Below are 1041049 nucleotides of genomic sequence, written 5' to 3'. Positions count from 1 at the left end.
ATTATACACTTAATTGGTTCATAATAAATTTTACCCAAAACAAAAAAAAAAAAAAAAACATAAAGAAAAAAAACCAAGCTGATTGACGCAGCGGTAAATTCATCATCAAGAGTATAAATCGAAATAAGGTATGATAAGTGTACTGTAAATAGTGAATGTATAATGGCGAAGATGTATAGTATACCGTACTGAACTGTATAGTATGGAGAAAAGAATAACAATAACAATAACAACAATAATAATTATAATGATATAACCAGAAAACCGGACCGTATAGATTTATATACCTGTATGATTGTACTTTAAATTTCCGTATTCCTTTTTTGTTACAATAATTTATTTTATACAAAAACTCAAAGCATAAATAAATCGGTTAGTAATTGCAATAAATTGTTTTTCTAGAAACCGCATGGCAAGGATTTTTGTAGCCAATGGTATAACCTTTACAGTTCACGCGAACTGAAAGATCTATAACTAGACTTATACTAACTGAAAAAGTTTGATTCGGATATAAAAGAAGTTGGAAAGTATCCGAGTAGTTTGTTTTATATCTTACTCAAGAGTTCGGGAAAGTCTTGTAATCAGAAATCTTGTGATCTTTTTCACTTATAATAGCACCCGTATCGATGCAGGAAGAATAGAAACATCTACTTTCAAGTTGAGCGAGCCATCCTTGCAATATTCAGCATCGAAGCACCTTGTAAAGATTTGTCTGAAAGGATTCTTGCAGAGAGTAAAAAGGAATTCATCCCTTAAACAAACATTCGTCGTATCTTATGTTTTCCCACTATCAAGGTAAATTCTTCCCTGTAAATTACTTATCATTTTTCCCACAACTAGGTTCAGCAAAATTTTACGATTCGAGCGAGGAATTGTATCTCCTTACTAGGAAATCAAGTCGCCATAGCAGCAGACTTCCAATTAGAAAAGTACGAGATCTGTAAATCACCGATTTTCTCCGTTCCGTGATACGTTGTCGCATGTAAAAAAGCATTAGAAAAACATTTTTATTAAGAGCGAAAATGGCTGTTTGTGTGGTCGAAACCACCCTCAAATCTTAACCAAAGACTTATTTCTTGGAATGTCTCGATATTGACGTGATTTTTTTTTTGCGATCATACCAATCGGACTTTATTCACTATCAACAGACGACAATATCCGCAGAGCTTTCACCCTCGGAGGGTGCGTCCGTTATTTTTTGGTGGCTTTTAAAGCCCGTAAACGGCGAAATTTTTCCGTGAAAGTCAGATGTGTTTAATGTTTCACGATGTGCTGAGAACAATACGTATCACGGAACGATGAGAATCAGTGAGTTACACCTACGGCACTTTCCTTTCGAGACGTGAGTATCTACCTATATTCTATACATTCACTGAATTTATTCATCCCTTCAGCAATACGATGCTTCGTTGACTCCCCTTTCAGGAACCGTAGGACTCATTAGCGGAGACGACATTGACTTCAATTAACAAATGAAAGACCACGTGCAATTATTTCGCAGCGGGTTTTCCACCACCGCGCGCTGCCTGGAGAGAACAATGAAAAGCAATTATTTTTAACAGCCGCACGGCGATGGCAGAATAATTCGTCACTTCGCGTGAGGCGCAGGAACAGCATCGGCAGGAAGCCTGCATGAATCACCGGGTTCGATACGGAAAGCGTGAAATTTTTTTTGCAATTGATAAACAAGCGGAGGCATCGCGACGCAGCTAGTATCGTTGGAATTCCAGGCCTCGTACCACTCCAAGTATCGATTACCAGCCACCACCATCAGCCTGTAAACGCAGTCCTCATCATTCTTCGCTAAGCCCGACAGTTCCAATGGACAATTGGAAAAGGGTCGTAAGGAGCTGGCCCGAGTGTTCCGTTGATCTGGATAATGCATCTGCCACTGGTAACGAGCTCTACTCGTCGCAGAGTCCGATCCGGAAAAGGTTTCCGCTGCGGATAACAGGCTGCGTTCAATCACAGTGCGTTTATCCAGACGCGTGTTTCACCCTTGCGATTAACCACTATCACTGCCAAGTGCCAGCCGATAAAAATCATACCCTTGGAGTGAAACAAAGTCGCGTGTTATACCGCAAGCTTGGCACCAATCATTTCTGACGTTAATTCTAGCCCTCGTATCCTTGACCGCGTTTTTTGGCAGTACAGGATACGCCGCCGCCTTCTTCCTTCGTTAACTTTAACCACCTACCGTATTCTCGTTCACCTTGCCAAAACCTGTGATTAACCTCGACTCGTGTCCGAAAACTACTGGCCATGAGAAATGCCTGATCAAATAACAGAGGATACGGTATCAGCCAAGGTTGATGTAGCTTCAGACGTGCAAACTGGAGGAAAAATGTGATTAAAATTGTTCCCGAACCTTCGTTTCAGCTCAAGGTTAGCAGTTGAAAACGCCACTACGATCATGAAAAATATTCTAAATCGTAAATCAAGGTTAATGTGCTGTACAAAACCCTTCATGCACCATGTCGTTTAAATCGAAGTCACCCAGTCTCTGATTTACACCATCTCTGCTTTTTACCAGGTTTTCCAAATTCAAGTAACACAAATTCGACGATACTGACGCGCAAGTCCGCGCTGTATGTAAACTCTTTTTCCTATTCATCAGTTGACCACTTAAAGCTTTTACCGAACCGCGTACACTCGTTTCGTTTCATCGAGTGATCGATATGCCAAGCAGAGATATACAATCTCTGGAATCAGAAGTGCTCTTCGAACGCGGCTTGAGCCGTTCCATGTCAACTGATCCAAAAAAAAGTATGCGGATTGCACAATATCTGCGAATGCGGGTGCACGGTTCGCTTTTACCCGGACAGGCAAAGCTCGGAGTGGAGTAAGTCACGTGTCCGTAGGACGCGACGCGTTGCAGGTGCAACGATGCCTGGCCGTTCCGCATTGCAGCAACACCAAATCCAACCCACACATGCAGTCCACCTAGCACATAGTGGACGCCTACCACGAGCCACCTCGTAGTCGAATGGTGTACCCAACGCACGGAGCTTACTCCATGTGCTTTGTGCAAGCAGTATGCGACGGTGTGCGAAGTATCCGCCGAGGTTTCGCTCCACTTGTCGGCTACAACGCATGGTCACATTCTTTTATCACCAACGGTGAAGAGAGTCATTCTTTCCATATTTTCTTTTTTTTTAATTTAATTTTTTTTTTTTTTTCTTGTTCCGGAATACCATTGCTCGAGGGTTTTTTTAATCGAGAGTTTGCAACTCGACCGTGAGCAGGGTCTCTTTTTATTCTTGCACCACTAATTAACGCAGCTGTTTGCATCTCGCGATCTTCAATGCAGCGTGGCTCTCGAACCACCTATCTGAAAACGAGAGCAGCTGCACCGTTGAGCACGTACCTCTACTCGAGCTTTTCTCCCGTCTTATTCAGGGTCGGTTACGTCTACCTCGACCTTGATCGAGGCCTGATTCACAGCTCAGATTAACTGCATGCAACCCTTGCACTCTGATGTGTCGTGTGTATTATACGCCACAACGACCACTTGAGTCCCCCACACCATCTTTCCCTCGTGAGCTGCTGAGCCTCTCAGGACTAGCGTCTAAGGTCTGGGATCCGGAGTCTAGACCTTAACCTCATCTTGAGCTCCCTAAACCCGGAGCAGAATACACCAAAATCCTCGAATTATACAGAAAATGGGGCATGCCAAGGCTATCGAAGTACTTCCAAGTGGCGGAGTCCAAATAGGTGTTATTCTAGAAGATCAGAAAATGGTGGATAGTCTTGAATATGATGTCAAAACGGGAAACGTAAAAGCTGAACTTTCGTCCGAGGAATTTTTGCAATCTGACGTTCTGGAATAAGAAGCGAGCAATCGATTCTCTCACATTTCGTAGACTTGTATTATTAAAACTGGTTCCCAGACTACTTCAGGACAGATTTCCATCGATCAGCGGGATTAATGGTGCAGCAGTCGGAGTCTGTGGGGATCGAGAGATTAGCAAATCGGCTTTTGTCCGTCTCAGAGACTGGAGTTTAGTCGAGGTCGAGAAGCAGGCCAGTGGAAGCGGGATTCGGCGAAATACAATTCTTCAAGTTTCTTTCAGAAGCTGCAGCGAAGGATTACGGACTGCGACTTATTAAAGAAGATATGTCCCCATCTCTTTTCATCCATACTGTCCTACATCAGCAGAGCTACCCGTTTAATTCTAGCGGAACTGAGCGGCTTCACGATTTCCGTATTCCGGTTATTGCGATGCTTTTTCTAAAACTTTTTCTGCGACCCAGCTGCCGTCGCACTTCTCTATTCCAAGCATATTCATTACAAATCCCGAGTCGTGAAATATTTCCTTATATATGTACATGCATACACCGAATGAGGCCGGATAAGCCGTATTCATGAGTGCCTGCATATAGTTGTTGGAAGGTTGGCGGGGACTTTTTGCCCGCTATAAGAGAAAGAAATGCGGCAGCAGTGCACGGAAAAGCGTACAGGACAAAGTAGATCGAGCCCTGTTTATGCAAGTCGAGCTATGCTAGTTCTTATTCTCATTTCCACATAGTTGTGTCGCAAGAATCCATAATACAACTCTAGAACGGAGACAAATAATCGTATTCTGTATTGGCACGAATTTAAAATAAAATCACGTGTACAATTGACGTTCGTGATGTCCGACGAGCTGTACAATATGCTTTCCATTAACTCTGCAACCGAGGCCAAGCGTTGAATTCCTGAAATAATCGTTCCGATGCATAAAAAAGAAAAAGAAAAAAGAAAAGGCCAGAACACGGAGAAACTTTGTTTTATGTTTTCAAATGCTGGTGGGTTTGAGCTTAACGTTTGCACCCGGCAAAGCACAGTGGAAAGCCCACGAGCAGAGGGCTTTTAAGACACTCTGGGGTTGGGAAAAAGAGTATTAGAATGATTCATGGCTTCGTTGGAAACGCCAGATGAGAGACGGTGGCCCTGTTCCCACAGTTACAACTTTCGACCGCATTTCAAAGTTCCTACACAGTTTCACAGCGTTGCAGAAACACTCGGTTCTCTTCATCCGCTTAACCGGTGCGCAACGCTGCCAAGTTAGTCAATTTAATTTCCTACTCGTTAAGGACAACCTACCCAGAGACGCAGCGAGTCGTGAATTGCTGGCTCGCTCAGATTGCTTACAAAACTAAAAGCATCGACGACTGCTTATATACTTATGCTTCTTCTACCAGAAACCAGTGCAGCAAACAAAACAAACAAGTTGAATGAAAAGAGTCCAAAAACATGATTTATTGTTCGTGTAATTCATTGCAAAATTATGCACGAACTTGAGTATTGCACAACGTTTGGCAGGTGTTCAAGAGATAAGGATTAGACAGTTGGTAAACTAACAGGAAAACGTTTGGCCAGTGTACAAAATCGTGATCACGTCCATGAAAACAAAACTGCATACATTCAACGTTTCATGAAAGATTAGCTCACCTTTCATCAACCTCATCGACCTGAAAGAATGAAGAAATGACCCTATTCTAAACCGATTACCGTTCCTGAATTTGATCAACCCAAAGGAGCCACCGGACAGATTGAACGTCAGCATCAGCGGTGACTGTCTTGTAAACGAATAATTGTCATCAACTATCGCAAGGGTACTGCGGTGTTGTAATTTGGTCGGTGAAACCAGTAACAGCTGAGTCAGCTGAGAACTGCAGTTATGAGTTATGACAGACAGCTTGGCACGGACCGTTTGTCGTTAAGTAGAGTAGATCGAGGCTGCGGTCTCTCCTGCTTAATGATTTGTTTTCTCAAAAAGTCACCGGAAGACTGATGGTTTCGGAAGTTTATTTCCCGCCATTATTTCAATAGTTTCTAAAGAACAACACTTCTATGCAACTTTCAAAACACTGCTCGTACAAGCCTGATGCGTGAGTTATGTTGGAATTCAGATAGTCAAGGATGACTTGTGAACTGTTTTACTGATTTTTTCTTATTTTAGGCTGCTTACAACTAAAGTAGCTTCGATTGCTTACAAATTTTGGTTAACGAAGATGCCTGCATAGCCGTACAAAAGTAGGATGAGGAACACTTATAGTACTAATACACTGACAGTGATCACAACTACCTCAAGACACTGATAAATGAGTCGTCCTGGATGGTCTCCTTTTAATTGTAAGCGTGTACACGTTGAGGTATCCATTAATTCGTGAAAAATCAATATATGAAATTATTCAGCTTTTAAGTCAGTACTGAAATTCAATTCAAGTAAACGTTCCGCGCTTCTCGTTGTTTATCACTGATTGGTCATGGTGCTGATCTTTGTCCTATCCTGAAGTTTGAATTTAGTGAGCTAACCAAAACTATTATCGACGATTGTTTGCTCTCATTTTGAGAGTCAACGGTACCTTGAGTGGACTCAGATTTCTATCGACAAATGGTTATCTCCGTCTGGTAGCAGAATTAATCTGGAAAGCTTGAAGCAACGACGACTAGGCCAATATAAAGTACCGAGATTTATGATACCGTTCGCGAATCACCTGCCGCAGTACCGACAGAAAGCAATAATCGATCTGTTCACATTGCAGGGAAGTTGGGTTCTGCTTTACCCAGAGCTTTCAGGATTCGGTACGAATTCTGAAAGCAGGGAACTTGAAGATCCCAAGGCCTTACCAACTGCAGGCAATTGCCTGGTGAAAGTAAAAGCTCGACAGCCATTTATAAACTTACTGCATCTACCAGCTCTCATGACCAGTGATTCCGGCAGAGTTTCTAGCGACGGTGAAAACATGAATGAAAACAGATTGATATCAAGTTTACCTCTCGCCACGAATGGAGAGGCCACCACTGTGAACAATGTTATGAATAACTTACTATTCTTGAACAATTGGTTCGTTGAGTGTCAAAGAATTTCAATATGGTATCACTCCAGCTTGAAGAGCACTATCTATTTTGGTGAAACCGATGAAGTGTTTAGAGGAACTTTTCTGGCAATCCGAATGACTCTTCAATGGTTATTACGCATTAGGTAACCAAAATCTCGGTGTTTGTATGAGATCAACCATGTCACGTAAGCAGTAGGGATGAAAATTTTTGTTCTCCTTGAGTAAAGTTCTTGAAAACTTGTATTCGCATAACGTTTATCGATAAAATTCTCACTTTCTTCTTTCAAATTCAGCGGGGCAAACTTTTTTTTTGCAATCATTTGCGGAATCCCATAAAGTTTATTGAAATTGCTGACTATTGCTAAGGGGAGGGAGTCATATAAGCTGACGTAGAATTGACCCCACCAATCTTCTCATCGTTACTTTAATTTTGGCAAAGATTTCGCTTATCACTTGGTTAATCCTGAACTCCATTCGTTATAGGAACCTTCGTGAAAAGCTGAGAAAGAATTTGGCATCCATATTTTACACGTTCGGTAGACCGGATGACACGAGATATAACGTCTTGTGGCTCGCAACGTGCAGAATGAGGATTAAACTATCAGGACTAGTTCCGTTTCGCGGTCTTGGATTTTTTCAAGTGTAATAAAGCGCATCATAAGGCAATCTCCTGATCGGTATTCTTCGTTATTTTTTAATTATACATTATTCTTATGGCACAAGCAAAGTTACGCGTGAGCATGCGAGAAAACTTTTGCAAACTTTCCCCGTGTCTGAGTAGCCAGAAAATTGGATCCCGTTACCATAAATTTGAATGATCACAAAATATATCCTTAGACCTACTGCTACGAATATCGAGTTTCTCATGGCCATCAGAACTAAAAACTCTGATGGGCGATCATCACGCGCATTCGATTCAAATTCGCCATTAGTTTTACCCAAGCAAAGTACCTCTAAAGTACCGTTTATCCAAATTACACAGCTTAATCTGAAATGTTGTCATTCATTGTCGACTAAATCTGCGGGGCATATATTCATCGCAGCATATCTGTGACCAAAGATTTATCAGAACACTAGAGTTGATCGTTCTTCTTAACTATACGGGAATGCTAAAGGATCTTTAATGGGGCACTTAGTACAACAGCTCTTCTGCAGAGAACATGCGACAGGCTACTTTGATCGTGATTGAAACCACGAGAAGATACGTATCGCAGATCCCGATCTTTCTACACTTCTCGTGATAGAACCGCGAAAACAAAAAATACCGGCGACTATCCATGATCACAGATTTGCATGCATGGAGTATTTTGGACGAAATAAACTAATTCTGGTGTGTCTTCTTTCAACAAATGAGAGATGCTGCAGTTTCAACTAAATTAACAACGTTTAACGTTAAATATGGTCATTTTTGAATGGTCTTACTCTTAGATTTTACTCTCTTTAGACCATCTTTAATGTGATCAAAGTGTTGGGGTATTTTGTGAGTAGAGATTAGTTTCCAACGGCATGAAATTTTGTTTCTAAAAATGTACTTTCAAAGCACGGTCTTAGTTCTTGTGCAAATTGCACCCACTTGCCTATCTCTTTGGATTTAGAATTCAAGGAACTTCTACATAACCTCATTAAAGATATACAATTAAGGAACCCTTACGGGATGCGACATGAGAAGGAGCAGCATACGCAGTCTAGACGAGTGAACCCAGTAAGAAGATATATTGAGTCTTGACTCGGCGGTGAAGGGATCGAGATCGAATATTGGAAGAATGAAGAGCACAAGATAAGCAGGCAGGCCCTCGTCTTTGCTCATCTTTTTTCATATGATTTAAAAAAATTTCGTTCTATATGTATAGGTAATGAAATTACTTTCGGCCCGACTAAACTTTCAAATTTATTATTACTTGCCGGAATGGCTATATGCTTGCCTTTTTTCAACGAAATCAGTTACCATAACTTGATCGGTTTCACTCCGCAATTTTCTTTCCATTTTTGTATTTTCTTTCGGAAGTTATTTTATTACTTTTCATTAAACGTGAATCAGGCAATCTGTAAGTAAACGCGAAGAATTCACAAAGCGTGCATCGTTCTTCCTCTCGTCGGGGTTAAAGCAGAAAGAGAGAGGGTTGAATTATTCACATCCTTATGAAAATTTGAACAGGTCAAGTCGAGCTAAGTGTTCCCCAATTGCTTTTTTCTTCTTCACTCATTCAGGCATATGCATTATTGACATGAGCGCATTGCAGAACCCTCGATTGGGGCACCACATGCATATTTATAGTGACATTCACTCTTCCGCGTAACGGGCTGCCAAGTAGATACATGCACGGAGTAGTGAATGTCAACTCAACGCATCTCCGACGCTAAACTGGAGTATCTGAAGTCGTACGAATCCGTGATAATGTCACCTGAAGATCAGTTTCTTGGTTTAATGGAACCTGGAAGTCGAATGCAAGTTCAATCCCAGAAATGACTTCATACCAATGCGAAGAAAACCATCACAACGTTTCAAAACGTTTCTCTCACGGTGTTCTGCAGTTGTTCAGCGATGTCAAGAATAAATCGAAGATACGGTGAGCTGGACGCCGAAGTGAGTTTGACTCTTCTTGGAACGCCCGAATATACATCAAACCGTGGGTGGCTTATCTATTTTCCTCTTTTTTCTTCAAGGTGGACAAGTCACGTGGAGACTGTTGACATTTTGAACGGCATACCGAGATGCCATTTAACTAGGGAGAGATTCCTCATTTATATTCTCATCAGACGTGAGCTTGCGGTGTACGTGTGATGCAAATCGATTTTCGATAGGCACGTTAGAGAGGCTCCCTTCTGCTTCTTCTTTTTTTCTGTGCCTTGTAGATTTAAGGTACATGCGAAGCACGACCGATTTCTCTCATCCCTCGCTGCTAATTACCGAAACAAAATCAGACTCTTATGGTAAAGTATACGGCTCAAGATTCGATCTGGTGATATCTGCAGCACCGAATGTGCGGGTATAGATAACGCCGATATACCCAATTCGACTGCACACCTGACTCGTTTTCAATTGATATCTATCCGAAGTGGACATGTGATATATAGCGGTGCAGCAGGCGAGAATTAACGTACAAACTGTAATTCGCCATTAACATATTGCAACTCGAAGGTGTATTAATGGCTTTCCATTTATTGGGAGTCGTAGAATTAGAGCCGGGAGCAGTAATTTCGTAGTTTTGAAAAAATCATTTCGCAGCGGCGATCGAATGTTCGACAGGAATTCCGAGCGGGGAGGATCGCTTTAACCGTTTTAAATCACCCCGCTACGGGGATTACGATTTATCCGGTTAAATCGCACCGGAGTGTAATATTCAAGGACAGTATAAGCACCACCTATCTGAAACCCCAATTTAAAGCCAACCCGATATCCGAGGGTCCAGAGTCGTTCTGAGCCCTAACATCTACTGGAATGAATCCCCCAAAAGATTCCCCTGGGTCGTGCGCCCGGGAAACACACTCTGGAACCTCCCACTGCCGGGCGAACGAACATGGAAACGTGATATAGAAACAGCCCCGGCTATTCTTCGGGTGGTATCATGAAAACAGCATTCGGATTCCTGGTTCTAAGAACCTTGGAGCATCAGAAGCATCCTTACGAAAAGTGCGTATCGCGTTAAGCCTTTACAGTTCAGACATGGAAACATTTATACCCGTTGGAGTCAGGATCGTAGCGTGATGTTTGGAGGTGCCGAATAAAAGGAATGTCAAATTCAGCAGGCTCTTTCCCATCATGGATTACGCAGCGATCAAGATCGACGAACATAGAGAAGCGCACAAGCGTTCATAGATAATTGCCAATTTCATGGATAGCGGTGATGGATGATTGATGGATTAGACGGGAATCGCATGCCATCGCTTTATGGTCACTGTATATTGCAGAGAGAAATTTCAGGGCCTATTCACGTCCGGCACGGCTTCCGATATAATAAAGAAGTTTAGTGACCTGTCCTACAACAATAATGCGTTGAACTGTGCTCGTCGGTGAATCAGCTGGCTCTGTATGAACGAAATCAGTGGCATTATGATGGGCAAACACCGACCATCGCCAAAATTGTCGCATGAATTACGCGTATTTACCTTTCATGCACTGCATTGAATGAATGATTTTGGGTTTATCATAAGTGCATAAGGCGTGAAGCATTGAGTAACGAGCAGTAAATATTGATAGGTATTTATTTATACCAGATATTATAATCATGATCCAAACCTCTCGTTAAAAGTTTTGGGATGTCGAGAGTAAAAGAAATGAAACAAGAACGGGGATTAATCGTTGGTGCTGATCTGCAGGCAGCGGGACAGCGGAGAGTTGCCGACTCCCTAAGCCGCTGAAAGTGGTAGTACAACTTACCTAATTGTACTTCACTGAAGTTGGCAGAGCAGATAAAGCGATCGAGGATGAATGCTGGCTCCTTCCGAACCTAAACACGACGATCACTCTCGGCTTCCGTGACGAAATGAGACACGGTAAGCCAAAATTTGTCTGAGAGACTTGGATCGAGTTTCAGACAGGGCGATAGTTGTAATAATTTTCTCGATTGAACGATGTAGTTTTCCCTGGGGATTAGCTTCTCGGCTAAAATGGCCCTGGTTTAATCCTGAGTTATGAGCGTTCATCGCACGCCCGCTGACTCTGCCATTGACAGCCGTGTACTGAAAAAGGTACGCGCGATGTTGTAACACTGTCAAGTCGAGCAAAGTCTTACAGTATCTCTGTATCAGCTAGACTCAAGCGCTTCTTGGTTCCTGACACATGTCATAATCCGACGGAAGTATTTACGAAATGTGAGTGAGCCGACGAAACCACCGCTCCGTAAAGTGTTCCCAGGATCCCTGTCAAACGTCGTCGCATTCTCTGGGGGCTTGAGGCGGATGGAAACAGACACCGACACCCATAGCTTCATCTTCAAGGGTCGGGAGACACACACAATTTTCGGACGGCTTGGTGCTATTGGTTTTTTGACTGGAATCGAGCAGGTCTGCTGAAGCTCAATCGCTGTTAATGCCGCAGCTTTTTTTCAACTCATATCTGCAAATTTTCAATTTCTGAATTATGTGACAAGCCAATTCACATCAGAAACAGGTCTCAGCGAAAAAGAGCTCACCACCTTCTGTCGCCAGTTGCCACAACCTGCTCTGATGATCGCTGTGGAATTGCTTCCATTAAAAAGTCCTCGTCCTTCGTCAATCATAATGCATTGCTTTCGATGGGCAATTCGGTCCTGCACGGTTCAAGCTGCGCTGTAAACTTACTAACTGCGGAAGATCCCGGGATCCGATATACCGTCGCTGTTCGCAGATCGACTTCCGCGTGGTGACAGATCAATTTTCCTCGATAAAATCGCGCGCCAAAACCAGCCTCTAAGCCAGTCGATCAAACTAGGACAGGTCTATTTCCTCCCTGGGCTTCCTAAGACCACTTAGTTGGATTTCCATTATGATCGTGAGTATTTTGAAATCGGGAACTTCTCTCCACAGAAGTGGACACCTTCTGCTTGGAAGGTGACATTTCAAGTCGTTGAGGACGCGATTACAACCTTCCAAGTTGAGCACTTTACACTGTTTAATATTTTTTTTTTTTTTCCACGAAACTTTGGAGGCATGGTTGAACCAGAAATTACGAAACACTGCCGTCTTGAAGTAACCACAATTGACTTGGTTCTGCAAATCCCAGCTCAACCATTGCCAAACAACTTCCGTGAGACGTAGTTAGGACACTTGTTAAGTACTCGCGTCAAATATGCTGGCAAAAGACGTTGTAATTGTCCAGAGTAATTAGTTCTCGTTAAATTTCTACCAGGCCTTTCACTCGACTCGATTACGGTCCGAGTCCTCACGCAGTGACGTCATTGCGAAATCGAGAGTAAGAAAGAAAAAATATGAAAGAAAGCATTGAAAGTAAGAGTTGCGCTGTTTGACTACCTTTTCAAATAAAAGCAATGAATTTAAAAGCTGAACGTGGACTTTTCGCCGCGAGTGTTTCGCATTCAGAAGTCGGGATCAACTCTCTCGTATCACGTATCAAGGGGTGGAAGTCTGTTTTAACCCCGTGAAATCGATACAGTGGTCTCACGCTCTCAAGCCTACTCGAGCGCCAAACGTGCTGTTAACGAAATCCCCGTGAATACAACCCTTTCACTGGTGATGATGAAGAAGACCTTGCAAACTTTCGTATTGTGTCACATGCTTGGACGGATGAAAGAAGATCTTCGAGTCTCGAACTCTTCCTCTACGATATATTTTTGGACATTCCAACACTTGACAACTCTTGGCCGCAGGTTTGAGGTTACTTAAATAAATCAGGAAAAACAACTTCTCACACGGCCAACGGAGAAAAATAAAAGCTCACTGAGTATATATTCCACGAGGAAAAATCTGTGCGCTCAAATTAGCGAGTGTTTTAACTTTCAGGAAGATCTCGGAGTTGACCGAAGCTCCAGAAGCCGAGTATATTATCGCGGTGGTCGTCTGTACCGGATAAGATGATTCAACCAAGTTCCTGCTTTTCGAAAGGCAAGCTTTTGCGGTGGAAAAACTTTTCCGTCAATGACGACTGAACAAGTGAACCGTGAGAAAAGTAAACACGTTTGAACCGGGCACTTGATGAAGTGAACAATGAGAAAGCGTCAGCCACGAATCAGCACGTAGAACAAGTCGCCGAAACAAAGAGGGTAAACATCTCATGCTTGCGTTTCTAAACCAAAATTTGGGGTACTGTTCTATCAGCTAAATCTGAGACACATCGTGACTCGACAATGAGAAATTCTACTGTCCGTGTGAGAGCGAGTGAGTTTAGTGGGAGCGAACAAACGGACCGTATTGACCGTTCGATAAGATTAGAAAGAGTCGAGGGTTTGAATACCCGGCGAATTGCCACGAAAGAACATCAATGCAATCCATCGCCATCCCGTTGCGCTGCTGGAACCTTAACCGCCCCTTGCCAACTTGAATATTCATGGACGCTGAAAGCTTTTCCGAAGGGAGTTCACCACCACCTTGGGATGATCATGCTTCCACGGAATGACCACATGGAGTCCGGTTGTGGCCAGGCACTTCAAATGTCTGGTCAATAACACTGAGCCCACCGTTCTGCACTACTTCTTTACTCACGCTTCTCAAATATCACCCTGCTGCTCGATTCCAGACTATCGGACTTCCCATTCCAGCTGTACCGATCCATCGGACACCCCTCGATTTATCGAAGCTCTCTACTTGCCTCTTTTCGGCAACATGGTTCCGTACAGTTGCGAACTGCACAAGAAGCGAATGGTAAGACCTGGTCAATCGAGTCGAGGATTCGAGGGATACGGTAGAAAAAGGAAGAAATCTTCGTGTCTTACTTAACGAACGGCTGATGCTACGATGTTTTATTTGGGTTTCTGAGCTCTTGGGGCTCAACTTAGTCGCATTAGGACTCTCGTTGTGTGGATTTCTGGTAAAAAATATCTTACCCTAAGTCGAGGAAGAAGAGAATGTAAGAAATGAGAGGAAACGGAAAGCTTCACCCAGTGATTCTCACTGTTGGAAAAATAATCAGCTAATCATTCCTACGATATTCTCTTCACTGGTTTCAAACTGTGAGAAAAAAATTGAAAGAACAAAACAAAAATAAAAACAAAACAAAGTGAAAACTGTACCATCCGAATTTGAGAACAGGCCGATCAATGATGAAGCAAGAATTTTGTACTATTGTTAGATGGTGATGCAGGGGAAGCTTGCAGTAACGGTGAAAAAATTTGTGGCCCTTTCATACGCTCGATAAATTTCCGTCCCTGATTTAAACGAGTGAAAAATGTTCGCCGGCTGTCACTGCGGTGTGAAGCATGCGGTACAATGCGTAGGTGGGAAAATATCGTTGAATCGGTTATTCGCTCCGCCCCCTGTGTATCCCGGAAAAAAATACGAAGTGTTCTGCGAAACGGGATTCACTAAACTGCACACACCGGCAGTTCCGCATAAAATAACTGCGCCACCTCATATCGGAGCTTGAAAAACCCTTAGCGGTTGAAAGCGAATTATAGGATGGCATGCAGGCACGGATACTTATGGAAATTTCATCCCGGGGATGAATTCGAATGAACGTTAACTCTCTGAGCTGGATAAAACACTTTTTTCCCCAAATTTTTTGCCGCAAGGTAGCCAACGTGCTGTCTAAAACACAGGCGATAAGAGAACTAAAAAACTGTAGCACTAGCGAAAAAGAAAGAAAGAAAGAAAGAAAGAAAATTCCAAATCCATGTTTTACGTTTGAAAAGAAAAAATGTTTGGAATCTTTATGTCTGTTTGAAAATAATCCGTAAAAATATATCACATTTTCCTCTTATACTCGAAAAATTGAAGTTTGCAAGTCTATATCCCACATGCATTAAGTACCGTTGGATTTGAATCTGGCGATAGTTTTTGAATACAGGCAACTGAATAAGAGACGAAACTTGACTCGCTATATTTCAGTGCATCGATTCGCCTCGGGTTGAAAAAGTAACTCGAGAAACGAATCAAACTGAAAACTGGGCCGAACCGCTGTTGCATTTCGTCAGCATCTGTGATGCAGATGGAGGCGATGCACAGTTGAAACTTTGCGTAACTTCCTGCGCGTTAACTTTTCGTTCATAATATTTCTAGGACTTTGCGATTCCCGGGAAAGCCTCGATCCTAAAGTCCCTAAAGCAGGACGTTATGGAGAGTCGATTTCGCAGACCGATGATTCGGTTCCGAAAGCATCTCGGGGTAAGTTAAGCATCGAGTTTCGCACCTTTGTACGAATTCTTCAGTGTTTTTTATAACGTCTTGAGCCGTTGTCTACAGGCTCAAGACCCTCGACGATAAACGGATATATAATAGCTTCGAGATCGAGTCTTAATTACTCCGAACTTCCCGTCGCGTCGGTTGGATGTAAGTTGTCAGTGGTAGCTTTCCGGCGAACAAGATTGAGTGGCAGAAGGCTTGGGAATTGGGTGAAAGTTGATACCTCCGATTAGGTTTTGATGGCCTGCGCTGAATTTTATCCGGTATAAACCACCGTCCGGCTTTCATATCATATAATGTCCGGCCCAAACATCCGAGACGCGATTTGATCCGTAATCTTTTTCCCATCATTTTCATCGTGTGTAATTTTTTTCCACGCAATGTCTGATTTGAAAAAAGCTCTCGAGAATCGTCTTGAGAATCTCGAACAATCTTTCTCTCTAGAAACTTTGTGTACATAATAATTTACATGTTTTTCGTTGAACAACGTTCTTATATCGCAGAAAAGAAACGGGAGGGTGGGAAAGTGATGGCTATCACTGTCATGGAATACTAAACAATCAAAGGACTCTGTAAACACCTGCTGCAGACGCTGTTAGGGAACGATTTTCTCGCTGGTATCACCGACACACTTGGAACGCAATCTAAAACTTAAGCCGATGCTTATTTTAGAGCTTGTATAACAAGTCGAGGGTGACCCACGTGGAACAGGTGGCAGGAGCCACGGTAATCGATTCGAGTGACGAGGGCCGAGTAAGAAAAGACTAAGAAGGGATTCTAGTCTGATTCTTTTTGATAAGTCGATTGAAAAGTGAATTCGAACTCGTTGTGCATTTTTCGGTATGTCTCTGGTCGAAAAATCAAAGTAGCGTTACAAATCTATCTATGTACTTTTTTCAACCGCGTGTGACAGAATTGATGAATAATTAACCCTGGAACGGCAACGTTATTTTTTATTTTTATTTTTTTCTACCCATTTCGGCAACGGGGGATGAAAAAACCTCGCAACCTTGTAAATTCCATTTCCCGGATACATCGAGTAACTTTTTTTCGTTTTTTCATAAAGAATAACGTGGGCCAAAAACACTTTTGCGCAAGTTTCAAAAAAATGGTTAAAAATTGACTCGCTTGTGACGGGAAATTTCAATTCACGTGGGGTGGTTTTTCAGCCCCTGTTACCGTTACGTGTTTAACCCATGGACCATTTATATTTGAACGTCAAACACGTAGGCTTTTTATATCGTACGAAGATATTTTGTTTTTATCTCAAAGAAGACGAGGAACAACCCTTTTAACCGTTCGTAATTACATCCCGTTTGATTCGAGGAGTCGCCCTCTCGCAGCTGGTCAATTTAGACCCTTGTCAGACATGCGGAATCCAGAACGACGTTACTTCAACCCTTTCTGTGGCTTCGGACCGACGAATGGAAAGGGTGTTTGAAGCACAATCCAATTTCCCCACCCTCGATCAGTTTGTCGACGGAAAAAAGACCGTTGCGTTCGGATGAACACGCGTAAAGCGCTACTGACAGCGAAACCTTATCTCACCGATCTGACAACGATGGATTTTAATTGTTGTTTCGGTCAATTTTTTTTTTTTTTTCTCTTCCTTCTATTCAATTTTGCCCCTCATTTCTGATTCCACAGATAAAAAATTAGAAATCGTGTGAAAATTATATCTGAATATTTTATTTAGATTGGTATTTTTCACTGCTGTAAAAGAAAAAAACGCCTCAGCGTCTGACTGTGCTTTTTTTTTTTTAATTTTGTTTTTTTTTACCTGCTTCAATTATCAAGTAGCGAATCATTCGAAAAATCGAAGCCTCGATATTCATTGAAGACTAAACAAGGCTCGGAACGCAATTTGATCTCGAAACGAGTTGCGTAGCTTAAATACCCTGTACCGCTTGTACAATGGAACTCCATTCTACCTCGTTCTATGGAAAAACGTTCGTATATTTTAAGTAGCAGAATATAAAAAAAAAAGTTATACCGCCTTCTCGATTGCGAAGACAAACCTTAGGCAGAATAAATTTCTTTCGTCATTTGATAAGACGAAACAATTATTCAAAAACGTAGTAAAGAAGTAAATTTTTTCAAACAATCACCTGTCTCACTTAATCGAATGCAAGAATAATAGTACAAATAACGTTCAAGCTTAGATATGCCATGAAATCAGAATTTTTATTCAAAAATATTCCCCATTATGGATCAATATTGACTTGCATTAATTCAGGAAAACAGAACTTGCAGTGATTTTCGTGTTATCGCTAGGTCAAATACTTCGTAATTTCCAGAGACCAGTTTTACAGACACTTTTATACCAAGCTCGCTTGATCAATTATCAATTTCAATATGTAATTATTTAAGTATACCTGCTTGAAATCGAAACAGTGATTGAATAGAATTTGACTTAAAGGGTCGATCACTTGGTATTCATATTTAGTGGATAATCAGCGTAGGTAAACCAACAACATCCACGTACGAAGAAAATCGGTCGATTGATCTCCGAAACCCAAGGAAGGTACACTGAGAAAAACTTTTGGTTCCGGTTACCGTTCAGTCCTTAAAAATTTTCATTTTTTACCACAATCGAAAAATATTGTTCTAGGTAGAAAATGAAAATTAGTCTTCCAGCTGTTACCAGAAAGTCTAGGATCTGTTTTACTGAATTTTTCTAGTTACTGTAACAAATGAAATTTTTCTCAGCGTTCGCTCATCACTACCCAACGGACGGATCACTATCATTTTAACACCTTGCGCTGATGATCTGCGCAACGCACATGTAAAAGCTACGTTGTTGTCAAGAAAACTTTGGTAAATAAATGAAGTACAGAGATACGATTTCAAATTCAAACGAGAACAAACGATAAACGAAAGGAAATACAGTTTACACTTCACAATTTAAACGTTAGACATTTGAAAACAATGAATAAATCAGAATGATGGATCATGAAATTGATGATTGAATCATTTTGTTTACGTATGCGTGTAATTTTATATGCCAATTTATGTTTATAACTTGTGACACCCCAAGTAACACAAAAGATATACATATATATATATGAGGTATTCCATGCCAACTGAGAGGACATTTTCCCTGACCCCGCCGATTTGCTTCATTATTTTTTATATGATTTCACAACCTAAAAAAAGCACTCACCATTTTTTTCAGTTTTTTCGTCCCAACCATTCTTTTTTAAAAAATGTTACAAGCCCTTTTATGGCCCTAAAAAAAAACGCCAGTTTTTATTTTTATACAAAAATTCACATAATTTCTGGATCCCAAAACAAACATTTTGAGCCATAATTCAGAGTGGAGAATTGATTTTTTTTATTTTTTAAATAGTTTTTTACGGGAATAATTTTTCTTATTTTGCATGTACTATCTAATAATAATTCCTATCGGCTCGGCATTTGCCAAACTAATGGATTTTTTCGATTCAACAATTATCTATAATCGAAATAGTTAGAATGCTCAATTTTTCTTTTAATTTTTCTGGAATCGGCTCGGACGATAAACGTCGAACCATGTTCAGTAGATTTTCAGTACGAGAATAGAAAATTGTTTGATATATTTCCTTTTGTTACTAAACAACCATTGAAAATGACAAAACAACAGGACAATATTGAATAACAAGATGCCTTTATTCGCGGCAATCCTTTTCCCCGCAACCTCGTTTCCATCGTTTTTCTTCACAGTACTCGCGGCACTTCCGTAGAAGGTGTGGTGTGCAGCCTTAGGTGTCCCTTGGTACTTATTTCCGAGTTGTAGACGCCGTTCAACTTGTTAACTGCAGGGCTACAGCAAATGAGGTTGCAAAGTGTGGCCCAGACTTGCTGCACGTTAGTTCTCAGCTAGCTCAGAGCCGCAGAGCTGCGAAAGGCAGTCTAATAGTTTCGAACACGTCACGCTTATCTACGCCTGGCGGCTTAGTGACAGAAGTTTCTAAAAAGTTTCTTCACCGGGAAACGGAAAACCTCTAAAGATCGTTTCTTACACGTAAAGTTTTTAATTCGCCTCCCATCCCAACAAAAAATTGTTGGAAAAAATATAACACTTTCATTCCAACCGTTTTTCGTTTTCCATCTCGATGCACCGAATTGTGCCGAGCTTGGAAACTCCCAGTTTAAATAAAGTTTAATGTGTTTTTCGTCGGAAAACTGATGCGGAGATGTTTGGAAAAAATTCTTCGATCATCTTATCTCAACATTGACTTCAATTTGAATTTACGATTGTGTTCATTTTTCTCGAGCATTCAACGCCGAGGAAATTAATTTCGTTCCCTTTATTCTACAGATCATTGTCTACGTCACGTTCGATGTAACTTATTGAGAAACATTTGATTCGCGTTGATATGCCGAGGAAAATTGAAGGTAAATCGATTCCTGCTTTTCTTTTTCTCGTCTTTCGGTGCAGTGCAAGCGATACGACGTGATTTAGCGACGAATTCCTCGGAGATCCGCTGGATTGTTAAATTATATATTTGCTCAGCAGTTCTGGTTTGCTCAACCCTGTTCGGCTACGCTACACGCCTACTAAGTCCCCTGATCCCGGGATCAAAACTCGATCAGTTCCGTAGCTAATGCTTATTTGGATACGTAACGTGATACGCGTGCTGCCTATTAAATCAGCCAAATCGCTATCGGAGATCAGAGACGAAGAATCTGAATGGTTAGCGGTCTGATTTTTTTAAATTTTTTAATTTTATTTTTTTTATCATCCGAGTCTATATTTAAATAAACAAATTTTTATTCCGTACACGGGATAATAACCAAATTATTGAATTTTTACTTATAAAGTTGATAAATAAGTCCCGGAACCTTTTGGTCACAGCCATCGACTAATAACTTAAATAAAATTTTACATATGTAAACAGAAACTCGATACTTTTCTTTTTTTCTCGTTCTCGTTAACCTGTGTTTTCGACGAATCAAGAAAGACGACCGAATGTGACTCTCTGTGTACACTCCGAGCAGAGTAAATCTTGATTTCACGACACCAGAGCCAGACCGATAATCAATAGCCGTTCCTCCAGGGTGAAAAGGTAACAATGCGTGGCATGTCGAAGCAAACAACAGGTTCTTGTCAAATTAGCGATTTCGCATGGTTAGCAAATACAAGCCGTGCTGCGGGCTTATATGCGTCCAGCTCTCCTCCTCGTCTCGTAAATGATGGCGTCACTGCGGGGTCAGGTGATTGCCGGCGTGTTTGCGCCGGGAAAATATTTATCAACGGTAAGCTTTGCTGCTTCACCTTCACAGCCTGTAAGCCGCCGATTCCCGTCCATTCCCTTATTTTCCCCCTTCGGAATCCCTCGGGAATATCAAACCGTATTTCTCCTCATTTTTGCGACTTTACGACTCTCGCTGATAAGATCGCAACGTTATTTTATTATTTTTTTTTTTTTTTTTTTGTTTTTTTTGCTTTCACCTCTGCGTTTCGTCCAGCTGATATCATTTCGTCTCTGATCCTGTCGATCAGCGAAGGAACACGCGTAAACATTTTCGAAAACGAACGAAAAATGGTCTCGATTATCGTTGTGCAAAAAAAAAAAAAAAAAAAAAAAAAAAATTCACCTACCGAGAGAATTCGTCGCATCAAATTATTTCTCCGATGATTTATAAAGCGGTGAAATTTTTTCATCGGTATAAATTTATAGCTGTATGATTATGAGAAAATTTTAGTAGAACGTTTTTTTTTTTTAACGATACCTGTTTTACTCAATTTTTCTAGTTACTGTAACAAATGAAATTTCTTCTCAGTGAACGATCTTACATTAATCACAGTTAAAAGCTTTCCCTGATTCCTCGGCTGCCGCATGATATAAAATTTCGCAACGTCAATTTCGACACGAGCGCAACGAGCGGTCAAAATCGGAACTTTCAATCTACGATAAGTCAAACTCGTAATTTGATCAGTATTGCGGATTCGGTCGGCCGAGAAACACACGCGGAGAACCTCGAGTTATAAGTGTTGACTGTTTTTGGGCGACCGAAGGTGAGAGTTTCGTCGAACTTGTTTACTGTTGTCTCGGTCGTCCGAAGAGCATCGCGAAGTTTCATTCGATCGTGAAAAACCACGAGTGCGGAAGCTGTGCAATTTGTGTCGGTGTGCTTTTGGTGCAGAAAGTGATCTCGGATTTTCAACTCTGCTTTCTTCACTCTCGGCTGGAGTCAGGTGCGCAGAACAGACTCAAGGTATGTGTACACGTTTCTATCCGCATCGCGGACATGATTTTTATGGTTATTTCGAAAACAATTCGCGTGATTTCAGACCATTTATGGCGTAGCATGTTAACCAAATATACGTTTTATTGTTGATGCATTTTCGAATCGTGTGAGGAGCTTTTTACCACCGAGGAAAGTTTTTTCGAAATATCGTTCGAGTGACTCTACGTTTTTTTTTTTTTCTGACAAGACGAAGTCTTCTGATGAAAAATGCGCAGTAACAGGATTATCAAACATGACATGTCAAAAAAAGGTTGGGTGACGATACTTCGTTTCAAATCTAGGATATTTGTGTTGAATTTTTTTACAAATGGTTTATTTTATCCGGAGGATTATTTGCTTCGAATTCAGTGAAACGATTCATCTTTTCACGTCGACATCGTTGAATATTCAATTTTACAACATTGTATCGACACGGATTATGGTCGATAAATATCAGTGTTTTAATTTACTGTTAAAATGAAAGAAAATTTGTTCCAATGATTTTTTAGAAAATAATCTTCCGATTTAAATGACCTATCGTAAATTGATATCGAAAAAATCTACTCAACTTTTAGGAATTTTATAGAAGCATCGATATCTAATTTTAAGCATTTGGTCGCACAATTCCGATACCTTCTACTTTTGAATTTTACAATGGATTTTTCCGGCTTTGAAGTACAGTAATTTGATAAACAAGTACTCGATGCACGATTACCTCGTAATAAAAATAATCAAACATACCAATTTTCATCCAACCATAGACATTGGCTCGCGAGTTTTTTGCAACGAGATGCGATGTATTCGGGGATGAAATTCATCGTCCCCGACGCGAACGATTCACCCCGCTTACAATCTTCTCGTCGTTACATTATGCACGTAATATATCATAGTTTGCACGGTGTTCGGAAGCCGGCTGCCATTTCTCGCCCCTTCTGCGAGAAGAAGAATACGAAAAAACGAAGACAGAGTATAAAATCCCACTTCCGCCTCCAGCGGACGAGACACGTGTCACTCTGAACCGAATCTGTTTATCATACCGCAAATCGTCTTCTCTTCACGACGTCATATTTCCTCTCCCCTATGTTTCTCCCTTCCCCCCATTTCACCAGGTGCGCGTAAGAAATCAGAAAAACCAAAGATCAGAATGACCAGAGTTCAGAAAGTTAATAATCTCCAATAACAAATATGAGAGAACAGATACTATCAGAAATTTTAAGTCCCGAATGGTGCCGAATAAAAGGTTGCGGTTTACCTAAAATGTATTTAGTAGAGTTTTTATTACTATCCGAACCCACTTGCTTCGGAAAACGTTAATCCGAGAATTCAGAGATGCAGAATTTAATAATGTACAGAGTCAATGTTTCAGAGAACGAATTTGTAGAAAGCTTCGTATTCTCAAATGTCCAAATATTATAAAAATAAAAGTTGGAACTTGATCATCCAGAAACGGCGGAAAACAGATATCCGGAACGTAGAAGGGTCGTTATTCGGAATCGTAAAATTCGGAAAGATCGGTATTCCGAAAGTAACCGACTAATCTATTTTGACTCGCAAAATGTTTTTTATACAGAATCAAAGAAATTCTTAGTTGCATCGGGCGTATCTTTTCATCTGCAATATTTTTGTCTCATTAAAAGATTGAATACGACTCTGGATATCGTAATCTTATATTTCTTGGCTTCTAATACGATATGAGTTATCGACTCTGCCGATATATTGCGATTCTTCATTCCGACGATTCCGACATGCTGCAATTCTGTATTCCGAGCCTTCTATGCAATTACTACTCGGATTCTTGATCCTTCGCACTTATGAATTCGAGTAGACGAAAATTCTACTTTACGATCCATCCGAAGATTATTTGTTTGTGTTTGCCTGATTCTGCTAATGGACTTTCGGAATTTTCACCAGTTGTGTATTATAAATTCTAAAACTTCAAACTTCGATACTTTTATATTCTATTTCCATTATTTCTGGCCTAACGAAGACTCACCGCTTCGTTCTTTCGCGATTGTGAATTATCGATATATCTATGTCCGGAATTCTGACCATTCTGATTTTTGGTTTTTCTGATTCGTCACCCGCACCCTGATTCACCATATATCTCTGACTCTTTCATCCACATTCATCCCTCGCTCCTGTTTCATTCCCCGATTTTATCGAAATGGAATATCGATTTCACCAAACGAAAGCGTGGACCCGTACAATTTACAGATTGAATTCCCAACGACTGGCGTGGCACGGTTGTCTGCTAAAGTTTGATGCGAACGTGTTAAAATCCGATAGCAGATGTTCGCCAGGGTTACCAACCGTCGCTAACCTCAAAATTTTTCACGCTTGTCGCGCACTGGCAGTTTTGCTCGACGCCAACAATTGTTCAAAATTTTTCGAGGTCAGAGACGGTTGGCAACCCTGGCAAACAGCTGCTCTTGAATCGTAGCGCGCCTGCGCGTCAAATCTTAGAAGACGACGGGCAATGCGGTCGTTAGGAATTCACTCCGTATGTATAAATTCAGGTTTCCGAAGCCTGCCGCTTCTCATTTTCCCCCAGAAGTAACATATACGACCGTTATTTGCATTACAATCCGGCGTTTGGCCTTAGAAATAGTCGGGACAGCGAAACTTCCCGCTTCTTTATTTCATTCTCTGTATCACCGTGAACTTGACCCGTGCAAGATTTTCATCGCACACGCGTTTAAATGACGCAGGAAAAATGTCGGCAGACTTAAAGTCTACGAAGAATTATTACTGAAATATGCATACATAGAATTTTGACTTTACGTGGCGTGTTCAATGACATAGGTACTTGTATTTTTCGTAATTCGTATTGTACTATACAATTATTATTTCCCTTTTCATTGAATAACAACTAATATACAAAACATCAATCGTCTGATTCATTACGTATACATGTACGTGAACAGTTATATTATATATTAGGTGTATTTACATCGTTTTTTCTCCTGCTTTTCTTTCATCATCAAATTATTGCTATATTACATTTTTACATAATTATCAATATATATATATATATATATATATATATATATATATATGTTACCACAATATTTTCATGTGTGCATCCATACATACGTTTGTATGCATGGCGTATACAACGTGTTTCTATGTAATCTTTCTATGTATACGTATGATAGCTGCACGTGTCACGTGTTACGGTTAACATATGATTCTTGATATTGGATGTCATTATTATTATTATTATTATTATTATTATTATGATTATTATTATTACTACTATTATTATGATACACATTTAGAATTGCGCTTTCCTATGCAGTAACCCTAGTCACAGTTTCGACCGGCCTGTTTCCTCATTATTTCAACATATTTACAATAATTATTTACGCGTATGTTGTATTCTATGAATTTATGCTAAATTTCCGATAAAGGGCAACACGTCAAAATCATCACTGACGTTATAATTCATACGAGGCGATGTTACGACTATACGTTAGTTGAAATTAATCATTTATCACCTACTTACTAATTTCTTAAAGCTGCGGTATTTTATCGTACAATATTCATCGATATCTTCAATGTATCACAATTATGCACATAATGTATAATTACAAAGGTGTTTACGGTAATTAATACAAGTATATTCGTTGTAAATCTAATAGAACGAAAAGCAAAATCAAAAACTATACAAAAAAGAAAAAAAAAACATACTTTTCGTGACTACTTTATATTATATAATACAGGCATACTAATTCTTTTTTTTTTTTATTAACTAGATAGGTACGTACATATTTTCGATTTTATTTCTGCGTGTTTCTTCACGTGTGTAAAGCAAAGACATAGGCGACTATACATTTATTATCGTGAAGCTTTCTTGAAATAGTTTTTTGGTTGTCTCGTAAGTATAGCTTATTTTTGCAATACATATTTGACAATATCATCTTCGACACAGCGTTTACATCTGAAGTCGCATTTGCAGGTAGCGAAATTTTTTATTCAGTTGGATCTATCAGACGTACAATCCAGTGACAAAGTTACAAATTCTTCATTTATTTTTATTTTTATTTTTTAAGTTCTACCGTTTCTACCCCAAATCGGTTTCACATAATCCAGAAATGATGATACCTAATTTTTTAAGAATTTATCTTAATTCTAACCCGTGCCCCAAAAAGGATGAATTCCGTTGAACCCTTTCAGGGGCAGATCGAATATACCTGACGGATTTAGATGAAATTTGGTAAAGGAGAGTTTCTTGGGTCGCTGATTACGAATCTGAACTCGAAATTACAAAATTCAAAATTTTTGATCCAATATGGCAATGTCAAGTGACTTTTCGGGTCTTGGTTCGCCATATTGGATCCGCTACTTCGAATTTTCAGATTTTGATTTCAGATTCAGAATCAAATTTTATCTAAATTCGTTCCATAGATTTGATGTGCTCCTGAAAGGGTTGCATTGGGAATTCCCCCCCTTTGGGGCACGGGTTAAAGTTGAGATAAAAATTTGAAATAATTAGGAAATTATTTTTGAATTACGTAGAACCGGTAAAAATTCAAAAATTACCTTATCAAGGACCACCTTAATAAGCATACACGTACTTTCGAAGTTAGGTTGGGTCGATTTTTATCAAACGAATATCTCCTTAAAACTGGAGATAAAATGAAAGGGCACGAACTTAATTAATAACAGTTGAGTCATCGATTGTTTCAAATGATTGCATTTACATAATACTGATCCGTTTCTCAATCCGAATTCTTCGCAGTTTAGTAATAATTAAGTGAATGTAGCTTTGGGTGAATTCTACTCATATATTCCCTCCAGTTCTTATTGCCATAAATTTTTTCCATGTTTTTCTGGCGACGATTTGAATTGGATTATACGTCTGATAAATTCTTGAGTTTTCTAAAATACACCTAAGCACGTTTCAATTCTTGAGAGATTATAATTTTATTTAACAACAGTTTGGAAAAATTGCCGTATCGGACCAATCAACAAATCCCAATTTATTCGAGACAATCGCTTGAATCAATGCGATTGCATGAATTGCCGTATACACGTGGTCCTGATGTATAAATCAGTTAGCCACGTGCCAATTTGCTGCTTCCTGCAGTCGTCGTGCGTTATGAGCAAAACTTACAGGTACATAATTCGGGAAAATACCGAATTTCGTATATCGCTGTGTTACACATACGGTAATTCAGTCAGGGGTCTGATTTACGGGGGCAGGATCGCCTCTGGGAATTGAAACGAGAATTTTCCGTCCGCGTCATTCGACGCCCGATCGATTCCCGAAGGAATTCGAGGTGGTTAAACCCCCTGGAATAACGTTTTTCCACCTAATTCGGTCGAATTGAAACGGAGCTGCCGTATCGGCAAAAAACTCGGAAACATTCCGCGATTTTTTCTTCGCTATGCAATTCTTTGCAAGTAGAAATAATTTTTCGAAAACAATTTTAAGGAAAAATTTACCGAGGTAAAGGAGAATTCATTTTCAGATATTTAGACGAAGATAACGTGACTTTGAAACTAATTACAGCTTTTTAGAATCACCCGTGTGCAAAAATTTGAATCGTAAGAAAAAAAATAACAGAAACTCGAATGATTCATTCGGAATAAATAGCTACGGATATTCGAAAATTCTGCTTTCTTCGATAAATATTTTCACGAACGAATGCGAGGACTCGATCTTTGAACATACCATACGTACATCGAAACGACATTTGAATTTGAATCATTTACAAACGAGCTTATCAAAGTCTCGTAAAATAATTTGAGCAACAGCTTATAATCTCGCCGTAAAATGATGATTATATAGTCAGCAGAATTTTACATTCCCTTAGTGTCGGGATATCTTAAAGTATCGTCAAGGGGCAAAGCTGCCTCAATTTAAATCCTGAAATGACGATAATTTAATAATGATTTTCTCAAGTATAATCTGGCGCAATTTTTCTTATCGTCACGAGCTGACTATGGATCGTGTAAAATAACGAAACAATTATCGGCTGAATTATTTCATCGAAAAATAAAAATTTCCTCTACGTGAACGAATGCAAAAAAAAAAAAAATAAATAAAAATATCATTTCCTTTTTCTCGAATCGCGTAATCGCAAAGGGGACGAATCAATGTTCCAATCGCCTACTCGCATTGAAATTTCACACCCGCAATTAATTTTACAATCATACGTCACTGTTATTACGTATGTAATAACGAAGCGATAGAAACTCGTTGCCAGCGAGATTCGGATTCGATTCTTCCACGTGAAATCGTGCTTTTCGAATTTAATCGGTGTTTACGGGAAGACTGCGCAGTTTAGCCGAGATCATCTGCTCCCCAACGATTTCTGATCGGAGCTGCAGAATACCCGGGAACTTCCCGCTAGACAAACTGCGACGGTGTTTTCCAGCAGCTTGCGCAGCAAGGCAACGCGCTTTTAAGCGTGTCCTTAAACGCCTCGCGGAAATCCCGATTGAAATACGCGTATATTACGGGGTTCAAGGCGCTGTTGAAGTAACCGATCCAGAAGAGAACCGAGACCAGGGCGTCAGGACAGTAACACGCGTCTCCGCACAGCGACGTCGTCAGGTACCTGAGAAAGAACAAGAACAACGGTTGAAACATTTTTAAACAAGGGTTGAAATTATACTGTGAAAATCGATTCACTTCGTTAAATCAACGTTTTCCGAACAATCGCTGGGAAAAACTTGTCACTTGATACACTGATTTTGAGTGAAATTTTTAGCTCCGGTTACCGCTCATTTACCTTAACTATTTTCATTTTTCACCACAATCGACAAAATATTGTTCTAGGTACAAAATTAAAATCAGTTTTCCAGATTTACTGAAATTTTCTAGTTACTGTAACAAATGAAATTTTTCTCAGTGTACGGTATATACAGGGTGTCCCAATTCAAAAGACGCGTTACGTTTTCAATTGGAAAATGTGTTCTAAATACAAAAGTTGTACGGTTCAGAGGGGGACGCGTGAAGATGTTTTTTTCACGCAGTCCATTTTCATAACTGGTGATGTTGCGGAGAATTGATCGTTTTTTTTTTTCTCAAACGGAATCGTACATTTTTCTCTCAACTCAAATAATTTTTACTCAAAAATGTACAACTTTCTCGGAAATAAAAAGTGAACAGTTCGCGAAATATGAGAATGATGAATAAAATTACTAATATGCGTGCGGAGTAATTCTAAGGGTAATTCTTATTAATCCACCTCCCCGTGTACTGCGGAATCTGATTTTTTCTTGTATCTCGCGAACTATTCACTTTATAAAAAAAAAAAAAATATGATATAAATCGTAAGGATTTTGTTTTTTGCGGTTGCAGATAAGAAATCAATTTCTATTTTGTATCCAGAACTGATGAGTAATTTTTATCTGTGGCAAAAGAATTAAAACAGTTGAGTACCGTATCACAGCAAACAAAATAAAAAATTTCTCTCGGTCTGTTCAATTCAATCTGTAGAGGGGAAAACGAGAAGAGAAAAGAGAAAAGAAAACTATGCAAAATAGAAAGAAAAATTTTTGAAAATAAAAGAAATCCAGGGAAAAATACCGACTTCTTTTTATTTTATCCAGTTCTTGCTCGTCGAAATGTTTACACTGACTGTTTATTCATTCAAGAATTGAGAGGACGGCAAATGTTTGACATACCTAACGGTGGGCTGAATGAGTTAGTTAGTTTTATTTGTTCCGCGTCTTTCGTTATCCAGATATGTACGAGTATGTACGGCGAATGAAGCGCGTGTTTCAGATAAAATTCAAAGCACAACTGCGTTGCAGGGAATCAATTGCCCTTGAATTGCAATTTGCGATCACTGTATGAGATCGGCGGATCGATTGAAGATAAAAAAAATAATAAAAATACCGTCTAAATTTATAAAATATTTGAATACAAATTATCTCACTTTATTATCTTTGTTATACCGTTTATTGAACAAAAGCGAGGCATGCAGACTTTGAGTTGTTGAGGTTTGAAGGTGGTGAGGTAGGTAAATTAAGGGGGCTGGAAAATGAAAGCTTTTGTAACGCTTCTGGTTCGTATTTACGTATAGACGAGTGCGCTTCTCTACAGACAAAAAATACGTCTGCGTCTTGTTTAAACACCATGAAAAATTAGTAATTGCGGTTACTGTATGGTCGTTGACTAGGTTTTTTTTTCTTTCTCGGTGGAGATAGCAGATGAACAATGCTCGATTTCGTTCATTTTAGGATTTGTTATTCTTTATCGAAATCTAAGCGACACTTTTTTTTTTTTTTTTTTCTTTGTTTGCGGAGGAACGGCTTAAAGGGGTGAAATCAACCCTAAAAGTTTGGCAATCCCAGTGGTGATTTAGCAGTTTCGCAGTTTCGCATCCTTCCAGTTGAGATATTTGAATGAAACTAATTGGAGGACAATTCTCACGGCGAATAATGAAAAATGCATTTTGTCCGATTACGATGGGGTTAAATGGTGAAAAATCATAGGGGTTGAAAGTTACAAATTGTTTATAACTAAAAAACTCTTGCTCGTATTTGGATACAATTAATTGAATTTGAAAGAGCAAGAGACAATAGAAGATACGTGTTTTTGCGTTTTTCGAAATAATTTCACGTAGCGGGTGAACTAAACCTGTAAACGTGCGACCAAGTTCCCATTGAATTGATACTATTCTGCTTCAGTTCGTCTTTTTTAATATCATAAAGCTCTTTCTGAGCAACAATTCAGGAGCTTATTCGTTTGGATAATATTCGGTTGTATTAATTACGAAAACCACCCTCCCAAAGAGTATCTCTGGTTAAAACGGGCCACACATTCTCTCCCGGGATTTTGAAACCTCTGGTGTGTTAACGATTTGAAATTCATCGAAGTAGGTCAATGGAAAAAATATTTTTAAGGTCATTACATTGTTTAAAGTCTCACCCGTATCTTAATCCAACATTTACGATCATTGGTTATAATTGTAAATACAGATATCAGGTTTGATTAGAAATTATGTCTCATTTGAGGTTATGTTTGCATAAAATTACCATATCTTTCATATTTTTCAACATAAATACACAAATTTTTACATATTCTCTCAGCTGACATACCTCGAAGAATTTCAAATTTTTACATCTACTGTAGATAGACTTTCAAAATCGGGGGAAAACTAAAGCAAGGAGTTGCAACCCACGTATGGGAAATATTTCCCGCCCGTTCGTTGCTGAAAGCGAATGCAGGGCTGCCTGGTTCGTGCTCGGAACAATCCTGCGTCCCGGGAATACAAATTAACCAGACGAGGTAATGCGTACATCTATTTGATACGGGAATTCCCATGGTGAACGTTAATATTGACGCTACCTGAGGCCGGAGACCGTCTCCCCTCATCTCCGTCACTCCCTTATCGCTTATTACGCATTGAGTGCTTCGTTGTTACGCGATAATTCTACCTACCGCTAGTAATTATTATTATCATTTACCGTCTATTATTATTTTTTTTTTTTTTTTTTTTTTTTTTCAGACATGGAACATGTTCGGTATTGTGAAATGTTTCATCCGAACAGTGAGATTCTTTTCATATTCATTGAGTTGTTGAATTTTATAAAATTACATCGGCGTACTGTTCATAACGGGTACATTTCCTTTTACAATAGTCAAAAACGAAACACTTTTCGACGATGTTACGTATCAGTGTCGACCAAAGCTTTCGAGCTACTCGAAACTTGCGTTAATATTTTTAGAATACTATACGGGTGGCGCATAAAAATGCGAATGATCGGAAAGTCGATGAGACGAAATCCCGGAAGTCGGACTAACGATAGTTAAAAATAGATTACGGCGGATAAAATATTGAATTGCGAAAATACCGAATAGTCAAAACGTCGACTTTTCAAATTTCAGACTCGTGCCTTTTTTTTTGAAAATCTACGAGTCCGTATTTATCAATAACGACTCGAAAGGTCAAAGTCCCGAATCCCGCTAAATACAGAATGGCTAAAATGCCAAAAAGTTGGATGACGTCAAATTCATTGTCGAAAAATAGTTTTTTCGGTTCTGCGGCTGTACAAAGTATCAGCCACTCTCAATTTTTTATTTCGGAACATTGTTTTTTTTATATCTCCGCATTCCGTGCTTTGCTCATTCGTAATGCCGACTGTTCTTAAAATACTTTATCGGATAAGAGAGCGTTTGGTTAAATGAACTTTTGGGATTCGTATCTTCAAAAATTTCGGGCTTTCGACCAGATTTCGAAAAGGCGTCAATTTTGTTTTAAGCGAAGAGAAATTTGTCATTATCGTTCTCGAAGTATCATTGTATGAATGTAGAGTACATCAAAGTATAATGTATGAAAAACGTGCAATTTTAAAATAAAAAAAAATCCTTGACCGAGGAACGCGACCAACATTTCTTTCTTTCTTATGCCAACCCAGTTCAGTTTCACTTTACGGACCGGAGTTCAGTCCGACGATCCTTTAGAAATACACCTTTTCAACGTCGTCCGAGTACAGTAGGGTGGTCATATACGTATAATGCTTGTGGAAAACTGTAATCAACGGCAACCGCACGGGGGCTCAAAGACCCGAGAATCCACCGTGAACCGAGAATGAGTGAGTGAGTGTACCTACGGTTATAGCTGTCTGCACGAACCAGCGGTGTCGCATCAACGACGGAACGTTTCATTAGTTTGTCAAGCCGCATGGTATCATAAGTATGAGCTGCAGCTACGCGTCCGTCTAGAATTTACTGGATTTAATCAGGGTTTCATGCTTCTGGACGTGGTGGGTTCTCTCGTTTCAACGCGTTACATTAACGGCGATTATTTGCCGGTCGAAACCGCTTGATGCTGAATGAATTCATTCCCAAACTGTTTACGGCCCTGGTCTCGAAAAATGTTACGATATGCATTCTTGGATAATATTATTACGTCAACGGAGGGTGGAAGAAAATAATTTGAAAATCGAATAACCGCAGAAAATATGTACTCTTGGGGACAATGAATCTGAGACGGCTGATTTTTTACGTTAGACAGTTGTGTTGGCAACACGGAGAAACCTACAGCGCCCACAGTCGGCTGAGCGCGAAACCAAATCAATCTCAATAAACGTAACATAACCCATGACCGTCGAATCTAACCTTGTAATACCGTGCGGATAATCACTTGTTCGATTGGCACGTAATCTAATTTTAGCTGTAATAAAATAATCTAACCTTAGAATACCGCGGGGATAATGACTTGGTGGTTTTACACGTCAACAAGTATTCTAAGGTTAGATTCGACGGTCATGATTTATGTTACGTTTATTGAGATTGAGTTAGTTCCGCGCTTGGCCGACTGTAGCGTTGTAGGTTTCCCTGTGTTGCCAACATAACTGTCTAGTGTAAAAAAATCAGCCGTCACAGATTTATTGTCCCCAAGTGTACATCGAACGGTGAATTCTTCACTCAAAAACGTGACTGCAGTTTATTCACACCTTTTTACTCTTAGACAAAATACACCTTGTACGGTAGTTTGGTTTTCGGATAGGCTCGAGGTTCCGCTGATTCCGTCTGTGATAACTGTATGAGTGATCGAGTTATCGCTCACCATAGAAAAAATGGCAGCCAACAGAGGAGAAAGGCACCCATGATGATGCCGAGTGTTCTGGCAGCTTTGTGTTCGGCTCTCCAGCTTTTGGTCTGCTGTCGTATCGTAGTTCCTGAAACAGTCCAAGTTGAGAATAATTGTGAATAAGGGGCTTGCAGGTAAATGATTGTTCGTATTAATTTCAATCGCGTACGTATCGCAACAATCATGATCGTTAATTAATGACAATGGACTAATATTCGCGTCTTTGTAAATTAACCGAAGAGAATCCCATCGATTTCTTTCGGTAACATCGGGCTGTACAACGGAATAAAGGGTAGCCAACCTAAATCTGCTTTACTGCATCGAGACACGCAACCTTTCAACCATTACACGATATACCTAACCTTCCATGTCGTATTATTTTAACAATGCCAAAAATAACTATGCCGAAAGGGATCAACTTTTGACGTTCCATACCGCTTGTTTCGGAGCACCAATCCAATCTGATTGGATATCCAAAGTCTTATTCTTATTCGATCAATTAATCGTCAGGTATCAGACAAACACTGAAACGTGTTTCAATTTCTCTTCTCGGAATCCGAGAGCTTTTTAAACTACGATCTAGAATCGTAACTCAATTGATATATCGACGAGACGTGAACACGGAATCTTTCACGTTTGTTTTTTTACTCCTTGGCCAAGTCAATACCAGAACGAAACCTTTTTCATATCGAGTGCAAAGAGTAATTCGCAGCTTTTCCACTCGCGCACATCGCATTATGTGCTGTTCTATCTTTAATGCACATGTGTCTTCTCCTCTTGAACCCGAGCGGCTTTTCTACTCAACGTCAAACCGGATGTGGGTCAGGCAGACATCGAGTTCTCCATTTCATTTTCTACTATTTTCATGGTCCGAGAGAAAGAGCGGTGTTGTTCTTGCACGTTCCACGACCGAGTACAAAAACAGAAAAAATTTTGTCTCTTAATAAGTAAAACATGTCACACGAGACGTATTCGTATAATGATTTTCGTAACTATGTCCGACATCACTTTTGAATGGTGATGCGTTATTTTACATGGTCTAACAGGCACTCGGTGTACGAAACGAAGCGAATGAAAACAATCATCTCAAAACACACTCACACAAGTCTGATGAGTCTTTGACTGACAAATTTTGCCGAGATTTTTTTCGAATTTACCAGTTTATCAAATTTATATCTTTTTGCCGAGATTCCCATCCGAGACGTGGAATGATCGTGTGACATTTACTTTTAGATTCAAGGAAATCAAACTCCATGAAATTTCAGTAACCATGATCACGTATTAAATCGTTGATTCGATAGTAATTTAGGGATATTTTGTAATTTGATTTTAATTTTCCATGGGGTTCAAGGTAGCATGCAACGACGTAACTATCGAACGAAAATTGTCAGTATTATAGCAACTTTCGAATGAATTTGAAGTTGCTGTTTTTGGGAAATATGATAATATTTTCGGCTTTACTGCGATTTAGGGTTTTATATAGTCGCTTTTCTTTTCTAAAATTGCATCGTTGCATAAGCGTCGTAAATTCATTAACCCAGCAATTTTCACTTACTAACAAAATCCAATCGCTAAGAATAAGAACTTCGCGAATCATTGTTGCGTTCAATTTTCTACCCCTTGATTGCGACTTTTTTGTCTTCCACCCTTTGTGGTCCTTCCGCATATTTTAACTCCCTCCACCCAGAAGCTAATAACGTGCAGTTTTCTCCTCTGTAACCGGGCTCGTTTGATGAAACCCGTTTGCAAGTTGTTAGACGTGGCGCCAACGTTGCGGTTCGTAAGTTGAGAGGGTAGGAAGACCCTCCGGTACCGAGGAAGGAAGGCGAGGTAAATATCGATTCGTGCAATTTAGCACATGGTCTGGTAACGATTGCTTCAAGGGCTAATTGATCTTCTCTCCCGACAACAGCGAGTGTCTAACCCTCGACGATTTTCACATCCTTCTACATCAGGCCGACTAAGCTCCTCGACTTGCATAATTAAGAACTTGAGAGGCCGCACTAGACTCGAAGCCGCTGGTAATCTGTTTTGCAAAATTCAGGCTCACCTGCAGCTAAGCAATCTCGATCGTTAAACCGTTTCTTATATAGCGTGTGAAATAGTAAATTGTGTAACAAGGAGGAAAACTCGGTATTTTCGGGTCGAGCGTAAGTTTTCAATCTGAGTCATTGGTGAGCCTAACGCGAATATTGCAAATATGCGAGACGAAAAGACGGCTGCCTCCTTTTTTTCACTAAGCAAGGAAATTGAGGTTAGGGTCGCGTAATGTCAGATTTGATAGCGACAGCGCACGCGCGAAGTACTGAAAAAAAAAAAAAAAAACACTTTTAACTCCTAGAAGTTAACCCTTTCATGCATACATTTATCCTTGCCCACGATCTAACCGAAATTTTGCAGGCATGGGATTTTGGACCGCTGATTACGAATCTAAACTCGAAATTCAGAAATTCAAAACGGGGGATCCAATATGGTGGATGGAAATTCAAAAAGTTATTTGATTTTGATAAAACTGTGCGTTGCTTGATTTTTGGAATCACTAATTACGAAACTAAATTCTAAATTCAAAATTCAAAATGGCGGGTCCAATATGGCGGACGGAAAGTCAAAAAGTTATTTAATTTTGATAAAACTTTACGTCACCTGGTATTTGGGATCACTGATTCCGAATCTGAGCTTGAAATTACAAAATTGAATATGGTGGGTATATCATAGCGGACAAGCAAAAAGTAACGTGAAAAATTTTGAAAAAATTCTGTACATTTTTTTTATGTTTATTTAGTTTGTAAGAAAATTGGCCTTCTGATTTTTACGGTAGATTACTAGAAAATGCTTTTTTTTTTTGTAGAAGAGTACGAATTTCGACCAATTGTTTACATGCGCTATTTTTGCAATAAATAAATGAGTAAGTTTTATTTTAATTTGGAGTTAGAAATATTTCAGTGACTAGTGAATAGTTCACTGAGCATCCCAGCGGGAATTGAAGTATTAAAAGTAGTCTTTTCATATACGGAAAAGAGGCATGAGAAAACGTTTAAAACATGCTCGCGTTATGTAAAGTAATTTCTCGCTTTGTTACTCCGCGGACATTGAAAATTATTTTGAATCACACCGATTAACTACCGATCGATTCCTTTTGTCGTTTTTAACTGCTCACTGATAGAAAAAAGTACAAAGTAATTTGTACACCTGATATTTCACATCGGGAAAATTTATCGTACGACAGGCATGCGACTGAATAATACTAACGCTGATTTGTATCGTAACGACGACTGTCTCATTCAACCGTAGAATTGATCGAATCGCGTTTCAATGGCGTTATTAATCCACGGAAAATGGAAAACTTATCAGGCTACATTGTTCTGCCTGATCATTCGTTTATGGTTCTCTTCACCATGTATCCTCAAGTTATCCAATGAAATTACAGAAAAGATAAATGATTCTTCTGAATTGCGTAGAATTGATCAAGATTTTTTTGAGTATATTGTCAGCATTCAAATGGTGCGAAAGCTTTCGATTCATTTGGGCTTATGAAATTCTTGATTCACAATCTGCACTGGCAACGAATATATAATGCGTGTCTCCACTTATCGGCAAGGAAAAGAAACTTGTTTAAGAAATATTTTTTTCTTCATTTTGAAGTATATTTTACCGTATTATGCAAAATTTAATTGTCTTTTACGGTTCTTGGCTGTTCTATTATTAACCTTGCAGTTGAAGTTACGAACAATTAAAACTGTGCGATCAAATTTCACGAAATTAAACTCAAGATTCCAGTAATTTTCGAGGAAATTAACTTGCTTCGGTCTCGTAGGGAGGAAATTAAGTGAGTTTCAAAATGTTGATTCCACGGAAGTATATTTTCTTCCCTGTTGTTTTAGTACCGTGGATTTTGAATTTAAAATGAACGCAAAATCGATTTCAACTAAAATTTATCCACTCTTTCGATTCCCGCACTTGAATATTCACTTTCTGAATTTGATCTGCTTTCTCAAATCCTACGATCTGCTAGATGAATTCCAATTTCTCGACGATCACAAAAATCCTTTGAAGCCAACTTACACATCGAACAAAAGCGAAGAGTGTTTCAAATTATACACCGCAAACTTGAAACTACAGATTTTGATTATTCAGTTTAAATTCTTTGAAGGTGCAATCGAAAACAGTAGAAATATCGACGATCATATATTTCATTGGATTCATTCTATTATAAACACTTGCATTGAACAAAAAATGTCTCGAATAAAGCTCGAACGAAATCTTCAGTCTCAGAAATAATTTTGTAAAATGAAATAAGATTTTCAGTTGGTAAAATTACAATTTCTACCCCATGCTAGTGATTAAAAATTACTGAACAAATTGTTAACGAAAAATTTCTCAAGTTAGAAATTGAAAAATTTTTTAAATATCGTAGCTTGTTGATGCAGCACGTTTTTTGTTTCATGAATATGCGAAATGGAAGGCTTTTCAGTTTTTCAGTTCAACGTGCTCAGGCTAACTGTAATTCTCATTATCCGATCAAATCTTAACTCGGGCTGCTCCCGATTTTACATCATAATATTTGTTAAACCTAAGCGATGAAAAAAATTGAGGGAAATAAAATGCCCAGACTCGACATCCGCCCTCCTCCCCCTTTATACTTATGGGCTTACCTTCTTTCTCCTCACTTCTTCACACTTTATTTCCCTCGAATAGGTCGTGTAAATTTTAATCTCTTGACGAGATCGGCACTGGAAAAAACGACCGCTGCAAAAGAAACCGATCTCTGATGTTTTCCTTGCAAATTATTACTTGAGAGTTTTCATTCATTTAACATAAAATAGAAAGCAGATTTTGAATTCGTTTAAAACTCCTTTCTAACTTCAAACTTTTCATAAATATGCGGTATTTCATGAATCAAATTTGAAAAGCTGATTTGTTTCTATTTCGTTTCGTTCGTAAAAAAAATTGTCTGCCAAATTTTTCAACGTAGTCGAATAATCAAAATTGCCTTTAGCTGTTATTCGTAAGCTCATCGTATGTCGAAATGCAAGCTTTCGGGGTTCCTGAAATAAATTTCGAATAACGCAATCATGGCGTTAATTTTTCCTGTGATTAGGTAACATTTCTTCGATTGAATTAAACTCAATAAAATGGTCAAAGCTGTGAAATCTTTATCTTACGACGTTTTGTTTGTTTGTTTTTATAATTTATTTATTTTTCTTTTATCTCCGCTGCATTGTTACGCACTTCATTATTATTACGATTGAGAATAAAAACCTTTGATTCGAAGTGCTTGAGATTTCCCCAAATTCACTTGATGACGAGCTGGTACGATTTGAATTTTCGGTGGATCAGGGTTCTAATCATGCGAGAATTAGAAAAGTTTCGCCGACGCAGACGAAGTGAGCCTGATTTGGTTAGAATCTCGAATAGATCCGAGTATTATATACGCAGACGAACGAGCGGAGGATTGAAAATAATACGTAATATATATACCTGTGCCGAAAATAAACTTTTGACGTCAGAGTTTTCCGATATCAAATATCAACCCCGGTAAAAATAGAGAGGAAGGGTGAAACAGCTGCAACCCCTCGGTTCACCGCAGGAAATTAACTATATATGTGTGTTTGCATAATAAAGAGATTCACCGACAAACCAAATCACTTGTGCAGACATGTTGCGAAATATATGTATGTAATAATCGTACATTGTATAAATACACGTGTGTTGTTGTTTTTTGTTTTTTCTATCACGCGAAAAAGTGACAGCTGTTGAAACAATCACGACTTCAATTAATTCTTCTCTTTATATTAAAATTACAATTGAGAACAGGAAAGATAACCAAAGCAAATCAAAAAAACAAGTTCAGTTTTTTAATGACCCTGGGAAAATTGTATATTTGGAATATTTTTTTTTTTTTTTCAATCGCTTTTTGGCAGAAAAAAAATTGCAATATTCTGACAAGACTTGCTCGCGAATCTTGAAGAAATAGGTTTCGGTGAAAAATTATATTCACGGTTTGTTTTACAAGGATCTTTGGATAATCTGTACGGAAAATTTTCTATTCTACGAACGTTCCTTTTGCTTCAACTTTTTTACATGGGCGTAATATTTTCATTTTTATTTTAAGGCCCAGAAATAATATATTTGCACGTACACATGGTATACGTATATAATCGTAAATATATATATATATGTTACTTATTCTCGCAGTACGCTACCGAATAATTTAACGCTCATACTCGAGTATTCCATTTCACTGTGGTGAAAGTTTAAACACATTCGCAATACAAAACGGCGAGACTCATTTTCACCTGTCTTTCTTTCTATTTCTCCCTGGCTCATTCGTAATTTTTTTTTTTTTTTTTTTGCTTTCTGTTTATTTATTTATTTATTTATTTATTTATTTATTTATTTATTTATTTATTGCTCATCTTCCTACTCGTTTCAATCCCGTTTCGTTCTGCTTCTCGAACGGAGGTTGAAACACGAAAATTATTACATACCGTAGAATAAAATGAATTTTCTCTTATTTTTCTCTTATTCCGCGAACCTAACTGGCTAAATATAGAAAATACCGTTTCTTTCAATATTCTGTGAATAGAAAAATGTTTGATATATTATGATACTTTGAATGAACTTTGGGTGAGGAATCCGTGTTCTATTTTTATTCATACGCGCAATAAAATTTTCTCCATCGATCCTTTTCATGTCGGTTCGTTTGTTATCCGTGACATTTTCTCGTCGCATCGAATACGTTCGAAGAAGCCAAAGTCCTCGGGTCTGATGCCCGAGTATCTTAGCCGCCATCTGTTAACGTCAAAGGCAGTCACCCCCGAAGCAGTCACTCGACAGATCGGACACAATGGGGTGATACGCGAGTGAGTTCAGAGTTGGGTCGGACTGATTCGGGATGAATACAGGCAGGGGGAAAGGTGGGATCTCGAGATTTTCTCAAACCACGCTGTCCGGTATCGCGCAAAGCTTGTACAAAAGCTCTAACGATCAAAATGACGGAAATTTGGAAGTCAAATGAAAAACCGTAGATAAAAATTTATTAATGAAATCAGGATGAACTATCCAAAATGTTGTGAAAATTCATGAATTTTACTTTCGTGAATTATTCCAATAGCTTCAATGTAAGCTATAAACTTCTCCGAAAGGATGTTCTATTGATTCCGGAATCACTGAAGAACCACCTTGTATGAGGCTGTAAGCCTAAAGTTTTCTCCAAATATTCTCCGAACAGCTGGTTCAGAAATTGTTCGACGTTCGTTTTGAGGGTGAAAATAAGGATGAAAATACTGAGATACCGTGAGACCGAAATTGCGCAAACCTCGCATCTGACGAATTGAATCCTGGTGACATTGGTCCCAAGAGAAGACAATATAATCCGGGACGCGGTGAATGATGGAAGTTGAAATGAACAAGACTCGTCCATTTGCCGGCGGGCCATAAACTCTGATAAAACACAGACCGCTATTCGTGTCGAGTGATGATCCCTTAAAACGACCAGGTTTCGCCAAGAAACCCAGCGGCTTTTTTTCATTTATACATTTTTCTCACGGGTGCTGGCGAAAATTAATTTAATCTTGGTAAGAAGTTGATCTTCGAATGTGTGTTTGTGTATGTGTACGACATGTATATATACACATATACATATGTATGTATATTTTATGCATAAAAAGTAACGGAAAAGGGGAGAATTATGAAACATTATGTACATAAATACAACACAGGTCGCAAGATCAGAAATGTGAAAAAGAGAATAAATGAGATAAAGAAATGCTTGGTATTGCAAAGACCGTGAAATTTACGCCCCTCTAATGCGATAATAATTCGTAAAGCCAGACAGTTGAATAAACCACGTTGCGATTTAAAGATATACGCTGAATGTTTCTGAAATTGTGTCGGTAACGGAATCTGCGCAAGTAGATACAGAGTGCCGGTACTGGTTACAGATCCCGTTACCGACACTTCACTCACAATTAGCCAAGTTACAAACCGATTTTCTAGAATATTCTGGCGAAGTGTCGGTAACGGAATCTGTAACCGGTACCTGCACTACATATCTACTTGCGCATGGAATTGAAGAGACGTTGAGTACTTTTTGCTGGTGTGAGTGAAGGTGAGGTGAACATAAAAATACCCTCTATTCGAGAAGCAAGGGGCGACGCGTCGTGTGTCTGTAAAATTCAGCGACGCACTTGGGAAATGGATGAATAGAGATGCGAATGTGAGTGTGCCGGCATGTTATACTTAGGAGGAATAACAATCCAGCAACAAAGTTCTTGACTCCAACTTTAAGGTCGCCTCGCACCCTTTTCCTCACCCCACCGCTAAACTCTTAGCATCCGCGAGCATTTTATGCGGCGTTTTCATGCATAAGGAATCAAGGGAAGTTATACGTATATTATGTGGAGAAATTCTTTGCAAGGATTCGGAGATTGCTTTTAGAAAAAAAATGAAAGGGTGTATATTGTGTTGAAAATCGAAAGAATATCGATATTCAGATAAGAAAATATTGTTCGAAACGAAAAAGCGGAAATCGATTGCAGTTGTAAAAACGTATAAAAGACATTCTCGGTCAGCTTGCAAAGTTTTTCCAATATCAGAGTAGAGTATTTTAAATTCGTATGCTGACGGTATCGGGAAAAGAAATTCTAAAACTTTGCTTTGTTCAATTTATTGTAATTTATCGTTAAAAATTACAATACATTCGATATTTATTTTTTCTTTGTTCATATTAAATTTTGTTCTCTCAATGACGTTGATATTTATCGAATTGCTAAATCCAATCGGTTTTCTTTTTTCATACTTCGTATAGGGAAGTCTTTTCTTTGCTGTCACGATTTTTAATATTTGTAATTTTGATTCCAAATTGTCAGTCTCTGCAAGCGGAATTCTTGTTACACCGCATTACAGTTTGTAGCAAGTTTGATGTACAAGTTCCTCGAGGGTATAATAATTTGCAATGCAGATATATTGCATATTTTCTGTTCCAATAAATAACCATGAATCTCAATATTCATGATATGCAGGTCTGTGCAAAACCTTCTCCCGTAAAAGATGCAGATTTTCAAACCCCTCGGTTTCGGTGTCCACAAGACTTACGGGTATTTGAAAACAGCGTATCTCGCTGCCTGTTCTACCTGTATATATGACCATATGGACACGACCTTTAAATTGCAAGCTGAAAACTGGTTGTAAATGAGAAAAGAACAAATGCTCACCTCGTTCAAGCTTCAAAAAAGCCATTTTCCATTGAGAATAGGAATAAAACAAAATATTCCATGTGACTGATCCTAACATGAAATATTTTACAGACAAAGTCACTCTTTTTGAATGTACGGATATTTTTCTCGAAAAAAAAAACGAGGAGTAAAAAAATTTCATGGTTTTGGATCTTATCGCGCGCTTATAATAAAGAATTATTTTTCAGCACGACGATTATCTGTCGGTACTTTTCTCTGAAGATACGTAACCAATTTTGCTGTTTATTTTTTTTTTTTTTCCCCCATTTTCGCACTTTCGGAACTTTGATGTCTCGTCGATGTTTCATTTCTGCAATTTAATTTTCGGCAGAAAAATAATTCGGAATCTCAAGCTGCCGGATCTTTTAAAACGAGCTGCTCTGGGGGCAGAAGTGGGGGACGTGAATGAGGCCGCGTTAGCTCATTGTGCGAGGCTGGCCTGTAATAATATCCGGCTTCGTTGGCCCCGGGTTGCGGTAGGACAGGCAAGACCGGGTCAGTGAACCGTGGCTGCTGCAGCCTAGCCAGGAGCAACCAGCTCCACCGGGAAACCCGGGAGAAGTCGTTCGATATCTCGAAACGAGAGTAGATGTACGAGAAACGGGAACCGGGAACACCGGAACACGGGAACACGGGAAGGAGGAGAAGAGAGGAGTCGCAACCCCCGGGATTCGCCGCCACCCCCAAACCTCCCACCTAACCCAACCCGCCTCTTTGCCCAGAATTCTTATTCTCAAAAATTTATGCCGCCTCTCAGGAATTTTGGTATACATCTGTGTTGGGTGAGCCAAAAAGAGAAAGAGAAAGAAAAAGAAAAGAAAACTAAACTATCGAATCTACGGTCTTGAAAGGAGCTATTTACCGAGAAAAAAATTCTCCCGTAGCTCAATTTTAAAAGATTTCGCTGGCCATTTGAAATTTCCTATTTGAATAACCCGCGAGAACATTTTTTTTTTTTTTTTTTTTCGCTAAGAATTCTGTAAACGTTGAACAGTTGGTATTAAAAAAAATTTACACGCTTATTCTTGCAGGGTATTAAATTTTTTGAACAAAAAAACCCTGGAGTTGATTTTTTAGACTCCAAATTCGTGTACTTACGGGCTGTGAAAGTTTGTGGAACATCTTTAAACATTGAAGACAAAATGCAATCGGATTTAAAAAGGAAATTCACATGGTATTACGTCGGGGTGAAGAATATACAGTGTATGGAATATGAAACATATTGCTGAGAGTAAAAGAATTTTTCACATTCTATACGATAATGCGATATCAATTTTTGAAAAAGATCAAAGACATACCGAGAAAAAATTGATCGTTGTAACGAAATTGGTATTTGACGTAGATAAAAAATTGTATAAAATGATATATCGATTTTATCAGTTTTTAAATTATACTCATATATTCATGTTGATACTTATAAAACTTATTTCAAGTCAGCAGGCTTACATTTTTTTCCAGAAAATATTCCACATGTTTTATTTTCAACGAATAACCGAAGGGATTGGTCAAAGTTGTCGATAGCATTGTCACTTGTATTTTCTTTACGCTGTAAATCATTTGCGAAGAAACATAAATTTTTATTCTTGCTTCAAGTTTTCTCAATTCTAATTCTTTTTCTTGATAGATACATGTTCGATATTTCACAAGAATAATTCACCATTTCTCACGTGACATGCATACAACATATAGTTTCTAAAGTTTGATTGGAATTTCAAGGTATAGAAATATCGCTCTAGGAAACTTTGTCCCTATAAATATCAAAGTAGAATATTGCAAATTTTCATTTCCAATTACTTGCGAGACACTCTATACGCATAATTGATAAATTGCAACTACTAGTCCTTGTTTCATGTCCCGGAATTAAAAATCGTTAATTTTCAGACGCTGTTAATGTAAAAAATAGACAAATATAACGTCAATCGGTCGACTTTCTTCCATCAACTATAATACGCGGAACTTGGATTCGTGGTTATCGATCGGCTTTGCAAGCCGTTTATTCAACGGACGCGAGTATATCCCAAGGGATCTAAATCTTCCGATATATATTCCGAACTAGTAACGGAAAGTATAGTTAGCGCAGAAAATCTTGTCGAAAACTTTCTATCGCTCCATGTGCCATTCATAAATCATCTATGACGAATTACGCTCTCTCGACAAATTTTTCGCAAAATTATCTAAAATTCAAATCTCACAAAATCGAATCTCTTCGAGTCACGTATAATATTGTGAAACATTACAGGCACGTATGTTTATTTATTTTTTTCACATCACTTTCCGCAAAGTCTTGGAATAAATTCCAAGTTATCAAATACGATCATAATTCTCAGATAAATCTTTGTACCTAGTTCCGTTACGTTCAAGATTTGTTCAATTACAAAAATATTCGATATCAAACCGAATCAAGATGAACCGAAGCGAACCATTTAATTACTCTTAAATTTCTGAGAAGTCAAAAATGACGAGTCTCGTGAACAAAATCTACAATTTCAACGCATTTGTACAATTAATTTTCAAAAAATGGACTCACTCTTTATTTCAGTATAAGGTACTGCGATTTTTTTTTTTTTTTGTTTTATTTTTATTTTTTATTCTCTCTTATTAATTGAAAAGGTCGTCTCCGCATCCAATTTCGGAATTGCAGTCACGTCACTGAGTGTATCAGGTACAGGAAGGCAAATATGGACGACCTGCGTTTAATATAACTACCGGTCGATGTTACCTGATTGATATTACATAAGTCTATTACGCGGGTAGGAGGAGGAGGTATCGAGTCTCAAGCTTTCTTGAGTCGGTTCGATGATATTAGTCAACCCATTTGCTTTTTTGTACACTACATTGTACAATCTTGATTTTTGTTTTTCACGATTTTCTCGAAATATACAGCATATTAAATAATTGTCTAGCGAACGAAATAAGAGTAAAATTTTCTTGCCGATATCCGTTTTGTATAATTATTCTCGGATGACGGGAAAAACGCTAATTTCAAAGAAAAAAAAACAACTTCATTTCCGAAACATGTCCAAAACATATCAAAATCGTTAGAAAAGTGTTTCTTTACTCGAATAAAGGAATTTTGAGTTATTGTTTTTATTTTAAAGTGAACGGGTTAATCACGTTTCACCGATGCAAGAATTTGACTCGTACCTCGATTGAGAATTTTGATAAAATGATGGAAAGTTTTGAAAAATCGCACAATTGTTGTGTTTTAATTGTAGTATAATATTCGTAAACAATTTTTATCTGAAAATTAACATTTCGAGGTTCGTCTATTCAATCTATCGTTTGAATCTGTAAATCCGATTTTCAAAAATATCACGTTGGATTTTCAAACTGTGCAAAAATTTGCAAGGGAATCGGAAAGGAAATTGATTTTGAATGTCAATTTTCGAAACCGTATAGAGGCACGACACAAAAGTAATTTACAAAACCTCCGAAAAGCGTCGATTGCTTTTCACACGTTGATAAATTTGATCGACTCGTATTACTCATTCTCTTTTCATCTGCAAATGGGAGTTCATTGCCGATGTAGAAACAAGAGCCAAAACATCCCATCGACGAAACGAATCTCGATTAACATGGAAATCCCGAGTGTTTGATTCTCGATTGGAAATAAAATCGCAAAAGTAGGTTTACGGGTCTCTGTAAAACACCTACACAAGTACACACGTGTGCTTATGGTGTACAGAGGGTGAAAGGTGTTCGCAGAAGGGCGAACAAACGAAGTCCAGAATGAGGGTAAGAACGGGGAAAATTGGATTTCTGTTTGACGGGTTTCGGGCCTGAGGGGAAAAGTCGAGGATGAATTTTTATTTATCGAATTTCAACGAGTCGAGACTTCAGAATCGACTAATGCCAATATTGCCCCGCCTTGATCGTGGAATTCAGCCCCGAGGTAGGTGTGGAAAAATATTAGGTTTCAAAACCCGGAGACCGGATCATTCGCTTTTGATTTCTAATTGAAAGTTATAAAAAAATACTTGCCAACTCATTAGCTCACTGCCGTTCGTGCAGTCGTTGGTAATTTTTAGAAACTACTTACAAAAATGCTTGATGTAAATTTCCGCCGATTCTTTTACGACAGTTATCGAGCCAGCAGCTTGTCTCTGACGATAAATTTCTCCGATGAAATATAAAGTGGCAACGAATCAATGCCGCATCACTCGTGTCTCACAGTTTTGTGTCAAGAACTTGTCCTATATTATGTATATGCATGTATATCCTTGCGACCAAGTCCTCGGCTAACCTCTTCAATATCCCGATATATAGTCTATAACCTTTGACACAAAAGCTCGTTTTTTTCCTTCCGCAAGTGAGAAGATACGTTTTAAAATACATATTTCCAATCGATGATGCATTTTATTCTCATCCCACGGTATTTTTGGAAACTATTTTTATACCAAAATTTTATTATTCTTTTTTGTTCACAACTAGATGGGTATATAACGTATTTCATGAATGCTCAAATCAGAAATAACGATTGTAGGAATGACAGAAGGTTTAAATATTTTTCTCTTTACCGTTGAAGGATAATTATTGGTTGGTTATTGAATTATATAGAAGAAAGAAACAATTTTGATATTAAAGTTCAGATAATCATTCGATAGTGTTGAATCAAATCATTGATCAGTTATTCATAAGTTGTGTGAAAGTATTTTATAAACAATTCTACAGAAGGCTTAGAATCTTCCAAATTGATGAACAGTTTGTTTGAAATTTTTTATTTACTTATTCTCTCTTACAACGCAAACTAAATTTTCATAATACACGACGATTTTTCAAATTCTAGTTGCACGTTTTTGAAAATAAAATGTGTTTTCGGTCGCAAATATACGTAAACTTTTCACGATCTATCGAGCAGAATTTTTGATTTTTCTTTACGAATTTAATCTCCATATTAGATACTAGTGTGAAATTTGTCTGAATTATGATATTTGTTTCTAAAAATATGTTTTGTATTTACACACAAAACAGTTTACAAAACACATTTGTTTTGTTCCTGAATCAAATATAATTCATTATGATTTCGGTTCCTTTCATTGAAGTTCGTTCGTATAATACAGAAACCGCGTACACAAATACATTTATATTATATGACACCGAATATCCGCAGTTCTGCAGCAGTAATGCGAACGAAAAGCGTAATACGCGAGCATGAAGGAAAGCTGTTTTCGGGTAGCGTTGAAACGGGGCGTTTCCTTTATTTCGTGTCATTTCACCCATCCCTTATCCTATTTTCCTAATCCACGACAAAAGATCGCAACGCTACAAAGCTGTTACATTACGTTGATTCATTTAATACTCGTCCATGTCAAGGCTGGAGTTGACGCAAAGTAACGCACAACGTAACATAACGAGAGGCGCGTATAACGCCCACAGAATCGGCGTGAAGCATGGCGGAGTACACTTGGCCGTAGTAATTCTATCGCTGCTGATTTTATCGACGAATCGGTTGGGTTGGCAATACAGATTCAGCCCGCAGCGCCACCGCCGGCCGGCCTCGAAACAGCTTCGATCATCACTGACGTAACGTAACCCGTGATCGTAGAATCTAACCCAAAAGTACAGAATTCGGTTTGATCTTTGTGAACATAACATAATTTATGACTGTAGAAACTAACCTAAAATTCAAAATTCGGTTGAATATTTGAAGACATGACACAACCTCTATGATCGTTGAATTGTTTATTATTGGGTAAATTATTGTGTTTTGTCTACAAAGGTTGAGCCGGATTTTGTATTTTTAGATTAGATTCGACGGTAATGGGTTGTTATGTTTGCAAAGATTGAATAGAATTTTGTATATATGGGCTAGATTCGATGGTTATGGGTTATCTTGATTTGGCAAAGATTTTATATTAATGGTTAAAATACAAAAATGCAAAAATGCAAAATTCGACGGTCATAGGTTACATTATTTTTACAAAGATTTTGTGTTTTTAGGTCAAATATAAAAATACGAAAGTACAAGATTCGACGGTTATAAGTTACGTTATATTTGCAAATATTTGGTGTGTTTCAGGTAAGCTACAAAATTACAAAAATAAAAAATTCGAGGATCCTAGGTTACGTTATGTTTACAAATATTAATCTTATCGTTTCGCAGCCGACCGGCGGTGGCGCTGCGGGCTGATTCCGCATTGCCAACTTAACCGACTCGTTGACAAAATTAATTAATTTTCTCAGAATCACTGGGGTCAAGTGTACGTTTGACGAAGGTTCCGCGGAGGCTGCACAGCCGAGATAAGTAGTTTTAAATATAACCTCCGGTTATGAGGATGCAGTGCAAACTTGTGTCAAACATCTTTCAGACCGCGGAGCTTAGGCTCTACGTATAATGTATAACAAAGCAAGAAACCTCGCCGACATCTGCGTGGCTGACACGGTTTTCATCCCTGCACCCTCCACCCTTAACCCTAAGGTAACGCGTAATTACACACAACCGGCGGACCCGATGCGTATAACAGGGTGTAATAATTAATTACGTGAAGATTCCGTACCTTCGAAACCTGACGTCTTGTATGATATCGGCTTCGCTAATTTGCGCAACATCCCTCAGCATTTTCACCCTGTTATTTTTCATCTTGCGCACCGATTGGTAGGAAATTTTCAACCCCCACGATCAGCTGTCATTTGTCTCTTGTATTACGTTAATTAAATACGTAGCAGATGTACAGTCCGATCAAAGAGTTGTAGTAACTGAAAGCTCACGTACTTAACGAAGGTTTCGGATAGATATTTCGTATTTTTTTTTTCTGTGAAGAGATAAATTACATGAACAATAAAAAAAAAACCGTATCGTTCGCACGGTTTTAATGAACTAGGTATCGTTTTTATTCAAAATGAATTCTTTATACATGGAATTGTTGATGAAAAATACGTTATTAGTGAAATTATTGTAAGTGATGAATGGTGAATCATTGCCTTGAGAAAATATATTTCACCGTAATACGATATCGGATTTTGTAGATTTGTAGAAAATTTATTTACGAACAAAATAAGCCCTGTAAGTTATTTAAAATTGAAGAGATTCGTTTCTACAGCTCGTATTCTCGTTTCGTATTTTCTAGAAAAAATTTTGGACCATTGGCGTTTCGAAATACTTTATTCGGAAAATTAACACTTAGAACAGTATGAGAAAAATTGAAGGAAAAAGACGTGATGGAGAAATTCAGCAAGCTTGATTAATGTTAAAATAACGTTTCAATAATTTTCGCAATAACGTTTGAAGTGTTCTTTCCTGCCGCCTCGCGATTTGTAAAATAGTTAATTATCACGGTTCGTTGAAGATATTTTTAATACATTAGGTCAGCATTCGGCACGATGTGATGAATATTCAATACTTAATATGCGTAGGCAATGAATATAATAACGCGTAGTAATAATTTAGAGAATAACGATAATGGTTTGTTAAACTTTGATAATTATTATGGATCAGTACAACCTGCAGGGTATTATTATTCAGTTTAAAGATTTAAGAATATACAACAATATTCACAAATATTTAGTGACCCGAATTTTCGCAATAAATAATAGCGAATTCGCAAGCAATGAATGTAAATAACGTGAGTTGAAAAATCTCTATAGAAGCCAAATAAATTAAGTGAAACGTAATCTGCGGAATAGAAAAAAATGCGTTAATCTAACGACTAATTTTGAAGTTTGTAAATCCTCGAACTTGTGTCAATGTTTTCAGTCTCTTTTGCTTAAAGCTTTTGTTTGCAAATTTTGAACCAATTGTTACCTATCAAATTTAAAGCGATTGGAAACATTGAAATTGACCAGAAAAAAAAGATATAATTGAAATTATACTCAAACAGGTAAATTGAAGTATCGATTATTTTAAGATAAATCGTCTCTATTTTCGTGCGAAGTTTTATGCGTCTGATTAGCGTTTCGTAGAAATTCGGTGCTTTGGACGTCGAAGAATTCCGACGTGAAAGAAAACATCTGGATGCTGTAAATTGAAACTCATGCCTTTGCATTTTGGACGGTGAGAAAAATTTCGGTAGGCTATTCAGAGTTGGTTATATCTCTTTAATATTAAACCATGGGCAAGCTTTTCCGCTTGGAACTTTTTGACGCCGGAGCTTTTCATCCCTGGTACGATAATATATAAGCGATTCCTCGATTTTTATCAACGTTTTAAACTCCTCCGCGGGGTTTTGATTAAATAAAATTTAACGCAGCGCTTCTTGTTCCGAAAGATCTTTTGCTTTTAAACGGACTTTGTACTCCTAGTGAATATATATATATGTATGTATATATGAGAAATATTCAAGGTGAAAAAAGAGGGATTTGGGGGGCAAAAAGTCGCCTCAGCGAGAATCGATTCTTGAAGGATACCATTCGCGTAGTCTCTTGTTATGAGGAAAGCTCTGAACGGCGCGGGGTGTTCGGGACGGATTTCCCACGAGAACTGAGGCCTCCACGCTTTTCGCGCATTACGCGAACGCGGCGAATTCCTAGAGGGTAAATAAAAATCAGAGAAAATTGAACCGGACGTTTCTCGTCTCTTAATGAAACTGTCGCAGAGAATATCATCCCAGGGTTGAGCTTCTGACAATTTGGCTCATCGTTGGGAAACTTACTTCGAAGGTAGATTGTTGCGTCTAATTACTGCGGATCGTCGAATTGTTTGAGGGAATATGAAAATTTGAAAATTGACAGACAAGAATTTAACTTCTTTCCGACGATTGAATGAACATTAATTATTTGAAAATCAATCAAAGGAAATGGACGAACTCAAGATTATCGATAAAAGTTCAACGGTTAAACTAAGCTCGTTAAAATTACTTCTTTTATCGAGAAAAAAAAAAAGAAAAAAAACAAATACTTCGACTGATCAATTGTATAGATATTTTTAATCCGCAATTACCTTATCAACCTAGAGATTATTCAGTTTCAGACCCATTAATTATACTGTTAAATATTGCAATGGATTTTCCTGAAAACTAAGCTTCGGACGGATAATTATACAACCACAGAATGTTTCGGTTATCAAACATCGATAAATTTCAATAAATTTATCATCAGCAATTGCTAGTGATTGTTGTAAGTTACAGACATTTTTTGTCGCATTATTTTTCTTAGGAATAAACGAAGCTTCGTAAGCACTGAAATTCACGAGGATTCCTCAAATCAATTAACGCGTATCATAAGTGAAGAATTTTGAACATCGCCAAACTCGGATAACTGCAGTAATTTAAAAAGTTTTTTTTCACTCTTCGTCTGACGTGTAACACGGCTAGATATTGATTTTGGCTTCAGATGAGAATCTCAGCAATCCGATGGTTCACAAACAGCGTAACCAATATTTTTGTTTTCGTTGTTCCCTTTCATGTTGGTTTTTTTTTTTTGGCATTGTCCTTATCCCTTTCGATCATTTTTCATCCCAGCTTGCAGCTGGGAAAACATCGAGGCTGAAACGTCCGTTGTTTGTTTATACCGATATTATTCAAATCGGAATATATGTGTTTTGTTTCGGGGAGCTTACCGACTTTGACATTTCCATTATGTGTATAGATACGCCCCTGCAGCCATTTGTTTCTCTGATATTTATCGCTGGTATAAAAGCTCCTTGTAAAAATTAATATCAATGTGTATCGGGTACGTATGTCGATTAAAATAATCGTTCAGTTCTAAAATTTCTGGTATAAATCACGTTGAGTAATCTGGAACAATTATTGACGATAAGATACGAAAAATAATGCAAATTTAATTGAAACGATGTTGTTTTGTTTCTTTTTTTTTTTCAATGAGAAAATCAATTTGCTTACACAAAATTGAACTTGGAGAGTTTTCGGTTGGTAATAATTTTGAAACAATTATGGATTTTTTCAATATTTTTTCTTCTATTATCAAATACGCGTACTGTTTGTATTAAATTCTCTGCAAAATCCACCTCAGATCAATTTTTTTACTCAAATATGAATTACCAAAACAATAAAGGGTTTTCAATCATATTATACGTGAAAATTGAATTTCAGACCACTCACAGAGAATTTATATACGGAAAAACAAACCTTTATTCGTTAAAACTGAACTAAACAGTGTGATCGAAATAACCGAATAACAATTTGAGCATCTTGAGGTTGTATCAATGAAACCGAACTTTCCCTTTTTAATATCCATTATTGACATGTTTTCTACGTTAAGAGGAGATTTTTGGTCACCAAATGCGAGTCAACCAACTTCAACCTAACTTCTCAAATCCTACACACGTATTTTTTACTTATGGTTTCAGTGATTTTTTCACTAGACTGCAAGAGCGATTCGTTAAATTAAACTATGTTTTACTTTCTGTTGTTGTTAACATTACGTGCCAATGGATCGTGTGCCATTTACCTGCGTGCAGAGCGGACGAACCAAGGTCACTGATCTTCGTGATAATCCATCGATCGATGTTTCTTAAATTAACTGCTCAAGAAGGGTATAAAACGTAAGCGCTGAGTTCCGAAATTAAATAGCTTGCGTAAATATATCCACTCTGAGCCGGGAATTAAAGGGAACGTTTAATTTATCCTGGGTTTTCGGAATACTAACAAGGACACGCTGTTATCTTGGTAAACGGAAATAAACCGACTTCCGTAGCGGTGATTTTTTACGCACGTTTACAGATTTCTAATATTTTAATATAATCCGTAATATTTTACGGATTATGAATGTACTTGCTTCAAATGTGGCCTTCAACGTTATCACAACAATTGATTTCTGAAAAAAACTCAGGTGAATTGTTAAGTTGATATTTTGAAAAGCTGGAGGTCGACTTTTCGACTTTGCATTTAAGCCACGAAAAGGAATAAAAATACTCTCGACATCGATCGATGTTGCTTAATTTAACTTCTGAACGAGGGTAGATAAGCGATGGAATTTCGAAACAGAATCGCTCGCGTAAATATATTGACTCTGTGCGCTAGTTGAGGAGGGAGGACTTAAAACTCATTCTGAATATTCAGATTTTCGTACATTAACCGTATATCATCTTGGCAAACAAATTGGCCAACATTAAATTGTTGTTTACGGTCGTGGTTAACGTTTTACTTTCATTAACAGCTTATTCAGAGCGTAATTTACGTCTTCGTATCCAATTTTCATTTTTTGACGGTCACAGTCTCTCGTGCAGATTTTGAATTCACCGTGAAAATATACTCTGGCATCGATTAGTGCTTCTCGATCCAATTTCTCAAAGCGATTGGATAAGCCATGAGTTCCAAAATGTGTCAGGGAATCAAGGAGAGGGTTGCGTTTCTACCTAAGTATTCAGAATATCGACTACTCGTATATCCACCGTTGTTTTGGAAAAGTAATGATCGCCATCGGTATCCTGAGATGTTTCATTTTTGTCAAAATTTTCACGAGTGAAGAGCAATCTTTTTTTCTTCAGGATAATTGTGTTTTAGAAACGCATTGCTTGAAATTGAAGTCAATGCGTTTCAACTGCTAGGCTTTTTTACACTTCGTACCGTACCGGTAAAAACATCGAACACTAATCGGACATTCGTGTCCGGTGAGTTACAATAAGGGCTCTAACAAACTGACTCTAATGGATGTTCCCAAAGGTATTGAAAACGCTGAAAGCTAGTCCGTAACCCAAGGTTAAACCGTGAAAAACTTCACAAAGCTTGAGTGTCGGGTTGTTTCGTGACCCCTATCGTTGAACGGTTAAAGTGGAGCTGAATATAAATTCACGTGGTACATGAGAAATGAAAACGTGACGACAATCGCGGGGTTTTATCAACCGGGAAAAAATAAATCGAATGCATGGAAACGGAATCTAGGAAAATCAATACTTGATACAATGATCCAGGGGTGGTAAATTTTACGAGCGTGGTCCCAGCTTCAATAAAAAGACCATCATTCAGGGTCAAATATAAAAGACAAACTAATAAAGAAACCCAGTTCTCAGTCATTAGGATGGCGAGGGGTTGATACTAAATTGGGAAGTTGGCAGTTTTTGCTTTTTACGGTATAACAATATACAGCGTTTAATTTACACCCTCAGCTTCGACCACTTGACAAAACTCATGTAAAATTAATCAACACCGCTGTTGTATATCTTATTGTTTGGATTATACACACACGCCATATTTTTATTGAAATTCAAAAAAAAAAGGCGTAAAACGTCCTTTACAATATGAAAACGAGAAGAGTAAAATGATAAAATTTCTTGTGAGGAAAGTTCTAAAACAGCGCGTCTGTCGGGCAGAAGTTCAAAACTGCAAGCAGACGGAACTTCGTCCCTTTCAAAGAGTTTTAAAAGTAGTAAAAAGGATGCCAGAACTTACATTAGCGCGATAACGGAAGAGCCGTAACTACTTGAACACCGTGGAACGGTGGCTGCGAGACTTTCGAAAGGACAAAACTCTACCAACCGACAACGAGTCGAAGTCTTCACGTCTAAGCGACAAAGTTGACTTTACCGACATTGTTCCTATTTATAGTTTTGCCGTATACCTCATCATAGCCGGTAAAGCCTTGGCGACGAACTCCACGACCATCACCAAACGGTTCTTCTCTTTTTCATCGATAAGCCTCTTCCGTGCAAGCTCTAAGGACACCAGGTATAGTTTACCAAACTTTATCCCCCATTTATACTCACCGTTTTCGGCATTGAGCTCGGTGGCGGTTCTGTACGAAGGACGTCGGGAATCACTGGCGTCGCTGGGATGGAGCAAAAGCTGATGAGAGGCCCTTGAGTGGTGACGCGAGGTGGAAACTCGGTGGAGATGAACACTGTTCAGGACAGTGTTGCTCGAAGCTCGGCTGAGGGCCTTCCTCTGCCTTATCGCCTCCTTGTATATCTTGCAATACATGACGATCATCACTATACCCGGAATCCAGAATGATACCGAGGAACTGATCACCGCGTAAGCTCGGTTCACCACGAATCCGCACACCTGATTTACCCAAACGTTTTCACCTTTATACTTTAATATTTATTATAATTTTTATCTATTGGTTCAAGGTTTACCCGGGACAAATCGCCATCGCAAGGAGGAAAACTGAATCGGAAACTCCAATATCGTAACACGCGAGGTCATTTGCTTGCGAGGTCTGACGGTGCTGACGGAGGGAAGTGAAATAATTCTGGTTAACAAGATAGGATCTCTAATGTAAATGCGTCGAATCGTGTTTCCTCTCGACCCACGATTTTAATTAATTTAACCTCGAGAGAAACGTTATCCTGCATAAAACAAAAGGTGTAATCGAGGCGTTAGGACATACGCAATTTAAGAACAAATAAACCAGTCGCTAAAGGCCCCTTTGGGGATTGCTATCAACTCACTCCTTCGACTCTTTGATAAATGGCATATTTCTATTTGGCTTATACGGGTAACCCCGAAGTCGTGGGTGTTGCTCGACCCTTATTCGCTGCGCAATAACGTCACCGGTGAAATCATGACGTGAGATAATGAAATGGAATTGTTCGGAAATTGGATTCGGCTTGGTGAGAAAAGCAAGCGGCGGTTATCAGGTTACCTAATTTTCAGCAAGCAATACAAGATTGAATTGTTCGAAGCTTATCGGATCTCGTGGTTCCCTGATTGAAGCAAAAATATATCTGGGACTTTTATCTTCTCATTCGGAGTCTTGATCCTCAACTGAAATGAGCACGCCGTTTTATGAAGCGACCGGAGTGAGTTGAGCCAGTGGATATACTTACGAAAGTTCATCGCCAACCGGAAAAAACAGAGAATCTTTAAAAGTGGTTATCGATAAGGAGTTTACCACTTGTGGGTCAGAGTCTTGAGTTGAAATCAGGGTGACGATCCACGAGTCAAGACTCTTGGAATGTTGGAGTATTAAGATGGGTGCGGTTAGAATGAGAAGGAAAGAAAGTAACAGCAAATCATGTTGTTTAATTATTAGTTCAAGATTAACACTATGGTGAAATATTACACAGGTCAGAGACACTAAATTATAAAAATATGAAGCGATTTTGTAGAAAGAGACTTTCAGACGCAGAATTCACGTTTGACTGTGAATGGATCTGTTGTAAGAAAAGCTGTGATTTTCGTCCAGAAGAAAAATGTTCCAGAACCTCAAAGTATAGATTCATCATTGAGCCAGACTTTGAGCTTTGTCCGAACTGTTTGGTTGATTAGAACTTCACCTAGACGTGCTTTCGACTTTTTGAAGTCAGACTGACGTTCGGATCTGCTTTAAATAAAGGTATGAGTACGATTGTCAAGTACAGTAAAATAAGCAGGTCGATTTCGGTCGTGTGACCGAGCAGACGCAAGGACGAAAAGAGGTGGGAGAAAGTGTCGCTAAGTGGTTGTGGAAGCAGGCAGGGTCGGAAGAATCGATAGTCGCGTACCTCCGGATGGCTTGTGAGAAAGTCCAGATGATCCTGGGTGGTGTACCATCCAAGGAATATGGGTATGAAGCTGATGAGGGCGGGAAGAAGCCAGGCGCTTCCAAGCATCAGAGTTACGGTGGCCCGCCGCATTATTATGGGGTATTCAAGGGGTCGTACGATGGCGTAATACCTATCCACGCTTATGCAGCAGAGGTGGAGGATGGAAGCGCTCGAAAAGTAGACGTCGAGGGAGCTCCAGACGTCGCACATGAACCTGCCGAACACCCAACGCCCCGAAAGCTCGACCGAGGCGTTGAAGGTCATGGCGCACATGGCTACGAGGAGGTCGGCGGCCGCCAAGCTCACCACGTAGCAGTTGGTCGGTACCCGGAGTTTCCGGTGCCTTCGTACACTGGCTATCACGAGAGCGTTGCCCAGAACCGCGGTAGTCATTATGCTCACCATGATCACGCCCTTAATCACCGTGAATGGGACGTTCAAGTGCACTTGATGACTCGACACGCTGGCTACGTCCGCCTCTGTTGCCGATGGCGTCGAACTCGTCGGTACCACACCTGTGTTCACCAAGTCGAATCCAAACTCGTTCAGGCTTTCTATGTCCAGGCTACTTGACAATCTGTTTCTTTCCAGGTCTGGACACTTGCTCGCCAATTCCATTCCTCGCGTGATATTCATCAACTGTACATCTCAGTATCCCTCAAAGGCGGAGCGCCACCTTTTACAGTCCAAGATACTGCTCTGAGTGTTTTTTTTTGCTTCAATTACCGTTGCACTTTTTCAAGAACATGGAAAGGAACTGAATCAATGAACGTTGGAAGTCGTATTATTGAATTGATCATTAACTACTTGCAAATTGATGGTGTGGTACACGTTATTCAAATAGTACGTGAGAGAAATTTGATCTCGTGCTTTGCCAATGTCTGCACTCTAGCTTTCGACTGGTATTATACGAAACGTAGCCAAAACATCAACAAAACATTGTTTGACGGACGTAAGGCAACAAATACAGTAGCCAGAAAAAGAAAAGATATATATATATATATATATAACACAGATGGATAAATTATTTTCATGTCTGAAAGACGTTATATGTACCCGAAGCGATAACAGAGAGTAAATTACCGGACACTGTACAAGCCAGGTACACTGAACCGCTTATAACATACAATCGTCGATTACATTAAGCCGCACTGTTTGTCTCAACGTAACGCCAACAACTGCCAGATCGGAAGTCGGAGTGCGTGTTTTAGTATTTTCAAATTTCCGGGTGCGCTTGCAGTGCTTTACTTCTCTCTCTCTCTCTCTCTGTTCATCTATAATACAACGCGTTTGTTTAATGGTTATTTCTAGAGTTGATGAAGAGCGTTCAGCAGCAGTAGTTAATTTTCGTTGAGGCATCTGCGGTTAGTTTGCTTCCGTGCCCGCTGAGATAAATTGCGTCGATTTCAGAGCTCTCAATTTGGATTATTTAGTGTATCCAAACAAGGATGAGTTTTCTTTTTTTATTTTAGTTATTTTACGCGATAGATCAACTCCGAGACGATCACGCTCTCTGCACTTCATGTCACAAGTATTAAATAGCGCAGTTCTCTTACAGCGGTCGTATTTTGGAGTATTAATAAGATTTCGTATACGCTTGCCAAGATTTTGGACACTTCAATAACACGTCTGACGACACTCGAGCGAAAAATCGCCCTCGACTTGTCGAAAATTATGACAGTGTAAAAAGCTACGAATAATCGCGAAATTCTTAGTCCGTAAAACGAAACAGATTCTTATCGATAACAGTATACATACTTTTTATTTTCCTTTTTTATTTCGAGAGGAATTTAAATTGACGAGGCAAGGAAAATAGAACGCGGAGATGAATTCATATGTAATTTATTCGCTTCTCAAACGTCCTCGTTCGAATATGTTTAGAGATACGCAGTGATCACTGAAATTTCTCTTAGCTTTCACGTCTTTCGAGAGATTTTGAAACAAAAATTTCACATCAGAACTTTTATTTTTTCGTGAAAAAAACATTGTTTAATCGAAAATACGTTACGTTAAATTTGGAAACAACAGTGCAAACTGTTTGCTCATTTTCACTCTATCATCTTCACGCTCGAAGCTTTCGTACTTCGAATTACAATTGATGCAATTTTGAATGCTCGGTGCTTATACTCAAGGTACAAGTCCGCTTCTCCGACAACATTATTGTCAAGCGAGAGAATTGAAAGGGGGATTTTAAAAGCTCTGATAAAAGTAATCAACGAAAGTGTGAGTGAAATATTTTTCGTCGGAAGTTAATCTCATTTCTCCAATATCCGTCAAGAAACAACAATTTTTGTCGTCGTCATTATTTTTGTTTATCATTACTGTTATCACGTAAAGACGTAACAATTTTTATCCCAAAGTCAATTTGAATTTTTCAAACGAATAATATTGACGCTGAATGAACGTAAACGTATAAGTTTAAACACCGTTTTTTGCGACATCATGTGATCATCATCGTACGTACAAAGCACGGTAAAACCACAAAAATAATTAAATTTCATATTAACACAAATGAGAGGAAGGTTAGCGTTGGGATAATTTCATCCTCCTCGTTTATCACCGTGTCTCATTCGTACGCGTGTACGCTTGTGCTATATCTGGTTACATGCGACATACGTGTATACGTATGCATTGTACAACAAGACCGAATCACAATTGACGTGGGTTTTGTTTAACGTTCCGTTGCGTTGGGTAAAACTTTGACGTTGAGAAAAGAGACACCGGTATATGTACGCGACGTCCTCGAACGACGCCGGCAGACTGAGCGTCGCGACGCACAACGGCGCCGCGCGTTGTTGTCGACGGAGGAAAAATTCGATTCGAAACTAAACTGGCCGACGACGCATCGAGTATGGCTGACATGACCGCAAGCTCCCCCCTCTTCGACCCCCCCAAGAGACAATTGCTTCTGATGTAGGTACATCGCTTTTGCACAATTGGGGAAAACCTTGACGTTTGAAAATGCTAAGGGTGCAGCCGCCACCTCGTTATATTCAACGGGTGAAACTTCCATCCCCTCTTTTCTCCCACAATACTTCGATTTTATCCACCTATACGTATTACGCGCGTAGCGACAAAAGCTCAACCTTGACAATTGAACCCTCTGAAAAGTTTTCACTACCGGTTATTCGTCACGCGAACAGCTATTTGTAATGACATTTCACTGTTTAAGCGTAAAATTTTTTTTTTTTTGTTTTTTTTTTCTGCTTCTTTCTCTCGGGTATTTTTTTTTTTTTTTTAAATAATTTTTCCATCTTTCCGACAGTCTACGATTGTTATATGTATATAATGCAGAATCGCGGGAGATTATTTTACAATTGGATGTCGTTATAAAAGACCACTGGTTACAATTTACAAAATTTAGGTACAGGACGACGAATATTTTTTTAATTTGTAATGATTATATTTAATGTACGAATGCGAATTGACGGTATATTATATTTGAACAAACAATCAACTTCGGCACGTTAGTCAATTTAACTTGGATCATTCGGCTGTCTTTAGATTAAAAAAGTGAAATATCAAATGTATTTGCAACTAACGTAGTTTTTTTTAGCACTAAGTGTAAGATTGTAAAGATCCTTCTATTCAAATTCAAAAATCTTCTACCGGTAAATTGTAAAACAAACTAACCTCACAGTTCAAATATTATATTCGTTGATCAATATCGAAAAACTATTTTTATAACCATACATTTTGCGATACGAGATTTGTAAATTACTTGCTTGACATTTTTACTTTTTTTTCTCTTTTTACGATCTAGAGAATGCAGCGGTAATTTGACCAGCAACTCGAGCGAAATTTACTATAGGAATCTACTAATTGGCAAGCTTCATATACGATACATGACGCGTAATTCCTTCGTCATCTCACCCACTCAATATTGCCCCATTCAACTCAACTCATATTTATCTATCAATTTTCGCATTTAACACGGTTCTCGGCTTTAAAGCTTTTAAGCGTACCACGAAGGCTTCTTTTGATCGATCCACGAGCCACTTGAGATAGAACGTCGCGTCAGTGCGATGATTTTATGATTTATTCATTCGTCTCGTTGTGTTTTATTTATTTATTTTGTCTTCACGCTTTCTCCATTGCTCCGGCTATGCGTCACGTCGGGTCAAAAGGATGAAACTTGCTACGTTGCAAAAAGAATCGTAAATTGAGCTTGTAAGGTACGTTGTGAAATACGCGGAGCGTCACGTGACATTGAATTATACTCGTAGATGGCAATTATTTGCAACGTCATACTGTGTAAAAACACACCAAGAAACGAAACTTGCCTATTCAATGAAACACTTTATTACTGAGGTTCGAAAAAAAATATATTTTTGATTTAGTCAGGTGTTTTGACGTGTCAGAAAATGGTTCGACGATGTATTCATTTTTGACCTTTGTTTTTTTTAACTTTAGATATTTCTTTGAATAATTTTCTAAAAAAATGTGAAATAGATGCGTAATTCGAAAATTGGGTCGCGAGGTTTAATAACACGCGAAATATGTGATTACATCTACTGAAACCGGTGAAAACCTTATCGAAGTTTATCATTGCACGGTTATATTGCCTGCTGCCAGCAATTCGGGGTATAATGAGGCACAGGAAGGAAAAATATTAATCAAAATACCTCCGAAATACCGATTACAGGTCGCTGAACTTTGCGCATACTTAAGCCTTTGGTGTTCGTCGTTCGTCGGTACAGGTTGCGAAAAAAAATATTGATTCCTGACATTTTTCAAATTTCTCACCGAAGCTCGTCGAGAAAACTTACGGTAATTCAACGAAGGAATTGATTGATTATTTTCTGTTTCGGCATACCGTAATGCTGAAAGTGAATATCATCCCACTCTCAATTAAACCGTCGAAAATTTTCGAACCGATATTGAATCTGTCGTCTTTGACGCGAATATGAAACCTAATGTAAGCCAATCGTAAAACACGTTCTTTTTTAACCCAAGAAACGAATAACTTATTCAATTTATTCACGGATCTCGTATTTTTGAAATATTTCGACGACTGATTTTGCATAATTTTCGTTCGGAGCACGTACGTGAAGAAGTTCGTGTGGAAGATCTTGTGAAAGCAACAGTCGGCGGCAGGTCGGAGCAGTGTGGAATTTAAATAAAGTTTTCTGCAAAAATTTCCCGTCTTTCTTTGCCTTCTATTTATTCGATTATACTTTTGACATTCGATTGGAAAATCCTTGAAATATTTTCGATACACTTACTTAGCGAATTTCATTTCCTCTCACGTTTCGCGTCAAATTTACCGACAAACCCACGACTTTTTTATATTTATTACCATCGATACCACCTCCCCCGATTGTTATGTAATATAAGTACCTATATTACGTAACTTTATGAACCAGACTGAATGTCAAATGCAATCAGCGGTATTTCGCTCCAATATTTTCTACAACCTGACGGGAATTACGTTTTGCGTCGCTACCCGTAACGTAGAGAAACATTAAAGAAGCGCCGAGAAATTCTTCATTAAGAAGATTAAACACGTACGGGTGTAAAGTGACGGGGCGAAGTGTAAACGATTGTGACGAAAAGCTTGGAAATAGTTATTCATCCGGGCGGGAAGAAAATTCTTTTCCGAATAAAATTGGAAAACATTTTGTAAAAACAAAAAAAGAAAAAAAAAAAACCGCATCTGAAACAAAGAACAAGGTTCTCTTCTCACTTCGAAGCACAACGTATGTTTTCAAAATTTTCAAACGGGTTACGAGCTTCCGGTTAAACTTCTTTCTAAATCTTATCAACTGAATTTAATCATTTCTTGGTGAAAAAAAAAAAAAAAAAAAAAACAATAATAATTCAAATTTACTGCCAAACGAATGGTGATAAAAATCGGTGTGGACGAAAATGTAAGTCCTAGGACACTAAATTTTAGAACGGAATTTGTAAGGTTTGTATAAAATTGCGTAATTTCTAACGTAATCCAAAATCGAAATCCGATACTTTGAGCGGTGTTGCTCCGTAATTTCTGCTACCTACACTCGGCAATTAAGGGCTTGTCTCTCTTTGCCTACGCCTAGCCTGTTGCTTCGAACCAAACCCGCATCTCGACCCTCCTTCACCCACAGCCACGAAGAAGCGCTCGCCCTTTTAGCATCCTTGAGTTATTTGCGGTTTTTGCATCGCAGTTTGCACAAACGACAAGTTCAAAGGACTAGTGACGAATTTTCGCTAAGGCTTCAAAGATGACGTAGCTGCGATGTAATTACTTTAATAAGCAAGAAATCGAACTCGGTTACTTTAGTAATCATTCTAAGATCGCTCAGTCCGTGGAACCGAAATTAAAACGGATCACAAAACGTGGCAGGGCCATAATATCGAATTATATAGTGACGCAAATATCTGTTTAATAGAATTACAAAATTTACAGAGTCGAAGTATCGAGAAGTCAAAATATAGAAAATCGAAGTGTAGAATCGATGAGATTTTCATAATTCTGTAAACGTTTTGTTTTATTATATTCTTATTCACTGTGTCAATTTCGTATTTTGGTTTTTTTCTAACTTTTCCATTCTTGGACATTGTATATTTTAAAATTCCATGAGGTAGATCTTGACTTTTTTGAAAATTCGACATTTGAACTCTTCTATATTCTAATCTTGCAACATTTTCACCCTCCCTCGTTAAAATAGTTAATCTTTCGTTCACTTTAGCTGACTTGTTTGTCGAAAATTTTCAAAGCAGCGTTTTATACGCTTCACGAAGGCTTAATAAATAAATTGTTCCATGAAAGTAAGTTATTATAAAATTTAAAGTCACGCGTTGTCGTTATTAAAATTACTTGAAGTACTTTCAAACGTGTGGATAGATTTCGAAAACTTGTTTATTTCTTTTTTTATTCTCTGAGGCGGTATTCAACTTTTATAACACTCTCAGAAATTTTCTAATACTCTGATCCGAAAGGAAGTTTTCGTTTTCTCACATGAAGCTCAATTTCCGAAGATTATACCCGATCGTGAACCCTGATCTTTAATGAAAACTGTGCGTCGAAACTCGCGCCTAAAGATCTGTAGAATAACCAATTTTGCAGATTAATAGGGTTTAAATAAAAATTGTTATCTTCTGACATCGACAAGTTTGATACGTGAATTTCTTACTACCAATTAGCAACGACCGCTGAGACGTTTTCAAGTTCGTCCTTTCTTCTTAGAACTCTCCGACGACTGTTGGAGAAGTTCTCGCAAAGTCCCTCGGCGAGGGTTCGAACTTTGGTAAAAAAAAAAAAAAAAAAATTTCTCTCCGTGTTCTCTCGAATCTCACCCCGATGTACCATCTCGAGTCTTATCTGGTCTTTATCAAATTATTCCAGTGGTACAAGTTTGTTGAGCTGGCAGCTTTCGACTATATAACTGTCTAGTCAACTATTGAGAGATAATATCGCAGCTGGTTATGGCAAGGTTGTGTAACCCCCGCCAGGATTACTAAACAGTCGGTTAATTAATTGATAGAAGTTATAATTAAATCCTCAGAGATTAGAGACTCGGGGTTAGCAGTCAGTGTTCCTAATTCCTCCTACAAACGCACAGCGAATGTATTGCGTGATGACAAACACCGGATAATAAAACACCTCCTGACTCTCCGTAACTTCCCGCTTTGGCTGTACGACGCTCGTTAACTTTCCTACCGATACCCAGGTTAAGTTACCCGTCGCAGTCTGCTGTTGCACCAAAGTCTCTACTACTTTCGATTCGAAATTCGCCAAATTTCAATGAGCTTAATTGCCCATCGACGATTTATTCAAATCCTTATGTACTTTTCATCAACAGACTGCGCCACGTTAACACGAATACGGTGTAAGTTTGTTAAGTAGCTTTGAGTCATTGCTAATTAATACATAAGTCTCCCTTCCAGACTCCCGCAGGAGCGAGCTGTTTTACTCTCGGTTTAAATCCAGCCGGTGATTGGCTGTAATGCATTTAACCAGGCTCGAAAATTTACACCTCAACCTAGTCAAACGCGATTTTAGTTGACGTTTTGTTCTCGAGGAGCAGAATCCACGCGGAACGTGAAAGGTCCCACTTTGGAAGACCATTTTTGTCTTCGTCGGAAATGTTTTTTTTTTATTTTTTGACCAAACTTCGTCACACAGTAACATGTTATTTACACTTTTCAGAGTCAGAACGACTCTAGCTTAGATTATGACGACTTGGGTTAGAATGAATTTATCTTAGGTTAAAACCACTTGGGTTACGATGATTCTGACTTCGGTGAGATCGTCTTGGGCTTGAATGATTTTAACTTGAGCTAGAACGGCTTAGGTTAGAACGATTCTAACTCGGATTATGACGACTCGGATTAGCATGATTCTGACTTGAGTTAGAACGATTCTAACTCGGGTTATGACGACTTAGATTAGAATGATTCTGACACAGGCTGGAACATCTTGGGTCAGAGTTATTTTAAGTCAGGTCAGAATATCTTAGGTTCGAATGTTTCTAATCAAGGTTAGTACGACTTAGGTCAGAAAGATTCAAACTCAGTTTATGACAACTTTGTTTAGAATGATTCTGATTTAGGTTGGAATCACTTAGGTCAGAATGATTCTTGGTTACGTTAGGTCAATCACACGTCAGGCATCACATTAATTTCTGAATACAGAAGAATGGAAATTTGCTTATTCCAGTAAAATGCCTGAAACATAAATTTCCGCAGATCGAAACCGGTAAGTTATAGTTTCAAAATGTCTCGCGTCTACTTTTTTACAGACTTTTGAACGCGGTATTTTCCTTTTTTTCTGACTCCTGACTCAGCCATGGTTATCATCGACACCGCATTCTGAAATCAGATGATGATTGCCTCAACGATCACTTCATCTCTTAATCGAAACATTGTTCTCTCCTTTTCCGACTCGCTGACCAACAGTCTGCACTGAGAAAAATTTCATTTGTCACGGTAACTAGAAAAATTCAGTAAAACAGCTATCGTTAAAAACAAACTGTTTGAATATCGTTGGAATTACGAAAAATGAAGTACGCCTAACCATTTTGCCCTACTGTCGATCCTTTTTTGCTAATTGCAACGCAAAATCAGTTTCTGAGGTTTACTCTACTTTTATAGTTCAACAAGGCTTTAACGTCGATTTATTCTTGCACAAGCGTTAAATTTATGCAACAGTCACAAGAAAATCTAGCAACAGTGATCGTAATGAGAAGGAATAGTAACGCATACCAGACTTTCCGGTATTTTTCGATTATGGTAAAAAATGAAAATAGTCAAGGACTGAGCGGTAACCGGAACTAAAAATTTCTCTCAGTCGGCGCTTATCGGCTTACGCATGTTTTAGTCGAGACAACGATGAGCTTACGGCAAAGCCAATGTCCATTATCACCGACGAATAACGAGCTAATCATACAGAAGTCGTATTTGTGCGACTGGAATTCGACTATTCAACGCAGCTGCCTCAGGCCCTCGCCAAAGCTCAAGCTCTGGCTGCTTAGTGTTTGGAGCAATTAACTGAACTGTGAATCGATCTCAGGGCGAGACGTATTTGTCTTGGTCGTCTAGCCCTCCGTGTACGCCAGCTTTTAAGGTCACCGAGGTGCTGTTTATGATTCGATGTAATCCGCGCAAGCAATTATTACGAATGATCAACCGCTCTCCGCAATTCGGTATCACAAATTGCAAATTGCGAATTGCAATTCGGTCGGGCTTTGTCGTTGGCTCGCCCGCTTTTTGTCAACGTATTTCAATAGAAAATTTGAACTAGCAAACGCGCTCTGCTCCCGTGATTATGTTATGAATTCTTTGCACGCGCACAATAATACCAATTGGATATGATTCGGGTTGAAAAGAGTTTTTACGCTGTTACGAGTTGTTGGAAAAACAAATACGACACAGAAAAAAAGTTTACAAATTCACAACAATTGTCGCAACCATGTGATTTATTATGCACGATATTAAATTACGTTCAAACGTGCTTCGATGCTTGCTTACATATTTTCGGTCAGTAAAATTTTCACGAATTTAACCAACAATGAAATTGAAACTCTATTTTATTCGTGAAAATGATTTGATTCTGAACCGTTTTTTTTTTTTTTCTTCACCTCTTTAAATTGCTGTTCGCTGTTTTCTGTATTAGAAATTAACCGCTCGTAAAATTACTTCTAAAAATGTACCTATTGGATTTTCAAGCGTTCCCTGACCGAGTTAAATGTCACCGCGCGGTACGTCGTAGAAAATTCTTGAGGAACGTTGAGAAGAAACAAGATAAATGAAGGAAAAAGAAAAGAAAAAAAAAAACTAGTAGTACGAGAAAAAGGCGCGAAACAAAATTACGGTAAGAAAGAAGAAAGGACAACTCGAGACTTTTCCTAAATTCAACAAAATTGAGTCAATCCAAAAGTTTATCCGAAACTTACTTCTTACTTCTGCAGTTTCGATCTTGTAAGAAGGGTGACAGGCTGATAGTGAGTCTGAAGTATGAGTCTTATCAAAAATTTGGGCTAGAGTGCATTCGCAAGGACAGTGTTTTATGATCATCCAAGTTAAGCTTGTCTAATTTTTTACTTTCAAACCAACAAAAATCTAGACTCTTTTTTATACTTACCGCTTAAGAAATAAGCATATCGTCCTGATTTGAATTTCAACGGAAATAAATAATGAAAAAATTTGTTCTATTATATAAGGGTTTAAAAAAATAAATGAATCATTTATCCATCAGTCGCTTGGATCCGTCTTTCTCCTTTTTCATCTTGCAGAATTTAATATATTTTTTGACTGTGGTACGAAAACATTGTAAATTGCTCTCTTTGGAAGATTATCGCGCAATTTTTTTAAACTCTTTTCATGGATCGGGATTTTTTTCTCATACACACTAAACACCGCGGATGTTGATGTTTCTCTGTACATCGAAATTGGAAAGCATGAGACCGTCCAAGATCTCCAAACGCAAGTGAAACAGTTTTAAAGTTCTGGCAGACTTACTTTCCTCAAGTCACTTTGTCACAACAAATGAACGGCGAGACGGAATAAAAAAAAAAAAAAAAATGGCGAGGGTGGAGAACGTCGAGTATATTTACACTGAGCGAGCGTGAAAAAATGCATATTTTCCAAGATTCCTATCTTTATTTTTTTATGCTTCCCTTCTTTGTTTTCACATTGTTTTTTTTTTTTTTTTATCCCGCCCACACAATTTTTTTTCACACCTCGGTTTTGAATGGGTTCGTTTTTTTCTGCGGGGGAAAAAATTGCCCCAGCTATTTGATCGAAAGCAAGGGATGAGAGGTCGGCTTTGCTTCAAGAGAGGCACAAAAGGAAGTATAACATATATATATATATATATATATATGTATATATATATGTATGTATATTCATATATAGAGGCATAGACGCAGTATGAAAAAAATCGTGGAAAAAAATTTAAAATAAAAATAGAAAAAACGACACAGAAAAAATTGAATCGACATCCTTCTTCTATTTCTTCCTCTTCATCTTCTTGTAAAACAAATATCAGACCACACGGTATTAGATACGCAATTTCCGTTTCCCTCTTCCTAAATAACATTTGAATTCACCGAGCAGCTTGAAAAGTATACAGAGAGTTTCTTGTTAAATGAACCAAAGGTTTCAGGGCACCCGCACGATATTTTTTTTGTGCTATGTGCTTTTCTTCTTTTCTCGATGTTTGCGGCTTGGAATTGGACTAAAAAATTTGTTGACCCTGGAATCGAGTCTCCGATTTAATGAAGAGAAAGAACAAAGATACTTTGGTCCTTGGTATACAGTCTTGAGGAAAGTTTGATGGAATAAAAAATTGAAATGATGAAATGAATAAATTCATGGTGATTACACGAAAGTTGAACAGTTGTGACCAAAGTCAATGTGGACAAATTCCATTCGCGAGCATTATTCGGATGTTTTTCATCAAATTCTGATATTTCAGTCATAGTTTTTTTCAAAATTTTTTATCACCGAGTCTCGTTAAATATGGTCCATTTAAAAGAAATGGTCTTCCATATATTTTTGCTTATAGCGTATGGACAAAACGAGTTTAAAATTGCCATTTTGTTCGCTTTTAAAAAACATGTCATGTGAGCTGAAAAGGAAAAAAAAAAGAAAAAAAACAACAATAACGAAGTCCTAACGATAATTTTGTATAAACTTATCGAGATATAATGTTCCGTTAATCATTCCCTCATACAATCGTCATCCCTCTCACTCTTAAATATAATGACGGAATTACAAATTCGGACAAAGGCTACAGAAAACACTGGTACAATATCCTCGCAGTCTAGACAAGAAAATCAAAATAATAAATCCGATGCTTTATGGAAGTTACAAAAACTGTTTGTTTCATGTCGTTCAGGCATATCTAAAGAAGTATGATATCGTCCAATCTTCTGAAGTCACAGTCAAGATCGAATTAGACAAGAGCACGAAAAATTGAACGTATCAAAAAAAAAAATCATAAAAAAATAACGTATCAAAGACGAAATACCTGTTGACCTCGGGCCAATCAATTAGTGATACGTAACCCAAGTTATTATACACGAGTGTTTTTGTTACGAGGGGAATAAATGATTTTCAGATTTCGACGATACCGCGTCGAGTCTCAAAGATCTCAAATTATTACGAAACCTTGACAAAATTCCTCTCAAGTCTGCAGTATTACCTACATGAGATTTCATTATCTCTGGGGTCTAATAGAATTTCACAGTTTATGTTTTCCAGTAAGCTCCACTAGATTTTACAGCAATGAAATGGACTTGAATAGATTTCAGACGACCGTACGTAGGATTCAACGTTATATTTAATATAGAATTTTCACACGATTCCACAGAGAATCCAGATAATTACGCACGATTTCTTAGCATTTTATAACCACCTACTATATATTATAATTGATCAAATTTCGTGGAACGCCGTCGTATTTTATGCATTTAAAAAACCGTTGCGATACTTCATGGAAATAATTTTGTGAACAATTTTCTACTACTTACATACCATGGACCGAAATTTTGTCTACGGTTTAACGGATCTCATGATATGGTGTTTAATAATATAATTGAACAATTGAATCGTATGAGACTTTATAACCTACGTATTTATAAAATCGAGCTTTGCATAAATTTCATGATAAGAACAATAATCTGATTCTGATGTGAAATTCGATCAGATATTACAGGATTTTGCGAAGAGATCAAACAGAGATAATTTAAAAACAGTCAAAGGACGAAATAAGATTTCATATAAATTTACGTGTCTCAAAATGGCTGCTTGAAATTATTGATTAATCCAAGTTTTTGAAACCGTGGTCTGCAGTATTCTAAATCAGTTGAAATCAGTTTCAGAGACCGCTCCAATAACGATTTGTAACAAGTAAATTATAAATTACATTTATATTTTGTAATTTGGGTGAACGCAATTTTTATTCTGTATTTAGATCGAAACAAGACAGATATAATTTGCATTTGTACCAATCGTTAATTTTGGTTGAATTACAGTTATTGGAGTAGTTCGTTTTTTCATTCGGATGAAAAGAAACTTTTTAATTGTATTAAATATCTTGATTCGATCTAATCACAATTTTCGAACACAGTCAATCGCTGCATTTGATTTAAAATTTCTGGTAAACGCTCATCTGGGAAAATGTACGGATGTGATTTGTGTTACAACTTTATTTCCAGTAACAAACAACATTACCGTCGCAATTTACAAATTGTAATTTGATTTTTTTGTAGAACGAATTGATTATCAAATTTCTCACAGCTGTAAATGCAAACGCGTTATAACTGATGTTTTCTTGAAACGTTGAAAAAAACTGAAGTTGTTTTCGGAATTCCGAAGAAATCTGACAATTCCTGCGAAATTAGTTCTCTAGCTAAGCATCGAATGACAATTCGGAGACTCGAGGCGCAAGCTTTCCGCGCTTGCAGCATGGACCTTAGCTTTAAGAAGCCTGTCCTTGTTTGCGATCCCCTCGGCGTGCGGGAATATCGATTTTTAGCTGATGAACTTGACACATTGGACATTGCAGTATGGGGCAAGGCAAGGCGAGGTGGATGTAAGCTCGAGTCGCGGGAGCTTTTCCTGCATGCAGAAAATATGGATCGCCAGAAAAAGGGCCGCTAGTCTCTCAGGCCTGATTATGTACCACCGAATAGGTATAACAACTCCGCCTTGATTATTTATCGATAATTCCCGCCTCTGCCGATGGATTATTCGCGATCCTCTCCGTCGGATGTATTGATGAGAAAATTATACCGATGTCATATCCGACGATCAGCTACGCAAAGCCACGATTGAACCGCAAGAATTGAATCTATGCGTAGGAAAAAATTTTACGAACGTATTAAGCAGAGGAACCAAAAATAGTTGGGTTATATTTTTACTTTTCGCGATTTAACGGAAGTTGATAAAAAAAAAAAAAAAAAAACACGGTGGGTTCAAAATCACAGTAATATCGCGTCACCCATGCTAAGGTGTATATATATTTAATGAAATCGGTTGCTTGTGACGACGTGAATTGCTTTTTTTTTTATTCTCGAGGAAACAGAGAAAATACAAAAAAGCACAAACAATGGTTTTTTTCCAATCACGAAGACACGATTTTAGTATTTCGAGATGTTGAATGAATTTCAGCACACTCAGCTCAATGACGAATCAATGATGATTAAAACACTCGCTGAGGAAGCTCGGAATATTGTAAGAAGCACTTTGAAACACTGGGTAAATTGATCAGCCAATTTTACAAAGTGACTGAAAAACCCGTCTTCGCAGTCTAAGAGGCTCTGCGGCAAATCCTCTTGATACGTTGGACTTTCGGACTCTCATCGAGATTTCGCTCTCGCGTCTGATTCATTAGCTCGAAATTTGCCGCATTTCATGAAAAGCTCAAAACTTTCGAAGGGCTTTCCATCGCGCATGAAATTAGAAAATATCGGTCAAGTTTCGTTGACGATATTCAATTTTCAAAGAGGAAGTAAAAATTTTTTGGTAAGCTCTACTGCGCTTTTTTCAAACAATTTTTTATTAGAAATATCGGCAAGCGCGAAAACAAAAATTTCCGGAGTCCGAAGGGTGAAAATTTTGATACGACCGCAGCTTGACTTTGTTGATAAAAGGATGTGGTAAAAAGGAAGGAAAAAGAAGTTTTCCCTGGTTCATCAAATTCGCGAGAGAAAATAAGTTTAGCTCGGAGATAAGAAAGTTTTCGAGAGGGTTTCAGAATTGGAGCTATTCTTGAAAACCCCTGTAACTTATCGCTGGATCAGTGAAAACTTCCTCCAGCCTTTTGCTATGTCGGCCTTTCTTTAGTCAAGAGTAGCTAATTCATGTCAGGAGAAATTTCACCTCGACTCATCAGCACAGATGTTTTACTGCGGTGAAGAAAATAGAATTTTTCGCTACAAGTTCGCACGAATACAGAATAAAAAAATGAAATATTACTAAAAAAAAAAAAAATAATAAACATACAAAAAAAAAAGATCAGGAGTCATCGTGATCGTAATAATGTATTTTCTTGAAATATTTTCCACTTTACATAACCCTGCAACAAATCCGGTTACAGAGGTCAGAGTTATACAAGAATTGAGCCGAGATATAAATTAACATGTGGAATTGATTGATAAAATTTGTCCACCACTTCAGTGAAATTGCAGTTTTCCAATTTAAATCTGTGCGGTGGATAAAAATTCCAAACTTTTCCGGCAACCCTTGAGCCTTCCAATTCAATTCAAAGCGTGCACTACCTTTCGTTCTATTAATCAGTAACATACGACCGAATGTCGAAGAATTAATTCATCACCGGGAGGATTCAATGACTCGAGATTGCGTATAACTCCGGATTACAATAATTTCCAATCGTGTAGATATAATAGGACCAAGCCTTGCCCACCTTTCGCATCGTTAATCTGCTTGAGGTATAATTGCAGGGGTTCAAAGGCGCGAGGAAAAGTTGATGAAAAACATACTGTAATAAACCAGAATATTGCAAGAGATCGTCAGAGGCCATCTACGAAATTCAGTGAGGATAGCGTGACTTGTTTTTCTGGCATATGTATATTTTTTTTCACCCCGTTGTATCATTATGTATAAAAGGTGATTTCTGGATGCAGATTCCTGAGCCGACACAGTTACCGACACCTAGCCAAGAAACGAACCCTTTTCTAGAAGATCCGAGTACAGGGGATACCCCCATTCTCATTGACTTTATCAATACCTCTCGGAATTTTGTTCCATGAATGTTGCAACTATGTCAAGGCAGAGTAGATCGCCAGTAAAGTAGGGCAATAAAATTATCGGATGATCGGTAAAGTTGCTCAAGGTGAAGAATATCCCCCACCCTCGAATTTTCTAGAAAAGAGTTTGCGTCTTGGCTAAGTGTCGGTAACTGTGTCGGTGCAGGAATCTGCGTTCCGAACTCTTTTTGCATACCTAATTGTATCTGGTAACGCAAACTTTATTCTTCGCTTTCGAAAGCACCTTCCCGCAGAAATATATCGTAAGTGTTCCACACGGATCGCGATACCAAGAGCTAAGGGCCTTGGAAAACTGGGCAACTACGAAAACCCTGATATTTCCCAACACTTTCGCCTCAAATTATCTGGAAATACGTGTCCCACGTGGCCTTCGAATCACATCTGGCTGCTCGTGCCACTGATTGGTTTTACGTGCTTGGACTCGAACCCTCGATCCAAGTGTGGGTCCGTAAGTTGCGACGCGACATATCACTGTTATACGTCGATCCTATCCATCCTCTAACTTTTGAATTGGTACAGTGACGTGGGTTGAAGTTCTAAATGTACCAAATTCCGACGTTCCCGCATTACGTCGGATTTCTTCCGTCCGAATGGTCACAGAATTTCTGCACATCGTCGAATCTCGTATAATCTGCTTTGAATAAAACTTTGAGTGATGAAATTTCTGAATGGTTGTAATTGCATTCGCGTAAATCCGGTGCGTTTAATCAAAACTTGTTTGCAGCTTCGACCATTCGAACTGCATATGATGAGGTCGATTTGAGTTGACACAATATCGCGAAACAGGGAAACGGCGCATGGCACGGAATTCAAAATCAGACTCGCAACTGAATGAGCTGAGCTCGTGTTCAAATTCCGTCAATCCGTCGCCTCGTTAATCTAATTCTTGTGTCTGACTAACGGCGTAGTATTGAAAGCCGTTCCATTTCGAGCGAACCATTAGACAAGTGTCAAAACAATGTCAATGCTTGTTTCACCTTGAGGGGTTGAAACCGGGGTTGAGAAAACGGGATACAGAATTGTGCAAGGTTCTTATCACTGCTTTAACTTTCTGTTAAATAATTAATCGTAATTAGTTTTGCCGAAAGATACTAACTTTCCAACTTAAGGTTAAACCAGCCGTCAACTTTCATCCAGCTTTCCGAATTCGGCTTACAACGGCAATCCCATTTTAACCACATGAAAAAATATACGCATATTATTTATATGAATCCAACTCGAACGCGTATAAATTGATTTTGAGTGCATTAGTAAAGCGGGTATTAGATTGTTCTTTTAGATCGACGTTTGAGTTTCATTTATGCGAATAAACCGGCTTTTCCAGGCTCGTTTTTGGAAGCCAATTTTTTTTCCTGCACATTAGATCAAGGGGGTGAAAAGAAGGGAGAACCGATATCAGATTGATCAGAAAACGTAGTTGAATAGCGTTATCGAAACGTCAAATTATCTCGCGGGTCTCGACACCCTTTTCATCCGTTCTTCCTTTCTTCCTTTCTGCTTTCTGCTTTCTTTCCTCTTTTACCTCGTTCACGGAAAAGCGCCAGTATCACTGAACCACCCGATGAACCTGAAGTTGGCACTACGTGCCGCCGCCCAAATTGAATTACCTTTACGGACCTTAAAAGGCTTTTAAGGCAGCGCTGATGTCGGGGAAAGATCGCTGCGCGAAGGCTGTTCAGGTAACGACTTTAGGCTTGGACTAGCATCTTGTCAAATATCGTGAAACGGATCGGTGATTCCGTTTCTAATTCTCACTTTCTTGGCCGAAAATCGATACGTTTCATTTATTTATAAACAAAAAAAATAATAAACACTCGAATCACAAACAAAAATTTTCTACATTTTCAAACGCTTTGAAGCTGTTTAAAATAAAGCGTTGATGTATACAAGCTTTGATTTATAATTACAGTATTTTTAATTCTTTTTTTTTATTTTTAACGGGAATTTCGGAGCTTACAAATATAATATTTGTTTTGATAAATACTCAAACTACGGCATTATCTCGTTATAAAATTAATAAAAATTATTGATTTTTTGCCAAACTACAACCTCCCCTTAATTCAAGGTCGATATTAACTCCAAGCTTACGTTCAAATGTTTAAAATGTACGCAACGATTCGATTATTCTACGTGAAAAAAAAGCAATGCCGTGTGGTCAAAGAGCGGGGCATTCGGGCCTGTTGTAAAAATTAATTGGCCGTAAAGTATATAAAAGTTCGAGAAATCTCCGCTATCTGCGGAAGTTGAATTAATTCTTGAATGTTCCGGTAAAGTTGAAAAAGAAGTTCATCTTCAATCACATCGAGTTATGAAGGGTGTGAAATAAAGTGCGTATTTAGATTTCAACAAGAGATTGCCGGTCCAATCTTTGAAAATGATTAATAGCCGTAATCAGGGTTGAGAAGAATGGCACGTTCCATGCCAAGTATAACTTGGAATTTCACCTCAGAATAACGAATTAAGAAAAGTTGGAACTCTGTAGCGTTTTCGTTTTCACAGAAATTATCTTTTTCTCTACATTTTACGCCTTATTATATTAGCCTTAGAAATAATCTGTCCGCGAAATTTTAAAATCCAAAAAACGTGAACCAAATTAAACTAACAAGAATTCGAAAGCCTTCAATCTCGACAAAAGCTTGCACTTTTCTCCTTTAGTATATATCAACCATATTGATCCTAGCTTCAGATTGAAATTTGAAATCAATTACGGTTGGAAAAATTGTAACCTAATCCTGACGTTAAAAATTCCAAACTTTGCTGAATCGTTGCTTCTTTTTTTCTTGTCAGGGCCTGAACGGAATTGCATTTGGATGAAATTTACTCCCGAAAGAATCCTCACATTTTGATCTAATTTTTTGCATATATCGATAATCGAATTTCTTCCTTTCCAGATCACGAGTCGAACGAAGTGTTTGAATTATTTTCACGATTTCCGAAATCAGTCTATCGGTATAATTCACAAAACGAAGTTCTATTTAGACGAGAAAGGTTTGGCTTTTCCTCCCTTTGAAAGAGCTCTTAAAATAAATTGCCCCTCGGCCAACCTTCGTTCATCAGATCCTCGTATATGGGAAAGGGCGGCACGTATAGTGAGCAAATATATACCGGATCGAGGCTCTCAAAATCGTGGTTCTATTCTCCAGCGTTAGAACTGAGGTATATTCCTTAACCATTTGCCGTTCACGACCGAGCGAAAATAAGCTCTCCTGATCATGTTCTGTTCCTGACACGTACAAAGCCTAGGATTTAATCAGGCCGCATCGCTTTGCCGAACAATTGACTCATTTTCACTCGATTTATTTGCACCTTTTCTTTACAGTCGCGCGGTAATTCGAACACCGTACAAGATAATTCTGAAAAGCTTTGATTACATTGAACTGCGGAGGAGCTTTTTTACGACATTTAAATCAATGCACAATCTGAGGTCGGAAAACATTTACGACTGTCAATTCTTGTGATATCTAAGTTTTTTTTTAACACTCGTTGAAAATTTGTTTCAACCGATTCAAAGTCATTCAAAGCCCTTTCGAGGTAGTTTAATTTAGCAAATTTATGGTGATGCAAAACTACCTGAAATTCGACTAATTGATTTTGAAATCAACAACACATTAGATGCATTAAAATTGGATGAAAAACAATGTCGAGGGACATTTACCGAAAGCCCTAGTGCGTAAGTATGTAAGTAATGTAAATCAGATCGAGGAAAAAAATAAAGGAGCTTTTCGACGGCAGAGAACAATTTCATTATTTGATTTCACGAAGCGTTTCGCAGCTACGGACTTCGTTATAACCTCATTTTGCAGCGCGGACTGGCGGTGAATTTCGTTTTAATTGCATCGAGGGAAATTTCTATTTATAGCGGTATTATTATCGTTCATTATTATATTAAAAAAACGTAGTTTTGAGCATAAAATGAAAATTGGAAAACCTAGTATGTCTTAAAATTTATTTTAATCATGGTCAGCTATGCTATATTTTCTTGTAACCATTGCAATAATTTGATATTGTTTCAACGATTAGTTAATGTTGAGGATTAATTTAACCTGAAAAAATGCAATAATCGAAACAATAAAATTTATTGTTGCAATAACCATAAAGGCTAATATTTGAGGCAATAATCACATTAAACAGTTACGTGAGTAACGATATCCGTTTTACAAGAAATTTCTAGTATAAATATGAAGTGTGAAATTTTTTTCAGCGTCCCTTGGGAATGATCAATATTCGCACCATTTGTTTTGTCGACCACGTTTTGATGCAGAATCTATGAAACGAACGAATTGAACCAACCGAATATATTACCGAGCAGGAAAAGGGGAATTTTGTTGATCGTGATTGTGATTCAATTATAAAATCAGTTTGCATTCAGCAAACAGAATATTTCAATGCTGCGTTTTAAGTGAAAGTTTTAAATGAACGAGGACGTAAAGTGACGCAAAACTTTATTTGATTCATCGTTGATTGAAAAACATTGGAAGTGTGCGGTAAGTTTTTAATATTCAACATCTGCACAGTGTTCAATTGTTTCTTCGTTAATAAGAAAAATTTCACCGATAAAAATAATTCATTTATTATTCTAGAAATATAACATGTATGCAATAATTTATTCGTTGTTGTTTCACTCAGCTTTAAAGCTCTGCTACCGACAGTCAAGAATTACTCAACGTCACGGTTTACAAATTTACTTTTCACTTCCATTGTGGATACAGTTACACGCTAATCCAATCATTATTCTTTGCCGCAGATTCCATGCCTTATATACTGCGTTCAATTGTCCCTAAATATACCGGCTAACGAAACTTTTACCCCGACACCAGCCATTCGCTTTACATTTTATACGTTCTATGCTTGCGTATATATTCGGTTTTCTCCGTGTGTGCCGGGAATTTAAAATGAAATTTGATAGGCTGAAAATATTGTGGACATTAGGCGTCGAAAAGATTAACCGTAATTGTAATCCGTAGTGTTTGTATGGGGCATTCCACGCCAATTTGACCTCGGTTTTACCCTTGACCTCTTAGATTTGGCGCGCAATTTTTTCTACGATTGTTCTCACTTTGAAAGGTACCCTGTGTCTTTTTTTTTTTTTTTATTTCGTTTCTCTTTGACTCAATTTAAATTTTCTACAATATTTAGAAATGATTTTATCGACCGATCAAAATTAAAAATTTGACAAAAATCTGAAAAATTCTGCCAGGATTAATATTTGATCAGACACGATATCCCCTTTAATAATAATTATTCCATCGTTTGGCCAAGAAATTTCTACCCGCAACCACGTTTCAGCTCCTGTTATTATCACGTGGCATGTGGCCCGTTGTATCATGGGTGGGAGTGTTAATTAGACGAACTTGCGTCCGTCCAAAGCCTTGTCGAATCAGCGGCGGTGGCTTCGAAACTTATTGCTAATTATCTTCAAGGTCGATTGGGTGCTTTCATTCCGTAATCATTATAAAACGTGATTGCAAAGCACTGAAACTTGAATTTCTATCTCAGCTCAGACAGATGCGTAAACGACTTCAAACCGGCGGATTTAAAAATTTTTAATTTCACAAGTTGTTAACTTCACAATGCGGTTGATTGGTTAAATATCTTTGCTTTTCGGTCGTTTCATTGTTCACAGGAATCTACGTCCAGATCTCTCATTGCTATCAGACTAATGGGATTATTTTCAAAGAGCAGCTACTTCGCTGCGTTGCTTGCAACGGAAGAAAATTTTCTTGAAACTTGGAAGAGCTTATTCATCATCGAAATTTGCTCGCTGGGAAAATCGTCTATCATCACATCTGGCGCTTCGTCGCCGCGCAAAATCCAGTAGAAAACCAATCTGTCCGCGTGTTAACGGTAGAAATTCACTTTTAAAGACTAATTCCAATTTCACCGAGGCGCGTAATTTTCGATTGGGAATAATTAGCCACCATTCGTTAACGTATAGCTGTTCCGGGGATGAACGAGGCTTTCCTGATTCCCTAATTCCCTCTGTTATTACATTCTGCACACCCGATGCGGTGGAAAATATTTCATTCCTATTATCAACCGGCGCAATCGCTCCAAATTCGTTTCTCATATCCGACGACGAATTTATTAACGGACTTCTATAAACGCGGTGATGAATTTCCAGCCGTTTTTCGAGTTGAACGCCGTTCCGTGAGCATGAGAACTGAACTTTTGGCATTCGGTCTAACAACTGCTCGGATTACGCCGTTAAATTAATCTTTCTCGCCGGACATTCCGTAAGTGAGAAAAAAGTCGAAGGATATATTGCGTATACTCGGAGCAGTTTTCCTTCACGTATTCGTCATCAGCTACTCGTGCATCAAACTTCGAGAAAAAGTTTTTCTACTTTTGAGCTTGTAGAATCGCTCACGTAATTCAAGAGTTGAAGGTCGAGGGAGAGATAGAAATTTTTTAACCTTACAATTAGACATGGAAATAAAATATATAACAGATGATCCGTTGATGATATAACACAGAAATTAATATCATTTTAAATGACGCATCTATAAACCAGCCGATAAAATTTCACATCGATTATCCGTACTTTTTTTTAGGTATGCAAGTTTCATTGAACGATCGTAGATTATCGTCGAAATTTCACCACTACGAAACAATCTAAAAAATTCTTAAAACTCTTGGATTGATCTGGGAATTTTTTTGCATACCTTTTTAGCGAAAGTGATTATCGAGTAATTTTCTACGACCAAAGTGCAATTCACAGTAGACGTGACTGTGACGTAAGCTGACCAACCGGATATCGAGACACTAGAAATCCAATCAAATGTTCGGAATGCCGCGAAGAGTCGAGGCACAAAAGCTCGGCTTCTCCTGTAATCACAAAGCTCAGGATGGAATCACTTATCCGAACCCCATCGGTACGTAGAATTCTGGCAGTGGTCCAGCTGCAGGCAAGGATAACCTTTGAAATGGCCTTCGCCGCGGTTTTCTATCCCACGTATATGTAAGGTGAGGATGTACATAAATGCACGCTATGCACATGGAAAGACGCAGGGAAACGAGGCCAACGTTTCCAACCTCCCGCTAACATCCAACGAGTACAACCAGATGTCGACATTTTTTACGGACACGATTTCACCGAATCACAATATCATTTCCGCGAGCGAATTTTCAGTTCTATCGATCATTGAGTCAAGGATCATTCGAGGTACGTAAGAACTAAAAGTGTTACAAAACTTTTCTGAAAGTGAAAATTCTTTCAGCATTTTTTGATTTTTTTTTTTTTTTTTTTCAACACGTTACTCTGCGTTTTGCTTCTCACGAACAAACGATAGCGATACGATTTTTATGGTTGGTTATTTTTTTCACCGGACGAAAAATATCGGTTATCTAGATTCGACGTTGCAACGGAATTTTTATTTTTTTTTTTCACACATCCACGTTTACAAGCAATAAGAAAAATGACTGGTTTTTCTTTTCTCGTTAATTTGGCACAGATGAATATTTCCTACGGTTTTCAAAATGTTTCCACGTGCATTTGCGCGCTTCAGTTTTGTTTCATAATTCGCGTTACGTACACGAATTTTAAATCGGTGCACAGCCGTTCGAAACGGCTTGCAAAATCGAGATGAAAATCAAAATCCCGGTTGTTGCGTATGACAGTATCACAATTATCCGCTTGAATTACCTTGCGTGTGCAAAAAATACCCGAACTGCAGTCCGACTATTCGAAGGTCGATGAATATGGCCGCAGGATTTTCCTCTCACGCATCGGTGAAAATTCATGAACGTTATAAAATTCGATAATAATCCAATGATTCGTGAAAATTCGTCATGCGGGATCTGCTGGTGACTATATTATAATCGCGATGCGGCGTAAAATGACTTTTTTTTTTTTTATTAATACGAAAGATTTTCGTATCAACAAACGAGTCGCTTAGCATTTATATTGCGACAATGTATCTATTGGACGACAGTGTTAACCGAGATGTAAATAACGCTTATTTTGTACGCGCGACTTTACAGTCTTGCTTTTTCTTTCCCTCCGTAATGAACCTTTTCCTCCAGCTCCTATCACGCCGAGGGAGTTTTTACCCGGTTTTTATTGCCTCAACCATAACCCAACCTAACCGACTGTTTGGTAACAATTCCAGTCCGAGGCTCGAGGGCAAATTCTGACACTTTGTTACACCGCCGCACACCTTCTCTTATAATGCAAAACTTTGAATAAAAAGGGAGAAAATCTATGGTAAGAGAAGAAATGAAAAAAAAAAAAATATATATATATATGTATGTATAAATAAGAGATACGAGACAGGAAAAGAAACAGACGAGGCAGTGGAATTGCGGTCAGAGTGTAGAAATATCAGAATACGGAAATTTTCGAGGTGGAAAAATATAAGCAAAAAGAGAAAAAAAAAAAATAAAATACACGGTAGTCACTTTATGAAGATAATGACGGTATAAGAGTTGAATTTTCGGTGTATGGAAAGAGGAAGGTGACTGTAAGTATGCAAAATTGCAAAAAATTGAGTAAAATGATAGTAAATTTAATATTGTATACTTGTTACTGAAACACTGGTGATTTGGAAGTTTCAAATATCGTGAATTACACTCTAAAGAATACTATTAGGGTTGATAATAATTTTCTACATCCACCTGATCACTTTTAAAAATTTATCGGCACGTTGAATATTCTCTACATTACAATTGTGTAAATTCCAATTTCGATAAGCTTGCCGTTCAAAATGTTGAACTATTTCGTAATCTTTCTTACCAGAAAATTTTAGTTAAATACGTATCGTTACAATCACGCTTCAAACATTATTGTAATTAGAATAAAATGAATTACAAGTGTAAGCTACTGAAACAGTGTAATTTCAGTTGTGAATACTAATTTTTTTGATTACTGCAACATTACATTTGTTTGTTTTATTAGTTGATCACCTACATTTTTTCAGTTGAATGAGATATCAATATAAATTGATTATTGCTTTTCCAGTTGCAGCAAAAAAAAAAAAACAAACTCACTTTAGTTTCGTTATCCACAACTATACTCTTCGGCAATGATGAAAAATAAAAACAATCAAGGACGTTTCGAAATTTTTCTCAGTCCCACGACATTGAAACTCTATACTTGTGCATTTCTATTATTTCTCAAGTCCTATTTTTTAATATCGACAGATTTCTGACCACAATCTTTACAAGTCAAATTAAAAATCGTTGCTTTTACAAAAAACGATGAAAAATTCTGGTGAGACAAAACCTGAGTTCGAATAAACCGATAAAATATGAAGAAGAGACAGCGCACTCTTCTGCTAGATCTCGAGGATGTGACGCGTCCTGTTTTGCCTGATGACAGTCGGGGCTTCAGGTTTGAAATGCATTATTTAGATGTATCGAGTGAGCGACTTGCCGGTCCTTGCTGCATATCCCAAGGTTTTTTTTACCCGAATATCAACTGCGAACTGTCACATTTGAAAAGGGGGAGCTTTTTCTTACGCAGGTCGAATTTGAAAAACAAATTCAGTCGCTTCTCCGACTTGAGCGAAATATTTGAACCACGGGTCGTTTGGTTTTAAGAAAACCTCGAGATCGGTCGATCTAAATTTTTTTCCCCGCATTTATTTTCGTAAATATACCTGGACTAAATAATAACAGTTGTGCTTGAAATTTGATGCACAGTTATTCTCGGGAAATTAACAAATCGTACCACTTTGAAAATACGACATGAGAAAAAATACTTGTGAAATATTTTTTATCCTACTTTCGAAGTCGTCGATTTTTTTTTTTTTTTTATGAATTTATTGTCGAAATTTTTTTTACCATGTACCGACAAAACTTTTTCGATGGACGACATTTGTGGCTGTGGAGTAAATAAATACAGATTCAAACCGAAATTGCAGGTATTCATGACGGAAAATTTTAAATAGCATATTTATTCTGTACAGTTTTTTTCTCTAATATCGCGTTGATTTTCAGATCGTCACTGAACAACTATTCGAACTGATTTATTAATGGCAAAATTCTGTGTCGCTCGTCAAACTATGCTTAGACGAGAATTGATGGGAAAAAATTATTCGGTCAATTTGCAAAATTCACAAGTGATCGGTGGAAAAAAGGAACATGAAAAAAAAAAAAAAAATTCACTTGTAACTCGAAGGATTTAGCGAAAAGAAGTCGATAATATTTAATCAATCCGCGAACGGCATGCGGAGAATATATCCGATATTACGTAAGCTGATCCTGAGGAAATAATCAAACGAGACCGCATCATTCTGTACGGTAATTTCTTTTTTTTTTTTTTTTTTTTACTTTTGCTTTGTCCCCCGATTTTTCAATAAGATAATCGTCCTGCATCGAGGACAGCTGGAGATATTCCAGAACCGAAACTTTTCTTTCATTTATACATATGTACATATATTTGTGAACGTATCTACTGAGTTTCTTGCGAAGGAACTAACTTTTGTTAAAGTATTGAAAAGTTGCAGGTCGCATCGAAGAAAGACCTGTAGAAAAAGAGAATCTTCTCTGTGATTCGAAAGCTGCAGCAGCTGATCATACAACTTTTGATCCTATACGTAATTCCTACGTAATATAAGAATTGAAAATTCATCAAATGATCAACAAAGGTGTAAAAAATTTCGATCGTTGTCCTAACGTGAAACGAAATTACATGTGTACAGAATGTGAAATGGATACAATAATTCTTTGGATGGTCGCAATTAAAATTCAAGATATAAAGGCAAATGTTGCGGTGCTTTTACACCATGAATAAAGATGGGTTAATTTATACGGGGAAAGAATATAAAGACGAAAGATTTTCAATTTCTTCGTCGCTCTTTCTCTCTATTTATTTTTCTCCCTATTTTCCAGGCTCCGTACTTCTCGACTAAGTGCATTTCAATCGATGTTCTTTCCTACTTAGAGGATCGCGAATTGGTCGGATATATGTTCCTACGTGAGCGTATAATTTCACCGAGTAAAAGCACGGCGCGAGGAATGGAGGAAAAAGCGCGAACTGAAACTGCAAACAATGGTGGATCGAATTCAGCGAGAATATCAAGAGAGGATCATCTGTTCAGGGATGAATTGTAGGGTGATAAACTGCGGAGGTGTTTAATTCTAGTCAACCGGCAAAGCCATACTTCGCTGGGATTATAAATTACATATCTAGATAACGACTCTCGGAGTAATGAATCGTCCTTTTGAAGAGCAAGGAAAGTTTGCATCCCTAACTATGTAAGCGTTGATTATAATTAAGTCAGTAATGAAGAAAGTTTTGATGAATTTGTTAGAATTTAATGCAGGTATCTGATACATATATACATATATACATATATATATATATATATATATATATATATATATATATATATATATATATATACGATGTGTATATAAATAATAAGTAGAGCAAATAATATACAATACGTATGTACATGTATATACATTACATTTCAACAAATTCATCAAACCTTTTTACCGATTATGCGAAAGAAAAATCCTCTATGATAGGATGGGCGTATTTTTCTGTTTGTTATTTCCCAAATGAAAATTATCGCGTGACTGGAAAGCTTTCGAAAAATCAACTACCTCAACAAACAGCGACAGGATTTTGCCTTTGGCAGAAAAGCGAAGCCTTTTCGTTCATTCCGTTAAAATGCAAATTCAAAACAATCGTTTTCGAAGCAATTATAAATCGATATTCACGAGACCGTGAAATTTCTCGACCTGCAATTGCAAGATTAAACTAATCCTCTGGAATAAACCTGTACCCTTGTTATCCGATCAAAGGAAAAAAAGAGAAAGGTAAAAAAAAAAACAAAAAAAAAACCCCCCAAAAGAACAAAAGTATACACGCAACTCTTCAGCCGGGCTTAAAACCGTGACGCGATCCTTGAACAAACGACACTTTATCCCAGAGTCCTGAGTGAAGTTCACGGAGTACAGGATAAGTCAATTGCCAGAACGGTCAGCCAAGTAATAAAAATTTTTCTAGCGTGCCAACCTCGACCTTCGCATGCGTTTCGCTATTTGCACGAGACTTTTCACGCTGCACGCGTTCTGAGATAGCAAAAGTTCCACATACGTACATACATGTATACATATATATTGTAACAACGGGGGAAATTAAGAAAGATCTAAGAGAATCAAATAGTTCTCTGTGCGATTTAAGCGAACGCCGAGCCAAAGAAGTCTCACGAACAAGGAATATTTAGAAAGAAAATAGATGTATTTGGACACAAGCTCTCTTTTTAAAGTCTAGAGACTGACTGTTTTTACAATAATGTCGGTTGACGCAGCAACCTTATTTTTTTTAAAGACATAAGAGGTTTATAAACGTCTTTTATCTATGATGACTACTAGATCATTTAAAAGGGGACAAAACGGGTGATTTCACCCTTTGTAACAATATATATATTTGTGTGTGTGTGTAATACTCGTCCATCAATCTTTAACCAGACAAATTGCAGGAGCATCAGTTTGGAGAATTGCGTCTGATGGTGGAAGAAATTTTTGACAAGTGTAAACTTTCCCGCAGATTGGGACTTCCTTTTTGCCGCACGCAATATTTAACGCACGATATTTTCGCAAAAATAAGTTGTTGACAAGGAGATACTATTAATGTTTGAATTTAGGTACCTTAAATTTTTCTAAACATCATATCCTGCCTCTAGTGTAATATATATATATATATATATATATATATATGTATACGAATAATGCAATTCGCTCAATAATTCACCGTTCCAAACGAATCTCTTGAAAACTGCACCGCTTCAAGAGCCGCATGAACGTGTATAGATGTGGCACACAACCTATTTATGTAACCACTCGACCGACATTGCGGGCAGAAATAAAGATTCTTGAGCTTTGGTCTGACGGTTCTTGAAATAAATGCGGGTGGGCAGATTCCGTGAATTAATTTTGATGCAGGGACTTTGACAAGTCTTTATAGTAATATTGTAAAACTTTTCTTATCAAAGAGTAAAAAAGATGGCGAGACAGAAAAACTTGAGTGCAGTGAAGTGCGGAATCGAACGATCGCATTTCGAATAATAACAACTGTCAGATGTTGTAATTGTTGAAAAACGAACGTTAAAGAAATAATTGCGATTTACCGAAAATTACCGGTAATCTAACTTTTTTTTTTCAGGCACAATAAAGTCGGGCTCAAAATCGATGTGATAATATTCGGTCTGATTAATTCCTCGTCGAAGATGATTTTGAAGCTCGTTTTTATACCGAATGAAAAACTAGATGGGCTACTAGAATTGTGAATAATAAAAATGAGAGAATATTTGAACCGGTTTCAGCGCCAGTTTCTTCTTCGCTTCCAGCTTTTCGCATTTAAAGTACCGACGTAGAGGGATGAATTTTTAAAAAATAATATCAAAAATCAGAGGTAAAGAAAGAAATTATCCAGCCTCGAGCATTGACTTGTCGAGTAGATATCGATTGACCCAGTTTACACTGGTGCAGCAGAAGCAGCAGCGGCAGCGGCAGCTGAGCTCGAGGAGTATGACCTGTCGGATGTGAAATCATCAGTCGCAGAATGGAAATCCCGGCGGAATATATGCGAAAATCGGAGGAAGAAAGAATGAGAAAATGAGCGATATTCCACATTGAATTGTAAAGGAAAAACGTGCCGGAACGAGATTATTCTCATCCACGTAACATGAAAACTTTCTAAGAAACTTTCAATAAAATATTTTACAGAAAGATTATGAGAATATTTTTAAGAACAACAACGATCCAAAAAACTTTTGCAAGTTTCTGACGCGGACATTTTCAACTTGCAGCAACCTTTTTTTTTTTGAAATATTTTTGAAATGTTTCTTTACTATCGTGAAAGATTTCAGAAAGTTTTCTGAAATATTCACAAACATTAAATTTATGCAACAGTTACAAGAAAATATAGCAACAGTGATCGTAATGAGAAAGAATAGCAACGGATCCTAGACTTTCCGGTAACATCTACAAAACCAATTTTCATTTTGTACCTAGAACTATATTTTCCGATTGTGGTAAAAAATGAAAATAGTTAAGGACTGAGCGGTAACCGTAACTAAAAATTTCTCTCAGTGTGGCTTCAAGCCCCATTTTTCAGATTTATTCCATACGCATTTTTCCTTGAGTAATTTTATGCTTAAGCCGTATCAATAAGTCAAACTTGTAAAGCGAACCTTTGACTTCGCGCGGTGATACGTGACGAACGGAATTTATGCTCAAATTTTCAATACAGCAATTTTTTGCCTTGAAATTTTTCCTACAAAATGGTTTTCGCAAATTTTGTCCGCGATGTTTTCTCACGCCAGTTATCCAACGTCAAAAGAAGTGGCTAGCAACAATGTAGAAAATGGAGCTTAAAACCAAGATATTTCAGCAACGAAATCATTTCTCATTCGACTTTCTACCGAAATTTATCCAAATTTGTAGTGTTTCAAATTCGAACCTATTTTCGGCCAAAAACAGGGGAGTCGGTAACTTTTTCAACGAGTGCATGCAAAAAAATAAATAAATAAATGAATAAATTTAAAAAATCTAGAACTATCTTCAGCGAGATTCTATTTGAGAGAATGCTGAACACGTGCTGTTGGAATATCGCGAGGTAGTGAAAGCCAGAGTCGGGCTCTGCTTCGCACTTTCAAGTTATGTCTCAGGGGTGAAAGGAGCATATTGGCTGAGCCGTGATTGATGGCCAGATTTTACGGACCATTAATTTCTCACTCCTTTAAACTGTCCCGGCTTTCGAAGCTTGTGCAATGGCGAACTGGCGCGTGATGCTGCCGTTTAGGTTCGTGTAGATTTACACGGTTATAAGAGATTGATAAATATTTATTATTTTTTTTTTCTTTACTTTCATTCGTGTAATTTTTTATTTTCCCCAGTACCACCATGCACGAAGGATTTTGGAAATGAAACGTTTTTAACGAACGGCGGAAACGTCGGAGCTGTAAATCATCTGTATAAAATAAAAGGCTGATCCGCACGCGTACGAATGATCTGTATAATCATTTTCTATTAAAAAAATTTGCCCCGATCACGGGATGAGAAGGGTAGGTTCTGACTAACGGGAAAAACGGCGAGCGACGCGTGAACCGGATGCTGATAGAGTTCGAAATTGGTGGCAAAACAAATATGTTGGTTTTATTCTGACCGATATGGAGGAAACGGGAAGAAAAAAACAAGAAGAAAAAAATTGGAGGGAGAAAAGAAACATTAGTTTTCTTACTCTCGTTTTATTTTAAAACTTTTTTTTCACCATGGTAGGAAAACAAGCCTGCAGCTTCGAGAGGGGCCGGAATTATGGATGGCCCGTCGGACAAGGAGACTTTATGGTCCTGGCGGTAAATCGGTTTTGGCTACTACTGGTGTATCATGGGCCTTGCCTATCCCCCGTATAATGGGAACGTACAAGGCGCGACGTTCAACCATGAAAAACGTCCACCCTATACTTTGGCTTAGACGATGAAAATTTATGGCGCGGATCGAAGAAACGGGGTTTTATTGATGCTGTAATGCCAAGTGCAATATAATGGCGCGGGTGAAAGGTTTTCGTCATGTTTACAACCCTCGTGTAACAAGAATGATAAGCAACGCACTCTGTTCGTTTTTGATTTTTTTTTTTTTTTTTTTCAACCTTGACACATCCCGCATACCGAAGTTCCGATCTTACTTTTCCGAATCCAAGTCAAGAAAATTCTGTCAAGCAGGAAAATGCTTGGAGTTTAAGCATTGACGTCGATTTTTTTTTTTTTTTTGTGCGCTTTGACAACTCCCTTCAAAATTATTCATCAAGAAAATTGCTATACATTGTAATTAAAAATCGTATAATAATTTACGAGGACATGATCACGAAATTATTCTAATTCTTAGTTCTCGTCTAGCGACCTCAATATTGTATGAAAACAATCTCATAACGGCTCATTTTACTCCTCATTCTTTCCGGACCTTCAAATGTGGAAAATATGGGAACAGTAACGCGTGTCAAAAAAAAAAAAAAAAACACATTCTTTTGACGATTTTCGGGACATGAGTAACTTTTTCGCATTTCGCAATAAAATAGCGATGCACCGTCGAAATTTGACCCTTTTCTGTTCATTTGTCTGTTTAATATAGGAAGAAGTGCGAGTTTGCTCGGTCGGTAAGGGTCGGTAAGAGTAGGAGTACTACATATTCTTAAATTGTATCGGGTGCAACAGTCTCTTTATTTTCCTCTCCTTTCTTCGCCATTCTCTCATCCTCTTTTTGGCCCTCCTAAAGAAACATGAGAAAATTGGCACTCACGCCGATGTATAGCAGGCATTAAATTTGGCAAGTCTGCAGAGTGCAATTTGTCTTATCACAGTAAAGTACTCGTGCATGTATAATATTGGCATATAGGCAGGAGTACATATGTAACGTAACGGTCGGAATCCCTCGCGTTTTCCCAGGTCAAGTTCAAGCACAGGTACATATATGTGTGTATGCAGTTCTCTCGGTGTATCTATCAACGAACCAACACCACAGGTGTAATTTTCCTAACGACTTCCAAGTGGTGGTGGTAGAACGAGTCTGGCGTTTTCCTCTCGAAAGCTCTACCTACGGTTTTACTGCAGTTTAATCGACGGTTGGTATAATGTAGTAAAGTTTCGAACCTTACTGCAAGCTCGTTATCAGCCGAGAGAGACGACGCATTGGAAATTCGAAAGGTGAAATTTATTTCCCGCAGTCGAAATCATTCGCCATTTTTTTGTTCTTTTTTTTTTTTTTTTTTTATCATGCTGCAAGCTTTCCCTCTGTATTACTTTTTGACAAATCACAGCCGATAGATGCTCTACACATATAACTTCTAACCGTTCTCAGCAGCCGGAGCTTTATAACCTCGATGTTTAACCGTGGCGATGCCGCTGGTGAAGAATTGCAGTGGAAATTGAGTTCGAAAGCGATCACATGGACGGGCAAATTGTCCCATCCTCAGCCACCATTTTTTCCTTTCTCTCTTTACTGGGTTATTTTATTTTATTCTCTTCCCGCTCGCTTCGTCTCTTTTCATTCATCATCTTGCACCGTTTTCTTCTTCGTTTTACTTCTACGCTCTTTACAACTTGTCGAGAGACAGTGACGGAGCGGTATGTACCTCACAAGCGACGATTTTCGTTCCCTTTCGTTTTTTACAAACCTGTCAAGTGAAAATGGCTCCGGCAACTTCCCTGCAGGGACGACGAATTACGGCATTTTTAATCAAAATTCTCTAAAGAAATTATACGTGAAAGCAACCTTTGTGTTTCTTGTTGGCGTGAATTTTCCGTTTTTTTTTTTTCTTTTGTTTTCCTCCTGCGAGTTCGTCGTTTCTCTGTTAATTTCCTTTGTTTTACTTTTGCAAAAAGCATAAAGCGAAAAAGAAAAAAAAAAGAAAATAAATAAATAAATCCTTGATCACAACGAGAGCGTGCTGATGTCAACGACAAAAACAAAAATATAGCCATTTTAGACTGTGAGAGAAATTTCTAGTTGTGATTATTAGACAGTCGTCAAGAACATTTTCATTTCTTATCATAATCGAAAAAGCAGTTCTCGGTATAAAACGAACATTGATTTTGCAGCTGTAACAAGAAAATCTAGTATCTGCGTTACTATTCTTCTAAGTATTAAAGTGAGCGAATAGATTGAATGTTGCAATAACCAGAAAACATATCATCGACGAATAGATTTTCTTGTGATTTTCACGTAATTTTATCGATACATATTTCACTGGAATTTTTCCGTAACTATACACAATGAATTAAATTTCTCTCACAAATAAAGCACTTCAAGTGTACCTCACCGATTATCATTATTCTTCGAAATGTTGTAGATAATCAAAAAACATGACACACCCATCGTTTTTTTTTTTATTTTTTACACTGTTAAAAGTTTCTGTACGGAATTTCCTGCACTCTATTAAAAGCTTTATTCGAATACGGAACACTGAATTCACCATACATCGCTTATACAATTTATAAATAAAAAAAAAATCACTACACAACTTAGTCAATTCAAATTACTTTTTTGTATTTTTCGTATAACTTTTAATACAGTCAAAATTTTTCATTGTAAATTTTAGAGAAACGCGTAGTAATTTTCGTTGTTGCGCCGAATTTGTAAATTTGCAACCCAACTTCGTAAATTAACAACTCTTTTTTACAGTAAATGCGTAGCAAATTCACAATCATTTTTAACAGTGTATTTAAATTTGAACAATTTTTAGTTTCTACCGGTTAAACGGTCAAATTTTCTAATAAAAAAATAGACACGTGTCTAATTTCTTTTGGTAATACTTTTCCTGTCGGTGCAGCCATTCAGCAAGAATTTTTTGTTGATCCGAAAAGCGAAATATAACGAGCAATGCATGAAACGTTAAAGCTGGAAGCTGACACAGCTCAGCAGTCGGAGTTTTAGACAATGCAGCGGGAGTAACCCAGGGGAAAGGGATTTTTCAGCACAATGCATACCCTGACTATACACACAGTGCTCACCTTCACCCTTGTCAACTGTAGTAATCCGCTCGAGACTTCAGCGAAAATATTACAAACCCCTAGTTGCTGCAGCAACTGCGTCGCAAAATCCTCGACTTACGTATTTTTCAGTCGCATATCGACGCCTCCTTTTTACAAAAAGTAGGATGTTTCCGTTTTCACTAAGAAAAACTATCACGTTTCGATTAGTGCAATAAGGATTTTACGAATATTCTTGCGGTGTGCGGTAAACGAAATGACTTTAATACGTCATTTGTGTAATATTTTACAGTACATAGTGAAAGAATTTAAAAAACGTTGCAAAATAGATATTTTATTCGTTTGAGTTCGACGAATATACTAGTTTTCACGGTGAAATCCGAAACGTCCTAGTTTTTATAGTGTAAGTCAAAACGTACCAGTTTTCGCGGTGAATCATGAGGCGTGCTAGTTTTCAAATATAAAAATATAAAAATATAAAAATATTCATTAATTTCACGCAAACGTTGTCGATAATAGTTTGCAAAATTTTCATGACACCTTTGCGGTTGAAAATGCAATGTAATTTTAGCACACAAATTCGAACACTTCACATTTTTTTGCTTTACTCAAGCTTGAATCTTACAAATTTACTTGCGAGGAGAAAAACAGTAGTGCAAAATATTCGTTTAATTATCATATGACATGAATTTCAGTGTGAATAATGTGACGATAAATATCGTTGAAAATTTGTGCCGCTTTTATCTGAAATTTGAGTTTCTTTTTATTTTTCTTTTTTTTTTTTACGACAACAAGAACAAGTCACATTTCAATCTCAGTTTTGAATTATTTCCATTCACATATCAACAGATTGAAAACAGAAATAACTGGATGGCCAATTTCAGTTTTTTAGTGAAATTGCTGAAGATACCGAAAAAGAATCCTATAAAACTTTTCTTCAAATTAAGAATCACAATGTCGTATTTTGTATATTGTCGGAAACATTTTATGAGACCTTGGAATTTCATTACCTTCGCATAAAAATCACATTGAGAAGTTTTTTTTTCGAAATTGGAAGAACTTCCTGCAGTTAAAACTCTTGAGCACCGTATCGTTGTTTGAAAAGTAAGAAATCCACTTCGATTCGTTTACAAAGGCCGGAGGATATAAATCCAAAGATAATTAGAAACGCCTTGTACTCCCTGGCGGCGTTTAAATATTTCATACCAATGGCGTACATTCTACACAGAATCCCCAGCACAGCATATATATAAAAATACTTTTTTAACGATTTTTTACAAAACTTTTTCTTATACATTTACAACGATCACACCACATCTGTAAATGTGGAGGAAAAGTTTTTTTTAAAAAATCGTTAAAAACTTTTCATTTGAAAATTTAATCGGCCTAATCACGTATTTTGTATTCATTGTTTTATTCGGGTGAAAGTTTGATCCCCAGGTTTGATTGTAATCGTGATAATAATTTCCTTTCCTTCACCTCAACTCGATCGCCATGTACTCGGAAACATAATAACAGATTTTATCGTCGCCCGTTGAAATTAAGCGTTATTGTTTCAAATTACTGAAATTATTGTAAACGATAATTGATCAGTGGATCGTAAAAAAAAGTAATGAAAGAAGAACAATGAGGAATAAATTAAAACCAAAGGATGAAGGAGGAAATAAATAAATCCTTTCAGCGGCGTTATTTCATTTGACGAAAACTTTTTACCCTATAACTGGCGGCCTGATAAGTAAAAATCTCTTTTTTAGTGAATTTAGCATGTCGTAAAAATAAAAACGAAAATCAAGAAAGGAAAGTAAATATGAAACGGGAAAAAATCCTTGATGTCGAATCAATGGGGGACGCAAAATACAAAAAGAAACAAAAAAAAGAGGAAGGGATGGATTCGGCGCCAAACCGGTGAGTATGATTTTTCAATACTTGTTTTGAGCAGCTGTTTTCCTCGTTCCCTTTTTTTATATAATACATTAGGGTGTTTGAGAGAAAAAAATTACCATTTTCCACCACGGCATCCCCTAAAAAGGTCGATTTGAAACGAATCATTTAGGTACGTCTAAATATTTCTATATTAATCCAGTACTCTCTATTTTTGGATTTTTAAAAAGATCACTATTTGACGAATGGTCAACAAGCGACATGTTTCGCAATAAAACCAATGGAAAGTATGAATTTTTTCGGTCAGTCGAGTTCCACAAAGTTGTTTCAAAGAACAACTTCTTTATTCATGGAAGCGTGAACGACGATTGGTGGTATCAAAATGATAATTTGACCGAAGGGTGAAGAGGAGGGTGGAAAGGGATCTGGGTCGAGGATCTTTCTCATGGGAATCGAATAAGTTATATTGACAAATTACAATTGTTAATACGAGGACTGAACATGTAATTCGACGAAGTGCCTTCAGCCCTCTTGTCCTTTCCCACACTGCGAGAAATTTTTATTTCCGGTTACCGCTCAGTCCTTGACTATTTTCATTTTTTACCACAATCGACAAAATACAGTAAATATAAAAAAGTAGAGTAAAACTCAGAAACTGATTTCGCGTTGCAATTACGAAAAAAGGATCGACGATAGCGCAAAACGGTTACCCGTACTTCATTTTTCGTAATTCCAACAATATTCAAACGGTTTTTTTGTTTTTTTTCTTATTTGTTTGATGTCACTCTGCGACGGCTCTTTTTCTTCAGAATTATAAGACTACTCTACGAAAATTGACTGAAAGACGTTTTTTTTTTTTTTTCCTGTGCCAGCATTATCAAATATTGGATCTCACAACGTTTCACTGATTTTGATTTGATTCAACAAGTTACAACTCTGGTTTCCGTGCTACTGAAGAGAAAAAAAAAAAAAATGAAAATAAAATCCGTTTCAGCTGATTCACAGCGCATAGTTTTCTGAACAAAAAGAACCATGGAACCATGGCATTCGTAATTCGATTGGTGCAAGTGTTTAAAATTCGAGGGTCAGCTGCTCGTGAGCGCTTGGCAAATTGTCCAACTTCCGGTAATACACGAGGCGCTTTTTCTACAGAGGTCAAAGGTGGCTTGGCGCCGTTCTAACTGCAGTCCGTACTCGTTTCAGGGCCGAGTTGCATGGCGGCAAGAACCCCAGTTAGTCTACGATAGGATCTAGCGAGACAAGGTCCCTGGTCACGGCAACATTGCCGAGCACGAACCGCGACCCAGACCTAGAAACACCCTCTTTCGTCCACCCCCTCGGAAAGCTGCCAGTTTCTCGCTTTTGTAGATCGACTGAGACTCGAGACGGTTTACACACTTTCGCTAGAAACAACGCCGAAGTTGTCGAAAATTAAAACATCATTGAAAAAAGAACACCTCGTTGATTACTTTGAGTAAAAAAAAATTTTACGGTAGATTTTCACGGATTTTGAAGTGTTCCTTTAGAAACCTCAATTTAAAACAAATTGTAAGTACCACAGTCGAAAAAACCTCGAAAAATATTGCGAAGCCCAGCAAAATTAAGAAACATGAAACATTTTTAAAATTTCACAATTTTCGAAGGCATGTGTTCAATATTTTATTGGCAATCGATTACAGATTGTTTAATTTTTCTTTCAGATCGCAGAAAAATATCCTTTCAATGTGTTATTACCTTGGAAAAAAAAGAACATCTCATTATCATCATCTTACCCAGAGCAGTCAAAGAAAAGAATTAAAAAATGCTGTGAGTTTTTTTTTTTTTTTTCCTAAAAATTTATTTCTTCAGTGTCAGTTACAGTCGTTTCTTATTCTCCTCTGCAATTTAAGCCGGTCTGATAAGCTTAAGGCAGCCCAACTTTTTCTGGGTATTTGTTTAAGAATATTTCTTTGATTTCCGAACGCCCACAGATTTGTCTGTTTATATATATATATATATATATATATATATATATATATATATATATATATAATGATATAACATCTTTGACCGAATGTCTAATCAAAGAATATGGTTAAATTATTACATCAGATGTCTACAATTAGTTAAATTCAGTCGTAGTACGTTTCGAGTATTGACGTGAACGAAAGAGTGACGTTTGTTTCCTCGAGAGAAAACTACAGACTTTGCCGTCATAATTTACACATCATTTCTGAAAAAAAAAGAAATTCTGCAGTAATTGTAAAACAAACTCTAGATCACCGTACGAAAATTCGTTTCCACCTTATTTTACAACTGCAAAAGGATCCGACATAATACGTTTGCAGAAGGAGTACGACTTGAATGAAGCCAAGTGACTTAGCAACGATGATTGAAAAATGTATATAAATTTTTTTTGCGTAATCGCTAAATATTCCGCTCGTATCACTCCGCATTACGAAATTGAAACGCGCCAATGTACAAATTGATTATTTATGTACCGACAATGGTGAAATTATCGAATCGACGAGGAAATATATTCGCGAGTGGAATTTTCGCCTCAGTTTTGCCACGTTTACGACTCTCGCAGAAGTTATTCCGCACTGCGCCAATGTGCGCAAATTTCTACTCGTCCATCTCCTTTGCTTGAAGATAAACGCGCAACCGTCTTGTCCGAAGCTCTTGCTCTTCTTACTGGGCGCAGGATGAACCTCATTAGTTGAAAATGAATACACAGCGACAGCGGACCTTAATCTTTGCTCAAAACACAGTCGGGTCGTCGTTGACTTCCTTAACACTGAATAGCACGGAAATTGCCAACTAAATCGGACGCTTTCATCGCGATAATTTAGAAACGGTAAATATAACGGGTGAAATAACTTATCCTGCGAGTTTTGGTTTCAATGAAATGAGACTCTGCAGTGGCGCTGTGCGATTAATCGATTAATCGATTAATCGATTAATCGACAGTTTCGATTAATCGTTTTACCGATCAATCGATTAATCAAAGCTGCGTCATAACGATTCTGCGGCTCGATCGGTATACGACTCGCGGATTCGTTTACCATCTTCGAATTATACTAATCGTTGACCGATGCAAGTATATAGATTCTGTATTCTATATTCTGCTGATTCTGCGTACGTAGGTCAGAGGCGAGAATATAATATATAACAATATACGTCGATTATAAAAGACGAAAATTTGCCGCGACGATTAGATAATCCAAGTAACTCCACGGACCCAGATGATAAAACAGTTATCTTCTATGCTTAAGCACAGGAATCAACTGTTTTATCATCGGGGCCCGTAGTTTTGTAATCAGTCTCTCTAAAGTTGTTCATCGATATCCCGATTGACCTGCAAAAACGATTAATAGAAAATGCGGATTGATCGATTGATCGGACAGCACGGAATTAATTCAAAGGGATCATTCGTAAGCTTTCTTTTTTCTTTTTTCTTCTTTTTTTTTTTTTTTGTTTTTTATTTTCGTACGTAGGTATGACGAACAGATTCAGGAGAATAATAAGGATCTGAAAAATGATATTTGACGGTATAATGAACACATCTTATTATACTTTATCTTTCAAGGATCGACACACCGATCGTTATGCAAGATAACAAGTCATATTCTCGCTACCAAAGACGAACCGCTGAATTACTCGGTTCAATGTATCATCTTTGGGGAGGGGAGGGGGGGGAGGGCGGGGATAATAATCTCAAGGTACGGAATACGGAACGCTCCCTATCTTCTCTGTCTGAGGGTCGATGTTCTCGTTATATTGCCGTACCACGTAAAATGATAAGGTATTTATCGGGCGGAATAGGGTAGGTACCGCATACCATCGTCTCGTTAGTAAACGAGCTTTCATCTTAAACCAGTTCCGAATGAGCTTTGAATCTCGCTTGGCATTGTCTCCTCTCTTTGCTTGTCTCCTTCTTTCGCTTTCTCGCTCGGAATAATACAACCTGACCTTCTCTGTATTATGTAAATTTTTGTGCGTCCCACGCAGCATCGAAACGAATACACTTGACCTCATCCTCATCCTCATCCTCATCATCCTCACCCTCGTTATCCTTCTTCTCCTCCTCTTTTTCTCACCCAGCTCTGACATCGGTTCGGGTAAATCTTACTAATCTTATTTTGGTAAAACAATACGCTGCTCACCGAACTGTACACAATTACACTGGTCAACAGTGGTTTTGTTGGCTTTAATAATTGAGTGGTCTTGAAAGGATTTAATGTCAACGACCCGTAGGAGTGAGCGTAGTTTTTATAAATTAGTTGTAGTTGTTTATTCTATCGACATTGTTTTCATATGTTACACGAAAAATCTATATTTGGATGCAAAAATTGAGTTTCTAAAAAAATACTATAAACGGCTTTAGTTATACTTAATTTATTCAGACAAAAATTAAAAAGAAATATAGAAAATATTACAATTTTCAGAATATTCTCTTATAAAATTTTCTTTAATAAGATTTTTGATAACTATGTCTTTGTAGAGTCCAGCACTGATCTGACATGCAGTGATCTGAATCTTTATTCCTTCTTTATTTGCTAAACCTTCCAAAACCACCACCACCCCTGCAATACTAGAATAACATAAAAAAATAGAGCCAATCTGGTATAATCATGATTTTATTTGCAATAACTACGCTCTGAAACACCAAAATTTACGGAAAAAATCAGGGTCACGAAAAGAAACTTTTTTTTTTTTTTTGTTTGGCCGTGTTACAAGTACTAATTTGAACTACGTCACTGATTCAGCTATCGAATATTGAAAGGCTTTAACCAGAGCTGCAAGAGAGTATTCGTACCATTGTACACTAATTCGCTTCATTAGGAATGGCTCAAAGTCACAAAGAGTCATTTCAATTTAATGATAATTAAATATGAAGTTATAAATTGACGAAAGATTTACTTTACATCGGAGTTGAAAGTGTAATTTGAAAAATTTCGAAAACGTTTCTTTACTGTGTGAAATTGATTCAGCCGCGTGTTTGATTTCAATAAATTACTGATCGACTGTTTTACGGTTAAAATACCTACGCAATATGATTATTTAGTGGACATGTTTAAGTCGTCGTCGCGTCGCGGAAGTTCGAGTTCTATTAAATGAATACTCGAGTACAATTGTCGCGTGCTTGAATAATAATTCATGAATAATAATACAGAGTGGTTATGATATTTCAGACCGGAATTTATATTAATCAGCATTACATAAGCACGAGTCACAGAGCTTGGCGAATTAAGCTCTGTGCAGTTTGAAGCGAGGATAAAACTACATCGTGAACTGTATTTTTTCTCAACACTTTTTCTACAAAATTTCCTTACACCATTTTTTCTTTCTTTCTTTCTTTCTCTCCGTTTATATTTCTAACACCGAAAAGTCTCGCCGTCCAGAGTCTACTCATTTAACATTCAAGTCTTGAGTAAAGTTTTTAAAAGTATAGAGTCGGAGAATTCCACGGGGTATAGTTGGGCGTGTATGGGATATTCCGTGTCAAATTGATTCGATTCGATTTTGATAATTTTTTTTTTTTTTTTGGTACGATGTTCTGACCAACCCAAAAAGGTCTCAGGAATTGTTTGCAGATTTTCTTGAGTCACTGGTGAAACTTATAATTAAATTGTAAAACTAATTCCTGAAACATCATTTTCATACATGTAAAAAAAAATTTACACCGATCACATGATTTGAAATGTGATTTTTGACCAACACACGATAATGCGATCTCAATATATACTATTTTTTTTTTTATCGCCAGTTTTAAGTTTTCCCATGTCACAATTGGATTTGTTCTTTTCTTTAAACTTTGATCTAAATAGATTGCAGAATCAAATTATTTTCATGTTTCCGTAATCTATTCAGATCGTGAACTAGAAATAAAAACGACTAGCTCGAATTCCAACGTAGATTGACTAAAAGCTTGCAAAAAAAAATACTAAATATCGAGATCTTATTATCGTATGGTGTCGGAAAATCACATTCAAAATCATAGAATCTGTGTGAATTTTTTCAGATTTCATTGGAGGCTAAAGAAATCTGAAGAAAATTCCGAGATCCTGTTGGGTCGGTAAGAATATCATTTTAAAAAATGATTAAGATCTAAGGGGGTGGGTTACACGGGCTGCTAATTTGGCGTGGAATGCCCTTATATACATGTATTTTCGGTGTGGTATAATTCCCCGTTTTTTTTTTCTTTCATTCTTCTTTCTCTTGCCAAAGAAAAACTGCCAGCCCGGAAGTTCACGTTCCAAAAATATCGCGGGTACATTTCATCCGGCAATTCCTTTGTTCGGTGAGAAAGTGGAGGCATCTGATTTTGACAAAGTACTCCGGAAGATATTTTGTCCGATTAATGAACTCGTTAGTTAAAGAATTATGGAGAGATGGAGAAATTCGACTAACAAACTGACCGGTGCAATATTGTGAGACATTTTATTAACAATTACAAACGTCTTTCCGGTTTGCTGAATTTTTCATATGTTTTTCATTTCGATTTTTATCTAGTCGGAGTGTTACGTGGAAGTAGAAGCCAAAGCTGTCATTTTGCAAAATTATTTGATACGTTTTCGAATGATCGCGTGTCTGTGTGTGTGAAATACTATACACCATGAAACTCTGGTCTCAGAAGAAAGCTGATAAATTCAAACATGGATGTTCACCTATCTTGTAGCGGATGTATTAACGAACATTGATGATAAATTTACAACTTGAGACCATGTACGAAATTTCTTTAGTATGATTTTGAAATTAAAGGGACCTGCAAGTGAAATTCTAGCCCTACGATACATTATAATATGCCGCAAAGCCGCTAATTTTTTCTTTGGTACTTAGTTTTGGATGAGAAATAACGTCACATGTCGAAAAATAATTTCGGCACGATCGTATATTAGATAGGTTTCAACGAAGAAGAGTGCCCCAGGATCCATACGTGAAGTTGTTCGAATAAGTCAACAAGAGGGCGTGTGAAAAAATCGAACTAATCTTGATATCAAGTATCGATGGAGGAGAGGGAGAAGGAGGAGATTATTTTATATCCATAAAACGTACGAATCGCATTTCTGCAACAGGTAGAAGAAACAGGCGACAAGTATAAAATTTTTAACGTCGATATAACAATCACCTCGTTCAATAATTTTACGACATTCACCTTGACTCCGTTGCGCATCCCGTTCATATTTGTTGTTCGAATGCACAAGGCGACGGGAGCATTAATTTGTACTTGGAGGGCAGAATGCGCGCTCATTCAAGCTCAAAATCCCACGCCGTTGGATTCTTAATAGACTAGAAAAACACATGAATAATTCATGTAACGGAATTCGAAGGCGGGAGTAAGTTGTGGGAAGTAACTTGATGAAACAACGAGATTTCTCTCTCTCTCTCTCTCTCTCTCTTTCTCTCTCTTTCTCTCTCTTTCTCCCTCTTTCTCCCTCATTTGTCGCGCAGCAGCAAAGCTCGAGAAGTTGCTGCAAGGTCTGAAATAATTCGGGGAATTAGCGCCGAGCAACGGACTTTGTTTCTCTTCGAGCTAGAAGGTAGCTTTGATCGTTCCTTTCCTTATCTATTTTCGTACGAGTTATAACTTTATTGTCATCATTATTATATTGACCTTGAAATGAATTCGTATGCGTGCAGAGCTTAACTTCTGACCTGGCGTTTCAATCGATTGGCAATTACAAAGTTAAACGTAAATCAGACTGCGAGATATATTACAGAAGCTTCTGTAACCTTGTTGTACAGAAATTCGATACGGGCTTCGGGTTTAACACTTTTTCAATCAACCGTACACGTCACATTATACGTGGAATGAAACATTTCCGCAGGGATGTTTGAACACACCTTCGAAGTGGGTAACCAAGTACAATTTCTTCTGTAAATCGTGCGCTGTAAAAAAAAAAAAAAAAACTTCTTACGTACAGCTTGAAGAAGTTTAGGGGATGTGGTTTTGGGGTTGATTTCAAGGGCTGCATTAATTCCCTCCTGAACTTTGATTTTCGTAACTATAATACGAGAACTTAAATAATCGATCGACGTTTTTCCGGTGGCTAGGCAAAAGCTGAAACGGTGAAGGATGCGACCTTGCGATTTTCGATTTATCGAAGTCTGACGCGTGCAGCATGAAATCCTCAAGGATTACCATACTAAATGCAACCGACGAATCGATACTCGTGCATTGCTCTGCCGGGAAGTTACAATATTGTAGACTATTTCTAACAGGTCGTGTTATTTGCTCGGAAATAACGTAGTCGGTGTACAGCTCAAATCGCAGACAAACGTCGGATTTGCTGTCTGGAAGCTTTTTGAAAGATTAGAAAATTTATTCATACTTTTTGTAGGATTTTAATAAACATTTCATATGTCGGTGTTGAATTCTCTGTGTAATTTGAAACCCACTATATGTTTAATGTATACGAATTTATTTCTACTCCGTAAAGCGATTTTCACGCCATTTTTAGCATCACGCTTGTATATGTATATATACATATATATATATATATATATATATATATATATATATATATATATATATATATATATATATACGTATATAGTACGAGCGCTTTCATTCATATTCAAAATCGTCCTCGTGTAATAAATATATCTGTCAAACCGCGTGAAACTTGCTTGTAAAAATACTTTCGCGATCCCTGTAGAGGGACTACGACTACGAAATCCACAATTATTCAACACTTGGAAAAGATATTATTTGCTCAGCTGTTGAAGAGAAAAATATGTTCGCAAGCTTTAAATTTTTTGCATTCGGTCTTGCCCGCGAAAAAAAGAACGATGTGGTTATTTTTTGGTAGCCTTGAATAAAAGCATGAAATTTGAAAGAAAAATCGATGTATCATTTTTGTGATAGCGTTTACCTTTGCTTTGTGAAGCTGTTACTTTTTTTTCGTTTTGTATTTCGATATTGATATCAAGAAGAATTGCAATTTTTATATTTTCTTTTCAAATTATCATACCTAAGAGCAAAGCAATTGTGTTTATTGAATTGACGGTTTAATGCGTATGAAAAAATTGGCACGAAAGCAAAATTTGAAATCAGTCGCGAAAATAGATCGTTGTACAAATTTCGAGAATAACAAATTGCCAAAACGTGAAAAATTTCTCATTCATCTCAATCACTTTCCAGCCATCACGAGGAGATATGTGAAAAAAAAAAAAAAAACATCACGTTCTATTTTCAGTCTAAGTTATCAGATGAAAGCTCTGGCTTAGGAGCGGAATGTAGGGTTTTCGTGTCTCAATTTGCAGATTGGATTCCCGTAGCCCACCTGCGGCAACGTCTTTCAACCGGGATGACAGCCTTCACGATATTAAAAGCCAGCCGGGATCTGTGTTGTTTGCGATACTGCTGACATTTCTACCGCGCAGTGAGTCGTTTATTCGCCTTATGCCAGCCTTGACGGTACAGTGATTGCCTCTGTCAGTTGCTGAAAATTTCAACGCGCGATAGTGTCGAATTAGTTTCTCACCCACCCTTGTGTCGCTTAGTTTTAAATACGCTTAGAAGGGTAGAAAATTCTACTTAAGTCGTCCTTTTCGGCTTACAAGGAAGATATCCCTTCGATCGATTTCTCCGATTTGATTTTTTTTTCTTCTTTTTGTAATATGTTACGGTACATTAAAAATTAAGCGACACGTATTTGTTTTTATCTGCCGTTAAACATTTTAAGGGGGTTAAACCACCCTTCAAAGTAAGGTACGTCAAGGAGCGATTTGGCAACTTCTTTTGTTTTTTTTTTTTCTTACTTTTGACTGAGAAAATTACATTTTTCATGTCTCGTTACGAGAAAATTTTTCCCGTTGGATTGCTAAGAAAATTATTATGTTCTTGCGGATGAAACTGCCAAATCGCCGCTTGACATGCGTTACTTTGGAGGGTGGTTTCACCCCCTTAAAGTGTTTAATAACAGATGAAAAAAAAAGACGTGTCGCTTACTTTTTATTCTAGGTACTATAACATATTAAAATAGAAATAAAATCGGAGAAATCGACCTGCGATACCTACTTCCTTGTTGGCTGATTAGTTTTTTTTTTTTTTTTTTGTCTTTCCGACGTCGTAAAGAAGAAATATCAACTAATTGTCAAGCTCAACCTGATAAATCACAAAACAAATATACACACGATACGTTGGAATTTTGAAAAAAGCTCCGTTTGCGAACCGTAACGAGTGTTTTTTCATTGATGTGACATTGATAGCACTCGAATTCATGCCCGGTGGTATTTATTCTATCGCAGAATACAAGTTAAGCCTGGGGTTCTGAATGGAGGACGAGAAATGCCCAGCTTTAGTCCTGGCATCGTACCAGCCGTGCAGGCTATCCTTCGGAGTGACAACATTCGTTCGAACGGACTAACGCTCAATGCTTTGCCAATATTCCGACAGTCCGAAACGGTCCTCAAGACGAACGCCTTGGATTCGTCTTTTCTTTGTTTATTTCTATAAGAAAAAAATTCACCGCCTATTGGTCGATACCCTCCTGTGCTTCTGTGATGAGGAAAATTGCGATGGCTAGAAATCCGGAGATCCTTTGTCAACAAATCCACTGATATCTCGCAAAAGTATTGCCATTGAGTAACGAAACGTTCCATCTTCCGGAGGGATAATCAGATATGTTATATATTGCCGATAAATCTATAAAGAATGATATTCAGGATCGCGTCATTGCGCAGACTGATTTTTTAAAGTGCCTTGAAAACTTCGAGTAAGGAGTTGATCGAATCTTCAAACTCTTACAGTGTAGCTAATCATCTTGCAGAACTAACTTTACTGACCATAATTAGATGACTGCTGGTTTGATCATTCTCTATGGACCGGTTGGGTCACTTTGCTCTTTCCAGACGACAATGGGAGCTTGCATCGAAAAATCAATGACCACTGGTGATGTTTGAGGAAAAGTTAACCAGACCTTAGCCAGCAAGTAAGAGCGTTCTCTGGGGAATTGCAGAGAGAGAGAAAGAAAGAGAGTAAACTGGAAGTAGACAGCCCAGCTACTCACTCTTAGAGGTTATTGGAGGATTCCATTGAGGGAAAGATAAAGGAAAGCATGAAGTAGAGTGAAGCAATTTAATTGTCATTTGACGAGAAGATCTGAGCCGGCTTTGCTCCTAATCAATCACAACGAGACCTAGTTGGAAAAAACTAATATCGAAGGAATGCTTTGTCGCTGACATTGACGTCAAGGTGTCGACGGTTCACACAGTGCGCATTTTTTTCCTTTTCGTTCTTTTGCCGTTAATCGAGAATTTTCCTATCGAACGGTACGACAGATACTGGATGCGAAGAAAATTTATCCCGCCTTCTATTTTGTTACGTGGTGTATATTCGTTTGCAGAAGTTTTCTTTTTTTCATAATAAAGCGAGCGGGGCTGGTAGGTAATCCGGACTCGGTTCATCGAGCAAACTCAATTTCTGGTTGAAAAAATAAATTTGTCTTTTTTAACACAACGTTCTTTTATCAACGAGTTTCAAACGCACTCCTCGATGCAGTACGCCTGTGGTTCTGATTTAGAACCACTTATCGCGAGGGTTGGATTTGGGGGTTCAAAAATTCAGTTGGTAAAAGTCTCGAGACGCAGCCGCTGGTAAGGAAAGAAAAGATATGAGAGAGGGAAAAGCGGGGTGAAAGCTTTTCGATAAATAAATCTTTGCTGCCAGAAGATGGCTTGGCGGAAAGGAGCAAAATCAGCGGGGAACTGGTGAAGAAAAAGGGAACGAGGATTCCCGGCTTAATCAGTCAGACCAAATTCGAAAACCAATGATTTACTAAGTCGGGATTTTGATTCACTCTTGGCTGCAACGTGAATATAGTTCAGACACTGATCTCCGATGTTCACGCAGCCTGCCTTATTGTAGCCTTATTTCACGTTGAAGAGTGTGTGCGGAGGATGAGCGGATACACGTCACATATTCGAATTTTCAGCCATAATATTCTAGACTTTTAACGAGAGGCCGGTCACTTAGGGAATCATTGAACCATCTCATCCGAAATCAGACAGAGAATCGCTAGAAGTCGCTAGAAATCGCTCGAATCGCGTGAATTCCTGATTTCCTCGGGATTTCTCAAAATGTACAGGAAATCACTGGGAATCACTCATCCACTTTCCAACCAAGCAAGCATTCGTCTCCCGTTGTAAGTGAAAAAAGTTTAAGTATTCGTGAAAATGTTTATAAGAGAATAGAAAAATTGTTCCAATTTCTTCAATAACCTGTGTTATTGATTGAATACCCATTTATCCCTGATAGTAATTTAATTATTGTTAATCTATAATAATGAATCAATGTTCATTTCTTGACAGTTTCAAAATTAATGATTTCTGAGATGTCACTCGTAATCGTCGGAATCAGCAGAAATCACACGCGAAATCGCAGGTAATATCATTGATACGGAAATCACGGAAATCGCAGTCGAAACAAGAAGAAATCGATTCCTTTTAGAAATCGTTGAGTCACCGAATTTGCGAGCGAGCAGCCCCTCGACTTTTAATATCGTTTTATAACCGTTAGGAACGATTTTCTTTAGAGGAAAGTCGCTCAACAAATCTCCTCGAGGCTTCTAATATTCTGAATCTCATTCTAAGTGTACTCAACGCGTCAGGACTTCGCTTCTTGTAAGTTGAATTGGCTTGAAGTTATTTCACATTACCGTAATTGATTTCAACGGACTTCTTTCGTGTTGTTACAATCGTGACGATGATTTAACTAACTTGATATGATTTCAGGTGGACTTTGCGTAACTTTGGGCAAATATGCCGAAGCTGAAGTTACTTAATAAATTCAATTCTGACCTCGAATGGATTTTAATGCCGTTACGTGACGCGAAGCGAAATCAGGTGACATCTCGCAAAGTTTAAACCTTTTTGCAACCACTTTCTGGGACTAAACACACGGAGCCACTCTACTCTCAGTATTCCCAAAACGTGTGCGAAGCTCATTTAGATAGCAGGACGGTGCACGAAAGTCGCATTTATAAGCTGAATAAAAAGTGAAATACGAGTCCGGCTGTCCCGGTATGGCTTTAAAAAATATATTTACAACTTTTGGTCCGTTCTCATTTTTATTCCTGTTATATTCACCGACCGAGCTTACACCCCGAATTAATCGAGCATCTTTCCTCAGATCGTGAGTCTTGAATATCTCCATGGACTCAAAGTTGAGGCAATCATTCGAGATTAATAATAACTTTGTCTCAGCAGTCGGGGTGAATGAAATCTGAAACGAAACACGAACCGAACTTATTCACTCAATTGAACGAAATTAGACTACGCGGAAATTTGTCTCGGGTTCGTTCTGTAATTTTCTACAAATCATATTACGTAGGTATAATTGTCTCTGCTAATTTGAGTTCCTACGCAAACTTGAGGATAATTGTTCTACGCATAAAAAAAATAATAATTCAGAAGCGTGTCGTCGTGTGAAACATACAAGCTTTCGACAAGTACATTACGCGCAGCCAAGTCGTTGGAAATTCAGCGGTGAATTCAATCCTGGAACTTGACAAACCTTCCAGCTCTATCTGTGAAGCCACGGTTTGCAACGAACAGCTAGCATGAATTAGACACTCCATTCATAACCGCATTCATTCACATCCTCAACGCTTCTTAAGCCGGTAGAACATCTGAGAGATCGGAACTTGAGCCAACGACGCGATGACTATAATTATCACGATGCGAATCTTGTTCCAAAGATTTATGGGAAAACGGTTGAAGCGCGAAACTTCGCGTCGCGCTCTACGCTTGAGGAAAACTGTATGGAATAGTCTTTAGGGGCGATTGCTTGTAAAATTGAAATATTTATTCATGAAACGATACGAGGTCTGTTTTTATTTGCATCGGAGATGGGACGACACCGACGGCGCTCCAGACATCAACATTTTATAGTTACGTCATCGAATATGCACGCAAAAGGATACCTGTCCGCACGCGAAACTCGTCGAACACACTAATCACAATAGTTGCAGGATCGTTTTTCAGAAATATCGATGAATTTGTTCGATCAATTAAATCCACAATACCAAAGCTTTCGTTAGCCAAACTTTCGAACGAATTACGAAACGAAGACCGCATGGACCCCTGACAGTTTAAATGAGAAAACTATCGAGGAAGAAAGGAACCTGAGCCTCGTTGAGTCCCTGATGCATTCACTATCTATGGAAATGGCGTAATTCTTCACTCGATGAATATAAATTGACGGTTGATCGTTAAAGATCCCTCGAGAAAATAGGTGAGAGGATGAAATCGCTACTGCAGTATTCATTTATTCATTCGTTCAATGCAAACATCGTTTGTACAAATTTTTTCAATGTCCTTATAGTCCTCACACCTAACGCAAAGCTTATCCTTCAGACTGAACGTTTCGGCATATAATCGGTGGTAAGAAAACTTCAAGAGCGGTACATTGATCAATTTGTCACTTTCACCCATTCCAAGTGGAAGACGAAGACTGAAGACGTTTCGTCTTCGTTCCAAGGCCGGCTATTTCCTCAATGTATTCCTTCTGTCAATCTCAATTCCAGAAGTTATCCACTCTGGAGCAGATGTCGCATAGAAAGGACACTCCGAGGCATTGACGAAACTGTTGAAATCCATCCGTCGATTTTTAATTCTCATTGTCTAATAACTCCGAGCCTGGTGTGATTAAATTTCCAACATCCACACGGAGTTTCGCATCGTGAAAGCTCTGAATCCTTAGCACGTGCGAAAGCTTGAAAACGAATTTGCGAGTCGATTTGAGACTGGATGTAATAACACGAGACTGAAAGGAGAACGGCGGCCATTCAGAGTCTGCAGTAAATTGTTCGATTACTCACCATTGATGGCGTTCAGTTCGGTCGGTGCTCTGCATTGTGCCGTGTGCAAAGCCAGCTCCCCGGTGTCGGCAGCTGCCTGTAGCAAAAGCTGCTGATGATGATGGTGTCTGGTTGATGATCTGTGCTGATGCACGCTATTTAGAACGATGTTGCTCGATGTGCGGCTCAGTGCCTTTCTCTGACGAACCGCCTCCTTGTAAATTCTGCAGTACATCACGATCATCACGAGGCCTGGTATCCAGAACGAGACGCAGGAGCTTATTACCGCGTAAGCTCGGTTTACGACCAGCGCGCAGACCTGGAAAATTTAATATGTTCCTGTATCATGCCTCGATTCAACGCACAGCCGTTTTGTTTCGTTTCACAGAATCGAGTCCCATTCAACACCCCTCAGCAGGATGATTGGATTCGTGCTGATAATCATTTGCCAGTGCATGGCAGGTATAAATTTTCAACTTCACGCACACTCTTCGCCTGATAAACACGACCCCGGATCGACCCCCTCTTGTCCAATTGATTGGACGGAATGAAAACATATTCTCGTACACTGACATATTATTCGTTGATCACTTTTCATTGAACGTTTCAACCGTCGCTTGTGTTTCATGATATCGAATAAACCCATCACTCATTTTATGGAACATTTTTTGCACGAACGGGGTGAACGATCTGCAAATTTCAATTTACTTGGAAAATTTTCATATCGCAATCAGTCGTCGAATAATATTGAAAATCCAAATATCGCAGGAATTTTCCTATTTAAGACATAAAATATTCGGCTAATTATATGTATTGAACATTCGGTAATGAGAATTTCATTTCAAACCAACATGCGATTTATACCTGAACATGAAACATCAAACAAATGCTGACCAGGCTCTCAGTTGCTGAAATGCATGTAGAACTTGGTAAGTTTAATCTGAATTAGACGAATTCAGGTAACCTTGGGTCATAATGCATCTTGGATTGTATAAATGCAGCCGGATTTACCGTGAACCAAATTTCCCACGATGTAACATTTCGAGCAAAACGACCTGTCGAAACGTTTTTCAAACTTGGCCAGCACTTATCGTCCCTCTCATAATCGATGATGCAAAATTTTCAACGCAAGATTTCTACCTAGGTTGATAAAAATAAAAGTCGCCAAGCTTACCTCGGGGTTTTTGAGCATGAACTCGAGATGTTCCTCGGTCGTGTACCAGCCCATGAAAATGGGTATGAAGCTGATAAGAGCCGGTAGGATCCAGGCGGATCCCAGCATGCAGGAGACGGTCCCTTGCCTCATTATAACGGTGTACTCGAGGGGACTGACGATGGCGTAATACCTGTCGACGCTGATGCAGCATAGGTGGAGAATCGAGGCGGTCGAGAAGTAAACGTCGAGGGATGACCATACGTCGCACATAAATCTACCAAACAGCCACCTACCCCCGGAAAGCTCAACGGAGGCGTTGAAAGTCATCGCGCAAATTGCGACGAGGAGATCGGCGGCCGCGAGACTGACGACGTAACAGTTCGTCACAACTCTCAGACGACGGTGTCGTCGTACACTCGCTATAACAAGAGCGTTTCCCAACACCGCGGTTGTTATTATCGTACCCATTAATATACCCTTTACAGCAACCACTAACGCGTTAACGTTCTCCGGTAGGTTTTCCACCGTTGGATTACCTTCCGGTGACGACGTTACGTTCGACGTTGCGTTTACGGTTATCGAACTGGAATCATCCCTGCTAGGTAGCGTCGTCGTTCCCGATGATGCCATCACATTTATCATCATTTATTTGGACCTGTATTTTTTTCCCATTATCCTTTACTTTTCAACCTTTTCACGAATTATATCAACCCTCTCTTTATTCAAACCCACATTGTTATTATCGTTATACTTCAAGCACGCGGTGATTTATTTCATTTCACGTCACTTTGTTTTTTTTCTATTTTACACAACAATTTCAGCAATTTATTCTTGTAGGTTTAATTCGCCTCGTTGTCTCTGTAATCTATCGGAAGTTGAAGTTTTTCACACAAATTGTCCGTTACTTTCTCATTTCTCTATTGTCAGTTTCATGCTGGAAACAAATATGCATCAGAAAAGTTTGAACTAGGTCATCGGAGGAAAAACGAACAGTTGGGTTGAGTTCGGTACGGAGGATGTGGAATGGATTTTGTTATTTGAGCTCGAGCTGCGATTGATGAAAGAAGGAGGTGCATAGATGTAAATAAGTGCATTTGTGCGGTGTAACGAGAGAGGCGAGTCGGTTTATCACTGAAAATGTTTAGAGGAAACGTAACAACACCCGGGGCATTACAATTAAGACTGCAGGTGGGAACCTTCCGATTTCCGAGGCGTTGGTTAAATCTAGGACAACACCTCGCCTAGCTTCGCATTCCCGGCTATGTGAACTCTGTGAACGAAATTGCTAGAACGTCGTTCCTCGTCTTAACGAGAATTATCAACATTGCGACAGGCTCCGTGAGAGAATTTCCGAGTCTGTCAAATAATTAATTAAATATAAACGTTGTTTAAGTCACTCGTGAAATTGGTCTGACTTGCATTCTCTTACCGTTCCACTTTCATTTTTATTCATTTTTCCGATTTTCATAGAAAAAAATTGTGTCCTATTATCGCGACCAAATATCCATCAGCAAAAATTGGTCAAAATTCTTATCAATAATAATATTATGAGAAATTATACATCGCGATAATACCGTAATTTATATTTTAATTTTGACAGTGCCTACGTTATGCTCTTTCCCAATCATCTTTGAATTTCACATTCCAGAGCTGTTTCTTGGGTTACACTTGTTGGATTCAGACTATGAATACGAAAAATTGTACGCAACCGTTCGTTTGACGTTTCCAATGTTTCACGAGAATCATGCTTCCTAAAAACAAAAAAATCAAAAAAGCAGAAAAAGAAATATAACTGCAGCATTTAACTTCGTCCAAGTTGTGTGACAAGGGGAGAAGTTCCACTGGGAAATTAGACGTGGAATTAAAAATTCCCACGTGTAGTTACAGGCCTAATTCATGTTTATAAAGTACTCCTAAGCTGCGTTTGAACGTGGTCGGAAATGTTGGAGAAAAACATTAAAACCAAAATTGTGTCACAACTGCTGTAAATTTTGTAACAGCTTGTTCGCAATGCGGACGTAACGCTGTAAAAAGTACGAAAAAAAAAAAAAAACTTTCTTATTTGATATTCCGTCGAGCTTATTTGTGTTATGATAACACTAAAATTAACGGTAAACGCGAGCTGCCAACTTCAACAGCTACCGCTGAAGAACGAACTTGCTTCTAAGACTTTAGTTTCCGTTCCGGAAAATGCCGAGATTGCATGAAATAACCGTTTCGCGTTGTCTAGATGGAGGTAAAATTCACATGAAAACAAGATCCGCTGTCGAAACGGATTCATCGGATTGTCCATCATGTCGTCATTTCAGTTGAAATAGAACATAATTTATAGTCGATTCGACCTTTTGCGTTGATATCGATTTTTTGGACAGTGTCAAACGACTTTGGAAAAAGCTTCTAAATTTTTTACACAAGTGAAGTTTTGGCGGTGTTTTATTTTTTTAATTTTCATTCTATTTTTTACTTATCCAAATCAAAAACTCTTGAAGTGGCGATTGAGGTAACGGATAATCTCAGTTGTTGGTAGTGCTAAGGATGGTCGCCAGATGTCGCTGAGAGCGCAACGCTCTCGCAACATGAAAAGTTGAGAACTATAACTGTAAGCCTGGGTGACTTGGGCATTCCAAATAACTCTCATATGAACTGCAACATGTTTCGGAGTAACTATAGATTTGGACACGTTATCATTGAATCATTTCGGGTTCGCATGACGTCTCAGAATTGGGATTAATATGATAAAAGAAAATTTTCTATACATAGGTTATATTTTAAAATATCATTTGATATCATTGTTGAAATAGTCCTCAATTTCACACATTTCAATACGAAGATTGGTTTAATTGAAACTGTAAATTCGAGAAAATCAGCCCGGGAAACAGTTGTAATTACAATGCCAAGCTACTGGATTTTCCACAATTCAATTAAGACGCTTAATTTGATCACTTCCAATGACTTTGTACGCAATTAAGAGAAATTATTGTTTGGGCTACAGGCTCGGATGTTAATGAAAAATGATGTGTTCATACGGTTGTATAAAGTATAGAACAGCATCGCGAATACACAATCTGTGTGAGTGAAAATATTCCTTCAAATTTCGCCGCTATTTTATACTTTATATAAACTGCAGAAACTACGAGGTTCGACGTTTCAAAGCGAAGTAATTACTTTCGGAACATTTGCAGTTGGATGGACTGATTAATTCGTCAACATCCCATCACCCGACTCGTTGCACTTTGCATTTGAAAAGAAAAGAAAAACAAAACGAAAAAAAAAAATCCAATTACATCGGCACTCTTTTTACCTTCTTGTAAGTTATCCAGTAATAATATACTTGTATGTATTTCCTGAAAATGTCGGTGTCACAAAATTAAAACATCGTCGGGGGTTTTATTTCGATAGTATTATTCCCTATTTCTTATATTTATTTATTTTGCTTTCTTCCGCTCTACTTCCGGTAGTCGTTGTATACACCGATCGCTATTTTGGCGCCGAATCAAGGCGGTTTTTACCACCGTCACTAGGCGCTATTGCCGGCGGTTCGAACCTCGCCACTCTCGATTCTCGCGGACATATCGAGTCCGGTTGAAATCGTGGTCCGACCCGGGGGACGATTTTCATAGTTTGCGCATCGTCGCTGCAACGGCAATGAGCTTCCGGAAGCTCGGAAGGCCGTCTTTAACCGCGCGCTCGCGATTGCTTGGCTGCGGCGGATCGGGGCGAACTGTCGGCTCGCCTCACTCTTCGCCGTTGGCTGCACGGCCTCCAGGTGGCTGCGCCACCCGACGGAAAACAACCCCCGAAACGCGCCGGGCGCGCAAGGGTTGAAATATGCGTCTCTCGTGCACCCACAGCTTCAAGATTCGCTGAAACCGCGACAGAAATATTACGTGAATGCATTTTTTGGCTTTTCTATCAAAATCGATTTCGAATCTTAACTGTTATGACACGGGATGCACTTGACCTCGTCCTATTTTTTTTATTGGTGATATTTCGATAGTCCCGTTTCAAGCGAAATCTGTTACTTCCTCTAAAGCAGGTTTCTATTTTTTTTTTTTTTTTTTTTTTTACGTTTCGAATTATTGCAAACAAAAAAAATTTGAACAATTTTCTTGATGATGTTTAAATTGAAATTTTAGTTTGAGTACTGGGCAGCCTTCCGAAAAATTATTTTAAAGATGTAGAGAAATATTTTCATAACAAAGTATTGAAAGCATTTTAAGAAATTTTCACATTTCCGTATTGGTGACCGATAGACCCCCTGTGACAGTTATGTTATTCCTAGGAGGTATGACAGTAAAGATTTAAGAAACGCGTATTGTGTACAAAATTTCTTTAAGAGTACGAATTATTTCATAGCAAATACCAAAATTGTTCAAATAATTGCTTCAACGAGATTTTGACAGTAAAATTTGACTGAATAAAATATACTTGTTAATATGCTAAATTTTACTTTCAATACTGCAAATTCAATGAAATAATACCTCGATTCCTGGTATCATCAAAATAACGATATTTTACCAGCCTCTGGTAATAGATTCAACTAAATACTTTTTTTAGTCAGTTTAACATATTCACTAAATTTAGTTTGTAATGCCGAATTGTTTCGTAGAAGGGGTAAATATTGATTTTTTTATTTCTTATACAAAACAGTTTGTAAAAATTCGTTAGCTACTCCGACGCAAGGTTTTGGTGTATGTTAGTCCTGAAATTTACTTATAGTAACACAATTTCAAATGTTGAATAGTAATAATTAGTCCCAATATATATTCTACCTGATTTGTCGTTCATCAGCCGAAGAATTTGCTGATTATTACATTATTCCGTTCATCATGACATGGAAAAATTATTTACACGACTGAAGAGTCATGATTCTCAAAGCTCTCCTTAATGCTATTTATAGTCTTAGAGTTTATGTCAGATAGTTTGAAACAAAAGTACAACTTTATGTTGTGTCAGATGGTCTTTGCAGGTAGTATTTCATACTGAAATACATTACCAAGTACACGCAGTTGCAATCCAGAACTTCCCAGTTCTCCAAACTGTTATAAATGAGGGCTAGACATAAGGGAACGTTGGCCTGAAATTTTATTTATCTCACCCATATTTGCTTATATTAAAATGTAAAAACTTGTAATGGAATTGCGAAATTGTAACTTCAGCAAAGTATTATTTTGCACACAAAGTTAGATGAAAAATATCTACGACTGTTTTAGAAATGACGCAATGGACTCGAAATTTCACTAATTCACAATAATTTTGTGTCCATTTCATTTCAGGTCGATTTCTCAGTATCGTAGCATCGTAGTGACGTAACCAAAAACATTTTTCAATTAATTTCACACAAACTGTTTCTAAAATCGTCAATAAAATTTTAATTAGCAGTGTAGTGAGAATTTGTCGAAGGAAAGAAATCTGCAAATTTTCCAGTCTGCAGTCGATCTTTGGAATCTGCAGAATCATGCCATACTATTGGCCAATAATTTGCAATCTGAATCTAAATTTCTGAATCTTGGTTTACCTACCTCGTAGCATCACAAACATACGCCAATCGGGCGAGTGCAAACTCATGCGCAACTGAACTCTGGCTTAATGCTTTCGTCGTACACAGATTTTTCTTTAATGCACTCTTATCTATTCACACGGTATAATACTCCTGATTTCTCCATTCTGTTGTGACTCTTTTGTGAGTGAAAATTAGCTACAGAAGGAGAGTTCTCGACACAGATTGCGACACTGACATTTTAATGACAGTTTGTTGATACAAAAACCTCTTTATAGAATGTTGGAGGCCGCGAGATATCCCTTTCCGAGAATTCTTCACGATTCAATATCCTTTGCAAGCCTCTCCCAGTCCCGCAGTTTCCAGAAGGTCCTTCGATCGTGAGTCAAATTCGAGAAGGCTTTCCCATCCCTTCGATGACCAGTGAACATGACGGGAAAATGATAAGTCGAGAGACTTGCAACGAATATGAACTCTAAACACATTTTCGAAAAAGGTTGTCCCTCAACCTCGAACATTCTAGAAAAAGGTTTGTGTCTTGGGAAAGTGTCGGTAAGATATCGGTATAGGAATCTGTGTCCTTCTTTATCTACCCTGAATTGTGGAACGATATTTTTTACTCTCTCGAGTCGAATCTGTTATATACTTGAAGTGAGTGGTTGCTTTCTTGCTTTTTCATTTTACGACGTACCTGTGGAATGATTGCGAGCGGATATTTTTCTGGAAAGCTTGCGAAAGATGAAAGCGAAGGATTTGGTCAAATACCTTGGGATATCCCGTATGTTATCTGCAGAATATATGTATTTCTTTTTCAGGCAAATCAACGTGGCTTTCAACGCTTCGCCAAACTGTTTCAAAGGTTTTTGCCCCGCGTTACGTATGATTGGAACCTTCTCTTAGGAAGATATACAAAATGTCGACTTCAATTAGCTCCTTCGATCCTGAAAGCGATGTGAGTTTTTCCCCGAGAATATTTGCAATTCACCTCTATCCGTATTTAGGAACAACGTAAATATGATAATGAATTTTATCGTAATTCGACATGTTGAAAAAAACTTATCTAATTTCACCACACGTGGTGATCAAATATGGTGTAAAAAGTGTTTCTATTTTATTCAAATAAACCATTTAAGTTAATAAATTTCCTGCAAATCACCCGAACTTTTTATTTCTCACTTTTATTCAGAATGCTATGAACCAATATCGTTTTTCTTTTCTTTTTCTCAATCCAAAATTAAATTCATAGTCACTGCAAATTCATCCACATGATGCAAGTCTACATTCCATACTTGTAATTAAAAGAATTTTTTTTGCAACTTTTCGGATAATTTAATGTTGATTGCAATCACCCATAACATGTAGCATTTGTTGCTATATAGTCACACTAAATAGTTGAGCGTAACGTACTTTCCAGTAAATCCAACGATATTCAATCCCATTTCGAAAAAAATTTTCTAGTATAATGAAAACAAATGAAATTTTGCCTAATTTAATTTTCTACGTATTGGACTTTCTACATTAACATTTTTCTGTAATTCGACGTGTTACATTGCGATATTTGATACAAGATTGTAGATTATTCGTGCGTCTTTAAAATATCGATATTGTCACCCTTCCATTTTCCGACTTCTAAACTTTTTCCGTGTCTCCAATGGAACCAACGACCTGGAAAATAGAACATACAAAAAATATGTATCCACTGAGCAATAATTCGTTCACAGACGGCGGTAATATGACTTCTCGGAATTACATCGTTACTGGTGCAATTCAGTTTGCGCTACTCTGGTTCCCTGAATTCGCTGATTGCCTGTACAATAGATCTGGGCCCTTATATTTTCTTGCTCAGCTCCATTACCTAACTACCGTTTAATTAGGACCAGGGAACCGTTTCCAACGCAAGCGCCAAAACGCCACATTGCTATATTTATATAGAGCCAGCTATATCGTCGGTGCCAATTGCCTTCGTCATTGGGAATGAGTGTTAGTACGGTTGGTTGTATACTTGTATGGTAAGAGAAGGTCACAGGAATCGATATCAGACATACGACTATTCTAGTGTACGGTGTGTCCTTGAACTTGGTGATTGTGTGTGCGTGGGTGTGTAAACGTGTGTACGAAATGGAGAAGAAAAATCCAAAGAGGGAAAAAAAAAAAAATTAAGATGAAAGAACGAAAAGAAAAGTTGAACCACAGTGAAACAAAAAGTAATCGAGGTATAATTTGACGCCTTTCGATCTACGCTTCAATAAGTTTTGCTCTTTGCCACAAAATGTCAAGTGAGAAATCAGAAGCGATGTAGTATCCCACATACTTTCTTCGATTTGACCCAATGTTTCGAGTTCAAAACACGGAGCGTTAATATCTTATCCCAAACTTCTTATGCGTGTAACGTGTGTGAAACAAAACTGTATTTCAAAAAAACCCAAAACCGTGAGGTCCACTCAAAGCTTCGTACGGTCTTCAAGCGTTTGATTTATCGGTATATACGCAGGCTGTTATTTCAATTAACGATGAATTGCTGTTTGTTTTGCACCTTTGCAATTTTTCTGTGAGATATCACGATGCGTAAAGAGAGCTTTTCATCCGCCATAGTAACACGAATGTTGAGACGAATAACCGACAACCGACCGTCGGTAACACGTATGATGAAAATTCGTTTTTCCCGACTTGCTCGGTTGGTAAGTTTGGAATTTAACGTATGCCAATTGAGCTTGCAGGTGGCGAAAAGAGCTTGTCCCTTACTTTTTATTAATCGTTAAAATCGCATGGCTTTTTATCTGCTGTGAAAAGCTCACAGATCATCCCGTTGCGAATGCGCAATGTATGAGTTGCGATAAATATGTCAGCTATCACGTGGCGCGATTTTGCAATTCATTTTAGCATCTATCACATTTATTTACTAAAATAAAAAAGGAAACGCAAATTCTAATTTTCGAACAAAAAGTAACGGAATAACTGAGAGGTTCACTGTGATGAAGCGTTCATTTGAACAATCGTGAAATCATTCATTCAAAAAACCAATCTGATACAGTGGCAAATCCTTCTTTTTTTTTTTTATTTTATTTTTCGTCATAATTCGTAACCCAACACACACATGTATCCTACATAATATATGCAAATATCTGTATGAGATTATTATACGTGTAACAATGCATATTGTACGATATAAATATACAATAGTCATTGACTTTGATCACGTGCAGTTTGTGGCAAAAGCATAAAAGTGGTAATTAATTGATCTTGTGTGATAACAGTTGGAAGAAGAATAACGAAGTAAAGTTATATGTATAAACGCAAACTTATACCATATGAGTATGATATAAATACATTTCTTAGCGCGTATGTATGTATTTATTTATATTCATTTATTAAATATATCACATGCATGTATTTGCAATAAAGACTAGAATAATTGTTAAAGAAAATATTTTGTCGTCGTAAAAGGCACAAGATTTCGGTGCGTTTGCAGCACTACATTTCAGATCCTTATTAATATAATATAATACAGCGAACATTATATATTCAAAAATTATAAACATACCGCATTATTCGATATTTTCTACGAGCACTCAATTAATATATTACGATAAATAGTTTCACATTCGTTACATTGAAACATTCGTTCCATAAAAAAAAAAATAAAACAAATCTATCCCTCAATTAAATGCAATCGAGAAGATTATATTGTATTATCCGGAAGCTCGCATGGCAGCTATATAATAGCGTAAAAAACGGTCTAAAAACTACAAAAAATAAAGGTGTAAAGAAATTCGGCGAACGTCTTGATGATAATTAATCGATCGTGGCATTAATGAAAATGTGAATAAAATTACATTTATTGTCAGTAGAATAAAACTTTGTTCTACGGAAGAAAAAAAAAAAACAAATAACTAAGTTTCTCTGAGCACAGTAACTGTATTAAGTTACTTTTACTTATTCATTATATGTCATAACCGAGTTTCGGATTATGAAAAATCGTACTGTAGTATGGGCTTGATAGTTGTATTTTCGTGATTGGACTAATTTACGGCACAATCAACGATTGACGATCGAGCAAGCAGTGAAGGAGGAATATATATTTTTTTTTCCTATTTTTTCACAACTATTCGGTCCGAAAAATTTTTACGATGTTCTGATAAAAAACTTCCTCGATTGAACCAAGTTGACTCAAAAAATGTATGGAAATACGTGCCTAATCCGACATCGAAAAATAAATCCCCGATAAGCCCATCCATTAGCCACGTGCGTTTGTTATTATTATTATTATTATCATGGCAACAATCAGATTTTTATTATAGATAAACGTACGTAATGCTTAGGTATAATAATGCGTATGTAATGTAATATGTGGCAAGATTAGCGTCGAAACGTATGGTAATTAAATATCGTTCGTTTTACGGCAGCAATTGGCGACATTTTGTGTAACTTTATATTCAACTGTTTTAATTTGCTTCGTTATCATTGAATTCGATTTTTCTTTTTCCTTACTTTACTGCGTCTATTACTTCCAATTTTCTTTCGTATGACCGTCATTTTTAGGAACTCTAACGCAGCCTACAAGTCGTCGACTTCCGGTTTCGCCTTAGGAGCGGCAATCTCTTCTTGGCTCTCGAACTCTTTGACCGTAACTTGTACTTCACCAACCGGATCATCCTCACCCAAAACCTCCACCACCGCACCCTCGGCACCGTCAGTTGCCGCAACTTCGAATCCGATCGAGGCGCCTATTTTCTGACTTGCTTTTTTAAAGGAGTCTGAGAGCATCACCTGTTGTGTTGAAAAAATAATAGGATAATTTTTTTTTAAACACAAATACCCCTAACTGTGATCAGAATTTTTTTTCATCTTGGGGGAATTCGTCGACCAAGTCTTATGGGGTTTACTCACCTGCACAACGTTGATGCACATAGATGTTAAAGCAAGGCCGAAGAACAGGTAGACAAGCGACAACATCTTGACCAGTGAATTCTGTGAAATAAAAATACAGTGAGCTTGGTTGTCTGATTTGACACTTCTTTCCTACGGATCTTCGCATACCATAAATTCACTTCTTCCGTACGATTGCCAAAGCGTTTATGACATAAATGCTTACTTACGTTCCAGACTGTGCCGAGTTGGTTGAATTGAGTTTGCTGCAACGTCCGTTGTAAAAAAAGAAAAAAAATAACAATTTGCAGTGAATTGAATTCTCCCAACACGACAGCATCAATCGCGACAACAAATCATGACACGTTGTATTTCAAGTAGAACAACAGGTTGCGGACGACGAATTCGTAAACTTACAGATTAGGAGAATTTCTAAACCCTCATGACCTTAGACTGATGTGAGAAGAGTTTCACGTGCTATAGTTACTAAGGAAATTTTAGTAACGCAAGTATCATAACGATTTAAATATTGTTCTATGACAAAAAATTATCATACCCACAAGTAACAATTTAGTTTGATCATAGTTGTCAATACTATATTTTATTGTTATCGCTATGTCAAATCTCTCCGTTGAGTTCCCTAACTTTTTTTTCAGCCAAGCAAGGCTTCAACATCAACTTATTATTGTATCAACATTGAATGATCGGAACAGATACAAAATAATAATAGTAAAAGTGACTATAACGAAAAAGAATAGTAAGACATGCTAGATTACTTGGTCACAGATAGAAAAACTAATTTCACTTTTTATCCAAAACTATATTTTTTCCTCTTGGTCAAAAATGAAATTAGTTAGGGACCGGATGATTGAACGAAAACTGTAATTTTTTTTCTCAGCTTATCAGAGACCGCACTGCATCAGCAGGCCGTTCGGCCAATACCTGAGGTACGTAGTCGCCGAAGCCGATGGTGCTCATGGATATGAAGACGAAGTAAAAGCTCTCGAAGAATCCCCATCCTTCGGAAATTTGGTAGACAGTCGCACCGACGAAAATGTAACCGAGTAGAATGGAGATAGCGACTGATATCGGAAGATTGAACTCATCGTCGATTACAAAGTTCGACATCGCCGGTGTGCCCGGAGTTTCCGGCTGCGGCAAGTTCCCGTCCAAATTCAGTATCGTCTGCGTCTGCTGTCTCTGGATCTCCTCAACCTCTTCCGGGTTCATCTGCGACGGTCTTCTGAAGGTCGCGAAGTCGTACACCAGCTGCACCCCTTTCATTACCTCCTGAAAATTATGGTAAGTCACGTTAAGGATGTTCATACTCTGTGAAACGCTTCCACTCGCACGATCCATGAATTTTGACGTGAACCTTCCATTACTTTGACGAAAATGAATCGTCCGACTCACCTGAACAGGTCCTGTTCTTCTAACTTTACGGCAGCTTCCGGTGTAGTAGACCCTCCGTACGAAGGCCCATAAGAACTTCATACCTCGAGTGAAGAGCTTGCCGAAATCAGCGAGTATTATCAAGAACATCGGAATACCAAATATGGCGTAGACTATCGTTATCGCCTTTCCTGCCTGAGTCTTCGGCGCGATGTCTCCGTAACCTGGAAAGCAATGAACCAGGAAAATAACGCTGATCAAGCAGAAGTGAACACACGTCGTGGGGGATTTTCGTTCCAAGGTAAATAAACTGACTCATAGATAAGTTGGCAAAAAGTACGCAGTATTTAAGGGGATCAAAATACAGGGGTAGTTTCGAAATTCGTATCACACTGTTGTTTCATCATCGTAGTCGCGCACTCTGTGTAAACAGATATCCTTCTCACCGACGGTTGTAATAACGGAGATGCAGAATGCGAGGGCGTTCAAAAATGTCCAGTTCTTCTGACCACTGTAAGAATGGACCCCAGCCTCGTGAGCGCTGTGCAGCTGCTCCTCGAACTCCATAAGTTTCCTCCGTGCCATGCTCTTCCAGTCTTCCTCTCTCATATTGTGGCTATAGTTCCAGAGGTTGTCAAGAAAGTCCCTCTTCACACGTTTCACGCCGCATTTGTAGAACGTCTCGAAAGCTCCCTCGGTGAATCTGAATGCGAACGCCCCGAGGCCGCAGTAAATTACGATGACGATGAACTCGCCGATGCAGGAGTTCCTTAGCTTCTTCAAGGCCTCGATCTCCCTCGGATTTTGTTCAACGTAGGCCTTGAATTCGGTCACGATATCCCGCACAGCCTTCAAGACTTCCAGAAAAGAAACTTTTTTTACAGTTACTTTCCGTGGAGTCAAATCATCCGTAGGAGGATCGTCGACTTTTTGTTTCTCTTTCTGTTTTCGGGAGAATGGGAACCAGGAGAACCAGGACTTCTTTACCTCGCCTTTCATTCCATGCTCTTTCTCCTTCATCTTAAACCCGTCATCGGGGTCCGAATGGAGGATGCCAAGTTTACGTTTCCTCAATGTCGTAGGATCCGTTCTGTCAGCTGCATACTTCCGGTCATCGTCCATGTCGTCATGATCAAGAATTCCGCGTTCTCGTTTCAAATACTCCTCTTGCGCCTTGGCGAAGTCCTCTATGAGACTGTCATCTTTCAGCGGAATGATCTGCTTCTTCATCTCGGATGCCGACCTCCGTATAATCTGCTTGTCGGCCGACCTCTGGGGGAAGGTCTCGCTCTTCCTGATTCCGACCTCCTCTTCCGATTCGCTTGGGTACCGATGTCGACTCAGGGACCTTTTCTCCCGCACTTTCGTCTTTGGTTCGTTATCCAGCTCCACAGAAACCTTCTGAACCCCTTTCGTAATCGCTCCAGAATCGCTTTTCCTGGTCCCGGACTCGTCTTCGGTACCTGTCGAATACCTGTGCCTGCTGGTTCGTCTCTTATCGCGGTTCAACTTCACCTTCGATTCCGCATTCGAGGTGGTCTGATCTTCATCAGTGTCAGCTGGAGGCGCCGTATGTCGAGAACGAGTCTTGGCCCTGAGACCCTCGGGTGACTTTTTCCTACGCAAGGACCTCATTCCCTCGTCCTGATCCTCGCTGGAGTCGGTCAAAGGAATCTGTTTGCTCTGCGCCGATCTGTCGCGGGATCGTTTTTTTGGATGAAAATCGGCGCCTTCATTTACCGCCGCCGCCATCTTTTCATCCGGATGACGTTTTGGCGCGGTGTCAACAACGGCGTTTCGAATATCCTCAGTATCGTTCCGCGGCGTTGGTACGTCAGTCTCGTCACGTGGCCGCACAGTGCTCTCTGAAACGTGGCTAAATTTAGCTGGCTCGCTTCCGTCGCTCTCTGTGACGGATTTTTTGACCATTTTCTTCACCGCGTCGGATGCATCGTCCGCATTGGATGGTTTTAACTCGGTTTCGATCCCGGCTTCCGCTGCTTCGGGTTCCGGCTGATTTCCGGTACCATTCCCAGCCCCTTTTCGACGCACCTTTTCGACCCTGACGTCGCTCGCCGGTGGCTGATCGTCGACCCGAAGAGCCATGTTTTCCGTGTCTTCAGCCATCCTCTCCATCTTCGCCCTAGCCACGGTATCATCCTCGCCGGATTCTTCCTCCCGACGCGGGGGATCCGGCGTCTTTTCGCGTCTTCTTGCCGCCGCTTTGCGGCGACGATGCACCGTGTAACTGTCCTCCATTGTTTTTTTTTTTTACTGAGGCCTGGTAACCGGTTATGGTACCCCTGCTTGCCTGCCTGCCCGACTCCTTGCCTGCTTACTTACTCCCCGGCAAACACTCTCGACCGAAATAAAACTGCGCGCCAGCCGCTCCCACTACCGAGTTCAACTGACGACGCCGCCGCTGCGTCTCTCAGCGTCGCGACGCGGCGCTACTTCGTCGCGTCCCGACGTCAAGCGCCGGCTAGGCTGGACGCTGCGGCAAAACCACCGTCGAGATATCGAACCGTATCTACTACGCCGAGGACGTGAGACGCTCTAGGATAACGAAAAATCTTGCAGGGTTGGGTAAAAAAAAAGCTTTCGAAAGTTCATTCTGGGGAGACATTTTTGAACTTTAATCTCGACTGATAAATGATGATGGTTTGTTTTGTCTCGTAATATAATTGAAATACTGAATTAAACGTGGACGACGTAGCGAATTTTTGGAAGACGATTTGAAACAAAGGTTTTTTTTTTTACCCGTCGACATCTTAAGCGATGAAAATTTCGGACTCTTATAGAACCTTTTCAAGGGGAAATACGTCAGCACCGAGAGTTAGAATCAATTTTATTGTACTGACAGAATCATGTAGCAATTAACCTTCATTGTTTTAAAAACACAAGACCTTTATGGGCAAACATTTCGAAAATTGTCTCAGAATTTCATGTCCAGTAAATATTCAAAGTTCAAACTTTAACAATTTCAACTTATTTGTGACAAAGTGATTCTTGAAACAGACTTGTTTTAAATTCATTGACCCAGACAGAAAATTTTGTAATTTTCATTCCCCACGAGTAAAATTGTTTACTTTCGGTATTGATTTGATTTTTTTTTTTTTTTACACTATTGACGGAAACAAGTTGAAAATATTTACGGAACATGCTTTAACAACCATTCAGTTTTTATTATGCATTTCATTTTTATGTGCATCATGACTGATTACGGAAATTTATGATTTTAAATAAATCTTTTCAATAAATTGGACAGACATTTTTTGACAAAGAAATTTCATGCGTCTATTCTAATTTATAAATCCAAGCTTCTCTTGGCAAAAAAAGTGTTACAACTCAAGTTACTGGATAGTAAAATGTTAGAGTGAATGGTTGATATAATTTTATGCAGAGTGAGAGACGCCTATTCATAAAATTAGAAAGGGACGTATAAAGTAATTCACAAAATTAATATAATAATTGAAAAGTTTAATCCACGTATCCAAAATAATCACAAAAAAAAACAAAAGACGAGTAACATGAGAATTTTGAAAAACTATATTGTTCTTGATTTGAAAATAAACACGTTGAAGTGATTTTCGACTACAACTTTAACACTTGATAACTTGAGTGAATATTCTCATTCTCTTCAGAAATACATATTCCCAGAAAATACTTCACACCTCTTATTTTCAGATCTGATTGTTTGTTTTCGAATGCTGAAAAATTCAAGCACGTCCCTCGCACGTTTTATAACTTGACAAGTAATGAAAATGTGTAAAGATTTTTCTATATCTCACGACGATGCGAGGAAAATTGTATTTCGTAAGATGTGAAAAATTTTTATATAATAAAATCTAAATCATCGATATTATGATTTTTCCTGCAACTTTGAGCGGTTGGTAAAAATCACAGAGAATCACCTGACGACAGCTGCAACTCAGCTTGAGCGCCGTTTAAAAATAACCCTGCCTCACAATGTTTAACTGCAGCTGTGACGTTTTCTTCCAGAAACGAACATCCGAATCTGTCGTGCAATTTTCGAATCTGCATACATTCGTCGATGGATATTCCAAATTGTTGTTCATGAAAACAACAGTCAACGGGAGGGAAAAAAGGTGTTAAATGTGAGAAACGTAGTTTTGTTCTACTCTAAAATTCTGAGAGGAAGAAAAACTTGCAGTCGTATATTTCTCACTATTTCTGGTCTTTCTATATATACGTGCAGTTAAAATCGCGACTGGGCGTCAAGGAATTTGCTGAAACTTTGCAGATAAACTGTTGGGTCGGCGACGCCAACTGTGAACCGCCCACGTTGCCTATTTCGGTTGAGTTTTGAGTGTTACGCAAGCAGGATAACTTCGGTCGCGATAAGATTCAAAAGTAGAGAAACCCGTCCTCGGACACCTTCGAACTTCATCACGTCTTGTACTCGACCGGAACTTACTGACTTCTGGTCTACGTGATGTTAATGACGGGTATGTATTTGCATATACACACATATATATATATATGTGTGTGTGTGTGTGTGTGTGTGTGTGTACACGTGCCGATAATTTGGAAAGAATCAAAGAACACGTTAGACGTGTTGATATTACGGGAAATTTCACGTAGGAGATCGTCTCTTTTTTTCTTCAATTTTCTTTCCATTTTCTTATTTCATTCTAACAACTTTTGTTCAGACGTGTAGAAGTTTAAACACGTGGCTTTAGAAACTACGGACAAATTACGTCTGTGTATAAATTGCAGCAAATATCTCAGTTTGGCACTCATAAATGCCGGCAAATTACACGTTCTCCGAGTCCCACAGAAGCGAGAATTCCCTAGAAATAGATTTAGTGGTACTTTAGTCTCTCTTACCCACGTATTCAAGTAAAAACACGTCGATCAACGACCTGACAGAATATGGAACACTATACATTAGCTACCTCTTCAGGCTGTGCATAAAACATTATACACACGGGGAACAAGCAATGAGAAATACAAATGTCCGGAGCTTTTCCGCATTCCGTTGACGCGTGTAGAAAAGCTCTGTCTCTGGTCATCCGTCACGTCACACGATGCACCGAGCAGCGAATTTTGTTGGTCAGTTGAAGGGCAAAATTTATCGAATTGTAAATGTAATTCTGTTTAGCCAATTTTTCAAACACCCGCTGAACCCTTCTTCTTTTTTTATCGAATTTTCTCAATTTATGATATTCAATCTGTCATGTACAATGTCGATTGTTCTTCTGGTTTCCCTCTGAATTGATTATTCTTCAAGCAAGATTTGAACCTCGTTTAAACAAACTTCAAAGTTTTAAACTGCATAATTGATTAGAAAAATTATCAAAGGCGAAAACTTTACTTTAATAATGTCTGTATTTTTCCATGCCGAATATCAACGACAGTTCAAAAGCAATCGAAAATTAATTTTCGGAAGCGGTATTTACAACTCAGAGAGCTTCTACCTTCTTCCTAATTTAAAGGGTGTCATCTTTCCTTTCATCTTTTTCGTTGATTAAAAGGTCTCTTGCGACCTTTAGCTTAGTGATTATTGGAAGTCTCATTCGGAGAAAATTTTCAGAAAATTGTCAAGGGTGTAGCATTTTGAACAGGAAGTGTGGGCGTAAGTTTTGAAATGAGATCTAAATTGTTTTAAGACAACGGATTCGATATCTTGGTTGAAATATCGTCTCACTATGTGTTTAGGGTCGGCATTTCGAATAGAAACGTAACTCCAAATACGCTCAAAAAGCAAATAATAACGCGTCGACGATAAAAATGTTTAATAAATTTAGTTTTCTCAAAAGTTTCAGCACACAAAAATGCGACGTCGATCAGTTCTCATTGCATCAATGAAAAACGATTCATCGGAAATTGAATAACTTGCCTCAGCCTTGAGCTTCAGAATAAATAAATTCTGTCGAAATTTATATTAAGGGCGCGTGTCAGTCATTACCCTTCGTCATTGCCTCAATCTTCGGAAAATAGATCTCTGAACCATAATGACTTGGGCCAACTAAAGAAATATCGCAACCGTCTAGCCAGGTGCCAACTAGTTCAACGGTGACTGATGCAAATACATTTTCTGACGAAACAAAAGTTAACTGATTTGACGAAAATCAATCATACCAACTGTCAACGCCAATCGTCATGCATTCACCGTTTGGGTCACAGCAATTCATAACAATCTCGTTCTTCACTATTTTCCACCATTTCATTGCAATACTATTACATACAGTGGAAAACCTTAGGAGATCAGATTCGTAACGTTTATTCAGTCAGCACGCCGTTTTGCGATTATACGATTCAGTTAATTGAACACACGAATCGTTATTCCGATACGCAGTGTTGAAACACATGATAAATACGTCTGCTGATCGAATTAACGAGGCTCGTCGAACGCGGCTAACGGTCATCGTTTACGACTCGATTACGAATCGATTATCAACCTCGCCCACTTCTTGGATCGTCAGCTGTGAGGTAGCCGGAAGCACGAAACTAGCCTCGATCATCGCCGCGATTAATTTTTTACTACGTGCTTTCACGATTTTTTTTGCTCTCTTCCAGGAGAGAGATAAAGAGAGAGATAAAGAGTGAGTGCAGCTGTAAGGAGGAAATGAAATCAGAGCGGAAATTGGTATTCGCGTTTGGTGGTGACAGATTTTTTTTTTTTTTTTTTTGCAGACACCAGAGTGTCGCTGAAGCTTTTCATCCACACTACACGGTGTGCTTGCAACAGTAAAATAGAACTCGCCATCTGGTCGTATAACGATTTTCACGTGTTCTGTGACGTTTGTTAAACACACGGAGCATTTCCATGGTTGTAAATTTTTTGGCAATCGGGTGTGATGCGAAACATTTTGAGACACCGTGAGAATACATCGATTGAAAATCTTCAGCTGTTGTATTAATCGAAATGTTTTTTTGCGGGTCAGAAGCATGCCTCGAGTAGTTGGCACGGAATGCCCTGTACAACTAACGTATTACGGAGTATCTTACCTATGGTTGTGTAGATTGTACCGCAGTAGAATATCGCATTCCAAAACGTCCATATCTTCTCTTCCTCGCCCCTGTCGTTCAGTGTAGATGTGAAGCCGCTTTTCGAAAATTCAATAACGTAATCTTCGTACTCTTGCAACTCTTTTACGACGTTTCCGTCCCAGACTAACGCGTCTTTCCTTCTCAGATCAACGTTGTCGCATAGTCCTCGGATACTCTGTACAGTCTCGTTTCTGCAAAGTAAATTATTCTTCTTTTTCTAATATCGTGTTTTCAATGTATGGAATACGTCTTACATTTGTACGACGAATTTATTACGAAATCATTTTTTCATTCGAGTTCAACTCGGGATTTCATATTATTTTGCGACTGGTGTATACTGATATCGAATTCATCACAGGAAGTTTATAATGCTCGTGGTAATCTGGAGTAAATTGCGAATTTATCACATTACGTTGTGGAGGACTGTGAAATCACAGGGTAAGATGGAAATTTTATCGATTAAGTAGTCTTGGATTTTACTACGTCTGATACAACATTCGTACAATATGTTGTATCAATTTTTCAAAGTTGATTGTATTTCGGTATTAATTTACAGTGCGCTAAATTAAAAATAATTTTCATTCGATGCGCAATCCCATTAGAGTCGCAACTGATTTTAAGCTTGGTTTGAATTGAAATTATTACTGAAATTGAATGTATTTATAAATTAAACGTTTCTATGAACAAAAATTTAGAATTGTACATTTTCCCATACACTTCTTCAACATTATTTAAATCTTATCGTTCATGAAAAATAGACTCAGAGTAGAAAAAAAATACATATGTATTCAAACCTCTACAACAATCAGGATGCTGGACTGATCAGTCCTCTGGAAAAAAGCTTGGCTTTCATCCCGCAGCAAGTAGATCTAAATAATTCAAGGTTGAACATTGATCCACCGCTCTCTTTGGCAGCTGTTTTTCTCTGAGTCTTAGCACTCTGGCTCCATAGCAAGTAGATAAGCAATAACTCTACTCCAAATCAAGAGAAAATGAGATTCTCACTTCCTTAGATCTGAGAAAATTCCGCAGAAGCTGATAATATTAGAAACGTTTCTTGGTCCCGCTTTACACGAACCAAAAGTTCTTGCCGAGAATGAGAACACGTTTAACGATCAGCCTTGACCTCGGTATAAAACCTGTGTTAGACTCGAATTAGCCACGCTTCCGTGATCGCGAATTACGCTAGTTACAATTCACAGGCATCAAATAAACGCGGAAATTCGCAATAAAATGTTCGAAAAAGGTTGAAACAGAGGTAAAAATAAAGTATTTAAAAAAATAGCGACAACTTCAAAGTGTCCAACAAATTTTATCCCTGTCAAAATCCCTATATTTTCGAGAGAACGTCCCATCGGAATAATTGAAAAGTTATTTTGTTACGATTTACCGACTGGCTTAAGCGCCGTTTTTTCGGCACGAGTTTACCGGGAGGAGATTTTTCCCTGCCAGCGGGGCTTCAGTTTTTATTACAAATCGATGATGCCGGATAATAATATACCGCTTGCGTTTAACCGCGCTCAACGTTTAACTACAAAAATTGTACTAACCTATAACTTGCAAAACGCAGAAAATCTATTATCCAGAGACATGTATTTCACAACGATCATTAATATCGCACGTGTATGACGTGTGTGATCGACGTACAGATTCTACGCAATTCGACCTACCCAACAACGCCATCTGGTGGCAAAATACATTTCTTGTATTTACCGATTAAACCGATCGTATTCCGTTCCATTATATACTCCGAATTCAATCAGCGCAACGAAATAAGCTCCGAGGAGCTTGAACGGGATTTCTTGCACCCCAAATACGCGGGATAATAACCTGAAACGATCAGCTGATTCCCTTATCGGCGCCATATTGATCAGCCACGCCCGTATTTGGATTCCGATAACTCAATCGATGCTCTTTATGTTCACATTCTCCTTGCTATTTATATAATATCACGTAAATTGGTGACATACGAGACGATCTCGGACCACGACGACAGTACGAATTTATCTGCAGAAGGACAGACGGTGAATGGAGCTCGTTAGCTATCTGCAGAAAAGCATTTCATGGGATTTATAAAAGCGTCGCATTGCACATTCCTGAGAACCAGGTATTTCGCTGGAGCTTTGAAGCCCGAGGATGGCGTGACCGTTAATCAAGGGACTTTAATTAGCCGACCCAAAACTCTACGGAGAAGGTAAATTGATTAGTAATCTCTCGTACAGAGTCCTGTCGGATTTTCCGAAACATGGAACGTTTTTTTTTTTTCTTCTTACTACTCCGAGACTAATTCCATGAGAAGGTTCGGCTGTCCGGGATAATTCGTGATTCGGTGATGCACGTGTGGATGAAGAATCGTGGGATTATAGATTCTCGGCGTATTATACGCGCAGATTAAACCAGTGACACGGTTTGCCGAGTAATCGATATCAGCTGGACCGCGGAGAAACGATTTTAACGACGTTTCATTGAATATGTGAAAAGCGATTCGGTCGCAGGTCGCGGAGTTTGACTATCATCGCGATTTTCCGAGGAACTACCGTTTCGATCGTATTCAAATTCAGGCTACGACGAAGGTGCGATAAGATATTCAAGCACAATTTCTTGGGTATACAAAAAAAAAAATGATTATACTTTGCATAATTGAATTTTGAACTATCAGACAACTTCGGAAGATGTTTTTTTACGATTTTTGAGGAATTTCAACAAAATATACGACCGGTATGCATAGCGCATAAAAAGTGTACTGTATCGTACAAAAATTGTTCGTGACAAACGAGCGCTCTAAAAGCAACATTTTAAAGCGTGATGAAGATTTTAGATTCGATTTAGCTTGTCGTCAACTTATTGGACCGGTGTGGTGTTATCGAAAAATTCTTGAACAGTTACACGAGTCTCTGATCGCGAATTATTATTATTATGATACGGATAAAAGATAACCGGGGTCGAGGAAGGTTGCATGTAACGAGGTTGTTCCATATCGAAAAAGCGTGGCCGATTTTCAGCCTTACGAAGGGGGTAAATTGTACGCCTACATGCCCAGAATTTGGGCGAACCTTTTATATGTTTAAGGAACTAAACGCCCCGAGGGGATTTCATAACGTCTGCTTATCAGTTTCGTTCCAGTTTCTGATGGAAATTTATCGTCGTGAAACTCGGTAAACGAGCCTGAAACCTTGTCAGAAATTTTCGTAACTAAAATTCATGAAGCCTGACGAAATCATTCACTTCAGATTATATTAAAAGAAAAAATTGACGAACGGGGAATTATTGGGATTTTTAATCAAGAGAAACAACGCGAAATTTCACAGAAAGTAAATATACTACGAAAATATGTAATCTTCGAGGAATCGGTTGATTTAATCCTAGAGTTTTTTTTTTTTTTCTGGTTTTTATCACGTACTGATTAAGTATTTCTGACAAAGCCATTGCGATAGTCTAGAAATTAAAGCTTTCGATTACTTGTCTAAAAAATTAGAAAATACACATACTTAACAATCAAGAACGTGTACAAAAATTATTGGTTTTTGAAAAAAATCATTCAACTAATACGTATCTTTTCTTTTTTTCAGTAACCAGATGAACTCACTGAACATTCCAAAGAACTAGCAAACGTCTGTAATACCAGCTCGTAGAAGAAAATTTTGTTCCAACGCCGAAGTTCGTGAATTTTCTTTCCTATTTCCTGGTTTTTCGACAGTTTCAAGTGACGGTTTTGTCAAGAAATTTGAAATGAATCGCAGCGTCGAATTAAGGGTGTTGGGTTCACGCACCTGTGCTTTCGCAACATTTCTCGCTGCTTGTTCTCGTTGCTTCCTTCAACCTCGACGAAGACCACGGCGCCGACGACGCTGTAGAGGAAGACTATAAGGAACAGGAAAATGTGGGTGAACCATCTTTTACTCCAGGAGCTGACCTGCGAACGTGACACGAAATTCGATGAAGCTACCAACGGAGCAGTGCGTGTCTCTATTTTTTACGTCTATATCTCTGCGTTGCTTGATAAGTAAGAAGAAAAAATCTGCACCAGGATAATTTAGAAACAATATTAACCCTTTCAGTCACACATTTTTCTACTCAATATCTTGGCCTGAATTTTTTTTACTCGGGGGTTTTTTGGATCTCTGATCACGAATCTGAAGTCAGAATTTGGCGTTTTATAAAACCGAGATGACGGATCTGATATGGTGGATGAAAAATCGAAAAAACTATCAAATTTCGATGATTCTGGTCGAAACTTGTTACTCGGAGGTTTTTGAGGTCGCTGATTACGAATTTGATAACAAAATTTGACAAGGCTGGGATATGGAATTTTTTGTAGAGGGATGGTGAGCATCCCACTGTGACTGAAAGGATCAAAAGAAATTCAGATGAATGTTCATAAATTGGTCATTTGCAACAAAATTCAAGAAATTTCAAGCGGGATAAAACGTCGTCAGAGTCATCGACTAATTTACCTTCTCGTAAAGCCAGAAGGCGCTTTTTTCGCCAACGCTGAGCCCCGACTTTGTCCAATCCTTGATACCTTTGAACTGAGTGAACATAAACTCGCTGGCTTTATTTGCGTACATAACGTGCGGTGTGCCGGCAATCGGCGTCACGGGGATCGGAGATTGCCCGTACGGGGTTCCGACATAAGCCATCGGCGTCTGGGGATATCCCATGTACTGTCCGGGAACCGGAAGTGTGATTCTTGGCCTAGGCGGGAGCTGACGTACTTTCGGTGAGTTCGACATTTTCGGAGTTGTTGTTCGCCTCCTTTTTCCCCAAAAATTACAATCTATCGACGATCGATTCGCGGAGATAACGATCGTCAATAAATCTGTTGGACGAATTCGACTGTATCGTTCGATTCACATAGCTTTCAAAATTACAATGCGTTCGATTTCTTCCGATGAAATTCACTCGCGCGCGAGAAAAAAAAAAAAAAAAAAAAAAAACCAACTCCAAATCGTTCTACGCTTTGAAAATCCGTTCCGATCCACTTGTCTCGGACAGTCTGATAAATTTCAAGCTCAAGAATGCCGGCGAGAATTTTGGCGGACTGCAGCTGCTGCCGGGCAATTTAATTCGGTCCATAACATTCGGACGTGGATCTTTCTCTTGTTCCTAGTTGGCTGGATCCCGGACCTAGGATAATACTTGAAATCCACGATTGAATTAAATCGGATCGACGCCGACTTTTCCCGCCTTTGGCAATGCCGATTTCGCGAACACGTTCACCAAAGAAAAAACACTTCTCTACTGCTCTGAAAAATTTCAGCTGTTTCATATACGCCGCTGCTTTGAAGGGGTTCTAAAATACACTAACCACCCACATTTTCACGTGTCTTTTTATAAATATATCTGTTACATGTTACACGTATGTATATGTAACGTATATGCCGGCGTCCGGGATTTTTCGAAGGACAATCCACACACTAATTCAATGCCGTGAAAGCTTCGATGTCACACTTCAGTCTTCTTATGTCACTTTGAAAGAAAAGTATCAATATCATTCAACGCAGAGTTACCGAGTACGGTTCAGTTTACATTGAGCTTGAATTTTTTCCTGTTTTTTAGGAGATCCAACCGAGTTCTATCAGATTTTGATAATTCCCACGAATTGGACGTCGAGTATACACGGAGTATAATGTAAACGATAAGTACGTTAAAATGTTATGTATCTGAGAAGCTTTTATATCGAGATTTATTTACGCTACGTACATCACAAAACGATCATTTATCCAAAACTATCCGCAAGAATATTCGACTACAAATCTATACACGTATATATATATATATATATACAAACGTTTACATAAACGTTTTAAGTATCACCCAGTTTTTTCATTTTCACTTCGTCAAGGTTCAATTAGAAATTTATTTATCCTCCTATCTTATTCCCGTTGAAATAATTGCTCTTTTCGCACATCGCGTGGTGAGAAATCCTTCGGTCATTCAAATATTGGTTATTTTCTTTTCGGTGAAAAATAAAATCCGACAGTTAGCAAACGCCGTTCTGCCGTTATTCGCGAGCCTGTCGCTGCAGCGTCGCGGCGTCAACTGGCGTCCGGACGCCGGGTTACAAGCGTCCTTTGAACGCCAAGACCAGAGAGCATGGTGATCATCGCGCGCTGGAAACCGTCTGGCCAATATTCGCTGTTCGCGATCTGCACGAATATCTACGAGCGAAAAGGCGAACTTCATCAGGTCTTTTGGTTTCCTCTTGAAAACGCGCTCCTCTCCCTAAAGTCCAAACAACTAACGCGGTTGAACCCTTTATCTAGGTATCGATCCCGCCGGAGCCTTGAAAGACGGACCTTGCGCAAATGGATATAATTATTAACTCCTGACGTCGCGATCGGCGATTAACCCTCCGTCGATAGAAAAATTTCATTGCGTCAAGCAGGGAGCTATTCTATCAGGCTTTACTGCGACACAAGTGATTTAGTGACTTCTAATGATGTCGATTGATTTTGAATTATTTCAAACGATCTTGAATGATTTTGATTATGATTTCGAAACGATTTTCATTCCGGTTCCAAGTATTTTTAAGTGATTTTAACTGATTTCAGTTCCATTCAGATAATTTCGAATGTAATATACTGTGATTTTTCTTTCTCAGTCACAGCGATTTCTAACTGATTTTAAACTAGGGTGTACAGCTGATTTCAAGAATGAATAGCCCTTTGATGTGAAGATTGAAGTCGGTGACACTTTGTCTTATCGCAATTTTTTTTTTTCAGATGGCAAAAACCTTTGTGCTAGAGAAAAGGGTTCGCGAACGAGTTGAAGAAACGAAAAAGACGTCCAAATATTTTCATCAAGTTGATTCTTGTGTCAAGATTGTGAAGAAATTTGGAGATGTTTATATTGTATTGGGGCAACATTTTATGAGTAAACACTTGACATTAAAATTTACACAAATATTATGCGAGCCTTTCGAATCTTTTATTGGGAAATCCATGTGAATCCAACCAACGTTCGAACCTCACCACCTTTGATGTTTTTCAAAAATTTTTTGATTGATTATTTATAAATATTGCGAGTGATTTTAATAATGGGCCCAGTCTTCAAATGTTTGAAATATAAAATACAATTTCTAACAATTTTTTAAAAATTCTACAAAAGGCCCTTTCCAAAATCACTTCAAATATTTATAAATAATTGAGCATTTAAATAAAAATTCTGACAAAAATTCAGGATGCTGTTTCGGACTGGGGAAAATCGCAGAAATTTTTTTAAACAATATTGGAAATGGTGAGGGTCAGACTTTGGTCGATTTTGCAAGGAATTTTCTATATATATATATATATATATATATAAGTATATGTATATGAAGGACTCGAAGTTCCACCAAAAATCATAGACTTTGGAATCACTTAATCGTGTGAAACTTCGGACAAACTGTTTATTGCAATACATTAAAGAATTACTAGAATTACTGAAGTGAAAATCTGATATCTGAGAAATGCATGTGAAAACTGTATCTGTTTAGCAAAAAGACACCGCATGTATTAAACTTGTATATTTTTCATGACCATGGCCAAACATGGCTGACCAAAAATACATGGGTTCATAATTAACATGGGGAACGAACGGTTGTACGGAGTGAAAATGGGATTTCGTTGAGTTCATTGCTCAGATTGAGGAAACAATCCACAGCTTGTTGAAAATAGGTATAAATTAATAGACGGAGACGGCTATCGGTTCCAGCTGCGTTTTTTTTTTTTTTTTTCATCCGAAACTCAAAAAGAACTCTGAACTTGTTTCGCTATATCATTCGAGAAAACGAAACGCTTAAGAATATTTATCGCGAGTATGATTACATAAACCTCACACGCAAGCATCTGTTATTTGTCGGTCAGAGTCGACAATTCGGCCAAAAATTTTTTCCTCTTATTTTTCAATTTATCATAATATACGGTGCTGTATTTCGGATCACGTATCATAGGATATATTACACAATTTTTTCTTCAAATGAATTTACGCCGTCTCTATTTATACATCGGAATTAGAGAATCTAGACTGAAAATTATATTTTGTTTACGGATGAGAGAACAGAATCATAACAAACTGAGAACTGTTCTGCTGCAAAAAAAAAAAAGTGTTCATCCCGAGCTTCTCGCGAGGAAAAACTTGACGTTGGAACGATGGCAAAAAAAACTAATCAAATAAGATGACACTCAGATTCGTACGAATAAAAGTCATTTCCGACTCAAATAATAAATCGTAATGCAGAAACACGACTCGACTGCAGAGTTATTTTAATCGGGGATGAAATTTTATCCTTATTTTTGTAATATTGCATTTTTCACTTTCGTATTACTTTCTCTTATTTCTCCTCTTCAATTCAACGAAACTCTTCGAGTTCTAAGGCGTGTATTTCTGGTTCGCTTTCAACTTTTCACATACTCCGTATTTTCTCCTTACGAAGAAAATATATGACACGCTGCGAGTTTATTTTATGGTATAGCGATGCCGGAATGTCCATCAACTTCACTCCGTTTAAATTTATTTCATTCAATTCATCGATTCCTTTGTTGAACAGGAGAAAAAACATCGATATTCTCTTTAGTCGTGAATTTATGCAGTCAGCATCAATTCCGCAGTATCGCCATATTTACATACAACATTAATAAAATTACAACGATTTTTTCACCTTTTCGAATTTTTACTTCTCTGATATCAATTCTGTTGTATATTAAACCATAATTGATTGCTAAAATGAGAGAAAAAATTTAAAATTACTTTTTCATTTTCGTAATAGGAAAATTGTTACATCATGACAGTGTCATAAATGTTCGATACTTTTGGCTGGCAGATGTATTTAACATGTGTGAGAGAGAGAGAGAGAGAGAGAGAGAGAGAGAGAGAGAGAGAGAAATAAAGCAACGTAGAAAGAAAATAAATAAAATAAGTGAAGAACCAAGACGTTTTGTTTGCTTAAATTTCGTTTAAACGACGCAAGAAAAGCGCGTAGCTATGTTGTAAAAATAAAAATTTACCCGTGGGTTTATTTGATTTGTAATTTTTATCACCATAATCTATCGCACTTGGTTTTTACGTTTGTCACCGTACGTTGATATCCAAGGATCATGATTTCGATGAATCGGAAAACCCGGTTGAAAACGAGAAAAGTCAATAAACCTCAATTTAAATTTAATCGTATACGATTTAGGTGAAATTGAAATGGTACTTACGGATGATAGATCAATGGGAATTTAGTTTCATCAATCTGATAACAAATTTCATCAAATCAAATCGTGTTAATGGAATATTCGTGCGCAAAAAGCAACAGAATTTTAAAAAGAAATTGACATTTTTTACCGAACAATTTCAACATCGATTTTATATCAATATCACAACATTAAACAAAGATCTGATTAAAATCAACGTGAGATCGTAAGTGTTATAAAATATTTTTATTTACAACCGTAGGATTTTTGCACTGCGAATAGTTGCTATCGCTTTTGTGCCATCAGCCATTCTATTTTACGATTCCTACCGGCGTACTAATTATACGTGTCGCATAGAAGTCAGTCGATGACCACTGAGCTAAAAATAATCGATACATCGATTAGTCAAGTCCAAAAAAAAATAAATAAATAAATAATCTAACACGACTCGACTGAATCGATAAAAATTAATCGATTTTTTGGTATTTTTTGAAACCAAAATTTCGTTTATTTCAGTATGTAGTCATAATAGCGGAAAAGTTTTTTCGTAATTTTTAGTTTCGTTTCAAATATTTTTCAATTTCAGGTAAAAATATTCGTCTACCTTTCAGTTATCATGTAAAATGTAAAATGTAAAAATAAGTAAGAGAATGATAATAATTGATACTTTAATCGCATAAATTGATATTGTACGGCATCGTTCGCGGGTGTAAAAAACAATAACCGATTGTGGGGAAAAATAATCGATTATTTTTTGACATTCTTACGCCGAGCTTTGGGTCAGTGTCTCAAGCAGAATAACCAAAGGCCAAATGTTGGGGTCTAAATCTGATTATGAATCATGTTATTATAACTAACTAAAAAAACCGTACACGAGGCGTGAAACGATTCACCAGTCATCGAGCTTCGTTTGAATTTTATAACTCTTCCTTGCGATGTATGTGTCACGTGAATTCTAAGTGAGCGAAAACCACGTGTCGAATAATTTAATTTCAGCATCAAGTTTTCCAAAGAAAATTACTCACCGCTTTTTTTTTTTGTTTATAATTTTAATTTAGCTACATTACGCAGCAGAATATATTTGAAAAAATCTGAGAATTATGATTCGTATGGCAATATTGCTAAGATGCTCTGAGAATTGGTCTCAGCAGTTATACGAAAAAATATGTCGTTTCATATATTTTCTTAAGAATTATCCAAGCTTCTAGATTTAGACGTACGTGATTCTATACTTCTATGTTTTGGTTTAGAATTATTATCATGTGTTAAATTTTTTGATAAAAGATAATATTTGATTGTGTGTACTAAAAATTCATTCGCTGAAAAAAAAATTCACCGCTGTCATAGATGTTGGTGAATTAAATGAAATGTATATTAGCTACAGTTGTTTCAAATTTATTGTAAGTTTCGTACACGATGTAAACATGATATGTGTCAATAAATCGTTTCTACAGACAAATTACAAATGACAATTGATGAGTTCTCAAAGAATTGGATGCCATCAGAAAATTGTATATTAAGAAACATAGACTGCTTGTGTCTAACTCTAATAAATGATTGAATTATAATGGAGAGTTTATAAAGTATTTTCTAGTTTTCGCTAATATTTTATAAACATCAAAACCTACAGATTGGTTGAAAAAATATTCACCAACGACGTCAAGGCCAGTTTTAACATTTAGGGAACCATGAAGACAGAGAGCTATTAGCCTCCACGTCTGTCACCGTAAATATTGTAAAATAACAGACGTAAGATAGACGTACTAAAAGTTGGAACAGATTTAAATCATGAATACCCCAATTCTTTGATGACTTATCGGTCAGAGAATTGCGGTTTCTCTCTAAAGCCTGCAGGATATCCGTACACGTCAATAAATGGAATTATCTACAAATAAAAATACAGTACAAGCGTTGCGTTTATCCACCAATTTTCCAATTTTTTTTTTTTTTTCTCCAAACTTAACACTAAACTTTGCTTGTTGTTTCTTAGACATGTAATAGTTTAAACAGTTAATTTAACGATATTAGTCGGTAAAAATTGTTAAAATTACAAACCCTGTAATTTACTGTTGTTATATTAATAGTAAGTTCCCCTTTAAATATTTTGTAAAAAATACATTTATACAATGTTTTTCTGTAGGCTCTGAGAAAAAAGAGTCAACCAATTTGAATAAATATTATACCCAGAAAAGTTTGCATCTGTTCTTCGTTAATTCTTCAGTCAAGAAAAATTACATATATATACTTTTGGTTTGTTTTTTATTTTTATTCATTCATCAATCAGACTTTCACTATTTTTTCGCTCCTCAATCGCCTACCAAAGAATATGATTCGCAGCTCTGTAGGTTGAAAATGATTCTGCGAGGGTGATTCATACTCGACGGCAGCAGACGACTACCGCTAGAATGTTTGAACGCGTGAGGATAAAATTAAAAAAAAAAAAAAAAAAAGAAAAGAAAAAACAAATGAAAAAAAATATTTTCTCAGACACGTTCGGAGAATAAGTGGGTTGAGTTTAAATATAGGCCACGCAGTCAGCGTAATTTACCGATGCCTCTTCTCGCACTTTGGATTCTCGTCTAAACCACAACGTTGACACTTTTGGATCGCGTGTAAATCGTAACACTAAGAAAAATATATCTGGCTGGCAGGAGTGTAAGGTATATTTAGTCGGGCGAGTAATTCGGCCGTGGAATCGTAACGTATGGGGCATTCAAAGGAACGGTTGAAATCGATACAAAGTGCAATATTTTCCGAGTGTAATGCCCTTGGGAGTTAAACTGATATGGCGGCTGGGATTGGGATCAAGGGATTAAGGGTGACTTTTTGTCAGTGCTCGTCGAGCTGGACTTGGTAAATCGGCGCTGTGACTTATCAGCCAGACAATAGTGATCGCTTTGAATTTATGTCGGAAAATATACAAGAGCTTCAAGCACGGAAATAAGATCACAACGTAAATCAATGAAATGGTATTATTCTCTTCGAGTGATCGCTAAATGCGGTACGCAACTGGAAATAACATAGCTGAGAGTCGATACGAAGTCGATTCTTCGAATCCCAGTAACTGCTTACGAATAAAAGATAATGGTTCCTTTGTAACACTGTCAGAACTACTCAATCTCGACGTAATTCTTGTTCACGATATCGTATTTCTTCCTCGTGCTTCTGTGTTCTGTATTTTTAAAAACACAGCAATAAATGTAAATTATTCGATAACCGTTATTTCACAATTTCGGAAATGGGAATAGACGAAATTTAACACAGTGACATTTCGTGGCAGGTTGAAAATCGTGAAAGCGACAAAACGAGTGTTGTTCTTGGATACGTGATGTCCTAATTTCAATCACGGGTTAATTGAACATCATTTCCTTTCTTACAATCCAAGCAATCGTAATCACTAACCATTTGGTGCATGTTTTATTCTTGTAAATTGCCTGGACTATAAAGGACCTTGAGTCCTTAGTCTCATCAATAAAATTCACTCTCTCTATTTCTCTCTCACCCCTGGATCACGTCGAAATCTACATCGTTGCAGCATTGGTGTTTTGCTGAAAAGTTTACAATGTTTATTCGGGGTATCGTATATACAAGCTACAAATCACACTAGAATAATAAATAACACGGAATGATAGCTGCATCTGATATGAATTTACGTCACAGTGACCCTAATCTATTTACTGCGTGTGATGATTATTTGGTATTTTACACTTCACAGAAATGTTACGATTTTAATTCTGGACGAGCGCTTCGTAATCACGAAACGTGACTTCATTATACACATAATCATATACCTTAGAATGTATATGTTCAGCTTTATTCACGTTTGAGGAAAAGTCATTCAGCCTCAGCAATAAGAAAGTTATTAACAGTAACGTGGAAAATAATGGAATAGCAGGGCGCAGCCCTTTTTGAACAACGGCTCAAAAGAACAGGCCTGAAACATCAAATTTACATGGAATTTTTTGAATGTTGAGAAGGAAAAATCAGACATTCAGAGTTACAAAGATTCAGTTTCTGTTTATTTAGTATGCCTTAATTCTGGTACAAGTGTTTGGATGTCAGTGTACGGTACATTGATAAGTTGCCAATTAATATTGAAGTGGAAGACAAAATAAAATTTTTAAAAAAAATGACTCAACATTGCGTAGTAAATCTGACTATTCAATGAGGATGCAAAAGTCCAAGGTAGTCAATATTATAGTTTCTGACTATGCTTTGAGTTCGGGCCTGCATAAATGTGCAATAAGCCTCTGCAGGATACAATATGTATGATTTTATTATTTTAAACTGACATCAGGGAATGAATTTTTTCGCACTTTCTTCGTAGCGTCTCATCTGTTGATTCCATAAAGTTCTGGATGTCTTTCTTGGTTTCACTAGAATTGAATTAGTCGACTCGGCGTCCATTGTTGGCATAGAAAGAATTTGTCACTATGAACAATCGCGGAGAAAGCAAGGCTTGCCTCTTTGCATTTTGTCAGTCAGAATACAAGAAATTTTGGAACATGTCAAATTCTATTGTTTGATGCGGCATATCAACGTAGTTTTACAAGCAAAATTGATTGCGTGCAATCCGAATGCATCACGAGCCACGAACTTGGAGTTAAAGCTGAAACTCATGAAAATTTTTTCATATTTTTTCAGTTCTCTGTCCACTGCTGTTCTACATATCACAATTACGTTGTTGAGGGTATGATGAGTCTTCAAGACTAACAAAACTGAAGGTTTACCCGACAAACAACATATTGGAACATACGACTGGATACATCAGATTTGCAACGAATTCTTGGAAGGGTGAGGAAGGGGAATGGCGGATTAGTAACGCAAGATTTTAGTTTATTTGATATGCCCTGATTCTAGAACAAGTAGTTGAGTGTCAGTATGTAGTAACTTGACCTTACATTGTATTAGGCGGAATATAAAGAATACGATATCGTGAAAGTATGTTATAGTTTTGAAATGTAGTTTGAGTCTCAGTTTGCGGACAGGTGCACCTGACCTCTGCCGAAATACATTAGATATTGTGTAGTATTAAGGTGTTTCTATCTTATGTAACCAGTATTTTATGAATAAAAAATAATCTTTAACGTTTATCTGTTGTATTTTCTAACCTGACAATCGCTGACAGTTCTAGATCTTTTTTTCGCACTGCTGAATGTACGCATAGTTTATTGCAGGACGCATGAAGTGATTCTAAGATCAATCGTTTCTTGCATGCGAATATGAAAATATTATTGAAACTGAACACGATGACTATTTAGTGAGAATTTGACGAACCAAAAATGTATGAAGACGGATTGTTCATTGCACTATTCCAACGTGATTAGACGGAAAAAATCAATCGACCTCAGTCCGAATACGCTGCGATCAACGAATCTGGAGTTACAGCCGGAAAACAAAAGATTTCTTTTGTCATTTCGCTCCTGGTGATCCCACGCTCTTTTCGCTGCCTTTTCTGAGTTCCAGAGAGTCAAATTAGTCGGGGGGGGGTCATTCAAATTGAATCTGAGACCGGAAATTTTAGGCTCGAAAATTGAAGACGAAGTAGCGCTAACCCCTTTGCATTTTTGGCGAAAATTGTCGCGATTTCAAAAAAAGCTGGAATAAATTCGTTCATGCAATATTCCGACGTAATTTTGCAAGGAAAATCGAATGGGCGCAGTCCCAATACGCTGCGATCGACGCATCAAAAGTTCCAGCCAGAAAACGAGAACCTGAGTTTTCGACATTTTTCAGCAGGATTTTTTTTGCTCGCCATTTCTCTCCTGTTGGTCCTACGCTCTTTTCGCTGCGATTTCTGAGTTCCTGAGGGTCCAATTGGTCGGATAAGGATCGTTTCAATCGAATCTGAGACCAAAAGTTTTTTGCCAAAAAAAAAGTAAGGCTAGCCCCTTTCCATTTTTGGCGAAAATTTTCGCAATTTTAAAAAGTGCCGGAATCGATAAATTGTAGCACTGATCGGACGTATTTAGCGAGAGAAATCGATTGTGCACAGTCTTAATACGCTGCGATCAACGCATCAAAAGTTACAGCCAAAAAACCAGAACCTGAATTTTCGACATGTTTCAGCAGGTGCTTTTTCGCTCGCCATTTCTCTCCTGTTGGTCCTACGCTCTTTTCGCTGCGATTTCTGAGTTCCTGAGGGTCCAATTGGTCGGATAAGGATCTTTTGAATCGAATCTGAGACCAAAAGTTTTTTGCCAAAAAAAAAAGTGAGGCTAACCCCTTTCCATTTTTGGCGAAAATTTTCGCGATTTTGAAAAGTGCTGAAATTAATTAATTGTAGCACTGGTCGGACGTAATTTTGCGAGAGAAATCGATTGGGCGCAGTCCTAATACGCTGCGATCAACGCATCAAAAGTTACAGCCAAAAAACCAGAACCTGAATTTTCGACATGTTTCAGCAGGTGCTTTTTCGCTCGCTATTTCTCTCCTGTCGGTCCTACGCTCTTTCCGCTGCGATTTCTGAGTTCCTGAGGGTCCAATTGGTCGGATAAGGATCGTTTTAATCGAATGTGAGACCAAAAGTTTTTTGCCAAAAAAAAAAGTAAGGCTAACCCCTTTCCATTTTTGACGATAATTTTGGCGATTTTGAAAAGTGCTGGAATTAATTAATTGTAGCACTGATCGGACGTAATTTCGCGAAAGAAATCGATTGTGCGCAGTCCCAATACGCTGCAATCAACGCATCAAAAGTTACAGCCAAAAAACCAGAACCTGAATTTTTGACATTTTTCAGCAGGTGCTTGTTCGCTCGCCATTTCTCTCACGTTGGTCCTACGCTCCTTTCGCTGCGATTTCTGAGTTCCTGAGGGTCCAATTGGTCGGATAAGGATCGTTTCAATCGAATCTGAGACCGAAAGTTTTTTGCCAAAAAAAAAAGTAAGGCTAACCCCTTTCCATTTTTGACGATAATTTTGGCGATTTTGAAAAGTGCTGGAATTAATTAATTGTAGCACTGATCGGACGTAATTTCGCGAAAGAAATCGATTGGGCGCAGTCCCAATACGCTGCGATCAACGCATCAAAAGTTACAGCCAAAAAACCAGAACCTGAATTTTTGACATTTTTCAGCAGGTGCTTTTTCGCTCGCCATTTCTCTCACGTTGGTCCTACGCTCCTTTCGCTGCGATTTCTGAGTTCCTGAGGGTCCAATTGGTCGGATAAGGATCGTTTCAATCGAATCTGAGACCGAAAGTTTTTTGCCAAAAAAAAAAGTAAGGCTAACCCCTTTCCATTTTTGACGATAATTTTGGCGATTTTGAAAAGTGCTGGAATTAATTAATTGTAGCACTGATCGGACGTAATTTCGCGAAAGAAATCGATTGGGCGCAGTCCCAATACGCTGCGATCAACGCATCAAAAGTTACAGCCAAAAAACCAGAACCTGAATTTTTGACATTTTTCAGCAGGTGCTTTTTCGCTCGCCATTTCTCTCACGTTGGTCCTACGCTCCTTTCGCTGCGATTTCTGAGTTCCTGAGGGTCCAATTGGTCGGATAAGGATCGTTTCAATCGAATCTGAGACCAAAAGTTTTTTGCCAAAAAAAAAAGTAAGGCTAACCCCTTTCCATTTTTGACGATAATTTTGGCGATTTTGAAAAGTGCTGGAATTAATTAATTGTAGCACTGATCGGACGTAATTTCGCGAAAGAAATCGATTGGGCGCAGTCCCAATACGCTGCGATCAACGCATCAAAAGTTACAGCCAAAAAACCAGAACCTGAATTTTTGACATTTTTCAGCAGGTGCTTTTTCGCTCGCCATTTCTCTCACGTTGGTCCTACGCTCCTTTCGCTGCGATTTCTGAGTTCCTGAGGGTCCAATTGGTCGGATAAGGATCGGTTCAATCAAATCTGAGACTAAAAGTTTTTTGCCAAAAAAAAAAGTAAGGCTAACCCCTTTCCATTTTTGGCGAAAATTTTCACGATTTTGAAAAGTGCTGGAATCAATAAATTGTAGCACTGATCGGACGTAATTTAGCGAGAGAAATCGATTGGGCGCAGTCCCAATACGCTGCGATCAACGCATCGAAAGTTACAGCAAAAAAACCAGAACCTGAATTTTCGACATTTTTCAGCAGGTGCTTTTTCGCTCGCCATTCCTCTCCTGTTGGTCCTACGCTCTTTTCGCTGCGATTTCTGAGTTCCTGAGGGTCCAATTGGTCGGATAAGGATCGTTTCAATCGAATCTGAGACCAAAAGTTTTTTGCCAAAAAAAAAAGTAAGGCTAACCCCTTTCCATTTTTGACGAAAATTTTCGCGATTTTGAAAAGTGCTGTAATTAATTAATTGTAGCACTGATCGGACGTAATTTTGCGAGAGAAATCGATTGGGCGCAGTCCCAATACGCTGCGATCAACGCATCGAAAGTTACAGCAAAAAAACCAGAACCTGAACTTTCGACATTTTTCAGCAGGTGCTTTTTCGCTCGCCATTCCTCTCCTGTTGGTCCTACGCTCTTTTTGCTGCGATTTCTGAGTTCCTGAGGGTCCAATTGGTCGGATAAGGATCGTTTCAATCGAATCTGAGACCAAAAGTTTTTTGCCAAAAAAAAAAGTAAGGCTAACCCCTTTCCATTTTTGACGAAAATTTTCGCGATTTTGAAAAGTGCTGAAATTAATTAATTGTAGCACTATTCGGACGTAATTTTGCGAGAGAAATCGATTGGGCGCAGTTCTAATACGCTGCGATCAACGCATTAAAAGTTACAGCCAAAAAACCAGGACCTGAATTTTCGACGTTTTCCAGCAGGTGCTTTTTCGCTCGCCATTTCTCTCACGTTGGTCCTACGCTCCTTTCGCTGCGACTTCTGAGTTCTTGAGGGTCCAATTGGTCGGACAAGGATCGTTTCAATCGAATCTGAGACCAAAAGTTTTTTGCCAAAAAAAAAAGTAAGGCTAACCCCTTTCCATTTTTGACGAAAATTTTCGCGATTTTGAAAAGTGCTGGAATTAATTAATTGTAGCACTGATCGGACGTAATTTTGCGAGAGAAATCGATTGGGCGCAGTCCCAATACGCTGCGATCAACGCATCGAAAGTTACAGCAAAAAAACCAGAACCTGAATTTTCGACATTTTTCAGCAGGTGCTTTTTCGCTCGCCATTCCTCTCCTGTTGGTCCTACGCTCTTTTCGCTGCGATTTCTGAGTTCCTGAGGGTCCAATTGGTCGGATAAGGATCGTTTCAATCGAATCTGAGACCAAAAGTTTTTTGCCAAAAAAAAAAGTAAGGCTAACCCCTTTCCATTTTTGACGAAAATTTTCGCGATTTTGAAAAGTGCTGGAATTAATTAATTGTAGCACTGATCGGACGTAATTTTGCGAGAGAAATCGATTGGGCGCAGTCCTAATACGCTGCGATCAACGCATCGAAAGTTACAGCAAAAAAACCAGAACCTGAATTTTCGACATTTTTCAGCAGGTGCTTTTTCGCTCGCCATTCCTCTCCTGTTGGTCCTACGCTCTTTTCGCTGCGATTTCTGAGTTCCTGAGGGTCCAATTGGTCGGATAAGGATCGTTTCAATCGAATCTGAGACCAAAAGTTTTTTGCCAAAAAAAAAAGTAAGGCTAACCCCTTTCCATTTTTGACGAAAATTTTCGCGATTTTGAAAAGTGCTGGAATTAATTGATTGTAGCACTGATCGGACGTAATTTTGCGAGAGAAATCGATTGGGCGCAGTCCTAATACGCTGCGATCAACGCATCGAAAGTTACAGCAAAAAAACCAGAACCTGAACTTTCGACATTTTTCAGCAGGTGCTTCTTCGCTCGCCATTCCTCTCCTGTTGGTCCTACGCTCGTTTCGCTGCGATTTCTGAGTTCCTGAGGGTCCAATTGGTCGGATAAGGATCGTTTCAATCGAATCTGAGACCAAAAGTTTTTTGCCAAAAAAAAAAGTAAGGCTAACCCCTTTCCATTTTTGACGATAATTTTGGCGATTTTGAGAAGTGCTGGAATTAATTAATTGTAGCACTGATCGGACGTAATTTCGCGAAAGAAATCGATTGGGCGCAGTCCCAATACGCTGCGATCAACGCATCAAAAGTTACAGCCAAAAAACCAGAACCTGAATTTTTGACATTTTTCAGCAGGTGCTTTTTCGCTCGCCATTTCTCTCACGTTGGTCCTACGCTCCTTTCGCTGCGATTTCTGAGTTCCTGAGGGTCCAATTGGTCGGATAAGGATCGTTTCAATCGAATCTGAGACCAAAAGTTTTTTGCCAAAAAAAAAAGTAAGGCTAACCCCTTTCCATTTTTGACGATAATTTTGGCGATTTTGAAAAGTGCTGGAATTAATTAATTGTAGCACTGATCGGACGTAATTTTGCGAGAGAAATCGATTGGGCGCAGTCCGGATACGCTGCGATTAACGCATCGAAAGTTACAGCCAAAAAACCAGGACCTGAATTTTCGACGTTTTCCAGCAGGTGCTTTTTCGCTCGCCATTTCTCTCACGTTGGTCCTACGCTCCTTTCGCTGCGATTTTTGAGTTCCTGAGGGTCCAATTGGTCGGATAAGGATCGTTTCAATCGAATCTGAGACCAAAAGTTTTTTGCCAAAAAAAAAAGTAAGGCTAACCCCTTTCCATTTTTGACGAAAATTTTCGCGATTTTGAAAAGTGCTGGAATTAATTAATTGTAGCACTGATCGGACGTAATTTTGCCAGAGAAATCGATTGGGCGCAGTCCCAATACGCTGCGATCAACGCATCGAAAGTTACAGCAAAAAAACCAGAACCTGAATTTTCGACATTTTTCAGCAGGTGCTTTTTCGCTCGCTATTTCTCTCCTGTTGGTCCTACGCTCTTTTTGCTGCGATTTCTGAGTTCCTGAGGGTTCAATTGGTCGGATCAGGATTGTTTAAATCAAATCTGAGACCAAAAGTTTTTCGCCAAAAAAAAAGTAAGGCTAGCCCCTTTCCATTTTTGGCGAAAATTTTCGCAAATTTAAAAAGTGCCGGAATCGATAAATTGTAGCACTGATCGGACGTAATTTAGCGAAAGAAATCGATTGGGCGCAGTCCCAATACGCTGCGATCAACGCATCGAAAGTTACAGCAAAAAAACCAGAACCTGAACTTTCGACATTTTTCAGCAGGTGCTTTTTCGCTCGCCATTCCTCTCCTGTTGGTCCTACGCTCTTTTCGCTGCGATTTCTGAGTTCCTGAGGGTTCAATTGGTCGGATGAGGATCGTTTCAATCGAATCTGAGACCAAAAGTTTTTTGCCAAAAAAAAAAGTAAGGCTAACCCCTTTCCATTTTTGGCAAAAATTTTCGCGATTTTGAAAAGTGCTGAAATTAATTAATTGTAGCACTGGTCGGACGTAATTTTGCGAGAGAAATCGATTGGGCGCAGTCCCAATACGCTGCGATCAACGCATCAAAAGTTACAGCTAAAAAACCAGAACCTGAATTTTTGACATTTTTCAGCAGGTGCTTTTTCGCTCGCAATTCCTCTCCTGTTGGTCCTACGCTCTTTTCGCTGCGATTTCTGAGTTCCTGAGGGTCCAATTGGTCGGATAAGGATCGTTTCAATCGAATCTGAGACCAAAAGTTTTTTGCCAAAAAAAAAAGTAAGGCTAACCCCTTTCCATTTTTGACGAAAATTTTCGCGATTTTGAAAAGTGCTGGAATTAATTAATTGTAGCACTGATCGGACGTAATTTTGCGAGAGAAATCGATTGGGCGCAGTCCCAATACGCTGCGATCAACGCATCGAAAGTTACAGCAAAAAAACCAGAACCTGAACTTTCGACATGTTTCAGCAGGTGCTTTTTGGCTCGCCATTCCTCTCCTGTTGGTCCTACGCTCTTTTCGCTGCGATTTCTGAGTTCCTGAGGGTCCAATTGGTCGGATAAGGATCGTTCCAATCGAATCTGAGACCAAAAGTTTTTTGCCCAAAAAAAAAGTAAGGCTAACCCCTTTCCATTTTTGACGATAATTTTGGCGATTTTGAAAAGTGCTGGAATTAATTAATTGTAGCACTGATCGGACGTAATTTCGCGAAAGAAATCGATTGTGCGCAGTCCCAATACGCTGCAATCAACGCATCAAAAGTTACAGCCAAAAAACCAGAACCTGAATTTTTGACATTTTTCAGCAGGTGCTTTTTCGCTCGCCATTTCTCTCACGTTGGTCCTACGCTCCTTTCGCTGCGATTTCTGAGTTCCTGAGGGTCCAATTGGTCGGATAAGGATCGTTTCAATCGAATCTGAGACCGAAAGTTTTTTGCCAAAAAAAAAAGTAAGGCTAACCCCTTTCCATTTTTGACGATAATTTTGGCGATTTTGAAAAGTGCTGGAATTAATTAATTGTAGCACTGATCGGACGTAATTTCGCGAAAGAAATCGATTGGGCGCAGTCCCAATACGCTGCGATCAACGCATCAAAAGTTACAGCCAAAAAACCAGAACCTGAATTTTTGACATTTTTCAGCAGGTGCTTTTTCGCTCGCCATTTCTCTCACGTTGGTCCTACGCTCCTTTCGCTGCGATTTCTGAGTTCCTGAGGGTCCAATTGGTCGGATAAGGATCGTTCCAATCGAATCTGAGACCAAAAGTTTTTTGCCCAAAAAAAAAGTAAGGCTAACCCCTTTCCATTTTTGACGATAATTTTGGCGATTTTGAAAAGTGCTGGAATTAATTAATTGTAGCACTGATCGGACGTAATTTCGCGAAAGAAATCGATTGTGCGCAGTCCCAATACGCTGCAATCAACGCATCAAAAGTTACAGCCAAAAAACCAGAACCTGAATTTTTGACATTTTTCAGCAGGTGCTTTTTCGCTCGCCATTTCTCTCACGTTGGTCCTACGCTCCTTTCGCTGCGATTTCTGAGTTCCTGAGGGTCCAATTGGTCGGATAAGGATCGTTTCAATCGAATCTGAGACCGAAAGTTTTTTGCCAAAAAAAAAAGTAAGGCTAACCCCTTTCCATTTTTGACGATAATTTTGGCGATTTTGAAAAGTGCTGGAATTAATTAATTGTAGCACTGATCGGACGTAATTTCGCGAAAGAAATCGATTGGGCGCAGTCCCAATACGCTGCGATCAACGCATCAAAAGTTACAGCCAAAAAACCAGAACCTGAATTTTTGACATTTTTCAGCAGGTGCTTTTTCGCTCGCCATTTCTCTCACGTTGGTCCTACGCTCCTTTCGCTGCGATTTCTGAGTTCCTGAGGGTCCAATTGGTCGGATAAGGATCGTTTCAATCGAATCTGAGACCAAAAGTTTTTTGCCAAAAAAAAAAGTAAGGCTAACCCCTTTCCATTTTTGGCAAAAATTTTCGCGATTTTGAAAAGTGCTGAAATTAATTAATTGTAGCACTGGTCGGACGTAATTTTGCGAGAGAAATCGATTGGGCGCAGTCCTAATACGCTGCGATCAACGCATTAAAAGTTACAGCCAAAAAACCAGGACCTGAATTTTCGACGTTTTCCAGCAGGTGCTTTTTCGCTCGCCATTTCTCTCACGTTGGTCCTACGCTCCTTTCGCTGCGATTTTTGAGTTCCTGAGGGTCCAATTGGTCGGATAAGGATCGTTTCAATCGAATCTGAGACCAAAAGTTTTTTGCCAAAAAAAAAAGTAAGGCTAACCCCTTTCCATTTTTGACGAAAATTTTCGCGATTTTGAAAAGTGCTGGAATTAATTAATTGTAGCACTGATCGGACGTAATTTTGCCAGAGAAATCGATTGGGCGCAGTCCCAATACGCTGCGATCAACGCATCGAAAGTTACAGCCAAAAAACCAGAACCTGAATTTTCGACGTTTTCCAGCAGGTGCTTTTTCGCTCGCCATTTCTCTCACGTTGGTCCTACGCTCCTTTCGCTGCGATTTTTGAGTTCCTGAGGGTCCAATTGGTCGGATAAGGATCGTTTCAATCGAATCTGAGACCAAAAGTTTTTTGCCAAAAAAAAAAGTAAGGCTAACCCCTTTCCATTTTTGACGAAAATTTTCGCGATTTTGAAAAGTGCTGGAATTAATTAATTGTAGCACTGATCGGACGTAATTTTGCCAGAGAAATCGATTGGGCGCAGTCCCAATACGCTGCGATCAACGCATCGAAAGTTACAGCCAAAAAACCAGAACCTGAATTTTCGACGTTTTCCAGCAGGTGCTTTTTCGCTCGCCATTTCTCTCACGTTGGTCCTACGCTCCTTTCGCTGCGATTTCTGAGTTCCTGAGGGTCCAATTGGTCGGATAAGGATCGTTTCAATCGAATCTGAGACCAAAAGTTTTTTGCCAAAAAAAAAAGTAAGGCTAACCCCATTCCATTTTTGACGAAAATTTTCGCGATTTTGAAAAGTGCTGGAATTAATTAATTGTAGCACTGATCGGACGTAATTTCGCGAAAGAAATCGATTGGGCGCCGTCCCAATACGCTGCGATCAACGCATCGAAAGTTACAGCAAAAAAACCAGAACCTGAATTTTCGACATTTTTCAGCAGGTGCTTTTTCGCTCGCTATTCCTCTCCTGTTGGTCCTACGCTCTTTTCGCTGCGATTTCTGAGTTCCTGAGGGTCCAATTGGTCGGATGAGGATCGTTTCAATCGAATCTGAGACCAAAAGTTTTTTGCCAAAAAAAAAAGTAAGGCTAACCCCTTTCCATTTTTGGCAAAAATTTTCGCGATTTTGAAAAGTGCTGAAATTAATTAATTGTAGCACTGGTCGGACGTAATTTTGCGAGAGAAATCGATTGGGCGCAGTCCTAATACGCTGCGATCAACGCATTAAAAGTTACAGCTAAAAAACCAGGACCTGAATTTTCGACGTTTTCCAGCAGGTGCTTTTTCGCTCGCCATTTCTCTCACGTTGGTCCTACGCTCCTTTCGCTGCGATTTCTGAGTTCCTGAGGGTCCAATTGGTCGGATAAGGATCGTTTCAATCGAATCTGAGACCAAAAGTTTTTTGCCAAAAAAAAAAGTAAGGCTAACCCCTTTCCATTCTTGGCGAAAATTTTCGCGATTCTGAAAAGTGCTGGAATCAATAAATTGTAGCACCGATCGGACGTAATTTAGCGAGAGAAATCGATTGGGCGTAGTCCCAATACGCTGCGATCAACGCATTAAAAGTTACAGCCAAAAAACCAGGACCTGAATTTTCGACGTTTTCCAGCAGGCGCTTTTTCGCTCGCTATTTCTCTCACGTTGGTCCTACGCTCCTTTCGCTGCGATTTCTGAGTTCCTGAGGGTCCAATTGGTCGGATAAGGATCGTTTCAATCGAATCTGAGACCAAAAGTTTTTTGCCAAAAAAAAAAGTAAGGCTAACCCCTTTCCATTTTTGACGAAAATTTTCGCGATTTTGAAAAGTGCTGGAATTAATTAATTGTAGCACTGATCGGACGTAATTTTGCGAGAGAAATCGATTGGGCGCAGTCTCAATACGCTGCGATCAACGCATCGAAAGTTACAGCAAAAAAACCAGAACCTGAATTTTCGACGTTTTCCAGCAGGTGCTTTTTCGCTCGCCATTTCTCTCACGTTGGTCCTACGCTCCTTTCGCTGCGATTTCTGAGTTCCTGAGGGTCCAATTGGTCGGATAAGGATCGTTTCAATCGAATCTGAGACCAAAAGTTTTTTGCCAAAAAAAAAAGTAAGGCTAACCCCTTTCCATTCTTGGCGAAAATTTTCGCGATTCTGAAAAGTGCTGGAATCAATAAATTGTAGCACCGATCGGACGTAATTTCGCGAAAGAAATCGATTGGGCGCCGTCCCAATACGCTGCGATCAACGCATCGAAAGTTACAGCAAAAAAACCAGAACCTGAATTTTCGACATTTTTCAGCAGGTGCTTTTTCGCTCGCTATTCCTCTCCTGTTGGTCCTACGCTCTTTTCGCTGCGATTTCTGAGTTCCTGAGGGTCCAATTGGTCGGATGAGGATCGTTTCAATCGAATCTGAGACCAAAAGTTTTTTGCCAAAAAAAAAAGTAAGGCTAACCCCTTTCCATTTTTGGCAAAAATTTTCGCGATTTTGAAAAGTGCTGAAATTAATTAATTGTAGCACTGGTCGGACGTAATTTTGCGAGAGAAATCGATTGGGCGCAGTCCTAATACGCTGCGATCAACGCATTAAAAGTTACAGCTAAAAAACCAGGACCTGAATTTTCGACGTTTTCCAGCAGGTGCTTTTTCGCTCGCCATTTCTCTCACGTTGGTCCTACGCTCCTTTCGCTGCGATTTCTGAGTTCCTGAGGGTCCAATTGGTCGGATAAGGATCGTTTCAATCGAATCTGAGACCAAAAGTTTTTTGCCAAAAAAAAAAGTAAGGCTAACCCCTTTCCATTCTTGGCGAAAATTTTCGCGATTCTGAAAAGTGCTGGAATCAATAAATTGTAGCACCGATCGGACGTAATTTAGCGAGAGAAATCGATTGGGCGTAGTCCCAATACGCTGCGATCAACGCATTAAAAGTTACAGCCAAAAAACCAGGACCTGAATTTTCGACGTTTTCCAGCAGGCGCTTTTTCGCTCGCTATTTCTCTCACGTTGGTCCTACGCTCCTTACGCTGCGATTTCTGAGTTCCTGAGGGTCCAATTGGTCGGATAAGGATCGTTTCAATCGAATCTGAGACCAAAAGTTTTTTGCCAAAAAAAAAAGTAAGGCTAACCCCTTTCCATTTTTGACGAAAATTTTCGCGATTTTGAAAAGTGCTGGAATTAATTAATTGTAGCACTGATCGGACGTAATTTTGCGAGAGAAATCGATTGGGCGCAGTCCCAATACGCTGCGATCAACGCATCGAAAGTTACAGCAAAAAAACCAGAACCTGAATTTTTGACATTTTTCAGCAGGTGCTTTTACGCTCGCCATTTCTCTCACGTTGGTCCTACGCTCTTTTCGCTGCGATTTCTGAGTTCCTGAGGGTTCAATTGGTCGGATGAGGATCGTTTAAATCGAATCTGAGACCAAAAGTTTTTTGCCAAAAAAAAAAGTAAGGCTAACCCCTTTCCATTTTTGACGAAAATTTTCGCGATTTTGGAAAGTGCTGGAATCAATTAATTGTAGCACTGATTGGACGTAATTTTGCGAGAGAAGTCGATTGGGCGCAGTCCCAATACGCTGCGATCAACGCATCAAAAGTTACAGCCAAAAAACGAGAACCTGAGTTTTCGACATTTTTCAGCAGGATTTTTTTTGCACGCCATTTCTCTCCTCTTGGTCCTACGCTCCTTCTCCATATCAAATATCTTTATCAAATTGATATATCTAGTATTAGGTATTTATAGTAACTATCAATGAATTCACTTCGATTACACAATCTGAACAAGCAAATATATTTCAGTATGTAAATACAATGTATCATTCTCTCAGTATCCGAATTTCAAATTCCGAGGTAAACATAATCACTGTACTACATTCATTACATTTAACAACGTGTCATAATCAATGATCAATTCTTACGCATCATTACACATAGTATTACAATCGAGTTTGAGACATTAACTCAACTTCGAGTCAAGAATCAACGAATCTCACATTTCATTAATATAGTATTGAAAAACAAAATATATTTCCGCAGAGTCGTCCGCAGCATTCGCGGTGTGTGCTGCGCCTGATTGCCGGCAACGTGAGATGCATTCGTGTAGTCGTGAAACCCTTTGGTTTGCTCCTCAATCCGTATATTTTTTCACAGTAGCGGCATCTAGGCACATCTGAAAGAATCGTAGAACACAGATTCAGTACCGAGAATGAAAGGACCAGCAAGATTCGGAGTTGTCATGGAAACGAAACTGTCAGTAGTGTAAGCTGTGGTGCAAGCGCATGCAAGTCGTACTCCGATCGTAAATTTATTCGTTTTTGCAGTTACCTGATAGGAGAATAGAAAATATTTCGACTGTTAAATAAATTAGTCGCATCAAACTATTTCTCAGTGTATCCGTAAGTTCTTGTTTGCAACTCAATCGATTCGCTTATTGTGATTTTTACTCAAGAAATATGACCAAGAACTTAATTTTTCTGATCACTGTGCCAATCATTGACCATGTTATTGGCCAAGAATAATCGCGCCGCATCTCAATTAAACAACAATTCTAAATCTTTTTAGCCTCTGTAGCGTGAAGTAAATTTGGAGGAACGTAAGAGGAAAATGTCGTCCGATTATAGCGAGAAACATACTTTTGAAGCCGAATGGTTCGACCCGGTTGCGTCGCTCCTGAAAAAGTTTCTCCTCTACTACTTTCCTGCAGATAATACGGTAGAAATTGTAAGCGCGGTAATCGATATACTATTCCCAACAAGGCAAGAGGTAAAGAATGATGCTAAGAACGACAAACAATTAAATCAGTTTCTTTTCCACTGTTTTTACAGTACGATATTAAGAATAGGAAAGTATTTCTACGCCGAACGAAATGTCAAGGAATTACTGCCAAAGATTTTTACGTCGGAGGGATGGTACACATATTTTCACGATGCCTAAAGATAAAGGATTTTGCAGATGGCGCGACCAAGGCGAAACTTGCCGATCAGATGGAAAGGTAAATCGGTATCTCGACGTTTGAGTTTGTATATAATGCTAGAGCCTAGGTAAATTCAACATTCCAGAACTTTGGCGATAATCAAACCGGATGCTATAGATAAAATGGGAGAAATATTGAAACGGATAACAAGGAACAACTTTCACATAGGAAATGTTAAAATGGTTCACATGACCAGAGACGAGGCTGAGGAATTTTATAACAAACATAGAGGACAGAGTGACTTACCGTGAGTTTTGAACGCCATTTCTTTTACCAAGGCGTCTGCGACTCGGTGGTCCTTGGCCTCAATCCGACAATGTCGCACTGTTTTTGCAGAATGTTGCTGAAGTACATGACGTCAGGTCCAATTTTGACACTCCAGCTTATCGGCGAACAGGGAATTGACAAATGGCGAGAGCTGATGGGACCAACGGACAGCGTGGAAGCTCGAGAAACTGCTCAGAATACTATTCGGGCTTGTTACGGCAAAGACAAGGTCTACAATGCGGTGCATGGGTCAGATTCCTCGGAAAGTGCAGCTAGAGTACGTTGAACAATTCGATCAAATTTTCCTCGGCGAAATTCAGAGCGTGTCAACCGAACTTAAACCTTTACAGGAATTGAGGTACTTCTTTCCTGATGAAAAGGTCAGGAGCAGGAGTATCAAGAACACCGCAACGCTCAAGAACTGCACCTGCTGTGTAATAAAACCGCACGCCGTTCAATCGCGCCTCATTGGTAAGTATTTGCATTCAGATTCCTGGAAATAAAGAACATCAAATAACAATTATTTGACGAATGACGATTCAAGTAAATTTTCATACTAAAAATATAACATTCTCAACACGAAGGTTACATCATCGACGATATACAAAAGGCAGGATACACAATATCAGCTGTGCAACAGTTTTACGTAGATCCCACAAACGTCGAAGAATTTCTGGAGGTCTATAAGGGGGTTTTACCCGAATATGGGGTGAGAACATTCAACGTTGCGATAATAATGACCTTCAGAATTGTCGGAACAGTACATAATTCAATCCCGTTTATATCGAATAGGCAATGGTCACGGAAATGCAGTCCGGACCCTGCGTTGCGATGGAGATAACGCACAGCCACCGTGAGAAGGATGTTCCGACGGAATTCAGGAAGTTATGTGGCCCCATGGATCCTGTGAGTCTTCTTTTTCCCCCCTTTGTCTGATCAATCAGCTCAATTATTCCCAGAACAATGTCCACTATTTTTGAATTTATTACTATTGACGATTTATTCTTGATTTTGCGAGGCAGTCAAATTTCATTCGCTAAACTGGCGCGACTTTTCACTTTAATTTCTCAGGATATAGCGCGGCAATTGAGGCCGGAAACCTTGAGAGCAAAGTATGGAAAGACCAAGGTCCAAAATGCTGTTCACTGTTCCGATTTGCCGGAGGATGGATTGCTGGAGGTAAATCGAGTAAATTAAATCCTTTCTTTCATACTGTGATTCCTGTGTATATTTTCTATTTTACAGGTTGAATATTTCTTCAAGATACTGGCCGATAGCTAGGATATTTCAACGCTTTTATTACACGCGCAAATCTTGCATAAATTGGAAATTACAACTTCGTTATAATACGTGTACATAAATATTTTTCTACTCAAAATAAATAGACATGAATTTACGATCAAAAATCATTTGTCTAATTTTTTTTTACCCGTCCCTCCACTGTATCACGCAGAAAATAAGAAGAATTTGTTGAATTTAACTGATATTGCGATCAAATATGACAAACGAAATATTTTTTCAAGTTAAATAAATGTTGTTTAATTCAACAAAAAAGTAGTCAAAACAATGATTCGTGTATCAAGTGAAACCACATTTATTTCATCTGATCAAACATTCGTTACGCCACGATTGATCGACGCATACATATCGGTAAATCAATCAATGTTACAGCAACTGTGCGAAATACGGTAAAGATTTGGTTTCGTTCATTCGTTCGCACGGAAGAAACGGATGTTGATGATGTCGATGACGAATGAAGGATCGAATGAACGTAAAGTAATTAGACATTCAACTCGAACACACGGAACACGCGAATGAGCGAACGAACGCATCATGTTGTATTACGCCACTGCAAAAACTGATGACTAGGACTATTCGCTGAACGATTTCAATTACCTACCTTGCCGCTGTGCAAAATTGAGGCCACACAACCGTAAATATTTCGCATTACCTGTACAGCGTTTATTTATGAAATTTATTGAACTATCTGCCAAACGTATATTCGGGACTCGTGATTAGCCTCGCTTGTTTCGAATACGTTCGTCGCAAAAGAGGATAAAAAAAATAAATAAAAAATGTAAAAGAAAAGAAACGGAGAAAAAGAAATGATCCTGGCGTTACCGGATGAGAATATTTTTTTACACTCACAATCATCTCCTATATTCATTAACAGCGACTCTCTATTTTTCATTTGCAAATTTCCTAACATAATTATTGGCAATTATAACACAATCGCTGAAACAGAACGATGCGCGGAAATATACTTCGTATAATAATACAATTTTTCGCAAGTAACACGGCGGTTAGATTATTCGGTTAAAGAATATACTGCGGTTTAAAAAACGCGAACAATTGTGATAATGTTTAACAGCCGCAAGCTGCATTGCCATTATATATTATAGCCACCGTTTCTGAGGTAATGACAAATTTCACAAGATAAGAATTATTCTTTATACTTTCAGCCTTCGTTTCTTGCCAAGAAATTCTACATTGTAGGCATTTGCATCTCGAAACGGTAGATAATCTACAACAGTCCAGATAGAACACACGCGTAGATAAAGTCCAACAATAAATGATCGTCTGAAATATAAAATGCATTAATTACGAATAATATACGTATTATAGACAATCGTCTAGACTTTATCTATACGCGTTTTCTATCTGGGAGGTAATTATTTTTATGCCCAAAACTTGTGAATTTTTATCACCGGTCATCCTGATTTATATTCTTTTCAAATCTATCTCTTACGTCACGATGAAAATTGTTTGTACAGTTATTTCGTCGGTAATAAAAAATGACGATACGGTAGAAAATGAATTTAAGAACGTCCAAATATACGTTTGTATCACTAAAAATTCTCATTATTATCATTAATTGTAAATAATCTAGTTCCTCATCTGTTCTAGTTGTAGAGAAGAATTTCAACACGAGTAAACATGCCTACTGATTGATCGAAGTGTAATTACACACATCTTCCAGATGTTGATGAAACGAGCCGGTAACTCCAAGATTGATATTATTTTCATTTTTTATTTTTTTTTGGTAATTATATGCTTGTAAATATACAACTACAAATATGATTCTCAATTATCCTCACGCACAACGAGTAAATTAATCACACCCCGAAATGTATCCTGTGCACAGCTAGTTGGATAGAAATTGTTAACGGTATACGTATAATATATATAATAGATACACAAAGTAAACCGCGTCTGGAAAGGCTGACATATTTCGAAACAAGTATACCGAATAGGGGGAATAAAAAAATAATTACCCTTCGGGCGATTAGAGCGTTTTGTGTATAATATATACCTATAGGATATTATTGCGACGCGGCGCAATGCTCCAGATATTGTATCGACGATAAAAGTGATCGTTCACCGACCCGCGCAAAATGCATGGTGAAAATACTAGGCGAACGAATTACCTTTGTTAAACGAAATAATAAAAAATTTATTCAGAACACGATTCGGCGAGTTTTATTGGCGTTTAGCTTCACGCGTTGCTAAAGTCGATCAATATCGATTATCCTCGAAATAATTGACATATTAGATTTGGAGGAAAGTTAATTCTTGTATATAGGTATATGGTACATGTTTGTCGAAGCGAAACGTAAGAAATTATAACGATACCGTGAAAACAATAAAGTACAAGCGAAGTTGAGATAAAATATTGCGAGTGATTTAAACGCTGCAGACCGCGGATACGTCTCCGCTAAACAATAAAAATTATTAACTTATCGGTGTTGTGTATGTAAGTGAAAAAGAAGAAAAAAGAAACACATCGTGAGACGAGCTACAATTTCAGATACACCGTGTGTACATAATATTATAATAGACTTGAAGTAAAGATAATTATACATACGCAGGCACGTTGTACGCCTGAATTTATTATACGCATGGCGTTGGATTTCTGAGGTGAATATTATCTGGATTAGTCCGGCTGAGTATTTGTACGTAAGTTTAGCTGGACGCGTACGGTCGTCACGTTTTAACAAGTAACGACGTTGTTATTGCAATTTTCGTGTAAAGACGCTCGCTCGCTTATAAATTACATATATATATATATATATATATATATATATATATTATCAGTATACTTAACGTATGAGCACGAGGTACGTATCACATGTGATTTAAAGAAAATTTTGCTATACCCGCCTGTGTTACGCAAAACATATGTATGAAATTAAAGAGAAAGTATTTCGAAATAAAAACGAAACATTCTTTTGCGTCAAACATTGCGGAAATTTGTTATTCCAAATGAAAATAATCCCTATGGATTCGAAGGTGTTTTAAAAATAAAGCTGCGGACTACTTATGAAAAATATTAAAAACAGGTTGAGCGATTCGTGAGAAAATTTTGTTTTCGACTTACTTGAAATACAAGCTTATTGCTTCCAAGTTTACGATTTTCTTCCATCCTTTTGTACAGTTCTCTACGAATCCAGTATTCAAAACATACATGCTCCGTCGATGCTGTCGAATTTTTGTAAATCTGAAACCATGTTTTCGAATTATTGAAAAAACTTTAACACTGAAATCATCACCGATTGCACTCGAAACTGTCCAAATTTAACCTGCAGCATAGTTTGAGAAAAAAAAAGTAAAAAAAAAGAAGAACTTCTTACACTTAGATCGGTGAAATCTTGCCCTGTGATCGATGAATCGGTATTTTCGTTCGAACGAATACTGCTAAAACCAGCACAAAGTAATCCGCCTACAAAAGTGCGAAATTTTTTATTGATACGGAATTTTCCGAAAGTTCACGATGCAGTTATTGAACCCTGGTAAAGAAAAAAAAAAAAAAAAGATTACGTCACAGCTATTTTCCCCCTGCGCCGTTTTGCACCCCTATATTTTTATCGGGGAGTGAAAAATCGGTCCGCATGGAAGAAGCCGATCGCGTTTGGCCGCCGAGCTGCAGGCCGACTCGAATATATACGAGTATATATTAAAATACCTACTCGGCCTCTTGGCGCAATTGGTTTCGGTGATTAGAAAATAAGTTTTGTCGCAAGAGAAGCGACCACCGTACTTCGAGCCTTGCTGCAAGCCCCACGAGTAGTAGTAGCAATACAAATCGCACAATAGCTCTGCCATGGTAGTGAGTGCGAGCAATGTGTAGTCAGTAAGTAACTCACAGTCAGTCACGCGGCCGACATCGCGCTGTGCAGAACTCTGCACTAGTAATTGTATTCACCGATTGGCGGGATGTGAAGGAGGAACTGTGAAAGGAGAATAAGAGAAAAAAAAATAAATAAAAAAAAAAAAAAAAAAAAAAGAAAAATAAATATTTATAACAAAGGTATCGTTTGGAAGAAATTTTCACTGTTTTACCGATTTCGAGGTGAAAAATTTCAACTAAGTCGAATCGAATTTACTTAGGATCTGTGGTCGATAATTTTTAAACAATTAAATCAATCACCAATCTTTCGATAATATCAAACTTCGACAAAAGTTAGAAACGAAATAATGCAACTCGTGCGTTGATATTGCTAACCGCGCGATCGATATCCTACAATTCGATCAGTAACGTTAACGATCCACTCTTCTCCAGTAACGGGGTATTGGATATTGTTTAATGATTTTATAACGGCGTGTAATAATCGCAAGAATAGACTGAGGATAAAAAAAATAACGACTTTTGCCAAATATATTTATTCAAGCTCGGCACTCGTAGCGAGTATAAGAATAGTGTGTAAAAGTGCATGCGATTGATAATTGTGGATTAATAATGAAATTCAAAGGGTGAGTGAGAAAAATTATCTACGGATTGAAACGGTTGATTAAATGACAATTTCTCTTTAAAAGGTGTAATACAATTATTTCGTTTCGATCAAAATGCCGAATAGCGTTTCGGAGGTAGTTTTATCGTACGCAAACAGACCATGCATCGTGTAGAATAGAAAAAAACAAAAATTTTAAATGTAGTTCGACAACTCGCCGCCAGATGGCGCTGGCACTTGGCGTTCCCGTAGGAGAATCGATAGCGGGTTTTACAGCCGCCTCGAGCTCAGATTTGAGCCGATTTCGCATAAAGTTAACACTTCAAACCGATCATCGACGAATAAACATTTTAAATCCACGAACGAGACTTATTTTCGCGAAAAATTATAATTCAGATTCAAACACGTAAAGTCAATAACGATGATTTGCGACAAAACAAGTGGGACGTGTTGATTTTGACTGTACATACCGCAGGAATGGCGCAAAATAATACCCGTGTACATAACTAACGTGGAATATTACGGTGGTACCATTGACCTAAATTTTCACCAACGTCAAATGTCTCGGTTCTCCATCGGTGTCGAAATACCAAAACGCCGGACCTCTCTCCGGGTCGCGCAAATACACGCGACGAAATTTCGTTCTTACTTTTGACAGATTCTTGCATATTTCAAATCAGACGCTGTTCCAGCGATAAGCAACACGCGTTTTATCGTTACTTTCGGTGGACCAACATTCATTGGTATTAGACACGAAAAAACTGCAGTTTTAAGGTATGGTAAATTGACGTGCTGTGCTCAACCTTTCACCGCGCATCGCACTTCGTTTGCCATGAACGTTAACGGTCCCCGGATATTCGAGTTTGCCTCGCACTTCGAGGCACTCGGAGCCAAAATGATGTCGCACCAAACACGCCACTTTGCAATTAGGGCCTCGGTCACGTGGGCGATAAAAGTATAAAATTGCAAATTTGCCCCAATCACGTGCCCGCAATTCAATGATTTTCGTTACCGACGTTAGAATTTTTTTAATTCAATTCATTCAAATTTCCGAAGCTATGTTTAAGAGCAACCGGTATTTTGTTGAGAATCTGATTTAAAACTCAACAACAGACTCGTTGCAAAATATTTTTACAAAAGCAGTAATTGTACAGCTATGGTAATTAACTGTTGATTGTCAAGGACGGTCAAGATTATATCTTACAATAGGTACGGTTTAACCGTTAACAAATCCATCGATTATACATCGTTCGATAATAAATTGCGGTACATTCGTGATACACACGAAAGCTTTAGCCGCGCATTGTTTATTCTTTTCCATTTTATTTTTGCGAAATCTTTCGTTTCGTTCTTTTCTCGACGAGAAAGCCGCGAGATAAATGAATTCTCAGAAGAAAGAATGAATCTAAATTCTAATTTGTACCAACATTGGGAGTATGGTGAAGAAAAATACGGCCTCTGCAGATTTCACTCAAGTTTGAAACCCGCGTGGTTTGATCAACGTTTTCAAATCCTAATGCAGTCGAAAGAGTTTCAACAATTTACAGTTTTAATGTCACGCTGCCTCGCACAATTGTAAGGCGCCATAAAACCGAACTACGTCACGGCGCAATCGGATACGCATAATTATGTAGAAAGCTGTATTGCATCTCGATCGATTCAGTGATTTGACCATCTGAAATCAAGACTCCGTCAAATAAATTGCTTTTTTTTTTTTTTTTTTTATTTCATCGGGAACGAGTTTTTGTTTGAAAATTTTTTTCTTCTTCTTGTAAATCCGAAATTTATACCACGAAATCGGAGATGTCATGTTATACTATAATTCACGAGAATAATACTTGAAAACAAACCTAATTTATCACCAATTTTCCTTACGAATAAAAGTAATAAACCTCGGGCGAAAAAATTTGGCAAAAACAACTTGCGGTTGGTATAAATGTTCGGAAACAATCTTCTACTTAAATTTTACACGAACAATAATTATTGTATTAATCGACGAATGAATAAATTTCACTTTCAAAGAACACGTCATATCGTTATTTACAATTTCGGGACAATCTTATTAACAATCATCACCTCGTAAAAATAATCTTATACGATCGATTTCTCTTATCGCATATCACACATCGCTCGATGCAATTGAAATTGGGAAACACGTACGCGTTGATAAATAATTAAAATAAAACGAAAGAAACGAAAGGTTTGAAAACATTCACACGGAGACAATGAACTCGGTGGCGTCAAATGTTGGAAAATAAAAATTAATAAACCGAAGTCACAAAGTGAAAGAGAAAGGAATGTGACTAGATAATCTCCCGGCTATGAGCGCGCTGCGTAAATTAACTAGCAATAGATATACGTTAATAAACATGAACATATACGGTGCTAAGATTACGTACAGAGTGTATTACGTATTACATGTCGTATATACGAGTAATTGGTTTTGGAATTAGAAAATTAAGTTTTTTTCGGAACGACCGACTACGTAGAAGAAAATAAAAAAAATAAATAAATAGATAAAATAACGTCAACATTCGCGTCTGTCCCGTACTTTTTTTTTTTCTTTTTTTTTTTATCGATCAAGAAATTTTTCGATCAGCATGATGTAAATTGACGTGTACCTAAAGAATAAAATCTGCCTCGAGCTAAATAAACCGCAAACATTGACTAGAAATGATTTGCGGTATTAAATTTGCAATGATCCGCGAGATCGTAGATAGGATCAGACTTCACTGTCACATCGCGTACAGGATCGTATTTAATGGATATGAGATTTAAAAAATTACACATTATTACACGGCTGTCGATCAGAATGATCGCAGAATGAGAGATACGGCGTCGTAAAATTAGGTATCTACGTTACTTGATGAATTATTCATTTCTCGTGAAATTTTTCAATAACAATTATAATACGGGTATAGCGGTTTATTCGATATGCGATAAGAATGATATCCGCAATCACGTTTATAATAATGATATGCCTAATTTCCATGCATAATCCAGCGCGCAATGTACGAACGATTAGGCGGTCAATGAATCGATCGGTATAAAAAATATTTTCGCTGATCGTTTCACCACGTTTTTTTTTTTTTTTTTTTTTTTTTTTTATTTCGAAGTATCTTATCCTGTTCACTTTCAACTTTCGTTTCACTAGCTACTATCCGTCTCAAGTTTTTTCCTCGTATTATTCATGTACCAAAAATCAGGAGGGAGAGAAAAAATCATTATTTCAATTCGACCGAGTCTCGAGAAGCGTGTCACAGTGCAAATACGCAAAAGTACAATTCCGCTATTCCGAATATAATTTGCAGCGCAAATTTTAAGTTCACGCGCGAAGAATTTCGCCAATGAAGATCTTCGTCTAAGCTCACTTATGTCAAATAAGTGGGCTAAGGATATTAGAGAGGTTCAGTGCCCTTCACTTCGTGGAGCGAAATAAAATAGCGAAAACATTTCGCGGGGATTCCCCAGATCCTTGATCGCAATCTTCGTCTATCAATCATCAATCGAAATCCTGATATAATTCCGCGTGCTAAGTTTACGATCAGTAACGAGTAACGGATTTCGTATCGGCAACGGTACGACGAACCGATCGTATGTGACTCGTTTAATTTGAGAACTTACGTCTCTACAAACGCCTGGCTGTCAGTGTGAAAATTCTCGGTCATTTGATCCTCGTCTCAAATTCGTTGGCAATTAATTACTATTCAACTTATGTAACAAATTAATTATACAGACGCGATACGTTTAACGCGTTGAAATATATCTTTCGCTTTCCGAAGATGGTAAAAAATCTTCCTTATTTCATCCACGTTTTTTTAAAGGCCCAACAATTGTAATTGCGAGAATTTTTCTATGATTCGTGTCACGAGCGAATCGACAAGGTTGATTTGCTCGCTTCTATTTAACGTACTTCCGCCGTATTCCGGCAAATGAAGACAAGGTCGATCTTCGCATTGTCAAACTGTGCTGTTATAAATACCAAAACTTTCGAAATTCGACCGTGAAATTTTGTTTTTCTCGTTCATAACGTTCGGTGAAATATTTGAAAAATATATTTTTCACAACGGATTTTGGACTCGTACGTAAATTTTTCATCATTTCACTCCGGTTTTGTTTTCTACGATACGATCACACTTTTGTTTTTACACATTTTTACAATTCCTTAGACACTCGCAGAGGAAAACTGGTTTCTCGAATTAATCATGCCAGTTAAAGAATCTATCCCGAAAGTATATACAAGCATCACGTCACTTTCTTTCGGAAAAGGTGTAAAAAAAGATAATCTAACAACTATAAAGCAAACTATCGCAAAGTCAGGATTAATAAAAATTAATACAACGTTACTTGATTGATTTATTCATTTGAAATCTGTGCTTCTGTTTTTTCAAAAAAATTCACTGTCTCGAATTAATGGTGAAAATAAAAAAAAATCAGGCAAAATGATCGCGCAGGTGAATTTTCAACGGGTTTGTACATCCTTGTACTCGAGCGTCGAGAAATATCCGAGTCACAAGACAAACGGATAAAATGGATAATTGGGCCCAGTGACACTGGTTCGGACTCGGACGTTCTACGGTACCATCTATCCATGTATCTATCTGTCCAACTATCTGTCTAACTGTATACCTTCGCATTTAACGTCCACGTGACGTATTTAATTTAAGGTAACACGGGCGTTTCACTTTCGACTCGGACCCATCGGTTATAATATATTAGATACTATTTGTCAGTTGCATAAAAATTAGGCTCATTCGAGTCTCAGCTGCGTTTATAAATAATCGACAGGAGACTCGGAAATCGAAAATATTATATACGTTGCGTTGATGAAAATAAGAATCTAAATATTTCTAAAATAGTACTCGATTGGGTTACAATTTTTCTTTTCTTTTTTTTTTTTTTTTTTGTTTCCTGCGGACAAAATATTCTGCGTGATTTGGTCACATGTTGCATAATATTTCACAGAAATACGTGCAGATATCTATGAACCGGAGATCGGTATTTTGATATTTAAAAAAGAAAACACGTATGATTACAAGAGAATCCGAAGTATCTTGTATTGGTCAACCGCACGATCTTTAATTCTCTCATTTTTCTCTTTCTTGGAGAAAAATCTCGCCGAGCGTTTGTGCAAGTGATGTTAAACCATAGTCGTACCGTAACACTGTGGAATTCCAGGAAGACGGAAGACGTTAGTTTAACACTCAACAAATCACGAACAAGGTCTTGAGAACTCGTAAAAATAACGCGCGATGATTAGATTATGCAACGCGACTTATTTTCCTCGTTTAATTAACATAATTTCACACCTGACAGGTAGGTTGTAAAAATTTTCTTATCGAGAAGGAAGAAAAAAAGAAAAAAAAAAAAAACTTTTCACGCAATTTTCTGCGATTTTCATATTTATAAAATTTCTCCCTTTATTTTCCCCCGTCGCGTCGGTCCGGAAATGATGCACAATTTTCTATGGTACGATACACGTATGATTGTAAGACGTGTGAAAGCCGATAACAAACATCGCTCGGTATTCGAAAAACACAGCGGCTTAACCCTCGTCATTGCAACAGAAATATATGTACGTATCTCAGATTTCAACGAAGGCAGAATATCAAACAATTGATATTCAATAATGAAACTGCATACTTTCGCTATTACGTACAATAAAAATGACGCGGAGAAATTCTGCGCGGCAAATAAAGAAGAATTGCGATGAAATCTTCGGTTGTAATGAAAGAAAAGTGATTAGAGATTAGTGCGTGAAAATTTTTATTCGGTTTCAACTCCATTATCATTGTTATTATTACATTTCAATTGATCAACCTGATCAAACCGATGTTTGTAAAGATTTTTTCTAATCCACGCAACATCGCGAATAATTTTCATAACGTGTTATACTTCAAAGATTCAACGTCAATACCGAAACTGCGTCTTAGCCATAAAAATATATATACATAAACAGTCTTTCGCTTGCAGCCTTGCCAACTTGAATAGACTTGCGTAAATATATGTATAAATATGACAGATGTGATTTTTGCAGAAAATTACAAGTACAAGAATGAGATGTTGGGACAGCTGTTGGTTAACTATTATGTCTTGAATTTAATTTGCAAGTGCATAAGAATCTGAAGGGATCTGGTTACAGGCGTACGGCACGTTTGCCATTGCGAATGGTATACACATGTGACATTGATGTTAGCAAGATTTACGATTAGCCATGCTGCAGCAGCACGTGCATCGGCATAACTTGTTCGAATAAAAAGGAAAAAAAAAAAACAAAAAATAAAAAAGAAAAAAAAAAAAAGTAAAAATAAATCACGCGCTCCTCCGTAAGAAATATCAAATGTAAACGTGTCCGTGTATTTTCGAAGTCGTTGATGTTTTTTTTTTTCTTTTTTTTTTTACCATGAAATTTTAATAGTTTGATAAAATTATTCCGAAGTGATTTACAATTAACCACGCATAGTGGAATCGATCATCGATTCCAAACCAGTTGCGCGGAAGAAAGGAGAAGTTTAAAAAGCTAATCGGAACATGGTCATTATTTCGAAACTGCAAGTGGACGTGTAGATGGTTATTATTGGTAGCTGGTAAAGAGCATGGATGCAATAATAGTTGGGGATAAATCATCGATCGATGAGCTGCATAATACGACGGTTGAAGGTGCGTCGCGGTTATGTAAAGGTGGATAATTTGCACGAGGGTCACACAGCTTTACCAACCACCAGGGTCATTGGCTGTAGAAAGCCATTCATGTCTGGGTCATTGAAAACTCGTGACAATAACTGCGCCTGGCATGGCGATCATCGTGAAGAATTATACCGCCATGGCCACGTGATTTAAAGTCCGGAGGCCAGTCGGAGGTGGATCATCGAGGCACATGCCTATATATTTATCACGTCTAGTTTCGTTCGCTTTTCTTCGAGTAAAGAACAAGCAATTTTTCTTCATTCAAATCCTGTGCGAAATTGTGCGCAAAGATCGAATACTACTCGCAGTTTACGAAAGAAAAGGTGACAGGATGATTGTCGCAAAATGGAATCGATAATAGAAATAAAAATTTATGGTTAATTTGTGATTATCGAATAGAGAAGATGGCTTATTATTAAACCTTCGCAAATGTTCGGACGTTTTTAGATCGAACACATCGAGATTGCAATTGCAGAATTCTATAGATCAAAATTGCTTACTTTTGATATTTATTAATTTTTTTTCTATGCGAGGGTAACAATTAAATCAATTGGTCGGATTGATTTACTGCGTAATTTCAAATGACGAAAAATGTTAAGGATGAATTGAACAACCGATAAAAAGTGATCGAAGCGTGTAATTTAACACGAGGAAATTCAATCACCGTATCGTAATATGTGACATCGATTTGTCTCTTTTGATTTCAGATCGAGCCAGATATTTTTGCCATGAGGTAGTCGGAGGAAAAATCAACGCAAGTGTTGGAAAGCCGTGAGGGAAAGGAAAAGAAGCTTTTCCCTAACGATTCAGTATTCCCCTGAACTTTTCTAGTATTTTTGTTCAAGTTTTTGTTACTTTTACTCTGATTGCTGTTGTTGTTGTTTTCATATCGTGATAATAATAAAAAGCCGCAAAATGATGCTGCTCAGGAGTTTCTTCAGACGAATAATCACCGACTTCCGGCACAAGGAGTTACTTCCGTTGAAGCTGTTGTTTTTCGTTCAGGCAGCGAGTACGTATTAAATATTGATGATATAATGTAAACTTACGTGGAACAGTAATTACACAAATCGTATAGACGAAGATTTAAAGTTTTTTACAAAGACTCACGAATCGCAAGATTCAGAATGCGAAAACAATATTGTACGCCATTTTTTTTTTTTTTTTTACCGTCATTACCATTTACGATCGTCCTCTTTGAATTTTCTTACTGTGTACAAAAGAGCACAACGGAGAATTAAAATAAAAATAAAATACGCAAAGGCCCGAGGCTAGTGCTCAATCATCTTCATAATAATTCACCGACAGCAGCATCAAATCCCGTGGTACAACACGACATATGAACGTTACTTTATGTACTTGAGACGTAGGCGGAAGGCGGCTGAGTACTTACAATTATAATGTATGTGTTGGTAAACCTACGTAATATATTTTTGCTTAATCCGCCTCAAGGTGTTTCTACGTAATATTTATCCCCCGAATTAGTAGATGGGAAAAATTAACGATAAACAAAAAAACAAACACCATTGAACACCTTCGAATAATATCCTCAGGATATACCAGGTCATTTGACGGAAATCAGAGATGGATAATAATTTATCGAACGATGAATTCGCCTGCTTTTATGCAATCCGGAGAGCATCTCAACAAAATACGCCTGCAATTATGCAATTTCTTATGCCGTGTTGTATTTTTGATTGCCAAAATTTTGACGAGTTTTGGTCAAGTGTATCCCGTGTTGCATAAATTCAGGCGGATTTACCAACATTTACAAGAAATGACACTTCAGTTGGGCCCAAACCTTTTGGTCTTCAAACTTATCGATAATTCGTTAATAAATTTAAATTAATTCCCATTTTATGCGGTATCCTCCAGACGAATATTTTACTCAACTTATAAGTACACACTCGATTAAACCTAGCCTACGTACCGTTTGACAGCAATGAATTCGCGACACGTCTCAATCATTTACACTTGAATCTGGTGACGTATATGAGAACTGTCGATAATGAGTCATCGAGCAAACAAAACGCTGGAAAGATTCCGTCGAAAAATGGCAAACAAATATACAACAAAAAAAAAAAGGTCGCTCAAAATTTTTTACCTTGCGGTTAGGTTTTTATCTTTTTTGTTTTCGCTATCTCAAATAGAGTTCCGGTTATTTGTTATTTAAATGACAATGTCAATCACTTTCTATTATCACCATTATCGTATTCGAATTTTACACACGATTTCGGCTCGAACTTGATAACAAATTGATGAATTCTTCGTAGCATTGTACGTGCTTTATCCTTACCTGACAATCCACATGCGAGAGCTGGGCATAAGCGTCGAAGAAACAGCAATAATGAGCGCAGTTACACCTGTGGTGGCAATAGTAATGCCACCTTTAGCCGGCATGATAGCCGACAGAATCGGAAACTTCAAGGTACGCGTTCGCATGATTATTAATTTCAATACGATCGGCCGTCAGCCGTAAATAATTTTCTTGCCAAAGATTTAGTAATCAATTTTTATCCGTATTTAAACTTTTATGTGTTCAACAATTTCCTCACGTCCCTGAACGTTTGAATAATTGAAAAAATATTCTTCAAACTTCTGATTATTATTTAAGAACACGTTTCACCCGAAAAACCAATCAAACCTCGCGATAAATTCCCTCCCTATTCGCACCCGCAGATATTGCTGTCCCTGTTTTCATCCCTTGGAGGAGGAGCAGCCCTTCTACTGCTTCTTGTACCCGTAGGAAGAGTGACTGTCCGATTTCCCGAGAGGATTGTAATGGACCTTGGCTGTCCGGGATCGAACGGTGATCTCGTATACACAATGAGCCAGGTACACCCCTGCGATACAAAACTCGCCCCGGAAATCGCTACGCGAATAGAAAGCTGCGGGTATGTGAAAGAAAAGCACTAAATTTGCGTAAAACATGCTCGCGTTATGAAACATGAAGAATCAAAAAAAAATATATATATACATATATATATATATATACAAGAAACAATTAAACGGATAAAGAATAATTCGAGTAATTGTGCGTCCTGCAATAATTTTGTCATTTATTGTTAACTTTGGTGTAAATAATTTTTTTTCACCCAATAATACATACATCAAAACGCATGTACGTATCATTTTTTTCGCAATGTAAAAAATCGAATATCTTCGACATATTATTATTGCCGTTTGTTTATTCGTTTATTTCAACCTCTTGTTTTTACTTTTACCCATACCGCTAAATTATATGCCTTGCGTGCAGGTACATTTGCCACGTCGATTTGCACAACGACACCGAGGTACAGGCAGTCCTGACATCCAGGGGATACACCGTCAGGCATTACGATCTTACAACGGGTTCAAACATTTCGTATAAATACACGATTTCGAAATCCGAATTACCACAGGTGATTATAACATTTCAAAAATTTATCGAGGTGAGAGTCGACCGAGATTTCCTTTCCGTATTTATTAGTTAAAGTTCATCGGTGGTCTTGTCGAATATGATTTGTTTTTTTATGGATTATTCATATCCGTGTAATAAAAATTATAACTGCGTGAACTGCAAGCGATTATTCGAAAGTTATAATTTAGATTCTCGGCAAGTGAGTAGAAATGAAAGAGAATTTTTATGAAACGCAAATTACATATTGTTGGATTTCAAGCGAAAACAATCAAAGTGCGATGGAAGAAATAAAAAAAAAATTTAAAAAAAAAAAAAAAAAACAAGTAACGCGCGACAGTGAATTTGATTGAATTTTGCAGACGGTAATTAAAACTACGATAGACGACGTGAGGGAGCATCGTTTACTTTCTAACAATGATTTCTACAAGACCTCGATAAGGCAGCTCTCAAAAAGTACTTACTTCTTTCCAACGAGCGAACTCTACGAATTCACCTGCAGAGAATCAAACGCCACGATAAACGAGACTCGGTGTTCCTTTGGACGATTCGGAAACAAGGTGAGAGACCGGGGACTTACTTTCGAGTAATTTTTCACGTGAGGAAAAAATATGTTTCATATTTCCATTATAGATGTTTTAAACTTTTACACCAAAAACATGGTAGAAAATTGTAATTCAACCGTAAAAAACTTTGAGTAATCGAATGAAACCTCTCGCAACAATGTACCAAGATCGGACTCTGTACAACTTCTCATCAAGTTCCTGATTTGAAGAAATGTTCCGCTACCAAGAGACCAGTAAAATCGTTAAGAGTCCTAAAACCTAAACACCTAAAACCTGACCTAAATCATCCGTGAAACACGCCGCTTTCTCGTGCCACTCTAGCAACGACGATCGAGACGGCCAAATACGCGATGATGATTCGACATTTTTATTTATGCAAAACAAAATCGCCGAGTCATAGTACATAATAGATAAATGCGAACATGAATGATCGTTGTGTTCCGGGATATTCCAACCCTAATCTTGTAGCTTTATTCATTGCCATTAGCGAATCTTGTTATTGTTGCGGTTGTCATGCCGTGTTGATTGTTCTTCTTTAATTTTATTTCATTCTAACTCGGTTATTTTTGCTTCTGAACAGGGAAACAAAAGCAGAGATGTGAATTATCACAACTACAATTCGACGCTGAGGCTTTTGAACGCCACTGACATAGACACGCTGGAAGCGAAACGGAGATACTTGGGTGAGGCGATATCTTGGACGGGGAAATCCGGTTTCCAAAGACCAAATTGCACCAATCCTGACCGGAAGGATCAGCGAGTCGTCCTTACGGTACCGTTGGTGAATTACACCGCCGGCAATGAGGTCTACAAGTCGTTGGTCGTCGACGGATGCAGCAAAAGGTGCGTCGTTACAGCGCCAAGGAAGGATGTCTGTTCTAACATGAACACGCAGATCGAGTACGACGTCAGTTTGACATTTTGGCTGTACCTTGCGATCAGGGTTTTCATCGGTAAGTTCAGCGAGAAGAAGATTCAGAGAGAAACATTGATAAAATTAAGACGCATAAAGCATTGGAAAACAACCGTTAAACTTTGGAATGAAATGGTTTTGGACATAGATTTTGAAGAATATTTAAAAAAAAAAAAAAAAAAAAGGACTCGAGGATCTGCAAATAATTTATTTGTTTACAGGTATGATCGGTGGAACGGCATTTGCGATGTTCGAAGGAGCGGTTATAGCGATTTTGAGGGATCAGAAAGCTGATTACGGACTGCAAAGGATATATGGAACGATAGGTGGAATGATATCGTCTCTCCTCTCAGGGCTTTTGATAGACTACGCTAGCAGCGGAAAAGAATATACGGATTTCAGGTGCGATTTCGAATAATTGAATATCGATATAACCGAACTGTAGATAGTGAAAAAAAAAGAGACGCCCTATTTTCTGTTACACCTTTTTTTCCTTCCGTTTCAGACCGGCCTTCTACCTCTACGCGGGATTAAAAATCATTTCCGGTTTGCTCATGCTGACGATAAATTTGGAATTCAAATCTCCCGCCAATAACGTCGTCAGCGACGTGATGAGCGTTCTTAAAAACATCGAAATCGTCGCGCTCTTCATAGCTTGCTTTGTTCTGGGTACGCATTACGTCATAAGTGGAATCCAAGCGATTGAAAGACACACTTGTTGACTCGGCTTTCTTGACCACGAGTCAAGTTTTTCATTTCTTCTCTAACTGGTCTGCGATATTTATCAAGAAATTAAATTTTCGCTGATTAATTGGTAAGAAAAGTAACTGAACGTTGCGCTTTCTTCCTCAATTGCTTTCCGGGACCTTATTAATCGCAGCCGATAGAATTAAATTACAACTGGTGTATAAGGATTGATCGTCGGAATCGGGATACCGATTGCGTTTGAAAGTTAACAGCATTCGCAGTCTCGCGCATCCCGGCGACCGTGACACAACAAAACGTCACCAAGGCGACAATAATAACCGGAAATTGCGCAACGATCAACGACGACGGTTTCCGTCTCGCTTTAACGCACAACTGATTGGACAAATTATAATGCATTGAATGCTCGACGAGTGCATCACCGATACATGTATATATATAAATATATATATATATATAAATGTAACATACACATGTATAAATGTTCAGATTCAATTCGAGAGGTGGGTAATTTGCTGCAGTTGACATTTCCCACCGTTCGAATATCGGGATCGTTTTGATCGGAGAATCCGGAAAAAATTCATTGGATAATCAGTAGTGTGCCATAAGTTTTATATCGCCTACGGCACACCCTTGAAACATGTTTTTCCACCTAAAATTGTTGCGCCTGTCTTTAGGAACTGCATGGGGCTACATCGAGTCCTTTTTATTCTGGCTCCTCCAGGACTTGGGGGGCTCGAGATCGCTCATGGGGATAACGATAACGGTCGGTGGCCTCGCGGGAATTCCACTACTCGTCATGTCCGGTCCGATAATTGAAAAAATCGGTCACGCGAATGTACTTTTCATCGGTTTCATTTTCTACGCGGTACGGCTCTTAGGTGAGTGTTACAATTGTCAATAAATTACCTTAATTCCAAATTTGTAAATTTATTTACGAAATACAACTCGATACTTGTGGTCTTATCGGACGGATATATTTGCAACCAAAAGTAAGCCTCGGTGAGAATATCGAACACTTTGCCACGAGATGAAAATCTGAAATAAATCAGTCATAACCGAGTCGATAAGATAATTCGTTTTTAATAACAACAATGCCAAAAAGTTGTTGATGTATTGTTGGAACGAAAATTCATTCAACGAATCTCTAGTGAAATTTGTTTTATTTTATATAGAATATCTTCATTGATTTTTATAAATACCTATGAATTTTTTTGAAATTTTCGGCAATTTTGAAAAAAAAAACCCGGTTCTGAGAATTTTTGGATAGGTTTTCGTGAATGGTTATACATTAAACTCAAGAAGTTTTAGAGGCGTGGAACGAATAGTTTCATAAATAAAGCGTTAGGAAATTTTGAAAAACGGAATTAATAAAAATCGCCGAACATTCGAATAAAAAAAATCACAGGTACTTAAAAAAATCAGTGAAATCATTCTGTCTGAAATAAAACAAAATTTCGCTAGAGGTTTGTTGAAAAATATTTTGCCAAAACAATTTACTAACAACTTTTTCGCATTATTATTACTGTTAAAAACGAATCATCTTCTCGAATCGGTTACAACATTCGGGAATGTTTCTTTTCCCTGAAATATGGTGCCTTCCGATGTGTACAAGGTTCATCCATCGGGCCGTTCTTCATATGGGTTAAAATCGACCGATCCGGGTTTCTTATATTCTCCTTTACAGTCTTTTCAACATGAATTCCGCAGGATACTCGCTGATCTACAATCCCTGGCTGTGCCTGATATTTGAAGCCCTTGAATCAGTGACTTCATCCCTGAGTTTTACAGCGGCCGTTACTTACGCGGCGAAACTTTCAACTACGACGACGGATAGCTCAATTCAAGGTCTCCTAGGCGGGCTTTATTACGGTGTCGGTGAGCATAAATTTGTGAATAATAATAAATTCGCGGCACTGATTCGACAAACTTCAAGTTTGACATACTCTCTGATTTTTTGTATCTTCGAAGCTTCTGTAGCGAGATTACGCATAACGTAAGACTTGAAAAACAAAATTGACGAACCCGCCTATTTTTAGGCAACTTACGTCACTTCCGTGTGTTTATATTGCCTGTATACATAAAGCCTGTGCAAAGCCGATTGCCTACATACAGGCGGATTTGTTGCTTCTTCGCAATTCATTGCACTTTATCATTCGCCAAAAAAATGTGAAAAAACCAAATTTCTTCCTTTGATGTGTTCGGTAGGATAAACTCCCGAAGAGATGTTACACCGAAAAATTACATTTGTTAAACGGTCGAAACGAACTTTTTCAGGCAAAGGATCAGGGAGTCTGATAGGCGGCTACCTGATGAAGGCCTTCGGCACGCGGCCAACGTACCAAATATTTTCAGGGATGTCGCTTGTGACCGGTATAGTGTATTTCCTGTTCAATGCGCTTTACCTGAGAAAGCGACCGCAAGTGGAAGGCAACGATATAGTGAAAAAGAAGCCGAAGAAGGTTGAAAATGCAGAGGGCGCGTCGCAGACGGGAGCTGAAACCGAACCGAAGGAAAAATCGGGGGTGATATTCGCAAAGGATAAAACATCCTACGGTTCGGAGAACAAGGCGTTTTCGGTTGCTGACGACGTGGATGTCGAGGAAAGAACCGCGGAAAAAACTAAACAAGATGTGTACGAGGCTAAGGAAATCGAAGCGATTAAAAACGCGAGGAATCTCGACAGGATAGAGAAAATTGACGAGGCTGAGAGGAACGGGGGAAATGAGATCAAGGACTCGAAGGACGAGTCCGTGACCGATGACGTAGAAAGCGGAGACGGAAGTGCCTTGAAGGTCGCCGGCGCACTAAACGGAAGTACCAATCTCGCGTACGACAAGGAGGACGAAGACGTTGATGCGGGAAAGTGCAACGTCACGATCGAGAAGCAGCCCGATGATAGAAAATAAATTAATTTACGGGGATAATTCACGATCGTATTGTTAAAGGTGAATATATGTTTTTCGAAGAAAGTAGAAAATTAAGTATCGTCGAATGTAGAGAGAAAAAAAAAAATACGTCAATCGACGTTAGTTGAATTCACAAACGGTGATTTTTAAGACATCAAGAATTCGAAACCGCAGATTGCAAGCCCGAATCGAAATAGTATCGACCAAAATTCGTACCTCCGTAACAAACTCGAGTACAAAAAAAAAAAAATTCCTCGGTTAGAACGTGAAGATCGATGCAGATTTTTGTGACTCCTTGTTTTCAATTTATGCAACACAATTTATTCAGACCCGATTAGTGTAGATCGTTCAATTCGCCGAAAAGAAAGAAAAGATTTCTGAGGATTTTTAAAACGAGATCCCGGTCGATTTTGCGAATAAAAAACGTAACATATATTTGGCACCCAGGTCTGCTTAAAAAAAAAAAAAAAGTTTATATCGATGATATATTAAGCACAAAGCTTAATCTTCGCGATAGAACGAAGAGAAAATTGGATAAGATAAAGATCTATAGACTGTGATTTTCAAACAAGTTCAAGGCAAATATGTCGAAGGTAGCGCCAACTGGTGATGGCGTTGAGAACCGGTGTAACTTTCACGTCATTCAAAAACAGTTGTAGACATACTCGCGAATTTTTTTTTATAGATGAACTTTAGCGATAAGTATTTCTTAATTTTTTTTATTACCCTTTATTCTATGCCGTTATAAAAAAACAGAATTCGTCACACGTAGCGTCAATATCAGGCGAGACATCAGGTAAATAGTAATATAAAAAAAGTATAAAAATGACAGCGTATAGACGTTATAAATTATAGATAAGCTCTGCACACATTTGAAATACGATTAAACGAATGAGTGTAAAGTGATTTTTATTTACCGTGTAGGTAGTATAGATAGGTATATAATTATAGTAATTAGGTATATGCATATTAATAGAGATATCATTTATATCGACGTTTGATACACACGTTATGTTTCATTATTTATATTTTTCTTGATGATAATAACGATGAAGATGTTATTCACAACTATCATATTAGTTTGTAAAAGGGGAAAAGAAAAAATGATGACAAAACAAAACAAGCTTCTGGAAGAATATTCTATACCCAGTTTTCGTACTATTTTCAAATTTGGTACGCGGAAAATAACGTGATGTAGATTTTACATTCCCTGTGGTAAATATATATAGACAACACTTTTTTCGAGTCAAATCTTACACCAATTGTGGTAAAAGTACCTAAGCATAACTAATTGTAACTTTAGCTATTGGTTTTGTAACTCTCGTTATCAGATTTTTAAATCTTGCCGCAGTTGCTATAGATTCAAATCCAAATAATTGCTGTCCGTATATTTAACACGGGAGATGTAAAAGCTGAGATATTTTTCTTTCCGTGTAGTCGGTTTCTTTGATTGAAAAAACCTCCATTCATGCTCCCGATTGATCTAAGAAAAATGATTAACAATACCTAAATACCTGAACGTGTGCAAATAACTGCGCAAAGATAGTGCAGAAATTAAAATGTAATCAGAGATTACTCGATCAAATCACTTGGGATCGCATGTAAAAACGGTCGCACACGCATACATAATAGTGAGATTTCATAGCAGGAAACAATGCGATGGGAGAGACCGGGGTCTGATATTTAAGACGTAAAACTAAGGCACGCAAGGTGCAGGTGAATATTGTAATAATAAAAGTAACGTTAAAAGTAAATTTAATTTAGTGTAAGAAACGAGTCGACCAGGCCTCCCCTGCATTTAGATATTAGCGATTAGCATTTAGATGATATAAGTTAGAAAGAAACGAGGCTACTTTTTTGTGTATCCCAAAATTTGTAGATCATGTACCGAATACTGTACGTGTATATCGGTACTTTCAGTAAAATCAATGTCGCAATTATTGCGAACAACTGTTAACCACATGCTGATATGTTAATTACTGTTGATGAATAAAAAAATGTTGGAAAATTTCTCACGTCTCCAAAACTGCTTTTTAAGGGAGAACGGAGAGTACAGCTTGGCAATTCGAGTTTCAGGGCTTTGTTATTTATAATTTCATGAATATTTTTGAATTTTTTCATTCAAACTAATAATCAAATCGCAGCATGGCGCATATTGATTACTTATCAACGACTCCGAACTCGGTGGCTTTTGCGGTGGCGCGTCTTCTGACATCACTGTCAGACTTGTAACGGATGGAAATTTTTTTTTTTCACTTGAAAACACCTTTTCGTGTTCGAACTCGTAGCCTAATTATTGAAAACAAAAATTTAGTTTCAATTATGTACGATTATAGATAAAAACTTTCATTTTTCCGCCATCAAACTGCCAAAAAAAATTTTATACCAAAATTTTGGGATAGAGATTGAAAAATCTAGCCACGAAGTAGAACCGATAAACACTTTTTCAAAGATCTTGTCAAAATTTCAAGTCGATCGGATGAAAATAGACCGAGTAATCTACGCTACCGAATTGAAAACGTGATCGTTCGTTACTTATACGCGCCATGCCGCCATTTTGTTGTTAATTTCAATGCAAAAATGTGTTTTCACTTTCTTTGAAAAAAATAAAAAATACTTCCAAAAATTGGTATGCTTTTAGACCATTCAAGCTGTACCCCCACTCCTTAATCATCTTTATCAAAGATCCGGATTCTAAACGCCAAAAGTTCAGAATTAGGATTTTTTTCGTCACGGTTTTCCGTGCCCTCTGCAATTTCATTGAAATATGGGGCAAATTAACAACTAACAAGGAAGTACGAAGAACGTGCGACGAATGTTCCGATTCCGAAACCTATAAAATTTCACACGCATCAATGAGAGGAGGGGCCAAAGTCCAAAGTTTATTCTCACTTTGGTAAGTTTGGATCTATAATAACGTTTCGGAATGCTCGTAACGGTGTGTTACAGTTTGTCAAAGAAATTAGAAGGATTTTTGTCGTAAGAATTTGACCCCAGTTAGCGTCTCTTTAACATCGAAGAAAATCTTTTGACACTTGAAAAGCGCCAGGCGTTTATCGGTCGTTTCGGAAAAGCGTTAAGGGACGGAAAACGTGAGACCATCGAAAATCACGAGCCCAAGGGTTTTTTCACTGTTTTCGATTCCTGCTTGTCGAGACATCAGTCAGGAAATAAAAATGGCTGACTAAAACGAGATGTGAGACTCATTGACGTTACAGACGGACAATAAAATTGCCACCGACGCGTGTCAGGTACAGTTACGAGTCTATATATGAGGTGCAACGGGGCTCGTCTGGTCATTTAGATGAATAACCGTTGAGATGAAACGTCAGCTTCTCGTCTTGGCCCTCGCTCTCGGGCTTGCGACCTCTGCAAACCTGCCGGACATAACAACCTACGCAAAAGTGACCAAGAATGGAGAAGAGACGAACAATACTCAGGGTGGATTCGGCGGACCGTTGACATGGCTGATCAAGTAAGCGCCGATATTATAATATTGCAGCATCTAACCAGAGCCCGACATCGGCTTGTCACTGAACATCCTCGTTTTGTTAAAGCACATTATCAACGAGCAACAAAACGAAAGCCGAAGTTTCGGAGGGTCGAAGTGGATCCGACGTCAGCATAACCGTTTCGCCTGTCTACGTACCGCCAAGAATTCCTCAACTGCACAAAGGAGAAGCCGTGGATTATCCAACCACAAAGAGGTCGGTAAACTGACCGCAATTCTTGCCTTCATTCCTGACAAAAATGACACACGTTTCATATTTTTCAGGTATTCAACTCTCGACGAGGAAATGCTGGCACGTCTGGACTCTCAGGCGGGTCGAAACAGGGCCCAAGACAGGTTCCATCCTCCGGCAATATTCGAGCATGACATCGCTCACGGAAACGCAATGCGGACAAAGCCGATGGCCAGTTCATCGTCTTCTTCGTCTTCTTCGTCTTCTTCCGGACCATCCGGTTCAGCTTCACAGGACCCGGGCGCATCCAGCAGCTCGGCCTCCACAGGGCCGGGATACTCTTCACCCATTTTTCCGGGTAGCTATGACTACAAACCTCCGAGTTACCTGGACGTCAAGCCAATGACCATGTCCATGGACAGCTATTCACCGCCCGAAACGATGCCGAAGGTGAGTTGACTGGATTTTAGAGCAAATACACTAGTCGATGGAGGTGAAACTTCGTATTGGACACTCTGGACTAGTTCCGTTGGGGAAAATCTTCTGGGTGTGAGTGTAGATCTAAGTAGAAAATTCGGTCGGATCTCAGAGATCAGAACGATCGGTAGGTTCAATTGATAGTAATCCGTGATGAGATATTGTTGTACAGTAATTGAGACAAAGAATCCTAGATACGTGAGAAGCTTGAAAGTATTTATTCCGGATTCTGACCGTTCGGATTGATGAGATTTGATACGAGGGTGAACCCGAATTATGGTAACTCGTCACTATGACGTCGACTGAAGCATCTAGTCACGCGAACTACTCAGATATCGAATACATCTCGAGGTACCGATGAATGAATGACAGAAAAACGTTTTTTCCCTGAATGAACACAGGCTCCGAGTTCATACGACTCGCCATCGATTCCGTACGGACCGCCAGCGGATTACCCTGACCACGACCATGATCACGATCAAGATCACGACCATGACCATGACCACCACTCCTCGGACCCTGAACTCAGCAGCGAGATCCATTCCTCGGACTTTGGTTCCGGTCCGATATACGGAGGCTCGGTACCGCCAAAGCCAGTGGAATACGCTGGTCACTACGATCACCCAGCGTTCGCGGACGATCCGTACATCCACGATCATGACCACGGCCACGACTTCCACCACGACATAATATACGACCATATACCGGACGACCACACGACACCGGAGCCTGAAATGATGGACCAGCGTCTGAACAAGCGACCGTACTCGTACTATTTCGTCGGTAAGAAGCTGTGGTACGTACCGCTCTACTTCAGCATATACTTCATCATCTACATCGCTGCTCTCATACTGAAGAGCATCGCCAGGCACAAGATCAACTTCCCACACGCTCTCGCTTCCGCCGTTCAAAGCAGGAGCAACGACTCCCCCGGGTGGCTCGACCTTACCGTAAAGGTACTCGAGGGCATTGAGACGGCCGGGAAGAGGTTCGCCCAGAAGGCGTAGCGCCAGTTGGATTAAGTGTTCGGTTCGATTACCAGTTTTGAGACTGTCGTAGGAAGGTCAGAACGAGAAAATTCCTCTCGCTCTGACTTTCTCGTCACTCCGATTGAGCCCCCTTGCGACCAAGTCTTGACGTGGTTAAGAATTATTCGCATCTCGGCTGTCTAGTGGAGAAAAATACGAAAATGCACAGGGTACGATATTCTGTCTACTGTACCGCTGTACATAGGTTAAGCCTTATGTATTTTTTTTTTTAATTTGTATAATAATTAGCCAAAATTTGTAACATGTATATATCGTCGACGATAAACGAAACCAATAAAAGAAATTCCTTACTACACTTACAATCAAATCAATCTCTCACCGTCACCCAATCATCTCTATTCAGCTGTTTCATCGACCAATCAAACCTATGTGATAATCACCATAGATTCTATATAGATTTTGAAACTGTCGTTATGCCAGAAATGAGACCAAAGAAAAAGGTCCTAGTCGATCAGATAGTGTATTAACTGGATCACTCTCATTCTAAACCATTAATCAAGGGGACCGTCATTGGCGTGTCATGAAAAGCGATTGACTTTTCCATTTGAGCACGGTTCGATCATTCACGATTTTGGGACCATGATGACGCCGATTCTCGCAACGTCAATCCCGCTGCTTCGCAGCCAAGGTCCTCGCCTAACAGAATTCGTGTCGTCCCAACGGCCGAGTTCTGGGACCAATTATCGTCAGTGTTTAGAGTAGTGTTTCAACGGGACTTGGCTGTGATCGCTAATCAGCTGTTCCAACGTACCAAGGTATTGAGCCTCGATATATGGAGCATCTAACTGGTCCCCATGTGCTGGTCAAATCCACGAGCCACGAGCAGGTCGACAAGTTCACTGGCTAATTGGACAAGCAAATGACCCAATAAGTCTTAGAGGCTAGATTTTCTGGCCTTGAACTTCGCGCCGAAGAGAAATTCCATGAAAATGGTTTTACCCTTCCAAGAGCAGTTTAATATATGATCGTCCTTTTCACCCTTTTCTAAGATTTTTCGGGGAAAAGTTCAACCAAGGGAATGTCTTTGAATTTACATATTTTACTATATCATCGCACGCATATTTCATTTAGAATAATTCAAAGTATGTCTGTATCTTAAAATTTATGAAATGTTTTCGTCCGATTATATTTTCTTTTTACTTTTTTGGATTCGAGTATTAATTCATCAACTAAAAGCAAAAGGTCGTACGTGCTGGTATGTGCAACAAAATAAAAGAAATAAATAAAAAAATTGGCAGTTACGCCCTTCTGTTTTGATAATTTTTTTTTTTACGTAATTATTAATGAAAAATGGTTGTATCTGCCTGTCATACGACCATTTGCCTTTTATATTTTCAAACGCTTGATTTCGTTTGATACGTTTTAATAATTTTAAGAGCGAATGGTGAAAAAAAAAAATATTATACGCCCTTTCGATACTAAATTCGCATTTTTGGCAGTTGCGATCTTACGCCATTAGACACGCGATTTTATTCGTAATCTGAATTTCTTGTCGAGAAAAATTGTACACTCTGCGAAACGAAATTTTTGTACTTTGAATCCAGCTTTATTCGTTAATCATATTTTCAATCTTTCACCAATTACTCTGATTACAAATATATTTCCAAATTTACATGCAGGAATTGATCGGATTTTTTTTTTTTTACCGTTTTTTTGCCGATCTCTTTAAGTTGGCAATTTTTTCGAAAATTGATTGAAATTCAACCTGCCGGCCATTTTGGAATAAATCGTAATTGAAGTTGTTAAAAATCGCACACATTTCTACGCTCAAAGAAAAACTTGGAAAATTATCACTTCTGGAAGAGATTCCCGAATGAAAAATGAAAAAAAAATTAAATAAAATATTCCAAACTCAAACTAGTATACAGCGACCGATAGCTAAAATTAGAAATGAACCTGGTAACGAGAACGGACGTGCGGTGAAGTGTTTGAATGAAACCGATTAGTGCCAGCAGAAATCTGGAGCAGTAAGTTTAACGAGGTTTAATCTATTCATTTCACCCTCAGTTCAATAAAGTCGGCGTCTGATGTCACTCTCGAGTCAAATGTTAAGATCGATGAAAAAATATTGTCCAAATGATTTCAACCTACCCGTCGATAAGAGTTTATAAAAATCTTTCAGTTTTTAATGTTTAATTTTTCTAATTCTTCACCTTTGATCGTTTCAGTTTTTACACAAGACTTCTTTTCCGCGATAACAAATCCCAAATTATTTCCGAAACGCACGTGTAAAAATCTTCAGTCACGGTTTATTAACCTATATCGAAAACGAAGGGCAACGAAAAGCTCGAGTATAAATATATCTGAGACACGATAAATAATAAAAATAAATCCCTGCCGGGTAGACTCAATAATTGGGAGAACTAAAATAGCATTCTTAGATTTTCGACTATGGATCGATCTCCGTCGAACTACGAGCCAATTTTATTCCAGTATATAGATATTCAAGTACAGACTGGGCGTTGGACTTGTAACAATTAGGACGTTTAACACCAATTGGTTGTTTACCTAACGTTTCTTACGATACAGTTACGAAGATGTGAGACGTCGAGCATCTCTCACCCTCACCGGCTCGGAGGCTCAGTTCGATCTAAGAAATCCCCCGGAACGTGTCCCGTCCCCAAAAAACCTCCTGAAATCGTTCACCGGACTTCGTCGTGATTAGAGAAAATAATAAAATAAAAATTCCATACAAATTTGAAAAATATCAAAGTTCTTTGCGTCGACCGGTTAAACAGTGAAATAATGTAATTCTGGAGGATGAGAAAAAAATTTAATTACGTATAACGCAGAGTCGAAATGCTGTCGAAAATTTTTAATTGATCGAAATTTGTTCGCGCGATTGTAACGTTTTAGGTATTTGTTGCAAAAGTGTTTACAGTGACGTACAGAAACTACAAAGACGTGAATTACGATATATATATATAATTACTCCTGATCTTGAATCGTAATTTTTCGACAAAATTTTTTTTTTTTTTTTTTTTTTATTCAAACTTCGTCCTCTTCTCATTAGGAAAATCTAGGTGAGTTTTCGATCTTACAATTGGCATACTTCAGTTTGCTTTCGATCCTCTCGACGAATTTCCCAGACTAATATTTCCGTTCTTTTTACATTCTCAAGTCAAAATGGAATCAAGTTTTCTGCGCGAATCGCTCCTGTTTCTGGCTTTGATCTGTTCGGTACTGTCAGCGACGATCATGGATGATTCAGAAATCGAGTCAATAACGGGTACCAGAGAACCGGAAACAGTTTCAACGACGGAATTGACGTCCGGAGTCGCGACTACCGTCCAGTCCTTCAGGTAAGACTTTCCACCGTTAATCTTTTTTTATGAATTTCAATTCCAAACGAAGAGAAAGAAAAGAAAAAAAAAAAACCGTCGAACGTTTACCGACGTTGCAAATTGCCTACGTATTACTTTTTGCTTATCTGACCTCAGAGAATCGCGATGGTATCGACCAGGCGGACTCGCAAGAGGAGGCGACGATCACGACGATCACGACGACATGCTGGATTATCACGATGCCCATGATGAACACCACGAGGAAAAGGCCATGGTCGAAGGGAAGGAGGATTACTGGGGAGGTTACTACGACTTTCTCATTAACGAGGGAAGCTACAAATTCTGGGCCGTATTTCAGGTGAGAATATTTGAAGCCCGATGAACTGATTTGTGTTTGTTTCAACAAATTTTTGTAAAAGCAACAAAGAAAAAACCTTACGAAAATTTTTGTACCTAGAACTATATTTTTCGATTGTGGTAAAAAAAATGAAAATAGTCAAGGACTGAGCGGTAAACGGAACTAAAAGTTTCTCTCAGTGTTAATCCTAATAAAAATTTACAAATTTTTTGGATCATTGGAATCAAAGAAATTTTCAAATTTGCAACATTTTGTTATTTTTCAACATCGGAATGATAGATTCGCAGGTTCTAAATTCTAAAGTTGAATAATCGCGTTGCAGTTGCGGGATAAAAGAGTGCGTAAAAAAAAAAAAAAAAAAAATTGCAAAAAAAAAAAACAGAAACCTACTAAATAACGTAAATTTTCAGCTTGGAACAGCGGCGTTGCTGATTTACAGCGGTTTCGCAGCTTTGTACTACGCGAAGGTAAATCCATCGACGGACGAGGACTACGAGGATTACTTCCTGCGGAGACGTCGATCGATCTATCGACCCCCTCAAGAAAGGACTTTCCTCGGTCTGAGTCCCGAGGCTTTTCAAAGGATACTGGACGCGGTGGCGAGGGAATTTTACTGACTGTGCTAAAAACATGTTAAGCGTATTCCTGGATGGCAATTTTTTACAACTTCTCTTTTATCGGTTATGCATATTGTTCGCGCTTATCATCACGCGGTTCGAATTTCTATAATTGTAATTCCGACACGCGAATGTTAAGAATTCAACGTGCAGTTTATCACATTCTATACGATATATAATACGTTTATTATTATACATATGGATAGAATGTGGCGATAAATTTCAGCGCACGTCTGTCTAGGATATACATGTTTCTATATATTTTTCGATTTACTTAAAATGCGTTTAAAGACAGTAAAAGAAAATTTCACTTTCCGTTCGTTTTTCAATTAATATATACATATTATTAATTATAATATACATATACGTATATATCGCATTATAACGACGGATTGCGACAATTTCTTTCCACCGCTGATAATTAGGAACGATTTTATACGAAATGTGTATTAAGATTGTTCTTACTTTGAGCAGGTGTAAAAGTATCCATATTATGTATAGAATGTATCGCAAGCTCAGTCTCACCGCTATGTCTAACATAATTAATCTAATTATAACCTTTATACTTAAAAGTCTATTTTAATGTTTAATAATTAATTTTTGTGTTTCTCTTGTTTTCTTTTTTGTACGATGTTTTTTTTTTTTTTTTTTTTTTTTGTAATGTTCTCCGCGTTTTCGTACACGTAAATTTGTACCTGTGTACGTTCGTACGAAATGCATGTGTACGTAAGCGTGCGAATTCAAAACACGAGTAAGAAAAATAAATTAGATGCCATTTGAAAAATGTTGTAAGTATACTTTATTTATACGACCGTAAGAATCATTTTTACGAAATAGAATCGGTTTAAAAAATGCCGCATGTAAGGGTTGAAACACTCCCAAGCAGTACAATTTTTCAGTGTTCAATATATTTATTGAATAATGAAGAGTAAAAAAAAAAAAAAATTGTTTTTAAAAAAACATACACCGCTTCGCAATCTCTCGTAGGAAAAAATTTTAATTCCTTAAATTATACAATATACAATAGAGGTAAATATGGGGAGTAAAACAATTTCGAACAGCGTTCCTTCCCTCCCTCTTTTTATCCGTCCGACGATATCGGATCAGCGTGGTTCGTCCGTCTGTCGCGACCACCGAGGCGAACAGCAGCAACCGGGGTTTGAGTTTTTGTTGAAAACTACACGCGAGAGTCTCTCTGGAACGAGTACTCGGAGAGATATCGATGCGTTGCATACGAACGCGGCATGCAACACGCGTATAATTAATGTCTGTAAGTTGAATCGGCGAAAAATGAGGGAGGGGATATGGTCGACTAAATATTCGCGATGCATTAAACGACGGTAAAAAACGTCGGAAAGTGGGGACCGATAAATCAGAGAAGGGCCCCTCGATCGAAACCGTCGAAACCTCGGAGGCAAATTTTCTTGTCGATGTTGCGCGCGCATTAAACGAACACGCCTGCAGCCGATCTTAAGGTGACGCTATAGTTCGTCTTTACCGACCGAGCGATGTTTCATTTATTAAGCTATTATCCGCGGAGTCGACGCATCGTTGACCTGAAAAATGTTCCAGCCAGTGTGATTCTACGTCTGTAAATCGCCGAACACAAATATCAAAGTGAAAGAAATTATTGTTTTACTCAACGATAAGATGAGAAAATGTAATCCTCTGATTGAATTGCCACTAGTTGTAGTTGGTTACATTTTCTGGCGTTATTATCGTGTTGAATAGTAAAATTTTACGATACGCTTTCTTGATAAATTTTATTCAAAGTCGAATGTATCAAAACCGGCAATTGTTCCTGATTTCAATAAGTAAAACTTTAGACAACCGACCAAATAACATGAGAAACAAAAATTTTGAAATGGAAGAAGTAATCTCGATTACAGACTTGAGTTGAATAATTTACACATTTGTAAAAAGTAAAAATACGAGACTCGTGTTGTGTTATTTAAAGATTCTAAATTTCAGGGCATTTTTTTTTATTAAAACTGGACACCGAATCGGATGAAAAGATGTTTAACATAAAAGCTAAGATACGGTGTTACTTTATTTAACGTATTTTTTATACAATTTGAATATTGACAAATTAAAAGAGTCGCGTGGTTTAAGGTAATCAAACAGTTCTCGAATGAGTTTTCTGTAATAAAATAACTATATTAGTAAAAGTTATTTACTTTTCGTCTTTCGATGTTTAAAAATTCATCAATTTCAATAATATTTAAGCGCTGTCGTGACGCTCACGGCATTTTCCCTATTCTCATGGTGGCGCCACCTTGTGACGTAGAAGAATCAGGCCTGCCTTGTGGGCCTCGCTGCATTCCCCCACGTCCAGCGACCCGCCATTCGCCCCCAGAATCGACGCGCCAATTTGAGAAATTTCCGATAAGCGTGGTGTAAGTACAGGGTAGAGAGATGCGGCAAGGACGAACGAACGAAGCGGCAGAGAGAAAGGGGGGGGGGCCTGAGGCCCTTTTCGTCCGTGACTCAAAACCCCGGTTTAGTTTCGTCATAGTTGCAAGTAGTTGATTTAGTCTGTTGAAAAAAAAAGGAAAAAAAAACTGTATTTCCTAGTTTGTCCAACCACGAAATTGATTTTAATTTTTTTACCCAGAAACGTACTTTTTACGGTTATGGTAAAAAATTAAGTGATAAGAATTAAAAATTTTCCTTCGTGAAAATCTTCGGAACATAATATAAAAATTCACCGCTGAAATTTTGTTCAATTTTCTCGTAATAAAAACCGATTCTGCATTTTTTGTGCTACATATGAAACTATGATTAATTATTTCTTATGTAGATAATCAAATTCGTATCAACAAATATCGACGGTTTAAAATTACGCTTGCATAAAGACCGTTCAAATGAACTTCCCTCAACTAATCTTAATTAAACACTTATTCGTTCGCTAAATTTTTAATGTTCTGTTCCCCTTTGTTGATGTCTAACGCTTCTTATATTCGTAATTAAAAAACGTGTCCTTGCAATTACCAGCTTTGGCTATAGCAACAAAATCAATCCGTGCATGACAACGATATCTAAAAAAAAAAAAAAAAAAAAAAAAAAAAAAAAAAAAAAAAAAAAAACGGGAGAAATCATTGGAAATTCCCGCGATGAAATGTGCATGCAAAAAAATCATGAAACTAGCTGCGTAATTGTCGGTATAAATTGGCTTGAAAAAAAAAATTATTGTGTCCATCACTGTCTTGTGTTAAATATCTGTACACACGCAATATGGCGGGGCATCATCGTCAAATTCTGTGGTAATTTTAACAAGGTACAGTATTAAATAGCTCCAACGACTGGGGGCTGCGAAATTGCGCTGCGCGGTTACAAGACGTCAGGTTTATAAAATAAAGACTCTCCTGTGGTTGTTATGACGTGAAAAACGTCACAGCGAATGCAGTCAAGCTGCAGGAATGTACCTCGGATGGAATTTCGACGCATTCTTCTTTTCCTCGAGATTGGCGAGCCGGAACGTCGCGTCGCGGCGGCGCAATTCCATATTTCGTTACTTCCAAACACTGATTTTCAACGTCAGGATTTCAAGAATTCAATTAATTACTCCGATTCGAATGGCGAAACAAAATTGTCACAAGCAAAAATGATAAAAAATCAATGTGACTAAATTTCAATATCGAAAAATTGACCAAAATTTTGCAATAATTTGGGCAAAAATTTACGCAAAGAAAGCAAAACAAGAAAAAAAAAAAAAAAAATTCGCGAACGTCAGGAAAGTGACGAGTGTTTTTTGTTTTGTTTCTTTTGATTTTTCGTAACACAATATAATTACAGTTTTAAGGATTCGTCGGATAAGAATAAAATTGTTATTGAACATGGCAAGAAAATGTAGAATTCAATTTTTTTCTTTATTCAAGTAAATTATAAGTACCTACTCATACAACTAGGGAAGAGAAAAATCGAGCGTAAAGGAACGAAAGCATCAAAATCAGATATAAAGAGAGAGAGAGAGATCCCTTCAAGAAATGCGTGTTTTTGCAACCTTACCGCAAATCGTCGTGTTCCCAGTATATCCTCCGCATTTTTCTACACACAGCGATGGACAGTCCGCGCAGATTGTCATTTGTTCGATCTTTCGGTGAATTTTTTTGTCCCAAATAAATAAAACGAAAGAACATAATTTGCGGTGCATCGCCGCTGCCTCCTCGGCCGTCTTTATACGGCACAAAATATTTCACCGGTTCTACGAACTAATTATATTTTAATCGTACCTTTACCTGTATATATATATATGTATATATATATATATATATACATATATACCGACTTGCAGGACAAACACATCTGCACGTATTTCGGGCATTAAAATCCTGCGCAATTGATATGCTGATGAAAATTCGGAAGCTGAATTAGTATATTATGTTACAAGTGCGGAAAGTGGGCTATTTCCAACCAGTGTGAAGTTTGCAGTTGTGTCACGCAATTTTTTTCAACACCTGTATACAGTCAGGTTTGATTTGAGAAGCAAACCTAACCTAAACGCGCAAACTTCGGTTGAACTCAGCCCAATGACGTCACCGGCAGTGCGTAGAGTCCGTGCGTGAAATTAAGTTGTAGAAAAGTGAGCATGTGTCAGGAAACTTTTAGTGCGTAAGACTGAGAATTTTATCTAAGCTAAGCTAGGCTAAATCTAACTTTCCAAACAAGTGTTGGAAACTAAAATTTTCGCAAAATGAAGTTCTACTCAATTCACTACAGATTCCCTGTTTGAGTCTGAATTTTATGATATCTTTGATTTATTCACTTTCTTAAGCGGAGACTGACATTTTTTTAAAATCGAGTAACTGTAACAGGTGAATTGGAATTGATTGAATGTATTTTTTATTTATTTTTTTTTTCTTGTGTAACGTGAATAGGGACGGAAATACCATTTAGTAACTGTTTTGAAAACATTCTACACAGTATCTAATGTTGTAAATGATGGAAAGTGGATTGTTCTACTTTAAAATTTTTTTTTACCAACGATCGGTAAGAACGTAAATTACCGTTGACGATAATAAGCGGAATCGAACCGTGATCGATCTCGAGTTTCTTTTCACGAAACGATGTCGTACATTGTACAAGCCGCGTGCGAATTGTGCTCGATGCAATTACCGTCTTCTGCTTTTTGGATCCCGCAGTGAATTTCACAGCGCCGTTTCAAGAAAAGATCGCACGCAATCGTGGTCGACAAGCACGATCGAAGAGTTAGTCTTGCATGCAGATATCGTATATGAGATAATCAGGAATACGCGTTGCATGCAGTAGTTTCGAGATCAGAGATGAAAAAAAAAAAAAAATAGTGCAAAGAAAACGAGAGGCATTTTTCAACGCGAAAAAAGGAAGCATCAAGCATCAAGCATGAACGTGTAAAGAGAGAAAGAGGAAGAAGAGGAGGGACAGAATAAGGAGGCATTACTGAGCCCCGGGGCAAAAACGATTTTGCAATTTTGTATAACCAAATTGGCGCGCAGGTGTGCGAGTATATCTGCCGTTGTATTTTATCTCGGGCCGTGGGTGGGTACATACGTGAGTCGAGTCGATAAATTATCGTCAGAGCGATAAACGTGCGATAATCTCTCTCTGCGCTCACTTGCCAGCGGCCGATGATCCTAGCGATGGCCACTGAGCTGAAAATAATCGATGCATCGATTAATCGGGTCGAAAAAAATAATCGAACACGTCTCGGTTGAATGGGTAAAAATTAATCGATTAATCGATTATTTCGATTTTTTTTTCACACTGGGCATTTGAAACCAAAATTTCGTAAATTTCAGTACGTAGTCTTATTACGCTGGTGGCGGAAAAGTTTTTTGATAATTTATAATTTCATTCAAAATATTTTTAAATTGCAGATGAAAATGTTCATTTATCTTTATCATCTATTATCAAAAACCGATTCTGAGGAAAAATTGAAAAATAATCGATTATGATCGATCGAACGGAAAAAAATGATCGATTTCATTGAAATCCTCAATCCTTAAATGTTTTTTCTACCTTGAAATTTTTTTCCATTTATTTGAATTTTGAATAATTTTTAAATTATTCGGTTAACCCATTTTAGAGTTTTCATTTAAAATTCTCCGTTCCCCTGAATTGAATATTGAATCTATGAAATCTATGAAATTCAATATCCCACGCAAACGAATTTAGCTTCACCTCTATACTCGATAATTTAATGTTTCACCTCCTGATTGATCATTTATTCGCAAAAGCCGATATCATAAAATTTTGTGACACGCTGAAGTAACGTGTAATCGGCATAAAAATAAGAATTCTCTATTACATAAATTTCCGAACATTCTAACGACAGAAGAAAATATAATCTAACAACATTCTGCGTTCGTACATAATTATATGGAGTCGAAACAACCGAGTTTGACTCTAATTGCGGGTACGATTACTCATGTCGTAAATGTGAGTGAATGTATAAAAGAAAGAAGTTGAGAAAAAAATTACCGAGCATAATAAAAATTATAATACGCGTATAATCTAACAACCGTACAAACCATGGGAGAAACGGTATTACAAATAGGTAAGTATAAAATCACATCATATGTTATACGCGTACGAGTTCCAGCGATGAATGTAATAACCGAGAATTAGGTGCGGGTTATGTGAAAAAAAAAAAAAAAAAAAAACAAAACAAAAAATTAACATGCGCTGATTCGTATCCACGTAACGTAACGTCCGCAATTGTGAGAAGAAAACGAGACGCGGCGATGAAAATTTCGCGATTTGAAGTTGCAAAAAAAAAAAAAAACTAGAATAGTAAAATGACAAGATAAAATATAAAAAGATTAGTGATTTACAAAACACTTTTTTCGCTGTTTCAAATATTGCGGATCTTGATGCATAAGAGACGATGAAAAATTTTTTAGCTCTCAGATTTGTGACGAGCATTGGATTTTTCTTAACATATGTTCAGAGAAAAGAAATTCCACACTGCACTGACGGTAAGTAACTAAAGTTATTCTATATATTAATTAAAAGAACATCCGTCCGGTGGGAAAAAATCTCAGTACAAGTTGATACTAACCGAACTTGATACATGTACAAAGTTGAACCTCATAAAGGGAATTGAAAGAGCACAAGGTATAAACCTGTGATTTGCCTGAAGTGCATACGCGTGTGTGTGTGCGTGTGTGTGTGTGTGTAGGGGGTGAATACGCATGCGAAGTATTATATATGCAGGCGAACGTGATGCAAATTTTTACACGATTGTACGCCGGCGTCGATTATGCAAATTTGGATAATTGAAGAAAAACCGTAATCTCGGCATCGGGTAATTATATTCACTCCTCGATGCTTCGTCACGCAATATCGAGCACGATGAGCGAAACCGAGAATCGGCAGGTACTCGAAACCATACCCGAGTAACGCTGTGAGAAACGCGTTTACGCTTCAGAATCATCCGTAAAAATTTTACCATCACGTTCGGGTGATTAATATTCGTGAATTTTTGATTTTCAAAAATTTTCCATCCAGTCCAGGACTTTAAATTCAAACGGTTCGTGCAATTTTCTGTTTTTTCGCCATTTAATTGTTAATATGCGTAAAATGTTGAGAAATAAAATTATCAAATTATGATACAGTATTTAAATAGTATACGAAAAACAATCCGAATTTAATCGACGAATCGAATTTCTTCGAGAATTTAAACTTTTTGGGCCTTTTTGGATCCGCTGAAACCTTGTGAGATACTTTCAGACGTTTTTCAAAATTCTTGGCAATTTGTTCACACGATTTACAGCCACGTAAGACCACCTTTGTCTCAGCGATTCGGGGTTTTGGGTCCTTTAGGATATTATTGGGCCTGTTTTCGAATTTTCTGCATTCAACTGTTATAACTAGAGTCACAGAACAGTAATAACGCAATGCATGGTACGAAGGATAGTCTAAATTTAATCAACGTGTGACATTAATTTGGAATTTTTGATTCTTCCAGCTTTTTTTTTTTTTTTTTTTGGATATAATTTATGCCTTTTTCGAATTACGTTTAAAATCATTTACCGGAATAAAAACGAGTAATATTTGATTTTTCCAGGACTTCTCGGGCTCTCGAGTGTTTTTTAAAAACTTTGAGCCTCTTTTTGAATTCCCGTGCAACAGAGTCATATAATCTACGATAAATTTGGTTTTTGGAAAATTATCACTCAGGCACATTTGTACTTGATACTCGAGCGTAAAATATTCAGGATCGGCCTGATCCAAGGACCGGTAACCGGCAGAGCCGCGAGTCTCAACCTCACACAAAACCGCTCGTTATACATATTTTCTCAAGTCAACGACACGATATTCGAATACACAGGCATACGCGCTCTACTCGTATGCATTTTACTGTTAGCCGTCCTCGCGCACGCTCGAATATTCGCGTTAAATTCAAAACTCCCACCCTATATTAACATACCGTATACCAACAGCGCTTCGAAATCGCCGAGCAGGCAATTTTTTTCCTTGATATGTTTATCAAGGGATAAAAATTCGGCATTTGATATTTATTATTTTTACAACCGTTCTGTTTATTGCTGTATTTTTTTTTTTTTTTTTTTTGTCTTTCGTGTGAAATTTAAAAATATTCACAAACCGGAAAAAATTGGCACTTGTTCAAAGACGAGCAGAAAAGATGAAAAAAAAAATAAATAAAAAAAAAGGTGGTAAAGGAATTAGAACAAGTATGTGATAAAAAAAAAGAAGTGACCGAACGAGAAAAAAAAATCTTCCCAAGATATCCATTCATTCGTTCGTTCATTCATTCACTCGTCTCGGTTTAGTCGTTCATTCATGTAGAGCTGATTTTCCGGTAGACTTAACGAACGAAAAGGATAACATTTTTTTATCTTTCTTCTTCTTTTTTTTTTTTTTTTTTCTTTTTGACGAACAACACGAAAGAGAAGACAAAATTTACGGATGAAGGCACGCGAGTAAAATGTTGCGATGTACGCGTACGTGAACGTATACATATACAATATATAACCGAATTAACATACAATACAAGTCGAATTCGTATTTCTATGCCGACACATACTACGGTTTATGCATTGGTTTATACAAGTAAATACCTATTTACATACGATGGTAGAAACGTCTACCTAAAAGGTACGTATAATGTACACATATATGTATGCATTTATGTAGAAATCCTAAAAAAAAAAGGCGGAGTGCACGGCAGCGGAATGTTCGAATAATATCTCAAAGCTGTGCGCGCACCCACACACGCACACACACACACACACACATATAGAAAAATGTGTAAGCGGACAGGCATATGATATACCAATAAGTGTGTAGGTGAAGTCGACGTGAGAAAACCGGACCGTCTCGCGGTCAATGGCTGTGTAGTGTTGTGTAGTTCACTGGCAACCGCGTTGCTCCAAGAGAGTGAAGAGAGCGAGAGGGGAACACTTCTTTATACCTTTGTATCTATACAGAGCCTGGTCCGAGTATACACGTTGTGCCTAGGAGTGTAGCTTCTTTCTCTAAAAGATTGTGAAAAAAATGCGCGGGGGAAAAGATACTAAATTTATACATATTTTTAAGTTTTTTTTTTTTTTTTTTTTTCAAGAAAATGAAATCACTCGGAGCAATTTGAGGCTAAGGGATTTGTTATTTATAGTTTCAGATGAGATGAAATTTCTTTGAGTTGAAAACACATTTTCGGAAAATTGTTGACAAACAAAATTTTTTAAAAAAATTTTGGCATCGCAGTTCAGAAAGCTAACGTCAAGCTCGAATCGATGAACAGGTTTCAAAGGTTGTTTCAATATTTCAAGTCAAACGGATAAAAATTGACCGAGAAATCTGCGGCACAAGATTGAAAACTTTGCCGTTTCCTACTTGCATGCGCTACGCCACCATTTTGTTTAATAATTTCAGTGAAAAAGTTGTAAAATGTTTTCGAAACTATAAATAACAAAGCACGCAAACTCAAATTGCTTCGAATTAATTTCATTGACTTAAAAAAAAAATTTTTCAAAATTTCATAGCGATTCTTTTAGACAGTTGGTACAAAGTTACTTGAACGGTTTGATTTTGAAAAAAAAGAGGCACGTCGCAGGAGTTCTAAGCATACGACGTGTATACTCGCACCATTGTACAGAGTGAACTGGAATCGACTCCACGGTTCGTCGTCCGCAAAAATTTAACGCGCACGCGCTACAATAATTCGAGAACCGCTGTTTGCCAGGGTGACCAACTCTGTCTATAACCTCAAAAACTTTCACGCTTGTGAGTCGAGCGCAAGTGTCACCGCGACAATTACTGTAAAAATTTTTCAGGTTACGTTCATAACGGTTGGTCACCCTGAGACTGTTGCGCATGCGCGTTAAATTTTTTGCAGACGACGGACCATTCGTACAGTCGTTAGAAATTCATTATTCACGTTACACAAACACGTGCTGCGCGGTGTCGATTCGGTTGCCTGACAACAGGCGGATTGCTCTCTACTCACGCGTCGAAGTCTCTAAAATTCGCGCACTGCCAATTAATTCTCACAGCTATCGTGCAAGTGGTATTATTATTATTATTATTATTTTTTCAATTATTTCTAAGGTGAACAGAAATTGTTAATAGAAAACACCCGACTTTATATTATAATTTCAAACGAAAGTGTTTTCAACTTATTATATATACTTCATGTTAAAATTTCATTCGTCTAGGAATATTTTCACCCTCGGTTATTCGAATTTCTGACTAAAATACGATGACGATGTTACTGACATTTGTATTTCACACATATATATATCATGGTCGAAAGTGGCCCAAAAGAGGGTGAAAGAAAAGTCCTGAGAGGGTAAAAAAAAAAAAAAAAAAAAAAAGAAAATTCGTAGCGAGGCCGAAAAAGTCCCAAAAAAACATTCTATCCTGACAGTAAAAATTCTGACAGTACTTCACGCTTTGCATTACTTTGCATCTGAGGTGAGAAAAAAATTGTGAAAAAAAAACAAAAACAAAAAAAAATGAAATGAAATGAAACGAAATCTTCAAATTCCTGCAGCGAATAATCGATCATCGACGAATAAAATGATGAGACTTTGGTACAATAGAGTATTAAGAATAAGAATGCGTTATTTTTCACGCATTAATACGCATTAGGGGGTTTCAAAAAATGTATAACTGACTTTACCCCGAGGACCCGAAAGTCCACCGAAGAATAACGGCGAAGTTAGGCTGAACAGGGTATACAAAGTCGAGTGGCATGCCTCTCTGAGTATATACAAGTATACAGTATACAGTATACAGGACGAATACACGGGGAAGAGCGAAGATGAAGAATAGGTGGACGTGTACGCGGTGCGTGGAAGATCTTCGGGATGTCAGTCAGTCAGTCGGTGGTTAGCCGTGATCGAGTAGAGACGAACGGATTCGAGTCGTCCGTTGCGCGAGGAATTTTCTCCTCCACCCGGATAAATAAAATCAAGGAAAAGCTGCGCGATGAACAATAAAGACGGTGCTGAACGATGTGCGGTATAAAAATAGCGGGGAAAGTAAATTTTTTTTTATTATCGTTACCGCAACAATTCACCGCGACAGTATTTTATCAATCGTAAGAAATAATTGAAGAAGCTCGAACAAAAAATTAGGAAAAAAAACTGCGGAGGTAGTGATTGTTTAAAATTTTGTTCTTTTTGTTTCTTTCTTTTTTTTTTTTTTTTTTTTTTTTAATAACGTATTTTACCTACCCAAACGCAACGACTCAATATTTATTCCACAGCGGGAAAGCGATCGTTATTATTATTATTATAATTATTATTATAAAGGTGCGGATTTACAGGAGACTCAATTGTAATGATAATAATAATTAACGTAAACTGTATATTAAATCAAATATTAAATAATTGCATAACGGTGTTTGTTAAAATTTACGCCGTAATACGAATAACCAATTATGTACAAGGAAAAATGACGGTAAATTGACATTATCGTGAATATACCTGAGTGTTCAGTTAATTACCGTTTCCTAAGAGCCTTTGCATAGATATATAGTATACATAATTGAATGCCCATGTAAAACTAAAAGGTGATATTGTTGTACATGTACTCTGTGCAAACGATTCAGTTTCAAAGTGTTAAATTGATCTTCGATACGTAATAGCAATAATAATAATAACAATAATAATTGTTATTACTATTGTATGGGAATATACGTATCTATGTAAATGAAAGAAAAGTTAACGAAAAATAAAAAGTAAGAGATGATAATAATCGCGTAGATTATACAGGTGAAAATTATGTCACTGATCGAGACCGTCGGGACGGAGCTTGCGGATAATTTTTCATCGTGAAAAGGGACGAGGAAATTTTTCGCAAATATGACATCGACGTGCGGAAGCACCAAAAGCCATCCGGCTTTGACTACGAGCAGCTTTTACAGACCGGGAAGCTATCCTTATCAGGTATTGATGAAAATAAAAATATTAACATTGCGTATCAGAAATCAAAAATCAGAAATTATTTATTATCGGCCTGCCTGCCTGCGATTTGTTTCCGCTTTGCGTGGTGAAACGTATCATTGAATATTCGAAAAGGAGGAAAATTATCGTGGAAACGAAAAAAAAAAAAAAGTATGTTTTCTCTGTAACGATTTTTTCTTTTTTTTTTTTTTTATCACAATCGATTCGCACGAAACTTGAATGCTTTTTCTATTCGTTTTAACGATCATTTTTCCATCAACGTGAAATAATCAAATTTATTTACTACGAATAAATTGAACAATTTTCAATCGACTTGTACATTTAATTTCGCAAAATTGATATAATCAGATGAAATTTTTTAATCGTGTCGAGTTTCCGGTTTGATTTGCAATTTATGCAGGCGAACGTTACTCAAACAAGGTAATATAAATAATACAGATATATAAATGCAGTATAAATAAAAGGCAGGGAACGCGTAAAAAAGTTGAGTAGGAAAAAAAAAAAACAGAAAAAAGAAAAAATTAAAAGAAGCGAATCAGGGATAAAAGCGGAAGAAATACGCTTAGATGAATATCTCGACGGGATGTTGATGAATCAGCGTCGACTGCAGAACCTTTTTAATACTTTATGCACATCTGTGTGTGCGTGTGTGTGAAATACGTGTACGTATATCTTGCGTAATTTTCATTCGAGCTCAAAGACTGCAAGGCCAAGGCCCAGAAAACAACGACGATTGCTGCTCGTGAATGCGTGGGAACAATTAACCGTGCGAGTCGAGATTATCCATTGTTTACAGATAAATTTTTAATAACTTTAATCGATTCAACGCACTATGTTGTACTTAAGAGTAAAACAATAATAAAATAGCGACGAAGATCCTGTACTGATAAACATTTTCTAAATTGGTTTTCGCGTGATCGTGAGGGAGTAAAAAAAAAGGAAAAACTCCATTCGTCTGTACGATGTTTTGAAAAATCAAAGAAAAAGAAAGAAACAAACAAACTTCTCACGATATTATTATTCAAAATTCCCGGAGGCTGTTGCGGCAAAAGAACGCCGGAAACGTTGCACGTTGATGATTAGAGGAAGAAGAAGAAGAAGAAGGAGAAGAAGAAGAAGAAAGTTAAAAAAAACGACCCTTCGAGACATATACAAGATAAAATACATAGAAAGAGAGAAAGAGAGAGAAACCCGAAGCGAGATTCGAGAAAGCTCAGGTCGAATAAATGTTTCAACAATTGAGATGACAACGTTATCGTTAATTTAGCCGGTAAAAATCGCGGCTGACGTTGGGTTAGGTATACAAACAATCGCTGCGACATAGTTGCATCAACATCGCGGGTCTCGCTTGAGTGAAAGATAAAAAAAAAATAAGAATAAGAATAAGAGGACGAAGAAAAAGAAAAGAAAAAAAAAGAGTAAAAATTTTGAGAAGGGATCTCGAGGTTTCCTCCGCTCGTCTCTCTGCAACGCATGCTTAACGATATATTTGGTTAAAGGGAAGGAAAAACGAATGAACAAAATAACGATGATGGTAAAAAAAAAAAGAAAAAGGAAAATGAAAAAAAGGTAATGTGAAAACGGAAAAGAAAGAACGAAACACGCTCGACTTCACCTGTCCGACGATGTTGACGTAGGCGGGGCACGACACAAGACTCTTTTGTAGTCTGTCTACTGCTGATCAAACGTTTACTCAACGACACGAAAATATAAAAATCTCGAGACTGAGCTGTAACAAATCACATAATACGATCCTTGATACGACACCGCGGGAACTTGACTTTATTTATTTTTATTTACTTTTTACTTCTTTGTTCCGACAAAAGAAACACAATTTTTATTTCACCGTCAAGCACGATGCATATGTTAATATGTTAATAATTTTGTAAATGTGAAAAATGACGAGGAAGAAGCTTGCGGATTGAAAATTGCCTACATGGTGAAGTTCAGAGGAGATCGTAATAAAATAACCCGGATGAAAAATTGTTTCTTTTTTCTTCTTCATCTCCTTTTTCTCATTCTCTTCGTTTGAAGGGTTCAAAAATTATTGTTACCGAATCAATTTTACAAATCCACTGAATACGATACCTACGTATCGAGTTATATCCCTAAATATTTGACGATGCATGCTTGAAGTAGAAATTGAAAAAACGAGAAAAAAAAAAAAAAAAAACATTTATAAATATCTAGACGGAGAATTAATGAAACTAAAGTCAACTAAAAATTCTTCCGAAAAATTCAGGAATACCGAATATACCTACAATAGATTATAAATAGTAGAAAATCCGCATACTTGGAAATTTTGAAAATTTTTTAAATCGTGTTTCGCAGTAATTATAACAAGTTGTTCGGGAGTTGTCCGGAATAAAAAATCACATAACTCGCCAGGTGTATTAAATGCAGGCGCGTGTTAGAACCGGATACATGTATTAGTATGTATTACATACACGTGTATATATATATATATATATATATATATATATTAAAATTTATTTTTTATTTTTGAGAGTTAAAAAATTTTTATAACAAGTTGTTAATATTGTTTTTTGTTATAAAGAATTAATTGTTCGATAAAATTTCTTAGTATTTAGTAAAAACAAAATAAAAATTGTTACAAAAGATACCCAAAAATCATTTATGTGATATTTTTAACCTTTATATTTGTGTATTTGTGCTATTTGTGAGTCAAGTATTGAATTAATTGGCAAAAAAAAAAAAATAAAAAAATTTACAGCCTCAGGTTAACAGAATTAAAGTAATTTTGCATAAAAAATAATATAAATACGGCATATGATATTGTTTTGTAGTTTTATTGGAAGATATTTGAAATTTTTGATTAGTGTTATTTTTGATCGCTGATATCTTTGAAACGGTTGATCTGAGGAACTTTGATCTTCGAACGTTTTTCGTAGAGCGTGAAATTTCCTACAAATCTCTCTTTCCACATTGTTGTTACGATGAACCGTTCCAAAGTAATAAAAATTCTGAAATAAAAAAAGTTTTCCCGTGTTATTTAAATGGAAAATAAAGAGATTGATAGAGGCAAACCTTCCTATTGATATTAGGAGCTCATACTGACGCTAAAATTTTTGTTTTTAGTTATACTATCAATTTTTGGACATATATATATGTGTATATAAATATACACGTGTACATACCGGCTGCCTATAATACTATTTGGTATTCGATCGGAAGTGTGTCAGTGACATAACAGTACTTGGGCGTCGTAAAGAACGGTCCTTTTCTCCCAAGGCATGGGCGAGTTATTACGCGGGTGGGCGCAGAATCCTAGACTCATAGACTCGCGTATTATGCACAGCTAGGTCAGTGTCACTGACAAGTGTTTCACGACCAAACTGCGACTAAGGAATTTTACGAATGAGAAGAAACTGGGAGTTGGTGAAGATGTGAAAAAAATTTCAAGTTGAAAGGAACGTTAGTTTCGAGCAATTTCGTTTAACTGTGTATTATACGATTATGTGGCGAGTATCTTTAAGCTCAAGTCCCGATTTTGAAAAGTTCCGAAAGCGCCTAATTTCCAATTATTTGGCGACGAAACTCGAAGTAAAAAAAATCTAAAACATACACTGAGAAAAATTTTTAGTTCCGTTTACCGCTCGGTCCAAAAAACTATTTTCATTTTTTACCACAATCGACAAAATATAGTTCCAGGTAGATAATGAAAATTAGTTTTACAGCTGTTACCGGAAAGTCTGGTACGAAATGAGGAAAAAAAAAAAAGTTTAACGCAGAATGCAAATTTGCGAAACTTGATACGTTACAAGTTTCTGATACCCGTTTACTTTTTTATTATTGAACCGATACTCGATGTAACCCCAAAAAAGCGCCGTTCTGTTTCTTCTTATTCTACAGCTGACTGTGTAATTCGGAATCGGAAGGTGCTGAGGAATTCCGAGGTTCTAGCTGAATTCTAAGCTCTGATCGAACCTTCCATCGCATTCCATTCTCCAGCTGCAGCGCCGGTTACAATATTCTGGCGACCGCTTTTTCTCCGATCATTTTTACGTTCCACAAACTGGCCGTAAAACGTGAATTAAAAAAGTTCAAACAGACTTAAAAACGTAGCTCACGATATCAAACGTGAAGCTAATTTTGAAGCTCAAAAAGAACGGCGAAAAAGGGCATAGATATTTATTTACAAAATTCAAGCTTTCACTGAATATAGAAGAAAATAAAAAAAAATAAAATAAAATTATACATTCCACAATCATATTCGATATATGAAATTTTCAAGTTCTGTTTGTATATATTTGAAATAAAAACCTATATACTTCATCGACAAATTACGTGTTTGAGTATCATCATTATTTTTTTTTTTTTTTTTTTTAGTTTACGAGAAATGAGACAACGCGGCGTGCACGATATTAAACAATAATAACAACAACAACAACAATAATAGTAATAAAAACCAGAATAAAAATAAAAATGTTCGAATTAACACACATTCGAGTTTTATTTTTTTTTATTTCAACCTCGATACGTGTGAAACTAGTCTACCGGTTTATCGAAAGCAGACGACGCGCAAGAGCGCGAGCGTAACAAAGTGTAATAGTAATAGTGATAGCAATAGCGCAGTGCGAGGCAGCTATAAATAGAGAAAAGAGGTAAGAGGAGCAGGATAGGCTGGACAAGCTTAGGAGAGCCGGTACTGTGGGAACCGACGACCTCTTACGGAGTCGAAAGAAAGAAAGACACCGAGGTCGAAAAAAGTTGTATTGCCCGATCATCGTTCCTCGCTCTCGTTCGTGCTACACGTTCTCGACCGACGACGACGACGACGACGACGACGATACTGGTTAAATAAAAATGTAATACCGAGCTGTGTAATCCCCGCGATGTAAAAAGAAGAGCATCGATATAAAACGAATGGGGCAAGAAAAAAAAAATAAATAAAATAAATAAAAATTCGAATCGACAGGATATGACGTCAATTCCCCTCAAAGTTTGATTCTTCTCTTTTTTAATTTAATTAATAATAATTAAATCAAAACTCCAAAAAAAGAATTCCATCGGAATTGTATCTGTGTACCTGTGTGTATTTTTTTTCTCATTTTTTTTTTTTGTATACGATTTTTTTTTTTTCAATGAAATTAAACTTAACCGAGATTTACTCGATTACTTTAACGCGTATTCTACGCGCAAGATGAAATTAAAAGCGTAGCTCAATCAGAACTGCGAGAGATGATTTTTTTATTTTCTTTTTATTGTTATATGCAAATTTGAAAAACTAAGAATGATCGTTTCGTATATATATACATATATTATATTTCTATAAGTAAGGGTAAAAAACAACAACTAAGTTGCAAAACTTTTTCAACAAATCAACATCAAATTGTTCTGCTTTTCTAACTCTGTTTGTATAAAAACTATTGGTGAAAATAAATTTGGCCCGTAACTTTTGCTCGCAGCTGTATGTTGCAACATGTGACAAAATCGTATAATTAGTTTACAACGTGTTCTACGAAGAAGTAAATAAAACTTGTAAATTGAATGTCATTCTCCATTTTTTTTTTTTTTACAAACAACAAGGAAGTACGATTGCTTCCTACGATCACCTGACCAATTATCGAGTCATAACGAACAGCAACGAAGCGGCGAATGAATATAAATCGTGCATTTCTCAACTGATAAAAAAAAAAAGTAAAAAAAAAAATGATAAATGAAAGGAAAAAGTAATAAATAAAGCAAAGCTCTTCAGATTGATTTATCGATCGTACAAGATGGAAAAAAAAAAAAAAAACAAAAACGCGAACCAATATCTATAATAACATGGCAGTTAATCAATAAAAATCTGATTAAACGCTCTGAACATATATTCTACAACGTATGTATGAATCAATTTTGTCAACCATTCAAATTGTGTTGTCCACGTAGCGTATGATTAAAAGTCTGAAGCAAGAAATATGTGAAAAAAAAATATTACGAGTTGGCCAATTGACTTGGTGTGTTTGCAGGAAAAACTAGCGATTCGTATACTTGTGTTTAATTGTAAGAGATCAAATATATATATATATAGGCATGTAATGTTTTTTTCGTCTAGAGATGGGCATCGCACAATGCGATTCACAGTTAAGTTAGGTTCAACGTACCAACTTTTGTTACACTATATCAATAGCGTGAATGTGTCTGTGCTCTGAATTATATATATATATATATATATATATATACACATGTAATACCAACTGCACATACGTTTAGTTGCAATGAGAGATAATAGCGGGAGTTTAATCGAGAATCGTGAGCTCGTTTCAACAAATGCGTTACAATGTACGAGTAGAATTTTGTTTTCTTCGATTCCTCCTCGATGTAACTATTTTTTCTTAATTTGCGTCTGATCGTATTTTAAAAAACACTGGAATAAAAAATTCCCTGACGAATTTAATTGGATTTGGGATAAAAAAAATAATTGATTCCGATAAAATCGATTATTTTTTCTCACAATAGGTTTCAATTTATGCGATTAAAGTATGAAGTACTCTGAACATATAAAAAAAAATTCCCACCAAAGCCTAGCTCTTAATTTTAATTTTAAGTACTCGCTAAATGAATTTGAAATTTTCCCATTTAATTAACACGTAAAAATAATTGTTTTTTTTTTTTTTTTGTCAATTATCTACAGCATCGCGAGTTTTCGTACCATTTAATTGACCATGGCCGGAAGTTTTAGAGGGATCCTTCCTCTTTAAAAGATCCTCTTTAGAAGTATACATATAATATTCAAGTCCAGATTATACGCATATTATTACAACTACTGTAATAATCCTCGGCGTTTTATAGCTGCCACACGTCGATTATAAATATCATATCCGTATGAATATGTATGTATAATAATTTCCACACGCAAATTCTTAACAGCGTCTTCGTCGGAGATCGACGTGTCCGATAGTACGTTATAAGTAATGCGTTATACGTAAATCTTATACATATACCTATTACATACGTGTATATATATATATGATGCCAAGCCGTGAAAGAAACAGCCGGAATTTGTATAGCTTAGGTATGCACAATGTGTGGGTATAGGTTAATATGTGTACGTATATTTACCAATAGCGCATTAGCATCGTCATACGTGTTTCCGGTATACGCCTTATTCGTTAGATACGAACGACGATTTTATCCTCGCTGATTCTGGGTTATACAAGTCAAATTTTCGCGCTCTTCCACGTAACCAATTAAAGGTAATGAAAATAGTCTTGTTAGATTTTGAAGTTTAAAAAAAAAGAAAAAATCATAATTAATAATAAAGTCGAATATATAAAAAAATTGATATTTTTCGTGATTCTTTTACGTTCGTACGAACTTTCTCGTATCAAATACCAAACGTAATTTCCCATCGTGCTCTCATTATACTTTCTCTGATAAATTCGTTCAATATCCATCGCATTTTCGTTAAAACGTTTTCCTTGTTTTTTTTTTTTAAATAGGCACCGATATTAGCTATCAACCAAATACTTCAAAAACTTGTTTATAAACGTTAAGAAAAAAAGACAACGGCAAACTTTATAAGTAGCGATTATGAAGATTTTCGTTATTATTCGATGTATACAAAATCAAAATTTATTCATTCAAATATAAACTCAATAAAACAAAAAATATATATATATGTATGTGTGTGTTACACCATTTGTATAATACTTCAATTTTATTTGATCAAAATGAAAATTTTTATAAATTTTCTTCACAGTTGTAAAAGCAAAAAAAAAAAAAATAAATAAATGAACAATAGTAGGAAAAAGAAAAAAAAAAGAATAAAAACGAAACTTGATATCGAACGGATGATATTTTCTCGTTATAATTCACGATCGTATCCATAATTCGCGTCGTCTAACATTTTATTTATCGTGGTAAATGTTAAATATTCATACGCGATACGCGCTTTGTGCGATCTCGTTAATTTGACAAGGACGGTGTTACACGCTGCGACGACCTTGTGAGATCTTTGACCTCAAATGCAGGGACTCTTTGCAATGCTTCGCTGCCTTGTGCTGCACATCTTCGACTCGCGGCGGTAAACCGAAGGACTCGCCCAGCATCCCATAGGTAATGGACCACCTCGATATAACGCGTAACGCGACAGTCTCGAAATTTGACGACAATTGGTTTTTCATGTTTACGCGATTAAGATCGATTTTTCACGATTTTACAAACGTTCCTTCATTCTTTGCTTCAATTTTTTTTTTTCTTTTATTTACAGAAAGAATCTCGATCAGATTTTGTCCGGCCATTGGATGGTGCGTTTTTTTTTTTTTTTTAACCTAGAAAAATTCAATGAGAACTAGACAGATCGATGTTAAATCATTGATATGTAATATTCTTGAGTTTTTCTGTATTATTTGTGCAAAAATAAAAATGTTTGAACGGACGATAAGCATTGGAAGAGAGAGAGAGAGAGAGAGAGAGAAAAAAAAAAAAACACAACAACCGCTTGATTTCGAGTGATTTAAAAAGTGTAATTTGAAACGGAACTATCTATATTATATGTATTTAATAAACGACAATTATACAAAAAAAGAAGTACAAATTTGTGTGAGGATAATTCGAAATGATGAATGAAACGTCTTCTCGTAACAATGAATCTCCTCAACGATCCGACACCGAGATCTTGTATATAATATACGTAATTCGTGACTGCGGCGTCGTCAGGATCAGCAGCGCATCAGGAACGCAATGCGTCGTGAGTTATTTTAAAGAGGAAATAACAACTCGCGAGCGGCGGCGTTTTTCTTTTGCCAACAATTCTGAAACCGTCGTCGAGACAAGAACGCGATGTATAAATTCAACTCTTCGGTTTTGCCCCGCGTTTGCGCGAAAAAAAAAAAAAAAAAAAAAAAATTGATCATTCGAATTGCAATGCGCCGGCATGCGATTCACCGCGAAATGCAACCGCTGCTGCAAGAACGAGATTACGAGGCTTCCGAGCTTGAGTCAAGGTGGGATATTTACCACCTGAGAAAACTCGCTGCGCCGTGTTCTCGTCAAGCCCGCGAATGCAAGCAAGGTCGTCGATTCCGCGACACAGTTCTATATTATACGTCATTTTCATACATACGGTAGAACCTCTTGCAAGATATATTAAAAATTCTCTAACAATAGGGAAAACATCTTTGTCCATTTCTTAGAGAAGTGGGTGCGATAAAAGAAATCAATTTATTATCGTCCGGTTGAAAATTTGACGTATAAAAGAATTGTTTTTTTTTTTTTATTTTATTTTATTTGTTTTACCCAGTTCAAAAATTTCAATGTTTCTTTTCTCCAAATCGTTTGCTTGGCACATCCGGTCGCAATGTTTTTTTTCGAAACAAAATAGTTTTCTTGAAAAAAAAAAAAGAAACAAAACCTTGGAAAAATAGGCTGTATAAAATAGATTGAAGTAGAATTATAACGAAAGGTTCTACTGTATAATATCAGATGTATGCACATAAAATTATATAACTCACGATCAGACATAAAGAGATGCAAGCCACGTATTCGTACAACGCATAAATTATTTATCACCATCGTCAGCGCGGGTGTATTTTCTTATGTACATTACTATGCGGTAATTAATAATCAGCATCGTATATAAACGCTGCTCCGCTCGTAGATCAATCACGTAATCATTACTCACACGCTCGATTTTATCCGACGATTTTTCATTTCCATTTTATTTTCCCATGCATTGACTTCCTTGCAAAACAAATGGAAACAAATCAGAATCGATCGATTTAAATGTGAAAGAAGTTTGAAAAACAATAAAAAAAAAAAATATATATATAAAAGAAAACTTTTGCGGTTAATTTTTATTTTAAAAATCTGCACTCACGGGGAAATCTGGAAGGAGAAAAAGAAGCAAACTTCGCGGTATGTCGGGTTGCCTACCACCCAGGAGACCAAATATCGATAAAACAGCTACCTACAGAACCACCATCACTTTATTAACGCGACTCCGGAATGTAATCGCTGAACGCTTCAGCACAAGTTATAAACAACGAAACAACTGTTTGGCAAAATCCACGAAACTTGCAAAACTTTAAACGCGTTATCTACCGATAACTCGGTAATTGGGTTTTACCGATATTTGTTCCCCCGAGAGACAGGCAATCCAAGATACCGTGGCGTTTACTTGGAAACACCCGGTATAACGAAGATGAAGAGCTGATCTATCGAGGAAGAGGAGGAGGATGATTTTTCAGTTTTTACAAGAGCATGTTCTAGCTGTTACCACGCTTTACGATCCGCGCAGACATAGTTAGTCGGACATGCACGGCGTCGCGTTCTAAGTGCCCGTTCGTTATAGGTACAATAAACCTTAGAACGTGAGACGCTACGTTTAGGTGTGCAAAAAGGCCCTTTTTTTCGCAACGCGTGGTAAAACTTTGCGAGTAACTAGCAAGTAAAAGGGGGAGGAAGAAACGGGAGAAAAAACGACGAGGACGATTCGAGCGGAAGGGGAAAAAGATAAAATTGAGGATGGTTACACTTCGCGTCATACGGAAATTGTTGTTATTTACTCATGCGATGTACACTATAAAACACGGCTCAATATAATTCGGACGTATCTGGGAACGATTGAACGACTCGAGAATTTATTCCCTTCGTCTATGTAATACACAATTTTCCACAACTGTGTAACAGTAGTCGGTTTTTACCAACTCAAAATATAAAACACTCTACTTAAGAGATGCGAATTACTTTACCGATGATCGACGATTTTATCAAACATGTCGTTTAATTATTTCATCAGTCGTCGTAGATTACTATTATTATTACTTTATTACAACTTTATTGCACAAATTTATTTCTCCAAATAAGTGTAATACTGAATATAAGTTATACCTGTAGTTTTTTTTTTTTTTTTTATTTTTTTTTTCGTTTCTAGCGAATTATACAAATCTCTGATTAATTATTTATTATTTATTTGTATATTAAAAATCTTTCAACGATGTGTGAAAATTTACAAAAATTAATTCAACCGCTGAAACAATACTCGTTGTCAATAGAGTTCATTTGCCGTGTTTTAGGGCCGTTTGTGGATTTCATGCGCAAAACAAAACGGAGCGTTTTACAAAGCGTGTGAGAGCACGAATACGACGGCCGCGAAAAAAAGGGTGTCAAGTAGAATTCCGTTACGGCGAAGACACGTAAGCGCTATGCGCCGCATATAGGTAGTAAGGTTGTGTACAATAAACGTGCTATGAAACCTGTATAAGGCTATATCAGAGGAGAATTGGTTCATGTATCTAGGATAGATACGGTACCTATAAGAGCGTCCTTGCGGTCGCATACATAAATATATACATGTATATATATACACATACATACACACGCATGTGCCTATGATGACCTGTGCCAGATATCGATAATCCTTTGTACGTGTAATTGCAACGTTAAAAGGTCAGGAAAACTCGGTAGAGTAGAAGTCAATCGGAATAATGGAAAAAAAAAAAAAAAAATAATATATTACCCGGCATTCCCGCAGCTTTTATAGACAACATGGCGTCGCGCCGGATGGTCAGCTGATCGTTTCGGGCGAGTTACGCGAGTGTCGAAGCACGGAATAACGCGCGCAAGCTTTTAACCTCTCGTTTTTTGCCATGTTGAATTGACAGAAGGTCAAGGGTAGCGAGACAAAATCAATTAATTTTATAATTATTCAAATACGATGAGGTTCAACGTTCGATACATTGAATTTGAATAAATGTATCGACGGATAGGTAAATCTTACACGATTTTAATTGTAAAATAAAAACAAAGAAACAAATCTGCGCTAGGTTTAATTAATGTTGCGCGCGTTTTGTTTTATTCTAGTTTGATACAATACGCAAATTGATAGATGAACGAATGAAGGAATGTGTATGAGTGTAGATTTTTGCATAATGATTTCGTCACGGATTATATCCGGCATCGATCATGCGTCGATATATTGAATAATATAATTCAAGTCACGAACGCGGATATATAATGCATTGAAAGAAAAGCGTTTTGGATTGCTATTGAGGAAGCTTGATGCAAGGATTTGGCGTCTGAACATTTTTAATCGCGACCATGAACTGCCTAAGTTGACTCACAATCAGACAGTCTCGAGTATAGGATGCAGGTGACGTTTTATCGCTGCACGGTCAAACATACTAATGACCGACAAATTGACAGGCGATGACAGGTCGTTGGTCACGAATGTAAAAAAAAATTTAATAAATTCTTTTCATATATATCCACGTTATTATTATATTATTCAAATTTTTCACTTTGTATTTTCTGAACAGAAGTTTCATTTCGTTTTTTTTTTTTCGTCCTTCTTTTGTACCATCGGTAAAAAAAATCGTCTCTCCGACTCTCGGAAAAAGACTTTTGCGATGACGGAATATTTTTTTTTCTATCTTTTTCACAATCGGCGAATGCAGGAATATAGAAGAAACTGAAAATTAAGAAATCAACGCTCATTGAGTCTAACGGATGAATCTAACGGGAAAACGACTGAAATTTAAAGGAGAAGAAAAAAAAAAAATTGTTCCACTAATTGCCGCACCGTTCATGCATGGTAGATAATTTATTTGCGCGACAAATATTCAAATTAATCAAAACACGACGCGCGCTTAGCGCGTGCGTAGACGGTAATAAAATTACGCAATTACTGGTATAAAAACCGTACTTATTACCAGCTGTTTTCTTTTTTTCTTTTTTACGCAACCTTCTTGAAATAATTTCACACGTACAAAGAAAGCAATCGAATTCACGATCGGACTGCACGATATTTTGTTGATGGGGAAAAATAAAAATAAAATAGCATTCATCTCAAGTGTTTTTCTTTTTATATTAGGGATGTAAAAATCGACTGTACATTAATCGACTTTTTTTCAATAACCAAGGAATATACATTTTTCTTCAATTTATTCGTCATTATTTTATTTGTTTTAAATTTTATATTCTTACCAACTCGGAGTGCCTAAACTTTTGTATACACACCCGTCATTTTTTCCGCTCATTCTTCGTTAGCATTGACAGTGGAAAAAATACGCGAGGAATTCAGAATAACTCGAACAATACGAATGAGTGGTTTAAAAGTTTTTGGAAAAAAAAAAAATAAACAAAGAATGGCAAAATAGAAGAAAGTAAAGACAAAATGGATAAATATTAAATTCAAAAATTGAAGAATTAAACATTCGGTATAAATTGAAAAGAGTAAAAATATATAATGAAATATATATATATATATATATATATATATTGAGTAACAAAAATAATAAATCAAAAATCATTCTTACAAATGTCGGAGTAATAAACTAAGCAATTGAATAATTTACATTTGATACTGCAATGGATAAAACAAATAAAAAAATAAATAAATAAAAATTAAAAAAATAAAGTCGCATGAAATAAATAAGTGAATTGTATCAAAAAATAATTATAACCGACAGCTTTTTCAAGACCGAGATGTATGATGAAAGATTTAATACGATAATAAATTACGAAATGAATATGAATTAGAAGTACACGTCACGAACTTGAGATTTATTCTGCGTATGGAAACATGCGCGTACGCCATTTTTTTTTTTTTTTTTAAACTTTTCTTTCTTTTCTCAACTCTGTCAACAATTAAGATTTTCATTTTCGGTTATCAGTTTCTTTTTTTTTTCGTCTCGTCGTAGTGTTGGCACTTTTCTCATGTATATTTTATTCGGTCAATTTTAATCGTTCCTCGTTCATTGTAATCCTAGGCTTTCATTTATCGGTATAATATTCAAATATTGTAATCCCCCCCCCCCCAAAGTTTTTTTTTGCTTATTTTTTTTACTATAAAAAAATTATCTTCAAATCAATTTTACAACAACTTTTTACTCTTTAAATGTATATAATAATAGGCAAATAAAAACATAGGTGAAAAAGCCAAAATATACTATAATAATTTACCGATCGAATTAGATAAAAATCTTGTTTTTTATTTTAACATACCGTTGCACAGCTATAATTTGTCAAATATTTATATATATATATATATATATATATATAGGTACCGCTTGTTTTGCAAGTTATTACAATGTAATAGTTTACAACATATGCGGCGAAACTAGATAATACGATGAACAAAATTACACACCGTGTATGCGTACGTGTAAGCTACGTGTGATACGGAATGAGTTTCTAACGGTAAATCGTTGATAGAGATAATATCTGAGTAGCGAGCAGCATCCGCAGCTGCGCTGGAAGAGGAGGTGTAAACAAGGAAGAAGAAGAAACTACAGGTTCCTTTTTTTTATATATTTTTTTTCTCCTTTCTCTCCTTTACACTCTTTTTATTTACTTAATTTTATTTATCCTCATCGCGTTATCTCGCCAGGTTTTTGAACCTTCGTTTCTCTCATTAAAGTTTACATTCGTTTTCCCCATCTCAAGCACGAATTACGTTTCAATGGCAGAATATTTCGTCACGTAAGTTACAGGAATCAATAATTCAACTGATCGACGTTCAAACGATACATATAATCGATTGTGATAACGTATCGGTGATAAAATTCTTCGCCGGCGTGAAATTCGTATGTTGTGAAGTCAGTGTACAAGAATTTTTGAGAGAAAAAAAAAAAAACAAACAAACAAACAAGATTTATAAAACTTGTTTTGAAGTTATAAAACTTTTTCAAAACATATAACGAATTTCTGACTATTGAAAGAACGGAAAATGTTTCAAGTTTTGTTAAAAGCGAACGAACTTTCTGAAAATCGGGAAATTGTAACGATAACGTTTGAAAAATAAAAAAAAAATAAAAAAATAAATATAAAATTGGAAAAATTAGTTGAACGAAGAAGGAATTTTAGCGAAGAAAAACAAACCTGCAAAATTATTTACTTCATGCGTTGAATTAAAATTCCTGAAAACTATTATAGACCCAAATTCAAGCTTCCACATAGCCAAATTATGACGATTTGCTTATGACAAATTTTTATCCCCACCGTTAAGTCGGATAGATAAAAACATATTGCACATTATAGGCGTAAAAGTACTGAAATTTCAAATTCATTGAGAATTGTGAAACGGCTCCTTATATCCGATCCTCCGTTACAAGCGGAACTGTTTTAAACTCGATGTGCGAATGGCTGCGGTTAGTTTATTATTACATTTTACACATATTACATATTGTTATTATTAGTTTTTTGCAGTTATTTCATGTACACCACATCCATCGCGTCAACATATTGCAGTGCGAATTCTGTCTGAGCTCGTTTTTGCTCACATCTGTGCGTTTTCACATCTAAAATTATTGAAAATTTGCGTAAAAAAAAAGTCGAACACAGTGTCAAAAAGAATTCCCAACCAATCAATCACGATTAACGAAAGACTTGACTGTAGATTTTTACTTGATCGTTCGAAAATGTTTGTTATACACATTTTAAGTGTCGATTATTTGAAATTTTAACAATATTCTGACAATTGGAAATCACGTATCAGTTTTTAATGCGATAAACTGATAGCTGATAATACAAACATTTATTTTTTTTTGACGAAACGCAAATTAGAACAGAATGAAAACAATCGTTTCGTTGATTAAAATAATATTATAATTCGATAAAATACGTACAATAGGGCGTATAATTATAATTATAATCAGCATAACTGTATTTTCTTTTTTTTTTTTTAATTCTTCTCACGTTTTTTCGTTACAGAGCGAATATTACCTGCCGCCAAGATCAGCTTGGTACAGAGTGCCGCCCCACGTTAATAAAAACGGTAAAAACACAACAAAATGGAAAATCGGTAGCGCCGTGCTAATCATTTCTGCTATGCTCGTGCTAATTGCCGTTTTAGCCGTTGCTGGTTTGGCTTTATGGATGGGTGGTGAGTGAAATTTATAAAATTTTTAGCATCTCATTCATCGTACGAAAAACATTTTTGCATAGAATTTTTTTCCAACTTCTTTTTGACGGTCAAGATCGCGATTTATTCGTCCTTTTTTTTTTTTTTTTAAAAGTTACTAACCAGATCTAGAAAACCAACTGACCAGAAAATATAATTAATTAATTTTGTTCATTCGTTTCAATCTGTTACAGCTCTCAGGAATGACCCTAAAAATGGTGAGAACAGCTTTAAAATATTTGAATCGAATTTATGTAATGCATATTATCGCGAAGAATAATTCGTGATTGTGAATAGAAATTTTCAAAAACTTAGAATAGCCAGTAAAATCTCGAACGCCTTTACCAAACTGGTAAAGTTTTGTTAAATGAATTGAACTTTTATGTCATTTCATTTATTTATTTATTTTTTTTATTTTTAATTATTTAAAAAACATTGTTGATAATAAAAAAAATTTTTTAATGCATATCGATCATATTTTTCCGTAGCTGTAACAGGATTCGCGTGCAGCTTTCGAGTTTCGAGCGGAGAGCGTTACTATCCGATGTTGAAGCTGAACACGAGTATGGCATTCCGTGAAAAGGAGCGGAAGTACAAAAATATAGTAAGTGAAAAGTCGCTTAAAAAAAAGTGTCGCTTAGTTTTTAGTCTTTTACTGTAACATGTTAAAAAAGAAATGAAATCGGAGAGATCGATCTGGGATACCTTTTTTGTTGGAATCGTACGAAACAGAAAAAAAAAAACCTTCAACGCGTTTTACAATTTTTAGTATCTCCGATTTGCGATACGAGTGAAAAAATAGAGAAACTTTCCATTCCATACAGTTCGAGCTGCTGTTCAGAAGAAGCGTGTTAGCCCCTGCGTACAAACAAACGTTTATCGACAAATTTGAAAACGGCACGCTCAAGGTATTCTTCAGAGTTTATCTAGACCGCAGGAAGCTACCCAAATCCATTAGCAACGTTGAAGATACCATTGCCGATATACTGGCGAAAGAAACTTACTCGACGTCATCCTTGTTCAAGGACATGGAATTAGACTTGGCGAGCATCTCAGTTAAAAGTAAGTCGCATTTTTTGCAATTTAAAAAATGAGAACAAACATTCGGTAGTTAATTATGAAAAGATATCCAGAATTCCAAAATGAAATGAAGTTTAAAATTCATTTCAGAGTAAAGTCTGTACAGTGGAATCGATCGTATATATATTACAGAAAAAACGAAGGATTTTTATTGGATACTAATTTTCAACTATGTTCAATCCGTGAAAAAACTTCGCATTCGGTAGATACTCTTTAAGAAATTACCCGATTCATGCGAGGAGAATAAATAAATCCAGTTAAAACAACGAAAGACAAGCACTGTATTAACTTCAAACATTCGTTTCCATTTTTTATTTTATTATTTTTTTTTTCTACGAAGCGCTCGATCAAGACGGAGGAGTACCAAACAGACCACAACAGCAACAACAGCAGCAAACAGCGCGAAAAAAGAACACGATGATAACGAAAAACGGTCTTCTGCGACCAAGCATTAGAAACACTTCATCATCATCATCATCGTCGTTATCATCGTCGTCGTCGTCGCCATCATCAACAACATTGAGTCCGATTAAAACGGATCCAGACGAGGCAAACATCGACTTCAGTAACATACCGACGATTCAAGGCACCTACAAAGTGACCAAACTGAACGGAACGGATAGTCCAGAAATCGCGGAGAGAAGTCGAAGCACTTCGACGACCGTCGTTCCCCCGGAAACGACCGAAAGAATGGTAAAAACGACGCGAAAAGAGGTCGAGACGACGTCGAGCAGCACGGAAACGTCGAAGCCGGAAACGACGAGCTCGAAACCTAAGGTGACGGAAGTTTCGACGACAAAGAAACCCTTCAAGGACTTCGTGGATCCGGAATTCGAGACGTCCCCATGGCGCCCGATAATCCCGGGCTTTGTGAACACGGAATTGAGGCTCAAATTAAACGACGAATCCGTTCCGTCGACGGTACCAGAAGTTCCCAGCATCGCGTCGAAAGTCGACGAACCCTCTCTGCTTCCGGTGTTCGAAACGATCGGCGAAACTACGAGCCGAGATTCCGAGGATCACACGGACCGAATAGTGCCTCAGGAGATGGTGAACTTCAGGGTGAACGGCAAGTTCAAAAATAAGATACCGACCCAACCGTCGGACGAACCCCTGTTCAGAGACGAGGTGGTGAGTCTACCGATCGACAAGGAGGTCAGAGCCGATTCGATCGAGATAGCGGACTCCGAGCCGATCCGGAAGACGTACAACGTCAGGGTCTTCTCTACGGGCAACGTTCCGATTCCCGAAACCGAAAGTAGCGCGATTTTCGGCGTCCAGAGTGAGCCTGAAGTGGCGGGTATCGGAGAGGCTGAGGTTGTACTGGACGTCGATGAGCTCGAGGGAAGAAATCGGTTCTCCGAAATCGAGGCTAGCCTCGAGGACGCCATGCAGGATCGCAAGGCTGTTCTTCGGGAGGCGATTTCCCGACGTGAACCGATATACACGAGCTACAAGAGCCCCGATCTGAACGGAGAGGCGAAGCCGATCCTGGTGGAGAACCCAGGGACCTTGAGACCGTTCAGGCACACGATACCGGTCGACAAGATAGCTGAAGCGGAGAACGAGGATGAGGATCAGGATCGAGAGGGACCGTCAAGGCTGGAGGAGAAATCGAAGCTGGAATTCGAGGAGCAGCGACCGCCGATCAGCGATTTGACTACCTCGATAACGATCGACGATGACAAAACCCTGAAGCACACAACGACCGAGATTTACTCGGAGATTCTTCATCCGTTGAACAAGAACAACGGTCAAAAGTTACAGAGGCCAACGGAGAAGCTTCAGCAGCGGGAGGATCCGATTCCTCAGAGCGTCGTTAACACCGGTAGAAATTCGACGTTCGTAGAGATCGAAACTGTGAAATACACGCCTGGTAGTGTGAAAAACGAGTCCCTGGTAAAGAAGGATGGTGAGAGTGATCGGGACGAGGCAAAGAGGGAATCTGAACTCAAGTCAAAGGTCTACAACGACACGTTAAAGGCGAACGTCGTCGAGAATCTCGTCACGTTGGCGCCGGTGAAAAGCAACAGTGGAATCGGTAGACCGATTCGACCTCGACCCAGACCTCCAGGGGCTTCCGGTAATTATACGGAAGATAATTACGACAGCGAGGGTGGCGAATTGCCGATCGAGGATATCGTCGAGGTTGCCGATCGAAGCTATGAAAAACTGCGAACAGCGAACGAGGAGAAACCGGAAGAGAAGGATGAGGAAGGAGCCGGAAGTCCGGACAAGTCGACAAAGCCGGATCGGCAAGTCGTTGAAGTGATAACGTCGATCAGCACGAGGGTATCGGAACCGGAAGTGCGAATTTCTGATTCGAAAATCGGTGGAAGTCAGCGAGCGAAGATCGAGGCTCCGGATTTTGGAGCGAACCGATCGGAAGAGCCGCTTTTTGACGATTTTAAAAATCCGGGAAACTCTGACAGGAAGATATCAAATGCTCGGGAAAGTATAATGCTTTTGGAAAAGCTCAAACAGTTCGCAAAGGTCAGGACTGACACCTTGACGATATCGACGAAGCAGGATGGCGAGGATGAGGTTGAGGACGATCCGTCGCGCGATCACTCGACGATACCGAGACCGGAAGTACCGAGCGGGAACCAAGGGGAAGAATTGGCTAATTTTGACAAACTAACTAAACTCGCGACAGTTTTAAGCGGTGATAAAGTCATTTCGAGTAATGATACCGACGATTTTATACTCAGTCGTGACGGCATCAAGGTTCCCACCAAAGTTCTGATCAAGGCCGAGGAAAGAACGGAGAAAATGCGATCTAGCACCGAGGAAAATCCGGTCGAGAATAACGGTGAGTAAGAGATCGAAAATATAGAATTCTTAAAAAAAAAGAAGATAAATTCCCACTATCGTTTTTCAAAAATACGGTTTTTCCTTCAGTTTTTGACTTCACAATAATTTGAACAAATAACTGACAAAAAAAAAAAGGTCGAAAATTGAAATTTGAAACACTGTAAATTAGTCGAATGAACTGTTTTTTGATTCTCAGTTTTTTACGTTCATCGATTTTTCCTCCATCACAAAAAGCTCCTTCAACAATCTACATCAAACGACCGTTAAATCAAGATGAGTAATGTAATAAAATTGATGAAACTCGTGATTGTGGATTATCTATATAAAAAAAAAAAAAAATGCACAGTGTTGTAATAAAATATTGACGACTAAACACACGTCGTTATACCGTTATACGTTAAATTAATTCGTCACAGGAGAAACGTGTCAGGGATTTCAATGCAACGATGGCAAATGCCTGCCAGCTGGTGCTAGATGCAACATGCTGAGAGAATGCGCTACGTCCGAGGACGAGTCTAACTGTAGATGCGGTGATTTTTTAAAAGCTCAACTACTCTACCACAAGATTTGCGACGGTACTCCGGACTGCTGGGACTACTCGGATGAAACCGATTGCGGTTCGTATTTCTCACTCTTATGACGTAGACTACTATTATTAAAGTTACGGCGAGGGGCAATTTCATTCAAATTACACCGATAACTCCCCATTCATATGTCTTCGATATACATATGAAATCACATTGGTACATGAATTATTCCGCAGTGATGCAGACTCGAAGATAACAAAATCAAATGTCACATCATTTTGAATATGCTTGAGTACCTAATTGCATTAATTCACACGACCTCTTACCGTTAGATGTAATGTTAATTATTATAATAATTAATTTTGTTCAAATAATTTATTGATAACTTTTGAGCATAATTATTAATCAAGTTTAATTTTCTCGTCGTCTTTATTACGGTTGATATATTCCAATTTTTATCTCATCACAAAGTATTCAATATTGTCGACGAGACTCACTTTTGATTGAGAATGTATAGCCAGGGCATCCTTAATCAGAGTCTGAATACAATAATCACTGAAATTTTCAAATCAGGTGATATCTTGTGATATCGTTGAAATCACCATATAATGTTTTGCACAAAATCGTTAAACAAATGAAATAAAATCGCATGAAATAGTTAAAAACCATTGAAAATCGTTGAGACTTTCGAATCAGTAAAATCACTGGTGAGGTTTCAGAAAAAAATAATCAAAATAATCGATCATGTAGAACGGTTGAAAACTGTCCCAAAAATAAAATGAAAAAAATAAAAAAAATAAAAAAATATCATCCCCTAAATAAACGCACAGACTTTTTCTAAAAAAACAGACTGGTGCGGAAAGGGTCAATTCGTGTGCGGTAACAGCAAAGCTTGCGTGAACCCGGAAAAGGTTTGCGACGGTTTTCGGGATTGCCCGAGCGGCGAGGACGAAAAAAAATGCGCGGCTTTGATCGACGAAAACATGTCGATCGGCGAGGGTGACACGGGGGTTGAAATTGGGAGCGTCGAATCAAGGGACGCAAAGGGGGAAGAGGAGGTTGAGAGAGAGGCGACGTCAACGGAGGGCGGGAATTTTTCAAAGTGGGAAAAATATGAGGACGAAACGGGAGTGTCGGATATTAGCGGAAAGAACGAAACCGACCAAGAGATGATGGAGTCGTCGATTCTGGAGACGACCACGTTTCGAATAGTGGTTAAATCCGGATTGGACGAAACGTCGACGAGGAAATCGCTGGATTTAAATGACGAGGAAGCGTTGAATTCCGACGGTGTTGTTTCCGGCAGGGAAATTACGCCCAATTTAAAATCCGGTTCGATTTACGGTGGAAACTCGTTTCACACGGTTGAAAAAAATTCTAACGCTAATCGTCCGATAAGTTCGGTGATCGGTATTCCGTACAGAAGCGAAATCGACGATTACAACGACAAGGGGTTTCTTAGTGTTCGGAAAAACGGCAAGTGGGGAAAACTTTGTCTCACCGGTATGGACAACCTTCTTGAGAGGAAGAGGACCATTTGGACGGTAGAGGATTTGGGACGCGCCGTGTGCAAGGCGATCACTTATCAGTAAGATTTTCAACGCATTTATCATATTTTGAAACTTTTTTTTTTTTTCTTTTTCAATGAATATATCAGCGAAAATTTCCTCAATTACTGCGAAGTTCATTTATTGATTAGAACAAACATTCGTTCAAATTTGTTATCGCAATCGTTAAATTTTTTGGTTCGCTGTTATGGATCGAAAAAATCAATAGAAAAAAAAAAAAAAAAAACTGAATGATATTTCGAATACTTGATGTTTAATGAATTGAAATATTTTATAATTTTTCAACGAGACATAAATATTGTTAAAAGAAATAGTTTGCCAATTAATTAATAAATTGCAATGAGACGTGAAACATTACAAATTCGAAAATATCAAAGCGCGTTCGTTTACTCAAAATTTCGAAAAATCGGAAAATCCTTGATTCCCCAAGTTTAAAATTAGAAGTGATTTGAACTTCTGAAATTCGAACATAAAACAGCGCGAATATAAAAAAAAAATAACAAATGCTTGGGGAAATGAGTAAATAACTGTTTAAATATACTCCGAAAGCAATGTTGGTACAAAGATGTAACGTTAAAAAAATAAATTATCGATTCACACAGGGATTACGAAAGGGTTGAAAAAGTGAGGCTTGAGAGTGAAAAAACGCAGCAACACGAGTACTACAGCTTAGTCTACAACGAAAAAACGTCAGAAAAAACAAGTCTGACATTCAAACCGTCGAACTGCCCGAGCGGAGATGTTTTAAGGGTAAAATGCAAGAATCTTGAATGCGGTGTTCGCACTCAAACGCCAACGCAAGCTAGGTGAGAAGATAAAATAATACAACATTCGATAACATCGGGAACGAAGCGTCATTCGATTGGTTACTATTCGACGATACGTTTGTTTTTAGTAAAATAATGATAATGATATCAATAATAGTAACAACGAACGAATATACGCAACCGGAATGAAAAATAATTCGCTCACCCAGATGGCCTTTTTATCGGGATTCCAGGATAGTCGGTGGCGGAAGTTCCGCAGCCGGAAGTTGGCCGTGGCAAGTTGCTCTCTACAAAGAAGGCGGTTACCAATGCGGCGGAGCCCTCGTAAACGACATGTGGATCATATCTGCAGCGCACTGTTTTTACCAGTAAGTTGATCGTTAAAATTTTGCTTTTTCTCTCAATCATCCCCCCCCCCCCCCCCCCCCGCAGGATTCAAATAAATAATCATAATTTTCTCCTAAAGCCGTAAAAGTGAAGGTACAAGAATATGGAAAAAGTTTTCATAGTTGAATTATTTCCAAAATTGATCGAGGAAAAAAAAAAAAAAAAAAATATGTTTATCCTGATCTATTTTTTTGTTTGTTTTGCAGTACCCAAAGCGAATACTGGGTAGCGAGAATAGGGACGACAAGAAGGGGTAGTTTTGCGAGTCCGCACGAGCAGCTGATACACGTTAATCGTATAATCCTTCACCCCGATTACATCGACATTGGATTCATAAACGACATATCATTGCTGAAACTTGAGCGTCCTGTAGTCTTCAGCGATTACGTGAGGCCCGTTTGTCTACCGAAAACCGAACCGAAAGGTGGCGAAATCTGCAAGGTTACCGGCTGGGGACAATTGTTCGAACTTGGCCGAGTATTTCGTAAGTAAAAATAATAAATAAAAGAAAAACAACAAATAAATAAATAAATAAATAAAAAAGGAAGCACGTTGTCGTGTCGTAAGGAATATGACGATGATTTATAACAATTTCGCGAATAGTATTTGGCGTCACATCGAAGGCCAATTGACCCGAAATCCCGTCCACGATTCTCGAAAGTCGTCGCAAACGAATTTCTAAACCCTTTTTTCCGCTTCTTCTTCTCACTAAATTTTGCGCACAATAGAAAAGATATGTAATTACCTCAACTTTTTCAGAATCTAATCCATACTTCTTTCTTCAGTCTTGCGTTGTAGAGTTTTTTCTTTATTCTTCTTCCTTTTTACTTCTTCTTCCACCAATTTGCCACGCGGAAAGTCTAGTCATATCCGAGCAGATATCATCCCGGTGAACCTGTAAATATACTTGAAAAAAAAAAAAAAATAGATGAATCCTTGAATCTGATATACAATACATAACGTATGTGTAACACTTAGCCGCAGTGACTTTGAAATGGCTAATTTTTTTCTGCGAATCGTTTTACGTTGGCAATACCAAACATTCGTAAACGTAAAAAAAACTATCGCTTGTTCGTATTTTTAGGTTAGATTCAACGGTCATGGGTGATATTATGTTAACAAAGATTGAAGGTGAGCCTGTTTGGCGACCGGCCGACGGTGGCGCTGCGGGCTGATTCGGCATTGCCAACTTATGCGACTCGTCGATAAAATTAACCCAAGCAGAATCACTGCGGCCAGGTGTACCTGTTCCCTTTACGTAATTCAGAAAAAGGAAAGAGATCTGTTCCAATTTCTGATCACTCAGGGTGTATAAATATGCGATAAATTTACGATTGCATCAAATTATACAGAAAATACGAAAGCGTGACAAGTTTCCGTGAGATCGTTATTACGAATCTTCAGTTTTCCTTTGAAATATTACCAGAAATTAAAAAAAATATATGTATATATGTGTCGACAAGAGAAAACTGAAGGTAAATTTCGTATCGAATATACTCGGGAATAATAATCGGGATTTCTTTCCAGCCGACACACTTCAAGAAGTCGAATTGCCGGTCATGTCTACGGACGAGTGTCGCAGAAGGACGTTATTTTTACCACTTTACAAAATAACCTCGGGTATGCTCTGCGCTGGTTTAAAAGACGGCGGGAGAGACGCTTGCCTAGGCGATAGTGGAGGGCCTCTGGTTTGCCCCGAATCGAACAATAAGTACACCCTGCAAGGTAATTAGCAGCTCGCATTAAATAAGAAAAAAAAAAAAAAATTAACGAACAATATAACAGAATATTGAAGAAGTGTATTAAAGTGGATATTAATTTCCTTAATAGATATCTTGATAAGAAAATATCCTTAAAAATATGTACAAATGGGTTCTTTTAAAGATGCACAGGCGTGAAAAGATCGAAATCGTTCTAATTAATGAAAATTACACAAATATTTTTCACTATTATTCCAAACACCTGGGGAAAATTTCAAAGCGATTGTCCCAACCGTACGGAAGTTATTTTACTTCTAGTTTCTCGTGATGTTACATTGAGCCTCAAAGTTTCCCACAAGAATCAATGCAAAATTACGAAAATTGAAAAGTAAAATAACTCCAGTATATTTCAGACAATCGCTGTCAAACTTTACACATGTTTTGGAAATAAAACTGAGAACAATTTGTATAATTTTCATAAACCCGTTACGATTTCTACCAATTCACGCCTGAACATCCTTTGACGTGAAAAAAAGCCAACATCGGTTGATAAAAAATCCAACATGAAAAAGAAAAATGTACAATATTGAATTAAAAAAAAATGTCGTACGATCGTGTTGAGTAAAAATTTGAAAGGTAATTGACAATCCTCTTTTTCAAGGTATAACGTCGAACGGATACGGATGCGCGAGGCCTGGGAGGCCAGGAATTTACACAAAGGTTCACAGCTATGTACCCTGGATAGAGGGTGTCATGGCAGACGACGAATTCGCCCCATCATCGTCATTTTCATTGGATTGCAAGGGTCACAGATGCCCCCTGGGACAGTGTCTTCCAAAATCGCGTGTATGCAACGGGTATTTAGAATGTTCGGACGGTAGCGACGAGCTAGGATGCACCATCGACTGATTAAAAAATAGAATTGCAAAATAAAGAGTTGAAGATGAGAAGTGCGGAATAAAAAAAAAAAATAAATAGAACTGGTATCTCATCACTGATCGTACGAGAATAATAACAATTAATATTATTATTATTACTATTATTATTATTATTATTATTAGTATAGTTATGACTAAAATAAACGCGCATACGATTATTAACTACGACTGTGTTGATAAGTGAAACTGTTCAGCAGACGCATTTTGACTGAGATGTGAAAAAAAGTTAAGAGGGTTAAATGAAAAACCAATTTCTCTGCGATGCAAGGAATACGAATAAAAAAAAAAAACAAAAAAAAAAAAAAAAGAACGATAGTGTAAACAGGCGAATAAATAATCGTTTGAGCGTAGGTGCTTGTAATATGCATCGATCGAATGCGATGCCGAATTGATAGCTAATGGTAGCGAAATGGTATTTCGCATCTTTCGTGCTGTTTTACACATGCAAACATAAAAAAAAAAATAAAATGCAAACGGTGTTGCAATGTTAATTAATAATCAATTTTTCGTTTATGAAAAAGTGGCAATTTGCGTGACGATATTGTACGTATAGGTATATATTACGGGGATATGTTATAATGGAGATTTGCAAAACTTATAAAATGGAAATATCGAAAAATATAATAGTTATTATTATTATTATTGTGATATATAAAAGACAATAATAAAACGGTAATTCTCAATTTCTCACGCTTGAAATTTTCTAATAAATCGCGAGAGAATTGTAGAATTATTTAAGTACGATACAAGTTGCGAAAAAAACCTGGCAATTCGGTTTTTTTATTTTCAAATTCTTTTTGTTTTTTTTTTTTTACTTTCGTGCGAAAAAAAAAAATGAGAAAACCCTAAGGCCATGTACGTAGAATTTAGTGTAATAATGTTAAGTTTGGTGTATCAATTCTTGTTCTGTATCTGTAAATATAATTATACGTAGATAGGCATTGCATACCCATAGCTATTATACTGCGGTAAAAATAAAGAAGATGTAATTGACGAGAATAAATATATATATATATATGTGTGTGTGTGTGTGTGTACGACTACGGTGAATACTAGCGACACTTAAATCTCAAAAGAAATAAAACGTTTATGACACATCAGTTTTGTCACCTTGAAAAATCAACAACAAACGAAACAAATGCCTAAAATAAACTTGAAAATTGTGTGAAATTTTCGAAAAACACGTATAATCGATATTTATATAGTAGAAAATTTCAAAGTTGGATCGTGGATTGAATGATGGGAGTGAGATTGATTTTGATTGAATTTTTTCTTTTCGTTTTCTTTTGTTTTTAATAAAATTACCAGATTTACCTTTTAAGTTATACACAATTTATTTTGATTAAGAGAAAACGGTTTCATTCGACGAAAAGGCTGAACGAACATTGTTTCCACGATGTTGGTTCGATCGACTGTAAAAACATTTGGGATTCGTTATTTAATTAAAAGTGACACTTTTGTTCTTTGCTTCAATTTGTTACTTTTTCTTACAAAGAAAAAAAACTTCGGTACACGGAATTACGATCCCGATATGAAATTGTTCGTGTCGACGTTTCAGATTTAATGAGTTGATTTAATTACGGTATGTAATACTTTCAAACAGGTTGACTAATGAATTAACTCATTTTAGTAAATCTAGTTGCTGATTTCTTCTTTACCTTTTTTTTTTCATCCGTTGCTTGGATTTTAAACTTACAAGTTCAGGACTAAGGGTCTACGATTATGTATAATATATATGTATATTTAATAAATATGTATTGAAAAGTTTAAATCACAATACTATCAAATTCAAAATTATTTACTACTCTTACTTACTATCAATATTATTATTATTGTTGATACGGAATTACGATTTGAAGCTAAGTATCTGCAAAATTTTGGTAAACGAAAAAAATTATCTATTTCATCTTCATTTTTCCCGGTCCCATTTTTAACAAACTATATGTGAATATTTCAAAAAATGAGGTATAGATACAAAAAAAAAAAATTTTCCCACCAACATTTTATGAGTTCTAAATACGGGAAATCTAGAATTGGAAAAAAAAGATATAGCGATTTATTTCGATGTGTGGAAGATTCGAATTTCCGAAAAATGACACTTTCTTTTTATTTGTAATTTCTGTAAGATGAGTTTTGAAAATATTCACCTGTTTAAATTTTCATTCTTGATATAGGGACATTGTTCGTCTGTACAGTTGATATTACAAGAATAATTGAAAAAATCTTGACGCTATTTCTGACACTACATGTTATTCTCATAAATGCATTACGAATCAGGCAATATCGATGTTTCTTAGAGTATTTATTTATTATCATACCGTTTTCTTTCTTTCTTTTTGTTTTTTTTTTTGTTTCTTCAAATTACTTACGTTTTCACACACATTTATTTTTTTTTTTCCACTTATTTTCATAGTATCCCGTTCGAATTATGTATTATGGAAGCCACTTGTTCGTCGAAACAAAAGTTGTTGACTATTTTTAGTTGTATCCGTTAATCTGTGTCTAACGATAAGTATAAAGTCAAGGATAAAGTGAAGCGGTACGCAGTTTGGGCAAAAGTTTGTCGTCGTACAGTAAAAAACGGTGTAAATTTTATAAAAGTTTTCTTTTTTTGTTTTTTTTTTGTTTTTTTTTTTTTCTACGGGGTAAGGATGAAAGCAAAACTCTTGTCCAAACTCAATTCCCTTTTCATTGCTTTTAAATGTTTTTTCTTCATACTTTACGGAGCCTACGAAAATACTCCAGTTTCAATTGCAAGAGCGAAAATTCATCGGGGCTACCGATGATTAGTAAAAGTATCAATATTAGGTAGTAGTTAGGATATATCAAATATCGTTGGCGAAAAATCACGAAATGCTTTCAACGTTATGAGTATACGCGCTATATTGGTTTTCGGATATTTATTAAATAGGTAATTAGCATAGAAACAAACAATGTTTAATGTATACTTCTATATGTAGGTATTCGTATAAGAAATATGTTGCACACTGATTTCTTACGATTTTACCAACTTTTCGTGATTGTTATTATTATTATTATTATTAATTTTATTATTATTCGAATACCAAAAGTCATTCATCATTTTAAATAAGCTGATTATGAAATTTTTTTTTTTTTTTCTTCTGGTTATTTTCTATTGTTCACATACTTAGACAAAAAAAAAAAAAAAAAAAAAAAACGAATGCATTTCACACACTTCCGCATTATATTAACCTCGTAGTTAATAAAGAATTCTTTAAAGACTATGATATTGTTTCTTTTCTTTTTTCCTCTTTGTTTTTGTATTTCTTTATATTTTTATTATTATTTTAAATTTTTTCCATTGAATGGAATAAATTTAGCGTACGAACAAGAAACCGCAGAGTTTTCAAGATCGAAGATATGACAGCTTGAATCTTGAATGAATCAAGTACGACGATTTGTTAGAAAGAATAATATATTCGTAGTTAGGTACGATATAATTTGACTGCGGTATTTAGACGAAGAAAAGAAGAAAACGTATTCAATTTTTATGTAAAAGTATGTAAAATAATAATAAAAATTTCTTTTGTTGTGTAAATTTATCCAGTATTCAGATTTTTGAATACAGTCGAAGTTCCTCTTTGCACGATGAAATACAGAGTAAATACGAACGAATGAATTCGTTCGATTAAATCATTAATAATAAATAATAGTTTGATGATTATTTTTTCTCTCTCTCTTTTAATACCGATAATTATTCGCCTAATGCGTTATGTTCGCATAAGAGTGACGTTCTTATTTCATTTGTTAAGGTTTTTTTTTTTTTTTTTCCGTTTTTAATCCTCCTCTTTAGTAATACGGTAAACTTATGTGAAATTTCATTTCATTAGAAAAATAAAATAAAAATAAAAATTGTGTATATATAAATATAATTAACCCAGGGAGTCGACGGCGGTTGTCGTTAGGCCCGTCCCACTTATGGTTGTTTTGAATTGCTCGGGTACCGGATACTCCGTCTGTAAGATTATAAGAAAAAAAAAATGCAAGAATCAAAAACGATATTAAAAATGTTCATAAGCGAGAAAGAAGTTATCGTTTCAAAATTCAATACTCACGTAATCCCCATTTCCTTTTGGTACCATAACGTTCATTTCGCTAGATTTGCTAGAAATAAGCTCGACTTGAAGCGATTCCGAATTCAGGTACATCTGGCAGCCATCAGTCTTGTCGATAGAAATGGTAGGTACTTTTCCCAGAACCTGTAACGAAATCAATGAAAAGAAAAAAAAGGGTGATCAGATTGCTTTTTTTTTACAATAGGATTAGAAATGGCACCGTTATCTTCATGATTATTTTTTGCGCCCCCATTAATAATATTTTCCTCATCCATTTAGATACTTCTCTGTACCTGTCATCGCATGTTTATATTACGTCGCTATGCAGTGTGTGAGATTATTTTTTCTCCCGAGCTTCAATTGTCTGTGAATAAAGCAACATGTCTCCGGCGTAAGAAGATGTCAAAGAGAATAGTAATTTTTTTTTCCATTATATATATACACCGGTATTAGATAGTTCATCTAGAGTTTATATAATCGACGTTTTCACATATGAAATTTTATTGTTAAACAAATAATCGTTAGAGATGAGGTGGAACTTTGGTAAGTTTTAAAATAAACGTGTAGATCGATTTGACAAGACAGGTTGTGCGTTAAAAAGTTGAAGCCCATAAGTTTAACAGCCGTTATGATCGATGAAGTACTGATACAATTCAATCGCTTAATGCAGGAGGTAATTTGGAACCAGTTCGAATGATTTGCGAATACGATTGGAAGGAGTGTCCGATAGCAGTCGCCAGTTACGTATGGAGAGAGATAGTTACCGATGTTGTCGACAGTCTTACAAGGGAGATACATTTGTGGCGCGTAAGCAATATTTGAACAATTTCTTTCCTTCGATCGATTAATTTAACAGGCGTAAAAATTACTCAAGATATTAGCCGTGATGCTGTTATGTTCGATGCTGTTTCACACCGTATACCACAAGACGAGATGGTTAGACAAAAGTGGTGGAGACGCGCTAACCAAAGACGATTTGATAAAAGTTGGCTTTAAAATGCAAGATTTGGAACTGAAGATCAATATTTTGACGTACAAAATGCAGTACGGAACTTGGCCGATGCCTCACGAAATTCCTACACCTAGTATGAACCAGTTAAGAAATGTAAAATTAACACTCTCAAACACGAGTAGACGGGATATGTGGACAAAGCATCATTTGCACGGGTGATTGATATTAAGACTTGATGAGAAAACCTTTTTTCATTGAAAGATTAAAAATAATTTAAGAATGTATAACGTTTTTCCAGATACATTTCAAAGTGTATTCAAGGTTCCGAGGATGATAAATCGGCGTATAAACACTCGTCGACCGATGATCACGTGGAATTGAAAAACGACGAGTTGTCGCAATTTTTGAACCGACGAAATCATTACGACACGGATAACTGTTCTAGAAAATTAAAATTACTGGGCACAGAATACAGCTGCAGGGACTACGAGAGGCTTGTGAGAACCGCGAACGAGTGCAGGAGGTACATGGATGAGATAAACGAGAGCAATAAAAGTCTCGGATTGATCGACACTTCGTCAGAAGTCAGTGATCAGCATTCGATAAAAGACATATACACGAGAGTCGAGGTAGATATACAGTAACTATTACGATGATAAAATGCTTCCTCTTCTCGCTTAGTTTTTCATAATTCTCTTCCCCACATTTTAGTCGGATTTGAATAGTTGTCGAAATTTTCTAAAGGAGCCAAAAAAGTGGGAAGAAGTTTGTGAGAAAAAGAGCCAGGAAAATAAAGAGGCAGGAGAAAGCAAGTTTACTACGTTAAACTTTCGACAAGAAAAAGCGACTCTTCCTACTGCCAACAAAGACCGACAAACTTCGGAGGGTTCTAAAACCGTATCAAAGCATTTACCGCCGGGTTTAAGCATCACATTTTTGTCAGAGAAATTCCAAGGTGTTCCATTGAGAGAAAACATAACTACAAACAATTGCAGGATGAGCAATGGTAATAAGATTGAAACAAGAACGAACGAATCGTTGAACAAAGTCAAAGATAAGCTAGAAAGTTTCCACGACGTCAGACGTAGCACGGAAAATTCTAAATCTTTGAGCAGTATCGAAGGAAGTATGAATGGTAAAAAGAGATCGAAGACAATCACGCTGGCTGAAACAAACAGCGCGACCAATTCGTGCAATCGAGATTGGAAACATGGAGAAAAAAATGCAGATATTTTGGATAACAGAATTTTTCAAAACGTGGTTTCTACCAGCGACAACGAAACCAGCGAAGCGGAGTTTAATTCAAAGCCATTTCCAAGGGAAACTTTATTGCCTTCTAGAGAGAAAATGAAAGGGAGAAATTTAGGCTCACCCAACTGTGAGCATCAAGGATCTAAAACTGATCGATCAAACAACCAGAATAACAGAACTAAAAATGACGTTAATTTGGTTGCTCAAAATCGTCAGAGTAAATCGAATGAAAAAAGCAATAGTTCGGGTCTAATTTTAAGGAAGATAGCATCAAAAGTTGAAAATTTAAAGACTGAAAGTGATTCAAGCTCGTCGTTTAGAATAAATGCTAATTATACACAAGATATTGAAAATAGACATGTGCCATTTAATTTGATCGCGACTCTACAGAGAGGTTTCGATGAAAGTGAAAATACTGCTGTTACAAATACAGTTCATATGGTGAGCGACAGTACGAGCATGGAAGATAATATAAACTTGAAATTGAATAGATTTGATTTTCCGAAAGCTATAAACAAGGCCGAATTGTCGCAGCAAAACGAAGAACAATTTCATCAAACGGCGATGGAGACTGACGAAGATCCGACTTATATTTCACAGACTTCTAGTCAGACGGAAGTTTCCAAAGACAGTGATACGGATGAAAAATCAACGACAACGCTGCTCAGAGAAGCATTGGAATTCAAAAAAGCATTGCTGATGCAAATTCGTATGGAAAGCGAAGAAATAGCCAGTGAGGAAAAATGTGGAAGAAATGAAAGTAGCGAGTGTGACTCCGACGATACGACAAAATCAAAAACTGACAATCATTTCCGATCTAAGATACTAGATATTATTTCAGAGGAACAATCTGCTGGTAGTTCAACAGAAAAAACAAGCCGAACATATATACTTTCGCGAGCAATAAGCGAAACAAACATTTTGGAAAAGACCGGCAAATTTCTCGGAGAGAATAATAATTCTGGGAATTTGGAAAGTAGTAAAAATGTCCCTAGTTCCGAGTGCTACGGGGATTCAAAAAATCCGATTACCACAACTTCGTCTGAATACTTTAGCGCGAATTATGTAACAGACAACGAACATGTAAGTAGTCAGAAATTAAATCAATGCGTTGCGGACGGAGATGGAATCAGAGAAATGGAAATATCGTACGCCAGAGAAACGCCTGCAAGTCAGCTGAAATTAGACATGGAAAAAATTGCTCAAATCAATAAACCAGCCAAAGATTTAGAGTTAGAAATGAAGAAAAATGAAGCTGAAAAAGAAAGTAGATGCTGTAAAAAAACTGATAATACTGCGACCAAAGAAAGCATAGATATTTGTAAGATTGAAAATACAATTACGGATACGAATTCTCCCTTTCCTGAGAAAGAAATCAACGAAATTAGTAAAAGTAAGTCAAATCTAGAATCAACTATAAGAAATATAGCAAACAATACTGCAAATAACAATGAACCGTGGAAAAATTCGTGTGAGAAAACTGAAAATCAGATAGATTTTATGATGGAGAATGTAGAGAGCAGCAAAGAAATAGCAAAAATAAAATTTTACAGAAGTCTCAGTTCGGTAGATTCTGAACAAGCGATATTGTGGAATTCAGGAAGCCAATCGTCCAGTAACGATAGTATAATACAATTTGTAAACACACTGGCGAACATAGAATCAGAAAGTATCGACGCTATAGCAGATCAGAAGTTGCTAATGCAAAGCTCAACGGATTACGAAGATATAAATTTTGCAATAGCTCGTGAAAATTCACAATGCAGTTTCAATTTTCATGGAAAAAAAAGTCCCAGTTTAGTTTCACTTTCAGAAATAAATGTGTGCGAACGTAGCGACGACATTGCAGTAGAGATATCGGAGAATATCGAAAATCCGACAACTTCGAAATTAAAGAAGAAACCTGAATCAAAGAAGACAAATAGTGCGCAAAGGACGAGTTGTTTTAAATCAGACAGCGTGTTAAATTTCGATCAGGAAAAGCTACAGAGTAAACAAAATATATTCTGCAAATTAAAGGCACTCGACGCTTTGACAGAGCCCCTAGATATCGGTGAATGTAATTCGGAAAGAAATGAATCAACTTCGATAGGTGTCGACCGTGTGGAAGAAAACTATGATTCTCTTATCGATGTGAAAGAAATGAAAACACTTGAAGCGGATAGTCAGTATCTAGTCTTAGGAAACAAGTCTGACGTAATTGAAAATACAGAAAAGCAATCTGATCTTAGTATAACAAAACTTGAAATAATCGAAGTTCCGAGTGTTGAAAAAATTTCTAATAGCGACAGCTTAGCTGTGGAAAATAGAAAAAATAATGACGAAGGTACAGAATGTGAAGTGCAATTGCAGAGCAATAAGAAAAACGATTTAGCTTGGAGAAAGAGTCAGTTATCAAAATTGAGTATAACTAATTTCAGCACAGACACATCGGAGTCTTATTTCGACATGAGCAACCACGATTTCGCCGTATCGAGCATAATTTTAACATCCCAAAATACGAACTTTGGGACCAATAATAAAGTTGGTAAAGATAGTAGCGATACGTCATCTGTTTACGTTGACGCTAAAGATAACTCTTCAAAAATACAAATTGATTTATCGAAAAACGATCCAATCGTACAAACAGATGCCAGTACCACTGAGTCAAAACATGAATCTTTAACAAAAACGCAACTGCTACCGAAAGGTACGTCAAGTTTACCATCAAATGATCACGCTATTCAGAATCATCAAGCTCAATCTCCAGGGCTTGAAGATAGTCCACTTGGCGTAGAGAGCAGCAATGGTTTCAAGAAAAATATTTCAAAATGCAACCTGAATCTAAGCCTGGAAAAAATATCTTCAAAGCTGAACAGTACATTGCGCAAGGGTAAAACAGCGTCTAAATCATGTATACCGGTTTTGAAATCACGAATTGACTCTCCAAAAAGAGCTAAATCAATGGAAAGCAAAGCCCGTTCGCAAAGCCCTATTCGTAGATCGAGCACGCCGCTGAGCCAGCGCTCTGAAAGTAGTCATGCAACGGTATCGACTAACGTAACGAATGAAAATGAGAGACAAACAAAGCGAATGATTCCTAGGAGTAAAAAATCGTTGACTGGGAAACAATCGTATACGCTGCAACCTAAGCAAAACAAAGTTAGAGAAGAATGCGTAAATGCTGAGGATGAGTGCAAAACCGTGGAATCCGTATCGACAGAATTGTCTGCCAAGTCAGAAAAATGCAATCTATTAGCCGCTCCAAGGAATTCAGCTAAAGAATGTACAGTCATATACATAAATATAATATCAGACGTGGATCGCAACGAAATGCAAGTCGCAGATGCGAAGGAATTGATTAAATACGTGAATGAACAGGAGGCGGTGTTGATTGCAGAAACGTTAGACTCAAAGAGTCAAAATTTATCTCTAACAAACATAATTTCCAATCCGTCTAATGAAGAAGCAGATTCTAGAGTAAATCCGACTTTGGAAGACAAGCTATCCAGAAATTTATCGAACGAATTGATTGTCGAGAGTGAGATACTTTCAACGACGAATAAAAATGAGGAAAATAATTTGGAAAGAATTTTACCGAAGCCTGAAAGTGCGGTGAAAACGGCGAACAAAAGGCTGTCAACGAGTACTTTGCAAATTTCAAATTCTAATAAAGTCCAGCAAAAAGAAATGGAAGTTTTGGCAAAACCGTCAGTAAGGAATACCAGCACGTCTGTATCAGATTTTCCCGATGCATCGCCGGAGAAAAAATGCTGGTTTTATAATCCAAATAACGAGGTGTTCGACACATCGAAAAAACTCGTTAAGAAGGAGCAAATAATTATCTCAGAGATGTTGAACTCAGATACGACTATCTATGAATGTAAAAAAACGCACAAACTCTTCAATAAACTTGGTCTCGGCTTTCAAGAGCAGCCAGAATAAATGTCTAAGTGACTCGTAAAAGCGAGTCCTTACACATCCAACATCATAAAAATTCTCAGTTAACGTTGTAAACTTTTTTTATAAACGTCTATTTTTATTCTTTTTATCAATTCTGTACAACAAGTGTTTGTTCGTTAGAGCGAGTACTGCTTAATAATATACTATGTTAAAACGAATCGGCATGATTCAATGTGTATGTCTGTCTATTTGAAATATGAGACATCGTTTTCTAGATAAATAACAAGATTCCACTTCTCTCGACAAAATGTCAATACAATAAATCGATTCTTTAAAAGCCGATTGTAGTGCCGAATGAGAAAATATTACAAGGGACTTGACGATAATTTAAGCGTCTTTAAAGACACCAATTACTTCTTCTCGGAACTCGTTAACATAAACCCAGTGAACAAAAACTGTCTCTGGAAGTCGCGATAATAATAATTATAGAAATAAAATGTATAACCAACATACCTGCATCTGTACGCTTTGGCAGTTAACGAACTCGATGCTGGACACAAGAGAATCGAACACAACCGATGTCTTGCGGCACGAGTCCAATACGATAGAATTCACTTTTCCCTTCACTATCAGCGTGCTGTCCTCGCAACGATAAACGTAGACGACGTTATTCATCTCTGGATTTTCGATCAGCAAATTCTTATTGCCTTTTTGATACTCCTGTAACATATTGAGAATCCAATTTCAGTTGTATTCCGAGATGAGCGCCACATTTTCTGTTAATTTAACATGTTTTTATGGGTCTCTCAAAAATTCTATGATGAAAATCATATTCAGAAAAATACAGTAAATCTAGTCAAGTATTGTAAATCGATGACGTACAACGAGCCATTTCTTGCCATCGCGTACGAACACTGGTGGTTTGTCGATAGGCTTTGCAGGTTTGCCAGAGACGGAATTAGTCTGTCCGCTAGCAGGTGCCTTGAAAGGAGCAGGTCCAGTTCTGAGTCCAGGGTTTTTATGCGTCTGCATATCAGAAGTGACCTTCTTCAAGCCTAAATATAACGTGAATCTATGTTAGTAAAATTCTAATTACAAGTTCTACACAGTAAAGTGCGAAAAAAAAAAAAAAAGAGGAAGTAATATATTATTCTCGATTGACAATGCGACAATTTTATTCTTACACTTACTTCTGGTGATACCTTCCCCTTGATTTATTTGGGCGAAAAGCGCGCTTCTATCTTCTCCGAGATCCGCAGCAACGTCTCCGACCGGCATCGAAGGCGGCGGTGGTGGTGGAGCGCCAGGAGCTGCGGGAACTGCTGGCGTGCCGGTTTTGGCCCAAACCAAACCGGTCGTATGGTGCTGGCGAACGTATTGCTGAAGCTCGGTCAGAGTCTGAACCCAAGCTTTGCACCACTCGACGTGATTCTTGTCCCTATTGAGAAAATATTGATGCATAAATTCAGCACAAATTTTTAAGATACACATCACAAAAGCAAGGTAGACCTATACTTTATTATGATCATGAACATGGTTACTCTGAAATTTCTTTTTCCTTGAAACTGCCAACCTTGAAATCTATTCTCAACTGTAATGACGTACTTTTTGTAAAACAGGTACTATATAAAGGTAGAAATAGCCAAGAACTTTTCAACTTGATTCAACGTTGATCACTATTCTGCAATTTAAGAGAGCCGAGAACTTTAACTGATAGATTTTCTACAAATGTTACCTATTATGCAACAATTAACTTTTTAAGAAGGCTTTGGAATAACACTGCGTATAGGAGCGTGTTCAAACCTAACGAGGTTTAAACGTTCATTAAAGTTCTCACACGTAAATGCATCACCTATCATAATATCTTTTATACTTTGTATATATTTTCGTTGTAAAAGAGCATTTGTACCGGTTGATTTTTAGAAATAAAAATAAACAAATAAACTGATAGAAAAAAAGAAAAAACTCAAAACTTAATTATAATAAATAAACAAACAAATTTACTTTTCTTTCCAGTCTTTTAAGACACGGTTAGTGTAGAATTGTCCCGCATCGTTCATTTCCTTGACATAGGGCGCTGGCGTCGGTGAAACGGCGACCCATCCGAGCGCCGGAATACTTTCGCTGATAGCGGAGAGATGATTGAAAAATGAAGAGCCTCTGTTCTTTTCTCTGAACTCTTGTATCTCCTGAATTTGAGTGGAAGTTGGAGCGAGAAGAGCGACTTGTTGCGACTGGTTTGCTGGAGCAGGATGTGAAGCTGCCGTTTGGATGAACTGCAGCTGAACCCTGGAGAGAGAAAATAAATAAAATGAAAAGGAAGAATAGGATAAAAATTTAATGTAACAAGATATCCTGAATTTAAGAAAAAGAAACCAAGAAAACTTTACTAACTGGAAAGCTTTCTCGACTAGTTTGCTGTGTGTCAAAACATCGCCGCCGATCTTTTGACTCAGTTGTAAATACTGGGAAACGGGCCCGGCGATGATATCTTCGTAGCCTGCGACAGACATCTTGGCTTGCGGCGATATTGAGGTCGTTTGATTAGCTACCGGAGATTGATTGACAGGAGACGGTGTTTTTGTTTGAACGGCGGTTTCCTGAGTCTCTGTTCCCGCTCCGGGAACTCTTTCAAGACGCCTTGTTACGTTCTCCAAACGTGTTACAAGATCCTCGAGCTGTTCCTCTCTGCTGTCGGGTTCACAGCCTGTGAAAAATACAGAAAAATCATCAGTTTAATAAACAAATAACGAGTCTCGAGTAGCAAACTGTTTTGCATACATTAAAGATCGAAGAGAAGGATAAGTTGGAAATGCATAGAACATGAAAGTTAAGGAGATAATTATTGTACACGAGGTTGAAGTCAGTAACGTTAATGTAACCAAACATCAGGCAAAATATAATTACTGAACAATTTCAGAACGACCTTCAAGGAGTTCATTTTTGCAAAATACATACATGTGTGAGTACATTTTGTCTTTCATCCCAGTTTACCGAATTTCAGACAATCGTAAAAGTGCGACAACGTAACGATTTATGCTAAACATCAATCGTTACAGTAACGTTGCTAACTTCATTTTCGTTACTATATCATATCAAAGAAAGAATCGTTAAATTGCATTCCTCATTCAAGATGAATATCAAATATAAAATAACACTGCAATCGATCGGTGCAAAAGAATTTATATCGACTTCTCGAATTATATAATCTAGCAATGGCTGGGATTAAATTTCAACAAATATTTGCTGCAAAGATAAGCTCGATCCAGTTATCTGACAATAACGTATTTTCAATTCAAACAAGTGTTAAATGAAAAGAAAAAAATCATAATAATGACAATGATAATAATAGTAATATTGAAATTAGTCTGCAAAAAGTGAGTAAAATAATTATTAACGATGAGTCAGACGTTCGAAGTATTTAAAATATTTGCAAAGCTGAATTGTAGGAAGAAAAAAAAAGGTAAAATTAGACGAAAAACGATATTTAAATGACTATATAATTTTTGCAAATTAATTATTATGGATTACATTGAAAATCTGATTCTACTGGTTATGTAACAAAAATATTATAATCCTGGACACACCTCTATTCACTTTCCACAATCGACTACTAGTGAGCGGGGCAACTAAGATATCTTTACGGATGATACAAGATGCCAGAATATACCAATTCTATTCTTAGATAAGCAGCAAAAAGAATGAATTCACGCATGCAATGGGAATTGGTGTAGGCGTAAGTTGGCACACTTATAGCTTTACGCTAAATTCATAGATAAATAATAATTGTTTTTTCATTAAAACTTCAATCAAGTATCCTAAATTTAATTTCATTTACGCATTTATAAAGTTTATTCGATCTAATATATTCCATAGGCATCTATTTTGTCAAGTTTGTTTCTGTCTTATTATTATTATTATTATTATTATTATTATTATTATTATCAAGGGGCAAGCATATTCCACAAATATAATTCACACTTCTACTATGAAATAAACAAAGTAGTCCCAAAATTATGGAATAAGATAACTTTATATTTACGCTATTCTTGAATATGTAATGAAAAAACATCTGGATAATGATTAAAAAATGCGAGAAAATTGTAATTAGCTCTTATGCGATACAATGAAAACGTCAATTACGCGCAACGCATGCATCCGTTTAATGAATTATGATTTAATTCGATTCCCCTAACCGGCGTGGACTGTTGGTCCTAGTGGATCAAACCGCACTCTATGTTCGGAAGTGTTTTGCGCAGCTTCGAGCAAGTCGGAGAAAAACCTGTGCCTGCGAAGCGCTAATTCGTCTTTAGCTACCGGCGTTGCAGGCGGTTCTTGCATTCCGGCGCATCCCTCCGACGTGTCGTCGGTCTCTTCTTGGGATAGCCATCTCGTCAATGGCGATACTCCTTTTTCATGTTAAATGTGTTTATTTACACTCAATTTATACCTCGGTGAAGGCGATTAGATTACAGCTCAATTCAACTACCAGCGTTCGACGCTCGTCAGCGATTCTTTTTCACTCTCAAAGGAAATTACGATACTTCGTTATCTTAACTCTATTTGTACTCTTTCCCAGAGGAATACAACAAGCTTCGTTAGCCGGTTGAATCAAGTTGCAATATAACTCCAGGTTGAAATGCGTGTGAAGTTGAATTTGCTTCAAATTTACAGTGAATAAGTAAGAAAAAGCGGTGTGAAAAAAAAATAGCTTTCCTCTTTTCTATTTCTATATTTGAATTTCTTGTCGTAACAATCGATTGAAATAAATAATGAAAGTTTCAACAAGAAAGAAATTGAGCTTTAAAAATGATAAATCTATGTACACCAATTTTTTCTTTTCATGTTTACTGTTTTTAATATCTTTTCATTCTCCTCGTCAAATACCTGGCAATGATTTCTTATTCAAATTATTTTCTATCGAAGGTGGTCCGGCCTCAAAAACAGAGTCATCTCCCTCCTCTTCAGGTCCGTCGTCGATCGTTCTTTCTATATAAGCCGCAGCCCCGTACAAAAAGTTTTTATGTGGAATCGTTGCAGTTTTATTAGGCGATTGAGAATGCGGTGAATGCAATAATATTTCTAAATTTGGCATCTCCTGCCTAACATCCTTCGAAGCTTTATTTTCATCGTCAATTGGATCCGAGGCATTATTTTTTGTTTCACACCAATTATCATCATTTTCGCATCCGGCGTTCAGATTATTTTCCTTACTTTTTTCTTCCGGCTTATCGCGAGGACTTTCTTTCCCCGAATCATTCTTCGATAACTTTTCCTTGCCGTTATCGTCGTTCTTTTTTGTTGCACAATGATTTTCTATCTCCGTAGCTTCGTTAATTTTACTCTGTTTTGATTTTTTCTGCTTTTTTGATATCTCATTGTTTGTCTCCTCTTTGTTTGCTTTCTTATTACACACGCAGCATTTAAACATTTTAACAGATTACACAATTATTTATATTCCTTGCATCAAATCAACAGGCGGCTTTTTGTACTAATTATGTATATGCATATATACGTATAATTTATATGTATATATATATATATCTGTATTTATATTGCAACAGTATAACTGTTTAACAAATTTATTTACATAGATTTAAACAGCAGGTTTAACTTCGTAGGTATTAATATTCAATTGAATATAACAACGTCAGCCAATAAAACTTCTGTCAATTGTCAATTGTTTAAATTCATATTGCAGTTAGAATTCAGTTTATTTCTAGTGACATTTCGATCGATTCAAATAAATATCGAACGCAGTGTTGACAAGATTTGCAAAAATCAGGCTATTAAATTGTAAATTTGCTCGTTGAAAGAAAGAAAAAAAAATAAATAAATAAAACAATACGAACAATCGTTTAGGCTCTCAACGTTATCTTTTCACTACTTATTTACTTAAACTTTGTAATCGCGTCTAATCAATACTGTAATATTCTTTGGCAAAATACAGGAACAGTTAGTTAAATAAAACGTAGTACCGAATATTTTTATTATTATTTAAAAAAAAGTATATTCGATTAATAACGACGATGTTAAAAATCACGAAACAGTATATCAGGAGTTAATCCACCGTTTGAATCAAATCAAATCAAATCTCAAGTATATATTACATACATATATACATATATCAATGGGAGGGAGATTTTGATCAACGGTTAGTGATTACTGCAAATTAAAAGGATCGTAGCGAGATGTTGTTTGAGGTAGAAAATTGTTAATACATGTAAAAGCACAGCACCCTCGTCTTTGTCGTAGGAGTCGGTTATTCGTGAGCATCTATCTATTATCTAAACACAATTTTCACAGGCCCGTCGTTGTAGAACGAATCGACATCTTTGAGTACTTTGCCGCTCCCCGTCGTTTAGTGTGAAGTTTAAGAAAACGAGTGAAAGTATAATTCCCGGTTTAGAAACGAGGCATCGATTAGTTTTCTCGGTATGTTATTATCAGAGTTATCGTTATTCGTCTAAGTTTAATAGCACCTTGGGGTGTCGGAATTTAGAACATTTCCAAATTTACACTTGTCAATTCATCGACGTGAATCTTACGACTACCACACTTCAAAAGCCGACGGGCGAATCGCCGAATGGAGAATCATGAATAAACGAACAACCTGAAGGTGGGCGCGAGTGAATGGGCGGTGGGGGGGAGGAGGGATAAGCCAGGCGGCGTAAGCTTCGAATATTTTACGCAACTAGACGGCAGACTCGACGCTAAATTTTGGACACCGGTGTTAACCGTCGTCCGTTGGTAACTAGAGTTCATCGCTATCGACAGTTACTTTGTTGTGTTGATTTTATTGCCTATTATCCGCGAAATTCGACGTGATTAATGAGTGAACTTCAAATCAGAAAACCGTTATCATGAAACCGTAAGGAGAAAGGACTTGATGGTTAAAAAATTGAAGCATCGATTGAAATGAGTGATCAAAATTTAACGCTAATGAACAGCGAAACAAGATTTTTTACAATCTTGATCGAACTAGCATTACGTACTTTATGATGTTAGTTCGTACAACGCATGCTACAAAATGGAACAAAAAAAAAAAACGTTTGAAGCTTTGAGTATATTTTGATAGGGTATAAAATTTTAACTTTCGCCTTGGATTAGTACGTGAAAAAAAAAAATATACATCCGAAGTAGCGGTAAACGTTTCCAAACATTCGGTAAGCTTTAAAAATACAGATTTCTAAATAAATTGAATCAGCCCCCGCCGAGATGAATGTTTCTTGTAAGTATACTGCTAAAAATAAATCCAGATAAATGAGATAATCGTATTATGTTATATATCGGTTCTAGAATTTCAGTTCTATTAAACCGATAAATTGAATACCGATACTTACTTCCTGTTATAACTTGTTTGTGTATTAATGCAAAGTGACAAAAACACGTGACATGGGACAATTTTCATCGTTTCGAACATCGTTCACAAATGACACAACATCATTTCATACACTATCAAACAAATTGCATGAATTGAAATTCGATAATCTCTGTATATTAAATTACATGGATATTTTCACAAAGGGGATAGCCTGAAGATGAGGTAAAGATTTACTTACGATTCTTCCAAAGTGTTAACAAGTCTTTATAATCCTCGGGAAACATCTTAGCGCCTGACTCTTTGGTCTGTAGGTGTGGCATAATATCGCGAAGGAAAGAAGAATCTATATTAGGCGGGTGTGACGGTCGCGTATACAAGACGAACCTTATACGCGATAAAATAAAGGCGTGACGACGTCGAACCAAGTTAATCACCTACTGATAATAAACTTAATCAATTTTCCGACTGGTTGCATCAAAGCGCGCGATAATCGTTAGCGTCAAAATGTCAAGTAAAAATGAGAGCGCATTTTGACGCGACAATGACTAACTAACTTATGTTAAACGTTGCGATCCCTAATATCTCGATGACAAAACTCGTGAAAGAATTTATTCCGCTCTTATCTGATGAATTATCGGTACTGTTTGCGTAATCTTAGCTCGACGATCGCATCCCGGTCGAATTCTAAACGGAACTAACAATTTTCGGTAACAGTATAAGGTTGTTATGTTCGAGTTCATAGATCTTTCGACTCGAAAGCACATTTTGCCGTTACTTTTCTCCCTCTTCTTCGGGGCTCCCGATTGGCCGATATCAAGTTTAGTGGCAAAATTACTTCGCATTAATTATGCGCGCATTACAGAGTCGGAAATATAGCCGTAAAACCGGTACGTATTACAGGAGAAGTTATATACTAATCGAAGAGAAATAACGAACGATTAATGGGGAATAAGAGGCGATTTTTCGATTGGGTATATTAATCGCAATCACCGCGGGATTGTGAATCATAAATATTGTAGAATAAGTAAAAGAGTGATAAAAATCAGTGAGAAAATCATGCGAACATAATTTAATATAACTTTATGTACAGGTGAACAGCGATAACTGTGAATCCTAAATTATATAGAGAAGAGGAGCTATTAAACGGATTCTACATACTCAATTTGCATAATGTATATTTATATATTTATCGAATAAACACGAATTCAGTTTACTCGACGAAATAGATAACTGTTCAAACTTCTTTCTCCCCGAGCAGCTGTTGCATTTATTTCATGAAGCTGAAGTTAGTAACGTTATTGGTAAAATCGTTATTTCGCAATTTTAGGAATGTCCAAAATGCGGTAAATTATAATAACGCAAAGTATATTCGTACTTCGAAAACTCAGTTACTTCAAAGTCAGCATAAAGTGGCAAAATGGTAATTCACCCACCCCAATGTTTTGTTACGTTAACGTTATAATATTGAAGTTAGCTACGTTACCGTAACAATTCATGCTGAGAAAAAATGGTTATTTCGCGATTTTGGAATTGTCTGAAATTCATTAAACTGTAATAAATCAAAACACACTCATATTCCGAAATCTTAGTTCCCTAAAAGCCATGTAAAATGGTGAAAATAAGGATATTTTCCTCAATGTTTCGTTACGATAACGTAACTAAATTCAACCTCGTTTAACGTTACTAACTTCAGCCTCGTTCTATTTTACGCGATCAGGAGCAGGCAGGAAGGAAACGTAAAAAAACGAAACAATCATGATCAAGCGATAGCCGTAAACAAAACGGGTTTGTTTTTCTGTTTCTATAATCAGTGAAAAGCAGATTTCCGTGAAAAATTGATTATCGCTTTACAGGAAGCACAGCTCATTGTGCGTACTTTGCAGGCATGAGTCAAAAGTAAAGCAATGATATATATATAAAAAAATAAAAAACCGTAAACAAGCATGAAATTCGCGCTGGGACGTGAAGGCGACAGAGATGTGAAAAACTACGCGCGATGATTCGTCTAAACGTCATCTGAACTACCTTGACACATGCCAGGTGCCAGGGTGAGTCATTCGAGAGAATGAGACGGGCATTATTAGCGGGGGGTGCGAGACACCCGGACTGCATTTCTGTCTAATGAGATTTGCGGCCCACAGGCGGAGAGCAAAGCAACGGCGTTTCCGTTTTAACCCCTCTTTCTTTCACGCCGGCTCGCGAACACAACTTTTATAAACCAACAACCTAACGGTTTTCGTAACGTAGCGATGATGCGAGGCTGAAAACACGCTTACGCCGATGGTTAAATTGCACAAATGGGATGCATCACACGCACACACACACACACACGCGAATATACACATACGCAAAGAGAGATGCAGTGACTGACCAGCCGCAAGCCGCTACAATTACAGATCGTAATTCAATAAAGTAGCTCGAGTATATACGTGGAATTAATTTACTTACAAAACGAGTTTCAGCTTCGGACTGGCGACACTGACACCTTCGGCCGAAAAACTTGTTTACGCTAAATTGTGGTGGGAAATGTGACAGAGTTAGAGAGAGGAGAAAAAAAAATAACCTCGGGCTTTAAATCAACACCGAACTCTCGACTCGGACTGACACAAAGTGCACGGTGACAGGGCGTCTGCCGGATGTGACAACCGCAGACTCGTCAGATAAGCAGACGCGTGACTCTCACGGCTTTTTCGCTTCGGCGCCACCTGTTGCTGCTTCTTGTAACTTCGGAAATACGTTGTGTCGGTAAACAGGTCTTACCATGGACCGGAGTCGGAGTATTTCGACGCGGGGGGGAAACCACTACGGAGAGAGCAGAGAGGTTTCTCTCTGGAGAGAGTGCGGACATAAATTGTGCCTATCTTTGATTAGCTCCTGAACTGCGCAAGCAGAGTGCTTTAAAATACGCGTAATTCACTCGAAAATAGTTGTTATTGAAACATCATTCTGTCTTTTCGGCTTTACAAAGAATGCCAACACTCGTAGTTTAGGGTTAGATACATTGGGAATTAATTTACCATCCATTCCAACTGGAGCACGAATTTGCTCGATGCATTTTTAAGAGAAGTTCTTCGATAGATCGTCCCCTTCGCAAGTTCGACTCAAGCCAAATGCATTACCATGTGTAAAAATAAGGACGAATATTTTTATTTATCTTCATTTCTTTTAGGTATTCTTATTCTTAGTAACATTTATTTCTCATATGTAAATAGTTAATTATATTTCAGAAAAAAATTGGCTATAAAACCAGCAGCAGAAACTGGTGTCTCGGATACAAGAACGAAGATACAAGATAAATCAACTGATCCTGATTAAAATTCTGAAATAGAAGCGTTACACGAGGTCCATCATTTACATACTGTGCAAGCTTCATCGCCAGTGACTGATACTTATATTTGTAAATCTGAGTTTCATTTCAATAAAAAATACGTCACAAATTTGACCATATCAAATTTAATTATGAGATTGGAAAATACTTTATGCTTATTTTATTTTTCTTCAATTCATCATTACCAGCGTGCAACCGTCGACGCCACAGAATGCGAGAGTTCGCAAAGGTTATCAAAATTGATACCTTCGAGTGATTGAATAGAAAATATTCTGTCTCGATAATGTCCGGCTTATTAAAGGAGCTCTTCTTTCGACTAGCATGTATTTTATTCACATTAGCGAAACGAAAAAACTAGGACAAGTAGAAATACCCAAAACAAACCTCTGATGCGAAAACCTTACACCAAGTACATTAAAGTGAATGGTATCAACAAAAATTGACCTACATGTGACTTAATAAACAAATTGATTTCGACAAAAATACGTATATATATGTCGCTATGATAACTGGATCGGCGTTTGACAAATTTGTAAAATAATTATTTCGGTATTACTTACATGACAGTGAAATCGTTCGTTTGCGTGAGAATATTCTAATCGGCTATTTTGAGAGGAGTTTCCCTTATCTCAATAATAGAGCTGGTAGAGGCAATTGAAGTAGTCTTCGTGTGATTGCTCAAAATATTTTCATTCGAACGGCATTGTCTTTTACTTTCGTCGGAGAAGTTCGAGAATACTTCAAAGTTTGTTCCTGTAAGTTTCTGAATGCTGTAATGTTCCAAGCATACTCGCACTATAACCAAAAATGTATATGTTAAAAAACGTATTTGTTTTTTTAATATATGTATTTCTATTGACGCCATCGATATACTTACTATTATTGGAGATTGTTTGTTTCCCGCAAACTTTGAACCACTCCGCAGGACCTTCAGAGCTTTGGGGAATCGGTAGTATCGAATTTAACCGAACAGTTAAACATTCGATTAATTTCGAGTGTGTTTCGAAACTAGCTGGCAGCGCTAATAACTCCCTGAGATAGAGGCAGAGCTATCCACGAACTCGGGAGTGCAAAAGAAATAAAAGATTGTTGACAGTACCGAAAGCTAATTTCGAAACGCACCTTTTGTGAAACTATACCCGACCAACCGAGTTTGTTTATGCACGTTTATTGACGTTGTGATTGAAGTTATGTTACATTGTGTACGCGTGAATGTGCCTGCGCTGTAGGGTGACTGTGATTGGCCGTGACGTCCACTGACGAAATGCGCGACCTTGTACGAAAATTGGTCCCTTATCGAGCACACCTAACTCCCTTACTCTGCGATGGCGGCGATGCTTTCTGAACATCGGGAACGACGGAATTGGATTCGTACCTCTGCGGACCGCGAGTAAACGGAAGCAGCATGCGATATTAACTGAACGACAGCCCTGTTGCTCGGCGTTAGAACTCAAAATCACAACTGAGACGTTCGCTAGGATATTCGGCTAACGATGACTTCTATTCTGAACAAAGGTAATCATCATTTACCACATTATCCGAGTGTTATCGTTCGCTAAATATTTGCCGTCGACTATCGTCGGTCGGTCAGTTTCGGCGTTCGCACGTGCAGCGCCGCGGACCATTTCCGCTGATCCCCGAGTCAGAGTGGCCAGAGCGTGAACCCGTCGAAACAACGTAATGGCGAATGCGTCTGTTCAATCGGGTATTTGACAATTACCGAGCCTCGACCAGTCCCTCGTCGCGTTAAAACGCGGCACAGTTTTCACCGGGTGATATCGCGCGACTTTTCATATCCTGTAAATAACAAATAAACTATTATCGAGCTGTGATCGCGGTCGAAAGTTCTCGGATTAATACCGTGGGTGTTGCTGCTCATGACGATGATGTTAATGCTGCTGCTGCTGCTGCTGCTGATATCCCAGTGAATCACTACACACCGAAACTATCGACTATTGTTAATCATCGAAAAAATTTCAACACCAACGCCTGTGACTAGTAAATTTTACATCGATCAATTTCCGACGAGTGATCACTCGTCGTCGTCGTTCAACTGTTTTCACCAGAAACAAAACAAGTACCGATAATACTATACTACATGGAGTAACACGAGTATGTACTTTATTCGAGGATGAAGGTAACCGTTTGTTTTGACAATATAAGGGTGGTAGTTCCGTGCGGAGATGGAACGCTACTTGTCAAAGACCTGATGCGCGAGGCCACCTTGAGATATAAAAAAGCTACGGGTCGAAACGATGCCTGGTTGACGATTAACAGCCTGTCGTCGCTGACCGGCGGAGGTCTCCTCGACCCTGACGACAGGCTTTGCGACGTGGCCGACGACCGGGAGCAAATTGTGGCACATTTTGTCTCCGGTGAAACTATACACGTTGGCGGAGACGGCGCGAGCTCCGTCGGGACGAATAGTCCGGACTTCTTTCACGGGGATCACAAGGAACAACACTACGTTGTAAATCCAAGAGCGGCGAATTCCTCGAGCCATATAAAACGGGAGAGCGCCAAGAGATTGTCGATGCATTCCCTATCAACCAAAGAACCCTCCCTCCTGACACCTTACTCGGCTCAATCTCTGCCCCGTGAATCCAGACGCAAAGAACCCCTCGGTCAGGACTCAAAGTCGTATTTTGACTTTGCTGTATCGAAAAATGAAAACTTTTGCCTCAACGGTCAAGCCGCTAACGACGCCGAAGAAGTGGTGATTAAGAATGAGGCCGGACCTTTGGGGCTGCACGTCGTTCCTTGCTACGATTTATTGGGCAATGATCAGGGTCTCAGAGTCGAGAGGATAGAAAGCAACGGTCGGATAGCCAGGGACGGTCAAATCGGGCTCCACGATAAAATCGTTAAAATAAATGGAAACAATCTTTTGCACGTACCATTCTCAAAGGTTCAAGAGATATTCGTGACCGCCATGAACGAGCCGTGTCTAAAGATATCGGTTATAAAGAATAGGAAGTCGAAAAGCGACAAGGACGCAAAGAACTTGAGCAACCATAGCAGTAACTCGAAAAACGAAGCCGACGATAGCCAGAGGAAAATACAATGCAGCAATTATAATCTACTGCAGACGGCTAACACGAGGAAAATTGGAAGAATGATAGAAATCGAACTGACCAAGGGAACGAATGGACTCGGTTTCAGCGTAACAACCAGAGACAATCCTGCCGGTGGTCATTGTCCGATTTACATTAAGAATATCCTTCCGAAAGGCGCGGCAGTCGAGGATGGTCGTCTCAGACCTGGGGACCGTCTTCTGGAAGTGAACAACATGGAAATGACCGGAAAGAATCAGGCGGAGGTAGTTTCGTTACTGCGAAGTATTTCTCCCGGAGGTAAAGTCAAGATGGTCGTGTCTCGTCAGGAAGAAGTTCCGTCGGTAACGTCGGACGTGCCTGTAATACCTTCGTACGTTCCGAGAGAGCTTACGGTTTCCTCTCATTCTGCCGAAAGCACGGATTATTGGAAAGGTCAGAGCAGATCGCCGAGCAAGAAACGAGACGTCGAAGAAACCGGTGAAAAAATCGAGACGCACAGCTACGGCGAAGGCGGCTTGAAGAACCCAAAAACATCCGACGACGTCATTTTATCACCTCGAAAAAATCGGATGATACTTACGCTCGACATTCCTGTTCATGATTCGGAAAAAGCAGGACTCGGGGTCAGCGTAAAGGGAAAGACCAGCAGCACCGATGATAACTCGAGCGTAGATCTTGGGATTTTTATAAAGAGCGTTCTGCACGGCGGAGCCGCTTCGAGAGACGGACGTCTCAGGACCAACGATCAACTCCTCAATGTAAACGGAGTCTCGCTACTCGGTTTGTCGAATTCCGATGCTATGGAGACACTCAGGCGCGCGATGCTCAACACAAACAGCTCTGTAACCGGCGTTATCACGCTGACGATAGCTCGACGAGTTTCGTCCTACGACGGAGGGTGCGAAAAAATCTATATCGATTCTGTATCAAATTCCAGGTCCAAGACCGAACTTATCAACAGAGTTTACGGTGGCAGCGAAACGGCGACTACCAACCAGAGCGAAAACAGAGTCAGGGAGAAGAACGACTTGAATTGCCAGTCGGACACGGTCGACAACGGGCAGATAAACTCGGCGACATCGTCGTCACCTTGGAACCCGGTTATAGACAGACTGACGGAGCAGTATAACAAGAATAGTCTGAGAAACGAGAGCTATTGTTTAGCGACGAATAAAACTTGGATGGAACACGGTAACAAGGGCCAGAAATTGGCCCCGATGCACAAGGAAGATTCGATGGAATCTGTTCTCGCTGAGGAATCTATCACGGTCGGTAAAAACCAGACCGGTAGAAAACACAACCCCAACGATAAGGATGGACAGTTTTCCGAGGATCCGAGCTACGACAGTCAGCTGTCGCTAGAGGAGATCGGCTCGTCGGGAAACAAGTTTTCCCGCGATGCCCTAGGGCGACAAAGCATGTCCGAGAAAAGGCACGCCGCTTTAGACGCAAAGAACACCGACACCTACAAGAGAAACAAGAAGCTAAGAGAGGGAAGAGAGGTGAAAAGCGCCGAACCTTCATCGACTCACAATCAGCGGGAAAACGTCGAAGTTCCGAGTGCGACGCCGAAGAAGGCGCAGAGCGTTGAAAATTTCGAAAATATTGGCGTCAAGACAATTTCCAGAGAGAGTACTTTCGTCGATGAGCAAAAAACTCGTCGCGGCAAGGTCAACAACCCCGATCCGACACCGGATTCCAACCCTGATTACCTCTACACGATACCTGGACGAACCAAAATGATTTCACCGAGAAAACACTGGCTCGTCGACGACGTACAGGCCGAGATTTCGGATGCCAACAATTACAGGAGCGAAAACGATGGTTTTCCAAACAGCCGAGGCGACGTGAAACAAGCTTCGCTAAATTCCGCTCTCGATGATCGATATAAAAGGTCGAGGAAAAAAGGCGGCATCAGATCGATGCTCCGACTTGGGAAAAATAGAAAGTCGCTCAATTTCGGTGACAATATAGAGTCACGCCAAGAGGCTAATAATTATTGCAGTGGAACTATAAATTATATAGCGTAGTTAAGGTATTTTATATATATATATATATTCCTCTTATTTCTATACAAAAACTTCTCTCCTCGTTACGATAATTGTGCCTTAAGATTGTTGACGAAATAACTTTCTGTTTCATAATATATCTATGTGTATATAATTTTATATTCATGTTGAATCGACGTATTCTATACACTGAACATTATACTATTTCGTAACAAAAACACTTTCCCCCTTTTTTTTTTTTTTTTTACGATATATAACGAAGTAGGAATTATATTTTGCAAAGATATTTTTGCTGGCAGCATCAATTACACGGATTCATAAATTTGTCACACACGAAACGCGTATGTTGTATATTGTATTTATGATTAGATAAGGACGTGAACCACCAAAACTGAATTATTCAAGTAATACTGGTTTGACGATTATAGAGAGAATAAAAGACAACGTTTTTTATTCTGTCTACGACACAATAATAATTTTATAATTATTATGTTTATACAAATTATATACTATAATATTGTGTGTTTTAAACGATACCTTATTGCGATGTGTTTGCGAAAAGCTACCTCCACTACGACGATGAAAATACCATGTTTTCTTTTCTACCGAGATTCAATATTTTAAATTTTCAATTTGGATTTTTAATACGTAAGCTTTTAGACAGACTTGAAAGTGAATGAAAATGAAGAAGACTCAGTTTGTAAATGAATTAAATAACTGTACATAGAAAGAATGAAAAAGAAACTTGACGGAAAAAAAAAAACAAAAAACTTTAAGGTGCGATATAGAATTTAATTATATACATTATTTTTAATCAGTAAATTGATAATGTATATTATATATATATATATATGTATATCATACATTTACTCTTTTCAAACAGTATTCAAGTATTGAAAATATTCAGCAATAATCGATGTTGAATAGAATAAAGTATTTAATCTTTCTTTTTTCGTTTCAGTGATACTGTCCGAAAATATCTGTACATTAACAGAAAATGAAAATCATTTTGATAAAATTAATTATCTTTAAATGTATTGACACACAAGCTCGTATTACGTATTAATAGAAAACTTGTATTATACATATACATATAGTACTTATTTAACAAAGACAATACTATAGATGTAATTAAGCGAATGAGAATAATACACGCGTGCCTTGAATAATTGATTTGAATTGAATTGAATTGAATTGAATTGAATGGAATGGATGATACCGCAAATTCTTGACTTTTAACGCTGTGCGATTTGTTATTATTATCAATTAAGTTGCTTGAGTCGGATTAGTTGTTAAAGTTAATATTTATCTTCTAGGTTTTTTTTTCCATATAGGACGCCTCTTAGTTTCTGTATTGGAATGAATTTTTTTATTTTTTTTCCTCTATGTATTATTTACGAGGCAGTCGTTGTGGTAAAGAACTTAAGATTTTCATAATGTACTATAAATGAGCGGCGATTCTTTATGAAACGATGAATATAAAAAATTCATACAGGCATCTATACATAATTTATTATTAATAAATACATTCTTATATTAATAAAGAATTATTTTTACTGCATAATAACGAATGTTGTAGCAATTATACGATGACGTTGTACTTAAACGGATACCTTATAGATGTGTGTACACAGTATTGTATAGGTTTCACAATCAAAAGCGAGTGATGATTGAAATTTAACTCTTGATACAATGATGAGATTTAACTTAGATTATTTTAATAAATTACAAAATAGGTATTTTATTAGCGTGTTAAGATAGTTTTCTTTCGGTTATTATTAATTATTTTTCTTTTTTTTTCTTTTTGTCCCTTGACTTTTGCCATTGTCCGACAAGATGCTCAAAATTTTATCGAATATCATATCACACGGTATAAATCATTTTTTTAATTATTTATTTATTTTTTTTTTGTTTTCATTCCGAACGAAGCAAGACTTTTTCAACAAATCATTCCATTAGTTTTTAACAATATATAATTTAATATTGCATATCGCAGCAGCTAAATTTTCACATGCGAATGATATTATTGCGTTACAAATATCAACTTCTGTGCGACTGAATTAGCTATAATAATGTTCTTGAAATATTGATGATTGAATTTATGAAATTATTTCTGAGAATATCGTTAATAAAACAAATTTACCATTTCAATAAATGATTTTGTAATACTTACTTCTTCACCTTTCCCACTTTTTATCCAGATAAGAAACTTTCGTATAATTAACGAACTGTACATATATAAAAAGGATTAGCGATTCTTTTATGAAAAATCTTATATACATATATCATATATGTTGAGAAAAAGAAAAAAGAAAAATCGCATCTGTATATGCTTATTTAATTCAGTTCCGAAATAATATCACAAAATTGATATTGGTTTACCTTTAAAACTTTTCGCTACGATCATCTAATTAACAATTGACGTTGTTTTTCAGCGTGGCTGTTACCCACGAGGCAAGTGATCGTACAGCCGAAAAGATTTCGTGGTAAAATAAATATTCAAAAACCGAGGGAGCCGCACTACAAGAGAGCGACGGTAGAAAAATTTGTCGAACCGATATACTTTAATGCAAGGTGGGGTAAACCGTTGTCGGAATTATGTGCGAACGTTAAAAATAAACCTTCACCGGATGAAGTGAATAAGGCAAAGGAACCTCATCCGATGCAAAGAATCATCGCTCGGGAGGCCCGGAACTGGTTTGAAAATTCTAACATGGTTGCCTTTTGTCACATGAACCCCTTTCCTGGAGAGGAAAAATTCAATTTTGCCGTCGCTCTGAAAAAGCATAACATGCATTTTAAAGTATATGGAAAACCAACGATAGCGCTCGCTCTTAAGGACACTCCGTTTCTAGCAGTTAATCGACTCTTCCAATCCCACAATTTGACAATATTCAGTCCAGGGACAGACATTCAATCGTTGCTGAAACTCTTGCAGAAGAGACCGGAACTCGTTTTGATGGGTATGTATGCATACTACAACTGTGTACTTAGAAAACTGCGAGCTTCGATGACGTCGCTTTTCATATAAATATCTTTGATTATTCACAGCTGGGATAATGAACGGGAAGCTTATGAGCAGAAATGAGTTGGTGAATTACGCCGCAATGGGCGACATCACGGCGGTCAGATCACGACTTGTTCAGGTGTTACAAAACGCCGGAGGAGCGAACCTTAATCGTCAAATCACGCATCATCAGTCGACTCTGGTTTCTCGTTTGAAGCAAATATCAACGCCTGAGGAAACGACGTCCGAGTCGCCCGAGGAGAATGTTGAATAATTAGTCGATAGAAGTACAAAATGTAACCGTAATTCCCTTGTCGGAAATTGAAGTATTATTTGTTTTTTTTTTGTTTTTTTTTTTTTTTTTTTAATAAAATCTACGTACTAGGATAAACACGCGTTGGTTACTCAAAAAAAGCGTATCACATAACTCTTTTATTTTATTAACGACGAAGAAAATATTTACACTTCTTATCGTGTTTCAATATAGTAACGGCATATCGCGTTGTAGCTTGTTTTTTTGTTTTTTTATTCTTCAATATCAATTTCATCCAAATAGCTTCATACACGCATACCTACAAATTCCGTAGATATCAGTATACGTATACTTTCAAACAAAACGTTTACACGGAGCTCGACAAAACTGATTTTGTAACAGCGGACGTAAGACTTTACCAAGCGTACAACACGTCACATTTATCTCTTTATCACAAATCTTTAATTAAACATCTCACCTCGCCGAGAGTCGTCAAACGTGTATATAATAATAATAATAATAATAATAATAATAACAGTTCTGTCTATAATATCGGTAGAAAGTGTATAAAATATAATTATATTGCAGAAATCAAAGCCAACTAATACGGTATCGACAATTAAGCCACTGTATATTTATCACCTTTAATATAAATAATTGTTCGATATTCCTCAAATGATTGTGAATAACTGAGAACAATTATCAATGGCAATAATTGCAACGCGGATGACACTTTACTCCGTTTTCCCCGCACTTACAGCCTCCGGAAGTGTCTCCTTTTCCCTGTAAAATCGAAGGTCACTTTTGGTCATTCATGAGTATGGACAGGAGCATGGTGACCATTGGTCAGGGAAAAAAATAGGAAATTTTGCAGCACTGTGAATGAAAAAAGAACGCAGCTTTTCGCATGAAGAAGCAAAATTCCGATGGTAAATTTTTTTCTCAAATTCTTGGACCCGTGACCATTGAGTTGATCATAAACGTGTTTTTTAATAACGTTTCGTTCGGAGTTTCTGTTATTGAATACTCTCGAATTGGCAATATTAATTCGAGTTTTAGTCAGGAAAAAATAATGACTCGATCAGGGAAAAGACGGGGAATTTTTTTTTAACTACTTCTAACGACTATGTTGAGGTTAATTTTCAAGAATTCTTACCCCGGGACCCCAACGCGGTCCTCGAGTTACCCAACATATCTCAGTCTTGCACATGGAGCAACGAAGCCAATCGCATCCCCATTTCTTCATAAGTACAACCGCGCATGTCGGACAAGCCAGGGCTTCGCCGCTCTCAACCATTTCCTCGAGAACAGCCGCTGTTCGTTTAGTTTCCTGATCGGTTTCTTTGAGAAGCCTTATCTCGTCCTGATACTCACGACAATTCTTGTTCGTGTGTATAGCCTTGGTTTGGAGAATAATTTACGGTTTAGAACGGTTCTGTTAACCCTTTCATGCATACGTTTTTCCTTGCGTGCGGTTCACTTGAAATTTTTCACGCGTGGGCTTTCGGGATCGCTGATAACGGATCTGAACTCGAAATTCGAAAATTCAAAATGGCGGATCCAATATGGCGGATGGAATTTCGAAAAATGCCTTAGAATTAGCTAAAAATTGATGCACCACGGTTTTCAAGGTCGCTGATCACGATTTTACCATCAGATTTCCGGAATTCGAAAGTCCAACCCATTGTGGCAGTAAAAGCTTTAAAAATCGTTAGATTTCGGCGAAGCATCGTATACCTCTTATTGCTTCGGCGCGATTCCAAGATTTTCAAATTTTTTACGCCACGTTGGTTTGGACCTTCGAATTTCGAAAATCCCTGCGTATCCATTTTCATGATAATTGAACGTGTAGAAAAAAACAAAGAAATCGTGAGGGCAAGGAGGTGGCAAGTATACTTACCGCCATGCATGAAAGGGATGTTCAAAGTCAATTGAAATCTTTATTAGTTAGAATTCTTCCAAAACTCACCTGACACGTCAGGCAATTGTTTACGCCGCAAACCGGGCACTGGAAAACATTAACGTTATCGTCGTAAATACACCAGCCGGGACAGTCGGGCGTTTTACAATGAAAAGCATTATTTCCCGCGTTGTTTTCAGCCTGCGACACTGACTTGGCCAAATGTTGTTCGTAAACTTCGGAAGTTACCAGCTGTAATCAAAGTATAAGTTGAAAATATTGGCCAAAAAGAGAAGGCACAAGTTAACAACGCTAACGTAACTAAACAACATTGAAAAAAATCGTTATTGTACAATTTTAAAACGATTTTCAAAGAATTGACTTTTCAAAATATGGACATGTGTTCTTTGTTATTTATTATTCACCAACCGAATTTCAAACAATCCTAAGGGGCCGAATAACGATTTTTGATCATGCGTCGTTAAAGTAACGTTACTGACTTGAACCTCGTAAAAAAAAGTTTCGGTACGGTCTCGCTTTTTTTTTCGATCTCACGATTGCAATTTTTATTTTTTTTTTTTTTCTCGTCGCTTTAGTTCCCATTTTTCCATGCTTTCGCAATATTACCGCTTTTATCTCGCGCTCCTGAAGAGTCGATTCGCAAGTGTATTCCGAGTCCCTGAAGGGACATTTTACCTCGGCCTCTTCGCAGTACATTATGGTATTCGCAATGCATGTTCTGTAAGGTAAAAGTGAGGTTTATGTTTTTGGTGATGTCTCTGTTGAACTGAATTTGTTTTTATTACCCTTTCTTGACGAATAGTTGTAACGAAAAATACCTGCAAAACATGTGGAGGCAATCCCTCAAAATAACTCCTTCGCAGGGTCCGTATGGCGCGAAACAAATCGGACACTCGATCGGTACTGAATTTGGTATAACGTCGGTATTCTCGAGGGACATTAAATGCTCGTATCTCTTCAATTTCAATTCCTCGACAGTTGGTTCCTTTGGTTAAAATTATAACTTCCACGAATTATCGACTCGTTGATAATTTAAATACTGGAAGTGTACCATGTAGTCATTTACGTTATCAAATTCTTACCTGAGGTGTAATTTCAACTTCCTCCTCTATGATCGGCTCTATTTCACGCGGCTGTTCTTCAACAGGCGCTTCAATAGGCGCCGTTATCTCTTCCTTTGCAACTATTTTGTCGCCTCGTGTGCATTCGTCATTTTGCAAATCTGCGAATGAAAGAAAAAAAAATCTGTTTGACACACTGCTGATACTTGAAAAATTAATTAGCAATTAATAATCGTTCAAATTTTGTACCCGGTGCAACGAGGTATAGAAAAATAGAAGACTTGTCCACAGCCTTCAATGCTTCCAGAGTGAATTCGTCGTTGTCGGCTAAATTCTTGCCGATAATCCAACGCTGAACATTCACTGGTATTTCAAATTCCCCGAACACCTTTTTCTTCAGTTCAGAAACGGTCGTGCTTAGTGAAAGCTGTGAAGAAATTCAAAACTTCACGTTGAAGAGTCTCTTAAGTTAAGGGAGGTGGTTTCACATTTCAGTGACTAATCATTGAAGAAAAAATTTTTTTTCACAGCAATAATAATTTAGAGTTTTTTTACACATGAAAGAGGAAGTTATAAAGTAATGCGGACAATTTGTTTTTCTTCCTTTTTGATGGGAAATCTCACACACACCTATTTAAATATGGCTGACACAATATGTCAACTTTCAACAAAAAAAAAAAAAAAAGAAACAAAGAGATTATCAGAACGTAAACTTGTCGGTATCGTCTGAAGCACCATCAAAATTATTTATCAATATTTAATCCATTGTTTCAACAATTTAGGTTGAAAAAAAGAGGTCGAAAATTTCAAAATTTCGCCATTTCGTCTTTCTTTATTTTTTCTTTCCATTATCGAATTTGAATAATTCTACTTCAGATGATATCGACAAGAGTACATTTTGATAATCTCTTTGGCGTTTTTTGTTTTCCTGATACATGAATGTGAGATATAGTGTAAGTCACATTTAAATATTTACCATCAAAAGCGAAGAAAAAAATTTTCCCTACTACTTTGTAACTTTCTCTGTTATGTTTAAAACATTTGAAATTATTAAAAAAATCATAGAGATGTGAGAACACCCTCTTAATAAAAAACAACACTCATATTCGTATTTCATGTCACCGAAGTACCTGAAGTGGAATCGGTCCCTGATGAGCCAATTTGTCTTCTATATACATATCGACGTTTATTACGTCCGATTCCTTGGTCTTTTCAGACCGTTGTCGAACTACCGAGCAATGAATTTTAAGCTGAGCAAGTTCTTTCGCTAGTCCAGCCGCTTGCTGATGCTGACCAGAAGCAATCGCACCTTCCAATTTTCTCAACAGTCGATTTATCGCCAGGGTATTCATATTCGTCTCTGAGATCGGTATTTCCCCATCCTCTGTAAAACGAAGTATTACCACGCAAATAAATTCAAAAATTAACCGTCTATGCACAATTCTTCGGGGGGGAAAAATACCTGGTGCGCAAAAGTAAAGAAAAAAAAAAAAAAAAAATTGCTACGAACTCGCACCGTTCTTAATTCATCAATACCGACTCAACAAGTCCTATAAATTTACGTCCACAGCGGTAGTTATTACCTTCGTTCTTGACCGTCGTCGAGGTTACTTCCGGTTGCGTCGATTCTTCGGGTATCTTGACCTGCGCAACAACGCTAGCAGTGTAGTGCCGAACGTTCTCGTGTTTATTATCTTTAACGATATTTATTTTCTCCTTGGCTGCACCGACGCTTCCGGTTTTTCCATCGCCAGCAGCCTCGTTAGAGTTACTGTTCGACGGACTAATGACCGTGTTAGCGTAAAGCGAGTCTTCGATCACGTTCATGTAAGTGTTTTGTCCCGATTCTTTTACTGCCTCCGTTTTTTCGGTCTTGAGTGCCTCGATGGAGGCAAAATCCCTGGGCCTTATAAGCTGGAAAGTGGTTCGAGTGAGGCCGGTACCACGTCCTGGACTCTTGCGTAAATTCGATGATACTCGATTCGCGTCCTCGTTCTTTCGCGATTCAAATTTCTGTGAACTCCTGACACGATTAATCATCGGACTCAATTCCCGCGTGGTGTAATTTCCAACATTTCGCAAATTCGCACTTGTCTGAACACCGGAAGAGACCTTCGTCTTCTCCAGAATTATTCCGGGCCCACTCGAAGCTTGTTGATCGCGTTTTCCCACCGCAGTCGATGACCTCACGTAATTCGAGCTCGACGAAATCGCCCGCGATTGCTGATCCTGCACCAATGGTCTCATCCCACGAACACCTTGTCCTTCGCCCTGTTTTACCGACGTCTCAATGGCCGTCGATCGCTGCTGAGCCTTACCGACGTTAACCTTGTCATTACCGATCGAAACTGGTACCGATTTTACCCCAGATTTCGGCTTCGGTCTCTTTGGCAACGAGTGTTTCATCTCGATCAGCATCTCCTTGAGATCGGCACGCGACAAGTGCTGCTCGGCGACGTTGTTCGGAGGAAGATATTTTTCGGTAACGATTTTTTCCTCGCTCCGTTTAACCTGATCGTTTCTAACCGATTGCCTCTGATTGTTGCCAAGGGCGGTAGATTTCCTCGTCTGAACCTTATGCCCCTGAAAATCGGCGCTAGTTCTCTCGGGAAAATATCGTTTTATCTTTTCCTCCCAGCCGGGTGCCGAGCGTCGAGAACCTAGGTGAATATCGTCCCTGGTCTGGGCGGCATCGGCGGCTTCGAGTCGGCGGAAAAAGTTGATCGACGATATATCAACCCCCGTTTCGTTCACCTGCTCGGCACCGTCGTAAAGGAGTCGTTTAGTCACTATTCTATCACTGTTCCTGGAGTTGACGTTGCTACTCTGTACCGGTTCCCCTCTGACGACATCGATTTTCCCCGACTGGTTCGAGGACTTCGTAAAGAATGTAGCGTTCACCGTGACCTTGGTAATGTTGCTGATTGCGTTGAACTTCGATATCAGAGCACGAGTGCCTTTTCTCTGGGGCTCGATGGAGGAGGATACCATATCCGAGATTATATCGCCGCTCGGTGGTCTATCAAAGTCGGCTAAGGAACCGTCCGTAAACAAGCCTGAAGACCTGGCCACAACAGCCTGATTCCTGGCTTGTTCCTCCTGGACAATGGCGGCCGCTTCTCTGTCCAACTCGCTGATGTTGGTGAGTATGGATAAGTTCGACCTTCGCTTTTCGTCCCCCCTCTTCTGCCCCCTTGACGACTCAATTTGCTCTCTGCGTTCCGTCGTCCTTCCGAAGAAGTGGTTTAGCCTCGAAAATGACTTGTCGAAGGTACCAACGTCCCCGGAATCACTGTTCGAACTCTGAGCCTCCTGGTGGAGGCTGAAACGACCCGTCTTCTCGAGCCCACCGCGGTTCTTCGACAACGTTGGTATCTTCAGAACCTCTCTTCTGAACGATCCGCAGTCACGATCGCTCAGCGTTGTGTTACTCCTCTTGTACCATGGCCTCGGTGCCTGCACCTGTTGCAGAGGCGTCGTTGCCAAAGGAGACGTCTTCTTGTCCAACGAGGCTTGGTGGTTCATGTCGATGGATTTTTTCTCGCTGAGATCGAACCTCGTCGGCAGGAGTAAGCCTCCTTCCAGCTTCAGGGTGTCGTTGCTTATCACCTGCGGCCGTTCTCCGACGCCCTGAATGTCACTCCTCTTCGACTGGTCGCATGTCTTCGTCGCCTCCGACGGCGGATTCGGCGCGCGACGTTTGTTCCGTCTTCCGGTGTTCCCAGATTTTTGATTAACCGCGTTGGAATTACGCGTCTCTCCCGCAACTGAACCGTAACTCGGTGGATCAGGCGCTCTTCGTTTTCCCCGCACGTGAACCTTGTTCGTTTTTCTCGCCGCGAGGTCGGCGGTCTTACCGGAAGTCGGTAGGCTGCGGTAATGATACGGAGTGCTGCTGTGGGCCGATCCGTTTTCCCGATCCTCGTCGAGGAGTTTCCGTTCCTCCTTTTCTCCGTGGCAATCAACCGCCGTTTCACCGTCGGAAGGACTTCCGGCGCATATTCGATCCGACCCGCCGAAATCCTCGGCCGATGAGTGCTTGCGAAAGTCCCGAAAACGGTTGAACCGTCGTCTTTGGATTGACGGAGACTTTACCCCGTCGATCAGACCTGACGGGAGATCACCGGGATGCAGGAATGTGAAACTGTGGACCGTCGCAGTGCTGCAGTTTGTATCGACGCTACCGGAACTCGAGTAAAGACTGTTGCACTGCGGTAACGTCGTCGTTGAATTTCGGCCGACGGTATTTGCGGCCGCTACGTCAACGGTGGAACCTTGGTTCGGACTCGCTGTCTCGACGTTTTTACCCGTCACGTGAAGCTGGTTCGTTGCCCGTTCGTTTGCCGCTTTGTTTCCTCCGCTCGGTACCAACAACGACGACGACGACGACGACGAGTGACGATTCGACTCGGATATTTCGCCGACTCCCTTACCCCGGAACCAATGAAACAGCGAAAACCTTCTGGCCGCCCCACGACGACGATCCGACGAGGAATCCGTCGGCCGACGATCACCGACGACGCTCAAATCCAGCGTCGTTATAACTTCTCCGGCCTGCAGTTGCGAACGTCCTCCTTCTCGTCGTCCTCTTGCTTCTACTTCGACGTCGCCACTTGACTCTCCTCCTCTGCTGACTATTTCTGTTTCGACTCGGGGAAATTCCTCTACCGTTATACCGCCGTCCTCGCTAAGAACCGCAGAAACTGCACCCGATTCTGTATCCTCGTTCACTCCATCCTCGACCTCTAGACGCGAAGACTGCACCTTTGTTGTTTCCCTCATGCTCCAGCTCCTCAGACCTGCACCGATCATTTTCACTCTGTTCACCCGATGACCACCGCATCCCTCCCTCCTCGAACGATCACTTATGATTTCCCAACAAAATTCAAACCTTGTTTAATCGTTTCGATTATATTATTTATACTTTTTTTACTTTACTTTATTGCTCCTACCATGTACTATTGTTTTAACCGCGCACTATAAAATTAAAACACGGAGCCAGATTTCAGATGTCTTAAACATTTTCAGAGAGGTGTTTTCGTACAGAATTATAGTTAATTAATCGTTGTGAAAAAATTGTAAATATTGGTAGAGTGTTAATCGTATAATTAATCGTCGCTAAGTATTGATGTCATTATTATTATTATTATTATTATAAACGATGATTAAATTTCTTCATTTTACGTAATTTTTTTTTTTCCTTCAATTTTAACTACCAATATTTCCTTTTTTTATTCCAATCGCGCACATGCCTGTGTAACGCGCGTATGACGTAGGTGTGGATGCACATGTACGTATCAGTACATGCAATACATATATTGTAATAAAGTCAAGATTTTCGGTTACAGCGAGCCGGCATTATAAGCCGGTGAACAGCTCTCTTTCTCACTACCAGCAAAGATACACACTAGTTTTATACTATAAATAACTTATGCTCCTCCTATAAATGGTTCCGAGTTATTTTCACAACCGTGCCTTCAGCTACATACCTACTATACCTACTGTATAGATGTGTCAAGTATATTACAGTATAATATACGTGCGTTCGTGTCAAATATAGCTGTTAATATCGCTGTACGCGCTGCGCGGACGATTATCAGCGAAAGAATTAAATTTCAATTGAGACAAATTGCGATCGATACATATAATACAATATATTCAACGGGTATACTGCAGTAGTTTTTTATTTCTACAATTTTTATTCATTCTTCATCTATGTGTTCGTTCTCTCCTTTTTCTTCTTTTTAATAATAATTATTATTATTCGAACGATAGAGGAGGCGGAAAGATCATGGATGATAGGTTACATGTGGGAAGAAGAAAAAAGAAAAAAAAAACTCGACTATAAACTAAATTCACGGTATTCGCACTACTACATTTCGGACCGACCCAGGTATGGGTGCAGACTGTTTCTAACGACCGATTCTACTCTTATACCCCTGATCGTCCATACGGATCTGTTCACTCCGCTTTGCCGCCGAAGCTTGCGGCTACTGCTGATGGTCACGTGCGCCGATTGGTTCACGGACGCATCGTCAGTGACGCTCGGTGACGCTGGTCGTCGACGCTCGACGTTTTGTCCCGCGGTACCGCGACGCCGAATGTCGACAACTCGATCCAGTTTCTTTAAATCCGCACGTGTCTGTTGGGTGTCAAAGTCAAAAAAATTTTTTTTGAATTAGAACACGTTCGGGAAAAAAAATAAATACGAACGGTTTCCGAAGCATGATTCAAAAGTTGGATCTTTGAAGTTTGTGGAACGTGCGTATAAAAGTTTCCCCACTTCTGAACGGTGCGGTAAAACGACGCTAGCTGCGCTTTCTTGGCGCACGCGCACCCCACGATTACTTCATTTTACACACGGACTGAGTTCAACCTGAAGTTTGCGTAATTAGAATGGCGGGTTTCATGAAGCCGGGTCTATGCCTTTGGATTATTCTTTGTTACCCTTGATCTAATTATTTTAAATTATCATATTATATATATTCGACTGCTTTTCACATCAAAATTTCCTTCACATTAGGTGTTGGAAAAATATAACGTGTGTCACACCTGCGGATGGGGATACATCTGACTCGTGTACGTTTACAGCACTCGCCTTGGCTCGTGTTGCAAACTTCACACTCGTCGGAAATCACCCACTTTCCACACTTGTCAAACAATACACTACTTGATCACTTTAATATGTTCTTCTATACGATTTTAGATGAAATTTCTAAATATCGAATTTGATGATCCGCATTTCGGATTGTGTTTACAATCTAATGTAGGGTGGATGAGATAATTACTTGGAACAGAAACGATAACCGTAAATTCGTTTCTCTTTAAATAACGCACGGGTTGAGAAATAATCCCCGCTAAACAATCTCCTTTTCTCATTCGTAATATCCGTCGGGATTTGCTGTTTTTCTAACGCGAATCTAAATCATGGTTGAAAATTTATCATAGAAAACAACTCCATTGGCTACATTGTATACGAATGAAAAAATATTTCAAATTCATTATTATCTTGTCAATATTATTTTATATCGTATGAGATTTTGAAATAGAACAGGTGGATTGGCGTATATATTTTCCACAAACCCTCAAAGCGGGAACAGCGCTTCGTCTCGGTGAAATTTGGAACTAACAGACATTCTTAATGATGAACTGATACCTGTGGATATAAGTCTGTAACCTGTCGCGATTAAATTGACAACAAAAATAATTTACGACAATAATGGAGCAGCCGAATAAACACGGTTCGGTTTAATTCAGTATAATACACCAACGATAACCGATGAGTTTAATTGAGGAATCAACTACTGACGAGCCGTATCTTCGCTAGGTATACACGAAATAATTATAATATCAGCAATTATTGCGGTGAGGCAGCATTAAAAAATACGAAAAGTTAACGAGAAGTCTTTAACCTCAATCGCGTATTTACGAAAAGGATCGGAATCACGTAGACGATTCACTTTCAGCCTATGAAAGAAAATCTCTAGTACGCGTACGTGTTCCATTTTAAAAAAATTAACAGCAACCTGTTATCAGTATTCATTTCCCAATTCAAACACCTTTTCATTCACGAAACGTGGTTTGTTGATACTAATATCATGTAAACAAATAGCTAGGAAATCGATTAACGAGGTAACGAGAAGAATTCATTCTCTGGGTATGAATTCTGAAAACATTTGACTTTATTTCATACTAAATTTCACTGTTCAACAAACGTATTTATCTTTCAGCTCGCTCGAAACGCTTTGTCGATGAGGCGAGCATCGGTCGCTGCTTTTAACAATTTCCACAATATGGACAAGCGTGGAAATGATAAAAATGCCGAGAGATCTAACGTCATTCACTATGTCGCGAAAAAAACCACGCTACTAAACCGGATATCTGGCAGCTGCGATGTTAACATCAGTAAGCTTAGGGCTGGAATGCTCGTCGAAGCTGTTGAGGTACTGAGAGACGGTGGATTGCGGATACGTGTCACGGATCCAGCTGGTGCCGATGTTTGGAAGAATACGGAGTGGCTCTGTCATCGTTACGACCTTGTCCCTGTTTCGTCGATCATGTGGCAGTACTTAGCCGCTGTTGCGTCGCCTCAGGAACGAGTCAAACTTGCTACGGACAAACAGTTGTGCAAGGAGTTGAACGATATTAAATTAAACAGTAAAGTTCTGCTGCAAAATGATCCCGCACCCTCTTCTGGAGAACTGATTTCTGCTGTCATTAAATACATCGGCCCTGTTCCTGAGCTCGGCTTTGGGCTGTACTTTGGTCTTGAGATTTTGGTAATTTGAATATCAGTTTACAAGGCGGGAACAATCCTGTTTAATTTCTGTTGCCTTTATGTGAGACACGGAGTTGTTTAAGAATTGAAAAATTTTGAAAACCGATTCAAGTTAGACAATCCTTTTATAAGCAGAATAATTTTGGCCTTTCATCTGTTGAAGCTGAAAATGATTCACGCGCAAATTTCAAGATCATTTTATTCTTCTCTCAAATAAATTCTTACATTGAATTGTTCTGGAGATTACATTTTTTTCAATTGATATATCACGAAAGCTGACAAATTATGTGAAATATTCAGGATACGAGAAGCAAATCGGGGCAGTTGATGAAAAACTTTCACGTTACGGAAATATTTAATTTATTATCATTTATGGATGCCTTCTTTGCAGGGGAATCGACACTCCATCCAAAATGTTGAACTAACTCAGAAATATTTTACGACACCGGCGCAGGGAATTGGGATATTTGTAGATCTGAGTAACATTAGACCATGTAAAACGGATTTATTGGATTTTGGAGAGCTTGAGAGAGGAAATATCGATATCATTGACAATGTGACCAGTGTTTGTGAGTATGAAAGGCAACTTCTGAAAGTAGATAAAAACATTCAATTCACAATTACAGGTGAAACTTTTATACGAATAAAAAAATATTTCATCACCTTTCCACTTTCACTTGACAATATAATTTCATACCTAAATAACTCCCACGTAAAATCTTGATTATCTTTCTGTCCACGTAATTTGGTTGGCGTGCAGATTTCTACACTGCAGTCTTGCCCACTCGTTCATGGTTGGAAAATAGTTCATAATACTTATAAGCGTGTTAAAAATAACCAGTGGGTGAATTTATGATAGTCGTAATTAAAGGTTGAATTACTGCAAATATTTTTGTATTTTATATCATGATAATTAGAAATCTTGTTCGAGTTAATAATAACCATGATGAGATTTAAAAATAGATCTGTGAGAAGCTGGCCAGTCTAGCAGCTGCTAGAAGACATGGGGAACTTAAGACTTGCTTACAATTATTTAGCTTAAACACAAACTCTCGCTATATTCGCAATTTCTATGATGCTACAAAATATTCCACTTTTTGTCCTAGAGCATAAATGGAGTAGTGATTTAGACTCAAACGCGTATAGTGATCTAGAAACTCGAGTAAAAGAAATTAGCCCTAATTACGGTAAGCATCTTCTTTACTACAGGTTCTGTTTATTTCTTACATACCACGTTTCAATTTCCATCCGTTTTCTTGAGATATCTTTGCCTATGAATCATGTAGACTAATATATTGTTTTAAAGAAAATTACGTGTGCTAACAATGAGTTGAAATCAGATAAATATTCGTTTGCATCTAACTTTCACACTAGTGAAAGTTGCAAAAGAAAAGTACTGTGATATTTGTCAATTGTAAAATTGTCCTTGGAATTAATAAAAATGTCCCAATTTTACTAAAATGTATTCCGTTTATATCTCCAATTTCTTTACCCACTCTGTTGTGAAAAAATTTTTTTAGCCAGTCTAACTCTGAACATGAATTTAATTGCAGGTAACGTTCCAGTGAACAACGAAAGTCAAAATGTCGGTCATGCAGATAAATTTGGAGAATTGCACATAGGATCGTATGTGGAAATACAATTGGGATCGTCCAGAAATTATGGTTTCATTCGCTGGATCGGCGCTCTCCCTGGTATTCCACCCGAGAAGCTTATAGCCGGTGTTGAATTGGTGAATACATGAATAAATACATAAAAAAATTAGTAGAAATCATCTAGCTATATAGTTATAAACTCAAACTAGTATATTTTTTATCATGCAGGAGGATGAGCATCCGCAGGGAACCGACGGCGCATGTAACAACGTAAGATACTTCCACTGTAAACCACACAGAGCTGTGTTTGTGGATATAAATCAATGCCATTCGCACAACAGAATAGACGTAAGTTGTGAATCCTTCTGTGATATTCTTTTAAAAACTTAGAAAATTCAATTCAATTTGTTTATTAATCATCAAACTGAAGGATGGTGAGCCCAAGAAAATGGAATTTGACAAATTTGGCAGTACCGGCAATTCCGTTGTGGCGGGAATGGTTCGCCCGATATCTGTGAAAGGTGATCTCGAAACAATTTGTGGAAAGTATCGCGGGATTCAGGGACATCACAACTCCTGTTACCTGGACGCAACTCTTTTCAGCATGTTCACGTTCACTAATGTCTTTGACAGTCTTTTGTTCAGGTATGCGATGAAAAATTTCACTGTAAAGAGGACAGTGTACATAATTTTTACCCTTTTTCAGGCCTCCCAATGAAAAGGACTGTGCTCAGTACGAAGAAGTGCAGCGAGTTCTTCGCGAGGAGATTGTAAACCCTTTGCGAAAGAATTTATTTGTCAGAGCAGATCGTGTTATGAAGCTTAGAACTTTGCTTGAGAAGTTATCGTCCATATCGGGACTTACTAGCGAAGAAAAAGGTGAATCTCATAGTTTAGTTCTCTCATGTCAGGGAAGACAATCGAGTACACCATATCAATGGAACGATTTTTCAAATGCGTTAATTTTTTACAGACCCTGAAGAGTTCCTCACTTCTTTGGTAGCTCAAATATTGAACGCAGAACCATTTTTAAAGCTAAGTTCTGGGCAGGATGCATATCACTATCAACTATTTGTAGAGAAGGATGATCACCTAAATTTACCCACCGTTCAGCAACTCCTCGAACAAAGTTTCCTCACTAGCGATATAAGATTAAAAGAAGTTCCTTCATGCCTGATAATCCAAATGCCGCGGTTTGGAAAGTCCTTTAAAATGTATCAGAAAATACAACCCTCGCAGCTCCTCGATGTAACAGACATCATCGAAGACTGTTGAGTATAATTGATTGACAGAATAGAAAGCGAAAAGAAATATGAGACTCGATTAAACGAAGAATTTTTCCTTTCAGCACCCCGGCAATGTACCGTGTGTGGAAAGTTGGCGGAATTTGAATGCAAAGAGTGTTACGGACAATGTGGAGTTGGCCTGGAGAGTATAGCATTTTGTGTTAAGTGTTTGGAAAAGGTAAGATGGACAGAGAACTCGTAGTTTTTTCGCGATTTCTTTTAATCTAAGAACACAAATTGCAGGTACATAGTCACGAGAAGAGGAAGAGCCACAAAGCCAAAAAGTTAACGGTTCCTATCGAATTTGCAATACTGCAGGAGCACTGCCCCGTTCCACGACTCTACATGGAACTCTCTGCTGTTGTATGTATCGAGACATCGCATTACGTCTCGTTTGTCAAATGCGGATCCGGTTCAGATGCGCCGTGGTGCTTTTTCGACTCAATGGCAGACCGCAAAGGTGAATATTAACTTTATATACCATCAGGGTGGCGACAGACCGGAAAAACCAGGAATAGTCAGGGAATTACGATGGACCACAGGGAAAAACGTACTTTTTTTTATAGATGGTTTACACATTTCAATTATGCTTCGTATATTCAGCTGAGCTAACTTTCAGAAATGGTATTGTTAAATTTCTAATTATTTGCGTGAAATGAAGCAATACTGTGTGTTTTCGAGACCAAATTTATGTATTCACTGGTGCATTATTTCTGGTGCTTTTGGTCATGAGAGCCACCCGACAATACCTAAGTTTTATGGAAAAAGATCTGAATTTTTTGACGGGAAAGGTCAGGGAATTTTATTTGAACAAAATTGTCGTCACAAAGATCAGTTTAGGAATGGAAACTGTTGTTTTTCGAGAACTGATAAAATTTCGGAGCCCGTCTTGAGTTGTTAAGGATATAAAAAAAGAAATTTTTTTATTATCCAGGAGAACAAAATGGTTATAACATACCAGAGATGGTTCCGTGCCCCGATTTTCCGTACTGGTTAAGTGAAGATGGGGCACACTACTTAGCCGAATTGACTGATGATCGACAGCTACCTGAACACGCTAAGCGATTACTGTGCGACGCTTACATGTGCATGTATCAGTCGCCAGATGTGATGATGTACCGATAATCGAATCGGTGAATAAATCGGTATTAATAATAAAACGAATGAAAAGTATTATGATTCAGAAAAAGAAAAGAAAGGCATAAACGATCCATTTAATGATTACTTTTATTGAACGGGCAAATAAACGCAAATTGATATAATACTTTTATGTGTTTCGAATTCGGTGCGCAAATTTAAAAGCAGCAGCGTATATATGTATGGGTATTGAAGTCAGATTTTAAAATCGCTCTCAGGTGATATGTCTACTTTGCTTCTGTACTTTTTGATTATAGAATATAATAACACACTTAAAACGAAGTATAATTATTAATTTTATAATGAAACTATTGCTGTTGTTAATGTTATTATTAATATTATACATGTATTATAATTATTTACTGTGAGATACATATGCTTTTTAAGTGGAATTAAATTTCAAAATAAGTAGTACTCTCTCTTACATCTCAAATCATATGCAGCCTTTTAATTAAATGACAGGCCTAATCTTTTGCTCTGAGCCGTAACGCTTTTCGTCATACTTATTATGTTCAAAATTACAGTATTAGATCGTTATTTATTCAAATACATACTTATATTATTTACCGATACATTAATCGAAAATTTTTGGTAAATTTATGCAAAATTTCAAATTAGCATAAATTTGTCAGTATTTTTATAATCAATTAATGAATCGCAAATATAATTCTTATCTTAAAATATCCTTTCTCTCGCTCTCTCTCTATTTTCTCTCTCTCTCTTTGTAAATAAATGGTATTTTTCTTAATCATTAGTTTACACCAAATAGTACGTCTCTGAGATATATTAAAATTATCCTAATAGCTTCGTAAACGCGGCACAATATTTGCCTTCGTTACGTTTTTCTAATTTTATTATATTTTTCATAGATAATAATCTGTCGTATATATCACTATAAACTGTTAGAGTCGTTTAGACTGTTATTTTTATGTTATTGATATTTTAGTAAATATGACATTTAATTTCCATTAGGATTTGTTGATTGTCAAAGAATTTCGAAAGTATAAGAAAATCTGTGCCACTGCTTACGACTGACAGACCGATATTACTAGAAGTACTCAACAAAAAAGAAGAAAAAAAAAAAAAAGAAAAACAAAACACACAGTTTTTAAATGTTACAAATACAATTATTGACCACGTTACTATCTACTTTTAAAGCTCGCGTCAGCAAAAAATCTGGTCCAAACACCATGTTTAGTCATCAGTAATGAACCCATAATGTTCTTTTATGAACTCAAATACATCAGTTTCTATTCGACTGATGTATATAGAAATTAATCACCTTTTTAACTGGTAGAAGAAAAAAAAAAAAAGAGAATAGACACCGGTTTATTTTACCAAATGGATTATTATCCCCTAATTTCTGCGCCTGCTGTTACCCATTAAGTATTTGATACTTAATTGGATAATTTAATCACAATCTAAAATCAAGTTTCGACATTTCTTATAGACATGCTACTATAAGTATAGGTATATATTTTGCAAAGAAAATTAACTTCCCTTTATCCCGTGACGAGTGAAGACAAATGAAAAAATATAAATTCAATTTGAAATGAACGTAGTTGGCATGGTCAACAGTAACTACTCGTAGAAACAAAAATTATCTGGTAAAAGAATCACATGTACATTTGATACTAAGACTACGAAATATTAATGCAAATGAACGTTTGTAAAGTAACATAATATACTTAATCGAACTACCATTTCTTTGACAAGGCACGTTCTGATTAGATAAATATTTTGTTATTACCGGATTTGCAGCAAGTACGATGTTTTTATTGTTTATAGCAACAATAAATTTAATATGTACGGAATTAAGTGCCGTTGTTTTGCAAACTATATGATTCTATTTTCATAGATTTAAAACGATATCTATCTTTTAAAATAGTACTTATTACTATTACTACCGTAATCTACTAACAATACGGATGAAGCAATGTGACCAGAAATAGAAAAAAAACGCTTCTTGGCGAAAATGCGAGTAGCGAAGCAAAATTCCAACAACGATAGCAAAGTTTCATTTCGTCGTGGAGTTTTGAAGAAGCATTTGTATATGCACAGAAATTGAAGAGTTCCTTGGTGAATAAAAATGTGCAACAATTGTACAGTAATATTCAATATCTTGTCAAGACTGCAGGGATGTTCGGTTTAATACCTGGATTAACATTATATGTATACCTAATTCTGCAGATGATGTGACTACCCGAAGAAAAATGGACTAATTCAAATCTACAGAAGCTGAGTTTCACTGACATGTTTGTAACATCAATAAGAGAAAACTCGTTTACACAAATGGTTGGATGGATTTTTCAGGCATATCAACAATCGTTTGCTTCTCAGATCTAAGCTCAAATACTGAATAATACGTTCGAAAATGAAACAACATAATTTAACGCTTCGTCAGTTGTAAAAACAAGTTTGAAAATTGAATCTGACATTTGGAACGTGATATCTTTGAAAAATAATATTTATCCAAAGACTAAGAAATGCCTGGTCATCTAGTAATTTCTTTGGCTTTTATTTTTAGTTTTAATTCCTAATTGGAAACAAACCTGCATTCTTAACGCAGCTAATAATACAAAAAGATTCCTACAAGCAGAGGTAAAGATTGTAACATAAATGAAAATACTATAGTTTGAGATACTCATTGATTTGAAATATCAAGAGTTGCTAAAAAAGAAAATCAAATGTGAAAGTTGACATTTAAGTTGTAGTTTAAGGAGTGTGACCTAAAATATTGCAGAAACATTCTTAGTGTTGATATTTAATCATCCTCGTCCATTGCAAAATCACTGCCAACGCCAGAATCCCATGTGTAAATCGGGCTGTGACAAAAATAAACAAAGTCACTCTGTTATATTACATCATACTAATCACGTATTTCGCAGGTGTTTGGGTAGCTGAATGTCGATGGACTCTTTGCCGTTGAAGCAACATTATGTGTACGTCTTTAGTTGCTGAGAAATAAAAACTCAGAACGACGACAAACGGGATGGATAAAAATGAGACGTCAGTATTCCGATGTTTTTCGATACTTACTTTATTGCTCTGCACGTGAAAAATACAATCCTCTTGAGTCGTTTGTTGTAGAAAAAATAATTGAAGGACCAGAGGCATCCATCTTCCCCGAACGGATCGGAAGCTAAATCTGGATTGTAACTGAAACGATGAAAATGAAACCATTTCGAATATTTCTTGGATAATTTAATAACACAATCTGTTTCAACAGGATGACAAAAATTACAACGATGAACAAGCTACCTGTAAATGTCACATTCTCCCATTGAGATTTCATCTTCAACGGCTGTCCAAAGTGCAGAGCGCAGGGTACGATAATAATCCCCTGCAGTGGCGCTGAGATTGCTATCAACGGCGTTCATGACCCATTGAAGGCTTGGCTCTTTGCTGAACTCGTGACTTTTAGCATCTGAGAAATCGTAGTCTGGATAAAAAGCTGCGTTCAGCGTTGCGATAAGGTAAAATAAAGTCTTTCTGCTTATTGTGTCGCACAACGGACCATCTTCGTCCCCAGAAATGCTGTGACTGTCGATAAAGAAACAAAACACGACGATGAAAAATTAATACAAGTTGTCGACCGTTTGTTTTCCTCAGCTTTGTTGCAACAGAAACGCCTCCGATCGTTCACCTGAAATAGCTTTGTGCCGGCGATGCTCCTAACGAAGTTTGCGGAGGCGACAAAGCTTGGAGGTCATGAGGAGTGACTCCCTGCTCTGCGTTGAACCGTTTATAGAGCTGTTTGTCGTTTCCCGCCATTTTGCACGAGTAGCTCTCAATCCTGTAATTCATAAAGCAAACGTTAATCGTTATCTAAATCTAAAAAGAGTCGTTTATCTTGCCCTGATCGTTATGCATTCTGACAAGAGAAATTTATCAGTTAAGCCAGTGATGCGGATAAGATCTTGTTTTGAATATACAAAATTTTGTTAACGCCTTGAAGCTGTTTGACCATCTGCCAAAGATGAATTCAACTTACCGCCCTAGGATTTTACTGTCACCGGTTTTAATCCACAACGCACTGTTGATGGCTTCAAAGCGAGTACTTTCCAGCAGCTTCATTCTGTCGTTGATATCCTTGTCGGTCGCTAATCGCTGATATTTTAGCACTGAGTCATTAGCTCGATGATAAACTATTGCCTTTTCTAATTGCAGCAAGAATAGATATTTTCAACGTGCATCTTTCACCCCGGCGACTTTCAGCGTTTTGACTTATATGTTTCTTTTGCTTTTTCTATTGTGCCTCTTTTCAATTTATAATTCTGTCCATTTCAATTTTCACACATCTGCCTGTGTGGGATTGTACGTGTGTGTGTATGTTTGTACGAAGAAAGAAATCATTGACGGTGGAAGTGTGAAAAAAAATGTAGTATAGATGTTCGTAGCGTTTAGACACAGTGAAGATTTAACAAACTTATAATTAAATTTCGATGATGTATCGAGTTTTTGAACATTTTTTTCGGGTGTATGAAGATCCCTTTCCTTTTCGAATGTACGAAGTTAATTCTTGAGGTGATGATATTTTTTTGCTCTGTACGACGCGTCGTTGGGTACATTACACAAATTTATGTGAATATGTATGAAATATTGTTTTTTTGTTTTCTTTTCTTTTTTTTTTATTTCCGTCAACGACGTTGTTGACGGGAGTCAATTACAATACTTTTCGCTAAGTAAGTATTATCTCACCGAAATACCGTGACGTTTTCACCTTTGTGCGCAACCTGCAGCGTATACAAGTTACGGAGGTTTATAATGTGTATGTGCACTTTCCTTGAACAAGGTTTTGTTGGGCGGGTGAAATTACCCGGTTTGTTATCTAGGTGTACAAAGAAAACCGTCCAAGGTCTCTCTCTCTCTTTTAGGTACGCTTTGCTGTCTCTTAATGCAGTTTGCGATTACAGCTAACTGGGCGAAATTAGCACAATGGGTTAAACAGTCGTTTTTTCTTCCTCGATACTTGACGATATTGTGCGTGATAAAAAAAAATCACTCATTCGCTCTACTATAGGAAACAATCCATGATCACAAACATTGTTGCATTTGTATATTTACGCACTACGTAACAGCTTTGGTTAAAATAAACACACCACAACCCTGGGACTTGTCACTTTTGCTTCCTTTTCGATTGAACAAAAATATTTATTCCGTCGTTCGCGTCACTACCTTCAACTGAACTGTGTGTGTCTGTCTGGTTACCTGAATCTCTGACTGTGTGTGTCAGTCTGTTGGTTGCCTGAATGCCTGTGTGTGACCCCTAGTATTAACAGAAATGGTGGCATCCCTTTTGTGCTGCCATCTACCAAGTGTAAACAATTCGAACTGTCATAATATGTGGAGCGGTTTGCCGGCATCAGGCGGATGTTGGTCGAACAGCGATAAACGTTTCCACTTTTTAATTAATATTTAATTATATCAATTTTCATCAATACAAATTGACTTTATACAAAATAAGATTCACTTACAACGTAACGTGTGCGATTTTGAAAAAGGCGAAAGGGCATGTATTTTTTATTTATTTTTTATCGTATCTAGGGTAAAAACATGGAAATATGGTCAGAAACGTTAAAATTTAATCACAATTTAATTGGAATTTTTTTTAAATTTCGGGTTTTCGCAGATTTAAATTTATTTATATATTTCATTGGTTTTCAGAGCGTTTCCAAGAAGGAAAGATGGTTACGCCTGCCTTGTGTTTTTATTTTCGAACATTTGGGATACACAAGTTTTTACTATTTTCAGAGCGAATGGTGAGGAAAAAAAATTATACGCCCTTTTGCCACTAAAATCGCATTTTTCTTGGTCACAAACTTATGCCGTTAGATACGCGATATAACATGCGATCTATTTTACCCATATTACGAATCTATCGTTATATATACGTATAGTTTTTGTGAAGATATAATCGTACATTATCTATATATCGGTACGTTACACAGTATGAGAATATGTTAAGATATGTAGGTGAAATTTTGATTAACAATCTGCGACTGATTCAGAAAACATCCTCCGGTTTGACAGAGTCCGTGTCACTGAAAAATTTGATCAAACTTTTTAAAACTTGACAATTTGCAATGCAGTAGAAACTAATAGGATTTATTTATATTTTAAGCTAAACGAGCGCTAATCAACGAAATTTATTTACACGGTATTATGGACATAATTCATTATGGAATACGTGCCATTTTATATGTAACCAATTTGTTAACAAGCTTGTTTCTCACTTGCGTTACTGTACTTCTGTACGGTGATTGTGAGATGGATCACGTAAATACCTTTCCGCATATTTAAGGCCGTGATCTCCGTCGTTACTGTACGCTGAATATAACGGTCCATCTAACAAAGACGATTTGAACTTTGGTAGAAAGTATATCCAGGCCTTTGTCAATTCTCCAACCTGAAATGTTTTGAGTTGGAATTTTCAAATTCCTGACACGTACAGACTCAAGTATAGACAAAGAATAAATTACCTCTTCAAACTTGGATAATCCCTGCTTGTATTTAGACTCTGGAATAAGGTGAACTTCGTCTTCAACCCGAGTGTAGAACGTCGGATGTTCTTCGAGTTCGTCCAAATGTTTCAGCATGTTTGAATCTACGTCGTATATTTCCCCTGTAACATGCTGCGCAGGAAAAGTCGATAATTTCAAGTGTTTGACAATGCACATATTATACCGATTGTAATTAACGAAATATCATATTAAGATAATTAAGACTTGCAAGGATTGTTCATCATACTCACATTACCGACATTAGGCTGTTTTAACAAGAATGGAACGTTATATTTAGTTGCAATAACCAGAGGGTACTTTGCGACCGTTCTCCCAATTCCGATGAATTTCGCATAACCGTTGTTTTTAGTTTCTATCAGTTTATGGTTTGGCTCACCGCGTTTCAGCGTTCCGTATAAAAATACACGCTGCAGCGGGCTTTTGAACAAATTTTCGTACATTTTACGTGCTCTCCTCACATACCGCTAATGCCGAAACGCTGATGTAAGCACTTCTAAAGCCTGCTAAATGTATCAATTATCTATTAATGGAAACAAGGAACGTAATTGTAAATCAAAAATAAGATCCAGATAAAAATTAACGACACTTTATATCAATTCTCAAGCTTCTAATCGAGCTCTGTACAATTTTACATAACCTCTGATCTGTCATCGAAAATATTTTGCCATGATATTGAAATTAGTAACGTTATCGTAACCATTTATGCTGAGAATAACCGTTATTTCACGATATAGTAAAATTTTTTAAATTAGTAATTTTTTCTCAAATGTTTCGTTACGATAACTTTACCAACTTCAACCTCGTACGTTACCGCTAATCACAAGATCTAACCGTGGCTTCAGTTTCTGTCAGCTGAAGTGGAATATTTTTGTTTTGACAGGTTATACTTGACTACGTTATTAGCGTTCGATTTTTGAACCTTTCTTCGAACGTCATTCATTCGTTCGTTTTTTCTTCGCGCCTACGTCACATTGTTGATAAATGCAAGAAGGACGGAGGGAGTTTGAATCGCGTAAACAACGGTAACTGATAGTTGGGTCGTATTTATTGAACGTCTAAAGGCATACAATAACGAATTCCATTATAAAGCTGCGATACATCTTTGAGTAGGTTCTTCGAATATCCATTTATCCCAGGGCGAATGGAGCAGAGCTGCCAGTGGTGAGGGTGTAGCTACCGCTTGCGCTACAAAGCAATTTTTAGTTGAAAGTAATTCGTTAGCAAAAAATTGTCATATTCATAAATATAATGTATAAACGTAAAATAATATTCTAAAAGCCTGGTGAATAAATTTTTCACAGATGCTTGTGAGACCGTGAGATTCTCCGTCATCTTGTCCATACTTACTGCGTGCTGAGGAATTCGCCACCCATGTATACCGTAGATTTCGTGGTAAACGCTTCCAGACTGCCTGAACGGGTTGCAGTAGCCGGGAAACCGGTCGGGTTTACGATAGACTCAGCAAAGAAGTAGTAAGCACGTGAGTGAGCACAAGATCCTTTAAAGAATAAAGTAATTCAATCCAAATCACGGTTCACTCGCAGAGTACAAGAGTATGGTCAATCCCGCGTCGCAGTGTAAAAACCATGATTACAAACCCCTACTTTGTATTAAAAGTTCTATTTCACTTACCGACCAGGTCGAGGCCGCATCCTGGCTGAGTGGTGCCACCGTTAGGGTAGAAATCGCTGTCACCCGCAGCCCTGGATAGTCCAAGCAATCCAGCGTTTGTGTGAATCACCTGAACGTGGTCAGCGTCGCTTGGGTGAACTCCACTGCCAGCACCGGCGTTGTCGAATCCAGGTAGAGCCGGGTCGAGAGCTGGACACCCAAATAAAGTATACATCTGTTGAGGTGAAAGGTAAGGGAATGCGAACTGCTTGTGATTCTCTTTGAACTAACCGATAACGGCCTGAATATTTCCGCTGGCACCTTGAGCAGCAATACCAGCAATATGACCACCGAGAGAGTGACCGACTATATTCGTTTCACCGAATTGCAAACCAGCATTTCCGTTGAGGAAGTTCAGGAATGATGATATTTGGCCGGCAACATTTCTGACGCTGCTAGCTGCAGTAAGGTAATTTTCACTTGCTATACTGCTCCAGTCTACGACAATCACGTTGTAGTCTCCGGCAGCCAAATAAGCTGTGGGATTAAAGGGAATTGGTAAACTGAGTAATTGCAAGAGATGATTATGGGTAAAAATATTGCAATCTCATATCTCGTACCATCACGAACTACTACACAGGCGTCTGAGAACTCGCTGGAACGCCATCCGTGAGTAACTATTCTGGTTGGACGAGAACTAAGGAAGTTGCTGCTGGTAACGGTCGCTACTGAGTTGAGTGTCAAGATTTGGGCCGAGGCGGGGTTGTTTCTATAACAAAGCATTGGGATGAATTATTAGTCCTGCACCCTGTATTTCACATCTCTGGGTAAACAATGTTAAAACTGAATCAGTGTATTATTGAAATCGGGTAGATCGCAGACTAATTTCTTCTTCCTCACTAAAATACTGACCGTGTATACAAGTTGAAGGTGATAGTGTCGACGTTGCGTGCAAAGATGGCATCAACATCTTCGACACGTTCCTGTAAGTCGATTAGGTGAGGAACGCCGTCCCCATCAGGGAAATACATGTAATCGTGTTCATGTTCCAACTCATTTCCGTGATGGGCTGCTCAACAAAAAAAGCTGATATTAGAATATCGTCGTTTCGGTTACAGTGTTTTCTATAATGAAAATTTGAAAATTTTCAACACAGCACAACAGGGTGCAACTATCGAGGTATATATCTAATGGGTAGAATTTCACCTGTCGCCACGATGGCGAGAGTAGCGAGCAAGAATAGCTTCATCCTGAAATTCAGAGCACCGAATATTACTGGTCTTTCTATTCTAAAAACGGTATTTATATGGCAACCTGTGAAAACAATTACCTCATTATCAACGCGAAACAAGCTAAATCTGAAATTATATCACATAATTACCTTTGTACTTGTGTGGTTGAATTATCAGATCATGAGATGCGATCTATTATTATTGATTCTAACTGCTTGCTTGCAGTCATTATCGCAATTAATAAATTCTACAACTTATCAAATACAAATCAATTTCACGATAGTTTTTTATCTCAGATCGAAGAGTGTGGTGGACATTTTTTTCTGAAGTACATTTGTGCTAAATGATAAAAGTGAGATATCAACTCTGAAGTCGTCATTTAAAATAAAACTTGATAGTCTTGAAAATTTCAATATATTTTTCAACAGAAATCACATACTCGTGTAATATATTCCATTAAATTAGAAAATTTTCAATAAAGACATGAGACAGAATTTCGAGGTCTAATTAAGGATCAATAACAATCGTCAAGTACAGGTTTTATGTTTATTATATTCGAAAAGTGTACAATGCAGAATTCCAATTCAACAGAATTTGGTAACCAGCAATCTGGTAAATTTCATCTAGCCCAGTGCAAATGGAGAGCTGCTCGCAGTGGTGAGAGTGAAACTGCCTCTGGCACTGCAAAGAAAAAACGTATTTAGAAAATTTGTGAAATTTGAACTGTAAAAGTATCTGAATGGAAACGCATCACACAATTGGAAACGCACATTTCCGAAAATTATGATATCTTACAATTAGAGGGTGAATTTTCAGTTTAACAGAGACAATATACTTACTGTGTACTGAGAGTTCTGCCACCCATAAACACCGTAGACTTGAAGTTGAAAGCTTCGAGATCCTGAGAACGGGTTACGGTAGATGGGAAACCAGTTGGGTTCAGAATAGACTCGGCGAAGAAGTAGTAAGCGCGGGAGTGGGCGCAGGCTCCTGAGAGAAGAATGCAGAAATTTGAATGCAACTTCGATTTGAAATTTTGCAGATATATCACATTTGGCATCATGAGAACAAGTGCGAAAAATATACTCGTAATTGGATGAAAAATTCTTCCGGGCTTACCAAACAAGTCAAGGCCGCATCCTGGTTGACTTCTGCCTCCGTTGGGATAGAAGTCGCTGTCGCCAGCAGCCCTGGAGAGTCCGAGGAATCCAGCATTGGTGTGAATCACCTGAACGTGGTCAGCATCGCTTTCATGAATTCCGCTACCAGCACCGGCGTTGTTAAATCCAGGTAGAGCCGGATCAAGAGCTGGAAGAATCAAATCAGTCTTTGAAACAGGGGGGAATTCAATTAACTTGGTGTATCGAACATGGTTTGTCATTCTAACCAACAACAGCCTGGATGTTTCCACTGGCACCCTGAGCAGCAATGCCGACGATGTGACCGCCAAGAGAATGGCCAATTAGTTTTGTGGTGCCAAAGTCGAGGCGAGCACTGCTATTGAGGAAGTTCAAAAACGCGGATATTCTACCAGCGACGCTTACGACACTGCCTGAAGCAGTATTGTACGCAGTACCTGCAATGCTGCTCCAGTCTACAACAATTACATTGTAGTCTCCAGCGGTCAGATAGGCTGTAAAATGAGGTAATATCAGCTCGAATGAAAAGTTTTTTGCAGAAACTGAGGTGTTAATCGTTGAAACTGGAACACAAAAGATCATTTTTACCGTCTCGTATAACGACGCAGGCGTCTGATCTCTGATTAGAGTTCCATCCGTGAGTAATAAATCTGGTCGGACGAGAACGGAGGAAGTTACTTCCAGTCACAGAGAGTATCGAGTTGAGAGTCAAGATTTGGGCGTTAGTTGGATTGTTCCTGTTGTAAATATGGTTGGAACAACGATTAACTTTGAATTGAAATAAACGAGTGAAGCTGATTTGAAGATTTGAATACTGACCGCGTATACAGATTGAAGGTGATGGTATTAACGTTGCGTGTAACATCAGAGGACAGGTCCTCGGGTTTTTCCTTCAAGTCGATCAGGTGAAGTTCCCCGTTCCCATCCGGGAAATACATGTAGTCATGTTCAGGCTCGACTACTGCCCTAGCATGAGCTGTGAAATAAATTGACGGTGAGGACGAATTTATGAATTAGAGACCATGATTATTCTTCGTATCGATTCTAAAAAGTCAAAGTTGTATTTTATAATGGTAAATACGCAAAGTCCAATTATTTCGTAAAAGTTGAACAGCTCAAGACGCGATTTAGAGGCTCAGTAAAAGAAGAAATTGAACTATACCTGAGGCCACAACAGCAAGAGAAACCAACAACAACAGCTTCATATTCGAATTGAAACTTTTGAAAGAATGGGGCTGTATTAGTTGGACAAACCGTATTTATAGCGTGAAGCAAAGATGTAGTTATTTTGTTATTGCGTTGCAATCAATTAAACTTTTTGAGCTGATATACTCTTGGACATTAGATCAATCATTTCTCTTCGTTTTAGTTCTTAAGGTATTCATCCGGAACATTTAATACGTGTCTACACCTATCCATCTAATCATAGATTCTCAATTTTAGTATCTGCAAATCTTCGATTCAGCACTATCCAATTTATCACTTTATGGTTACTTTTCGCACTCCAAAACACAATCTCATCATCTATTTCCTGCCGCTCATTAGAACTGGGAATAAAAGCGAAAAATATCTTTCGGAAAGCATTCCAACTTGCTTTAAACTTCTATCAGCTCTCTTTTCATGACATTAGAGTATATTTGGCTAACTTTGGAATAACGGTAGATGTATTTGTATATACTGCAAATCTGGGCACCACCGTTTCAAATTTGATAACATAACATGCAACAGTTTTTCTTTATTTAGTCGTCAAAGATGCGATAAATTTGGATGTTTCGCTATATAGTCTCCGATCATGAGATTTCTCGTTCATATTTATACCGGAAAAATCAAAGTAATCGTGCGATTTTTCATCGTTGGATCAATCACATAATATTAATCTATTTTAATTTTTTCAGACTGTCATTTCCTCCTTCACGTGATTTCGATTGAGATCTGATGGTTGATAAAAAGAATTAACACTACCATTATATACTTCGATGATTGATTAATATGCCATCAATTTATCAATGTGTGTATCTGCAATTACTGATTCGATTTTCTGTTCATATATACATGACTACGTTTTTTTGTGCTACAAAAAACCAAGACTGAGCAAACAAAAAAAAAACCCAATTTTTGATAGCAACAGTTAGTTTTTTTCTTCACCTATAACTGTTGGTACTTTCATTTTTCATACCTGTATAAAAAACCTTTCGGCAATCAGTGCAGATTTAACCACGGTTTGTTTTTAAATATGATACTACAGATCTCTGTCAAGATTCTGAAATTTTTATTATCGCAACACTCCTGCGACGAAAGTATTATCCATGTATCCGTAACAATTAGTTATCAGAAATTGATATCTGTTATTTTGATGCTGATATAGTGTGGCATGCCGGAACAAGAACTGATGAAATGACTAATTGAACTTACCAAACTCGTAATCATCGTAATTAATAAAAAAATTCGACTAATCAAATATGAAATCTGTGATATGAAATAAAACACGCGATCACGTGCCCAAAGACCGAAATTAATCTATTGAAGAAAGTTGAAGAAATTTGATTGTATCAAATAAGTTTAACTGTTTTTTTTTTTTCATAGTTAGTTCATTTATTTTACATAAACGTTTCATGTTCTGTGTGTATATCGACTAGCAGCTTATTTTCGTTTAGAATTATTCATATATACATTATTAGGATCTTTACCATAAGATAGTAATGAATATTCATTACATTTTTAACTTCGTTTCGTAAATTCAGTTTTTTTTTTTTTTTTTTGCATATTTCCGTAATCAGTACATTGCAGTTCGTTCCCATATAAATTTTATTCTCAACAGATTTGCTGTTTATTCGAAAAGTTTCGTATTAAAATTATCGTTCATTTGTATTTTTTTTTTCAAACAACTTATTTCATTTGATTGTTTTTCAAACGTTCCGTTGATTTTTATTATTTTGTTAAGCTTTTCATGCGTTAAATGACTTTCTTTTAATAAACATTGTTGCAGTTTCTTATTCTCCACTTGATTTATAATATTATCTCGGAAAAGATCATTTTTGAGTGTATTGTAAATAATCTGTATTTTCTTTTGAACATTTCCCAGTTTCCAATCGTGTTATCTTTGAAAGCAAAAGTTAATCTAGCTAAACTAAAAGAAGATTTTTCATTTTCAGGTATTCCTGACAGCCGTTGTAGTTCTTCAGGCAGAATTCATCATGACACTTGAAGCGGCGAATGAAATATTCCGCACAAACAATCACTTGTGCAGATTTTCAAATGATGGAAGATTTCTGGCATTCGCATTTCAGGGCAATTTAGTGATAAAAAATACTGGAACCTTTGACACATTTCTCTCGTTTCCATTCGTCGATATCATAGAGGTAGATTGCTCAGTTCTGGGATTAATACTGACACAATTTGAATTGAGTGAAGAATTTCATCAAAGCACACGTTTATTTTTTTTCCCAGTACATCGAGTGGTCTCCGGATAGTGAGTACATTTTATGCGCCACCTTCAAAAAAGCCATTATTCAAGTATTTTCAATCTGCTATCCGGACTGGAGATGCAAGCTAACGGAAGGTAGCGTCGGTCTAGAACAGGTCACCTGGGCACCGGACAGTCGGCATATTATTACTACTGGAGATTTTAATGTGAGAATAATTTTACTGGCCTTTTTTTTTTAAACTAACTTTAAGTATTATCAAGCGTGAATTTATTCTCCCGTCAGAAAAATGATGTGTGATGGACGGTTTTTTAAAGAATTCTGCATTCTTTTATAGATACAAATATCGATATGGTCCTTGGAGAGTAGATCTGTTACTTATATACAGAACATCAAGTCGTCATTCGGCAAAGTTCTGAATTTCAGTGGTGACGGAAAGAGGTTGGCCCTTGTTTTGAATAACGGGGAGAGTAATGTTGCTCTATACAAAACAAAAAATTGGAAAATAAGCAGGGTGAGTACATTTTTATTCTGAAATAAACAGAGAAATGTTTTGTCAGTATCAAACGACTGTTTACTGATTGGAATTTTGTTCTGTTGAAAAGAATTCATAATGTATGTACATAAATAGACTTTATTTACTTCTTTACGAAATTTGGACATGTTACAACAGCGAGAGATCCTTAAAGTTGAAGTCGTGAATTTTGACTGTATTGTCGGAGCCGCAGCTGGCGAGCTGTAGAATTTCAGTTTGTGGTATATCTGTACATGGCCTAAACGAAAGTCTCTTTACAGTAAGATGATGGGCGTGAGATGAGTTCAAGGTCAAGTATTTTCTAAACACTTGAGAGCTTCCTTTGAATATGATTTTTTGTATTTCAATATCACCGCTCTCAAAGCCGACAGCCAAAAGGTAGGAATCCTGTGCGACGTTGATTGGAGCAAAAGCAAGCGCAGTTATGGACGTGTCTTTTATTTCCATACTCGTAATCGGAAGATACTCTTTAGTCTTGAACTCTGTAGGACACCAAATTCCGATTTTTCCGTCTCTCGATCCTGTCGCAAAGTACTTTGAATCGTTCGACCACGCGCAGCACCAAATAATCCTGCTGTGAAGACTGTCTCGTTTCGAACTCGCCGCGCTCAAATTATACTGATTATTGTCACAGGTAAAGAGGGACCATCTTCTGTCCCTAGAGACTGATAAAAGGTACTTGTCGTTCAGGGAGAACGCAAGCTGCGTCACGGTCAGTTGATGCGCCATCAGTTTCTGATGAATTTTCCACGTCGTTGTGTCCCACAGAATTATGGCGGCATGTTCAGCAGACGCGGATTTACAGCAAGTTGCCAGGAGAGTCCCGTCGTGCCTTCCAGCCATTGAAAACACCTCGTATCCATGACCGTACAGCTTCTGTAACTCTGGCCAGAGCGTGTGCTGTATTAGCTCCTCTTCGGTTGGTGGTTTGCCAAAATTCAAGTCCTTTGAATTTCCAACATACAAATTCTCCCCGAGAGCAACTTCACCATCGAAAACCGCCTTGTTCGTGAGTCCAAGAGCTGGAACAGAGGCGCTTTCGGGCATAGCGCCAGCAAAATCGTCAGCGTTGGACAGCTTCTTCAGATAATTAACGAATGTCGCGGGAGCGGTGAAAGTTCGAACGACCTTTTCTTCAGCTCCAGACGCGAATACATAGGGAGTCAGCATCGCCAAACAGGACATATCGAATCCGTGCACTTGGGGTCGTCCTATTTCGTGCCAAGTTTCTCCCATCTCATCTTTCCATGGTGCGTGAGCCCTCGTAGTTTGATCGGCGCTTGTAGTCAACAAAAATCTCCCTTTGGGGTCCCAGCAGAGATCAACGACATCCAAGAAGTGTCCACCAGGCGCCGAACTGGCCGCCCAATTTGCGCTCTTCTCAGAATATTCCCAGATGTGAAAAGAGCCTAGATATCCATGCGCCAGCAGCGAAGTTCCACGTGGGCCAAATTTACAACCATAAAAACCAAGCGAGTTCCCGCCGACGTCTCCCACTCTAACAGACTCCAACCAGATGCCGGAACTCAAGTCAGGCTCCCAGAGTATCATCGTTTTGTCGAGGGAACAGGAGAGCAGTTTCATTGGCTGGCGTCGCCTCTTTTCCGCGAATTCTGAAGGGTGCCAATGCACTCCGTAAACCCAACCCTCGTGGCTTATCAAAATCGACTCAAGCGCAACGCTGTACTCTTTACCATCAGCTAAGAATATTTCCTTCTTCTGTCGCAGTTCATTGCTCTCAACCTCGTCCTCCGTCTTCACAGATATACGCCACAGACGTATCATGCTATCCTGGGAGCCGCTGGCCAACAGAACATCACCGTCGTTGTCAAAGGTGAAATCTAGACATCGCACCCAGTCTTCGTGCCCGACGAGACTCTGAACCTTCACAAATTTCATCTCTCCGTCATTGCCTGAGTGCCGACAAAGCAGCTGAATCGTCGAGTCCTCAACTGCGATTGCAAGAAGTGGTAAATTCGACCCAGGCAGGAACCAGAGAGCTGCTTCGATGGGTAACTTCCTAGCAAATTCAACGATCTGGAGGCAGCATGCCTCGTCTCCAGTCTCACCTCTCTCCCAGAGCTTTATCTGACCATCCGTGTTGCCCGTGCATATTAGCAGTCTGGAATTCGACTCGTCGAGATATCGTGCGCTTGCTATTCTCACAGCGCTTGTGTCTTTCAGCGTAGTTACTGGCCTGTAAGTGACCCCAAATTTCGACCAGATTATCGTTGTGCCATCCGTTGATCCAGATATCAGCTCCGTCTCTGGCTCCCCATTTCTTTGCCTTATCCAACGTACAACCGTCACCTGGTTGCTGTGTTTGTGTAGCGTCAGTAAGACCTTTCCTGTTTTCGACGCTCGGCGGTCATAAACTGCGACCGCATTCCGGGCTCCGTAACAAAGCACATCGTTATTTCCCCAGTCCGCCGAATGTGGCGTTCGATTACACGCGCAGCTTATGTACGAGGTTTTCACCATTTCGCCGATTTCGTGTTTCTTCATCTCGTCCTTCTTTCAGTGATTATTCTCATCAATACTTATCTGCATATCGGCAACGGAATTCAAGCACGTGTTTTACTATACTGTCATTGATGGAGGCGGCCATTCTGTTTAGACCAATGCCATCTTTGAATGGAAATCTGCAATTACGCGCCATTTTAAAATTCGCGCCATATTTTGAATATTGTTCGAAATTTGAAATATATTCAATTTCGTATCGTATGATTTATTTCAGAAATTGATATGCGAGCGTTTGAAAAGTATCGACGGCATATCATGGTCCCCAAATAGCGATTTACTGTGCATTTGGTCCTCTGACATGATTGATTCTAAGTTATTGATATTTTCAACCGCATCGGAGAGTCTTGTCGGTTCATATGTGCCTGACGAAGAAACTAAAGATTGTGAATACACCAAGAATGAATTTTCCAGAAAGCTAAAGGGCATTAACAGGGTCAAATGGATCACCGGTGGACAATTATTAGCTGTTGTAGGACACGGCGAACTGGTAATAGAAAACAAGAGACTGTAGTAAAATTGCGCCCGTACGCCACCACAGTGATAATATTACTTAAGAATTTCATTCACTGTAATTTCCTTAACCTCTTTCAGATTGTTTTGTTGAATTATTTGACCTGGAAGCCCTTGTTGTCGCTTTACCACGACCCAATAATACGAGAGAATAACTATCGTACTAAAGTGTACAAAGAATGTGTAATGCAACTCAAGGATTCTAACAAGCAACCTTCACTGCACAATCGGCACATCAGTACGTCTATTGAATAGAATAAAAAACGTTGCAGAACAAACCGTTTCAAAGTTAGCTGGCACTTCAATATTTCGTACATATAATAGTTGTTATATCACTGAAATTTTATTTTAGTGGAAGAGGTGAACGCACGACCTATAAGTCTTCCGGTAGTGAAAAGAGACTTAATTAGCGGGAATTCAGTGCCTGAAATAGATATTCTTGAGTTCAGCGCTTGCGGCAGATACTTGGCGACAAGACATCAGTCGTATCCCACAACATTGTGGATCTGGAACATACTGTCGGACACCATTGACTATCTCATATTGCAGAATATGATAACTAGTAAGCTCGAAATATTGCTGGCTGCTATCGCGTGCGGCACAGAATATTTTTACAATATATCTCATATTCAGCGAAAATTTTTTGATAGAAAATGTGGTATTAAATTTTTTTACTTTTCAGGTGTACTATGGAGTCCGACAGGTACTAGTTTACTGGCATTTACCGAAACCTCAAACATTTTCGAATGGTCGCCCGATTATGCCGCTTGTGTACCAACGCCTAAAAGAATCTCAGTTGCCGACGCTCGATGGCATCCACACGGCAAAATTGCAGTTCTATGCGGTTATAACAAGGCGGTCATCTATTTCGGGCAATCTTGCGATTGATTTTAGTACTGCATTCCATTTTATTCATTACTTGACATCTATTGTTTGTTTATAATTTCGTAAAAAATTTCTATCTAAAAAGTTTCTTTTATGTTTTTTTCTTGAAACCTTTCTCGATTTTCAAATCTAATCCAAGTTGTTCAAACAATGGAAAAGATGCAAGGGTTTGAATTTGAAATTTAAATGTAAATATAATGTCATTGTTCGGTATTACAGAACTCGGCACGAAAAATTCTCAAGATATTTTCCCACAATTTTTTATATCTTCAATTTCCGGAAGTGATGATTGGGTCAATAAAATTCAAAAAATTAAAAAAATAAATTCGTTCTGTTGACTGACAGAACACGCGGGTCGCTACTATTTGGGTGCGTTCCGAAACTAGTTCGCAGGGCTAAAAACTCCCTAGAATAGAGTCAGAACGGGCAGAGCTACTCACGAACTCAGTAGTGCAAAGAGATGAAAGATTGTTGATAGCACTGGAAACTAATTTCAGAATGCATCATTCGTTGTTTATTGTGGCGTTGAGTGAAGATTTGTTAGGTATTTTGCAAGTACAAACAGTGTAGCGGAGAAGTGCAAGAGAGAAAAGTATATGCTGGTTATAATTTATCTCTCTCGCTCTACACCTGATTGTCCGATACGTTTCCTCTCATTCAATCAAACGCAGAGTGAGAGAAATAGAGTAATCATAATATATATTCCTCATCACATTGGCAGTATTTTTCGCGAGGTCGATGGGATGTGTAGCTCCTTTCAGTAGTATATGCTCTAAGATTCCGAACTTAAATCTTTAGAACATAAGTTATATGACATAATGACCGGCCATCAGAATCAGCTGAGCAGGCTGTGATCAGGGGGAGTTCACTCTTTACCCCCACTCCAAGCAATTTTGGCAGGCTGCAGGAGTAAGGCGCGAGAAGTTACGAAAACAAAATTCTACTAGAAGTGAATATTTTAGAGTGGTAGAACTGCTAATAATAATAATGTGCACATGTGCAGCCGGAAAATAATATTCCGCCATTCGTGTATCCTATGTTACTGTGATTACATGTGTAAACATTGGTTATCTTGAATTTTTTTGTGATTTCGAGCATTATTTGTCATTTACTATTTATTATTGATTTGTTATTTTTATTTAAAATTATTTATTTTTGGAGCTGACTTTTATTGCTATTTAACTATTTACAACTGCAATTTTTAAAATCATATTCTCTTTCATTTAAACTTCTGCGCTTAAATTTTCTCGAATCACATTACTCGGTAGAGGGCGCTCTGAACATCCTAAGTAATGCTGACATGTTACTATACTCTAGCAAGAAATAACTATAGAAATATAGTAACTGCGAATTTTTCAATATTGTGTTGGTACAGTGTACTCCTGCAGCCTGCCAAAATTCGGTCCCATCTAAAAGCATTGAGTGAACTGGAGTGAACTCCCCCTGGCTGTGATGGCGGATAAATTTTTTACATCTGTGTTATGATACCAATTTTCACCTGTCATGCTTATTATTTACTGAACCGGATAAATACGTTCCGTTTCGCAAAAGTAATATAAGTTAAAACAATAAACTTTACTTATTTTCTCCGATGTCCTGGCATTGGTAAATTTGTTTTAATGTTTGACCTATTGCAAGTTTCGGACGATTAACGTTTTGCTAATTTGTTCGGTTTTCTCGAAAACTCTCGTCAATTTAATCGTCAAGTGTAAGGTAGACTGGACACAAATCAATAAAAAAATAAAATGTAAAATGCAGTCGCTCTCGCTTGATACGCGTTTAAAATAGCTACTAGTTGTTTTGAAGGTTATGTGCCAAGTATAGTTATACCGTTGTTCTAAATATAATAATACACGGATAATTATAATACCTTTAAACAGAATAAAACACGGTGAAGGTCGGAGGTGCGGGTTTCGATTGTGTCCGTCCCAACAGCTTGGCTGTTGAAGAAGATAAGGTGAGATCTTTTTCTTGTTTGTTATTCTTCTCAGTCTCCTAAAATTGTAATATCAAAGTTATCCACAGTCTTGATTTTTAACAGAGAAGACGGGGTGAATCGCTAGCAAAATGTGGAGGTATTGTCAACAAGAGGAGCGGATCTCGAATATATCCAATGATCTGATGCAAGAATGCAAGACTGCAGCGCCAGGAGCGCGGCTGTCACCTGGCATGCGAAATAATCTGGAAAAGTATCAGGCTACGATGCGGAAGACTATAGTATCGCGGCAAAAAGATGGATGTGCACCGCTGTTTATTGCTTGCAGAAGAGGCAACGTAGAGATAGTCGAGTATCTGATAAATGTTTGCAAAGCTGACATTGAACAGCGCGGCTTGTACGAGGTACCTGATGACAGATCTGTACATTGCGTAACTCCTTTGTGGTGCGCTGCTGTTTCCGGCAGGTTGCAGATCATCGAAATTCTTGTCTCCCATGGGGCAAAGATTGACGCCGTCTCCGATACTGGTTCAACGCCTGTTAGATCTGCGTGCTTCATGACACATCCACGTAATTTGCAAAATGCCAAGAAATCATTTTTTACAGATAGCATAAAAAACAAAGATATACATATTTCCAAATTATTTGCAGATATTGTCATGTATCTTGTGAAAAAAGGGGCCGATATATTCAGGGCTAACTACAACGGTGGTACTTGTTTAATAAATTCTGTGCAGAGCTACGAATTGTGCAAGTTTCTGTTGCAAAACAAAGCCGACGTCAATGCTAGGGACGTACAGAATAAGACTGCATTGCACTACGCCATCCAAGAACACAGATTCGCCACTGCCAAACTCTTACTGTATCACAATGCTGATCCAACTATACGATCTAGCGATAATGATGACGCCCTTCAAATAGCTTGCTTAAAGGGATCTACCCAAATTTTTGAATACCTCAGTAAGTGTAAACGGGAAGGCTGCGGTAATTCAAGGATAGAAAGAGGAATGAGTTCTGTAAACGTTTTCTTATATCCGTATTCTTGTTACAGTCAAAAACATCGCCTACTCGCCACAAAGATTAGCAAATGCACATGAGTTGATGGGTTCGACGTTTTTGGAAGAGGATAATGCCCCTCATTCGACTATTAAATACTGGCGAGTAGCTCTAGCGATAAGAAATGCATTCACAGTAAGAAACGAGCCACTGCGCAAACGACCTGTTATACCTAAACAGGAGTGTTTTGGAAATGTGGGAGAATTTACTACTGTAGAAGAGCTTGACGCTATCGCCTTGGATGTCGACGCTATCAGAATACAGAGTCTTTTAATTTGCGAAAGAATACTTGGACCTCATCACAAAGACACACTGTTCAGATTGATTCACAGAGGTGCCTCTTACGCGGATTCTTTGAGGTGTGAATTACATTCATTGTTTTTATTCATTACTTTTTTGCGTATTATAGCAATTCATGTGTAACAGTAAAATATAATAACTATCCGTATCACAGACATCAAAGATGCATTGATCTGTGGAGGCGAGCGCTCAAGATTCGGGTCGAAAAAGATTCTGTAAGTATTCTGTCTTACAATTACAGTTGATATTCTGATCGAGCAGAATGGAAGAGTGGTTCCTAATTAATATTACTTTTTTATCATTGTACAGATACTGTGCAGTGATACCTGTTTCATTGCGCAAGCTCTAGTCAAGCTAATGGTGGATATAAACGAAAAGAAGATAGAATATGATTATAGAATGCCGGAGAAAAGAAAACCAGAATTTAGTGATGTTGAAGCGATCTTTCATCTCTTGGCAACTCCGCTTACAGCAGCAAGGCAGCTATTGGAAGTAAGATATAATGGTTAACAGTGAAATTTGTCAGTACGATCTTTCCAGTAAGGTTTATAAGCCTTTTGAAATATAATTCAGATGAGACAGATGCAGAGAGATGCAAATAGATGCAATAAGTTGAATTTTTACCCCATCGAAATACTGGAAAAATGGCTCAACATAGTAGTAATTGAAGACACATCAGTTCTCCAAAAATATCTACTGTCAAGATTATCTAATTTTTACTGTTTTTCGTTTTCTTTTGTATTATAAACCTTATCTCACTTATTATTCTTGTTAAACTATCAATGCAGATTCGTCCAGTTCACAAAAGGCAACAGGAAAGCTACGATCATATTTTAAAATGCGTTACCCACCTCATATACCTCCTGGTCGAAACAGCACGAACCGAAAGTGAGAAAGTACAAGCTCAATTACTGGTCTGCAACCTGGTCAAACAAAATCCAAGGTCTGCATCCACGGGAGATTCTCTCCTTCATCTTTGCGCATCAAGGTTGAACACCATCAGATCTAGCTACTTTTCCAGCGATGATATACCGGTGAGTGAAATTCTTCAATCAGTCAATTATTCCCGTCAAACTCTAAGACCAAAGCTTTTCTTTTCCGTACCATCAAGTTTTTGTTCCACGTTTTTGAGATCCGTTTATTTCTACCTTATCGTCAATCGTTGTTCTGCATATTGCCATGTAGGTAAGCTCTTTTATTTACTTTTTTTGCTTGTTGCAATCTTATAGTGCATTCCGAAACTTTGTTCAAATCCATAGATATTTTGTAATTTGTAGTTTAGCCTTTAAGCAGATTGATAAAATGGCGTTACTTTTTCTGCAATGATTCAGCTGCTGCCAGTGCTTAAGTGCTTGGTAATGTTAAGCCAGCCCGACAATAACACAATTGTCTTATTGTTGCTCGTGAGTTCAATTTTTGTAAAATTTGCCACAACAGTGAGTTTTGTGCCTATTAATTTATAGGTGCAAATATCAAGTTCACCTATTCCATATGGAAATTATATGACTTCATTTATACCAGTGGGTATTAATCAAGAGAAATCATAAAAAAAATATCTACGAAATCACCTGGCAACCGAGTGACGCTAATAATTTTTATTTCGTACGAATTGACACCACCGTTCAGTTGCTACGCGAGGCATAGCATTAACCAACATTCAATCGAGCTCGGTTTTTTACTTCTGACGTATATGATCTCATCCTAACTGGTTTTTCGAACTTGCTCGTTGGTATAAAACGTCAAGATGAACAGAGAAGTAACTCAAAAGGTGCGCAGCAGTGCTTTTATACGCCTTGTGTAGAGCGCGCTTCCTAGATGAAATCAAATAGGAAAATGAATATTTTCTCGTCCTGTATTCTAGTTTTTATCGGATACAGTGTGCTTGAATATTGCGCACTAGCCGACGACCAGTTCACGGTAACTCTAGAAAATTTAGCGAACCTACAAGATAGTCAACTGCGGGACAGATTGTGCTTCGGGAAGTTTAACGAATATTTGTCGAAGTTATGGGACAATGATTTGAACATTACGGACATTAGTGACGTCGGTGAGATACCGATATTTCGGGGGGAATTCAAAGAACCGAGTAGACCGAAGTACGACTTTCAGACACAAGAGTGGCTAATGGAGGATCCCAAGCCGATTTTAAAATTGCGGACATGCTTTGACGGATTATACAAGGCAGCGTCCCATCTTATGGACAATGAAACGCGGGATTGTTTGAGCGAATTCCTCAAGCGTTTTTTTGATCGTCAAGAACAATACACTGAGGTTAACGAGAAGTTGGTGAACGATGAAAAGCCACTTCCGTTCCGTGAATTCTTGAGCTTTATTGACGTCGAGGATGTAGTTTTCCAAAACAGAAGCTTCCGCGACAATCTCACATCTCATGAGAACAACACCTACGGTCATATGAAGTTCTTTATTCCAACTGACGAAGATAAAGATGAAAGAGTGTGGATATTGAGACAAGAATGTGATTGGGACGATTTGAGGCAGTATCAAGATGCCAAGGACGATCAACGCGTTGTTCTTGAATTGTTTAAAAACCAGACATTGCGGTTGGTCAACCAACAGTTAGGCAACAGTATCGTCGAAAATATCAACCTCTACCGTAATATAACACGAAAGAATCTTTCAGACTGGTTAAAAGCGAGGCAAGCGATGATTGCTGAGGTAGAAAGCATCGTTGAAAAGCTGATGAAATCTCCGAAGAACGATACTCAATGGCTATGTGAATACGCGAGTGAAATTGCGAATAAATTCGCCAGTGAACAGAAGGATATTCTTTTGCCGTCCACCATTCATAGCGCCTACGCTGACTTGTCGGCGGAATTGTTTGAGAATAAGGCCAGATCGATTGAAAAACACTTGGAAAACCTGAACGATACGCGACGAGATTACTTCAAAAATTTAGCAGATAGATTCGAGATCGAAATGCGATGTTCCTCGTCGGTTCAGCTCATGATATCTAATCAACAACGTTACGAGCTGGCTCAACTTTTCATCGGAAAGGGATTTCCCTATCCTCAGATCTATTGCAGGAGTATGAATTTAAACCTTGGTCTATTGGCACCCATGTATTGCAAATGCGTCGGAACATATTGCGTTACTCATGACATTGCATCACTTTACGCCGAGAGGTTTATACTGAAGAAAAATGACGTCGGAGACTACACCGTGTCCACATTCCAAATTAACAAACCTACTCAAAAAGTGGTCAGTTGGCCCGGGATTAAAGTTCTTTGAGCTAATTTACGAAACTCTATGAAAAATTCAACGTTACTCTTATTTAGTGATCGATTAATTATGATTATTTAAATAGGTATATACGCTTATGTCTGATTCCGATCTACGTACGTTAATCCTTAAGTTACGTTACCTGAATTTTACGAAATACAGAAATGTATAATAAAAATGCGTGTAAACTGTACTTTATTTACGATATCGATAGTAAATTTGTAAATTGTTAAATTCATGATAATCTAGGTGTGAAATGTCATAAAATTGATTAACAAAGTTTTTATACTCCATATCGACGTTGGTCGCTTTGACCAAATTCTTTCCGTTCGACTATGCCTAATAACTAAAAGGATTCACATTTTGTCAATGATCTGGTTGAAAGCAATACGTATAGTTTACGTACAGTACGTAATTAATAATACGTATTAATACGCATAGTTTATATGTCAAGTTTTGGAGGGTTCTTCTGGTGTCGGTACCACCAAGTACTGAATTTTTGGTGAGCTATTCTGCTGTTGGCACTGCTGATGAGTTCATCGAGGGGTCGTATGCGGTAGGAAGAGTTTGTTGTTACCGAGTAAGTGTTGTTTGGAAGCAGGTTGAGCTGGAACCGTTCGGCCCTGACAGTGGCGATTCCGAATTCTTCACAGAACGTGCCCTGACACTTGCAGTATCTCGGCTGGACTAAACCAGCCGACATTTCCTTGACGTTACAATACGCGTATCCGTAGGGCAGCTGGGTGCCGACGAATGCCATGGCCATCATGTAACGCTGGTGATTTTCTATCATCCGGACAAAGTTGGTCAGGCAGTAAGACCCGTCCTTGTAGTTGGCCACTATAGGCTGCACCCCGGATTGACGGTAGTCATTTTTCGCCTTCAGAACCTTTTCCAGTGCCAGAATGTATGCATACTTCTTGCTCGCTTCGAGCTCAAACGACAGAGAAGTGTTCGGCATCTTGTCGAATATGATATTTTTCTGCTCTACGAAGAAATCGTACGCGAATTCCGCCGCGTATGTGCAAAGAGATTGAGCATCCCGTTTCTCTCTCTGAAGCTCTTTTATCTTGTCCAATATCATCTGCTCCATACGACTTCTGGCCTTGTTCCACAAGTTGTACCTATGGCAATGGAACGAGAAATTGAGATGCAATTTGAAATTTCAATTGAACCGCCGCACTCACCTGTATTCCGGAATGATCGCACCAGGCACCCACTTATGGAGTATTTCAGCAACGAGATAGGTGTTGACGTTAGTCTTGACCAGATCCCCGAATTTTTGGTACCTTGCATTCTCGTTCCCCACTTCCCTCAGCACCCTCGCGTTCCTGAACTCGCATTCCTGCTCGACTATGAATAACTTCATGTTTTTATCCTCCTCGGTCTTGATATAGAAATCTGTCATGTCCTCGTGTATGGCTCGCAATTCGTCGTCGAGAGCGTCGATGTTCTTGTTGTCGAATAGAAGTTCGGTCAATTCGTAGTAAGTGTAGAACGATTTGAAGGGGAGCTGTTCGCGCGAGGATGTCTTTATGAACTCTTTCATGACCATCGCGGTCTTGTTCTCCTTCACCAGGTAGTCAGGGTACATTCTGTTAAGACACCTTATTTCGTCTTGGTCCATCTTCGGTGCAACATTGCTTACTAGATTTCTGACGCACTTGTCGAGCTTGTTCAGCGCCATCCCCTCGTCCTGTATCCACTCGGACTGCGGGTTGCTGTAGAGGTCCTTGAACACCGGCACCTCCATCGCGGTTGAAAAATTTCCCAAATCGTTTATGGACAGTCTGTCGATCTCCTCCTGCCATTGTTTCGCTACCAGGTTGTCCAGCACCACCAAGCAGTACAGCTCGTTAACTTGTATCTGCTGTATCGTGGTCAGGTCCACCCCTTCTGTTGTGATCCTCGAAACCACCGTCGCCTGTACAGGCTTGTTGGTGGTGGGTATCGTTCTCAGTGTCGTGGTGCTAAGCGGCCTTTTGGTCGTGGGCCGCGTTGTCAACGTCCAAGTGCGAGGCGGTTTTTTGGTCGTTGGTGTTAGAAAATCCAGGGTATAATCATCGTAACTCGGGTACCACGAGGGACAATTGCAGTCACAGTGACTGCTCACGGCAACCACTATTGCGCAGGTCAGAAACACCACGCGGATATGCATCCTACTTTCATAGAGTCGAATTCGACTTTTTGACGAAAGTAAAGAAGCTATATAACGCGTCTGTGTTGTTCGCCCGGTGTACACGTTGACGCGATACAGAACCCCGTCGAGTACTAGCCATAGCCGAGTTAAGATTCCTAAATTTATACGGCGAGGTGAATTTTACTTTTTGCCGAAACCCTGCCGCACGGTTCAGACCGAGGTCACCCTGTCCAGGAAACCAGTTTCTACGCGAGAGTGGTTATTAAAAGTCAACATACTACGCATCTTCATCTTTTTCCTCACCACGCAGATACATGGATGTTTCTGCGTACAACTTACAATGTGGTTATCCATCTTTCAGCTAGTGACGTCAGCTATTTTACTATCACGCGGCGCAATAATAGCGGTTGGTAAAATCGACGAGAAGAATATTAATAACTCGGAATTTAGTAGTTAACACGTGCAAAATATGTTACTATCGGGATATTCCAGGTACATCGTAAAAAAAAAAAATTGTCGAATCAACTTTTTACTAATATATTAAAAAGTAGACAGGAAATACCTTATTTCATCGACATATTTCATACGTATATTTTTTTTTTTTATTCATCCTCAACATACGAACGTACATACATAAATCAGATGTGTGTAATTTCTTTTAACTACACTGGTCAAAAAAGAAAAATATAAAAGTTTTTTTAGCCCTCTTTCGTAAATGCTTTTTTTACCTTGGCATGAGAATACTAAAAATGTGTCTGTAAAAAAAACCCTATTTTCTCAGAAAAATCTGATTATTTAAAAAAATAAAAATGCGTGAAAATTTCTTGTAGCTTAATTTTCTAAAATTATTCTCACGACTTCTTGACACGTTCTGCTTTTCTTTTATACAAATATGATGGATAATCTCGTTTTGATGTCCGACTATTTTCTTTGATACCTCTTCTCGATCGCAAATTTTGAAAATCAATAAATTCGAAATAAACAAAGAAAGTTTATGTGCTGACAATGTTCTCCAAAATGTCTACAGATCAAGGGTACATCGTGTATTCATCCAAGGTAATCGTTAGTTTAAGGAAGTTGAAATAGATTCACGTGATAAATCGTTAATGATAATGTCAAGTGTATACTTTGTCGTATATTTAGACATTTCGATATGATGAAATATTTATAATATTTTTTTCTTAATACTTATGTAGATAAAATACAAAAAATGTGTGATTTATTTAACGACCAATAAACATCTTGACCAGTGTTATTATACATAAATGAATGGCGATAACGTGTTGTTAACCTTTACAAAAATGTTTGTCATTGGTTTCGCTAAATATCAAACAACAATCAACGACGTTTCTCTACCCGCAGCTAATAAATGAAGATACTCTTGAGTTGATCTCTTTCTCTAGCGCGTAAGCCAGCGATTAGCTAGTCTCTATTCCAGGACTGGACCTTCTTTCTGCTTTTGAGGCCACTCAGGACGACTTTGAAGGTTCCATCAGGAGCCTGGGCGAGGGTGTATTCTTCAGCAAATAGAGCGGCGAGACCGTGAGCTACGCAGAAGCTGCCAACACAATTGCAAAATCTGGTTGCAATGAGTCCCAAGTTGAGGTTCTTATCCTTGCAGAAGAATTGCGGATAGTTATACTGCCCGTCAACGAAAGCCAGCGCGATGTCAAACCGGTGATGGTTCTGTACGAGGTGCACGAAAGAGCTGAAGCACCTTGTTCCGTTTTGGTACCGGTCGGCGAGGGTCTTGATCACGGGGTGACGGAAGTCCTTAAACTTCTCTAGCGCTTTTTCGATCCCTCTAGCCTTTTTCGCGACCTCGGTAATCCTCAGGGAGACGTAAGTGTTATCAGCCCCCAAAAGGATGTCCCCCTGTTCGTCCGAGAATTTGTAAGCCAGCTTTGTCGCCCGCTCGCAGAGCCACTGAGCGTCCTTCTTCTGGGTGCGCAGCTTCGCCACTTCTTCGTTGATCTCCGGAATCATCCTTTGCCTAGCCGTTACCCAAGCTCGGTATATATGTCTAGGCAAGGTGGTGTTTAGGTTCCAATTCTTCACCACTCGATTGGCCAACTGCTGATTTACCGAATCTCGCACCTGGCGCTCGAATTCCTTGAACTTTGCGTTGCTGTTCGAAGCTTCGCGTAGCGCTTTGGCATTTTTCCACTCACATTCCTGCTCCATTATGTAGTAAGGTTCGACCCTGTCCTGCTCGGTCGTTAGAAAGCTCTCCGCGTGTTCGTAGACTGTTCTCTCCAGGCTGCCAAGCGCGTCCGGTGTTCTGCTCTGAAACATCAACTCCACGAAGTCGGTGAAGCTGACGAATCTGCGGAATGGAAGCTGCTTGCGGGCTGAAGCCTTTACGAACTCCTTGAACACCTCCTCGTGTACTATCTCCTCTTCAACGTGGTACGCGAAAATTGAGTTGAGGCAATTTATCTCCTCTTGGCTCATCAACGGCACGATATCCGGCACCAGACCTCGAATGCATGTATCTATTTGCCTCGAAGTCGATCCTCCCTCCATCAGCCACTCTTGCTCATCGGTGTTGTACTTAGGCTTAGATGGTTCCTGAAAATTATGTTCTGGCTCGACGTTGCCCAGATCCTGGATCGATATTTTGTCCAATTCGCTGCTCCACTTCGATTTTAGGATTTCGTCGACCCTCTGCAGGCAGTTCAGATCCCGGTAGTATTTCCGTTGCAGTGAGGTGAGGTACATCTCATTGAAGGCTGGGAGTTGTTCCCAATTTTCTTCTTGCCCAACCGCGACATTGTAACAGATGATCAAAAGCAAGACAGACTTCATTGTCTCGGCAGAGATCTGACTCGATTCCGGTATATCCTTAGAATACACAGATTATATACCAATCGGTTCTGCTAGTCAATTTTACATGTAAAGCCAAGCCTACGGTAATTTATACACACGTGATATATTAAACCAGTTTCCAAGTTGAACAAAGTAAAGGTGGTAGAGATGATGGGGCCGGAACTCACCGTATCAACACTGATTATAATTATTCCACGTTTATTTCTTTCATTTCTCTTTTTGCACTCATCTGCAATATTATTATTACCAACTCTAAACGTGTTACACGTGGGGATCTCCAACATTCACAAGCAAAGTTCCGAGCTCGACTGATTGCGGTTTGGACTCTGCCAAACTGGGATTACCATATTTTATATGCTTAATGGATCCGTGCGTACATCATTCGTTTTCTTTCTTTGGATGGTAGTTTATACACGTTATATTATGTTACTCGAAATTGAATACACCATTTACGATTTTTTTGTCTTTATGCTTGAATCCAGATTGTTCACCACTGTATCGCACATGTTTTTTATCGTAAGAGAATATTTATACGACAAATGTATGACATAATCCACTTTGAACTGTGTTTGTCAAGCCTTATAAGCTACACTGCAACACTGTGTACAATAAATACGCCTGACATTGATTGATTCACCATGACACTTTTCGTCGAAGATGTCAGAAGATTTGTCGAAGCATTCCCGAGTTCTTAATCCCGAAGTAATGAGGACCGCGAGTTTCTCGCTATCTAGCTGCACCTACCAGTCCCTCTCCCCCATTTCTCCGCCTCTCCGTAGTGCCGATCCTGCTAACGACGCGGTAGGCACCATTCTGATCTTGTGCCAATCTGTAATCGTTCGCCGGTAGCGATGGTAAGTCGATATCGGCGCAGAAATTTCCACTGCAGCTGCAAATGTGAGAAGAGACGCTTCCCAAACCAGGGCCCAACGTCTTGCAGTATACATCTGGGTACGTGTATCGAGACTCCATGAATACCGAGGTCATAATGAGGCAGTGGTGCTGCTGCATCATCATGCAAACTCCATCCAGACCCTGGGAATCCCGATCTATTCTCGTCGTGAGCGAGTTCACGGTCACTTGGTGAATGTCTGCGACGTTCTTTTAACACCATTCCTGGATCCTTCTGATTCCATTAGCTATCGTACCAGTCTTCGATCGCACTCGTAGGTTCCTTACGCTTTTGCTGAGACTGAATAATTACGACCTGAAGTAGTCACCTGCCAGTTTAGTCGCGTGCTCGCACATCCACCTAGTGCCTCTGTTCCAGGGTCCAAAGCTTTTCAATCTTTTCGGCCAATGACCGCTTCGTCGCTTTCCTGCTTCGAATCCATGCCTTGATGTTCTGCCGGGAAATTACCGCTTCGTCGTCCAGAACCGACTTGCTCAGCATTTGGTTCAGCGATCTTCGAACCTGTGCCGCGGACTTTCGGAACTTCGATTTTGGGTTTCGGGCCGCCCGCAGGGCCATCTCATTCTTCCAGTCACATCGATTCGATCTTTTACTTCACAGTGGATTTTTACGGCTGATATAAACAGTGTCAGTAAAATTAGCTTCATGATCGGTACCGATTGGTATAACCCTGCAGATGTTCAGACCGTTGGGTGTCGGAGGCTATATAAGTAAACTTTCCCCCCTCTTAGAGTTGTGCAGTTGAATAATATCCGATTTCCTATGAAAACCTGATTACGCGATGACATGAGCTGCTGTGCATTTGACACTGAATATCTTTTTGCTCCTGATGAATAATCATTGGTTTGCGTATTGCTAGATCCTGGATTACCTCTTTGATTACCATTGTAATCGTGAACCCCTGATGATTGTATTCAACGTCAACATCCTTAAAGTTGTCAATTTTTCTCTTTTTATTGAGGGCGGTTGAATATATATTGGATAAACGAACGAATGCGAAAATAGTTCAGTATTATTATTTTTTTCTCAATGTACGTCAATCATAAATCCAACATAAAATGTATCAATATAGTATCATAAAATTTTTTTAGTAAACAGACAATAACAATAACGTAATATCACAATCAGAAAATTGTTGACAAATATGTAAAAGTAGCGTTACGTTTCCAACCAGTGATCCTTAGGGGAGTAATCACACGTGACTTTGTACGTTCCATTTCCTTCTTGAACCAAGGTATAATTGTACGAGTACACATAAGGGATAGAGTGTGTGGCGCATATTGTGCCACTACATTTACAAAAGTTAGGAGCAATGTGGCCTAAATTTTCTTCATCATTCTTGCAGTAAAGTTGGGGATAGTTATAGATCTCGTCGACGACTGCCAGCGCGATGGTAAGCCGATGGTTGTGTTCTACAACGTGTGTTAATGCTTCGAAACACATTTTCTGATCTTTGTGCTCCTCTTCGGCCAGGATTTCCACCGACGCTCGATCGCGGCTGCTTCGATCGACAAGTATGGATCCCTGCTCTCTTGACAATTCGTAAGCGAATCGTGTCGCCCACATGCACAACCACTGAGGATCTTTATTTTCGAAACGTATTCTCGCAATTTCTTCGTCAATGTTCATCATCATATTCTTTCTGGCATCCAGCCAGGCCATGTACCGTAATTGAATCAGAGTGGAATTCGAGTTCCAGTGCCTCAAAATTATATTCCCTACCATCTGGTTTACGGAGTCCCGTACTTGACGTGCGAATTCCACGAACCTCGCGTCATCATTTGCAGTCTCGCGCAATGCTTTGGCATTCTTCCATTCGCACTCCTGCTCCATTATGTATGTTCGATCCAATCTATCCTCGTCTGTTCTCAGGTACTTCTTACTCTGATCAAAAACTTTTTTTTCTATATCGTCGAGAGCGTCCGGTTTCTTCGACTGGAACAGCAAGTCCACCATCTCGACGAAGCTGACGAACCTGCGGAATGGTGGCTGCTCCTCGAGTGACGATTCCAAAAATCTCTTGAACGTTTTCTCCTGTGCCTCTTCTTCCATGACGTAGTTCCTGAGGATTACGTTGAAGCATTTTCCATCTTCCTCATTCATCGTCGTAATTATGCCTGATTGTATCATTTCGAGAACGCACGACTGTATGGTATTCGAAGTTGATCCTGCCTCCAGTAGCCATTCTTCTTCGTCGGTGCTGTACCTCTCTGCAAGTAGGGATCCATGAGAGTGATAATAAAAGAAAAAATCTGAGACCCGTAATGCAACCGCAATAGTGTACTTAAAATCCGTGATCATCGTCAGTATCTTCTCTCCGAAGGTCTAAGATTCAAAACTCGCATATCACTCAGTGCTTTACGTCATTTTTTTGAACTTACCGTCTCGTCGCTTCACCAGCGGTACATTATCCAGGACGTCGTCTGATACTTTTTTCAATCCGTTGTTCCATTTCGATGTTAGGAAGTTGGCAACCCTCTGCAGGCACTTCCACTCTTCCACGTGTCGATGCTGAAGTGCATAGAAATGCTCTTCGTTGAAAGCTGCCGGTTCCTTAGAATTTACTTGATCCTCGAGCCCGTGTACTCCAGCGTAAGAGAGAACGAAAAGCAGGATCAGGTTCATGGTGACGCTGATCGAGGAATTGTTTAACTGCAGTTTTAAATCGTATACGCGACTTATACTTTCCTCAGATTGAATGGTATTTACATCTTTTCGCTGCTCGTTTATATCCAATCTTACAGTTGGAGAGGGGGCAGAATAGCTTATCCAATTCTCGGAAGTTTTTGATATAAATCTTGTTCGTTATTAATCGTACCGTATTTATCCTCATTCTCGAATATTATATGAATTTACTATCGTTTATTTTGTATTTACCAATTTACAGTAAGTGGTTGTTTATAGGCTACCTTCAAAACACCGTTCAAGTGATATAACTCGACTGATGTTTAGTGCAGTTCACAGATTTCTGTCGGTTATAACTACTTTCGTATAGCTCGTATGTATCGATCTTACCCAGATAGCAAAAGTTTTAGTTTCGAATCGAAACAAATAATAAATAAATAAACAAAATGTTATCATCATACGTTATTTCAATCTCCGTATAAATACATTGTCTTTATTGATCCAAGTTAGTTTACCTGTCAAACCGGTCTCGGCTTGCTCAATGACGAAGATTGACCTTCACCAGCATTTAATGGATGTATACCGAAGTTAAAGATCTTTTATTACTAACAGCCTCTAGCTAGATAAGGTATTCGTCGTATAGAGAAAGGTTCAAAAAACATACTTACTTTGCCAGTTTATTTATTTTTGTTTGATTCTCGCCATTTTTAGCTTGAGCTAATTAAAATTCGGCTTAGAATCGAGTTTCAATTCATTAAAAATAACTGTCATCCTAACTATAGGATCTGTCTAACAGCGACATATTACATAGCATAATTATTATTTTTCTCTTTATCATTTGACTCTCTGATGGACGGTTGTTTGTTATTTTAGAAGTATACATAACGCTTAATGAAATGTCCGACGCGATTATACGAATGCACAATGTTTTTATTGTTGGTTTTTTTTCAACCTTGAAAGCTTGCGTAGATAACTTTCATAAATTATACTCGTTGTGGCTAGGGTAACTGAATCCTAAACAAAAAATAGTTACTCTTCTACGTGGTCTTTATAGTTACCATTATCGTCGAGATCATCACCTAAAATTCCGCCAAAGAAAAGATGTTCAAAGAAATCTATTTCTCGTAGCAACGGAAGTAGGTATATAATTTAGAATGAAACAAGAACACCATTTATGAATAATAATAATTTATTATAATATACATAGTTCGTTCTTATACGACATTATCACTCATTCTTCTCGTACGATTTTTCATCCTTCATGCCAGTTGACGATTCTTACAGACTTGATGAATCCAAGTGAATTGTCGACAAGTGTACCACTTTACTTCAAGCACGGTCAATCGACGCATCGCATTCCTCCGTATTTTTCACGTTCTGTTCAATACAACATTGCCGTTTACTAGCTTGTACATGTTGGCCTTGAGTTCCCCGACATCGTTGATGGTGCAGAAGCTACCAGCGCACCTACAGTACCTAATAGCCATGTGCTCATGTGTACTGGTGGCCGCGTTCTTGCAGACAATCTCGGGATAAGTGAGAGAGTTCTGAGGTTGAACGTAGCGCTGAACAATCGAGTACAAGAAGTGATTGGACATCAACTCGCCAAAAGTCTCTATACACCGTAACTCAGGCTGGATGGAATGTCTGAAACGTCTGAAATCGAGGCACTCCGTGGACTCGCCGTTGGCACATATGTCGAGTTCCCTGATACGGCTCTTGTCGTTGTAGTCGGTGGTCACCAACCGAAGAGGAGAAACCCTCTCGGCCAATAAGACCTTGATCTCTTCCTCGGCGAAGAAACTCGCCAGAATTGTTGCGTACTTGCATAGATGTTCGGTGGTGAACGTCCCCGGCATAAGATCACCCATAATGGAGTTCAGGTCCTTAAGGTTCCTAGCTCTGGCCGGGATCCAACGTCTGTACACCGTGACCCACGTGCCCGGTTTCAGGTCCTTGGCCCCAAAGACAGAATGCGCCACCTGGATCGAAACCGAGCGAAGTACCTGATTCTTAAACTCTTCGAGCATTCGGTCCCAGTCACCCTCACGCTTCTCGAGCTCGGCCAAGTCCCGCCATTCGCAGGCCTGATCGATCAAGAAGGCCTTGTCCGCGCCACTAGCGTCGCGATCGATGAGTTGTTTGACCGTGTTTTGGATCGGTCGAAACTCCGGCATGATCCACATCCGGATTTTACCCTCTGAGAGCACATCGAGCAGTTCTTGGTAGTTGAGGAAGACTCGGAATTGGACCGGCAGCGTTTCGTCGAAGAGAGCCGCTGACGAGATGATCGACTCGTTCTCCAATTCGGTGCTTACAAGGTCCTTAAGGCACCTTTCCAACCCTGGATTCTTCTTCAGTTCGGCCGTCAGGTTCCCCATACAATTTTTCAGCTCACTAGTCGGCAATCGTTCCCTCGCTTCCGGTTCCACGGCACCGTTATTCGATTTCCTCAAATTATCGTTAAGCTTGTAACGTGAGGTCCATTTGTCAGTCAGTGATCTGTCCAGCTGCATGAAGCAGTTGAGCAACTCCTCCGTTCGTCGTCCCAGCTCACTCGTAAGCAACTCGTTTCTTTCCGGGTCCCAATCGTCATCCAGGCACCATGACGGTGACGCTGCTATCAAACCGCACAGTACAAAAATCACCAGCATCTTGAACGTCCGTCACTTCTCTCGCCACGGTGTAACTGCTTTATGCGAAATTCTGACTCTCGGTCCTGCGATATACTCCGTCCTTCTCTCTCCTAGCTTCATTCTTAAATACCTGTTTTCGATCAGTTTACATGTGTTCGCGTATCGCATGCTCAGGCAATACGCTCGAGCCAAGATCACCGTCCGGGTTTTCCTCAACTGATCTCACTCTTATGGTATATCTGCATAACCGGACTGAGATATGCATCGCTTTCAATGTGTTGAAAAAACTTCCCGGCAGTTTCGCGTGTAAGCGGCGCATTTGAGGGGGTCGTCTAGTGCGAAGGCTGTTTTTTTGGGGTATTCATTTTTCACGACAAACCGTTGTAACAAAATTTATCATATTTTTCACATTATATTTATTGACGTTTAAACCAACTTTGTCAATTTTTTCGAGACGAATTATTGAATATTACCTAATGTATACTACCCGATAGGAACGTGTGTAAAATAAAGTGTAGACATGATGTCTCAAAAATCACTAGTCCAATCCTGTCCAAATTTTTACAGCATCTTTATTGTACCTATACCTATTGCGTGAACTAGGATAATCATGATTGCTTTGGTAGTTTTTGTTATATGAAAAAAAAAATTGAAATTTGCATTTTTTCCATTTATTTAGCTGGTAAAAAAAAAATTACTAACGCAATCATAATTGTTATAGTTCACGCGATAGGTATAAGTGTGATAAAAGTGCTGTAAAAATTTGAACCGGTTGGTCTAGTAATTTTTGAGATATCACGTCTACACTTTTTTTTCACACACGTTCCTATCAAGCACTGTACGTTACGTTATATTCAATGTTTCGTCTGTAAAAATTTAACAACGTTTGTTTAAATATCAATAAATACAATGTGAAAATTATGAGAAATTTTATTTCAATGGCTTGTCTTAAAAAAAAAAAATACCCAAAAAAACCTTTAAAAAAAACAGCCTTCGATGGTTTTTCAGGCTAAGACCCATTTTTTTTCATTTGCAACATTTTTTTTTTTTCCCAAGTAAGAAGTTTCACGGCATTTGCATTATTCTTGTTTCAGATGATATTCCCACACTTCGAAGTAATCAGGCTTCTTTTGTTATGCGGAGCCCACGTTAACGTGAGAAACAAATTTCGGTCAACTCCTCTTCACGTCGCTAGTAATGCCTACAACTTTTCAAACCCGGTGAGTAATTAATTAATCATCAATCTGCTACTAATACGGTTCACGTAATCAATTATACTGTAATTATTAGTATCATTCGATTACTCGATCGTTGAGTACACTAATTGTAAAAATAGATTTCATCAGTTCCTCAAAATTTCACCGTACTCGAAGTATATGAATTTTGGCTAATTGGCAAAGGTTTTCAACTAATGATATTCGAATGAAACAATCTTGCTGATCAAAAAAAAAAAAAAAAAACAATTTCTTCCTAACTCGTCTTTCCTTTTTAATCCGAACATTCCAATTTCGGAGAATTGAAGTATGGGAAAAAACGAATGATTATTTATTTATTTATTTTTATTTTTTTTTTTTACTTCAGATTAACATTTTTCAGCATTCATATCAGCAGATGTGGAAATTCCGAAGGTAATCCTGATTATTCTTGTTTGTGTTTCTTCTTTTTTCGTGGCGTCTAAAGTCAGATGCTTCTCAATTCGGGAATTACGACGAGCGTCAATTGATTGTAAGGCCGATGCGATGATGGTTTTATTTTCTTTATTTTCAGCTTATCAAACTTCTCCTTGACTACGGAGCGCATTTGGACATGCCCAACAAGTTTGGCGACACTCCGGCCCGTCTGATATCCCTAAACCCTCACAACAGTGTGAACTTGGTGAATTACATAACTCTGAAGTGCCTCGCTGCGCAAACGATTTGCAAGTATGCGATACATTGCACCGAGGTGCCGAGGGCGCTTTACAGATTTTTGGAATTTCATAAGGAATAGAATAGCGTTTGAGTAAACTGAGCCTGAAGTAATACACTAAAAATGAATTCAATTATGCAGATGTGAAAGAATGAGCAACATATCTCTCAAGAATAACACTGCAAGTGACAGTAAGCAGTTTAAATAATTTATCTTGAAATAACAATGTAACAACGTCGAAAAATTCAGGCTAGATATCACACGGCTACAAATTTAAGGTTCCTCAATATTTTTTTTTTTTTACACAATTACGTTCTTATTCAACAAAATTTTACCGACTCCTTTTACAGATTTATTTTCCACACAAGTTTTGTACCAGGCGTGATATCGAATTCATTCAAAGAACTTGTCGTTTTTTTATACGAGTAAAGGAGTAGAATCGCGTTATTGAAGAATGAAGGTAATCTCGTTTTAGTTGTATGTCACATGTATTCGTTGAAAATATTTTTATTTTTTATTTTCATTTGTTTTTACTAAAAACAACTGTTTTCAAGTTAGAACAAATGAAATAATTGGAGAATTGAATCTTATTCTTATTACTTTTTGTCTTCTTATTTTACTGTGACTTGCACAAAATTTTCAACGGTATACGCATATTGACAAAAATTCTTTTTCTCCGTACAGGGTTACGTGTAAAATTTGAATATGGTCCTGCACTCCTTTATGTATATTATAAAAATGTATCCGTGTGTACAAGACTATATTTAGCGAACGTGATAATGTGTAGGTAATAATTCTTGTTTTATAATCAATAACGCTGAATCCGATCTCACATTTATTCGATGGAAACGATGATAAAGTATACATAATAACTGCAAAGTTGGAAATGATAACAAATTATAAACATATAAGCATACAAAAAAGATTCTTGCCAATTCTTTCGTCGTATGTGGATTAATATGATGTATTTATTCGTTTAACAAACGATCAAGTAATATACAATTCATAGTATGCAATAGCTTGGTCGTCATTGATCGAGGAAAACGTTTCATTGAAGTGAAAATTTCCCATCTCATAAATTTCTCTTTACAAGAAATAAAACAATTGCTGAGTTAACGTATTTGACGAAATTCAGTTCTCTCTTTTTCTGCTAGTTTATAATTTTTCTTCTTCAAACAACGTCTTTGAATGAATTTGTTTCTCTGCGACAAATATATCGGAGAATCGTAAGAAAAAGTTTGACATATATATAGACATCCTTATGTCTGATGAAAATTTGAATTTCTGTGAAAGTTAACTGCGGTAATTCTTGAACAAAAAATATTCGTTAATAGTTTTAATGTCAATGTTAGTCATATTATATATTATATACACAAATTTTTCTGAGTACAGCATTGCATATAATACCGATTCGCTTAAAACGAAATACAAGTGAACAAGAACGCGTGTATTTATATATAATTAATGATATGATTAAATTAGTGTGTTGAGGTAATATTCAACAGTTAAAAATGATATAATATATATACGTATGAGTTTGTTAATTTTTACAATTAACTAATTTTATCTTGTCACAAACAATACACTATATTGTATTCCATTTAAAGGATCACAGCTGTAATTGACGCGCTTAATCAATATTAACGGACTAGTTTTCCGTATATGAGTAATCAGGCTCCTAATAACTATGCATATTCATTACAAAATTATGATAATCATAATATATCTGTTATATTTAAACGTTTCATTGCAACGTATAAATGTGCTGACCTAATGTTAAAAATTACATTAAAATTTTTCACCATCATATGCGAAGATAAGGAATAAGTTCTAAATTAATTTTAAACCTAAGCGTCAGATTAGAAATGATATGCGAGGATGAAAAAAAAAAAAAAAAAAACGAAAACACACAGCTGAAATAATCAGTTACAGACTTATATGTAATGTGGGAATTTAGAAGAGGAGAATTTTTTCTTTTCCAACAATTCCAACAAATGGGAACTTGTTTGAAAAATTTATTTCTTGCATCGTTTAGAATTCAACGATCCTGTAACTGGCACTCAATAATTGCGATATACCATATATACCTATATATATAAATAATAAAAATTTCCATAGATTTATTCCATGATCGGTGTTTATAGTGTGAGATGATTGAAAATTTGTTTCGTTTTACGTATACAATACTGCACACGAAATATAATTAATCCAAAATCAAACGAGCATGCTAATTGATAATGAAAAGAGAAACATATATGTATAAAATAACAATACGTCTATGATAATGATGAAGTATGATAATGAATAGTAATTAGTGGTAAATTTACATCTATACACAAATTTTTATGTGCGAGAAATAAAGTGATATGTTATCGATATATTATTTATGTGTATCTACGTACATAATATGGCACGTATTGTGAATTAAGGGAGAAGAGGTTTCGTTTTTCAAAAGAATTTTTATTCGCATATTATTATCAGGATACATACATAGTACAACGTAACATACAACGGCAACTTCTCGTTAATAATATTTTTTTTTAAATCTCTTAACCGCATAATTTGCGAACACGAAAATAACAAATGAAGAATAAAGCCGCACAATCTGTGGCGTAGGGACTAATTTTTTCTAATATCTCTTACTCGTCGTTTTATTTCTCTCTTATCAATACTTTTTTTTCACCAATCTTCGTAACAATCAATCCGTAATCGTAAAAAAAAAAAAATAACAGTAACTTGTGTATAATTACATCGCTTTATTTCATCACAGTTTGATCGGAGTATAAAATACCAAGTGATATGTGTATAATATGTATATTTTTTTTTTCTCTAAACACCTTTGCGAATTACGATTTATTTATTTATTTATTTTTTTCAATTCATAATTCGTATTTACAAATCATCTTATAATACAATCTAAATTCTAAATGCTAGTATTTGTAAATTAAAAATATTCTTGTTAACGTAGAATATGGAAATTCGTTCTCCTAAAGCTTAATTAATATGTCAATATTCACGATTGCTTGATGACAGTTTGTAAAAATAGTCTGTTCGCAACGATTGCAACATAATCTAGTTAAATCATGATTAAATGCTGTAAACCCCCCTCAGGGTGTAAGTTTACCATTTTTCTTAACGAATTCTGACGTAGCTGAACGAGTTTAGAGCACTCACTATTTTGAATCTCAGTTTATACGAGACGAAAACAAACAACGAATATCCCACAGAGCCAGCTTAGCCTCAGTATGATCGCAGCGCTCGTCGAGTACGAATCAACCACGTGAATTTTCCAACCCATATTCGCGTGAGTGAAGGAATTGTAGTAGACGGTATCGGGCCAAGTGGAATTCGGTGTTATTTCCAGCAGTCCTGGGTCACCTGTGTCGTTTGTGTAAATTTCCATATTAGAAAAGAGATAACGAAACCTAAATAAACTGTAATAACAAAGTGTACGTGTGACGTATTTCATACAAAAAGTGCAAGATACAAGTATTTTAATTTCGTGAAAAAATTAGCGATCAATGAATTTTGAAAAAGGTTCTCATAGTTTGTAATTTAAGATGTTTCAAAACGGTGCTTTCCAATTATTTCTTCCATGTTTTAATATCGACTTGCGCAATTTTGAATAACAAGAAGCCCGAAATTGTGCGAAAATCGTTTTACCAGACTAGTCGTGTAAGGTAGAAAAGTGAGGATAATAAATTGCAGAAAAATTTCACCTGCGTCGCAAACTTGAATCAACGATCTGTTGAATTTCCTGAATGACGAAAAATCGTCGTCCAGTCGCCTGTCTCTCCCGTTATGTTTGCTCAGGCAGAGTGGTCCGACTGAAAGGTGAAATTTTGATGAAAATATAATGTAAAATCGAATCGAAATGTTAAAAATCGATCGTTGTAATTTACGCACCTGCAGTTGGCCGCGGTCTACCTCGCCTGGTGAATTCAACGCCCGCTAAAACGCGAATTTTCGTCTGAGATATGTCGGTTAGTCTGTCGTAACCGCCGTGAGATTCGTCGGTGATTATCAGAGGGTGGTAAAAGTTTGCACTGTGTGGATTATTTCCTCCATAGATCTTGAATATGTATGTCAAACCCCGTCGAAGGTAGATTTCCGGAATTAAATATCCGTTTATGTACCAAGCGAGTCCCGTCGACGTCTGTCCTGTAATTTTTTTACAACCTCGTTATGATCAAATTCTAAAGGGAATAACGAATGATGAAATTTTTGTACTTTTCAAAATTTCTCCTTACCGGTCAATCCTTGGTAACCCTTTTTTCCACCGGATGGACCAAGCGTTGCTACAAATGTTCTGATCGATCTGTCGAAAATCTCTGTCTTATCCCACGGTTTCCTGAAATGGATTGGTCAAATTTACGATTGTACGAACCGTGTATTTGCGTTTTTAATTCCTTATCCCAATTATAAAATTTTTTATTTTATTTTTTTTTTACGAAGCTTCTCCAACTTCTGGAAAACTGTAACAACTATACGGTATTCAAACATTCTTTATCGGGATTTTTTGAAATTCACGGATAACTTTTCAAGCATAATTTCGTCGCACAATTTTTGCAAACTTGTTCAAAGAATAATATAACCAAGATAATGTTTTATCTCTATGAAAGAAAAAAAACTCACTGAAGTGAATTATCGTTCTGTGTAAAGTCCAAGCAAGTATTTTCGGGCTGCGTGCGATGTAGTTCCAGTTTCAAATTTCCTTTTGGATAAACGTCGTGGAAATTCGGCTCCTTGTTTTCGTCTAGTCGACCCAGTGCCCAGACCACATACACAGGACGGTCAGTCGGGTAATTCTTATCGATAGGATCAGCTGAAATGATCAAATTGTTATCATTTTTTCCTCATGTCCTTTGAATCACAAATTCCCACTTTCCACCCACATGAATTCAGAGTACGTCTGTAGGTGATGACGCTGATCCCGTCCTGTCTGGACCCGGTAAAAATCTGGTTGTTGTCCTGCCCTCCAACGAGATTGTCCTTACAGACACCCTTGTACTGTCCGAGGACCTTTCCGCACTGAAAAGGGGGCTTTGATTATCTCATTTCTCGAACTTCAATCACCTATTTCCAGCTACTGTTCTTCCCCATTCTTCAATTGATACTCCTCGGTATTATCAACGTCAGTAAAGATGAAATACTCACCGGTGCGTACGCAGAAATACTGTAATCCGTTGCGAAACCTTGAGTGCCGTCCATGTAAGCAATCGTGACGTCGGAGCCTTCCATTTGGCTCTTTTCGTCGGATCCCGAGAGCCCGAAAGCCATGTACTCATCATCGGCTGAAGAAATTAAGAAGAAAGTGTTTCAGAAGTGAAGAGATCGAGAAAACGCGGGAAGCGTTGATGATTTATCAAGCTGGAATCCATGCGAAAATTTGAGAAGATAACGATTACTCACCGACTTGACCTGTCAACTGTACGGTTATCTGCGGACCAAAGATCTCCCAGCTCATTTGGTAGTTTTTGTGTAATTGAACACAGTTCGGAAGTGCGACTGCATGCTTTGTCACCTGAGAAGAAAGTTAGTGGGAACCAAGGTGTCAATTGATCGGTCATTTCTATGATCACTACTGGACATTCATTGGAACATGAGAAATAGGAATGAAGTATGATTCCCGATAGTTTTACCGTGACCAGAGAAGGGGGAACGTTCAGACCCTCTGGAATGATGACAGATCCGAATTTCGACTTTTCCTCGAGGTCGTAAACGCTCAGCCAGTTTATACGGAAGACTGTCATCTCTCCGGGTAGCTGAATGACGATGTCCTCGTTCTGGTAAGCTCTCAGTGGATCCAGGCTGCAAGAGAGCTAATTGAAAACCATCCACACCTCGTAAGGAAGCAAAAAAAAAAAAAACATCCCGAATAATGACTAACTATCCGTAATCGTCAGGGACTTTGGTGCCCTTGCTTGAAGGTTGCGGACCGACGCCGACCCAGAAGTACGCGGTGCCCTGTCCATCGTAACTGAACCTTGGGATCCTGATAGTTTTTGCATCCAGGATCTCGATCGCCCCCGAAGACACTCCGTGAGATGTTGTGGAGAGTTGGGAGATCCGCTGAAGTGCCGGGGGATCAAATTGCTCAGGTATGTAAACGTCTCCGAAAGTGTTCTGCATGGTGAAAGAAACGATTAGAAAGAGATTTATAATCTTGAGGAGAGAATCGCCAATTCGTATGATCAAAAGTAGAATTTTACCTGGTTTGAGAGATCATAAATCGCGAACCATTTGATGTCGGTGATTTTTTTTCCATCGGGAAGCGTCAGGGTGAAGTCCTTGTTGAAGTACCTTTCCAGCACGTTCGTCCTGCAAGGATGCAAAAATAATTTCGTTCATTCCACATGTTTCTTGTCTCGACGATACGTTTTGCCAATTCATTGGAGACTCTAAAGTCTACCGAGTATTCACCTGGAATCACGGTTACGATAAAACTGAGAATGCTCACTAGCTTCATCTTCCAATAAAAATTGCACTTCGACCGGTGATTCAGGAATTGGAAGAATCCGCGTAACATTCTTTAAGACTAAATTCTAAGGAAATTTTATTGTTCTTATTTTCCGATCAACTAACTTTCCCCATTCGTCAGGAACTATGAAACCCTGGGGCCCGGGGCGATTGGCTGCGCCTGCCCAAAAGAAGGTGTCGGCGCCGTTACCGTCGTAGCTGAACGACTTCAAGAGCAAGGTGTATTCGTCGACGGCGTAAACATCACCGGAAACTTGGTGATGATAGGCGTTCAACTTTCCGAGGTACTTGCCTTTGTACACCTCGTCATCTTCATCTTGAGCGTGTGCTGTTGGAATAAAAAATTTTATAGTCTTTTGTTCTTTTGTCTTGTCGATTAGAGTTCTATCGACTCGTGGACGGCATAACGTCACCCTTCCACAGCAAAGCACTTTGTTAAAGTATAAAATTAAGGAAGATCTCGAGCTAAAACGCAGCATAAAGTATTGAGTAAACAAAAGTCAAATCAAACATGCCTCGGTGTTCACTGCCGAATGTACCGCCTGAAACGAACCTATGAACAATTACTTTATTTTCTACGACTCTCTTAGTGCTCGCCAAACTATCGCTAGTTCTAAATCTAGTACTTCAACTAACGCTCTAATATTTCAAATTACGCACAAGAAGCATAACTTATTCACATCACAAAATCCCGGCAAAACTATACTATTTTTTTGGTCTCCGTCAAAAATTAGGATCGAAGAAAATGAAAATTCTGATTACTAGCAAAATTCGCCACATATAAAAACACAGCTAATATTATTAAAATATCGTTCATAGTTCTCTTAGAAATTAAAATAACAGGTCTAATGCAAACGAATAATGTTATAAAAAATCAAGGTTTGTCTAAAGGCAAAAAATACTTTGATCTCTTCTTTCGCAACAATGAGAAACCGTGGTTCCACAACAAAGACCTTTCGGCAGAATGTGTAGTTACGTTAAATCGTTGAAGAGCAGACCATTGCCATGTGGCTGCGTCTCTTTTTTTTTGTATCAATGTAACCGACAAACCTTTTTGTGCTTGTGATCATTTCTAACCATACCATTAATCATGTATACGATCAACAAAGAACAGAATCTAACAGTGATCTATCGAAATGCAACGTACATCTACCTCTTAGTACCGAATCTCTATTTTTAGAATCCAATATATAAACGCTCGAACTTTGTATTTATAGATTTCTCAAGAACTGCAACTTGAAAGTCTAAAATCTGCAGTGTACTAATAACAAATGATTGTATAATTTTCAGTCATTCTTTATTGTAAACCGTTGTAAACTAAGGAACGTGAACCAATGTTCGCACATATAAACCTTTAAATAGGTTTCAAATGCTCTAATAAGAAAGAAGAAAATGTAATAATATCGAACTCAATGCTGCAGCTGTCACCGATTTTCTAGAGACCGATCGAACCGGATGTGGAGACAAACATTCAAGGAATCTTTCTGACTACATCGAAGTTCTATAGAACAGTTCACTGTCAGCTGACGATGAATTAGTTACCACACACAATATGCGAAGTTTCCGAAACAGATGAAACTTTCTTCAAGAAACTATACGTAGCTGCACCTTTCTTTTATATACACATATGGTAAAGTAATCTCTCGTACATGGATATTTGAAACACATATATAAAAAAAATCGACTCACCCTGATAAAAACATCCGATTGCAAAGATTATAAAACATTTGGTAACACTTGTCCACATGTTCAAACGCTAGAGAATGCAAATCGCGTTCTCTCTGAGTAAAGAATAAGACGTAAAAAAAAACAAAACAAAAAGGAAAAGAAATTACTTCAGAGTAGCATATGCTTCCACATCGCTGAGGCTGATTGACCGACGAAGACGGTAGTTGTTATTCGATTGTTCACAAGAAAATCAGCGTTCCATTCTATCGAAAAACTGATGACCTTTGAACGGAGTTTGACTCACTGTATCGTCTCCGATTTTGCGGATGAGACGAGCTGGTCTCTCGTCTTAATCGCGGTCTTTAGGCGATTCTGTTGGAAACCGAACTGAGGTTTTTGAAAGGATAGTAGCGACGTTGCCTTGAAGAAGGTTAGCGGCTTGTACGGCCCGTTACCTGGGCCTACCTCTAGACTTGGGCCTCAGTCGGTACGCCGTCTACGTCACGGAGAGAAAGTCATTGATCGTAGACTACCGATCACACCTTGACGTCGGCGTGTGTTCGTTTCGTACTTGATTCCTTTTCCAAGAATTCGTAATTTTATTTCACTGTGATTGAGAAAAGTACGCGATCCAATTTATTTTTACGCTATCCCCCTATTCGGTTTCATTCTTATACTCGAAATTGTTTTTGGTCAAACCGCTTCATAGTTTCGTTGTAACCAATATCGGTGTATCCTTATGTGTGGTACTATATTCGAAATGATCTTACGTGAGGTTTTATGCGCAATTTCTTTCCACGAATTCTTCGAATAACAGTTGATATGATTTTTGTTGCAGAGCTCTATCAACTGGACCATTGAGAAATATATTATTATACAAGAAATTCAGTTCATGTGACGAATTCCACGATTCACATTAACTCCATTTCGTTAAATACAACCACCTTGATGATAGTTTTATGTGTAAATAAACTATAGAATAAATATGTGAACCATGCTGCTTTAATGTATGCGAATTAGTTTTTTAATTTTGATTTCTATTTTATAAGAGTCGAATGATCATTGTAGTTATGGATGTGTTTGTGGCCAAGTATAAGTATGATTTCTGTATGGGTATAACTGCATTAAGCACCTTTGCTTTCGTTCCGCAATTCAATAAATTATGACATTGTTAAACAAGTCATAGCGTAAAATTATTATCCAAGGCTCCGAGCAAAGGGAGTGTCCCTCATTCTTTCAGAATTCAAAATTGAGCAGCCGTAATAACGGATGTAACAAGAATAAAGGAGAGGGGGTTGTACCCGAAATTCGCGAAACCATGGTTGACGTCCTTTCGGTTTTGAGCACTGAATATCAGAATCTCCTAGAAATAATCGACCTTTTCAGCGTGATGCTTGCTAGATTTCACTTGTGATTCTCGCCGTTGTTTGCAGTGATTATGAATCAAGCAATTTCGACCCCTCCGAGGAAATCACGACGATATGCAGTATTCATAAACTCTTTCCATTCATTGATTTGAATAAGTAAAATTGTGGCTGTAAAGAATTTCAAGAGATTAATCTTACTTTTTCTAAGATTTTGGAATTTTATGCTCGTTGGATTGATCTGAGGAACCTTCTTCGACTGATTGGACCCTAGGAACTATAGAAAACACGAGGGTGACTTCTATGACACCGTTAGATCGATGACTGTAAAAAGACAAAGATGTTACATTCTTCTCGTAGTCAACTCGTGATAAGCTGATAGCAGCGACTCTGGACAGCGTTCAGTCCATTCTTCGTACAAAACTTGATCGATATATTGCCAGTAAGTAACAATTCCGGCATTATTTGGAACCGTCCGTATTTTCACCAAAAATCAGATAGGCTCAGCCCTACTAGGTGTTCGGACAGAAAATCTTTTGTCACACCTTCGACTTGTATGACTTACTTCTGACTATTTGACCCCCAAACCTCGGAAAACGCGAAATAAAGAGCGTAGGACTGAAACCAGAAAAATTACAGAGAAAATCTTCCGTTACTCAGCTGTGACTTTTTATGCGTTGCTCGTAGCGTATTGGGACTGCGCCCAATCGATTTCTCTCGCAAAATTACGTCGGAATAGTGCATGAAAGAATTTATTCCAGCACTTTTCAAAATCGCGAAAATTTTCGCAAAAAATGCAAAGGGGTTAGCCTTACTTTTTCTTCATTTTTGGAGCCGAAAATTTTTGGTCTCCGATTCGATTCAAATGACCCTTACCTGATCAATTGGAGCCCCAGGAACTCAGAAAACGCAGCGAAAAGAGCGTGGGATTAACAGGAGAGAAATGACGAAGGAAAAAGCACCTGCTGAAAAACGTCGAAAACTGAGGTTGTCGTTTTTTGGCTGTAACTTTTGATTCGTCGATCGCAGCGTATTGGGACTGCGCCCAATCGATTTCTCTCGCAAAATTACGTCGGAATAGTGCATGAAAGAATTTATTCCAGCACTTTTCAAAATCGCGAAAATTTTCGCAAAAAATGCAAAGGGGTTAGCCTTACTTTTTCTTCATTTTTGGAGCCGAAAATTTTTGGTCTCCGATTCGATTCAAATGACCCTTACCTGATCAATTGGAGCCCCAGGAACTCAGAAAACGCAGCGAAAAGAGCGTGGGATTAACAGGAGAGAAATGACGAAGGAAAAAGCACCTGCTGAAAAACGTCGAAAACTGAGGTTGTCGTTTTTTGGCTGTAACTTTTGATTCGTCGATCGCAGCGTATTGGGACTGCGCCCAATCGATTTCTCTCGCAAAATTACGTCGGAATAGTGCATGAAAGAATTTATTCCAGCACTTTTCAAAATCGCGAAAATTTTCGCAAAAAATGCAAAGGGGTTAGCCTTACTTTTTCTTCATTTTTGGAGCCGAAAATTTTTGGTCTCCGATTCGATTCAAATGACCCTTACCTGATCAATTGGAGCCCCAGGAACTCAGAAAACGCAGCGAAAAGAGCGTGGGATTAACAGGAGAGAAATGACGAAGGAAAAAGCACCTGCTGAAAAACGTCGAAAACTGAGGTTGTCGTTTTTTGGCTGTAACTTTTGATTCGTCGATCGCAGCGTATTGGGACTGCGCCCAATCGATTTCTCTCGCAAAATTACGTCGGAATAGTGCATGAAAGAATTTATTCCAGCACTTTTCAAAATCGCGAAAATTTTCGCAAAAAATGCAAAGGGGTTAGCCTTACTTTTTCTTCATTTTTGGAGCCGAAAATTTTTGGTCTCCGATTCGATTCAAATGACCCTTACCTGATCAATTGGAGCCCCAGGAACTCAGAAAACGCAGCGAAAAGAGCGTGGGATTAACAGGAGAGAAATGACGAAGGAAAAAGCACCTGCTGAAAAACGTCGAAAACTGAGGTTGTCGTTTTTTGGCTGTAACTTTTGATTCGTCGATCGCAGCGTATTGGGACTGCGCCCAATCGATTTCTCTCGCAAAATTACGTCGGAATAGTGCATGAAAGAATTTATTCCAGCACTTTTCAAAATCGCGAAAATTTTCGCAAAAAATGCAAAGGGGTTAGCCTTACTTTTTCTTCATTTTTGGAGCCGAAAATTTTTGGTCTCCGATTCGATTCAAATGACCCTTACCTGATCAATTGGAGCCCCAGGAACTCAGAAAACGCAGCGAAAAGAGCGTGGGATTAACAGGAGAGAAATGACGAAGGAAAAAGCACCTGCTGAAAAACGTCGAAAACTGAGGTTGTCGTTTTTTGGCTGTAACTTTTGATTCGTCGATCGCAGCGTATTGGGACTGCGCCCAATCGATTTCTCTCGCAAAATTACGTCGGAATAGTGCATGAAAGAATTTATTCCAGCACTTTTCAAAATCGCGAAAATTTTCGCAAAAAATGCAAAGGGGTTAGCCTTACTTTTTCTTCATTTTTGGAGCCGAAAATTTTTGGTCTCCGATTCGATTCAAATGACCCTTACCTGATCAATTGGAGCCCCAGGAACTCAGAAAACGCAGCGAAAAGAGCGTGGGATTAACAGGAGAGAAATGACGAAGGAAAAAGCACCTGCTGAAAAACGTCGAAAACTGAGGTTGTCGTTTTTTGGCTGTAACTTTTGATTCGTCGATCGCAGCGTATTGGGACTGCGCCCAATCGATTTCTCTCGCAAAATTACGTCGGAATAGTGCATGAAAGAATTTATTCCAGCACTTTTCAAAATCGCGAAAATTTTCGCAAAAAATGCAAAGGGGTTAGCCTTACTTTTTCTTCATTTTTGGAGCCGAAAATTTTTGGTCTCCGATTCGATTCAAATGACCCTTACCTGATCAATTGGAGCCCCAGGAACTCAGAAAACGCAGCGAAAAGAGCGTGGGATTAACAGGAGAGAAATGACGAAGGAAAAAGCACCTGCTGAAAAACGTCGAAAACTGAGGTTGTCGTTTTTTGGCTGTAACTTTTGATTCGTCGATCGCAGCGTATTGGGACTGCGCCCAATCGATTTCTCTCGCAAAATTACGTCGGAATAGTGCATGAAAGAATTTATTCCAGCACTTTTCAAAATCGCGAAAATTTTCGCAAAAAATGCAAAGGGGTTAGCCTTACTTTTTCTTCATTTTTGGAGCCGAAAATTTTTGGTCTCCGATTCGATTCAAATGATCCTTACCTGATCAATTGGAGCCCCAGGAACTCAGAAAACGCAGCGAAAAGAGCGTGGGATTAACAGGAGAGAAATGACGAAGGAAAAAGCACCTGCTGAAAAACGTCGAAAACTGAGGTTGTCGTTTTTTGGCTGTAACTTTTGATTCGTCGATCGCAGCGTATTGGGACTGCGCCCAATCGATTTCTCTCGCAAAATTACGTCGGAATAGTGCATGAAAGAATTTATTCCAGCACTTTTCAAAATCGCGAAAATTTTCGCAAAAAATGCAAAGGGGTTAGCCTTACTTTTTCTTCATTTTTGGAGCCGAAAATTTTTGGTCTCCGATTCGATTCAAATGACCCTTACCTGATCAATTGGAGCCCCAGGAACTCAGAAAACGCAGCGAAAAGAGCGTGGGATTAACAGGAGAGAAATGACGAAGGAAAAAGCACCTGCTGAAAAACGTCGAAAACTGAGGTTGTCGTTTTTTGGCTGTAACTTTTGATTCGTCGATCGCAGCGTATTGGGACTGCGCCCAATCGATTTCTCTCGCAAAATTACGTCGGAATAGTGCATGAAAGAATTTATTCCAGCACTTTTCAAAATCGCGAAAATTTTCGCAAAAAATGCAAAGGGGTTAGCCTTACTTTTTCTTCATTTTTGGAGCCGAAAATTTTTGGTCTCCGATTCGATTCAAATGACCCTTACCTGATCAATTGGAGCCCCAGGAACTCAGAAAACGCAGCGAAAAGAGCGTGGGATTAACAGGAGAGAAATGACGAAGGAAAAAGCACCTGCTGAAAAACGTCGAAAACTGAGGTTGTCGTTTTTTGGCTGTAACTTTTGATTCGTCGATCGCAGCGTATTGGGACTGCGCCCAATCGATTTCTCTCGCAAAATTACGTCGGAATAGTGCATGAAAGAATTTATTCCAGCACTTTTCAAAATCGCGAAAATTTTCGCAAAAAATGCAAAGGGGTTAGCCTTACTTTTTCTTCATTTTTGGAGCCGAAAATTTTTGGTCTCCGATTCGATTCAAATGACCCTTACCTGATCAATTGGAGCCCCAGGAACTCAGAAAACGCAGCGAAAAGAGCGTGGGATTAACAGGAGAGAAATGACGAAGGAAAAAGCACCTGCTGAAAAACGTCGAAAACTGAGGTTGTCGTTTTTTGGCTGTAACTTTTGATTCGTCGATCGCAGCGTATTGGGACTGCGCCCAATCGATTTCTCTCGCAAAATTACGTCGGAATAGTGCATGAAAGAATTTATTCCAGCACTTTTCAAAATCGCGAAAATTTTCGCAAAAAATGCAAAGGGGTTAGCCTTACTTTTTCTTCATTTTTGGAGCCGAAAATTTTTGGTCTCCGATTCGATTCAAATGACCCTTACCTGATCAATTGGAGCCCCAGGAACTCAGAAAACGCAGCGAAAAGAGCGTGGGATTAACAGGAGAGAAATGACGAAGGAAAAAGCACCTGCTGAAAAACGTCGAAAACTGAGGTTGTCGTTTTTTGGCTGTAACTTTTGATTCGTCGATCGCAGCGTATTGGGACTGCGCCCAATCGATTTCTCTCGCAAAATTACGTCGGAATAGTGCATGAAAGAATTTATTCCAGCACTTTTCAAAATCGCGAAAATTTTCGCAAAAAATGCAAAGGGGTTAGCCTTACTTTTTCTTCATTTTTGGAGCCGAAAATTTTTGGTCTCCGATTCGATTCAAATGACCCTTACCTGATCAATTGGAGCCCCAGGAACTCAGAAAACGCAGCGAAAAGAGCGTGGGATTAACAGGAGAGAAATGACGAAGGAAAAAGCACCTGCTGAAAAACGTCGAAAACTGAGGTTGTCGTTTTTTGGCTGTAACTTTTGATTCGTCGATCGCAGCGTATTGGGACTGCGCCCAATCGATTTCTCTCGCAAAATTACGTCGGAATAGTGCATGAAAGAATTTATTCCAGCACTTTTCAAAATCGCGAAAATTTTCGCAAAAAATGCAAAGGGGTTAGCCTTACTTTTTCTTCATTTTTGGAGCCGAAAATTTTTGGTCTCCGATTCGATTCAAATGACCCTTACCTGATCAATTGGAGCCCCAGGAACTCAGAAAACGCAGCGAAAAGAGCGTGGGATTAACAGGAGAGAAATGACGAAGGAAAAAGCACCTGCTGAAAAACGTCGAAAACTGAGGTTGTCGTTTTTTGGCTGTAACTTTTGATTCGTCGATCGCAGCGTATTGGGACTGCGCCCAATCGATTTCTCTCGCAAAATTACGTCGGAATAGTGCATGAAAGAATTTATTCCAGCACTTTTCAAAATCGCGAAAATTTTCGCAAAAAATGCAAAGGGGTTAGCCTTACTTTTTCTTCATTTTTGGAGCCGAAAATTTTTGGTCTCCGATTCGATTCAAATGACCCTTACCTGATCAATTGGAGCCCCAGGAACTCAGAAAACGCAGCGAAAAGAGCGTGGGATTAACAGGAGAGAAATGACGAAGGAAAAAGCACCTGCTGAAAAACGTCGAAAACTGAGGTTGTCGTTTTTTGGCTGTAACTTTTGATTCGTCGATCGCAGCGTATTGGGACTGCGCCCAATCGATTTCTCTCGCAAAATTACGTCGGAATAGTGCATGAAAGAATTTATTCCAGCACTTTTCAAAATCGCGAAAATTTTCGCAAAAAATGCAAAGGGGTTAGCCTTACTTTTTCTTCATTTTTGGAGCCGAAAATTTTTGGTCTCCGATTCGATTCAAATGACCCTTACCTGATCAATTGGAGCCCCAGGAACTCAGAAAACGCAGCGAAAAGAGCGTGGGATTAACAGGAGAGAAATGACGAAGGAAAAAGCACCTGCTGAAAAACGTCGAAAACTGAGGTTGTCGTTTTTTGGCTGTAACTTTTGATTCGTCGATCGCAGCGTATTGGGACTGCGCCCAATCGATTTCTCTCGCAAAATTACGTCGGAATAGTGCATGAAAGAATTTATTCCAGCACTTTTCAAAATCGCGAAAATTTTCGCAAAAAATGCAAAGGGGTTAGCCTTACTTTTTCTTCATTTTTGGAGCCGAAAATTTTTGGTCTCCGATTCGATTCAAATGACCCTTACCTGATCAATTGGAGCCCCAGGAACTCAGAAAACGCAGCGAAAAGAGCGTGGGATTAACAGGAGAGAAATGACGAAGGAAAAAGCACCTGCTGAAAAACGTCGAAAACTGAGGTTGTCGTTTTTTGGCTGTAACTTTTGATTCGTCGATCGCAGCGTATTGGGACTGCGCCCAATCGATTTCTCTCGCAAAATTACGTCGGAATAGTGCATGAAAGAATTTATTCCAGCACTTTTCAAAATCGCGAAAATTTTCGCAAAAAATGCAAAGGGGTTAGCCTTACTTTTTCTTCATTTTTGGAGCCGAAAATTTTTGGTCTCCGATTCGATTCAAATGACCCTTACCTGATCAATTGGAGCCCCAGGAACTCAGAAAACGCAGCGAAAAGAGCGTGGGATTAACAGGAGAGAAATGACGAAGGAAAAAGCACCTGCTGAAAAACGTCGAAAACTGAGGTTGTCGTTTTTTGGCTGTAACTTTTGATTCGTCGATCGCAGCGTATTGGGACTGCGCCCAATCGATTTCTCTCGCAAAATTACGTCGGAATAGTGCATGAAAGAATTTATTCCAGCACTTTTCAAAATCGCGAAAATTTTCGCAAAAAATGCAAAGGGGTTAGCCTTACTTTTTCTTCATTTTTGGAGCCGAAAATTTTTGGTCTCCGATTCGATTCAAATGATCCTTACCTGATCAATTGGAGCCCCAGGAACTCAGAAAACGCAGCGAAAAGAGCGTGGGATTAACAGGAGAGAAATGACGAAGGAAAAAGCACCTGCTGAAAAACGTCGAAAACTGAGGTTGTCGTTTTTTGGCTGTAACTTTTGATTCGTCGATCGCAGCGTATTGGGACTGCGCCCAATCGATTTCTCTCGCAAAATTACGTCGGAATAGTGCATGAAAGAATTTATTCCAGCACTTTTCAAAATCGCGAAAATTTTCGCAAAAAATGCAAAGGGGTTAGCCTTACTTTTTCTTCATTTTTGGAGCCGAAAATTTTTGGTCTCCGATTCGATTCAAATGACCCTTACCTGATCAATTGGAGCCCCAGGAACTCAGAAAACGCAGCGAAAAGAGCGTGGGATTAACAGGAGAGAAATGACGAAGGAAAAAGCACCTGCTGAAAAACGTCGAAAACTGAGGTTGTCGTTTTTTGGCTGTAACTTTTGATTCGTCGATCGCAGCGTATTGGGACTGCGCCCAATCGATTTCTCTCGCAAAATTACGTCGGAATAGTGCATGAAAGAATTTATTCCAGCACTTTTCAAAATCGCGAAAATTTTCGCAAAAAATGCAAAGGGGTTAGCCTTACTTTTTCTTCATTTTTGGAGCCGAAAATTTTTGGTCTCCGATTCGATTCAAATGACCCTTACCTGATCAATTGGAGCCCCAGGAACTCAGAAAACGCAGCGAAAAGAGCGTGGGATTAACAGGAGAGAAATGACGAAGGAAAAAGCACCTGCTGAAAAACGTCGAAAACTGAGGTTGTCGTTTTTTGGCTGTAACTTTTGATTCGTCGATCGCAGCGTATTGGGACTGCGCCCAATCGATTTCTCTCGCAAAATTACGTCGGAATAGTGCATGAAAGAATTTATTCCAGCACTTTTCAAAATCGCGAAAATTTTCGCAAAAAATGCAAAGGGGTTAGCCTTACTTTTTCTTCATTTTTGGAGCCGAAAATTTTTGGTCTCCGATTCGATTCAAATGACCCTTACCTGATCAATTGGAGCCCCAGGAACTCAGAAAACGCAGCGAAAAGAGCGTGGGATTAACAGGAGAGAAATGACGAAGGAAAAAGCACCTGCTGAAAAACGTCGAAAACTGAGGTTGTCGTTTTTTGGCTGTAACTTTTGATTCGTCGATCGCAGCGTATTGGGACTGCGCCCAATCGATTTCTCTCGCAAAATTACGTCGGAATAGTGCATGAAAGAATTTATTCCAGCACTTTTCAAAATCGCGAAAATTTTCGCAAAAAATGCAAAGGGGTTAGCCTTACTTTTTCTTCATTTTTGGAGCCGAAAATTTTTGGTCTCCGATTCGATTCAAATGATCCTTACCTGATCAATTGGAGCCCCAGGAACTCAGAAAACGCAGCGAAAAGAGCGTGGGATTAACAGGAGAGAAATGACGAAGGAAAAAGCACCTGCTGAAAAACGTCGAAAACTGAGGTTGTCGTTTTTTGGCTGTAACTTTTGATTCGTCGATCGCAGCGTATTGGGACTGCGCCCAATCGATTTCTCTCGCAAAATTACGTCGGAATAGTGCATGAAAGAATTTATTCCAGCACTTTTCAAAATCGCGAAAATTTTCGCAAAAAATGCAAAGGGGTTAGCCTTACTTTTTCTTCATTTTTGGAGCCGAAAATTTTTGGTCTCCGATTCGATTCAAATGACCCTTACCTGATCAATTGGAGCCCCAGGAACTCAGAAAACGCAGCGAAAAGAGCGTGGGATTAACAGGAGAGAAATGACGAAGGAAAAAGCACCTGCTGAAAAACGTCGAAAACTGAGGTTGTCGTTTTTTGGCTGTAACTTTTGATTCGTCGATCGCAGCGTATTGGGACTGCGCCCAATCGATTTCTCTCGCAAAATTACGTCGGAATAGTGCATGAAAGAATTTATTCCAGCACTTTTCAAAATCGCGAAAATTTTCGCAAAAAATGCAAAGGGGTTAGCCTTACTTTTTCTTCATTTTTGGAGCCGAAAATTTTTGGTCTCCGATTCGATTCAAATGACCCTTACCTGATCAATTGGAGCCCCAGGAACTCAGAAAACGCAGCGAAAAGAGCGTGGGATTAACAGGAGAGAAATGACGAAGGAAAAAGCACCTGCTGAAAAACGTCGAAAACTGAGGTTGTCGTTTTTTGGCTGTAACTTTTGATTCGTCGATCGCAGCGTATTGGGACTGCGCCCAATCGATTTCTCTCGCAAAATTACGTCGGAATAGTGCATGAAAGAATTTATTCCAGCACTTTTCAAAATCGCGAAAATTTTCGCAAAAAATGCAAAGGGGTTAGCCTTACTTTTTCTTCATTTTTGGAGCCGAAAATTTTTGGTCTCCGATTCGATTCAAATGACCCTTACCTGATCAATTGGAGCCCCAGGAACTCAGAAAACGCAGCGAAAAGAGCGTGGGATTAACAGGAGAGAAATGACGAAGGAAAAAGCACCTGCTGAAAAACGTCGAAAACTGAGGTTGTCGTTTTTTGGCTGTAACTTTTGATTCGTCGATCGCAGCGTATTGGGACTGCGCCCAATCGATTTCTCTCGCAAAATTACGTCGGAATAGTGCATGAAAGAATTTATTCCAGCACTTTTCAAAATCGCGAAAATTTTCGCAAAAAATGCAAAGGGGTTAGCCTTACTTTTTCTTCATTTTTGGAGCCGAAAATTTTTGGTCTCCGATTCGATTCAAATGATCCTTACCTGATCAATTGGAGCCCCAGGAACTCAGAAAACGCAGCGAAAAGAGCGTGGGATTAACAGGAGAGAAATGACGAAGGAAAAAGCACCTGCTGAAAAACGTCGAAAACTGAGGTTGTCGTTTTTTGGCTGTAACTTTTGATTCGTCGATCGCAGCGTATTGGGACTGCGCCCAATCGATTTCTCTCGCAAAATTACGTCGGAATAGTGCATGAAAGAATTTATTCCAGCACTTTTCAAAATCGCGAAAATTTTCGCAAAAAATGCAAAGGGGTTAGCCTTACTTTTTCTTCATTTTTGGAGCCGAAAATTTTTGGTCTCCGATTCGATTCAAATGACCCTTACCTGATCAATTGGAGCCCCAGGAACTCAGAAAACGCAGCGAAAAGAGCGTGGGATTAACAGGAGAGAAATGACGAAGGAAAAAGCACCTGCTGAAAAACGTCGAAAACTGAGGTTGTCGTTTTTTGGCTGTAACTTTTGATTCGTCGATCGCAGCGTATTGGGACTGCGCCCAATCGATTTCTCTCGCAAAATTACGTCGGAATAGTGCATGAAAGAATTTATTCCAGCACTTTTCAAAATCGCGAAAATTTTCGCAAAAAATGCAAAGGGGTTAGCCTTACTTTTTCTTCATTTTTGGAGCCGAAAATTTTTGGTCTCCGATTCGATTCAAATGACCCTTACCTGATCAATTGGAGCCCCAGGAACTCAGAAAACGCAGCGAAAAGAGCGTGGGATTAACAGGAGAGAAATGACGAAGGAAAAAGCACCTGCTGAAAAACGTCGAAAACTGAGGTTGTCGTTTTTTGGCTGTAACTTTTGATTCGTCGATCGCAGCGTATTGGGACTGCGCCCAATCGATTTCTCTCGCAAAATTACGTCGGAATAGTGCATGAAAGAATTTATTCCAGCACTTTTCAAAATCGCGAAAATTTTCGCAAAAAATGCAAAGGGGTTAGCCTTACTTTTTCTTCATTTTTGGAGCCGAAAATTTTTGGTCTCCGATTCGATTCAAATGACCCTTACCTGATCAATTGGAGCCCCAGGAACTCAGAAAACGCAGCGAAAAGAGCGTGGGATTAACAGGAGAGAAATGACGAAGGAAAAAGCACCTGCTGAAAAACGTCGAAAACTGAGGTTGTCGTTTTTTGGCTGTAACTTTTGATTCGTCGATCGCAGCGTATTGGGACTGCGCCCAATCGATTTCTCTCGCAAAATTACGTCGGAATAGTGCATGAAAGAATTTATTCCAGCACTTTTCAAAATCGCGAAAATTTTCGCAAAAAATGCAAAGGGGTTAGCCTTACTTTTTCTTCATTTTTGGAGCCGAAAATTTTTGGTCTCCGATTCGATTCAAATGACCCTTACCTGATCAATTGGAGCCCCAGGAACTCAGAAAACGCAGCGAAAAGAGCGTGGGATTAACAGGAGAGAAATGACGAAGGAAAAAGCACCTGCTGAAAAACGTCGAAAACTGAGGTTGTCGTTTTTTGGCTGTAACTTTTGATTCGTCGATCGCAGCGTATTGGGACTGCGCCCAATCGATTTCTCTCGCAAAATTACGTCGGAATAGTGCATGAAAGAATTTATTCCAGCACTTTTCAAAATCGCGAAAATTTTCGCAAAAAATGCAAAGGGGTTAGCCTTACTTTTTCTTCATTTTTGGAGCCGAAAATTTTTGGTCTCCGATTCGATTCAAATGACCCTTACCTGATCAATTGGAGCCCCAGGAACTCAGAAAACGCAGCGAAAAGAGCGTGGGATTAACAGGAGAGAAATGACGAAGGAAAAAGCACCTGCTGAAAAACGTCGAAAACTGAGGTTGTCGTTTTTTGGCTGTAACTTTTGATTCGTCGATCGCAGCGTATTGGGACTGCGCCCAATCGATTTCTCTCGCAAAATTACGTCGGAATAGTGCATGAAAGAATTTATTCCAGCACTTTTCAAAATCGCGAAAATTTTCGCAAAAAATGCAAAGGGGTTAGCCTTACTTTTTCTTCATTTTTGGAGCCGAAAATTTTTGGTCTCCGATTCGATTCAAATGACCCTTACCTGATCAATTGGAGCCCCAGGAACTCAGAAAACGCAGCGAAAAGAGCGTGGGATTAACAGGAGAGAAATGACGAAGGAAAAAGCACCTGCTGAAAAACGTCGAAAACTGAGGTTGTCGTTTTTTGGCTGTAACTTTTGATTCGTCGATCGCAGCGTATTGGGACTGCGCCCAATCGATTTCTCTCGCAAAATTACGTCGGAATAGTGCATGAAAGAATTTATTCCAGCACTTTTCAAAATCGCGAAAATTTTCGCAAAAAATGCAAAGGGGTTAGCCTTACTTTTTCTTCATTTTTGGAGCCGAAAATTTTTGGTCTCCGATTCGATTCAAATGACCCTTACCTGATCAATTGGAGCCCCAGGAACTCAGAAAACGCAGCGAAAAGAGCGTGGGATTAACAGGAGAGAAATGACGAAGGAAAAAGCACCTGCTGAAAAACGTCGAAAACTGAGGTTGTCGTTTTTTGGCTGTAACTTTTGATTCGTCGATCGCAGCGTATTGGGACTGCGCCCAATCGATTTCTCTCGCAAAATTACGTCGGAATAGTGCATGAAAGAATTTATTCCAGCACTTTTCAAAATCGCGAAAATTTTCGCAAAAAATGCAAAGGGGTTAGCCTTACTTTTTCTTCATTTTTGGAGCCGAAAATTTTTGGTCTCCGATTCGATTCAAATGACCCTTACCTGATCAATTGGAGCCCCAGGAACTCAGAAAACGCAGCGAAAAGAGCGTGGGATTAACAGGAGAGAAATGACGAAGGAAAAAGCACCTGCTGAAAAACGTCGAAAACTGAGGTTGTCGTTTTTTGGCTGTAACTTTTGATTCGTCGATCGCAGCGTATTGGGACTGCGCCCAATCGATTTCTCTCGCAAAATTACGTCGGAATAGTGCATGAAAGAATTTATTCCAGCACTTTTCAAAATCGCGAAAATTTTCGCAAAAAATGCAAAGGGGTTAGCCTTACTTTTTCTTCATTTTTGGAGCCGAAAATTTTTGGTCTCCGATTCGATTCAAATGATCCTTACCTGATCAATTGGAGCCCCAGGAACTCAGAAAACGCAGCGAAAAGAGCGTGGGATTAACAGGAGAGAAATGACGAAGGAAAAAGCACCTGCTGAAAAACGTCGAAAACTGAGGTTGTCGTTTTTTGGCTGTAACTTTTGATTCGTCGATCGCAGCGTATTGGGACTGCGCCCAATCGATTTCTCTCGCAAAATTACGTCGGAATAGTGCATGAAAGAATTTATTCCAGCACTTTTCAAAATCGCGAAAATTTTCGCAAAAAATGCAAAGGGGTTAGCCTTACTTTTTCTTCATTTTTGGAGCCGAAAATTTTTGGTCTCCGATTCGATTCAAATGACCCTTACCTGATCAATTGGAGCCCCAGGAACTCAGAAAACGCAGCGAAAAGAGCGTGGGATTAACAGGAGAGAAATGACGAAGGAAAAAGCACCTGCTGAAAAACGTCGAAAACTGAGGTTGTCGTTTTTTGGCTGTAACTTTTGATTCGTCGATCGCAGCGTATTGGGACTGCGCCCAATCGATTTCTCTCGCAAAATTACGTCGGAATAGTGCATGAAAGAATTTATTCCAGCACTTTTCAAAATCGCGAAAATTTTCGCAAAAAATGCAAAGGGGTTAGCCTTACTTTTTCTTCATTTTTGGAGCCGAAAATTTTTGGTCTCCGATTCGATTCAAATGACCCTTACCTGATCAATTGGAGCCCCAGGAACTCAGAAAACGCAGCGAAAAGAGCGTGGGATTAACAGGAGAGAAATGACGAAGGAAAAAGCACCTGCTGAAAAACGTCGAAAACTGAGGTTGTCGTTTTTTGGCTGTAACTTTTGATTCGTCGATCGCAGCGTATTGGGACTGCGCCCAATCGATTTCTCTCGCAAAATTACGTCGGAATAGTGCATGAAAGAATTTATTCCAGCACTTTTCAAAATCGCGAAAATTTTCGCAAAAAATGCAAAGGGGTTAGCCTTACTTTTTCTTCATTTTTGGAGCCGAAAATTTTTGGTCTCCGATTCGATTCAAATGACCCTTACCTGATCAATTGGAGCCCCAGGAACTCAGAAAACGCAGCGAAAAGAGCGTGGGATTAACAGGAGAGAAATGACGAAGGAAAAAGCACCTGCTGAAAAACGTCGAAAACTGAGGTTGTCGTTTTTTGGCTGTAACTTTTGATTCGTCGATCGCAGCGTATTGGGACTGCGCCCAATCGATTTCTCTCGCAAAATTACGTCGGAATAGTGCATGAAAGAATTTATTCCAGCACTTTTCAAAATCGCGAAAATTTTCGCAAAAAATGCAAAGGGGTTAGCCTTACTTTTTCTTCATTTTTGGAGCCGAAAATTTTTGGTCTCCGATTCGATTCAAATGACCCTTACCTGATCAATTGGAGCCCCAGGAACTCAGAAAACGCAGCGAAAAGAGCGTGGGATTAACAGGAGAGAAATGACGAAGGAAAAAGCACCTGCTGAAAAACGTCGAAAACTGAGGTTGTCGTTTTTTGGCTGTAACTTTTGATTCGTCGATCGCAGCGTATTGGGACTGCGCCCAATCGATTTCTCTCGCAAAATTACGTCGGAATAGTGCATGAAAGAATTTATTCCAGCACTTTTCAAAATCGCGAAAATTTTCGCAAAAAATGCAAAGGGGTTAGCCTTACTTTTTCTTCATTTTTGGAGCCGAAAATTTTTGGTCTCCGATTCGATTCAAATGACCCTTACCTGATCAATTGGAGCCCCAGGAACTCAGAAAACGCAGCGAAAAGAGCGTGGGATTAACAGGAGAGAAATGACGAAGGAAAAAGCACCTGCTGAAAAACGTCGAAAACTGAGGTTGTCGTTTTTTGGCTGTAACTTTTGATTCGTCGATCGCAGCGTATTGGGACTGCGCCCAATCGATTTCTCTCGCAAAATTACGTCGGAATAGTGCATGAAAGAATTTATTCCAGCACTTTTCAAAATCGCGAAAATTTTCGCAAAAAATGCAAAGGGGTTAGCCTTACTTTTTCTTCATTTTTGGAGCCGAAAATTTTTGGTCTCCGATTCGATTCAAATGACCCTTACCTGATCAATTGGAGCCCCAGGAACTCAGAAAACGCAGCGAAAAGAGCGTGGGATTAACAGGAGAGAAATGACGAAGGAAAAAGCACCTGCTGAAAAACGTCGAAAACTGAGGTTGTCGTTTTTTGGCTGTAACTTTTGATTCGTCGATCGCAGCGTATTGGGACTGCGCCCAATCGATTTCTCTCGCAAAATTACGTCGGAATAGTGCATGAAAGAATTTATTCCAGCACTTTTCAAAATCGCGAAAATTTTCGCAAAAAATGCAAAGGGGTTAGCCTTACTTTTTCTTCATTTTTGGAGCCGAAAATTTTTGGTCTCCGATTCGATTCAAATGACCCTTACCTGATCAATTGGAGCCCCAGGAACTCAGAAAACGCAGCGAAAAGAGCGTGGGATTAACAGGAGAGAAATGACGAAGGAAAAAGCACCTGCTGAAAAACGTCGAAAACTGAGGTTGTCGTTTTTTGGCTGTAACTTTTGATTCGTCGATCGCAGCGTATTGGGACTGCGCCCAATCGATTTCTCTCGCAAAATTACGTCGGAATAGTGCATGAAAGAATTTATTCCAGCACTTTTCAAAATCGCGAAAATTTTCGCAAAAAATGCAAAGGGGTTAGCCTTACTTTTTCTTCATTTTTGGAGCCGAAAATTTTTGGTCTCCGATTCGATTCAAATGACCCTTACCTGATCAATTGGAGCCCCAGGAACTCAGAAAACGCAGCGAAAAGAGCGTGGGATTAACAGGAGAGAAATGACGAAGGAAAAAGCACCTGCTGAAAAACGTCGAAAACTGAGGTTGTCGTTTTTTGGCTGTAACTTTTGATTCGTCGATCGCAGCGTATTGGGACTGCGCCCAATCGATTTCTCTCGCAAAATTACGTCGGAATAGTGCATGAAAGAATTTATTCCAGCACTTTTCAAAATCGCGAAAATTTTCGCAAAAAATGCAAAGGGGTTAGCCTTACTTTTTCTTCATTTTTGGAGCCGAAAATTTTTGGTCTCCGATTCGATTCAAATGACCCTTACCTGATCAATTGGAGCCCCAGGAACTCAGAAAACGCAGCGAAAAGAGCGTGGGATTAACAGGAGAGAAATGACGAAGGAAAAAGCACCTGCTGAAAAACGTCGAAAACTGAGGTTGTCGTTTTTTGGCTGTAACTTTTGATTCGTCGATCGCAGCGTATTGGGACTGCGCCCAATCGATTTCTCTCGCAAAATTACGTCGGAATAGTGCATGAAAGAATTTATTCCAGCACTTTTCAAAATCGCGAAAATTTTCGCAAAAAATGCAAAGGGGTTAGCCTTACTTTTTCTTCATTTTTGGAGCCGAAAATTTTTGGTCTCCGATTCGATTCAAATGACCCTTACCTGATCAATTGGAGCCCCAGGAACTCAGAAAACGCAGCGAAAAGAGCGTGGGATTAACAGGAGAGAAATGACGAAGGAAAAAGCACCTGCTGAAAAACGTCGAAAACTGAGGTTGTCGTTTTTTGGCTGTAACTTTTGATTCGTCGATCGCAGCGTATTGGGACTGCGCCCAATCGATTTCTCTCGCAAAATTACGTCGGAATAGTGCATGAAAGAATTTATTCCAGCACTTTTCAAAATCGCGAAAATTTTCGCAAAAAATGCAAAGGGGTTAGCCTTACTTTTTCTTCATTTTTGGAGCCGAAAATTTTTGGTCTCCGATTCGATTCAAATGACCCTTACCTGATCAATTGGAGCCCCAGGAACTCAGAAAACGCAGCGAAAAGAGCGTGGGATTAACAGGAGAGAAATGACGAAGGAAAAAGCACCTGCTGAAAAACGTCGAAAACTGAGGTTGTCGTTTTTTGGCTGTAACTTTTGATTCGTCGATCGCAGCGTATTGGGACTGCGCCCAATCGATTTCTCTCGCAAAATTACGTCGGAATAGTGCATGAAAGAATTTATTCCAGCACTTTTCAAAATCGCGAAAATTTTCGCAAAAAATGCAAAGGGGTTAGCCTTACTTTTTCTTCATTTTTGGAGCCGAAAATTTTTGGTCTCCGATTCGATTCAAATGACCCTTACCTGATCAATTGGAGCCCCAGGAACTCAGAAAACGCAGCGAAAAGAGCGTGGGATTAACAGGAGAGAAATGACGAAGGAAAAAGCACCTGCTGAAAAACGTCGAAAACTGAGGTTGTCGTTTTTTGGCTGTAACTTTTGATTCGTCGATCGCAGCGTATTGGGACTGCGCCCAATCGATTTCTCTCGCAAAATTACGTCGGAATAGTGCATGAAAGAATTTATTCCAGCACTTTTCAAAATCGCGAAAATTTTCGCAAAAAATGCAAAGGGGTTAGCCTTACTTTTTCTTCATTTTTGGAGCCGAAAATTTTTGGTCTCCGATTCGATTCAAATGACCCTTACCTGATCAATTGGAGCCCCAGGAACTCAGAAAACGCAGCGAAAAGAGCGTGGGATTAACAGGAGAGAAATGACGAAGGAAAAAGCACCTGCTGAAAAACGTCGAAAACTGAGGTTGTCGTTTTTTGGCTGTAACTTTTGATTCGTCGATCGCAGCGTATTGGGACTGCGCCCAATCGATTTCTCTCGCAAAATTACGTCGGAATAGTGCATGAAAGAATTTATTCCAGCACTTTTCAAAATCGCGAAAATTTTCGCAAAAAATGCAAAGGGGTTAGCCTTACTTTTTCTTCATTTTTGGAGCCGAAAATTTTTGGTCTCCGATTCGATTCAAATGATCCTTACCTGATCAATTGGAGCCCCAGGAACTCAGAAAACGCAGCGAAAAGAGCGTGGGATTAACAGGAGAGAAATGACGAAGGAAAAAGCACCTGCTGAAAAACGTCGAAAACTGAGGTTGTCGTTTTTTGGCTGTAACTTTTGATTCGTCGATCGCAGCGTATTGGGACTGCGCCCAATCGATTTCTCTCGCAAAATTACGTCGGAATAGTGCATGAAAGAATTTATTCCAGCACTTTTCAAAATCGCGAAAATTTTCGCAAAAAATGCAAAGGGGTTAGCCTTACTTTTTCTTCATTTTTGGAGCCGAAAATTTTTGGTCTCCGATTCGATTCAAATGACCCTTACCTGATCAATTGGAGCCCCAGGAACTCAGAAAACGCAGCGAAAAGAGCGTGGGATTAACAGGAGAGAAATGACGAAGGAAAAAGCACCTGCTGAAAAACGTCGAAAACTGAGGTTGTCGTTTTTTGGCTGTAACTTTTGATTCGTCGATCGCAGCGTATTGGGACTGCGCCCAATCGATTTCTCTCGCAAAATTACGTCGGAATAGTGCATGAAAGAATTTATTCCAGCACTTTTCAAAATCGCGAAAATTTTCGCAAAAAATGCAAAGGGGTTAGCCTTACTTTTTCTTCATTTTTGGAGCCGAAAATTTTTGGTCTCCGATTCGATTCAAATGACCCTTACCTGATCAATTGGAGCCCCAGGAACTCAGAAAACGCAGCGAAAAGAGCGTGGGATTAACAGGAGAGAAATGACGAAGGAAAAAGCACCTGCTGAAAAACGTCGAAAACTGAGGTTGTCGTTTTTTGGCTGTAACTTTTGATTCGTCGATCGCAGCGTATTGGGACTGCGCCCAATCGATTTCTCTCGCAAAATTACGTCGGAATAGTGCATGAAAGAATTTATTCCAGCACTTTTCAAAATCGCGAAAATTTTCGCAAAAAATGCAAAGGGGTTAGCCTTACTTTTTCTTCATTTTTGGAGCCGAAAATTTTTGGTCTCCGATTCGATTCAAATGACCCTTACCTGATCAATTGGAGCCCCAGGAACTCAGAAAACGCAGCGAAAAGAGCGTGGGATTAACAGGAGAGAAATGACGAAGGAAAAAGCACCTGCTGAAAAACGTCGAAAACTGAGGTTGTCGTTTTTTGGCTGTAACTTTTGATTCGTCGATCGCAGCGTATTGGGACTGCGCCCAATCGATTTCTCTCGCAAAATTACGTCGGAATAGTGCATGAAAGAATTTATTCCAGCACTTTTCAAAATCGCGAAAATTTTCGCAAAAAATGCAAAGGGGTTAGCCTTACTTTTTCTTCATTTTTGGAGCCGAAAATTTTTGGTCTCCGATTCGATTCAAATGACCCTTACCTGATCAATTGGAGCCCCAGGAACTCAGAAAACGCAGCGAAAAGAGCGTGGGATTAACAGGAGAGAAATGACGAAGGAAAAAGCACCTGCTGAAAAACGTCGAAAACTGAGGTTGTCGTTTTTTGGCTGTAACTTTTGATTCGTCGATCGCAGCGTATTGGGACTGCGCCCAATCGATTTCTCTCGCAAAATTACGTCGGAATAGTGCATGAAAGAATTTATTCCAGCACTTTTCAAAATCGCGAAAATTTTCGCAAAAAATGCAAAGGGGTTAGCCTTACTTTTTCTTCATTTTTGGAGCCGAAAATTTTTGGTCTCCGATTCGATTCAAATGACCCTTACCTGATCAATTGGAGCCCCAGGAACTCAGAAAACGCAGCGAAAAGAGCGTGGGATTAACAGGAGAGAAATGACGAAGGAAAAAGCACCTGCTGAAAAACGTCGAAAACTGAGGTTGTCGTTTTTTGGCTGTAACTTTTGATTCGTCGATCGCAGCGTATTGGGACTGCGCCCAATCGATTTCTCTCGCAAAATTACGTCGGAATAGTGCATGAAAGAATTTATTCCAGCACTTTTCAAAATCGCGAAAATTTTCGCAAAAAATGCAAAGGGGTTAGCCTTACTTTTTCTTCATTTTTGGAGCCGAAAATTTTTGGTCTCCGATTCGATTCAAATGACCCTTACCTGATCAATTGGAGCCCCAGGAACTCAGAAAACGCAGCGAAAAGAGCGTGGGATTAACAGGAGAGAAATGACGAAGGAAAAAGCACCTGCTGAAAAACGTCGAAAACTGAGGTTGTCGTTTTTTGGCTGTAACTTTTGATTCGTCGATCGCAGCGTATTGGGACTGCGCCCAATCGATTTCTCTCGCAAAATTACGTCGGAATAGTGCATGAAAGAATTTATTCCAGCACTTTTCAAAATCGCGAAAATTTTCGCAAAAAATGCAAAGGGGTTAGCCTTACTTTTTCTTCATTTTTGGAGCCGAAAATTTTTGGTCTCCGATTCGATTCAAATGACCCTTACCTGATCAATTGGAGCCCCAGGAACTCAGAAAACGCAGCGAAAAGAGCGTGGGATTAACAGGAGAGAAATGACGAAGGAAAAAGCACCTGCTGAAAAACGTCGAAAACTGAGGTTGTCGTTTTTTGGCTGTAACTTTTGATTCGTCGATCGCAGCGTATTGGGACTGCGCCCAATCGATTTCTCTCGCAAAATTACGTCGGAATAGTGCATGAAAGAATTTATTCCAGCACTTTTCAAAATCGCGAAAATTTTCGCAAAAAATGCAAAGGGGTTAGCCTTACTTTTTCTTCATTTTTGGAGCCGAAAATTTTTGGTCTCCGATTCGATTCAAATGACCCTTACCTGATCAATTGGAGCCCCAGGAACTCAGAAAACGCAGCGAAAAGAGCGTGGGATTAACAGGAGAGAAATGACGAAGGAAAAAGCACCTGCTGAAAAACGTCGAAAACTGAGGTTGTCGTTTTTTGGCTGTAACTTTTGATTCGTCGATCGCAGCGTATTGGGACTGCGCCCAATCGATTTCTCTCGCAAAATTACGTCGGAATAGTGCATGAAAGAATTTATTCCAGCACTTTTCAAAATCGCGAAAATTTTCGCAAAAAATGCAAAGGGGTTAGCCTTACTTTTTCTTCATTTTTGGAGCCGAAAATTTTTGGTCTCCGATTCGATTCAAATGACCCTTACCTGATCAATTGGAGCCCCAGGAACTCAGAAAACGCAGCGAAAAGAGCGTGGGATTAACAGGAGAGAAATGACGAAGGAAAAAGCACCTGCTGAAAAACGTCGAAAACTGAGGTTGTCGTTTTTTGGCTGTAACTTTTGATTCGTCGATCGCAGCGTATTGGGACTGCGCCCAATCGATTTCTCTCGCAAAATTACGTCGGAATAGTGCATGAAAGAATTTATTCCAGCACTTTTCAAAATCGCGAAAATTTTCGCAAAAAATGCAAAGGGGTTAGCCTTACTTTTTCTTCATTTTTGGAGCCGAAAATTTTTGGTCTCCGATTCGATTCAAATGACCCTTACCTGATCAATTGGAGCCCCAGGAACTCAGAAAACGCAGCGAAAAGAGCGTGGGATTAACAGGAGAGAAATGACGAAGGAAAAAGCACCTGCTGAAAAACGTCGAAAACTGAGGTTGTCGTTTTTTGGCTGTAACTTTTGATTCGTCGATCGCAGCGTATTGGGACTGCGCCCAATCGATTTCTCTCGCAAAATTACGTCGGAATAGTGCATGAAAGAATTTATTCCAGCACTTTTCAAAATCGCGAAAATTTTCGCAAAAAATGCAAAGGGGTTAGCCTTACTTTTTCTTCATTTTTGGAGCCGAAAATTTTTGGTCTCCGATTCGATTCAAATGACCCTTACCTGATCAATTGGAGCCCCAGGAACTCAGAAAACGCAGCGAAAAGAGCGTGGGATTAACAGGAGAGAAATGACGAAGGAAAAAGCACCTGCTGAAAAACGTCGAAAACTGAGGTTGTCGTTTTTTGGCTGTAACTTTTGATTCGTCGATCGCAGCGTATTGGGACTGCGCCCAATCGATTTCTCTCGCAAAATTACGTCGGAATAGTGCATGAAAGAATTTATTCCAGCACTTTTCAAAATCGCGAAAATTTTCGCAAAAAATGCAAAGGGGTTAGCCTTACTTTTTCTTCATTTTTGGAGCCGAAAATTTTTGGTCTCCGATTCGATTCAAATGACCCTTACCTGATCAATTGGAGCCCCAGGAACTCAGAAAACGCAGCGAAAAGAGCGTGGGATTAACAGGAGAGAAATGACGAAGGAAAAAGCACCTGCTGAAAAACGTCGAAAACTGAGGTTGTCGTTTTTTGGCTGTAACTTTTGATTCGTCGATCGCAGCGTATTGGGACTGCGCCCAATCGATTTCTCTCGCAAAATTACGTCGGAATAGTGCATGAAAGAATTTATTCCAGCACTTTTCAAAATCGCGAAAATTTTCGCAAAAAATGCAAAGGGGTTAGCCTTACTTTTTCTTCATTTTTGGAGCCGAAAATTTTTGGTCTCCGATTCGATTCAAATGACCCTTACCTGATCAATTGGAGCCCCAGGAACTCAGAAAACGCAGCGAAAAGAGCGTGGGATTAACAGGAGAGAAATGACGAAGGAAAAAGCACCTGCTGAAAAACGTCGAAAACTGAGGTTGTCGTTTTTTGGCTGTAACTTTTGATTCGTCGATCGCAGCGTATTGGGACTGCGCCCAATCGATTTCTCTCGCAAAATTACGTCGGAATAGTGCATGAAAGAATTTATTCCAGCACTTTTCAAAATCGCGAAAATTTTCGCAAAAAATGCAAAGGGGTTAGCCTTACTTTTTCTTCATTTTTGGAGCCGAAAATTTTTGGTCTCCGATTCGATTCAAATGATCCTTACCTGATCAATTGGAGCCCCAGGAACTCAGAAAACGCAGCGAAAAGAGCGTGGGATTAACAGGAGAGAAATGACGAAGGAAAAAGCACCTGCTGAAAAACGTCGAAAACTGAGGTTGTCGTTTTTTGGCTGTAACTTTTGATTCGTCGATCGCAGCGTATTGGGACTGCGCCCAATCGATTTCTCTCGCAAAATTACGTCGGAATAGTGCATGAAAGAATTTATTCCAGCACTTTTCAAAATCGCGAAAATTTTCGCAAAAAATGCAAAGGGGTTAGCCTTACTTTTTCTTCATTTTTGGAGCCGAAAATTTTTGGTCTCCGATTCGATTCAAATGACCCTTACCTGATCAATTGGAGCCCCAGGAACTCAGAAAACGCAGCGAAAAGAGCGTGGGATTAACAGGAGAGAAATGACGAAGGAAAAAGCACCTGCTGAAAAACGTCGAAAACTGAGGTTGTCGTTTTTTGGCTGTAACTTTTGATTCGTCGATCGCAGCGTATTGGGACTGCGCCCAATCGATTTCTCTCGCAAAATTACGTCGGAATAGTGCATGAAAGAATTTATTCCAGCACTTTTCAAAATCGCGAAAATTTTCGCAAAAAATGCAAAGGGGTTAGCCTTACTTTTTCTTCATTTTTGGAGCCGAAAATTTTTGGTCTCCGATTCGATTCAAATGACCCTTACCTGATCAATTGGAGCCCCAGGAACTCAGAAAACGCAGCGAAAAGAGCGTGGGATTAACAGGAGAGAAATGACGAAGGAAAAAGCACCTGCTGAAAAACGTCGAAAACTGAGGTTGTCGTTTTTTGGCTGTAACTTTTGATTCGTCGATCGCAGCGTATTGGGACTGCGCCCAATCGATTTCTCTCGCAAAATTACGTCGGAATAGTGCATGAAAGAATTTATTCCAGCACTTTTCAAAATCGCGAAAATTTTCGCAAAAAATGCAAAGGGGTTAGCCTTACTTTTTCTTCATTTTTGGAGCCGAAAATTTTTGGTCTCCGATTCGATTCAAATGACCCTTACCTGATCAATTGGAGCCCCAGGAACTCAGAAAACGCAGCGAAAAGAGCGTGGGATTAACAGGAGAGAAATGACGAAGGAAAAAGCACCTGCTGAAAAACGTCGAAAACTGAGGTTGTCGTTTTTTGGCTGTAACTTTTGATTCGTCGATCGCAGCGTATTGGGACTGCGCCCAATCGATTTCTCTCGCAAAATTACGTCGGAATAGTGCATGAAAGAATTTATTCCAGCACTTTTCAAAATCGCGAAAATTTTCGCAAAAAATGCAAAGGGGTTAGCCTTACTTTTTCTTCATTTTTGGAGCCGAAAATTTTTGGTCTCCGATTCGATTCAAATGACCCTTACCTGATCAATTGGAGCCCCAGGAACTCAGAAAACGCAGCGAAAAGAGCGTGGGATTAACAGGAGAGAAATGACGAAGGAAAAAGCACCTGCTGAAAAACGTCGAAAACTGAGGTTGTCGTTTTTTGGCTGTAACTTTTGATTCGTCGATCGCAGCGTATTGGGACTGCGCCCAATCGATTTCTCTCGCAAAATTACGTCGGAATAGTGCATGAAAGAATTTATTCCAGCACTTTTCAAAATCGCGAAAATTTTCGCAAAAAATGCAAAGGGGTTAGCCTTACTTTTTCTTCATTTTTGGAGCCGAAAATTTTTGGTCTCCGATTCGATTCAAATGACCCTTACCTGATCAATTGGAGCCCCAGGAACTCAGAAAACGCAGCGAAAAGAGCGTGGGATTAACAGGAGAGAAATGACGAAGGAAAAAGCACCTGCTGAAAAACGTCGAAAACTGAGGTTGTCGTTTTTTGGCTGTAACTTTTGATTCGTCGATCGCAGCGTATTGGGACTGCGCCCAATCGATTTCTCTCGCAAAATTACGTCGGAATAGTGCATGAAAGAATTTATTCCAGCACTTTTCAAAATCGCGAAAATTTTCGCAAAAAATGCAAAGGGGTTAGCCTTACTTTTTCTTCATTTTTGGAGCCGAAAATTTTTGGTCTCCGATTCGATTCAAATGACCCTTACCTGATCAATTGGAGCCCCAGGAACTCAGAAAACGCAGCGAAAAGAGCGTGGGATTAACAGGAGAGAAATGACGAAGGAAAAAGCACCTGCTGAAAAACGTCGAAAACTGAGGTTGTCGTTTTTTGGCTGTAACTTTTGATTCGTCGATCGCAGCGTATTGGGACTGCGCCCAATCGATTTCTCTCGCAAAATTACGTCGGAATAGTGCATGAAAGAATTTATTCCAGCACTTTTCAAAATCGCGAAAATTTTCGCAAAAAATGCAAAGGGGTTAGCCTTACTTTTTCTTCATTTTTGGAGCCGAAAATTTTTGGTCTCCGATTCGATTCAAATGACCCTTACCTGATCAATTGGAGCCCCAGGAACTCAGAAAACGCAGCGAAAAGAGCGTGGGATTAACAGGAGAGAAATGACGAAGGAAAAAGCACCTGCTGAAAAACGTCGAAAACTGAGGTTGTCGTTTTTTGGCTGTAACTTTTGATTCGTCGATCGCAGCGTATTGGGACTGCGCCCAATCGATTTCTCTCGCAAAATTACGTCGGAATAGTGCATGAAAGAATTTATTCCAGCACTTTTCAAAATCGCGAAAATTTTCGCAAAAAATGCAAAGGGGTTAGCCTTACTTTTTCTTCATTTTTGGAGCCGAAAATTTTTGGTCTCCGATTCGATTCAAATGACCCTTACCTGATCAATTGGAGCCCCAGGAACTCAGAAAACGCAGCGAAAAGAGCGTGGGATTAACAGGAGAGAAATGACGAAGGAAAAAGCACCTGCTGAAAAACGTCGAAAACTGAGGTTGTCGTTTTTTGGCTGTAACTTTTGATTCGTCGATCGCAGCGTATTGGGACTGCGCCCAATCGATTTCTCTCGCAAAATTACGTCGGAATAGTGCATGAAAGAATTTATTCCAGCACTTTTCAAAATCGCGAAAATTTTCGCAAAAAATGCAAAGGGGTTAGCCTTACTTTTTCTTCATTTTTGGAGCCGAAAATTTTTGGTCTCCGATTCGATTCAAATGACCCTTACCTGATCAATTGGAGCCCCAGGAACTCAGAAAACGCAGCGAAAAGAGCGTGGGATTAACAGGAGAGAAATGACGAAGGAAAAAGCACCTGCTGAAAAACGTCGAAAACTGAGGTTGTCGTTTTTTGGCTGTAACTTTTGATTCGTCGATCGCAGCGTATTGGGACTGCGCCCAATCGATTTCTCTCGCAAAATTACGTCGGAATAGTGCATGAAAGAATTTATTCCAGCACTTTTCAAAATCGCGAAAATTTTCGCAAAAAATGCAAAGGGGTTAGCCTTACTTTTTCTTCATTTTTGGAGCCGAAAATTTTTGGTCTCCGATTCGATTCAAATGACCCTTACCTGATCAATTGGAGCCCCAGGAACTCAGAAAACGCAGCGAAAAGAGCGTGGGATTAACAGGAGAGAAATGACGAAGGAAAAAGCACCTGCTGAAAAACGTCGAAAACTGAGGTTGTCGTTTTTTGGCTGTAACTTTTGATTCGTCGATCGCAGCGTATTGGGACTGCGCCCAATCGATTTCTCTCGCAAAATTACGTCGGAATAGTGCATGAAAGAATTTATTCCAGCACTTTTCAAAATCGCGAAAATTTTCGCAAAAAATGCAAAGGGGTTAGCCTTACTTTTTCTTCATTTTTGGAGCCGAAAATTTTTGGTCTCCGATTCGATTCAAATGACCCTTACCTGATCAATTGGAGCCCCAGGAACTCAGAAAACGCAGCGAAAAGAGCGTGGGATTAACAGGAGAGAAATGACGAAGGAAAAAGCACCTGCTGAAAAACGTCGAAAACTGAGGTTGTCGTTTTTTGGCTGTAACTTTTGATTCGTCGATCGCAGCGTATTGGGACTGCGCCCAATCGATTTCTCTCGCAAAATTACGTCGGAATAGTGCATGAAAGAATTTATTCCAGCACTTTTCAAAATCGCGAAAATTTTCGCAAAAAATGCAAAGGGGTTAGCCTTACTTTTTCTTCATTTTTGGAGCCGAAAATTTTTGGTCTCCGATTCGATTCAAATGACCCTTACCTGATCAATTGGAGCCCCAGGAACTCAGAAAACGCAGCGAAAAGAGCGTGGGATTAACAGGAGAGAAATGACGAAGGAAAAAGCACCTGCTGAAAAACGTCGAAAACTGAGGTTGTCGTTTTTTGGCTGTAACTTTTGATTCGTCGATCGCAGCGTATTGGGACTGCGCCCAATCGATTTCTCTCGCAAAATTACGTCGGAATAGTGCATGAAAGAATTTATTCCAGCACTTTTCAAAATCGCGAAAATTTTCGCAAAAAATGCAAAGGGGTTAGCCTTACTTTTTCTTCATTTTTGGAGCCGAAAATTTTTGGTCTCCGATTCGATTCAAATGACCCTTACCTGATCAATTGGAGCCCCAGGAACTCAGAAAACGCAGCGAAAAGAGCGTGGGATTAACAGGAGAGAAATGACGAAGGAAAAAGCACCTGCTGAAAAACGTCGAAAACTGAGGTTGTCGTTTTTTGGCTGTAACTTTTGATTCGTCGATCGCAGCGTATTGGGACTGCGCCCAATCGATTTCTCTCGCAAAATTACGTCGGAATAGTGCATGAAAGAATTTATTCCAGCACTTTTCAAAATCGCGAAAATTTTCGCAAAAAATGCAAAGGGGTTAGCCTTACTTTTTCTTCATTTTTGGAGCCGAAAATTTTTGGTCTCCGATTCGATTCAAATGATCCTTACCTGATCAATTGGAGCCCCAGGAACTCAGAAAACGCAGCGAAAAGAGCGTGGGATTAACAGGAGAGAAATGACGAAGGAAAAAGCACCTGCTGAAAAACGTCGAAAACTGAGGTTGTCGTTTTTTGGCTGTAACTTTTGATTCGTCGATCGCAGCGTATTGGGACTGCGCCCAATCGATTTCTCTCGCAAAATTACGTCGGAATAGTGCATGAAAGAATTTATTCCAGCACTTTTCAAAATCGCGAAAATTTTCGCAAAAAATGCAAAGGGGTTAGCCTTACTTTTTCTTCATTTTTGGAGCCGAAAATTTTTGGTCTCCGATTCGATTCAAATGACCCTTACCTGATCAATTGGAGCCCCAGGAACTCAGAAAACGCAGCGAAAAGAGCGTGGGATTAACAGGAGAGAAATGACGAAGGAAAAAGCACCTGCTGAAAAACGTCGAAAACTGAGGTTGTCGTTTTTTGGCTGTAACTTTTGATTCGTCGATCGCAGCGTATTGGGACTGCGCCCAATCGATTTCTCTCGCAAAATTACGTCGGAATAGTGCATGAAAGAATTTATTCCAGCACTTTTCAAAATCGCGAAAATTTTCGCAAAAAATGCAAAGGGGTTAGCCTTACTTTTTCTTCATTTTTGGAGCCGAAAATTTTTGGTCTCCGATTCGATTCAAATGACCCTTACCTGATCAATTGGAGCCCCAGGAACTCAGAAAACGCAGCGAAAAGAGCGTGGGATTAACAGGAGAGAAATGACGAAGGAAAAAGCACCTGCTGAAAAACGTCGAAAACTGAGGTTGTCGTTTTTTGGCTGTAACTTTTGATTCGTCGATCGCAGCGTATTGGGACTGCGCCCAATCGATTTCTCTCGCAAAATTACGTCGGAATAGTGCATGAAAGAATTTATTCCAGCACTTTTCAAAATCGCGAAAATTTTCGCAAAAAATGCAAAGGGGTTAGCCTTACTTTTTCTTCATTTTTGGAGCCGAAAATTTTTGGTCTCCGATTCGATTCAAATGACCCTTACCTGATCAATTGGAGCCCCAGGAACTCAGAAAACGCAGCGAAAAGAGCGTGGGATTAACAGGAGAGAAATGACGAAGGAAAAAGCACCTGCTGAAAAACGTCGAAAACTGAGGTTGTCGTTTTTTGGCTGTAACTTTTGATTCGTCGATCGCAGCGTATTGGGACTGCGCCCAATCGATTTCTCTCGCAAAATTACGTCGGAATAGTGCATGAAAGAATTTATTCCAGCACTTTTCAAAATCGCGAAAATTTTCGCAAAAAATGCAAAGGGGTTAGCCTTACTTTTTCTTCATTTTTGGAGCCGAAAATTTTTGGTCTCCGATTCGATTCAAATGACCCTTACCTGATCAATTGGAGCCCCAGGAACTCAGAAAACGCAGCGAAAAGAGCGTGGGATTAACAGGAGAGAAATGACGAAGGAAAAAGCACCTGCTGAAAAACGTCGAAAACTGAGGTTGTCGTTTTTTGGCTGTAACTTTTGATTCGTCGATCGCAGCGTATTGGGACTGCGCCCAATCGATTTCTCTCGCAAAATTACGTCGGAATAGTGCATGAAAGAATTTATTCCAGCACTTTTCAAAATCGCGAAAATTTTCGCAAAAAATGCAAAGGGGTTAGCCTTACTTTTTCTTCATTTTTGGAGCCGAAAATTTTTGGTCTCCGATTCGATTCAAATGACCCTTACCTGATCAATTGGAGCCCCAGGAACTCAGAAAACGCAGCGAAAAGAGCGTGGGATTAACAGGAGAGAAATGACGAAGGAAAAAGCACCTGCTGAAAAACGTCGAAAACTGAGGTTGTCGTTTTTTGGCTGTAACTTTTGATTCGTCGATCGCAGCGTATTGGGACTGCGCCCAATCGATTTCTCTCGCAAAATTACGTCGGAATAGTGCATGAAAGAATTTATTCCAGCACTTTTCAAAATCGCGAAAATTTTCGCAAAAAATGCAAAGGGGTTAGCCTTACTTTTTCTTCATTTTTGGAGCCGAAAATTTTTGGTCTCCGATTCGATTCAAATGACCCTTACCTGATCAATTGGAGCCCCAGGAACTCAGAAAACGCAGCGAAAAGAGCGTGGGATTAACAGGAGAGAAATGACGAAGGAAAAAGCACCTGCTGAAAAACGTCGAAAACTGAGGTTGTCGTTTTTTGGCTGTAACTTTTGATTCGTCGATCGCAGCGTATTGGGACTGCGCCCAATCGATTTCTCTCGCAAAATTACGTCGGAATAGTGCATGAAAGAATTTATTCCAGCACTTTTCAAAATCGCGAAAATTTTCGCAAAAAATGCAAAGGGGTTAGCCTTACTTTTTCTTCATTTTTGGAGCCGAAAATTTTTGGTCTCCGATTCGATTCAAATGACCCTTACCTGATCAATTGGAGCCCCAGGAACTCAGAAAACGCAGCGAAAAGAGCGTGGGATTAACAGGAGAGAAATGACGAAGGAAAAAGCACCTGCTGAAAAACGTCGAAAACTGAGGTTGTCGTTTTTTGGCTGTAACTTTTGATTCGTCGATCGCAGCGTATTGGGACTGCGCCCAATCGATTTCTCTCGCAAAATTACGTCGGAATAGTGCATGAAAGAATTTATTCCAGCACTTTTCAAAATCGCGAAAATTTTCGCAAAAAATGCAAAGGGGTTAGCCTTACTTTTTCTTCATTTTTGGAGCCGAAAATTTTTGGTCTCCGATTCGATTCAAATGACCCTTACCTGATCAATTGGAGCCCCAGGAACTCAGAAAACGCAGCGAAAAGAGCGTGGGATTAACAGGAGAGAAATGACGAAGGAAAAAGCACCTGCTGAAAAACGTCGAAAACTGAGGTTGTCGTTTTTTGGCTGTAACTTTTGATTCGTCGATCGCAGCGTATTGGGACTGCGCCCAATCGATTTCTCTCGCAAAATTACGTCGGAATAGTGCATGAAAGAATTTATTCCAGCACTTTTCAAAATCGCGAAAATTTTCGCAAAAAATGCAAAGGGGTTAGCCTTACTTTTTCTTCATTTTTGGAGCCGAAAATTTTTGGTCTCCGATTCGATTCAAATGACCCTTACCTGATCAATTGGAGCCCCAGGAACTCAGAAAACGCAGCGAAAAGAGCGTGGGATTAACAGGAGAGAAATGACGAAGGAAAAAGCACCTGCTGAAAAACGTCGAAAACTGAGGTTGTCGTTTTTTGGCTGTAACTTTTGATTCGTCGATCGCAGCGTATTGGGACTGCGCCCAATCGATTTCTCTCGCAAAATTACGTCGGAATAGTGCATGAAAGAATTTATTCCAGCACTTTTCAAAATCGCGAAAATTTTCGCAAAAAATGCAAAGGGGTTAGCCTTACTTTTTCTTCATTTTTGGAGCCGAAAATTTTTGGTCTCCGATTCGATTCAAATGACCCTTACCTGATCAATTGGAGCCCCAGGAACTCAGAAAACGCAGCGAAAAGAGCGTGGGATTAACAGGAGAGAAATGACGAAGGAAAAAGCACCTGCTGAAAAACGTCGAAAACTGAGGTTGTCGTTTTTTGGCTGTAACTTTTGATTCGTCGATCGCAGCGTATTGGGACTGCGCCCAATCGATTTCTCTCGCAAAATTACGTCGGAATAGTGCATGAAAGAATTTATTCCAGCACTTTTCAAAATCGCGAAAATTTTCGCAAAAAATGCAAAGGGGTTAGCCTTACTTTTTCTTCATTTTTGGAGCCGAAAATTTTTGGTCTCCGATTCGATTCAAATGACCCTTACCTGATCAATTGGAGCCCCAGGAACTCAGAAAACGCAGCGAAAAGAGCGTGGGATTAACAGGAGAGAAATGACGAAGGAAAAAGCACCTGCTGAAAAACGTCGAAAACTGAGGTTGTCGTTTTTTGGCTGTAACTTTTGATTCGTCGATCGCAGCGTATTGGGACTGCGCCCAATCGATTTCTCTCGCAAAATTACGTCGGAATAGTGCATGAAAGAATTTATTCCAGCACTTTTCAAAATCGCGAAAATTTTCGCAAAAAATGCAAAGGGGTTAGCCTTACTTTTTCTTCATTTTTGGAGCCGAAAATTTTTGGTCTCCGATTCGATTCAAATGACCCTTACCTGATCAATTGGAGCCCCAGGAACTCAGAAAACGCAGCGAAAAGAGCGTGGGATTAACAGGAGAGAAATGACGAAGGAAAAAGCACCTGCTGAAAAACGTCGAAAACTGAGGTTGTCGTTTTTTGGCTGTAACTTTTGATTCGTCGATCGCAGCGTATTGGGACTGCGCCCAATCGATTTCTCTCGCAAAATTACGTCGGAATAGTGCATGAAAGAATTTATTCCAGCACTTTTCAAAATCGCGAAAATTTTCGCAAAAAATGCAAAGGGGTTAGCCTTACTTTTTCTTCATTTTTGGAGCCGAAAATTTTTGGTCTCCGATTCGATTCAAATGACCCTTACCTGATCAATTGGAGCCCCAGGAACTCAGAAAACGCAGCGAAAAGAGCGTGGGATTAACAGGAGAGAAATGACGAAGGAAAAAGCACCTGCTGAAAAACGTCGAAAACTGAGGTTGTCGTTTTTTGGCTGTAACTTTTGATTCGTCGATCGCAGCGTATTGGGACTGCGCCCAATCGATTTCTCTCGCAAAATTACGTCGGAATAGTGCATGAAAGAATTTATTCCAGCACTTTTCAAAATCGCGAAAATTTTCGCAAAAAATGCAAAGGGGTTAGCCTTACTTTTTCTTCATTTTTGGAGCCGAAAATTTTTGGTCTCCGATTCGATTCAAATGACCCTTACCTGATCAATTGGAGCCCCAGGAACTCAGAAAACGCAGCGAAAAGAGCGTGGGATTAACAGGAGAGAAATGACGAAGGAAAAAGCACCTGCTGAAAAACGTCGAAAACTGAGGTTGTCGTTTTTTGGCTGTAACTTTTGATTCGTCGATCGCAGCGTATTGGGACTGCGCCCAATCGATTTCTCTCGCAAAATTACGTCGGAATAGTGCATGAAAGAATTTATTCCAGCACTTTTCAAAATCGCGAAAATTTTCGCAAAAAATGCAAAGGGGTTAGCCTTACTTTTTCTTCATTTTTGGAGCCGAAAATTTTTGGTCTCCGATTCGATTCAAATGACCCTTACCTGATCAATTGGAGCCCCAGGAACTCAGAAAACGCAGCGAAAAGAGCGTGGGATTAACAGGAGAGAAATGACGAAGGAAAAAGCACCTGCTGAAAAACGTCGAAAACTGAGGTTGTCGTTTTTTGGCTGTAACTTTTGATTCGTCGATCGCAGCGTATTGGGACTGCGCCCAATCGATTTCTCTCGCAAAATTACGTCGGAATAGTGCATGAAAGAATTTATTCCAGCACTTTTCAAAATCGCGAAAATTTTCGCAAAAAATGCAAAGGGGTTAGCCTTACTTTTTCTTCATTTTTGGAGCCGAAAATTTTTGGTCTCCGATTCGATTCAAATGACCCTTACCTGATCAATTGGAGCCCCAGGAACTCAGAAAACGCAGCGAAAAGAGCGTGGGATTAACAGGAGAGAAATGACGAAGGAAAAAGCACCTGCTGAAAAACGTCGAAAACTGAGGTTGTCGTTTTTTGGCTGTAACTTTTGATTCGTCGATCGCAGCGTATTGGGACTGCGCCCAATCGATTTCTCTCGCAAAATTACGTCGGAATAGTGCATGAAAGAATTTATTCCAGCACTTTTCAAAATCGCGAAAATTTTCGCAAAAAATGCAAAGGGGTTAGCCTTACTTTTTCTTCATTTTTGGAGCCGAAAATTTTTGGTCTCCGATTCGATTCAAATGACCCTTACCTGATCAATTGGAGCCCCAGGAACTCAGAAAACGCAGCGAAAAGAGCGTGGGATTAACAGGAGAGAAATGACGAAGGAAAAAGCACCTGCTGAAAAACGTCGAAAACTGAGGTTGTCGTTTTTTGGCTGTAACTTTTGATTCGTCGATCGCAGCGTATTGGGACTGCGCCCAATCGATTTCTCTCGCAAAATTACGTCGGAATAGTGCATGAAAGAATTTATTCCAGCACTTTTCAAAATCGCGAAAATTTTCGCAAAAAATGCAAAGGGGTTAGCCTTACTTTTTCTTCATTTTTGGAGCCGAAAATTTTTGGTCTCCGATTCGATTCAAATGACCCTTACCTGATCAATTGGAGCCCCAGGAACTCAGAAAACGCAGCGAAAAGAGCGTGGGATTAACAGGAGAGAAATGACGAAGGAAAAAGCACCTGCTGAAAAACGTCGAAAACTGAGGTTGTCGTTTTTTGGCTGTAACTTTTGATTCGTCGATCGCAGCGTATTGGGACTGCGCCCAATCGATTTCTCTCGCAAAATTACGTCGGAATAGTGCATGAAAGAATTTATTCCAGCACTTTTCAAAATCGCGAAAATTTTCGCAAAAAATGCAAAGGGGTTAGCCTTACTTTTTCTTCATTTTTGGAGCCGAAAATTTTTGGTCTCCGATTCGATTCAAATGACCCTTACCTGATCAATTGGAGCCCCAGGAACTCAGAAAACGCAGCGAAAAGAGCGTGGGATTAACAGGAGAGAAATGACGAAGGAAAAAGCACCTGCTGAAAAACGTCGAAAACTGAGGTTGTCGTTTTTTGGCTGTAACTTTTGATTCGTCGATCGCAGCGTATTGGGACTGCGCCCAATCGATTTCTCTCGCAAAATTACGTCGGAATAGTGCATGAAAGAATTTATTCCAGCACTTTTCAAAATCGCGAAAATTTTCGCAAAAAATGCAAAGGGGTTAGCCTTACTTTTTCTTCATTTTTGGAGCCGAAAATTTTTGGTCTCCGATTCGATTCAAATGACCCTTACCTGATCAATTGGAGCCCCAGGAACTCAGAAAACGCAGCGAAAAGAGCGTGGGATTAACAGGAGAGAAATGACGAAGGAAAAAGCACCTGCTGAAAAACGTCGAAAACTGAGGTTGTCGTTTTTTGGCTGTAACTTTTGATTCGTCGATCGCAGCGTATTGGGACTGCGCCCAATCGATTTCTCTCGCAAAATTACGTCGGAATAGTGCATGAAAGAATTTATTCCAGCACTTTTCAAAATCGCGAAAATTTTCGCAAAAAATGCAAAGGGGTTAGCCTTACTTTTTCTTCATTTTTGGAGCCGAAAATTTTTGGTCTCCGATTCGATTCAAATGACCCTTACCTGATCAATTGGAGCCCCAGGAACTCAGAAAACGCAGCGAAAAGAGCGTGGGATTAACAGGAGAGAAATGACGAAGGAAAAAGCACCTGCTGAAAAACGTCGAAAACTGAGGTTGTCGTTTTTTGGCTGTAACTTTTGATTCGTCGATCGCAGCGTATTGGGACTGCGCCCAATCGATTTCTCTCGCAAAATTACGTCGGAATAGTGCATGAAAGAATTTATTCCAGCACTTTTCAAAATCGCGAAAATTTTCGCAAAAAATGCAAAGGGGTTAGCCTTACTTTTTCTTCATTTTTGGAGCCGAAAATTTTTGGTCTCCGATTCGATTCAAATGACCCTTACCTGATCAATTGGAGCCCCAGGAACTCAGAAAACGCAGCGAAAAGAGCGTGGGATTAACAGGAGAGAAATGACGAAGGAAAAAGCACCTGCTGAAAAACGTCGAAAACTGAGGTTGTCGTTTTTTGGCTGTAACTTTTGATTCGTCGATCGCAGCGTATTGGGACTGCGCCCAATCGATTTCTCTCGCAAAATTACGTCGGAATAGTGCATGAAAGAATTTATTCCAGCACTTTTCAAAATCGCGAAAATTTTCGCAAAAAATGCAAAGGGGTTAGCCTTACTTTTTCTTCATTTTTGGAGCCGAAAATTTTTGGTCTCCGATTCGATTCAAATGACCCTTACCTGATCAATTGGAGCCCCAGGAACTCAGAAAACGCAGCGAAAAGAGCGTGGGATTAACAGGAGAGAAATGACGAAGGAAAAAGCACCTGCTGAAAAACGTCGAAAACTGAGGTTGTCGTTTTTTGGCTGTAACTTTTGATTCGTCGATCGCAGCGTATTGGGACTGCGCCCAATCGATTTCTCTCGCAAAATTACGTCGGAATAGTGCATGAAAGAATTTATTCCAGCACTTTTCAAAATCGCGAAAATTTTCGCAAAAAATGCAAAGGGGTTAGCCTTACTTTTTCTTCATTTTTGGAGCCGAAAATTTTTGGTCTCCGATTCGATTCAAATGACCCTTACCTGATCAATTGGAGCCCCAGGAACTCAGAAAACGCAGCGAAAAGAGCGTGGGATTAACAGGAGAGAAATGACGAAGGAAAAAGCACCTGCTGAAAAACGTCGAAAACTGAGGTTGTCGTTTTTTGGCTGTAACTTTTGATTCGTCGATCGCAGCGTATTGGGACTGCGCCCAATCGATTTCTCTCGCAAAATTACGTCGGAATAGTGCATGAAAGAATTTATTCCAGCACTTTTCAAAATCGCGAAAATTTTCGCAAAAAATGCAAAGGGGTTAGCCTTACTTTTTCTTCATTTTTGGAGCCGAAAATTTTTGGTCTCCGATTCGATTCAAATGACCCTTACCTGATCAATTGGAGCCCCAGGAACTCAGAAAACGCAGCGAAAAGAGCGTGGGATTAACAGGAGAGAAATGACGAAGGAAAAAGCACCTGCTGAAAAACGTCGAAAACTGAGGTTGTCGTTTTTTGGCTGTAACTTTTGATTCGTCGATCGCAGCGTATTGGGACTGCGCCCAATCGATTTCTCTCGCAAAATTACGTCGGAATAGTGCATGAAAGAATTTATTCCAGCACTTTTCAAAATCGCGAAAATTTTCGCAAAAAATGCAAAGGGGTTAGCCTTACTTTTTCTTCATTTTTGGAGCCGAAAATTTTTGGTCTCCGATTCGATTCAAATGACCCTTACCTGATCAATTGGAGCCCCAGGAACTCAGAAAACGCAGCGAAAAGAGCGTGGGATTAACAGGAGAGAAATGACGAAGGAAAAAGCACCTGCTGAAAAACGTCGAAAACTGAGGTTGTCGTTTTTTGGCTGTAACTTTTGATTCGTCGATCGCAGCGTATTGGGACTGCGCCCAATCGATTTCTCTCGCAAAATTACGTCGGAATAGTGCATGAAAGAATTTATTCCAGCACTTTTCAAAATCGCGAAAATTTTCGCAAAAAATGCAAAGGGGTTAGCCTTACTTTTTCTTCATTTTTGGAGCCGAAAATTTTTGGTCTCCGATTCGATTCAAATGACCCTTACCTGATCAATTGGAGCCCCAGGAACTCAGAAAACGCAGCGAAAAGAGCGTGGGATTAACAGGAGAGAAATGACGAAGGAAAAAGCACCTGCTGAAAAACGTCGAAAACTGAGGTTGTCGTTTTTTGGCTGTAACTTTTGATTCGTCGATCGCAGCGTATTGGGACTGCGCCCAATCGATTTCTCTCGCAAAATTACGTCGGAATAGTGCATGAAAGAATTTATTCCAGCACTTTTCAAAATCGCGAAAATTTTCGCAAAAAATGCAAAGGGGTTAGCCTTACTTTTTCTTCATTTTTGGAGCCGAAAATTTTTGGTCTCCGATTCGATTCAAATGACCCTTACCTGATCAATTGGAGCCCCAGGAACTCAGAAAACGCAGCGAAAAGAGCGTGGGATTAACAGGAGAGAAATGACGAAGGAAAAAGCACCTGCTGAAAAACGTCGAAAACTGAGGTTGTCGTTTTTTGGCTGTAACTTTTGATTCGTCGATCGCAGCGTATTGGGACTGCGCCCAATCGATTTCTCTCGCAAAATTACGTCGGAATAGTGCATGAAAGAATTTATTCCAGCACTTTTCAAAATCGCGAAAATTTTCGCAAAAAATGCAAAGGGGTTAGCCTTACTTTTTCTTCATTTTTGGAGCCGAAAATTTTTGGTCTCCGATTCGATTCAAATGACCCTTACCTGATCAATTGGAGCCCCAGGAACTCAGAAAACGCAGCGAAAAGAGCGTGGGATTAACAGGAGAGAAATGACGAAGGAAAAAGCACCTGCTGAAAAACGTCGAAAACTGAGGTTGTCGTTTTTTGGCTGTAACTTTTGATTCGTCGATCGCAGCGTATTGGGACTGCGCCCAATCGATTTCTCTCGCAAAATTACGTCGGAATAGTGCATGAAAGAATTTATTCCAGCACTTTTCAAAATCGCGAAAATTTTCGCAAAAAATGCAAAGGGGTTAGCCTTACTTTTTCTTCATTTTTAGAGCCGAAAATTTTTGGTCTCCGATTCGATTCAAATGACCCTTACCTGATCAATTGGAGCCCCAGGAACTCAGAAAACGCAGCGAAAAGAGCGTGGGATTAACAGGAGAGAAATGACGAAGGAAAAAGCACCTGCTGAAAAACGTCGAAAACTGAGGTTGTCGTTTTTTGGCTGTAACTTTTGATTCGTCGATCGCAGCGTATTGGGACTGCGCCCAATCGATTTCTCTCGCAAAATTACGTCGGAATAGTGCATGAAAGAATTTATTCCAGCACTTTTCAAAATCGCGAAAATTTTCGCAAAAAATGCAAAGGGGTTAGCCTTACTTTTTCTTCATTTTTGGAGCCGAAAATTTTTGGTCTCCGATTCGATTCAAATGACCCTTACCTGATCAATTGGAGCCCCAGGAACTCAGAAAACGCAGCGAAAAGAGCGTGGGATTAACAGGAGAGAAATGACGAAGGAAAAAGCACCTGCTGAAAAACGTCGAAAACTGAGGTTGTCGTTTTTTGGCTGTAACTTTTGATTCGTCGATCGCAGCGTATTGGGACTGCGCCCAATCGATTTCTCTCGCAAAATTACGTCGGAATAGTGCATGAAAGAATTTATTCCAGCACTTTTCAAAATCGCGAAAATTTTCGCAAAAAATGCAAAGGGGTTAGCCTTACTTTTTCTTCATTTTTGGAGCCGAAAATTTTTGGTCTCCGATTCGATTCAAATGACCCTTACCTGATCAATTGGAGCCCCAGGAACTCAGAAAACGCAGCGAAAAGAGCGTGGGATTAACAGGAGAGAAATGACGAAGGAAAAAGCACCTGCTGAAAAACGTCGAAAACTGAGGTTGTCGTTTTTTGGCTGTAACTTTTGATTCGTCGATCGCAGCGTATTGGGACTGCGCCCAATCGATTTCTCTCGCAAAATTACGTCGGAATAGTGCATGAAAGAATTTATTCCAGCACTTTTCAAAATCGCGAAAATTTTCGCAAAAAATGCAAAGGGGTTAGCCTTACTTTTTCTTCATTTTTGGAGCCGAAAATTTTTGGTCTCCGATTCGATTCAAATGACCCTTACCTGATCAATTGGAGCCCCAGGAACTCAGAAAACGCAGCGAAAAGAGCGTGGGATTAACAGGAGAGAAATGACGAAGGAAAAAGCACCTGCTGAAAAACGTCGAAAACTGAGGTTGTCGTTTTTTGGCTGTAACTTTTGATTCGTCGATCGCAGCGTATTGGGACTGCGCCCAATCGATTTCTCTCGCAAAATTACGTCGGAATAGTGCATGAAAGAATTTATTCCAGCACTTTTCAAAATCGCGAAAATTTTCGCAAAAAATGCAAAGGGGTTAGCCTTACTTTTTCTTCATTTTTGGAGCCGAAAATTTTTGGTCTCCGATTCGATTCAAATGACCCCTACCTGATCAATTGGAGCCCCAGGAACTCAGAAAACGCAGCGAAAAGAGCGTGGGATTAACAGGAGAGAAATGACGAAGGAAAAAGCACCTGCTGAAAAACGTCGAAAACTGAGGTTGTCGTTTTTTGGCTGTAACTTTTGATTCGTCGATCGCAGCGTATTGGGACTGCGCCCAATCGATTTCTCTCGCAAAATTACGTCGGAATAGTGCATGAAAGAATTTATTCCAGCACTTTTCAAAATCGCGAAAATTTTCGCAAAAAATGCAAAGGGGTTAGCCTTACTTTTTCTTCATTTTTGGAGCCGAAAATTTTTGGTCTCCGATTCGATTCAAATGACCCTTACCTGATCAATTGGAGCCCCAGGAACTCAGAAAACGCAGCGAAAAGAGCGTGGGATTAACAGGAGAGAAATGACGAAGGAAAAAGCACCTGCTGAAAAACGTCGAAAACTGAGGTTGTCGTTTTTTGGCTGTAACTTTTGATTCGTCGATCGCAGCGTATTGGGACTGCGCCCAATCGATTTCTCTCGCAAAATTACGTCGGAATAGTGCATGAAAGAATTTATTCCAGCACTTTTCAAAATCGCGAAAATTTTCGCAAAAAATGCAAAGGGGTTAGCCTTACTTTTTCTTCATTTTTGGAGCCGAAAATTTTTGGTCTCCGATTCGATTCAAATGACCCCTACCTGATCAATTGGAGCCCCAGGAACTCAGAAAACGCAGCGAAAAGAGCGTGGGATTAACAGGAGAGAAATGACGAAGGAAAAAGCACCTGCTGAAAAACGTCGAAAACTGAGGTTGTCGTTTTTTGGCTGTAACTTTTGATTCGTCGATCGCAGCGTATTGGGACTGCGCCCAATCGATTTCTCTCGCAAAATTACGTCGGAATAGTGCATGAAAGAATTTATTCCAGCACTTTTCAAAATCGCGAAAATTTTCGCAAAAAATGCAAAGGGGTTAGCCTTACTTTTTCTTCATTTTTGGAGCCGAAAATTTTTGGTCTCCGATTCGATTCAAATGACCCTTACCTGATCAATTGGAGCCCCAGGAACTCAGAAAACGCAGCGAAAAGAGCGTGGGATTAACAGGAGAGAAATGACGAAGGAAAAAGCACCTGCTGAAAAACGTCGAAAACTGAGGTTGTCGTTTTTTGGCTGTAACTTTTGATTCGTCGATCGCAGCGTATTGGGACTGCGCCCAATCGATTTCTCTCGCAAAATTACGTCGGAATAGTGCATGAAAGAATTTATTCCAGCACTTTTCAAAATCGCGAAAATTTTCGCAAAAAATGCAAAGGGGTTAGCCTTACTTTTTCTTCATTTTTGGAGCCGAAAATTTTTGGTCTCCGATTCGATTCAAATGACCCTTACCTGATCAATTGGAGCCCCAGGAACTCAGAAAACGCAGCGAAAAGAGCGTGGGATTAACAGGAGAGAAATGACGAAGGAAAAAGCACCTGCTGAAAAACGTCGAAAACTGAGGTTGTCGTTTTTTGGCTGTAACTTTTGATTCGTCGATCGCAGCGTATTGGGACTGCGCCCAATCGATTTCTCTCGCAAAATTACGTCGGAATAGTGCATGAAAGAATTTATTCCAGCACTTTTCAAAATCGCGAAAATTTTCGCAAAAAATGCAAAGGGGTTAGCCTTACTTTTTCTTCATTTTTGGAGCCGAAAATTTTTGGTCTCCGATTCGATTCAAATGACCCTTACCTGATCAATTGGAGCCCCAGGAACTCAGAAAACGCAGCGAAAAGAGCGTGGGATTAACAGGAGAGAAATGACGAAGGAAAAAGCACCTGCTGAAAAACGTCGAAAACTGAGGTTGTCGTTTTTTGGCTGTAACTTTTGATTCGTCGATCGCAGCGTATTGGGACTGCGCCCAATCGATTTCTCTCGCAAAATTACGTCGGAATAGTGCATGAAAGAATTTATTCCAGCACTTTTCAAAATCGCGAAAATTTTCGCAAAAAATGCAAAGGGGTTAGCCTTACTTTTTCTTCATTTTTGGAGCCGAAAATTTTTGGTCTCCGATTCGATTCAAATGACCCTTACCTGATCAATTGGAGCCCCAGGAACTCAGAAAACGCAGCGAAAAGAGCGTGGGATTAACAGGAGAGAAATGACGAAGGAAAAAGCACCTGCTGAAAAACGTCGAAAACTGAGGTTGTCGTTTTTTGGCTGTAACTTTTGATTCGTCGATCGCAGCGTATTGGGACTGCGCCCAATCGATTTCTCTCGCAAAATTACGTCGGAATAGTGCATGAAAGAATTTATTCCAGCACTTTTCAAAATCGCGAAAATTTTCGCAAAAAATGCAAAGGGGTTAGCCTTACTTTTTCTTCATTTTTGGAGCCGAAAATTTTTGGTCTCCGATTCGATTCAAATGACCCTTACCTGATCAATTGGAGCCCCAGGAACTCAGAAAACGCAGCGAAAAGAGCGTGGGATTAACAGGAGAGAAATGACGAAGGAAAAAGCACCTGCTGAAAAACGTCGAAAACTGAGGTTGTCGTTTTTTGGCTGTAACTTTTGATTCGTCGATCGCAGCGTATTGGGACTGCGCCCAATCGATTTCTCTCGCAAAATTACGTCGGAATAGTGCATGAAAGAATTTATTCCAGCACTTTTCAAAATCGCGAAAATTTTCGCAAAAAATGCAAAGGGGTTAGCCTTACTTTTTCTTCATTTTTGGAGCCGAAAATTTTTGGTCTCCGATTCGATTCAAATGACCCTTACCTGATCAATTGGAGCCCCAGGAACTCAGAAAACGCAGCGAAAAGAGCGTGGGATTAACAGGAGAGAAATGACGAAGGAAAAAGCACCTGCTGAAAAACGTCGAAAACTGAGGTTGTCGTTTTTTGGCTGTAACTTTTGATTCGTCGATCGCAGCGTATTGGGACTGCGCCCAATCGATTTCTCTCGCAAAATTACGTCGGAATAGTGCATGAAAGAATTTATTCCAGCACTTTTCAAAATCGCGAAAATTTTCGCAAAAAATGCAAAGGGGTTAGCCTTACTTTTTCTTCATTTTTGGAGCCGAAAATTTTTGGTCTCCGATTCGATTCAAATGACCCTTACCTGATCAATTGGAGCCCCAGGAACTCAGAAAACGCAGCGAAAAGAGCGTGGGATTAACAGGAGAGAAATGACGAAGGAAAAAGCACCTGCTGAAAAACGTCGAAAACTGAGGTTGTCGTTTTTTGGCTGTAACTTTTGATTCGTCGATCGCAGCGTATTGGGACTGCGCCCAATCGATTTCTCTCGCAAAATTACGTCGGAATAGTGCATGAAAGAATTTATTCCAGCACTTTTCAAAATCGCGAAAATTTTCGCAAAAAATGCAAAGGGGTTAGCCTTACTTTTTCTTCATTTTTGGAGCCGAAAATTTTTGGTCTCCGATTCGATTCAAATGACCCTTACCTGATCAATTGGAGCCCCAGGAACTCAGAAAACGCAGCGAAAAGAGCGTGGGATTAACAGGAGAGAAATGACGAAGGAAAAAGCACCTGCTGAAAAACGTCGAAAACTGAGGTTGTCGTTTTTTGGCTGTAACTTTTGATTCGTCGATCGCAGCGTATTGGGACTGCGCCCAATCGATTTCTCTCGCAAAATTACGTCGGAAAAGTGCATGAAACCGTTTAGTATTCTGAACAATGTGACCCACAGGATCTCAGATAATGCACTCCAACGAGCCATAGTCCAATACCAGAGAAGTCACGAAAATGAACTCGCGAATTCTGTCTGGAAGTGATGAAGCGTTGCTCACTGCGTAATTCGAACACCCGTCATTGATTTTTTCAGCCATAACACGACTGTGTCGTCCATGGTACAAATATTTTTAGCATCATACTACTTCTTCAAAATTTGCATTGAAAATGTTGGTAGGCCGTATGTTAGTATTAGCATCTAATTATATCGATGCCAATTACGGACAACGAGTTAGCCATGACTGTTTCTCATCAACGGGTAAGAGACATCTACAGTCATATTCATGCAATGCACACGGAGATTTAGGGTGAAATATAAGGTTTGACGTAAAAAAAAATAACGTAATCATATAAAAATCACGAATGCATGTATAAAAATCGTGTTAAATGATACATCAATTCATATTAAAAACAAGTGACGAAAGATGCTTTCAATATCTACGAGCAGTAGGCATCGAGGATGTGACAATTATTTTTATTACCATGTTTACATTTAGCTAAATACACCATTGGTCAGATGATATTCAATATATGGCACTTTCTAATCATTGATCAGCGTGGTTTTCTCAAGTTCACGTCGCTTCCGCAGTGTGTTTTCCTTCATAATCGGAACAAGATCCGGCATTAGGTGTTCTGCCAATTCATAGTCGGAGTGAATAACCGTAGACGGTTTACAAGTGACGTCAGTTTCGTACTCTGCTAGGATAATAGCAAGTTCATGCTTATTCCGTAGTATCGCCAACTTAAGAGCAGTACATCCAAGATCATCGATCGCCGTTGGATCGGCGCCGTGGTCTAGAAGCAGCTTGGCTGTTCCAAGATTCGACAGGATGACTGAAAGTTAAAACGAAGATGAAGTTGATCGCATGTTGAATTTGATACCGGAAAAGTTGGAGGGTAGAGGTGTGGAGAAGTATCTTATATGGCTTTTTGAACTGAAAAAGTGACCACCAAAAAGCGGTAAGCAATAAGCGTAACAATCTGATTGGCGCTTGGCAATAAGACTCACTTTGATTGGCGCTTCGTGCAACTTTTGCCGTAGCAACGACATCCAATACGTACTCTATTTTCTTATTTTCTATTTATTACTTCTACTCTTCACGGCGGAAAGCTTACCTGCAATCATCAATGGCGTTCGGCCTTGAAAGTCCCGCGACTCCAGATCCGTCCCCGATTCGATAAGACATTTCACGTTTTCCGTTCGCTCGCCGACGATCGCGTAGTACAGGGGATTCCAACCTCTCCTTGAACCCAATGAAAGAGACAACCTTGCGTTAGTATCGGGACTGGCATTGGACATGTCAAAAGACGAAAATCTCGTTACGTACACGTCGTCGGTCTTTCGAACGTTGGCACCGCGCGCTATGAGCACTCGAATCACTTCGGGGTTCCTGGAAACGTAGGAGGCGTGCATCAAAGCAGTTTTCCCGAAGGGCTGAGTTGTGGTCGAGTCCAAAGGGACCGAGAACCTGTCAAGCAAACTTTTCAGGATACTCGGGGTCCCGCGGTCAATCGCTGCGGTCAATGGAGTTCTCAACTTGCGATATTGCGTAGGATAATGGAGGTCCATCGCTGGTCTGGAAAACCCAAATTTCGACAGATTGGATAAAAATCGGTTCCACTGTGGTTACGGCTGACGGACTTATCGGACCTGTTGCTTATGAAATCGATGATTTTTTCCAGGCTAGCGAATCCCAGAAGTCTTATGAGCTCCTCTTCATCTGAGAAACCTTTCCAGGAGTGAAATAGTGAGGACATCAAATACTCGTGTTAAATTTTTTTTACCAAAACTGTGATAATCGATCAAATAATGACGGAGACGCACTTGAATTTTCCACAGCTGATGTTGTTCTCCGTTCTCCAGTCATTCGGGTGTCTTTTAAAGTTGAGAGACGTGGTTAAGCCTCGATTGTGTTATCTGTGAGACAGCCATTAATGAAATGCTTCGCGTAAACGATCTCATCTTTTCTTCTACCATCAAAGTGCTTCACCTTGCGAAATGTTTTTGAGATAATTCTTGATGCCTTCAATGGCTATTTGCTGATTCGCTGCGAAAAATTCTGTGCAGATCACCGGTTCGGTTCTATGTTATTTTTTGTTCGACTAAATATGCGAATCGACCAAACCCTGTCCAACCATCGACTATTGATTCTGATAAGTTATGCATCTAGTGTCCGGAGGCACGCTCTTGAATAAATGTGACAGATTCACAAGCCGGCTACTTTTTTGGAACATTGGTTGATATGGGGAGAGGAATTTTGATCTCAGGAAAAAAATTACCATCGATACGATGGTTATTATGATTATTTTTTTATTATTTTCAACGCAGCTTTTGAATCACCTTTTAAATGGTAAAGGCAGGGAAAAAATCATCGTTGTCCAATTAATATTTCCATATATTTTGTTATATATATTTACAGTTTGACAACAAAACTTTCAACGTAACATTTCAGTGCCTCGTATGCGCTGATCAACAAATCAATACGGGGATAAAAATCTAGACACACGTGACACCGGTTAAATAAACGACGTACGTGGTGATAGTAAACCTTTTCGTACCGTTATTATCCGTAATATCATATACAATATCATTTAAATTTCCTTTTTTTTTGTATTTTTATATGTTTGTTTTTATCATTGGTAATGTTTAACAGATTGTCCACATTTCATGATATCATTAAGTTCACGTATGTATCAAACACCCACTCATAACAATCCATTTTCTTCTATGATTTCATTCGGCTTGAATTTCACCTATGTTTACATATACAATTTATAATTTATTCAATTATTATCATTACTCTATTTTTTTAAAATAACTTCTGTATTCATGTCAAATCTTCAAAATTTAATGGTATAAAACATTACGGTTAAATGATATAATATTTAAATTATACAACTCCGTAGTTTTTTTTAATACGGCTGCCTTCAATTTGAGGTCCGTGTTTAAACACCGAACGATATTTAATTATTATCCTCCGTGACTGATTTTAAAATTTTCAATTTACTTATACAATATTATATTAATTTTATTTTTAAGTTTTAAATTTTAAAAATTCTCAATTTCCTTACAACATATTATATGAATTTTATTTTCTTTGCCATTTTAAATATTTACAATTGATTATTATTCCAATTCATCATTTACCTATGTTCACTTATTTCTAAATATCTTCGCGCTGCAAATTGATGTTTAAATTCTCATCAGATACATTAATGATTCAATTTACCTTCAATTATCATTTCAAGTCTTGTGGCAGTGTATAACTATAGCGTGTCAAACAGTTCAATTCTTCCCCTTCAAATACTAGTCGTAATATCGTATTTTTTTAATCATTACTATTATTATTATTACAAATATTATCTTACGGCCCTATGTATACCATATGTTTACGCGTACGTGAAGTCAAGGTAAAATAATTAATAAATAAAAGAAAATGAATGCGTTGTTATATTCGTCAAATCGTCGGAAAAAAAACCTCGACAAGTTACGGAGAGGGTAAAAAATGTTTGATAAATGACAATAATCCCCACTGTGCCAATCTTAGCGAACTACCGTATTATTTTATTTTATTGTTTTATTTATTTATTCATTTATTTATTTATTTATCTTTTTACTTTTACTCATTTTGCCGTGATAACAGGTAAACGTATTTTATATTTACAAGGAACATCTAACATCTTTTTACTCATTATGTACCTCTATATTTTATGTATAATAAAAACACGTTGTTTTACACTGCAGTTTTCCAGTTTACTTCATTTTAATAATTTCTCCCTTCCACCATTTAATATTAATAATTATTTTTGCACCTAATCCATCCGTTCTGCAATTCAGCAGATTGTCATTTGGCAATTATTTTGGTAACGAGATTTTCGATCCATTTGTATACCGTAGGTAACTTACCTGCACACAAAATATCCTACATATGGAGTAATTTGTTTACCCACAGTGTAGATTAATCGCGTAGTTACAGTGTATTTGTTCAGTTTATTCACTTTCTTAAATTTTAAATACTTTTTTACATCAGCACTCACTGTTTGAAAAAAAAAAGAAACAAAAAAAAACAGAAGCGAGTCAAATAAAAAGACATTTTTGCATCCGGTGTTTAGGCGTTGCAGTTGTCCAAATATATGTACATACACATATATTGTTCGCGCTTCTCGCACCACTTATATGTATACATGTATATAAGATACCCTTTTTCAAACAGCTACTGCAGCTGGTATTCACATTTGTTTTTTTTTTTTATTTCAACAGTATCGTAGACTATAGCAACAAAAGAAGTGGATAAGTGTCTTTTTCTTTCATTATTATACGCACGATTGTTTCTTATTTCCCTAAAAGTATAACGTATCTGAGATGAAAAAAAAAATTTTCTCGACATTTGGTAACTTGTTTATTTTTTTTTCAGTTCCACGAGTCCAAGAACGTGTTCCTCCTCCCCCTGATACTCAATGCCAAATTTCCTCCTCCGTCCAGGGAACAACCCGCCGGAAAATCCCCGACATCAAAATCGCGCCTAACCCTTCGCACTTACATCAACCCGTAATTTGCAGTTCCGTTTCACCCTTTTCCCTTTGCCATTCCTTAATCTCGTTAAAATTTCCCACATTCCTAGAGAAGGGTTGACGCGGTCAGGACGTCCGGCACTACCGGCTTCGGAGGAGGCTCCATACATCAGACTCTCATCTCGCTCATCGCCGTTTGTGGAACGCGGCTCGAAACCGTCGGACCTTGAAGCAGCGGCTGACTTTCCGGAGGACTTCTTGCTCGGGGCGGCGGAGGCGCCCGTGGAATCGTTAAGTGGATAGATCCGTTCGGAGGTCCCTGAAATTAAAAAAAAACAAAAACGTGACAATCAGAACAGAATAAAATAGGTAAAATTTTTATCGTACCAGGGATGAATGATAAGGTAAATTGACAAAGAAATTAAAAGGAAATGAAAGATAAAGGACAATCAGATGATTTGATGTTCGTGACCATGCGGAATAATATGATTTGAATTCGTTGGATTAAAAAGAAGAAAGACAGACTTGTAGGAAGTACACAGTAATACGATAAAAATAAAAATAACACTAGTGGAAGTGAAGGAACACAAATCCAACGATTAAACTACTATGACACTATGAGAGAGAGAGAGAGAGAGAGAGAATGGAGTCCGAAAGAGTCCTAGCAACTTCCTACCCGCGGGGGGCTTTCGATGCAAAACGTTCGGAGGAGGAACTTGGCGGGCAGGAAGTTAAACAGATTCCAAGGGTTCTTATTCGGATAAACGATCGGGTTATAGAAAAGCTTCTGTGTAAAAAAGAATTGAATGAATTTTTTTATTCACTGGATAGGCGGAGCTGAAGAAAAGTTTTCATCGAGTAGATATATCGTTCGTTATCGCGATGCAGCCAAGGGATATTAAATTTGAGGTGGTAAAGCAAGCAAAAATAAAAAAATAAAAATAAAACGAACAAGAAAAGGACAAAAAAAAAAAGAAAAGAAAGTAGCCCGAGTTTTTTTTTTTTTTTCTTCACCCCGCCTTTCAACGCTCGGGAAAATATGTACTTGTCAAAAACTCTCCGAGTACCCGTAGTAGTCCTGACAGGCTCTTCGGGGCTGAAGAATGAAGGCTCTCCTTTTAGAGGAAAACCTTAATCGAAGCGGAGTTTCGATGTAGGTACGCTGTTCCTCTCCGAAACGGGGACGGCGATATGTCTTTCTTTGACAACCGAATTCCGCAGGTGCTACACATACACATCCTTGATGCGGTTCATTCCCACTTTCGTTCCTAGTTGCTACCATCCAATTTCCACCCCTCCACCTCTCAAACCCCTTTCCTCCTGCACTCCATTGTCCGCTTTATAAATATTCGTCAGACCGAATATCTGATGAACCAATTTCAGTGCGTGGATATAAATGACAAGAAGAAGAAGAAGAAGAAGAAGAAGAAGAAGGGGGAGGTGGAGGAGAAGATGAAGCAAAGTATTGAAGACCATTCGGTAGACGTTCGGAACGTATCAATCGTTTCGTTTGCACTGTATCCATTCGTTCGAGGAAGAAGAAACCTTTCATCATCAAAATCGCGTGTGGTTTGTACAGCAGCCTCGTTGCATTGTGTAATTCAATATAAGGAGTGTTCATCTCGGAAGGTATCGATTGTGGAAACACGGCTTCTACTCATTCACTCGAGAGCAGTGAACCAGAAGCCTTAATTCCGCACGCCATATGGACCGATTGCTTCTCTTTGTGGGCATACGACGTCTCGGAGCCATAATCGCGTTCGAATTTGATGTAATTAAACTTGAAAGCAACACGAGTGTTTGTACCGATGTGAAACTCGTCTCGGAAACTGGTATCAGGGAAAAGTATTCGTCAATGACTGTGCATATACCGTTTTAATAATTTTCGATCTATATTCCAATGGGCATTTCGAAGGGTTGAACGCTGCACGTACCTCAGCTGCGCAAGTCAGAGAATAAAGAGATCCTAGGGAGCTAGGAGGAACGAGGCTGGGGAAAAATGAAAGGGGTGGAATAACGAGAAGAAGAAGAAGAAGAAAAAAAGAAAAAAAAAAAAACGTTGAGAGAACAACTCTTCGGGAAAGTAACGCTCATGCGTGAGGTGAGGAGATGAAAATGAAGGAACTTGGGAATCTGTTTTTCCTTCAGAATTTCACGACCGTGTAACGTGCGATCCTGGTACCCACCTGCATTTGTGTATTTATGTTCATATCCTGCATGACGGCCGCTCGAGGCAACGTCGCGTGCTGCTGCTGCTGATGATGCTGCTGGTGCTGATGTTGCTTCTGATAATGATGCTGGTGCGGCAATGTGTGGGTTACTTGTCCCTGCTGTAGTAGTTGCGAGTTTGGACTGCTCGGAGGGGCCTTCATCGCGTTCCTGGCGAACAGAAATTTCGGATAAAATTACCATTCCGCTTATCTCGAGGGGAGGGCATTAGATACCACCGTGAAAATCTTCTCCTCCCTGCCTAATTTTCGTCACGAAAACATTTCCGCATTTCGTTTTCGGTGATTTTACCGCGACTACCTGCGCGATTCGTCTCAGTATTTTTAAAAAGAAAAAGAAAAAAAAAAACATCAACGGTAACGTTCTCAACTGAATTTCGATTTGGATTTACCATTGTCTTATATACCGTATATTTTCTCTCTCAAATTTTCTTATCTCAAGTGAACGACGGTTGCTCTTGATTATCATGGCCATGTTTAACCTTGCCTGCGGGAAGGTATAAAATTTTCCTTCATTCTTACACCGCGATTCTTTCAAGCAATCACGGGCCGTATTCGAGGCTAGATTTTTCGGATAAAAAGTAAACACGCTTCTGTATAATTCCGGTGTGCCTAACCAGTTCTAGTTCTGCTCGTCTGATAACATCTCGAACCGCAGTCTTGATTAATTGCGAGATGATAGCGTCTTGGGAATCTCGCAAAAACTTCGAGTATCACTGCTTCGCTCAGCCGTATAGAAAGGAGGAAGAATCGAATTGATGTTCCGGAGTCACGTAGAATCGAAGTAGAAATCGGAACGAACGATTCCTTACGGATATATCGTATATATACAGTCGATTCAAAACAATGTTCAAACTAATGAATTGCGAAACGAACAATGAAAAAGTAAAACTGATATGATAATTCAATTTTTTGGAAAAACTGTACAAATCTGGCATTAATCAGAAGTGCTTGATGATGTAAACTGTCTCATATTACTATAGTAACAATTGAATTGTTTCGTTTGAAAATGAACGATTTGTATTTATTTTCTAACGTCAAGTGGACTGTTTTTTTTACGAGATTCGTCAAATCCCAATAAAATTATTTGATCCGAGTCTCTGTTTTTCATTGATCTTATTTTCAAAAAGTTTCTCGATCCATACCTTCGCAGCATCTCGTTCTCGACATCAACGATGACTTGTCCGGATCCTGGAAAGTGTGAATGGGGCGGCGGGGGTTGCTTCAGCTCGTTGAATCCCCTGGGTCCGCACTGTTGATTGATCATTTGTTGCTGCTGAAGACTCTTGACCTCGAGCCGCGTCTTGTCTCTTTGATAGTAAACGCCAGCGAAGATGAGCACGTTCAGTATAAGGAGGCTACAGCCGATGGCGATCGTTACGCTCAAGGCTGTCGAGTAAGCCGCGTACCTGAAGCGGGAATTTTTAATTATTTAATTAAAAGTTACTCATTTTTCATGGAAGCCGAAGAAGTGAAAAGAAGTGGAGTGCCGCAGCCCGTCAGACTCGTTGGGTATAAGTCTCTCTCTCCAACAAAAAGAGAGAGAGAGAGAGGGAGAGGCGTAACGATATATACTATATCCATAAAGTAGTTTATTAAAAGCCCCGTTCTCTCAAGTGCCAGTCATGTCCCTGACAATAAACTTTTGTTCCCATTTATCGAGTGGTTCTTTAACGAAGAGATTATAATTAATTTATCGACAGACGACTACGCGAACCTCTGATCAAACAAACGTATATAACAGCTTCGTTAAATCTCACCAATCTCTCGTAACTCACTTGCACTTTTTACCCCACATCGGTACTCCTGATAAAAATACTGTACAACGATTTATACACGTGTGTGAAATTTGATTAAAAACAGTGCGTCCTTAGCTTTTACTACATATTTTTAAACTCAAACCATGATCGTATTCAGGAACAATAACAGACGTGAACTCGAACTTCCGACGATATTTCTTCAGTAAACACTAGGACAAACGACTTTTGGCAAAGCATCGCAAGCACGATGAAGGATAAACGAAAAAGGACAAACCAATTAGTACAAGTGTCCCGACACCGTCCGATCGAGTCTTGTGAGTAGAAATATCGTCGTATCCGGAGGGTGAAATTATTCTCCCGAATGTCAACTGAAACTTCACCCCTGGATGTCGGATCACTTAAATTTTTAACGGACTCATTTTATCACAACGGTTGTGGTACTCACCCAGCGGCGTCTAAGCTGGCCAATGTATCGGTGCTCGCGTTATTGGCGTTCTGCAAGTTGGTGCTTTGAATGAGACTGACGCAGGTAGTGATGGTGAAGTCCGTGGTGGTCGGAGGTTCGGTGGTCAGATTGACGCGTCTGAACTCTTCGCCGAGCCTGCTGAGGGGATCAGGCCTCACGGAACCGTCGTAAAGGGCGGGATCGGCGTAGCCTCGAAAGAGGTTGTGCTTCGGTTCGACGTCTTCCATCCCGGCGCGATGTAGTTCCGGAACGAGTCGAAGCCAGACGGATAGCTGATGGGCCCTGTAGTGGTTCTTCATCTTCGGCTTCATACCTGCGGCGAAAATTGAAAGTTATCATACGACTCGAGCACCCTGACAATGAGGGTAGAACTTCGTTGGCTATATTCGATGGAAGATGAGGTGGAAATAAAGGAGCGGGTATCGCCGATATTCCACGTGAAATATCATCTCCTAGACCCTCTCAAAGTTTCGATTTATTCCCCGTGTATACCGATACACGTTCAACCGATGGTTCACCTTGCCGCGCACGTATATACATGTATGTATGTATATATATATATATCATATACCGGTGTGTGTATTTTACCTACGGCAATACCATTTTGATAAATGGCGCCTCGATACGTGCCGGAAGAAGAAAGTTCGAAGGAATACATCGGTGTATTATATGCAAGTATCTGAGTTATCGCGCGAGGTGTTCGTTCATGAAATTGAACCGCGGGGGTTAACTTTGGGGTGAAAATTGTACGTAGTCCTGTGCCAAGTATCGGGGATCGGGATGATCACTCGCCGAGTGCGAGTCGAAAGTCGAAAGTGGAATCATCCGGCGGAGAGAATGGTTCAAGTATAACGAGAGTTCGCTTCCACTGCTCGACTGGCTGCTTTCAGAGATGCCTCTTTGATCCTCCCGGACTCTTCTCCTTTTCCCGGATATCCGCGAATATCATTTTCCGAGACGCAGTTACGCCGGACGGTGGGATCGGAGCTGATCATCGTTAAGTCAAGTAGCCGGATCCCATTCTTTTCGAGGAGGTTCTTTGAACCCTGAAGAAGATTCGCGAGAAGGCTCCTCGCTTTCGCTTTCGCTTTCGGGGAAGCCCAGCGGTGGCGCAACGGAATATTGGCGAGCCAAAGAAGAAGGCGCGCGGTTCCGTCAACCGACGAGTAGCATTCAAAGAGCCGACCGTGCGGGTATGGAAATCGTTTTCAAATCCGAGCCGACCTTTTCCATATAACGACGTTCAATTTCCCATATTGGAAAAATGTCCGACTGACCTTTCATGACCCGTGCTAGAAAATTCAGAATCGCCAAGTGCGGATAAAGGGGACGTAGGGTGGGCGCCATTTCCGGCGTGGAAAGCCAACGTCCGGTACTCGGCCGCCTCAGCTTATAGATCGAGTCGCCGCAGCCTCACCGCTGGTGAAAAATCCTCCCATACATATTTTATCGCCAACCTTTTCTTTTCCAGCCTTCGCAATTTTAAACCCCCACTTGCGTAATGCGCGCGCTAATCGCGTCCGCGCTCTCAAATTCCCGAAAATTTCAAGGATCTGGATAGCAGCTGTGTCGCCCCTTGCAAGGACTTCGCTTATCAGGATTACGGGGGCTTAGGATCAAGCCGTGACAAGACGAGTCGCGAAATGTCGTCAATACCAACGGATAACTCATCTGCAAATATCCTAGCCTCCACTACAATCGCAAAATAATATCGTACCCGCCGTTTTCGTCCCTTCAAGCTGTCCCTGGTTTCAAACAATTTCTACGCCAAGCATCCGTTCCAACGTCCCGTGTAATTAATTATTCATTCGCGAGTATCGCCGACCGGAGAGCAGCTTTAATGCCTTGTCAAATACGATAATATCGTTGCTTCCGATTGCTGTTTAAACTCGAGACAAATTTCCACCTTGTTGAGTTTCGGAAACAACAATCGTATCATCGATCCACCTGTTTTGTCTCAGATTCAACCGGCTGCCATTCGGTTTATAAACACTAGTCAACTTCTCCGTAGACCGAAAACTCGGTAACTTTCAAGTTGATTGCAAAATAATTCACACAATGTTTACTCATCTACTTCTACAAAAAAAATTAAAATTATCCAAACTTCGGGCGAATCTGTATATATTATATATAATTGAAATTGGGCTTTATTCCTCTTGTTATCCTTTTTACGGATCAATTAATCACGAATAATTACTATCGACCATCGATGAGGGAAGAAGAAAGAGAGAACTCAGCTGGTTTAAAATGCTCCCCCTTTCCGTCAAATTCTTGTAATTGTATAGAAAGTGTAAAATCGAAATTGATGGCACGTGAACGCGGAGCAGTATGATCAATAATTGGCGCTTTCACCCTCTAAATTTACGGAAACGAGATTCGGAGATACTTTGCCGGGTGGGATATAAGGGAGCGGAGGAGTGGAAAACAAACGGGAAAGTTAGCAGAAGCTCTCTCGTTGGGCGAGCCGAGAGTACACGTTACCTACACGCACGTTTCGTCCCTTTTCCCCCTTCCCCAAGAACCTTCGGAGTTTCTAACCCTTTTGTTTCGGAAAGGCAGCTAAAGTATGGTGGTCCCAATGCTTGCCTTTTCTTCTCCTAGCTTTCTTTTCGTCTGTTTTTACCCCCGGTTTCTTCTTTTTCCACGTCTCTCCTCGTTCCTCCACCCTCCTTTCCGTCAACCCTTCGTTCAGTTCGGTACGTGCAAAAGGGAATCCGGCCTCCGACTAACTCCCGTCTCTCCGGGGAGGTACTTTTTTCTCTTGTTTTTTTTTTTTTTTCTTTCTCCTCCCTCACTTTCCCGCCTCCAGCTGGCCATTTAAAGGAGAACGCACTGCTCTGCCAGCTACGCGACTCTAAATATATCGTACAACGTGAGCGAAGCGAGTGAATGCGCGAGGTAAGTTAAGACTCCATTTGCAGAGAGAAAGAGGAAAAATGAGTAAAAATAAATACACGTCTCTTCAAATCCTACAGCCAAAAACCAGCTCTGCGGCATATTATTACATAAATGTGTGTTAAAAAAAAAGCTTGCAGTGGAGAATAACGCAACGTCATAAACAGCCTGCACACCCTGTGCTTTGAGCACAGGAAAATTTCTACAATTATACTTGCAATAGGTACCTATCTCCACTCTGACCTTTGTTTTCAAAAGTTTCATTTTATCGGTGTTCGGCAGTGTTTTTTTTTTTTTTCTTTTTGTTTCTGACATTTTAAAACTCTATATTACAAAGAAGAAACAACCCCCTCCTTCGACCCTCGGCAAAAAAAAAAAAGTTGTACACGTTTCAACGAAGTTTAAAGACAGCCGATATATCCTCGTGTGTGCAGATTGTGCCTAATAATACCTTTACCTTCTACATACACGTTCTATCCCCCGAAATGTTTTCCGCAAAGTTGAAGAATCCTCGTAAGATTCACCGTAGAGGGATGGGGGATGGGCGTAATAAAAAACGGTGTATGCGGCCTTGGAATGAAAGACTCACGTCCCCCCAGCATTTCACCCTCAAAATCAATAAGCTGCGATTCTCAACGTGTATGTATCTACATTGGCCATGTACATACCTTGAACCTACCTTGAAGGGTTTGCGATAAGATTTTCTTATCCCTGTCCCGGCATGCATATTTAAGTGTGCGTGTGTGTATATATATTACATATATATAAATATATACATATAAATATGTACCCGCATGCACACATGGCGCCTGATATCTTTATCCAAAATACCTCCTCCCATCAATCCTTAAAAGTATATCCTATACGTATAACTTGATATTTCATTCCGAGTCCATATTTTCCGATCCGGGTGGAGTAAAAAACGAAATAAGTATAGAAAAAAAAAAAAAAAAGAAAAAATCACAAGCACGAGAGAAAAGAGGCTGTATAAGCGGAAATATCGACGACAAGGAAACATGCGGTGGTGAACCCTAATCGTCGTCCGCCACTCGACGTCTTCGTCCCGTGTATTTCCATACGGGTAACGGTGAAGAATGTAGTTTAAGCTTTTATATACTCACCAACGCGTTTCCGTGAGGTGTCAGCTATATGTAAGCATGGTTAAGGGGGAGGATCAGCGATTTTTGCGAGTCAATGCCTATTTTATTATCCTAAGAACTGCGAGTACGGTGCTATTCACAAGCTGTTTTCCCTCCATCGAACACACGGTTTACGGTTGGGGGGTGGTTGCGGGGGTGGAGAACGTCGCGGAACGAGCCGACCGGGGTGAATAGGCATAGGTATAAGAGTAGGCAAGCGGCGGCATCTCGCTGAGCATTTCGAAGCTCGCGCTCTTCCGCGTCTGCGCAAGCACCGCGAAAATCCGGGGGTTGAATATCAAGTGCGTTTTTCACAACTCTCCGTATACGAGAAGCGAACGGAGACAAGAGTCCACGTTTTTCTCCCGCGTCTCGGGGCTCACCTTCCATCCCCTTCGAATCGGGGGGAGTCGAGTTTGTTCATGCGAAAGAAAAGCCAACCGCGGACAGAGAAGGGAATTCAAGAAAAATGACGCTGAAAATATCTGGCCAATTTTGTCGAGGAATTCGGAATTTCGTCGGGGACGACGCACACCGGAATCCGAAAACTTTCCCACCCTCTCCCCCTTTCCTCTCCGCTCTCGCTCTTCATCTTTATTTTTTACTTGTTTTTGATAGGGGTCTACGTTTTCACGTGCGGAAAAAATATAATTTGCATAATTTTTTGACAAGAGTCTGCAGACGTAGATTTTTCATTGCGCGTTCATCACCGACGTTGCGTGTAATGTGATAGAATTTTTCAAATGGTATTATGAAAACTGTGAGATTTTACCGAGGAGAGAAAAATGTGAAAAGATTTATTGACCGTAACGGTCTATGCGATTAAAAAAGTTGCTGGTAAATATTTCTGCGAATTGTGTGATGATTTGATAAAACTGTCGAAAGAGAGTTTTGATAATGGTTTCGATTAAAAAATTATTTTTGAACAATACAGGCATTGAAAACAAGCGTTATATACTTTGGCACTATTGTGTAACGTAATAACTCGATCAAACTGTCGTTTGAAGCAGTGATGAAAATTTAATTAAATTTTTACGAATCGCTTCGTATGCAGTTGATGAAGCTTTTTTCTGAATCGAGTCAAGTGTTTCCCCAGGGTAAAAATTCAGAAAGATCAGAAAGCGGACAGGACACAATATCGAATTTTCATAGACGCTAAGATTTATTGCGCAGGATGTCAAAATTTGGAAAGGTGGAGTAAGAAACTTCAAATGAACAAAAGGTCAAGGTAAAGATACCTAAAATGCAGAATTATCAGAACGAATAAGAATATAGCCAGCGAAAACCAAATAGAATCGTCACAACTTTGACGATTCCATATTTTATTTTTCTACACTTCAACTTTATAAATTCAAAAAGTCTACAAAATCGATCATCGACCCTTATAATAATTTTTTTTAACCTTTATAGATTTCAACCTTTACCCGTTCTCGATTAAATCGTTCTGTATAACCAAAGAATCAATATACGTTATTCTCAATGAAATTCATGCTTTAAAGAGTTTTGAGCGTTTCATTTAAACTCCTAAAAACGTTTGCGAGCTCCTGATGACTCAGCTCCGAACTATAGCTGCGGATATCAGTATTTGAATGCTCAACCTGTTGAAAATATTTCAAATGTTTGACAAAACTGATGGCCTAAATGAAACTGTCAAATTTTCTCCAAAATGCTTCGGTTACTGCTGAAATTCGGAACGCAATTACGGCGATGTACACAAAACTGTATGAAACTCGTATGAAACTCTACGTCTTTGCAAATAATGAATTTCAATACCTCGCCATCTTGGCGTTAGCGATGCTTCGCCGTATTTCGCAGAGTTTCGCAGCCTTGACGACGATCCGCAAAATCGGTAACTACGGCTACACGACCACGCTTGCGTGTGCTTGAACCAACGCGAGGCTGACGTTTCGCATTTTGCTCGGAACGTCACTTTGCGTTGTTCGACTCGTGGGACTCGGAATAATTTCAGATCATTGGTAATACAGGCTTACACAGCGCGCTGGCCTTCCAGGGAAAATCTGGGACATAATGTTATCGCCTCTCGCGTCCGTCTGCCGCCAAGGTATCGCTGACGGCGGAATTTCCCAGCCTCTTATAAATAAATCCGGCATCAATCAGGCGTGCACGCTTTAGTTATTCGGACACGAGATCGCTGTGCGGAACGAATAAGAGCAAATTTACAGAGCAGCGCGAAAACAATCCATGATTCGAGGAAGACACGGTCATCCGACTGAATATCGTTCGTGATTGACAGCGAAACAAGGTCGCACGGGCGGTAAAACAGACACCATCCTCAAAACTCCTTAAGATTGCCCCATTTGACACTGCGATTTCACAGCAGGACGACTTTCGACTCGTTCTCAACCGCGTAGTCACAATAAATTATACATAAACGTCAAGCTGCATACCGACACCAATATTCTTGCAGGAAATGCACCGGAGACAGCGGAAATGAAGTTTTCACTCTGAAATGTCGCTCAGGATATGAAACGGGGTGAGATGACAGTGGTTTCGGTTGTTGAATCGGGGCCCGGAAATTCCCGGGAATTCTGTGACTAACTCGGTGAAGAAGAAAAGTGAAGTAGAAGCCGCAATCAGGAACCGGAGGTAGCGATCGGGCCTCCGCGTCACGTATCTGTAATGGGGTACCAGAAGCTCTACGCTTTGCCCATTCCGATTGGACTTGGAAACAACCGGTGGGGTTGACGATATCTGGCCAATTAGCAACGATCGTCTGGCTTCGGTCATTCGGCGTTTAGTTTCCGAAGTCATACAACGCCAAACTCCACACGACGAGGACGAAACGGCTTACGGGATGAGGTGTAGAAGTGGAAGCGTCGGATTGACCGCAAAGGAACTCTAATTTCACCAACTAATTCCTTTGATCAAATTCCGAGCAAGCTATTTTGTCCCCCTCTGCGGACACACACGCTAAAATGTCTCATCGTGTGCATCGGGTTGACCAAAACGTTTCACGTGCGTGGTTGGTTGGTAAAGCTTACGTTTTGTACTTGTATGAAATTTCGAAGCGGCGGTGTTTTTTTTTTTTTTATTTCATTTTTTTTTTTCAGAATTTTGTCCTCGGGACGTTTTCACGATTTGGACGAAAAATGGGAAAGTCTTTTTCTCCATTTGTTTTCGACTCTTCGGATTATTTGAACTGTAGAAAAAATTAATTGTTGTAAATTTTTCCAATGGCTGAAAATCTGATTATTTTCAATTGTAAATTCCAAGCGAGAAAAGTATCATGTTTTTTGCATGTATAAATGAGGTTGCGGTTTCAGGTTTCCGTTTGAATTTTCATTCGCTTTAACTCTGTTGGGAATTTAATTTGTATTATAGCTGAAAACAGTATTTTCAAGGATTTCCATCAAAAAATTTCCCCACGGGATTCGGTTCGAGCACACATTAATTTATCGCTTGAATATACACAGTTTTCACACACATGCGCGTACAAACGCTACAGTTTCGATAAGGTACTTTCAAATCCCTTTTTCCCCATCTCAAACTGTCTTTCCATTATAAAAAAATACATGATATACGGCATGAAAAGAATGATTCGGTATACAACGTAAAAAAAGAGAGTTACGTTGTTACACATTTTATCGTGGCTTCATCGACGACAGACGGCAAAAGATCGTTGTAGGCACTTGGGTAGTTTTGAAGTTTGTTTCACCGTTTTCTCTCCTTATTTTTATTTATTTTTTTGTTTTTGTACCGACTCGGTAAAAATGTAAACGCAACAGCCGTGGCTGGCCTAAAATTCAGAGGCACACATTTCTTGGAATTTATTCGACCGAGGCTTAAACAAATCAGAGAGAGAGAGAGAGAGAGAGAGAGAGAGAGAGAGAGAGAGAGAGAGAGAGAGAGTCGCTGTCCGAAACAAACAATCTGACTGGCGCAGCCTTTATCTCAAAGCTGTGATAATTTCCCCCTTCGTCAGCCAGTCCTGAATTAACAGATTCACGGACCGTTAACGACAGTGGAACAAATGGAACTTGTCAAAAAAGAAGCAAGGGAAGAAAAAACGGGGAGGGCAGGATAATTATTAGGCAGACCGAATGAAGGGGTGTTTGCAAGGTGGCAGCGATAACAGCTGGCGTTTCGTTTCACGATCAACTTCGGCGATTGACGCGTGTAACAATCTAGCCGAAGGCTCGGTTGATTGAAAGAAAATATAAACAAGCTTGCACCATTAAGCGATACCAAATTACGTTCACCCCGCTGCTTAGTTATAATACCTATCGTGCTTACAGATTATGCAGATTATACAGTTCGAAAAGAAGTGTTGATTTCCCTCACAATGTCAGATCTGATCAGTGATGATACGATAAATTGTCGACCCGTTTTATTCAATGTGCTATTGAATATTCTCGACACTTCTGAGGTAAATGTATCGGTTATCGAGACGTTTAGATCGAATTGTTGACCCTTTTATTCTTCAAAATTATAAATTAATGACACAAATTGTGAATTTCTCGATAATTAAAGCCAATTGTTAGAGGGGTGAACACTACAAATTTAGTTTTTGGTAATTTTTGAACTATGGATTATCTTGCGTCCGGTATACTTCACGAACGTTTAAGAGTCTCGTCGAAGAAACAAAACAAAAACTACCAAAGCAATCATGATTATCCTAGTTTACGCGATAAGTATAAGTATAATAAAGATGTTGTAAAAATTTGAGCAGGATCGGACGGTTCAGTAATTTTTGAGATATCATGGCTACATTTTTTTTTAAACACTTTCCCCCATCGAGCAGCGCACATTAAGTTATATTTAATACTTCGTCCCCAAAAAATGTACAAGGTTTGTTTAAATGTCAATAAATACAACGTGAAAAGTATGAGAAATTTTGTTTCAATGGTTTGTCTTGAAAAAATAGCCAAAAAAACCATGGAAAAAAACTCTTTTTTCACACTAGACGACCCCTTTAACTCCTTGACTTTGAGTCACACATGTATCGGTGAAAAAAGTTGCGCCACTCTTGGGTTATGACACATATACGTGGGTATTTCAAAAGAAGAGAAACATGTTTGCACTGTATCGATTCGACTGTAGTTTGGTGAAGGATAGATTTTGAAACAGCTGATTCCGAATCAGAAATCAGAGTTCCAAAATTCAAAATAACGGAACCGATTAAATGACGGATGCAAATTAGTCGGCATAATATTTTCCATTAAATGAATGCCAGAAGTGCGTATTCGGAAAAAAAATTTACATTTCTTTTTTTCTGAACACGTCCTTTTGGCATAAGTCGAGAAATTTCGTTAACGGCGCTTGCGCCCTTCTGCTTTCAAATCTCTCTTGTAAAATAAAACAGCGTTCTTTCCCCGTTTCGATAGTTTTCCCATTGATCAGCGATAAATGAAAAGTAGAAAAAAAAAAAAAAAACTCGGACTTTTCGTCGCTCAGACCCTTTTTCCATTATTCGCGCGACGTGTTCGATCTCTCTTCACTCATCGATGAACGTTGAGTGTATTAAAAAGCCACAAAAGCCTCCGTTTCCAATTTGTCACGATGCGGTCATAAGGCGTCAGAGATTGAAAAGTGTCCCGCAGCTTCCTCGGCATTAATTCAAGCTAAGGATACTCTTCTTAGAGATTACTCGGGGGAAGGGGTGAAGATCTTCGGGGGGGTGTAGAGGGGTGGCAGAGATCATTAAAGCCCCGGCAGGGCTGCGAGTAAGTAAACACGTTATTCGAATTCCGTCTTAATATCCGTGCCGAGCGAGGCTTCAACGCTCCGCTCCGGTGATCCAAGAGTGTCTCACCATGGGCGGCGCAACCTGCTAATTGGTATTGAATTAGCCGAGATTACTCGGTCGGCCGAGTCCGTGTTCAAACATTGTCGAATCGGATTGTGCCGAGGCCTCAACACGTCTACGTGCCTATATATTAATTCGACTTCGGACTTCGGACGAGCCCGAAACCTTCCGGATGATGCTTGGTCTGGACATCGCATCGACTGATGCATCCGTGCGCCGACGAAGCGCATTTCAGACAGGAAATTGGACGTTCTTGCCGCCTCAGCTCCACCGCCATGTGTCACATTTACCCTGCTTTACTCGTTCCACTTGCCGTCCGTCGTGTCTTTGGAATTTTCAACGATGCAAAGAACCCTGTGCATTTCACCCGTCTGTCAGCCTTAGCAAAACGTCGGAATGGAATTCTTCCAGGTATTTTCAAACCGAACGAAACGATGTGACGTGTAATAATTATTCACGACGTTCCAATGAATTGTAATCCATCGTTCCGATTCTACGAGTCTTCGCGAAAAAAATTTTTTAATATCCCAAGAAGAGGACGTTTCTTGATTTTCTTGAAATCCTGAAGCCTGTTCGAAAGGTGTCCGAAGGCAGACGAGTCCGTAACAAAAATTGCCCAGACGACGTAGATGTCTTAGACCACATTCGTACGTTCGAATTTCGCGTTTAGTTGATTCACTGACGATTAGTCGCGAGTTTACGATGAACCAATGGTACTTCAGAGCGCAAGACGGTCTCCGCAGAGGCGATCGGTTCAAGTGGTACCTCGGACGCGATAAATTACGAGAACCAATGGATAAGGCGAGTCGTTTCGCATCGAATCAATCTATCCATCATCGACGACCAATCCCATTTCCCGATTGTGAGGCCACAATGGACTCTATCGAAGACCGGCCGTCCAACGGCTACTCGCTGGAGCATTGTCCCATCGGACGAAGGAGTTAGAAGAGACAAAGAGCGGATGCCGAAGCCGAAGTCGAGGAGGTGGAACGGGTCGTTGGACGGATCAGGTACCTCCGGGAATTTCTCGGGGCTAAGGTTGAACACCCCCGGGATACAGCTATCCTTTTGTGTCAGGGACGTCGTATTGAATACCAGCGACCGATATCAACACCGCCTCCACCAATTTTTATCCGCACGTTTGTCGTGTGCAACAGCATGCAAAATCTCTCCCTGCCGATCAACGAACACGATTCTATGTTCAAGTGTGTGCGGTTGGGTTGAAAAAGTGCTCAAAGAAAGACGTGGCGAAACGAGGGCTTGGAAATAGAGTCACTGAAGCTTGTCTAGTTACACCTAAAGACAAAAAGTCTCCCCGATGTAGGTGAAAAATTTTTATACGCTTTTTATATATGTTAACAGCGTACCGTCCGAATGGTTTTAGACTTGAGTTCGATTTACAAAATTTGTCACGTTCACTTCTATGATCTGCTCGTATTGATTTCTCATTCCGCCTGTCTCTATGCTATGCGCGATTCAAGTAATTCTTTTTTTACACAACACTTTAATTTGAATACACACTTAATAACAATGCGAAATTTTTTCAATCGATTTCCAACGTTTGGCTTTACAACGATTTTATACACTTATATGACTCTCTGTAATCGACTCGCGATCATTATACTAAATATCGAAGTTTCTGTATATCAATATTGTATAATTTAGAATAATCTGCATTGCTTGTAATTTCCATGAGTTCTGAACTGTCTGAGGTCTTAATTGGTTCTGCGTTTAATTTCGTACCGTTTCGTCTGGTGTCTGAAATTATCCTGTCCGTTGCATTGGTCTGGTTTGACGAGGATCTTCAATAGGGGGAATTTTGGAAAGACTCCTGGATCGGTCTTTGGCTATGTTGCCGCAAGACGATTGGTCTTGAAGAGGCCGATCGGTGTATTACCAACAAGATATTGGGTTGCAAGAATGACCCAGCAAAAACCCATACTGCTCGTCTTACTCCGAAGAATAATAAAGCTCATTTTAATCATACACGAATCCTGGTAATATCTTCTAAGTTGCATTTTCGACAACAATGTGAACGAACTTTTTGCTAAGCCATAAGTTTATCACCCGTCAATCACAACGATTGTACGAATGAGTATTCTTTCTTTTTCATCAACTGACAAGTCCTAGAAAAAATTTTAGACCGTTCGTAGAAAATTCCTCTGTGAATGAATTCAACGAGCTAGTTTTAATCGTAACCCTACAAACCTCATAGAATGTATGGTGAAAAAATGGAATAATGTATTTCTCGGACTTGGCTATTAACGAGGTGTTTTTATACTTGAAATTAAGTAGTTATATTTTTTCTGAACCACAACGATTTTCTACCAATCGGATTGAACGTAGCTTCGGTTAAAGTTTTTAGAACACCTGTTTCCACACATTTTTCGCCTGACTTTACGTTCCGTACATCTTTGAATCAAATTTTATTTATTCCCTATTCGCGACTAACGATATACGGTGCATCGTCAGCATGAATTTTACGACCCAGCTTGAAAAAATGGGAATTTAGATGGAAAGAGAGAGAGAGAGGCGATCCTGTCGATGATGGACACAAATAAATTCACGATATTAACCTCGCAAGGGTGGAATTCCTGAGTACCTACTTTATAATTCCAGTCCTCTAAGGTATTCCCATATAATTTTTACAGCGCCCGGTTCTCGACTTGAATCGAACGATATTATCGTCACAATTTCCCGTCAAAGAAACAGCTGCAGGCATCCCTTCTGTGTACCTTGGTATTTACATATTGCTAGTTTGCGTTCTCTACATTCTTTCGCCGTTTTATTGATTATTATTGATTATTTTGACTGTTATTATCATTATTATTATTATTATTATTATTATTATCATCATTATGATTCCAGTTGAAGAATTTCTTTCTTCGATATTTGCAACATTGATCGTAAGAATATGTCGATACCGATCCGATGTCGGATTTTCCAGAAATGTTAATGTTACTTTGAAAAATATCACGTATAAATAGAATAAACTTTCCCCCCCTCAAATCTACATCAGTGTAACATGCATTTTTCTTCACCCCCCTTTTTGCAACGGAAACAATAATTTATTCTTGAGTCACCGTTTACTCCACCGCACCGGTCATAATATAAGAACCCGAAAGTTATTCCCACTTCCACATACAATATTCCGCGCGATTCGACTTATGTAATATAACTGCTCCGTGCTGAAAATTCATACGACAAAAATAAATAAATAAGTAAATAAAAAATAAAAAGAAAAAGAAGAAAACATCCCCTTCTCGATAAACCTGCGTGGTTCTTACGTGACGTTCGGCAATTGATAAAAATGTCGGATCTTACAATTTCCCGATAGATAAGAGAGGGAAAAATAATTCGAGGTGTTTGTTCTTGCGTACGAAAAAAATTCCGCTCATTTAGCGCAATCCGTGTTCGGATGAAAATTTGAACATTCATCCACCGAGTCACGTGATGTCGGTACATAGTTATGAATAGTTTTTGGAAGAATGTCTTATTAAATTCAAATGGTAATTGGATTGGCGTTGGAACGCAGCAGCTCGGTAGGGTGAAATTTTCAAGAAGGTCACGTCGATCACCAAACCACGAAAATTCGACGACACCGAATCAGAATATAACTCATAGACCGAAGCTTTTCAGATGTGGAATAAATTCGATTTCCTCCGTTTTTACGCTCTGTACTTGTGATCCGAAGAACTAACTAATCGTTCGTCAGTTTTTGCCTACACGGCATTTCAAAATTACACAATATTAGAACATCTCAAACATTTCGGGGAATCGAAACGATTTTTTGAAATTCTACAATATTACACACAATTTTAAAACATATTGCAAAAATTTCGTATGATTTCGAAACACTTCGCAGGATTTCACGAGTCTCAACCTCCTCGTCGTAAACCAAACTGCATCTTGAAATTTGTAAATTAGAAGAATGTGTTTGAGAATCGTTGTGCGTGGAAAAAAAGGGATATTCTGTACTTTGTTCTAGAATCTTATTCGTTGTTTCCTTCAAGATTGGTAAGAAATTAATAACATTTTATAAAACGCTTTGGTGATTCTGGTTAACCGCAGAAATCATACCAGTCGAATAAAGAAACAAGTGACAAAAATATGAATCTTTCGCAGGTGCGTGATAAGTTCGCGATAAAATTCTAATCGCCGTAAAATGTTCTTTGAGCCGAAGCAGGAAGATTGAATCGGAACAGTTTAGGACGTCGCAAGAAGTTTTAGGCCGGGTGAAAAAAAATCGCTGGTGAACCGTGGCGCGTATATATCTATGTACGCATGCGTGTATGTATAGTATATATGTATAGGTATATGTATAATATGTATTCGGGAGCGGTAAAAGACGGCGGCATTAGCGATCGGGATTCCCTTTTATCGCGCGGGGGGATTTTAAGAAGATCCCGTCCATTTTCCGCAGGTCGATGCGGTCGCGTTTCACGTCCGAAGATCCGAGAGATCGGAGCTTCGGGTATCCGTCACCCTTCTATAGGGGTGGTTTTTGCTCCCCGAATATCCGGGACACATCCTGCGGGCTCAGGCTGCAGCAGATTGCGTGTCGTAACCCCTCCTGAATGTATAATAAAATTCCCAAAGGGTTTCGTTCCGCTCCAGGCTCTGTTTCGTTTACCTTCGGTTATCCCTTTGCCCGCTAATTCTTTTACTTCGCGTCTGTCGGGGGGTTCGGGGAAAAGTCTGCGCTGCCCGAAAACGGTCAAAGCCACGATCACGAGCCTTTATCGACATCCGCTACGGAACTTGGATCTCAGTCAATTTAACCGAACGCCGGTGAATCGTGTTTGTTTTTTTCTTTTATTCTTCATTTGCAAGAAAGACAAGAAGAGGAAGAAAACGAAAAGAACAAACAGCAACAACGATCGAGGGGAAAGAAAGAGGAAAAATAGAATACCTTACGAAAGGCGATCGATAGGTAAATCAAAATATTCACGATTCATTATTGCATCAAGATTTCACTCGGCTGATATTGAATGTAAAATCACGGAGCTGACGATGTAATATTTCAAATTACCAATTCAATTTCAATAAATATATACACCGCGTTATACCCGGGAGCTTTGATTGAGTCGCTGATTTTCATATTCCGGAGTAAAAATCGACAAACTCTAATTTACGGATGTCACGCATCGAGTTGTATGAAATTTTCCTTTCCGAATTTTACAAATTTTCATTACGTATTAATAAATCAAGGACGATAAAATGAAAAAGAAAGATAATCGCGAATCCCGATATTAGAACATAACGTTTTATTTTCTTCGCAAAATCTTATCGCGAACTTTCAAAGAATCCCAATCACTTCACATCCTGTTCGATGACCGTCCGAATGTAATTCAACGTCTGCGTAAGCGTTGATAATTGGCGTTTATTCCTTTTCCTTCCGTTTTTCATAATATCGAGCCCAAGGAAGCGGAAGTGGCCGGTTCGCAGCCTCAAGACCTGTGGATCGGTCTCGTTTCCTTCGTTTTCTCTTCTTCCCGTGCGGACTTGTGTATCGGATCGTTAAAATCACAAGACGACCGTGTGCTTTATTCGTCTTGTTTCCCGCCTCCGTGGAAACTCCGATATAACCCTCGGCAGAAGCGTAGGATTCGGGTCCGTTGTTCGCCGTTGAATAAACTGATTGCGAGTTGAATATTAATCCATCGAATACTTGGCGCGGGAGGTAAAATTTCTCGGATAGGAATTTTGAAGCGTTCGTTCGTACATATATGTATATATATGTATATATATATATATGTATATATGTATACGATCCGTTGGTTCGTTAGCGAAACACTTCGGTATTCTATCGCCGCTCCTCGACCTCGAGTCCTATACCTGAACGAAAAATTGCTACGTACCCAATTCGCTGCGGAAAAGCACGTGAGAAAGGAGAGAGAAAGAGAGAGAGAGAGAGAAAATACAACTTAAATAAATAAGAATAATAACAACAATTCTTCATCCGATTGAAAATCAGCAAACGAAAATCACACGCGAAAATACTACGCGGGGTTTTTACAAAATTTCGCATGACGACAGAGATATCAGTTTTAACGCAATGGGCGAAATACTAACTTGATAGGATATTTTTTTCTATATTTCCCAGGGAGATGTTTTTTTTTTTCTTTTTTTTTTTTTTTTAACCATCCGTAGATACGTCAAAACGATTCGATTTCGCGAACTGTGGAAATTCGAGAGACGACGAACAGTGGTTAAAAAATATCTCTGATAATCGATGAATTTTTTACAATACCGTTGAGTATGGTCGAATATATTTGGATGACGGATACAGAACGAAATAAAATACAGCAAAATATCGAATAACAGGAGAACATATAAAATTAATTAATCGGAATGGAAAATGAAGTAAAATGATCGGAATCAGTGCAGTAGAAGAATACATGTATGTCAATTGGATTCACAATGTACGCGATACGTTTCTTTCATAGATTCGCAACGCCGGGCCAAAATTGTTTATAATAATATTATAACAACCGCGTATTGCTTAGGGGCAAATAATTAATTTACAGAAAGTAGAAAAAAAAAACAAGTAAATCATTTCGTCAAATTATTAACAAAATAATATAACAGTGAGAGTTAAACAATACAATATCGATGGTACAATTAATGAGAATATTTATTGTTAAAATCACCGTCAATTTCTCAGTATAATAATAAATTATTATGCTTGGTTTTGAACCCGAAGTTTTTTAAATCTCGACAAGTAGCACAGGTATAAAATATTGACGTTCAAACCGTTGAATCGTGTTTTATATATGTGGCATTCCACGCCAATTTGAACTGAGTTTTACCCTCGAAAAAATTTTCAAGAACGCGAAACGACAAAATCGTTTCTAAACATTGTAGAAAATTCAAATTGAGTCGAAAAAAAAACCGAGTACCTTTCCAATTGAGAAAAATCAGAGAAAAAATCGCGCGCCAAATCTAAGAGGTCACGGGTAAAACCCAGCTCGAATTGGCGTGGAATGCCCCATACATAATCTCTCCACTCACGGTGTTTCACATTCTCAGGCCCCGTTTCGTACCCTGCTGTGTTCACATTGAGATATTCTGATCTGAATTTGTCGCTAATCAAATTCCAAGCTCATCAAACCCCTAACTTGCAAATGGTTTATGTATACCCCAGATTTCGGCAGAAACTAACGTACCGTGAAAGGCGGCGCACAGTCACGGGAATCTTTAACCGCCTCCGTTATGAATCGAGCTTACAGGTATCCAGGATTCGACGGACCCTTGAATCGCCTGCCTTTAGAAAATACGACGTTTCAGCGATCCAGGCTCAGGGGTTTATCAAAACTCATTCAAATTCTCTCAATACTCCCAAGAATCTCGGATGTGTTGTGAAAAATTGTTCAAAAATTTTTCAACTCGGCTGTATCGTCAAGTTGCTAATTCGTATCAATTTTCCTATTTATTTATTTCTTTTCTGTTTTTTTTTTTTTTTTTTTTTACCGCCAGTTTATCCCTAAAGCTCTGGAAATTTCATCAAAATGTTTCACAATTCAAGAATCATACATCGAACGGTGAGAATTTTCTACACTTTGCGGAGATATTGATATATTTGTTTCTTAATTTGTTTCAACAACGGTATTTCACGAAATTAGACATTTTCCACTTGAGGGACGAAGTGCTCGTGAAAACTTGAGAGCTGCACGGTGAATTACGAGGTATAAGTCACCCTCGTTAAGGGGGTTTTATATGTATATATATATAAATATATACAAAATATATACAGCGAAAAGCTGAAGCAGCCGAGGCATTCTTCCGAAAAGTTAATTCGGCACATCGACCGATTCGGCTAGTAAGAATTCCTGCAGCAAAAGCTAATTTCATTCGTACATATAATACCTGCAGGATCCCGCTGAGGAAGTAACGAAGGAAAGTTAACCGTTTGCAATTAGTTTTTGTCCTTCGTAACAAAGGATACGGTGCGATGTGTACATAAATCCTCGAAAGCTCGGTAAATCCATTTCACCAATTTACCACGAAACAATCGACTCGCGATCTAATCGCGCTTAGCGCGCATTCAAGACGAACAAATTTGGCGAACGAAAGGACGCGTGTATCGTTGAATAATTATCATCCACCTACAAGTCTCTCAAGTCTGGGAAAATCTTTGGAACACCCCCCTCCACCCACCCACCCACCCCTCACCCTCGCCCCAGTGAAATTCTACAGGCATACGCGAGGATAAAGCCTTCTAAATCTTCCGCGGATTCAAACACTTTGCAAACAATCCAAAGCGCAACTTTCCGAATATTGGCGCGTGTCGTTCGTTACATAAGGACTATTAGCTCGATCTTGACGGTGTGAATATTGACGATTATTAGAATTGTCGCAGATTTCTTCGCGGAATTTCACCACCGCCCATATTTTGCAGATTGTAGAATTTCAAGCCTGAGAATATCAGCGCTAAGATTCGTGAACTTATGGTGTAATATTCTGAAATTGCAAATTTTTGACTACTTTTCACACTACGAACTTTTCTGTTTTTACAATCCAAGGAAGGGGGATGAAACTTGCGAGGATGATTCGAAGGTCGTCGCTGGTGCAGCGGAGAAAGGCGGAAAAAAAAGAAAAAAGAAAAAAAGAAAAGAAATTGATCGAAAAATTTGAAACGAGATGATATGAGAAAGTGAAGAAATGGCGCCGTTTAACGAGATGCCGTCGGGACGGAAAATGCGGTGGATGAAAGGGCGGATAACATTCGATCAACGACTTGTTATTTGTCATGGAAAAGGTTTAAGTCCTCGGTGTATTGCGTCGGACGCGAAAACAGAGCGACACGATTCGAAACCTTTCGAGACATTTTGTTTTTTTGTTTTTTTTTTTCCTCTCGCATAGCATCGGTTGGCAAAAAATGATCCGATATCGTAGCCTGGTCGTCGACGCGGTGAAAGAACGACGTCGGGGATCTTGCGTTATTACGTTCTCGTTGATGGCGAATTTCCATTTCGCTTTCTCCCCCCCCCCCCCCCCCCCCCCCTCCCCCCCACTCTTCGTGTACGTATTTCACAAGGTTTTTTCAATCGTAAAAATTCGTTTCGCAGGCACAATTTCTTCCGTACGTATCGCACGGATGAATTCGCGTAATTTTATCACTCGCACTTTGATCATCCTCGCTCTGCGCGATTCAAAAATTGCAAAAGAAAAAAAAAAAAAAGAAAAGAAAAAAGAAAAAAAAGCAAAGAAAAAACAAATGCAACGAAACAAACCCCATAAAATGTGAAAAGGATCCCTCGAAGTTTCGCCAGAATGGATATTGAATTTTCCAGCCTTCGGTCGGCCAACTTTTCATCCGGAGAAAGTTCGCAGTCGAAAGTTGCGAGTTTTAAGGTTCGAACGGAGAACGCGAACCCGGAAAGGTTGTGTCGTCCGTTATAGTTCAGCTTTTGCTACCAGTTTCTCATGTATAACACAGAGGCTGCAGGTTTTGATGGGCTTAGAGTCTGCAGTCCCGTCTGTGAAAGGCTCAGTTCTCTCCTCTCTGCACTCAGTCTTCTCCCTTAACCGTCAACAATGACCGTCGTGACGAGAATACCCGAGTTCTGGGTTTTTATTCTCTCGATATAAAAAGATACCAAGCCCACCCCCCCTCTCCGTGCACCGACTCGAGTGAGCAGGGAAAATATAAGCTTCTTTCACGATACGTAAGAAGCACCTTTCGCCGCTTATTTCTCCTACGGATCCTCGTAACAATTCCTACTCACGTACTCCTTTCCAACACGTATACGATATCTCTGTATGACTTTGTATTAATAAGTTCACCTCACATTAAACTGACGGTGGGTCTGATGTGATTTATGTATAAAAAAAAATGGATAACTGTAAACTTGTATCAATTTGAAACGTCATCGAGGGAGTTTTGTCAAGGTGAAGGTAAGGGGTGGAGCTTAGGAGTTTCTTTGTTTAAACAAAATCAAAACACTCGAAAGTAATTTGTACTTGAGGGCTTTGTGACTTATAGTTTCGCGTGCCTTTCGGAAATTTTTCATTTATATTAATAACGAAATGACGGCATGGCGCGTATAAGTAGCGAACGACTCCGAAGTTGAGGTGGCGCATCTTCTGACACGACTTTCCAACTTGTAATGGATAGACAAACTTTTTGCGAGTTGGAAACACCTTTTTGGGTTCGAGTTCGTAGCTCATATGTTGAAATGAAAAAAAAAAAAAAACAACCAATTTTGACACATATTTATACGACTGTGAACAATAAAATTCATTTTTCGACCAAAAAATTGTTAAAAAATTTGGAATTGAAATTCAAAAATATACCCAGCCACGAGCCTGAATCTATAAACAAGTTTCAAAGATTGTGTCAAAATCTCAAGCAGATCGGTCAAAAAATTGACCGATGAATCTGCGCCACCGGATTGAAAACCTGGTCGTTCGTTACTTATAGGCGCCATGCCGCCATTTTGTTGGTAATCTCGATGAAAAAATTTAAACAATGTTTTTGAAACTATAAGTAATTAAGTCCTCGAACCCAAATTGCTTAAAGTATTTTCGTTTTCTTTAAAAAATGGCATCCCAAAAACGGATATTATCTTAGACTGTCCAAACTTAATGTCAACTTGAATCAAACTAAAAAACAAAAAAACTCCCCTTAATGTCAAACTTCTATACAACAGCCTATTCGATTTAAACGAACAAAACAGTTCAGCGAACAAATTCTACACAAAGACATCCCTCGCATAGATTTTCGATAACGCGAAGAGAGGTTAGTCCGTTATACGCTACCTTTATTGGTTTCTACACAAGTTTCTACTTCTATCTTTTTTCGATCAATACCCGTCGCGAGTCTTGCAGAATTAGGCGAATGCTTCAAAGAGGTGGGGAGTGGATTTCGCTAATTCTTTGCGATTGGCTCTTTCATCAGTTAAGAAGTTCTTCGAGTGGCTGGCTGTTTTTCTCCACGGTCAGAAGTTGGTTACAAATAATTCGGAAACTTTTGAAACGGCAGATTTCGATTCCATTCCGCCAAGACCGATACAAAAAAAAAAAAAAAAATCTTACAAATATCGATCCGTCGAATCGATTCTTATATAGAATAGACGAGTTGATTCTAATAAATTTTAAATCAGTTGCGTCTCTTTGTTTTCATTCACTTCCCGTACAGCATTTTTGATATTTTTTCCTTTCGTTTTTTTCACTGACTTTTCGGCACTGAATTTTACGATTAAATCAATTGTCCGTGAGCCGATTCGACATCGATTCAAGGATCAATTCTCCTCAAAGAATTGCACATCGGTTATGGGGTGACACCGTTGTAAAAACTTAAAGAAACCGCTTTTTTGACATTTACTCAATTTTCATCCTTCCACAAGTCATCTTTTCGTATTTATGACCCTTCTACGTCTTTAATTGTCGGTAGTTTGACTTTCGGGATTTCGTATCGTCGAATTTTTGGTCTTTCGAATATTTTTTACCCCACCCTTGGAGAACCGCTCGAATTAGTTCCTAAATAACGTCTAAATTGAGACGCTCGGTTCTAGGTCACGCACAGTGGGCCGTGTCTACGTGTGCTTCGACTAAGTGATTCTACGTGACAATTTGGAGTAGAAATCAGGGCCTCGTAGATTCTCAGAGAAGAACAGCGCGGGCGTAGTTACGGGCTTGATTCAATACTGCGATAGAGGCCTGATCGGTGATCGATTGAACAGATTGCACGCGAACTCTCAGTCTGAGATTCATGTTCGTCTGGGAATTGAATCTGGGAATACACCTGGCAATAACTCGGAATAAAAAAGCACAGAGGATAAGTAATTGTCGTTTGACTTTGGAAAAAAATTAAACCGTTCAAAGCCATTGGCAATTCGATTTCTTTTCAAATAATTTCAATTATCGATCGTACGAGTTTCATTGGTTTCTCGGTTAAACTTTTGAAGCTTTATTGGCGTTCAGATTTCGAGATTGATAACACCGGCGGATGCGACGCAAAAAAAGTCATCAAAAAATGATAGCCGGACGCAATTTTAAATATAAATAAAAATTCCAAGGCAGGAAAACAAAAAAAAAAAAAAACAATAAAAAGTAGTATGCATTAAATTTGTTTCTACGTACCCGTTATACCCACTCAATACATCAATCTTTCTCAAATCGCGTTCGGTCAGACTTTTAGATTAATTAATTTCCTGCAATATATTGCTAAATCATACGCGAGGATGAAACGCATTGCACAGATCGATAGGATCCTAGCTCAATGTATAATATACATATATTATTTGTTTGGTTAGTGTATTGAGATTAGTTGCTAACCCAATATTGTCTTGCAATATTTTATAATGAATTTCAAAGTTTGTTACCGGTTCTCCTACTCGGTGGAGATAATCTCGAGCCGCGGAGGAAAGATCATCCCCTATTTTCTCCTCACTCTCTCTCTCTCTCTCTCTCTCTCTCTCTCTCTCCACTCCTTTACGCAAGAGTTTGATGAAAACTTTGCGTTTAGCATATTACACGGCATCTTGTCGTCGCAGAAGCCGCTGCTGTAACGCTTCCTACGGTTTAATGGGAAGAATAAAATACTAAGGCAAACACCAATAACGCCGCCGCGCCTACTCGAGAAGAGACGTTGTAGCTTTGCAATTTATGTAATACCTACCCCTCACTGAAACATAATACTCATCATCTTTTCTAGGATAGAGAAATCTGCCGGGATACCGTCTTATTGTATCTTGTTCCTTCGATCGAGGGAATTTAGCAATCGGGAATGAGAAGGCGAAATTTAGAATTCGGAAGAAAAGTATCCAAAGTCTCACCGACGATGAATCAAATATATTAATAAACGGTAATTCATTGAAATAGTGCGGGATCAACAATAAACTGAATCGCAGAAATCAAAATGAAGAAAACAAACTCCAAGTTAAAATTCAAATATTTAATTAACATTCATTTTCCAATACTTAATTTATGTAGCGTAATATCTCGTGCGTAATAATATTAATAATATATCATCGCAGTCTTCTTGGATAAATTTCGCGCACAAGAAGAGTTATTTCCTCGAAATGAGAAAAGTTTTCCTTTACCGTCGAATCATCGTTTTTCGTTCGTTGTGTATTCTATTTACACAGGCATACTTGGTTAGAATTTTTTTTTTTCTTTATTTTATTTTTTTTAATCTACGAAAATTCCAACTCAAACTCAAACTTCAAATATTGTATATTGATCAGATTTTTTGACCATTCCGTGTTTTAGCTACCTATAAATTTTCATTCGTCGTTGAAATTTTGTACTTCGAAAATATCGTACCAATTCGATATTAGCATTTTGAAAAATCAGATATTGTGGCACTTACGTTATTCTCTGCGATCATTCCATTTTTCGACCTCATCTAAATCGAGAAGAAGAAAACAAAAAAAAAAAAAAAAAAACAATCTGGAAAAACCTGTAATTCGGATTCTGGAGGTACGAAAACGAAAAAGATTCGTGGAAATTAGAAAGAAAGGTGACGAAGAGTAAAAAAATAAAAATACCAACAACAGTTTTTTCACCTGCAGGCAATTTCATCGCGACTGCTTCGAGTTCGATTCGCTACGATTTTGGGCCAGCGTAATATACCTAGCCAAGACGAATCCTTGATTTGGATTAATCGCAAGACAGATTTTCAGGCTTTGTAGGGTGGATGGTGGATGAACGGAGTGTAACGGATAGGCGGTCCCACCCCCACACGCGTTGCATATTATATTTCAGCTGGGTAAATTAGCAATCTCACAGTTTAATCTATGGCTGAGACAGACACAGTCAGTCAGAGAGAGTGAGAGAGAGAGAGAGAGGGAGAGGGAGAGAGAGACAGATGCGCAAGCAATGCGCGTGTAGCGATCGTTGTATCGTCGGCGTTATTCGTCGGGGCGGAGTTACACCCCCGTCAACCCTTATGAAATATGACAGCGGTCCGTTGCGTCAAACGTCGGCATACATCACGGAGGATGAACTATATCTGCCTGGCCGAACTCGCAACCCCTTTACCAACCCACCCCCCCAAAGAAGCGTCTATTAACCCCAGGAATTTTTTTCCTGTTATATATCGTACCAGGCGCCAAAGAAATTCCACTAATACCTGATACACAGGGTAGGAAATTTTCATCGATAATATTCAAACTGGGAGAAATTTTTCGTTCCGGTTACCGCCCATTCCTTAACAAATTTTCATTTTTTACCACAATCGAAAAATATTGTTCTAGGTAGAAAATGAAAATTAGTTTGTTAGTTGTTACCGGAAAGTCTAGTCAGTCAGAAGGTCAGAAACCGATTTTGCGTTGCGATTAGCAAAAAAGAATCGACGATAGCGCAAAATGGTTGGGCGTGCCTCGTTTTTCCTAATTCCAACAATATTCGAACAGTTTTTTTTAACGATACCTGTTTTACTCAATTTTTCTAGTTACTGTGAAAAATGAAATTTTCCTCAGTGCAAACTCCGTCGTATTCAGCGTCCGGTGTTTCGATGAAATCAACAAAGAGGGAGGAAATGAAAATTGTCGAACCACCCCCTAGCCGTGATGTTCAACTTGCTGAATTTTTTACTGGAATAAAAATGTGCAAAAAAACCTTTTTTAAATAAAAATAAATTGCAAATATTGGTAAATTGTAATTTATACTTGAAACTTTTGTCACTGAAATTGATGGGATTTCGAATCGAAACTGAGTTCACTTATTTTTAGTCTCGACGTTTCGACTTCAAACTCTAGAACCGATTTATTCCTGTAATTATACCGAATGACGGAGGAGTCTTGGATCGCATACCAAGGACGACCGGGTGAAATATTTACCCCCCCGAGAAGAGGGATTATCAAAATAGCTACGCTGACTATCCTGGATAAGTATATAGTAAACTGCATAATCTAGACGTATAAAGTGTATAATGAAATATCTCGGCAGCGAATGTGGAAAATTATTATATCCTAAATTCTCATGATGTATAATATATTCTAGGAATTTTTATTAATCTCTAATCTTATACCTATATTTATTTTACGTATCGTCTCGCGTTCGTCTGAGCGTTTTCTTTTTTTTTGTAAATACGCTATCACGTTTGTTGCACGTGAATGATGAAAAATGAACAAACATATTGAAACGTACGAACTGAATTCTGCTTCGATTCGTTTGCCGTATTTAAGTAACGCGAATAAAAAAAAATAAAAAATTTCTGCAAGTATGTATGTATATAATATTTCAATTGCATATTGCGCGAGAGTTTCAAGACTCTTTGTCGTTTTTAGTTTTTTTTTTTTTTTCTTCTCTTATTCTTTCTACTTCGGTGCCATTATAATTTTCCGTTGATTGCAAACGAATCAAAACAATATCGCAGAGAGCGTGATACTCGCAATGTTTCAAAAAATTTCCTGCACACTCGCTGTTTGCCCGGAGGGCAAAGTTACACTCGGCATGGAGAAAAAGAATTTAAAAAATAAATAAATAAATAAAAAAAAAAAAAAGCTGTGAATAGAAAAAAAAAAAAAAGATTCAAGGGTCTCTTTATCGCTCCGAATTCTACGCAGATCGATACGATGTTCTCCGAGTTGCTCGTTGTTCGGAACGTTCGTGCAAATTTTGATTCGAACAATCAGGAAAACGAAAATGAGTGGAAAAAAAGTTCCACCGAGTTCTCTTGGGGATAAAAATTTGGGGAAGCGACAAAAAAAAAAAAAAATGAATAAATAAAAATCCCCTTCATAGGAAGCGGACGACGTTTAGGTAAAAAAAAGGAGATCCGCAGAAAAGTGGCAATATTTCGCGACAATTCTACCGGCGCTGCTGAAGTGTAGAAAAGCTTGCAGGCAATTATTTCGCGCGTTTTAATCGCGAAAATTCTCCGGTGCATAGTGCCTAGGACTCGGTTCTGCAGCTGCGAGCACAACGCGCTCTGAATTCCTTGTTAGAATTGGCTGAATATCCTGCACGCCTTGAATCCTCGTTCTGAGCTTCCGACTTATAACATCGCGATTCAGAGAGCTTTTGACATTTGATTTGGAATAGAATAGAATAGAATAGAATAGAATCAAATTTATTATACGAGGGCCGTGTGCCCATGAGTACAAAAATACATCATCAAAAGGAGAAGAATCACAGTATTCATCTTAAAATTAACCTAATCCTAATTTAGAATAGAGCAGGTAGTAAATAACAGATAGTAAGTAACGCAAGACTCGTGATAATAATAACAATAATAATAATAATTATTATGGTCTGTGAAATAGTGAGAGAGGGGGGGGGGGGGGGGGGGGGGGGGGGATGAACTCGAAGCGATGGAAAAAAAGTAAATGATAGAAAAATTAGGCGAAAAAATGTGATCAAAATTCTAAAATCGAATTGAAAATGAGTTAAACATGCGTGGAAAAATATTTCGAAATACTTTGAGCGAAAAGTTTGCTGAAAATTACTTAGCACTTATGATTTAGAAAGTTGGAATACAAAGAGAATAAGAAAAAAGAAAAAAAATTCTAAAACTCAGGTGCAAAAATCGCAATTATTAGAGGAATTACACAGAAATATATATCTGCAAGAGATGATACGTAAATTTTACTCGAGTCAGCGGCTGGATTTTTAACCAATCCGTTTTCTGTCTCTCGGAATCGCGATCTTTTGAATTACCCCGCAGATTCGATCGTGCCTATAAATACGAAGGTGTATATAAGATTTCTTGGGCATCTGCTATGGGAATATTGAGAAGCTCCTTCGATTTTCAACGCAAGTTTGCTGCTGCAGTCAAAGGCATGCTCGCGTCATAAGTTTTCCGCTTAAATTCACTCGTGCATGATACCTTTACGGGCCACCTACCATCCTACCTAGCCGACCAGCCACTTGGGTTGAAATTTATTTGCAGAAACATATATTACTCGGGATTTCGTCTTGCACGTTGCATTATAATTTTCAACCGATCGCTGCACGAATGGATTTACAAACACCCATACGTATGCATATTGCATAAGATGATCGCTAAATTTTTCCCGTTTGCGTATTTCGCTCGAATGATCGATATTCGATAGTTTCCTCGTGGCAAATCATGCGGACGATGAATAAGAAGAGGAAAGAATAATACGAAGATTTTTCGTTTCTTCGAAAAGTTTCATCCGCCGCAAAATGTCCAGTCTCAAAATACTGAGGAGAATTTTCATTTCTTTTTCTTCTTCGTTAATCACGTGGTTTATGCGTTTGAAAAAACTCGCGGCTTTCGAGTACACGAAGCGCTAACCAGAATAAACTTTCCCGGTAGTTTTCCTTAATAGGTTTTACTTAACGAACTCTGATTTATTTATGTTCTTAATAAACGCAGCTCCGACGTCTCGGTGAAACGAAACTTTAAGATTTAGTTGTATCCTTGTACCGTGTACAATTTCGCTCTAACGATCACGCAGACTTTTGCATAAAATTATTCTTAATGGCCCAGGAGAATGGAACGAATGGAACGAACTAAAGGAAACAGTCAGGTAAAAATTTCATCATCGCACATGATCCGATTACAGTTTTGGTAAAGATCCATATTTTGTTTTTCATGAATCGAAAAATCTTAATTCAAATTAAGAGTGAAGAATAAATATAAAATTTATTCACATCAGGATTTCGGACTCGTTTGGAATTCGTTGTGTGATCGAAGTGACAAATTGTACATTAGATCGATTTATCGCCATGCCATAATTCAAAAATTTTGGTTAAAAATTCCGGTAGGAAAAGCGATTACATAAATTCCGGCAACGATAGCTGCTAGGTTAAAAATTAAATGAAAGAAAATACGAGGAAGATAATATAATATTATAATAGCGATGACAAATGCAAATGGTTACGAAAGAACGGGAACGCGTTTGTAAGAGTTGGATGGGGGGATAAAAAAGAGAAGCGAGAAAGGACATAAAAAAAAAAAAAAAAAAAAAAAAAAACTGTGTAAAAAGCTAGAAAAGTGTGCGAGAAGAGAGAGAGGAAAACCATTTCAGATTAATCATCATGGGGTGGCTTGTATACACGGGGTGAATTTTTCTGGTACATTTTTCTTGGTTCTTGAGTGTGACAGAGGTGGCTGGATGCGGGCTATCAGTTTTTGCGATTTTTCATCCGACGTGAGAAATGAGGGGAAACTTGCACTCGCCGCCATCCTTTCATAGTCGCAACTAATACACGCGGCATATGCAGTCATTCGTAAAAAGACTCGAACGAAAATATAACCGCCCGAAAACTACAATCGCATTTTTTTTTTTTTTTTATTATCAATCGATTCGTTGTGGTATCATTTTTTTGTTCTTTCTTTTTTTAAATCAACAATTTCGTAAGTAGAAAGATCACTCACTTCATGATTGACAAATTCTTCTTTTTCTATTATAAATTCGTTCGCGCCAATTTCAATTAATTTTTTTTCTTCTTCTTCTCGAAACGGTTGGTGAATACAACATGAGATCAACGAAGAATTAAATTTCCGAGAAAGAATCGTTCCAAGCAATAGAATCAGAGCGTAAATAATATAATTTTAGTAAAAAATTCTCAAATCTTAAGTGAATATTCGAGTTTACTGAAAATTATAATTCATAATGCAAGGAAGGAATCTGTTCGTTTTACTTGTGATCTTTCATTCTCTATATCGTAACGAGTGATTTTATTTTGACAATAATACGCAGGTTCTAAAAATGTTGATATATTTAGTTCACAATCCCATTGGATACATGTATGGGGTTCTGAATTGAATTTCTCGCCGAAAAAAATACGAGAAAGCGAAGCGTGGCAAAGAGAAGGGAAAAAAAGCCGCCTGAACCTGAGAAGACAGAATTGGAATCGGTCTCGTGGTCACGGAAAAGTGCAGGGAAAGAATCGCTGGGTGATGGGAAAAGGGATGAAGGATCAGAAACGGGAAAAGGGAAGGAAACGAGGGTCAGCTTCCCGGCCAAATTACTTTTTACCCGTCCGCATATACGAGAGTTTCGAAGGATCCAACGAAGTACCCAAGTAACGAAGAGGAATGAACAAGGGACGATGTAAAAAAGCATCGACGCCCTTTATTTAAATCTTTTATAAGAAAACCAAAGTGAGAAGATCAAAGATTTGCCAACTAGTTGTGAAAAAAATTGAAGATGTATTTCGTTGTTTGTTAAAACTGGAAGAAAAAAAACAAAAACGATGAATTTCAGAGCAATTGCAACTTTTATTACCAACTTCAGAGTTGTTGCTGCTTTTCCCGATCGAAATCGGTGCGCTGAGAGAAATTTTTATTTCCGGTTATCGCTCAGCCCTTAACTATTTTTTCATGTTTTTCCACAATCGAAAAATATAGGTCTGGGTACGAAATGAAAATTAGTTTTCTAGCCCTTAACGGAAAGTCTAGTATCCGTTGCTATTCTTTCTCGTTACTATATTTTTTTGCAACTGTTGCGAAAATTCAATGCTTGTGCAAGAATAAACTGACGTTAAAGCCTTGTTTAACTAAAAAAGTAGAGTAAACCTCAGAAACTGATTTTGCCTTGCAATAACCAAAAAAGGATCGACGATAGCGTAATCCCAACAATATTCAAACAGTTTTTCTAACGATAACTGTTTTAATCAATTTTTCTAGTTACTCTGACGGATGAAATTCTTCTCATTGTGATAATTGGACGCCTAATTGCTGGATCGATGAAGAAGAAACGTGACGACAACGATCCAACTTCGATTTTATCATTGTTCGATGAAATTCGCCTCGAGGCGTGGCGAAAGCGAAAATGAGATGCGATCAATTACGCCAACCGAATAGATTCTCCGTAGGGCGCGTTATACCGCGTGAAATTGGGTTCAGTTGCCCCGTGTTTGCCCCCCGTCAAAATTCAACACGACAAGCCTCCGATCTTCACGGACAGAACGACGATACAGGCGTTACACGCGTGTGTATACGTACAAGGATTTTCAATTAAGTCAATAATTACTTCGACGCAAAGCAACGGATCCTGCGCGGAATCATTACGTCGCAACGACCGGAATTTCCGGCGTTTTATGACTTTATGCCTTGTACGGTAGCTTTGTGTTATTTTTAACCCTTTGATTCACGCTCGAACGCTCAGTGTCCCATCATTCTTATTTATTAAACTAATTGTTTGGCAACAACTGCCGAGTTCTTCGGTTCCTCACAACTCATGGAATATGTCCGAGTCTAAAAGTTATGCGAAATTTACTTACTTATTTATTTATTGCAAAAATAGCACACGTAGGTAACCAAATGGTCGAAATTTCTATTTTTCCACGAAAAAAAGCATTTTCTGCTCATCTGCGATGTAAATCCGAATGCTAATTCTTACACAAGCTTAAAACGCGCCAAAACATTTTACACAAGTTTTTCATCATTTTTTTTCATGCCGGTTTTGTTTGTCCGCCATATTGGATCCGTCGTTTTGAATTTTTCAATGCCGAGTTTAGATTCGCAACGAGCCACTCGAAAAACCATGCATCATAAAGTCTTATCAAAATCAAATGATTCTTTGAATTTGCGTCGTACATTTTGGATCTGCCATTTTGAATTTTCGAAATTCGAATTCAGATTCCTAATCAGCCACCCCAGAATCTCATTAATGAAAAATTTCAAGCGAACCGCATGTAACGAAAAATGCATGCATGAAAGGGTTAAGTACAAGGTAATCGCTTATACGCGTATTGCAATTAACGGTTTGAAAAAACAGATCTGTAAATAAATTATCCACTCACCGATTTCCAGATACTTTTGATGCACAGGATCGTACTGCTCCCAAACAAGCCCTCGGTATTTGCTCTTCTCCTTCAACGACTTTTCACCACGGCCATGATGCTCGTTCGCGTTTGGGTTTCTGGAAAAAATAACAAAACTCTCAAGTCTCAATCACAGTATCATTATCGCTCAGCGTTCGTCAAACATCGGTTCGAGAATCCGATCAATTTTCTGCAATCGATACTCCGTAGTTACACCGGGTAGAATCGATCGGTCGATCAACTTTTGAGCCTGCTATTTTTTTTTTCCAAAAAGTATCACATCTAAGGATCATCAACTCCAAACTTTCAAATTCGGAAGATCGATCATAATATTCATCATTCCAATGTATTTTTCGATGCTGCATCGGAATATGATGTCAAAAGTATCTTTAATACCCCCGAAATAATGTACTAAATCCAAAAACATGGAATATAATGGTCGCTGTTCCAAATCTGGTTTGTTCTTTTTTTTTTTTTTTCTTTATTCGTTGGGCTGTTCTATCGAATATATGAAAATTTGACGACTTGGTTCCCCCATATCTCGGGAGACATTTGTATACTCGAGCTATGATTTTTTTCCTGAGTACTGAGGTACCAAAAGGTATCATTTGGCCCTTGTTTAGGAAAAAAATTCACGCGGACCTTAAAATGCGTAAAGAGTGCCTTCGTTTTGGAGAGGCTCTTTTATGTAAAAAAACATAAGAATATTGACAAGGTTATGATTTTTTGAGTGGAAAAGTGTTCGTTTTGCGTGTCAAACTCGTTACGATTCTTTGTTTTCAGCTTGGTGCCATTTGGTTTTTTATAAATCGACTTTTTGCACTTAATCTAGAACGTGGATGAATGCTCCGTAATTTTTTGCTTCACATCGGGTGAATAGTTTTCTAATGATCGTTTCTTTTTCAAATGTGACTAGGTAGAATGGACCCGGTATTACAATCTGTTCTCAGGTAGTGTGGCTAACAATTAGAAGGGTTGATTGCTGATTTCTGGACTTTGCTGCGTTGCAAGTTTCGAAGAGCAATTTTCAGGTTGAAAAATCACCATATTCCTTGGAACTAAATAGCAATCCACAATTTCCGAAATTCAATGTTCGGGTAACTTGATACGGAACACAGTTAGGCAGTTAGGATCTTTCAGATGAGTTGCCACGACCAGGATCGGATGTTCGGGTCACAAGGTCGACGTAATTTCTAATCTACGACCTCACGGTTCAAACTTGAACGGTCTGAAAGATCGGTATCTGCGACAACTAGCCGCTAAGCCGCGAAATTTGTTATTCACCAGCCGTAGAATATTCCGGCGAGAAATGTTAAGTTATAAAAAAAAAAAACAAAAAAAAAACGAAAAATGCAAGGAATCAGCCTTGATGAAATTGTCGATAAGTTGAAAACTCCGACTCATCGATCTCAAAAATTCATATTCAAGTTTGACTGCGAACAATTTTTCTCGGGACGAACTTCTGCGATAAACAAGTCAAGTTAAACAGTTGAATTGATCAGATCGTGTAATTGTTAGTTTTCAGAGGTTCAATTGTGTTTTAAAAAAGTAGAAAATTATAATAATTCACATTTTTTCATTTAAAAAACTCATCAGAAGAGTAAAAACCATAGTCTCCCAGATGCAAACGAAAATCCAAATTAAAAAAAAAAAAAAAAACGATACGTGCAAAAAACAAAAAGTTAGTATAAAATTTCAAACAAAATGATTCGCCCGTTTTCTAAGACTGAGAAACCGCAAAATTGCGCAAAGAAAAGGCTGATGCGTGTTCTCTTCTGGTTTAGTCCAACCTCCGAAGGGAGTTATAAAATGTTAATAGACCTTAACATCGCGTATAAAAATAACCTATCACGAGTAACCCGAGTCAAAAATAACCCATGACAAAAATTGGCGAATGATTGACAAAACATGAAATTATATTGAATTAAATTAAGTTAAATTTATTTTTAAATGTGATATTTTTGTCATGGGCTATATTTGTGTGGGTTATTTTTGTAGCAGGTTATTTTCGAGTGGATTATTTTTACCATCGGTTATTTCAATGTGAGTTATTTTTAATTGGGTTATTTTTGTCGAGGAGTATTTTTTGAGTGGGTTATTTTTGTTGAGGGTTACTTTTGAGTGCTTTCGTTTTGAGCGGGTTATTTTTGATTGGGTTATTTTTGTCGTGGGTTACTTTTGCCTGGGTTCTTTTTGAGTGGGTTATTTTCGTCGAGGAGTATTTCTTGAGTGGGTTATTTTTGTTGAGGGTTACTTTTGAGTGGTTTCTTTTTGAGCGGGTTTTTTTTGAATGGGTTATTTTTGATTGGGTTATTTTTGTTGAGGCTTACTTTCGAGTGGTTTCTTTTTGAGCGGGTTATTTTTGATTGGGTTATTTTTGCGTGGGTTTTTTTTGAGTGGGTTATTTTTGTTTAGTTTATTATACCTGAGTTATTTGGTCCTAGTACCGATAAAATTCCCTAAACGTAGGTGCGTAAGAGGTACGGACCTTCCCGTCGCATGTGGCAGACAAGGTTCCCGCATCGTTGACGGGAACCTTTTAGGCGGACAGCAGAAGCTCGAGGAACCGAGTGTCGCGTTAAATATTTATGAATGAAAGAGCCGCCATACACGAGCACCGGGGGACGGAAGGGGGTGTATTTCCAGGGGCGGATCGGTGAGGGGAAATTTCTATCACGGTAAACTGCGGCAGGGGACTTTCTGGACAATTAAGCATCCCGAATTTCATCCAACACCCCTTCACTCCTCTTCCATTCCCCCAATCCGCCTCGAGATCGTGCAGGAAGCCGAAGAAGTTGACGGTAAATTGAGATCGCGGGTAACGTTTCTACGGGTTCGCCCCGAGAGCAGCTCCGATACTAATTGGTCCGTCGACCGGAGTGCCACAGGCTCTGTTCCTGCGATTGCCGTTTCTCACCAACTTCTCTGAGGAAAAGCTGAGCTCGATTTCGCATGATTTATGCGATATTTCTTTTGTCTAAGATACGGATCGCCGATTTTAATTCGATTTTTTCCCTAATTCGGGGGTCGAAATGGCGAAACACTTGTGTGTCGACGATTTTGCGAACAGCTTAAAATAGCAATTATTGTCGAATATTTCCAATCCCACGAGCTGATATGTCTCAGAACCAATAAAAAAAATAAAAATTTGTCAAAAATTTTAAGCTCCCATCTTAATTGCGAGTTCTGTCTAAAAACGTTCGAATTTTTCTGCTTGTAGAACGCTAATTTTCTGATTTTTTTTTTAGCCCCCCCCCCCCCCCCCCCAAAAAAAAAAAACCTGACGCTCGGTAAATTTCTTAGCTACAGTCGCAGGCGCGTTTTATGAAAATTTCAAAAATTTGCAGAGAAAACAAAATCAACCACGAAGTGCCGAAAATCCCGTGCTGTTCGAAATGGAAAATTCAAAGGCTTTGATGAGAATTTTCTTTTTCTCAAATCTCTGAAAGTTTTGGCAGAAATTTTTTTTCGCACCGAAAAAGAAATGTTTTTCGTCAAGTTTTTTGATTTCATATTAGACGTGTGTGTGTTCTTGAATATTGCAGCGATCGATTAAGAAATAATTACAGACGGAAAAATCGTGACAGCCTTTCTGTTTTCCAGTTTTTGCGAAAAGCTTGCAGAGATCAGACATTTAGTGGAAATATAGGTGGGACGTGATAGCAACGATCTCCAGCCTAAGGCGCAGCCTCGTCTTTATATACTCCATTCTATTCCTCTTCTGCGGAAGAGATTAGAAAGTGAAATCGAGCTTTAAATGGACTTCTGGTGCCTCTTCAGCCCCGTATCTTCGTCTAGCTTCGGTTTATCGATTTGTTTTTATTGAAATTGGCTCGAATCGCTGCTAACAGCCTACCTTTCCTCTCTCTCTCCCTCTCTCTCTCTCTCTTCCTCTTTAGTTTTTTACTCCGTGTAACTTCGGCTCCGACAAAAAGGTATAAAACTTTTATAATTAATTATATTGTTTTACCAAATCTGAGCGGGCTGCTGGCGAAGAAGAGGCGTAAAAAACAGTGAGGAAGAGAGAATAAAAAAAAAAAAAAAAATAAAAAAATGAATTTAAATAGAATCCCTTCCTCCTTTCCTTCCCGTCGCTTTCCTTATACCTTCAAGCATTATGGAAAGTCAAACTTTTGTTTCCCATCTCGTTTCTGCTATGAATTAATGTTCGAAACCATTTTTCTTACCTTACGAGGTTCGTTCATTTTTATTTTATACTTCATTTTCATTTGTAATGATTTTCTGAAAAAAAGTTCACTCTGTCTTTGTCACAGTTTTCTTTTATTCTTTTTCGTAACGAATAGATTCGAATCGACGCGTAAAACATTGGCAATTTGATTTGACAAATTGTAACTATTTTCGGCCGACTATGAATATCAACAAAAAAAAAATTGTATCACCGCTAATTTTATCGCTGCTATTGTAAATGTTTTATAACGCTAGAAAAATATGTAACTTGGAGTAAAATTATGCAACAAGCTCACATATTTTATTTTAATTATAGGTATATAAATATATACGGTTACGTGAAATTTCTGTACATAATATATATGATATTATTACAAAAATTTCTCTCGATGGTAAAAACAAACGCAGCAGGTGTAAATTAATTGCGGCTGATTATACGCGACGAATATAGGTGTGTATATATATATATATGTATATATATATACATATACAGTACAGTGTATAGCTCGCACCTCTATACGAACGCCCCAATCAAATTATCCCTCGATGCGATCGCTGTATATATATACCTACAGACCGATTATCGCGAGCTTTCCATTAAGGAACCTGATCTCGTCTTATAAAGAGCGCTGATCTTATCCGACCCCCTCACTCTTCGCTCGCTCTTATACCTCGACGATATTGCCAGAACATTAAATCATCATCGGGTGAAATAATGGAGGGTAAAAATAAAAAAAATAAATAAATAAAAAAACTGAGAGAGAGAGAGAGGGACAGAGAAAGGAAAAAGATAGAAATTTTTCAAATTATAGTTTCACCGATCTTTCTCTTTTTTCTACCAAGCAAACAACGACGACATAAAAAATTAAACTTTCTCTCCAATTTGTGAAAAAGAAAAAAAAAAAAAAAAATGTACTCGACGTTGAAATGATGTCTTTTATTTTTTTTTCAATTTACGTGTTCCGCGACAAAAATCGACGAATTTCAACTCTCGCCTGGATATTTAATGGGGGCTAAAAATTCTTTCGGCTGATAGTTCAGCATCTCTATGTGGTTTTTTTTTTTTTTTTTTTGGTTCTACGGAAATATCTTTGACCAGTAAACGTATTGGAAGCTTTTTAAAGTCGCTGTTCCATTTCTTACCGATTTCCAAAAATCGACGATTATCGAAATAGTAATTTTTTTCTATCTCGCAACGTCGTCGTCGCGACTCAACCCTCATCCATTCGGTGATGCGACGTCGCTTTCTGACCCTTGGGTAGAAAATTCTTTCGCCGAAATTCCCACCTGCCGGATGAATAATAAATTATGGGTTCGAGGGTATCAGCCCCGAGTGCGCACTTAGTCGGCGTCGCGACGCAACGCGTCTGCCTCTCAACCGCGAGCCTCGAGGTTTTGTGGTTGCAGTATAGCGGCTCGGGTACATTAGCGACGTCATCGCTTGTCACCCTCGTCATCTATTTATCGTCACAGGTTTCAACCTCGATGTTCGCCCGCTTTCGATCTCTAACCCGAAACTGCGTCACTTAGTTTTGATTAACCAGAAGGCGTCGGTGGTTTGATCATTTTTTAATTAACGATGATTTTAAAAATTCTTTCCAAGAGTCCCAAGAATGTCGAAAGTATCAAAATTATCATTCAGAGCTTACAACTGTATCGTAAAAAAAAAAAAAACAAACAAACACAATTCATTCTAGATTCGATGATGCGTTTTGTTCAAATATATATGTATCTATGTATGTATGTATATATATGCTACACGGTCGGAATGAAAATGTCTGTTTAAAAAATATGGAGTGCAGCAACTTCTGTTTGTCATTAAAATTTTCACCGTGATTTTGCACGAGTATACGTCTGAGATAAAAAGCATTTATCGAACCCCCGTCGTTTCGTTTACATTATTCTCAGCGTCGAGTGCAACATGGCGTCGTAAATACTGCACTTTATCTATATACACACATATATATATATATGTAATATATATGGGGGATTCGATATTAAATTAGCAGCCCACCTACCTCACTCCCTTCGATTTTTATCATGGTTTTAGGGAATTTTTTCAGACTATCTTCAGCCACTGGTGAAATTTATAAATAAAAAAAAAAAAAAATCGCAAAATCAATTCTGAAAATGCCATTTTTCGAAATCTGAAGAATTTGATTTAAAATGTGATTCATGAGCACTGTACGATGATGGGATCTTAATGCTGGAATATTTTTTTTTACTAGTTTTTAGTTCTTCCATGTCAAAATTTGCGATTAATTTTTTTCCTCATACTTCTCGATATAAATGGATTGTCGTATGAAATTATTTACACGATTCCGTGACGCATTTAAATCGGGCAACGGAAAAAAAAAATCCAATAGCGATATGGAAAAACCAATAACTGACGAATATAAAAAGTAGTAAATATTCGTATCCCATTATCGCGTGGTGCTTGAATATCCCGTTTCAAATCATAGAATTAGTGCAAATTTTTTTAAATGCTCAAAAATGGCGTTTTCGAACGGGTTTGTGTATTTTTTTTTTCTTTTTTTTTCATATTTCACCGGTTGCCGAAAAAATCTGAAAAAAATTCCCAGACCATTTTTGTTTGGTAAGAACGTCGTATTGAAAAATGATATAAATCGAAAGGAGGCGAGGTACATCGGCTGTTAATTTCACCTGGAATGCCCCATATACACAGGTATATAGAGTGCAGTATATACCCATGTATATACATATGTCTATGGCATATAATAATAAAGTGCGGGGAAATAATGCAGGGATGCAGCGCATTTCCGTTAGTCGTTTCTTCCTCATCAGCTCGGCTTATGAGAAAAGTTTAATATTCTTCTGCAGCGGCGTCACGAGAAGCGGATGAATCGCAACTCGTACGATATCGGCCTGCAGGTTTATAATTGAAAACTGAACCGAAGCCATATCACGCATTACCTCATTACGCGTTCAAGGGAAACGTTGCGCAGTGATAAAAAGAAAAAAAAAAATTTTTTTTTTGAAATTATTCAAAATCCATTAATTATTTTAGATGGCCTAAAACGCTTTTGAATAATTTCAAAACAATGTCCACAATTCGTGATAGAAAATTTTTCAACATCATTCAACCCCTCGTTTGGTATTCATTCAGCCAAACATAACAGGCAGAAAATTGAAACAACCCTCAGAAAGTAACTTTCACGGTTTTCGAGCAATCCATCAACAGCTTCAACGAAATCTATTGAGATTTATTCAATCGGACAAAAAAAGACCAACGATTACTCGATACAACGGAAGAAGAAAAAAAAAACCACTTAATTGTAATGATTTTGTTTCTTGCACAAAAAAAAAAAAAAAAAACAGAATTAAAAAATGCTACAAGACCAGCTGAGGTGAACAAATTGCGCAAGATTCGATCACATTGGAGTACACTAAATGAGACTATATTGTTGAGATTAATTAAAAAAAAAGAAGTAGAAAAACTCCGCATCGAAAAGACTATCCTTTCCCATCTTAACTCTTGGCTTCGATAGAAGGGGCAAATTATTGGAGAATTTTGAAAATCTGTCTGTTCTTAGAGTTAGAGCACAGCCGACTGAAGCGAATCGCTCAATTGAATCGAACAGACAGTTTCGACGATTTCAAATTGTCGGCTCGGTGTACCAGCGAAGGGCTATTTCCACTCGAACGAACCGCAGAGAGCGGCAGCAGCAGCAGCAGCTCGATTCTGCTTGGCTCGCTTGTTCGATTACATAGAAATTTCATTGTACCGCTGTGCAAGTATATTATACGATGTATACATACGTATACCTCTGTAAGATATTAGAACACCGGTTGAAACACCCGGAGAATAAACTTATTTACCTACAATACGCGCGTTTAAAGCTTTTTATAATTTTTTTTCTTTCCTTTGAATCGATCTTCAAACTCCAAGGCGGTAGTTAAATTTTTGTTTATCGATACCTACCGTGTCGGGAAAGTTGAAATCAAGTTTCACAATTACGATTAATTAATATCTTCAGGGTTTTACTTAATATTTTTTATTTATTTTTTTGTCCTTATTGCAATTGATTCTTTTATTTTCACGCATACGAGTTTCTAGGTTTCATCTTTTCGCGAAGAAGGTTTTCTAAATGAACAATGTACGTACAGGTATGAAGAAATTTTTTTAATTAAACAGGATTAATTTTTCATCGACAGGCTTAATCACGCGAATAAAAAAAAAAAAAAAAAACACAGAATTTGAAATCTGATACTCGAAAATTCTTCTTTTTTTTTTTTCTTTTATCCGAAATCGAATCACCTCCTCCGAAAATCCTCAAGTTTACGAACCGTTTTCTTTCGTCGATTTATTTTGTTTCTAATTTCGATTAACGATTAATTTTCAATCACGAAAATCGACCGCACAAATCGAGACAAGATCTACAGATTTTTAAATCTCCATATTTTTACCGTCTCGGCGTATGTATTTCCTTCACGTTTCCGTTTTCTCTCCGTATAAAGTTTCAACGATTCGAAACGATTAACCGGTGCGAATTTTTACATTACTATAATAATACCGACGAACGACTCATCGTTAGACTCAAAACTGCATAAATAACGTCGGAGTTGCATTGATAATTAATCACGATGGGTCGATAAAAAAAAAAAAAAGAAATAAATAAATAAATAAAATAACGAAACAAGTTCAGTATAATCACGTGAAACTGTCGTCATTGAAAAACATTATATACGTTACGTTGTACATGGTATATATCTTCCGTACAACATTGCAGAGTAGAAAGACAAAATTCCGGAGGCACATTTCGAGGTCGAGAATAAGAAAATACGCATAGCCTGCAGCGCTGTTGGTCAAATAATCGTAAAATCCAGGGATGGCTGCCGGGGCCGGGGGGCTGAAAGGGGGTGGTGGAATCGGAGGGGTCGATAGAGCCGATTCTGCGGGAGACACGTTCGCCCGAACAAATAGGATATAATACAACACAACGCAACGCAACGCAACGCAAAGCGACGGAAACGTGCACGGCGATGTGCAAATCGGGATTATACGCACGGGGCATTCCACGCCAAGTCGACCTTTGACCTCTTGGATTTGGTAAACGGTTCTCACATTCTTCCTTCAACTCTACAAAAGCACTCAAATGATCTTTCACATTTTTATTATTTTTTTCATTCACTCAGGACGTTTTAAGATCAACAAATCTTTGAATTCAATAAGAATTTTTGAAATGATACTCAAAAATCTTGTGTCAGATGTGAAAAATTTTAAGCCTAGAGTGGAGAGAGTGGGAGTTTTGTTCTCTTTTTTGAGCCTTTTAAGGGGGTATTCTAGTGTAGAGGCATGAATTTGAGGTGTTTTTTGAACTGCTATAAACAAAAAACAAAAAATATTTTTACCATCCATTTTTTTATCAGGCGTTTATTATTATTTTACGATTACAAAAAAAAAAAAAACAAGTCAAAAAATACAAAATTGAAAGTGCTATGAGTTGTTGAAGTGGGGGGTACAAAAAAAATGGCGCGCCAATGTTGTCACGATTGCAAGCATTTTCAAAATCAGAAAAAAAAAAAAAAAAGATTATTAATCTACATAAATGCAGCTATCGTACTAACTAAAAAAAAGTGGAAAAAAAAATTTTTTTTTGCCAAATTACGGCTGTCCGAAAAAATAATACGTTTTTTTTTGACTTTTTTGGACGTTTCTGAATTTTTTAAAAATAGTAAAAATTATTATTTCGTTATAATAATAGTTCGTGCGATAGAGACATGTATTGAGAAGATTCTCACCAAATTTCAAGTAAATCGGTTCAATAGAACTTGAGAAATCATGTCAACCGTTTTGAAAAATGTAGTTTTGAGAAAAACGCGTTTAAAGTTTCGAGTAAAATTCGTTCCAGCCGAGCCAGTATTGAAGACGTGTCACTAAAATAGCTATATCTCTGAAAATAATTGAAATTTTGACTTGTCCTTTTAAGGACACATTCTTGAAAGGTTAAGCTTTGAAAATATAAAAAAAAAAAAAATCGATTTTTTCAAATTTCTACACTAGAATACCCCCTTAAAAGAAAACGAATCGAATTCTTTTCAAACTTTTATATCACGTATAAAGACGTGCTGGGACATGAAAAAAATCATAAGTAGGACAAATGTATTCGAAAAAATGTTGAAAAACATTTGAGCGCTTTATTTGGCGTGGAATGCCCGGTACGCGTGTGTGTATAAAATAAATTCGAGGTATCCCTTAATTCACAACAACAGACGGTAATGCGATAATTTTGCATAATCGTTTACCGCAGGGCGAATCGATCGATGTATACATATATGTATATATTTTACCTACATACTGCACCTGAATTCACGACACATTGCACAGCTGCCGAAATGCACATGCGGCAAAGTCGTTGGACACGCGTCGTAATCCCAAAGCAAACATCGCATAATGCAGATATGTAGGTACTAGCGATCGAATCCGTATTCCGAATAGCCAGTTCTCATGCAATATAGGTCACGGTTGCGATTCAGCTGCTCAAACTTGACAAGTTCTGCACAAAAATCGTCGGGGTAATTCCACGATGCGAGGGTCGCGTCGTGACTTCCGGAAATTATAATTGTCGAAAGGGAATCGAATTTTGAAACAGTGTGAAAGAGACGAGAGAAAATGTACCACGTGAGTCTTATTTCATAATTATTTATCAAAACTACGTTGTCAGAAACGTTTACTGATTTTTTTTTTCTTTTTTTCATCAATTTTTATCTAAATCTACTATCACGATATTCGTCAAAGTGAAAATCATAGATCGCACGATGAAAATATTATTATTTAAATGCAAAAAACAAGAATTATTTATACGCGAGTCGTTAGTAAATCGCATTTCCGAATTGCAACGGTGTTGTTATTGTCATTGTTGTACAAACATGGGATGAGATAGTCGTTATGGTTATACCGAAGATCAACCGCGCATGCGTCAAATAATTCAATCTCATTGGTCGGCGAAATATTCCATGCAGGTGAGCCAACCCACGCAAAATGTGTACGTTTGAATTTTCAAAGAGCGTGAGCATCAAATTCCGATCGTTCTTTGAAGAGTCAACTTTCCGACCCGATAACAAATGTTTCCCAAACCTTTCCGAGTCGCCGCCTCGATTGTCTGAGTTTCTATCCTCGAAAATTCGTACATCAACCACATCGCCGGCAGAAACAGTTTGACGGCTGAAAACTCGGGTTGGCCAGCCTGCGCGAACAGCCGATAAGACTCGCGCATGCGCGGATGATTTTAAACTTTCAAGAAATTGTCCCGGTATATCAGAGATGTAAAAAATATCGGTGGTTGCGGAAACCATTGCAGCAATGATTATTCGAAATAATAATTCCAACAACAAGGGTGAACGAGTAAAAAAATGTAATCGAGACGTCGGGCATTGAATTTAGTTTCTACGCATATTTTGTTGTTTTCGAGAGTTTTCTCCGTGGCTAAATTTTACAGGCGCGATATTCGGCGTAGATGCAGCGATAGATATTGCATTTATTTTATCAAACGGCGAGACGAGGCCGGCGTAATTTGTCATAATTTACGATAAATAGGGTGTAACGCTGCTGCGCCCGTTGCTCGTAACTCAAGTTGACTGACGCTAACTCCGTAGGATTAGCCCCCTTACTCCGAAACGACGCGGGGCGTCGCGGCGCCTCGACTCGACTCGACTCGACTCGTTGTCCCGTCTCCCTCATTCGTCTTTCTCTTTTTCACGGCCGCACCCTTCCACTATCGATATAGATTTATTTGTTCGATTTTGCGTTTAAAAAATCCTCCGCCGCTCTGCGTCTTGGAGGCATCAAAAACGGTGAAGCATCTACGTGTATGTGATCCGTAAAAAATGCTCGACAAGAAGCAATCGACAATCGCAATAATTGCTCGATGGTTTTTATTATCATCTTTCACCTTTCACCTTACAAAATACAGGGGAAAAAAATTCAAAATAACTAGACAGATTTTAACGTACCTATAACGAGTTTGATATTTGGAAACTTCAAACTACGCCAGTGTTTCAATTTACTCATTTTTATAATACGATAAACATTGCAAAATCAGAGATACGCTCCTTACAGATATCTGCATTAGTCACTGCAGTGAATCCTTACTAAGGTGCGGAATTAAAATTTCGTTGAAAAATTCATATTCTACAGATGCAATGAAAAAGATTACCTCGTGTATCACGCCAAAGGTAGAGCCAGAATTTACTGAATTTTTTTAATCGTTTTTCCCCTCATTCTTTGCCTCGTGTTGAAAATAATTTTTTTTCGAGAATACAAACAAATGCAAATCTTGTCGCGTAACCTACGCTCACCCCTATCCCCGGAATAAAAATGTAAATTTCTTTTCAACGAAATTATTTTAATTGCTCTTATATTGTACCCATATGTAGATGTTACACACATACATGTACATTATACAAAGCGTACATACCTGTATATATACATAATTTCGTACCTACGTGTGCGATATACGCAATAAATCAATCATCAGAATAGATACGTTCGAATATAAAATAATTGAACATATTTTTTAAAACAACGATGATAATAATAATAATTACGAACAATACAATTATTATCCGTCGTTCTGACAACGATGTGAAAGAAAAGAATGCGTTTAAAAAGGTAAAAAAAAAAAAATCCAAAGCGTGTGTTCGTACATTGCTTAAAATCCGTTTCAACGCTGTGAATTTTATGTTTCGCTAAAAATTTAACCGAACAATAACGTACTCGGTTTGTCCGTCAAGGGATTTAATTTTCGTACGCGCACACGTATGTACATACAGAGACGTACATATTACGTTGCTTATGTATAACGTAATCCGAAACCCTTTTGTATAATAATACAAAATAGGCTACAAAGGGGGGGAAATAGGGGCGATGGGGGGCAACTTTGTAGGGGGGGGGGGGGGGGGGGGGGCTGGTGTAATTTTACAAATTAGCCATTACCATTCAAAGGCGTCGGTGTTGAAACGAGTTTTCCGAAACGGGACTTTGCCTCGGTGGTGTGAGAGGTAGGTACTCTTTGGGGGTTGGGGGCGAACCAACCCCCCCCCCCCCTCCCGCCCTCATATGAAACTCGCCTATCCGGCAGGGGTGTACGTAGCTACTCGTTCAACTAAAAGTGCGGGGGCGTGATAGGAATACAGAGAGGGTGATGCTCCTGCAGGACACAGGGGACGACTTGACGCGGTCATGTAGGCACCTACCTAGATAGGTGCCTGAGTATCGTGCCACGTGTGGCTAATGCGAAGAATACGCAAATTTCATCGGGGTGCGAGCAGCTACGTGTTGTGTACAAGCCCCCGATGGTTGAAAATTGATCGGATTTTCAACAAATTGGAAAATGATGGGCAGTTTTTTTTTCCCACTTGTCTAGTTGAATACACGCGCTTACACGCGAGGTGATAGTTTACTTTTCATACGCGGATTAGTATTTTTATTATTTCGTAATTTCTGGACCGTTATCGATAATCGCAGAACCTTATGAAATCTTTTTTTGATAAACTGCCAAACGAATGCCAAACGGAGTTGCTCGTTTTTCTCCATCGCGTTAGAATTTAGAGATATATTGATTCTGATATGGGATTTTTTGACGAAAGTTGAAATTTTTTTACTCGTGTTATATTCAAAACAGTCTTACAATGAAATACATCGATCGAAAGAAATTTATGCTATATGTTATAACCCAATAAATAAGATGCTGTTAAAAAATTGTATATTTAAAAATATTAATATATTGTATTTATAATTTTTTCTATAAAATCCAATGCGATTTTATAGCTAATGACACGTAATAAAAATTTCTTTCATCGTACCTTACGAAGCGGTTTGTCGCATAACACGAGTTAAAAACTGAAATTTTCATTAAAAATGTCACATTTCGATTAAAATATTTCAAAATCCTGGCTTGATGGTAAAAAACGGATAAAAACGCGATCGTAATTCAGCGCGCCAAAACACGTCGGAAGTACAAGAATTCGTTTTTTTTCTTTGTTTATCGTTTCTTCAAAAAAAAAAGAAAAAAAAATTCGCAGCGTTTGTGCAATTGATAAAATTTCACCGACGTATCCTTTCGAATTTCCAGCTCTTCTCTTCTTTCGTCCGTGTGACTTTTCTTGGAAGAAAATGAAGGAGAAAAAAAAAAAAAAAAAAAAACGGAAAGAAATGAAAACAAAAAGAGTAATTAAAAAATGTCGCGTCACATATATACGCAGCGGTTACATAATGTTTCATAAACATGCACGTAAAGAGGCGAAGATGAAAGGGAGCTTTTGTAGCTACGGGTCGATGCGGCTGGTCACCGAAAGTCATTTCAGGCTTGAGCTTTGAGGGAGTCACTCAAAGACTTCGTTTGGCATGCTAAGCCGGGCGCGGTTCGATCGAGGGGGAAAATTTGGGGGTAACGTTCTCTCTGCAGGCATTGATGTAAAATATAGGCGAAAGCCCGGGTTTGAATATTCATGGGCACACGCATATGTCGCCAATAACTTTGCGGGCGGGGGGCATTATTACATTGGTTTACCTGAAATGTGCGTACATTTGTTGTAAATAATCTACGATACCGTACGTACGGTAAAATCTGACGCGGGTTGTCAACTAGAAACGTCGTGGTTGAAAAATTCTCATTCGAGAAGTAAAAACAAGCCGGAAAAACAGATTTATTTATTTTTTTTATATATATATATAAATTAGGAAAATCATAATCGTTCATTTAGAAAAGTAATTAGAAGGAAAAAGTATATGTTTTTCGGTTAAACGTTGAAAATCTACTTATTTCAGTTTGAATCGGAAGTTCAAATTGAACAGACTGAAAATCCGACATTTTTCTAGAAACCTATATATCGGATTCTGGATGTAAAAATGAAGACAAACAGAGAGCAAAAAGATAAAAAAATGATTCAAATTCAATGGGGTTACAGATTATTTTTCAAAAGTGGATAAAATTTTACGATCAAACGAATGGACGTAATACGATCGTAATAAAGCGAATGAATATTGTATTGAAATTATTTTTGTCATCGTTAATCGTTTCCATGTAAAAATTCGACTGATACGTGAAATTTTCAATTCAGATTCACTACTATTCGATGAAAAGAAAAAAAAAACAAAAAGAAAATTAATCCATCCGACGAACGGATCTACGTAACGCAGCGCGTATCTAACAACGATAAAAATAAGATGTCTTCTTCAAATTTTGCGAAAGCGTAAAAACGACGTGTAATTAAGTAGAGAAGGTGGGTAGGTATAATAACAATGATAACAACAGCAATAAAAACAATAATAATAATAATAATAATAATAATAATAATAATGAGAAGAAAGTAATAAGACGTAAGACGAGGAGGGGGGGGGGGGGGGGGGGGAGGAAAGAGCGACATGTGACCTACGTGACTTTAATAAATCATCCTCCGCGACGACGTTCCTTGTATATAATATATAATATCACCTCCAACGTTTCGCGTCGTTACTCCGTATATGCAAGCACGCACGCCCATGTAAAAGCTAAAGTATTTAATGAGGCGGAGTGCGGACAGTGCTAATTAACACGAAGGGTAAATTAATATTTACGTTCAATCTTGACCTCGTCGTTGACAAAACCACGGGCGTGGTTTCCTTCGCGTTCAACGCCTCCGCCGCTCTTGATAATTTTCAACAATAAACCAGAGTGTATAGAATCTGTTGCGATAATTAATTATCCACGACGAAGGCTTGGTCAAAACTACATTAGGCAAAGTTAAAACAAACTCCGAAACGAATACAGAGGAAAATATGTATCCTGGCATAATTCTAACGTTGAGTTTATTTTGTGTAATCATTATTGTGATTTGTGACAGATTGACAGATATTAAAAATTGTATGTTTTTTTTTTTTGCAGTTCATTTTCCTCCCTCTCTTCGATCATATATTCTTTCAATGTATTATTATTCAGGTAAATATTGTGTCTGTTTTTGCCGTATCGAAGTTTTATTATTTTCAGAAACTGACAAAGGGCTAGTTTCAAGGTGACAACAAAGCTTTTTGCGTCGTTAAACTCGCAAGCAAAATATGAAAATTTGCATATCGATGCGAAATTGAAACGTTTGAAAAACTTGAAAAATGTCATTCTACCATTTTATACGGCCCGTTGAATAATCGAATATCATGACTGAGAGTAAAAATCTATAAACTACCAATTTTCGTAAAACATCGACTGTGAGCCTCGATGTTTTTCGTCATTATTTCGCAACGCTGATCTGATTGTATAATTTAAAAAATCCAAACGTCGAATCAGCAGTCGAGAGATATAAAAAATCTGCTACAACGAGATTTTCGTAAAACTAAAATTATCGTCGAGTTTTTCATTCGATCCTTTATTCGCGAGCCCTTGAATGATTATATATCACACGGCAAAACGTGACGTCAATTACCCAAACTCTGATCTCGAGCTTAACCCTTCTCCGCAGGTAGATTCCGTCCATCCAATAATCCGCGAAGTCTCGTTTTCGCATGGCGAACGATTCCATCAGCTTACTCAGCGAATGTGTCTGAATCTTAAATTAACAAGGAGAGTGATCTCGGTTACTCTCTTGACGAAATCCAAAAGCCAAACTTAATTAACTCGTCCACCAAGCAGGTCTCCCCCCTTCTCTCTCTCTCTCTCTCTCTCTCTCTCTCTCTCTCCCTCTTAAGCCTCCGACATGATCTCCTTTCGCAGGTAAAGATCACATAACTCCCGACGATGAGCCTCTACGTGCAATTATTCAAGACTGATTTGATACCGGTTTGCGATTAATTATCCAACCCTTGATATTTCGGAGGGATAAATTTTTGGTCGAAAATTCATACAGGTATTATATAATGTGAAAATTATCCTCGAAGAACAACTCCAGAAGACAAGTTTTACGTATAACACATTATGCATACGAAAGTAAACTGTATACATAATCTGTACGTGCCGAGAGTTTTTTCCTTTAATCTTTGAAACCGGTGATGATAAAAAAAAGTGAAACAACGTGTAAAAAAAAAAAAATAAAATAAAAAAAAAAAAAAAAAACACAGGGTAAGGAGAAAAAATTTACGCACCCCACGTGCTGAATATGCAACGGAATTAAAGTGACCGGGGGCAGGTTTTCAGAGCGGGGCGTTTCAACCTGACTCGTAAATTTTTTTTTCCACTTCTCATCTTCAAATTGATTTCAAATGAATGGGCGCAGAGATTGCACGCAGGCTACAAACTTTCCAAGCTCGACAAACTTGACGGCTGTAATAAAAAGATAGAATATGAAAAAAGCGAAGAGAAAAAAAAAAAAAAAAAAGAAAAGAAAAGAAAAGAAAACAAAAAAACACATAGTGAGAACAAATAGGAAATACTGGTACTTGAAATTCAAACGAACTCTGCGGGGGGCAGTCGATAGAGATGCCAAATTGTGATTTTCTGTCACGAAACAAACATGATACGAAAAAATCTGCAACTCGAATCAAAAATCTTAAACTGACCAACTTAAGTTTCGACGATGTAAATCCGACGACAGATTAAAATCTTCGTGGAAATCGGACTGGATTACTTTCAGATTTTCAAATTTTTCTTCGACACTTTTCTCATCAACGTCGTCGTCGTTAAAATGTTTTATTTATCATTCGCAGAAACAATTTCGCGTTATTCACAGTCAACCGTTTGCACTGTATATGTATATCAAATATTGCAAACCGATAAATAGGTTTTCGGATTGTTACAAGTAAAAAAGAAGAGAAAAAAAAAGAAGTAATTATTTTCGCAAAATCGACTCACCCCGCCTTGACGAAGTTGGAAAAATACAGGATTATGCTCTCCGACAAAGTGACTTCGGCCTTCGTGTAGTTCCTGGGAAAATGTCCAAACCCATCGACGAGGGGAGCGCCGAAAACGTAGGGAAGCTCGTCGCCGTGGACGGAACCCATTCTCTGCAAAATTGAAAAGCATTCGATTAGAATTTCGTACTTATACACGTATCCGTGTCCGGAGAATGTTACGTCCCTCCGAGGATATCGTCACTGTTTAGCCGTTTCGCGAATCTTGCAAATCCGCGGACGAAAAATCGAAAAAGCAAAGCCAACGATCGAAAATTCGATTCTACGGAAAGCGGAAACCTTACTGCAGCTACAATAAACGTAACGATATTCTTGCATATTACATCGGCAAATAGGGGAGGGGGATGCAATTTGCCAGTGATGAGATTTGTCCAAATCTTGTCCATCGAATTATGGTAAACAATGACATGAAACTCGGCAAATTGGATTTTTTCCCATCCTCAATTTAATACCCAGTGTTTCGATCAGTTTGACACATTGAAACGTAGACGTGGTGAAAATTGTCGGTGAAAAATTTTTTATCAAAAAAATGTTCAATTTTTTGGGGAATCTTTTTGCGACACGAAAATTTTTGTGCTGATTTTTTTCCGAGTTGGTTTTGGCCGACGTGTTTTACCGTTTGTTAAAGCGCTCTCGTAACGCTTTTCCTACGGAAGTTCGGTAAGGGAGAAACGGTGTGCATCCCTTAGTGGAAATTCGTGACCCCGGGGATGCGGGGACCGAGGAAAAGCGCCCGTTGTTGGCAATGGACAAGAGTATTTCGGCCTGTAACGTTTGTCAGGTGATTTAACCCATCCCTATTCCAGCGGGACGGTTTCGACCGCTACTGTGCAAAACGAGCCTCACATACTTCTCCGCAAGGCCTCGAATACTCGGTTCACGGATTGTTTTCAGACAATTATTTAGCGGGGATGTAAAAGTATTTTGGAATTTAGGATTTTGATTGGGGGAAATCGGAGCTTTGAGAATAATTATGACATCAATTTCAACGTGAGAAAAAAAAAAACAAAATTGGCAAATTTCTTTCCATTTCAATTGATTGACAAAAATTTGATCAGGGGTAAAGTTTGAACGTCAAAAAGCAGATCATTCGAAATAATCTTAAAGGCAATGTTGGCGCTTTTAGAAATATAAAGATCCTTCGGGATATTGTACCAGTTTGAAGTTTACGCTTTGCAGGTAAGACGGTTCAGTATTTTTACTGAAATATGATCTGTAGTATTTTGGAAATCAGATTGTTGAGAATTTTTTGTGCAGTTTCAAAACGGCGTGTTTATAATGTGAAGTTAGCGAAGGTCTTTTTCAAGGTGGAATTACACTTTGGGATTAAGATTGTTTGGAATTTTAACTCAAGCGACGTTTCAACTTTCAAGGCATGAATTAACAAGTTGATTTTCATGCTGTTGAAATGAGATCATGTTAAATTATTTCTCGAGTAAAATTAGTGCTTTCGAAATCAGATCATTCCGAATTATCGCACAGCGAAGTTACCACTTCTAAAATGTTAACATCTTTCAGAATCCTTTCCAAGTTCAAGTTAGTCCTCTGAAAATAGAGTAGATCAAAATTTTCACTAACGTCAGATTAAGCCTGCGTTATAAAAATCAGACAGTTATGAATGTTTTTTAAATGCTAGATTCGATTTGTTTTATAATGTAAATTACTCAAGATCGACTTCCTCAAAGGTAAAATCGCTACAAAATTTCTCAGAATTGATTTTCGCAATTTGAATCTACGATCAGGTGAAATAATATCCCGAGTAAGATTTGCGCACAAAAAATGATATCAGGAATAAATTTTGCGATTAGATCGATACGTAAAATCACTCCAAATTATTTCCGAACTAATTTCGGTGCTGCGTTAAAAGTTCAACCGTCGTCAGAAAAATCGTACGAAACTATTTTTGGCGTTGATAATTTTCATCGTCACTTGTCCCGAAGCGATTCCGTTTAAAAATTGCACAACCTGTACACTGAGAAAAATTTCATTTGCTACAGCAACTATAAAAATTCAGTAAAACAGGTATCGTTAAAAAAACCGTTTCAATATTGTTGGAATTAGGAAAAACGAGGTACGCCTCGGATTTTGCGCTATCGTCGATCCTTTTTTGGTTATTGCAACGCAAAATCAGTTCCTGAGGTTTACTCTACTTTTTCAGTTAAACAAGGCTTTAACGTCAATTTATTCTTGCACGAGCGTTAAATTTTCGTAACGGTTGCAAGAAAATATAGCAACAGTGATCGTAATGAGAAAGAACAGTAACGGATACTAGACTTTCTGGCAGATAACGGCTAGAAAATTAATTTTCATTTTCTACCTAGAACTATATTTTTCGATAGTGGCAAAAAATTTCTGTCAGTGTGTACGTTACGTGATTCTGGGCGTGGCGTTTTCGGATATATATATATATATATATATATATATATACACATATATACGCGAGGGCTCGTCGCGTATCTGTCACTGTCTGGTGGCGAGGGAAGGTTTATCGGGGGTTGTTTCTCCAACTAGATTTCGTCATTGTCGAAAAGTTTCCTCGCATGCGTTGTCCGGAAACTCTGGGTGCCCGGTGCTAGAACCAGGAAGGAGAGAGAGAGAGAGAGAGAGATAAAGAGTGAGGAAGAGGAAGAAGCGGCTGGCGTACCGGATTTAATCATGAGAATGGTAGACAAATTGTTTGTTATTTATTTCATTTTATTTATTTACCTTTCCCCAGCTTCTCTCCTTCGTCTAACTCTTATTTTCTCCTTATTCTTTGTATTTTTCCCCAAACTTAATAGGGTAGTGGGTATAAATTCCGGTCATCCGTAAGATTCGTCCGAGGCGAAAGTGCCACTGAATAAACAGAGGCGGTAGAATAAACTCGCTGAGAGAGGGAGAAAAAGCACCGACGAATCGGAAACCATATTAACGAACCGAAAACCGAAAATTGCACTTCCACTTACAATTAAACTTGGCAATTAGCACACTGCTGTAAATTATGCAAATTGGAAAATACCGGGATTTTTGCCTCCTGCTCCAGCTTCCAGGACGAGATCCTTCCGATTCAGGACAATTTTCGACTCTACCGTCTCTCCGCTTACTCCTCGCTTCAAACGGCGCCGGTTTGTTGTGCGGTAAGAAATTTCTCAGCCCGCTTATAGCCGCACGCTTCATTAGTTACACCCACCTTAATTAGGCCGCCCGTTGATTAAGAAATGCGGTAATTTTCTCGCCTGCGGGTGAATTTTTTTTACACCGTGTTTCAAAAAGGGCTGAAAAAGCTGAAAACACGTCAAAAACGGAAGATCTCGATTATCGCGTCTTTTCGATAGAAAAATAAATACACTGTTTGCAAAATCTTGTATGAGTGTGGTGGATTTTTTTCTTCTTTTCAATTTCTTTTTTAGCTATTTTTATACTTCTGAGAGTGATGGAAATTGCAAAATTATACGAAATTATCAGTGACGTTTGAAAGTTCCCGGAAAATTCGCAACCGAAGGGAATAATCAACGTTAAACTGTGTCAAACGGTTTTTGAAATGTATTATAGATGTTTCACAAATAGTTACAAAACAACGTACGATCAAAATTCACACGACACGTATACGATCAGAAAAGATATTTATTAAAAATCGCTTGACGGTGAAGAAAAAATGTTTCTACTCGGTAGGAATGTTAATCTTCTAACCTACGTCGTAACATATAACATATACGTACATAAAATACACATAACCTATTTCAGATTCGTAGGCGAATAGTGAAACTCTTTTTCTCTACGATTTCATACCTATAAAATCCTGTAAACTTTTCCCGTTCGTTTGTTTCACGTTAATTTTAAGAGGGTGAATTTTCCAAGCCATTCTCCCAAAAATTGAGGGAATTGAGGGATTCGAAGCGTGGGAGGGAAGAACGAAGACAAGGAAAACTAGGAGCGGCAAAAAGGGCCTCTCGAATAGTTTAGGTAAAATGGAGGGGCGGCGAAAATCGGCTTGCAGGGTCAAGTGGAATATGGGCGAGAGGAAGTAAAGGGGCGGTTTTCACGCCGTTCGACGATGCGATACACTTGAGGGCCATGTGACACGGGTGTAATTGTCGTGGGATCCGAGAGGCAGCCGGCTCTTCAGTTTAGCAAAACAACGTTCTCATTCTCTTTGGCAGCGGGATAATTCCCAGGTGGAACGTTCCTCGAGAGCTATTAGCCACGGGTCTACGGATATCTCCCTACCTTCCTAATTCTACCGAAAAGGGGATGAAGAAAAGAAAAAAAGAGAGAAAAAAAAAAAAAAATAAATAAATAAACTCACCCCGAGCCTGAGAGCAATGAATAACGAATAACAAGGAACAATAACATGGATATCCGCAGCTGCGAAGAGCCGCGAAATTCTCATCGTTGATTTAACTTCGTACCGATTATCTAAATGGCGAAATCTTACATTTCGATATTGTACCGATCATATTGGCGTCATTGGCATGGAATTTCCTGTTTCGATTCGTTTGTCAATCTCGTACCGATCCTTCGGCTTCTTCGTCGTGATATTTGCCTTGTCGAAGTATTCTACCGATAATACAAATTTTCGACATCAATGTTCGTTAATTTCGTTCCAATTCCGTAGATTTTTCTAAATGAAACTGGGCTTTCCGATTTCAGACTAATCCCAGAGCTCTTTCATCAGAAAATTTGCCTTCTCGATTTATCTTACCGATCCACAGAATTTATTTTCATAAAAGCCAATCAATTTTTAACCGATTTTCGAAATTTTCCAAAATCAAACTAGCTTTGTCAATTTCGTACCGATCCTTTAGCTCTTTCGTCAGAAAATTTGCCTGCTCAACTTATCTCACCGATCCATAAAATTTATCTTCATAAACGATCATCAATTTTACACCGATTGTCTAGATTTTCCAAATTTGATTTCGTACTAATCTCTCAGCATTTCCATCATGAAATTTGACTTGTCGATTTATCATACCGAACTTCAAAATTTTTTTTTTTCCGTCACAAATATTCATCACTTTCGTACCGACTTTCCAAAATAAAATTTTGCTTTTTGATTTCGTGCCGATCCTTTAGCTGTACGATCGAATAAGATCAGGCATGTCAACTTGTCGTATCAATCCTCAAGATTTTATTAATCATTTCAAAATTAATCACTTAAATTTCCCACTTCGTAACGCCGTTACAACTTTTTTCACGATACAATTTGCACTGTCGATCAACTTTGTCGATGCAACGGGAAATAATTATTTTGCAATTTGATGCGCCTGCGATTAATTCAATCTTATAAAATGTCGGGAATCTTAATGCGATCCGATCGTGTTGTAAGACAGAAAATCCGCCCGACGACGACTGAACCAAATCATATGCAGGCGTGCGGATAATGGCCAACGAGATATCATTTCCAGCCTGTCTAAAATACCCGTGTTCTACATAGATTGATCATACAAATTCAAGGGAGTCACCCTGTGCCGACGTTGTCATTTTGCCTCCGTTGCACGACTACAAAACTTTCGGACAGTTGTATTATTATTCATCTCGGAAAATTGAATTTGTCAAGAGTTCGTATTTTTTTTTCTCCCCCCCCCCCCCCCCCCCCCCTCCCCTATTCCCTCTTCCGTTTTATTATTATTTTTCCTTCTCCCTGTTTCTTTCCTTTTCGCCAATTTCACCAACAGAATTTTCAACGTAACCGAAAGTCTTGCGTCTCGATGTTCATGAAAATGTTTTTCTAATACAATATTGGGTTTTTAACTTCGTTTCGAGTAAATTCAATACGTGATAAATATTCACAATACCGATCATGATTGCGTACAAATTGTCGTTAGAAAATTTGTCGGAAATTTGAAAACAGCGAAAAAGCTCCGAAACGTCCAAAGCTTTCAGAGATTTTTCGCATTTCGCACAACTATACCAAGAACGCGTCATTGTTTCAAATTAATCGTCAAGTCGATGTAATTTCGAGGCAACAACGAGTGACGAGTGCCATTTTCTCGAGGGACAGCCATAAGGAAAGTCGTAGCTCGCAGTTGTCTGACATCAAATAGAAGACCGCGGGGATAAGAGCGTAAGAGGATTGTTGCTGTGCCGGAGGCGAGGAGCTCGGAAAGAGCAGGAAAATCGTAAGATCTTGTCGTGTCCTCGGAGTGTGTAAGCACAACACATGTTACACACGTATAGTACCTACGCCGAGGAAAGCTTTTCGGATCACGTGATGTCTGTGGTCCTGCATCTTACTTCACCGGCATAAAATAAACAGCCGCGATTTCTGCGAAAGAATTTTAAACGATACTTTTCAAAATCCAACAATCATCCAAAGATTTCAGAGTACAACATGAATTATCAAAACGGGTTACAACAAATACGCGTGACGTGTGGTAAAGAAAATCAAAGTCATTTGTTTTCTACTCTGTTGCATAAATTTCGTCATTCTTTTATTTTTTGGGTCGTATCGTTATTTGATTTTATTATTTTTTTTTTCTTTTTCGCATCATTGTAACTTCGACAAATTTTTAACAGCGGCCGTTCGACCGTCCAGTGATCCAAAATATCTATCGGCTAGCAGGGAACGTCGTCTTCGGTCAAACGAGGGGAGAAAAACGCTCGGGGAGTGCTAACTTCCCGTTTCAATATACATTCGTAGATCGGGGGAACGTTATCGAGGGAGAAGTCTAAACTCCCGTAAGACGGGCCAATTTTATTCACTTTTGTAATACGAGACGAAGTTCTCGCAACGTAGCAGAAATGAAATTATTCGCAAAAGTTGAGAATGTTTTGGCAATCGGAGAGAACTCCGAAGGAAAACTGACGCTGGCGTGAACTTGACGGATGGGCACAATATCATTTTGGAAGGGTTGGCTGCTGGGCTTTGGGGGTTGATTGCCGGTCAGAAGGGAGGGTGGGAGAGGGCCGCCTCTCGAGCAGCGTAATCTATTGATGTTCACCCGGTTGAAACAGCTGGACTACGGTCTTAGTGAATTCAGCCGCACTAAGTCCTTGAAATCCAGGAAATCCCGTATTGAGGTGCCCGTGGGCCTCGGAGCACCGTAAAAAATCCACTTACCCCTACTTACTAGACTCGCGGTGTATAACGCATGAATATATACATATCGTTCGCGTACTGCGGCACAGATGAACCGAGAAACTGCCCCGTTTCCTCCAAATTTACCCGTTACTTATTCACAGCCTTTTTTTATTTTCTCCTTTCCCTGTTTTTGGTTTCATTTGTTTTCTTTTCTTCTTCTTCTTTGCATTCTAAATCCAACAGCGGTATTCGACTCTCAGATTTAGGATCCAATAGTCGACTCTCGAGTTTATAATTCTTGTTGTTTTTTTTTTTTTTTTTTTTTTTTCTCAAAGAATTTGTCTTATTCAGCTTTTTTTCACTTCAGAAAGCACAAGATTCTTCATATTTTGTGTAATATTTTCAGGTTCGTCACACAATATAATATGGGGGATTTATTAAATAATAGAAAATAGAGATCATGGATCTTGATATTCCAAATTTGTCTGAAATTTTTTGTCTCCTGCTCAGTTTTGTGTGTTAAACATATGTCTGGGGGGATTTTTTGATCTTCATATTCATCTACTCAGGGCAGACCGTTAAAGTTTCCGATATAACGACATTCAAGAATTTGTTCGTTGTTCTTTAAAGTGTTACGTGTAAATCTTTCGTAACCTGTGAATCCTTTTGAAATCCACAGCAAGTTTCTGAGTTTCCGCGTTTCTCAACAATTCTCCTAAGTATATTATCTTCTTATTTCACCTACAAAAGTGACATTTTTTTTTTCTTCTTCTTCCTTTTCACCTTGACACCATTCACCGCGGAGATAATTCTTCAGTGTCATTGACACATCGGTAGACGAACAAAAAGTGAATACAGGAGGTGGAATTTTTTCATCCCATATGTGATCAATTTCACGTGTTACGAGGGCTGTTTGAAAAATTATCCGGTTATTCCTTCGAGAGGATTTTTGTCCTCTTATAGGTATTTTTACTGCAGCAGACCAGAGCGCACGATTTTGGGGATGGGACTAGTAGCTACGCTTTTCTTGCCACTACTTTTTTTCTCCCTCTTCTTCTTCTTTTTTCCCTTCCTTTTCCCGACGTCGAACGACTTTCGGGTTAAAAGAAGAAAGAAAAAAAAAAAAAAAAAAAAAACTTACAGACCTGCCGCAGAGCGAGCAAGAACGAACGAAAGGCAGGGACAAAAGTTTGCTCTCTGCAGACTTCACAACGTATAGGGAAATACGAGTGTATTAAGTATTATGCATATGGCCACGAAGTAGTCGTGAGACCTGGAATTTTCCCACAGAGCGAAAATCTCACACGCTTCACGAAACCCGCCAGAAGACACTTTGGATTATTAAAAAGGTCAGAGAATCCGCACTGCAAGGAACAGCCAAGCCGGTCCAACGAATTTACACCGTAAAAAAGCTTTCTCTAGCACGATTGATGAAAAAATCTGAACACGAAAACCACGAGATCAACGGATCAAAATTCTGGCAGTTAGGGTTTCATCCCACCGCTGCCACCGATTCTTTACAGAGTAAATAACTTTGCTCACGGTCTGTTTTGGATAAATGACTCGTCAACTACGCGTACGTAACAAAAAAAAAGTCCAATTCAAAATGTCAACTTGCTTAGCAACAGCGAGAAATTTTCGGTTTGGGGTCTTCAACGATCCCAAGTTCCCAGAAACGTTGCACCGGATAAAGGTGCCAGCTAAATATTGAATTGTCTCTAAAGAGGGGCGGAGGGAAAAATCACGATCTTACATCGAAGGTGGCAAGTTGGCAATACGTGTCCGAAGAGGACGTACGTCGAGGGGCTGTTTTATTCGCCATTATTTCGCGACGCAGTGACAGGAGTAGCGGCAGCGAAACTCCTGGGATAGACACATGGTTCATCCCCCTTCCATTTCATCCCCTTGTGCCAATGTTGGGTCAGTAAACACATCCGAGTGTAGCTGCCGGCGCCAGGCGAATGGATTCTGAAAACCGGCCTCGCGCCCTGTTTTATCATCGCGAAGCCTCTCAAGCGTCGTCGTATCTTCACCGCACTTCGGAAATTCGGACACGTGTAACCATCCCTTCCTCTCCCACCCTCTCCTCCCACCCCCCCCTCCCTCCAATTTTCCCCCGCATTTTTTTTTTTCCCCTCCCAACCGACGACGACCAGGGACACTCGCTCAGGATCGTTTAACTCCGGATGCGACATTTCACCGCTGTCTAGTCCTGGTTTTAACATCTGGCGGGAGACGAGCGGGATTCGAACACCCCCGTTTCCCGAGGGAGAAATAAAACGAGGGAAAACACACGGTTTCCTTGACTTGTTTCGGCACGGAATGACACTTTGTTTCTTTTTTTTCTACGTCCTTGTTCGGGAGAGGCGAAATTTTCATGCTGCAGAAGGAAAAAAAAAAAAAAAAAAATTGGTGACGCGCGTTTTTCGAGAACAACCGATACCGATTATCTTTGCAAAGTTTCTGCCAAATTACGAGTTGTTGTTACTGTACTTGAAAATCATCCCTAAGAATATTTTGTTTGAGAAGAGTTAGTTTAAAAATAATATTACCTAACTGTAATATATTGGATTATGCACTGGAGGAATTTTTCAGTCCTTAACTATTTTCATTTTTTACCACAATCGGAAAATATAGTTCTAGGTAGAAAATTAAAAATCAGTTTTCTAGTTGTTAGCGGAAAGTCTAGTATCCGTTACTATTCTTTCTCATTACGATCACTGTTACTAGATTTTCTCGTAACTGTTGGGAAAATTTAATGCTTGTGCGAGAATAAATTGACGCTTAGCTAAATAAGTAGAGTAAGCCTCACAGGTTGATTTCGCGTTGCAATAACCAAAAAAGGATCGACGATAGCGCAAAATGGTTAGGCGTGCCTCGTTTTTCGTAATTCCAACGATATTCAAACAGTTTTCTTAACGATACCTGTTTCACTGAATTTTTCTAGCTACTGTAATAAATTATAGTGTTATAATGAAACATGGGTGGGGGGGTTTAATTTCATTTTTGTTAATTAGAAATAGTTTCCATCTCCTCGTTCTTCACCGTTCTTTGATTGAAACTCTCGTTTTCATAAGTGACTTCTCGTATCTTTCTTACAGAGTCTTTTGACCCTCTCTCATTCTTCTTCTCTTTCTTTCATCATTGTAACTCTTTCTTATTTTTAATTAGCACGCCGAGCAAAGAGTGATATATAAGTAGAGGGATCCGTCTCCATATAATATATATATCGAGCTCCGCCCCCCATCCTCGGCATTGAATACTTCAGAGAGTTCGCTGCAAAGATTAATACGGGCGGATCGTTTTTAATTAGGTTATAAATCCTTCATCTTCGTACGTACGTATTATACGTATATATATCTATACATACATGTAGACATATTACACAAAGACTACGCATCTCATTCACCGTTCCCGATCCGGTGTTAAAAAAAAAACTAAATTTCTTTTCCCCTCCACTGCTCTTCTCTCATCTTGGTACTCCCATCGATTCTCTTTCTTTCATTCTTTTATACGCCGGATTCGCCAAGCTGCGACGAAGATCGTCGGTTCAGTGAACAAAATTGAACTGTAATTATATTCGCGCTCTGAATCAAAGTAAAGGAGAAAAAAAAAAAGGAGATAGAACGAAAATGAAATAAGACTGAATAAAAAGGAAGAAAAGAAGTTAAAGAATATCAATCAATCTTAAAATCGTCGCAATCCCAACAACATTCAAACAATTTTCTTAACGATACCAGTTTTACTGAATTTTTCTAGTCACTCTAACGAATGAAATTTTTCTCAATGTATCGTCTGAGATTATAGATTAAAGATATTCCGATTTTTACTTTCGCCGCTGGGACTAGCGTCTAGCATTAAATCTCCGTGCATGCAATGCCGAATGTGTTCGTTTTTATTCGTCGTTCCCAGTTGAGAAGCGACGGACATGTAAAAAGTGTGAAACTGGTGTTAACTCGACGCGTCCTCACCATCGTCAGCTATATTTTCCCCGAAGAATTCCCACCCCGGATTACAACCCTTGCCAGCAGCCGTTGCAGCCATCCTTTTCCTTTCGGCGATGTCGTCAAGCTCGTAACACCGATCAAACCAATTCCCACCGCGGTTGCCTTGGCTGTGACCCTTCGCCCTGACATTCAACTCCACCGGAATGCCCGTACACCACGATATTAACCGTCGAGAAATCGACGATTTTTAAGACCTTATAGAATTCTCCCAGATTGGAGCGGATATCGACTCAAAATATGTGCAGCTTCTCGGTGTCGTAGGTTAATAAAAAATCCTGCCAAGTACTTGACGTTTTAGCCCTTTGACTGGGACCCTCCACAAAAGATCAAGATACAATGTTGATAAAGTAAAAGAAAAACAAAAATCATCTCGAATAGAAAAGCTGTACTGGTTATCAATAATTGTTCGAACAGCGATTTCTATCCATCTGTTACACCGAGAATCTACGTATATCTGAATTTGACGAATTCGATAAAATCCATTAATAATTAATTAAAAATGTCTTTTCTCCACCGTAAGTAAAGAAAAACAGATGACGGAAAACTTGGACTAGACATTTCTTCGTCGAATGAAATATGATCGGACTTCTGGTTATGAAAAAATATTGCCAGAGTGAATTCGCTTCGCAATTATACCCTCAATTTTCTGCCGGAGGTCTGAATTCGAAAATTTCGGTCAACTCACCGTCTGCAGAGACACCCGAGCCTCCGGAACAAACTTTCGCGAAGCTCCGAGCGTAATATCCCTAATTCTGAGACGATCAGCCTGTTGTGCGCTGACCCGTTAATACAGGTTTCATTAAAGTCCGATGAAGCTTCACCCGACGAAATTTCAAACACCACGCAGGGTTCTGTACTCCTGCAGCTTATCGATCCTTAACCTTGTCGTTTAATTTTCTATCGTCGAGTTCCAGAAACGAAAAGATTTAAAATAATCGGACTATCGTGACAAATAGTCCATCGCAAAAGTCGTTCCAATTTTCGTTTCTTCTTGTGTTTTTTTCCATCTCTTCGTGCCATAGTTTCTATTCCTTTCCCTATTTTCATCAACGACTCTAATTTCTTCGGATTGTGATATTTTTTTACCCAGATCCGCTTCTCAACCGCACCTCAATCGGTACGCGATCCTTTTCCTACTTCGTCTTCGACTTTCGTCCGCGATCAATGATCGCCTAAAATTTCTCGGCTGTGTATTCTGGGCACCAGGAGTTGAGATTGTGTCGGGTTGATGCCTCGGCACGTATTCCTTATAGAGCCAGGTCAACGTTGGCCCGTCCAAAAGTTATCCGAGGAGCTAAGTCGCAAATCCTTGCTGAGTGAAGGGTCGCGTCCTGGAAGGGCGAAGTTATTGTCGAGGCTTTCCTTGGCTCATGGATTTGGCAGGCGTACAGTCGGGTGGAAAAATAATCGAAACGAGGTTAAGAACGGTACGGAAATTATCGATTTCCGTGCCATTATTACTCTAACAATAAAGAGGGGAGAAATTCGTCGTTCGTCGTTGAACGACCGCACGCGTGATTCGTGATTACGTCGTACGCAAAAAGAGAAAGAAGAATAAAAAAAAAAAAATAATCAAATTTCAAAAATAATTTCCATCGTCTGCCCAGGCATCAAAATAAAGTAGCAAGTCACAAATTTTCTGTATGCGCAGGCACAACATGCGAATGATATTTGCTCGGGCTCAATAACCTGAGACATTGTTCTAAACGCGTGTTTGTAGAACCGGTATGGGTACGAAACACTGGCTAATTAGAACTGAACAAAGATTTGCTCGGGATTTTAAAGGGAAATCAACCAAAATATACTCAAACACCGCCAACGAAGAAATTAAATCTCCGTTTATTTGTTGGCTGGATTTTCAGAATAATCCGCGGTGAATTAAATCCGTTTTACGAATCCGAAGATTTTTGAGAGCCGGAAAAGTGAACGAAAAATTTGATGTTTGACGTGTCGACTGCAAAAATTTGTCTTTTGGAAACAGGTGATTAGAATCGATGAAATACGTCGAACCGAAAGTTGAATAGGAATTCTAGACAAGTTCTTCTTAAAAAATCGACAAAAAGTGCCGATTTACGATAGAGGAAACATATCGGTTTCGGTTGAAAATCACTTCCCTAATTTTAATAAAATTTTTACGTTTTCAAACCCTTGCAATCCGCAAAACTGGTTTTTAGAAAAATTACGTTCTGTTCGATAAACTCCCGCGGCGATTTCGGAAACGGCTTGACGAAAAAATCTAAAGCTTACAAGATTTTACAACGAAATTATGGACTTGAAAAATTGCCATGTCTCCTTTGATTTGAACTTCCGGTTCTACCGGAAATTAATCGATTTTCAATATTTTACCGACAAATATATAATTTTTCCTCCTTGTAACATTTTTTTTTTTAATAAACGTGCATATTTTTCTCGGTTCCCATATTTCTTAAAAAAAAAAAAAAGAAATCGAAAACCCGTTTCTCACAGAATTCTTTTGAAATCCATGCAAAGTGTCGCAAAGTTTGATACAAAGTTTGACACAAAGTAGTTACACTATTCTCTAAAGTGTGAATCCTTTTGAAATCTCCGGCAAGTTTCCGACTTTCCGCGTCTCTCAACAACTCTCCGAAGTATGATACTTTCTTATTTATTAAGCAAATTATTTATTAAGCCGTACCGCAATTCGATACCAAGGAAATAATTGATCACGGCGATTGAGGCAACAGCACATAGAGTTGTGTCGAAAGCAAACAGGCAGACAACGAGAGATATGAGGGTGGATATATCTCGGGGCAGATAGAGACGCTGATTAATTCAAAGGCTTGAATAACATCCCTCAGCTCGGTCTTCCTTCCCTCTTCATCCCGGATACGTATACATTTCATCGGAAGAAGAACCAATATCCCTCTCTGCATTTATTCGATCTCGCTTCGCGGCGAACCGGAAATAGATTGTAGTGTTACAGTGCCCGATAAAGTGCCGCACGCAATGCCTAAGCAGCGTGATTCAATCTTTCGAAAGGTAAACGTGGTATCAATCGGGGAATCCTTTAGCTCCAGCATTTCCTCTTATTTTCTTATCTCGGATTTCGCTCTTTTCACTGAGAAAAATTTCATTCGTCATCTCAAATCTCTCCCACAAATTTGGAAAGCACGAAATTCCGTGCACTTTCGGTACTTGTTTATTCTATTGACATTTACATATTTTGAACTAAAAAATTTTGCAATTTTGTTCCAACCAAGCGCAAAAGTATTATCAAAAAAAAAACAGAAATGTCATTTTCTTCATTTCACTTGGAAGAAAAAAGAAATATGAGAAAGTGGAAATTTGCACGTAACGGGACTGAATAAATGAAAGAAATGGTTGAATAACGGGGTTTAACAAATTCGTGCATGTAATGTACAAAGAACGATTTGCCACAGAACGTGAATAAAATTCCAGTGCATTTCAGTGCCGATGTGGAATATCGAAGTTAATAAACAGGTGAGGCAGAAAAATCGCTATCGTCAGCCAGTATTTTATAACAAAGAACAAGGCACGTCGCAAGGTTTTAAAAAAATTTCGAAGAAACTCCACGTTTGTCTCCGTGGTATTTAGCTAATTCAAAAAATTGTAGAAAATTCAAATTGAGTGGAAAACAAGAAAAAAAAAAAGAAAAAAAAACCGAGTATCTTCCAAAGTGAGAACAATCATAGAAAAAATCGCGCGCTAAATCTGAGAGGTCAATGGTAAAATTCCCGTATGGAATCGGCGTGGAATGCCACATATATATCGTGTCTGAAGCACGATCATGCGTTATATTGAAAATTTTATAGTTTACATCGCGCGTCGCTTGTTTGTTTTTTCCTCACCCTTTTTCCCGGAGGGCGTGGGCTTGGACAGAATGTAGAAATGATGACGTAGGGAAAATTGTTATCGTGGATGAAAAAAAATCTGCCTCTTCCACTCGATGCTCTCGCGAGTTTAACGCAAGCCTCTTGACGCTTCCTCACCTGAGTATGATGTGTGTGCGTGATGTATGCTCGATATGAAGCTAATGCCGCGGCTCATTAGGGCGCTCTCGTGTTTACTTTAAAAGGTTGTACAGACCGTATAGCGGAAACTCGGATGTTCGCGATTCACAGGACGTGGGAAGGAGAGCGTAATTGAGGGTATGAAAATAAAAGGGGAAAAAATCGGGTGAAAATACGGTGCGGAACGTAAAAACGGCAAATTTATAAAAGTAAAACAATGATGGAACGAGTAGAAAATAAGGAAGAAAAAACTCGCCAAGATATAACTACAGAGAGAAACAAATTGGAAGCTTCGCAATTCGCAATTCGCAACTCGGGTATATTGTTTTTACTCTCACTGTTTTTTCTTATCCTCCCTCAGCTCAACGATGTCTCTTGAAGCGAATGGAAAATATGATTCGTTCCTGCGATTCGAGATGAACACGGGTTTAAATAACGTGATATTTCGGTAAATTAACGAGCATAGCAAGTTTGTCATATTAGCCATTTCTCGTTTAGACGCCTCTTTCGTCGCCCCCTGCTAGTGTTTTTTTTTTTTTTTCCCCCGGTTCTTGTTCAATATCTCGAATTTGAAATTAATTCTTTCGTAATTTCGGAGAACCGTTCGTTTTGTTTTATTTAATTTCAATAAAAGAAATTTTAAACCACAGGAAACATCGAATGTCAAAAATGAATGATCGTATTAATTGAATTTCGACAAAATCTCTCTCTCTCTCTTCTCAAGCTCACGGACAAAAACAATTCCAACAAACATCTAACGGTTGTACAAGAACAGAGGAATTCGTTGTAAAACAATTTATTTTTTTCATCTCTAAACTCATGTTCGAGTAAAAAAATAAAAAAAAATAAAAAGCTGTCTACTTTCGGTTCTACGAAAAACGCTCGATCGTTAACTAGATCGCTTTTGAATCGGGATGAAATTATCCATCCTGTCGGGAGAGCAGGAATACGTCTTTGGCACATTTGGAATACGTCTTTGGTCGTCGAGAGGAACTCGTAGCTGAATGCATGGGTGATTCCAGTTGCATTCCACGGTTCTGTAGGTACCTGCGTATTGTTTAGCGATGTTATTGTTATCCGGCATCGCGAGTCTCGCGAGTAACTTGGCTCCGCGACGTATACAAGCCGCATGACCGTTACCGCTGCAGGTATCCAAGGACCATACAGATACCAAGTTTCAGCGATAATTGGAAGGGACGGAGTGCAGGGAACGGTTATACGTACAGACGTACATCCGTATTCGGGGTTCGGCATTAATTAGGTGCTCGTATTCTGTTCCCGAGTCATTCCGAGAGTATCGCCATTCCGCCTCGATTCAAACGCAAAGGACGCCGTTCCGACAGCGATAATTATTACCCTAGGCATCGCTGGTACTAACCGGGAATCGTCGTCGCGTAATAATTTGGCAAAGGTTAGTAAAAAAATAAAAAATGAAAAAAAAAAATAAAATAAAGTAAACGACGAACAGACTTCGAGATAACGAAAAAATTTTTCCTTACCTAGTCCCGAAATCGATCTGCCGCGCATTTCGTCCGCGAGCAGGTATTTCAAATTTATCGCCTTTTACGCACACGCGTTGAGATGGATTTTGAGACTAACCTTATATCTTACGCTAAAAAATTCTTGTGTTAAAAAATGTTTGAAAAATCGAGTGAATTTGATCGAATCTCGTGATAATTTTGTTTAATAATTAAACTTGAGCACACACAGACCCGCAGTGGAGTACCTATATTCTTAGCTATTCGATAAAGACAAATTGTGAATTAAATATCGTTTTGCAATCTATCAAAAGGACTGTCAAGTCTGGGTAGAAAGAGAGAATCGTCGATTTTTCAACGCATTAATCAAAAAATCGTCAGCGCAGGGGTGATTTTCGCTTCAATAAGCTACCTGCACCGTATTCCGGCTTCATCGCAATCGAGTTAGTATAGTGAAATTATACATCGGATACCTGTATTCGCATTCGTTTTTGGAAACGGGGGAAAAACGAAGGGTTGCAAAATAAAAAACGATGAAAAAAAAAGAAAAAAGAAAGGAAGAGAAAAAAAAAAATAATACGTTTACGAGAGAAAGGAACGCGTGACGTGACACACGATGGTTGAGGCAAAAGTGTCCCAGTTATTTTATTGAATTCCAATAAATACCACGGGTATGCAATAATTTTTCAATAAAGGACCGATAAATTCCTCCAAACGGACACTCTGCAAACACACGTCATTCAGCCGTAAAATCCCGCCGCCGTCTTTTTTCCGTCCGCGCGCGCGTACATCGTGATTTAAACAGCGACTATTTTACACGGCTTAGCGCATTGCAGATTGAACGATGCACGTACACCGTTTCCCAATTCAACGTATTCAATCAATAATATTAGCGAAGCAAATTATCCGCGCCGAATACGCCCGTAGATTGATATCAAATTTCGAGTACGGGGAATTAATTTATCAATACAAGAACAAAAATCTATACGTAAAACAAAAAGGTACCAATCTCTCAAAGCCTTTGAAAGCTTTGAATCAAAGCTGGATAATTTAATTGCTAGATTAAATCTGTCGCGTTTACCCAACGTCGATATTATGTCCGTTCTCTAGTTTGATTCCGATATTTCGAGAATAAAAAAATCCGGGTCCAGGAGTCCGGATTCTCAAATCGCAACCGTTCCGAAAAGACTTCGTTTGCAATTTGTGAGAATAAACTTGTGAACTGGAAATGTTCGAGTTAAAGTCTCGATATTCGTTCAATCCCGTCTTCTTCAGCGATGAGAATATCGAATGACAAAGAAAAAGGGGAGCTCGGATGATAGGGAATATGACGAGGGTGTGAGGAAATTTCCGAAGTTCATTGGTAGAAGCGGCGGGAATGTCGAGACTCAAAGAGTAAAGGCGCGTCGTCGTGGTAACCGCAAAGTTATAGTGCTTCGTTCTCTCCATAAATTGATTTCTCCAAGAACCCATCAGTTTCGACCCTCAAGCCCCGAAAATCTCGGAGCAGTAAAACCTCGCGGTTTGCGGCGCGGTTACGTGTCTTTTTTTTTTTTTATCTCGGTATAAACCGAAGCCGCCAAACGAAGGTAAACTGGGCGTAAACTAATTCGAATCAAAGACGTTTCGAGGAAGACTTCGCCATAATCGTATTTCAAGGGTACATGGTGAGAAAATTTTCAGCATTGAAAAGAAATTATACGGTCGGCTTGTTGAATTGATGAAATATTTTTTCAACGATCCTGAAATATTTTGTACACCGTTTTTTTTTTTATATTCTCGCATGTTTTTCTTTGCTATAAATTAAGTTTCAGGCCACCTGTCAAATAAAGTATTAATTTTGAGTAGTGTAATCATAAATATCGCGTTTACTCTGTCCCGTTTTTTTTCATTGAATTTTTTCACTTTAGATTAATAAAATATAAGCCTCTTCAATTCCCAATGTCGGCTTTTTTTTTGTGGGGGGCGTGGGGGATCGTGAAATTTTTTCTTCACTCGAGTGTCTCGTCGTGTTCGCGAGTTTTGAAAATGAGGAATGGAAGAATCACTTGTTACAGGACCGCTACGATATAGTCAGAAATTTAGTCATGCCGTGAGCTAATTACCTTGTTTCTAAAACGAGTATTGTACACACGCGTTTAGCGTCGAGGTACAGAGAGAGAGAGAGAAAGAGAGAGACAGATGTAAAGAAAGAGACAAAGCCCCACAGAGAGACAGACAAACACGTGCCAAGTTGAGAAAATAGGTATAGAGAGGCAATTTCGTGATAATATATAGATATGGGGAGCAGCTTTTCCGTACAACGGCCCAGAAACGTCTGAAGCAATTTGGGGAAGAGCAATTCCGTGTAATTCCGTCAGTAGAGCAAATTGAATATTGGCCTTGCCACGACCTTGCCCATAGCCAGAAAGTCGAACGCCCTGAATATCCTCTGCGAGTGTCTTTGTCTATGCCTAAGTGTCCGCGTACGTGTGGGCGTGTGTGCGACAGAGAGAGAGAGAGAGAGAGAGAGAGAGAAGAGTATCGCACCGTGGAAATTTTCGCCCAAGGCCCCTGAATCGCGATCCCGTTTTCCCCCTGGCGAAACTGGAATTATTATTCGTCGTCACCTTGCCGAGTCGTTTCCGATCCCTGAGCGAAGGACGAAGGGAGACTTGGAGGACGAATCGATAGGCTGAGTCGAACGAATCGGCGAGAGTAGCGAGAACCGGTAAGTGATGGACTTTGGGAGAAGGAATTGTCATCGCTGACTCGGTGACTCCTCTCGTGTTCTCCTTCGGCTTTCCCTCCTTCGTCTTTCTCCACCCCCTTTTTATTCTCATCCGTTTCGCGACCCTCCCGTTTGTTGGAACTCATTTCTAACCCAATTCACTCAGGATTGTTCGCTCAATTTCTAGCCGTCGTTACGGCTAGTTTACCAGAACTGAATCCAACGGTAATCCGGGAGTAAAACCGACCTAATGACTGTACGGAAAGCGAAGCCGATCCTGCTGTTCCCGTGATGAGGAAATTAACTGTCGACGATCGCTGCCTCGTATTGCGTAATTTTTCCCAATATTAAGATGGCAAATGGAAAATTCGGTGAGAAACGTTGTCGGAGAGCGTCAATTTCGGTCTAAATATGAAAAAGGATCGAGAAACGGAAGACGCAAGCTAGCAATATAGTCTGCGATAAAATCCACTCTGCTACAGTTGGAAAATTTAATTTTGTCTCATTTTCCTTTTCAAGTATGATTAGAAATTTTGTAAAAATGAGAAACAGTCCGCTCAAAAACTTCGTGCTGCGTTAACCGATGAAACATATCTTACGTATCTGATCAAACGACTCAAAACCAAAAAATTCCGAACATGGAATTGTGTTGTAAAGAATGTTGGATCGACTGAAAATTTCCATTCAGAGTCTGCCGTCTGACTTCAAATCTTGGCTCAACTTGTAATTCTTCGTCCGTTCTTAATTTCGTGCATAGTTTGTGCATTTCTAACGTTAAGGATGTTTTAAGTATACATTTTCAACCGAGAGTGAATGTCGTCGACAATTTTGAATACTTTATGATAAGATGAGAATTGGGAAAAAATCAACTTCAATAAAGGCGATAAGAATATTGAATTTGAATGATAATAATGCTCGAAAGTTATCAGTAACTGTTCAAACAAAACATTTTTTAACAAATTTTTAGGGAATGTTTTTTTTTTCATCATTTGAAATGAACTCGTCGATTTTTCTAAACATACATGAATTTTTTATGAATTTTCTCGTTATTTTGAAATTTCCGTATTCGAAAATTTCTAAAGGCTGTATATTTACGAAACTGTTCGTTAAGCGCCTCGGAAACTTTTGAATTGTAATGTACAATGTTTATACGCAAACGTATCCAAAATTCACGATTTTCCTCCATTTTTCAAAATTTTAAATTCTCGCAAACGGAAATTTCTACATGATGAAAAAATTTTTGAAAAATTCACGTGTATTCAGAAAAATCGACGTATTCATTTCTCATAAAAAAAAAAAAAAGAAAGATTCCGTAAAAATTTGTCAAACAATGTTCAGTTTAAACAATTTCCCGATAACTCTTGGGCAATATTATTATTCAAATTTAATTTTCGTATCGTCTCTATTATGGTTGATTTTCTCCAATTTTTATCTCATCGTAAAGTATTCAATATTGTCGACAAGATTCCCTCTGTTGATAGAAAATGTGTAACCAGTACATCCTAAATACCTTTGCGATACCTGATTCCGCGAATGAAATTCTACCTGAATGGACGTCACTTTCCGATTTGTAACGCATAGGATCAAAAAAAACGGGGTAAAACACTAACCACCGTGTCAGAGGATAATTTCCACAACACCCAGTTATCTCACAATCGTCTGGAGGTACTCCATTTTCCTCTAACCCCCTCAATTACCTCCTGTGTTTACGTTCAATTATGGATGAATTACGTGCGATCATGTGGGTGGTTGGATTATTATATACTCGTATGTCCGGTACGCAAGCTCGTCCGTTAGCCTGGCTGGAAATCAATAGCCCAATTAACCCGCACGAAGCGGGTTTTCGGTATCTCGTTAAAAATCGAAAGTGAGTAATTCTCCGCCCAAACAATTCCGCAACGCACGTATATCCTTGAATCCTGACAAATAAGCTCTGGAAATACGCGCGTCAATTTCGATACGTCGATGACGCGGAAGGAAAAACAACAAAAAACGAGAGAAAAAAAAGAAAAAAAAAACAGGACAAAAACAGTAATCATCGGCTGATCAGCGCCAGATTTGAAGGGTGGCCAACCCCTCGGTTTTTCAACCCCGCAAACGAGGCCGTCGGTGGATTAAGGCCGGAAATGGTTAAGCGGCCCTTCCAAAATACGATTTTGCGAAATGTTGACTCACCTGTGGATAGTCGCCGTCCTTCGGTTGGTAGTCGAATACGTAGAAGTAGGTCTTCGGCATCGGTTCCATTTCGTCCTCAGGTACTGGCGCTAGGTGAGGATTGTTCGGTTTCTTCAAGTGCCGCAAGGTGAACAGGTCTCCGGTCTGAACGAGCGGTGCCACAAATTGTGCGTCGCTCAGCGCTTGGACGCAGGCGTCTCTCGTGTTCACTGGATGCTGAACCGTCCTCTCCCAGTCCGTGTACTCGTTAACGACCTTCAGACATGAAAACGAAATGATTTTACGCTGAAATACACCATCGAGGACTCCGTCAGGATGATGGTGAGCACTGTTCAAGAAATCTGAGACTCTTCGGTTTCCCGAGTGTTTCTGCTTCGATCCGCAGACAACGGTCTGGATCCGATTTCACCTGCGAGGCCCGGTGCTTCCAATTACCTCGTTGATATCAACATTCATTCTCGGACTAAGTTCAATCCGCTCGCTTTGAAATGGCTAATAAACCATTGCCGAAGTTAATGTGTTTCTGCGTTGCTTGAAAGCATCGGTTCATTCCGTTCATACTTTGCGCTTGGTATTGGAAACGGTACAAGCGACGAGCTTGCGAATATATCGAAACCTACGGAGGAAAACTCACCGTGTAGAATATCTCTGTTAGATGATAGGTGTACGCGTTTCGGACGTAGGTTCTAATGATGCGGTCCCTCTTCTCACCCTCGAAACCCTGCTGGACGTCCTTTTCAGCGAAACTCCAGAGCGCCTCGCTTGTTGTTACACCGAATAAGAGGTCGTACTTGCTGTTGCTAGTTATCGGAGCACCGTGTTCGGTCCGCTTTAGCTTTTGCCTACGAGACGGTGAAACCCGGATTGAAGTTAAGGATGAACGAGCACCACTGACCCAATCAAACATCAGGAGTAGAAGGAAAAAAACCGACCGTAAACTTGTCACAAGTTTTATTCTCGCCAGCGACAGCGAGCATGAATGAACCAATATCGCGACTGGGTGATAAAAATGAGTCTGAGGAAATTTGAATAATAACAACCGAGATGTCTGCAAAGTGGGAAAAGGTCTACCGATCGGAATGTCGGACATGGTAAGAGTCTGTGGCTTCTGATGTTGCACTGTAATAACATTGCTGGTGATTTTTGAAACAGTTTTTTTTCTCCTTCTTTAATTCTTATCCTGACAGTTCCTCTTACCCGAATCCCTGGAACTCGGGGCCCAAGTAGGATAACAGATCCTTTTGGAAGTCAGGCTTTATAACAACCCCGTCGACGCTCGGTCCAAACGCGCTGAGAAAAGTTGGCGCCTGGATGTCAACCTGCAAGAGTTCGTCTAGGCTGGCGTCTCGCAAACAGTCGACGATGAGCTCGTTGTCCTTGGCCAGGTTCTCCGGTACCGAGCAATTGCAAGCTCGGGCCAATTTCAAGGCGTAGGAAGCCGGATCCTCTACGACGGCCCAGGACGACAATGCGCTTCCAGAGAGCAGTATGGCACGCTTAAAGAGTCCTGGAAGTAGAATTACAGGACGTATGAACGACGAGAGATTTGTTGAGGACACGATAGGTTGAAAGGAAGTTGAGTAAACTTTGGAAAATCACTTGTATTAGAGTTACTTGGAGTGAAATTGACTTTCCGAAAAGTGATCAGGGGTTGTTCGATGTCACGGCGGTAAGTTCAAAGCCGGTTTTGAATCGACATAAAGCGATTGGCCCGAGGAAGTTGTCCCTCCACTCTCATCGAGTATAATTGTCCTTCAAATACTAAGCCACATGATTATGGAACCTCTCGAAATAGCTGCGGGTTCGATAATCAAACTTGGTAAATTGCATGTGGCAAAGGATGTAACCGTCAACAGCCATTCACGTCGAACGTTACTGACGTACAAACCGATTGCGAGTAATCGATCCACCCCGTTCTAACCCTCCCTCGTCACTATGCGTCTATTATAGCGTAACATCAACCTCGATGTCACGTAGTAGCGTCAAAGCAGAACCGTTTTATCGTTTCTAAGGATATCGGGCGCTCGAATCAGAGGCGGAACTCCGGATCCTGATCTTGGAATTTCATTGTCATTTTTATTGCGACTCAAAGCGCCATTTGGGTTTCCTGAGGGCGAGCCTGAGATTTCAGAAAAAAAAAAGAAAATAAGAAACATTCAACGTTTTCTCCGCACGTCGATCTCGAGATGGAACTGAGGTAATCAGTCGTGTCTTTACTGACTTTTAACCGGCCGTTAAACTGACCTTTGCCTCGATGGTAGGATGAAGACATTTCCAGTCGAGGCCCTCACGACTCTTGGAACGAGGAGATTTAGGTGATGAGATAGGGTTTTGGGTACGTACGTGCGGCAAACGAACCGCGCAACGAGACTAGTCGGGTGGGTGTATGATGTTTCGTAGAAGGGCGTGAGCCGCGTGTTTGATTAGCCTCCACCAGACGATCCCACCTTCCACCTTTTTTAACCTTCTTATCCCTTCGACCCTTTACGGTTAAGCGCTGAATTCGCCTCCCCGCCTGTCCAAAATTGAGCCGTCAACCTTTTACGCTCGCTTATGTATACTTTGTTACTGAGACGCCGAGCGTTGAACTTGTCACACGTTTTGATGCGTGCTTTGCCAAAATCTTCACCCCGCTTTCGAAACCTACCCCCTTCCAAAATTTCCCATGCAAATTCGCCCTTTGTGCCGACACAGAGTTGCGATCTTTAACGGGACCCCGAACGCGATACGTTTTAGTATGTGGAGAGACACGCGTATGTTTTACTCCCATGAATTATTACACGTGTATCGAAGAAGGATGAGGGCAGCCAAGCTATTCCGCGACATCCGATCGACGTTTCGGATGTGTCGTAGACGGTTGGTCAATATTTGTAAAAGTCCTTGTTGCTGAAACGAGAAAGTCAAGAACCGAATCCAATTCCAGTCCCTGTAAACCTTGGAAAAGGATCCTTTTATTCAAAATCTGAGAAACGAAGCACAACGGTGATCAATTTGTCTCGGACCGTGCCGTTATGTAGGTTGAACGATCGTTCAGGGATCTTATGTGCTGATATTCTCCCAGTTGGCGAGGATGACTTAGGTAACGAACGGAGGGTAAAGTTGCCCGTTATTTCCTTAATTGGATTATAAACCAGGTCCACAAACCGGTGGTAAAAAGTTTAATTCCCCGACTCATTCGCCCTCGGAGTGACCCGGTGCCTCCTTATAACATGGGGTAAAAGTCAGCCGGAGGTTATATCGCGACTAACACACATTTAAAATCGTAGTACATACACAGGCGACAGTTTCGGCGTGCTTAACGACCGCGAAAGTCACGTTCAAGGCTGAAGCCTTGTTCACCCTCTGCAGTTTCGGAGGCTCGTCCCACCGGCTGTCACCATTTTTTTTTTTTTTTTTTTTTTTTTTCGGCAAGTCGAGTAATACTCTTATTCCCTTGTCGTCTTTCTTCCCGGCGCCACGTTTCTATCGCACCTTGTTTCTCCGAGAAGTCGCGCCGTGTTTCGGGAAGAATCAACGCTGCGTCGTTTATCGAAACATTTTTTCAAAGTATCCTCGCGTCAGTCCAACAGCGTGATATTTTTGGGACATATTTATACCTCGGAGGGAATTTACGGACGTAAGCTACGCTAACGGCACCTCGGATAAAGACATAAAGAAAAGACAACGGCAATATCTGGAACGACGCTTAACCACCACTACGTTCAGCCACGTTTTCCGGTCTGTGCCACCACACGTGCCTCTCGACATCAAATATCGCCTACGCCACCTGCATGTCGGCAATCCTGATAGAAATGGAAAACGATCTCGAGTCAAAACTGTTCTTGCGCCAAGTAATCATCAGCACTCAGGTTTGTCGAGTCTCTATTTCTCTCGTTGAAGTTTCTTTCGGACCGATTAGATCAAAACGCGGTCAAGTATTTGTCTGAATTTATCTCGAGGAGCAATAAGTCTTAAAAAAGATTTAAAAAATGTCTGATTTGTGATCGAACGTATTGTTGACGAAAAATTTTTACACGATCTGTACGAGTTCTTATCGTCACGATTTTTTTTTCTCTACCGTGTTGAAATTTCACCGTTACTCCGACGAAACGTGACTTATGATGAAGTGAATCAATGAATCTTCGTCTTACTCTAAAACGATATCATCGAAATTCTTATTCCTTTTCTTGAAAAAAAAAATTGCGAAAGAAAATAACGAGGGAAGAAGCGCGCTGGAAGCATAAAATTTCCGAGCCGATGTTCGAGGGTTGAAAGTGCGTGCAAGCGAGTTTTTCGTCGTCATCGTGGTCGTCGTGAGAGTCGGAGGGTGTAGGAAGAGCATCTTTCCCGTTGTTTATAATTCAGGGAATAGAAAGTGAGTAAAAGTTGGCACAGGGAGAGAAGGAAAAATAAAGTGCAGTATAAAAATTCATAGGACATTCATGCGGTTACATTATACATCCGAAGCGATATTATTCCGGGGAAAATATCAACACTGAATGCCACAGTACGAGTCGGAAACGCTCGATTTTGAACAACGAAAGTCGTTTGAGAACGTCCGGCGTTGCCGGTTGATAGGATTCTGAAATTGAGGATATTAAAACTCGATATGCAGCAAAACGGAAAAAAAAAAAAATATAACCTCCCGCGAGTTTCGCGAACCGCTAAACGTTGTAAAAATAACCTCGCGTTGAAAGTTTTTCGAAAATAACGACCGTGACGGCACGCTGAGAAAAATTTCATTTGTTACGATAACTAGAAAAATTGAGTAAAACAAGTATCGTTAGAAGAACTGTTTCAATATTGTTGGAATCATGAAAAACGAGCTACGCGTAACCATTTTGCGCTATCGTCGAACCTTTTTTGGTTATTGCAACGCAAAATCAGTTTCCGACGTTTACTCTACTTTTTTAGTTAAACACCGGCTTTAACGTCAATTCATTCTTGCACGAGCATTAAATTTTCGCAACGGTTGAAAGAAAATGTAGCAACAGCGATCGTAACGAGAAAGAATAGTAACGGATACTAGACTTTCCGCTAACAACTAGAAAACTAATTCCCATTCTCTACCTAGAACAATATTTTTCGATTGTGGTAAAAAATGAAAATAGTTAAGGACCGAGCGGTAACCGGAACTAAAAATTTCACTCGGTCAATTATACCAAAAGTAACGGATGCGATCCTTGTATTTTTTTTTTCTTCATCAATCGCCTAGGAGAGGTGAAGAAAAATTGATTCAAACGAAACAGAAGGAACAGAATCTGCAGAGAGAACCGATAAAGCGGACGGGTGATAATTTCATTAGTCGGTGATGGGGTGCGAGGGGGAGGTTATTTACTCGCAGGTAATTCGGGTTGGGCAAACTTGGTCTTATCAATTACATCAGTCAACTAGACCGGTCTGTTGGTCCCTGATGTTGCTCTCGTTAAGCGAGCATTTCGGAACGATTTTGTGGCCCGAAACAACAGAGCCGAGACCATCGAACAACTCGCCGCGATGTGTATTAAACGCGGCAACCGCAGAGCAAATGACACCAACTGCGGTCATTTACACACTCTCGCACACACGTGACCGAGGTGGAAAATTAAACGAACGAACGTCCGACGGATGAGCAAACGAGGGTGCGCAATGGCCGGTCGCGTGATCGTTGGAAATTAGTTTCGCCTTTGCGGTAAGCGGAAACGGCGCAAGGCGCGAGTGGTGTTGCGGTTTTTTCCTGACACACTGTCGACTTTGTTATTGCTTCGTCAAATAAACGGTGTAAAATTGCACACGGCTTCGATTCATCCGTGGTTGATTTGAATACCGACGCTGCGCTGGATCACGATTGATTTTTTTCCGAGTAACGTCGCGATTTCATGGATTTTTAGCCGAAGAATCCTAATCAGCAGTTAACGATCATAGGCGAGGCAAATTTTGATAAAAATCGAATTTTAAATTTAGGTAAAAGAATCGTTATAAACGATTTCTAAAAGAAAGCTCTTTTTAAATCTAGTTTGAAAAACTTGGCCAACTTTCGAACGTTGCTTCTAATGTTCGGCAAAGTTTTATTTCGAGATACGATCAAGAATTGTTAAAATTCGTTCGTACGCGACGCTTCGAACGATTTTACGAAAAGAATTATTCCCGATGAAAGCTTTCGACAAAAGCAGCCGCGACTTTCCGCATTTGTAAGCAAACATGGAAAAAAGCACGGCTCTGTGTTCAAACTAGATATTATATATACGTACGTGTCAAGGAGAGTTGTCGCCTTGTGCTTTCGTTTACTATGTCCAATTATTTCTATCAACGGTAAATGTCGTGAATTAAAAAAAATTACGGATGGCGAGCTATCGTGGAATTGAAAATATCAGAGGACTCTGTATCGCTATCGAATTTTTTTGATAGTTGAAAGCAGCGGCTGGAAATAAAATCGTTTCTTCTTCGCTTATGTACGTGAGATCAATAGAGTGAGAATTCTATAGAGATATCAAATGTCATTTCTTCGACGATAAAACCGTTGTTGAAGAGAGGAGAAAAAAAGTAAATAAATAAATAAAAATAAAAATTTCAACGCCCGAACCGACAGTCGGCCTCTCGTCGACAATGGTTAAATTGGTTTCATGAACCCCTGAAAATCAAACGGCCTGCAATAGCTAACGTGACGATTGATCGGATTATATTCAACCGAATGGAACTTTTTTATTGACAACGTTTTCTCGACCAGAAATTTCCAACACGTTTTCGATCAGAACGCTCCGCAATTGAAATATATTCGCAGATATCACATCAGCGATTCGGGTTATCGAAAACTGTTGAGACTTGAGAGGAAAAGTTGAAAATTGTTTATATCGTTTGCCTAATGAGAACTTGATGTGACTTTTACAAAATGAAATCCACGATTCCATTTGCGAGTGAAAGAGAGATGATAACGAAAAAAAAAAAATTAAATTACAGGATATTTCAAGGAATCAGAGAGGTAGATTGGAAATAAAAATAAAAGGATGGCGTTAAGGTTACGTCGATACCTCTTCGAGGAAGGCGAAGGAGAGGCTTTTCCCACCCTTTCTCAACCAGGCGTGCGTCGAGTGGACAGGAAGCTAATGAAACATGTGGTGGATACGTGGGGCAATCGAGGATCCCAAGAAAGAGAGAAAGGGAGAGAAAGAGAGAAAAGACTGTTCGAGTTTCGCGGGGGGAGTGAAAAAATAGCGAGGCGCTTAATTGCCTATTTTTTGCCACCCGTTGGCCTTTTTACTTTTCTTCATCACTTCGCCCCTGTTTTGGAGCTCCCCTTCAGCCAGGGACGTTTTTATCGGGGACCGTGACCCAATTTCTTGACTCGGTTGCCAAGCTCACCCCCGATAAAGATGAAATAAAAATTTCCACCCCTCAGGGCGGGGCGGCAGAGATTAAGAGTCAACGTATCGGCCGTATTAAACGCTCGCTGAAAAACACCTATGAACGATTCTCGTTTCTCTTTAATGAGAGAAAACTTAATACTCCGTTGGTCACACTTGTCGCCTCTTTCGTGCTCATGGAATAAAGAAAAGGTGGAAGTGGAGCAGAAAGGAAAAGAGAAGGACGTAAAATAAAAATGAATATAAAATACATATGTGTACGTGTGTAATGCATTACATAGGTCCTTGTTATGTCCCGTTCCCTCGGGATTTACTGCCGTGACATACATAAATATTATACGATTCAAACTTCTCTACTCACCCCACCCTTGTAATGTACTGACACGGACGAGAAAATTCAGAGAGTAGCAGAAACTCGGGTTCGGACAATATTTACATTTATTTTGTTCCACTTTTCTTTTTTCTTTTTTTTATTTTTTATTTATATTATTTCGGTTGTAATTCTACTTGACTTTTGACATTGCCGAGCGGAAATATTCGTATGAGAATGCAGAATTTTCATAAAATTCAAACTATCGATGTTGTAACGTGAGACGAAAAATCGAAATTTTCAAAACCCTGGTGGTAAAATTTCGTATCGCACATTCTTCGAGTCGGAATTTTATACCTCGTAAGCATACGTGTAGGAAAAAAAGCGTAGCGAGAGTTTAAATTGAAAAAAGTTTATACCAATATCCATGAATTTTTAACCCCACTGAAAATACGTCAAAATTCTAGCCAATATATGTAAATATCGAGTCGAACATCGGAAGTCAAACGTTCGCTCGATTATCTCCGCTCAAAGAAACGGGCTACACGATGAAACGTAGAAAGCTATTCGATTGAGGAAAGAATTCGCCTTGAATTTTCACCCGTACGAAAATGTTTCACAGAATTTTCCCTCCCGTATAATCGTATGTTTAAAAAATTGAAAACAACCACACTCGCGTCTGTAAACGGTTTACAAAAAATCCATGCAATGTAATCTGTACAGAACAGACGTTCTGAAAAATGTGTAATAAATTTTACTTTTATTAACGAGAGAACAAGGCGAAACGACCGCGTTGAAAAATTGACTAATTCTTCACCCAAACACGAGCATATTCATATTTATTATTGAAAACCGATGCCCTCCTCTTCAATATTCTTCTCTCCGCGAACCAATTTTATCGTTAATTGGAAAATTTTTCGGTTCAATTCTGGCACGAACAGTACGTAGCCACATTCGACGTTGGTTTTTGTATTACGTTACGGTAGAAAATTACTGACAATAACGAAAGGAACGCGACGGGGAGAAAGAGCGACGACGAGAAAAAAAAAAAAGAATGAACAACAAAAATAAAATCGAATCGCACAGGGACGAAGAAAATGTATTTTTTATACATCGCAATTATTCTCGTAACGAAGTTTGATCGTAATGAAGAAAAAAATCAATACACCGTTTCATAATCATCGTCAGTTGTGCGATGAAATTACGACGCGACGGCTGATATGTACGTATATATACATTTGTTATCATCACAGATGCGACTTTATGCAGATGGTATCACGGATGGCGTGGTATTAGCTTGTTAATTCGTCGTACCGGCAACAATTCGCTAACTAGTGTTAACCCGCTGCTGATTTCGTTAATAAATAGTGGATTACCAAGTTTCGAAAACTATACTAACCCGTTCCCTGGTATATGGAACAGGAGAATTCGAACTCGCGGAAAATTTAATCAGGTCAAAATGCACTCAAGTCCAACCAATCTACCGCTCTGCCAAACTTACATACTGCTGGATCTCTTTCTCTCTGTTTACTCGTTATAATTACGCAAGTGCAGCGCCGGCTATTTCACTTCGAAACTTTCCTACTTCTTCAGACTTATAGTTAATATATAGATACGTTTCGCATCGACAAAGTTTCTTGAGACAACTTTTTCAACGGTTGGTAAAAAGGTACGAATAATTTCTCACGAGAAAATGCGGAATCGCGAATTTTACGTCGTAATAAAATTTTCCAAAATCGTCGGTCGATTCGATAATTTCGACTCTGGAGTTGTTGAAAAATGTAAACGATGGAAATAATGACAATTTTGAGTGAAGTTTATGACTATTTTGTTTTTTCATGAAAAATATTTCAAACAACCGACACCATAAATTTTACCTTCTTTCATTTTCACGATCAATTCTTATAAAGTCGATTTATACGTTTAGATTATCACCACGCAAGGAGATAATCGTTATGTTAAAGTGGCGTACACCGACTACGATTACACGGATTACACGTGATTAGTGATTACAAATATTACAAGGATTACCAAAAGAATGCAAAAATCACACAAAGATCACACGGATTGCCAAAGGATCGCAAGAATTATAAAGATTCCGGAAGCAGTTAAGATTGCAAAGATTACCAAGTGACTGCAGAGATTACAAGAAGATAAAACGGATTGTAAAGGGATTACGCGAATCGCGACGAGATTATAAGGATAACAAAATGATGACGAGAGTTAAAAAAAATTCCAGGGAGAGTAAAGATTACAAATATTAGCGCAAGACTATAATGATTACACGATGATTACACGAATCGTAAAAAGATTACGCGGATTGCAGCGAGATTACAAGAATTGAAAAAATTCCCAGAGAAAGTGAAGACTGCAGAGATTGCGCTGATTTCCATGAGATTACAACGATTACGAAGATGACAAGATATTACAATTTCAACCCGTTGCCGCTACGAGATTTCCGAATTTGAATTGTTAAAATTCAAGTCCCGAGAATTAAGCTGAGGATTTTTCACAAATTTGACGAATTCCAGGGACAGAGATTCGTCGAAAAATCGCGAGTCGTGCTCTCCGCGTATAACATACGAATTACCTGACATAACCATGGGACTGATGGCGAGAAAGTTGACGCAGGCCGCGCCCGTTCCGTGTCCGACCAAAGTGACGTTGCCAGGATCGCCGCCGAAAAGTTCGATGTGTTGCTGGACCCAGTGAAGGGCGGCTATCTGGTCCATCAGACCGTAATTCGCCACCCTAGCCTTGAGATGGGGGACGACGTTGGCGTTCAGAAAGCCCAGGATGCCGAGGCGATAATTGATCGTGACCACAACCTGGTCGGCGTAGCTTGCCAAGACGCTACCGTCGTAAGGATTACCGCTCCCAAAGTCATAGCTTTCTCCGTGGACGAAGAGGAAGACCGGATGCCGTCTACCGCTGTCCGTCAATCCTGAAAACAGCCGGAAACGATAACGATCAGTGATATTGAATCAGACCGTTTCGAGACACGCTCGAATACAGTTGGCAATTTATTTATTTAAAGGAGTCACAGTCGGTAAAACAGACACCGTGCTCAAAATTCCGAAATACTAATTTTTTGCCCTGGAAACGGTTGAGTATTTCTCTACAAATTCGTCAAACTTGTTGGAAAAATTTGAATGATATTGATCATTGATATCGAATCAATACTAAAATACAGTTGGGAATTATTTTTTGTAACAGTCGATTTATATCCTCGAAATGGTTAAATCCTTCTAAAAAAAATCGTCAAACTTGACGTTGCAAAAAACAAACGACAGTTTCAACAGTAAACCTGCGTCTTCAATTTTTAAACATTTACTTTTTGCATACCCGAAATATATAATTGTTGCTCATTCATATTGCTGATGCTTCGTTAAAAGACGGTAAAGAACTTCACGTCAAAAACACAAATTTTTGCTTGTGAAAAGGATTTGCATTATTCCCCAAGAAGTCGTAGATTTTGTCATTAAAATTAACGAAAATCTTATCAACGTTTAGATACTAAAATTGTCTCCAATTTTTTTGTTTTTCAAACGTGACAAAAATCTGATCGTCTACAATTACGGAAAAAAAAAACTCTTTTCATTTGCATACTGTAACTGGTTTAATTGCTCAGATTTGTGAGTTAAAAGGACGTTTCGCCAAATTTTACAATCGATTGCAAAATTTCCAGTTTTCTGGAAACCTGAAACTCTCTCTCTCTCTCTGCTTCTCTCACAATATTTCTTGTTTTATTTTCAAAAGTGGTTCCTTCGGGCGAGGTCTTTGCGAAGGTGAGCGAGGCTGGACAGGCACGGTGAAGAGATAGGGGATGAAAAAAAAAAAAACGGGGGGTAAAGGGGCGTGGGTAGGTCGACCCTTGGTTCTCCATTGGCATCGTTAAGTTTGAAGTGAGCGGTTGCAGGGTTGAAGAGAAGCCAACTTGGCGGAGAAAGAGGAGGCGGATGGAAAAAGAGAGAGCGAGAGACCCTTATCGAGACAAAGCCAGCGTGTTGACCGTGTGTCTAGCCTTATAGAAAAGTTTCTCGCTGAGCTCCGGAGAGTTCGCCAATTACGCCGGGTTCTCCTCCGTAACGGAGTCGAAAAAAATTACAACGATAATAACGGTGAGAATAAAAAAAAAAAAAAAGAAAAAGACGGCCAAGAGACGCCATCTTCATTTCTTATTCATACGGTCGAGGAATTTTTAAGTTCGGAAATTTGATAAATTCAAACTGAACAAAAGTTCGGGATCATTGTCAATCCGGTAACGAACATTCAAGGACTGATTTGTAAAACCAGGATCCGTACGCTCTTTTGGAATCTGAATTTCTCTCACTTTTTCAGATATTCCAGACGGAAAAGAAAATTTTTCCAGTAACCCTTCAAAAAATATGCTTAATGACTACTTATTGTAAAATATATTCTTTTACACTAATAACTTTAATATTATCCAGTAAATATATTACCGTCCGATTATCAATTTACAAACAACAGCCTGAGATTTTCCGTAAAAAAAAAAAAAAAAAAAAAAAAAAAATACGGATTGATCGAGTAATATACATATAACGTATTAAGTGATGCGACGAAAGAAGATTTCATGTGTAGTTTGTTTTTTCTTGAAATCGATAGTACTTTGTATTAAGAACGAGTTTATTTCTTCAACAGACTCAAGATTCCCTGACTTTTCCCTTCTGTAAGAAATTTCCCGAGATTTCCAGGTTTTTTAGTTTTTCCACGTGCTTACGAACCCTGAAATTTAAACAATCACTGACCACTGTGGGATTTTTGCTATTGCAAAATTTAGAAGCTTGTAGAAACTTGAAAAGTGGAAAATTTGAACAATCCAACTTTCTATTTCGATTTCGAGTTGTAATTTCATTTTCACCAAAGGCCCCGTCGACTGAACATGACGAATCGCAAACGAGCGGGATTAGCAATTTAATTCAGACAATTTGATGTCGTATTATTCGGGCAATGGAATGGCAATTTGAAATTTCCGCCTTTCCACTTTTCGCGTTGCACGATATTTCGAAAGCGTTAATGGAAAATCGTTGGTTCGAGAGTCTCTTACTCGAGTTTTCAATTCCGCATATTAACTTGGCCCGTATTGAAAGTGACGCGTAGATTTGGCGAAAAACGGGAAACGTCCGAAACGGTATGATAGAAATGACTTCGTCGGAAAAAACGGTAAGTGAGAAGATAATCAGCGTGAAAATTCGACCGCGAGAAAAAAGAAGTCGATCAAACCGCGCTCGATTTCATATTTACAGGCGAAATTTATCTGCAAAGTGATTCCCGCGTCTCAAGCTTTTGACAAACGTCACGAAACTGGATTTTCGCCGTCAGTGGAGAGGAGAAAAATCTGTTTAAAGAAAATCCTGCAAGATAAAAATAAATAAATAAATAATCAAGAATCAAATTTCTCTCTGTGCTGAATAGTTTTTGGAAAAATGCTATTCAGGAATCTTATACGTCAATTATTTCTATAGATTATTGAAATCGATTTACTTGGAAAATTTTTCCTCTTAAACGGAAGAAAAATCTAATGCATACGAAAAGCAATAAAAAGTATCGTACATTTTCAAAAGAACTAAATTCTTCTATTTGCTGAATTGTTTTTCCAAAAAGGTGATTAGAGAATCTACGATGACAATTATCTCCATCGATAGTTCAAATCGATTAACCTATAAAATTTTATTGTAAAACAGAACAAATTAGAGGCGTGTATTATTTAAGCAATGTGATAATTCGAATTGTTGACGAACATCGGTCATTTCATTGATGATATCTGTCAATCGAGAATGAGGGGAATTTCTAGGCCTTTGAACGATGAGAGGCAACCCTCAATTACGTGATTGAAATTTTGAGGTCGATGTAGAGGCAGCCGGTTCTCCAATTTACCGTCATTTCACGCATTCAAATCAATGAATCTAATTGTAAGTTACATTGTATACGCTTTGCAACATCGCGCCAGCTGCAGAGATTAAATGTCGTGATCAAAAGATAAATAGCCTTATCTTATTCGTATCGCTTTCAAGAACATGAAATAATTATTCTATTCATTCGTTGTTGATTGTCAATAATCGGAAGACCTCTCTCGATACGGTGTAAATAATTGTAAATCGCAGAAAAGAATAAGACAGAGGTAAAAAATACAGTACATGGATAGTTTTGATTTTAATATTTAGTAGGTGAAGTTCCATTTGAATTCTCACATTTCTAATTCTATCATTCTTTTGGCGTATTTGTATCTTTACGTACACAAGTGACCTGATCACTAGATAGCACTGAATTTTTCCGAATGAAAGATAGATACTTGGAAATCGAGAATTTAAAAAAATTCTGAAACGTGAGAACGAGAATATTTGGATAGGGAATGGCGATGAATTGAAATATTATAAGAAAGCTCAGAAACGTTAAAGCTTCAAATTACAGAAATGAAAATACTACGAAGTTTAAGAATTTGAGCGTTTGAAAGATTTCGAAATCCGGAAGCTCGTGCAACATAAATTTATACATGAATAAAGGAATAACGAAAGGTCGAAAAAAGGAACAGAAAAATATCGTATACCCTTAAAAACTGTAAGAATTAAACAATCGTAAACCATTGAAGATAAGCAAAGGGTCGGAAATTTTAGAATTCAGAAAAAGCTGCAAAGTACAATTTTTGAAAGTTGGATTGATTTCAGTCTCAGAGAGCGAGAGAGAGAGAGAGAAAGCATATTTATTTGATCCCAGAGTGTAACTCCCCAAGGACCCCAAAAAACCAATGAAAACCTGAGATTAATTAACTATAGAATGATAGGAAAAAAATAATACTAATAAAAAGTATAGATAGAAATATTAAAATAAAATAATGTAACATAAATAAGGAATCGAACAAAAGGCGTCGAGATAAGAAGGGGAGGGGAAATAAATAGGGCGAACAACTTGTCATCCTGGTAAAAGCGACTATCGCAGTTTGTTCAATGGAGAAAATGTCTAGGGGAGGGTCGATATTTCGTTCGAGGGCCTCGATGAATGGCTTAGGATGAATAAAAGAGCTGCGGGAGGGGGATGATTGAATTTCCATATAAGTCGGTGAAAAAATATGAGGGCAAACGGATCGGCGGTAAAGAAGAGCGATATCTCGCGGTTCCTGAGAGTGACTGACTGCAGGCGTTAGTTTTAGAGCGTTCCGTACACCGGAAGCTATGCAAAGCCGTCCCGAGTTGAGTAAAGAAAACATGGCTGAAGCCACCAGCGGCCGGTTTGCTCCGACTTTCGATCCCCGCCGCCTCCGAGGCTCTTTAAACTTTCATCCCTTAACTTCGAGTTTTCGTTTAAAGTGCGCGCGAAATACGCGACGCGCCTTTCCACCTTCGCATGTAAAAGAATTTCTCTAATTTTCTTCCCTTCCTCCCTCATTCCAGTCGGACTTTTCAGCCGTACTATTTTTGCCATGTTATTTTTGTTTTATTTATTTTATTTCTTTTTTCAATTCATTTAGTTATTTTTTTCTCCGCTTTTGCATCCCCTACTCCTCGCGATAACCTGCAGCCTGATATTCGCGAAAAGTTCGATACCGCACGAACCATTCCAAAGTTATTCAATTTCTTTCTGCACTCTCCGACTATCTTTTTCCTTTTCTTTTTCTTCTTCTTCTTCTTCTTCTTCTTCTTCTTTTTTTTTCCTTACTCGATTTTCACAACTTTATATTATATATAATATACGCTCCGCTTTCTTATTCCAACTCGATCGCCTTGACCCACCCACAGCTTGGACATTTTTCTTACAACTTTTTATGATTCGTTCAGATTCTGAGAGGTTCGAGTTTGGAAAGTGATTTCATCAGATTTTGGAAACTTTACTCTTCTCGAAAAACGCTTTTTCACGCACTGAGAGGTTCGAAAAATTGCATTTTCAATAAAAGTAGTACTGGGACCATAAAATCGAATAACCCTTTGAGTCATAGTGGTAAGTATTCCGACCACATATTTTACATCCATTTTATTGTATATTTAGAAAACTTTTAAACATATTTACTCGCAATTTTTTGCTATTTCTAACAGTATACTAGTAGATTTTTAATACTTGAGAATAATTGTTGCGATAAAATGTAAATTGTTATTGTTAGAAATAAATTGATTGAAAAAATTTGTCCAACTTTGATAATCTGATTTTAGATTCGTAATCGTCGACCCCAAGAACCATAGTACATAATATATTGTTATAAAAGTTGACTCAGCACAATAATATGTGATTCAAAGGGATAAATTATAATTCTAGCTATAAAGCTTTCAGGCCTTTTTTAGTCAAAAATGACGTAAAAATTTCAGTATATGGATATAAAACAACAGTAAATGAAGAAAAATAAAATAAAATAATAACTCTCCCGAGGAATTTTGTTCGTTTGAAATCGACGATGTCGAAAAAAAGCAAAAAATTGTAAATCTTTCGAATTATACTTAAATCAACTAAAAGTTTTCACTTCTTCAACTATAACTCTGCAATAAATTTTCCAATGAATTTCGGGGGATTATTTCCATCCTCCCCTTTTTCCTCACGCCCCATTTTCCCTACTTTTTTTTGTTTATTCCCAGTCCTTTCGCCGCGATGCGACGTCAGCCACGTTTTCTCTTGCAAAATTTTTTACCCCACGTACCTAGTTTCTTTCTCACCGTTGGTGTCACGGCTGCAGCAGCCACTTGCTCGAAAAATTTTACCTTCAGCGTAACGTTAGTCTGTCATTATTATGAACCCGGCATAGCAGCAGCAGCAGCAGCAGCAAAAGCTCCGGCGTTAGGAATTTTTTCTTTTTTACTTTTATCCTTCGGCTCATTCTCTTGACGTACCTTTTTTTTCATTTTCTTTTTTGTTACCATTTATTCATATTTTTCTCCTTCAATATTACTTTTTGGTATTCTTTCGTTTCTAATTTTTTCCTGGCTTGACGTGCTTCCAAAAAAACAATTGGCGCTGCTATGAAAGCTCCGGTGAACTCGAGGCGAACGGAATAAAAAAAAAAAAAAAAAAACTTTGACGGTTTGTCTACCGACTCTGTCTATCCACCGAATTTTATACAGAGTAGTCACTTTTCGCCAATATTCTTTTTGCCATTTTTCTTCTATTCTCTTTTTCACTCCTCCTTCGCTCCACAATATTTTTCCTCGTTTTACTTTCTGTTTGTTCTTTATATACTCAATTCCTTTTCACACAAGCGTAATATTTTCTTTTTGTATTTTACGCGTACCCGCGTAAAGGATGTGAGGGTGAAAATTTCATGTACATACCGGTTGAGTTTGTCGCAAAGAAAATGGGTTTTTTTTCAAAGTGCCCGTCAGGCATTGAAAAGACAATTCGCGGAGTTAATTTTTCTATCATTTCCACTGATTATAATTAGCGAAAGGACACGGCAAACTAATTTTTCAGAGGATTATACTGGGATGGAAATCTCTGTGAAGTTTAAACAAAGCTCGAGACCTAGCTTTGAGCTTTAGACACATTGTAAACTTTGTAGAAGCTCTGAATCATATCCCAGTGAACACAATTATGTCAAACTGATGTCAGAATGACGTCATGTCACGTCATGATTTACGTAAGATGTGAGTCATATATGAGTCACATATGACTCATAATTTCCCACTTCCTGACGTAAGAATCTTACGTAAGATAAATGACGTAAATATGACCTCCAATTTACATCATTATGACTTGACTGGCGTCAAAATGACATAACTCTGATGTCATAGAGAAGTAAAGTCGGTACCGGAAGCTTACAAAAATATGACGTCCAGCTGACGTACTTGTTATTTAGCTGACGTCAAGATGACTTAAATTTGAGGTAAAATAGTGATGTAAAGTTGCTTACAAAATTGTGACGTCTGGCTGACATGATTATAACTTACCTGACGTCTCGATGACATAACTCTGATGTCATAGTGATAAAAAGTATTTAAGAATGCTTATAATAATATAACTGTTACAACAGAACTTGTAAAGTCAAAATGTTTATATTTTTCATTTATAAATAGTGATTATTTTGTTACTGTACCTCTATTACAATATAATAATTGATTTTGAAATTAGTTTATATATTTTATTTATGACAATATCCTAATATTTTCAATGTTAAAAATATATTTAATGTTTGCATTTAAAGAGAATTTGCGGTAAGTTAAATTTGGACACTAAATATAAAAGTAAAAATTAAGAAATGTCATATGAAATTCCACTTACGAATTATTAAATCAATACATGATACAACATAGAACATAAATAGAAAAGTATCGTTGATCGTTTTTTTTTATACCGTCGTGACATTGGTATTATGTCACTCGTATGTAAAAGAATGACCGGAAGCTGATGCTTAAGTATGACGTTCATCGTACATCAATTTTACGTGAAAGTATGAGTTGTTTCTTACGTAAGAATATGACGGTATTATGATATCCTTTTGACGTCAGAATATGACTTGTAATTTATGTAATTGTATGATTTATTTCTTACGTAAATAATATATAAATTTATGACTTTGATGCGACGTCACACATGTGATAGGGATAAGACGTAATATTTACGTAATATTTAAGTCACAATCATGACGTCATATAAAAGTCAAATTTTATATCAGCACTATGTCATAATGATGTCATACTACATGACATCATATCAGAGTCATCAATAAAGTCATTTTTATGTCATATCTATGTAAAAATTCGATGATCTCTATGTGACCTATCTATGACGTCATATGGAGGTCATGTGTTCACTGGGATTTTGTTCCCTAGTTACACGCTGAAAACGCTCCACCAATGTTTCTTTGACACGTAATTACTCGGTAATGAAACATAATATGAATTCCACTCGAAGCTGAAAATTTGTCTCGAACCGCAAACTGCATTCCAAGTTCTCTTCCGTGCCTTCATTTTTCCAGCATATTCGAGTCACGGTCAAATTAACGCGCAGAACGTATTCTCAGCGATTTCGGACAGCCGATAAAACGAGATTCAGGCAAACTAAAAATTCCAAATGATACCGAAGGCAAAAGAAATTCATCACAAATCACCGCCACGTGACATAGTTTTTTCTCGTTTTACGCAGTATTATTCGTTTATAAATAATAAATGACACAAGTTTACCGTACCCCGTATATGATATAATTGAATGAAAAGAGTAACGCGATGTTACAGAAGAGTGATAAAAGATCTAAATGACACAATACGGTATGGACGTAAAAACAGGTTGAAAAAAGAAACAATAATAATAAATAACAAGGTCTCGGTTAAAATTACTTTCCAGCCATTAATTTGATCACCGCGCGTTTTTACTCACAGTTAGGCTCTCTTCTGGTTGTCGTAATACGTTTATTTTATACACGCATACTATAAAACGTAGGTATATAAAATAAATATCCGCAGGAGATTTTTCATCTTCCATAAATGAAAATACATTTTTATACCACGAATCTCGTGAAATTCAATGTCTCATTCAATGTAATATAAATACACGCATATACAGTAGCGCTCAAAAGTATTTTGACAAATATAGTAATTGAGTTTAATTACATGCAAGAATAAACTACAAAAATCAATAATATTATTTGTTGAAAGAAATTCGATGTTCTACATAATTGTTAGAAATGAAGATAAAGTTAAAATAACGAAAAGTAAGAAAAACTATTGATCAAAGTAATAACGAATTTCATATTATCAAAATACTCTTGAACGCTACTGTATGTATAACCATTTGAGTTACAGATTGTTGTACCGAGTTAACTTTTATAACAAGACAGTGATTTTCAGGATCGATGAATTCGGATTTTATAAATTCAAGATGGCGGATCCATGTCTGAAGAAAATTTCCACTTTGATCGAATCCGGTAAAAAAACTCCATGCAGAAGTTTTCGGTGTCGCTGACCGGATTTAATCTAGCAACTTTCAAAATCTGATTTCAGATTCGTAATTGGCGACCCCAAAAACTTACAATTTGTGTAAAACGCGTACAAACACTTGTAGAGGGATATCAAGTTTCTCAGGAATCGGTTAATTCTTGAATTTTCAAAATTTTTTTCAACCGACATGTTTCCAACAAAAATAGTGAATACACAATAAAATGGATATGAAATAGGTGGTGAGAATACTTGTCAGTACAGGACCGAAGGGCTTGGGTTGCGTTAAAAATTCATCTCGTGCCGGATCGGTGATTCCGAATGTCGTAATTTCGTTTTTGTTCCACGTACTGTGGGACGCGTTTTGCGTCCGCATGATCCGTATAAAATCTCGAATAACGTTTCGCCCTGTGTATAAATTTTATCCACACGTATTACGTATACTATACGTATATATGTAAATATTACGCCCAAGGGATCGCTTCCAATGGTCAACCGTACTGCGAATCCCTTATTGTGTCTTGCTTCGTTTAAATTGCGTATCTACCCCGCTTACAAAGTTCGAATTAAAATTCAAACGGGATATAACGAATCGTCGACGTACCGTGAATCCGTAGAATATTGCCCTCGGAAGATAAATCCTAAACTTTTTTCCTCGTATTTTTTTGTTTTTTGTTTTGTTTTATTATTTTTTTTTTTTTGTTTTCTCACCCAACAATTTCTGCCGCGGTATGCGGTCGTCGCATTCCTCGGAGATATGAAATCAACGATTTTTCATTTAAAAAATATCACAGGAAGGATCTTTTTCTTCTCTATCCTTATTTTTTCTCACCATTCGATCGCGTCAAGATTTCGCTTCGGTGTTTCTTCTTTCCTTTTGAAATTGTACCAGAGTTGCGAATTTTTTTTTTTTTTTTTTTTTCTGCAAATACGGACGAAACGAGTTGGAAATTCGCAGAACGGAACGAGATCTGAGCTTTATTTATTTCCGGAGCCGGAAAAAAGTGGAAGCGAACAAAAAACGAGCAAAAAAAAAACAAAAAACAAACAAACATCACGCGTAGAAAACTCAAAAAATTACGGAGTTAACCAGTCAACGAGATCGCGGCGAGCTTTTACGAAGCTTGCACGTTAAAGCGGGACAACGTAGCTTCGCTTCGAGTTTTAGTCGAACATATAATAGTTTTATTTTACGGGGTAACAGTTGTACGCAGTAGGTATCGATAATAAAAGCTTCGTTATCGAGTTATAAAGCTCGGACAGCCTTGTAAAATATAAACGCGAGGCAGGAAGCTGAGCGGGCGTAGGTATTTTCAGGTTCGAAGCTCCCTGATTTCATTTCAAACCCCCGGACTTGCTAGTGGTTCCTGCTTTCATGCGCCTAGAGATTATATATCCAACTACGGGATGTGCAGAGGCTGCTTGTACCGAAGCTCACGATCCAATTTTCTCACCCCGATGTCCGCGAGTAAAGTAAAGTAACCCGCCGAAATATCGCATCTTTCGTTATTGCATTTTTCCCTGAACAGAGTCATGAGGCACGAGCCTTATTAAATAGTTTTTTGAATAGTTTCATTTTTCCTACTATTTGCTTTTCTTTTTTTTTCGTGATTTTTTTTTCAATTTCTCGCTTCTCCGTTTTCGAAAAAGAAAAGAGAAAAAGGAGGTTTTTGTAATCACCCCGAAAATCAAAAGTTGAGTCATCGCGATATCTCGATAACGAGTTGACGGATTTCAATGATTTCATTCTCCGTCGATGCGGCTTTTCAAAACTTGGAACTGATTAGATTTTGAAAACTTTTTCAATTATTCAAACAATAAAATTCCAAAGAATCAAACGAAGGCGATGATATCTTGAGAACGGATGAATGAATTTCAACAAATATTGGTACCGTGAGGTTTTTTCGATCGCTAATTACGAATCTAAGGTCAGATTTGCAAAATTTATGCTGACAAATAATAAATCAAAACAATTCGATTTTTATGAAAATTGCTAATCGAAGGTTTGTTGGGTGGCTGATTACGATTCTCACATCAGATTGCGAAATGGAAAATGGTATATCCAACATGGGTGAAAAATATGAAAAACATGGTCGAAATCGGTAAGCGGAGGTTTTTGTGGTTACCAATGACGAATTCAAGGTCAGACTTCGAAAATTTTCCATAGTGTATTCGTAACAGTGATTCAAAATGAAATGAAATCGTCATATTTTCATGTCATATAATACCAGAGGGTTTCTAAATCCTTGATCACGCGACGAGTCCTGTTGAATGGGAATTTTTTTCAGCCTCACGCCGCAACTTTGAATCTAGACGTATGAAGAAAAGTCGTTCCAAGAAAAAAAACCAAGGAAGTTAGTGAAAAATAAGGAATGAAAACACCCTGAACAAAAATAGCAAAATGAAAAACAAAGTGGATTGAAAAATCGGCGACATCGAAGAGAAATGAGAAAGACAATGAGAAAAGTTGACTCACCGTGGAAATGAGTTAATTTCAACTTTAACCCGTTACCTGCATATCCGGGCTAATTTCTTTTATTAAATAATTCATTTTCTACATTTGTTTTCTTGTTTTTTTTTAACTTTTTTTTTTTCTCACTCGCCTACAGGAAAACATGATAACTTGTACACCACGTGTGGTTCGTAAAATGGAATTAAGCAAGCGGTAAATTATAACAGCGTAAATAAACAGTGGAATAAAGCCGGCGGAGCTTTGCAGTTGGGAAAATAGTACCTACAGGTTTATACCCACGCATACCTGTGTACTAAGATGAGCCAAAAAAACTAACCTATCTAATCTATGGTTTTAAAAGAACCTATTTACTGAGAAAAAAATTATGATTTTTAGCCTAATTTTAAAAGGTGTCGTCGGCCATTTGAAATTTCCCATTTAAATGACACGTAAAAAAATTTTATTTCGTTAAAAATGCTGTAACTATTGAACCGTTTGAATTGAAAAAAATTTCCTAGCATATTCTTGCAGGCCATTAAATTATCTAAAAAAAAGACCCTGGAGTTGATTTTTTAAACTCCAAATTCGTATACTTACGGGCCGTGAAATTCGAAGAAAAGTGGAAACATGCAGAGTAGCGTTAATACAAAATTATAATCGAACTTTAACGAAAAATGAAGAACAAAAACAATTTATTTTGCGAGCAGTGCAATTACATCGCCAGCAATATCCCAATTGCAACAAACAAAGTTTTATCAACGATTAAAAAGAATATTAATGTTTAAAAGCGCAATAAAAAATAAATAAATGAGTTAAAACTCTACTTCTTTGACGAATCTAGTTTATAAACAACATCTTTCACACACCTCCTTTCATTTTAGTCAAAGTTTTTTCATTCAGTACGGATATTTTCAACCGTAGAGCCCTAAAACTGCATATTTCCGCTTTTCTTCGACTTTTACGACTCGTAAGTAAGCGAATTTTTGAGTCTAGAAAATCAACTTTGGGATCTTTTTTCAGAGAATTAAATTCCCTGCAAGAATTTGCCCGGAAAATTTTTTTATCTCAAACGGTTCAAGAGCTGCAGTATTTTTAATGAGAAAAAAATGTTTTCCGTGTTATTTAAATGGGAAATTTCAAACGGCCAGCGACACCGTTTAAAATTGAGCTAAAAATTTTTCCAAACGAAAGAATTTTTTTCTCAGTAAACAGGTCCTTTCGAGACCATATATTCGATGGGTAAGTTTTTTTTGGCTCACCCTACCGTGTATCCATACACACGCAAGTAGTTCTATAATGTCGTGTAAAATTTTCGTTGTATTTTGTATTACACGTACACACCGCATTGCAATTTCGCAAAGACCTCACGAAAAGCGGCCATACGTGGGAAATTCCATCCGGCATGACGGCACCGAGCTTTCTCCTCCTCGTTTTAACGTAGAAATTTCTCGAGCACATCTCGCGTACGTTTTCATACATACATACGTATACATGTAAGATACATTCAACCACGCGTGCGAAAAATCCTGCTGCAGCTGTAACTTCGCCTATTGGAGATACGCTTATAGATCTCGGATATTTCTCGCTCGCTGTGGAATAGAAATAAAGAAAAATGTGTAAGGAAAAGAGTGAGAAAAGACGGGGAGAGAGAAATAAAAAATAAGAAAATTGGAACGAAACCGTAGCGATCGCGTTGAAAATAACGCGAGAAAAGTAAAAGAAAAATGAAAGAAACGGGATCGGAGAGCGCGAAAAAGCTAAAATTGACTAGAGCGAACGCAATCCTTTTTCCACCTTCTGTGAACCTCGAGTTGTACAAAATTACATGCATGTTGTTTTTTTTTTGCCGTTTTCCACATAGCCGATATTTTATTTTGAACGTGGAATTTTTTTTTTTTCATTTTTTTACCATCCGATTGTCGACTCGCATACCGGAGTAACCGGTGATGATAATGTGAATAATGATAGCAACGATAATAATATTGAGAAGAAGGTTCGATATCCGACAAACGAATGAATAAATAAGAGAAGTGATACGTAAATCGATGACGGGGATGATAATGAATACGGATTTAATATATTCGAGGAGAAATATTTCAAGCGAATTAGAAAATCTCTTCAGCAGGGGTAACGCGCCGTTTTCGCATCCCCCATTATGCCGAGCCTCATATAAATACCATCGCTGTAATAAATATTCAAGAAAACAGGGTGAATAGCGAATGAATAAAATACCCCTGCATTATTAATATCGGCGAGCATATATACACATATATATATATATATGTATAGGGAAAGTGTAATAATGTATAATGCATGCACCTGAGTATTTAGAAATTTTTTTCATCACTCACAGTCTCAATTATTTCTTTACTTAACTCTCGTGGAATATTTGAAATCGTAATTATCTAAATTTTTGGCAAATAAATTTTGAAATATGATATGAAACGGTTCGAGGATCTGAAAATATGATTCAGATTTTCATTTAAAATTCTGGAATGGACGTATTAACGGTGACATTTGGAAAAAATTCATTAATCTCAAGATTTAAGGACGAGAAGAAGAAAAAAAAAAAATTATTTAATATCGATAATAAAAATGTCGATTACGCTGCTCAATAAGAATCGTATCGATCGCATTTTAAAATCATAGAACAAGCCTCGCCTATATTTCTCCGAGTGTAAAATCAACCGTCGTTAATCGTATCTGGAAAAAACGTTAACAATTTTTTTCCCGAATAGAGTCGGTTAGATATTAAAATTTCCAAAACAGACGAAGACGAATTTTGGCACAAAAACAAATCGGCGGAACAGTTTTTTCGCTTTACATCTCACAACTAGGAGTCGAGTTTGTCGGTCAGACGGTCATTTTTCTAAAAACATGTTTTTCCGATTCCGGGGGATTAAAAAACGCAAAGATTCGTTGAAATTGAAAAATCCAAGAAATTACACGTCTCCTGCATCGCCGGAGGCGACGAAAAGTAAAAAATGTCCTAGATGAAATAGGTCCCTTCGTCCCGATTCAGGATTACTTGTTTCGTTCAAAGATCCTCCGGATACGATTCCGCAAACCAAATACCCGCGTATATTCGCTTCTCTGCACCCGCTTCTGTTGTGCCGACTGTCTAGATTCTCCCACGAGTGCTAAGCCCCTCCTCCTTTCTCCCTATTCTATTATTCCATCTTTCGTATCAACGGCTCCTCCAGCCGTGAGAAGAGTCACTAGATACGTTACTGGTACATAATGTACACAACGCTTCGTGACGTGAATTTCCCTCCCCCCCTCTCTCTCTCTCTCTTCGCAAGCTTGCAAAAGCTTTCCCAAGTGATGTATTATACGGTTATAATTTAGAGATGATCACATATATCAGCAATTAACTCATAAATTTCAAACAATTTAAAATCTTTTTCCTCTTATTTTCACAAATCGAGTTATAGATCATTTCTTGTTCACGTCGTAATCGTCAAATTAAAAAAGAAATCTGTTCCGAATACCACAATGCAATAAAGAATGGAAAAAAAAAAATACAATCAAGCATTGAAAAATGCGTTCAATCATCTTCTCACATCGTTTTGTAAAACACGGATAGAATACACGGTGCGAGAGAGTGTGTTGTGAGAAAAAATTGTTTCTCGCGATTGAGGAGGAGCATATTTAAGGTTAAGGAAATAGTTGTTCCTCACGTATAATCTGCAAGTATAAACTACTCGTGGGGTCTGCGTAACAATGTATAAAGTTTTACTCTGCGGTTTTTCCTGCGCTGCTGCTGCTGTTGCTGGCTGTTGCATTTACAGGATGTAATCATTCGAGAATAGAGCAGCTAAGAGATACACATACACACGTACATACATACATATATATATATATATATATATATATATATATATGTTATATATACATGTATCTCGTTGTATTACATTATACATGCATCCGCGTGTTGCCGCGTAGCCGGGTAACGGTTGGCATTACAATAGACACGCGTTTGCGTGTGTATGCGGGAAGTCTGTTGGCAACACCCTTAGCGCCCTGTTCTTACCGAGGAGAGCCGAGAAGTGCGGGGCTGCATATTTGATAAGACATTTCTCCACCGCCTTTAAGGGGCCCTCCGTCTCGCTCGTTCCCCCATGCATTAGCATGGTAAACACAGGGATTTGCATACTCGGGTCGAAACTCTGTTGTCTCCGACCCATTTAACGAGTCTCACCGATTCCTGATCGACCGGCTCATCCTCTACCGCGTTTAACGGAACCCGGTTCGATTGTAAGGGAATCGATTATACGGAGCTAATGTTCCGCGGAATATATACCGGGACGATCTGTTGAAACTTGAGAATCAACCGCGCGTGCGCCAAATTATTCAATCTCATTGGTCGGCGAAATATTCCGTGCAGGCGGGCCAACCCACGCAAAATGTGTACGTTTGAATTTTCGAAGAGCGTGAGCATCAAATTCCGATCGTTCTTTGAAGAGTCAACTTTCCGACCCGGTAACAAATGTTTCCCAAACCTTTCCGAGTCGCTGCCTCGATTATCTGAGATTCCATCCTCGAAAATTCGTACATCAACCACATCGCCGGCAGAAACAGTTTGACGGCTGAAAACTCGGGTTGGCCAGCCTGCGCGAACAGCCGATAAGACTCGCGCATGCGCGGATGATTTTAAACTTTCAAGAGATTGTCTCGGTATAGGAGGAGGATTCTTTCTACGGAACATTTTTCTAAACAATATTTTTATAAATAATATTTTTCTGCAGAAATGCAGTCAAGGTGCGTTTTCAGTAGAATCCATCGTTATTGTATAATTAAAGTGCGTCAATTTTTTGAAAAATGGCACGACAAAGATCGAAAATCTTATTTTCTCAAAATTGGAAGAACACAGCGTTAATAATTTGCAAATTATGGTTAGATATGAATCGTTATCGGATATTCAAAGTTGTCACAGTACGTGACTTTTTGAGATCCAAATATTTTTACACCGCAAGGATTTTTCGTTACACAGAAATCCTCGAATTAATTTCATCTGTAAATGTATGGGCTCTCCATTAATTCAGATAGTATGTAATAATCGAATATCTAGACCGTACTTAAAACCTTGATTACATGTGAATAATGAGGATCGTTTTATTGAGGGTGAAATTTATCGCTCAAGTGTTAGCGATTTGTTCGGGAAGAATGAACGAAAAAAAAAAAAAGAAATCGGACCAATAATTTACCGAATCCATTTCTACCCGAATAAGTATAACATTTACGGTAGGTGATATTCATTAGTGAGTTCCTAGTGTGGCTCGCTATTATTTTGGCATCGAAGTTGTAACATGTTTCTTTGTTTTTCTACAGAAATTTAACACTTCTGCGTCGCTGTTCACTGGCGCACAAAATTTTCTTGACAAGGATACTTTGTCCAATTTTGTCTCAAAACAACAAAAACAAAAAAAAAAACAATAAAACATTGAGCCTTCAAGGTAATCCGTTAACGAGTTATTACCGTACACATCTGTCACGCGACGAAAGTATTTTCGAAGAGAGGAATTTAAAAGATGGCACCGAGCGTGCGAAAAGTTGAAAGAAAAAAGTGCAAGAATTGAGAGAAACAAGGGGGAGAAACAACATCCCGGAGATGTTGAAATTCTTTCGTTTAATTGCTACGGTATTGGCGATAAGAAAAAAAAGAAAACCAAAAAAAGAAAAAGAAAGCAGGTAATAAGAGTAAGTTTCGATTGAACAGCGTGTATAAATAAGGGCGAGTCGTCGGTGCTTCGAGAAATTATCTACCTTCGAGTCGAGGTGATCCTGCGAATCTACCGGGTAGAGCGAGGCTAATTTCGCGGCGGATAAACTCGATCACGAGTGTTAATCCTAATCGATTTGATAGAAGTTGGTATTATATATATATATATATATATATATATATATATATATATATATATATATATATACCTCTGCTATGCCGACTTTCGCATCAGCAGGGGATAACAAAACGAAGATCGGGGGGCGGCCGAAATTCCTCGCGATCCTTGAGACAAGTCAACCGACGGAGCCAGCTCTCGACTGGCATCCCTTATACGTGTACGAGGTGAGGTGGAGAGAGAGAGAGAGAGAGAGAGAGAGAGAGAAAGAGAAAGATCGGCAGAAACGGCGTAAACCGCTTCCTACACTCACCATGCCTGACAGGTAATTATATGTCAAGGGGATTTCGATTCGTTTGTAAATATATATATATATATATACGGATATATATATACTCAGCCCTCCTCGATTTGGGACGAATTATAAAAACCTCGATCTGAAGAATCACGCCTCGCTAGTCGAATTATCCCGCAATTTTACCCTACTAAATTTTCTCACCGTATCACAGAATCAAAATCCCAGATGAATAGAAATTATCAAAGTACGTGCAGTATTGCTGTTGTTTTTTCAAATTTATCCCCGCTTTAAAATCGTACGTCAAATATGTTTTTTTTTTTTTTTTTTTTTCACATCATCTGCATCGCCTCATTTCATATTCAACGAGATATTGGTTTCGATTCTTACAATTTCGAATGGATTCAGCCACATTTGTGATAATTGAACGCAGTTTTTTTTTCTCTCTTCTTTTACAACATTCACATTTCAATTTATTCAGTCAATTGAATCGTGAAAAATGAAGAATATATATTCCTTGCTCAAAAGTGACTCAAAGTAACAAACATACCGAATCGTTGAACTTTTCGTCGCCTACGGTATGACTAATCGATTTTCTCACTGTTATCCGTTTCCTTTGTTCCTACATGTTTTTTTTTTTTCGAACTTGTTTATTCGCAATGTAATTGCATCGGTTCGTGACTTTTTTCGCGATCGGATGCGAGAGAGAAATTTATAGGCCAAGGGATCAGTCGTCGAATTTCGTGAAGCTGGGGTGTTTTCGGAGAGGGGGGAAGGGAGGGGGGGGGGGGGAGAGGGGGTTGATCCATTCCAGCAATAAAGGGAGGCCTCGCGAGAACCGGAAATGCGAGACAAACGGCGACGTTTTAGCCGGTAAGAATACTTCCGGACTGTGAAAAATAAGTGTCTTGAATTAAGAGTGTACCGGTAGGAGTGATTTATTTTACGCAAGAGAACGAAACTCGAGACGAAATGAGGATCCGGATTCCGCAGAGAAACCGACGAGGTTTAGATAAAGAAAGAGAGAGAAGAAAAAAAAAAAGCTCGGAAGCCGCGCTACGACTGTTATTACTACACTTTGCTCGCTAAATTTCTCGTGCAAATTCAAAAAGATTTCAAAGCTTGAACGAAAATGGCGATGAAGAAAAAAAAAAGAAAGAACAAAACATACTGCAAAATTGAATTTCAAATCTCTGTGATGGGGAGGAAATTTTCCGTTAATCTCAATTTAAAATTACCCAAGTTTAGCTTTCGGAACAATATTACTTCTAATATTTGGAACAATCTGCTCGGACGAAATCCAAAGCTGATTATAGTCAATTACTGTTTGAACGAATGCAGAAATAGATGCACTTTCATTCAATTTACAATTCGTATAAATCCGGGCCGCAATTCTGAAAGCCGGAAAATATTTTCACGTACAAAAGTTTCGTTGAAATCAATCACGTTTTATCTATACGATTGTGTATTAACTCATATTTTGCAACGTACCTTGATGGAAATCAATTATCGATACGGGGTATAAATAACAATCAATTGAAACGAAACGACGAACGAATTAATTTTTTGCTACGTCTTTTCGATTGCAATATTCCAGTACTTTAATTACTCGTTGCTCTTCGTATCACAACAACGAATATTTTCATACTTTGGCGTTTATTGACTTCATTTACAACGAATTGCATACGCGTTATACGCATAAGATTCCTTCGCTAATTACCTTGTTAAATTTTCTATTCGATTAAAATGTCGAGTATTCGATGATAAAAATTTTCTGCGTACAGACTTTTGTTATACAATTTTCCAACTGTTTCGACATTATACTTTATACTCAATCTACGTACGTATTATCGTGAATTATAACATCGTACATTTTTCTGCAAAATGTTTTCGACACGTTTTGTTTCTCCTTTGTTTGTTTTTTCTTAATAAATATAGCTGGGATAATTTGACGGTAAAAAGGGGTGAAGACCACCCTTGCGTTTAACGGCAGTAATTTAAAAGCCCATCATTTAATTTTGTCCCCGCGTAGAGAGAATGATAATAAAAATAAATATAATAATAAAAATAAAGGTGATGTATAAAAATCGCCGGTCGCAACCCTTGAAAAACTTTTTCCACACCGCTTGCAGGCAGACGGGGGAGAATATAACTTCGAAACCAACAAAGTTAAACAACATAAAATGCTCTTTATTCACCCTATATTACGTGGGAAATAAGATGATTACTAAAATAAAAGTTTTAATCTTTCGCCCCTCCCCCTCCGCCCTAAAACCGCCTTTTCTCGCCGTCTCTCCGTCTCTCTTTTTCAACATCGTTGAATGAAAAAGTTTCTAATATGAGAAAAACGCTTTACCATCTGCAGACGGACCTGTATTATTCCGATACGGTACTTCCTGCCATTCTTATTTCGCATGATTTTACACGTCAATTGACGTTTTCGGATTTTCAGCTACGATTTCACTTGTCGCAAGCAATTTGGCGAATGATATTTAAGATTCGCGATTGAAGGAGACAAGAGGAAAAAAAACAACAAAATAACAAATCAATCTAAACTTCAATTCATTTTCTTTATCGATGTGAAACGGGATCCGGAAATTCTTTCTCGGATTGATCGGGGATTCAAAAGCAGCTTATTTCAACTTGAAGCCAATCGAAACGTCGACGCTTCGGAGTACAGAAAAGTTTGCGAATGCAATTTTCCCGGTAATGTTCACGCCTTTACGACTCGGGAGACAAAAATACCTGTTCATAATCATATGCATATATATATAAATATATATGTATATATGTATATATATATATATGGGTATATATATGTATTACATATCCGGATACATAATCGGCACTTTTCGTGTTGGGAAATTTACAATTCGTCAAGATAATTTCAATTCGCTTTTTCCTTACCATTCAATTTTCGTTACTCCGTATTCTCAATTCGAAAATTCGTTTCAAGAGAAAAATAAACACTGTTCACGCGTCCGCTTTATTCACCGACCAAGAAAATAAGTCTGACAAAACTTTGTTACTCACATTTTTCTCGTGATTGTTGAATTTCACAGTCAACGGCTCAATAAAAACAAACTAGAATTAAACTGTATCACTTCACGAAATCGGTTCATCTCACTCATAATTAATTAGCCAGTGATCTCAACTTGTAAGCAGCGTTGATTTATCGACAGAATTTTCCGTTTCATTCGAGAAATTGATTTTGTTAATTTCGGGAAAAAAAAAAAACAAATAAATAAAAAATTGTTTCCTCGATTTGTAAACAATAATCAACAATCGTTGAAGAGAATACATTGCTTGTTACGAATCGAGCAACGATTTTCACTCTCTCGTCGCACCCGGATCAACAAATTCACATTATCAACCAAACCGTATCTCATCCAGCGTTAATTAAACAGTTATTCAATCACGGCTGCATTAACTGCGTTAGAAACCGACGTTCGGAGCACCTTAAAATCCACGTTCAAGTAAACGTCGTCGTTTCGCTGATTTTAATACAAGTCGAAACTGCGAGCATTCGAATCATCGAACCACATCCCGGGATTTCAAGTAGCGCGAGTCATCCTTCGATCAGCCGTTCGTATCGTAAGATCCGAAACGTCCGTCAGCGCACGGCTGTGTCAATATACTGACGGCTGTTAGCCGCCCCTCGGTAAACGTAAACACCAAGTTTCAGATCCCACTCAAAATACGAATGAAGCCCCGACACTGAGATTAGGGAAGGCTGCGCGTAATCCGCGGGCGAATAAACAAGAGAGACGCGCCGAAGGTGAGACGAGATGAACGAAAATTAATATGCAAAAAGCGGAGAAACCGCCTTTGGTGAAGATTTACAAAATAAGACAAAGAAGAAAACAAAAAACAAAAAAATATGTTAATTAACCGGACGCCGAATGATTCTTTTTCTTCAAAATTTACGATTATATTCAAAAACAAGAATACAGTATTATTGTGCGAACGAATATTTATTTGAAAAGCATTTGTTGTTGGTTCGGTAAACGTTTCTGTATTGAATTTAATTTTTTTTTTTCATCAAACTTATTCCTTTCACGGGAAATCGGTGCTCTTAATTTAAATACATATTCGATGGACAATTTTCTTGGATTTTTAATTTCTATATTTATAATATATTTGTGACGATTGATAACGAGACTCATACCTACGAAAGCAACGTAAAATTGAGTTCGAAAACTTTGAGAAGAGGAGAAAAAAACAAGACGAAGAATCGTAGGAACGATATATACGTATGAAATATCGATGAAAAAAAAAAAAAAAAAAACTGAATTTCAAACCATTCCCTAATTCCGAGTCCCACCTTGTGATTCACAGTTTGAAGTTGACGCCACTTCCGGCAAGCGTGCGGAAGTCACGAGAAATTTCATCGCTGAAGGACTTTAATTGATCCCCTGTCTGTAGTTTTTTTTTCCCCGCTGCTTTATCTCTTTTTTCATTCTCTCTCTCTCGTTACTTTCTTTTTTCATTTCATGTGACAAAATCGTTTGGAATTTTTTTTTCCACTGTTTCTCATCGTTCGTAACCTTAACGGGATGCAAAATGATCGGCAGTAAATATAAGGGATGTTGAAATATCGTCTGAAGTGTACAACTTATTGAATTGTTATCTTCGTATAATATGAATAAATTCGCATTTTCAAATTCGCATTCGGCGCATACATTTACGAGTAGGTATCTCGGAAGCGAGGCGAAGGAAAGGTGGAGAGAAGACGAGGTGAGATGAGACGAGAGAGAGAGAGAGAGAGAAAGTGAAAGGGAGAGATAGTTTGACAGGGAAAAAGGAGAGGTAAAATGAAACGGAAAAAAAGAACCGTCATCTTATTCGCCGTATCAAGATTCCGTCGAGCGTCACGCGAGAAAGTGCATCGATTAATCTTGAGCAGACTCTTGACGCACAATTTTCCGTAACGGTGAAAACCGGAAGTGGGGCAAGATTGAACCGATCTCACTCCGACTTTACACACTTGTAAACCTCATCTTGCCGAGTGTATGATTCGAGTGTGAAAAACGAACAAAGGGACGAGAGGTAACGAAATTCAAAATTTTGAAGAGTGAAAATTATGTGTTTAAAAAAAGAAAAAAAAAAAACAATCGAAACGCGTCCATGAACCGTGAATTTCAGTTTTGACAATCATTAATTTCATATTTTTCAACAAATTCATACAGAACATACTGTATATATCATAGCTAAACACACCAATCTAATTGTATAATATAGTTTGTAAAGTTTTTAGAATAATATTCGATATTCTTTACAAAAATCCGTTGTTTCCTGAAGATTTATTTCTAAATTTCGACCGACAAAACATAGATATTTTTGTTAAACAGGAGGTGAAATGAATCCGGGCTTAACGAAATTGGAATAATTGTTGAAAGGCTAGTGAAAAAAAATTATATCTATATATATGTACATGTAATATAATATATTATTTGTAACATAATTTGCACTGAGAGAAATTTTTTACCACAATCGAAAAATGTAGTTTTAGGAAAATGAAATTTTTCTCAGTGTGGCAAAATAGCCTGATTAATAATTAATAAAACAGAACGAAAAGTTGGTTAAAAAAAAAGAAAAAAAGAAAAAAGAAACGACAAGAAAAGATCAACAATCACGTGCAAAGTGTGAAAAAAAGAAAGATATCGCGAAACGTGAAAATTTTGCACACGCAGAGCTTTTTTTCCCCGCGCGATCGAATCGCGAGAATATTTATACCGGTGTTTATGTTTTTAGTCCGGCAAGGGTTGGAAGCTCCCCGAATGTTTTGGAAGATTAAACGAATTACGAGGTGGAAATTACCCACCGACTATCCGTACCCCGCGCACAGCTTTGGTTCGATGTATCACAATACCGGAATCAATTCGACGACGGGACTTGCCCGACGCTGAGGAGAGCTTTCGAGGGAAGGGACCGAAAGGCACTCGCGAAATTTAATTAAGCTAAACGAAAATTAATTGTCGCAAAAAACGAGACCGGCCCATTCCCGTCCATCACCTTTTCTCTTTCCGTCATTCGTTCTCTCTTTTTTTATTTTTTTTTATCCCCTCTCTGACGTGTTCGTATTTGCCATATTTGATGGCGCAAAGTATTCTATATCAAACGAGTAAGCAATGATTAATTGATCAGCGATGAGGATTGTAAACGATGACCGTTAATTATTTATCGAGTCTCGCTGATGATCGGATGGAGATAGTAAAACAACTTAAAAAATTCTTCGTTTTTATTATTATTGTTTAGTTTTGTTTTTTCTTTCTGTTTTGTTACGTTCATCCTTTTTCGTCACGTTTTTTCTTTCAATTTCAACATCTTCAAACAAGTGAAGAATAAAAACAAGCAAATCCATACAGATAATTTTAATTCTTGTATTCATTGTATAACTTAACCGAAAGTTTCTTTCTTTTTTTTTATGTCTAATTTGACTTTGGTATTATGTGAAAAAGCGAATTATCTACACAGGGAAACTATCGCCATTGGTCCGAATGTGCAAAATTCACACAGATGGTGTACTATAATTCTGAATCGAATTCGTACCTAAACCATCAGAGTAATGAAATATACTGTTATGGAGAAATTCGTCAGCATTGCAGAGTGAATCGTGTTGAAATATTTGCAAATTTATGCATTTCCACAGTAAATAATATTATATATATATGTATATATATGTATTATATAATATTCGATGTATACAAATATTTACTTTATAATTCATTTGCAGGGGGTGCTCTTTTGTTTTTTCGTTTCACTGCAAAATTAAGCCGAGCTTAATTTCATCTCACAGTCATCCGTGGCAACAGACGGATATTCGTCCAAATTGAATAAGCATTGATAAGTTAATTAAAAATTCACAATCACGCGAAATTCGGTACAAAATATATAAACAAAAGTTAATAAAATACAAAACATTCTTCACTTTGAGACTGAGATTTGAATATCGCATCACGTTTCGACAATATTTACGTACGCTTTTAACGTGACATGATTATTTTCTCTTTCTCTGCTATTCGTGCAGATTAAAAAAATTAATTTTATTTTTCACAATTCAACGATTCGATTATTCGAAGCTAGGATTGCAAAGAATGATAAAAATTCACTCTCCAATTTTCACCTGTCGAATAAGATCAGGCGAGAAAAAAAAAAAATAAAAAAAAAAAAAAAAAACAAAAACGTATCGGGGGTGAAAATTTCTTGGGTCGGGCTGCAGCTTTTTCTCGCTATATTTGTACGTACGACCGAAGAAATGGGTCGTAAACAACGAGAGGTGTAATTACTCGCAAGTCGCCCGACGCGAATTGTAATTTATCGAATCGTTTACCGCTGCGGCCTCTCGTCCTGTGCATGGATGATCGTTCGATATTGCTTTCGTCACATTCGTCCTCGTTCTCGAAATAAAAAGAACGAATTCGGACGGGACGATCGCAAAGGCTCGCCGAACTCCGTGGGAGGCAATAAAAAACGCTGATTTGCAAAAGAAAAAAAAAAAAAAACAACAACAACTATTTTTCTCTCGTTCTTATTATCACGTTGAATTACGATACATTTTTTCGATGCTCTTGATTCGAAATATGTATGTCAATGAAGTTGAATTTTGAACAATTTTCTTTTGTAAATTGATAAAAGAACCCTTGGCCGAAATTACACGTTACGCCGTTTCAGAATTCATCGTCATATTGTTTATTAGCTACGGCGATTTCACATGACGATCTTGATTATTATAATTTAGTCGAATTTTTTTAATTTTCTCATCCATTCACAATATAGATCATTGTTAATTACGACGTGCCGAATGGCGTACAGTTTGTAATTATTTACTTTTCCTGCACTCACTTACAGATATCGAGATTTTAAAACATTATATAAACGAAAGTATAACCGGATCGAAAATCATACGACATATTTATACTCTAATAATCCGTGGAGTAAACGATAAATTTAAATATAAATAAGCCCGAGTCTCGTAATATCCCGAATATAACTTGATGGTAGTTTTTTTTTCTTTTTTTTTTTTACTCTTTCGATTCGGACGAAAATTAGCTGGAGATGATTGAGAACAAAAAAAAAAAAAAAGAAAAAAAAAATCCTCCACTTTAAAGAAAGAAAAGAGTTATACACGGTTATTATACAAGGTTGGGTAAAAAATTAATACCCTGAAAGAAATAGGGTCCCTCGTTAAAAAGATGGTGTAATAATACAGCGAACAGTTATGGTTCGCCTTAAGGTAGGCAAACGTAATGACCGTATCAAGTGGAAAAAGTTTTGATTGGGTAATAATTTATTCCGAATGTCTTTTCAGCAATGGCGTAATGAATACGTGTATAATATGTATGTATGTGTTAATAGGCAGGTTCGTTATAATTATTAAAAAAAATTTTGCACAAGTTACAGGGTCGATCGTTTGAAATAAAACAAAACATACAAGATAAGAGAAGAGAAAAGTTTCCCAAGAGCTCGGAGGTTCGATATTTCTTATTGTTATGTATTATAAGAATAAACGGAAAGTTATAATAACGAAACGTGGCTTGGACGGTTCACGGAATATTATCAAAGTTATGTACTGTACGTACACGTATATAAACAATACATAAATACACCCACGTTATTATTATTACTATTATTATTTTTATCATTAACAATGTAACAACGTCTTACGCGACACGCCTGGAGATTATCAATCTTACATCTTCCTGCTTCTTCCTCTTTTTTCCACTCTCTTTCTCTCTCTCTCTCTCCCTCTGTTTTATTCCACTCGACTCGATTTATTTATTTGTCATTCTTCTTCATTCCTTCATACCGCTACACTTAGCTTCGTCTCTTTTTATTTTATTTTTTCTACCGTTTTACTCGTGTTTCTAATTCTTGTCCAACATTGCCGCTCTCTCTCTCTCTCCCTCTCTCTCTCTCTCTCTTCCGGATCGATAGGTTATCGCGACTGATCGATTATCGCGAATTCACGCGAGGCTTCGACACGCTGGTAAGCGTGACAAATCGCGTTAATCACGATTAGCTTAGCAGCTTCGCGCTAATTGTCAGTCAAGGGATCGAACCGGTAATCCACACCGGCTGTTGCTCGCCTCTCGCGCTACGTGCCCGAAACGCCGGCAATTTTCCAAAATTCGCAAACATCTTCTTCTTCTACTTTCAATTACATTCTCTCATCGCAACGTTTACCCCGATTTCCATCGGGATTGCAAAAAATCACAGCATACGTGATTTTGCCGTAATAAAAAATATTTATCGTCGGAAATTTTCGTACAGATTTTGAGGAGAATGAACTTCTGCGCTGAGAAAAATTTCATTTGCTCCGGTAACTAGAAAAATTGTGTGAAACAGGTATCGTTAAAAAAACTGTTTCAATATTGTTGGAATTAGAAAAAACGAGGTACGCCTAACCATTTTGCGCTATCGTCGATCCTTTTTTGGTTATCGCAACGCAAAATCAGTTCCTGAGGCTTACTCTACTTTTTTAGTTAAACAAGGCTTTAAACGTCAATTTATTCTTGCACGAGCGTTAAATTTTCGCAACGGTTGCAAGAAAATATAGCATCTTGCTTCTTCTCGTAATGAGAAAGAATGGTAACTGATACCAGACTTTCCGGTAACAGCTAGAAAACTAATTTTCATTTCGTACCTAGAACTATATTTTTCGATTGTGGTAAAAAATGAAAATAGTTACTAAATATTTCTCTGATTGTGCGTACATGTAAAAAGGTAAATCCGTAACCTGACTGTAAAATCCCTTCACAGTTTCATATGTACGATATTATATCTATAATATTGAAACACTGGGCGAGTGATCGAATGAAGAAGACAAAGCTAAAGATGGATGAAAGTAAAACCGAGGTGAACTGGCGCAATGAAAACCGTACACAGAAGTAGAATAAAACGAAATTCGAGAGAAGAAGAGAAGCGCTAGAGATAAAAAAAAGGAAACAAAGAAAAAAAAAACGAGAGCGAGAGAGCGAGAGAGAGAGAGACAGAGACAGAAACCTGGACTAGTAAATAAAATGAACAAGAGAATGAAAAACCGAGATGGACGCTAATGAACGGAAATTGAAAAATAAAGCAGAACAGAAAATCCGGTACTTTAACGAAGGGGGCTTAACAAACGGATTAATGAATTTTTATTAGACTCTCAACAACGGCAGAATTTGTGCAGCGGGTTTTCGCATAAAGGCAGTTACGCGTATCCGTGTATGTGTATGGACATGTATAAAATATACACATGCATTTACACGCACGCGGTACCCGCACATTATGTCGAATCGTTACTTTCCGTGCACCGACGATGCACGTCCAAGGGTGTATTTTACAAATGTAACAAATTTACGCAGATTGGTGGGGTTCTCGATTTTTCAACGCCGCCGGCGAGAAATCGGCTCTGGTTGTACGGCGAAAGGCGGATCCTGAAGACTCCTTCGCCATGCAACCAATCGTATTCAAATCGACGACGCTCGAGTTCGAGCTTTTCCTCTGGCGTTTGTGAGGCTCGCTAAAACCACTCGGCTTGAATAATGATAAGGCAATAATGCCGAGCCAATATTAGTTCTCGTTCGTAAAAGAACGGCACGGGAATTACTGATGACCTTGCGGCATGTAGGATCGACTTCCTTCCAAATTCAAGAAGCTCTTGTACGAATTAAAGGAAAATACAAGCAGCCGATTTTCACGGGTCATTAATTATCGATGTGTACGGACAAGATTGAACCAAGCACCGAAATTTGGAACGAAGAACGATATCGAGAAAAATCGCTGTGTTTCCAATTTTACTTTTCAACCTTGAGATAATTGTTTTTTATTATTTTCAAATTCGTTCGTCTTGATTTAAAAATTTTCCAACCGACGAAAAAAAAACTGACCGAAAAAATCGCTACAATTTTATTCGACTGTTTTCACAAATTTTTGAATCACGGCTGTTTATGATAAAATTATTGCTTCGGTTTGAAAAACAGTGTCGCAGAAAAAAGAGTTATGCTCCGAAAGATTGAAAAAATAAGATAGTTAAAATTTCACCTCGAATCGATTAAGGTTCGATAAAATTTCTCCACCAGTGTTTAAAAAATGAAACCATCCGGATAAAATCTTCGATATATTTCACATTTCCGTGAGTAGAATATTGTCATATTTTTTATTGCGTTTCTTTTTCATTCCCCTTGGATAATTTCTGGTTGAAAAATTCCCTCGAATAGTAAATTCAGGGTTACGAGTCCGCCGTTCCCTGACGGATATTAACATTTGAATAAGGGCAACAATTCTCATTATTCACTGGAGGCCAGTCGGCGAGATGTAAATGCAAAGTACTGCAGGGAGGGAGGGAGGTAGAAGCTGCGAATCGTTGATATTGCGGCCTCGTTGTCTCTACAAATGGCAGACGAAATTGGAAACAGGCCATAAGCTGGGCTGCAAGGGTTTCCCCATTTTTAAAACATTTATTTGGCTCGTTATTCACGCTGCAGTAGCCGCAAAAACTCTTTTCCCAAATCCCACACCTCCCATCGGAGAAAAAAGAAAAAAGGGAGCGAGAGAGAGAGAGAGAGAGAGAGAGAGAGAGAGAGAGAGAGAGAGAGAGAGAGAGAGAGAGAGAGAGAGAGAGAGAGAGAGAGAGAGAGAGAGAGAGAGAGAGAGAGAGAGAGAGAGAGAGAGAGAGAGAGAGAGATAGGTATATAAATAAAAACCTGAAACATGGAAGCTAAACTTTCATTCTCCCCCAACGATTCTGATAAGGAACCCCATGCATTATTCATCCGCTTGATAGCCTTGGTATTTTTGCAATTTTTCCAGGCCAAAAACTATTTTTGTCGTAGAAAAATCGGTTCTTAGAAGCTTTTCTTTTCTACCAATTCACTTCCCGGGATCTCGAAAAAACACGCATCAGAATTTTCGCAAGAATTAAAATGAGCAAATTTTTCAACCCTTGATTTTGTCTAATGTCTATGATTGATTTACGATTCAATAATTTTCCCTATTACGGCATAAGATTTTTCAGTTGAACGAATGAAATCTGAGAAATAATTCTCTGAATTCAAATAACAAGTCAGATACGACCTTGTGTAAACAATTGTCAACTCGATACAAGACCAGAAATTTTGGCAATTCGGTGAGTACCCGTAAAACGAACTTGAAACCACAAATAATGACAGAAGAATAAGACTGGAACAATTATTTCTTTCATCGATATTTTTCGACTTTTGCTTCTGTATCTCAATATATATGATTTTTTTCTAAATTTTCCTAAACCCGTACGAAAATTTATACGCATGTCCGTTACAGTGGATACGTAATGTTTTTTCAAGTTCACAAATTTTGCTCTATCAGGTGCCTAGATTAGATATTCTTTCATGTAATTCAAGACTACAATAAAAATAAAACTTTACTTTCAGACAAAAACTCAATTTCAAATAGCTTATAAGATTAGAAACGAGAAATAAAATAACACGCATCTTTTCTTCAATTACCTTGGCTACACTTTTTCGTCTAGAAAACATACTTGAATGTAGCGACAGTTTTGAAAATAAATATAAAAACCTGGGAAAAATATGATCGTTTATTTATATATATATATAAAAAAAAAAAAGGAATATTAGGAAGGAAAAAGTATGAAAATCGATAGATTCCCGGTAAAACCAGAAGTCCAAATTAAACGAGACACGGCAATTTTTCACGCTCATTGTTTCGTTGTAAAATCTTGTGAGTTTTGGATTTTTTCATCGAATCGTTTCAGACGATTTTTCTAAAAACCTGTTTTTCGACCGTAGCCAAGACTTTGAAAGTGAAAAATCCGACAAGCGAAACTTTCGTTATAAATTTTTGAAACTTACGTCGTCGCCTGAAACGGACAACCTTACCGTTCCGAAAGGGTCAAGTCCGGGAGAAAATTGTTTCAGGAGAAGCAGCTGGGACCCTTTTTGTCTCGGCTTGGCTCATTTCGCCCGGAGCTTCGTACATTATCCACGAGCTTATCGCGATCGATTTCACTTTGCCTAGGCGACGATTTAAACCGCAGGTAAGTACGCAGGGATTATAGCTGGAGTATTGGCGCGACGGAATTTATTATACGTCGTTCGGATAAGCCGATGATATTCGGACTTAGTTCGACATTCTCACGCTTATAGATTTCGTTCGCAGTTATTTATTTACCCGCTTGGTCTTCGATCGGAAGGATTTTTCATTCAAATTTTCACCCCCGTCGTGATGCGACGTCAATAAGCGTAATAAAAAGTATAATGTAAGAAATTCATCCTGATTAATATCATCAAAGTGATATTTCGAATTCGCGTTACTATTTTATAATTAAAAATCTTTTTGCAAACAATCAATAATTCAGAAATTTTCTTCAAAGAGGAGAAGTCCTTTAAATATTTGCCCTATTCTTCTTACTCGCTATTTTCGTTTCCCTTTCGCCAAAAATGAGATACAAAATCGCAAAAAGCTCTTTTACCGTGCTTAACTGATTGTCTATTTCTTGAATTTGTTGGCTCTTTGTTTTTTTTTTAGATACATGCATAAATGCTCATGTCACAAGGTTAAATTTACAGAATTATACTTTAATGAAATTCGTACGATCAATACTACAACAAATCATTGGATATTATCACAGATGCTAGAAACGTCAATGTTTTATTTACAAAAATTAACAATTCCGAAAATATAATTCGTACATCCTGCAAATTATATGTAGTTGAAAATAATTTAAGACTCAAGTTATTGTTTGTACATTCTTCCGTGAAAAATAAAAAAACAAAACAAAGGAATCTTTTCCCGTCAAAAAAAGCAGTCAAAGAAAAATAATTTCAACTTCTTTGGATGAAAAATCCTGCGCGTGACATATTTGGCGGAGGTATCTTTTTTTTTTTTTTCTTCAATTTTTTTCTTCCTCTTCCCTACCTCCGCATCGCATCGAGGTAAAAGGGTTTTCCTCGCTAATTCAATGAATGTAAAAAGATATTTCTCCCCGTATACTCAACGATCATATCCCACTTTTGGCCGAAGGCTGCTTCTGTGTCGGCCATGCATCGAGGCTTCTGGTTTTTGTCTGCAGGATGGTCGTTTTCGGCTGGCTCGAACCGCCCGCGGTCACGTAACCACGGATACAAGAAAAAAGGGGGCTCAAAGGTTTTCCCTTGAATCGCAAAAAATCTTCATCCTTGGCTTTCACGTCCACCATGATTATCCTCGTAATTTATGATACGTTACTCCCTATCGTTTAGCTTCACTTGATATAGAGATACAAAGCTCTGATCGAAACTCGAATCATTTTTTTTTTTTTTTAGTTTTTTCAATTTTGAACGTATTTAAAAAAATTTTCAAAGCTCGCTCTTCTTTTTGCGAAAATGGAAATAACTCCGGATTGCGCATTTTTCATCCGATACCAAAATCAAGTACGCATCCGTTCCCAGTGAACACAATTATGTCAAACTGATGTCAGAATGACGTCATGTCACATCATGATTTACGTAAGATGTGAGTCATATATGAGTCACATATGACTCATAATTTCCCACTTCCTGACGTCAGAATCTTACGTAAGATAAATGACGTAAATATGACCTCCAATTGACATCATTATGACTTGACTGGCGTCAAAATGACATAACTCTGATGTCATAGAGAAGTAAAGTCGGTACCGGAAGCTTCCAAAAATATGACGTCCAGCTGACGTACTTGTTATTTAGCTGACGTCAAGATGACTTAAATTTGAGGTAAAATAGTGATGTAAAGTTGCTTACAAAATTGTGACGTCTGGCTGACATGATTATAACTTACCTGACGTCTCGATGACATAACTCTGATGTCATAGCGATAAAAAGTATTTGAGAATGCTTATAATAATATAACTGTTACAACAGACCTGGTAAAGTCAAAATGTTTATATTTTTCATTTATAAATAGTGATTATTTTGTTACTGTACCTCTATTACAATATAATAATTGATTTTGAAATTAGTTTATATATTTTATTTATGACAATATCCTAATATTTTCAATGTTAACAATATATTTAATGTTTGCATTTAAAGAGAATTTGCGGTAAGTTAAATTTGGACACTAAATATAAAAGTAAAAATTAAGAAATGTCATATGAAATTCCACTTACGAATTATTAAATCAATACATGATACAACATAGAACATAAATAGAAAAGTATCGTTGATCGTTTTTTTTTATACCGTCGTGACATTAGTATCATGTCACTTGTATGTAAAAGAAAGACCGGAAGCTGATCAATTTTACGTAAAAATATGAGTTGTTTCTTACGTAAGCGTATGACGGTATTATGATATTCTTTTGACGTCAGAATATGACTTGTAATTTATGTAAATGTATGATTTATTTCTTACGTAAATAATGTATAAATTTATGACTTTGATGTGACGTCACACATATGACAGGGATAAGACATAATATTTACATAATATTTAAGTCACAATCATGACGTCATATAAAAGTCAAATTTTAGGTCAGCACTATGTCATAATGATGTCATACTACATGACATCATATCAGAGTCATCAATAAAGTCATTTTTATGTCATATCTATGTAAAAATTCGATGATCTCTATGCGACCTATCTATGACGTCATATGGAGGTCATGTGTTCACTGGGTTCTTATTATATTCTATGTAATCTCACAGATTTCGATAACTTATGGTTTTATTCTACCAATTCCGATTGATTTTGTATTTTAAATAAATAAGTAGAATAACAAATAAAAGAAACTAGGAGTTTAAAAATACCCCGAACGTTTCTTAAAAAAGACACACTGATCAAGGATGGGTTTTTTTTTTTTCAAATCTTAGAACAGTAATTTTACCATGTCCAAATAGAAATATTTAATAACATTTGATTTTCTGTTTCCTAGCCTCGTTTTTCCTTTGACGCCGAATACAGAAAAATGTTACATCAAAAATTGTATACACATGTATAATCAAAGTTATTCATTCATCCATTCGATAATTCTTACTTAGAGATGATTAATTGTTTAAAAAGGGATCATTAAGTGGGGGAACAGTCTTCCCTCGGATTTGTTATCTTAAAATTATCTCTCGATAGTTCTTTTGTTTTCAAACAAAGTTTTCTAACGGTTTTCTCGACTTTGGCGACTTGTTCGTTACGAAGAAAGGATCCACTTTCCCCTTTGGTTTCGATCATATTTCAATCGATCTTCGTCGTAATTGCGTGTAATTTGTCAACACTTATTATTGATTCCTGTTTAAGGAGCTCCTTCACCATTTATTCTTTTCAATTTTTAACACTGTCGTTAATTATTTTCAACATTTTTAAAAATGCGTTATCGAAGAATAAGAATTATCGTTCTGATTTTAAGCAGGTATATACTCGAATCGTGACAATTTCCAAATTCTTTTTCCTGATTTGAGACGATGCTTAACCCCTCACTGGGTTTCAGAGTAGTCTTAAAAGATTTCCGTAATAAGATGTAAGCTGATGTCAAACTTCGATTATAAATCAAAATTCACGATCAGCTATTCGAGAAGTGAATATTCCATCGAGGCACACGATTTATATTAAAGTAGCAAATTCATTGAAAATTCATAGAATGAAACGTGCCAAGAGCCGTCTTTAAGAATTCTCGCACGTACGACGAATGAATAAGTAACTGCATAATCGATAAACTCTTAAAAATGAATGATAAGAGTTGCTCATATTTAAAAAAAATCATTGGAAAAAAGGTAAAAAAAAAAATCATAAAACAAAAAAAGCCAGCACAGAACACATCTCTGTCAGAGATATTAGGCTCACCTCCTTTTTACCCGACCTTTGAATATACGTATATATATATATATATATATATATATCAAATATATATAAACATTGGAGGGTCTAAAACACGAAAAATATTCAAATTTGAGGTGGCCATCTTGTCCGTTGAATGTAAGGTTGTACCGGAGGTTTGGGTGAAGCATAAAAAAAAAAAAAAAAAAATCACAGAAACGAAAAAAAGAAAAAAAAAAAAAGAACAGGAAACGATAAGCATGAGAGAAGGCGGATAGAAGTATAAAAAAAAAAAAAAAAAAAACTTGACAAACGTTCGTCCCGCGTCGTTTTCCGGTTCTTACGAGCACCTACCTCCCCCCCCCCTTCCTTGTCTTATCTCCCCCTCGTCGACGTGGGATTTTTCTCCAAAAGTCCTTCGTTATTTTATTCCATTCGTTTCCCTGGTCTTTTCCGTCATTTTTTTTTTTTTTTTTTTTTTTCTTCCTTTTTCTCTTTTTTACAATTTTTTTTCTTTCACTCTACTTCTCGTTTGTATGTTTATTTTACTTTACTTTCTCACTTTTTCCCTTCTATTCTTCACTCACCCGCGAGTTTCCGCAAGTAAATCTGTTTTCAATTCCGTTTTCATGCAAGGGCGCGTGAAAAGAGGGCGCTATTATAATTTTCGGGTGGGTTTGGCAATTTGTCGTAGATTTTAATCAACGAGACGGAAGATTCGAGGAAATGACAACAATCGGCTCGATCTCGCTTCTTGATTACCGTAAACAGTCGGCGTGACGCATAAATAAATACATAAACGTGTATATATATACATATATGTGTGTGTGTGTGTACAGACAGAAGCACATGCGTAAACATGTATGTAAACCCGACGTGTAACACACGTGGAAATCTCGTAGTGAAACTTGTGCCGAAACTCGGGCGGGGGCGCAGAACAAATATCATTTAATTAATGAACTCGAGTCGAAGTTGCAGACGGGGGTTGAGTAGAACTTAAGGGTGAGTTTTGAGTTCGTTGAGCCGGGGGATGCCGCCTTGGCATATAAACGCGTTTGCTAATCAACGCACGGCTTCCAACATCCCGAAACCATAACCTTGGCACCGAGTACCTACGTACGCAAAGCCTATCCTGGTGCGGAATTACCGCGGAGCGTTTGAACTATGCCAATTCGGATGAAATAAACAAATGCATTTCAGACCCTCCGAAATCGGGTATACGCAGGATGTTTGAACAGGGGCTGAGATCGAGAGGTTACATTTTAACAGCCGAAAGCTGTTCCGAGGATTCGTCGATTCGAATGGAAAGGGGATCGCCGATTTTCGAGGTACGATGAATTTTTGTCTATTTTCTAATTCGGTGCTTTAATTGCGGAACGTCGGGATGCGCTGGATAAGAATTCAGATTAATCGGTGGAGTAAAATTGTATCGTTTGACAATCTGATCAGAAATTGAAGATTTACAAGTTTGGAATCGGAATTAGGATCATTATGCAGAATCGTGAATAACGACTGTCATTTTCATTTTTACTTTTCATCACCCTCGGTCGGAAATCACTTTTCATAATTTCAACGATTCTTTACGTTTTCCAGCATCTAGAATCCAAAAAACAAGATTTTAAAAAAATGTCAGTCTGTCCATTTGTCCGTCAAACATATATACGTTTTCTAAATAAACGACATTACGTTTTCTTTCGATTTATATATTTGTTTGACGAAAATGTTATTCGGATTATTTTTTTTCCCCCCATTTTTTGTTAAACTTCGTTCAAACTTTTTTTATACGGCTGTCAATTTCGGGTTTTAAGATTTTTTGAGATTTATCGGGGAAACAATCTTCATCCCTTTTACACACGCCGATGAAAAGCGTCGCAAGAAAACTACTTTCCCGACATGTTTCCTCGACCTTTTACATGTTATTTTCATTTTTCTTAACCCGAGTAAACCGGAGTGAATAAATTATTCAAGTATACAGTGGTAGGTAACGCAATGTCAGGTCGGGGAGTTTCGGTGCAGCCCCAGCGAGTCTGCAGGCCATCACGAGGTGAAGTCGAGAAATAAAATTCAAGTCGCGGAGGGTCGACGATGGTCAGAGATAAAACCTCGCGGGAGCGCCGGAGAGTGAGAATAAGAAAAACGAAACGAGAGAGAGAGAGAGAGAGAGAGAGAGAGAGAGAGAGGGAGGGGGGGAGAGAACAGGAGGGGAAAAGTTGAAAATCTACTCGGAACTGCGAGAATTGTCCGGTGAAAAATTCAGCGGATACTTTAGCGGTGACTTTCATTTTACAAAATAAAAAATTCACCGATCACGATTTATTTTTTTGCTTCGTTTTTCACTACGATTTGAATCGCAGTTTATTTATCGGCGGAAATCGAGGGAGTTTATCGCAATTTTTTATTCGACGATCCATGCTTCAAATGCCTGTGCATTATTATTTACCCCTATGATGTATAAGATCAAATCAGAAATCGAATATAACGTTTCCACGATTTTCAGTACAACGCGATAGTTGTGTTTCACATAATCGTTATATAAATGATGGAAAAAAATCTTTCGTCGAAGGCTTTATTTGAATTTTAGAAAAGAGAACAAACAGCTGTCAAACACCGGATCGTATTGGATATCTGCATGACAAGGATCGACAAGACGACGGGAGCCACTCGCTTGTCTTTTCATTTCTCATCTTTCCGTGTCTTCTGCAAGGTCCCCTAAACTTCTTTCTTACCCGACTCTCACAGCTTTACTTTTGCTACTGATACGACGTGACCTGCACGCATATCTAAACAAAGAGATATCGCTCCGGAAATCTCTCCGCATGACCGAAGCTGTCTGTGATTTGACAATTTGACGAACAAAAAAAAAAGAGAGAAAAAAATCAATTCTGATGATTCTCCATTTTTTTTTTCCAAACAAAAATTTCCCAAATTCGTCGAAATTGACGTGAGAATCGATGTCCTAACGAAGAAACAATAATTTTCCAACGTATCACCGAAGATGACGCCCAGTGAACACATGACCTCCATATGACATCATAGATAGGTCACATAGAGATCATCGAATTTTTACATAGATATGACATAAAAATGACTTTATTGATGACTCTGATATGATGTCATGTAGTATGACATCATTATGACATAGTGCTGACATAAAATTTGACTTTTATATGACGTCATGATTGTGACTTAAATATTATGTAAATATTATGTCTTATCCCTGTTATATGTGTGACGTCACATCAAAATCATAAATTTATATATTATTTACGTAAGAAATAAATCATACAATTACATAAATTACAAGTCATATTCTGACGTCAAAAGAATTTCATAATACCGTCATATGCTTACGTAAGAAACAACTCATATTTTTACGTAAAATTGATCAGCTTCCGGTCTTTCTTTTACATACGAGTGACATGATACCAATGTCACGACGGTATAAAAAAAACGATCAACGATACTTTTCTATTTATGTTCTATGTTGTATCATGTATTGATTTAATAATTCGTAAGTGGAATTTCATATGACATTTCTTAATTTTTACTTTTATATTTAGTGTCCAAATTTAACTTACCGCAAATTCTCTTTAAATGCAAACATTAAATATATTGTTAACATTGAAAATATTAGGATATTGTCATAAATAAAATATATAAACTAATTTCAAAATTAATTATTATATTGTAATAGAGGTACAGTAACAAAATAATCACTATTTATAAATGAAAAATATAAACATTTTGACTTTACAAGTTCTGTTGTAACAGTTATATTATTATACGCATTCTTAAATACTTTTTATCACTATGACATCAGAGTTATGTCATCGAGACGTCAGGTAAGTTATAATCATGTCAGCCAGACGTTACAATTTTGTAAGCATTGGACGCAACTTTATATCACTATTTTATCTCAAATTTAAGTCATCTTGACGTCAGCTAAATAACAAGTACGTCAGCTGGACGTCATATTTTTGTAAGCTTCCGGTACCGACTTTACTTCTCTATGACATCAGAGTTATGTCATTTTGACGCCAGTCAAGTCATAATGATGTAAATTGGAGGTCATATTTACGTCATTTATCTTACGTAAGAATCTTACGTCAGGAAGTGGGAAATTATGAGTCATATGTGACTCATATATGACTCACATCTTACGTAAATCATGACGTGACATGACGTCATTCTGACATCAGTTTGACATAATTGTGTTCACTGGGCGATAAGAATGGCGGTAAAATTGAGAAAAAAATCTTTTCCGCACAGTAATACATACATATTTTCCGTTTAATTGAGTCATGATCGGTTCACCGATATCGAATAATTACGATGCAGGCTGCGGCGTTATCTGACCGATGATCAGTTCGATTTACTTTTAGGGTCGACCGTTACGTGCAGGTACACGTGTATACCATGGGGGGATAATGTATGGGGGGTTCGGCCGATGGTCTTAAAATTGAACGGGTTCCCTGCAGGCGAACGCGGACCGCAAAACGGACAATTAAACGGACAACCGCAGGCGGAATACAAATGCGTGCGGTGTATTGGCATCGCCGGTTCGTTGAGCTAGGCTGTACATACAAACGGCAGTTTTATCTATAACATACGTACACGTGTGTGTATAATTTTCACCAAGTAAAATTCACCCATAAACGCGCGTTTCATTTCCATATTCGCGTAACTGTGGAAAATTTAGTTTTTTCGATCCGCTTTGATTTTTTTTTTTTCTCTTTGATTCTTCTCGCGTCACGCGACGCTTTCTTGTACAAGGTAGACGTTCTTTTTCGTTCGTTTTTCTTTTATTCATTCTTACAAACGTATTTTATCGAGGAAGAAAACGTGGCGCAAATACCGCATAAGTTAGGCTTCAAGAATGCGAGTACAAAAAATAGAGGTGAATAAACCGTGGAATGAAAGGAAATGGATATATTTACAAAACGAGACTGCGCGGCAATTTTTCATCCCTGGTTCGTAAGGTTGCCTTTATCTTCTTTTTTACGGCCTGGTGTGTATATATATATACACATGTGTATACATTATGTACAACGGAAAAGTAAAGAATAAAAGGAAAAAAAGAAAACTGATAGAAAGAGAGAGAAAGAGAGAGAGAGAGATTAATTTAATTATCGCAGTAACAAAAATCTATTCTGTTGTTGTGAAAAATTTTTCGTACCAACTGCAACCGGTTGATGCGGAATAACGAAGAAGGAAAAAAAAGAATGATAAGAAGATGATGCTGCGAATTTAGTAACTCGATGGTCGAGTGACGAGAAGCTCCGCAGGGTTGATGAGGTGATATAATTAATTTCTGTAACGACGATGGGGTGAAAAAAAAACAAAAAAAAAAAAGGAAGGCCGATAAGAAGAGAAAACAAAAAAAGAAATAGGAAAAATAATACAACAAACACACGATTCTTTATCTTGAACACTGACGGTATTCCCAGGCAGAAGTATAACTCGTTTCCTGTCTTAGTGAAAAATCGCAGATCTCGTCGAGAAAGGAACGAGCGAAAGAGAAAGGAAGAAACAAAGAGAGAGAGAGAGAGAGAGAGAGAGAGATAAAATAAAGGAAGTATATTTTCCACGAGTTGGGATAAATGTGAGAGATAGAGAGAGAGAAAAGAAGAGAGAACGTAGCGACGTCAAAAAGTGACTAGATTTTTCTCTTCTCTCTCGGACAACGCAATTCTTCCCTTGATGTAGGCAGCAGAAGTGAAGAGGAGAGGCGAGTTCGTATAATATAAAGTACGTGACGCGGGGGAAAAATTGGCAGCACCTGCAACGGCATGTTGTTAGAAAAACACGAAAAAATAAATAAAAAATAAATAAATACAATCGGCATCCCGACCCACGATCGAAAGAGTTTTATTTTTCAACGACAAGGTTGTTTTTTTTTCCCCCCTTCTATTCAACGTTCTCTCTCCTTTTCTCTAGTTAGCCATGCGGAAACAAGTGCGAGTTCCTGTATATATACATTTTTTTTCCGTCTTATCGGTTTGCTGATTATTACTTAAATTCAATTTCCAAAATATGAATCTCACACTCTTATTAATTTTTATTACCGGTGGCGGATTAAGCTGTAATTTGAAAAAATCTGTCCGCTGTGAAAATTTGGCAAAGTACAAAAATGACGCGTGTTAAAAATCGGAACATCTGATAAGCTCTTGACGCGAATTTGCGTGTAATTAATACTGGAAAAAATTAATTTCTCTCCGCGGTAGAAAGAAGCAAAGAAGCAAAAAGGCTTCCACCTAATTTCACCAGCCGCACCGAACACTGAAACCGAATAGCGTTTCTTTCGTCGAAAAGCTCAAGTTCTCCACGCGAGTCGTTTTCGGACGGATTAAAACGTTGTACTCGAGTAGAATCACAAGTGAATTCGTAACGGCTTACCGCCCCGGTTGTCCATTGTTCCTCGAGACGAACAAAGAAGATTGTTTTATACGCTGGAAAGTGTATCCTCACTTTCACATTGTCTGCTTCAACGCGCTAAGTTAAGAAAGCCAAGGCAGCGATGCCTGGAAAAGCCGGTTTTGTCTTCTTGCGAGACTCAGAAACGTAGATTCGGATTTAAATTTCCTTCAAGTTTACCCTTTCAAAACGAAGATTAAAACGAAACGAGAGGAAACGATTGTAGCTTCGATTCGTCGAAGACAATTCAAACGCAAAAGTGAAATTTGTTCAAAAGTCAAGGTTACTCTTTCTCGGATGTTTCCAATTATTCAACAGCTTCCTCAATCAATTTCACGTCGAGTTGCAATGTTTGAGAAAACGACGAACTTCGGAACGACGACAGTTTGCGACAATGCGTTAGAAAAAATGAAAGTAAAAAAAAAAAAAAATTCGTCCGCACCGGTACATTGATAAATTATATACGAATCTTGATAAATTAGACGTGACGGTCGATTAAGATCCCGGGGATAATAATGACACGACGTCGTGAAAAGTGGTAAACACACTTAAAGTATTAAATTCTGTCGTATAAAGTTCTAAAGTTGAATTTCGCTTTCTCTCTCTTTCTATAAATATACGACGTAACGCCTGAGACTTTCGAATTAAATTACCTCAATGGCCGTTGTATAATTAATCGCGTTTCGGTAGCTTAGTTTCGAAACTTTTCCAGCTTAAGTATAACATCGCGTTCGGAGTCGGATTTCAGTTCGAAGAAACCGTTTCTTGCTCGTCTAAGTGTTATGTTTTTTTTTTTTTTGATATTATTATTATTATTATTTTTGTTATTTTCTTTGCGAAAAAATAGAATACAAGTAAAAGATTTCAAGGAAGGAAAAAGGAAGGGGAGGAAAAATAAAGAAAATTTGTGTCGGTGTAAGACGGGGAAAGCAATTTCATATCCACACGCTGACTTTCAGCCCGACACGATAAGTTCGTGTGACTCCGTGTGTGGATCCAAATGCTGAGCGACAGTTATTCGGTGAATCTTATGCAGAAGCCGGTCCCTCCCCGTCTCCTTGGGGAACGAAACTGCATTCCAAGGCGGAAAAGCTCGCGACGTGACGTGAAGTTTGCTGGAGGGACGCAGCGAACAAGATAAATTACGAAGGATAATTCAGGTGCGAGATTTTTGCGAAAATTTGATCTTCAGAATCAGTCTCGTTGCACGCATACGTGTAATCAATTTTTATTTATTTGTTTTTTTTTTCCTTCTCTTTTACTCTCGCATCATCTTCGAAGACCACTTTTTCTAATATCTGCGAATCTTTGCGCGTTCGAGCTTTTAGAATCCGGAAAAAAAAATAAAAATATATATATATATATATATAAAAAAAAGATATATATATATATAAATTTTGCCGGCTTGTCCTTTTTCTTTTTTTTTTGTATCACCTAATTTTTCACTCCCACGAATCGTTTCGATGTTAAATTTTCGCGTTTATTTGTCATTCCCGTGTATTCCCCTCCCCCCTGAGTAATTAACGATAATCATGATAAATTACAGCGATATTATTATTCAAACACAAATTCCAATTCCTCCCGGTGTTTGCTTAAAACAGTTTGAGTATCGAAAAGTTGCTCGCTTCTCTGTATCCTCGTCCTTATCTCTCTCCGGTTTGTCCCATCCGTCCCGCTCTCCGTCCCTACACCTCGAAGTCTTCGTTCCTCCCTCTTTCTCTATCCGTGAGTTTGAAGTTCGAGATGAAAGCGCGAGGCTGCGGTTGATCTCTCGGAAACTATCCGGCCCCTCAAAGATACCGAGTTGGCACAAGATCGGTCCTGTGCGGAATTGAGAGACGCGGGGAGGAGCCGAGAAGTTCACGGAGAAACTTCTCGTTAATGAAATTGAAAAGTTAACCGCTGTTGCGATCCGCGAAATATAATATACACGTACACATCGTTGCGGAAAAATTCCGTCTCTAAGGTAAATCATGCGTCGCGCACACCTATACATGAGGCATTCCGCATCAAAGCGATCTACGCATAATCTTCACCATCGGTAATGTTCTTTTATTCTCACGTATGGTGCATAGTGTCGAGAAACAAAAAAGCATCGTTCGCTAGGTTTTCGATTTTTACTGCTCCTAAAAATAAGAAAACCCTTCGTTTTACAAAGAAATTGTAATTTCCATGAATTGTATGCTTTCCTAGGAAACAAAAAAAAAAATATCGCACATCGACGGATTATTTAATATTAACAGCAGGATTTGACTCGCGAAAGTTTTGTGAAAAATAGTCCCTAGTCTTGAAAATAGTAAAACTGAGTGAACGAGTTCCAAAGGCAATCGAAATTTAAGGAAATCTGCCTGTCTGATTTGATAAAGAATAGCCTTATTCTCCATAATGGAATTTCAAATTGAAGAAAAAAATGGAGAAAAAAAGAACAGAATGAGATGTGACCTCGTAATAAATTCAACGGCGTGATTAGAAAAAAAAAAAAAATGCCCTACTTCTCGAAATCGTGAAGTTTGAGCCTTAATTGAAAAAAATGGTAATAACCATAATTAACAATAATAACTTTCTTTGTATTTTTTATTTTTCTCAAAATATGGTTGAGAAAAAAAATTTGCAAAAAATAAAAAGAAATTCAAAATTTCACATCTTAATAACACACGAACGAAAAAAATCGTGAAAATTCCACTTGTTAGGTGTGATCAACCACGAAAATTTTAAAGGAATCAAAAACTTGATTTATTATTGACATGTGTCTTGACGACGAATGTCCCATTCGAATATGAAGAGACGAATGTGGGATAAAAGACGTAGGGAAGAAAAAAAAAAAAAAAAAAATTAGTGGAAAGAATTCCTGCAGGGGGAAAAAGCGAATGAAGAACGACGCCGTGTTACTGAAATGGAGGAGAATGAGGAGGTACGAGAGAAAAAGAGAGAGAGAGAGTAAGGAAAAGGAAAAAGCACTTGATTTAAAAGCACTAAACACTGATTCCTGCTTAACTGTGAGATACAATGCGAGTCGGATGTTTTGCGGTCTAGCGATATATCCGGCGAATTCGCTTGGGCTGAGCTTTCTCTCCTTCTTTCTTTATCTCTCACTGTATCGTACGTATTTACGATAAAATCCGAACCACCAACTTTAGGGCGAAACATTTCAGTAACAACAATTTTTTTTCTCCACATACATGGTTCTCCGCGACGAAATTCCCAAGTTTTCCAACACGCGGTTTGATCTAGAAATCAGAATCTTTCCACCCTTTTTTTTATTTATATACTTATTTACTTGTTCGCATAGGCGATGATCGGACTTTCGATCAGAAGTTTGCAAAGTCGATTCATTCTTTCGCATGTTTTTTACAACATTTTACAAAACGACGTTTTTCATTATACGAAACAATTCATTATACGCTTGTCGTTTAGTTTCATTTCAAATTTTTTCTACATTCTATGATTTAAATTTGGGAAAAACAGAATTCACTTTTTTTTTCACACTACGTAACTGTTGTACCGCATGTACTTACATCGGTGAGAAGCAGGCAGGCAAGTATATGCGGATAATTTATATCAACACTTTACAAGTTTCGCTATATTCAAACCTTCGATAAAATTAAAAGCTCTTGCAAAGCTCTTCAGCGACTGTATCAGCATTAATGTTTCTCCCCCCTCGACTCGCTAATTGTATAATTATGTATACAGCGATTCAAAACTTAATGTTAATTTTACTCAACGCAAAGATAAGACTAACTTTGATATTTCGTAGGTCTGTTTGGAAGAAAAATAAAAGAAGATATAAATAAATAAGTAAATAAACGAACGAAGAAAGATAAATAATGTGTACTCGTTATCTTCGTTCACGGTAAACAATCTTACTCCAAGACATCTATTTCCCACACTCTAAATTGATTCCAACTTTCGTCAGATTTTTTTAAATTATCCCAACACTTTAAAGTATAACTGATAAAAATTCCAACCTCAACGAACCTCAATTTTTTTCATCTTAAATAATTTATTGAAGTGTAATTATTACACTGCGCTTAAAGTGTTTTACCGAAAATGTTCATCTGTTAAATCATAAAACAAGTTTTTCAAGATATCAGCGTGTGAATTTATTACACGATTAAGCTCGTAAATTCGATAAAACATATAAGAAATCAGATAATAAATTACGAAAGCACGAATCATCGGATATACCAGGTAAAACGTATAGTTGTTTGTACGATTTTTCATTTGGCATATCTGATGATTCGTGCTTTCGTAATTTATCATACGATTTCTTACATATTTGTATCGAATTGACGAGCCAAATCGCGTAATAAATTTACACGCTAAATTCTTTAAAAACATACATACGACTCGACCCAAAAAGATTATCAGTGGGGTAAAAATTATGTTTACGAAAATCTTGTTCAGTTGATCGATGCAAGTTCGACAAAAATTATAGCACATGAAAAAAATTTCAACCAGCACATGTAATTCTGTTTCAACTTTCTCTCTCTTTCTCTTCCTTGCGGAGATCGGGACAAAAGCTGCAGGAGGAAAAGCTCGAGTCTCTGGATACAGCGCGACACGTTGGCGACCTGCGAATATACTCTCGTCGCGTCTCGCCGGGATAATGCATAAAGTTTCGAGGAAAGAGAAGCCAGTGAACAAGCACGGAGTACCCAAGGTGCGGGGCTTCTCTATCTACCCGCATAACTAGCTCCCTTTATACAAATACCCGCCCTCAAGCTCCCTCTCTCCCTCTCCCCACCCTCGAAAGTACAGGTACACACACACACGCGGTTAGCTGATACGTGATAACGCTTATTTGCACAGGTATATCAGGCCCCGAGGCATCCGCTTCATAGCCCCAAAACACCCTGATACGCTTTTAAGTTTCACCCCAGCTGCGGTGAAATTTCATTCCTTTTTCTTCGACGCGTTTATCGCGAAAGAATAAAGTATTTTTCCTATTTCATCGAATCGAATAACTCGTCGATTGGATTGTTGAGTCGGATACAGGTCATTCATTGATTCGATGATACTTTACGGGATATCTAATTTGACGAACTTATCGAAAATACTTCGGATCGAACTTCGAATTACGTTACCCGAGTATTTCGTTATAACTTTTCACCCGACAATGATTCGTATGATATTTGTAAAGTTGGTTGTAATTTTACTTACGCTAGTCATGAATACACTGAAAGAAATTTTTATTTCCGTTTAGCGCTTAGTTTTTAACTATTTTCATTTTTTACCACAATCGACAAAATATAGTTCAAGGTAAAAAATAAAAATTAGTTTTCTAGCCGTTACCAAAAAGTCTAGCATCCGTTATTATTCTTTCTCGTTACGATCGCTGTTGCTATATATTTTCTTGCAACTGTTGCGAAAATTTAACGCTTGTGCTACAATAAATTGACGTTAAAGCCTTATTTAAATATAAAAATGTAGAGCAAACCTCAGAAACTGATTTTGCGTTGCAATTACCAAAAAAGGATCGACGATAGCGCAAAATGGTAACTTGTACCTCGTTTTTCTTAATTCCAACAATATTCAAACAGTTTTTTTTAACGATGCCTGTTTTACTCAATTTTTCTAGTTACTATAAAAAATGAAATTCTTCTCAGTGTAGAAAATAATTCACATTTGGGACTCTGATAACACCTGAATCAAAGAATGTGATATAACAAGATGATGAGTTTTTTATTTCACGAGCAGATTAATACCACCGAGGAACATGTCCGCAAGAAAACAAACGTGCGTAAACAAATATTGCCGAGACGTTGATTTTTGCGGTGTTTCGGGAATCGAATCAGAAGCGATCTGCGCTCTTGCCTCTCTTTCTCTCTCTCTCTCTCTCTGTCTCTCCGTCAAGTATTACAAGTTGCGGAGCGTCGCGACGCCCTTTGTCGCTATGAATAAGTGAAAGACGCAAAGGAGCCGACGGTGAGGTGAGAACTACGTTAATTGTATACCGGAATATGTATAATACATGATTCTACAACTACGCTTGACACATAGCCCCGTATTTACTCTATCCCGAATAAAGTTTCCGGTTTAAGAGGTTCTCTCAGTGCATACGAAACTCGTGAGAAAATTACAGAGACGATTACACGAGTGCGCGGACGACGTCATTTTTTCCACTAATTTCTGTTGGCGTTCCGGCGTGGTCGCAGATAGATCACGTACGTGAGAAATATACCTTACGAATGTGTGCAAGCATCTATCAATTAAACTTTGAAGTGTATCCCACCAGCAACGTACTTTGAGAACTCGATTTACCCGCCACTGAATTAACTTGGTGGGTGCGTGACGTGCGCAAGCTCTTCGTATTTACATCGATATACTTGACGTTGAGGAGTTTTGAGCGTGACATCGGAACTCCTAAAAACGTTTCAACCCTACCGACGACTCGGATCCGAACTATAGTTGCCGGTATCAGTGTTGGAATGCTCAACCTGTTGAAAATATTTCGAATGTTTGACAAAACTGATGGCCTAAATGAAACTGTCAAATTTTCTCCAAAATGCTTCGGTTACTGCTGAAATTCGGAACGCAATTACGGCGATGTACACAAAACTGTATGAAACTCGTACAAAACTCTACGTCTTTGCAAAATAATGAATTTCAATACCTCGCCATCTTGGCGTTAGCGATGCTTCGCCGTATTTCGCAGAGTTTCGCAGCCTTGACGACGATCCGCAAAATCGGTAACTACGGCTACAGGACCACGCTTGCGTGTGCTTGAACCAACGCGAGGCTGACGTTTCGCATTTTGCTCGGAACGTCACTTTGCGTTGTTCGACTCGTGGGACTCGGAATAATTTCAGATCATTGGTAATACAGGCTTACACAGCGCGCTGGCCTTCCAGGGAAAATCTGGGAAATAATGTTATCGCCTCTCGCGTCCGTCTGCCGCCAAGGTATCGCTGACGGCGGAATTTCCCAGCCTCTTATAAATAAATCCGGCATCAATCAGGCGTGCACGCTTTAGTTATTCGGACACGAGATCGCTGTGCGGAACGAATAAGAGCAAATTTACAGAGCAGCGCGAAAACAATCCATGATTCGAGGAAGACACGGTCATCCGACTGAATATCGTTCGTGATTGACAGCGAAACAAGGTCGCACGGTCGGTAAAACAGACACCATTCTCGAAACTTCTTGAAACTATCAGGCCAATCAGAGGCTTGGACGTGTATAATTAAACGCCACGAGATAAGACCAATCTGAAATAAAAAGCGAGGGTGTAGTTAATTCGTCGAATCGTGCCGGAAAGCTCGAAAGCTCGATGCGGTTGAGGAGTTTCCAGACTTTTTTGCACGCTGTAGAACCAGCGCTACGGCGCGTCGTGTCGCGTCGCGTCTCTGGGTAAAAACGCGTTGCATTTCAACTTCCGCAAATTAAGTGGCAGAGATTAGCGGTGCGGTTGGGATTTTTCGGGAGCGTTGGATTTGCGGAAGTCGAGCTTGTAGTCGGCTGGAAATAAAAGAATCGAACAGAAGACGGATGGAGAAACTGAACGGGGAAATGAATTGAGGAAAGATACAGCTTACAGTGCGACTGCTGCAGCGTACGCGGGCTTATATCTATACTTATTTTATGAATTTTAAGATGGAAAAATAAGCGTCTATGGAATGAAAGAGAAACGGAAGATACAAAATACTGAAGCAGCGTTGCAATATCGGGTGGAGTAAAAAACGCGAAATGCCAAAATTATTACGTTCCATTCAGACTATTGAGATAATTTTCCGTTCTCTTTCATCGTTTTGCATTGAGCGTCGAATTAAATAAAACATAATTTTCTCATGAAATTGGACTTTCGGAAATTATGTGACACTTTCGTAATTGACGATCTCACACGTATTTAAATCACACCGTCTCCCTCAAAATTTTCAAACCTTCTACGCTGACCATCAATTTTGAATCGTATAATATATCAGCAAGTAGGTCACATCGCAAGTAGATCGGATCAACTTTCAATCGATAGACTTGAAACGACTTCAAGTGGATCGTTGATTCGACTCGACACGAGGAACTTGGCGATACACTTGAAGCGAATTCAAGTGCCTAATGGTCAACTTAACGAGCACGCTGCGAGATTCCTTCATCTCGACGAAGCCGCGTCGTGCGGTTAGAAGCAAAGCGAGACTCGCCGAAAGTCACGAGAGTCAAAGAACGATTGAGATTCCCTCGAAACAAGGAGCCGTAACCTATGTCGGAGTATTTGCAAAGCTCAAGTGCCGGTCCGGGGTATTCCGCAGAGATTGACATCGAACGAGGAAGAGCTGGGAAAAAGTGAAGCGATTCCCGAGTCCTGAGGGAAGCTTTGGCCGACCGCACGGCCTATTCTTCCCTCAGCTTTGTCTTACGAGTCGGCAGTTCCTACGGTGAAGTTGATTAATTGGGTCTCCGATGGCGCTGGTCAAAGACAGCGACTCAAACGTTGGGGTGCAGTTTACACGAGATACGGTTGGAGAGACCGGACCTGAGTTTCCGCCCTTCGAATCCGAACGCATCGCATCGTTTTGCGAAGCGAGGCATTGGCCTTAAATACACACGTTGCACTGTCGCGTTATTGGACTCGGCGTGACTGGATTCTCTGGAACAATTCCAGAAATTGAGTCTCCGTCTCACGCTTTGCCTGATAGGTGCAACCGCGGTCGGAGCGAAGCCGGGAAATCCAGAGCAAAACGGACTGCGAAATTGCAAAAGCAAAGTCGGCGGCACCGCGCGCCTCGGCTCTTGAAACTAACCGACTAATTACTACTTAATTCTAAAACACACTCCGCCGTACCAGCCTCACTTTCCTCAATCCCCATCTCGCAGCTATGCTCTAACGTTCTTCCAGACATCGTTGGTAGAACCTCTCGTGTCGAGGCTAAAGAGAATCACGGACAGGCGAAGAAGCTTCGAGAAGCTGGTGCTTTTTGCGATGACTCTTCCGTTAAAATATAATCAATGGTACGCTGGAAAATTTTTCATTCGTTACAGTAACTAGAAAAATTCAGTGATACAAGTGTCGTTAAAAAAAACTGTTTGAATATTGTTGGAATTGCGAAAAACGACGTACGCCTAAAGATTTTGCGCTATCGTCGATCCTTTATTGGTAATCGCAACGCAAAATCAGTTCCTGAGGTTTACTCTACTTTTTTAGTTGAACAAGGCTTCAACGTTAATTTATTCTTGCACAGGCGTTAAATTTTCGCAACAGTTGCAAGATATATCGTAACAGCGATCGTAATGTGAAAGAATAGCAACGGATACTAGACTTTCCGGTAACGGCTAGAAAACTAATTTTTATTTTCTACCTAGAACAATATTTTTCGATTGTGGTAAAAAATGAAAATAGTTAAGAACTGAGCGGTAACGGGAAATAAAAATTTCTTTCAGTGTTGACTCGGAATCGTGGCAATAAGAGAGCAGCGTATGAGTTTTGAAAAATGTTTATATTTTTGAAACTTTTACCACTAAATTCTACGGCAAAAACTTCAATACAAAACGATGTAAGCAAGAAAATGTACGTATGTTGTTTCAGTTCGTCAAAAATGCCGTTCGAATTTTATCGTTTTGTTTTGTTTTGTTTTTTTTTGTTTTTTCTGAAAATCCCGACGAACGATAAGGATTCAAAGATTTGCAAGAACGAGGGAAAATGGAATCCATAGTTGAAGCAACACTTTATTCTCTTACCAAGTGTATCCGCGCCCCGCATCAGCGGAGCGAAAAAAAGCTTTCAGGGGTTTTTCACGCCGTTCGTTTCTAGGCAGTTACTTTGCAGACTGGCTTGCGGGGTGTCAGGGAGTGGATGCTGAATCTAGCGCCGGCATAACGCTCTAGGGCGGCAGGGTGGCGGCATTAACGGAGTTCATATTTCCCCGGAATTTCCGGCTTTCAGCATTTATGCGGGTCTTAATTAATAATATATCAAACCGGCTGTACATACCGCCCTGCAAATAACGGACAACCAACGGAAGGTCGGCAAGGCGCGATGCGAAGGGATTTTAGACCTCCGAGTCTCGCCCGCAAGCTCAGGATATCGCATTTTCACCGACGTGTCTGTTTTATCCATCCGAGATCGATTTTTAATTTTGGAAATTGAGGATTGTCTCGGTAACGGGAATTCGGAACATCGACGGTTTTCACTTGCGGTATTCTTCAACTTCTTTTCATCAATAATTATGATCAACCGAGATGAAGACGTAGATCTTTGTCTCCACATTCGCTGGCAAGAAAGGTATCCCAGGTCGATCTTTCCGATTTGATTTATTTAGTAATGTAACGTATTAGTAGACTAAAAACTGAGAGAGAAATATATTTTTTTATCCGCCATTAAACATCTTAATGAGGTAAACGGCGTGATTTGGCTATTTCACCCACAAGAAGATAATATTTTTCAACCAATCCAACGGGGAAATTTTTCTCATAACTAGAAATGAAAAGTGTAATTTTCTCAATAAAAAAATAAAATAAAATCAGAAAACAAAACAATAATTGCGAGATCACCCCTCAACGTGTCTTATTTTGGAGGGTGGTTTCACCCTCTCAAAGTGTTCGATAACAGATGCAAAAAAAAAAAATATGTACATGTCGCTCAGTTTTGTCTACTACAACATATTAGAAAAGAAATCAAATCGGAGAGATCGATCTGGGATACCTTCCTCGTTAGAACCGAAACCTCATAGAAGTGAAAAACTTCTTCGACGCTGTGCCGATTGCTTTGATAATTTGATAATTCTAATTTTTCTCAATAACAATTTCAATTCCGAAGCTCTTGAAGCTCTGGCCGTTTTCCAGCGTTCGACACGACTTCGTCACTCTTCGTGGGAGTGGTAAAAATTTCGAGAAATACGATCAGCAGGTTGTAGTCGATAACGAAAGGTTTGAAGTTGCAAACGAAGTCGTCAACAGGTTCAAAATATCTCGTAAGAATTCATTCCTCTTAGGAAAGTTCCGAGATCGGATGGGTAAAATCGTGGGTAGGTAATCTGCTTTGCCGCGGGTTTAAGGATCCCGCGTGGCTGTAAAAGTAGCGGCTAGCGTGCGAGAAAGAGAGGATGAAAATCCAGAGGGGATGAAAACCCTCTCAGAGGGCGCATGTAGCCGGACGTATTATACGAGCGGGAAAAACGTATCTCATGCTTTTCTTAATCTCCTGGGATTTTTCTATTTTTGGATTAAGCTTTTATCCCCCACCCCGCGTCTCTTCTCCTCCCCCTCCCGCCCCTCTTTCGCCCGTGCCACATGCCAGCGATAGAGCTGTTTCACTTTTGCGTTTACACACACACACACACACACACGTACGAAAAGCTTACCGATCTCAATGGCGTCGATAAACCAGGAGGACTCGCTCCCCCCCATAACGTCAATGAACGCGCGCGCTTCTTGCTCTTCCGAAAACCGGTTTCATCCCCATTTTCCCACCTCTTTCGCCCCCCTTATCTTCGCCTTCTACCTCAACTGCGCGCCATTCTATCTAGTTTTCCTTTAATCTTCGGCCTCGGCTCTGTTACTTTCCACCGTTTCTCCTCATCCCGTTTCATTCGTGCGGCAGCCATCCTAGCCTAGCTTGTAAATCGATCTTGAGACACCTTTGATTTTCTGCGTCTTGTAATCAGGTGAACCTGATTCAATCTCGTTCCTCGATACATCGCACGGAGAATAAGTATCGAGTATTTGTCGTGACATTTTTCTCTCTTCTCTTCATGATTTTCCATTATTCGGATCATCCTGACACTGCAGAATAATCCTAACGCTGCAACGAATTGTTAACCAATGTTTCTTTTACAACTTACGCGACGTACTCTTCAATCAACAAACTCGACATCCATTCTTCCCTTCCACTTTACAAGTCCTTTACTCTTCACCGATTTCATACAGTTACAATTATCGTCAAACGGTGAAAGAGAAAATCTTCACGAATCGTGTAAATGCTTTCTGAAAAGTAATCGGCAAAAGTGTATTCGTCTATAAGAGTGTTCGAGACCGAGTTTCATATTTTCGCGCGGCTGTATCGAATATCAGGCTGCGGTACACAGCGAGCAACAGTTCAGGCTTGCGTTGTACGCGGGATTTATTTCGTTGGAAAAATCATAAATCGGTGGGTGGCCTCTTTCAAATGCAAATACATCCAGTCTGAACACAAAAGTGTAGCATAGTAGGTACGTAGACCTATCTCCTCGTTCAGGAACCGCCTCACCGGGAGTGATATAGCGTCGGAGCTTTTATTTTACACTCTCCCCCCTCCTCCGGCACCCCTTTCGCCTTTCTCCGTACACGTCGTAGGCACGCGCACACACACACACAATATACATGCACACATGTATTGTACACATACCGCGCACCTTTTATTCCCACTTAAGAGCCATTCATATTTAAAGTTGTATCCGTTCGAGGTAAGGATTTTACCTCGAGGGATGGATGGATGCACAGGGACTATTATACGGAATGAAAAGCTCGCGGCTGGGGTCTACAAAGCACTAACTGCTAGACGCCGCGTTGAAGTGAACTTCCTTCCCATCGCCGCGCCGGTTTCCTTCTAACAAACTTTTCGAAACTTCTTATTCTTCCGCAAACTAAATTTTTTTACGCACCGTGAGTTACCCACAACGCTGAGGATTAATACCGCGCATGCGGAGTATGGGATCTCATCCCTTGAGAATCGTAAGATCTAGCGTATACGGGGCGTTCCGTGTTGAATTATTTATTATTTGTCAGACTTTTGCAACCACCGGTGAAATTTGAAAAAATCTGGAAAACCAATTTCGAAATCGCCATTTTTCAAGATCTGAAAAAATTCACACGGATTCTATGATTTGAATAATCGGATCTCGTTGTTTAGTTTATTCGCGGTTGGTTTCTTTTTTCCATCCCCCGATCTAAACACATCTCGGAATGATGAAAATAGTGTCATTCTACAATCTATTTAGATCCAGGCATGTAAAAGAAACAAAATCCGACACAGAAAAGCTAAAGACTTGGGAAATAATCGTATGCTGTTCGAAAATAACATTTCAGATCATAAGCATGCTGGAAATTTTCGTCAGGTTCTAAAAATAACGTTTTCGGAATTAGTTTTGCGATTATTTATAAATTTCACCAGTGGTAATCTGAAAAAATTCTCCAGATCCGTTTGGGCTGCCAAGAACATTGCACTAAGAAGTTATCAAATTGGAAAAGGATGAGGTACATCGGCTGCTAATTTGACGTGAAATGCCCCATATAGAAAATATTCTAAGGTTTAAAAAAATCTCTTGTAAAAGATCCGGGAAAGTTCATATCAAGTTTTACAATAAAACTTGTAATGAATGTTTTGAAATATTTTTATATTTCAGATATTTTCAGCTCGCAACGAATCCTGGATCCACGAGATTTTTTTTTGTATAATTTCTATATGCATAAAAATTGTATTTATTTCTTTATTTTTTCTTAGTTCGAACGAAACCCGGTTTCTAAAATTTTCATACCTGAGCCAATGATGGAAGAATTCCAACGTTCAATTGTAAACAATACGTATTAATGCGCTACTTTAGAAACGGAAAGATCTCATTGCTCGATGAGAAGGCGATCATGCGTAAGTGATGAAGGGGCAATTAATGATTTCGTTAATAATTAGACGAATGATCGGCGTCCCGGTAATTGTCCATTAGTAATATTGCGTAATCGAGTGGGAAAGATCAACCGGCGACAGACGTTTCAGAGATAATTCTAAAAACAGCCAATTAGGTACCCTGAGGAAATCCTTTTCACAAGCTCTCTCTCTCTCTCTCTCACTCGCCTTCTCGTTTAATCAAATTCATCCGACAGTCGAGTGAAGGGAACGGTTAACGACGTTAATCAAAAATCGTCAACGCGCGAAGGATTCAGCCTCTCGTAAAGAAGGCCGTGCTGTTTTATTTATTTTTTTTTTTATTTTGTTTTGTTGTTTTTACTGTCAGTGTTAAGTTTAATTCTTTACATGTTCACCGTCATCAACAAAAGAAGGTTAATTTTTTGAATTATATTATCTATTTTGTCCAAGCTGTTTCGTTTTCTCAGCTTCTTATTGTGTGATTCTTTTTAAATGTAGTAAAAATTGAATGTAATCCGCTTGAAAGTTGATCATATCGTCACCCATATTATGGTAATAATCAGAATCTTTAAAGATATAAGAATAAAAAATCCGTGCCAAAAGATTTTAACTTCCGCGACTGTTGATGATTTTGAAATCGTGAAGAACTAACCTTCGATCTAAAGAAACAAAAAAAATCAAAATACAATGATAAATTTTTGACGACTTATGTGAATCAGGGAAAAGATTACTTTACAATAATACGGAAAATATATATATATATATATATATATTCCGGCGAAAAAATGAAAAATTCATATAGAATTGCCGATTATCTTTTTTTTCCTCATCGATCTATGAGTTTGCGAAATGAAAATGCGACCGAGCTTCGTTATTTTCCCCTGATATAAAAAAAAAAAAAAAAAAACAAAAAACAAATCGTGTCTTCATCCCTTCTCTCGTTCCAATTTCTTGCCGCATTTCGGGATAGCTTGTTAGGCGAAGAATCGGGGAGCGATTAAGGGAGCGGCAAAGTGGCTGAGCTCAAGGGATGACCGAGCAAGGAAGCGGCGGGTATCCGGTATCCCGAATCGCGTTAACAATTTAGGCCCGGGAATGGCTCCCCGGCGAGCGATCCGGCATTGTTTATTTAACAGCGGGGAAATTGCATAGTTTTCTTCCTAGATTTGCTATCGTCTTTATCCTCGGGGAAGTTTTCAGGATTTTTCAAACGGTCCCAAAGGGATGAGAAGGAGGGAGAGAGAGAGAGAGAGAGAGAGAGAGAGAGAGAGAGAGAGAGAGAGAGAGAGAGAGAGAGAGAGAGAGAGAGAGAGAGAGAGATCGAATCGAGTCCCGTGACCCAAGGATATACCTTCGGATACATACCGAATCGAACCCTTATTCAGCACCATTGTGGGGTGCAGGGTATTTCCCTGAATACAGGGAAGTCCGAATGACCCTCAATTTTTAACTCGAACCCTAAACCCTGCAATTTCTCCGTCACAACCGCTGGACCATCTGCAATTTAGTTATCCTAGTCAATTATTCAGAGATTGACGATGTAATCCGATAGTTAGAAAAATCCATTTTCACCCCCCCTTGCGGTTTTATTCCATTCTCATTTCATTTAATTTTCATTCGAACACCCTGCTTTTTCTTTTTTTATTTCATCATATTTCTTTTCACCGAAGAACGGAGTCGAGTCTTCCGATTCAAGAATCTTATCTTCGTGCCTACTGTACAAGTCTTTTTTTTTTTTTTTTTTTCAGTTTTTGAAGTATAATAGAGTAGCGATGGGAGAAAGTACGGCGCCCAAGGCGTCTGAATTTTCGTACATCTCGAGCGTGATTCCCGAGGGAATATTCCCCGTCAATTTGGACTTGAAAAAAGTATCGGGGGGGGGGGGGAGAGAAAATGAAAAAAAAAGATGAGGAAAACTTTCGCGGAAATCGGTGAAGCTTAAGCACCCCGAGGTTCAACTTTTATTCGGGTTCGCGTGGTCAATCGTATTCTTTGACCCCTACATCCCCCTTTTCGCAGAAGGTTCGCGTCGCCTTCTTTTTCAACATATTATACGGTGCCGTGTAGTTGTATACAGGTGTATAATAATACACCCGTCAACACGAATTTTGATTACGTGTTCTAGACATCAAATTTTAATTTTTTTTTAACGTAACTGGTACAAAAAAAAAAAAATTATTAGTTTTAATGGATAAAGTTTGTTTTTCATTTCAACGCACTGCTACCTGCTGCTTAACGTGCCATTTCAGTCGAAAACTTCAAGACTTATTTATTCAACGTAAAGAAGACAAAAGTAAACTTTACAAGTGATAAATTAAGATTTTTGCTACCGTTTGATGTATAGAATCGAAATTTACTCATTTCAATATAGAAGAACTCGAGAGGAGAATTTTTTTTTTGTTGACCTGTGTTATAAATGGCATGTGTATCTTTTACCGGTACACGTGTGTGTACAGCGTTACGTTGGATAATGGAAAGAATCGAATCTCGAGTTTCTTTATCTTTGTAACGTTGAAAGAGTGACGTAAAATGCCTCAAAAGCGCCGGAGACAGAATTCACAAAGTTGGGTAGAGATGGTTTTGCCTGCGTGCCTCTCTTTGAATCTCAAATTGAGGATCTCTATCTCGAGTTCTACATATGTATACATATATGTAAATCCAAGTGGGTATAAATATACGGGCCATTCCACGTCAATTCGACCGGGGTCCGACCCTCACCCTCTTAGATTTGGTCCGCAATTTTTTATATTATCGTTGCAACTCCAAAATGCATTCCAATTTTTATTTTTTAGATTCTTACTACCGTCCCCGATATCCGCCGGATACCTTGAATAATGAAGCTTTGACAGTGATTGCAACATTCTTGAAAATTGTTTGAAAATAATTGCATAAATACTCTCGCCAAGATAAAAAATACTCTAACCAAAATTAAAGTGAGCAGGCGAAACGATAATTTTTCATGTAATTGATATATTTTTTTTCACTTCTCCGGATTCTATAAATCTTCCTTGATACAACAATCTATACATTTTAATTGGAATTTCAAATTGAAAAATCAGAAAAACTAAAGAAAAAAAATAAAAATAATGTGGAATTTCACACTTTTTTTTTCCTTTTGTTTGAGTATCGATAGTAATTTACAACCTTTTGTGATATAAGGGAAGATATATTGAACTCTATCTGTTGGAAAAGAAAAAAAAAAAAAATCAAAATTACTGCTATTTAGAGCTGTTGTAACAAAAATATGAAAAATCGCGGACCAAATCCAAGAGAGTGAGAATGAGACCCTGGTCGAACTGACGTGGAATTCCCCATACAAAAAAACCTGCAGAATCCAGGAGGTTTTATCGCCGTTTGTAATCGACGTAATGTATCCGCGCCACAAAACGTTGTTTACATTTCCCTTTCTCTCGTGAAATATTTTCCACCGATTTATAACGTTAAAACGGATTTCCATGCAGGCAAGAGGAGAAATCCAAAAAATTATTCACCATCCGCTTGTGCCCTGTCAAGAAGTGAACTTTTGTCACGTCAGATTGTCGCGGACCACCTTCTCCCCGCAAGCATATCGTCGAGCTTTTCTCTTAGATTTGATTTGAAAAATATGAAAGGTCATCGGACAAATATTTTTCACCCAATTTCTTTTTTATTCTCACTCGCGGCACGTTCAGACGAAAAACAAGAGTTCCTCCGACGAATCGGGTGAAACAGGAAGAGCCACTTCCGGTCACCGGCAGAGCTTGCAGGGAGTCCGAAACTAGCGTTAGCGCTGTACCAATATCACGGGGTTTGAAACCCTTCGCGTCGTAATTCAAATTCAAATCCGTTTCGTGTTAGGCAGAAGCGTGGGAAGGTCTACCGTAGCAGGTTATCCTATAAAGGGCCAACTTTTCGGATAACAATAAAATTACTCAACCCATCCGCCGATAGAAAATTTATACATCCGTTCGGAGGACCTCCATTCGGTTATTGTACGCAAAGGTTCAACGGTCTATAATATACACACTATTATGATAAACTCGTGGAACAGCGTCGTTTGCCATATTTTCCTTTGCACTTCTCTTTCATATCGCCTAACTCTACCGTTGTGTATAATATACATATATATATTATATATGCCTATATATTCAATTCTTGCCAGACTCTTCCAACTTTTATATACATAACTTTTATATTCAAAGTCAGATTTAAAACTAAAACCTGGATTACCCTTATCTCTCGATTTAAGATTGCTCGATGTATTACCTCCACTGATTCCATGCAAAACGTGTTGATGGTATTCCCCCCTCTCCCCCCAGAGGAAAAAAAAATGTTCAACTACACCTAACAATTAATCATTTATATAATTGTGAGAAAATATATTTACCGTCCGACTCAGGAGAGCGTAAGGATGGGGGGGGAATTTAACAAATGGAATGGTCATAGGTGATAGTACAGGGAAAAACTAGAGCGGAAATGCTTACCATTTGTTTCTTTCACTCTCGCGAATTTTTGCTCCCTTTTTTACTTTAATTTATATATATACATATTTTTTTTTTCTGTCACACGACGCATACATTTTCTAGGATTTTTGCGTATCGCCACATAAGTCTGGGCGATATCTGCAGTAGCAAGTATAATGTATATGTAACACATATTTACATACATACGTAGAAGGGTTGTAGTCGAGGCATGGCAAACACGAGAACGTTACATTATACATTACGGAAATATGCCAAGCGCACCGACGCGTGTGCAGCAGCTACGCGATATATAATATTATACGTATACGTACGTAGATTTAAGTTTACATGCATATAACATATACGTATACATCTATATTTACCCGTTGTGTTATACATGGGTAAGTATGTGTGTGTGTGAAAAATGTACATGCAAGCGTATATTACACAAGTGCATACATATACATTATAAACATGTATGTAAATATGTGTATATATATATGTATATATGGGAAATGCCCGCAGGATACGCGACCTGAAGTAGAGTGTTATCCCAACGCGCCATACACCGTAAAACATCCTGTGAAAAGGAAGGCGAGAGCCTGATATCTGGTTCAAGATAACCGAGAGTCGTCGATATTCCTTCGATCTCCTCCCTCGGTATACTCTGCAATATACTATCTATATTTCGATTATATCACCTGCATATCGCTGCGAAAGTAGAGTGAAGAGAAAGCTGCCAGGATAAAACTTAATCACGTTACATATGATATACGTATAAGAAAACTGAATTGAAATAGTTTTGAGAAGTAGCGAAAATTTTTGTTTTTCAACTGAATAACACTTGTGGTTAATTGGATACTTTGACGACGATTCACGAAGCTTTTTCATGTGAAAAGAATTGAATAAAAACTTCTAGACTGTAAAAGGTCAGTGAAGAAGAAAACAAAACTTACCGAATTTGCTAATTGGGGAATCTACACAGTTCTGACTTTAACGAGCTTTTCACGGTATTTCAATTCCAAAAACGTAACAAGATAATTCTCGGTGGTCCGGTTCTGTTTCTTTGCTCTGGATCGCTAATTGATTTGTTTCTCATTGTCAGATATGTACGCAGCCATACTGATCACTCGCGCAACATCTTTCCCCTTGCTTAATCGACCAAAGTTTCTTTCGCCTTTTATCTCCGCCAAATATTTACTTCGAAGGGAGAAATTGAATTCCGCAATTAGATCGGGCCAATCAATCAAATATGAATAAGAACAGCGAATGAAAAGTGACGAGGATAAAAATGAATAAGTTACCCATAACGAATGTTCCAGCAGAGCGGAATTTATGAATTTTTCCAAATAATCGTAATAAAGATTATAAAAATCTCGCTGTGCCTAATTTTTAACTTGTCCTTGTCTCCAGTTAAGTATTTTTTGGCGAACCCCCGAGCAGCCCGATATGATTAAATTGAAAGAACAATAAGGGATCTACGTGACCAGTGTTCAGATCCAGACGACTCGGACTTGCGTCTTGATCTTCATCGACAATCATCGTCCACCCCTGAATCTGAGCGTGAAATTCGCATCGACAGAATTTTTCGATGGTATCTCGTATTCTTAGCAACCGTCCGATAGTTTATGTGCGAACATTAGGCATGGTCTAGTGATTCAAGCCTGGATCGGAGTTTCGCGTGATAAGCGCGTGTGGTCCGTGTGATCAAGAGGATCAGTCGTTCGGTGGTGAGACCGGGAAGCAGAAGAGATGAGAGCGATGTTTCAGCGGACGGGCGTGGAAAAATCACAGGGTCGAAAAACAGTTGGGCGGATTTCGGAGTTTAACGGTAACCGTAAATAACGTCGTTTCCGTTCGGGCGCGCGGAGCCTCCTAACCACTTTTGCAAACTTTCGGCAACGCGTGTCCTCGCGTTTGAAAAACTTGGGAACACATCCGTTATTATCGCAGGACGAGTCAGGGGTAGGAAAAGCTCCGTGGGTGTCGCACCTACTCCGGGCTCCACTCGTCTGGTAAAAAGGGAAAAGGGCGCGTAGAATAAGTATAAACATAGTACCAGAGGCGCGAGGTACGAGGCTCAGAGACAACATCTCGGAAACAACCGGCTCAACTGGAATCAACCCTCTGCTCGGCGGGCGCAGGCTGAAAGAGTCGGATTGGCGCCTGGCTCTGAGAGTTGTCTCTGAGGCAGAAACATGGCCGAGGGTGTATAAATTGGAGAAATATTTCGCGACCGTGGGTTAAGCCGGGATTTTCAGGCCGGACACGTACCTGGCAGCCTTCATTTATTTCGTTAAGAAGATAGCATTCCGGTTTCGTCGGTACCTGCGGGATATATAACCACCCACTCGTTCACGCTATAAAGATGAACTGTGGCCACTGCCCGTTTTATTTTCACGTACGGAGGTGAAAAAGGATCAACAGCCACTCGCCGACCGACTGACATGAGAGACATATCCATCCCTGAGGACAATTTGGAAAGTAACCCGTCACCTGTCTTCCAAAACTCTAAGGGGGTCAGAGTCGAGTCGCTGCTGCATGAACGGGGAAGCGTCAAGGCTGATCGTCACGTAATGTCAATATTGGGTGATGAATCGTCGATAATCCGATTCGGGGATTCGATGCTGAGGGAATTCGGTCGGTTCAATGTATTCCTGATAAGTGAATAGCGAGCTTGTTGAATTTCAAGTTTGACGTGATAAAGTGGAAAGGAATAGTTTCACAATGTCGTAACACGTAGTCATGCCGTGGCTGTGGAGAAGACTGTTAATTTCTTCAATACCCTTGTCGATATTTATATTATGCGATCCTCTTAAAGAAACTTCAATACGGTTTGGAAAAAGAAGGGAAATCTAACTTTGATACTGCTGCAGAGTACATCGGAGACAGGTCTTGTTAAAAATTCCTTTCAGAGGCTTAACGTCGAATGAAACAAACAGAACTTTCCATTTCCCTGAATGTAGATATTCGCGAACCACTCTTCGCGATATTCTATACATGCTGGGTAAAGTCGAGTGCCTGCAAATGGACCGTGCTATATACCCATACCTCGAATAATTTCTTTTTCGCGAGAGGAGTGAGGAGCATGCTCATGCTTTCATTCCCTCTGCGTTTACTGATTCCAGGGTTCACATAACCAGACCAGCGTTCCGTGGGCCAATGTCACAGAGTGTACGGTTAAGCGTAATACATCTCTAGTAATTACAGTATATCAGCTAAGTAACGCCAAAGGTGAAACCGGATACGGAGAGGACCTACAGGACTCGACGTCACCAGGTCGCAAGTTGCGAAACTGAGACGTGGCAACCCGCGTGACTGTGGTGGTGGTCTTCAACCACTGCCGGTTTGGTGTTGCGCAACTCAACCGTGAGCCGGTAACCATAACCACCGCCTACCGGCGCTCAGAGAGCTTATTAATTGGTAACTAGACCTGGTAGAGTCCGTCTTGTCAGTACGTGTCCAACCCGAAGCCCCTGACACGTCTCGCCTCTGAGCGGTATCGTCGATAAAAATGAATGCGAGTGAATTCCAACGATGCCGAAAGCCTCGAAGTGAACTGAAACGTGACTTCTCATCCTTTAGTAGCTGGAGTCGAGGATAAACAAGCTGTTTCGACTCCTCCGACCACCTTCGCGATATCATATGGATACATACGAAATGCTTCCGAGCAACAAACAAGCTCATTAAAAGCTCAGGTGAAACTACTATTCAAGTAGGAGTAGCTACCGCGTCTCGTTAACGACCACCAAAGAAGCCTTCGTTAGAGAGCTACCAGCTACTTCTCCTCACCCAAGACGTTGGAGCTGGACATCAAGTGTTAGCGTGTAGCGGGTCGGCTTGGCACTGAAAAAGCACCGCGCAGATTTAGGAAAGTTCGCCCCAAACTCTCCATCCGTCAATGCCAATGCCGCCCCCCTGACTGTACCTAAGCTGAGGTCAAACTAGACCCCGAACCAGACGGTAAAAGCTTTTAACTCCCAATTTAACGTCAACCGCGTTGCAGATAGAGCTGATGCAGTGCTGCGGGCTTCGAGTTCGAAGGGGCAACAAACCGGTGAGAAAGTGGTTGTTTTTTTTTTCCTTTTAATTGTTTTTCATTTTCCTACCATGAAACTGCGAGCAAACCATCAGTGACGTTTTCCCGCATGAAATTGACTTCCACGAGTAGGTATTGGTAAAGTGGGCGTGTTTTTATTTGAATAAAAGTGCGATTTCAACTCCGCGGGCACGCTGCGACTGACTGCAGCTCGAAGGGTGAAGTGACCATAGAGGCCACGATCGATTATCGCATTCAACCGTCGACGTCGAAAAGAATTGTGGTACGATGAATGTAATTCGTTTACGAGGCAAAAGTATTTCCGGAGTTCGTTAACAACCTGAAATAAAACACAAGGCGGAGAGAAAATTTGCGGCGGCGAAGTACCAGTTATACGTGTGTGTATGCGTACGTATATCCAGGTGTTCTTTTTTTGGCTCTGCAAACAGCTTTTCTCTCGTACAACGAGAGTGGGAACAGGTAGGTGCGCCATCATACCTGCACTCGTGTGTGATGTATACACATCGAAAGAGATAATAAAAGTCAGTGAGTGAGGGTGGTTGCTACGGTTGATAAATATTTGCGCGAAAACTCTCTATCGAATATTCCCTACTAGGGCCAATATTTTGCCTGCAGAATAACGCGTCCGCAAGCTCTTCGAGCGTCGATATGTGCATTGGGTGAGTATGGCCGGCCAGAAGTTTGCTCTCACCCGAAGTAAAATTGGTTCCACTGAACTCTTTTTGATCGGACGACATGCATTCGTTTTCATTCTCTCTTTTCCATCCTCTCTCTCTTCTTCCGTGCCACCTACAGAGAAGAGTGAAGGTATAAACACGAGCGAATGAGCGAATGAATTAAATAAACAACCACCTATTGAGACACATCACTTGGGTACATATTTAATCACCGGCCTCGCTCTTATGGCACCGGTGGAATGGCGGAAGGAGTCGAGGTTGAGAAGAGGTCCCAGGCAAAAATGCTCCGAATAACATAAATTCATCCACCAGGACCCCGAACAGCCGTAAATTTACCCGTGGATATTGACAGAACAAGGGATACTCGGCCGCAGCCGAAGCTGCGAGACCTTGGCTCTCATGGACTGAGCGGGCGAAGGAGGGACCGGAGATAACAGAAATCGAATGGAGACACATTATAAAGTAACAATACAGTTGGGAACGAAAATCCCGGGTCCCGATGCTCGATTCTTATCGAAACCTCTGATTTATCGCAACCGGTTGGTATCAGAATCTTGGACTTACCGCGATCGTACCTTGATTCCGTACTACATTGGAACTATACGGATATACTGACCAAAGCTCGTCCTCGTGTCACTTATCTGCTATTCAGCTGAGTCGAAATCACATTATTTTTTAACGATGCCAGTATAATTGGAGGTTTTACAACGATGATAAATTTGTCGAGGACGTGCTTGATTAGCGAACTGTTATGCAAACTATGAAACGGTTGATCACACAGTATCCGCAACTAGCCTTGAGAAGCTTTATCTACTCTGCGTTTTACTAACCATGCTAGAATTTTTCTACACAACTGATTTTTCACCGCCATCGATGCATTGATCAGTGATAAGCGAAATAAAAGCACAGTGCAATTGCTACAGTACCTATAATATCTCATCAAAGAAAATCGATGAAGGGATCTTTTCACCAGTCAGGTTGAACGATCACGGTACTTTTGTTTCACAGCGAGTTACCCTTGTTCACGATTTTTTTTTTCCATGCAACAATGAGCGGAGGTGAATGATTGGTGAATTCCAGTGAAACGTCGACGCAAATGCACCTCCATAATCCGGGCAGGCCGGGGTGGCAAGGGACGATAATTACAGTAGGAAGCGTTAATAATCGGAAACGTGGGGTCGCAGGTATTATTAGTAGGCCTTGTGTAGTAGCGCGCGGGGTTGAATCTAGAACAGGGGGAAATATCTCGTTCGACATCCCTGCAGCAGGACGCGGGTGGAAAGTGAAAACGTTAATGGATGAGGATTAGGCACGTCGCGCCGTCAGGAGTCCTGATTGATGATTATTGATCGGCAGCAGTGAAGGCGCGACAACACCTTCCGGATTTATGTGGGTTCATTAATTTTTATTTACGCTCACCGTGTCTCGGTCTCTAAACAACGGTTTGTTTTCTCTCTACCCCATTGTCACGGATAGCTTGATCAATTTCCCGCAGAGCGGCTGAGCGAAACCAAAGCTGATCACCACACCCTGCAGTCGTCGTCTGGTATTGCGGATTCTCTTCAAACTCTCTATCTTTCTTCCGTGTCCCGGTGCAATACCCACCGCACGCCTTATCGCGAACCTGACGACGATGCAGGTTCTCACCACCTAAGCCCCATCTGCAGCAGTCTGGGATCACCTCTTGACAGCCGGGAAACAAACCCTTATCGGTAAAACGCAGGCCAACACCCAGACCAACATCCAGGCGACAGCGATTATTCAACGACTCCGACCTGATGCGAGGTATTCAGTCAAACCCGCGCTTCGCTACATAGCTCGTCCACTCGATGGTGGAAAAACATCGTTCGAACTCCAACGGAGATCGTCAAGGGCAAACGGTGACCTTCAAATATCGTCCAACGGTAGGTAAACAGTTGTCAAACGCTGCAGTTACACCATTTATCGATGCGATTCAATGGTTTATCGGTGGCTGCTTGTGGTCAAAATTACACCATCAATCCAAGGTAGTCTTTCATCCGCCAACGGCAGAACTGCTCGGCAACCAGAAGTAGAGAAATATATGTCAAAGTCGAACGAAGATCGTCAGGGTCAAATGGCGACCCTCGAACACCGTCTGATAGTAGACAAGCAATGGCCAATCGCTCCAGTTGCACCGCGGATCGATGATAGGCGTTGGTTCCTCGATGGCTTCTTATGATCAAAGTTACACCATTGCATCGGTTCGAGGTAATCTTTCACCTGTCAACGACACCGCCACTTCGCAGCCATCGCTGGCAGCTGACGATTCGCCACCAAGTTGGAAAACTTTAACCATAACTATACAGTAAATTAGCCCAATTGCCAAACAGTTATTTTATTAGTAGGTATACTCGTATAAGTATACCAAACGATATTTCTACGTGAAAATGATTCCAGCTCTACTGGTCACGTTCGTTTCTTCGAATAACGGTGAAATATGGGAACGGAATTTAGATTTTATAATCCTCCGGGGATTCATCGTCGAATTGGTTGCGTTGACCTTGCAGAGGTATGGCGGTGAAATTGGCTGAAAAATTCAGTCCGTGGTTCATGGTGGACACGGATTGTCTTTCATTTGGTTTTCCGTTCAGCCTTTGAACCTGAGAGACCCGGTTTATGTTCTCGGTCGGAAGAAGTGTGACGATAGTTTTCAAGTTTGTTTTCAGGGGTTGGGTGACCGAGTGAGACGCGGCTAAAACGGCTCTGGTAAGTTTGTTTCATATTCAATATTGGCCAATAAATCAGGCACGCAATTCTCCCCGCCTTATCGGCTCTCAGCGCGTACGACGATGGCTGCTTTTTGTTCAACGCGCAGCATCGGAGTCCCAGAATTGGGTCCGGGAAACCGAACACGCTCTCAAATCCTTGGATTTCTGTTAAAAGCACGAATTCCCTGCGGCCGCTGTCTGTAGAGTTGTTAAAGAAAACGCGGCGCCCGCCAAAGTGCGCAATAATTCCTAGATTCGCGACACTCGCACAATCTCGCCTTGGCGAATTCGCAAATTTTCGCACCCTCCTCTCTTATCGAAGAAAATTGTGAGGGATTATAGCGAGAACAGCTCGCCGTCAGCCTTCGGTTTCCTGGCCCGAGGTCGATCCTTATTACGTGACACGGCTGCGCACCGGAAGCCTGCGAAGCTCCCGGGTGAAAATATGTCCAACGCGAAACTGGAGAAGACGGAGTAAGAGAAGAGGAATGGTGGGCTTGTAAGGTACGATAAAATGTATTGCCACAGTCGGCAAAGTGTTTCAGTATTTCAGACTTAACACGGAATATCTGCTTGTATGTGTACAGGATTTTTCCCCTTTCATTCTCCCTTATCACACAGGCTTCGAGTCATCCGCTTTCACTGGCTACGCCCTGGGGTGATTCGATTTGACAAGAAGTCTCGGTAATCGACCCGCAGGCCGCATCTCGGAGCTCTGATTAATTACAATAAAAGCAGAAGAATAAGAAGAAGTAGAAGGAGAAGATGAAGAAGAAGAAGAAGAAGAAGAAAAGAAAAGAAAAGCATTAGAAGATGATGAAATGATTGATCGAAACTCAGCTTACGCTCTTTCGCAATCAACGTACAATCTCCGGGTTAGACTCTGAGACCAGCATGAGCTACTTTCAGCAGTATCGATCCCGGGTTTGAGCATGGTCGACGCCTCGATTTTTTCTGTTCTCCATAACGTTGTCAGATATTCGTTACACTCCAAACGGAAAATCCAGCTGATGGAATTTACTTATTGAATAATTTTTCTGACGCGTTTCAACATTTTATTGACACGAATCAATGTCACGTCGATTCCATGTCCCCAAAAAGTTGCAAAGAGAGAGAGAGATAGAGAGAGAGAGAGAGAGAGAGGGATTCGGTGACCTTTTGAAGTATCCAAGTATGTTTACCCTCTTGTAGAGCGTTTGTCATCCTTTGAAATTCCGATCGTATGACAGGAGCTGCAGGGATCTAGTTGAGGGTCAAAGGGCGAAGAGGTATCTTCGATCGAGTCCTATTTTGGAGAAAATATCACGAAGTGGTCTCTGAGCCGTGTTCACGGTGGGAGAAATGCGGCGTTTGTCGGCGAGCCAGGATCGCTAAGTCTCGGGGAAGATTTAGGGTTGTAAAAAGGAAATTGCGCGGGGGCGCCTCGAGCTTTACTTCCAGACAATTCGTAATAAAGACACACTGTCCGTACGCTGTCAGAATCGTGTGGAAAGGCAGAAGGATGAAGAGGAGGAAGGCTGCCGCCCTTCATCCGACGCCGAGAAGCGCAGCGGCGCCCTTGCTGTATTTCACACATCAACCATGATTGGTCTTAATTCTCGGATACGTGGTCCGCAGCTCAACTCGCACGCCTCGGGCTCGCCGGGCAAATCGGGAGGCCCAAGTCGTCAGAGTCCTGTCAAATCAGCGCCAACTCATAACCCCTGCAGCTTCCCTTATCTTCCCTCTCCCATCCCCGTTGACCGTTCTTAATTTAGAATCAGAGACGACGCCCGTCATTCTCGATAAGGGATTCCGCCCGGCGTTTGAACGAGAAGGGTTCTTCCCCGAGGGCCGTCCCTACACGAGGGTGAAAAAGCAGCATTGCCAAATCGGAGAAGCGTCCAATTTCAAACGGGTTAAGCACGCGTCGAGGATCAAGTCCGTTCCGTGGACTGACGGTAAAGTTGCACCGATTATTCCGATTCCAAGATTCGCGCTACTTAATGTCCCTTCGATTTACCGTCTGTAAAAACCTATTTCGAACAGCTGTGAAGAGGGAAAAATATATATTCTCGCATTGTGAATTACCATCGCGACATCGTGGCGAGAAAATTGTGAACAAATCGAAAATTCGTACCCCGGTAGTGCACGTGTTGGAATTTGTCCGCAGAGCACTTTATCGAGCCAAATGTTCGCGACACGTTCGGCATTCGTGTTTATGTGTGCGGCTGGTATGGTTGGAGTAAAAAGAGAACTCCGCGGTGTTGCACGTATACATCAACCGATTCTATGCGGGTTCGAGGTGTCCCCGTTATTATTGTTATTTCGGGCAATTTGTCAGCGGTGAAAGTTATCGCATGGCGGGAAACTGGCACCGAATAGCCAATCGAGGTGAAATTAATTTGAACCCTTGCAGCGGGACGGGAGATTGTAAGAAAATACCAGCCGAGCTTGACCGCATCTCGTCCCCTTGGTACGCCGGGACCAACCGAGAAACAAGCTTCGGCAAAGCCGCGAAAATTAGGGGAAAACCGGATTATCCTGGAGCCTAAGGCCGACGCTTATTATCGAACACGAAACGGCAGCAAGTCCTATACCCCGTTCCGTGAGTGGTCAAGGTCCGGATCATCGGTGGATTTATGGCAAAGAATCTATCCTTTCAGCCTGTACAACGCCGTTCATCATCCTACTTATGATGTCAGAAAACAAGGCGCGTTAGAACCGAATACCGATTTTCGTTCAGTCCGCGCATATCCAAGATGACGTCGCAGAAATCACGTAAACAGGCTATTTGAGGTTACTAATTTATTTCCGTATATTCTATTTGCTGAAAACGCCAGTTTGCGCAGTAAAAAGTTGCAAAAGTAATAATATAAACCCCAAAGGACAAAATATCAATCCTGTATGACGTCACCTTGGATATGTTTTCCGATTGGTTCAACTAAAGCGTACGCGCGTTGTTTCACCTTGTTTCCTTACATCACGATTCCACTTCAGTTTGTCGATTCAAACAAATCCGTGAATTCACATCTCTGCGGAAGGTGCGACGCGAGTTTTGTGTTTTCTGACGCATTTTGATCGTTTTTTCAGGGTGTTTGGACACGGAGTAAACCCGTCTTCTCTCCCTTGACGAAGATACACAACTTCCCAATGTCACCGCGAGATGGAAGCTACGTGATCCAAGACTTCGCCACTGCCTTCGTCGCAAAGCCGATGGTACGAGCTTTGGTATCAGGTGGTCGGTCCCTATGCTTGAACCCTAGAGAGAGAGAGAGAGAGAGAGAGAGAGAGAGAGAGAGAGAGAGAGAGAGAGAGAGAGAGAGAGAGAGAGAGAGAGAGAGAGAGAGAGAGAGAGAGAGATGAAAGGGATGAAGCAAGGAAAGGAGGGATGTAGTGTCTCTTATTGAAATTGCGTTTGATGTGTTGCATTCTTAGTCTTTCACACTCTCTGTGTGTCTCTCTTTCTCTCTCTATTTCTCTTTCCCTCTCTCGTTATCTTCTAGCTTCTGCAAGTCTTTGTGTGTCCGGATGTTCGTAGAGAGCTTCGTGACAATTACCGGTGAAGAATTAATTGCTGACGACATATTATGCAAAACTATTCAGAGAAGACACGGATTCCGTCTTTGCTCTACAATTAAACTGATTCTCAAGACGGTCTCGTCTCGCCTCTTTCAGCTTCTCAACACTTCACTGTTTGCTTCGAACGTTCTAAATCGAGAAGAGATTGTCGATCAACTATCGGAAATCATAGCCAGGGAATTAAGAGTAGCCGGGAATCCAAAATACACAAAATCAGTCCAAATTCTCTCCTTTCATCGCGTCACTCCAAACGACTTAATCGACAATCGATTGTAGCTACTTTCATCCGATTACACGTAGACTGAATGAACCAAAGATCAGCGCATCATCCAATCCTCTTCCATGCCATCCATTTTCTCTCTCGCTGAGTTTCTGGCCCTTGAACAAATCTTGCTTGCAGGCACTCGTGAGTTCGACTGGTCCACTCGTTCAAGTTCATCCTTCCAGCTCGAGTGCATTCGGAGCTTGGAGATGCAGGTGCAGTACGCGTGCATCGGCCAAGGACCCTTGCGAGACCTGCTCGAACTAAATTCCGACTCACTATCCTGCGAGCTTCTCTGCTCGGGGTGCTCCTTCGAATTTCGCGCAAAGGCTTTGTGCCTCAAACTTCTGCTTCCACTTCGATATGTACTAGAGTACTCTTAACTGCTCTATCTCAACGCTGAGCGTTTCTACCATAAATTTCTTTTACCCCATCTCGGCTTTCATTTGGTTCGAGTGCTCTTTAAAGGCTTGTAAAGCTCCTCGAAGATTCTCCCTTCGATTTTCCGTATTCACTCTATCGTACATCGAAAACCGAATAATCGTTGCGAACAATGACTATTCTCATTCTCTCTGCCCATAGATATTCAAGGTCCGATGATTGTTTTTGTAATCCTTTAGTTCTTCCTCTGATATTCCATTCCGAAGTAAATAAGACACCCTGTCATTCAGCCGTAATTTAAGGACCGGTGAATGTAATATTATTCTTCAGTGAATCTCCTCGACGGTTGGCTATAATCACAACTCATTAACGACATAAACGATGCCGGACCAATATTGAAGATGGTTTTCAGGATGCAAATGAGAACCTTCGATCTTGTGGCTAATTCACTCCGTACCTTGATTATCCTGTCGATCTCACCAAGTGACGTCTATTAGTTAGGTAGCTGAAGGCTTAGCTTGCACCGACAGAAAGATTTTGGCGTGTGTCAGATCCGCATGAATGGTCCTCGGATCGAAGGCTTGTTGAAATCGGACAGAGCTCGTCAATGTTTTTTTTACCGTCTCTTTTTCCGGCGAGTGTCGTCGATAGAATTTCTTATATATTCCGATAACTTATGCATACGCCTAATACAGATTATACACATGTATATCGCAAGATTTGATAAATCGTTTGGATGAATTGTTACCAATTTTTCCGACCTATAACCGCGGAAGTTAAATTATTTATATCGAAAGATTGAGTGACGGTGATGCATTATTCATCTGTTATGTCTACTTACGTATAAATGTAGATATATGCAGATACCTACATGCTGTACACAAGCGCGGGGATAGAAATTATGCTAATCACCCGTTTATACTTTATCGTTTTCCGAACAATATCTCTCTATTTATGATAGTCATGTGCGGATGCAGTGATTTATTTATTTCGTGGTTCAAATTTCAGTGGACTTTTTTCAATGTACCATGAATGTCGAATAAACATTTCTCCAAGAATTTGCGATTGGCAAAGTCGATTGAATGGAATAAAACTGTTAACCTGTACGAAAAAAAGTCAACTTTTTGACAAATGCAAAATTGGAACGCGAAAATCATGAAAATTCGTTGAGACTTGACACGACTTCGGCGACTCATAAAGAGTAAATTGTATCATTTTTATTCTAATATATTGCCACCTCGCGGACCGCTTTTATTCTCTCCTCCTTTCGGCCGTTTTATGGACCAAAAATTAAGGACATAACGATTAGCCACGGTACATTTGAGATGGAACCCAGAATCGTTGAAAAATAAAAACGAATAAGAGAGGTAAAAAAAAAAAAAAGAAAAGAAGCAAAGTCTAGAGCGAAGAGGAAAATAAAAAATGGGAATGGAAACCCAGCGGCTCGCTATGTCAGGATTATTCTTTAATTCTTTCTATAAATCAAAGGTTAAGAACGGCTTCTCTGCAATGACGTAAGCCTCGCAGGAGGGGATCAGCGTACAACCAGAAGTAAATAGTTTTGAGACTGCGATATATTATTCAGTTTCATTTGCTCGCTTCTTCCACTTTTACACCTCTCTTAAACTTTTACGCGTTGAAATAAATGTGTAAATACTTGGAAATGAATTTTGTTTACACTGAGCTGTTGAAAAATATTCTCCAGGGGAAAACTAAGGTTCATGTATTTATTGTGTAACAGTGCAATAATTTTAAATGAAAGTTTGAATATTCCAGTCAATCAATAACCGACAAGAATAAAATGTTCGTCAGCTGTTGAAAGCAAATTCAAAAATACTCGGCCCAAGTGTAACTTGTTAATCGTCAGGTAACGCGAGTGAAAATTCTGCCGCTGAAGAGACGAAATCCCGGAGTTTCCGGGCCTTAAAGTGCTCGAGGCGGAATCTCGCCCAGACCCGAGGAGGTAAACAAGCCTCGTTTTCGGGTTGGGAAACGGCGGTTTGCAGGATGAGAAAATTCGAGGTGTTCACCGGGTATTACTTGACGTGCAATTTGCGCGATTTTCATACGAGGAAGTTAATAATTCGCGGTACGATGAGAACGGGACTATAAAATAAACGTGGGAACGGCAAGGAGCTCATGGAAATCGGCTGCAGCTGCTACGGCAGGGCTTAGAAGATGAGCCGGAAACCAACGTAGATGGACGGCGAGAGTGAAAGCTTAGTTTGAAAAATAACAGGATGATACCCACTCCTGGTGGCCCTCCTTTACTTCAAGGAAGAAAAATTATCTTTTGAGCCCGAAATACCGACGCGAACTTCGTTCCTCGCATCGATTTTCGAGGACGTTTTTTTTTCTATTTTTTTTTTTTCACTGAATATTCAATGCCTAAGAGAGTGAAATAATAGTAATTATTTACTCGGTAAAATATCACCTTGATTATTTAGATGTAAAGTGGAAAAAATACGACTTTGAAGTAAGGCGTAATTTTTACGGCACGACCATGGTATAACCTTCGCAGGTAAGATGCGATCTGAGAGTGAAAAGTTACGCCTATCTTGAAAAGTAATCACCTAGAAATCCGAGACAATTGTCGAGAAACGACTTTGTCGAAAAAAATACGGCCGCGATACGACCACCTTAGAAAAGTTACGACTGTGAAACAAGACGCACTCGAAAATGCATGGCCTAAGAATCCACCAAAGTCGTGAAGAATCAACCTTATCGAAGAAATACGACCATGATATAACCACCTTAGAAAAGATACGACCGCGAAATAAGACGGACTTGAAAAAATATCGCCCAGAAACGACTTTATCGAAAAAATATGACCGTGAAACAACCGTCTTAGAAAAGATAGGACTCAGAATTAGGATGTAGTTGAAAAAACGTCATCTAGAAATTCGGAAGGACGGTGAAAAAACAAATTTATGGTAAAGATACGACGATGAAATCCGAGGTACTCGATCAGTTACAACAATGAAATGAAAATCACGTTCGAAAATAAGGATTAATCTTTTCGCGAGGAAGCTTAAACACACTCGATCATTCAACTTGTTTCCAGGGTGATGAATCAATCCCAATTAACTATACGCTGCGATCGCGAAAGTATAACAGAGAAAAACTGGTGAGTTCGCCAAGGTAAAAAGAGGAGAAAAGTAATCTTTCGAAGAAACCAGACGTATCGACGTGGTAATTAATTTCCGTACATCTGCGTGCGGTGGGAAAAGATTGTTCATTATTCGAAAGTTAATTCGGAACCGCGTTTTGTGTATAAGACGCGAAGAGCACAATGGCGCAGGATACGAAACGGGGAGGAGAACTCATCGATTCAAGAACGATCGCGCGATTACCCTCGTAGAAATTCGTACGTCGGGGTTAATTATCGAATCGAAGCTAACGGGTCTAATCAAAGCCTAAGTTTGATCAGGAGAAGGCGGGATGCGAGGCGATAAGTCCGGAAAAGGAAGGAACCTCCGCGTATCAGCATGGAGTAAGAGGTATAATCTCGAGAACTCGTGGGTTATATCGTTGCATCGGAAGGATTATCAGACTGCCTAGCGATTCCATTGAACGATTTTGGTAAGGGACGAGGCGGTCCCAAGAGGCGGGTATACCCAGTCCCCGGATTCTCGTAAATTAAGATTAAATTTATAGGATTCGTTGACGTCACGCCCCGTGGACCGGAGCGACCGCAACGGCGGCTACAAGTGTCCAACTTGGAAAGGGATTTACTACTGGGTAAACGTCAAACGGCCACTATAACCCACAACTTGGACACTATCTAGTTCGGATTTTTACATGTATGTTGGCGCTAAAGTCACATAAGCTCCGGACCGTCCCACATTACGGTCCCGAAACTGCGCCAAGTTGGAGAGTTCCAGTCATAAGGTGCCAGTCGATTCCCTCGTGGCTCTGGGTTGGACCGTTCATGCGTCAAAAGCGTCAGCTTCTTCGACGCCTGTTTGGATATTGTCTATAAAATGACCAGAGTTTTGGAATGTGGTGAACTTGGAGTGCTCGGTTTCGGCTCGAGGAAAAGCTTCTTTACGAGAGCGATGGTGGGACAGTTTTAAGGAACGTCTTGGCCTCTGGCGTCCGGAGGTCGACGCTTTGCCAAACGCAAGTCTGGCCGTCGAAGATAACAAATTTCGTCCAAATCCGCCCACGCGATCCGTGGCTTCAGCCGAGTTCGGGACTGATTGGAGGAAGCACTCTGGTGCGATGTTGAAAATTGCTGGGTTATTCGCCAGTTTGTGGAACGAACGAATGAATGAATGAATGAACGAGCGAGCTTTTTGGAGCGGGATTTTGGACCGCGCTATTCCACGTCCTCGATCTAGTTCCATATTTTATCTTCCTTCCGGGGCTTTTTTCTTCTCAAAATGTGCTTCAGGGATCTATACATACACTAAACATGTTCCAAGTTGTGCGTGACGCGGGTTTGTGTAGCTGGAAAGGGTGTACAGTCGAAATCCACCCTCCGTGAAACTCAATAGCTGAATATATACGACCGCGGAAGCTTTTTAAAATTCCGCGTTGGAGTCGCCGGGTATTCAATTTGTGCGAAAACTTTCTTCCTCCCCATTTTCTCTCTTCATCTTACCTCCGCGATCCTTGTCCCCTCGGTTTATTGTTCTCCGAACAGCGACGAGGGGATGAAAGTGGGAACCAAATAAGGCGTTGCGTTACATCGTATACGGCTTCCGCTCTTCTGCAAAATGAATAAAATGCCCGCCATCGTCGCGGAGCTTCCGCAGCCTTACGGCCTTACAGCCTTATTCCTGCTCGAATATCTGAAGCTGATCAGAATGCACGGTAAACCGCACAATGTAATCTGAACGGCGTTTCAACCCCCGATGCACCGCCGGAGGCCAATTTTCTACCAGATTCCTCGGGTGCGGCGGCTTCACCGATTTTCCAAATACCTATCCGAAACTCGTTCCGCGAATTTTCTTTCAAAGCGGCTTCGAAAGCCGTCGGAATAAGGTCTTTTCCCTGCAGACTTTGGAAAAAAAAAGAAAAGGTAAAAAAGCTTCGACAAATCCTCTCGTAATGTTTTTTCTTCATTTATATACATTTCCTCGCAGACCAGGCTGCATACTGATTCATGCGGAACCTTCGCGCTTTTTTGTCTAACGATAAGTGAATATTTCGCGAATCAACACGAAGCTAACTGAAGTTCACATAAGAATGCATTTTCATTTAGTAAGGTAAGTGTACCAGTTATTAACCCTGTCCCAATTATTGACCTTGTTTCGTTGTACTTATCCGTTTGATCCTTACTTCTAAAATTATCAAAAAATTTATTTTTAGTGTCTAATCCTCTGGTAATTGGTTTTCGTCATCGAGAAATTCAAAATTTGTGTCGTCAATTTATAATTTTGGAAAGTGAAAGGGTCAATAACTGGTTCACTCACCTTATGATATTTGTCTCTGGCAACATGCGGTGAAAATTCCATTATATTTCAAAACGCAACGAGGTCCTTTTATCAAACATGAACTGACACCATAACATCAAGTATAATAATTGACTCCTATGAGGATGGTTAAGAGAGATATACAGAGTGAGAGAGAGAGAGAGAGAGAGAGAGAGAGAGAGAGGAGAAGAGAGAAGAGCCAGTAGGTAACTTTGATGGAAATATTGTTGACGTAACGTGGTGCAAATGACGTTACTTATCTAAAGCGTGGTACATTGTGTTCCCCGGACCATGAATACAGCTTATCTCCAACGTTCGCTAATCTTTAATCCACATTCCAGAGGGGAGAGCCGGAGACTGATATACGGTGGAGAAATTTGCTTCAATATTTCACAACAGGGAGATCCCGGCTCGTCTGCTTCGCCTGCTGCGCGCCTCGTTTTACACGCCACCTTTCCGTCTCCCAGGACACCCGTATGGATTTGCAAACGTCGCTGTGTGCGAAGCACCCCGCATTTGTGCCGTTCAATAATCTTTAATCGGCGATAAACCCGAGGTTCGAAAAACTCGAGAGGTGAGTAAAGTAACGAGGAATAAGAACGCCGAGGTTTGAAGAGCTCGGAAAAGGAGCAAGTTCCCCGAGTCGACATTTAGCACCTACGTTTAACCCTACTTTGAAAGAAATTGAACCTAGAAATCCTACATTAGCTCTCTAACTCCTGCAAATTTGAGAACAAGTCTTTCGGTAGACGATTGAATCTATTTTCACGCTATTCGATCTACAGCTCCTCCATTGGACCTGTAACTCCTTCTAATATATTATTCCAACCACATTCAAGTGTTCACAATGAATAATCCAAATGACATGATTTTTCGTAAGTTTCAATAACATTTGAAAATTAACAATGCATCTTAACTTTATTCATTCAACGTATTCTTACGAATACAAACGCAATTACAATTATTACATCGGAATCGATGGATCTTTATCAGCGGGGTAGGGTTTTCAGCATTAAAGGAGGGTTTCAAGCAAGCAAGTTTGATCCTACCTTTGAAGGGTTGAGGGATGTTCTAAACAGACTCTACTTTGGGCCTAAGCTTGGTAAATCGGGAAATTTCGGAAATTTTCAGCGTCAAAGTAGGGTCGAATATTGCATTGAAACAGAACCTATATTGCTATCTTTAAACCCTATGTAGGGTTTAAAGTAGGCGTTAAATTTCGACTCGTGTCTGCAGATTGACCGGCGACTATTCGAGTTGCACGTCAAAAGACCACCGAGTTACACAGTGTATCTGCACATAAGTGAATTACATACCGACGGCGAGAAAATATGTTCGTTCCGTGAATTCAACGAGCTCAACTCGAGGCGTCTGGAGTCCAAGCTGATCTTCGACCTCTGCAGTACTGATCGAATCGATGCACCCGATCATGGACAATGAAATTTGACCTGCACTTGCACCGGCAGTAAAAGAACCTCGCTTTCAATTTTGACACACGGATACGGAGCCCAACGGATCATGGCGGGATCAAGGAATCCCGTTTACTTCTGCACTTAAAGCGGAAGACGAAGCGTCCTTCAATCATACCGCAAGCACTTAGAAGGAATCTCTGGTCTCTCACTCAGCGCAAGATTTCCACCAGCAATCGACGTCAGGTGCGCAAGCTGGTGTGTCACCCGGGCTATGCTATGTTCCTCCATACTTCATCCTCGAGCACCAACGTCCATGACCATGAATATGAAAACGACTGCTATCATCAACCACAAGCACATTTTTCCGAACAATTTACTGTCACATAATTCTAAACGATGAAAAATAACCTGACAAGATGGACTGTGATCAAACCTTGGATACACTCGTCTCGAAGGTTCCAATTTCCATGACGATGAATATGAAAACGGCTGCTGATCATTAAGCACAAGCACACTTTTCTGAATACTTTACTGTCATATAATTCTAAACGATTAACAACAACTTGACATGATGGACTGTGATCGAACCTTGGATAGAATCATCTCGAGTGTTCCAGCTTCCAGTTTTTGGTTTTGATTTCTAAATCAAGCCTTTGTCAGTCAGCGCGTAGTGCCAGGGACTTGACCGATGTACGGCGGGCAGGGAGCCAAGCGATAAGCTTCTTATCGACACCGGCATCTTACCGCAGGAGTTGGCGAGACCGGGAGGTAGATTCTTCCGGTCCACCATGCCCGGCAGGTGGCGCCTTCCAGGGGGTTGAATTATCCCCCGAATTAGCGGTGTGGAGTAAGGGAAGGACGAAGGGAAATGGAAGCCCCTGCAAAGTTGGGCGTCTAGTAGCCGGCCGATCCATCCGGATCCCCGAAGGCGAACTGGGGCTCGAGTCTTTGTTCCTGAGGGAGCTGGAAGACTTGGCCGTATCTGTAAAATCCAGAAACAATTGCGCCTCGGAATAAGAGGAGAGGCTGGCGTCCAGCGGGGACGAAGACTCGCTCTTATCGCCCCGACGACAGGCGTCTCTCTTAGCTCGAGTTCGCCGGCATTGTGGCCTCGGGTCCATTGTCGCGGGGCGCAAGACCGACGGCGTAACTTTCCTCCCGAGCTTTCCTCGAGACCTGCATGGGGGTTGAAACTGTGGCCCCGGCACTCGTCATCCTGCCCTCCAGTGCGGCTCCCGTTTCTCGGGCTTCCCGTCACATCTCGTATTAACTGTCAACTCAAGCCTGCGTACTGCTATTGTTCGCCAAAACTACGCTGCAGTCTGCAGCCAGTTCCCATGGGCCACGGTTCAAGGAGCTTGCGGCGAGTCCTTTTTCTTGGTACTAGGTCTCCAACCAAGCCGAAGTAATGATAGAAAAAAGTAACCAAAGACTCAAATGACCCGAGACAAAATATGCCACAGAGAAATAACCAAATCAAACTTTTGCCTTCTCATGTCGATGAAAAGCATCGCTAAAAAATCGGTTTTTCCGGTTCTTTAACTTTCCAAAGAGATTTGAGAATAAAGGTAAATGCCTAATTGTAAGCTTCTTTCTATAAATCTGTTCATCTTTTTTTTTCTGGGTCTTAAAATTAGTAGGAAAATCGGTGTAGCCTACGAATCACTTCATAAGGTTGTTAAATTATGCTCAATGGGCGTTTGTCTCGTAACGAGATTAATAGAAAATCTTGATTTTCAACACATCGACCTCCTTAAGCTACAACAACGGGATAAAACAAAATTCTGGCGACGAAGGAGACATTTCTCGGTAATCGTTTTTAACAAGATTACATCGTTTCTCTGAGCAGTTCAACGCGAGGACGATTAAAAAAACAAGATTCAATAAGTCACTCAACGAGTAATTCAATCGTTCATGTTCAACAAAGTGAAGCCTTTAACTCAAAATCACCGAATTGTGATAGAAATTGCAATCATATTTCAGGAGAACGAGTTCAGTTTATGTCAAAAGTCTCACATTCTCTTCAGAATCCAAACTTTTTACGGCGTTAGTATATACATACGTATATAGGGTATCCCCTGACTCTGAAGAAATTTGTGATAAATCTATGTATTAACACATTCAAAAAGTCCGATATTTTCAGTCTCCCACTCTACCATTTCAGGTCGTTGGGCAGAGAAAAGTAGGCCCTGTGCCTACAGTCAAGGTGTGCGGAACGTCACGGAGTCCCGAATTTTGCATGAATCATTTCTACCCTCGCCCTATTCGGAGGGAGATTTGCAAAGCGGAATCTGGAAGGGAGGGAGAAACCTGCCAAATAAATTCTCAGGCCTGTCGATGGTTTATTCCCGCCTGCAAGTATCAGGAGGACACACTTTCAATTCGACCTAAATATTTTTTTCATTCCGCTATTCTCCATCTTTTTTTGGTTTTTTTTTTCTTCCACCGCTTTCGTTCTCCTTATTTTTTCATCCCCTCTTTGAAACTGATATACGAGATCCGAAACTTCTTTTCACAATTTCTCTTCGCCATTTTTCAGCAGTGAAATTAGCGAATTGCCCTCCCCTCGAAAAAGTGTGGGAAATAAAAAATTCAACTTCAGTTTTCGAAACGACGCGTTCGAAGTAATTACGCGACAAAAATTACTGTTCCCTTCTGGCCTTGCGACAGTGTATCGTTTCGTGAGAGAAATTTTCACAAATTTATTCATGAATCTCTAATCTGTGAATTGCTGATTCCGCTTCTGGAAAAAAATCCAACGGACGTTTGAAGTCCCGTGTCGTATTTTTTTCTTCTTGCATCGCGACGAAGAAGCTTGGGAAATTTTTACGGTGTGAATATGAGCGTATATACCGGCCTGAATAAACAATAAATCGAATCGAAAAAGTATAAGTATATATACAGTATACCAAGATCCTGGGGATCGCGGTTCGAGCGCCTTTATTTCTGATTTTTTATTGCCGTATTATACGAAAATATCCCGCGCTACATGCACGGGCTGTAAAATATAATTTTAAGACTTCATTCCTCGGCCGGATATCTGCTGCAGGCTAATCTCGTCAAAGAAAAAAAAAAGTAAATAAATAAAATGGAAGAAATGTAAAAATGGAAGAAAACAAATTCGAAGGTGAAACGAGAAATAAAGAGTATACGGGGTGGGGGGTAAAAAAGAAAAAAATTAAAAGCGAAAGGATCGAAATAATAGGACAATAAAATGATGGAGTTTTACGATCATTCGGGCTTGACTCTGTTATCGAAAATCCTATTCGCGGATATTTCGAATATGCGTGAAATTTACACTGTGTTGAAATCGGATAACGTGGGATCAAAATATAGATCCAATTTTCTCGTCTTTGAACATCCCACCGGCAAATCATGTTGAAGTATTATTCAACTTTTTTTTTCTTTTTTTTTTCTTCCTCCTCCCGAAGCCTTTCTTCTTCAGCTTTTGGTTTTTTCTTTACGGTATTTGTGCGTGTCAATTTTTCCCGTGCTCGTATTTGCTCTCATCGTTCAAATATCATTCAGACCTATGTAATCCGTAGTGAGATCTGTATGGAGAGGTTGTTCGAAGGCGGTTTCACAATCGAATATCGGGAGAGAGGAATAAAGCGATTTCGCCTCCGTTTCTTTATACTTCGCGCCTTCTTTCGCTGAAACACTTGTCAATATACTCGTTGTATCGTATGTTCGTTACACCAGCCCCCCCTATCTTGAAGAAATCGATCTTTCGAAGAATTGCGATTTGGTAAACCGTTGTTAAAAATTCGTAACCAAAAAACTGACGTTGATAAATATATCAAAATAAAAATTTTATCACGTTTACAATTTCCACTACTGAAAAAGTGAAAAATCTAAATTTCGAAATATTTCCCCACGTCACAATTTTTCATCACGAATCTTCACCAACGCTTTACTAACTAACCGTCTATCTGAAAAGATCGAATTTGTCAAAATGGGCGATTAACGTAACGTACATTTCAATCGCTCGGCTAAACGAAGATTCATACCTCCGATATCATATTTTCGAATAGTGCCGTGTGGACATTGGAGAAAAAAGGATATCGCCGAAGACGAGACGTAGAAAAACGAACAAAAAAACACAGACAGAAGATGAGCGGACATCTGAAAAAAATTTTTCTCAAGTACTTGATTAATCGATGCTCCACTGTCAATGTTCGTTGAATTCCGTAGGACAGCAACAGCCCATGAATGATCAGCGAAATTATTAATGAACAGGCGATGATTATCATTCGATCGTGAAATTCTCGGGACTAAATCATCCGGCGGAAATATTTGAGATTTTCACAGCTGAGCGAGACGCGGAGTTGTGAGAGAAAAACAAAAAAAACAAGAAAAAAAGAAAAGAAAAAAAAACACCGAAGGATTCAAGTTGAAGAAAAGAGGAAGAAGGTAACTTCTCAAGTTCAGTCTTACGAAGTTTCAGCACAAATAACCGAACCATGCAGCTATATCTCTCGTCTTGGTCCCAACTTACTTCGGCATATTCTTATTCAGCTCGTTTGCCTGTTAAACTTCGGCAGCAAAACCGAAAGTCGAGTGTATTTTTTTTCTCCCCATTTTTTAATTTTTTTTATTCTCTTTTACAAAAACGTTGGACCAAAGAGATTTTCGCTAAAAACAAGAGGCGAGAAATTACCATCGGATGATCCACGCGATAAGCCCCTGCCTATTTTCCATGACGTGACACGTTCTTTTCAACTTTTTAACAACCGACGTGCAATTTTCCTACACGCGATTGAATCGAAAAAAGCAAACTTTCAGCAATTCCTTGATATTGGTACAGGTAAAAGGGCGCTTACGACTTTATAATTTCGAGTTCGTGGTCTGAACGTTGATGCGAAGAGGAAAACTTGCAAGCTTGATTTCGAATCGATTAGAGTAGAGTGTCGTTTTCTCACTCGTGACATAATTTTTCCGATTATCGCTCAATTTCTGCATGTTCAACGCTCGTTCATTTTCGCCGATTTAACGATCGTAGAGGCTGCTCCTCGGCTCGTCCTCGCCAACTCTGCAGGAAACAAAAGCTTTCAGAAAGCTGTTAATTCGTTCGTTCGCGCGAGCTTTTTCACGAGGAGTAGGTATACGGCCGCTTGGCTATCTCTTCCTCTTTATTCCTCTCTCTCTCTCTCTCTCTCTCTCTATTTCTGTTCTTCTCTGTCCGTGTACCTCGTGCTGCTCAACCGAGTGAAAATTATTTAACGAGAAAATTGTCTCTCAGCTTACCTTCGCGACCTCTTTCCAAAGCTTTACCATATTATACTTTCGGTGAGTGCACAGATATTGTGTAATTTCTATTTGTACCGGCACTGTTGAAAATAATGTACGGAATAATTGGCATAGAACAAATTAGCGCTTAGTTTCATCGCCCGAAAGGTAAAATTTCACGCAGTCAAAACATTTATCCAACGGCGTTAGAAGATTTTGTACAAAAAATTCTTGTCTTCCATAAAAAATTGAAATTCACGAATAAGTTGCTACACATGTTTAAGATTTTTTTTCTATCATCTAACTTATTATTTTCCATCCTCCTCGATGAGTGACTAAGAGATATTGCAAGCTTGGGCAATAATGAATTCATTAATATTGTTGTTGTTTCACTTGTTCACATTCTCAACAAACGTTTCAAGTTCGGTACAAAAATATTTTTATAAACCTAAAGCTCCGGTAGGGAACTTCGTCCTAGATATTTTCAATGTGTAGAAAACATATTCTCCGTCGAGTTAATTGGATGAATGAAAAAAAAAAAAATTAAACAAAATAAACAAAAAAATGACAGTTCCAAAAACCAAAATAACCAAGCACCCAATTTTTTTTTCTCACAAATCGTAAAAATTTCGCACAGCTACGACGTTATTCCAGAAGGTCAGCAGCCCTTGATCCGGATTGAAATAGAAGGTGTATACAGAGCTGTGGGCGCTCGATCTATTTGACGTGGTTACTGTACCTATGTCATGTGCGTCGGATAATTGACCCGGTCGTCTGTATGCAGAGGGAACTAATTATCGCCAGAGCAATGCACTGACTGCTTTATAGTCCGTTTCCAAAGCGAGCCGACGCCGCAAAATCGCCGTTTCATCTTCGTCCTTGATAAAATTTACCATTAGAATTAATTTTATTTCCATTTGCTTTTCTAATCTTTGTTATAAAAATTTCTAAAATTGGAACGGGGTTGAAATTCTAAATTTCAACAGTTCCGACAGCGCCTAATTCCGAATTATTTGGCGGTGAAACTTGAAGCGAAGAAATCAAACTTTCACGAAACGGCTCCAAGTTCCAAAATACAAGTTACGTTAGAGGAAAGTTCCGAAAAGTAAAGTTTCGATAGCGTAAAATTGGAAAAATTAAAATACACTCACGCAGCGTAGTTTTCTCATCAAGTGGGTTTAAAAGATCAGAAAAGCCGAAAATCAGAATAACCAAGATTCCGAATACAAAGATATCAAAAACGTAAAACAAAGAAAGATCAACAAGTGGTGAAATTTCTGCAAGCTAAAAAGTCACAGAACTGAAAATCTTGGCTAATTCGTGATTTCGACGTTTGAGAATTTGAAATTTTCTCAGTTCCACCTTTTCGGTATTTTCAACTTCCGTAACTTTGAGCGTACCGGATTCGAAACTTTGATTCTTCGTGTAAATGTTTCATTTCTTCACCTCAAGTTTCTCTACCAAAAAATTATAAATTCGGCGCTTTCGCCAAATTCGCGGACGAAGAAGAAGCAAGAACGAATCCAAGTTCGCTTCGTTTTTCGGAATGATCGCGTATTAACCTCGCTCTTGGGGGTCGGTGGGTTCTTCGCTCGTATCCCCGTTAGGAATACCGGAGATACCGTCTCGGCCGAAGGGGTTGCGAACTGCAGGGGGTTCGCTGTCAGGATCGTGACAATTCATGCCCTCGTACATCATCCGGCGGCTGGCCGAGCTGACCGTATTGTTATCTTCGAGTGCATCAGCCCCCGTCGCTGCTGTTATACCAACGCGTTGCAAATTTCGCACCGTGACCTGCGAACCTTGTTCGATCAGCCAAACCCGCAGCAGTCGCCAAAGTTGTACCTTTTTCATGGATCGAGAAATTTTCTTCGTCCGCCTCAAATTTACGATTTATTTTTCTCATTTTTAACCCGTTAAATTTGATTCCAAATATTCCGAGCATATAAAATTATACATTGAAACTGAAATCATGAATATTTTATAACGAACGGTAAAAACTGCGTACTGCATTTTTCCATCAAAAGTCAAATCATTCAAAAACTGTAACTGAATGTAATCTTATGTTTGTTGAGTTTGTAATTATTCACTTAAAATAAATGTCAATGATTTTTCGTTGAACCTTAGAAATCATTCGACGTGTTTGAAGTGGTCTGTGATACCTCAAGGTTATCATAAACTGTGCTTGGAAACATTGAAGAATATTACTCGTCAAAGCTCTTATATTTTAAATACTCGAAACATATGCAATTATCTTTAATAACTGAAAATTACTACCAGAACAAATTTGAAATCGTAAGAAATTCTGTGAAACTACATAAGAAGAAAATGAAGATATTTCTTTAAATTAGAAACGAAATCTTAACGAGTTTTGATAGTAAAATTTTCTTCCCTTTGTGACGAGAACTTATAGTTCAAATAATGAAGCGTGAGTAAGCTTTTGACTCCGAGGGTATAAGAGACTAATTAATTTGACTAGTAAGTGTACGCAGCCAAAGGTAAGAGTGCAATTAGCGGAAGCGACGAGTCGTTTACTCTTGGGGAGACGAGCATGTAGATAACATTAGTCTAGATTATTCTCCATTGAACAGTTCAACTCCACCAAATTACGTAAAATCTCTTATTGTGCAGAACGATGGAAATTCTGTTGGATCGCTTAAATTTTATGGTCATAAAACAGAACCAAATATTTCCAATCGCCAAAAAATGAATTATTAGTGAATATTATTTAAAATTTCCCGTTCGATCCTTGGCAAAATAGAGATAATAATAAATAAATATCTTATATATTAGAATAGTTCATAAAATTTTACACCTTCTTCCCTCTATTTTTTTTTTTTTTTATTCGATTAAGTATAAACATTATAAATTTAAAAAAAAAGATTGAATAATACATATCCATATCGAAAGCATTTTTGACACTCTTTAACCGTCTAATTACGTAAATTTCTTGAACTTGCCTCAGCGAAGTAAACACAAGATAATAAATAAGGAGGATTAAACGAATCACGAATTTTGCATTGCCGGAAGCAAGTTTTAACTTATATTCATTTCGCGGTTGAATATTTCAACGAAGAGAAAAAGTGAATAAAGAAGTAAAACAAGGCGAAGCGAGTGACTGAAGAGATGGCGAATGGTTTAAATTGTGGAAACAAATAAGGAAAGTCTGCATTCGTTATAAGTTGCGTGGTTGAGAACTTTCTCCAATTCTTTCTCTCTCTTTCCTCTTTCTCTCTCTCTCTCTCTCTCTCTCTCTCTCTCTTTCTTTCACTCAAGCTCGGCAAAGTGTTTCGCCGGGGCAGGTTTGGCGTTCCGAATTTGAAAAGTTCCGAAAACGTCTAATTCCGAATTATTTGGTGGCGAATGTTGAAGTAAAGAAATCAAACTTTGAAGAATCAACAAACTTTTGATTGGCCGGAAACTCGATCGATCAGATTTCCGAAATGCAAGATTCCAAAAATTCAAATTACGATACAGCAAGGTTTCGAAAAATAAAGTTTCGGTAGTGTGGAATTCGGAAAATTCAAATATACTGAAAAAATCAGAAAAACCGAAAATAAGAATTACCAGGATTCCGAATGTAAAAATATCGAAAATCCAAAACTAAGAAATATGCAATTGGTGAAATTTGATCAAACCAGAAATTTACAGAAGTGAAAATCTTGGATCATTCAAAACTTTTATGTTCCATATTGATTAATTTTCTCATTTTTGCACTTTCCGAACTTTTGACTTGTGTGAATTTTTCATTCTTGAAATTTGAGCGTCGTGTTTGGGACCGGATTCGAAACTTTGATGCTTCGTCAAGCTTTGATTTCTTGACTTCAAGTTTCGCCACAAAAATATTCTGAATTTGACGCTTTCGTAAGACTTTTCAAATTCGGAATTTGAAACCCCGCTCCGTCTTGGCTTCGGAATATGCCGGCCTTACTCCGTACTGCAGCAGTAAAAAAAAAAAAACAAAAAGACGAATGAAACGGAAATACAGCTTGTGAAGCCTAGGGTAGTTTTTCAACGTTTTTCAACGTTTTTCAACGTTTTTCAACGGTCGAAAACTAACCGGGGCGTGCCTAGCCGTCTCGGTATGTACCCACTCCGTTGCTGCAGGCTATAATTTAAGTCAGGAACAGAAACTGCGGGATGGTCGGCAGGGGATGACACTCGAGTCTGTGTACAGTCGTGTCGGGGACGTTCTTCTTCGCCCATTTACACACCCCGGATAAAACTCCGGATACATTGTGGGGAAATGTAAACAGGAAATTAAAGCGAAACGGGTATAACAATTACGATGCAAAATAATGTCTGGTTGAACGGGAACGTTGGCGTCGAAAGAAAATATAATATGCAAGTTGGTGAAAAATTTGGAAAAAGCTGTGTGATCGAAGAAAAAAAAAAAAAAAGAAAAAAATTTCGCCAGCAAATATGTATGTATCAGAGCCAATTTTTTCCAAAAAAAATGTGTGACTTTTTTTTTACCTTTTCTTTTTTCAATTACCAATCATAGAATTTTTCCATCAGCTCGATTCTGTGTTTCGATTATAGCAGCAAGAAGTACCGAAAATCTGATAATTCGATACCGCGCACACGTTTTTCTGACAATCTGATATTACTAAAATTTTTGTGACAATAAAGAAAGAGAATCCTGTTGTAGGAACGAACAGAGAGCTTTTTCAAATGCGAGATCGGAGTCGCGATGGTAAGTTTTAAGTGAGAAAAATCTTTCCCTCTGTAATCTGTACGCAATGAAATGTTGATGAAACGGATTTTCGAATATTTGATTTTCAAAGCTCATTTGAAAACAGGGCTCACAACGCGTATAATATATCAATGAAAAGCGGCGAAGTTTAGCGAAGCCGTATAATTGGATACAGAATTAAATCGAATGAAATTACAAATCACAGACAGAGAGTGAAAGAGAGAGGGTGGGAAGAAAGAGAATATAAAGCAAAGCTTTAATCTCAATAAACGGCAAACAAATTATAAATGTCGAAAAATCTGACGAACGCGTGTTTTTATGAGCAAAGCGTTTAGCATTTGGCGTGAAAACTGCTAGTCAGTTTCCGTTGTGAAATAAAAAAATTGAGCTTATCGTTTGCCTGAAATCGTGGTTTATACAGGTTTTAGAGATTAAAGCAGTGACCTGGTTTAGAGGTTTGAAAAAAGTGATTCTCGGCGTTTTTTATTCATTTATTTTTTTTTTTCCCACAGGGAGAGAAACAACGAAGCTTGTTAAAACTTTGAGTACATTTTAATACGCATTTGAAAAGTACGAGTAAGATTTTTTTATCACAAAATTGTCGCAAAACGAACAAAAATTTTGTTCACATAAATCGTCGTGGTAAAAATATATGTTAATTCAAAATTATTTTGGCTCTCACGTTTCAGACAATAACTACGCCATTTTGCAACAATTTCGCGGTAAGAAATTTTTCTTGTTGGTACTTATCGAATGTCTGTTAAAATCCACTAAAAAATTCAAAAAAGCTTCGTTGTTTTTCTTCCTGTAAGAGAAAAAATCGCCATAAATCAAATTTTCTCAGGCCTCTAGGCAAGGACACTGGTTTTCATCAGTAACTGTTCAACTCATATTTGAATAATGTTAAAAATTAGTGGAGGTCAAGATTTCAACGAGACAAATTTATTTTCCAGCCTTCCGTAATTTCCAAGTCTAGTGTGGATAATCAGAAAGATATTTTACGCATGAATATTCATTCCTTTCGACTACTGCGAGATATAATTTCTGCAGTGAGTTTCGCGAAAAAAGGAGAAAAATGTTGACGCTGCTGAGTCAATTTTGAGGAAATTCTAAATTTGATCAAAACGGCAATTTTGGGTGAATCTGAAACAAGGATTGCCTTACATGTAGATTTAACTACAAATCGATGAAATTTTATACCGCGTTGTTTATCGCCTCAAATGAATTAAAAATTGTCAATTTTAATCTCTGTTCGATTGTTTATTGTATTTAATTTTTGGTGGGGTGGATGGGATATTTCCCGTGTACCTACTTTTTTCTCGCGTGTGTTTTATTTATCCTCTCGGTGTAGAGAAGCTCCCGTTAAGCAGGAAGCACATTTTCCGATCCTCCAGAGAGGTAACCCGATCTTTGAGGCCAGACTAATGCTATTATTTCCTAAAACCTAACGCTGCGGAGCTTGACCAAGGCTCGCAGCTTTGTACAAGCCGGATATCCGGTTAGAGACCTCAGAGAGGAACAAAAAAAAAAAAACAAAAAAAGAATACGTTACCAATTTCAAACCTACCAACTGTAACAAACTCGAGAAATTAGGAAAAAAACAAGGAGAAAAACAGATGAACAAAATGGAGAAACAGGTTGTACGTTTCGGTGGTTCGAAAGATAAATTAATTTTCGATTATCGTGATCTCCGGTAGAAGATCCGTAACAAATTCAAGGACATTTTCAGGACCATTGGACACCATGGAAATCAACTGAGACCTGAAAAGTTCTGCCAACGATGATAATCGAAAATTCTTAGGGACATCGTTTGTCAATTATCAGGAATAAGAGGAACCAAAAAGAAAGGCGTCACGGAAAGAGTTATATTTTTTTCCACTGTGTGTCCTCTTCTTTTTCCCCCTCTTCTGACTCTACTTTTTTTCCTTTTTCAAAGTGGCTAAATAACGATAATTCAATGTATAAGCTCTCCGTTACTTCGTACCGGGGTTAATCCAGTCATTCGATTAGTCACCTGGTGGCTCTAAGAGCTCCAACACCGTCCGCCACCATCGCCGAAGCTGAGAGAAGTGTTGGCGAATGCATTAGCAACTTCTACGAGCTATTTCGCGATCGTTCGACCGCCTCTGCATTATAGGTGTCTAGCCTTTACACATATATTCTCTTACCCAGTTCCGCGGTCAGTTTCACCAGCGGTGATTAACTTCGAAACTTCGAGTTCCTCTCGCTCCCGTATATTTTTCATTTTCCTAAACGACATTCAGTTGACTCAAAATCGGAAACGCATTAAAACGTTCACTCGAATCGATACTTCGCTCGAGATCGCGACGAGAAAGGTTTTGCCTCGAATCAACTGACTAAATCGAAGTTTCAAAACCAAAGTCATCGTGTTTGGAACCAATGACGAATACTGGATTGAAACGAATCAACACAAACGAAATATATTTTGTTGGTTAAAGAATTCCTTTCCCTCCGTGTTGAATTATTCATAATTTGAACTGCGCAGCTTTTCTAATACTCAGAACGAGTGAACTTTTACCGATATTCAACAAAGCTTACCGTTGTGTTCTGGTTGCAGTAACGGCAGCAGCGATGAGACGAAAGCCGGATAGTGGAGTGAGCGGATCGATCGAACCTTGGTCCAGCTCTATTTATAAGAATATAATGCCCCGCTCACATCCCACGGGAAAATGAAATGTAAATTTTATTTCCAACTAATGCAGGAACAGTTGCAACTAACTCCCCGAGAGATTTTGCCACGCTGAGTTGAGAGGAAGAAGGAAGAGGAGGAGGAGGAGAAGCTCTCCGCTCCACACTGGCGGTACAAGCTCATTTCGTCCTTCGTAGTTGCAAACGGTTTCGTGTGTCTGAGGCACGTGTAATATGTACGCACGCGCGTGTTTGTGTGTGTGTGTGACTCAAGTGTCTCGTTTCAGATAATTAACAGCGTTCCTCCTCCTCCTCCTCCTCCTCCTCCTTCTCCTTCTCCGTCATCTTATTCTCTTCATTTCCAAGCGATCATTACTCCCGCATCCGCATACAGAGTTTCCGCCGTTTTATCACCCGAGCGTAAAAGGGGTGAGAAAATTCGAGGCGTTTAACCCTAGGAAGTCGATTCGACCGTCATCTTGAATCGTAATCGTGGTGTTGCCGCCACTTTCTGTCCTCGCAATACTTTGCAACGCAAAGTAAAATCTGCGATTGTCGCAAAGAGCTGTTGGGATGATTCTTCTTATTCGCTTTGTCTTCGTCAAAATAAATCTCACCCCCATTAACGACCCTCGTACTATTAACGACATGGATCAAATGGAACGGTATCGTCTCTACTCGTTTTCCGACTAAGGATTACGATATAATTTCTCAAACTTGATAAAAGTTTCAAGTTTTCTCTACTTGTTGGGCAACGATGTACAACTATTTTCACTTTCACACCCAACACCTTTGGTCATACGGGAAAAATATTGGTTTCAAAAGAAAATCACTTTTTCTAATATCAACGAGTATTTACGTTTTTGAACCTCTAGAATCAGAAAAATAGATTTTTACAAAAGTTGCAATGATCTCGGAAACGGCTTGATGAAAAAATCTAAAGCTTACCGTATTTTACAATCAAATGATGTACGTGAAAAATTACCATGTCCCGTACATAATTTTTGATCCTTACTACTTTTTCCAAACAAGCGATTGTGCGATTTTTCAGTCGGCTGTTTTCGAGACTCTCATTTATCACGGTGAAGAGAAGAATTTTCTTTAATTTCTTCTGCTGCCCCCCCCCCCCAAGTAAAAAAAAAAAAAAATCATTCTTCGAAAGCAATTCAAGTGAACATAAATACGAGAAAAAAAAAGCACGAACGGAAATGTCTTAATTGTAAATTTTCGCTGAATCGTGCGTTCGAGGATCATCTCGTGAGAATTTGATGAGCGAGTTAGGGAAATATGAGGCAATTTCGGAGGTCGCGTCGCGACTCTTGATACTTGGTATAATTGTTTCAACGATTCGGGAAACATCCTAATCTCTGTAGGAGGTCGGATAAACTCCAACTGTAATTACTTCAAGAGTAGTTTAGGTATATTTTAACTTCACGGGGTCGGCGAGGGTTGTTCCTGCAGGCATCCCGACGCTCCGGGTCGCGTCGCGACGCCTGCACAACGACGACGACGTCGACGACCGAGTGCCGAGTCCCTGCGGTGAGCCAAAGTTGGAGAACGGCCATAAATTCATAAGTATTCGCGACTGTGAAATACTAGCCCAGACTTTGGCGTAAAGTACAATTACAGGGCGACCCGGGTGGCGCTGAGTAGCCACGTTTTTCTTTTCTCTTCCTTTTTTTCCCCCTTTCTTATTTTTTTCTTTCTTCTGGACCTCCTGCGTTTTTCCACTCCTTTCCTTTCCCGTGCTCGTTGCGCTCTGCGAAAGAAAGCCGCGACGGAAAAAGCCGAAGAAAACGAGAAGAGTATAGTTCCTTCAGACCGCGGTATGCAGATTAAGAGGTCACTTTTTTTTTATTACTATTCACTTGTGACGATTATCGCAGTCGTTTCGTAAGGTGAGAAGTGAAATGAAAAAATATCAAAACCACTTTCTCAAGTTGATATGGTTTTTCATAGAAATCAAATAATCAATTTATCAACCGTTAATCATATATGCAGTTGTGCCAATTTTGTGCGAAGAAAAATTTTCAAATTGCCGTAAACTCGCGTTGTTTTTTTTTTTTGGTAATCCGAAACAAAAGCAAAAAACTTATTATCGAGACGAAAGGGCTGAACAAGAAAAGATTCACGGGCAGAGAAAGTTCGATGGGCTGTTAGATATGTACATATATCAATTTTACATATACACACACACACATATATTTATATTTTTTTCATTATTTATATTAATAGATCCGAAATTATTAATATTTTTAATATTATTAAAATTATTAATAATTTCGGATCTGCATTCCGTCAAATATATGCATATATTTATTGTTCAGTTGATAATTCTTGGTTTATAATACATATAAATTAATTTTTGTTGTATTTACGAAAAAAAAGCATAATTTTAAACAGTCCGAAGTTTGAGGCTCGATATTTTTGAAACGGCTGGATTTACGCAAAATGTCAATCAGATCTTTTTTGTAGAGCATCAAATTTCCTATAAGACCTGATTTTGTCATACTTATGAAGTAGCTCGTTATCCCATCACAAAATTCCAAAGTTCAAAAAAAAATTTTCCCATGTTATTTAAATGGGAAATAGAAAATTACAAATCGCCACCTCTAAATATTAATATTAAGAGCTTATATTTTCACAGGGTCATTTTCTAGAGATACTCTGACGATTTTTCAATGTTCTTTGAAAAAAAAAAAATAGTCGGTTTTTTTGGGACACTCTAATATATATATATATATTTATATATATGTATATATATTCATTATGCGTGTATACACACACGTGCATGTACATCATGTATACACTTTTTCGATGAGTTTCTGAGAGCCATTACTCGTCAGTCCTTCGATGCGTTCCAAAGCTGGGAAATCTCATGAGCTTTCAGCGATGACGAACCTTCGTCGTTTCACTTTTCTTTCGAAATCGTCTTTCCTTACATTTTATCCACCCCCCTTTATTTTGCCCAGCTTGAACATCGCGCCGAGCTAAGATATCAACCGGGAAAAGGAAAACGTATACAACGAATGAAAGAAAAATCATCATTCGTATGACTGGATCCTGCACAGCTTATATAAAAAAAAACCAAATGAACGTGATTATTATTGATCATCATATTATTGGTATTTTAGATACTTGTTGGAATTTCACCAAGGAGTGGAAATTTTTTTTTTTCTTTAAATAAAAAAAAACTGGATAGTAAATGTGAATATAAAAATGATTCGACAAATGCGAACAAAAATGATTCATTGAGAAAAAATATATAGAACAAGCTGGAGAAATAGTTCTTTAACGATACTTTTCATCACCGTGAAAAGGAAAGAGTCTGTCGGTTTGTTCGACAAACTTTCGCAATGATCTTGAAAACGGTAGAGTGAAAAGTTTGAAACCGATAGGACTTGGCAGTCAAATGCTAAAGTTTGGAAAGAAAAAGAAATTTGTATATATACAAATTAGGAAATCATAACTATTTAATTTTATTCAGAAATATTATACGTTTGTCGGTAAAACCTTGAAAAGTGATATTATTCCGGGTAGAAGCGAAATTTCCGATTAAACAGGACACGGCAATATTTTTCACGCCGATCATTTCGTTGTAAAATTTTCCAAGCTTCAGATTTTTTTCATCCAGCCATTTCGAACTTTTTCCGATTTAGTTACTAGCAGTTTAGTTTCATCGTAATTTCTTTAAGAACCCCTTTGTTCGGCTTCGAGAGTTTCGACAACGCAAAGATAGGTTGAAATTTTCAAAAGTGTTTTTCAACCAAAACCAAAACTTTTCCCACATCACCAAAGGTGATGAGAAGTGAAAAAATGGCGTCAAGATATTCATCGGACCGAAAAATCTTCAAGGATGAAAATGTCCCTTGTCGTTGTTCCAACGTGATCCGTAATTGTTCAAGGAAGCACATCGGAGTATCGCCATGAGAATCGTGGAGGATCCTCTCTCTGTTCCGGATAACGAGGTTTTACTCCTGGGTCCTGATTACGTTAAATCCTGCACGTACACAGCGAAAGCCCGGCAGCGAGCATCAAGAAATACAAATAAGGCGGAGAGCAGAAACGGGAAAAGAGATCCACTCAAACAAACACACACGTGCATTATAAACGCGATTCATTTCCCTGTCGACCGACGCCGCTGCCGCTGGATGTTGTATGTCGTATGTTGTATGTTGTAGGTTGTAGGTTGTAGGTTGGAAGCGAATGGGGCGGCTCGCCTCCCCTGCTTTGTGATTTCGTTCCTCGATCTGACAAAGGACCGTCGTTTTCGTTATTAGCTGGTCAAAGCGAGGCTCGCGGATTCAAAGGGGAGCTTTGGGTCCTGCAGGGAATCTGACGGAATAAACCGTTTTTGTCCAATCACGATGCAGGTGCTCGTTTCGCAGCTACGCGCACTCAAATACTAACGTTGCCTGCATGTTTCACCTATTTTTTACCTCCATTTTTCCAATTTCATGTTTCTTTTTCTTTTTCTTTTTGTGTATTTTTTTCTTCTCTTCTTCAGCGCGGCTGCAGCAACGGTGGAAGCGGCAACGTACTTCAATTATTTGTATACAGTGCACGAGACGTAAGTTGAGTAAGAGTGTGACAAAGCTTTTGGATTACCTCCGTAAAACAAAGTTTTTCCATTTTTTAGTCTTCCTTTACGTATTTTTTCTTTCCGGTAATCACTGGAAGAAATTCCATTTTCGAAACGGCCGATCCATCGTCTGTTATTGTAATTTATTAAATAAAGTCAAATATTGACGGTCAATTTTTGAGACTGTTTTTGATCGAAAACTTTGTATTTTTCAATATTCTTATACGTGATAGGATCTGCATTTCAGTGTCAGTTTGACGGGGCGGAGTTAAAATTACGAATTTTCAAAATTGCGAGAGCGTCAAATTCCGAATTTCTTGGTGGTAAAAAACTTAAAGTGAAGAAATCAAACTTTCGCGAAACATCAAAGTTCCGAAAGCGCGAAAATGAGAGAATTACAAAATCTGAAACATCGGAATTCCGAATGATCAAAGATTTTCAGTTCTGGAAATTTTCGGTTTAGTGAAATTCGACAATTTTCATCTTTCCTTGTTTCGCGTTTTCGATATTTTTACGTTCGGAATCCTGGTCATCCTGATTTTTGGTTTTTCTGATTTTCTTACTCCCACCTGTTGAAAAAACTACGCTCCGCGAATATATTTCAATTTTCGAAATTTACTTCCCGTGATTCCGCTATAGATCGAAACTTGAATTTTCAGAATCTTGAATTTTGGAACTCTGAGCCGTCGGGCTTCCGACCACTCGAAACTTTGTTGTTTCTTCAAAGTTTGATTTCTTTACTTCAAGTTTCGCCATGAAATAATTCGGAATTAGGCACTTTCGGAACTTTTCAAATTCGGAACTTCGGTCTCGCCCCAGTTTGGTAAGTGCAGCTCGTGCTCTTGCTGCGAGGGATGACAAGAGAGGGAGTAATTGGAGCTTGTTGGAAAACCGCATCCGGTGTAGAACCAGAACCTCAACTGGTCCGAACGACCACGATATGCGGTGTACATGCACATCGGAATGTGTGCGATTCCAATTCGTTGATGTTAACGACGTCTCTGCAGTACACGCAAATCCCATTCCAAGACCTTTCGAGCCCATTGTACGATCGTACGAAGCATTGTAAGTACCTTTCGCGTTATTGGCACGCACGTGTATACACGCACATATATGTGTGAAATTTCCCATTTAAACAAGACGCGAAAAAATTATTGTTACAGATGCCAACAACGCTTCTCATTTGTCAAATTGATTTCGACACACTTCCCAACGAAGCTAAAAATCTGAAATAATTCAAACGCGATTCTTCTCGTCACAATCTATCGATTCCAGGGATGAAAAGTATACTTTGAAAAATTACAACGACCACCCTGTTAGAAATGGGTGTTCGTAGGGGGTAGTTTTCGAATCTTTCCAATCCCCTCTCATTCTATTTTCAGTTAGTTTTCCCTCACGCTCGCTGCATTCTCCGAGGGAAAGAAGCAAATTCTTCAGTACGCCGAGTAATCCTCGATAAATTAGTACTTGATGCAAAAATAGGTGGCACCCAGCCGCTGGATAGCCCCTAGAGTTCCCTTTCTCCAAATTCCGGAGTTTCGAGAAGAAGCGAAACGTTTTTCGCTAATGAATTTTTAAGTTTTAACTTGGCTTCCTCGTCCTCCTCCTCCTCCTTCCTCTCCGGCTATACTCAAAGTCGGAAAGTTGGCCTTTTCTCTCCGCGTATTATAAACGCTGAATTTAAATTCCTTTCATTGAAAATTACTCCCCCTTCCCCACCTTCCTCCCCCTCCACCGCCTCTTTCCTCACTCGCGTGAAGATCGGGGCAGACAGTTTTTTTTTTTTTTACCTTTCAGTTTTGGCGCATTAATTTTTTTATTTTTCATCATTCCGTTGGTCAGGAATTTTTACAGTCGCTCGCTTTGACCTTTCGAACACGTTTTATTACCCTACAATTTTCTAGATTGCAAGCACCGGATAAAAAATGAAACGTTGTGCATTCATTTTGCCAATTTCCAAATGTTTCATCACGTACAGTTACGAAGGAGATCCCTTCTTTTTTTTTTTCTTCTTAACTAGCGATATTCATTTTCTAAATAACGAAAATCGCTTTGACGCACTGTGGATGTAGTAAATTTTGCACGAACAAGTCTGCGAAAGAAATGAAATGTGAATTTTCCGTCACAGATTTTTAACACTCGATCGTAAAATCAAGCGAAACGTATCCAGAAATGAAAAGCTGTCAAATATTGAGCAAAATATGATTCATCTTATGAAATTATTGACAGCCAACATTTCGAATAGAAAATGTGATTAATGAAATAACTTAGCTAGCCACCTAAAAACGGATTGCAATAAAATTTCCGAGAAAACTGACAAGAAAGTTCTTGTCAATACAATTTTCTGATTACACATTCGTTACACCTGATTAAAATACTAATATTATTATTTTGAACAATTCCAACGCACGTGAAAAAACGCGATCCTGAAGCGGGCTATGAAGGAAAAAATAGTTGAAAAAAATAAATAAATAAATAAATAAAATAGCGAAGCGGGGAGAAGGGTGAAGGAAAACATGAATAAAAAACGAAAAATTGAAAGAGATCGGCGGGAAGGAAAAGAGAGGAGTGAATAAGAAGAAATTCTCTCAAGGCTATTTTTCTTGCCGAGCCAGGGGCTGAAGAATTAAGAGTGGAAAAGAAGCCGGGTCCTTCGGTCTCTTCGGCTCTCGGCCGAGTCGCGAGAAAATTAGTGGACAGGGAACGAGGAGGGGATAGAAATAGAGGAAAGAGACGAGGGAGATAGCCGGCGGCATGAGTAGAAAGAAAAATGGATAGCAAGGGGCGAGAAGATTGGTGGAGCTTGCGAAATGAATTTCTGCCCCGAGGTAGGAAAAATTTTAATTACTTTCAATTGATACCGAGGAAAGGAGATTCACGAGCTTTTGCGAATTCCGCGAAAGAATCGCGGTCGGAAATCATTTCGTTCCAAAGTTTCGGCCCGCGGTTGGGATTTTTCTATGGGTGAAAAAAAAATGTTGCAAAACGACGTTTTTCGAATTAAGAAAATATTTCTATCCAGCTGTTGAACGCGTTTCATCGTTTACGCACAATTCGTTTTTCACCGAGAAAATTTTTATGGAAAATTAAAAGATGCGTGAATATGTTTTTACCAAAGGTTTCAAGCCTCTTGTACTTTTGGTTATAGAAAATATTCTAGCGATTCTAGAATTCTAGTAAAAAATTGAGAATTCGATCGAGCTAGTCATCGAATTTTTTCAATATTCCGTAACTTCCGGTTATAAAATCACGCACAGTTTAGCTTTTTAGTACATGATAATTCCTACGATTTTATATAAATTTTTACAAAATAACTGTGTTACATCTTTTTTTTTTGCCGTTGTTGATCTGCGAAATCCTCTTCAATTAATTTCCGATCAACTCAACGTCCAAGCTGATTCTTAAATAAATATATAACGAAAAATCATCATTTGACAGAAGAATTTGGAACTTTTAGTCCTCCTAAGATTCAAAGAAACAAAAAAAAAATATAAATAAATAAAAAATCGTTTAAAAGCTCCTACGCACCATTGTGCACTTTTGCACAAAAGCTTCGCTAATTCGTCGAAAAAATCTTGCATGTATATTTTACCTAAATTCTGAGCAGACCCATCGAGAAAACCATAGAAGAGTGAGAAAGAGAGAAAGTGATAAATAAAATATGAAATGGAAAATAGCGAATGTGGAAAAGCTTTTTCCCGCTTCGAAGATTCCACGCCAGGATTTCCAACCAGCAGATTCCAGACATGCATGAGAAACGTTTATTTCACAGCTTCAGAATCGCTGCTCGCGTTTATCGGACTTATAAGTTTGTCCTTATGTATTATACACACACACACATATATATGTATATATACATTTGTCTGTAAAATGTTTTATCGCAGTTGCGAAATAAAACTTTTGCAAAACTGAAACTACAGGCGTAATCCACCTTGAATCGCCGAGAAAAGAATTTCAACGAGCAGTGTGCCAATTTTCCTTTTAATTTTCCTAATTGAAGTTGCCTTGGCAGAGAGAAAAATGAAGAAAAAATTTCTGATTAAAAATTACAAACCGTTATTAACGCCTCGTATGCACTTTACAAGCGAAAACAAAATCTCAACATCGTCGCGTGTCTGGAAAAATTCTCTCCGCTCGGTACACTGCTCGCATTTCCACCCGTCTGTTTCGTTTTACGAGTAGCAAGAAATTCGACTTCCATCCGTTTCTTGGCCTCTTTATTTAAACGCCACACTAACGCGTAATTATGCAATTTCTCACCGTTTTACATAATTCCAACTTTCCGAAATAAGAAGCATAAGAATTTAATAACAATTTGAATGAGAACAATGAGAAATATTGCAGTGTATCGAAAAGAAAAAAATTGAACCTGAACAAAGAGGCAAAATTTTAAACAATAATTTTTAATTCTAAATAACAATTGTAATAATGAAAATGAGACAGACGGATAGACATTAAGACTATATGATTTACGATCGTGGTTAAATTTTTTTTTCCGAGGGGGGTGGGGGGAGGGGGTTAAACCTCCGAATCAACCTTACGCAGTTTCCAGCTGTGCATTCAGTATTTTTTCATTCTGTATAATCGAACAATTGCAAATGACGAAAATAACAGCGTGGCACTCTTGCTTGAAGGAAAAAAAAAATACATAAAATATCCACCCCCCGAGTTTTAAAGATAGCTAATTTATCTAGGACTCGTTGGATTTTCACCGAATTTCCAAAAATGAAACACCGGTAAACAGATCGACGAAAATTGAGTGAAATTAATGATTGACGTTCCAATTTACATTCGATCGACATTTCCGTTTCGTTTTTGTTTCCGGTTTCGTTTTTTGTTCAACTTTATTTTGCTATTAATTCCGGGTGATTACCGGTGACGTGCAAATGAAAAAAAAAAAAAAAAAAAAAAAAAAACACGAAAGAAAGAAACGAACGAAATCGAAAACAAAAAACGTCCAAAAATTCATTTATCAAAGCACCCGATTCACAGATTTCTAAAACGCCGTTATTCACCCCATGAAAACTGGAGACTGGGGGGGTGGGAGGAAGCAAGGAAGGAAGGAAGGAAGGAAGGAAGGGCACGACTGCAGAGGGGTCCGCGTCTTTCTGTGAAACGGGTTGACATTGATTAAAACGTTTCTCTCTATTGTTTCAACAAATAACCACCGAGCAATTCCAACCCCGGTTGCATCCACCCTCTCTCGAACTGTTTCACCGTAGCTGCTGCCACAGCGTGGTGTTTTTTACGAGATTGTACTTAGTATGGGAAAATCTTTGGTACACCGTTAAAAAAAAAAAAAAAAAATACTGTAGCGGTTCGCAAGTCAGTTTTTCGAATTGCAAGACAGATACGTTTGGAAAAAAAAAAAAAAAACTCCGTATTGATTATCTCGATTTTCGTTATAAATTTATACAACTAACCAAGCAATATTGTACAAAATTTTTTTAGGTTCAGAAGAATTGGTTAAATGAAAGTAACTTGTAACGTATGTACATTAAAGTGATTAAAAAAAACACGAGCTTATGATTTTTTTCACGCACGCCTTTTGAAAGTTTCGAGATGTAAAATTAATGACACAGTCATAAGGAGAACGTATATAATCAACTTTTAGAGGTCGCTCAAATCGTTTGGAAGTCTTTTTTCAGCATTTTTCGTTACAAAAAAAAAAAAAAAAAAAAATATTACATCTCCTAAAAAAAATTCGAATTGATGTAAACCCTGGTTTCTACATGGCTTTCACATCCCGGCTATATCAATAATAAGAAAAAAAAACAATTATAATTCCGCTAAGAAATAGTTGAGTGAAGAGAAAAATAAAAAATTGCGTCAAGTTTTGGCCTTTTTTTGATCATTTCAAAACAGTCTCACGACTTTTGTTTTCGGCCGATTTTGTTCTTCCTAATGAAGATTTGTTTGTTAATTAAGTCTGGGAGAATAGTGGAAAAATTCATCAAGCAACAGGATATTTCACCCGCTTCTCCGTCGGTGCCTTAAAGAACACGTTTATTCGCTTTCGAAATTTCGTGAATCTTGGCTTTAGTAACTAAATTCAGTCGTCGTGAAATATCTATTGCATCTTAAGAAATGCAGTTTAGTGCCAAGATGGAAAATAAGATCGGTAAGAAGGTAAGATTTGTGTGACTTGGCAATACGCAGCATTTTTTAAGAGGCATAAACATTTCATTGCGGCTTAATTTAGTTACTGAATCGAGGATTGATGCAATTTCAAAAGCAAATAAACGTTTTCTTCAAGGTATTGAGGAGAAGATGGTGAAATGTCCTGTTGCTCGACGAATTTTTCCACGATTCCGCCGAGATTGATCGACAAAAAAATTTAGACTGCGTAAAATAACATCCTCTGAAAACGAAAGTCATGAGACTGTTTTGAAAAGATCGAAAAAAGTTCGGAAAAAGGCCAAAACTTGACGCAATTTTCTATTCGTATCTTTACTAAACGGTTTCTGTTTTTTTTTTTTTCATTCATTTTGAACCACCATAGCAAATCCACCATTAAGAATTTGGAAACTGTGTCGTTAGATTCGTCATCGGTTACCCAAAAAAACCTCCGCTTACCAAATTCTACCAAAAATCGGAAAACCTTTAGATTCTCTTCATTCTGCCATATTGGATCGGTATTTTGGATTTTGCGATCTGACTTCAGATTCGTGATTAAGCGACCGAAGAAAGTTCACGGTGCCAATTTTCATTCAGACCCAATCATCCATTTGCAAGATATCATAATTATCGGAGGGTGATTCTATAAACTTCAAACGGTGGAGATATCTGATGAAAAGTCAACTTTTGATTTTTGGTGTGATAACAAATAACGATAACTTCCTTTATTTTCTCTGAAAACAGTGAAACGGGAAGTTGAAAAAGAAAGAGAATAAAAAAACACCGCATGAACATTTTCCCTTCGTGTTTTTTTTTTTTTTTTTTTTTTTTTACGGCAAAATTAGGTGAAGCTTTACGCGTATAGACCGTGGATGTTTTGCCGTTGAATCATAATTTTCGTGTCTAGGTGCAGGTGGTACATCCGAGGGAACCTTGTACGCGGTAATTAATGGAGGCTTGTGAAAAGGTTCGCTTAATCATTTTATTAATTAATACCAAGAGTCTAACGTCGAGCCGTGTCCTCAGCGTTAGTTACGTTACTTTTTTCATTGTATTTTTTGTTTTTTTTGTCGCGCAGCTGCCAACGAAGCGGGATTAAATAATTTATTTTCAACAATTTTTCGATTCTTATTATTAATCGTACCTTGTGTAACAATATTACGTGTACATATGTATGAACATTATACGTGAATATCTGCGTGTACATTAATCACCAGGTTTGATAATAATACGCGTGCGTTTAAAAAGGTGTTACAGACGATATCCGATGTTGCGCAGATTCTCGATATCGGATTTCCATCTCTTTCTCTCATTTTTTTTTTTTTTTTATTTTCCCATCTCGAGGATAATATCGTGCACGAGTATCGCGTGATTATAAAACGTGGCACGTTACGACATATCGACGAATTTTTCTACCGTATGCCTGTAAAGGTATGCATGTATATCCTGCGCTGACAGCTTATCGATAAATTGCATTCCACGAGTAATTACTTATACGCGTGATAAACGATCGCTACCCTTATTTTCATCATTGTATTATAAGTTGTGGAAAATTGCTTCGCTGCGTTCGATCGCAAGAAATAACCGCGAGCCGGATTTAAAAATGCAATACGCGAGTGGAAATAAGTAACAAATACGTTCAAGGATATATATTGGCTATCCATTTTCAACCAACAGTAAATCTCGTCGACGATATTGAATATTTTGTGATGAGAAAAAATTTGAAAAAAGTCGACCATAACAAAGACGATGAGAAAATTAAATTTCAATAATAATAATACCCAAGTGTTATCATCAAATTGTTTAAATAAAACATTGGTTAATTTTTAGGGAACGTTTTTCTTTTTTTTATTATTCTAACAATGTTAAATAAATCCCTTGATTTTTTCGAACACACATGTATTTGTAAAGAATTTTCTTGAAATTTCTATTTTCGGAAATTTGTAAAAGCTGTATTCTTATCGTGTTTATTGCGGTTAATTTTTTCGGATTCTTACCTCATCGCAAAGTATTCGATATCGTCGACGAGACTCACTTTTTCGTTGACAACGTGTAAACTCGATACCAATTTCACACCTGGTGTTGTTTTCAAAATTGTCATCGCAAGCGCAGATCGAAGCTTCGATATTGCTGGCGGAAAAGGATCATTTCGTTATTTCTACAGCTAGAATAAAATTGAGCAAAGCTGAAAAAATAAAAAAAAAGGAAAATCAGCAAATCCTCGAATAATCAGGGTGTATTGTGTAACGGATTCCCAGAGCTACCGGATCCCTCGGAAGTCTTAAAGCCTCGTCTCAGACGGATTTCAGGGCACTGAAAGGGTCGTCGACCAGACCGAGTACCTTATATATACACCGAGATTGTTGGGTACTTGTTATTGCTGCTGCTGCCGCTTCTCCACGACGACGCGACAAGAAGAGGGCATATTCATGAAAAAGGTGCAATCAGCCGACGCACGTCTCGTCGGTCTGACGATACTAGCGACGGGCAAGAAAGACGCCTGAAATTCGCGGATCAGACGGCGAAACGCGTGCCCTGATAAATTAACTACGCTGTCGAAAAAAATTTACCTAAACGCAATTTCCCGGTAGGTCGACTCTGTAAATATATTCTTGTTATTTGTTACATTTCTATTTTTTGACATTTCAAGTTTTTGTAATTGAAATTTGTCACTTTTTTTTTACTTAGTCGTACACTAAAAAATGGTTAGATCACCCAAAAAATTGATCGGACTTGTCGGGACATTTTTTTTTTTTTCTAACCGTGTATTCGGTAGAAAGTCTCGGCTCTGTGTTTTATTTTTCTTTTTTTTTTTTTTTTTTTGCGTCACAGGGAATCCGGGATCTGGCTGAAATTTGATCCCCAAAATTAGATACCCGATGATGATTTGAATCACAAATTTGACGTACAAACTATACAGTTGTAGAATAAGTACGAATTTTTTAACATTCGCGATTTTCGATGAATCCTCAAAGAAATTTTTACCCCATTTCAACATGTTTTGAAACAATTTTTTTTTCACCATTTCCCTGTTCACAACGTCGATTATCATACCGAAGAATTTGAGGGCGAAAATTTAGATTCTTGGAAAAAAAATTTGCAGGTAGCCTCTGAATTTTTGAAATATTACCAGCGCCTCTCGTTAATATTTCAATATATTTCTTTATTCAAATCGTTTTCATTCCTTATTTGGTTTTCCGCATAAATTATTTTTGCAGCTAGAAAATGCAGTATCAATTTTTCTCAAATCTACATTATGCGTAGAAATTTTTTAACTTTTAACAAACATTTACACGGGCACTAATAATTATAATTCCAATATCCTCGATTGACGTAGAAATTAATTAATAAGCACGAAAATTCGGAACTCCTTGATTCTGGGTCGATTTCAACGAGTGTACAAAAATTTGACCTCGTAAGAAGCAAGGAAGGAGAAAACAAAAATGGTACAAACTCGTCGTGGGTTTTGATCCGTCACGCGAAACACGGACGAAGAGGGTGAGAAGATTCGCGACGTCGCGAGGAAAAGGGGGAGGCACTAGAAACCCGAATGACGGGGGCGAGATAGGAGGCTCGGTTACAAGTAGGGGAGAAGGACCAGAGCCAGACAACAATAAGGGGTTAAAGTGTCGAGCTCTTCAGCTCGCTGTGGAGAAGCCAACGGATATCAATCTGAGGACGTTAATTTCTGGCCCTTTGTTACGTCAATACCAATCTGCCGTCCCTTGGCCCTTGACGCTTTCGATTTTCCCGTTATTCTACTTTTACTTTTCATCCCCTTTTCACCAGCACCGTTATATATGTATTCATAATTATTCATGTTTTTGGGAATTGCAATATTTTTTATTTTCTTCTCATCATCGTATAACTCTGTTCGCGTATCATCTTATACGTTGTCTGATTTATATCGTGCGACAAGGAAAAAAAAAAAAAAACGAAAAACGCTTGAAAGACGCTTTTTAAAAGATGAAAAGCTATTTCTCCAAAAGATAATATACCCATACGTAAGAATCTCAATCAACCGAATCGTCCTTAGAATATTTCGTTACAGTACACAAGCTTCTGAATTGTTCACGGATTTTTATTTTTCTTTTTTTTTTCTTTTCGAAGCACTCGAGGATTTTCTCACAGTCATCATTCCACAAATGAAAAGAAAAAACGAATTCGCGTATCTCCGACGCAACGTTTGTAAAATATCAAGCCCACGACGACTCGAACGATACTATCAACGAAAACCGTAGCCGGTGTAAAGAAGAATTCTTTATCAAATATCGTAAAAAAAATGTTATTATCACGGAGTCGATTGAACCGCCCAACGATACGATGCAGGATGGAAAAAAGTCCGGGTAAAGACTTGCAGCGATTTGAATCCTCGGTGGTTTCGAGATAGCTGCACGGTCTCTCGGGTGAAGTAGACAAAACTAGGGTGGAAAATAGAAATCCGAGGAGGATAACACCTAGGAATATCACGTTGACTCCACCACCCCGTCCTCCGGTAATAAAACGCAATGATATACGAGTATCGAAAGCGTTCAGCGTTCCTCGCCGCCCGGAGTACGTGCCCTGAGAGTGAAATAAACAGGAAATAACGCGTCCGCTTGGCGGTGAGGGGAAAATACCAAGTATACACATTGCGCATAGAGGGCAGCGGTGCGCAAGAACAACGGGCGAAACCCGGGGATATTTTTTGGGAAACGGGTAGGGAGGTTCACCCTTTTTACCCTCCCGTCAAGCAACGCGGCGTGCGGGCATTCCGTCACGTTCCGAGACGCCTGATCCCGTATTCCACGGGGCTTCTTCGCGACGTTGAACCCGCAAAAAATGATGCAAAACCCTTTCGAGTGATACTTTTCACCCCTTTACTTTCTTCCATCAGACATGACGCTTTTCTCTCCGAGCATTCTTCGCCACGAGTTGAATGAATTTCGAACACCTCTTCGGTGCGAAATAAGATAAGGCGTTGAAAGTGCCGAGTGTTTGAGATGATTAGGGTTAAAGGGGTTAATAGTGTTAACGTGTTCATAGTGTTGGGAGTGTCCAGGTGTTCGGAGTATTAAATCAGTGGTCAAGTGTTGAGGTGTTGAAAAATTTTTAACTGACGAAAGTGTTAAAACCGATGAAGGTGTTAAGACTGATTGATATGTTGAAACTGATAAAGGTGTCAAAAGGTGTTCAAAGTTTTAAAAGTTTTAAAAGTGTTTCAAGTGTTAAGAACGTTGAAAGTATAAAAAACTTCAAGAGTATTGAACGTGTTCTGAGTGTTAAAATTGTTAAAGGCGTCAATGTGTCAAAAGTGTTACAAGTTTTGATAGTTTTAAGAGTATTAAAAATATTTAAAGTGACTGAAGCGTTAAGAATATTAAAATTATTGAAAGCATTGAAAGTGTTAAAGGTGTTTATGGTGTTGAAAGTATGTACAAAGACTGAAGTGACTATAAAAGTTGACCGGGTTAAATTTTCGATAAACACAATATTTTCCTAACTTAAAAAGACACATTAAAACCATCGAATTTCATTTAAGAAGCTGATAATACGTATTGTAATGACTAATTGTATAGCAATTGTACAATTATTGTCTTTTGTTGTGTCATTTTTTCTAACACCGTACCGTACGTCCATCATTCGATCCATTCTTTTCCCAGCCTTTTTTCATCGAGTAATCAAAAGTAATCAAGTATTCATGTAACACGATGTACAGAGAATCAATCATTCAAACTGAAAAAAAAAAAAATTTGTCACGATTGTTCGGAATTGACCGAACGATGCAATTGTTGTGAAATTGATTTATAAAAAGAAAACGGTGAAACTATCTGTCCAACTTTTTTCGATTTCGTTGTTCAACGTTATGTTTTATTATTAAGAGTCGCAGTGATACTCTTCGGCGTTGAGATTCAATTGAATAAACTTGATTTAAATTTTAACTTATTTGACTTCTTCATTACTCATTGTTATTAATTATCTCTCAACCGAAGCCCGTGCGCTATAACGCTCGATACCGAGGTTAAATATGTAAAAAATATTGCCTCGTGTCAAGCTTCGCGAAAATTTTAAGCTCGTTGAAGAATATTACAGACGGGGGGGTTGTGCAATATCAATTTTTCTTTTGTTCGCCATCTTCTTCTTTTTCATTCCGTTAACTGACTTATTATTCTCCCGCAATCCTTTCTCGTTATCACCTGTCAACTACCCGCGGCGATTGGTGCAGGTAATTATTATGTAACCGCATATTGTACCCGTTGCAAGGCGAATATTTTCCCTATCTTTTTATTCAATGTTATTTGATTTTTTTATTTAATTTTCATCCTTTTCAAGGACCGTGCCTCGTTCTTATCCTTCGTTATGATTTCGACATATTGGCGTTGAGAGAGAAGAAGAACAACCGTATAAAATTTAAGATGAAAAAAGAAATGAAAAAGATGACTCACCCATCGCCGGTGCGTAAATATTAAGGTAGAGGCAATCTTCACTCTGGTTACGAAGATACGGCAGTAATCTTCTCAGGTATTCCAATCGCCCTTTAGGCATTTTTTCCAGCGCTTCCTGCTCGTTCGTTATGTCAGGAATTTTTTGAGGGCAGACGGGACCCACCGAGTCTGATAATCTGTGAAATCAGAAATGATCAGCCGTGAAACTTTTCACCCAACTCTTTATATCAAAGCTGTAAAATTGCTTCGACAAGTGCGCAAAATAGTGCATTCCCGCACTAGCGCGGAAATTGAACAATTACGATGAAACGAACCGACACAAATCACTGGCGTATCAATGATCATTTGATCCAATTTTGTTTCATCAATTTTTAGTTCGTTAATTTTTCCACTTTCAACATTGATAGTCTTCGTGGATTGATTTCATTTTTGAATCAATAGTTGCCGATATGATGTTTTTCCAACTGATTGTAAGTGCGTGAAATTCGTTTTTGCGACCCTAAATGAGTGCGCATAATCGTACATTCCCGCACTATTACGGGAATTGAATAGAAATGTCTGTTCAAGTACTGTAGCTAGATATTTTGATTCAATTCCCGCTCAAGTGCGGGAAAGCTCTATTTTGCGCACTCGGTTACGTGAAGAAAATATCGGTCATTGCGAGAATCGACTCGAAATGTCTTTTTTGGTAGTACAATTAGATATTTTAATTCAATTGCCGTACGAGTGCGGGAATGTACTGTTTTTCACACAAGTTTGGGCACGCAAAATCAAACTTTGCGCCCTCGCTTAGGAAAAGAGAATATCGGCATTATTGATTCGAAAATGAAATCGATCCACAAAAACAATCGATGTCAAAAGTCAAAAAATCGCCGAACGAAAAATTGAAAAAATTAAGGTTGGATCGATCAATCATCGATACGTCAGATATCCGTTCCGGTTTGTCTCGCCATAGTTTATCCAACATCGCAAATGGAATTATTTAAAAAAAAAAAAAAAAAAAAAACTAAAAACTCCCGAATTTCACACAGATCAAAGTGAATAACTTCCGCTCACCTGATTCCGTCCCAAGGACTTGGCGCCCTCGTGGGTGAAAACCTGTTTCCTCCGACTGGTGGAGTCGCGTAAGGTATGCCGAGGTAAACGTCGATCGATTTGAGTTTAGGGGGTTCGAAGGACTGGACGAACCCCTGAATGCGACCGTACTGAGTCTGGACGATTCGCGGGTTAAGTTTCGTCTTTATCGACAGGGAAAGAGTCGGAGGCGTGATCAGGCATACCAGAATGATCAAAAGTTCCATCTTGAACTCCCCCTCCGGCCCCTTTGTTCGCCCCCCAAATCACTCGTATATACGCATCCAACCGACCGAAATCGTTCCGACTACCTCATGTCACTCGACTTAGTTGATTTCTTTTTCTCCTCCCTCTTCTGCCATTTTTTCCCTCTCCTTTTTTTTTTCAACGATGTTTTCGTGTTAATTTTATTCCCACGCAGCAATTTTATATTATCTTACACTTCTGTATTATGTTACATCATTACACAAATCGTTAATTTTTCAATCTTACTTCGCTCGTTTGAACATTAATTTCATTATATTTATTTCCTGCGCTTTTTGTCCGGATGTTTCTTATTGTTAATTTCAAATGATATTTCTTGTTTCCGGCTTTTTTGCTCCCCGGCTTTCGGCTTTACGCGAATGAATTATAACAACCGAGCCATGCACCAAGCAATTTAATAAAAGCCCACGAATTTGTAATATTTTTCTTCGGTACGATTTGTCACGTTAGATCTTAGATTCTCTACCAAGCTACGACGGCGCCTCCCGCATTCCTTGCATTTCCTAATTCCCTACCTTCTTCTTTCGTTCGAAATAACAAAACAACCCGGCCAGGATACGTGCCTTTCAAAATGATTTTCCGTATTGCCTTTTCTTCTTTATTTTCGTACAACTATTCGAAAAAGTTGGAAAAATTCTTGAAAACAGTTGATATTTATTTATTTCCATGTATTTATTTGAATGTCGTTAAAAATTGTACAACTTCAAAGAAGCGACTCTAGAATCGAACATTTCCCAACAAGATGAGTTGATTATTACGTGATATTCCGCTACGCAATATGATCGCATATTTTTCAACCCCGGCGATTCATGACCGGAGGGTAAACTTTGCGTTATATTAAAGATCGAGGGAGGAATTTACCGGAGGATATGGATCCTAATAAGGTATATCCTGTTCCCCGAAGTATCCTTCCAACGCTTTCATTTCTTCTGGGGGAAAAAAAATAAATATCCTCTCTAGTATAACGTTATATAAACAACCTCCCTTCCGTTTGCCACGATGTACTGTAATCGTGCGATTTACTTTGAAGAAAAGAGAAGGAAAAGAGAATCATTTCAGTCTTCAAGGATCGGAAACTATCAAATTTCAGTTTTGCTCGTTGCACCTAATTCGTCAGCTTTCCGTTATTTACCTTTTGTTAATTCAATTCATCCCCTTATTTTATTCAGTTTCATTGCCCAATTTTACCCGCGTAAAAACGAATTTTGATTTAATTTCTAGGAGTTTACCGCACTGATTCGTATCATCACACACGTATCATATATAATAATCACAACCGAATCACCGGTACGATTTTCTTTTTTAGTAACTGTAATCGACAGTTGCTGATCACAGCTCGATCCTTGAGGCATCAAGATGCACATTGATTCTCTCACCGGCCGACGAAATAATCTGAAACAAACAATACGGACGTTCGTTAAATAATTACGAGTCATATTTTTGTACCATTTGATTTTTTTCGCCGATTCGCATGATATATCAAGTGTCTGTTCAAACTCTCGACAAGAAAAATACAATTTTCAGTACAGCAGAATTCCTTTGTTGACTCGGAATCGAAAAAAAGAAAAGGAAAAAAAAAAACAACAACTTTAATTAAACATACGAAAGAAAACTTTTTCACCCATAAAAATTGAAAATAAAAGGAATCATCCTTCTGCGTGAGGATCCAATTAATAATTAATAAATATAGTACTTAAAAATTGCGAATTGAAAAGAACAAAGTGGATAAAAAAAACAAAAAAAAAAAAAAATGAATGAAGAATAAAGAAAAGAGTGAGAGTATAGTAAGAGTAGAGTTCATTATGGCCATGGGAAAAACTCCTAAGGCAGTGCAAGGCGATTGAGTAAAAAAAAAAAGAAAAGAAATAAAGAAAATGATAATACGACGAAAGCAGAGTAAACCTCAAAATAAATCACACCTACCAATTACTGAATTACTAATCACAAGTCAAGGATTGAGTGCAGATATACGGTGAATAAATACAAAATAGTTAATAGAGAGAGAGAGAGAGAGAGAGAGAGAGAGAGAGAGAGAGAGAGAGAGAGAGAGAGAGAGAGAGAGAGAGAGAGAGAGAGAGGAAAAAGTGAAACGCATAATGTATCATTTCCCTCGGTTCCTTTCCTATTCCAATATTCATATATTACCCTATACGGTAGTAGAAAGTCAGTTTCTTCCTTTACTCGTACCGAAGATTTTCCTTCCGCGGCGACATATTCAAATATACGTATACGTGCATTGATAATGCATATAACGTAACGTATACGCCGTCTCGGTGTGGGATATAATAAAAAGGATAGAGCGGCGTGTGTGTGTGTGTGGGTTCGTAATATTCTTTCTTCAAAGTACGCAGACGGGCATGGAATGCCTTGTACGTTTTACCCCGGGGTGGTTTTCACCTATATATGTGAGTGCATTATACGCGACCGATATATAATATAACCACCCCCCCGCACATATGTACATCCATGACGTCGTTTCTCCTGCTTATCGTTAGCATCGACCTCAGGGATTATACCCGCCTATATATACATATATATATATATATATATATATATGATATATATATGATATAATATACAAGCGTGCATGTATAACGTATATAACGTGCCACGTATTGCTATCTATACGTAAGCCGTGTACAGCGCTATCGAGTACCAGCCGATATAGAAAATGGTGAATAGTCTTCGGGAGAGGATCGTATACACATATATGTGTGTGTGTGTGTGTGTGTGTGTGTGTGTGTGTAATACGTGTAACATAAGTTAGAACGTAGAAGCTGATATACTCGGCCGATATCGAAATCTGTGACAATATTTTCAGATCATTGTTATTTATAATCCTACTCGAAGAAGAAAGTCCAATTTTATCTTCTTCTCAAAATCTGGCCTTGCTTCGGTTTTAATATTCTTCCCTTTTTTCACCAACGATATTACGAACTCGGACGAAACGAAACGTGATCGAAAAATACCTACGAGGGTAGTACACGCTTTGAGGGTGATCGATTTCGATGAAGTTTGAACTGGTGAAACTGCATCGAATTTCGTTGGACTCGTAGTTTTTTTTTTTTTTTTTTTTTAAATTATAGAGGATTTGTTTAGAAAAAAATTCTTTATTCATATTTTCATTACTTTCGAGTGGATTTCAATGAAAATATTTTCTTCCAACGGAATGTATTGAATAAATTTACTTGTCGGAATAATGAAAAGTATTTTTAAAAGCTGGTATTCAACTCACAAGTAAAACGGATAACTCATAAGTGAATTTTCGCAACAGCTGAAATGAATGAAAATGAAAAGCCCGAGTTTTTGTTATTCAGAAAATTTCTAGAATCCGTTGTATCTTTTTACTGTCAATTACAATATTTATCCTTTTCTCTTTCCTACGATGCAAGTAATTGTGATACGTGTATCAGAAAATTCTCTCTTGCAGCGATTGATCTTTGAAAATTTCGGGCATCTTCGAAACGAATGAGGAATAATAATTTCTGTGTCTTCGTGTCGTTGAAAATTGTTCCGTCTCGCGTCAGAAAAAAAAAGGAGATAAGAATTCTTTGCAACATATTTTGCATACTTCAAAAAGTGACAATCTGAAAGTGAGGAAAAAGAAAAAAAAAAAAAAAAACAAGATACCACGAAGAAGAAATCAAGCCTGAGATAATTTTGTCAACGTTGTGTACAATTTCCCTAACTCCTGTCACTACTTCCTTCTGATCGTTGCGGTGGTCCAAGCTTGACGTCTCTGGATCGATAAATCACGGAGGGCGAATACATCATTAAGGTAATATCCAATCAGCGGAAGTTACTTGCTTGCCCTCGGCGTTTTCGCTGCGGGAAAACAGCCTCTTTCACCCTGTGACGCGTCAGTTTCTAGAGGGTGACAAGGGACTAGGAGAGAGAGAGAGAGAGAGAAAACAACGCTCTTTTGTGAAAACCGAAATGATTTATCCACAGTAATTTAGGAAATTGGTATTTTGTTGGTGATATTTATAAAGTACAAAATGCAGACAGTAAATTTGGTCAGAGTATAATTATCACAATATTATACATTCATCGTGCGATGAAAATTAATTCGTTACGAGATTTTTGTAAAATCTACAATTGTCATTCTACACTGAGAAAAATTTCATTTGCTACGGTAACTAGAAAAATTGAGTAAAACAGGTATCGTTAAAAAAACTGTTTCAATATTGTTGGAATTACGAAAAACGACGTACGCCTAAACATTTTGCGCTATCGTCGATCCTTTTTTGGTAATTGCAAAGCAAAATCAGTTTCTGAGGTTTACTCTACTTTTTTAGTTAAACAAGGCTTCAACGTCAATTTATTGTAGCGCAAGCATTAAATTTTCCCAACAGTTGCAAGAAAATATATCAACAGTGATCGTAATGAGAAAGAATAGTAACGGATGCTAGACTTTTTGGTAACAGCTAGAAAACTAATTTTCATTTTTTAACTAGAACTATATTTTTCGATTGTGGTAAAAATGATGATAGTTACGAACCGAGCGGTAACCGAAACTGAAAATTCCTCTCATTGTCAGTGTAAAAGAAAACAGAAAAAAAAAACAAAACAATTACATCGAAAATATTCCAAACAGGAATCTGTGAATTTTTTTTACTCCACGTCAGTTTGTCAAAGTTGTAATTCAATTTTTATCAAATTCACGAAGAGGGAAATTATTTTTCCAACAATAGACTATAATTACCTGACAAAACACCCCGGTTTGTTCGTATCTTGTGGAAGAAGAAAAGACGAAAAGAAGAAGAAAAAAAAAAAAAAAAAAACGTTTTGCAGGGCAATTTTTGCTGCGGAGTGATAAAATCGACGGTTTTGTTACAGAGCGATATCTAATATTCCTCGCATTAGGAGAGAGTTAATATTTTCACCGGACCGTTTTGATTCCGCTAATGCGTTTCCACAAAATGGATCAGGCGCTTCGCTCGATCATCTTATTACATAAATATGATGAGAAAAAATGAAAAAAAACGAAACACAAACTACGAGCGAATAATCCGAAAGCCATCAATCAATCGACTAGGGCAGACGGGGTGAGATCGTAGACAGGAAGAGGGTGAAGCCTTCTCTCGTCTTTTACCTCTATCTACATCCTTCTCATTTACCGCGGGATACGAGACGCGGAATTAGTACATGCTGGGCACATCGGCGTTGAACCTCGGCCCAGAATTTAATTGAACAACTTTTCCCGCCTCCACCTCCACCTCCTTCTCCAATTTCAACGCCGCCATTAATAAATCTCCATTTTCCAAGGTGTTGCTGCGATCACTCTTCTTCACTTCCGCCGAGACTGAGAATGCGGATCGCATTCCGAGTCTTTGCGTGACCATTGGAAATTGTACGAAATTTTCATCACAGATTCATTCGCACTCGATCGATTTCCGGAAGCGATTGAAAAAGAGAGTAAGAAGAGGCTGCTAGTGCTGTTTTCTCTCTTTTTTTTTTCGTTTTTTTTTGAGGGGAGGGGAGGTTCGAAATAAAAATTCCACAGACGCAAATAACGACGCAGAAAAGAAATAGTACTTTTCGTATCTAGTGCGTAAAACCCGTTTTTACAATCCGAGTGCTCGGCTGGATCGCACGAGGGTGTAAATCGTTACGCTCACTGAGAAAAATTTCATTTGTTACAGTAAGTAGAAAAATTGAGTAAAACAGGTATCGTTAAAAAAACTGTTTGAATATTGTTGACGCTCGGTCCGGAAAGACCGAGTTTCCCTCCTCGTTGCATAATATACCATTCCCCCGTTTCTTTTTTCTGCAATTTTCGGTTACAGGCACTATAACAGCCTCTTTTTATTCTTCTCTTCAATTACAGAGTCGACCGTTTTCTCTTCACAATTTTTTCGGTTCTCGGTGTTCCAGTTTCTCTGACCATCAAAACTCGACCGTGGCCTTCGACGCGTTACAATGGCAAATTACTGTTATATTCACCGGGCGGAATTTCCTCTCGTTTCGAGGTGTTGAAAATCTTGGATCGCGAAGGGTCTGCAGTGTCCACGTTTGGGAATCCGGTTTCAAATTCCTCCCGAAATTGAGAGAACGGTCATAAGGGGTTGCCCGAATCGCTGTGCGACCTTCTGAGACAATGCGTTTTAGCCGCACTCGAGAATTTGCCGCGTGTCCTTCTGCCCTGAACTTAATTAAGGATCTACCAGGCGTATAGTCCGTTCAAAGCGTTGTGAACAGAAAAATATCGTACAGCGAAGGTATGAAAGTGTCACTGAATCTGGTTTAATTAAAACTGTATTCCCGGTGAATAAAAAAAAAAAAAATTGCGAAAACCATAAATTTCAGATAGAATTGCATAATTATATTGATAACTTCAAAGAGATCGTGGTATTGAAATATTTCCTTCGGTGAAAAAATTGCATTGGTTAAACGGTTTTAACGAACGAGAGCTCATTTTGACCGTCGCGGCGTCGATAAGTTCTCTACAAATCAATCGAGCCATATTTTTTTACTTGGCCTCTCAATTGATCGAGAAAACACGTTTAGTGAGATTATTACGAGTGAAGAATAGTAAACTAATATCTTTGAGACATTAGAGCGTCGAAAAATCGTTTTTTCTAAAAGTGGCATCCTTTCTGCGTATTTTGGCGTTTGAATATTTGAAAAGTTCGAAAAATTACGGATATCCGTACGGATTCTTCTTCTGAACTTTGATTTTCGTCGAATAATTTTTTGTTTCAGGTTTTTTGGTCGCTAGAAGTATCAGCCGGTCTTTGTTTCTTATTTCGTGATATTCATTTTTCTATATCTTCACATTCTGTGCTTTGTTCATTCGCATTGCAGAAAGTTCTGAAAATACTTTTTCGGATAAAAGAGCATTTGATTAGATAAACTTTCGGTAGAACAGCTATTCTACCGGGTGATTCACCGAAAATCTCAATTTCGGTACACCGATCGTTCGATTTTTCAAATTCTCGAAAATTTCGAGTTTTCAAACGGTCGACTTTTTGGTCTTTCGAGATTTTGACCAGCAATCAAACAAATATTTTCTTACCGCGCTGCAGGCTCTGACACCGCAAATAATTAATTGTTAACCACTTTGATCACCGGTCCTAATAACGTTCGTCAAAAGACATTCTCGATTCTCCTAAGCCCGAAACAACAAGCTCAACGAAAGGTGAGTACCGTCACCCTTTTATCACAAAAGCTGATTTTCTCTCGATACAAGCTTAATCAAGAGAATAAAATTCAGCGTTCGTTTGAGGTCATAATTTCTACACACCATTCTCTTTGCAACCAAATTGTGCGGTGAGTTGGCGTTTTCGTACATGAACTAATAACCAAAGCCAACTCGTCGTATAACAATAACGAAAATCGCCGAAGGTAAAGAGAGAAAGAGAATGCGAATAAAGCGAGTACAAAAGAAATGGGAAATCGGACCAAACAAAGAGCAGCAAAAATATTACCGAAGCATGAAGTAGCGGCGCTATTTTCGCATTGTTGAATACCTACAATGAGAGAAATTTTCAGTTCCGGTTACCGCTCGGTCCTTAACTATTTTCTTCATTCTTTACCACAATCGAGAAATATAGTTCTAGGTAGAAAATAAAAATTAGTTTTCTAACCGTAACCGGCAAGTCTAGTATCCGTTATTATTTTTTCTCATTACGATCACTGTTACTATATTTTCTTGCAACTGTTGCGAAAATTTAACGCTTGTGCAAGAATAAATTAACGTTCGAAGCCTTGTTTAACTAAAAAAGTAGAGTAAACCTCAGAACCTGATTTTGCGCTGCTCGTTTTTCCTAATTCAAACAATATTCAAACAGTTTTTTTAACGATGCCCGTTTTACTCAATTTTTCTAGTCACTGTAACAAATGAAATTTTTCTCATCGTAGAGTAGGAATGGTAGCTGGTTATTATGACGATTTTCTCCCGCTCCTTGAACCTCTTCTTTTCAGCCAAACAGCCACGGGGCTGTTTTCAAGTTTACGTAGAACTTTTCCGTTTCCCTCACCCCGAAACTTGTTCCTTTCTTTTATTTCATTTTACTTTTCATCTCTTCGCTACTCTCCGCTTCGCTATTTCATACACCGCATCGTAAAAATTTTTCCATTTAATTAGGAAAGCTGTTGTGCAGCTGTATCATCGGCTTTTCCTCCGTTTCCGCAGCCGCCATAATGCGCTCGTCCAACTCGCCGCGTATTTACATCCCTGGAATTATAATTGTGCTACTTTTTTGCCTCGTTCGTTACGCGATGCTGACGTAATTATTGTTCGGTATTTTTCCTTGCTTTTCTTTTCGTTTTTCGAATTTCCAGTACGCGCGGTTGCACTTTTTCGATTCCTTTCGTTATCCTCATTCTTCGTTACAGAAAGTTGAAGACTTTCGTTTTCGGAACAGTTTTCGACGTTCAAGAGCATCGATAAGTCGGCGCACGAAGAATATTCGACAAGTCACAACGATCGTTAAAATATTGCAGCTTTCTTTAATGGCCAATATAACCAGCCATGCGGAAAGGTTCGAGAACTTTCTTCAGCGATCTGTAAGATGTAAACTGGATACTTCGTTCATCGAGTTCAGGGAAAATTTCACACTTCGCGTTGTCGGGAATTGAAAATTTCCTTTCAGCAATGACGAAACGCGAATACTCGTTAAGATTTTTTCGATAATAAAAATCAAGGCTAAAGAAATTCTTCGAAACGAACAAAGTTGACCAAATGATACCGTTAAATTATTCCACCTGAATAGTTGAAGTATAATTCAACTTTTCCGAAATATTTCTTTTCTTCATCTTTCAACTCGTCCGCGCGTGTATCGATCATAATTCCTAACCATAAATTAACCATCTTCTCCCGCGGTTGATTAGCTTTTCACGTTACGTAAAAGCGTATGGGAAAAATCGAACGGCGCGTTATCTTCTGGAAAATCAACCTGTGCGAGAAATTTTCACCCTAGTTTTTGACTTGATCGTGATCCAATTTTCCACCCCGCGATTCCGCGATCCACCCTCAGGGCTTGACCAGGATTCCCGGTCTTTCCGTAATTCGTATAATAACCGCGCGTTCGAAAGGGAGAAACAGAGAGATAAAGAGAGAGCGAAGGGTGAATAGAACAGACTTCGGTGCACGGTAGTTCGGCCTAATGAGGCACTGCGGAGAAAAGAAACTTCCCTTCCGCAACGCGGAGAAGACTCTCCGGCCTCCCGGCGCTTGTTATAATCCGACAATGCGAAAATAGACACGCGCGCATTCCCCCGAAGCACAAACCTAGGCTTTTCACAAATATGGGCCACGTCTCAATATTTGATTTTTTTTAATCACCGAAGTGAGTTGAACGTAAATTTTGAAAGATTTTACAATGTTTACCGTTACCGAAAAAATCATCCTTACGGAATTTAAAATTTTCACCCAAAGCGTTCGTCGAATCGTTAAAATCACTGATTTAATCGTCAATTTCGTACATTTTCATTTAATTTTTTTTTTTTCTGCATGTCAGGAGTTAATTCAGCCGGGTGAATTTTGTCCGGTGATTTTCTCGTCAAGGATTTCTTCGGAATCTAATTTTTTGGGGACTTTAATGCTCTACAAAAAAGATCTCCGATAATTTTTTGATATCTAAACTGTTTCAAAAGTTATTCAAGGTTAAAGTTGAAATCGTGTGAAAATTTACTTTTTTCGATATTAACAGCGATATATTGTGGTTTTTTCGGAAGCATTTTAACCGCTGTAAAATCATGTAGTTTAGTTAATTTTTAAATTTAGCAAATTTATTTTTGGTAAAAAGAAGGCGCTTTACTGGTTGTCACGTTCGTTAAAATTATAAAAGGCGTCTTATTTTCCCTTCCCACAACTATTGAACAGGTGAAATTTGATAAAAAAGAAAAAAAAAAAAAACAGTCCATTTTTTCGAACCAGGCTAATTTACACATTTTTTGATACTTTTTTGAATTATTCTTAAGAAACGTTCTCAGAGGTTTTACAAGATTTTTAGTGAATAATCAATTTTATTGAAATCGTCAAAAGAGTTAATAATATCGGTAAATAATCATCTGAATTCATTCTGTAATTATTTGAAAATCTCTGGTTTTCATAAAGGTGTGAAATTTACCCGAATTTCTTTATTTCGCGACTGGAACATTTGAAGAGATTATCAGACTCGTTACTTTCTCTGATTCATTTATTTTCTCTCAAAATATAATAAGACGTTGTCGCCGGAGGGTGAAAAATTTTTGCAATCTCGCGTTGCGAAGGAATCAGGCTTGTTTTTCTTTTTCTTTTTTTTTATTTTTTCAACCCTCTTTTCCTTCTCCTTTCTTCATCTCTTCCGATCCGTGAGACAAGCCGAAAATCTCGGGGTGTGAAATGAAATGAATTTACGGAGACAGGAGAGAAGAGACAAAGCTGAGAATGAAATATACAAGCAGTCAGCGTGTATACGTATAAACACAAACGCACACACGTACAAAAACCTCGAAGGTAAACATCGATAAATTATTTTGAAGCACAGGGTACAAGAAGAGGTTGGGTGTGAAAGGGAGAGAGAGATGGAGGAACGAGAATAACAGGGAAGAATGATGGAGATGGAGAGACGATGGTGAGCCAGCAGGAAGGAGCAGCCTGCAAGGAGGACGTTACGAGATGCTTAAACTTTTGTGGAATAAACGGGTTTGAAAATCCCAGGGGATCCCACCAGCCGGAGTTATAAAACGCAACAATTAATAACTCTGCCCTCGGTTACGGGGCTCAGGTTACGCCTGGCAAGGTGTTATATCGGTTCCGCAAAGTTTCCTCCCCCCTTCGGCCCAACAAATTTAATTAAGTTTTTGCTGAGCTGCAAAATTAACCTCTTACCGTTCCGACTATAATCATCACGCCACCCCAACGACAGACCCTTCACACACGTGCCTCGAGACGCAGGCTCGTAGTCATCCTATTAATCACACCTTGGTGCTTGTCGTTCGATGATACGCTGTCTAATGGATTGGCAAGTACGGAAAATAAGGCGAGGCGAGGAACTTGTCGAAAAATCATGCGAGGTTCTTGTGTTTTTTTTAAGTGAAGAAAGACTCGAACGAAATTGATACGGATGGATGGAAAGACGGAGAAGAAGAGCTGGAAAAGAAGGAAATTACAGAGGGTGTTCAGGAACGAGAAGACCAACATCGAATTTGGGCAAGTTTCATCGACGATGAGGAAACTGACCGATGTGACGGCGGGAAATATTCAAGACTGAAGGGGTGAAGAAGAAAATGGAAAGAATGTTGATGAACGCTGGAAAGTGGAGAAACGGTCAGAATCTAATCGACGACCATGAAAACAACTTGTAGAGTATGAGAAAAATTAGAAGAAGAACAGTTTTGACTCCATTGCAAATCTTGAAGGATAGATTTAGTATAGCAATGGATCGATTTTTTTTTTTTAAATACTAACTGAGGATGATGAATCCTTAGATGAAAAACTTCCTTCTCGGAACGAAATTGAAGGAAGATGATACCGATAAATATCTTCAAGCAATTCTTCATCATTCATCTGCGAATGATCAAGCCCCTTTATACACCATGAGAGAAGTTTTTAGTTCCGGTTACCGCTCGGTCTTTAACTATTTTCATTTTTTATCACAATCGAAAAATATAACTCTAGGTGGAAAATGAAAATTAGTTTTCTAGCCGTTACCGGAAAGTCTATTATCCGTTGCTATTCTCTCTCATTACGATCGCTGTTGCAATATATTTTCTTGCAACCATTGCGAAAATTTAACGCTCGTGCAAGAATAAATTGACGTTCGAAGCGTTGTTTAACTAAAAAAGTAGAGTAAACCTCGCAAATTGATTTTGCGTTGCAATAACCAAAAAAGGATCGACGATAGCGCAAAATGGTTAGGCGTACCTCGTTTTTCCTAATTTCAACAATACTCAAACAGTTTTTTTCAACGATACCTCTTTTACTGAATTTTTCTAGTTACTGTAACAAATGAAATTTTTCTCAGCTTACGAATCCTGAAGTACGCTGACACGACACAAGGTCGAGGAAATGCTCGGACTCATTTTCCCCCCCTCTTCGTCCAGTAGTTACGGCTGCGATTATGACTGTTTTCTTTTACTCCCCACCCGCGCCGTTACCCGAGGCGAATGGCGAAGCCAAAGGGTGGCTGAGCAGGCGTCTAGATTAGATTATCAGCGGATCCGCTAACGCGGACTTGAAGAGTTGCTGTTTTCAGGGGTTAGGATTTCGTGTTTCGTGATCATTAACGAGGACTAATTAACGCGGAATTAAACGGGGAACGAACTTCGGTAAATCTTTGCAGAAAGAAAAGTTTCGATGAAAAAGTTCGACCTGTGTACAGACACGTGTATACATATATACATGTATACGTATACACACACACCTGTACATCTTTCGAGGCGACGAAAGCTCGTCTTGCATCGTTTACTCGTAACGATCTTGAGAAGAACAAGTAGAAGAAGAAGAAGAAGAAGAAGAAGAAGAAGAAATCACCGGATGACGAAGAGTCGGATGAACTCTTCCACCGTAACGTGCAGGTGAATGTTATCTCAGGATATCGAGCTTACCGAGCAAAACGAGCTTCTTGCAACTCGTCAAATTATACGGAGTGTAAGCCGAGTTTCTCGGGTAAAATTTATCTTTGAAATTTTCTCCGTTTCACTCCCGAAAGATGTCCCTCAACTCCGTCAATCGCTATAAAGAATTGAAGTAAGTAAGAGATTTTATTTTGTACACTAGGTAGATATATTTTTTCACTATCAAACAATCGCGTCTTATACGTTTTCCAATCAATTTTTTTGTCTCGTTAGATTTTTTTCGGTCAAAACGATGTCGGCATGTATCAAGTAATGTAATATCGAAACATCGTATAAGTTTCTGAACTGAGGTGAAAATTAATAACATTCTCAAAGCGATAAACAGTTTCATTCAACGATCGAAATTCGTTTTTACATTTTCCTCTTTTTTCTTCTTCATTTCAAATTAAAATGATAATAATTTCTCAATCGAACAACGATACGCTATGATCAAATTATTTTATCAACTTGAGAGGAAAATATATAATAAATTATCGCAAGATGGATAAATTGGATAAAGTAAAGGAAAGAAAAAAAAGAAAATGCTTGTTGAATTTTGGTAGACAATTACGTGGGAAGAAATCGTATGAAGATTCGGAACGTATCGAAAAAAAAAGTTTATACAAATATAAGATTTTCTCAAGAATAAAATGAAAAACAGTTAGATTTGCGAAAACAAAACATCACAAGTATCTGACAACACTGATCATACTCGTAAAACAGAAAGAAAAGAAGAAAATGATTGTTGAACCAGACTATTTGTAAAAATAAAATTTGCGAGCAAATCGTTCAACTGGTTAATTTATAAATGTATTTATAATTATGAAGGTAGTTTTGAAGAAAAATTTTTTAAAAATTTTCAAAAACTGTAATCTCTTTTTTTTTCAATTACCTTGAGCACTGAATTTTGACGATCAGCTAAATCACTGTTCAAACGGTCTGAAAATTTGCGAAAAATTCTCAAAACTTTTATTTTTTCTTGGAACATTTCCATATCGGTTTTATTCCCTTTATATATATATATGTAATAGTATATATACACTTATGTATGTACGTTGGAAAAGGTATAAGCAGAGCTTCGCGGCCGAATTCCAGACTGTCACTTTAAATTCTTTAGGGAAGTTAGCAGGCGCGTTTATCGCACCAAGTTACGAAAAAAGCGGGACCAGAGGAGAAGGGAGCTCGAATAATAATAAGGAAAATAAAAATTCGCACCACTGTCCTCTTTCTCTGGTCGCACCCTTGTCGCCCGGAGTGAATTTCTCAGCCGCGTCGCGTTTCTCGCGCCTCCCGGGAATCGTTCGAGTCCCGGAACGACCCGAAATTAAATAAAAGGAAAGTTCATCTCGCGTCCAGACTAAGAGACAGAGAGAGAGAGAGAGAAAAAGAGAGAGAGAGAGAGAGAGAGAGAGACGACCCTCATTTTCCATTTTCCTTTCAAATCGGCGGACGCAACGATTCAATCAATTATTAATCCTGATCGATCAAAATTAGGACCGACTCTTTATCATTATTCTATAATATTCGAGCGATGAATTTCAGGCGACCTGAACTCAGACGGTTTTTCGATTTTTATCACGAAATTTTGCAGAATTTTTACTTCGTCACAGCGAGAAAAAAAAAAAGTAAAAAGAAACGTGACATTATAAAACGAAAAATACGAGATCAAATTTCGTCACCTGTAATTTTTGCAATTCACACTGGCAAAAACTTATTGCCGATTAATTCTGGTGATCATCCAATTTTGCTGAATAAATGCGTTCTACTTCTACGGTTAACGATTTTTCAAGTCTCCCGATTTCGGAATGGTATTTTGAGTTTTCAAAAATTTTATACATAGTTCAAACTATAGTCAATTGCTTCAGAACTCTTGGGGGGTGAGAAATTGATGGAAAATAACTGGCAGTAAAAAAAAACCGAATACTAATTTGCCGGTAATTGAAACCGGTAAAACAGGTTAGAAGGATTTCAAATCTTCGCAATATCGTCCTTACGAAAGTTTCTAGCACGTCGAGCTTTCGTCGATGAATACATAATACATAGAAATAGTTATTGCCGAAAATTGTTTAAGACGGGCGAGTCATCGCTGAATTTTTTTTTTTTTTCTTAAATTTATGCCGACGAGAGAAGGATCAGGTGGCTCAGGCTTATCTGTCACGTCGGCTCAGGAAGAGATGACGTACGTCACAAGAACGGGCTACAACAGCTTGACAAGTAATACCATGGGTAGGAAATAATTGTGGCGTTCAAGAAAGGAAAGAGGAAGGGAAAGTGCTAAAGGAAGTATACGAATTAGCACATGCATTATACTAATTCAATGAATATGGCTGAAAAATAAACTTCTCATCTTTCTTCCCCTCCGGTTAATTGACGATGAATCTCATTGGAAGACATTTTTGTATTTCAGGAGGGGACAATTTTCCGAAATTGATGATGGAAATTTGGATCGTGAAACGTGTGCGTAGTTTCAAGATGTATTTTTTGTTGATGATTTTCAACTTTTATGATCGGATTTTGCGTTCAAGATATAGTTATAACAGTTGAAAATATTATTCGCAGTGAATTTTCAACGAAATTTCAAATTTCAAATCGCAAAAACGCTGTGATATATAAATCTAAAAAAGTACCTTGTATAATACTTTGTTCTGAGGCGATGTGGGATAAAGAATCGACAAAGAATCGAAAGGGGCGTAAGTTGAGCTTTGATCGAGTTGGATGTGAAATTTATTTTCAAGTTTTCTGAGACGGGATATCGCGATAAGCTCGATCTTGTTTCCGAAAATTTCCAATTTTGTTACACCGTTTATACACTTAGACCGAGAAGAGAGTTTATTAACTGTTCACAAACGTATATTTGGATTTAGCGAAATAAATATTTCGTTATTATTAACAAATTTTAGTTCAGCCAAATACGATTTGTTAACTATTAACAAATTTCTATAGATCGTTATTTGGCTAAACTAAAATTTGATGACGATAAGAAAATATTTATTTCGCTAAATACAAATACACGTTTGTTCAGAGTAAATAAAATGTTTCATCAGTGTACCCACCCCGAAGATATATGTTCTCCAATAATTTTTTACAACCGATATAATCAGTCATAAATCCAGACCAATCGTCATCCCGAGTCCAACACCATGACATGTAAGATGTGAAAGAGGTTGATGTTTTTTATTTTCCATACTATTTTTGCAAGTCGAGTTTTTCACTGAAATAAAGAAAGTAAAGTTCGAAAGAAAATACTGAGGGGAAATAATTTCACGTGCCGCAAGACAGAACGCGTGAAAAGAGAAAGAAAAAAACGAAGACAACTAAGTGAGTTGTAATATTTAGGAATTTTGTTTCCAAATTCCCACCGCGTAAAGAAAAGTTAATTTTAAAGTGTGAAACGAGAGTGAAAATAATATAAACACTCGACTAGCTTGTGGAGGAGGAATCGAACATGCGTTCAACCGTCGTTCCCAAACACGACATCGTGATGAAGTTTTTAAATCCATCGATGAGAAACTTATAAACTAAATCATATCAACTAGAGGCTTAGTTCAGCGCCAACTATCAGGCTGCAGGAATCCAAACAAGCAAGGAACGTGCGAAATATCATACGGAACAGTAAATCATACCGATCGCTTCGACGGCGAAAATTCCCTGCGTCGAAATCGACAAATCGCAGCGTAGCATCCAGATCCCTGATTCTATGACGCAGAAGGCTTCGAATCTCAGGATTCGAAGCATCCCTTTTCAAAAACACGCGACACTTGGCTGCGGGAATTCAGGCTGAACGTGTATCATCTTTCCTGTAAAAATACAAAAATCAGTCACGCGTTGCGGATTAATTTACAGGACAGTCTTTCACAATTCTCATCGATACAGGAGTAAGAGGCACTTGGCCATTTTTAAAACACACATTTTATCACACATAAAAACATAGTGTAATCGAACGAGGTTTGCTGTCGGTGTTCTCCTGTAATGGCGGACAACAACGAAGCTCGGTTTTCGCATTTTTGTACATCTTGATCGGCGCTTACCACGCGTCAAGCAAGAACATCGTCCTCGCTGAAGAAGCGCCATGCCGGAGTAGCTCGGATGTCTAGGGTGAAAATTTGCAGACCAGATAGCGTGGACCTCGGCGTAAACCTTTTTACGACATCTTCGTGTCGTGAAATATCCACGCCTCGCCGACCTTGTCGTGTCTGCTTTTCTCTTCAATGCGCGTCGAACGGCGTGCACGACGTATCGCACAAATATGCAGGGACGCCATTCGCAGAGAATGGGAAAGCCGTGATTCTACCCGCGCGTAACGCGATAATACGCAGAAGGCACTCAAATCAAGCAAACAGAGACACACTCACCCGCTTACTCCGAAATCTCACGCTCCTCGGCTCGGCGTCCAGCGACGAGTCAAGTTCGCCGCAGCTGCAGGTCGACCACCTTCGCATCTCCCTCAAAACTCACCCTCCGCTCTGCCAAATCACAGAAGATACGCACGGTCGAGCGTTATCGCGGCTTCGAGAATCTTCTTACACGATCGGAATGCGGCAGATCAGTCCGAACTTGTCTGCCGAACGACGCGACCCCCGAAAGTAAATAAACTTCCCGTTCGAAGCGATCGTCAGCCGCGTTGCTACGAGTGATAAACAGATACAAGCGTGAGTGACGCCGTTGTCAGCGAGAGGATGACCACCGAGTCTCGTTACGACTCGAAATATCACTCTGTGCAACGGAATAAAGTATGATACGTGCATTATGTACGTACCTGCAAAGCGCACGACGTTCTTCCGCCGAATTCAGGTCCAAACCGCTTTTGTTTCTCGCCAGGCGCTCGGTGAGTGAAGTTGGCCGCGGCTGGCGGCCGATCGTCAGATTGTTGATGAGCTGCGTCAGCCCTCGGAGGTCAGAAAACGAATACAGGTGGGCACGAACCAGCTTATTAGCATCTTCGATAATCTTGTTCGACGTGCGAAATGCGGTAAATGAGTTCGAAGTTTATTGTCGAACGGCACGGCTATCAAAACGGAACAAATTCCCTGTTTGTCCTCGTTACGCGTGTATTTTTGTTCGATACGCTCTTCCGATTGGCGTCGAGCGGCGATCGCGTGAAAGATAAACGCTCCAGCGTATAGAAATAGGGAGTCTGTTCATTTCTGGCAGCGTCGTCGTTCGAAAGACGAGTTCGTACTCATTTACCGCATTTCGCACGTCGAACAAGATTATCGAAGATGCTAATAAGCTAGTTCGTGCCCACCTGTATTCGTTTTCTGACCTCCGAGGGCTGACGCAGCTCATCAACAATCTGACGATCGGCCGCCAGCCGCGGCCAACTTCACTCACCGAGCGCCTGGCGAGAAACAAAAGCGGTTTGGACCTGAATTCGGCGGAAGAACGTCGTGCGCTTTGCAGGTACGTACATAATGCACGTATCATACTTTATTCCGTTGCACAGAGTGATATTTCGAGTCGTAACGAGACTCGGTGGTCATCCTCTCGCTGACAACGGCGTCACTCACGCTTGTATCTGTTTATCACTCGTAGCAACGCGGCTGACGATCGCTTCGAACGGGAAGTTTATTTACTTTCGGGGGTCGCGTCGTTCGGCAGACAAGTTCGGACTGATCTGCCGCATTCCGATCGTGTAAGAAGATTCTCGAAGCCGCGATAACGCTCGACCGTGCGTATCTTCTGTGATTTGGCAGAGCGGAGGGTGAGTTTTGAGGGAGATGCGAAGGTGGTCGACCTGCAGCTGCGGCGAACTTGACTCGTCGCTGGACGCCGAGCCGAGGAGCGTGAGATTTCGGAGTAAGCGGGTGAGTGTGTCTCTGTTTGCTTGATTTGAGTGCCTTCTGCGTATTATCGCGTTACGCGCGGGTAGAATCACGGCTTTCCCATTCTCTGCGAATGGCGTCCCTGCATATTTGTGCGATACGTCGTGCACGCCGTTCGACGCGCATTGAAGAGAAAAGCAGACACGACAAGGTCGGCGAGGCGTGGATATTTCACGACACGAAGATGTCGTAAAAAGGTTTACGCCGAGGTCCACGCTATCTGGTCTGCAAATTTTCACCCTAGACATCCGAGCTACTCCGGCATGGCGCTTCTTCAGCGAGGACGATGTTCTTGCTTGACGCGTGGTAAGCGCCGATCAAGATGTACAAAAATGCGAAAACCGAGCTTCGTTGTTGTCCGCCATTACAGGAGAACACCGACAGCAAACCTCGTTCGATTTCACTATGTTTTTATGTGTGATAAAATGTGTGTTTTAAAAATGGCCAAGTGCTTCTTACTCCTGTATCGATGAGAATTGTGAAAGACTGTCCTGTAAATTAATCCGCAACGCGTGACTGATTTTTGTATTTTTACAGGAAAGAGGATACAGGAGAGAGCCTTCTGCGTCATAGAATCAGGGATCTGGATGTTACGCTGCGATTTGTCGATTTCGACGCAGGGAATTTTCGCCGTCGAAGCGATCGGTATGATTTACTGTTCCGTATGATGTTTCGCACGTTCCTTGCTTGTTTGGATTCCTGCAGCCTTATAATTGGCGCTGAATCGAAACTCCAGACAAGGCTGAAGTTAGTAACGTTAACGTAACGAAACATGAGGGAAAAATTATTATTGAACAATCTACGAATGACTTTCAACAAGTTGACTTTTCATAATATTCAATGTGTATAATATGCAAAATATTTTGTGTATTATAATTTACTAAATCTCAAACAATCCTGAACGTGCTAAATGACGATTTTTCCTAAATACATATCGTTACAACAACGTTACTCACTTGATCCTTATAAGTGTAGTTAATATGATTCAATTTACCTACAAGATTCTCACCGATGTATTTGAAAAATGTGTTACGATTTCGCACACCTTCGTCACTGATTTTTCATCCTTTTTCAAAATGATTGTTGCAGTGACCTGCAAGCAATCATGTACGCATTCTCGATTTTTCCTTTTTACCTCTGCGCTCCTTTTTCTTATGAGAAAAATACACTCAGCACGTGTGTAGTTTATTTATGTGTCTCATAGATCCTCAAGCTATCGTTCAATCTCTGAGCTGTTTAATTACGACTGTGATAGTAATTGGCCGAAGGGGTTGAGCGAATGGGTCGATAGATAACTCGTGTTACCCAACAATGAGAATAAGAATCCGCACGAATTAGAAAATATTGTTCAGTTTACGAGTATTTTAACTTTCAACGAAAAGCCAAATTTTCCTGTGCTAAATGAATGGGAAATAAAAATTTCAAGTGCGACCTGTTAAACTTCAAGTTGAACAGGTCATATCTTCGAAGAATCTTTTCTCTATCAAATACCGTCATTTGAGAGGGTAAGAGCTGAAAAAATACAACGTTTTTTCGACAATCTTAATATACGACATTCAATTTACAAATACGAAAATTATTCGATCGTCCGGAGGTAGGAAAAAAGAGGAGTGAATAATTATGAAATAAAAAGATACACGAATAAAAAACTCACGACGCGGAGCTTGAATTATATAAAATGTATCGTATTACATAAATATTAACGTCCCTCTGGAAGTAAAAAGAAATTGCTTTCAAGTGACGCGGAGTTGAGTGAAGTGCGTAACGAGCGATTTATTCGATACTTTTTCTCGGTCGTCGATGACGGTATAAAGTACACGATACATCCTATTCCCCGACTTGTTTACGCAGCAAAAACAAATATCGTTCAACATTTATTAATCGTTCACATAGTTGCAGGGCTGAAAAACGTTCGACCCTGATAATATTTTTCAACCCCTATACATGTACACGAAAATTGTCTCTCGGTTTGCGAAACTGTGGTTCTTAAGAGAAAATTACAAACGTTATAACGGAATTATGGAAGGTCTCTGCAGGCTTTTATCATACAAATATACGCTGGTTACGCAATTCGGTGAAGAAATTTTTCCGCTCGAGGAGTAAATAATTCGCTAAAGAAAGGTTTCTTCGTTCCAATTCATATTCCTCCTAACCGCGAGATCTTTCGAGAGATATATCAGCCGGTATCTCAAGTTTATTCACTCGTCTTGACGCAGATCGAGAGCATCGATTTCATCGACCGAGTTCGAATAAAAATTACACCCCCTACCCCATCCCGCAGCAGAAACAGGGGGTGTCTTTGTTTTTACGGATCGTTAAGCAGATCTCGTCTATCTCCAGAGATATTCGGGGCCAAGTTCTTCTCCTCGGTTTCCATCGACTCTACGCTCGTTACGCGATGACCTGAAAAAAGAGGGAACGATGCGATACTGACCCGTGGAATTTGGGCCGGATTTTTTTTCCGAGTTTTATACGCTCACGCGAAGAGAATAAAAATAACGGTAAAAATAGCAAAAACTGCAGAAGAGAGAGAGAGAGAGAAAGAAAAACAAAAAATAAATAAAAATAAAAATATCCCTGTCAACTATACTTTTTACTGTAAATGGAGAAGATTTTTTAACCAAAAATACTCTGAATTGTCTCTCTTTTATTTCAGTTTTTGATAGAGTTTGCTTTTTTATTTTCCCTGTGCACGTAACTGCGATGGATATTATTTTAAAATTTTATCGAGAAAAATGAGATATGTATAAGGAACGGTCCGTGAAATCGACATTTTAAGTTAGAAAAGGAAACTCTTGAAAGATGTAGGGTTGAAAATTCGACTTAAAGAAATGCAATTCCTCGGTGAGTAGAGAATAAAAATATCTCATTGCAGAATAAATTGAACTCCCTTTGATGTTGGGAAGAAATTATTTCATTGCCTTGAGAAAAAAAAAGAAAACAATTAATTCATGACAGCGGTGGAAAGATTCTTTTCTCAGTCTGGCTTTTATGAGGATCATGAATGGACTTCGGTGTCAATGAAAAGAACGTCGATTCAAATTTTCGGTTTTATTCGTTGAGATTAGACTATTTTAAGTGATTCTTGATCGAAACCAATAATTTTCTTACAAAAAAATGTATAATTCGATCGTTCATAATGATTAAACTCTCGCGTCTTTCATCCGACTTCAATGTTTTCGGTATTATTTTATTCGCAGTAGAATTTTATCAATAGATCGTTTGAAAAAAGAAATTAGAAACAGCTGTTTGGATAGCTAGAGTGGATGGAAATAGATTCTCGTAACATTATGTTGTTCACGAATAACATTTGCGTTTTAAACCTGTACCACAAGCCAAACTTAATTTATAACGACTTTTGAAAAATTGGCGAGAATTCAGCCATAGAAGAAAAAAAACAGTCCAAGAACGTTATAATCGAAAAAATGAGACCGTGGTTCGATTTTCATTCGTATTCACTTATCACTAACGGAAATAAAATTGCCAGAGATTTTTCTATGCGAATTTTTATTTTATTTTTTTTATTTTTTGTTCTCTTGATTTTTTTACTCGGAACTCGAACGATCGGGCGTCTCTGTATATTACCCCCCCCCCCCCAAAAAAAAAACAAAGGAAAAACCAAATAAATAAAAATGAACAATTTTCGGCTTTTCGAAACGTAACGAATTGGATTCGACGTAGGTTGGAATCGATACGCGTCTTTTCACCGTTTCACTTGTCGCCCCAAACCCCATTCGACAATTTCTCTTTCCACCATAACGAGCGGCTCGTTTCTGCGTGTATCGTACCTACGGTATCGTTTTTTCCGCGTGGTTCGCGGGATCCAGAGAGGGAGGGAGAGAGAGAGAGAGAGAGAGAGAGGAAGCGGCTGTTTGGTATCCGCGAGGGCAAACGTCGATCGAACCTCTCTCCAGTAGCTCGTTGTAACGACTAACAAGCGAGGATCGATGTCGAACTTTGGTAGGAAACATTCGCACAAGCACGTATATATGTATATATATATATGTATGTATGTATGTATGTATGTATGTATGTATGTATGTATGTATGTATGTATAAACTAGGGCACGACGTACGACAGACGATAAATGCGCGGGGCTTGTTGTCAAGCGTTTATTTCATTTGAACGGAGACCGTTCGTTCCTGCATTCGGAACGCTGACAAATGCGACCCTACTTTTATATTCTCCCTTTACCCCTTTGCCGCCCGTTCTTCTATTATACACACATCCATCCGGTCTTATTCGGTCGTTCATGCCTTGAATGCTTTATATTTTTACCGTCACGCTAAATTACCCGGTTGCTGATAAATTTCATGCCCGACGAATTTTTGAGGGGCGGAAATTCGACCGACTGTCGAAGTGTCGGAGAAAAAGTTTTATACCCGTGCTAATATTGATTCGTAAATTAATTTCGCCGCAAGTATATAACGGGATTAAGGATTTACCGGCTGTACGTTCTCAACCAACAGCGAGTCTCGTCGAGAATATCGAATACTTTGTGATAAGATATAAATCGAAACAAAAAATTACGCTATGATCAAGACGATGAGAAAATCAAATTTTAGTAATAATAAAGCCCGAAAGTTGACGGTAAATTGTTCGAACGAAACGTTGTTTAACTAATTCTTCTATTGTCATGCCAAATGAATTCGTTGATTTTTCTGAATACACGTGAATTTTTAAAGAATTATGTTATTATTTTGAAATTTCCGTTTGTGAAAAACTTTTAATTTTCAAAACTTGCGGAAAGATCGTAAATTTTGAGGACGCTTTGTGAAAAAGTCGCACGTTACAATTAAGAAGTTTTCGGTACATTGAAAGAATAATTTCGTAAAAACAGCCTTGACAAATTTTCGAAAACGAAAATTTCAAAACGATGAGAAAATTCTTTAAATATTCACGTGTGTTCAGAAAAATCAATGAACTCATTCTACATGACAAAAAAAAAAAAAAAAAAAACATCTCCTAAAAATATGCTAAACAATGTTTCGTTTAAGAAATTTACTGCTAATTTTTGGGCATTATTATTGATGAAATTTTATTGTCTTATCGTCTTTATTGTAGTTGATTTTTTTACAATTTTCATATGGTCACAAAGTATTCAATATCGTCGACGAGACTCACTTTTGGTCGAGAATGTACGCCCGGCACATCCTTAATTTCGCTATTAACGATCGATCCGTAAAACAACATACTCTGAATTTTTTCAGCTCGATTAACGAAGCTCTCTCTCTTTTCCCTCGTCGCAACTCATAGTCAGCCTCTTCAACAGATGCGTATAATATTCACGTTTTCGAGTTGGTACATTTAGATTAGGATAATCGCATCCTCCATTATAGCTTGGGTGTAATAACCGTTGGGTCAAGAGGCTGCTACTGAAATTAGGCAAACGGTAAATCTGGCTTAATTGTAAAGTTTCATCACAGTCTAGACCCGGTCTACAAATACCAGAGCTTAATTCTCCTCTTCATTCGTCCTGACACTTCGAGTACACGTACAAATTTGCCTTCTAAAATCCTTCGGAGTAACGTGCAAATTTTAGCAGAATTAATTCACCAGATAAGAGAGGAGGAAAAAAGAAATTAGTACTTGGTTAAAGAAATCGCCGAAATGTACTTTCGATGGTCGGTATAAACGGCTGAAACTTATCCTCAAGTTATCGCAAAATATTTATAAGGTGAATTCCATGCGAAAACGCCGACCTGATTTCTGATTTTGTTTAAAAAAATTTCTATAATTGTCCCAATTCTGAAACAGTACCTTTAATTATTACAATTTTTTTTAACCAAGCTGCTCAATTATTCTTAATCATGTAAGGTGATTTTGAAAACGACCATTGTCAAAAATTCTCAAAGTTAGCGGATTTTTTTTCCATTTTTCCTCAGAACTATCACATTTTTTTGTCAGTCGAAACGTTGTTTGAATGGTCTGAAAATTCCTGCAAAATTTTAAAAACTTTTATTTTTCACTTGGAACATTTTCAGACCGGTTCCATTACGGAGCGATTTTTGCGTGTTTTGTTTTTTCTGGCGCATTCAGTTTCTCACATCAACGTCAAAATGAAAATAGTCTGTCTAAATGTTCGCGAAAGTTTTTAGAATTTTTGGGGAATTTCAAAAGCGTCCCAGCAAGATTTCAGTTGATCAAAAAATTAGAAGTGCTAAAAAGGAACAGAAAAAAATCGCCTCATCGTAGGGCCGAGTCTTGAAATATTTTAAAAAGAAAATAGAGTTTTTGAGAATTCAAAAAAGGTCCCTTTTAAAACCACTCTTAATATTTATAAATAATCGAGCAGTTGAATATGAAATGTGGAAAAATTCAAGACAATGTTTCAGAGTTTCAACAATTGTAGACAAATTTTTGTACAAAATCAAAAATGGCGAGGGTCGGACGTTGATTCAATTCCTCCCCATGACCACGCGTACGCTTGATGGTGTATATAATCGTGCGATCACAGTGATTGTGTAACATAAGCCCAACTATTCGCGAGAGGCTCAATTACGACCTTCTCCCAATTCAAAGGGGCTTACCGTCCTAACCACAACGATAGCTAATCAAACGAAATGGCTGTCCAAAAATTCTGACAAAATTTCAAAGAAGAGATAATAAAAAGTACTCTGACATTTTTTTCAGAATCTAACGAACATTCGAACAGTGGACGAATATTTCCATTTTTATGCCACTGTTCACACACTAAGGGCTAAAATTCTTGCAAACAAGAGAGAGAAAAAAAAAAAACGCATGGCAAAAGAGAGTCAATATTTTCGACACCCAACGGGAACTTCTTTGTTTAATTTTTACATATTTTTATGATTTATGAAAACGATTCGAAATACAAAAAAATACGAAAAAAACAAAAAAAAAAAAAAAAGAACCCTCGACTTGTTACGTAACAGTTTTTCCAATGAATATTCTTTTTTGCACGCGTTCTCTTTTTTCTCTTTCAAACAAGGTTCTTGCTTCCACTCTTCTCATTTATTCCTCATCCACTATTCTTTTTTTTCTCTCTCTCTCCTTTTTTTCTTTTTTTTTTCATCTCTTCTCCTCTCTCTTCGTTTTCCCCTCACGTTGCACGGCAACTCGCACACTCGTGTGTGTCGGCAGCACGTGTGTAGAAAGGACGCGATGCCGAGTTCCAGTCGCCCCCTCGCGACCCCAATCGCTGCTCCACGTGGACGGTGCTCGGCGTACCGTAGACTCATTTGATTAGCCATCCCTGTGTGTGCCACGTATCAGGGGGCTATGGTGCGTTCAGGTTAAATCTGCCACAAAGTTCTCGTCGTCGGGGTAACCCTGTAGGAGAAAGGGAAAGAACGAAAACAAAAAAAAAAAAAAAAAAAACAACTCAGCAGCAAAAACCAGCCGACAAGTTTGAAGAAAAAGGGGGATGAAAAAACGTCGCTGCGTTTAGGGTGCGGAGCGGGAAATAAAAAAAAAAAACACGAAAATATCACGGACAAAAAATTGGAACAGTGACGAAAGGAAAATGAAGTTGTCACGTTCGTACAATTTTTTTTTTCTATCCGTTTTCCTTCAAACTTACGTTTCTCCGTAAGCGGAACTGATGAAAAATGAACTTGGAATTATTAAGGTGAAACAAAAAAAAAAAACAAAACAGAAATGCGTTCAATATCACAACGGAGTCAAAGTGAAAAGTTTTTTTCCGAAGTTTCCGGTTTGTTGGATTTTCTTTTTATTTAATCACCGGTATTTTTGTGGTTTGAGTGATTTTCCTCTTTCTTTTTGTTTTTTTATTTTTGCCTATAATAGAACACCGTCGGATCTCAAGGACTGAAGGAGGCTGATAAAAAAAAAAAAAAAAAAAAACCACCGCATCTCGAAATAGTTGTGATTAAAAATTTGCAAAATTTTAGTTTACAATTTCGTTCTTTCATGGAGAAAAGTTCTTTGGATTATTTATTTAAAAATTTCAGACAGTTTGATAAAATGACGGAGGTAAAAATTTGAGAACTCGAGGCTAAAAAAGAGAAACACTAAACCCTTGATCGCCTTTTGCGTGTATCGAGTAACCGATACTGGGCTTTTTTTTAGTTCTCGCTATTCTCCGAGACACTTATACTTTTTCACGAAAAAATAACTCGCGCAAAAGTGTTGGGTTGAGAAAAATTTTTTACATCTGCCTCAACGACGTTGGAAGTTTCCAAAAAAATGCTATTTGCGAGAATTTCAAAAATTGACATATCCTCAAATCATTTGGCGGCTATGTTTTGTACGATGGAACGAAAGTTTTCGTCAATCCTGAGATACGTGCGATTTTGTTGTCAGGACCGTACGATGGTGACCGATCAAAATATCCCTGTCACGAAATCCCAGGACTAATTTCTCCCGGATAAAATTTCCCCCTGATGAAAAAAAAAAAAAAAAAATTAAATTAAATTAAATTAAATCAACATGTACGAAATTTTATTTTATTTTTTTTATTTACGTTTCGCATTTCTCATTCGTTTGTCCATTTATTAATACATAAAATACAATTTATCATACAAAAAAATTTCAGCTCGACCCTTTCGCGTGAGATATTTTTAGTGAATAAGTGCAAGAATCTTGGAAAACAACTATATCCAGAAAAAAAGGCCTTGCCCGAAACGCCCTAACGTACATACTTGTACGTCCATAGATTTACATAATTCTAGATTTATATATGTGTCTGTATCACCGAAGGGGATGAATCCGTAACTTTTTACTTTAGACAATATATGGAGACGACGTAGAATTCTCTTCCCACCGCCGAAGCATGCATCGCTCAAAAATTTCGTCCTCTAAGAAGCGGGTGACTCGAGATTCTCACCCCTTGCGTACACTTTCCACCCGGGCTCGTATCTCTTTCTCTTTGTTATTATATCGCTCCTATGGATGCGCCCAAGTGTGTGCTGAATCCGAGACGATTTTACCCTCGTATTTTATCGCGACTATCGTTCTTTTTACCTCAAATTCGCGGAGTAAATGGCAGAAAGAAAAGAAGAAGAAGAAAAAGACCGAGAGAAATCAACTGATTTTTCCAACCCTCGCTCCAAGAATTGTATGATCTATAGTTGAATTCAATCTATGATATCGATCGCAGCGATAAAAATAATCATGAATATTATAATAATTCTCATTCTTCGATTATTTAGCTCTCAGAAATAAAAACATATGACGAAGAACGAAAAAAATTTGTTTATACCGTAAAATATGGTGACGGGGTGGAGTTGGAATTGTAAATTTTTAAGTGTCGAAACTTAAAGTCAAGAAATCAAAATTCGACGGAACATCAAAGTTTCGAATTGTCCGAAACCCGACAAGTCAAAGTTCCCAAATTGCGAAAATGAGACAATTTAGAAATGTGCAACATCGAAATTCCGAATGATCCAAGATTTTCAGTCATGTGAATTTCCGGTTTGGTGAAATTTGACCACTTCGATCTTTCGTTGTTTCGGATTTTCGATATTCTTACGTTCGGAATCCTGATCATTCTGATTTTGGCTTTTCTGATATTTCCACCCACTCGTTGAGTAAGCTTCGCTGTTTGAGTATATTTTAATTTTCAAAATTTTACTCGATCGAAACTTTATTTTCCGCAATTCTGCTCCATGGGAACCTTACTTTTCGAAACTCTGCTCTATGGTAACCTGAATTTTCGGATTCTTGCATCTCGGTACTTTGAGCCATCGAAACTTTCTTGTTCCTTCAAAGTTTGATTGCTTTAATTCAAGTCTCGCCACCGAATAATTCAAAATTATGCGCTTTCGTAACTTTTGAAATTCGGAGCTTCAGCTTCGTCCCTACAACGACGAAATACGCACCCATACGTCATCAAGTCGTTTGGCACGGGATGATTTTGAGTTATCTAGGACACAGGCCGCGTTTTTTTAACCCTCAATCCCCGCCCTACCGGGTTCAGTATGTTATACGTACAGTCGGCTATACGCCCGCTGCCGGCGTAAAAAGTTCATGCGATACGGGTTTTACGACTACGGGTTGCAATTTTCTTTTTTTTCGGTTTCATCTTTTTTTTTCCACCTCTTCTAAATTTTTTTTTTCATTATTATTTCTGTTTCTCTTTTCTCTTTTTTTATCTTCATACTCGTTTTGCCCTCACGGTGCGTTCCTCTTACTCTCGCAAACTCTTTACCGCCCTCCTGTTCATGCAGGGTGCTAAAAGTAAATCTTTCATACATATATACTATATACCTCCGTCTCATACTTTATTTTTACCATCGTTACTTTCATTATTACGATACCAAATATGATGTTTTTCTTTTTTTTCATAAACTTTTATACACTATTTATTCTTTTATAGTGTGTTTCAAATTTTTTTTTTTGCCACTCAATTATCTCAACCCTCAATTCCGAAACGTTTTTTTCGTACCCTTTACCCCGAGAATTGGGTTATTTGTGTTGGGCTCGTTTTTCACTAACTGAATACATCATAAAAAATTTACAAACATTCATAAACTATCTTCGAACCTGCCGCTGCAGTTACGGTGAAAGTTACCCTACCCCATAAACGTTTTTTAGAGCCGGGGGGCGGTTACCGAGTGGTGGATATTTGTCGAACCATTCGAACAATTCAAATCGGTTCGGACAAAAATTACCCAGGTTTTGGGATTAAGGGATGATTTTGATTCATGACGCTTTGTTTTTTTTTTTTTTTACCTTTTTTTCTTCATCGAAAGTTTGATAACGCGGTTATACCGTTCATGTTTATAAAGCATTTGAAGTATACATTTGTTTCCATACTATGCAAAATAATCGATGTTTTCAAATTCTACCTACTATATTTTTTTCTTCGTTATGGTCATTTTCAGATACGATTTTCATTCTTTTCCAAAACACAATCCTATACTCAAATATACGGTTCATCTATACAATCAGAATTTTGATCAATTGTTGTTAGATTCTCGAGTTAAATGCAATATAATCAGCAAAATCAAAAGTGAAAACTTGACGAAATTTGATATAGTACCATTTTGAAACCTGGTCGAAACGAACCGATTCAATCCACGTTCTCAGCAGTTCGACCCTGTTCGTTTGTCGTTTTTTTTTTTTTTTATTTTATGTATCGGTAATTTCAGACAAACGCCGGGTTCTAATCCCGGTATATACGGTGTTGTATACGCGATTCGGACGCACGTGGGGATTCGAATTCTCCCGACCGCAATCGGTCACAACATTGACGATCCCCTTAAGCGAGGGATTGGCAGTACAGTGCCAGTCGTAAGCAGTAATCGAGCAATTCAACGAAATAGCTGTCGCTTTGCCGCATGCCCGTATCGTCCGCCCTTCTCGCAGCTTTTCCCTGGCAAAATGCACCTTCGTGCGAAACGGTCTCCGCGGCCATTTTTACCAAGATTTATCGCCGAAACAACAACTCGCTTCCTGCGGATCGTGTATGCGTGTGTACAATAAACTCACGTTCGTGTATTGTTCAGGTTTCGCATCGTCTCGGGGAATTTTAATAAACAAGTTCTAATCGTCGTCAACTGAATGAAAAAGATTTCAAACTTTACGGGAAAATAAGGAATTCATTCAAAAGTTTTTTTATTTTAAATCTACTTTTATTCAAAATCCATCGAAAAAATTCATCGATTTGTACAAATTCGTGTTCGAATGTTAGTCAGGTTGGCAGATTTTTTTTTTTTTTCTTTTGCACAGAATCAACATTTTTCGCCCCTGGTGTCAAAAAAGTCGCGTTGAATTTCAACAATTAGCGAAAGTCGAGCGACGTGCGGTTTTAGGTGGTTTAAACGATAAGAGAAGTTGGGGACAAAAAAAAAAAAAAAAAAATAACAGTAGGGCACGCAGAGCGAAAGGAATGAAAATAAGAAGAATAGAAAATGGGGGGGGAAAAAAATCAGGGCGGAAATCTAAATGGGAATCTTATCGCTAAAAAGTCGGAGAGCCGGCGAGAGCGCTGTTAGTGGAATTTGCTAATTTACTTTTTAACCGCCTGCGAATACATATATATATATATATATATATAAATGGCGACACCAACTCTGCAAATCCCCGCGTTGCGAATCCTGATTTCGCGACCCTAAGCCGCAAACAGGTTCCAGATTCAATTGCGATACTTTCCGCCTTCCACTTTCCGCTCTGCTTTTTCTCTCCCTCTTTATCCGTTCTTGTTTCTCGTATTTTAGCGCCGCGATAAACCCGCGGACAACTGTTCTCAGGGAATTTTGAACAGGGAGGGAAGGGAGGAGGAAAGTTAGCCGTAATAATTTTTATCACTAGCCCTGCACCTTTAGCTTTTCAATTTCCGACGAACAAGGCAAAATTCAATTCAACCTTTCGTTTCAAATCGACGAACGGTGAACGACCGGCTCGAGGATACCTTTTAACGAAAATTAAACCCCCTCTAGGGTTTCGGATAAGAATCTTCGTTATGGTGAATTTCTGTCAAAAGTTTACACAGCTTTGTGTAAACTCGATTTCCGAATTCATTTAGAAGGAGAAATTGAAAACCGAGAATTTAGAATTATATCAAAGGTACGCAATTATCGTTATAACGTGTATTTTGTTGCATTTGTTGCGAAAATTTTATCTTTAATATGAAATTGACGGATAATTGTTTCGACGTTTTAATATAAATTACCATCGCATTAATCCTTACGCTTCGCATCGGGGTCAAAATGCACACCAAGGCACGTTTGCCGTAAATACTGAATGAAAAACATACAAAACGATCTGATTTGATCCAAGATAAATAATGAAATGTAGTAAGAATTGTTAATTTATTTTTTTTCCGAGAATTCTACTTCGCTTATTCAAATAAATACTTTTTTTTCTATCGGGCGGGATCTGTATTTTTTTTCATAAATATCTCTGTCTTGAGGGTTGCTCAGTGGATTTTTAGCTCTCAAAATTAAAAATTCAATGAGGTAAAATTTCATTTTTTTGAAGATAACTAATTTGCCTTTAAACGTAATAGCTAACAAGTGTCTCAACATTTTTTCAACTCATTTGAATCGATATTTCCGTTTTTACGCGTGAAATTTTTCTACTTATCCGCTATTGATCGGAGCATGTACATGTTACGGAAAAAACACTTTTGTCCGAATAACCTAAAAAGTAAGGATATGTATCGTCTACCTTTTAACAGGACGGGGGGGTTAAAAATTGTGCAAGATCGACCATAACAATCGCATAAAAATTTCAAACCACAAACTAAAAAATGCAAGTCATCATTCAGGTTCATCGCCGTCGGTTGAGGAAAAATTTCATTCCGTTTGTCTGAACGGATATTTCGAGTGACGCGTCACAAGGTAAAAGGAAAAGTAAAAGGAAGAGGAAAAGGGGCGAAGAAGAGGCCGGGCGTAAATAGCGTCGCCTATCAGGGTCCGAATCTCTGGATTCCCGGTTAAAAAGGCGGTAAGGTGGGGTGGTGGGCTAGAAGCGTGGGAAGTTTCGGGGTCGTATTTCAAAGTCCGCGTCCCGAGGTATTAAACCGTAGGTACTGTACGCAACCCTACGTGGCGAAAGACAAGCGACGGTCGATCAAAGCGCCCCGGGATTTTCCGAGGGCGCGAGAGGGATGCTGGAAGGTAGAGGGGGGGGCGGGGGAGGTGACACAGGGCGGACGGATCCGCGCCCCAAACCCAAAACCACCCCCGAGTCACGCCTGGCCAGGTACAGTGAATTTTCTCAGCTCTGAAAGAGCCCCTCTGCGAATAAGAGTCTCAGGATTTATCGTCGGACTCGACGCTCGGAGGAGTCGATATTAAAAGAACTATTTATCGAGGGGATGGGCAAGGATTCGTGGAATCGAAGATCGCGATCGAGTCGATCGACGAGAACGGTCACGAAGTAATCAGGGTGCGAAACGATTTTTGAAAACATGTTTTTTTTTTTTTTTAGGGGATGCAAATTTAATTTTGTAGAATTTTGATTGCCCGAGGTGTTTATTACACTTTACGGGGATTATTTATTATTGTTGTTGTCGTATGAAAAGTTGAAACCGGCCTGAAATCTATTTGAAATTTTTTTGATTTTAGTCAGAAGAATTTGAGGTAAACGGGATTGATGAGGTTGAAGTTAGTAATGTTACCGTAACGATGCACGTTTGGGAAACATTAACATCGTTACTTCCCACCTTCAGGATCGTATGATTTTTAGTAAACTGTAGTGATCGAAATATATTCGTATTTTGAAGAATTCAACCTCTGGAAAGTCATTCGAAAGTTGCATAATGCTGGATTCTTCTGTTACGTTTCGTTGCGTTAACGTTACTAATTTCATTCAGCCGGGAGTTGAGCTTTGGACTTTAAAAATAACGAAATTTGATCTGTAGGGTTGGAGGATCGTAACGAAAATCCTATTCTTTCTCATTACGATCACTGTTGCTAGATTTTTTTGCAACTGTTGCGAAAATTTAACGCTCGTGCAAGAATAAATTGACGTTAAAGCCTTGTTTAACTAAAAAAGTAGAGTAAAGCTCAGAAACTGATTTTGCGTTGCGATTACCAAAAAAGGATCGACGATAGCGCAAAATGGTTAGGCGTGCCTCGTTTTTCGTAATTCCAACAATATTCAAACAGTTTTTTTTTACTCAATTTTTCTAGTTACTGTAAGAAATGAAATTTTTCTCAGCGTATGTATGTATATATCTGTATACATGACATGTACTGTAAATTTTTGAGTAGCTAAAAGTGTGCGCGGTACTCGAGTAATTCGATGAATGCGTTCATTGAAATCGATACGAAATAAGCTTCTCCGAACAAGAGACGAAGAAACGAATCTCAGGAAAAAAATAACATATCGAATTCTGTTGTTTATACGGTTCAAGGAGAAGCTTTAAGGACGAAGGTTTAATTTCACCAATCGGTCACGATTCCGCGAAAAAGTGTGTATAAACATCCCCTCGATGTCGAGACTTCCGGTAAATGCGAGAAATACGAGTCTCCGGAGGGGCGGGACACGCGTTCGTCTTCGGATAGTCGAAACGTGAGCGGATTCCTGATACGTAAATGAAAAATCCTCCTCCCTCCTCCCCCGCCTAGCGTTAAGAGTTACTCCGCACATCTCTCGTGTGTTACACGCCTCCGGGCTTTCTTCACTTCTCTTCTATTCCTCATCTGTTTCCCCTTCGTACTCGCGATTGTAGACTCGTTGGAATTCGAGACGCGGCCTTTCCCATCTGACTCAACTGTCCAACTGTTCGAACGGAACGAGGGAGGAAGATAAGAAGAATACTAGCTTATTCATTTTTCTTTTTCTTTTTTCAGACACCGTCTGCAACCCTCTGAGTTTTTTTTTTCTGACTTTGCATATTTCTGTTACGTTATTCTATCACTTTACTTTTGCATAGTTCTGTTATGTCCGTATAAGTACATGTATTAAAAATTAGAAAATACGTACCTACATATGTATAATATAGACTTGAGACGCTGAAGTATGGAATGAATATGGAGTAAAAAAAAACAACTATTGTCGAGTACAACACGCTTAATTTTAGACTTGATGATTCGAAGCAAGATATATTTTTTTTACATATTTAGGTTTTTAAGTCTATATTAGACGCAGTCATTTTTTAATTTTGAATGCACATGTAACCGGGACCTAGTTGTGACGGTGTTTGAGAATCGTGGTCTACATTTCGAAAAGGAACGATTTTTCACTTTCTTTTCCTTTTTTATTTTATCGGATTGACGCCTAAACAGGCGTCCACTGATTCCTTCGAGGAGTAACGCATGTGTTATTTGAATTCGAAGGAATCAGGCGACAGAGAAAAAAAGTGCTTTGAAACGTCTGAAGATTTTTATATTCTTGTAATTTTCATTGTTCGTTTATCAAAAAAAAAAAAAAAAACACACTTGACTTTCAGTACTGGTAAAAAATCGTTGGTGTATCGAAAAGAAAGAAACGGAACTCGGTGTTCTTAATTCGTATGATTCTGATAAATATATTCATACCAAAATCGATAAAAGCACTGTAAAAGCTTTTCAAAATCACGATCGTTCTAACGCAAGCTTCAGAAAAAAGGAGAAACTTTTAAATAATAACCGAGCTTCAGGAAATTAGATCGGAGAGTTTGAAAAGAAGATTCTTCGTTATTGTTTTTTTATTTTATTTTTTTTTATTTTTTCTCCCTCTTCTTCTTTATTGAGAAAAAAAAATAAACAACAATCGAATTATCCCCAAGAACATCCCCCCACCCCCCCCCCCCCCCCCCCCCCCTGCCCCTAAGGGATGAATTAAATCGACTTGCTTGCGAATGTTTCGCGTTGCTCTTCTGGGAGAGAAGAGGAGGGGTTACTCGGGGTCTGGAATGAGTAACTGTTCCCCTTTTTTCACGGTCGAGGAATAATCTGCAGGGAAGTGTTGTTAGCGGAATACGACATCCGTCGGAGAGTGCAGGGAGAAACAGAGAGAGAGAGAGAGAGAGAGCCGGTGTAAACGGAGAGGAAGCGCAAAAGTGAGGTGAAATCACGATTACAATACGATTTGCATAATTGGCCGAGAGGGGTGGGAATTGGGGGGGGATGTCTAACAGGGTTGTGTTCTTAAGGAATCGGGGGAGTTTTGTTTAGCGGGACAGAAGAATTAGAGGTGGGCCTGAAGTTTGGTTTCTTTTTTTTTCTTTTTTTTCCTTTTTTTCTTCATTTCCTTACGAAGATTAAAAAAAAAAAAACCCTCCGTTAGGGGAAAGAGAATCAGAAAAATTGCGTTCGAGATTCTCCGACGTTTATCGGCCCATTTAACCAACACGTGTCGGGCATCTTCGTTCTCGCGGGTATACCGAGAGGGTGATTTTCATTCTTTTTTTTTTTCTTCTTTTTCCTCATCTTTTTAATTTTATTCCCTCTCGTTACATACGTGCGTGTTCTAAAATTGGTGACGACGGGCGGAGGAGAGAAAAATTGAAGAACAGAGAACTCTAGGGGGGGAGGGGGGGGATGAGGAATGGTGACGGGATGAAACGCGGGGTGGTCTAAGTGAAAAACATTATTACCTTCGGGAGAGTATTATTTAAAGCACAAAGTGGACTCAGAATCTCGCTTTGAAAAAGTTTACGGTGTAAGGAGATGAGATTTTGAATTGTACCGTGTGACTCTGTATGGCGTTGACGTAGAATAACGTGCGTTCTATGCTTGAAATGAGTTTCAATGTTTACGATCAGTTTTGTCAGTGATATTGTTGTAAACAATTGGAATTGAAACCGTTTGACTGACGAGGAATGTTATTCTTGTTAAATTTTATCTTGAATCAATGAACCTCAATTGGTTCTTGAACTTTTCGAAACTTTAAGAATATCCTTGCTTCTTTTCAATTTGAAATGTTTACTTTTGTCTTAGTTGAAAAGAAGAAAAAAAAAAAGAAAAGAAACCTGAAGACTTAAAACTGCTGAAAATTTTCCTCAAACCCCTTTACGATTTTTCAAAGCTGTTTCAAAAAACTTCACCAGACTATGTTGCGATATTTTCCAAATCTAATGTCGTCGTTTTTTAAAAGTCTGAAGAATTTTCCACCTCAACGATGAATTGTTTTATAGATACTGAAAATTCCTCGAAAATTACAGACCGTCAATAACACAGGCCTGCGAAATAAAACTTTTCATTTCCTCTCAAAATGATGATGCTTTTTTTTACGTATTTTGGTATGTCGAATTAAAATATAGCGCTAGTTTTTTTTTTTTTTTTCACTAGATCAAGATTTATTTTTATACGAGATACGCATATTTACCGATTTTTGAACACTTGATACGAAAAAAAATATACATATATACATATATAATGAATATAAAACTGAATGTTTAGGTATAAAATGATCAGCATTAGTTTGAAACAAGACTCAAGAGACTAGATAAATAAAAAAGGCTTACGATATCTTTTTCTACTTGTTTCAAAACTCCTGTTCAATCTTTTTCTCTTGTACTTAAGTAGCTCTAAATATGCTTAAAATCACTGTAAATGACAACTAGTGAGGCTAGATGAATATGTAAATATCAGCACTACCATTAATACGTATAATTAGCATAGAAATTGGAAGTTAACTCTAGTAGTACTAAGATAACAAATAAAAAATAAAAATTTCAAAGATAAATTGATGGGATGGAATATTTGAAATATACATATTTTTCATATATTCGTACCTAATACCTAACAAAATTAGTATTCAGTTTTGTCAGGGAAAAATAATCGCAGGCCTGTGTAATGAATTACCGTTTTCGAATTTTTCGTTGAAATCATTTCGCTTGAAACTACGTCATTGCGAATAAGAGAAAATATTCTGCGATATTAACGAAGCCATGCTCATCCGAGAAAGGTACGAGACTCGTGAAAACATCGGGATATTTTTCATTAATCATCGTCTCATTAGCCGCTTATCAGTTGCGGCATCAAAGCGAAGAAGCGGAAATTTTTCCAACGTTATTTTTCACGGCTGATCAACCAGGCGGATGAATCGAGGGGATCTGCGGTGCAGAGTTTCGGGGTCGGCGATGAATCGCGAGTAAATTGTACACTCGACGAAGGAATATCGACGGCTCGATGACGATGGAAAAAAAAAATGAATAAAAATATATCCTTGTAAGAGAAAATCGCGGCAACGACACCGGCGATAGTGATAATAATTAATATTATTGTAATAATAACGGACCGCGGTCAGAGAATTTCCGAGAAGGATGAGAAACAAAGGACGGGAAGAAGGAAAAAACAAAAAACTTGTGTTCGTATAATTTGGGTCGGTGAGACGTAATTACAACTCATCCCTCCCTCCCCCTTATATCCAAGAGACTGATGAAAATAACCCTCTAATAACTGTAATTTTGTTTCACCAAGTGTGCATTATTACTCATAGAGAGACCGCGTGACCGGCAACAACGGTGCCGAGCGAAAGAGAGAATGATATGAAAAAAGGAAAGTAAAAGCTCCCTCTCATCACCGTTATTACGCAATCCTTATTAACCTACAGAATACAGTCTATTGTAATTGTATTTTAAGGAAATTTCTCGGCGGTTCGTTGAATATGTTTCAAAAGAGTGAAAATAACCCTTGATAATTTTCTCCTGACTTTGAAATATTGACAAAAATTTTCTTCAGCGGTTGGGAAAAGTTTGTCCGTTGATACGAATTAATCCAGAGTGGTGCATTTTTTTTTCTTCAAAGTAATCGGCGTAGTAAGGTTGAAAAAGAAAAAGAAACAGTTTTTTTTAACGACATCTGTTTTACTCAATTTTTCTAGTTAGCGTAACAAATGAAATTTTTCTCAGTGCCGGGAAAAGATTTTTATCCTTACCCGAAAAGGATTATTTATTATTTGCAAAATTTCGTGCACCTGAGATACGGGAGATTACGTTTATTTATTTATAATATTCACTCTCCGTGATCAGTTGAGGTGAAAATTTGTGGGTCGCATCGGAGGGTGAAAATATCGAGCATCGTTCTTACAGTCGCAGGCAATTTATCGTACAGTATTTCATTTTGCCGGTACATGATAATAATAAGAATAAAAACAATAATAATAACGACGACGTCGACGATGAAAATAATAATGACTGTAACAACAATTACGATTAACGGACGTGCTCGCGCAGAAACGCGTGCGCAAATGTATTCGCGAACGATTAGAGTTCAATACAAGGGAACGTCGTCCGGGCAATTGGAGGTGCAGGCTATCAATCAATGTTAAACGCCGATCAAACGGGACGCATCGGAATGGCCGACAATTCGCAGTCCCTGACTATATTCCGTCGACTCATCCGGCCCACCGGAGTGTTGCTCAAACGCTGTAGAGTAACGATAATTCGACGAACGTTATTTGATCAATGCAACGCGCGAGTTCGGTGGTGGTCATTCGTGTTGGTTTTGCACTCTCGCAAATTCAAACGTGCGGCCGCTGCCTTTCATCCCTCTCATATCGCTCTGCGCTATGCGGGTGAAAAGATAACGGAGGAACAACGGACCCGTGGAAAAACAAAGTTTAATGAAAAATTTACAACATTTTTGGAAACGATCCTCGGAAGATCCTCTTCCAAGGGTATATTTCAACAGGTATTGATATATGACAGAAATTTTATTTTTTTTTCCCCCATTCGTATATCATTTTGATGAAAAATGGCGGCGACAGAGCCAATCTTTGTAATAGTCTTTTTTTTTTTTATTTATTTATTTCTTACACCGTTTCACCCTCTCTTTCTTTCCTTCGCCGTTTTCGGGGCGAGATTTAGGACGAGTGTAGTCACAGGGACGGGGATGGAATAGATTGCATCCTTGAAATGCCCCCCCCCCCCCCCCCCCCCAGGTTTTTCTGGCACTCGTGTCCCGCGGGTGACTATTCGCGTGTAAGTATGCTATGACCTTATACCTAAATCGAAGGGTTTACATTAGGGGTAAACCTGATGCGGAGGACGGTAAACCGCGAGACCCGACGAAATGGCTCGGCGATAAAACGAGAGGAACGAGATACGAAACACGGACCCTGTGTGTCCGCGGATCCGTACAACACCGAACTCGTAAAACTCGAGTGTAATAAATTTATCAATCGATTAAGAGCGATTCGTGAACTCGAGAATCTTGCCTTGATCGACGACGAATCTTATCTTCGGTACCTAATTTTGCCGCGAGGCGTGCTGAGAATCGACATTTTTTTTTCGACAAATTCCATTCGGGGGGTTTAATCGGAGTTAGAAATTCCCATTTTCCGTCCGTCAACAACGTTTTTAGACAGGTAGTTGAATTACACAGGTCTGCAACGAAATCTTTCATCGCAAAAAATTATTACAGATACGAAGGTTTTAACGTGCCGAATCTACATTTGCATTAGATTTTTTGGATGGGGGTCAAAATCCCGAACGACCGCAAAGTCGAATGGTCGAAGACCTGAAATTTGAAAGATACGTATTTTAAGACGAGTGATCAGCGTAACGAATTTGGGATTTTCGGTAAATCACCCGGTGGAATGACTGTTTTACCGGAAAGTTCACTTAACCGAACCCTCTCTTATCCGATGAAGCATTTTCAGAACAGTCTGCATTCCGAATGAACAAACCACGGAGCGTAGAGATGCGGAAAAATTAAAGTTACGACGTTAAAAATTGAGACCGGCTGATGCTTCGAACGGCCGAAATACCGACAAAATTGGCTGTCGACAGGGAAAGTTCGGAAGGAGCAAAATTACGATCGGCAAAATGCGGAAGGGCCGGAAAGCCGAAAGCAGATTTGTGCCGGACCACACGAGACATCGGCCGGGAATTCACGGCTTCCGACTTCATCCAATCCTTCGGCACTTTGCCCATTCCGTCTTTAGCGGCTTTCGGGATTTCGACCTTTCGAGTCTTCGGCGAGTCGTTGTCGATGAATTCGGATTCGTAGATTTTCTACAAAGGCGCGAGTCTGACGTTTGAAAACTCGACTCTTCGACCCTTCGGTATTTTCGAAATTCAATGTTTTGCTCTTCGTAATCTCGGCCATTCTCAAAAATGAAAAAATGTTGGTGCAAATTTATTTATACATCTTAGCGTTCTCAATTCTTATTTCTCTACAAGTCATCTTTTCGTATTCGTGGTCTTTCTACGTTTTTAATTGTCGGTAGTTTGACTTTCGGGATTTCGCTTTTTTTTCACCCCACCCAGTCGATCTGGTTAACGTCTATTATGACAAATGGCAAACCCAAAAGGCAGGCCGTAGCGCAAAACCCCCAAATTTTCCCGTAACTTACAATTAGCCTAGGTTTGTACAATCTCCAAACTAGCTTATGCGTTAAACGAGTACAATTAGTTACATGAGAAACAGAAATAAAGGGAAAATATACAGAAAAGTGGCTTGGCACGGAACGAATTCGCAAGCTGCTGAATCGTCCGTTTGACAAAGAAGAAACAAGAAAAAAAAAAAAAAAATTCGACCCGATCTTTTATCACCCGTTTTTTCAACCTGCGGTTTTTCCCATTTACTGTGCACGATAAATCGCGCGCTGGTAGAAATCAAATGAATAGTCACCCTACGCCCTTTGTTCGACAATAGTGCAGCATTCTAAAAAAGGCTTTCAAAGCACAAGGGCTCGTTTCGCTGGACGGCAAAGTTCGTAAAACACAGTGATCAACATGCGCCAGTTGCGGTTACAATCCGAGAGTACAAAATTAAAATCGTCAAAATTTTATACCCAGGGCTTTTTTCAAGCTCGGCGGTACGAGCGATGTTTTCTTTTTTTTTTTTTTTTGAGTATTCGATCCACGTCGAGGAACGAGTCTAAAGACCGTGGAAGTGGAACCTGAAGAGTTCCAAGATTCATCCTCGTCCCGAATGTGAGTCTCGAATATTTCTCGGATGTCCGTTGTAAAAAGTTTTCGACAACTTCCGCTGTGCTAAACTTTGCCGGAAGTATGTAAAGGAGTGTTTATAATGCATGTATTATTTCCGTCCCTCCTTACGTGTACTTTTCTCGATACTTTGAAAACACATTCGAAGTCAGCTTACCGTGATCGATTTACCGAATAGAGAGACGAATTCAAGGCGATTGTACGTTAAAGACGGATGCTTTGATATCGTTTCTATTCTGATAGCTGCCGAAACTTTTCCGAACGCCAAACGGCACTTCGATCTCAGACAGATGATTCATCGTTTTTGAATTTGTGGGGATACTTGGCCGAATGATCGATCAGGGTCAGCGAATTGATTCGTTCGTAGATTTGCTATTCGTGACTAGGAAACGCGATTGTTGATTGGAGGTGCTTGATTCCAACGAATTATTTAGATTGCTGAACTGGAATTTGGATAATTTGAAATTGGAATTTGTATCGAAGGTAATTACTGATTCGGTTTCATGAAAGATTGAGTTGAAGGATAATTTATTTGTTTTTTTTTTTATATTAACAATCTTTCAATCTCTGTTGTTTCTTACGACGATCTTCAAAATACTACAAAACGTAAAAAGAATTTCCAAATGGTAAAATGGTTGTGAAAAATCTGGAAAATTTTTCAGAAATCCAATGTGACGTATGAAAATGTTTCAGTAACCATCCGTAATAAAACAACTCCCGCTTCTAATTTTTTCAACGTTTTTTGTTTTTTCGGAAAAAGCTTGAAAATAGTAAGAAGGAAAAATCTCCCTACTCCGGCTCTGAGCTTAAAGATATTCATATTTGACACACAATTTACCAGAATTTTGTCAAATTTTTAAATTGTGCCGATCAATAAATTCGCTCAAAAAAATCGCAGTAAATTCAAATCGAGTCGAAAAAATTTAAAAAAAAAATCCGAGTGCCTTTCGAAGTGAAAACAATCGTATAAAAATCGCGAGCCCAATACGAGAGGTCAAAGGTCAGACCCAGGTCGAAGTCGTACGGAATGCCAATAAATTAAGGATACATTGAAACCCCGGTGAGAAATGACTTGCAAAAGTCAGAGGTCAAAGATATTCATGTTCTTCGGTTTATCTACCGACCTGTGATAGTTCGAAAAATCAATTTGCAACACCAACAGCGCACACCGCCATGCTGGTATTCCGATTCCTCGAACGTTAGGCACTTTCATTATTTTCGAGGAAGGTTCGTGACTGGTCGCTGTACGTCGGGAAGCAGAGGAGACGCGGTGACTGGAGACATTTGCGGGATCGAAGGCAGTCCGGGTCTCCGTCTCCGGGTGGGACAGACCGTGAAATCCAAGCAAGAAATGCTCGATCGAAATTCAGGGTAATTTCGCCTGTCCTCGCCGATGCCGCCTAAGACTCCGGGTGTAGATTATTCTCAGTGGAATCAGTCACGCGACGTTCGACGGTCGATGAAGTGGCGGTGCAGGTTAGGGGTGGAAATTTTGGTGCATTGGGGTGATCGTTGAAAAGGTTATTTTCAAATTTCGACCAGCTCGCCCCTCAAATCTGTTCCAGAAAATTCAATAAGAAGTTCCCAATTTTTTAGAATTTTAAAATAAGTTTCTCCTGTATCGCAAAGAGGGTGGATTTCATTCAACAAAATTTCATTTCAATCAAATTTAATACAGAGGGTTTTTCTGGGGTTGATGGTCACGAATCGGAACTCAACATTTAAAAATTCAAAGCCGCCCATCCGATATGGTGGACCAATATCCCAAAAGTCACTTGATATCGCCACATTGAATCCGCCATTTTGAATTTTGTAATATCGAGTTCAGATTCGTAATCAGCGATTTCGAAAAACTCCGAGTACCGAGTTTTGTCGAAATCAGATGACTTTTTCAATTTCACTCCACCACGTTGGATCTGCCATTTTGAATTTTTAAATTTTCAGTTCGGATTCGTAATCAGTGTCCCAAGAAACCCTTCTATATACCAAATTTATTATTTTATTAATTAATAAAAAAATACTATACACGAATCAGAGTTGAGATAAAAATGAGAAAAAATTTGGGAATTATTTTGGAATTACGTGAAGCTGATTTTTAAATCATCTGATCCGAAAGACGAAACTTGGTACTATTTATCGACCGTCTCTGAACAGCGACTAAAATCAAGGCTATAGGCTGAAAGCCAGGCGTGGAAATTCATTCTTTGAAGAAACTGTGAAACCCAGAGTCTGGTCTCTGCTGGCAGTTGGTAAAAGTTTACTTGAAGCTTGATAAGTGGCGCACAAGCATCAACGGCGATAAGCGGACGAGGGAAACTGTCTTTGAGCTTTGCTCGTGCGCAGCTTTCCGCCAACGGTAGACGTACAGTTTATGAACCGCGTCAAATCCTGACGGTGAAAGCTTAGAGCTTATTCCTTGCAACTGAAGTGGTTGAATTGTTTTTATTGTCGCAGCATTGCTCTTGTTGTTGTTCCGTTGTCGTTCAGCTCGAGCTTCGAAGCTACCGTAAGCTTCTGAAAATGAAGCCTTCCCTCAACCGTCTGTCATTTTGTTGATTAATTTTTTCCACCACGACTCTCGTTTCCCGGATTTTGAATTATTAAAAAGCTCGCTCAGGAGGATTCGGCGTCGTAAAATTCCGGGCTTTTTGTTCAAGATAACGTATACGAGTTAAAAAATCTTCCGAAGTGACCATGTTTGGGTTTTTTTTTTATCTTTTGCTTCTTTTTTTTTGCCGGAAACTCTCTGTGCGGAATGAACGAACAGAATGTTCGATATCACGGAAGTTTTTTATTCCGAGCTTTCATTAAAGAGAGAGAAAAAAAATGTCAAAGCTCCCGATAAGTGAGTATGGAATCCTCGTCACGAACCTGTCGCCAAATATTCCAGGAATCGATTTTTCCCCCGGGCAGTAACGACTCGCCAAAGTGTCGGATACAGAATCGTCTCACAATTAAGCCTCGGAGCTTTCCCCTCTCGTAATCATCTTCGTTACGCCGAGTATTACACGGAGCTTTTCTCCTTCTCCTCAGCCTCGAGCCGCGCCTTTTTACCTCAGATTTTCTCGTATTCGCTGTGAAATTGACGGATGTTGGGGCGTTCGCAAGGAGGGGATTTCTGCGGCGTAAAACACCCCAGGGAATTGGCTGATACGGAACAAGAGAGGTTTTGAAATTTGGGTTACAAAACTCCGCCACCCAGGGCATCAATGGATGGTTTGGTTTGTTCGTCGTTAATTGGTTGATCAATTTTTTTGGGTCAAGTGCAGAGAGAGCCACTCGATGAAACGCTTCTCACCTGCGGTCATTCATTTCAACGATGATGGTTACCGGCGAGGGTCAAAATCGCCAAGGACCAAGAAGTCCACTGGTCGAAAACCCGAAATTTTGAAGATACGAATTTTAAAACAACGAGTGATCGGCGTACCGAAGTTGGGATTTTCGATCGATCACTCGGTAGAAAGACTGTTTTACCGGAAAGTTCATTTAACCGAACGCTCTCTTATCCGATAAAGCATTTTCAGAACAGTTTGGATCCGAATGACCAAACCACGGAACGTGGAGATGCGGAAAAATTAAAGTTACGAAGTTAAAAATTGAGACCGGCTGATGCTTCGAACGGCCGAAATACCGACAAAATTGGCTGTCGACAAGGAAAGTTCGGAAGGAGCAAAATTGCGATCGGCAAAATTCGGAAGGGCCGGAAAGCCGAAAGCAGACTTGTGCCGGACGACACGAGACGTCGGCCGGGAATTCACGGCTTCCGACGTCATCCGATCCTTCGGCACTTTGCCCGTTTCGTCTTTGGCGGCTTTCGGGATTTCGACCTTTCGAGTCTTCGGCGAGTCGTTGTCGATGAATTCGGATTCGTAGATTTTCTACAAAGGCGCGAGTCTGACGTTTGAAAACTCGACTCTTCGACCCTTCGGTATTTTCGCAATTCAATGTTTTGCTCTTCGTGATCTCGGCCATTCTCAAAAATGAAAAAATATCGGTACTAATTTATTTATACATTTTACCGTTGTCAATTCTTATTTCTCTACAAGTCATCTTTTCGTATTCGTGGTCTTTTCACGTTTTTAATTGCAGGTAGTTTGACTTTCGGGATTTCATCCCGTCGACTTTTTGCTCTTTCGCATTTTTGCACCCCACCCACAATTATCCGAAGCTACCTACACTTGTAACTCTTCACAATACGCCAAGAAAAACAGTCAATCCTGTGCAACTTCTGCACTTGATCCTCGCGACCGGCGCAACTCGCAGTTGATATTTCCATTCCCTGTACTCGTTAATCCCGCGTAGTCGAGCTCGCCTAGGAGCCACTCGCCTATTATGCAAATCCAAGGAACACACGCCGAGCGTACGCGTTGTACCTCAGCTCTGCACTTCTGTGTACGCGCATAATGCATTATGCATGCGGGAGAGTCACCGAATTGTGCACTGCGCCGCATCCAGGGTGCGTTACAGGGGCGGAAACGGTCGATCCAACAAGTATTCTCGACGTTACCCGCACATTTGCAAAGACGTCCCGAAGCGTTTGAAAGTCCTTTTGAAGAAAATTTCAACGCGTTTTTCTCAAAACTATGTTTTAAAAGTCGGTGAGCAAGGTTTCTCAGAAGCGGCTAAACCGATCGGTCTCAAATTTTTACACAAGCTTTACGAATATATCTCTCAGTCCTTGATCGAAGTTTTTTTTCTCTCCGACAAATATTTTCCATTTTGCAAACAAACCGATGCGAAAATTGTTATTGAAAATCGAATTATTAATTTTTCCTCAGAAGCTGCCGTTTTGTTGAAAATTAATATTTTGCTCATTCCATCGATTAAAAACCAGACAATACCTTACGTGAACTAAAAATCTCTGGTCCTTCTCGTTTCGGATGATCCAGTCCAAAGATATGTCGCTCACCGCAAAACGCCCCTTTTTCAGAAGTGCTCCCGGAAATCGGCTATAGCAGCTTTAAGAATCATCATTTTTACAAATAAAAAAAAAAAAAAAAAATATGAGAACAAAGTTCAACGCTACCCCAACACGTGTACAAATTTTTGTATCAATAAATTGAAATGTCCGTTGAAAAATCACTTTTTTTGACCTCCCGACCAGATAAAATCCCTTAACGATACCCAACGAGTTCTCTTACATAAAAAGGCGTTAAAACACGGCAACTGCATGGCGAACCAGTAGTTAGACGATGGTATAATATCATTGTGCAAGACATACACAGGTTCTCACCTGCATGCGCAAGCATACGCCTCGTGCTTCCAAGCCCGCCTAACCGGAAAGTTTCGGAACCCGTAAAAGGTATAGATCGCAATTACTTGCTGCCTGCAGACATTAACCGGCAAGGCAGAGTGCAAGGGCGCACATGGCGTATATATATATATAACAACATTGCGGTGAGAGAGACTGTAAGCTATATCAACGAATTTGGCGTAGACTCGAAGAAGCATTTATCGTATACTCAACGACATAACGGAGCTTCCCATGCTCCTCCACATGCCGGACGGAAACTTTTCCCATAACCAAAATTAGGCCGTCGTAATGCTGTTTTCCGTTTCGAAAGTCGGTTTAATGGACGGTCTGAGTGGACCCTGGAACACGTTCGCCAACCTCGCTACTCGTGGTTCACCCGATCACCGGTTGACATCGGAAACGCGGACTTTGGCGATTCGATGTCGACGAAAAGTGACCGTTAGGTGAGACAGCAGTGTCTGATCAACCTCGGAATAAGTGAAAATTTTATGAATAAAATTGTGAATACTAATTATTTCAAATCGCAAGATTCGCAAGATTAAAATATTCCCTTTGTACAGAAAAAGCTCGTTGTAAAATTATTTTTTGATCGCAACTCTTCCGTGACTGGTTGTTTTTTTCTTCTGTAAACCAGGCCAGGTTGAAACGTTGTAATAAATATTGTAACGGACTGGGCGTTATGTAATAAATAATTGGGTTCGTGAGCTTATTAACCGAATTATCAGGCAGGAAAATTAGAAGTTTGGAAAAAAATGCTTCGATGACAAGAAAAAAAAAAAAAAGAAAGGGTACTCAGAGCTCAAATTCGATAACAAGACTTTTCTTACAATAATATCAGTAGACACAGCAACCTTATTTATTTTATGACATGTGAAAGCTCTTACAGATATTTTATCTACGATGATTACCAGAGATTATTGGAAAGGGGGACAGGACGATTGATTTTAACCTTTGTAACAATATTTCTTACTATAATGACCGTCAAAGACGAATTTTCTTCATTCGTTCAATCTATCATGGTGACGAATTTCAAAAGAAACAGTTCTAGACTAGAACGTTATTGCTTTGTGTAAGATTCAGGAGAAGAGTGAGGATGAAGGATGCGTGCAATGTACACGGCATGTATGTCACATCGGTTAAACTCCCATTCGTCAATCTTCGGGCGAAAGAGGGAACAAAAAAAAAAAAAAATCACAAAGAAACGAGACGAAGAAAAGAAAAGTGTCTCAGAGGATTCGTTCATTTTCCCGGGCGGGCGAAGGAGCGAAGGATGAAATGACACGAATTATAATGAAAGAAAAATATACACGCTGTGATAAGAGAAAGGGAATTGGAAATGTTGATAAAATAGTCTGTGCGAGGCAATATCACAGTCGACTAACGCGACTCGTTCCGGCATACTAAGCGGGAATCGCAAAGTGATTTTTAAAACATCCTGCAGAGAGAATAGGAGGACTCGGGCGAATATCCCGCGGCTTCAAGGCGGATCGAGAGACCAGCGGGAATTTTAACTAACAGCTACGCGTCGGCGAATCGAACGAACGTGAGATTCGGTAAAATGACGGGGGAAATATTCCGGGAAATTGGAAAATTCAACCGGAAGCATCGAACGACGCTCGTTGCCAGTCAGTCAGCTCAATGTCTACGACCATTTTTACCGCTGCATCCAGCTGTCGACAGCCACGTTTCACCCTCGCTTGACAAAAGGAAAAAATGCTTTTCCCTTTTCACGTAGTGTCTCAAAGCGTCGCGACGCTCCTCGTTTTTCCTCCAATACTCACTCCTTGGCTAGACTAGAGCAAAACATCCGGCGAGAATCGGGTGATTGACCAGACTCGATACCCAAGGCTTTTCTCTCTCTCTCTCTCTCTCTTTGTGTCAAACTTTTCCCTCTTCCGGCAGTGACTCTGGGCTCGTACTATACGACACTCTGTGACACCCTTCAGCCGTTTACTCTCGCACACCAGGTTACAACTTCCCATTTATCTTTTTCCCGGTGGACGAGCTTCCGTCCGTTGTACAGTATTTGGGGGTGGTGTATATGTCAGACATCATCGGCGCTTCGGTTTTCAATAATTCTTACCGATTTGCTTCTCTGAGTCACGTTGTAATAATTTAGGTTGATGAAAAATAAATTGGAAAGAGTTTTATGTCGTACATCAAAATTTTTTATATTTCGTTTCAATTTATTTATCACGATTTTATAACAACAGCCGACTAACGCGTTGTGTATTCGTTTATTCGTTTATCCCTCCATTCCATCATTCACTCATTAAATACGTAAATTGTCGGTCTGAAATTATGTAATGTTAAGATTGTAAACGTAAATCGTCTTTCTTTTGTACAATTGATTCTCTGATTTTTTTTTTTATTCGCTTTTAAATACTCTCTCATATCAATTCTCATATGTCTGGTAGAAGTTTCGTCGTCTTAATATTAGAATTTTTTTCCTTACAATCGCTTATCCTTTGGTATCTAGTAGCGCAGATGAGTCGACGTGATTAATGACGTCACGCTCGTTCAAAGCGTATATTTATGTTATTTCGTTTTCGAAGATACGTCGCTAAATTTAATGCACTGAGAAAAATTTCATTTGTTACAGTAACTAGAAAGATTGAGTAAAACAGGTATCGTTAAAAGAACTGTTCGAATATTGTTGGAATTACGAAAAACGAGGTACGCCTCGGATTTTGCGCTATCGTCGATCCTTTTTTGGTAATTGCAACGCAAAATCAGTTTCTGAGGTTTACTCTACTTTTTTAGTCAAACAAGGCTTTAACCTCAATTTATTTTCGCATAAGCTTTAAATTTTCGCAACAGTTGCAAGAAAATCTAATAACGGTGATCGTGATGAGAAAGCATAGTAACGAATACTAGACTTTCCGGTAACAGCTAGAAAACTAATTTTCATTTTGTACCTCGAACTGTATTTTTCGACTGTGGTAAAAAATAAAAATAGTTAAGGACTGAGCGTTAAGCGGAACTAAAAATGTCAGTGTGTATAATTTCACACTGATTCGATGATTGTTTAACAACTGTCTTGGTTTAACCGTTTTATGTAAGAAAAGTACGATAGTTTGTATCAAGGTTATCATCCACAATATACAATATAATTTTTGAAATTCCCCCCGCGTTTTCGTAAGGGATGTTGGGGAAGGGAGGGGGAGGGATTTTTTCAAGGGTAATTTTGTGCAGCAGGGATGTTTTACGGAGGGGGGGGGGGGGGGGGGGAGACCTTACGCCGAGGATCTTATCGGAGATATTTTGACCGGCCTTCGTTATCAAAATCTGATTAATCAAAAAATACAGAAGAAATTTATACAGGACGAAAATTCAACACGTTATGCTCCGAAAGTGATATTTTGGAAGATAGAAAGAGAGGGATTTTTTCTTCGAAAGGACAGGAGGTTTGAATCTAGGAAGAGGGACACCACGTCATGGAAACTACGAGTCAATTACCACCGAGTACTTGTTTTCATTTTATTCGGGGATATTTAAATCGTTACAACGTAATTGCAGGCGCTGAAATATACTGCCCGATATTCTCTCTGTGTAACACGAGATTCTTCAATAATTGTGAACACCCTTCGGAATTGGAGTGTCAAATTGTGTTCGAATACCCTGCGAATATTTTTCGCTAGTGATTCTTCGCTATGCATGTCGATAAAATCTCTTCAGCTGGAATCACAGTAGAGGAACGTGAAACAATTCTAGTTACAAACATACCATCCAACGGGACATCCGATTACCGAGTTGCAAGTTTTTCAGGATTTCAACAACAGCGGTGGTTAATGGACGGTAGTTTTGTATTTTCCGTGTCTGCAAAAAAAAATTTTAAAAAACATCTCGCTCTTTTTTAACATCGCAATTCCAAGGCGACCGCGCACGGAACGGTGTAAATATTTTAACCAACAAAAAATTGAACGGCCGAAGGGAAAACGGGATCAACCGGTTCTAAGGAAGAACAAAAGAAAACGAGAATAGGAGTTCAGCCAACCACATGACACACGCCGAAACGAGTTTCTCGACAAAATGCGAATAGCCCTCGAGCGATTCCGAAGCCGAAACCGACCAGAATCAAAAAAAGGATATGAGAGTTTCGCCGAGCGCCTGACTGCGGATTAAAGAGTATCCGGGAAGAAATCAACGCTTGAACAAACTGGCCGAACGAATTTCGATCACTGTCCCGCTTCAGGCAATGATGCCTTCCATTTTCATTTCGCGCCCTCTCCTTGAGGACGGTGAAAATTGAAATAAAAAAAATACGGGCCTCGTTTCTGCGTCTCAATTTGAATAACCTGCAGCGATTCGTCGCACAGTCGAAACTCTCTTCTTGGGGGGGGGGGGGGGGGGGGGGATGGAAGTGAATTTTGAACGGAGTTCCCGCAACTGGGTTAGCATTTGAATTTTGAGACGGTCGACGATACTCCGCAGGGGTTCGTCGACGAAACTTTTTGAGGGGGTTGAATCTACACTAGAAGACAGGTGCGAGACTCGATCCGCACCCTCGTAAAGTCGCTAACGTCTAGCGCTTCGCGTCACGTTCGGGGAACCAAAGTTCTTATCTTTAGTCCGATGTCCTCGAGTCACGGCTTATTTCATCCTCCCCCCGTTTATCGTATTTTTACGACACCAAGATTTAACATTTTTGCCCATGTTTTGTTTTTTTTTATCGTATTTTGTTTTCTTTTTCTTATTTTAAAAGTCGTCCTGTTGAATTTGGTAGCCTTCGGGTGGTCCTTAAAAAGGTCATTTTTGAATTTCGACCGGAGATTTGATTCAACCCTTTCAAAGGCACATCAAATCTACCGAACGGATTCAGATGAAATTAGGCATAGGGGGGTTTTTTGTGTCGCTGATTAGGAATCCGAACTCAGAATGTTTAAGTTCAAAGTGGCGGATTCAACGTGGTGAACCAAAATCCCAAGTCACTTGATATTGCCACCTTGGATGCACCATTTTGAATTTCGTAATTTCGAGTTCAGATTCGTGATCAGTCACCTCGACAACCCATGAGTACCGAGTCTTATCGAATTCAAATGACTTTTTGGATTCCACTTCGTCATATCGCATCTGCCATTTTGAATTTTGAATTTTTAAGTTCATATTCGTAATCAGCGACCCAAAAAATTCTCCCACGCCAAAATCCATCTGAATCCGTTAAATAGATTTGATGTGCCCCCGAAAGGGTTGAATGGAATTTACCCTTTATGGGACACGGGTCAGAGTTGAGATAAAAATCTGTAAAAATTAGGGAATTATTTTCAAATCACCTGGAGCATATTTGCTAATTTATTGAATTTAAAACGGTAGAATCAACTCTGCAGAAAAAACTTGTGCAAACATTTTGAAAATTCATTGATTTCTATTATAACTAGTAATATCCTGCTGATTTTTGGTGTCGGAACGTCGAAAGCTGCTTTATTTCCATACGTATTGAAAAGTGGTTTCACGTCGAAATCTGCTAAATACACGAACAGTTTGTAAGATTTTTCACTGATCATTAAACGAGTGTCCCACAAGCCAATTAAGCGTCACAGTTATTTCACGATGTAACAAAAATGGACTTTTGTTCCTCCGTAATGATGTCCCATGACGCTGTCACGCGCAGAGTTGAATTGTTCCGCGTGGAAAGCCGCCCTGAGCGTGCTCAATGCACCGGGGTCAATAATCGTTTTTGACGGTTAACGGTGGCGTGGTTTTCACCCGAGTCCTTTATCGGCCACTAAACTCTATCTGATTACGGCTGCGTGAATGCCCGTCATCGGGCACAGTGAATAAGCGAGGAAAATTGGGGGCTTGGTGGACGGCTAAACCGATCGAGCCCGGACTCGACAAAATTCTCGCAATGTAATACGCGGCTTGTTTTACGCGAGATTTTGAAGCTCGCGAGTCTTCGAGCCTCGGAGAAGCAACCGCGTAAAAAAGAAAACACCCGGGCCTGGAATTCGCTATTTCCTAAGGAATCCTAGGGCGATGGGTTCACGGTGGCTACGCTGCGCATCACGTACGAAACTTATTGTTAGGTATATAGACCGATTATTCCGCACTCGACGCTGCGGCCGCGACGCACGTGCCCCGATACAATCGATACTTCTTCTCCTACCGAGGCTGCTGCGGCAAAGAGCTTTTTCCTCTCCCAACTCCCTCCCATACTCGATATTCCCTTGACCCGGGACTAGGTGAGCTAGTTAAACCCCGTTTTTTGTCATTGGTTATGAGATTGCGGCAATTGTGTGCGAGCTTGAAGGGGGTGGGGGGTACAGCCTGGATGGTCTAAAATCATACCTGTTTTGAGGAGTTTTATTTTTTTTTGTTTTTTCCCAAAGAAAATGAAAACACTCGAAGCAATTTGAGTTTGGCCGAGTCTCTCTTCACAGTCACGAGTCATTCTTCCTCTCTCTTATCTAACAGAGTCTCCATTTCACTCGACCTGACTATCGCCTTCTAATCCACGAACTCTGATCATGCACTCTGCTTTCTGCACTCACTCAGGCTTCGTTCTTGAACTCAAATTGTTTTAACTTTTCGTTTTCGTTGAAAATAAAAAAAAAAATTCCACCCCCTCCTCCTTTAACGCCCGAGCACCGTGAATCTAAACACAATAGTTGAAACAAAAAAGAAAAAAAAAAATGACAGAAGACATAGAAGACGATGAATAAACAAACGCGAACACGATGAAGCCGTAATCTAAATCGCTGTTATCAAAAACCTTCGCCTTTCATGGAAAGGGTTTCATCAATTTCCGCCCTTTCTTCCGACTTGTTTTCTTCCCCTCCCCTCTCTTATTCTTCGCTTTTACGGCTTCTGTTCTTATACATCGACGACAGCTTTGTGATCGGGCACGGCAGTCCTCACGTATCTGGAAATTGAAAAGTGGACGAAATTCTCGAGTCAAAGTGTCGGGTGGAGGGGGTAACAAGGGTCCTGGGATCGGACGATTGTATGGGTCCTTTGAAAGAATGAAAGGGGAAAATACCCCCTTTCATATCATTAGGAGGACGAAAAGGGACCGAAGTGGGAACCCGGTGTGTGTGTACAGCGTGATTTCGAGGACTCTTTTGAGGCCTCTGATCTTTCGACAAAAGCTTTTGCGGATACTTTTATTATTCTTTCAGATCGCAGAGGATGAACCCTTGGATGTAGGTACCTATACATTTACCAAGTTTATTCATCGCTGGCTACGGAATGCTGGAATGGAAAAACTGTCGGAAAAATAAAAGAAAACGAAAGTATATCCCTTCACCAACCCGCAAACCACAGATTCGAGAACTTTTCAGTCTCGAGAGTTGCCCGGAGTTTTCTTCTCTTCTACCGGAAAGAGCTTCGAGACGTAAAACGTAAAGTAGCAAACCCAACTTTTCTACCGTAAATGTTGGTAACTATCTTGGTAGGCGAATCTTTCCTTAAGAACAAACCAAAACCGCAATTAAAAAATAGACAACGAATTTTTTAAACCGTAACGTACGATTCGTGTGTACGAAATAATTTAGTTCGTTTTAAATATTCAGTTATAACAGAACCAATACGGTGGTTTGCTTCCTCTCACGAGGAATCAAGTCATCTAAAGTAGTTTTTTCAAGTTTCCTGGTTGACCAAAAAATTTTAAATAATGCAGTTTCCGAATTGAACGTGAACGTGATTTCAAACCCGATATGATTCGAAAAAACGAAACCAGGCTAAAGCTGCTCTTTGCTTTTCGAGGATGCCTAAAAATTGTTTGCAAAGGCTTTTTAAAAGACCACCAGCCAGTCTCGTTCGGTCCGAAGCCGGCTCGTGTAGCCGAGGATTTCCATTAACCACTTAACTATAATTATCCCAGCGAAAGCGAACGTCGGTGCCAAAGTGACGCCGAGCGAAAAGCTTAACCGCAGCTTTCGAGCAGCCAGGGTGTCCGAAATCACTGGTTTAGCCGTTAAAAGCAGGCCGAAAAATAGCGGGAAAATTTATGCCAGACCGTCGAAGGAGGTTTAATTAACGAAGGCTGCTTTTGACGTGTGCGGTGCATTCGATTAACGAGGTTTACCGAACGTCAAGGTGCGGGGGGAGAAAAAAAAAATGACGCCAAACTCGACAGGGCCTGTGAGAAAAAGATTACATCGACAGCCGACAACACGGGCCTAAATGTGAAGAATTTTTTTAACGTTTTTCTCATTCTAATGGCTATTATCCTTTATTTCACGAGTCGTGAGGTCAGAAACGTCCGGATTTTCTTTCCGTAACATCTGATTTTTATACAAAACAATAGAAAAAAAGAAACGTTCATTGTGTATTTTTTGAAAATGAAATCAATTTATTCAGTTGAAAATATATTTATCCAAACACTTACAATGATAATATCAATTACAATTGTTACGTTACGATTTTTCTCACTGATATCTTTTGCGTTTTTCCATACAATTACGCTTGGGGGTGACTTTTTATGGACTTCATCTACGATATCACGTTTTAATAATAACCAACAGTAATCAGTCATCGTATTTACATTCCATCTACCTTTCTATCTTGTTTCCATAGTTTTAACATCTTGATGGAATCGTTCTCCTTGTCCTTCAATAAAATTATCAAGATTTTCGGCAAAATAATCCAGATGCGAATCTAAGAAGTGGTGCTTTATACTCATATCAGATTCTAATTTTTTATATTCACCAAATAACGTTGCCAGCATGTTTTTATAATATGGATGTTTGCGATCGACCAAAAAATTATGCACAAAATTTTTGAACGCAGGCCAAGCTTCTGATTCAGATATATTGATTTTATTAAAAACCTCATGCGATACGATAAAATGAATAATGAATTCGTAATGAGTGTTACCGAATTAGTAAAAAAATAGTCAACAACATTTTAGAAAATAAAAATTGTGTCGGTTTGTGTAATCGGACGGGGTTCAAGTCCTTTGAATAAATATTATTGACAAGAAGTTTCGTCAAAAGTTTGCGCGAATTTACGTTAATGAAACGTCGACGCTGCGAGTGACAAAACTCTCGTTTTTTGCGATCGCTAGTGTTTTTTTGTTTTTTTTTTTTTCGCGACCAACTTTTCATCAAGACAAAAGCGAGAGTGAGATGACGGGAGAGAGGCGAGGAAAATTCACCGACTGTTATCACGTAACGCAGACTTTCTATTTACGAACATCCTCGCCCTCGTCGCGTCTCTTGCGTAAAGAATTTTGCCGGAATTTATATTCATCCTCTGGTGTAAGTGAAAGTTATTGCCGAGGTTGATTACGCCTGGCACTAACTGAATTGAAATTCTACCTCATATTCCATTTCCACATCTGGCAAAACGCCACTCGCAGAGTTTTTCACTTAACTTTAGTCACTGCGCGCGGCTATCGCGTCTTTGAAAAACTTGAATCTCCGCTTTTTAACGCTAGTTTAAATCCACGAATCTACCATTTCGCACAGATATCACATATCCGCATTTTGCGTCCCACCGCTGTCACCAATTATCGGTAAATTATTTGCGAGCGATCTCGAGAACAGATGTAACTCAAATTCAGGTCTCGTCTCTGCATCTCCGAAGCAATGCCAAGGAGACCAGTATTATTATTTTATTCAGAATTGATTATCTTGATGTAATTCAAGTCCGGGCCGAGAGGAAAAAAAATGTCTCGGAGCCGGTTTAAAAGAGAGTGAAAAATGTATTAGTGAATCGATTCGTTAAATGAAGCGAATTTTCATTACCTGACGTTATGATATCGATTTATTAAGCCGTTGTTTATCCCTCGTATTTGTCTTTGATTATTAATGCTCCATCTTGTTGTTTGCGAATTTTCTCTGCTTAATTAACCAGGATGCTTCTTGAAACGAATTTAAGTTAAGCGTAAATAGCCTTGGCTGGTGCTCGGATGATTAACCGATGAGAAGTTTCCGCGCTCGTTGTTGTTGTTGTTATTGAAAATAAGGATCCAATTTATATTTAATGAGATTCAACCAGAGATGTTCGTATTTGAAACTAAACTATTGCAGTCAGGCTTCAGGCTTGCATTTCTCCACGTGACTATAAATGTCAGCTGCGATGCAAACTTCACTCGTAAACGGCGATCGCTCTTCGCCCTTTGACATCCATTCTAGTGACGAACTTTGAGCGAACTCGCAATTTCGAGCGAACCACGCGACAGAGAAATGAGCAAGTCTATTTAAGCTGCGCCGAAACTTCGATTGCTGGTCCAGCAGGTTCCAGAAACAAAATCACTGATCGGTAGAATTCTGGATCAGCTTGAATCTGGGGAAAAAGCACAATCATTTTTCGCAGTTTTCATTTTAGATCGGAATTGTTTCTTTAGAGAACTTTGTACTTATTTATAAAAAGACAGAATTATAAAAAAAAGAAAATGTCTATCCTTTTCATAACTACAAATTTGTACATTTCTTTCGGCAAATGTTTCTTCAGTCTATCCCATAGAATTGTGCAAGTCATCTTGCATAGCTTTTTTTCGTTTTTGTTTTTTTTTAACAAATTCACACGTTTCACAGAAAGCGAAGGATTTTGGGCCAAGAATAATTGCCTAGAAATTTGTGCGAAAAGATATAGCATCCAAGGTTTCAAGTTATCTATTGAAATTTAACTTAGCTTTCAGATGTTTCGTCACAGTTACCAGATTCTTGTACATAATCTCAAAGGCTGATTCTCCCGGCTTCGTTCATCGTTGTATAATGATTAGTCGGTACAAAGACACTTTATTAATTATCGGATTGGCGAAGTTGTAGCCACTTTATATCGAAGTAAATAACTAAAGCTCATTAAAAGTCCTCAGGTGATTCCGTTGATGTTGAAATTTTGCTTCCTCGCAAAATAATAAGCAACGATATCCTTGAAAAGCCGGTTCGTCATCAAAGCATCTCGTGAACTATTATAGAAGGAATGATTTCCGTACCGGATATCCACGTGACAGACAAACACGACGAATGAATAATCTTCACGCTCAGTTTCATTTCCGTTGTGTCGAATGAACCGCTGAAGATCAGGGGCTGATATTTCCGCGTAATAAGAGCCGGTGAACCACCCCCACCCCCTAAATTTTCAACCATTGTATACGTTCATCCCTGAAATAACACAGGGATCTCGACAGCGGCCGCGTCTTTCAACCGCAACGGGGTTATCAAGTCGACGTGATTCTAATAATTAACGACGCGTGAGCTGTGGGTATAAAATGTCCGCAAGGTCGAAAGTTCAAAAGACACGGTGCCGCCGGGTCTTCCTGTGGGAAACGAGTTCCCTCTTGAACACGGCATTGTCAACGGCGTGTCTCGGTACCGGAAGCTTCATTGTGGCACGTGCCGCGGTCCGATCTCGCTTCCGGTTTTCGTTCCCCACCCTTACCAGTCGCCGGGATGGGAATTAGAAACAGGGTGATATTCTATAAGGCGTTCGAAATTAGAGGTCCGAGAGGTACTCTCGAAGGTCGCTTACCATTGGCTGGGGGATTGAATTTCGGTTGGAATCGAGAGAGACATTCTCGCGGGCGAGAATCGTAGCCATGGAAACGCGCGTCTCGCCGTGTCTCGTTTCTCGGATGGATCAACACACCCCGGGGGAAGGAAAACAGACGTATATAAATATAATTTATTCGAAACGTTGCGAAAGCGCGATCAACAAACAATTGGGCGTGTGATTAATACCGTGTCTCGATCCATCGTCGAACGAGATATTTTACCCAGATTCTTCGGTCTGCTCTCACTGCCCGTTTACCCTATAAAAGATGAAGAATGAATTCACCTTTTTCTGCATAATACAAACGGAGAAAGCGAGAATGTCTTTAGACCCTAGGATGAAATATTTTCCAAATGTTTTCCGTCCTCGAAGAGAATGGCGAGTAGACGGCAGTCCAAATTTGGTAGATGGTGAGAGGGATGAACGGATGTTTTCTCTTGGGTTTGTTCTTTTTTTTTCCTCTTTGCACGTCCTTTTTTCCACCCATACATGGAGCGTGATTTATAGAAGGAGTTTGCCGGTTCTTCTCTTCCTCTCTCTCTCTCTTTCTCTCTCTTTTTCGACGTTTTCTTCTCCACGTCAAAACTTCCCGAATGCGTCTCATCGCCAGACTCTTGAATGGGTATATTTCCAGGAACGGTTAAGTGCCCCCGAAGGTCGTTAGATTCAAGAATGTTCCACTTGTCTCTGTTTCTCTCTCTCTCTGTCTTTTACAACTCTCACTCTCTTTCAAACAATGCTCAGAATCGCTCACATCATCGAGAATACAATAAAGTCCCCCGAAAGGCACTGAAACATGTAAAATTCCTCTAACGTACATTCAAGAAATGGGTACAGATAGTGATCATTGGCCTGAGGTTTATGGGTAGAGAGAAAATTGAAAAAAAAAACCATATGAAAAAGTAATCGAGAACACGGACCTTGGTATAACGGTTGTTCTATAATGGCTATTGCGTAATCTCCGCAGGTTAGAATGTCGGCCAGTCTAACGAGCACATTGTGGCCACAATGAGGCTGGCAGAGTATAAACGGTACGATGCATACTTGTTGCTTAAAATGCGGTTACAACCATATTCAGAATGGCGAACCACCTCGACGGTTCGTTGCCCATTTTATCCGCGGCTACATGAAAACCACATTGAGATTTCTCGACCTGTTATCCCGCAGGCATATCTTTCAACCGACGTTATAAAACCGAGTTGAAAGTCACAAGCTGTTCATTAGTTGTCTTTGTTTAAAAAACCAAAAAAAAAACTAGTAAAACGGTCAGAACAAGTTCGATTGCTTATTGTTAGAAGAGAGAATTCGATCGGGAACTCTAACAGTCTCTATCGAACTTTAAAGTATCAAACAAGATGAATTTTTCACTACAATACGAAATGTGAAGTGTGTTCAAAAAATTAGGAGAATTTTGTAATTTTGCGTGTTGCATTAATTCTCTGATTCATTTTCGAAATCGTCGATTTTATCAAAACAGATGTAACCTTTTTGACAGCTGACAAAAGACTAAATATCCAATACGGCTAACACAGTACAGCAACTTTTCAGACAAGCTTACCAACATAACAATGAAAAAATTGCGCGAACCAGACTAATGCAACACGCATAATTACAAAATTCTTGTTATTTTTTTAACACACATCGCGGATGTGGTACCGATGAATCAGGACACTCACGAATCCACATAAGTAAGTGTTCCAGTCTTGAACTTGTTGGCTACCCGTCCCTAATCAACGAACCAGGAATCCCACGCCGACGACTAATTCCTACCGTTGCACTCCACGGTGAAAAGACAGCACGAAGCTGAAGAAGTCACAAGCGACCGTCGGCAGTGAAACGGAGTCGTTGAGAGAGGAGAGTCATTTAGAGTAACTGCATTCACGGGTGGCCTGACCTTAATAATGGCTATTGCATTTCTCGAGGAATGCGATTGCCACTGCGGTAGCAGTAGCTTTTGTTTTTCACGCTTGTCACAGTCACGTCGTCATCGGATATCTCAGTCCGGAGCCTTGCTTCGCCGACCGAGTTCCAGGCTAGCGATGCTTCGAGTTCCCTTCAGCTCTCAGTCTCTTTTTTCGTCGTCGTCTCCTCTCTTCTTCTTCTTCGGAGAGACCTTTCGCGCACCGTTTCATTTTAATAAAGCTTTCAACTTATTTGACAGCGCGTCCCGTCCTCCCTCCCACTCTGCTTTTCCCTTTGGCCATTTCACGTGGTAATTCTCCCCACCGCGACGGTTCAGACGTTCATTTACCCTGCGCAGACTGTCAGAAGTAATGTTGCCAAAATAATTTTCCATCTCGAGGATTCTCGCCTGCAGGCTATCCTTGTTCCCTCTGTATATGTATGTATATATTATCACAGCCTTGTGCTTCCCTCCTCGAGACGTTGGGCCTCCTTGTTTTTCCAAGACCAAGAAATTTAGATAACCCTACTCGCATTTGCATCTTAATCGCAACCCCCAAGCCTTCTCATTCCGTTCCAACTCTCATCCCCCGGAGTTCCAATGACGCGGTGAAACTTTCCAACAAAATTCTGAACACCCCGGGCGTATTTCCGGCTATACGGATACCCGTCATTCACTTCGGCAAACTGACCATCGTCCCGAGATTTCACCGCGGCTCCAGGCCGTTCCAGAGTTCAGATTAGCCGCTCGTTCTGCTCACCGATTACTCGGGGTATCGCAAGTTTTGATCAAATGCAACCTGACCGACCATCTTTGACCGATTAACCTCGAGCGGTGCGCTGAGGTTCAACAGAATCTCACCAACTAGCTACGGTACTTCCGTCTTACAGCTTCTCCCGACCTGCAATGCCGGATAATTCTACCGGCCTACTCACTGCCCCGAGTGGCTTGATGTTACTTCAGGCAACTTCGTTCCCTGCCATTCGCCGGTTCGAATCAACGAAGAGGGAGTCAGGGAGTCCATTGCAATCTTAGTGATCAGGAATTCGTCTTTTGAGGTCTCATAAGTATAACGAACAATATTATTATACTATGACCATATACACACTGGAAATAAAAAGTCTTTTGCTGATCTATCTGTTCAACTGTGCAATCAAAGTCTCAAAATTTAACAATTATTCAAGAAAATAAGTCACACAGTTTATGTTCAGCGGTGTTTTTGGGTTCTTTAAAAAGACACCTTTAAATCCCGTCAACTTTTAACATCGCTTTTCAAACTTCTGTTTGATTTTAACCTCGCACGATTTGGTAATACCGTGATTTGGGAATTCCGGTGATGATTCAGAATCCCGAGTGAGAAATCCATCTACTATCGGCTGAATCTCTCTCTCTCTCTCTGTCTTACTCTTTCGACTAGAGATTTACACCAAAGTTAAACTTTTCTGCGAGTCCTTAGAAAGTTTGGCACGTGTGGATGAGGATCGAGGGTGGCGTCGAAGAGAGGTGAGGTGGGCCGGAAAACGAGATTTGTTCGAACGCTGGGTGTAATTGGGGTAAGCATTTCTACCCTCCTTGGAGAGGACTTGTGCTAGGGGTAAGGGATCGAGGTGAGAAAAAAGGGTATGCGAGTCGATGAAGGAATCGAGTCGGCGCGAACAAATTCTCATTTTGTAGTCTGCTGGGGAAAATTTGGCTTATATTAGTCTCGATAGACAAATGATGTTCGTTTTTCGAATCCGGGCCAACCCCCAACGGTCCCCTTATTTCCTTCCACTCTTCATCCAACCTTTTCACCTTCCACGACTCTCCGTACCTCGTTGCTGATGGGCCATTGTTTCTTTCCGCCGACGCCGGGTAGTTACTGTACTTTCAACATCAAACGACATTCCGACGTTATAATTACTGCACTGTACAACGAGGGGCAAGAATTAACGAGAGGGACGGGGTGGCCACTCTGTTCCACGGGGCTTTGCTTTTGCCGCTACCTGGTAATTGCTCCCCCGGTGCTCGATCGCCCTCCTCATCTCCTGCCATACTCTGGGCACTTACGGCTCTCCGCGGATGTCAAAAATCACCCAAGTTTCATTCAACAACTATTAATCAGCGTGTTGTTGCCTGCCTCACGACATCGCTTGAAATGCTCCGTTTGGCACATTCCCGTTGCGAATTAATCAGGTGCAGGTTTTATACGAAACGAGAAAAAAAAGAAAAAACTTTCACGTATCCACGAGTGATTTAACCAATCCATTGCTATATTTTTTAAATACACGGCGTACATGTTCTCAGCAATTTTATGTTCGCACACGTAATCATTAATTTCTTTGGATCGAAAAATGAATTGGTGTGAACGACTCAGTATCATGGCAACTGAGTAGATTTTTAGAGAGGTAAAATATGATTCTAAGGAAAGGCTGATCGCTGAATAATTTCGACTTCGAAAAATTCTCGCTGAGCTTGAACACGGTTTGTTTTTCCATTTATATCGAGATACCTCTTAATTTTTTGACAAACATCCGTGAAAAATGGAAATGTAGAAGGGAACAGAGACCGAAGAAATTTGTCGTTTCCCGAATCTGAAAGTGACTTTTGGGTCGTTGGCGGGCGAGTCAGGTTTGTAGGCGCAATAATTACGGAATCCGTTTGCGAGGGTAGAATTCATCTTCACACCGCGTGTAGAAGACGTTGGTAAGCTTTGTCAAAGCTCTGAATGTTGAATAATTAATTTTGAAACGTCGTTTTTCATTTCGCATAATTTTAATACCGGGCCGAATGAAATGTCCATGTTTTACGCAACCCTCTTCACCCCCTCCATCCACCCCCAAGCAATAAAAGCCTCGAGGGGGCGTGGAAACTCGACGATTTGAAAATTAAGAAACGGTCACGTCTCGGTTTAAAATCTCTCGTTTGCGTGTCTCGCCACGCGTTCCCCTCAATGAATCCTTCCCACCCCTCACCCCACTCTTTCGACCCCTCATCTCCCCAAGAGCAGGGAATTAAATCTCGATTCTCACAATGCCGGGGATGAATATACGGGGTTGGGTTCCAAACCTCTGGGGCACAAGAAAGTACACCGAAACAAAATAGTCGTATTTATATACACCGAGGCAGCTGAGAAAGCGAGCTTATTATTTCGGCTCGCTGTTTGTATTTGAAAAGGAATGAAAAAAAAAAAAAATCAAAAACAACACGATACCGCAGAAGAAGACGAAGAAAAAGTGAAACAAGTAGAAGGACCAGGGAATAGAGAAAAAGAATACGTCGACTCAATACCGCGGTAATAGTGACCGAAGATCGAAAATGTGCTGCTGGTACAGGTTTCGATTTCGGCGAACGTCGGGATGCGCAAAATATTGCGAAAGAGGCGGGCCTTTCAATCCGCCGCGGTTCAGCCGCTCCCGCTTTCCGCCATTCTTGACTCATCGGTTACGGTAGCGGCAAAAAGCTGGCTGCATTTTTTGCCACCGGTGATCCTCCGGCATCGAAGTTTCTTCTCTCTTTCACCGCAAAGTGGAGGGGTGCCGTTTCCCTTAACTTTTTTGGTTTTTCCGTAGAGTTTTCATCCATGTGCCATTGCGGGTGATTGGCGCTATTTATTATTATTATTGTTAATATTATTATTGGCGTTTAAAATTTATTCATTCCTTTTTCTTCCGTTTTTCTGGCCGTTATTGCAGCCAAGGTTTTAGACGCGTGCGTGGCAATTTCTGTGCATCGCACGGATTCTCCACCACACTAGCTTAATACTTTTTATCGCAAGCGTTCGCTCCTAATTGTATCACTTTACTCCGAGCTCTGAATTCGGGTTTGATAAACGGGAATCGGCGCTGAGATAACCCGGCAAACTAGCGGATATTAATTACCTTGTATTCTGTACGCATTTATCCACGTGAAATTTGATTTACATCCAACGGCGGAGGGGTTGGTAATCAGATCGTGTGTTTCTTTCAACCGTTCAGTTATTCAATGATTACTTTCTTTCAATCCCAAAAGTCTGGTCGTCGGTGAATAAAAACAAAAAAAAAAAAAAAAAACCAATTTCATTGTATAAAACATTCGTTTTAATTTTCTTTTACAACATCAGAATACGATTTATTTATTGTTCGAAAAAAATCTAAAAATATGAGATTAAATTGCGTCTCACTTGAAGGAAATGAGCAGTATAGATTATATTACGAATACCTTCCGGGGATCGCTATTGAAGCAAATATTTTTTTTAACGTTATTTACAAAACCGAGTGCACGGAATAAGCGAAAGCTGAGCCTTCCCCGATATATCGCAGCTCTGATTTCGCCGGGAGCGGAAGATCCGGGTAATAAGTCATCAGAGGTTCGAGTCGGCAGGAAGAGGGGATAATCGGTCATCCAGTCAATTAGACAGAAGATCCGCGGATTCGGTGAAACACCGCCGTCGTTGCAAATAATTATGGGGCATTGTCATCGAGTCGTTTCAAGTCCGTTAATCTCGACTTCTGTATAGCCGCGTGTAATTGCAGCCGCAGTGGTTCGAAACGGTTTTCAACAATTTTCTTCCCCGTTTTTTATGCCGTTTTCCGTAACTTTTTTTTTTTTTTTTATGACATCGTACGATTCGCTCGGTGCTGCAAGTATTAAACGCTGAACCGTCCAGCAACGGAGAGATAAATTTATCGTAATAAATTGTACGAAACACGGTTCCGAGATTATTAATAAAGCTGTTTATTATAATAATAAGGCAATGCATAATACTTACCGTTTAATCTGTCATCTCCCGCTGGATAAAGCTTGGCATATTATACTAAGCATCTTTGTCATTACCACAAAGTATATTTTTTACTCACTTTATTTCCCACTAATTTTCCCCTGTTTTTTAAATTCATTTATTTATTCGTTCTACTTTATTTCCTTTAATTTTATTTAGCACACTTGACAACGATAAGCTAATGAATCATTCATTTAACCTCTCATCACTCCAGCTGTTGATCATTATCACCCTTATTTTACACTCACTATTCATTGGTTAAAATATTTTGTTATAAATCCGTTTTTCCTTCTTCGATGAAAATTCCGCTATCGTGTTTTTCTTTAACAACTTGGAAAATTTCAGTTCAAAATATGTTTCCAGCATCTACAGCTTGAGCTGGATCATATTTCTATAGCGAAACGGTTATCTCGCAAGCTCTTGATAGTTTCTCATGTTACCAAAGATTTTCTCACGAGGTCAGAATTCGCACACTGTGAAATATTTATCCTAGAATTTTCGCTTCGCTTTTGACAACTGTTGTAACTTCTCACTCCTCAATCCTCAGTTTTCCCTATTCAATTGACGAAGAAGCTTCGTCTTACACCGGTTGCCGAAATTTCGTGACCGAAAGCTCGATCCACGATGTTGGTAAACGGGGCGATAACTCTGGCTCGAAACAGCCGTCTCATGTTTGTTTCGACGTTCTCAAGTTTCGTCGCGGAAGCATAAAACCGCGTTTTGCATTTTGAGCGATCACCTCAGAGTCGCCGTGACGCGTTAAAGCGCAGCACATCGAATCAAACTAAACGATTACCAATTGACCCGCTGCACTCTTGGCTCCGCAACCACATCGTAAAGTAGCACCTGGAGTCCAAAATCCCGTCAACTCGTCTATCCTTCGTCCGTAAGATGACGAAGTGAGGGATGAAGATAACGACACTCGAACATTGGTTGTCACTACGATTTTTTCACCAATTTCTGAACCGCCGTCTGATCAATTATTTTCCTCGAGCTTTGAGACGTGATTCGGAGCAAGGCTGATCAGTCTGTCGAATAAAAAACCGCACCACTCTCCGATTCGCGTTTTTCGCACGGAAATCCGACGTAGAACTCGCGGGGCACGCGGACCGACTACGAAACCCGCGCCCGATGCTCTCGGGATGAACTTGGACACGGGAATGAACTGGAGCGCCTGCTGTCGCCAGAGAGGGGCGAAGACTCGACTCGACTCGACTCGACTCGACTCGGTTGCGCGGGTCGATCGCACGGGTTACACTTCGCCGAGACGCGGTCCAGGGATGCTGCGACTCGTCATCAGAGCGCGCAACCTTAGCCATGTTCGCCGCCTACTTTGGTTACCGGATTTCGAACCCATCCTCGAATTGCCCTGATCCAGACGCGGGGCTTCCGAAAAAGCCGACAAACGTGGAGCAGCGAAGCCCCGTGCGGAGGGGAGCTCAAACCTGGAAAATAAAATGATAGGACTTGATGGATTTTTCAGGTTTCATCCACTCTCAAAAGATCGGTTAGAGTGCTTTCGCGATTTGGCGAACGCGAGGTTTTCTTTTGGATACCGAAAGCTGCTGTCTTTAAAGTTGGTAATCTAGCCTTGCTATGAGGGAGCCCAAAGAGCTTTGCTTTTATCGAATCACCCCGCGCAAGCTCAGCGCAGCTGGTCGACCGTCCTACCAACCAGACTAAAGGATACCGCCAAGCTATCGATTCGGGCCTGCCAACTGAGGGGATTGTCGATTCGGTTATTTCCAACACGCCTAGGGAATTCCGCAGTTATCGTGGTGCTGGTGTCGCAACGCGCAGTTTTCAAAACCGCTGAATGGAAACTTCTGACATTACGTTGGGATAAACTACTCGATGACTTGATCGACTATGCCAGGAAGTGTCTTGAATTTTCTTAAGCTCTGGTTTCACTTGTTACTGTTAAATTTAAAATCTTCAAATCTAGTTTTACTCTTCTACTTCGTTTATCATCGCGTAAGGCACTCCAGAATACAATGACGGAGATACTTAAGAAATTTTTTAATCACTCGTGACTGGGCTTACGGTGATTAGAATTTGCGAGGTTGAATCGCGTTGACTTTCATAAGTTTGCGGAAGTGGAAGCATTTTCATGGTTATATACCTGCCCGCGGAACACGGCGGCGGTATTTCAAAGGTATGAAAATGAAGGATAGACCCGGGAAAAATTCAATTTTGTTCGTAAGACACAACCGAGAAATTGACTTCCTCCCTGCAGGTTGGATGAGCATGCACACGACGTTGCAAGACAGCTGAACGAACGGCTGCCGCAGGATGAAAATATTCCCTTGATATTCCCCTGACGACTTGGGTAGATCGGTAAATTTTTATTGCTTGTGTCAGAAGATTTGCGATCTTCTGTTCAACACAGAAGTTCAATTCAATTTCGCAGATTGATGCGTTACAACGCGAGTAATAATCTATCCAAAAAATTCCACTTCGAGGCAAATTGTCTTCCGTAATACAAGCAATTTTTTTTACCTCGGGGAAAAACGCAAGCCTATACAGTCTAAAACCGGGACAGATTTCATTGAAACGTTTGGAAAGTTGCAGATCGAGCATTTTTTGCTGGCAGAATGCTGCCTCGTAATCCGAAGCGTTCCGATTCTACCATTCGTGACAATAGCGAGAGGCGTTGAAGGATATTGAAAAGTTAGTCTGGAACGTCAAATGAGTCGCGACTCTCACTCCCTGACGGTGTTTCTAATTTTCGCTATCTAGTCTCAGTCCGGATTTGTGATTAATTATTTTCTGCGATCTGGCTTATCTCACGTTCATTTGGTACAGCTCGGTTTCATTCTGCGTAGGTGGGCTGTTTGAGTAGGAGTCTTTGCGTGGGCAGAAGGAAGAATTAATTATATTCTAAAGAAATCGCTCGAAGGTCGATGAAAAAGAAAACCTAATAAGCACCGAGCGTCAAACGCCGAGCCCGTGAGCGGCGCAAGAAGCGTAAGACCTCGCGGATGGGGACAGTAATTCCGTCCTCCCACTCTTCAACCCTGTGTTCTCATCCCCTTACTCCTACCTCGTCCGGAGATTCAAGAAAGTGAGCAAGTCTCGTCTCCTCATCTCTACTGGCATCAGGATCGTGCTCGAGGAGGACAGTTTCATTTTGTTATCCCCTGCAACGGCGAATGTGAAAATCAACTTCACGAGGAATCAAGTTCGTGATCGCTCTCGAAGTCACACGTCTTCGGTTAGCCGCAAGGCATCGGTTCTCACACGCGAAAGTTAAGAACGAAAAATAAAAAAAAATCGCTAATTTAAACAACAGCAAATGAAGTTCGCATTGAGAATCTCAAGAGCTGTGAGCTCCGTCCAACCGCTGTCACCAAAACTCCAGTACCTGGATAAACGGCAAGTCCGCACTCTGCACTCGAGGATACTGACTCCTGGATCGTGCCGGGGTCCCATACCTGTGCAGCATAATAATTTTGCATGAGGGTCGTGTCGTAAAATACCCCTAGCAATTGGATTATCCTAGGTGCACGATAGTTTATAGTAAATTGACGCAAACTGCAGCCTCATGCTGTTCACGTAACGGCAAGATTCCACTTGGCTCAAGTACGTATATGTGGACTATAAAACCGCGGGTCCGCGACAGTCGACGGTTAGCTCGGTGGTCAGGTATCGAAACGCGCCTGCGTTTGCTACCCACACGCCTCGATTCCTCCAAACCACCGCCATTTTTTGTCGCTGCGGAGTTCTCTGGCAAAGTCCCGATAAACTTGGAATCACGCGGTACTGAGTACATCAAGATTAGCCCCGGGTAAAAACTTCCGAAGGATTCAGAAACTTGCTCTGTATTCTGCAGGTCACTGATTTCTTTTGAGAGTTAAGGGTATCTTTCAGAATAATTACGTAAGGGTTGCGGTAGATTTGTGGTAGCTGCTGAAATAATTTGATAGAATCCTGAATTTGTGGGAAAGGAGGAAATGTTTTGAACTGATCCTTGTACCTGTAATCAAGTACGCAAATATTTGCACAAAGCCGTTTCGTCGTGTTCCAAAATCTCGCGAATTCTCATAACCCGGGAAATTATCATGAAAGTTCATTTCCAACCACGATGCATTGGTCGGTATTCTGTTGTAGCGATAATTAGCGCAGTTTCGAATCCCTTCAACCTTCCGCTCTACCCTTCTATTCACATTTTGCTCAACGGAAAACAGAGAACGACGACTTGTTACCGCTTGAGCAATCACCGTACGTCTGTCTACATTGGACAGAACTGCGCGTGCATGCATTTCACGGTGTTCCTACCGCTGAGCCACTTCGTGAAACCAACGCTAATTGAACCCGGACGAGGATGACAAACAACAACAAACCCCAGCTACCGCAGGTTGGGCTGAGCTGGGCGATACTAAAGAGCAAAGTTGACCCGACCGGCAGCTGCATGGTATTGTTACAGATGCTGTATTTTATACGTGTCATACGTGCGCTTATGCACATGTAGCTGGGTAGCATGTGTGCCTGTGTATGCACATCGGCTCGGGTAGACGAGGAACGAAAGTGCCGGGTTATGGAGCGAAAGAGGCCAAGTGGCTGGCAAAAATCCGCGGCATTTGCAGGTACGGAGACAAAGAAAGCTAAGCAGTTTTCCGGGGAAATCACTTACCGGCTTGAATTGCGGAGGGGTACAAACCTGAGGGTGGTCCAAGACTTCGAAGGCCGATAAGAAAATGGATGGCGAGACTTTTTCGAATAGTACGATTGAATGAGAGTCGAGAGGCGGGTGGATCCATCACACCTGTAATTCATCACTGAGAAAGTGCGCCGGGGAAACAAAAAACACGGATACGAGTATCGGCGGGCAACTCGGAAGGAGGAAGCGCAATTAGAAAGCACTCAGGCTGACGCTCGCTAAATAACAGCTGGTTTATCAATGCATTAATATCAGTTTGACGGGCGTGATGGGGGTGCGGGCCGGCTTATCCCTTCCAGTCGAGGACCATTGTTCCGGAGAACAATGCTTTCCTGGATGGTTAATGTGCCCAGAATACATGGACATTGTGGAGGTAGCACAGTGCCGACCAAACGCAATTTCTATCCCGATTAATGAAAGATTATCCTGACACGGAGCCCCAAGCCCGTCTTCGCCCTGACTTCACCACCCCCAGAAGGAGGTGGGCTCACCGCTCGGCTCCTTTAGTCTGCAACATTTTAACCATCGATCGGAGCTAATCGATACCACTTTCCTCCCCCGACCGAGAGCCAATTTTTCTTACATTTCTCCCGATTATCTCGGTGCAGGGCGAGCCGGAAAGATTCATCACCGACCATCGACAAGCATGACAGTGTTGAGATAAAATGAACGTGCAAAAAATTGTGAAACCATTCAAGAGAGGGATGGCCAAGGTCGAAACGAACCGACCATCCGTTTGACGCGAGTGAAGTTCAGATCCTGACGAAAACTTGAATTGCCTTGTCTCAACATCCAAGTTGTATCTATTGTGCGGAGAAGTCGCGAACGTGACTCAAGACCGAACCTACAGACTTGAAACTCAAGTTCCTTGACATTTTGTACGTGATCAAGAGAGATAATGCTAACGAAATATTTATTTACGCCGTTTTCCACGCCTCGCCCTGACTTCACTCAAGAACTTCGTTCGCTCCTCTCTCAGCGAAAAGACTAACTTTGCAACTTGTCAGTTTAAAACATTTCGTGCAAAAAATGCTTTGCACAGGTAGACAAGATTGCATTGGACGAACATTGAGGAAGATCCGTCAACCTCTGGTCCATTACCGTGAATACCATATAACCCAATTGGTCTCCGGCTGCCCGCAATGTATTGTAATTGCCTTGAGAATAGTAATTGACTGTCCGAAAACCAGATGCTCTATCATGCGCTCTTGCCCTAGCTGCAAGGACGAAGTGACGAAGCAAGGAAGGTCGTGGTGATCCAAAGTGAAGCGTGCTCTTTTCCCAACGTTCCAAAAATTACAAAACCGAGTACCTTGGCGTTCTGGATCGTGGAACTAAAATTTATTCATGGCGATTCCATTATACTCCGCATTCGGAATTTCATGCCCATCCAGACACCTGGTCCCTGATAAATGTCCGATCTTAATCCATGGGCAAATTCAGACCCATCGATGTTGACGAATCGGTCAATCACGACGGACCAGGTTTAACCACATGTTTGAGTTCTGCAATAGATCTGTGTGCTTACGCGTGTACCATCACCTCCGCGGCCCCGCAGTGTGCCCTTGGCACAGTCTGATCCGCACGAGGGGTGAAACGGCTGGAGGGCGACAGGGTGTGTGGGTCGATGAGTGCGCGTAGGAACACACTTGACGGGTGGTTTATACATGCATACACCGTTCGGCGAGGGAGGAGAGCGGCGAATCTATTTGTCTTCTGACAAATTGAGCTGTCCACTTTCCTTCCACCATACCAGGCAGCCCCACCGCACTGCCGCTATCGTCGACATCTTTAATGAGATTCAGTCACGGAAAACACGACCGCAGCTGTAACGCCACCCGTCCTCTTTCCATCCAGCATCGCATCTCTTTCCGGATGGTGGAAGTGGAAGGTGGAAGTGGAACGAGACACCGACAGGGACAGGGAACACGACGGCTTATTATACTACACTACACACATAGTTAGAGCGCCGACCCTTCCCTCCGTCGCTCTTCACCCCGTCTGCCATGGCTCTGGTGTGGCACTCACTTACGTTGACGGTGGGTGATGCGACCTCGACCAGTGACGCCCCAGGACCACTTGGATAATCCGACGAACGAACTCGCCGACCGACAAACACCGTTATGTCTTATTGGTATCATGCCGTAACAAGGCGATGCTCCAGGTTCATGACTAGGACCTTCGGGGATATGGACATTCGGTGTATGTAAATATACTCTATCGCACTATCTTGCGCGTCCGGGAACGGCTTTCGGAAAGCTGGAGAGGGACGCTACTTTGCATAATTTACCATTTTACCTCTGTCTTCATTCTCTGTTTATTATCGTACAGAAAAAGAAACTTTTCAATAGCTGTATGTTGTAGCGGTAGACAAAAGAACTGGGTTGAAAATTTATCAGTGAAATTTCACACAACGCTGTATTCGCTATGAGATATCGTCTAAACAAATTTATAACCAGACTGGCAAGCATCCACCTTTGAAAACGTTCTCACGAATCATTCGGTGATTGTACCCTTTATTCTCGCTTGCTATATTTACTCAGGAAATGTTTGAAGGATTGATGTTTGAGGTGAAAAATGTGCAAAATGAAAGAAACCGGAGACAGAAAGATGGATTCTACAGAATGTGACGTGTCTGTGCCACGTGCACACATAGCAAGTGTTTTTCTCAAAAGTACTCGACAGTCTCTGGGGGGCTGTCAAATGCACATTTTATGAAATATAAAAAGCATTCACGGTTATAGAGTAGTGGTCTGAAGCGTTGCCAGGCACCTGGAAAGTGGTTCTAAAATAAATATATACCTGCCATGGAACACGTCCCTCTCTTTCTCTATCTCTCTCTCTCTCTCTCTCCGTCTTTTGGTCTTTTCCCTCGCTTATGCGAGGATTGGCTGACCACGGAGGCTGAGCGAACCTGCCTGCATTGATACAGTGCAGCTTTGACGGATATTTTTCACCGTTGCTGTATCGACTTTACTGCAGTGAAACGGTGTCAAGCGTGTTTTATTAGAACACTCTGGATCCGCGATTCTACTCAATCCACGTTAAGGCAAGTGCACCAGTTATAGACACGTTTAAACCCAATTATTGACCCTTTTATTTGCCAAAATTATAAATTGACAGCAAAAATTGTGAATTTCTTGATGACTGAAACCAATTGCCAGAGGGAAAGACATTACAAATTTATATTGTGTTGTTTTAGAACTAATGATCAAGCAGACACAACAAAAAAAGGTCGATAATTGGGACAGGGTCAATAACTGGTACACTTACAACTCTGAATTATATGCATCGGGCGCAATTTTTATGCAAATTTTCACACTTTGTGCCCTTCGAGCTGCAGCTTAGCCTCGCGTCGAAAAAGGTTTTGGCTGCAAAAAAGGGGACGAATGAGGGATCCTGGAACGTCCGGCGGAAACCGGAAGACAGAATCGAACGACGATTGCTGATTAGCAATGCAAATCTTTAATCCGGAATAAATTTTGGCTGCGGTCACTTCTGCATACTGGACTGCGTTGAGCGAGGGGTAGCTGAGGGTGGAAGCGAGGGGTGGAAAGTGGCCTGATACATTTTGCCCGGATACGTGTGTCAATATATATGGAAATATACGACCCTCTCGTTTTATGTGACAGGAAGTGATGGAGGACGCGCCATTTGTGCACTTTAGGCGATAAAGGTCACCAATTCACTTGCGTCCAATTATTCCCGACCCGGTGCGAAGCCGGTTTCCCTCCTCCGGATACGCGCCGCGACGCGACGCCTACCCTTGCGTTATTGCAAAGCTTCCTCTTGGCGGTGGCCTCCGACAGAAGCTTGCATTCACGTCTCTCGCCTTCCTCCCGATGTGTCTCGCGGCGCGTGGCCTACTTCCTGCAAACCCAGAGGTGTCTACCCCTCCAGTAATAGAAATGGAATATGAAAATAAAGGAAACGTATACGCGCTGCGGCGGGAGGGGGGGGGGGGGGGGGGATGGATAAAAATGAAGAGCGTTGTAAAATTCTTCTGCGAGTATAGGAGCCCGAGCTTATATGCACTGCCGCCGTGTCGGAAGAAGAATAAATTCAAATGCTTCTGCGTTTCCCTCTCCTATTACACATATCCACCATGCTCTCGACTCGGTCTATGAAACACTTTGGAACAGATTTGAGTAAAATTTTTTAGTCCCTGCCACGATAACATAGATACAACAGTAAAAGCTCTGCAAATGTATTGGATTTTGGTTTTGCTTTGCCAAATTGAGAATTGCTCTGGACTTGGGAGAATTGATTAGCTTAATTTTCAAAATTATTTTCGCTTTCAAGTATTCTCTGAAAGGCTTAAACTCTGTAAAATAGTTTTAGAATTTCATTATAGAACACAAAATAATTTCTCTTCCCATTCTCAATAATGGGAAATGGAAATAAGATGAAAAATAGTATGTTATAAAACAAAAAAAATACTCACGTCTAGCTGCAAAGTCAGAGATTCTGTTTGCAAACTTATGGGAAGAATGAAGAAACCAAAATCGTGTGTACATATAATAAGATGAAATTGGGGCGAAGGAAATGAAAAAAGAATCATCATTTCCATTCATATTTACGTCCCGAACCAAATCGGTTTCGATATGTTTATTATTTGGTCGTTCGATCACGGTCTGGTTCAAAGTGCTCGCATTTTACAACTACTATATCATATTTCACCGGTTGTATACCCATCTCCTGTCACACGCCCCACGAAAACTGTCTGCTGAAGTGGACTATTTTAAAAAGCATCATCTCCATTCGCCTGATATCCCAAGAAACCTTTGAGGATATCATTTTTACTTTGCCATCAGCCACGATATGAAATTTTATCTCCATTGAACCGTCCGTTGCAAATAAACAGGAACCGCCGTTATTTTTACTTGCACAGACAGAACATTTACGGTGTCGAGTTGTTTTTGCTTGTCCATCTGTCTGTTGAACTCGATATTTTTGACGGTTGAATCAGGTGATATCAGAGCTTCTGACGAGCTGAATGGTGCTTTGAAAAAAAAAACAAAAAAAAAACAAGCAAATAAACCAGCAAAAAAGTCGTACAAGTTATCAACAGCGAAACGTTGAAATACTCGTGAAAACTGGATAGCAGACCGGACGCGAGATGCAGAGTCGTAAATTCTGCTTGTAATCAGGGACGTACACTTTTTTTTTTGTTTTTTCAAGAGAGAGAAAATACCCGTGCGATCTTACTTCCGAGCCCTGCATCGTAAAGATATTGCCGAGTCTCTCGAAACAGAGAAAAGTTGAAAGTTAAACTACGCAGTTTTGTTTGTTGCACTGAAACTTCTTCCTAACAGGTATCTGAGTACCAGTCTATGGTCCCAGTCCCATTGCGTACTTCGTGAATACATAGGTCGAGATGCTTCATCGTCTTCTTTTTACGTCAGAGTTTTACCTAATATGAATTTAATTTCCAAAAACGTATTCGAAATTCTGAAGTTATAAAAGGTTTGGATTCTTGAAACCGCAATGAGTTTGCGGACATAAAGACGGTTGATCAATCCCACATAACAGGACCTGAATCCTTGTATCCATGACGCCTATTACAGATGACGAGTTAGGTAAATAGTTGAAAAAATGTATTCGTTACAAGTATATATCAACCGTGGATATCACGACATGAAACACGTAGAAAAAAAATCATAGTAGAAAGAATAAATATGTATATAGATTAAACCCTAAATAGTCAACAATATGTCTGATTAACTAGTGATTAACCTCGTGATACGGAACTACTGTGGATAATCGAAGATGTAAAACTACTGGAACTAGAGTTCTTTCTAAAAACGTGGCGAAACACTCTAAAATCATTCGATCCACACTGGCTTTCTAACCACAATAGAACAACTACCGAAAGCTGATCTGCGTGTAGAGTTTGTAATTTATTGCTCATTAGAATTATCACTGTGTTCTTGCTACTTCGGTTTCCTCTTGATTGTCCCTGTGTTTGAGGGGTTGGAATAGCCGGTGCTGTTGGAAGAGTCAGTGCTCGATGATGCCTCGCTGTTCTTCTTAGTGAACAACGGTATGCCGGAGGATTTGTGGTCCATGGTTGGAGTGAGAGGAATATCGGTGACCTTGCCGCCAAGAACGGCCTCGACCTTCTGCACAACTTCGGCCTTCTCGGCGTAAACGGGACTTGGTGACTTTTCCAACTTTGGCATCAAGTCCTCCTTCTTTTTGGAGAACGAGGGTATCCTAGTGACCTTGGGCTTCTCTTTCAGCGGGGGTTTCTCGAGGGTGAGATGATCCCTGTCGAAACTCTTGTCCTTCTCCGTGTTCCTCAGGTTCTGACACTCCGGCGAGGGGATCGCTGATACCTTCGGTATGTTTTTGTTGTCCCTGGTCTTATGCGGATTCGTGGACGGCTTTATTATTATCTTCGGCTGCTTCAGGCCGGCTGCCACTCCCGGGCCTTTGCAGTTGTGCGGGGTTATTATGATCTTCGGCTCCTGTCTATCTTCCTGGTTGATCAATCTCTGACACATATTCGATACACTGTGACTAAGACTCTGTCCCGACTGTCCTAAGAGGTTGCCAACTCTCGGAGTGATTACGATTTTCGGTTCCACCGCAGGTCCCTTCGGTTCCCAGTTTTGCGTCAGAATAGCACTCGGCTGTAAGCTTTCGCTGCTGTTGGTCGTACAAGAGTTTGGGATCAAGTTCTGGGTTGAGCCACCACCAGCTGTCTTGCTGAAATTTGCATCCTTCTCCACGAAAGGAGGAACGGTGATAACAGCTGGTGATATATTGCCGTCACTGAGACTCGCTAAAGGTTTGTACCAGTTTGGATTCCCGATAGTAAAATCAGGGGTAGCACTTGAAGGCTCCAGAGGTTTCGGTTTTGCCCTGTACCAGTTCGGGTTGCCAACCTTGTTCCCCAAGAATCCAGCCGCGTGGTTTAGGCTTGGTGCTGACAGCTGTTCGGCAGCTCTGAGCTCCAGCCCGTGAATATTACCGTTGATGTTTCCCGAACTCTGCGACTGATTTATCGTAGGCTTAGTCATAGGAATATGCTCGTTTCGTTTGAAGGCCTCGATGAGATTCGGATCTGAGTTATTCTTGTTCGTGGAGTCTTGCCGTTTCAGGAGAGGCCCGACATGCAGGTTCGTGGTTATGGGCTCAGCCTCGACCTGATCCCCCTCCTCGGCAAGGTCAAGGCTCTTCGAGGTGCCAAATACTCGCGGAGGTGGAAGTGGAGGAAGGTTGTTCCCCGATGGTGAATTTGGCTGTGAGCCGTTTTTGTAGTCCTTCAGCGAGTTGGCGTACTGCTTTGGCATAAATAGGCTGTTCGGTGCTGGGAGGGAACGGCGCTTTTCGATGTCCGGCAGCACCTTCGGGTACTTCCTGCGCTTTATGGTCCTCAGTGCTTCCTCTGGACTCACGGTGTCCCGCACCTCCGTGGAAGGCTCCCTGCACGTGACGTTGATGTCACCGCCCCCGAAGGTCGTCAGTTTCGAAGTCACGTGCAGGCTGCTGTCGTCCGTCGACACCTGGTCGTACAAGTTCTCGCTGCCCGTTCCTGTTCCGGTTGAACTCTGCGGCGAACCGATCCTCGGCAGCCTTGACTTCAGCTTCGTGTTAACCTTTGCGTAAAGACTGCTTCCACTACCGTAGTCTGATTCACTGACCTTTGCTGCCGTGTCCATAGGCAGCGGGTCACTCTTCGAGTGGTGATGTTCTATGACCACAACCTGTGGCGCAGTGGCGCCTGAACTCGAATCCGGGGTCTCAGAGTGAAGATCGTCCAGTCGGTTCTGAAACGGTGCTGAATCGCCTTGTGCCAGCTCGATCGGAATCTGGTTGAGTACCGATTCGGTCCTAGTCGCTGGAGTCGCGTCGATGGCCACTGAGACCTTCGGAACCCTGGACGGCTTTAATTTCTTCCCGGGTCTTACGGTGATCTTCGGATTTGAGTCGTATATCGGCTCCTCTTTCCTGCTCATTATCTTTTCGAGTTGGAGCTTGCGCCGCTCCTCCTCCTGCTGCTTACTCAACTTCTCTTGGTGCTCCTTTTGCAGGGTTTCTCGTGTCTTACGGAGAAACCTTGGAGAGCATCTGGAACAGTAAAAGAAAATGCGGAGTTTTGTTAAATCGGTCCTGACTAGGTTGCAGAGCAATGAGCAGCAATGGTCTATGACAGAAATGATTTTCGGGTACCGAATGCGGAGACCAGCTGGTACTGAGATATGCGTCTACATGACACACTTTCCTTCGACTTTATGTTCCCATCTTGCATCATCGCGAGGGTTGTAACTTGCAAGGGGACGGTGCGCAGATGGTACTACTCTACGAAAGTTGATCTCGAATCTGGGAAACAGTGCTGCGAAACCTGCTACTCGAAACAGCCGTGAGGCTGACAAATTCGTGCCATTAAAGCTGGGAACATTGCATGGCTTGACTGGAAGAGCTGAACCTATTGCGGGAAAACACTTTCGAAACTATTAACGGGCCGTAAAAAGCACGAGCGTTAAGTATCGCAGAGAAGGCATTACCGCTAAGTGGTCATGCGTGAAATCTTTTGCTTTTCCATCGATTTACGCTATCCTTTGTCTTCCGCAGGCGCTATTTACTAAGACACCAGCAAAGCTGTCTCATGTGCTAGATTTTCGGAAGAGGAAGTGTGTCAGACAATTTCTCGGGAAAGTTTTAATTGCGCGTAGAGTTCCCATACTGAATCGCTTCCTAGCTGTTTGCCGAATATTGGTGGCTTCCTCGTGGCATTTAGGGAAAGATTTTGGAACTGTTTCTTGGATTAGGGTGAAAACAATTGATCTCAATGAAGTGGAACAGTACGAATAAACTGACCTGTGAACTATTTCCTGCTGAATCCACTCTCTGACTTTGATGTGGGTGTCGATGGTCGAGCTGGAATTTTGCCGCGAGAGTTTCGACCGTCTACCAAAATTTGAATTGTTATCGTAAGCCTTGTCACTCTTCAGAACTTCGTTCAGGTCTGGTTTGCTGTCGTTCTTGTGCCCAAGTTCAACATTCTTCACGACCTGTTTATCCACCTTTGACCGCTTTGAGCCCTCATCCTTCTGGCTCAGCCTTCGCTTCAGGCTCTTTTCCTTGTTTTTCAGGCTGTGCCGCTTGTGGTAAAGGTAAAAAAATGCGGTTAAATTTATCAGCAGGAACACCACGCCAAAGCCGACAACCAGCGATATCGCAGATGAACTCCGACTCGTGTTCGACTGCGGCGTCGTTGCGATGTCTTCGTCCGCTCCTGTACTCTCCTGTCCGATCTTAGCCGGGTTGAACAACCCTGGAAACGTATTCACACTCTCCGTTTCCGTCCCCGATGACTCTCTCGTTTGTTCAGGCCGCTGGTAAGTCTTCACTCCGTAGTCAAATCCCGGCCTTGCCTGACCTGAACGGCCAATCAACCCATCAGCGATGTCCAAAATCGTCGGTCTTCCTCTTATCGGCGTATCGACAGAGATAGGCATCGTTTCACCGTTCGGCCGTCTGATTAACTCCGGTAATTCTTCGTTCCAGAACTTCATCTCCGCATCTCTGTACCGTGTACCAACTTCCGGTGGTATGGCTAAAGTCAGAAATTAGATTCAGAAGGGATTATTATGGGAATTTATTCAAGTCTTCGGTTTAATGTGACTTTTTCAGTTGACGTTCGATAAGCGTAACCTGGGAATGATTCAAGACTGATAATCTTGTGATGGAAAAATCGAAATGCAATAAAATCGTCTAATTGAATTGATCCAATTAGTGCCTTCCTCACTTCAGGAATTCATGCATTCAAATGTTCTTGCAAATTTTCAAAACTTCATGTAAATCGATTGACCTTTCGTCGGGTGAACACTTGACTTGAGTGAAGATAACCCTTGAAAATACTCGAAAGACAATGCGATTCAACAAACTTCGGAAACACTCAGCATTTCGAATCGTTGCACAGTTTTGGGAGCGTATCTGCGAGGCGTGTCGCAATAAAGGTATAATTTTGTCGTACTCACTCAGGTTGAAGTAGGTCTGATTTTCAGGGTCATACTCGGGCCAGTCGAGTTCATATTGCTGCCACTCCTTGGCTCCATCGGTCAGGAATGTTGATCTTCTCGGGGCGTTAGGATTCCTGAACAAACGTAATTCAGCCAGGTCAAGATAAACGCACAACTAACAAAAAGCTGCGAAGCGAGCCAGCCCCTTGCACGAGTTGGACAAACACAAAGGGGGAGGTGAAAGAGCAAGAGCAAGCCAGACGGGCACAGAAGTCCTTTTAATTAATGAGAAAATACTGAGCTGCACAAGTATATTCCTTGCAGATCGCTGTTCGGTAGTTTCAGCGACAAGTCCGATGAGACGATGCGCGTGTAATCGAGCTACAACCCAAGGATAGTCAAACTTTGCACCGTGGCGATAGCCGGTGAGCTATTTGGTCCAGTGCGTTTTTTTCCAAACTGCCACCACCGCCGACACGTTTGCTTAGGACGTTTGTTCGGCAGTATAGAACTGTCGTCAGTCGATCCCAAGCAAACAGTGTGGCAGCCCGTTAAACGGAAGAGGAAGAAGGACGTGCAGGAGGACGTGAAGTAAAATTCAAATTCAACCAATCAGGGGAGTTTGAGGCGTCGTTGCAATCCTTCTTCGCTGATTTTCACCGCGTTGAAATAAAAATCGTGTACCGCGAAGAGGACCTTCATTGGGTTCAAACGTTCGTCAGGTGCAATTGACGTTCTGCCCGCCCATGGAATCGGTTATGATTTCGTGAATTTGATGACACTTTATTCAGCACACATTTGCGTTGTGCACCTGACCACTCGGTGTTCCCCAATCAACACGCTGTGCTCGCTTACCAATTTGGTAAAATTGAAAGACTACAATTGAAACCCATCAGCCTGTGATTGTTTCATCGCAATTGACGCTGCTCACCGACGAGCGAGTGGCCGGAACGAAATATTGGAAAGAGGAATTCGGTCGAGCAAAGTCCACCGTATCGTGAGGTGATCATTAAAAAAAAGACATACCCTAACTTTCCGAGGAATGTAACGGACCGTCTCTTCCAGGGTGATTATTACCAAATATGACAGTGGTTGAAATTTCGTTTAAATAATGTAGCGCTGATTATAATTATCGGTGAATTTGAACTCGACGAGATCAGGTAGTCGGGATGTTGAAGGATACAAGAGCCGGCGGCTTTTAGTCGTTTGCATAGCTTTGCTTCCCCGAAGATTTTGAGTCTCGTTTCATCGACACGGAGTCGTGAAGTCTGGGTAACACAGCTAGCTCTAAACTACGCACCATTACGGAGGGCTGGTGCGTCTGTAACTTGTAAATTAAGAGCGCGAATCCAAGACGCTCTCATCCCGAAGGACCGAGATCGTTGAATATCGTGGTTAATTAGCCTTTTGTCTAATTAAAGTTTGCCGAACACGGCAATATGGTTAAGCCTATGTACCTACAGATACGCACGCACTTACGAATCGCTAATTAGAGACTGTCTACACCATAGCAACGAAATACATATCTTTACGTCAGAATTAACCGCGTTTACAGCAGGAAGAAAAAAATTCCTGCGAAACTCGTGTTAGCTGAAATTTATCGACAAGCCGCGTCAAATATTCCAAAGAATTCTTGACTTCTATTCCATAATCCCCATCCTCGTCTATTTTCTATTCTTGTTCTATCATTTCTCCTAAAGTCGTATCTCATGCAGTTCTTTTTATTTTACTGTAATTATCGAGTAGCCCGCATTTTTACCGTCATCAAAATTTCTTCATTAACTCAATCTGGTAACGACGTAATTTCAAACTTGTATAAAATCTTGTACCGAAATGTTGAAGAATTTTTTTATTTTTTCTTCTTCTCCTCCATCTGTTTTGCAAAACATTCGTCAAAGTTTCACCGTGATGCAAAATATTGCAATTTTGTCTAAGGAATTTTCTCACCTTGTTCAGTTCGTAGTTATTTCTTTTTTTTTTCCCCTCCACTTTTCTATCCGATGATTTAGTACACCAGCGAAGCGAATTTCTGTTCCAATTTGTTTTTTTTTCTTCCCGTAGTAAGGTTATTACCAATGTTGGATTAAAGTTTTATTTCAATTTGGGAAAAGGGAATTAGATCCAGGAGAGATGTAGTAGGCAGCTACCGACCGACGGAAGTATAATTATACGGTGTGAGAAACGCAGCCGACTGCTCCGTCAACCCAAGATTTTCTCATACCTCTTCGTTTCTCTGTCCTTCTCCCTCTCTCTCTCTCTCTCTCTCCTTCTCTCCTTTGCCGGTGAGAAGGCGTCCGTATTCCAGCTCTCTAGCACTCTTTTTATTCAACCTTTTTCCGCACCTTGCAGCACGAGCCTGGCGTCCAATTACACCAATCAATACAATGCCCTCGAGTTCTCCGCGTCTCGACGCGACGTATAATTATCTGCAGCGAGCCGGGAGAGATCTGGTTTAAAGAAAAGATACGCGCTCCCTTTTATCTCGACGTATGATTTGTCGAGAAAATCGACGACGCGCCGCTATTGGTGTGTATTTGAATGACTTTAACTGGCTGAGCGAAGCTTTGATCAGCAGTTTCTTCGACTGAAAATCATCCATGACTCGAAATTTAATTGAAACGACTTCACGCCTCTCTTTAATTGATGAGTTTCACCGGTCTGGTGGGATTTTTAATAAATCTGCATTAATTCAAGCTGAATCAATGACACGTCGAAGGAAATTAAAATCACTTCAAACTCCGTATTAAATAGCTCACAGTGGATGTCGTACTATTCGAGTCATAGAATTCTGTGAATAATGGGTAACAGAAGCTTTGACACTGCATCAGTACCGTGTACAGGATTCTAATTTCCGTTAAAAGTTGCGTAGACATCAAATAACGCGCACGGATATTACCGAGTACGCTGCTAACGTGGGAAGATTAACGCGTCGATGCACGGCTTTCATCGCTTTGATTTCGATTCTCTTCGATCCACTTTCGTTCCCGTTTTTCCCACCCTCGTTTTCATCCCGACAATTTCAATTACCATCGAATTTTCAAGCACCGCATGTATCGTTTCACTTTTTGGAATCCTCACCCTCAGGCTCCGCTGCAACCTGACCATATATGCATATATTATATCTATTTGCCCGGGATAATGGTTATTCCAGGGATCGGGTTTCGCCCGTAAGCTGTTAAAATTACGCTCCATGTTCTCGAAATTCTGCTCTTTTCATTTAATTTATATTTATGTCCTCTATTCTGGTGAAAAGTTAACCATCCAATCTACTTTCTCCTCGTATACACGCTATTACAAATGTTCTTTTTCATTATATCATTACAGCCTCATCTGTCCGTTTGTTCTATTATCCATCTATTTGTTTTGTTTCTTAATTATAACAACTGACGTCCGGTATATTTCAGACACAACCTCAAATGGCGTAAGAAGTGAGACGAAAAAAACGTTATATATATTCAATATTCAAACCTGTTGCACAAATTGTAGAGCATAGTATAGTATGTACTTCCAGGAATGATCAGTTCAAATTTAACATCAACAGGAGTGCAGGATTTTGGAATTATCACGAAATTACTTACAGTAAATCATGCAGAACACGGTAAATTCATCAATCTTCAATACTTTATATTTAAAGTTTTACTTTGCGTACAACAAAGCGGCGAAAAACTTGTGTTAACAGCACAAACCTCTGATTTTCTTCGTTAATTTGAAATTTGAGAATGAACAAATTTCTGACTGGTAAGAAGAAATCTTATTAGGGTGACATCGTAATTGAAGGCCTAGGGTAGTTAACCTTAATCGGTCACTTGGGGTGAATTTCACCCCAAACATTTCTCAAACTCCTCGTAGAGTCCCTTAATCGTGGAAATGGCCCTGATGACCCCATCTTTCAAGCGAAATAAAGACATTTTTTCGACATTTTTGGCACATACTTTAACTTTGCCGATGTTTTACAATATTTAAACAATCAATTTTGATTAGGAAAACTGCAGAGAGAACTTTCCCTGCCATCGTTAAACAACAACTAGATATTTTTTATTTTCCTTTATTTTTAGAATTCATTTTTGAAGCAAAAAATCACTTTTCGGGTGAATTTCACCCAGTGCGACAGTTATGCGATTCTACCGACGTGTGACCGAGCAGGGTTAATTAGCATCAGCGACAAGGATCCTTGATCGTTAGCCGACTCACCCGGTATGCGCGAAGTTACACCACCAGGTCATCATCGCTTCGGAGAACAATACTTCGCCGATGTTATATCTCTCTTGCAAATGGTACTTCCCACCACCGACCGGGATTCCCAGGATGTAGGGCAGTTCCTCCCCGTGGACCGTTCGCTGGTGATGCTGCTACGGGATGATAAAATCACAATGCGATCTTCCCGTTCCGAGCGGGAGGTGAAATTGCAGAGCGAATTGGTGAAATTGCGAAGATGGAATTTGCTATTCCTTGGGTGACTAATTCTTCCCATACATTCGAATCCGAATGTCCATCAAACAGCGCGCAATTTGAGAGGGAAAATTGCTGCATAAATTTTTGATAATACTATTCCAATCCGTGATTGAGTTTTTTTTCCCGATGCTAAAAAATGTCACAACTATCAAGTGATTTTACGCACCCCGTAGTAGTCCTGCATCGCTCTGGGGTGAGAGAAAACGTACATGTAACTCTTCGGGTTGACTTTGGCGTGCAATTTCCCGGTCATGATGAGGGGGGCAACCGTGCCACTGTCCGATAACGCCTGCAGCACTAATTCACGATTTTTAATCGCGAAACCGTTCGTAAATCCGTCCGTGTAATCACCGTAGTGCTCCAGGATCTTTGACAGGACCAGCTCTGGTTCAAGCTCGTGCGTCGCCTGCAAACTCAAAAACACTTTAACATCCATTTTTGGCATTGTTTCAAACTGAATCGAAAGTGACAACTGGAGCCATTTTGGCTATTTTTTATTCACCTCAGTCATGACCGAGGATGTAAACACTCGTGTACACTTAACTTCAGGACTTCGAGATTTTAAAAGACTTCGAGCGACGTCAAGTTACATCACGTGATTTCAAAGTGATTTCAGGTGATTTCAAGTTACTTGAAAATTACTTTACGACTCCGAGTGAGATTGAGTCACTTCGTAACTTCGGATGACATCGACTAACATTACGAGATTTCAAGTGACTTTAAGTGACCTCGTGACTCCAAGAGACATCAAGTGACTTTGCGAATTCGAGTGACATCAACTGACATCGCGTGATTTCAAGTTAGCTTAAATGACTTCATAACTCTAAGTGAGAATGAATCACATCATGACTTCGGGTGACATCGACTAATATCACGTGATTTGAAGTGACCCAAAGTGATTTCACAACTCCAAATGACATCAGGTGACTTTACGAGTTCAAGCGATTCCAAGTGATTTTCAAGGGACTGTTTACGCCCCTCGGCCATGACGTGTCGTTATTAATATTTTTACCTTTAAATGTTCACGCAGAAAGTTGTCCCTCTCGTTTTCGAGAAGTCCGTGTAGCAGAGCGACAGGTGGAAGTTCGTGAAACTTCTCCGACTCGGTAACACCGTACATCAAATCGTACCTACGGATATCGAGAAACGACAGATCACCGTTATTGTTTAATGTAAAAAACTTCTGAAGAGCAAAAAATTCTGTCGCGTTAATAAAGCGCTCAGCCTCACCTGCCGAATATCTCGATACTTTCCATCAGGTCGAACGGGTTCTTAAGCACAACTGCGCCGTCAATCAGAGGGGCGTAAGCCGGTACGTGTAACGGCTTGTCGATACGAACACCAAGGAGGGAATCGAGGGGTCGATTCTGCAAGCAATTTGACAATTCCTCGTCGGACGCCGTCGGGCAGTTGAGAGCGTGGGCGACCTGCGGTAAAGCCGAAAAGAAACCGTGCGTCAAAAGCATGGCGATGTTTCCAAAATCCCTCTTCCAATGCTCATTATTAATTCTTTCTAGTCATTTTCCTCCTGACTCGGAACGCAGTTGAAAAGGAAACAGGTCAGGTTCGATAAGAAATAAGCGGTGCATCTCTTGCCTGCTTTGTGACCTGTAGCGGGGCCTTTCCAATGGCATTGGCGCTCAGTGCTGATCCAGACATCAGAATTCCACGCTTGAATAAACCGTTACCTGAGAAATAATTGATTTGCCGCTTAATGTGACGTAAACGATATCTGCGTTATCTTTCAAGAACGTCTCTTTGCAATACTGATCAAAAAAATGGACTGGTTCTGACTGCTTTCATTTGTCGGCTATGTTTCTCACCCGGATTATTCTCGTGTACTGAACGATGCAATTGACAGGAAATGTTGTAGTAGGAAATGAAACAAGGTGATGATATCAAGGGGTTACATAACTTTGTGTATTCAAATTCCTTCGAGTAATTTTAGCTGCTAATTTCGATTTCGAGTAATGTGAAATAAATTCAACGCCATTCGAAATAACTTTACGTCAATTCGCGATCTTGCATTGTAGACAAAGTTGAGTGAAGCCCAAACTTTATACGATTTCAAGTGACTTAGATTAATCAATTTGACGGATGAAACGTTAAAGGACTCCTGACTGATTGGAAAGGTGTAAGGTATACTATGATTCAATTTCAATTAACCCCGTTGGATAACAAAACGAAAAAACTACCTCAGCAAATCTCTTTTCCATCCGTGATGGATCGCTCTCGTTTTTTACGCTCTCTTTTTTTTTCGCCCCATCCTTTGCGCTTTTTCAAGCTAAACTCACCCTTGCTGGCCACAGGACTTATGAGTAATAAGTTGGCAAATATTGCGCCAGTGCCATGGCCGACGAGCGTTACGCTGTTAGGGTCACCACCGAATTCAGCGATATTTTCCTGTAGCCACAACAAAGCCGCGACTTGATCCAGCAGCCCAAAATTACTCGACGCATTGTCGTTCGTTCCTGGCCTAAGGAAACCTGCAAAAATTTATAACACACGACGTCTTACGGATATGCAGAAGAGAGATCAAAATAGGTTGAAATGAATAGAACTAGGTTAGGCGATGAGTAAATAAATAAATAAATAGGTAAAATTATAAAAGGAATAGATGACAAATAAGATGAGTAACGACAGGAAAATTGACGAAACAATGGTCGGGTGTGTAAATAACAAGACTTGCACGTACGACAAAACGATGAAAATAACATAAAACTGGGAAATATCGCAAGTATTTGAGGATCGCAATTCAATAAACATGAAAAGTAATATAAATGGGTGAATAAAAAGAGAGAAAGGGAGATGCCTCTGATTAAAATCCGGAAAAAAAATCTTACAGTTATTGGTTTGCTTTGAAATTCGCTCCTTGCTTCTTCTTTGCCCTTCTGTGCACTATTCCACGTTTTTGTAATAAATTTTTTTTTTGTTCCCGACAAACAGTGGATAGAAAATGTCGAAGAATTCATAAAACTCGTAAAACCATTGACAAAACACTTTGCTCCGAACGCCTTCTTTGTTCCAAGCTTGGTCAATCCCGGCGTGTGGAAATCGCGTTTCAACCCTTCAACGAAAATTCAGCCAAATTTTTTTGTCGCGCGGGATGGAAACTTTTTGACGTGGAAAAGCAAAAAAAGAAAATTAAAGAAAGAAAAAAAAAGCAACACCGACTAACGGTGGAAATTAATTTCGAATTTCTTCCATCTGGTCTACGGAATTACGCTCGGAGGGTGAAGATTGATAAACTCGTTTGTAATTCGGTATTCAACTGCTGGATTCCGCGAGGTACTTTGGTTCATATTTCTCTGTGCATCGCCGCTTCGAGTCTTGTTGCCAAGACGAAGTAGTCAGCGCCTCGCCTCTTCCTCCGCTCCGTTCTTACATCTTTCCATTTGCCTTTTTCTTCACCCCTACCCTTGGACCTTGTTTAACTCTATATCTATCTATCCATGCCTCGCCTAACGTACTACGGTACCTTAGTACTAACCACTTCCCCAGCACTTTAACCTAATTTATGATTATGGTTTCCCTACTGTCTTTCTTTTTCCCTTCAGCTCGCCCGGAGTTCCCTTTCACATTCTCTTTTTCTTTTACTATCCCTGTTCTTTACCGCGGGATATACTTTTTTTCTGGTTTTACATTCTCTACCCATCTCGTTCGTTATGTTTCTATTTTTTGAATTTTTTTCTCGATTCATTTCTCTCTCTCTCTCTCTCTCTCTCTCTCTCTCTCTCTCTTTCTTCCGCTTGCACTGTACATTTTTCATTTCTCACAGACCATCGCCGGATGGCAAATATTTGAGGATTTTAAAATTACCCCAAGAATATACCCCGTCACGAGTTGCATTTGAGTTTTTGCAATCTCGAAAAAGCCTTTGGAATCTAACACGCTTGATGATCATATCATCGTATCATCGATCATATTATGTAACAACTTGCCGAAGTGTTTATCGAAGAAACTTTCGATCTGCTGAGTTTTCGTGTGATGGGCAGATATATTTTGTAACGGCAATATACCGCCGATATTATATCCGGCTGCAGGTGGTCTATAAAGTGCGCTTGCATTATATTGGAATTCAACGGGTACAAGGAACGGATCGTGGGATCAAGTTATTGCCGTTTGAGTCTAGTCGCTGGTAGTTACGTATAACGGATTAGAGGCGGATTATCCGTACATGTAAGTACCAGCTTAAGTATACGTATATCCGAGGCGCGATGAGTTATTCCAACTAAATTAACTTCGCTTTTGAAATTTCTCCAAAATAATTATTCCCAGTACCGTCGCGGATCTGCGAATTCAAATTTTTCACGAAAACACTCCGATATCTACCGTCATTCGTTGACTATTCGAGTAGTTTCAAAAGTTTCAAGTGAGTTTGATTAAAGATAAATTTCAAAAATACACTTAATATCCGTGAGTAGAAAGAATCGAAAACTCCGCTTTCGTTCAACTACTCCATATTCGTGTTCCTTCTTTTCTTCGTTATGTATACTTTTGTACAATTTCGACTGATTCGAATAGCTGCCATCGGTCATAGCTGAAAATAAATTCGTTAGCTCGTCCGATGCAACGGTTCACGCTCCCCGATCCCTTTGACAATGTTTCCGGCTTGTATTCAACGAGGCTTAAACCGCTGGCTGATTGGTGGCAATTAAATAATTTATCGCTGACAATACACGGTTCGTTATATCCTATATGCTTGTCCTAGGTTTGCGGGGTGGGAGACGAACGATCCTAGGCAAAATGTATTGACGAAACGAGAGAGAAATAGTAAAGGAGAGAAAAATAAAGGGAGGAAATCATTTGAGCGGGAATTATTGCCAATTTTGTGGTATATACGTGATTTAGAATCGATGAAAGGAGTTGTTCTTTTTCCGTATAATTCGTGAAATTTAAATTTCGCATAGTTTTTTTCGATCTCGAAGAATGAGTTTGACGGAAATGAAACATCATTCGTAATCATACGTATATGAAATAAAGTCAAAAATCAACGATGGATTGATCGTTTTTACTTCTTAGCATATGTTTTGTATTACTTTTTAACGATAAGCGATACGTTGCTCGAAGCGAAAGTTTTGTAATTTCTCGCGTTAAAAACGATCAAACGATTATACATTCTTTGCAAAAATTATTCAGACTCGAAAATGCCGATCAGCAGTTATTAAAAAGTCCCGGCTCTGTTGAAGAAAAACTTGTTTCTTTGAGTTTCCAGTTTTCTTTTCATTCTTCTTTTATTTCCTGGAATCGGGTAACGATTAAACAGTATTAAACATGGCGCGTCCGTATGCCGATGATGGAATCGAAGTTAAGTGCATATGCAATCGCACAGAGAGATGATCATGGATGAAAATTACGCATGCTGCGCCAACGTACTGTTATGGAAATTTTGCTCAAGCCAAAAATCAATAACTTGTTTGTTACGCTGATTAATGGGAACGGTCGAATTATACCTGCTGGATGGCGAGAATAGCTACAAATATTACTGCAGCAGCGGTATTTAACGGCTAAACAAATAACTGCAGGGAAATCCTGGCGCATCGTCGAGGATATTATGAAATTACAGCGTTAATTCCAGATGTGAGCGCGTGCGGCGTCGTATACAAATATAGCCATGCACACATGATGGATTTCGAATTCATAGAGGCCTGATATAACGCGTTTCAATTAAAAGTGTCTATATCTCGGTGTGCAAACCAAACAACGAGAGGATAAAGAAGACGATAATGATAAAAATTTTGACAAAAATAATGGTAATAATAACAACAACAACAGGAGCGTGGAAAATAGGACATGAAATTTTCGTTTATCAGGAAAAGTCGGGGAATTATGATGAACCGTAGGTAGAAATGTGTGTTTTTTTTTTTTTAATAAATTGCGTTCAAACTTCAGCTATGCTTCGTAAATTCAGTTGAACTAACTTTCGGACATGGTATTGTTCAATTTTTAATTATTTCTGTGAAACGAATCGATGCCGTGTGTTTTTTAGGTATAAATTTGTACAATCAAGAGATAGAGAATTTCTGGAGCTTGCAGTGATAAAAGCTAGCCAACGTTAGCCAAGTTTCGTGGAAAGAGGTCGGAGAATTTTTAATTTTTATTTTTTTTGCTTTCTTTGTTATGGGAAAAATTGTGGAAAAGTGAGGGAAACTTATTTGAAGTAAATTGTCGCAACCTTGACGATATGGAAATACGAAAATAATTAATCATTCTCAGGGCTCACCTAGAATTCCGAGGCGGAAATTAATCGTGACGAATACAACGTTTCCGTAACTCGCCAACATGCTGCCGTCGTAAGGATTTCCGCTATTCCATTCGAAGCTTTCACCGTGGATGAAAACCATCACCGGATACTTTCGCAGGGATCGTTGACCTGTAACAGTTGCAAGAAGAGTCAGGAAAAAAGAAGAAAAAAAAGATCGAGAAAAAAAACGAATGGCTAGACCGAAAAAATATCCATATTTCATTTACCCGCAAACTCGCATTGTTGTACTGCACGTGTTATTATTTTGCACGCAGGTAATTTATTCATTCACGGTGCAATAATTGTGCTATTTTTATGACGCACAGTTTTTTACAGAAAATTATGCAAACGAACCGCGGAAACTCGTGCAACTTGACATCGGTTTTTTTTTTTCTCCGCTGATCGATACGTTTTCTAGTTCTTTTTCTCTTTCTCTTTACTCGGGTTTATTTATGATTCACCCCATTATTTTGTAAAATAGTTGCACTTTGCCGTTTAATCGAACGAGAAATCTGTGGCAATGAAACTGAATTTTGATACCTTATGTATGCGTTTTATTTTTTTTTTTTCTTGTTTGTTTTTTTTGAACCATTTCGCTTCGTGGCTTACGTGATAAAATGTATCAGAATTTTTCGCGAAACTTTGCTTCACGGCACATCTTTGTTTATTGTATCTTGGGAAGAAGCTCCGAAATTTCATTCCGATTATTCAAGTTATATCCGAAAACTGAAGAACCTGCGATTTAAAAATGCAATAACGAAAAATCTTGACCTAATCAACGTGCACAAGAGATACAAGAATTCTTATCGTCGTCTCTTTAACAGCTGAATTTCGTTCGCGTATATCCGCACGATTCTTTTCGTATTTAATAGAAGTGAAATACCGGCGGCCATGTCAAATGTCAGGGGTAACCAGAAGAGAATCGAGAAAGAAAGAATTGAAAGAAGAAGATAAATATGTGTGGTGGGAATGAAAACAAAGAGCCAACCCGAGTACGCGGGGCAGCGCACTTTTTTTTCCCTCTTTCCGCCACCACGTTACATCATTCACGTACCCCTCGCTCACCACAAACATTTCGCACAATTCTACAATTCGGGACATTTCCTGGATACCGAGATCTTAGGTCTCCTGTGTAACATTAATTTTTTTTTTTTCTAATTTTAATTCTTTTTTAAGAACATTTACACACTTGGAATGGACATGTGCAGAGAATTTTATCCAAATGACCGTTTCGAGTTTGAAATCATGTTTATTACATTTATCAGATCATTCGTTGAATCATTCACTCACATGGAAGTATAAAGTATCAATTCAACAAAAGTGCACGTATGTTAAAGTTGAAATTGTATATGTGAATAATTTTTATTCAAGTTGAATCATATGTATATATATATACACATTCTTAAGTTATCTCCGATGTTTTTGGTTTATTTAATAAAATCTCTCGTTACTTTTATTATATTTCAAGTTGAATTACGTTCCGCCGGTTTCAAATTATCCGATTCAATCTTGCAATGCTCCTCGGTCTACGATCTCCAGTGGCGATTGCTTCGTCGAAAAGATTCGCGACGTACTTTACGTTTTCGAAGGGTGATGATAATTTTTTAAGGTAGCTTACAGTCATACCTTCCAATTTTTGGATGTACATTATATTCAGTTGACCGATAATTCTAATTTCAACTTCCCTGAATCAGGATTCTCATTTGCTGAAAATCAAAAAAAAAAAAGAAAATTTATATTCTCAATTAGATCGAAATCGATTGAATAAAAGCAGTAGCGAAACGAGTTTTTATATTCATTTTGTACACTTGCGAAATGATTCTCAAGCGAACTGTGTTTAATTTATTAAAAAAAAATTACATCGATCACCGCTGCGAATTAATTTCTGAAAATGTTGGACTACCGAAATCGCACTCCTTCAGCTTAAGCTCTGGAGTTTTTGATTTACGAGTTATATGAAAAATGGCCTTAGATTCTCCCAGGTCAGTGTTAGCATCACCCGCAATTTATTCCCCGAGGGGTGGACGATTCACTTTACGTTTTCGATATTAGGGAATAAATTTCACTATTCACGAAAGCGTTATATACGATCCGCTCGGCTCTCTCTCTCTCTCTCGGCAGGTGAAGGGAGAATCTCTCAAGTGTTCGGAATGCGCCTGACCTACATACGTCACGATTTTACCCCCGCCAATGGTTTTTCCCTCGTGCGTTACAACCCCGTATAAGCGAGGCGATTCCCCCAATTTTTGGCCCAGAATCACCCAAATTATAAATTGAAATACCGAATTACTGCACCGATCCGAACTTAAGGGCAGACCTTAGAAGTAACATTTGTTTAGTCTTTTTTTCAAACCCTTTCATTGAATCTGTGGCAAAAGTGTGTTCAAAGTGAACAAAGCTTTTTTTGATTTGGCAAAATACATGAAAAAATTTTGAATCGAAAACATTTTTTCAACGGTCAACTTGGTTTTTTCATTTTCGTTCGTTTTATTGGGAAAAACACTTTTTAGATTTAAAAAACTTGACTGAAAACTGATTTATTTATGTCGAATGACGAAAAGTGAATAAGGTATTATTTGACATTGAATGAGAATTTCTTTTACTGTACGGGAATGAAAAAATTTTAGTGAACCAAGTTTTTATTCCATTCAAGCAAAAAATTACAATTATGCGTAATATATTCGCGTAATAGTTTGTTCCGGTGTGTCGGGATGAAACAATTTCCAACCCATGTCAATAACAATTAAGAAACAGCAAGAAATAAAATTGAATATTCGATGCAGATATCGTTACACTCGATGAACTTGCGAATTTCCGCTTTGTAATTCGTTACTGCGATAAGCGAGGAAGACGACGAGAAAACTCGAAATCAAGAAGATGAAAATAACTAATAGAAATATTTTGTTTAACAATTGAAAAAAAATTTTAATCGATTAGAAGGTGTGAAAATTTTTCAACCAAAAGGTGTTTTAAATTATTTAAAATTCGATACGAATGCAACTCACCTTTGGTATCGATACACTGAGAGAAATTTTTAGTTCCGGTTACCGCTCAGTTCTTAACTATTTTCATTTTTTACCACAATCGACAAAATATAGTTCTAGGTAGAAAATGAAATTTTCTTGCAACTGTTGCGAAAATTTAACGCTCGTGCGAGAATAAATTGACGTTAAAGCCTTGTTTAATTAAAAAGATGCTTGTTTTACTCAATTTTTCCAGTTACCGTAAAAAATGAAATTTTTCTCAGTGTATAACTGCATTAATAGTACGGAAGCAAATATTTACGAGGAAATAATCGACGACGTTCGCCTCGCGGCGATGCGATGGTTTGGTTCTGAGCCGGCGCAAGTAGTAACGCCGCTTGTGTGGTCAGCCTGCAGTGTTTAGAGCGACGGTCGAATCGCTTGGATCCTGGGCTTGAACGGATTTAACATGCTGCTGCAACGCTCGCGGGGCTCGCGGTCGGTGTAAACAAAGTTCTGAGCAACCGTGGAGGGATTTGGATTCCGCAGGGCGTTTGAGAAGCGATTTTGCCAGTACGAAATATACCTTGAATTATAACGCATTGTATTCGACGCATTCGTACGGCGACAAATGGGCGAAGATAAGGCGGAGAAACAGTTTTTATTACCATAAAATGGGAAATTTTTTAAATACAAAATGTGAATAAGAAATGTCGATATGAATGTGATTCGCTAAATACGAACCATTTATTGAAAACATCTATAGAACAAGCTGGAAAAACAGTTTTTTCGCGATACTTTTCGTCGCCGTTAAAAGGGGAAAAATCTGTCGGTTTGTCCGAGAAACTTAAGCGATGATCTCGAAAACGGCTGAACGAAAAATCTGAAACCGATAGGACTTGGCAAACAAATGAAAACGTTTTGAAAGATGTATTGGACTGAAAAAACTTGGAAAATAAAACATTTGTACATTTCAAAAAAAAAAAATATGAATATATAAACTGCAAAAAACATAATCGTTTATTTGAAAAAAAAAGTAACAATGAGGTAAAAGTATATCTTTGTCGGCAAAATACTGAAAATTGATTTGTTTTCGGTATAACCGGAAGTTAAAATTAAACGGGACGTGGAAATTTTTTATACCCAGCATTTAAATATGAAACCTTGTGAGTTTCAAATTTTTTCGTCAAGCTGTTTCCGAGATCATTGCGGGAGCTTTTTGGACAGACAGACGTTCAAAAACGCAAAGATTCGTTGAAATTAGAAAAAGTGATTTACTGAACGAAAACGATACTTTTTTTTTATACGACCAAAGGCGATGAAAAGTGAAAAAGATTCTTTTCAATATTATTTTGTGGTTAATAGAATTGAGCTGCTTCCATACATTCAGAACGAGATCTTCGAGGAGAGTAGCTTGAAGTTGTATCTCTGTTTTTCTGTGCAAAATTCATATTTCTGATAATATAAATATGTCAAAGTTAAGCAGATCTACGATATGAGCGAATCGTAGCTGTGAGAATTATTTGAAAATCTATAAAACTCGCATTGAAATTCCTAGAATACCAAATACGCGTAATTGTGTTTATTAGCATAGTTTCTGGGAACAACAATTGTCATTCCTTATTTGAAAAAAAAAAAAAAAAAAAAACGAGACCGAAATGAAAATTGAATTAATATACAAAGTTTAACCATGGAATGAAAAATATTTGTGCACATTTTTCGTCGTGTGTTTCACCTTTATTATTTCGTTAATTGAAATTGTTGTCCATCCGTCCTCGAGCATCGTGAAACTTCCCTTAATTTGCAGGATATCACGTTTCGGCCTTTTTTGCAGCACACGCATTAATATAATGTGCACGGAGATCGATACTCGATCTGCAATTATTGATATACACGAACCCGCAACGTTGGGCGAAAAAGGAACAAGGGTAGCCGGGGATGGTTTTGGGGTGGTGAAATAATGATGCCCGTGTCGATATTTGGCTTTGAATATAAGCGCAAACCTGCACGGGGCGTGGGTACGGATACAGATATATTTTTCACCGTAAAGAGGGAAGAAAAATTGCACCACCAAACCTGTTTTAACATGCTGTGGTAAATAAGAATTTATCACGTTAATGCAAAATATAAATTCACGTCACGAATACACAGCGCAACCACGTTGCAGGCGGAAAAGCGAGGGTTGCGGTTTTGGCAAACGTGAGGTTTTTTAGGTTTGGAGAATACTGAAAAACAGGAGAAAAAATGAGGAGGAACAAAAATTGAAAACAAAAAATAAGCAAACCGAGCCCCGACGACGCGGCGTTATGTGTGAAAAATAAAAAATGACGATAAAATAATCACGCGACGGTTGAGAATAAATTTCCAAAAATACGTAACCGTGGTTTCGGTGTGTTTGATGTCCTCGCGGTTGCACGTGTGCGGCCAACCCTTGTAATTTATGTATGAACAAGAAAAACGATAAAGGTGAAGATGAAATATGTGGTGAAAAAAATTCCTACACCTAAGCCGAATTGACGAAATCCGGATCAGCGTGTTCCACGCTAATAATACCAAACTCTATGGTTTTATTCGTTGAAATTTATGCATTTCCCTTTTAAACCTTTTCGCGAATTGTTTTTTATTTTTTCATTTTTTTTTTTATTTATTTATTTTTTTTCGTTCTTTTCTCCTCTTTATTTTCGACGTCTAGTTACGCCCGGGAATTTGCAACGATTAATATCAACGTCACCGGCCACTCTCGTAAATCAACTTTTCGCGACTCTCCGCGACCTCGATTAATAAATCACGAATTTATCACCGGCGCAGGTCGTAAAAGCTTGTTAAAAATTCCTCGATTCACGGAAAGTTGTGTAAGGTAAATACGGTGAACTTGAAACGGAGCTTTGGAAATTTTCCATGCTTTAAGCACTGTTCTCAAGTGCTCTGATAAAAAACAAAAACAAAAAAAAAAAAGATAACGAAACGAAATTAATGTAACGAGCTTTTTCTTCCGGTTAATTGGGGAAAAATCTATCGGAGTTTTCTTTTGCGTTGAAACCGACTCTATTCGCCGCGTTTAAATTCAGCCTGAACGTGAACGCTGCTGCTATCTGAAAAGCGGCTTGAAAAGCTTCTCCTCGAAGGTGCGAGCTTGCGAGAACCCTGCAGAGGTGGCGCCTGCGGAAACTGCTGGCATTGAGTTTGTTCAATACTTGTGCAACGCGAGCTTTTCGGTCGAAAGCTTATCGGTCAGAGAGGGTCGAGAGCTTGCAGCTGACACTCTACAAGCTCCGTTGACGGGGAGAGGATCCGGTGCTTGCAACAATTTTTCTGTTGAGCGCTTTTGTTCCTTCGACTTTTTTTTAATTCCGCTTCCTTTTCTTCACATTCTGCACCTTTCTGTTAATTTTTTTCCTCATTCTTTTTACATTTGGAATTGGGTTTTTACTCATTGGCAGCGGGAATTCTGACCGCAGGGAAAAACAAAGAAAAGGAAGCCCGAGGCATGATCAAAGAAAAGAGATTTCATCCCAGTATCGACGTATATCTACTCCGATTATCATTAAAATATTTACCTCTTCGAGTATATTTCCTCGACGTTTGAAAGGTATATTATACGAAGCTCGGAACAATTACCATCGGATCAAAGAACGCTATGTTTCCGGTACGAAGCAGCGCTGATAAACAATTGAAATCTTGAAATATATCGTTATTTCATAAGACGGAAATAACGAAGTCTGCTCGTCAGGGAATATATTCGTTATTAAATGAAAATCACTTGAATCGAACGGAAATTCTTGTGTTTGTACTACGTTCACTGTCGATTCTCTTTCTCTTCCTTAATTACAAGTTTGCGTATTAATTACAAACGGAATAATTTTATCTTTTAAATTTCCGTTCTTCAATTGTTTGTTTTTCCAAGTTGAAGGGAGATTCGTTCAACTCCAAGTTTTATCTTTCAAGATCTGTTTCAACGATGTTGAATTCTACTAATATTTCTACCATCAATCGTCAATAATCATCAATCGCGTTTTACTTTTGCTATCGCATTATCCGTCTCGCGTCGAATACGAGTATCAAAAATTGAACCCGAGGCGTCAAAGTCTTGGAAGGAATTCTTGCGCCGAGTACAAAGTGCGAAACTGTGTAGCAAGTTTTCCACTCAAAGCTCGGAAAATTCAGACGCTCAAGGGACGAACGGCGGGGTTTAAAATGGAGAAACAAACGTTCGGACACATCTCGCGTTTCGCATTCCGCGACTCGAAATCGCCCTCGGCTCAATCTCTTCCAGCTTACGCGATACGCCAATAAATTCATCATCATCGTTTCTTTTCATTTCGTACCGATGCCGCTTCATTATCTTCTACCCGTTCGCTGCGGAGCTTTAAAGAAAATCATTACATTTTGTAAAACAACTTTTTCCCATTTCTAAAGCCTGCAAGGACCGGCGAAAATTTTATTAAAAGTATTGCTAACAAATGATGTATAGGTATAATACTTATACGGGGAATTCCATGCGAATAAAACCAACTTCTGACCCTCACCTTTTTTGGATTTTCTTCAAAAAATTTTTTACAATTCTCCCAACCCTGAAACAGTATCCTGAATTTTTTCAAATTTTTTATTCAATCGGTCAGTTATTTATAACTGTTGAGAGTGATTTTGAAAAGGACCTTTTTCAGGATTCTCAAAAAATTTTCAGAAGCTGCAAACACTTCAAGACCGGTGCCATTATGAAGCGATTTTTTTTTTTTGTTTTCTTCGAATATTGAGATAATTTCTTTCACCGATTTACTATAATAGTGAAATAAGCAAAAATCTTTTCTTATCGCGTTTAGAAATCAGATACACATACGCCTCGACGCTGCAGGGGAAAAAAATGTTACGTAGATTTTACATCAATCGGGGTAGATTTACTAATCTAAGCGTACTGTAACTCTTAACATCGGATAAAAAGTGTCTACTGTTCATATATTTACATTATTTTTCTTTCCATCCGACGATAAGAATATAATGTGAAAATATTGGTTCAGTTGATGACGTATAAAAAAAAGAAAAAAAGAACAAAAAACAAAAGACAATAAATATGAAGCGAAAGGAAAAGACGTAGAAAAAAAGAATAAACTAAGTCGAAAAGCGCGGTTTTTCCACCGTTTCACGATGAAACAGTTCTGGAAATAATAACAACAACCGGATCTCGCGGCGGTTCGAAGCGGCTGAGCTTTATCTGATTTCACGGTTAATCCTTTAATTGGATAAAAAGCTCCGACTCTCCGTCTGCGCTCTTTCTTTCTCCCTCTCATCGTCGGTCCGATTTCGTTTTTCATCACCGCAGCAGAAAACCACCACCGTACCTTCTACCTATTTCCGAATTCGAATATCAATAGGCAATGAGTATGTGAAATTTCACATAACCCGGATTCACGATTACGACAATTGCTCGTCTACCGCGTATCAATAACGCTGAAAAGCTCGTACAACGCGGATGGTTTCGGTTCGGGAAAATAGAGGTTCCATGTTTTCCCTCGGGGGTGTGAAATCCGACGAAGAAAGGCGAGACCCCCTGGATCTGGGGGAGGGGGAGGGTATCCAGGATTTACCCAACCCTTCGGTAATTATTTCCAAAGGTTTTTGTCCGCCCTTGATAAATGACGCTTGTCAGCCGGTCCTGTGCACCCCACAAAATCAGGGAAAACGAGGCAAAGGTAAGAGGCGAAGGGTGACGTCGATTTTGGGTTCCCTATTTTTTTCCGTTCTTTTTTTCGTTCCTTCTTCTTCCTCCTCACTTCTCCTTCACTTTCCTCTCCTCTTTATTTCTCGCCCCGTTTTATTTACTTCTCATTTTTATTCAGGAAATACATTATACGCGCTCTTGTCAACAGAATTATTCGACAATCGTAAAACGAGGCTGCAGAGCGGGTGTTTTTGTGTTCTCTTCGTTTTTTTATTTATTTTTTTATTTTTTGTTTCACTCATTTCTCTTTATTCTCTTAATTTTTGTGCTCCTTTGAACGAAACTCGACCCCTGTACAGCCGGTTGCCAAAAAGAGAGAATGAGAGGGAAATAATTAGTTCATGAATCGGACAGGTACAGGGTAAGCTGCTTAATCGAATTCCTTTTTATTACATCTGTACCGTAGATCAGAGCTCCGCTTGTATTTACAGAGGGGAAAACTGAACAGGGGATGGTTGGATGTAACTGGGTAACAATTACTTTGATCATATTCGTGTACATTTCGTTTTTTCTTTCCTCGCCTTTTGTTAATTCTACTTTATTAAAGTATACTCGCGGATACTTGAACCGTGGGAATTCGTTCCGAGTGATTGTAATATTATTTTCCAAATCACTTTACAGAGATAATCTTACACTCAGATTCTGTGTTGCAAATATTTTTTCGAGGTAAACTAAAACCAGAGAAATTTCGTCAACTTTGCAATTACTTGAAGATTCTATTATTTCGCTTTATCGATTAACCGATTAACGTATCAATCGTCTTGCGAATCGTTCGAGAATCCTGCAATTTCGTAAAACTTTGTCCAGATAGCTATCGTCTGTATTATATGCATGGTAAATAGACGGGACAGGGAGAGGGAGAGGAAGGCGGAAAATTTACGGTTTGCGTTATTGCCTACAACGAAGCCGGAAAGTAACTCGAGTTATTTAACGAAGCGGTGAAAGCCGAACAGCCATATTGTTTTACCCACTTTGAAACTGCAGTCCGCGTCTCGCGTATTGCACCTGACTCCGGAATCTGAATTTGACCCCGATTAAATCTACACTGAGAGAAATTTTTCGTTCCGGTTACCGCTCAGTCCTTAACTATTTTCATACTTAATCGACGTATACCGAATAAAATTTGGCTAAATTTTTGAATTTTCCGATAACTCAAACACACGCCTCTCCGAGCAGTTAAATTTTTATAAGCAAAAATGCATGAATTTGAAATTTGTTTTCACGAAAACTGTTCGTTACTTCAAGACAATGCGTGTGAAAAAAATTTCCACCAACTATTTTCGTAGGAAATTTAATGCTCCCGGAAAAAGATGACTTGTAAAATTTTCGTAAATCTAATATTTATTCTATCTAAAACTGTCCTCATTTTTCTCCAACAGCGTGATAAATATTAGACTTTAAACTTCCTACAAAACGAACGCAAGAAATTTTTTTTTTAACATCGGTACAGGTTTAAAGTAATTAACAGTTTTCTTTAAAAAAAAATTTAAATGCACGCATTTTTTTCATATAAAAATTCGACCGCTTGGCGGGGCGTGTTAAGATTATTGTAAAATATTCGGGGGCTTGGTCAGATTTTTTTTTCATATACCTTGATTATTGATACTTTTTGGGGAGGGGGGTTAGCGAGAAAAAATTCCGACACGAGTGAAATAAGATCCACCCTGGTATACGTAGACCCATCGACTTATTTCGAAATAATACGCGCGCGAGTATCGGCTTAAAGTGAATCCCTCGAAAAGGGGGGTGTGATCCACCCCGTTTCCGGATGATGCGATTTGTTTAGCTTAGTAATCGAGGCCGAGCCTGGTGCTTCTCTCCCGGGATAACCTTCGCCGAGTTGAATATCGGGATCGTTGATACAGACCTCGGAGTATCTCTATGTACTCGTATACCTACAACGCTCATCTGCCAACAAAGCCGGGAAACAAATTTCCCAGTGCAACGTACGTGCTTTTAGCCTCAGATTATCAAGCCTTTCAATATTCACGCGGCTGTTGACGCGGGAAGCGTGTCAATTATTTTCACCCGGTGGAAAATGAAAAGCCAGACAAATAATAACGAACGAAATGAAAGAAAGCAGCAGCTGAGAGGCAAGCCGGAAAAAAACTTTTTGTGAAAAGCGATAAGAGTACGTCTGTTCGTACGACAAACTTAAGCGATGATCGCGAAAACTGCCTGGTGAAAAATCTGAAACTGATGGAACGTGGCACTGGGATGAAAAAGTTTGAAAAAAATTTATACACATATTTTTATTTTTTTTTTTTGTTTCAAATAAATATACAAGACCGGAAAAACATAATCGTTTATTTAGGAAAAGTAACGGGTTTTTCGGTTGAACGGTGAAAATCTATTTCTTACATCATCGAAGGCGATGAAAAGTAAAAACAGAGGGGATGAAATTTTGCATTTCAATACAACTGTGATTGTTATAACTTCCACAGTCAACTCTCGTATATTGGAAATACCAGAATGGCTTACACGGCATTGTATGTACACGAAGTACGAAATAATGACGGAGAAGAACGAAAGTCTGAAAATTGGACCTCGCATTTTGCCCAGCTTTAGGATAATCAAAAAAAACTGGAAAGTTCAGCAGAGGAGAGAGGAAATCGTCAAACGGCGTAAACGGTAAAACCAATTGCCGAGAATCCTTCCTCCACTTATGAGAGTTATTAAAATCCCATAGATTTTTTTCATTCAGGGTCGTTTAAATGCATGCCGCGACCAACGCGTTTAACCCTTTTCCTATTTCCTTCTCCTTCCGGAGCTTCGAAATGCCCGGATTCACCTGCAATAACCGGACTGTCATTTCAGACACATGCGAGGCTTAAATAAGCTCCGTTTGTAAGCTCGGCGAAACGAGATGACAAAGGTCTCACTTTTTTCCTCTTCTCTTTCCGTTTCTAAATAGCGTTTAAAAATGTTGAAGGGAAACTTTTTTCTTCGACGAACGTGCAACGCGATAATTAATTACGGAATCAAACATCCGATACGTTTCACCGTAAAACGGATGAAAGCGGCCGACCGATTGCGATTAATGTTACCGTTATTATTATTATTATTATTATTATTATTATTATTATTATTATCGTCGTCGTTGTTGTTGTTATTATCGTTACGGTCAACGTCATCAATAATTCCGTTATTGTTATTGCTCTGTTGTTTCGCCTGATTTTTCTCCGACTCCGCGTGCGTGCTGACGTTGAGTTGTACTCGGTGATGCCTCTAATTACACTCGGCTACTACCCCGATTCCAGATTAGCTTTGCAATTAATCAAACATATTCAATGACGGTGATAATAATCATTTGCTCTAGCCCGAAGCACGTGTGTAGCCACCGTGAAGATTGAAGGGGAAATATGTGCATATCTTGCATCAGAGCCCTTTGCTATCACGATATTCGAGTTGAATTCAATTATCAATATAACGTTTGGTTCGGTCTAATTGTCGGAAATTTTTCGTTCGTGTTTTTAGACCGTCGAAGAGGCAAAGATTGATCCGTGAATACGGGCATTGTGAATTTTTAAATTTGAATCAACTGGCTGGAGTTTTAGTATGTTACAGTAGATATCCTCCCGATCAAAAATTCTCACGAACGCAAGTACCAAAGGTCAGTAGTTTCTGAGATACAGGATTCGGAAGAAAGGTGTCCAGATTTTTTGATATCTATGGATTTCGTGATTTTCATTAATCGTAAAGCTTCAAGGGCACTTGAAATCAAACAAATCACTCCTAAAACTGCACGAATGATTCTCGAAGATAGACAGAAAGCTGTGATTGATTTCATTCGTGAACTTAATGGCTTACCGGAAGGAGATGCAGAGTCAAATTTGACCTGAAGAACGAGACACTCAGACTCTTGCAATTATCGACTTGTCCTATTTTTCACGCGTCTGCGGAATATCTGCAAAACGGCTGTGCAGTTTTTGAACGATACAGTTGATTTCAAGTCCCCCTTGAAGCTTTGTAATTCGTAAAAATCCCGTAATACATTCGGTATTCTTATGTAATTCGATAATAAAGATTTTGTGAACTATTTAAGTTCAAAGGATATGAAAATGGGTGAAAAAAAATTGACGACACAGGTCTGGCATATGCGATTAGTCAAAGAAAAACAGATCGTCGGCAATTTAATCGCTACAATGAGAAAAATTTTATTTGTTAAAGTATCTAGAAAAATTCAGTAAAACAGGTATCATTAAAAAACTGTTTGAATATTGTTGGGATAACGAAAAACGCGGTACGCGTAACCATTTTGCTTTATCGTCGATCCTTTTTTGGTAATCGCAACGCAAAATCAATTTGTGAGGTTTACTCTACTTTTCTAGTTAAACAAAGCTCTAACGTCAATTTATTCTTGCACAAGCATTAAATTTTCGCAACAGTTGCACGAAAATATGGCAACAGTGATCGTAATGATAAAAAATAGTAACGAATACTAGACTTTCCGGTAACAGCTAGAAAACTAATTTTCATTTTCTACCTAGAACTATATTTTGTCGATTGTGGTAAAAAATGAAAATAGTCAAGGGCTGAGCGGTAACCTGAAATAAAAATGTCTCTCAGTGTATAATTGAAAAACTGAGTGGCAGTGTCGAAGAAAGGTTTATTCTCATTTCATTCGGTGTGTTATTCCGGGGTTAAATCGGCAGAGGCAAAGAGTGAGTATAATTGGATCGACGTGCGAGCCTCGAAACCAAAACCGTTCGTTCATCCGAGGATAATTATTGCCGGCGAAGTGATTGCCCGATCCAGCGTGCGAGGGTAAAAAGGGGCAGCGGAGAGTGACCGGAAGGGGACGTCACGGCTGGGTTGCAGATATTCGGCGGTGAGGGGAAATTCGGCTCGGTGAAGCGGAAAACTACCGACGTCATGAAAAATGGTGACTACAGCCACGCGGCCCGGGTTTAAAATCGTCCGGAGGAGAAGCCTCGGCTGACCGTCGTCCTCCTTCCGAGGCTCGTTAACCACCTACAGCTGCCTTCGACGCTCAGCCGGCTATCTTTCACGTCTCAAACCCCGAACCGATCGACCGATCGAACCACCCTCCGTCATCCCATATGTCAATTCGCTCAGCGAAGCTCAGGATTCTTCCTGCCGATTTATTTCGTCCACCCACCCTCTCCTGCTCCTCTTCCTCTTCCTCTTCGAAGAAGATACACCGCGAACGTGTCCTTCGATGGCAGTCTTGCGAGGGTGGAAGAGGGGACCCGTTTCACTCCGTGGCGGATGGATCTCTGGGACGCGTTGCAAGGAAGTAGTGGCGTTTTTTTTTTTTTTTTTTTGTTCTTCTTCATCTATACCGAGTGATTGGAAGACAAATTCAAGCCTGGAACAAAAGGGGACCTCGACTCGTTCTGACCTCGTCGCAGAGTCTTTGTCGGATAATCGATCTTGATCAGAGTCGTCTTTATGATCGATGATCGATTTATACATCCATCTTCATTGGGAATGATACAAAGATTATTTTTTTTTTAGTTTGTTGAGTGAGAACGTACCGCGGTTGATTTTGTTTACGAAATACGAGTCGGTAGCCAACTTGACGAGAGAATGCTGGGATACTGAAAAGAAGAATCTTGACGTTGGTATTTATGCGCGCAGTGGATCGTGGATATATGGAGGTAAAGGGGGAAAAAAAACAGGACGAGTTATTTTGACTAACGTTTCAGCCTTTGATGCGAGTCTTCTTTGGAGTAAAATAATAGAGATAACCTCAACACTCAGGTGTTACTAACCCTGGAAAGTAACCAAGCAAAAAAGTGAAACGAATGAACGAAAACAAAGTTAGGTCATCTACGCGTGCTGGTTGTAACGGCAATACGAAACTCTCGTTTTCCCCACCATTAATGACTTGGACTTGGTTGAACAAACTTAGTATCAAAGCTCAACAATTAGCACGCCGTTGGCAGAAAAAAGTTGGATGGACAGAATGACGGCGGTGAATCACGTACGCCTTGGAGACAAACATCGAGTTATACGCAAGTGGAACCTTAATGCCAAGCCAGGGATTGTAATCTTTCGGTTACCAACGAAGTGTAGATGCCACTAAAGTGTTCTACATCCTATCTTAATTTGACGGAATTTGTGCGACCTACATGTTGCACATTTCGAGGAGTGACCTTTTATAATGTTTCGGCTTCTCATGTGAAACGGTGATCTTTTTATGATCACGGTATCCTATAGTCTTGGAAATATCCTTGAATTTTACTTGGCCTTCAAAAGTCCGGAAAACTATCCTTGAATTTTTCTTGTGTCCTGGAAATATTCTATTATTAATGTAATTGAATTACTTGAAAATGTCCTTGAGCTTGTTACGGATTTTCTATTGAACACCATGACGATCAACCAGGTGGTCCTGATCCAAACTATTTTTCATCAGAGCCGTGTGTCCATCTACATACGTGATTTTTAGAGTTGTTTTTGCGGGTTCTAATACCCGAGTGTGCAGGCCTCTACTTGTCTGTCCTATAGATGGACGGTATTGAAATCTCTGCACGGAATTCTATAAGCCACATTCGACCGTTGATCCGTCGGTATAACGTTAGAATACTGCCCGAGAACGAATGCCAGGAGTCTAAAACAGATCTTGAGTACGTCGATCATCGCGACCACGACCAAAGTCGTCATATGATTCGTATACGTTGTCAAATAAGGTGATAAACCTTAATCTTTGCGGCAATGAAATGACCAGCGCACACCGAACATTCGTTCACAACTATCAAATTCGAAAGCCTTGCACGCGGTGCGTGACTTGAGAGATAAAAACGGTAAAACGTGCCGAAGGCTCGTGAGTCGCAGTGCTTAAGGGTGATATCATCCCTCTCGTCTCTGGTGGTAAACCGGACTTGATTCCGTATATCTCTGACCATTTCACGCGAGAGTGACATCCGCGTCTTATGTACCCAACAGCGTCCGTATGCCCATATTATATCCGGGTTTTATGCCACTTGGATGTTTTCTGCACCGTGGATCGTATATCAGCTGTGGCTGGGCATTTTTTACGAGGCCTAGGGCGAGTTCGCCTCGCGTCTTCCGGTGGCCTCCGGTATCGGCTCGTCCTGCATGGAGTGAGGCATCGCCTTCGCCACCCCGCATAGCTACTGGTGGGCATATTTCAGGGGGACTTTAGTGCGCCAATCTGCTGAGTGGTGGACACCATGCAAGATTCATTCGAACGATACTCGGGACTCGAGGTTTCTCTCTTCGTAGAATCTCATGTTGATCGGAAATCGATCGGTTCGAGCCAACGCAAGCTCATGTTCGTCGTTATTTATCTTTTGTCGAGCGATTATAGCCGGAGCAACAACCTGGAAATGGGATATTCGGTGACAAGGAGGTAAACTCGGTATTTTCGGGTTGGTAAGGTCGAAGACCAATATTGCAAAGAAGCGGCGCGAAAAGACAGTTGCCTTCTTGTTGCACGAGATTCTTTGTGTAACAAGAGTATGTTGCGAAATTGAGGATAGGGTCGTGCAATGTCAGATTTCTTTGCGAATTGCGCGAGCGGGCAGTACGGAAAGGCTCACTTTTAACTCCTAGGATTTTACATAAAAATACAATACATTGTTTGTATTACCACACCTGATGAAAGGCAAAGAATCAATGATCGGGGATCTTTGGTAAAAATTCTTGCGATCGAATAGTATTCTTCAGCCAAGAGAATTCTTTTGATTCTTTCGTTGAAATTATTCCCTTAGATTTCAGTCCCTTTATCTGCAGCAGATTCTGAATCTGCACAGTCTTCTCAAGAGCCGAGAGAAGCAGCAGCAGCGCTAATTAAAGCATAATAAAATTCAATGGACGTTAACGTTGAAGCCATTTATTACACTTGCCCAGCTAGACACCGAGATTGAAAGCGAATCGATGTCGAGAGAGGGAATTTTACGCTTCGGGTAATGAATTATCGTTGAGTTATTAAAGAAAAATTAATTACCCGCATGATATTTCAGAATAGTTTACCGTGTGCGAATGAGACATGTGTTAAATGTGATTTTTTCATACGAACGGTTCCACAATCGTAGAAAACTTTGAACCAATCACCGGGTACGTTTTTTTTTGTTTTTTTTTTTCTTTTTTGTAATAACAAATCATTCGTCACTTGTATCATCGGTCGTAAGATACACTCTGCGAAATTCCCCACTTTAGAATTTTGAAAACATTTCGATAATATGAATTTTTTTGTACCAACTGGTCAAAGTTTAAGTTACCAATGAGATTTTTTTTCCAAAGTTTCAGTGCCTGTTCGGTAAATCGATGATACGCGAGTCGGATTGGCAGACAAACATCTTGGATGGCATCGTTCCGGTTACCAGCTGTGTTCCTCTGATGTGAGTCCCATTACTTCTGATCAGGGTAAGTTCTTTTTTCAACTTCAATACGCATTCAAATCTTCAGCTTCTTCAGTCTATTTTTCAATGAACACATAGAGAGAGTTTCGTATACATTGCCGGCACAAATTAAAGTTTGAGTACGCTCTTCGAAATTTCTTGCCCCACTAAAAGTTAGATAGCGGACTCAAAAATAAAGCCAATCAAATTTCCCTAGTGTCTTCTTAAATAGGACAAACTCACCTTCATTTTGCTTTATTAGAAAATTCTTTAAGATTTTTATTTGGTCCCGGTACGTGATTTTGAACGTGGCCGTTTTTCGGCCATTCTTTAGCCTCTGAAAATTATTCCCAGGATGTGAATGAAATTTTTGTTTTCTGGCTTTTCTATGATAAACTTAAAGAGGATATCAAAATATATATTTTGGTTTTTTTGAAAGTTTCGTACGATTTTTTGTCGCCCCAGTATTACATTTTTTTCCTTTTAATATTTAATCAACTGACGATGATTCTCCGAGTTGGAGTCAAAAAAATTACTAAAATAATTAAAAAAAAAAAAATCTTAGCAAATTTTAGCTACTCCAATATGAACTTGTGCAACTTTTTACCATCTTGACATTATCTCTAAAACTCCGTAGTTGTTGGATTGTGCTTTTTTTTAAACTTGTCTCTTTTTAGCTAAAAATAGAGCACTGGGGCAAAAAAAAAAAAAAATCGTACGAAACTTTATAAACAATTAAATTGTAGGTTTTAATATCCTATCAAGCTTGACGTAGAAAAAACTGAGGACAAAATTTTTCCCAAATTTTGGGGTTCATTTTTGGTGGCTAAAGAATAAGCGAAAAACAGCCGTGTTCAAAAGTGTATGTTATTAACAGCATATGTACGTGTGTTAAAAATTGTCTCTCCAGCTGTTTGTTATTTTCCGCTCTTAAACTGGTGGAAAAAAATACCGAGCGTGGGTATAATTCGCCGATATTCGCCGAGGGAAATCTCCCGAGTAGCTGAAAGTACGTGCCTATTGTTCGCTTCTTGAACTCGTTTCTATAATTACGGTAATTAAGCGTTATTCCATTAGCTGATTAAGACGGCGTTTTAGTTGGAGGAATCGCGCTTAAAGAGAGAAGCACGGAGTTTCGAATTCTGCAAGCGGTTCTCACCGTCGAAGAAATTTGGCATTTTTTCCAAAAATTCTCACACTATTTGTCGCATATTTTTCGAAAAAATTACGAGCTTTCAATTTGTAAAATTTCATTAGAAACTGTGAAATGGCGTACACGTGTCAAGCGATCTTTTGGTACAAGCAACACGAATGCTGGTAGAACGTGAACGTTCTGAATTCAAAGTAAGTACTTGACAATACTGGGAGAAGGAGTCGGTTCCACGTTGATATTCACTCGTAGTTAGAAGTTAAGAAGCTTTATCATTGAACAAGTTTAGCCGAAGTAAATTTCAGCTGGGTGTGTATTATTACAGTTATTAAATGTTCCCTTATTATATCCAATAATGGAAATGTTGAAACGTTTAAAGCCGCGCTCTTTGACTCGAAATATACCTGAGGAGCGGAATGTATAAACTTATTCTGTAGTTTCACGAAACTTGTCCTCTTGCAAGATTACACGGTTCGATCGTATTCAAGTTTCGGTACGCGACATAGTTTTCCGATTTTGAAATCCCATTTCTTTATAACTTTTCAATCGCGTCATTTTTTTCAAATTTTTTTTATTTTTTTTTCACGCTTCTGTTTCTCAAATTCATCAAATTCGACACTTAGGTTAGTTGGAATATTTGACTTTTTACCCTTTTACACCCTAAAAATTGTTCGATATTAAATAGATTGGAAGAAATACTCAAATTATAATCTTAATTAATCAAAAATGTTCACCGAGTCGATTAACCGTCAATTTTGTGAATATCACATTATTCGTACTTGTATTATACAATTTAAAAATACTCCCGAGATGTTTTGTTTAATTTACTGTTAATTTTTCCGAACAATCCCCGTTCAATTTTGAATACAAAAATTTCAAGTGGCTGTAACAATAATAATATTTTTAATAACAATATACGCGTTATCGGGAGGAGTTTCAATCGCATAAGCGGCAAAGTTGAGAACCGTTTCGAGTAAAATAACAGCAACATTATTTCAAACAGGGACGAAAAGACCCAGGGAACAATTATACAAGGGGTTGTATATTATATTCGTATTGAATAGGGTTGAAGCTTTAAGAAGTCGAACCTGCTGAGGTATCCGAGGGATAGAGAATTATTTCACTCCTGTGTAATACCTGTAGTCATGTTTATTGACTCTGCTCGACTCGCTTTATATGCTTCGAAAATAAAGCTTATAAATAACACGTATTTATGTACGTTGCAATGTGTATTGTTGGAACGAGTTTCAACCCTTACTCGTAACGAATTTCAATTATAACAAGAGAAACGACTTCAATACGAGATGAAAAAAAAATACACAAATAAAGTAAAAGAAAAACGACAAAAAAAAAAAAAAAAAACAGAATTCTCATTAGTCTACAGAAATCGAGTATTAATAGCTTTTTTTTTTTTTCACGAACGAAAAACGGTAGATTTTTGCTTCAATTGTAAATCAGCTGTAAATTTGATGTCACACAATTTTCAGCCAAAACTACAAAAACTAGGCGTAAAATATCATCCATTTGTGTCAGTCTTGTTGAGTTTTATATCATAAGTATTTTTTCAAACTGTTCGGATATATTGATCGTACTTTTCTCCCCTATTTTGTTCACACATCTTGCGAATCTATGTTAGAGAGAAACAAAATTTCAGATCCGACGATTATACAGGGAATCCCGAAGCAATTGTTGTAAGAATTAAATTTCAGAATAACTGCAAATACTGATTTTGAATGCATAATTTTCTTTTTCTGGGGGGGGGGCGGTTAGATCTGGGAAAAGATTTTTCAAAAATCGCAATTTTTGAATAAATGGCCATATCGATCGGCTTCAAATTTTTCTCATGAAAGCTGTGTTAAAAAACGAAAATTTTGAGATCAAGATTTGAATTGGCAAGCTTTTTGTTCAGAAGCTACATATAAAACAAGTAAACGAAAAAGTGGGAAAGATCGAAGTTAATATAAATTTAAAAGATACAAATTTACATCTTGAACGTTTTTCTCACTTTTTAATTACTTGCTTCACCTGCAACTTCTGGGCCAAAAGCTCATCCATTTCCTTCCTGGTCTCAAGATTTTCGTTTTTCAAAGAAGAAAAAAAATCATCAGAAAAATTTGAAGCCAATCGATTGGGGTTATTCAATGGAAAATCGTATTTTCGTCTTTTTGGGAGCAGTAAGAATCAAAACCGTGGTCAAAAAAATGTGGAACCTGGTAAAAGGTGTTTTTTTTTTATCTGTACATTCTACATCATATGATTGCCCTATACACATGTTCTAAAGTTCATATTATAAATATTGCAATTCCGAGATGATTTTCGAAGCCTAAATTATCCGCGACCGCGTTTCCGACAGAAATGCGGTTGATCCCGTTTAAAATTCATCCCAGCACCCGAGGATCATCCAGGATGATCCTGCGTGATCTTTTACGGGTGCCGATCGATAACGAGGACAGGTTAGCCGTGCAGCAAATAAATATACATTCCAAGTACGTTGGGAATAATTACGATTAAGTGAAGGGGGAAAGAAATACGCCTCAAAACTCGATCCCCAAAAAATTCCCCCAAAACCTGCAGGATCAGAAATATTTATCAGTTAACGTTTGTTTGTTTTGTTTTTCCACAAATTTTCGTATCAATATTTCGTTTGGAGGAAACACGAAATTTTTTTCGTAATATTCACTCTCGTTTTTGTATTTTCGTTGGAATTTTTTTTTTTTTTTTCCGTATCGAACGGTGAACACGTGGGATATGAAAGTTAGAAAAAATAAAAATACATGACAAAAGTCAATGAATTAACAAACGAACCGAAACAAACGTTCAACCCTTGAGCGCGTTTATTTTCACTTACATTTCACTGCGGGTTCGTAAAATATGTATATTACGTATGTATATGTGTGTATATAGAGTTTACTTTTTACGGACGTATTTATATCGATGAGAATCGATTTCGGCGAGGGAAATATAACTCGGGTTATAATTTAGCTGTCCGTTGAATCGCCCGGATCCTGACGGCAACTCTGATTAAATTACTCGTTGCATAAACAAACTGATCGTGACGATTAAAAAACTTCGAAGAAAAAACAGGAATCGAAAACTTGAAAATTCAAGACTTATAACAGTGTATTACAAAAGAAAAGATAAATTTATTCAATCGGCGATGTAAAATTTTTTATTTTACATTTCAGTTTTACATAGCTAAATAGAAAATTTCCACTGCGTGCATATTTTTTTCAATCAATCTCAGTTTCATTCTCATAATAACGAGGCGATTGTGCTTCCCAAGGTATGTACGTTGTTATAAATCACTGTTTGTTTCTATGATATTATTAAAATTTCATTCGGATCTTTATTCAACACATTGTACGATAAAATAAATAAACGATAAATCGATATCTACGATTGTTAATTAGAAACAAGTAAGCACGTTAAGTTAATGAGAAGAATTAAAGTTTACAGTGTGTCAAAAATATATCTGTTGAAAATTTTTTTTATTTTCAAATCAAACAACACATCACTTGCCAAAATTCTGCAGGCAGTGATTCAGCTTCACTCTCTCGAATGGTACAAAAAGCTGAGTAACAAGCGCAAGGATGCCGTTCGAAACTCTGTGATACAAGATACAGGATATTACCCGGATCCGGATTAACTTTAATTCGGTATCCAAAATTAATCGTTCGATTAAGGTGGCTGCGGCAGTGATTAGTGGCTCCCAGCAGATCGGCGTCGCGCCTCGGGGATGGTTTTGGTTTTGAATAAATTAGGCGATAAATGTCGGAGCCTAGCTGCCGCGATGCGACGGACGGAGCCACCTACCTACGATGGTTCGAGACTTACATAGTAATGGTCCCTGATCCGGGGCACACACGACCCTCCTTCACCCCGCCATCCCCTCGTTCCACATCGCCTACCTGCCCGATGCCACGGCGTGTCGGATGGTGTTTTTTTTTTTTTACTTGTTTTCTTCGTCTTTTTTCCTTTCCACTTTTCGAAGCCCCTGGAAATCTCGCGGGATTCGGTGAAAAAATATTACCAAGGTTTGTTGACGTCGTCGTTGTTGCTAATTGGGTGATTTTGTAACAAGGGATTTAACGGTGACCTTTGATTTCACCTTGGATCTTATCTTCAAGGACACATTTTGAGATCGATTTAGATTTTTCGAATGGGAACACCCATTTTTGATACCGCAATCCGGAGGAGCCGAAAATTTTTGGAAGAAACGTTCGAAGGTGACGAATTCTGAATCGTCTCTATCCTCGTGGAAAAAAAAACCCTCAACTTGGGTGTCAATTCGTATCCCTAATTCATAGGTAATGCTAAATGCCCATAAGAAAAAAATTGAGAATACAAATTTACCCCGAAATCGAGGATTTTTTTCCGTCAGAGCATTGAAGGGTAAAAGGTTACAGTACCTAAGTATTAACACTACAACTCGTGACTGGGGTCCGAACGCACCCAACGCTCAGCGCCGCTATCGCTACGCGGTTTTCAGTCTTCGAATGGGTTTTTTTCAGTAGCCAAATGTGAATAAAATTATATTTCTCGTGCGCCATTCTCTTCCTTGTGAAGAAAAGAAGAAAACCATGTACGAGAATGTCTGTTTGTCGGTATAGGACTGATTTTATGATCAAGAAAAGTACGTCTGGACCCCAGTCATACGTTTGAAGGTAGAAAAATAATGTCACGTGTTGTAGGGTTGATACATTGATCGGATTTCATAATCGACAATTTTTTTTTTATTGTAACGATTTCGAAGAAAGAAACGAAAAATATTCTTCAAACCGTTCTGCCGGGAGTAGCGAAAGTCGAATGAACCCCTTCGACGCACGAAACTACGCTATTCGAGCACCCTTATACCTTTATACCCATATACACATATATATGTATGCGGAGACTAGACAGTCGTGCGTTAAGCCTGGCAAACTGCACGTGTATACATAATGTACCCAACCCATATGCGTATGAACTAAATCGCGTGTATACCAACACGAGAAAGAGATGATTATGCGGTTGTGTGGATGTGTGGATGGGTGGATGTAGATTTGAGATAGGCAAGCTGCTCACCCGTACGTCGCCTACAAATTTGTATAACAACTAAGTTGCAGCTAGTGTTTTGCTAATGCCACGAAACACGGATTACATACAACCGCACTCGCAAGATCCCGGGGGATTATGACTTTTGGGTAATTACAACTGCTGGCTGCTCGCGGACGAGAAAAATTTTACAGATCGTAACGAAGAAAATTCTCTGCGTCGTGCGACACCGTTACAATTTATTTTCTGACGTGCAAAAATTATCGTTCGACCTTTCTCGACGGTGAGGTTCGAGCATTTGTCTGCAAAAAATTGGTAGGTTATTAGAAGACCTTGCCTTGAGGTAAACGTGTTTCTTCGATGACGCGGAGAAGATTTTTTAGGCTACCGCGGTCGGTTGAGGATAGGAAATTGTTAGAAATTCTGGAAATGGATAAGTCTGGGGATAGAAATACGGAGAGAGAAGGAGAGGGCGTTAAAGCGAGTGGAGAGATGGTTTCGATTTGGTACAGAAGCAGCATCAGCGTCGGTACCGGGAAGACGCGAGCCGTTTATTTTAAGAACTTTCTTTCGAACTTGACTGGGTATAGGTTGTCACGGAGGAGAGAAAGAAGGGGGAGAAAGAGGAGAGAGAAACGAGGGAAAGGCATAAAGAACGTAAGAATTGTGAGACGCCTGGTAGCCGAGAGAAGCGAGCGGTGGCGGAAATAGAGCGGCGAGAAATAAGAGAAGAAGATGGCTGAGGAAAAAGAGAGACAAGCTGGAAGGCAAGAGGAACAGGAAAAGTGACGGTAAAAATAAAAGACCGAGGGAAAGGAAAAAAAGAAAGAAAAATCAACCAACTCCCAGTTCAAACCATTAGACAAATTTTATGTATAGCTTATATAGTCGCTCTCTGTCTTCGCTCTTCCAGACGTTGGAACCACTTAAAAATTCGCCCTGGCTATCCGGTTAGCTGCTGCATTGTGGATATAACCTTTAAAAATCCCGGGCGTATATTCGACGGACGAAAGTTTTCTTTCTCCACACGATTTTTCTTATACACGTGTATAACTTCTGTTATTCCCGACAGAGATGATGTCAAACGAACTGTATTACCTTGTACTAACATTCGCGTACTAGCTCGTAGCTTGAGGATAAACGCTTTTTCATCACGACGCAATCTGCACAAACTCGAATTCCATTGGTTCGCCAGCTGTTGATGTGATGTGGTATAAAAAGAAACCTCGGCGAACAAGATTGGATTCGATTCAAGAAAATTCCTGATTACCGCCATCTGGTGGTTAGAAAAAAAGAACGTCGGATTTCAACCCTTCAAGGGCGACGTATTTTTCAACGTAAAAATCCCTCTTTTATCTCATGATTTGCGCCGAATCGACTCAAAGCGTTCAAAAAGTTGTCTCGTAGCTTGGCTCGAAGTATTTTCTTCGGCCAAAGCATGTCAGCTGATCGTTCGCGTCGACGCCATATTGGTCAGAGTCGGGTCAACTCACGCTTAGGATTCACAAGCTGCAAGCGGTATCGTAGAAAGAAAGAAACGAAATCATATTCTCGTCAGATCGAGGGCAAAAAATGAATTCTTCTGATATAAATATCCTGCGGCGAGGGACGATGTATAATAATAAGTGATATCGTAATAAAGGGTGCAGACACAGGCTCTCGCTGAGAATTTTCGAGGAAAATAATATTATATCTCATAAAAATTGGAAGCTCAATATAAGGTACAATTTTGGGATCGGGAAGGATGAGGACGTAGAGGGCGTCGGGTTGGAACGAAGAGGGACAATATAATGCTTCTCTTTCGGCAAAACAAAGCCAATTTTCTTGGCAACAGCACGCTCAAGTGCTAACGGCAACAACTTTTGACGATGCGAAATCTGCCTCCCTCCCCCCACCCTTGAAAATATACACACGAGTTATTTTTTCCTTATCATTCTTCTCGATACTTTTGTTTTTTCTCCAAAATTCATTCCTCCATTATACTTTTTCTCCTCGTACGTTTTGTTCTGTCGTTTTTTTCTTTACTTTACTTTTCTTTTCCTTTCTTTTCTGTTGCGCCATGTCTTACTGCGAGTGCCGTTGCCTGATCTGTCCACACTCAAGATTTATACTTCGCAAACTTTTCTGTAATAAGGTATATTATTCTTTCGATGATATAGGCACTGATCCAATAACGTAAAGAATAGTCGAATATATAAAATTTTCAAAGCGCGGAAAAAATTCTGATCTTTTACATATCATATCGATTTTTGTGTCAAATGTACCTATAGCTTGTTTTCTTTTTTGCTTCTTCCACACGAATTAACCTATTCTCGAATCAATGTTTCTTACGTCGTTCCCATGATTTGTTGGTTCGAAATGAATCGTGAGAAAAAAAAACAATCACACGCAGTTAATCGTAATCACAAAATAACAATAATCATGTAAATGAAAAAACGATTTCAATAATTTTAAGGAAACTTGCCTTCAAACTTTTAGGGTTGTATCATTTTTAGGCTTGCAAACAATTGTGCCATTATTCATGTTGTTTCTAATGTAATGTACTTAAACCGGTTTATATGCAGGAATGAAATTAAATTTTGCCGATGGCTGCCGGCGTGTCTGTTAAAGCGTCAATTTAATCAGGCTATGTAAGCGCGCGTGTGTGTGTAGAGACGTATATAATACATCAAGAAGCATCCCCAAGCTAAATAACTTCCCTCCATCTATCTCGTCACATCGGCTTATATATTATATACTCTTTTAAACTATAATCAGATAAAAGTCAAGACTCGTTAGACGACGTCTCTTGTTGCCGCGGGAGGGAAAGGCGACGTGTATGTATAAGTATACCTGTACTTTCGCAAGTAAAAGCATCGCATAATCATCCCACTTTTCGGTAAAAACAAAATCCGCGACATGATTTCGCTTTAATTTTTGTCTTTATTTCCGCCTCAAATATTTATCACGCCACTAAGAATTTATAAAAATTTGACGAATGGTTAGGTTTTTACTCTGAACAAAAATTGTACCACAATCAGATTTTTTTAATTAACACATTTATAAGTCTTGAAAATTTCCTGGATTAAAAAGATATTGTTTCAATGTCTTGAGAGATTTATATCAAGCAGGTACACCAGGCAGGTTCTGGCTACAGATTTCTCTGCTGGTAAACATTCTGGAAAAGGGTTTGTGTCTTGGCTAAATGTCGGTACATGTCGCTAAGGGAATCTGTATGCAGAGTCGGCCTGGTATACCTACTGCCTTATAATATTGATGAATAAAAATTATTCGAATGATACATATTATTGTTGAAAAGAAACATTTATTAGACTTACGTGAACGTGATGGATTATAACTAAACGAATCAGCTCGTATTAAATACACATGCTTATACATAACGAAGAGAAAAAATAAAAATGTATAGCAAAGTAGACGATAGAAGCAGTTGAAAATTATTTATAGAATTCCAAGGCTAAAACGATTCTTGAAAATCTTCTCACCCCCCGAACTCAACGATTAAGATTGTGAAAACACGAAGACGGGTGTTTTCATTTCCATTGCGGCTCGCAGGTTCCTCCGAAATTATGCCTGACAATGCATTTAACAACGGTGACAAGTTTCAACGGTGAAAGTAGTTGAGACCCTTGAAATCCTTCGGGCTTTGTTCGGCGACGAGAAAAAGGGGGGTGGGGGGGTAGGAGGCCCAAGGAAAAGCTGAAGGAGGCCTTTGAGAGTTTGTTTAATGTTATCGCAGCGGTGTGCCTCGGAAAAATAAGCCGGAGCAGACGGATGTCCGATTTGGCAAAAGGGGCCTATGCTCCCGCAAAAGTCTCAGGTATGGGGTTGTTGTTTCTACTCGAGGCCTCGCGTTGAATTCTCGCTTTCGCCAAGCCCCGGTTGGTTATTCTTGAAAACCCGGAAGCTCAACGCCCCGAACCCGTGCTGCTCGCTGTGTATTTATCTGCTCCGCCATTTCCGCGACGTTTGTTTTGTTTGACTGGTTTTTTTTTTTTATTTTTTTTTTCTTACATTCACATTTACTATGTTTTTTTTTTTTTTTACGCTTACTTGTTTTTCCTTCGTCGCTAAGATCCTAGAAATCAAGCGGCTTTCTTCTCGATCCTTTACGTCCTTGCGAAAAACGAAACAAAAAGTAAAAAATCCCTTGACTTTTTTTTTTTTTTTTTGTACCCTTACGTATACTCTAAAACACATCGATCGAAATCCGCTTGAAACGAAAACTTTGACCGGAGTTTTCACTTAAGAAGATTATTCTTTCCAGAGCTTTGACCAGAGTTTTCATTTAAGATTATGTACTACTGAATTTGATATAAAATACCACGGTGTATTATCAATGAGAAGAAAAAAAATGAAATGTTCACCGTTCAATAAAACTGTGAAAAATTTGCAAAAATTTAAGCGAACGTTTTTTTTTTCATTTATTCATTCGTTATCATATATTTATTTAAACGTGAACTTTGCGGAGAAACAAATCCGCATTTCCGTCGTGTTATGCTATTAACGCTTCTGAAAATTGTTGGCTAGTAAAAAGAATTGGTACGAATTCTACAACTTGAATTTGAGAGAAATTTATTTGGGTAAAAGAGTAAAAATCAAAAGAAAATAAACTATAACAATGAATTAAATATGAAAGAATTTTTAGAAGTTACGGTGGGGTTTCTTTTTTATCTTCCGGTAAGATCGCAGAGACACAGTAAATTTTTCCCCGCGAATCCCTATCGCGGCGTGACGAGAATCCTGAAAAGAGACTGTACAGGATATTCGCTCGCTGGCTTTGCGAATGCGGGTTGAATTGTGGACGGTGAAAATTTTTACGACATTGAAGAGCCGTAAACCGTCACCCTTCGGTGTATGGGAATAGCGTTCATGTACCCATGCAGCATCCACCGGCATCATCATGTTACAAGAATTATATTAAAAATCTTCGGGAGGATAACGACGGTTTTTTTTTTTCCTTCTTCTTCCTTATTCTATTTTTTCTTCACTCCTTATTATTTTCTTTTTTTTTTTTTCTTTTTATTATAGACATCGTAAAGTGACGCTTCAACTGCCCCTCAAGCCGCTAACTTTCAACATCGTATAAAATTTTATTTGTGCTCGATTTTATTACGACGTGATCGCCTGCAGCTTGTACGATATAATCAATTCGATCACCGTAAAATCATTTCAGCGATTCTTTACTTTCGTTTTCTTTTAATTTGTGTATTTATTTTTATTTATTTGTTTTTTTTTTTTTCTTCCTCTCATCTCATAATTGCTCCGGATTTCCATTCGAACTTATTTACATAATTTATTTGCAAATATCTGCGAATCATATGCAAGAGAAAATTAATTACTGGTTTAATTAGATAAAGAAATTCTTGCCTTTTGTGTTTAGCGACATTTTATTTTTTTTTTTTTTTCTCTCTCTTCTCCAGTTCTTCTCTAAGAGAAATCAAAAATCATTTGGCAAGGCTAGATACATTTGCGAACTCGTTTGCAACGATTCAATTGACTCGATGTGACAGTGCAGAGCTTTAATATTTAGCGATGATTCGATACCTGAAATATTGTGAGCCTTGAACACGAGCGAATCTCACGGGAAATCAGACCTAACGAGAGGAAAGAGGCCGTTCAAATTCTTGTGAATTACCCAACGATCATGCTTGAAATTTCTCATGATTTAGACCGAAATTGTAAGTCATGATAATAATAATCAATAATACTCGAAATCGACCGTGCGGATATCGATGATGTTTAAGATTGATGAAAGCAGAGCGCAGATTTTCTGGATAATCTCTCTCTCTCTCTCTCTCTCTCTCTCTCTCTCTCTCTTTCTCTCTCGGCATTGTTTTCAACCCTTTCCGAAACCTCGCACACCGATAAATCAATCGATTTTTAATACCCATCTGGCAACGTATTGCAGACGCCAATGGATTATCGCTTTTCAGTCGGAGATGTGATTCGGCTTTTTATTTTATTTCCCTTCACCCCTGGAGTTCTGAGTAATCAAGCTTGCGGAGAAAATATGTATCGGGAGCCGAATTGTTGTAAATTCGCAAATAAGTTGTTTCCGAAAAATTAACGAAAATTTAATCACCGCCTTATATTTCCTTGTGTATATTTATCGGTAATTAAACCATCCGAGATACGGTCCGCGTAAAGTAATCGCGAGTTTGAATGATCGGGCCAAGTTTTACACGTACATGTACATGTATATATATATATATGTATAATAATGTAGAGATGATATTAATTTCGCGGTATATAGAAAAGGTATCTCGAAACTACTAAGGCTTCACATAATTAGCGGCTGAAGCCTTGTAAAAATATATAAGCTCGGTGTACAGTTCCATTGAAAATTTGAAATCCCCATAACGCAGTTCAGGTACGAACGCCATGCACTGCCACTGCTGACAGTATATAATACACGGTGCCTATACTTTTATCTCTCTCTCTCTCTCTGTCTCTCTCTTTGCGCGATATTTCATTTGAAAATTAATCCTCTTAACCCTACTTTCCGCCTATGTCGCTTCTTTCCCTCTTCTCTCTGCCGTTTTTCGCGTTCTCTCTCGGAGCGAGTGACAGAGAAAGAGAGAAAGAGAGAGAGAGAGAGAGAGAGAGAGAGAGCGAGAGAGAGAGGGAGAGAGACAAGTTGATCAGTCGCTAATTGAGACTCCGCGTTCATTTGAAACGATTTCAACGATTTCTATTTCCCCGTTTTAAACTGCGGGAATATAATTGAACCAGCTCAAATCTCATTTCCGAATATTCCCTCCAGTTCCGTTCGATTTTTCTATTTTACTTCAATGGCTAATTATTATCGATGCTTTAACGTCGAACGAGAATTGAATTCCAACGATAATAGAAGTCTTGGCTTCGATTTTGTTTGAAATCTATTTAAATTTTTCGCAACCGTTTTTACAATATCTAGTTTGATTCATTCTACTTTATATCAATGTTAATTTTTTTTTTTTTTTTTTTTGCGAAAATCATTTCTTTTCTCCCACTCTGATTAATCGATCTTCGAGTCGTACTCACCGGTTGAGTTTTCATCCGTTCATACCCGATCCGATCAATTTCAATTCTCTCCTCTCGTCTCTTTATCTCTCTGAATATAAATATGTAATATTTCAACTTTTTCCGCCTCTTCTAAAAAGAAATAAAATCGAGAACTGTTAGCACGTGCTGCGACGGGTGCAATCTGTGTCAGGAAAAAAACCCGGGCTCTTGGTATACGTCGCAAAAGCTCCCAGCTGCACCAAGTTTTCGTTTACTATAAATAAATCCATCCGCGTGTATAATCCTTAGAGCGAAGTTTTCCTACAGCTCTCGTGTCATTATTACAACGTCGAACATAAATCTTACAACTTTTTTTTCTCAGCCTTTATATTATATCAATCATTATTTTCACCCCTCGTTCAAACACTGCCAACATCCAATTTCTCTCTCTCTCTTTGTGCGATGCGTTCTTGCTGTTTTTTCTTGTGCTCATCACTCTGTTATTCTATTTTTTTTTTTTTTTCTAATGCAGTAAAATAGCATTCTTACGCAAGACTTTAACTTTCAATTTTATTAATCTTTGCTCGGCTTTTATTTGTATTTTTTTTTTCTACTCGGTTATTTATTTATCTAGCTTGTTGAATTTTTTAAAAAGAAAAAGCTGCTTCTTCCTTTCTTTCCACTATTTAGTTTGGTAAGCATAATATGTCTTGCAATATTGTACTCTCTCTCTCTCTCTCTCTCTCTCACACACACTCTTTTTCCACCCTTTACGGGACCTTAAATTTCACCAAAGAATTTCATAAATCCAGCTTGAATCAATATCAGCCCTTTATAAACCTGCTGCTTTGTTAGGCGGGATCCGCGCTGCTACGGTTTACAATATCCATGAAAATTCCACCGATTTTGGGGAAATATTTCGCGAAGAGCATCCTTAACTCGGATGGCGCCATTGCTGCTGGCTGCTACTTCTGATGCTCTGTATCATTATCTCGGGTATGCCAACTTTCCCGTCATCGTCGTCACAGCTGGTTATACAGCTGCTTCTAATTGCTACGTTGAAGCGCCGTTGCGTTGGCACCATCCATTTTCAACAACATTTTACTCCTCCGATCCCTGAGAGGATCTTACGGTGGGGATCCACCGTTGTTAAATACATTTTGGAATAAAATGTCGTGAAAAAAATCGGCAGCAGAATTTTGCGATAAGGAAAACTTGCCGATGATGTTTGAATGTTTATTATCAACGTTAGGTAATTCTAATTCATTTGAATTCACATTAAATCATCTCGAGTCTTGTAACAAATGGCAATTTTTAAACAAGTAACGAATTGAAAGTATTTTTAGCGTTTAAAACATCGTTTCGGGTTCAAGCTCGTTGACCGATGTTGAAAAAAAATTTCGAATGCTTACGATTGCGAAAAAAAATATCATTTTTCGACCATAAAATTGGTAAAAAGAAATTGTGTAAAAAATGCTGTGACTGAAATTTGAAAATATAGCCGCTAGGTCGTACAGATAAACAAGTTTTAAAGATTGCGTCAAAGTTTCAAGTTCATCGGGTAAAAATTAACCGCGGAAATTGCGCCGCTGGATTGAGAACGTGGTCGTTCGCTACTTAGTTGCGTCATGACGCCATTTTTTTGTTAATTTCAATGATAAAATTCTTGAAATGTTTTTGAGACTACGAATAATGAATCCCTTGAACTCATTTTGCTCCATGTGCTTTCATATTCTTTTAAGCAAAAAGTTCTGAAAATAGGTAGGATTTTATACCGTCCAAGCTGAACCCTCCCTTAAGTTACAGCTCATAGGTAGTATAGTTTATTTCAAATCGTGTGATCTAATTCTGATTTATTTGTAATCACTTAAATTCACGATGGAATTTTGATTCTGAACACTTTGATTTCTTCAACAAGATGAGGTAGTTTCAATCAACTTAAATTCATGGAGTATTATTGAAAAGCAGTTGAAGTCATTAAAATTTCATTAATATTGATGTCAAATCATTTCGACTCACTTCGAAACGTATGTTTCACTGTCAGATCAATTGGATCACTTGAATTTATTCGGGTCTGACTCAACGCGCTATAAAATTCACTAAAAATAATTTGATTCGGTTTTACTTTGATAAATTTTACTTAAGCACACGCGAAGCTTTTCAAATTGTCAAAAAGTTTGGATGTCTAGAACCTTGGTACAGGTATTTATATATTATCACCTAGAAAGATAACGCGAACAAAAATGAGGGATAAACCCTTTCCGTATATTGGATAAGATAAAAAAAGAAAAAAAGAAAAACACAGTTCACAAGATCATCGCGGATCCGCAATTTGTCGTTTCTCGTCCCTGATCTCGGGGCATCAATAATAATATATACGTACCTAAGCTACATGTATAAGAGTGGGAATGAAAATATCGCGGAAACAGCGATAGGAAGGAAGATGAGAAGGGGAAAGAAATCGAGGGTGAGAAAACTTCCGTTCCCGTCTTGTCTACCCTTTCATGGGCCTTTTTTACCCCCACCCTTGCCCTGACGACCAAGACGACGGGACGACAGAACTGATCGTTTTTCTGGATAAAATTGACTTCCCCAAATGCATCACCTTCCTTCCATTTTTAGCTGTTGGCTGGTGCGAGGCGGAAGAATCCTACAAGTCATATTTCCGTTCTATCGCTTCTCTCTTTTCCTCAACTCTTCGCACGCATTTCTATTTCGCTCTCGTTTCTCGCCTTTGATCGAATCTCTGAGAGCCAAGGCGACGAGGAATCCTCGACGCACTGTCGAAAAAATTTAGTCATTTTTCTCGATCTTAAGGAATATTTTTATGATTTTCAAAACTCCAACCGGTTACGCGGCTTTCGGACAATTTTTTAACTTCGAAACAGTTTAATCTTAAACGTAGACAATCTTGAGGTTTTAGACTTTGATAAATATTCCGATTGATCTATTTTGCCTGATGCTTGATTGGAGATTTTGTTAAAACCAATTTTTTTAGTCTTCATTAATAATCACCGTTATTCCGAGGAAGTTTTGACGACTCGAGTAAACAATGGAATATTGCCAAAAAGCAAGTTTTTTAAAGTCGGTTAAGCAATAATTTCGGATCTTACCGAGATACCTGCTCGACGTGCTTCAAACCGAGCACATTGCTTTGGCGGGCTTGAAGAGAGCGGAGTATTCGCGCGTTGTTTCGACTTGATATTTCAAGTTCTTGGCACGTTCCATTTCCCAGAAGCCATTCATCGAATGTCTCGCCTTTGCGCAACATCCGAAATTCCATGAATATCAGTCACTGTTTCGATCCGCGGGATAACAACTCGCGGAAGAAATTCGAAAGTACTACGCCAGCTGAATTGGCATAGAAACTGAACTCGATTCTTGAGATTTCACCACCCAGCGGTAAAACTGCAGGCTAATGAATTTTGACGTCCGATCGAAGATAAGGTAAACAAATAACCACGCAATTTCCGCTGCGTAAATATTCGAATCGGACCGAAAAGCTAATGAATTTATCCGCTAAATCACTCGGGTGAAAATGTATCCAAGTTACAAACACACTGATAAATATTTATGAAAATCGATCGGGCATAGGCGTATTTTTAAGCAACTTTGGCATTTATATTCGCGGTGAAAACGGAGCCTCAGGGCGGAGCCTCGCGACTTGCCCGCTTTCATCGGGGTTGGGTTATACAACGTGAAACTAATTACAGTTAAGGTAGTTCGCACTCGGAATAATTCATCCCCAGAACTCCACCCCCCCCCCCCAGAAGGCTGACGACGAGCCGCACGAGCCTCCGAAGCGGACTCCGTCGCAGCCTGTGTCCGGAATTGGCAACGTAGATTACGACTTTGCTAACGATCAGGAAGTCCTTCCACCCCCTTATACAAAATTCAGAGTCGTCCTCGCCGATCTCGAATCCACGTCTATACATATTATATACATACCTATGTACGAACCCGACCAACGTCTGACGCTCGACGTTTTTGATTTTGTTTGAAAAAAAATTTCGGCAATTGTCCCAAGACTCTGAAACGGTAGCCTGAATTTTTTTTCACATTTCTCATTCGTCTGGTTGATTGTTTATAAATATTGAGAGTGCGATTTTGAAAAGGACCTTTTTTAAAGTTCTCAGAAACTGTATTTTCTTTACCAAAAGTTTCAAGACTCGATCAACGATTGGCCGATTTTTTTTTTTATATTTTCTTTTTTCACTTTCAATTTTCACAGTATTCTAAAATATTGTTTAAACGGTTTGAAAATATCCAAAACTGCTGTTTATCACTTGGAACATTTCCAGATCGGTTTCGTTAGGAAGTGGATAAAAAGAATTGAATGTGCGTAAAGAAGGAGAGATGAAAAAAAATTTTTAAAAAATAGGCATAATGGAACCAGCCTAGAAATTTGCTAAGTAAAAGATAAGAGTTTAGAGAATTTTTGGGGAATTTTCGGACCTTTCAAACATTGTTTTAGCTGACCAAAGAAATTGAAAATGCTAGGAATTTATTTATTTGTTTATTCATGCAACGGAACAAGCCCAATAATTAGAAATACAATATAAATCATGAAAAAGCTTTTAAACCCACAAGAAGTTCGTATGTCGGGTGACAAAACAAAAAAAATAAATAAATAATCAAATAAAAACAGCGGTTGTTTCGGTCTGTTTCTGATTATATTTGTAAAACCTTTTTACTCGGACAGTTGATGGAGGAGTTTCTACAGGCTGGAATATAAAAGTATCTCAGCGACGGGTGTTTCCGTAAATCGTTTCTACGACGAATCGTATCTTCAGCCGAGTTATAAAATGAAATCGGTAACTCACCTTCCCTTTGATGAGGCGCGTAAACGTTGAGGTAGAGGCAGTCCTCGCTCTGATTTCTCAGGTACGGAAGTAGCCTCTTGAGATACTCGTAACGACCGGGCGTCACTTCCGTGTGGAGATCCGGAAGCACTTGAGGACAGACCGGGGCGAAGCGATTTGAATGACGGACTCCGCTCCAGGGCCGCGGTGACCGAGGCGGGGTGAATCTGAGGGTTCCCAGGGGCGGCGCGGCGTAAGGGACGCCTGGAAAGATTGAGGGATGAAATCGGAAATTTGAAAAAAAATAAATCAAAAAACAGACGGATCGAAGAATAAAGCAAAGGACAGCCGACGCGGAGGCAAAGGAAAACGGAGAATCGAATTCTAACAGGGCGATGAATCGTTCGATCGTTAAATTCCGCCACGACGATCGAACCTCGTTTCACGTTTTTTAAATTTTCGTTTCTCTGTTTTCGGAGAAGAAAGAAGGAAGTGATTCTAGATAATTACCCCGAAAGTGAAAAGTCGATTTTTCAACATGTCTCCAGGTTTTGACGCTTAGAGAATCAACTTCAATCATTTGCGATCAATTTTTTTGTCCGACGAAATCTCGAGAATGAGTTACCGGATTTTAATGATTTTTGGTCCCGATCGACGGGTTTTACGAACTTGGAATTTACTAAATTTTGGCTTCAATCGGTTCGATACTTTTTCGATCGTTTGAATAACACAATTCTAAAAAATAAAATAAGAATGATGATACATTGAGAACGGTTGAATGGATTTGAAATGAAAATTGGTACCGTTAGGTTTTTTGAATCCCTAATCACGAATCTAAGCTCAGATTTGCAAGATTTGAATTTGGGACTCGAAATTTTGCTGTCATGGATCCGATGGTGAGGTCAGACTTGCGAAATCCAAAATGGCAGACACAGTATTTATTGCTTTAATTTGAATTTTAGTCGTGTAGTTATTTTTTCAATTTTTATTTTGTTTCATTTTATGCAACCTGACCTAAATCTCTATTCTTTGCTTTGTTTTCCTTTGCTTCTCTGTATTTATGTTTATTATTTCCCTCAATCTCTTACTGTGATCATTTTGGTGATTTTTAAATTGTATGTTATTCTATAGAGTGGTATTTTTGGATTTCTAATTCTTGCAATTATTTCACTCGTTTGAAATAGATTATTCCAATCAGTCGTCCAACATCGCTATGGACATTGATAAATAAATACTGATACTAATATAGTGGGGAAAAAAAATCGAAAAATATTTGAATTTTGGTAGAAATTAGTAGACGGACGTTTTTTGGGTAACCGATAAGAAATTCATGTTCAGACTTCGAAAATTTGTAATAGTCGATCCATTATAATGGTTCGAAATAAAAATGATCGTCATATTTTCGTGTAATGTGGTTTTTTCCTGAGAGTTTTTATATCATCAATCACGAATCTGAATTTGCAGTTCGAAATTCGAATTGTATATTATTGTTTATTTATTTTTGCGACTGAAATTGTCCCAGGTTTTTTTTATTTGAAAAATTCTTCATCGCTCTTTGACACTTGCAATTATTTAATTCTAAACTCCGGTAAGTTTTTTTTTTTTACGTTTTTTTTCTAAATCTTCAATCACAGATTTCTCTAATCGTGAGAGTTAAATACGCGTGGAAATTATTTCGATAAATTTATCAGGGATTTTTTGCGGTTGCATCGAATTTTAAAACTCTGTGTTCGGGAGTGAATTCTTCGGAATCTGTAGGTATCGACAGGCCATTCGATTCATAAGCTTTCTGAATGATAATGGTGAATTTTTAACGCTCGATTTGAGCCTTTCATATCCGAAGCATGTGCCTCTGCAGGGCTGCACGGCTCGGATCGCGGGGGGCGGGCGATAAATATATCAGCGAAAACCTTGAAGCCGGTAAATTTTAGATGTACGATCGCACGTGAGGCTTCTGGATCCTCTATAAATTTGACCGGAAATTATTTATTTCTTCTACTCCTGCACGCTGCTATTTTATTTCATTCCGCACGCTTACTTCCGACCTGAACTGCATCCAGCTGCACCGAACGCCTATGAATTCCTTCGCTTTTTGCTCGAAAAGCTTCGCGAGACGGATCGAATGATACGATGGTACGAAATTCATTCCTCTGGTATCGCATTTTCAATCAAGGCACGTTATACGGTTCGTCACTATTTTAAATACCTTTTAAGCATTCCGGAGAATGATTTTTAAGTGATATTTTTCAACGCTTCGTGTAAGCTTGCGAAATTTTTACCTGCGATTGAATGCTGATATTTACAGTGTACTGAGAATTGTTTAAATTTCTTATCGTTGAATAAACATTCTTTGATCAAGTAACACATATAAAAATAAAGAAAACAACTACGATGATATGAAAAATAACAGTTGTAGTAAATCAGTTTGCTATCGAATTGAAAATTTTTCAGTACATCGGAAAAAGTTTTTTTTATTCAATTTCGTACTCTGAAAATTGATGAAAATTGCGGTACTGTAAAATCTGGGAAACGAGTTGGCGTAAAAATTATATTCGCGTTCTATTCCGTGCGTTAAACGTTTGAGAACTCGATTGTACCTCGTCAAAGTTTTCAACCTTGTGAAAATCAGTGTCGTGTGAAATTTGGACGTTTTCTTGTGACGATGAGAGAAAAATTTTAAGAGCTAGAAAATAGTTTAATGTGAAATATCCATACTATCAAAAAACCGCGTCAACGTATCTATGAATTTCAAAATATTTGTTTCTATTTCTTTTTTTCTCCTTCTGCAACATTTGCAATTCAACAAACGAGGAAAATGGTCCTCCGCTGTATCGTCGTTCCTTATTTCTTCATAAAATTTATCACTTTTCGACGAATGAAAGAAACAGAGAACAGGCTTATTTCGCGTCAAGCTCTGACTTTACCGATCCCTAAAAAAATACTATACCGAGTGAATTGTCGTTATTTTTAAAATAAAAATCCTGAAACAATCGTCGTGAAAGAAATATCCAGATGACGACTCACCGAGAAAAACGTCGACGGGCTGAAGGTTCGGATGCCTCCTGAAATGCACGACGATACCGCGCAGCCTTCCTTGACGCGAAACGCTAACTTCCCGCGTGAATTTCTCCTCCTGATAATCGTATTGTCTCTGGTGTCCGTATTGATTCCCATAGTCGTAACTGTCTCGGTGCTCGGTTAGTATTTGGGTGCATGCCAGAAGGACAAGACCGACCAATTCGAGCCTCAGCATTTTGGACATTTGCGCTTGGATCTCGCTGAAAATCCAGCGCAACGGTAATAGGCTGTATCTCCCTCGAAAATTTGAAAATTTTCTTCTTCCTTCCCTCTTTGGCTCTTTGTTTCGTTCTCCTTAACTCGACGAGGTTCACATGATTTCTATCAAATCACCGCGCACTTTTTCCCTGTAAAAAAATACTCTTCCACGTCGGTCGAAATCGTCTCGTTTTACCCCATAGTTTTGTTTTTCACATCGATAATATCGAGAAAAAAAAAAAAAAAAAAAAATCAAAAAAATTCACAAACCGTGAAAATCATCGCGATTATACACTTGAGACGCGTCCTTACACTCTGGTTGTACATGCGTATTATTAGACGCACGCAAAGAAGGGTTAACGTACCGCGGTATAGCCGTTACACGCAGTTCCAACACAAATATAGAATACGAAGAGGCACGACGACGGAATTTCAACGACGATATTCTTTTTAACCGCTGGGCGGGGCGGCCGACTTGTTTCTACGAGAAATTATTTTATCATCTCTCGCATTCTCGCGAATATCTCTGCGGTAATTTCAATAACCGATTTCACGTTTACGTCCGTATGTCGCAGACGTTTTGCTCAAATTTTTTTGTCACATTGTACGCTTCTTTAGAGGTAATTAAGAACTACGAGGGAACTTGAAAAGACGGGAAAAAAAAGTATCGCAAATCGCGAACATTACTTTGTTGTGAGAAAATTTTTCCTCATTTTTATCCCAGTCGGGAGTTTCGATTATTCGAACGTATTTATCTGAGTATCGATAAAAATGGCGATGATATTTTTAATACACGAAGAAGAAAAGCATCGATTAGATGTTATCACATTTTTTCCCTCACTTTTCACATGTTTTATATCGTTCGTTTCACTCGATGAATTATACACTAATTTTTTTTTTTTTTTTTATAAAATTCCTTTAGGTGGCGTAAATTCAATCGACACTCACCGATGACAAACTTTTTTTTTTTTTTTTATCTTTCTTTTAAAACCGTCTCAACCGCTCGCCGCACAAAGTCTCGTAGGCTTAACTTTCGTTGCTGCGGCTTGCACCTTCGAAACTGATGCGAAGCTCGGAATGAAATTTTCTAAATCTAATTTTAAACTCGGTAACTACTGACGCAACGCCGCGTCGCGGGAGTCCGAGAAAGCGGATGGTAACGCGGCAGGCTTTACGTTTTATTTCTGGAAATAACAAGGCGCGTCTGTCTCTTCGTGTCCGTTATTTCTTTGCACGAGTGTGCCGAAATTATTTTTCATAAATAAAAAGCAACGTGAAACGGATTATTAATTTGCTTCGTAATAATTTGTGATTAAGAAAAAGATCAAGAGTGGGAAATATTTTGATTGTCGGACAATTGTTGCTGTAAATTAAACCGAATAATAATAACAATGATATTTTACGGAATATATTTTTGAGGATTATTAACCGTGAAGTTTGAAAAAAAGATGATTGAAGCAATGGATAGAAATATTGAAACGCAATTTATTTTATCCACCTTTTCGAGACCATATCGAATAAAAATTCGCACAGATGACACAAAAATGTTTGGAATTCAACAGAAAATTATATTCATTTGAACGTATTAATGTATAATCCGTCGAATGTATCCAGCGAATTTACGTGATATCGAGATTTTTGATGATAAGATTTCCGCGATGGCTGATAAGAGAGAGAAAAACAAACTGAGCTAAATATTGGTCGATGTCTTGGTCGAGGATAAATAAACAAATTTGCACAATTACTCGGTTCTTTGATCGACTAATAGGCTCGATAAACATTCAAGCTCGGAAAGTTTCTAGATAATCAACTCCGAGAGAAAACCTGCTGAAATTTATCAAGATAGGAAGAAAAAATCAAGTTCCTCTAACGCGAATCCGTTGTTATCTTTTTACTGTTTTTATTTAGCTTTTTGTTCGAACGTTATTTTTGCTGGATCGCAGAACCAGCGGACGGTCGAATAGAAATGTTAAGGCCTGATTACCGATTCTGGATTACACTTTTGTACCGGTATCATCGTAGTTGAAAGGCGAGCCGGAGCCTTTCAAAGTTTCTGTATCGCATTGTAGTCGGAAAGGGAAATCTTTTGGCCTGTTCCTCGCTTAGGTGGGCGTAGCTAATTTCATTATAAGAATTTGAAGGGGGAAATTTATGTCAGCGGATGAAAATCTTTTAGCCTCGTTAAGGAGAATTCAGTTACACGTACAAGGCTTAATCGGTGCGATGGAAGCCCGGAACTCTCCCAGGGGCAACCCTGCCCTCAAGTCGGTTGTATACTCTCTCGTGCCGTGAATGGACGGCTTTTCGATTCGTTTCAAGTATCTCGGGGTCAACGGTATTCAATTCGATTCACCTCCGGTTATTCGAATTCAATTGGAGTATGCGATCAGTTTGAATGGCTTTAAGTAATCTCGAACCGCATCAAGTATTCACCGAAATTCAAACACCGTGGAATCACTTTAAGTTATTTGAAATCGCCTGATTTTCACGCGAGTTAATTTCGGGGGTTGTTTTCTTCAAGTCACGTTTCGGGGCGCGGCTTGGGTTCGGAATTTGATAAGTCGGAAATTAAATAATTCCAAATTATTTGCTGGCGAAACTTTGAGTCGAGGAATCAAAATTTGAAGAAACAAGAAAATTTCGAATCGTCGGAAACCCGACGGCTCAACTTTGCGAAATTCAAGATTCCGAAAATTCAAGTTACGATGGAGTAGAATTCCAAAAAATAAAATATACTCACACGGAGTAGTTTAATCGACGAGAGAATGTAAAAAATCGAAGTAACCGAAAATCAGTGCGGCCAGAATTTCTAACGTAAATATATCGAAAATCCAAAGAACGAAATATCGAAGTGGTCAAATTTAATCAAACCAGAAATTCACGTAACTGAAAATCTTGGATCATTCGGATTTTCGATGTTTCAGATTTTTGAATTTCCTTATTTTTGCACTTTCGTAACTTTGAGCGTCGATTATCGAACCATTCGAAACTTTGATGTTTCGTCAGTGTTTGATTTCTTGACTTTAAGTTCCGCCACCTAAAAATTCGGAACTTTTCTAAGTTGGAATTTCAATCCCACCCCTCGCGTTTCAACTAACAAAAAATTCCCTGGTCAAACTCGTTCAAAAATAAATTCGTTTCAATTTTTCAGAGACGATTTTGATCGTCGCAATGAAATTATTCAAAGTCATGGGATTGCATTCGAATTCACTTACGAATTAAATAAATTCACTTCAGGTCTTGCGAAGTCGTAGAGTAGAACGGTGACTTTGAAAATCGTAGACTTGTAAATTTGAGGTATCTGGTGCCATTGGATGTTCAAGAATATGCAACTCGGAGGAGAAATCGGGAAGATGGAAATTCCTTCCCACCACCGGCTGCAAGCATCCCATTAAACTCTTCGTACGCGAAATTTCTCCTACGAAGTTTGAATCGAATTGAAACTCTAAGCCTGCTTAACATCGTGCTTACCTAGCTAAGCAGGGCAGTAGGTAGCTTTCTCCTTCCGAAAGTCTTCTCCTGTAATTTCTATCCTTACACCCAAGTGACAAACCGAATAAAACTTTCTCTCAGGCTGAACTTATTTTACTCAAATTATACCGGTCAACTTCTATATGAACATTTGATAAAATCTTTCAGGGTGAATAAATAACAGATCAGAAATGGCAAACTGAAGCAACGAATTTGTTGGAAATATTTTATTTTTTCACTTCTTTGTACAGAATTTCATTTTATCGTACTTATATATTCATCGTTTCGTAATCTCGTTTCACACTAAAAACATAGATTCGGTATGATTAATTTCTAACGATTAGAAAGACGAAATATTTCCAAATCAGATTTTTTCCCCACAAAATTGTATCTCTTTGAATAAGAAGAGACGAAGAAAAGTTATCTATCTTATTCCTACTGCATTTAATTTTTTTTTTTTTTTTTTTCTCTTAATGCAAAATGTTTCAATATTTCAATCAAAATATGCGCAATATATCCATTTCAATCTTATAGTGCCAATAAAGTAATAAGTTCATTTGGTATCGCCTTTGCGTGTGAGGGTGCATAAAAGTATTGAAAATTCGCTTGGCATGAGAAATGTTTCACGATATATACGCGCCGGAGAAAACAGATGAAAAATGTCTGAAGGTGAGCGCTTTCAACGTCAATTAGAATAAATTATTCACACATGCACACAGACGCAGAGACGTAGAGGATATGAAAGAGGCTGTCGGAAATACAAAGCAATAAAACGATACGTATTACGCTGTAACGTATAGTTGATACATTTGTGTGCCGCACATATAACTCTATTTCGATGAAATTCGCCTTTGAAGTATTTTCAAAGCCTCGGAAAAACAATAACGAACTTTGTTCAGCTCATTTTTTTCATAGTTTTTTTTCACTTCCTTTGTCAACTTTTCTTTATATCTTTTTTTTTCACCTTTTTTAATGCCAACAATTCGACGATAAGCCTGACTTTGATCCCTTGAAAATGTACGATGTGTGATCGCGGGAAAAAAATCGAACACATATGAATTTTTACCCGTTTAAAATTCGCAGAATTTCAAATCAAATGTTGGGCATGAAAAATTGCGACGTTCCGTTTGATTCGAACTTTCTGTTCTGCCGGGAATAAATGGATTTCCAATGTACGTATTACTGACAAATATATACACGTATACTTTTGCTTCCTTATTGCTTTTTTTCAAACAACCGATTGTGTTTTTCCTAGTTTATATATTTACTTGAAGAAAAAAAAAAAAAAAAAAGAAAAAAAATTATAGATTTCTTCGTTCGAAACTTTTTGACTTGTCAGATTTTTCACTCGGTCGTTTTTAGGATTATCGCGGAAGTTTGTCGGACAAACTCTTTCCTTTTCACGGTGGTGAAAAGTACGGCGAGAAAACTGTTTTTCCAACTTGTATCTTTCAGATTAACGTTTACGTTCACAGGACCTGGACTGAGAAAAATTTCATTTGCTACAGGAATTAGAAAAATTCAGTAAAACAAGTATCCTTGAAAAAATTGTACCAGTGATAAGTAGTAACGAGAAAGAATAGCAACGGATACTAGACTTTTCGGTAACAGCTGGAAAACTAGTTTTCATTTTCTACCTATAACTATATAAATTTCTCTCAGTTTGGGTAACAGGTATTGCAATAACCGTAATATTACCTCTCCGAGCGAATTTCTCGTTTTGATATCGACCCTGTAGGTATCATCTCCCGTATATCGATGTGAAAAGGCCGACCCAATTAGCGGTCGATTCTGCACCCCGCGAATACACCCCAGACTCAACTGACCGCATGATTACCACGATGGTATCGATGATTGAAATATACGTGTGTACCTACACGGATACCACTCACGTATTTACGTGCGGTACGTATGATGGAAAATTCTTGCCCAGTTCGATACTCAAAATTCTGTTATATCCACGTATATACGTCCGTCCATTTATCCGCTCAAATTGTAATCACCCTCATACCTCGAATAATTGCTTTCGGAATTTTGTGTCTGTGCGGAGATTTCGCAAATGTTGCGGTTTCCTTCGCGAATTCGCTGTATAATATTGTTGAGTACAGGGTAGCAGAAATTTCATCCGAAATAACGATGAGATCAAACATACGTTATATTTTTTGCAACAAAATTTCAACCGTAAATAATAATCAAAGGTTTTTTTTTTTTTCTTCTATATACCGTTTTTCAAAGGATAATAGAGACGTACCTTGTAACTTTGAACACGAGCTTTAAGGAAAGGCCAAAGTGGCGGAGCTTCAATGCCGATTCAACAATTTTCGTTGTTGTATAATTATTTTAATTAATAATCGTCGTTGTACGCGTTGTTGCTATCTCCGCAGCGATGGCGGACGTACAGTTGAAAGCAATCTGTCGACTCGAAGTAATCGCGAGGGTAACGAGACACTGGCTCGTTCTCTTCAAACTCTGCCCAGCTGTGTATGCGGAGCTAGCCAAGCGTAAAACTTGTCATATTGATCTTCGCGTCATGTTAAGGCCTCCCGGTATTCCCAGTATTCCCAGTATTCCCGGTTCGTTTGCTGTTCATCCTTAACCGAGAAAATTAATGCCTAATTCTCCCTGTTAGTTCTCTCCGCGACTTTCGCAGCCTTTTCGCAGTTCCTTTTCTCTAGTAACTTACTTTCGCTGTTTATTCGTTCAAAAGGGAGAGACAGGAGGGAAAAATTTGACGGGATGAACGGAAAGTTTGAATCGGGTTCCTCTTTTGTTCTACCTTTTCCCAAGGTGTCGTTTTTGCGAGGGTGTGATTATTTTTTTCACGTCGAATTAGCACGGTGAAATTTTATCATCGGACAGTTTTCTTTTTTCACTGATTGTCAACTCGTTTGACACGCGATTTCCACTTATCGAATGTATGTACACACTTTTTCCGAAATTTGTGACAATTGGGATTGAAAAAGCTTTGAGGAGAGAGCTTTAAAAAATGCTATAATCGGATGCTTGAGCTGAAAAAGGCTGTGATGATAAAGTTCTGAATAGAAATTTTCATAATTATATCATGATGAAAAAACAAACGGAGACGATTACATGATGATCAGGCGTAAAAAGCTTTGATCTGTAAGCTTGAAAATAATTTGTATAATCAAGCGATGACTAAGCTCAAACAACCTGCAGTGAAAAAGCCTTTTTTAAAAAAAAAAAAAAAACAATAGCACAGTTAGATATAAAAAAGCGATAAATAAGTTTGAGAAGAAATTGCATTAATCAAGTGATGATTAAGCTTGGACATAAAATTATGACGATTAGGTACGAAAAAGCTGTGATTGTGAAGCTCGACGAAGAAATCTACGAAAATATTGTAGATTAGTAAGACAAGGATCATTGACTAGAATCTTCCCAAAAATTTATTGAAAAAAAAAAAAAACCTTCACTCGGTAACCGGTATAAATTTGGACAAAAATCCATGATCGAAAATTCACGATCGAAGGTGCGTCGCAGTTTCTTTTTTCCACCGAAAAGCGGGATACTCCCGGAACGCCTGCAGGAAGTCAGAAATTAGAGGGTATTCGAATTCATTAGATGGTCCAACCAAGAACCCTCATTTCCTCCCGGTTTTCAATCGGGCAACGGTACTGGATCACCGCACGAGGGGAGACGGGGGGGAACAATGCGCGGTAAGCTTCGGCGGTAACAACAGTTCCGAAGTAGAATGGTTATTGGAAGGCCTAGCCGGAGAGACGTCGGAGGCTGAGGCGCTTCCTGGATGAAACCTGGAAACGTTTAGGGGCGCGAAGAGCGTCCGGGAATTTCCCTGTTTTTCAAGGAGAGCGGGGCACCGAGGAGGGGGGAACGGGGGGGAGGGCCGTAATCGTTACGGTTCAAAGCACCAAGGGATTCCAGATTTTAGAGCTGCAGTTGGCTGCACTGTTATTTATCGATAACTTTATCGGTCGCCTCGTTTCCTCGCTGACTGAACTGCAACCGGCAGGCAGCTGCCGGAATCGGACCTAGACACAGGCGCTAAACCGACGATTTTATAGCAACGTGTATGGGGCATTCCATGCCAACTTGCTCCGGTCTTGACGTCACCGATTTTAAGAGGGTTCAATTTGTTTTTTTTTTTTTTTTTTTTTCATCCTTACCGGCAATAAAAGAGCCTCGACAGCCTCCGGTTTCTTTCTTTCTTATATTTTTTTTTATTCAACGATCGTTTTCGAAAAAAAATTCAAGCCTTACGATCATAATTTTGAGATAAGTTATACCGTGATTGGATTGATTTTTTTTCTTTTTTTTTTCTTTTTCGTATAACATTCTTTACAGCATTTTGACAATTCTTAAATTCACAGAAATCAATGATTGTAATTTTCGAAAATCATCGAAGGATTTCGATTTTTATTCTTGACTCTGCGATAAACACGCGTTACAACGTAGTTGTACGAAGAAGGAGAAGTCAGTGTCTGATTATATTTTTCGAAAAATGCGAAAAACGTATTCTCAACTGTTTCGCAATTGAGAAATATCCGTCATCAAAATCGTTGACGTACCAGAATTTTTCTTTGTACTATTTTTTTTCTACCCAAATGTACGTTCGCGTGTATTATAATTTTTTTTTTTTCCCCCTTTTTGCCAATTGTTTCTTTTTAAAATGGCTACGCAGATCGAGGTTTAGAACTTGGAAAAAGAAAAAAAAAAAAAAAAAAAGATCAACGACTAAGGATAAGAAAAGAATGAAAACAAGGCGAAGAAGAAAAAGGCCGCGAAGTTTGAAGTTTGTCTCCGATTCATCCACGGTCTTAGCTGGCGTAGCGGCAGCCGAACCCGCGTTTTATCCGGGGGGTAAATAACCCGTTAGAATTTTGCAGAAGCCTCGAGGGCGAGGAGCCGCAAGACTTTGAGCCGTGGCGGAAATGGCGGCTGGGCTCAGTTCGGAGGCTACGCCTCGGGATTTCGGGGGTGAGGGATCGCGATTTGCGGGGGAAATATATCTATATAAAAGAAGAGGAAGAAAAAACCAAAAATAAAAAAAATGAGAAAAAAAAACCCCCGGTGCCCCGGAGGGTAAAGAAAAGGCATAAAAGTCGAAAGCTTCAATTAGATTCATCCATCTGTCGACGGTAAAAGACGCGCGAGGATCTCGGTCGGGGCGCATCGCCCGGATTGGGTAGCGGGGGTCACGAATTCTAAGATAACCGAGGTTGCGGGTGTGTTTCCATTTATTCCTACTCATTTCGTTTATTCAATTTTCTCAAGAGCGAAACTTCCCTCCTCTATACACACCGGACTTTGATAGCTTGGCGAATCGGTATCGTTGGACACTCGCAAGATCGTCTCTCTGATTGATTACGCGAATTTTGATAATATTTTGTACAAAAAAAAAAAAAAAAAAAAATTGCAAAACAAGGTGAAATTAATCACCCGTGGAAAATGTTTTCAGAAGATTACTCTTTATTTATTACTAAAGTAATGATGATTAAATCGTCGAAGGATTTTTTAGTCTTTTTCAAATTAATCATCGATCATTTGCTGTTAAGAATTTCGCAAACAAAGGATCGCAGTGAACTAGAGATTGAATGCAGATTTGTGGGTGGATTTTGAAATTCGCTCGAGTTACGAGGGATTTTGCGGTGTGGAATAAAAGCGCGGAACGTGACATTAGGAAAATAACAGAGCAAAAGATAGAGGAAGGAAAAACATTGAGACAAAAGAAAGTCAACGGGGTATGAGGCGCCGATTACGTGCTTTGAATGATAAATTTTTACATCTTGAGAAATCGATGAACCAATTTCAAGACACAGACATGCCAGGGTGAACGGTTGTTTTTGCTCGATGTGACGCGAGAGAAATTTTTTGGTTTTTTTTTAAATTTTTTCATAGATTTAAAGATTGAAGAAAAATTTGGAGGTGAAAGAAAGAAACGAAGGAAGGAAAAAGAAAGGTCGAAGATAACGTGACGAAATTTTTTCACACGAATTTGGATAAAGCGGTAAATTTTCAGGCAAAATATTCCGCGGCACGTCTGGCCGATCGATCTTATTGATTTGAACAAGATTATATAATAAGGAGCAGAACTGCCGGGACGCCAGAATAGAAACGGAGGAGAGAAATATCCTCGTCCTCTGCGGTTTCTGTAGAGAAATATCTTCTACAGCTGTCTATAGACGCCTGTCTGCCTGGCTGACTCGAACATTTCTGAGAGTTTCTTCTTTTCAATTCTTTTCTTTTTTTTTTTTTTGTTGTTTTTTTTTACCTCTAAACAAGCCGGCGATCAATTTGCCAAATCTTGATTTCGCCGAGGAATTTAACGGCTCGTCTTTAGGACGGGGGGAGAAACGTAGATCTGTTAATTCTCGGTCTCAGATTAGCAAATTTAATTGCCGATCTATTCTGCGCAGTGGAACGAGGGTGAGTTTACTGGAGCGGGTGCAGAGCAGACAGATTAAGTATACATATATATCAGACAGTCATTAGAAGAACTTGGATAAGACAAAGTTTTTAATTTCCTCGGCAGCTAGAGGATGCCTGCAGGGGCGAGAGATGGAAAGAATGGAAGAAAGGCGAGGGTTTGGCACGATTACTCTTTTCGTGCAGGGAAATCGCTTCCAGCACTCGCCCAAAATTTACTATCGAATTTTCATTAAAGATTACAGTCAGCAACACACCGTTTAACATTCTCGCGTGAAATTCGGGACGCGTTTTTGGTGATTCGTGAATTCGAATCGTTTCAGTAGGCAAACCTCTGGTGGTCAATTCCAAGTTGTTCGATTGACTCCGAGTGAACTTTGGTAGCTCGGATACCAATATCGAGTGTATTCCATGATGCGACACCGAACGCGCTACTCGATGACTGAATTTGAGTGAATTCATACTGGCGCTGTGACTTGGAGTCGGTTAGAATTAACGAATTCAATTCGTTTCGAACTTATTTCAACTAATTCGTGGTAACTGAACAAGAGACTTTGAATATTTTCAATTATGATCAGATGACTTTTTGCCGATCGATATCGATTGACTCGATGAAATTCTGTAAACATCTTCACGCGGATTTCCTTAACTCAAATTGACTCGACGTAAAGTTTCATAATTTGAAACGAACTCAGTGAAATTAGAACAACTTCGGGCGACTCTAACGCGAATCCGGTCAACTGCTAATTGCCAAATTGCATAAATTTTAACGCATAGAATCAGGCATCGACTCGCACTATCATCCTATAGTTTTGCGGTGTTGAAAACCTCGCATATTATTTCTGAAATTGAAAGGCTTGATCGATTTATCCCGATAATGTGTCGCGAAGAGAAAAAAGAAAGATGAAAATAATAATTTCATCGCTTTCTCCGTCTGTTTCTTTCACTTTTCACATCGCAAATAATAACGTCGATTCGTTAAAAGGTAACCCCTCGGGTGGCAGGAAAAAATTAAGGGTGACGGGTGCAGGCGCAGAAACGGCGCCTAACGATGATGTATTTATTTCACAGATTTGAACCCGTTATACTCACCCCCTCGACATATGTCCTATAAATCATAATTACTATACTACCCTCAACAAAAGCGCTCCCTCTCACCCCGTCATTGCCTTATAGCCGGATCGTTTCGTCGCCTGCCCGTTTCTTCTCCTTCCCAGAGTTCACCCGTCTGAAAGGTGCGCGAAGGTGTGTGTGGGTGGATGTGATACGAGGTTGCTTAAACGGCGCAGATAAAATCCAGAGTTTCTGCAATGTACGCGTGCGAGTCGTTCCACTTGTTAACCTGTACGCATTATCGCAACGCAACAAGCTTGTTCCATGATATTTGAAAAATACTGTTGGAGTGAACATCGAGGACTGTTAACATTGTTTGGGATATCATTTTCTATTCACTTTTTCCAATCACACGATCAGAACAAGTCAATTATAGTAAAAGTGGAATAGCAAGAAGAGTGGATATCCCCTCCACACTCGAAATTCTAGAAGAGGGTTTGCGTCTTGGCTTGTAAGTGTCGATAACCGAATCTGTATCCGGAATTTTCCTTGCTATTTCCACTAGCAAAAGCGTTATAAAATCATGTACGTGCTGTTTCATTTCTACAGCCTGTTTTTCGATATATCGGAGTATTTTCGAGCCTGTATTTCGAAAGTTGCGGTCAGATTTTCTAAAACTTAATTTTACCGAAATCTTGCAATTGTATTGAACGTGAAAATACGATATTGCGGTGACTCGAAATATACGAATCAGCTATCTTCGTTGAAATTTTAAAATCGTGGAATAATGGAAAGGCTTTTTTCTTAATTTTTTTTTTTCTGTTTTTATTATTTGCGAATTTATGATTACATCGAAGAATAATCTGTTCCTGCAGTGAGAAGACGTGAAAGTTATAAAGTTTGGTACAGAAAATTGATTCGATCTGTGAAAAGAATTTCTTCCATGAGCGTATTTTATAACACGGTTACCGTACGACGTCAGTTTGCCGATCTTCTACAGGATCAGTATCGGCACGTTGGGATCAGGATTTGTGAAACCGTCATGGTTTAGCAGTACTGGATATACACAAGCGAAAGCATGAAAGCAGTGAGGAATATCGGATCAACCCGGCTTGGCTCCGAAGATCCTCCTTTGGCGTCGTATTTTTGAACGAAAATTCTTTTGTCAGATGAGCACATGGCAGGTATTCCCCGATGCCTCTTCTGCAGCGAGTATCGCTCTTCTCACCCTTTGACAATCGTAATTTGCCGAGAGTTCGATCGATCCGTTTTTTTTTTCGGTACAGCTTTATTTTCCGAAGAACGTCAAGTTTCTCGTTGATTAAAAATCTCAATCACTAACGGGGAACGAAACGTCGTGTTCGAACTTTACGTTCTTCCTCGTGTATCCATTTTCAAAAAATGCAATCGACACGATTCGACAAAAATTGCTGCGCATCTTGTAGAAAATGTCGCAGAGGTGAATAACGGGACTGAAATTAACTCTCCAAAAAATGTGTGAAAAAAAATTCTGATGCCCTTGGGTGTAATTCGCGAACTCGAATACCTGCAAGCTTTGGTATTTGCGAAATATGGGAATAAACGGGAGTTGGTTAAAGGGAGTGCAGCTGACACGATTCGAGGGTGCGAAACGTGAATCCGAGGGCGGATAAGCGCGATCGTGTTGAGCCAAAATTTAGTTTTATGCCCGGTCGTTTGTGCGACAATGAAATCCTTTGTTCGTGACGGTATCGCGCCCCCATTCTTCATTCACAATTAACTTTTACCATCCCGACTTGTATCGCGAACGCGAGGTACTTTCTCCAACCCCCTACAAATTCACCCTCCGATTTTCGCCCTCTTTCTCCTTGCCGTTAAAAAGCTCGATCGAAGAGACGGATTGGCGGTTGTTTACGCCGATGTCAGCGAGACGATTTGAGCTTCTTCGATCGGCTCGGTAAACGCGTTTATCCGCCTGCTGGACATTTCGGAAACGGATATCAGCCTTTCGACGAGATAAAACCGTTCGCCGATTTACTTGGCGCGTACAATTCGTTCAATGACCCGAATGCCAATGTGTACTTACAACGAGGCGACAAAATGAATAATTATCGCGCAAGGAAACAGCGAGGCTCGTATCTGACCGTGTTTCGCGATGCGTGCGACGCGACAAAAAAGGTCACGATGAAAGTTTGCGCGGTGGCGTGTGAGAATTACAGGTACCGGCTTATCAGATTTTCTTACCTGAAAAGCTCGCAAAAGCTGTGGTAGACGCGTCTGAAACTTCTGAGGCAACGCGGTTCTGTTCAAACCATTCGACCGGTGTTCAATAAGTTTTTTACAAGAATTTCACGTATTTCGAGGAAAATCGACAAGCTTTTAATTCGGACGAATCGAGGATAAAGAGTCGCAGGATGTGCGATACTTTATAAAACGTCTTTCAGAAATTTTCAGCCGACGGTCGAAGAGGCGGGTAAAAGCAAAAGACGTGTAAAATCCGCGTAAGGTATGCCGTGAGAGAATTTTCGAAAATTCCGCCTCTTACGCACCTGTCGCAACATTTTCAGAAGCTAACTGAATGAATCAAAAAACTCGGATTCCAAAAAGTCTTCAACACACGCCTTACGAAAGAACTTTATGGATATTTAAAAAAATGTGCGAGTACGAAGTGATTCAGAGAAGAAAGAAAACGAACATTTCAGTGATTTCGCAATCAAACATTTTTGGTATTTGCATCCGTTTGAAGACCGTTCTTCTTCCCATCACCGTGCTTTTACGGAGCTTTTGATTCAAGACGCTGTCGTGGGTCTTGACTTCTAGAAATGAGTCATCCATGTTTAACCGTGACCTTGCGGAACATCGTGACGAATGAAATCTATGCCTGCGCACAAACACCCACACGTGGTATACACTTACGCATACGCACACGCAGGCATAGACATTACAAGCAGCCGAGGGTAACGTTACGGGGTTTTCGGAGAAAATGGAGGTAAATATTTAACGGCGTCTGGCGTCTGAGTTGCGGGTTGGCAGCGAAGGTTGGCATGGAGAGGGGGAAAGATAGAGGAAAAAAAAGCAAACCGCACGAGTCAAGAAGAAACGTCAAGTGACGTTAGGGACGATGACGGGTTAAGTGGAATCTGGCTATAAGGCGATCCGAGTCTCGCAAGTTCTTCTGCGATTCCCTGTAATTTCCACCTTGTTATGAAAAAATTCAACCCCCAGACAGTGCATTTGGCTACATCGATACACCAGCCATACGTCTCTGGGCACGTATCGTATTATGTGGATACACGTACACACGTATATACATACGTATGTATACGTTCGCCTACTTTTGCACCTGACGGAATATTCCGAGGTGGAATCATTCTCTTGTATTGCCCGTCGTAAATCACGCCCGTGGGGTATGGAGGGAGGGATGAAGTAGGGTGGGTATCCTTCTTCGTCAAGAGAATGTCAACGTTGTTTATGCACGCGCTTCTACACGTGTATTATTATAACTATACCACCCATGACCCCCGCAAACGCACACACACACGCATCCCCCCTGAAAAATTTTACCCTACCCCTACCCCCTCCTCCCCGTGCACTATACCTTACACCATGCTGAGAACTACGACTCGGGGATGAAATATTTCCCGAGGATATAAGAGAGAAGGAAAAGAAACGTGAGGAAAGAGGAGGAAAAAAAATGAAACACCGTGGAAAGCGAAAAAAGTAAAACAGTAGGCGGGTACCTATCCGCGAATCCTGCGGATCCTTCCTGGTTTACGACTTCTTATAGATATATACACATACCACACACGCACTTTACAGCTTTTCGTATTTCCCGACGATCCTCCACCCTTCCATTCCTATCGTGGAAACCTTTGCTCGTGTTTCCGTTCTCTTTCGACACGTTCGTATACATTCGTTCGACATTGTATTTGCTTGTCGCTTATCCGCGGAACTGCAGGGTGAGGTAAATGTGGATTGAAATTTGACGCTGTAAATTTTTTCGACATTTTTCTTCAATCATTGTTTCATCGAGTCAGGTCTGCTCTTCGTTGGGAATCGTATTCGAAATTGGGTGAGTAACCATTCACCGTTAATATTGCAACACGTTTGTTCTTGATCGTGGTCAAATTTGTCAATTTTTGTTTTTATTCTTCGTCCAATCTTTTTTTTTTTTACCGAAACAAAAAAAAAAAAAAAAAACACCACAAAAAACGAGGCATCGAAACGAAACTGAAAATCGGTGATACGCTAATCGCCGATACCATGGAAGCGTCGTGCAATCAGCCCGAAAAAAAAAAAAAAAAAAAAAACAACGAAGTAGAAAAGTGATAATGACGCAAAAACGAATGCACGAGGCGGGGGCGGGGGGATGGAAAGGAGGAGCCGGAGGGTTCAAAAATCGGCATCTACGTTTCGCATTTCCAATCCCAGACTCGAACCAAGTTTCTACCCTGTAATTTTAGCCCCCTCATCTCACCCTCTGCCCCTGACGTATCGACCGTACGAAACTTCCACCCTTCAGCAAGGCTTGCGCGGCGCCGGCGCAGCTGACAGGAAAGCTTTCGCCTGACGCCAGTTTGTCGGGGGTCGAACGAACAGCAACGTCGAACCCGGAGCGAGCGGTCCAGGGCTGTAATCTCGTGCCCGTCGAGTTTCAATCGCGATTTCTCCCCCGCGAGTTTTACCAACGAACTCTCTCTTCCTCCGAGCACGACGAACAGTCGCGTTAGTTCGCGTTTCATACACATTGCACGAAACGTACGGTGAAGGAAACTGTTGTTTTTGTTGTTGTTGTTTTGTCGTTATTTTTTTTTTTTTTTCTTTTTTGGCTCTCTTTTTCTTCATCTTCTCTCTCGCAATTCTATCGTTCTCTTTATTATTCGCGAATCTTTTCTTCGTTCGAGCTTTCGTCGCTTTTCACTTCACGACATTTCTCTTCACACAATCATTCGACGATCGCTTTCAATCGCTGTACAACGCTTGATGCAATCATCGGTTTTCCCCATTTCGAATGTTATATGTGTGTATATATATATATAACCGATCGAGAGTGTGGTCCATGATAATAATACTCGTCGCACGTGGTACCGCATGCGATTGTCGATAATTTGTGCGTGTAATAATTTGTTCAGTGCTCGTTGCGTTTCGTCGAATTCTTCGCACAGTGAGTGACTACGGATTCGATAATTGAAAAGATATAAAAAAAAAAAAGAAAGAAAGAAAGAAAGAAAAAAATAGAGGCTGCGAAGAAGATAACGTTGATCGTGCGATTACTGTGACTGGTTTTTTCTTTTCTTCCTGCTTTCCCTTTGGTTATTTTTATTTTCGTTTTTTCTTTGATCAAGTGAGAAAAAAATCAAAAGACACCGAGCACTAATATCGGTACAGAAGCTAAACGCTACGCGTCACAAGAATAATCAAACACAAGGATAATCAGTTTTCACGTAGATTTTAACAGAGAATAAAATTTACCGTCTTTCAAACGTTTCTCGGTATGAAATAACTGATTCTAACGATGAAAATATACATCTAGGATTAACAAAGCGCCGGAGTGTGATTATATAAATGATAATTGTACTCGCGTTTAATATATTTGTGGAATAATTTTCATGGCAGTGTGGCATCGAGTGATTTTTACCTCTTGCGTATGTTAACGCAAGCCTTTAACGCGAAGAGGTGAAGAATTAAACGCTATCCTCTTTTTTATTTAAATAAAAGAATTTACTTCGTCCTCCTTTAACAAAGCACACTTTTCTTCCTGAAGTGTAATTTTCAACGAAGACCGACTAAGTATATTCCGAGCAACGGAAATTGGGTCTTGCGAATTGACCGAAATTTTAGGATTCGAAGTTACGGCTGGTCGTCGACCAAGGATTCGTATTGACACCTCGTTCCGGATTTAAAACAGCATGCCGAAAACGAATGAGCGAGAATTTCGCGACATCGGAATCAAGTTGTCAGCGTGTTGTCAGGCTTGTCACGCGTGAACTTGTCTCAAGCGGTTATAACAAGCCCGCAGCTTATTTTCGCGATTCAAAAGGAAGCAGTAGCAGAAGAAGAAGAAGAAGAAGAAGAAGAAAAAGAAGAAGAAAAAGAAAGGCGACGAAGTCGGAACTCTGAAGTTTGAGGCGCGAAATCCTTCCGTCGGAACCGAATCGGATCAACGCCAAGTGGTTAGTAATTTTCTATCGAACGATGGTCGAACCATTTCCAAAAGGATGCAGCGTGAAAGAATAAGAAGAAGATCAAACAGCGGGTATCCAAGGGTCGGCCTCTTCTTCAAGATCCTGAAGGCAGGGGCTTTTTACGTTTACCGTAACCTGACGCACGCGATAAAAAATGAAATAGTGTTCCTGTGACCGATTCGTAAGAAATGCCTGCCGCTGCGACAGAGGAAGTGGTGGATTCGTTGAAACGGCACGTTGTTGGTGAATATAATTGGCGGCGATAAACGTCGATCGGCAAACTGAGAAGCGGAGGAGGAATCGAACCGAGGATTAAGGCGGCGGGGATGCAGCAGCCGTACTTCGGCGTCGCGACGCTGGGCTTTTCATGGCCGTCGAGCTTACGCGCGGATTCAAGGCTGAATCGGTATCAGGGATCCCGCAATTTGCCTTCCAAATCGTTGACTTGATGACGCCAGCTTGAGAATAAGGGGGGAAAAGCTGAAAGCACAAAGCTCAAGCTCAAGCTTGCGACCACCCGGCGGCATGTCGCCGGTGGCGGCTTCCGGTTGTTCTCGTTGACGATTTTCGGAACGGTCAAACCGCGGCAATATGACGAGGAACTGCCGCCGATGCAGCTTCCTATTCGGGATTGTCTACGCTATGATCGTCACGTCGAGTCACGCCGAGTTGAGCTCGCGTATCGTTAGGACAAAGTACGGCGAGCTTTCCGGCGTCATCGTTAACCTCGAACGATACCTCGAAAGCGTCGAGGTCTTCAGGGGAGTTCCTTACGCCTCGCCACCCATCGGATCCCTCCGCTTCATGCCTCCGGTCAGCGGGGCGCTTTGGCAGGGCGTTAAGATCGCCGACAAATTCGGACCCGTTTGTCCCCAGAAGTTACCTGTTTTATCAGAAAAAATACCCAGGGGTCGGCTCGAATATCTCAGGCGGCTTCTTCCCTATCTGAAAAACCAGAGCGAGGACTGTCTCTACCTCAACATTTACGCACCGGTTCAAGGTGAGTTTTCAAGGATGTTTTTGAAACCCCGCTCCTCGTATTGTTTCAAATTCTCGTACAATCCAAGAATCTTCGAATATGGAAATAAATCTTGGAATTGTAGGGAGATCAAAGAAGCATCGATTGTTTTTCGACGTATCGACCCTTCAGGTGTTTGTTTATTTAAACATCTTTTACAAATTCAGACCGTGAAGATTCAAATTTTTACGATTCACGCATCGCCAATAACATTGAACACTCAAGGGTTTAAGACTAGTGTTATGTTTAAGAATTTTCTCCGTGTATGAAACTGAATTTCATTTAACAATCTTGTGAAGTATGACATCTTATCTGTATTGTGTGAAAATTTGATTGGAAAATTACAAACGGTGAAAAATTTACAGTCGTTTTCTTGGGACTTGTTTTTGTCGATGGCGTTTGCGGTACCAGACCTGTCTCCACTGTTTTTATCTGAAGAACAAATGAAAAATTCTTGCACTGGATAGATAAAACTCGTACTTGTAGAAATTTGAAAATTAAATTTTTTCGCGCCACGGCAGTCTCTGGAATTAAACAGGCGATTTTTTTTTATTCAAAATTGTTCAGTACTTGTACTTAAAATGAAAAAAACAAAAAAAAAAAAAACTATGACAGCTATCGAAAAAACGGTTCGACAAGTAGTAAATTATTGCGTGAAACATCACTGTACAAAACTACATCCCGATCAGTCCGGTAGTCGCGGAGATATTTCCGGTACCGATTTTAAAAACAATGTTTCGAGAAAGACGCGCTTAAAATTTTTAGTATGAAATAACTAGTTTATTTCAAACTTACACGAAATCGTCGATTCCTGGGCCATATGACGGATCTTCCATTAGATCTTTTTTTTTCTTTACCGCGTCAACCTCGTTCTTCCTTCTTTAATGTCCTTTACGCCGCTCGACCAGTCGATTACAAAACGCTATAACTTTAGCATTACTGCGAATTTCTTTATAAAAATTTCAGGATAGACACTGGAAGGATATTACGTACTGTGCGAATGAGAACCTTTTTGAAAAATCATTTTTTTTTTCATCCGCTCAGGTATACGTAACCCCTTAACCCACAAAGGAAGATTCTGTTCATGCTCCAACCTTTCAAACGGTAAAATTTATGTAAAATGGAAAAAAGTTTAGAATTTACCGAGAAGATTGATCGTAGCAATTGCCAAATTTAGACCAAGGGTTTGAGGTGAAGAGAATTCTTTACGTATGTGCGGATTAAAGTTCAGGCTAAGCTTTCGAGTTTGCATTTTTCGAACTTGAGGTGGAAAAAAATCAAACAATAAAATATTACGTGTCGACTGTAAGCTTCGGAAGTATCGTTAAAAAGGTGAAAATACTCGTGGTTTGATTTTTTCCGTATTCCGAAGTACCTACACGTTTATACTTGGATCGTTTAAAAATTAAAAAGAATCCGTACACTGATCGAGTATCTTGTGTTATTTTCTATGCCACGTTGTATCGGGGATAAGAATCGAGTGACTCTGAGTGGAATTGATTGACGAACAATATATACCGACGTAGCTTTTGGAATAAAAAAAAAATTATCAAGGTTGAAGTGAGCCTGTAATGGGGTTACAGACAGGATCTCCGGAAGGCTGAAGAAGAGTGTCTCGACTATACCTCGTACCTTGTGTCGTATCCTTTCCTTTTTCCTCTTCACCCTTCCTCTTTTTGCTTTCCTTTCATTCTTGGTTTCTTTCTTTTTTTTTCGTTTTTTTTTTTTTTTTTCTTCTCCGTTTCTTACCACCACTCCGCGATTTTTCTTCCGCTTCTCATTCTTTCCTCGCGGCTCCTTGAAACAGCTCTACGAGAATTTTTTACCCTGTTACTGAGTCCCTGGGATAAAAATAAGCCAAAGTTGAATCATCCGCGAATTTTCATACAATTTTTTATACCTCACTGCCGATGCTGATGATGCAGGTTAATCTCGTCCTAATTTTAGCAAGATGTTATTTCGTATTTTGCGACTCTGTGCGTTGAAGAAGATGAAAAGAAAAAAACAAAAAAGAAAAGAAAATTGCAAGTTACCTTTGGTTTCTCGTTTCTATCAACGATGGATTTCTTTATTTATGGAAAATGAATTTTGATTGATTTCACTTTTACACTTTAAACCTTGATCTTATGCTTTGCTAATCGAACACGTTTCACGCACGTGTGATATGAAAAACGATAAAGTGATGGTACGTATTGAAAAATTGTCGAGAAAAAACAAACAAACAAGCAATGAGGTAAAAAATAGAACAGCCTAATTTCGAGACGATAATTTCTCGGCGTGTCCTTTCGGCGAGGGGCCATAATTCGTTTCGCGGCGAGTGGAGGAACGTCGGTGAACAAAGAATATCTATATGTCAGGGAGAGACCGTTAATTTGCCGATTTGAATAGGAAGTGTTATTTTATAGCCAGGTGTCCGCTCTCCCATAAATTCCGTAACGCGAGCCCGGGGAATGCATTTACCCTTCTTGAACGGTCTAATCCACGCCCAGCCAGCCTCGCTGCAACCCGGAAGCAGAACTTACATTCTTCGTCATACGTGACTCGATGGGTCGCGTAACAAGAATCATCGCTCTCCCTCAGCGTCGAATTATTTTTTATGGTTTATTTTTTTACGCTAACTGTGAATCGTCATTTGACTATCGATGATTTTTTATTTTTTATTTTTTTTTGGTTCGTTCGGTATCTTCAAATCGAAATTACTTTTCACAGAGAATAATGAAAAAGCTTGCAGGTGATGACTTTTTCGAAATCCGTCCTCGTCCCGTTATAAATTACCGATGTATGTAATATCGAAGCAATTTACTCACGGCGGTGTTTTAATTAATTACACACGATAATATACGCAGATATTATACGGCGGTATTTTTCTCGCTGAAATTTTCACCGGCAATATCTCGGCCGAATCGTTTATAACTTAGCAACGCGTAACCAGGTATCCAATTACGGACGGATCGCGTTATATTATAACGGAGTGTGTGTACCCTGATTATTATTAATAATGTGATAATAATTGCTTCACGCCCGATAATATTGCCCGCATTTCTGAACCACGTGTAGGAGCGGCTGTGTATCAGCTTCCGGCTCGTGAAACCCGCATCCTTGATCACCGAAATTACCCCACCTCGGCGGGATTCCTGCCCTGTTATATTACAAAGTGTACCAATATACTGCACGGAGCTCGACGAGTATCCACGTCAGGTGTACAACATCGGCGGGAAATTCCTCGAGGAGTTTGATCTTCGAAGATGGGCAGATCACTCAAAAGTTCGACATTAGTTTCAAGACACGGTCCGATGCACCTCCGCCACTCGAAACCGACAATCGATCGCTTATTGTTAGAGACCCGAAATTCATCTCCCAATATCCGATCAAAATCCATACCGCCGTACGTTTCACAATTTTTTGCTATTTTTATTCGACCGAGAATCAGTCATTGATTATTTTCATTTTTTACTACAATCGAAAAATATTGTTCTAAGTAGAAAATGAATATTAGTTTTCTAGTTGTTAGCGGAAATTCTAGTATCCGTTATTATTCTTTCTCATTACGATCGCTGTTACTATATTTTCTTTCAACCGTTGCGAAAATTTAACGCTGGTGCAAGAATAAATTGACGTTGAAGCCTCGTTTAACTAAAAAACTAGAGTAAACCTCAGGAACTGATTTTGCGTTGCAACAACCAAGAAAGTATTGACGATAGCGCAATATTCAAACAGTTTTTGTTTAACGATGCCTGTTTCACTCAATTTATCTAGTTACTGTAACAAATGAAATTTTTCTCAGTGTAGAATCGAAGAGTATCGCGAATTCTCGAAATAATTTTTCATCCTTAAGGTGACGAATAGATCTTATATCCACCTGATTTCGCAACTGAGGATCAAAATTTCAAACCCACGAATTTATTTACATCGATACATGAAAATCAACACAGAAGTTAAACCGATATCGCAAAGTTCTTGGGGGTTAAATTAATTGCAAAAAAGTACAGGTCGGAGTGTTGTATTAAAATTTCCGCCGTCGCGTAATATCGTCGAAGAGATTTGATACGTTGAGAATAATTACTCGATATCGTTAACAAAATTCAAATAACAGGAATGAAAGATTTCGCGAGTATAAAACGAGAGTCAGGAGCGATATTTCTGAGCCGGGCCCCGTTTTCTTTCCCCGTGGGGTTGACGCCTAACCGAGTCGTTGAGGCGCACCTGTAAATTAAGGGTTTGCCCTTCCATCTCGTTAATAAAACCGTATAACCCAGCAGCCCCATTCGGTATTTGCACACGATATTTATCCACGCTACTACTCGATATCTCGGCACTCGCTCACCGTTCCTCGAGCTCCTCACCGGCGTTAATTAAGATTCACGTAACCCCGGCCGAGAAGCAGACTCGCGCTGGAGGATCGAATAAGGAGAGACCGCCGGGACTTGGAAAGGAGGTCACGTGACACTGGCGGGAAAATTTAGTGTTGGGAGGGGGAGAAACGAGGCGAATTATCAAGTGGCCCGAAAGACCTTTTCGTTGTTTGCGAAAATAGGAATTTCTTGAGCGAATATTTTTATACTCGCATTTCGCCATCGCCAGAAATGGCTGATGAGAACATTCTTCTTACAACGTGCGAAGGGTTTGACGGACGACGAATCAAACCGATGGACAAAATTTTGTCCAAATCGATTCGTCCGGCTTTCGGTTACATCGACGACGTAGAAAAATTTTGCAGGCTTACAAATGAATTACGTGTTCATATTTTTTCACAGAATATTTTTGTCTGCAGGAAAATTGTTCGAAAGAATATTTTCTACCGGAAAATTGTTATACGGAATATTTTTTTACAGAATGTTTTTCCACAGACTATGTTTGGGCGAAAAATGTTCCCCAGAAAAATATTCTGTAAAACAATCTTACTTTAGAATAAATTACGCAAAATTATTTCTGATGCGACCTTCGAATTTTTTTCTTCTGCAGGAAAATTTTGCGTAGAAAAATAATTTTCCAGAACATATTCTGTAGAATATGTGTTCCGTATAATTGATTTCTGTACAATCGATCCTTCACAAAATTTAGAAGGTGAGCATAATAAAACAAATTGGTCAAGTCTTAACTTTCGTCGATCCAATGTAGTATCTGATATCCTAAGTAGAATGATGATAATTTTGTCAATCTTCCGCAAGGTGACCTAACCAATTTCAACGGTTGATAAGAATTCTGCATCTGACAAAATTTTCGATTTTATTTCTTTTGTAATATAATAGAGGAGCCTAAAAACTAAGCGAAACGTATTATTTTTTTCTTATCTGCCATTAAACACTTTGTGGGGGTGAAACCACCCTCCGAAGTAAAGCACGCCAAGGGGTGATTCTGCACTTTCACCCGTTCTTATTTTTTAACCATTCCAAGAAATGAACAACGTAATTTTCTCAATGGAAAAAAAAAATTAAATAAAAAACTACCAAATCGCCCATTGACGCGGCTTATTTCGGGGGATGGTTTCACCCCGTTTCAAATGTTTAACGACAGATGAGAGAAGAAAAAAAAAAAAAAAAAATGGTGTGACTTAGTTTTTAGTCTACCGTAACATGTTACAAAAGATATGAAATCGAAGATATCGATCCGGAATATCTTCCTTGCGAGAGGATAAATTCCCCATTCCTAAATCCGAGAAGTCCAGTTGAGATCCTTGATTCCCGTTAGCGGAATCGTGCTCCTTTATCGCATCTACCTGAACGATACCTTCGCCTCGGGCGTGATACTCGTCGAAAGCTCAAGGCTCGGTCGAACCGGCGTGCGAACCGTCCTTATAACCCGAACAATTTGCTTTCCGGTCCGAACTAAGTCCTCGGAAATAACCGTGTCGGCTGCCGCCTCTCCACGACCTCCGAGCTCTCGAATCACGACTCCGAATGTCTCCTAGGCTGGCACTTATCACCGATAGTCGCGCAGCCCCTTTTCAACCCTCGAGCGAGCCACGCGCCACTCAAACCTGCATGAATATTCCCGAGGCCGTCATTCGAGCTTCATCCGTTTCGAGAAGCTCACGCGCGTCACGCGTCAAAGTTACTTACTCGCTTCCGTTATCGTTATCTTTGTCTCTTGATTGCTTCGGAACGTTGCTTGTCAACGCTTGATCTCTCCTAGACGGGATTTTCCGTCCCGTTGTCTACGAAGACGCGATATTGTATATTGATATTCGGTAAGCCTGGAAACAGCTTAAAGCGCCTGTCGATCTCTCTCCCGTTATAATCAATGGAATCGTCATTGTTGTACTGTAATCGCATTACGGAGCTTAGGGAACCTCGAGAGGCGTAAAGGAAGCTTTTTTTCAAACATAGTTTCCGAAGTTCGACGACGTTCATCGTGCCCGATGCTGCACGTTACTGTTAATAAATTATTAATCGGTAAAGCTGGATGACTTTGTTTTTTCTTAATTTGGATAAAGCTGACAAGCGGACGATTCGAATTGAAAAAGAGAAATTAAGAAAAAATAAAAAAACCAAGCGTCTATCGTTGTTCGTAACTTCGGAAATAATGTTTGGAGAAAAAGGCCTGTTTTACGGCTCTCAATGACGTACGCTTAAACGTGAGATTTTGAAAAACGAGGCGTTCACTTTTTAATACGAAAACGAGTCAATTGCTATTCGGTCGAGGCCGTGAAACCATTATAAAAATTTTCATCCGGCCGTACGTACCTTTTTCTTCATCGTTCACAAGCGATGTGAGAAAAATTGCCACGAGGAAAGAACGCATTTTTTTGCCGCAATCTTACTTCGTTCTATAGATTCGAGTATAACGCGGCAGGTGAGAAAACAAACAAAAAGTAATTGGGAAACGAAGAAGACTCGCGTCGTATCACGTACGAAACTCGAGGTTGGATTCTGCGTGCAAATTTTCACGCCGTTTCACCGCGCCCGGTGACTTTCCCTGAGGGTTGGGGGTGAGCTGACGCCGATTACACGCACCGACGTATTTCTCCCGGGGAAAGAAATGGGAAATAAGAGGATCGAGGGTAGGAAAAACCGGGGATCGAAGCCGCAGGTATTATTATAACGATCGGGGAACACGATAAAACTGGGGACGGGTAGGGACGGAAGTTCTTTGAAATATTAACCGGGGACAATGAGGTTTTTAGTGAGGAAGGAAAGAAGAGAAAAAAATTCATGCATATTCGTATGTATGTTATATGTATACATGTATATTGGGCCTGGGAAAGAAAGGGAAGCGAAGGAACACGGAGGGGGCGGGGGGTGAAAACGAAACTTCGCCTCGATCCCGTCTAATGATTACAGAGCTGCTCCGAGTTGCGTGCAGTCGTCCGCTGGCACTCGAAACGGCCGCTGCTCAGGTTCCGTTTCATTTTATCACCCTGTACATGTGTGTGTGTGTACGAGTATATTTATGTATACATGTATATATGTACAAATCCGCCGATCGCCGGCTGAAGATTGTTTCACAATTATGGAAAAACATGGTTCGAGTCTTCCGGTGATCGCGGTTTGGGTATCGCGTAAAGCCCGCAAGCTCGATATCCTCAAAGACTCGCGATATCATCTTAAACCGCGCCCATTTCATTCTCACGGTTTTTTTCGTCAATCCCATCAATCGTCGCCGTTGGTTCGCCGCAGGGTAAAAAGAAAACTTTTTAACACAAGATTCAGATCCAGATTCAGATTTGAATTTATACTATTTTATGGTCAAAGTTAATATCTACGCGCGTTGTCGATCCTTGCGATTATCGTGATTTATCAGTTGTATAACAAGTACGAAAGCTTCGGTACATCTGGAATATTAATGGTGTAAAAAATTAAAGAGCTTGCGGCTGATGTAAATCATGTCGGATTGTATTGGAAGGATAGATTTTCAGGCATTGAGAAAAAAGCGTCAGAAATTTCAACTCGAACAATTCTGTAAGTTTCATATTATTTAATCGTTGATTTGACATCTGAGTTGATTTTAATTTTTTTTTTTTTTATCTAACCCTTCTGTCTCCTTTTTTTCTTGTTACATCGTTCCTCCAAAGTATTCCTTATTCGTCGAACCACAGTTGGTAAAACTATTAAAATATATGCTTATCTAGATATTTCGTTCTAATAAATAACGAATGGTAATTCGACTCTCCGGATATCGGACGATGACAATCAATACTCGCAACTTTTATACCATTGAGGCGGGTTCTCACGCAAATATCAAAACTGCGGACTGAACTTTTTCGCCGAACTATAATAAACGAGGGACCGAGGCGTGTCTGGCGCGTTCGGCAAATCTGCAAGTTCCAACCCTCCGATTGTCACGCATTACGAGAGCTTTTTTTGTGCGTCTGCTCTTGCTTTCGCCAACTATGAACAGAAGTCCGACATCTGTTACGCGCCAAACCCTCCCCTTCGATATTTCGGAATGGTAATCACGCGTGTGACTGACTGTTGAATATCGAACGCTGGAGAAATTACTGTTTTAATCAAGCGAGAAACTCCCTCCCCCTCTCATATGACGCATTGCGAGCTTTTTTGCTGTCGGGGAATTATTTTCTCGCTGTTTCAGTACTTTTCGTATGAAACAAATTTTGTTTTTTTTTGTTTTTCTTTCATCATCAAACGCTAGCTCTCGATGAAGTTTCGGCAATATACGGATTTAGCCAAAACAATACAAAAATTCCCGTCGCTAAGCGTAACAGAGAACTGTATCGCAAGAGAATTTATCTGTCGAGTTGTAGAAGTTGAAAAAAAAAAACTTCACTCGCTTCTACATTCCGTTAAAAAATTTTTCATTTTATCTAGACGAAGGGGAGAAAAAAACAAGGAATTTACTAATGCAAAAACGAGTTTAGTCTTATGCTCACTTTGTCTTACCGAGAGGCAATTTACTTACGACCGTGAAAATTTGTTCATCATACGTTTAGGGTATACAGCTTGTAGGATCTAATTTTGCGAAACGGGTACGGCCTTCAAAAGTGGATGGTTGTTTTTTTTTTTGTCTCTTTTAACCGTGCGAATTCGCCGGAGTTCCAGAGAAGAACTTGATACAAATTAAATGTTTTTTTTTTTCATCCGCACGCCGTGTATGTTTTGCGTACGCAGTACGTGTGTTTTACACATAGAAAAAAAAGAGGTCGAGTCGTATAAATACGGAAATTCTTGCGGCGAGGGAAACAAAGCAGAAGAAGGAGAGAAACGGCTGAGTATCACGTCTGTGAATTTTGGGTAACCGCAAAATGTTTGGCACGTAGCAACATTAACGGGATTTCCTAGAAGCTCAGCCTCGTTTTATCTCCGAATTGTCCTACCTACCGTTTTTACGATTCCACAATCCGTGCCCAAACCCTGCAGCAATCCTCTGCCTCTCTAGTGCCAACCCACATTCATTACACTCCTCCGGATTGTTATCGAAGCCAAGTGGCACTGGACGTAGGTGTAGAAATTGTTGCGGGTCAAAGGTCAGGGATGGCGATATTCTGATCATCATTTTGCGAATATGTACTCAAAACATCAAAGTTGTCGAAACTTCGTATCATCGAAATTCAAAATGATTGTAATTATTGGACGTTTTTGTGATACGTTGTCTTGTGTTTTTACCAATTTTTGGGTCGGTCATTTTCATCGTTTGGAAATTTATCCCTTCAGCGATTTGAGAGTATAGACACTTTTTTATTATTCGCAATCTCTTCGCTGTTTGAAATTTTTGCCGTCAAATTGACCCGACGGTTGATCCGACCGTTTGAGATTTTGACCCTTCAGATCGTGCGGAGTTTCAACGTCCAAAGTTTCGAACATTCAATTCGATGCGACTTGACCTAAGCGTTTGCCTGACCATTCAGAGTCCCGAACCTCACGGGAAAAAATTACGTTTATATAGGATTTGAAAAGGCCTTCAAATTACGAGAAAAATGTGGCGTGAACTTCCGTCGACAATAATTCGGTGTCAATCTAGCTATATTCGATGCAAGTCCAACGCTACGTAAAAATTGTTCAGCAGCAGTCGACAACCGCCAATTTGTATCAACTTTAACGCCGCAATGGTTTACGGTATAGAATTAAAAAAAAGATACGAAATCCGAGTCACGCGAGAAGTCTCGACTATTCGAAGCAACTCGAGCCAGTGCAGCGCGAGGTTGTAATCGAATCTGTGCAGGTGATAATTACAAGGACACGGGAGTTCCGTGATTACGCTGAAAGGCGCAAGTGATCTCAGAAGCGTCGGCAAGCCACCGACCGTCGGCTTAGGGCGAAGGGCCGTCGGCTGGAGGTCAAGTTACGGGTGACCAGACGCCGAGGTAAGTTGGGTGGGACGTGGATGCTGACCTCCTTAATTGGAGACGAGTCGGGAGACGCGAGTCCCTCGTAACGTCTTTGGACGCTGGCTGAGGCACTTACCGATTCTTTTGAAGAGAGGGCGAAACAAAGGCCTCCAACCCTCGCGGCACTCAATCCGCCTCCTCCCCCTCCCCGCCCTTTCATCTCCGGCTCCGTTAATCTTTTCACTTGAGATCCGAGGCTCTAGTGTAATTATCATTAATTAGACTACGGGTAAAGGCGAATTCTCGATCGTTTCACCCTAGACCCGAGCCTCCCGGGTAATAAACTCGCCTTCTTTATCAGACCCGAAAGATCGCACGAGCGGCGATCAGAAATTCCAATTTCAGGGTCCGGTATGATCCTTACCGTCGCTTCCCTAGTCGGAGATAAATTCACCATATTCTTGGGCATTTTTGGGGGTGAAATTGAACCCGAAATTCTCCCCCTCTCTCTCTCTCTTCCTTGCTTATCGGGAGATGGATAATAACTTGCCGACGGGTTCAACGGCGCCGAGATATTGGGTCCACTCTATCGTGGTCAAGATTGGTAACGCTCTCTAATTCTCCAGGTCGTATCCTTTCCTCGAGACGCCAGAGAGAAAGCGGCGAAAGCGCTACTTGAGTTTCTCCACCACGCGAACTCTTCGGACCAAGTATCAATCACTCACCCTTCACTCCTCCACTCCTCCACTCGGAGAATCCCGATATTCTCGATTCTCCGCCGATCCTCGTCCTCCTCGGAATCTCTCGACAACCGATATCTGATTCAAGATGATCAGATAATTTAGCTATACGATGTATTAGAAAAACCTTCGAGGAAGGACCATGCGGACAAAGGGTTTCCACTAATCACTCCTCTGCAATCCTCGCTATTCCGAACTCATTGGAACCATCTCAAAGGCATTTGCCAAATCATTTTCTTGTAACGAGGAAGAGCTCCTGTGTACTACTTGAAAAGTGCCAGGAATGGTGAAATTTGGTAGAAAAAGGCTTTCTCAGGGTCAATTCTTTTTGATTCTGTCAAGGGAATTGTGCAATCGGTGAAGAAAATTACCATCACTCAGACTGCGATACTTTTTACGAACTAAACATTGTACCGTTTATATCGACTACGCGTCATCGTTTTCTTGGTCGAAAAAAATGACCTGTGTTGGCGATACTAAAGGCGACGTTGAGCGATTCATTACAACGTCATGACGAATCTTGATGGGTTGCGATACTGTCCTGCAGAAATAAGAAATCTTGCATTTTTTAACGGAGTGTTCGTTTCATTAAAACGCAGCAGATGAAAATCCATTCCGTGCAAGCTTATTCTCAACGTACGGACATTGATCTAAGTGCATCTCCTTGTCCTCGATTCGATTCAAGCGATCAAAGGTACAAGACGTGTGACAATGTGAGAGGAATATCTTGTGGGCGTTTCCTTGTTCGAAATAGAGAAGGACAATGGATGAGAAGGCAGGGTCTTGTAGTCGTGAATAAAAAAATTGAAAAAATTCAGGCCCCTTTTAAAACTCAAGCGAGAGTCGGAGTCGTTTAAGAAATGAGCTTGACAGTGCTGGAAATTTGATAGTGTAGAAAACACTGGCGGCAGTCTTTCTCGGCGGCGCGTTTACACAGGGGTAAGAATAAGGTGAAGGAGTGAAAACGCTAAGTGAAAGAAGCTCGACGGCTTTCTTTTACTGCGGAAAGGAAAACTCATTGCGAAATCCTAGCGACTGCCGTGATTCGGTGGGCAGGTATTGTAATTTAAGCACGATATTCAACTGTGTTATTAAATCCCTTTTTGTCGACGATCTCGAGCGAGTCGTTGAACGTGGAAGAGAAGAGGAAGAAGAAGACGAAGAAGATGAGGACGAAAAAAAGTATGAAAAAAAACCGAAGGTAAGAAGAGTTCCTACGAGTTTCGAGGGCGGAAGGTGTCGCGTAAAAAATAAAACGCACCCCCAGGAAGAACGGAATGAATGCGGTCTTACCTTACACCGCCTGCGGGAAGTCTCGACCGGTGGAAACTGGAAGAAGAGGAGAACGCTAACGCGGCTCTGGTTATGGTCCTGCAGTTCCACTTTTAATCCGGCAAAAACTTTTTAAATTATGCTTAACTACCAAAAATTACACCTTCGTACTCGCCCGAGCTCTTACTTATACCTCGCTTCGCCTTACTTTACCCCCTTCCTTCCCTCGTTCCATACCCATCCCCATCCCGAGGCGATAAACGTGCGATATTACGTAGATAAAAAATCCGGCAATTAAAACGAACCAACTCCGACTCTTCGGGTGGCACTTTATACAACCGAGTACTTATCAAACTCCCCAGCTCTCTCCACTCTTTCGAGACTCATTGACTTCTCAGAGTATTGTTAAGGGGTGGAAGATGTGTATTGGAGAACCGAACGACCTGGGTATAAAATTTACTCGAAATACTCCAGGCATCCGATCGATTAACACGGACCGTCACTTGGTAACCAGATGACTCCATCCTAGTTCCTTTTTTTCATATTCTCACTTCTTTGAGACTCTTCTGAGGTTGGAAAGGTCATTTTTGAATTTCGAACGGCCTGCCCTTCGAAGATCGGATGCAGTATGACGGAGTGAAATCCGAAAAGTCATTTGATTTCGACAAAACTCGGTACTCGGGGATTTTCTAGGTTGCTGACTTTTGGGGTTCTGGTCCACCATACTGAATCTGCCACTTTGAATTATCAAATTTTGAGTTCAGATTCGTAATCAGTGACCCAGGATACCCACCTGTAACAAATTTCATCTAAATTTGTTGGGGAGATCCGATGTGTCCCTGAAAGGGTTTAATGGATTCCACCTTCGTTGGAGCACGGCTTAGAGTTAAGATAAAAATCTGAAAAAATTATGGAATTATTTTTGAATTGGGTGGAACCTATTGCACGGTGTTTTCACCGTCAGAAGTTGTATTCCTTGTTTGTTGGAAGTAAACCTGAGGGTGGTTTTCACCCGTTTAACGACCGAGTTGGCACGTGAAAAAAAAACACATGTCCGGTGTTCACCGATGTACCAAGTGTATCGCAGATTGAGGACAATCACCGAAGTACACCTCGAGTACCTTCGTCGCGAGTGGCGCTTGACCTTGTCCTGCGAAACGTGAGCGCGTGAAGCCTCACGTGCGATGAACTCAGGGTGTGTTACAGCTGGTGGATTTCCTCGGCACCGCGATACTTGGAGTTCCGTTCGGTCTGTGGAGTGCGAGGCGTGGCTGCCGGGTCTGAAGCCCGTTTTCGAAGTCTCAAACTCTGCCGTTAAGGGGGTGGTGGGGGGGGGGGGGGGGGGGGGGGGAACCACGGCCGGTGCTTCTAGCCAGTAAAACGCAAACTACGGTTGCCAGATGACGAATTACGCATTCCGTCGGGCCACACGTACCGCCAGAATGGCTCGGGGCGTTTCGGGTCCCTTTAGAGCGACAATGCGCGGGCCGGCAAACCGGAACGGAAGCAATTCCGCAAGCGGAGGCTAACCGCTTGGAGATGATGGACACGCGGACGCTGCCCGTATCCCGAGGGATGTGGACCGACTGGACGACAGCCTTGCCGCCGATGGGAGTCCCGATATTGCACGCTTTTCGGTACCTTCCTAACCTCGTTATTACTCAGGGAAGTTCAACCGCTCCGACCCGAGAGGGAAAGGGAGCCAGGCCACCGCTAAAAGGTGCAGCAGTAAAAGAAACCTCGTTTCCGCAACGCTACCGTCTGGCCCATTCCCTCCGTTACGACGGCTTTCGGGTTTCGCCGGACACATCGGCCCGCCCTTCGAGGAACCCCCCGAAGCCTGACTGGGCTTGATAAGAATCAGAGCTTTTCCTATGATTAATTCAGAAGGCGGTGGAGAAGCCGCGAGTTTTGGCTTATTAATGAACGCTGAAAAAGGTTCTCTTCAACGTTTCAGAATCGTCAAGCTACGTAGAACGCTGTTCGATCGATATTGATCAACGTGAAGGAAAGTATATGCGGCACGTATTTTTTTATTTTGTAATCCTTCTAAATCCAATCAGGCTCTTACAGAGATTCTTGACAACGTTCTTCAAGATTTGAAATCGTTGATCGTTTCACAATAACAAGACAACACGCCGTGGGAGATGGGTGAAAATTGTTATTTTCACGAAATTTAAACAGATAACCGAAATTGTAGAATGTGCAAAATTGCAAATTCTGCCTATATTGGCACGAGGAATACAATATTCTTGAAGTTTCTAAATGCCTTAAGCTTTTTCCGAGATGCTGAAGAGCGTTTGCAACATTTTCGAATGATATCCATGTATTCCAGAATCGAAAGAAACTGTTTGGTGGTCAATGAGTACTGCCGCAATTTTTAAAGCTTAGCAAAAAACATTGAAAAATGTAACTCCTTTAGAATTTTATTTGCATTAGATGTTGATAAGCAGATTTCATCGTCTGGAATTGTCACTTTCATTTCCAAGTCTGAAAGAAAAATGGACTGTAAGATTTCGTGATGTTGACTAATCGCGTGAACGCAAGCTCGTCGTTTCAAAGTGCAAAGTGCAAAGTGCCCGAAGTTAATTTTGTGAGTTCTTGAAAAACGTCCCTAAGCTTTTTAAAACGGTCGATGCATCCTGTCAAATAGAAGAAAAATTGACCCCGCGACCTTTTCCAGTCAGTCTGGTTAATCGAAACTGTAAGCAAGCCGATTCTTCTCGGCAATTCGAAAGTGGGGCTTTGCAAATTTCAGTCACATTCGATTTACAACCGTGAAGTATTAATTCCGATCGAAAATTTTGCCGCTTGATGGTCGGCTGGTGGATAACCGTAAAAAGGCCGCGACAAAGGCGCTTCGCAATGGCTTGCTGAAGCAAATCGGAAATCTTTTGTGCCCTCGTACCCTGCGGCGTTCTTTCCCCCGTCCCCTGATTCTTTTTTTCACTTCTTTTTTTTTTTTATTTTCCTTCTTTTTTTCTTCCAACTTTCTTTTATTCCTTCCTTCGTTCTTCTGGGTGATTTTCATTCTTTTCCATCCTCTCTTTTTCCGCCCAACCTCCGTCCTTATCCTCCCCTGTTCATTTCTCAAACCCGCGACGATCAATGAGGAAGCGAGGGGCTTCGGATTAACTTTCATCTTTCAATATCTGAATGCTGATCAACGTCGCGAGACGAGCAGACGTTCAGACCGGGAAAGTGTCAAATTTTCGAACCAATTGATCGGGAGCCTCACTCGATTAACGAGTCAAACCGGCGGGACGGTAATTCGATCAGCGTTTCAACGGGGGCGGATTTCAGATCCCAGATATTCGATTATGTGGCCGCCAGGATGGGACGCCGTAACAGATGGACCGAGATTTCACCCCCCGATCTTCTCGCATCTTCATGCATCATTCATCCGCTCGATCTTATTCCTTCCCTGATATTCATTTCGCCGTTTCTAATTCGCGACTTTACGTGTCACGAGCGATCTTTAAATCGGCCACGACCCGATAGATCAGCTCGATCGGGGGCGCGGATTGCTCCGCACATTACCGGGTGGATTAAAGCCCCTCTTCTTTTTATTCTTTGTATTCTTACTCCCTTCTGGCCCTTTTCGAACCTCCGGTTAAACTCGCTCGGAATTCACGGTTCGCCGATGGTGCCTCTTACTCTCCTTCTATATCTCGTTACCCGCCATCCATTCCGTTCGTCAACCTTAAGCCCGGTTTTCAATGTGCAATTGAACGAACTCGAGGCCTTTATACCCGCGATTCAGACCCAGACACTTCGTCGTTTGCAGCAACTCGAAAACTATTCGAGTATACGTGAAAAATTTTTTTTTTTTTTTTTTTATAAACCGCAAAGAAAGATCTATACTATCTGCATTTATTTCTTTGCGGATAGAAGTCGGATTTCCAGTTTTTAGACACCTGTATCGAAATTAGCAGACATTTCTTTTTTTTTTGTTTCTTACCTCGAAACTCTACGGTTTGACCAATTTTTTCAACCTGACTTTTGACCCTCGGATTAAACCGCTTAGTTTCGGATCAACGACTTTCGGGCAAGTGCACCTAAGAGAAAAGCAGAGGACACCGCTTCGAGGGCGAAAGGTTCCCGGTCGCTAAGTGCACCGCTGCAACGGACCGCTGCAATTCTTTCTCCTCTTATTCAACCTGTGTATAATGGCACAGACGTTTCAACTGCAGCCTGGTTACAGTTGTAGCCGTGCATTCCCGCTTGGTCAGACCTGCCCATAAGTGTCGAAATGTCTCTTAACCCATTCACTTTTTTTTTTTTTTTTAATAGTCCATAAGCGTGCAATCTTGATTCTCTTTTTTTACGATTTTCTCGAAATATACCGCATGTTAAATAATTGTCAAGGGTATGGAACATCGATCGCCGCTATTTGTTTTCTCAGACCTATTCTCACATTGCGAGAGAAACGCAAAATTTGATGAAAATAAAACTGAATTCCTGAAGCAAGTCCAACACATATCAAAATCGTCCAAAAAGTGTTTCTTTAGTCAAATCAAGGCATTTTGAGTTATTATTTTCATTTTTAAGTGAACGGATTAAGGGGGTGTTTTAGCCTAGAAATATAAAAAAAATCGATTCATTTTTTGCATGTTATTATAGCTACGTCTTTTAAGAATATTTTTTCCCAAAGCCGATGTCGAATTTGCAAAAGTTAAGAAATTTATTTATATATTTATTATTATTATTATGAACTTTGAACGCGTTTACATTTTTTACATCTCGTTGGTATAAAATCTCGAGTTCTATTCAACCGATTGACTTGAAATTTAGTATCGACTTTCGGTATATATCCCTTTATAGCCCCTGACATGGGCATTGCCAAATTACTGTCACTTCTGTTGAAAAAAATTAAAAAACTTTTTCAAAAGTGGTGAAAAAATTCATTTTTCCCTTCAAGCAGTCGCCATTTTCGTAATTTTGTTTTTCTACTTGGTACGGATTATAGCGATATTTCTATTTATCAAGAAAATTTGTTATTTTTCTGTTTCGGATAAATCACCTTAACCATAACGTGTTCGATTACCATTTTTTCTTTTTTTATACGCAAATTTAACTGCAAGTTCTTGAAACGCCAATAAAAATTCTCAGATAAAATGGATGGTGAAAATATATGTTTCTTTTTTTTCTATGTCAAGTCCAAAAAAACTTTCGAAATCCAGACCTCTGGACTATAATACCCCCTTAGGCTACAACATGAGAAATGGAGTTGAAACGCGTTGTAACTAAGTTCGATCTGTAACGATTCTTGACTTGGAAATACAAAAGTGAAAAAAAAAAAAAAAAAAACGGTATCGATTATTCTTGTACCATTCGGTTGCCAAATTTCTTTCACCGTGAATTATACGCACGATAAATCGAGCAAATACGCGTAAAGAAGGTCGGAATTACGGAGAGAGAGGGCTTGAGTTTGATTGGAATTGGTCAGGGTTGAGGAATAATCGCGAAATACGACTCCGCGGAATGATTCGCGGAATTGGTTTGCGGAATCGTAGATTTTTATTGACTACCCAACGGCGTGCATACTCACACGTGCGTGTATAAACATCGCACACGCACGCATACATGTAACCTATACACACCCAGGCCACCACAGTGGTTTATTAATACCGTCGAGTCGATCGACTCGGAATTGCGGAATTCGGGCTGTAAGGAATGGCTGATTGATTAATACGCCCTTTTGTTTTCTGGAGCCCGCCCGTTACTTTTGTTTCCTGTAATGCGATGGAAGGGCAGAAGATCTATCTACAAGGATTCTCGATCCCCGTCGATCACTCGAAGCACCACACTGAGAAAAATTTCATTCGTTACAGTAACTAGAGAAATTTAGTAAAACAAGTATCGTTAAAAAAAACTGTTTGAATATTGTTGGTACTACGAAAAACGAGGTGCGCCTAACCATTTTGCGCTATCGTCGATACTTTTTTGGTAATTGCAACGCAAAATCAGTTTCTGAGGTTTACTCTACTTTTTTAGCTAAACAAGGCTTTAACGTCAATTTATTCTTGCACAAGCGTTAAATTTTCGCAACAGTTGCAAGAAAATCTAGCAACAGCGAAAGGTAATGAGAAAGAATAGTAACGGATACTAAACTTTCCAATTTTCATTTTATACCTAGAATTTTTCGATTGTGGTAAAAAATGAAAATAGTTAAAGACCGAACGGTAACCGGAACTAAAAATTTCTCTCTGTGCCGAGCCGAACATACGGGAGAAAACCGGTGCGTTTTTTTATGGAACGAAATTTCAGACCACGACTCGTCGTCGGTTAAGCTCCGCGACACGCGGATCAACCGGGATAAAAAAAAAGGGGGAAAAATCTGTCCCCGAGGATGCGGAGGTCAATATTTTGGTTTACGCAGTTTATACCTACGCGTGACGAGAGACTCCTTTTCAGGCAGGCATGACACGAGGGCTGATTGCGTATCGCCGGTTTCCCGTGTCCCACGTTTCATCCGGCAGAACCTGCGACCAGCCCTTAACTCGTCAGGATCACCCCTCGAGCCCCGTCAAGCAACGTCGTGGATTCACCCCTTTTCACCCCCGTGTTCAACCACCCTTTCGCCGAGAGTGACGTCTGCACGTGACGACTAAGCTCGGCCCCCGTTTCTAAACCCCGATGCGATCGTTATTGTCGTATCGTTTCGAAAAGAATTTCTTCCCTTGTGTATGAAATTTGATCGGAGAATTTTGAAAGATAATTAAAAAAAATTTTTTTTTTTTTTTGTTCAATAATCGTCGTCGTGTGGAAATGAGAGAGGATTTAGGAAGGGGAGAATTAGGGGGGTTGGACGGAATTTTAACGAGAGTAGAACTGTGCGATTAAATGTTGATTCGGTCGATTCATCGATGAATCGATTTATCGTTTTTCCAATCAAACGATCGATCGACGATTTTAATTAATCGTTTCTCCGAATATTCGATTAATCAAACGTTTTGATTCCCATACCGACTGACCTGCAGAATTGTTACGAGGCAACTTTGATTACTTGATTGATCGAAATCGTAGAATTGGAAAGACGATTAACCGAAACCGTTGATTGATCAAAAAAAAAAAAGAAAAAACGAATAATCGAAGCTGTCGATTAATCATTGAATCGCACAGCATTTATTAAGAGATGATCGTTCGATATTTAATATTCAAATATCGTGTAAAAAATATTAAAACGGAAGATGGCGGAATATTATGAACGAAATTTTGGATATCGATGCTTGAAAATGCACCGAATCTATTAGATTTCCAAACTTGATCTCTACGCGATTTGAAACAAAGCATCTATACGTACGTTTAAGCTTTCGTTTGTGATTCCGATATTTTTTGCATTTACGTATATCAGCGAGCTTTTTACCTAGTAACTGTGAATATTGCTAAAAAGTATCAATTTTTAGTCAAGAAACTTAACAAAATTGCCTAATTCGTCGTCTCGCCACTGAAAAATTTGAAATTCCGGATTCCGGAAGCTCGAACTTTCTCTCTCCTTTCCGCACCGAGTTTTACTCCCACTAAATATTACAGCGTGCATGGTGGACCGTAGATATACGGTCGAAACTGTCCGGATTGACCTGCCGGTATATCAGCGTTGATACACGCCGTTATACGTGACTGCAGGATTCGGAGAGAATGAATAATTATTGGTTTTCGTTACACACGCCTAAAGCTCTCCCATTGTCAAACCGGCTGAATCGCAAATTCAACAGGGCGTATTTATGCCTGCCAAGTTTTCATCAACGTTTTTTTTCTAACAGTTTGGCTAAAATTTTATTCATCGACTTCTTATTCTTTCTTTACACCAAATTTATGTATGCGGGGTCGCGTTGTCCTGATAAAAAACTGAGCGCCAAAATGGTCTGGAAAGCTTTTCGCTCGTTGAAAGCTCCTCTTCTTTTTCAACTTCCAAAACACTCGACTCCATGAATCATGCAAATAAATCGTCTGGGACAAGATACGTTATATTTTTTCGCAAATCTCCGACGTTTCGTTCGTTAGATTGTATTATTGTAATATATTTCGATAATATATATAGACAAACTTTCGCGATGATCTCGGAAATGGCTGGATGAAAAAAAATTTTCAACTCAACAAAATTTTGCAATCAAATTATAGGTATGAAAACTCGCCGTGTCCCGCTCATTATTTTAAACTTCCGGTTCTACCGAAAATAAATCGATTCTCAATGTTTAACCAACAAACCTGTACATTTTCTTTTTTATGAATTTTTCTGCACAAACGATTACGTTTCTCCCAGTTTACATAATTTTTCAAAAAAAAAAAAAAAATTTATAAATTTCTTGTTTCCCATAAAATTTTTTTAAAACTCTTTCATTTGACTCCAACTTTGACTCACGGTGATGGAACTTATCACGAAAAAACTGTTCTTCCAGTTTGTTTAATAATTATTTACTGAACAAGGAGCCAAAAAAAAAATTTGAATTCTGTGTTTAAATTCTTTCCGCGATAGAAAAAAAAAAAAACCCCTTAAAACATGTCAGCGAACGTTTGAGAAATGAAAACTGTTTTCCTAATCGTTGAACGGAAGTTGGAAGCCTCCTCGATTTTGGCACCGGCTTATTTGAACTGTTCTACGCGAAAGTATGAAACCGCCTGGTTCTGCTACTTCCGCTCACGAGGTTTGCTCATACCAATTATTACCGTCAGGCGTTTGCCGACGTAAGTGGGGTACGTACGGTTCATGTGGACGCATACAACCGGAGAGTTTAGCGCTACGCGGACTCCGACCTAAACCATGCATATATATTTATACATATATATATACATATATGCGTACATACATACACATATACATATATATATATTTGCTTAGTATCTATTTGAATCGGGCGTCGCTCTTGCAGACGCAAGCTTTTCCTCTATTATATACGAACACGCCTAACCTAGTTTTAGTCGACAAAGCCTACAAAATTTCAAATTTTCACATTGGAAATAAGATTACTCTTCTTTCCGCGAATAAAAAACAGTCGCCAAAAAAAAACAAAAATAGCAAGACTGCTGCTGTTTTCATATATTATTTGGATACTTTGGAAATTAGTATTATTTGAAACAAGGAACGGGAGTTATTCTTTGTACCAGAGAAGTGAAACTGTCCTGGAAGATGAAAAATTTCATCTATATCTCATACAGCAAGTTGCAATCCGTCTTAAAAGTATCAAATTATTTTCTTGTGTTGGATAAAATCAGGTTTTTGCACTATTTCTTCTCCTTAAAAATAAAAAATGTAAATATACTTTTCTTTTACTTGGAAGTATATTTTTTTTTTTTTTTTGTTTTTCCTCAACCGTAAACCGTTACCAAACCGAAGTGCCGACTAAATTATTTCACGTTAAACGTTTTCACTCGACTTTTTCAAAACGCTGCTGCAAATTCTTGTTCGACTTTCCAATTCAAAGTAATTCTCAACCTACACGATAAACGAGAAATGTTCGGCCCGTGAAAAATATTAGACAAAAATAATTCCACTTCTTGCAGGCGGCGCTTGGCAGCCTCGCTTCGCGTTCGATTGGTGCATCTGGTTAGTGTGCGATCTGAATTTCTGGCTCGCAGGGGAAAGAAAGAAGGGGGAAAGGGAGGAGATGAGCTTGTGCGCTCGACGCCCTTGGATATTGAACGAGCACCGCGTGCTTCCATATCCCTCGATTCCTCAATTCCATCGGGAATTCACGCGCGGTTGGTTTAAAAGGTCAAAGTTTATATACGTATGTTATTATATAAGCAATTCGTTACTGCGCGCGTATTTTTTGTCGGCTGGTTGGTTGGTACGTGAAATTTGGAGCGTTCCATGCAAACCGGTAAAAAACCGATTTTCGCGACGATTTTCAACAACTCGAAAACGGCCGAGCGAAAAATCTGAAATCGCGTAGAACTTGTCGGACGAATGTAAGAGTTTTGAAAGAAATTTCGAAGAAACAAAATACGCGCAATTTATTAAAACATAAATATATAATCTGGGATAAACGTAATCGTATATATTTTGAGAGAACAGTAAGGAGGAAGAAGTATATGTTTGTCGGTAGAACAATGAAAACCGATTCAGCCCCGATAGTACCGGGAATCGGGGATTTAAATTAAACGGGACACGTCAATTTTTCGTGTCCATCATTTTGTTTTTCTTTTTTTTTTTTTTTTTAAAACAGTTGTAAGTTTCATCGCGGGAGTTTGTCGGACAGACTGACGTTATTTCAATAATCCGTTCTTCAGAATCCGGAGGTTCGAAAACGTAAGGATTTGTCGAGATTCGAAAAATTGATATTCGATCAAAAACCAATACTTTCCACGTACCATCGAAGGTGAAGAAAAAAGTAAAGATACATGCAACGCGAATGTAAACAACGTGCAAAATAATTTTATTCGCGTTGCAAGGATCAAAGCTCTTCCATATACGAAACAAGAGTAAGCAGTCGATACTGGACCGAGTAAAAGAGCTCCCCCACTCCCACCTTCTTCCGATTACATACTTCGCTTCTTCTCTCTCTCTCTCTCTCTCTTCCTCTCTCTCACACACTCTTCGCGACGCGGAGCTTTCGCCAAGACACGCGAGAAGCTCGGTCCAAGTGATAATGCAGGCGTTCGATACGTTCGAACCGGCGGCCAAGTAGTAAGCGACCATTAGGGTCAGGCAACGAGGCGGCACAGCGCGTGGCTTTCTAGAAAACGACGGGTGGACAGAACGGACTCGAAAGCTGCTATCAAGTTTTCAATTTATAGGTTTGCTCGAGAGTTAAACTGCGCGGGGGGTGGCGATGGGATGGGATGGGGGGGAGGGGGAGGGAAGGGGCGAGTCCCCTGAGGGCGGAACGGTCAATTCGCGAAATTTCCACGCTTTGTAACCGAGAACCGCTGTCTTTGCTGAATTCAAAACACCCGCCGAGATAAGCCCATGCCTCTCCTTTATCTTTGGGATTTCTGAAACACGGTCCACAACGGCTGTATCGAGATTTGTTTCAAACTGTACGCCAAGTCCCTTGGAATTATGGCTTCAAGTTTGTATACACACCGAGTTTCCTCGGCGAACGATCCTCTGTAATCGGGTCTGCGAAGGGAAGATTTCGAAGCACGGGAGCTGATGAAAAACCTTCCAACAAATACGCTTGTATATCGAAGAACGAGATTATTGGAAGATTAATATCAGCTATTTATGATTTCGATACTAGATTTTTTTTTTTATTTTCAACCGATAATAAACCAGAGGAGGGAAAAAATGCACAGCTTATTGTATTCGGAACGGAATGAGCTCGGGAAATTTATAGGCTGTAGTATTCTTCGATCCGAAAGCTATGTTCGATATTAAGGTTTGAAAGATTTTCTTAAATGACACCAGTCAATACGAGTACTGAGTATGGGTTTGAGATGTCAAATTTTGATTTCTTCTATGCAAGTAATAAACGAAAAAATAGTTTTATTGGGTTAAGTTTGTTTTCGTAGAAACCAGAAGGATATTTTGATTTTAAGAAAAATTGTTTGTTTTCTCAAACATTTGTTGTAAATAACAATTAAACAAACTTGGGTTTTGCGTTCATATTACTTTTATTCAATAATAATAATCGATAATAAACTACAATTGTAAAATAGTTGATAAACGAAGTTTGAAAATTAATATTTTGCGTACTTCTTGTATTTTCGTATGGACTTTCTCGTATCGAAGCCCAAACGTAATTTCCCATCGTGCTCTCATTATACTGCCCCTGATGAAAGAAAAAAAAATATATATATATATATATATATATATATATATATACATATACATACGTATATTTCTTTGTCGACCTGTGTAATTCAGAAAAATAGCCTTAGGTTAATCCTAATTGGTATCGAGGAAGAGAAGAAAATGCACTGTAGATAGAATGTGGTTCATTAATCTAACAGTGTTCACTCCTTTCTTTTGGGTGAAAGGTAAAGTGTGAGAAATGAGAAAGCGAGGCATAAATAAGTAATCGAATTCGCGAATCTCATCTTCCGATCCTTTATTTACCTTCTGTAGAGAAGGTTGGATTTTATTTATTTCTTTTTCCTCTCTTTAAACAATTTGCCGAACAATCTGAGAGAAATAATACGGAGAAAAAATGAAATTGTAATTTTCATCATGTGAAAAAAAAAATGAAATAAAAATTTTAATAATTGGAGACTAATTTTTAGCACGAAGCAGAGAATAATTCATTACAAACTCTCGCTTTTGACAAAGTTTCGTTACACGGATCCGAGTGTCCTTAATGAAAAAAAAAAAATACTTACAAAATGAGAGAGTTTGAGACTCATATTTTTGAGTGATAATCTGGTCCAAAGTGATCGTGGACGAATTATTAACAATCCTGGAAAAAAATGACGAAGACAGCTTTGACGATTTATTCGTAATATCAGCCAGGATTCGAAGTAATTCGAAGGATTTCGCCCAGCCAATTCGGAGATTATTAAATTCGTTCGCGAATGAAACGCTTCAACGATATTCCGGCAATTTTTTGCAAGGCAAAAAAAAAAAAAAAACCTACTTCAACAGTATCTCTCGATCAAAACGCGATCCCGTTCAATTGTCCCTTTGTTTTCCGGGCGTTGGAGTTCCGTCCCCCCCTCGAATACAGTTTCTCGCTCTGTTTGGTATAAACAGCGGGATAAAAGAAGCGTAATAAAAGAAAGAAATAAAGGAGGAAAAAGAAAGGATCAAAGATCAAAGATGGAGTGTAAACGATGTGGAAATTTTCGAGGAGCGAGACACTAGGCTGCAGGAGTTGGATAGAAGTCGTCCACGTATCTCCTCTCGGCGAAACGTGCAGCAACTATCCAGCTTAGGTTTCCGAGATAAGAAAGTTGCCTGAAAAATTGCAAAACTTCTCACTCTCCGACAGACTTGCATCGCAGGCTAAGGACCAGCAGCCACCTCACCGCACCAAGTTACGATAAACTTTTCACCAACTTGAACACAAAATGGTTGAAATTCCCGCCTAACCCGAACAAGGTTTCAGGATAATGTCGCGGATACTCTCTCGGGTATTTTTCTTATTAGTTCTTTCTTTCTTTTTTTTTTTTCTTTTTGCTTCCTGCTCTAAGAGTTGCGAATTTTTCTACGATAAACCAAAATAGAAACAAGAAGGAAATTATTATGTGATATACATATAAGCTCAATTTATAATATTGAGATAATTGTGATATTTCTTAGTTTGAAGTCAAATTGTTTTTACTCTCTTGGCGGATAATGAAAATTTTTTCAAAAATAACGACAAAAATTATGAACCTTCATTTTACAATTTGATATTCGTTTCGCTGAAACTTATAGATATCGTTACGCTCGATTCTGTCAAATTATTAGATCAATTTACTTTTTTTTATTCCCTCATATATCTACATCCCGTGATTTGGTATGGAAAAGAACTTTTTTACTCGCTCAAAATGTAATATACGTCAATAATAGGATGGTTTTTTTTTTTTTTTTACTGGTTGTACAAATATAAAATGTAGGCTCACGATTCAGAGCACGTGAGACCCAGGTTAGGCGGCAAGGAAAAACGCGGAAGAAATAAAATGAAATACAACAATTTTATTTCGAGTAAAATCCAGTCAAGATTAAAAAAAAAAAAAAACAATCAATTGGTTAATAGCAAAATTATGTAGCAGCCAGAGAAAAATCGTTCACTTAACTAATAAATCCTTGAATATCATCCTACAGTTACATCGATTTAACAATCTTTTGGTAAGAGAAAAAAATAAATAAAAAAACCTGGTTTCGCAAGAAGTTGCTCTTCAAATGACCCGAATTTTCAAAAATCCGCAAATTCTCAGACTTGAAATCGTTATACGGTCTTGATAATCAAAGAGCAAAAAAAGTAGGCCCAAAGAACGGATGGAGGGGGGAGTAAATATTTGGTGGGGTTGGTTTTTACGAGGATCTTAAATGTGCTAAATATATATATGTATTATATATATATATATATATATATATATAATCGAGGAAGATTCTCCGCCCCCGAGGTTTACGAGGGTGAAATAAACTGACCGAATATCAGCGGACGTGAATCCGATTCTATCTTATATTAGGTATATATGCGGAGAGACTGGAGGCCCCCCTTTTTGAGGGTTGGACAAGTTTATTGGCCCGAAATTACGTGCCATCTCGTATCTGCGGCCCGGGCGGAAACCGCGTGACTCGCGCCGCCGCGGCCGCATTAATCGGCGATACGTAATCCGTCTCTTCGCGTTTACCGAACCGATAAAATTAGGGACGCATATATAATATATATACATATGTGTGTGTGTGTGTGTCGGAATGTATCTACGTCGATTTTTGCAGCGTGCAACCCGCTCGTTTACAATATTACGTAATTTTCGTGGCACATATCGCAGCTTGACTATTATTATTATCGGTTTACATACCGTTCTCCGAAATTATTGTTATACGTTATTTAATTTCAACCGGTAATTAATTTATGCAAATTGCTTTCGTCGTTCGTTTGTACTCGCACATAGTAACGCAAAGCCACGCCGGCTTTCCCTCGTATAACTAAACCCATGTTTAACATACTGATTAATAACACTTGCCGCCCGTGTCAAAAGGTCATCTGTTTTTTTTTTTTTTTTCTTTTTGTTTTTGTTTCTTTCTTTCTCTTCCTTTTCTTTTGTAATCAACAGACGTGGTACGTGCGATCGTTTCATTTTCGTTTTTAATAGTAGTGGTAGCAGATTTGCTTAAATTCTTACCGGAAAAAAAAATCGAGAATTCTACCGTTGAATACAAATTTCGTTGAGAAATAAACCTGTATACAATGAGAGAAATTTGAAAATAGCAAAAAACTATGAAAACATACGATTGATGGATATTGAAAATTCCTTATAGAGGCATATGTGGTAATGAAATGGGTTGATGATTTATCATAGTATATATATATATATGTGTATCCGGATGATCGTTAATTTGCAAAATGTACTTCTCACCCCTGAATCGATGGGGTAATGACGACAAACAACAGTGTATGAATTATTTCGGTTCTTTAGCTTGATTGTAAAGGATGTCGCCGGTGTCGATTAAAGGTGAAAAATGTAAGTAAAAAAATATGAAAAAAGTGTCAATTTTCGAGTAAAAAAGAAAAAAATAATTGCTTGATATTGAGAACGTTTTTTTTTTCCTATTTTTTACTCGAAAATTTAATGTACATTCGAAAGAAAAAAAAGACCAAGCACGAACATCTGGCTCGTTGTTATGCACGCGTTAGGTGTAACGCCGTCGATGCGAGGAGCGCGAAAGCTCCTTTTTCACCCCTTCCTTAATACCATCCCCCTCGAAACTTTTATTTATCGAGTCAATTTCCACCCTATGTATGCTTGCACGTCTCGTGCACCCTCTCAGTCTTCTTTATCCCGATTTTTATCTCCCGTGTTACCCACGATCTATACTGCAGCGTGATATTTTCAATGATTCTGTAGGTAGTTCACAGTTTTATTATTATACGAACGATTTACGTTAGAACTTTCACGGTGTTCGAACGCCAAGCCAAGTTTATATATATATATTTCATTTTTAATTTACAAGATTGAAATTCATACGATTTTGGGACTGCTTCCCTCTTTGATTAATTTTTTTCTTTTCCACCCCGTGTGTTTCTCATGTCGAATTTTGTAGGAGAACAGGATCAGAGCGATATAAAAGAAACGCAGAGAAAATTCAGGGACGGGAAATAATTGAGAAAAAAGAAACTCTGAACCGCGAGTAATAAGAATCAACGAAATTAACTCAGGATCGTTAGAAGTTGTGTAAAAATCATTATATTTGATGTTTTGAAATACGTAGAAAAACGGTAGTCGAATTTTGGCAAATTAAATTTCACGTCTTCTCGTTCTCGGATTAATTACCATCTATACGCGTGAAACGCTGTTTTCTTATGGGATTTCCATCCCTTTTCAACAATTCCTACGCCACCGCAATTGGGCATGTAATTTCGGAAGATTCGGAGAGAGTATTTCGGTTTCTCAACGTACGTATAACCATGCAAATGCCGAGAGCAAATGTATACACCAATTTCTCCCGGGACTTATTTCACCGTGCGTAAACCTCTCTGATCGCTTCGCCTTCCTTCCCTGGCTAATTTCAACGATGTTTGGCTCGTGCCCTTTCGCTTCCTCAACGTTTGTTGTCTCACCGTGAGATATGCCAACTCAAACCGATGTGCTTTCAAAGCATTGCCCACGGGGACACTTCGCCAATTTTCAACCATCCTAATTTGTTCTCAGTTTCGAAATATAAGCCCCAATAGGTTTGTCCACCCTCCTTGATCTTCGCCTATAAAAATTACGAGCTGGACGCAATTGAATTTGTTTGTTTTTTTCAAAGAACTTCTTTGTACAGCTGTAAAGTTCGGTTTTCCAATAAATCGATAATCGAAAAAATTATCGGTCGATAAAACGATTCAAATCGAAGCAACAATTGAATTCAGTTTCTTTTACGGAATTCGATTTTTCTTGTGTTTCGTTCTCCGAAAGTTCGTTTGTCCAGAATTTCACACCCTTATTTGAATTTTTTTTTTTTTTTCAAGTAGAAGTCACGGAATCGTCCGAGCATGTAAATAAGATCGGTTCGATGATCGCGTTTGCGATAATCCGTTACAGTAGGATCGAAATCTTGGCTGCTAATCCGAATCCCGATAGGAGCAGCAAACTGTCGTTTCCGGTTCAACTAATCCCACGCATCCTTTGGAGGCGGTTTACATGCAGCCCGGGCAAATTTAGAGAGGCGAAACAGCGGAAGCATTTCCTTTCTCTACCAGCCATTTGTAACGGACAAACCGCACCGCGGATTATTGAGGAGAGAGTTTGTTAAGCGGTGGTTTTAGCTCCTTCGTAAACAATGAGATTTCTCAAACGGACATGCCAACTTCCTGGATTAACCTCGAGGGCCGCTTTGGATCGCCGGCTTAATTCCACCCCGGAAACGATGCTTCCACTACCGAAGACTGGACGCCGGATTCTCGAATCACTGACCCTTCACTTCTAACGCCAGAAAAATGCCATCTTGGTCGACCCGTGAGCTCAGCTTTCCGTAAAAGCATCTACGGTCGGAGAAAGTTTCAGTTTTCGTTACTGTGCAGTCCTCGAATATTTTCACTTTTTGCCATTATCGAAAAACATCGCCATCGGTACAGAGTTAATAGCACCTACATTACGTAACAAGGGAATAAAGTCGAAGATTATTCCCCCGGGTGGATTTACTGCAAGGGCAAAGCGAGCATTATATTTCCCGCACATGCGGGGGAAAAAATTTTCTACTTCTTACCGCAGATGAGGGAAGAAACGTTTAGCGGGAATAATATGCCATTTTTCTCCCGCTTTTCAGATCAAAAAAGTTTACAGTATGGTTGAGTCGGGAATTAAAATTGGTTGTGTAACTCAAGCCGTAAAGTTTGATGTGAAGTGTTTTCAGTGTAGTTATAAATTTCAGATCAGATATTCTTTTTACTTATAGTTAATCCTTGTTGAAAATAAAATAACGTTATCAAACTGTCAAAAATTTTGACTGCGATTTTCACTATCTGCGATAAAAAAAACTTCCAATACCATTAATGGATATTGTTAAACTTTTCTCGTAGTTTCATTCCCTAAACAATACAAGTGTTTTGGAAGTAGTTTCGATATCTAAGCGGGCGATAAGCCGTTAGAATTTTTTTTTTTCTTTCTTACTGCGTGAGCAGTCCTGAGAGTTTAAAATTTTCAAAGAACCCTCAAGCCTCTCATCTTGCAATATAAATTGGCACTGAGGGGTGGCATTTTTGGTATATTATATTATATCAATTCACGACTGGGATGAAGCTCGGTGAATAAATTTCTCGCACATCGAGAGTCGATTACTGGAAAAAAAAAGATTGCCATCACCCCGCGGTGTTCTCATTTCTCTTCTCTTCTGTTTTCTTTCCTTTTCTCTTCCTCCGTTTTTCGACTCTTTCGATAAATATTCCAGCAGAAATTTGAACCCTGCACGGTCGCGGTAATTAAGCTCGCGGTAATGAAAAATAACGAGAAAAAAAGGAGTCAAAACTTTTTTGAGTATCGAGGGTGCAACGCCCAATTTTTGCTTGCCGAAGAGCGAAAGAGAGAAAATGAGGGAAAGAGGAAAAGAGAAAGTGGTCGTAAAACCGTACGAAAAGTTGGAAATTATTACGTTCGTATAAAGGCATGATATTTCACCCGGCAATCTCACTTCTGCAATAAGGCTTCGGGATGTTTTAATCACCTCGTTAACGATTCTTATCGAAAAAAGAAACAAGAGTTTTTCCGAAAATCTCAGATTCTTAGGCGAGTTTAATTACTTGGTTTATTTTTCCGAACAATTTCGATCCGCTCAAACTGCTAAATATTTTTATTTATAAAAAAAAGTTTCGTTTAGAAATTAATCAGCGATTAATACGATTGCTCGTAAGCAGCCGATCTTTAGGATTCTTGTTCTAAAACTCACGAATCCCTCGCGTCGAGTATTTTTTTCCTTGCGTTATTCGTCGTCGTCTAATTTTCAGATTATCACATCACGCGGGAACTTTGACATAGAATATTTCACACTTCGTACTAATTTATAATTCTCTTCGTATTTTTCTCTCTTTCTTTCATTCTCCCTTTTCTCACCACACCAAACATAACACATCGACGATTTGATTCCTGTTAAAATTCGTCGAACGCTTTTGGGACTCGGATAATTTACTTGCCAAATGCTCCTCGCGCGTACGTATAAAATCGTAAATACAGAGTGTAGTTGAGGCTGGAGTGCCGGGAGGGTGGAAACGCGTTTTTCTTACGACACTGTTGCGTTCTCAACAACTCGAGTCCCAGCCCCAACTCTGCACAACTGCCGTACACCTCAAGATGCGGAGGGTGGAAAACAAAAATACGAGAGAAAAATCTCGTGATTCAAAGCGACGGCACCGTTTTACTCGCAGCGTCAATTTGAGGTGACGAGAAAGAGACGAGGAAAAAAACAGGGGGTTGGGGGGGGGGGGGGGGGCAACTAATCGAAAATTCGACAAGTAAAAATAATACGGAAGAAAAGTGGAGGGAAGAAAATTTTTCATGCGAACGGAAACGAGAATATCTATACTGGAAAATAGGGGAAGGATATCTCAGCATGATATTTTCTCAGATTTTACTTATTCTTTTTTTTTTTTTTTCTTTATACATTCTTCTCGATAACTCACCTTTTATTTTTTCATCTTTTTTCTCTCTCTCTCTCTCTCTCTCTCTCTCTCTCTCTCTCTCCCTTTATCACGCCACGATTTCCGCTACCCTCCGCGCCTCGTGCTTGCGATATATTTATGTATAATGTATGTACAATATTGTACATGCAGGTACTATATACTCGATCTTGATTTCTTCTCCAAATAACGTGCCATATTCACGCGAGGATCTTCAGGAGATGGTATCTCGGCCGAACCCCAGGCTTGAACTTTGCGAAGGGCTATACTTATATCCACAGACACGTTGTCAAATGATTTCGGCGAGACGTGAAATTAAAAAAGCAGAAAAGGGAAGAAAAGGAAATGGGGACATGTGGGGATAAGAAGAGGGTAGATGGGAAAAAAAACGTGAGATTGAAAGTCAAGAAATTTGCGCAATCATTGGGTGCGGCATCTTTCAAGATCTTCGGATCTCGCATATATTTGTACAACGTATAAAATGGAGGCAAAATACATCCAGGAACAAGGATATTTTCTTCATTTCGTATTAATTTTTTTAATGTATAAGTCTCACCTTTTATTCATCCAAATCGCGATTCATATTTTTTTTTTTTTTTTTTCTTATACCTGTAATTCTAAGACGGGAATAATTTTTTACATGTCTCAGTGATTGGATAGAATAATTTCTTATTCGAAATATCCAGCGTAATTCATTTCACAGTTAGTGTTCCTGCTGCGTCATTTTAGCTATTTTCCGACGAAATTTTTACATTGTTAACATTTTGAGTGAAAATTTAAATAGCGATTAAAATTATTCGAAATTTTTATTGAGGCTTACGATAATTAAGGAGAAACGGACAATAATAATGAAAACCACTGTAATCAAGAGTTAAGTACGATGATTGACTTGTCCTAATTTCTTTTTTTCTCTCTTTTCATTGCTATATACACGCTTACTCAGCTTCCGAGCAAAATCCAACGATTAGTGAAAAAAACAAGCTCGTAAAAGTGGGAAAAAAAAGTTTCCTCGCCTACCTTCTGTTCGCAATTTCCCACAGACGAGTTTTTTTTTTTTTTTTTCTTTTTTTGTTTTCTGTTGATTATCCGCAGTCGAGGTCTATAATTATGTACAGAGTTGATGGAGGAGCTTGCATGCTAAAACCACGTCAGAAACTTAACCGCTCTGAAAGCGCGACAAAGAAGAAAATAGCGGAAAAATATGGAGAGAGAGAGAAAGAGTAAAAATGAAGAAAAAAAAAAAAAAAGAAAAGAAAAAGTGAAACGGGTCAAACGAACAGGGCAAACAAAGTTTCATTTGCATTTAGTTGCTAGACTCGCACCCTTTTACCTACAAGAAAAAGAACACAAAAATCTAAACGAAGAGTCTTCAACTATCTGCCTCTCCTTCATTTTGCAAGAAAAAACCAAGGGGGAAAGAGAGTCGCGATGAGGTGTTTAATTTATAAATAAAAATATTTTTCACGTCCGCTATGAATTCCCAACGTTTCACGAGCTGGAGGCAAGCCTGTCTTGCCTGCCAACTCTTGCTTACCTACCTGGGGAAAAATTTATGGAGCTGGTTAGGGGTGAAAAAAAAATTTCATCCGAAATTAAGAAAAGGCGTGTAAGGTGAGGAGACAAAAAAAAAGTAAATAAATAATAATAATAATGGATACGGATACGTACGTACAAGGAAAACTGTCACGTTTTGCATCACGCTCGAGAATCCTCAGGGAACCTTAAACGAAGTCGGGGGGTTGCATTATTTTTTTTTTGTTAAGACAGATTCCTTTTCTCGAATATTCCACATGCGCTTCCACTTTGCTTCAACGAAAAGTTGACGTGAAATTTTGTAACCTAGATTTTGATTAGAATTCCGAAATGAGATGGAAAATTAACGACAAGAGGGTTAGAAACGAAAATAATGTTTTAAAATGTTTACAGACTACGGAAAAATGATTAAAGATGATTTGGGATTTTTAAAAAGAGGAAAACCTATTCGCTTGATTTTTCTTTCGGATTGATTCATCCTCAGAGGATATGAAAAATTACCGCGGAATCGACTCGAAGAAGCGATTAACCGGTGAACAAAGGATTACAATTTGATTCCATAATCGTGGACGCTTTGAAATATTTCATTCCATGGGATTTTTGGACAACACATTCGGAACGAAAAAGTTTAGTTCGCAAAGGATTTTATTAGGCTGTGAGCAGAGCTTGAAGGGTTGAAGAGGGACACGCATGCTGAGTGACAAAGGGACAAGGGGTGGGTAAATACGAGGCGGAAATAGCGTGGAAGAAGCGGCGAAGCCGAGATTCGGCGAGACTGGGACGGATGCAGCGACACGGTATCGCGGACGATCTTTATATGCAAAGAGGGATGAGAGAAGGGCTGGATTTCGGTTCCAGGAATAAAAAGTATCTCGTAAAATTTCCTTTTATTCCCAGGCAGGGTTCGCCCCCATAAAATAGACCTCTTCGTCTCCTGCTTTCGACGATAGACGCGCACCTTTCGACACCCGCGGCTTATTCGCACGCGCTGCGTTTGCAAAAAATATATTCAGGATACCGGAAACGGGACTGCCTGTTTCAGAAACTCGAAAACCAACGGCAAATCTATCGGCGAGTGAGAATTTTTTCAAATCTACCTCCGTTGATCATTTTCTTAAACGGGGTGGGGGTCAAAAGCCGAGAAGAGAAAAAAGTGGACTTACCGAAAAACTGAGGTTTTTTAGATACCAATTTTAAAATAACGAATGATCAGCGTAGCGTAGTTGAGATTTTCGATAATTCATTCGGTAGAACAATTGTATTTGTGGTCTTTCTAAGTTTTTAACTTTCGCGATTTCGTCCAGTCGAATTTGTGGTCATTTGGTATTTGGAATCCGAGGTCCGCTGGCCGTGGGCCAGAAAAATTATTCCTATTTTTTGACATTCTTTTTCGGAACGTTGTCGTTCCTTTTTTTCTTCCATTCACCATTTTCGTATACCCGTTTTTTGTTCCATATATTTTTTGTCATCTCCTTTGCCAGCCTTTCGATGTATCCTCGTGGTTATATAACCAGCTCGAACGTTTTGCTATTTCATCCAAGCCGCCCAAAAACGGTTCGTAATCCGATCGGCGAAGGATACAAAAATATACCGGGAGTTTATGCGTATGGAGGATTAGAGAATATTTTTTGACGAAAGGAGAAATATCATTTTTATATATTTGAAGGGGATCAGACGTTCATTGGTTGCGTTTATATTCGCTGCCCTAAAGCGATCGGTTTAAGCGGATGATTATTTTTCCCACGAGAAAGTGAAAATAAAATTTATCGTAGTTACTTTTAAAAAATTTTCTTACCGGCGAAAAAAATTGTGTATCGCGGATCTTACGCGACAAAAATTTGTCTGTTCGATTTTTATAACTATCGAACACAAAAACTACCCTCTTCGTTTCAGCATGCTGGTGGCCAGCTTGGTTTCAGAAACAGAAAATGACGAAATTCCCGTATTTTATGGAAGATCGAGTGCGTCGCTACAGGCGCTAAATTTGATGAAGCTCTCGCGTGTTTTAGTCCGTGAGAAAATCAAATCAGCACCGGCTCTGGGGATCTCAAATCGAGTCACAACGGCACGCTTGAGAGCCTCAGAAATAACGCATTAACTCTAGATTTACGATGACGTCGTTTACAATAATTACACGTAAATCTATATGCGTAGTATCTGCATATTTTATACTTTGCATATTTTCAGCGTGGAGAATAATTTTATTTCGACAAATACGAGACGAGGATGAAGAATCTTGACATTTGTCTCTCTCTCTCTCTCTCTCATTGCTTAATTTCTGCATTCAAATACCTTTGGAATTCATTATTTTACTATGAATTCTAGAACTTTTACTTAACGGTAGAAAACTTTCATTGCGTCTCGACAAAACATATATTCTATTGTATATATTACATTACATGTACCGAAGTCAAGTTCTGGAAGAAAAAAACCAAAATTTGATTTTCAACCAGGAACGCGGTTCTGCAGGGTGATTTTCGCTATTACTTTTTTTGCCTTCTTCGCTCCTTGTTATTCTCTGTCTTTCTTTGGCCGTTCTCTACATCCTCACCCCTTTCTTTCTATCATGAACTTTGATCTAAGCGCGCTCCGAAGAACTTCAAGTCAAGTGTAAAATAAAATCATGAAATTCAGGCACCGACTGAGAGACGTGCGTGTTATTGGTTGTTTATTCAGCAAAAAAAAAAAAAAATACAAGCATATACACGCAGCCAGCTGTTTTCCACTCGACCGAATACATTGTCAATTTTCTCGTCGATATTCCTCCACTGTATTTCACGCTCCATTCTTCACGGCTCTGTTTTTTTCTTTTGTTATTCTTACCGACGCAGTTACAGTTGAAAATTTCTCTGTCGCATAACTAAATTATCGTATATATTCAACGATAGCCGGGTGTGGCATTAAAACGCGGTAAAGTGAAAAAATGAAGAAGAAAAAACGAAACTCGAAAGATTGGGGAAAAAAGTAGTAGTATAGCAACGTATACTTAATATATCGTAATTATGCACGAATGGAGTCATCGTGCAAAAGAGTTGACGAAAAAAAGGGCCCCAATTATCGCGAGGAGGAACGAAGCGCGAGCTTTTTAATGGCTCGGGCCTCGAAATATCAGTTGAAATTTCCACCCTACTTGACAGCGGAGTCGATTGAGCGGTCCGTAAGGGCGTCGCGACGCCGCTCGATTTTCCCTCGGCATCGGAGCGCGTCCGTTAATAGCTCAAGATGAGTTTTATCGTTCGAGAATTTTCGCCCCAGCTCCGCAGTCTCTCGTCTACTTACCCCAGCCACCCGTCTCTCGAAACCCGAGAACCTCGAGGGTCTCGTGCCGCGACAGATTGCGCCACAGCTTGATCGACTCAAGGAACCTACGATTTTCGAGACAAGGTTAAGGCTGAGATCGATCCTCGAGTTTCGAGGAAAATTCAACCTCGTTCCGGACTCGAAAGGAAATTTTTTGGTAACAGCGGCGGGACGAGCCACTGCCAAATTGAGCTTTGGTTCGTCTTAATTACGAATCTGTCATTTTTTCGAACATGAGAACGAAATTTGAAGCAAAACAATCGAATTCCAGACATCGAAAATATTCCATTTTCACTGAGCGATGCCTTAGATTATGCTTTCGTTATCAACAATTCGATAAACAAGTTTTGGAATATTAACCTAAAAAGAATACCTGAGCTGCGTATTTGACAGAAATTGGTCATCGAAAACACCGTAAAAACAATTAAATTGAAAGGATTATCGTGGTAAGTAATTCAGTACATGAAAGAAATTTTTTGGTGACAGCGGTGGGACGAGCTGCTGCCAAATTGAGCTTTGGTTCGTCTTAATTACGAATCTGTCATTTTTTCGAACATGAGAACGAAATTTGAAGCAAAACAATCGAATTCCAGACATCGAAAATATTCCATTTTCACTGAGCGATGCCTTAGATTATGCTTTCGTTATCAACAATTCGATAAACAAGTTTTGGAATATCAACCTAAAAACAATACCTGAGCTGCGTATTTGACAGAAATTGGTCATCGAAAACACCGTAAAAACAATTAAATTGAAAGGATTATCGTGGTAAGTAATTCAGTACATGAAAGAAATTTTTTGGTGACAGCGGTGGGACGAGCTGCTGCCAAATCGAGTTTTGGTTCGTCTTAATTACGAATCTGTCATTTTTTCGAACATGAGAACGAAATTTGAAGCAAAACAATCGAATTCCAGACATCGAAAATATTCCATTTTCACTGAGCGATGCCTTAGATTATGCTTTCGTTATCAACAATTCGATAAACAGGTTTTGAAACATCAACCTGAAAACAATACCTCAGCTGTATATTCGACAGAAATTTTTTATCGAAAACACAGTAAAAACAATTAAATTGAAGGGATCCTCGTGATACGGGGGGTTATCACAGATCCGTGTGACTCGAACCGTGTGACGTTGGAGTGACGGAAGTTGACAATTATTTACCACAGGCACGCGCTACGCAGCCCGGGTATCACTCCCGTGGGAAATCATTTTTGTATGGTCGTTTGCTCCGTGTAAGGTGGATACCTATACGATACGGTTCGTTGCACGCGTGAAAGCACACACGCACGCATGTGTACACGGATACTTCGATACGACGTGTGACGTGTGTGTTGAACCGTGCTGGAAAGCGGGGGTAGAGAAATTTTTTTTTCTATTTTTTATTTTTCTTACATTTATTTATATATATATATATATTTTTTTTTTTTTTATCTCACGCGTAGCAACCCCGAGCTTCTAACGTTTCGAAGCTTCACTTAGCCACTCCAGGATGCGTACGGTTGACTTGCCGCGCTTTTCTCTGTTTGACATTTATTACTATTACTTTTTATTTCTTTTCCGTTCTATTTCGTTTCTGCTTGTTTCTGATCGTTGGAAGTCTTGAAGATTTTTCAAGTTTCCTGTCACAAGGAGAAACGAATTCATGTAAAACGAGAGGGGAATAATACACGACGTTGAACTTTGAAGATGGAAATTTTCATCTTTTTAAGATCAAACGTTGGCGAGTCAAAGAATCCTTCCGGTACGTTGCGATCGCGATGTTTCTCGACCTGGCAAATGTTGGACAATCGACAGTTCGATAACCCAACGCTTCGGTTTCAGTTGCTTTAATTGTTCGGAACAAGCGAGTCAACGTTTTTATCCTCTTAAAATAATTCCGAACTAGAGTACACGATGATTTCTTTCCGTTTAAAATTTTTTAATTCTCCATCTTTCGATCCCACTCCGGCGAAGCTTAGCATCAAAAAGAAAAAAGAAACGTCATCTTTCGGAACGACGCCACGTGGTAAAAATTATAGCTCAACATGCTCCGCCATTTCCATCCCTGGACGAAAGTCTCGTTGCGTGGACGCGCCACCGAAGCTTTGACAAAACGCGGCACACTCGGATCATACGGATTCACGCTCCTGGGAATCGGTAGCAAAATGACCGATGGCGCGTGCGGAGGAGACGAGATCGGGGAAATCGGGGAAATCGAGAAGGGGAGGGAAGGTTCGCGATATATATTATCGGCGTAATTTATTGGCACCCTACGCTCGCCTGACCCAGCGATTCCAGATATTAACCATGCATCACGCGGGCTTCGCCGGGCCGAGCCAAGGGTCGTTTGAATCTTGTCTCTCCCGCGAGGAGGAGAGGGGCGTAGATAAAGGGTATCGCTTCCGTCCCTTCGCGATCTGCGGCTATTGCAGATACCGCCGTCACCGTTATTCAAATAAAGAATAACCCGGGGTGCAGTCATTCGTCGGCAAAAGGGTTGACGGCCAGCCGACGGCGAAAGAGCTGAGGGGTAATTGAGGGGTTGTCGCCTTGTCGGGGGGGGGGGGGGGGGGGGGGCTGAAAAAAAAATAATTTTAAAGGTATTTTCACCGAGAGTAATTTCAATTTAATGATGTGAAAGTATATATACGTATCGGGGTAACGTTGAACTTTATTCTCATATTTTTTATTTGTCAAAATAATAATTTTAATAGCTAATTGAACGTCTTGCGGTCAGTGGAATATTATCTGAACTGGATTAACCAAAATGTCGAAACAAAACAGATTTAGTGAATATGAGGTATCATCTGGTATTTGACCGAATATTAATTTTTAACAAAATGAAGACTTCGAGAATATTTGTCGGATCGACGTGAAATTTTCTGTATAACTTATAGTTGAATTACGAAAATTAAATTCAAAAGAAATCGATTTTTGAAAAATACTGATTAGGTATAAACCTTTGAATCTCTGCATTTTCGTTTGAAACTAGGTCTTTTATCGTTGAGCGTAAACTCGGCTGCCTGATATTTAACGAATTAGTCATACTCGTCGGAGTAACACGAAACATTTACTCTCAAAGTTCCGCAACTTCCGCGACTGCGTAGTAACGAAGAACGTATTACTTTGAATTTTGAAAGAACTTTTGCAATTTACCTGACTTTGGTAATAAATCTTCGTCACTTTTGCTCCTCGAAGTTGTTTCACGCTGTTGAAAATTCTTTCGGGATTCTCGGTAGGTAGGTCACAGGACTCGAAGATCGCGACGATAAACTCCGGTGACGTCTGCGCGGGAAGTCGTAGAAGGGAGAATTAACAGCGAGCTCCGCGGTTCTAATTATAGACTTCCGACATCCGGTTCTACGACACGGAGGATCCTTCCTGGATGAGGTTAATATATTCAAGTACCGCGCAGCTTTCGAAAACTCGACGGAAATCGAATGTCCGTTGGAATTTGAAGACGCGACCGTGGCTGAGCGGTAGCCGAAGATACGTGTCGGGATATCGTTCCTCGAGGGCTAACCCTATCACGACTAAACAGCTTAGAAGTTTTCGGCTAATGACCGCCCTCGCTTACCGTCCCACCCGTACCCACCCACTTTTCCCACACGAAACTCGAGAACTCGACGTTTCTCCAAATCACTTAGCGTTACAGTATCGACGGCTCGTCGCCGGCACCCAGATACCGGAATTCCCCCTCCGGACAAAGCTCTAAGCCCGCGGGCTTAACCCTCGCACCCTCCCAATCCTGGATCCCATCTGCACCCCGAGTCGAATTTATTAGTCGGTCGTAAGTGTTTCTTTTATGCCTTTATTCATCGACCCTCTTCGATACAAGTTTTTCATTTCGGAAAGCTCGTAAACGCCGCTCGACGCGAATTTTGAGTCTCGGTTACGGATGACGAATTTTCATTTCTTCCGCGTAACTCACGAACGAAAATACAGCTTTGGTTGATGAAGTTTGCGTTTGTAGATACCAGAGGGATGTTTCGGATTTTGAGAGAAATTAAATATTTTCTCGAACACTTGTTGCGAATAACAACTAAACAAACTTCGGTTTTGCATTCCAATCACTTTGTCTCAAAAATAATAATCGATAAACAAAGTGTCTCTCAAAAACTTGTTAAAAGTTGGATTTCGGTAAAGTGTCGATATTTTTTAAACGGTTAATGGCCACAAATCTCACAACGTCAATATCCGTGTGAACTTTTCTCAAGGATTGATTTTTCCACCGACGATCGAACACCGCATTATCATGGGAGAGACGCGAAATGCTTGAGCAGCGGGCAAACGAGGTTGGAAAAAGGAACGAAAACAAGGAGCGAACCCGTCAGGCAACCAAGCTTTCCCTGCATCGCGGGTGGGCGGTTGACGAATTGATTAAATCTTATTCGAGCCAACGAATACTGCACAGGAACCTGCGCGAAGCGACGCGGTGCAAGAGTGGCAGTTAACCGGTACCGAGGGTTGAAATTTCCTTGGAAAAATTCAAGGAATTCCAATAAAGGAGATGAACTGCAACTGCAGCCCGGCTCGCGATCTTAGCGATTTTTCGTCAGTCCATACACGTGTAACGTCTACTCTGACCCGTGGATGATGATATAATCTCCTGTATTATTAACCTCTCGCCTTACCGGAGACCATTTACACCGAGGTGACAGGTGTCTCGAACCCAACTGAGTGTCCCGAGTAGAAATTGACGTCAGGATTTTCTGCTGACTTGTCTGATAAAGTTCGTTTAACCGAACGCTCTCTTATCCTTGTCATTGACGTCGAATGTCTTTCAATTAGCCGATTCAAAGCGGCCAACGATCGTTGCAACGGACAAGCCTTTGAATTTATCCTTCCATTTGAATCTGCTTCTGTGATCTGGATAGTAACGCAGGTACGTTAATCGCGCATTATTGTAACCGGTCTTCTTCTCTCTGCTGGTTCAACTAGTCAGGCTTAACGGGTGAGGCAGTGTTTTCCAATTTTCCTACGCTCCGATTGACGAAATCCTGCGATAGCGATCGACCAGCGACTCGAGAAGCGATAAATTTTGAGGATAAAAATTTGTTCCTTCCCGTGATGTTGAGAATCTTGTGCAGGGAGGTATAATGACGCCAGTCATTAATTCCTATGGAATATCTTTATGGGGCAATCAAACAGGCAGTTAAAGAGGCTGCGCAACGGACAAAGTGCCTGAGCCTGATATCTCTCCGAGCAAAGAGAGTGAAGGAGAAAAGGAGAGAGAGAGAGAGAGAGAGAGAGAGAAGGGAAGAGGCGTTACGTGTGCGCGAGTCTTAGTCTGCAGAGTTCCAGCTTTATTTGCATAACAAATGTTCGAAGCTTTTGGGGGACTCGTCGAAAGCTCGATCTTGATCTTTACCACTCGTAGCTTAAATACATTATACGTATAACATCACAAGTGGATGGGTGATAATTGCTTCCGGAGCGGAGAATAATTCTTAGGAACAAAGTGACCGTAGTAACGACAAGACAATGCCAGGTCAAAATCCGTTTTTGCATTTCGGAATTCTTCAAATTCAAAAACCTTCAACGCTGATATTAATTATCCGGATTTTCATGCCGTTTTAATTAAAAGAAAAACGAGACCACCAGACGCGTAATTTCGAAACGCTCGTCTGGGTTTAGAGTATCGTTTATGATTCACGACCGCGATCAATCATCACCGTGATTTATTAATAATTGTAAATTAATTTTCCTCGGTCCGTCGAAATGTTCCTTGTTTAAATCCGACGACTGAGGAATTTCGATGCCCTTTCAAAGAGCTTGAAGTGTCCGGAGAGGATGGAGAATTTAAAATACTGTGCTTTCCATCGTGAGTGATGCGAGTTGAAAAATGCGAGTAAAATTCTGATTCCAGATTTAACGGAAATCTGCCGATTTGATTTTCCTGGATTGTTTTCCGGGCAAAACGCGGCCTGGATGAGAAAAATCTGAAGGGTAGAATGAACTGGAGTGTTATAGAAAACGAAAAATTGAGGAGTTCCAGGTATTTCTGGGCGCTGAAGTACCTCTTGAAAACTGCGTAACGACCCGCTGCGACAAATTGCACTAAAATTGCGAATACTTGTGCTGCCGCCGCTGCTACTGCTGTTGCAACTGTGGCGCTTTGTTTCGTCTCCCTCAGACTGCCGAGTGTGCATGAATTTGATTTAAAGAATCCAAAGGAGGCTAATGACGCTCTCTATGCCGGCTTTTCTATGCTCTGTAATTACAAACACGTGAGACGTGCGACTTCTGCTCGTGCTTCACGATTAATAGCGAAGGGTCTGAACGAACCTCGAAACCTGACGAGTTTCAACTCTCTCGGCGATAAAGTTTACTACCAGTGATTACACCGTCTAAGTTTACGGTACTTCGCAAATTTTGATTACGATATGAAATTTTCAAGTGGCATTCTTCGAGCTCGCTGAAGATGTTTAGAAAATAATGCCGAAAGTTTGAAAAATTAATCTCACGTTTCTGAATTGACAGAATTTTTTTTTCCTTTTTTTCTCAAATGGTCCGGTCGCTTTTTCGGTTGTTGCTTCTTTTCGTTCACGTGAGACGTTTCGTTGAATTTGAAAACTTTTGCACATAAAATTTATATCGTAAGTTCGGAATTATAGAAGGAAAGTTTTTTATTCTTCCAAGAATCGGGAGTTCGAATTTTCTTCAAACTTTGCGAAGGGTATCGAAAATTCAATATAGTTTGCCGCAACGTTTTCGATGTTCAGATCACCTTCTAATTTTCCCCTTAATTTAAGTATCGGAGAAACAGCTTGCGATCAGAATTACGAGGAAAAAAAAGTCGAGAACTCTCGAATGAAATTGTGTCAATCAAAGAAAAAATAATTATAAACTGGTAGTTTTTTTTTTTTCAATTATACACGTTCCAAGACACTCGTCTTAAATTTAACACCTCAATCAATACTCGAGAAAAATTCAAAAATCTTCACCGATGTTATCTTTCCGAAGGTTCGTTGATACATTTTTTTTTTCTCTCTCTCTCTCTCTCTTTTTTCACCTTGCGGGAATTCGAGTCACGTATCGAAAAACGTGGAGACAAAAGTTGTTGATAAAGTTGTAAAACAAGGGGAAAACGTTCTTCGCATCCCTCCGCTTTATCTACTCGAGGGTTCTATTTAACAGACTCCGGTCTCGCAATGTAACATAAAGCATGAATTTGCATGTAACGTAAAGCTTTGCGGAATTGAAAACAGGGCGTGTTTTGACCAGGGAATAAATTATTAACGTTCGAGGGGATAATTTGGTTCTTTTGCCGGGAATTTCATCGTTACTCCCGGGTAAAACGCGACGTGTAAGTAACAAAACCGCGTTTGTTGTCAGGGAAATAACGGTGGTGGGGGGGTGGAATTACGGAGAAAAATTGAGAGGCGTTATCGAATACGCGACGCGGTCGAAAATTCGATCCGAATTTATCCGGGCTGTGTGCCAAAGGGGAACAAAACACCGAACAAAAGCGTTTGGGATTTTTGGAAAATTTGTATCCCGTCCACTCGAATTCACTCGGGTACGCTTGCGTTTCGGTGTGTGAGTGACTCTGTTAAATTATATGCATTATACACCGTAGAGAATAAAGCATTACGGACGATCAAATATTGAAATGGCAACCCGAACTGCTGCCGGTGTTGTTACTGCTTTCAATGGTATTATTTATAACCGGTTGAACGTGTTTCCCATCTCCGAAAATCATCAACTGAATGTTTGAAGCGATTCCGTGTTTGATAAGGACGCTTAAGGACGCCGCGATGTTTTCTAAACTCAGGTACCAAATTGTACGTTCGTATGAATTTACATCGTGTGATTTTATATCAGGAAATTTATGAGATATTTTGACAATATTTGCCTGCGAAAGAGAAGAAGAAGAAAATGAATAAATGAAACGCACAAGCACAGAATTTTTGTGAACGGAAACTCTTCGGGTTAATTAAAAAATTAGCCAACAACAGCGTGAAAAATTTGAATTCTTCGTAATTCTTTCAGCATATTTTCAATGTTTTTGTGAATTACAATTTACAGCCTTTGACGAGTGATTTTTTTCTTTGCTTTATTCTGATACAGATAATTTTTTGCAACGTGTTTGAAAAAGTAGGAGGATCGGTTATACAGAAATCAGTTCTCCAGGGAAATTGTTCCATAAAATATGTTCAACAAACTCGTTTCGGAGAAATATTTAGTTAGCCAATTGTTAAAAAAAATTTTTTTATATCTTGTAGAACGATTCCCCTGTAGAATGATTCGTGCAAGATTATTTTCCGAGTGAATCTCGAATTCATTTGCTCTGTACACTGAGAAAAATTTCATTTGTTACAGTAACTAGAAAAATTCAGTAAAACAGGTATCGTTGAAAAAACTGTTTGAATATTATTGGAATTACGAAAAACGAGGTACGCCTAAACATTTTGCGCTATCGTCGATCCTTTTTTGGTAATTGCAAAGCAAAATCAGTTTCTGAGGTTTACTCTACTTTTTTAGTTAAACAAGGCTTTAACGTCAATTTATTCTTGCATAAGCATTAAATTTTCGCAACAGTTGCAAGCAAATCTATCGACAGTCATCGTAATGAGAAAGAATAATAACGGATACTAAACTTTCCAATTTTCATTTTATACCTAGAACTATATTTTTCGATTACGGTAAAAAATGATAACAGTCAAAGACTGAGCGGTAACCGGAACTAAAAATTTCTCTCAGTATAGAACTCATTTCTGTAGAATCCAAAATCCCGTCCCCGCAGTCTTGATACACCGTTAATTGGCCGATAGCATCGTGACCGTGCAGTAAACTTTGTCTTCGTTTTCTCTCACAGTCTCAACGGAGTTCGGTTCCCTGACCGATTCCCCGGTGGACAAATTTGCCTTGAGGCGAAACTGGGATAGCTTTTACCTAGTGGCAGAGGTAACTTTGAAGTTGCAGGCGACTTGGTTCCGAACTCCACCGCAAGTCATTCCGGGAAACAGTTTCATGTGATAAAGAAGCCTGAACTTTTTTTCATTGATTCACCAGAAGCTTCAAAAGGTGTTTCAATTATCCGCAGTGATGACGGAGTAAATTTTTTTTCTTCATTTTGCTGCTTTGACCGAGTGCTTTTTTTTTTTTAACTAGTTTTCGAATGCGTAGAACGAATACATACTTTTCGGAATTCAATCGTCATTTTCAGATTTTTCGAATATTTAAAGTACTTTTTGACGCAGGATTATGAAAGTCGAAGGTTCTTGTGAGGCATTGTGAAATCCATTAGCGATAATTGGAATACCTTTTTTTTTTCGGAAAAGAAACTGAATTAAGTAGATATCAATATGAAAATCATGGCCAATCGAATTTTACGTTTGAAACGAGGGCAAAAGTTTGGTTGAATTCTATTCATCGAAGGTGAAAGGCGATGCAAGTTCCGGCTGATGTACGAGTTTCGGTAAATTTCCACCTCACAATCAGACTTTAAATTCTCCCTGAACAATTTGTATTCCTCGTTCTGCGAGAGGTGAGGGTACTGCAATCACTCCGCGGGTGCAGTAAAAGAGAGAGCTTGCAGGGCAAAGCTCTGGCTACCGGGAGTTTATTTGGCTCGCCGGACGAGCTTTTGAACAGAGGAAGCCAGATCTGCTGAATAGAAAATAGCGGCGCTGATCGCCCGGCAGGCTTTCCGGAATCAACGTCGCTCGTCTTTTATGGGGTGAAAATTTCGACCCCCGTTACTAGGCGCTAATTTTACGAAACGAGGTTCCTTCGTCCGCCCGAAATTCAACACACGCGACAATTTCCGCGAGGGATTGAAACGAGTGGAAAATGTTCCGACGTGAATTTTTCGCGATCGCGGTTTAATGAAACAGCGCGTTATGTTGGAAAATTTCGGCGAAACTGGGGGGCGTGAGTTATTTAAACGCGGCTCGTTTCACGTGCCCGCTTCTCTTATTTCATATTTAAGCAACCCTGTCAAAACGGACAGCTGATGCCGGTTTTCGCAAATCGCCGTAAACGAAAGGCTTTACGACCATGCGGTCGTTTTTCCCTCCATTTTTCCCCGCTTTCATTGTATTTATATATTTAAAAATTTGCAAATCTTATACAAGTCTACCTTGAATTATACACGTTATCGTCAAAGCGGTTTTTAACCTGTCTGAAACGGGAAATGAAAAAACTTTTTACCGAGGATGAATTCTTACGATAAAGAAACCGCCGCGCAGAGCAACCTCGGTTATTATATACACTCGTTACACTTCGGCTTCACTTTCCCACCCGAATCTCAATGCCGGCTTACTTTTTCGCAATAAAATGGCAAAATCAAGGTATTCGTTTACTAATTTTTCGCAACCTTGCCTCGTTGATATCAAATAATTTCACAGGTTACGGAGGATGGGTACGTTATAATAACAAAGTCTCGCATTTTTTTTCACGTGTTTTCATGATAATCAGATTTTTCTCCAACCCCTTTCCAAATATGAAGTCAAAAATTTTGAAAAATGACCAAGTACAAAAAATTTTATATTCAAACTCCGAGCAGTAAATAAGCAACTCTGAAACTTTAAAAGCGTTTTTCTCGTAACGAAGTTTTTTTGAAATCGGTGGACTCGATGACTAGATAAACATTTGACCGTTTCACTCGAAATTTAGACAGTATACGCTTCGTTCCATTATCTTGGAATTCAGTTGGCCAGATGTTGTAATTTATTTATTTTTTTGCCCACCCTTTTAACTCGAATGACTGTGAAAAAAAGTAACGAATTGTTGCTTTTTTTGTTCATACCACCGCCATTTAAAACATTTTTTAAATTCAAAAATGTATCCGACCGAAGTTCCAGTATCATATTTTAACTTCGAAATGACGTTTGATTCTTTTGATTCGGACCAGCCGTTTAGCCGGAAGGCTGTTCACCGTTGAAAAAAAAAAAAAAAACCAGGTTTTCATTCAACCGAATGCCGCGAGCGCCATTTTGAATATTTTCTGATGAAAAAAATCTGCATTTACACTCGAATGTGCGTACATTCGTATAAAAAAGAAACGTGAAGTTACAAATGCGATAGAATCGCAAAAAAAAAAAAAAATGTCAACGTTTTTTCTGGTCTCCGATGCACCCGTCCTCCTCGACGTTCGGATTGCGATTGAAAGAAAGGTTGCGATTGCGAAACACCCAGATCGAAATGGGAAATTCGTCGAAGACACAGCCCGAAGCTACAGTGTCACGGATGAATGTCGCGCTGCTTATAATACACATTCGAAAGGTAAACATGAAGCGGAAATTGCTTTAACCGTACGCGGAAGAGAGGGACCGAAGCTCGATAAGTTTTCAAGGGGTAGTAGGTACGAAGTGGCGTAGAGGGTTGCTCGAGGAGATTCAACGGGTCCAAGACTCCTCGACGAGCTCTCGCTCTCGTGGTTTATCTATTTCATCGGCCATTTTAGGCAATTCAGGCCACGCCGCTTGTTTCCTCCCTAAGTTTTACACCCCTCTTTCATCGGTACTATGTACAATAATCCATTATGCGCGAGGAACACAGGGAGACGAACGGCTCGGGCCTCGCGGATTATAAAGTATTCAACTTCATTATCAACTTTATTACATTCCCGACGGAACAACGTTCGCGAAACGGGAACACGGTTAGTTGCATCGGGCTTTCAAGACTTCCGCGTGAACCGCGGGTGGGGCAATTAATTTATAAAGTTTCTCCCTCGCAACCCTCGGCGCAACGAATTGAAAATAAAAATAAACAAATATAATATAACAAAAAAAAAAAAGAAAAAAACAAAAAAAACCTTACCCACACGTGCGACACCTTCCCTCGCTCGGAGTAATTAATAGACCGGAGTCCCTCCGCATTTACCAAGCCGGCATAAATGATGAATCGCGGATTACGGGGGTGAAAAATGTGTCGTTTGAAATCTTGACTTGAATCCGACGTCGATTTTTTAATTTTTTTTGTTTCATTTTTTTTTTTTTGTTCGCGTACAAGTCTTACGCGGATGTAGGTGGGAATATATATACGTAATAAGAAGCGACTACCGCTTGTAGACCAAAGCAAATTATTCGCCATGAATGAAGATAGTGAGTAGAATACGACGGAGGGCAGGAAGTGAAAAGAACGAGGGAACATAAAAGTGAAATATCGTTCATGGTGTAACACGGTCTTTCTGCCACTTTTTTCTTCTTCTTAACCGGGCGACGTTGTGGGGGGTGTGATTCTCGGCTTCGCCTCTCTCTCTCTCTCTCTCTCTCTCTCTCTCTCTCTTGCCATCTCTCTTCATTTTTTTTTTTTTTTTTACTCTTCGGGAATGGCTTTCGGTCGACGAAATGTCCGCGATTAATTTCACCGACGAGTCAAGAGCGCGGGTTCGTTGATATACAGGTTTCCGAAACGGTACGAAGAGAGAAAAAAAGAAAAAAAAAATCAAAAAAAGAAACACAAAAGGGAAAAGAGAAGAAGACAACTTTCGGCCATACGGTGAAGACGTAAGAAAATCTTGGAGGGTTGCGGATTTGCCGGTGATGACAAGAACCCCTTTGAAACCGTTCTTCTCGAGCATCCGGATGAAATATTGGCCGTATTCATGAATCGAATAATTTGAATAATTCTCTCACTTTTCATTCGGCAAATAAATAATGGCCTCGCGGCTCGTTTTCGCGGGGGTGAAATGGCTGGTTTTGCGGTGCTTGTATTTTTGCCCGAGAGATGACCGGCTAAAAGTCTACACGAAAACAGAGAGAAACTATTCCCAATTCTCTGCGGTCTCCCTCCCCAAGCGATGATCAAATACCAATGAAATATTCATCGTTCCAGTATCGATCATTCTCTCATTCCACTCGCATCAATGCTTCGCTCTCAATCACCTTCCGGATGATATTGCAATCGCTCCGGTCTCGGTACCTCCGCACAAATATTCACCACCTGGAGGTGCTTCCTGTTAAACCGGAAGTTGATCGTTTCCCTGTTTCAACTTATACTCATCACTTATCGTCGTACTCCTCAAGCCATGCTGATAAACTCGAGTGTCGGTGACCTTTTGTCAGGAAATATGTACCTAAGCTCCAACCGTTGCGAATACATTTTCAAATCGAAATACGTTCATCTGACTTTCACTGGTGACTCGAATTACTTTCAATCCATCCGAACCAGACTTAAACTGACTTGGCATTAATCGGTTCAACTTTTCACGACTTCAAACGAGTTCATAGCATGGCATGACACGAATGTAATTCAAGTCACCTGCAGTTCAAGTCAGACGAACCCATTGTGAATTTAATTCAAGTCAACCGAACTTGACTTAAACTGACTTGGCATAAATCGGTTCAACTTTTCACGACTCAAACTGACTTCATGTCCCAAAACTCAGTCCAACCTGGGGCTAATTTCTGATAAGACGATTCCAATCGGTGCCTTGGAATTGGTAAATGAGCTCAGTTTTTCGGTAAGTCCCTTGTTAAATGGCGGGCAGTTGTTCGGAGGGAGGTTTCTGCCAAGTTATAATATATTGTAATGGATTCTCGGTAGCAGAGTGCCGCCGCCGTGAGTATATAAGTGCTCGGGTGTATATAAGACGTCGGTGTACGTGTACACCTTGTGCAAAGTTGAGTATAGCAGTAAGCTCGGGCCTTCGTTGTCTCAGCGAACCTCTGCATAACCGCTGGGAGGAATTGTTCGGAAGGATGGTGCAACTTTACCGGCAACAACTTCCATTTGTTTCTATAATTTCTCTACCATTATTCCCGGGCTTATTCAACCATGTATTTATCGATTCCAGCAGCCGCTACCAGGATGCTTCTCTCTCTCTCTCTCTCTCTCGTTTATCTCGCGACACAGCGTTACTAGAAGATGGTGAAACGATCCAAAGATCGATATTTCGAAAACGAGCCGTGACCTTTTTACATTTCCATTTACTCACCATTGATAGGAATTTTACTTAAGCTTCGTTGTCTTTCCGTATCAAAGATACGGACCTAAGGGAATCTGAATGAATTTTCGAATTTTAACATCTACGCAACCGCGAAAAACGAAAAAAAAAAAAAAAAAAAACATTGTATTCACAGACATCTGGTTTTTTTCACATCGCATAAATTTGTCTACCCAGCAGCTTATACGGACGTTCAGGATTCTTGTGTAGGTAAATATCCTAGTCAATTCCGAGAAAATAAAATTCGCTCTCGCGGGTATTTTCTTCTTATTTCTTATTTATTTATTTTTTTTTTTCTTGTTCATTGTTATTAATATCACGTCTACGTCCGTTAGTCTCAACATCATCACCGCGGTTATATCATCGTCGTTACGGTTGTTGTATTTCGTAGAACGTGCGGCAAAGGAACGAGGAGAAAGTGGAGGGTGCGACACCCTTGCAGGAGAACCAACAGCAATTCCAGATTAGTCTGGCTCGCGTTATCAGCTTATCGGTCACGTATTACCTCGCGTTTAATTTAACGCCTAACCCTCGTCCCCCCCCCCCCCCCCCCCCCCCCCCCTCGTCCCGCCGACCCTTCTCCCTCCGCAATAATTAATGTTAATTCTTGAAAACGATATTATGTTTTAATTAAACTTCTCTCATGCACGCTGGCGGTAGATGAGAGAATTGAGGGAAACTTTTTAATCAGACTAATGCGGCTCAGCCAACGCATGTGTGGCCGCTTCGTTCCACTGGGAAAGATTTTCTCTTACCGACTTCGCAGCTTCGTCTACACGCGATTGCGTTTACGCCTAATTATATACGCGTTTTATCAAACGGCTATGTTATACTTTATTCGGATAATTATTTTCTATAAAAGTCATTGAGAGAGATTTTTTCCCATTTTTTTCCCCCGTCTCTCGGTAATCAATACCACATACCGCACATTCGTTGATTCGAATCAATATCGTTGCGAGCTTCGATATTCGACGATATGAAATGTCAAGGGATAAAGAAAAAAATGTTTTCGCCAACTTGCGGAATATAGTAATCTGAATAAAATGTGAAATCTGACGAATCGAAGAGGTTGTTAACTATTTTCAAACCAAGCATCGATGTCTCAGCTCTTTTTCATAGTTCCGAGACTTTCTATTTCTACATTTTTTAAAGATATCTTCGTAGCCACGAATATAATAATTTGACAAATTTTCCACACACGAGTTTTTCCCGAATAAAATTTGTACGTCGATTAATTTCCTCAATTCACGATTCACTTTCCCACCCCTTGATCCTTACTCCTGAATTACGTACTCGGCTATTCGTACAAGCTGGCTGTTCTTCGCTACAAGCCGAGAGACTTTATTCTCTATTCGCAGAGTATCGCTATCAGCTGTTCTCCCCCCTCGTTATCTCGCCCCTTTTATCTGCCTCACTTTAGCATATTTGGCACGACCGCCTTATTGCCCTCCACCCTTGGCCTCCTTCCCCGCCCTCCAGTACGTCGGTATTTGACACATCTTCGTCAGCGCGACTGAAGACGAGAGTTTAATTTCTGCTTGGGCACGTCTAATTACATTACCTCGGGGGTCCGCGCTTGCTGATCAGGGGTTGATTCGCTCTGTTCTAACTTTTAACAAAATTCCTGCCGTTTTTTTACACACCGATAGAATCGCTGAGTAGAAATAAATCGAACAGACTAGAAAACTAAACGAACCCGCGCGCTGGTTCGGATCCCGAAAATATATGTTCCTCCGGTATTCTTACGGGCGCTAGGACCGAATGACCCTGAAATAATAAGCCAAGCAAAAAAAAATCACACGAAAATAACCCATGACGAAAGTATCACTTTCGAAATTGTTCACGTTTGATCAATTTCTTTTTTTCTCATTTGTCAATTTCTTGACATCTTAGGTTATATGTTTAACATGGCTTATTTTTTTCATGGGTTATTCTTGGCTCGGGTTACTTTTATCATGGGTTAATTGAATTTTAAGTTATCTTTCTCTTCGGTTATTTTTGTAACGCGTTATTTTTTCCATGGGTTATTTTTGTCTCGAGTTATTTTTACCTCAAGTTATTTTCGTCTTAGGTCATTTTCATTATTCTGGTCTTGGGTTATTTTTGTTTTGGGTTGTTTCTGACATGCATTATTTTTGTCTCGAGTTCTTTCGTTCTTGGATAATTTTCGACCAGAGTTATTTTTTACTCGGACCATTTTTGTTTGGGTCATTTTTATATCGAGGCGTTTATCTCTGAGCTTATTTTTGTCGTGGTTTACTTTCGCGTCGCTCTTGTATTGGTTCACTTCCGAAAAGTGATTTTTGTATTGGTTATTTTCACGCGAGACATTAAGGTCGTTAAACATTCTTACGTCACCTGCGCGCATCAAAAATCGCAGATGATCGTCTTGTCCTCCTTTTTGTCCCTCCCTCCGTTCCGCTTCCCCGCAATTCGCTCGAGTTTTTCACCGCTCCTCGAATCCGGGAACCACCAGCGAGGCTGGACCGCGAACCCCATTGACCTGTTTCCCCGGCCGTTAGCCACTCACATGGGGATGCAAATTCGCTCTCGACTCGATCCTCGCCCTCTCTCTTGTCCTCGCGTTACTAACACCGGCAGCACCTTTCCACCACCGGAACGAGGGATAAATGATGGGGCGAGAGGGGAAAATAAGAAGGTCCATGGCCGGAGGGTGGAGATGAAGGGAGAGTATTTTTCGCTGAACCTCGAGAGCGTGGCTCCTTCGAGAAGAGCCGAGCGGTTTCGCCTCTACGAAATCAATAATTACGCCAGTCGACGACACGTGACGCCCCGTCTTATTTCCATGGCTAACCATGCAACTTCACCCCGAGAAAAGTTTTCCACTTCTTGCCACTGCACGGTCCTTAATTATTTTCATTTTATTTTTTCGCTCTCTCTTTTTCTCTCTCATTTACGAGAAATGAAAGAAAGATATAGCAGTTCTACGTACGAAATGAAAATTTGTTTTGTGGCTGTACCTCGACATTTTGGTCTCTGTTAATAAATTTTTTTTGTAACTCTTCAAACAAATTTTATATCGGTGCAGGAATATATTTGTATCGGGGCCTCGTTCGAATACAAATGTACGGTTGAAAAAAAAAAACAAAAAAAAAAAAACTGATTTTTAACGTGATTTTTAAAAGCGTCAAAATATCGTAAGCCTGAAATCGGAGATCATCCAAGGTCTGAATAAAAGATCACGGAGTGAAAAAAATATTTCAAAAGAAAATGTCAAAGGTGATGAGAGAGGGAATTTCGTATTCCCTTTTTACCAGAGGGATGTACGACCCCAATCGACTCGTCCTTCTACTGCATTCGAATGAGGAAGCACGATCGATACGATGATTGAATAATTTGAATAATTTTAGCCCACTCAGGATCTGCGGGCTTCTGATATATTAGCAGCCGGAATGAAAGCTCGCGAAGAATCGGAACGTTTACGAAAAAGTTCGGAGTGGTTTGAGGAACGTTAGCAAAAATGTAACTCCATTACTAATATTTCATTGTCAGTTTGGTGGTTGAGAATTCATTGCTCTCTGCTTCTTAAAAATCGATACGAAAAATTCTGCCTAAGAACTGTATTTCTCACTTGTCGCAAAGATTCGAGTATGAAAAAGAAAGAAAAACAAAAAAAGAAGAATTATTATTTTCCGCGGCATTGTTCCATTCCCGGGTATGTTTTTTTTCCTTCCTTAAGTAAATAAATTAATATTCCAATTCATTTCGGTTATATCTGTAACCTGTTTGGTACGGTGTATAAACTTTACATAACACAGAGAAATTTCGGTTAACCTCAATTGGCGTAAATGTACATACTTTGGGCAACTGTTGGCCGTACAAAGCTCGCGAGTCACCCAAAACTTGATTCACCCATGACCTTCGGATTCATATAAGTATGCGAATGCATACACATTGAGGGTGCGTACGTACCTTTTTCCGGTCGGAATACACGACCGGAATTCCAGCAGAAGGACAAATTCCTCGGAGAGAATTAAGGGTGGAGGAATTTTCGCGACTTGCAAAGTACGAAAACACGCGTGGTTGGAAGGGACTGTGACGTTGAAAATACTAACATCACGGCCTTACAGTTAAAAACAGACGGACGTTGGGTACGTCGTTTATTTTTTTGTTTTTTTTTTTTTTCATTTTTTTGCTATATACACATATTCTCCTTTTTGTTTTTTTGTTTTTTTCTCGCGCAACGTTTCTTTTTTGCCAGTTTCTCGCGAGGTGTGGATATAAAAAATTCTATGAATAAAAATGAAAAAATTGTACGGTGAGTGCTCGCGTGCTGTGGAAAACTGCCTTATGTGGTATACATGTGTGTGTGTATATATATATGTGTATACATACACCTCGGTATAAAACCGGCTGCGAAGGGTTACGGTGGTTTTCCGGTGGCAAGGAACAAATGCGGATAGAAGAGATGCGGGCTTGAGCTGAAGAGGGGGGGGGGGGGGGGGGGGGGGAGAGAATCTGGAAATAAAAAAATAAAATTGAAAAACAGAAATAATAGAACGAGGAGAGAAGAAAAGGGATGAAAAAGGTGGGTGGAAACACTTCGTCGCGAAATAAGGCGCGGCGCTGAAGAAAACAATTCAATCAGTAGTACGTGGCTAAAATGTAAATCTTCTGCAGGTACGCTGCTGCTGCTCGAGTAGCTTTAGATCTCTATGTATATACATATATGTATATTCATGTGTGTGTGTGTGTGTGTGTGTGTGTATGCAGGCGATTGCCTGGCCTGCGTCGTAAGATCGCGATGATGATCCTGTGGGATGAATATATATTATGTATGGACACATATATATCTTGGAACAGTATCTGCAGCGGATTAAGAAAGGCGAGAAAATGTGTTTCCAGATCTATAGATATGACATATATATATATTATATATATATCGTCGTAAATCACGCATTAGAATATATATCTATAAGTAGAGCTGTTATTGGAAAATGTTTCGGACAATAATTTTATGCTTGTCAGGGGGACACAAACTGGCGATAGTTCAATCCGAATTTGACTTTCTTAAATGGCAACCGATTTTTTTTTTTCCCCATCACAAAAAATTTACCCTAGATTAGGACAAATAAAAACATATGCGCACTGAGAAAAATTTATTTTGTTACAGTAACTAGAAAAATTCAGTCGAACAGGTATCGTTAAGAAAAATTGTTTGAATATTGTTGGAATTACGAAAAACGACGTACGCCTAACCATTTTGCGCTTATTTTTTTTTGGTTATTGCAACGCAAAATCAGTTTCTGAGGTTTACTCGACTTTTTCAGTTAAACAAGGCTTTAATGTCAATTTATTCTTGCACGAGCATTAAATTTTCGCAACGGTTGAAAGAAAATCTAGTAACAGCGATCGCAATGAGAAAGAATAGCAACGGATACTAGACTTTCCGGTAACGGCTACAAAACTAATTTTTATTTTGTACCTAGAACTGTTACTAAAAATTTCTCTAAGTGTGATAAAAGTGCCCAGCTTTTGCACTTTGCGCATTATCCTCACGCAAAATGAAAAGTCCGTGATCTGTCTTAGATAGAACAACGATTGGCGATTTAGAAACTTGTGGATTGATACTTATCTGTCGTTAGATACGCTTTTGAATTGTATTCCGTTCGAAATTAAACTTTGCACAAAATCTGAATTGTGGTATTTTTTTTCAGTTCGTCAGTTCTTTTTTGTCTGTTTTTCTTTTCCACTTATTTGCTCGGGTGAACGGTTGAGGTTTGCAATTTTTGCGGAGAGGTAAGATAAGACGAGTCGCGGGTGGACGGTAAATAAAAAATTGATCCCCAAAATCGCTGGAGGGGGGTGAAAAAGTGGAGAAGAGGGTGAGGGAGGGGAACGTCTGGATTCGTAAATAAACGAATAAAAATCGAGTTTAATAATTCCGCGAAGCGAAGTCGGCGTGTTCGCTACAAAGTAGCTGGATCGTTCTAACAAGTTATACTCGTACATCCACCCCGACGTGTGTCGGCGGGTCTCGTACGAGGTCCCAGTGGGTTGAGAAAAGTGTGAAACACGAGTCATAAAGGTCTAATATATTCGAGCTTAAGGTTCCGCCGCGGAACTTTCTTCCTTTTTTTCCTCCTTCTTCTTCTTCTTCTTCTTCTTCTTCTTGTCCGCATTTCGTTTTTTCTTTATCGTCTGTACTTTTTTTCGTCGAATCTTTAAAGGTGGTGGGAAAAAAAATTCGATAATAAGAGAGTAAAAGGAAGAAAACAAGAAATTGTTGCAAGCTGGAGCTTCAAGATATCCCACGGGAATTTCGCCTATACGTATATACAATACCACTAAGTTACAACTCCCTGAGGGAGTTTTTTTTTTTGTTTCTCTCACCTATACTTTACTCGTTTCGTATACATATTTTTTTTTTTTTTTTTTTTTTTTTACATTACCCCGATTCGCAGGCGATATAGACGAAATGACTTGGGAAAACGAAAAAAAGAGAAAAAAGCAAAAAGAAAGAAGAAGAAAATATTATTGATTATTCGGCGGTAAGAAAAGCTCTACAGATATTATTTTATTAGTTTTTAAATCTTGGGACCGTCTCAAGTGAACAATTTCTGGACTTTAATTATTTCGGTGACTCTCTGATTAAGGCGGTTCAAGACTTTGATTCGATCGTACAATTTTCGAGTTTCCCGCAACAGCCGCACGATTGCAGTTCCAATTGCTGCCTTGTACTTTAGAGTGTTGCGCCAAAACAATCGGAGTCAGAGAGCTTGCGACCGAACTGCAGTAACTAACGTTTGCAACTTCCGAGCCTTGTGCAAGGTGGAAATTCGAAACAACGAACTTTGTCGCCTCGTTTTACTAGCTTTATCCTCAAAATCAAGGATTCCGCCTCTTTGCGTGAGACGAACTGTGATACTTGCGTCTCAGTTGTCTCGTATATGATTTTCCTTCCTTTCTTCAACTTTCTTTTCACTTCTCAAATGAGAATCATTCAGTCTTACTCAGACCAAGGACGAAATTCAAAGTCGTATTAAAATTAAAAAAAAATCAATCAAACTCGTATCCGCCAACTTTGATTCAAAGTGCCAGATTTTAATCACTTTCAGAGTGGTTATATAATTATTCAGTGGTTATATTTCCTTCGATTATTTTATTCGATTACATCTAATTTTACTACCGAATTCGTTCGATTCAACGCGTGATAGACGAATTTGAGATAAAGTAATACCGAGTGACGGAATCTGGGCTCCTTTGAATCGGCAAATCCACGTACATATACGTACAACGTACGTAAAAAATTGTCGCGTTTAATATTATTTCGCGCCACTTATATTCTCGTCCATTCTTCTCTTGGCTCGTTTTTAAAGTACGCGCTTCACGGCGAAGCATTGTTTGAAAATTGTGAGAGGAAATATCTGAGGTAGGGATTTCTTACGCAGCCGCAAGCTCCGTTTGAGTCTCGAGAGTGAAACGCTGCTCGCTAAGTGGATAAGAACCTCTTCACTCCGTTTAAGCTGTACACAATGTACATACTTGGGGTGCCCATTTTATAACATTGAAAATAAGGAAGATATCTGAAAATCGTATTTCCAAAGTGACCGGTCAATTCCTACGGGTGAGGTACGAAAATGCGAAAGACAGCCGCTCTCAATTTTTTATTTCTTAACCTTTATTTTTCCCTATTTCGACTTTTTCGTCTTTTGGGATTTTGACGTCCACCCATTCCTACCGTTTTTTTTTTTTTTTTTCTTCTCATCACGTGAAGATTTTTAGGGAAAACAAAACTAGTCGGTCAGAGTTCTAATTCGAGTTTCACCATGCGAGCTTTTGCTGCTTCAAAAACTTTCCACAACTTTCTCATATAATAAAAGTGCAGGGTTACGTAGAATATTATTTACGCGAAGCGGAGTATTGTATTGTTTTCTCTCCCTCTCTCTCTCTCGCTTGTATAATATAAAGCTAGATTTTCGTTTCAGAAGTTTAAAAAACGCATCACATTTGTACGTCTTCATATTGAAAAACGAGGACGAGAACTGAAGAAGAATCGTGTTTCATATTTACCACTTCTTGGATCAAATGCTGCAGGTTTTTCTATGAAAATATCGGGTAATTCAAGCGTGTGTACAAATAGAACAAAGATATGAGCTACGTACGTAGAAGTTCACAAAAATAGTAAGGGAAGCTTGCAATGTGCAGCGATAAAAAGTTGAAAAGAAAAACCGAGAAACGCTCAAAGCCAGTCTCACGAGGAGAGAATCGAACTCGAAACTACTTTTCCGTTTTCTTCTTTGACTCGATGTGAAAGGACTGACTGAGTTAAGACACCGCCCTCTTAAATTCTTGTCCAACGAGCGTGTCATTTCGTGAGATCGTACAGCGGTGACTGAAAAAAATATCACGGCAAAGGAATAAAATTGGTATTCAAATCTAGCGGTTCAAACCTTTCGCTGTTTTCTTTTTTTTTTTTTTTTTTTTTCAATTTAATTCTGCTCGTTTTTTTTTCTTCTCCCGCTTCCTTTCCGCTTCTCTCATTGAAATTATTTCATCCATTTTACCCACGTTTCGTAATTGCGCATTGGAAGATATTGAAAGAGGGAATGAATAAATGAAAAAATGAAAAACATACCTAAGACAAAAACCTCCGTGGGAGAAAAAAAAATAATTTCATCAACCTCACGCGAAAGCCACTTTGGTGGTCTACATATCTTACTATAATGTACACAGATATTCATGCTAATTACATCCAGCCTCGTAATGCGGTAAAAAGAAAAGAAAAAAAAAAAAAAACGGTACAGCTGCGGCAAACCGTCTGAAACTCGTGCTTCAACAACACTCGCAACATTGAAGGACACCTAATGAAAGCTGAGGACCCCGCAGTTTTATAGTAGCTAGCAAGAAGAGAAAAGGAAAACGAAACTTGTTATATTGTCACATGAGAAAATAGGACAATACGAATAAAAATAAGGAAAATTAAGTACTTTGTCATATTTGGGAAATGTGTATAATTATATTTTATACATGTCAATTTTTTTTTCTAATTTTTTTTCCTCAACATTTGACACATCTTTAAAAACAATTGTGAATTCAGCCAGATTTTTTTGCCGACTTTACCTCTTCGCATGTATTATCGTGAATGTTTTTTTTTTTTTATGCCTGAATTTCTCTCCATTTGACTTTATAATAATTATGGTAATTCATCTCGATCAGCGTGATTTTCGAGCCTATATTTCGCATCAATATCTTGCGTATAAAAAATTCTCCAGAGATCTTCGATCGCATCTAAACCTTTACCCACGATTTTCTATTTGTCAGTTTTCTCCTGTCTCTTCTCACCTCTGACATCGAGTAATCATCGTCCGTTCCTTGGAATGAAAAAAGAAAAAAAATAAATAATTCAACAACGTGTATATACAAAATCCGGTCATATTTCTATGCGGCGTATAATATGTGTACAAGTTACGATGACAAAATGATAAACAAATAACGCGCACTCGAATCGCGAGTGTTCATATTCAGCCTCAATTTTTTACGACCGTGTGAACAAATTGGGGGTAGGGGTTGCAAAACGATATTCGGCACGGACACTCGGGCGGGAGGTTTGCCAAAAAAAAAAAAAAAAAGAAAAAAAAAATATACCAGAAAAGAAAAATATGGTGAATAAGAGAGCGTGGAGAATGAACGGTGAAAAACAAGAGCGCGTGTAATGGCCTTGGACTTAATACACCTTCAACGGGAAATCGGTGCTTTTAAAGAACCCTTACAGCTGGCTCGGTGGTGGCGGTAAAATATCACCTGGAAAACCGCGGGGGTGAAAAAAACAAGCTTGCCACTTCGTCAGGTGGACGGGCGAAGACCGGCAAGGTTTGAAAAATGAGGAGATTTCGAAGGGCGGGAGGGAGGGGGATGCGTGTGTGTGCGAGGGTGGAAAAAAAAAAAAATATAATCGTTGTAACGAAAAGTGCGGGCGGCGTTATAAGTGCAGGCTTTCGCCCTTAAATTCTCACGGATCGCTGTTTTCCGCCGTCTCGATATCTCACCCAGTTTTACCATCCTGATCCCACCGTTTTATTTTACACTGCAAACGGGTTTAAACGGGATAAATTCTCCGCTGCACTGCGCAGCAGCAGCAGCAGCAGCTTGCGGCTTAGCTAGGGTTGGGAAAAATTCTGACGGATAGAGAGAAGAAGTGAGAAAAATAAGATGACGCTGCGGCGAGAAAGAGAGAGAGAGAGTGATGGGGGGCGGGGGAGGGAGGGAGGGAATGGGAAGGGATGAAAGAATCGGGGGAGGGGGGGGGGGGGGGGGCGAGGGGGTAGGGAGGTAAAAATGGAAAACAGCGAGGCCGCTTTTAGAGGGGCTCGAAGTGCTCGGCGTCCCTGCAAAAACATATCGCCTGTCCGACGAAACGCGCCGGCATGCGGGGTTCTGCTGCCAATGAGAAATCACCCTCCCGGTCTTTGCAGAATATAATGTATCCCAGCCGAGCCGGGCGAGGCACCCTTAGCAAAATGAAAGACGAAGACTGAACGCGCACCCTTCCAGAGGCCACAACTCACACACTGGCTGCTGTCTTGCGGCTAATGCACAAACGCCACCTTCCTTCTTTCCTTCTTTACGCCGTCGCCGCGTCGTCGGTATGCCGAGGAGTGAAAAACGATTTTAGAGCGGAATAAGGATCGAGCCTTTTGCATTTCTCGTCTTTCCATTGTTATTATTATTGTCGTTATTATTCTTATCGCTTTCTTATTGCTAGCTAGGTTCGATCCGTTGATTTGTAATCCGAATCGCCCGTAGATTAATCATTATTGCGGGTGAAAAAAATTTCTACGCGGAATTGCGGAGGGGAATTCGTTCGTAGCGATTATGTGCGATCAATCGATTACTCGATTCATCGTGCTTATCGATTCGTCATTTTAACGACTAATCGATTTACCGACGATTTCGATTTGTCGTTTTTTTACGAAAAAGCGATCGATCGAAGTTACTTCGTAATAATTATGCGTAGGTTGATCGGTATATTATTCGCAACTCGTTTAAAAACCGTCGATTAATCGATTAATCGTAAATATGTGTTTCTTCGCTCATTTTGCAATCGAAGAAACTTCATTCGATTGTACGTTTTAAAATTTATCGGATCGAGAATTTGGGTTGGTTAAAAGAAATAAAATATATTCGTTCGGAGATCGAGGAGTGTTTCTTTTTCTGTACATGATAAATTTTACTAACGTCTCTTCGTTTTTGACCTTGTACTGGAATTGGCATATTTTTAATTATATCACTTGTCAGTTCGGAATTGGAGATGTTCTGAGATTTACGGTTTCTTCACAAGTCGCAACGAAAAAAAAAAAAAACTCGATGCGTAAATTCGTTCGCATCTTTTTATCCCCCCCCCCCCCCCCCCCTCTTGAACTCTTTATTATTTCGTATACTTAGGAAAAATCCGGTGAAAAGTGGGTCACAGTTTGAATAATTATGAAATAATCCGTTAAAAAAAAGTATTGCAATTGAAGCCGAAGAACAGGTGTATAAAATGTGAGACTATATTATACAAAACCAAATGATTCTCAACTTTTTCAACTGAAGAGATTATTACCATCCGAAGAGGAAAAAAAAACACGAACAAAAAAGAAGGTTTTCCTACCGATAAGTAACAGGATTTTCTAGAATTCGTAAGAATAATTTAATCGGTGGAACGATCGATGAAACAATTTACATTCTGTTTCTCAAATTATCTCCTCGCACAATTTTCAAATTCAGGAAGTAGAATTTTTTAAGAATCCATCAAATAAAAAAAAAATAAAAAACGGTTGACCCTCACCGTTTCCGATTTTGTACGAAAAATGTTTGGAATAGAAAACACGGTATATAAGAATTTTGAAAAAAGCTCGCGTTCAAAACCTCTTTAAATATTCGTAAACAATTGAAGAGTTGGATAAAAAATCTGAAAAAATGCAGGGTACTGTTTCAGAGTCGGGAAAACTTTTTGAACAAAATCGGATACGGTCAGGGTCGGGTGTTGGTCAGGTTTGCATGGAATCCCCCATACATATACATACATGTATATAAATTACAACGAATCGAGAGCTTGCGGAAAGTGCAGCGACTGTATATAGCCATGGCAGAGATAAAATGTCGCGGGATTTTTCATTTCGGGAAATTCACCCCAGGCTCTGTGCAACATCCGGAGCAACGGGACTTTGCGCTTTCTCATCTATCATCCAGGAATTATTATTATCATCATCATTATTATTATTACTATTATTATTCCTCCTCTTTTTTTTCATTGCATTTCCGATTATTCGTCTTTGTTGGTCTATTTTTTTTTTTTTTTTAATGCTCCTGCGTATATTACCGAAATCACATTAAGGAAAAGTATAATTATAATAACACTATCGCCGCGCACGTCGTACGTAATTTTCTTATCTTCGTCTTTGATTTTGTATCGCATCTTCATTCGGGAGTACATTTTTCGAGAGAAAAAAAACAAACAGTCTCACACTTTGACGAAATTTATGTCAGTTCTGAGGTGTAGAGAAATAATTAATTTTCGTCCGTTTGAGAAAAGGAGAGAAGGGTAAAGAATATTTGATGGCTTTTTTTTTTTATTCTTGTTCTGATTCTTATTTCATCGAATCATCCGTACTTTGCAAACTCTTTTACTTTTCAAGGTTTATAGAAATTATTGGACAACTTTGATCTTTCATTTTTATTATTGTTCGACTCTTCCTTTCCGTTCTTATCGTTTCATCTTTACTACGATTTTTTTTTCTTTTTTTCCCCTCGTTAATCCACTTCGAAAAACCAATTTTTAATACTTACGAAACACCTTGAATCAGTTTTTCTCAGAAAACTCTTCGACTTTTTGTTCGTTCATTTCCACTTCCACCAGTTTCGAATCCTTCATGTTTCCGACGACTTATTTCCATGTACTCAAATATTTTTGAATTTCGTCGAAACAGGAAAGAAAATTAAAAAGACAAAACGATGAAAAAAAGCACAGCGACAGAAAAAAAAAGAAAAGAAAGAAAAAAAAATAGAATAGAAAACCACGGAGATCGAGTAACTAATAAAAGCAAAAATATCTCGATCCGCGCGGATTTAACCGCGAATTTAAGTATCCAAGTGAGTAGAAGAAGAGTTTATAAAAGAATTGCAGCAGCAGCGACATGACATCAGCGTCGCATAAATGAAAGTAGGATAAAAAAAAAAGGAGATAGATATTTACGCAGACAACAGCGAGGCATTTATTCTCCTCCTGTTTTCCGCAATGTATCTTTTTTCCGGGTTGCTTTTACCGGTGTGTTACCAGAATCCTCCCTTCTGTCTTTCTCTACTTCCTTTTTTCCTCCCTGTTTTTTTTCCCCCCGTTTATACCGTATCCGTTTCGCCGACCTGCAGCCCTTATATTCGCTGTGCGGACCCGAATTGCCCGCATTATAGCCAACATAAATTCCAACTAGGTGGGTATGATCCTGGACACGACATGGCCGACGGCTGCGGTCTCGAGCTTCCTGAATATCAAGAAAAGTTGTACGAATTAAATTTACGATTCTCCCAGTCTCCCTCTATCGCATAAATTCTACTTACTTGCTTCTAATTTACGTCTTTCGAAAGCTGTTACGCTAATTTTCAAAAATTGACGAATACTGATTTTTTTTTTTTTTTTCGTATTTTCAACCCCAAACGTCTCGTAATTTCTCCCCCGTCTACGTGTCTATTTCTTTGACACGTGTCTCTACGTATACGTATATACATGTATAATACGTGCACACAGGCATGTATGTATGTATATACCTAGACGCACCTTCGCGTATTTCCGGTACGAAAAAGGGAGGAAATTTTCCTCCCAATCTTGGCTAATAGCCTCGCTTATCCCGAGGGTTGTTCCTGAGCCTCGCTTCCGTAACGGAAGAAAATCAAAGGGAGACATTCGCTAAGACTAGATGCGAAATTATATACCCGGGCAGTATTTTTTCGAGAGAGTGTCAAGCGAGAGAAAAACTGAAATGAAAAATATGCTTCATAATATATATAAATATATATAACGATAAAACGCTTCGGTTCAATGTTGAAAATTTCGAACGAATGAAAAAGATTACATCACAAAACTCGATTTTATTGCAAAAAAAAAAAAGAAAAAGCTTTTAATGAGTTACGTGGCTTTAAGGAGGTTCGATATTTAATTAATTAATATTACCTTATTGCTGTTTTATTATTTTTCTTTGATATATCAAATTTTATCAATTATCACTGTACTCGTTCGACTTATTTCTGAATTTTTTTTGAGCTATTACTTAAATATTAAAATACTGGAATGGAAATTTTATAATTGGAACTTTATCAGGTTGACGATTTCAAAGAAGATCCCTTATGCAATCGAATCTGAAGACGGTTGAATTTTGATCGAATAAAATCATTGACTCGTAATCACAACCAATTGAAATTTTGAATATAATTTCTACTCGTATCGGACGATATTTCATTATATTTTAAGACACGTGATCGCATGATTTGCGTTGATCGACATTTTAGGGGGTTTTCGTTGCTTCAATCACATCTCGTCAGGGTAATGGGATAATAAAATTATGGTCAACGACGCGGTTAATTCAAAGGCGGGTGGATCTTAGAACCTTTCGTTTGAACCACCAGAATCGGAATTCGTCCGTAGTGGGAAAAATCGCGCATTGCATTAGGTCGGAGGGGTTGATGCGAAGCGAGGGTAGATCAGGTTAGTCAGGCTTGGATTTTCATCCCCGTTGAATCGCGGCGACTCGAGACGTCGGGACTTGTTAACCGGCGTAAAGCAGGTTTCCACTCCTCCTCACCCACCGCTCGCTCAGCTTCTCCCTATCTCACCGGCTCTTTTCTAATTCTGTTTTCATTCATTTCTCATACCCTCAACCACCAGTTTTTCAACAAAAATGAAACGTAGTCTCTCGTCTCGTCTCGTTTCGTCTCGAATCGTCTTCTCATTCGCTCTCGTTCCCGGAGTGCGTATCTCACGGACTTTCGAAGAACAGGGTGAAATCCCCCCTCCCCCCACCGCCACCCAAAAAAAAAAAAAAAATTACCGAAAAAAAAAACAGTTTTTTCCCCATAGTGGTCAATAGTCATTTTTCATACCCATGATTTAGTAGTAAATTTAGATATTTTTAGATTTTGTCTTCGAGCCGTTTCCGTGATGATTTTCGAACGCGTGGAAAGATTATTCTTGAATAAATAAATCAGCCCAGAAAAATTACAGGTTTTCTCTGTTAAACATTGGAGAATCGATTAATTTCCGGTAAAATGGAAAGTTCAAATTGAACGGAACGAGTCAATTTCTTCGTACCCGTCATTTGATTGTGAAACCCTGTAAGTTTCAAATTTTTTCATTCATCCGTTTCCGAGTTTTATCGCGGGAGTTTGTCGGACTGACCGAGATTTTTCTGAAAGCTTGTTTTTTTCTTGAAAAAGTGATCATTGACCGAAACCAATACTATCTCTCATAAGAGAAAATGTGACGAGAAGTAAGAGAGAAAAGAGAAAAAGAAAAATAGAAAACATAAGAATCGTAAAAAATAACGAATGGCGAGAAAATACCATTCGCACCCCTCTTTTTGTCTTTTTTACTTTCTCTTTCTTACCCTCCCGTGTATTATTATACACGTATATTTTTTTTTAATTATTTCCCTCCGGGGCCAGAGACGCATTAGCAAACTGTCACCGGCAATATTCACTCGGCTCAACTTTCCTCCCTCCCTCCCTCTTCTTTTCTCCTTCCTTTTTGGCTCAGTTTTCATCCGCCTCCATTTCGCCGTCACGCGTTACGCGGTTTTTTCTCCCAATTCTCTTCCTCTCTCTCTCTCTCTCTCTCTCTCTCTCTCTCTCTCTCTCTCTCTCTTTCCGTCTTTTTCCCGGCTCTCCCGCATCGCGCTAGAGATGAAATTTTTTTACTTCACTCCGCGACCCGAATCTTGCCTCAAGCTTTTGCGCACGTTTCCTTCAGTTCCTGATGCGTCTCGCATCCTACGTTGCATCGCAATGAGCCCGCGAACCGCGAGAGGATTTTTGCAGCCCGGCTATGGTATATTCTTCTTGAAACCGTAATTTGCATGAGATCATCGCTGTGTCGAGAATTCCCAAGACGTAAAACCGCGGCGACGCCTCGCGTTCTAAAAGTGCACTTTGCCAGGTCAACATTCTTCTCTTATATTTCTAATTCTCCGACTCTGTGTGCGGCCAGACTTTGACTATTTCTTTCTTCTTTTTTTTTTTTTTTTTTTCCCTTGACCCTCGAAATGATTCTATACTCGCTGTGAAATTTTTCAAAGCTCAATATCAAGTCGTTCGAATCTTTTACAAAACATTTACACCCTTCGTGTTGACGTTATTTTATCATTCACCGTTTTTACCCTCACTTCAAATATTTGAACGAACATTCTTCCGAGAAATGACGTTACGGAAATCTGATACAGGTTTGATTTTCAGGGGAACTTTTTTTTTCTCGAATATCTTACAATATTCATCAAGTACTTGTTATTATACTTTTTGAAATCACAAAAATTCGTGCGAATTGAGAATATTCCAATTGTTTGGCAAATATAACCGATGATTACTTCTGTGTAACGATTTCATTGCTCGTAATTTATTTTTACCCTTTTTTTTTTTTTATTTTTTCTTATTTTTAATTAAAAATTGCCGAAAAAACAACGAAATCGAGCGTCTATCAATCTTTTCGAATTAGCAATCAACGCGATGCGATAAATAATAAAAAAACAAACCAAAATAAATAATGGTACGAGTTGCGCGAAGCAGAGTGAAAATACCGGGCTAAGCCTACATCTGTAAATTACTACGCTACATAAATTAACGAATTTTGCTTCCTGCCTTCCGGAGGTTTAGGGTATGGATAATATATTTACAGAGACCTGTAGGTGCAATAAAACGAAAAGGGACAGTCGAGGGTCGTCGAGGGTCGAATAAACCCTGATGGAATCCCTCGCTGAGGATAGGAAGGGAGGGAGAACTTTTCTTTTCGAACAACATGTCGCCTCCTCCGCAGAACTCAGTTTCACCGGTAAGGTCGAAGGGTTGGCGAGGGTGGCGTACGTCATTAACTAAGTTATCGTCGCCGGGAGCCGGCGATTGTTTTCCACTTTTTGTACGGCCGCGTCTCGAGTTCCGGAAGCTCCGAGAAGTAATTCGGGGGATGAAGAATTTTCGGGGAGAGAAAGGGAGTGCGGGTGAAAAAGCCGAGATCGGGAACAGGGAACGTTTCACCGCAACAGTGGGCGAAACATAAAGCGACGGCGTAGAGACGTGGGGGGAAAGAAACCACCCTCGAAACTTTGACCAAGTAATATCGCGACCGCCGTCCGGCTCGATTTATTTGAAAACTTGCCCGCGTGTCTGCATTCCTGCGTCGCGGATCGTTGGTCAAGAAACTGCCTTTCGTCGACCGGAAATTCGGAACCGGAGAAGACGCATGCGAAGGGGATGGTGCCCCGGCATTTTGAACTTTACAACTTCGCTACGTCGTGCAACCAAGATCGAACCTCGAATCCGAGTTTCGGACGAATCGGCATCGCCGAGAAATTCTCGCCACTTGCTGTTTCTGTTGCTCGGTTTCCGCTCCTTACTCTGCGTAGGAGTTGACCACTTCCGGGTTTCAGGCTCGCAAAAATCGGGTCCTAAGTCATTTCGTAATTTACTGCGCTCTTTGACACACCGGTTGTGCTTCAATTTGTTAAACCGATTGTGAGATATGAATATCGTTAGAACTTAATATCGGTATTAAGATTCGACTCATTGTCAATCTTGAAGAATCGTTCAAACTTGTTGAACGTGATTAAGGATCGTTGAATCCGAAAGAGGTGTTTGTCACTCTTGATATCTACAATTGTTGGCGTCTTAGTACGTGTCGGAAAAATTGTTTCGAACTATTTTTCATCGAAATCAAGAACCATTTGAATCTGCACGAAAGTGAATGGAATCTTTCCGTGTCAGTAAAACATTTTTTTCGAACTCGTCGATATGTTTCCGCAAAGTATGCTTGAGTCATGCGTCTGAAATTTCAATCCCCTTTAACCTCCATCCGATGATTCTGATTCCTTGAAATTAAGTTGAATTATTTTCTATAACAAAATACTCACAGCTTAGCGAAATATGTTCGAATCGATTCCAAACCTTAAGCAAAATCGATTCAAATATTGGAAAACCCCTCTTCGTTAATTGTGAATACAATTATTGTACGGTGAGTTATTTGTGATCGTGGAAACGATGATTCGAAAATATTACATCGCGTTGAACCGGTTGAAATATGCTAAGATCTGTTAAGATTCTCGAACACTGCACAAGATTGAGATTGAAGTTAAGGTCGTAAGGGTAGAACTGCTACATGACCTTAACGGATAAATGTCGGCAGAACAACCCCTAAATTATGATCGGAACGATGTTATGACCCGTGAATGAAGAAAGTGGACGAAAAGGAAAAAAAAAAACATCCACAAGCCAACGCGATCAGGAAGCTTGCATAAATCAGGTCGTAGCGGCGCTTTAGAGACAACAAAATGGCTCAGGGGGCGCCTCGCAAATCGAGAGCAACGACAGTGGTTAATTTTTACTTTTTACGAGCTGCTCCGAAGGGCTGCGTGTAAATAATTACCGTTGTAACCTAGAGCAGCGGCAGCTCTCGTGTACGAAAACAAAAAAAAAGAAGAAAAACGAAGAAGTACAATAACCGCGAAACTATGCGCGGGGGTTGGTGTATAAAAAGGGTCTTGGGCAGGGGCAAAAAGATTTTCGAGGGTGATAAAAATTTGGGCAAGAACCGATCGTTAACCGAGATCCGTGCGGCTGGTCCAGCATTTCTTCAGAATTTCCGAGAGCCGGTCATTTTTACCCGCTTCCATCAAGCAGGATTTCCAATATTCGACGACACTGTGAGAATGTAAAAATATCGAAGAATAAAAGGGTCGCCGTACCGGACTTTCGTAGATGAGAGAAAATTCTTTTTACAAAATGTCAAAGTGTGGTAAGTTTTTCGACATGGAAGAAATGAAAATTGTTAAAAGTTGAAGGTATAAATAGTCAAAATAGAGAATTGTTGAAATGAATAAGAATATATCGAGCCGAAACGTAGATAGTTGTCGGAATATGGATGATTTCGTATTTTGGGTTCCTGCATTTTGACCTTTCAACGTTTTCAAGTTCTTCAACAAAACAAATTTACCTGTCTGTAAAAATTCGAATTTACGAATCTTCCGTTTTCTCATCTTACTACATTTTTACTCCCGCCCAACTCGTCTTCTTTCGACTTTTTCCCCCAAGCTGCGAGGCGTAATCTAACCGAATTCCAGCCTCGGGAACCAGATGATTTCTATTTTGAATATATAATTTCACGAGGGTGCTCAAGGGCTGCGGTATCCGATGGGAACTTGCGCTTTTTTCCGACTTTTTCGAACTCCGGTTGACGATCACTTCGCCTGATTTGCAGCAGAACTGGTGCGAAAACAATCCGAGTGAAAGCAACGCGATTGGCAGTAATGAGCTCGAGAATTAACCGCGGTAAACAAAAATCAGGTCGGCAGCGAAAATTCAGTTTTTTTTATCATCGAGCGTGAGTCGTACCGTATGAATGAAAATGTTCAAGCGTGTAGCCGGAATGTTGAAAAAATTTTGTTGCCTCAATCATACGATTATGTAAAAAATTGTAATAAAAATTATTGTATAAAAATTTTGGGATCGATGTTCAAAAATCCAGCCACAAACTCGAATCGATAAACAAATTTTCACGATCGTGTCAAAACTTCAAGTCAATCGGATTAAAATTGACCGAGGACTCAAAACTGTAAATAATAAAGCTCTAAAATTCAAATTGCTTTCGAGTGTTTTCATTTTCTTAAAAAAAAAAAACTTGTCAAATCAGGTACGACCTCTACCCTCATGATTCTAATTTCTTCAGCATCCAAACCTCGGAACGATTTCGGTGGAAAATGTTTCACGAAAAGTTGAAAGCGCGATTGAATGGTTATCGTAAATTTGTTTGCAGTTGTCTGAAAATGAAAAATTGGAACAGATGAAAGTTTCGTCCAGCAGGTAAAATAGCCGGGTCTCGGACCAGGGACAATTTTGATCCTAGTTTGAGGTTTTTTTTTTTTTTTTTAACGCCACGGGTTCTCGTTTTGCGGGATTTGAAGAAGCCGTGAGGCAGGACCCTCTTCAACGGAGCACGGCACATACACGGGATGTTTTAATCCCCGGTTCAGCTTGGCGCAAGCTCCCCGCGGCGCAACGCTCTGTTTTTACCACTTTTCCCGAGAGTTGGGTCCTGATTACGTTCCCCGCTGGCAATATTCAACTTAAATCCCCCGGCTCCCCCAAAAGGGAAACCCTTTCTATCGTTCAGCGCACGCGCGCGACCGTTTACCGATTTCGAAATCCTACCGCCGGGACTGAGACCCGTTCATTTGTAACGGTAACAAACCCGGCTGTTATTAATCCTTCCACGTTTTACACAGCTGGATGTGTCCCTCGTTTCGGATTCAATTACAATCTCCGACCCGCTTTTTCACCCACCCTCGACCGTCTCGTAGGGCCTTCAACTCGATAATCACTCTGTAATTGGCCCGACGAAATTGCTAAACGAAACGGCAACATTCTTACCGATCGGGCAAGTAGTTCTTCGTGTTGTTGCAATGGGTGACATAAACCGTTCCCCTTCCCCCGTTTCCGATCCGCTTGTCGTCGTGGACGAAAGACGCGTAAAATACTTTTCATGTGTTTGAAGAAGTGTAAGATTGCTGCGTCAAACCAATGTTATTGTAATAACAGAATTCTTTTTGACTTTCATCAAGAAATGCGTATCAATTTGTTTCCAATGTACGCGGTAATCGAACATCGAATCGTCATGCTAATGTTGAACAAAATAAATAAACAAACAAACAAACGTGATGAGGGAATAAAATTTTGCGTAACTATACTCGAAAACAAGAATGGAAAACAGTCGCGTTTTTTTTTTTTTTTAAACCAACAGAAATATCATTCCTGATTCGCCTGATGAATATTTGCAGAATCGACGCGACGTGATGAATTTTCGGATTACGAATTTGCCATTTTTGTTTAATTATTTATTTATTTTTTTTGCTCTTGCATCAAATTTTGTCGCGTTGATCATCAATTGGAAGAAAGGGACGGAGAGCTCGACTGTAACCTACCGACCTAATGTATCGATGTAAAACCGTGATTTGAAAAATGAACGGTAAGCCAAGCGTGTGAAATTCTATTGTACATGTGCGTGTTTGAGAGAGAAAGACGGAGAAATAGCGAGAGAAAGAAAGAGAGAGAGAGAGAGAGAGAAAGAGAGAAATAGAAATGTCATAAAATAATAACAAGAAAAAGGAAAAGAGAAAAAGAAATCGCATCCAATTTCCGCAAAAAGCACTCAACCGAAGTTTCGGGGTGACGGCCTCCCGCTTTTGCCCCATACAGACGCATTACCTGCCAGCCTGCCTGCCCCTAGTCTAGGGATCCCAGGGGCCGCTGCCTGTCGCTGGAACCGCCGACGCAAGAACGATCGCTTTTCAATCAATTTTAAAAACCAATTACATACTCGTTAAGGCGACGGGGGAAATGGGAGGACAGTTTCGACTCGGCGACGCGGGAGAAAGAGGAAGAAAACGGTAAAAACAAAAACATACTAACGAACGAATATTAACATAATTACATCCCTCATTGAAATTCCACGTCCTTATACAGCTTCAGAGACGGGTTTATTTATTTTTCATTTCATTTACTTCTTTTTTAGCTTTGCTCTGCTTAGCTTTGTTTTTCACTTTCTCTCCTCTCTCTCTCTCTCTCTCTCTCTCTCTCTCTCTCTCTCTCTCTCTCTCTGGGTTCGTGTATTTTTTCTCATTCGTCCGTTATTCATTCCGTCGTCGTCGACGTCTCAAATCCATTGTCAGCATATTCTGCCCAAGGTATTTTATCCGTTTGAGAATATATGTATATATGTATCATTTTTTTTCTTTTCGTTCTCCTCTTTATCTCTATCCTCTTTGTTTCTCTCCACCCCTACTCAAGGAGACGTGATGCTTGTTTAACCATTTTCTTATTCCACGTTTTCCTTTGACCCGATGAAAACGAGGGACAGAAGCTTCCGCTTTGATCTGCGACGCGCGGCTCTCGCTCAAGTTGATCAATTAATCGAGTTATGCGATGATTAAATTCAGCAGGACCGGCGGGGAAAGGAATCTTGGAAAAAATTTCACCGAGGCGAGAATCGCACCCGCTGCGATTGGGTGGGTAAGAAATAGCGAGGAAGAAAAGGAAAATTTCAACCCCCGCGGGACGGAGATGGCCGAAAGATGTCATAAGAGCCACCCGCTGGGCTACTGATGAAAATTTGACGACCAGGTCGTCCGACCTTTCTCGCCCCTTCGAGGGCATTTTTTTTTTCAACCCCTCCAGAAATTTGAGAAAAAATTTCGAAAAAAAAACCTTGTTAAAAAAAATCCCTTCAGGCCCGAAAAGCTCCTGGAATTTTCCCGAGACTCGACCCCCTTTCTTTTTCCTCTTTCCACGCACCCCGGATTTCGGGGGTAAAAAGGGGCGGCTGACCGGCAAACTCGGTGGCTTGGTTTCACTCTGCGGAATCCAATCCCTTGTAAATTTTTCGAATGAATAGTGGATAGCTCTGCCTTTTGGAGATTCTGCTTTTAGCGAGCGGGGTTCAGGTGGAACGGACTGTCGGCTGGAAGGAAAACCCTGCGCTTGCTTGCTCCTTCTCTCGAGCTTTCATTGGACGGGTATACGGATACCCCTAGAGTGGATCCTCCGACGGTATTTATTTATTAACTTACCAAAGATACCCCATGCATTATTTAGATCACGTTTAGACTTTATAATGCCTGGAACCCTTGACTCGGCACGATGGGGAGGTACAAGCACAGTCTGGATGACAAGAATCTCACCTTGCTTCGCAATTTTCAATCCGATCTCTCCTTCGCCTTCGCTTGTGTCTTTCACGTCATTTTTTACGTCAATCGCTGCTTCACTTTTATTCTCTCTGTTAATGACGATGCTGTTGTCTATCGCAGTGAAACCGTAAATTGATGTTGCTCAAAGTTCTTACATAGGGATGTGTTTTATTTTTTTTTTTTTTTTCCAACTTACGATCTTCAACATCCTCCGCGTGCGGGGAAAGAATTCTTTTGAGAAAAGCTCACCTCCATCCGCTCTTCAAATCCAGAGTCCATCGCGTTTTCCCGTTTTATCCATTTTTAACCTGACCAGAGTCCAGTTAAACAATCCCTTCAACTCAGGGTCGTGAGTTTGCTTATCTTTTTTATACAACAAAGGAACGAGAATAAAAATTGCGTAAATTTCTCGCTGCCATTTTTCGCGATCGGAATACGACTCGAACCATGCCGAGAACAATCGAACCTCCAGACTTTCCGAAATACAATCGCAAGTTACCAGATGCTAGAATACGGAGAGAGACAGGTTGATGAAATTAATCAGCATCTACCAAGCTCAAGTTTTTCCTCGATTGCGTATCGAAACGCTGGCAAGTGTCGATAACCGCGTACGAAGAGTGGAACTATGGACTCGAAACGTTTTTCCTAGCCTCTTGTTTCCTGGTAGGTAGCGACGAGGAGAGCATTGTTACCAGGTTGTTGAGTGAGGAAGGCACCCTCTCGGTGATGGCTTAATCGGAACGAGACATCAGTCAACCGCGGTAATGGAAACCACAAGGTATTCCGACGGCAGATTCGAGGGAAGGTGGGGCGGAGGAACGGGGATGGGGATAGAGATGGTACCCGTACTCGGTAATTGAACTACTTCCTGCCAATTATAAAAACCGCTGACTGCAGGCAGGGCGCCGAGCGAGAGTTGTTAGTTGTAAGTGCTCGAGGGGTGAGGAACTCAACTCGAGAGGCAAATAGTTGCCTAGACGCGTCCTTTCCCGAGTCGGTGGATTTATAATGGCGTTGGCACACATTTATGTATCTGAAAATTTGCTTGTGTGCAAGCTCTCGCCGCGATTCCGTCGCTCTTTGACTAAGGTTTTACCGTCTTACTCCAGACGCAGTTTCAATGTTTGCAAATTTATTACATACGGTATACGTCGATGGTTCCGCGTTCTCGTCGGGCGGGAATCTCGTTCATCATTTCACTTCAGAGGAACCAAGAACTGCATTCAGCTTCGCGCAGCTTACACACAATTATCTTCGCTTCTGATTGGGATTGAAGAAACACCGTTTCGAGATAACGTCGGGAGACTCAAACGGAACCTGAATTCTTCCAAACGGACGAAGTTCGTTCCGAAGATGAGGAGTACAGACACGAAAACATTCGGCACGTGAGTTATGCGCTTTGCGATGGTTCCTTCGCTACTTGACTCGGGTCTCAGTGTCTGAAACTTGTTACACATTTACACTTCTGACTTGGTGGAAAATTTAGACGCTTTTTAAGAGGCCGAGTCCGATGCGAGGTAGTCGAGTTGAGGGGCAAAAACGCCCCTAGACTTGTTGAACAGCGTACGAGTGCGAGGCGCGTATCGTCAGACTTGACTAATTACGATTCGTAACTAAATTTCAGAGGAGACGGAGAGATGACACAGATCTGCAGCCAAAAAACTACACAGGTTTTTTTATACTGTTTCTTACAGATTTCCACTCGCTGAAACCGGGAAAGATACACAAAAAGTTGCATCACGTCATGTTTTTTATTGAACTCGTGTTTGTAGTTTCATTTGGAGTGAAACTCTCGTTTGAATCGAAATCTGGTGTCCTATTCTTATTGATGCTAAAAATCCTATGCAAAAGCGATTTATTACTTCCATTCGGTATGTATTTGAGTGAGACTCAAGAATAAATACAAACAGGGAAACGGAAAATTGAAAGCGAAAGGGTGCTGGTAGGTGTATCAAAGAGAAGAAGAAAAGATTTCATAGGCGAAATGAATGAACACGGAATGATAAATACATTTCGCAAAGAGATTGTTTGTTTAGTTTCTCAAGAAATATTTTTTAGTGCATCGTAATGAAATGGTGGTCCTTTTTTTTTACGCAAACACCTTGTACTTTCAAGAATACCGTACGTGATGAAGGGAAACGAAAGTCGTCATTGGATTCAGCACCCTTGAAAACATAACATCTACCAAGAACATCCCATGCAGCTGAAGAATAATGATTTTTGGATAGCTGCGTGATTGGACGTCGGTTTAATAATAGGCGTTGATCGTGAAGATGAACCGTGACGTTTTGTAAGGTACCGTAAGGCGGGTACGAAAGAGGGACGCGAGCATTAACTCGAGGAATCGAGGAGTAGATTCAGCGAGGTCCTAGACGAAGAGAGGTGAAAACGCCGGGTGAATATTCACCGAGAAAGAGAAAATGCAAACATCCGACACAAGCTGGCGGGACTCGGGGCGCCAGTAAATGCCGAGGTACCAGAGCCCACCGCCAACCACCCCCTCCGCGAGCTGAGTTATGTGCCGTGCATACCATAAATTTAATATGCTGAGTGAAAGGGTGTCTGAGCTGAACCAGAGAGGGTTGGCAGCCCGGGTGAATTCCCCGCATTTTCACACACGCTCGTCGGTCCCTGGTTCTTGTACTTTTTGGGACCGATGTGTCTGGTTGGCGGAACCCATGATGAGCTGTCAACCTCCCTTCGCCTAATGCGTGTCGCGCTTGCGGGCTGTATTATCTTCTCGTTATCTTCCACCTTTTTACTCCCGCTTAGCCGGGATCGATGGACGGCTGAGCCTGTCCGAGACCCGAGTTAACCCGGGCCAGAGGAAGTTGAGAGGAGCCGTGGAAGAGCAAGCGGTGTCCAGAGGCTCGACCTTGTTGGAAAAAAGGACGGGGACGAGACGTGACTCGGAAATCGTTGTAAAAGAAGGTTCACTCGGTTCACGGGTTTCGTTTAAGGATAAAAATTCCGGCAGGTCTCTTTTTACTTCGTCCAACTCCCAACCAAGCGATGCTGCTTTTGCCTCTGTCGACTCACTTCCCACGATGCGGCTGACCCGCAATTACGTAACTCCTGAGAACGGGATTCAACGGTGCAGAATAGTGAAGAAAGAAAAAAAAAAAAAAAAAAAAAAAAAAACGACCAAATAAAAGGAAGACGAAGAGAAAGAGAGAGGGATTAATCCCGCCTCGTTTGTTCTCGTTCCGGACCAGCTGACGCGAATTGCAAAGGCTTCTTCCCTACTCTCGGGTAAACACACCAATATTCCAGCTGTCTCCGGTACGAGTGAAAGTTACACAACGGTGCAACGGAGACTGAGACTCGTGTAATGCTGAGGAATCGCTACGGGACTCTAGTTTGTTTGCCCGATGGAAGCAACGACGGCACCAACCTGAAGTGTGGCTTTTGTCGCATCACCCGGAAGGTCTGGATTGAAAAACAATACATTATTCCGGAGCACTTTCAACCGGGCAGGCCAAACACCACGTTGAGACTTCGGGATTGATCAGGACGCGTTTGGCGGCACATTTATCTACCGGCTCCCACCGACGATCTCTCGCAATTCGCATTATCATACTTTTGCATAATGGAATCAACCGCCATTCTTAACGCGTTCGCCTTACCACTGACTGAGTTGAGGGTGCGTCGAGCGTGGAGGATGTGGAAAAAAAAAAAAATTTACAAATCGGGAAAGAAAATCCTGTCATCGTGCGAAAGGAGAAATTCAAGTCGATGGAATAATCCCACCACTCAATTCGTAGGTTTCGAATCTATTTCCCATGATGGGAATACATTGTTTCGCAGAATATGGATAAAACTTGTCACTTCTGAACTCGGCGGTGCTTCAACGTCACTTTTGTAAAAAGATTCACTTCATACTGTACGCTCGGTACGTTGTCATAGAACTGATCAAGAGCTGCCCGAAACATCCGCAGCAACTATTTAGGGTTGGAGCGGATCATCCCTGTTGTTGTTCCGTTAGTCCTGATACCTTTTTACACCCACTGGAGAATTTCAAGTTCAGTGGAAATTGTCCCGTCAAGATTGATGACGTGCCCTAAGAGGCGGATGTTTCGCGATGCCTGTTCATCTTTGACGCAAAAGGGTTGATCGAGACTGTAGGCTAATCGAAAACCAATTTGTACTCATAATATAATCAGCAACTGTACGGATAATAGAACTTGACTGAACATTAAGGCCTGTGCCTCCTTCACAGCGCGTACAATAATTTTCACTGAAACACTAACACAATCGCGCCGATGTCGCACCGAGAACCGTGATAATTATACAGCCTGTGCGTAGCGTCTGAAACATTAATCGTTAATTGAATCGTCATTGCTGCTTAATTAATTATCCTAATTCCGTGACTCGGTACCCCGTCGGGAACCGAGGAGATACAGAGATGGATGTGTATATACAGAGAGGGAGACGATTCTCGGTACTAATCTCGTTCGCACTGTAGAAACGGGGGACGATTCTCCACCCCCTAGCGCATATCTATGTACCATCAACAGTCGTGTAGCAGCAGCCGGGTTTGTCACGGCACAGCGCCATGGGCTGGCCATCCCAGTCCCGGATTAGGGCGGGAGGGGCCCATTGTCTCTGGTGACGTAACTAATGACTCCGTGGGCACCATCCAGTGGTCCGAAACACGCGTCTTCATACCGCGGCTGCTCGAAGCGTTCGCTAGATAATCTGTAAAGTACTGCAGGTACTCGAGGTCCCAGTTTTGTTGCAAGGAATTTGACCTACACCTACCCCCCCCCCCCCCCCCCCCCCTCTTCGTGCAGACAATGAAACGCGAAGACGGTATTGTTCACCCGTCAGCTTGTCCTCGGATAACCCGACCTTTGAACCCCCGGCAACACGCGCGACGCCCCAGGTCTCTTTCCGCTACGATACCCTCGCATCAACAACGCGGAACAACGACGCTCGGACAATGCTGTTCACTCCATGACCGGACCGGACTGTAAGACTTAATTTCAATCGAGTACTCCCTGATCAACCACCGAAGCCACGGACTAACGACCCGGTCCCCTCGGTTCACCAGCGTTCGATCCACCGAATTGTATTCCTCCGCTTCCACTCAACTCGATCCCTTCTTGGGTAACGTCGATATGTTCGTCCGTGCTTCGGATTGCTTCGAAATACGATTTTTGTTAATTGGAAAGGCATTTTCTGTTACACGAAACCAAAAAATTGAACACAGCGGTGGGATCTCCAAGAATGAAAAACATCCTCGAACATGCTATTGATTTTGACGAATCGGTACGGCATTTTTATACGGCTTAAACGCTTAAACGTAAAAAATGTTTACTTGAGATAATTTTGGGAGATGGACCGTTGTATCTTTGCTGCGGTAAAACATTGTTGAACAATTTTGGAGAAACTTGAGCGAATTTAATGTACCAAACGCATCAGTCTTTCGAAGATGAAGAACCGTCGAAACCGGATTCTCAGCACGTGCTTGCAGATTGCATCCGATAATCTGAAAGCTTTGATCCTCTTACCACGATCGAAACAAACTTGTTGCATGACGCGAAACGATGACTTAAGCTCAGGTGACGATAAGTGCGGCGCTTACGAAGAAGGTCTAATCTCGCGGTCAAAGTGGCTCGCGAGGTTTAACGGTAGAAAACAAGAGGAAGGGTGGACATAAAGAGGAATAAAAAAACGAAACACGTTAGGGTCTGGCTAGGTGTCCGATGTTGAGGGGTGTAATATCCCTTTCACCCCGCTTAACCTCGCAATCCGTATCCGCAGCGGCGGCGGCTCCCGGCACGTTTTACGTTATAGTGTTTCAAGGCCGAATGACCGCACCCTTCAGCCGGGATCCCGAAGCCGGTGTCGGGAACGATACGAGGAGCCGCGAACCCGGGAACGACGTTCATCCCACCTTTTAACCCCGAGACCAGCCTCATCTTACCACTGTAGCAACAAATCACCGACGCCCTTCTCCGAGGGACGAAACGCGGCGCTGAAATGCTTGGAAGGACCGCAAAAGGTGGGGAGGAGAAGAAGTTTTGAGGTTCGGGAAACCGACGTCCCGCCACGAGAGACGAGGGCAATTGAGAAGTAGGCAGATCGCATTTGATCCAGGATTTAATTAACCCAAAGATCCAAACAAACGGTCCGACAAAACGACGCTCGACGATGGCTAAGCTCGGCTCACGGTCTCGCTGCTTAAAGCTCCGAAGCACTCGGCCCTTCAGCTGGACAGGTGCCCGGTGATATCGTTGAGTTCCGAGGGTTGGCTAGGCGACCAGGAGCTTAGAAATTCTGACCCTGGAGTATCGTAGACTCGCCCACCACCCGGACTGGAAACCCGCCAACCCGCAACACCGCAAACCCGTGCGACCACAAATAATTATCAAAGCTTCACGAGGACAGGGATCGGGGTGCGTTACCTTTTGTCGACATAAATAAATCGGGAATCCTACCTTTAGTTGGGTGGATTTTGCAGAATTTCGGCTCTCGCATTGACGTCAAGGACCGCGGAATCCGAGGAGTAACGAGTCCTTCGTCCTGAACTTTTCTTCGTCTCGGACATGTCGTACCTTTGATCAGCTTTGAGGCGGTTGGCTCGCCGAGAGTAGATAGTGTTTGGTAATTTCGGTTACGGAATAATCCTACAATTCGTATTTGTCTAATTATTGTATTGTACAGTAAACTACGAAGATCACTCGAATAACACAGATCAGCAGCAAAAACGCTACACAGGTTTTTTGAAACCGGGAAAGATGTACACAAAAAGTTACATCACGTCAGGTTTTTTATTGAATTCGCGCTTGTAGTTTCATTTAGAGTGAAACTCTCGTTTGATTCGAAATCTGGTATCCTATTCTTATTGATTCTAAATATCCTACGCAAAAGTAATTCATTACTTCCATTCCGGTATGTAATAGAGTGAGACTCAAGAATAAATACAAACAGGGAAACGGAAAATTGAAAACAAAAGTGTGTTCGTAGGTGTATCAAAGAGAAGAAGAAAAAGTTTCATATGCGTAAAGAATGAAGACGGTATGATAAATACGTTTCACAAAGAAATTGTTTTATTTAATTTTATAAGAAATATTGTTTAGTTCGATGTAAAAGAATGGTCGTTTTTGTCATCTTTGTTATGCTTTTTTTTATGCAAACACCTTGTATTTTGCAAGAATACTGTACGTGATGGAGGAAAATGGATGTCATATTTGGATTCAGCACCCTTGAAAACATAATATTTACCAAAAACATCCCATGCGGTTGAAAAAAAAAATATTTTTCGCAGACTCGTGTAATAAAAAAACATTGATTACTGGAATAATAAACAAGGGTTTCGATATCACTGTTTCATTGGAGATCGCTTCAATGGAATATTTTGTAAAAATTCGGTGGAAATTTTTTTGCTTATATCAGAATCGATCAATATTTGATTTAATCAAATCCCGTCGACGTTGACTATTATTAAAAAATGGCGGTGTTGAACAGACAGCTGAAAAAAAGGAAACCCCTTTCAGATACTTCGTTGAAATTAGTATTCTGAATAAAACGAACTATAACAGAGTGAAGTTAAGGGAATCTGCTGAAATTTTAACCATTTTGAAACGATTTGAGAGGAAGTATCGACATCGAAGCTTTTTTTTTTTTTTACAATCCCAGTATTTTCTGTTCTTCTCTTTTCAAACATTCCTCACAGCTTATCAATACAATAGTTTGACAAATTGTACTCAATATATGACTGTCTTGAAATAAAATCAGTCAACCAGCCTCCTCGACATACTTGAATTTAGGAGAATTAAGGCGTGAGAAAAAAGAAAAAAAAAAAAATGTTTCATCCAATAATCGCTCCGAGCAGGTTTGACGATTTTGAAAATTACAATCGTCTTACGACGGCGTCGTTTTCGCAGGACTATATAACGGCGATAACGACGATAACGGAGTCTCAGTAGTTGGTTCACGTTGAAACGCGGGTGGTCCCCGCAATAAAGTACGAGGGTTAGAAATAAGGGAATGAGGAAAGAGGGAGAAAATGTTATACCGAATTGCCGGGGGTGCCGGTTAGCCGGAGACAATTATCCGGCAAAGAGAAAACATGGTTCGGAGCTGAAAAGACGCCGGAGTCCCGGCAGAGGAGAAGGAAATACCCACCATCTCGTACCTTGTACCTTGTACCTTGTGCCCTATACCTTATTCCCTTGGTAACTCCGCGTTGACGGTGCGCAACTCCCTCTGAAATAAAGCCAAATTAAAGGCTATCCCTCAACAAACACGAGCAGCTTTTACCAAGGCACGCTTTCTGGAACCAGGGGGTGGATCCCCGGAAACAACTGACTCGTTTAATCAACGAGGCGCCCTAAGGAACTTTCGAACCTCCGACACTTCTTATGCCGTTCCTGCTTCTTGTCACATTGGCCAATTTTTTACGGCGAAACCTAACCGATGAGTTGTAACAGGCACAAACTGCGTCGGTTGGACCAAAGTGAAAATATATTTCGAACAAAGACTGATGAGATCCGGTTTCATAAAGTGGGCGTTGAAGTTGATTTCGGAAAAAAAAAAAAATTAAATAATTGAAGGAAATTAGAGAACCGATAAAATTATGCTGCGTGAAAAAATTCACCAATATCTCGAATAGTTATTCGCGTTAGGTATACCTAGTAAACAAAAGAAAAGAAACTTATATCTAGTTGTCATCTCGGAAAACGTGATCAAAACATATAGAAGAGTGAAATTTTACTTCGCTTATTCATCGCAACACTTGTTTTACAATTCGGGCAGTTATATAAGTATTATATATCTCTGCTGTGTACGAAAGTCGTCAAAACATTCATGCTAATCATAAATCTACAAAATGCCGTGGGTTTTTGTTAACTCTCCTAACTTATTTTGTTATTTTTTATAGGTCAATTTACTCCTAAAAGTGAAAACAGCCGATTTCCCCGTTGCTCGAGAAGTGTTGCGAAGCTTGTTTTAAGATTGTAATTAAAAATCGAGACTAATCGTTCAAAAAAATATAGGTTTTTTTTTGATTAAACATAAAGTTTCGTGTCGTTTGTTTATATAATTTGTAAAAAAAAAATCAACGAATGCTTTTCACTGTAAAACCTGACGTGATGTGACAATTTCATTTATAATCCTCAATCGACATTGAGGTGAGGAATCGTAATGTCGTACTGCAAGCTCGGTGAAAAAGAAAAAATAGTTGCTAACTTGTTGCATAGTGTAATTTAAACGGTGGAAAATCGTATGACATCATCTTTTGAGACTTCCTGCCCAATTTCAAAGTCCGCGACGGCGTTGAACAAATTTTCGGCCATGTTGAAAAAAAAAAACAATCAAACAATCCGAACGGTTCGACGAAGGAAAAAACATCTGTTCTCGAATATCGGTCCGGATAGAAGTTCGTTAGACAGATTATTCTTAATAATATTCTGCGGGTGGATATCGCGAGGCTAAAATAATAGGCAGCGTCAAGTTTCTTCGAAAATATATGTACATATATTCCATCCAGCCATATATATATATATATATATATGTATATGTATAAGAGGCATAGTACAAGACTAAATGATACGCGCGTACTTTTCTTGAAGCTCGTTAAAAATTCACCCTTCGTAAAACGGAACGTGAAACGTTGCGAGGATCGTCCGTTTCAAACGAATGATAAGGTCGTAATAGATAGAAAGAAAAAGAAAGAGAAATAAAGAAATGGAAGAAGAGTAGCGAAAAAAAAAATAAATAAATAAAAATAAAAAAAAATAAAAAATTCCGCGGCTGGCGATTTTTCGATGAATCGCGAAACGCGAAACCGCTCCGGTCGAAAGAATTTAGCCTGTGTAACTCGAGCGGTGATTATTGTCGGCACGGGTATTGAATGAATTTTAAAGCTTCTCGTTTCAGGAGGGATTAAAATATATGAAGTAAGAAACAAAGGAGCACGAGACGTACCTCGGCGGTATTTCACACGCCGATGGTTTGGGGGTGTTTCCGTACCCCGCGGTGTGACGATTTATAGGACGGTGTATATATGTGTAATTTTTCACCTCTTTCTTCCTTTTTTTTTTTTTTTCATCCCCCGTAGCACCCTCTCTCTATATTCCACCCCACCGTTTTCTTTTCGTCCACATTTTATTTCATTTTATTTTACTGTCGTTTTAAAAAAAAAAAAATTTTATTTCTCTCTCACTCTCTCTCTCTCTCTCTCTCTCTCTCTCTCTCTCTCTCTCTCTCTGTCTCTCTCTCTCTTTCTCTGTCTTTTTCTCTTCCCTCACTCGAACCCCTGCCCGTAAACAAACATGATTTACATTGAACCCGTTTTCCGATCTCGAAAAACCCTTCGAAGCCGATGTCCTCCTCTCTCTCTCTCTCTCTCTGTCTCTCCTTCTCTCTTGTGCGCGCGTGTGTTTATACCGCGCTCACGATACACGCGGTAAATGTATTGGCCCGCGTCTCCCGGGCAGCCTGTAAAATCCCAGACCCCTCTCTGGCCCCCTTTTTCTTGGGCCATAAATTTTCCGCCGTGCACCTGCTCTTGTAAACAAATGCCGATCAACGGTATTGGAAGACGCGTCAAGTTGACGCGAAGTGAAAGCCCCGGGTGCAAAAATCCACGCCAAAATTGAATCCTCCCCCTCCGCTTATCCCCTCTTCCTCTACTCGATCTCATTATCCCTGCAAAGACAAGCAAAATCTGGTTCTTTCCACGCTCATCAATATCTCCTCTTTTCTCTGCCATTTTGTGCCTGTATTTTTTATTCACGCCTCGGCTCCTCGACCCCTGCATTATCAACCGTTTATTCGTGAACCGTGCGATTTTAACAGCTGCACGAGATCACTCGAGATCGATTTTCGATACCGAAACACCTTTTAATCTACGTACGATAATTTCTTAGTACGGGTCGAGTGACGGACTTGCGTTTATATACATCAAAGTGTTCACTGTTAACGCGTTCAAACGTTGTGTCGTCAAATTTTTACAACCTGATCGCTGAAGCTAGGAAACAGTGAAGACATTTTTTTTCTCATTTAATCTTTCGAAAATTTATTGAAAATTTAACAGCAACGATTCGAATATTTCGTTGGTTAGGTGAAAGAAAAAAAATTGGTGTCAGAAGTGGGATAGACGATTCGGTAATCCGGCTTTGTTTCACACCGTGTTAAGGAAGTCGAAGATATGATGGAAATTTGGAACGCAAATGCGACGAGCCGAAGATCGGCCGATCGATTTTCAATATCGGTATAACGCTCCTGTCTCACACATGGAAGTATCATCCGGGTTTTGGGAATTCGTAGATTAGGATTGAGACTGCCAGATGCATGGAGACGACGATGCTTATCTTCTCCGCGACTTCTCTTTCGCCATTTCTCTGTCGAGGAATCGAATCGTCGACCTAGAAACTCGAAGAATAAAATTTTTTCACAACCTGTGTACATTTGTCACAGATTGAACCGTTGTTGAAAAAAAAAAAAAAAGAACTGAAAGAAATAACGGTGATCGGTTCGAACTTTGGTTTCATTGCTGTTTCACAAGACTCGATTTATTGGCACCCGTTAACATCAGAGAAATGTGTTCTTTTCAGCTTTAACGAACGATTCTTTTTTTTTTTTTTTATCCGTTTTTTGTATCACCTTTTTCAATTACATTTTTTTTTCCCCCAACGCACGCGTGAATTGAAATCATTTTTTCTAACCCTTCGACCGATCGCAACGGGGTGCTAAGAATGAGTTATATCTCGCCGTTGTTGCGGAGTGAACGATACGCCGAAGAAATTTCACCGCCTTTTATGACGGGTCTGTAAAAAGACCAAGGCGATAATATCGAGTTATTAATATCGACAAGACAAACGGATAGTGCAAATTGTAAATCAGTATCCTTATTTTTACTTTTTTCATTTTTTTTTCATGCCTTTTCGAGCAAGCTTGTTTCACGTTCCACGTCCCGAGAAAAAGTTTTCATCGTCACCCCTTTTTCAGAAATTCGTCTTTCAGGTTTTCCCCGTCATGTTCAAAGCCCGGCTGCCTTGTCGGCAGTTTGTATTTCTTTAAAAGGGTTCTCAGACTTATCTCACTCCTGTTTACCAGTTTACCGCCAGCCCGCGTCAACTCAACCCACGAACGTCTCGACGAGGGGTTGAAAGTAATGCGAAAAGAAACGGAGGCTGGGGGATGAGACAGCCTCGAGAAACTGAGTCAACCTACCTTCTTGTACCGCGCCCTCGTTGAAGAGGGTCAGGAACTGTAATCCTTAGCCTTCGAGGAATCGCCTTTGCGCAAAGAAATGTATAACAATAATAATAACAAACCATAAGTGGTATTTTCCCCTACCGAAGCTCTTAATCCTCGTGTAAAACAGCCCCGATGCGTTGAAAATCAATAAATACTCATCGGTCTCACGTAAGAAAAGAGCGAACCGTTCCAAAAGGGATAAAAGAGTTGCAAGAAAAGTTCTCGTACCTACGTTGGATGGAAACAAAACGCGAAATATTTTAGGGTAAGCTAAAAATCGAAGACGGAATTCGATTCACCGTGAAATGGAAAGGAATTAAGTTCATTGGTAGAGAAATCGATGGACGAGTCAATCGATCTTCCTCTTCGAATGTTGCGGTACGGGTATTTTTGTGTTTTTCAAAAATATTTATTCGGTTTTAAATAAAGCAAGCGCACGGTTCACGCGGCGAGTATGCGGATCGTTTCAGGAGCGTTCAAAGTGATCCTTCGATCGCGAGGCGGCTTAACGCCGAGGATTCGAGTCCTCGTTGCCCCTTTTTGAGCCACTTTCGGCTCCCGCGACGAGTGGTTTATTATTTCAAGTGGCCATCTTATTCAGCGCGTCTCTCTCTCTCTCTCTCTCTCTCTCTCTCTCTCTCTCTCTCTCTCTCGCTCTCTATGCTCGCACGAAATAGCTGGCACTTGTGCTTTTCCCGGTTCGTCTTCATCGAACGAGCACGATATACGCCGAATGCTTTCAACGGCACATGCGACCATGGAATATCAATACAGACGGGCATCGAATATCTTATATCCGTCTATCTTGACCGAGGAATACTCGACTATCAATCCGCAGATGGCTTTATATCCAAACGATAAAATTCGATCGATTTTATACCCACACTGTCGCAGAAACTACTCAACAGTTTACCTACGACGATGTTAAGCTTGAAATACGACCCGAACTTGACATCTTATTATTCACTTTAAAATAACAGCTTGTGGTTTGTTTTATTTTTTTTTTTTTTTATGCGTCCTTCCTCCTTCCTTCCTCAATCCTTCCTTCCTCAATCCTTCCTCAAAAATTTTCTAATACAGTTTCGACGATATCGAATCACATTTCTATCAAAAAATAATTCTCTTTATTGACAGATTTTTTTTTTTTTTTTTTTTTCACAAAGTTCGAGTGAAATTCAATTTTACGCACTGTAATAAATGCGTAAAACGAAACATTCCGACACAGTGATTAAAATCGAATTTTAAATACTCGTTGAATAATACACTATTGCGTCAAAGAAGGTTTTTAGACGCAATGGTTTGTAGTTCGATTTTTTTTTTTTTTTTTATCTCTCTTTATCCGACACGCAACGCTGATTGACACGGTTTGTGAAAATTCTCGTCGTAAAGATTGTTCAAAATTTAGAAAAGAGTTTTCAACGTCGTTTCTAAAATCCTCTTTCCATTCCTTTATATTTCTACTACGGAAAATGAGCGTCTCAGTTTCATTATCTGTTGAAATTTGAAAAAAAAAAAAAATCCCAACCGAGGGTGCAAGTCTGTATATGTATAATACAGTGTCAATTCATTGGGATATTCTATCGCGGAGAGATAATATATAAGTACGGAGAAGTGGATTATTCGCGAAGTCTGGAAGGGGGGGGGGGCACCTCAGGATTCCCGGGACGTTATCTTGAACCGAGTCCGAATCGTGCCGCTTTCAGTATAGTTCGAAGGTTCAATGAAAGCGGACGTGCTCCAGTTACAAAACGAGAAAGCATTGAGAGAGAAACCCTCGCCGGGAGCCGGCAATAATATCGGCCACAACGAAACGTGGAAATCGGATCGGGGCGTGGAAAACGTTACCAAAATAACCTCCGGGAAATTTGGAAAACGTGCGTTTGTGTTGACGCGTGTGCTTTGTTCTGTGCTCTCATTGTGCGAGAATGAGATAAATCGGCTAGTGATCGTACGTAATATCGATTTTGCCAAAACGTTGATTTTCCGCTTATTGTTATTAGACGCGCGTAGCGAGTTGAAGAGTTTCGCTTTGAAAGTGGTTAGAGAATTTTTTCAAGGTTTGTTATTTATCTAATTTGCCGTTTCTTCGACGAGTAAATGAATGTGTATGATTTGTTGAAACTTTGAGAATATTTTGGAATATTTCACGCGCATATATTCAAGTCGGTATCGTAATTGTTTTCGAAGTATTTGGTCGGTGAGTATGGAAGATATCAGCTGCCAAACATCGGAGGTCACAATCAGGCGTAGCTGTTTGTGTACATTCCGAAGGCCACGGTTTACATCTGAAATCAATACTGTTTCAAATTTACTTCAAGGGAATGTCTTTCTACTGTACGAAATAAAATTCGGAGTAACGTCGTTGCTTGAGGTATTTTTTCATTGCAAAAAAGAAAAATTTCACGATGAAAATGAGTTGATTAAACCAAATCAGGCTTGACTTGAATACGAAAGTGTGGAACGTGAACGGCTTAACCGGGTTTTCGTAGTGGAAATATCATGTGAGAAGTGCCCGAAGGAAGGAAGATGAGGTGATTTCTCCGGTTCCACGTCACGTTTTTGGTGAGTCTTGTTCTAAGGTTTCATCGGCATTTTCTTTCCCTGTTCCACGATGTTTCTTCTCTCTCTCTCTCTCTCTCTCTCTCCATTTCATTCTTGCAATCAGGGTGTAGGTATACATATACATGTATAGAGATTGTCGTGTCAAACGATGAAAAAACGTTACCCAGGGGAGAGAATTTCGGTCCACCTTTCCCACCTTTCCTCTCCCTCCCTCCCTCTCTCTCTCTCTCTCTCTCTTACTCTCTCGCTCCGTCTCTCATCTCCTCGCGACGGTGTATTTCAGGGTTTAGGATAGATTTTGGTTAACCCATTGGATTAGGGTCAGGCGAAGATATCGGATTGCGGGAGGCGGAGCGAAGCTCGTCGGACGTCCGGCTTTCGTTTTCGCGTGGCGAAGTTGAACGAAGAGGAGAGGAAAATAATAATGCAACAACTTTGGGTAAAAGAGTAAAAAACAGAGGGAGGTAGGGAGGGGGGGGAGGGGGAGGTTACTTCGCTGGCAAGTTGTTCACTTATTCACAACGTCACGAGCCGATTATATCTCACGTTTTTACCGCTACTGCTACCGCTGCTGCCGCCTTTCACGTCGAATTCTGTGCAGCGTGTTTAACGGAAGGATTCAGCCCCGCTTTCAGCTTTCGTTCAAACCCCCCACCCCCTCTCTTCTGCTAATTCTTTCACGCATAACCGACGGTTGAAGCCGCGATGAAAATTCAAGGGGTAACACCAAGGCAAAAACAAAAGGAAAGCGCTTTTTTGACCAATTTTTTTTTTCATATACGTAGAAGAAATGGTAATGATATAATAATGTTTGACCAAGTTATCGGGCGTATATTTAAGTATAATAGAAAAAATGATTGTCAGGAAGTATTGAAAAATGGCGACAACGAAGCCGTTTTGAAACAGGTGTAAAATTTGAGACTGAAATATTGTTTTTTTTTTACAAAAATCACTCGATCTACGTATCATTAGCAACATAAATGCGTAGAAGATTTTGAAGATATTAAATTGTGTATGATTGGCGAGTATTTGAAACGAAAATTTTTTATCGTAGATCAAAAAGGGGTACTTTTTTTATTAATAAATAATGTTTAAATTATCTTGTTGAAAATCTCCCACGTATTTATGTAGCTATTGACGCGTAGATCAGGTAACTTTTATTTTTTTTTTTTTCTATACTTTCAGATTCAAATTTGCATCAGCTTACACCGCGTGTCGCATGTCTCATGAGAATAGCTTCAGTAGCCTTATTTTTTCACATTTATTGACAATAATTTTTTTGGCATTACACTCAAGCGTACGCGCAACGAGTTCTTTAAATATTATTATCTTATCACTTTTTCTTCTATCCAAAAAAAAAAAAATAATAAAAATTGCAACATTGTTAGGTTTTTACATTGGATGCATCTAAAACAGTTCGTTGCATCCGGGTTTTCTTTTTTTTCTCTTATTGGCTGTTCACCAAAGAATTATCGGCGTAAGAAAACTTGAGAAAATTAAGTGCAAAAAAAAAAACAAAAAAATGTGAAAAAGCGATTTTCAACCGAAACCAATACTCTTCTCTCACACGACCAAAGGTGACGTAAAGTAAAAACGTCGATCGTTATCGAGGAAATCTTTTCATCGTCTATTAGAAAAACATAGTTCGCCTGCATCGGGTTGGCCAATTACTCTAGTCAAAGAAGAAACAGCTGGAATGAATGGGGAATTAAGACAGTTGATTTTCTTTGAAGGGTGAATAGCCGAGTTTACACGCTGAATAAAATTGTCGGAGGCTCAAGCTGAGCTGAATAATTTTGAGAGGTACGGGGTTCTTTATGCAGCATTAGGTAAATTATTATAATCGTAAACGCTGATGATAAAATAGGGGAGACTTACGGAGTCTAGCTGCAGGAACGCAAATTAACAGCGATATCTTATAACATTATTGTCTGCAGGCTTATTTTACCCGCAGGCTAAATTGCGAGGTTCATCTTATAAAATTGAATATGTATTTAATGATGATACGAACGTGGTGAAAAAAAAAATAAATAAATAAATAAAGAAGAAAGAAAGAAAAATAACGAAAGAAATAAAAGAACTAGTTTCGGTCAACTTGTCGAAAATAATCTTTCGAATAAAATCAAAATCTAATAGATTCTTGACCGTTTCAACTCTTTCAACCACGCGGTTCGGTTATTTTATTAATTTATGTTTTTTTATGCGGACAACCCCCTAAGGAAGATAAAAACAATCCCTATTCATAAAATGTTGTAAACATAATGGCCATTCTGAGATCACCGCTTGTCAACCAATGAATTCCAAACGTTTTTTGTATACGTTTGTTATCAAATTTCACCCCTATCGAATCACATTACACTGACGGAAATACCTTTTTTTTCCATGTGTTTACTTATAACAATTGTAAACAATTACGGATTCGCAAAAAATCCTAATCATTCCAAAGTTGAAGTGTTTTTTTTTTTTTTTTTCTCTCACCAGAAAATGTAAAAATATTCAGAATCTTGCATGAAATTCTTCTTTCAACTTTTCAGCCTGCGAATACGACAATATGATAAATTCTCGATCGTTCTTCTAAATCTCGTGATATACAATTAACGACTATGCGGTATTTATTGAGATCTCTAAATTATTCGGATCACTTATTGTGCCTCTACGTCACGTTGCACGCGGCTGCATTGATAGAGTTGGAAAATCAGGTTTGGAAAGCTGAACGAGGTCAAGTGCTTTAATTAAGATGTAATTATTGGTTTTCTGCCATGCCTCGGCTGAGTCGGAGTTCGCCATTTCATCTCTTTCTCCCTCCCTCTCTCTCTCTCTCTCTCTCGCTTTTGCTTCTGCATCCAAGTATACAAGTGATAATTTTCACGTCACGTAGAGACGCAACTCTGGAGACAAGGGAAGAAGCTTTGGGAGGCTTTCAGGTTGAATGTGCAACAACGTCTGGTCCTCCCAAGTTCCTTGGGTTACTTGGAGGTGCAGCTTCATTGCGCCACGTGTTGTGTTGTTTTTGGATAAATAATAGACGGGCTGTATTAAAGCTACACGCTCCTTATTCCAGGAATCCTTCCTTCCTTCCTTTCTTCGTTCGGGAATCTCGTTTCAAACTAACTACTCGTGAAGCAAGTTCCGCTTCTCTGTAAAGTGTCCAGTTTTACTCCGAAAATATACTGAAATTCATTTTAATTTATTTCTTATTTTTTACTTTGCTTTTGCTAATCTCAGAAAATTTTTAAAACACTCGATTCGTCAGAAACCGTTAAAGGATTTCTCCAAATGGTTTTTATTTTTTTTTTTCAAGACCTGGCTAATTAAACTTGTGCTTTTTCTTGAACTTTATGACTTCAAACGTACCTGTTTCTTTACTCTGTTGAAATTAGCTGAAGCTTCTCAAAGAATCTGCAGCAGCAGCTGTGAAATTGGACGATTATTCAAATTTCAGAAAGTTTAGAAGCTGCTTTGCATCCTAATTGCATTGAAACTTTGCAATATTCTATATTCATTGATACTCATGATCGAAAGTTGTTGCTTTTCTAAAAATCCAATTTGGTTTTTTCTTTTTTTTCCCGTTACTAGTACGGTGAAAAGAAACTACGCGTTTCAAGTTTTTATTCCGAACGTACACACAAAAATATGAAAATTTATAACTCGTGATTATTTCCTAGAATTTTTTCAGTAAACCTGCGTTATTTTTTTTTTTTTTTTTTAATTCCAATTTTTGATCGCATGACTAATTTCCGAAATCTGGTCCACGGATTTGATCTGAAATTTATTCTGAAACTAAACGAAAAATTTGACAAATTTCGACTGTAAACTGCAGAGAAAAGAAAATGTAAGAAGTCGTATTTGAAACTTTGTTGCTGTTTACAAGAAGTTCAGAAATTGAAAACCATTCTTCTCGGTTATTTTTTCGTTCAGGTGAAGAAGAAAATTGATCGAAAATCCGTCTCTCCAGTTATTAATTTCGTTGTCGAGTTATTCTTTAGGTGAAAGATTTTGAAATTTTTCATTACTTCCAACGAGACAGAATTTTGCAAGGAAAATTTACCGCTTACGAAACGAGTGATTCGAACGTGTCGTTTTCGATCAATGTTTGAATCTTCAAGTGGCTAATTTTTCCCTTCGTATTTTACGGCGGTATTTGTTATCAGCCTTCTTCTATTTTCACCCCCGGCGATCGCGCGACTTTGAAGGAGTGCCCGAAAGCTCTCGAGTGAATGACTGCAGCCAGTTGTTGGGTTGAAAACGAGCGTGAAAAGCGTCGCTTAGCCGAGGAAAACACCTCGGTATAATAATGTACAACAGCATCAAATGCGCGGGGCGAATATCAGACGAGGTTGGGTAATGCGAGAGGGAATGCTAGAGAGCGAGAATGAGGGGAAAAGGGAAGAGCCGCGTCATCTTGAAGAAGGGCGAGTGTTTCGCAAATGGGCAAAAATGAAACAGGAAAGAAAAACTCTTGATTTCAAACGCGCGGACGCCCCGCTTTCGCTTTTACTCTTACCCCAAGCTTTGGTGACTGACGCGATTTCAGATTCGTCCCTCCAACGCGCGAGACGTGGAACAGGGTGAAGATCGATGCGGGTAAAAAGAGAATCCCAAATGGAAATGAAGGAAAGAGAGGGCGCCGAAGAAAAATCGTTCCAGAAATTGCTGAGCGATGTAATTTTTGAGTGGCTGCAGCGTCAGGCGTTGGGCGAATATTTTAAATTCGAAATCTTAATCCTGAAATGGTACGCCTGTGGTTTTTTTTTTTTTCTTTTTTTTTCCACCGCCTAATTACACACTCGGGCACAAACGTAACTCGCGCGTTCGATCACGATTATCACTGTTCATAAATGGGCATTATCTTTTTTTTGTTTTTTGAAAACGATGGTACCGTTTAAAGATTTTGGAAAACACGAAAAGTGTGTCAAAATCTTACCTGAAAGGAAAAAAATTGAAAATTTCCAAAATTCGAAATCACCCTGAGGTACAAACGTAATTCATTGTAACATTCTAGGGTTCAAATTCCAAATTCCTACATCGTTTTGATCTGGAAAAAATCCTGAAACTCTATGGATTATAATTTTTAATCTCTCCTCTTTATTCTACGTTTTGAATAAGCGAAACAATTAGTGGATTTTTTTTTTTTTCAACCGGAGATTCGAAAACTTCAATACTCCATTATTGCGAAGAGAGCGTTCTTCTTTTTCAAATCCATTGATTTTGGTTTTTTTAATTGAAGTGGAGTAAAAATCGCAAACTCGATTCAAGCGAAACTTTTTTGTATTCTAAACCCTGGCAGTTTTGCCGTTGCCATATATTATTTGCAAATTTTTTTCACAGTTCGCCAAACATGATCGAGAAGAAAATTCCTTCTCCACTTTTTCGCTTTCTTCTACTTTCAAATTCCAGGCGGCAATTTACTTTTTCAATTTTCTTTCTTTTAATCTATGGGTTATCAGATTATTGAACTCGCAAAGTGAATGAATATTTAAACGTTCGTCGCGAAGACAAATAAACAGGTCAATAAATGAAGTGAGACTTGAATTGTAGAAGAAACTAATTATCAACAATAATGTTAATAAAATAGAATAACTGAAAGTTGAATGATTGTACTTGAACCTTATATTTTAACGCTATAACATTTGAAAATGAAAATATGCTGAGCAATCTTCATGGCTCCCAAAAAATGCATGTCTACATTTCTATTTCTCGTTCTTGCGATTCATTATTTTTTCGTTTCAATTTTATTTGTGCTTTTGCCTTGGTGCTGCGATTATTAAAAAACTCATTTCCAATCGAGTAGAATTTAATTGAAACGATATCTCATCAACACGAAGAGAGAATCAAACGAACAAGTTTGAATCCTAAAAATTCCGACTAAAGAATACTTCAGTTTGACAATCATTAAAAAGCAATCATAAATTACGTTAATTATTTTTTCGTGCATAATTATACACCCATTTTTGTCGCTGGCAAAATATACTGTCGAATTTCTCTGACAAATTGTTTAGATTCAACGATCTTTGCAAACGAAAAAAATAAGTAGCTCAAGAATCTTACCAACAATCTCATGCCTCTAAATAAATTACTACAAGTGAGCTTTTTGCGTTCAAATTACTGCGTTTGACATTTGTTTCTTTTTTTTTCCTTTTCCACTTACAGATTGTAGATTCTGGATCAAATTTGTAACTCGGGTATCAATTCTTCAATCTTGAGTTTGTCGTCCAATGAGCCACCCCGATAAACCCTTGAATGTCATTTTGACAGCGAGCGAAAATCGCGAAACGGGTTTTGCCATATTCGTCCGAATTGTTTTCGCTTCTAGGTGCCCGTCTTGTTACGGGCAAACACGGCACGAGCAAATACCCCCAAAATTGCCAGCCGATTCCGCGACAAGACATTCGTACAAAACCGCGGTAGGCAGTTTAGCTTTGAATTTTGGTTCGGTCTGCTATGCTATTAATTTCCCCCGCCGAAACGGATCTTACGTCGAATTAACGATCCTTTTCCGGCGCACGCTTCAAATTTATTTAATATTAACCGCTCTCGCGGTCTCATTGAAATTCCAACATCAAGCTTTGGCTCTCTCAAACTGTACGCTCAACCCTTTTCACAGCGTAAGAAGAATCAAAACCACTTTGTCGACTACAGCGTAGAAAATAAGGATGAAATTTATTTTTCACTTTATCTGTAATATTCTGCACGCAAAAAGTACTTGCCTCCGGACATATCGAAACGTATTTGCTGCCAAAGCGAAAGAATTTTCCACTCCGATATTATTATCATACAATCCTTTTATCTCTCACGTTTTTAGAAATTTTCTAAATAATCTTGAAAATAAAATAACGAATGTTTTTCTTTCTTCTGTTTCAGGTGAGTCTTTACCGATTGTTTTTTCACGACGAAATCTACTAGTTCGTACGAGTGGCGATAAAGAACACTGCACGCGTCAGGTCTCAGACGTCAGGTCAGGTGTGTTAAGAAAAATAAATAAAAATAAAAACAATTTCCGTCATCGTACGCAAAATGTGACAGCTCGCTGGCTCATTAATCCCGTCATTCTCGCTTTCCGTATCGCTTATACTCATTCGCGTCATAGAGAGACGGTATATAAGGTGTATAAGGAGGAAATTGAATCGAGGGATTGACGCGTCAATCAGACGCCAGTGTAGGCGTCTATACCTCGTAGCCTGGTAGCTGCCGTCCACGTGAATCGAATTCCCGCGGTGATAACCTATCGATTTCTTTTTCACCCCTCCCCCCACCCCCCCATTTTCGTATCCAATCTTTTCTTTCTTTCACAAATATTTACGATTTTTTCACCAACTCGAAAAGAAAGGAGAAAAATAACCCACAGAGATAAAAAAAAATATCTAGCCAAAAACGAATTCGAAACTTTCTTTACAGATCAATACCAGGAAGTTAAATTCTCTATTTTCTTTTTTCATGCTGTTGATCGATTGATAAAAATCGAGTCGCGAGTGAAGATTTTGAAAGAAAATGCAAGCTCCGAGGAAGCGGTCGTTTGATTTTATTTTATTTTTTTATTCTTCTTATTTTCATCTGTCTTCTTCTTCAACAATTCCGTACACGTATAACAGTCGAAGGTAAGCGTAAAAGCTGTTCACTTTTTGCCACCGATTAAGATCGCTTCTCAAAAGGTTTGCGAGGTTGAAAAAGCGAGGAAAAAGGAAGGTATAAAAAATGAATATTGTACATCAACGGGAGATGCTCGATTCTGGTTAAGGTAATATTATAGATAAGAAACTTTCGTCGACGCTGAATTTACAAGTTAGGGGCGACGAAAATGAGTTGTAAAAATCTTGAATGGATGGCGAAGAACGGCTCGACGCCTTTGCGAAATGACGAGTTGGAAACTTAATGCAATTTTACATCACGAAGTTGGGTTGGACTCGCCTATAGAAAATTCCTCTGTTTTTCTCCGTAGAAAAAAATTCCTCGCTCAAATCGCGCCGAAAATGTACGATTCTAAATACAATCATCACTTTCTGTACAAAGTTCGATTTCTCGAATAGGAATTACAAAAAGGAGACTGATTTTTTTTTTTAACTCCGTGTATACGTATATATTTTTATAGTAATTAACAGCAGGGAGAGAGTGAAAAATTCTGTTAACACTTTTTGTGGATTACTTTCGGTGTTCGGAATTTTTTCTTTTATTTTATTTTATTTTTTTTTTATTCTCTCTTTCACCTCGCCAGAGTTTTTCGGACTTTTGAATAGCAATGAAAATTAGACCGAATTGAGCTTAACGTAGCGTCGAGCAGGGAAAGGCGATATTTTTTTCACAGCCGCACGAGCGTGACGTTGTTTGAAATGTGCGAAGTGGCGCGCGTGACTGGTATCCAAAAAAAGGTGGGGGGGGAGGAGGGAGAATAAAAACGACGAACGTGAAATGAGAAATTGAGGGGTGGAAAAATGAGGACGACGATACGTTGAAAGGCGTTGAAACAGGAATTGACGATAAAATCGAACTAAATACGCATGCATTTATATATATATATATATATATATATATATATATATTTTCAAAAACGTACTCGTAAAATCACGGGGCGTAATTTTGGACCCAGGGCGAAAAACGCTGTGAATTTTCCCGAACGTAAAGTTAACGACGATCCAATTTGCCGGAAGTAATCGAAATAGTTAAACGGCAATGAGATGCGATCGTAAATCCGCAAACGACGAGTGTAAATTAAATGACGCGATATTTCGTCAACGTTTAATTTTCACGATCGAAATCTAACTGCGTACGAATATTCGGTTGTAATAAAATTTAATCGTTAAGATCTGACGTTGAATTTTTCTTTTTCACTTCTCATAATTATTCCGGACAATAGAAGATCGATATACGGAATTACAATATTTGCGAATTTGGTATAGATTTTCCTAGTTACTTGGAATAATCGCAAAGGTTTCCGTTTCGCATAAAATGTGAGGAGAATTGATTATTCAATCTTTCATTGGTTATTTATCAACGGTTTTTTTTTTTCTTACTTTTATCTTCTCGAATTTCATCCCTCGAGTGAACGAATCGGTATCTGTTTTCTTATCCTATTTTCTATTTCCCGTTTTCCCCTCCCCGTCTACCTCTTTCAGCTCGTTTATTTCCTCTTCCGTCCCCCCCCCCCCCCCCCCCTGCTCGTTTTCTCCTCCCCTTCCTTATCCTCTAATTGCAGCTAGTCAGTCAAGTGCTAACGACGCAGCGCGTTTTACCCCGCAAATGAAAGACGTTATCGTAACTCAAAGGAAGAAGGGGCAGAAGAGCAAACGGAAGTTTCCCTCGTACCTTCTAGAGATTATCAATCTGCGTCGTCGACCGAGCATTAAACGAGAACGCATTTATTTATTTATTTATGTATGCGTTAGAAAATAAATTCCCATCTTTTGTTCCGTTCACTTTTTTCAAGTATGATTTCTGAAATTCCAAATGAAACCTCTCGCCGCGAATCTTTTTCACCGATCACCAGTCGGAACGATTCTTCGGATTTCATTCAAATTTTTCCTCAACTTTGAAGACTTGTTCGGCAAAATAAAATTCCTAGAAATTGGAATTCTCCAATGTCAGAATCCGCATTAAACGAAATTGCATATTCGATACCCAGACACGCCACTCGACCAAAAATACCCACGAAACAGAGAAAATCAATGTGAGAAATCGAGTTTTTTCGAAGTTTTTCAACGTCAAGAAAAAGGGAATCGTATTTGTCAGGTGGAAGGTGAGAAAAGCGTTAAAAAAAAAAAAAAAACAACAACAAACAAATCACAGGACATCATTTTCTCGGCGACTGGGACTGAGACACGTCGATTCAACTCTGATTACGCGATTTCACACAACGCCAAACGTCGTGCAAAGTTACATGTTTGTCGATATTTTACCTTTCAAGCGAATTTTTCCTGACCGACAACCTAATTTTAAACCTTATCGCCATTTTCTCTCAGCTCCCCTTGTCGTAGTATCGGGCTTTCGGATTTTTTAATTAATATTAAAACAAAAAGGAAAGAAAAAAAAAAAAACAACAACACCGTTTATTGGTACGATCATAACGCGAAGCAATGGAAAATCGTGGAGCTGTTTCAATTTCGTCCAAAGTTTACTTTTCGCGTGTAGGGATTATTCTAAATGGAGCAAAAAGAAGAAACTTGAATTCTTCTTTGATGCTGAAAAACATAAGCGACTGATGTATTTATTTATTGTTGACACAAGCTACACTGAGAGAAAATTTTAGTTCCGGTTACCGCTCGGTCCTTAACTATTTTCATTTATTATCAGAAAAGTCTATTATCCGTTACTATTCTTTCTCATTACGATCGCTGTTACTAGATTTTCTTGCAACTGTTGCGAAAATTTAAAGCTTATGCGACAATAAATTGACGTTAAAGCCTCGTGTGACTAAGAAAGTAGAGTAAAGCTCAGAAACTGATTTTGCGTTGCGATTACCAAAAAAGGGTCGACGATAGCGCAAAATGTTTGGAGGCGTACCTCGTTTTTCCTAATTCCAACAATATTCAAACAATTTTTTTAACGATGCCTGTTTTACTGAATTCTTCTAGTCACCGTAACAAATGAAATTTTTCTCAGTCCGCATAATTGTTTGATATATTTATAAATCATTTCTTTCAAACATGAAGAATCTTCCAATTACAAAAGTTGCACGTTTCGCAAATATATACCCAAAAAAATCCAAATTCTTTTCGTTTGCAATTGAACGCCGTTACCGTATTATCGCACAATGTACGTGCAGCTCGAACAGGAATAAGAAGGAAACGCGGTTGTTTACGCGTGGAGAAAATTTGCTCAGAGCTAGCGCAGGCAAACCGGTTCGCTAATTTGATTTGATGCTCCCACAAGGCGAATAAAGTGAAGAACTACGGCCGACCGAGTGAACGAGTAGAGTGCGAAACATTTCTATAGGAGTCTGTGCGGAATTTTGCGAACGTATATACAAGCCGGCGGTGTTCGAGAAACGAGAGAAATAGGAGAGAAAGAGAGGGAGGGGGGGGGGGGGGGGGAGGGGGGAAGGGATGAAGCATTCTGCTCGCTGTTTTGCTCTCTTGCCAGAGCAAACCGGCACTGTAAACTGGGCCATTACGCCTCGGCGAGACTTCAATCCCTCGAGTGCCCGATTGGCGAACCGTATTACAGAGGCAGCGAAGCCTGGACTGACCACCACCCTAAAAATCATCCCCCGAACCAGCTGCCCGATGCTGGGAATCCGAAGCCGAGGTTTAGATTTTTTTGGGCGGGGTTGAAATTCATTTTTGGAGAAACTTGAAGTTGAGTGAATGCTTAAACTTTGACGAAATATCGAATGGTTTCGAATGATCCGAAAGCTGACGATCGAGCTTCCCAAGAAACAAATATTCCGATACGACGAAATTCCGAAAGGGCCTTAACTCAGACAAGTCAAAGTTACCGAAGTGAGAGAATTTGGAAAATTGAAAAGATCGAAATTCCGAACGATCTAAGATTTTCAGTTCCGTGTATTTTTTGGCTGGATGAAATTTGGCCGCTTTGAGCCTTCTTTGTTTTGGATTTTTGATATTTTAACGTTCGGAATCCTGGTCATTCAGATTTTCAGATTTTATCATTTTTTACACCCACTCGTTGAGTAAACTAGGCTGTTTCAATACATGTTAACATTCAGAATCTTACTCTATCGAAACTTTATTTTTCGGAATTTTGCATGTAGGAACTTTTCTCGGTGCGGGTAAATTGTGAAATTTTTATTTATTTTTCTTGCGCAATATTGACGAATACTTGGACAAGTCTCAAAATCGATTTGACGAGTGTATAATTTAAATTATTATTTCAAAACGCGCCCGCATCGTATTACAAATATATAATGCATAATTCGGTCATTCGATTTTGAATAACAAGAAAAAACTAACATGTTTTGGGATTCAGATTTTTTTGAATTCCTTGCGATTATTATTTTCATTCTGAATGGTACGAATATAGCAGTATTGAAAGAAAAATGTCACCGTAATACCGAGACAAGCTCCGCATGGTGAAAATATTGGACGGTTATTCAATCTTCGACTGCATACATGGATTTTACAAAAGGCACGTTGATTGCACGTACTGGAAAGAAAGTGTGGAGGGTTTGCGGATATGAAAAGGGGGTGGAATTGTTGCGGATGAACGTCTCGTGCAGCATCGACAGTGCACGGAACGTCCAAACGTGGTGTTTTTTTTTTTTTTTTCTTCATATCTCTCTCTCTCTCTCTCTCTCTCTCGCGTCCGTGGCGGAAATATGCGAAAAAGGGAGAAACGAGAAAATATAACGGAAGCGCGGAAAGCGGAGGGATGATCAGGGGTTGGTTGGCGTCCCGGCGCCGAGCCATTGAGAAACGGCGATGCTTATCCAGCCGAAGGGTCGTGATTGATTGCAACTGTGATCTCGCATGCTGTTATGACACGCCGCACAATACCCGCTCTGTGATTTCACTTCCGTCTTTCGAAATTACAACCATTTTACATCCGTCGCCTCCGCCTTCGTTCCGAGCCTTTTTTTTTTTTTTTTTTCATTTCATTTTCTTCGTTACCAACTCGCATCGATGCAACAATACAGGATCTCTGTTAGTGCGTGTGATTGTATCGAGAATTTTGAAAATCATCGGTGCGCAGTTTTTCATCAGTTTTGACGATATTTTACCGGACGTTCAAAAAAAAAAAAAAAAAAAATTACCGTAGCGAAAAAGGTGACGAGAATCTTTTCAATTTCGTTACAGTATTTGAGGGATGTTTTGGTGTTCTTGCTTTCGTTTTATCAAGCGTTCAGGGTATAATCGAAAGATGCGTTCGAGTTCTCGAATGAGTTGAAGGAATTTTTTTTTATTTACAAATTGTCATTGATTCGTGAATCTGATTGTGGAGCTACGAACTACGCGAAAAGAAGGACGATGCCGAATATAGAGTGAAATACATGACTGGGATGAGGGAAAAAAATAATGGGGGATAAAAAACGTGTCTCACTTAATGTCAATCACCTTGACTTTTACCCCCACGTGCGGCGAGACGCGCTGCTTTGAACGGTGAGGATAACTTGCTTTAGCACTGAAACGGAGGTTCTTCGAGGAGCCGCTTGCCTTTCACCCTTTCACCCTTTCGTCCTTTCGTCCTTTCTCCCTTACTCCGGTAACCCGACAGCAAGTAGCGGCCGTTGATGCGGGTCGGACAGACCGAAGCCCATCCAGTTTTTCCATTCTCTCTTGTTGCGTGTAGCGATTGAATTTACCCGGTTGCAGTAAAAACGCGATCGACGACGTAAACTTGAAGGGAAGGTGAAAAGGTATTACTGAAAAGAAAATCTCCGCATCTTTGGATTCTACTAACCCTAATTGCTCAGAGACTTTTCAAACTACTCGCAGAGTCCCTTAACCTTGGTACCTTAACTTTTCCGATGTTTTACTATTGTCGAACAATCAATTTGGTTCAGGGAAACTGAAAGAGTATTTTCCACGATCCTTCAATATACCTAGATATTTTTTTACATATCACTTTTTTGGAGGTATGGTGAACTTCACCCTGTATCGCGAATTAGGGTTAACGAAAATTGAAAGAATTTAAACATCGTGTCTTCGTTACACACTTTTCGGAAGTCGAGTGAAGACAACAACGTCCTCGTTACAAATGTTCGCGGTCGTCGATATGGCGAAATGTTTGATAAGGGATGAGAAATAGTTCAAGTAGTGTCAAAACCGACGGTTTCTTAACTCGGTTTACAGTTTTTTAGACTGACGCAGGTCTCAATCAATACCTTGTATCGTTTATTTGGCGAGATATTCGACAGGTACCGAGTACAAGGTCGCTTTAATTTAAACCTTGAGATGGAATGCAATAGTTTGAAGATGATAAAACACCGTCGTTTCTTGTTTGACTACGATGTTCTTGGGTTTACTTTTTACCAGCCATATAGAAATCTCGTGGTTGTCTTGAGGGATCTTCGTAGTACCAAGCAGCATTCCACTGTGGAAAGTGGCGTCCGGATCCCTTTAGTGTCTGGTTTACAACCTTTTCTAAAAAAAAATCCTAGCATCTTGGATCTCGACTGTCATCAACCTGCGGACGATAAGCCCAACAATGCATACCAGGGTTCGTTTTATGGTTTGGAGACTGTAAAGCACCAAGATGCACCGAAGATTCAACCGTGTTTCGGTATTCGCGGAAGCTTCGTACGCGCATCTACATATTCTACATATTCTACGTATAGGGCTTCCCAAGTCAAATCAGTAAACGATTGATCATGAAATTTTTTCAATTTCACCAAGAATTTTCTTCTACATTAGCGCGATCCCTGAAAAGGTTACGAGAATTTTTTCAAATTTATTTTAACCACTCGTCTTTACCCCACAATTTTTTAAATCCATCTCAGAAACACCGAAATTGATTTTTATGAAACAAGATGAAAAAACTTTTGGTTTCCGAAATGAAAAACTTTCGCACAAAATCCAGAGTGGGACCTTCTTTCCGTTGTTTTTTTTTTTTTTTTATCCAATCGTCGTTTCTATTTTTTTAATCTTTTTTTTTTTCTATTTTCATACCATTTAAAAATCTATTATAACACATACCGCATCTCCGATTCGATAACTGGTTTTTTAAATCGTTTATCCAGTTCCCAAACACGCCTGCGATTGGAAAAAAATTCTCTTCACAACACTTTTTGTAAAAAATAATGACTCAAACAAAGTGCTGGGATGAAAATAAATTTTTTTTTTTTTTTAATGAAAATCGCAAGTGTGTTTTGGAAGTGGAGAAATAATTGAAAAAATCAGTAATCAAATCCGAGACGCGGTAACGTATTGCGATAGATTTTTAACAGGTATGAGAACAGAGGAAGCGACGATAAAACGAGAATAAAACAAAAAAACAAACAAAAAATACACAAAAAAAAAAACCAAATGTATTTTCTCGTCTTGTTTCGTAAAAATCGATCTGGTTGTTTTTCAGGTTGGTTTTAAAAAGTCGTAGCGTAAGGCCGAGCGATTGAAAAAAATTTGCAAAAAAATTCCCCTAAGCTTTTCGGGTGGCGTGATAACGTATAAAAAATCTTTACGGAAAGAAAAAAAAAAAAAAAAAGAAACAAATTTCACGGTGTCAAAAGTTTACCAAGTCGCCGCAGAAAGCCCCCGTACACTCTGCATACCTACTCTGGGTCACTCGAGGAGAATACGAGGCGTGTTGAAAGCTCGGAAATATCGCCGTATGTACACGATGTGCTAGATATAAATGCAGAATAGAGACGGGGGACTTTAAGGGGTGAGTTTCTAGTGGCGTCAGACGCGTAATTAGGTCAGTTGCAATGTTATCTGAGCATGGTCCATGTTCTTGTCTACTATGTGCTACTTCTACTGCTCTCTCCCTCTCTCCCTCTCTCTCTCTCTCTCTCTCAGGCCGTGTCTAGACGTATTTTAACGCAGACAAACAGACTCCGCTCATACCGCACGTCATTTCGAATTCAAGGAAATTACACCATCCAACCTATCACGCTCAGCTTCGTTCCCGATTAAATATATCCCACCGCTGCGTGAGTGTTTTATCCGGTTTTCTGTCGTTTGAACGCTGAATTTCATCGAAATTTTACAGGCTCATTCGCAAACGCGTAATTTGGTTAGTTTGTAGTTCTTCTCTTCTTCGCTGTTCGAATCTTCTCAAACGATCAACTATCGGTAAGAATTTTGTAGATGAAATAACGTTTGCAATTTATTCTAGCCGTCGCAGATTTTTATCAGCATTGATACGGTGTTTGGTTGAAAAGAAAAAAAAAAAATATATTTACAAAATATACCGATATCTTCAAATACTGTTATTCTTTCTTTCTGTCGGATGTTTCATGACGAAAACCTTCGACCGAGATGAGGAAAATCAGCGGAAAGAAACGGCAAATGAATAATATTGTGTTTCCTTTCTGTTTACCAAACGAAGTGTAAAGAAACGCAAACTTTCGTCAAAGCGAAATGAGTATAAGAAAAAAGAAAATCCCATCTGGTGTCTTAAATATTGAATCACAATATCTGGATTCATATCCTCCGAGTATCTGAAGTATATAGCTTTTATGTACATGGATATAAATATAAATATATATATGTGTGTGTGTATTCAGCTTCATTGAATAATTCATAGCTTATACATGTGACAAAAGCGAAAAGAATATTTGCGGTTATAGAGTATATACATACTTGCATGAATATTATATTAATATTCCACTCGATAAGGAATTGCTAATAATTTATCAATCAGACTTTTCGTTTGTGGTCTTTTTTATTTTTCGATATTGCCAACATCGATAAATCGCAGCGATATACAATTTTTTCGAAACTCGTTTTCTTTCTTTTTTTCTTTTTTTTTTTTCTTTGCCAAATCAATTTCTCCCTCAGCAGTTTGCGAAACACGATACTAAAATTTTCACAATACTTTTCACCGACACTTTATTTCCGTCACCGAGGGATCCGAAAGAACTTGAAAATAATCTCAGAATCGTACAAATTAATACGAGACACCTCGTAATAGGTATAACCGATTCTTTTTTACTAACATTATTATTTCATTGATACGTGACCCTTGGCTTTATTATCTACTCTCACCTTTTTCCTTTTTCTTCTCGCCTATAACGGCTTTGTCCGACTTTGTCACTGCAAACGTATTGTCGAAATCGGCATTCAGACCCGCCTTGGCTCGATATCTATACGTACAGATAATATCGATATTTACCCAGCGAACGTCGTAATATCCCGGCATCTGCGTGCCTGAAACGGAATCGCTTTTATACAACTTCCGTCTGTATATAAACTCGATATAGTACATATACATAGGCAAAGGTTATACATACATATACACAACTATAGGGTATTACAACAGCCGTTTAATTCCCGTGGTTGGGAAAAATTATTTGACCGTCCGCTCTTTGATATCTCAGAAATTCCACCTGATTTTATGAAATTATTAAATTTTCACTCATTAAATGCGACGCGTATATGGTTAATGTATATTTTTGTGTATCTTCTTTCTCATTTATACTTATTCGTACCCAGCCTCAATAATCTGATTAAATTTAATCTCTCGCTAACATTGAACCGATATTTTTTTGATTTTCTTTATTCCTTTTTTTAATATTTTTTCCCAGTTGAAGATAATTTTTTTTATTTTTTTTTTATTTTCATGGACCAGTTTTATTTACTATTTATCGTACTTGTCCGGTTTAACTTGACACTAAATTGCTGAGATGAATTATGGCTCGAAGCGAGTCCCAAATGTTCTGGCTGATCCTCTCCAAGGGTTAATATTATAACCTATCTACTGACATAAACGCACGCCTGGCCAGGGATAATTCAATAATCAATCGAGTGCCACAGATTAACACGAATGAACAATGTTGAATACACGCATAGTCACAGGACCGATCCTGCATCAGTACCAAAGTTCACTGTCTCGTTCTGTGTACGAAGGATTCTATGCGAATAAAATCAACATCCGAAGTCCACCGTTTTTGATTTTGTTTAACAAATTTTCTGCAATTTTCCCAACTCTGAAACAGCACCGTGGATTTGTTAAGATTTTTTTTTTTTTTTACTCAGCCGGTCAATCACTTAATTCGGTTCGCGCGAAATTTTCCCGTACATAGAAAATATATATGAATAGAAAATAGAGTTTCACGTTCTTGGGAATTTCTTCTTTTTTTTTTCTTTTTCTTTTTTTTTTATCATTGCGTTTTGATCGGGTATTTTTTCAGAGACATGAGAAAAAATTGAAGGAAAAATGAAAAGAAGAAGAGATGAAAAGAATTATTATTCTCTCGTACTAAACGAAAATGTAACATTGATACGTATAAGAGAAAGCAGACAAAGTATAGGAAAAATCTTAATTGTTCGCAGAGTTATAAGCGTGAGAAATTAAAAAATCTCGTTACCTCCCGGAGTTAAACGTCGTGCAATTAAAACAGTGAAAGGATGAAAGACTGAGAGGAAAAGAAAAGAGAAAAGTGCAAGTATAATTATCTCGTACACTGCAATCTTCTTTTCTCTCTCTCTCTCTCTCCCTCTCTCTCTCTCTCTCTCTCTAACCATCTACATTCTTTCGCATGTTATTTCAATGCCTCGTGTCTAACAACGTATTCCATTCTGTGTGATATTTTTCTATCTCGAATATGGATTCCTTCTTTTCTTTCTTATCGAAGATTTTTTCAAGTAGAAAACGCTGTTAGTATCAGAACAATTTTTAATTTCCTCTCTTTTGAGACATTAAGATATTCATAATCATGCTTTCAGAGAACGAGATGGAAAATCAGAGATTTAGTTATCGGTCTGTTTTGTCAATTTCGTTTGTTGCCCTTTAAATATAATTTAGTTGGTATAAATGTTGGTTTTTTTTTTTTTTTTTTAACCTGGATAATATTTGTGAAATTCTAATTTCACCCCAAACCTAAACTTGGGCAGGCTCGAAACTAATTAGCTCGAGCTGTACGTAAATTCTACTTCGAAACTAAACTTGAACCCTTAAACACAGACCTTTAATGTAGCAAACTCTAAACAAACAAAAAACAATCGACGTGCTTCTTTGAACGGAATAATAATTAAGTAAGGAAAACGTCTCAAGTTTGAATCAGTTTTAATTTTAACTTTCATTCCGTGTCGTGAGATGAGATTTTCGAAACAACTGATTTATTTCTGCATCAATTAGTTGGCTTTTCCCAGTTTCGATTGAAACTAAACTAACAATAAGTGCCAGGATTTGGTTCTAACCAAAAATAATGAATCTCGATTATCTTTCCAAATTTACGCGATCGATATTAGATTTTGGTTTCTTACAATCAATAATTGAGATCTGTTTTCGTTTTGTTTTCTTTTTTTTTCTTTTTTTGAAATCTGTTTTACTACCTATTTTGCAATTCTTGAATTCCGTATTTCTGAGTGCCAGAAATAATTAATCAATCAATCAGGCTCACACGGGTACAGTAATTACGTAAAATTCACCAGCTTGTTACTTTTTTTTTTTAAATCCATAAATCGCCACATTAAACACCAGCAATATAATTACAAATATCAGTGGCTTGCGATTTGCCAGAAATTTCCGCTCGATTTATTTAATTAAATTCGAGGAGGTGTTGCCTGTTTTTTTTTTTTTTTTTTTTTCAAGGTAAAAGTAATTGAATAGAAAACTACGAGCTGAAAAAAAAAAAAAGAAAAAATGAAAACTACGTATTAATGAATAAATATCACGAGAAGAGAAGAAGCAAAATAAAAAAAAAAAGAAAGAAAAACCTCGCGCAATATCTACACGGGTAAAATTTATTTATCACGCATACCGAATTCCTTGCGATGAATATATCGCGTTGAATGCCGGGTTTTTCACCCCACAAGAGAGACATTCGTTGCCCTGGCAGTTGGTACATGGTAGTCATAGTACGTTATTCCATTTTATCTCCAGTTGGTGGTGCGGCACCCATTCTCCCTCCTCTCTCTCTCTCTCTCTCTCTCTCTCTCTCTCTCCCTCTCTCTCTCGCTTGCAAACAGTTTTTGTTCCCAACGAACCTGGCAGCCGGACAAAACTCGTGCAATGCATCTCTCGGCTTCGTCCTGCAGCGAGATCTCCCTCCAGGACTGACTGACCCCTCGCACCTTGTAACAAACCCCTCGCGAACTAGACTCTTGGTTATGTTTAATGCAAACTTCGATTCTACGTTTCGCGTTGGTGTTACTCCGAGAGGCTTCGCTGTGCCTCGCAGCTTTGTTTGAAGACCCGCAAGACAGCCGTCGTTGCAACGGGGTAAATTTTTTATTTCTAATATTCTTTGACTTTTTTTCTTCCACTCTATCGAATTTAAAATGAAAATGAGGTCGAGTGAATCGTTTAAAAGTCTCGAGACTTATCGCTCAAGTATCACAGAAAAAAAGCTTTGCTTAGTCATTTTTTCTTGTAGAATTGTTCCTGCTTTTGTTGTTTGCTTTTTTTTTTTTTTTTTATCTACAATCACTTGTGATTATACATAAATTATACATCGATAAACGTACATCAAGTATCGAATAAAAAATATTCACTATACTGCTTTCGTCTTAATTCGTCGTGTAGAATATTGCAGCAGTTTTTTTTTTTTTTTCTTTTCTTGTAATTCATTCATTTTGTTTATTATCAACGTTTCTGTGAAAAAAAAAATGATTTCACGATTTTTTTTTTTTTTTGTTATATTTTTCACTTTAATGAAACGGCAACGGTTGAAAAACGAACAACCGACAAAAATTGAAAATAAAGACTCGAAACTCGCGTTCACGTTGAATTTTCAGTCTGGTTCACACGGTTGAATTCAATTGATACAACCAGAAAAAAAAATATTTACAACAAAATATTTATAATAAACTTATATTGTACTTTGAATTACAAAATTTCGACTCCACATTCCTAATCAATGATCCAAGAAACTCCCGTGTATAAAATTTTATCGAAATCCCTTTGGTAGATTTATTTTTCCCTTGAAAAGGGTTAAACGAAGAAATCAACCCTCTGGCGGCACGGATTAGAGTTGGGATCAGATTCTGAAAAAATTAAGGAATTATTTTTGAATTATTTACAGACGATTTAGGGGATTGAACAGTCGAAATTCGAAAATGAAATTTTTAAGGACAACCCTAATTTTATATAACTATCGTGTACGTAATATTTTATGCGTCAGAGAAACGAGTGAATAATTTGAATATCGTTATTAAGTTCTGCGAATGCGAATTGATGATTATACGGATGAGATTACGACAAAATTACGTCGATATCAGAATGAAAATGAAAAATCGGTAACTACGAAAAGTATAAAATTTTCAAAAACAACTCCGATCAAAAGAAACTAAATTTCTAGGTGACTTTTTCACCCTGCATCGTATGTCTGCAGCAGGTTTGAAAGGCTTTCGGGGGGTGCGGTTTGTTATTGTCGTTATAATTCTGGAGCCTGGACGTGTTCTCTGCACGAAATGATATTCAGTGCGTGACTCGTGGCGGAGGGTTGGACATTACTTTGATTAAAAACACCCCCTTCATATCTATATCCAGGCATAGGTTGGTAGATTCGTACGTATTTCGTACGCGACGTAACTTACTTTTGTATAACATCCCTTAATTACGATCCTCCCTACGTCCAGTGCCACTGACGCGAGGGTGATAAGGTTCTCTTTTGTATAAATGGATATTATAAACGCGGACGTTATTCAAGCTGAAAACCACGCGAGCTTGCGGCAAAACCGCAGCGAGCGAATGAGGACTGTCAATTGGATTGAATCTAATATGTAACGTGAATGAGCGAAGTGGCGAACGAGGGATGAAGGGAACGCATCGCGAACCAGAAACTCGTTTTTTTCATACGTTTTACACCTTGTTTATTGCAAATATATTTTTGAATTACAAATGTTCACACGTGCTTTTTCGAGATCTAATTTTCAGCGAATATAATACTCGAGGGATGAAAGCACGCGAAATTTTATTACGACGTGTACAGACACAAACTTTGTACAAACAGAGATGACGGTGTTTTCGATTCGAATTATTGTTTCATGCGTGTTATATATTATGTTAGAAACGAGCAGATTTTTCAACAATCCACGTTAAATCTTGATAGTTGAATTATTGAAACGATTAAAAACTTGGATCGGTTTGAATTACTTTTACGAATCGTTGTTTCACTGCAGCATTGCCGGATTGTCTGAAATTCGGTATAACCTAGGATTGATAAAGAAAAATTATTATACCGTATACCGATCTTTTGACATTTTTGAAGTTGAAAAATAACAACTTTGATAAATTTTTTCTTATACTCACGTTGAAAAACTTCAACTTCTGGTTTTTCGGGGGATAAATTTTTTAGATTTTTCGGGGTGCAATTTAGGTTCCACCCTCACGAAAAAACACCCTCACCTTGGGTATTAATTCGTACCCTCAATTTTTTTCTCATAGGAATTTATCATTATGTATGAGTCTTGGGTGGGAATTTATACCCAAGCTGGGGTTTTTTTACCCGTGAGGGTGAGGGCTGGATTTCGGGTTTCGGGCGTGAATATTGAGTTTAAGGACGTAGATGTCGGTTACCAGGGGGGGGAGGGGGGATTTTGTTTTTCGGGGATGCATTTTGGGTTTGGAATTGCGTTTTACATTTCAGGAGTTGGATTTTTGTCTTTGGGAGCGAACTTTAGGTTTTCGAGCTTTCGGGGGTGGGGAAATTCCTCAACGATACTTACGCGTACGTTATACGTTTTGTGGCGCAGCACTCGATACTCGGAGGCGTGCATGAAGCCGTATAATAATGGTTTCCAGTATATCTCCCGAAGGACCGGAACACCGCAAAACAGCGACAGGGGATGAGGGCTGGTTTCACATCGAAGGAAGCACGATGAGAGCGTGCCGCCACCCCCTGTTTAGAGATCGCGATAGGCATGGATGGAGGGAGGGTGGCAGAAAGCACTTAACCCCCATTATTTGTAAACCATAAAGCTCCAGGCACGCGGCGGGAAAGCGCGGCGGGGAAAACGGAAGCTGGCCGTTGCGCTTCGCCTTTTTCCGAGCTTTTCCGAAAACCAGACCGCCGAGCAAACGGATGTGCACACTCGGAACCTCTGGTGCAGAAGCTTCCCGTAACACGCGGTTTTTACGACGCTTTCGCAAATTAACAAATCGCTAGGCTTTATTTCGGGTTTACGGCTGCCCGGATCATATAACTGCCAACCGACCGGAGCGGACTCGATTTGAAACCGAAACAGGGAAAGGTTGTTGGAATGGAGGGAAAAAAAAAAAAAAACGAGATAAAAAAAAGTGTGAGTAACGATCCGAAAACCCGGTTGCGGGCAGTTCATGATTCAACCGTATCCTAAAATAGAAACGATTTTTTTCGGACCCGTTGTTTTTCCTTGTTTTAATTTTTTTTTTATTTTTTTTTTATTCCTTTCGTTTTCTTTTCTCTCGTCGTTATTTTCTTCTCGATTCCTTGGCAAGTTTATACAATATCTTGTACCAACGCTGACTAAAATCGTAGAAGAAAAGAGATAATGAGATTCTGAAAATGGTGTATATTTTGGAGACTTTATTTTTTTTTTTTTTTCCTATCCTAGTGTTTAGGATTTTGATAATTTATTCTCGTGAATTGTTTGAACACTCGCGAAATCTCCGCGTGAGGTTGGTTTTTTGAAGAAAGAAACGTACGCAAAAAAATTTCAGATGGGTGAAGAATAATCATGGATTCAGAGAATTTTGAAAGTGTATCGATTCCATTTTGATATTATATCTGTGTAACGAGGAGATCAGAATGAATCCCGTCTCGATGAGAAAATATTATACACTAAAGAAAAAACTCAATTCTCACGCAAGAAACTTTCACACGCAACTTTTTTTATTATTATGAATGTAAATTTTCACTTGAATTTGCTAATAAACATTTTTTTTTCTCATCGTTGCGATAACACACGTGTTTGTTAATTTATTCCTTGCTTAAGTTCACGAGTCACATAAATTTGACAGTATTTTTCTATTTCCATACTCGGATGAATTATATTTTAATAACATTAGATACCCGTCCATTAAAATATTAAGAAGTATAATTACAAAAAAAAAAAAAAATTCCTCCATTTACAATATTCTGTCCATAACTGTCGTCGCAAGAGCAAAACGTCGGTTTGAATTTACATCACATTATACATGATTAAAATTTCATTTACGGGGTGTAAATGTTGTTGAGATTTTTAAGAAAGTCTAATTTTTGTCAACCGTTATGCATATACCAAGATTTGTGAAAACGATCGTTCATCCGTTTCGGATTTCAAGCGCAAATAATTTGGAATATTGAATAATTGAGAAGATTAAACCTTAAGGGTGCAAAAAAAGCTGAATGCGGTCCGCCTTAATCACTGGCACGTGCACCCTTAATAATTAATACAATTATAGATGACCCCTCGACCCTGCTATATTCGCATGCATATCTATACATACGTGCCACCCCCCCCCCCCCCCCTCCCCCCTCCCCGCAGAAAGGGGTGGCTATTTAGATCTAAAACGCGGATATAAAACCCCCCGTACACCCTGAATACTAATGCGAAACGGAAGTCGGTAGGCGAGAGGCGGAGTACGTATAACTTTACAATCTCGGATATTGTTATTGTCGGCGGGACGCGTTGTTGTAATTAATCGAACCTTAATTACAAACGAATGTTGCGCGATTTATTGCACGGTAAATTCTCCGATCGTACGAAATCGATTGTAACATCTCCTTGTAATACGGTGTGACGGGCGATTGAAATCTTTCCCACGTTTTTCAACGATCTTGTTTCCGTTGAAAAACGGATGAAAAAAAAATGGAACACCGACACTTTCTTTGCGTCGACCGCTTCGGTTTATGATCGTCGCTTTTCCTTTTAATTTTTTTTTTTTTTTTTTTTTCCACGCTTTTAATTACTTTTGATTTGAAAGCCTTTTTTACGAAATGAGAAAACAATTATAAATCCTCGTTTTAAAAAACGTCTAAACTCTAAAGAAGGGGTGGAGCGAAGGGGGGGGGGGGGGGGGGTGAAACGTACAACATTCCCGCAGCGTTAACAAGATACTTCACTTAATAATCATTTCCTTAAGCGTCCTATACCTATATTACATAACACTCCGTGCGGGTTCATGCGGCTTGAGGGAGGGAGGTTTGTCCTCTTCATTTTTCACCCCTTTCCATCGTCTCAGCGCCCTTTTCTCCTTCTCTAACAGCTCCAAAGGCCTACCGCACCCTAGTTGTAGAATATCCTCTTTCTCTATTCTCATTCCCTCTTTCTCGGCACTCGCGTCGTGTGAATGTTTTATTTCTCTCATTTTAACCACCGTTAGGTGAGCGGCTCGGATACTCGAGAGACCTGAAAACCCCTTCCTTTCTTTTTCACCCTTCCTTCGCCTCGCCGCCTTCGTCCGCGCTTGCTGGTTAAGCTGCAGTGCTGATGGATTGTTCTATTCAAAGGAAACTAAGATATATTGGACTCCTTTTTTTTTTCGTTTTTTTTTTCTTTTTTTTTTTTTCTTTTTTCTTTTTTCTACTCTCTCGGCGTTTTTTTCCCTCAGCTCTTATATTTATTATTTGATTTTTTCTTCACTCTACTCTACTTTGCTCTTCTTCTTGCATTGTGCCGCATGAAATATCCTTACGAAGCCTCTTAACCCTGAATTGTTAACCGAAGAACCCTTGTGAATTTTATATATCAAGTACCTACAACCATCTTACAGATGATTTAGTTTATTCATCACTCGTGTTAAAGCGTCTAGCTTTAATCTCGTATTCATCAGTCCCGTACCCTGTTTCACTTTGAATTAAAGATTTGTGTTTCGCCGGTTAGACTTGCAGGAACATTTTTCACCGTAAACTGTCGAAGGTTTTTTTTATTTTTTTTTTTTTTTCACACACATCTTGACAATCAAAACCAAAAAATTTAGCTCGTAATTTGCTTTAAGACGAATATCGATATTGTAATAAACTGTTCGTCAGACTTTGTAATTCTTTGTATAAATCGACTGCGGAAAAAGTTGTCGAATTCGTATTGTTCGTTGAAAATCTCGTTGTCGAGTGACTAAAATAAAGTCAAAGTTACGTTATATTGTCGGAAAATTGACACGTTTTTATGCAATCAAATTCAGTCTCATTCGGGAAAAATATGGGGAAGATTCTACTTATTGCAATTTTACTCTTCAAGTTTTCACATCAATTTCGAAACCGTGAGTGAATTTTTAATTCAGTTAATCGAAAAGTCCAAAAATTTTTAGTCTAACGAGGCCTTAACATTAATCATCGCAATGGTTGGAATAAAATATACTACAAATGACCGTAGTAAAAGAAAAAATGGTGACACGTACCAGATTTTTCTGATTACAAGTAAAAGACTCGCTTTAATTTTTTTTTTTTTTTTCGTCTCGAACTCTATGATATTCTTTGTTGTTTGCTAATTTATTTATTTTTTCTCACAAAACGTGAAAATATTTAAGGACCGATTACGCAGCATTAGTAACTGTGACTAAAAATTCCAATACAGGATTACATTTCTGCGGATTCATTGCCGTACGTAAATATGCAGCAACGAAATTCCTTTTCGCAATATTCGCAGTTACCCAATAATTGGTATTTACATGACGATACGGGGATGAAAAATTTCAAACATTCCATCCGTTGATCGATCGAGCAGCTCACAAATACAACCCGGTGCAAAGGTGTTATAATTTCGGTATTGCGAAATTCAGTCTGAAAAGGAAACGTAGAAAATTGTCGCCGGCTGCAGTATACGTATTAATTGACAATTAGGTACAATAAAATCTCCCGACTCGCCTCAACCATCAATCACTCTCTCTCTCTCTCTCTCTCTTTCTCTCCTTCCCTTCCAGCTCTCGTTCATTTAGTACACCGCGGCGAAAAACCAAATGAGAAATTTCCGTGTTCTTCTCTTTCATTCCCCTTTTCCTCTAAGGCAAAAATTTTCGCAAATGATGGGATATTAATTAAATCAAATTAGAATTATGTGTATGCATTTAAAAAAAAACACAGATATAAACAAATTTGTATACCTACCCGAGATTAATATAAAGTAATCTTTGATACGTTGAAAACGTCAAAATTACTGTCTTCAATTTTACCGCCTCGTGACGAAATTATTAATGCATATGGTATCTTTTTTTAATTTCGATAATTTTCCCAGGGAGAAACCGACGATGATTATTCCTTGAGCCGGAAACACGCTTTGAACCGGTCGATCGAAAATCCCGGTTCCGCGAAACTATAATCGCATTGTTTCCGCTGCACTGGCTTCACCAAATCTATATATACATATGTACATCGAATTATACATAGGTGCGTTATACGTACATGTGTGTGCGTGTGTGTGTGTGTATGCATGCACGTATATACACATTTCCGTCTGCCATACAGTTTCGGGAAAAGCGAAGTGGATCTACGGTGTTTGTCTGTCTCTCTGTGTGTGTCGTATACGTGTGTACGTTTATTCATGTATACATACGTGTGTGTGTGTGTGTGTGTAATACATGTACACCTGCATCAAACGGTATAAAGCGCGGTGTATCATGTCGGACAGTCCACAAAACGGGAGATATTTATGTGCACCGCAGGTCAGCTACGTCCGAATAAAATGTATTGTTTTCGGATATTCTTTGCTCGCTCTGCTCTTCCTCCATTTTCGTTTTACCCCTCGTGTTATTTTTCAATTTTCTTTTTTATTTTTTTTTTTTTTTACCACCTCTCCGCTTCTTGTTTTCAAATCCATCCCCACCGAATGTTATTTCTCTCTCTTATTTTTTTATCGTACCGTTACATAGATTTTCTCGGGTTTTCATTTTGGGTAATATTTTCATTACTTTATTCCAGTATTAAACTTTTCACCGTATTTCTTGTCAATTTTGCGGAAGATCTGTTTGGTATATTTTTTTAACGAATTTTTTTTCTTTCATCATTGTAGCTCATTACTTTTTATTTTGTTTATTTGTTTTTTTTCTTCCACGCCATTTTTGGTTCTTATCACAAGCTGTTGGATTCGATGAAAATTCTTGTCGTCGATAAGTTCATTGCCAAAATCGTGCGGCTAGAATCAAGGAGTTGTGTGTAACTTCAAAACGAAATAATTTTTTTTTTTTTTTGTGAAGGTTATTATTATTTGAAAGGATTTTGTGAGAAGAAAAAAATACGAGAATGCATCAAGAGACTGCTCTGTTACAACTGCTACCCGAAGACTGCTCACCCTTTTTAAATTCACGAATATTAATTTGAAACTCGTTTGCAAAAATGTATAACTATTAATAATAATAATGATAATGATAATAATGATGACGATGAGAAATCGTACAAAAAAGCAAAACGCAAACGTGCATTTGATGGAAATAAAAAGGGTTAGCTTTTGCGACTTATGAACACGTTTTACCACTCGCTTGTCGTTTTTTAAATCTGTCAAAGTTGACACGAATCGCACTGATATTCCGAGGGACCGGGAAATTCATTGCCATAACGCACTGCCCCGAAATTCGCCAAATATGTTTAAAACCTCTGGCTACGTTTCAACGAATTTCTTGTTTTTTGTTCGTTCCGCATGCTTTCGACGTTGTTTAATACATCAAAAACTGACTGTTGATCTAAAAATTTTAATTAACGTTATTCTAACTTTGCGTTACACGTGAATTTAACGTAACACAAGATGAGACTTGTTTCTAAATTAGTATTAGATGTTTCAATTTACTCGGAGAAAGAATTCTACGTCAAGGTGCCAAAGAAAAAGCTCTTTTTTTAGGATTCAAATTTACCGATGATTTTGTTTCATGCTTTCAAAATTGTATATTTTTTATACATCTAAATACTAACGCATCTTATTTCTGGTGCAACGAGGAATTGTCGAATCCTTCGTTTATTCAAATAAAACATTATACGATTTAAAATTTCATTTCATGAAACAAGATCAGCGTTTTGCTTTCGTTGATTTTCTTCAACCCTAAATATTCTACCGAGTACAATTATTTTCTCTTACCTCAGTGCCAAAATATCAAGAGTATGTAGGTTATACTTTAATCCTAAAAATATTCCAACAATGCGGATAATCAGAGTCGTGATATCGTTTTTGCGACTACGTGATACGATCACTTATGCATCGCGGATCGGAAAAAGTCCATATCACGTATCTCACGGTTGTAGCTCACAAAGGAGTATATATTTACAGGTACAGACGCAATATATTTTCATTCACTCTGCGCCGTAGGTATAGTATCGAACAATCGGTGACAAATTGATATCCGACACTATCACGTGGTTCGCGAAACGGTGCAGCAATGTGAATTTATTGCGTGCGCGCGAATTGCGACGCGCAGATATTGCACGCTTTGAAAGAATGTCATCGCAAGAGAAATGGAAGGACCTATGTTAAATCATTTCGATTAAAGTGAAGAACTTGAAAATTTTTCAAATTTTAACAAGGAATAGAGTAGCTATGAGAGTTGAGGGTACAAATCCCTTCTTTACCGACACAGCTCGGACACAAACCCACATTGGTTGTCCACATTCTGATCGACTTTATCGATCATTGGAAAAAAATTCCCTAAAAATCTCTGACTCTTACCGAACTTCGCGTGTACAAGGGTTCGCGTCTGCGCTCTGTAATTTTTCGATCTTGCTCGATAACTGTTGACACTGTGGTAAAGGTAGAACGTGGGATTTTTGACTATGAAGATAAGAAACAACGTGTAAGTAGAGAATTTTATCCGACGATCGTAAAAACAATGGTAACGTAGAGCGCAATTTTGGAGAGTTTTATCCAATCTCGATAAAAGGTAGAGCACAATGAAGAGGATTTTTTTCCTATTATCGATAAAATCGACCAAAGAAGGAATAACCCCCACCTTTGAAGATTCCAGAAAATGGTTTGCGTCCGAGCTGTGTCGGTAATGTAGGAATTTTTATCCAGGATTCACATGGCTACTCTACCGCAAAAGTCATGTTATATAAGAATTATTGGAGATACAAAGTGCGAGAACAATTTTATTTTCATTTCTTAGGTTTTTTTATTTTTATTTCGACTCTCATTAAGTAGACGATCAAACTCTGATGATACGAAAGTTACGATAGTTATATTCCAAAGTCGTGTATTTAAATTATTACACATGATTCGAAAAGTGGAAATTCATTCGTTAAAGTACCTTTCAAAAATGTAGAATAGCAGTTTACGAAAGCTCAAAATTAAGGATATTCGTAAAAAGCCACAACGCTAAATCATCAATAGGACAAGAATAATTGCACGTTTTCTTTTCTCCGGGTCGAAAGTTTTCGGAGCCATATTCGAATGAAATGGGATAAAGAATGAAGTATAGGAGAATTTCTTTTATACATGTATGCACTACCGAGTATTCAAACAGCGGCGCATTTCGCATATAGCGTTTCGCCTCTTGCTACGCTTTCCCTCTTCTCTCTTCTCTCTTTACTCTTTTCTCTCCGCCCACGCGGGAACCAAATAAAGCTCTTTAGTCCTGCGGCGCGTGTTTCTACACAGCTAGTGTATATAACAGAGAGAAAACGAGAGATGGAAAATTCCCGGGTGAAATCGAACGGTGGGCGTTCTTCTTGGCACGAGTTTCAGCCAATTTTGAGTTAGATAGATGGATAGATAGGTGGATGGATGCGGGGTGAGCGGGGGTTTTTCCTCTTTTCTTGTTTCCTCGACCATTCTCCATTTTCTTCTCCGGCTTCGGCGGCTTTCGTTCACTCCTCAAACTTCTCGGTTGTACTATCGTCAGATTTTCACGCTTCATTTCAAATTCCGAGAATTACCGTATGTGTAGAAAAAAAAAAAAAATGCCACCCCTTAAATTGCAATCCTTCGAAAAGTATCGAGATATTCTCGAAATCTCGAAATTAAAATCAGACAATTTGCGGAGAGCGATTCAAACATGAGGTATAGATCGAATTTTTCAAACGGCCAAATTATACCTACAACAATGATCTTATCTTTTCTTTTTTTTTTTTTTCTCATTTCTCAGATACACAGCTCCAATGCATTTGCCTTCAATTATTTAAATAAGAATCGGGTATAAAAGTTCTTCAATTCTTTTATAACGATGCGTGTAATATCAGATAAATCCTATTATTACCATTTGCAACGTGCAGTTTATATTTGCAGAGGATTTAATTTCTGCGAAGAGAATCGTGCTGCCAATCCACTCTACTATTATATATATATATATATATGTGTGTGTGAATATTATACTTATGTACAGTTGTATACATGCAATTTCTGCCGAGTTGGTTATATAACAGAAGGTTATAGTTCTGCAAGTTCACCGCTGCTGAATCCGGTTTCGACGGATTTGCTTCTCGTTGTTTTGCTTTTCCGTCTTTTTCTTTTTAGCTTGTTTGTTTGTTTGTTTGTTTTTGTTTCACCCTCTGATTAAGAAATTAATATTTCATGGACTCCCTCCCTCCATCTCTCTCTCTCTTTCTCTCTCTACAGAATCCTGAACATTTTCACCGCTTTTTTAATTTCGCTCCGTATCTCCGTTTCGAGCTTCTGTTTTCGGGAAGAGAAACAATTGAAGCCGAAATAAAAAAGAAAAAGAAGCAGCATCAAATGAATAAAATGAAAAAAAAAGAAAAAAAAAAAACGCGCAGCTGTCGTAAACACGTCATACGGTATACAAAATTATTTTCTGATCGAATATTATATGAACTTCTATATACTGCGTAACATTTTGCGATTGAAAATTTTCATCAATTCCGAACACGTTTTTTGCTTCCAAAAATTAACACAATATTTCTTCATATCTGATCAATTATCAACATCAATAATTGCACTTATTCAAGAGAGAAAATTTCAATCCCAAGGTGATCTGTTCTGAATTTTACTTTCCGATTTTCTTTTTCTGTTCTACTAATCGCTTCAATGTCTTTTTCAAGCAGTTTCTCTTACAACTTCACGCTTCGTCCGTTAGCTCTCATGACTGAATTTCTATACGTATTATTTTCGTGTGTATACAATGTTACATGTATACAATGTGGAGGGGAAATCCGTAACGGGGCATAGCTGGCAACAAGGACCTGTCGTGGTCACACGCTTGCACATTAACGTCACGAGCCGCGTGGTAATTGATGACGCAATAATTATTATGCACGATTATGTAGCTCAGGCTCGACGGAACATCAAGTCATGTTTTATAACTCGGTTCAGGATACAAGATAAATCGAATTTTGTCATGTAACGCGAATGGGCAGACTTGACGTGAGCTGTTGCAAAATTGACATTTACTTGCCTGTTTTTGCTCGAAAATTTTTCTTCCGTCTTACATTTTTCCCCTCTCGGTTAAAAAATTAACCGACATTCGTTTCTTGGCGAAGAAGAAGAATCGATGAAATTCAATTGTTGCGATAGCAAATTTAAAAAAAAACTTTGTCCTACACGTATAGACAGAAAATTGATGAAAACTTTATTTTACGTTCAGGAAAATGTATGTGGAATCTGTAATTTTTGATAAGGTTAAAAAATCAACAAACTTCATTCGTGAGAGTGAAAAAAACCATAAAAATCTTATGCGGGAAGATTGATAATTGCCACGATTCTGTTATTAAGATTTTTAAAATACTTTGAAATATCGATATTCACTTCAAAGTATTAACGAAATTTCAAATCCCTCGTTGATTTCAACGCAAAATTAATCCGCAACATCTTCCAAAAGAGGAAAAAGAAAAAATATCATCTCACTCGATTGATTTACTTAGCGAATTCAACTCCAACATACATTATTTGAACTAATAAATTTTTCAATAATCCGCACGTAACGACACCGGGTATGAATTTCTGCAGTAAAATCCTGTTGAACTTGCAAATTTTCCACGCATCTAAACCCGCACGTTTCCTAGTGCAAGCTTCATTTTAACGCCACACTGCAATGAATAAATTATTTATTCATATTACCGGTCGTGGGAAATTTCGCGAAATCTTGTAACCGGTACGAATACTTTCATCCCTTTTTTTTCAATTTTTCTTGATTTCCTTACAAGTATTTTATTTTTTTTATTTATTTTTTTTTTTTTTTTGTGAACCAAAATTCCGAATCAAAACGCTACGCTTCTCAAAAAATTTTGTTTCAGAACATCTCGAAACTTTCACCCTTTTATCTATTTACAAATACGCTTCTGTTTATAATTGATTATTGCGCTCTAATAATATTTTATTACGTTTAATATTTCGCGTTTGATACAAAGTTTCACATCTATGTGTATATATATATATATAATAAACAGACCACATTGCGTTTCTGAATTAATTCAGAGGAATTAAACGTATACCGTGTGCACGATCTAAAACGCTTCGGAACACAGTCACTCGCCTTTTGGCAAACCAATTAGCAGAAAGACCGCAAACACCGCGGCAGTCGGTTGGTTCGCTACATCAACCAGAATTTGGCTTTAATTTAAGACAACCCTAATCTCGTTTTGCATTTTTGCTTACACGTAAGTTATTTTTTATCAAGCTTGCAAAAGCTGTGGAAAACTTTCGTTGATCCATCGTGAATAAGTAAATATTTTGGGGATTTTTTTTATTGTTTCTTCACCCATTCGTCGCGTTCCAATTTCATGCGCAGTAATATTCGTCGAAGGAATAATTTTTCTTCTTTACTTTGTTTGTTTGTTTTTTTTTTTTTTTTCTCAATTATTCTTTAGCCACGCGCAAGAAAAGAAAAAACCACACGTGCGAAAATGACTGATGAACGTAAAAGGACTGATATTTGTTTGAATGTTCAAACAGTGATGCCCACACTATCCGCGATGACGGTAAAAAAAAAAAAAAAAACTGGAAGGCAAAGCTGAAAAAAATAAAAAAACGAAAAGAAAAAGGAACCAAACCTCTACAGTTTTCCGTAACATGACGCGACAAATTCGCGTGTATTGAAATTCCGTAAAATATTATACCGGAAAATTTTATACCGTTTGACGTATATTGCAGAGGGGATTTGGTATAACCGGCTTTCCGCCATCGTAATTCAATGAAAAACAAAGGACACGGACGAAAAAATTATACTGGGAAAGAGATAGAGAGAGAGAGAGAGAGAGAGAGAGAGAGAGAGAGCGAAACGAAATGAAATGAAATAAAAAATCCTCCATCGGTTCAACCGGTTTTTATACCCACGTTGGGCATAAAGTTCCATTATCAGAATTTATCACCTTCGGTTGGGTTCAAATATGCAGTGAAAACGATACGTATAGTCTCCCACAACGGTATAGAGCCACAACTATACGATGAAAATGAATAGATACATATAATTCACCGTTCAAATCCGCCACCTCGTGTAATATGGACCTTTGCGCAGTATTTTCTTTTCGTTGTATCCATTTTCCATACCCGTCAATTTACAAAATACAATAACGAAATCATTGTACCTGAAACAGTAGTTATACAATTGATTTGATTTAACGAAAAATTACACAAAAAATTTTATACCCTACTACAAGGAATCGATGTTGTGATGATAATAATAATGAACAAGAACAATAACAATAATAATAATAATACCTGATTATTCTTACGAGAAAGATGTTTAATCCCGAGTCTAAGAGAATTTACTGATTCTACATGTAAACTACAACCCGATACAAACCTCGTTTTGCAAATTTTCGGCCAGACGATCTAATGACACTGGTCAGACCATCGAATCCGGCATCTGGAATGAGCTAACGAAGTGAGCTTGGAGAACCTCGCGTGTTTCTAACCTGCTGACATGACCCTCGGAACCGTTCGAGTAGTAAAGGCAACAGTCCGGTCAGACGGTCGCCGAGTGAGGGGCAGTAATTGCATTTTGATTGACGGTTTCGCTCTGAAGTATTTCTCTGTTCTCCGATAATAACCAGCAATTACAGGCACCATTTTTCACTCGGTAGGCGTATAATTTTTTTTCCGCTTATACCGTGCAGCGGTTGAATAAAAATCAAGTTTTCTTTTAAACATCCTCCGGGATTCGTTGAAAAATTTTCTGTTACTTACGGCAGACTCTGTATTTCGAAATTTTTTAATGAAAATATTTCGGATTATTTTATACGAAATTTTTGTTCGGAATTATTCTTGACGTTTTACTTTTTTATCGAACGCGTGTTGTATGTTAGACAATACGGAAAGAGACAAAGAGTCACCTTCGGACTATTCAATGAGACTATATTTTTCCCAAGGGTTTTGAGGCGCTGAATCCGAACCCGATGCTGATAGATACTTACGCCATATTGAATCCGCCATTTTTAATGTTTCAATTGTAACTGCGGAAAGAAAACAATGACCTGAAAAAATCCCTTATAATCGATCTTGTGCAAATTGAACGAAAGAAAGTCGAATTTTGTTAAAAATAGCCGCCATATTTGATTCTTCGTTTTGAATTTTTCATTGAATTTTTCAATTTTCATCGCAGAATCGCAACCAGCGACTTTACAAAAACCTTTAGTTCACCGATGATTTTTATGTTTTACGCGGATGAAAAATGTGCGCCTGCGAACTTTAAAATGTTTGGAATATTGAAGAGCGAGATAAAAACAAAAATGTCAAATAGATGTAAAGCTTGCTCGAAACTAAAGGGAAATATGGTAAAATTTTCGAATATATACGGTGTATTTTTTGTTTTTTTTTTTTTTTTTCTTTTTCTCTCCATCTATTCGTTCTCTACGCCAAAACACGGATTATAAATCGAAAAAAATAAAAAAAATTGTATAGCGGTAAAAAATCGCAGAATTCTTCTTCATCAATTTTTTGTTTTTCTGCTTTTTCATCGTTCTTTTTCCTTCGCTTCATTCGACGATCCCGCGGACCGACTCTAAAATGCGCGCCTAGTGAGGGATAGTGAATTTTCCCGGACTCCGTGCAAGCTCAAACAAGCTAATACGAAATTACATCCAGTCGTTTATTGGCTCTTGACAACTCGACGGTTTCGTGTATCACATAATGCAGTATCGGAGAGAGAGAGAGAGAGAAACTGCGCCATGCAAATGTAATTCCATTTCTAATCGAACTTCGCCAACTGCCGATCAAATTCACCCGATATTTGTTACTGCAACCCAGAAACGCCAATAACAACAATTGCCCCATTTTTTAGCGTCGACGGAAAGTCGATCAGATTCCTTTTTTTTTTTTTTGTTTTTTTCTTCGTCTTGTGTTATTGTGCAGGTAAATTTCTCAGTCAAACTTTTCCGAGCTTCGAAGCTGCAAACTAAAACTTTAAATCTAATTTTCAGACGTTTTTTGTTTCATCGGTAATCTCTCAATATCTTTTTTTTTTTTTTTTTTTTTTTTTCGTAATCGAGCGACTTGGATAACGGTGTAAGAAACGTTTTCTTACACAAAATAATTATTCCTCAAACAAACATAATTTTATTGAAAATATTCGAGAAGCAGATTATTTTTCTGTTTTTCATCATTACTGCACACCGTTGAAACAGATTCTGATTAGTTTGATCTGCGAAAATGCTTGTTCCTCATTTTTCTCTCAATTCTATTTCACCTCAATTTGAGAACGTTCGTTTTCTTTCGAGTTGACCGCCGGACGATAAAGTTCCAAAATCCCTAGATGGATGAAGCAAAAAACGATGATGCAAGAAAAGTTGAAAAAAAAAGAAGAAAAAGAAAACTCGATCCAATTGCAAAAAAGGCGTTCCATCATCAATTTGTTTCTTGTATTTTTCCTCCTCGTCCCGCGTCACATATACACACAACACAAATATGTAATAGCGCATACACAGAACCGCGTATCGTTATTATTACAAAAACGCCATCAATGATGACGGCATGATCCAATCGTCTTTGACGATGATTAATAGACCGTTGAGATCTCTGATACAAGTTGACCACCAATGCGAATCGAAACGCGTTAAGGATCCTATCTAGACTGACGAGGGTCGATGGCTGTGCCTTCCTTTCCTCCTCTCTCATCTCTCTTTTCTCTTTTCTGCCGCGAAAAATCTCTGGCAAAGCGAAGGGGAATGAATTATGTTAAGATGTTGATAAAAATTGTATACCCAGTTCGGTTAAATGAGTTATCGTTGGTCTTGCGGCCGAATGAAATGACTGATTAAGTGCGGCTTCTTCTACCTCTGCAGTCCTGAAAACGATCCTGTCCCGCTTTTCAGGACACCCTGAATATATCCGAATTCATACAAAAATCAATATATTTCTACAATTATGATTTAGAAAAAATTGGCGAGTTTGATTCTCTACTTCTCTTTCCTTTCGATTCTAGTTTTAGTGAAATTTTATCGATTTGGGCGAAAGTAACACATATCGAAAAATGAAAAGTCGACGATTAGTTTTTCGTATAACCAAAGTTTATCACACTCACGATCTGATATACGTAGAACTTTACACACAGTTCTTACGAATTAGAAAAAAATTATATGAAATTCTAGAAGATCATTTACGGAATTTCGAATGCTTAAGCAACAAAACAACAATAAGCTAACGATGAAACAAAATTGATCCCAAAATATTACGATCATAATTGTACAAACGTAAGCACGTTGTGTGTTAAAAATAATTATTCTTCCAATATTATGAAATTATAATGAAATCTTTCGCAAGTCGAGCTCAATTATACGCACGATAAATAAGTAACCACGTGTAGGCAAAGGAATTGTCATGTTCGTGTAAATCTTGATTAATTTCCTTCACTTTTTCTCTTTCCTTTTCCTCTTTCTCTTTCTCTCTTTCTCCGTATCTTTTGCGATACACCAAGGCTGCCGTGAGTCGTAGGCCGAAAGCAGGAAGCTAACCGTCTAATCAAAAAGTCGTTTGTTTCCTGGCCCCAGTGCCTGTAATGCAATATATACCTAGAACCGACATGCATAATGCACGAAGCTGATTTCTCTGCAGAGAGTAGAAGAGACTCGAGTTCTTTGAACTTTTTACCCTTTTTTTTTTTTTTTATTTTATTTTTTTTATCTCTTTCTCATCTCTCCCTGCCCAAGAAAAGGAGAGACTAGCGTGAAAAAGGATGAAGAAAAAAAGATATTGAAAAAACGATTGAAAAGAAAAAAAAAAAAAAAAACACACACACAACTTGCGAATCTAAATGAAAGCACGCGACGATTTATAAAGTAGCAGTGCGAACGTGAAAGCACGATAAAGTTTTGCGGATGGTCGGATGCGAGGCGCGTTTCGCGATATCTCTAACCGCCCAGAGCTTCATCCTCTTCGAGATTCGACGCGATTTCTCAGCCCTGCAGTTTAGGTTTAATTCTTCTCTTCAGGGTTGATGATACCAGGCTGAAACCCTGCAGCCATTCCGGGATCGGTAGTACGCGAATCAGAAACTGCGAGTGGTAAATCTGAAGCCACGCAGTAAAACCGAGACTCGCAATTTCGATATTGCAAAATCTCGTCGATCTAACAACGCGTAAAGCTCCTCGTAAACTCTCCGATACCAGCTATCCGACTCTCGAGGAGACCTGATCGTTTCCCGAAGCTTCTCTCCTTTTCAAAACCCGTACTCCTACTTCGATATCTTTCCAACGTTTCACCACAACACTCGGGACTCGAACTGCGAATAAAAAAGTCGACTGGAATATGAGAATTAAGCTCGTGCTTTTCTTCTCTCGTCGATATAGATGTATATATATATATATATTTTTTTTTCCCCCCTTGCAAGTCGGTGAAAATAGTTCTTTTTCACCAAAGAATTTCTCAATCGCGTCGCAGAGATCTGCGAAGTATTTAAATTCGCAAATATTAAGGTTTTCAAAAAATCATCGGAGCTGTTTTTTTTTTTTTTCCAAATCCATGCAACGGTCAAAATCTTGGAAGCTTAAACAATGTTTTTGTTTTACTTTCGAGATAATCTGTAAGTTCCCGTGGTTTTTATCATCGATTCGTCATAAATAACAACGAATCTTGTGAGAGTTTAAATTTCCTAAAGTCGAGTATTAATGATTAAGAGAATAATTTCACCGTCCCGATAGGCAAATGAAGAGTGAAATTCGAGTACGCTCTGTCTTCCATTTATTTTCCTAAATTCACTCGTACTCTTGTTCTCTTCCTTATTGATCTTCTAAAGAGGGGGAAAGCTCCCTCTCTTCATCTCTCTCTCTCTCTCTCTCTCTCTCTCTCTCTCTCTCTCTCTCTCTCTCTCTCTCTATTCATTTATCGGTTAGGAAAACAAGAACTAAGTCCCCCGAAAAGACAAAGACCGCTGCCACTTTACGCAAGTAATTAAAACGTAGCGAAAGATAATACGCGGTAACGTATTTATAATAAGCGTGATAAAGATATGGCAGAGTCAAGAGTTAACCGAAGTTATTTGAAAAGCGATGAATAGGTTTCATCTTATGAATAAAGAAATATCTTGTGCGCTTAACTTGGGCTAAGAATTTTTCCAATACTGCTGATTGTTCGTAGGTTGGAAAATGTGCAATTATATTTAACCCCACGTTTTACACCACAATTTATTGTTCTCATAATTACGCAATTCGTTCGAAACGTTACGTTTATGCTCTTTTACTGGGAAAATCTCTTGCCTCCTTTTTTTCCTTCTACTTTCTTCCGTTCATATCTTCTATTTACTTCGTTAAATGCGAATTTCATTTCATTCAATCTCGCATCATTCGTTAACCAAATTCTGCAACTCTGAGTTACAATTTCTTTCCGCCGAAATTCCAAGAGACGGTAGAAAAAGCTGGAAAATCAGTTTCCAGCCCAACGTTTTTTTCCCGCAACGTAACAACAAATTCTTGTTTTTTTTTTTTCACAACGTGACTCAGATGCGGTAATAATCTTGTAACGCAATAGGTTCGAGTGCAAAACTTCAGTATAATTAATTTGCCCAATTAAATCGCCTTAAACTTCCTCAAGTCAAAGTATAACCAGTATTCTAAAATTCATAAAAATATAAAGCTACGCAAGTAAAAGTGTTTGCTTTAAAAACGTTCTTCTCCCCACATCAAATTCACAATAGTGTCCTATGCGTTTTTTTTTTTTCTTTTTTTTTAATTCAAATGCATCGTATGAAAAAAAAGGAAAAAAATATGGAATATGGGAGGAGAGAGAATTACATGAGCAAAAAAAAAATTTTAAACTACACCGAGAGAGATAGGGTAGTGTCATATTCTACGTTTATTATTCTCTCCTATCTTATTTCTTTTCCGTCTGCTCTTGAAAAATTTAATTCGTTTCTACGTATGTACATACATAAGGGATGATATATGAGGATCAAGGTGTACATGGAGTATGCATACGTAGATACGTGAATACATGTATACATATCGCGTTATTCAGTGACAAGTAAAATATATACACTAGGCAAACATATATATGTATATATATATACATATATGAGACATTCCACGCCAAATCGACCAGGATCTGATCCTCGACTTCGTGAATTTGGTCGAAGATATTTCATATTCTTATTTCAAATCTGAAAATCATTCGGTTTTTTTTTTTTCTTCAATTTTTCCGATCCAATTTGTTTTACTTACGATTTTTGTAAACCAACATATCTTTGGACCTTAATTTAAGAATATGATAAAACTCTCAGAAGTGTTTTGCTGAATATAAAGTTTTTTAAGCCTATACACAGAATAAGCCGTCAAATTGAAAAAAAAATAAGAAACAATGATTAGTCTCTTACTGGTTACTGCTCGAATATTTCCATACATAACCTTGCGCAGGACTTTTCAAGATTATTTGCAGATTTTTCGGAAGATATTCTTATTTATGTTGCGATTTAAGCTCGATTTTTCATGAATAATAGAAATAATAATCTTAGTACTCTTTAGAGTTGGAACAACGATAGAAAACCGGAGACCGAATCCAAAAGGTCGAGAGTCAGACTTTGGTCGATTTGGCGTGAAACGCCCCATACATACACACATATGTGTAAAGAATTTAATGAAACTCCTTGCGCAAACCGGAGAACTGCGAGTCGTAAAAAACAGAGTCCGCTGTCTCATTTTGATCCTGCAGAAGACGACGACGACTCGCTGCAGTTCTTTCCTTCGCTTATATCTTTCAACCATCTTTCATCTGGTCATTTTTTTCACAAGAGAGAGAGAGAGTGTAATTGGTATGACGATGCAAAGGTATGAGGTTCCAGGAACGACGGCAGCTTTTAAAAGTTATAAGCCACCGCAGGCATCCTCTCGGTTCTGATTACCGTTAAATAGTTTACTTTTAATTAAGTTTTTAATAGTTATTAACTCTCGGGGTTATATAAGATACCTGCTGCCGGTTGCACTCAGGAGCCCGGACAGTGTGCCTGTACTGTTGCATCTTTTTATTCGTGTAATATATATATAATTTTATAACGCCTACCTTCACCAGTATATGTATACCTAAAACATTTAAAATCGGGAATTTTTTTCAGATTTTTCACCCTGGCCTTAAATGAATATTTTTGCTGATAGCAGCGTTACATAGTGTTCGAACGCCTTGAATTTTACAGGGAGCGTTTCCGAGTAAGCGCCGCAGTATGTTGGGTTGCCTAGCACTGAGGAGAAAGAATATCGATAAAATAGACCGACCGAATCATTACCACTTTAATCGAGTCAAGTCACATAATCACTTGAACACTTTCAGTCACGCGATTCAGTGTTTTTTCGCATGGAAATGCAATTACACGTTTCCCATGTACCTTTCGGCGTTGAATGCGAAACTGATGTCAAAATTTAATGAAAATAAACAGAACCCCTCAAACGAGGTGAAAACAGGGTGAATTTGCAACAACGTTTGAGACAGTGGTCTTGAATGAGATTTGTATGAATATTTATTTTGAAACAGTGCGATCTTAGGCCGGGAATTAGTACAAACCCCAATACTGTCTATATGCACACCTAAGGAGGGTGAAAACTACCCCTATGCATTGAATTTTATAAATCTAATGGCCATTCTGAGATCACCGCTTGTCAACCAATGAATTCCAACCATTTTTAGCATACGTTTATTATCAAATTTCTCTGCTAGCAAAATACATTCACGTAAATACGTTTCTTTGGCATATATTTATTTATAACAATTACAAACGATTATGGATTCGTACGAAATCATAACCATTCCAAAGCCTAAGTATTTATTATTTTTTTTTTTTTATCTGAGAATGAAAAAAAACGTAAGATTTCACATGGAATATAAAAGGAATGACAAAATGAAAAGAAAAAAAGAAAGAGTACCACTATAGTGGCTTTTGTAACTGAAAGGGTTCACGTGACTCCGGAATGCGATCACTAAGCACTTCGGCATGGGTTGTAAACAATGAAGCGACTGCTCGGTTCCAGCTCACTCTCCAGGACCTTAAACGCGCTACCTACCGATAACTCGACAGAACTGTTTTATCGATATTTGTTCCCCTCAGTGATAGGCAATCCAACATACTGCGGCGCTCACTTGGAAACACCCCGTACGTTTCACAACCCATTTCTGGCTCTGACTTCAGAGACCAAGCGCGCGTGGCGGCGAAGAGGGTCCGAGGATTGATTGTAATATCCTCTGTGTGAATATTCAAAGACGAATGGGCAAGGACTCATCGTCCCGCTGATAAATAATGTCCGCTGCTCAGCGATACACGGTGCAGAACCAACGGCGATATGCATAACCGTGTAATAACTCGTCCCCTGGTGTCACTCGCAGAAATCGAGCAACGGCAAGACACACCAGTTGTGTGTTCTGTCCATGCCTATTGCCTTAATTTCTGCAGGCGGGACCGCAGACATGAAGATAGTTAATTGTCAAAGGTCCCTTATTGTTCGGTGAATGCGATCATCGGTTTTTCAATTATCGAATTTGAATTTGACTCAAATGTGTAAAAACAATTTTACAAACAACTTGAGGCGAAAATTGTTATGAAAAATCGATTTTTTTTTTTTTTTGTTTGAGACGTCGGTGTTTTGTTAAAAATTAATATTCTACTTATTCCTTCAATCAAAGACCAAATAATACTTTATATTAACAAAATATATTTTGTTTTTAACTGCTCCCGAAGATCAGCTGTAGCAGTTTTAAACGTCATTATTTTCAGAAATAAAAAATATCCGAATGAGGTTCAATATTTCCCCGATATGTATATAAATTTTTATATCAATAAATTGAAATGTCCCGTCATGAAAAATCCTTGAAAAATAGCTTTTTTCGGCCTCCTGACCGCGTGTAACCCCTTAAACGAGTCTTGGAGTGTTTTGTTTCATCTCGATCAGTGATCTGCAAAAAGTAAAAACTACGGATAAAAACTGCGGGAATCTCATTTTGCAAAGAAATTTCCGATTTTTTTTTTTAACAGAGACGAGAATTACCGAACATCACCCGGAAAGGTAGAGCTTGCGCATTTTTCCACTTCGACCCACTTTCCCAGCTGGGCTATCACGCGGATGTTAAAATCTTCAAGGAAAGCCCGCCGGCGATATAATTCCCAGTGAAGGGAATTTCTTATACAGTAGGGAAATGAATGATCATAAGGTTGAGAGAAGAGCGCGGAAAAATAAGTCCAGGAAACCTCGGCCTGAGCCTTGCGCAGAAAATCAGGTTGGGTTGGATGGTATCTATCAACTTGTATGAAACTTTTCTGAAAACATAAAAAGTTTTCGTCGGTTCTCTTCAAGAAAGTCTAATCAAAATTAATGAACTTTACATCCTCTACATCCTCCTGATGCGGCCATCCACTCTCATTCTCCGGCTCACTGCCGTTCATCTTACCACTGACGATATATAATAAATAAACCACTCCAAAAAACGCACCTCGAATCCTCGAATTGATCCGCGAGCTCAATGGAAGCGAACTGTTCTTTGACCTTCGTTTATCCTCCTGTCGCTGCTCGGTTTCGAGAGTAGAAATTCTTCTAACGAGTCCTTGAAGCTTCCCGAAAAGCCCGGTTTTTCAACACTGTAAAGCTTTTTCTTCGAGTCGGTTCAAAGTTCACAGTCAAATAATGCGGAACCCAATTTGCCTGGGGGGGGGGGGGGGGTTTGAAAAAAGCTGTGAAGTTTTCACTCATAGCGTTTGATCAAAAGCTCGAGTTGCCGATTCTTCCGAGTTCCCCGTCACTTCGTGCTTTTTATTCCACTCATAGCTGAAAAAGCATCGCTCGCTCATCGCACACTTGGCACTAACCTTTTTGCTCAGTCTCGATGTTCGCCTGTCAATGTCGAGCTTTCGATTCGAAATAATTGTCGATACGTCAGTACGAGTGTTTACCGGTCACGGTCAAAAAGCGTTGAGTCGAAACAGCGAATCACCCGTTTTCTCGTCCCTTTCAAATATAGACAAAAAGTCGAACTTGCGAAGTTTGAAACGGCAACGGCAGAGGGATTCTCGAGCCAGGCAACGCTGTTTGTCCGAATTACTAGGGTAAATAGGAAATCGATCGAAAGTAGGGAACGGGTGAGCTTTCCCCAGACTAGAAAGCTTGATTACTTTTTCTAGCAATTCCGTGATCCCCGTCTTCGCAGCCTCGGTGTAATGACCTGCGCTTTTCTGTCCGCCGCTTCTTGACCCGCCCCGGATGTTCCTCTCGCGACCTTACCTCGCCCCTCTTGACTCGACGGTTTTCGCTTAAAGCTCCCTCGCGGAATTATTCCTCGCTAAGCCCGCGGATCCTTCCTTATTTACAAAGCAATCTGCAGTTTTATCTCAGCGACAGAGAACCGCCCGTGTCATCCCAAGACGCAACTATCCTCACTGAATATATTCCGAACCTTCCGGGAGCACCGACGATGTCGCAAGCTCTGAGATATCCACCCGTCCTGACGAGCTGTCCTTTCCGCTGTCCGTTATTAATACATGTCCAATTAACACCGAAACCCCCCCACCCCTCCCGCGGGTTCTCCTCGGCCCTTAAAACTGGCTCTGAATCCCACTACATTGGACTTGTAACGACATCTTCATTTCTACGTTTCCTGCGTAGTCATCCCCCCCCCCCATTTTCAATTAATCACACCCATTCATTGACGTAGCATAAATTTCGGTAAATTCAGGTGTGCAGTACTTACTCGACGTGAATTACAATCGTACTTTCGTGCTTGTATTATGTATCACGTATGCATGTGTGTCACGTGACATTGTAACTCGAGGCGTCGTTTTCGTTGGAAAAGGTGCCGGTCGGTAGGTTGTTGTAGTGTGTAAGTGGTATGAAATGCAAAGTTCCCCGCATTAATATACGCGAATTAGAATTGTAAATTTGCGACCACCGCTGTACGAACGTGACAAACTTTAGCGCTCTCACGCAGCACACGTCGCGAAATTTTTGGCTTGTGAGTGTGTATTCTCTGCGAACCTCAACTCAAATCTGTGCTTACGTATCATCGGACTTATGTATCGGCTCGTCGTTCTAAAAATGTAAAACCTCTCGCGGCTCTCTCATCTTCGAGTGGACGTTACGTGAACAAGAGACTCGAGGCGAAAAATATCGGCTCGCGAATGCAAATTTTACTCTCTCATCAGTTTTCCGTCTTTATTTATTTATTCATTTTTTTTTTTTTATGATCTTTATTCATTTCTCATTCTTATCGTCGTACAAGAATATGCCGCTTGTTCGATGAAATTAAATCCGTGAACTCGAATGATTAAAACTCATTCCCAGCCTTCGAAACTGTATCATCGAATCGTCGTCTTTTCTCCCTATCCTTCGCCGACGATTATTTGCCCGGGATGCATACGTGCGTTAATGTATTAATTTTTGAAATCGCTTGGGGAACAGGTGAGGCGGGAATTATGAATCAGAATGATGCCGTCAGTTCGTCCTTAGAGCCCAGACAAGCGGGCTGAAGGCATAAGGTAAAGGATTTGCCGGTTCCTGGGCTTAAAGCAATTTCGTTCTTAGCATTAATATTTTATTTTTTAAATATTCAAGGAGGACTCTCTCCGTCCACCCTCCCAGTAGACTCGTCCTGTTTACGCAGGACCAGAGCTTGCGTCTACCTTCGTGTGTACTTGTTGTCTGTCTTTCCGTCTCTCTGTTTCTCTATGTGTATGCGTATGGAAAGCTCCCGGTGAACTTGGGCGGGGTTTGTACAACCCCTGAGTTACGGTCGTGTTCTACACGCAGCTCCGAATTCACCCGAGAACACTCGACCCAAGCCGAGAATTCGTGGAATATACGGTGCGTCGGTAATTCAGGACACTGGCTTACCTTTCCTCGTACCCATGCTGTGAACCGCCCTTATTCAGCGATTTTATTATCTCACATCACGTCAAATTCCGAGAATCACGCAAGCCCGCATTTTGAGTATGACAATGAATTTTTATAAAGTCCGAATCAAAAGTTCTGGTGGAGAGAAGGAATCGTGTGCCAATGAGATTACGTAAAGAAGAAACGAAAATTTGAATAAAAGTAATGTGAAAAAAAAAAAAAAAAAAAAACGGAACAACTGTAATTGAAACAGATTTCAGGTAAATAATTATAGTCAATTGATGATACTCCGGGGAGATAATTTTATAAGGTATGAACGATCAATCATTTATCGTTGGCTAAATAATTCAATTTTTCCAACGTCGACTGAGAAATCGATCGTTGGTTTGATAACAACCGGCCGAGCTTTCAAGTCGTGGCAAAAGAAGCTTTAGCAGTGTTTGAAAATAAAAATTAATTAATTAGTTATAAATTTATGTATACGTCGCGAATGAATTTGCCATAGTATTGAAATCGTCAGATAGAAGGAGGTAAATACATTATGTAACAAGAGTGTATTTTATGCTTCGATGTATACGAAGCAAATTAGCCGGTAACTGTGTTCCGGGAAGTTTTGCAAGAAGCTTGCGACACCGGTTGACGATGTTAATTAGCCCCGTCGTAACGGTCCCTCAATACCGGATAGCAATTAACGAATATCAGTTGACAACTAATTAAGAGGAAAACGCGAACTGCCTGTCTGAGAGCAGGAAACGAGCCGGTTTGAATGACATCGTGAGTTTTGAGCAATTATTTTCTTCCCCTGCCGAGCAGCAGGCCGCATCGCTCTACACGGCGAATCCGCGGAGCTTTTCACGGATAAATTCTGAAGAGAGTATCTATTCAAAGTCTCTCGTCCCTCTCTCTCTCTCTCTCTCTCTCTCTCTCTCTATGTATATATGTACATGCCTTTCTTCCTTCCCGTTCCTTCCACCTTCGTCGTAATTTGACGCCTCCGTTCCTACAGCTACACAATTAACATCCAGCTTCTGGGACCGCCGAGCTTTTTCTCACCGTTTCTCGGCGAAAGCTGGGAGCCGGTAGGGCTAAAGTAACTGATGGCCCAGCGGAGACAGGACGAAAGGGCCCTCGACGCGAGTGTCTTCTCGACTAAATGAAGATTAAAAGCGTCGAATTTCGCGTGCTTCTACGGTTTCGCGGGGTGGTGGAAAAAAATTCGAATCCCTAACGTAGCTTCAAAACTGTTCTCTGTTCGAACAATCTGCGAAAACGATCTTTGCCCGAAGCCTTCGGTTTGTTACAAGATACTCGAAGAGAGTCGATCGGTTTAAACCGTCCAATTATTATCAGGCAATATTTACTCCGAACGTGATATTAGGTGTGCAGAATAATGAAAAAAAGGGATGAAAAATGATGTCCCAGATCCAGTGGAATTGGGTCAACTTTTAGGACTCAAGAATCGGCAACGGTTGTGGGATCGTGATTAGACTTTCTTGCTTCTTGTCTGATTTGGAAACGTGAGAATGGAGGATATAAAACAGCCGAGTTTTACGATGATTTTGCTTCTTTTTTGTTTTTCGATTACAAGAACCTCTCCTCAAGTCATCGGTCAGGTCTCGACTTGTTGAATTCAAATCTGTCACGCGGTAAAATAATCGTCGTCTCATTCCTGTTCACCATCCACTGTTGATCTTCCAAACGGTCTTCTATCTCATCCCCCAAATCTTTCCATTCAGATCTTGTTTCCCCATTCATCCCCAATTACCGGCCTCGAATCACTCCCTGTAACTTCCTCAGCTGACGTACCGCGGCAATCAAGTGTCTTGTATTTAGCACGAGAGACGATTTCGCCAGAGAGAATGAGAGAGAGATAGAGAGAGACAGAGAGGAGGAAAGAAAAAAAATAAACGTATTACGTCGACAGTTTTATCCCTTCGCTGCTTTTCGCTTCACTCGAGAAAAATCCCTGTCTCTTAATAATGGGAGGAAAGCGTCCGAAGAAAGAAAGAAAGAAAGAAAGAAAGAAAGGAAGACAGAGGTAGAGAAATAGGAAGATAGGAGAGGATGGTGAAAAGTTTCCTCCTCGACGTCGTCGTCTGCTGCCCAAGGATCCATCACTGCGGTTAGCTCTCGCCGGTCTGAGCACGTGTGTATATATATATATATATACATATATACATACATATATATATATCGATTTCACCAGCAACACAATGCATGTCCCCCTCTCTTATCTGTTATCTGTTATATATTGAGGATTCCGGACTCGCGGTTTTCCTCCGGCAAAATCGCGTCCAAGGATGCCTGGTCCGCCTTGTTTTGCGGCTTAATCGCAGATAAGGTACCGTTGCCTTGTCGCTTACCGTGGGAAGAGGAAAAAAAAAAAACAAAAACAAACAAACAAACAAACTTTACCTGCGGTCGACGGAGGTAAAAAAAAAAAGAAGAAAAAAAAAAAAACAACCAACGTTATGCGATTGTGCTAAACTTTGGCAAGCTGGCGACTGACATTATTTATTCTTTACATCTTTGGTCAACGTATATTTTCAAAGTGAGCTTCCGCGCGTGAAGTTGCAATTTTCTACTTTATTTTTTGCTTGTTTTTTTTTTTTTTTTTTTCGTACAAGGTTTAGGAATTTCAAACGGGGGTAGCATTTAAATTGGAAAACCGCTCGTTTGCTTTCTCTAATTTCAACGGGAAGAACAGCGGTAACGATTATTTATTTTCACAAAATCCTAACGAAGATTGTCTCAGGATGATCCGAAGCTCGAGTAACGGGCTTAATTATTTCTCCGCGAGAGATCGAGCGGTCGGAGAATACTCGGGAGAAAATAGGATAAGGAGTTTACTGGCAGGGAAATGGGGCATCTGATGAAAAGCTCAACAATCGCTGAAACCGCCGGTTCTGAGTCTGCCGTTGCCGATCTACGGACAGAAACTTGAGCTTAATTTCGACGAAGTTGAGAAGCGCGGAAAAAGAGAATCGAAATTTCGTATTACAGGTGAAATTGACGAGGGAAAATAAGCAAGGTGAAAACCGTTCGAATCGAACCTGAAATTTGAACGCGTCCTTTGCGCCCTGCGAGAAATTGGGCCGACAATGATATTCGGCATCTTATTGTGTGACGCTCTGTGATTATCAGACGGAATATGAATTGAAAGGTGAAAAGACCCGTTCAAACTTTCCCGTATATTATATGCCGGTTGAATCTTTGCCGAGGAATTAAATCCACCGTGTATATCACGAATCGGGAAACTTTCCGAGCAGTTTCTTCATTCAACGGCTTAGAATTTCGTCATTCGGTCTTTGGGAATCTGCTTTATGTTACCGCTTCAGAAATTTGACTCTCAAGTTGAGAATGGCTGGCAGATCCTTTTCAGAAATAAGACGCATTGGGCTTACGTTGGAGTGTTGAGGATGAAACAAAAAAAAAACAAAAAAAACAAAAAAAAAGTACGAAATATAGGGACGATAATAGGGAAAACTGAGGAGCTAATTAGACGCGTCAAAAATCAAACCGAAATAAAGAAAAATGGTGGGATTGAATTATATTTCAATGGTCTGTTCTCAAACTGTGTCGAATGAACTTTACCACGAAATTTCGTAATTAGCAATTCAGCCGCAACTTTGAACCGCCGAATAATATTGTTTACCTTGAATAAACACCCGCGGCTTTATCCCCTCAAAAATTAATCCGTATCATCTTCGACTGTTAAAGCTGATATTACATGTACGTACCGTTGAGGTGGTCCTTGTTTCGGGGTTGAAAAAATTTTCATTCGTACCCTCCGGAGCTGTTTAAAATCATTTTAAAAAAATCTGTATAAAGTTTGAAGCCTCTACGTCAACTGGAACAGGTGCTTTTAAGCTCCGAAATTTTTTCAAATTTAAAATACATTTAGTTTTTATAATCAGTTGTTTCGTTTTGTATGATTTTGGTATAATTCGAGGGACCGATTTGAAACTTAGCAGGGTGTGTTGCTTATAATTATAAGAACAAACCCTGAAAGTTTCAAAATTTTATAATTATCGATCACTCATATATATATATATATATATATATATATATATATATATATATATGATAAACCTAATAAGTGTGATGCCGTTAAGCTTATCTGTATATAAAAAGAAAAAGAAATATATTATAAAATCACGAAAATATGTTAAAATTTTTAGGGTTTGTCCCTGTTATTATAAAGAACAATTCTGCCAATTTTCAAATCGGACCCTTAACTTATACCGAAGTCATAAAAAAACGAAGTAACTGGTTATGAAAACTCTAATGTATTTTATATTTAAAACTTTTGGAGCTTAGAGGCAGGTGTTCCAGTTGACGTTGAGGCTTGTGGTTTTGCATAGATTTTTTTTTTTCCATGATTTGTACCAGATCTGGAAGGCATCCCAATGAAAATTTTCTCGACCCCCGTACAAGGAGCACCCTAAATTGTATACGTTACGTAGCGATGTTACTCTATTCACGTATTTCCGCATCGGCCAGCGATGCCACATTTCTTTTTCACCTTCTTACAACGATTATTATCACTGACGGGAAAAGCACTCCAACGATTATCCCTGCGTAGCCGCAAGCTCGGGCAGCTCAGTAATCAATATAAGTGAAGATTAGTGTCTGTCTACTGTAGAAGCTCTGTGTGTGTGTGTGTGTGTGTGTAAAGGATACTAGCAATTCCAAAGAGCTATGAACGAGGGTGAAAATCGATGGGGCTAACCAAACAAGACCTGAAAAATAAAGAAAATTAGAAACTTTTACAGGAAATGAAAAGAGAGATAAAAAAAAAAAAAAATTAGACACGGAAAACTATGTTTTCACAAACACGCGTGAAGCTTGACGCTTTCATGACTCCGGCCAGGCACTGGTTATACGAACAATTTAAATGTTCAGGGCGGTAGTTTTGCTCGGTAAGAGTTTCGCGAGAGCTTTTGCCCCGCTCGGAGTCCATTACACGGAAGCTCTGCAGGCGATGAGGAAAGTAGCCGGGTAAAAAGCTGAGAAAATAAAAAAGAAACCAACAACGCGGGGTAAACAAGAGAATGGAAAACAAAAATACTCGGATAGAAGAAGAAGAAGAAGCAGCAGCAGCAGCAGCAGCAGAAGAAGAAGAAGAAGAAGAAGAAAAAGGATAGAAAAAAAGACATTTCAAATGGAAAAAATTGCAACTAGAACGCGAAACGAGAGCTGGTAGGAAAAAAAAAATAAAGTCGCGAGAACGAGAAAGGCGGAAAAAGAGAGGGGAAAAAAATTTGAAAACATGTGTTTTGTGAGGAAAAAAAAAAGTAAAAAAAAAAAAAAAATTTGCGCCTGTTGTCTGCAGAGTTGGACGTGTATGTTTTTGTTTCGATTTTTTTTTTTTTTTCTATTCATCTTTTTATTTTTCCTCAGTTTGGTGCATGTATTTTTTGTTTCTCGCCGAACGTCACGCAAGGTAGAGAAGAGGAAAAAAAGAAAAAGAGGCCAAGCCAGGATGTGGTTCGGTTATTATTTTCTCCTTTTTTTTTTTTTCGTCCTATCACGCCGAAGCTAATTACAACGTCTCGAAAAAATAAAAAAAAGGTGAATTTCGAGCCTTTTTTTTATTCACCGAGCGCGCGTCAATTATCCGTGATCAATTACAGCCGACATCTTGGTTGCGTGTTCGCCAATGATCCTCGGATGAATCAGAAGGAACTATAAAAAAGAGAAGGGAGAAAGAAACGGATTAAATAAAACACGGATACGGTAGAATCGAGGAGGAAGATGCGGTCGGGAACGAAGTGAAGGGGGGAAAAAAACACGTGGGGGTAATTAATGATACAAACGATACACGAGGAAAGGAGGAAGTAGATCAAGGTTAAAAATAAAGCATTGTCTAAAAGCTGCTTTGTGAACTTGCGAGCAATTTTTCACCCCGTCCAAAAATTTCCCGTCTCTTCTCAGGGATTCAGGGAGAGTGGGGGACGAAAACCGAGCCAACTTATCATCGACGGTCCAAAGGGTTGAGCTTTCCGAATGGATCGGACAGTGACTCAAGGTGCTCGTTTCGTTGGTCGTTCGGCTCAGCGCTCAACTCAAGCTCCGCGTCTGTCGATCTGTCGGGAGTTCCTTCGTTAGCGAGAATGATTAATGCCGAAAGTTTTTGCGATTTGGGACGCGAATTCACCCACCCTCCCCAAACCTTACCTAAGTTTCGGCACCGCCCGGGGATGAAAAGGGGACGAGAAAATGGTTAAAAAACATTCGAAGGAATTGCCTTACCCTTCGGTCCCGGTGACAGGTGCGCGTTTTTATAATACAACTCTCCGAGCCTCAAATCAACCCCCCCCGGATTCCACCGTGTCTACTAATCAACTACTCCTACATGACTTTTGAACTGTAAATTCCACTTGTTGTGTATCGCGAATGTTTCCGTTATAACTCTCTCGGTCTCGAACATTCCATTTTCCAAAATCGTGTCAATTTTCAGGTGTGAAAAATTGTCGACAATCGTGGGATCGCTTCTAGATTCATTTTTCCGTTCTCTTCTGCTTCTTGTTTCGTATAAAATCGCATCTCAACGATCTTGAAACTGATTTGATTTTTTTTTTTAACGGATTTTAGGTTTTTTTTTTTTTTGAACATTTTGAAACTATCGATATTCACGTAAGAATCTTTGAAAATCGTTTAAAATTGTATGACGCTGAAAAAAAAAAAAAAAAAAAAAAAAAACACCCAGGAAAAATGCTGATCGTGGCAGTTTGAAATCTACCGATGCAGACAAAAACTGACGAGCGGTTAAACCCTGTGGGAAAAATTTTCAGGGGTTGAATCTTTCCGCGTGACTCGGACCGAATGTGAATTTCTCAATTTACGAGAATATTGGTTATTTATTGTGCCGAAGGAAATAAAATCCTTCTGGTAAAGATAATTCATGGATCCTTTGCCAAGAGCAGGAATACCTCCAGGATCATTCTATCATATTTCACACAGTCTTTTTGGCCAGCGTTTCTAACGTTCGCCACCTATAAATACACATATATGTATTATTATATACGATACGTGTACGTGTGTGAACGGTTTGGTTTTGGCAAGGTTTTCGCATCGAACTCAGTCTTGTAAAATACTGTTTACCAATAAATTCACTTTCGATTGAATCGTATAATATTTAATATAAGGATATATCACACAGAATAGATCACACACCTATGCGGCAGGAGTATCGATTGTTGATACAAAATGTGGTAGCCGATGGTTTTCCATAGACTAATAACGTCGCAAAAGACGTTCCACAAACGAGGCGAATCTCCATACCAGGGATTATAAATTTCTTTTCCAAGCGTCGCTGTTTGCACCGAGGAAAAAAAAAAAAACGAACGAATCCCGTCAAACGCATGCGTTCTTCGATTAATATAGGGTGAAAAAATTGATACCAAGAAAGTATAGGATTTGGGCAAAAAAATCCGTCTATGACGAAGTAATTGTAAATTCAAAAAGGAAGTGAGATCGAGTCGGTTCCGTAAGGTGAGAAAGGTGACGATATTGGACCGTCGATCGATCTACTTCTATTCAAGATTGAACAGAACGTCTGTAGAATCGAATTGTATGAAGTGAGAAGAGAAAAGAAAAGAAAAAAAAAAAAAACATTCACTTCAGATGCAGGAGATATGGATCGCGTGTCGGTAGGAAGTAGCTGCGCTGCTTCGAGCTACCGGGGATCATGGCGTCTAAACGTGAAAATGAAAACTCCAATTTCACCGAGTTAGATGGACACTGGCGATATCGAAGACCATTCCCATCCTGCACTGAGATCCAACACCTGAAACGTTACCGGCGCGCCATATAAACGTGGATGAATAAACTCCCGTGTCAAAGACTGGACGGTACGAGAAATGAAAAAACGAAAAAACAAAAATAAAAAAAATATACGAAAACAGCAAATTCACCTCGTATCCGCAGGCGAGCCTCTCGTTTCCGTTCGATCGGTAAAATAGATGGAAAAATAACGAAGAAAAAAAAAAAAAACGAAGCGCAAAAGGGGAAAATAAAACTGCCGAAAAAATTCTATACATCTAAACAAACATTGTCTACCCCGTGTAATAAAATTATTTTTATCAAAGGGGTGTTCATTCGTTTATTTTCTCTTTCAATTCACGCAAGTTTCAAACGTATTTGGAAGTTTACGTTTTTGTTTTTTTTTTTGCTTTTTTTAAATACAAATTCTGTCTCTCTGTGACGGAATCGAACGAAGCATATGTATATAAATATGGAATGTTGAGATTGTTCCAAATTGATATATATATATTTTTTTTTCACTAGCTCTGTTTCGCGAATTTCTTTGAGATCCAATATTTTTCACGTAGGGGGAAAAACATTTTTGCGAGAATGTGAATGTAAAATTGAGGATAACGGCTGGGTCGGTATTATTTGAAACATGGCTGAATCATGAATTAATTATAATAGTAATTATTGCTCCACAAGAGAATGTTGATAATAACGTGATGCATATGAGAGTCGCGTGTGTTTGTTCGGCTGTTGATTGTTTACTAGCAATTTTAACCGGCTGAACGTGGATCCCCTCATCGCTCGACATGCATATTATCAGTTGCGAAAATATTTGAACAATGACTGTATATGAATTGTAATTATCATACTCATATATACATAATCGGATACGAGAGAGAGAGAGAGAGAGAGAGAGAGAGAGACGTGAGGAGAGTGGTTCAACCGTTTGTTTTACAGACGACGTTGTATTTGTTCGGTCTTCTATTAACCCAATTTGCGTTTCTACTGTTTATACACACGTCAGCATCGGCGAGAATAAACAAGCGAGAAATTATCGCGAAATTATAAAGAACGAGTCTCATCCTCGTTTATATGTTTGCTAATATTAGAAGAATTGAAAAAATTTTGAGGGAGGGAAAAATTACATACACATGCAAAAACACGCGCGCATACATCAATATCACGCACTGTTACCTCAAATATTAAAATTATCCAGTTCACGTATTAAAAATTAAAATTTAATCAGTCTGTCCGGTTTCAACGGCGCTAAAATATGCATGAAAAAGTCTGCCCTAATTTTATCCCCCCCCCCACCCCCAACCATTTGTTGTGTCAAAATTCAAACTCATCCTCTTCTTCTCGGTAAACATCTCGAATTATCTAAAAAAAAATCAAGCGTATAAATACCGTCGTTAAAAATTTCTCTTGAAATGTTGAGAGAGTGGTGAGAAAAATAAAATTATAAAAAATTAATTTCGCTTAAACGAATATATATATATCGCATTCCGTTTCAAAGACGTCAGCATATCTCTCACGTAAATGAACACGCTGATCATTCAATAAACCTGCACCGCCATCAGTTTGATGGATTCGTTTTGCAGACTGCAGTAAACAAACTCGGCAGCTAACTGCAGGTTACAGTGCAGGCACCGCTCTTCCTTCTGCGTTGTAAACTGCAACCTGGAGCCGTTTATACACAGGTACACACACACACACACACACACACACGCGTATACACGCGCAAAGACATATATACACATGCACGTACACAGTTGGCCGGATTTCCGGAGTTAATTTAATTGCCTGGCTAGCAAAGCTTTGAGCGCATTCGAATCCTGGTGCACAGCTACTGCAGCACGCCGTAAAACGCTCGTGCCTTCATAAACCATTACGCAGTTTGGATTCTAAGCAATCAATGGCAGAGTCCCCCTGGGATTAATTAATTTGATCAAGGATATACACGTTCGTACTGTCATGGCGAAAGGAAGTTATCAAAAGCAACGAAATACGATACGAACATTTCGCTGTTCCGAAATTATATTTTTCTTCGACAACGTTTAGGAATTACATGTTTTTTTTTTCCCAACTTCAAGGACACATCGTATCGATTAAATTCAACTTGTTGCAACAAATCGTAGTTACCAAAGTATTTGAGAAACCAAACTTTCCTGGGTTCAACCTTCTTTTACGATTCACTTTCGTGAAATTTGAATTATTTCACTTAAAATTTATGTACAGCAGCCTCATCATTATTCACCTCGCTTTCCGTTACCAGGATTGCAAGTTGCTGTACGAAGAGAAGGAGAGAAAAAGGGGGAGGGCGGGATGGGGAATGCGACATGCCTTGCAACGTTTTCTTTTTTTTTTCCTTTTTTTTCCATCCCTTTTTCCGCGGAGAAAAACGTACGTTTGCAATTAGCGTAATTTCCTCTCGTTTCTTTTCTTTTATTTCATTCCTCCTCCCCTCCCTTTTCCTTTTTTTCTTTTTTCACTTTTCGGCTTTGTTTCTGTTATTTTTTTTTTTTTTTCCTCCTTTCGTCTCCCCTCCTCTCCCTCTCCTATTGCCCGAAGCATTGTCCCAGGCAAGACAATAAGCGCGGGGCAACACGATACAAATTAACAATAAGAAGCCACGAGGCGCGGTGAAGGCAATATTCCGTCGGGGTGGAAAGAATAGGCAATCTTACCGAGTGGCCAAATGACGTTCTTTGACGTCTGAGCAGCGTCAAGATGGCGCGGGTCTAGAATATCGAGCGTGAATAAAAGTCGGGGGTGAAAAAAAATTGCCTGCGGGAAATCGTAGATTCTAGCCGGAAATAGCGTGACTCTACATTTGGGCGAATTACAAACAATACGGTGCGTAACTTTCTGCCTTTTTCCCAAAATCGTCAAATCATCGATTCGTTCGAAAACATTTATCAGCTCTTCCTTTTTGATCCTTGTATGCTCGTTCGGAGGTGCTTTTTTTTTCAAATTCGTTTCATCCCTGAATATCCGTCAACAAATATTGCAAAATTTTTGCTCCGATGAGATCTCGGCTGTTAATCGTATCAATTTGCGGTGACAATGAAGAAGAAAAAACGAAATTTAACGCTACCTTTTTTGCACCCAATTTATTCCAGCTGCATTGGCGTAGGCTATTCGGAGTAAAAACTCCCCCAAAAAGTTCCCCGCGTAGCTTCGACAGATGTCTATTCACCGGTTCTCAGGGTTGCCACAAACTCGATTCCCTTTTAGTTGAATTTTTTACACCTTAACCTGTCAATACAGACTCTCGACAGAGTTTCGTCGGTCTGCTCGCGGTTCAGTGTTGATGTTAATTAATTAACGAACGAACTTGATGCTCGGTATTAATTGTAAGCCGGGCAAATATTCTCTTACGGATGAATGCCGAAACGATCCGAGATCATCCCCACTCGGCAAAGCAAACTCGCTCAACTGAATTTCACCTCGTTGTTGTAGGTTAACCACCTGCAAACTATCGGCCTTATTTGCAGAATATGAACAAATATATATGTATGTATATATATATATATATATCCCGAACGATAAACTCTTCTCATATATTTATACTGAAAGTGAAATGAAATATTTTTTTTATTTGACTTCGTTACTTTCAACTTCAAGGATTGTCAGAGTCGATCTATGTTTGCCTTATCCCACCGCTGCCACCAGTTTCGTGGATATTGTTATATCCTTTTTCTTCGTTGCTATTATTTCATTTATCCCAAACGCTGTGTTGATATTCTATTCGTCGACTTTGGATTAATTTCGTTAGATGTTATCGTAATTCTGGTGACGATAATAAAAAAAAGTTATCTCGACTCTGTTGAATTACAGGTACCTAACGTACCTTACTCTAGTTTGAAAATTCTCGTTATTATCCGTTATCTGTATTTGTTTAAAGACACATTCAAGGTGGTTGGTTGCTGGTGAATGAATTGAGCAGCAATTTCCACCTACGGAATAAAAACGAGGCAATCTCGATCACTCGCAATCGACAAATACTGAGGCTGGAATTGTTCTATTCAAATACGTGGGACACTGTGTATTGTTGGTCCATTGTGCGGTTCGCGGTGAAAAACGATGCGTTTTTGTGTCGAAGGATATTCTTTTTGTTATCGCATATGATTTTTTTTATTTATTTATTTATTTTTTCTCTCTTTATCTCTTTCTTTCTCTTATTTTTCAATACTTTCACCGTACCTCCCGTTATCTTTTTCCGTATCGTTCGCTCTCGTATTTTTGCCGCAACGGCATCCAATGTAGCATGAAACGAGCCGAATGGCGAGCGGAAGTTCGATACAACGAAATCGCGACGTTACCAACATAGACATCTTTATGCGGGATTGACTCGAGGAGGGAAATAAAATATACGAATAAAAGTGTAAAAAGACAAGGCGAAACGAAAAGTATGAAAATATGGAATGAAGCGAAAAGAAAAAGCGAAAGTACAATACAAGAGGAAAAATAACTCCAAGAGGTGTACGGGATCATCTGGATCTCACTAAACAACCTCCCTACCTCACTGACGTTCAATCAGAAAAAAACCACGGTCCCTTTTCTGATCCACTTTCTTTCCGGCATAACCTTCATCCGGTCTTCTATCCAATGATTTTAACACCGTGAATCATCAATCAGGCCAGTCTGGACACAGAAACAGTGTCTGAATCGACTAATTCGTCATTGGACTAGATGCGGATCAGGAATCGTTGTCAAGAATTGATCGTGGCAGTATTACCGATTTCTCACCGTCACGGATTTGATACCAACCGTGGACGCATCTTCCGTGCAACTGCTATACCAAACGCAGCTACATCAATTCCTCTAATAATTCAAGCTACTGATTCCAATCCTCGAAGATAGAGGCTGCTATATACTCCCTCTCCAGGCTTATCCACATGCAAATTCCCACACGTCTATTAATAACCCGGAATAGTCAAGCAGGGCTCGAGATTTGGTATAGATAACACTTCCCATTCGAATATTGTCAAGCGTTTGTAACCAGCTGCAATCTGGTTTACGAAGAGATTAGTTTAATTTAAATTATCTAATTTTGTAGTTTTCTGTATAATATTTTTTAAGAAACCTGACGATGGCAGGCGGGGTCCTTCCGAAACGTCGTAAATAAAAGCATCATTCCATGAATCGCATCTTGTCATCATTGACTGTTAATACCAACGAGAATTTAATCGTACAAGAAACAGTCACGAAATTCAAACCTCATCGAAGATTAGGAAGTGAACTTGTTCCGACAAGGAATGTATCCCAAGACGATGTCTCGGATTTCATTTCTTTTGTAATATGTTATAGTAGACTCAAAAACTAAGCGACGCGTATTTTGTTTTTTTTTTTTCTTCTATATATGTGCCATTAAACACTTTGAGGGGTGAAACCACCCTCCAAATTAAGGCATCTCAAGAGGCGGTTTGCCATTATTTTTTTTTTTTTTTTTCATAGTTAAGAAAATTACATTTTTCATTTCTCGTTATGAGAAAACTTTTCCCGTTGAATTGGCTTAAAAATTTTATGTTCTTTTGGGTGAAACTGCCGAATCACCCCATTCAACACCTTAAGGTGTTTAATGGTAGATAAAAAGAAATACGTGTCGCTCAGTTTTCAGTCTACTGTAACACATTGCAAAAGATATGAAATCGTAGATATCAACCTGAGATCCCTTCGTCGCGAGTCTATTTTGCTCTACTTTATCTACCGGAGAAAGAAAATCGAGGTCGATGATTCACTGGCGAGTGATTTCGAGCTGGAAAACAGCCGCGGCTACACGCTCGGTGAAAATAAGGACAAGGATGCGAGGGGAAGCAATTTCGCGAAAAGGGTAGCGAGCCGTTTAGCCAGGATAAACAAGATGGTTAAAAGATAATTAACGGATAAAGCATGAGCGTACGTGACCGCGGGGACCGTGGTGAGATGATCTCAAAACTCGTTGAAGATAAATCTCAGACGCGGTGGAAGGGAGCTGATTACGCTATTAATACGAAACTTTCATCCCCTTCCGGTAAAATCAGAAGAATCCGAGTAGGGGGGGGGGGGGGAGGAGGGGGTTAAAAAAAAAACGCGGAACGTAAAGATCAGGCTTTTGGACTAAACTCGTTTAAATTATTATCAACTAATCGACCCACCTACCGGGCCCAAAAACGCACCATCAGGCCTTATCTCTCCCGTAACGTTACTTACCAACTTTGGTTAAAAATCCAGACTGCTCTCCGAGCCGGGCGAGGTTAATTGGATTACCCAATTACAGCTCTGCTATTTACACGAGAGACGCCAGCTGGCTGCTCTTGCTTCTTTTGTTTTTTTTTTTTTTTTTCCTCCTCCCTCCGCACACCGGAGACGGAAAAAGCCGGCTTCCTTCTCCGAAATTGAGAATCGAAAAACCGTCACGATTTTCACCTGACGGTTATATCGACCTGGAGCGAAGACAGTCGCTGATCGAGTTCTCGACTGTGAAGACTGATACGAAAAGCTCAACGGACTGCTGGTGGTAATGAATCGTCGAGGTTTTTTTCATCCCCCTCACCTCCTTCTTCCTCTTCCTCTTCTTCTTCTTCTTCTTCTTCTTCTTCTTCTTCTTCTTCTTCTTGCCAGGGTCCATTTCCAGAAGAACAATGCCTGCGCCTTGACCCGGCTGGATCAAACGTCGTTTCTTCTGACGTCCAACGAACCAAGTATCACAAAGACGATGTATATGTCCTTGAGCCTTGAGCTTTGCGACGACAGCTTGCGAATATTCTCCGGCGAAGGGAAAGAAGAATAACGAGAAATAAGAAAAAGGGAAGCGGGTGAAGACGGAGTGGACACAATCGGTTCGGAATTTCTCTTGGGTAACTGACGGCCCGAAATATTCATCTCGACACTCTCCCTCGGCACTGGCTGTTGCTAAAAATTCCTAGCCATTGTCCTGCGGATTGGACGGCAAAAATCTTCTCTTCTTCTCTCTTGTTTCTCAAATTAGAGTAGATATTGTACTTTGTCAGTTAGAATTCTCGATTTAGGAGATCGCCGAGGTTGAACGGTGTAAAATTGATCCTTGATCTTCGACGATCGAGCGATCAAATCTCATGGAACATTCGATTAGTTATTACAATCCTAGTTTCGATACGTTACTTGGTGACGATTCAAAGTGAACTGTGTTGAAGTGTCCCGAAGAGGATGATATGTTTATTTCAAATCGTCAAACGAAGGTGTCAAAAGTATTCGACGATGTGAAGAGAGCGCCGAGTCCGGTTTCTCGGGTGAAGAGTGTATTAGCCAATATCGTTGGATGCTGATACCAATGCCGATATCTCGAAAGAAGGAATAAGGGGGAGGATAGGCGGATCGAGCTTTTGGAGCGGGGAATTGACATGGGGAAAATAACTTTTTCACTTTGAAAGTTTTCGGTATAATACCCAACCCCAGAAAAAACTTTTACCAACGAGTAGTCGCCCTGCCTTCCGCTCTGTTATCTACGCTACTTACCTTCGGCGAACAGTATTTGATTATTTGTAAAGTTGCTCTGTAAGAAAAAGAAGAAGAAGAAGAAGAAGAAGAAGAAGAAGAAGAAGTAGAAGAAGCAGAGGAATAAGGAGAAGAACAAGAACAAGAAGAAACAAAAGAGCGACAACGACGGGGAGAATGGGCCTGGGGTGAACCACCCTCGCTGTATAGTCTTGCCCAGGGAAGTGCAGGAGATAAAGGTTATACAGCCATTTCGCTCTGGTTGTCTTCTCTCCGCGTGCTCTTGTTTTTATCAAGTGGGAGAGAGAAGGGGAAAGAAAAATGAGACAGAGAGAGAGAGAGAGGGAACTTTTACGTCTTCCCACTTCCAACGACCCCAGAATATTGTTCGATTGGATAACCTTCTTCGACGGACGAGAAATTAGAAGTTATTCAAAAGTAAAACTTACAGAAAGTTGGAGGAAACTGCAATAAGCAATTCGGATGATCGAACTGTACGTCTCTTCTGCATTGGCGAATATTTCTCTTATTCCCCGCTCAACTATTATTTAGACTTCTTAGTGTCAGAATTACTTCGATTCCATTGCAGTGATTCTGTGAACTTGAAGCGAAGATGAAGAAGCTGATCAAATCAATTGTTGCGAAACGTGAAGAGTATTAGAGGTAACTAAACGTTTGTCTAAAAAATGGTTCGGTAGTCGACACTTTTGTAAGTTTGTCGAAGTTCAAACCGTTTTACGGTTTCAAGGGTTGGGCCGTCTGAGAAAATTTGCGATCGAAATTTCTAAACACGAGAATTTCAAACGGAAGTCAGACAAATGTCGGCGAAAATCTATCACCGTTATTCACAGACGAGATAAAAGAAATAATCCAGATAAATGGAAAGCAAGAAACACAGGCGAGGATGAGGATAATAACGATTTTGATTTTTCGACACTTTGGGCGTTGATTTTTGTCAATCAGTAAAATGGATGGCGTCAAGAAATGGAGGAAAATTGAGTTTCCGTGAATATTTCATCCGTCGCAGCCGCCATATTTAACCTTGAAAATTACCCTGTGCGCCAATTCTCTCTCTCTCTTTTTTTTTTTATTGTTATGCAAGAGGGGATATGCCGCGGTACTAAGGTGGCCGTAACTCAAACCGACAGGGGCGTGATGCAAATCCCTAATTCGCCAAGGACCAAGGAGGACTTCCTAGCTGCGTAGGCGAGCAGGTGGATACCACTTAATGCAGTCAAGGACTGTGGCCGACGTGCAGAAATTCCCGCCCCCTCTACTCCTGGCGAATAAGGATGTCTCTCTGTAATGTATCGCAGGATGCGCAAGGTCGTTACGTGTCAATATTGAAACAGTTTTTGCGATTTGCAAATCCTCGCGTGTCTTTAAAGGCTTACATGGGTTTAGAAGGGCGAAAAAAAATAAATAAAAACAACACATTTTCTCGATTACTTTTTTTTCAATGTAATAAAACAATCGCTTTATTCAAACTTCATGCTTTTATAAACGAACCGTGTTTGAACGATATTTTATTAAATTGTCATTCCAAAAAGGTTGAAATTTCAGCCAGGTTAAAAAATTTCAGTGGACAGGATAACTCATATCTACCTTAAATGAAAAAAACAAATATTTTCTATTAGTAGATGAATTTAGCCAGTGATTGAACTGAGGATTTTTGTGACAAATTTAAATTTGAACTTTTGGTAGAGTTGTACGAATAACACTACGATTATCGATAAAATCTAGACGATGTATTACCTTATAAAAAAAGTTGTGATCAAAGAATAAAAAAAAAAAAAAAAATTCCTCCATTTAATGACGAGCTACACTCACCTACGAGCAAAAAATATTTGGTTTTTTCATTTCAGATGAAATCAGTTTTCAGTTTGTTTTTTTTTTTTATCCCCCAATACGAGTATATTGGCAAAAAAATTCAAATCTTCATTTTATTTTTCATCAGTTTATTGCACACGCGTAGTAATGAGCGAATGAAAATTTCGGAAAAGTCAAAATCGGTGAGATTGAAATTGGTCGAAAATTTCTATATCGGTGTTCAATGCCATCGAATTTCACCCCATTTTCGCTGTAAGAACCGCAGTCTGTGCAGGGTAGCTGAAATCTTCGGTGTCGATTTTCGCCCCGAATCGACAAATTCTTCGTCAAACCCTTTTATCCTTGGCGCGGTTTGAAAAGAGACGAAGGGTGCAAAAGAAGGAGAGGATAAAGGCCATAATTTCATTTCGGTCTCCCGTTCATTTCCGTTCGCGAGCCAATCTGCCAATTCGGTTGATTGAATCGAGCGATTGTAATCGGTTTAATTCGGAAAACGTCTGGTGCGTTTTCCCCGCGTACCCGAAGGGATGGAAAAACAGTTGAACCCCGTTTCTCTCGCTGTAATAAGCTCGGTGACCGAGCAGAAACAGTTCGCGGTTAGCGAGAGAAAGAGAGAGAGAGAGAGAGAGAGAGAGAGAGAGAGAAAAGGCAGAAAAATAAATAAAGTCACCCTCTAACAACCCGCAGTAACCTAAACTGGGGACATTTACGATTTTGGGGGATGAAATTCGCCGGCTGATTTTACCGAGTCATTCTTTGTCCTCGCGATTGTTAAAACAACGACGCGAAACGGCGTCGGTTGAATTAATTCAACAAGATCGAAAATTAGCCTGTGACGAGGGATGGAATATTCATTTGTAAACCTCTGACGATATTCTGTACGCAATGCCGTTTCATTCACGTTCAAATTATTCTCTGCAAACGCTTTTTCCTCTTCGATTATGCAAAAGATGTTTTCTCTGTTGATTCTCTTAATTCGAGAACTGATATAAATTTCTATAATTATACTTTGACGTCTGTCTGTCTGTATTGTCATTCAACGCTGTAAAGAGCGAATTTCTAATCTACGTAAAAACAAATTATTACCAAATCTCTCAAGCTTCGAGGAAATTCTGTTATTGTTCAAACTCGCGCGAGTCAGAATGGAAAACATGAATTAACTTTCACCATTTTCTTACTTACGGTCAACCGCTTGATAAAAAAAAAAAAAAAAACCGCAACACCAACATACTTTTCCAAATGTTGTAAAATTTCTAAACAATTTTTCTACGCTCATGGTTTCTCAATTTTTTTTTTTTTTTCTTTCTTCGACACATAGTTCATTACTCGTATATATTAAATCCCCATTACCTAAATGTTCTTCGATACTAGAACCTTGGATCCAATTTTCGTCTTTGGTTGAGAATAATCAGCAACGAGATTTATTGGAATTGTCGAAAAAAAAAAAGAAAGAAATTTCACAGATCTGACAATGTACAGAGACTTGAAAAAAAAAAAAAACTTGCCGAAGAAGAAGAAAATTGGGATCGAAACCTTGCACGTATCTTGAAGTGCATTACGGCTTCGGCCGCATAATGCGATATAAGTAACGGTGAATATTCCCGGAGGGAATGCATCGAGTATATATCTGTATACACCGCTTCCTCTTGGTATCTATGAATTGCAGCGTCCCAGTCTGGCCGCAACGTATGACGTCCAGTCCCTGCTATCTCCTATATTAAACCCTCCGGTATACATACATATATATATATATGTATGTGTGCATACATATATGTGTGCATACAAGTGCGGGGCATATATGTAGGTAAAAGGGAAAAATATTTCTGGGTGAATGAAGACGATATGCGGGCTTGGAGCAGAGCATTTCTTTTCAAAGGATCTTGGAGCCTGAGAACGAGAGAGCTGATAATAAAAATTCCTCTGTTTCTCCAACCGAGCACCGGAAGTGCAAGAGCTATAAAGGCGATGCAGTTTCACTCTCTCTCTCTCTCTCTTATCGCCGAATCAAACATTTTTCACATTTTTTTATTTATTTATTTTTTTTTTATTCTCTTTCCCAACAATCGCAACGTCGTTGGAATTAAAATGAATGAGAAACGAAGCTTTTGACTGATTATGAAATATGTATAGGGGGAAAAAAAATGAGGACGAAGAAATTAAGAATTATTCAGCGATCGTGGAAAGGAATTTTTATTATAATAGGGGAACTTGAAACTCTTTTTTCCCGAAAAAGATTTCCCTTTGTTCGTATAATTGTGTTATATCAAGTATGGTATATGGATGTGTAATGCGGAGGTGTTGTTTTATTTCTTAGGAGAAGTTATTTCGAACAAGGTATAAGAATTATACTTTGTTTGTATGTTTGATCACTGAATTAATTAGATACTTGCAAACAAGGCGCCAAGACCCGTCTTCGGAAGCTTGATCAAACAGCTTTTCTACCTGATTCTTTTACAAACTAGGAAATGAGAATTATCAGCTTTACGAAAAAGACGCTTTTCATCCCTGTGCAGACTTGAGTAAATAAATTACTTGGGTGCAGTATTGAACAAAAAGGAGTTCGGTGTTGGCTGAAGTTTAACAAAATATAGAAATTGTGCAATTTCACGATCGTTCGAGTTACGGCAAAGAAGAAAACAACCTGACTCGAATCACTTTCTATCGTGACGATAAAAAGCTTTGCTAAAGCGGTAAGAAAGGAAAAAATAAAAAATTAAGGAACAGGGTGAATAAATATATCAGTTTTAAACTCTCCGGCTCCAAATACTTGTTCCATCGTTATTTCATTCTATTTTCTTGTTCACTTTTCTACCCAACCGAGCAAACAGAGCCAACAGTGTAAATGTTTGATCGCGTAAAAGCTTGACAAAACAAAAAGAAAAGTAAACGCAATTAGCGCAGATCGTCGAGGGGTTGCGAATTTCGTTGAAGGAAGACCAACTTTCTGATTAAAAAATCACGGTGGTAAAAAAAACATTACTTGTATATTCGATCAAACGAAACGAAGAAGATGGATCGGCGTGTCCTGCCGACGAAAAAAAAAAAATAAAAAAAAAAAAAAAAAGGAGAATATTAAACGACAAAGAAGAATCAGTCTTCGTGCGGTGATTGATAATATTGAAGCATTGAATTATCTCCGTAATCGGTCAGTTGGAAATTAATCCATCCTGACGATAATATCGTTAAGATGTTCTCTACTTTCTCCTCATTTTTTTATTCGTCGTTATCGTTATTGTTATTATTATTATTATTATTCGTTGATATTTTTCTTGAAATTTTTCGAGAAAACTAAAATAAAAAGTGGCGAGAATCGAGGCGGGAGAAACGTCTGTTGACGAGGAATTACAAAAACTGTTTGTAAAGCCGATTCCTTTTCTGGATGAAGAACTAGACGAGTGAAAAAAATAAATAAACAAAAAAAATCTAGAAAGAGAGAGAGAGAGAGAGAGAGAGAAAGTCAAAAGGCGAAACGAATATCCGTGCGGGAACTTTCCTGGCGTCTGAATCAGCCGCAGGGCTGGGTTTTATCCGCGAAGAAGGTTTTTCGTTATAAGCCGCGAGTATAAGAACGTCTGCATCGCTTATATATACCCAGTGTTGCAGCTGGGAACTGATATTGGAGACTGCGAGCTGCAGGCTGTTCGTTCCTTACGGAATTTTCACACCTTCAAAGTACTCCTGTCGCGGAATATCTTCCGTCCTGTTATAGCCTGCGGGATTAACCATTCGTGTGAACGTTTTTTTTTTTTTTCTTTTTGACATTTTTTTTTTTTTTTTCATTTCTCTTCTGTACACTTTTTCGAAGCGTTCCAGGCTTTCGAAAAGAATTAGAAAAAGTTCAGGGTTTCTTTCTGAAAGGGTTGACTGCATTATTCAACAATCGGTAGACTCAAAAGTTTCGAGGCATTGTTCGTAAGAATCGATGTTTAGAAAACGACTGTTCTCCAAAAAGAACCAGTGTTCGCACGGAGGGTTGAAGCGCGATTCTAACCGCTTGAAGAACTCGCCAAGCCTGAAATCGTATCGTTGCGATTGTGTAAAACACTATTGTGCAACACCGTGCGTAAAGTTCGATTTTACGCACTGTCATTGGTACGTAAAATGGCACTTTCTCATTCGTTCGTTTATATCATCACTCTTCGTGTATGAAAAATATGTATAGGTACGCGTAGATTATGACGATTAATTTGACGTTTACATTTTATTTAATTAAATTATTGAAAGTATATTTTTTAGTTGAGGAGAGGGGGAGGGTTAGGGGGGGGGGGGGGGGGGGGCGGCGGCGGTTTCTCCGCGAGACTCGCATCCGCAAGATACGCTGGATATTCTCCACGGAAAATCCTCTGCGCGATATCTAATAGGGTGAGAGGAGAAACAGCTCGGAATAACAAACGGGTATAACAGGTACGAGGGTGCGGAAACGGTGAGCGGATATTCTTCTCGATGTTTATAAAACAGCTTTACGGATACAGAAACGACGGTCTTTCACACAAGGTACAGGGCGTAATTTTTCTAACCACCGCATTCTTTCGAGGAGAAAAATTAACGGCTTGACTTCAAAGGCTGCTGGTTTTGTTGTTTTTTTTTTTTAAATTTTTTCTCATTTTTTTTAAACGTAATTTTCACACTTTTCACTGTAATTGACTAGTGAAATTTGTCAGTAATAATCGATCGAGCTGAAAACTTTGGCTGTGAAAGAGTCTTGGAAAATTTGTTTCGGTGATTTGATTGACTTGAAACTGTTTCGGGAAATGTTTGACTTGGAAAATGAGAATACAAAGGAGCGAGAAAGGGGAGATCGGTCTCGAGCTTTTACCGTGATTGCAAGCTCGCGTGAAGCGACTCATTCTTGACCCCTGACACCTGATCCTACAACGAGGACGAGAAAGAATTGCGAGAAAAAAAAAAAAGAGAGGATCCGCCGACCTGCTCATAATTCGAATTTTCCACCTTGGGAAAGGGGTCGGGGGAAGAGGGGGGGGATACTGGGGAAAAATGAGAAAGGAAACAAACCCGAAAATATCCAGACAATGGAAATTCCTGGGAGCTGCGGTCGCAATGGTTGAGGAGTGGCTACGTGCTTGGATTTAGAAACGTCGGGAGGGATAAACGCCTTGACATATTAGCCAGTAGATCAGCCCGGAGAGTGGTCCGCCATGTCAAGTGGTATAAGCACCGACTTCGACCTTCCAAAACACCGATTTCTTGCCACGAATTGGGGTGGAAATTTGTAGAGTGGTCGTAACGTAGATTATTTGAAAATAATTGAATGGATTTTGTTTATTCTTGGTTTAAAGGATGATTGCGAAAATTACGTACGAGTGAATTTCACTGCTTTCGATGAATGTTGATTTATGGGTGACGTCACGTGGTATTTTTTTCGCGACCTGGAGGCAGGTGGAAATTCAGAATTTGGAACGTTCCGATAGCGTAAGATTTTGAATTTTTTTGTGAGGAAAGTCGAAGTAAGGAAATCAAGCTTTGAAGAAACTTGGAAGTTTTTAACGGTCCGAAAGCCAACGATCAAAGTTACGAGAGTGCAAATTTCCGATAAGACAATATGCCGAAAGGGCGTAACTCCGACAAGTCAAAGTTACGAAAATTCGAAAATAAGAAAATTTGAGAAATCTGAAACATTGAAATTTCGAATGATCGAAGATTTTTAGTTCTGTGAATTTCTGGCTTGGTGAAATTTCACCGCTTTCATCTTTCTTTGTTTTGCATTTTCGATATTTTACGTTCGAAATCCTGGTAATTCTGATTTTCGGTATTTCTAATTTTTTACACTAACTCGTTGAAAAAAATACGCTGTGTGGCTATAATAGAATTTTCGGAATTTCAATCTCTCGATAGTTTATTTTACGGAATCTTGCATTTCGGAACTTTGAGCCGTCGATTTTCCGACCGTTCGAAACTTTATTGTTCAGTAAACGTATGTTTCCTTCACTCGAAGTTCCGTCACAAAATAATTCGGAATCAGGAACTTTCGGAACTTTTCACATACGGAACTTCAACCCCGGCCGATATATGACGAAAGAATAAATAAGCCCAGATGATTTTTTTCCAAACTACGGAAATGTGAAATGAAAAAATTTCGTGAAAATCGTCCCACATCCAAGGCTGCAATTTTATTTTTACCGATAATATAAAGGGGGCGCAGGTTCGACGAATTCGGGAATTCTTCGCCTTGCGAATATATACAACGTGGTTCCTGAATTTTTCCCTCCGAAAAGAGAACAACGCGTTATTAATTTATCGCAGTTCTTTTATTCGGCGAAATGTCCGCTTTGGGTTGGGTATAAAAAACGACGACGATTTCTTACTTCTTTTTCTCTTTCATATTTCTTCATCTTCTTCTTTCTGCACTTTGGGCTGGTTTTCATTTATTTTCTTCGTCTTCTTTTTCTTCTTCTTGCGAACCCGCGATCAACAATATCGAATACCACAATCGTGAAGTAACAGAGTTATTCCAATAACGCTCAAATCTTTATCACGCATTCCTTCTTCACCTTCGTAAGCCCCATAGATGTAACCTCCACATATACAAATTCTCTGATTCCATTTATATTTCAAATCTATAAATATACAGATTCTTAATCTACGTATATACATTATTATGCATTAATTGTTTTTATTTATTTTGTAGCAAATACTTAATATACGCTTCTTGTAAATTTCTACTGCTTTTCATCGAAGCCAATTTTCTCATTTATCCAATAGTTTAAGGGATCGTCTCAGTGTGACCCTCCGAAAAATCACTGATTTTCGCGAATTTTTTTTTTAATGTTCAAATAAACTAATCGGTCCGGTTTTCTTTTTCATAAATAAATACGTTTATGAAGAATACAAAATGATTTTTTTAAAGTTTATTTATTGAGTGCATCATTGTTGTATAAATTGTTGTAATTTCACGTGAAAAAAAAAGGTGCTGCACGGTTTCCACGATGACGGTCGCAATTTTAATCTGAAAAAAAAATTTCAAAAAGATTATTGATCTGTAGGAAAGTCGCTATCGCGCTATGGAGGGGTTTTTTTTTTTCAAATTTGACAAAATGGCGGCGGTTTGAACAAAAAGTGTCGAATGTCGCCCTTTTTTTCGACAGTTTTTCGTAAAAAAAATAGGAAGTTTTCAAAAAAAAAAAAAAAGCTTCCATAGCGCGATAAAGAATGACGTTTAAAATATTCTCCTGAAATTGGAACTAGATATCTTTAAAACTCTTCCTTTGAGAGTGGAAACCGTTTTGAAAAACACCATTCTGAGAAAAACGCGTTTAAAGATTGAAGTTGGAAAAGTTTATATAAATCGTTTACTTACGATCAATCGGCGATGCCAGGTCTTGATTTTTTTCTTGGGGGTTTCTCTCGTACGTCTATCCGTGGTGGATGTCAAAAACGAACTGAAATGCTTGGACAGTTTATTCTGCAAGGTTATAGAACCTAAGCACCTTAGTACTCGCGCAGGTAGAAAACCCGTTCCCTTTCTACAAGAAACGCTGTAGCGACCGTAATAATTTGAATTTCGATTTACAAATTTGAGAGAATGTTTAGAACAGTGCATACTATACGATAATGCAAAAAAAAAACAAAACAATTTTTCGAAAATTTCACACTGAGACGATCCCTTAAATTCGAATTTCATTATCTTTCTATTCCTTAATATTATAAATTAGCTTCAAATAAACAATCCCGAGTGAAGATTCCCCCTCGAGTTGTTCGTTGCTCTCTTCAGATAATTCGTGTCATATCGTCCTTTTACTTTTCCATCATCTTTCGTGATCTAAGAATAGTATCGGTTCTAGTCGACAATAATTTTTTCTAATTCCAACGAAACTTTACGTTTTCGAACCTATAGAATCGGAAAAACAGGATTTAGAAAAATGTCACCACGTCCCGCTTAAACGGAACTTCCGTTTTTACCGGAAATAAATTGATTTTCAATGTTTTCCCAACAAACATATACTTTTTCCAAATAAAATAAATACTTTGTTTCTTAGAAATAATTTTTTTTTCTCGCATCTGTTGCAGCAACTTACGTTCCTCGTTTTCCTTCATATTATTTAAATTCCTCAACCCGAATCTTCTCGCTTTTCAACATATTAACCAACTGCGCAGTAAAAATATGCCGCTTTTCTATCACGTACGACATGAATTGAACGCGAGATGCCCGAAGTAAAATTTTGCTGGTGAAATCTACCGCGGTGAAAATGGTTCAAAGGGTGGATATTAGAAGACCGCACGTAGCTAGCACAGAGATATCGTCTCTTCGTAGGTATTCGAACCGCTCAATTTACAGACTTGGAGACTTCGGCGGTAGGATATCCTCGGGTTCGAGTATACAGAGAAATTCCGCGGGAGCTGAAAACTTTCCTAGTTTCGTCTCTTTGTCGGCCAACATCCACATCCACCTCCTCCGCCTCCTTTTCCTCATCCCCTTCCACCACCTCTTCTTCTCCGCCTATGCCGTCCTCCCTCATTTTCGACGCGTTAGTTTTCGGGCCGCATTTCGCAGAGATTGGTCGAACCGAACGGCCCGGGAACGAATCTAGGACGCTGATTCCGCAACATCCGGAAGATCCGCGAATCATATCGTCTTCCTGTTTTATCCTAGATGCGTATAATGTTTATAAAAGAACGAACGTGATGTTTGTTATCGGACAAACTAGCTGAATGAAACTCGTCGCTAGGGTTTGAAAAGAAAAAAGCAGCGATTATCGATCACGATCCTATTTCAACATTCTCTACAACGGAAACAAAAGATATTGATTGAATGGACAAATCTACTTACAATTAGTGTTTCCAGAATTCAGGTTTGGTATAATTCCATCACTTTGTATAAGTTAATGTTTGCAGACTCGAAGTCATGATCATTGCAGTGTATCGTATTTATCAAAAAATAGTTTCAATTCAGTTAAAATCATTTTCAGAAAAAGTCAGACCATTCGATTTGAACACACAACAAACAAGGTGCATTAAGACGAGTGTACCAATATTTACAATATTTAAAACCATAGATTCGATAGGTTTGTCGTTTTTCTTTTTTTTTTTGTTCACCCTACTGTCCGTGTATCGAACCTAGGTACGTACGAGTGTCTATCCATATAGACAAAACACACGGTCGTGTTTACCGAAGAAATCGTCTCTCCGCAGCCTCCGGCTGGGTCTTAGACGGGCTGCAACATCGGATGTGTAACGCACACATGGACGGGTGTTCCGGTGTATAGAATATACTTGGAATATATAGTCGGACCAGATATATAAACCCGGTAACTTCATCGCGCGCGGAGGAATTAATGAATACGACGTGTAGTCTATCGCGAGCTCGGTATCCTTCGGTTAACGAGGAGCCTCCACCCCCCAGTGTTGCCATCGCCCCAACGGCAGCCATTATACAGTGACGTATTTCCGGGACAAATAACTCTGCTCGCTCGAGAGACACGAACGGATGAAATCCCTGCTAAATCACGAAATACCCTCGTACCTAACAACCTGCGAAACCTACCTTTCCAACCAGGTGTCCTTATAGATATATTACACAGTTGTGATGTTTAACTCGGGTTGTATGTTCAGTTTAACCGTAGAAATGAACGGTAGTACAATATTCCCCACTTGAATTAAGCCACAATGAAATTGTTTCCCTTAAATATCCCTTAAATACCCCGCTGAGTTTAGAAATAACGAAGTCAATTTGCTCGTATCGTTTTTCATCCTACCATCCGAATTGTTTTACGGTCAGATATAGAGTTGTCGAGGAGACATTTCAGGTACGTGAAATATATAAAATTCATCACCAATCAGTGGATCATTAACGGTGAGATTTCGTCTTCTGTCCTGCCAGTGTATTCGACTTCGTCTGCGATCGCTTCTTCGGCGTCTTCTTCGTCACGAGGTTGATCGTCTCTATCTCATTTGGCATATAAAGCTCATCTTATCTCGGTGCGTGGTTTATTTCTTTGTCAGCCTCGTCCTAAGGACCCTGTTCTTGGTTACCTTCTACATCTCATCGTATTCTTCATCTTCTAAGGAATATTCCACATCAAACATACCGAACTCGTCATCAGTGAGTCGACCATTGATCGAGATTCTTTCTCGTGTCCTCGAACGTGTTCGTCCTCATGTCCGTCTTCATCCATCGTTTGATCTTCGGCATCTTCTTCTTCTTCTTCTTCTTCTTCAAGAGGTTCATCACACGCGTCTCATTTGGCGTAAAGTTTCAGGATCCAATTCCTCTTCATCTTCCGAGTCGAGATCGTACCGTTTACGTCTTAGCATTCCGTCCAACATCGAAAGGCATTAAAGGTGAATAATCTGGTCCACTTTGAACGAGCATACGATATATCGAAATCCCCGAAAGTTTGAGGAGTGATCGAGAGCAGTTAGGGTGGTGAGGAACGTAGAGACTGCAGGTCTAATTACCGAGGAAAGATGATCTTGGTGAGGACACCGACCCAAACTAGTTTCAGAGCAGAAACCATCAAACTCCGAGGACAAGTCTTCCGATCTATATGCATATATATATATATATATATATACGTGTGTGTGTATATTCAAAGGAGGAGTAGTCGAGTAACCGCGAGTCGATAGCCTCCCCTTCCCTCCCCTCCCTCCCTTCTTCCGTTGTCTGGCTCTAAGACAAGAAATTGCCCCCCCGGTATCAGCCGAAGCTCCGGCGAAATTTCAGATCGGATAATCTCACTGCCATTAAATTCGAAATGCATATATACCGACCGGTCTCATCTTACCACATATTAATCGAGGTAGATCTCTTTGAGCCGATCCTTGTACCTCGGAACTCGGCAAAAATTTCACCTTGTATAACAAGCTCGTGCATTTATTTTTTTTTTTAAATATATATATACATTTATTAAATTGAAATTCGCTCATGTGTTGGCATGTTTTTTATTAATCTGAGATTCTTTGATCACTGTCCGTAAAGAAACTTGTAGGTAATGTTTCTATTTCGAAGTCGATTAATTCTATTTCTCTCTCTCTCTCTCTCTCTCTCACTTACCGATCGACAATTCTTCAGACCATGGTGTCGCAAATAATATCGAAATAATATATATCGCGATTTATTTTAATTGCAATTTTTGTAAACGTTGCCTCAATCGTGTCACGGACTCGGAGAGTCAATCAATCATTCAATTTGCGATGACCAACGCCGAGCGGATTCGGAATACCGGAAACACTTGCGTCGAGGGGAGAAAGAGAGACGAATGAATGATCGGATGGAGGGATTTCACTGGTAAGAAACTCACGAGGTTGATTACAAGCGGCTGACCGTTCGGATGTATACGTACGTATATACCTTCACGACCACTCGGAGCTCCGGCTAGATCCGCCGCTCATTTTATCGTCGCCGCGGTGATGAAAAAGCCCCCCCCCCCTATAATTCCGGGATACCGGAAGCTGGATGATTAAATGAAAAGATGTTACGCCTCCGTGCATCTCGACCGTAATTTCATTCGTCAAACGCACCGAGTAACTCGATGCGTTGTCAAAAACGAGTTGGCGGTGATGAAAAGAGAAAATTTACTTCACAAATCAACGTGACAACAAAAACGCGGTGAAGATTAATTGCGATATAGTCCAGGATTCTAAACGCTGTGTAAAAAGTTTTGATTTTTTTTTTTTTTTTTCTCAGCAACAACGCTTTGCATCGGTGTTCGGAGTTTAGACACTTTGAGCATTGATTTTATCAATTTATCGCTGTTCGATAGTCCCTGAAATAATCGAGTCACGGTCAACTCGCGGAGAATCAAAGCTTGCCTCTCTCTTCTTTTTTTTTTTTCTTTCACCCATCGGACGCGGGTACTTGTAACGCAGTTTTAAGGACGCGTCTCATCCCGACATGTTCACAAGATTCGCGAGCAAATTGGGATCTTCAACGAGTTGTGTAACTGGAGAGACCAAAAAGTTGGTGAAACTTAATAAGTTCATTCGGTTAAGCTTCTCCCTTCGTATCCCTCCCCTTATTTTTCCCCTGTTTCGTTCCTTTCACCCTTCAATCTTCTCCCTGGTATTCAATCCAGACAAATCCAGCCGGAGCCACTGCAAGCACCCCAGTGACAACCCCAAATTAACTTACCGGTACATTTCAAGCCGCGGCTATTAGCGACGAGAAATCCACTGTTTATAAATTTTACCCCCCCCCCCCCCCCCCCCACTCCTCCAATCGTTAAAAAAGATATATTAAAGAGATAAAAAAATACGGCATAGATTTGCGACAGTCGGAATTTTTCTGGAACAGCGCCAGTTTTACACGGAAAAGCGTGATAATTTCAAAGAAGCGAAGAGGATAATAAAATATCGTATCGACAAAGAATTTTACCCTGCAGCAGTTTTGTTGAAAAATGTGAAAAACCGAAAAGTCGACGGGTTGAAATCCTAAAGTCAAACTGCCGACAGTTAAAGACGCAGAAGGGCCATAAATACGAAAAGATGACTTGTGGATAGATAAAAATTGAGAACAGTAAAATGTATAAATAAATTTGTACCGACATTTTTTCATTTTTGAGAATGGCCGAGATCACGAAGAGCAAAACATTGAATTTCGAATACACCGAAGGGTCGAAGAGTCGAGTTTTCAAACGTCAGACTCGCGCCTTTGTAGAAAATCTACGAATCCGAATTCATCGACAACGACTGGCCGAAGACTCGAAAGGTCGAAATCCCGAAAGCCGCCAAAGACGAAACGGGCAAAGTGCCGAAGGATCGGATGACGTCGGAAGCCGTGAATTCCCGGCCGACGTCTCGTGTCGTCCGGCACAAGTCTGCTTTCGGCTTTCCGGGCTTTCCGCATTTTGCCGATCGCAATTTTGCTCCTTCCGAACTTTCCTTGTCGACAGCCAATTTTTTTGGGTATTTCGCCCGTTCGATGCATCAGCAGGTCTCAATTTTTAACTTCGTAACTTTAATTTTTCCGTATCTCCACGTTTCGCGCTTTGTTCATTCGGAATGCCGAATGTTCTGAAAATGCTTTATCGGATAAGAGAGCTGTCGGTTAAATGAACTTTCTGGGAAAACAGTAATTCCACCGGGTGATTTACCGAAAATCCCAACCTCCTTACGTTGATCATTCGGTGTTTAAAATTCGCATCTCGAGTTTTTCACCGTCCACTTGCTCCGAACTAACAAGTTACGGGTATCCGTCTCACCAACGTTCGAGACGATCAATCATGCGGAATTTAGCCTCAACATTTGCAGGATCGTCGATCCCGCTGCAAGCTCCGAAGCTTTTGTTTCGATACCTCGAAGACGGACGCGATATGACGCTGCACGCATTCGGAAGTTGTACTCGCTGATGATGTTATTGTTCCTCGAGGTTCCTCGGTCCCGCAATTAGCCCGGTATTATTGATGTCAGAAATTGTGCAGCCCGGATCCGTTTCGCACCCCCTTCGCTAATTGGAGAACCCGGTTCGTCTGCAATCGAGCAGTCGGTATATTCCGCTTTTGACTGTCTGTTATACGTATTGAGCAAACTATGAGAGACTAACTTGACCATGCTTGAATACTCCGAGTCATGGAAGCGTACGTAGATCTCGACAGCACCTTGAGTCAATCGAAAACTTTGAATACCGGTAGGGGATGGATTTTTGTTCGAGCTTTTATTGAGATGAATAAATTTCGATTCTACACACCGAATAATAACCGAAACCCGTATTCGTTACTTACAAAGTAACTTGTTTTTCTCCTTTTTACGTTGATAAATAATTCTTGAAGTTTTTGGTTTATAGCTGATACGGGTGCCTGTTTGGAAGAAAGAGGAAAAACATTTTCATCAAAACGCGACGGACTTTATGGTTATTAACGTTATCAGGGGTGGTGTAATGAGAGCATGATGGGAAATTACCTTTGGCGTTTGACACGAGAAGGCCGTACAAAAATAGAAGAAGTACGAAAAATAGTCATTTTTATAAACTTTTATGTCAATTCTTTTACATTTATAGTTTATTATTAATCACTGTTTTTAAGTAAAAGTGATTCAAATGCAAAACTGAAATTTGGTTAATCGTTATTTACGGTAAATTTTTTAGAGAATAGGCAATATTTTCTAAAATCCAAAATATCGTTCCGACTTCTACAAAAACAAACTTTATCTAACAAAACTATTTTTTTTTTTATTCAACAGCTACGTAGAAGGAATCAAAATTTGACACCCAAAACCAAGACACTAAATTCGTGTTGACCGGTGTTACGATCCTTGATTATTTCACCCTCGCGATAAAAAATCTCTCTCTCACAAATGCTCGAGAATTACAACACGAGTAACGCTGACTCGGAAAAAAGTAATTATTCAGGGAAACTCGGTGCTGGAATCAAGCGAAATCCTCGATAACAGAATACACTGTAAAAGTTGGAAATAAGCTTAAGGTTTTTATTATTCTCAGCGTACGATTTCCGCGAAGCGTAGAGATTAAGAAAGAAAAAGTACACGGAGCGTTATTCACGCTCGGTGTCATTTTTACCTTTACAAGGATAACGGCCGGATGAATAAACAAGTCGACTCAGGCATCGGCGTGTACACACAACACGGAGTATTAGCGATGTTCTACATTATACGAAAAGTTTTTCCCGTACTGTACCACCGTCAAGAGTCAGCCGAGGGGTACGTCGGTGAACTCGACGGGTGGGGGGGGGGGGGGGGGGGGGGGGGGGGGGAGGCTCGGAGCTTTCGAAAAAGTTTTGATCACCGGGAAATTTTCTCCCGGAGGAAAAAGGTACTCTCGCACACTGCGGGTGATAAGATACGACGAAAAAACACACCGATCATCCCACCGTCTTCCATCAGCATCGGACCAAAACCAACTATGGGTATTTACTTTCTGTTACTGCGGGGAGAGGAAGAAGAAAAATAAAGAAGCGTGGAAAAAAAGCTACCACCTTTATTCGATTATATGCGCTTGTAAACGCGGCAGCTGCTCCTCTAAAATCGTTCAATAATTCCAGCAAGCTGAGCGTATTCACCGATATCCTTACGCTCCTGCAGCGGGATAAGACGTCGCGGAATTAACGACGCCGGATGTGACGTCACTCGCACCCCCCAACGAAATCGATCCATCCCTCGACTCCTACCACCACCCCCGGCCTCGCCGACCAACGATTTATGACGTCGTTACCCCAATTTGCATACCCACATATAAGTGTATGTATAATATATATATATATATATATATATATGTATGTATATATATATATATAATTATTTTTTTTTCTCATTAAATAGGTCCTTTTAATACCATAGATTCGATAAGTTATTTTTTTTGGCTCGCCCTAATGTGTATGTATATAAATAAAAATTCCCTTTCTTACAATCGTGCTGCAGGAGAGTGAAGCCGTTCAATAATAACGTGCAGCACGGGGTAAAAACTAGACTCGACTTCATTACCCGAATCGTTCTTCTCCAAGCATCTTGCGGAAATCCTCCATATGGTCAATAACCGTATGACAAAAATGGCTTTCGAACTCCCCGGAAACGGGGGAAAAATTTACCAACAAATTCTGAATTCGCGAAGGGTGGAGGAATATCGTTTGTCGAGTCAGATCGTCGTTCCCACGACTTCCTTTGACGCGACTGTGACGGTGAAACGCGAAATGGAAAAGGATCGAGGGAGGAATCGAGCTTGAACGAAAACGCGCCTGCATTTCTACACCTTCGACTCGACTCGCGGTTAGACGGTTTCTTCTTTATCGGTGCTCTTCTCGTTCCCTGTTTCTCGTCCAAGGAAGGCACTTTGCTTCTTCCGTTCGCCCTTTTATCACCGACTCGCCGACAAAAACTCTGGGACAACATCAGGGAATCCATCTCTGGTTAAACAGTCTTCACCTCGAATTCACCGTCTTAATTCTGCCCCGAACCGAACTTAAAGAGAGAGAGACAGGGTGAGAGAGAAAGATGATCAAAGAGTTGAATGGACAATTAAGATTCCTTAATTGGGATTCCAAGATCTCCGGGCTTATATTGGCACGATTTCACGGTTGAAACTTTGCAAATTCTCTCAAAGAACTTGATATTTCATTTCGCTTAATCACGTTAAAAATCTTCGAGTATGAAAAGAATAAAATTCTTTATTCGAAACGAAAACCCGTTGATTAACAAGGGTGTAGCAAAAAGACATTTACATCTAACGAAATATATTATAAATCTCCGAAATGCATGAGCTAAATTTTGATATACCGAATTTCTTAACTACAAACACGTCTTGACAATATATTCTAGATTTTTTTTTTTTTCTTTCACACCGACAACACTTATCGAAAGGTTAACACCCCGTTTTATTCGCGAACACATTCTCCACAAATCTTCTAACTGTGATTTATATATTGGATAACGATATAAATACGTATTTCTTACTCAATCATAAGTTCAACGTTTCTATACTGTAAAGATAATACAAATTGTGTTTTTTCTTAAATTTACGAGGTCCGAGAGAAAATCAACGAGATAACGTATTTTTCATCCAAAAAAAAACACACACACACGGAAAACCCACGCACCTCAATTTTGCGGTCAGTTTACACTCCGGCCACTCTAAAATCTGTCTTACTTTTTTTTTTATATAATATAATCACTGTTCCAAAGGGGAATAAGAATATTCGCGGGAGCGTTGCTTCTGTTGCATATACATATTTTTTTTTCTCATCTTCCTTCCGCGGAGGAGCGGCGAACGGATTGCACGAATATAATCTCCGCTCCATCATCATCACCATAATCATGATCATCATCATCGCCGGGTGGGCAGGTATAGAAAGGAAACCCAACGGACGACGTTCCGCAGTCTCCATCTTGGTAATTTCCCTCAGGATATAGACCGTCGTCGCTTATACCGCCGCGGAATTCTCCCCGCGGTGCGGCGCGGATACACAGGACGATGTTCTCCGTTATCCTTGGGGAGGAGGAGGAGGCCGAGGGTGGGAAACTTATGCTAATTAAACCGTGCCGCTTCTCAGGGCCTGCGACCCTGGATGACATGAAACATAAAAGGCCCACCGGCAAACAGTCCTAAACCCAAATAGAATGAACCAAACCGCTCCTCTTCACCTTATGAAAAATTACCACAGTTGTAATTGCGTTGCTTTTGTGGTTTAGCTTGATGGTTCGTTCCCTGATTGTACGGAATTGTCATGCCTACGCTTCGAAATCTTTTCAATTGCTATCATAGTTTGATTAGGTACAATTATCGTCGTTCCGTAAAATAAGTTATTTCGATTTATCTCTGCATTTTTTTTTTTTTTTTTTTTTTTTTTTTTTTTTTGTGACAGGGTGAATATGAAACCAAAATTATCGTTAATAGCGGAAAAGTTTTTTTTCATAATTCACGGTGAAAATATTCATTTATCTTTCACTTATTATACCGAATATGTAATTAGTAAGTAAGACAACGATAATAATTGATAATCTAATCGCACAAATTGACATTGCAGTGCATCGTTAATGGGAGTAAGAAACAAAAAGCCAATTAATTATTTTTCCTCATTGTTATGAAATAAAATAAAAGAAACGCTGACACATACGTGTGAAAGCGCAGGACGAGTCGGATCTCTGCGGATACGTCCGAGAGGCACGAGTGGCATAAATTTGGCCTTACACGCCAAGGGAGGATCCGACAGTCGGCCCCTTAAGCCTCCGGTGGTGTTAAATTAAATAATATATTACACGCGCCTCGCAAACCCTTTCCGCTCTCACATTTCCCAGCGATTTTCTACGGATTAGGCATAGAGGAGGACGCTCGACGTCCTCCCCTCACCCCTTTTGACAACCCTTCTGATACCGGGGATTTTTGCCGAAACTAAAACATACACGGCCGCCTTTAAGGCGCTTCTTCGAGCGGATCAACGACGACGAAATTAAAAAAACGAATATCTATCGGAAAACGATCCGACGTAGTCGGGGAAAAAAAGAGCGAAATTTTTGAATTTTTAAAAATTGCCTCTCTCATTTCACCAATATTTTTAGTTTAAAGCGAAGCTCAATTTTCTTTTCAAACACACCGTTTTCACTCCTAGTTAAATTTTTATTTATTTATCATACCACCTTCGAATATTCCAGAAGCATGAATTTCCGGCGCAATGATTTCGCGGTGAAAATTTTTCCGCCAAACGGTAAATATTATATTTACCGCACCGCGAATGATGGAACAGTGAAGAACTTTGGAGAGATTCTGTACATGCTAATTGGATTTTGTACACTTTCGTATTCGCGAATTCGGTGTTTCATTTTATTTCGAAATTCCCGGAGGCGTGCGGTGCGTTGCGTTGGATATTTAATTCAAGAATCGTGAGTTAGCGCTTCCATCCAAGCATATATCCACAATTATTCCTCAATAATTTATCAGGATTATTTCACCACGCCGTTAAATCTAATTAAAGCTAACTCGCATGTACATCTATAATTCGGATGCGAAACGAATGGACGAATTAATTAATTCCTATCTCATCGAGAATTTTTTACCCTCTGAAGATTTGTAAATTTATTGTGCCGGACGAGAAATATTCAATTTCCGGTTAACCTAGCGTTGCGGAATACCTGTATTCATAATTCTTAAAATCGCTCCAACATATCAGCAAAAATTTAGTTTCCTAAAATTGGCGGCGATTCTAAATCAAACGAATCAAGTTAGAAGATGACTAGGTGAGTAATAATTGTTCCACAATATCCACCCTTTCAGGGGCACAATTCTTATTTGCATGGAATATAAACGTCATTGACGAGCCATAAGTTTTTGAGATTACGATTCTGCAGTCAGAATTGAAAAATTCGAAATTTCAAATCCAATATCCGGTGGTCGGTTTTGGCTAAATTCGATTTTTTTTCGTTCGATTTGCACAAGATCGAATATAAGGGGGTCTTCCGAGGTCTCGGATTTTTTTTCCACCAGTTGAGATTGAAAAAACAAATCTCGCAAAGAACGAGGTAAAATTTTTTTAACGCAGACTTTTATAATTTTTAACCCACCGTCCATCACGTCAGATTTACCGTTTTGAATTTTGAAATTTTCACACTCGATTCGTAATCAACCGTAATTCATTTTTTGCACACTGATTGTTGACCAACAAATTACTGTGAATTAGTATTAGTGGTGTAAAAATTGAAAATAATCTGGTATTTAATATATTTAACACCGCTTCTGAAAGGCTTAAGAATTTCCAACTATTCGTTGGCAAAACTTTTCCTCAATGTACCGGAAGCGTCGGAGGAATTCGTCCGTCCGTAAAAGGGTGCATCACCCCGCCTGTAAGATCGTCGAGGAAGCGTTAGTACGCTACGTGTAAATTAATTTCTCTTCACCGCCAGAGGTTTTTGACCGTGATTAACGCACCTTAAGTCAAAATTTGCATCTGACTGGGTAAAAGTTTTCCAAAATTACCGCTCGTCGGTTTGTTCGTTCGAGCTCGCTGCCCGTTTTCAACACAGGATATCCTCCGTCCAGCTTTCTGGGGATGACTTGAAGTATGCCAACTATACCTTCATCCGCTTTTCCGGCAGTTCAGACAAATCTACACAAGTTTCAGATTCCTTTCTTAAGATTTCGAGACAGCCGCGCTTACACTGTACGTACACATAATACGAACCAACTTTCAAGATCTTGGCTTGTTTTCGACTCGAATTTCACACACAGAATATTTGTATTCTATGAAATAGATTTCCGTTCTCTTGACGTTGCAGAGAAGAAAAATTTAGTCACATTTATTCGAACATCGATTCAATAATCTCTAGAAATATTATCATTCGCTTCGACGGTGTTAGCGAAATGTTTGATTTTGTCAGGTAAGAATAACGTTTCCATTCTATGTACGATAAAATATTAAAACTATTTAAAATTGTGACAAATTTAGAGACACGATTTATTTTCCAAACTTCAATCGCGGTACGTTGAAATATATTTTTAACAATAAGCAATTCGTTGGCTATCATTGAATAATTTGCGTCATGCGTGAATTTCGCGATTGCGAATTGTCGACGATATTGCAGAGAGACACGTCGACATGTTGAATGAAAATTTGAAATTTCGCGAGATTCAATTTAAGAGTGATAAAAGTTTGCAGTTCTCCGTGTATTCCCCTTATTCTTACAATCCGAGGGTTTATCCGTCTTGCTGCGGCATATATTTCCATCACCGACATATAATTCCGTTTTCTCGCTATTTTTCATCCCTCCATGTACAATGCATATTTTTTTCTTTTTTTATTTTATTTTTCCCTATCCAATAAGTCTTCGCGTCGCGTGAATAATTCGGAACTTGCACGACGTACCCGATTTTGGATCGCAGCCCGAAAATCAGGAAGATAGGCAGAGTCTACGATACCAATTTTCTCATCTCGTGTCGTGACACTGTCGAAAATCAACTGTTGAAACGCACGCAAAGCCAGTTTTCCTCGGCTGATTGGCCGGTACTTGTAAAGAGCATTAATTCGCCCTTTGGATGGGCTTAATTCCAGTCAATTGAGGGCTCGCCGAACGCTCGATTGATCGGAACGTTCATTGTTGCGGCTGCAGAGCCGGGCCTGCCTGGGAGCCCGGGTTAAAACCTAGATTCGCGGATGATCGACCTCCGTCAATCGACTCGACCGATCCAATTCCCATCGCAATCGAAATTAACCATCGAAACGCTATTCGCTCCCCAGCTGAAAACTCGCGAGCCTTCACTCGGCGCGTCGACACTTTGATTTTCGTCACGGGTCATTTTTTTCCCAACTGAGTGCGGAAAATTTGACTTTTCGCACCCGGATGATTGCGCAAAATGTCACATTGCCGCACTGGGGCGACAAATTGAATCGAAACATCTTTTCTTGCAGTGTGACGAGATATTTTGGATATTTTCACGCGCTAAGTTAGGAAAAATAACATCTGCAACACGTGCGAGAATCACTTGTTTGCGCAATCTTCCCTCTCTTTATTTCCCTCTTTACCGTGTCCTTTTTTCATTTCAACTTTACGGTAGATCAAAAATTCGAGAAAGACATGAATTTTTTTCTTCACTCGAAACAATAATTCGCTCTGTGGAAATTATTGGAATTAAACAACCACGGAAAGGAAAATGAGAGAAAAAAAAAAATAACAATAATAATAAAAATAACGAAACGAAACGGAAAAATTTCACCTATTGCTTGGTGGTGAAAAAAGACGTTTCTTCGTTTCGTCAATTTTTCATTTCATCCCTCGCGGTTCAATCATAGCGATTGACGGGGGTTGTCGATGGATGTGACCAAATTTATTGACGTACCGCGTCACCGCGTCGATTTCCATGTATTTGATTTCGCCTTTACGACACATCCGCGTCTCTCTACGGAGGCAAATATATCTGAGAACTCCCGGTTTTTCCCCGACTCTTCTCACCCCGGTTAGGTACGGGGAAAAATCTGTAAATCCGGATGGAATGAAGAAATGAAGGAAGGAAGGAAGGAAGGAAGGAAGATATTTCCTAGCTTTATAATATTTTCTCATCCGCAGTTCTGTACACGCAGCTTCCAGCTGCGAATCTCACTTCAACCCCCGTCGCTGTTTTTTCGTTTTTTTTTTTTCTTTTTTTCTTCTTTTTTTTTTTTTACCACTTCTTTTTTTTCTGCAGCTCAATCCCTCCCCGTCGAGAAAAGACAGCGCGTTGAAAATCCATCTCGTTTTTCCTAATTCCAAATTCTTGTACTCTCGTAACGCTGTGGTTCTTCGCGAATTCCCTGAAATAAAATTGAACGGAGAAAAGAACTCAGCCAGTCCTTAAAATCAAAGGTTCTTTCTTTCGTCGGCATACAATAATTTCACATCCTTCAAAAAAACATTTCCAACATTTTTCCTCTTATACAAAATATTGATCAGCGTTTAAGAGGACGTTACATTACTATAGAAAATTTTGGGCTCAAATAAACGATTGTCGTTCTGCTCGTCACAAAATACTGCGAGTTTGAATGAGGTAAAATAAATAGGAGAAGAAACAAAATCTAAGCGTAAGAAGAACAATTTAAGATCAAACGGTAATTCAATTTAAGCGTGTATTTTATGTATATGTCTGCGACGGTTGATTCCTGGCAGCATGTATACAATATACATACACACATACATACATACATACATATATATATACATATATATATATATATATATATATTCGACTATGTAACTTTGGAGAATCGTTCCACCGAGTCTGTTTGACAGATTCAATTACCATCGCCGCTGTTACGGACAGATTGTATAAATCGTCAAATAAGGAATCGGAAGGCACACGCCCCGTGGGTAATCACGATTACGTCATACAATGTTCGATTATATTTTCCAGGTAATTCGGAACAGCGAACAAGTAGAATCGAAACCTGGCCTGAGTTTGAAATAATAACGAAAAATAAAATACTCACTATTTTTGATTTTGTTGAATAGTTTTCTGTAATTTTCCCATCGCTGAAACAGTACCTTGAATTTTTTCAGATATTTGATTAAACTGCTCAATTATTTATAAGTATTTAACGTGATTTTGAAGTGGACCTTTATGATTCTTCAACAGTTGTCAAAAACTGAATTTTCTTTTCCAAATATCTCAAGACCGGGCTCATAATGACTGAATTTTTTGTATTTGTTTCAGGACTTTGAGTTTTTTTTTTTTTTTTTGATCAACTGAAATAAAATCTCAAAACTTCTATCATTTACTTGAAACATTTATAAATCGGTTGTTGACGAAACAAAAAAGTTTAACGTGCCAAAATAATAAAGAAAAATCGCTTCATAATGAAACCGGTCTAGAAATGTTGTAACAATAAGTGAAAGATAGGTGTTTTGAAAATATTTCGAAAGTTTTCAGACCGTTCAAACAATATTTGGTTGAGCAAAAAAATGAAGACTGCTGAAATTAAATGGAAAAAAATTGGAGTAGAAAAGACAGTTTCTGAGTATTTTTTGAGAATCTTTAAAAGCGTCCTTTTCAAAATCACTATCAATATTTATAAGTAATTAAACGGTCGAATAAAAAATCTGAAAAAATTCAGGGTACTGTTTCAGAGTTTGGACAATAACAGAAGTTTTTTTTTAAACAGAATAAGGAATGGTGAGGGTCAGACGTTGGTCAGGTTCGCATGGAATTCCCCATATGTACCCTCGAAAATTTGCCCGAGTTTCCATTAATATGTGGGAAAATTTTCAAAAGCTCAATTTCGATATTTTCGTTTTTGCGTCTCGTTTTTCTTCACGAAATAACGAGTCTTGACTCCGTTTAAATTATAAAAAAAAAAAAAAAAGGACCTACCACGCTCCAGAAACGCCGTGTAAATCTGAAACTGAAATAATTTCTCATACAATGAAGCTGCGGTGGCCTCGTTTTGTTCAACAGGTTAACCGGAGGGTCAAGCTCGCAGTTAAAAGCCCGCAACGCAGCGTAAAAGCTCTCATAATTTAATAAGAGTGTTTTCTTTTTTTTTTTCTTTCTTTCTTTCTTTCTTCCAAGTCTCAGAAATTGATTCTGCTTCCTGAGAACGGGAGAAATCGTTTTCACGAAATTTTTAAAATATTTTAGTAGCTGAAAAATTCACTTTTTTTGACACGAGAGTATTCAATTTGGACAAAATGTCAAGATTGAAAAAGAGCAAAGGTGAAATCTTGAATTTTCTCGAGAATTGAAATAATTTTTTGCGATTTGTAGATTGGTATTGATGAAATTGGTGATTTTATTTATCAAGCTTTGACTTCGCTTACACTGAAAATTATGATTTTCACTCTTATTCACGTACCTCTATGGACTTTTCGCACTTTACCAACGATAATCTCATTTCGGTCTCGATCCCTGGCGTGAATAGAATCTCGAACGATCCGCAACATGCGGTGTATGTCGGTGTTATTATTTCATTAAGTCGTTCAGGAACGGGGGAAAATCGAGCCGTCAAAACCGCATCATACTTCCTAATGAAACTCGGGCCGTAATCGCCCGAACGGACTCCATTACTGTAACGTTTACTAGTATCGAAAATTATCATTATACGAGAACGCTAATACTTGCCTGCACTCGGTAAACTATAGTCTACGCAACCCTTTCAGCGTTATTATACAATCTCCATGCATGAACGTGTATCAGGGTGTTTGAGAAAAAAATAACTCGCAATTTTCCACCGTGGCATCACCGAGAAAAATTGTTTGGTTAAGAAGAAAGATTTTGTAAAAAAAAGAAAAAAAAATTACGCTTCGAATTTTTATTCATTCCGCATGATTTTTCTTTTCCTTTTTTAATCCGTTTTTTTTATTTTTTTTTTATTTTACCGCCTTCTCGCAACGAATTTCACCGATTATCCGCAAAGAACAGAGGTGGCAAATTTTTAAACAAACATCGAACCAAGCTTTGAAAATATTTTGAACCATAGCTTGTAATAATTGAGCTTAATTTTTCGTTCCTTAGTTTCTCATTTTATTTATACTCGTATTCATTTACGGAAAGGAAATTGTTCACTCTACAATTTCTTTGCTGTTCCGAAGCTTTCGTTTTCTCGGTTGGTTTATAAACTCCGATCTCTTATTGCAGATAAGAAAAATTGAATCGAAATTATTCTTTTGTAAGATCAATAAAATTTCGATAAATGTTTCGACTCACAGTTTAAAAGGAAGAAATCAGTTTTTCTTGTTTCTTTCTTTCGAGGCGTTTTTCTTTTTTTTTTTCCTTTTCTTTTTTTTAATATTATTATTATTAATTGTCAACGGTGAAACGGGATGTTAATTTTCACGCGAATATCAAAGTTTAATGTGTCTGTATGAAATTTAAGTTCGTTTTAGACACACAGAATGGCCATAAAGAGCTGAAGGGAGAGAGAAAGAGAGAGAGAGAGAGAGAGAGAAAGCAGCGCGTCTTCAGCTCGTTAAATTTCAACATTTGTCGGAGCAAACATTTGCACTGTGCAGACACTTCGCGAGGCCGCAAAAGCTTTCGCGGCAGATGAGCAATGGCGCCTTACACACGTGCCACTTTAATTACATACCCACCCACAGTCTATTAAACCACCCTGCAGCTTGCAAGCTCGTCTCATTCATCCGGTGCCGAGGGTTGAAAAAATTTTCCCATCAAAGTCTCTGTACAAACTACTGCTGGACAAGAATTTGTTTATTTTTTTTTTCTTTTCTTCCTCGTATCGATAAGACGTAAACAAATCAAGAGAAGATGAAACGAACGATTTTTTTTTAAGTAAGAAATGAGAAAAAAAAAAAAGAAAAATTACAATCCTCTGCACCTACTCTCCAAATTTTGTTCACGTAACTTTATTCTGTAAATTTTCACATCTCTGATCAATCTTCTTCGTTTCTCAACATTTGTTTGCTTTTTTCTTCCTTTTTTTCAGCCGGTGCGAGAGACTCGGGAGGCAGACGTTATCCCGTAATTGTCTTCGTTCACGGCGAGAGCTACGAATGGAGCAGCGGAAATCCCTATGACGGTAGCGTTTTGGCAAGCTATGGAGGTGTCGTCGTCGTGACGATAAACTACAGACTCGGAATTCTGGGTAAGCCTGACTGAATCACACAGCTAATTTTTCCACATTCGTTATCACCGAACGGTCAAAAGACACGAGCGGAAAATTGAAAGGAGAAGAAAGAAAACTGAGAAAAAAAAAAACAAAAAAAATTGGCAAACGAGTATGAACAGAAGAAAAATAAGCCTGTTTTGTTTCATACTTGAATTCGATAAATTTTGATAAATCCAAATTTTTTTTAACACGTGTAATAAATCGCGCCCGAGAGCCGTTTGTGTTGACTGGGAAAATTCCGAAACCCATGATACGTATATACATTGCTCTCGGTGCCCCGGTAAAATTGAAAAACGAGCTGAGCTTTTCTTTGGCATTGAAAAGCTGCGTAAAGACGGCTCGTGAAAAGAAAAAGGCTCAAGCGCCATCGATCTGTGTCATTTCTCTTTCCTTTAGAAGGAGTATTAAAAACGGCAAGACTGCGAGTGCAAGGAGAGCGAGAGAGAAAAAAAAAAAAAAACGGAAAGAAATAAATAACTTAAACCTGGGCCATTGAAAGTTATTTCAGCGTTTGCCGGATTTGGCTGTAAATTTAGAAAAGCCGAGGATTTTCCCTCCGCCAAAGGTATAAGAAGATTATTATTATATATTACATGCACGGATTTTTTTTCCTTCTCTTTTTTCACTTCGTACTTCGGTCTGTTTTTTTTTTTTTTTTTTTTTTTTTTAGTTTGGTATCATCGTCTCATCTTCTTTACTTTTTCCACAAGTTACGCGGCCGTGTAACTCAATTTTTTATCCTCGAGTTTTTCTCTCGCCGCCCTGCTTCTTTAAAACAAAAAAAAATTTTGTTTCTATTCGGTAATTGAATTTTTATATTCCGCAAGATATTCTGACGCGCAAAAAAAAAGAAAAAAAAAAAAGACGGTAACATCGAAATCTTGGTCGACAATTTTTGCATTAACAGTACAGTTTTTTATACATACGTTTTTTTTTTTTTCATTGACGATTTTTTTTAAGGATTAGACAAGTTTCGAATGCTAAATTCAGTTTCGAAATTCTACTCGTAAAGCGAGTGAAGAATGCGAGTAAGGAGAGATCGAATATCGTAAACTATGAGAGGAGCAGAAGATGTAAAAGGATTGAAAGTTTCTCCCCAACGGCGGAAACGGCGGCGGTTGCCAAGCAACAAGACGTCGCAAATCTAATAGGAAACTCATTACAAGAAAACCTTCCGTTTTCGGGATAGAAAATTCATAGCTCGCCCCCCGGATTTGAAAAATAAGTTAATCGGCTCTCAACGACATTCATACACGTCATGTATACAAATATAAAGCTGAAGCAGAACCGGAAATAAAAGTGGATGAAATGAAAAAGAAAAAAAGAATTACGTTTATTTACACTTTTGCAACAGCTCTTTGTCAAAATTCGTATTCAACTAATTATTACAGTGACGACGCTACGAAGAAGAAAGTAATGCAAAAATTTTAAATAATATTCCAAAATTTACGGAATAAAAAATCGAAATCCAAATACTCGACGTTTATTTTGTAGCGCGGAAAATTTTTCGCACATCTGCACCTCATGCTTTATTTTCTACTCCGCTTCCTTGTGCAAGTTTCTTTCTCGTATACATCGAATCCATTTATCCATTTTAAAGGAGGCTAAAAGCAGGTGAGCTGAATAAGGTGAAATCGTAAAGAGCACAGGCGAACCGTGTTGTAAAAGCTAAGGTACACATTTTTCTTGAAACGAATCAAACAAGTATTTTCCATTTTCCTTTCCAATGGTTTTTGTTAAAATTCAAGCTCACAAATTTTGTATATTCGAACTGTATTATTTATTCTTCGTTTGCTTTATAAGAATTTCTCATTTTACTCCGTTGAAAATGATTTTGATACAGTCAATTTGAGGAATTCTATTCGATTAGACAAACGTGTTTGTGATGAATTTTTAATTACTTTATTTTTTTCCTGCTCGTAATTGACGTGCTAAGTCTCGAAAGAAATAGTTGAATGAAATTGATATCGCCGCGAATTTTCAATTTCGATTTTTTTCTAACGCATTTGCGTAGTTCTGCTTTGCTCATTATTAAAACTACAAAATTATTAACCGGTGTTACAATCATATTCGACAAAAATCGTGAAAGGCCGAAACATCGATACTTCGGTAGCTAAGTAACACTTCTCGAAAAATGAAAAAATTAATTCTACCCAATACAGAATTTCCAAAAGTTTTCCTCTCTTCCAAAAAAAAAAAAAAGTGACAATGCGGTATCGAGGTGGGGAATATTTGGAGAAGAGGATTGGAGAAAGCGACTGGAGAAGATGGAAGGATGGGGGAGGAATTCAATCCAGAGAGAAATAATTTAAAACGAAAATAAGACTGGAGTGCAAGTGTAATTCGCAAACGCCTCGAGGTTTGCGACTCGATTCCCTAAGGGCGGTCCTCCGATTCCCCGAGTTAAGCGTATTTCCACCTTGCTTCAATTTCTCTCCGAGTTGGTACGCCGCATATTGTTGCAAACCTAATACTTGTTTCTCTTCTCTTTGTACTCATTTCTTCTTTTTTTTTTTTTTTTTTCTCACATATTTATTTGCCTCTCTTCATCTTTACTCCACAACAATTTCCTCACGACATTTCCTGTTGTTTAATGGCAAAGTTTCAATCCCAAGGAATTGTTATACTTCGGCAAAAAAGCGTCCAGTTTTTTTGAACTTGCAAAGAAGAAAAAAAAAACACGAATCTCCGATCGATCCAACTTGTGTCGCATTTATCGACACACGCATGAGATGAGCGGTGATTTTTTTTACCTTCCATCACCTTCGGTGTTAGAAAAGTATTGGTTTTGGTAAAAAAAAAATAAAGTCATCATCAGTTTCAGATTTTTCACTTGGCGGTCTTCGAGATCACCGCCCGCAAATCAGACTATCATCCCTTTTCACGGGATTTTCATGAAAAGCATCTCGTGAAAATTGTTTCTTTTTTTTTTTTTTTTTGGCAGCTAGTTGTCTGTTCGAACAAACCCGTGGCAAATTTCTGCAGTTCCTCGATTTTCCCCTCTCTCAGAGGAAAAGTTGCCAGGTTTCAGAAGTGTTGTGCCGCTCAAGTAACACTCCGTTAAGTGCGGTGTGATTAGCCGATCCTGCAGCGGAGGTTGAAAGCTGCGAAGCTTTTGAATTAGTAAACACGTTCCAAGCGAACCGTGGGATGAGTTTCACTTTCGGGCCAAATATCGCGTTGAAAGTAGGGAGAGAAGAAACTTGAACTGTGTGTGCATATTTTATCGACTAAAAAATAAAAAAGAATGGGAAGGAGAGAAAAAAAAAAAAAAAAAAATTACCCTGCCTCGAATACAAAGTGACGAGCAAAATTGCGGCAAATTATGACTGATAACGATTGAGAAAAATCACCCGATCAGGAGGCCTGAGAGGGTGAAAGGGGCGAGGGAAGGGGGAAATAAATATCCGAGATCCCGGCTAAGCCCCGGCGCCATTTCCCTCGACGGAATCCGGAATACCAACGCTGTCGTCAATATTAAAAACGATACATCACCGTTTCCCCATACACAAAACACCATAGCCGTGTACCGTGGGGTAGGGATAAAAAAAATAAAGATTTTGTTGACGATCAAATTTACGCGATACTTACCGAGGGTGGGCAAGACAATTCTGTCACCGTTTCACAGATTTGATTCCAATTTTTCTGCGCGTTCTTTGTTTCACGCATCGTGGTATTTTTCCTTTTCATTTTATCGTCTGTCTCTCGATATTTTATCGCAATCAATTAAACCGTGGAAATCGAATATATGCTTTGCACGGTAGCGAAGGAAAATGAAGCAAACCTTTTACTCGTCAGTAAACCACATCACGGACAGCTTCTAAATTGAATTTGTGTTATTTGTACCGATATCAGAACAACAGCGGAAAGAAATTAACCTACCGTGTAATTTGAAGAGGAAATTCTTTTCCACCTTGTGGCTGGTATATCAGTTATTGTTTTTCTATAACTACGCGTTTGAAGAGCTTGTCTGAAAAGGAAACGATTCTTCTTATTAATTATTCCACCGAACGTAGTCGCGCGTTGCGTTATTATCAATTTATTATACTTGCAAGCTCTACGATCAGATTTCTTGAAGCATACACAAGTTTAAGGTAATCAAATTATGAACAAAATCCATTTATGCGTTTGTTTGATTTTATTCCGCGGTGGTTCATTTTACTTAGAAAACTATTGTGAATAGGTATAATCTAATGATGTTGAAAAAAAAACAGAAAAAAAAATACAATACAACTTGATAGCGTTTCTAATCGTTAATCTTCTTCTCAACTTATGGAGAATTTAATTCGAAGTCAACGAACGTCTGACCCTCACCGTTTTTGATTTCGTTAAAAAAATATTCTGCAATTTTCCCAACTCTGAAATAGCGTCCTGAATTTCTTCCAGATTTTTCATTCAACTAGTTAATTATTCATAAATATGGGAGAGATTTTGAGAGGGACCTTCTTTGAAACTCTCTAAAAATTGTCGAAAAATCGCATTTTCTCGTCCAAACATTTCGAGACCGGGCCCATAATCGGCCTATTTTTCTCATATTTTTTTAGCACTTTTTTTTACATTTATTTGATCGACTATAACATTGTTTAAACGGTCTGAAAATTCCCAAAAAATTAGCAAAACTTTTATTCTTCACTTAGAACATTTCTATACCAGTTTCATTATGAAGTTTATAAAAATAAGTTGAACTTGCGGTAACTTACCAAAAAATAGACAAAAATCGTTCTACAATGGAACCCGTCTATAAACGTGCTTATTGTAAGTGAAAAATGGAAGTTTGGATCATTCTTCGGGCAGTTTCAAATCTTTTAAACAATGATTTAGCTAACCGAAACAGTTGAAATAGCTGAAAAAAAGTGTAAAAAAAAAATTAATGAAATGTTTGTACTAGAAAATAAAGTTTTTGAAAATTTTTTAAGAATTGTAAAGTAGTTCCTCGGCAAAATCACTCTCAAGATTTATAAATAATTTAGGAGTGGAATGAAAGTCAGAAAAAATTCACGACTACTGTTTCGAAATTGGGGCTGTTGGAGAAATTTCTTTAAACAAAATGACAAACGGTGCGGATCAGACGTTAGTCGGATTCGCATGGAATTCCCCTTGAATGCATCTACATTATCCTGGAAGAAAAAAAAAACGTAACCGAATTGAAAAAAAAAATTTATCTATCTCAAAAACTGACAGGTAGAAGAAAAACTATGTGACTCCACTGATCGAATTGTCTTTTTAATCCGGACTCTTCGATGCTTGTCGTCTGTTTCAGGTTTCCTAAACGCTAATACAGACGCGCATCTCAGATCACCGGCGAATTACGGACTGATGGATCAGATAGCTGCGCTGCACTGGGTGCAGGAGAATATCGGTTACTTTGGCGGCGATCCGGGAAACGTGACGTTGGTCGGCCACGGAACCGGAGCAGCCTGTGTCAACTTTTTGATGACGAGTCACGCGGTCCCAGATGGTAAGCCTAGAGCCTCGAGGGCGGGATGACGCCTGTATTTCCCCTTCCCAATTTCCCCCCCGTTCATCCCCTCGTCGTACGTATAATACAGTCGACTCGTTCCCTCGGGAAGTAAGGGAATATCGTGACGACGTCACGCGAGTGTTGGTAGAGAGCGAGATTTACAATCCCGAGGTAATCGAAAATTGTTCCGCATCCAAGCGAAAGCCGCCGTCAAAATCTCACCAATCGCAGAAATCGAAGAGTCGCGGTTCTTTTTCTTTCTTTCTTTCTTTCTCTCTTTTTTTATAGATATGTAAATTTTCAAGAAAAAATGCACCGGTCCCACTGTTTCAAACTTCTTCCACTCTCAAACGAATCAGACCCGAAGTCTTATAAAAATTCTATTTCGAGTCGTTCCAAGTCCGGAAAAGTTGTGAGAATTCACAACGAGTCAATTTGGACGAATTACACGAAGTGATGGAAGTGAGGATGTATCGCAGTTTTTTCTACGTACAGATCCCGATACCGACATCTTACCGACATTTTACCGACATTTTAGCCGCTTCACAGCTCCGACAAAAACCCGGGTTCAATTCCGAGCTGTCTAGTGACTAAAATGTCGGTAAATGTCGATATCGGGATTTGTACACAGAAACGGCCATATATCACTATCGATGGATGAACGGACTTTAAACAATCCAAAACTATATGAAATCAATCTTGAAAATCATTTCAAGTCTTCGAAATTCACAAAAGAACATTTGGTACGTTTGGATTATGAATTGTTGAAGTCAGACTATACATGGTTTGATGCAAGAATGGACAGCCGGCAATAAGTAAAAACTGAAATGAGAAGACAAGAGATCTTCGGTTGTACTTGGAACTCTTATCTCATTCCCGCATTCATTCGCCACGTGCGGGGTAGATTGTACAAATGTCTGACGTTCCTGGCATCGCTTTTTCTGAGCGTCATTTTTCGAGAAATGTGTGGGTGTTTTTTTCCTTCTGTTTCTTTTTCTTTTCGCGGTCCAGCTTATTCTCATTCCTTTTTTTTCTCATTCGAGGACTATGCCGTTACGCCAATACCGTTTAGCGGGGGGACTTTTGTTCGTTTCTCTCCCCGCCGCTCAATCTCTCTCTCTCTCTTTTTCTCTATCCTCCGGAAATGACTCAACCTTTATAGGACTACGTCGAGCTGCTTCGCCAAGAAATATGCCTCGGCTATTATTGTCGAACGTCTCTCGCTTGTTGGCTTCTTTCTTATCATTCTCCATCCCGACCCTCTGCGACCATCGCGTCTTCACCCCCTCCTCTTCGATTTATATCCCCCTATCTTTATCGCCTTTTCTGTCTATCTAGATATCTCTCTCTTTCTCGAGAAAGAGAGAGAGAGAGAGAGAGTGAAAGATTGAGAGATGGAGAGAGAGAGATTCAAACCGAACGAAACGTGCCAAAACGTTCGAGTTTGGTTAGCGCCGAGTCTTTCGATTCGACGCAAACTCGCACAAGGCAGTGTTAGCGCCGCTTTAAAGTAACACGTCAAGTGGTCCAAGACCATCGTGATGTGGTCGGAGTCTTTGAAAGCAATCGGGACGAATTAGAAATCAGTAAAAGACAGTCCGCAGAACTGTGAATCTCTCTGGCAATGAATAATACAGCAAGGACACGTTTTACTGAGTACATTCAATCACCATCAGCCGACTCAACTGCATCGACGTACCGTTGACCACATACCCACGGCATGCATATTAATCGGTGTAACGCGTTTCAATGGTTAATAAGCTGACCAGACCACAACAGCAACTGCGATAGGATGACGCAGATCATGGTCCCTCCGCCACTTGTGACAATGTAATCAAAGAGGGTAAGACGCGTTTGTTGGTAGTGGACGAGGCTGAAACAGCGCGGTGTGTATCATCATCGAAGTTGGGTTGCGAAGGGTGGTTAGGCCTGAGCGCTATTATGAGTGAGAATCCGGGGGAGAGTCGGATGAGGAGGCACGAATTGAGGGATACACGTTGTCAATACGTGGCTCAGGGTGGTTCAACCGGCCATAACTCAGGCTGGAGGGCGGATAATGGCTCATTGTTATCCGAGGTTACTCACTCCGGCTGGTCTAATGCTCGGCAACACTAACGGCCACTGCAGGATGGCTTGTGTTTACCGTCGCGTTTGACAAAGGGTAAGGCTGGACAACCGGGCAGCCTCGTGGCCGTGACCAAGACGCTTTACAACCTACGGTTAAGTCGCCGGGACGACGACGACGACGACGACGACGACGACGACGACTACGTGCCGGTAAAAAAGATCCTTTAACCAGCCCCGAGGTAGAGAGGGATTATTTAAACCCCCTAACGCGTAACGCGCTCTCCATCAAATGGCTAACCAAACACAATCAGTACACCGGCTCGATCCAGCCTCTCGAACACAATTTTACCCCTTCGGGACCACCCGGACCGCTCGAATACCGACGAGGTATAAACCGAAAACCCCAAAATTTCTCTGCCCTCGGTGCAATCGAGTTCGAAATGAACAGAGTTGACGGTTCGAAAATGTCCGGACTGGCGAAAAATTGGCAAACAGTCGATTCTAGCGAATTATTATTTTTTTTTTTTGTTTTTTGGTTCGGCTGAAACGATTACAAAAATGAAAAACAACGTTGCCGATCGCGGTTATGTTGCTAATGATTTTATCTTTCGTTTTCAGGACTGCTTTTTCATCGTGGCATCCTGATGTCCGGCAGCGCGTTATCTCCTTGGGCCCTCATAAGAGGGGCTGCTGGATACGCGATGCAAGTCGCCAGGCATCTCAACTGCTCTGCGGTAAGTTGACCCCATCGATTTATTATCATCCGCATATGTAGCACTAGGTCGAGGTGCAGCGACCTGTGAACGTCACGACGTTAGAGAAGAAACCGAAGGAGGGGATTTTTTTTTTTTCATCATCCTTGTAACTTTTTTAGTCGCACAATTTTTCACTCGATTCATTTTCACTTCGGAGACCAAATATTCAAAGATATTGACGTTGGCATGTCGATGTATATAAATAGTCAAATTATCGCAAAATTGGGTACATCGAAATACATTTGTTCGCGCCTGTCATGATTTTAGACTGTTTGGCAAAGAAATCACACAAATTATCCAGAATTTTTTCCTTATTTTTCTTGTATCTAGCTTGTGATTATTTCCTATGTTGGCTTCTTGACTCAGGTAAATGTAAAAAAAAAAAATACTTCCTATTAAAATGTATATCGAATTTTTTGAACCATCCCCAATTCACCCTGTTTTTTTTTTTTTTTTTTGTTAGTTATTTATCATCAATCATTATTTCCCGGTTGCGATCGTTCAATTCTAAACGAATTACAAACAGCGAATTGCTCGAGAAATAGAGAAAAGAGCGGCTGCAGGTAGTTTCGAGATTCGACAGTAAAGCGAAACGTGCCGTAAAATCGTCAGAGCGTATAAATCGGTATTCCGTAGAAATCGAACGATATTCTCCATTCGACTGACAATTGTTAAACAAGGCGAATGGGTGATCCGAACGCGTCCCTTTCTCTTATACGCACCGTACTACATCTGTAATCTCTCGTTTATTGTACAACAGCGTTATCAACACACGCGCACATGTGCCCCGTATAATTTCACCGCGTTCCTATCGCCGATTTCCAACTCCGATCGTTTGTAGGTACTCGGATTTGACTAATATTATATGTGTTTTCACCCTAAGTGTCAAGTCAACCGCACGTGTATTACAATATACAATTCGCAGTTGTACGACGTTTCGCGAACGGTAGTTATATCAGTAAATCCCCGACAGTCGGAATCGGACGTTATTTATTATATTCAATTTTTTTTTTTTTTTTTTTCTTTCTTGAATCATTCATTTTTTATTCTTTACCGTATCTACCCCTAATTCCTTTTCCATTCCCCCGTTTGTATTTTTATTTAAACGTCAAACCCGCCTGGGGACGCTGAAATAAAATGTTCACTCAATCTCTCGACGTCGACGTTGTCGTCTAACGTTGTTGTTGTTGCTGTTGTTGTTATTATATCTGCAAAGAATTTCCCACGGGATTTTTTCACCAAGCTTCTGCGGATGACGGCTCCAAGCGAGATTTAATTACGGAATAGAAATCATCCGGGTGTAAAGCGATTCTTTACTACAACCGACGACGAAATAATTTAACCCCCTTGTGTACACTTCGAGTAAATATTGATCTTCGCTCCCTACCTGTTTTTATCGGGTTGTTCGACTTTTCATTTTTCGTCACTTATTTCTCTTCCATCTTCTCTCTTTTTCGCCTGTCCATGTTTATCATCCGCGTTTTTACGTTTTTATTCCCCGGTCACACAATTTATTCGTCCCCTTTCGTCGCGATTCAATAAAATTGAAAAACTTTTTCCCAGCGCTTCTTTATATTCGTATAATTGAACTGTTGTCGTTGTTGTTATTGATTTTATTATTATCACTAGCATCGGTCACAATCCATTCGCTTATGAAAATTTGAGGAAGACTTATAGTAGGAACGAGACATGATTTTTTAAAACACCGAAATTCTTATGGGGTTTCGATGATTCTTACGGTGTATTTCTATGGGGGTCTTATGGGGTTTCGGAAATTGTTATGGGGTTTTGGAAATTCTTATGGGGTTTCAAGGAATTCCGCGCAGCGTGGAGTAAATCGCAAAAAAAAAAAAAAGAAATTTTTCACAAAAATGAATATCCATGATACGGTGTTTCAGGTCGCTGGCGATCCGCAGGCGTTGCTCAGGTGTTTGAGGGACGTCCCCCTCAACGCACTCTTATCAACCCCCGTCCAGGGCCTCGCCTTCGCCCCTGCCTTCGGCCCCTCCATCGATGGCGTCGTTATAGACCCCGGTGATCCCGACGACCAGGATTTTACCCTCCAAGTAGACACCATAAACACCCTTAACAATATCCTGCTCAGGAAGGACGTAGTCGCCAAATTGTCGAGGTAAGATTATATGTCACGTTTATATTTCTCTTTCCTTTCCTTTCGACACCATAAGAAGAGAATAAATTTTTATGGGAATTTCCGATTCGAAAATCACGACAGTTCTCGTCAACTTTGGTGCGCAGTGTCGGGTTGTTTTTTTTTTTTTTTTTCACTTTTTTTACGTACTCTTATCATTCCTCGACACTGAGGAGACAAGTTCGCGGTGAAATAAATTTCCTATAAATTTCAATGAAACAGAAGAGGCAAAAAGATATAACAAAAAGACACTCTGGTACAATCAGCGAAAAATTTCTCTTCCTCGTCGGTAAATGAAATGAATTTTTTTCCTCGCCTTTCGCAGAGGATCTGCAGCCGGTGAATAATAATTGAATCAAACAGCAGACACGACGTGCGAGTGCATTCCAACCGTGTCCACTTCAAAGCCGAGGGGAAATATCGAAGCACCCTTTTACGTTGCTAGCGATCGTTACCGCTCCGTTCATTAATTACCATTATTGTTAAAACCGTATTTTTTTTTTTTTGTACCCACGATTGAATTTCACCTACCTGTCACACTTCGGGGTTTCGAAATTGCAAACAGAAAGACAACGTCCGCGACAAATTGGCCGTAATATGCACGATGTGTACGGAACATGCCATTGTAAAATTGGCAATCAAATTGCACAGGCTTTGATAATTTGAAGCTTCGCAATATCGCTGTATGTCCTGTGTAACCGGTGGTAGGTATCGAGTAAAAAAAAAAAAAAATAAATAAAAAATCACCGTCCGATTCGAGTTCGAAAAATAACAACGAGACGCGTGGCAATTATTACCTGGCGTACGGAAATAATTGCAGGTTTGAATTGAAAAAAAAAAAAAAAATAGAAGGAAATGAAGAAAAAAAAATTTTTTTAGAACAGAAGTTATGAACAAAGAAACAAAAAAAAACAAAAACCGAGAGACAGCGATTGAACAAACGACGTGACGACGATGAAGGATTCGCGTTAGCCGGATACGGCTTCGATCGGCGAGCTTGCACGATGTGCTTTTTTTCCCACACGTAAAAGAGAGACGCTGAAATCTGGGTCGTCGTTTCATCGCATCCCGGCGAAGGGGTGGTGGGGGGGGATCGAGATACGTACACTATCTAAAGATCAATTCTAGCAGCCTGCTGCTGGTGCTGCGACTGTCATTTAAACTCCACAAATGAACGAGCAGCCAGGCGTCGGCCGATATTGGAAAACCGAGCCAGATCAGATCAATCAATATACATATGTAGGAGGTCTATATTATGCTACGGGGGAAAATTTTAGCACCATCCAACCCTCGGGGTAAATCAGGCGCACCCGATAACAAATGACGTTTAATATAATATACCCGGCATTCCGCAAACCCGTTAATATTTATCTAACGAAACTTATCCGTGTGCAGATATAATGACGGACACTGTAAGTCATTGAAAAAAAAAAAAAAAGTTCATAAAATTTTAACACGGATATAATCTGTAATCTTAACGCGAGTTACAAGCGGTTGATAATTTCATCTCGTCTGACAGGAAACGCAATTTTTTTTTCATTTGTTTCCAACGATTTTTCTCACAGTGTCTTGATAATTGTTAAAAAAATAAAATGATTATGCAAATTTCATTATTTTCTTACGTTATGCAGATTTTATTAGTTAATTCGTTTATGTCGCATTATTGTTTATTATCAATTTCAGCGTAGCTAACCGACTGAATTTTAGTTTTCCAGTTGGGTGAATTTTTTCGCTTCGTCATCTTCTCCCTCTCTCTTCTTCTCTCTATCTGTTTCCGCGTGTATCGTGTATACATTTTTTACCCCTCTGAACGTGAAAAGCGCAACTTCGTTTCAACTGCAGTAGTAACGGGAAAAGCAGCAGCAGCAGAATTACCGGAAGTTGGTATCGCTGTATGGGTGAAAAAATTTCAGTAGGTTTGTGAAAAAGGCGAAGCCTTCGTTTCAACTGTAAAATGACAAAAAAAAAAGGGGGAGGGATGAGAGTAGGTATAATACCGAGTGTCGTAAAACCTAAAGAGGCGTGATTACAGTAGAAAAATACAGTTAACGAAGGCCGGTTGATGCTGCTGCTGCTGCTGCTGCTGCTGCTGCTTCGATGTCGGAGGGGTGGTAGGAAAAATTGTCGTAAAAATTAACTGCAAGATCGCACGCCGCGCGTATAATTCTAGCCTGTATGGGGCATGTATAGCGATCGGTGGACACACAGCCATAACCGAACCTCGTTACCTCCGAAAGGATCCGTGTTATTGTTGGCTAGCTAACGTTACGGATATTGTTTGTAACTCGTGTTTTTCCTTCTTGTTCCTCCATCTCTGCATAACTGTTTCCGTAAGAATAAATATTGCCTTTACCGCGAAATCTTACAACGAGAAATTAATTTCATTGCACGCGTTGCCGATTGATTCTCATTGCTTTAGATGGAATTTGCAATTTTTCGAATTTAAGAAACTCGACTCGAAAACTAATCATCTCGATGTGAAATTTACTGTCAAACGGGGAAATAAAATGAATTTTCTACCGACAAAAGTTGAACGAAAAATTTCTAACCAAGACTCGCGGGAAAGTTTTTCTATTTCAGTTCTGTCTTGCTTATTTATACGTGCATTTTTTTTTTTTTTTTTTTTCCTTATCTTCTTCAAAAAGTTATCAAAAAACTTGACGAATTTTTCGTACGAAGTTGTGAAACAAATTCCACCGTTCTCTTTTATTAAACACAAGCGTACAGGAGAATTCATAAAATTTGCATACATGTTTTGCGTTTTTTTTTTTTTTGTTTTTTTGCCTGCTCCTGATATAATTTGCTCTTTCGCCCACTGCAATTTGATACCGTAGAACGAAACATACATGTGAGTATAATAAGAATTTCTAAAATCCGCATCCGGAGTATTTTTCTTGTTTTTTTTTTTTTTTTTTTTTTCCATAACCCCGGGTTTCAATTCCGTGTGAAAATCCGTGTCTGCGAGTCAGTGCAGGTGGACCCTGGACGGATAAAACGAAGAGAATGAAAACCTCAACTTCGTCATCGCGTTGCAAGCGCGTGAAAAGCGGCGAGAGGTTTACTTTACTTTATTTTAACAACTTTTTTTCGCGCGCATGTGTGTGTGTTGTTTTTTTTTTTTTTTTTCACCTCACATCTCTTCGTCTTCTTTATTCAGGTTACTTTTTTCTTCCCCATTTACCTCCTATGATTTCGTTTTTCTTTTCTCTTCTATCTCATTTTTTTCCTCTTACCTTTGTGGCGAACTGCGAGGCGTGAATATAAATTTTCTAAACGTGGCCTCGGCTCGCATAGAGTAACTGACCTAGCTCGTCGTCTAGCCTTTAGAACGGCGGGCACCTGCAGCTTCAATACCGGGCAAAATTCCTCTTTCCAATCTTTTTCATATATATATATATATATACACATATAACACATATATACACGTATGTGTAAATGCATTGTATGTAACGGAAAGTCGAGAGAAGATAAAATGAAAATTCAGTCGTCGCCCTTTTACGTCTTTCGTCTTTCATTTTGAACATCGTTGAAACAATGGAAATTTTTATTGCTACGCACGACGAATAATAATAAATATTACAATCGTGTTATGAAAATCTATACCGACAACATTATATCTTATAGATTATGGAACAGATACCTATAATATATGTATATATATCGTAGTCGCAAATCCTACGATTGAATTTTATCCGAGGTGCCTTCTTTGCCATCGCCTCACGTATTCTGAATTGGAATTATTGAACTATTGAACTCTATTATCCCGCCATCTATTTGCCTGGAAAAGATATTCTATTCCAATGGAATATTGACGTTCGGCCCTCCGCTTCCCCGACCCGATATCCACAATTGAACGGAATCTGATTCGAACCGTTTTCATATAAAATAACTCGATGAACACGTCGTTCATTTTCATCTCGTACAATTCATACTGTAATCTGTGGTTTATTTTTATGTTTTTTTTTTTTATCTTTTTCTTTCAACTTTCAGGGTGTCGCGATTCTTTGTGTTCCATTCCGATCAATTTCCTCGAATGTTTTTATTTCACTGTCGGGAATATTGGGAATCAGAAGCGAGAAGTAAGGTGGGTAACTCTGGAATTAGGCTGTAGATTCCCTTTGATAGGCAGAAATCATTTTGAGTCGAGATAATAATCAATTCATGTGAACAGAACAGTTAATATACAGATTGAACTTTGATACCGAGTATTCAAAATTTCAAAACCTTACTTTCGGACGGCTTGTTATGCATGTTAATTCGTAAAAAAAAAATTTCAAATCTCTTTAGAATTTATGAATAACAGATGATATCGATCGATCATCGTTTCAACGATTACAGTTCTGTAACATATTCAAAAATATTCCGTACACACTTATTATCGGCAAATCAATGCAACGTCGGATCTTTGACAAATTTGAGAATCGCGTGACGACGTTGAAAGTTTCCGAAGCAGGTGTAACATCCAATACACGGAATCGGAATAACAAATTATTATTTTTTTTTTTTTTTCTAATGGAAGGAAAGACGTGAGAAAAGAAAATTCGTCATTACCCTCTTTCTTTCTATTTAAAATGCAAAGAAATAATGTACAGACTGGAAAGAAAGAAAAAAAAAAAAAAAACCAATAAACATTTGAAAGTATCATGCAAAACGAAAGGAGAAGAAGAAGTAGAAGAAGAGATAAGAAAAAAGGAAACACCGACAACGCGTGCAAAATTTCCGGATGATCGAAACCGGCAATATCTAGATATATATATATATATATATATATATATATACACATATGTAACGTATTACTGGCGACGTATCGCGACGCGATATTGCTTATACACATCTTGGGAAATTGAGTTTACCCAGTTAAATCAGCCACCCTCCTGCTTCTCTTCTCCCTTTATTTCGCCGTCCTGTGCAGATGCTGTCATGCTAACCGGTCTGCGTATTGACAAAAGGCGGAGAGCGATAAGAAGAGGAAGAAGAAAGAAAAATTATAACCTCGTCTCACAATCAATTGATTCAATTTCCCCGTCGCGATGTCTCATTTTCCCTTTTTTCTCTCCCCCCCCCCCCCCCCCCCCCCTTCCGTAAAATAAAAGCGTCGGAATTACTTCAACTGAATTATTCACCGCCGTATATATACAGAGAATTCCAAAATGTATGGAAGATTCCGTACGAATCCAACAACATCTGATCTTCGCCATTTTTTATTTTGTTACAAACTTTTTCTATGATACAATCGTCCAAACTCTGAAACAGTATCCTGAATTTTTTCAGAATTTTCCAAATCACTTTAAATAATCATAAGTAATTTAGTAGCCGTATGAAAAATTTGGAAAAAATTGCAGAAAAATTAAAAGAAAGTTACAAACTAGTGAAAAAATCAGACGCTGGTCGGGTTCGCATGGAATTCCTCACGTATACGTTTGAGGTTTGTTTCTCTGCAACATTTCGTTCTTTTTCTTTCTCTCTCTGATTTCAATTTCAAGAATAAAAATCTCAACAAGTTTACTTTTTTACATTTATTTAACGTACAATTCTGTGCGGTAACTCGATGCGACGATCCTTTAAGAGGGTTGAAGTTGGCGCTACTCGAGCGTAGAACTAGAAGGTATATGAAAAGAAAAAAGAAGGTTGGCAGCGGGGGAAGGATGGTAAAATAAAAAGCAAAAGAGGAAGCACAACTTCGTACATACCCTTAACAAACAGCTATGAATACTCGAGTTAAAACCTGCTGCTCTTCGGTCTTTGAATAGTAGTTGGTACAACGTATGTTGTATATTTATACATACATACGTGTACACATATTTATAGATGTATATATATGTATTATATATACATAAGCCTGAAACGGTATTGCACCCTGACTGTCCCTGACTTTCTTAGACGTATGTGTACATAATACTCGGTATTTCTTTTCCCTTCCTCCCTTTTCCTTCCAAAACTTTCTCTCGGGCAGCGCGGCCAAACTTATACAAATACATGTATACATTTTCTATGTCGAAGAAACTTTACTTTGGATGGCAAAATGTACGACAGCTGTTGCGCAGGTCGATTAGCGCAGTGGCTGGTACCTTAACGGGTTAGAAAAAAAAAATGTCCCGGTAGATCGAATAAAATTTTTCGTTTGATTTAACAATTTTTTAACGTATTATTCACCGAAAGAAAGTGTGCAAATTACAAGTAAGAAATAAATTTTTGACACATGACAATTAAAATTTTGATATTACAAAAATTTGTGTCATATTTACTGGCAGAAATTTGAATATTATGTTCAGTTACATTTATTCTAAATTGTTCTTGAACCGTTTGACTTTAGTCATTGAAACGACGCTGATTGTTCTTAAAATTCCGCTCGTTCTTTCTTCGATACTTTATGCTCCATGAAAGGACGGAGAAAATTTTGGAGATGAAACGATGAGGCTAAATTTTGATAAATCAATGCTTCTTGATTTTCAGGTACGATCTTATGGTCGGAGTGGTGAAATCGGAAGCGTACTTTTATCTTACGGCCGAAAACGCGCAGTATGGAATCGAGGCTGACCGAAGGACTGAGATACTGAGAGAATTCGTTCGCAATACTTACACTTATCATCAGCCAGAGATATTGGCCACTATTATAAACGAGTACACGGACTGGGAGAGGCCGGTTCAACATCCTGTAAATATCAGGTGAGAGGAAAGATTCCGTGGTACGAGAAGTGAGTGACGTTGAACAGAAATTAAGTGAAACATGGAAATTTTTACAGCATCGGTGATTAAGGTTCGGTAAAAATTTTAACAAAAAGAGAACAGTCGGAAAGAGATTATTAGAACTTTGAGCAGCCGAATCAATCTCTGTGTTCGTTTGGAAAATGGATAATTTGAGAGAATTCGAATTACATAAAGCATCTTTAATCAATGCCAAATTCCTGCGGTTCGTCCGATTTCGGTAAATAATAACTCGTTTTGTGTTTAGAAATAATTCGACATACCACGAATATATATATATATATTTTTTTTGAGAAACGAAGCATTAAGATTTCCCTGTTATATGACGGGTATAGATTTCACCAAACTTGATTTTTTCGGTAAATTTAAGTTCGCGGAAAAAATTTAATCATTGTAATATTTACGTGATCCGCAATTAAAATGAAAGTGAATCGAAGTAATAACGAAAATTCTATTTCGGGTACAGTTTTTTTAATCACAATTTTTAAAGAAAACAGCGAAACAGTATTTGAATTCATTGTTTCTTTTCGAGTCAATTTTCAACTCTTTAACGGAATTCAACTTCGTCAATCTCAGAGCCAGATTTTATTTATTCGTTATTTGAAAATGCTTTCGTTCGTTACACTTTGTTTCTGATTCTCTATATATTTTTTGAAGCAGGTTTTACGCGTTTTAACCTCATTTATCGGACACGTTTTCGTGTCAGCTGTGAAAACTCTCTCAACGAAATCCTCACCCTTTTTTGAACGTTTGATATGAGGTAGGCATACTGGTAGGCCGGTAATCATCCCACCGAATATCCATTTGTAATACTTGACGCGTGTGACATGTTCCTGACTGTTGACTTTGTTACTTTCAGTTCAAACATCGATCCTCGCGTGTATTTCGTTGCTTTGTAAACGAGGCTTTGAATTCCCCTCGAATTTTTTGTTCGGATTTCGGTTTTGAATCGTTTGTTTATTTATTTATTTTTTTTTTTTTTCTTCATTTTATTTTTTATTCTTTCTCACATTCGAAATGGTTGAAATCGTTTCGTCAAAGATTTTATAAAATCAACGGTATTTGAAAATATTAAACTGTCAATGTCAAACAAATTCATTGTTCAATATTCTAACATTTTTCCAATCCTCGCAGCATTTCAAAATAATTTAGTCTATATTTTTCACAAACTTTGCAATATTTAAAAAAAAAAAAAACTTTGTCAATTCAACTCACAATTGAAGAATTAAAAAATTCAAACGACGTGATCAAATTTTCGAATATTATCAACGTAATTTCGAATATTTCACAATCTTTCGAAACATATCACATAAATTGTGAAAACCTTATTTCGAGATTTCAGAATAGTTTGGAAAATTTTTACAGGCGAGGAAAAAAAAAAAAAACAAAAAATACCGTCCGATTTGCAACGAGCGAGAAAAAATTTTAGAAACAATAACGTAATCCTTGCCCGAAAATCGAAAAAAACAAAAGAAAAAGAAAAAAACAGCAGAGAGAACAGTAGTTAAATACGTGCAAAGCTTTTCGGGGCGAACAAATTTTCTTCGCTCGATTTCTCACTCGATTAACCGTGCAGCGGCAATGATGACATAGTCAAGCGAAATTCGGAGCGAACAATCAACGAGCTTGTGCCATTTATTTACATCCTTGACGCACATAATTGCAGAGACGAGACCGTTGAAGCCTTGGGAGATGCAAATACCGTCGCTCCAGCAACGCGGACTGCGGATCTTCACAGTCAAACGCACCGGAATTCCTACCTCTACGTATTCGACTATCAAACAAAGTTCGGCGATTATCCCCAAGTGAGTAAAACACCTGATGTTACATAATTTCGAGTAGTTCCTCGGATAAATGAAGTGAAGTTATTCGAAAATCTTATAAACGAAATATTAAGAATTTGACTCGAGCTTTCGCCTGATTTCGACGTATTGGGGTTTAAAAATCATTCGAATTTTATTCTCCGACGATAATCTCGAGAACTGATCAACAAATTTTTGTGAATATCGTCGCATTCCGTGCGGTTTGTCCTAGCTTAGAACAAGTTGAATTTTAAGCGAAATTGGACGGGCTGCTCCTGAGTTATTTTTAATTCGAAAATCGGTTAAACTTAGAAATTCACCAACGTTTTAGAGAAACTGTTGAAGCGATTTCCGAGTTTTTCACGAGCAAAACGGAATAATCATATGACCAAAAATTCTTACTTTTGACCTTCGCAATGCTCTCACACTGAGGAAAATTTGATTCGTTATAGTAACTAGAAAAATTGAGTAAAACAGGTATCGTTGAAAGAACTGTTCGAATATTGTTGGAATTACGAAAAACGAGGTAGGCCTAACCATTTTGCGCTATCGTCGATCCTTTTTTGGTAATCGCAACGCAAAATCAGTTTGTTCGGTTTACTCTACTTTTTTAGTTAAACAAGGCGTTAACGTCAATTCATTCTTGCACAAGCGTTAAATTTTCGCAAAAGTTGCAAGAAAATATAGCAACAGCGATCGTAACGAGAAAGAATAGCAACGGATAACAGACTTTCTGGTAAAAGCTAGAAAACTAATTTTCATTTTGTACCTAGAACTATATTTTATCGATTGTGGTAAAAAATGAAAATAGTTAAGGGCTGTAACGGTAAACGAAACTAAAAATTTCTCTCGGTGTATATTTATGCGTGATTTTCAGTTACCCAATTTTCCTTGAATTTTATGCGACGTACGTACGTAACACGAGTGTGAACGATTTAACTGCATTCACGTGTTGTACACATACACGTATAGATATATAGATATAATATTAGGACGTATAAATAATCTCGACGGTTTACCGGAGGAAACGAAATGTGATAATTACCCCGTCGGCGAGTAAAACTAATATCATAAATCGTCAGCTAGTTAGAATTTCACCGTTTCCTGCTTTTCCCCTCGGGCTTTTCCTCTTCGTTTCTCATTTTTCTTTTCTCTTTTTTCTTTTATTCTTTTTCTTCCTCATCCTTTTTTAACCTTTAATTTTTTATTTTATTTTTTTGTTTTATTTGTTTTTTTTTTCCCTTCATATTTCCGCTCATCCGTGACGCCGCCGAGCCGCCCTACTATTTCCCGCCTAATTTCCGAGCATCCGGAACATCCCCCCCCCGCCTTCCCCGATTGCGTTGGGGGCTGCAGCAATATGCCTGATATATAGCTCTGATACTTATTCCCTATCTGATCCCGCCGCGGAAACTATATCAGAAGTTATACTACCGCAGTTCTGATTTCCAACTCTGTTCACGGCACGTACGTCTATGTATAATATGTATATATATATTATACACATATTACTCGGCATAAATTATATCCATCTCCTCTTGTTATACTTACCGTGCACGCTTGGTAGCCATGCAGAACCTGCAGCGATACTTCAGAGGCTTGTTTATCGGGTTTTAAAGTTTGTGTTTAACCGCGTTTAAAACCCACGAAGACGAATCGTTTACTCACACAACGAGCTTGCAGCGGATGAGACAGATAAATCGTCCGTATAATTTTAGTGTAAAAAATTATTCTCATTTGTTTCGTACGAGAATTCCTCGACTCTGGGTATTTTTGTTATTTTTTTTTTTTTTTGTTTCCTCTTCTTTGTGTCCTTTTGTTCAGCCGCTAATCTATACAAGTAGAATAGCAAAGCCGGTTCTGAACACAAATAGTTGTAGCGACGTTTTACCGACACTTAGCCAAGACGCAAACCTTTTTCTAGAAATATCTGAATGAATATTCTAGAAAAAGGTTGGTGTCTCGGATAAGTGTCGGTATAGAAATTGTGCGACTAGAATCGGTTCTGTTGCTATTCTGTTTCTACGGTATAAAATTGTATCCGTTTCTAGTCCTTCTACTCGTAACTAGCTACTATTAGTGCGAAGAAAAAAAAAAAGAAGACTTTACGGAAAATTAGAGAGAAAAAGGGAAGTCAGAAAAAGCTTCCGAAGCGAGATCGTAGAGGGAAAGAGAGGAAAAATATACCTTGACTTAACTGACGTGTGTCGGTATCCAATTACGAAGACGTTCAGCTTCCGGGACTTCTTATTTTCTTCCTCGGTCCTTCGTTTCATTTCTCCCTACAATTTTTCCCATAATTTTCCACGTTATCGGATATTTTATGCATGTGTACAATAAGTATATAAATGAGAAGGAAATCGCGCAGACATCATTAAGCTTGAACAAATATGCATGTTACAACGTTCCCTGAAAATCTCGAACGAGTTATTCAAAGTCAGAAAATTAACTGCACGCGTTATAGACGCGAAATCGCCTCAGGGAATCGCTGTTGCGGATCTTCCTGAAGGAAATTTTGCTCCAGGTCACGTCAATCAGTGAAAATTAATTACGAACCGAATAATTAATCCCCTTATTGCCCGTGAATTCAATGGTCGAGCTTACAGCTTGAATGCATTGCTCGCACTAACTCGACCAATTTGTTACCTAATTTCTATTCTCTGATACCAATTTTCTATATGCGCATTCAGTCGAAATACTATGTTAAAAATCGGCGATTATTTTTTTACAGTGTAAAACGATATTTCAAATTTTAATGGAAAAGAAAAGCTCATTTCTTTTTTCGTCTGAGAAACAATTGTACGGAGGGAAAGTTTTTACCCTATCGGTTAAACGATTTCGCTCGACGAGGAAAGAGGCATGAAAAAAAAAAACAAAAAAAAAGAAAATGAAATACGCAACCGCGGTAAGATACGAAAAACAATACGAAAAAATTGCAACCTTAACAGGAGAAGGGCAAAAAAATTTATTCCGACTGTAAAACTCGTTGACGTTAATTTATGTCATGGTTATAATATAGAGGTATATGTATATGTATGTATATTTATGCGTTTGTATGTATGTGTGCAAGTACTATTATTATTATCACGTCGGGCAGTGAGTACGATTTTTTTTTTTTTTTTTCTTTCTTTCTTTTTCTCGGAGATTATTCTTCCCGCCTACATGACGGTGAAAGAAAAAAAAAAAAATGGAAAAGGGGAGAAATACACGGTTTACTTTGAACGACGATATTCACGGATTTCGTGCCACCTTTGCGTTGATATATTTTATGAAGGAATAATTTTCACCCCTATTCTAGACTTTGAACATTTAACCATTGGTTAGAATGCAAATGAAAACGAAAATCGACGATCTTGACCGAGAAAAAAAATTATTAATAATGAACATTGTTGAATAATGAAATTTTTCTCAGGTAAATAATTGTCGAATAGATGTTATAAAATTTCCTGCTCATCGTCCGGTTTGAATTTAATTTCCAGAATATTCGATAAAATTTTCAAAAAATAAAACAAGCTGGAACATTTCTTCGTTTTTCGACCGGACTTTTTTAATTTGCAAGCAACGGGTAAGAATTGGAACATCTTACAAATCTCTTCTCACAAAAGAGGATGAAAAAAAAAAAACGCTACAAAGTTTGCTCGATTATAGTTTCGCAAGTCCAAAAATGTTTAAGTATTTTTCACAGATCGGATTAAAAAGTTTTATGTATTTCGGACAGATGTTTGAGACAAAAGTCGTCCTGAAAAAAGCCAATTTATTTCTTGACAAGGAAAAAAAAAGAAAATTTTTTGTTTCAAACTCAGAGAAACGAGAAGTTTCGTTAACCTAAATGTGACTCGAATAAAAATGAGAAATATGTCAACGGTCAAGATCCGTCGGCATAAAATTCATGCCTCTTATCGAAACGGTCGAGTAAAGTGCAGCGAGATTTATCTATTTTCGGAAGAAAAGCATTAAAGTAGCCCGGCTTCGTTTTGCGGAGATAAATGAACAATTGCGTCGCATCGAGATCGTTGGCGTCACATACCTTGCAAATATATTCTCTCTATTTTAGCCGGCCGTGTAACGCGTCTAGGATTCTGCATAAGGATGCGCCGTAGCGTTGCAGGCATCAAAACCGGTTGATAGCGCCAGGAGAAGCTTTATTCCATGTCGTAAAATACGTCGTATATCGTCCATATATATGCGTCGTTTTCTCCCTCTCGTCACTCCTCGAGATATTATTTTCAGACGTCTCTTGTACCGTTATTTTCGCATTTTTTACTACCGTCTTCACGGGGTGGGGTTCAAGTTACGAATTTTAAATGTTTCCAAAGCACCTAATTCCGTATTATTTTCTGGCGAGACTTGAAGTAAAGAAATTCAAATCTTACGAAACGACAAAGTTTCGAATGATCGGAAAACCGACGCGACAAAGTTACGATGGAGCAAAATTCCGAAAAATAAAGTTTCGATGGAGTCAAATTCCAAAAACTGAAATATACTCGCACAGCGTAGTTTACTCGACAAGAGGGTGTAAGTTATTGGAAAAACCGAAAATCAAAGTAACTACGATTCCAAACGTAAATGTATCGAGAATCCGAAACAAAGAATGATCGGAGTGGTGAAATTTCACCGAACCGTAAATTCGCAGAACTGAAAATCTTCGATCATTCGTCAAATTTTCTCATTTTCGCACTTTCGGAACTTTGACTCGTCCGAATTTTACCCTTTCGGAATTTCGACGCAGTCCCGTCTACACGAATTGGAAAAATCTCGGAGAGGAGGCGTCGAGAATTGAGAAAAAGAGAAGTCATCCTTCTCGCGAAAAATTATTGCCAAAATTCATCCTCGGTCCAATATTGAACCTGCAGAATTTATCGCCAATCTACATTTTCGCTATCACACAATTTACCAATGTATCGTACCCACGGGATTTCCTTTCGCACCCTTTTTTCCTTTACAGAAGCCAATTTGTTTTCATGTACCTGCGTTTTTCCATGTTTCAATATCCATTTTCTCCGTTTGTTTTTTCCTTCCGTATCAATTAATTCGGCTAAAGATATGCATATGTCCTTTTTCATTGTGCATGAGGCTCGAAGGGTTGAACGAAATCACAAGAAAATTTATCCATTACGCAAAATTCTCCCAAATTATAATCCTCGTAGTGTTCATATTGTCTTTTATTTTTCATTTTTGCCAATCGAACGAGGTCTTTTCGTTAAATTCATTCGAATCAAATCAATTTCGAATTTTTATCGTCCGTATCAGATCTGCCATTTTGAATTTCTGAATTTTCACCTAAGATTCGTAATCAGCGAGCAAAAAAATCCTCAGCTGCCACGTTTCGTTAAAATCGAAATACTTTGTTTTTCCGCGCTTGGTGCGTAAACGGTGAAATTTTTCTTGCCGCTCGAAGTGTTAATTGATTATTCATCATCAACGGTAACCAGTACTAAAAACTTCACTCCTGATCCGAAAACGCGACTTTTGGAGCGCGGTAAATTCAAAGATCGTTGAAAAAAAAAAAAAATTCACAAACCGTGTAAAACACCGCGATCTACGTATTTTCTCAGCAATCTATGGCGGTTCGAAATATTCAGGCAATTTTTCCCTCGTCGATATCAGGCAACGAAGTGAAATGTGAGAATTACGGGGTGCCTGGCTCAGCATTTTTACCCCGTGACAGTCTGGCGCTTTGAACAGTGCGTCTTAAACGCGATCGAGAGAAGAAGGCCCGGATGCTTGACCGATGGATATTGAGACTGCGGGGCTGATATATTCGCAGGACCCTCGCAATCTCACCTTCGCATCTTCGCATCCCTCGTTCCGGGGGTTGAAATGGTCGAGGCTCGACGCGAATCGCGCGTATTTACAGCGAATATGCAAAGATCGGGGACGCGGCGGAAACTCGTTATATTGTAAGTAAACTCCGCTTTCGGAATATCCCCGAGACTATTTCGCGAGGGTGAAAAATATACCGAAGGGGATGGAGGGGGATCATCCGTTTGATATGAAGCTCAGAGAGAATTTTCGAGGATTCGTACAACGACCACCCTTAAAGACGGACAATCAAAGCCCACGATATTGAGCTTCGGGTTTCTCTACCTTGTACCTCGTACCTCCTACCTTTTCGACAATATTATCGCCGAACTCTGAGGTCAAAGAATTAAAGGAAGCGGTTATCAAGCTAAAGGAAGTGTAATTCGATGTTGGGAAAAAGAAATTTTTGCATAATGATATGTGGTTTGTATTATGTAGTCCTGGGCTATATATTATTCATTATTTATCGGGAATGAAAAATATTTTTCCATAGTTACAAAATGGGTGATAAAGAGTTTATCAACTTTGTCAAAGAAAATTTGTAGTTTATTTTTTATAACGCCCCTTCTTACTGTATTTTTTATAACTACTGCAGTGATTGGATTTCGATGCTACGATAAAGCAATGTTGAGACTAAATTTGTTTGAAAAAGATTTTTAAAACTTGAAAACAAGATTGAAATATGTTTACAATGAACGGAAAATTTAATGCACTAAATAGTTACCTGTAACACATTTTGCAACAAAAAATTTCTAGTCACTATGTATGGTGAGAAATAAAATGAAACTTGTCACAGTGTGAAGTAGAGACTCTGCAAATTGCTTGAATGAAAATAAATACTCTTTTACCAATGTAGAATTAATAGATTTTTACACATAATACGAACCTTGAATAAAATGAATCGATTTCACTGATCTTGTAGCGTTTACCGGAAAAAAAACAAACGTTCCAATTTATCAAACCCCCATAAATTCGACTGTATCGAGTCCTTGGAAATTGATTTTCTGCCGGAGGCTCGATGAAAAAACGAAATTGCGGTACACGGTCGGAGGTGAAAAAACGAGGGAAGCTTTTTTTCCCGGATTATATACACAAAGCTCGTCACGTTTAGTATTTTGTCACTCTCTACGTTATTATCGGTGATCCCTAAAGGGGGATGTTAATGCGTATGAATACCTGTCGTTTTTTTGTTTCGTTTCATTTGTTGCCGTATTTTTCGGATTTCGCTTTCATTTTTTCCACCCTGCCAGGGTTTTGCGGCGGCACTCGTTATATCCGAGACACCCGATTCCCCTCAGGGATAAACTCCCGAGGGATCGAGCGGGGTTAAAAATTTTTCTAAACACACGTCACTCAAGCGAAATACAACCGTGACGCGTGTCTCGTAACCAACACAGCTGTTCGTGAACCTCGCGGCTTACGGAATGAGATTCAGCGACGAATAAGGGATGGTTATTTGTTGGAGAGTAATTTTTGAAAAATTTCGTTTCGAAATCGATAACCGTTTCAGCGATTTCAGTTTTTTTCACCCCAGATATTTCCGATCTTCGAAAAAAAACATAACACGCACCATTTAAAAAATGTTCATTTTCGCTTTCCGCTTTCTTTTTTCGTCCGTCGTCACGTTCTTCGGTCGCTGTGAAAAAAGACAAAGAAAGAAAAAAAAAAGAAAGAAAGAAAAAAAATGAGTCCAATTTTATTTCACTTCTGCCGAGTTGATGGCGGACTCCGAGAGGAAAAAATACGCTACCATGCGGCGTGAAATGTTAGCAGAGAAATGATTTATTGAATGAGCCAAATACACACTCTTCTGTATAATGTATTAAACATGTCCGCGGCGCCCTGAAATAAATATCATGATGGCCAGCCCTTGGGTCCATAATGGAAGGCATGGAATAATAAATACCTACCTTCCGTATACCACGGCTCGAAAGGGTCGAAAACCACCTTATACCAAAACCCGCGTTCGCCTTCTTTTCATCGACGCGTCTTCACGCCGGGCCGAGAAAACACGCCTACTCAATTTTTCAAATTTATTCATCCGGTTGTGGATGTAACGTAAAAATCCCGCTCTGATTACGAGAAAGAAAGGGAAAATAAAACGAGTGACATGTTACTTATATATATATATATATATATGTATATATGTATTGGACTGTATAAAAAAAGTCGACTGTATGTTTTTTTTTTGTTTTCAATATTTTGAAAATTTTGTTCAAAATATCACGGCATGGAAAAAAGTGGTTCAAGCTTTGGAATCTTATAACTCGTCAACGCATTAGTGTACCGATAAGACCGGAACGTATTTTTGTAGGGAATTGAACGATCTACAAAAAAGGTACGTTTTCATTTTATGACTAATCTACTCTTTCGAAATTTATTTAAGGTCAAAGGTCAACAATCGACCTTGATATTAATTGCTGAAACTTGGACAGCATCTTTATTTCGTCATTTCAATCAATATCTTGGGCTTGAATTTGCTAAAAAAAAATCTAATAAAATAATAAAAAGTCTTATATATATATAATAAGGTTTAAATATTTTCAGAATCTTAGAGAATTAAATAAATTCATTTCACCTTTACTTTTTATATTTCCGTTCTCAAATTCCTGTTTTTCTTTTCTTGTAATTCGGATGAGAAGGAGTCTTGATTTTTATCACTGTGATCAAAAAACTGCTTTTTATATCTCGTTCACAATGACAAAAAAAAAAAAAACGAAGAAATAAAAACTGTAATTCGAGAAGCGAAATATAATAAGTGAAGAGTGAAATGATTTATTTGATTCTCTCAAGATATTGAAAATATTTAAATCTTATTCGAATTGTGAATCATCTGCGTATGAGAAGATATTCATCTCGATATTTGAACGAGACTAAATTGCGAAATACTTGTGTTGAAAATATTCTACGTGAAGGTGATTTCTGCACACTTATGAAATATATAGGAAACGAAGATGAAAAAATTTAGTAGAAGGGAATAACAAATTAACAAATACAAAAATACCTTGAATAAGTTACGCGCTTCACAATTCCGAGTCTACGGAACATTTGTATGAGATATCCTCAAGTAGGTGTAAAGTAACGTGTAAATTTAGGCATGCAGCTTGAATCCTGGACTCCGCGGAGCATTTCTATTTAAATGGAAAAGTTCGAACTGCACGGCAAAGTTTCCGCCTCGGCAGGCTGCACATTGCATAAGCCACGGGGCTACACGCAGTGTGTATAAGCAGGTGGTAGTGGATGGGTTTGAGGTCGTTCGGGGATTTGTAAAGTGCAGGAAATAGGTTGCAGTCGCATCTGCATATAAATCGCATTAAAAGAAAAAAACAAGAAAAATCCCTTTATCAAAATGGATGACGGTACGTGTTCTTTTAGTTTTTTTCGTTGGGCCGAAATTTTTTTGACATGTTTTTATTTTGTTTCTCTTCGGTTATCAATTTATTTCCGTTACTCTTCTTTATTCATTTGTTTATGTATTTTTTTTTCCGTTCGTTATCATCGCAAATCGGAATTCATTTTTACATTCAGATTTGGTATTGGTAAAATTTGTTATTACAGTTTGCAAAAAATTCGAATTCGGACAAAGCGGATTATAATTTTATATCAACGATGCTGTAAAGGCTGTGTTACGATTCGAATGAAAATTGATGCAAAACTCGTCTGCTATTTGGGTGGTTTACGGATTTCGCACGATTTTTGCGACACTGTGTTCTACTTGTGTTTGCAAATTTTTAGTTTCACGATTTTGATGAGACAATTAGTCAAAGATTAATTGTCAAGCGACTGTCGAAGTATCATAAATATATGATTATCGATTTACGTTTCTTGTGTAATTAAAAAAAAAAAAAAATCGTGGTGAAACAAAATTCTCAAAATTCGTAAATCCATTTCTCGTCAACTGTGTAAGTTGTCAGGCCATTGTCGTACGTTCATTTTCAAATTCTCTTCATGATAATGGACAAAATTATCGATAAAGTTAAAAAGTAAATGGCACAATATATAATAAACTGTGGGAGTTCAGGAGATTCGCAAAACGCAGGCTTCGCTTCTAAAAATAAACCACGCGAATCCCGAGGGCCTGGAACCCGGGGGTGAATTTTCTCAGAGTTGTTGAAGCCTAAGAAATGGCGGTGAAGAATAAGCGAAGTGGTAGTGGCGTAAATACACAGAAACACTCTGCATGTTACCCACGTGTTTTATACACCTATACGTATATATACGTATCAAAGAATGCAGGCGTGGAGGTTTGCATGAATATTTGATTTTTTTTTTTTTTTTTTTGCCTTACCTTTTCGCTCCTTTTCTCCCTTCTTTCCATTCTCTCTCTTTACTTCGTTAAAAATGTGCTTAATCTTGATTTCATGCAATCGCTGCCGACGACATTCACCCGAGACTGAAAGGAGTAAAAAATTGTCTCGCCTTTTTCGATGCGACATGTTTTAATATTGCTATTATCATTCTTTTATTATTATTCCATTTCCATCATTATACCTGTAACGGAATTTTGATAAATCCAAGGACCAACGAATCGTTAAAATAATTATCCAGAGGGAATAGAAAATAAATTGTTAAGCTTCTCGTTTGAAAAAAAAAAAAAAAAAAAAAAAAAACAGATGACGATACAAATTTTTCTTTACTTTCGTTTCTTGTCGATACTCGCTTCTCGCATTTATCTGTAATTCAAATATTGGCAATACAACAATTGATTTGTCTGAAAAAAAATCGGTAACCGTCTAAAATAATATACTTGATGTTAATTCGCAACAGATAATATTACCTAATCATTATTCAAAGTATTGCAGTCTTCGACTTTTGTATTTTTCGACATTGCCAAGTGTAAAAAAGAAATTCAATTTTCTTGCAATTCGTCTAAAACTTGTTTTTTTTTTTAAGGTACGTTGAGTGCAAAATAAAAGACGAGAAAATAAAAATTCAGTGAAAGTAAAAGAAGAAAGAAAGAAGAAAATCGACTTTTCGACTGTACGGTATTTTCGCAATTCAGTATTTTGCCCTTTGTAATCTTGCCCGATCTATAAAAAAAAAAAAACAAAAACAAAAAATAACGGTATAAGTTTATTTATACATTTTTTCGTTCCAAGGCTTTATTCTTCTACAAGACAACTTTTCATACTTACAATTATAATCTTTCCACGTTCTCGACCGTCGGTTATTTGAATTTCGTCATTTCGTCCCGTCGGATGCTTGGTGCTTTGCATTTTTTTTTTTTTTTTTCTTAAATTATTTTTCTACCACACCCCTGTAGCCTCAATACCAAATGCCTTATATATATATATATACGAGTATATCTCAGACTTGTGCAGCCTCAGGCTAAACGTCTGCAGTGATTACTGCGGGGACAGGTCCGCCCCGGTTGGCAGAGCCTGCGGAAAACCGCATTAGCAGTAATGGTGGTGGTGGTGGTGGTTGTGTAGTAGCAATGCGAAGTGAACTGCAGGTGATTGCTTGGCAATCAGTGGAAAATAAATTCCTCTTTTTTGTTTGAAAAATTTCTCCTGTTTCTTTATCTCGCTTTTTTTTTTTTTTTTTTTTTGTTTCACGAATTAGCGTAGTAAGTGAAATTGATTAAGAGTAAAAGTATTTATTCAGTATAAACCGTCCAATCTACGTATATATGTATATATATATATATAGTTAAAACAACTTTCAAGGAAAAGGAAGGGAATTTTCATTTCTAAAGACAATAAAGAAAAGTATTCAAAATAAATGAAGATATATGTACAATTACTCGGATTTATTATACTCGTAAATATTTCACAGTCGAAATAAACAGACTTTATTGTGTCTGGTTCCCCCCCCCCCCCCCCCCCCGCTCTCCTCATCTTCTTTTTCATCAACATGATATCACGGCTATTCCTCACTTTAATATCAACTGCGAGCTTGCGAAGACCGCGGAATACATAATTTTTTAACCAATGAGATGGGAATGAAATAACGTGGAATAAATCAAATCAAATGGAATTGAACGTATAGATGCATCCAGTAAAAATCATAACAGAAAATAAAACTCACAGAATCGACGATACGTGTTATTTTTTTTTTTTTTCATAAAATCGTGTGGAAATAAGAATACGGAATTTGAATTAAAAATTCCAGTTCTCTCGAATGAAGGTAGCAGCTGAACTGAATTATATTTATACATATATTTGTACATGTATGGAAAACCCGACAAATGTCTGACCCTCACCATACCTGATTTTGTTTAAAAAATTTTATGCGATTATCACAACTCTAAAGCAGTACTCTGAATTATTTCAAAATTTTTTATTCAATTTCTCAATTATTATTAATTATTTGAAGTGATTTAGAGAAGTAACTTTTTTTTAAATTCTCAGTTTCTGAGAATTTTTGGAGATTTTTAAAATGGTAACTTTTAAAATCACTGTCAATATTGTTAAATAGTTGACCAGTTGAACGTAAAATATGAAAAAATTTAGGTTGCCATTTCAGAGTTGCGAAAATTATAAAATAAATTTTGTACATAATGAAAAATATAATGTATATATAAATGTATAATACCTGGTTGTAGAAATTATGACAGAGATTTATTATTCAACAATTTTTCTTATGACAATTAGACAAACTGCATAAAAAATATGCATAATACAGTTTGTAATTTTCTAAAATATTTCCAATACATCGAAAGATCTAGGATTTTTCTCCAGCCGTCTCGTTTTTCGATTTCCAAACTTTGAGAGCTTAAGATTTCAGAGAAAAAAACAGAAGTAAACATTTCCCTAATTCGTCACTCTACAATAATAATCTCGAATAATTTTCAACGTTGATATTTTAAATTTATAAAAGGGTCGCTAATTTTTGAAAATTTTCAGAGACAGGGATGCATCCACGGAGAAGAGTTGCCCTATGTTTTTGGGGCACCACTCGTCGGTGGCTTGGCTCACTGGCCGAGAAATTACACGAGGGCAGAATTGGCTCTCTCGGAAAGCGTGATCCTGTATTTTACGAATTTTGCACGAACTGGGTAAGTTGAACACGAGTTTAAAATTAATTACATGGATTATTGTACGAATTTCAACTAGAATCGTGTGATTCGCAATATCACAGTCTAGAGTTTAGCTGAAAACTGAATTATTCCATTTACTCCAGAAAAATGAAAGATACGAAGAGGAAATTAAAATCAATTCTAAAGACTTTTCGATTATTCAAATCTACGAAAATAGATCAATATTCTGTTATTTCCTATTTCCAAGTGATTAACTTGAATATTCGTCGGGTTGGTTGTCGGAAAAAAGGTGAAAATATTAATATTTGTGTTTTTGATTAAACTCGAAAAACTAAGAAGTTGAACAAAATTTCCTCTAATTATTGATGAATAAGATTGAGCAATAAGATCGTTTGTTGATTTTGTGTGTTTGGATAGTTGTTTTTTTTTCCTGATCACAATTTTTTTTTTTTTTTTTTTTTTTTTCATCACGAAGCGACAATTTTTGATACCTGCAACGTTAATTTTTCGGCAAGTTGGTTGTGCTAAGTGGTGAAGGTAGTTGAAAATTATGAGAAAAGAGATGAAATGAGACGAGAGGAGTTGTTAATTTCCGAGGATATTCATCCAGCGGCATTATATACCAGGCTGAATGGGTTTATAATGCGTGTACCAGCCCTGAATAAGTAGGGAGATATATTTTGCATAGGGCTTGCAGAGGGCGCTTTATGGTGTAATACACAAAGCCATGGAGTCACATTGCGGCGTTCAAAAGTGTACCTACAACTCGGCAATTTTCATTGTACAATTTTAATTATAATTAACGAGTCGGCATCACGACTGCCTTGTAATCCTCAAAATTTACGATATTACGATGCGTTTGTATATTTTTGAGAGGTAAAAAAATATTTTCAGCACAGCTCCAAGGGTGGATAATTTTTTAACACAAATTTCACCGGTTCTTTCCACTCCATAATTCTTTACCGTTTCGTTTCATTTTTAAACTCCTCTGAGCGTAGAAAAAAAAAATACAATAATTTATGTTTTCTTTTCCCTCTTCAAATCTTGTCGAACAAGTGTGGAAATGGTTTTATTGACCACAATAGCATTATACAATTTTTCAGCAGGCTTCCTAGGAGTTCGTTAATTATATCAATTTTTTCGACTCTTTCTCACAATTTTCTGATTTATTTTTTTTAAAATTAATATTTAAGTAGGATAAAAATTGTCTTTGATATTTCTTTCGCGATTTTACAAACTGTTTCAAACGATTTCTTTTTTTATTAGTCCGATATTGTTCGTAGAACTTTACGTTTTTTTTTTTTTTTTTTTTTCCATTGAAAATGGAAAGAGGAGACGAAAAACGAACGATTTCCTGGTTAGTTTTCTCGCGAATACCGTGTTTTGCAGTAATATAAATCAAACAATTATCTCGTTCTCGCTGTTAAATTCTTATTTATACACTTTTCAATTTTCGTGCAAACAAGAAAAGTCAATTTACGGTGGCTGTTCCTATTCCAGGAATCCAAACGAGGGAACGCCAGAGCCAGGACCTTCGAATTCCAGGCCGGAGAGGACGAAATTAAAAAACATAGAATGGACGGCTTACGAAGCGGTTCACAAAAAATACCTCAATATAGGTGAGGAGTATTCTTCCCTCCTCTGTTATAATTTTAAAGCGAAATCAAACATTCGTTATTACTCTCAATTTACCGCTTTACGTTCCGCTGAAACGAAGCTAAATTTCGTCCATTTTTCAGACATTAAGTCCAAGCTCAAGAACCACTACAGAGCCCACAGACTCTCATTTTGGCTCAACCTGGTCCCTGATTTGCACAAACCCGGATCCGACGATGTTCCTCGGTCTCATCATCTCCTCGACGCGGAGCAGGTGAATATATAAATTTTGGAACAGCAATGTCTGCGAGAATGATTTTTTGCGTGGTGGGGTTGAAGTTCTGAATTTGAAAAATTCGGAAAGCGCCTGATTACGAATTATTTTACGGCGAAACTTGAAGTAAAGAAATCGAAATTTTGCAAAACAACAAAGTTTCGAATGGACGTAAAACCGACGGCTCGAAGTACCAATATAATGCAAGATTCTGAAAATTCAAGTTACGATAGAACAAAATTTCCAAAAGTAAAGTTCCGATGGAGCAAAATTCCGAATAATAAACTTTCGATACAGTAAAATTCAGAAAGTCAAAATATAATCACACAGCGTAGGATTTTCACCAAGTGGGTGTAAAAAATCAGAAAAACCGAGAATCAGAATGACCAGGATTCCGAACGTAAAAATATCGAAAATCCAAAAACAAAGAAAGATCAAAGTCGTGAAATTTCATCAAGCCAGAAATTCGCAGAACCGAAAATCTTGGACCATTCGAAACTTGGATGTTTCGTCAAAGTTTGATTTCTTTACATTCTTTACATACATTACATTACTTCAATCGCGTCTAATTTTTTTAACATTCACTTGCGTTGTAACAATTATCTAAACGAAATACGTGGAAAAATGAAAAAAATCCTGCTTAATTTATGTTGATACCCGCGTTTTTTTCCACCCTTTTTTTTACAATCTTATCAAGTGTTATCGAGTCGAGACGAGATGAGTAAAAAATAGAATAAGAGGACAAGTTTTTGAGAGTTGAAATCCTGCGATTGTTCCTTTTTTTTTTTTTTCTTTTGATCCGTTATCGTATTACCCACACGCGAATGTGAATAAATGAATCAAATACAATTGAATGACAACTTTTTTATCCAGCACTTAAGTGACGCTTTCAGATTAGGGCTAATTATCACCAGTTTGGGGAATCGATGTATTTATTCTGCTCACCGAGTGTGTAATACCGATCAATGTCACACAGCGGTGCCAATATCAGCTAAATTGCTTTCACCTGTAATGCAATAACTGTCGTGTCGATATACCGGACGGTTGTTCACTGTGAAACGTTATCTGGTATGCCACGCATGGCATGGATAGCAATCGTATTATATTTAATAGACGCCTGAATCTGTATAAAAAAAAAAAAAGAAAGCAAAATCAACATGAAATTCGACGGTTGGAAAGATAATTTTTCACGTGATATCTAAATTTTGATTATTTTCATTAGTATCGATTGATTTACCTTGGCTCAAAATTTATTCGAAACAGTCGAAAATAGATAATTAAGAACAAAGATCGTTCAAACTAGTAGACAGTAAATTGGCATTGTTCCGACCGTGATTGATTGTGACCCAAAATGATCGAAATTCAAGTAGATTTATTCAGGCAAAGGATTTTAAAGCATGAGACAAAATTTCGTGTAATGAAACAAAATTAGGACTACGTTAGAAAAACTCTCCTGTAAAACGGAAAAGCTGAAGTTCATTATTCGCGTCATCAGTTGACAGAACATTAAATTACATTGAATTGAATCATAAATAAAACTAAATTTTTGATCCGGCATTCTTGTCAACGGTTAAGTTTTTCATTAGTTATTTTTTCGCGGGCAACTTTTGTCACAAGTTATTTTTTGTCTTTTATTTTTGCGACCATATTTTTGCGTCAGTTATTTTTGCCCACCAATTATTTTTGCGCGCGTTATCTTTGTCCGTGTTATTATTTTTCCCAACGATTCAGTCCCGGCACCTAAAATTTCTACAAGAATTAAAATCCCGACGATCCGCAGGTGCCGCCGAGGATAATCCAGCGTTTGCCGACAACGTCGAGGCCGACGACGCAGGAATCAACAACCGAGAAGAGCCAGAACGCGTCGACGTCGATGCCGAGCGAGTTGGCCTTCGAGGAGACGACGCCGCAGCCGGAAGACGGTTTCGCGGCTTATTCGACGGCGCTGAGCGTGACGATAGCGATCGGATGCAGCCTCCTGATACTGAACGTCCTGATATTCGCCGGTGTTTACTACAAACGGGACAAGAATCAGCACAACTGTCCGAAGAAGCGGACCCAGGAGAACGGGCAGATGCCGAACAACATATGCGGCGAACTGGAAACGAAAACCGAGCGTCACCACATCCAGCATATTCCACCCCCCGAGTTCGCCGACCTCCAGAACAACTCCTGCCACGTCCCTATGCCCCCGCCGCCCCCGAAGAACACGAAGCCCGGAAAACCCGCGGGGCCCAATCTCATAATAAGTCCCAACCAGCTACAGCAGGAGAGCATGGCCATGGTCGGAAGCGGCGGAACCCTCAAAAAGGGACACAACCACCAACAGATTATGGAGGAATTAAGGGTCTGACTTAGGCGGGAGGAGGAAATTCAGGCGGACAGGATCAGGCGGAGGAAGGACAACTGGAACTACCTTTTCCCTTAGAGTAACCGGGAAATTCTTACTTCTCTTACCGTGGTTTTCTCTCCAACCCCTTCTTCGCCCTACTAAAAGCTCTTGTTTTTTTTTTTCTTTTTTCTTTCCTTCTTTATCTTGCCTTTCATTTTCCTCGTGACGATTATCTGTGATACACGCCATTCTCCGTAATCTAATCTCAGCAGTGCAATGATGGATAGTAATAACAATAATAGTCTTATAACTCGCTGGAGAACTGAAGCAGTTCGGTTTGATCTTATTTCGTACGTTATCGCTGATGTGAGATTTCTCATAATTTTCAAACGTTTTTTTTAAATCGTTTCATTTCTGGTCCTGTGATTATTTTTAAAACCCGTGGATATTCCCTGATTTTATGAACACGTTTGTCGTTACTCTATGCGTGTGTTTGTATAACGGAAACTGTGTTGAACCGATGATATCTTTTTCACAACTGCCAAAGTAAATAGTAGTAATAATAAATAAAGCAGATCAATGCGTACACTCGGTAATAATTATATTCCTATAAACATAGGTACGTTACATGTATACACGTATATATATATATGAATATATATATGTATGTATATATAATTTATTTATATATAACGAACGAGTGAGAGTGTAATATGGTGAAAAATACTAATCAAAAGTGTGATCGAACTTGTTTCGGATCGTTTCTGAATTCGATCTGTAATTGTGGAAATAATAAGTGATACAGAAGACTTGAACATAAAATAATAAGAAGTAATAGTCGTAACAAAAATGAAGAATCGATAAAATGACAAGTTTAATTTATACAATTCCCGATAATGGAATACGAATAAAATTTTTATCGGAGTGTATAAAATATATCCACATTTGGTTCGAAAACTTTGACGAAGCAACGATTGATCGTCTTTTCAATGAACGTCTATAAAGTGAAGAGGGATAGGTAAAATGAAACACAGAATTTTATGGAAAAAAATAAGGTATAGGTAGAGTAAAATTGATAAGGTAAATTTAAATACAATTATATGAATGATATAAATATACTATATAATATACATATGAAGACGAGTAAATATGACGTTGATATTGTACGAATGGTGAATTATTATTTGTGAAATTAATGTCATGAGAGCGACGGTAAATTTTAACTCGGTTTGAGGTGAAACGAAAAAAAATTTTAAAAAAATGGAGCAGTGAATGAAACAAAAAGACTTTTAACAGCGATATTTTAGATTGAGAAACTTTGTAAATATAATTTACATATATATAATATATAAATATAATATATTATGTACATGTATACGCATATTATGTGACTAATAACCTTGAATTTGAAAATTATTGTACGAACAAAAAATCACGAAGAGAACAAAAATTTGGGAATCCTTACCTACCGGTTGTAATTAGAATTGAGAGATTTCGACGAAAATTATAATCAATGAGATTATACGTCGTGGTAAAAAAATTTAGTCGTTTCAATTGATCCTAAGAAGTAAAGAAGTGAAAGGAAAACGATTGGATTATTTAACTTGTACAGAGAACGTGGTTTACGATTATTCCAAGTACGCGTTCCAATTCATGTGCTCGGCTATGGGGATTTTCTATAATTCGAAACGTGTCACTTCAATCTTACGCGTTACGCAACTAATATGCGTAATTCATACTAATAGTGGCATAAATAAAAAAAAAAAAAAAAAAAAAAAAAACCTCGTAGGAAACTAAAACCCAGAACAAGGAACAGAAAAATTTGTAAATAACTGATATCGAAATAAAATTACACATATATATTACTATTACTATTACTATCATTATTATATCATATACTGTGACCATCATTATCGTCAGTATCGATGCATCAATGACAGAACATAAGAATAGACAAACCTTCGAGTCGTCAATAATCACTGAAAAATACTCAACGAGAAAATCGTCAAGTCATTAAAGAAGAGATACAATTGGAAAAGGTTAATAATTTTAATTTTCTCACACCGAATTGTTGTAAAGATAGTTTCTCTTGTACTGCATAAAAAATTTCTTGAATGTTTTAAATTCGCTTCGTCATCGATTTTACCGAACATCGAAAGAAACAAGCGAGAAACCGTCGAAGCAAAGAAAAATTTTAAGCAAAAAAAAAAGCTCACTACGGTGAGTAGAAAAATTTTCCGCGCCTCAATTGTTTTTCAACGAGTTGTTATTCGTGATTTTCCGGTCTACCGTGTTTCCGGCGCTTACTAAGCGGGATCTACATTTTCGGTTCGACTAAATCCGTTATGTATATCATATTCGTATCGCAATCATAAAAATATAATTTACAATTTCACGGGCTTGCGGTTCACGCAACGAAACGAGAAAATCTTAATTGCTGAAAAGGTTTCACTATATTGCGAAATGATTTTTTTTTTTTGCATCAACAATTTTCTAATATTGTTCACTTTCTTTTTCTCAGTCCATAGTCAAGCCGTTTTCCAATTCTTTCTTACGCAGATATATCACACAGAAGTAGAAACGCAGCCGCACTACAGTTTTCGTTATACAAGAGCTTTGCAGGGTAGTGAATAAGACGGGGAATGGAATAGTTGCAAGCGCAGACGATCGAAAGGTATGTATAACCACATATGTAGCGCAGGTACTGGATACATACTCACCAATTTACCTTACATCCGCGGATATTTTCACCCGTAGCGAATTCACCCGCCTGCGGAAGACATAACGTGAATGCATACACATACGTGTGTACGTAGAGCAACATCGTTCTCGTAGGAAATTGCTTCTCTGCATCCTTTGAAAACAAGGTAAAATGCAAATTCTATTTCGCTTATCCTTTGCGAAAGGTTTACATACAAATAAACACGCTGAACTTGTCTCGCTTTATCCCGAACAACGTGAACGACACTTTGTGTGCTTCGGCGATGCACGATTTTCTCAAATTTCAAGCTGCAACGAGCGCAAAGAACGTCAAGAAAGATAATAAAGCTTTCGGAATATTATTATCCTAGAACGGTAAAGAGGTGAGATGAAAAAACTGATGAATGAGAATTCTCGACCTCGTATATAATCTATTATAGAATCTTGGTGATCGGTCAATTAAGTAAACGTATTTTTAGTTAACGTTTCGACCCGGATATGGGCCCTCCTCAGAACGATTTATTTATTTAACTGTCAAGAACAACAAAAAAAATTTTTTTTATATACATAATAATACTAGAAGTACAATCAGACATTAAATATTGTAGATGTAATACTCTTAGGGCTATTATATATTATTGGTTAGTAAGAACAATTTGATTAATTGAAAAAAGAATGGCTTAAAGTGTTATTTACCTTTTTGTAATAAGTAAGTGGACTAAGATGTAGTCGAATTCACAATTTACAATTAGTGGAGACAATGTTCTTTGAGTGACGGTGGTCAATGTCAATCTTCTAGTTATTTTACATGTAGGAGTTAATAGTTGGAAGTCACTACTTAAAAAGATTAAAGAACTATGTTTCTTCACAATCAGTATGTCATTGTGTTAAAAGGTTTTTAAAGAAGGTCTTTTTGGCAGTAAAATTAATTTGCAAAGTGTCCAAGAAGTGGAGGTAGGCTCTTTATGACTATGTTCCACATGTCTAACAAAAATTATTGTTGGTTGAACCGATTGGTTCAACAGGTGAATAACGACTGATGGGAGAAACAAATATGATCCAGAGTGAAGGTGAACCTAATATAAACAATTATACAGAAAAACAAAATATATTTTGTGAAAAACATTATGTAGAAAAACTGTGTTATGGGAACAAAAATTTTTTTTTATCTAGTTAAGGTTAAACAATATTTGTTGTGTGGGCGGAGATTAGAGGTTTGTAAATATTACTTAAATGTTCAACATCTTGTCTAAGATGAACGGAATTGGTGTGACCTACAATGTTGCACATTTCTAGTAATAGTCTTTTATAATAATTGGGTTCTTCACAAAGGATGTTTGTATTGTCGTAGTTAAAAGTATGTTGTTTATTGATACTATGTTTTGTTAGAGCGGTGTGACGTTCTTCAATCTCATGTACATTGCGTTGATGTTCTTTGATCCTGGTGTTGAGGTGTCGGCCAGTTTGTCCTATGTAAACTTGGTTGCAATCATTGCAAGGTATTTTATACACAACATTGGATCGTTTGCCAATGGGGATCTTATCTTTTCCCGTATCAAAAACTAATTGTAAATCTTTTGAATTTTTTCCAACAAACTTGACATTATGTTTGGCAAATGGGCGGTTCAGTGACTCAAAGAGACCAGATATATATGGGATGGGGATATATGTAGTAGCAGGTCTATTGTTATCGTCTGCGGGAGCAGAGTCAATATTATTGTCAGGTAAGTTGTTGATGTAGGTGCGTCTCTTATTAATATGTTTGTATAATAGGCCATGAGGATAATCATTCCATCTTAGTATATTGTATATGAGCGACAGGTTTTTTTTCCTGGAACTCTGTACTAGAAAGTTTGATGGCTCGGTCAACTAGGTTAATGATGGTGCCTATTTTGTAGGACATTGGGTGGTGAGAATTAAAATTCAGATATCTTTGAGACCAGGTTTTTTTGTGGAACCAATCTGTTTTGATACTGTTGTTGTTGTGTATCAGCAATACATCTAAGAAATTGATAGCGTTATTTTCTTCTATTTCGATAGTAAATTGTAAACGTGGATGATATCGGTTGAAAATATTAAGAGTGTGATCTATTTTTTCTTTAGGAACAGCAGTAAGAATATCATCAACACATCGAAAATAGAACGGTAAATCAAAATCAAGATTGTTAATGCAAGACACTTTAACTACGACAATACAAACATCCTTTGTGAAGAACCCAATTATTATAAAAGACTATTACTAGAAATGTGCAACATTGTAGGTCACACCAATTCCGTTCATCTTAGACAAGATGTTGAACATTTAAGTAATATTTACAAACCTCTAATCTCCGCCCACACAACAAATATTGTTTAGCCTTAACTAGATACAAAAAAATTTTTGTCCCCATAACACAGTTTTTCTACATAATTTTTTTCACAAAATATTTTTTGTTTTTCTGTATAATTGTTTATATTAGGTTCACCTTCACTCTGGATCATATTTGTTTCTCCCATCAGTCGTTATTCACCTGTTGACCCAATCGGTTCAACCAACAATAATTTTTGTTAGACATGTGGAACATAGTCATAAAGAGCCTACCTCCACTTCTTGGACACTTTGCAAATTAATTTTACTGCTAAAAAGACCTTCTTTAAAAACCTTTTAACACAATGACATACTTACTGTGAAAAACATAGTTCTTTAATCTTTTTGATTAATGACTTCCTACTATTAACTCCTACATGTAAAATAACTAGAAGATTGACATTGACCACCGTCACTCAAAGAACATTGTCTCCACTAATTGTAAATTGTGAATTCGACTACATCTTAGTCCACTTACTTATTAAAAAAAAGGTAAATAACACTTTAAGCCATTCTTTTTTCAATTAATCAAATTGTTCTTACTAACCAATAATATATAATAGCCCTAAGAGTATTACATCTACAATATTTAATGTCTGATTGTACTTCTAGTATTATTATATATATAAAAAAATTTTTTTTTGTTGTTCTTGACAGTTAAATAAATAAATCGTTCTGAGGAGGGCCCATATCCGGGTCGAAACGTTAACTAAAAATACGTTTACTTAATTGACCGATCACCAAGATTCTATAATAGAGATGAAAAAACACCTCACGCATTAAATTCAAATTTACCGCCGCAGGATAACAGCTTACAGTTTTTTACTTCTAACTGATTTCTTATTATTATTTTTTTTTCGAACCTTTTTCGAACTTACGCGAAGTTTTTTTTTACCCACGTCGTTCTTTGTTAAATAACGAAAAAAATGAGATCCTTAACGATCAGACGTGTACCCGAAAGATGGAATTTACTAATTAGGGCGTTTTTTCACGCCCTGTTACCAGAATAGTTAAGAAAACAAAAAAAAACAAGTAACGCCACCGTTCAAGGGTTAACGATACATTTCATTGTCACGTGTTGAATTATATCCCAATCAACATAATTGAGTAAATGTTTTTCTGTGCTTTTCTGTTTCTCTCTGTCTCCGTCTCGTCCGACTAATTTTTGAAACTCGTCCTTTTGCATTATTTTTCCTTTCTTCTTTGTCATCATTACTTTGTTTTCAAGCTTAAACCGACGCTAAGGAGACGGCTGAATACCCGAGGTTGAGTATAACGCTTTAACCGTGTAAAATGATATCTCTTTGGGAAAAGTTTTGTGAATCTTCTTTTATACCGGTGTTTTAAGTTTCGTTAAGTAAGATTGATTCCCGTGGCAGTTTAAGAAGCTCTTCGGCCAGGGGATTACGAATTTGTTCCAACGGCTCGCGGCTCAGCTGAGCAAAGCAACCTTGACAGCAGATGATATACGCAAAATTGTTTGATTTGAGAGATTTGAGTTTGAGAGATAAAAGAGTGGTAAAACTATGAGGTGAACAAATGAAGGAGAAGACGATTTTATAACAAGCATACGTATGTTTATGAGTTAAACTTCTTTGATCCATCAATTTATCGCTCGATCGTAATACGGTTCTGAAGTATTTATCGAAATGCGATAATTTATATTGCATCCGCTTATCTGTATCGGCCATGGGCTGAAAATAGTGCGGGTCAAGTACAGCGTTAGATAATATGTATCATTGCTCCGTGATAACTTGTTTGTTTGGCATTGATAAAGTGATCACCTGACGGGGATAAATCGTTATCTTTGTAGTCCTTTTATCTCTAAGATGCAGAAGATATCCAAGATATTAGTTGCGATAAATTCCCCCGTGACTTTCACCGCTTGGTCTCATCGACAGATGCAAATTTGTTTCAGTTCAGTTACAAGCAAAACTTGAAACCACGTGGAAAAAGGCAAAATTAGAATGCATCTGCAAATCGAACAATTCAGCGACGAAATAAAGGATCTGATGAAAACCGTGTACCAGAATCCGTTTCGTGGTGATTTTGTTAAAGTGAACGGCGTAACGATGCCGGAAAAATATGAAAAGTTGGCGGACGCCATTGAGAACTTCCAAGTTCGCGACGACGATGTCTGGGTTTGCAGCTTCCCGAAGACCGGTGAGAATGAGAAAACTTGCAAGCTCTCAGGTAACGCGACAAGATCAGTTCTGATTCCTGTCACTTTTCAACAGGCACGACTTGGTCGCAGGAAATGGTTTGGTGCATCGCGAATGATCTCGATTACGAACGAGCAAAAGTTCCTCTGACGGACAGGTTTCCTTACTTCGAGTAAGTTCGAAAGCTCAGCTATTTTGATTCAATTTGCTTCAGCATATCCATATTTTTTTGTTTCAACAGCATTTCGACGCATGCCGACTTTCCTGCAATGGTGGAGGCCAATCCTGAAATCCAGATACCCAGCCAACTAGTTGACAGTGTCAATTACACAGCCAATGTACCCAGTCCGCGATTCATCAAGACCCATCTACCGTTCAATCTCCTTCCGCGGCAGCTCCGAACCGGGGAGAAAAGGCCAAAAATTATTTACATCGTTCGCAACGTCAAGGATACTTGCATCTCTTACTATCATTTCATGAGAATCTTGGAAGATCTGCAAGGGAGCTTCGAGGACTGGTGCAATCTCTTTCTTAATGATGCTGGTTCGTACGAATGATCGCCACTTTACTCTCGCTTCGCATAATTCATCCACGAGGTGCATAACAATTATCTTGTAAGCGAAACCGTTATTTTTCGTAATTTCAATGTATTTCAGTAATGTACGGACCATTTTGGAAGCACGCGCTTGGTTATTGGAAGAAAAGAATCGACGAGAATCTGCTGTTCTTGAAGTACGAGGATATGAAAAAGGTCAGACTCACTGATTATTTATCAGCTGCATTCCAATCACTACATTCACTCCGTTGCGTCCACTCGTTTAAATTTCTACTCATTGATGATCCGATTCCATAGGATTTACCGAGGGTAATAAAGAAGACTGCGACGTTCCTCGAGAAGAATTTGACCACCGATCAGTTGTCGTCCCTGACCGAGCACTTGAGTTTCGAGAACATGAAAGCCAATCCAGCGGTGAACAACGAACATTTGATTTATGGAATTAAGAAATTGACGCAATCGAAAGTCGATGGAAAATTCATGAGGAGTGGTGAGATGAACCAATGGAAATCCGAGATGAGTCCGGATATCATCGAACGATTCGACCAGCGGACGCGAGAAAATTTGAAGGGAACTCGTCTGTACTTTTAAAGAGAATATAGCGTACAATAGCTTTACGTAACATCGTAAAAAAGTCCGTCAACACGGCAAGGCTTGGCCAACGTATTTAGTTAATGAATGTACGACACTTTACACAATTGGTAGAAAAATAAGAGGCCATCATCACGAGCGGCGAACGTCGTCAACAACGCTGTGGAGGGAGTGCCATTGTTGAGCTTTGCTATCGTGATCGCGTCACTACGCCACGAACCAATCGCGCCGCGGAATACACCGAGAAAGATCGTCACTGTTCAACTTCTCCCTCCGTCAGCGCTCGGCCGCTCTGTAAATAACTTTTACACAAAACAAAAATATTCGTAAACATTTGGAAAGTTATAAAATATTTCCATACGCACATTCTCCACATAACCTTTAATACAAAATGTTACATACACATCCACCCAAAATTGCTTTCAGTTTTGATTTCGTCACGCGGCATGTTATAAAAAGCAAGCTGCTTGGGTGTGAGGTCTTCTTTGATCCAGAAATTACCGTATCCCATTTATTTTTTATTGAACAATGATCTCCAGGCTGCAACGTGCTAAATTATATGCGTGTTTTTGCTTCTAAAATATTTTCACTGCTTTACTTTGAATTCGATAAAATTGAATGATGTAATATTTTGTATGCCTTATCAATTGACTGGAAATACAATGGCTGTTATCTATAGAACATAATCGTTGCTCAATTATTATCTATATCAAACCCAAGCTCCCATAATGCAATTGTTGCAAAGGGTAATTTATTTATATTTATTTTTTGAGTCATTGAATATATTTGACCGAACTGACGATTTCGACTATGATGGAAATGGTAAGACTGGTATATTTCGGTTCTCTGTTCACCGATTACATTCATACAGTGGTTAAATGAGAGCTCTTCAAGCCTATGTTCTGAATAAGATCGTCAAATGTCGCGGCTGATCGTGAAAGGGTAGAAATATGTGATAATATTTTAAAGAGACTGCCTCACGTGCTTGAACTTTTTTTTCTTTCGTCTCAGTACACTTGGCGTGAGACACTTTCGTGTCTATTGATTAAATAATATTCCATTATCTTCTTCGTAAGTCAACCCGATCTTTATTCAGAGAAGTATCGGAACGTACCTACTCGTTCCAAAAGCAAAGAATTTGCGGGGCTTGTGACGAAAATAAAATGATCCGAACATTACATATTTGTTATGTACCTGTTGATGAAATGTACGTACAGAGTAGTTACATACATTATTAGCTGCCACATTCTGTGATAAAATAATGACAAGAAACGGCTTTGTTTGTTAAATGAATATTTGATATGATTTTTCTGTTGAGATACGTTGCAATGATAACATAGCCAAAAACACGGACCGTTTTATTCACGTTACATTTTATAACACAAGAAATATTATATAACATATACCGATAATCATCTGGAACGATGTTTGCTCGATAATTTGTTTTGAAATCGATAAAGTTATCACCCGACGAGTATTAATCTTTGAGAGGCAGGATATATCCAATATATTCCGTGCTATGCATTCCGCCGTGATTTTCACCTCTCAGTCTCACCGACAGATGTGAATCAGTTCAGTTCAGTGATTGAAACTTCTACCCACGTAGAAAGAGGCAAAATTAGAATGCATCTACAAATAGAACGGTTTAGTGATGAATTGGAGGATATGATGAAAACCATGTACAATCATCCTTTTCGTAATGGTCTTATTAAAGTGAATGGCTTCACGATGCCAGGAACATATGAAAAGTCTGCGGACGCCATTGAGAACTTCCAAGTTCGCGACGACGATGTCTGGGCTTGCAGCTTCCCGAAGACCGGTGGGAATGAGAAAACTTGCAAGCTCTCAGGTAACGCGACAAGATCAACTCTGATTCCTGTCACTTTTCAACAGGCACGACTTGGACGCAGGAAATGGTTTGGTGCATCGCGAATAATCTGGATTACGAACGAGGAAAGGTTCCTCTGACGGAAAGGTTTCCCCACTTGGAGTGAGTTCGAAAGCTCTGCTAATTGAATTAGTTTGCTTAACAATAGTCGTATTTTTTTGGTTTGAACAGTCTTTCGACGCGTGCCGACTTCTCCGCCATAGTGAAAGCCAATCCTGAAATCCACATACCCAGAGAAATGGTTGACAGTATCAATTACACAGCCAATTTACCCAGTCCGCGATTCATCAAGACCCATCTACCGTTCAATCTTCTTCCGCGGCAGCTCCGAACCGGGGAGAAAAGGCCAAAAATTATTTACATCGTTCGCAACGTTAAGGATGCTTGCATCTCTCGCTATCATTTCACTAGAATCTTGGAAGGTCTGCAAGGGAGCTTCGAGGACTGGTGTAATCTCTTTCTCCAAGATGCTGGTTCGTATAAATGATCGCTACTTTACTCTCACTTTGCATAATTCAATTACCAAGTGAACAATAATTATCTTTCAAACTGTAATTGAAACTGCAAGTTCCGAAAGGATCGTCATAATTCCAATTCATTTCAGTGATGTACGGACCATTCTGGAAGCATGCGCTTGGTTACTGGGAGAAGAGAGTCGAAAAGAATCTGCTGTTCTTGAAATATGAGGACATGAAACAGGTGAGACTCGCTGATTTGTTAGCTCAATTTCCATCACTCCATTTACTGGACCATTTACGCATATCTGAATTTCTACTCATTGATAATCCGATTCGATAGGATTTACCGAGTGTAATAAAGAAGACTGCGACGTTCCTCGGGAAGAATTTGACTACCGATCAGTTGTCGTCCCTGACCGAGCACTTGAATTTCGAGAACATGAAATCAAATCCAGCGGTAAACAATCAAAATGTCATCGATGTAGTTAGACAATATACGCAATCGGGAGTCGATGGAAAATTCATGAGGAATGGTGAGATGAACCAATGGAAATCCGAGATGAGTCCGGATATCATCGAACGATTCGACCAGTGGACGCGAGAAAATTTGAAGGGAACTGGTCTGTACTTTTAAAGAGAATGTAGCGTACAATAGCTTTACGTAACATCGTAAAAAAGTCCGTCAACACGGCAAAGCGTGACTAGCGCATCTGGTTAATGAATGTATGATACTTTGTACAATGTGTAAAAAAATAAAATATTATGGCATCTTACTTACCGTATACGATATCACCATATTAGTTGTCTAATTCTAATGTAAAGTGGTTAGAACATTACTTTATTCATCAAGAATCCGGCTAGGCCGAATAAACTTTACGATCGTTTCTCCTATTGCCGAAGTCGATACTGCTCGTGATACTGCTGAAGCCCTGCGAGTGGATACTCCATGTGTCATCATTCAAGGCTGTTAGGGTTCTCGTGGCCATCGTGGCCATCCTACTGCGAGTTTTCTCTATCCTGCTTCATGGATTTCTATGGCCGTCGTCTGTCAGTTGCCCAAGGCTTCTAGCTTCGCCGCTTTCAGGAAAGCTTTTCACCGTATCTGCGGTACCTCCATTCGCTCAGTAACGCTCGGGGATTCAAATGCCAATCAACACAGCCCAAACGCACGACGCGGTTGAGTTGTACGAATTTGGTACTCCTGAAGCGCTGAACCTGATGATGGTTCCGATCTGTGCGACAAGTCACAGAAGCATCCTTGATACGCTTTTTGATCTCTGCTTCATAATTATTTGCGTCTGAACGCCTGACAAGAAAATCATAAATCGCTTTGGTCGGAGATTCCCGGAAAACTTTCAACATAGTCCTTGTTCGACTATGATGCGTTATACCTCTACGTTAATCTTATGAACTTCGTTTTCAGTATCAAATTGTTATCTGTATCTAGAAATTGTTCTTGTGCATGTGACGATATTGTGCGATTTTAAAATTGCCCGCTGAAGTTTGCGTCACACAGCCACCTATATTTAGGTGTCACGCAAGAGAAACGTCTGAAAATATAAACACTCCACGGGAAGGCGGCAAGCTGGCAGATCTTCAATTCCCCGTAGAAATCACAGAATCATTGTTAATATCATTTCATCAAGTTCAACAAATCGTCATCACCATTTGATCTTCTTAGTGAACAGAGACGTGTTGTTGGAAATTAAAACGAACGAATTCACGCAGTCGACGTAATCGTAAATTTTGAAACCTTTTGCATCGCTGAGTCAGCACGTACACGACATCAGGAAACGTTGTTGCCCTTATCTTAAAATTCTCCTTAATACCTGGATGATCACACGACGGAGCTTCTGCTGAATATGAACAACGGGCTAAGTGATGTTTGAATTATTTTTGACTCTTAAACTAGACTCGTTATTATCAAAGACAATTTTATAGTCTGACGCGTGTTAATTCCTGCCATCTACCTAATTTCATTTATGATTATGTGATACTTGATTTACCATAACAATATTTATCGGCGAATTTTACCTTAGTTCTCACTGTCTGAATAAATGTATAAGTATGTGATTTTGATTGTAGTAACAATGGACATGACTGGAGGATTTGTTAACGTTATTTATATTTCATTTATTAGATTCAGTGTCATATTCATCATCGGTATTGTTTTTGTTAGCCGGATCATGCCATTTTTTCATTAAAGACTCAAATTCTTGACCTTCCCTGAGTTAACATTTGTCTCTACGTTGTTCGCTGATATTTATATGCCAGACCAAGAACAAATATTTATAAGCATTTTGATTCTGACTTTCTTCTTCTCTTTTGTTTGATAAACCATCAGTCTTGTGCATATTCAGGTATACTGACGTAACATCTGTATGAGTTCGGTTTTATTCATTCGGAGTTCGATTATTTTGGAAAAGGAGCTGCCAATCGACTCTCGGGCGAAACAATTTGTCCTCAGGATCGCAGTGAGGCCCCTTCGTAGTTTGGGCATAACGTTACGCGATATTAAAACGTACTGAAATGAATTCGTTCATGCACTATTTCGACGTAATTTTTCGAAAATAATCAATTGTGCGCAGTCCCAATACGCTGCGATCAACGCATCGAAAGTTACAGCCAAAAAACGAAAACCTGAATTTTCGACATTTTTCAGCAGGTGCTTTTTTACTCGTATCTTCTCTCCCGTTGATCCCACGCTCCTTTTGCTGCGTTTTCTGAGTTCCTTGGGGTCCAATTGGTCGGAAGAGAGTCTTACGAATCAATTCTGAGACGGAAAATTTTTTGGTAAAAAAAAAAGGAAGGTTAACCCCTTTGTATTTTTGGCGAAAATTTTCGCAATTTTCAAAAGTGCTGATATAAATTATTCGTGTCACTATTCCGACGTAATTTTGCGAGAGAAATCGATTGGGCGCAGTCCCAATACGCTGCGATCAACGCATCGAAAGTTACAGCCAAAACACGAAAACCTGAATTTTCGACATTTTTCAGCAGGTGCTTTTTTACTCGTATCTTCTCTCCCGTTGATCCCACGCTCCTTTTGCTGCGTTTTCTGAGTTCCTTGGGGTCCAATTGGTCGGAATAGAGTCTTACGAATCAATTCTGAGACGAAAAATTTTTTGGTAAAAAAAAAAGGAAGGTTAACCCCTTTGTATTTTTGGCGAAAATTTTCGGAATTTTCGAAAGTGCTAGAATAAATTAATTGTGGCACTATTCCGACGTAATTTTGCGAGAGAAATCAATTGGGCGCAGTCCCAATACGCTGCGATCAACGCATCGAAAGTTACAGCCAAAAAAACGAAAACCTGAATTTTCGACATGTTTCAGCAGGTGCTTTTTTCCTCGTATCTTCTCTCCCGTTGATCCCACGCTCCTTTTGCTGCGTTTTCTGAGTTCCTTGGGGTCCAATTGGTCGGGAAAGAGTCATACGAATCAATTCTGAGACGAAAAATTTTTTGGTAAAAAAAAAAAGAAGGTTAACCTCTTTGTATTTTTGGCGAAAATTTTGGCAATTTTCAAAAGTGCTGAAATAAATTAATCGTGTCACTATTCCGACGTAATTTTGCGAGAGAAATCGATTAGGCGCAGTCCCAATACGCTGCGATCAACGCATCGAAAGTTACAGCCAAAAAACGAAAACCTGAATTTTCGACATTTTCTAGCACGTGCTTTTTTCCTCGTATCTTCTCTCCCGTTGATCCCACGCTCCTTTTGCTGCGTTTTCTGAGTTCCTTGGGGTCCACTTGGTCGGGAAAGAGTCATACGAATCAATTCTGAGACGAAAAATTTTTTGGTAAAAAAAAAAAGAAGGTTAACCTCTTTGTATTTTTGGCGAAAATTTTGGCAATTTTCAAAAGTGCTAAAATAAATTAATCGTGTCACTATTCCGACGTAATTTTGCGAGAGAAATCGATTGGGCGCAGTCCCAATACGCTGCGATCAACGCATCAAAAGTTACAGCCAAAAAACGGAAACCTGAATTTTCGACATTTTTTAGCAGGTGCTTTTTTCCTCGTATCTTCTCTCCCGTTGATCCCACGCTCCTTTTGCTGCGTTTTCTGAGTTCCTTGGGGTCCAATTGGTCGGAAAAGAGTCATACGAATCAATTCTGAGACGAAAAATTTTTTGGTGAAAAAAAAAAGGAAGGTTAACCCCTTTGTATTTTTTGCTAAAATGTTCGCAATTTTCAAAAGTGCTGTAATAAATTCATTGTGGCACTATTCCGACGTAATTTTGCGAGAGAAATCGCTTGGGCGCAGTCCCAATACGCTGCGATCAACGCATCGAAAGTTACAGCCAAAAAACGAAAACCTGAATTTTCGACATTTTTCAGCAGGTGCTTTTTTACTCGTATCTTCTCTCCCGTTGATCCCACGCTCCTTTTGCTGCGTTTTCTGAGTTCCTTGGGGTCCAATTGGTCGGAAAAGAGTCTTACGAATCAATTCTGAGACGAAAAAATTTTTGGAAAAAAAAAAAGGAAGGTTGACCCCTTTGTATTTTTGGCGAAAATTTTTGCAATTTTCAAAAGTGCTGAAATAAATTAATCGTGTCACTATTCCGACGTAATTTTGCGAGAGAAATCGATTGGGCGCAGTCCCAATACGCTGCGATCAACGCATCGAAAGTTACAGCCAAAAAACGAAAACCTGAATTTTCGACATTTTTCAGCAGGTGCTTTTTTACTCGTATCTTCTCTCCCGTTGATCCCACGCTCCTTTTGCTGCGTTTTCTGAGTTCCTTGGGGTCCAATTGGTCGGAAGAGAGTCTTACGAATCAATTCTGAGACGACAAATTTTTTGGTAAAAAAAAAAGGAAGGTTAACCCCTTTGTATTTTTGGCGAAAATTTTCGCAATTTTCAAAAGTGCTGGAATAAATTAATTGTGGCACTATTCCGACGTAATTTTGCGAGAGAAATCGATTGGGCGCAGTCCCAATACGCTGCGATCAACGCATCGAAAGTTACAGCCAAAAAACGAAAACCTGAATTTTCGACATTTTTCAGCAGGTGCTTTTTTACTCGTATCATCTCTCCCGTTGATCCCACGCTCCTTTTGCTGCGTTTTCTGAGTTCCTTGGGGTCCAATTGGTCGGAAAAGAGTCTTACGAATCAATTCTGAGACGAAAAATTTTTTGGTAAAAAAAAAAGGAAGGTTAAGCCCTTTGTATTTTTGGCGAAAATTTTGGCGATTTTCAAAAGTGCTGGAATGAATTAATTGTGGCACTATTCCGACGTAATTTTGCGAGAGAAATCGATTGGGCGCAGTCCCAATACGCTGCGATCAACGCATCGAAAGTTACAGCCAAAAAACGAAAACCTGAATTTTCGACATTTTTCAGCAGGTGCTTTTTTACTCGTATCTTCTCTCCCGTTGATCCCACGCTCCTTTTGCTGCGTTTTCTGAGTTCCTTGGGGTCCAATTGGTCGGAAAAGAGTCTTACGAATCAATTCTGAGACGAAAAATTTTTTGGTGAAAAAAAAAGGAAGGTTGACCCCTTTGTATTTTTGGCGAAAATTTTTGCAATTTTCAAAAGTGCTGAAATAAATTAATCGTGTCACTATTCCGACGTAATTTTGCGAGAGAAATCGATTGGGCGCAGTCCCAATACGCTGCGATCAACGCATCGAAAGTTACAGCCGAAAAACAAAAACCTGAATTTTCGACATTTTTCAGCAGGTGCTTTTTTACTCGTATCTTCTCTCCCGTTGATCCCACGCTCCTTTTGCTGCGTTTTCTGAGTTCCTTGGGGTCCAATTGGTCGGAAGAGAGTCTTACGAATCAATTCTGAGACGACAAATTTTTTGGTAAAAAAAAAAGAAAGGTTAACCCCTTTGTATTTTTGGCGAAAATTTTCGCAATTTTCAAAAGTGCTGAAATAAATTAATTGTGGCACTATTCCGACGTAATTTTGCGAGAGAAATCGATTGGGCGCAGTCCCAATACGCTGCGATCAACGCATCGAAAGTTACAGCCAAAAAACGAAAACCTGAATTTTCGACATTTTTCAGCAGGTGCTTTTTTCCTTGTATCTTCTCTCCCGTTGATCCCACGCTCCTTTTGCTGCGTTTTCTGAGTTCCTTGGGGTCCAATTGGTCGGGAAAGAGTCATACGAATCAATTCTGAGACGAAAAATTTTTTGGTAAAAAAAAAAGGAAGGTTAACCCCTTTGTATTTTTGGCGAAAATATTCGCGATTTTCAAAAGTGCTGGAATATACTAATTGTGGCACTATTCCGACGTAATTTTGCGTGAGGAATCGATTGGGCGCAGTCCCAATACGCTGCGATCAACGCATCGAAAGTTACAGCCAAAAAACGAAAACCTGAATTTTCGACATTTTTCAGCAGGTGCTTTTTTCCTCGTATCTTCTCTCCCGTTGATCCCACGCTCCTTTTGCTGCGTTTTCTGAGTTCCTTGGGGTCCAATTGGTCGGGAAAGAGTCATACGAATCAATTCTGAGACGAAAAATTTTTTGTTAAAAAAAAAAGGAAGGTTAACCCCTTTGTATTTTTGGCGGAAATTTTCGCAATTTTCAAAAGTGCTGGAATATACTAATTGTGGCACTATTCCGACGTAATTTTGCGAGAGAAATCGATTGGGCGCAGTCCCAATACGCTGCGATCAACGCATCGAAAGTTACAGCCAAAAAACGGAAACCTGAATTTTCGACATTTTTCAGCAGGTGCTTCTTTACTCGTATCTTCTCTCCCGTTGATCCCACGCTCCGTTTGCTGCGTTTTCTGAGTTCCTTGGGGTCCAATTGGTCGGAAAAGAGTCATACGAATCAATTCTGAGACGAAAAATTTTTTGGTAAAAAAAAAAGGAAGGTTAACCCCTTTGTATTTTTTGCTAAAATGTTCGCAATTTTCAAAAGTGCTGTAATAAATTCATTGTGGCACTATTCCGACGTAATATTGCGAGAGAAATCGCTTGGGCGCAGTCCCAATACGCTGCGATCAACGCATCGAAAGTTACAGCCAAAAAACGAAAACCTGAATTTTCGACATTTTTCAGCAGGTGCTTTTTTACTCGTATCTTCTCTCCCGTTGATCCCACGCTCCTTTTGCTGCGTTTTCTGAGTTCCTTGGGGTCCAATTGGTCGGAAAAGAGTCTTACGAATCAATTCTGAGACGAAAAATTTTTTGGTAAAAAAAAAAGGAAGGTTAACCCCTTTGTATTTTTGGCGAAAATTTTGGCGATTTTCAAAAGTGCTGGAATGAATTAATTGTGGCACTATTCCGACGTAATTTTGCGAGAGAAATCGATTGGGCGCAGTCCCAATACGCTGCGATCAACGCATCGAAAGTTACAGCCAAAAAACGAAAACCTGAATTTTCGACATTTTTCAGCAGGTGCTTTTTTCCTTGTATCTTCTCTCCCGTTGATCCCACGCTCCTTTTGCTGCGTTTTCTGAGTTCCTTGGGGTCCAATTGGTCGGAAAAGAGTCTTACGAATCAATTCTGAGACGAAAAATTTTTTGGTGAAAAAAAAAGGATGGTTGACCCCTTTGTATTTTTGGCGAAAATTTTTGCAATTTTCAAAAGTGCTGAAATAAATTAATCGTGTCACTATTCCGACGTAATTTTGCGAGAGGAATCGATTGGGCGCAGTCGCAATACGCTGCGATCAACGCATCGAAAGTTACAGCCGAAAAACAAAAACCTGAATTTTCGACATTTTTCAGCAGGTGCTTTTTTACTCGTATCTTCTCTCCCGTTGATCCCACGCTCCTTTTGCTGCGTTTTCTGAGTTCCTTGGGGTCCAATTGGTCGGAAGAGAGTCTTACGAATCAATTCTGAGACGACAAATTTTTTGGTAAAAAAAAAAGAAAGGTTAACCCCTTTGTATTTTTGGCGAAAATTTTCGCAATTTTCAAAAGTGCTGGAATAAATTAATTGTGGCACTATTCCGACGTAATTTTGCGAGAGAAATCGATTGGGCGCAGTCCCAATACGCTGCGATCAACGCATCGAAAGTTACAGCCAAAAAACGAAAACCTGAATTTTCGACATTTTTCAGCAGGTGCTATTTTCCTTGTATCTTCTCTCCCGTTGATCCCACGCTCCTTTTGCTGCGTTTTCTGAGTTCCTTGGGGTCCAATTGGTCGGGAAAGAGTCATACGAATCAATTCTGAGACGAAAAATTTTTTGGTAAACAAAAAAGGAAGGTTAACCCCTTTGTATTTTTGGCGAAAATATTCGCGATTTTCAAAAGTGCTGGAATATACTAATTGTGGCACTATTCCGACGTAATTTTGCGAGAGAAATCGATTGGGCGCAGTCCCAATACGCTGCGATCAACGCATCGAAAGTTACAGCCAAAAAACGAAAACCTGAATTTTCGACATTTTTCAGCAGGTGCTTTTTTCCTCGTATCTTCTCTCCCGTTGATCCCACGCTCCTTTTGCTGCGTTTTCTGAGTTCCTTGGGGTCCAATTGGTCGGGAAAGAGTCATACGAATCAATTCTGAGACGAAAAATTTTTTGTTAAAAAAAAAAGGAAGGTTAACCCCTTTGTATTTTTGGCGGAAATTTTCGCAATTTTCAAAAGTGCTGGAATATACTAATTGTGGCACTATTCCGACGTAATTTTGCGAGAGAAATCGATTGGGCGCAGTCCCAATACGCTGCGATCAACGCATCGAAAGTTACAGCCAAAAAACGAAAACCTGAATTTTCGACATTTTTCAGCAGGTGCTTCTTTACTCGTATCTTCTCTCCCGTTGATCCCACGCTCCTTTTGCTGCGTTTTCTGAGTTCCTTGGGGTCCAATTGGTCGGAAAAGAGTCTTACGAATCAATTCTGAGACGAAAAATTTTTTGGTAAAAAAAAAAGGAAGGTTAACCCCTTTGAATTTTTGGCGAAAATTTTGGCGATTTTCAAAAGTGCTGGAATAAATTAATTGTGGCACTATTCCGACGTAATTTTGCGAGAGAAATCGATTGGGCGCAGTCCCAATACGCTGCGATCAACGCATCGAAAGTTACAGCCAAAAAACGAAAACCTGAATTTTCGACATTTTTCAGCAGGTGCTTTTTTACTCGTATCTTCTCTCCCGTTGATCCCACGCTCCTTTTGCTGCGTTTTCTGAGTTCCTTGGGGTCCAATTGGTCGGAAAAGAGTCTTACGAATCAATTCTGAGACGAAAAATTTTTTGGTAAAAAAAAAAGGAAGGTTGACCCCTTTGTATTTTTGGCGAAAATTTTTGCAATTTTCAAAAGTGCTGAAATAAATTAATCGTGTCACTATTCCGACGTAATTTTGCGAGAGAAATCGATTGGGCGCAGTCCCAATACGCTGCGATCAACGCATCGAAAGTTACAGCCAAAAAACGAAAACCTGAATTTTCGACATTTTTCAGCAGGTGCTTTTTTACTCGTATCTTCTCTCCCGTTGATCCCACGCTCCTTTTGCTGCGTTTTCTGAGTTCCTTGGGGTCCAATTGGTCGGAAGAGAGTCTTACGAATCAATTCTGAGACGACAAATTTTTTGGTAAAAAAAAAAGAAAGGTTAACCCCTTTGTATTTTTGGCGAAAATTTTCGCAATTTTCAAAAGTGCTGGAATAAATTAATTGTGGCACTATTCCGACGTAATTTTGCGAGAGAAATCGATTGGGCGCAGTCCCAATACGCTGCGATCAACGCATCGAAAGTTACAGCCAAAAAACGAAAACCTGAATTTTCGACATTTTTCAGCAGGTGCTATTTTCCTTGTATCTTCTCTCCCGTTGATCCCACGCTCCTTTTGCTGCGTTTTCTGAGTTCCTTGGGGTCCAATTGGTCGGGAAAGAGTCATACGAATCAATTCTGAGACGAAAAATTTTTTGGTAAACAAAAAAGGAAGGTTAACCCCTTTGTATTTTTGGCGAAAATATTCGCGATTTTCAAAAGTGCTGGAATATACTAATTGTGGCACTATTCCGACGTAATTTTGCGAGAGAAATCGATTGGGCGCAGTCCCAATACGCTGCGATCAACGCATCGAAAGTTACAGCCAAAAAACGAAAACCTGAATTTTCGACATTTTTCAGCAGGTGCTTTTTTCCTCGTATCTTCTCTCCCGTTGATCCCACGCTCCTTTTGCTGCGTTTTCTGAGTTCCTTGGGGTCCAATTGGTCGGGAAAGAGTCATACGAATCAATTCTGAGACGAAAAATTTTTTGTTAAAAAAAAAAGGAAGGTTAACCCCTTTGTATTTTTGGCGGAAATTTTCGCAATTTTCGAAAGAGCTGGAATATACTGATGGTGGCACTATTCCGACGTAATTTTGCGAGAGAAATCGATTGGGCGCAGTCCCAATACGCTGCGATCAACGCATCGAAAGTTACAGCCAAAAAACGAAAACCTGAATTTTCGACATTTTTCAGCAGGTGCTTCTTTACTCGTATCTTCTCTCCCGTTGATCCCACGCTCCTTTTGCTGCGTTTTCTGAGTTCCTTGGGGTCCAATTGGTCGGAAAAGAGTCTTACGAATCAATTCTGAGACGAAAAATTTTTTGGTAAAAAAAAAAGGAAGGTTAACCCCTTTGAATTTTTGGCGAAAATTTTGGCGATTTTCAAAAGTGCTGGAATAAATTAATTGTGGCACTATTCCGACGTAATTTTGCGAGAGAAATCGATTGGGCGCAGTCCCAATACGCTGCGATCAACGCATCGAAAGTTACAGCCAAAAAACGAAAACCTGAATTTTCGACATTTTTCAGCAGGTGCTTTTTTACTCGTATCTTCTCTCCCGTTGATCCCACGCTCCCTTTGCTGCGTTTTCTGAGTTCCTTGGGGTCCGATTGGTCGGGAAAGAGTCATACGAATCAATTCTGAGACGAAAAATTTTTTGTTAAAAAAAAAAGGAAGGTTAACCCCTTTGAATTTTTGGCGAAAATTTTGGCGATTTTCAAAAGTGCTGGAATAAATTGATTGTGGCACTATTCCGACGTAATTTTGCGAGAGAAATCGATTGGGCGCAGTCCCAATACGCTGCGATCAACGCATCGAAAGTTACAGCCAAAAAACGAAAACCTGAATTTTCGACATTTTTCAGCAGGTGCTTTTTTACTCGTATCTTCTCTCCCGTTGATCCCACGCTCCTTTTGCTGCGTTTTCTGAGTTCCTTGGGGTCCAATTGGTCGGGAGAGAGTCATACGAATCAATTCTGAGACGAAAAATTTTTTGGTAAAAAAAAAAAGGAAGGTTAACCCCTTTGTATTTTTGGCGAAAATTTTCGCAATTTTCAAAAGTGCTGAAATAAATTAATCGTGTCACTATTCCGACGTAATTTCGCGAGAAAAATCGATTGGGCGCAGTCCCAATACGCTGCGATCAACGCATCGAAAGTTACAGCCAAAAAACGAAAACCTGAATTTTCGACATTTTTCAGCAGGTGCTTTTTTACTCGTATCTTCTCTCCCGTTGATCCCACGCTCCTTTTGCTGCGTTTTCTGAGTTCCTTGGGGTCCAATTGGTCGGGAGAGAGTCATACGAATCAATTCTGAGACGAAAAATTTTTTGGTAAAAAAAAAAAGAAGGTTAACCCCTTTGTATTTTTGGCAAAAATTTTGGCAATTTTCAAAAGTGCTGAAATAAATTAATTGTGGCACTATTCCGACGTAATTTCGCGAGAGAAATCGATTGGGCGCAGTCCCAATACGCTGCGATCAACGCATCAAAAGTTACAGCCAAAAAACGAAAACCTGAATTTTTGACATTTTTCAGCAGGTGCTTCTTTACTCGTATCTTCTCTCCCGTTGATCCCACGCTCCTTTTGCTGCGTTTTCTGAGTTCCTTGGGGTCCAATTGGTCGGAATAGAGTCTTACGAATCAATTCTGAGACGAAAAATTTTTTGGTAAAAAAAAAAGGAAGGTTAACCCCTTTGTATTTTTGGCGAAAATTTTCGCAATTTCCGAAGGTGCTGGAATAAATTAATTGTGGCACTATTCCGACGTAATTTTGCGAGAGAAATCAATTGGGCGCAGTCCCAATACGCTGCGATCAACGCATCAAAAGTTACAGCCAAAAAACGAAAACCTGAATTTTCGACATTTTTTAGCAGGTGCTTTTTTCCTCGTATCTTCTCTCCCGTTGATCCCACGCTCCTTTTGCTGCGTTTTCTGAGTTCCTTGGGGTCCAATTGGTCGGAAAAGAGTCATACGAATCAATTCTGAGACGAAAAATTTTTTGGTGAAAAAAAAAAGGAAGGTTAACCCCTTTGTACTTTTTGCTAAAATGTTCGCAATTTTCGAAAGTGCTGTAATAAATTCATTGTGGCACTATTCCGACGTAATTTTGCGAGAGAAATCGATTGGGCGCAGTCCCAATACGCTGCGATCAACGCATCGAAAGTTACAGCCAAAAAACGAAAACCTGAATTTTCGACATTTTTCAGCAGGTGCTTTTTTACTCGTATCTTCTCTCCCGTTGATCCCACGCTCCTTTTGCTGCGTTTTCTGAGTTCCTTGGGGTCCAATTGGTCGGAAAAGAGTCTTACGAATCAATTCTGAGACGAAAAATTTTTTGGTAAAAAAAAAAGGAAGGTTGACCCCTTTGTATTTTAAGCGAAAATTTTTGCAATTTTCAAAAGTGCTGAAATAAATTAGTCGTGTCACTATTCCGACGTAATTTTGCGAGAGAAATCGATTGGGCGCAGTCCCAATACGCTGCGATCGACGCATCGAAAGTTACAGCCAAAAAACGAAAACCTGAATTTTCGACATTTTTCAGCAGGTGCTTTTTTACTCGTATCTTCTCTCCCGTTGATCCCACGCTCCTTTTGCTGCGTTTTCTGAGTTCCTTGGGGTCCAATTGGTCGGAAGAGAGTCTTACGAATCAATTCTGAGACGACAAATTTTTTAGTAAAAAAAAAAGGAAGGTTAACCCCTTTGTATTTTTGGCGAAAATTTTCGCAATTTTCAAAAGTGCTGGAATAAATTAATTGTGGCACTATTCCGACGTAATTTTGCGAGAGAAATCGATTGGGTGCAGTCCCAATACGCTGCGATCAACGCATCGAAAGTTACAGCCAAAAAACGAAAACCTGAATTTTCGACATTTTTCAGCAGGTGCTTTTTTCCTTGTATCTTCTCTCTCGTTGATCCCACGCTCCTTCTGCTGCGTTTTCTGAGTTCCTTGGGGTCCAATTGGTCGGGAAAGAGTCATACGAATCAATTCTGAGACGAAAAATTTCTTGGTAAAAAAAAAAGAAAGGTTAACCCCTTTGTATTTTTGGCGAAAATATTCGCGATTTTCAAAAGTGCTGGAATATACTAATTGTGGCACTATTCCGACGTAATTTCGCGAGAGAAATCGATTGGGCGCAGTCCCAATACGCTGCGATCAACGCATCGAAAGTTACAGCCAAAAAACGAAAACCTGAATTTTCGACATTTTCTAGCAGGTGCGTTTTTCCTCGTATCTTTTCTCCCGTTGATCCCACGCTCTTTTTGCTGCGTTTTCTGAGTTCCTTGGGGTCCAATTGGTCGGAAAAGAGTCATACGAATCAATTCTGAGACGAAAAATTTTTTGGTAAAAAAAAAAAGAAGGTTAACCCATTTGTATTTTTGGCGAAAATTTTCGCAATTTTCAAAAGTGCTGGAATAAATTAATCGTGGCACTATTCCGACGTAATTTTGCGAGAGAAATCGATTGGGCGCAGTCCCAATACGCTGCGATCAACGCATCGAAAGTTACAGCCAAAAAACGAAAACCTGAATTTTCGACATTTTTCAGCAGGTGCTTTTTCACTCGTATCTTCTCTCCCGTTGATCCCACGCTCCTTTTGCTGCGTTTTCTGAGTTCCTTGGGGTCCAATTGGTCGAAAAAGAGTCTTACGAATCAATTCTGAGACGAAAGATTTTTTGGTAAAAAAAAAAGGAAGGTTAACCCCTTTGTATTTTTGGCGAAAATTTTCGCAATTTTCAAAAGTGCTGAAATAAATTAATCGTGTCACTATTCCGACGTAATTTTGCGAGAGAAATCGATTGGGCGCAGTCCCAATACGCTGCGATCAACGCATCGAAAGTTACAGCCAAAAAACGAAAACCTGAATTTTCGACATTTTTCAGCAGGTGCTTTTTTACTCGTATCTTCTCTCCCGTTGATCCCACGCTCCTTTTGCTGCGTTTTCTGAGTTCCTTGGGGTCCAATTGGTCGGGAAAGAGTCATACGAATCAATTCTGAGACGAAAAATTTTTTGGTAAAAAAAAAAGGAAGGTTAACCCCTGTGTATTTTCCGCGAAAATTTTCGCGATTTTCAAAAGTGCTGGAATAGATTAATTGTGGCACTATTCCGACGTAATTTCGCAAGAGAAATCGATTGGGCGCAGTCCCAATACGCTGCGATCAACGCATCGAAAGTTACAGATAAAAAACGAAAACCTGAATTTTCGACATTTTTCAGCAGGTGCTTTTTTCCTCGTATCTTCTCTCACGTTGATCCCACGCTCCTTTTGCTGCGTTTTCTGAGTTCCTTGGGGTCCAATTGGTCGGAAAAGAGTCATACGAATCAATTCTGAGACGAAAACTTTTTTGGTATGAAAAAAAGGAAGGTTAACCCCTTTGTATTTTTGGCGAAAATTTTGACGATTTTCAAAAGTGCTGGAATAAATTAATTGTGGCACTATTCCGACGTAATTTTGCGAGAGAAATCGATTGGGCGCAGTCCCAATACGCTGCGATTAACGCATCAAAAGTTACAGCCAAAAAACGAAAACCTGAATTTTCGACATTTTTTAGCAGGTGCTTTTTTCCTCGTATCTTCTCTTCCGTTGATCCCACGCTCCTTTTGCTGCGTTTTCTGAGTTCCTTGTGGTCCAATTGGTCGGGAAAGAGTCATACGAATCAATTCTGAGACGAAAAATTTTTTGGTAAAAAAAAAAAGAAGGTTAACCTCTTTGTATTTTTGGCGAAAATTTTGGCAATTTTCAAAAGTGCTGAAATAAATTAATCGTGTCACTATTCCGACGTAATTTTGCGAGAGAAATCGATTGGGCGCAGTCTCAATACGCTGCGATCAACGCATCGAAAGTTACAGCCAAAAAACGAAAACCTGAATTTTCGACATTTTCTAGCACGTGCTTTTTTCCTCGTATCTTCTCTCCCGTTGATCCCACGCTCCTTTTGCTGCGTTTTCTGAGTTCCTTGGGGTCCACTTGGTCGGGAAAGAGTCATACGAATCAATTCTGAGACGAAAAATTTTTTGTTAAAAAAAAAAGGAAGGTTAACCCCTTTGTATTTTTGACGAAAATTTTCGCAATTTTCAAAAGTGCTGAAATAACTTAATCGTGTCACTATTCCGACGTAATTTTGCGAGAGAAATCGATTGGGCGCAGTCCCAATACGCTGCGATCAACGCATCGAAAGTTACAGCCAAAAAACGAAAACCCGAATTTTCGACATTTTGTAGCAGGTGCTTTTTTCCTCGTATCTTCTCTCCTGTTGATTCCACGCTCCTTTTGCTGCGTTTTCTGAGTTCCTTGGGGTCCAATTGGTCGGAAAAGAGTCATACGAATCAATTCTGAGACGAAAGATTTTTTGGTAAAAAAAAAAGGAAGGTTAACCCCTTTGTATTTTTGGCGAAAATTTTCGCAATTTTCAAAAGTGCTGGAATAAATTAATCGTGGCACTATTCCGACGTAATTTTGCGAGAGAAATCGATTGGGCGCAGTCCCAATACGCTGCGATCGACGCATCGAAAGTTACAGCCAAAAAACGAAAACCTGAATTTTCGACATTTTTCAGCAGGTGCTTTTTTACTCGTATCTTCTCTCCCGTTGATCCCACGCTCCTTTTGCTGCGTTTTCTGAGTTCCTTGGGGTCCAATTGGTCGGAAGAGAGTCTTACGAATCAATTCTGAGACGACAAATTTTTTAGTAAAAAAAAAAGGAAGGTTAACCCCTTTGTATTTTTGGCGAAAATTTTCGCAATTTTCAAAAGTGCTGGAATAAATTAATTGTGGCACTATTCCGACGTAATTTTGCGAGAGAAATCGATTGGGTGCAGTCCCAATACGCTGCGATCAACGCATCGAAAGTTACAGCCAAAAAACGAAAACCTGAATTTTCGACATTTTTCAGCAGGTGCTTTTTTCCTTGTATCTTCTCTCTCGTTGATCCCACGCTCCTTCTGCTGCGTTTTCTGAGTTCCTTGGGGTCCAATTGGTCGGGAAAGAGTCATACGAATCAATTCTGAGACGAAAAATTTCTTGGTAAAAAAAAAAGAAAGGTTAGCCCTTTTTATTTTTGGCGAAAATATTCGCGATTTTCAAAAGTGCTGGAATATACTAATTGTGGCACTATTCCGACGTAATTTCGCGAGAGAAATCGATTGGGCGCAGTCCCAATACGCTGCGATCAACGCATCGAAAGTTACAGCCAAAAAACGAAAACCTGAATTTTCGACATTTTCTAGCAGGTGCGTTTTTCCTCGTATCTTTTCTCCCGTTGATCCCACGCTCTTTTTGCTGCGTTTTCTGAGTTCCTTGGGGTCCAATTGGTCGGAAAAGAGTCATACGAATCAATTCTGAGACGAAAAATTTTTTGGTAAAAAAAAAAAGAAGGTTAACCCATTTGTATTTTTGGCGAAAATTTTCGCAATTTTCAAAAGTGCTGGAATAAATTAATCGTGGCACTATTCCGACGTAATTTTGCGAGAGAAATCGATTGGGCGCAGTCCCAATACGCTGCGATCAACGCATCGAAAGTTACAGCCAAAAAACGAAAACCTGAATTTTCGACATTTTTCAGCAGGTGCTTTTTCACTCGTATCTTCTCTCCCGTTGATCCCACGCTCCTTTTGCTGCGTTTTCTGAGTTCCTTGGGGTCCAATTGGTCGAAAAAGAGTCTTACGAATCAATTCTGAGACGAAAGATTTTTTGGTAAAAAAAAAAGGAAGGTTAACCCCTTTGTATTTTTGGCGAAAATTTTCGCAATTTTCAAAAGTGCTGAAATAAATTAATCGTGTCACTATTCCGACGTAATTTTGCGAGAGAAATCGATTGGGCGCAGTCCCAATACGCTGCGATCAACGCATCGAAAGTTACAGCCAAAAAACGAAAACCTGAATTTTCGACATTTTTCAGCAGGTGCTTTTTTACTCGTATCTTCTCTCCCGTTGATCCCACGCTCCTTTTGCTGCGTTTTCTGAGTTCCTTGGGGTCCAATTGGTCGGGAAAGAGTCATACGAATCAATTCTGAGACGAAAAATTTTTTGGTAAAAAAAAAAGGAAGGTTAACCCCTGTGTATTTTCCGCGAAAATTTTCGCGATTTTCAAAAGTGCTGGAATAGATTAATTGTGGCACTATTCCGACGTAATTTCGCAAGAGAAATCGATTGGGCGCAGTCCCAATACGCTGCGATCAACGCATCGAAAGTTACAGATAAAAAACGAAAACCTGAATTTTCGACATTTTTCAGCAGGTGCTTTTTTCCTCGTATCTTCTCTCACGTTGATCCCACGCTCCTTTTGCTGCGTTTTCTGAGTTCCTTGGGGTCCAATTGGTCGGAAAAGAGTCATACGAATCAATTCTGAGACGAAAACTTTTTTGGTATGAAAAAAAGGAAGGTTAACCCCTTTGTATTTTTGGCGAAAATTTTGACGATTTTCAAAAGTGCTGGAATAAATTAATTGTGGCACTATTCCGACGTAATTTTGCGAGAGAAATCGATTGGGCGCAGTCCCAATACGCTGCGATTAACGCATCAAAAGTTACAGCCAAAAAACGAAAACCTGAATTTTCGACATTTTTTAGCAGGTGCTTTTTTCCTCGTATCTTCTCTTCCGTTGATCCCACGCTCCTTTTGCTGCGTTTTCTGAGTTCCTTGTGGTCCAATTGGTCGGGAAAGAGTCATACGAATCAATTCTGAGACGAAAAATTTTTTGGTAAAAAAAAAAAGAAGGTTAACCTCTTTGTATTTTTGGCGAAAATTTTGGCAATTTTCAAAAGTGCTGAAATAAATTAATCGTGTCACTATTCCGACGTAATTTTGCGAGAGAAATCGATTGGGCGCAGTCTCAATACGCTGCGATCAACGCATCGAAAGTTACAGCCAAAAAACGAAAACCTGAATTTTCGACATTTTCTAGCACGTGCTTTTTTCCTCGTATCTTCTCTCCCGTTGATCCCACGCTCCTTTTGCTGCGTTTTCTGAGTTCCTTGGGGTCCACTTGGTCGGGAAAGAGTCATACGAATCAATTCTGAGACGAAAAATTTTTTGTTAAAAAAAAAAGGAAGGTTAACCCCTTTGTATTTTTGACGAAAATTTTCGCAATTTTCAAAAGTGCTGAAATAACTTAATCGTGTCACTATTCCGACGTAATTTTGCGAGAGAAATCGATTGGGCGCAGTCCCAATACGCTGCGATCAACGCATCGAAAGTTACAGCCAAAAAACGAAAACCCGAATTTTCGACATTTTGTAGCAGGTGCTTTTTTCCTCGTATCTTCTCTCCTGTTGATTCCACGCTCCTTTTGCTGCGTTTTCTGAGTTCCTTGGGGTCCAATTGGTCGGAAAAGAGTCATACGAATCAAGTCTGAGACGAAAAATTTTTTGGTAAAAAAAAAAGGAAGGTTAACCCCTTTGTATTTTTGGCGAAAATTTTCGCAATTTTCAAAAGTGCTGGAATAAATCAATCGTGGCACTATTCCGACGTAATTTTGCGAGAGAAATCGATTGGGCGCAGTCCCAATACGCTGCGATTAACGCATCGAAAGTTACAGCCAAAAAACGAAAACCTGAATTTTCGACATTTTTTAGCAGGTGCTTTTTTCCTCGTATCTTCTCTCCCGTTAATCCCACGCTCCTTTTGCTGCGTTTTCTGAGTTCCTTGGGGTCCAATTGGTCGGGAAAGAGTCATACGAATCAATTCTGAGACGAAAAATTTTTTGGTAAAAAAAAAAGAAGGTTAACCTCTTTGTATTTTTGGCGAAAATTTTGGCAATTTTCAAAAGAGCTGGAATAAATTAATTGTGGCACTATTCCGACGTAATTTTGCGAGAGAAATCGATTGGGCGCAGTCCCAATACGCTGCGATCAACGCATCGAAAGTTACAGCCAAAAAAACGAAAACCTAAATTTTCGACATTTTTCAGCAGGTGCTTTTTTCCTCGTATCTTCTCTCCCGTTGATCCCACGCTCCTTTTGCTGCGTTTTCTGAGTTCCTTGGGGTTCAATTGGGCGGAAAAGAGTCATACGAATCAATTCTGAGACGACAAATTTTTTGGTGAAAAAAAAAGGACGGTTAACCCCTTTGTATTTTTAGCGAAAATTTTCGCAATTTTCAAAAGTGCTGGAATAAATTAATTGTGGCACTATTCCGACGTAATTTTGCGAGTGAAATCGATTGAGCGCAGTCCCAATACGCTGCGATCAACGCATCAAAAGTTACAGCCAAAAAACGAAAACCTGAATTTTCGACATTTTGTAGCAGGTGCTTTTTTCCTCGTATCTTCTCTCCTGTTGATTCCACGCTCCTTTTGCTGCGTTTTCTGAGTTCCTTGGGGTCCAATTGGTCGGGAAAGAGTCATACGAATCAATTCTGAGACGAAAAATTTTTTGGTAAAAAAAAAAAGAAGGTTAACCTCTTTGTATTTTTGGCGAAAATTTTGGCAATTTTCAAAAGTGCTGGAATAAATTAATTGTGGCACTATTCCGACGTAATTTCGCAAGAGAAATCGATTGGGCGCAGTCCCAATACGCTGCGATCAACGCATCGAAAGTTACAGCCAAAAAACGAAAACCTGAATTTTCGACATTTTTCAGCAGGTGCTTCTTTACTCGTATCGTCTCTCCCGTTGATCCCACGCTCCTTTCTCTGCGTTTTCTGAGTTCCTTGGGGTCCAATTGGTCGGGAAAGAGTCATACGAATCAAATCTGAGACGAAAAATTTTTTGGTAAAAAAAAAAGGAAGGTTAACCCCTTTGTATTTTTAGCGAAAATTTTCGCAATTTTCAAAAGTGCTGGAATAAATTAATTGTGGCACTATTCCGACGTAATTTTGCGAGTGAAATCGATTGGGCGCAGTCCCAATACGCTGCGATCAACGCATCAAAAGTTACAGCCAAAAAACGAAAACCTGAATTTTCGACATTTTGTAGCAGGTGCTTTTTTCCTCGTATCTTCTCTCCTGTTGATTCCACGCTCCTTTTGCTGCGTTTTCTGAGTTCCTTGGGGTCCAATTGGTCGGAAAAGAGTCATACGAATCAATTCTGAGACGAAAAATTTTTTGGTAAAAAAAAAAGGAAGGTTAACCCCTTTGTATTTTTCGCGAAAATTTTCGCGATTTTCAAAAGTGCTGGAATAAATTAATTGTGGCACTATTCCGACGTAATTTCGCAAGAGAAATCGATTGGGCGCAGTCCCAATACGCTGCGATCAACGATTCGAAAGTTACAGCCAAAAAACGAAAACCTGAATTTTCGACATTTTTCAGCAGGTGCTTTTTTCCTCGTATCTTCTCTCCCGTTGATCCCACGCTCCTTTTGCTGCGTTTTCTGAGTTCCTTGGGGTCCCATTGGTCGGAAAAGAGTCTTACGAATCAATTCTGAGACGAAAGATTTTTTGGTAAAAAAAAAAGAAAGGTTAACCCCTTTGTATTTTTGGCGAAAATTTTCGCAATTTTCAAAAGTGCTGAAATAAATTAATCGTGTCACTATTCCGACGTAATTTTGCGAGAGAAATCGATTGGGCGCAGTCCCAATACGCTGCGATCAACGCATCGAAAGTTACAGCCAAAAAACGAAAACCTGAATTTTCGACATTTTTCAGCAGGTGCTTTTTTACTCGTATCTTCTCTCCCGTTGATCCCACGCTCCTTTTGCTGCGTTTTCTGAGTTCCTTGGGGTCCAATTGGTCGGGAAAGAGTCATACGAATCAATTCTGAGACGAAAAATTTTTTGGTAAAAAAAAAAGGAAGGTTAACCCCTGTGTATTTTCCGCGAAAATTTTCGCGATTTTCAAAAGTGCTGGAATAGATTAATTGTGGCACTATTCCGACGTAATTTCGCAAGAGAAATCGATTGGGCGCAGTCCCAATACGCTGCGATCAACGCATCGAAAGTTACAGATAAAAAACGAAAACCTGAATTTTCGACATTTTTCAGCAGGTGCTTTTTTCCTCGTATCTTCTCTCACGTTGATCCCACGCTCCTTTTGCTGCGTTTTCTGAGTTCCTTGGGGTCCAATTGGTCGGAAAAGAGTCATACGAATCAATTCTGAGACGAAAACTTTTTTGGTATGAAAAAAAGGAAGGTTAACCCCTTTGTATTTTTGGCGAAAATTTTGACGATTTTCAAAAGTGCTGGAATAAATTAATTGTGGCACTATTCCGACGTAATTTCGCAAGAGAAATCGATTGGGCGCAGTCCCAATACGCTGCGATCAACGCATCGAAAGTTACAGCCAAAAAACGAAAACCTGAATTTTCGACATTTTTCAGCAGGTGCTTCTTTACTCGTATCGTCTCTCCCGTTGATCCCACGCTCCTTTCTCTGCGTTTTCTGAGTTCCTTGGGGTCCAATTGGTCGGGAAAGAGTCATACGAATCAATTCTGAGACGAAAAATTTTTTGGTAAAAAAAAAAGGAAGGTTAACCCCTTTGTATTTTTAGCGAAAATTTTCGCAATTTTCAAAAGTGCTGGAATAAATTAATTGTGGCACTATTCCGACGTAATTTTGCGAGTGAAATCGATTGGGCGCAGTCCCAATACGCTGCGATCAACGCATCAAAAGTTACAGCCAAAAAACGAAAACCTGAATTTTCGACATTTTGTAGCAGGTGCTTTTTTCCTCGTATCTTCTCTCCTGTTGATTCCACGCTCCTTTTGCTGCGTTTTCTGAGTTCCTTGGGGTCCAATTGGTCGGAAAAGAGTCATACGAATCAATTCTGAGACGAAAAATTTTTTGGTAAAAAAAAAAGGAAGGTTAACCCCTTTGTATTTTTCGCGAAAATTTTCGCGATTTTCAAAAGTGCTGGAATAAATTAATTGTGGCACTATTCCGACGTAATTTCGCAAGAGAAATCGATTGGGCGCAGTCCCAATACGCTGCGATCAACGATTCGAAAGTTACAGCCAAAAAACGAAAACCTGAATTTTCGACATTTTTCAGCAGGTGCTTTTTTCCTCGTATCTTCTCTCCCGTTGATCCCACGCTCCTTTTGCTGCGTTTTCTGAGTTCCTTGGGGTCCCATTGGTCGGAAAAGAGTCTTACGAATCAATTCTGAGACGAAAGATTTTTTGGTAAAAAAAAAAGAAAGGTTAACCCCTTTGTATTTTTGGCGAAAATTTTCGCAATTTTCAAAAGTGCTGAAATAAATTAATCGTGTCACTATTCCGACGTAATTTTGCGAGAGAAATCGATTGGGCGCAGTCCCAATACGCTGCGATCAACGCATCGAAAGTTACAGCCAAAAAACGAAAACCTGAATTTTCGACATTTTTCAGCAGGTGCTTTTTTACTCGTATCTTCTCTCCCGTTGATCCCACGCTCCTTTTGCTGCGTTTTCTGAGTTCCTTGGGGTCCAATTGGTCGGGAAAGAGTCATACGAATCAATTCTGAGACGAAAACTTTTTTGGTATGAAAAAAAGGAAGGTTAACCCCTTTGTATTTTTGGCGAAAATTTTGACGATTTTCAAAAGTGCTGGAATAAATTAATTGTGGCACTATTCCGACGTAATTTTGCGAGAGAAATCGATTGGGCGCAGTCCCAATACGCTGCGATTAACGCATCGAAAGTTACAGCCAAAAAACGAAAACCTGAATTTTCGACATTTTTTAGCAGGTGCTTTTTTCCTCGTATCTTCTCTCCCGTTAATCCCACGCTCCTTTTGCTGCGTTTTCTGAGTTCCTTGGGGTCCAATTGGTCGGGAAAGAGTCATACGAATCAATTCTGAGACGAAAAATTTTTTGGTAAAAAAAAAAGAAGGTTAACCTCTTTGTATTTTTGGCGAAAATTTTGGCAATTTTCAAAAGAGCTGGAATAAATTAATTGTGGCACTATTCCGACGTAATTTTGCGAGAGAAATCGATTGGGCGCAGTCCCAATACGCTGCGATCAACGCATCGAAAGTTACAGCCAAAAAAACGAAAACCTAAATTTTCGACATTTTTCAGCAGGTGCTTTTTTCCTCGTATCTTCTCTCCCGTTGATCCCACGCTCCTTTTGCTGCGTTTTCTGAGTTCCTTGGGGTTCAATTGGGCGGAAAAGAGTCATACGAATCAATTCTGAGACGACAAATTTTTTGGTGAAAAAAAAAGGACGGTTAACCCCTTTGTATTTTTAGCGAAAATTTTCGCAATTTTCAAAAGTGCTGGAATAAATTAATTGTGGCACTATTCCGACGTAATTTTGCGAGTGAAATCGATTGAGCGCAGTCCCAATACGCTGCGATCAACGCATCAAAAGTTACAGCCAAAGAACGAAAACCTGAATTTTCGACATTTTGTAGCAGGTGCTTTTTTCCTCGTATCTTCTCTCCTGTTGATTCCACGCTCCTTTTGCTGCGTTTTCTGAGTTCCTTGGGGTCCAATTGGTCGGGAAAGAGTCATACGAATCAATTCTGAGACGAAAAATTTTTTGGTAAAAAAAAAAAGAAGGTTAACCTCTTTGTATTTTTGGCGAAAATTTTGGCAATTTTCAAAAGTGCTGGAATAAATTAATTGTGGCACTATTCCGACGTAATTTCGCAAGAGAAATCGATTGGGCGCAGTCCCAATACGCTGCGATCAACGCATCGAAAGTTACAGCCAAAAAACGAAAACCTGAATTTTCGACATTTTTCAGCAGGTGCTTCTTTACTCGTATCGTCTCTCCCGTTGATCCCACGCTCCTTTCTCTGCGTTTTCTGAGTTCCTTGGGGTCCAATTGGTCGGGAAAGAGTCATACGAATCAATTCTGAGACGAAAAATTTTTTGGTAAAAAAAAAAGGAAGGTTAACCCCTTTGTATTTTTAGCGAAAATTTTCGCAATTTTCAAAAGTGCTGGAATAAATTAATTGTGGCACTATTCCGACGTAATTTTGCGAGTGAAATCGATTGGGCGCAGTCCCAATACGCTGCGATCAACGCATCAAAAGTTACAGCCAAAAAACGAAAACCTGAATTTTCGACATTTTGTAGCAGGTGCTTTTTTCCTCGTATCTTCTCTCCTGTTGATTCCACGCTCCTTTTGCTGCGTTTTCTGAGTTCCTTGGGGTCCAATTGGTCGGAAAAGAGTCATACGAATCAATTCTGAGACGAAAAATTTTTTGGTAAAAAAAAAAGGAAGGTTAACCCCTTTGTATTTTTCGCGAAAATTTTCGCGATTTTCAAAAGTGCTGGAATAAATTAATTGTGGCACTATTCCGACGTAATTTCGCAAGAGAAATCGATTGGGCGCAGTCCCAATACGCTGCGATCAACGATTCGAAAGTTACAGCCAAAAAACGAAAACCTGAATTTTCGACATTTTTCAGCAGGTGCTTTTTTCCTCGTATCTTCTCTCCCGTTGATCCCACGCTCCTTTTGCTGCGTTTTCTGAGTTCCTTGGGGTCCCATTGGTCGGAAAAGAGTCTTACGAATCAATTCTGAGACGAAAGATTTTTTGGTAAAAAAAAAAGGAAGGTTAACCCCTTTGTATTTTTGGCGAAAATTTTCGCAATTTTCGAAAGTGCTGAAATAAATTAATCGTGTCACTATTCCGACGTAATTTTGCGAGAGAAATCGATTGGGCGCAGTCCCAATACGCTGCGATCAACGCATCGAAAGTTACAGCCAAAAAACGAAAACCTGAATTTTCGACATTTTTCAGCAGGTGCTTTTTTACTCGTATCTTCTCTCCCGTTGATCCCACGCTCCTTTTGCTGCGTTTTCTGAGTTCCTTGGGGTCCAATTGGTCGGGAAAGAGTCATACGAATCAATTCTGAGACGAAAAATTTTTTGGTAAAAAAAAAAGGAAGGTTAACCCCTGTGTATTTTCCGCGAAAATTTTCGCGATTTTCAAAAGTGCTGGAATAGATTAATTGTGGCACTATTCCGACGTAATTTCGCAAGAGAAATCGATTGGGCGCAGTCCCAATACGCTGCGATCAACGCATCGAAAGTTACAGATAAAAAACGAAAACCTGAATTTTCGACATTTTTCAGCAGGTGCTTTTTTCCTCGTATCTTCTCTCACGTTGATCCCACGCTCCTTTTGCTGCGTTTTCTGAGTTCCTTGGGGTCCAATTGGTCGGAAAAGAGTCATACGAATCAATTCTGAGACGAAAACTTTTTTGGTATGAAAAAAAGGAAGGTTAACCCCTTTGTATTTTTGGCGAAAATTTTGACGATTTTCAAAAGTGCTGGAATAAATTAATTGTGGCACTATTCCGACGTAATTTTGCGAGAGAAATCGATTGGGCGCAGTCCCAATACGCTGCGATTAACGCATCAAAAGTTACAGCCAAAAAACGAAAACCTGAATTTTCGACATTTTTTAGCAGGTGCTTTTTTCCTCGTATCTTCTCTTCCGTTGATCCCACGCTCCTTTTGCTGCGTTTTCTGAGTTCCTTGTGGTCCAATTGGTCGGGAAAGAGTCATACGAATCAATTCTGAGACGAAAAATTTTTTGGTAAAAAAAAAAAGAAGGTTAACCTCTTTGTATTTTTGGCGAAAATTTTGGCAATTTTCAAAAGTGCTGAAATAAATTAATCGTGTCACTATTCCGACGTAATTTTGCGAGAGAAATCGATTGGGCGCAGTCCCAATACGCTGCGATCAACGCATCGAAAGTTACAGCCAAAAAACGAAAACCTGAATTTTCGACATTTTCTAGCACGTGCTTTTTTCCTCGTATCTTCTCTCCCGTTGATCCCACGCTCCTTTTGCTGCGTTTTCTGAGTTCCTTGGGGTCCACTTGGTCGGGAAAGAGTCATACGAATCAATTCTGAGACGAAAAATTTTTTGTTAAAAAAAAAAGGAAGGTTAACCCCTTTGTATTTTTGACGAAAATTTTCGCAATTTTCAAAAGTGCTGAAATAACTTAATCGTGTCACTATTCCGACGTAATTTTGCGAGAGAAATCGATTGGGCGCAGTCCCAATACGCTGCGATCAACGCATCGAAAGTTACAGCCAAAAAACGAAAACCTGAATTTTCGACATTTTGTAGCAGGTGCTTTTTTCCTCGTATCTTCTCTCCTGTTGATTCCACGCTCCTTTTGCTGCGTTTTCTGAGTTCCTTGGGGTCCAATTGGTCGGGAAAGAGTCATACGAATCAAGTCTAAGACGAAAAATTTTTTGGTAAAAAAAAAAGGAAGGTTAACCCCTTTGTATTTTTGGCGAAAATTTTCGCAATTTTCAAAAGTGCTGGAATAAATCAATCGTGGCACTATTCCGACGTAATTTTGCGAGAGAAATCGATTGGGCGCAGTCCCAATACGCTGCGATCAACGCATCGAAAGTTACAGCCAAAAAACGAAAACCTGAATTTTCGACATTTTTTAGCAGGTGCTTTTTTCCTCGTATCTTCTCTCCCGTTGATCCCACGCTCCTTTTGCTGCGTTTTCTGAGTTCCTTGGGGTCCAATTGGTCGGGAAAGAGTCATACGAATCAATTCTGAGACGAAAAATTTTTTGGTAAAAAAAAAAGAAGGTTAACCTCTTTGTATTTTTGGCGAAAATTTTGGCAATTTTCAAAAGAGCTGGAATAAATTAATTGTGGCACTATTCCGACGTAATTTTGCGAGAGAAATCGATTGGGCGCAGTCCCAATACGCTGCGATCAACGCATCGAAAGTTACAGCCAAAAAAACGAAAACCTGAATTTTCGACATTTTTCAGCAGGTGCTTTTTTCCTCGTATCTTCTCTCCCGTTGATCCCACGCTCCTTTTGCTGCGTTTTCTGAGTTCCTTGGGGTTCAATTGGGCGGAAAAGAGTCATACGAATCAATTCTGAGACGACAAATTTTTTGGTGAAAAAAAAAGGACGGTTAACCCCTTTGTATTTTTAGCGAAAATTTTCGCAATTTTCAAAAGTGCTGGAATAAATTAATTGTGGCACTATTCCGACGTAATTTTGCGAGTGAAATCGATTGGGCGCAGTCCCAATACGCTGCGATCAACGCATCGAAAGTTACAGCCAAAAAACGAAAACCTGAATTTTCGACATTTTGTAGCAGGTGCTTTTTTCCTCGTATCTTCTCTCCTGTTGATTCCACGCTCCTTTTGCTGCGTTTTCTGAGTTCCTTGGGGTCCAATTGGTCGGGAAAGAGTCATACGAATCAATTCTGAGACGAAAAATTTTTTGGTAAAAAAAAAAGGAAGGTTAACCCCTTTGTATTTTTAGCGAAAATTTTCGCAATTTTCAAAAGTGCTGGAATAAATCAATCGTGGCACTATTCCGACGTAATTTTGCGAGAGAAATCGATTGGGCGCAGTCCCAATACGCTACGATTAACGCATCGAAAGTTACAGCCAAAAAACGAAAACCTGAATTTTCGACATTTTTCAGCAGGTGCTTCTTTACTCGTATCGTCTCTCCCGTTGATCCCACGCTCCTTTCTCTGCGTTTTCTGAGTTCCTTGGGGTCCAATTGGTCGGGAAAGAGTCATACGAATCAATTCTGAGACGAAAAATTTTTTGGTAAAAAAAAAAGGAAGGTTAACCCCTTTGTATTTTTAGCGAAAATTTTCGCAATTTTCAAAAGTGCTGGAATAAATTAATTGTGGCACTATTCCGACGTAATTTTGCGAGTGAAATCGATTGGGCGCAGTCCCAATACGCTGCGATCAACGCATCAAAAGTTACAGCCAAAAAACGAAAACCTGAATTTTCGACATTTTGTAGCAGGTGCTTTTTTCCTCGTATCTTCTCTCCTGTTGATTCCACGCTCCTTTTGCTGCGTTTTCTGAGTTCCTTGGGGTCCAATTGGTCGGGAAAGAGTCATACGAATCAATTCTGAGACGAAAAATTTTTTGGTAAAAAAAAAGGAAGGTTAACCCCTTTGTATTTTTCGCGAAAATTTTCGCGATTTTCAAAAGTGCTGGAATAAATTAATTGTGGCACTATTCCGACGTAATTTCGCAAGAGAAATCGATTGGGCGCAGTCCCAATACGCTGCGATCAACGCATCGAAAGTTACAGCCAAAAAACGAAAACCTGAATTTTCGACACTTTTCAGCAGGTGCTTTTTTCCTCGTATCTTCTCTCCCGTTGATCCCACGCTCCTTTTGCTGCGTTTTCTGAGTTCCTTGGGGTCCAATTGGTCGGAAAAGAGTCATACGAATCAATTCTGAGACGAAAACTTTTTTGGTATAAAAAAAAGGAAGGTTAACCCCTTTGTATTTTTGGCGAAAATTTTGGCGATTTTCAAAAGTGCTGGAATAAATTAATTGTGGCACTATTCCGACGTAATTTTGCGAGAGAAATCGATTGGGCGCAGTCCCAATACGCTGCGATCAACGCATCGAAAGTTACAGCCAAAAAACGAAAACCTGAATTTTCGACATTTTTCAGCAGGTGCTTTTTTACTCGTATCTTCTCTCCCGTTGATCCCACGCTCCTTTTTCTGCGTTTTCTGAGTTCCTTGGGGTCCAATTGGTCGGGAAAGAGTCATACGAATCAATTCTGAGACGAAAAATTTTTTGGTAAAAAAAAAAGGAAGGTTAACCCCTTTGTATTTTTCGCGAAAATTTTCGCGATTTTCAAAAGTGCTGGAATAAATTAATTGTGGCACTATTCCGACGTAATTTCGCAAGAGAAATCGATTGGGCGCAGTCCCAATACGCTGCGATCAACGCATCGAAAGTTACAGCCAAAAAACGAAAACCTGAATTTTCGACATTTTTCAGCAGGTGCTTTTTTCCTCGTATCTTCTCTCCCGTTGATCCCACGCTCCTTTTGCTGCGTTTTCTGAGTTCCTTGGGGTCCAATTGGTCGGAAAAGAGTCATACGAATCAATTCTGAGACGAAAACTTTTTTGGTATAAAAAAAAGGAAGGTTAACCCCTTTGTATTTTTGGCGAAAATTTTGGCGATTTTCAAAAGTGCTGGAATAAATTAATTGTGGCACTATTCCGACGTAATTTTGCGAGAGAAATCGATTGGGCGCAGTCCCAATACGCTGCGATTAACGCATCAAAAGTTACAGCCAAGAAACGAAAACCTGAATTTTCGACATTTTTTAGCAGGTGCTTTTTTCCTCGTATCTTCTCTTCCGTTGATCCCACGCTCCTTTTGCTGCGTTTTCTGAGTTCCTTGGGGTCCAATTGGTCGGAAAAGAGTCATACGAATCAATTCTGAGACGAAAAATTTTTTGGTAAAAAAAAAAGGAAGGTTAACCCCTTCGTATTTTTTGCTAAAATGTTCGCAATTTTCAAAAGTGCTGGAATAAATTCATTGTGGCACTATTCCGACGTAATTTAGCGAGAGAAATCGATTGGGCGCAGTCCCAATACGCTGCGATCAACGCATCGAAAGTTACAGCCAAAAAACGAAAACCTGAATTTTCGACATTTTTCAGCAGGTGCGTTTTTCCTTGTATCTTCTCTTCCGTTGATCCCACGCTCCTTTTGCTGCGTTTTCTGAGTACCTTGGGGTCCAATTGGTCGGGAAAGAGTCATACGAATCAATTCTGAGACGAAAAATTGTTTGGTAAAAAAAAAAGGAAGGTTGACCTCTTTGTATTTTTCGCGAAAATTTTCGCGATTCTCAAAAGTGCTGGAATAAATTAATTGTGGCACTATTCCGACGTAATTTCGCAAGAGAAATCGATTGTGCGCAGTCCCAATACGCTGCGATCAACGCATCGAAAGTTACAGCCAAAAAACGAAAACCTGAATTTTCGACATTTTGTAGCAGGTGCTTTTTTCCTCGTATCTTCTCTCCTGTTGATTCCACGCTCCTTTTGCTGCGTTTTCTGAGTTCCTTGGGGTCCAATTGGTCGGGAAAGAGTCATACGAATTAATTCTGAGACGAAAAATTTTTTGGTACAAAAAAAAAGAAGGTTAACCTCTTTGTATTTTTGGCGAAAATTTTGGCAATTTTTAAAAGTGCTGAAATAAATTAATTGTGTCACTATTCCGACGTAATTTTGCGAGAGAAATCGATTGGGCGCAGTCCCAATACGCTGCGATCAACGCATCGAAAGTTACAGCCAAAAAACGAAAACCTGAATTTTCGACATTTTCTAGCACGTGCTTTTTTCCTCGTATCTTCTCTCCCGTTGATCCCACGCTCCTTTTGCTGCGTTTTCTGAGTTCCTTGGGGTCCACTTGGTCGGGAAAGAGTCATACGAATCAATTCTGAGACGAAAAATTTTTTGTTAAAAAAAAAAGGAAGGTTAACCCCTTTGTATTTTTGACGAAAATTTTCGCAATTTTCAAAAGTGCTGAAATAACTTAATCGTGTCACTATTCCGACGTAATTTTGCGAGAGAAATCGATTGGGCGCAGTCCCAATACGCTGCGATCAACGCATCGAAAGTTACAGCCAAAAAACGAAAACCTGAATTTTCGACATTTTGTAGCAGGTGCTTTTTTCCTCGTATCTTCTCTCCTGTTGATTCCACGCTCCTTTTGCTGCGTTTTCTGAGTTCCTTGGGGTCCAATTGGTCGGGAAAGAGTCATACGAATCAATTCTGAGACGAAAAATTTTTTGGTAGAAAAAAAAGGAAGGTTAACCCCTTTGTATTTTTGGCGAAAATTTTCGCAATTTTCAAAAGTGCTGGAATAAATCAATCGTGGCACTATTTCGACGTAATTTTGCGAGAGAAATCGATTGGGGGCAGTCCCAATACGCTGCGATTAACGCATCGAAAGTTACAGCCAAAAAACGAAAACCTGAATTTTCGACATTTTTTAGCTGGTGCTTTTTTCCTCGTATCTTCTCTCCCGTTGATCCCACGCTCCTTTTGCTGCGTTTTCTGAGTTCCTTGGGGTCCAATTGGTCGGGAAAGAGTCATACGAATCAATTCTGAGACGAAAAATTTTTTGGTAAAAAAAAAAGAAGGTTAACCTCTTTGTATTTTTGGCGAAAATTTTGGCAATTTTCAAAAGAGCTGGAATAAATTAATTGTGGCACTATTCCGACGTAATTTTGCGAGAGAAATCGATTGGGCGCAGTCCCAATACGCTGCGATCAACGCATCGAAAGTTACAGCCAAAAAAACGAAAACCTGAATTTTCGACATTTTTCAGCAGGTGCTTTTTTCCTCGTATCTTCTCTCCCGTTGATCCCACGCTCCTTTTGCTGCGTTTTCTGAGTTCCTTGGGGTTCAATTGGGCGGAAAAGAGTCATACGAATCAATTTTGAGACGACAAATTTTTTGGTGAAAAAAAAAGGACGGTTAACCCCTTTGTATTTTTAGCGAAAATTTTCGCAATTTTCAAAAGTGCTGGAATAAATTAATTGTGGCACTATTCCGACGTAATTTTGCGAGAGAAATCGATTGGGCGCAGTCCCAATACGCTGCGATCAACGCATCGAAAGTTACAGCCAAAAAAACGAAAACCTGAATTTTCGACATTTTGTAGCAGGTGCTTTTTTCCTCGTATCTTCTCTCCTGTTGATTCCACGCTCCTTTTGCTGCGTTTTCTGAGTTCCTTGGGGTCCAATTGGTCGGGAAAGAGTCATACGAATTAATTCTGAGACGAAAAATTTTTTGGTACAAAAAAAAAGAAGGTTAACCTCTTTGTATTTTTGGCGAAAATTTTGGCAATTTTCAAAAGTGCTGAAATAAATTAATTGTGTCACTATTCCGACGTAATTTTGCGAGAGAAATCGATTGGGCGCAGTCCCAATACGCTGCGATCAACGCATCGAAAGTTACAGCCAAAAAACGAAAACCTGAATTTTCGACATTTTCTAGCACGTGCTTTTTTCCTCGTATCTTCTCTCCCGTTGATCCCACGCTCCTTTTGCTGCGTTTTCTGAGTTCCTTGGGGTCCACTTGGTCGGGAAAGAGTCATACGAATCAATTCTGAGACGAAAAATTTTTTGTTAAAAAAAAAAGGAAGGTTAACCCCTTTGTATTTTTGACGAAAATTTTCGCAATTTTCAAAAGTGCTGAAATAACTTAATCGTGTCACTATTCCGACGTAATTTTGCGAGAGAAATCGATTGGGCGCAGTCCCAATACGCTGCGATCAACGCATCGAAAGTTACAGCCAAAAAACGAAAACCTGAATTTTCGACATTTTGTAGCAGGTGCTTTTTTCCTCGTATCTTCTCTCCTGTTGATTCCACGCTCCTTTTGCTGCGTTTTCTGAGTTCCTTGGGGTCCAATTGGTCGGGAAAGAGTCATACGAATCAATTCTGAGACGAAAAATTTTTTGGTAGAAAAAAAAGGAAGGTTAACCCCTTTGTATTTTTGGCGAAAATTTTCGCAATTTTCAAAAGTGCTGGAATAAATCAATCGTGGCACTATTTCGACGTAATTTTGCGAGAGAAATCGATTGGGGGCAGTCCCAATACGCTGCGATTAACGCATCGAAAGTTACAGCCAAAAAACGAAAACCTGAATTTTCGACATTTTTTAGCTGGTGCTTTTTTCCTCGTATCTTCTCTCCCGTTGATCCCACGCTCCTTTTGCTGCGTTTTCTGAGTTCCTTGGGGTCCAATTGGTCGGGAAAGAGTCATACGAATCAATTCTGAGACGAAAAATTTTTTGGTAAAAAAAAAAGAAGGTTAACCTCTTTGTATTTTTGGCGAAAATTTTGGCAATTTTCAAAAGAGCTGGAATAAATTAATTGTGGCACTATTCCGACGTAATTTTGCGAGAGAAATCGATTGGGCGCAGTCCCAATACGCTGCGATCAACGCATCGAAAGTTACAGCCAAAAAAACGAAAACCTGAATTTTCGACATTTTTCAGCAGGTGCTTTTTTCCTCGTATCTTCTCTCCCGTTGATCCCACGCTCCTTTTGCTGCGTTTTCTGAGTTCCTTGGGGTTCAATTGGGCGGAAAAGAGTCATACGAATCAATTTTGAGACGACAAATTTTTTGGTGAAAAAAAAAGGACGGTTAACCCCTTTGTATTTTTAGCGAAAATTTTCGCAATTTTCAAAAGTGCTGGAATAAATTAATTGTGGCACTATTCCGACGTAATTTTGCGAGTGAAATCGATTGGGCGCAGTCCCAATACGCTGCGATCAACGCATCAAAAGTTACAGCCAAAAAACGAAAACCTGAATTTTCGACATTTTGTAGCAGGTGCTTTTTTCCTCGTATCTTCTCTCCTGTTGATTCCACGCTCCTTTTGCTGCGTTTTCTGAGTTCCTTGGGGTCCAATTGGTCGGGAAAGAGTCATACGAATCAATTCTGAGACGAAAAATTTTTTGGTAAAAAAAAAAGGAAGGTTAACCCCTTTGTATTTTTGGCGAAAATTTTCGCAATTTTCAAAAGTGCTGGAATAAATCAATCGTGGCACTATTCCGACGTAATTTTGCGAGAGAAATCGATTGGGCGCAGTCCCAATACGCTGCGATTAACGCATCGAAAGTTACAGCCAAAAAACGAAAACCTGAATTTTCGACATTTTTCAGCAGGTGCTTCTTTACTCGTATCGTCTCTCCCGTTAATCCCACGCTCCTTTTTCTGCGTTTTCTGAGTTCCTTGGGGTCCAATTGGTCGGGAAAGAGTCATACGAATCAATTCTGAGACGAAAAATTTTTTGGTAAAAAAAAAAGGAAGGTTAACCCCTTTGTATTTTTGGCGAAAATTTTGGCGATTTTCAAAAGTGCTGGAATAAATTAATTGTGGCACTATTCCGACGTAATTTTGCGAGAGAAATCGATTGGGCGCAGTCCCAATACGCTGCGATTAACGCATCAAAAGTTACAGCCAAAAAACGAAAACCTGAATTTTCGACATTTTTTAGCAGGTGCTTTTTTCCTCGTATCTTCTCTTCCGTTGATCCCACGCTCCTTTTGCTGCGTTTTCTGAGTTCCTTGGGGTCCAATTCGTCGGGAAAGAGTCATACGAATCAATTCTGAGACGAAAAATTTTTTGGTAAAAAAAAAAAGAAGGTTAACCTCTTTGTATTTTTGGCGAAAATTCTGGCAATTTTCAAAAGTGCTGGAATAAATCAATTGTGGCACTATTCCGACGTAATTTTGCGAGAGAAATCGATTGGGCGCAGTCCTAATACGCTGCGATCAACGCATCGAAAGTTACAGCCAAAAAACGAAAACCTGAATTTTCGACATTTTTCAGCAGGTGCTTTTTTACTCGTATCTTCTCTCCCGTTGATCCCACGCTCCTTTTGCTGCGTTTTCTGAGTTCCTTGGGGTCCAATTAGTCGAAAAAGAGTCATACGAATCAATTCTGAGACGAAAAATTTTTTGGTGAAAAAAAAAGTAAGGTTAACCCCTTTGTATTTTTAACGAAAATTTTGGCAATTTTCAAAAGTGCTGGAATAAATTAATTGTGGCACTATTCCGACGTAATTTTGCGAGAGAAATTGATTGGGCGCAGTCCCAATACGCTGCGATCAACGCATCGAAAGTTACAGCCGAAAAAACGAAAACCTGAATTTTCGACATTTTTTAGCAGGTGCTTTTTTCCTCGTATCTTCTCTCCCGTTGATCCCACGCTCCTTTTGCTGCATTTTCTGAGTTCCTTGGGGTCCAATTGGTCGGAAAAGAGTCATACGAATCAATTCTAAGACGAGTAATTTTTTGGTGAAAAAAAAAGGAAGGTTAACCCCTTTGTATTTTTGGCGAAAATTTTGGCGATTTTCAAAAGTGCTGGAATAAATTAATTGTGGCACTATTCCGACGTAATTTTGCGAGAGAAATCGATTGGGCGCAGTCCCAATACGCTGCGATCAACGCATCGAAAGTTACAGCCAAAAAAACGAAAACCTGAATTTTCGACATTTTTCAGCAGGTGCTTTTTTCCTCGTATCTTCTCTCCCGTTGATCCCACGCTCCTTTTGCTGCGTTTTCTGAGTTCCTTGGGGTCCAATTGGTCGGGAAAGAGTCATACGAATCAATTCTGAGACGAAAAATTTTTTGGTAAAAAAAAAAAGAAGGTTAACCCCTTTGTATTTTTAACGAAAATTTTGGCAATTTTCAAAAGTGCTGGAATAAATTAATTGTGGCACTATTCCGACGTAATTTTGCGAGAGAAATTGATTGGGCGCAGTCCCAATACGCTGCGATCAACGCATCGAAAGTTACAGCCAAAAAAACGAAAACCTGAATTTTCGACATTTTTCAGCAGGTGCTTTTTTCCTCGTATCTTCTCTCCCGTTGATCCCACGCTCCTTTTGCTGCATTTTCTGAGTTCCTTGGGGTCCAATTGGTCGGAAAAGAGTCATACGAATCAATTCTAAGACGAGAAATTTTTTGGTGAAAAAAAAAGGAAGGTTAACCCCTTTGTATTTTTGGCGAAAATTTTGGCGATTTTCAAAAGTGCTGGAATAAATTAATTGTGGCACTATTCCGACGTAATTTTGCGAGAGAAATCGATTGGGCGCAGTCCCAATACGCTGCGATCAACGCATCGAAAGTTACAGCCAAAAAACGAAAACCTGAATTTTCGACATTTTTCAGCAGGTGCTTTTTTACTCGTATCTTCTCTCCCGTTGATCCCACGCTCCTTTTGCTGCGTTTTCTGAGTTCCTTGGGGTCCAATTGGTCGGAAAAGAGTCATACGAATCAATTCTGAGACGAAAAATTTTTTGGTAAAAAAAAAAGGAAGGTTAACCCCTTTGTATTTTTTGCTAAAATGTTCGCAATTTTCAAAAGTGCTGGAATAAATTCATTGTGGCACTATTCCGACGTAATTCAGCGAGAGAAATCGATTGGGCGCAGTCCCAATACGCTGCGATCAACGCATCGAAAGTTACAGCCAAAAAACGAAAACCTGAATTTTCGACATTTTTCAGCAGGTGCGTTTTTCCTTGTATCTTCTCTCCCGTTGATCCCACGCTCCTTTTGCTGCGTTTTCTGAGTACCTTGGGGTCCAATTGGTCGGGAAAGAGTCATACGAATCAATTCTGAGACGAAAAATTGTTTGGTAAAAAAAAAAGGAAGGTTGACCTCTTTGTATTTTTCGCGAAAATTTTCGCGATTCTCAAAAGTGCTGGAATAAATTAATTGTGGCACTATTCCGACGTAATTTCGCAAGAGAAATCGATTGGGCGCAGTCCCAATACGCTGCGATCAACGCATCGAAAGTTACAGCCAAAAAACGAAAACCTGAATTTTCGACATCTTTCAGCAGGTGCTTTTTTCCTCGTATCTTCTCTCCCGTTGATCCCACGCTCCTTTTGCTACGTTTTCTGAGTTCCTTGGGGTCCAATTGGTCGGGAAAGAGTCATACGAATCAATTCTGAGACGAAAACTTTTTTGGTAAAAAAAAAAGGAAGGAACCCCTTTGTATTTTTGGCGAAAATTTTGGCAATTTTCAAAAGTGCTGGAATAAATTAATTGTGGCACTATTCCGACGTAATTTTGCGAGAGAAATCGATTGTGCGCAGTCCCAATACGCTGCGATCAACGCATCGAAAGTTACAGCCAAAAAACGAAAACCTGAATTTTCGACATTTTTCAGCAGGTGCTTTTTTCCTTGTATCTTCTCTCCCGTTGATCCCACGCTCCTTTTGCTGCGTTTTCTGAGTTCCTTGGGATCCAATTGGTCGGAGAAGAGTCATACGAATCAATTCTGAGACGAAAAATTTTTTGGTAAAAAAAAAAGGAAGGTTAACCCCTTTGTATTTTTTGCTAAAATGTTCGCAATTTTCAAAAGTGCTGGAATAAATTCATTGTGGCACTATTCCGACGTAATTTTGCGAGAGAAATCGATTGGGCGCAGTCCCAATACGCTGCGATCAACGCATCGAAAGTTACAGCCGAAAAACGAAAACCTGAATTTTCGACATTTTTCAGCAGGTGCTTTTTTACTCGTATCTTCTCTCCCGTTGATCCCACGCTCCTTTTGCTGCGTTTTCTGAGTTCCTTGGGGTCCAATTGGTCGGAAAAGAGTCATACGAATCAATTCTGAGACGAAAAATTTTTTGGTAAAAAAAAAAGGAAGGTTAACCCCTTTGTATTTTTTGCTAAAATGTTCGCAATTTTCAAAAGTGCTGGAATAAATTCATTGTGGCACTATTTCGACGTAATTTTGCGAGAGAAATCGATTGGGCGCAGTCCCAATACGCTGCGATCAACGCATCGAAAGTTACAGCCAAAAAACGAAAACCTGAATTTTCGACATTTTTCAGCAGGTGCTTTTTTCCTCGTATCTTCTCTCCCGTTGATCCCACGCTCCTTTTGCTGCGTTTTCTGAGTTTCTTGGGGTCCAATTGGTCGGGAAAGAGTCATACGAATCAATTCTGAGACGAAAAATTTTTCGGTAAAAAAAAAAGGAAGGTTAACCCGTTTGTATTTTTGGCGAAAATTTTCTTGATTTTGAAAAGTGCCGCAATAAATTCTTTCTGGCACTATTCCGACGTAATTTTGCGAGAGAAATCGATTGGGCGCAGTCCCAATACGCTGCGATCGACGCATCAAAAGTTACAACTAAAAAACGAAAATTAAATTGCATTTTATTTTGCGTTAACTCCTGATTTTATGATATTTTGTATATTATTTCAGGTTTTCTGAGGATGGAACGTGTCTTCCCAATTTATTTGAAAAGAAATATCTGACGTACCACATGTAGTGTTCCGGGGTTGGCAAACCTGTGGTAAAGGAGGTCAGCGAGAGAGAAAGGGGTGAGTAGAACAAGAGAGAATAAAGGGCGCGATGACGCTTTGATATACTGACGACAAAATCAGTTGTTTTATTTATATCCGTACGGAATACAGCACCATAGAATCTTGTACAATACACGCCACTTGACTAGAAGTTTCTGCAGAACCAGTTTCAGCCTTTTTTGATTACTTGCGAAATTGAGACTTGTTCGGAAACGTACACGAACGTATTGTTATTCCAGATGAGTTGATAACAACTTCCTGCCGTTACATTTCTCATCCCCACATTTTTTGTCATTTCCTCGAACAAAGTTGTTTCTGACCACAATCAAATTCACATGATTTCGCATTCCTCTGGGATAGTCGTGATATAAACATGGACACTGATTAGTGCAGATGGAAAATGAAAACTTTTTGCAGGTCTTCCGAATGCAAGTCTGACACAACGTCATGTATACTCAGCTACGTAGGTACATACATACATGAACATCATTACAGGGTCAAACAATCGAACGACGTCTTAAGAGGCACATGAAATTGTAAAAAAATTTGTTCTCTTGCTACATTCTAATATCACACGCACATGACATGCACCAACCACTTCGCTGTATGAGGTAAGTTATATCTATCTCAATTTCAGCGACAGAGTGTGCAACAAGCCGGTAAACTTTCACCTCGAGTGAAATTCATCGTGGCCAAAGTGAGAAAGTCACTTCTGCAGAGCATTTACCATATGCATATAATGCACTTTGCAATATTCAGAATCACTCATCTTCTTTATATGTGAAGAAAATACATTTCAAAGTATTCAATCAATTCTGTAATAGATCTTTAATGACCATCGATACAACAATCAGAAGAAACCATAGTAGTTACAATTCTAGCACTCAAACATAATTATTGTACAGTTTCCCTTTTACAAATGCACAAAAATTGTTACAATAATGAACAAAAATTTTGTATTAATAATTATACCTAATCAGGGTCGGGGTAAATCATGTAAAGGAAAACGTGCGTAAGTCGGAGCAGGAAAGAGAAAATCTGGCTACCTGCTGTGGATTGAAACGAGGTACAGAAAGTTGGGAGAGGCTCGTTGCACTCAGAACGACTGCAGTTACAGTCGAGTGCATCTCAGCATCCAGCGTCGCAACCGCGTAACCTGATAAAAAGTCACTCGTGATTTCATTAAAAATATCAAATCCTAAGAAAGTAAGTATTCGAATGATAAAAAAATTCTCCCATCAATGTCTCGTGACTATTGTTTTCAAATGTGCATTATCAGCTTTTTCAATAATATTAAAACTCGTTTGTCACTCACAGAGAAAATGGTTTTGACGTATTCCACCGTCGATGGCGAGATCGGTAAAAAGCTGGATGTAATGTTCGGTGTGAAGAACAGTTTTGTTCGAGTTGAACCGGGATCCTGTTTATTGCCGCCGCAGTACGCTCTTTACGGTCCAAAAATACGGGACATGGAGATTCGGGAAGACGATGTGTGGCTCGTCTCGTATCCTCGTACAGGTAAGTAATTTGACTCCTTTAAGCCGTTCAACAAAAACGAAATCTGAAAACCAAAGATCAATTATTATTTAACTGAATTGGAAGTTAACTCCAATAGTACTAAGAAAACAGAGAAAAAAAAAATTCAAACAACAATTTACATGACAGAATTTTTTAAATATTTTTTTCATAGACTCGGAAAACCATCGCAGGCCTGTGTTATTATCAATATCCTTTCTTTGTTTTCACCATTCAGGCAGTCATTGGGTGCAGGAAATGGCTTGGTGCATCGGAAACGACTTCGACTACGAACAGGCGCAGACATTGTTAGTTTTGCGCAATCCACTTCTTGAGTAAGTCTTCCATTCCAATTTCAGAATTATCTGAGAATAATCAAATTCATCGTTAGTCCGATTCCATCGGTTGAAATACAATGATAGCCGGTAATCGTAGATACGTATCTTTGATTTTATTCCGTTTTCTGCAATTCTAAAGAAGTTCGGCGCTGCTCGTCACCGGCGAGTACGTCGATTGGTTCTCACAGATGGGCAATAGCGTTGAGAACGTTGAGAAAACGCCCAGTCCAAGATACGTCAAATCACATTTACCCTGGGATTTATTGCCGTTACAAATAAAGACTAAAAAACCGAAGGTATACGTATAAATATAAATATAATTACATTCATTTCGTACGATTCTTCGATATGCGAATGGTAACCATCACATCTTCTCACAGCCAAAATGATATATTTTTTCAGATAATTTACGTCACTAGAAATCCAAAGGATACGTGTGTATCCTTCTATCATTACTGCAAACTTATGCACGATATACGAGGATCGTTTGAAGAATTTGCCGAACTCTTTCTGCAAGACACGAGTATAAATTCACGTTTCAAAATTTTCGTATAACAATTAAATTTTGTCTAGCTACAAATCATTTAAGTTTCCAAAGTTTAACATTATAAAACCCAAAATTAGATCGCTTTACGCTTTGATTATTATTGTTTAAATTTTTAGCGCCAATGGGTCCGTTTTGGAATCACGTGCTAAAATTTTGGGAACGCAGAGATGATAATAATATTCTCTTTTTAACGTACGAAGAAATGAAGAAGGTAAAACAACATCGTAGAAATCATTATTTTTCGTGTCAATACCATGTGATATGAGCGTAAAAAAATCGAATTATTTAAATGTATTACAGGACCAAGCTGGGGCGATAAGGAAGACGGCGAAATTTTTAAACAAAACTGTAACTGCAAGTCAAGTATCGGGACTATGCGAGCATTTAAAATTCTCAAAAATGGCAGCGAACCCAGCGATCAACTTGGAACACATGATTGGACACAGGGATAACGTCGATGCAAAATTCATTAGGAAAGGAAGAGTCGGGGATTGGCGAAATTACATGAACGACGAATTAGCGCAGAAGTTCGACGAGTGGATAGAAATTAACACGAAAGGAACCGGACTCAAGTTTGAATTCAAACTGCCTGGACCCGAAGAATAAATAATCGCGGAATTTCGCGTTTCATATTCAGACAAAGAAAATCTGTTGGATCATAAAATCGGTTGACTATTGGAAAATCAATTATCTGGGAATGGATTCCGTATAAATTGGACAATGACTATTACAAAATAACAAATGACACAGCATTTAAATAGTATGAGAATACGGATTTAAGATTTAGAATGGTAAAATCCTCAGAATTAGTTTAAGTGAAACAAAAAAATTTGTGTAACCTAGATTGGTGAACTATTCAAACTTAAGATTATACTTTGTACATCGTGAAGAGAACATATTTTACATATCATTTTTACTATTTGAAAGTTCATAGTATGTATACAATTCTGTTAATTCTATTACAATATTATTGTCACTGATTAAAAATTTCCGCCTAACTAATATGCGGAAACATTGCAATAATATTTAGAAAAAGAACCATGATTAACAAAATTTCCATTTTAGATAATATACAATATTTATCGATTATATATTAACAATCCTTTGCGAAAAACTATGCATATTAAAAATCTTGTACAAAATAATACGAAATGTGCCAATTTCTGTAAGTAAAAATTCGTAGTAGTAGAAATTTTGACCAGGGTCAAGGAAGAAAATCGACACAAATGACTGGAACCAACGGAACGAGTCACCAATAATATCTGCTCTCATTATGCAGAGAGAAAATACCTGTAAATACGGTACAGAGTCAGATACAAGCGCTCAGAGATGGAGCCACTGAATATTCTAGCGCAATAGCGACTTGGCAGACAGAATCAGCCTAAGAAAAAGAAACGGAAAAAAAAGAAGGTTTCCTTAAAAGTACAACACGTAAAGGCGTCAAGCGGCAGGCACGCTTAAATCATGAATTTATCGGCGAATACTAAAGACTTGTAAAATCATTCAAATAATCCATTAAAATGACACAAGAAGTAAGAAAGGTGAAAAGGAAAGATGCAAAGAAGGCTAAAGCAGAAAACGAATCTAAAGTCGTTGAAACTACTAAAAAAGTTGATCAGCAAATCGATTCAAATGTCAAACCGTGAGTTGATTCCATTCATTATGATACACTGTTTGTTTAATTTTTACCATTTGCTTTTCTTTCTCCATTTTTATATTTTTTTTTTCAATTTCTCGTTTCTAGTTCGTAGATCAATGAACACGACCAGGTTGTTATTATTCAGAATATTCCCATTAGTATTTTTCATCGTCTTAAGTTTGTTTTTTTTTTTCTTTTTTTTTTTCTAAGTCAACATAGTAAGTTACAGAACCTACGAAGCATCCAATCAATAATAAGAAACAACTCATAAGGTTGTAGGATTCAGGGATCCAAATCATTGCATTTTAACCTCGGATTTCACCTCGACGTCTAATAACACGTAATATTCATTCGACAGGAAGTACGGGCCGATAGTGACGTTTCCGTACCAGCGAGTTTGGTCACGCTGTATTCTGATACTTGGCGTGTTATTCGTTGTGTGGTACAACAGTAAAAATGGCAAAGAGATATCATTGGCCCAACAGAAGGATGTCCTTTTGAGTAGGAACCAAGTCGTGGAATGTTCCGACGATTACAAAACCGATTTGGATACATTTCCAAACTGCACGCCTCAGAAGTGCAGTCGCGTAGTCACAGACAAACTGGTATCGACTACGGAAGTAGATGTTTTGCTGAGGATTGCAAAGAGCGGTTTCAGCTTTGGAGGCTCGGCCGGAGGAGCTAGTATACTCGATTTGCACTCCGGAGCGCTCAGCAAGGGTTCCAGAATGATTAACATTTACACATTGAATGCGGCGCGTGAGATTTTCAACAGCGTTGATCTTGCCATTTACAAGTACGCTGTTCTTCGATCTTACGCGGTTGTTTATTCTCACTTGAAATTCGCAGCTTGAGAATGTTTACATAGCTTCAAATTTTAATAGCAATAAAATTGATAAAAAGAGTTAGACACAATCGGCAAGGAATTATTCTACATTTTACTCATTGTTCACCTTTTATGTTCAATTCTTACAGAGCTGTGAGGACGAAAATACAGCATACGGTAGCCCACAATTTTGGAATTGATGCAAACAATATTTACTTGACACATCCAACATTCTTTTCTCGAATGACTAACGAGCCTGCTAAAACCATTCACGACGAGTATTGGCATCCGCATGTAGACAAGGTAATTTGATTTTACAAACTTGATGTACCAAATAATAAACTTAATTGCAATAGATCTGGAAATGTGTTAGTATATTCTGGAACTGATGAAATTAAATGAAAATGATCTAATTCTGCACTTCTGAAACTAACGTTATTGAAAAACATTTTCAAACTGTTTACAGGAAACCTACAAGTCATTTTACTACACATCGTTGGTATATTTGAATGATTTTGGAAAAGATTTTGAGGGTGGTAGATTCGTTTTCATTGACAAGAACAATGTAAACATGACTGTTGAACCTCGAAAAGGTAGCACTTTTAAAATCATACTTCATTCAAAATAGGATAGAATTATTAAGTGAATCAAGGCTATTTTGAATATGTTTTATCACGCGTCCAAACTAAATTTACAGGTCGCGTATCACTGTTCACATCAGGAAGTGAAAATTTACACCAGGTTGAGAAGGTAACGTCAGGAACACGGTACGCCTTGACTGTATCTTTTACTTGCAACCCAGAGTATTCAATTTCGGATCCTGCATTCCAGTCTGCTAAAAAGAAAACATAGCCCCGAATGGGCGATCAATTAACAAGGTTTATAAATATTTCTTGTATTAATCGATCACTACGTTGTATTAAACTGAGAACAATTCAATTAGTGATATGTAACAAGTGTTTTGGATGAGTGGATAATTAATTCCTCAATATTAATCATCACTATCGATCGAAAAGCGATACGTAATTCCTTCAACTTTGCAATATATCATAAGTCAATTTGGTTCTCATAATTATATACATATTTATTTTTATTTGGTACTTAACTCTGAATTATAGCCGCGCCAAAGACCATCCAGGAATTGGTAATAAGACATATCTAATACATTCCGATGTAACCGTAATATTCTAATTGTGTAATAAAATACTTGTCCTACATATTGTATTCAGTAATGTTCACTTCAATTATCACCCTAAATATTGCGCATAATAAGAAGAAAACACTGGTATTCGAAAAAAAATGGTACGTTTTTTCGACCTTATTTCACACGAATCTGCTAAACAGAATTGAATCATTGGCCATTACGATATATTTAATAATTTATTATATTTTTCAATATATAATATATACAACTACAAGGGTACATTGTGCACATTCTTTTGCATAGTATTCAACCGTTCGCAATAAAATCTATTTTTAAGGCCATTTCGGCGCGTATGCAAGACTCATTCTGATTATTGTGAACGAAGATTTATGCAACGAATTTTCTTATACATTTATGAGAATTTCTTCGTCTTTTTTTTCTTTAACTTGTGATGTTAAACATATTCTATTAGTACAGCTAGTATTATATTTATGCGACAATCTATCATTGGCGAAATTAATACACACAATTAACCAACAAGAAATAGAGAGAGTAAAAAAGAGAGAGTGAAACGTTCAAAAATACAAATAATAACGTTTTGTTTTATATGTATTGCAATATTATACCACAGAGTTAAAGCATACTTTATAATAAAAGTTGTACGTTTTGTCATATAGTTTTCGCATGGGCATTGCGAGTATGATTAATAAATAAGTAATTTATTTTCATTATGCAACCGAAATAAATTTTACACCTAAGAGTGTACTCATACGTCAAGAATATGTCTTCGTTTAAAACAGTTTTTGTTTTTTTTGATTTGTCACGCGAATATCACGCATCACCGGTCGACGAATATAAAAACAATATACTCCCGATTTAGTAAATCACGATATTCTTAACTGAAAACATTAACAATTAAACGGTTATTATATGAATTAGTATCTCGCGAAAAACTCTAAATCTTAATGCAAATGCCCAACAGGAATGATTGAATTATCATATACATATATTTATTTATGCTATTAAAATAAATACATCCTTCTCATACAACTTGACAATAACATCTCTGTCCACTGAGAGTTATTAAAAAATCGTATAGGAACTCATTTCAAGCTTCTTAACCATTTTAATCAGTGTTCCTTAGGAAAGATTAGGAACCGATGGTCTTGTTTAAATATCAAATTCACGCTCACGTCGTTTGAATCGGATCCATCTGTTGGACCATTCTCATAGATCTTAATTAGAAAAATGCCACTTCGTTTCTTTACAGCCCGCTGAATCTTACTACTGTCTCATGCAAAATTCACATCGAATAACGTAAGTGTCGACTGCGTTAATAATCTATATATATAAAAAAAAAAAAAAAAATATACATGTATGTTACACGTTAACCTATGCCCTATATTTATAACAACGTAATGAGAATAATAATCGAAATGAATGATAACGCGTAGAAACTCGATCATGGAAAAGATTTTTATACAAAAGGAATTTTCTTTTTTTGTATCAATCACTCTTCTTCAAATAATAAAATTGATGACGAGATCTGAGAGAGAAAAAATTTAGACCGTACAAATTGAAAGATCGATCTAGATAGATTTTTGAAGTTTCTCCGTCTAGGAATGCCTTAATATAATACTGGGTGAATGATTTCAAGAAGGGAAGGACGAGGGAACACTTTAGCTTGTTAGTATACGTATAATGAATAGGTGTTAGAGATACCTATAAATGAAATCACCCTATTTTTAATGCTTGAGAATCAAATCAAATGGGCGGATCAATAACTTATTAACCTATGGTCGTAAAATTTCAGCTATTTTTTTAACGCTCTCGCCGGTCAAAATACTTCTGTGATTGCCAGCTAATTCCGTAATTCTGACGTTCTGACTACAGATCTGCAATGAAATAAAAATAACATCAGTATTAGTTTTCCTATATTAAAAGAGCCGCCCGACTGAATAAACACACGGTGTTAACTTGATGTATTTCAGGATGCTTACCTCCGACAGACCGTAGTCTTGTTCTAGTGTGACAAAATTGTCTTTGGCTTTGACCAATGTGATGGGTCCGTTGTATTTGCTAGCAGGTTGGTAAAAGTTCGCAGCTTTAAGTTTCCTGAAGAATGAGATGGCAGCAGATTTGAGATCTTCGCCGGTGAACTGTGTACTTCCAACTATCTCTACAAATTTGTCCAATTTCTTTTCCAGTGTCGGATGATTTTCAAGTTCAGCTGAAGCCTGTAAATGACAATTACAATTATTACCGCGATCGTACAAAATCACGAAATTGAAATCACGCGTGTCCGACATCGCGAAATCCAAACAGAATTGAGTCTTGTAAAAATTTACCTTGACGAAATTGACGTCGGGTTTGAACTGCATGGCAAAGAAAGCCAGAGCTGGTTCCAGACCGTTCTCAATGTTTGTAGGCTGATTCGAGTTAACTTGTTTGGCAATCGATTGACTGTGAGACGTGATGTAGGCCGGTGAACCATCCAAAAGTGTCAATATCGCCTGTTCACCTGCCGATTCCAACTGCAATGCCATTTCAAACGCGACGCAGGCACCAAACGAGTAGCCAACAATGGTATACGGGCTTTTGGCCTGCACGGTCTTCATTTGCTTGATGTAGAAATCGGCCAAATCGGCCATAGATTTGAGCGGTGCATCAGAGGTGCACTGTAAACCCCAAACTGGGCGATTGAGTTCGCTTGCCAAAAGTTTCAGCGACGTAACAGCGCCTTCGATAGCGTGCAAGACAAATATCGGTGTGCCTGTCTTCGACTTCGACGCGAGTTGAACGAGACACTCTTTGGGCATGATCTCATTTCCAGAGAATTGATACAACAGCTTGTCTGGAGCGTCTTCTGCCGCCGTTACCCGATCAGGTACCGGACTAGCGACTTCGGCGCTATCGCTCGACCCGCTAGAAAATTCAATTAACTTTCCGAAGGTCAAACCTCGGATTTCCTGCGCCGATAATACAAGATCGTAACTTCTCTCCAATGTCTGCTTGATTTCTGTACCCATCAGAGAATCCATTCCCAAATCCGCCAGCGTATTGTTAGGATTCACAGTTTTCACGTCCTTTATTCCAAGAATATTACCGACTGCCTCCAACAGTCCAACTTGGTTCGAAGCGTCTCCAGCTTTACCCTTGTCAGCTAGTACCATGGAGGCCAAAACTGGGTGTGGCTGTTGAAGGAACACGTCCATAGTTGACAAACAGCTGGACATGCGTTGAGGCAGTGTGCCTCCAACTTCGGTGTCATTACCACCCATAGTTTCTGAAGATTGAAGAATAAGATGTAAATCATGAGAAAATTGAAAATCAGTATGAATGAGTGACAAAGTCAGGAGAAAAATAAATCTGGATAAATTTATAATTACCTAAGATCAAGCCCACGTCTCCAATAGCTCCCCACTGGATGGCAAGTCCTGGCAATCCGCTGGCTTGTCTTTCTTCGACGATTCTCTCCATGGCAGAGTTTGCCAAACCGTAATTAGTCTGTCCGGCATTACCCCGTCCGCAGGAAACCGACGAAAATACTACGAAGTAGTCAAGAGCTGGGCAGAACTTTCTGGAGGCAAGATCGAGGTGCTTGGTAGCGTCGATTTTGGGTGCGGCAACAGTTTTGAAATCAGCGTCAGTCAAGTTCTCGATCATAGCATCGCGCAGTACGGCTGCCAAATTGAATATCCCACCGACGGGTGCGAGCTTTTGCGCTTCTTTCACGAGTTTTTCAGCTCCGTCCGGCGAAGTTGCGTCCGTAGTTGAAACGGTAATATTCACACCGATTTCCCGCCAACGGCGAATGCAGAGAGCTTGATAGCCGGTTCTGATCCCAGAGCGAGAAGTAAGCACGATGTTCTTTGCTCCACGGGTTATCATCCAGTTGGCCAATTCCAAACCAAATCCTCCTAAACCACCCACAAGAAGATAAGACTTGTCTGGATTCATATAGGTTCGTGGAATGGCGGCGACTGTCTTCAGACTCGGTTGTACGACCTTCTTGCTCTCCTCGTCACGTATTTTGAGAAGAACTTTACCGATATGTTTTCCTGAGGCCATGTACCTGAATCCCTGTTCGATTTGCTGTTCGGAAAATACGGTCGACGGTAGCGGTCTAACGGCGCCGTTTTTGATTCCCTCATTAACGAGTCGAACGACCTCCTTTTTCTCGAAAGAATCGGTGTCGAACAACGCGTCCAAAAGAATACCATGAAAACTGGTATTCTTGAGGAAGAACGCCATACCGAGAGCGGTGTTTTTGGATAAATCGTATTTCCCAATCTCAAGGAACCTTCCATGTTTAGCCAAACACCTAACGCTTGCCTGCAGCTTTTCTTCGGCAAGCGAATTCAGCACCAAATCAACACCGCGTCCATTCGTCTCGGCGAGTACCAACTGTTCGAAGCTAGTATCTCGCGAGTTGCCGATATTCTTATCCGTCAATTGTGGGAACGTCTTTTTCAGAAAATCGCGTTTCTCTTGCGAGCCCACAGTTGTGAATACCTTACAACCGGCGTGCAAAGCAATTGAAATGCTGGCTTGTCCCACGCCTCCGGTACCGGCGTGAATCAGCACGCTTTCACCAGGACGCATGCGGCCTCGAACAATCAGGGCGTAATAGCTGGTCGCGTACACAACCGGGATGGTCGCAGCCTCTTCCAAGGTCCATTTGTCAGGTACTTCCCACATGAATCCTGGATCAGCTAATACAGTCGTTGCCAGTCCACGAGCAGCGATCATTCCCATGACCCGTTTTCCCTTTGAATCACGACCCGCGAATTCAAGACCAAGAATGCAGTCTTGCCCAGCCAGATCACCGGGGAGAGAATCTGCCGTCAGTTTTCCGGTCGCCAGCATTATGTCTCTGAAAATCAAGATTCGCTACTTTATGATTTCATATATTTTTGTAAAATCCTCTAACACGGAATCTAGGTTTCCGCGATAAATGGTTGAAGCATGGATGACAAAAAAGTATACCTGAAGTTCAGAGGAGCGTAGTAGACATTGCAGAATTCATTCTTGGGGTATTTTTCTGGCTGATAGTAGCTCAGCGGTCCTTCGATCCATTTCAAGCTGCTCAAATCACCTCTAACAAGCGTGTTGATGTAGGCATGCTCAACCTGGAGCGACGAACTGTCGTTTTGTTGATCAAGTCGCAAGTGGCGGTAGCTTCCCCACTGCCCTCCCTTCAGGACATTGGAAACAAGGTCCTTGGATAATTGATCAGCGTAAATAGCAGTCTTCAGTGAGAATTCAGGTGCCTTCTTATCCTGTAGAAACACGTACCGGGTGTTGTTTCCTCCAGCCTCTTGGCGGATGCAAGTCATCAGACCAACTAGACCTAATAGACGAAATAATGATGAGTATCCACGGTAATGATCGTTCGCAAAAGAAACCAAACTTCATGGCAGAAACCATGCTCAAATTTAATATTCTTCAAACTACATACCAAGCGTTGGTTCGCCTTGACCAACGAGCAGAATTTTTTGACCTTCACTTTCAGATTTGACAAGGGCTGCCTTGACACTGTCAACCCAGGAGAAGTTTTGTTGCGTAATTTTAATGACAAGTGGCTTCTTTTGTTCGTCCAGTTTCTTCAGAAGAACGTAGCTCTTTCCAACCGTCAGTTGCTTTGCAACAAATACAAGACCGCTGTTCTTCAGTATAGCAGTATCAAGTTTACCGGTCTCTTCCAAAACGACAAAACCGCCGGGCTTGAGTGCAGCGGCAGAGTTATTTAGAACGGTTGAATTCTTGTTGGTAAGTAAGTCTGCCGCTAAAACGAGGTGCAAATCTTGACCCGCTGGGCTAGTCGAAACGTCACGAGCTACGCATTTCGTTGCCCATTGCTCCAGGACTGAGTTATAACTGTCCGGAGAGGTCGAAGCGACTTGCAAGTCGACCTGAAATTTCAGAGTAATTCATATACCGGAGTAATTCAAAGCTCAAAAGAGAGTAAAAACACTAATCAAATTTTCAGATGTACTCACAGTCAGCATTGGCTCAGATTGTAAGATGTCCAAGACCAGTGGAACCAGAAGTGCCTCGGCAGCACGTTCGCCGGCGACTTCGACAGCCTTAATTTTAAGTCCACCGAGATTTTCACGCACAACTTGTAAAAGAACCGTCATAGCGTACTGTTTAGCTTTGTCTGGATCCTCAACAACAGACTGGGTATTTTCGTAGGGTACAAAGGTGTAGCGTTCATGCTTGGGTGCTGCCTGAGTCTGTTGTTTTCTTGGTGCGAGAGAGGCCTTCATACCACGGAGTTCAATTCCTCCAGACTTGATAACGTCGAGGTTGGAATACGAGTAGACTGGCAATCCTTCCTTCTCTGAAAGTTTTGATGCCAATTCTTTGTGGTGGGACGGATTGATGATGGCTCGCTGGAGTCGAGTCGGCAGGTACAAATCGCGCGTATCTTTACCCAGAATACTGAATTGCAGCATAGTATCAATGTAAGATACCCAATTATCGTCCCACAGAAGTTTACCGGATACTCCGTTATTGTCGGACGATTTTATTCCTTGGAAAATACCGTTATAATCGTATCCACGCAGTCTCAGATCTTTGTACACGTCACTGGTGTTCAGTTCCAACAGTTCGGAATCGATTTTAGCCACTGGGGTTGGCAAATTGAGTTGCTGTTTTTCCACGTTCTCGGCGGCGGTTATTTTCCCGGAAACCGCGACTGAGCCGGCCTCGCAAATCTCGAATTCACCGGTACCGTCGAAAATATTAACTAAGAACTTGACGGATCCTTCTTTTGGCATTATCGTCGCTCTGTGAAACTGGACATCTTCCAAAATGACAGGTAACTTTTCGAAATCTTCGCCCCTTATCTTAGCAAAAGTTTTCCACACCAGGGTCAGGTAGCCGGTAGCAGGGAACAAGATTCTACCGTCAATTGTGTGTCCCGCCAAGTAGGCGTCACCCTCCTTGGACAAATCAACTTCTATCACACTTTCTCCGGTACGTGCCCCTTTCCCTGAGAAATCGGCTACGCTCCACTCAGTCGTGTGATCCCACCGAATCAGTGAATTGATCATCGGTGTACCACGCCCGACCGGATAATTGACAGGCGGATAAAACTTGGCAAGTTTAGGCTGCGCGCCGGCATTGAACGCTTTACCAATGTTGTTGAAAAGGAATGCAATATTATTTGAGTGATCTCGTTTGTGAAGACCGATGTTGGTCACCGTCGGTTTCAGGGATCTGCGCAGAATGGCTTGCAGTAAGCAGTGGGGTGCGATTTCAATGGTGATCGCATTGTCGGGGGCATGGGTAAGAGCTTCTTGGAATAGAACCGGAGATAATAGATTGTTGACGTGATAGGCAGGGGAGCTGAATTGAGCAACAGGTGTTCCCCAAGCCACTTCAGGAATGGAACTAGAGATCCACCTTGGACTCCTCTGCTTAGGACTTGGAATGATTTTGTCCAGCGAAGTTCGCAGCTTGGTACCAGCAGCCGATATGTATTTGCTGTGGAAGGCGCAGCCTGAGCTGTTTACTACCTTTGCAAAGATTTCTTCCTTTTTTAGTTCGGCTACAAATTTCTTAACTGCTTCTACCGGTCCGGAAACCGTCACTGAATCCGCGCTGTTGTGACAAGCGGGTGAGATCTCCTTGGGGCAACGGTTTTTAGCCTCTTCCCAGCTCAACCCAACCGCCGCCATAGCGCCTTCAGGCAATGCAGCCTCCAGAATGGACTTTCCTCGCCAATAAGCTGCCAGCACCGTTTGTTCAGCTGTAAAAGTACCATCGGCATAGGCACAGCCCAGCTCTCCAACGGAATGACCGACAATTCCGTCTGGATGAATACCGATAGAAGTCAAAACGTCTACAAGGGCAACTTGGATCGCAGCAATGGCCACAAAGGCATTCATAACGTTTTCAAACGTTTCCTCAGTACCATTTTGAATCAAATCCATCAGATCTACACCTTCAGGCTTGAGCGCGTCGGCGCAACGTTGCATTGTCCTAGCAAAAGTTTCGATCCTGAATAATTCCCGGCCCATTCCAGGCCACTGGGAGCCCATTCCTGAGAAGACATACCAAATCGGTCGTTTGTCGTTAACGTACTCGTCAACTTCGCGGATATTTTCGTTTCCAAGAACTTGGAATCCGCGATATACATGTCCCGGAATATTGGTGGCATGTAAATCTTGCACCAGTGCAATGAATTCGTCATCCTGTTCGTTCTCCTTAACCTTGTCCAAGAACGAGTCTACAGCCTCTTTCGTCCTTCCAGAGACGGCAACAATTTTTGGTAGCTTGACATCCAGCACTGGCGAAAGTTTCGGCTTCGGATTACTGCGCAGAACGATGTGAGCATTGGCTCCCCCAAATCCAAACGAATTGATGGCAACGAGACCTCCGTTCCAAGGAGTGGCTCTATCGACGACTTTCAATCTTCCGTCGCTCAACGCCGGTATGTCCAAATTGGGGCTCTTGTAATGCAAATTGCCAGGAAGAACGCCTGCCTCCATGCCAATCAGAACCTTGGCGATCGAGCACAGACCACTAGCTGGCTCGGAATGACCCATGTTGGATTTAACAGATCCAATCAACAGCGGGGACTTTCGATCCTTGCAGAATAGATCGGCGATGGAGTTAACTTCTTGGGGATCACCGACTTTCGTTCCGGTTCCGTGCGCCTCGACGTAAGCCACATCCGCAGGGTTTATGCCAGCCTCGTTGTACACTTCTCGCATAAGCGCGTTCTGCATAGCCCCGCTTGGAAAAGTGATACCTTGATATTTGTTGCCGTCCGTATTGGTCTTTGAGTTTACAACGGTGGCGTAAACTCGTTTGGCGCTCGTAGATTTTTGAAGATAGAGAACAACCGCCGCCTCTGATCTTACATAGCCGTTGCCCGATGCGTCGAAAGCTTTGCACATACCCTCGGGCGATAACATGTTCAGTCTGTGAAACTGGAGAGAGCTTGTCGGTTTTAAAACTAAGTTTACACCGCCAACAATGGCTGCATCGCATTGTCCAGTACGCATAGCTACCACAGCCTGATTGAAAGCGTAAAGAGAAGAGGAACACGCTGTGTCGACTGCAAAACTCGGACCGCTGAAGTCAAATGTGTAGGAGATTCTGTTTGGGAACATAGCACGGCAGCATCCTGTCAATCCGTATCCTGTAACGACAACCGTTTACGAGTTCAAGACTCAATTTTACGAAACTCTAGCTTCGTGTCGTCGACGTTTCGCTGTGAAAATATACATACCGTTAACTAGATCGGGATCAGCAGTCCAAAATTCATCCGATTCGGAGTCTGAAACACCGATGAAAACACCAGTCTTGGTTCCCTTAACTTCTGTCGGGTTTATACCAGCGTCAACGATCGCTTCGTGAGTCAATTCAAGCAGCATCCTTAGTTGAGGATCCATGACTTCCGCTTGTTTGGCGTGTACGCCGAAAAATGTGGCGTCGAAAGATTTCAAATCCTTAAGCTTGCCAGTTCGTGTTGGAAGCCCGTGAAGGCCGGAAGGCCATCTACGTTCATCGTCAGTGACTAAATCGATTCCATCGAATAATTGCTGTTTGAATTCTTCGATGTTCGATGACTCAGGTAAGCGACCTGCGAATAAAATATTCACAGTACTCATGAATTCAATTCAACGGGTAAATGTTTATATTAGAAACACACGGATCGAATGCCCTGTAGAATCAATAATCGATCTAGATATGTCTAACGTTTTCACAGCAATAATTCGTCCCGGTTAAAATTATTACGTACCTGAAAAACCAGTGATAACTATATCCTCATCAAGGCTGTATCCACTCCCGTTAGTCACTATCGATTCCCGCACGACTGGACTATTGACGCTTTCAAATCTGGCAGGCATTTTTAACCAAGTGTTTTTGTACGTGAAAATCGAAATTTAAAACTTGATCAATGTTGTGCGGAATTTATCAGACTAGCAAGCCTTGTGGACAGGAAGGCTGAAACAGAGAGAATAAAAAGGTAATAAATAATCATTGTAATACCAGTGACAGAGGTGAAACACACGTTTTTAGAATGAAAATTTTATTGATTTAAGGTAAGAGAATAAAAAAAAAATAGTGTACAACCAAACATAACAAGCAACAATTAGTTCATGTTTGAGCGTCTAATGTAAGCTGTAAAATTCAATTACTCGAGTTGACACTGTAAGCGTTGACATTTGCTCCTAGACGGTCAATAGTTCATTAAGTTATCTCAATTGAAAGCATGAAGCAATTTTCCAATGACCGGTTGCCCGAGGCAAGCTTCTGACATGATTCTGCTGCGCTAAGAGAACCTCGGGTACGAACAACGATGTGACCTCAAGATTACCAGAAACAAATGTAAAACAAAATTGATGCACATGTAATATTAAAATTGAAGCTACAACTTTTGCCACATCATCATAATACTCGTGTGTTTTAATCGACGCAATGAGATACACAGTAATGTACCAAGTCGTACGAAACTTTGATCGTTGCATAATTTTTAAATATCCTGACAAGAAAGAAAAAGGTGGCATAATGTTTCAAATTAAATTAACATACTGTCGTCAATTGAATATAAGATGAACGATAAGCATGCTCGTACAAAATGTTGCGTAAATACGAACGTAACAAGTAAATTCGATGAAATGAAATTATGGAGTGAATTCGGTTGTGCCTGGAATTGTAAGAATTCTAAAAGCAATAAATCAAATAAAATTCACCATCTTTCACTACAAGCAGACTCGTATATATAAAAAAGTTTCGCGTTGAATATGAAAGAAAAAAAAAATTTGTCCTTGCGTCGTTTCGAACGATGTTCAATCCGAAACTACAGAAGGAATGATGATAATTGAAATGTATTTCTCACTGTCTCGATTGAGTACAGTTTGAGTGTTTTGATTTCGTCTAATGCACAGCGAGTATAACGCAATTACCTTGAAGCCACTGACTAATGAATCTCTCTACCTTGACAATCAGCAAGGGAAATTATTGACCCACAGTTATACGACAACTCCATACACTTGAACTTATCTAAAAGTCATTGCTAAGTAATGAAAACCTGACAGCAAATCATTCCTTTCCTTTAATAGCCCTTGGCCAACGTTTCATTAAGTCTGACCTCAAACAAACAACCCAAGTTACGAAAATGGAGCACGGGGAATGAAAACCGCACACGGTTGTAATATTGCAAAATTCGGGTGATTGAATGAGAAGTAAATTCGTGCGTTCGAATTTTTATTAAACAAATATTTGATATACGGAAGTAAATTACCGCACAGATCATGAATAACTACTAAAAGCTTTCGAGATCACTGACGTTACGGAATTGATCCATTTACAAGAGTTCAATTGGTGACAAACGTCTTCGTCATTGAGTAATATTACATTGTTTCAGAGAAAAAAAAATTCAACTTAAATACGAAAACAAAACATTTGCAACGTTTTCGTACGAAGCAATACTGCAACGGAAAAACATTCAACGGTTCAAGTACGTAAAATCGGAGACGACTGACTATAATACGTATACGATCAATCATTTCTAATGGTTCTACAGTAACAGCAGCTCCGCGATTAATTTCGAATTAAACCTTGTTCGCCAAAGATTATCAAGTACTGACTGACGGATAATACGTGTAATAATCATGATTATAAATTCCAACGTTCAATTATCATAAAGGATAAATTTTTGCACAAATCCCCAAACACTTTTATCCGAGCGCACATCTATGAGTGGATATTTCTTCATAATCCCGCATGAGAGACTCATTTCCAAAGTCATCGTTTGTCACTTTGATTTTTATTATAACTATTATTATTGTTACTATCATCATTATCTGATCAATAATTTAGTGATTCTTTTTTCTCGCCAGTCTCTTCATCTATCGCGCTCCTGTCATCTTCTATCTTTTTGCCATTGCTATAAACGTTTCGTGAGGAGCACCGAACCGTAAAACCATATATCATCGGCACTCGGCTTGTGTAATTAGCAATTTAAAGGGTAAAAAGAAAAAAAAAAATACATGTATACGCACTTGAATCCACAAATACATGCCCATTAATAATTACTCCGGTAAGCATTACTGGTACCGACCATCGACTAAATCGCATTTTATATTCGACGTAGATGCTTCGCTGTCTCCCAAGGATTGATAAACACAGCATCCTGCATCGTCATCGTGAGATTACAAATTATGTTTCGTCGATTAGAGGAGCAGAGCCGATCGTCTGTATTATTATACGTACATCTGTTTTCACACTGTTGTACAGAGAGAAATATATTTCGATTTCGGTAAAACGGTAGACGTTGTAATAATGGACATAAACGGCTGTCGATCGTTTCAAATGGTCATTTATTTCGCCCCGAGGCTCACATTTCTAACGCAGCTATGTATAATACAAACAACGTGACATTTTCTCTTTTCACTTATTCTTCCGATTACAAGTGAAGAGGTATTTTCAGTTAAAGAGTTAAACATTTGACACATAAAATGACAACGCGATAGTAAATGTTTACGTTAAAACGTTCGAGGACATTTTTCTTCGGTCAATGCCGTAATCGTCGGATTTTTAATTTTTATGACACTGAAATCTGTTTTTTCTTTGCTTTCAATTTATACAACAAATGACCTACATATCACGGGCTTAGAATCATAAAGGCGTATGCGTAAAAAAAGTCAAGTTTTACGACAAAGTTAAAAGCTTAAACGAACTTTTGACTTTAGTCAAATTTAAAGAGAACTAAATAATGATTCATACGTCCTTTTCATTATAATCAACCGATATATCATTCTTTTGTTTAATTCGATGCAATACTTGAAGTCGACGAGAATTGTATTTTATTCCAATCGATTTTTTATCATTCTTACTTCTGATTATCAAGGTATTCCATAATCACACCTAAATATATTGAACATCTATACGCGCTTTTGGAAGAAATAACAAGACACAAAAGATTCGCAATATCTTGCGGGAAAAATATACATTTGATTTCATTTGATTTCATTTATAAGCGTGTCGATTTCACTATTATTGTTGTTGCTGGTTGTTGTTATTATTATTACTATTCATTTCATTATCGTTAACAAGGAATTATACAAGTATGTACTTAAAGCGCGGTTAATTTTTTCGGTAAAAGAATATCATTGCTTTAGCGTATAATTAGAACGTGTAAGAAAATTAACATCTACGTCAAAACAAACGAAGAAATAAGAGACGCGCAAGAGCAAAAAAGAAAGGTAAAAAAGAAACCCGACGTAACTTGTCTTCTTAGGAGTGCAAATTATTCGTACATTACTGGCGAGTACGTTATACGTTATAGCTTCGAAACACATGCTCAAATATATCCCCGCGTAAATCAGCAAAAATCATACAAGAAGTAAATGTTATGAATATTTAAGAAGCGAACATAAACAAAAGCCATCATCTCGCGATGACCACGATCGTGAATTATTCTGATACTTCGAAAAGAGTCATATTTAAAGGAAAAAAAGAAGAATAAAACCCATGCTCGTCAAAACTCTAATTGAGGATGAATTAGACGCGAAAATTATCGCAAAAAAATTTCTGATTCCGATTTCATTTGATTTGATAGCGTAAAGTACGTGATTTAAATTCTTGCCTGTGAAAAATAGAAACACTATAAAAAGAGAAATTATTTATAAATTTTTTATTTATTTATCTATTTAATGAACCAATAATAACATGCAACGTCTGCATGTTTGATTATAAATTCAGCATGTGTACTTCGATCGCAGGAAATATCATCACACCTTGGAAGGATTCGGACAGTTTAGTGACAAGAAGAAGCGGGAGTAAATTTACTCTTCAAGTTTATCTATTAGCGAGTCGGTCATCAGTTATTTGTATCCGCAAGTTCGACATGTATGTACGTAATCTGCAATATGCGAAAAAACATTCGATACGAATTTTCAAGGCGTCAAAAAATTATTACACACATCGCGTGTCTAATGGCATAAAGTCGTAACCGACAAAAATACGATTTTAGTGACAAAAGGGCGTATAATTTTTTTTTTTTTTTTCTGTTTCTATTTTTTTCAATCACCATTATCTCCGAAAATGATCAAAACGTATAATTCAAACGAAATCAAACATTTGACAATATATAAAAACCAAATGTCGTACGTTAGGTAGATGCGACCTGTTTCCGTTAATAAGTAAGTGAAAAAAAAAATCCAAACAAAAGGTCGCGAGCGCCACGTTTTTTCTTCCTTTCGGCAAAAGCTCTAAAAACCACTGAAACGTATAAATAAGTTGAAATCTGCGAAAATTCAAACTTTTTTTCTTTTGAATTGCTGTAAAAACCGCAGAAACGCGTAAACGATTGAAACCAACGTATTTATACAGTGAGAACGTCGATTTTCTGATCGTCTATTATCCAAATAGTAAATTATCGAAACGGTTGGAATTTTTGGCAGTTACGCACTTTTGCAATTACCGTAGTAGATGATTTTTTTCAATTTTTTTTTAGTTGACAAATTTATATTTGAACCGGAAAAGTAAAAAAGAAACATTTTTTTTGGAGATATAACCTCATGGAATTAGTCGAGATAAGTTTTTATGGTTGAATCAGTAGCAGAAGGTCGTATCTACCAATACATACGATCTTTCGGTCTAAATCGAACTATTATATAATTTCCACGTTTCTGACCACATTTTCATATTTTAAGTCTAGATACGATAATGAAAATATATCTTGCCGTTTTCAAGAGTGAAAAGTTGCCGAAGTACGAAACGCGTAATCCGTTCATCGCTGCATGCCGTTCGTATCATTGACGTGTCTATGTTTGGTCAGCGTTCGTATTAACTTTCAAGGAATTCGGGAGTAACAAGAGAAAACGAATGATTAACATTCTTCGATAATTAGAAACTTGGTCGATAAGGCAGGCACCTTTTATCGCCGCCCGCGGCAGAGCGAATGTCAAATGCGTGAAACGCATCGAGACTTGACGTCAACTCGCAGTTAACATTGAAATCTGGCCGAGAAATGTATCTGCGATACAACGTGTGATGATCACAGTTTGATTAGAATGATGTGAAAATTTTCGTCATTAATTTAGTCTCTAAAATGAATTATAGATGTAACCTTGAAAGTGTATACAGTAAAACTCGCTTGGCTTAAAAACCCGCTTTGCATTTGAATGCATAAGTGATCGAGTTGAATAAGCGCGGCGGGAAAATGATTAGCTGCTTACATACAGGTCTTGCGACTCAATAGAATTCCAATGGTAGAGAGTGGCTCCTCTGTTGAAGAAAAATCCAGATGGAGCTGCGATCGAGGGATGCATCAACATAACCTACAATGTTTGAATAAGCCTTTGACGTTAGGATTCCACGCCCATGTGACGCGCGAGCGCGACTATCGTCATCCTTGTCGCACCGGGCATCCCTCGATCGCAGCGACGCTAGCGGCTTGACACGTTAAGAGGCCCACGTCGAAACTCAGAGTCGCAAGACCTGTATGTAAGACCGTGGCTGCTAGACTTTATTGCACCACTAACATTGAAAAGGTTTTCATCGATATGGGGACTTAAAATAACGTGGTGTCTGGTAAAAAAAATTCAAGCATTTTTCCAGGACCACTGGACACCGCGAACAAGGAACGGCATTGTCCTGCGGAAGAGACGGAGAGCATTGTTTAATAACGGTTGTCTTCTCCATCGGACTTCTTCACCGGTGTTCCATTCATTTCGCTCACGGACTTATGGACGGAGCGTAAGTATTTGATGGCGAGGAATATGCGCCTTGGGGAGAGTACACGAGATAGAACGTCGGCCGTATTGACGAGCCAAGTTTTCGAGCGCCACGTTTACACGATTAACTTTAGGCGGTATTAGTCTTTCGGACAGATAGTTGCCGTAAACTATTTCCTCGAACTGTATAGGTAGGTATGTACGAACACAGCTTCAATTCTTTTTTTATAAGAAACTGTGCGGGTAAGCACATTTTCTTTTTTAATCCAATTTTAATTCCAGCGTACATTCTATAGAGTTGCAAAGCAAAGCAAAGTACAGGTGCTTACCTGTACGTAGAACCAGAATAATACAGAGTATAAATGTATACAAAAAAAAACAAAAAAAACAAAAAAAAAGAAAAGATAATACAATGACAGAATGAACAGAAGATATCGCGTTGAATAATTCGTAAATTATTGTATATAGGCTGGTTCCATTTCAAACCACCAAGCAAGGTCGGGACGAAAAATTCAAACGACTTGTAAATAATTTACATGATTCTTTGGGTAATTTAAGGGGACGCATATTTGGTCATTTTGCTTTAAAAAAATTTCATCTCTGCACGGCTATTACCATTTTTTGTCAAAAACTCGTTGTTACAGAAACCGTAAATTTACTGTTTTTTTTAAAGTGCTATAACTTATCAACGAATTAACGGATTTGAGTGATTTTTTTTTCAAAATATGCGTATTTTTATCTTCTTCTTTAAAAGTCGTTTGAATTTTTCGTCCCGACCTTGCTTGGTGGTTTGAAATGGAACCAGCCTATAGAACCTACATAAATAAATGACTTATATTCACACGATGAAATATATTTGTATTCAATAACTATGAATTGAAATCACATTTGGAATAGCATCGTGTTTCATCCTAACTTTGAAGGCAGATGTTCGACAGACAGAAATGACATCAATATAAATAAGAATACTTTGGTACACCTGTGTTCGTCAACCCGATCGTATCAAGCCGTATCCTACGCCTCTCAATATTTTTCGGAAAACTTGAATGAACATAGATACGAATACATTGCTTGGTATCACATAGCCTTCTTCTCTATATACTTCGACCTCGCATTGTTTTTGCGTTTTTGCAATTGGGCGCTACACGATAAGGCATGTTATATTATTACGAATTCTCAGTCCGTAATCGGCTACCTTCAGACCTAACCTATGCAATAATAACAAACAAACTCCACGTGCGTGCACATCCGTGTTATACGTATATCTATTCAGCCTTATCAAGACGGCTGACGGGTCTGATTTTCCTTCCGTCTTTCGCCGCATCACCGCAGGGAAAAACTCCGTCCATAAGTCCGTGATTTCGCTACTAACAGTGTTTCCGTTTCCCCGTTGCAGGTCGATTCTAACGGACCACCTTTCGCGACTAACTTCGCCTCGTGTTCTTCCCCACCGGTACCTTCGCGCGGTATAAAAATTGTAACGTTGAAATCGTAGCCGTAAAATTCTTCCGGAGCGGATACGAAAGATGACAAGAATAAGAATTACAATTATTTGGATCAAAATCAAGAGAATAACTGGAACGTCCTAACGAGTTATCAACGTCAAATTAAATGCACGCATAGTGACGAAAATGGAAGTTTTATTTTTTAATTCTAATCACCTATCGTTAAAAAGCACATGTATATGTAGGCGCGTACAAGCAAACGATTAAAATGTTTAAACAACGTTCGGCCGAAGGCTTTTGTAAACTCTCCTTAGGAAACGGACGTCACGCTTCGGTAGCTACGACTTATTATCACATACAGAGAGAGAGAGAGAGAGAGAGAGAAAAGAATTCTCAAATCTGCGTAATCGACATTCCCCGAAGCAAGTTCAACCTATATAGTATACATATGTGTAAACACTTGTATATATATATGTATATATACACGTATACACAAACGTGTGTGTAATCCACCGCCGGTTCGATAGAGGAAATTTTTATCGCCGCGCATTACACGAACGGATATGTGAATTGTTTTTTTTCTCTATGATTTGTTTTTTTTTTTTTCCATTCTTATCCTTATCTCTTACCCATCCTATCTTTTTTCCATCATCTATGGTTTTCCTATTTCACACAGATCGTACACGCGTGACGATTAATTAAGAAAAACTGTTATACACAAAACTGCGCGTTGAATTGCAACCCTGATATCATAATGACATGTCCTAGGCGCCTAGCCTCTCTCTCTCTCTCGACACGAGGCGAACGCGGTGTAATGTTTCAGGGTTTTCATTTTTTCTTTTATTCAATCACCTCCTATCATTTTTTTCGGCCTAATTCATCTATCCTATTTTCATTCTAAGCCTCTACGATACGTACGTGGAATGGTGAAAGAAATAATAATAATAATAATAATAATAACAACAGCAACAACAAAATTAACGAATAATCTTAGAGTTTCGAGAACGTCGATCGTAATAATTATCGAGACGTAAGAATCTATGTAAATTAGCGAAACCTAGATGAAAAAACAGTGACATTTTATAACTTGAACGATAGTAGTAATAACAATTGTCACAAACTCACCGAACACGTCGATATAATCCTGTGTGTCGTATTATACGTAGAGAGATTTTCGGTTGTGGATGTTTATTTATTTATTTATTTATTTATTTATTCATTTAATACGGTACGTATGGTTCTACGTACATACGTAAATTAATCTAAGTCCCACTAACAAACCGATATTTAATTAACGACGAGGTATGATAATTACAGCATTTATATTAATAATAATTTTGTATTATAATATTGTTTAAGAATTATATATAAACAATAATTTGGACGTATGTTTTGTAATAATAATAATGTCCCGTACGAGCGGCCCGACGCCTCGGTATGGACTAGCTAAGATCTTTTCGGCGAGGATGCCTTTATTATCGAATTGCGGCCCCTGTCTGTGGTCTGACATCAGCCCATGTGATGCCGACCAATCGGAGAGCCGGAGCAAAACGCGCATGCGCCGTTTCGAGGATCAGCGAGGCGGCCGGGCGGCGCAGCGACTCACTGGAAAAACGGCGTGAATCGCCGCGCGCATTGCCATCCGACTCCGAATTCAATTCAGGCGCGGTGTTTCTTCCGGATTTTGCGACACACTTGCGATACCAGCGGGTCTGTCTCTCGTCTCTTTCATACGTCGGTCACGTGCTGCTCGGTTTAGCCGACGTCCAATCATCGTTCTTTCCTAATTACTTCTGTTTTTTTCCCGCTCTTTTTGTTTTTTTTTTTTTTTATTAATTTACTTCAAATTCTCATTTCTTCGACGACTTCGATACGGAATAATTTTTTTCTTTATTTTCCCTCTAACGTGATGTAACATGCGTGCAGTTTTTGTCGGATTTGTCGTATGAGGTCCTCGTTTTGCGATTAACAAATACACAACGTGCGCACGCGCAATTTGGACACCCGCACAACGTGTTCGCTCTAACGCTTATTATTCGCATGCTTACGTGAGCTACACGTGATCGAAATATAAGAAATATTATACGTATATACGTATGGATATTGTGCGAATTCAGAAGAGTGATATACCCGGCGATAAGGTTATAAAGCGCGCGTATATAGATACGTAATGTCGAATGTGGCGTGATTATACTGAGGACTCGCTACAGATGTATGCACACCTATATCGTATCCTACACGCTATATTCACGGAAAATTTGAAATTTTTCCTTATTTCTGTTTATTTTTTTGTTTCTCTCACCTGTACCAAGCATTTTTCCCGTAGCAATAATATATCGTAAAATCTTTCGAATGGATTTTTTTTTTTTTTTTCATGTTACTTTTTATGCGACTGACCACACGTGTTATTTGACGAATTTTCCAAATCTGTATGAAAAAATGACACGGTTGATTTTCAACATACAATTCAGAGTGACTGCAGTAAAATCCGAATTTTTTATTTTTTTTTTCAAGATTTTTGATTTCTACAGATGTACTGTAATACCATGACTAATAATTATTTTATCTCTCGATCACTTTAACACTTCTGAACATACATTTCTTATCCAATTTTACGATGACGAAAGAAAATTGTCAAAAATATACGTCCGCTCTGAGATTTATGTGATAGGTTTAATAATGCACAAGGTTAAACACGACTAATCGTTCAAAATTCAAACAAAATAAAAATTTGGAAGATCTTCTGGAGTTATATACTATCACAGAGAATATCCTTAATATAATAGTAGTAATAAATGTCACGGTTTATCGTTTGTTAAATTTACACGTAATACCCCATTACGTACATGCATATATTTTTTTTCCAATTGATTTCCGGTCGCTCAGCAATAGAAAATAATCCGAATATTCCATCTGATATTACAAAACATGATTATTTCTTTTTCTTGTCTGTAATTATTTTATTTTTCTTCACAAATGCAGCATATATTTTTAATTAGATGTTAATTGAGGTATAATGTATCGTCGGTTCGTATGGTGATACACTGCAGATCCTGTATCTTCAGTCAAATTATATACTGCATAAAATGTGTGTAAAATACAAATATTCGTAGCCACATTTATGAATCATTATTGTGATTATTATATATTTATAGAATAAACCGATTGTAAGATAATGTATGAAAAACAATAAAAGAAAACAAAACGAAATAAAATCCATCTTATACAATATTGACAATATCTTTCGATCCTTGAATTGACTTTTTTCCTTCAATTTGACTTGACTCTATGTATCAGATTTTATTGCGCGCATCTCGTAAGTATGCCTAGATTTGAAATAAACATGTATGTACATACGATTACACAGCGTATATGACGAACCGAACTACCTGCGCATATTGCCTTCACTCAACCAGTTCTCATTTCTCACTAACGACGGTTCGTTGATCGTCTCTAGACGATCCTATGTAAGTCGCGTGCAAACTCCGGTTTAAGTAGTTAAATTATGCGAACGTGTGTCAGCCGCTGGTGCGAATGCCCCTGCAAAAATTGGAACAGGTGTACCCAGGCTGGCAAATAGCGGAAATTCATACGTCGAAATTGTAGTATACGCGCAACTCATTGTCAGTGAGAAGATTTTTATACAGCTAGAATCACATGTCATAAAACTATAACTATAATCATACATGTTTGTATCACAGTGGTTTGCGCACTGGATAAAACAGTTTTAGATTTTACCCACAAAAATCATGTAAATTCGCCAATTTGTAAGCGGAACGACATTGTAACGTAACGATAGTTTTTCTGGAACGCACGGGATGCGAAAGAATTTTACATGGATTTTTTATGTCCCGTAGGTTATCAATTTTCTACCTAATCTTGACATCGAGATGCAATTAAAGGGAATATTCATACCGCGAGAAGAGAATGGCAATAAAAAAAAAAAAAATGAAAAAAAAAGAATGAATTATTCTTGACGCAAATAATCCCGGACGACGAGTTGCCGCGTACACACATTGATTGGTATTCGCTTACGATTAGATGAATACAGGCACGTGTAAATGGCATGATATGCGGAGTCAACGATCATGCAGTATTAACGTGACATTTTTCACGTTCTTAGAGATTCCCCCGCACATGCTTTTATGCTTCACTGGTACAGAACAAGAAAAAATGCACGTGTCGATGCATGGGTCAGATTACCAGATACGCGCATATAACGCATTTACACGGATATTCGTAATCTCCGATTGCAATTGCAACTTTATACGCGTCCTTGACCCCTCGCTGAATTTTATTCGCGTAATACGCGTGTTTTACATCCCCGTGTAACAGTTCCTTTGACTTTTGTTATTTATACTCTACATTATATATTAGGGTGTTTCAAAAAAAGACGAATTTTTTTTTTTTTTTTTTCTTATGGTGTCCAAAAATTGATGTTATACCTAAAAACAAAAATTTTGGCGCCAATATGAGCTCTTAATATCAATAGTAAGGTTTGCCTCTATCCGTTTCTTTCTTGTCCATTTAAATAACACGGGAAAATTTTTTTTTTATTCTTGAATTCTTATTACTTTGAAACGGTTCATTGTAACAACAATCTTAAAAAACGGATTTATAGGAAATTTCACGCTCTACAAAAAACGTCTGAAGATCAAAGTTCCTCAGATCAACCGTTTCAAAGATATCAGCGATCAAAAATAACACTAATCAAAAATTTCAAATATTTTCCAATAAAACTACAAAAAAATATCATATGCCATATTTATATTATTTTTTATGTAACATCAGATTGATGTTACGTTGAACCGTTCCAAAGAAATAAAAATTCAAAAATAAAAAAAAAATTTCCCGTGTTATTTAAATGGAAAATAAAGAAACGGATAGAGGCAAACCTTACTATTGATATTAAGAGTTCATATTAGCGCCAAAATTTTTGTTTTCAGTTATACTATCAATTTTTGGACACAATAAAAAAAAAAAATTCGTATTTTTTAGAAACACCCTACTATATATACATATATATACCTGGTTTTTTTTACGTATGTACATTAAATATTATACGATCACAGCGCAAACAGTTTGGACAATATTTTGCAGATTTCCCGTACACGTGTTTACTTAACCAAATTAGCGCGCGCAACTTGATTTAAAACGGCAAACCGCAAATGCGTAAGAGATATATTTTTCTCCCAGATAGTCAATGGCTGAGTATTTTTTATTCATGTTGTACATAATACCTACAAGTATATTAAAAATCAACTAACAAGTTTTACATCTGTATAGCAAAAGTAATTCTGCTATTCTTCTCGCCAAAAATGAGGAGAAAATTAGTTAAATATAACGATCATGTTCATTTACAATTAGCAATACAGCAAATAATGCGGTAAATGTATCGTAAGAATTTCAGTCAAGGCCGAAGCAGAATCTGTACGACATGTTATGTAGTATAGATGAATGAAGTAGCGATAAGTTAACCCATCTCAATTATTTACCAGAAAAAAAAATTTTAATCCACTAATCGTAAGTTAATCATTGGAAAAATCTTACATTTTATTGTATCATTTATTGACTCTGTTGAGATTTTTATCCTGCACTGCAATTCACACGTTATTACGAAGTGCAGACTTCCATTCCTGGACTAATTGTAAATTCGTACAAAGGTATATAATATAAGAGAAGGTCGTAGGAAACTTTTTACCGTGGAAAATAGATTTCAAGAACTTATCATTTTTCGTCTGTAACCCGTAAGCTAGGCTGTTACATATTCGGAAATTTTATAAATAGAAAAATGCAAAAATTGTTGGATTTTTATCTCTACATCATATATAAAACACAAAGTCATTCTGACGTATGTTCGCTTATAACTCCAGAATTACCGAACCGATTTTCATTATTTTTCTTTCCGCTACATCTAAAACTTCTTACCAAGATTTAGATTATATTTCGTAGAGATCAGGTTACGTTAGATTTCAGGTTAGGTCAAATACTATCAATCTTCTTTCAAATATTCTTAACTGTGAGCAGTGATGCGCTTCATAGGGGCCCTTAATTGTAGGCAATTCAGGGTACAAATCTACCCTGATAATCTCAGAGTTTCGCTGCAACGACATGAACAAAAGAACATCGGAGCTACCAAAGTTAGACTTGTACCCTGATTTGCCTGTAATTAGGGGGTCCTGTGAGACGCATCACGGAAATAACCCGGTGAAGTAAACCAGGCCATGAGGAATTAATTTAATAATTTAAAATATGAATTCCAATTAGGGAATATTTCGATAGTGCATTATACACAGCCTCAAATTAGTTACACCGAACTATATTATAATTAACATTCCGAGGAGTTCGATCCGTTATAAAAATCAATAGGAAACTGGAAGGTGACATCTACTTGTAGTCTTATTCCTTTTTTCTGTTAAAAATGCGGTATAGCACAATGACCTTGAATCATTACGACACAGCGACAGGTGTAATGGCTTGCCGCACGCGTTTGGCACATCCTATAACTTAATTTATACACACGCAGACCAGCTACCGTTGAGTGTCACGGCTTCGATATTATACGGCTGCATGCCGTAGTATGCACAACTTGTCGTTCAAGTCATGCTCGAGTATAATGCAAATGAATTCAGGCATACAATATACTATTCTGATCCCAATTTGTCTTTGATACGTAGAGTTAAATAAAAAAAAAGCGAATAAAAATCTCGAGTCTTTTCTACATGATAGGTAAGGTGTACTTGGGGACAATGAATCTTAGTCGGCTAATTTTTTACACTAGACAGTTATGTTGGCAACACAGAGAAACCTACGGTGCTATAGTCGGCCGAGCGCGAAACAAAATCGATGTCAATAAAGATAATATAACCTATAACCGTCGAATCTAAGCTTAGAATACATGTCAATCCAACAAGTCATTATCCCCGCGGTATTTTAAGGTTAGATTCGACGGTCATGGGTTATATTATGTTTATTGAGATTGAGTTTGTTTCAAGCTCGGCCGACTATAGCGCTGTAGGTGTCGCTGCGTTGCCAACTTAACCGTCTAGTGTAAAAAATTAGCCTTCTCAGATTATTGTCCCCAAGTTTACATACTCATAAATCATCTCATCCACTAATTATCGCACCTCGTAAATGTCGTGATGCGTTTAATTTTTGATTCTTACGTTTTTATACTATACGCGTATATTGCGCTCTATCTCACTCTACCTCTTTTCGCAGGTTTTCTGCAGATCGGTCGGTGGCGCGCATTTCACAAATATCGATTAAACGGAAGCCATATATCGACTTGCCGTGTAGGAATATATGTGAGCAATACAAGTAACCATCGGTCTCGTCATAACATGTTTTACGCAAAGCCGACCCACAACTGCGAATTGCATCATTCCCCCCCCCCCCCCCCCCCACACCGCGGGAGGTCGTCGACGGTGAAATTAACCCTGAAAATAAGGTGGACGATTCGAGTACATTATAGACGATGTTTTCTTCTCATTTCATTTCTTTTTTCTCATCTTTTACTCGTTAGAAACACTGTACGGTTTTTTGCAATATTCGTTTAGACATTTCATTTTATATAATTTTTAAACAATATTCTTGCCGTAATAATTACACATATTTTTGTATGTACAAGAATGGTACAATAAAGACAACGGTCAAGGCTGATGCACGAATTACGTTGAACAATAAAGAACATTTATACAGTCATTTACCCGAATGATATAAATATTACTGTTATCGCCCTCGGTTCGATTTTTCTCACTTGTTGAGGGATTATATTGCGATTTCACACGCCTTGTGTGTTACATGCTACAAGCCCGTCGCAGCTCCACCCGCGAATAATTTTAAATGATTATTGTTGCAAAAACTGTTAGACATATCCATATGCTCTCCCGGAATTTTTTTTTAGAGCTCGTCGAGACCTTGGAAACTCTTGAACATAACTTTCCTCTACCTGTATGAGTTTAATCTTGTTGCGACTTGGCGTAAAAATATCGTTATATCTCCAAAACCATGCATTGATCTGGTAGGAACGAGATATAGTTTAAAACCTGACCAGCTGTAGTAGCTATCCATAAAAACAAAAAAAAGAATAAAAACTTGATTTAGCAGTTCGGACAGACAGTCGGAGAGACGTCAAGTTTTACATACGCAGAGAAGACGATATTGAATTACGTAATGCGAATTACGAGCAATCAATGCGTGTACATCGTGTGTTAGATACAACACACAGGATACTATGCCCGTTTGCAAAACAAATTCAAAGTGCAGTCCTTAATTCGAATTCAAAATTCCAGTTTCATTATGCATATATACCTACTATACAAGTTCAGCGCGCGTATACAACAATGTGTATCGAATCTGTTTGCACAATTACGTACAATTACCTTGCACGCATGTACACGTATGCCTCTATAAGCTGGTTCAAATTCACAATCCACTAGTCACGGTGTAGTATACGTATGACACCGTAACGTCTTACGTAAAACCTTCCTCCTTGCAATAAAATTTCAACGTGAATTTGGATTATCTATTTGAATACGCATATGATCATGTATGGATGTGATATACGTATATCCCCGGAAACGCGAATTATGTACTGTTTTTACAAGTGCTGAATATATTTACATACGTATGTGTTATACGTACACATCGACTGGTATTTATTTATTCTACATTTATACGTCCGTAAACACGGACGTGTATACATACAGTACATGACGTACAGGTATGTATACTTACGATGTAGGCATACGTCACGATTGTAAGATACAATACTGTGTGCAGATACTGTACAGAGTGAGACGTCAAAGGTTGAATTGTCTAACGCGCGTGCGGTAAAATTCTATATCAAAAGCAGTGTATTCTCAGGATGACCAACATTTTTCAGATGACATACGTCGCAGCGAGCTGTCGTCTGGACTTACGAAGGTTGGTCAACCTGACAAAACAACTGATTTTAGCGCATGCGCGTTAGACCATTCGGTCGTTGGTTACCGACTCTGTATAGATTCGCGCGTAACTATTACGATCAATCATCGCTAGACAGGTTGCTGCTTCTTGTTTTTAATGCACGGGTATTTTTTTCCATCGGCTTCTCCTGTCCGAGTCGGTAATGCCTGCGAAACTCGCCTTCAAATAATTACGACAATAATATTCAAATACTTGGGTACATTATAGGTAAAAACTGTGCGCTACAATAAAAACTAGACGCCAAGGACCAAGATAATAATATTCGCGATAAATTGACATATACATGTCTATTATCCTATACGGATATTTATATCATATCGTCTTCTCTATATAAACATACATGTATAATACTCTAAAGTCTCTCACGTACGTTCGCTTATAATTCCAGAACTACCGAAGCGATTTTTATTCTTTCTTTTTCTGTGGTTAGCTACAACGTCTGGCTAGGTTTTAGACCGTGTTTCGTTACATCCAGGTCAATAGTTTTGAAGATGTAACGATATTTGTGAGCCGAGTCGAAAGGGTATCGCGCTCTTTTGCGAACGCTGTATGAACTCTTACAGATAGAGGTTAGGTGAAGTTAGGTTAGGTTTTACATTGAATCAGATACTATCAATCTTCATTCAAGTATCCTCAATTGTGAGAAAAATTGTTTAATCTGAAGAGAATTTTCATTTTACCACATGCAGGACGTGCTGTTATAATAGTACGTATATAAATCATACAAACAAGTATATATATATTTGTATACATATACATCATACAAATACAACACCTGTAAGATCCGCGAAACGAGTCGTTGACTCATATTGGTGGAGATATGTATATATACATTATAGATATGTATATAATACACACTCTTCGGTGATCCAGCCAGTGACAATGAGCGATAATTTACGGCTCTGATTCACCTACATCAACTTGTATAGTATAGTTTCTCGCCAGACGGCGGATGGATAAAACTGGTACATATATAACGGTTATAGTTATATATCGTACGTGATTATCTTGATTAGTCACAGATATGAGGAGCCTGTAATACGTAATAATAACAACAATCGCGATACGCTACTGACTGGTCGAAATTGGGTGGGGCGTCTTATCGGGCGATAATAATTTTGCCTAGACTATACAAGATATTGTAGAGTGGAAATAAGAGAGAAAAAAAAAATGGGATTACCATTTTTGTTATTATTAGCATTATTACTAGATGTGTCACGCGTTGAATCTAGCACATTTGATCGAATTCACTTTCACACGATGACTAATTTTTTTCGAAAGATCATTTACCACGAATTCACTGCAGGGATAACTTCTTACGATACGTCATGCTGGCCATCGTCGAATATCCAATTTTACAACATTGCACAGATATCGAAAACGATCTGCAAATAACAATATCGAACTTTCCGGTGATAGAATAAAAAAGAAAATCCATTTCGGTAATTTTGTAGAAAATAATGTTCTGAATAAATCGAGTCATCGCAGAGTGAAACCGAACGAATCGACCAGATTTTTAATAATCCTAAAATGATTTGAAGCGATTTCATTTGTTTTTTTTTTTTTTTTACACTTTCAATATTTTTTTACTTTAATATCTCAAACAGAAATCTTCTTAGCTTCAACGAATATGTATATATACGATAATCTCGTTTATCTCGAAGAAAAATTAAATAATAAAAATGATCGATTCCTGATCAACCAGCCTGCTCAAAACACGAAAAATTATCGAACGCACGTTTCCATTCGGTTTGTTTCACAAAATTCGGTAGATTTTTATTTTGCTTCTGCTACAGCTATCCCAAATAATTCTTAACTCCTCGAAAAACGCGATTGAAGGAATTTTTCTTAGGATCGACTCTATTCACTTGAAAATTTAACTGAACATAATTCAGGAGATTTTCAATTTTCAATCAAATTTCATCACTAATTTATCGCTGGCGAATAAAACGAAAAAGTTCCAGCTGAAAATTGCACCACAACTTAAACTACGTTCAATAAAATTTTCAAGCGAATCGAGTAGACCACAAGGAAAAATTTCTTCAATCGCGATTTCCGTGGAGTCAATAATTATTTGGGACCCAAGACTAGAGAATAAAATTCTTTATAATTTGGTTATGAACGAGATTCTTGCCGGATGTCAAATTCGCCGACCATCGGCCGAAACCGGTCTCGTTTCGCGTGGAATATCCCATATAATATATTATACAAATAGATGATAAGCCATGACCTTCAAGCCCGTTCGATCACTCGGTGGTAACGAACGCATCGTTCACTACGCAAAATCGTGATCCGTGTCTCAAGATGAAAGTGTAATAATTGTACGTTCTCGGTGCGAGACAAGGAAGATAAAAAAAAAAAAAAATGAAAAAAAATCTGCGCACACTAATACATAACATGATATAATATAATGTAACAATGCAATTAATACGTTAAAAATAACAGTCCGCACAATATTTAAATAATTGCAAAATTATAGTTGCAGGTGATATTTATAAGACATCTAACTTAATCGCATCACTTCCTGCGGTTTTGTAATGTAAATTTGTCTAATCCACTTTGTCGTTAGTTAATTTCTTTCGTACTTTTATACACGTATTATACATATATCGATAATAAATATAATTCATTCATTAATCAGTGAACTTGTCAACGAACCGCGTTGAACCGCAACATGTAATAACATGCTGATTTAATTACCGCGAGTGCAAGTCGCGTGATTTCTCGTTGATAATTATACATACGATATGTTACGTGCGTGTGCGTATATCGAAGATGTTATTGTGCAAGCATGCAACAGCTGATCGTCGTTAAGCGAAAATCGCATTCACGATGAAGTTTCCGATGATTTTTTTTTTTTTCTCTTATTATTATGTCACATGTATAATATTAATGTTATACACGCACAGATGTATGCATATGATACATAAAAGTAATCGATAAAACACTACGCACACGGAAATGAAACACCAGCGTGGCGTGATCCGATTTTATATACTATACATGTACGTAAAACATATATTTATGTTTGTAGTATGTATCGTTGTTATCTGTCCGTACAGAAGTAAAATTATAACGAATAACTTATCAATAGGTTTGCTTATAAAGTTTAATAACATGACATAATTGTCTGCGGCTAACGTCATGATCTTAACGTGAGAGAAGCATGTGTGACCTACGGCGATTAATCTAATCGACAAAATTCAACACCAGGCTCATCGTCAACCAATAATGCAGCAGGCTGCATCATCCGACAAAACTTTATACGTTAGACTTATTTTACAGTCAATGATCAATTTCTCCTTTCACATAAAACTTAATTTCACAATAATTCGTGAATGTAGATTGGAAAAAATAAAAAAAAAAATCTTCAAAAACTTGTAACCTTATATTATTACCATATACGAGCTATTCATTCGGGCTGTAAAATTTGTACGTAATATACGTTGTGTAATTGCGTTTCGTTAAAATAAAAAAAAAACGAAAAAATAAACAAAAATCACCGAGTCTTCTTTTTGAAAACTATAATATAATATATGCACGAATCGTCGAATATACATTATACTCGTGAGGAAAACGTACATGTATGACGCAAGTTCTTCGTGTAATTGCTTGTTCGCGAATAGCGGTTGTATAGATTCACTCTTATATTTATAATGTCTGTAATTATGTTCGAAAGGCATTGACGGTTATGCGGTACATACGTATAATAATAATAATAATAATAATAATTCATCCAGAATTATTGATTATAATTTGTAATAATAGTAAACGTCTGTCATTGTTGTATACCGCTCTTCGATTTAAGTTATGTAATATCTAACTTTGTGGAAATTACCAAACATTTTTCGATCTTTAATACCAAAGTTTAAAACGTATACGAAACATGAAAAAAGCATGTATATACATATGCGTATACTTGTAAATGAATAAGTAGTGCGGATAAACATTATATAATTTCGGTCGGTTTTTTTTTTCCAACCACTTTTTATATTCAGTTCGTGACCGAAACGATCTTTTCAGTATTTTTTGTAATTCTACATTGTATATCATTATTCCTTGTATTCCATACAAAGATATCCGAATCAATAATCGAAACATCGTGTCAGGACTTTGATCTGCGCTGATGTTGATTAGTAAATAATGAAACGAAAAATAACCAGCACATAAATTGGCAAAGGAGAAGTATTAAATATTTTACTTACCTAAAAAGTTCAAACCAATTTGAATTTACAAGGAAAAACATTAAAATAAAATGCACAAGTTTAGAAACCCAAGGATAACAATATCCGTGATGTTCTATTAGTACGGTAGCGAATAGTACGAAAAAAAAACAAATGATCAGTTCCATCGTATAACTTTGCAACCAATTAAAATCCGGCTCGATAGTTATACGGATTTGGAAATGATTGCAGTACCTACCTACAATATGTTTCGTATAATCACACATGATGATCAAATTATACTCACTGGATCAATTGGAAATCTTTTTTTTGGCGAGCTTCGTCTACTTTTTCCCCTTTTTCTTCTTCTTCTCATTGTCCTCCTCAAGTTTCTCCAATTCCAATTCTATCGCCCTCTGCTTTTTACGACAAGTCGGTGTTTTCGCGTACCATGCTGCAGCGATTTTTGCAATTACATATTTATTAAACAATTAACGTGTATTTGCACATATTTCATCGCGTTTATTCATATCATACCCAAAAACGCGTCCTCCTCTTCACGATATACCGGATCTTTTGTACTCAGGGCATTTACTAGCTCGGCGTGCGTAAGAGGATGAACTCTGAGCTGAACCATTCTCTTGGTAGTCATCACCTTGTTCATGAATTGAAAAAAACGTGCGCACGATCAAACATCGATAACAAAAGAAAATAAAAATGAAAAGAAGATAAAATCTCTGCAACGTCAGTTCGTAAAATTTATCGTTTACTGTCGCGGTATAAAAATTCATATAAATCTCACCTCTTTGATCGACTGAAGAACAGTTCCCACTGTGAAACCGTCGCATATTTTCGTCATCGCTGATGTGTCGAACTGTCGGCTGATACCGGCGTACTGTAAAATAACGATTTGTTATTTTGCATGTTTTTTGTTTTTTTCCTCAATAAAACAAAAAACACAAGATCCGACGAATTCAGAGATAATGAATGTTGTTCATTATTCAATAGGATTAGAATTTTATACATCGTATATATACGTAAATATTTTGGAAAATATTTTCTCGGACAGTTTCTGCGAGCTATAATAATAATAATAATAATAATAATGATGACGATGATGATGATGATGATGATGATGATGACAATGATTAGAATATTTAGTCAACGAGAAGTGACGGCGATTATTGATTCGAGGTTGTTTATAATTGATGTTATTATTTGATGATAAAATCAGGGAATTAGCAACTCTTGACACAGACCGCAATTGAAACGCAATTAAGAACGAACGAGACGTACAGTCAGGTTAAATAGGTGAGGAAACGAGGCTTCGGCTTTTTCACTCCGTCCCGTTTCAGTACCGATAAGTTTTCTACCTGACTATACGTACCGTTCATTTCGTTCAGTTCTTGTTTCGTCTAAACGCATATTTGTCCGTGTGTCTTTCTTCTCATTCTCTGTTACTCTATTCGCTTTAGGTATTATACGCAAAACTCGGTCGTATAATAATATTCGCGTCGAGTCTAGGCTTAGGTATAAGAATCCGTCGATTTTCGATTCCTGAACTTTGCTGCACGTGTAATCACAACAATGTATCACCTTTATTCTAGATCAACGAAATACCGGTTATTTATAAAACACATCGTGATTTAAATATTCATACCGCGAATGCAGATTCGCAAATGCATACTCAGCGTAATAGTTTGTTTATGCAAATTTATATCCACGGTTTCGTAAATGTAATCGCTACAGTAATTGTATCATATAATAACCGAAAAATAATCAGCACAAATTGCACTTTGTCGATTTTCCCTCAATTCTTTTAATTTCTTTCTGTATTCTTTTTTAATTATTCAAAATAGACGGAAACCGGTTCTTTTTTTTTTTTTGCTCCTTTTTCTCTGCCTAAATTTTGCACCAATTTGACAAATTGAATATACATCAACACATTGATTTGCCGATGATGAAACGATAAATTTACATTGTCCTGATCAATTGGAAAAAAATGTAGCAAACTAAACAAACTTCACGCCGCAATAACCCGGAAATGTGAGATCGATGGTGATAATCAGACGAAATAGTTACCATGCCAAATAGGTACAATGTTTCCTTGCAATTCGTACGTTATTTAAATCACGATACCCATTTTGCTAAAACTTTCTTTTAGCCATAAATAATGAGAAGTTTTTTTCCTCTTAACGGAGTATGGAATTAACCTTGTAGAGCAGGTCCTTCCAAATTGACGACATTGTTCCGAAATCGGTGCGGGGTATGAAAATGACCTTATCGTAAGTCTGATAAAGAAGTTTCTGATCGCATTCCCAAGGGCTGTTAGACGTCCCTATCATTACGACCCGATCCTCGGCGGTTATTCCCTTGACCAATTTAGGGAGATCCTTTTTGAGCCGTTTCGGATCGGTTCTGTCGGTCTTTGGTACCTTTTTAATAAAAGGCCTCTCAGCACCGTCCATGAAAATAACCGAGGGCTGAAGAAGCTTGGAGACCTGAAACGTGGTACCGCGTGAATAAAACGTGAGCGACGAATTGTCTTTTTTCTTCGCCAATTTTTCTGACCTTCGATATCAAATGCAGCAGCATTATCAAGCCCGATTTCCCGGGATACTTTCCTACGATGTTGCCAGGCGTTATGTCGAACAAGGTTGCACCCAATTCTGTGCAAACCGCATTCACGAGCATTTTCTTACCGCTTCCATGCGGCCCAGCGATAAGCACCGACCTTACCAGAGGCGTCAGCTGTCTCACAACCTCGTTGCCAAGAGGGAGGATGCAGTATTCGGTCACCAGCTGCTTCACGTCGCCTGGAAGTACAATGAACCTCGGAAATTGAATATGACGAAGACTTTATTGCTAGATTTTTACCAAGGACCGGTTGACACTGGCAGTCCGAAATCGGATCAACAATTACGGTTCGTTAACATAGATTACGATTAAAAATTTCGACAGTTTCGCTGGAAATCATTGAAAACTATCTTTACAATCAAAAGTGTAAACGTCTATTATAAAAAAATCAATGGACACCATGTAATCGATAAGGAGTAAAAACGTTCTTCGATTATTTGGTTCACTGTGCGTAGAGTTTCAAGGATTGAGATAAAGTATTCTTACCCAGAGTAGGAAGCGGATCCTTTCCTCGTTCCCTCAGTTCGAAATTCGCGTAAGATTTTTCAGCCTTGAATTGCTCGAGCCGTACCTCGGGATGAAGTTTTATTATACCATTGGTAAGTAGTTCCTCGAATAGAGATTCCGTGCTACGATCTGGGGTGAGATCCTTTTCCTTTTTCCTCTTGTTTTTTTTTCCACTTCGACGTAGTCGCTTCTGCGTTTTCTTGCCTCGTTTACCCTTGTGTCCTCTGTCTCTGTCCACAGCGGCCTGCAAGGCCTCGATGTCGTCTGTTTCGGAAGGATTGGAGGTAAAAGACTGTTGCAGAATTTACTCGTACATCGGTATAACAATAAACTCCTTTCATTCGTCGCATCAATGCCTTCATCAAAATTTTCGTATTTCGATTTTGGTATACCACATATACTAGGGTGGTCCTTTTCTGATTTTTATCTCAACTCTAAACTGTAACCCAAAGAAAGTCGATTCCATTCAACTCTTTCGGGGTCAAATCAAATCTACTTAACGGATTTAGATGAAATTTGGTACAGGGGGGTTTTCTTGGCTCGCTGATTACCGATCTGAACTCAAAATTTGAAAATTCAGAATGGCGGATCTGATACGGCGGAGCGAAATCCAAAAAGTCATGTTGAAATTGTTTGTTTGTTTGTTTTTTTTTTTTCATGCGACTCGACCTAAATGGATTGCACAAGACGCATTATTTTCTCGATTCTGCCACCTATTTAGGTGGGGGAATAAAAAAAAAAAAATAAGTCAACTCCAATTCCGACATGGAAGAACTGAATACTTACCAAAAAAAAAAAATAAAAAAATAGAAAACATTGAGATCCCATTATCGTGTGGTGCAGCTTAAAATTTACATTTCAAATCCTAGAACCTCAGTGAATTATTTCAGATTTTTATGAATAGCGTTTTCGTGATTGGTTTTACGATTATTTATTTTTTTTTTTTTTTCAAATTTCACCGATGGTTAAATAAAATTTGGGAAAAAAATTTGTCCGAGACACTTTTGGATCGGTAAAAATATCATTCTAAAAAATGATTAAAATCGAAGAGGGTGAGATACATAAGCTACTGATTTGACGTGAAATGCAACATGTGTACAACGTAGTACAGTATACGACAAAGATATTGTCCATTTTGTAAAATCGCACGATTAAAACTGTGGACTTGTATGTATACAAATTATAGTTACAGCTGCACTATAAAGTACGGAGAAAAAGTGTTTCATACTTCCTGTAGAGAATACAAAACTCGAACGTGTGAGTTTGAATTTTATCTTTTTTTTTCTCATTCTTTCTTTCTTTCTTTCATGCATTCATTCTTCTTCTTCTCTGTCGTATGAACTTTTGTTTGCGAAATGAATCCTTGAGGAATAAAAACGACGTGACATCACTGCAGTTTCAGTAAGGATAATACAACGTACGACGCATGATCAACATATTCAACTGCGTTACCAACGTAATCGACCCGGCCGAAAAACTAGCAGTCTCTCTGAATTAATGTTCACACATGTACACACGGACAACGTGATCCCCACCTAACAGAGTTTACATAATGGCCTTTAAGATAGCAACGTTATTTTTTACGGTCACTCGGGAAAAATAATACCGAATAATACCTGTAAAGGTATGAGGATAATATTAAAAATTTATTATTATATACCTACGTACATCTTTTCTTTCGGATCGAAAATTAAACCTGATCTTTCGGAGACGATCCGAAGCAACGACGGTGAGTGATAAAAACAAAAAACAAAAAACGGACTTTGCATCGGCCGTAAGTGAACAAAAAAAAAAAAGTTGTCCATTAAAATTTTACTCTCGGAATGATCGTTACGAAGCAATAATGTATTACGTAGACAGCTTGCTAAAATTTATTTTTACAGATAAGTGGAAATCTTGAAGGTCGTGGATTAAAAATGTTCATAAGATTAATATTCAGTTATATTAATTATTAATCCGAGTCTTATGTGTATAATGGGATGCAAATATTGTATCGTTAAGGGTGAAAAAATAAAAGGGTAATCTCACCCCTCATCATCTGATCGACACCGATTCTTATCTCGTCTTCAACTTCGCGAGTTTTTTCCGCCTCGATCATATCGACGTAAGTTTCCTGCCCCGGATTATCGGACTCGTCCTTATTTTTCCACGTCTCCTGATAATCGGCGTTCGCCTGCATTATTTCCGGCAAAAAATTTGACGGCATTGGTTTAAAACCCGGATCGGACTCGTCCTCGGATTGTTCAAGGTCTCCCTCTTTTTTGTTTTTAGATTTTTTCGACTTTTTCGACTCCTTCGACGACACAGCTGTCGATTTGCTTATCGTGCTTTCCGTACCCTAAATTATATGCACACCTCGATTTTCAATCTTTTTTGATTAAAAATTTGCAATTTTTTATTTCATCATTTTGTATTCAACAATATATAGAAAAGTGGGCACCAAAATGCGTAGCATCGTTTAAAAAGTTTGTCGTCTTATTTTGCTGATTTATGTAAATCAAAATTATCTCAACTCGTCGGATAGACTTTGAAAGAAATTCAAGGATCAAGGGAACGAAAAAAGAAAAGCAGAGCCGTTTACCTGACGGCTAAACATAATTCTCGATCCTCCGCTTTCGGCTGATGGAAGATCTGGTATTTTACCGGTTTGTTGGTAGTAATTTTTTATCCAATTTCTTATTTCCATACGTAAATTTTCCTCGATAATAGCCCCCCGTTCTTTTCGTATCGATTCCTTGACATCGACCAATAATTTCTCGTAAACTTTTTGATATTCCGATTGTTTTTGGTGCCGGTATTGCTTGACGCGTTCTGACTGCCGAAAATTATCGGTTATCACTTGGCTTGGCTGAACCATACCTGCGATTCAAATTTTATAAATTGTTTACAAAAGGAGAAAACAAAGAATGGAAAAAAATCAAGAAACGAATAGAAAATCGTCGAACCATCTAACCTCAAGTCTTAATTGTTGTTTTTAATTTTAGGTAAAATTGAATTATACCGATTAAAAGCATCTCTTCGATACGTCTCATGCGGATTTTTCGTCTCGTCGTGTAGCCTCTCCATACTTTTTGAATTCTCAAAGCGGCCGAGATACCGATCGAGGCATCATCGCCTTCCGCTTCTTGCCTCGCCATCGATCTTTCTTTCATTTCCCTTATTTCTTTCATAAATTGAAAACGAACGCGTCCTTGCCTCGCTCTTTCGTGTGCCTGAATTACATATTATTTATTTATAACAATTATACGCTGATAAAATCGGAATCGACAACGACGCCGATGCTGTTTTTACGTCAATCAGCTCGATAAATTCGTCTAATTTTTATCACAAGTGAATGTGATTCAGTGTAAAGAAAAAAAACAGCGAAAATTTGTTTCTTTTTTTTTTTGTTTTTTAAATACTCCAATAATAACAATAACGGCTTAATCGAATGATATATGAACGCTTGTATAATTTTCGTATTGTGCAATCACCGATATCGATCATCATTCGTTGATACAGTGTAATAATTGCATCCTATATGGCATATAAATCGCACATATTATCGCGGTTACATAAATCGAGCCCAAAGATTAATTTGCATATGTATAACACGGTGTTAATCCGTCATGCGCATGCACAGATATCGTGTTCAAGCAGTAATCTAATAAGAGTTCATATTGCGCGGGTACAGTCTGGTGAAAAAAGATTCAACCAACCGAAAAGGAGGGTGTTTTGAACATTTTTCGATTCGTAAAAATTAGAGTTATTATTAAATACAGAGTGAATTGGGGACGACCGAATGGTTAAACGCGCATGCGCTAAAAGATGAACAGGACTGCCAACATTTTTTAGGTTACATATATCGCGGCGCCCTGTCATCTGATGTTATGAATGTTGGTCGTCCTGATAAAACAACCGCATACGTTTTCGAATTTTAGGGCATGCGCATCGAAGCATCAAGTCGTTAGCAGTTCACTCTGTACGTTAATGACGTTAAAAATATTGTCAAGCATTATCAACTCTGTGTAAACAGTGTTAAACGATAAAATTGTGTACATTGGTAAAATTGCTTCGACTATTTTGTTTATACTGTTTTAGAAAATTATAAATATATATGTAGCCTTATAAATAATTCGAACGTGTTTGGCACTATGTGAAATGAAAAATATTTTCGAATCTTGATGGACAAATTTCAAATATATCAAACACTGATGTTTGTGAACACTTAATTATGAAACCTACTAAAAACAAAATCATATTTAACGAAAAATAGCTATTTCGTTTAAACGATTAAAAAATGATAGAATAAAAAGAGTTGAAAATTTGTCGAGAACTTTGATATATACAGAAATGAGAAACGGTAAACAGCTATGTCAAAAATGTTTGAAAATTGATAGTTAAAAAATGTTCATACTAGGAAATAAAAAATTTGACTATTTCCTATTCCGCATGTCAGATATGCTGTATAATTGACGTAAATTTCAATTGCTCCTAGATGGATTCGAACCTGTATCAACCGTATGGCTTCAACCTCGGTCATTTTCCTTGGTGCGGGTTCTTCGTGCAAATAACCGAGGCCCTTGAGCGTATCCTCGATGAACTTTCGCCTCTCCCTAATCTCGGTCTCCCGTTCCCTGAGGAAGTAGGTGGGAACGTGAATCTCTGCCTCCTGAGGCGCGACCTCGTACTTGAGCAAAACATCGTCGTAGTAATTGTACTCTGACAAATCGACGTCGACGAGCTCGTGTTTCAGCTCCAAAACCCGGCCCACGCAGGAGTCGAGCAATTTTCTAATCAGGATCCTCTTCTGCGGCTGCACGACCTGGTCGTAACATTGGTTAAGTTTGTTGGTCACTACTATGTACCGGACGTAAAGCTCGGCCACGTTTTGTCGGGCCTTTTGCCTGTCCTTTTGGGCCTTTGAATTTTGAACCATATTATCGGTCTGTGAAATCTCCTCGAGACTCGCCTGCGTCTCTTTCCACAACTCGTTGTACGTAACGTTGGACATTATCTTTTTCGAATTTTCTCCGACACAATTTTTTATACTATAACGTATCTTTCGCTTCTTTCAATTGCTAATCGTTCGTTATTGCAGTTCACTTTGTACAAAGATCGTTGCACTGTGCTTTTAGAACGTTTTCGCGTGATCATCGCGGCGAATAGATTATTGTTTTATCGTTGCCAAGTAACCGCGGTTTCCCAACGCAACGCAACGATCTTTATTACTCCGAATCCTATATTTTAGAGCGCGGTTGATTATTCGACAGATTATACCATTAGTACAGGTATTCCCAAATAGAGTGTATACAAGTTCCTCCAAGATCGTTCTTACAGTTCCTTTTTACTAATCCCTAATCAGTCAACGACATTTTTTTCAACCTCATGCGCATGCAGCCAAATGAATTCTAATCGATTCCGATTATTTATTAGGTATTCATGTTCACCGTTTATTATTACAACTATACAAGAGAAGAAGAGAACTGATACAAAAAAAAAAAAACTCTCACCTTTTTTTTTGTTTATCGTTTAAAAAAACTTTTCGTATTCCGATGAAAATACCTTCGCAAGGCGCAATCACGTCGAGCTAAATATTATATTACAGTAACAGTTAAATCGAGTGAAATGCGATACAAATAATATTACATGCGTATGATACTTTTAAACTAACTTATTGTTAACTTCATCCCTATTATTTTCATTGTCACGGCTTGTACAGCAATATAATTTGATGGGTCAATAAGAATCTTCGACGATTTCCTTTACTGACTCTGATTACCGAAATCACGACATTCACACCTGAAAGATGTATGCAAAGTGTAATGTCGCGGTGAGTACTTAAATTTAATGCGTGAGCCATTTGACGTAGTCAGTCGCGTATTATATTATTCCTAAAGGTAGGTAAATGAATTACTTACATGCGCCATTGACGTATGTTTACTTTCTCGTGTAATGTATCGAGTACCGCGATATCATTATATAGTCGTATAATAACTTGGAAGGACCGCAACTCCAAGTCGCGCGTCATTATCGCAGATTTTCAAGTGTTTTTTTTTTTTTCATTTTAATCTGTTAATTTTTCTTACAACACATGCATAATATGCACCATACAACACTTGAACGTGACGTTGACTCGTTCGTTTGGTATTTATCGATTATAATCTGACATGTTTGAAATGTTATTTCAACTCGATTAGTTCATGGAATTGATAATCGTTTGAAATTAAACAATTTAGCTCTCGTTTATGTAACAATCCGAATACGTTTTACCCTAAGTTGTAGGATCCTGGTGAACGGTAATATAGAAGCTTGATCTATAAAGTAAAACGTGTGATACGTGTAGAAATTCGAATAAACTTTCGATGTAACTAACGTTTTTTTTTTTTTACTCAAAATCTCAACGTCGAGTAAACCAAATACAATGTTTTTATACAAATTCGTTCAACCAATAACGGAGAAGAAGAGTAAAACCCCTAAATGCGCGAATAAAAGGTGCTGAAAAACTGTTCACGTTATAGCAAATTTTTATACATCTAACAAATTATAGAATTCAGCTATTTACGCTAAGCTTACAGATTGCATTATTAAAAATCATTCTTACCGACGCCACAGTCGTTTTTAGTAATCGATTCGCGTGTTGTTGGTCTGCCGAAGGCGCCACTGACTTGACTTGATTCGAGATTGTTTAACTGCAGAGAGTGGCAAGGTCAGCCATGTTGAATCACTAATTTACGCGCTAAATTCAAATTTCAACAACACAACCAGTAAACAAATCAGATTCTCGTTTTTCTTTGCTTAAAAGAAATAATGCGGCAATCTTTGGAGAAACATCCACAACTGAATAATAATACTGTAAAAAGTAGATTGCCTGTAGATAACCGAGGGTGATTTATCGTCACGTCGATGCAAGTGTATTTTTCAAAAAAGACCACGATCACAATAAAAGTGATCACTTCTACCACTTGAGAAGCTCGAAAAGCCCTATGTACAGCATACGAGACTGTTACGGAGAATCCAATATAGACTTCGGTGCGATGTATACGTAACAGTCAAATCGCTAGCGTTATTTGTTCACCATTGAAAAAAAAAACAACAAGTTACAGGCATACCGGGTGAAAACAAACTTCTCGGTGACTTAGAACTGTTTGCATGACAATCACTTACCAAGGCCAGCCCCACACATCGAGTTAATTAGGAAGAACCATTAAATTGAGTATAAATTTGAACAAATCCAAATACATGGTACGAGCCGAGCACGTTTGAACTCTTCGGCATCCCAGAATTCTGTGAGTAGCCTGAAAGTAGCGTCGCTGCAGCAGCGACGTTCACTCTGATCAGATTCTTGGAACTAAATTTCGAGCACAAAAACATGTCGGTAACGTTACCGATGAAAGTCATTTCGTGTGTCAGCGGTATTTACACTGTCAGTAAATAGAGTAAACATAGGAAACTGAAGAGACGATAAAAAAAAAAAAAGCGAAAAAAATATTTGCCGACCGAATACGTCCGAAGCTGACTGATCCGTTGATCGACGAGCAAGGATCATGAAGTTAGCCCTTTGACGGAATTCTGTAAGAACTGCGAGAGCTTCAGAGCGGTCTGAGTGTTCGTAGAAGGTTTCAAAACGTCACTGGCTCCGATAATTTGAAAAGAAATATAATAAACGTTGTAAATATAAATACGTTACTTGATATTGATGATGAAAGTATCATCACTAATGGCATCGTCACTCGAGCTATTTGTAAATAATGTCCGTACGCTCTCAACGCAAGGTAGGAGCCAATTTGATTAGAACAAAGAATTGAGAGAACCGGGTACATAACCTCAATAGTGCTAATCGCATGATCGTTTTTTGCCTGTGAAACAGCGATAGGTGATCGGAAAATTGAAATCTGAACTTTTGAACACCGGTCGGGTAGAATTTGACCCACCGGTTGAAAAATTTCGAAGTTTCTACCGAGCAAAACTGAAGAAAATAAAAATTACATATTTTGCTCTTTATTCTGTCCTCGCGTTTTAAAAATTCTTTTCTTCATGTTCGCAGGCAACTTCAGAGAGCTCTGTGACATTATCAATAAATCTACGACCACGCTCGCAAGAAACGGGCCACATTTAGACAATGTCTTAGAAACACTTGACCTACAGCAACACTCACTGGGAATCCTAGCCGTCCTCTGCGTAAAACTTTCCCTGCCAAATGCCAACGGAGCAAACAACCCAGATGCCTACAAGCCGCTGTTGAATCAGGTCCAAGACTTCATCGTAGGATGCAACGGGGAGCAAGTCAGATTCGCCCCGGATACATGTGATAATTTTTACATTCTTGGTCACTATTTAGCTGCTTCTACGATATATCGTCATCGATGATTAACATATGGCGTATATTTTTTCAGACACAGAATTATGCCACCTTTTAAGCCAACTCTTGATAGACCTGCAAATGCCTCTGCGAGGTGTCGACCTCTTGCGCAGAGCAATACGAAAAATACAGCTGTTCGACAGCCAGCTGACATCTATACACGCAGATTTGTGCCAGCTGTGTTTACTCTCAAAGTGTTTCAAGCCTGCGCTAGAGTTTTTGGATACTGATATAACCGGTATAAGTCAAGAGGGTGGACATTTTGATGCAAAATACTTTTTGCTATACTATTATTACGGTGGAATGATATACACGGCGTTGAAAAACTACAATCGAGCCTTGTACTTTTTCGAGGTCTGCATAACGACCCCTGCGATGTCGGTGAGCCACATAATGTTGGAGGCGTACAAAAAGTACATGCTGGTGTCGTTGATTCTTCATGGTAAAATAGTGACCATACCAAAGAATGCGAGTCAGATCGTTAACAGGTTTATCAAGCCACTGAGTCAGGGGTATCACGATATCGCGACGGCCTACTCGACCAATAGCTGCGCACAAGTTAACACCGTGATGACCAAGCACCAAGAGCTGTTTGTCAGAGATCACAACTGGGGATTGGTGAAACAAGTCCTACGCTACTTGTACAAAAAGAACATACAGAGACTCACCAAAACTTTCCTCACCCTGAGTCTTACGGACGTTGCTAGCAGGGCACAACTTCCCGGGCCCACTGAGGCTGAGCAATATATTCTAAACATGGTGAGAAGCATGCTCGATTGGCCACTCACGTCATTTTTGCTTTGCGGCTAAGCAACTTTACTAAGCGGCTGCATAATCTCTTTTTCAGATTGAAGACGGCGAGATATTTGCAACGATCAATCAGAAAGATGGAATGGTCGTGTTTCACGACGATCCCGAGAAGTATAACTCACCCGAAATGCTTGCCAGGCTTGAAAAAGAAATGGAAGCTTGCACGGAGCTCGATAAACGGGTTCTAGAGATGGAGGAAGAAGTGCTTTTGGCACCTCAATATGTGCGTAAAGTGTGCTGTCATGTAGATCAAGATGAGCCATTGACAGGTCCCGTACATACCAATGTAACCAATACCCAAGGACAGTCTAAACATAGCACTTACTCCATGTAACATACCATGATCGTGCGTTATCTTTATTAAAAAACAAAAACAAAAACAAAAAAAAAAAAAAAACAACAAAACAAAAAATGGAAAAAAAGAAGGGAAAAATCATTTTCAAAAAGCCACATCGAGAAAAGGAAAGAAAATGTTAAAGCTCATTTCAGTTAACCATAATTAAACAAATTTGTAAAGCAAATTTTTTTGTTTACTATTATTCGCACTTTTTACAAACCTCATCGCTGATAATACAACTGCCTAATTGATATATAGTGTACTAAAAATTGTCACAGCAATTACCAATTATTTGTCTTTAGAAACTACGGTGTGTTAAATGTAAAAATAAGTCTTGTAATCTACGGATGAATTCTAAGTATGGAATGTTATTTCTAACCTTTGTTTCTATTGCAACTAAAAACTGTTTTTGCAAATAAAACTAGATTCTAAGTTCTAAACTAAAATTGCATTGGCTTTTCTGAAATAAGCTTTATTTAAAGTTGCCAACGAATTCTATTATACGTCAGCTTTCGTTAACAATCGATAACTACCTATTTCACCATTTCTGGTATTTATTCGGAATTTGAATTTTTTTATCAATAAATGCGTACCAAGGCACAATACTAATATATTTAATAGATATTCTGAATATTTATAGCAGGTATTTATCTAGTCAACGTTAATTTGTGAATTCACTGACTCGAAATAATATTTAATAAGCATAGTGCAGTAAATTCGCTATTCTGTATTCACTGTGAAGTCAATGTTATTTTCCAAAAGCGGCAACAGGAAACGGAAGAATTACAAGTTACAAAATACTGATTCAGTCATTGCCCAAGTTAACGAATGTTGATTGTGACTTGTAATATTCGAGATAAAAATGGAAAGTATTAATTTTGACTCACAAATTTTCTTGTAGAATTATGTAATCTAAGCATCCGTTAGTTGCATCTTTTCGATGAGAAAAGTCTCAAAAAAGTTGTTGCTGATTACTTTGCTGCAGGAGTTTAGGTCGTTGCAAGGATATTTGGATCGGTGATTAACAATCACTGCACGAGGAACACGGTCAGAAGGACAAATCCTTAAGGAAAACTGTAAAATGACATATATTATTGAATGCACATTCGATAATGTATTTATTCAATTGCGCTCTAAGGAAAACTTGTAGGTTTTCTTTTTATTTATATTATAACAATACAAATCATCATTTATCCACCTATAATTTCATGAGGAACTCTACAAGCTCTGTGTACATTCGCTACATTCTTTACACATTAGGCACTTAATTGCACTGTAAACCTCATCGAATATATCTTTTTTTGATCTTGATCCATCGATAAATTTAACCTCGCTCAAACTACTGTCATTTATTATTTCTGACTTATGTTTCAAGTATTCTGGCCATACAATTTTTTCATAATAACCCGGAACGTCTGGTGGAAGGTACGTGCGAAGTTCTCGCCTCTTCCAGCACTCATCCTTGTCAAGGGTAATAAAATACTTTAAATTGGTCAAATCTGATATTGGTTTGTAGCTAAAAATGAGAAATCCTTCAACGATCAATACTCTCCTAGTAGTTCTACAGTTCCCATCGCCATTTCCCGTTTCAAACTCCTGAATTACTTGCAATATGTCATTGTGCATTTTTTCCATATCCAAGCTGCTGATTATGTCCATGTTAATATGATTCAATTCAGGTATAAAAGTGTGCCGTGGGCTATCTGTCGGTAGGAAATAATCATCTTGACTTATAACTACAGAGTTGGTTAACTTGGCATTTATTTCTTTAGACAGAGTCGTTTTCCCGCTGCACGTAACTCCGGATATTCCAACAATCAGCCAGTCGCTCATCGTAGTTATTTTTATTTTTCTATATTTCGCGAAGTAATCTTATCGTCTCACTTGTTGAAACCAGAATACCAATATGAAGCTACCAACAATTTATTCCACCACCACAGTTTGATAATAAAGTAAACGAAGACGCTAAACTTGGTCACTTATTCAACAAATGGTACTCCGATACTAATCCAAGAATACGATGATACTAATTTAAGTTGCATACAGCTATCTCAGGGCAGTTGGTTCATGGGCGCATACGTATGCACGTGTTATGTAACTCAATTACGTAATGTATGTTTGTTTTGTTTCATTTCCTTTTTCTTTGATGTCTTGTGCTGAAAAATTCTACCCCAATCAACAATGCAGGTACAATCCACCGAATAATAATAAATTATTGCTACTTGACGAACGCGTCACTGCATTACTTTGTTCGATTGCAATGTTGAAGGTAGGGTCTGACGTGATATAACGTAAACAATACTAAACCCCCAATAAACAAGAGACCTGATACAGCTGGTACGATGAGAGCTATATTTGATGAATAAAAAAACGACCTCAGCCAACTATCGTCGATGAAGGGCAATCCTATCACCCAGATTGTATAATAAACGAAAAAACAGAAAGCCAAAATAAGGATCACTTTACCATTTACTCTATCGCTACTGAGCATCCTATCGCCTGATCCAACAGACGGCTTATTGCAGTTATGCTACTTGATACTCCTTCTCAAACTGTTTGAAGTCTTCTTCGGTGAACGCAGTTTGCTCAGACTCTGCAGGCTCAGTTTCTTTCAGAACATAACGTCTCTTCAAAGCCCGTTTCAAAAGCTGTAATATATGAATAGCAAGGGTGACATGTAGTATTTGTATTGCAAAACCAAAACAAAATGCTATAAAATGCTTCTTACAATAACACTTGAATTAAATATCAATATTTCTAAGGAAACATCGATGCTGAAAAATTGCAATATTACCTCACGCCAGTTTGTGAAACAAATTTTTAAAATATAAAAAGCTTCAGAAAAATACCTTTTCCGAAGTCTCAGGATCGATGCGATTACCGCTAAGCAGAAGTAGCCTCTCGATATTTTTATCTGTCTCATCAATCTTCGTGCTCAGTCTGAGCTTTGCCTCTTTAATCCCAATCTTTTTAGACCGACTTGGACAAATGTTTTGTTCTACAACATCCTCAGAACAATTGTAGATATACTTGGCGAATCTTTTTTCATTGGTTAATTATCGTTCACTGAGAGACAGCCTACCTTTTTTACCCTTCTTGTTGTTATGTATCCTCTGATTTGCTGGAATCAAGTCCAGAACGCCTTCGCTTTTTTTCGCCCTTCTCTTTCTGCCTGGAATGATGATAACGTCGTATATATTTCATATTTTTCACGAGCGTGAATCCGGCAGTTAAGTCAAGTTAAGTTAGGTTAGGTTGTGTCAGTTGACACGGGTGACACATATTTACCTCGTTTCACGTCGTCGTCGTCACAGCCCAAAATGTCTAGACTCTTACGCACGAGGGATGTTGACATTTCTAGATCAGGAAGACCAGTGGATCCTTAAATTATCGGAATGTAATCGATAAATTGCATGCGGTATCGCATAGCTTGTTGAACACATTAAGAGTAGAGGCGTGACTATAAAGGGAAAATTAAAATGACGTTGCTTCAGCAAAAGTGCCATAAAGCACCAATTACATTGGACCCTGATTACTAAGCGCCAATCAGATTGTGACCCTTATTGCTTCTGAGCGCCGTTCTGACTCGTAATGCTGTCGCCATCTAGCGGACCGAACCTCATTAATTCAATTCCATTAGATTCGAAAATGCCTTGCATGGTGTAAGACACATAGGCTTATAAAGAAAGTCAATGGTAAGACCGGTAAGACACGAAGTAATTACTTCATGGTGTAAGATAAGGTGTGTTCCTGTTACGGATATTAATAAACCTGCACAGCCATCTCTAAGAACGAATCGCGTTCTCCGACCATATGAAAGCCCGTTGGATTTACCATTATTCGCATTTAGAAATGTTTAGTGCCGCGTTCCTAGGTCAGTGCTGAGCGCACATTCTAAAGCACAGTTTTTAAAGTGTGAAAATCTCCACATGGGTTGTAGACAGCGCATATATTTTCAAGATTGCTTTCATATGGTCAGCGCAGAACGGGACGAAAATATGTCTGGTGGAAAAAAAAAACACCGTAGCTTCTTACAATCGTGGAACGTAACATCGGCATAATTTCGCATTTCTTAGGAGAATCGTACTTATTATGTTTATAAATATAAATTTAATGTAACAACATTTATTTTTCGCATAAGATTTTAATAGATAAATATTATTCTATTAAAATATACGTCTTACCCCGCACGTTTCTTTGCGAATAAAATTCTTATACAAATCTCGTCCATTTCCGAGGCTGATGCTAGTCTAATTCGAGCCTAGCAATCATATCATGCGCTAGGGAAATTATCATTCACCATATACCCACCAGTATTGCATCAGGTTCTGACTTTCGCAAATACCTGGGTACTTTTTTACAAAGAAGATAATTTACGATATTTGTAACCGTAGTGTAGATGGAAATGTTGGCTGATGTTAATCGTCCACTGCCGAGCTGACTTCGGTCTTCTCGCACTTCTGTATGATCCCTGTAAACGAAAATTGAAATAAAACTCAACTTGGATTTATTAAGTGAATTACTATTTTTGCAATGTAAACGCAAACAGAAAAGAAGACTTACTTTGAATCATAGGCGATAGCACGGCCACGACTGGTGAGTCTGGCATTTCAGTCATAAAATTTTTACCCTCGTCGCAACATCTTGCCAGGAGTGGATCCAGTGGGATTGATCCCAAAAATTCTATGTTCAAATCCTTGGCTAATTGACGACCTCCACCTGTCGATGCTGGGAATATTTCAGCGGAATTCTAAACGAACGATAATACCAGAAGTTGCACAAAAACCTTACGATTGAGGGAAATAATCGATCGCAAAACAGGGGCAATAATTGCTTTAATGATCTCACCTTGCACTTGGGGCAGATAAACGCACTCATATTCTCGATTATACCAATAATCGGGATTTTGACCTTGTTGCAAAAATCAATCTCTTTTCTTACGTCGAGTAGGGCAACTTCCTGTGGTGTTGTTACCACCAGAGCTCCTGTGATCCCTGCAGCTTTCAAGTACGACGTCGCAGACAGGTGTTCGTCGGACGTACCGGGCGGCGTGTCCAGTATCAGATAGTCCAAACTTCCCCAATCAACGTCTGATAAAAATTGTCTTATCATACCTGCGAGGGATATCAATTTTTACCCTTAGAATAATATGAGACCTTAGGAAACCAGAGGTCGGTTTTCCGCTTGGACTGAGCATCGTCTACTATCTTTATCATGATAACAAAATGGAATACCATTTTTTTTCGGCCCTCTCCATATTACAGCATCGCTTGCGCTTCCCAGTAGAAAACCAATCGACATAAGGGATAGATTGTCTTCAATGTACTGCAACGAAAGAGATAAAAATAGACATGAATTTTTCATTTGTCAAATATGTTAACTCCAAATCTCAAGTTGATAAAAGTATAAGTAACAAGAGAAATTCACAAGAATCAATGCGTCCAATGTTATTTCAACAAACTTACAACTGGAGACCACCCGGAAGCACTTTGATGAACTTGTTCTCCCAATACTCCAAGTACCCTGGGCTGAGAAGGGCCACAAATATCTATATCCAAGACTGCGACCTACAAAAAAATAACAGATTTGTATTTAAACTATCCATTATGAGTAAATTCGTATATTAAATGAAAACATCGTTAGAAAATGTAAGAATACATATAATCATTAAAATGGTAAGTAAATTGTAAAGTTTTCCGAGTTTCCAACTACATACTTTAATGCTGCCCCAGATAACTCAGCATTTGTTTTCTTTACAATAAAATGAAATATCACTCACTATCAAAACTTTACTTGGTAAAAATCATTGGTGACCATTTTCATCATTAAGAGAAGAAAAGAAAACGAACAAATACTTATATTTTATCTGAGAATAGTGAGTTTCAGTTACTCCAGTATGACAAAAGATCATGTGACCTAAATTAATTTCACTGAGTTCAGTTGAAGGCCTGACTATAGAAATCAATAAGACCCTGACACAACCTGACACAACATAAGCAGGCTACAGATATCATTTCCTTAGTCTTCCCTACAGCAGGTCACAGCCTAAACTATTGCCTACCATTTACAGTTCTGCCTAATATGTACGTTGAGAATCATTTGGATATTCTCGGTTTGGGAAGAAGGGTGAGTCTGATTCTGGCACTGATAAATTTCTTCCAGTAAAACAAGTTTCATTTGCGGGTTGTTTTCACCCAAACATTTGAACCAGAACACGATTGACTTGCAAGTACGATTTTAACATTTAATAAGTATGCTAGTGGGTTATCAATTTAAAAGAGAAGCTCTCGATTCTTACATTTCGTTCCAAATCATCCGCAGCCAATGCCCGTGAGACAAGTGAAGTTATTGTGCTCTTCCCAACTCCACCTTTTCCAGAGAGTATTAAAATTTTATGTTTAACGGACAAAAGCCGTTCCTTGACCAGCTCTATTCCTGGATCAATTTTATTTGCCTCGCCCGAAGAGCATATTGTTTGATTAGGACAGCCGGCGCAGGCGGAAGCTTTTCCAGCATCTTCGCTCTGCGTTCCTGGGCAATCTGAAAGAATAACATAAAAGTGTACAAAATATCCATTATGAGAAAAACACATTATATACAAAACTAAAAGAATTATGGTCAACTATCAAATCGAAATCTGTTGTCAAGTACGTAAGTGTATCAAGCGCAGACAAGGGAACTAGAAACAAAATTTTCGCAGCAAGTTTTGTAACGTCGATAATTATCGTTACATTGTAACGGAAAGTTTACGTACTCTATATTTAACAATTTAATTAAAAGACAAGACGTCACGTTGTGCTTCTATCATAACCTAAAAATTGGATTCCACTTCAATTTGGATGCATATTTAAACTCCGAAAAGTTGTCGACTGAATAAAGATATCTCAAATTGTTTATATTGATCAAATACCGTAGCATGTATAGCTTGTACGTTTGAATCTCTAATAATTCCGGTAGAAAACTTAAATGAATATATTTACGTTCAGGCACCTCCGTCTTAACGTCAGCCATGTTGACCTCTAATCATTGGCGGGTAATTTGAATTTTTAATCGTTGCAAATTCGCCACAATTCTAACTTTTGTATTGTTCTTGCAATATTAATTAATCGGGATATTTGAATACCAGTTCAAATTGAATCCCATAATCTGATATAATTATTTGCTCATTCTTTACGCAGTCTTCTTTCTAAACAAATATTATTCATATTTTCACAGCAAATCCAACCGTGGACAGCCGTAGGTGGAGCAATGCCTCGTATCGTACCTCCAGTTCCGATTCAATACAGCCAATGCCATGAAATAGCCAAGCCTCGTCCCTGACATACAAATGCTGGATATGAAAACGTAGAAATCGTGCCGCTGTGAGAGCTTGATGAATTACTAGCTAATTACTTTAAACGTAGAGAAAATTGTTTGAGATCCTCACGATAAGTCAACTGATCTGTATTTGCCTCCTTCGACAGCAGATGTTTTATTTCATTTTCAACTTACTTTTGTATTCCCTGCTTTTTGAATGTGTAATTATTTACTGATATTAATGGGATTGATGATGTTGTCTAACTCTGATTTGCATCAATGGCAATTACCCAGAATTGCATGACTCTGCACTTCTATTTGAATAAAGGCTATTTATGGTGCTTGTAAAGGAATTCCATTGATTTTCTTTGTGTTACTGGAACACCATCCTATTGATCCAACAAACTGCATTGCTATACAAGTGCTGGTGAAGTGACTTCCTTTCAAAACCTTTAAATTTATAGTTTCAACAAAAATAAAGCTTTTTATATTCACTTTTACACATCAAGTGAGTTAATACTCCACAGTTCGGCATTTACAAACAAGTTTTTGGCAGAACAGTGAACAGTTCAGTCATATCTGGGTAGATGGGTTTTAAAGAGACATAAGAATTTGTTTTCGAAACTTGACGTACAGAAGCACGATTAAAATTTGTAGCGCAATTTAGAGGATCTTTCATATATTTCGTTCGATTCGAATCTACAGATCAATGCAGTGCACGATGAAACGTCCAGCTGACGCATACTACATAACAGATAATATGGCAACTCAACCTTTGCGATTTCCCAACTTGGTAGCCGGATATCAACGGAATCCTGCACACGCTTTACAATCGGCATTGTACACAAAATACACACCGAACGAATGGTTTCAGAAGCAAGTCAAGTACTATAACGAGGCAGATTTGAACAGACACTACGCGGAGCGATTGAGAAATGATACTGTGAGAGTTATTAGGTGAGTGTTAAAAAATCATACAACCCTGTGAGAAGTGTAATATTCTTCAGACCTGAGAGATCTCACAATGTTGCGCCTCAGGGAGGCGGAGGAAAAGATACATCAAGGCCAGAGAGAAACAGGCAGAAAAATTGGCGAAAGAATAACCGACGTAATGTTCTGGCGCAATGAGGTTGCCTCCGAGCTTGAAAGGCTTATTATGGAAAACGAGCGATTATACGATTGTAGAAAATTGTTGGAAAAAGCATTGCACGATATTGAAGGACCTTTGCATATCGCAGAAGAATGTTTGTACCACCGAGAATCTAGAAAAGGTATTTGTGGTATAGTAGTAATTCATTGATTAGAATTTACGAAACAGTTCCTCGTTTGTGGTATCAACATGAAAATTTTCATTTAGGGACTGAACTTGTTCACGATGAAAGTGAAAAATCGTTATTGAAGGAGATAGAAAATTTGAAAAACAGTCAAAGAAAGCTTGAAATCTGCCTTGATAAATGCAAAGACCAGGTATCTAAATACACTTGATGCATGATCTGGTTTAATTATTGGTTTCATGTCCTGTATCTATTCAAGTAAATCTTAAACATCATACTCCTCAGTTGCGAAATAGCCGAGCATCGCAGAATCAGCTGGAGCTTGATTTGAAAAATAAAGAAGGTGCTCTTGGTATAGATACAGTTTGTCATCAGCTTAATAATTATAGTCGAGGACTGCAATATTGTGCGGGGATTGAAAAGTTTGACGGATGGTATAAGCCAGTTTTTAATATTATTTCACGTTTAGTTGTACCTTTACGATGTGTTTCAAACATCAAGATCACTTGTGAAATTATGCATTAACGGCCAAAGCATTTAGAGCATCAAATTCTTGGCACGTAGAGTAATAGTATATACAAGTTTTGTAAACACCGCACATTATACAGATTTCTTTTCACTATATAAGGAAAAAATTTCAATCCAAGCGATATACCTTCTAGCGTAATTGAGCAGGAAACATGGGCCGAAGCAGCGAATAGAATTGTGCAAAAATCGCAGACTGAGCGAACAAAATCATGCCAACTTCGAAGTAACGCTGAGGCTTTAATAAATCAAGTTGCCCAGGAGATGTGGGATTCTTGGAGTAATACGAACAATGCACTATCGCGCAGGTCTTCTGAGTTGTTAGAAGCAAAAAACATGTTGAAACAGCACCTGCACAAAGTAACGTAAACTGTTGTTAAATTGATAAACTACTAATTCTCAACCAATCAGTAATTAACTAATTGATTTTTTCGGCCCTTACAGCTTCAGCAGGAGATATTTGATGTGGAAAAGAACTTGGAATTAACACGCAAGGCAATCGCTGACAAAAGTTATGCTCTCAAGGTAGCTCACACTCGACTCGAGGCTCGGCTCCATCGACCAGAACTTGAACTATGTAGAGATTATGCACAGTTAAGGTTTGTGAGACAAATTTTCATCGCCCTTTATATTTTTTCAATTAATTATTGTTACCGACATACACAATCCAAGATTACATGTTGGATATTTTCAACAAGCCCTGCTCTTACTGTTTCAAACGATATGTCTCCCTTTCTGCAGTAGATTTTCCCCTTGTGAAATTATCAGTGTTGAACAGTTCCAAACTCTCTGATATTATCTATTGTCAGATTCTTCGCTGTCGAGGTGTTCAACTTTTTGAAATTACCTTGGTCGTTGATTGCCTGATTATTATCAATTACTGCGAACCGTCATTTTGCAGCTTACAGAAAGAAATCGAAGGAATAAACCAGCAGGTCGAACGCATGTATAAAATGTTAAAAGAGTTGGAAAACCAACACCAGAGATTGCTGAGAACGCGGAACTCAATGGAGCACGACTTGGCGTTAAAAATTGATGCCATGTATATCGATAAAGAAAAAGTAGCTGGGCTCAGGCGTGCTTACCCAGTGAACGCACTTTTTAGATTTTAGTTTCACGCTCTGATAGCTCAGTTATCAAAAGCTTTTTAGAAGGAACTTAATGTAACTTAATAAAATGATGAATTCATTCACGTTTAGTCAGGTGCTTAGAAACAGTTTAGAGTAGGATTTAGATTGCTCAGTATTGAGTAATTAGGAGCGATGCCTGCCGGAAAAAAAAGAGTGAAGAAAAAAAATAACAAACAAAAATACCACGAATGTTGTCCAATCATAACGAATCATTAAAAGTATCTAGCGATAGTTCTTGATAATCATGAAAAAGAAATACACTCCTAAAGGATATTTAGGGTATGTGATAATTTCACAGCAAAAATAATGTAATCAGTAAACATTCGATAAAAATCTTCAAATACACGTATGTATATACATGTATATTAGAATATATAGATATATATACATATATGTTGTCTATACAGTAATTTGCGCTAATATTTCGTAATAGGATATTACATAATTACCTATTGAATAAATAATCGATTCGATCAAACGTTACTACGAGTGCCTATTAGCATAGCCAGGTAGGGGAAGTTTCAGACCATCTCTGGCCTCAAAAAAAGTGTAGGATAACGTTATTTCATCAATATATTCCAGCTTGGGATCCTCCACAATCTCCGGGTCCAAGTAAAAAAAAACCGGCATGTCCACCTGATAAACAGATTAGCAAGCCATTTATTTTCATCTTTAGATATAAATGATGAGTCGAAGAAGAGTACCAAAACATTATTAAAAAAATACTCGATCTCTCTACCACTGCCACACTAAAAATACCAAAATATTAAAAGTTCTAAAACTAATCTAAAAGCATTTAATAGCATTTTTTAACAGTTTTTATTCTTCTGTGTTTTACCCCTTTTTTAATTGTCCTATGTATTTTGTAATTTCATATAAATTGACTGGAACTTATTAGGATACACAAGGATATCTGACGATTTAGCTCAAATCACCTGTTCATGTGGATTCAGCATTTGTTCCTCGAAGCAGAAACACTGTATCTTATTGAAGTACTGGCCAGCTTCGAACGGAACAACATTGTAAGTGGATATGCCGACAACAGGTTTGTCCGATGGATTTGTAGCAGTATAAAACGCGAGTGCAGTTTCTCCGGGCACAACGTCAATCTCATTTTGTTGCGGCTTGAAGTTCCACCTCATGCTAGCGCCGACGTCTGCGTTGAATCTGACTTTGAACTGGCGATTCTGGATCGATTTCATAGTTTCTATTTTGGAGGCATCATGCCCAGTCGCTGTTGTCCCACCGTAACTGTACGCCTAAGGAGAGCGGATATTCATAAAGAGAAGAAAATTACAAAGATCAAAGTGGATCAAATTAAACGAAGGTATTCATACCCTACAAAACAGCCTGTACAAAGGCACAGCGGCGTAGCTCAAACCAACAGCAAGTACACCCGCTGCTGTGACGTAGTGGAGAGTGGCGCGAAGATTTGTCTTCCGTTCACTGTGTACCGTTGATTTCGAGCTGTCGTATTCTTTGAATAAATTTTTACCAACGTTTGTGCTAAATTGTCTGTTTCGCATTAACGCGATTCCACGACACGTTCGGTAATACATTTTCTCGCTGTTTTAGGTTACCTTCACTTTCTAACGAATCTAACCTAACCTAACCTGGTGTAGTCTAGCAAAAATTTGTCGGCATTTCACTCACTTGGAACTCCACAAGTTTGTTTATATTTTATCAATCGGATTCCTTTTTCGAACGATACGTTCGCCACAAATCATTTTATTTTTGTTATTCGCTTACTTATCCGTTCGACGGTCGCTTTCGGCTGCTTACTGATAGTGAATCTCTTCAAATCTCTTGCTCGTCTGCTAGCTCTGATCAGCTCGTGTAAGTTCAGCTCTAAAATCGATCATCGAGATATCGAGGGCTGCAGTTAAGAACGATTCGAATTTAGGTATAATTTGAAAATTGAAATTTGTATTACTATTCCGGAGTACACAGGTTTGAGAGATGGCGATGATAATGTTAACTGCTATTCGTTGATAATAATATAAAATTCGTCGTTCATTCGCGCATTGGATAGAAATTTGCTGACCTTTTATTATCAGTTATCGGTTGATTTTCAGTAAAGTAAATAAATCAAATCGTTTCGTTTTCTATTGTTTTCTTATTGTTTTAACTTAGCTTTAATTTACCGCGTCAACAAGTACCTGGGTTACTTTGGCTTTATATGCATACGTATAGCTTAGTACTTTGGACCGAGCAACAACTTGTCAGATTTTTACTTACAAGTTAAATTTAAATTTTGGTAGTTCTTTCTAACGTAGATTGACCAAATAAGCTGTAAGGATATGTATAATAAACAGATAATGTAACACGTGTGGCGATGTTGCAATGACTAAATTAATCTATACATATAACTGTACAAAAAATCACATCACTACAATTCGCTCCAAACTTACGTTAATACGTTCTTCGATATATCTAAAAAATTTTGATGCGATCTTATCAGATATTATACACTTGTTCATAGATTTGTGTTGTTCTCAAACCGGTACGCAAATGAGTACGCTGATGGTCGTGCAAGTGATGACGATGCTTGAATTTTTTCTTACAAACTAAACACTGATATCTGGGGCGAACTCCACATTCAAGTCTCAAATGTCGAGTAAGGTTGCATCTATGAGAGTAGCTACGTCCACATCGTGGGCACAAAAACGGAGGACCATCCTCTCCATCTCTAAGTGGCTGCCAAACTGAAACATTTAATGGATTACAAAAATTTAGCTGAATTTTAACATGCAGATACATCGATTCATGCTGCAATTAAACTCTCAAGTTGCATAATAATTCGTCATTCGATTAATAAGAACTTGGTATGATGCCCAAATAATTTTTTTTCATTGATGGCAACTTGTGCAAATGCATTAAATGTAAAAGACTTATAATTAAGGCGTTAGCAAATATATGTTTATTAATTCAACTAAAGTTATATATATATATGTATATACTATATAATGTATATATAGATTACACAATCTACATACATACTTAATACAATGTGTCGAATTTGCGAATTCATTTTAAAATAACAATGATTCGTTTCAACGAAAATACTTCAATTTCTAATACATGTATATCTTTTCTTTTAAATCACAGTTTGAACTAATGGTAAACTATTCTCTATATAATTACACTGGTTCGTTATAAAAATTCAACTGAATAAGAGGATTTTTTTTCTAGTATCATATAGAGAAATATATGAATAAGCAGTGAAATTTATACTCAACTATATATGGTACATGTTATGTGTGATACACGCAAGACACTGTGTGCGTGCATAATTCTCATTTGATTATTTTTATTCACTTATGACAAATATATATATATATATATATATTGCAATGATCATTTAACTGATTTTACCCTTAGCATAATATACTACACAATCTACGTAACAATGTAATTTATTTTATCATGTGCGCAGGATATCTCATTCGTTGCTAAGAACTATAGAAAAATATTATGATGATTCTTTGCCCTGAATTAAATTAATATGGCAGTTTTATCAGTCTTTACTGGAGACGCGTTATGTTTTGTTAATTACTATTTAGAGATCGTTGGTAATGATTATAAAATACGTGTATTGGAAAAAAAATAAACGAATTAAAACCTGTGCAATGCAGTCGATGAATTGTAGCTGAAAATGAGTCAAGAAATTTGTTGAATAATTAAGATTTCTCCGTATGTTTAAATTAAGTCTCTTTAGATCCAGAGTCAATAAAAATAATTAATCTGTTCAAGGTTTTTGATGTGTACGCATATGTAGCACCAAATTATGTTTATGCTTAGACTTTTTATGACAAATAGGACATTCAAATTGTGGCTCTACACCACATTCAAATCTTATATGCCTGTTTAATGAATGAGGTCTAGCGTATGCGTTACCACATCGTGGGCACGAATATCCACTGGTTTGAATATTGCTCGTTACGAAGCTTAAGGTTTCTGTGGGGCCACAATTCACGTCCGAGTTTGTTTGTTCACTTGGACAAGGCAATACATTTTGTTCAACGGATTGTGACATATCTGCCATTTCTTTCTCGGTTAGAAACAAGCAGGCTGCTCCTGATCGCTGCACTCTTTGCTGGCCCCCGCATGATATCGAAGATTTTTCATCGCTGCCCGGAGTCTTCGATGTGGTAGCCATTTTTTTTTCAGCAAGTAATTGGAAGTACAGACTCTGATATTGGTAATACCATTCAATAGCTGCCCCTGGTGAATATTTCTGGTCTAAAAAAAGATAAATAAATCTTGTCAACATTATTCAGCATAAACTGTGTTATTTGGATCGTATGTACCATTGTTTGCGCAAAGCACAACTAACATAACGTGTAGGACGAACACAGAACAAGAGTTCAACACATACCATTCACCAAAAGCGTTGACGAATTATTTTATTGTCTCTGCAAATATCAACTATTACTGCAATATATGAAGCCCACCGATCATACTTATCTAAGCAAACGAGATTATTTTTGATCTCCGTGGTTGAGCACCAAGTACGTGAATTTCGTTCTCCAAGAACAAATCATGTATTTTATAGGTACATCACTTATTCCAGTAAAAAAATAAAAAAAAAACAATCGTTAATTAAATATAATGGGTATAATTTTGGTACAGATATATTTTATTATTTCAAACGAAAACGGCTGTCTAATCTACGACGCAATGCAACAAATAAAAGTTCTGTTCCATTTTCCACTCTGCTAAAATGGTCACATTTCTCTTTATCAGATCAGAACTTGTCATTTATTAGTATGTACTAACAACATGTGGGGTGATTATAAAAGAATTTGGCGAAGAATTGTCTGAGGTTCGTATTTTTTTTTTTTTTTCTAAAGGTAATCCGTTATGCAATTCAAAATATCACGACGCAGTTAATATTTACAAGTATTTTAGATGTACATAATTATGCTTGGGACATAGAGAATTTTTCAAACCATCATAGAAGTCTCAATAGCTAGTTGTATATCACATTCGATTTACATTGCCTGTGAAATTATATTATGTTGAATAACAATTATGCGGAATTTGAATTTCTGTGCACTGCGGCAACGTGGTTTTTAACTTTAAAATAATGATAAAATTTTTTTCCACATAAGAGGCACGAGAATTTTTTTTCCTTGTTACATTCAAAATTCGTGTGCCGCTTCAAGTTTTTCGAAAGCTTGTATCCCTTACCGCACACAGAACAAACATATCGATCCAAACTATTGCGATTTCTTGAAGTAGAAGTTGATGGTGTGTCGTTATCGAGTCGAGTTGCAGATTTCTTGGAGTGTTTTACTGATTCGTAAGTATTTTGTCTACTCGCTCTTGGACTCAACAGTGTGTTAATGTCGGCTGAGCGAAATTCGTGTCTCTTAATAATAACTCGCGGACACTTTAGCTCGCTATCGTTTTGATAATCTGAAAGAAAAAATTGACAAGTTTTAATAAGTTACAGGTAACTATGAAAAATATTACTTTTGCATACATGTAAACTCTTCGATATGCTCAGAGCGTACATATTCGATTATAGGATGTATAACAATATTTATCTGAGATACTGTTAGCGCATTTCATGTGAATCAAAAAGTCCGCCCACAAAATCTAAGAAAACATACTTGCTGGAAACTTTGCACATGCAATGTGTTGTACCGATTCAAAAAAGGGGAATCTAAGCCTCAAATAATTGTCAAAAAATAAAGTATCAAGTATTTTTAATGCCAATATTCTCAACGATGGTACACACTAGTTTCTCAAAAGCTCATGCAACACTTGATGTATGTGAATAGCTCACAGCAACGATGATCGAAGAGTCTGTTCACACAGGGATTTATTATTAACATACATAATTGAATACCCTTACGATTAAGATGAATAGTTTATGCATATTGTAAAACATGAATCCACTCTTATAGTCATACGTAATAAGTAAATCTTTTGAAATAAATTAAACGGTATAAAATTTACACTTGATCGCGAATGAGCATTATAACTTAGGTAGTATTCAGCCTACACACAGAAAATTGTAAATAAGCATTGACTTTAGAATCTGCCGTGAGTCAAAACGTGATTGCGCAGTTCGGAAGGTTGATCGAAGATCTTTTTACAAATGTAGCATGAAAATGTTTTCCTGTTCTTTCCGCAGCTTTCCCTTTTATGACGTCTCAGACTGTCACGCCGCTTATATGTCCTGCCACAATCAGAGCAAGCAAATTGATTTTCAAGTGCATCGATTGCTCGTCTGGCAAATAATACAGTTTCAGACAAGACTGTACAGGGCTCGACGTTTAATTTTGGCAGATGTCCTGTCATTTGGGGTATATGTTGCATGTCGCCTGACAGTAGATTCTGCATTCGTTGTTTAAGTCGCAGCGTCAAAACAGGATCATAGTCTAACGCAGAATTTGGCGACGACAAATCTGGAAAGTAAATCAATGTTTTAGAAAATTATACTCGCTACTTTGTAAATAAAGCATAAATATTAGAGTGCATACAAGCTGGACACTATAATGCAGTAAACGAAAGCTGATTAACAGCTTCCAGTTTTAATGCAGTTGAACAATTTCGAATGAAAACGAATTGAATAAGGTGACGTGGTCCGTTGTAGAATCAATTTTCTTCAATTCTTTTCGATTCGAAATCATCCATTTTCGTTCGTTGGGAATGCTGGCTGAAAGTGAGAAGTGACAAAGGTTATCGAACCTAGTCACTAATCTTATATACATAATTCTTAGAGACTCAACACTTTATTATTACTAAATACAACGATTAAAAAAATTATCAAGTAATTACAAGCTATTTTTATTTAGTATTTAAAATCCTATAGAACTATGTTGATTTATCAACAGACACAAAACACAAAACACAAAACACAAAACACAAATGACAAATTTTTGATGTTCATATTCCATCATGTTTTGATAGCATATGATCACGAAACCGATATCTTCGGTAAAACTTTCTGTCACACAGATCGCACGAGTATCTCGCCTCTTTATCGCCGCACTCAGCCTTTTGGTGACGTCTCAAACTGTCCATCCACGTGTAAGACTTTCCGCATTCTCCGCAAACATATCGTTGCTTGTTAATTTTACTGCACGATGAATTCATAGAAATAGCAGAACCATCCAAGATGAATGGCAACCAATGAGTTTGCGAAGTATTGAGTTGCATGATTATATCTGAAAAAAAAAAAATAAAAACTCATGTATCCAAATAGCAAACAGTATATTGCGTTAAACTAAGAGTACCTTCTACAAACTACGAGTGAACGTGCGAACATTTTTGTTACATAAACAGTACTATCTAATTACATTAGGCGCTGATTACGTTTTATATCTTGAGGATCAATGATGGATGATCGAGAACTGCAGACAGGATTAATTTAATAATTTACACATATATTTATTTCACGACGAACATTATTTTTAGCAGAGAAAATGTCGACATCTCATTACTCATGAAATGTATATTACACGTTATCGAAATAGCAGACATTGAATTTCTAAAGTAGCATAAAATACTATATATAGTCAAGGATCAGATGTTCTGACTTAGGCAAACTAAAATGTACAGACGATATAACAAACGACAAAATTGGCTCATCTTCCATGCAAGGCAAGATGATGGTTCCTTAACAGGAATCTGTAATTAAACTTTTTATTACACAGTTTACATACATGTTGTCCCTTTTTATTTCCACATTCGACACGCTGGTGCCTCTTTAAACTGTCGTACCTTTTGTACGATCTTCCACACTGCATACAAATAAAATCTCTACATCGTTCAGGTTGCGACGGAGTGCTCTGATATACCGGAAAAAGACTTAGTCTTGCTGCCGTTAAGTCACGGCATCGAATAACACGTTTGGTAGAACGTCGCGGTCTTGGAGCAATGAAACTTCCGATAGCTTGTTGTGCCACTGATCGTACACCTGGAATGATATTATTTATATACAGTTAGAATTGTGAATATGAAATACAGATCTCAGTTGAATACGTACAACAACGAATCATACATATACCAATCGCATTCTCTTCATTTTTATAAAATTTAATATGTAACTTATGTGTGAACTAAAAATAAAGGTAAGTTGAAATAAATACTTCCGACACTATGCGACAGATAAATAAAAATCACTATTTCATGTTTTTGGTTTATTATTATTTGCACATACATTTATAATGGATTAACGATAAATATTGATTTATTCCATACTAGTGTAATACACGGAACAGATCATCGTACAGTTTTATTTACCAACCTTCTACGTTGTGCTCTGAAAGTATGGATTCAACACTATAGCAAGTTTATTTTCGAATCCTATTAAACTTTTTTCGACACCGAGATTCGTGATCCCTTAATGCGAATTTATAGCGAAACCCTCTGCCACAAATGCAACAGATTTCAGAGGGACCAACTCCACATTCCAGACGTAAATGCCGAGTCAAAGATCTTTTGACCTTGTAAACTTTGTTGCATCGATTGCAGGGAAATTTAGCAAGAGATTTTTTTACACGAAGCGATGTTTGCAGGTTTTGCAAATTGTGCGACAAGCTGGATGTATTTCTTGTCGAATAATAGTCATTCCTCGAGTTGGCTTTTTGATCTCTGTGGATGACCATTGGGAACAGCTTTCCATTGTGCAAATCTAAAACAACAGAAAAATCTTTTTCAGTATAAAAACACACCCGATGCATAAAGCGAAAGTGAAATAATTTTCCAGAAAGATTCGGCTCGTATTGACTATCAGGTCTGTTAATTACGCTTGACGTGACAAGAAAGTTTCTACTAGATGATAATCACGTCTGCAAATAATGTTGTGACGATACATTTAGATGTTAAAAAAGTCCAAATTACATGATTAAAATATTATAGTTTAATAGTATTAGTACTGTTCAGATGATACTGAGAGAATGCACTTGGCTGTTTAAGGCTTTATTTCGTCAACACAAGTAATTGTCAATACATTGTCAGTGCGAAGAAAAATGATCACATGAATTATTTATCCTAGATTGGGATAGAGTATAATGAATAAAAATTATATCTGTTACATGAAAGCTTCTCATAGAATGATGTGATGTATCTTTGATGCGTGGGATTGCCAGCGATGTTTGTGTTTAAATTTCCTTCCACAAATAGGGCACGTGAATGTTGGTTCCTTTCCACATTCGATACGCATATGATTTTGTTGGGATACTTTCCACATGTATCGTCTTCCACATCTGTCGCAAGCCCATTTCTTCAGCCGGTCTATAAAAAAGATATTCGAACATTTAATGTAATAAATTTATTACCATTAATTCAATGACGCCATTCTTGTCATAAATTTTTTCTCGTCAATAGGAGGAATTTTAATAATTGTTGTTGTACTTTGTTAATTTGTATTTGCATTTATTTCAAAGTTTTATTGCGAGAGACATGTTTGTACGACATCAAGTGTGATTTGAGTCGGTGCTTGTGTTTAAATTGGTTTCCGCACAACGGGCACACAAATTGTGGTTCCTTTCCGCATTCGAATTTAAGGTGCTTGTGCAAGGTATACTGTCTTAGGTATCTTCGTCCGCAATTGTTGCACACAAATCTTCTGTAAGGCGAATAGAAACCTAGAAAACAAGCAGAGAAAAACAAAACGTACGTTAGTTTATGAATCACAGTAATTTTTAACAATAATGATAAGACGAACGGGCGAATTGTTATACAACATAAGCATGGTAAAGTTAAAATATAATTCTTTATTTACAGATTGAATATATAATACGTGGAAATTCTCGCAGCTTGAATTGGTAATAGAATTATTAATTATACGCTTTGTTTTATAATTATCTTGAAGACATGAAATTTTTCCTGCGCCTATTAATACCAAACGTTATTTTTATTATCGTTACAAGTCAATTCGTCATGCTTGTGAATTGTCTTGAGATGCTTCTGTAAATGATGTTTTTGCTTGAACCGCTTCCCACAAATGACGCAAAGAAATTGTGGTTCCTTCCCGCAATGCCTCGAATGATTCCACATTGTCTTCTTTTTGTTAAACATCTTGCCGCAAGTCCGGCATGGGTAGGTTGGCGCATCCTCGGTGACTGGAAAATAATTCCTAATTTAAAATTCGAACAATGAAAATTGTAACAATAAAAAAGAATGATAATAGATTCTATTTGACGCAAGACTCTCATAGAGATAATTTTAAACATTCATATACATCCTCGGCATCATTGACAATGTAATACGTATTAATACCATTATTGCTATTGGCGTAAGACATGGAAGTTAGATATCAAATGGGATTGCAGTCGATGTTTATATTTAAACTTCTTTCCGCACAGATGGCATGCGAATCTCGGTTCTTTTCCGCACAATCTTAGATGGTTGTACATGGAAGATTTGTGCGTGTACTGCTTTCCGCATACTCTGCATGGATGAGTTAGTGAATAACGCACACCTGCAAAACAAAAAAGAAATACCATGTTGATACTTGTCAAGGAATGATGCGTATACAGGCGAGACATGCGATGACATTTTAATTATATAGACACCCATAAAACATTATATGCTTACAATGATAATACATATATTGTTAACATTGGGAGTAGGAGTTTCACTGCATTTAAAAGTCACATTTTTATGGATGTTTACTGCAGTCTATATATTATTATAAATACCACAATTCGACATACACTTACAAATTCAATTATATTATTGTCTTTAAAATTAGAGGGTTAGGCTCGACTGAACATCTCATTACAGACGCTTAATAGATAAATAATTAACCTTATTTCACCTTCAGTATGCACTTTAATAATGATAATGATAGTTTTCCCTCTCACCAGTTGAAATACTAACGAATATCTCTCAAAAAACTTCGAGTATCCTTGGGCAAGGTTTTCACGAAAGTAGCGTGTCTTACAAGAACTCTACGTACTGATTCTTATTAGATAAATTTATAAGTACGTAGTCACATAGGTATTGGCATTATATAAATGAAACTAAAGAATCTATCAAGTTTGAACTGCGCTGTTAGCGCTGAGTTTATAGATTTGAATGACTATTATTTTTAGAACACGATGCGATTTAAGATTAAATGCCGCAGTTGAACGACAAAGAAAAAAAGATAATATAAAAAAAAAAAAAAAATTATCAAGAATGGTATTACAGAGTCTCGATATTTAATATACATTATATTAAATTTACAAAGCGTTGGATCATTTAGTTTTACGAACATAGCCAATTGTGTATGTACATTAAATGCTGCTTTAATTGACCCCTGCGTCTGACTTTGATTCGACAAACTGGGCAGGCGAATTGTGGCGATTTGCCACATTCTTCACGCTTGTGTCTAGTCAAAGATGGTTTCCATGTATACTGTTTCCCACAGGCATCACACGAATATTTTCCTCGGTATCTTTTATAGTAATCTGACCTGAAATTACCTGAAAACATAAAATTAATGATTATTAGAAATTCAATTACATAGGATTATTTAGGATGATATTAGTGTCCGATCACAATAGTACACGTCACCCGTAAAATTTTAAAACGCTATTTACAGAATGTCAGTGATTTTCATATTTCTTGCACGGTGATTCATTTAAAATCTTTATTAGAGTGTACATAAATATATATACTTGTTAGCTGCCATCTCTAATAGTTGGATAATATACGTGACTCGGAGTATTATTACAAATTTTAATTATCTTAAAACATACACCATTTTTATTAGAACAAATCTGATGTAATGATAATAATAATCGTAATAATAATTAGACGGGTACACAACAATAGATATCGTAAGGATAATCTAAACCTGTTCGTTTCTTTTCTACTCCATATACGTATAATATTAGACACTTCATGTATTCTTCCTTTTCAAAAGCAACCATGGATGCATATTAATTATGTGTTTCTTCAAAAGCCACTTGTGTCGGATCCTTATTTCGCAAACTGGGCAACAATGCTGCGGTGCTTTTCCACACTCTTCGCGTTTATGTCTGGTCAAAGACTGCATCCACTTATACTCCTTTCCGCATGTGCGGCAGGAATGCTTTCCAATCCTTTTGTAGTAGTCGCCTCCTAAACCACCTGAAAATAATTAATTCATTTTTGAGTGATCGGTTTGCCAAGAGAACAAATTCATTTTCTTTAGGATGTGGTGCTCTCGCAATTACATGTGTGAAAGGTTAGAGAGGGAATTCAATAATACAGAGAACGTGTGTATTGCCGTTGTGGAATGAGCGTATAATTTCATTGTATATTAAAATTACTCTTTCGCATCGTCACACTTGTTATCCACTTTCTTACAATTCATACTGCAGGGTTTTTTCTTCTGCTCTTTTTCTATTTGTTTTAGGCTTTTTTCTTTTTTCTTTTTTTTTTCTATAAAAATGTAAAAGTAACGCAGAACAATTGTATTTAAATAAAAGCAATATTAAATTATTTCAATTTCAAATTTATGAACAGTGACTTCGTGACGCTGGAGATAGTCCTTTCGCTTGAATTTTCTACCGCAAAGTCGGCAACAATATTTTGGCAACTTTCCACATCCTTCCCGTAGATGCCGAGTTAGAGAATCCGCCCATGTATATTGTTTCCCACATTTATAGCAACGAAATGGTGCATCATAGTTCACACGTTTGGGATCTCTTTTAGCGTCTGAAACAACAATAAAATCGAGTTATTTATGTTCATAAGTTCCAATTATTAACTGGATGTCGTTGACGTTACGACCGAGTTACATTACGACTGAAATAAAGAATGACAGTTGTGTGTCAACCTTGGTAAATATAGAATTACTGTTTGTAAAAAAATATCTTTTGTGCGTTCTTCTCCTCAATTCTTATCCGAATGCGAAGATTGTCTACAAACCTGTAAATGTTTTATCTTTATCCACGATAAACCAGGTGCTGGGTGTGGTTCAGTTTGACTCTCAGAGTCAGGCTACCGATTACTGCCTTAAATCAAATGACAATAATGTAAAACGATAACGATCCTGAAATAGATATAACAGCGTTTTACAAATATTACATTTATTGAAAATAAAAATTTGATCATAATACGTGTACATATACAATGTTATATGCCTTACTAAGTTTGTAACGTTGCAATGTTTTATTATAAAGTGGGTGAAGCTTGCAAACAATAAAACATTAGAATATTCACCACATCGTTACGCAATTCGATACCACTAAAAATCATAATATAGTATTATATTTGCACAGAGAACGAAAATGTAACGAGGGTGTATTTTTTTCCTTAAATCTAACTAGTAGACGATAACGACTATTAACGATTTTGGGAGAGGTAAGCGACGTTTCCTTGACGTGCCTGTTTTTTCGAGTATTTCGTTAACTTTACTTTGCATTTGTATTTTACGTGCTGATACAAGGAATCTGTCCATCTGTAACGCTTGTCGCAATAGTTACATTTGACTGACTGCTGCTTGCCACATCCCTCGCGACGATGTCGTTCCATGGATGATTTCCAGGAGTACGATTTTCCACAATCACTGCATGGGTACTGATTCCCAGAGTATTGGAATTTCATTCCATACTGCAGACCTGAAAACCCATGAAGTATTAGTAAAATAGTGGTAACCCGATTTTCGTGAACAATTCTCATTCAAGATGGTTCATGTGTGTGTTTGAAATTTAGGAATATAGATCAGGATTGAAATTACTGCTACACCTCGTGCGTTAAGAAACGTTTATTCTGTGAAAATATCAACCATGATGGTCAATTCGATTATACAATGATTATAGCTTTGAATAGCTATAATCGTTCGATCACTACACTGTTCGAATATCTGATTAGTATTGATATTACTAGACACTGACCAATGTTATAAATTATACGTAATTTATACTTGATATCCATGTATGGCTAAATTGTGTCGTTGAAAATTGGCTTTCTGCTTGAATCCCTTCTCGCAAATGTTGCATATGTATTGTGGATCTTTACCACACTCCATACGCAAATGACGTTTCAAACTTCCTTTCTGGCTGTACGATCTGCCGCATTTGTAGCATGGATATGGTTTCGAGTGACTTCTCCGCTTGAAATTCAGAAGGCTTACTTTTTGATACGTTCCTGGAACTTAAGAACAAAGGATAAATAATTACAATATGTGTTCGGTATTTCATTATTCCAAACTACAGAAACGTAGGATATTATAAACACTTAATTTACCAAAATCATGTTTCTATGGATACAATAAGCTACAGGATAAATTCGGAATGGTTCACATAGTTTATTCACAGTCTATAATTTTCAATTTTATGTACTGTACAAGCATTGTTTTGATTCGCTAAATTATCCTCGTTTTGTAATTTATCCAACTGGTACACGTGAAAGAAGGTTTCATTTCTTTTTATTATTTACAATAAGAAATACAACTTGGATATGCAACAGTTTGCATAATATTGGTTCAGAATAAACTTATACGCAGACATAACGCTGAATCAACAAATATATTTATTTTTCCACGATTAAGTCCGATCAAATAGTCTGATCAATAAAAAGGCACGTGCATGGTCAATTTGTGGCGTTGCAGGCTTCCCCGCTGTTTAAAACGTCTCCCACAGTAATTGCACATGTTCTGGGGTGCTTTTCCACATTCCTCTCGTAAATGACGATTCAACGAAACCTTCCACACGTACGTATTTCCACATTTATGACATGCGAATGGCTTCCTGATTTGGATTCTATTTACTCCGACACGCTTCCTAAACCGCATACCTGCTGAAACTGAAAAAGTAAGGCAAGTAAAGCGAAGCAGTGATTAGTGGTTTGCAAATTTCATCGTAAGTGTAAAAAATTAATAGTTTTGTTAAACCCTACGCAATTTTGGATACTTTACTTCGACATGTTCTAATCAAATTCAACTTAAATTTTAAATATGGGACCCTAGTCAGCGCATTAATTCATTTTTTAGAAAGGATTTGGGTATGAGGGATTTATATATTTTTTAATCAATAATCAACAACAAACAATATTGGGTAGCCGCTACCATGACTCAGTAATTAAAGTATTGCTAAGGTCAATTTAAATTTAGCATACGTTTATTCGATACCATTCGATTAAAAGTATTTGTCTTATAAAAATGCCAATCGGATGAAAATAACATGCAGCCATAAGTTTCATAGTTTTGAAGTATAGGTGAAAACAGCAGTTTCTTTTTATTTAAAATCGCGTATATATTAGATCAATTTATGAGTTCTTCTTAAATGATGCATCAGTTCGTACTCGTACTTGAATCTTGCTTTGCACTCCGAGCATGAGAATTTTCGTTGGACTCCGCAAGAGTATTTGAAATGTTTATACAACGCTCCAAATTGCACATACGTTTTTGAACATTTCGGACAAGTATGCGGACTATCTTCTGGTCGTCGACCGTCGGGCCACCAATCTGTAAACAAAAATATTTCATTAGTTAGAATAGAAAGAAAAACTTTCGTACACAATTGTCGTGTACTTTGTTTTATAATCCTATATTACCTACTTCAGGGTTTTTTTATTTACTCTTTTCTTTTTCCAACCGGTTCAAATATTTTATTTTATAACTTTCATAGATACATACAATCTGTACATAATAACAACAGGATATAGATAAAGTATAGTTTATTCATTTATTATTGTTGCGTTCACGACTTTGTCGTTTTTTGTAGTAAAGTAAATTCGTCAAAGTAGGTCAGGTAGAAACCGTTAATTTATTGTATCAACAACGCTTTGATTGGGCTGCCCGCCGATCATCTTCAGGTTCATTTTGACGACGTTCAGGCTTAGTTGTTAATAGTAGCGCCATTACAGAGGAATTCAACAAGTCACTTCCTCCATACAACTATTAACAACTAAGCCAGAACGTTGTCAAAATTAACCTGAAGATGGACGGCAGGTAGTCCGTCCGAAACTTTGTTGATACTATAAATTAAAGGTTTCTACCGGACCTACTTCGACGAATTTACTTTACTACAAGTTTATTAATTTAGAGATATAAAAAATATGCATGTTCAGGTCAATCGGTATCGACGCTAAGCCTAAATCTCAAATGAAAAAGATTGCTGTGGAAGCTGCCGGTAAGTACAGTTAGCAGAGCTTGAATCGTGTGAATTCCAGCCGAATGAGGTCGGAGATGGTATCTATGTTTGAATTTTTTACTGCATATTGGATATCCGTACTGAAACTCTTTCCCGCCACATTCAGCACGCTGATTCATAGCCAGTCTTTTTTGGTATTTGTAAAGCTTGCCGCAGGCCGGCGACCCAAAGGTTTTATCTTTATCTAGAAATGTAGAGAACAGGGTGTGTATAATTTTATTGATAGTTGATCCCAAAGACAAAAGAAACAAGCCTTACGCTAGGATAAATATCACCAAGTTGATTTTAGTTGAAATGAACTTAATAAAATATAAACTGTCTACTACAGCTATTCTCATCACAAGCAATTAAATTGTCAGTACGTAACTCGAGGTTGATAGTTTGTTCAAATAACAGATCACTTTCTCCATTTTTAATATGCATACATATAAAAATCCTGAAACCACAATGAATGGAGTATGGAACGTTTATTTAAAGGGCGTAGCGTTTTCCTTTTCCCTCACGGATATTGGTGGATTGTTCTCATATGTCTGACGAGGTGATGCTTATGCTTAAACGCGTGCTCGCATATCTTGCAAGTAAATTTTGGCGGTAGCCCACATTCCATGCGCCTGTGCCTGATGAGAGAATCATGCCATTTGTACATTCTTCCGCATCCCTTACAACGGAATATCTTTTTGTGGAATGAAATCGTTTCTGTTAGGTTGTAGAGAGCCATTCCTCGTGATCGACGATACTTCAAGGATACTGAAAAAGAAAAATTATGTTAGTATGAAAATTTATGGTAATACACACAGTGATAGTAGCGAAAATAAGGAAATATTAGGCCAACGAGTCAGTCGGAGGAACAGAGGAAATTATTTCAAGTAATAATCTTTCACGGTATAAGATATTTATAACAGTTATAATTATGGCAAAATTCAACAAAATATCCAAAGTTTAAGGTCTCATACAATTCGTTTATGATACAGTATTTTAGATTTCTATTACGCAGAATGAGCAAGGGTTGTCGACATTGAAGTATATCACATTATGTAAAAGAGAAAGGGTCTCTTCGAAATCATACGAAATATTTCAATGTTACACAAACTGGAATAATTTTTTATTTAAAAATAAAAACAACTAACGCAGCTCGAAGTGTTTTGAAAGAGTTTTAACATACAACGTATAGAAATAACTCTGGATTGATTTCGCTCAGGTTAGTTACAATTGCTATTTATCGCCGACATGGCCACGTATAGAGTTGAGAACAAGTCATTCTTAATTAGAAATTGTCAAATGGGTAATCAGATTGTCCCGTTCAACGGATACATACAAATTGTAAAAATAAGCAATAAACAGAGCACAAAACATTCATTTGAATATTATAATATCTCCCCCATTTAGTGGCGGGAACTGATGAATCGCTGCCAAGTGTTTGGTAAGATGATGCTTATGCATAAATCGATTTCCGCATATCTTGCAGGCAAACTGTGGCGGCTTTCCACATTCGATGCGTCTGTGTTTGAACAGAGATTCTTTCCATTTGTACACTTTTCCGCACCTCTCGCAGGGGAACCTTTTCTCATGAATTACAATCCCTTTCGTTATGTTGTACAGAGCCATTCCGTCGGTAAGATATTGTTTTTGGTATACTGAAAAAAGACAGAAGCAAAGGAACAATGTTAGTATAAAGATTTATCAATACAAAATACATAACATTAAATCAATATGTACTGAGAATCCAAAAAAATATCTAACACGTTATATTAAATCCTTGCAGCTACCGGGGTCATTATTCACCATAGCATTTATTGAGATATGCTCGAAGAACGATACGTCTTATAATTACTATATCTATGTATTTGATGAAATGTTAATAAACACAACAGATTCGGGTGATATTCTTTCTTTTTAGACAGTATCTCTCATGCCTAGCATCACAGATTGCATAGAAGAATTTTCCACATTTGTTTAACGTGTATGTCTACTCAGCAAAGCTGAAACTCGTGTTATTTCCTCTGCGCTTATTAGTGGTGTCCATTTTGTTGAGAATTTAGGGACTTTCTCATATCGTGTAGCATTCCTTGAAGCTTACTAAAATATTTGCTGGTCCGCGAATTTTCTTTCTGAAATGTAAAATACATAATTCATCAGTATAAATCATAGCCGGGTAAGAAAATAAACACGTGCATGTAACCATGTTAAAGTTACATATTTTGGAATTCATTATCTGATCTGACTTTTTGCTGTTCGTGAATAAGGTAACCGTAAACTACTGCCGGCAGAGATCTCATGTTGACACGAACAAAATTGATGTAATCCTCAATGATAAATAATACAATTTATTTTTTTTTCTTAGCAATTTTGAGTTGTTTCGCTAACATAATATAGTTATACACTAGATTATCGTATAATGTTCTTTGTTAATTGTAAAACCATAATTCATAATGAATATGTATATATATATATATATATATATATATATATATATATATATATATTTATATATTTATATATTTATATATACATCATATATGTTATAATTCCTCTGTATATTTCTTAAGTTATTGAAAAGTAATAATTCATTTCTTTGATTATAACGATTTTTTTTTTCCCTCAAATATATAGATCTTAAAATCTAATTATTATCTCATTCCACTTAATAACTATGTTATTATATTCATTTATCGTACGTATGTGAATGAAAGACATATACTTGTGTCTCGATTCATGAATAAAAGGATGCTCGAGTATTGCTTCAATGTCGTTGGGATGGAAATTGAAGAGTAAGAAAATTAATATGAACAAACAATAATGGATAACTTTTCAAAGTACGGGCAAGTAAAGACTAAAATAAAAATCTTCGATACTGTCTTAATTTAAAATTGCAAACTCATGTATGCTTGCATTAAAATCACAAACTTGTTAAAGTCGATCGATAAATACGAATTTTTTCTCTGTGCTTCCCATTAATGCTTAATATTCACAATTCTATTGAGGGAATTGGAAACTGAACAAAATTATATTCATGAATTTTTGTCACCATGTAAATTACTTTTAACTAATAAATTCCGAGCCACTATCGAGATTAACTAAGATCAATAGAAAATATCGAATTTCCATTTTGGTATTTGAAAGTAATATTTCGTAACAGAGAGCACGTTGCTTAGATCGTATTAATTTAGGGTGTAAATAATTTTTATATTATAATTAATGCAACTCATTCAAATATATCTTTGAATAATTTTGGTTTTCTTTGTTTTTTTTTTTTTTTTCGTCACTCAGTCTTCGTGGTTTCAGACTATGGGATGTGAAACACTATTTATAATCTTCAATTGCATTTGACCTAAAAGAGAGCGATGAG

The 1041049-nt window shown here is 38.9% G+C and overlaps 39 protein-coding genes and 10 long non-coding RNA genes across 89 annotated transcripts; 23 read left to right on the top strand and 26 right to left on the bottom strand.

The window, feature by feature from the left end:
- Positions 1-26185: 26185 nt before the first annotated feature.
- On the bottom strand, positions 26186-113148 carry LOC124213818 (octopamine receptor beta-1R). Of its 5 annotated transcripts, none has more exons than XM_046615478.2 (5): positions 112748-113148; positions 109465-110494; positions 108312-108609; positions 33345-33456; positions 26186-28379 (listed from the first exon to the last, which is right to left on the bottom strand). In XM_046615478.2, the coding sequence occupies exons 2-5, from the start codon at positions 110089-110091 to the stop codon at positions 28169-28171; spliced, it is 1248 nt and encodes a 415-aa protein (XP_046471434.1). In that variant the 5' UTR covers positions 110092-110494; positions 112748-113148; the 3' UTR covers positions 26186-28168. The 5 variants fall into 5 exon arrangements, with proteins under 5 accessions (XP_046471434.1, XP_046471433.1, XP_068990222.1 ...); XM_046615477.2 differs by having other exon boundaries at positions 109465-110380; XM_069134121.1 differs by having other exon boundaries at positions 109465-110311.
- On the top strand, positions 94898-116019 carry LOC138190538 (uncharacterized). The gene is made up of 3 exons (XR_011176548.1): positions 94898-95052; positions 95205-95310; positions 115762-116019. It is a non-coding gene; the product is annotated as an uncharacterized lncRNA (long non-coding RNA).
- A 1977-nt stretch (positions 116020-117996) lies between these two features.
- LOC124213817 (TWiK family of potassium channels protein 7) lies at positions 117997-134265 on the bottom strand. 2 transcript variants are annotated; one of them, XM_046615475.2, is made up of 7 exons: positions 132676-134265; positions 131992-132134; positions 128180-128412; positions 121226-121428; positions 120755-121102; positions 119834-119914; positions 117997-119713 (listed from the first exon to the last, which is right to left on the bottom strand). In XM_046615475.2, the coding sequence occupies exons 1-7, from the start codon at positions 132952-132954 to the stop codon at positions 119501-119503; spliced, it is 1500 nt and encodes a 499-aa protein (XP_046471431.1). In that variant the 5' UTR covers positions 132955-134265; the 3' UTR covers positions 117997-119500. The 2 variants fall into 2 exon arrangements, with proteins under 2 accessions (XP_046471431.1, XP_046471430.1); XM_046615474.2 differs by lacking the exons at positions 128180-128412; positions 131992-132134; positions 132676-134265 and adding an exon at positions 121651-123618.
- Positions 130146-135247, top strand: LOC124213819 (uncharacterized). The gene is made up of 3 exons (XR_006881986.1): positions 130146-130415; positions 131791-132177; positions 134947-135247. It is a non-coding gene; the product is annotated as an uncharacterized lncRNA (long non-coding RNA).
- Positions 135248-154704: 19457 nt separating this feature from the next.
- On the bottom strand, positions 154705-221847 carry LOC124214919 (uncharacterized). Of its 5 annotated transcripts, none has more exons than XR_006882231.2 (4): positions 161070-161167; positions 160481-160600; positions 156082-156595; positions 154705-155031 (listed from the first exon to the last, which is right to left on the bottom strand). It is a non-coding gene; the product is annotated as an uncharacterized lncRNA (long non-coding RNA). The 5 variants fall into 5 exon arrangements; XR_006882230.2 differs by lacking the exon at positions 161070-161167 and adding an exon at positions 160734-160805; XR_006882233.2 differs by lacking the exons at positions 160481-160600; positions 161070-161167 and adding an exon at positions 221701-221847.
- On the top strand, positions 155050-157498 carry nmdyn-D7 (nucleoside diphosphate kinase homolog 7). The gene is made up of 10 exons (XM_046617672.2): positions 155050-155257; positions 155424-155582; positions 155687-155853; positions 155921-156082; positions 156172-156379; positions 156453-156573; positions 156687-156811; positions 156895-157008; positions 157174-157281; positions 157348-157498. Exons 2-10 carry the CDS (start codon positions 155466-155468, stop codon positions 157381-157383), a joined length of 1158 nt encoding a protein of 385 aa, XP_046473628.1. The 5' UTR covers positions 155050-155257; positions 155424-155465; the 3' UTR covers positions 157384-157498.
- On the top strand, positions 161239-179019 carry LOC124214912 (uncharacterized). Of its 3 annotated transcripts, none has more exons than XM_046617663.2 (12): positions 161239-161853; positions 169226-169530; positions 170792-170946; positions 171198-171412; positions 171775-171919; positions 172278-172475; positions 173062-173434; positions 173616-173796; positions 173900-174063; positions 174777-174980; positions 175810-175977; positions 176377-179019. In XM_046617663.2, exons 2-12 carry the CDS (start codon positions 169434-169436, stop codon positions 177006-177008), a joined length of 2532 nt encoding a protein of 843 aa, XP_046473619.1. In that variant the 5' UTR covers positions 161239-161853; positions 169226-169433; the 3' UTR covers positions 177009-179019. The 3 variants fall into 3 exon arrangements, with proteins under 3 accessions (XP_046473619.1, XP_046473621.1, XP_046473620.1); XM_046617665.2 differs by lacking the exon at positions 161239-161853 and adding an exon at positions 168538-168691; XM_046617664.2 differs by lacking the exon at positions 161239-161853 and adding an exon at positions 168728-168841.
- Positions 180092-182512, top strand: LOC124214914 (uncharacterized). The gene is made up of 4 exons (XM_046617671.2): positions 180092-180483; positions 180566-180715; positions 180784-181141; positions 181570-182512. Exons 1-4 carry the CDS (start codon positions 180329-180331, stop codon positions 182173-182175), a joined length of 1269 nt encoding a protein of 422 aa, XP_046473627.1. The 5' UTR covers positions 180092-180328; the 3' UTR covers positions 182176-182512.
- On the top strand, positions 184788-187288 carry LOC124214917 (uncharacterized). Its single transcript, XM_046617674.2, has 4 exons — positions 184788-185240; positions 185339-185519; positions 185658-185859; positions 186270-187288. The coding sequence occupies exons 2-4, from the start codon at positions 185344-185346 to the stop codon at positions 186474-186476; spliced, it is 585 nt and encodes a 194-aa protein (XP_046473630.1). The 5' UTR covers positions 184788-185240; positions 185339-185343; the 3' UTR covers positions 186477-187288.
- On the top strand, positions 197818-228065 carry LOC124214909 (uncharacterized). 4 transcript variants are annotated; one of them, XM_069134611.1, is made up of 14 exons: positions 197818-198075; positions 198250-198871; positions 214550-214721; positions 214934-214957; positions 215228-215343; positions 215564-215801; positions 216160-218631; positions 219050-219250; positions 220010-220748; positions 221331-221534; positions 221705-221863; positions 222089-222366; positions 223410-223607; positions 224244-228065. In XM_069134611.1, the coding sequence occupies exons 2-14, from the start codon at positions 198788-198790 to the stop codon at positions 224489-224491; spliced, it is 5133 nt and encodes a 1710-aa protein (XP_068990712.1). In that variant the 5' UTR covers positions 197818-198075; positions 198250-198787; the 3' UTR covers positions 224492-228065. The 4 variants fall into 4 exon arrangements, with proteins under 4 accessions (XP_068990712.1, XP_068990711.1, XP_046473616.1 ...); XM_069134610.1 differs by having other exon boundaries at positions 198190-198871; XM_046617660.2 differs by lacking the exon at positions 197818-198075 and having other exon boundaries at positions 198148-198871; positions 221729-221863.
- Positions 228066-228235: 170 nt separating this feature from the next.
- Positions 228236-242667, bottom strand: capt (adenylyl cyclase-associated protein 1). 5 transcript variants are annotated; one of them, XM_046617666.2, is made up of 9 exons: positions 239569-240453; positions 238878-239090; positions 237076-237388; positions 236686-236970; positions 235866-236119; positions 235564-235736; positions 235195-235401; positions 228597-228740; positions 228236-228497 (listed from the first exon to the last, which is right to left on the bottom strand). In XM_046617666.2, the coding sequence occupies exons 1-9, from the start codon at positions 240110-240112 to the stop codon at positions 228414-228416; spliced, it is 2217 nt and encodes a 738-aa protein (XP_046473622.1). In that variant the 5' UTR covers positions 240113-240453; the 3' UTR covers positions 228236-228413. The 5 variants fall into 5 exon arrangements, with proteins under 5 accessions (XP_046473622.1, XP_046473623.1, XP_046473625.1 ...); XM_046617667.2 differs by having other exon boundaries at positions 235872-236119; positions 239569-240447; XM_046617669.2 differs by lacking the exons at positions 238878-239090; positions 239569-240453 and adding an exon at positions 242244-242667.
- On the top strand, positions 229124-234723 carry LOC138190714 (putative leucine-rich repeat-containing protein DDB_G0290503). The gene is made up of 5 exons (XM_069134820.1): positions 229124-229139; positions 229267-229403; positions 229525-229763; positions 229847-230177; positions 230260-234723. The coding sequence occupies exons 1-5, from the start codon at positions 229124-229126 to the stop codon at positions 234721-234723; spliced, it is 5187 nt and encodes a 1728-aa protein (XP_068990921.1).
- Positions 237858-243159, top strand: LOC124214920 (uncharacterized). Its single transcript, XR_006882235.2, has 3 exons — positions 237858-238144; positions 238299-238417; positions 243096-243159. It is a non-coding gene; the product is annotated as an uncharacterized lncRNA (long non-coding RNA).
- A 1001-nt stretch (positions 243160-244160) lies between these two features.
- LOC124214918 (uncharacterized) lies at positions 244161-245445 on the top strand. Of its 2 annotated transcripts, none has more exons than XR_006882229.2 (2): positions 244161-245174; positions 245233-245445. It is a non-coding gene; the product is annotated as an uncharacterized lncRNA (long non-coding RNA). The 2 variants fall into 2 exon arrangements; XR_006882228.2 differs by having other exon boundaries at positions 245218-245445.
- Positions 245446-246663: 1218 nt separating this feature from the next.
- LOC124214916 (mitochondrial ribosomal protein L10) lies at positions 246664-253796 on the top strand. Its single transcript, XM_046617673.2, has 3 exons — positions 246664-246848; positions 252834-253361; positions 253450-253796. The coding sequence occupies exons 1-3, from the start codon at positions 246827-246829 to the stop codon at positions 253677-253679; spliced, it is 780 nt and encodes a 259-aa protein (XP_046473629.1). The 5' UTR covers positions 246664-246826; the 3' UTR covers positions 253680-253796.
- On the top strand, positions 246886-252540 carry LOC124214911 (partitioning defective 3 homolog). Its single transcript, XM_046617662.2, has one exon. It carries the CDS (start codon positions 247465-247467, stop codon positions 250417-250419), a length of 2955 nt encoding a protein of 984 aa, XP_046473618.1. The 5' UTR covers positions 246886-247464; the 3' UTR covers positions 250420-252540.
- LOC124214910 (uncharacterized) lies at positions 253449-262618 on the bottom strand. The gene is made up of 9 exons (XM_046617661.2): positions 258224-262618; positions 257771-258024; positions 256890-257067; positions 256662-256801; positions 256398-256564; positions 256186-256297; positions 255628-255810; positions 254815-255057; positions 253449-254441 (listed from the first exon to the last, which is right to left on the bottom strand). Exons 1-9 carry the CDS (start codon positions 261450-261452, stop codon positions 254361-254363), a joined length of 4587 nt encoding a protein of 1528 aa, XP_046473617.1. The 5' UTR covers positions 261453-262618; the 3' UTR covers positions 253449-254360.
- Positions 262619-263774: 1156 nt separating this feature from the next.
- On the top strand, positions 263775-273303 carry CYLD (ubiquitin carboxyl-terminal hydrolase CYLD). Of its 2 annotated transcripts, none has more exons than XM_046617441.2 (11): positions 263775-263967; positions 264371-264919; positions 265310-265487; positions 266472-266650; positions 266742-266861; positions 266944-267158; positions 267220-267392; positions 267487-267783; positions 267862-267977; positions 268043-268259; positions 272166-273303. In XM_046617441.2, the coding sequence occupies exons 2-11, from the start codon at positions 264392-264394 to the stop codon at positions 272168-272170; spliced, it is 2028 nt and encodes a 675-aa protein (XP_046473397.1). In that variant the 5' UTR covers positions 263775-263967; positions 264371-264391; the 3' UTR covers positions 272171-273303. The 2 variants fall into 2 exon arrangements, with proteins under 2 accessions (XP_046473397.1, XP_046473396.1); XM_046617440.2 differs by lacking the exon at positions 272166-273303 and adding an exon at positions 268734-271135 and having other exon boundaries at positions 263777-263967.
- Positions 269009-273133, bottom strand: Maf1 (repressor of RNA polymerase III transcription Maf1). The gene is made up of 5 exons (XM_046617456.2): positions 272931-273133; positions 272583-272732; positions 272198-272479; positions 271976-272095; positions 269009-271761 (listed from the first exon to the last, which is right to left on the bottom strand). The coding sequence occupies exons 1-5, from the start codon at positions 273011-273013 to the stop codon at positions 271701-271703; spliced, it is 696 nt and encodes a 231-aa protein (XP_046473412.1). The 5' UTR covers positions 273014-273133; the 3' UTR covers positions 269009-271700.
- Positions 273304-273488: 185 nt separating the features above from the next.
- On the bottom strand, positions 273489-276422 carry LOC124214811 (putative gamma-glutamylcyclotransferase CG2811). Of its 9 annotated transcripts, none has more exons than XM_046617460.2 (5): positions 276292-276422; positions 275691-275963; positions 275419-275571; positions 275131-275345; positions 273489-274980 (listed from the first exon to the last, which is right to left on the bottom strand). In XM_046617460.2, the coding sequence occupies exons 2-4, from the start codon at positions 275898-275900 to the stop codon at positions 275178-275180; spliced, it is 531 nt and encodes a 176-aa protein (XP_046473416.1). In that variant the 5' UTR covers positions 275901-275963; positions 276292-276422; the 3' UTR covers positions 273489-274980; positions 275131-275177. The 9 variants fall into 9 exon arrangements, with proteins under 9 accessions (XP_046473416.1, XP_046473420.1, XP_046473414.1 ...); XM_046617464.2 differs by having other exon boundaries at positions 275691-275960; positions 276292-276418; XM_046617458.2 differs by having other exon boundaries at positions 275691-275960; positions 276272-276370.
- Positions 276423-276487: 65 nt separating this feature from the next.
- LOC124214808 (pancreatic triacylglycerol lipase-like) lies at positions 276488-278376 on the bottom strand. Its single transcript, XM_046617454.2, has 7 exons — positions 278278-278376; positions 277984-278140; positions 277692-277840; positions 277363-277608; positions 277093-277281; positions 276808-276958; positions 276488-276645 (listed from the first exon to the last, which is right to left on the bottom strand). The coding sequence occupies exons 1-7, from the start codon at positions 278318-278320 to the stop codon at positions 276588-276590; spliced, it is 993 nt and encodes a 330-aa protein (XP_046473410.1). The 5' UTR covers positions 278321-278376; the 3' UTR covers positions 276488-276587.
- On the top strand, positions 277183-287404 carry LOC124214807 (WD repeat-containing protein WRAP73). 4 transcript variants are annotated; one of them, XM_046617451.1, is made up of 9 exons: positions 279824-279948; positions 281338-281450; positions 282595-282801; positions 282890-283072; positions 283202-283378; positions 286137-286409; positions 286514-286670; positions 286785-286994; positions 287115-287404. In XM_046617451.1, exons 3-9 carry the CDS (start codon positions 282637-282639, stop codon positions 287318-287320), a joined length of 1371 nt encoding a protein of 456 aa, XP_046473407.1. In that variant the 5' UTR covers positions 279824-279948; positions 281338-281450; positions 282595-282636; the 3' UTR covers positions 287321-287404. The 4 variants fall into 4 exon arrangements, with proteins under 4 accessions (XP_046473405.1, XP_046473408.1, XP_046473406.1 ...); XM_046617449.2 differs by lacking the exons at positions 279824-279948; positions 281338-281450 and adding an exon at positions 277183-277321; XM_046617452.1 differs by lacking the exons at positions 279824-279948; positions 281338-281450 and adding an exon at positions 277198-277321 and having other exon boundaries at positions 282580-282801.
- Positions 278831-280736, bottom strand: LOC124214809 (pancreatic triacylglycerol lipase-like). Its single transcript, XM_046617455.1, has 7 exons — positions 280605-280736; positions 280262-280418; positions 280031-280179; positions 279691-279936; positions 279423-279611; positions 279143-279293; positions 278831-278984 (listed from the first exon to the last, which is right to left on the bottom strand). The coding sequence occupies exons 1-7, from the start codon at positions 280645-280647 to the stop codon at positions 278927-278929; spliced, it is 993 nt and encodes a 330-aa protein (XP_046473411.1). The 5' UTR covers positions 280648-280736; the 3' UTR covers positions 278831-278926.
- Positions 283050-286019, bottom strand: Elp2 (elongator complex protein 2). The gene is made up of 2 exons (XM_069134503.1): positions 283507-286019; positions 283050-283345 (listed from the first exon to the last, which is right to left on the bottom strand). Exon 1 carries the CDS (start codon positions 285902-285904, stop codon positions 283529-283531), a length of 2376 nt encoding a protein of 791 aa, XP_068990604.1. The 5' UTR covers positions 285905-286019; the 3' UTR covers positions 283050-283345; positions 283507-283528.
- A 1352-nt stretch (positions 287405-288756) lies between the features above and the next one.
- Positions 288757-309276, top strand: LOC124214803 (protein fem-1 homolog C). Of its 3 annotated transcripts, XM_046617444.2 has the most exons (10): positions 288757-288922; positions 289198-289274; positions 289359-289823; positions 289905-290213; positions 290305-290668; positions 290764-290824; positions 290919-291101; positions 291398-291643; positions 306087-306212; positions 306760-309276. In XM_046617444.2, the coding sequence occupies exons 3-10, from the start codon at positions 289385-289387 to the stop codon at positions 306979-306981; spliced, it is 1950 nt and encodes a 649-aa protein (XP_046473400.1). In that variant the 5' UTR covers positions 288757-288922; positions 289198-289274; positions 289359-289384; the 3' UTR covers positions 306982-309276. The 3 variants fall into 3 exon arrangements, with proteins under 3 accessions (XP_046473400.1, XP_046473399.1, XP_046473401.1); XM_046617443.2 differs by having other exon boundaries at positions 288757-289274; XM_046617445.2 differs by having other exon boundaries at positions 288757-289274; positions 289343-289823.
- Positions 294028-296137, bottom strand: LOC124214805 (uncharacterized). Its single transcript, XM_046617446.2, has 2 exons — positions 295037-296137; positions 294028-294973 (listed from the first exon to the last, which is right to left on the bottom strand). The coding sequence occupies exons 1-2, from the start codon at positions 296005-296007 to the stop codon at positions 294292-294294; spliced, it is 1653 nt and encodes a 550-aa protein (XP_046473402.1). The 5' UTR covers positions 296008-296137; the 3' UTR covers positions 294028-294291.
- On the bottom strand, positions 296968-302486 carry LOC124214806 (uncharacterized). The gene is made up of 3 exons (XM_046617447.2): positions 302113-302486; positions 298986-301941; positions 296968-298833 (listed from the first exon to the last, which is right to left on the bottom strand). Exons 2-3 carry the CDS (start codon positions 299100-299102, stop codon positions 297412-297414), a joined length of 1539 nt encoding a protein of 512 aa, XP_046473403.1. The 5' UTR covers positions 299103-301941; positions 302113-302486; the 3' UTR covers positions 296968-297411.
- Positions 309277-309539: 263 nt separating the features above from the next.
- Positions 309540-315201, bottom strand: knk (protein Skeletor knk). Its single transcript, XM_046617442.2, has 13 exons — positions 315070-315201; positions 313486-313708; positions 313113-313221; positions 312791-313026; positions 312543-312711; positions 312313-312424; positions 312058-312194; positions 311796-311931; positions 311536-311725; positions 311151-311251; positions 310807-311061; positions 310620-310727; positions 309540-310278 (listed from the first exon to the last, which is right to left on the bottom strand). The coding sequence occupies exons 1-13, from the start codon at positions 315125-315127 to the stop codon at positions 310091-310093; spliced, it is 2022 nt and encodes a 673-aa protein (XP_046473398.1). The 5' UTR covers positions 315128-315201; the 3' UTR covers positions 309540-310090.
- On the top strand, positions 313499-316191 carry LOC138190660 (uncharacterized). Its single transcript, XR_011176679.1, has 3 exons — positions 313499-313664; positions 314820-315670; positions 315887-316191. It is a non-coding gene; the product is annotated as an uncharacterized lncRNA (long non-coding RNA).
- Positions 316192-359447: 43256 nt separating this feature from the next.
- LOC124214577 (ankyrin repeat domain-containing protein 7) lies at positions 359448-360338 on the bottom strand. The gene is made up of 2 exons (XM_046616970.2): positions 360074-360338; positions 359448-359791 (listed from the first exon to the last, which is right to left on the bottom strand). Exons 1-2 carry the CDS (start codon positions 360255-360257, stop codon positions 359499-359501), a joined length of 477 nt encoding a protein of 158 aa, XP_046472926.2. The 5' UTR covers positions 360258-360338; the 3' UTR covers positions 359448-359498.
- Positions 360339-361332: 994 nt separating this feature from the next.
- NLG-4 (neuroligin 4) lies at positions 361333-621672 on the bottom strand. Of its 2 annotated transcripts, XM_046615828.2 has the most exons (15): positions 573876-573923; positions 573472-573743; positions 572743-572916; positions 556292-557965; positions 555236-555411; positions 448022-448375; positions 439000-439309; positions 438437-438644; positions 437803-438057; positions 416382-416533; positions 398395-398513; positions 367903-368236; positions 366843-367106; positions 365656-365848; positions 361333-363788 (listed from the first exon to the last, which is right to left on the bottom strand). In XM_046615828.2, exons 4-15 carry the CDS (start codon positions 556534-556536, stop codon positions 363639-363641), a joined length of 2760 nt encoding a protein of 919 aa, XP_046471784.1. In that variant the 5' UTR covers positions 556537-557965; positions 572743-572916; positions 573472-573743; positions 573876-573923; the 3' UTR covers positions 361333-363638. The 2 variants fall into 2 exon arrangements, with proteins under 2 accessions (XP_046471784.1, XP_046471783.1); XM_046615827.2 differs by lacking the exons at positions 572743-572916; positions 573472-573743; positions 573876-573923 and adding an exon at positions 620526-621672.
- On the top strand, positions 364872-915919 carry NLG-3 (neuroligin 3). Of its 2 annotated transcripts, XM_069134073.1 has the most exons (12): positions 364872-364909; positions 701087-702206; positions 878013-878171; positions 883456-883653; positions 886342-886457; positions 888377-888609; positions 895081-895293; positions 896999-897137; positions 909785-909936; positions 911419-911537; positions 911658-911788; positions 913569-915919. In XM_069134073.1, the coding sequence occupies exons 2-12, from the start codon at positions 701798-701800 to the stop codon at positions 914139-914141; spliced, it is 2442 nt and encodes an 813-aa protein (XP_068990174.1). In that variant the 5' UTR covers positions 364872-364909; positions 701087-701797; the 3' UTR covers positions 914142-915919. The 2 variants fall into 2 exon arrangements, with proteins under 2 accessions (XP_068990174.1, XP_046472478.1); XM_046616522.2 differs by lacking the exon at positions 364872-364909 and having other exon boundaries at positions 699886-702206.
- Positions 630777-684351, bottom strand: LOC124213974 (uncharacterized). 2 transcript variants are annotated; one of them, XM_046615825.2, is made up of 12 exons: positions 683862-684351; positions 680859-681101; positions 645841-645990; positions 641912-642103; positions 641214-641305; positions 640848-641044; positions 640630-640747; positions 639784-640023; positions 639357-639514; positions 635184-635299; positions 634021-634759; positions 630777-633270 (listed from the first exon to the last, which is right to left on the bottom strand). In XM_046615825.2, exons 1-12 carry the CDS (start codon positions 684097-684099, stop codon positions 631128-631130), a joined length of 4626 nt encoding a protein of 1541 aa, XP_046471781.1. In that variant the 5' UTR covers positions 684100-684351; the 3' UTR covers positions 630777-631127. The 2 variants fall into 2 exon arrangements, with proteins under 2 accessions (XP_046471781.1, XP_046471782.1); XM_046615826.2 differs by having other exon boundaries at positions 639357-639511.
- Positions 915920-919094: 3175 nt separating the features above from the next.
- LOC124214283 (luciferin sulfotransferase-like) lies at positions 919095-923149 on the top strand. Its single transcript, XM_046616525.2, has 6 exons — positions 919095-919659; positions 921086-921330; positions 921405-921501; positions 921571-921872; positions 921986-922080; positions 922183-923149. Exons 2-6 carry the CDS (start codon positions 921135-921137, stop codon positions 922474-922476), a joined length of 984 nt encoding a protein of 327 aa, XP_046472481.1. The 5' UTR covers positions 919095-919659; positions 921086-921134; the 3' UTR covers positions 922477-923149.
- Positions 923150-923997: 848 nt separating this feature from the next.
- On the top strand, positions 923998-925585 carry LOC124214284 (luciferin sulfotransferase-like). Its single transcript, XM_046616526.1, has 5 exons — positions 923998-924295; positions 924370-924466; positions 924536-924837; positions 924969-925063; positions 925163-925585. The coding sequence occupies exons 1-5, from the start codon at positions 924100-924102 to the stop codon at positions 925454-925456; spliced, it is 984 nt and encodes a 327-aa protein (XP_046472482.1). The 5' UTR covers positions 923998-924099; the 3' UTR covers positions 925457-925585.
- Positions 925586-963383: 37798 nt separating this feature from the next.
- LOC138190656 (uncharacterized) lies at positions 963384-964607 on the bottom strand. Its single transcript, XR_011176668.1, has 3 exons — positions 964214-964607; positions 963783-964028; positions 963384-963623 (listed from the first exon to the last, which is right to left on the bottom strand). It is a non-coding gene; the product is annotated as an uncharacterized lncRNA (long non-coding RNA).
- Positions 964231-965610, top strand: St2 (Sulfotransferase 2). Its single transcript, XM_046619227.2, has 5 exons — positions 964231-964317; positions 964460-964616; positions 964723-964843; positions 964984-965078; positions 965168-965610. Exons 1-5 carry the CDS (start codon positions 964241-964243, stop codon positions 965471-965473), a joined length of 756 nt encoding a protein of 251 aa, XP_046475183.2. The 5' UTR covers positions 964231-964240; the 3' UTR covers positions 965474-965610.
- Positions 965611-966235: 625 nt separating this feature from the next.
- LOC124215692 (2-oxoglutarate and iron-dependent oxygenase domain-containing protein 3) lies at positions 966236-968549 on the top strand. Its single transcript, XM_046619377.2, has 5 exons — positions 966236-966509; positions 966865-967302; positions 967482-967635; positions 967799-967925; positions 968030-968549. Exons 1-5 carry the CDS (start codon positions 966388-966390, stop codon positions 968182-968184), a joined length of 996 nt encoding a protein of 331 aa, XP_046475333.1. The 5' UTR covers positions 966236-966387; the 3' UTR covers positions 968185-968549.
- Positions 968550-968693: 144 nt separating this feature from the next.
- On the bottom strand, positions 968694-978355 carry FASN1 (Fatty acid synthase 1). Its single transcript, XM_046619375.2, has 9 exons — positions 978237-978355; positions 977724-978077; positions 974479-977633; positions 973938-974391; positions 973466-973829; positions 971866-973352; positions 970825-971762; positions 970477-970713; positions 968694-970371 (listed from the first exon to the last, which is right to left on the bottom strand). The coding sequence occupies exons 1-9, from the start codon at positions 978343-978345 to the stop codon at positions 970270-970272; spliced, it is 7200 nt and encodes a 2399-aa protein (XP_046475331.1). The 5' UTR covers positions 978346-978355; the 3' UTR covers positions 968694-970269.
- Positions 978356-989006: 10651 nt separating this feature from the next.
- On the bottom strand, positions 989007-1006929 carry LOC124215691 (dynein regulatory complex protein 11). The gene is made up of 11 exons (XM_046619376.2): positions 1006392-1006929; positions 1004904-1005114; positions 1004484-1004761; positions 1003931-1004240; positions 1001882-1002166; positions 1001330-1001574; positions 1000972-1001259; positions 999561-999653; positions 999296-999413; positions 999066-999212; positions 989007-989165 (listed from the first exon to the last, which is right to left on the bottom strand). Exons 1-10 carry the CDS (start codon positions 1006893-1006895, stop codon positions 999103-999105), a joined length of 2442 nt encoding a protein of 813 aa, XP_046475332.1. The 5' UTR covers positions 1006896-1006929; the 3' UTR covers positions 989007-989165; positions 999066-999102.
- A 2435-nt stretch (positions 1006930-1009364) lies between these two features.
- On the top strand, positions 1009365-1011513 carry CSN3 (COP9 signalosome subunit 3). The gene is made up of 4 exons (XM_046616346.2): positions 1009365-1009656; positions 1009929-1010189; positions 1010278-1011002; positions 1011091-1011513. Exons 1-4 carry the CDS (start codon positions 1009581-1009583, stop codon positions 1011385-1011387), a joined length of 1359 nt encoding a protein of 452 aa, XP_046472302.1. The 5' UTR covers positions 1009365-1009580; the 3' UTR covers positions 1011388-1011513.
- A 298-nt stretch (positions 1011514-1011811) lies between these two features.
- Positions 1011812-1015340, bottom strand: LOC124214188 (active regulator of SIRT1). Of its 3 annotated transcripts, none has more exons than XR_011176727.1 (5): positions 1014679-1015340; positions 1014473-1014562; positions 1014240-1014388; positions 1013857-1014038; positions 1011812-1012464 (listed from the first exon to the last, which is right to left on the bottom strand). XR_011176727.1 is itself a non-coding variant. In XM_046616352.2 (4 exons), exons 1-4 carry the CDS (start codon positions 1014743-1014745, stop codon positions 1013916-1013918), a joined length of 429 nt encoding a protein of 142 aa, XP_046472308.1. In that variant the 5' UTR covers positions 1014746-1015339; the 3' UTR covers positions 1013769-1013915. The 3 variants fall into 3 exon arrangements, 1 of the variants encoding a protein (XP_046472308.1); XR_011176726.1 differs by lacking the exon at positions 1011812-1012464 and adding an exon at positions 1012988-1013093; XM_046616352.2 differs by lacking the exon at positions 1011812-1012464 and having other exon boundaries at positions 1013769-1014038; positions 1014679-1015339.
- Positions 1012480-1013634, bottom strand: Nrk1 (nicotinamide riboside kinase). Its single transcript, XM_046616350.2, has one exon. It carries the CDS (start codon positions 1013221-1013223, stop codon positions 1012609-1012611), a length of 615 nt encoding a protein of 204 aa, XP_046472306.1. The 5' UTR covers positions 1013224-1013634; the 3' UTR covers positions 1012480-1012608.
- A 159-nt stretch (positions 1015341-1015499) lies between the features above and the next one.
- Nubp1 (NUBP iron-sulfur cluster assembly factor 1) lies at positions 1015500-1018530 on the bottom strand. Its single transcript, XM_046616348.2, has 7 exons — positions 1018371-1018530; positions 1017689-1017930; positions 1016856-1016957; positions 1016625-1016715; positions 1016239-1016504; positions 1015954-1016140; positions 1015500-1015861 (listed from the first exon to the last, which is right to left on the bottom strand). Exons 1-7 carry the CDS (start codon positions 1018399-1018401, stop codon positions 1015809-1015811), a joined length of 972 nt encoding a protein of 323 aa, XP_046472304.1. The 5' UTR covers positions 1018402-1018530; the 3' UTR covers positions 1015500-1015808.
- Positions 1017368-1022222, top strand: LOC124214183 (tektin-3). Of its 2 annotated transcripts, none has more exons than XM_046616347.1 (9): positions 1017368-1017516; positions 1018606-1018751; positions 1019392-1019643; positions 1019725-1019957; positions 1020044-1020153; positions 1020246-1020394; positions 1020623-1020845; positions 1020930-1021084; positions 1021387-1022222. In XM_046616347.1, the coding sequence occupies exons 3-9, from the start codon at positions 1019396-1019398 to the stop codon at positions 1021595-1021597; spliced, it is 1329 nt and encodes a 442-aa protein (XP_046472303.1). In that variant the 5' UTR covers positions 1017368-1017516; positions 1018606-1018751; positions 1019392-1019395; the 3' UTR covers positions 1021598-1022222. The 2 variants fall into 2 exon arrangements, with proteins under 2 accessions (XP_046472303.1, XP_068990735.1); XM_069134634.1 differs by having other exon boundaries at positions 1018606-1019194.
- On the bottom strand, positions 1021947-1023462 carry Cox11 (Cytochrome c oxidase copper chaperone COX11). The gene is made up of 3 exons (XM_046616349.2): positions 1022953-1023462; positions 1022551-1022874; positions 1021947-1022251 (listed from the first exon to the last, which is right to left on the bottom strand). Exons 1-3 carry the CDS (start codon positions 1023172-1023174, stop codon positions 1022099-1022101), a joined length of 699 nt encoding a protein of 232 aa, XP_046472305.1. The 5' UTR covers positions 1023175-1023462; the 3' UTR covers positions 1021947-1022098.
- Positions 1023463-1027312: 3850 nt separating this feature from the next.
- LOC138190645 (uncharacterized) lies at positions 1027313-1028493 on the bottom strand. Its single transcript, XR_011176647.1, has 2 exons — positions 1028110-1028493; positions 1027313-1028034 (listed from the first exon to the last, which is right to left on the bottom strand). It is a non-coding gene; the product is annotated as an uncharacterized lncRNA (long non-coding RNA).
- A 387-nt stretch (positions 1028494-1028880) lies between these two features.
- LOC138190644 (uncharacterized) lies at positions 1028881-1031241 on the bottom strand. 2 transcript variants are annotated; one of them, XR_011176646.1, is made up of 4 exons: positions 1030988-1031241; positions 1030669-1030867; positions 1029879-1030265; positions 1028881-1029548 (listed from the first exon to the last, which is right to left on the bottom strand). It is a non-coding gene; the product is annotated as an uncharacterized lncRNA (long non-coding RNA). The 2 variants fall into 2 exon arrangements; XR_011176645.1 differs by lacking the exon at positions 1030988-1031241 and having other exon boundaries at positions 1028882-1029548; positions 1030669-1030972.
- An 84-nt stretch (positions 1031242-1031325) lies between these two features.
- LOC124214189 (uncharacterized) lies at positions 1031326-1037011 on the bottom strand. The gene is made up of 5 exons (XR_011176642.1): positions 1035445-1037011; positions 1035034-1035168; positions 1032442-1034263; positions 1031855-1032056; positions 1031326-1031697 (listed from the first exon to the last, which is right to left on the bottom strand). It is a non-coding gene; the product is annotated as an uncharacterized lncRNA (long non-coding RNA).
- Positions 1037012-1041049: the final 4038 nt, after the last annotated feature.

Source organism: Neodiprion pinetum, chromosome 3 (assembly GCF_021155775.2).
Source record: "Neodiprion pinetum isolate iyNeoPine1 chromosome 3, iyNeoPine1.2, whole genome shotgun sequence".
In the NCBI taxonomy this organism is placed as follows: Eukaryota; Metazoa; Arthropoda; class Insecta; order Hymenoptera; family Diprionidae; genus Neodiprion; species Neodiprion pinetum.
Note: the sequence above shows the minus strand (reverse complement) of the source record. Positions and strands in the feature narration are given on the sequence as shown.

Coding starts and splice junctions, on each gene's coding strand:
- LOC124213818 (XM_046615476.2), bottom strand. CDS start 57,602: ATGAATATCACGCGAGGAATGGAATTGGCGAGCAAGTGTCCAGACCTG. Junction 55,501..56,924: donor TTCTCACAAGCCATCCGGAG/GTACGCGACTAT, acceptor TGGGTAAATCAG/GTGTGCGGATTCGTGGTGAA. Junction 28,380..33,344: donor TGGCTGCCATTTTTTCTATG/GTGAGCGATAAC, acceptor GTTCTTTCTCAG/GTACCTGACGACGTCGCTGT.
- LOC124213817 (XM_046615474.2), bottom strand. CDS start 123,463: ATGGAGGACAGTTACACGGTGCATCGTCGCCGCAAAGCGGCGGCAAGA. Junction 121,103..121,225: donor GAAGAACAGGACCTGTTCAG/GTGAGTCGGACG, acceptor CATAATTTTCAG/GAGGTAATGAAAGGGGTGCA. Junction 119,915..120,754: donor TCGGCGACTACGTACCTCAG/GTATTGGCCGAA, acceptor TTTATTTCACAG/AATTCACTGGTCAAGATGTT.
- nmdyn-D7 (XM_046617672.2), top strand. CDS start 155,466: ATGTCGTCCGATTATAGCGAGAAACATACTTTTGAAGCCGAATGGTTC. Junction 156,574..156,686: donor CGTTCAATCGCGCCTCATTG/GTAAGTATTTGC, acceptor CTCAACACGAAG/GTTACATCATCGACGATATA. Junction 156,812..156,894: donor GGGTTTTACCCGAATATGGG/GTGAGAACATTC, acceptor TATATCGAATAG/GCAATGGTCACGGAAATGCA.
- LOC124214912 (XM_046617663.2), top strand. CDS start 169,434: ATGATGCTGCTCAGGAGTTTCTTCAGACGAATAATCACCGACTTCCGG. Junction 169,531..170,791: donor GTTTTTCGTTCAGGCAGCGA/GTACGTATTAAA, acceptor AATTCTTCGTAG/CATTGTACGTGCTTTATCCT. Junction 171,920..172,277: donor CGAAATCCGAATTACCACAG/GTGATTATAACA, acceptor TGAATTTTGCAG/ACGGTAATTAAAACTACGAT.
- LOC124214914 (XM_046617671.2), top strand. CDS start 180,329: ATGAAACGTCAGCTTCTCGTCTTGGCCCTCGCTCTCGGGCTTGCGACC. Junction 180,484..180,565: donor CCGTTGACATGGCTGATCAA/GTAAGCGCCGAT, acceptor GTTTTGTTAAAG/CACATTATCAACGAGCAACA. Junction 180,716..180,783: donor GATTATCCAACCACAAAGAG/GTCGGTAAACTG, acceptor CATATTTTTCAG/GTATTCAACTCTCGACGAGG.
- LOC124214917 (XM_046617674.2), top strand. CDS start 185,344: ATGGAATCAAGTTTTCTGCGCGAATCGCTCCTGTTTCTGGCTTTGATC. Junction 185,520..185,657: donor ACTACCGTCCAGTCCTTCAG/GTAAGACTTTCC, acceptor ATCTGACCTCAG/AGAATCGCGATGGTATCGAC. Junction 185,860..186,269: donor AATTCTGGGCCGTATTTCAG/GTGAGAATATTT, acceptor GTAAATTTTCAG/CTTGGAACAGCGGCGTTGCT.
- LOC124214909 (XM_069134611.1), top strand. CDS start 198,788: ATGACATCGACGTGCGGAAGCACCAAAAGCCATCCGGCTTTGACTACG. Junction 214,722..214,933: donor TTTGGCTTTATGGATGGGTG/GTGAGTGAAATT, acceptor AATCTGTTACAG/CTCTCAGGAATGACCCTAAA. Junction 222,367..223,409: donor CGAACTTGGCCGAGTATTTC/GTAAGTAAAAAT, acceptor ATTTCTTTCCAG/CCGACACACTTCAAGAAGTC.
- LOC138190714 (XM_069134820.1), top strand. Junction 229,404..229,524: donor GGGAGATACATTTGTGGCGC/GTAAGCAATATT, acceptor GTATACCACAAG/ACGAGATGGTTAGACAAAAG. Junction 229,764..229,846: donor ACAAAGCATCATTTGCACGG/GTGATTGATATT, acceptor ACGTTTTTCCAG/ATACATTTCAAAGTGTATTC.
- capt (XM_046617666.2), bottom strand. CDS start 240,112: ATGTTTAAATGCTGCGTGTGTAATAAGAAAGCAAACAAAGAGGAGACA. Junction 235,737..235,865: donor AGGTATCACCAGAAGTAAGT/GTAAGAATAAAA, acceptor CGTTATATTTAG/GCTTGAAGAAGGTCACTTCT. Junction 228,498..228,596: donor CAAAAGGAAATGGGGATTAC/GTGAGTATTGAA, acceptor ATAATCTTACAG/ACGGAGTATCCGGTACCCGA.
- LOC124214916 (XM_046617673.2), top strand. CDS start 246,827: ATGACTTCTATTCTGAACAAAG. Junction 246,849..252,833: donor GACTTCTATTCTGAACAAAG/GTAATCATCATT, acceptor GTTGTTTTTCAG/CGTGGCTGTTACCCACGAGG. Junction 253,362..253,449: donor ACCGGAACTCGTTTTGATGG/GTATGTATGCAT, acceptor GATTATTCACAG/CTGGGATAATGAACGGGAAG.
- LOC124214911 (XM_046617662.2), top strand. CDS start 247,465: ATGAAGGTAACCGTTTGTTTTGACAATATAAGGGTGGTAGTTCCGTGC.
- LOC124214910 (XM_046617661.2), bottom strand. CDS start 261,452: ATGATCGGTGCAGGTCTGAGGAGCTGGAGCATGAGGGAAACAACAAAG. Junction 257,068..257,770: donor AGGGACCGATTCCACTTCAG/GTACTTCGGTGA, acceptor ATTTCTTCACAG/CTTTCACTAAGCACGACCGT. Junction 256,565..256,661: donor AAGTTGAAATTACACCTCAG/GTAAGAATTTGA, acceptor TTTTAACCAAAG/GAACCAACTGTCGAGGAATT.
- CYLD (XM_046617440.2), top strand. CDS start 264,392: ATGAGGCGAGCATCGGTCGCTGCTTTTAACAATTTCCACAATATGGAC. Junction 267,159..267,219: donor TTTGACAGTCTTTTGTTCAG/GTATGCGATGAA, acceptor ACCCTTTTTCAG/GCCTCCCAATGAAAAGGACT. Junction 267,784..267,861: donor AACAGACATCATCGAAGACT/GTTGAGTATAAT, acceptor TTTTCCTTTCAG/CACCCCGGCAATGTACCGTG.
- Maf1 (XM_046617456.2), bottom strand. CDS start 273,013: ATGAAGCTGCTGGAAAGTACTCGCTTTGAAGCCATCAACAGTGCGTTG. Junction 272,480..272,582: donor CCGGCACAAAGCTATTTCAG/GTGAACGATCGG, acceptor CTTTATCGACAG/TCACAGCATTTCTGGGGACG. Junction 271,762..271,975: donor TTCACGTGCAGAGCAATAAA/GTAAGTATCGAA, acceptor TTTTTGTCACAG/CCCGATTTACACATGGGATT.
- LOC124214811 (XM_046617460.2), bottom strand. CDS start 275,900: ATGTACGAAAATTTGTTCAAAAGCCCGCTGCAGCGTGTATTTTTATAC. Junction 275,572..275,690: donor AACAGCCTAATGTCGGTAAT/GTGAGTATGATG, acceptor TTTCCTGCGCAG/CATGTTACAGGGGAAATATA. Junction 275,346..275,418: donor GATTATCCAAGTTTGAAGAG/GTAATTTATTCT, acceptor AAAACATTTCAG/GTTGGAGAATTGACAAAGGC.
- LOC124214808 (XM_046617454.2), bottom strand. CDS start 278,320: ATGAAGCTATTCTTGCTCGCTACTCTCGCCATCGTGGCGACAG. Junction 278,141..278,277: donor TCTCGCCATCGTGGCGACAG/GTGAAATTCTAC, acceptor TTTGTTGAGCAG/CCCATCACGGAAATGAGTTG. Junction 276,959..277,092: donor ATGCGGCCTCGACCTGGTCG/GTAAGTGAAATA, acceptor TATTCTTTAAAG/GATCTTGTGCTCACTCACGT.
- LOC124214809 (XM_046617455.1), bottom strand. CDS start 280,647: ATGAAGCTGTTGTTGTTGGTTTCTCTTGCTGTTGTGGCCTCAG. Junction 280,419..280,604: donor TCTTGCTGTTGTGGCCTCAG/GTATAGTTCAAT, acceptor TTTATTTCACAG/CTCATGCTAGGGCAGTAGTC. Junction 279,294..279,422: donor ATGCGGCCTTGACTTGTTTG/GTAAGCCCGGAA, acceptor TTCTTCTCTCAG/GAGCCTGCGCCCACTCCCGC.
- LOC124214807 (XM_046617449.2), top strand. CDS start 282,637: ATGACACTTGAAGCGGCGAATGAAATATTCCGCACAAACAATCACTTG. Junction 286,410..286,513: donor TTGTAGGACACGGCGAACTG/GTAATAGAAAAC, acceptor AACCTCTTTCAG/ATTGTTTTGTTGAATTATTT. Junction 286,671..286,784: donor ACTGCACAATCGGCACATCA/GTACGTCTATTG, acceptor ATTTTATTTTAG/TGGAAGAGGTGAACGCACGA.
- Elp2 (XM_069134503.1), bottom strand. CDS start 285,904: ATGAAGAAACACGAAATCGGCGAAATGGTGAAAACCTCGTACATAAGC.
- LOC124214803 (XM_046617444.2), top strand. CDS start 289,385: ATGTGGAGGTATTGTCAACAAGAGGAGCGGATCTCGAATATATCCAAT. Junction 290,825..290,918: donor TTCGGGTCGAAAAAGATTCT/GTAAGTATTCTG, acceptor ATCATTGTACAG/ATACTGTGCAGTGATACCTG. Junction 306,213..306,759: donor CCTACAACTTTTCAAACCCG/GTGAGTAATTAA, acceptor CTTTATTTTCAG/CTTATCAAACTTCTCCTTGA.
- LOC124214805 (XM_046617446.2), bottom strand. CDS start 296,007: ATGCATATCCGCGTGGTGTTTCTGACCTGCGCAATAGTGGTTGCCGTG. Junction 294,974..295,036: donor GCGATCATTCCGGAATACAG/GTGAGTGCGGCG, acceptor CCATTGCCATAG/GTACAACTTGTGGAACAAGG.
- LOC124214806 (XM_046617447.2), bottom strand. CDS start 299,102: ATGTTGGAGATCCCCACGTGTAACACGTTTAGAGTTGGTAATAATAAT. Junction 298,834..298,985: donor TTATAATCAGTGTTGATACG/GTGAGTTCCGGC, acceptor GTGTATTCTAAG/GATATACCGGAATCGAGTCA.
- knk (XM_046617442.2), bottom strand. CDS start 315,127: ATGTGGACAAGTGTTACCAAATGTTTTATAATCTTTGCAATCGGATGT. Junction 313,222..313,485: donor GTTCCTGACGAATGGGGAAA/GTTAGTTGATCG, acceptor GCATCCTTGCAG/GACGAACGTGCTGGAAAGGT. Junction 311,726..311,795: donor CAGACGTACTCTGAATTCAT/GTGGGTGGAAAG, acceptor TGATCATTTCAG/CTGATCCTATCGATAAGAAT.
- LOC124214577 (XM_046616970.2), bottom strand. CDS start 360,257: ATGTCCAATGCCAGTCCCGATACTAACGCAAGGTTGTCTCTTTCATTG. Junction 359,792..360,073: donor AACGCCATTGATGATTGCAG/GTAAGCTTTCCG, acceptor TTTAACTTTCAG/TCATCCTGTCGAATCTTGGA.
- NLG-4 (XM_046615827.2), bottom strand. CDS start 556,536: ATGGAACTTTTGATCATTCTGGTATGCCTGATCACGCCTCCGACTCTT. Junction 438,645..438,999: donor CCCGAGTTCCAGGGATTCGG/GTAAGAGGAACT, acceptor ACCGTCTCGTAG/GCAAAAGCTAAAGCGGACCG. Junction 438,058..438,436: donor TAACAGAGATATTCTACACG/GTGAGTTTTCCT, acceptor TCATGTCTGAAG/GTCGTTAACGAGTACACGGA.
- LOC124213974 (XM_046615825.2), bottom strand. CDS start 684,099: ATGTCCAAAATGCTGAGGCTCGAATTGGTCGGTCTTGTCCTTCTGGCA. Junction 640,024..640,629: donor TTCTGCGTGAACATTTAAAG/GTAAAAATATTA, acceptor TTGAGTTTGCAG/GCGACGCACGAGCTTGAACC. Junction 635,300..639,356: donor TGTAACTTCGCGCATACCGG/GTGAGTCGGCTA, acceptor ACGTTTGTTCAG/GAATCCTAACGCCCCGAGAA.
- NLG-3 (XM_069134073.1), top strand. CDS start 701,798: ATGACGAGGAACTGCCGCCGATGCAGCTTCCTATTCGGGATTGTCTAC. Junction 878,172..883,455: donor CTACAGACTCGGAATTCTGG/GTAAGCCTGACT, acceptor CGTCTGTTTCAG/GTTTCCTAAACGCTAATACA. Junction 911,789..913,568: donor ATCTCCTCGACGCGGAGCAG/GTGAATATATAA, acceptor GACGATCCGCAG/GTGCCGCCGAGGATAATCCA.
- LOC124214283 (XM_046616525.2), top strand. CDS start 921,135: ATGCATCTGCAAATCGAACAATTCAGCGACGAAATAAAGGATCTGATG. Junction 921,873..921,985: donor TCTCTTTCTTAATGATGCTG/GTTCGTACGAAT, acceptor AATGTATTTCAG/TAATGTACGGACCATTTTGG. Junction 922,081..922,182: donor AGTACGAGGATATGAAAAAG/GTCAGACTCACT, acceptor CCGATTCCATAG/GATTTACCGAGGGTAATAAA.
- LOC124214284 (XM_046616526.1), top strand. CDS start 924,100: ATGCATCTACAAATAGAACGGTTTAGTGATGAATTGGAGGATATGATG. Junction 924,838..924,968: donor TCTCTTTCTCCAAGATGCTG/GTTCGTATAAAT, acceptor AATTCATTTCAG/TGATGTACGGACCATTCTGG. Junction 925,064..925,162: donor AATATGAGGACATGAAACAG/GTGAGACTCGCT, acceptor CCGATTCGATAG/GATTTACCGAGTGTAATAAA.
- St2 (XM_046619227.2), top strand. CDS start 964,241: ATGGCTTGGTGCATCGGAAACGACTTCGACTACGAACAGGCGCAGACA. Junction 964,318..964,459: donor TTGCGCAATCCACTTCTTGA/GTAAGTCTTCCA, acceptor GCAATTCTAAAG/AAGTTCGGCGCTGCTCGTCA. Junction 964,617..964,722: donor TAAAGACTAAAAAACCGAAG/GTATACGTATAA, acceptor ATATTTTTTCAG/ATAATTTACGTCACTAGAAA.
- LOC124215692 (XM_046619377.2), top strand. CDS start 966,388: ATGACACAAGAAGTAAGAAAGGTGAAAAGGAAAGATGCAAAGAAGGCT. Junction 966,510..966,864: donor ATCGATTCAAATGTCAAACC/GTGAGTTGATTC, acceptor TTCATTCGACAG/GAAGTACGGGCCGATAGTGA. Junction 967,636..967,798: donor GGCATCCGCATGTAGACAAG/GTAATTTGATTT, acceptor AACTGTTTACAG/GAAACCTACAAGTCATTTTA.
- FASN1 (XM_046619375.2), bottom strand. CDS start 978,345: ATGCCTGCCAGATTTGAAAGCGTCAATAGTCCAGTCGTGCGGGAATCG. Junction 971,763..971,865: donor AGACGTGGGCTTGATCTTAG/GTAATTATAAAT, acceptor TTCAATCTTCAG/AAACTATGGGTGGTAATGAC. Junction 970,372..970,476: donor AAGACTACGGTCTGTCGGAG/GTAAGCATCCTG, acceptor ATTTCATTGCAG/ATCTGTAGTCAGAACGTCAG.
- LOC124215691 (XM_046619376.2), bottom strand. CDS start 1,006,895: ATGTCCAACGTTACGTACAACGAGTTGTGGAAAGAGACGCAGGCGAGT. Junction 1,005,115..1,006,391: donor AAGCCATACGGTTGATACAG/GTTCGAATCCAT, acceptor TATGTAATTCAG/GCACACGAAAGAGCGAGGCA. Junction 1,001,260..1,001,329: donor TGCTGCATTTGATATCGAAG/GTCAGAAAAATT, acceptor ACCACGTTTCAG/GTCTCCAAGCTTCTTCAGCC.
- CSN3 (XM_046616346.2), top strand. CDS start 1,009,581: ATGATGAAAGTATCATCACTAATGGCATCGTCACTCGAGCTATTTGTA. Junction 1,009,657..1,009,928: donor CCGTACGCTCTCAACGCAAG/GTAGGAGCCAAT, acceptor TCATGTTCGCAG/GCAACTTCAGAGAGCTCTGT. Junction 1,010,190..1,010,277: donor CAGATTCGCCCCGGATACAT/GTGATAATTTTT, acceptor ATATTTTTTCAG/ACACAGAATTATGCCACCTT.
- Nrk1 (XM_046616350.2), bottom strand. CDS start 1,013,223: ATGAGCGACTGGCTGATTGTTGGAATATCCGGAGTTACGTGCAGCGGG.
- LOC124214188 (XM_046616352.2), bottom strand. CDS start 1,014,745: ATGTCAACATCCCTCGTGCGTAAGAGTCTAGACATTTTGGGCTGTGAC. Junction 1,014,389..1,014,472: donor CAACAAGAAGGGTAAAAAAG/GTAGGCTGTCTC, acceptor AGGATGTTGTAG/AACAAAACATTTGTCCAAGT. Junction 1,014,039..1,014,239: donor ATCCTGAGACTTCGGAAAAG/GTATTTTTCTGA, acceptor CATATATTACAG/CTTTTGAAACGGGCTTTGAA.
- Nubp1 (XM_046616348.2), bottom strand. CDS start 1,018,401: ATGGCTGACGTTAAGACGGAGGTGCCTGAAC. Junction 1,016,958..1,017,688: donor CGGATGATTTGGAACGAAAT/GTAAGAATCGAG, acceptor ATTTTTTTGTAG/GTCGCAGTCTTGGATATAGA. Junction 1,016,716..1,016,855: donor CTTCCGGGTGGTCTCCAGTT/GTAAGTTTGTTG, acceptor CTTTCGTTGCAG/TACATTGAAGACAATCTATC.
- LOC124214183 (XM_046616347.1), top strand. CDS start 1,019,396: ATGCAGTGCACGATGAAACGTCCAGCTGACGCATACTACATAACAGAT. Junction 1,019,644..1,019,724: donor GATACTGTGAGAGTTATTAG/GTGAGTGTTAAA, acceptor GTTGCGCCTCAG/GGAGGCGGAGGAAAAGATAC. Junction 1,019,958..1,020,043: donor CCACCGAGAATCTAGAAAAG/GTATTTGTGGTA, acceptor ATTTTCATTTAG/GGACTGAACTTGTTCACGAT.
- Cox11 (XM_046616349.2), bottom strand. CDS start 1,023,174: ATGTATTACCGAACGTGTCGTGGAATCGCGTTAATGCGAAACAGACAA. Junction 1,022,875..1,022,952: donor TGTACAGGCTGTTTTGTAGG/GTATGAATACCT, acceptor CGCTCTCCTTAG/GCGTACAGTTACGGTGGGAC. Junction 1,022,252..1,022,550: donor TGCTGAATCCACATGAACAG/GTGATTTGAGCT, acceptor TCTGTTTATCAG/GTGGACATGCCGGTTTTTTT.